Raw genomic sequence first — 1,153,433 nt, forward strand, 5'->3', positions numbered from 1 at the left:
CGGACATGGACGTGTGTGGTGTCCTTATGTTAGTTCGGTTTAAGTAGTTCTTAGTTCTAGGGGACTGATGACCTCAGATGTTAAGTCCCATAGTGCTCAGAGCCATTTGAACCAATAGCCAAGCAAAACTTCGTAGAGTTGTTTCAAATTATCGGGCAGTTACAGAAAAAAATATACGATCACCAGGAACTTCAAAAAATAAAAAATAAAATAAAACAAAAAATTTTAAAGTAAAACAAAATAAAAATAACGAAGTCTGAAAATTTTACGTCGTCCCCTTTACGAGATGTGTGGCAGCACTTGCACAAAATAACCCTCCGTAGGCACTCTGCATTGTGTTCGTGAGTCTCCTACAGTTAACACAAGCGAGTACAAGCTCCTAATTCATGTATGGTTTGTTTTGTAATATCCTGAGGAGAGGAAGGACGTACACCTTTCTTAGCCAAAACGCGCAAGAGAAGGAGTATCTTTCCAGAATGGATGTTCACTCTGCAGTGAAGTGAGCGCTCGTCTGAAACATTCAGCCAGATTAAAACTGTGTGCCCCTGCCGGAACCTATGTGCTTCTCGTGGTTGGAATGAGTAGAAAGGCAAAGGTTCCGGGTTCGGATTCTGGGGGCCACACTGTTTTGGAAGAGGCTGTGCTTCGCCAGACAACCACCTTACCAGGACTGGGGGCCTGCTGCGATCAGAGGAGCTCCCGCGGTGCCGCATCGGAGTCGCCAACGTGGCTGCCCGTGGAGGTTAACATCACTCACTCCAAACGCACTGCACTCATCTCGCGAACCGATACGCCCGACTGCGCATTCACTGAGGCACCGCTTCTCATGTCCAGCACCGATACGGGGCCAAACTGTCCGTCCGCGCGTACCGTCCGGCCACTGGCTTTCGTGCTGAGGGGCTGACTGGCGGCAGCGGCGGCGGCAGTCGAGAGGAGAAGCGAGGGAGAAAGTGGACGCGGAGGTGAAGGTGGGAAGGGAACGACGCGACGCTCAAAAACACGGCGCTCGGCGCCGCGCCGCGCCTTTCTCCGCTCGCCCGGACGGTCCTGTCGGGGCACTTTTCATTTCCAATCTGCATCATCCGGCCGTCCCTTCGTTCCGTCCAGACCGCCCCTGGATTGACGCCGGTTATTCGTTTTTGCCCAGAACCATTGCGCGTGCAATGCGACTGCGCTTTCTCCCCACCTGTGACACCTGTTCCCTCCATCCCCGTGTCGCAGCCTCTCGATGGCGTGTCATTAGTGTCCGCCGTACTTTTTAGCTCTTCCCGCGACAGCCACAAATGAGCTGCGGTTTGTGACGCCGCTGGCAGAGATTGAGCGGTCACTGGAGGACAGTGTCCCACTTCTGAAAAGAGCGATGAAATATCTAACACCATCTGCAGATCTGCTGTTCGTGTTGCGACTGAAGAACACGTATTGCTTAGGAGGTAAAATCTTCTATGTTGTAGGCCATTTCATGAATATTTTGTCTGTAAAAAACGACAATATGGAGGCTGCGACTGTTGTTAATACAAATAAAACGATTTTCAGCATCAGTCATTCATTCATTTTGCCACTATGCGTTTCGATGATTCGCATGTCATCTTCAGTTGGAGAATGAAATGAAATGATCGTATGGCATTGTTGACCGGGAGGCCCCATGCGGGGAAGTTCGGCCGCCGTATTGCAAGTCCTTTTTATTGACGCCACTTCGGCGACTTGCGAGTCAATGACGACGACGTTTCATAGTTACATAGCTAGCGTTAGTGAACATAGACTGTTTCTTCACAACAGCAAACCAAAGGCAATGTAGGTTATGGAGCGTCTTGTGCTGGTGACAAAAATTGGTTTTTGGAAAAGGCACTTGTAAAAACATGAATATATGAGAGTATATTTGTGCTTGGAGGAGCAGTGGAGCCGTAAAAATTCTGCTAACTGCTACTTGTTTTGTGTCCTCTCTACTGTACAAACTTCAAAGATGATGTGCTTGCTTACATTGAATATAAAAGTAACGAGAGATGCAATAACTGTGGCTCGGTGATTCGTTACTCTACATCACAACTCAACTATTATATTAAATGTTTATGTATGTAAGAATGTTTTCCTTTTATCTTATAAGTGTGAAGGTTCTGCAACAGAATATGGACAAGTATATAAGTCAGTTATTACATTAAATGTCTATTTATAAAAGGTTACGATTGTCGAGATGTACACCATGCTCGACGAGTGATAACTGGCGTTAAAAAAATAATTTTTTCAACTGTCTGATGATGAGTATTCATCCACGAAACTATATTGTCTCAAAGTACGTACTCAGAACTAACTGTGAATTCAACGTATTAGCACTAAAAGGGTAAGTTTAACACAGGGCTTTAAAGGACAAACCGTCTTCTAAAATTCCCCAAGATGGCGGACAGGCTTAAACTGATATCTGTACCGGCATACATAACGCCATACGTCTGCGTTTTGTCTTCGGCCTCTGACGGACAGAAAAAATGAACTGATAATGTTAAATTACTCAATAAATCTATGGGTAAAAATGGCGGAGGTTTAATCTGAAATAGGTTTTTATTCTTTATTTAAATGAAAGTGATGTATCTGCTCTCTCTGGTTATTGATGAGGTTGTAAACACGCATTAATCTACGTGGTACAAGGAAAGTACAATTTAATTAATTGTTTTTGTGTCTGGAAATGTTGATGTGTCGTCTATTACCCAGGCAGGGGAAGTCCGATGCAGTCTCTAAGTATTAATCACGAAATATTTACAACGAGTTTAAGAATTTTTCTCATGTCAATTTACGGAATACAGTTTTGACTGTGAGGAATATTTCAAACGTTCGAGCATACTGCACGTCGCAGTTGTGCGTACATAGGAAAGTTTCAGTAACATAACACCACTGTTGTAAATATCTACTGTATTAAGATTATAGTTCTTTTACTGACTTCTGATGGATTTTGAGTGCTGGAACCGTAATATTCAGCTTACATATTACAGTAGCGCCAACTGAGTCACAGCAACCAGTCATTTTACAGACTGTGTCTTAGAAGAAGTTAGTTTTCATCTCGATCGACAGTGCATCCAAAATACACGCATCATACCCGCTAACAGGGACTGTACCTCTTTGGTTTATGTTTCTAGCGACAAGTATCACGATGTTCTACCAACACCGTTTATTTGACGATGATGGTTGGGCGTGCTGTGTAACATAACGACTTTTCCGCAGAGACATCACAGCGAGACATTAAAGGCAATTTTTTTTTCTTTTTAACATGGATGCGTACAGTACAACGAAAACAAACCAAAGTTGCAAATTACACTTTTCTTAAATTCACTCGTGACTAGTTTAGGGCCGGGACCCATTTTCAAATCTTCGTAACATAATCATGCATTTCCGAAAATGTACGAAAACATGTCAAAGATGTACAAACGAACAGTTACAGCACATTCAGATAATTGTAACTTTAGGTGGTTTCCCGTTGCACTGATTAACGGAAGTTGATCAGCTGCAATTATTTCAGCATGCTGGAAGTTCGTATGGATGCATCCTGCTTTTGTTCACGTCAACTGAAATACGAAGCCAACACTCCATCCATAGCATTTTCAGTGACGGCAGGGCATTGATCTCAGAACAGCACAAGACCACCCGACTAATCTGTAACAAGATTGTCGTCTGTGGTTTCTTTCTGAAATACGGGCTGGTAAACCGCAGATACCGAGTGCGAAAGTGAAACAGGTATGCAGGAAAGCTTATTAACACCTGAGAGCAGTGAAACTCACTTGAACGAGCTTGTGGGACGTGAGAGGAAGTCACTACACTGTAAACTCTCATATAGCTAGTGAAACTAAAATCGCAAAAAAGTCGTTCACTTTGGAAGATTTTGTAGCGCAGATTTGAGGGGGGGGGGGGAGGGGGAAGACGAAGGGTGGTATAGGGACGGGGGAACTAGTATGGTGACACGACGCATCTATACCAGCTGCCCATCCGGAAGCCGTTTTATTCAAACCATAATGTCATATTTCTCCTTCATAAACCACATGCGAGATTATCATAGCCTCTCGCTCGCTGTATGCAATTTATTAGAGCTACAGAAAAAAATGAACAGGACTTTTTTGCAGGAAATTCTATGTATTTAAATTATGTACTGGGAATGTTTTAGCTTGAGGCCGAAATTTTCGAGTGATTTGAGAAAAACATACGAAAGTGACCTTCAAGATCACCTCCACTACCACACTCAGCCCCCAACTGTTTAATTTTCTTCTAGTATGTTGTTCATGGCACATCCAACTACCTCTTTGTGAAAATTTACGACTGCACGAATTATGTGGCAAATTCGACCTTTCTTCGGCTTTTGACTGGCCTTATAACGCCACCAGCTTAGTGAAGCACTCACGAATTGTAAAACTGACGTTTGTATGAATTTTACCAAACAAAAAAATGGTTCAAATGGCTCTGAGCACTATAGGACTCAACTGCTGAGGTCATTAGTCCCCTAGAACTTGAACTAGTTAAACCTAACTAACCTACGGACATCACAAACATCCATGCCCGAGGCAGGATTCGAACCTGCGACCGTAGCGGGCTTTTTACCAAACAATTTTGTGAATTTCAACAACATGAAATCAACAATTATATCGTTGTATTCGTCAGGCATTCTGACTACGAAACTACAGTGTTTATAAAGGGTTTGCAAAAGTCGTTTTCCTTTTATTATCTTCACGGACACGTTTAAATAAATAATGTTAACGAAATAGCCGAATATGCTGGTGACGTAACAGCTCAGTAAATAGAGACCAAAAATGGTCGAATATGTGGTACAGTTCATGTAGTGGAAAAATTTTTGTACAGTGTTAGGAGGGAGTGTCGCGAACAACATACTAGAAATCCTGACTGCTGAAGGTGAGTGTGGGGGCAGAGGAGCGCTTGAAATCCACTTTCATACGGCTTTCTGGAATAATTAGAAAGCGAAAGCTTATCATAGTATAATATTCAACTAAATTAAATTTCCTACAAAAAGATCCTGCTTATTTTTTCCGTAGGACTAATAGTTGGTGGGTAGCGATCGGGGGAATATGAATATCTCGCTCGCCATTTATGAACATTTCGGGCTGCTTAAAACGACACCGGTAAGAGTAGCTGAATCACTCTGTGTAAGGTCTATTCAGCTCCTGTATCGGAAACAAAATTTGGTTCCGTGGCCCCAGTCGGTGAACTGCATTAACACAGTGGCCACCCGAGGCTACTCAGTTTTCAAAATCTAGGATTTAAAGAAATGTTGTTTGTGATAAAATCGTGTAATGACACGTGTAAGAAGGAGAAACGTCTACCGGCACGTGTTAGAAACTAACAGCACCATGATTGTGACGTATCGAGACTGTTGTTTATCGTTCCGTGATGTTTCTGCTCATGTTGATCGGAATTCAATGAATGCCATACGAATATGGAATCGATGGGTTGAGGAGGGCCACAAAAACGCCGTCCAACATATCAGCTGAGACGACAAACATAGTGTTCGCTCGGGTGTACAATATGGCACAGCCACATCACATAATTTACCTTTAGTCAGGAAATGATCTTGATTGTAGCGTTGTCAGAAATTACTGAATGGATGATTCAGACGGAAACAGAAGAGGGTAGAATATTTGTTCGCCCGTAGGTTGAGGTACCGTCGAAGCGTGTTAATTGGCGATTGTTTAAGAGGACAATTATTGTGAGAGAATTTGTTTGTTACGTTATTTGACCTCTGACAGACCTGGATCAAAATCTCGTCTAAAATTAACGATCGATAACCTGGTAAACCAGCCAGATGTCAAGCTGCCCACCGTAAGAGAAGTATCCACACGGGCAGTCCAACAATGTCTGGAGCATCACGCTCTGTGAACACGACGTGCCTTTGATGAAGCTTCTCTTGACTTGACAACAGAGAGAAGCGTGGCGAATGTTGTACGCTCACTGACAACACTCTACAAAGGAACTGTGTCGTGTCGTCTTTTGAGGTGAGTCCGGTTTGTGCAGGCTATAATCGTGTGTGGAGGCTATGGGGAGAACGAACTTTGCTAGATCGCCTTCATCATCACGTTCAGCACCTGACGTGATGTTATGAGTTGCCGTTTGCTACACAACACAATCATTTCTGCTTCGAATAGACAGTAATTTGACAGCAAGTCTTACATTTCTGACGTGCCAGTCTCGGTGGCTGTGCCCTGTCTTTGATGTTCCAACAAGATAAAGCTAGATCACACTTTGCCTCTGCTGTTCTGACCTACCTCGATACAGAGAATGTTCGACTGTCGCCCTGTCCAGCACATTATCCACTTGTCTCACCAACTAAGAACATATGGTCATGGGTTCACGAGAGACTGATTTACCATCAATCGCCAGTCACTGCGATTGGTAAACTCTGACATACCAGTTCAAGCAGCGTGGACTGTGCTGTGGGTAGGCCTTGCGCCTACGCAACCAGACATTACATCCGAGGGAAGCAGTTATATAACTCATGGAGGCCACCCTTCTTACAAACACAACTGGGGCCACTATCCGCCCGGCCACCAGGTGGCATTCCAGGCGCCAATATAGGTCGCTGGCCCCCCGGACCTATCTCCTCCGTGGGCCACATGACTGATAGTAGTGTCTGCGGAATCCTAGCGCTTGGGCTGTATTTAAACCCACTCTGAGTGGGCCAGGCACCGAACGCAGTCGCGTTCCATCAATCAGGAACTCACTTTGTAGCCACCATAACTACGATGCCATGTTTCGTGTTAGTGATCAGCTAGTGGACTTTCAAGATTTCTTGTCTTTGTTTCTGTCACAATGGAACTCTGAAGCTGAACTATCCTTCTAGGGCTTTAACTCGTACTGTGTCTAAGTGTACAAAACTTTAATTTTGGATTTCTCGTTGGGGCTTGAACTCTGGCTAGTGTAGTGCTTTGTGAATGTAATAGTTTGTGATATTTTCTAGCAGTGTGTTTTCTTCGTAAAGGCTTTCGACCTTGAGACAACGTTGTTGCTTATTCATTCTTCCAAGAAGGTACTGTTTCCGTTAAGGCTTTTGGCCCCCTAAAGATATTACTACTGTTTTACTAATTGAGAAGAGACTTTCTTTTCAATACTGTTTGTTCCTCATTCACGAAGTAACTGTTTTTGTCAAGTGATTAATTTTTACGTTTTACTTAAACACACGTCGGAGACGACGTATTTTTTTCTCGTTAAATAAACTTCGTTTTATCAAATTTATCTGAACATTTCCTGACGCTCAAACCAGGCAGACAGAACAGAATGATATGCCCTTATGTGTCTTCCATGTTCAGTTCGATGCGATACCCAGCTGGGTGAGCTCCAGTCATTGCTGCCAGAGTTGGCAGCTTTCAATACTGAACTACGCACCCAGTATATACTGTCAAATCAACTACAAATTCAATCTCATATTCTTTTTAGTATATTGCATACAACAAGTAAAATGTCGTTACTTGCTCTCTGCTGGCACTGCAATTTTAATGCCCAACAGGTAATAAATCAAGGCTGCAGCTGGCTGCTGCGAGCCACACGAGATTCTGTAGGATCCTAGAAGAATATGTGCTTATCTTACGCGACCGTTTTTCCAGAAACAGTCAACTAATGCATGAAAATTCATATTGAAAGAGCCATTTGATTGGAATATTTAATCGACATTGAAGAATATGGTAAACCACAGTGTTAGTGATTGTCAGAAATCGGCAGATGGAACATTGCTCTTCATTTACTCTTGACCCAGATTTGCATTCCTTATATAAATGAAAGGACGTTGAAAGCATTCTGGACAGTGGAGGAGCACATGGTCTGTCAAGGAAGTAAAAATAGGCCATCTCGCTCTGAACCCTTTCGTTGATGGGCACCGGAGGGAGACGTACGGTTCAATACCCCACTTTCTGAACAGCTCTTTGTACTTGCCGCACAGGGGTGCACAAGCATCGTGGACGAACATAGAGAAGATCTCCAGTGGTGTACGAGCCCTATGCAGCAAAACATTTTAGAAACCCAAAGAGTGAGAGGAGGAGAAATGTTTTAAATGGAGGCACTACGGTGCACAAAAGTAGAAAGCTAAGTTTTAACCCGTAAAGCACAGACGTCACTGACAGACATTTCGAAAATGGGATGAGGACCCACAGTTTTGGGCCTCTGAAAGAGTGAGATGCTGCTGGACATGTTGTCTTGACAAAAACTAAATGTTTACGCGATAGAAGAATCGCAGGAAATGGCTCACATAAAAAAACGAGAGGTCAGACAAGGAAGTTCGGCTGTGCTGACAATGACCACCCCGTTGGTTGAGACAGAAAGAGAATGAAGCGACATTTTCTGCATAAAATTTTATAACGCAATTTACTGTTTAACTGGAAGGAGGATACAAATATGGATGCGCTAAGCGACGTGAAATGCGGCCACGCGAGGTACCTCGTAGAAAACATTCGATATCACATCCCATCTTCTTCTTCTTCTACATCTACTTCACCGGCTGCTTCATCTGTCGAGAGAAGCCGCCTGGCTGTCACCAACAAAGCTGATGTAGCGGCTTAGAGATAATTCGGGCTGATTTACACTTTTCCAATGGCGAGGCTCGTTGGTGTCGCCAATGATTGGTGTGCAAGTGCTAGAACCTTTCCTCCAACCCTTCTGTCAGTTATACAAAGGTGTTTTAGGCTCATATTGTCATTGTTTGTCAACTGTTTATACATAAATTTATCAGAATAAATTAAAGTAATAGCAATTCTTTAGTAGTTGTAGGATTGCTAGTCCATTATTTTGGAGGGTGATCAATTAACGGATGTCAGAGGCAGGGCCCGCTGTCATACACTAATGGCCATTAAAATTGCTACACCAAGAAGAAATGTAGATGATAAACGGGTATTCATTGGACAAATATGTTATACTAGAACTGACATGTGACTACATTTTCACGCAATTTGGGTGCATAGATCCTGAGAAATCAGTACCCAGAACAACCACCTCTGGCCGTAATAACGGCCTTGATACGCCTGGGCATTGAGTCAGACAGGTGCGTGTGCAGGTACAGCTGCCCATGTAGCTTCAACACGATACCACAGTTCATCAAGAGTAGTGACTGGCGTATTGTGACGAGCCAGTTGCTCGGCCACCATTGACCAGACGTTTTCAATTGGTGAGAGATCTGGAGAATGTGCTGGCCAAGGCAGCAGTCGAATACTTTCTGTATCCAGGAAGGCCCTGCAACATGCGGTCGTGCATTATCCTGCTGAAATGTATGGTTTCGCAGGGATCGAATGAAAGGCAGAGCCACGGGTCGTAACACATATGAAATTTAGCGTCCACTGTTCAAAGTGCCGTCAGTGCGAACAAAAGGTGACCGAGACGTGTAACCAATGGAACCCCATACCATCACGCCGGGTGATACGCCAGTATGGCGATGACGAATACACGCTTCCAATGTGCGTTCACCGTGATGTCGCCAAACACGGATGCGTCCATCATGATTCGTGCACCCAGATTCGTCGTTGAGTACACCATCGCAGGCGCTCCTGTCTGTGATGCAGCGTCAAGGGTAACTGCAGCAATGGTCTCCCAGCTGATAGCCCATGCTGCTGCAAACGTCGTCGAACTGTTCGTGCAGCTGGTTGTCGTCTTGCAAACATCCCCATCTGTTGACTCAGGGATCGAGACGTGGCTGCACGATCCGTTACAGCTATGAGGATAAGATGCCTGTCATCTCGACTGTTAGTAATGCGAGGCCGTTGGGATCCAGCACGGCGTTCCGTATTACCCTCCTGAACCCACCGATTCCATATTCTGCTAGCAGTCATTGGATTTCGACCGGCGCGAGCAGCAATGCCGCGATACGATAAACCGCAATCGCGATAGGCTACAATCCGACCTTTATCAAAGTCGGAAACGTGATGGTACGCATTTCTCCTCCTTACACGAGGCATCAGAACAACGTTTCAGCAGGCAACGCCGGTCAACTGCTGTTTGTGTGTGAGAAATCTGTTGGAAACTTTCCTCGTGTCAGCACGTTGTAGGCTCGCCACCGGCGCCAATCTTGTGTGAATGCTCCGAAAAGCTAGTCATTTGGATATGACAGCATCTTCTTCCTGTCGGTTAAATTTCGCGTCTGTAGCACAAGGTGTAGCAATTTTAATGGCCAGTAGTGTATTGACATATAAAATTAACAACCACTACCGACTGATCTGCTGCACTTACCCAGTGAGAGGTGCTGCGTGTCGCGGAAGACGTTGGCCTCGCTGACGCCCCTGGCGAGCTGCAGGCGCAGCTGCGCCCTGGCGGCTGACGCGGCGGTCTGCGGTGGCGGCGGCGGGGGCGGTGGGGCGGGCGCGTCGCCGGTGCTGACGCTGGAGCTGGGCGCGCTGAGCGTGGCGCTGTCGTTGTCGCCGTCGCCGTCGCCGCCGGCCGTGCTGCCGCTGTTGCTGGCGCTCTGGTCGCCCGCGCTCGCGCTGCTGCTGCTCACGGCCGCGCTCTCCTCGCCCTCGTCGCCGCTCGTCGACGGCGACGTCACCGGCTGGTCCTCGTCCTCGTCGTCCTCGGCCGCAGTGCGCTCCGTCTCGTCCTCGTCGGCGTCCTCGTCCTTGACCACCACGGACACCACCTCGGGCACCGTGTGGTCCTCCTCGGGTGTCACGCACACGAACTGCACCTGCTTCTTCTTGCGGTGCTGCTGGTGGTGCTGATGGTACTGCTGGTTCTGCTGCTGCTGTTGCTGCTGCTGCTTGAACTCCAGGAAGGTGGGCAGGTAGAAGTCGCCGCCGACCACCTGGCTCTGCGAGTGCTGCAGCTGGTGCTGGCCGTGGTGCCTGTGCTGGTGCCTCGAGTGCGGCACGGGGGACCGGGAGCCCGAGGTGGACGCGGAGCGGCTCATCGTCGCCCGGTCCAGCGAGGCGGGCTTCTTCAGGATGGACTTGATGGCCGACGGCGACGGCAGCGATCCCGGGCCGGCGTTCACGCCCGCCGCCACCGCCGCCGCCGCCAGCAGCTCGCTGTCCGTCACGTCACTGTCCGATGTCACCGCTGCGGACTCCTGTCGGCAGAACACAGTCTTCGTAACACTTATACTGTTTGTCACTGCCTGAGTGGGCATGTAGGAGGCAGCGTCCGTACCTAATATGTTTCAAAAAACCGTGCATAAAAACGGGATATTACGGTGCTCGTACCCCGCGTTCTATTGGTGCTAAAACAGTAAGGCCAACTGTTTTGGATAGCCTTTCGACCAGGATGGCAGTTATAAGAGACGAGGGGCATGAAAGGGAAGCAGTGGCTGGGAAGGGAGTGAGACAGGGTTGTAGCCTCTCCCCGATGTTATTCAATCTGTATATTGAGCGAGCAGTAAAGCAAACAAAAGAAAAATTCGGAGTAGGTATTAAAATCCATGGAGAAGAAATAAAAACTTTGAGGTTCGCCTATGACATTGTAATTCTATCAGAGACAGCAAAGGACTTGGGAGAGCAGTTGAACGGAATGGACAGTGTCTTGAAAGGAGGATATAAGATGAACATCAACAAAAGCAAAACGAAGGTAATGGAATGTAGTCGAATTAAGTCGGGTGATGCTGAGGGAATTAGATTAGGAAATGAGACACTTAGAGTAATAAAGGAGTTTTGCTATTTGGGGAGCAAAAGATCTGATGATGGTCGAAGTAGAGAGGATATAAAATGTAGACTGGCTATGGCAAGGAAAGCGTTTCTGAAGAAGAGAAATTTGTTAACATCGAGTATAGATTTAAGTGTCAGGAAGTCGTTTCTGAAAATATTTATATGGAGTGTAGCCATGTATGGAAGTGAAACATGAACGATGAATAGCTTAGATAAGAAGAGAATAGAAGCTTTCGAAATATGGTGCTACAGAAGAATGCTAAAGATTAGATGGGTAGATCACGTAACTAATGAGGAGGTATTGAATAGAATTGGGGAGAAGAGGAGTTTGTGGCGCAACTTGACAAGAAGAAGGGATCGGTTGGTAGGACACGTTCTGAGGCATCAAGGGATCACAAATTTAGCATTGGAGGGCACCGTGGACGGTAAAAATCGTAGAGGGAGACCAATAGATGGATACACTAAGCAGAGTCAGAAGGAAGTAGGTTGCAGTAAGTACTGGGAGATGAAGAAGCTTCCACAGGATGGAGTAGCATGGAGAGCTGCATCAAACCAGTCTCAGGACTGAAGACCACAACAACAAACAACTTCGACTAGGAACCATTTCTATACCCAACAATCGTCTTAGTATTACTATCCCACAGTACAGGGTCAAAGTATCAATATTACACGCTTCTTGTTGCTCAGACCGCTTTTTGTTTCTTGCAAGAGGACGTGAGGTAGGTTGGTTGAAATGGGGTAGGGGACCATACAGCGATGTCATCGGCCCCATCGGATTAACAAGGATGTGGAAGGAAATCGCCCGTGCCCTTTCAAAGAAACCATGCCAGCATTTGCCTGGAGCGATTTAGGGAAACCTGTGTCAGGATGGCTGGACGCGGGTTTGACATGCTTAGGCAAATGGAGAAAATTGGTTGATTATTTTTGCTCTCGATGGAGCCTACTGAGGACTTGATGAGACTTGTGAAGGCACCATTAGTACATGCGCGGATACTCCGAAAACACCAGAAATAGGAGTTTTTTTCTATATATTCGCCGTCAGCAGCAGACCAAAAGCCAGCTGAGGATTCCAAGACGGCTAGGCACAGCAAATGGCTGAAATTTGTATGATGTACTTCTAAGCCCGCCCCTGATCGCGATTAACCTTGAAAATTTTCTTGATATCTTCGTCCATTTCGAAGACACAACGATTCAAAAAAAATGTTCAAATGTGTGTGAAATCTTATGGGACTTAACTGCTAAGGTCATCAGTCCCTAAGCTTACACACTACTTAACCTAAATTATCCTAAGGACAAACACACACACCCATGCCCGAGGGAGGACTCGAACCTCCGCCGGGACCAGCTGCACAGTCCATGACTGCAGCGCCCTAGACCGCGCGGCTAATCCCGCGCGGCTACAACGATTCAAAGTTAGCCTATTTCTACAGGTAAAATACCTGTGTTGTTTGTGTCAGATTCCTTATAATTCAGAAGAAACTTCTTTTGTGTGCATTTATGTCCAGTGCAGCGTTTATATTCGCACGTAGCATGTTGCTGCCACTTACGACAATCACAAACATTTGTCAGCAAATGCCTGGGAATGGGATTTTACGTTCAGAGAAGCATAACAAACTGTTCCAAAGAATTTGGGTAGCACGTATATCAACATCCGGTATGTTAAATCTCTTTTTATACAAACGATACATGTGGTCTTATTGCATGGCTTGAGATCTTCGCTTTCAATGTAGACAACAATTAAAATCATTTACCACCTATTGGCTGTGTTGTGCATAACACTGTCCGGTGACTCCAAAACGAAGGAAGTAAGCATCTGTCTCCCAGAGTTTTCTAGTGAGATAGACAGATGGCAGTTGTCATTTGTGGACGTTGTATTCAACCAAGCACATACAATGCGACATCTTAATGCAATTCTAGTTGCAAGGGCGGTCTGTTTGATCCAAGAAGGATGGACTTCCGATCGTGTTGTTGTAGATACCAAGGCCTCTCCATGTATCATCCGTAGGTTGTGGACACGCAGCTAGGAGACAGATCAGTACCCTAGGCGAGTTGGACAAGGTCGCCTACGTATTACGACCCCTTGTGAAGACCGCTGTCTGGCCGTCTCTGCGTTGCTGCATCGTACAGATACCGCCAGAGCGCTGCAAGACGTTCTCAGATGGGCCACTGGAGGCGCTGTGTCTGTTAACAGGTTGCGAGAAATGTTGAGAGAGGTTTCAGTGTTGACAGCCATACAGATCTTGTCGTCGTCCATGGTTACCTTACCTCCATGCAGGACATAGAACCGATCCTGTTGGACCATGTGGTGGCCGCTGCATGCGTGGATGGGGCTGAATTCCTTCTAATGCCAGGGGCTGTATGGCGGGTGTCAGCAGGGATGTCTTGCGATGCCTGGACATCGAAGCAATGAAACGGCCTGTTGTGAGTCCCGACCGAAACCACATTGTGCATATGTGGGACATACTTGGCAGACATGTTCGTGGTCGTCCTGTTACTCCGAAGACTCTACAAGAACACTCGCGGGCTCTTACTGAGGAATGGGAACGGATACCGCAGGATAACATATGTAGACTTACACGGAGCAAGTGACGCAGGTGTCAGGCTAAATTTGCAAATTTCCTCATAGAAGTCCTTTTGAGTAATAAGCAGTCATATTGGCATTATGCTAAAGGTGAGTTCTCGCTTGAAAACACTGTTCGCTCAGCTCTTCTCATACCAATTGTCTACTCTATTGTCGGGGCAAAAACATTAGACATTTTCATCTCTTCTCCAACCGTATACACCTGAGATCTTTGCACCACAGTACGATTCTAAACGTGTTACAACGCTTACCTTATCGAATCACTGACGCCACTGTTTGTGAGTGATAAAGCTTAATCAGTGCTAATTGAAATACTTTTCAATTTTGTTTCTTTGTATGTGTTCATTATTTTTGTTCCTCACTTTTGTGCGCAGGTTGATTCACGAAATACACTCGTTATTGCTTGTGAGATAAAAGGAGTAAAGGTGTAAACAAAAATTATTTTAGTGCAAAACATTTGACTTAACATCAAACCATGCAGTTCTTCTCAGAAGGGCACTGCAAAAGCTCTGCAATCATTATGCAAAAAATGGTTTTCATTCTTAGCTTTTTCCAAATCACATAACGTTTTCTTCTCCACTAAATTTCCAGACACATATTTCGGCACCCCCCCCCCCCCATTCCCCCTCCGCCTCCTCCCCCAAATATAACTTGCTGACACCTCCTAATTTTAACTTGCCACAGATGCCTACGATATTCACAATAATAATAATTATAAAATACGTAAAATGATTTAATTTAATTACAGTTATTATTTGCGTATATCAGTGGTTAGTACGTCACTGTAGCATAACTTCCAAGAAAATGCAGTTCAGAGGAATACAGAGCTTGAAGAGCACACGTCGGAATATTGGAGAAGCGCGTGTATCACGTAACTGACCTAACAATTGCAATACAAAAAATTCACAATTTTGACGCCAAAATTTACGCATTATCAAATCTAAACGTGTATTCGCCATTATCAGCACTACACCTGGCGTTGCTGTTGTGAACACAGACCTGCAAACTGTGCCTATACGCGGTTGTAAATGCATGGAATACACTTTCTTCCAGTTGTTTCCATCCACATCCAAGAAAGTCAGTATTTCTGTAATTGTTCCTTAACGGAGGGTATTTCTCTTCCTTTTGTTTGCTGGTCCGGTATCTATAGACTCACGAACTGTGTCGGGTTAGTTGTTGTTAGTTGGTTCAGTCAGCCTGCGAATGTGCGTCCTTACCCGTCCGGAATATTCTTAGCAGTTGGTCAGCCTAAATGGACAGGAAACTCATGGGCATCCTGGGTTAAACGTAACTTTACCACTGTAAACACTCACGGAGAGCATACACGTTACTGAAGCTGTCAAAGTCCAACGGAAAGAACCCAGGATGACGGGATGAATTATTGATGCCACTTTGTTTTCTACACTTGTGGGACATATCAGTTCTTTTTATGTAAATGATCGAGGGTGTAATGTTGTTTTGTTGGGTACTTAATTTGTGAAAGATAAAGATCTACTTTGGTAACATACCCAGTCCTCAATTATTGCTGATGGAGCATGGCAGACGCCCAAAGTCATGTTACTCTTATTCTTTTGAGCAGTGTATTTAAAGGCAGCACTAAAACTAAAACTGAAGAGAAATAAACTTAATAATTGTCAGTAATAAATCGGTAGCAGCAGCTCTTGCTAACGAATTGAGTAAACATACTTTGTTGATACAGTATTCAGAATAAATGTTGACAAAGAATGCAATAATGTCTGAGCCAGTCACAGGCACGTAATGTGCATACGATGACTTATGTGTGTCAGTTACCTTACAAGGTGTGGAAAGCGTTCTCTAGTAGGCCGAAAATTGTCTGCTCATAATGACCTACCGCAGGCCCACATTTCCCACGCGACTTTCATCAGAGCTCCGATAGAAAGCTGATTGCCATCAAATCGGTCAATGCGTGAGAAATTTATGCCTCACCAATTCAGGCCGACTAACATCGGCGATACGATAAGTGTGTAATTTTTATTAACGAACGTCCGACCAAGTCGAGAGCGTTCGCTAGTTTCTCTCGGGCTGCTCTTCCTGGTCATTGGTATCTGATTAGGAAGATACGTTATCCGGGATGAAATCCAGATTTCTTCTGTTTTATCGCTAAGTGCAGTAGAATAATGTAAACAATAAGGTCCCTTATTAGAATAATTCAGCGATAACAATCAAGCTTTGTGGGCCACAGAGCCACCACAGAGATCCAACTTCTCGTCCTTATCTCATATTCCAGAGACAGCGTGTAAGGGAGTATTCCGTCATTAATGTTTCACCATTCCGCTTAGAATGTCTGTTATATGTCCCAGAATTAGTACCCTTTGCATATCCTTCCCTTTCATTGCTTCTGCCCTAAGTAGTACACAGCTAACCGAAGGGTGCAAATTTCCTCATAGAAGTCTTTTTGAGTAATAAGCAGTCATATTGGCATTATGCTAAAGGTGAGTTCTCACTCGAAAACACTGTTCGCTCAGCTCTTCTCATACCAATTGTCTACTCTACTGTCGGGGCAAAAACATTAGACACTTTCATCTCTTCTCCAACCGTATACACCTGAGATCTTTGCACCACAGTACGATTCTAAACGTGTTACAACGCTTACCTTATCGAATCACTGACGCCATTGTTTGTGAGTGACAAAGCTTAATCAGTGCTAATTGAAATGCTTTTCAATTTTGTTTCTTTGTATGTGCTCATTATTTTTGTTCCTTACTTTTGTGCGCAGGTGGATTCACGAAATACACTCGTTATTGCTTGTGAGATAAAAGGAGTAAAGGTGTAAACAAAAACCATTTTAGTGCAAAACATTTGACTTAACATCAAACCATGCAGTTCTTCTCAGAAGGGCACTGCAAAAGTTCTGCAATCATTATGCAAAAAATGGTTTTCATTCTTAGCTTTTTGCAAATCACATAACATTTTCTTCTCCTCTAAGATTCCAGACACATATTTCGGCGTCCCCCCCCCCCCCCCATTCCCCCTCCGCCTCCTCCCCCAAATATCACTTGCTGACACCTCCTAATTTTAACCTGCCACAGATGCCTACGATATTCACAATAATAACAATCGTAAAATACGTAAAATGATTTAATTTAATTACAGTTATTATTTGTGTATATCAGTGCTTAGTACGTCACTGTAGCATAACTTCCAAGAAAATGCAGTTCAGAGGAATACAGCGCTTGAAGAGCACACGTCGGAAAATTAGAGAAGCGCGTGTATCACGTAACTGATTTAACAATTATAATACAATAAATTCACCATTTTGACGCCAAAATTTACGCATTATGAAATCTAAGCGTGTATTCGCCATTATCAGCACTACACCTGGCGTTGCTGTTGTAAACACAGACGCGGTTGTAAATGCATGGAATACACTTTCTTCCAGTTCTTTCCATCCACATTCGAGAAAGTCAGTATTTCTGTAATTGCTCCTTAATGGAGGGTATTTCCCTTCCTTTTGTTTGCTGGTCCGGTACCTATAGACTCACGAACTGTGTCGGGTTAGTTGTTTTTAGTTGGTGCAGTCAGCCTGCGAATGTGCGTCCTTACCTCGCCGGAATATCAGTTGGTCAGCCTAAATGGGCAGGAAACTGATGAGCATCCTGTGTTAAATGTAGCTTGTAATTTCTACGATTCCTTCCTTTTCCGAGACTGTTTCTTTTCATGCTACTTTACTCTCCATATCTCAGGCCAGAATTTAGAAACTAATATATCGAAAATACAATTTTTTCCGGTTGCAAAACAAACTGCGATTTTTTCTTCTAATTTTCATTTAAATATTTGTTTATATCGAACCGATTTTCGGATTATTGAGCCATCATCAATAAACAACTGACTAGGGCCCACATGATATAGTAATGTGTAGGAAACCAAGCATTAGGAACAAAGACGCTACAACATAAGCAGTATCTTTGGTCATAACACTAGTTGAAAAACGTCAGTCGAGCGTTTATCACTCATGTTATGCAACTAACATGTTAAACTGCAATTTACAAAATGGACAGTATCAAACTCAGAGCATAACGAAAACATATAATATTAAAATATACAAATGGTGTGACTATAATACTAAACAAAAAAATGGTTCAAATGGCTCTGAGCACTGTGGGACTTAACTTCTTAGGTCATCAGTCCCCTAGAACTTAGAACTACTTAAACCTAACTAACCTAAGGCCAACACACACATTCATGCCCGAGGCAGGATTCGAACCTGCAACCGTAGCGATCGTGCGGTTGCAGACTGTGGCGCCTAGAATCGCTCGGCCACCCCGGCCGGCATATAATATTAAACGTTGTTGGACCATTATACTGTTTGCTACAGTTAACAGGCAAGAGTGTAACAGCTACATTTGCGGAACTTTAACTTAGCTGGAGGTTACACAAGTCTGACTGCACTTTTACTGAATATATGGCGAAGAAAAGTCGACACAGACGTTCTACATAAGCCAATAGAGGAAAAATTTATAGCCTATCAGAAGTACTTGAGGTAAACAAGCATTTAGCACAAAAACCCCACCTGGTTCCAAATGATGTCACAGCTGAGCACATCCCCACTCCTAAGCTCGACGTGATTCAATCAACCACCACGCACTTTCTGTCTTCAATCCCAAACATTCACTTGCACAGACTTGTACCACAACATAACTGTCATTATTCGTTACATTCCACAATGAGGTTTTCACTCTGCAGCGGAGTGTGCGCTGATATGAAACTTCCTGGCAGATTAAAACTGTGTGCCGGACCAAGACTCGAACTTCTTTTTCGCAAAAGGCAACCGTCCCGAGTTCGAGTCTCGGTCCGGCACACAGTTTTAATATGCCAGGAAATTACATGCCTTACATTGTTTTTCAAAATGGTTCAAATGACTCTGAGCACTATGGGGCTTAACATCTGAGGTCATCAGTCCCCTAGAACTTAGAACTACTTAAACCTAACTAACCTAAGGACAACACACACATCCATGCCCGAGGCAGGATTCGAACCTGCAACTTCAGCGGTCGCGCGATTCCAGACTGAAGCGCCTAGAACCGCTCAGCTACAGCGGCCGGCCATTGTTTTTCCTTAAGACCTTTAGTATTGTATATGTTAACAATATTTTTTTGTTGTATACTGTGTTTGATATATCCGCCACGTATACTGTAATTTAACGTGTTAGTTGCATAACACTCGTGACGAACTCTCGATTTGCACCTAATGTCACCACCAAAGATGCTTTGTTGATAATACATTTGTTACTTATGTTTGGTTTCCTACACACTAGTAAGTTTAGTCCTAAATGTGACATCAAAAGTCAAAAACCGATTCGAAATAAGCAGAAATCAGTAAAATTGAAACGCAGGTTGACACCGAAGTTTTCGCGATGGCATGCTTGCATAAAATCTCCTTGGTGATCAGACTGGTCACATCGGGGTTAAAACTCGATCTTTCGGAACGTGATGCCATCTTTTTCATGAGGAGATGAACTTTGCTTCCTTTACGGTGGCTTTATAGCATGTGACTGGTTGGATAATATCGCTAAGAATTGTAAAGCGTACACGCGCCATGGTCGACTGCACTGAACGATTACAACGCCTCCCTGTTGCTGAGATTTGTGTATCTGAAGTTCATTGAGGTTATGTTCTATGAAATTCCACTTGGTTCTACACAGAAAAAAGAGAGTTTTCCTTGGCTGGTTTAGAGGTAAAAAGGACAAAAAAAGCCTAGAGAAAGCTGTGGGCAAAGAAGTGGCTAATGCAAGGAAAGTAATTGACGCACATTGTTTTACTTAAGGAGCTGGAAGCCCATGATTTTCGTAATTATCTAAGAATCGATGAATCATGTATTTCGGAGCAGCTGAATATCATCAAACAATTCTTAATGAAAAAGAACATAGTCGTGAGAGAAGCTGTAAGCTGCAAGGAGAGGCTGTTGGCACGGGTAGAACTTAAGAGGAGCTCAAATTCAGTGCTGTTGTATCCCCACAATTATTAACTAAAACGATTCCTGAAACCTGCAACGAGATTTATAGTTGGCTGAGGAAATAGATCACGGTAAAGCAAAATAAATAAAATAAAAGACGTTCATTTAAACGTCATTAATTAATTTATTTATGAAGCATAAAAGATCCTGTGTAAGTTTAAGAAACTCGTATCAAATTCGGGTAAGAAAGACTAGACCTGGTGGCGGCGAGCATCACCTAATAAATACAACAGATACGTGAGAAGTAAAGTAACGGTCAGAATTGTAAAAATCCCACACCCTGCTCTTCATAGCTAAGGTCTCGGATATAGGCTAGACTTTTTAACACTTGTAACAATGAAGGCAGTAGGTTTTACGATTTAACTTCCATTGAATATCGATATTTCTGTTTTTAGATTTGATTTCCGATAAGTCAACGGACTCTTATTTCTCTATGTGCCACAAGAAAGCGTAATGGGTTCTTTAAAAAATGAAGAGAAGTGCTTCATTGCTTGCGTCTGTATTGCTGTGCTGTTCGCACGACGTGTCGCACAAACGGCAACAGTCTTTAACTTTCTCCAGACACACTGTCCTTACAGTTTCCTCCGTGACTCATCCTGTCGTATCTACTATACCAGCATTGAATCCTGGACACAGTGACAGAAGAGGAACTTCCGTCGGGTGGTTGGCACAGTTTATTGCGTGGAATACTGGCGGAGGGGTGGGGGGAGGGGGGGTAGGGCTTAGGGGGTAGGGGAGAGGTCGGCTGTCGGGTGGTACTACACACGCGACATCCCGACAGAGAAAGTTCGTCGGTCGGTCGATCGGATGGTGCGTGTGTAGGTTCATTGACGCCTTCCAGATGACGTCACGCCAATAGAAACTCCACCGATCAACCACAAGCTTGAACACCACTATGAAGTAAACATACTTTGCTCCTGGCAGAATCAGACCTTCGTCCTCAAATGGTTCGCATGGCTCTGAGCACTATGGGACTTAACATCTGAGGTCATCAGTCCCCTAGAACTTACAACTACCTAAACCTAACTAACCTAAGGACATCACACACATCCATGCTCGAGGCAGGATTCGAACCTGCGACTGTAGCGGTCGCGCGGATCCAGACTGAAGCCCCTAGAACCGCTCGGCCGGCATTCCTCAGTCCCCATCACTACCACTCTTCCATCTCCCTCCATACCCACTCTTCTTTTCATCTAAAATCCACTGTCCACACGACAGATCTTTTCCAGTTTTAGTGAAAGTGCACAGTGCTCGTTTTAATCGTCAGTGTATCTTCCGTCACGTTTAGTGTCTTATCAAGGTCTTTTTCCACGTTTTTAGTGCTCTTCAAGTGTTTCTCAGTTGTTCTTAATTGTGCTGTCTGTCCACATTTTTCGCTGTTCCTAAACAGTTCATCAATACACTACAATATTTATATTCTCCCACTCACGTCACCTTTTCGAATCATTTTAAATTCATTGCATATATGTCTCCTTGTTGTTGCTGTTGTGGTTTTCAGTCCTCAGACTGGTTTGATGCAGCTCTCCATGTTACCCTATATTGTGCAAGCTTCTTCATTCCCCAGTACCTACTGCAACCTACATCCTTCTGAATCTGCTTAGTGTATTCATCTCTTGGTCTCCCTCTACGATTTTTACCCTCCACGCTGGCCTCCAACGCTAAATTTGTGATCCCTTGATGCCTCAGAACATATCCTACCAACCGGTCCCTTCTTCTAGTCTAGTTGTGCCACAAACTCCTCTTCTCCCCAATTCTACTCAATACCTCCTCATTAGTTACGTGATCTACCCATCTAATCTTCAGCATTCTTCTGTAGCACCACATTTCGAAAGCTCCTATTGTCTTCTTGTCCAAACTATTTATCGTCCATGTTTCACTTCCATACATGGCTACACTCCATACAAATACTTTCAGAAACGACTTGCTGACGGTTAAATCAATAATCCTTGTTGTTTTGTTTTAGCATTTAACTGGGCGTTGAGCTCTATGGTTTAAGAGCGGGTCATTTGTAGCGGCCGGCCGGTGTGGCCGAGTGGTTCTAGGCGCTTCAGTGTGGAAACGCGCGACCGCTACGGTCGCAGGTTCGAATCCTGCCTCGGGCATGGATGTGTGTGATGTCCTTAGGTTAGTTAGGTTTAAGTAGTTCTAAGTCTGGGGGAGTGATGACCTCAGATGGTAAGTCCCATAGTGCTCAGAGCCATTTGAACCATTTTATTTGTAGCGCTACCACCCCAATTCCCCCTCCCTCACCCCGCCCGCAGGATGCGAGGGGCGGATGAAATAACAATAAAGGAAAAAAAAGAAACGGCCGGCAGACAGTCATCTCCTGAAGAAGGGGATGTTAATGTTCGAAAATTCGAGTTTTAACTGCAATCTGACGCGATCTGAACACCGAGAAAATTTTAAACAAAAACGTAATTTGTTTGTGTTTCAAACTTAAATACGAAGAGGTGAAGGGGAAAAGTAGTAACTATGAGAAGTGACCCTTTGATTCGCTGTTTACTCTTGTGAATGTTAATCTCGAGTGCTGCAGAATTATAAAGTGACTAGAAGCAGTAGAGCGTAAGAATAAGTGGGTTGGAAGACGGAATGGAACCGGTAGGAAGAGCGAGGGCTCGTTGTGACTGACCTGCCGGGGAGGCTGCTGCGGCTCCGGCGCGGACTTCTGTCGGCGCGGCGGCCGCCTGGGCCTGGGAATGAGCGACGCCTGCTCTGTGCTCCTGGCAGTCTGTAGGCTGCCCCGCGGCGGCTGCAGCAGCTGCTGCTGGTGATGGTGGCCGTGCTGGAACAGGTGGTACTGCGTCGCCGCCGGCTGCGGCGGAGGGGAGCTGCGGCCGAAGTTGAGGTTGGTGAACCGGAAGTCGCCCCTGTTGGCCTCGTCCTCTTCGGCGTCCTCGTCGCTGACGAACTCCCCGTCGTGGCGCTCCTGCGACGAGCGCGGTGAGTACGCCGGAGAGGAGCCGTTGAAGAGTCGGATGCGCTGGCCCGCTATGGTCACCCCTCCCGCCACGGCCGCCGGCGACCGGCCCGACCTCGCCGGCCTGTCGACGCGGCCCACGTTGCTGTTGATGTCAGTCTTGTTGCGGTTGTGGTTAGTGTTGCGGTTGTTGTTGAAGCGCGCGCCCGACGCCGCCGGCGAGTCTTCGTTGAGCGCGTTGTCGCTGAGTCGGTCGCTCAGGTCGTCGTCGTCGACAAGCAGGTCCTCGACGGACCCCGCCGCCGACAGCGACGGCGCCAGCCGCCGCCTGTCGGGCCCGCCCTTCAGGTACTTGGCGATCAGCTCGTACGCCGTCACGTCGCACTCCAGGATCGACTTGCGCTTGTCGTTCGAGGACTGCGTCAGTCTGCGAGGAGAGTAGACAGCCATTCTCAGCGGTGGGGCACGTCTCGTGGAGCTATTACTAGTTCTCTAATTCTATGTATTATTAAGTATCGCTGCTACGTGTATAACCTCTGTTTCTTTCCAATCGTATGAAGACTAACAAATTCGCTCACTGTTGAGAGTTTTGTTTTGGTATCTATTTCAGTATATTTTGTTATTATTGCTAGATATTTTTCTTCTTTTACTTAAATGTACGAGGGCGAGTCAGTTGAAAACCTTAAATATTTTTTAAAATATTATTTATTGTGCAGAAGTGGTACAAAGCTGTATCACTTTTCAACATAATCTCCCCCTCGCTCAATGCAAGTCCTCCAGCGCTTACGAAGTGCATAAATTCCTCTAGAAAAAAATTCTTTTGGTAGTCCGCGAAACCACTCATGCACCGCGTGACGTACCTCTTCATCAGAACGGAACTTCTTTCCTCCCATTTTGTCTTTGAGTGGTCCAAACATATGGAGATCACTTGGGGCAAGGTCTGGTGAGTATGGTGGATGAGGAAGACACTCTAAATGCAGGTCTGTGATAGTTGCAACTGTTGTAAGGGCAGTGTGGGACCTTGCATTGTCATGTTTCAAAAGGACACCTGCTGACAGCAATCCATCTACATCTACATACATACTCCGCAATTCACCATACGTTGTGTGGTGCAGGGTACCTCGTACCACAACTAGCATCTTCTCTCCCTGTTCCACTCCCAAACAGAACGAGGGAAAAATGACTGCCTATATGCCTCTGTACGAGCCCTAATCTCTCTTATCTTTGTGGTCTTTTCACGAAATGTTGGTTGGCGGCAGTAAAATTGTACTGCAGTCAGCCTCAAATGCTGGATCTCTAAATTTCCTCAGTAGCGATTCACGAAAAGAACGCCTCCTTTCCTCTAGAGACTCCCACCAGAGTTCCTGAAGCATTTCCGTAACATTCGCGTGATGATCAAAACCTACCAGTAACAAATCTAGCAACCCGCCTCTAAATTGCTTCTATGTCCTCCCTCAATCCGACCTGATAAGGATCCCAAACGCTGCATTAATTTACATTTATCTATATTTAGAGTTAGCTGCCACTCCTTACATCAATCGCAAATCCTGTCCAAGTCATCTTGTATCCTCTTACAGTCATTCAACGACGACACCTTCCCGTACACCACAGCATCATCAGCAAACAGCCGCACATTGCTATCTACCCTATCCGAAAGATCATTTATGTAGATAGAAAACAACAGCGGACCTACCACACTTCCCTGGGGCACTCCAGATGATACCCTCACCTCCGATGAACACTCACCATCGAGGACAACGTACTGGGTTCTATTACTTAAGAAGTCTTCGAGCCACTCACATATTTGGGAACCAATCCCATACGCTCGTACCTTCGTTAGGAGTCTGCAGTGGGGCACCGAGTCAAACGCTTTCCGTAAGTCAAGGAATGTGGCATCCGTGTGATACCATTCATCCATGGTTCGCAAGATATCATGTGAAAAAAGGGCGGGTTGCGTTTCGCAGGAGCGATGCTTTCTAAAGCCATGCTGATGCATGGACAGCAACGTCGCTTTGATTTGATTGCAGGCCGCAGATGATTTTTTAGGAGATATGTGTATGGTGCACTGGTGACAGTGATCCCTCTGGGCATGTAATGCTCCAAAATGACGCCTTTTTCGTCACAAAAGAGAGTCAGCATAACCTTCCCTGCTGATTGTTCTGTTCGAAACTTCTTTGGTTTTGGTGAAGAGGAATGGCGCCATTCCTTGGTCGCTCTCCTCGTTTCCGGTTTGTGGAAGTCAACCCAGGTTTCGTCCCCAGTAACGATTCTTGCAAGGTATCCATCACCTTCTCGTTCAAAGCGCCGAAGAAGTTCTTCACAAGCATCAACACGTCCTTCTCTCATTTCAGGAGTCAGCTGCCGTGGCACCCATCTTGCAGACACTTCGTGAAACTGGAGCACATCATGCACAATGTGGTGTGCTGACCCATGACTAATCTGTAAACATGCTGCAATGTCGTTCAGTGTCACTCGGCGGTTTTCCTTCACCATTGCTTCAACTGCTGCAATGTTCTGTGGAGTCAAAACTCGTTGTACCTGACCTGGACGAGGAGCATCTTCCACTGAAGTCACACCATTTGCGAACTTTCTACTCCATTCCTAGACTTGCTGCTGTGACAAACATGCATCGCCGTACTGAGCCTTCACTTGTCGATGAATTTCAGTAGGTTTCACACCTTCATTAAGAAAAAACCGAAAACAGAACGCTGTTCTTCCCTGGTGCAAGTCGCAAGTGGGGTGGCCATCTTTATACTGATACTGCGACGGTATGTGTGCACCTGCACTATGCTGCCACCTACAGGCCAATTTGCACGCTGTTTGTAGCACGCTTACTAACTTACAGGATAACGGCGCGAAATTTCGATTTGTTATTACAAATTTAAGATTTTCAATTTACTCACCCTCGTATTTCCGTACTTCTAACGTTCCTTTCGTCCGTACTCGGAACTTCAGTGACATCTTGAGAACTACCATTCACGGCCACGGCAAGAACCAACGAGCTCTTGCGACGAGCGCCGCGCAAGATAAATTTCGCGTGCAGATTTGATCGGAAACGTTTATTACCCTGCTCGCTTTCTCCTGTTCAGCCTAAGTCCAAAGTTTCCTTGTTTACAGTGGCACAAAGTATTCTAAGTTAGTGTCACATAAGCTTCAGTTATTTCTATACTCACTGGTTTTTCGCATTCCCCATAAAAGTAACAGTGCAGTCGCTCTAAATAAGGGTCTCCGTTCTAAGACTGATCCGTGAGGCTGAGTGACGTTTCTCATTATTTCTAAAGCCAACAATCAAAGCCCTGTAGCAACCCATCCGTCCAACCGTTTTGCCGTAGTGGGGACACCGGTTCCCGTCAGATCACCGAAGTTACGCACTGTCGGGCTCGGCTAGCTCTTGGATGGGTGACAGTCTGGGTCTGGCGAGTGCGTGATGAACTCGGCCTCTGTCAGGCATTTGCCAGAAGAGCTACTTGACTAGGAACCAACAGTTCCGCTCACGAAAACTGACAATGGCCGGAGAGCGCTGTGCTGACCACATGCTCCTTCGTATCCATAGCCAGCAACGCCTATTGGTTGAGGATGAGACGGCGGTCGCTCGGTATCGTTGGGCTGTTCCGCCTTTACGAAAGGAGTTTAGTTTAGTTTTAGCAATCCAGTTGCTGTCAGAAACATTCCGAGATCCGACCACTGGATATGAATAGGTACACTGCTGAAGGTTCAAACACTATCTTCAGCTGGCTGATAACAACTACCGTCAGTAATGATGCAAGACTCCAACCACGTCGCACAACTTAATGCACGATACCACTGCGTTATGACTAATTATAAACAGTGCCACTCATCTGTATCGAATGAATCCTCCCGATATGCAGATCGCCCGCCCCCTCCCAACTATTCACATATCAAGTGATAAACTGGGCACAACGGAAACGATTTAAGGATTAATTGCTCTAACAAATTAGTCGAGGGTGTGATCTGTGAGAAAATCAATCGGAATAAACCGAGTTGTGGGGTTCATCTATCTACTGAAAACAAAGATGGGTCTACTTTGACTATAACTTCTTCTTAAAAAATGCAAAACCGGAAACAAAAACATGGTGAAGGAATAATACTATAAATTTTCCAAACCAACGGAGATAAGGAGACATTAGAACACAAAATTCTTGCAATAAGTTCGAAGGAGTAGTGAAAAGAATCTATTACTTAATCCGCGCTCCACAAAATTAAATCAAAGATACGGTTCAAAAATGGTTCAAATGGCTCTGAGCACTGTGGGACTTTACATCTGAGGTCATCAGTCCCCTAGACTTAGAACTGCTTAAACCTAAGTAACCTAAGGACATCACACAAACCCATGCCCGAGGCAGGATTCGAACCTACGACCGCAGCAGTTGCTCGGTTCCGGACTGAAGCGCCTAGAACCGCTCGCACACAACGGCCGGCTCAAATATACGGCTCTGTATTATGGTGGCATCGATCTATTGTACGGTAAATGGAAATCCCATGCAGGAACCGCAACAGCCTTAATCATAAGTGATCTATCAAACATCAAGCTAAATTCCATCAAGGTCCCCTCATCTTTCGAAAAAACATGTCTGGCCACTCACATCTCACATTCCCCTTGGCAGCGTGCACTTAAAACTGATACTTCGTCACGAGAAGGGAGACTCTGTCCACTCGCCGTAGGATCGAACGCCAAAGTCGAAATCTCAGAACTAAGATAGCCTGCCGTGTACACTTCTCTAATATGAAAGTGAAATGCTCGTATAGAAGACGGAGTCCCAAGTAGGAGAGGGTCTCTTTCTTCAGTGAGACTCAAAACCTCGGCCAGAAGTCCCCAAGAAGGAGGTGGTAAGAATACGTAAGTGTCTCTGATATGACGCTCCTCGTAGCTCTGTAGAAAAGCCTCCAAAAATACTTATTTGCCAATCATAAAGTTTGTTAGGTGCGCTACCAGTGGGGTGGTATGTAACAAACCTTGCCCTCTCTCCTCCAAAAACTTTATCTACCCGCTAGCCAACCTCTCATTTTTCCAGGTTAAACTAATTTTCACTATTTGATAACAAAATCCTGCTCTTGTGAATGCTGCTGTTCAGCCGAAGGCAGCAACCCCACAATTCCTTTTCGTGGGAAACGGTTACGAAGTCCGTCTTCTTTTTTAGACCCGTTCTCGGCTTCAGAAACCGGGTCAACAACCTCCGTGCCCCGGTGAAAGTTTCACCGGCTTTTTTCAAAGCAGGCTCAGCATTCCGCACGTTTTACACTCCCACGGTACTGACAAGCTGTTATCTGCCCTTCCGACCGCCCGCACTGTTCTTTTATAACTAATGTCTGGCCTGCAGCCAGTAAACAAAAAATGGCTCTGAGCACTATGGGACTTAACATCTGAGGTCATCAGTCCCCTAGAACTTAGAACTACTTAAACCTAACTAACCTAAGGACATTACACACATCTATGCCCGCGGCAGGATTCGAACCTGGGACCGTAGCGGTTGCGCGGTTCCAGACTGAAGCGCCTAGAACCGCTCGGTCACAGCGGCCGGCGCCAGTAAACACTGCGCCGTCGCAACGCCGGTCTCCTTCAGTCCCAGTTGCTTCTTTATTCCACTTTGCTGCAAGATATACTGCGCAGTCCATCCGCTGGGCGCTTGCCCAATTTCAGCGTAAAAGTCAACCTGCTCCACCAACACAGCGGCGCCTACGGTACGATGGTTGGCAGAACGTCAGCTGACCACTGGGACTGGGCGCGCCGGGGGTCGGGGAGGTGCCCTGTGGCCGCGGCACGGCTCTTAGAAGTCGAGTTAGGCAGTCCGTATGGTGTCTCCGCCTACCAGTTAACAGGACCTCCGTTGCTGCGATAGCTCGCCGAGACTCGGCTGATTTACCAGCTTAGTGCAACATGCGGACCAAATACTCATTAAAAGGATACACAAGGTGGTCCATTGATAGTGACCGGGCCAAATATCTCACGAAATAAGCATCAAACGAAAATATTACAAAGAACGAAACTCGTCTAGCTTGAAGGGGAAACCAGATGGCGCTATGGTTGGCCCGCTAGATGGCGCTGCCATAGGTAAACGGGTATCAACTGCATTAAAAAAAAAAAAAAAAAACAGGAGCCCCCATTTTTTATTACATATTCATGTAGTACGTAAGGAAATATGAATGTTTTAGTTAGACCACTTTTTTCACTTTGTGATAGATGCCGCTGTAATAGTCACAAACGTATAAGTACGTGATATCACGTAACATTCCACCAGTGCAGACGGTATTTGCTTCGTGATACATTACCCGTGTTAAAATGGACCGTTTACCAATTGCGGAAAAGGTCGATATCGTGTTGATGTATCGCTACTGTGGTCAAAATGCCCAACGGCCGTGTGCTATGTATGTTGCTCGTTATCCTGGACATCATCCAAGTGTCCGGACCGTTCGCCAGATAGTTACGTTATTTAAGGAAACAGGAAGCGTTCAGCCACATGTGAAACGTCAACCACGACCTGCAACAAATGATGATGGTGTTGCTGAGACCTACCTGCCTCTTGCATGTGCCAGTTCGTTGCCCCGAATTACCACTTGCAATTGTAGTCAGCAAAATACGACCACCTGCCGCAGGCAGTTTAAGCTAAACTGTGTTCACTGGGCGCTCGGTGAGTTAGAAACGACGAAACAATTCACTGCTTTGAATATGTCTTGTCTCATTCAACGCTATGGAGACGTTATGTGACTCCGCATCTTAGGCAACAAACAGAGTTTGAGAACAAGGCTGAGCGACTCCTTACGAAAATCAGAATACAACGTCTAATCCTGGTAGGGTATAAAAGAGGCGTGAAAAGAAAGCGTCACATGCTGAATGATCGCTGTGGAGGACACGGAGATTTCGCGTACGTGTATGAGACAGCGTTATCAGCACTTGATAAGGTATGAAAAGGTCGTCAGGGTGTGTTTCCATTTGGCCGGTTGGTCGGACTGTGTAATATCCAGATATGTGAGACATTAGATTATGAGAGTGGCTCGATTTTGGACTGGACTGGAACCTGAGGGCTGCCTTGCTCGTCGTCGAAGTTCTGGTCGACTATGTCTGACCACTACATCGCCTCATTGTGCACCAAGCACATTGTAGCCCCTTCACATATGTGCTTGCCGTCTGAAAGCAAGTAATCCAATCCCTACAACAATTTGTGTCGTCTCGCTCCTTTGGTCGGAGACTAGCAGCACCTGAACTAGCAAATTACCGTCCCATTCGTAGGCATGAACTGCTGAAGAATAGCGTAACGAGTGTCGCGGTGACCTGGGAAGAGGTCCCTTTCTTTCAATGTTTTGGAGAGGCACAGCGGTTTTACATCTGGTGTCGCGGCCTGGGGCGCCATCGGATGACTTCAGGTTATTGCTGGTAGTGATCGAGAAAACTCCCACGGCAGAAGGGTATGTCACAGACATCCTGCGTCTTCAGGTATTACCTCTCATGTGACATTATGATGGTACCATTTTTCAACAGGGTAATGCTCGTCCCTATCATGTGTCTCCATAAAATGTCTGCGTAAACCTGAGGTTTTCCACTTGATCAACAAGATCACCGATAGAACAGGTGTGAGCCCAATTTGGATGTGATGTGAACTCCATTTCACTGAGCCAGTACCTAGGATATCAATGACCAGTTACAAAAGTTGTGGGCCAACTTGCCCCAGGAGAGGTCACAACGTCTTTATCCAATCCTTCCCCACCGAACCACTCCAGAGGGGGCGCAACGTCATACTAATAGGTCGGCTCATATTGCCAAGACCTTTAAAAATTTGACTCGATATCGTAAGTACTGAAATAACGTTACATATACTCTCAGCACGTGAAATTTCGTTTCACTTCCTCCTCACTTTACGGGTGTTTTATTTTATTTTTTTTTTTTGTCAGCAGCGTGGACTCTGTGTATAATGGCTGTAAAACACCACGTGTAATTTTTTATTTTGCTTTTCCTCGGAGCGTCGGCAAAACAGTGCACACCTTTATATCTGTTGTGTTTCGTAAATAACAGAAAAAGCTGGGGGAAGCGCCTGGTCGAATGTTAACCGCAGAACGTTCCGTCGGGCAACAAACGTCAAACTCACGCAGGCAAAACTCTCCATCAGATTACGTCAGAGTGTTGCATCTCTTGGCTCTGACACAGGCGCCGCACTAATGATTTTCTGTCAGAACGTAAGAGGCCTATAGGGAAAGCTTGCTGGCTACCGACAGCGGGAGGGAAGAGACCCACAGGACCGACTGCAAGGTGGTAATGGTCGCCTTAGGTGTTGCTTCGACCACCGTGAAGTCTGCCAACCATCCTCTTTCATTCCTTTTTAACTCAGGGTGTCTACATTACCTTAGCCTGGTGTCACAGCTGTTTGACAACTCTTTCAAAACCGACGAGAATAAGCTGCGCAGATTCTCGGTGTTATGTATTTAAGCACTGGACTCTGTCGTCCCTTGAAGAAGGCTAAAATCTCCTTTTAGCAGTCAGATACAGCTCAAGTTTCGGCATGGTCGACTTTGGTCGCGCCGTCGAAACACGAATCAGGTTGGTACCCTCCCCCTGGCAGGATCGGACCTGCGATGCTGCATCTTGTATGCTCCGGTAAGACTGGGTGCGCTTGTTTCAGCATCGCTGGTATCTGCTGCTAACGTGCGAGCAGAGAGGCTGTAGCAGAAATGACATCAGCGTATCCTAAGCTTAGGAATAATGACAACAGCTGGCAAAGTGATGTGGTTATCTGCACCACATCCAAGTAACGGCATTAGCAGAGGGTGACACGGCGATCTGAAGGCATCGCGTAATCCTTAGGATTTGAACTGGGGATTTTCTTCTTCATTCTAATCGAAGAACAATAGTTCAATATAGAAACTAATTTTGTTCCGCTCTACCCCATTTTCAATATTAACAATTTTAAAAATGGGTAAGATCTGATACTTGTTTCGATATTACGTTTCTGTTGTAATATTGTTTAATGATTACATTGTTTTACGCATGACAGTATGTTCCTTGAAAATTAAGACATCTTTCATATACGTTACGGAACTCTAACATTTCACATTATTACATTTCTTGTGCAGGATTTTCAGGTACAATTAAGCTTAGGTTTAAGGTGTAACATTTATTGTTTTTCATGAAGCATATTGAACATGTCAGTGGTGGGAAGGTAACTTCTAAGATGATATCGAATCAACATAACGTGAAAAAAAGTCCAAACAAAGAAACTCTAGTTTTGAGAGCTCCGGTTAAGGACAGGTATGCTGAGCCATTTTTCCGCACGAAGTTAGAAGATGAGTTGTTTTCCTTCAGTTTCGAGCTTATTCAGACGATATTTTGTGTAAAATAGGAACTGCATGAAAAAGTCTCACAAAAAAGAAAAGGCCAGGTGCAGTAAGACTTGCACCAGGCGATCAGGTCTACCTGCCGGGAGTCCCTCACCACACGACATTTCATTTCATTTCATGTCTGGGATACGTAAAAACATTGAAAGAAAGGGACCTCTTGCCAGGTCACCACGATACTCGTTACACTTGAAGACGCAGGATGTCTGTGACATACTCGTACCGTTCTGCCGTGGGAGTTTTCTCAATCACTACCGGCAATAACCTGAAGTCATTCGATGGCGCCCCGCGCCGCGACACGAGATGTAAAACCGCTGTGCCTCTCCAAAACATTGAAAGAAAGGGACCTCTTCCCAGGTCACCGCGATACTCGTTACGCTATTCATCAGCTGTCCATGCTTCTTCAAGATGGGAAAAAATTATTGTTTCTTCCTTTTTATTTCTATATCCAGGCAATTATACAGAGTGTAACAGCTATAAGTGGATATCTTTTTGTATGTGGTACCTTAATTCGTACACACATCAATGTATTGGTTGCTTTTTCCCCACACTGAACAGTATTTTCACAAAACGTCACCAACTTTACGACCTGATCTTTTCTACACAGTCGCACTGCTCCCTAAGTGGACTACGTCTGGCAGTATAGACAACCCATTTTGCACCTACGCATCCACACTTCAACACCTGTCTTACTGGCCAGGGGAAAATAGACATTAATGGCTTGATCTTGCCACATGTACTTGGAGCTACTATACAACATAAGAATATACGACTTGTAATAGATATAATTGTTATTCTATAAATGACTTAAATACTGACGCAATATTGTTCAGTACACCGTCCTCAGCCACCAGTAGAAATATGTGCACTTATACCCGTGATGTCCTGTATGTGTAAGTTTTCAATGCAACCTAATTGCAGTCGATTTCTAAGCTGAAGGTTCTATCTCCGGGCACAGAAATCAGATATCGGTATCGATCCTCGAACTTTGCGGGACGTCACAAGAAGTCCTATGGGGCGGCGGTCAGAATTCTTGCGCTCTTAGCATTTCACGTAACATACTGGTCCGCTGATTTGTTTGAAAACGTTTACTGGCTGATATGGATTAACTGCTCTGCTACAGCTATACTAACAGTGTTAATAAGGGTCCTCAATCTTTCTCAGTCACTTGAGACGGGATTAAAGTTCTCACTATTCCAAAGGCAGTAATTAAGATACTGGATATTTTTTAAATTTTCCCTTTATCTTGTATTTTTTAATTCTTTTGTTAATTGTTTATATTCAAGAGTAATTTTGCATATTCATCTTTTCTAGATTTTTAGCCTTGACGATGATTCAGTAGAGTAAAAAACGGTTAGCTGTAATTTATCTACGAAATGCTATTACGAGATTTGTAAACAAAAGGCGTACACTACGGTCACAGTATGAGCTGCAGGCATTGCCAGCTAAAAATGAGGCATCTCATCCACAAAACACGTATATGAATACACTTTGAGAGTAGATGTAGGAAGGAATAATTCTATTTCTTTACCATCATCAAATTACCAGGACGTGCTGAAAGGTAATGTTTCCGAATTTCATTCTGTTCTCAATATCGGCTGAGGTGTTACATGTCATGCAGTCCCGCTTCGTTGACGCAAGTTTCAACCCTCTGCCGCTTGAGGGCTCCGAATTCTAGTTTGTAATAGAGAGCCTGTATACAGAGAGAGTGGCCATAGGTGAAGTTGGCCGTGATTGGTTGATTAGCTTTGGCGCCATTTTTCTGCCAAACGTCTCTCGCGCTTCCTATGTTCGCCGTGCTTTTGAGTTGAATTGAAGTTCTGAGGACTTTTGGAAACGCTTAAAAGGTATTTGAATTATTGAGAGACTTGTTACGCGTTGTGCAGGCATGTTTTTAGTACGTAATTAGAATTTGCGATCTTAAATGAGGGTTAAAATAATGAAGCGTTTTGTGATGAAGTCGGTAGGCCTACATGTTTGAAATAAACACGTTAGTAATTGTACAGTATTGTTTTTGACATCTTTAATTCGTTCTGCAGTCGTTCATAAACGATGCCAATAGAGGCGAAGGTGGATTTCGCGTGTTAGCATTTCCACGCAATGAAGAAAGATGAAAGCAGTGGGCAGTCGCAGTCAACAGGGCTGACATAAATCAAACAGGAGCCTTGTGGAAAGTAAGTCGTTTTTGCTTTCTACTACATATCAAACAACTTGCAATATACATAGTTAAATTGGAAAACAGGCCTGTAAATTGGCTGTGTGAAAATTATTACAACACATTATTCTTATAAACATAGAATTAAAATGGGATTGCTGGGAACGGAAAGTTCCTGCAATTGTTGTGCCATGCTCATTCGACTTAATAGCGTCAAACTTTATTTCGTTCCGAATCAGAACACTAGACATTCTTTTGGTTTCAGTATTATTGCCTGACTGTTGACGCAGGCAAGTTGTAAGCACGTTTTCCGCAGTTGTCGTGGTTGCTGAAACATTATTCGTGGTAAATAATTGTAGGTACTTTTGAAGACAGTTTTTAATAGGCCTACTTACTGTGAGGTAGAAGGGATACGGTAGTTTTCTTGTTATATTTGGTCGTTATTACAGTAGCCTACATTTAACATGACCTGATTTTTGTAATCTTTTTCGTTTGTTATCTACGAGAGGCATTCAGTATACAGGATGTTACAAAAACGTACGGCCAAACTTTCAGGAAACAGTCCTCACACACAAATAAAGAAAATATGTTATGTGGACGTGTGTCCGGAAACGCTTAATTTCCATGTTAGAGCTCATTTTAGTTTCGTTAGTATGACTTCATTCCAACGTGATCAAATTGTAAATTTTCACAATCAACATTTGTGGGCTAACGAGAATCCGCACGATATTGTGCAATCACGTCATCTACACAGATTTTCTGTGAACGTTTGGGCAGGCATTGTTGGTGATGTCTTGATTGGGCCCCATGTTCTTCCACCTACGCTCAATGGAGCACGTTATCATGTTTTCATACGGGATATTCTACCTGTGCCGCTAGAACATGTGCCTTTACAAGTACGACACAACATGTGGTACATGCACGATGGAGCTCCTGCACATTTCAGTCGAAGTGTTCGTACGTTCTCAACAACAGATTCGGTGACCGGTGGATTGGTAGAGGCGGACCAATTCCATGGTCTCCACGCTCTCCTGACCTCAACCCTCTTGACTTTCATTTATGGGGGCATTTGAAAGCTCTTGTCTACGCAACCCCGGTACCAAATGTAGAGACTCTTCGTGCTCGTATTGTGGACCGCCGTGATACAATACGCCATTTTCCAGGGCTGCATAAGCGCATCAGGGATTACATGCGACGGAGGGTGGATGGATGTATCCTCGCTAACGGAGGACATTTTTAACTTTTCCTGTAACAAAGTGTTTGAAGTCACGCTGGTACGTTCTGTTGCTGTGTGTTTCCATTCCATGATTAATGTGGTTTGAAGAGAAGTAATAAAATGAGCTCTAACATGGAAAGTAAGCGTTTCCGGACACATGTCCACATAACATATTTTCTTTCTTTAGGTGTGAGGAATGTTTCCTGAAAGTTTGGCCTTACCTTTTTGTAACACCCTATATATATATATATATATATATATATATATATATATATATATATATATATATGAAAGAAAATTGTAAGCAGTTGTTTACTTGTGACATGCTAAAAGTTTGAAGACGTGACAAGAAGTACTAATACGTCTCACACTTTTTGCATGTCACAAGTAAACAACTGCTTACGACTTTCATTCATCTGACGTGATACAGGTACGTTAAATTTTTAGCGTTATGCAATTCCGATACAAAACAAATGCTATACAATATATCTTTTTATTTACGTTACTTTCATTGCAATATGTCTAGTAAACGAACTTTAAAGGAGATAAATGCAAGTAACGAATAATTTTTACAGCCACTGTATCAATTTTTCCTGTGCTGTACGTAGTAGGTTACTATGAGTATATTGTAGCTATAAAGAAAGGCATTTAACGAATGATTTCGCCATATTGTCTTGTGCTCTTGATTCGGTGAGTGTGTACTCCACTACTGGACATTCAAAAGTACCGCCCGCAGTTTGGCAGAAAAATGGCCGCCGTATTGTCCGGTTGGCCAGCCTCTCCCTATACAGGCTCTCTAGTTTGTAAATTCGGAGTAGGCATTAAAATCAATGGAGAAGAAATAAAAACTTTGAGGTTCGCCGATGACATTATAATTCTATTAAGGACTTGGAAGAGCAGTTGAACGGAATGGATAGTGTCTTGAAAGGAGGATATAAGATGAACATCAACAAAAGCAAAACGAGGATAATGGAATGTCGTCGAATTAAGTCGGGTGACGCTGAAGGAATTAGATTAGGAAATGAGACACTTGAAGTAGTAAAGGAGTTTTGTTATTTGGGGATCAGAATAACTGATGATGGTCGAAGTAGAGAGGATATAAAGTGTAGACTGGCAATGGCAAGGAAAGCGTTTCTGTAGAAGAGAAATTTGTTAACATCGAGTATAGATTTAAGTGTCAGGAAGTCGTTTCTGAAAGTATTTGTATGGAGTGTAGCCATGTATGGAAGTGAAACATGGACGATAAATAGTATGGACAAGAAGAGAACAGAAGCTTTCGAAATGTGGTGCTACAGAAGAATGCTGAAGATTAGATGGGTAGACCACATAACTAATGATGAAGTATTGAATAGAATTGGGGAGAAGAGAAGTTTGTGGCACAACTTGACTAGAAGAAGGGATCGGTTGGTAGGACATGTCCTGAGGTATCAAGGGATCACAAATTTAGCATTGGAGGGCAGCGTGGAGGGTAAAATCGTAGAGGGAGACCAAGAGATGAATACACTAAGCAGATTCAGAAGGATGTAGGTTGCAGTAAATACTGGGAGATGAAGAAGCTTGCACAGGATAGGGTAGCATGGAGAGCTGCATCAAACCAGTCTCAGGACTGAAGACCACAACAACAACAGTTTGTAACACAGCAGTGTGTAACGTAAATGTTAGCGTAATTTTCCACGCGCGGCGCTCATCGCTAACAGTGCGAGCCACGGCCGCGAGTGCGGTTTCGCGCGAGCAGTTTTACAAAGCAGCTGGAGAGGCATCCTGGAGAGTGTAGTACGCACCTGAGGTTGATGTTGGGCGACGGGCTGCGGCTGGTGCGCGCCCGCCGCGACGGCGAGGAGCTCTTGGCCCGCGCTCGGTGCCTCCTGGTGGCGCCGGGCGACGCCGCCGACGCCGGGGACAGCTTGTGCGGCGCCTGCGGCGAGCCCAGCAGCGCGTCGCCCAGCCGGTTGCGGCGCACCAGATCGTACGGGTCGGGGGTCACCACCAGCTGCGGCCGCACTCGCGGGCCCCGCACGGCCGTCGTGCCTGCCGGCGCAAAGCGAGCGTCACCAAACACTCGTCGTATCAGGGACCGATGACCGTGCAGTTTGGTCCCTTTTAAACTTCAAACCCACCCACCCCCTACCCACTTGTCGTATCTTCACCTCCGGCTTCCGAGTGGTACCTCTTCGAGACTAGAAGTGGAACGATAATACAAAGGTAACAAAGCGTTCTAACTTCTCACGTTCTTCTGGTGCTGACGACGACGATTTGAGTCTTGTTCAGCCTGATGATCGTTTCTGACTAGAATTATAGCCCAGAGGTGGATAACCGATGGTAACTTTGAGCAAACAGCCTCTGACTCATCCTCTCAATCTGTCTCTTTCGGTACGTAGATGACACATTTCTGATATGGAACCACGGAATGAAGAAGCCAAATGAGTTCTTTCATCTGAACTGACGCCATATTCACCATAAAACTGGACAAAGGTGGACAGAAGTTGTTGTTTGATGTCACAGTGAGACGGCAGGCAGATACACTACTGGCCATTAAAATGGCTACACCAAGAAGAAATGCAGATGATAAACGGGTATTCATTGGACAAATATATTATACTAGAACTGACATGTGATTAAATTTTTACGGAATTTGGCTGCATAGATCCTGATAAATCAGTAACCAGAACAACCACTTCTGGCCGTAATAACGGTCTTGATAAGCCTGGGCATTGAGGCAAACAGAGCTTGGATGGCGTGTACAGGTACAGCTGCCCAACCAGCTTCAACACTATACCACAGTTGATCAAGAGTAGTGACTGGCGTATTGTGACGAACCAGTTGCCCGGCCAGCATAGACCAGACTTTTCAATTGGTGAGAGATCTGGAGAATGTGCTGGCCAGGGTAGGAGTCGAACGTTTTCTGTATCTAGAAAGGCCCACTCAGGATCTGCAACATGCGGTCGTCCATTATCCCGCTGAAATGAAGGGTTTCGCAGGGATCGAATGAAGGGTAGAAAATGGCTCTGAGCACTTAACATCTGAGGTCATCTGTCCCCTAGACTTAGAACTACTTAAACCTAACTAACCTAAGGACATCACACACATCCATGCCCGAGGCAGGATTCGAACCTGCGACCTTAGCTGTCGCGCGGTTCCAGACTGAAGTGCCTAGAACCGCTCGGTCACAGAAGCCGGCACAGGTCTACTGCAACCCGACCGACACTGACCAATACCTCCAGGCTGACAGCTGCCACCATCCAGAACACTGGTGTCTTCAAGACTTGATCAATAGGGCCCACATCCTATCAGAGGAACGGAACTTCAACATCTACGAGACGTCCCGAGCAAAAGACGCTAATCTGAAAACCAAATTAAGAGTCCACTACGCCTGTCAGCTTCAGAGCAAAAAGAAGAAATAGAAGAGGACAAACCAAAGACATTAGCTTATATGGATATGGTGTCTGTTCTTTCGGACATGTCCTGCAGCCGTCTAGAACGAAATTAGAATTATATTAATACCTTCAGCTGCTAACGAGCGTTGATATATATCAACGGGGACAGGTGAAAATATGTTCCCCGACCGGGACTCGAACCCGGGATCTCCTGCTTACATGGCAGACGCTCTATCCATCTTTTTTTAAATATTTTTTTTATCGTTGTGTTTGGTCGTTGCGGACGTCACATGACGTCCATTAAACTTCGTTTGTTGATCCTTCCACTCAGTTTTTTTATTACAGAGGACAACCAGCTCTCCGACCGAACACGCTGAGCTACCGTGCCGGCACCTATCTGAGCCACCGAGGGCACAGAGGATAGCGCGACTGCAGGGACTATGTCGCGCACACCACCCGCCAGACCGACATTCTCACCCTGTATGTCCACACACTACATTCGTAATATCCCACCCCAACACACTCATTACTCGTGGAAGACATTCTTACCAAGTCCCGTAAGAGTTCGGGGAATATGTCTGCATCCGCACAGAAGAAGGTGGTCATGGCCGGTGTTGCCAGAACTATACACTTATATGGATACGGTGTCTGTTTTTTTTTCGGACATGTCCGACATGTCTCGCGGGTGGCGTGCGCGAGATATTCCCTGCAGTCCCGCTATCTTCTGTGCCCTCGGTGGCTCAGATGGATAGAGCGTCTGCCATGTAAGCAGGCGATCCCGGGTTCGAGTTCCGGTCGGGGCACATATTTTCACCTGTCCCCGTTGATATATGTCAACGCCCGTTAGCAGCTGAAAGTATTAATATAATTCAAAAGACATTAGCGGTGTACACCCTACGAAGGTACTATCGCTGCGAATATCAGCAGAGTTATGAAGAAATATGGCATCGAATGTGTGGAATATTCAGTAACTAAGACAAGTGGCCTACTTGTAATGCAACATCCCTTCTGAGTGTAGTTAGTCATACATTGGTCAAACAATCAGAACATTGGATCGAACACCGACCACCGACGCCACACTAGGCTCGGACAAATCTGCGGTAGTGGAACACTGACTGGAATGCAAGCTCTAATAAATATTTTATTTACAGGTTGCTAACGTTGGCAAGTTGAGATGTGAAGTTGCACTTCGTGCATGGTTCTCCAGAAGGCAGCACTTGCCAATACCATCGATGTGTGTTGCAAAACGGAGGACAAAGTCCTACTGACGCCAGAACAGAGAGAGAAGACTGTGTTGTTTGACACGAAAACAAAGAGTGCAGCAGAGACTCGGCGAAGTCTTCGTGTTCATCTTCGTACGAGGTGGACTCCCTGCAGACAGACAATGTATAGACTAGCCACAAGACGAAAATCATGGCGCAGATTCACAGGCTCTGAGACAGAATCAGTAAGGAAGCGACTGAAATGAAGGTCAGGGAAAACATGATCAATAGGGTCGCTGGACACGAACTCTATATCTACATCTACATTTATACTCCGCAAGCCACCCAACGGTGTGTGACGGAGGGCACTTTACGTGCCACGGTCATTACCTCCCTTTTCTGTTCCAGTCGCGTATGGTTCGCGGGAAGAACGACTGTCTGAAAGCCTCCGTACGCGCTCGAATCTCTCTAATTTTACATTCGTGATCTCCTCGGGAGGTATAAGTAAGGGGAAGCAATATATTCGATACCTCATCCAGAAACGCACCCTCTCGAAACCTGGCGGGCAAGCTACACCGCGATGCAGAGCGCCTCTCTTGCAAAGTCTGCCACTTGAGTTTGCTAAACATCTCCGAAACGCTATCACGGTTACCAAATAACCCTGTGACGAAACGCGCCGCTCTTCTTTGGATCTTCTCTATCTCCTCCGTCAACCCGATCTGGTACGGATCCCACACTGATGAGCAATACTCAAGTATAGGTCGAACGAGTGTTTTGTAAGCCACCTCCTTTGATGATGGACTACATTTTCTAAGGACTCTCCCAATGAATCTCAACCTGGCACTCGCCTTACCAACAATTAATTTTATATGATCATTCCACTTCAAATCGTTCCGCACGCATACTCCCAGATATTTTACAGAAGTAACTGCTAGCAGTGTTTGTTCCGCTATCATATAATCATACATAAAGGATCCTTCTTTCTATGCACTCACAATACATTACATTTGTCTATGTTAAGAGTCAGTTGCCACTCCCTGCACCAAGTGCCTATCCGCTGCAGATCTTCCTGCATTTCGCTACAATTTTCTAATGCTGCAACTTCTCTGTATACTACAGCATCATCCGCGAAAAGCCGCATGGAACTTCCGACACTATCTACTAATACCTTCAGCTGCTAACGAGCGTTGATATATATCAACGGGGACATTTTTGTCTCTTCAAATCCTCCTCACCCAGACTTCTTTCACTTCCTCAATCCCCTCAGCAAGGAATGGAACGACATGAACCAATCACTGAGGAGCGACGTCATCTACACAGAGTGAAAAGAGAGTCTGTTCCAGCTGCTTGAATCCTGATCGATTTTCAATCATCCATAGAGCTGTGTACATGCCAACAATGTGCACTAGTGTTCAGGCAGACTTGAATTACTAGCCAGTCTTCATAGCGACAATAAGCCGACTGAAGTGAAAACGAAAACCAGTCACAAATTACTGCAAACGTTTATTCGAATACTCGGCTTTGCTCCACAGCTTCACACATGTGTATGTTCGACATATATAAGGAACACATCTTCTCCGCCCCCTCTCTATGTCCACCTCCTCCTATGTCCACCTCATTTTTCCACTCTATGTTTCTATCTCCTCCTCCCCACTATTTTTATCTCTTCAAATCCTCCTCACCCAGACTTCTTTCACTTCCTCAATCCCCTCGGTTTGACCATACCTTCATGCCCCTCTCTCTGACCATAACCTCCTCCCCTCTCTCTTTACAGCTCTGTCTCCCCCTCATCCTCTTACACCTGCTTACTACCCCTCTACACCTTCCACCTCCCACATGCATCTCTCTCTCCTCCCCTCTCTCCCTGTCTCTGTCCATTTCCTCCTCCCACTCACTCTGTCCATCCTCTTCTCTATCTATCTCAACCTGTCCTAAACCATCCTCATCAGTATATGTAGCCCCTACAATTCAGTTCAATAAAGGAGGCTAATACTATTCCCACAACATGCCTGTCTTGCATGCTGGCCTCTGGAAAATCGTTTCCGCCTCTGACATATAGGATGCACTGCAAAGCATGTCGATTTAGGAGGCTGGTACCGTTCCCACACAACATGCCATTCTTGCAGGACAGCCTCTACAACAGGCGCTGAAAAAAAAAAAACACGATTTTTCCGGTATCTCCAACCCTATTGTGGCTTAGGGTTTATAAACCTCACAGTGCTAATACCTAAGAGCCCTGCTGTTACTGTCCTAGATTTAGTTGAAATCGATCCATGGGTTTTGGAGGAGATTCTGGACATACACACATACAGTCTGCTCTATGTAACATAAGATATGGAAGCTAGCCTTGCATGAGGTGTGTTAAATCGAAATTTGATAAGGCAAAGAGGGATGTTGCATATTTTACGCTTTTAACAAAATAAAAAGCACTTGATGGTTTTACAGACACACATGTCATCATTAAAACGATAAATTATCCAAAAGTAGATATGGGATAAAGATCAGTGTTTAAGAGAGAGGTGTTATTAAGAATTCGAAATCAGGTAATCATCCTGGTCTTAAGTTAGGTAATTCAATAATCCTGGTGTATTATTATTTGCAGATGATAAAGTAATAATACAGGAAAGTGAAGATGACTGCTGCATTATGCAATGTAAAGGCTGCATTATGTAGGGATGGCAGCTGGCACACTATGTGAGAAACCACCCAGGCCTTAGTCAAACTTGTTGAGCGACTTTTGGGACATTTAAATGCCAGCCATCAACAACTGTAGAAGAAGATGGGCTGTGATGCAATGGCACTACGCCAGTAGGTGCAAAGAGAAAATAGCATTTCTAAAACATCTTGTTCACACTGCAAACTTACATGGCAAGAAACTTAGAGGCTAGCACCCACCTCTGTAGCTGAGGTCACTAATGCACACCCTTGCAGTAGTGCTCGATTCGAAACTTGGTGGTGAAAAACCTCATTGTCTCAATTTGGTCAACGAAGAAATGAGAAGTGGTGCCGTAAGGTTCCTGATTCCTAGTCTTTGTGGCAATGTCCTGGTTAATTTCTAAACCTATCTGCAGTGTTGCGTGAAGTGAGGGCATGTGACACTGTTGACAGATATCTGTCCATAGAATGGGACGTTAAGCTTGGTTCACATTTGGTGCTGTTCAAGAGTAGTAGACTATGGATAGGCTATGCGCCAGCACTGCGCTTTACCATCCCCGTTTCCTTCATCGACAACAACACAAACCCAACACTCTTCACAGTCACCCACAGTCATACACCACTGGCCATTAAAATTGCTACACCAAGAAGAAATGCAGATGATAAACGGGTATTCACTGCACAAATATATTGTACTAGAACTGACATGTGATTACATTTTCACGCATTTGGGTGCATAGATTCTGAGAAGTCAGTACATAGAACAACCACCTCTGGCCATAATAACGGCCTTGATACGCCTGGGCATTGAGTCAAACAGAGCTTGGATGGAGTGTACAGGTACAGCTTCCCATGAAGCTTCAACAAAATACCACAGTTCATCAAGAGTAGTGACTGGCGTATTGTGATGAGCCAGTTGCTCGGCCACCGGTGACCAGACGTTTTCAATTGGTGGGAGATCTGGAGACTGTGCTGGACAGTGCAGCAGTCGGACATTTTCTGTATCCAGAAAGGCCCGTACAGGACCTTCAACATGCGGTCGTCCATTATGCTGCTGAAATGTAGGGTTTCGCAGGGATCGAATGAAGGGTATAGCCACGGGTCGTAACACATCTGAAATTTAACGTCCACTGTTCAAAGTGCCGTCAATGCGAACAAGAGGTGACCGAGACGTGTAACCAGTGGTACCCATACCATCACGTCGGGTGATACGCCAGTATGGCGATGACGAATACAAGCGTCCAGTGTGTGTTCACTGCGATGTCGCCAAACACGAATGCTACCATCATGATGCTGTAAACAGAAACTGGATGCATCCGAAAAAATGGCGTTTTTCCATTCGTGCACCCAGGTTCGTCGTTGAGTACACCATCGCAGGCGCTCCTGCCTGTGACGCAAGCGTCAAGGGTAACCGCAGTCATTGTCTCCGAGCTGATAGTCCATGCTGCTGCAAATGTCGTCGAACTGTTCGTGCAGATGGTTGTTGTCTTGCAAACGTCCCCATCTGTTGACTCAGGGATCGAGACGTGGCTGCACGATCCGTTACAGCCATGCGGATAAGATGCCTGTCATCTCGACTGCTAGTGATACGAGGCCGTGGGGATCCAGCACGGTATTCCGTATTACCCTCCTGAGCCCACCGATTCCATATTCTGCTAACAGTCATTGGATCTCGACCAAGGCGAACAGCACTGTCGCTATACGATACACCGCAATCGCGATAGGCTACAATCCGACCTTCATCAAAGTCGGAAACGTGATGGTACGCACTTCTCCTCCTTACACGAGGCATCACAACAACGTTTCATCAGGCAACGCCGGTCAACTGCTGTTTGTGTACGAGAAATCTGTTGGAAACTATCCTCATGTCAGCACGTTGTAGGTGTCGCCACCGGCGCCAACCTTGTGTGAATGCTGTGAAAAGCTAATCATTTGCATATCACAGCATCTTCTTCCTGTCGGTTTAATTTCGCGTCTGTAGCAGCTTTAATGGCCAGTAGTGTATCTTGCAGTGACGGTTAGTGAAGGCGCCACAACCTGGCAGCGGTACGCACCTGCGTGTGGCGGGAAGAGCGGGCGCGCGCCGCCGCACTTCTTGCAGACAGCGGGCAACCCCCTGCGCGACGCGTGGCCGGTGCCGGCGTCCGGACAGCAGCAGGTGCCGTGGCGGCCCTGCGGGGGCGGTGGCGCGGCGCGCACCGACCCGCCGCCCCCGCCGGCGTACACCCAGGGGTCCGCGTAGCGCATCGAGCGCGACAGAGCGCTGCCGCCCCCTGCGGAGAGCGTGCCGTACTTGTGGCGGTACTCGTTGAGCAGGTAGCCGCCGCCGCTGGGGTCGGCGCCGGGGTCGCTCAGCTGGCGCGTGGGCGGCGGCTGCGAATGGTGGTGCGGCGGACCGGGCCCCGCCAGCGACGGGCTGCGGCCCCCGGCGCCCCACCACCGGCCGCTGCGGCCGCTCTTCTCTCCGGACACCACCTACAATACGCCAACAGCAAACCACATCTTTATCCTGACGCAGTCGTCCCAAAAGATACAGGGTGGCGCACCAAATGTCATACGTTGATATTTTCGAATAACTACTTTATTTACAGGATGACAATGCTGGAATGTTGAGACGTGTAGCCGTAGTTCGTGCATGTTGCACCAGAAAGCAGCACTTGCCACTACCACGCATTCGTGTTGCCACCCCTTCAGTTTCGTAAAATGACGGACAGAGTCCGGTTGACGCTAGAACAGAAAGTGAAGACCTTGTTGTTTGGCGCGGAAAGGAAGGGTGTAGCAGAGACTCAACGAAGTTTTCGTGTTCATTATCGTTCGAGGTGGGCCTCGTCAGACAGACTGTATATAGACCAGCTACGAAATTTGAAACTGACATTTGGAGCAAAAGCGTCCTCGTGCCAACACAGAGAATATCGAGACTTCGCGAGTGAGTTTAACACAAAGTCCTAAGATATCCACGAGGCAAGCTTCAGCCGAACTGGGCACCTCACGTAGTTCTCTTCAGAGAATAATTCATGCCAACGTGAAATTACTCCTGTAGAAAATGACAGTGTTGAACAAACTGACGGAGAAGTACAGGATACGTCGATTACAGTCAGTGACTTCGGCTCTTGGAAATGATGAACTTTTGATTCACAGCATATGGTTCTCTGACACGGTGTACGTTCAAATGAACGGCAGCGTCAATCGGCAGACTATCAGATTTTGGGCACGAAAAGCTCCTGTGCTGTACACGAAACTGAAAGTTATGGAAGAAATCTGAGTGTATGGAGAGCCATTTCCAGCCATGGAATCATTGTTCTCGTCTTTTTCAACGGAACAGTTAACATTGCACGCTACATGGACATATTGTAGACAAATTTTCTTCCACAACTTTATGCCACAGGATTATCAATGGTTAACGAAAGACAGCGCTCGTCCTTATGCAGCAAAAGTTATTCTGGATTTCCTGCACGAACGTTTAGAGCATCCTGTGATGTCTCCTCGATATCCAGAACGTTTTAAGGGTATTTCAGTATTGCCACCAACAGCCAGGAATTAATCCCTGTGGTTATTTTTGATGGGGACATCTGAAGGAGGCAGTCTACCGTACGAAACCACGTTATCTCATGCAACTGCGCGCGGCTATCACTACTGCCTTCTAGGGAATCAAGAACACTTGTGTCGTAGAGTGTCGGATACATCGAAGAGGTAGGACGTCAACAAAGTGGACATAATGAATATGTACTGCACGCCCACTGAGCATACACATTCTCATGGTTAATTTAAAAAAGAAAAAAAATGACATGATTTACTCGTTAAACGTTAAAGAAACAATTTTCAGTGTATGACATTTCTCGTGCCACCCTGTAGAATAAAACAGAGCGTGTCTCTTTAAAACCTCCCACATTTGAAACGCCTACAACACTGCAGTACATATATTAATGAAATTGCTCCATACGCTAGAGCATTTTAAAGAATTTACATTCCCTCATCAGACGTGGAAACTGCTGTCGCCAGTGTGCAGCATGATCGCATGAAGTGAAAACCGTGATGTCATAGAAGCGCGCACAAGCATTAGTGTGATTTTAAAAACAAAATCACCTGTTACTCTCCAAAGAAATTATCATAGGTTATATGGATGTGATTCTACTGATGTGAGAACAATTAAGGCATGGTATCTTACATTTCTCGCAGCTGGAAGTGTTCTGAAACATTCTGGCCGTACACGTCGCAGTGTTTCGTAAGAGTTGGTGGATGACATCTGACAAGCGTTTCTGGCAAACTCACGTATGTGAACTGGGCAGGCATCTAGGCGACTTAATGTACCCCGAGTAAAACAGCATCGTATAGTACGCCAGAGGCTTCGCTTGTATAGTTACAAAGTGCAAATGCTGCAACATCTGCTGCCGAACAACAAATCATGCTGACAATAATTTGCTACGGACATACTGCGGCCTGTTGACATAAATGCTAGCTTCTCAGATGAAGCAACTTTTCATGTATTTGGAACGTTTAACCGGTATAGTGTTCGGATTTGGGGCTCGCAATACACGTACGCTATCACTGAAAATTTTCGTGATTAGCCCTAAACTGAATGTCCGGTGTGGAATAATGCCCCATACAGTTGTTGGACCAGTCATATTTGCAGAAAACACAGCGAATGGATGAGTGTATCTGGACATGTTGGAGCACATACAAGGCTTGCAATACAACATCGTCTATCAACAAGGTGGAGCTCAGCTGCATTTGTCAATGGCTGTTCGCAAGTTCCTGAATACGAAATTTCCCAGTTGCTGGAGAGTACTTGGAGGTGCCATTGTCTGGCCACTAACGTGACTGAGACGTCAGCCCGCTGAATTTCTACTTGTGGAGATTCGTGAAGGACCACGTGTATGCGACCATAATGGACGATGTACCTGTGTTAAGACGTCGAATCACTGACGCCAAATGGCTACTGAAGCTGACATGTAGATTCTATGAGTACGGAGACATACTACCACCCACACAGTCCCGAAAATGGCGAGAGCAAGTAAGTGCGGGAACTATCGCACATTCAGCTTAACAGCTCATGCATCCAAGTTCCTGACAAGAATAATATAGAGAAGAACAGAACAGAAACTTGAACGTCTGATAGATGACGATCAGTTTGGGTTTATGAAAGGTATATTAACCTGAAAGCCAATTCGGACGTTACACCTCATAGTTGAAAGAAGACTTAAGAAAAATCAAAAGACGCTCATAGAATTTTTCGATCGTCAAATGCGTTCGACAGTGTTAAATGGTGCAAGGTGATCAAATTTCTCAGAAAAATTGGAGTAAGCTATAAGGAAAGACGTATAATGTATAGTACGTACAAGAACCAAAAGAGAGCAATAAGTCTGGAAGGGCTATAACGGATGGCATGGTTTAAAGAGTGTGTAACACAGGACTGCAGCCTTTCGCGCCTACTGTTTAATCTGTACATCGAAGAGGCGATTGCGAAAATAAAAGAGTAGTTTAGCGGTGGGATTAAAATTCAGGGTGAAAGGACATCAATGATAAAATTCACTGATGACATTGCTATCCTCAGAGAAAGTGAAGAAGAATTACAGGATGTGCTGAATGAAATGAAGAGTCTAATGAGTACAAAACACGTACTGAAAGTAATCCGAAGAAAGACGAAACTAATGAGCAGCAGAGAAATGATATTAGCGATAAACTTACCATAAAAATTGCTAACCACGAAGAGAGGAAGGAATTCTGCTAATATGGAGGCAAAATAACCCATGACGGAAGAAGCAAGCAGGGCATAAAAAAGACATAGCCCAGTCAGAAGGCGCATTCCTGGCCAAGACAAGTCTACTACTATCACTTTAATTTGAGGAAGAAATTTCTGAGAATGTAGGTTTGGAACACAGAATTGTATGGTAATGAAACATGGACCGTAGGAAAACCAGAGAAGATGAGAGTCGAAGATTTAGCGACGGGTGTTACAGAAATGTATTGAAATTTGGGTGGACTGCTATGATAATGAGAACATTCTTCTCAGAATCGGCTAAGAAATCAACATACGGAAAAGAAGAAGGGTCATGATGATACGTTTTAACAAAAAAAAAAATGGTTCAAATGGCTCTGAGCACTATGGGACTTAACTTCTGAGGTCATCAGTCCTCTAGAACTTAGAACTACTTAAACCTAACTAACCTAAGGACATCACACACATCCATGCCCGAGGCAGGATTCGAACCTGCGACCGTAGCGGTCGCGCGGTTCCAGACTGTAGCGCCTAGAACCGCTCGGCCACTCAGGCCGGCTACGTTTTAACACATCGGGGGGGGGGGGGGGTAACTTCCATCTCACTAGAGGGAGCCAGCCGTAGAGGGTGAAAACTATTGGGTGCAAGTGCTTTCAGAGATGAGGAGGTTGACACGGGGGAGAACTGCGTGACGGGCAGCATGAAACCATCAAAAGAGCGACGTCTCAAAAACGAATGTAGTCTTCAGGCTACGCTTTGAAATGCAAGTTAAGTGTACGTTCCGGAAGGTTTTGGGAGGCTGCTCTTACGGATCAGAGCTCTTATGTGGAAGTAGAAGGCGAAAGGTACTGATCCTGAAAGAATCGTACCAACTTCTATACGAGTTTCACATTCCGTTGCTTACTTCGACGTGAGAATCGTACCAACTTCTATACGAGTTTCACATTCCGTTGCTTACTTCGACGTGGAAACAAAAGATTGGATTAACCGTCACTCTGGAATCCCTGCCTCAGTAGCTCTCTGTGTTGTTTTGATGCGTGAGTAATCGACATTTAATATTAGTGTTTAGATTCTGTTACACATACATTGTTTTGTTTCTTGCACTAGAAATTCTATCCACTTTAATTAAGGCATGATAAGTTCGGAAATATCTCGTCAGGGTGTACTAAAAACGATAACATAAGTGTCACAGAGTTCCTCGAATGATTATACCGATGGGACAAAAGTCATGGGACAGCGATATGTACGCATGCAGATGGCGGTAGTATTGCGTACACAAGGTATAAAAGGACAGAGCACTGGCGGAGCTGTCATTTTCACTCAGGTGCTGTACATGAAACGCTTTTCCGACTGTATATAGCCGCACGATGGAAATTAGCAAACTCAGAAGGCGGAATGGTAGTTGGAGCTAGACACGTGGGACATTCTATTTCGGCTGCCGTTAGGGAATTCAGTATTTCGAGATCGACAGAGTCGAGAGCGTACCGAGGATGCCACATTCAGGCATTACCTCTCACCACGGACAGCGCAGTAGCCGCAGGTCTTGACTTAACGACCGAGAGCAGCGGCAGTTGTGAAGAGTTGTCAGTGCTAACAGACAAGCAACTCTGTGTGAAATAACCGCGGAAATCAATGTGGGGCGTACGACGAACGTCTCCTTCAGGAAAATGCGCCAAATTTGGGATTAATGGGCTATGACAGCAGATGACCTGAGTGAGTGCCTTTGCTAACATGACACATCGCCTGCGGCGCCTCTCCTGCGCTCTTGACCATATCGGTTGGATCCTAGGCGACTGAAAAACCGTTGCCTGGTCAGACGAGTCCTCATTTCAGTTGGTAAGAGCTGATGAGACGGTTCGAGTGTGACGCAGACCACACGAAGCCATGGACCCAAGTTGTGAACAAGCCACTGTGCAATCTCGTGGTGTCTTCATAATGGTGCGGGCTGCTTTCAACAGGTCCAACTGAATCGATCATTGACTGGAAATGGTTATGTTCGGCTACTTGGAGACCATTTACTGCCATTTATGGACCTCATGTTCCCATGACAATGCGATGTGTCATCTGACTACTATTGTTAGTTAATGGTTTGAAGAACATTCTGGACAGTTCGAGCGAATGATTTGGCAATCCAGACCGCGCTAAATTAATCCTATCGAACATTTATGGAACATAATCACGAGGTCAGTTCTTGCACAAAACCTTGCACAGACAGCACTTTCCGGTTGGGGGCGGCTATAGAGGCAGCAAGGCTCAACAGTTCTACAGTGGTCTTGCAACGACTTGTTGAGTCCATGCCACGTCGAGTCGCTGGACTATGCCAGGCTAAAGGAGGTCAGACACTGTATTAGGAGGTACCCCTTGATTCTTGTCACCTCAGTATACATGGAATAAGAGAATGTCGTTACCTTAATTTGGTAACAACTTCCAGGCGTTTTAGGGGCATTTCCTTAGTAAAGTGCATTATCTGTAAGTTCGTTTTTTTCCTTGAGATCCAGTTAATCGGTTTTCGCAACACGTTTTTTACGTTACACAGGACTGAAGAAACACCTATTCTGAGATATAACTGGACGGGAGGGGAGATCGGTAGTTTTCTCCGACACTCGGAAATCTGACGACATTGATAACAGTTTCAGCATCAGAAAAGCGAATTTCTACCATTTACTTCGTTTTTGCCTAGCAATGAGAAACTGTTCGGTTTTTTTATTTCAATGCTGATCGTTGTTGTTCAGACTAATCTAATTTGTCGGCATACACGGTCCAACAGGTCGGACTTATCGTAATTCGAGCAGAGCCTGTTTTAGAGAAACTTCTCAGTGCATGCTAAATGCTTTTGCAGGGTTTTGTAAGGCTGGCCTAGTTTTCCATAAGGTCTGCCGTAACATCTCGAGATATTTTATTGAAATGGGTGTGGTAAACGATAGTAGACACATTCTGCCCTGAGGCAAATCCAAACAGAGGAATGATATTAGCAAAAGAATGTGCACAAGTAGTTGCAATACCCGTGAATGAAGAAAAAGCCGAAATGGTTAAGCTATTCTTTGTGGTAGCTCTGAAACTGGAAAATCATGGAGTCGGTCGTGAACTCACTTTTAGTTTAGAGGAGCACTTAAGACACAGAACGCGGTTATCATACCGCGCGTCACTTAATTAAGGCAGAAGATGTGATTAGCAAAGTTATGTTTGATGTGCGCAGAGCTATTCTCAAAATGCAGTCAAATGTTATTTCGCGGACGCGAAGTAATATCGTTACTTCCGCTGTTCGTGTGCGAGAGTGCTGTGATATAGCATACGCTCACGCCACTACCCTGCAACGACGATCTGCTAGACAGTGGAACTAGTAGCCAGCTCAGGAGATGTTGGTCGAGAAAAGTGCCTTAGTAACGTTTGTCAAAAAGAAAATAATTTTTTAGTTACCGTGGAAACTCAAAAATTAGGTTCTATGTGTCTCATTCTTACGACATTCCTGGTGGTTCGCAAAGGTGGGTGTTACACGTGTGCGTAAAATCGGATTAATTGTGACGAAACGGCAAATAAAAAGAATATTGTTGTTTAGAAACAATGATGGATAATTTAAACATTGTCTACAGTCAGAAGGTAAGTGCGCGACCGCGCCATCTCTTATGAACTGGCTGTATGCGCCGGCCCCATACAGGAGGGGCTATCGCAGACTTTCGTGTTCTGTTTGTGAGGGTTGCAGGTGAACGGAGGTGTTGTAGACTAGAGATATTTGTCACCGGATTTAGAAGAATGAGATCTTGCTGCTGACCATTACAGTCAAGTGACATAAGTCATTGCACAGCGATATGCACAAATACAGATGGCGACAGTATTGCCTACACAATGTATAGAAGAGCAGTGCATTGACAGAGTTGTCATTTGTACTAAAGTGATTCATGTGAAAAGGTTTCCGGTATGATTATTGCCCCACGGTGGGAATTAACAGACTTGTAACGCCTAATGGTAGTTGGAGCTAGACACATAGGGCATTCCATTACGGAAATCGTAAGGGGATTCACAGTGTAAAGAGTGTGCCAAGAAGCCGGCCGCTGTGACCGAGCGGTTCTAGGAGCTTCAGTCTGGAACCGCGCTGCTGCTACGGTGGCAGGTTCGAATCCTGCCTCTGGCATGGATGTGTGTGATGTCCTTGCGTTAGTTAGGTTTAAGTAGTTCTAAGTCTATGGGACTGATGACCTCAGATGTTAAGTCCCATAGCGCTCCTTGTGCCAAGAATACCACATTTCGGGGCAGTATCTCTCACCCCAGACAAATCAGTGGCCGAGGCAACCAACTGCAGCGGCTTTAGCGTAGAGCTGTCAGTGCTTACACAAAACACTGTGCGAAATAATCGCAGAAATCAGTGTGTTAATTACGATCGTATCCGTTGGAACAGTGCGGTGAAACTTGGCGTTAATGGACTATGTCAGCAGATGATCGACGCGAGTGCCTTTGCTAACAGCACATCATCACCTGCAGTGCATCTCCTGGGCGCGTGAGCCTATCGGTTGGACCCTAGACGACTGAAAAACCGTGCTCTGGTCAGATGAGTCCCGATTTCAGTTGCTAAGAGCAGTTGGTAGGATTCGAGTGTGGCACAGACCCCACGAAGTCATGGACCCAAGTTGTCGACAAGGCACTGTGCAAGCTGGTGGTGGCTCCGTAATGGCGTGGGCTGTGTCTACATGGAATGGACTGCGTCCTCTGGTCCAAATGAACCGATCACTGATTGAAAATGGTTATGTTCGGCTACATGGAGAAAATTTACAGCCATTCATGGACTCCATGTTCCTGAAGAACGATGGTATTGTCACAGGGGCGCAATTATTCACGATTAGTTTGAAGAATATGGTGAACAATTCGACCGAACGATTTGGCCACCGACATGAATCCCATCGAACATTTATGGGACAGTTCGTGCACAAAATCTTGCACCGGCAACGCTTTCGCAGTTATGGATAGCTATATAGTTACTGTGGCTCAATATTTCTGCTTGGAACTACCAATGATTTGCTCGAACAGTCCACGGGTATACTGCCGGTTCATAGTGTCCAACGGGCACAATACTTTGGCGATCAGATATATCGCCATCGTCAGGTGCGCTGACGAACTGAGCTCAGTTCGTCAGCGCACCTGACGATGGCGACATGTCTGATCGCCAAAGTATTGTGCCCGTTGGACACTATGAACCGGCAGTATACCCGTGGACTGTTCGAGCAACAAATACGCCGGGAGAAACTGAAGAATCATACCAATGATTTGTTCAGTCCAGGCCACGACGAGATGCTGAACCACGCTGTCAAAAGGAGACCCGATGCAATATTAGGAGGTACCCCATGATTTTTGTCACCTCAGTGTGTTTAACTTGGTTTTGAGGACAGAAAGTGAACCATTGTTAGTACCGGAGTTGATGAGAGTGGTCGGAATGTGTGGAAAACAGGAGCGTTTGGTTAGGTAATATTGGCTGGATGACTTGGAGCAGGAACCAGACATTGTGGAGGGCGTATCTGTTGTGGCTGGTGTGTTGCGGAATGTGGGGCATGTCGTGTGTTTGGTAGCTACCAGTTGCAACGTACAGAACTATGGTGGCACTCCCTTTGACTGAAACAGGTGTGCCGGCCGGGGTGGCCGAGCGGTTCTAGGCGCTACAGTCTGGAACCACGCGCCCGCTACGGTCGCAGGTTCGAATCCTGCCTCGGGCATGGATGTGTGTGATGTCCTTAGGTTAGTTAGGTTTAAGTAGTTCTAAGTTCTAGGGGACTGATGACCTCCGAAGTTAAGTCCCATAGTGCTCAGAGCCATCTGAAACAGGTGTCTTGAACACTATTGTGAATAATGGATGTTTGTGGCTGCCCTTAGAAGTTTGATGTATCCATACTACCAGTAGCGACACTATCGGTGAGAGATTTGATGTTCGTTGCTGCTGACTATTCGGAGCTTATGGTTTCCTTCCCTGACATATCTTAAGACACAAGAGTGATTTCTGCATGGTATTAATTTGTATAACACCCTCTCTATTTACTTTACCACGTTGTCAAGTGTTTTTAACGGCGTGTGAGCGCAGTGCTTATCATAGCTGTGTGCTATCGTGTTAAGGGGGTTTAACTTGTTCTTAGTGGCCCAAATGTTACTGCATGGTATTAATACCAGTTCATTTTCAGACTGCCGTCTAACTGTTAAACTGCTTAACCTTTGTGATGGATGGATAATAAAACCGAATGCTCTTGAAAGAAGTATAACATATGTGCTGCGACCAAAATTTCTTTATATTTATTTATGTGGAGACTACAGTGAAGATAGAGCATGTACGGAATTTTTGGAATGGTTTCATAGCCCACAATTGTTTAAAAATTTGAATGATTGTATTTAACAAGATATTTTAATTTTTTTTTGTGTTAAAGGTCCAAACAATTAAATGTTAGCTGATGTTATGTTTAAATGAGCTAGTGTCTGATAACTGTCTGCCAGTTGATTTTAATTGTGGCTAACAGAGCAGAAGAAGAAATTGTCAGTAAAACGTGTATTCAGACTGATGTAATTTGTGCATTTGAGGACAGATGTATAATGAAAGGCGCAGCCTGTGTGTAATTTAGTCCGGCCTACCACGCCATTCCTCTGTAGTGAGTTCGTGATTTATACTGGTTTTGTGTTTCGTTGTGCACCGCAAAGGGGATCGACACAGACATCGAAGCATTTGTTGGTATGATGTGGAGCTCTGTGATACTGTGTCACAACACGCTCGGGTCAAGAGGAATCTGCGATACTAACTATAAGCTTTGACCACTGACGTAGTGGAACGTCACTTCTTGGTGTGCGTTCTGAATTACATTTCCACACAGCGCTAGTTTTGTCACATTTTCGTTATACTCGAGATATATTATCTTTTTAATCTCTGCTGTGAATGACAAACGAAATACTGTCTCTTCTCTTTCGGAGTGAATTACAATATTCAGTCAATATATCAGTCCTTTCTTCTTTATAATAAATAAAAAAATTCGTATGATTTTTGGCGTTCGCTACTACAGCTATAGTGGTTTATTAACGAAACTCGATTCGTTTCATTTCCAAGAAATTTTTGTCTTGTTCCATGAAATTTCTGGAAATGGTCTTTAAGCTGGGGAAGTTTAAAAATCCCTGTCAACATTGTATTGTTTATGTTTCAAAATACCGCCAGTGATACGACGTTGTAGTCACCATGTTCTTTACGTCGCTTGAGCAGCATACTCACGCCTTATAAAATTCACATCAGTCTTTCCATTGTGTACCAGCCAGTCCGCTGTAACTAGCGCTGACGTCATAAATGTTGCGCAACACTTTAAAAATCAAGTAAATAACCTGAAACGTTTCTAGCATGTCAAGAGTAATACTAAATCAATATGTGTTGAATATCAGTTCAATAACTTTAACCATTTTCGAAATTTGGACGTTTTTCTGTAAAAATCATTGGCGCAACAGAAAAGAGCTAGAAACTTAAAAATTTATATTTAGATTCCTTTTGCATAATAATTTAGTAGAAACAGTATTTTGGATCTCACAAATTAAAATTTTAGTTGAAATTCATGATTTTCTGGTTTTTGTCTTAGAAATTAAGGAAGCAAGATAGATTAAGTATGCGAATAAATAAAGCTAGGATGTTTAAATTTAATTAGAAGGGAGATCCGCTATAATCATAAAGATGTGAGAAGTTTCAATAGAATAATTATAAAACTATAGCGATAGCGTATCTCCAAAGGGCAAGTTCAGAGCTCGTGTACTGCGTGTTGTGTAATTAAATTAATTATCTCGCCCAAAATATTTGACTTGGCCACGTCAGACTTTTATTATGATTACTTACCTGTGTGCTGATTGCACATTTAAATTGAGAGCTTCATCGGCCATCAGCAAAGGAAGCAATGATTTATTCGAAAACTTAAAGTGGTGCATTACTAGCCCAGCGGCTAGTCGGGAGAGCAGATTTGATCAGGCATTCCCTTAGCCGTCTGCACCGCTGCTTTATATGTAAGAATGCTGCGCGAGAAAAGAAAAGGCCCCAGTTCTCTCCAGATGCTGATTAGCGCACCACCTGTGCCGGGAGTCGCGTCGCGGCGGTATCGTTGATATAAACAGCATCGGATGGAGTAATAAGTTACTCGTTACTCGGGATACGCGTAACCACGAAATCGTTTTCGAGTGAAGTGTTAATTTTGGGATGACATTAATGATCCCTCTTTAGTTTGCGTTATGTCGTATTTTCACGTGCTGCTGCAGGACAGACATTCTACCATTATTAGCGTGGCGTTTGATGAACATTATCATCCAATTATGGCGAGCATTCACTTTAAACATTTAATTTGAACAGTTATAGTTGCATCAGCGCATTAGACTCTGAACTGCTCTGGTAGTTGGATTGTGTGGATTCTTTTTGGTCTGTGACTTTCAGAATATAGTGAACATTTTAGAGAGAATGGTTATTGATTATGAATCCCAGGCAATCTCCTAATTCCTCAGAGCAATAAGCTGTAGCTATAAATGTATTTCTCAGACGAAGTGGCCACTAGGAATTCTAATTACAGGCTTCACGTTTTGCTAATCACTTTCTGTTTGCCGATATTGTAGTTAGAGAGCCAGTGTTGAGAACGGCAAACAACAGCATTAAATAAATAATAGGAACATTAACAATTATTCCACCCGTCGCCCCACAACAGGTAAATGCCGGCGGCTACGTCGGTTTCTTTTAGATCTCTGTAAGATTGTGTCACAGCACATTGGAATCCGTAAGACCGCGAACCCTACGGCCTAAGAAAATAACTGTCATCGCTGGTTTCCGCATCACATATTCATGTAACTTTCTCCTGCGTATCGCGCGCCGTGTTTCATTTCTACCGTAGCGCCGGCCCTTCTCTGCGCCCGTGACCCCTGCGAGGTCGAGCTGGTGTCTGCGGGTAGCGGCGCACCTCCAGTGAAAGCGGCCACTCTGCCTTCGACGAGGAGGAGCGGCAGGTTGCATCGGGAAGCGCAGGTGCCTCATGAAGCGGATGCTGTCGGTTCGTGGGGCTCCTCGGGCGTAGGTAGGAAATTTAAGCGTGCCGTTAGTGTGTGTGTGTGTGTGTGTGTGTGTGTGTGTGTGTGTGTGTGAAAGCTAGTTTTTTCCTCAAAACGGAGCGCAAACTACCCAGATTACTCTCATCTACTTCTGCATCTACATCTACATGGATACTCTGCAAATCACATGTAAGTGCATGGCAGAGGGTTCATCGAACCACCTTAACAATTCCCTGATATTCCAATCTCGTATAGCGCGCGGGAAGAATGAACACCTATATCTTTCCGTACGAGCTCTGATTTCCCTTATTTTATCGTGGTGATCGTTCCTCCCTATGTAGGTCGGTGTCAGCAAACTATTTTCGCATTCGGATGAGAAAGTTGGTGATTGGAATTTCGTGAGAAGATTCCGTCGCAACGAAAAACGCCTTTCTTTCAATGACGTCCAGCCCAAATCCTGTATCATTTCTGTGACACTCTCTCCCATATTTCGCGATGATACAAAACGTGCAGCCTTTCTTTGAACTTTTTCGATGTACTCCGTCAGTCCTATCTGGTATGGATCGCACGCCGCGCAGCAGTATTCTAAAAGAGGACGGACAAGCGTAGTGAAGGCAGTCTCCTTAGTAGGTCTGTTACATTTTCTAAGTGTCCTGCCAATAAAACGCAGTCTTTGGTTAGCCTTCCCCACAAAATTTCTGTGTGTTCCTTCCAATTTAAGTTGTTCGTAATTGTAATACCTAGGTATTTAGTTGAATTTACGGCTTTTAGATTAGACCGAAGTTTAACGAGTTACTTTTAGCAGTCATGTGGATGACCTTACACTTTTCGTTATTTTGGGCCAACTACCCCTTTCCGCACCATTCAGATATCTTTTCTAAATCGTTTTGCAATTTGTTTTGATCTTCTGATGACTTCATTAGTCGATAAACGACAGCGTCCTCTGCATAAAACCGAAGACGGCTGCTCAGATTGTCTCCCAAAACGTTTATATATATAAGGAACAGCAAAGGGCCTCTAACACTATCTTGGGGAACGCCAGAAATCACTTCTGTTTTATTCGTTGACTTTCCGTCAATTACTACGAACTGTGACCTCTCTGACAGGAAATCACAAATCCAGTCACATAACTGAGGCGATATTCCATAAGCACGCAGTTTCTCTACGAGCCGCTTGTGTGGTACAGTGTCAAAAGCCTTCCGAAAATCTAGAAATACGGAATGGATCTGAAAACCTTTGTCAACAGCACTCAACACTTCATGTGGATAAAGAGCTAGTTGTGTTTCACAGGAACGATGTTTTCGAAACCCATGTTGACTGTGTCGCAATAGACCGTTTTCTTCGAGGTAATTCATAATGTTCGAACACAATATATGTTCCAAAATCCTGCTGCATTTCAACGTTAACGATATGGGCCTGTAATTTAGTGATTTACTCCTACTACCTTTCTCTGACTTAGTGTTTGATAATGAGAGCACTTAGCGACACGTAACAAGCTTTAAACATAATTTCAAAGTCTTTCTAAACTTGTTCTCATTTACGTGCTTAACATCAAATAGTTTTACACATTAACTCATATGTAAAGTAATCAGTCCTTTGAACCAGTTTTATACGTGACTGGACAAAAACATCGGAATACCAAAAACACAACACATTACGGTATAGGGAAACCGTTGGCATTCAAAAGAGCTTCCACTCGTCTCGGAATGGATAAATGCAAGTCGTGTTTTTAAGGTAATATTATACCATTTTTCCTGCAAATTGTGGGAATTTCAGTTAACAATGATTGAGGTGGATAGCGTTCGGGCACCCTTCTCCCCAAAGTATAGACGGCAAAGGGTCATACTATTGAGATCTGATGACTGTGGCGGGCAGGGGAGATGGGACGATTCTTCCTCGTGCCTACAAAACCTGTCGAAGACGATGCTGCCTGTGTGAACAGCGGCCGTGTCGTTCTGGAACACAGCATCGCCATTGGGGAACAAACTTTGTACTGTGTAACGCATCTGGCAGCTAGCTCTAAACGTAGAGAAATGCAAGTTACTGCAGATGAGTAGAAAAAACAGACCCGTAATGTTGGAGTACAGCATTAGCAGTGTGCTGTTTGACACGGTTACGTTGTTTAAATATCTGGACGTAACACTGCAGGGCGATATGAAATGGAACATATGACGATTGTGATTGGGAAGTCGAATGGTCGACTTCGGTTTATTGCGACAGTTGAAGGGAAGTGTGGTTTAATCGGTAAAGGAGACCGCGTATAGGACACTAGTATGACCCATTCTTGATTACTGATCGAATGTTTGGGATCCGTGCCAGCTCGGAGAACAGGAAGACATCGAAGCAATTCAGAAGCGGGCTGTCAGATTTCTCACTGGTAGGTTCGAACAAGAAGCAAGTATTACAGAGATGCTTCGCAAACTCAAATGGGAATCCCTGGAAGGAAGGCGACGTTCTTTTCAAGGAACGCTACCGAGAAAATTTAGAGAATCGGCATTTGAAGCTCCCTGCGGAACGATTCTACTGCCACCAACGTATATTTTGCGTAAGTACCACAAAGATACGAGAACGTAGGGCTCATACGGAAACATATAGACAGTCGTCTTTCCCTCGCTCTACTTGTGAGAGGAACAGGAAATGAGATGACTAGTAGCGGTACAGGGTACCCTCCGCCACTCACCGTACTGTGACTTGCGGAGTATCTTTGTAGATCTAGATGTAAATGTAATCAGCGAAATGGTCACATAATCCTTGGCAGTAATGCGATCTTTCAGACTAACCCTGGGGCCCATGGAATGTCAGGCTACAGCTGTCCAAATCATTATCGAAGCCCCGCTATGTTTCTCTCTTGCGACGTAAATTTCGCCAGAAGTTCGAAAGGATGTCAAACGAGATTCATCCGACCAAGTGATTTACCTTCACTGTTCTATAGTCCAGGTCTTATGGCTCCGGTACCACGTTTTCCTGTTACGGGCATTTGCATCACTGATGAGTGGTGCCGACCGCTGTGACAGAGCGGTTCTAGGCGCTTCAGTCCGGAACCGCGCTGCTGCTACGGTCGCAGGATCGAATCTTGTCTCGGGCATGGATGTGTGTAATGTCCTTAGGTTAGTTACGTTTCAGTAGTTCTAAGTCTAGGGGACTGATGATCTCAGATTTTTAGTCCCACAGTGCTCAGAGCCATTGAACCATTTTAATGACAACAAGCATAGAGGCTATTTTCAGCAATGTCATATAAAACTGAGACCATTTTAAAAAGATGTAATAAGACCACGTAGTATCGTTGCAGCAATAACGGAAGTTTAATTATGTCTTTAACGATTGTAAGTATTGTCAAAGTCCATCATGCCAGAAGTTTAATAAGAATTAACGACATGTACGTAAGACTGCGATCACATGACTCTAGTTCCCTCTGGCGATAACTTTGTCTGTGTAGAATGACGGGTCTTAGCATGCTCTTTGGTTGATGCATGTTGGCCGTGATTTGTAACAGTTATGTGTCAGTGCCGAAAAGTACATGGGATGCTGCTTAACGAATCTGCAAGGGTTAGGAAGCTACCTGTTAGTAAGGTTTTTGCCTACATGACGCATTGCGAAAATTATTCTTGTAAGCTTATTGGTGTGTGCAAGACCATAACATTTGACTTGTGTATCTGTGGGAAAGCGTCTGTCCCCACATAATACGAAACAAACATTTTTAAGTGTGGCACACACATCACCAATATCATGTAAGTAATTTAAACAACTATTGTAAAACGCAAGCGTGATATTATCCGCTAATATGCCTTAGCTATTTACAGTACTTTTGGTTTTATTTTACAGACTTGTGATAATTTTGCAAACATGCCGAAACTGACCAGTAATGTAATTCATAAGATAATGTATAAAATAAATAAAACTGACAACCTAACTGGTTAAAATGGTTCCATCATTGTTTATTCCGTTGCGCATAGCTTTTTCATGAATAATAAGAGTATGAAGAGTAGCAGACCAGTTCCTAGCCCATCAACGTGAAACAGAATGTATTACTTGCATTTGGCGTCCCTTGTCCCACGATTTCCGAAGTCTGAAATCTTCTGATGTCCCCCTCCCTATTCCGCTTTACTGTCCTAGTACAGCGAGCGATTCTGTGGCTTAAAGAGGACGACGTCATTCAGCAGTCGATATCGAATGGCAGATAAAGTATAGCGTACGATTCGACCCGTCAGATGTGACCTGCGACATTATACTGGATCCGAAGATGCAACACACCCAAGATTTCAAAATGACGACAGTACTCTTAAACGTTTCCATGGCGGTGAAGTGCGATGGCGAATTATAGAAACGAGAAAATAACTAAAAATAAATGTACAAACTAACGGGACAACCACGGGAAAATACGGAGCTCGGTGGGGAGAAGCTAACATGTAACGTAACAACCGCAGAATCACAGTAACAGTGAAATGTAGGAAACGCAACAGAGCCTGTATCATTTATAGAGCACTGATTATAGTCTAAACTGTAAATACATCAGATTTAATTCGTAAGTAGACTGTTCAGGCGATATTTTCTTGTAAAAATATGGATTTTAGTTGCGCTGGTGGTTTCAGTTTTATAATTTGTCTTTAGATTTACTGTCAGCGTAGGTCGAAGAGCTCTCTGATTGAACGCTGAGGGAAGGAAATATTGCAAACCGTCCAGACTTACTAAATATGTTCTCAGCATTTCTGGGAAGAGGACACAGACAGAACATTAGTTTCGTGACTCCGTATCAAGAAAAATTCTGAATTACGAAAGCAGCCTTTTCACATCCCACACCTCGCATCTTGGTTATTCGAAACACGTAACAAAAAGAAGATTACATTAACGATGCCACATACGTTGTATTACTGGATAAAATGTGCCTTTAAGATAACGTGTCGATTCGTCCCGCGTTTCCGGGATAATTCTGCTTTTCTCTTTTTTCCCAAATGTCTCCCTGTCCCGAAAGTCTTTTGAGGACGCTGAAACGTCCCGATTTTCTGTGATTCCGCTTGGCTAAAGTATTTTGTACTTCTGGATGTTTGATTTGCAATTTACTGCTCATTGTGCAAGCATGTACGCTAGAACGCTCCACTTGTACAACTTGCTGTACAATCTCTGTTTATTTACTCTTAGTGTTTTGCTCTGTCGATAGTATCGATTCACGTTTACTGTTTCATGATGAAAAGACGAAAGTGTAATTTTAACAGCAAATAAAAAATGAATCTACTTTTACCAATGGCAGTGGAGAAACTGCAGAATGCATGTTGTGCGAATCAGACTTTGCTATTGGACACAGTGGAAGTGTTTTAAAACAAAAATGCACTGCTTGGCAAAATACCCAAAAGTGTAAAGTACGGTGACAGTGCAGCAGAAAGATTGTAAACGGTCATTTTTGATCATCTGAATGCATGAAACAAAGGTTAACTTCTGTGTCCATTAAATATGGTCAGTATAATTTGTGTCCCGTTTCTTTCATTAACTGTCACAAGAATTTTTAAAATTTTTAAAATGCGCCGTTTTTTAATAAAACTGAAATGGGCACCGTACTTTAAGAGCAGAAAAACGTATGAAAATACATTCCTGACACTGTGTTATTCACGAAGACACTGTAACATTTTCTGTTTAGGACAAATGTTGAATGCACAAGACAGAAATTAAGAACAAGGAAGATCTGTAAACAGTTGTCTGCTAATGTTTAGGGACTTCTGATACGGCGGCGGCGGCTTCCAAGCAATGTACAGCGTAAGTCTGTTGTGCCACCTCCCCTTGTTACACCTCCTTGATGAAGGTATATGACCTCTGTGTTCCAATGGCTCAAATGGCTCTCAGCACTACAGGACTTAACATCTGAGGTCATCCGTCCCCTAGCACTTAGAACTAGTTAAACCTAACTAACCTAAGGACATCACACATATCCATGCCCGAGGCAGGATTCAAACCTGCGACCGTACCGGTCGCGCGGTTCCAGACTGAAGCGCCTAGAGCCGCTCGTCCACAGCGGCCGGCGACCTCCATGTCTAGACCGCATACATCCTTCACATTGTAAACTCGTGACGTCATGCACGGGGCGGTGAATCGAAGCCGACAACAGGAATCGCACACTAGAATTGATCCCAAATGGCTGATGGTGACAGAGTTAAACGATACTGTACCAGTCGGACATTGACTCATACTAGCACTGCAGAAATCAGCAGCAGACGGGGCGGGTAGTTCTTTCAGATGTGGGAGCTGGTTTTTTGTCCGCGGCGATGTCGCGGCATCTCCATTACTGTGGCAGGCCATTCGCGGTTGCTCAGTCGGCTCCCCGAGTCTCAGGCTAGCAGGCTGTGCCGGCCTCTAAATCTTAATTAGGCGACTGTTATGCAAATTTAAGCCCAATGTGCCGCCAGCTACCGCGGAACCACGGCTACACGGACGTACTTTAATTGCATTTCACCGTGCGCCCGTAAATCTGTTTACCCAGAGGCGAGAAAGAAAAAGGTTGCTTCTGACACTTTGCAGAACTGGCGACGATAATTATTGCCGAGAACAAAACTTTCCATACCCGGCTTATGAAAAAATTTTGAAAAAAAAGAAATCAAAATAAATTTTGAGTTTTATTCATGCTCCTAAAGCCACTAGAGGACGGGATCAACATTAAGAATTGCGCGAGAGACGGAATGTGTGGCTGCGCAATACGAGTTGTATTTCACGTTGTGGCGCATTCCTCTGCGAATTCCGGCACGAGTTTCAACTGCGGAACGAAATTTGCGCATGCCGTAATATCTACCCGTTCTGTCGGAATGCCGTGCTAGCGATCAGATAATCCGCATCCATCTCATACACGACGACATTGCCACGTAATACATACTCTTCCAAGCGCACGCTTGTGTGAATGATGCCCACAGCTAGCACGAGGTTCGCACACCCGTTCTCATTCCAAATCGACTAATTTCTATGCGTGAACTACACCCTTGCTGTATAGGTACCTTTAGCAGTTGCTGCACAACCAACGCCCTGCTCTGTCCTAGTGTTTTCATTATTCGAGTTGGAATTTTCATGACACATGCCGGCAGCTGCAGTTTGCATTTAAAAGATCTCGAGTATTTCTAGCCAGTTAAAATAAAAACTACTTACGTGTTTGGGGTAGACCTTTTTTATTTTTCGACATAGTCTCCTTTTAGACTTACGCACTTCGTCCAACGCTGTTCTAATTTGTTGATACCTTGCGAATAATTGGAATTGTCCAAGTCTGCAAAATAGCTATTAGTTGCTGCAGTCACCTCCTGGTTTGAATGAAATCTTTGTCCTGCCAGCCATTTCTTCGAATTGGGGAACAAATAGCAGTCCGAGGGAGCCAAGTCTGGAGAACAGGGGGGATGTGAAACGAGTTGGAATCCTATTTCCATTAATTTTGCGACCATAACTGCTGGTATGTGTGCTGGTGCATTGTCGTGTTGGAAAAGGACATTTTTGCGGTCCAATCGCCGGCTTTTTTCTTGCAGCTCGGTTTTCAAACGGTGCAATAACGATGAATAATATGTGCCTGTAATATTTTTACCCTTTTCCAGATAGTCGATGAGGTTTATCCCTTGCGAATCCCAAAAGACAGTCGCCATAACCTTTCCGGCCGAAGGAATGGTCTTCGCCTTTTTTGGTGCAGATTCTCCCTTGGTAACCCATTGTTTAGATTGTTGTTTGGTCTCAGGAGTATAGTAATGTATCTATGTTTCATCCACAGTGACGAAACGACGCTTAAAGTCCTGCGGATTCTTCCTGAACAGTTGTAAACCATCCTTGCAACACTTCACACTATTCAGTTTTGGTCCAGTGTGAGCAATCGCGGAACCCATCTTGCGGATAGTTTTCTCATGTCCGAATGTTTATGCAAAATATTATGTACCCATTCATTCGAGATGCCCACGGCACTAGCAATCTCACGCACCTTAACTCTTCTGTCATCCATCAGCGTATCATGGATTTTATCAATGATTTCTGGAGTCGTAACCTCCACAGGGCGTCCAGAACGTTCAGCATCACTTGTGCCAATATGGCCACTCCGAAAATAATGAAACCACTCATAAACAGTTCTAATCGAAGGTACAGAGTTACCGTAATGTTTATCAAGCTTCTCTTTAGTCTCCTGAGGCGTTTTGCCTTTCATAAAGAATGTTTAATCACCACACGAAATTCTTTTGCGTCCATTTTTTGACAATCACTCGACTTCCTTGGTTCACACGAATGCCAAACACAAAGAAATAGACCAATATGGCTGAAACTTGGTGTGCGTTCTTTCAAAAGATGCTACTAACTAAACATTACCTCGATACGCGCTGGTAGTGCCATCTCTTGGAGTTTACACGGACTTTTCAAACGCCCCTAGTATAAAGCGTATTGGGGATGGGGCTGGGCGGGGGCGTGGCGGGAAGGGGGAGGGGGCACGCGGGAAACAGTCCAGTCGTTGTCGTAACGCGGAAACGGATCGATTTATCTGACGTCCAGATGAGCATGATAATTGATTTTCGGGCCAAGAGCGGAAGCATTCCCAAGTCTGTAAACCGTTCGCACATCGGCATGGTTAAGGTTTACCGTGTGTGGCAAATGAGGCTATCCAAAACCGGCGCCGAGGCACTCGTGGTGCACTACGAGCCATAGACGGCAGGCATGGACGACAGATGTGGAGATGTATGCGGGCGGACAAACGTGCAACTGTTGAGCAACAAACCGCCCAGATGAACCAATGGGGTGTGTCCCCTCAACGACCGATCGGAGAAAATTGCGGCGTATGGGCCTACGTATCAAGCACCTTGTTTATATAGCCATGTTGACAGCTGTTCATCGGGGACGAAGTCTGGTATTTGCACGCTAATACCGCAACAAGACTTCCACTGACTGGCGACATGTCGCCTTTTCAGATGAATCACGTTTTACGCTCCACCGGACAGATGGCCTTTGGTATGTGCGGCGTGACATGTCTGAGAGCAAACACCTTGCAACAATCGTCGGTAGATTTCAGGCCGCAGGAGGGAGCGTTGTAGTCTGGGAAATGTTTTCGTGGCGTTCCGTGAGTGAACTCGTTATTCTGGGAGTCATAATGGGTCAACACAAATATGCATTTATTCTTGGAGACAATATCCACCCTACACGCAGTTCGTTTTCCTCGGCACGATAGCGTCTATCAGCGGGACTATGCAGCGTATCACACAAGTCTCAGTGTACGTGCGTGCTTCGAAGAGCACCACGATGAGTTTACCTTACTCCGCTGGCCACCAGACTCCCAGTCGAGAATGCGTGGCATCACCATCCGGATCTTCGCGCCGTGGATCCTTTATCGAGCAACCTAGTGCAGGTGGCTACGATATTGTAGTCGCCATGGCTCCACATCCCTGTCGGTATCTTCCAGAATCTCACTGACTTTCTTCCTGCACCTCTCGCAGCGGCCCGAGCTGCAAACGGTGGGTATTCAGGCTTTTGCCAGGTGGTCACATTAATGTGACTGTACAGTGTACTATGAAAGCATTATCGTCTATTCAATACTAACTACAGAGCGACTTCAGACTTCTCCATGGTCATGAACTTCACGCATCCACTTTGCTCGTGATCCACTGTCATATATTCATCTTCATCAAGGTCTCCCTTTTCCCTTTGAACACAGCAAAATCAACTTCCGAAGCCCAACTACCAGTCATTGGTCTGGCTACGTCTCCTGCTATGTTATTTTCGTTTTCATTACAGCCACGACTCCGACTCACAGGCCAGTCTCTTTCCTGATCGATTTCTTAGTTCTCTGTCTCTCGTCGAGATTCCCTACTTTCATCTGTCTATTGTATCCATCAATTCTGTGCGGTAAGTCCAAACTGGTAACAAACACTGATGGAAAGCTTTCTGTTCCAGACACAAGGGAGGTTTAGTTTAAATAACTGTACTTAGTTTAATACAACCGTTCCTCATCATTTTCATTCTTCTGTTAATTTCCTTAGCTGTCCATCTAGTCGCTGTCTCCAGCTGCTCTAAATACAAAAACCCATCAACGGATTCTGTTCCTTAATTGCTAATTTGTATAACTTGCTTTTGAACGTGTTGATTATGTATTATTTAAGCATTATCACAACTGATTTTCAGAAGTTTACTCTTTTAAGCCCCTGTATTAGTTGTTGTTTGTTTGTACTGGAAACAAAAAGTGCAAAGTAGTGAACAAAACGAAAGTGTTTCAGATATGATCTGTTAACACGCATTCCTCCTCCTAGTTTTCCATTTCACTGATCTGGAGACTTCCTTTAGGACTCGGTTTTTGTAAAACTTTTGTAAAAGGATAATCTGTTGTTTTTTAGGAATTGAGAGAATATTTTTACACGTGAACCAGACTTATTGTTTATATCTCTATTGACGAAGATACTACTGCGGTGACTACATTGTCCTGTTCAGTATTAGAGTACTTATAGTAATAAGAAATATCTGAAGTACTTCCTGAAGTGTCAGAAACTTAATTACCCTTACTAAATACCTTGTAATGCAATCAACGGTAAAGATACGTCCCTCTGTCGAGAGGAGCTATGTGGCAATGTAGCTCAGTAGTTGTTCTAAATTCTCGAAAGACATTCGAATTTCTGTTTTAGATACTGATAACTTTGTAGAGTAAGATCAGCTCCTTTGTCACAATTACCACAGATCAGAAAGCAGAGATCGACTAACATTCAGCTCTTTCTCTTTCTTACACCATATCCAGTCTGCTGCGGCGGGTGCCTTGTTTCTCGGATTCCTGAAGGCTTTTGTTCCATTTTAGGAACAATGGTTATTCAAGGAGACACTCGCGTACAGAATATATGGACACGCGTTGCTATTATGAGATTTATCAGCGTTTGTATTTTCTGAAAAAATGATTAGCATTTCAGTCACTTCGGTTCAGCATGTGTCCTGTTGCCTAATAAGCACAGGGTCCTTGGAGGGCCCTGTTTCATGTGTGATGGTGTCGACACGTATAAGGTGTGGTATAGCCATCGATGCTGCATGATGTACCTAATTCCAAAGTTCATCTGTGGTAGTTGGCACTGGGTCATAGCACTACACCCGTCATTTCACCAGATCCCACACATTTTCGTTTGGCGGCAAGTCTGGTGACCTGGTGGGCCAAGGCAAAAAGCTGACATTCTGTGACACTATGAAGGTAGTGTTCGTGCAGCAACATGTGGTCAGCCATTGTCTGGCTGAAACATGGCGTCTGGGGTGTTGTGCACAAAGGATATGTTTAAGGGTCGCGGGATGTCATTCACATATATCACACTGGTCACAGTGCTCTGGACACGCACCAACTGTGATTTGTACCCAATAGCACCCACACCATAAGGCCTTGAGTTGGCGCTATATGCCTTGTGCAATGCAGACATTGCGATGCCGCTCCCCTGTCTGTTGCAAATCAAAATGCGGCCATCATTTTCGAACAGACAGAACCTGAATTCGTCCGAAAACACTATCTGATGCCACTCCTGCCTCTGTGACGTCTTTCCGTACAACATTTCCATCTAGCATGTTTCTGCACATTCGTCAAATGTAGACAGAGAAGTGAACGACGCGCAAATAAGCCATGCCGTAATAAACGGCGGCGGCCTGATAGCGTTACACTGTTGCGCTAGAGCCAAGGAGGACGCAGATCTGTCCTTCAGTGTCATTCGGATGAGGTGACGATCTTCTTGGAGTGGTGGTGTGGGTGGTGCGACCTGACCATCTCGTCGTGTTCTATGTCCTTCCATGAACCATCGGCACACACCCGCTGCACTGCCGAAACACTTCGTCTCACACGATTGTTCATCGGAGGTGAGGGTATCATCTGGAGTGCCCCGAAAAAAAAAATGGCTCTGAGCGCTATGGAACTTAACTTCTAAGGTCATCAGTCCCCTAGAACTTAGAACTACTTAAACCTAACTAACGTAAGGACACCGCACACATCCATGCCCGAGGCAGGATTCGAACCTGCCACCATAGTGGTCGCGCGGTTCCAGACTGAAGCGCCTAGAACCGCTCTGCCATCCCGGCCGGCTGGAGGCCCCAGGGAAGTGTGGTAGGTCCTCTGTTGTTTTCTACCTACATAAATGATCTTTTAGATAGGGTGGATAGCAATATGCGGCTGTTTGCTGATGATGCTGTGGTGTACGGGAAGGTGTCGTCGTTGAGTGACTGTAGGAGGATACAAGAGGACTTGGACAGGATTTGTGATTGGTGTAAGGAATGGCAGCTAACTCTAAATACAGATAAATGTAAATTAATGCAGATGAATAGCAAAAAGAATCCCGTAATGTTTGAATACTCCATTAGTAGTGTAGCGCTTGACACTGTCACGTCGATTAAATATTTGGGCGTAACACTGCAGAGCGATATGAAGTGGCAGAAGCATGTAATGGCAGTTGTGGGGAAGGCGGATAGTCGTCTTTGGTTCATTGGGAGAATTTTGGGAAGATGTGGTTCATCTGTAAAGGAGACAGCTTATAAAACACTAGTAGGACCTGTTCTTGAGCACTGCTCGAGCGTTTGGGATCCCTATCAGGTCGGATTGAGGGAGTACATAGAAGCAATTCAGAGGCGGGCTGCTAGATTTGTTACTGGTAGGTTTGATATTCACGCGAGTGTTACGGAAATGCTTCAGGAACTCGGGTGGGAGTCTCTGGAGGAAAGGAGGCGTTCTTTTCGTGAATCGCTACTGAGGAAATTTAGAGAACCAGCATTTGAGGCTGACTGCAGTACAATTTTACTGCCGCCAACCTACATTTCGTGAAAAGACCACAAAGATAAGAGAGACTAGGGCTCGTACAGAGGCATATAGGCAGTCATTTTTCCCTCGTTCTGTTTGGGAGTGGAACAGGGAGAGAATATGCTAGTTGTGGTACGAGGTACCCTCCATCACGCACCGTATGGAAGATTGCAGAGTATGTATGTAGATGTAGCAATTTCCAGGATGGCTGCATTACATTCCCCTATGCCAATAATGCGCCGTCTTTCAAACTCACTGATTTGACGGTACGGTTCGCGCATACGTCTGCGAGGCATCCTGCGCGTCTGTTCAGTGGACACTGATCCATTACCTTTGGTGTGTAATGAGAACGAGAGCCGCAGGCATATTTTACCGGTAGGTGGTATTGCGTCTCAATGAACCTGACGGCCAACATGGTTCAAATGGTAATCATTTCTGCAGTGCATACTAATGTACATGTTCTGTGAATATGAACCTCCTACCACTAGTCGTTCAAGGAGTTCTGTTTCTTTTTCTGAACATGAGTATATCATGGGGAAGCACGCCATAGTCTAGTAATCTATCTGTGATGCCATCTCTGTCGCTATAATGCAGCATTTCATGATGCGGAGTAATACGACAAACTGTTCATACTGTACAGCAGTAGCGAACCATAATGTTTACCTCAATGGAAAAGCAGTGTTACCGGGTTCGAACATACGTTCATCGTTGTCTTTCAGCAACTATTCATATTGTTATTATGACGGTTGTTCTTTATGCACTCACAGTGGCCGTTATTATTCATATTCTTTGGGCAGTAGGACAAATCGTCCAGACGCCCCATCTGTTCTGACTGCCTTATCCATAATATTACAAAAGTTGATATATGTACGTATGTGTGTTCCAAATCTTCTCCTAATCCACTTCTCCGATTTCATCCCAACTTGGTACACGTATCACTTTTTATCTGGTAAGAGCCACTGTGCGGGTAAGAACGACATCGCTGTCAGACGAGTCGAAGTGTGGGTGGAAAAGAGGCTTAGCTCACCACGTGCAAATAGCCAGATTATATTCATCCGGTATTGGAGAATTAGAGCACTTAGTGACTTGCTACCGACATTACACATAATTTCAAACCTTTACGAGGCTTTTTCTCGATGGCACCCATCGCAAAATGATGAAAGGAAAAAACTTTATCGCTTACTACATTTATATTGTTCATGGAGTAAAACTGCCATATCAGGGGTGACGTTTTGGTTTATTACTTCTTTTCTAATAACTCAATTCTCAACATATTTTGCGGGCGGTATTTATATTTACCACTCAATTTACCTGCAAAAATATATCATCCTACGAGAAATAGTTAGTGAGATGACGTCATAAACATTGCGATGTGTGAAAATGAAACATCAGAGCGTAATTCGTTATGCAGATTAGAGGTGTGTACAAACATAAATAAATTTGTCTGACATACGTCAAATATGTATGACAAGTGCGTATGAGGGCAAAGCTGCGGGTAAAATGCTCTTCCTAAACCTCTAGATCGCTTTCTATCACACTTGGTAGACATGCTACTTATTGTGTGGAAAGACGCGCCGCTTAGGTAAGAACCAGCACCCTCCTATCGGGGTGGAGGTGATAATGTGGAGAGAGACGGGGGGAGGAGGATGTGGCCTGTCAGAGGGGGGGGGGGGCGGTTGGAGGAGATGGGCACAGATAGGCGTGAGGGGGAGATGGACAGAGAGAGAGAGGCGGGAGGGAGGAAGAGGTGGATTGAGGGGGGAGAAGGAGACGGATTAATAGAAGATTGGAATAAATATATACCCGGGAAACACCGGATTCTTGGCAACTATTAAACAGAAAAAACAAATACATAGATGCCATGGTGTAGAGATATAGTGTAAACATATGCCATTTCAAGAAATGGAAGCGAGTTATTGCTGCATTATACTGAAGCAGTTGAAAAAAAAAAAGAATTCACGATAAGATTACGGAGATTAAAGCCATTGTGTTTTTTATTTATAATTTGAAGAAACAATAAAGAAGCTGAAAACAATGTTGATAACAACAAAACGCAAGGGGAGCAGGTAGGACATCAATGCGTAAGTTCGACTAGTAAACCGTTAGGTGGGTAACTTAGCGTACAATTTGAGTTCAGAATAAAATAAGCCCAAACGAAATTGATGGGGCAGAAAGGAGAAAGGACACAGAGGTTCAAAAGTGGCTCACTAAGGAAACAGGATTATTCAAGACGTCGAAAGCAGTGAGGACAGTAGAAAGGAAACCGCCATGTTTGGTTAAGAACTCTCTGTTGGGGTCCATGTCGAAGACCAGAGCTGCCGGTATCCTTCCGTTCTCAGAAGGCAGTGCCTTGACAGTGACCTCGATTCGGAACGCGATGAGAATCGATTGCATCGTAAGGCAGGAAGGAAGGAAGCGAGTGAGTCTTGCCGGCGGAAGGAAAAGCCCGTCTCTTGTGACGTGAAAGTGTCCCCAATATCGTGGCACACATCGGATGACTGGCGCGGAGGCGAGGCCTGTGCGGCGTCTCTGCTGCAGCAGTAGTCAGGAGAAACCGGCAGTGTCCGCGGCGCGGCGACGCAACAGGTGTACGCCCCGCGCTGTTAGCAGCCTCCAGCCTGGAGGGCGTAATCCACTTCTTGCTATGACGTAGAAGCGCATCCGCCTAGTCTCAAGAGCAACTGAGCTACAACAGTTTGCGATGAGACTTGTCTACACCATTCGCTGATTTGACAAAAAGTCATCGGACAGCGAGATCCACGTATACAGATGGCTGTAGTATTGCGCACACAAGGTATATGAGGGCAGTGAGTTGGTGGACCTGTCATTTGTACTCAAGTGATTCATGTGAAAAGGTTTCCGACGTGATGGTGGCCGCATGATAGGAATTAACAGACTTTGAAGTGAAATGGTAATTGGAGCTAGGCGCATGGGACATTCTATTTCGGAGATCGTTAGGCAATTCAGTATTCCGAGATCCACCGTGTCAAGAGTGTGCCAAGAATAGCAAATTTTAGGTGTTATCTCTCACCGCAGACAACACAGCGGTCGAGGGCCTTTACTTAACGACTGAGAGCAGCGGCGTTGGCGTTGAATTGCCAGTGCTAACAGACAAGCAACTCTGTGTGAAATAACCAGAGAAATCAATGCAGGACGTACGACGAAAGTATCCGTTAGGACCGTGCTGATAAATCTGGCGTTAACGGGCTATGGCAGCGCACGAGAGTGCCTATGCTAACCATAGAGGAAATATCTCTTGAGTAAGCATTGCCTTCTGCGCATGTTGTCAACATTAAACCAGGATTGTCACGTGTTTTCGGGACTTCGCTGTGCGTGTGTGCTTTCTGCAGCGTTTGAAGTTTATAATATCAAGAGTTTTTGTTGTGTTTCACCGTTTGCTGATAGTGTAATAGCGAGGGTAAATTACTGTTGTTGCTACGGATGCAAAGAAAAATATGTGAAAGGAGGGATAGTAACTTTTCATAGGTACATACCATGTAGCTCTAATTATAGTTATCATATTAGTAAGACACACTGTATATGTTTAAAAATTTCGAGACGCCTTATAATAAGGGCTTGATTCTGTAGACCTATTTTTCTACGATTTTATGACTATAAAACAGATATTACGGCTCGTACAAAAGCTTACAAACAATCGCTTCCTCTCATAAATTTGCTAGTGGAACAGGAAAGGGAAAGGTTAGTTGTTTCAGTAAATATTATCCTCCATGCATTTATTAGTGACTTGTCAATAATTTATATAGATTACTCAGTCTACTATTTATTTAATAAACTGGGAGAAAATACTTAAAATGCGTTAAATAAATACCTCAAAGTGCCACCAGTAAGGAAAATTGTGTTTTAGATCGCAAAAACGAGAAAATAAATACGCAGAAATACAAGAAAAAAGGACGAATTAGCAGGGATATAATCGCTAATGTGTGGCAAATTCGGTGTTTTTCGGACACTTGCAAAAGTACTAACGTACTGTCAAGTCGTTTTGCAGGACTATCACTGCAAAAATGTACGTCAGGCTCTGTAATACTATAAAATGCCGTATCATACCGAAAACTACCAAAAATCGAGTGCATCTGAACTATGACACCTATCGCAACGAAGCAGAATGTAATATCACTTGCCCTTAAAAGTTACGTAGCTGGTTTATTACCGGTATCAAATGGATACTGTTCAAATGTCTGCGCAACGTATATAAATAATCCACGACACGTACGAAAAGAATCCGTCTGTACTTGGGATGTAGTGACATTCTAAATATACAGGGCGCTATACAGACAAACACACGACGTCCCGAGATCACGTGACCAGGCCGGCAATGTATGTTGACAACACAAAATCTGTTCTGCGCATGTGAATGCTCACTCCAGAGATATTTACTCTATGATGCTAACAGAACATCATCTGCAGCGCCTCTCTTGAGCTCCTAAACATATCAGCTGGACCCTAGACGACTGGAAAACCGTGGCCTGGTCGGATGAGTCCTGATTTCAGTTGGTAAGAGCTGATGCTAGTTGTCGTGTGTGGCGCAGACCTCACGAAGTCATGGACCCAAGTTGTCGACAAGGCACTGTGCAAGCTGGTGGTGGCTCTATAATAGTGTTGGCTGTGCTTAAATGGAATGGACTGGGTCCTCTCGTCAAACTGAACCGATCATCGACTGAAAACGGTTATGTTCGGCTACTTCGAGGCAATTTTCAGCCGTTCATGGACTTCATGTTCCGAAACAACGATGTAATGTCACATGACCACGATTTTTCGGGGCTGGTTTGACGAACATCCTGGACAATTCACGCGAATCATTTGGCTACCCAAATCGACCTACGTGAACCCCATTGCACATTTATGGGATGTAATCGTGAGATCAGTTCCTGCAAAACACCCTGTACCGGCAACACTTCCGCAGTTATGGACGGCTATGGAAGCAGCATGGCAGGGGATTTCCACCACCTTGTTGAGTACCTGCCACGTCGCGTTGCTGCACTATGCCGTGCAAATGGAGGTCCGAGACGATATTAGGAGGTATCCCATGACTTTTGTCACCTCAGTGTATACTCCCAATGAGAGGGACATAAGATGGGCACAAAACTAAAATCCCTCGCAATCGTTGATTGGTAGATCACACAACACAGATTGTGTTGGGCGTGTGGATTTGCATCAGTTACGCAACAGGTCCTCTGTTCACTTGTAGCTATACATTTGCATTAAAGGATAACTTTTTCCAACTGTCTCCCACTGCGACGCTAGGTTTACAATACGGCTCAAAGGTGCCTACAACTTTTCGTGTAATGGTGCAGAAGTGTTGTGCCCTGCGGCGTCATGCTCGGGCTTTACGACGTATCAGACAGCAAGGCGTCGACACACGCGAAAGAAAGGCCAAAGCTCAGCAGCTCATGTGAGGTGCAAGGTGGGTTAATAATGTCACATTGGTAGCAAATTTCACCAAAATCCTACCCAACACCACCGTTCGTGTGCCACTCACATTTCACCCCTTCGTTTGACGCCTGTGCGATGGAGGTCAGAAAGGCGGCGCCCTGCGTTGAAATCACGCTGTTTTCATATGGGTGGCCGAAGAAAGCATTCTAGTCACACTGCCGTTCAGAATAGAGTCGAAATGGCCTTATGGGATGGCCCTTCCCCTGGGGCGTTCATTGCCACATATTTCGTTGTCGAAAACGACAGCCAGCAGTGCTACGTCCTAGACACATTTGACCCTGCTGACGCCCCCAGAGGATTCAACTCTTCCCTAAGAACGTCGCAAGCCAGCAACCTCCTCGAACATGATGACACCCATTTGGAATGTAGTGCGATGCTCTGGTACGCAGGGTGGAACCGCTAAGGACCGTTTAAAACCATCACTCGAAATCAGAAGGCAATCCGAAGCAGCAAGGTTGCTATTTTTTTTTTCAGCCCTCCCGTTTCGCTCCCTCTTGCGGCGTGGTCACAGAGGGGTTCGACACTTACTCAACAGCAAAGTGTCCCTCTAACACCATCCAGTTCGGTAACATCCTTGGTACCACCGGCGCACCTTTGTCGATAGCCTTAAAAATGTGCCTGCACTGACAGAACCCGTTCCGAACGGCGCCTGCAGGCAGGTACGCTGCTGCTCTGGACCCTGCCAGCAGACCATAAGGAATTGGAGGGGTGTTTAAGGTAACAACCTGTAATGAACGTCTTTCCATGGGAGTCCTGAATGAAATGTTTCCAGGCAGAGTTATTTATCGCTTTGGGGGCATCAAATGGCCTTCTCTTTCTCCCGCCCTTTCAGCAACCTATCACTTTTTGTGAGGTTATCTTCAACAGAAAGTTTATGAGCAACGCTCAACCAGTATCCGCGAGCTAAGAGACAAAATTTGAGAGTGCGTTCGGGAAATCCAAACGCAGTTGCTGCAAGTTATGTTGTCTCTTCCCGAAAGAGTACATGAATGTGTTATTGAGCATGATGGACACCTGTGAAATGTTATTTTCAAGAAACAGCGATACACACTAATTCTACACAAAACTGAGAATGTATCCTTAACACAAAAATAAGTGCGTACACTTTCACCTGATTTGCTTTACTTTCAAAACCGTCAGGTGTTTCTGGGGCAGCCTGTATTAATACTCGCAGATGGCAGGGTACGTACAGTCGCTACTAGAAGCATTGTACCCCTCAGCAGGCCTTTAGATATAGTGTTACTTGGGAAAGTTATATAGGGATGAAACTGGGATTCAACTACGTCTGACATCTTCTATCTGCAATAGATTGTCTTTAAACTGTGACGGTTCAACTCCGTTACGGCCGCGAGCAGATTTGATCCCTTGACTAACCGCGGCGTATCAAGGAAGTGTTTCCGTTGGTTACACCCGTCGAGAGAGCGTTCCTCGGCCGCTTCGACGCTGCTGCCATTTCGTGTGGTGTCAGATGCTGTGTGACGGCCAGCAGTGAACACGGCAGAAACAACATGGTCTGGATGGGCATGTCTTGTTGGATGTCCCAACCTGACGGGAGCTGGGAATCGTCAACGGATCCCCCACGCGGGATATGACGGCGTGACATTAGCCTGCTCTGTTTCTCTTGTCTAGACGCAAGATTTTGCTTGCTGGGCCGGCCGAGGTGGCCGAGCGGTTCTAGGCGCTACAGTCTGGAACCGCATGACCTCTACGGTCGCAGGTTCGAATCCTGCCTCGGGCATGGATGAGTGTGATGTCCTTAGGTTAGTTAGGTTTAAGTAGTTCTATGTTATAGCGGACTGATGACCTCAGAAGTTAAGTCCCATAGTGCTCAGAGCCATTTGAACCATTTTGCTTGCTGGGAAGTGCATAGTGGCAAGCCAAGTCGCACTGGGGGGACTCATTTATCATTAGTTAACATTAAGAGACTCGTTTTATACTGTGCTGCCTGTTGCTTGGCCGTTAATGGACGTTAGGTCAAAAACATTCAGCAGCTTCAGTTGCTTTTGACATTTATTTTGATCGTTTTATTTTTTGGTGGGCCCTCTTGTGAAAATGAGGTTCTATCACACTTTACGTTGTGGTAGTTTTTCAGTGATTAGTGTGATCATTAATGATCGTTAACTTGATATTTATACTGTATGAGAGTGTTGTGTATTGTTTTTGTTTTAATGGAGGATGGGCGTCGGGTTATTTCTTTAATTTTGTTCTTGCCTTAAATATTTGAAAAGTTTGCAGAAGTTCCTGAGTAACAGTATTTTGTATCATTTACATTATTGTAGATTTTGGGGTCACTATAAAATTACTAAGGGATGCTAATTATATTGTTTTTATTGACTGTACATTTTGAGGGTCTTTCATAATGCTTGTTGTAAAACTATGATCCTGTGACTCACCTCTTGTTTAGGTATTAACTTTAATGCATGGGTTTTTGTGCAATTTGCCGGCTGAAGTGGCCGTGCGGTTCTAGGCGCTGCAGTCTGGAACCGCGAGACCGCTACGGTCGCAGGTTCGAATCCTGCCTCGGGCATGGATGTGTGTGATGTCCTTAGGTTAGTTAGGTTTAACTAGTTCTAAGTTCTAGGGGACTAATGACCTTAGAAGTTGAGTCCCATAGTACTCAGAGCCATTTGAACCATTTTTTTGGTGCAATTTGAGCCTTTCATAGTTAAAATATTTTTTCATGTATTTGTAAAGTAAAAGGTGAAAAATTATTTTCTTTTGCGATAAATAATACATTTTCACTACCCAATAATTTATTGAGTTGACCGATTTTGAAAATCGGTGTAGTGAGAGGCAAGTTTCCCACGGACCTAACTGGATGCATGTTTTCGTGTGAGTATAAGATTTTTAATTGAGAATGATTTTATCAGGATGGCTGTTATGGAAAGAGCTGTAACAAATTAATACCGTACCAAAATACGTCTATTCTGCTGGCAATGAAAAACAGGAAATATTGCACACACATTTTCAACATAACATTTGATAACGGCTTTGACATACCACACCGATGTTTTCTGTATTCTACGAAGTTTTCTGGAATATATACGTCCCACGGCATATAAATTACGTACAGATCAGCAGAATTACTGAGGTGCGTAGTGATGTTTCAAAACAATTTTTGTGATGTGTAAGAAAACACAGTTACGTCAGATTTTCTTGGAATGGAGAATATGGTGATTCGATCTGACTTTCGTCAAAGAAACACACTGTGCTGCCTATACACCTACAACGCTTCATTTCACCGCTCCACCCAATGGTCCGTAGTTATTTTTTCTAAGTTGTAAAGGGCATCTCGCTAGATGATAGCGGTAGACAGATAAGAGAATAGACGTCCAAACGGTCAAAACTGCAGGTCGGTTTAGTGGGACATATGTATCCGTTCAATCACGAAAGGTTTTATAAAAGCTGTTTCATTGTGGAATTCATCATATAATCGCTCAAGAACTGACCCAGTGTGTTTTTGTGAGCTCCAGCCGGGCATGATGACAGTAAAGACAGTAGTGAGCAGAATCCAGAGGTGTACAAATTCTCCTTACAGCCGGCCGGAGTGGCGGTGCGGTTCTAGGCGCTACAGTCTGGAACCGAGCGACCGCTACGGCCGCAGGTTCGAATCCTGCCTAGGGCATGGATGTGTGTGATGTCCTTAGGTTAGTTAGGTTTAATTAGTTCTAAGTTCTAGGCGACTGCTGACCTCAGAACTTAAGTCGCATAGTGCTCAGAGCCATTTTCTCCTTACAGCCTGCTTGCCCCTGTCTCCGCCTCAACCAGCTAAGCCTACCGCAACGGAGGCAGAGGAGTACATGTGTACCCAAGCACAGCGGTTAAATCAGGTCAGCTTCAGTTTCTGATAGCCTGACAAGCTTCACGGGACTCGAGCAGCCTGCTCTACTTGACAACAGGTTGCGCCATCAATGACTAGCTAGGTATGTGACCGTGTAGGAATTTTCACTGCAGCTCTTCTATCATAAGGACGGGAGCAGCAAAATGAACAATCTTACAGAAGACGGAGGATAAATTAAGATTTAGGGAATATATACCAGTCACTAAACAGAACCAAGTCCAGCCGGGGAAAAGTTGTGGGTTTTGGACGTACCTCCAAATAGATCGATAAGCGTCTCGCATTGCAAATCTTCCAGTGGCTCTAAGTACTGTGGGACTTTACAGCTGAGGCCATCAGTCCCCTAGACTTCGAACTACTTAAAGCATACTAACCCAAGGACATCACACACATCCATGCCCGAGGCAGGCTTCGAACTTGCGACCGTAGCAGCAGTGCGGTTCCGGACTGAAGCGCCTAGAACCGCTCGGTCACAGCGGCCGGTCTCGCAATGCAAATTGTGTAAACAGTTACTAAACACTGTTTCGGGAACCTCGAGAATGTGGCATGTTTGTAAATGTGACCGGGAGTTTCCTCATCCCATAAATATATTGAAAGACGACTTTCGTAATTTAGGGTAGTGGATGTTAAAAACCATGTTCTGGTGGTACGCAGTGTAGTGCGAAAATACCTTAGTATGAAAGAAAAGCTTCTTCTCTCAGACGTGTACTTTTTAGATTAACATAATAAGAAAAACGAAGTTGGTGTTTGCTAAAATTCGTTTGGGGAATTTAGAATAAACTATTTTGGCCACTTAGAATGAATTCAGCAAACGCACAATCCTGTAAAAAGTAATTAAAATTGGTATATCTGGGATCATATTTGGCTGGAACACATTAACGTTACTGCAAAAATGGTTCAAATGGCTCTGAGCACTATGGGACTTAACTGCTGAGGTCATCAGTCCCCTAGAACGTAGAACTACTTAAATCTAACTGACCTAAGGACATCGCACACATCCATGCCATGCCCGAGGCAGGATTCGAACCTGCGACTGTAGCGGTTTCGCGGTTCCAGACTCTAGCGCCTAGAACCGCTCGGCCATCCCGGCCGGCAAGGCTACTGCAACTAGACTTCCAAGACCTTAATTTAGCTAGCGTTATAACACTTTCGGGTTTTTAGGTACGAAGGATCTCTAGTTTCAGAGGTGGTTGTCACTACTACAGAAAACATGGGTTAGAGGTGACCTGATAATGGTTCGAACTGAGAATAGCCAGTACTAGAAGAAAGGAGATTAAGTTTCAGAGAGAACCGTTCGCATAGAAATAAATAAATAAGCCCGATATACGTTGAAAAGGAAAAGAAGGACAAACAAAATACACCATATTGGTGCCTACAACGACCCAAAATGAATATACATTTCACTGAGCCTCGATAATTTTCATCAACTTCCGAACCCTGCTAATAACACAACAATGAAAGCGTACAGATAGATAGCACAGCAGGAAGACGTGCGGCCAGGTGAGACTCCTTTGACCTGCTTGGGTTGGGCACAGGTCCGCTTGAATGGGAGTAAAGCATACTGTCCCTTCTGCTGACAAAGTGCGGTAACTCGCCTGCCTCGCTAACAACCAAACACGGGCGGGTTAAAAGCGGAGTGTATACACCTCTGGGGCAATCACAGCCTGCCGAAATGCAGGGCGGCTGCTCACAGTTCTTTGTAGTGTGCGAGGCGTTGACCGTGAAAGCGCTGCGCCTTGTTCGGCAACAGGTTGTGGCGGGAGGGGGGAGGGAGGGCACCGGGAGCGGCGGTCCGGCCGTCGAGCCCCTCCTCGTAACTTTCGTTTTCGCCGCTGCGCGGCCGTGCCTGGCGCACCTGCCGCCAGTTCCAGTTCCAGTTCGGCGGCTCCAGAAACTGGGCCACGCCGGTGCAGTCGCCCGCCACGCCCATCCGCGGCTTTCCTCTCGCTGACACCACGACTGTGTCGCTCTGAGGTGTAATTTCGCTTCGGCGATAAATTCATTTCTCCTGTCTTTTTGCTGTATTACACACTCCTCGAGTCTCACTTTCTTTAATAAAGTACGTGATCGAGCGATTTATTATCAGAAGTGGGTAGTTCCAGGGTGTTGTGCTAGTGTTGGCTTTGTAAAAACTCGTATGTAATTACTAAATATATCCATAACGTAACAGACGATTTGAAATAAAAAATTAACAAAATGGTAAAACCACTTTTATTATTTACAGGTTGAAGGTCCGCTCTTAAAATATTTTTCTACATAATCACCATTCAAATTGAGGCACTTATCACACCGTGGCGCAAGTTTTTCAAGACCATCTCTGTAGAAATCTGTCGCCTGCGATTACAACCACTGGTTTATACCGGCATGCAGTTCGGCGTTAGTATCAAAGGGTTGCGTAGCGAGCCATGTCTTTATTGCTGCGAAGAGGTGATAGTCGATAGCCACCGAATACGGGCTATATGATCAAATACCTCCCATTCGAAACCTCGTAGGAGCTCTCGCGATACGATTGGCCGTATGTGGAGATGCGATGCCGTGAGAAAGAAAACTTCTGACTTAAATTTTCCCTGACATTTGTTTTGCATCGCCCACGTGGTCACAGTTTGACAATGCCTCTCTTAGTTAACTGTTGTGCCACGTCCAAGGAAAATAAGGAGAATCACTCCCTTAGAGTATAAAGACACAATAACCATGATCTTTCTTACTGACAGCGTCTGCAAACACTTTCCTGATTTCCTCCATTGCATCGACTGCATTTTGTTTCACTGCTGACATTCTTCACCCAAGACTCGTCGCCACTTGTGATACGATCGATAACTTCACCATTTTCCTCATAATATTTACGGCAGGTCAGTCTCTGTTTTTTGTGGTATTTCGCTATGACTTTGGGAGCCACCTATCTGAAAATTTGTCGTAACCAAGCATCTCAGCCACAGTTTCATGCGCGAAACTCCTTCAAATTTGGGAAAAATGTTGCGAAAGTTCCGTAATCGTGAAACAACCATTTTCAAGAATTTTGTCGTTGAATTTCATTACCAGTTTGTCAGTCACAAGGCCTCACCGTGAACAGTGGTACGGCCATTTTTGAAATCAGTGCACCATTGCCTCACTCGGTTTTCATTCATTATTCCTTTTCCGTACACACCAGAAAGGTCACTACAAATTTCAGGTGGTTTGCAGGTTTTTGCCAACAAAAACCTAAGCGCAGAACCCACCTCAAAAGTGGCTGGATTTGATATTTCAGCGCACATTTTAACAAGTTGCAGAAAGCAAAGTAGCAGAGACCCAGACCTCACGCTATCACCGCTGGATGTATACTGAGCCGGCCGTTGTGGCCGAGCGGTTCTAGGCACTTCAGTCCGGAACCGCGCTGCTGCTACGGTCGCAGGCTCGAATCCTGCCTCGGGCATGGATGTGTGTGATGTCCTTAGGTTAGTTAGGTTTAAGTAGTTCTAAGTCTAGGGGGCTGATGACTTCAGATGTTTAGTCCCATAGAGCTTAGAGCCATTTGGACCATTTTGATTTGATGTATACTGAGTGTAGGAATGTTATGGCAGTCCCACCGACCGCCGCGACAGACAAAAATGTCTGTGGCTTTTTTTATATATCTCATTAAAATAGGCGTTTAAAAAAAGTGTCACGTATTTCTACAGGAGGTATTATTGGTCAAAACTACAAGGAAAGTTCCTATATAAGTATGTGTCCGGGAAACTATTGCCTGTTGAAATATGGGCCGTTGGTGTTGCTTTATTTATTAGCTCTTCCGTCAGCAAACCTCCATGCCCGATTACAGTTCTGTAGATTGCTCCTACGACAGATTGTTGAAGATCCGCAGATCGCAGCCTGCATTATATTTACAGGCGAGACAGAATTCAAAAGAGATGGTGTACTAAATGATCAAAATTCGCATGTGTGGGGTGTGAAATCTTATGGGACTTAACTGCTAAGGTCATCAGTCCCTAAGCTTACACACTACTTAACCTAAATTATCCTAAGGACAAACACACACACCCATGCTCGAGGGAGGACTCGAATCTCCGCCAGGACCAGCCGCACAGTCCAGGACTGCAGCGCCCTAGACCGCTCGGCTAATCCTGCGCGGCTCGCATGTGTGGACTGATGCAAATCTTCGAACAACCTTGGAAATGAGGCACCGTGACGGTTTCAGTATCAGAGTATAGGCAGGAATTGTAGGTGAATCATAGGGCCATACACTTTTATCAAACAGGGTATCGGGTGCTACGGACCATCGATTTTTGCGCGATGGCTTACCAACACTATTGGAGAGAGACAAGACTAAGGTTTATGCCTCAAGCTCTGAGAGCTGTGTCAGCACTGCTTATAGTCAAAAACTGATATTGGTCTTGACCACTGTATTTCTTAATTTTATACTGCCTTATGCGTTTCGGTCTGAAAGTCTCAGAATATCTATAACACATTCTTAGGTAAAATGAAACAGAATTTGTCAGACATGGATACAGAGTATCTGGTCTACATTACTTGATGACATCTGCGTGTGCAGGCTTTCAAAGAGGTGAGATAACAGCACAGGAGAGAAACAAATAACAGATTCCATTGATGTGCATTTTCAACTTCTCACCGCGAATTGAGTAATCCATTAAATTTCGTACATGCAGCCGCGATAATAATACTTCTTCAACTGATATTTCGGTCGCGCATCGTCCGGTCATCCTCATAGTGAGTCGCAAGACTGGCGAAGAGGTGCCCAGCGCGGCCTTACATGGTCCACGGGAGCGATACTTGTTAGGGTGATCTTCCGGCGTGCTGCGAAGATTGCAGCCTTACTCGGTCCTGTGAAGGATGATTTACTACTGCTTATGGCGGTTGTGTATCGGATTTCTTATCGAAATTATGATAGACAACACGCACCGTTGATGAGAGCTGCGTGGAACACTGAAAATTCAGAGAATACAGATGATCGTAATAATCAGACAAGTCAGTTGTGGTAGAACCTTGTATCGATAAACGTCATTCTATTAACTATAATGAAGTGAAGACAGTAACATCCACGGCTTCATTTGCGATTCTGTTTTGAAGGAAGCCGTAGGAATTAGGTTAACTGATAACTTAATAAATAGAAATAATGGTTTTAGTTTGTATATGGCATGGATTCCGGATCTTGATGTAATCAAATTGCAGAGAAGTCGTCAAGGTATAAGCAGTATATACATCGATAAGCGAATCGAATGTCTGAACGCTTTCACCACAGGTGGCGCCAGTGTAATTGTACATCTTTGCCGCCGGCCAGCATCTGTGACCTGCGCGCGCAGTACCGCCGCGGTGGAATCTTCGACCATAAATATAATAGACTGGCCCTGACGTCATTTTCGTGGCTCCAACATCTCTGCGGTAAAGTCACGTGAATGTTGGCAAAACATGGTTGTTTCGTGTTGCGCTTATGGCTGTACTCAGCGTTTTCTCAGGGGAAATGGCATCACATTTCACGTGTGTTTCTATGATAGTGCAGATGCGTTTGTTGAAATCTGCTGAAGTAACTTTTATATGTTTTTTTTTTACACCTGAAATAGAGTATCACGTAAATTAAATTGTTGAAAGTGATGCCTGTAAAGTCAGACTCATATTACATTTTGGAAAGTATCTGTGATAATTCGGTTACAGAAGTAAGTATAGCTGTTTCTCGTTCCTACTCATAGGTTCCCTAAGGATGAAAACCGAAGGCAGCTTTGGATACAGGTCCTGAAACGGAAAAACTTTAAGCCATCTGCAAATACGCACCTTTTTGTATATACAAGTGAGATTATAATAAGGTAAGAGCACCTATAATCGACACATGAAGAGAATTTTTTTCTACCTTCTAATACTATTAAATAAATGTAGGCTCCAAAATTATTTTCTGAAACTTCAAAATCTCACCTTTCATCTATCATATCATTTTTTAAACTGATAGTTTCAACTTTTGTAAAAATAGTAGGAACTGAACCTTTGATGTGCACCTAAAATTGATACTCTAAAATGGACCAGCTCCTGAAGTCGACAGTTTTGGCACGTATAGTTGACATAATTCCCATATCCCATTTTCTTTTATAAGTGACTAGAGCTCAAAACGCGGCGAATCCAATGTTTAAAGTTTTGACACGAGCCCACTCTTACTGTTTAAAAGAATTTTAACGACATTTTACTTTAATTGATATTCTATAGTAATTTCGTCCCGCTGCCCAGCAGAGGGGCGTTCGATATATTTGTTAGATTTTATAAATAGTACTGTGAACAAATCCAGGTCAAATGTAGTTCTGACATAATTTTTCGCAAATAAAAAAGTAATTTTTGTTGGAAGCGTTTGGCAGTCAATTGAGAAATGTGGGTAAAATACGATACAAACAAAGGATGGCAGACCGCTGATTTGAAATCCCGCCACGTTTTGCCAACAGTCACGTGGTTTATGATGGGGCCACACTAGCCCTATAGCTTCTGCACAGCAAGGTCAGTCCACTAGTATCTATGGTCGGAGGGTGGAATATATAAGGCCGCGCTGGCACCTCGTTCCAGTGTTGTCACTCGCTCTGAGAATGGCCGGAGAATACGTGGCCGAAATATGAGTTGAAGAAGTAGTATCTGGAGTGTGCATGACCGAATTTTAATGGATGATTCCATTAAGTTTGCTGATGGGCTCTTTGCGAACAAAGCAGCAATCACGTGACCATGGCGTAGCGCTGCCGCACTCGTACTCACCATGTGCTGCTGCGCCGGGTAGTACAGCTGGGGTGCGGGTGGCGGTGCGGGGGCGGTGGCCGAGTCGTGGCGCCTCATGGCGGCGGCTGCCCGCCCTCGCTCATGCCGCGCTATCCCCTGCAACACCACCACATCGTTTACTGCACTCATACCGCCCACTCAATCCGACCAACAAAGACAACTAAAAAAAAATTATAATAATAATTTCAAATGTATGTACATTCCTATGGGACCAAACGGCTGAGGACATCGGTCCCTAGACTCACACACTACTTAAACTAACTTATGCTAAGAACAACACACACACCCATGCCCGAGGGAGGACTCGAACCTCCGGTGGGAGGGGCCGAGCAATCAGTTACATGGCGCTCCGCGCGGCACACGCGGCACAAAGACAACACAAGCGAGCAAAGAGTCGGTCAGTGCAATATCCTGATTCGGTGCGGGAATTACGCAGTCCTATTCGTGGCCTTCTGCTAAGATCATCTTCTACTTTCAAACGTATCCGCCGAGCCTGACGTCTCCGTTACACCGACGGATAACAACAGCCAAAATCAGTTTGTCCCACTACACGTAAGCTTCTTGCTGTATTTCAATTGTAATTAGTAGTTGCAAATTTAATTATAGGTAATCGCAGAGTGTTTAACTGGGAATGAACAACACATAATTATGTGATGTAGAGATAGTCAAGAGCTGTGGTCGAGTGCCTGTGCCAATTCCTCTTTCGATTATAATGCAAACTTCTTCAAGAAGAATGTAGTACTTCCAACTCCAAAGAAACAAGGTGCAGACAGGTGTGAAAATTAACGAACTATCAGTTTGATAAATGATGGTTGCAAAATACAAACACAAATTCTTTACAGAACAATGGAAAAACTGGTACAAGCTCACCTTGGGCTAGAGCACTTTGGATTCCAGAGAAATGTAGGAACACGCGAGGCAGTACAGACCCTACGATTTCTCTCGGAAGATGGGTTAAGGAGAGACAAACATACGTACGTTTATAGCGTTTTTAGACTTAAAGAGTGCCTTTGAAATTCTGAAGATAAGCAGGGCTAAAATACAGGGAGCTAAAGGCTACTTACGCCTTATACAAAAACCAGATGGCAGTTATAAAAGTCAAGGAGCATGAAAGGGAAACAGCGGTTGATAAGGGAGTGACACAGAGTTGCAGCGTATCACAGACTTTATTCAGTCTGTACACAGGACAAGGAGTAAAGGAAACCAACGAAAAATCTGGAGAAGTAGAGGGATAACAAATAAAAACTTTGAGGTTTGCCGATAACATTGTAATTCTGTCACAGGCATGGAAGGATTTTGTAGAGCTGCTGAACGGAATGGACAGTGTTTTGAAAGAAAGATGTAAGATGAATATCAACAAAATCAAAACAAGGATAATGGAATCTAGTCGAAATAAATAAGGTGATGCTGAAATAATTAGATTAGGAAAGTGGAAATTTGGGGTAGGTTGCTAAGGGACCAAACTGCTTACACACTACTTAATCTAACTTAAACTAACGTACGCTAAGGACAACACACACACCCATGCCCGAGGAAGGACTCAAACCTCCGACGGGAGGAGCAGCGCGATCCATGGCATACCGCCCTTAGACCGCGCGGCTACCCACCGCGGCTTTAGATTAGAAAACGATACACTTAAAGTAGTAGATGATTATTACTATTTCGACAGAAAAGTAGCTGATGATGGCCGAAGTGGAGAGTACATAAAACGTAGACTGGCAATGGCAAGAAAAGCGTTTCTGAAGAAGATAAGTTTAGTAACATCGACTACAGATTTACGTGTTAGTAAGTGTTTTCTGAAGGTATATGTATGGAGAGTAGCCATCTATGGAAATGAAACATGGACGATAAGTAGTTTAGAGAAGAAGAGAAAAGAAGATTTTGAAATGTTGTGCTACAGAAGAATGCTGAAGATTAAATCGGTATCTCATGTAACTAATGAGGAGGTATTCAATAGAATTGGAGAGTAAAAATATAGTGACAAGACGGATCCAGTTTGCGCCGTTGATATTTATGAGGGTGCCTCTTTTTTTACTGCATGATCGAAACCTGCTACGATTTTAGGAAGCGAATATTTGGGTCTTGTAGAAATGGTTCAAATGGCTCTGAGCACTATCAGACTTAACATCTGAGGTCATCAGTCCTCTAGAACATAGAACTACTTAAACCTAACTAACCTAAGGACATCACATACATCCATGCTTGAGGCAGGATTCGAACTGCGACCGTAGCAGTCGCGCGGTTCCAGACTGAACCGCCAAGAACCGCTCGGGCACCGCGGCCGGCCCTTGTAGAAGTTTTCCACGTTTTAGTATACCCTATTTTTAGATTTCGAATCGCATGAAAGTAATTAAAGCGAGACTACTTTAAGAGAACAAGAGGGGAAAATACGTAACATTGAAAGTTTATACAAAATTTTAGAGGCTACACTGTAAAAGGCATTACGTAAAAGTAGAATGTGAATGACACATGCCACAAATTATTAACTATTAGATTAGAACTTATCATCAAGATAGCATGAAATGTATAACAAGTTGGATTAGACGGTGCGGAAGACCTCCTTCATATTGGAATTTCAGGTGTGAGTTGTGCAATCGAATCTACTCTCTTAGTTATGCAACCAATATTTCATATTCCATCGAGCGATAATATGAATCTGTCACGAACAGTAATTTTATTCTTTTGTGACTAATACTGTTTAGACTGTCGCAGCGCCAGTGTAATTCAAGTTTAGGATTTGAGCACGAGTGCGTTTTGTAGTGGTCAAGTACAAGCCAAGTGGGTCAGTGAGTCGCGTAGGGAGTGAGAGTAGACAAAATCTTGAGCGAAACAGTTATATTGGCTATAAGTGAATACTAAAGGTGAAATGGTTCAAATGGCTCTGAGCACTATGGGACTTAACTTCTGAGGTCATCAGTCCCTTAGAACTTAGAACTACTTAAACCTGACTAACCTAATGACATCACACATATCCATGCCCGAGGCAGGATTAGAACCTGCTGACAAAGCCTGAGGCAACAGACATCGACTGGCAAGCGGAGCAAATAAAAGAACTCGCTGTTGACGTGGTAACAAACAAAACGCTCAGTGAGTAGAGTAACTAGAACCGATTTTTGAGACAAAGAAAAGTCCTGTCGCTAGTACTAATACAAATCCAAGGCTTAAATGAGACTTAATGTCATTTAACTGTCATTACAGTATCAACATGAGAGCAAAATTAAAAATAGAAACTATAGAACAATTTTAAAAAAGTGTGTGTTCCGGTTGGCACATTCTGATAAAAATTCAGCACTATTGTTTCTCCCATGATACACGATGGAATAAATAAAATAAGTGCACAGAATTCAACATAGTTTATGAAGATCGTTGACCGTCTTTATTTCAGTTTTCCGGGTTTTTGTTTTTCATACATATTTCAGCGTGAAAACTTTCGTCAGGGTTTCCAATATTTACTCGAGGTTTTTCAATATGACCTCGCGAAGAAGACGAATCCGAAGGAAGTTTTGTTGTTAACACAATTCGGAAAACACATTAAAGCTAGCAAAAAAGGAAGCTACGATGCTATAAAGTACATGCGTAAAGTGATTGCGTATTGAGAGAACCTGTTTCACTTGTAGTCTATGCTGAAATTTTTCGGAGATTGTTTGTTTTCGTTTCAGAAATATATCGTTAACAAACAGAAGTATGAAAACACTGAAGATAAACACCCCATGTGACCAAAGGTAATCGCTTACAATAGTTCCATTTTGAAGATATAATGATGTCTCAGAGATTATTGTAGGCTATTACATTTACCATGCAAATATACGTATTAGAATGAGTTTTTATTCCACTTACAGACGACAGTGATTTTATCGGAAAGGATTTCGAGGTGATTTTGCGATCCAATTAAAGTTTAAGACTCTCCTTTTCCGTAAGGAACTGCGTGGTAGGGTTTAGAAAGCGAGATTCTCAGGTGCAACGATTGCACCGAACAATGGGGCAGCTCCGGATGTGGCACAAGAGTTTCTTCATTGTGGACGGTAAGGAGAGGAAGAAGTGGCTGGAGGCCAGGAATGGCGAGAAACCATTCCGGCATTGGGAAACTGGGGAAGCCAGTAGCACCAACACTGCCTCCGCACCACTGCTCCGTCGGCTCTGTCATTTCTTATGATCCTCAGCTATGCTCTGAGCTTAAAGCGATTTGATGCTTTTAGATAAGAGTGTTATCGCGGTCCATCCAAGTCGTGACATTAAATGTCTGCAAGGTGTTTTGGAATTCAGTTCACATATTGTTATGTACGAACTCCCGTATTAGGGGTGCCGTGGGAATTTCTTCTCGTTCAGGAGGGCTAAATGGCTGAGCACTATGGGACTTAACTTCTGAGGTCATCAGTCCCCTAGAACTTAGAACTACTTAAACCTAACTAACCTAAGGACATCACACATATCCAAGCCCGAGGCAGGATTCGAACCTGCTACCGTAGCGGTAGCGCGGTTCCGGACTGTAGCGCCTAGAACCGTTCGGCCACTGCGGCCAGCGTTCAGGAGGGACTTCTTGCTATTAACGTAAGACGTACTTAAGTAGACAAGGATAAGAAAGCGACAGTGGTGACGAAGAAAGCAGAATTATACAGTTTGACTGATAGTGCCCAAATAACCGATGGAAGCGCACGACGCCGAAGGGAGTGTGACTGGAGCGTTATAACCGAAGAGGAAGAAGCGATGTAGCAAGAATAAGTATTTTATTGACAGTCTGCATAAACGTGCTATACTAGTGAGAGTAGAACGTGATATAAGTAACACGAAGTCTTTTCACACTATATTCCACGGAACTATGTATCATTGTTAGTAATGAAACAATCACAAAAATTGTTCCCTCTAGGAAAGGTGCATGTTTATACGAAAAGGAAGAAGATTACGATTTAACGTACCGTCGACAAAGACGCCATTGGAGACGGAACAAGCTTGGGTTGGAGAAGGAATTCAGCCTTGCCCTTTCAACGGAATCATGCCGCCGTTCGCCTTAAAAGATTTAGGAAAACAAAGGAAACCGTAAATCTGGATGGCCGGACGGCTTATTGAGCCGCTGAGTGTAGTGTCTTCTCACAACGCCACCCCGCTCGATTGTTTAAACGAAAGTACCGTGTGGACAACAAAACGTATCTGCGAAGAGCGCGGACTATATTTACATTCCATTTGTGTGACAAAACGGAGCATCGGAGTTCAAACCGTCTGTGCTTTACCACACAAGACTCGGACTGAAGCAAGTTACAGTGTGAAGAAATGCTGAGAAAATACAATAACCAAAAGTGTCGATCAACATTTAAGTGTTAGCAGACGTTTTAGTGGGGGACGTACATAAAATTGACCGAAAATATAAATTTTCAATTTATTATTTATTTCTTAGTATTACTCGTGGGCAATACGTTCCCAAAGTTTTAATGAAAGGGCCTAAAAATAATTAAATATGTGACCGCGCCGTCCTGTCACGCACACTTCTAGAAGCAACACTTCAATACTAGCTCGGTGAACAACGATTCCGTGGATTACTTCCAAGCAAACTTGCAAAGAATAATCTAAGAGGCTCTGATACATACTCTTTGGTTTTACAGATCTTCTGTGACGGTTCCATATCTTAGAAACAATTACAAATCAACTACATGGAAACGGTGCTCTGAAACCAGATTTTCAACTGCTACAGTTGTCAGAATTGCCAATTTATGATGCAATTCTTGTATTTAATGTTGGGAATGTAGGAAGAATGAAGGAATTAGAGAGAACGGGCTTTAAAATAGTAAATGTCACGCAAAACGTCTTGAGAAAAATAGATCTGCAGCACCTCTCTGCAACTGAAAACTCAGTTGAAGACCTGGTAAAGGAAAGTAGGCAGAAAACAAGAAGGGAAAGGGGACCCTGAGTACAAATCTGGGACCTTCCAAGTCATGAAATAAGAATTAACGTTATACTGAACTTTAAATTGCATTTCGTGAAAATTACGTTTTTAAAGTCTATGTACCATTTTTCAAGAATTTATGACGGCTAGAATCACGAAATGTTGTACACTATATATATATATATATATATATATATATATATATATATATATATATAGTCTCAAGAGTAATTGTTGAAATTATGAATGTAAGCTGAGATATGGAGCAAAGTGTTTCGAATTTTGCATGGATTTTATGTTATACTTACGTGCCATTAAAAAGTTATTAAATTTCTCTTATTCGCTATGTTACAAAACGCTAATGAGGGATGCTCTCATATGCAAAGAGATTAAATTGAGAAAATTTTTGACTAATCTCTCTAACAGTTTCTGCGTAAGAAGTACATATATTACATTCCGAAAACAAAATTTTTAAATTCCACAAAAAAGTTGACTGTATAATCCAAGGAATTTAACAATAAATGTGTTCATTTCGTGTAAAGCATGGTATAAAATTTCATTGACGTATCTTAAGAATTGTGGACTTAGTGCATCCTTTAAATAGTATGTATTTTTCATTAACGTCTCAGCGTAAGTTCGTGAAAGCGCCTTCTTACAACAGCAGACGCTCTTGCTGTCACTGTATCCCTCTTTCTCGCGGGTGCTGCGATTTCGATTCTTCAGTTTCCTTGTCGTAAGATACACAAAAAATAATGATGAATAACACCATTGTACTGATGGTGCTCCTTCGTAATGACATCTCAGAAATGAGACGAAGGAAAAGGTCGGCCAGAAACTCAAGGACGAGGAGGGGGAGGTGACGGGATATGTTAAGTTTTCTTTTACAGAGCTGTGATAAGGTCCTGTAAGAGCTTCTCTGACAGGACTGTCAGATTTAATTGCTTGCATTATAAGCCTTATACTACCATTTCCTCTACGTACGGACAACCGTAAATAGTGCTCATAATATGTAGACGAGTAAAATAAAAGTTCAAATGGCTCTGAGCAATATGGGACTTAACATCTATGGTCATCAGTCCCCTTGAACTTAGAACTACTTAAACCTAACTAACCTAAGGGCATCACACAACACCCAGTCATCAGGAGGCAGAGAAAATCCCTGACCCCGCCGGGAATCGAACCCGGGAACCCGGGCGCGGGAAAAATAAAAGTGACGCTGTCATCAACACAATGTTCGTTTGGAAAGCACAGTGCTTTGCTAGAGGTGATCCTATTGGAGACGGTGTGCTGTTGTCTTCTTCCGACCTTTGAACGCACTTATCCAACCAGCCGTAGGGGATCTACAGCTAACACTGACTGCGAGTCACAGTGCACGTTAACAACTCGGCCGGGAAAGAAGTGGTAAGTGACACATGAAAATCCTAAAACTTATTCGGGGATCGAACGCGAGAACTTTGAAGTCGCCTAATCTGGCATTTTATGACGGAGCCACAGAGTTGTTATGCAGAATAGCATGGACATGTAACTCAGGGTCCTTGGAATAGTAATGAGGTCATCTGTGTTTTCTATTTTTCAGCCCTAAATGGCTTTTATTTCACTTCGCAAATCCATAATAAAAGTTTGCGAAACTCAGTGAGCGCTATTTGTTTTTTAAAGACTCAACTCCGCGAAAACTGATGCATTATTTGCCCAGTCCCTTCCGTAGTCCCAAATGGCAAAATACTTGCACAACACGACACCCAGCTCGTGCTAACCACTGTCACGCACAGTACACAAACTTGGACATAGAAGTCACACTTTGCAATGAAGAGATTAAGTTGGCGAGTTAAGAGCGCTTTTTTGATTAAGACAGCGAATATAAATCTCAGTGTATCACCATACAACAAAGGCATAGGAAATTAACTTGCATTATTGAAAAAAGTATCAAACAAATGTAATTTTATTTAATTTTATTACGCCGTAATAATTAATGTTTTGATATAATCCCCAAATTATTTTTCACCAAGAGTTATGTAGTAGTTAAAGTATTTTTTTCTGTCACTGATTACAGCAAATGATTGAAAATGCGGTTAAACTCCTGAGTTGGATCGCGTTTAGAATTAACGCTCGGCGGACGCAAATGTTATTTTCAGAGAGAAAAAAGCAGCCTCCTCGTTGGAGGTGGAAATTTAAATTAAATTTCGCACCACCTGTGCAGCAGTACTGTTACGGCTTATTCTTCTGCCCAGTATCCATTACAGCAGAAGAGCGAGCCTCGGCCAAAATGAACGCTTTTGTAATGTTACTGTGCTCTGTGTTCAGTGCAAAAATAAACGAAGCTAAGTGCATATGAGTGGGAAATATGAAATGAAATATATTGGTATACTGGACTGACCTTAGGACAACTGTCGTGAATGACTTTCCAGACATAGCTTTTTTTTTCCTTGTGGCGTCTGTATACTCACACATTACTTCTGTTTGATATTGGCACTAAGTGTTGATAAAAATCGCGTTTGTTATAAACGAGAGTGAATGTATTTGGCAAACGACAGTTGCTGAAGCTCTGACCACTCGACGGTAAACATAAACTACATACTACGGTCCTTCAAAATTATGCCAGTGTAATGAATCTCAGAGAGGGCTGCGTAACTGTGGCGATCGCTTAAAAAGTCAAGTATTACAATTTTCAGAGAAAAATAATAAAATTGCATTACGACATCTGACAATGTGCTTCGTTTTTAAAACGTTTAATTGAAATATGAAAGAGTTTCATTTGGCCTTAAATGTTTTTTTCCGACGGCTGGGAACAGCCTCCTGAATTTAAGCGTGTTCGAGCATCTTCCGTTGACCAGGAAGTGAAACAGTCCGAACGACCGACGAGTTTGTGGCAGAACTTCAGGATACCATATTTACCAAACAAGCACGCTCGATAGTGTATTATCTCGACTCTGACTGCCACATTTTTATCACAAGTTTTGGTGATAGCTATTCGGTCCATGACCGCCATGTCTATATATCCATTGCACAAAGTCGCATTTTCACGAGTCTTCAGACTTGTACAGATAGAGTTCCATTAAGTTTCTCTGACGTCGCTTTAACAGACGCTGAATTGTGGAATAATCATTTTAAGAACTGTAGAAAAATTCTGTGACAAAAGAGAAAAGTGTACCGAAAGATAATAAACGAAAAGTCGAGACTACAGTTTTCTAGAAACGTAGCAAACCACATTCAAATTTGGCAGACTCGTTGGTAAAGAATAATTCAGCTCACCTGTGGACAGACGAAAACATCCGAAGAGGGCTAAACGTGTACATATTGCACCGAGAGAGATGGCGCTCTCTGGGAGGCGGTGGTTCCAATTCCAATCCTATCGTCTAGATTTAAGTTTTGGATTGTTTTCCTAAACTGGTTTACCCAAAGGCCGGGATGTTTCCTAAGAAATCGACAAGGCCAGGTTCCTTAATCGCTTTTACCCGAATACGATCTTAACTTCTTCTCTATTGCCCTCAGCGTCTACGGGACGCTAACTCTTTACCTCCCTTTGCTTTTCACATATTACGTAGAAGAAAGTACTGTTCCTTCATAATAACGAACATATACATAGACTACGTATCGGATCTTCGTGTGTTTTGTTTCCATATCTATACAAACGACCTGGTTATTGAAGACGTTTAAGCTGAGATAGATCTTGATTTTACACTGTCTAACAAATATTACATTACTGTGGGAATTAAAGAAGTGAAATATAATTGTATTGATGTCCAAATGGAAAACCAGAATTCTATTAAATTTTGTATTTGCTTCATTAGCCCTTTAACTTTTGGACGCCGCCCCCCCCCCCCCCCCCCCCTTGTACACTGTAATTCAGAAATAACTTCCAGTTTCTTGGTTGATAACATTTACACCTACATATATATTCCGAAAACCACTGCACATTTCATGGTAGTGGGATGTATACGTCAGTGTTGGGGATTTGCTTTGCTGCACCAGTCATCTGTTGAGGCTCTGGCTCTGTCGCGCCCTTATCTCCCTCATCTCATTCTCATTGTCGCTGTGTACATACTAAGTATTCTTAACGAACTGTTTTTCGATCTAAAAAACAAATCAAAATGTAAATAAACTTAATTACAGACCACTGATGATGCTTTACCTCAATAAAGCGAAATGTGTCTGGTGAAAAAAATCACACATTTTTGTAGTTGCAACGACAGATCAAAAATACCCTCATGAAAGTTATGCTACACTGCAAGGGTTTGACACAGGTCCAGATGCAAAGCATGCTGATAAAGCAGACTGGAAAACCTTTTATTGCCCCAGAAATGTAGGCTGCACTGCAAAGCAGGTTGATTTCGCAGAATGATACTGGTCTCACACAATGTGCCCATTGTGCAGGGCAGCCTATACGCTTGGTGCTGCAGAAAACATGTTTTTGCCCATGTGTCCACTCATACTAGAATTAGGAGTTTATAAATCCCACAGTGGTGATATTTGTGAGGCCTGTTGTTTTTGTGCCAAATTTGATTGAAATCGATACAGTGGTTTGGGAGGAGATCCAGAAGCATTGATCCAATAATTTTAGAAGTACATGTGTCATATAATTGATTTGAGAACTATGATATCAACAAGCTCTCAAACCTTTGACAGCTTAATAATTTAGACAACATAAAATCATAATTCAGACTTATTGTTATTAGTATTTCACTTAACACTACGACTGTGTACACGGATCTGGAGTTTACGGCTATGAGGGAAATACTGTGTCTTTGAATCGTTTGCCGCCTACATTAAGCAAAGTCAGTATTTCTGTGATTTTTTTTTTCACCTAGGAGAGGGTGTTTTCCTCCCTGTCATCCTTTGCTAAATTTCCTGTTGTTTACAGATTCTACCTGCGCGCACACGAACCATGCCGAATTTGATGTTGATGGCAGGCATGGCCAGTATGTGGGTGTGTACGTCTCCTGCTTGCATGCACTTACGCCAAATACCCTCTCTCGTTGGCAGTACACCCCGCAAGCTACTCGAAAAAACGCCGGCCGCGGTGGTCTCGCGGTTCTAGGCGCGCAGTCCGGAACCGCGCGACTGCTACGGTCGCAGATTCGAATCCTGCCTCGGGCATGAATGTGTGTGATGTCCTTAGGTTAGTCAGGTTTAAGTAGTTCTAAGTTCTAGGGGACTGATGACCACAGCTGTTAAGTCCCATAGTGCTCAGAGCCATTTGAACCATTTTTTTCTACTCGCAAATATCCTGTGTTAAACGAAGCTTGTAATTTATAAAAAATTTGGACATTTTAGCTAATCGAAGTTTCCACTCTAATTTTTTCTCCAAAAATTAGCTAAGAAACTTGGAAATATTATGTTACAAAAAAGGTAAACGGTTTTGGATTTTTTTTTTTTGGGGGGGTTGGGTCACGATTCTCACACCCTGTTTCATGGATAGGCGCTTGTCTACTTGGCAAGGACTATAAATTCTGCAATAATAATCTAGAACTGATCGCACTAGCGTCGTAAAAATAATCTGCATCTCTACTCCACAACCTACCTTAAAACGTGTGGTGGACTTCCCCCATTTTCTGTTCCAGTTATGTACGGTTCACTGAAAGAATAGTTGCTGACAAGCCGCCCTGTGGGCTGAAATCTCTGAGGTACTATCCTTACGGTCATTTCGTGAGATATACGTAAGAAAAGCAATATATTTGTTGACTATTCTAGGAAAGTACGTTGTGGGAACTTTAACAGTAATCCAAATCGTAATGCAGAACGGCTCTCTTGCAGCGCCTGTCACTGAAGTTCGTTGATCACCTCTGTGATGCTTTCGTGCTTACTAAATGAACCTGTAACGAAACATACTGCATTTATTTGGGTCTTATCTATTCCCTCTATCAGTTCTCTCTGTACAGATACCATACTGACGAGCGATGTTCATCTACTGGTCGAACGAATGTTTTGTAAGCTGCATTCTTTGTTGATGGACTAAATTGCCAGAGGATTCTTCCAATGAATCTCAGTCTGCGATCTGCCTTACTCTCTATTAACTTTATGTGCTCGTTCCACTTAAGATCGCTCCATACGCATATTTCTAGATATTTCACGGGATTAACTGCTTCCAGTGATCCTCCTGAAATTTTTTAATCATACAATGAAGAGTCTTTCTAAGTATACATAATGCGTTACTTTTTTTTGTTGAGGGTTAATGGCCACTCCGCGTACCAAGCATCGGTCTTTTACAAAATTCAAAAGGCTCAAATGGCTCTGAACACTATGGGACGTAACAGCTGGGGTGATCAGTCTCCTAGAACTTAGAAGTACTTAAACCTAACTAACCTAATGACATCACACACATCCATGCCCGAGGTAGGATTCGAACCTGCGACCGTAGCGGTCGCGCGGTTCCAGACTATAGCGCCTAGAAACGCTTGGCCACCTCGGCCGGCGGTCTTTTGCAGTTCTTCCTGAATTTCGCTATAATTTTCTAGCCTTGCGACTGATCTGTATACAAGAGCATCATAAGCGTCAAGCCTCATGAAACTTCCGACATTATCTACTAGTTTGTTTATATATACTGTGAAAAGTTATGGTCCCTTAGCACTCAACTGGGACATGCCTGAAATTACTTTTATCTCTGAAGGCTTGTCTCCGTTCAGAGCGGCATGCTGTATTCTGTTTGCTAGATACTCTTCAGTTCACTCATCCAGTTTGTCCCATATTCCGTACGTTTTTATTTCGTTCATTAGCCTGCAGTACGGAACTGTATCGAATGCCTTTCAGAAGTCAAGGAACATGGTATCCACCCGGGCGCCTGTATCTACTGCTTAGTGTGTCTCGTATACAGAGCGAGCTGGGTTTCACACGATGGTTGTTTACGGAACCCATATTGTATGCTATTTCCCTTGCAGATACCCTGTATCTTCCCAGAACCGCAGATACGCTGTATCTTCTCAGAACCCTTTCAGCAAATCTGAGGCTGGGTTTACACTAGCAAGTCGCTTGCAGAAGTTATTGCTGCAAGTTAGTGCTAGCCGCTTGCATCTATGTTTACACAGCAGCGCAAGAATGAAGCAAGATTCTTCTGCAAGCTCTTTGGCAAGAAACTTGCGTCAACAACTTGCTGATACTGTTTACATATGCTTTCAGTACCACTACGAGTGTCAGCCGAAGTGTAAAATGACAAGTAGGCGGGTGAGATACGCTGCATCTCTTCTAATTGTAATGCAAAACGTGAAAAAGAAAAAGAGAGGTATTTGGGTTACAGAGTAGATAATGACAAGATCGCAAAATGGTGCCTATGATAACCTTTTGCAAGAACTTAGTATGGAGAGCATGGGTACTTTCGAAAACTTTTGGAGAATGTCCTCAAATGATCTGGAGTATTTTTTGATGTTAATAGTGCCCATCAAATCAAAACGAGACACAAATTTCCGTACTGCTATTTCAGCAAAAAAAAAAAAAAAAAAAAAAAAAAAAAAAAAAAAAAAAAAAAAAAAAATGGTTCAAATGGCTCTGAGCACTATGGGACTTAACATCTGTGGTCATTAGTCCCCTAGAACTTAGAACTAATTAAACCTAACTAACCTAAGGACATCACACACATCCATGCCCGTGGCAGGATTCGAACCTGCGACCGTAGCAGTCGCGCGGTTCCGGACTGAGCGCCTAGAACCACTAGACCACGGTGGCCGGCTATTTCAGCAAAGGAACATTTGCTAGTCACTCTACAATTCATAGCTACCGGTGAACTACGAATAAAATAGGCATTTCATTTAATTATGTGAAACATACAACCAAAAAAAGTTTGAATTTTGAAATCTTTTCTTTGTAGGAGACTCATACAAGTCCCTAATGTACTTGTTTCAAATTCCCGTCAGCACGGTTTCTCTGACCGTACCCGATGTATGTAGAGCCATTTTTAACGTCTTGAAAAGGGAATATTATTTGAAGGTATGTGAAAACACAACAATGAAATTAAATTTTTATTGAAATAAACTGAATTTTACAGAATGATATGCTTATAAAAATGTTTTTTTTCTAATCCTCAAGCTAATTAAATAGAACATGTAATAGTTACACATCGTCTTTTTCTAGAAAAAATGGTTCAAATGGCTCTGAGCACTATGGGACTCAACTGCTGAGGTTATTAGTCCCCTAGAACTTAGAACTAGTTAAACCTAACTAACCTAAGGACATCACAAACATCCAAGCCCGAGGCAGGATTCGAACCTGCGACCGTAGCGGTCTTGCGGTTCCAGACTGCAGCGCCTTTAACCGCACGGCCACTTCGGCCGGCATCGTCTTTTTCTAGACTCCTAAAACAACAAACGAGTGGATGCAGATGGCAAAGGGCTTGTGTCTTCAAGTTACGCGACTTTCTCTGTACTTCTTTCACAGATGTGTCGAATATCGACTAAATTTCATTTAATGCGCTCATCTTCTTCACTCTGTCCTTAAAGTCTCGGTTATGCACGTTCCATATTTCGGGGTAGCTCTCCACGGTTTCAATAAAATGTTCTGTATCCTGCTTCATCCATTCCCGTTTCTCCTCCATTTCTGAAATTTGTTTGCATATAATGCGTAAGATGGTTGCATAAAATTAAGCCACCACTTTAAGTAAAATGTTAAATATGAGTGTTGTGCAGACGACATACTTACTGTAACTTGCGCTTCCTACTTGCAGGAAATAGAAATAAATCCTAAAAGCTACAAGTTACTTGCAGATACTTCTTGCGTGGTGTTCACACTGGAAGCGGAAAACGTGCAGCAAGTCACTTCCGCAATAAATTGCTACGGTAGCAAGTCGACTTGGCGATATGTTTACACTCGCAAATCGCGCGGCAAGTTCCTCCGCTCAAGTAAATTGCTGCAATAACTTGCTAGTGTAAACCGAGCATGTCTTGCACTCGCCTACTCGTATCACGCGTCCGTCCCATTTCGTATCACTTCTTAGTATTACCTCTACATACTTGTACGCTATGACGTGACAAACATGTTCTCAACTAATGTAATGCGATAATAACGGATTCTTCCTCTTTTTACAGACATAACAAGCTGCGTTCTTCATTGAAAAGAATCGAACGGCTGTTAGACAATATTGCACAAGATTTCGCTCTCTCTCTCTCTCTCTTTCTCTCTCTCTCTCTCTCTCTCGCTCTGTGTGTGTGTGTGTGTGTGTGTGTGTTTGTGTGTGTGTGTGTGTGTGTTAGAGGAGATACACAGTAGACACTCCGCGTCCGAAGAACAACGCTGTTAGCGGAGTGGCTAGGGAGCAGGTGAGGAACGCAGCGCCGGCAAATTCCCGCTGATTAGCCGGCTGTATGCAGCAGACGTCGGGTAGGCCCGTTAACAAGGGACGGCGGCTGGCGGAATACCTCATTAGACTCTGGCCATAGACAGGGACTCGCCGGTTCCCCGCCATCTCCATTACACGTCGCATTCCTCCGGGGCAGGCGTTGAAAACGTCCGGTCACCTGGCAGCCGCGTGGCTTATTCAGTACTGGCGTCAAGCTTGTCGCATACCCTCGCTACACTCAACCATTGTATGTGAATACAAAGAAAAATATCGCAACTCAATCACGTTCCGCAGCGCTCACAAAGTGCCTAAGCGGCCTGTAAGAGAAAATGAGGGAAATACCGGGTGGTAATAACTACGGTAAAATTTCCGGCATTAGAAGCAACGCGCTGGAGATCCCTGATTTGATCGGATTGGAGTAAATTCAGATGCAACACGACCTACAGTTCAAGTTAAAGAGAAGAACTCTGATGCTTCATGGGTTTAGTGAAATATCAGTGCCGCAATACCGAGCTCTCACCAAGTTTACCACGACAAAAAATAACTTACATCGCCAAGCTATTGAACACCTTTTCCTCTCATTTCGCTATCTTTACTGTCATTTTTGTTGTGCCTAACTGTTCTCAGCTACGTGGGCTTTCCGACCGTGCTGCTTCCGACTATTCTTCAGTTGTCGCAGGTACCGTGGGACTTCCAACCAAGTAATCTTCGTACATTCATAGTTGAAATGGAGGACAGTGGGGCGTCAGCTGGTATAAATTTATATTAAAAATGAAGAAATTCCTCCAGCTGTATTTAAGGTGTCGATTTTATTTTGGCAACTAGTTTCAACGCTGTAACAACGCCATCTTCAGGCCCATACTCTTGTTGATACTAGATGCAGCTGATACTAGAAGTCAGTGGTGAGATATGAACGTGCTCCCACGTGGGGAGCACGTCCATATCTCACCACTGACTTCTAGTATCAGCCGCACGCAGTTGACGTCAACAAGTGTATGGGCCTGAAGATGACGTTGTTACAACGTTGAAACTAGTTGCCAAAATAAAATCGACACTTTAAATACAGCTGGAGGAATTTCTTCATTTTTAATATAAATCCAACCAAGTAGGTTTGCACCGTGGGTTTTCCGACCGACCAGGGCCTCCCCACTGCTTAACTTACGCTAGTTGTTCACCAGAAGCTGATGTGTTGTCACCGCCAGCCATCGCAGACAGCCTTCGTTTCCGTGTAGTTTCGTATGCTACACTGTGATTAATGGAAATAATGTCCTCCTCTGGTAGCTGAGTGGTCAGCGCGACGGAATGACATACCTAACGGCCCGGGTTCGATTCCCGGCTGGGTCGGAGCTTTTCTCCGCTCAGGGACTGGGTGTTGTGTTGTCCTAATCATCATAATTTCATCCCCATCGACATGCAAGTCGCCGAAGTGGCGTCAACTCGAAAGACTTGCACCAGGCGACGGTCTACCCCACGGGAGGCGCTAGCCACACGGCACTTCCATTTCCAGTCTAAATAATTAGAACGACGAAAGGGAAGTTGTGTCTTCTCAAGACTGGCCGTCGCTATCGGGTGTATAAAAACTGTGGCGAGTGTACGAACTGGCTATGCGTGAAATTCCGGACGTAGTAAGTGCGGAGGCCGAATAAAAATTTCAAATGGCAGAATTACGGCTGAACGACGACATTATTACTCATCTCACGAAGCAGGTGAGGAGATCAAGAATCAAACGCATAACTGCAGGAAAAGAGACTGCGAAGAAAATACAGTGACTGTTTTTCCAAAATTTTAAAGAGGAATCTCAAGATTTCAATGATAAAGGTTTAGATTTCGTCGGAAACGTGTCAGATTATGCGAACTCCAAGACTGCATTGTGTAAAGCACGAAGGGAAGCTATTGGGAAGACTCAAAACTCTGGCATTAGCTCCGAGATTCAGCTGAGCGAAAACAGTTTGAATTTAACAGAAAATAATAGTTTTTTGAAAATTGTCAATCGGTCCGTTGCTGACAAAAGAATCCTGGTTGTGAAGAAGCGGGGAAAATAATGTGTGAAAATGGAACTGTTGTTATGGATAGGACATTTGACAACTGTTCCAAACAGCTGAAACCACTGTACTCCATTCACGCTGACATCGGAAGCACAGCTTAGCTCGCAGACGAAATATTTTTTTTTTTTTTTTTTTTTTTTTGACTGGAAAGAAGACGCCTGTGAAGTCACGAAAAAGTGCAGATTTAGACTTTGAAATGGTGCAATTAAAGCTACGAAAAAAGTGTTCCTCGAAACATACTTTTCCGGTTGCAAGTTTTACTTCAGGAAACGTCTGTGGAAAAAACCAAAAGAACTGGGATTAAGAGAGGAATATAGGGACGAGAAGAAGTCCTATTGTTTTGCCGCATGTTTGCTACTGTGGCACGTCTTCCACCAACCGGTTTTGAGAAGCGTGGATAGTAATAGTAGACTTCATCCTGTACTGACGGGCAGGAACCGTCGAGTTTGCAGTGGGCGACTGTAAAAAACCCGCAGCGGAAGGAAACATTCGTGCTACCAGCAGTCTGACCAGAACAATGATTGTGGTTCAAATGGCTCTGAGCACTATGGGACTGAACTTCTGAGGTCATCAGTCCCCTAGAACTTATATATACTTCAACCTAACTAACCTAAGGACACCACACACATCCATGCCCAAGGCAGGATTCGAACCTGCGACACCAGCCGGCAATGACTGTGCGTAGGGAGTTACAAAGAACGAAGATACAAAGGTCGAGCAGCTTCTTATAAGCCATATATAGTCAATACTAAGCAAAGTACGAGATCGTGTAAAGAGCGACGACACTCTACAGTGAATGACTGGAAACGAGTGATTGGAGTGGTGAATGACGCTGTACCCTTTGGAAATGAGATGGGAGGATTTCACATTGGTGAATTCCTTGAGAACGTTACTTGCTATCACGTGTAGCGCTAACAGTAAAGTGCCGAAGAGGTGATGGTATAGCGTATGGGGCTTTTTGATGGTCAGGGTGTTGCGCTTAGGAAAACGCTAGATACAGGAGGAAATGAACACATGTTACAGGACTGTGTACTATCCGCATTAGAGGAACAGTTCGGTGACTGTGACTGTAGAAACATGAGAATTCTCTCTGTCATAAAACAGCGTCTATGAGGCAACGGTCTGTGGGCAGTAACATCCCTGAAATAGGTTGACCTGTCCACAGTCCCGACCTGAACCAAAGGGAAGAACTTTGGGATTAGTCAGAACGTTGGTTTCTCTCCAGACCCCCAGCGTCCAACGTAATTACCGGCTCTGCTTTAGGCTCTTGAGGAGGGGTGGAGTGCCATTCCTCTACAGACATTCAGAGATCTCACTGGAAGTTCAAGCCGTCATAAAAGCGGGGTGTGGACACACCCCTTATTAATGTCCGCTAATACATGTCTGGATACTTTTGATGAGACAATGTGCACACAAAACACTTAAAAAACAAGCTTCACCCAGCAGGACGCACTACTTGCTTCTACCCCGCGAGGGCTGCAGATTGATTCCCAATTTCGTGGACCCTCAGCCATTCCAAGAAAATATGTGCAAGTTGTGACCTTTCAGCGAAGCAACTTCAGAGGCAGGTTGCAGGCACTTTCACTGGCCATTTCTTCTTCCCGCTAAAACTGCTTTCCTGCAAAGTGGCGGTTTCTATTCGGATTTTCGAGAAGCATATTTTCAACACCCACTTACCAGGGGAAGCTCATAGCCCTAAGGACAGCGCAGTAGACTTTCAATACACAGGGTGTCTCCTGGACGTTTTTGCTATAATATGATACATCTTTCCCATTAATTCAGCCTGGGAACAGTTGAAAACCGACGAAGAACCCTCAAGAAATGTCTACAACATACTGCTCTCACCATTTTACATGATTTTATTTACTACTACAATTTCGGCTTTGTAGCCATTAACAAGTAGTCCGCTCCGAAGCTAAGTGGTCGACGTAGATGGCTGCCATGCGGAGGACCCGGGTTCGCTTCCCAGTTCTGACAACAATTTTTTCCTGGGGTACACACGGCCTGGTGAGGCCAATTGAGGACTATATGACCGAGTGATAGTGGCTCCACGGTCTGGAAAGCTTGCAAAACGGCAGGGAGAGGGGTGTGCTGACCAAATGTCCCTCCATACGCCATCCGGATGATGCCACAAGGCAGAGTATCACACGGCGGCGTTAGACAGCCCTTGGGCGTTTGGGCGTTTACGGTACGGTGAGGAGTCGCCTCAAGCCATTATCGAGTAATTTATCATACCCCTTTCGAAATCAGCTACATTGCATACTGTAGCACACGTCAAGAACATAGTCATGTCACCATAAAGGGAAATGTCAAATCCACTTATGTACTACTAGCGACCCATACTGGCTTCGCGCGCATCACTCACTATCTATGACTAAGTATCTGTCGCCGGACGACACATCTGGCGTAGAGCTGATCCATACTAGTATTGTAGATGGGGAAGTATGTTTCTCTGTTATCTTTTCATTACCAAATCAAATCGCTGACCCGATTTTGATGAACTTTGGTTCGGAGATAGCTTAAACGCCGAGGATGAACATGGCTACTTTCTTTCAAAATGAAGAAATCGAGTTGCTGAATTAACATTTTATTGTATACAAGACCAGTACCAGAACACTTAAAGTTCCGTGCCAAGAGAGTAAAACGGGGGCACAGATTCCACAAACACCTGTCGGGCAGCACGGTAGGGGGGGGGGGGGGGGGGGGGCGACACGACTGTTTTTAAGTAATTTATGTCCCCTCTTTCATGCTTTTGAAATGGAAGTTTTGTTCCATAGACCTCAGATGGAACATTAAGTGTTACTAAAACGGTAGTGTATACAGAAAAAGATTGTTAATTTAGCAACTGTTGTGTGCTTTCTTTATTTTAAAAAATGGACTTATACAGTTGCGGCTGCACCATGAGAAGAATTCTATAGGCTACTTTAGAAAGTAAAAGAAAATTCTACGCCTAAGAGGATGAAATCGGAACATCTTTTTTTAAATACACTATGATAAAAGAATTATTATATTTGCTACATAATGCACACGTTGTGTAACGTATAGCTACTTTAATAGCAAGATGAATAGATGTGCGCTTCTGTCCACGCCCCTGCTACCGCACTACTCTGCAGCATCGCTGCGCTTGCCGCTTCATCGTGAGGCGGGGAATTTGGATTTGGTTGGGGATGGGGATAAGGGTGGGGTTCGGCGTGGTGTGGGACTAGGTGGAGGTGGGGGTGAGGTAGGGAGTAGCTATGTTTACCCGAGCAATGATTACCCGAATAGGCGAACACGCAAGGGCAGCCGACGTTACTGTATGTACAACAGGTTACTTTCTCGGCATCACTCATCAGGACAAAACTACCGATATGTGAGCGCAGACACAGGTAACAGCTAATAAATTATGTACAATAACCTTCCTCGTGTATGAGTCTATAAGCGAAAACCGTATCAGAATCCCGACAGGAAAGACTAGCCTTCACATACAAACAGAAAGAAGTTTAATTTACAACATGTGTGGAAGAAGAAGATATGTTTAGATGAATAGATCCTGGTAATAATAGTTTTATGTGGCCCAGTGCCCTTGTGCAAGTTTCTCAATTGCACGTCACTTCGGCGACTTGGGTGTCTCTAACTTACACCAGTTATCCACTGGAAGCAGGGGATCTACCGTTTAAAACGTGGGCTATGAATCATGTGTCGTTTGCGGCGAATCTTCACTTTACATGTAAGTGAACGGTAGGTTAAAACGTACAGTGAAAAAGGTAACCTAGCCGAGATTCGACGCCAAAACCTTCCAAAATCCAGCCACACGCTCTACTGCTAGACCACCACACCAGATGCGAATTTCATCCGACTCACTGCTTTCTGGAGGCATTGCTGCTCTCTCGGGTTATGGCGGCTGTTCTCTAGGTGGCAATGGCACTGTTTGCACAACTTACCTTTAATTCATCATAATTACTACAATTTGTATGAAATATTTATAAATTACATATAAAAACCTTCCTCGTGAATCACTGTATCTGTTAGATGCGGATCAAATCCGTAAAGCATTTCCTGAAATTAGGCTGCATATACAGACGGATACGAGAAAGCGGCTACACTTTATATACAGGGTCATCAGAAACAGTCTGAAAAGGTTGTAAGGGTGCTGCAGGGTAGACTGTGTTGAGAAATAATTCTTAAGAAATAAATGCCATACGTTGCGCATTTTCCAAGTTGATTAGCATTGAAATTAGCCAATAGTGCCATTACGTATGCAGATTCAAATACAATTAGTTTCAGCACAGGAGACAGCATACGAGACTGCTCAGCTGTTGACTCGGGTTCGATTCTTGCTACCGTTTTTTGTCCAATTTTTGAATTGCTCTGTTATTCGGTTTTAGGAATCCAAACGAAGGTCAAATTTGGCAACACCGTCTCAAGTAGTCTGTTTGAATTTACGCGCGCGCCTGATTGGCTAACTTCAATGCTAATTAAATCGGAAACGGCGCAATGTGTCAAATTTTGTTCTTATCGTTTATTTCTCAGCACAACTATACATACACACACACACACACACACACACACACACACACACACACACACAAAGAGAGGAGATAAGAGATATGTACAAACGGCAAACCTTGAAACTGACCGGCAATACAAGTGGCAAACTTGGCACAGTTACATGCATGTCTGACTGCTGTCGCCGGCCGCTGTGGCCGAGCAATTCTAGGCGCTGCTGTCCGGAGCCGGGCTGCTGCTACGGTCGCAGGTTCTAATCCTGCCTCGGGCATGGATGTGTGTAATATGTTAGGTTTAAGTAGTTCTAAGTCTAGGAGACTGATGACCTCAGATGTTAAGTCCCATAGTGCTAAGAGCCATTCGAACCATTTTTTGACTGCTGTCGCAGTACACAGTGAAGGTATCCTGTACGTTGCAAAAATGTTTGTTGAGCCAAAATTGTTAAAATGTCGAAGACGAAATAGAAATAACAGTCAAATGGTGCGAACATTATAATTTATGCAATTGTACATCAATGTGACTCATAATAATAGGAAATGTCATCTCAAGGAGTGGAAAAACGAAGACTTCGTAAGGGACCTCCTCGATAATTTCGTCGCTGCTAAAGTCGTTGAGATTATTGTAGATGATGTTTCCCGAACACTGAGCCTTCTCCCGTCAGGAATTTAATAAAAATCCAACAGCTTTCCTGTAGAGAACCATTGTCACGCTCGGCCGATAGAGTGAAGTAATATAAATTTGTTTAATTTCGGCGTCGGAGGGCGAGGCTCTTTGGACTTGTGATTCGGGGAAACAATTTCGCCAAGTGGCGCTAAAGGGCCTCAGACGCGAGCGGAAGAATGCAATAAAGGCGTCGGTCTGAGGGCCCGGTGATGCGCGCCACTGTCCCGCCGTATTGTAGCTGCGGTCGGCAGGCAGGCGCAAGCCGCTGTGTGGTGGGGTGGCAAATAAACCGGCCGCAGTGGCCGCGCAGGGCAGGGCAGGGCAGGGCACGGCGGATGAATATTTATAGGGCCGGCAGAGGGCGAGCGGCGCGTGAAAAGGTTGCGGGTAAATCCGGCCCGGGGCCCTTTGAGCAGCCGCCGGGTCGGGTCGTGTCGGGTCGCGGTGGGCTGTGTTGGGTTGGGTTTGGGGGGCGGAGCCGGTCGGGGATTTGCGCACCTGCTAATGCTCTCGCGCCGCGGTTCATTAGCTGCGTTTTCGTTTCCCTGCCGCTGCGATGGAATTAATTGCATGAAAGCGATCCCTCCCCGGCGCCGAGAGCAGAAAATCGCCTCTCCTGAACAACGCATATTCGTCGTTTACGGAAACCTTTACTGTTTCATGCGAAAGATTACAGACTTCCTCGTGATGCAATTTATTGATGATAAACTACACGGTAGGTTTAGGAATATGCATTTTGTAAATCTATGGATCTGTACGCAATAAAAGCAATCTCCACAAAATACGGAATATTAGGCGTGTAAGTGCAAATATTTCAGTTGATGACTGCGGACAGTGTACTGATCAACAATAAATTAGAATTTACTTTATTTGCGGTCTAATAATTGTAACTATTACGAGTATTATGTTTTTAGGTTTTTCGTGCCTGAAAGTACGCATTGCACAGCAGGGCCATTAATGTTTATTTTCCTATGGGCAGCAGGCCAGGTATTTAAGTGTGGACATAGGACGTTGAACAGATGCTTTATACTGACAGGCATAGTCCATTGCACAGCGCAGTTACGACCATGCAAAAAAACGTCGGGTTGTAGATTACGTGATGCATTTTTGGGAAGGCAATTACACACAGAGAAAAAAATATCTAACATACTGACGTAGGTACATATTAAGGCACCAATTATCACAATATCTGTACCTATGTCTCTACACCCTGTATGATATTCCTCATATTTACCTTAACGTTATAACGCCACAACCTAATACGAGGTTGATAAGAGACAATACTTTGCTATCAGGTACTCTATACATATAAAAACTATAATAACACTTACGATACAACATCGATTTAGAAGAAGTTGAATCTATAACGTTTCAAAACATTAATTAAAAAAACTAACTGGATGATCAGAAAAACAGGAAATTCTATTTTCTTATAATTTTAATCCTAGAGAATAACTGGTCAAGAGCAAGAAAAAATTTCTGAAATAAAAAGGAAATATATTAAGATCTTATATAAATTTGTTAGGAAGTCTTTTTCCTTTAGTATTTGTCTAGAGTGTAACTTTATACTGCTCAGCAGTGTGGGATCCGTATCAGATAGGGTTGATAGAAGAGATAGAGAAGATCCAACGGAGAGCAGGGCGCTTCGTTACAGGATCATTTAGTAATCGCGAAAGCGTTACGGAGATGATAGATAAACGTTTCAAAACAGTAATTCAAAAAACTAAGTGGATAATCAGAAAAACGTGAAATTTTATTTTTTTATAATTGTAATCCTAGAGTATAACAGATCAATAGCAAGAAAAAATTTCTGAAATAAAAAGGAAATACATTAAGATCTAATATAAATTTATTAGGAAGCTCTTTTTCCGTTAGTATTTGTCTAGAGTATAACTTTACACGGTAGTGAGACGTAGATGATAAAAAGTACAGACAAGAAGTGTGGTGCTACACAAGAATGCTGAATACTGGGTAGATCGGGTAGCTAATGAGAGTTACTGAATAGAATCAGAGAGAAAGTCGTTTTTGGGAAAACCTGATTAAAAGAAGTGATCATTTGATAGGATACATGCTGAGGCGTCAAGGAACAGTTAATTTAGTAATTTTCTTTAATTTATTGAATTTCGGTAGGTGCCTATACAGCCATCTCGACAGTGGGATGTCTTTATGAAGATACGAACGTGAGGATAACACAACACCCAGTCCCCGAGCGGAGAAACCTCCGACACGCCGGGAAAAGGACACGGGTCCCTTTGCTTATCAACCCGCCACGCTGAACGCGCAGCTACAGACGTGGACCAGAATGTGATTTTCACTCTGCAGCGGAGTGTGCGCTGATATGAAACTTCCTGACACATTAAAATTGTGTGCCGGACCGAGACTCGAACTGGGTACCTTTGCCTTTCGTGGGCAAGTGCTCTACCAACTGAGCTACCCAAGCACGACCCACGCCCCGTCCTCACAGCTTTACTTCCGCCAGTACCTCGTCTCCTACCTTCCAAACTTGACAGAAGTTCTCCTGCGAGCCATGCAGGACTGTCACTCTTGAAAGAAAGGATATTGCGGAGACATGGGTTAGCCACAGCCTAGGGGATGTTTCCAGAATGAGATTTTCACTCTACAGCGGAGTGTGCGCTGATATGAAAGCTTCGTTAATGCAGTAATGGAGAGAAGAGTGGACAGTAAAAATCGTTGAGGAGATCAAGTATTGCCTACAGCAAGCACGGTCAAGCGAGAAAATTGGAAGAGTTACGTACAGATGAAGTGCTTTTCAGAGGATAGCTAGCCTGGAGAGGTCCATTAAACTAGTTTTCAGACTGAAGACCGTAGTAACGACGACAACATGAAATTAGCTGTTATCACAAGTTCTTGTATATGGTTCAAATGGCTCTGAGCACTATGGGACTTAACAGCTGTGGTCATCAGTCCCCTAGAACTTAGAACTACTTAAACCTAACTAACCTAAGGACATCACACACATCCATGCCCGAGGCAGGATTCGAACCTGCGTTCGTAGCGGCCGCGCGGTTCCAGACTGTAGCGCCTAGAACCGCTAGGCCACAACGGCCGGCAGTTCTTGTATAACCGTACCTCATACATAACTGTTCTTTTAGGAATATCTAAATCTCAGAGTTGATGCTGACTTCGTCTCTAAGAATTCTGTTTTGTGGACTCAAGCCTCCATAAATACCACTGCCGCGTCATCTTTTTCAGCGTGTGAAGAGCAGTAGCATGATCAACGCTCGGTTTCTGCAAAGCGTCGGTTTTGCTGTCAGGCCTTTACAACCCTTCATTTTCTTCAGTTGGTGTAGTCTGGCAACGAAAGATGGCTCTGTGTTGATCGTGTGCGGTTGCGGAAGAAGCTGATAGTCCGTAAACTGCTAGCAACTGTATTGGGCACATTGGCTCCTTTTGGCGGCTGAATTTGCGAAGACCGCTATCATCGTTCAACAAGTGGAAGTACAGCTCGCGGTCTGTAGTTTTGTAACCAGAGCAGACAACAGTAACTCTGGTCAGAACCCAGCGCTTTGCCTCCGATAACTTTATGACGACGTCAGGGCTGATGTTTTACTTTGCGCTGTTTAGTCGGGAGTTGTAGGACGCCTGAGTAGGTCAGACGTGCGCTGCTCTGAGGAAGTAGCCATTCGGTTAACAAAGCAAATGTCGCATGCTTGCGAGGATCTGTAGCGCGGATGTTAAGCGTGCAGAGGAGAAAGGGGTTACCTGCTTTTATTACAGAGCGGAACACACGTCCTTGTAAGGCAGAAAAAATGCAAAACCTAATTCGAGCGATTCAGAGTAAGTTATTATGATTACTATTTGAGCCGTGTATAGACTCGTCCTACACTTTGTGTTTAGATTGCATTGGTTTTCCTTTTCTTCCCCTGACATGTTTGTTTGATATGTTGTCTGTCATTAAGTGGCTGCTTGGTTGTCTTTTCCCTCTGCTATCGATATCTGCGTTTTTGGTTCCGGGAAACTGCTATGGAGGAAGTGAGATCTTTGAGCGGTTGTAACTTCGTGTGGTGGCGCGGGAGTAGGGGCGTTGCGCGCAGAGAGAGTGTGGTGGACACGGTAAGGCAGTGTGGCTCTCCAACGCGAAGCAGGCGTGGTCGGTTGTACCGAGTCGCCACGTGGTGTATGTCGGTTGTGTGTAACGAGCGGGTCGAGTTGACGGAAGAGCTCCCCGCGTGTTGGTTGTACACAGAATCGCCCCACGAGTAGTTGCTGTTCATTTCGCCTTGGTGGGACGTTAACAAGCTTCGTTAAATCCTCCGTTTCAACACTGGAGTTTAAAAGGAGACACCTAACATTAAGGAGCGGTCACTACCCGTCAACGTTGCAGAGAAGACGTGAACTCTGGTGACAGAGCGTGTTGTCGCGTGACCGTGGCGTGTTGGGTACGCTGGCGACGCGTGCGCGGTCGGATGTGTGGATCCTTGCCATCGGAGGTCGTGTACTGCCAGTTCGAGCATAATTGCAAGTTAAGTTCGTGAAAGGTTTAATCATTAAGTAATAATTTTGTGGAACCAGCGTCTCTTCTGCCTTGTGGCCTCCGGCGACCGGGTTTCCTGTCCCTGGCACCTGTGTATTTGAAGACAGTGATCTTTCCTCCTCCTCTCGTTACTGTCCGATGGGAGGTGTAGTTTTGGCAGTTTAATTGTTTCGCTATTCTGTCGTGGGTTATGAGTAAATTCATGCTTCTTGTTGGTTGATCATGTGGTCGCTCATTCAGGACTGTGTGGTGTAATGTTTCCTTGCACGAGGTTATCTCTAATTCTGTCAGCAAGTTAAGCCATCTTATAACAAGTTTTAGCTGGCTAAAAGTCGGTGCAGTGACCAGCCTGAGAGTGGCAATTGTGTTTAGTGGCGTATTTAAATTGGTCAGTATTCTGTCTAGCCTGAGCTTTCCTGAGTGGGTGATTTGTGGCCGCCTTACACGGGTCCGTCATATCTGTTATGTTCTAATGATATTCCAGGACACTTTTGTTTAAAATTTTTTTTAAATTCCTCCAAGTTTGTAAATTCCTTTTACTGCCATTAATCGTGTGTTTGCTGAGACCTGTTTAATTTTTTTAATGGCGGTGTTGGTAGCTTCACTACCTCACCGTATTTTATTAACAAAGTTCTGTATTTACTTCAGTAGCCTGTTTACTAATGTTCTTTAAATTTTTTTAAAATTGTTGTATTGCTATAAATTACTTGATTGCCGTTAGCGGCGTGTTTAAAAGGCTGTTTATTGCCGTACTGCTAGTTTCTGTAAGATATGAATAAAACATTTGTGAAAATCTCAACTCGACAGTAAACTACTAGAAATTTGGCCCCGTTTCCCAACTTGTGGTGTGGCTTGTAGTATCCGTAACCACTGTGTGTGTCAGTATTATTAGTGGAGGTAATGTGATGTATTTGGAACAGAAAGCTGGCTGAAAGCAAAAATAAACATCAGTGAAATTTTACATTCCGATCGGTATACCAAAGGTATTGGCTGCACACCAATACTGGTCGCAAAGAAATCAGCAAGGTCAGATAAGATTATTACAGAATCAGAATGGATAAAGATAAGCTCCAGCGGTGAGAAAAGAAGTAGTTGTTATCGACCAGCGACAAGAGGTAAATTTGAAAAACTTTCTGCAGTACACTAGAACACAGCATCTACAGAAGTTGGACAGAAATATGGAAACCCCTATAACAACACATTATCATACTTTGCAGGAAATCCGCTGGCATTCAAAAGAGCTTTCAGTCGCCTCGGAATGGATAAATACACCCCCTCTATGTTGTTCAAGGAAATATTATACCATTCTTCGTGCAAAATAGTGGCAAGTTCAGGTAACGGTGAAGGAACTGTATAGAGATCGTGTATTCTTTTGTTCAAAGTAGACCACAAAGGCTGAGTAATATTGGACTGTGGTGGAAGTGGTGACCAGGGGAGAGGTAGAAATTCATTCTCGTGCTCACAGAACCAGACATGGACGATGCGAGCTGTGTGAATAGAGGCCGCGTGGTCTATGAATACAGCATCACCATTGGGGAACGGACATTGTAGCATTTGAAAGACCCGATCAGCTAAAATAGTCACACAATGCTTGACAGTAATAATTCCTTGCAGAGTAACTATGGGACGATATGGCTACCCAAATCATCACCGAATCCCCGTCATGTTCACTCTTGGAACGTAAACTCGAACAGAAGTTGAAAACAGTGTGAAACGAGACTCATCTGACCAATTGATGTTCTGCCATGGATTCATAATGCAGGTTTTATAGCTTCTGCGCCACGTTTTCCTGTTACGAGCATTTTCATTGCTAATGTGTGGTTTCGGAATTCGGTTTCGTCCTACAATTGCCTGCTTATGGAGCTTCCTCCGTGTTGTTTTGATGCTGACAGGGTTCGCGAGTGCAACATTGAGTTCTGCAGTGACTTTGGCAGCTGTCACCGCCTTACCTTTTCGTCGCAATCCTCTTCAATGAGAGTCTGTCCAGATCACTCAGCACACATTTTCGTCCGCCTTGTGACTTATCGGATGATGACTTTCGGCTTTCCCTGTATGCGGTGTAAATCTTCGACGCAATGCCTCTTGAAACACCGAACACTTCGGCTTCCCATCACGAGAGGAACAGCAATTTTCTGGAGTTCGAATTCATTTACGTCCGACGTAAGGCACCAACAATTACACAGAATGCCTTCCTGACCAAGACTGACCCTTGCAACGTATTGAGAACACTGCAGACGTGTCTGTCGTTCGTGGTCAGATAAAAGAGAGCCACATGCAGACTTGGCTAGCCTCTGCATTTATGTTCAGACATGCATTTCTCGGTAATTTCCATTTTTTTGTCCAATCCCTGTACATCTACAATTAAGGCCGCTGTACCGAGCGTGGGAAAGTGTATCTTGTGTACCACAGCCGTTCGCCAAGTTTCCTGTTACAGCCACAAATGAAACACGGGAAGAAAGGCTGTTCGTACGCCTTCCTATATGCACGAATCCATCTAATTGCATCCACGTGGTTTTTAGTGAAATATATGTGGGAGGCAGCAGTATGTTGGTTGAAACTTCCTAGCAGATGAAAACTGTGCGCCAGACCAAGACTCGAACTCGGTAGGGCATTTGCCCTTGAAAGGAAACGGTCGTGAGTTCGAGTCTCCGACCGGCATACAATTTTAATCTGTTAGGATGTTTCATAGGAGCGCACAGATCGCTGCAAAGTGAAAATCTTATTCTGATATATCTTGGTTGAGTGTTCTAAAAACGAAAGCATTCGAAATTTTAAGTTTTAGCAACTTTGTAATAGACATGCATATTCATAGTATATTTTTAAAGGTAGTTTTCAGTGTAATGGTGTGTTGAAATAAAACTAAGCGAAGGTACGAAACGCTGTGGGCCGGACGAAACCTCGTACATACTGATACAATGTGACGTGCAAGACTGACTTTACAGGCAACCCGCGCAGCGCAATGGCTGCGTGGGTAGCGGCACAAGGTTTTGTAGGCGTTCACGATCGAGTTTAACACTGTAGCCTATGATCGTGTACTACAGATTACTATAATAGAGGAAGTTCGGAAATTCCCGATACAAACTTCTAGGTCTTGTAGAGGGAGTGAGTAGATCGGACGTAAGTTCCCGTTCAAAATAGTATGTATTAACGCTGCTCTACAAGTCCTAGAAGTGTGTAACGGGAATTTGCGAACATCTTGTATAGGTGTCCTGCAGATGCTTTTTCACTGTATCGTAATTTTGGACTTAAGAAAAGTATGGAACTACAGTTCAACACAATGCGTCTTTCATGTAGTTTAATGGCACGAAATAATACTTTATTTGTGAATTGTACTTTGAAGTCAGAGCTTCAAACGTCCGACATTTAGAAATAAATGTCTACATGCTGTTAAAAAAGGATAATACTTGTGAAACAGGAGGAAGAGACGTATTTGGAGATATGTGGCTGTAATTTTTTTTAAAAATAAGTGAGAAAAAACAAAAAAAGGGACTAAGTGTATAATAAACCCCAAAGAGAGGCAGGTCTCTCTCTTTCTCTCATATATGCACTCACGAGAGATTGCCTCTGTTTGGCAACCACGGTACGATTTCAATTAATATAAAGTGAGAGCGCAAAAAGAGTACCGTGTATGAAAATAAAACCGTATAATTGAAAACCTGCAATCAGACTCAGAGATTGGCACAGTTTTCTACGTTTTATTTCCCTCATTACCCTAGTTGATATGATGGGAACCTCTGCGAACATGTCTGCCAATAATAGGCAAAATTAACTTTGCGTTGGTTGCATCAGGAACACATGTTCACAATATCGTCTAGATTATTAAAGCAACGAGATTTAGAAATGATTGCAGTCTTTTTCCTATCCACCTTTACAACGTTTGTGTACATCTTACTGAGAATAAATGTTTGGCGTATTAATGTTCCAACATTAGTATGTCCGGAGATTGTAAAATGACATACATGTATTACTTTTGCTTACGAAAATCCTCTAAGTATATAAAACAAACTTTTCACTGTAAAGCTTTGTATTTTGAGAACTATTCCATCTCAATAATCAGGACTATTAACGTTTAACTAACGGTCGTTAAATGATGCTGACGTGCGTAACGAACCAATCTTGTCAGTAAAAGCTCTGACGGAAGTCTTTGTAGTCCCGCTTACCGATACAAGACGTATATTTCCTGAAAAACGAAAGTGAATTTGTGGGATGAAAGAGCGACTTAAGCACCGTAGCTTTGGAGATATCTACAGTTATTGCGTGTAATTCAAAAGAGACACATATATCACCTTCACTGACTCGGAAGCTACGTCTTGCCGCTTCGGTGTACATTTATATGGATTAGATTAGATTTACTTTCATTCCAATTGATCCGTAGTGAGGAGGTCCTCCAGGATGTAGATAACATACAAAGCACCAAGATCACTGGCTCATTACGGATTAACTCTGTGAATGGGAATACAGAGTGTCATCTCACAACCATCTAAGTAAATAGATAATGAGACAAAAATGAATATTGTTATCAAAATAAAGTCATTTTTTTAAAACTTATCAATTGATACATTGTCTTGTAATTTCATATTTGTGTAGATATGTTGGATAAAATCCTATGTTATTCTTGTGTAGAGGTGATTATCAGTGCTCATATGAAGCAGAAAATAGTTTGTAGTAAGATATTTACAGTATTTGCCTCGACAAGGAACAAAGAATTCAGCTTACAAGGCAAAGGCAGTCAACAGCTGAAGATTGTGATTCCAGAGTTTATTATTTGAAAGTGCTTCGAAGAACTGTTTTCCCTAAACAAGTCGTTCTCGTCGGAATGTTTTGTGCTTCATCCTCCATTCACTAGCTTCATTTTGGCGCGAGAAAACGAGGTTGAGTTAATTGTATTTCCGGTGTAAGCAGTTTAAAATAGATTTTTACTTCTATAAAAAATATCTTTCATACAATTTTAACTCGATGGAAAGCAAAAGTGCCAGAACTAAAGATTTAAGTATATCTCGAGTATTTTAGAGTGATTATTCATTGAAATTGTTTGAAAAAGCTCATGAAGAGCATTAGATTTGTTTATAGCGATTATTTATGAGAAAAACAGTGGTGGAAATACAACACATTCTGTGTTTGGATAGCAATAATAACGTTACGTAGAAAGCGGGCTTTTAGCAGGCTATAATGAATTCTGGAACAAAAAAATACACTTAACGTTTGCCTTGAAAAACTGTCGAATATCAGCACTAAAGGACAAGCTAATCTCATAAGAAACAAGAAATCTGAGTGAGTTGGAAATTTATTCTTTTCTCTGCCGGATGAATAATGTCCCCCTTAACGCAGGAAGACACAAGATCTATTACACGGAGCGACTGTCAGTGTGAATTTCAGAGAATTGTCTCAATACCCCTTATTAAGAGACATACGAGTATCTTTTGTACAGTGCGCGATACTCGAATGGAATATACCTTTTGAAAATGGTTAGTATTCTCGTAAACAATAAACTGAAGGTTTATTGAAAGTAAGCAACAATTATCAGATCATATAAAACAGTTTTCACAACGTTATACCTTTGTGAATTTCTTGAGTTTTGGTCTATTTTTTTGCGAATTGTCTTCTGTTTGCTACGAATGCGTGATGAAAATGCTACAAGACAATTTGAAGTTGTCCCTATCACGGCATCATTTATTTGTTCCTGAAAAATGACTGCCTTGATGTAAAGCGGGGAGACAGAGCTAGGGAGCGTAGCGAATGTGGCATTGTGTGACACAACGAAGCAGATTCGTCTGGCCAGATTATGGATCTGAATCAGTGGACCACCTTGCAGGGAAGTTAGAGCCTCGACTTCTGTCCAGACCAACGTCAGACATCACTACCTTCTCTGGTTTCGGTTTCTGAAGAAGCATGGGGTGCCGCTACTCCACAGAATTTCAGATAACTCACTTAAAATGTTTTCGGCATTCAAGCTGTCATAAACGCGAAGAGTGGGCACATCCCATATCGATGTCCACTAAAATGTGTCTGTATACTTTTAATCAGACAGTGCACCTACACAAGGAGTTAATAGTATTTGCTCCATAACCACGCCAGTCATTATCAGAAAATGCACCATCGCAAAGTACTGTTATGGGAGACTCTTAACTAAATAAGCCACCAGAGATAATTATACACTCCTGGAAATTAAAATAAGAACACCGTGAATTCATTGTCCCAGGAAGGGGAAACTTTATTGACACATTCCTGGGGTCAGATACATCACACGATCACACTGACAGAACCACAGGCACATAGACACAGGCAACAGAGCATGCACAATGTCGGCACTAGTACAGTGTATATCCACCTTTCGCGGCAATGCAGGCTGCTATTCTCCCATGGAGACGATCGTAGAGATGCTGGATGTAGTCCTGTGGAACGGCTTGCCATGCCATTTCCACCTGGCGCCTCAGTTGGACCAGCGTTCGTGCTGGACGTGCAGACCGCGTGAGACGACGCTTCATCCAGTCCCAAACATGCTCAATGGGGGACAGATCCGGAGATCTTGCTGGCCAGGGTAGTTGACTTACACCTTCTAGAGCACGTTGGGTGGCACGGGATACATGCGGACGTGCATTGTCCTGTTGGAACAGCAAGTTCCCTTGCCGGTCTAGGAATGATAGAACGATGGGTTCGATGACGGTTTGGATGTACCGTGCACTATTCAGTGTCCCCTCGACGATCACCAGTGGTGTACGGCCAGTGTAGGAGATCGCTCCCCACACCATGATGCCGGGTGTTGGCCCTGTGTGCCTCGGTCGTATGCAGTCCTGATTGTGGCGCTCACCTGCGCGGCGCCAAACACGCATACGACCATCATTGGCACCAAGGCAGAAGCGACTCTCATCGCTGAAGACGACACGTCTCCATTCGTCCCTCCATTCACGCCTGTCGCGACACCACTGGGGGCGGGCTGCACGATGTTGGGGCGTGAGCGGAAGACGGCCTAACGGTGTGCGGGACCGTAGCCCAGCTTCATGGAGACGGTTGCGAATGGTCCTCGCCGATACCCCAGGAGCAACAGTGTCCCTAATTTGCTGGGAAGTGGCGGTGCGATCCCCTACGGCACTGCGTAGGATCCTACGGTCTTGGCGTGCATCCGTGCGTCGCTGCGGTCCGGTCCCAGGTCGACGGGCACGTGCACCTTCCGCCGACCACTGGCGACAACATCGATGTACTGTGGAGACCTCACGCTCCACGTGTTGAGCAATTCGGCGGTACGTCCACCCGACCTCCCGCATGCCCACTATACGCCCTCGCTCAAAGTCCGTCAACTGCACATACGGTTCACGTCCACGCTGTCGCGGCATGCTATCAGTGTTAAAGACTGCGATGGAGCTTCGTATGCCACGGCAAACTGGCTGACACTGACGGCGGCGGTGCACAAATGCTGCGCAGCTAGCGCCATTCGACGGCCAACACCGCGGTTCCTGGTGTGTCCGCTGTGCCGTGCGTGTGATCATTGCTTGTACAGCCCTCTCGCAGTGTCCGGAGCAAGTATGGTGGGTCTGACACACCGGTGTCAATGTGTTCTTTTTTCCATTTCCAGGAGTGTATATTCCTCGCGGTGAGAGGGGGGGGGGGGGGGTGATGGGGTGATGAGTGCAATCGGTAAATAAACAAGGAATCCATAGATATTCTAAAAGCTATATATGTCCCAAATTTCCTCCCAAACCACCGCATCGATTTCATCTATACTTGGTGGTAATCACTTACTGTCTGTGAAGAGCTACCTACCTCTCATAGGGGTGGGGCTGGAGGTGAAAAACAGGCGTAGATCACAACGCGCAAATAGCGAGATTATATTTATCCAGTAGTAGAGAATAAGAGCACTTAGTGAGTTGCAACTTGACACTTAATTTCAAATCTTTACGATTTTTTCCACTCACGCCCCTACAAAATGATGAAAGGAGAAAAAGGTTATCGCTTACTACATTTTTGCTGTTCGTGCAGTAAGGCTGCCGCATCAAGCGTGACGTTTTAACTCATTACCTCTTTACTACAAACGGTATTCGCAACACATTTTCTAGACAGTATTCACACGTACCATTAACGTATCTGTGAACATATATCATTGCACGATACATAGTTTAGGAGGTGTGACATCATAAACACTGAAGTGCTTGTAAAATTGCTGCATTAGGCATGACATTCGCATTTATTACTTCTTTACTACTGACTCTATTCGCAACACATTTCGCAGACAGAATGTGAATAGACCACTGGATGTACCTGTAAAATCTTGTTATTATATGACAGATACGTCACGAGATATAATGTCATAAACATTGAACTATATGAAAACGAAAGTGCGGGACGAAATTCGCTAGAGGCATAGGTAAAATATGTGCAACAATATGTGCGAAATTTGTTAAATATGTGTGAAATATAAGTGACATGCGCATGTGCGGGTGGAAAGCTCCTCCTCAAACTCTGGAACGATTTCAGCCAGACTTGTTACATATACTACTTACTATTTGGGAATAAATGCTATGGAGGTAAGAACCAGCAATCTCCTATTAGGGTGGAGGCGATATCGTGGAAAGGAGGAAGAGATGGACAGACAGAGAGTGGGAAGGACGAAAAACACACAGACAGGGCGGAGGAGGAGATGGACAGAGAGAGGGGTAGGCGAAAATCGACAGAGAGAGGGAAGAGGAGGGGATGAACACATAAAATGGTTCAAATGGCTCTGAGCACTATGGGACTTAACATCTGTGGTCATCAGTCCCCTAGAACTTAGAACTACTTAAACCTAACTAACCTAAGGACATCAGACACATCCATGCCGGAGGCAGGATTCGAACCTGCGGCCGTAGCAGTCGCGCGGTTCCGGACTGAGCGCCTAGAACCGCTGGACCACCGCAGCCGGCATGAACACATAAAAGAAAAGGGTGGTGGTGAATAGACAGAGGGAGGGAGAAGGAGGAGGAGGTGGACGGAGAAACAGAGGGGGGGGGGGGGAGGAGATTGGCAGAGAGGGTGGAGGAGCAGATGAGTTAATAGAAAAGCTGGAATGAATGCATATCTTAGCAACGCTGGGTACTCACAAAGTATAACAAGAATCTAGCATGTAGGGTGCTCTCCCTCCATGGCAGGCTGCAGGAATTTCTAAACTAGCGGACTTGCTGGAAGCTAGAGGGGCCGTGACAGAGCTGGCAGTCCTTGACCAGGAAGTCGCTGCTGCCTGCTGCTGGCTTATTTGCATACCAGGTGTCGGCACTGGGGTTCAAGGATAGCACGAGACGGAGCCGCTATTTCTAAAGTACAGCCACTTGTTGCCAATCGCTACCGCACGTGCATAAAGTAAGACTCGCCTTTTCAGGGAGTTTCCGATGACGTAGCTTCTGACATCTTCGAGGTTTCTTGCAGCAGGACTTGCGTCCTTTCTCTTACATGACTGGCCAGATGCTTGTGAGAAATCTCAGTAAATGTTTAGGACTTTCGGAATGTTGTTACAACAAACCGATGGCTTCGAATCGCCTCTCTCCATTCCATACCCCAGGAGTACAGATCTCTTTTTACTTGCTCACTCCATCTCTTCATAGATATTGCAACTAGACGAGATCTTGTAAAGCCAATAGATTCCCTTTGTTTTCTTGGAAACTGGAAGTGTGGTAATTTTGAATGTCATTTGACAAACATATTTTAACTGTATTGTTGTTTTGTTATTGTGGACATTATCGGTAGAAACTGACAGGGGGCTGTTGGAGACGGTGTATTAAACTTTTAGCGACAAACATATTCTGGTTCTGCGGTCGTATCTCGGCATTTTTTTGAAAGATAACTACCAAAATTTTTAAGATAATTCCCACTTATTGTTCCGTCTCAGTTGCACGTTTTCAATTAGATTACATGTTTTGATCGCTCAGATCATCTTCAGATCTAAGAAGTTGCGTCAGCAACCTGTCTTGTCTACTCGGAACCACATATCGCACTACTGTACTTTTTTTTTATTTTTTGATCGCCAGCCGGCCAGGGTGGGCAAGTGGTTCTAGGCACTACAGTCTGGAACCGTGCGGCCGCTACGGTCGCAGGTTCGAATCCTGCCTCGGGTATGGATGTGTGTGATGTCCTTAGGTTAGTTAGGGTTAAGTAGTTCTAAGTTCTAGGGGACTGACCTCAGAAGTCAAGTCCCATAGGGCTCAGAGCCATTTGCACCATTTTTGATCGGCCTTCATAATATCAGTTCAAATGGCTGTGAGCACTGTGGGACTTAACTTCTGAGGTCAGTCCCCTAGAACTTAGAACTACTTAAACCTAACTAACCTAAGGACATCACACACATCCATGCCCGAGGCACGATTCGAACCTGCGACTGTAGCGGCCGCGCGGTTCCAGACTGTAGCGCCTAGAACCGCTCGGCCACCCCGGCCATCTAATATCAGTTACATCGTCAGTAGTATAGTATAAAAGATTTTGTATTATTTGACGCGACTGGTTTTACATCGTATTGCATGCTGTTGTAAATTTTTATGATATCTGATGAGGATCTGTGGACAGAAATCGGTTGTAACTTACAATGAAGAACTTTGATAGTTCTTGGCGGGGAAAAGTGATGTTTTTCAAATCTTGACAAGCTGTGGGTCACCACCTGCTGAAAAAAATTTGCTGGTCGATGAAATGGGAGAGGTGGACCTTAATTTTTTGTGTGGGGTCATCTAAGACAACAGTCACAACAATATCCTATAATAAGGGAGGAAATAAAAACCGTTATCGCGGATTTTACTGGTCGCTTGCACCTACAGACATACTTCGAAGTAGAAATAGACGAAAGGGGGAGGGGGCGGGGAGCTCGAAAATACGCTCACACCCTTACCTGACATTCGAGGTAACTCCGGAATCAAGGTAGACTGGGTGATGCGTTCGCATATTTTTTTCCCACCTGCTGCTCGCTACGAGACGCAACGCCTAACTTATCTTGGTGGGTGGTTTTTTGCCTCTTAGCCGCTGCGTCTGTCCGCAGAGCTTGAAGGAACCAAAGTAGGTCATCACCAATGCCTGAGTCCACACGCACCGTTGTCCTTGTCCACCATGTAGGGGGGGGGGGGGTCCTTTCGTTTATTTTTTATCTTTTTTGAAGCAGATTTTTGCTGATTTAAAATAAAATTACAGTTTCGTGAAACAGAAATATAATTAAACTGTTTGATGATTTAGACGGCAATAATAACAGAAGACAGGATAGATAACAGATGTTAGAACGGCCCAGCTTAATGTTTCCGGCTCAATACTGCAGTATCCGTTATGGCGCCATTGACACCCAGACACCACACCTTGACAGTGTCTTAGTAGTAGGGCAGTTTGATTAAGCTAGATCTAACTTGTTGGATATGATATACGTAGAACTGAGATTATGCGCAGGTTTATTGAGCCTTAGGTGACAGTATAATATACGTAGAACTGAGATAATGTACAGGTTTATAGAGCCTTAGGTGACAGTATATCGGCACTGTTAAAAATACTACTTTATACATACCTTTTGGTAACAACGACCGATATCTCTTTAGCCTAATGAATCGATACGAATTATATCTGTTGTCAGAGTGTCTGCAGTTTATAGTCAGTCGATATTTAAGTGTCTTCTTCTCCTTCTTCTTCCTCTGTTTCCATACTATGGATTCTCTCGTTTTGCTACATACTGTCTTGCCCTCTGTGTGGCCTAGTATGTAGGTATTCTTGATAAGTTTTTTTCGAAATTTCTGCTAATTTATTTTGATGCTTCCATTTATCAATGTCTGTAACGACTTCCTATATTCCTGGTGTTGCAATTGAAGATCACAAAATGAAAGCCGAAGTTTTAAATTTCACGGAAAAAATTTGTGGTAAGTACCTAAGAGACCAAACTGCCACAGTCATCGGTCCCTAGGCTTACACACTACTTACTCTAACTTAAACTAACCTACGCTAAGGACAACACATACACCCATGCCCCAGGGAGGACTCTAACCTCCGACGGGGGGGGCAAGACGCCTTAGACCGCACGGCTTTAAATTTCACGCTTAAGAATCTTTCACGCAGGAGAATCGTACAAATATACCGTCGTTTGACCATCGGACATACTCCCGTATGGACGATAAAGTAGTAAGCGTCTCTGGCGAGATGGAATTCCAATTCGGTTTTTCAAGGCGTACTCTACAGCATTGGCGCCTTACCTAGCTTGTATTTATCGCAAATCTCTTGCCCACAGCAAAGTCCCAAACGTCTGGAAAAAAGCGCATGTGACCCCCGTGTATAAGAAGGGCAAACAAAAAAAAAAAAAAACAGATCCGCAAAATTACAGACCAATATCCCTAACATCCAATTGCTGCAGAATCCTTGAATACGTTATTAGTTCGAATGTAATAAATTTCTTGAGACTTAGAATCTTTTGTCCACGAATCAGCACGGTTTTAAAAACCATCGCTATTGCGAAACTCAGCTTGCCCTTTTCTCACATGATACATTGCGAACTGTAGATGAAGGGCAACAGGCAGATTCTGTATTTCTAGATTTCCGAAAAGCGTTTCACGCGGTGCCCCATTGCAAGCTGTTAAAGAAGTTACGAGCATATGGAATAGGTTCACATGCATATCAGTGGCTCGAAGGTTTCTTAAATTGTAGAACCCAATATGTTGTTCTCGATGGTGTGTGTTCACCAGAGACAAGATTATCTTCAAGAGTGCTCCAGAGAAGTGTGGTAGCACCACTATTCTTTAAATGGTTTAAATGGCTCTGAGTACTATGGGACTTAACTTCTGAGGTCATCAGTCCCATAGAACTTAGAACTACTTAACCCTAACTAACCTAAGGACATCACACACATCCATGCCGGAGGCAGGATTGGAACCTGCGACCGTAGCGGTCTCGCGATTACAGACTGCAGCGCCTAGAACCGCACGGCCACTTCGGCCGGCAACAGGAAAGGCAATGAGTGGTAGTGGTGCAGGGTACCCTCCACCACGCACCATACGGTGGATTGCGAAGTATCTATGTAGATGTAGTCCGTAGCTCGTGGTCTAGCGGCTAGCGTTGCTGGTTCTTGTTCACGTAATTCCGGGTTCGACTCCCAGTCGGGTCGGCGATTTTCTCCGCCCGAGACCTGGGTGTTTGTGTTGTCCTTGTGGTGTCACCGCCAGCACCGCACTTGCTAGGTGGTAGCCTTTAAATCGGCCGCGGTCCGTTACTATACGTCGGACCCGCGTGTCGCCACTATCAGTGATTGCAGACCGAGCGCTGCCACACGGCAGCTCTAGTCTAGAGAGACTCCCTAGCAATCGCCCCAGTTGTACAGCCGACTTTGCTAGCGATGGTTCACTGTATACAGACGCTCTCATTTGCAGAGACGACAGTTTAGCGTATCTTTCAGCTACGTCATTTGCTACGACCTAGCAAGGCGCCATATTCAGTTACTATGTCTTCTGAACAGATAATATTGTGACTCATGTACCGTCAAGAGCGACGTTCATCATTAATGGATTAAAGTTAAGTATCCAACTAATTACGTCCGCTTTCTGAATACTAATTCCTTGTCATGTTCCAGACCTCACGTCAGTATAGTCCTTCCCTCCTCACGCTAGCCTCCGTGAGCTAAAACGCGTGCAATTCGGCCTCCTCTAGTAACACGGTGTTGGCTCTTCTGCAAACACAGCAGTCCTCATCATCATTCGCGAAGTGCCGAGACTGGAAATAGAAATATCTGGAACTCGTACGGGCGCTGATGACCCCGATGCTGAGCGTCCCACAAACCAACATCATCATGATCTATGTAGAGGTAGATATTTGGCGTTCATTGGCTATGTTGTGTATCTGTATTGGGTCTGATCTTGTAATTCCCCCAGGCCAAGGACTGTGTGTTTTGGTGTTCCTAATTCTTCCTACGTCCAAAAAAATGGTTCAAATGGCTCTGAGCACTATGGGACTCAACTGCTGAGGTCATTAGTCCCCTAGAACTTAGAACTAGTTAAACCTAACTAACCTAAGGACATCACAAACATTCATGCCCGAGGCAGGATTCGAACCTACGACTGTAGCGGTCTTGCGGTTCCAGACTGCAGCGCCTTTAACCGCACGGCCACTTCGGCCGGCTCCTACGTCCAGTTTTATGTTTTATTTATTGTAGATCCATGCGGTTTAACTACATGGGACAAGGCCCGTGCCCAATTAAGAAGTGCACCATGTTGCGGCTAGGATCGACATGTTTGATTCTCAACTGTTTCTAGGTGCCTGGGAGAAACGCATAGACCCTTCGTTCCTCCGATTCACGTTTCCAGGTGTCCGTTCGGCAGAGTTGATAAGTTCGCACAGCTCGGTCTAATTTTTCGAGGGCCTCTTGCAGTAGAGCTGTGGGTGAAAGACAGCCGGCGAGCCGAGAGGCGGAAGACGGGTGGCCGTAGCGAGACGCCGGCACGCGGTTTTCTCCCACGGAGGGCGCGGGCCGTTTGCCAACGGCACCTCGCCGAACCGGCAGCCCATTGTGTGTGGTCCGCAGGCACTCGTTCTCATGGTCGGTCTGATTGTTCTGCGGTTCGGCGGACTACGGCAGCGCGTATTGTCTTTGGCTTCCGCTGCCGGCGCGGCGCGGGGACGGAACTGTCGCGGCGGGCGGCGTTAGGCCCCTGACGCTGACGTAGCGCTTGCCGGCGAAGCTGTGAATGGGGTTGTCCACGGGAGGAAACGTAGATTTCAGCCAGCTCTGAAAGGAGTGTCGTGCATTGTCCACCGTGTTCCAGAACGTGCTGGACAAAGCGCTGTCTCCTCGTTCGCGCAGATCTTTCTATAATTGGAATCTACATCTGCATCTACATGGATACTCTGCAAATCACATTCAAGTGCCTGGTAGAGGGTTCGTCGAACCACCTTCACAATTCTCTATTATCCCAATCTCGTATAGCGCGCGGAAAGAATGAACACCTATATCTTTCCGTTCGAGCTCTGGTTTCCCTTATTTTATCGTGCTGATCGTTCCTCCCTATGTAGGTCGGTGTCAGCAAACTATTTTAGCATTCGGAGGAGAAAGTTGGTGATTGGAATTTCGTGAGAAGATTCCGTCGCAACGAAAAACGCCTTTCTTTTAATGATGTCCATCCCAAATCCTGTATCATTTGTGTGACACTCTCTCCCATATTTCGCGATAATACAAAACGTGTTGCCTTACTTTGAACTTTTTCGATGTACTCCATCAGTCCCATCTGGTAAGGATCCCACATCGCGCACCAGTATTCTAAAAGAGGACGGACAAGCGTAGTGTAGGCAGTCTCCTTAGTAGGTCCGTTACATTTTCTTAGTGTCCTGCCAATAAAACGCAGTCTTTGGTTACCCTTCCCCACAACATTTTTTATGTGCTCCTTCCAATTTAAGTTCTTCGTAATTGTAATATCCAGGTATTTGGTTGAATTTACGGCTTTTAGATTAGACTGATTTATCGTGTAACCGAAGTTTAATGAGTCCTTTTAGCACTCATGTGGATGACCTCACACTTTTCGTTATTTAAGGTCAACTGCCACTTTTCGCACCATTCCGATATTTCTTCTAAATCGTTTTGCAGCTTGTTTTGGTCTTCTGATCACTTTATTTGTCAATAAACGACAGCGTCATCTGCAAACAACCGAAGACGGCTGCTCAGATTGTTTCAAATCGTTTATATAAATAAGGAACAGCAAAGGGCCTATAACACTACCTTGGGGAACGCCAGAAATCACTTGTTTTACTCGATGACTTTCCGTCAATTACCACGAACTGTGACCTCTCTGACAGGAAATCACAGATCCAGTCACATAACTGAGACGATATTCCATAAACACGCAATTTCACTACGAGCCGCTTGCATGGTGCAGTATCAAAAGCCTTCCGGCAGTGTGAACGAAGGTAAATTTCTGGATAAACATGCTTTTATTAAGAAGGTTTACGCATAATAAGAGTTTTCTTCTGCATCTAAATCTGTATTCTGCAAGTCGTCTTACAGTGCGTGATGGTGTGAGCCTCGTGTACCATCGTAACTTCCCTCCTTTCCTTTCCTAGCCGTAAACGATGCGCAGAAAGAAAGAGCGTCAGTAGTCTTCTGTACGAGCTCAAATCTCTCCAGTTTACCTTCACGGTCTTTTCGCGAGATGCACAGTGTGATTCCGTGATGATGTTACAAAATTTCAAGGATCATGCAGAAGGGTAAATGTATCATTTTGAACATTTTGAAGCAAGTGATCTTCGTGAGGGAACGACAGAGCTGAAAGTTATAATCGAAAATCGTTTCATACCTCTGGCAGTGGAATACATGTACCGGTACTGCTGTTGCTGAGATTGTATGGTAGGAAACTTTTAGAGATGGTAATACGGACCAAAACAAGAAACTATATCTAGTAAACACGGGCTCTAAAACGCGTATCATAAAAACTACGAGTACTTATTTAACTTAGCTAGTGTGAAACACATCTCTTCTACTGAACAAGTGCTCGAAGCTGTGGTATGAATTTTAGAGTCCATGTTTGCTATGCTTTTTTCCTTGTTTTGGTCCATACTGCCTGCTATAGGGTTATGATTAGTGACTTTATTAGTATCAAAAAATGGTTCAAATGGCTCTGAGCACTATGGGACTTAACATCTGAGGTCATCAGTCCCCTAAAACTTAGAACTACTTAAATCTAACTAACTTAAGGACATCACACACATCCATGCCCGAGGCAGGATTCGAACCTGCGACAGTAGCAGTCGCGCGGTTCCGGACTGAAGCGCCTAGAAGCGCTCGGCCACAGCGGCCGGCCGAATATCAAAATATGTGACATAAATGGCCAAATGTTTTGAATACATTGGCTCAGAAGCTTAAATTTTTTACACCGCCAAAGGACAGTAGGGAATATGTGACAAAAATGTGAGTTTTATACGTTTTCGCGTTCCTGAGAAAAAGAATTCATAACAGACCGACAGACAGACGGAAAACAAAGTGATCCTGTAAGTGTTCCGTTTTTACCGATGAGGTACGGAACCCTAGATTTCCAACAGTTATTTTGTGATGGATAAAGTAAAAAATCTGTAACTACTACTGTGAACTGTCAGTGAGTTGGAATTCCTTCGCAGCAGCCTATACGCTTCGGAAGCAAAGACGCCACAGCTTCTGCGAGCTGCGGGTCAACGAAGCGGCGCATGTCTAGCTGCAATTAAAATCCCGTTACTGCATGCAAAGCGATGCAGGTGTGTGCAGCGCCGCCAATCCAGTCTGTCGATAGCTTCCCGGCACCGGCGGCAGACATCCAAATCGGATTTCAGATAGCGTATCCGGCAACGTGGGCGAGGTCTTCCCGTGACAAGCAGAGTTTTGTCCAGCATCAGGTAAACCGCAGAAAGTAAAAGCCTAGGGTGGTTCATCTTGCTTTCGCAAGTCCACATAGATTACGGGATACTGAGCGGCATGACGGAAGTCCATAGGTGTAGTCTTGTAGCAGCATCTATACAAATACTCCGCAAGCCAGCTTGGGGTGGAAGAAACCTCTAGTGACACAGCCATTTCCCCTTCCTTTGTTCCATTGCGAATGGTGTCCGGGAAGAAAGACTGTCTAGAAATCCCGTTTCAGCTCTAATTTACACTACTGGCCATTAAAATTGCTACACCAAGAAGAAATGCAGATGATAAATGGGTATTCATTGGACAAATATATTATACTAGAACTGACATGTGATTACATTTTTACGCAATTTGGGTGCATAGAGCCTGAGAAATCAGTACCAGGAACAACTACCTCTGGTCGTAATAATGGCCTTGATACGCCTGAGCATTGACTCAAACAGAGCTTGGATGGCGTGTACAGATACAGCTGCCCATGCAGCTTCAACACGATACCACAGTTCATCAAGAGTAGTGTTGATGAGAGATCTGGAGAATCTGCTGGCCAGGGCAGCAGTCGAACATTTTCTGTATCCATAAAGGCCCGTATAGGATCTGCAACATGCGGTCGTGCATTATCCTGCTGAAATGTAGGGTTTCCCAGGGATCGAATGAAGGGTAGAGCCACGGGTCGTAACACATCTGAAATGTAACGTCCACTGTTCAAAGTGCCGTCAATGCGAACAAGAGGTGACCGAGATGTGTAACCAATGGCACCCCATACCATCACGCCGGGTGATACACCAGTATGGCGATGACGAATACACGGTTCCAATGTGCGTTCACCGCGATGTCAACAAGCACGGATGCGACCATCATGATGCTGTAAACAGAACCTGGATTCATCCGAAAAAATGACGTTTTTCCATTCGTGCACCCAGGTTCGTCGTTGAGTACACCATCGCAGGCGCTCCTGTCTGTGATGCAGCGTCAAGGGTAACCGCAGCCATGGTCTCCGAGCTGATAGTGCACGCTGGTGCAAACGTCGTCGAACTGTTCATGCCTGTCATCTCGACTGCTAGTGATACGAGGCCGTTGGGATCCAGCACGGCGTTCCGTATTACCCTCCTGAACCCACCAATTCCATATTCTGGTAACAGTCATTGTATCTCGACGAACGCGAGCAGCACTGTCGCGATACGATAAACCGCAATCGCGATAGGTTACAATCCGACCTTTATCAAAATCGGAAACGTGATGGTACGCATTTCTCCTCCTTACACGAGGCATCAGAACAACGTTTCACCAGGCAACGCCGTTCAACTGCTGTTTGTGTGTGAGAAATCGGTTGGAAACCTTCCTCATGTCAGCACGTTGTAGATGTCGCCATGGTCGCCAACCTTGTGTGAATCCTCTGAAAAGCTAATCATTTGCATATCACAGCATCTTTTTCCTCTCGGTTAAATTTCGCGTCTGTAGCACGTCATCTTCGTGGTGTAGCAATTTTAATGGCCAGTAATGTATTAGATTTTATGGGTCGTGGTCTTTTCGTGAGACACACGTGGTGGGAAGTAATTTGTTGCTAGACTTCACTTAGAACGTATGCTCTCGGAATTGGAATAGTAACCCTGTCTGTGATACACTGACTTCTCTTGTAGCGTCTGCTACAGAAGCTGTCGAACATCTCCATAACGCTCTAGCGCCGACGGGACGACCCGTTGATGAAACGTGCTAGTCCCGTTAATCGTACTTGGAAAGCATCTGAGAATCACGAACAGTTGTCAAGAATCGGTCCAGTGTTTCGTCAGCCACTTCTTTCAAGCTTGCATATGGCTTTGACGATCAGCAGCTGTAAGAAATATTATTCTAAATTATTCACTGAACGCGAATTTCGTGACACTAGCTGCAATGAGCTTATATGTATCACCCAACTGTGATATATTATGAAAATTTGTGCTGGGCCTGGACTCTTACCTTGTCTTCCGCTTATCGCGAGCGGTCGCCTTAACAATTTCAGCTATCCACGCATTCTTCCCGACCCGATCCCAACCTCCACATCTCACTGTTCACATTCTTATATCGTATTTTAGAATAATATTTCATACAGCTTCTGATCGTCGAATCATGTGTACTATATGCCGAGACGGGGCATACGACGATAAATACTCTCGATTCTTTGGGGCAGTGTCATTCTCCCTGAGAGGGATCCATCTAAATTTGCGAAGTTAAAGGCAGACACATAAAGACTACGATATAAGGAAGTGTACCTAGCCGATACGCTTAAGGTGACTGCTCGCTATAAGCGGAATGTCTGGGTTGGAGTCCTGGTCTGGCACCAATTCTCATACGTCACATTTGAGTCATACCGATTACAGCTGACCTTATGAAATTTTTCTTTCAGCAAATAATTTAGAACTTCTTTCGTGGATGACTTACTTTTCCTTTTCTCCCAAGGTATACCACTCTGACGTCTGCTTTTCCTATAATTCCAGTTTAGGTCGCTTCAGGCTGTTACTCCTAGACAGTTTAAGGCTGTTACTGTTCCATAGAGCTTTAACCAATGACGTAATTGAACAATAATGGATCTCTTCGCCAATTTGTGCGCAACACGCTACATTTATTGATGTCCCCAGGGCCAGCAGACAACCCCTGCACCAATCGTCGATCCCCCGCAAGCCTTCCGACAGTTATCTGCTGCCACCTTCCTGCAGACAACAGCATCGTCTTCGAAAAGTTTCGTGGAGCTGCCGATGGTACCCACTAGATAAATTATACACAGGCTGTAAAGCGTATAAGTACAGATATTTCTGTATATGCTACCTTAAGATGTACGCCAATCAGTGTGTCGGTTGTTTTTTCTCTGCGTCGAACAGTGTTCCCACAAACACATCACCAACATTACGATCTGATATTTCCTGCACTAAAGCGAATTCTTTACAGACGAATGGAAAAACTGGTAGAAGCCGACCTTGGGGAAGATCAGTTTGGATTCCGTAGAAATATTGGAACACGTGAGGAAATACTGACCCTACGACTTATCTTAGAAGCTAGATTAAGAAAACGCAAACCTACGTTTCTCGCATTTGTAGACTTTGAGAAAGCTTTTGACAATGTTGATTGGAATACTCTCTTTCAAGTTCTGAAGGTGGCAGGGGTAAAATACAGGGAGCAACAGGCTATTTATAATTTGTACAGAAACCAGATGGCAGTTATAAGAGTCGAGGGACATGAAAGGGAAGCAGTGGTTGGGAAGGGAGTGAGACAGGGTTGTAGCCTCTCCCAGGTGTTATTCAATCTGTATATTGAGCAAGCAATAAAGGAAACAAAAGAAAAATTAGGAGTAGGTATTAAAATCCATGGAGAAGAAATGAAAACTTTAAGGTTCGCCAATGACATTGTAATTCTGTCAGAGACAGCAAAGGACTTGGAAGAGCAGTTGAACGGAATGGACAGTGTCTTGAAAGGAGGATATAAGATGAACATCAACAAAATCAAAACGAAGATAATGGAATGTAGTCAAGTTAACTCGCGTGATGCTGAGGGAATTAGATTAGGGAATGAAACACAAATTAGTAAAGGAGTTTTGCTATTTGGGGAGCAAAGTAACTGATGATGGTCGAAGTAGAGAGGATATAAAATATAGACTGGCAATGGCAAGGAAAGCGTTTCCGAAGAAGAGAAATTTGTTAACATCGAGTATAGATTTAAGTGTCAGGAAGTCGTTTCTGAGAGTATTTGTATGGAGTGTAGCCATGTATGGAAGTGAAACATGGACGATAAATAGTTCGGACAAGAACAGAATAGAAGCTTTCGAAATGTGGTGCTACAGAAGAATGCTGAAGATTAGATGGGTAGATCACATAACTAATGAGGAGGTATTGAGTAGAATTGGGGAGAAGAGGAGCTTGTGGCACAACTTGACCAGAAGAAGGGATCTGTTGGTAGGACATGTTCTGAGGCATCAAGGGATCACCAATTTAGTATTGGAGGGCAGTGTGGAGGGTAAAAATCGTAGAGGGAGACCAAGAGATGAATACACTAAGCACCTTCAGAAGGGTGTAGGCTGCAGTACGTACTGGGAGATGAAGCAGCTTGCACAGGATAGAGTATCATGGAGAGCTGCATCAAACCAATCTCAGGACTGAAGACCACAACAACAACATTTTCTGCACAGTCGTAACTGCATCATTAAATGAACCACGCGTATCAGTACAGACCATCTGTTTTGCGTCCTCGTGTCCACACTTCAGTAACTGACCTACTGGCCAGGGGAAAATAAGCATAACTGGCTTGCTCTTGCCACATGCACTTGGAGGTACTACCCAACCTAAAAACATACTACTCCCAAGAGCTATGGTTATTAGTCTGTACATGACAAATACTCACGTAATGTTGTTCAGAACACCGTCCTCAGTCACCAATAGAAATATCTGCACTTATAACCCTGTTAACGTAAACAGTAACGATCTGCAACACTTTCTTCGCGTCCTCCAGAAACTGGCTCTGCATCTGTCGATTTCGTCCCACTGAGCTTCTGTCTCACTAGAAAACCCTGAATCCAGCCACAAATCTGGTTCGATACTCGGTAAGCTAGTATTCAGTTCACTAAACGACAGTGCGGAGCTGCATCCAGTGCGTTGCGGAAGGCAAGGAACACGGCATCAACGTGGGTGCCTTTGTCTACGGCGCTCTGGTTTTCATGGACGAACAGAGCGAGTTTACGGGATTCATGCTGGCTCTCATTCAAGAGATTTTCGCCCTCCAGAATCATCATGATGTGTCAGCATAGAACACGTTCCATAATTCTGATTGACGTCAGCGATATCCACGCATATTATAAATATGTAAGTGTATATGCACGGTTCACATATCCTCCTACACCACTGGACCGATTTCGACCTCCTCCGGCCTGGACACTTCCGACTATTGCTGCAGTGTGTCTGCTTTTAGGCGTTTCACGTCGTAAACACCAAGAGCCATCTGGCCGATGGAGCACAAAACGTGATTCATCTGAAAAGGTCACCTGTCGCCATTCAAGGGACGTCCTGTTGCGGTATTAGCGTGCGATTTCCGGCCTTTGTCACCCATTAACAGCAGTCAACATGGGTGCATGAACCAGGCGTCAGCTGCGGAAACTCATAAGTGGTCGTCGAGTAGACATTATTGGTAGCCTCTCGGTTCATCTGGGCTGTCAGTTTCTTAACAGTTGCACGGCTATTCGCCAACACACATTTCCGCAGCCGTTGTTCACCCCTGTCATCTGTGGCTGCTGGTGCACCAGAGTTGCCTCGGCGCCGGTTTTGGATAGCATCTTACCACGCACGGTATGATTTAACCACGGCGGCACACGGACAGTTTACAGACTTAGCCGTTTCATTTTTGAAAGTAGTGTCTTCTAGTGTTTGGTACGTAGATGATGTCAGTCATTACTCGTTGATGATATTAGACCGCGCAGTCATAATAAGGGGCAGAGTTGGGCAATTGATTAATAATATTAGTTAGGAAATATAGGCAATTGTACTTGAAGGGTTGATTTTAATCTATAATAAACGTATATTGAACAACAACGTTTATCATTTAGTAGTATTAGTTGCCCTCATCATTCATTTATGTTTAGATTGTAATTTATATGTAAAAAAGAGCATTAAGAGAGCCTAAGATCTGCTTCAGGGGGTAGTCAGACAGGGCCAAATCATCATTTTAGCGTTTATTATTTTCCGTTGCGCACATTCATTTTTACACTCGCCTGGAGAAGCATCTTGGAACTGCAATATCTATCCGTAATGCTCCATGCAAATTAGTAAACCGGTATTAAAAGAAATGAACAAAGTAAATATCAGGATCAAAGGAAAGCTTGACCAATGGTTTGTTATTTCGAACGCGCTCGTGCCTGTATCTCGTTGTGGCACGCATACCTTGAAGGCTCAAGCAGCAGATCTGTACGTACACGATAATGGAAGCAGCCGGCCGTGACATTTCTTGAGCGACCGTCCTGGAATGATTCACTGTGTACGCCTTTCGTACTCAGTAATTTAGGTTCTCCGCCATACCTCTGCTTCTGCCCTTTAAGGGACCAACCCCACATTCTTTCCCCGAAACTTGCGAGCTGAGATCGTACAATGCCTTTAGTGGCGTTAGCTTACAAACGCCCTGCGTTCCTTCTGTATGTAAACAACCTTAGAATCTCATAACTATGCGTTAAGAGCAAGTAAAGTGAAAGAGCTTCGTATCCAGAATAAAAGAGAAGTGGATAGGGACTGAGAGACAACTTGTGTATGAAAGGTGGGAATGTGTGGCACCGATATAACGGAACGTTTCTTGTGATAAGTTCACTACCATCTCTATAGCTGAGTGTCAGACCACAAATGAATAGGTCTTAGGATGCTTTACTGCAACATACAGCTTACTTCATCTCTACCAATGGTTTACATGTGAACAAATAACAAGTGGCTCGGTCGTCGATAGTCCACGTTAAACTGTGGTAGGTCTCCCTACAGCTGCGTGGATAAGCTGGTTCTCAGATCGTAGGAAGGGACGGCTTCCCACCTCCAATAGGAATATCGCCGACAAAACACGGAGGTGGTTAAATCTACTTCACAATTGTGGACAGCGTTAATTTCATTCATCCTACACTTTTCAAGTGTTGCAGGCAGAACAGAGTGAGGTGTGTAGGTAGGAATACTATCTGCTGTAGAAGTTAACATACAACTGCTGTTCACAAAAAATCAGTATGATAGTTATTGTAAATGATGCCTGCCGTCGCTTATGTTTTCAGCATCCTAGTGACGCCCGCATACATTTCGTGATACCTTGGCGATCCTTGGATGTCATTTAGCCACGGGACTTATGTTAAGTGAACGAGCTGGTCGACTTGTGACATATATAATAATATTCTAAAATCTAAATTTCTCGTCTGAAACTTCTTTCCATATTTTTAAATTTTATCTTAGTTATGCGACAATCAACACGGGTGTGCTCAACGTATCGGACACGATTGAAAGAGAAACAGCCCTTGGTCACTATTATTCACGAATTTACCGGGTTTCAACACTACTAGGAGTGTCTTCCTCAGAATTTAAATCAAAGAATGGTCTATATTCTATAACATGGTCACAGAATAAAGACTAAAAACGTATGATTGAGTGTAAGTACGGAATCATTGTGAGAGACTGGCAGTACTTATATGTCATTTATAAAATAATAAATATGCCAAAAGGGCATTAGTCACAAAGATATTTAATATAAAGAAAACTGTGATGGCGAGCTACTAAGGGCTGCTCGTTACTTGCGTGGTGCAGGTTGCAAAGCGGAATTATACTCTATCATACGTTTTTAGTCATAATTCTGTGACCATGTTATAGAATATAGACCATTCTTTGATTCAAATTCTGAGGAAGACACTCCTAGCAGTGTTGAAACCCAGTAAATTCGTTAAAAATAGTGAGAGAGAGCTGTTTTTCTTTCAATTGTAACTATTCACGGTCTCTGAACGTGCAGCCATGCACAAAATTTTTTGATATCGGACACGTATTTTATAATCAATTTATTTTTGTGCTTCTGTGGCCCACCTGTTATTTGTATACCATCATAGGTGGAACAAACCTTTACCGAATTCCGAATGTTATTTCTCTATATTCTCAGCCAAACAGTGGTATTTACGCAACAAGGGCGAGATGAAAAAGACTGAAGCTACCTTGTTTTTAGGTAATAAATGCACTTTAGTGTAGTCATTCTTTCCTTTTGTCTCTGTGAACAACTCAGGTTCAGGAAGATCCGCAATTAATCAGTGGTTGACGTATCCTCTTCACTGGAGTCGAAAAGTTTTCCAGCCGCAATTTTTTTAGACGTTGATGTAGGAGGAAGTCAATGAATGCCAAATATGACGACAAGGATTCGACATTTAGTACTCCAAATCTTTCTCTTTCCCCGTAGCCAAAGTACAATTCGGGTAGCTACATTGTTCTGACGAAATGTGCTTTTATTTCTTTTGAAACTATGCTTATTCTCACATATACTTTTCCTCAACGAGTAGGCCGAGTAGTTTACTTTAACACTTGTCAGTTGTCATTAAACACTTTCAAAGGTACTCAGTAACGGAAGATTCCTGTTGCAGCCTGTAAAACACTACCCATAATCTTAGCGGCATATGAAGCCGATTTCAGCCGTTGTTCTGAGTGCTGTTCAATGTCATGAGTCCTCATCTAGTTCACAGCTACAAATCAGCGCTAGAATCGCTTGTATTCTTTTTAAAACGGTCCAAACATTACTGAAACATTTGTTTTGGTTTTGTGCAATATTTAACTAACCCGATAGCCACCTTGCGCAAAGCTTTCACGTAGTTATTTCTTAATGTCAGATGTACCGTTTTGTTCCTTATTACACATAAGGTGCCCTCTATTTTACACACATTTAATCGCCTTTCACCAATATCATAGTCTGGTCTTTCGTCAAGTTTTATTTATATTTGCAACTTCGAGGCATTCTGCATGAGAACCTCAGTCAAAAGAGATACACGCAAGTTTGAATTCAGTTGCTTATAACTCAACTGTTGAAAATGAAGGAGCAGATTACTCATAAATATTTAACATGTTGCCAATCATTTCCTTCTGTTACAAAATGTACAAAAGTGTCACGACGGCTTGGTACACAGCTTGTCCATTTAAAAACACGCACGCGTATTTGACTTCATTAAGAAGACGTGCAAACTAAAATGCCCCGCAATACGTAGCCCCCACAAGGGAAACAAAATTTAATTGATATCTTCTTCCTGTACTTACTAAAGCGAGAACCTTCAAGTTTATCATTGTACATTATTTTCTTCGTTACCTCCCTTTTCTTCGTATTTCAGTAACTCTTATCTCCCTAGAAAGTGTCCGCATGAGTCTCCATCTTTCTCTAACGTGACTAAATTATGAAACACAAGAGGTGTTCGGTGTTGACTGCTATAAACTGTATGATTAATGCTCAGAAGCTTACGTGCGGAGGTACCGGGTGGTTATAATTTAAGTGCAGTCACTCGCAGAGGACCAGTGTGGGCTGCAGTTATCGCATGGCAACGGAACTTCGTAGATATTCTAATGCGGCAATGCGGAACCGATTTACGCTGAAAAAAAAATTTCCCAACTTTGGGCACTGGGAGCAAATCTAGCGCTGTGAAGACAAGAAAAAAGTGTAGAAATGTTTCCATGTGTAATGAATTAGGAATGGGACGTGGGTAGCAAGTGTCAAACAAGTGAGAAAGGTATAATGTTGCTGTTATTATTAGCAGCCATTCGCACAATTTGTTCAGTATGAGCACTGGAGACGTCGAGGAAGTGCTGTATAGCGGTAGATTTGTACCTGGTGGCCAAAATTAACTAATTTTTTTACAGCGTAAATCGGCTCCCCATTAACGCATTAGAGTGACTACCAAGTTCTGCCCACACTGGACCTGCAATTTAATTACACTACTAGCCATTAAAATTGCTACACCGCGAAGATGACGTGTTACAGACGCGAAATTTAACCGACAGGAAAAAGATGCTGTGATATGCAAATGATTAGCTTTTCAGAGCATTCACACAAGGTTGGCGCCGGTGGCGACACCTACAAGCTGCTGACATCAGGAAAGTTTCCAATCGATTTCTCGTACACAAACAGCAGTTGACCGGCGTTGCCTGGTGAAACGTTGTTGTGATGCCTCGTGTAAGGAGGAGAAATGCGTACCATCACGTTTCCGACAATGATAAAGGTCGGATTGTAATCTATCGCGATTGCGGTTGATCGTATCGCGACATTGCTGCCCGCGTTGTTCGAGATCCAATGACTGTTAGCAGAATATAGAATCGGTGGGTTCAGGAGGGTAATACGAAAGGCCGTGCTGGATCCCAACGGCTTTGTATCACTAGCAGTCTAGATGACAGCATCTTATCCGCACGGCTGCAACGGATCGTGCAGCCACGTCTCGATCCCTGAGTCAACAGATGGGGACGTTTGCAAGACAACAACCATCTGCACGAACAGTTAGACGTTTGCAGCAGCACGGATTATCAGCTCGGAGACCATGGCTGCGGTTACCCTTGACGCTGCATCACAGACAAGAGCGCCTGCGATGGTGTGCTCGACGACGAACCTGGGTGCGCGAGTGGCAAAACGTCATTTTTTCGGATGAATCCGGGTTCTGTTTACAGCATCACGATGGTCGCATCCGTGTTTGGCGACATCGCGGTGAACGCACATTGGAAGCGTGTATTCGTCATCGCCATACTGGCGTATCACCCGGCGTGATGATATGGGGTGTCATTGGTTACAAGTCTCGGTCACCTCTTGTTCGCATTGACGGCACTTTGAACAGTGGACGCTATATTTCATATGTGTTACGACCCGTGGCTCTACCCTTGATTCGATCCCTGCGAAACCCTACATTTCAGCAGGATAATGCACGACTGCATGTTGCAGGTCCTGTACGGGTCTTTCTGGATACAGAAAATGTTCGACTGCTACCCTGGCCAGCACATTCTCCAGATCCCTCACCAATTGAAAACGTCTGATCAATGGTGGCCGAGCAACTGGCTCGTCACAATACCCCAGTCACTATTCTTGATGAACTGTGGTATCGTGTTGAAGCTGCATGGGCAGCTGTACCTGTACACGCCAACCAAGCTCTGTTTGACTCAATGCCCAGGCGTATAAAGGCCGGTATTACGGCCAGAGGTGGTTGTTCCGGGTACTGATTTCTCAGGATCTATGCACCCAAATAGCGTGAAAATGTGATCACATGTCAGTTCTAGTATAATATATTTGTCTAATGAGTACTCGTTTATCATCTGCATTTATTCTTGGTGTAGCAATTTTAACGGCCAGTAGTGTATAACCACGCAGTATGTTGTCGTCTGAGCCAACTGCGCGCTGCCATGTGGAGTATCTGGCAGTCGGCTCGTGCGCTGGACCGCAGCGACAGAGCGGTACGAGGCCGCAGGGCAAGAAGTGGAGCGGATTGGCGGCTGCCGGGCACTCCCTGACGAAAGGAAACTTGGAGCGCCGTACTTGGCGAGCGTCGGCCATTTACAGATTCCGGTTCCGTGACTCAGAGATGCGGCCGCTACCGGCCGCTACCCGCCGGCCTTGACTGAGCCGATCTACAGGGAACTACCGATCCTGCCAGCAGAAGGACCCAACCGTGCTGCTGGCTAACGAGGGCAAACTCCAACCCGTCATATCGAAATCTAGCTTCAGTCTTTTACTGACTGGCAGTCACATCGCTCAGAATTTTAGCTTCAGTTTATCCATGTTATACGGAAACAGTGGTTGAGAAGCGAGTGAGACTGTGTCGTAGACTGAGCGAGCAGTAAAGGAAGGCAAAGAAAAATTTGGAATATGAATTAAAGTTCGGCGAGAAGAAAGTAAAACTTTGTAGTTTGTTGATGGCATCGTAATTCTCTCTGAGACAGCAAAGGACTTGGAAGAGCAACTGAATGAATGGACAGCACCTTGAAAGTTGAATATAAGAAGAACATCAATAAGAGAAAAAATTGTATTGTTGTCGAATTAAATGTGGTGACGCCGCGCGGGGTAGCCACGCGGTCCGAGGCGTCTTGTAACGGTTCGCGTGACTCCTCCCGACGGAGGTTCGAGTCCTCCTTCGGGCATGGGTGTGTGTGTTGTCCTTAGCGTAAGTTAGTTTAAGTTAGACTAAGTAATGTGTAAGCCTAGAGACCGATGACCTTGGCAGTTTAGCCCGTACGATCTTACCACAAATTTCCACATTTCCAAAACCTGGTGAGGCTTAGGGAATTCGATAAATAATCGAGACACTAAAAGTAGTAGATGAGCTTTGCAGAGATGAAATTTGCTATTTGGGCATTAAATTAATATGATAGCCGACGTAGAGAGGATATGAAACGTAGACTGGCAATGGCGAGAAAACGTTTCTGAAGACGAGAAGTGTGCTAACGTTGAATACAGATTTAAGTGTTTCTGTAGCTCGTCCCCTTCGTGGTGTAGCAATTTTAATTGCCAGTAGTGTATAATATCCTACTGCCAGGCGACAATCGCTGACCGGGTAAGAACCACCTACCTAACAAGTCAGTGGGATTTGGGGTGACACTGAAGCATTGTCCACGAAGTGTGAATTCCCAGACTTTATTAATGCCCCCCTTCCATCAGCCACCGTCCCGCCATTCTCTTGATTTGGGGAAACTTGTATTGAGATGGACGGACTGGGAAGCTGACATTATAGTAACGGCATTGTGCGAAATTGGCGCTCCACGAGGCGCCGCGTCAAACGGCATCACAGGCTTTTAATTCTGCTTGTGACGGGCGACGGGTTTGACACGTCACTGGAAGTGTACTGAACCCACTCGCTGCCTAAATACGGCCGCGGGGGGGCAGCTGATGCAGGAACCGTGCAGTTAATTAGCAGCCCATTACAGAGGCAGCGGATTATTACTGCGACGCGCAGGCGGTTTTCTCTCTGAGAGTCGCATAATTAATCCCATCGGTGGCCATCGCTTTCCTGAGTAGGGCGGAGGTCGCGCGCTGGTTTCCACACCTCTCTCCCCCCCCCCCCCCCCCATCACCCACCGAAACCCGCTCTATCTATCTATGTCTGGCGTCCCTCAATATTCACGTGGCTGGCTGACTGTCGAGCAAAAGCCTTCTATATCACTTCACACGAAACCGAATACTGCTCTGTGCGTGGAAAAAGGATCAGCTGGCCATTCCCACTAGGTCCTCAAAAAGAACAAAATTATTTTAAAGGGAAAAGACAGTTGTTGTTCTCCGAGTTCGAGGGAACAGCTGGAGCCGGCTGTGCGCCGTCGCTCCAGCTTATGGATTCGTAGTCGTCGTTTGTTGGCGGGGCCGTTTCTACCACTAGGAGAGACTTGACGGCCATCTAGGGCGACAAAATATTTGGGGTGAAAAATGGCGAAAAAAAATTAATTTCAAACCAAAAAGAGAAAAACATTGAGCAAATGAAGAGAAAAGATGGCAAATAGGAAAAATTAAAATACCGAATTATATTCGAAAGCATACGGAACAGTTACTCAATAAATCTTTGCTTGCTTTGACGAAAGTAAACACACTGTCTCTACCAACTTCAAAACTAAAGCAGCTGCTACCGAGTATGAAATGGAAACAACGTAAAGGGCTAGTGACTTTAGACAACCACAAAATCCATCAATCACCGGAATTCGAACCTGGACCATGTCGAACGAGTCATCAGAAGGCAATCGCTTAGACCACTGCGGCTAGTAAAAGTTGTAGAACATAAGATTTATTCCTCGTTCTAAAAATGTTTCAATAAAAACAGGAACGAAATAACACCACGATTATTCAGACGATCTACCCTGATGCTTCTCAGTGTCTCCCATCAGCATAGGAAAGATTCAATGGTACCAGAATATAGTTCCTCACCTTCACTTGTCTATTTCCTTGCAATTAAATGCGTAATTAGTGTCAAATTTGAATTCACTGGTATGTGCAGTTCAACTCTAGTTTTAAATATTAACTACATTTTTCCTATTGCAATTATTTTGGGAAATTTCAAAAATTGAGGAAAAAATAAGAAACTGAGGACATTTTTGTAGCAGTTGAGGACATAGAATGAAAATGAAGACTGTCCCGAGACAATGAGGAGGACTGGCCACTTTAGTTTAATAATTAAAAGTGTGGTATTGCATTGTTGTGCCGTTGGTTGTTGAAGGTGATGGAGGGGGGATCAGGGAGACCGATGCTAGTAAAAAAGAGGGAGCGTCATTTTCCAATTCTCTCATAAGGCGGTAAAACACCTAGCAACAGCCCTGTTTGTTGATCGACACAGAGCACCTTGGAGGGGACCGGCGACGGTAACCGTAGTGTACGGTTGCCGAATACGGTCCGCTAGCACAGGTGTTATCTGTGTGCGATCGGGCGGAACAGACATAGCTGCTAGGCACTGCCTATACTAGTTGCTGATTGTAGATGCTTCTCAGCACATCACTGATGGATCTGTATGGCGGAGAACAAGCAATGCATGAAAAGGTAAGCGTTATGTTTGCATGCAAACAGTTTTGGCTTGCGTTGGGACAAGTGGCTCATTTACTTGCATGAATCTGCGGTTCGTGACTGTGTCTTGAAGTTTTGTATATTCAGTGGGAACAAGGCGCCCGCACGCTTAAGAATTTTGTTTATGTTTTAAGAAGGGCAAAAAATGGCTTCGTGTTTCATTATGTGGTTTGTTTAGTGTAATGTTTTGCTAGCTCACTTATTCTGGTGGCGGCAATTTTTCTTTAATTGCCACTCGTTGCCATGAGTAATACATTATTTCTTCATGGTTGTGTTTTGAAGTAAGTAAAGATTTAAATAGATTTTGAATTTGTTTAACCTTGGTATTCGAAGATCTGTTTTAAAGAAAGTTTCTTTAGGATTTTCCTGTTCAGAGAATTTTAATTTTCTTTTAAGTCATGGCACTTTTATCGCAGTTCTTTTAGTATAGATAATATGATTCACTTACTGATTGCAAAGTTTTATTAATCATAGTTTTTTCTATTGCGGCAAGATTCGCAGAGTAAGTTTTGATCCTTTTAAAATGACTTTCTGGTTTTTGAATTGCGGCGTTACTACCTAATTCATCTGTTATTGCTACGTTCTGCAGACGTTTTACATACGAGTTTGAGATTTCTTCTGAGCCTTGAATTTGTAAATGTATTTCTAAGGGCAGCTGTCAGGAAGGCTCTGGGCGGCGTTTGATTGTGAAGGCTACGTCATCCGTTGCACCTGCAGCGTCAGTATCATTTGAATTTGTTGTAAAATGTGCAAGCTATGATATGGTATAGTTGTTTGTTTAACTTACATATTTTTTTGTAATTTACTATTAAATAAATGTATGCCTTTTACTTGTCTTTCTTCTGGATCTGTGTACACGAACCTTCTAAGTCCGAATTGAGCATAACTGACAATTTTGTCAATGGTATTTTAGCGACAGCTAAATGTTTGTTTTGAATTTCAAGTTGTGAAGCTGAGCTTGAGTTTACGTAACTGAATTTTTCAGCTGTGCAAGCTAGGATATGGTATAGTTGTTTGTTTCACTTACATATTTATTTCTATTTTACTATTAAATAAATGTTCAAAAAATGTTCAAATGTGTGTGAAATCTTATGGGACTTAACTGCTAAGGTCATCAGTCCCTAAGCATACACACTACTTAACCTAAATTATCCTAAGGACAAACACACACACCCATGCCCGAGGGAGGACTCGAACCTCTCCCGCGACGAGCCGCACAGTCCATGACTGCAGCGCCCTAGACCGCTCGGCTAATCCCGCGCGGCTAAATAAATGTATGCCATTTATTTGTGTTTCTTCTGGGTCTGTGTACACGAACCTTCCAAGTCCGAACTGAGCATAACTGACAATTTTGTTCAATGGTATTTTAGCGACAGCTAAATTTTTGTTTTGAATTTCAAGTTGTGAAGCTGAGCTTGAGTTTACGTAACTGAATTTTTCAGCTGTGACTGCGGCTTCGTTAGCCAATTCTTCTGCATTGTTGTAGCAGGAACCTATTTACAAATCCTTATTATGTCGACATGGTATTTGTATACGGGGCCGGCCAGAGTGGCCGTGCGGTTCTAGGCGTTACGGTCTGGAACCGAGCGACCGCTACGATCGCAGGTTCGAATCCTGCCTCGGGCATGGATGTGTGTGATGTCCTTAGGTTAGTTAGGTTTAATTAGTTATAAGTTCTAGGGGACTGATGACCTCAGAAGTTAAGTCCCATAGTGCTCAGAGCCATTTGAACCATTTTGTATACGGGTTTTTGTAATGAAACGCTGCTGCTTCTTACATAGAGTACAGTAGGCCATTTCGTAAGTGAAGATCACCAGATCCAAAATTGTTTGCTTTGGTTTGACTGGTGTAATGTTCAGCAGTCATGTTTCAACTGAACGTGCAAATGAACAGTGTGTGTATGCATTGGAGGACATCGTTCAGTTGGTTTAATGTAGTCCGTGAACAACCACACGCAAAATCTTTACATTTATCGGTGTTCTACGTATAAGAATACGGCGGACATTATGTATGCACGACCTTTATCCTCGTCATTTAACACCTTTTTATTGGTTAATTTCAGATCACAGTGTAATTCTGGTAATGGTGTTAACTGACACAGTGTCTTTGCACTCGTGACGGTATCAATAAGACCCGTGACTCACATCGATGGTTCAACGAAAACCCACGTGCCCAATTTGGAGACATCATCAAGAAAACGTCTCTATAAATGATTGGTGTGGTATGATAGGTGCTCAATTGATTGGGGCTCTTGTGATCTTACAGGGTCACGTTATCTAGACTTCCTTGAAAACGACCTTCCACCATTATAGGAAAAGGTTCCTTTGGTTACAAGGTTGCCTGTGTTCTTCCAGCATGACGGGAACGTGCATATTTCACTCGGCACATGACACATAATTTATTGTTTAAAACCAAGATTCCCCGGAGGGATCGGTAAATATGGTCACTTTCTTGGCAACCAAGGTCCACGGATATTGGCTCTTTAAATTTTTGCCTGTGGGGCCGGTTGAAAGGCGCCATCTACAAAGAAAAATTAAACACAAAAAACGAATTGATCGCTCGGGTAATGGCTAATACTGCCCTCTAAAAAGAACACCAAGACGACCTCAGAAGAGCATCATGTGGTATCGTCAAGAGAATTCGAAAGTGCGTTGAAGTCGGAGGTGGAATTCACGAAAATCAATTCTGAATTTAATAATTTGTCTTTGTTAACACGTTTGAGTGTTTGCTTGGGTTACGTCATAACAACTGAATCTCTGCAATGAATAAAAACTGAACAAACGTTATATGGAATGATTTATTATTTTATTCATGTTTGTGATTTTCACCAACTGTAGTGTATATTTCAAAATAAAATTCAGTCGTCAGTTGTAAATATATTATTTCGCTTTACTGGTTTCGACAGATCGATTTGTCATCTTCAGAAGCCTACAGAATTACGGATATTGTAAATTTTCAGGCCTTGACTATATATTTGTGTGTGGTATAAGAAGTATATTACAGAAATTTGCTTGGTATTGGTTTAGCATATGTCAGTATTTTCTTAATAGAAAAATGGTTCAAATGGCTCTGAGCAGTATGGAACTTAACTTCTGAGGTCATCAGTCCCCTTGTACTTAGAACTACTTTAACCTAACTAACCTAAGGACATCACACACACCCATGCCCGAGGCAGGATTCGAACCTGCGACCGTAGCGGTCGCGCGGTTCCAGACTGCAGCGCCTAGAACCGCTCGACCACACTGGCCGGCTCTTAATAGAATCATAATGGCATCATATGTCCAAACGTGTGCATATTCTGGGTGATTGTTGTAGATGAATAGCCATTGTCTATAGATATAGATCTAGGCATCTGAAGATGACAAATTAAATTGTTGAAACCGATTAAGCGAAATAAAAACATATTTGCAACTGACGACGGAATTTTATTCTCAATTATTTGTACGATTTTAATCGTATTACTCTATACTATCACCATCTAAAATGTTTAGCATTCCTCCTGCAAGATTTCCTACCTGTATATGTAGTCAGAGGAGAACCAAAGAGCAGTCGGGAAGAATAGGAGCGTAACCGAGCTAAAGTGGGGTATAACAGCAATGCGAGAAATCTGTTTTCACTGCGCATGTTTCCCTCTGTTGGCTAACATTTGGACCTCTTTGGGACCGATGGTGCGAGGTCGGCTTTGGACGAGAGCGGGGCGCGACAACGCAACGGCGCGCTTTGCCCCATCGGCATTCCGCGAGCGCGCGTCGCCGAATGTCACGTTTCGGTTTGAGAGCAGCCAGCCATCCAGCCAACCAGCCACTATCAGCCGCGCGGGTAATTGCAGACCACTTGGTGCTGCAGTGACAGCCGCTCTCGCTAGTCGGCTCGCCGCTCGCCGAGTGGCTGCCACCTGCGAGCCTCGCAACACTCTGATACTTTTTCTAGACCGTCAAAAAAGCTAGAAGCTGCAACAGCCTAGGCTTCGGTGCTGGTACCATCTAACGCCATACATAAAAATGATATATGCTTCTTCATCCTATTTACGTTCGCAGAACATTCATCCGGTTATGATGAAACTTTGATGAATTGGTTTCCTCACACCTACGAAGGTTCTGTGATGTGAAAGAAGCTTCATACAGGAACATCTGGAGAAATTACACTCAGATTTTATGTGTACATGACTAGATATTTGTATAAGCATATACTTAAATAAAGATGTGTGTGTGTGTGTGTGTGTGTGTGTGGTAGACGTACTACTTAATATCTGGGAAGAAGTACTGGGGCGGAAGGGGGATGGGAATAAGGACCCCATAAGGTTCAGGGTGGGGATGAAAAGGTTTGGTGACGCCTGACATCTAGGCTGCAATGCATGACAGACATTATGTGGATAATTTATTCCGAGGCATTATTTTTCAGCACACTCTCGTACTTGTGGTATTAAACCATGTGGCATGATATTTGGCCCCGAAACAAGGTGTGGTTGATGCGTTGAACAACACAGATGAAAACACAGATCGCGCTTCATACATTCAAAGTATTACAGATCAACTAATTACAGGGAAAAAATACAAATAGGTCATTTTCGGATGTTTCTGCATGTCATACTTCTCATCATCATCATCTCCACTCCAAGCAGTACCATGGGTATCTTACTCTTGCAGTATTTTTTTATGCAAACAATGAGTCATGTATATACCAAACTTGGTTGAAATTGCTCCAAGCGCCCCCGAGTTACATTTTTACATCACGATGTTTTCTCCAAAACCTTCAGCCATAGGGGTGTTAAGGGTGCTTTACTGTAACAGTAAATTTATCCAGGTTGCAAGTGATATATCTGCAACTTTGGTAGAAATTCATTCAGACATTACAGAGATATTCTAACATGTTACATTCTTTGCGCCCTCGCTGCCCTATTCCCCAAAGTCTTGGGGTGAAAGATTTCATCGTGACTGTCACCAAGGAGTCTAGCGACCCTGAACAACATGGATTTGATACTAATACTTGTCACATCTTTACACTCCAACCCATTCCCAGGGCTGGTTAGGATATATTACCCCACGATATTTTTTAGAAGGAACTAGTCATTTACTCGTGGCTTCAGTCATCGACACAAACAGCACATGTATTGCAAACATCTCCTCCACCTCTCTCTGTCCATCTCCTCCTCCCCTTTCTCTGTCCGCATCCTCCTGGTCACCCCCTGTCCATCTCTTCCTCCTTCTTGTCCACCCTCTCATCCCCTCTGTGTGTGTGTGTGTGTGTGTGTGTGTGTGTGTGTGTGTGTGTGTGCATCTCTTCTTCCCCATTCTCTGCCAACTTCCTCCTCTACTCTATCTGTCCATCTCAACCTCCCTCCTCTCACTCTCCATCTCTTTCTCCCTCAATTCTCTATCTATCTCATCCTCCCCACCTCACTGTCCATCTACTCCTTCCCCTCTGTTCATCTGTACACATTCGTTCTTATACCTCCTGGAAGGCATATCGATACAGTTTATGTTTGTACCACTTACTATTGTTACAAATGGCTGCGGCTCCACCTACTTTAATTTATACTAAAAGTAACTGTTTTATTACAGGGTGTTTCAAAAATGACCGGTATATTTGAAACGGTAATAAAAACTAAACGAGCAGCGATAGAAATACACCGTTTGTTGCAATATGCTTGGGACAACAGTACATTTTCAGGCAGACAAACTTTCGAAATTACAGTAGTTACAGTTGTCAACAACAGATGGCGCTGCGGTCTGGGAACCTCTATAGTACGATATTTTCCACATATCCACCATGCGTAGCAATAATATGGCGTAGTCTCTGAATGAAATTACCCGAAACCTTTGACAACGTGTCTGGCGGAATGGCTTCACATGCAGATGAGATGTACTGCTTCAGCTGTTCAATTGTTTCTGGATTCTGGCGGTACACCTGGTCTTTCAAGTGTCCCCACAGAAAGAAGTCACAGGGGTTCATGTCTGGCGAATAGGGAGGCGAATCCACGCCGCCTCCTGTATGTTTCGGATAGCCCAAAGCAATCACACGATCATCGAAATATTCATTCAGGAAATTAAAGACGTCGGCCGTGCGATGTGGCCGGGCACCATCTTGCATAAACCACGAGGTGTTTGCAGTGTCGTCTAAGGCAGTTTGTACCGCCACAAATTCACGAAGAATGTCCAGACAGCGTGATGCAGTAATCGTTTCGCATCTGAAAAATGGGCCAATGATTCCTTTGGAAGAAATGGCGGCCCAGACCAGTACTTTTTGAGGATGCAGGGACGATGGGACAGCAACATGGGGCTTTTCGGTTCCCCATATGCGCCAGTTCTGTTTATGGACGAAGCCGTCCAGGTAAAAATAAGATTCGTCAGTAAACCAAATGCTGCCCACATGCATATCGCCGTCATCAATCCTGTGCACTATATCGTTAGCGAATGTGTTTCGTGCAGCTATGGGCGCATGAGACGATACGTGGACGTTGGCGTCATTTGGACCGCAGCTGCAACATGGCGAACGGAAACCCGAGGCCGCTGTTGGATCACCTGCTGCAGTAGCTGCGCGTTGCCCTCTGTGGTTGCCGTACGCGGTCGCCCTACCTTTCCAGCACGTTCATCCGTCACGTTCCCAGTCCGTTGAAATTTTTCAAACAGATCCTTTATTGTATCGCTTTTCGGTCCTTTGGTTACATTAAACCTTCGTTGAAAACTTCGTCTTGTTGCAACAACACTGTGTTCTAGGCGGTGGAATTCCAACACCAGAAAAATCCTCTGTTCTAAGGAATAAACCATGTTGTCCACAGCACACTTGCCTGTTGTGAACAGCACACGCTTACAGCAGAAAGACGACGTACAGAATGGCGCACCCACAGACTGCGTTGTCTTCTATATCTTTCACATCACTTGCAGCGCCCTCTGTTGTTGAAAATTGTAACTACTGTAATTTCGAAAGTTTGTCCGCCTGAAAATGTACAGGGAAGAGTGAGGGAGGATTAACGTCACTCGCCGTACTGCCATTTGATAAACTAATACAGGAGAAGACTCTTTGGCTGTAGTTAGATCACTACGGCGAATGTTGCAGATTGGGCTGGAACCGAACAACCTGAAACGGATTTGCTCCAATAGCCATGCCGATACGCCTGGCGCAAAGCTGATTAGAGGGAAGAGTTTCGATACGAAAGTTTGAGTAGAAACTGCCAAGTCAGCGTATCTGATGACTGGCTCTCTCGCCACGAGATGGGAGACAGTCTTGCGCGCTCATGAATAATTAATGTGAGCGTGGCTGCTGCGACGGGAGACGGCACAACGTCGGTCGCGGAAGAGATCCGCCTCGCCTGCAACTTCCTGCTGGCATCTGCGAGCTACACTTGAGCTGCGCAGGAGCACTAGGCTCAGGTGCCGAAGGAAACGCGCTGACTGCGTTTACGGCCATCTTTTCACTACTGTTCACTATGCACTTTCACTGCGATTACGGTTTTCTTGACCTACTTAGCAAGGACAATCGTCTGACGACTTAACTACCCTTTCAAGTTCGCCACTTTTGTCGACGCAGGAGATACGCTGGTTGTTTAGCTGAACAATGGTCCAGTGCTTTGTCATTTCTCTTGCCTTCTGCTGGAGACTAGTTGTCACGATCGGAACGCGCCTCATGTGCCACTAGTGAGGTAACTTCTTACTCTCGTTTTTCAAGCCGTCTGTTTTTCACCTCATTTTCTGTTCTTCGTCTCATCGTATCTTAGCTTAAACTCTTTTGTGTCTAGATATCGTAACACTTATGCACAATATCGACTGTATTTGTTTCGCGCAATTCTATGCTTTCTTATGCTAATTTACACAGAAACGGCAAAGAAGTTGGTATTCAAATACAGAGATATGTAAACAGAAGAATACGGCGTTATGGTCGGCAACGCCTGTATAAGAGAAGAGTCTGGTGTAGTTGTTAGATCTGTTACTGCTGCTACAATGGCAGGTTATCAAGATTTAAATGAGCTTGAACGTGGTATTAGAGTCGCCACATGAGCGATGGGACACAGCATCTCCAAGGTAGCGATGAAGTGGGGATTTTCCCTTATGACTAATTCACGACTGTACCGTGAATATATCAGGAATCCGGTAAAACATCAAATCTCCGACATCGCTATGGCCGGAAAAAGCTCCTGCAGGAACGGAACGAATGACGACTGAAGAGAATCGTTCAAGGTGGCAGAAGTGCAACCTTTCTGCAAGTTGTTACAGGTTTCAATACTGGGCCATCGACAAGTGTCAACGTGCGAACCATTCAACGAAACATAATCGATATGGGTTTTCGGAGCTGAAGGCCTATTCGTGTACCCTTGATGACTCCACGACACAAGGCTGTACGCCGCACCTGGTCCCATCAACACTGACATTGGATTGTTGATGACTGGAAACATGTTGCCTGGTCGAACAATCCTCGTTTCAATCTGTATCGAGCGGACGGACGTGTACGGGTATGGAGAGAAACTCATGAATCCATGGACTTTGCATGTCAGCAGGGGACTGTTTAAGCTGGTGGAGGCTCTGTAAGGTGTGGAGCTTGTGCAGTTGGAGTAATATGGGAGCCCTGATACGTCTGACTCTGACAGGTGGCACGTACGTAAGCATCCTATCTGATCACTTGCATCCATTCATGCCCATTGTACATTCCGACGGACTTGAGCAATTCCAGTAGGACAGTGCGACACCCCACACGTCCAGAATTGCTACAGAGTGGCTCCAGGAACACTGTTCTGGGTTTAATCACTTCCGCTGGTCACCAAACTCGCCAGACATGAGTCGGCCGGGGTGGCACTTCAATTTGTAACTGCGCGACCGCTATGGTCGCAGGTTCGAATCTTGCCTCGGGCATGGGTGTGTATGATGTCCTTAGGTTAGTTAGGTTTAAGTAGTTCTAAGTTCTAGGGGACTGATGACCTCAGAAGTTAAGTCCCATAGTGCTCAGAGCCATTTGAACCCCAGACATGAACATTATTCAGCATATCTTGGATGCCTTGAAACGTGCTGCTCAGAAGAGATCTCTACCCCCTGTACTCTTACGGATTTATGGACAGCCCTGCAGAATTCATAGTATCGATTCCCTCCAGCACTACTTCAGACATTAGTCGAGTCCATGCCACGTCGTGTTGCGGCACTTCTGCGTGGTCGCGGGGGTCCTACAAGATATTAGGGAGGTGTATCAGTTCGTTTGGCTCTTCAGTGCAGTATTTGTGTTTCAATGTTCTTTGACTATCACATTTAGAAATAACTGCTTTTATTTTCTCTAAAGTTATTTAACAAGAACTGATTTGTGAATTTATCTTTTGAAACTATGTTCTTTTATAACATTTACATCTTTAAGTAGTGTGTGCAAAATCTGTTCTTGGAGAAGGTACTAGGACCGTACCGAATGTAAAACCTGGGGGGAAGTCACTCCGCAGGGGAAAAAAGTAGGCGGGAATAAATGGTTAAAGCCACCTCATGTCCAAATCAACTGTATTTCTCGCTTATTAAGTGGTACTGTGCAATGAACGTTATCTTTTTTGCTTTGGTACAGACAGTGCACGTTAGTGGGAGACATTTTGTTGCCAAAAAATTTTAAACTTTCGTCTGTGCTGCTTACCAATACTTGCTAATCCCATTTATAAAATGGTAAAGTCACATACAGCAGTTAGTTTTCTTGATTACAGTATATTTGCTTGGAATCACTTGCCTAATTAGGCTGGCGATCATTTTTCATTTACATGATTACAATTTTACTTTACAACTTTAATAACATTGGTTCAATCAACGCTACTACAGCTGCTCCTCCCTGTCAATAAGTAATGTATCTGGTTACGAAACGAAGTCCTATTCCTTAACTCCTTTCGAGGGAGAAACATTGTCGGGGACTTTGTTTCGCGGTAGTAACCCTTAGTGTTATAATACCTACAGCACACAACATACTTGATACTTTGCTTAAGCTACCATCAACCTGAACGTTACTTTGAACATTCCTTTACTAGGCACGGCTCTGTTGTGTGTGGTTAGTCCTCGAGATCCACATTCTGGGGTTTTCCGTCCACTGGTTCCTCCAGCACTAAGTCGAATATTCTGGGATGCTGTAGCAGATGAGCAACTGACCTCTTATCGCCAGAGGTAAGGGTCTCCATGGGGATCGCTCCTCGACGATTATTTCCAACGCAATTCACCGTGGCACTTAAATCCTTCATGTCTCTAAAAAAAAAAAAGTCTATTGAACACAGGCAGGATTTACCCCTTTGCTTAGTACATTTGTAGAATCACGAAGGATCAACAACAAATGTCGTAGCTGAATATAGAAAAATGTAATTGGGGAATTCGTTTAGACGTCATAACCATAACTTTACGCTCTTCTACGGTTCCTAGTTTCGTACAAGTCTATCGACCTGACCCCAGGTTCACCGTAAATTTTAACAGTCATTTAGAACTGTGTAAATGGTAATCCATTCGCTATTTAACTGTCACTTTATTTGCTTCTGGATTAACTATCACAATTTCGGCTTGTAGCCATTAACATAAACATTTCAGCATTATTGTATTATTACAATATTACAGCTTTTATTTGTTCTCCTTGAACTTTATCGCCTTTCCACATAACTCTACTGTTTGCTGAATGTACAGGTTAAATAACATCGGGGGGGGGGAAGGCGACGACACTGTTTCCCTCCCTTCTCAACTACCGTTTCCCCTTCATGTCCTTCGACTACTGCAATCACAATCTAAAACTGAACTCCGACCGAACAGGCCATGGAGGCCCAACGGTACCGATCGGCCGCCGTGTCATCCTCAGCTCACAGGCGTCACTGGATGCGGATATGGAGGGGCGTGTGGTCAGTACACCGCTCTCCCGGCCGTTTTGTCATTTTACGGGACCAGAGCCGCTACTTCTCAATCAAGTAGCTCCTCAGTTTGCCTCGCAAGGGCTGAGTGTACCCCGCATGCCAACAGCGCTCAGCAGACCGGATGGTCAGCCATCCAAGTTCTAGCCCAGCCCGACAGTGCTTAACTTCGTAGATCTGACGGGAACCGGTGTTACCACTGCGGCAAGGACGTTGGCACAATCACACTCTGGGCCTGTAAAAATTGTACGTAATTTTTATAGCGGGGAGGAGATTAGGCTTTAACATCCCGTCGACAATGAGAGGGGGTGCACAAGCTCTGATTAGGGAAGAATGGAGAAGGAAATCGGCCGTCGCCGTTCCAAGGAATCATCCCGGCATTTGCCTTAGACGATTTAGGGAAATCACGGAAAACCTTCATCCGGGTGGCCGGACGCTGGTCTGAACTGTCGTACGCTCGAATGCGAGTCTAGTGCGGTAACCACTGCGCCACCTCACTCGGTGTAATAATAATAATTATTATAATGGGATGTTTTTCAAGGCTGTAAGAGGCTCATTTTCTGCACTGTTAAAAAGGTTAAGTCGTTTGCAGCAGGGCACAGCTTTATTCCATTGTTTGCAGTGGACGTGGAAAGTTAGCCTGCCGTCAAAGGTGACGAAAAAACAAGCGTTAAATGTAAACGCACCGAAGCCTGGCAGGGACGTTCCGTTCTCCGTTTAACTTTCCGGTGTAAATAACTTTCTCGCGCCAGGCGTAAGGCTCCAGGGCGACGGCGGCGACGGCCGTGGCTGTCTGTGGCAGGCCCGAAACCCTAATGGACAGCGCGCGGCTGGCTGAAGTTATACTGCGGGCACGGTCAACTTTCGATGAGCGGCCTGCAGGGGCGCTGCAGCAGAAGCCACCGTTCCCGGCTCCCCGTCAGGGTTCAGCAGATAACGCGACGTACGCTCGGCCACGACATTCATCACATCACGAACCTGTTCTGCCGACATTTCCTTCTGACCCTTTGTGCCCCCTTTTTTTATCGTCTGACGCCACTGTCTCCTTCTGATATACACTACTGGCCATTAAAATTCCTACACCAAGAAGAAATGCAGATGATAAACGGGTATTTTATTGGACAAAAATATTATACTAGAACTGACATGTGATTACGTTTTCAAGCAATGTGGGTACATAGATCCTGAGAAATCAGTACCCAGAACAACCACCTCTGGCCGTAATAACGGCCTTCATACGCATGGGCATTGACTAAAACAGAGCTTGGATGGTGTGTACAGGTACAGCTGCCCATACAGCTTCAAAACGCTACCACACTTCATCAAGAGTAGTGACTGGCGTATTGTGACGAGCCAGTTGCTTGGCCACCATTGACCACACGTTTTCAATTGGTGAGAGATCTGGAGAATGTGCTGGCCAGGGGACCAGTCGAACATTTTCTGTATCCAGAAAGGCCCGTACAGGACGTGCACCATGCTGTCGTGCATTATCCTGCTGAAATGTAGGGTTTCGCAGGGATCGAATGAAGGGTAGAGCCACGGGTTGTCCACTGTTCAAAGTGCCATCAGTGCGAACAAGAGGTGACCGAGACGTGTAACCAATGGCACCCCATACCATCGCGCCGGGTGATACGCCAGTATGGCCATGACGAATATACGCTTCCAATGTGCGTTCACCGCGATGTCGCCAAACACGGATGCGACCATCATGATGCTGTAAACAGAACTTGGATTCATCCTAAAAAATGACGTTTTGCCACTCATGCACCCAAGTTCGTCGTTGAGTACACCATCGCAGGCGCTCCTGTCTGTGATGCAACGTCAAAGGTAACCGCAGCCATGGTCTCCGAGCTGATAGTCCATGCTGCTGCAAACGTCTAACTGTTCGTGCAGATGGTTGTTGTCAGGCAAACGACCCCATCTGTTGACTCAGAGATCGAGACGTTGCTGCACGATCAGTTACAGCAATGCAGATAAGATGCCTGTCATCTCGACTGCTAGTCACACGTGGCCGTTGGGATCCAGCACAGCGTTCCGTATTACCCTCCTGAACCCACCGATTCCATATTCTGCTAACAGTCATTGGATTTCGACCGACACGAGCAGCAATGTCACGATACGATAAACCGCAATCGCGATAGGCTACAATCCGACCTTTATCAAAGCCGGAAACGTGATGGCACGCATTTCTTCTCGTTAGATGAGGCATCACGACAACGTTTCACCAGGCAACGCCGGTCAACTGCTGTTTGCGTATGAGAAATCGATTGGAAACTTTCCTCATGTCAGCACCTTGTAGGTGTCGCCACCGGCGCCAACCTTGTGTGAATACTCTGAAAAGCTAATCATTTGCATATCACAGCATCTTTTTCCTGTTGGTTAAATTTCGCGTCTGTAGCACGTCATCGTCGTGGTGTAACATTTTTAATGGCCAGTAGTGTATAATAAATTGGTGAGGTAGTCTCATAGACCGGTATAACTGTACATTTATGAAAGACATATCCTATTGCTCCATGCTGCGGGACATATACACTGAAGCGCCAAAAAAACTGGTGTAGACATGTGTATTCAATTATGTAAACAGACAGAATACTGCGCTGCTGTCCGCAACGCCTATTTAGCACAAGTGTCTGGCACAGTTGTTAGATCGGTCACCGCTGCCACAATGGCAGGTAATCAGGATTTAAATGAGTTTGAAGGTGGTGTTATAGTCGGCGCACCAGCAATGGGACACAGCAAAAAAAAAAAAAATGGCTCTGAGCACTATGGGACTTACCTTCTGAGGTTATCAGTCCCCTAAAACTTAGAACTACTTAAACCTAATTAACCTAAGGACATCACATACATCCATGCCCGAGGCTGGATTCGAACCTGCGACCGTAGCGGTCGCGCAGTTCCAGACTGCAGCGCCAAGAACCGCTCGGCCACCTCGGCCGGTGGGACACAGCTTCTCCGAGGTAGATATGAAGTGGACACTTTCACGTACCACCATTCCACGAGTGTAAGGTGAATATCAGTAATCCGGTAAAACATCAAATCTCCCACATCGCTGCGCCGGGAAAAAGATCCTACAAGAACGCGACCAACGACGATTGAAGAGAATCGTTTAACCTGACAGAACAGCATACCTTCCGCAAATTGCTGCAGATTTCAATGCTGGGCCATCAAAACGTGTCAGCGTGCGAATCATTCAACGAAACATAATCGATATGGGCTTTCGGAGCCGAAGACCCACTCGTGTACCCTTGATGACTGCACGACACAAAGCTTTACGCCTCGACTGGGCCTGTCAACACCGACATTGGACTGTTGATGACTGGAAACATGTGGCCTGGTCGGACGACTTTCGTTTCAAATTGTATCGAGCGGATGGACGTGTACGGGTATGGAGACAACCTCATGAATCAATGGACCCTGCATGTCAGCAGGGGACTGTTCAAGGTGGTGGAGGCTCAGTAACTGTGTGGGGCGTGATATGGGACCCCTGATATGTCTAGATACGACGCTGACACGTAATACATACGTAAGCATTCTGTCTGGTCACCTGCATCCATTCATGTCCACTGCGTATCTCGACAGACTTGGGCAATTCCAACAGGACAATACAACGCCCCACATGTACAGAATTGCTACAGAGTGGCTCCAGGAACACTCTTCGAAGTTCAGACACTTCTGTTGGACACCAGACTCCCCAGAAATGAAGATTATTGAGCATAACTGGGATGCCTTGCAACATGCTGTTCAAAAGAAACTCCACCTCCTGGTACGCTTACGGATTTATGGACAGCCCTGTGGGATTCGATGTGTCAATTCCCTCCAGCACTACTTCTGACATTAGTCAAGTGCATGCCGTATACTGTGCACTTCTGCGTGATCGCGGGGGCCCTAAACGATATTAGTTAGGTGCACCACTTTCTTTGGCTCTTCAGCGTAAAACGGAAACCATTCAATTGTATGAACAGCTTTGAATTAAAACAGTCCTGCTCCTGAACTACGAGAGACTCACGGAGAGGAAACTTAGAGAACTTTGTTCACTAATATGAAATGTAGCGGAATCCCGGGCAGGGTACTGCAAGCAACTAGTCCGATATTAACTTAAATAGTACGCGGTTTGTTTCGTACTGAACAATTAACAGCATAACTACAACGCTACTGAATGTGAACCCAGCCGGCCGGAGTGGCCGTGCGGTTAAAGGCGCTACAGTCCGGAACCGCGTGACCCCTACGGTCGCAGGTTCGAATCCTGCCTCGGGCATGGATGTGTGTGATGTCCTTAGGTTAGTTAGGTTTAAGTAGTTCTAAGTTCTAGGGGACTGATGACCACAGCAGTTAAGTCCCTTAGTGCTCAGAGCCATTTGAACCATTTTTGAATGTGAACCCAGGGATGAATTTGACTGTCTGAAACCTCGCGAACGGAACAATCCACGGAGGCAAACGGTGCAGAAAGCATGCTCACCGACGCTAAGATGGCGGCTGGTACCGAACTCACGTTCGTCGTAGCTGCTCGCCTCCGTTGAACTCTTATCAACTCCTAACAACTGCGCGATCATGTCCTCTCTCGTTACTTTTGTGGTCAAGTAGCCGTAGACTCTTCCGCCGACAGGAAGAGGGCCTTGCAGTCCACCTAACCAGCACTGCGGTGGCAATGAGCTCTCGTGTGCAGCGGCCAGAAGTGACGGCCCTGGTGTCGGGACTGCTGAAGAGGCGGCGACTTGCGCGAGAACGGCGGACACTCACTTGTCCTTCCTCAGCAAGTAGCTGTGGCCTGAATTTGAAGCTAACGGCTGGATAGCCTCTGCCAATATTCGTAATCTTACAGTCTTGTAGGATTAATCAAATTAGGACCCGGAAAATTAATCCGCCCCTACAAGCCTATGGTCCGCTGGTTAGGCAAACCGACCGTGATGTCAAATCTTCGGGAAAAATCAGTTTTCTTAGCGAGTAATTGAAGATTAATTATGACGAATTTTAAAATAACAATTTAATCATTTCTAAATGCTTAGCAAACGAAAGATAATTATCTGCATAACCAAAATCCGATGTCAAAGATATTGATTTACTTTACTTAGTGCACTCTCCCCTTGTCACTGAGCTCGACCATGCAGCAGGAGAGACTGGTGGTAGACCTTGTGGCCAGTCCCCAAAAAGTGTGCACTCTACTTACTTTGAAGGAGGTGATTAAAAAGGCACTGGACTTTTGTTGGGAAAATAAGCGTTCAAATCCCGAGTAGTAGTCCTGGTGCAGGTTTTCTCTGGTTTCTCTAAATCACACCTGGTTATTACGACTGTTAAGAAGAATCAGCACTGCAGTTATTTTAAGCGTATTTTTTAAGCGACGAGTGGCTTCATTCTATAAGCATATCCTGAGGTTCTACATTCCTGCCATTGCGTTTCCTGAGTTGTTTCGTATAGAACGAAACTGCCGTAGCTTAACAAATGCATAGCTATGGTGGCTTTCTTAACATTCATATTAATCAGGTTGGAAGCACACCCTGATGCAGATGATTACTTTGTGTAGTACTTAGGAAGGCACCACAAAAAATTTTTATCCGTATAACGTCCCTGTTATGCTCGCGCCCCGTCTCCAGTGAGCTTACTGTTGACATCAAACATTAATATTTTTTCCTCTGGAGGCAATTATCAGTTCAACAGTTTCATACTGACAAGTGAGTCGTAACGCATTAAGTACCACTACATTGTAAATCGCTCGATTATAGGAGGTATTCAAAATCGCCACGTCTGTGACCTCAACAAAACTTACACATGTTTCATTCGACAACGGTTTCGATGGAAAGCGTCGCTTTGGTTCCAGATGCAAAGCCCCGCAAGTGTAGAGTTGTGGTAACTTGAATCAGAAAATTACTTATGAGACAGACACACCATTAAGACCCAAGGTAAACTAGTATACATGAACAGATTAATTAAGACAATGAAATATTAAGGTCCCAGTAGTGGATCTTTAAGGGGGGACTGCCTGACACAAAAAATTAAAGTATTTAAGGTGCTAACAAAAACCAGATTTGAATGAGGACATTACTTTATTCAAACAAAGCAAAAACACAGAAATGCGCCTACTATCTGACAATAAAAAAAGTTAAAAAAATGAACAATGAGCTTCAAATAAAGTGAATCTCACGGTTGTCAAAGTTACTTCAAAAGTTCAAAATGGACTCCCAAACTGCGACTGATGTTATGAAATAGCTCATGGTTTTCGTACTGACCGATTACAGTGACTGCTCACCTGAATCTTAAACCGGGAAAAACGCGTACATGTACCAGTGCACTGATGGACGCCGAATAGTTGACTGCCAGTACTCATTATGGTATATTGATAATTTTTACTTATGGACTGTCTGACAGCAACTGAATAAAACATAATTTTAGTGCTATATGCGTTTCGCCTTTATTTTCTGCAAGGCATCATCAGTGGCCTGGAATATGTACATATGTTTGCTATTTAATTTACATTTTTGTCACTCTACCTATAGTTTATAAACAGTTTTGGTGGTTGGTATTTCCTATTAAGTAGTAATGTTTGAACTGTACTTACAGGTTGCGTGGACAATTTCTTATATACTCGTATTATGATCCTGTTGCATTTTTGGTGTTGTTCTTCTTCTTATGAATGCCAATTTGCGGCTTTTTTTTACCACATTCCACAGCACTGTGAACTGAACGCTTGTTTCAATGCAATGTTTTGGTTTCTGTTGCCGACTGTCAAATGTTTTTGCCAAAGATCGAATGTTATTGCCAAACTTTCGAGTGTAATTATTGTAGTATCTGTGATCTGTTCGTGTATGCATTTGTGTGTTGTGTATGTGTGCGTGCGTGTGTGTGTGTGTGTGTGCGTGTGTGTGTGTGTGTGTGTGTGTTTTTAGGTGTGATATAATTTTTTTGTTCTGTGCATGTATGTTTTGGTGTGGTACACGCAACCTGTAAGTACAGTTCAAACATTACTACTTAATAGCAAATACCAAGCACCAGAACTGTTTATAACCTATAGGTAGAGTGATAAAAATGTAAATTAAATAGCAAACATATGTACATATTCCAGGTCACTGATAATGCCCTGCAGAAAATAAAGGCGAAACGCGTATGGCACTAAAATTGTGTTTTATTCAGTTGTTGTCAGACGGTCCATAAGTAAAAATTATCAATGTACCGCAATATTACACGCAACTGAGGAAGACAGGACTACAAAAGTAGAAGATGCCAGTACTCACATTAAATTATGATCAGGGATTGTCCTAACGTGCCAGTGCTGCTGCTACTGCTCACCATGAATCCCAGCACAGGACGAACATTGTGTTGCCTCATTCTCTCGCGCTCTGAAGTATGAGTGTAGGATCGCACATCTCCAGACTAGAACGTAGGAACCGCAGCCAGCCCCTCATGTAGTGACGGCAGCCTGAGGAGATGTGCTCTGCACCACAACCCATGTCAACGTTCCGTCTTCTCTATTTGATTCGAACAGCCAGCTCTTTCCTTCCTGCCAAGAGAGCATGACAACCATTGATTTTACAACTACTCTCTGTGCACCAATGGCATAGCTGCTTCTTCAGCAAAATATCCCACTAAGAAAGCATGTCACGTTGAAAAACTCCAGTGACTTCTCTATCCTTCTGCCGTCTCTAAATACTTCCCTCTACGTGACTGGACCTCATGACGTCACAAGTGTTTTACCAATCGACGCTTTTTCATCCCGGTGCTGGCCTCACTTCTCAGATCCTGAGAAAGTTAAGGAACTGTACCCAAGGCTAGCTGCTAATTCTGTGGCATCTTCATGTTTTATGGAAAGCTGGAGTGCTGAAGGCACTGTTCATGGCACGGGCAGTGTACTGGCCTCCTGCTGACGAAAGTTCTTCGTCCCATCCCAAAGCTCTGTGCTTGGTTGGCCAGAGTGGAAACGTGTCGCAAAACCAAACAATAGCTGCAGTTCACCAGGGAGTCACCCTGACAACACTTCTCTCTATACCTGCTGCATTGCCCGGCTCTGTTTCAGTGATTACCTGTGTCCCAGCTGCACACCGACGATTGATTTTTTTCTGCCTTGATGAGTAGCTCATTTCTTCTTTTAAACTTTGATAGTTTTCATGTTAATAGAGCTTGGTAAGTGTCCCCGACCAACGAACATTACAAAATGTTCAAATGTGTGTATGGCCGGCCGGAGTGGCCGTGCGGTTCTGGGCGCTACAGTCTGGAGTTGCGTGACCGCAACGGTCGCAGGTTCGAATCCTGCCTGGGGCATGGATGTGTGTGATGTTCTTAGGTTAGTTACGTTTTAGTAGTTCTAAGTTCTAGGGGACTGATGACCACAGCAGTTAAGTCCCGTAGTGCTCAGAGCCATTTGAACCATCAAATATGTGTGAAATCTTATGGGACTTAACTACTAAGGTCCATCAGTCCCTAAGCTTACATACTACTTAAGCTAAATTATCCTGAGGACAAACACACAAACCCATGCCCGAGCGAGGACTCGAACCTCCGCCGGGACCAGCCGCACAGTCCATGACTGCAGCGCCTCAGATCGCTCGGCTAATCCCGCGCGGCTACGAACACTACATCGGAGAATCTGAACGCCCCATTATTGTAAATTGGTAGCAGTAGATACGCAGAGATGAAAAGATTCGCTTTGTCGTGATATTACTCGGACGAAAATGCGAATACTCAATAACTAGATTGTGTTGAGAAATGGAGAGGAAGATGGAAGGATTGGCAACGAACTGGTAGCAGCGCCAGGCCACACACTACACTCTTACGGAAGAAAAGACGCATTACGAAGGTTTTAACCTAATGTATCGGATATCAGTAGGTGTGTTGTACAAACAAATGATCACAATTTTCGTTTGTGAAGATATTTCTATTTAATAAATTACTCATTTTTTCAGAAATTGAATTATTTGTCTGTCTGTACATGTGCACCGCATTTATCAATTTCCTTCCCATTCTGATAATTCCTTCGTGGTGCGTCTTTTTTTTTGCCTTAGTATACATCAAAATAGCTTTCTCTTGGTTTACCGTCTATGCCCTATTTCTGTTAACAACGCAATTTGTTGCCACGTTTGAGTTTTGCCCATCAACGTTGAACAAGAATAATAGGTACCTTTCATGTGCAGCCATTCGACTGCCTGAAAGACGTACGCATACGAGAGAAGTCTTCTGGCGACGTGTCAGTTCCTCGTTCCGTCCGCGTTACATCACGCATCCCGCTGCGCTCTCTTGTTTCGGACTCTGGCAGGCGTTACGTTCCGCGAGTAATTTGAAAATTGCGTCCGAGTCCATTACGACAGAGAGAACGCGCTTTGATCTGCGATGCTCCGGGCGCGGACAGAAAGAGCGAACGAGCGGAATAAAGGGTCCGCAATACTGCGCAGATTCGGACACCGTGACGTCATGCCGACCCGAGGGAGCTTTTACGTCACTAGGAGAGGCTAGCGGGGTCGAAATGCAAAGAATTGCGCCAAACAGCGAATGCAGAACAAAGTGCCTCGGCATCCCCTCATTCGCGCGAGCGGCATTGTTCCTCGGCTCGAATTCACCACGTGCGAACAGTACTGTGACTTGTCTCCGGCGCTGGCATTAGCTTTAGTCTCGGCACCATCCCAGGCTACACAAAACGCACTCATCAAATTATTCGGCAGATTATCTGGGGCGAGTCTGTTACATTTGAGTACTGCTAATCAAGAGCAGTTATACCGTTATGTAACTGTGTGGGTAGCCCCTTAGCAGTTTCGCATCGTTTTGTTTTACTTTAAGTCTCGTTTTTTGAGAGGGACGTCTTGTAGAAATTTTAACTTGCTACACTAACGAGCCGACTAGGCAGATGTGTATAACAGCCCGAGGTTCTTAACGGGGAAAGTGTACATAGCTACGAATACGTGATGGGCTGCGATCACAAAGGCCCCGATATCGATGGATTCCGACGACGACTGACGTCAGCCGAAGACGGCTAATCTTTTCAAATCTGTATGCCACTATTTTCGCGGTCATACTGTAGCGGATCTCATCGCCCAAACCTACATACTTCAGACGAAATTCAGTGAAACTGACCGACGTTCTCACACACGAAAGGTGGAAAGTGAGGAAATGAGAGGTTTAGTTGAAGAAAGTGTGACACACTGAGGATGAAAAAAAAAAAAAATCGTAAGCGGGATATACGTCAGAATCTATGTACTCAAATAGCAGGTTTACTGGAAACCACAAGTATGGAAAATCTTTATCGAAAATTTTAGACGTAAATTATAACCTCAAAAAAAATTTGTTCCAGTGAGAAGGGTGGCGTATCTTGTGCTTAAAGTCACTTGGTGGATCTTTTTGGATTGTGATAGGTGAGCATTAGCTGTCTGCAAATTATTAATACTTTTTACTGGCGTTTTTATGCCAGTAGGATGGTGACTCTGTTCTCTGAAGCGCTTTACAAATGTTGTGTATATTTCCATAATAAAAATTTCACTCTGTAATGGAGTGTGCGCTGATATGAAACCTCTAGGCAGATTAAAACTGTGTGCCGGACCGAGATTCGAACTCGGGAATTCTGCATTTTAATCTGTCAGGAAGTTTCATATTAACGCACACTCCGCTGCAGAGTGAAACTTTGATTCTGGAAATATCCGCCAGGCTTTGCCTAAGCCATGTCTCTACAATATCCTTTCTTTCTAGGAGTGCTAGTCTTTCAAGTTTGGCAGGAGAGTCTCTGTGAAGCTTGGAAAGTAGGAGACGAGGTACTGCCGGATGAGGTGAGGACGGGTCGTGAGTCGTACTTAGGTAGGTCAGTCGGCAAAGCGCTTGCCTGAAAAAGACAGAGGTCCCGAGCTCGAGTCTCGGTCCACCACACAGTTTTTGTTTGCCAGGAAGTTTCTTGGTGTGTTTCCATTTTCGACTGTTTTAGGTGTTCAGAGTATTTTATTCCAAAATTTATGATTCTCTTTCACACGTATGCTAGATGACAGTAACTGAAGGTTTACAGACGTATGTCTGCAAAACTACAAATAAATACAGCAGAACAGTGTGTTTGTACTCTAGCTTTTTGAGGTCACCTTGAATCATCTCCAGTATGTAAGACAATGTTTCTCACTTCGTCTCACATTTTCGTAAAACCTGTATCCTTATTCCATTGACTGAGGACAGAGTGCATAGTACTCGCCACATCCTTTTCGAGGCAGATGCTCATTTACGTGTACTTGACGTCTTTTTAAGAGCAAAAGCCGCATTGTCAATTACAGCTGTTGCAGGGGCAGGAAACTGTTTAAAAAGGTTACTGAACAACGGAACAAATCGTGTGTGGTCCATGTCTTCATGGTAATCACTTGCGTTTTTCGACCGGGAACCACTGCCGTTGTGGCCGGGCGGTTCTAGGCGCTTCAGCCCGGAACCGCGCTGCTGCTACGCGCTGCTGCTACGTTCGCAGGTTCGAATCTTGCCTCGGGCGTGGATGTGTGTGATGTCCTTAGGTTAGTTAGGTTTAAGTAGTTCCAAGTCTAGGGGACTGATGACCACAGATGTTAAGTCCCACAGTGCTTAGAGCCATTTGAATCATTTTTTTGAACAAAACCACTCGAGGAACCTGCATGGACCACAAGTGATCTTGCTCCTCTTCCCGTAGGCTCACGACCACTGCTGCTTAGAGTGTCGTCCGTCTAGCATTTACTGACAGCTTCTCCGGCATTAATCCACGTTTCCTGTAGCCATATTATGGAAGGAATGTCCTTGCGCACAATTTTGTTCAAGAATATGCTTCGAACCGTTACAGTATGTGCCTTTTCTGACAGGACTTTCCATCCACTTAAAGCTTTGTAGCGGAAGCCCATACTTTCTAGAACAATTTTCGGTGAAATTTTCCCAGCTCTCAAAATTCGTTATCTTTTAATGACACTAGCAATTTATCTACGGTAGGGTACTCTCTTTCCTGCTGTGGTAAGCTTAAATAAGCCTGGGAATAGCATCAGTCTGGAAAGAATCAAGTCAGTGACTGGATGAGGATGATTTTTTCCTTTCCAGCAGTCGCTAAAAATACATTATCTGATCCAGACGTCTGGGAATCATTACGACTCACTTCTACATCTCTCAACTCTTGCAGCAAGCCCTGGTCTAGGGTGGGGGGGGGGGGGGGGGGGGCTTGCGGCAAAGTGGGTTATCTGCACCGGGTAGCAATTTTGGGGGGAGGGGTGCCAATTCACATTCTTGAAGAGAAAAACCTTGTTTCCCAAAGCACCTAGCACCCAGCGCACGTTGGTCCATCGATATTCATACGATTTTTATATTGAACATTTCTGAACACATTCTAAGTTGATTTCTGAACGAATCATAAGTAGATTTTTGAATGTGTGCACAGTGTACGTGATGCCTCTGCCAGGGGAATCTCAGTCGCATCTAGGAATAAGAAACTTTCCCGCAGACAAAAGGGAGCTGGGCTATACGAACCGAACCGAATAAACTCGAACGTGTGAATGCCAATTGGTGTGTGTTTATGAGGCTGATTGGGTGTGCGAATGATCAGCGCTGTTGTAAGTATTAGCGAAATCCATCGATTCAGACTTCCAGAGTGGAAATAAACGACTAACATGAATAACAGGTAAGAAATATTACATATTAATCTTCTCGGTGTATCCAAGAAAATGTAATTTTGATAGAAAATTTTTGCCATATCGCTACACTACTATGAGCCAGCTGTACAGTCCCCTGTTGGCAGTCGCTTAGCTTCTATTTTCGCACTTGCGCGGAAAACACGTTGTATGAACACATAATAACGTCTAACCGGATAATAAACGCGGGATAACTAATCTGGTTATTCTGGGAGGCTGAGGTGAAATTAACTGGAGAATAAGTTTTGACAATGGCAGGAATAGTTACAGAATTAATGATGACAATATTGATTGTTAGAACAAGGAAAGAGAAGAAATGGGGACATCACAGAAATTATATGGAAGAATATGACGATTCCAAATTTATACAAAAAATTCGTACTCTAGTTTTCGATCTCATGCTTGAGAGACTGGAGCATAAGAATGAAATGTGAAACTATTTCCTAACAAAAAAACGTTTTGCTTGTAGTAGGCCTAATAGGCATTTGCTATTGGTATTTCATGAATTATACTCTGTCGCGTTATTTATGTAAGTAAGGCAGATAAAAATGGGCATTTGTGCTAAAACAGTATCGCTTATTTGGCCTGTGTTACACCTGCTGCAATATTAGAAAGGCTTATTTCGTTTCATCTAACAGACAGTGACAAAATAGACGTAATCAAATCGAGAAACCACACCAGTCTTGGTACTACTCGTATTAACAGCTTTTTCAGTATCAGGCAATGGCATTTTGTTTTTTCATATAGCAAAATGTTTAACGAACTTTGATGAGGTAATAGATTATTTTGCAGAAAGGAAAGCACGCGGTGTAAAGCTATAGGAGAAAATGCTGAGACCCAAGGACTGAAGAAATTACTGTATTAATTGTCTCTTGTCTTTACCGGTTTTATGTTTCCCATATTTAATTTTGTCATGCAAAAGAGAAAGTTATTAGTTAATAGACAATGAAGAGTGCAAATTATATAAAGAGTTCGTACTCTCCCTGTCACAAATAATCCCACTCAGTACTTTTTTCTTTTTTTTCCAAAGGAGGGTAGGAGGTTAAACTGACCGGCTGGGAGCAGGAGAGGCGCCACAGGACATTTGAATTTCCACTGTTCTGGATACAGGTTTGACGGTTTCCACTGCTGCATTACAAAATATAAGCATTTGAATTCCACAGAGCGAACTACAGTGACATGCAAGTGAAGAATGCTGTATGAAGAGGAGTGGCACTGCGCTTTGGAACACTTAAGACCAAGTAACATGTCTTACATTTCCTCGAATATATATCATCTTTCAGAGAGAAGTTTGCTACAGAATGAACATATTGCTGAAAAATCATTTAAAAAAAAAATGTTTGACGTCCTATCTCAAACGCTCGAAGGAAGTGGGGGGGGGGGGGGGGAGGTCACTATAAAGTTTTTGCCCCCGTTCGGAAAGATCGTAGATTCGGGGCTCTTTAGCAGTAATGTACCACTCCCTTACTTACTATTCCCTTGCACTAAGTCCATGAGTTTTTGCTGTGCGTTAAACTACTTTATCGGGAGGAATCGACCGACGCCTGTCCATGAATACACGTATTCTTTCTCCTGCTCGTAAAACTCACGAGTTCTTCTTAAGGATTCCAGTGCCTGGCTGTTTAGTGGCACACCTCGACGTAACAGATAGGCACTAGGCGAACGAACCCTTTTCTGTGGCATTTATCATGTATCAAGATTTTCTAAAGCACAGACCAACACAATCACACGATAGAAACCAACTGCAACGCACATTGTTCATGGACACACAAAACACAACCGGCAACGCGGAGCTTTGAGGTCACGACCGGAAGCGATTACTGTGCTAGGTTGGTTCGTGCCGCACCTGTCGCCTCACGCTTCTCATTCTACACTTGTCAAACTGTTCTGCTGCCAATCTGAAACGCATAAGTCGAGTGGAAAGTTTCACCGGCCTCGGTATAATTGGAAATGTTTTCTTTCTTCGCGCACGTTGGATCCATTTGTTCTGTCTTAATGGACCGTTGTGTGTGTGTGTGTGTGTGTGTGTGTGTGAGAGAGAGAGAGAGAGAGAGAGAGAGAGAGAGAGAGTGTGAGAGGGAGTGAGAGAGTAGTAGTGCACGTTTACGTATAGATTCCACAAGACACCATACCTTTGTACGTACCATTGCTAGTTATTCCCTTTCAGTTCCACTCACTCTCAAAGAGAACGAGGGAAAGGAAAGACCGACTCTCTATATGCTTCCTCATTTCACTTACTTTGTCTTCGCAGTTCTTACACGAGATGCATGCTGGTGACAGTAGGAACGTTCTGCAGTCTGTCGCAAATGCTGGTTCTCTAAAATTTCTCAACAGTATCGCTTCGCCGGCCGGAGTGGCCGAGCGGTTCTAGGCGCTACAGTCCGGAACCGCGCGACCGCTACGGTCGCAGGTTCGAATCCTGCCTCGGGCATGGATGTGTGTGATGTCTTTAGGTTAGTTAGGTTTAAGTAGTTCTAAGTTCTTGGGGACTGATGACCACAGCAGTTAAGTCCCATAGTGCTCAGAGCCATTTGAACCATTTTTTTGTTACCTACTTCCTTTGTTTTCGGATTGCATTTCCTTAGGATTCATCCACTGAATCTCAGTCTAGCATCTGCTTTACCGACTATTAATTTAAATGGTCATTCAGTTTTAAATCACTCCTAATGCCTACTCTCAGATAATTTATGGAATTAACTGCTTCCAGTTGCTGACCTGCTATATTGTAGCTAAATTCCAAAGGATCTTTCTTTCTCTATATTCGCTGCACATTACACTTGTCTACATTGAGATTCAACTGCCAATCCCTGCACCATGCGTCAATTCGTTGCAGATTCTCCTAAATTTCGGTACAATTTTCCATTGTTACAACCTCTCGATATACCACAGCATCATCCGCAAAAAGCCTCAGCCAACTTCCGATGTTATCCACAAGGTAATTTATCTATATTGTGAACAGCAACGGTCCTACGACACTCCCCTTCGGCACACCTCAAATCACTCTTACTTCGGAATACTTCTCTCCATTGAGAATGACATGCTGCGTTCTGTTATCTAGGAACTCTTCAATCCAATCACACAATTGGTCTGATAGTCCACATGCTCTTACTTTGTTCATTAAACGACTGTGGGGAACTGTATCAAACGCCTTGTGGAAGTCAAGAAACACTGCATCTACCTGGGAACCCGTGTTTATGGCCCTCTGAGTCTCGTGGACGAATAGCGCGAGCTGGGTTTCACACGATCGTCGTTTTCGAAACCCATGCTGATTCCTACAGAAAAGATGTCTGAGGTCATCAGTCCCCTAGAACTAACTAACCTAAGGATATCACACACATCCATGCCCGAGGCAGGATTCGAACCTGCGACCGTAGCGGTCGCGCGGTTTCAGACTGAAGCGCCCAGAACCGCTCGGCCACACCGGCCGGCGCGAATTGATCGAATCTATCGGTAACAAACCTAGCACCGTGCATCCAGACAATGACTGCCCCAAAATTCACCGCGCCACGGAGACAGATCAGGAGAGTACCACCTGCGTTCCTTGATCCTTGCCGTTTACTCCAGTGACGATGTCATCTTTCAAAGGGTAACTGTCCTTGGGACAAGGTCACAATTGCGCTAGAGTAGTTTGAAGAGGATGAAAGTGATCTCACGTTGTCGTCTTGGCGACCAAATTCGCATGTCTCGAACACGATGGAACATATCTGGGGTGCCACAGGGCACCCACTCCGCGCTCACAAACCACGGCACGGGAACTGCGTGGCCTGAAGTACTTCCAGAAACCTACCAAGGACTTGTCCTAGGCATAAACACTTAATACTCGATGGACACAATTTTCGAGCTGGAAAATCGTTTGAAAAACATGCAACAGACAACACCATGGGGAAGGAAGAGAACAGTCGCGATAAGAAAAGAGCGCTAAAACAACTCCTTTGAAAACTTCAGCTCTGCTTTACATACAAAAGCGGCAAATTGAAAGTCTTACAGTCTCATTAGAAGTAAAAGCATGCATTAAAATTTTAATATCGCATCGACTTTCTCCGCTGTGAAGAAAGGTAAAAGTCTAAAAGAGAGGAATTCTTTCGCACGCTTTTCTGGAGTCAAAGTAAAACCTTTGAAGTTACGAGGTGCTGAATCTATTTCAGAAACGCTGTAAACAGCAGTTATATGACAATGGGAAGCTTAAATGGCTTCAAAGTATAGGAAAATAATACAAAGCCAGCTGCAGATACAGTAAACTGTGACTACCTTCTTGAAAAATCAAGGACTAATATTAAAATTGTTGAAGTGACTGCGTAGCTCAGTAATCTAATAGCCTTTGTATGGTGGATGAAACGTACACTTTTAAAATTTGTTCCATTTACAAAGTATTTGCCATCTCTTGAATGAAGCTTACATTTTGACGTTGTCGAATATACCCGTATTCTACGATTCATTAAAAAATTTCTAGTTCCATTTACATACTGATCAATCCCAACTCTGACTGACATGGATAGCTTAACATTGCAGTTGCAGTTTTCTTCTGTACTGCGGTAAACAATAATATAATTCCTCGACAGGTATCATTCTCCACTACATAAAATCATTATCAAGAATTGAACCGTCTGTGGTTTTTGTGTACTGAAGTTTTTTTGTTCTGGCCATCTTATTTCTTGCTCTGACTTTCGTTCAGGCAGGGACTTTGTTGTTCTGCTTTGTCTTACTCTTTGCATTCGCTTTTCATTTGTTCCTGTGTTTCACCATTTTTTCGTTCAGGTTAAATGTGTTTAATTCTTTTATGATTTTCTAATTTCTCTAGTAAAGCTCGTCTTTACCGTCCTATGCTGTTGAACTGTCTTTTAATGAGTGTCCGACATATATACCCGCACAAAAAATTTGATACGACCATTACTTTTTATACTCCTAAGTAAGTAGTTTCTCACTTCCAATAATTTTAAAATACTAGTAAGTCGATATGTGTTCCTGCCCTCTCCAGAAAATTTTTAAATTTTCATTAGGTTGAAAGAGGAAACATGTTAGATCAGAGTGTAATCTACCGTCGACATCGATGCCATGACGGGACCAGATCATCTGGACATGAGGGCAATGAAATAGACTCGGTCTGTTCAAAACAACTATTTCCTCCATTCGCCTAAGGCGGCTTAGGAGATCATAGAACTTCAAGAACAGCTGTTCCTACAACTTATAACGTGAAGTTAAAGAAGTGCAGCATCGACTGCGTCACTAAAATTTTGGGTTGTTCCGTGAAGTGTGGTCGGATAGTTTATCTGGTACCGTCTGTCCGCGAGAGGCAGAGAACCAGATTTTGGACTCCGTCGTCCTACGGATTTGTCACATGTAATGGCTGCAAATGCGCTTTGTTAGTACCGAATTAGTGCATCGCTTTAAGCAACCACAACCTATAAAGTATTAGTTAACATTAAACTGAAATTTAGGAACTACTGAGCAGTCACATGATGTAAACGTGGTGTAAACATGATACGTAAATGAGCTCCCTGTCCAGGCCTTGAAGATCTAGGAGATGTCGACCGACCGCCGTGTCATCCTCTGCCTTCTGGTGTCATGCGGATGCTGTATGGAGGGACGTGTGGTCAGCACACGCCTCTCCCGGCCGTTTTGCCGACTTTCCAGACCGTAGAGCTACTACTGTCCAGTCAAGCGGTTCCTCATTTGGCATTACGAGGCTAAGTGCACCTCGTACCAGTCCTCCCACTAAGGAAAACTCCGTGGCAGTACTGGGAATCCTAAATGGGTCCTCCGCATGGCAGCTACACCGACCACTCAGCTACGGAGAGGGACAAAGACGGTTCATAGTTCCCAATAGTTTAATTTAGTGGTTATGCAGAGATACAAACGACACAGTGCTGCAGAAATGAAATGGAAAATAACGGAAAAGTTTGCACCGTAGAAAGAGAAACGAAGTTAGTCAATGTTTAAAGCCGGTGAAATGTAACTGGAATTGTATAAAACGAAGTAAAAAGGTATTTTGTTTCCGAAAATTAACTTTAAAAATGAAGAAATAAATGAGTAGACATGAGCAGCTTTCATTCCTCTCCAGAATAAAGAGCTTTCTCCCGTCTTGATTTGGAAATTTAAATTGTATGAGACGTGAAATTTCTGTCACGTTCATCAGGAAAGTTATTAGTAGTTCCTTTCTCATGTTTACAGTAGTTTCGAGAAATCTTCTCCATTGCCAGTTTGCTTTTCACTGCCATCTGGTAGTACTAGACTCGTTTGTGCTGCATCCAATTAACTGACTATTCTTTGTGACCGCCGACGCCGTAATGAGTGCGTTCATTAACGACTCTTTACCCAAAGCCTTAGAGTGTGCTTAGAGGCGAAGAAGACTTCTCTCGCTGAAGCTCAGACCTTCGCTTTGTCCCCTAGCATATATTCCCTTATCGTTTGGGACATTTAGAAGATGGAGACCTGATTCTTCGATTTTGTCTGAGGTATTACTAACCAGTAAGCTAATTGACAAATTGGACTTGTGGGTAATTAGTTGCCTCTGATTATTACAGTTAGAGAGCTGTTGAAATAAGTACAAAAATTAATCTTAAAAAAATAAATAAATAGAAAGATTACTCGTAGCATAAGATGTCGCGTCGACAAGTAGCTCATCCGACCTGAGTCGGAGGATGTGGTGCTACATTTATTTTCTTAGATAATTAAGTTATACACTGAAGTAAGGAAAACTTTTGCCTCCAGATTTACTGTGTCCTTAGGCGAGTGAAAGACAGAAATTACATACCTTTTACTCTGTACAGGAGTAACTTTGGGCTAGTTAATATTAATGCAACTCCTTTCAAATTACAATTATTGATGATCACCAAGACGATTGTGAACGTTAGAGAGGGCCTTTGGTTTGAAGAAAAAACGCCAGGAGCACAGGGATATCTTTGTCATAGGTTGCTGACATTTCGGCAACGTAGCAAATCCTCTCAGAATTCGTTTTTGAGAAGGACATATTTTGTTTGAGCAACAGCCGTTTAGGGTAGCAACACAAAAGTATGCCTATCCTGCTGGTTTGCTGATTTTTTTCTGCATATGTCAGAAAGGACTCGTGATGGGTACCATGTTGGCGGAAGCAGGAGTCACGCACTTAAAGGAGCCCCTTTAAAAAAGTACAGGGCTATTACAAATGATTGAAGCGATTTCATAAATTCACTGTAGCTCCATTCATTGACATATGGTCACGACATACTACAGATACGTAGAAAAACTCAAAGTTTTGTTCGGCTGAAGCCGCACTTCAGGTTTCTGCCGCCAGAGCGCTCGAGAGCGCAGTGAGATAAAATGGCGACAGGAGTCGAGATAACGTATGTCGTGCTTGAAATGCACTCACATCAGTCAGTCATAACAGTGCAACGACACTTCAGGACGAAGTTCAACAAAGATCCACCAACTGCTAACTCCATTCAGCGATGGTATGCGCAGTTTAAAGCTTCTGGATGCCTCTGTAAGGGGAAATCAACGGGTCGGCCTGCAGTGAGCGAAGAAACGGTTGAACGCGTAGCCCGCGGAAGTCGACGAATAAAGCAAGCAGGGAGCTAAACGTACCACAGCCGACGGTTTGGAAAATCTTACGGAAAAGGCTAAAGCAGAAGCCTTACCGTTTACAATTGCTACAAGCCCTGACACCCGATGACAAAGTCAAACGCTTTGAATTTTCGGCGCGGTTGCAACAGCTCATGGAAGAGGATGCGTTCAGCGCGAAACTTGTTTTCAGTGATGAAGCAACATTTTTTCTTAATGGTGAAGTGAACAGACACAATGTGCGAATCTGGACGGTAGAGAATCCTCACGCATTCGTGCAGCAAATTCGCAATTCACCAAAAGTTAACGTGTTTTGTGCAATCTCACGGTTTAAAGTTTACGGCCCCTTTTTCTTCTGCGAAAAAAACGTTACAGGGCACGTGTATCTGGACATGCTGGAAAATTGGCTCATGCCACAACTGGAGACCGACAGCGCCGACTTCATCTTTCAACAGGATGGTGCTGCACCGCACTTCCATCATGATGTTCGGCATTTCTTAAACAGAAGATTGGAAAACCGATGGATCGGTCGTGGTGGAGATCATGATCAGCAATTCATGTCATGGCCTCCACGCTCTCCCGACTTAACCCCATGCGATTTCTTTCTGTGGGGTTATGTGAAAGATTCAGTGTTTAAACCTCCTCTACCAAGAAACGTGCCAGAACTGCGAGCTCGCATCAACGATGCTCTCGAACTCATTGATGGGGACATGCTGCGCCGAGTGTGGGAGGAACTTTATTTTCGGCTTGATGTCTGCCGAATCACTAAAGGGGCACATATTGAACATTTGTGAATGCCTAAAAAAACTTTTTGAGTTTTTGTATGTGTGTGCAAAGCATTGTGAAAATATCTCAAATAATAAAGTTATTGTAGAGCTGTGAAATCGCTTCAATCATTTGTAATAACCCTGTATGAAGTCTTACTACTCGCACGACGATAATGATCTATGTGATTTACTCGATCGTAAAACGACTGACTGCCACCGTATGCATAAATCAGCGAAATGCTGCGGCCTATAGGGTGGCTGGCACTCCATCAAGCTCCACTGTTATTTTTCGCTACCACTATTTATCTCTCTTTTTCGTCTCTACCCTGTAGTGACTTTCTTGATGTCTTCTGTAACTTTTCTTTTAACTGATGCTTGATCAGATGTGAAAACTGGTATTGAATACTAGCACATCCCTTTCTCCAGATTTAAGTGCTTAATATTCGTTTACTTGCTTGTAAATCGCTTCTTCTTCTTCTTCTTCTTCTTCTTCTTCTTCTTCTTTGGCGTTTCTCCCTTCCAGTTGGCCGCCTCAGACCTCCACAGACCTCTTTCGTTCCACTCATCGGTCTTAGATTTCTGTCTTCCATTGCTTCCATTATGTATTGTCCCAATTTTAGCGCTGGCCTTTCTCTCCTTCTTCTTCTGGGTGACTTCCAGTTTAAAATCTTCCTTGGCCATCTGTCGTACCCGTATCTCTCGAATATTGTAGTCTCTGAAGTTTTTGTTATGGAGCACGTTATCTTCATTCGTCTCCATATCTGCTCATTTCGAATCCTATCTTGCCTCGTTAAAAGCAGACAGCTTCTCATATAGTCCATTGCCACTGTTCTAATCTTCTCCCGAACTTTCTTGTTTCAGTTCACATCTCAGCTCCATATAAAACTTTTGTAAATGTACAAAAGCGAAATACATTGTCATGAGTCGAATTTGGGCTCCTCTCATTGTTATTATTGGGTTATGGGCCTTCCTGTTCACCTACTTTCCCATGATGAGCTTTGTTTAATCCGCCGGATTGGCTACTTGATTCACGCTTGTAAGCAGGATCGTTAGATGCTGTAGTGCCACATGCTACGGCATCACCATCTTTGGATTCTACTTGTTAGAGAATGTGCCTGGGGGGGGGGGGGGGGGGACTAGGTGAGGTCCCTAACACCAAAAGCATACGCTCGGCTTAAACGAAAATGGAGAAGGAAATAGGCCGTTTCCTTTTCAACGAATGTGCACAGCTTGTGGTCTACTTTTTGCAGGCAATGTGGCTCACTGTGTTCCGTGAGGGGACAGGCCATCCTCCGTAATAAAGAAAAAGACAATAAAAATGAAAACTAAAAAAAACTGAAGTTTTTATCGGTGGAATCTGAGAGGTGTTATGCGACAGCCGCACATAACCACTGGCGATTAACTACGAAGAAACAGATCGAAAGAATGACGATAAAAGAACGGTGATTAGCATCGCCGCTTCTGGATCGTGGGATCCTTGGTTCGGTTCCCAGATGGGTCAGAGATATTTTTCGCTCGGGAGCTGGGTGTTTCTGTTGTTCTGATCTTTTCATCTGATCTTCATGACAAAGACTCACAAGTCGCCGAAGTGAAAGAAGATTAATTTCTCCGTCAAGGTGCATACATGTACGTATTTATATGAGTGGTACCTGTTTTTACGGACGTGTCCGAATGTGCGGATACACTCGCTCGACCGAACCCTTGCGGGATTCAGCTGAATAGCTGCGAGCAAATAAGGGATAATGGACGGAGCACACTACATTTATAGTGTGCGGCGTGCGGTAATTTGGACTGGATGGGAGGAATGCTCGGCTGGCAGAGGCAGTTCAGGCAACCGCTGTGGAGAAGTGGAGAGTCGGGGTTTGAGTCCTGGTCCAGCGCAAATGTTTACACGTCATCATTGCATTTAATGCAATTCTGAGCTCTTAAAATTTCTCTTTCATGCTTGAAAACTGTAATACCACTCTCTAAAGGTGACGAGGCAGATCTTGTTACACAACACCCAGACACGAGCCGCAGACTGACTTCGCATAAAATGCAGGGCTATTCTTGCAGTCAACGCCACAAAAGCGACTTAACCGCAGCGTCTGAGCTGCCACAGAATTTCACTGGCGTAACCAACACATTTGTCACCCAAGACAGATACGGGAAGCCTGTCTCATGAATCCTCTCTAAAGCGTCAGTTTTCAAAACTGACGATGGCGCAACAGCTTAGCAGAGGATGCGAGGTACTGAGGTCGTGCTCCATGCTGGACGCACAAACGCGCGGCATAGAGCGGCGTAGACCAGAGCTGAACTGCCCACAATGGAGCACAGCATTAGTCGTTCAGGCAGAGCGCGCACGAACGAACCATTTCCTCTGATGTAGCGACACATCGCGAAACTTGTTCGTCGCTGCTGAGCGCAATTTGACATCCATACGTGACCCGAAACGCTGCGCCTAACCTCTTTCCTCGGTTTCGTGCAGCGCGGCGCAGTCCGTGTGGGCGCAGTTTTAGGTGGGCTATCGCCTTCCCCTTGTCATCGACTCTTCGTCGACATCTACATCATAAGACAAGAAGAGAGAAAGAGGTTTTATTGGGAAGTTGGAATGAGAGTTGGTGCATCAGGAAATAAAACCATGATCATCATCAAGTTTCATATTTGATTATTTTAAATATAAACCTGGACCCAGATCAAGTCTCCGAGGTGCTATAGTGATACGGATCCTTTCTCATACTCCTCACTCAAGAAATAAATACATACGTATGTTGGTAATTGCACTGTAAGGTTTGTATGTGAGAACGAACTTCAAAGCTTCGAGTCTAGCAGAAGAAGCAACAAATTTCCTAACAGCCAAAGAAGACATCGGCCCTTTTGCAAGATGCATTTAAGAGGAAAGACGATAGAGGGTGACCACTAACGATGACTTGATCTTCAAAGAAATTGAAACGAATAATTAAGTTATCTTCTAAATTGAAACATAAAGATACCCAAAACAAAGTGAATATATTACTGCATAAAAATACTGTATAACCAGATGGTGGTTTCTGAAATCTGACCTTTGTTTGGATTCCTGAATGAAATGAAATGATCACATGACACTGATCGCTTGGAGTTCCCACCTGGAGACATTCGGTCCCGCCGAGTTGCAAGTCTTTTCATTCGACGCCACGCTGGGTGACATGAGTGTTGATAATGATAGAAGGATGACGAGGACAATGCAATATCCAGTCCCTCATGGGAAAGAACCGTCGATCTGTCTGCGAACCGAACCCGGGCCTGCTGCATGGCACTCAGAACCGCTGACCACTCAGCGAAGGAAACAGACTGGATTCTTCAATGAATTACTATCTAAGACAGGGACAGTTAAAAAAGCTGCGTAGAGCTGCAGAAAGAAATATTTCGTGAAATATTTGTACAGTAAAAAATTACTTACTTCATACCAAGTATTAGCTAGTACGATGGCTTTCAAACACGAAGAAACTGTTCCGTCACAGTTATTCGACCAACTCACTGATAAGAATTAGATATGATGACCATCCATGCACGTAATTGGCAACATCAATAATTTTTGTACGTTTGTTATTTATGAACATCTCCGATGAAAGAATCTCTTAATGCCGAAAATGATGAAGTGTTGTTTTCTTTGACACACAGACATTTAAACAGTTTAACTGTCCATTCGGTAATACTGCGATTCGTTGTTATAAACTGCATACTTTCTTCTTTAATAAAAATTTTACCAAGGCTTATTTTTCAAATAATAAATTAGCCTTCATAAGATGTATTTTGATCAGATTTAAAACATTGTTACAAGAAAATTTTAGTGAAGGCCCGTGATTAAGTCCGTTCACGAAACGCACTGCCACACTAGCAGTTATAAAGGTTCGGGAACAAGGGTGTGCAGCGTAGGGGGGAGAGCGGACAACTGGATAATTTAGCGGCATTTGTAAGTTAAAACTACGACAGAGTAAGATTTTTTTTACTAAGTACTTTATACAGCACAAAAGTTCTTTTCTTCTCGTTCTGTTGCAAGTACTACTATTGACTTCTTCAGTTGCAGATTTTTTAAATGATACCTTAGTTGTGTGTGTGTGTGTGTGTGTGTGTGTGTGTGTGTGTGTGTTTTCGTGATGGCTTGGTGTTGTGTGCTGTCCTTAGGTTAGTTAGGTTTAAGTAGTTCTAAATTCTAGGGGACTGATGACCATAGATGTTAAGTCCCATAGTGCTCAGAGCCGTTTGAACCATTTTTGTGTGTGTTTGCCAAATCTCCTCCTCAACCACAGGAATACACATATCGCTTATTGTCTGCAAAAACTCGTTGTCGGGTTAAGAACCATCTTCCAGTCATATTTCAGGAGATATGGATAATTTACCGGCATTTGTAAGTGAAAACTACGACAGTGTAAGATTTTTTTACCACGTAATTCATACAGGACAAAAGTCATAAACAATGAGACGAGTGAAAAACTGCCGCATCATGTATGGCGTTTAAATTTATTAAAGCTTTGCTACTAATTCTATTCGTAATAAATTTCGCAGACAGTGTCAACGTATATACCTAAATACACCTACAAAATTATACCATGGTACCACACCTGGTTCACTCGACTGACGTCGTAAGCCCTGAGACGCGTGAAAAACTTGCGCAGTGGGCATGACGTTTAAATTTATCACTTCTTTGCCACTAAATGTAATCGCAACACGTTTTGAAGACAGTATCCACATATGACGCTGAATCTAACTACACAAATATATCATTTTACAACACATAATTCTAGAGATGTGATATCACAAACGTTGATATGGATGAAAAAATGCCGCATCATGCATGAAGTTTTAACACATTTATTCTTTACTACTGAAGTCAGACAATCCTACAGTCGAGTCATATTAAGGAAATTCCTGAAACCTGGTAGCGAGCACTTTTGACAGCTTTCAACTACGAAGCGCAAACGGCTGTAAGCGAAAACAATCGCCTCTATTGAGCTATGAAGAGACGTTGCGATAGAGATATAGACACGCGAAGCAGCTACAACCAGAGTATTGATGCTGTCCGCGGTATTACACTAAACACAGTCTTTTTTTGTTTTCGTAGCTAACAGAAAATTAGCAAAACGAATATCCGGGCATTGCTTGGTTGTTATCTAGCAGAAAGTAAAAGAGAGGAGGAAATGAAAACTAGGCCTGCAATAAGATTCGTTGTACGAGGTGCGTTCAAGTTCTAAGGCCTCTGATTTTTTTTTCTCCGGACTGGAAAGAGATAGAAACATGCGCATTGTTTTAAAATGAGGCCGCGTTCATTGTCAATACGTCCCAGAGATGGCAGCACCGTACGGCAGATGGAATTTTACCGCCAGCGGCGAGAATGAGAACTGTTTTAAATACTTAAAATGGCGACGTTTTCCTTACTTGAACAGCGTGCAATCATTCGTTTTCGGAATTTGCGTGGTGTGAAACAAATTGAAATTCATCGACAGTTGAAGGAGACATGTGGTGATGGAGTTATGGATGTGTCAAAAGTGCGTTCGTGGGTGCGACAGTTTAATGAAGGCAGAACATTGTGTGACAACAAACCGAAACAACCTCGGGCTCACACAAGCTGGTCTGACGACATGATCGAGAAAGTGGAGAGAATTATTTTGGGGGATAGCCGAATGACTGTTGAACAGATTGCCTCCAGAGTTGGCATTTCTGTGGGTTCTGTGCACACAATCCTGCATGACGACCTGAAAATGCGAAAAGTGTCATCCAGGTGGGTGCCACGAATGCTGACGGACGACCACATGGCTGCCCGTGTGGCATGTTGCCAAGCAACAGCATGAATGGGACTTTCTTTTCGTCGGTTGTGACAATGGATGAGACGTGGATGCCATTTTTCAATCCAGAAACAAAGCGCCAGTCAGCTCAATGGAAGCACACAGATTCACCGCCACCAAAAAAATTTCGGGTAACTGCCAGTAATGAAAAAATGATGGTGTCCATGTACTGGGACAGCGAGGGCGTAATCCTTACCCATTGCGTTCCAAAGGGCACTACGGTAACAGGTGCATCCTACGAAAATGTTTTGAAGAACAAATTCCTTCCTGCACTGCAACAGAAACGTCCGGGAAGGGCTGTGCGTGTACTGTTTCACCAAGACAACGCACCCTCACATCGAGCTAACGTTACGCAACAGTTTCTTCGTGATAACAACTTTGAAGTGATTCCTCATGCTCCCTACTCACCTGACCTGGCTCCTAGTGACTTTTGGCTTTTTCAAACAATGAAAGATACTCTCCGTGGCCGCACATTCACCAGGCGTGCTGCTATTGCCTCAGCGATTTTCCAGTGGTCAAAACAGACTCCTAAAGAAGCCTTCGCCGCTGCCATGGAATCATGAAGTCAGCGTTGTGAAAAATGTGTACGTCTGCAGGGCGATTACGTTGAGAAGTAACGCCAGTTTCATCGATTTCGGGTGAGTAGTTAATTAGAAAAAAAATCGGAGGCCTTAGAACTTGAATGCACCTCGTATTACTGCGCCTCATTCATCTGTTTCAAATACGTCGTTGGGGGTCATTCATTTGTTTCAAATAACAACCAACGGCGGCAACGCTAGCAGCTCCAGCTGAGATTTTTTGGATGTTTTCCTTGGTCGTACGGCGGAAGTCGCAGCTGTCCCCTTTAATCCTCTTCAAATACGTTCCTAATTAGGAGATATAAAACAAAATCTCCCCTCCTTCCTCCCCCATTCCACAACAAATAAATAAACAGTGCCAAAACACAATAAAGCAGTTAGAAGTTTAGGCCCCTATAAAGTGTCTCTCTCTGTGACCTACCCACCTCTCTTACCGTTGGGAATGAAAATGTTAAAAAGAAGAAAAAAAAAACTGTTTCAAAGGTCCACAACGAGCATCATTATTAAAATGTCAGACATGGAAAGGAATTCAGGACCGGCAATCGAGGTCTATTAGCGAAAGTTCTTGCCTCCGCCCGCATCTACTGACTGCCTCTGACAGTACCAATTATCGTAATGGCCATTGCCCCGCGGAAACCACATATTAGATAGGAGTCAACCGTAATTAGAATTCTCAATTATTCTCTTGCACGTCTCTTTGAATTACATCACACTCGTTACTGCACTACCAACAACATAACATTTGAGGAAAAACCTCTTCTATCGCCATATTTCTCTACTCAGTAGTGTATTCTGGGAAACTGTGGGGAAGCATCCCTATCTTCTACCATGCTGCACTCTTATTACGTAACAGAACTACTCTGCACTCACATCATTTCATAAACAGCATGACCCTGGCTGTTGCTTTTCTTTAGCATATAGCTTTTTTAAAAGTGTTTGGCTATATAAACAAAGGCATCACCTATCAAGTGTCTCTTCTTACTTATCTCGAACAAGAAAGCTTCATCTCATAGAACGAAGGGCCAAATCCGCATCTGACGCAGCAACATTTTATTCTTCGCATTAATGCTCATGTTGCAGTAAAATGCGTTATAAGCTGAGGAAGAGCAATTACAAAACTATGAAATTTACGGTATGTCTACATATTTGTTGGTAGAAGGTGGAAAGCTATAGAAAGACCTACATTTCGGACCTGTCCTCTTCGGAAAATGTCGGTAACTTAATGCGCACTGCTGAACGGGAAGAGAGAACTGTTTCTAACTCAAGTATTTCTGGAATAGAAATGCTGCCAGTATTCTAGAAATTACTTTCTGAGCGCTGCGAACAGGTGTCGTGCGACAAAATTACGCACAGGAAGAGCACGAACTTTCACCGTCAGCGTCTCACCTTTGTAGATAAATGGCGAAACTCGGTAACAGTCACGAAACAATTCTGTCATTGAAATCCTGCGCCAAGCGTATCCGGAAAGTATCTGGCGCTACTTTCCATTTCTCGTGCAAACAACACTTCGGGCGGGGAGAACCGTGAAAGAAGTTTCATCAATAGATATCCGCCAACCTGAAGAGTAGGTTAGCTTATAATAACAAGCTATACGTTACTTATGCTAATAAAAAAATTAAACGTTTTAGACAATTATTCCCTTGCCATAAAGTACTATAAACTTGTATAACATTGACCATAGAAATATATGATAACCTGTAGAAGTGCAAATAATTCTTATACAGAAGGTCGCATAAACATGGGTCTTATATCATAAGCCTACCTCAAATCAACTATTGAAATGAAATGTCCCACTCAAGCGAAGTCCCAAGCGGTTATTTTACTTACTACGTGTTTCAGAATTGGTAGCCCGTTTCTGCGAAATGCCGTTGTACACAACTTTTCTTCCTTCTTGGCCCAATCGATAACTGTCAAAGGAATACAAGAAGTACTGTAACTAGAAAGCAATCATTTCAATACCCCTAAATTTCAAGTGCATTCTGAAAAACACAGAAGTCAACGACGTGAGATAGTTTTTTTATCTACATCTGCATTTATCTCTGCAAGCCACCTGGCAGTGTGTGGCGGAGGGTGCCTTGAGTACCTCTATCGGTTCTCCCTTCTATTCCAGTCTCGTATTGTTCGTGGAAAGGAAGATTGTCGGTATGCCTCTGTGTGGGCTTTAATCTCTCTGATTTTATCCTTATGGTCTCAGCGTGAGATGTACATAGGAGGGAGCAATATACTGCTTGACTCCTCGGTGAAGGTATTTTCTCGAAACTTCAACAAAAGCCCGTACCGAGCTACTGAGCGTCTCTCTTGCAGTCTTCCACTGGAGTCTATCTATCATCTCCGTAACGCTTTCACGATTATTAAATGATCCTGTAACGAAGCGCGCTGCTCTCCGTTGCATCTTCTCTGTCTCTTCTATCAACCCAGTCTGATACGGATCCCACACCGGTGAGCAGTATTCAAGCAGTGGGCGAACAAGTGTACTGTAACCCACTTCCTTTGTTTGCGGACTGCATTTCCTTAGGATTCTTCCAATGAATCTCATTTTGGCATCTGCTTTACCGACGATTAATTTTATACGGTCATTCCATTTTAGATCGCTCCTAATGCCTACTCCCAGATAATTTACGGAATTAACTGCTTCCAGTTGCTGACCTGCTATATTGTAGCTAAACGACAAAGGATTTTTCTTGCTATGTATTCGCAGCACATTACACTTGTCTACATTGCACCATGCGTCAATTCGTTGCAGATCCTCCTGCATTTCAGTTCAATTTTTCATTGTTACAACCTCTCGATACACTACAGCACTTTGAAACTCTGTGCAGACTGAAGTTAATCTGCTACTGTGATCACGTGTGCAATGAAAGCGAAAGAATGTTTTAAAGGCAGAGAGTAGAATGCGTGAAGAGTGCGACTTCTATCTCGTCCGATAGGTAATTACACTACGTATGTCGCTTACCATGGCGACTACATTCCTCAAAATTTTCTAAAATGACAACCGATGATCCTGCAATGTTCTTAATTTATTACGCGGTAACAGAGACATTTTCACATTGTCTTTGTACATCAGTCATTACTTCTGTTTCCGTCGATAACTCTTCCCGAGCTCTATGTATTCCTGTCTAATCGTGTACCTAAGCAGATAACTAAAAAAAAGTGTGTTTCTTTAACAGGATTCAAAGAGTTATTGTTTAGCATATCTTAAGTAAACTCGAGCACGAAGGGTTAATTTGTTTACCTTAACGCGTTGGTTTCACGATCGAGTGTATGAGGGGCACAAGATGCACTTTCGGCTTTCTTGCTGATTACCATGTAGAACAGAGCTTTATTGAGGACAGTATTGTAGTTATGAGCAACCAGTTCGGTAAGTTATCCCTGTTTGCACACTGCTCGGGAAAGAAGAATAGTCGGAACAGTCACAAATTCGACGACTGTGAACGTGAAATATGAACAGCTTATAGAAGGAATGTCACGGGTAAAAGTGCTGTCAGGCAATGAAGCCGTATGTTTAGGAACTATCTAAGTATTGTGCACGACGACGCAAGAAATGGACGACTGTTTGCAGTCAGTGATAAGCTTGAAAAAAGAAAAAAAAGGGGGAAGACTATGTTTCTTAGTTGTGGATCTACTAAACAGTTTTTTCCCTGGTTTTCACGAAAAATTTGCACGACGTATTAACTGACAGATTACGATGTCAAAAGTTTTGACGTCGTTGGACGCTCAAATTTATTTTTGTCAACAATAAGGCTCACTGAATGGGAGCAGTTCGCATGTATTTACTGCCGTAGACAGACGAAGCCCGTTTCCTGGATAACAGTGAATTTCGAGGTGAAACTGGAGTCGATGGAATGGTCTCAAACGAATACACCACAGAAACCTGTGAAATCCTGCAAGACTTTCTGTTTGAAGACGGTTATGGTTACCGTATTTCGAAACAGGAAAAGCTTTCTTGTGTTTTAGTTTATGGAACAAGACAAACAGTCAGTTTATAAAAAAAAATGGCTCTGAGCACTATGGGACTTAACATCTGAGATCATCAGTCCCCTAGAACTTAGAACTACTTAAACCTAACTAACCTAAGGGCATTACACACATCCATGCCCGAGGCAGGATTCGAACCTGCGACCGTAGCGGTCTCGCGGTTTCAGACTGTAGCGCCGAGAATCGATAAAAAAGTTACGATGAGCAGTTCAGAAAAAAATGATCGAGTTTGGGCGTGGTTGTGCTGACGCACGTTCTCACACACTGCTACGAAAATATGAAAACTTTTCACAAGCTTGAAAAAGGAGTCGTCTGACTAATCTACGTCCAACCACCGTTTGAAAGTCACTCATAATTACCGCATCCCAGACATGAGGAAATGAGTACAGTCTTAGCGTTTCGTAAACGACGAACTGACGACAAACCCCTTTTAATCACAATTCAGGTTTTCTAAGGCAAAGTTCTACGATGTAAGTATACGATAGTTCGTTCACCACTGGGATTGTTGCCTTAATGCCGAAGGAGATTGACTTGAGAAATAACTTACCGTTGCAGATGAAATATATAGACAGAAAAAATTCGTAACAATTGTTAATGTTTAATGTTCTCTTTTTGCAGCCAGAAGTAAAGATACTACCCTCGTAGAAAAAGCGATGGTGAGATGTAGATAGTTACATATTCCATGTATCATTTAACGATTCATACTGATGTGGAACGAGTCATTGTATATTCATTTGTAAATATGGATACATATTGAACGTTTATAATGGTTTATCATTTATTATGGTTCCTTACCTCAATCGGTGAAAACGGGACCTTTATAGGCAGACTTTGTTGTCCGCCTGTCTGTCCGACTGTTAAAAACCCTTTGTCTCAAGAATGGGTAGATGTATCAATCTGAAATTTATGTCACATACTGACGTCTAAGGTTTCTTGGCGGTGTAAAAAATTGAAGATTCTAAGTCAAGGCACTCAAAAGATACGGTCATTTGTGTCACGTGTTTTCATACTCGCATACTCATTCACCAGAACCTATAGGGCGCCTTCCGTTGATCTAGAATAATGAAATAAGGTAAGAAGAAAGGTGTTTCGCAGTATACGTAAAGAAAAAAAATCGAAAACTTAATTTGTAACTGTATCACACGAAAAAATATTTCTTTTGTCTTTTATTATCCGACGTCAAATTTGAAATTAAAACAAGCAGTAGGTCTGCATTCAGACTGACTGAGTCGCAATGGTAAAAGTCAAACATGAGGCAAGAAATGACTTTGTTGCTCACATGACGGGTTTAGGAATTAACCCATCATCAGATATCCAGGAGCGATTACTGCACGTAGATAAGGTATTTAAAGTCCTGTGTGTAACAAACATTCGCAGACTAGTCTGCAATTGCTCCTGGATATCTCATGATGGATAAATTCTGAAACGCGTCTTGTGAGCAACAAAGTTATTTCTTGCCTGATGTTTGACTTTTACCACTGCGACTCAGTGAGACTGAATGCTGAACTGCTGATTATTGTAGTATTGGTCGCCTGCCTCCTTGCAGGACTTCGTCATATTTTTATTATTGAATACAAACATTTTCGAAAATTTTAGAATCCCTGGCACCGACAAGTTGCCGGTATCAGTGTCGATAACAAGCAAACACGATTGGGTTCCCCATTCCAAGAATGGATGAACTGTCTATATAAATAATTAAGTTTGTGCTTAAACCTTAGTGCGCGAATAGTGGTCGCACCTGCCCCGTTTTTTTCCTTGGATTCTGTACACTGTATCATTTACAAGATTATAGGTGTGTAGCATCATTGGAACATAGGGAGGTTTTAGTTTTAAATTAAATAAAAAAACTCCATTTATTCAAATAAAAACTGCGTCTGTTCTAAATGAAATAGAAGGATGCGCTCTGGGTTGTCGGATGCGGCTCCTTGGATGGAAACTTAGTAATTCTTTTCCACAATCTCGTACATATTACATACTCATTCTTCTAGAGAACAAAAGGAGTTGTGAAGGAGAAAATTTTTTAGTTTGTCTACAGATTTCACTTTTCTTTCTGTAAAAATTTCATATAATTCGATAGGGGTTGAATATTTTATTGGCAGCATCATCCACCCATTTTTGATCTGATGTCAAACTTAATGTGGAACAGCGAATGTAACTTTTCGTAATGGTGTTGTAATTGTGTACATCGTTGTTCCATTTGAACTGTAGTGGGTAATTTGCATCAAGCTTCATGTGTTGTTGTGGTTTTCACTCCGAAGAGTAGTGTGATGTAGCTCTCCATACTATTCTATCCTGTGCTAGCTGCTTCTTGTCTGAGTAACTACTGCAACCCACATCCTTCTCAATCTTCTTACTATATTCACCCCTTAGACTTCCTCCACAATTTTTACCTCCCACGCTTCCTTCCAGTACTACATTGGTGATGCCTTGATGTCTCACAATGTGTCCTACCAACCGATCTCTTCTTCTAGTCAGGCTGTGCCATAAATTACTTTTCTCCTCAATTCTATTCAGTAGCTTCTTATAAGGTAAGTGCTCCACCCAACTGTTCTTCTGGAACATCACATTTCAAATACCTCTATTCTCTTCTTGTCTAAACTGTTTATCGTCCATGTTTCACTTCCATACATGGCTACACTCCATATAAATACTTTCAGGACATTTAAATCTGTATTCGTTGTTAATAAATTTCACTTCTTCAGGAACGCTTTTCTTGTCATTGCCAGACCACATTTTATACACTCTACTTCTGCCATAATCAGTTACTTTGCTGCCCAAATAGCAAACCTGATCTACTACTTTAAGTGTCTCATTTCCTAGTCTAATTCCCTCAGCATCACCTGATTTAATTCGACTACATTCTATTACCCTCGTTTTGCTTTTGTTGATGTTCATCTTATATTCTCCTTTCAAACACTGTCCATTGTTCAGCTGCCCTTCCAAGTCCTTTGCTGTCTCTGACAGAATTACAATGTCATCGGCAAACCTCAAAGTTTTATTTCTTCTTCCTGAACTTTAATTCCTATTCCAATTTTTTTTGTTTCCGTCATTGCTTATTCAATATACACACTGAATGACATGGGAATATGCTACAACCCTGTCTCACGATCTTATCAACGACTGCTTGCCTTTCATGCCCCTAGACTCTTATAACTGTCATCTGGTTTCTGTACAAGTTGCAAATCGCTTTTTGCTCCATCTATTTCACCCCTGACACCTTTATAATTTGAAAGAAAATACTCCTTTAAATATTGTCAAAAGCTTTCTCTAGGTCTGCAAATCCTATAAACGTAAGTTTGCCGTTCCTTAACCTGTCTTTCATGAGAAGTCGTAGGGTCAGTATTGCCTCGCGTGCTCCTACATTTCCACGGAATTCAAACTAATCTTCCCCGAGGTCGGCGTCCACCAGTTTTTTCATTCTTCTGAAAAGAATTCGTGTTTGTATTTTGCAACCGTGAATTGTAAAACTGATAGTTCGGTAATTTTCACACTTGTCAGCACTTACTTTCCTTGGAATAAGAATTATTAAATTCTTATTGAAGTTTGAGGGTATTTTGCCTCTCTCATACATCTCGCTCACCAGATGGGTTTTGTCACGTCTGGCTCCCCCATGCTATCATAGTTCTAACGGAATATTGTCTACTCCCGGGGCCTTATTTCGACTTAGGCCTTTCAGTTCTCTGCCAAATTCTTCACGCAGCATTATGTCTTCCATCTCATCTCCACCTACGTACTCTTCTATTTCCATAAAATTTTCTCAAGTACATCTCCCTTGATAGACCCTCTATTTTCATCTGAGCTCTTGATATCCCTACACGTGGTTCTCTTTTCTCCAAAGGTCTCTTTCATTTTCCTGTAGGAAGTATCTGTCTTTTCTCTAGTGATATATGCCTCTAAATCCATACATGTGTTCACTAGCGATTCCCGCTTAGCCACTTTGCATTTCCAGCCAGTCCCATTTTTATGTTTGTATTCCCTTTCGCCTGCTTCATTTAATGCATTTTTATATTTTCTCCTTTCATCGATTAAACTCAATATCTCTTTTGTTACCCAAGGATTTCTACTAGCCCTCGTCTTTTTACCTACTTGATCCTCTGCTGCCTTCACTATTCCATCTCTCAAAGCTACCCCATTCTTCTTATGCTGTATTCCTTTCCCCTGTTCTTGTCAATCGTTCCGTCCTAACTCCTTAAATTCCTACCTTTCGCTGTTTCTCCAGCTTTAATCTACAGTTGATAACAAATAAATTGTGGTCAGAGTAAACATCTGCCCCTGAAAATGTCTTACAATTTGAAACCTGGTTCCGAAATCTCCATTTTCATGAGCGAATGCATATACATGCTGTAAAGCTGTGGTCGAAAAGCGTAACTCCTTATACAGATGTCTACAAGATGACCGTAGGTGAGCACCACATATTATTTCAACACGTTCTTGAGCAATAAAACCTTTCTTTCTCGAAGATGAATTACACTGCGACATTATCCCATACTTGGGTGCCGTCTATTATCAGAGCAGGACATGTCAGGGACAGACGGTTATTTTCGAATATGCAGTGAACTATAGGATTCTGTGACATGCGTAATTACTTTGATCCTACATGGCCACCACCTACTGTCTGCAATCCATGTGCTGAATAAGCAGGTGTAGGGAGAACTTGATGGCTGCAGCTGGGCGTAGACCTTCGGGTAAAATCTTCTCTCCTGCACCGCTTTCTGAAGGAGAAGACAAAAATTTTGCCTTTTTTTTCGTCGTTAGGGGGTAAGATTTATCACCGCCGCAGGCATGCATAGAGCTCCGTCAGGGAAGGAATGAAATATGGAAAATTACTCCCGGCTCGGCGTATCTCTGACGTGAGGCCGGCGTATATGCGCGCTGAGGCAGCCTACTCTTTTCCGCTGAGAAACTCGGCACTCCAATGTGATACAACGGCGCTTTTTAGCGCGAGGTATTCTACGGACCTGAATTTACAGGTGCACGATCTTTCGATTTCCGAAGGACTTTGTTCATGATTTGCTACTCTTTCCATGCTAGACGCTTTAATAAGATATTTGGAGAGTGTACAGTGGCAGTGGCATGTGATAAAATAGATGCTTTCCTTGTTACTGTTGTGGTCTTCAGTCCGAAGACTGGTTTGATACAGCTTTCCGCTCTAGTACATTCTGTATAAGCCTATTCATCTCTGCATCTTACATCCATTGAAACGTGCTAGCTATAAGCACGTCTTGGTCTCCATATACAGTTTTTAGCATCTACGTTTCCCTCCATTAAAAAAAAATTGATGATTCATTGACGCCTGTTAACCGATCCCTTCTTTTAGTGAAATTGTGCCATAAATTATTCTTTCTGCGGAAAGTACCTCCTCGTTAGTTATTCAATCAACTCATGCAATCTTAAAAGTTCTTCTCTAGCACGACATTTCGAAGGCTTCCTTTCTATTCTTGTCTGAATTGTTTATCGTCCTCATTTCATTTCCGTACAAGGCAACATTTCAGACGAAAGATACTACTTAACACTCAGATTTGTGTTCCGTGTTAATCTTTTTTTAATTTCAGAAATGCTCTTCTTGCTATTGCCAGTCTACATATTATAACCTCTCTACTTAGGGCATCATGTTATTTTGCTGCCTAAATTTCAAAACACATCCACTTGGTGTGTCATTTCCTTACTTGATTCTCTCAGTGACTCGTGCTTTAATTCGACCATTACAAAATATTTGATCAAATGGACGTCCGCAATTGCGGAATATATTTGTAGAAGAAAAGTCCGCTTCAATTGCCAGTAATTTCTTAATTTATTCCAAGAACGGTTTCGAAGCATAAAGCTTCATATGCAGGTGCTATCAGCTGCGAACGAGAGAAGAGGCAACTAGGGTACACGTACTAAAGGGTTCACATACCAAAATTAAGCTACAATTGTGAGAAGTGATGAACTCGCATAATTACGGGGACTTTTCACAACTGCAGCTTTCATTTTGGTATGTCTACCCCATAATCGTAGAGGGAGACCAAGAGATGAATACACTAAATAGATTCAGAAGGATGTAGGTTGCAGTAGATACTGGGAGATGAAGAAGCTTGCACAGGATAGAGTAGCATGGAGAGCTGCATCAAACCAGTCTCTGCACTGAAGACAACAACAACAACAACAACCACCACATAATAATGGCTCTGAGCACTACGGGACTTAACTTCTGAGGTCATCAGTCCCCTAGAACTTAGAACTACTTAAACCTACCTAACCTAAGGACATCACACACATCCATGCTCGAGGCAGGATTCGAACCTGCGACCGTAACGGTCGCGCAGTTCCAGACTGTAGCGCCTAGAACCGCTCGGCCACTACGGCCCGCCAACCCCATAATATATGTACGCTAGTAGACCACCTCATGTTCGCAGTTGTTGGCACCTGAAGATGAAGCTTTATGCTTCAAAACCGGTAGTGGAATAAATTAAGAAATTAGTTGCAACTGAAGTGGCTCTTTAATCTACAATTATATTCCATTAGCCTAGTTTAACTTTCGTTGATGCTCATATTTAAAAACCGCTAAGCTGCTACTTATAAAATAATACTCTTTTTTACAGTTTCGATCATATAATCATCTTCAGGTATCATTAAATTATTTACAACAACCAATATAGTTACATTCTTATTATAGCGTAAAATAAAATAAAACCCATCCTGTGCCAGTCCGGGCAAATATGACATAACCAGTAGTTCAGTATACTGTTACATTTAATGAAGCCTCGTATGCTGTCATAATTATGAATGAACTCGCAAATTTCGAGTATGGTTCAGCTGCAGCAGTAGAATATTTCAGAACAAATGAAAATCTGTGCCGGACCGAAACTCGAACCCGGATTTCCTGCTTGTCGCGAAAGGTAGCCTTAACGACTTCAGCTATCCGGGCACACAGCCAGGAGCGGACCAAATCTCTTTTTGTCCCGGTGTTACTCTTCTGCAGTGTGTCTTAATTAGGTTCCACTTTTTCGTATGTAATGCGTTCCACATACTCTCAGGATACATCTTTTCAGAGAGAGAAAACTACAATTGCAGTGACCGCCCAATATGTATCGCAGATACCCACCGAGGTTGAGACTCGTCAGTTTTCACTGGAGATAAGATGTTACTTAAATAAGCGCAGCTCAAAGTCTGTTGCGTCGATTCAGTCCCTATCAGCTGAGTAGACGGTCACACTAAACAATTCAGTCTTCGTGGTGGCCAGACTGGAATTCGCCCTGGGCTCTTTACATAAGCTCCGCAGGGAGCTGAACTTGCTTCCAAGGGGCTGCCGAGACCCTGTTACTCGTAATGAAGTGGGAGGCGAAGAGCTCTCCCGTAACTTTCCATTAGGGACAGCTCCCACACGCCGCGGAGTTAACACAACACAGCTTGCAAATGAAAAGTATCTCGCCTCTCGGAGGCTTAAAGGAAATGCTGCTGGTAATTATTCTAAAGCGCCCAATAAAAAGAAGGTGGCAGCGACGTTTAACTAGATGAGAGATACGAAGAGTTTTTACTTATTGCATCTACAGTTGAACTCGATAAATTTGCTCTCCGCTGCATTTTAAAAGTTTGTTCTGATTTTGTATTTTGAAGTCGGTCGCTGTACAACCAGAATTCATTGTAGCAACGCTACGTTTCAATTAACTTTTTACTGAAGGCACAAAATTCTCTAACTTACGAATGACTTCAGGAAATATTGAGACATCATTTCTTTTTACTCGGTGGTTATAATTTAAGTGTAGCTACTCACAGAGGTCCAGTATGGGCTGTAATTATCGTATGGCAACGAAACCTGGAAGAACCTGTAATGCGTTAATGCGGAACCGATTGACGCTGGAAAGAATTGATTCCAATTTAGGCCACCAGGTGCGAATCTGGCACTGTGAATGTAAGAAAGGCGTTTAGAAATGTTCCCATATATAATCGATTAGGAATGGGACATGAGCAGAAAAGGTCAAACAAGTGAGAAAGACATACGTTGATTTTATTGTTAACCGCCGCTTACACAATTTGTTCACTATGAACACAGGAGACGTGGAAGAGATGCTGTAGAGCGTCAGATTTGCACCTGGTGTTCAAAATTTGAACTAAGTTCTTTTCCAGCGTAAATCGGTTTCGCATTAAGCGCATTAGTATATCTAATAAGTTTCGCCGCCAAGCCCGAATTACAGCCCACACTTGACCTCGGTGAGTAGCGACACTTTAATTATAACGACCCAGTATTGTGTTACTTTGTTTTTGATCTGGAAGCTATTTAATTGGAATTTTTCCATTTACAGTTGCCTTTAAACTGTTCTGGACGGAACTTATTTCAATGAAGTAATTTAGCGAACAACATGTAAAAACATGCCGTCTTCTTATTGAAGTCTACTTCTGTAGAACTGTTTACGAATCATATTGTTCTGACTTTTTCTCGCAGGCTACATTATATAAAATTCAGTTACATCCTAATCTGTTAAAGTAAAGTAAAAGACAAGATACTTTTCAATGAAGTAAAATATTTATATGTGTGTACTACAGAGTTTAGTTGCTATGAAGTAGTTTACTACGTTATGTGTCTTTTTTCCGCTTGCTAGCTCTTATTTATCTTGTCACATGGATGACTCAAGTTGAGATATCTTTTTCGTGTAATACTACACTGCACGAAGCTAGTATACCAAGTATGTGGAGTGCCTTAAGCTGCAAGTAGCTGCACAACAAAGACCGAACTGAAAGGAAAAAGCCCGAGTGAAAAGAATGTTATACTTAAGAAACATACAGACTTAACAGGCCAGAGGAAACAAAGACAGTGATGAAATAGTGAACCCGCTTGACCACGCAAATTAGATAGAGACGTTTGGAATCGTATGACTTTTTGTATCGTATACTTGACAAGCAATAATGTACTGGATTCATGAATTAACGTGCTTTGAAAGGACAGGGCTACATGTTGTTTTGCTACACAAACTTTGACAGACAAAAACGATGAGTACGATTGACCTATCCGCTTCTCGTTGAGCCTATCTGTAGTACATACTTTATACCACGTACTATCAGTGCGTCACTTGTTTTCGTGGTATTGGTAGTATCTGCTGAAAGAAATCTTTTTATAGCAGTGTCAGCATGTCTTCGAGAAGTAAAGGTAATTTTGTACTAGAATATGTTTACAATACGTATTTAAGTTATTTTAAATTACAAATATTTTTCACTTTTAATATATAAAATTTTGCTGAATCAAACCGTCTTGTCCCAGCACCTTGCATTAACCACCGATATGTATTCTTACTCAATATCTAATGTGAGGATTGAGGAGGCTACAGCTACAGTTAGGTTGATGAATGAATGAAAGACCTATTAATAGCAGCTAGAAATTCTTTTAAACGTTCCACACGCGGGTGAGGGCAGCACGTTGTCTGAAACGAACCATCTACCAAGAACTCTGCAGAAGAATAAAAATCTGCTTCTTTGTGTCGACAAATATTTATAGTGCCCACGACCAGTTGCTAATTGGAAATGCTGTGTGGCTAGGGCATCCCGTCGGGTAGACCGTTCGCCTGGTACAAGTCTTTTGAGTTGACGCCACTTCGGCGACTTGCGTGTCGATGGGGATGAAATGATGATGATAAGGACAACACAACACCCAGTCCCTGAGGGGGTAAAATCTCCAACCCAGCCGGGAATCGAACACGTGGCGTTAGGTATGACATTCCGTCGCGCTACCAGGGGCGGAAAGTTGCTAATTACACTTCAAATGGTGAACGATCACGAATGTCGACTAGGAGGGACAATTTTGCGTCGACGGAAGATGAAGAAAGCGACGTATAAAAGATGACAGATAAAACCGTACACCACTCCATAAGCTCGCAGTAATATTTAGCACCACGTTAATGATATGTACGACAAGTATCTTCATTCAGTATTGCATAGCTGTTCTGTCCAGTTAGGGCAGAGTATCAGTTTTGTGTTAGAATACTCCCGAGTTCCATTCCGTGTCGAGGTGTATTTGCTTTTTTTCAGTTTCCTGATTTTAGATTAGATAGAATGGTATCTGACTTATTAATCGTTATGTCGCAATTACAGTAGATCTTAAAAATGGTTCAAATGGCTCTGAGCACTATGGACTTAACTTCTGAGGTCATCAGTTCCCTAGAACTTAAAGCTGCCTAAACCTAACTAACCTAAGGACATCACACACATCCATGCTACAGAGCGCTACGTGGCGTTACCAATAAGAAAACCTAAACAGATTACTTACAGCAGGATTCGAACCTGCGACCGTAGCGCTCGCGCGGTTCCAGACTGTAGCGCCCAGAACCGCTCGGCCACACCGGCCGGCAGCAGGTCTTAAACAAAACACGTCCAGTAATTTAGTAAAAGCACCGTCCACAAGCCCTGTCGCGCCCATTGACACCGACCGACCGCCGTTTTTTTGTTTTGTTTTGTTTTGGTTTTAGGGCGCAAAACTGCTATGGTCATTAGCGCCCGGTCCGTGACTTAGGAAACAGAAAAACCGAAAATGGAAACCAGCAGTAGTGGGAACGAAACTCAAAAAATTGGAGAAACTAAAAGCAGAAGCAAGGCTTAAAATCCACTACAGGAAGGGGTTGGTTGTCCCCCCCCAAAAAAGCTTCAAATGACTGACGTCATTTCACTGGCACTAATAAACTCGAGAACGCGATCGGCCGAGCGCGTGTCATCTGCTAAAACTGACGATATATCAGGCGACAGCTGTAGACGGGCGCGTAACGGAGTAAAATGGGGGCACTCAATTAAAAGGTGTCTTACCGTCCAAAGCTGAGAGCAGTGGGGACAGAGTGGGGGAGCATCGCCGCTTAAAAGATCTCGATGGATAAAAAGACAGTGCCCTATCCGGAGTCTAGTTAAAATTACCTCCTCCCGACGACGCGTTCGGGAGGAAGAGGTCTAAACACAAGGAAGAGCTATCACGTCCCGCAATTTTTTATGGGGAAGTGTCGACCAATGTGCGTGCCATAAAAGAACAACACGACGACATAAAACGCTCCGTAGATCGGCGACGGGAATCGATTGAATAGCTGGCCGAAGAAGAGAGACTGCAGCCTTGGCCGCAATATCGGCCGCCTCATTTCCACAGATACCAACGTGTCCCGGGAGCCAGAGGAACGCCACCGAGACGCCGCCAAGGTGGAGCAAGCGCAGACAGTCCTCAATCCGGTGGACCAGAGGGTGCACAGGCTAAAGAGCTTGGAGACTGAGGAGAGAGCTGAGAGAATCTGAGCAGATAACATACTGTGTCCGCTGATGGCGGCGGATGTAGTGGACAGCCTGGAGAACAGCGTAAAGCTCCGCAGTATAAACCGAACACTGGTCGGGAAGCCGAAATTGATTTAGGGTGTCGCCAACAATATAGGCACTCCCTACACCTAACGATGTTTTCGAGCCATCAGTGTAAATAAATGTGGCTTCCTTCATTTGTGCACATAGAGCAGCAAATGCCCGACGATAAACAAGTGAAGGGGTACCATCCTTGGGAAATTGACAAAGGTCGCGGAGCAGGCAGATCCGGGGACGGAGCCAAGGCGGTGCTGTACCCCAAGTTGTCAAGAAGGTTTTAGGAAAGCGGAAGGAAAGAGAATGGAGCAGTTGACGGAAGCGGACTCCCGGTGGTAGTATGGAGGAGGGGCGGCCTGCATACCCTACAAGGAGGCGTCGAAAAAAATGTCATGGGCTGGATTAGCAGGCATGGAAGACAGATGGCTAGCATAACGACTCAGAAGGACTGCTCGCCGATTGGACAGCGGAGGTTCAGCAGTCTCAGGACACATGGAAAGTGATCACTCGAGTGTGTATCATCAAGGGCGAACCATTCGAAGCGCTGAGCTAGCGGAACAGTACCGACCGAAAGGTCCAAATGAGAGAAATTTGTCGTGGAGGCAGACAAAAATGTAGGGACTCCAGTGTTGAGGCAAACTAGATCCGCTTGGTGGAAGACGTCTAGCAATAGTGAGCCACGTGGACAAGGATGTGGAGATCCCCAAAGCGGGTGGTGGGCATTGAAGTCCCCAACCAGCAAATAGGGGGGTGGAAGCTGACTGAGAAGATGAAGGAGATCAGCTCGTGCCATTGATTTGGACGATGGAATGTATACAGTACAAAGAGAAAAGGTATATCCAGAAAGGGAAAGACGGACAGCGACAACTTGGAAGGAAGTGTTTAAGTGGATTGGGTGATAATGGAGAGCATCACGGAGAAGAATCATGAGTCCTCCATGGGCTGGAGTGCCTTCAACAGAGGGGAGATCAAATCAGATGGACTGAAAATGGGGGAGACCAAAGCGGTCATGGGGATGCAGCTTTGTTTCCTGAAGACAGAAGATGATCGTCGAGTAGGATTGTAAGAGGATCGACAATTCATCCCGATTGGCTCGAATGCCGCGGATATTCCAGTGGATAATGGACATAGGGTGAACAGAAAATGGAGGAATGTGACCAAGGTTGCCATAAACTCAACGACTGCTCAGAGCTTGCGACCGACAGCATGGAATGGCATTCAGCCGAAGGCAGAAGATCCTGATCCATAGGTTGTTCAGGAGCAGCTCCTGCCACCAGCGATCAGCCGGTTGATCGGCCGCCAGCAGTGCACCTCGGCGACACAGAAGATGGCCGAGGGCGATTTCTGCCAGGTGGTGCTGTAGATGAGACATTCATTGGCAGAGAAGGAGATGAACTGGGTTTCTTATTAGCCTTCTTGGAAATATGATGTTTAGATGGAGGAGGAACTGATGGTTGTGAAGTTGGGGTACGTAAAAAATCTTCATGAGTATGCTCTTTTTTCGAAGTCTTGGTGTCCGACTTTTGGGCTCGAGATTTAGCAGAACCCAACGAAGGGTGAGCCAGAGAGTGGGCAGGCGAAAGTGGTGAGGTTGAACGGGCGATCTTTGCGCTGGACGATCTGACGACCGAGGCACTAAAGGTGAGGTCGCAAGTCTGCGTGGCCGCCTCCTTTGTTGGCCAAGGAGAAGCAAGGACAGTGTTGTATTTTCCTGTCTGAGGCAAGGTGGGCTGTCGACTGGCGAATAATTTTCGAGCAGCAAAGGTCGACACCTTTTCCTTCAGTCTGATTTCCTGGATGAGCTTTTCGTCTTTAAAAATGGGGCAATCTCGAGAGGAAGCAGCGTGGTCACCCATACAGTTGATGCAGCGAGGGGATGGAGGTGGACAAGCACCCTCATGGGCATCCTTTCCACAGGTAACACATTTGGCCGTATTGGAACAGGACTGGCTGGTGTGATTGAACCGCTGACATCGATAGCAACGCATAGGGTTTGGGACGTAAGGGCGAATGGAAATTATCTCATAGCCTGCTTTGATTTTGGATGGGAGTTGAACTTTGTCATATGTCAAGAAGACAGTGCGAGTTGGAATGATGTTCGTATCAACCCTTTTCATAACTCTATGAACAGCCGTTATGCCCTGGTCAAACAGGTAGTGCTGAATTTCGTCGTCAGACAATCCATCGAGGGAGCGTGTATAAACGACTCCATGTGAGGAATTTAAAGTACGGTGCGGTTCCACACGGACAGGGAAGGTGTGGAGAAGTGAAGTACGCAGCAATTTTTGTGCCTGGAGGGCACTGACTGTTTCTAACAACAAGGTGCCATTCCGTAATCTGGAAAAAGATTTTACAGGACCTGCAATTGCGTCGACACCTTTCTGAATAATGAAAGGGTTGACCGTGGAGAAGTCGTGACCTTCATCAGACCGAGAAACAGCAAGGAACTGTGGCAACGATGGAAGAACTGTCTGTGGCTGAGACTCAGTGAACTTACGCTTGTGAGCAGACATAGTGGAAGGTGAGGAAACCATTGCGGAAGAATCCCCCATGATTACCGGCGTCTCCGATGGCGCGCTCCTCCCTTGTGGGGGCCCTCTCTGAGGGCACACCCGCCTTAGGTGATTGTTCACACCTCAGGTCACACCTCCTGACAAACGGACGGAGGGACCAATCGGCACTTTCGGGAGGTATCAGCTCGGGTTATCACCCCTCCCTGGCCTGGCCGTTACCAGGGGGTACGTACGTGTCCTACCTGTCTACCCGGGGCGGGGAATTACGCGTTACCCCGTCATCGGCTACGCACGAAAATGCCTGGGTCGGCCTTCAGACACGCACAGGGAGAAAGAAAGAGAAAGGGAAAAACAAAGAAAGGCAAAGGAAAGAAGAGAGGTCTCAAACGTCGCAGCGGAGAAAAGGGTAAAGAGAAGAGGTAAGGAAAAGAGAAGGACAAAGGAAGGATGAAGACATACAAGCAGAGAAGGCAAAGAATGCGTACATTTACGAGCGTCCGTCTCCGGACGTAGGCACAAACCATACTCCCAGAGGGGGAGAAAGGGAAGGAAAGAGCCAGAGGTGAGGGGAGGGGGCACGAAGATGGGGGATAGGGAAGGATGCGGAAAAGGAAGATATGCAGCCCGGAAAGGAAGGAGGGCCACATTAGCTCAGGGTCCCGTGCTCGCTACGCACGTATCCACAAAAGAGTTGTGGACCCCCTGGGGGCACCGACCGCCGTGTCATTCTGTGCCACGTAGCGTCATTGGACACGATATGGAGGGGCGAAGGAGTGAGCACACTGCCCTCCTGGTCGCTGTCAGTTTCCGTGACCTGGAGCCATATCTTCTGATCCACAGCCTACGGCTGCATACTGCGAGACCCGTCCTCTACAGTAGAAATCATCAGTTTTGTAAATGAAGTGAGGTGTTGAAACTTGATGTTTCAGTAAAATCAGAAGCCATAATCCATCCGAGTTCTGCAGTCTTATCAGCCTGAGGAACTAACTGGCACAGGTGTTCTCGTAATGGTATCTCTCGTTCTTAGGCTCCACTGTAAGTTGCGCGTCACTCGATAAGCTCACACAGTTTAGCGGCCCGGTCACTTCCCAGAGGCAGCAGTCTGGCGTAATACCGGAGATCAACTGCTGACACTCTTGCAGATGGACGTCATCCGACTTGTCACGTACGACTCGAGTGATTCGCGATCGATATGCCTGATAACCCACTCAAGGGAATGGCTGGGCAGGGCTTAGACAGCCTGGCTACGCGACGGGATCTGAATGATTCAACGCTTCGCACGCGCTGCGCCGAGGTCGAGAAATCGATACTAGGCGACACATCCGCTCCATCGGCCGCTATTATTGCCTGGGGAGGGAAGGCAACGCAGGCGAGGGCTGCCAGATGGACTTAATAACGCCGGGGGAGCCACTGATATGAACAGCAGGGCGGCGCCCGCTTCCTCTTCTCGCCTTTCCTCACACCACGGGCCAGCACGCCGTACACTGCCCCAGACAGCGGCCGCGAGGCACATTACGATACCGGCACACGTAAAGGCGATTCGTCCACAGAAAGCGTTGTTTCATTTTATGTCCTTCCTTTCGTTTCGCCGTACTTGTTAGTGCACGATTCCTGGGTTGGACGAACTGTCTGTGTACATAATTAAGATTTTAAGGCACTTGTCCTACTCGTACATGGCCAATTGATTTACCTCCTCTCCGACTTTGATGTTTGTCATAGGACCGGCCGCGGTCGCCGAGCGGTTCGAGGCGCTTCAGTCCGGAACCGTGCTGCTGTTACGGTCGCAGGTTCGAATCCTGCCTCGGGCATGGATGTGTGGGATGTCCTTCGGTTAGTTAGGTTTATGTAGTTCTAAGTCTAGGGGAGTGATGACCTCAGATGTTAAGTCCCATAGTGTTTAAAGCCATTTCTTTGTCATAGCGTTGTTCCAACTCTACAATATCCTCGCATACAAAGCAGCCGGCTGCCCTTTCCGCTAATTCTTTACACTTGTCTTCAGCTCGTTGTCTGTGGCAAAGTGCTATCCTCAGAGCCAGCGGTTCATATGAACAAAGAGAGAAATCAGAGGGAGCCAAGTTCGGGCTGTATGGTGGGTAATCAGACACTTCTCCATCGAAAACTCTGTAGGAGCGTCTTTGTTGCAGCGGCAGTGTGCAGGAGTACTATCCCTGACGACAACATTCCTCTTCGCTCGTTGTGAACTGCCCTTCGTAGACTATTTCCTCGAGTCGCCTGATCCACTCGCTGAACAATGTCATCGGTTGAGGCTCGCTTCCTACCGCGACTGCCTGCATCAAGAACGTCTGTACGTCTTGTTTCAAATTTCCTGCACCATTGTCGCACTTTGCTGTCACGCGTGACTGTTACGTTACGTGGGCTGCATGAAATCAAGCGGAACCCCTCAGCATGAAGATATCGAATGACAGCTACACTTGGCGGGAGACACTAGTGTTCTAGGCACCTTTACGTTCTCACTGTCTGCTCAGGACTTAAAATTGCGATTTGGCGCGATCGGCGGCATACTAGAGGCACTGCGCAACACCTATGTGCAAAGCTTCATAAGATTTTCACTGTGGTATTAATTTCGTGGCCGATGGGACTTTGACAAAAAATGTTGCCCTCTCAACTCAGTGCGCTTCGTTTAATGTTTTTTTCCATAGAACAAATTCTGTGGGTCCATGTTAGGTCACGTGGCACAAAAATTAAAATCAGAAACATTCCGAAATAAGTCTTTGGCATAGAGGTAGGTAGAGCAGAGATATGTATGCTGGCCACCAAGTCTTGATGCTGAATTCTCTCTCTCTCTCTCTCTCTCTCTCTCTCTCTCTCTCTCTCTCTAATATGGATGTCACGACAAAAGATTGGAGCGGTGAACTCCGAAGTTCGATAGTTTAAAAGTAGTGTGGTATCTGTATGTATCCACAAAGGTGGTAACATCTACGTAATAACAAATAAGGTGAAATAACTGGCCGTGTGTTAATTAACAGTTTCGCGCTCTCGTGGTCCCATACAAACCTAATTGTGTATGAGTATACAGACAGTTCATGCAACACGTGAACAGAGAATCTCTAACACTTATGCCTCTTACCGACTTTGATATTGGCAAGATGTCGGTCCCGGGAATTAAAAGACTTCTGAGAATGTCTTAAGTTTGAAGTAGGGCTACAAACGACGAAAGAAACATCTTTTCTTGTGATATAATTACAAGTTAACGAATTTCTGATTTTTTCCTTTAGTTGTACTGTGAAACCTTGCTTCTTACCAAATTTCATGATTGTAGGCCAAAGGGAAGTACCTTATAGAATTTGATGAGTGGGTGTTCAAATGGCTCTGAGCACTATGGGACTCAGCAGCTGTGTTCATCAGTCCCCTAGAACTTAGAACTACTTAAACCTAACTAACCTAAGGACATCACACACATCCATGCTCGAGGCAGGATTCGAACCTGCGACCGTAGTAGTCGCGCGGTTCCGGACTGAAGCGCCTAGAACCGCTCGGCCACCACGGCCGGCGATGAGTGGGTGTGCGAGTATCTAAATTCAACAGACTCGCAGCAGTTCACGTCACCATACGTCCTTATAAGTGTACAGGCAGAAATGTCCTTCTGCCGATACATCTATAAGAACAAATAGCGACGTGAGATGCTGCGAGTCTATTGAACTGCAACGAAAATGTACTGAAGAACGCTATCTATAGCCGAAATCTAGATTTGCTATCATAACAAAAACTAAAGGGATTGCGGCTGATTGCTGTGTGCCTGTCCTTCCTTATCAATTAACTTAACTTTGTAATCGAATGTAAAACATTGATTTAAATAAATCTTTAGTATAAACATCAGAAGAAAATCGTGTAATATATTTGTGTTCCTAAAAGACCAAAAAATAAAATAGAATAAATGAAGTATTTCATCCACTGTCCAGGAAACTTTCACGGTGCTCTCCATTTAGTGTTTTATTTGTCAACGGCAGCCAATAAGGATAAGCCCTTTCGAATCTCAAAAGGAAGTGGCCATGTACCGTTTACGGTAGCCGAAATCGGCTTCACCTCTTTCAGTGCTGGGCTACTAGCATGCGTCCATTGTGTAAAATAGTGGACGCACATAGTAACAACAACAATACACTGGCGCATAAAATCGGTTGGACTGCTTCTAAATCAGTCAAAAGATACAGAAAAATACCTTCTCGCGTTTGGACAAAATACACCTTCATGAAAAAAGTGAAGGTCTTGTATCTTGAAACATCAGAACTTAATTTATCCTAAGTGGTTCTTGCAGGAGCTCTGACTGGTTTACATTTGTAAATTTATAAAACAAAGAACACAAGCCTTCGGCAGGAAACGTGATTCTAATTTAGATCACAATCCACTCGCGCCCAGAATGACCATCGTTAGATACTTAGCATCTTATTCTGACATTCTTACTTACTAGTTCCCAATGGTCCTATTAAATGAATAAATTTGAGTCTGATGAAAGATACTGCACTTGAACTTACAGTAACTACAGCTATTCTTTGACACGTTAATGCTTTCATGACGTACACAGTACTGAAAATGTTAACTTTTGAAGAATAATGAAATGCAGTGCGTAAATCCCTGTACACTACCTGATTTTAAGTATCAGGACATGTATTAGCGGACGTTAATAAGGGATGTCTCTTCTCTTTGCCTTTATTACAGCTTGAACTCTGCTGAGGCATTTTCAATGAGGTGTCAACGTGGAGGAATGGCAAACCATTCTTTGTAGAGCCGAAACCAAAGATGTTGGTGACGTTGGACAGTTGATTCTGGAGCGAGGTGGACGTTCTAACTCGTTCCAAATGCGTTTCATTGGGTTCAAGTTGGGACTCTGTGTAGGCCAGTCCACTTCAAACCATTGCCTCGCAGATGCTCCGATATGACAGGGAGCATAATCATGCTGAAACATTCACGATGATGATGATGATGAGATGATGGGCGCTCAACATCGTGGTCATCAGCACCCTGAGGAAAAGTCAACATGTCAATCTCATGGGTTGGGACGAAGGCTGTCTCTACATGCGGAGGGAGCAATTTATAATGCATTAACGTCTGCTTCCCTTCCGCACCAATTTAGGGATTAGGCCTGATAGTTCACAAAATTTCACCATCCTCGTAACACTGGAATCAGTATCGGCGAGGATGGTGGGCAGACCTCCATCAAGACTGAGGGCTGCCCTGATATCAGTATATAAGACACATGCTGCCAAAATATGCTGAACTGAAAGTGCACACCACAAGGCCACAGAGTGGTGGATCCTCCAGCCAATGTTAAAAGGTTGTGTCCGATGCGCAGCCTGGTAAACAGAACCTCCTACCAGCGGCTGACATGATGTCCACCATGCCTGTGTGGTCGATTTGAGCGACAGCAGTTTGATTTCTGTCGCCTTCGACATTCAGTCTCTCATCGACTGATGATACGTCTGTCAGAAAATGAGACGACGGTGTGCATCGAGATGGGACATTGACGGAAACCGTCATCCCGATATGCTTCCTTTTGCTGCTTTGTCGCCCATGTCTTTTCCCTGTATCCCAATGTGGCCAGGTACCCAGCAAACGGTCACCTCCTTGGCACGGTTCTGAAGCAGCTGTAAGGAGTCACGGATGAGCTGAATCAATTGGTCTACTGGATACCTCTGGAGAAGTGCTTGTAGTGCACTTAGCGATACATTCACTGTCCCCGAACTATTCCTTTATTGCACGCAGTTTACCATTTTAGTAAATGCAGTTTAGTTGCCCCCATGCCGTAACATCACCTCCTTCGTACTTCAGTGTTGGCACTACGCATGATGGCAGGTAACGATCTCTTCCACAGAATTGGTGCAGGGCATGATGTGACTCATCAGTCCAAATCTCTCGTTTCCAGTCATTCACTGTTCATTGGTATCGCTCTTTCCTGACCTATCCATTCCGGTGTTACTGCTTCTCTACTGATTTTCTACCGACTTCTTTTATACTGGTGGTCTCGCCTCTCCTGACATGTAGTCACCAATTCCGCATTACATACGGGTGTCCGCGTACTTATGATAAGATATTGTACATTACCTTCACCGCAAGTCGGTACCTTTTCTGTCGGAGGAAGTAGGTTATTTTTAACAACTGTTTTATGTTAGCCAAACTTTTTGGTCGTCAGACTAAAACGTATTTAGTTGATAGTACCAATGGGAACTGTTAGGTAACAATAATAACAGGAGAGTATGTTAAGCACGTGAAGATAAGCTATAGGACCAGAAATGATAAGGGCTTTAAATAAAAACCACATTTGCGATTGAAGGCTTATGTTCTTTCCTTTATAAAGAGGTTGTTGTAGTACAAGGAGTAAGAAAAAACTGCAGATTCTAGATGTGTTCTAAACACAGGCGTAGCCCAGCGTGTGTCTGAATTGTTGACTGTCTTCTAAAATTTTTTCTGCTTCTGTGAAATTCTAAGCTTTGACTTGTGCTGTTAAGTAATTAAAAGATGATGCAGTCCAAAATTACTTTATGCTTGTCTTTTTGCTTGCTGCCAAATCACACTGTATGAATTAAATGCAAGAGCGTCGGTGATTTTACGTATAAATATTCGCTTCTACGATCTGCGGTACTCCCTTTATTTGCACAGACAAACTCTCTGATTCGTGGGATAACTCTTATCCGCACTTCTTCATTTACTAGATAAATATTTACACAAAATATGTCGAGATTAACGCCGTTAAATTGAGATTAAATCTGTAGACATATACTTCAGAGTTAGTGATGAGAAGGTCTCAAGCTTCTAATGGAGATCAAAAGCAACGCGTAGACGTAATCTAAAGTTTAATTACATTTTTAAGGCCCTATTAAGCCGAAAGCAACTGGAGGAAGCGACAAGGGGATTGAGCACTTATATTATTCGCAAATTACTTCCGACGGAAAACTAATTAAAGTCCTTTTCGGCGGTCATTATCTCGGGTGACATCCCTTCTGGGTTGAATGCATCAAGCGGAAAAAGAACTAACATGATGAAGCTACTCTGGGACGACAGAATCCTTCTCTTTCAGCTCGTCGTACAAATGGAATGTACTGCCTAGAATCAAACGGACAGTGACATAGCATCATTCAGTTAACTTGTAATGTTGTAAAATCGGAGTCTATGGACAAAACATCATATGTATTGGTTGCGCGGTATGCGTATATTCGAACACTTGCGAATACTGTGTTAACAGAAACCGATTTGTGCTTATACTGTGTGGTACAATTGCTTGTCTTACGTAAGAAAAGTTCAAGAAATTGAATTGCCTACCATTTCAAAAAAAAAAAAAAAATGAAACGGATGCACAAGCAGTTCATTTTTACCACGCTTAATATTTGAATAGAACTGAGAGTAATCTTTTTCGCTTACAAAAAGAACTCTTCGCACTGGCCCTTACTTATCTTTCATTTATCACGAATCTCCCGTGCAAAGCCCCAAGCAACTGGACAAGAGAGCAGGTGTCTTGTTCATGCAGACAGGTGAAATTACAGACAATATCTCTAACATCGCTTTGCTGCAAATTCTAGAAATATTCAGAATTCCATTATAACAAATTTCCTAGTGAGCGAGAAGCTTCTGTCCACGAACCAGCACAGTTTTGGAAAGCATCGCTCGTGTGAAACTCAGCTTGCTCTTTTCTCACATGATATACTGCGAACTATGTATGAAGAGAAACAGAAGGATTCCATATTCCTAGATTTCCGAAAAGCATTTGACACGATACCCTACTGCAGGCTGTTAATGAAGGTATGGGTATACGGAGTTGGTTCCCAGATATCTGACTTCTTCAGTAATAGAACCCAATATGTTGTCCTCGACGCCAGTGTTCATCAGACACAAGTGAACCGTCAGAAATGCCCCATGGAAGTGTGATAGGACCGCTATTATTTTCTACATACGTAAATGACCTGGCGGACACAGTGGCCTGTTTGACACAGTCACGTCTTTTAAATATCTGGGCGTAACGTTGTAAAGGAGTATGGAATGGAACGAGCATGTAAGGAGTGTGGTATGGAAGCCTTAGGTTTATTGGGAAAATTTTAGGGAAGTGAGGTCAATCTGTAAAGGATACCGCATATAAGTCGCTAGCGCGACCTATTCTTGAGTACGACTCGAGTGGTTGGGATCCGCGTCAGGTCGGATTAAAGGGAGACATCGAAGCAATTCAGAACCGTGTGTCCAGATTTGTTACCGGTAGGTTCGAATAACACGCAAATATTACGGAGTTGCTATTATGATTGTGGTTCGATGAATCCTCTGCCAAGCACTTAAATGTGAATTGCAGAGTAATCATGTAGATGTAGATGCTTCACTACTGAGAAAATTTAGAGAACCGGCATTTGAAACTGACTGCTGAGCGATCGTACTGCTGCCAACATGCACTTCATGTAATGACCACGAAGATATGATACGAGACATTAGGGCTCATAAGGAGGCATATAGACAGTCATTTTTCCCTCGCTCTCTCTGCGAGTGGTTCTCTGCCTCGTGATGACTGGGTGTTGTGTGCTGTCCTTAGGTTAGTTAGGTGTAAGTAGTTCTAAGTTCTAGGGGACTGATGACCATAAATGTTAAGTCCCATAGTGCTCAGAGCCATTTGAACCATTTGAATCTCTGCGAGTGGAACGGAAAGGAAACGACTAGTAGTGATAATATTGTTTAGATTTTCAGGAGTATGTTTCAGTGTAAAAGTGGATGTGCGTATTTCAGAACTTTCCGACATCTCTAGGAGATTTAATTTAGTTTTATCAAATAGTTCAAATGGCTCTAAGCACTATGGGACTTAACATCTGAGGTCATCAGTCCCCTAGACTTAGAACTACTTAACCCTAACTAACCTAAGGACATCACACACATCCATGCCCGATGCAGGATTCGAACCTTCGACCGTAGCAGTAGCGCGGTTCCAGACTGAAGCGCCTAGAACCGCTCGGTCACAGCAGCCGGCTTAGTTTTATCCACAGCTCGTTAGAAGTAAGACTGCTCTTAACTGTAATAGAAATGTTAGTCGTAGTGTGTTCTTGGGTGATCCTCATGCAGCTACTTCTGTTAGGGGTTTTGTCTTACACTAAACCTCACTGTAAATTTTAGCTGGCTCATTTGCACTAGCGCTTATGTGAAATAATAGAGGTGAAGCGAAACGCATTATTTGCAAACAGTTCCGGTGGGTATGTACATAGACGTGAATTATTGTCGTTTAGTTGGAAGCTGAGTCGTATCTTAGGAGTCCCTGGTTTGTCAATTGGAGGTGGGGCTCCGTCACCTCCAAAGGTCCGAGGCATTTTACTCTGATTGTTCCCAGCATAATATTTAAAGTACCGGGGAAGCAGGTACTAGTAGATGGCAACAATGGCAAGAGGGTGTCCACAATGAGGAAATGAAAGAAAAACTGGGATTGAACTCTATAGATGTAGCAGTCAGGGCGAACAGGCTTAGATGGTGGGGTCATGTTACACGCATGAGAGAAACAAGGATACCCAAGAGACTCATGGGTTCAGCAGTAGAGGGTAGGAGAAGTCGGAGTAGACCAAGGAGAACATACCTGGATTCGGTTAAGAATGATTTTGAAGTAATAGGCTTAACATCAGAAGAGGCATCAATGTTAGCACTGAATAGGGGATCATGGAGGAATTTTATAAGGGGGACTATGCTCCAGACTGAACGCTGAAAGGCATAATCAGTCTTAAATGATGATGATGATGATGATTTGGACGCTACAGCTCTTTTTGAATCGCATCAGTATGAAAATACTAATCTGTTACTGGGTGTAAGGATGTCGTGAAATCGTTCCCCTAAAACAGCAGCATAAACAAGTGCTCTTCAAAACTGGTATGCACAACGTTCTTCACGAACTGTTCTTCGACGGAAGACAATAAGTAAGTGGCAGAATATCCACGAAACCTGAACTATTCAGCACATTCTCCACATGTTACATAATGTACCGTGATGGAAACCCATTCAAGCACTTGTATGGCCCACATGTGTGATTCATGTTAGGCGACATTCGGTATTTGTGAGTATGCTACGTATACGTATGACAAATGATCATAATAATAGGGACGCATACATTCTGAAGCGTACATACCTTTGGTGAAAGGGGTAGTGTAGGGTTCTGACATTTTAGACAACATTTCCAAAGTTGCATTATCTGTCGTGATACTGCGTAGACTGTTAACCCGTTTCTGGGCCACGGACCCTCAACCTCTTTTCTAATTCATTATGCAAGTAAGGAAGGCACACTAGGGTATAAAGGCCCATTTACCACTAGTTCCTCTCCGTAGCTTCCAAACTTCAGTCACATTTATCAATCGCTGTATACTGCGAGTCCTATTCTATCTTGGCCACCTCAAATAATTTGTTGTCCAGAAGCAAAGTAAAAAAAAAAATATCAAAAAAATATTGTTTAGCTGCTAGGGGACACTAACCAACATTATTGCTTTTGTTGTAACAGTGTTCGTTACGAAGGTATGAACAGCAGTGCGTCTTTTTTTTTAAAAAGCGCCCCATATTTTTTATTCGGTAAATTATCCTCCTCAGGACCTGTTAGAGAATGTATTACAGTGTAGCATTCACGTAAACATTATATTAAAAAGTGACTCAAAACTGGCTAGTAACAGCACACAAAGCAGGTATCTGGGGCAACTTAACTCTTTCGCTTGCTAAAACTGACAGTAAATTTATGGAAACATAAAAAAACTCAGGCCTGTCACAGTCAATCTTCTTTAGTTAAAGGTGTGTGTGTGTGTGTGTGTGTGTGTGTGTGTGTGTGTGTGTGTGTGTGTGTGTGTGTGTTGAGGGTAGAAACGCTACACACATCTGGAGAACGTAAGTCAGCAGAACAGTAATTGTAAATAACGTTTTCTTTTATTTGTAATACAGGTACGCGCAGTACAGCACTGTAGTAGTTTTTAAATATATACAACAAATACAGTCCCTGATTGAAAATTGGATCACGATCACTTTTCTTTTATTGTGGTCGGAGGTAGGGGGCAGTGGCACTCAGGGAGAGAAACCCTGCAGGGAGGGTAATCTTGAAAAGAACCGACAGGTGTTCTCTCTCTTATTGTTGCGGTTCAGGATATGGAATCTTTCGACCCAGCGCACCGCTCTCCTCCTAGAATTCGCACGTGTGATGTCGTGGTAATTTTTACCCAAGTGCTGCTTTGGCGGTGATCGAGATAAATGGGAAACACTATACGTACCACCGAAGAGCAAAAATTTACCCATTCTCTTTTAGTACTTTCTGTAAAATTACTGCCATTTTATACGGAACATATGCTCATTACAATATTGTTTCGTATATATAAGGGGCGATTAAAAAGTTTCAGTTCTAAGGCCATACAATCTACAATCGCTATGCCAACCAGGCAAAATGACGGTGTGGCCGAGCGGTTCTAGGCGCTACCGTATGGAACCGCGCGGTCGCTACGGTCGCAGGTTCGAATCCTGCCTCGGGCATGGATGTGTGTGATGTCCTTAGGTTAATAGGTTTAAATAGTTCTAAGTTATAGGGGACTGACGACCTCAGCAGTTGAGTCCCATAGCGCTCAGAGCCATTTTGAACCAGGCAAAATCACCGTGAGCACTGACGCAATCATCCCACCTACGCATCTGGTTGAAGATTCCAGTTTGCTGCGTGAAGAGGTCCATAACTGCCTGCTGCACATCCTCGTTCGACATGTATCGTCGGCCCTTCAAGCCTTTTGAAGGGACTGAAGGCGTGGTAATAGCATGGCGAGAGATTAGGGGGGTGGAAAGGACTAAAGGCGGGTGATCGAGTGTCTCCCAGTTGAGTTGGCGTAACTTCTGTGTTATGACATTTGTGATATGGGGACGTGAGTTATTATAATTCAGCAGCACCCCTTGTTGCAGTTTTCCCCTGACAGTTCACCCTAATTGCTTGCCATAGTTTCTCCAGCGATGGATGTCTACGAGTGTTTGCCCTTCGGCAGTGATGAAAAGAATAGCAGAACATCGGTTCTGTTTGGAAGCAACTGATAAAAACGTCACCATAGTTCACGTTTCTGCATTTACCGCGTGCACTTCGGGAAGACACGAATACGTCACAAATCCCTTGCCTGTATGTCAGTGTTTATATACCTGGATCGGAGTCGCGGTACGCTGCATATACGCTACAGCAGCAACGCCTTCAATCGAAACCTTTTTGATCGATCCCTTATAATTCACCTTCCGTCTTTTTAGTTTTTCTGTTTTAGTTGGTTAACTTGTACCTTTTGAGTCAGTCGTCATAAAAGCAAACACGAACTTCCTTGCCGACGTCGTCTCTCTGCAGAACATGTGAGAAACTTCTGAACGGAGCAGACTAATTTCGAATACACCAACGGGACCGTGAGAACGCTTAATTAGCAAAGCTGCGACAAAGCTCCCGGTGTAGTGGTCGGAAAATCCGACAGATAGTTACAGTCCCTGGAGTTCTTACTCCTCAAACTACCGTAGTTTAAATACAAAAGGTATCGCGAGCACACAGTTCCAAGTGAGGCACGGGGGAATCGTGCAGCACCAGTACCTGGAGTTGACACTAGACATTCATTTCGTTGTTGACAACTGCCGTCCCTTGGGTTGGTTCTAGTAGCGTTTGTCGTGCAATTCGGAATGTACTCCGGGTATATTTGGCATGCCTGGGAATTCTGATGGAAGATTTTGGTATTAGACGTAAGGGATAGAACTTTATATTTGACTACGTATCTGTGTGACCACACGATGAATTACACGCTTAGCAGCTATCTATTTTGTCTACATACGGCTAACATCACAACATGTAGATACGAAACGAACTGGAGGCATACACGCATGCACGGAAAACAGTTGCACACTATATTTGCATTTAAATTTTTCCTCCGAAAACGACGTGATCTCCTGCTTCTCCTTACGTAGGGTCTGTGCCCATGCTGCCGAGAATTATGTCTAAATTCATAGAGAAGACGGAACATACGTTCTGTTTTATTTACTCTTAACAGATGATTCAAGAGACAAACAGAAAACATTTCATACAATGAAGAATAACGAACTGTGATGAAGAAGATTTGCGCATAATGCAAGAAGCGTTACGAACACGCGTTTAGTCTGTGAAGATGGCAACATCGACAAACTTTTACACCAACGCGTTAAAAATTAGAAACAGGATCTACAAGTGTGCAACCTTTAACCAGTAGTTTAAATTTAATGGTATATCACGTCTGGTCAATTATGACCTATCAGGCCATTTTAAAGTCAAAGCACAGTATAGTCGTTTCATTCCGATCTTCGAAGAAAAGAAGCGAACAGAAAAACGCAACATGTACATCAAGGAGAAGATTTATCAATATCCATGAAATAATCCATCACTTCTTTACAAAATTATTGTAATACGGTTCTGCCTTGAACAAACACAAATTCTTCTTGTTCTACATCTAAAAAAAAATTATGGTGAAGTTTCACAATCAGTGGGCTCATTTATTTTGTGTCACATAACTTGTATCGCTGAAATCAGCGTAATGCAACATAAGTGAAAGCTTTCTTTCCAAGCTACGTCAAGGAATGGAACGGGTAGAAACCTTAACGTAGTGAAAAATTTAGTGTTCCTTCTCCCAAACTGTTCATGGTGATTGTCGTAACACTGATGTGTATTCAGATGTAGATGTTATTAAGGAAAGCGTCTGACACTGTCAGACAAATGGGTATAAGATGTAGGGAAAAACGTTAATACATATGTCCAAAAACCAGGAGAGAACAATAAGATGGACTCTAAAAGAGAAGTGTTCTGATTAAAAAGGACAGAAGACTTGGAAGCAGTTCAACAATGACGCGAATAAGAGAAAGATTTAGAGGTGGAATTAAAATTCCGGGTGAACGGATAGTAATCATAAGATACGCTGATGCCACTGATATCCTCAATTAAAGCGAGGAAGGGATGCAGGACCTGGTGAATGGCAAGAACAGTACAATGAGCACAGAATACGGACTGAGAGTAGACCAGACGGAGAACAACATTATGAGAACTAGCAGAAATGAGATTAGCGAATAACTTAACATCAAAATTCGTAACCACGTGGTGAAGGAATTACGATTACTTAAAATGAAAATTACGCATGACGGTCGGATGAAGCAGAATATAGAAAGCAGAGAAGTACATGCATAGAGGGCAGTCCTCCCTAAAGGAGGTCTATCAGTATCGAACACAGAGCTTCGTCTGAGGAAGCACTGTGTGAAAACGAATAATCGACTGTGGGAAACCCGGAAAGGAAGGGAACTGAAGAGCCTGGGTTGGTGAAATTTGGTAAACTAAGAAGAAACGAGTCGTATCTCTGCAGAGTAGTCGAGGAAAGGAATGTATGAGATACACCAGCGAGACGAAGGTTCATGATGATGGAGCTGTGTTAAGACATCCGGAAATAAATTCGATGATAGTACACTGAAGTGCCAAAGGAGCTGGTATAGGCATGCGCATTTAGATACGGAGATATGTAAACAGGCAGAATACGGTGATGTGGTTGGCAACGCCTATATAAGACAACAAGTGTCTGGCGCAGTTGTTAGATCGGTTACTGCTGCTATAATGGCAGGTCATCAAGATTTAAGTGACTTTAAACGTGGTGTTATAGTCGGCGCACGAGCGATTGGACACACCACCTCTGAGGTAGCGATGAAGTGGAGATTTTCCCACACGACCATTTCACGAGTATACCGTGAATATCAGGAACCTGGTAAAACATCAAATCTCCGAAATCACTGCGGACGGATAAAGAACTTGCGAGAACGAAACCAACGACAATTGAAGAGTTTCGTGCAACCCTTCCGCAAATTGCTGCAGATTTCAATGCTGGGCCATCAGCAAGTGTCAGCGTGTGAACTATTCAACGAAACATAATCGATATCGGCTTTCGGAGCCGAAGGCCCACTCGCATAGCTTTGATGATTGCACGACACAAAGCTTTACGCCTCACCTGGGCTCGTCAAAACGGACATTGGACTGTTGATGACCGGAACATGTTGCCTGGTCGGACGAGTCTCGTTTCAAATTCTATCAAGCACATGAACGTTTACGAATATGGAGACAATCTCATGAAGCCATAGACCCTGAGTGTCAGCAGGGGTCTGTTCAAGCTGGTGGAGGCTCTGTAATGGCGTGGGGCGTGTGAAGTTGGAGTGATATGGGACCCCTCGTACGTCTAGATACGACTCTGACAGGTGACATGTACGTAAGCATCATGTCTGATCACCTGAATCCATTCATGTTCATTGTGCTTTCCGACTTGGGCAAATCCAGCAGGACAGTGTGACACCCCATACGTCCAGTGCAACGTGCTGTCCGGAAGCGATCTCCACCCCTCGTACTCTTACGGGTTTATGGACAGCCCTGCGGGACTCATGGTGTCAATTGCCTCCAGCACTACTTCAGACAATAGTCGAGTCCACGCCACGTCGTGATGCGACACTTCCGCGTGCTTGCGTGAGGCCTACACGATATTAGGCAGGTGTAACAGTTTCTTTGTCCCTTCAGTGTATAACAATATGAAGGGCGCAAAAACCATTGGGGTAGTCGGAAACTAGAATAGGTCCAAATATAGAGCAAATAATCGAGGACGTCACTTGAAGTGCTTTTCTGAGACGAAGAAGTCGTGGCGGGCTTCATCAGGCTTAAACGTACAGCTATCAAAGCACCTCCGTCAGCTTCAACGGGACGGAATTTTGGCGGCACCGCCTTCCGTGTGCGATTCTCTCGGAGGAAAACGTTTCCGCTCAATGTTGGTGCAGGCGCCTCGGGCAATATGAAGTTGGCTGGCGCCGTGGAGGACGAGACGGTAGCTCCGGATCTCTGAGAGGGCGCCCTGCAGTATGAATTAGTGATGACGCTCCGTCGCGATCGCCTCATTCCGACAACCGAACCCTGTGGATTTCTTTCTAGTGCGCCGCCACTCTATCCGCCTTTGAAGGGACCTACCAGGACTGAGTACAGATGGCTATGGCGTGCTCTACATTAAAACTGCCTGTTTGTCAAGTTTATTTTCTCTTCTCTTTTTCTCTTCATCATAGGACACGTTCACATTTCTATCCGGATATAGAAAAGTGAAAAAAAAAAAGAAACGCGCTGAACACACCCAGTTTGTGTTGGACAAGTGCTGAGTAGCAAGAAGAACAGAATATTTTGTCACGATACGAACGACAAACGCAGCGATGTGTGTACAACTGTATCTGTAATTCTGCGATGGAATGTTGCTTCTCCACACCATTAATGGTAGCTGGGGAAACATCCGTAGATCTGTACTTAAGCTGGCTAGGTTGCACAAAAAGTCATACAGCAGTTGAAGAATGACTTCACTGATCACAAAGTATGCAAGGCGCATTTCGGAATTATTTCCATGTTTAGAATCGAAGTGCAAAGGTCACGCCTTTATTAATAGCTGAGAACCTGGTAACGTCTTCACATTCTGCTACCGTTTCGAATATGAAACAGTTCGCGCATTTTGATTGCTTTGAATCTTTTCACATGCCAAATATTCTGGTGATTCGGTAATCAGAATTCTGATGCCTGTAGTGTAAGAAAAATCTAGACCAGGGGTTAAAAAAAATGGTTCAAATGGCTCTGAGCACTATGGGACTTAACATCTGAGGTAATCAGTCCCCTAGACTTAGAACTACTTAAACCTAACTAACCTAAGGACATCACACACATCCATGCCCGAGGCATGATTCGAACCTGCGACCTTAGCGGTTGCCCGGTTCCAGACTGAAGCGCCTAGAACCGCTCGGCCACATCGGCCGGCCACCAGGGGTTCCCAACAAAATTTTCTCGAGGACCCGCTCATCGAGCATGATTCGTACCTTGTCATACCACAGTATCAAGTACCTAAAAACCCAAATTAAAAGTCTTTTTATACGTTTTCTGCTTTTGGCACTTAGAAAAAACATTGACATATTCGTTATTGAAAAAATATTGAGCTTAAAACTTTTTCAACTTAGCCATCATTGTTATTGTTAAATTTTTTATTATTGCTCAAAATCTTTGTCTTCAAATCTGGGTGTTTAGTATAACAAACTCCTTAAAAAAATAAAAATTGAGTATAAACTGAAATGACAGGAAAAAATTAAAACTGAGTGTATTGGTCTTTCAAGTGTACTACACTTGAGATTGCATTGAGTAGACATGTGAGAAAAATAAGAAAACACTAATTTCGTACAAGGTATTATTTATTTGAAAAAATACAGTTACAACAGAGTACTCCATCAGTATACAGTTAGCTTCAATTTTCAGTTCTTAATGAAATGAGTTCAATCTGACCTTTGAGTCCATTACTTCTGTAGGCCTTTCTAGTTTTAACGAACCACTTTTTAACCAACGGTCCATTTTTATCTACGCGAACTGTAGCTTCCGCGAAAAACAACGCTGTACAAACACTATTGTTTTAATACAGAATATTGAATATGTAAACAACACGGTCTGTGAAAGCACTGGCAATGAATTAACAATGGCCGATTGTCGTCTGAAACTGGAGTTTCTGTGTAAAGTGACTGTCAGTTGTCAGCTGCAAAGAGGCAGCGCGCGCAGTCTAATTCTAGTTTTGCGTTAGAGTGGGCTAGTGTCAGTTGGCTCTAGGAAGACGCTAGGCGCAGAAGTTAGCGTTCGCTAAAGCTCTGCTCATGCAGGAAGCGGCCAAAACAAAAAAATCTGTTATCATACTAAATATATTTTATATATATTTTTTATTTTAATACCATCTTGCGGACCCTCTTTCATAGCTCGCGGACCCCTGGGGTTCCGCGGACCACCTGTTGGGAACCACTGGTCTAAACTGTTGGTGATGTATCTTGACAGCAGCAACATAAGGAAACATCATCGTAACAATTTCATTTAGGACCCCTTCTGCGGATTTTTGCAACTTACACTCAGATTTATACTGAGTAAGTTTAATGTTATGTGTGATTTGTTACATTTTCCGAAACCTAAAAGTATTGTAAGTTCACGTCGACCCAGAAATGTCGTGATAAGCTACGAGAGGTTCTAGAGAGTGTCTTGAGGAAAAAATCGAGAATACGAACCCATGTCCGGAAACGTCATCTGTCGACGCTTCAGAGTGTCGAAGTTACAGGTGCTAGGGCCCACCTCTAGGCCATCCCTTCAGCAGGAAACGTGACTTTATACACTGATAGACCAGAGGCGGAACGTCTCGCAATGTTCTTTGTTATTTAGTGACCGCGACTGGTAGCCACGATCTCTACTGAGAAGATGGAGCTAGCTAATGCGTAGAAATTTCTTATTTGCTATGAATGTGACGCTCTATTGCCTCCTTGGATGACTGTTTTAGACATAGGTTTCCATCTGCAGTTTATTTTCCTCCTCTGCGCCCAAAAAATTGAAGATTTTAGCGGGTTCAAGGAGAAAAATAAACTGTGGATGGTCACTTGTGTCTGAAACTGCCATCCAACGAGGCAATAGAGAATCACACTGACACGAGAAAAAGTCTTTCTACGCAGCAGCTAACGCAGAAGTTTTTTCCGTTGTACTCACTGACTGGATCTCACAGATCCTTAACAACGAATCACATGGAAATTACACTTCCTTCGAATTCCCCCAACGGATTTGTGTCTACCACCTGCCTTCTTAAAGACTAGCTTTACGTCTTTCTTCCTTCTTTCTTCACCCCAGACCGATATAATGGTTGTTATTGATCCCAGTAGTCATATTATCAACGATATCGTCAGATGTTTACGTCTTTTTACGCACATAACATCACATTTACTGATGTTTAGCAGATGCTCAACGTTTCAGAAGTCGTTAGGTACCTGCATGTCTCCCCACATTTCACAATATTTTTTCTACCGATATCACCGTCCCGTCCACAACTGCAACAACTGTGAACAGAAGCCAGGCCGTGTACATTGAACGTAGACACCTGTGGTGCTATTCACAACCTCGAGGTATGCCAGACACGACCTCCTATTCCGACGCCACCTCCCCAGCAGCACGCCAGTTCTATTCGCCAGCTTTTGAATACGAGATTGCCAGAATAGTTCACAATCTCTGTGTGGCCTAAGAATACTTGAAGTTCTGTTTCATATATTACTGATACATTGTGTGCGAGTGCAATGTTAGTCTGAATTGTATTTTTTATCTTGGAACTCTTCCATTTGATGTGTGAGTACACGAAAACTAAGTAACGAGTAGCTAAGTAACAGCTCACTACACACCAAATAACTGGATTCCACAACACTACCGCAACCCCAAGTATATATTCCTGACATACTACGTTCACCTTTTAGTATTTTGTTTCCTAACAGCCGCTCACACAGTTGCAGATGACATCATCTTCGCTGAGCAAAAACGGCAACGGAAAAAAAAGCGCACCGAAAATATGTCGCAAACAGCGACAATAATACTCAGAAACACACTGTAACTTACAATAAATAAGGTAGTATGAAAGTATCCATAGAAAACTATATTTCAAAAAACGAACAGTAAAAATTTAATAATGTGCCACTGTGTTTGTATAACCATGCTAATTTCTGCATGTTTTATATTAACAAAACCCACTGATGATGGTGATATTTGTCGCCGAAACTACTTTGGGAGAATAAAGAAATAAACTAATAACATGGTGTTTTGCATCAAGGCGGACTCAATTTCTGATATTGTTGTTTTTCTAAATTGTATTGCGTGTAAGAGACAGGGTGTTAGGGTATCAGTGCAAATATTGTGTTCATTGGTACCTTGATATGAATCCACTTCACTGTGTTAGTTGTTTCTTCTCTGTATCTAACAGTTTACTCGCAAACACGCTACACAATTTACTACCTGATGTTTTCTGCAGGTCGTATCTGCACCACTAAGTGAACTACGCCTATCGCTATAGACTTACCTTTTTCCTCCCACACGTCAACACGTCAACGCCTAACCTGCTGCCCAGGGGAAAATACGCGTTAATGGGTTGCGCTTGGTACATGTGTTTGGAGGCACTAAACAACCTAAAATCATACCACTCCGAAGAGCTGTAATTATCAGTCTGCAGATGATGTAAATACTGATGTAATGTTGTTCAGTATACTGTCCTCAGTAGCCTAACAATATATGCTTTTGTATTCTTGTACGCACTGAGTTTTGTCCCCAGATTCCTATGAACACTCTGTTTGTATTATTTATTAACCTATTTGTCACGAAATTTAGAGAAGATTACTTCTGTCGTCCGCAATAGGAAAAATGAACTTGAAATATTGCATCTGATGACAGGCTATTCTCTTTTTGCGGGAAATGAAGTGAGCGATTCATTCAATGTTGAAACGTTTCCAATTTTTGCAGATCTTCATTATCTTATAAACGGAGCACATGATACAAGCCTTGTGCGCACCCTCTTAATGGGCAAAACCCTCGCTCCGTCACTTCCTATCTCCAACTCTACGGCATCCCTTATCATTATTCTGCACACGCTGAGCATCGCATCTTTCCCTGGGCGTCTGTGAATTTATGGCCCACCTCATATGTATTTGATGCCTCGCTCCGCATCGAAGACGCCAGGAATGTCACACTGGAAGCAGATACTCTGCGTCGACAAAGAAAAAATGAAAACCTTCGGAAAAAGTAGAATAATATGGGCCTCGAGGAGGAAAAACGTATTCTGTTTCGAGATCTGTATGTAAACTCAAGCTTTCGACGACTTCCTCTGTCACTGTAATCATCAGTTATCTGCAGGCCGTCTGGTACTTTAATTAACTAGCGGAATTATGTCACGGAGAGGTCACGAAGTCACGGAACTTCAATATTCTACCAGAGACTACGTCGATGTCTATTATGACGGAATATTATTAGTGATACTGATTTCGTTAGAGGGTGGATAGATCAGTCATTCAGCCATCAAGCGTCAGTATACATGCGCCACTAATGGTATAGCCATTATCCCGGATAAGTTAATCTTGCACACTATGATCCCAACAGCTGCTCTGATAATAGAATCTCAGTAGCTATACATTACACAACACTTTTTTTTTTTTGAGTCATCAGTCCTCTGACTGGTTTGATGCGGCCTGTCACGAATTCCACTCCTGTGCCAACCTCTTCATCTCAGAGCAGCACTTGCAAGCTACGTCCTCAATTATTTGCTGGATGTATTCCAGTCTCTGTCTTCCTCTACAGTTTTTGCCCTCTACGACTCCCTCTGGAACCATGGAAGTCATTCATTCATGTCTTGACGGATGTCCTATCATCCTGTCCCTTCTCCTTGTCAGTGTTTTCCACGTATTCCTTTCCTCTCCGATTCTAGACAGAACCTCCTCATTCCTTACTCTATCAGTCAACCTAATTTTCAACATTCGTCTGTAGCACCACATCTCAAATGCTTCGATTCTCTTCTGTTCCGGTTTTCCCACAGTCCATGTTTCACTACCATAAAACGCTGTGCTCCAAACGTACATTCTCAGAAATTTCTCCCTCAAATTAAGGCCTATGTTTGATACTAGTAGATTTCTCTTGGCCAGGAATGCCTGTTTTTCCAGTGCTAGTCTGCTTTTGATGTCCTCCTTGCTCCGTCCGTCATTGGTTATTTTGCTGCCCAGGTAACACAGTTCCTTAACTTCAGCTACTTCGTGACCATCAATCCTGACGCTAAGTTTCTAGCTGTTCTCATTTCTGCTACTTCTCATTACTTTCGTCTTTCATTGCTTAACTCTCAAACCATATTCTATACTCATTAGACTGTTCATTCCATTCAGCAGATCATCTAATTCCTTTTCGCTTTCACTCAGGATAGCGATGTCATCACCAATCGTTTCGCTGATATGCTTTCACCTTGAATTTTAATCCGACTGCTGAACCTGTCTTATTTCCATAATTGCTTCTTCGATGTACAGATTGAACGATATGGTCAAAGACTACATCCCTGTCTTACTTTTCAATCCGAGCACTTCTTTCTTGACCGTCCACTCTTCTTATTCCCTCTTGGCCCTTCTACATATTGTATATTACCTGTCTCTCCATATAGCTTACACCTATTTTTGTCTTAATTTCGAATATCTAGCACCAGCAGACGTGTCGAAATCGCGATCTACATCTACATACATACTCCGCAATCCACCATACGGTGCGTGGCGGAGGGTGATATTCAATGTAGCGTCGGTGCACTGTGTAACGATCCGAAATCTTTCCAATTTGCTGACCAATATAATCGCTAACGCACTCACAAGTAATGTTATAAATTCCAATAACATGGAGACAAAGGCTATCTTTAACTGAGCTATACCCATAGTGGTGGATGGAAACGGGAGCTTGTTGCTGAAAAGCTATCCTCCGTTTAACGGCAACAGTATCGCTGCTAATGTTCATCCACAATAAACACCGACATAATATTTAGTCAACATATGAAATTTCGCGGCTTCGTGACGTTTCCAGCTATATAAAATGCCACAAAGTCTATAGGCAACTCCTGAAGTTGTCGAAAGCCTTAGTTTACATACAAATATAACTCTGCAAAACGTCCATGAAACATTTATCCATGGATTCTGTCGTCTGAACTTGACGGGAAAGGCACAGAAGGTAATTGAAATACGAGTAAATGTATGTTGAGTCTGTACGACTCAGGCATGTAGGAAAACAGTGTTCGAGAAAAACGTCTACGATGTGACATATACAAATTTAATTTTTTATACTGTCTTAGCAGTGTGTGAGAAAAACGTCTACGATATGACATATACAAATTTAATTTTTTTATACTGTCTTAGCGCGGCCACTTCTTCGCTCGCTTAGACTGTATAGTTTGCAGGAGGGACTTTTCTGCTTTTTGTTAATAGAATTTGTCCGTTGTTATTCCCATTGCTCAGGAGTAAATCTATACACTTTGTAAGTAGGCTGTTTGCTATGTAAGTAGGCTGTTTAGGTTTTTATGATGGTAACGCGACGTAGCGCTCTGTAAGAAAATCACTGACTGTGCTGTGTGCAGTCTGTGGCTGATTTGCATTGTTGGAATATTGCTATTGTAGTGTAGGGTAGTGTAGGGCAGTTGGATGTGAACAGCGCGTAGCGTTGCGTAGATAGAGGTGAGGCGCCAGCAGTGGTGGATGTGGGGACAGAGAGAGCAGAATTTTGAGAGCGGACGATCTGGACGTGTGTCCATCAGATAGAGTAAATTTGTAATATCGTATATCATATGGCTTTTGAACACTATTAAGGTAAATACATTGTTTGTTCTCTATCAACTCGTTGCTAACTATGCCTAAATACATTGTTTGTTCTCTATCAACTCGTTGCTAACTATGCCTATCAGTAGTTAGTGCCTTCAGTATGAAATGATAATTAAATAGACACCCTATCTGCAAACAGGCGTTGATGTACTTCATTGGGGACATGTTGAAAATGTGTGCCCCGACCGGGACTCGAACCCGGGATCTCCTGCTTACATGGCAGACGCTCTATCCATTTGAGCCACCGTGTGCACAGAGGATAGTGCATCTGCAGGGATTTATCCCTTGCACGCTCCCCGTGAGATCCACATTCCCAAAATGTTCACACCACTACATTCGTAGTACGCCTAATAGATGTTTGCCCATCATACTCATTACTCGTGGCAGATTAATCTACCAAGTCCCGTATGAGTTCGGGCATAGCGTGTGCGTTCGCACAAGAAGGTCAATGGCCGGGAAGCCATATTTTAACTATATATGACGGTAGTATCTGTTCCCGAAAGAACAGTTACCGTGGATGACCATACAGCTTTGCTAGAAATGAAATGATAATTAAATAGACACCCTAGCTGCAAACAGGCGTGCCCCGACCGGGACTCGAACCCGGGATCGAGTCCCGGTCGGTGTACACATTTTCAACATGTCCCCAATGAAGTACATCAACGCCTGTTTGCCTGTTTGCAGCTAGGGTGTCTATTTAATGATCATTTCATTTCTAGCAAAGCTGCATGATCATCCACGGTAACTGTTCTTTCGGGAACAAATACTACCGTCATATATAGTGCCTTCAGTAGTTAGAATATTTTTTTAGCTGGCAGTATTGGCGCTCACTGTGTTGCAGTAGTTCGCGTAACGAAGATTTTTGTGAGGTAAGTGATTCATTAAAGCTATAGGTTATTGTTAGTCAGGGCCGATCTTTTGTAGGGATTATTGAAAGTCAGGTTGCGTGCGGCTAAAAAATATTGTGTGTCAGTTTAGTGTTGATCAGAATAAGTAAAGAGAGAAATGTCTGAGTACGTTCAGTTCTGCTCAGCTATTTGAAAATCAAATGACGTAAGAGGTTTATCAACACTAATTCATTAATTTTTCAAAGGGGATGTTTCAACTGTGCAAACAGTCTAGTCTACGCAAAGTAAGCTGTAGACAGCGTATCAGAATTTAATAAAGCAATTCTTCGCGTAAGATTTGCACAGTTAAAAAAAAATTAATTGAATTTATATATTCATGTGCAAACTGATCATTTAAAAATTAGCAATCAGACAGTGTCATCTCAAACGGAATTGCTGTGCTTGGAATCGTATTTAAACGTGTTAGCTATTTTGTCATCAGCAACGATTAATTTGTGTAGTAATTACAACAAAAAGAATTTCACAAACATTATTAGGCCTAATGAAAAATTAATGTATGAAAGATCCATTTCTTTTTCTATGTAATTTTTAAAAAATCATTTTGTCGTGGCGACCATTAAATAATTTTCTCTGATTTAATTCACAAATTGCAACACCTTCTAAACTTTTCACGCTAATTGAGGTCATAGAAGCGTAGTCTTTTCCAAATTTACTTCTGACCAAAAAGCGATTATGGTAGCTGGAATCGCAGATTTTTGTTAATCCTGTCTTTTGAGTTCTTGCAGTGGTATTTCCATAGCAGCTTCCATCCCCTAACATACGTGTTTTTTTTTCTAACTGCGAAGTCATATATCAGTTTCCACAGATTTAGCTTTAAAAATGTTTTAAAATAACGAAATATTTTCATAAAAGTTTACAACCCCTATTTCATCCCCTTAGAGTTGAATTTCCGAAAACAGCTAAACATGTATTTTCTCTGCAACAGTTATCTGCCACTGCACTGAAAACTGTGACGAGGAAACAGCTGTCGAAATTTGACACTAAACATTAAACGCCCTCGAACTACATTCTTCGGGAGACAGCATTAAGAGATTCCAATGGATGAGCGCCAACAGTTAATTTAGCTGCACATTTGTTACATAAAAAGTTCTAAAAACGGAAGAAGCACACTGTTAAAGTGCTCTGAATAAAGCTTTTCACTAAACAGACAAAAGAATTGGATCGTCACTCATTAAAAAGAGTTTTCAGCAAAGTTAAGTGCGATTCGCATCGCGAAAGTCGTCTAACTGAGGTGAAAAACAGTTGCTTCTACCTCGAGAGACTGTATGCTAATTTTCCAGCCTCAACGTTCACAAAAACGCGCAGCTTTTCACTACTGTCGATGTCGCTTTTATGATGAAAAAGTAATGAGAGCGGACACAGAGATTGGCGTGGTTTTGCCACCTGTATTTCATGAAGTACGAGTAGTCTGAAAAGGACTCTCTTTGATTCCTGCTTCCTGTAACAGGCTACAAAGAGAACTACTTTCGGCAAGCTGTTTCTTTTTTTTCATCGAGTGGGCGCCTCTCTCTCTCTCTCTCTCTCTCTCTCTCTCTCTCTGTGTGTGTGTGTGTGTGTGTGTGTGTGTGTGTGTGTGTGTGTGTGTGTGTGTGTCTACTAATTTTTAATCGCTGTCTTGGCCTCAGGCTAGTTACAAGTGAGTTTGTCAAACGCGCAGTAATCCAACCTATGGAACACAGTGAATATCGCCCACTGATAGGAGTCTGATGTGTTACGACGTGTTTATGGACGATGTGCTTCAAGCGTAACTTGCCAATTGGCGCATAATTTGCTCGAATGAGTGCGCAAAACCATCCACCGCCTTAACCAAATTAATCAACCGAGTAGCAGCTAGCTGTTCGCCTGAGGGTTATAGATTCGAACAGCGTAGTTAAAACCTACAGCTGTGCCTGGGGTGTTAGGCGATTGAATTATTTGTGACGAGAATGCGTTCGTGTGTCCGTGTCTCTCGTGGCAGAGTGCAAACCAAGCGCGCGAATGATCAACTAATGAAGTGTCCCGTCACGTGAAGATCCGTTATACAACGCGGCTTTCGGGTCAGCGGTCTTCCACTGCATGTCATTAAGTAATTTAGCTCTGTTCCGCGGTATATAACACAGTCTGCAGGTAGGAACGCGGCGACAAACATTAGCTTGTTTGCGATATGGCAGCAGCAAGAGGGAATATCGTCGAACAGTGGACAATTTCATTTTTAAAAAGATATAGTATACACGTCGTATCCACTTGTTCTTTCCGGGACTGGAACTCAAAATGGCGACAGACGCTCCGAGGAGAGATTATTTTGGTGGAGATGATAAATTTACTTATTCAATGGTCATTCAATTCGCATGTCGCTTACACGACCCATCATAGTAAGCGTATGTGTCCAGCGTAACTGCTAATATGTGTGTCTTGTATCACAAGATGATCGGAGACATCAATCCAAACTGAAAAATGCATTGCCTTAATTTCGCTTCGTTTCTAATCATCCTGGAGTTCTGTAGTAGTTGTTAGCTTCACAAATATCGTAGTTATGATCGCATTCTTCTTTAGGATTTCTGTGTACACCTGTATGCAGAAAAAGTTCGTTATTTTAGTCACTGTAGTTTCAAGGTATATTTTCTTTCGGTGTTGAAAAGACGTTATTTTTGGATGTTTTTCGTGTCGAAGGGTTGGCAGAATATTGTCATTGCCTAGTAAACACTACTGATTAGACATTTCTTTGCAGCCTTCGTAGAGACCCTTTTGCTTCAACAAACACTGCGAGAGTACATGAAGGAAGGTTGTAGCACTGAACAACTTCCTCTTCAAAGCAGCCAGCTTTAAGTAGGGATCGCAAGCCATCTCCCTGTGGACAAGCGCTTTCACGCTTTGCTTTTCAGTAGAATAAATGTTACCAAGCGTGAAATTCTATCGATGAAATATGTTGACACCATAATATCTTAAACGTCTCTAATCATCACCGGGTGGCCAAATACGAGTACAACACCGTGGACGACATGCGTATACAGGATGACCCAAAAGTCCGTTAACATTTGAAAATGTAGTAATCCTCGGAATAATGTAGGAAGAGACGTAAAAATTGACACAAATGCCCGAAATGACATGGCGTTTTATTGAAACCTAACAGGAGTACAACAAGTGGCCAACAGATAGCGCTGGACAGCAACAAGTCAGCGACACCGCGTGAGAATAGTGTATAAAATGAGCTATATTGAGAGAGGGAGTCAGATCATTCATAGCCCGGCTGATAAATACCTGCTGGAAATTGCGAGTCTGTGCAGGATGGGGCTCCATCCCATATTGCTACACGTGTGAAACGTCTCTTGTACACATCGTTTGGTGAGATCGCGTTCTGAGCCGGGACGGGCGTCACGCTTGGCCGCTATGTCCCCACACTTCAGTCTGTGTGATTATTGGATGAGGGCGTGCATGAAGTCGCATGTCTACCGCAATCACACGACCTCATTATGGATGCTAAAAGACGTCAGACGGCAATTTCTTAGCATACCCACTGGTACACTGTGCAGCGCTGTTCACAACATTTTTCCGCGACTGCAGTTTTTTTTATGAATAAAGGCCGACATGTTGAGCATTTGTTATAAAGGACATCGCCTTTGCTTAAAATCAGTTGTTACGCTGATGATTGCTTTCGTATCATATGAAGCGCCATCTCATTTCAAGCATGTGTTTCAACTTTTACCTCTCTACCTAGATTATTCCGTGAAGTGCAGAATTTTCAAATGTTAACGGACTTTCGGGTCAGTCTGTGCGTTATCTCGAACAGTGACGTTGCAGCTGGATTTCAACAGACTGAACCGGGATATTCGCTGTCCAATGCAAGGATACCATCCGTCAAAGCTGAGTCAAATACGAGGTTGGGGTCTCTTGGTAGGTCCTCCTCTAAAGACCTCCATTGTAGAGCCGTTCACGTAGCCCCATCAACTGCCCAGTTGACGAAATGATGGATGTCGGCGCCTCTGGATAAAGATGAAGAATTCCGAGGAGTTACCTATCTGCTCAGAACTAGAGTGAAATACATCTACATCTACATCTACATTGATACTCCGCAAGCCACCCAACGGTGTGTGGCGGAGGGCACTTTACGTGCCACTGTCATTACCTCCCTCTCCTGTTCCAGTCGCGTATGGTTCGCGGGAAGAACGACTGTCTGAAAGCCTCCGTGCGCGCTCTAATCTCTCTAATTTTACATTCGTGATCTCCTCGGGAGGTATAAGTAGGGGGAAGCAATATATTCGATACCTCATCCAAAAACACACCCTCTCGAAATCTGGCGAGCAAGCTACACCGCGATGCAGAGCGCCTCTCTTGCAGAGTCTGCCACTTGAGTTTATTAAACATCTCCGTAACGCTATCACGGTTAGCAAATAACCCTGTGACGAAACGCGCCGCTCTTCTTTGGATCTTCTCTATCTCCTCCGTCAGACCGATCTGGTACGGATCCCACACTGATGAGCAATACTCAAGTATAGGTCGAACGAGTGTTTTGTAAGCCACCTCCTTTGTTGATGGACTACATTTTCTAAGCACTCTCCCAATGAATCTCAACCTGGTACCCGCCTTACCAACAATTAATTTTATATGATCATTCCACTTCAAATCGTTCCGCACGCATACTCCCAGATATTTTACAGAAGTAACTGCTACCAGTGTTTGTTCCGCTATCATATAATCATACAATAAAGGATCCTTCTTTCTATGTATTCGCAATACATTACATTTGTCTATGTTAAGGGTCAGTTGCCACTCCCTGCACCAAGTGCCTATCCGCTGCAGATCTTCCTGCATTTCGCTACAATTTTCTAATGCTGCAACTTCTCTGTATACTACAGCATCATCCGCGAAAAGCCGCATGGAACTTCCGACACTATCTACTAAGTCATTTATATATATTGTGAAAAGAAATGGTCCCATAACACTCCCCTGTGGCACGCTAGAGGTTACTTTAACGTCTGTAGACGTCTCTCCATTTAGAACAACATGCTGTGTTCTGTTTGCTAAAAACTCTTCAATCCAGCCACACAGCTGGTCTGATATTCCATAGGCTCTTACTTTGTTTATCAGGCGACAGTGCGGAACTGTATCGAACGCCTTCCGGAAGTCAAGAAATATAGCATCTACCTGGGAGCCTGTATCTAATATATTCTGGGTCTCATGAACAAATAAGGCGAGTTGGGTCTCACACGATTCCTACATAGTAGATTCTGGGTTTCCAGAAATGACATGATACGCGAGCAAAAAACATGTTCTAAAATTCTACAAGAGATCGACGTAAGAGATATAGGTCTATAGTTTTGCGCATCTGCTCGAAGGCCCTTCTTGAAGACTGGGACTATCTGTGCTCTTTTCCAATCATTTGGAACCCTCCGTTCCTCTAGAGACTTGCGGTACACGGCTGTTAGAAGGGGGGCAAGTTCTTTCGCGTACTCTGTGTAGAATCGAATTGGTATCCCGTCAGGTTCAGTGGACTTTCCTCTATTGAGTGATTCCAGTTGCTTTTCTATTCCTTGGACACTTATTTCGATGTCAGCCATTTTTTCGTTTGTGCGAGGATTTAGAGAAGGAACTGCAGTGCGGTCTTCCTCTGTGAAACAGCTTTGGAAAAAGGTGTTTAGTATTTCAGCTTTACGCGTGTCATCCTCTGTTTCAATGCCATCATCATCCCGTAGTGTCTGGATATGCTGTTTCGAGCCACTTACTGATTTAACGTAAGACCAGAACTTCCTAGGATTTTCTGTCAAGTCGGTACATAGAATTTCACTTTCGAATTCAATGAACGCTTCACGCATAGCCCTCCTCACGCTAACTTTGACATCATTTAGCTTCTGTTTGTCTGAGAGGTTTTGGCTGCGTTTAAACTTGGAGTGGAGCTCTCTTTGCTTTCGCAGTAGTTTCCTAACTTTGTTGTTGTACCACGGTGGGTTTTTCCCGTCCCTCACAGTTTTACCCGGCACGTACCTGTCTAAAACGCATTTTACGATTGCCTTGAACTTTTTCCACAAACACTCAACATTGTCAGTGTCGGAACAGAAATTTTCGTTTTGATCTGTTAGGTAGTCTGAAATCTGCCTTTTATTACTCTTGCTAAACAGATAAACCTTCCTCCCTTTTTTTATATTCCTATTAACTTCCATATTCATGGATGCTGCAAGGGCCTTATGATCACTGATTCCCTGTTCTGTACATACAGAGTCGAAAAGTTCGGGTCTGTTTGTTATCAGTAGGGCCAAGATGTTATCTCCACGAGTTGGTTCTCTGTTTAATTGCTCGAGGTAATTTTCGGATAGTGCACTCAGTATAATGTCACTCGATGCTCTGTCCCTACCACCCGTCCTAAACATCTGAGTGTCCCAGTCTATATCTGGTAAATTGAAATCTCCACCTAAGACTATAACATGCTGAGAAAATTTATGTGAAATGTATTCCAAATTTTCTCTCAGTTGTTCTGCCACTAATGCTGCTGAGTCGGGAGGTCGGTAAAAGGAGCCAATTATTAACCTAGTTCGGTTGTTTAGTGTAACCTCCACCCATAATAATTCACAGGAACTATCCACTTCTACTTCACTACAGGATAAACTGCTACTAACGGCGACGAACACTCCACCACCGGTTGCATGCAATCTATCCTTTCTAAACACCGTCTGTACCTTTGTAAAAATTTCGGCAGAATTTATCTCTGGCTTAAGCCAGCTTTCTGTACCTATAACGATTTCAGCTTCGGTGCTTTCTATCAGCGCTTGAAGTTCCGGTACTTTACCAATGCAGCTTCGACAGTTTACAATTACAATACCGACTGCTGCTTGGTCCCCGCATGTCCTGACTTTGCCCCGCACCCGTTGAGGCTGTTGCCCTTTCTGTACTTGCCCAAGGCCATCTAACCTAAAAAACCGCCCAGCCCACGCCACACAACCCCTGCTACCCGTGTAGCCGCATGTTGCGTGTAGTGGACTCCTGACCTATCCAGCGGAACCCGAAACCCCACCACCCTATGGCGCAAGTCGAGGAATCTGCAGCCCACACGGTCGCAGAACCGTCTCAGCCTCTGATTCAGACCCTCCACTCGGCTCTGTACCAAAGGTCCGCAGTCAGTCCTGTCGACGATGCTGCAGATGGTGAGCTCTGCTTTCATCCCGCTAGCGAGACTGGCAGTCTTCACCAAATCAGATAGCCGCCGGAAGCCAGAGAGGATTTCCTCCGATCCATAGCGACACACATCATTGATGCCGACATGAGCGACCACCTGCAGATGGGTGCACCCTGTACCCTTCATGGTATCCGGAAGGACCCTTTCCACATCTGGAATGACTCCCCCCGGTATGCACACGGAGTGCACATTGGTTTTCTTCCCCTCTCTTGCTGCCATTTCCCTAAGGGGCCCCATTACGCGCCTGACGTTGGAGCTCCCAACTACCAGTAAGCCCACCCTCTGCAACTGCCCGGATCTTGCAGACTGAGGGGCAACCTCTGGAACAGGACAAGCAGCCATGTCAGGCCGAAGATCAGTATCAGCCTGAGACAGAGCCTGAAACCGGTTCGTCAGACAAACTGGAGAGGCTTTCCGTTCAGCCCTCCGGAATGTCTTTCGCCCCCTGCCACACCTTGAAACGACCTCCCACTCTACCACAGGTGAGGGATCAGCCTCAATGCGGGCAGCAGTATCCCGGGCAACCACAGTCGTAGTCCGATCAGGGGATGCGTGGGACGAGCTGGCCGTCCCCGACAAACCCCCATCCGGACCCCCACAGTGATGCCCATTGGCAACAGCCTCAAGCTGTGTGACCGAAGCCAACACTGCCTGAAGCTTGGAGCGAAGGGATGCCAACTCAGCCTGCATCCGAACACAGCAGTTGCAGTCCCTATCCATGCTAAAAACTGTTTTGCAAAGAACGTCTGAACTAATCTACAGAGAGCGCAAACAAATCGACAAAATTTAAACGGTTATTAAAATACAAGATTGCCTAGTAAATGCAGTAATGCTGCTACTTGCGCACTGCTGACACTGCCCGGCGGCGGAAGGAGACTAAGCGAAATTACACTATTCAGGTACTAAAACGCGATGCTACACTCTCAAATACTATAATACGCCCGAGATTTATGAATTAAACAATGCAAGTACCAAAAACACGCAAAGAAATTAAGAATTAAACTATGTAACAAATGAGTGAGCTAGGAGTATACGACTTGCTGCTGCAGCTGCTTATCCAACGGCGGCAGGGAGCACACTGACTGTGACCAACCGACACTGGCCGTTCAAAACAAAAACAGTAGACAAACGACTACGCGAATTTACACTATTCAGGTACTAAAACGCGATGCTACAACTCTCAAATACTATAATACGCCCGAGATTTATGAATTAAACAATGCAAGTACCAAAAACACGCAAAGAAATTAAGAATTAAACTATGTTACAAATGAGTGAGCTAGGAGTATACGACTTGCTGCTGCAGCTGCTTATCCAACGGCGGCAGGGAACACACTGACTGTGACCAACCGACACTGGCCGTTCAAAACAAAAACAGTATACAAACGACTACGCGAATTTACACTATTCAGGTACTAAAACGCGATGCTACAACTCTCAAATACTATAATACGCCCGAAATTTATGAATTAAACAACGCAAGTACCAAAAACACGCAAAGAAATTAAGAATTAAACTATGTAACAAACGAGTGAGCTAGGAGTATACGACTTGCTGCTCAGCTGCTTATCCAACGGCGGCAGGGAGCACACTCTCTGAACCGCCTTCATAGGTAGCAAGGACTAGAGGCTGACTGTTACGGTGGAACGTCTGCTAGGACACATCGTGTTTGTGTGTGGAAGTACAGACCGTTGCCCAAAAACGAACTGCAGGACGAAGGGCGATGTAATTTTCACAAAACCATCCTACAGAGATATGAGTATATTTCTCATCTTGTATCATGAAAGGGATATAAGATACATTTAATTACACAGCATGCTACATAATTTAAATCCCCTTATTTGGTGACACTTTTGCAACTCTCTGACAGGCGAAAAATGTAGCTACGAAGTATTGGCCACATGCGGCCTGGCGTCGCAGCTGCCTATCAGATTTGGACTTGTAGGAATGTTAGTAAATGCGCAATGTTTAACTGATGCATACTACAACGGACGAAAGTGATATTAGGAATCCGTCATATTTAATGAGCCATCTTGTTGGGGTCAGAGTTGAGCAAGGGACGCACTGTACATTATCCACTGTTTACATCCTTTCTTTACATTTGATCTGTCTCTGTGTTTGTACATAATACAGAAAATAGACGAAAGACACTAGTAAGTGAAGTTTTGTCGTAATACGTTTAACAGGCACCACTAGTGAAAAAATCTCTATGGGACATCTTTTGTCAATATTATGACTGAATACTCCGTGCACAAAGTAATATTTATAGCTTTCAAATGTTTTTCCTATCTCACTAGCGTCTTTGTGATTGTTAGTCAGGTCTTACCTATCTAACGTCTAATAAACTGAATACCTGTTTGTTAAAAACTATTTTAACCCTGAACTTTGAAATTATTCGATGACAAAAGAACGGAGAAGTTCACTAATGTAAAACTATTAGACTAAATTGAGTGTTGCGAGTACAACTAACCAAACAACCAATTATGCATCATCCGTCAGTACAGTAGAAAACATGGAACGTGGGAATCAGCAATTTAACTTCATTTTGATAATCACTGAAGGTCCTTTGTTTAACATGCCAGTGGAAGAAATAACTCATGAAGCCATTTTATGAGGAAAAGTTGTCAACAACTACGTCACTGGAATAACTCAGAATTTTTCCTTGACTTTTGCTGTGCAGTGGTATCATTATTCTCCGCATGATAAGACGTGTGGTCTAAGTTTTAAAACAGTGTGGTTTATTTACAATGCTCTTTTCTGACATTTGTGCTGAGTACACAGATTTTAAAAATCGCTTGGAAGAGTGAGTTTTCTGACACACTGACATTATGGACATCGTGAAAAGCAATACAATCACGGAGAGGAGAACAAATGTGTCGCTACACTGTAAATGAATTTGAACTAAGTGCTTCTGACGAGAACGGGGTAGGGCTGGTTTAATTATGATGTCGTTCAAAGGCTCACAAAAAGTCATTTAGCTCGAAAAAGTTAATGAAACAGTGTGCAGTAATTAATTTTAAATCGATATTTCCAGACACTATATTCTGAAGAGAGATGCAGTATGAGTACCTCAGGAAGAATAATATGAACGTAATGTCTCACGTCGATTAACAGATTAACTAAATTCTTTAACAGTTGTCGCATATTACTTCTTCAAAGATGCAGAGTTGTGAAGTGCACGTTAAATGTTTTGAGCTTATAATCTGATCTGTTAAAATTGACACTGGAATTTCAAGAGCACGCCCTAGATTCTTAATTATAGGTCGTAATTTAAGAGATTGAGGAGTAGATCCTAGACTTCACAGTAAAAGAGGTCGAAGTACTCTTTAGTTTACCTCCCCGAATTGTGAGCACAATCCCAAAAGATAAAGATGCAGAAATACCTTTCGTTATTAATGTTATCTGGCTAGTGCAGTAACACAACCCCTATGTTACTAAAATCAGTTATATAACAGAAACTGAGAGATTTATTGAGTGTTTTAAAAAAAATTGATCCTATTTTGCAAGACTACAAGTTTATATGTTTACTTTGGCACCTGTTGTAAGTTTCCGGGTGAGTGATTTCTCTAGTGCAGGTAACTTGCTCGTTCGTTACCAAGTACACGTCTAGTCAAAATGGAACGAGGGATCTTTGTCATGCATTCGGTGAAAGTCACATAGAACATTTGTGAAATGTATATGGAAACTTAAATCCTAAAAGCAATTCTCAAACTTACTCCGTGGATACATATTCACTCGTGACACGCGTGTAAAACGTAAACCATTTCAAAATTTGGTGGTTCTTTTAAAAATAAAATTATTCTAGTCGCAAGCGTAAGATAAAATTTACTCAAGTTTCTATCTTAATTTGCATAGAAGAGAGAGACTTCTGAAACCAGATTTATATTTTCGAAACATTTGAAGAATTGTATTATACTATTATACACGGCTTAAAACAAGGACTAATTTTAGGTAGCGTAAAGGCACCAGAGAGGCAGTTGTGATGTAGCAGTTGTAAATGGAAGCAAGACTGAAGAAAAATCAAGGCACGCGCATAAGATTTGTAGACCTAGAAAATGCTTTTCTCAATGTCAGATTGTACAAAATGTACCAAATGATGAAAAAATAAGAGTAAGCTTCAGGGAATGGCGGGTGATATAGAATACGTACAGGAACCAAAAGGGAACAATAAGATTGGAAGACCAAGAAAGAAGTGCTCGCATTAAAAAGGGAATAAGAAAAGGATGTAGTCTTTCGCCCCTACTGTTCAAACTATTCATCAAAAATAAAGACAAAAAAAGGTTAATGGGCAGTATTAAGATTAAGTGTGAGAGGATGTCAGTGATAAGATTCACTGATGAGACTGCTATCCTCAGTGAAAGTGAATAGGAATTACAGGATCTTGTGAATGGAATGAACAGTATAATGAGTACAGAATACGGACTGAGAGTAAATCGAAAGAAGATAACAGTAATGAGAAATAGCTGAAATGCGAGCAGCGAGGTGCTTAACATTATAATTGGTGATCATCACGGAGTATACTAAATCAAAGAATCTACTACATAGGCAGCAAAATAGTCCATGATAGATGATGCAAGGAGAACATAAAAGACAGACTAGCATAGGCAAAGGGGGCATTCCTGCCCAAAAGAAATCAAAAATAGGCATTAATTTGAGGAAGAAATTTCTGTGAACGTATGTTTGGAGCAAAGTATTGTATGGTAGTGAATCATGGGCTGTGGAAAGCCAACAGGAGAGAATCGAAGCATTCGAATGTGATGATACAGAAGAACGTTGTAAAGTGGGTGGACAGATAAAGTAGGGTAGAGGATGTTCACCTGAGAATCGGTGAAGAAAGGAACATATGGAAAATACTGACTTCAATGCGAGATGCCTTTAATAGGTTCCACAACGAAACATTGTCTCGAAATTTGGTAGAAAATCCGAAGAAATTCTGGTCGTATGTAAAGTACACAAGACGCTGTCAATATCTTCGCTGCGCAGTGCCGATGGTACTGTTACCGACGATTGTCCGCTAAAGCGGAGTTATTGAACGCAGTTTTCCGAAATTCCTTCACCAGGGAAGATGAATGGAATATTTCAGAATTTGAAACACGAACAGCTGCTAGCATGAGTTTCTTAGAAGTAGATACCCTAGGGGTTGTGAAGCAACTCAAGTCGCTTGATACGGGCAAGTCTTCAGGTCCAGATTGTATACCGATTAGGTTCCTGTCAGATTACGCTGATACAATAGCTCCCTACTTAGCAATCATATACAACCGCTCGCTCACCGATAGATCTGTACCTACAGATTGGAAAATTGCGCAGGTCGCACCAGTGTTTAAGAAGGGTAGTAGGAGTAATCCATCGAACTACAGACCTATATCATTGACGTCGGTTTGCAGTAGGGTTTTGGAGCATATATTGTATTCAAACATTGGAATCACTTCGAAGGGAACGATCTATTGATACCTAATCAGCATGGTTTCAGAAAACATCGTTCTTGTCCAACGCAGCTAGCTCTTTATTCGCACGAAGTAATGGCCGCTATCGACAGGGGATCTCAAGTTGATTCCGTATTTCTAGATTTCCGGAAAGCTTTTGACACCGTTCCTCACAAGCAACTTCTAATCAAGCTGCTGGCCTATGGCGTATCGTCTCAGTTGTGCGACTGGATTCGTGATTTCCTGTCCGGAAGGTCGCAGTTCGTAGTAATAGACGGCAAATCATCGAGTAAAACTGATGTATCAGGTGTTCCCCAGGGAAGCGTCGTGGGACCTCTGCTGTTCCTGATCTATATAAATGACTGGGTGACAATATGAGCAGTTATCTTAGGTTGTTCGCAGATGATGCTGTAATTTACCGTCTAGTAAGGTCGTCCGAAGACCAGTATCAGTTGCAAAGCGATTTAGAAAAGGTTGCTGTATGGTGTGGCAGGTGGCAGTTGACGCTAAATAACGAAAAGTGTGAGGTGATCAACATGAGTTCCAAAAGAAACCCATTGGAATTCGATTACTCGATAAATAGTGCAATTCTCAAGGCTGTCAACTAAGTACCTGGGTGTTAAAATTACGAACAGCTTCAGTTGGAAAGACCACATAGATAATATTGTGGGAAGGCGAGCCAAAGGTTGCGTTTCATTAGCAAGACACTTAGAAGATGCAACAAGTGCACTAAAGAGACAGCTTGCGCTACATTCGTTCGTCCTCTGTTAGAATATTGGTGCGCGGTGTGGGATCCTTACCAGGTGGGATTGACGGAGGACATCGAAAGGGTGCAAAAAAGGGCAGCTCGTTCTGTATTAACACGTAATAGGGGAGAGAGTGTGGCAGATATGATACGCAAGGTGGGATGGAAGTCATCAAAGCAAAGACATTTTTCGTCGCGGCGAGATCTATTTACGAAATTTCAGTCACCAACTTTCTCTTCCGAATGCGAAAATATTTTGTTGAGCCCAACCTACATAGGTAGGAATGATCATCAAAATAAAATAAGAGAAATCAGAGCTCGAACAGAAAGGTTTAGGTGTTCGTTTTTCCCGCGCGCAGTCCGGGAGTGGAATGGTAGAGAGATAGTATGATTGTGGTTCGATGAACCCTCTGCCAAGCACTTAAATGTGACTTGCAGAGTATTCATGTAGATGTAGATATGCGTTAAATCTTCAGCGAATAACATCCATGCTACTAGAGGGCGTGTAATGGGTAAGAGGTATGCTTGAAGGCAGAGACTGGAATACATCCAGCAAATAATGGAAAAAAAGTAAAGGATTCTGTTCAGCGAGCCCGATACAAAACGATACATTTGTCATTTGATCGCATTTCCGCTCTGCCGTTTAAGATGTTTGAAACTGGATGTGTTAAGTACCGCCAGAAACGAGACAACTCTCGCCCTACCCGGTCCTACACGTGCTCGCGAGGCCTATGCGCCCCGCCCTTGGGGCCGCCTGCCGCCAACCGCCCTCCGTCGTTGCCATGACGACGGCACTTTACTAATTCAGGGCGGGGACGCCTGCTGGTTTATCGGCCCGCCGTCTTCGGAACTCACCAATTGTGGAGAATTTACTAGCCTGTGGGTGGGCCGGAACAGCCAGTCGTACAATGAGCTCGCGAGGAAGCGAATATGGATGCAGTCTGTTTTGTAGCAGGTGCAACGCCACTGTGCATTATGGGCAGAGCGGGTAAAGTTGGCTGCGGCGTTGCCAGATTTCTGCGAGCTCCTCGCTGCTGCTCGCTCAATGAATTCTGCACTAGCTGCAAGAGCTACCCAGTAGCTGGTTTCGGGACGGGAGAAGGGGGCGGGAGGTGCATATTAATTACGCGACGAAATACTTTTGATTTTGCATGACAGGTGGCTCTGGGTACTTTTTCCACTACTTATTAACCATAACACGCACTGGATTTCTTCAGACTTCAAGCACGCTATTTTAGAAATCGGCAGTGTTGCTGATGATACCTTTGCTGAGCTTTTCGTTGAAAAAGACAATTTATACTGAGAATGCGCCCATAACAGAATCACTTTAGAAAATTTATCCATTATTTTTCAGTGTTTCGTCCGCGACTGTTTTACTTTCGTAAAATGAAGAATAAACCGCCTTCAGTCACAAGTTGCGTTTATTTACTTTAGAAAATGTCCTCTTCCAATATTAGTGTTGACAGTCCTGTTAACGAAAGACTACAGGATATGCAAGGAACTTTTTCCCTTCCTGTGTGCAGAAATATTAAATATGTAATATAGTTATACGGAACCAGATGAATTACTGTTAAAGTGAGACAGAAGAAACTTGTATATTTTAATTTTGCTGTTAATATATCCGATTTAATGTATTTAACTATAACTGACTCTTCTAGGACCAATGCAGCATATATATTAGTAGTACTTCTATCAGACATGTAAATGTATTAATTATCTAGCTATACAGTTACAGCTCCCTCTGTTTTACTGTTTTTCAACTAACCTAATGCAATTCAACATACCATCTAATTCTAAACATTTTTTTTAACCACAAAACCGTGGTGAGCAGTAATGCCTCCCAATTTCATATATAAAAACTCTTGAAGATTTTTAAATAAAACGAACGTTATTAACATTCTGCATCTTCATTCTTCAAGTCCACAAATTTGCAACCCTCTGCTGCTAGAGGACACCGAATTGTAACGTGTAATGTGTAGCTTGGCGCTGTGTAACGTATGAAACAGCGTGTTCTGATCGAGTTTAGAATTCGAAGAATTCGTCCACACATGGAGCACCCTCTCACTTACCTGTTTTTTTTTTCTAGTTCCTTGACGATATTTTTTAGCCCATTTATTGACACATATCTTCTTTGCAGCTCTTGATGTCGGCGATTTTCTCAAAATGCAACGCTACCATTCACATTCTGACAGCTTCAGCGCCTTACTTTCACATAGCGGCAGAAAGTGGAACTATTTTTTTTCTTTTCAATGTACTCCGCAATCGCACGGATTAATGAACATACCTACGATGTTTCGCGTCCTGCGATGTGTACAGCCTACATTGCAGCATTCTGAACAGCGTCAATTTAATTCTAACCACCGAGTAGGATCCCCCATTGGTCTCTGTTGCGTTTATACTCTTTTTTAACCTCGTCCTTTATCTTTGGCACCACCATGCGGCATTTCAGTCTTGCAATGAAGAGGGTCATAATGATTCGCTCATTATTGCGTACTTCGCGGAAAGAAGGCAAAATAAGAGGGACTCGACTGGACGCGAAGGCCTGTTTTCAAGTGTTCTTCCCGCTCATCAGTCGCGACTGGAACCGGACGGAGCAAAGTAGCATTAGTGTCTAAATTACCCTTCGTCACAGACCGTAACTGCTTGCGCAGTATAAATGTAGAGAGGGACGAGAGCGATTTTCTTTTCCACCCTTCATCCAACCGAGCCATGTCCCTAACGACCTCGTCAACTGGACAGTAACGTTAATCTTACTTTTTCCCTTAGAGTTTTCAGAGCAGGACAGGACTAACGGAAAACGGTCGCCGATTGTCAGTCCTCGTCTGACAGCTCAGGTGTTTGGCAGCAACGCTGCGAGATGAAAGGGAGTTGGTTGGAGACCCCGTGTAGCTCACAGTTCCAGTAAGTTTAGCAAAGGAGGGTGAGACGTAAGTTTTTGCACAGGGGAAAAAAAAGGTATTGCTACATATCTGTTGAGTTTACTGCAGCGAGGAGCGTGGGGATGCATAAAAGTGTCGTTGTGCGGCACCGAACTGCGGGCGGCAGCCGTGGACTGCTGCTCATTTGAATGAAGTGCGACGCTGCAGGCAGGGCAGGGCGCACGGCGCTCGCATGCCGATGTAAATGGCTCGCGCTAACCTATCACGCCGGCAAAGCGCGCGCCAGGAATGTGGGTTAACGTCGGCGTTACGGCAGGTGCCGCGGGCGTGGCGCGGCGCGCAAGGGGCCCACGCGCCGACACACAGCAGCGCCGGCAACCTGCCGTCACGTGGCGGCGTCAGCCTTCCCTTTCCCACTGACAACGAAAACGTACATACAGTGGCTCACCGATTTTGCTTTCGTACGATTGTAGTACACAAGTACGCTACTGGCCATTAAAATTGCTACACCACGAAGGTGACGTGCTACAGACGCGAAATTTAACGGACAGGAAGAAGATGCTGCGATATGCAAATGATTAGCTTTTCAGAGCATTCACACAAGGTTGCCGCCGGTGGCGACACCTACAACGTGCTGACATGAGGAAAGCTTCCAACCGATTGCTCATACACACACAGCAGTTGACCGGCGTTGCCTGGTGCAACGTTGTTGTGATGCCTCGTGTAAGGAGGAGAAATGCGTACCATCACGTTTCCGACTTTGACAAAGGTCGGATTGTAGCCTATCGCGATTGCGGTTCATCGTATCGCGACATTACTGCTTGCGTTGTTCGAGATCCAATGACTGTTAGCAGAATATGGAATCGGTGGGTTCAGGAGGGTAATACGGAATGCCGGCCTCATATCACTAGCAGTCGAGATGACAGGCATCTTATCCGCATGGCTGTAACGGATCGTGCAGCCACGTCTCGATCCCTGAGTCAACAGATGGGGACGTTTGCAAGACAACAACCATCTGCACGAACAGTTAGACGTTTGCAGCAGCTGCGGTTACCTTTGGCGCTGCATCACAGACAGGAACGCCTGCGATGGTGTACCTAACGACAAACCTGGGTGCACGAATGGCAAAATGTCATTTTTTTTATGAATTCAGGTACTGTTTACAGCATCATGATGGTCGCATCCGTGTTTAGCGACATCGCAGTGAACGCACAATGGAAGCGTGTATTCGTCATGGCCATACTGGCGTATCACCCGGCGTGATGGTATGGGGTGCTTTGGTTACACGTCTCGGTCACCTCTTGTTCACATTGACGGCACTTTGAATAGTGGACGTTACATTTCAGATGTGTTCCGACCCGTGGCTCTGCCCGTCTACAGTAGCTTGCATTTTTCTACAGTAGCTTGCATTTTTCTACATTTAGAGCAAGCTGCCACTTACTAAACCAACTAGAAGTTTTGTCTAAGTGATCTTCTATCGTTCTACTGTGACTCAACGAGGACACCTTCCCGTACACCACAGCATCATCAGCAAACAGCCACAGATTGATGCTAAACCTGTCCGCCGTATGATTTATTTATATCGAAAACAATAGCGGGCCTATCACACTAGGGCACTTGCGGTGAGCATTCTATATATGGTCCAAGCTTCATCAAGCTACATTTCTTGTGAGTGATACATCATGCGAAAGTCACTTTGGACCTTAAGTTTTGCACACCAGTGTATAAGTGCATTTATGACAGGTGGTTCGTCGTAGCGATACAAGTGTTTGGTGTAAAATCAGGAAAAATTGACGTCCTTCGAACACAGGCCTGACGGAACTAGTCTTAGCTGAGTGTGCTACGGCCACAGCTCGACGCTTGATGCTCTCGTACTCCTGTGGGACTGTATTCAACTTGGTCGTAAAACTGTGAACGTCGATTTATCGGGAAAGCTTCAGAAGCGTATAGTACGAGTGCAGCCTTTGTTACATCTACAATGACGATGTAAGACACTACAACGACTGCCTACTACGACATTAAATAAGGCCTGGCTGCGATCCGGGCACTTGACAAGGTAAGGAAAGTACATAAGCGCAGCAAAGACGAACTATAATAGCGATAATGCGGGCTCAAAATGGGAAAATGACGACATAAAAGATTTCCACAAATGGCGCCTGGGAACGAGCAACTTGGATACGGCGAAGTTGGTCTGCTCTAAGCGTACTGTTGTCGTGAGAACCTATGGAGAGCGGTTGAAGGACGGTGAAAACAAGAGTAGGCGACTAGGTGCTGAATGTCATCATAGAACTTGGAGGTCAGAGATTTGCCTGCTCCGTGAAGAATGATAGTGTCGATCTGTGGTAGATCTGACAGCCTGTTGCAGTGCTGGAGCAGCCACCTAGTGTTTCGGGGCAGATCATACCGAGCACTTTGCTGAACGTGAGACTCTGAAGCAGACGACTTCTGCGGATTTCCATGTTGATCAAACGGCATCGCCAGTTCCGACTGCAAAGGTCGCTGGGTCATCGAGAGTGAACCGTGGGCAAATGGAAGAGTTCGCCTAGTCGGAAGAATTATGTTCCTTCTTACACCAAGTCTGGTGCAGTATATATTTGGGTTGTGTGAACAGGACACACAGACATGTAAACAAGAAGAAACTCATCTCTGTAGCCGAGGTCGCTAACGCACGCTTGTGCAATGGCTCTCGACCCCGAGGTAAATCGGTTCGAACCCTGGTAGTGCATGAAATGATCACCACGCCAATGTTCTATATGAAACGATCACCAGACTTCACGCCAATGTCCTGGGTTAAATTCCAAACCTCTCTGCTGTGTCTCGTGAAGTTAAGACACACACACACACACACACACACACACACACACACACACACTCTGTTAGTCATCTGCACTTAACAGTTACGCACTTACTTGCCGAAGGAAAGGTGAACGAAGGACAGGGACAATCTATCCATTTAGGCGGTAAACCTGCCATTCGAGGTCTCTCGGCCACTAATGCCATGCGACTTTAACTTTTTTTTAACAAGGAGTGCAAGTATACTGAGAGCTGGAAATAGATTTATACGATTTGCCGCCGGATAATGTTATGGAAGTCCCGCAACATTTCGTCGAAACAACTGTTCCTCATCTTCAAGTGGTGGCAGTTGCTGTTGTTACTGCTGCAAGGTGCGACTGGCGATCCTTCAAAGTCACGAACAGCTGTTTCGACGAAATATTGTTGGAGTTGTCCAATGCTATCCGGCAGCAAGCTCGGGAAGTGTATTTCCAACAGATTCGTCGGGGAAGCCTGAATAGTCATGTACAAAAAGCTATTTGCTCTCAGCATTCACTCTTTCATGCAATTTATGTACAATAAAAAAAGTATCCCGGCAGAAGAATGAAGTCCCTTATTGGGAAGTATCTCTCAGTCAAACTGCCTTTGCTCCGAAGAGGATTTTGGAGAAAATCAGCAGCGTTATCACTTAGTTCACCACACATGAACTCAAACGCATATTAATAAACATGTTGCATAAATAACTTCATCTCAGCTTCAGTCAAAATTTTTCACGCATCACGTTATTGTACATCGGCTTTCTTTATTTTAAAAAATAAATGATTGTGCTCGAGAGTGTCTAGCGTTCAGGTATCATCATCTATCCAGAATTAAAACCACATGTGAAGTCGCTGATTCATACTGAAATTCTGTTTTGATGGTTCACTTTATTTCAGCGATCTTACTTTACCAGTTTGGGAAAAGGTGTAACAAACAACATGTCACAGGGTCGTGCACTAAATTTTTTAATTAATAACTGACAGGAAGCTGTGATCCCATAATTAATGAACAGCACAATATAAATCTTTGACCCACGTGGCAGCCCGACAGATAATGGGATCGTTAGCGAACCTGGCTTTAATTATACGGGCGCTGACGGGGTGCGGTACGGTCAAACGAGTAACGTGTTCTTTTGTTGCTATAACCCGCGAGAGTCTGGCGTATCGCGTTACTCGTTCCCATGCACCCGCCAGGTAGATTACGTATAGCGCTTGTTAGCCGAGCTCTGCAGAAGTGATATGTGATTATGTGTGCCGGCCGCGGTGGCCGAGCGGTTCTAGGCGCTTCAGTCCGGAACCGCGCGACTGCTACGGTCGCAGGTTCAAATCCTGCCTCGGGCATGGATGTGCGTGATGTCCTTAGAACTACTTAAACCTAAATAACCTAAGTTCTACTGAATGTGTCTGTTTGCAGTAGGTAGTATTGCATTTGTTATGTGTGTGGATGTATTATTATTGCTGCTGTTTTGTGTGTGCGTGCGTGTGTGTGTGTGTGTGTGTGTGTGTGTGTGTGTGTGTGTGTGTGTGTGTGTGTTCACGAGAGAGAGGGAGAGAGGGAGAGGGAGAGAGAGAGAGAGAGACTTGGTTATCAATTACTTTCTTGTTCACTTCAAGGGCTCTTTTTATATGAGTTTTCCAGTAATGTCAGCAGTTGTATTGCTGTGATTGTTCACTTTAATGATTTTCATGTTCCATTCCATGTTAGATGGTTCATGTTTTATCAGCTATTCGTGAAAGACAGAATGGGCATTTTCATACTTCCAGCTTCTTACGTGTTCTGTATACCTGGTTTTAAAATTCCTGCCTAAGATTCCCAGGTACACTGTCTTGCGTTCATTTCATTCTAACTGGTACACACCACCTCCATGGTATTTATGTGGCTTGTCTAATGCCGTTTGTAAACGTCACTGGAATACATTTCTTAGTCTGTGTGTCGTCCCAGCGACATTTGTGCCGTAAAGACATTTAAGATAAAAAAAACTTGGAACGAGAGGTGTATCTCACGACGGAATCTTGTACATGAATCTTATGTGTCGACCGCATAGGCGGCGTAAAATATCCATGTTTTTTAGGAAATATTAAATATTAATCTTAGTATAAAAGTGTAAATTATTTATGTAATAACCTTTATGATGAAACTTCCTGGCAGATTAAGACTGAATGTCGGACCGGGACTCGAACTCGGGACCTTTGCAAAGGTCCCGAGTTCGTGTCTCTGTCCGGCACAGTTTTAATCTGCCAGGAAGTTTCATATGAGCGCACAATCCGCTGCAGAGTGAAAATCTCATTCTGGAAACATCCCGTAGGCTGTGGCTAAGCCATGTCTCCGCAATATCCTTTCTTTCAGGAGTGCTAGTTCTGCAAGGTTCGCAGGAGAACTTCTGTAAAGTTTGGAAGGTAGGAGACGAGGTACTGGCAGAAGTAAAGCTGTGAGGACGGGGCGTGAGTCGTGCTTGGGTAGCTCACTTGGTAGAGCACTTGCCCGCGAAAAGCAAAGGTCCCGAGTTCGAGTCTCGGTCCGGCACACAGTTTTAATCTGCCAGGAAGTTTCATATGAGCGCACACTCCGCTGCAGAGTGAAAATCTCATTCTGGAAACCTCTATGATGTTAATAAGGGAGGAGAACGCTACTAGATTTTTCTTCTCTTCCTCTTTCTTCGCTTGTTTCTGGGGTTAAGAAGGTGACATCTTGTAGCACAAAAGTAATGTAAGCATTTATGCTGTTAACCTTGTTAATATAGTAGGTTAAAGTTTATGTGTGAGTTATTTCGATGTACATTGAGCCCTCTGTCGTGTCCGTTGCATTGAATTAATTTTTCGTAAGACATTTGCAGCTCCACAATAATAGCGGCCGGTGCTTCAACGGACGCCATTACGCGTAGACCTAAAAAGCGAAATAATGGTGAAAGCAGGGAGACCGCCTGCTTTAACATTTAACAAACATTTTTTCACAGCAATGAGCCGCAGCGTAGAGCAACATTAGTTTTAAGATTTTACTTTTCAGCTTACGCAGAAAGCCAGGATTCGACTACCACAGCCCGAATATGATGGTAAGAGGAGTATTCTTCTAGTGTTGTGTGGGTCCACAATAACTTCAATCTTTGAGTCCATGCTCTTTAAAGTACGAATACGTGGAGGCTAATTTTCATACTGATGTACTTTCATTCTCACGTAATATTCGTGGAAGTAAAAATCAGTTAACAATTTTTTCATATTGGACCACACAATTACATTTACACGTGTTTTTACAGACGCCGAATAAATAAATAAATAAATAAATAAATATACTCCCCTCTCGAAGAACAGCCACTTCATCTGTAAGCAATATGAAATCCTTTTTCTTTAGTACAGTTGCTATTCCGGGTGTTGATTTGGGTTTGTATGCTAAAGTATACCACCTTTTCTGTTAGTTATGTATGATTGTTACTGCTTTGTTTTTCTGAGTGTATTGTAATGTCTGTATTGTTCTGCGGTTTTGTAAGGTTTGTGTTTTCGGTTTGCTTTCATTTTTCTTTAGTTATGTTTTTATTTTTGTAGCTGAGTCTGTTATATGGATGTTATTACCATTGCTTTATGCTAAGAGTTATACTGTTCTTAATTTAGCAAGTAATTTACTAGTACACTAGATGTATAGATAACAAGCTTTATCGCTTCAGTCCGAAACCGCGCTGCTGCTACGGTCGCAGTTTCGAGTCCTGGCTCGGGCATGGATGTGTGTGATGTCCTTAGGTTAGTTAGGTTTAAGTAGTTCTAAGTTTTAGGGGACTGATCACCTCAGATGTTAAGTCCCATAGTGCTTAGAACCATTTGACCCATCTGAAAAAGCTTTATCAGGTTCACTGTATGTATGGCGCTGTTAATGGAACATTTAAAAAACAGAGAAAAAAACAAAATAAACTCATAAAATTACTGCTGTGACGTCTGCTGTACTGGAGTGAAACTTGGGATGCCACAAAGAGAGAGAAGAACAGAATACAGACAGCTCAAATGAGACTTCTAAGAATAGAGAAAGGTTGCATCACCAAGACCGGATTAGAAATGAACAAGTCGTTAAGAACTCAACGTAGAGCGGATAAACATTGCAACATAAAATAACAGAAACGTATGGAAAGAGTATGTGAGCAGAGTGCAGAAAAGAGACAGACGAAACAGTTCTTGAGATACAGTCCAAGAGAACGAAATCCTGGTAAGTCCAAAATCAGATGAGCTCAACAATAACCTTCCAGAACGTAACACGTACATTGCCTCAGTGAAGATATGATGATATGACTATTAACCATCTTCAGATCTGCCATGAAAAGAAAAACCAAATACAACTAATGGACGATCTACCGATCACAAACAATGAATTAAGAAATAATGAAAAGGTACTAATTTTATATAGGAATGCCTGCTGAAAGTAATCACATCCGATCTTTTATGTGAAAACTCATAAAGCTTTTTAAATTAAACAAATGTTATTAAGGTACTACATCTTTATTCTTCTTATCTACATATTTATTTCTCAACATATTCACCCTGGCGATGAACAAATTTCTCCGAACGAGAGACTAGTTAATTGATACCACCATGTAGAATTTTTCACTCTGTCGATGGAGCCACAACCTCACATTTTCTAACACCGCTTCATCACTATCGAATTGAAATTGTCGAAGTTGTTCTTTACGTTTTAGAAACAGATGAAAATCATTGGCGAACAAGTCGGGACGGTGTGGTGGACGATCGATGACAGTAAACACAAGGCATCGGATTGTTACAGATGTCGCAACGCTAGTGTGTGGACGAACTCTTCGAATTCGTTTTTATTTATTTTTTGTGGTAGTCTCTCACACACCGACATAGTTACTTTACACACTGCCATGTTAAACCTACAAATCGGAGCCCTGTAGCGGCAGAGGGCTGAAAATAAGCAGAAACTAAGAATAAAGATGTAGGGTGTTAATAAATCTGTCTCATTTAAAAACCGTTAAGAGTATTCAGATAAAAAAATCGGATTTATTACTTTTCAGCACGCGTCCGTGTGTATAGAAAACACGAGTTTAAAAATGTGATAAAACAGACCGGTTTAAAACACACGAAGACTTGTACTACACTAATATAGTACAGCCAGAGCGGTATCATTATGAAAAATAACCAAAATTAGCCATTCGTCGACAAGCAGATTTAATAATATAGTGGAAACTGGGCGACAATGTCGGCAGTGTCAGAACGTCAGAGGTGCCCTTGTTGACAGCAAACGGTGGTGCAGTTGCGACACATCGAACATATCTGTGACGTAAACTCGTCAGTACAGGCTACTGTACACACATGTGACATATGCACGGACAATTAAGAAAAAACGTACAATTAGTTAGTATTCTGGAACTAAAATGTGTTAAAATTTGTTAAAGTAATAAAACGAAATGAATTAAAAAAAGAAAATGAAATAAATTTTTTCAAATTATTGAAAAATGTAACGGCTAAGTGACAATACATTATCACGAAAAACTATGGCGGAATTTTTATGTAACTTTGATATTATACCCGTGCGTCAAGTTTAAAGAGCTAAGAAATTACATGATTATAAAAACAAGCAAAGCGAAAAAAACTTAAGACAAGCGTAATTAATCAGCGACCTCCGTTGGCGAAGCCGTTGGAATGCGGCGAAAGCAAGTACTGCCCGGCGTTTACCTGCTGACAAGATTGTCTAATCCTTTTGGCTACTCTGGTTTTATTAAAGTCTGAAACCGTATGTTATGATAGCGATGTCGACGGGTCGATAAAGCCTATTTCGACTGATTGACGTTGGAAACATGTTCGACTATAGCAAATTTTTCTGTGTGAATCATCTTACAAACCTAAGGAGCCCTTCGATGTGAGAGCTTGTTTGCGTAATTTTGTAAGGATGACCATGTCTGTGTCCTGTGTAGCTATGTCTAGTGTAATGACTCCTCAGGGCAATTTTTCTAATGCAACTGTAACCATTTATTTTATGCTCTTTTTGGTTCGGCTCCAAAAAGTGCAGCTATATTCAGTGAATTACCTTTTTCGTGCTGCCGTTTTGTGTGTTGACTTTTGAGTGCTAAATATTAAGCTGTAGATTAAAGCTTTCTGGACCGCATCACATGAAGTTCTGTGTGCTGTCTTCGGAATCTATCCAATAGACTGCACCATCATGTATTGGGCTGCAGCGTATTGGCTGGAGGTGGAAAGACGTGACAGTATAACTATCACAGCACGGGTAGAAATAACAAACGAAAGGCACTTAAAGGGGTGACGGTCGGATACTGGCTACGGGAATGGGACAACAGTGATAAAGGTCGAAGAGTTTATACTTTATTACACAACATCAGGAAACGCTTAGAATGAGACATACCGACGCAAGGGGACTGTCGTGACAGGACATGGCCTTTATACAATGCATTTACGCCGCAAGCATTGCAAAGAAAAGGAAAAATATACATATAGGGAGAGAGGTTCCCCAGAGCACGTAGTAATATAGTTTCTCACATAGCCCAGACGACCAGAGCACACATACGAGGAGTTACAGAGTGCGATTAGAGACGAAACACCATTGAAGTAAGACAATAGCACGGCAGACTCGATCACAAAGGCTCAGCGCCCTCAGTACATAAAAATGATGACAGAATATATCTGACATGAGACCCAGGACACAACGAACAATCAACATAGCAGATACCTCAGAGGAGCATGGCCAAACTTACCAAATAATAGGGCAGATGACAACTTCTTTTACAAAATCCAAGCCTTTACAGGTAATTGTACCTGTAGAGTAGATATTGAGTTACTGCACATAGCTCAGTAACAACAAGAATCTGTGGTGGGCACTGGGCTCGATGTCTTTCTGAAGTATCCCTGGCCCGACTGGACTTTGGTGCCAAGTATCTAAAACCTATCCCCAAGCTTTCCTACCATCTTTAAACTACTTCTGATTTCAAAAAATTACTAACAATGTTATTCAACATCCACCGTTTCCCTTAATTAATTTTTCTTTGTAACTCAGTATTTTTATTTCGATTTTTATTGCCGAGTAAAATATTCCGTGACACTTAGACGATAGTCAGGGAAGTAACGGCGAAAATAAAGCTGTGTGTTTGGGGGTGGGGGGAGGGGCTCGTAATATCATTGTCTCCGAAATGCGAGGCTTCCGGGGTGAGTCCCTATCCGGCACACAGCTTTAATCTGGACGGAACTGGAAAGTACAGGTAAATGAAAACCATGGCTGGTGAAAAGCAGAACTTGGCATCTATGTTGCTGCACTCAGTCAAAGGCACTGAAGGCTATGTAAGGATGTACGCACTTTCGCGATAACGCTGACAACAAGAACAACGGTGTGGCTGACTTCACGATACCGCCGGCTGGTGATCGCTCAGCCTGCTGTGAAAGAGAGCGGCCGACACGCGTGCTCATCCGCTTAGCAGGTTGCCGACCCACGGAGCTCAAAGGGGCGAGGCAACCTTTGTAGAACCAGTTTTAAAAATATGGGCGTGCCATTTTTCATTGACGGTCAAGCGAAAACAAAAACTGCGCTGTGAGTGAGTTACCTTCTACCATGTAACACGCTGGACAGCCGTATTTGGCCCAGTTACTTTTAGTCGTTTGTAATAGAAGATGAAAATCTTTAATGTATTTGAATAACTGTGTTAGATGTTTGAGTATACCGAATAAACGTGAGGCACAATGGATATATGTCTCGCTTGTAAACATCAAAAGTGAGGTAAGATATTTTTCTACAATTCTGGATTACGTCTTTGCACGTACCCATGTGATACTACAAAAGCTGCGTACATTCAGTGAGGGATCTAGGAATATACCGTGTGGTTATAATTAAACTGCGGCTACTTATGGAGGTCCGGTGTGGGCTGTAACTATCGAATGGCTACTAAACTTGGCAGATATACAAAGGCGCTAATGCAGAACCGATTTATGCTGGAAAAAGTTAGTTCCAATTTTAGCGACCAGGTGCAAGTTTTGTGCTGTAAGACATCTCGTCGACGTCCCTCGTGCTCATATTGAACAAATTGTGAAAGCATCGGTTAATAATAAAATCAACACTGTGCTTTTCTCTCTTGTTTGAATTTTTCTTCCCGCTTCCCGTTCCTAATTCCTTTATATGGAAACATTTCTGTACGTCTTTCTTGCAGACACAGTGCCAGATTTGCACCTGGTGGCCAAAATTGGATGTAATTTGTATTCCAGCGTAAATCCGTTCTGCATTAAAACATTAGGATATCGACCAGGTTTCGCCGCCATTCTTTAATTACAGCCTGCCTTGGACCTCAGTGAGTAGGTGCACTTTCATTACAAACATCCAGTACTAAACTACACCATGCATCGCTACCTCTGGGTCTGCGAAGACGGGATTAGACTAATTGCAATGTGTGCAGAGGATTTAAGCAAGGATTCTTCTTATGCTCAATGCGAGAATAGAGCAGTGAGAATACATAACACGTAGTACAATGGGAAGTAGCCCCTGCCATAACTTCACAGTTGTTGGCAAAGAATCAATGTAAATAGACTGATGTAGAAAGACTGTTAACAGCTACTGCATACTGGTAAATATATTCAGTTGTTTCTGACTAGGTGTATATAAAAGGAGGGGTGGGTCTGCAGGTATGACCCCCAGGAGAGTATAACTGGAGTACTAACCACGGATGTAAAAGGATATTATGATTACCGGGTATTTTAAAATTTTTATATATTTTATTATTGTTAAATTCTAGGCTTCTGTGGCATCGTAATTGTGGTAGTGATAGCAAATTACGTTTGGGAGGGAGGAGAGACAGTGTAAAATTGTGACACCTCCTCCACCCCTCCATTTCCAAGACCTGAAACCTTGAGTCATGCCTCTGCGCCTCCAATAATAGACATAAAAATGCTATGATGTTTCTACGCGATATGTGCGTTCCAGAGCGATACCATGTTCCTTTGCCTTTGGATTACAACATTCGGCGTTTATACAAGTTATAAATAGATTTCATACTGAACATCTTCCAAGCGTACTTACAGTTGGTCCAGTAGTGAGCTACGCTTCAGGGGATCTTTCCTTCTGAAAACAAGAGAGAGAAAACTTTGTTACTTTGAGTTTAATACAGTTACGTTAGCTGCAACCAAGTATCAATGAAAGGAACAACATGCATTGCGATAACATTATGTGTTAATGAAGCGCACAGCGTGAAAAACCTCACGATTCTATACATTGCTATTAATGAGCAGACATCAGACTCAAAGAACACAAAGAGAATATTTTAATCGAAAGCATTTATCAATATATTGTTTCTGTGCTGTCCTCGTCACAGTTCGTAATCAAATTAAAGCTGTGAAACAAAAGAATACAAAATCCGCCAGTGCTCAAAAGAATATCTCTCTCTCTCTCTCTCTCTCTCTCTCTCTCTCTCGTTCGCAGCTCGTGGTCGTGCGGTAGAGTTCTCGCTTCCCACGCGCGGGTCCCCGGGTTCGATTCCCGGCGGGGTCAGGGATTTTCTCTTCCTCGTGATGGCTGGGTGTTGTGTGCTGTCCTTAGGTTAGTTAGGTTTAAGTAGTTCTAAGTTCTAGGGGACTGATGACCATAGCAGTTAAGTCCCATAGTGCTCAGAGCCATTTAGCCATCTCTCTCTCTCTCTCTCTCTCTCTCTCTCTCTCTCGTATCTTTTCGCAGGTCTCCAAAAGAAATTATTCGAACGACAGTTGGACAAATTGAGAAATACTCAAGTATTAGGGAGTCATTAAAATTCGATTGATCTTGCATTGTCACGTCTCGTAAAAATGTTTGCACGATCGGAATTCTTTCAGTAATTTTACACGATGGCACACAAATGTTCTATACAGGATGCCTCAGATCCCACAGACAAGATCTCAGAGGTTATTGACGGATGCTTCCATAGTATTTTGCTATACGGGAGGCGTGGTCTCCGGTGGCTCGTTACAGGCAAATAATTAAGTTTGATTAATTCGTTTGGTTACTACGATTACTTATGTTTCTGCGAAAATACCTTCGTAACAGCGGAAAAAGCAAGTAATATGTAATAACCAAAACTTAGAACACAAGAAAAGATATGCGATGGCGCTGGGACTGTTTGCTGTTGCCGTAGTAACAGTTTCACATATCGTCGACGTGCCGCTTTTCCGTTACGTTGAGTGAACTCGTTACGCGCGATACATATCAAAGCTAATTTTTCATCAGTACACTCATCTACATTGCTATTTATCACTGTTAACGAACAACTGATAGTGTCAGGAAAACAAACACGATACAGAGCCGAGCAGTTCTGAATGCAAACTTGATGGCAGAGAGTGGAGTGGACAGAAAGAAGGCACTTTGTCGCGGGAGAAATTTTGTTACCAAAAGTCTAGATGAGTTTTATGTAACTGTTATTATCGCTGTAGGCCATCTTCAGATTTAAAACGAGAGTAAAAAGGAAAAGAAACATTGATTACTCCCTTTCGTCTAACTATAACCTATTTATAATAATATACAGGGTGAGTCACCTAACGTTACCGCTGGATATATTTCGTAAACCACATCAAATACTGACGAATCGATTCCACAGACCGAACGTGAGGAGAGGGGCTAGTGTAATTGGTTAATACAAACCATAAAAAATGCACGGAAGTATGTTTTTTAACATAAACCTACGTTTTTTTAAATGGAACCCCATTAGTTTTGATAGCACATCTGAACATATAAACAAATACGTAATCAGTGCCGTTTGTTGCATTGTAAAATATTAATTACACCCGGAGATACTGTAACCTAAATTTGACGCTTGAGTACCACTCCTCCGCTGTTCGATCGTGTGTATCGGAGAGCGCCGAATTACGTAGGGATCCAAAGGGAACGGTGATGGACCTTAGGTACAGGAGAGACAGGAACAGCACATTACGTCCACATGCTAACACCTTTTTATTCAGAATGAGATTTTCACTCTGCAGCGGAGTGTGTGCTGATATGAAACTTCCTGGCAGATTAAAACTGTGTGCCCGACCGAGACTCGAACTCGGGACCTTTGCCTTTCGCGGGCAAGTGCTCTACCAACTGAGCTACCGAAGCACGACTCACGCCCGGTACTCACAGCTTTACTTCTGCCCGCGAAAGGCAAAGGTGCCGAGTTCGAGTCTCGGTCGGGCACACAGTTTTAATCTGCCAGAATGTTTCACCTTTTTATTCGTCTTTTTCACTGGCGCACATGTACATTACCATGAGGGGTGAGGTAAACGTACACACGTGGTTTCCGTTTTCAATTACGAAGTGGAATAGAGTGTGTCCCACTGGAAACGCGTCGACGTATGTGGTATCAGCATGATGGTGCACCTGCACATTCCGCAATTAACACTAGGCTGACCCTTGACAGGATGTTCAACGGGCGTTTCATAGGACGTGGAGGACGCATAAATTGGCCAGCCCGTTCTCGTAATCTTACACCTCTGGACTTCTTTCTGTGGGGTACGTTAAAGGAGAATGTGTACCGTGATGTGCCTACAACCCCAGAGGATATGAAACAACGTATTGTGGCAGCCTGCGGCAACATTACACCTGATGTACTGCGGCGTGTACGACATTCATTACGCCAGAGATTGCAATTGTGTGCAGCAAATGATGGCCACCACATTGAATATCTATTGGCCTGACATGTCGGGACACACTCTATTCCACTTCGTAATTGAAAACGGAAACCACGTGTGTACGTGTACCTCACCCCTCATGGTAATGTACATGTGCGTCAGTGAAAAGGACCAATAAAAAGGTGTTAGCATGTGGACGTAATGTGCTGTTCCAGTCTCTTCTGTACCTAAGGTCCATCACCGTTCCCTTTGGATCCCTACGTAATGCGGTGCTTTCCGATACACACGATCGAACAGCGGAGGAGTGGTACTCAAGCGTCAACTTTAGGTTACAATATCTCCGGATGTAATTAACATTTTACAATGCAACAAACGGCACTGATTACGTATTTGTTTATATGTTCAGATGTGCCAACAAAACTAACGGGGTTCCATTTAAAAAAACGTAGGTTTGTGTTAAAAAACATTTTTCCGTGCATTTTTTTATGGTTTGTATTTACCAGTTACACTAGCCCCTCTCCTCACGTTCGGTCTGTGGAATCGATTCGTCAGTATTTGATATGGTTTACAAAATAAATGCAGCGGTAATGTTAGGTGACTCACCCCGTATAAGAGAGATAAGTTAGTGGTATACCATGTTATCTAATATACACTGTCTCATCAGAAGTAACCGGGCACCCATATTTAATGCAGAACTGACCACAAAATGTCACGAGAAGCGGACGCATCAGTGTAAAACGAGGAGGAAAGTACCGTGTTGTTAGTAGCGGAGCAGTAAAAGCGGAATGGCCTCGTCAGGAAGGCTCGGTGATTCCGAAAGCACACTAGTCACTGGAGGTGACCTGAGTAACAAATCCAATCAGGGACATTTCAACACTTCTAAAACGGGCCAAGTCGATTGCTCCGATTCTGAAGTGGACACACAAAGGAACAACCGCAACTAAACACAATCCTGGCAGACTATATGAACCGACAGACACGGATCGTCGAGCACTTAGGAGGGCGGTTCAAAAAGTCACGTGAAACCAGTGGAAGGAATCAGTTGTTCCAAATGGCTACCAGCTAGCACTGCAGCTAACACATTGTCTGTGCGTAGGGGGTTAAAAACAATCGGATACAATTGTCGAGCAGTTGCTCGTAAGCCATTCGTTTCAGGAATAAAAACTAAGCGAAGCTTGAGATTTTGTGAAGAGCAACGTCACTGAACAGTGGATGACTGGAAAAGAGTGGAGTCGCTAAAGACGATGCACCCTGCGACAGTTCGACAGAAGGGTTTGGGTTTGGTGGTCTTTCGGCATGGATGTGGTTTTTGTAGTTAGATCACCTACTGCGCTTAGAAAAACGCAGCTTTTCTCCGCGTGATTATTTAATGGTGTGAACAGCGTCGGTAGAACACCCGGAAGCATACCATTAATACTGTTCATAATGTCCGTACTAGATCATACTGTAGCTTGCCTAAACCATCGCAACATACGCATTCACCATATTGTTGGCTGCTGTTACTTTTTTTTTTAGAACTAGAATTCATTGAGGTCGATAAGAGATGAAGGTGTGGTCTACCACCAGCCGGAGTAGCCGAGCGGTTCTAGGCGCTACAGTCTGGAACCGCGCGACCGCTACGGTCGCAGGTTCGAATCCTGCCTCGGGCATGGATGTGTGTGATGTCCTTAGGTTAGTTAGGTTTAAATAGTTCTGATTTCTAGGGGACTGATGACCTCAGAAGTTAAGTCCCATAGTGCTCAGAGCCATTTGAACCATTTGTGGTCTACCACCTGTCGTAAAGAACACGTTATGATGGTAATGGTTAGTTAAGCAACGTCCGATGCCAAAGACAATGTGTCGCTACAGCTGAGGAAGTCGCCGGACCCAAGGCAGGCAGGTGAAAGAAAAGAGCGGACATCGCGCTGTGTAGCTGTTTTCCAAGTGCGGCTCACAGAGCTCTAAATTAAAGACAAACAGCTTCGTGCAATGTTCAGAGACGCCATTAAAATTTCTCGTTCTCTTGAAATGCGCCCTGTGCTTTTCTCTCACAGCAAAAACCACTCTGTGGGCGTACGTTCTCTGTTCATAGTGTGCGTCAGCGGTATACCTTTTCGCAATTTCGGAAGAAGAAGCGAGGTATTTTTGTTTCACGTTTGCGTTTAATTAATGACAGTGCTATTCCTATGTCATTTACAGCTGTGCGGACAGTCACCCCAGATGCTGAATAACGTTTGCCTGTTTCGTTAATTGAAACCACAATGAAATACGATGAGCTCCGCTACGATGACTGTCCTTTAGTGGAATTTGAAAGAAACAGAAGAACAGATCATCTCAGTAATCTGACGGAAGAGTATCCAAAGACTAAACTGTTACTGGTCTCATACTCCACCATTCCACCGACACGGAAACGTAATTGGAGAATGGCAACTATATTATTCGTACGGCATAATGTTCCAGGCTACGTAGGCCTTACTCCACAGGCTCGCGGCAAACGCGTCACATGCAATGGTAGCGGGTCCGTTCAGAAAATACTCTTCCCGGCGAGTGGATCGGGAGTTCGTACACAGAGGCACCAAAACTTTATGGCCATAGCCCACCGCGAGATAGAATGCCACCTAGAGGTGTTGTGGGCACATGGCACTGTGTGGGATGCATAAAAGCGGAACAGAGACGAATGGGCAATCGTTCTAGTGACAACACGGACTACGAATAGGGAAATCAACTGATATGAATTACTTTGACGAAGTAAAGACTGCTATACACTCTAAGGAAAAAACAGGAAGAAAAAAAAGTTGAACCACGAAGGAATTACCAAATATGCAGCAACCAGTCGAAAAATCATGTTTTATTTATTCACTTTTGCAAATCGATTTCAACTGATTAACAGGCATCATCGGTGCTACAAATACAAGAATATAAATAATTAATAACAGTGACCAAACGAATAAATGTACATAAAGCAACGTAAACCAATTAAATGTATATGGACGCATTAAACCATTTAAAATGAACATACAAATTTACATTTCAACCAACATGTGCCGTGAGTATTAATACTGTCTTAAACAGAGGTCAAACATAAAGTGATACATCGAGAATTGACTATGACAACGAGAAACCATAAGGGGGCGCTGCAAAGCAAGCCCGCCATCTATGCGAAAAGATACAGCTAAAATAAAAATGAGAAGAAGAAAAAAGAGATATGACATACAAAGTGAGGTAAAATAAATATTTACATGAAATGGATATATTGACAAAGATTTTGTCAGCACATAGTACAGTTATATACGCCAAAAAGCGATTGTACAAATTAGTAAAAGGAACACCTTTCAACTGAAACTTAAAAAACATAACTGCCCACGTCCAGCAAACAAATATGTGATGCTATCCATCAGTCCACCTAAAGATGAGTGAGTAGGCCCTCGAACCGAGTCTTGCGAGAAAAGGAAATTGACTGATACGGGTAATTTTTTATTTTATGTTATGTATAATTGTCCTCCTCTGAATTACGTTAGCACACGGGGCTTGCGTTTAACAAGAAATCGATCTAAAAAAGCAAATCAAGTGGCCATCCAGATACTGATAACCAGTGATTTCGCTAAATCGCTTAAGGCAAGTGTCAGCATTGTTTTTTTAAACGGACAATGCCGATTTTCTTCCCTTCCCATCCGCAAACGCAAATCATTCTCTGTTTCTAGTACTTCATCATTGAAGGGATGTTTAAACATCTTTTTTTCTTCCTGTCTTTCTACATTACGTCCTCTCTGTCATGTGAGAGAGAAAGCCGGCCGGAGTGGCCGTGCGGTTCTAGGCGCTACAGTCTGGAACCGAGCGACCGCTACGGTCGCAGGTTCGAATCCTGCCTCGGGCGTGGATGTGTGTGATGTCCTTAGGTTAGTTAGGTTTAATTAGTTCCAAGTTCTAGGTGACTGATGACCTCAGAAGTTAAGTCGCATAGTGCTCAGAGCCATTTGAACAATTTTTTTTGAGAGAAATTATTTTCGAAGTAAATGCAATGGATTCGTTGCATCGGCCACCAGCTGCTTTGGGTGAGGTAAATGTCACTAGCACGGTTGTACTTTTTGGTGACTGCCCAAGCTCTTGAATTTGAAATAGAGTTATTGTCAGTGGATCAATTAGCATACCGTCAGCTGATCAGCTGGTGATTTCTCGCATTCTTTCATTCCTTAAAGAAAACTTCCTTCCTTCTTTGCCTCCTGTTCTTTGGAGTTTTGCAGTTAGGCGTCTCAAGATCTGTCTTCACTTGTCATCGGGGCTCATTTCGAAGAGGGACTCATAACTGAAGACAATGCTACTCCAGTCAACTGCCGGAGACGCATCTGCAGACGCCACGGACCTCAATAGGGTACCAACCTAACCGTCGCCCATCATACGGCCTAACAATCAGGAGCGAAGGTCCGGAGTGCCATTGCTTTTCATAAGATGACCCATTTGGTTCTCTTCCGTGGCACCCTTAGAGCCCAGCGAAACGTCGACGATATTCTACGCCCAGATTTTTGTCTGCGAGCTTGCCAAACTCAAGCTTGGCCAGCAAGGTCGACGGATCTCTCCCCAACTGAGAACCTCTGGAGCATTATGGGCAGGTCCCTCCAACCATCTCGGGATTTTGACGATCCTACCCGCCAATTGGACAGATCTTGGCGCGATTTTCCACAGGAGGACATCCAGCAAGTCAGTCAATGCCAAGCCGAACAACTGGTTGCATAAGGGCCAGAAGTGGACCAACACGTTATTGACTTGTCACTCTATGAAGCGCTTTCTCTTGAACAAATCATGCATTTTTTTAAAAATTGTAATGACCTGTTTGTCTATACATGTAAATCACGTCTACGATATCCGTCCCATTAAGATAATTCCTTCGTGATGACTTTTTTTCTTAGATTGTATGTTGCTGTCAGGATTTGTTTTTAAAGGAAGGGCAGCATTCACCGCTTGGAGTGTTGGTAAATGTATTTATTCACAGCGATCGCTATTTCCGCCTGTTTTGCCATTTTCCAGTGATAGTTGATGAAGTGCGTCAATGCATATTTTAAGACACTTTCCTCGAGTCATTGCCTCGCGGGATTAGCCGAGCGGTCTTAGGCGCTGCAGTCATGGACTGTGCGGCTGGTCCCGGCGGAGGTTCGCGTCCTCCCACGACCATGGATGTGTGTGTTTCTCCTTAAGATAATTTAGGTTAAGTAGTGTGTAAGCTTAGGGACTGATGACCTTGGCAGTTAAGTCCCATAAGAATTCACACACACACACACACACACACACACACAAAGCTGTGAGTACCGGGCGTGAGTCGTGCTTCGGTAGCTCAGATGGTAGAGCACTTGCCCGCGAAAGGCAAAGGTCCCGAGTTCGAGTCTCGGTCGGGCACACAGTTTTAATCTGCCAGGAAGTTTCATATCAGCGCACACTCCGCTGCAGAGTGAAAATCTCATTCTGGAAACATCCCCCAGGCTGTGGCTAAGCCATGTCTCCGCTATATCCTTTCTTTCAGGAGTGCTAGTTCTACAAGGTTCGCAGGAGAGCTTCTGTAAAGTTTGGAAGGTAGGAGACGAGATACTGGCAGAAGTAAAGCTGTGAGTACCGGGCGTGAGTCGTGCTTCGGTAGCTCAGATGGTAGAGCACTTGCCCGCGAAAGGCAAAGGTCCCGAGTTCGAGTCTCGGTCGGGCACACAGTTTTAATCTGCCAGGAAGTTTCATATCAGCGCACACTCCGCTGCAGAGTGAAAATCTCATTCTGGAAACACCCCCCAGGCTGTGGCTAAGCCATGTCTCCGCTATATCCTTTCTTTCAGGAGTGCTAGTTCTGCAAGGTTCGCAGGAGAGTTTCTGTAAAGTTTGGGAGGTAGGAGACGAGATACTGGCAGAAGTAAAGCTGTGAGTACCGGGCGTGAGTCGTGCTTCGGTAGCTCAGATGGTAGAGCACTTGCCCGCGAAAGGCAAAGGTCCCGAGTTCGAGTCTCGGTCGGGCACACAGTTTTAATCTGCCAGGAAGTTTCATATCAGCGCACACTCCGCTGCAGAGTGAAAATCTCATTCAGGAAATATTTCTGTTTGCAAGCGCCGCATAGAGTTAGGTCGCTGACGTGCTGGAACTGTGCTGGACTCTACCTGTGAGTCTGTGTGCACAGCGTCTGATTTTATTTCGGTCTGAACGGACGTTTGAAGACTTATGGAGTAGAATTTATGAAGCAGAGCAGTGACCAGGATAGAAAAGTTCAGGTTAGAAATCGGAACTACTCGAGTTTTATCGTTGTGGTCGACGTGGCTGTTACCAGGCGACTAATGTAAAACGACTGAAGAGGACGCGTTGCGAAAGCGACTGTCAGGGCAGAGAACAGTGGCGTCGCTACATGGCGACGGTGACCTGCAAGTGGGGCGTGACCCTAACGGCGGTAGGGCGCGCCGTGGTTGCCCTGCACCTCCTTCCACAGGGTGCGCACAATTAACGAGGCTGCTCTATATTAGCCTCCACGGTTCCGTCGCACAGTGCTCTACGGCTGTGAGACATAACCGCAAGTAACGAAATAGGAAGTACGCAGGCACATCAGAAAGTAATTACACATGTCGTCCCTCGCTAAGACTACTGCGGCACAAGAGTAGCGCACTATCAGAAGATACATATTCCGGATTACTTGCAGACACAGTTCTGCTACTGCGACAACAGGTGCACCAGTGAGCGACTGCCATAAATATTATTCAAATCACAATTAACAGTATAAAAGATCAGTGTTTAACAAAGAATTTATGTAACATTGAGAGTAATAGTACAGCTACGTAGGAGAGTCTATCGTCTCTCTCTCTCTCTCTCTCTCTCGCTCTCTCTCTCTCTCTCTCTCTCTGCAAAAATATTTATTTATCGGGCATTAACTCCTACAGTTTTAAACAAACCACGCGTATTTTTGAGCTACCTGTGTGTGTTGGCAACATAAGTAAATTGTTACAACCCAACCTAGTATCTTTACTCAGAATTATGTGCCTTCCTTACAACATTGATGACTGTTAGTGTATACTCGCATTTTAGCCGCTACTACGAGTGTCCGATCTATACGCGACGTCATGACTTACACATATTTTCATTCACTATTCCAAACGCAAAACACAGATACCTTTTATAAAAAAGTAAAGAGAGAGAGAGAGAGAGAGAGAGAGACAGAGAGACGGACAAAGACAGAGAGACGGACAAAGACAGAGATGGACAAAGACATAGACGGACAAAGACGGAGGCGGAGCGACAAAGACGGAGACGGAGAAAGACGGAGACGGAGAAAGGCGGAGACGGAGAAAGGCGGAGACGGAGAAAGGCGGAGACGGAGAAAGGCGGAGACGTAGAAAGGCGGAGACGTAGAAAGGCGGAGACGTAGAAAGGCGGAGACGTAGAAAGGCGGAGACGTAGAAAGGCGGAGACGTAGAAAGACGGAGACGTAGAAAGACGGAGACGTAGAAAGACGGAGACGTAGAAAGACGGAGACGGAGAAAGACGGAGACGGAGAAAGACGGAGACGGAGAAAGACGGAGACGGAGAAAGACGGAGACGGAGAAAGACGGAGACGGAGAAAGACGGAGACGGAGAAAGACGGAGACGGAGAAAGACGGAGACGGAGAAAGACGGAGACGGAGAAAGACGGAGACGGAGAAAGACGGAGACGGAGAAAGACGGAGACGGAGAAAGACGGAGACGGAGAAAGACGGAGACGGAGAAAGACGGAGACGGAGAAAGACGGAGACGGGGAAAGACGGAGACGGGGAAAGACGGAGACGGAGAAAGACGGAGACGGGGAAAGACGGAGACGGAGAAAGACGGAGACGGAGAAAGACGGAGACGGAGAAAGACGCAGACGGAGATCGAGAGAACGATATATTATTTGTAAAAAATCTCGTGAAATCAGCGGAAGAAATCATTCGTAAGTTCCGAAGTGCTACCAGCGGTCCAGCTAGCAAAGTGACTGCGGCAAGGGAGTTAAAAAGAAACGTGTACAATGGTCGAGCAGCTTGTCTTAAGCAACACGTTTCTGTTTGTCAGTGTTAAGCGACGCCTTGTGTGATGTAAAGAGCTACATCACGGAAAAATGGATGATAAGAAACGCGCGATTTGGAAGTTATGAATCACGCTATACCCTGTAGCAATCTGATGGAATGGTTTGTGTTTGCGAATGCCTGGAGGTCGTTAACGGCCATCATGTGCAGTGCCATCAGTGAAGTGCAGAGGAATGTTCAAATGTGTGTGAAATCCTAAGGAACCAGCTGGTGTGGCCGAGCGGTTCTAGGCGTCTCAGTCTGAAACCGCGCGACCGCTACCGTCGCAGGTTCGAATCCTGCCTCGGCCATGGATGTGTGTGATGTCCTTAGTTTAGTTAGGTTTAAGTAGTTCTAAGTTCTAGGGGACTGATGACCTCAGATGTTAAGTCCCATAGTACTCAGAGTTTGTTTTTGTTTTTGTTTGAATTCCTAAGGGACCAAACTACTGAGGTCATCGGCCCCTAGACATACACTCTACTTAAACTAACTTATGCTAAGAAAAACACACACACACACACACACCCATGCCGAGGCAGGACTCGAACCTCCGGCGGGCTGGGCCACGCAATCAGTGACATCGCGCCTCAAACTGTGCAGCGAAGCACAGAGGAGGCGGCGTAACCGATAGGGACATTTCCAGCGATTAGGATATGTTCTCCTTCTTGCGCTGAAAACAAAAATAAACGCGGAAGGATATAAACACATTTTACAGCACTGAGTTCTGCCTACAGTAGAGAAACAGTTCTGAGATGCCGCGCGGGATTAGCCGAGCGGTCTAGGCGCTGCAGTCATGGACTGTGCGGCTGGTCCCGGCGGAGGTTCGAGTCCTCCCTCGGGCATGTGTGTGTGTGTGTGTGTGTGTGTGTGTGTGTGTGTGTGTGTGTTTGTCCTTAGAATAATTTAGGTTAAGTAGTGTGTAAGCTTAGGGATGATGACCTTAGCAGTTAAGTCCCATAAGATTTCACACACAAACGGCAAGAAGGTTTTTCGAAATATATTTGATCCAGACAGCAGTCTTCCAGAGGCAAATAGAAGTAAGCCAGTATTATTTATAATAATCCGCCATATAATATTACGCCTGTCAAAATCAGGTCTATTATTGAAATACATGAATGATGATTATAAATCTTTTCGCTACCGGTTGTATAACGTCCAGCAGGTCAGTTAACAGAACAAGTAGCGACATCTGTTGTAAATTCGCGCAGGTACTTGCATCTAAAAAATAAGGGATTAGATCCATATGGATCAGTCTTCGTGGGGTTTTCTGAACCAGAATATAAAGTGTGTTATTTCTTCTGTATTAAAGTATTTAAGTAGCCTAATTACACACAATAATCCCTCAGCATCCATTACAAAATTTGTTTTTGATAAAATTTTCGACGTCTGGTGGAGATGTTGAGCTAATTTAGGAAGTGTTGTGATCTGAATGCACGAGAATTTTCCCATTCAGTCCCAATAAAATATTATCAGACAAGTTACTTCTTACATCCACATTCCTGAATGATGAGCCCTGCTCCGTCACCACAGAATTAGAAGCGAGCCCAGGCTGTGCGACTCCATCCAAGCAGCCAAGAAATTCGGAAACTCGGAGCTCGGCAACATCATAATTTTCTTCTGTTTTCGCGATCCCAGCGAAAAACACCGTAACCACTCGAGCGAGGACAGAGGAAAAAGAAGTCAGCTTACTGTCTCACTAGATCAGTGTTTCTCCATCACACAAGACAGAAAACTGCGTTATAAATACTCCCAAAGAAACAAACTCACGGGTTGCAAAAATACGCTGGACATTCACGAGCAACCTTCAAATCCAGGAGAAGAATCATCTTCATCATCACCTGAAGCTCAGTCGGAGGAATAAAATATACCTAGTGGTTTCTGTAGCATAAAATATTACGATCCTAGATATGTGAAAAGAGGGGAACGGATGAGGTTGTTGTTGTTGTTGTTGTTTTTGTTGTGTTCAGTCCTGAGACTGGTTTGAAGCAGCTCTCCATGCTACTCTACCCTGAGCAAGCTGCTTCATCTCCCAGTACCTACTGCAACAAACATCCTTCTGAATCTGTTTAGTGTATTCATCTCTACGGTTTTTACGCTCCACGCTGCCCTCCAATACTAAATTGGTGATCCCTTGATGCCTCAGAACATGTCCTATCAACCGATCCCTTCTTCTAGTCAAGTTGTGCCACAAGCTCCTCTTATTCCCAATTCTATTCAATACCTCCTCATTATTTATGTTATCTACCCATCTGATCTTCTCTATTCTTCTGTAGCACCACATTTCGAAAACTTCTATTCTCTTCTTGTCAAAACTATTTATCGTCCACGTTTCACTTCCATACAACGCTACGCTCCATACAAATACTTCCAGAAACGACTTCCTGACACTTAAATCTATACTCTATATTAACAAATTTCTCTTCTTCAGAAACGCTTTCCTTGCCATTGCCAGTCTACATTTTATATCCTCTCTATTTCGACAATAATTAGTTATTTTGCTCCCCAAATAGCAAAACTCCTTCACTATTTTAAATGTCTCATTTCCTAATCTAATTTCCCCAGCATCACCCGACTTAATTCGACTACATTCCATTATCCTCGTACTGCTTTTGTTGATGTTCATCTTATGCCCTCCTCTCAAGACACTGTCCATTCCGTTCAACTGCTTTTCCAAGTCCTTTGCAGTCTCTGACAGAATTACAATGTCATCGGCGAACCTCAAAGTTTTTTTTTCTTCTCCATGGATTTTAATACCTACTCCGAATTTTTCTTTTGTTTCCTTTACTACTTGCTCAATATACAGATTGAATAGCATCGGGGAGAGGCTACAAACCTGTCTCACTCCCTTCCCAACTACTGCTTGCCTTTCATGTCCCTCGACTCTTTTAACTGCCATCTGGTTTCTGTACAAATTGTAAATAGCCTTTCGCTCCCTGTATTTTACCCCTGCCACCTTCAGAGTTTGAAAGAGAGTATTCCAGTCAACATTGTCAAAAGCTTTCTCTAAGTCTACAAATGCTAGAAATGTACGTTTGTCCTTCCTTAATCTATCTTCTAAGATAAATCGTAGGGCCAGTATTGCCTCACGTGTTGCAATATTTCTACGGAATCCAAACTGATCTTCCCCGAGGTCGGCTTCTACCAGTTTTTCCATTCGTTTGTAAAGAATTCGCGTTAGTATTTTGCCGCCGTGACTTATTAAACTGATAGCTCGGTAATTTTCACATCTGTCAACACCTGCTTTCAAAAAATGGTTCAAATGGCTCTGAGCACTATGGGACTTAACTGCTGAGGTCATCAGTCCCCTAGAACTTAGAACTACTTAAACCTAACTAACATAAGGACATCACACACTTCCATGCCCGAGGCAGGATTCGAACTTGCTACCGTAGCAGTCGCGCAGTTCCTGACTGTAGCGCCTAGAACCGTTCGGCCACCACGGCCGGCTCAACACCTGCTTTCTTTGGGACTGGAATGAGGTATGATTAGTAAAACGTATGGTTTCTGGAACTTGTGGGGGGCTGTTGGTCGTAAGCAATTCCGCTGTGAGAAATGCACGTATTAAGCTGTGTAACAGTTAAAAATTGCAATCTTCCATATTGTGTGTAATTGTATGACAGTTCGCAATTATTCACGTAGACTCATCGAAAAATCAGATATCCCCAAAAAATTTTAATTTCTTCGTTGTTTCTTCATTTTAAATTTTGTTATTTGGGGTGAAGAAGAGCAGATCTTCAATCAATGCACCTTTATCGTAAAAATAGTAAATCAGCATCTTATTTGCCATCACCACACATCCTAGTTCCTCGTAGGGCTCACATTGGGGAGAGTTATGTGGCTAATGGGACCCACCTGCAGTAGAGGGCGGCGAACTTCTCTCGGGTGGGTACCGCCCGCGTCCTGGAGCGTCTGTTCGGAGTGGCCCGACCGTCTATTAAGAGAGAGGCGCTCAGCCGTTTGCCGCCGGTAAAGAGGAAGGGTTTCGAGGCGGCTGCGTGCTGAAGGTGAACGTGAACGTGCTACGTGCCACGCCGTTAACCGACGTGAATAGGACTCTGCGGCCATGAAAGCCAGCCGGCTGCCTCCGCGTGCCCGAGACACCACTCGAGCCACTCAGCTAATTAGGCGGCGAGTCGCTGCCTGGGAAGCGCGTGCTTTCCGCCGTAACACTGCCACCCATATCGCTATTCACCACCGCTGCTGTCTGAACAGCCTGGTATTGTCACTAGACGAGTCAGCCACAAGCGTCTCTGTAATGTCGAGTCAAACAGAGAACGTTTAATTAGTGAGCGAGCTGAAACGAGCAACGACGGGCGTAGGACGTTCCAGAACACAAAAGGTAGTGAATGTTGTCGACCTCAGTTCTTAACTTAGGTGTGACGAAAAAAGAAATGCCACTTGAAGCTCTACTGTGGTCCAAAGCCACATATTTTACTGTGGAGAAAAGAGACTATTTATTCTCTTACTATTTTATTTCCAATCTATTCTTCCACTGTTTGTCAACGATTTCGAAGCTCTAAGGCTGAAGCTGGAAGAGCCTGGAGATCAAGCCTTCGCAGCTTCGAAATCAATAGCAAATAATGTGAAAAAATAAACACAGCTCATGGTAACTGTACACACTGAGGTCACAAAAGTCATGGGATAGCGATATAAACAGGCAGTGAATTGGCGGAGCCGCCATTTGTACTTGGGTGGTCCGTAAGAAAAGGTGTCCGGCGTGATGGTTGAAATGGCTCTAAGCACTTTGTGACTTAACATCTGAGGTCATCAGTCCCCTAAATTTAGAACTACTTAAACATACACTACTGGCCATTGAAATTGCTAAACCAAGAAGAAATGCAGATGATAAACGGGTATTCGTTAGACAAATATATTATACTAGATATGATTACATTTTCACGCAATAGATTCTGAGAAATTAGTACCTAGAACAATCTCCTCAAGCTGTAATAACGGCCTTGACGCCTGGGCATTGAATCAAACAGAGCTTGGATGGCGTGTACCGGTACAACTGCCCATGCAGCTTCAACACGATACCACAGTTCATCAAGAGTAGTGACTGGCGTATTGCGACGAGCCAGTTGCTCGGCCACCATTGACGAGACGTTTTCAGTTGGTGAGAGATTTGGAGAATATGCTGGCCAGGGCAGCAGTCGAACATTTTCTGTATCCGGAAAGGCCCGTACAGAACCAGAAACATGCGGTCGTGCATTATCCTGCTGAAATGTAGGGTTTTGCAGGGATCGAATGAAGGGTAGAGCCACGGGTCGTAACACGTCTGAAATGTAACGTCACTGTTCAAAGTGCCGTCAATGCGAACAAGAGGTGACCGAGACGTGTAATCAATGGCACCCCATACCGTCACGCCGGGTCATACGCCAGTATGGCGATGACGAATACACGCTTCCAACGTGCGTTCATCACGATGTCGCCAAACATGGATGCGACCATCATGATGCTGTAAACAGAACCTACATTCTCCGAAAAAATGACGTTTTGCCATTCGTGCACCCAGGTTCGTCGTTGAATACACCATCGCAGGCGCTCCTGTCTGCGATGCAGCGTCATGGGTAACCGCAGCCATGGTCTCCGAGCTGATAGTCCATGCTGCTGCAAACGTCGTCGAACTGTTGGTGCAGATGATTATTGTCTTGCAAATGTCCCCATCTGTTGACTCAGGGATCGAGACGTGGCTGCACGATCCGTTACAGCCATGAGGATAAGATGCCTGTCATCTCGACTGCTAGTGATACGAGGCCGTTGGGATACAGCACGGCGTTCCGTATTACCCTCCTGAACCCACCGATTCCATATTCTGCTAACAGTAAGTGGATCTCGACCAACACGAGCAGCAATGTCGCGATACGATAAACCGCAATCGCGATATGCTACAATCCGACCATTATCAAAGTTGGAAACGTGATGGTACGCATTTCCCCTCCTTACACGAGGCATCACAACAACGTTTCACTAGGCAACGCCAGTCTACTACTGTTTGTGTATGAGAAATCGGTTGGAAAATTTCCTCATGTCAGCAAGTTGTAGGTCTCGCCATCGGCGACAACCTTGTGTGAACGCTCTGAAATGCTAATCATTTGCATATCACAGCATCTTCTTCCTGTCGGTTAAATGTCGTGTCTGTAGCACGTCATCTACGTGGTATAGCAATTTTAATGGCCAGTAGTGTAACTAACCTAAGGACAGCATACACAGCCTTGCCCGAAGCAGGATCCGAACGTGCGGCCGTAGCAGCAGCGCGGTTCGGGACTAAAGCGCCTAGAACCGCTCTTCCACAGCGGCCGGCTGCCCTGCGTGATTATGGCCGCACAACGGCAATTAGTAAACTCTGATCACTGAATGATAGTTGGAGCTAGACTCATAGAATATTCCATTTCGGAAATCGTTAGGGAATTCAGTATTCCGAGATCCACAGTGACAAGTGTGCCGAAAAAAAAAGCACATTTCAAGCATTATCTCCGACACAGATAAGGCATGGGCCCACAATCGGGAGCAGCAGCTTTTAAGCCGAGTTGCTGGGAGATAAGCAACGCTGCGTGACATAATCGCACAAATCCAAGTGGGACGTTCGGAAAACGTATCCATTTGGACAGTGCGGCGTGATGGGCTACGGTAGCAGACGACCGATGCGAATGCCTTTCCTAACAGCACGACATCGTCTGCAGCCTCTCTCCTGGGATCGCGAACAGATTAGTTGGAACCTAGACGAGTGGAAAACATGGCCTGCTGAGATGAGCACCGATTTCAGTTGGTACGAGCCCATGAAAGTGTTCGAGTGTGGCACAGACTGGATGTGGTTATGTCTGGCTACTTGGAGACCGTATGCAGCCACTCGTTTCTAGACGACGACGGAACGTTAACGGACGACAATACGGCACATCACTGAGCCACACAAGTGTTGGTGATTGGTTTAAACAGCATACTGGGTAATTCGAACGAATGATTTGGCGACCAACATCCTTCATCATGAATCCCATCGAACGTTTATGGGACATAATCGAAAGGTCAGTTCGTGCACAAAATCTTACAATGGCAACACTTTCGCAATTATGGACTGCTATAGAGGCAACATGGGTCAGTACTTCTGCAGGTGCCTTCCAACGACTTTTTGAGTTCACTCCACGTCGAGTTGCTGCACTACACATCATATTAGGAGGTACCCGTGACATGATATTAGGAGGTATCCCATGACTTGTCACCTCGTTTTACAAGAGACTAAGAAAGTGCAACTACTTCTCCCCCGCTAATATCATCGCTCCTCTCAAACGAAAACAGTGCAATATCTGAAAAATAATGGCTGGTTCAAATGGCTCTGAGCACTATGGGACTTAACATCTGAGGTCATCAGTCCCCTAGAACTTAGAACTACTTAAACCTAACTAACCTACGGACAGCACATACATCCATGTCCGAGGCAGGATTCGAACCTGCGACCGTAGCAGTCGCGCCGTTCCAGACTGAAGCGCCTAGATGACTAAGGGATACTAACTACTGCTCCAAATATATGTGTTCCTTAATCAAATTTATCCTTGATGTATACATATATTTCTTATTCAGACCAACAGCTCAATTCACGCAATAAATACTAGAAATAAGAATAATAATGACACTTGCTTCGGCCCAGAAAGATGTCCATTACTCGTGACACACGTTTTCAATAACTTGCCAGAAGCAATATAAAATCTTGCTACTAATAAAGTCCAGTGTAGGAGGAGCCTAAAGGACTTACTTGTAGCCAACTCCCTCTACTCAACTAGGGAATTTCTTAAGAGAAACGTAGGATGTGTATATTTTAGTAATAATATCAAATAGTGCATTACATATCACGTGACTTCATTACAAATTCAGTGTGGCAATGCAATTCATTGTAAATAATTGTTGTAAAAATCATTTTTCTTTAATAGACCAAGAATTACACTGAAGAGCCAAAGAAACTGGTACACGTGCGTAATATCGTGTAGGGCTCCGCGAGCACGCAGAAGTACCGCAACATGACGTGGCATGGACTCGACTAATGTCTGAAATAGTGGTCGGGGGAACTGATCCTACGAATGCTGCAGGGCTGTCAATAAATCCGTAAGAGTACGAGGGGGTAGAGATCTCTTCTGAACAGCACGTTTAAAGGCATCTCAGATATGCTCAATAATGTTCATGTCTGGGGAGTTTGATGACCAGGGGAAGTCATTAAACCCAGAACAGTGTTCCAGGGGCCACTCTGTAGCAATTCTGGAAATGTGGTGTGTCGCAATGTCCTGCCGGCATTGCCCAAGTCCGTCGGAATGCACAATGGACATGGATGGATGCAGGTGATCAAACAGGATGCTTACGTACGTGTCACCTGTCAGAGTCGTATCTAGACGTCTAAGTGGTCCCACATCACTCAACTGCACACGGCCCACACCATTACAGAGCCTCCACCATCTTGATACGTCCCCAGCTGCCATGCAGGGTCCGCTCGATACAATTTGAAACGAGACTCGTTCGACCAGGCAACATGTTTCCAGTCATCAACAGTCCCTATTTGGTGTTGGCGGGCCCAGGCGAGGCGTAAAATTTTGTGTCGTGCAGACATCAAGGGTACACGTGTGGGTCTTAAGCTCCGAAACCACATATCGATGGTGTTTCGTTAAATGATTCGCACGCTGACACTTGCCGATGACCCAGCACTGAAACCTGCAACAATTTGCCGAAGGATTGCACTTCTGTCACGCTGAGCGATTATCTTAAGTCGTAGTTGGTTCCGTTCCTGCAGGATCTTTTTCCGGCCGCAGCGATGTCGGAGATCTGATGTCTTACCGGACTCCTCATATTCACCGTACAATCGTGAAATGGTCGTACAGGAAAAGCCCCACTTCGTCGCTACCTCGGGGATGCTGTGTCCCATTGCTCGTGCGCCGACTATCACGTTGAAACTCACTTAAATCTTGATAACCTCCACTGTAGCAGCAATAACCGATATAACAGCTGCGCCATATACTTGTTGTTTTATATAAGCATTGGCACCGCAGCGCCGCATTCTGTCTCTTTACAGATTTCTGTATTCGAATACGCATGTCTATATCAGTGTCTTTAGCGCTTCAGTGTATATCATGCACGTTAGTGTATTGAACATTTAGATGTTTGTTACGAGTTCGTTATTTCCTTTTAAATGGAACTTTTACTTGGGATCTGTGGAAGATACATTGGTACATCCATTTTTCTTTGCAAATATTCTTGTTTTCTTACGTGTTTTGCATCCTGGAGGACCCCACACTACGGATGTATTGAGACGAAAAGTTAGGCGACCATACTCACGACTCCAGCGTGTACCGCACCACTGTCGACAAGGCGTGCGCAGTTGCTGCATGGGTTGGCAGTATGAGCTATACCGAGGTTCGCCAGGGGCCCCAGCTGTCAACCCATGGGCACCACGTGTATGGACAGCGATTGGCCTCATTAAATACAGGAGCACTGAGCTACGGTGGACAATTCTGTCCAGTGCGCCGAGTCGTGTACAGTATCTGGTCACTGCCGAGTCTAAGAGCTGCATCCCGAGTCTACAAGCTGCAGTGGTCTTTCGTCGTCTCCGAGACTCAGGCTCCGTAGGCATCGCAGGCCAGCTCTGGACTCTACGTAGGCATCAATTAGAGGAATCATGACAGGATTTCAATATTTCAGAGTAATACTTTGTAATAATTTCAAACGTCTAATTGTGCTGAACATTTCACAAGAAGAAGCATCATTTAAGTTGAGCATTTCTTTATATTTAAGAAATATCATTTTATTACTAATTGTTGGGGATTTTTCTGGTTGAAGATAACCTACGCCGTCCTCCTGCAGTCCCAAAACAGGTACGTCTAATCTGATATAAGCTAACAGTTCTTGGTCACGTCAGTGGCAACTTAGAGCAGAACGGCGCTTGGAAACAGAAACATTAACAATTTTCTCGTTTCTCTCCTATTGTGATACTGTTTGCAAACGTTTTAAAAAATAAGGCAACAAAGCTTAAACTTGCGGTGTTGTCTGCAAAACGCTGCGCAGCTCTGCGCATTAACACCTTATTGTTTCCTGGCCCGGTGCTCTACTGTGTGGCCACGGGCGCAAAATAAACAAAAGCAGCCGTGCGCAGCGTAATCTGTAACTCAGCGCTCGACGAGCGGGTTAGCAAAAAGATTCCAGGTTGAGAAGTAACTCTGTCTTTGTGCATACACAAAGGATATAGAGATAAAGAGACCTGTGGTGCAGACAAATGGGGAAATTAGCACCAGAAGCAGCACTTACTGGACTCCGGCATCCGCCGTCGTTACAGAAATTTACCAGGTATAACTTGTCGACACGATTTAGAATATTTTTGCGGAAACCGTTTGAAAGCACGTTCATTTATATGTACAACCTCATCCACTTTTATTCTACGGAACCTGCTGGTTTGTTTACGATTCGTTTTATCGAGGTATCTCAACGCCATGAACAAATTTTCAGTGTGCGGCAGTTTACGACTGTTTGCACAAATCGGACGAAAATCCACTTATCAATTACTAGTCTCTCTTATATCTAAAACTCAAAAAATGACGGTTTGAAGAAATGCAATCCGTCTGGCGAAACATTAACAGCGTGTTTACGAACGCTCGGCCAGTGAGTATGTAACGTAAGAACACTGTAATACACGTAGATAATACAGTTATATTTAGGGAGACAAGTGTTACGTAACTGAATGTGAAATAGATATTCTTTGAATATACAGGATAATATAAAACTAGCTGCCCTTCTTTGGACTTTTAGATGTCCACCATCAATCCTACTGGTAAGGATCCCAAACCGAACAGAAGTACTCCAGCAGAGGACGAACATGTGTAGTGCAGGCCGTCTTTTGCAGGCAATCTGTTGCATCTTTTAAGCCATCTGCCAATAAAATGCAGTCTTGGTTTGCCTTATCCACGGCATTATCTATGTGATCGTTTCAATTTCAGCTGTTCGTAATAGTAATTCCCAGGCATTTAGTTGAATTGGCAGACTTTAAATTTGTGTGATTTATCGTGAAACCGAAATTTAACTCATTTCTTTTCCTACTCAACTGGACGACCTCACACTTTTCCTTATCTGAGAGAATTTCCACGTTTCGCATCATACAGACATCCTGTCTAAGTCATTTTGCAGCTGGTTTTGATCTATCACTATTACCACTCCGTCTACAGGCCGCAAGCGGCCCATCGGGACCACTAGACCGCCGTGTCGTCCTCCGAGGAGGATGCGGATAGGAGGGGCATGGGGTCAGCACACCGCTCTGCCGGTCGTTATGATGGTATTCTTGACCGAAGCCGCTACTATTCGGTCGAGTAGCTCCTCAATTGGCATCACGAGGCTGAGTGAACCCAAAAAAAATGGCAACAGCGCATGGCGGCCTGGGTGGTCACCCATCCAAGTGCCGGCCACACCCAACAGCGCTTAACTTCGGTGATCGCACGGGAACCGGTGTACCCACTGCAGCAAGGCCGTTGCCGATCTGTCACTACACTAGGCGATAAATGACAGCATCATCTGCAAACGATCTAAGAGGACTGCTCAAATTGTCTCCTAAATCGTTTATACAGATTAGGAACATGTCTTTGAGGAACGCTGGATATTAATTCTGTTGTAACCGATGATTCTGCATCGATTACTACGTACTGTGGTTGTCCTGACAGGAAATCACGAATCCAGTCGCCCAACCGAAGCGATACTGCGTAGGCTCAGTATTATTTTAAGTCTCTTGTGAGGAATGGTGTTAAAAGCCTTCTGGAAGTATAGAAATACAGATCCCGTGTCGATGGCACCCATTACTTCGAGGCACATATAAAAAGCTAGTTGTATCGCGACAGACTGCTAACTGAAGGGTCCCAGGTTCGATTCCCGGCAAGATCGGAGATTTTTTCGGCTCGGGGACGAGGTATCGTTTGTATCTTCCTTACATTCGTATCGTCATTATTAACACGAAAGTCGTCTCATTCATATTGTCGCATCCTCTTTTCTCTGTTGAGATGGCAGCATGGACAATAACCAAAAGCCTATAAGCTGGAATAAAAAAAGGAGGTAGTTGTGTTTCGCAAGAATATGTTTTCTAATTCCGTTTATTTTCCTATTTTGGGACGTTAAGGTGAACCGATAATGCTGTATCTATATTATCAGAAATTCTTCTCGTTATATTTTAGAAACAACGTAGTTGCTCCCTTTCAATGAGGACAATAAAATCGTGGGCGCTCACAGTCAACGGGTGGTAAACTGAACGTTACGAACTGCGAAAGTTCTTGTGAGAGAAAAAGTGAAAGTGGGAAGCGGAATGTGGCTCTGTGGCACAGAGTGTGACGCGAGGCACGACAACGCTAGCGTAGGCGGTGCGTTTCTGCAGAGCGAAGCACTGCGTCTGTGCCACAAACGCAACTGCTTTGTGAGTGTCTCGCCGTCGCTGGGTGGGAGGTAAGAAGCCTCTGCGCAGGTGTGCTGCGTCCTAAAAACCGCCAGCCGAGCGCACAGCGGCCGACGGACCACCAGCTGCGTCAGAAGCAGCTTAGGGCGCGGCGGGCGTCTGTGTAGCGTGTAGTCGGACGTGTCCACGGCAACGCAAGGCAAGAGTGGCGCTACCAGCAAAAAAGACCTGCAAGGGAGTTACTCGCTGCTCCTGTCACACGCGTAGTTCTGTTACTCGTGGTCTCTTCTAGAGGGAGAGACGGCGAGTGGGCGGCATTTAAGCAGTTCCGTCTCGGGACCTGGAAACGCATATCGACGAGATGCTGGTGACGTCACAGCGTGGAATTCCACGTTCAGCTACACCTCAGAGCGTGAAATAATGAGCCGGGCATGTCAGATGTTTTGCCTCGTGCAGAGGAACGTGGCTACCGAGATGCGACATCGTTTTCAATTCACAGGGACGACTCTGGAGCAGCAATATTATACAGCGTGCAATAAAAATGTTCGGCACAAATTGCAGACGCGTTTCTGAGACGTAATTATGCTATGCGAACATGGGGCTGGAAACGCTTTCTTTCCAGGTTATAACACATTTTCTGGAACTTACGGTAATTTACAAGAATGATTGTCTATCGAAGTAGCTGGATCCAAACGGTACATATCGAACGTGCGGTTCTAAATCGTTCATGCGACTCTGGTGGCGGGCGTTATGATCAATTATTTGTGACCGTCATTTTTATCTTTTTTCCGTCCTTCCCTTGGTTGATCTAAGTTACATACCTCCGCGAATTAATGGTAAAAAGGGAATTTTTCCTGTAGCGTGCACATCACATGACGATAACACCGACGAGGACTAAGGTAAGTCATTTCATGTGTAATTACAAGTATTTTTGTAACGGTCATCTTTTGTCATTACTGTAGTGACCACCGTAAACATACTCATAACGCCCGCCACCAGAGCCGTCGCATGCGTCCACTTTTCCCTGCAAACGCAAGTTGTGTAAGTGTAGGTACTGAAACAAGTACAGTTCGTCTCTTTGTTCTGGACGCCCTTCTATTTTTATGGTAGACTTGACAGACTTCCATAGCTGCTCAATATTCTGGGTGTGGACACTGGCGTCATCCGAAGAGACGAACTCCAGAGAATGGTTCACGAATTCGTGGTCGAACCCTTCAGCTTTTAGAGTCTTGTACGACTGAAACCCGTCTGTGATGACTTTTGTTCCAGGCAGTATGAAGTGTTTTACGAGACCCCCTAAAGTCACCTTGTCTCGGGACAATACCCTCACAACGAAACACTCGCGGGACTCTCTTTCTATCCCACCGAATACCCAGATATGATCTATTTCAGTTTTAGAAGGTCGTCCTCTCTGATTCTTTTGTCTAGCAATATGAGATTCGTCTACTTTTACAATTTTATTCGCTCCACAAATTGGCACACTATCATTTGCCACTAACACGTAACAGACTTCTCGGCAAAACCCGAAATGCCGAGCGGTTCTAGGCGCTCAGTCTGGAAGCGCGCGACTGCTACGGTCGCGGGTTCGAATCCTGCCTCGGGCATGGATCTGTGTGATGTACTTAGGTTAGTTAGGTTTAAGTAGTTCTAAGTTATAGGGGACTGATGACCACAGATGTTAAGTCCCATAGTGCTCAGAGCCATTTGAGCCAAAACCCGAAATAGTCACACACAGTATTTGCGGGTAACTCATTCTGATGCTGTGGCTTGCAACGTGTAAGCTCGAGTCCAGCACGACAAAAGAATTACGCTCGTCTGAATGGATAATTTGGAGGGCTCGAACCATGTATTTTTCCTGATGCTGGTTCGCTTTCCGCAAAGTCCGAAATGAAATTGCAACGGTATCTCAGTGTCGACACTCCTCTTACGAAGTTTTACAGACTTCGCAGCACCACAGTCAACACAGTTCCTCCTTTCTTTGTCCGGCAGAAGCCCATATTTGCGGCAAAAAGTCAAACATTTGTCTATGCTGGATATGCATGGAGTTTTCCATGTCAATCCGCAAAAGATACGTGAGAAACAGCAGACATTACACTCGCTATCGACAGAAACCGTGTTGGTTTCCCGATCCAATCACAAATAATTACGGCGGGAATGTAATGTACACGAGCTGAAGGAACAACGGAAAACTGATAAAAATGACGATCACAAATAATTGATCATAACGCCCGCCACGAGACTTCCATAATCGATTTACTACCGCACGTTCGATATGTATCGTTTGGACCCCTCCGACTTCGATAGGCAATCATTCTTGGAAATTACCACGCTTTCTTTCCATGTTATAACTCATTTTCTGCAACTCATTAATAAAGATAAATAGACACTAAATGACCTTACCAGCATACCACATGCAACTCTTTCTCACAGCAGATGTTCAATATGCCCTCCGCGGTCATTGATACATGCATCAAGCGCCGTCGTACTCACTCGCTGATGTATCCCTGGAGTAATGCTTACGGTTGAGCGCGAGCGCCATTGCCGTCAGCTAATCCATACATCAAATTGACATCTGCCATCTATACATTTGTGCACACTGCCATTGCACGAGCAAAGTCTGTGATGGACTCTACGAAGTAACCCGTGTGCTTGCAACGGTCGTACTGGAACTGTTGATGTTATTTGTAAACGAGCAATGACGTACGTCGCGTGGCAACAGGGACATGCAAAACAAAACACTGGCAGTGTCCAACGTAACCAGACGTCACTGAGAGTGCATGTTCTCCATGATTCTAACGTTGTGTTCTTGTATGTTTCCCACGATTAATGAGTTTGAGAAAATGAGCTGTAACGTGGGAACAAAGCGTTTCCAGATCGATGTTCATGTAACATAATTTCTTCGTCTACGTGTGAAGAATGTGTCCTGCAAATTTGTGTCGTACATTTTTGTTACACCCGGTATGGCGTTATGTGTCGTATTTGGTGCGTTTTGTTTAAGATCAGGCCGGCCGTTGTGGCCGAGCGGTTCTAGGCGCTTCAGTCCGGAACCGCGCTGCTGCTACGGTCGCAGGTTAGAATCCTGCCTCGGGCATGGATCTGTGTGATGTCCTTAGGTTAGTTAGGTTTAGGTAGTTCTAAGTCTAGGGGACTGATGACCTCAGATGTTAAGTCCTATAGTGCTCAGAGCCATTTGAACCATTTTTTATCATCTATATGTGACGTGAACTTTGTATCTCGTAAATAGCTCTGTAGCTAAAATGATCCGTACTTATTCTCCAGGTGTACAATAGCGCAAGCTACTTGAATATCTTTGATTGCCGATCGATCGTCTAACACTGCATTGTCCGTTTTCTCAATACTTTAAACTGTTTCAGAGAATGTATTTTCTCGCGCGAGGTTGTCTTTTGGTTGGTTCACTCATTTCTCAACCATTGCTTTCCTTTCATGTCCCTCGACGCTTGTAACTGCCGTCTGGTTTCTGTACAAGTTGTAAACAGCCTTTCGCTCCCTGTATTTCACGCCTGCTACCTTCAGAATATCAAATAGGCTGTTTCATTCAATACTGTCTAAAACTTTCTCTAAGTTTACAAATTCTATAAGTGTAGGTTTGCCTTTCCTTGACCTATCTTCTAAGGTAAGCCGCAGTGTCAATCCAAAGTAATCTTCCCCGAGTCGCCTTCTACCGGTTTTCCAAATCTTCTGTAAATAATACGTGTTAGTATTCTGCAGCCATGACTTATTAAAGTGATAGTTCAGTGATTTTCACACTTCTCAGCAATTGCTTTCTTTAGAATTGGAATTTTACATTCTTCTTGAAGTCTGAGGCTATTTCGAAGGAAGGAAGATTACGGTTTAATGTCCAGACGTCATCGAGGTTATTAGAGTGGAGCAGAAGTTCGGATAGGTCCAAAGATGGGGGAGAAAATCGGAAATGTGTTTGAACCGTGCCGGCCGAGGTGAGCGAGCGGTTCTAGGCCCTACAGTCTGGAACAGCGCGACCGCTACGGTCGCGGGTTCGAATCCTGCCTCGGGCATGGATGTGTGTAATGTCCTTAGGTTAGTTAGGGTTAAGTAGTTCTATGTTCTAGGGGACTGATGACCACAGAAGTTAAGTCCCATAGTGCTCAGAGCCATTTGAACCATTTTTTTGTATGAACCGTCGTCCCGAATGCACTGGGCAAGAGTATTTTGCCTGTCTCATATATCCAGATGCAAGAGTTTTGTCATGGGCTGGTTCTCCAAAGGCTATCAGTAGTTCTGATGGCATGTCGTCTAATCCCAGATAAGGCGACTGCCTAATTCCACCCTACTGCCATGTCAAAACCTTACGACGACTGAACACCGCGACACTGAATACCTCCTGATGTCGTTACGGACATGTTATGTGTTGAGAAAAGCATGTAAGAGGAGAAAAGACGAACGGGGAATCATCCTAACAACAATTATGGCCTCATGTGGAGAAACACGGTGACATAAACGACTTTCAGAAAAGGTTTATTGTTATGTCCCACCACCTGGGAAGGAGTATTTCGGAAACACCGAAGACGGTCAGCTATTCGTGGGCTACTGTCGTGAGCAACTGCAGAAACTGGTTGGCGGATCCCGAAACCACGAGTGGCGACAAGGTGTTGGACGCTCACGCCTCATCGTAGCTCAGGGGCTTTCCCGCTCTACAAAGCAGTATGTGTGACAGAACTAACGACAGAGCACAATGCTGGTGCAGGAACAATGTGACGAGTACGACACTGACTGGGTGCTGTTAAACGTGGGACTCCACAGAAGACGACCTCTGCGTGTTTCCATGTTGACCCAACGACGTCGTCAGTTACGATTACAGTGTGTACAGGATCATCGAAACTGGACCGTGAACCAATGGAAAGGCGCCGCCAAGTCGATGGTCGTCTCAGCATACGCAGTCGTCCGGGCGAAGGGCTGGCTGCTCGAAACAGGCAACGGGTCACGGAGCAGGCCCCTGGGGGCAGATTTACGCTGGGAAAAAACTAGATCCTATCTGACCACCAGGTGCAAATTCGGCAAGAAGAAAAGATGTATAGAAATGTTTCCATATGTAATGGATTAGAAACGAGGCATGGGCAGAAACGATCAAACAAGTGAGAACAGAATAATGTTGATTTTTTTCATTAATTACCGCTTACACAGTTTGTTCACTATGAGCACTGGAGACGGCGAGATGCTGTACGGAGCCAAATTTGCACCGGTGGCCAAAATTGGAACGATTTTTCCAGCGTAAATTGGTTTCACATTAACGGATTAGCATATCTACCAAGTTTCACTGCCTTACGATTATTACAGCCAACACTGGACCTCCGTGAGTAGTTGATCTTTAATTATAACCACACAGTGTTATAGCATACAAAAGTTCATATTGTGGACGTGGAACCTCACCTCTGCGATTGGAAAATTTTACGGCTTTCCACTGGAATGTGGCTCTACATAACATGTTGATCTCCCCACACTGCTGCGTGGATCTTAAAATGTCGACAAGTGGAAGCTGTTTTCTACGCTTGATAAGGCCCAAGAGGTTGAAATAAGATGACGTAATCGCAAATGAAATAATGTATGAGAGGCAATCAAGTGATAACCGAGCACCCGCCATAACGGGACCATGAAATAGTTCTATTCAAAAGAAATCACCACAAACATTAAGCTATTTATCCCACTGGGAGACGAAATGAGCAATTCCTACTTTAGAATGCGTTCCGCAGCTGACGGGGCCAAAACGGCATCCACTCTTTCACTTCCCCGTGCGACCAAAACCAGCGTCCACGCACGTCTTCCTTCATGTCACCAAAGATGTTAAAATCAGACGATGAAATATCCGGGCTGTACAGAGGATTTCGCAGTGTTTCCCAATCAAATCGCTGCATTGTAGCCTTCATCCGATTGGCAGTGCCAGAGCGGGTATTATCGTGCAACAGGATGATTCTGTCTGACAGCATTCAGACATCCCAAGGCCAAACGGCAAACACAACTGTGGAAATATTCCACATCTCAACCGCCAAAGAAATCCAAAGCTGTTTACATAAGTTACGGTAAGATCATGATGACCTTTTCCGACAGAATGGACCCTACAGTCATCGAATTGCTCGAGGGTCGAACCACAATAGTCGGACGAGGAAGTGCAAGGGTGGATGCGGTTGTGCATCCGTCTGCTTCCGACCGCGTTCTACGAAACAGGAACTGGTTGTCTCGTCTCCCAGTGGGATAATGTCTTAACAAATGTGGTGTTTACTTTTGAATGGAACCATTCCATGGTCCCTTTGGGGTGGCTGTTTGGTTTTCATTTGACTGTCTCTTATTTTTCAAATCAGAAACAGCCTCACGGGGTCAAATGACTATTTTCGAAATATTCAAAGCGACTGTGGTTTCTAGCATAACTGTGTTTTCACCTATGGCCAGAGGTTTACGGAGTCCTACATGCTGATGGCACGTTTGAATCCAGTTGCTCTTTACTTTACTGCAGGAGAAGGCTACTTATAAACCCCGACCAACGGCGGGCGTGGTTTCGTTGGTGAGAGCAAGTAGAAAACACAGGGTTTACAGGAGTTATCCATCTGAAAGCAAGGCACACTTTATAAAAAGCAGTGTATTTTGGCACTTTTCGGATGGAGTGGTGGGAGTACAAGCACGCGTTCACCAACTTGGGCAAGGTCTGCTGCGGGAGGAGAAATGGGTGGAGGGGAACAACCGCCTCCTGCTCGAAAACTGGAATCAACATTTCATTCAGCAAGTCTACGACAATGCTGCATTGCTACGACGTGCTTTACTGTTTCGTAGCTAATGTTGGCAGCAGACAGAAACAGTCTGCACCGGCCCGGAGTCACCCGACTTACATTGATTCTACTGCTCCAAATGTTCAAATGTGTGTGAAATCTTATGGGACTTAACCGAGAAGGTCATCACTACCTAAGCTTACACACCACCTAACTTAAATTATCCGAAGGACAATCACACACACACCCATACCCGAGGGAGGACTCGAACCTCCGCCGGGACCAGCCGCACAGTCCATGACTGCAGCGCCCTAGACCGCTCGGCTAATCCCGCGCGGCTACTGCTCCAAACAGTGCCAATTTATACTGTGTGTATAGTACGTTACTGTACCTAATGTACCACTACAGTACGGACAAAATTGCGTTGATATCAGTATCATCTCTGTGTCTCGTCGAGGAACTTTATCTTTGCTCTGAAATTATCGTTCATATCACGGAATTCGATGTTTGTATAGATGGAACACATTCAGTGAAGTATAACAATCGTAAGCGACCAAGTGAAGCCAATTGCAGCTCATACCTGACAGTGACCAAACTGTACAGTGGAAAGTGTTTCTTTTGAAGTAAATTTGGCTGTGAACATTGTAATGGCTCCACATGGGCATTTGCTCAGTTACAAGTATTTACTTAGTTCGCCTCGTGCGATTGGCCAATTTCGGCATTGCAGGCCATTCTCAAGTCCTATAGCGGTCAACAACACTTAACAGCGGTAGTCGAATGTAGTGCATTTGTTGACACCTATAGCACTTCAGAATGGTCTGCAAGACTAAAATTGGCCAATCCTGCGAAACGAAATAAAGTAGATAAGTGCTGATTAAGCAAAAGACGAGGTGGGACTATTACAATGTCTTTCAACCGATTTGCGGGTGTGGTACTCCCACATAAAGGAAGTGATTGTTGCACGTGGAGAGCTGGCGACCTGGGACCTGCGTATGATACCACGAGCCCGGCTTGCTGCTCCCCTCGTGGCCGCCGACCCTCCCCCCCCCCCCCCTCCATAATGCCTGACGTTGAGTAATCGCCCCGGGCTCAGCAGCATGGTGCAGGCAACCCCCTCGCAGGGCGTGGTCACCAGCGAGGCCTACCCCGGTGCACGCGCCTCCGCTATCGACTGCCTCCCCGTTAGAGCCCCAGCCCTTTTATAGCTCTAGAACGCAATCTTTTACGACCGGAAGAAATTGGCTTTTAATCTCATCACAGAGTCGCAGGGACTCAAAGCAGTTCCGCAGTCAGAAATAGTGCTTCACTGTTTCGCACTCAAATTTCTGTGATACAACAATATTACGAGAGGATGCAATTTATCTATCATTCCACAGAGATTTCTTATCAATGAATTTCTTTTTATTTGATAGTCATACTTTTTTAAATTCATAATCACACTTCGCAACTTCTAGTTAACCTGGCGCTGGAGCGAATAGAGGAGAAAAACTACAAGATGCAGCCAAAACCTAGAATTTGCGAAACAGATTGTAGAGGTGATGAGTGTATTAGTTATGTAGAGGTAAACAGATCAGCAAAGGAGAGGAAAAGGTGGAGATCAACATCAATCCTACTGCGAGACTGGTGATATGAAAGAAACCGAAAAGAACTAAATGGATTGCCTACATCAATTATGGCGAATGTCAGGGCGTTGCCTTCGAAACGGGTAAGTACAACTTAATAAACAATGTCCAAAAAGTTTACAGTGCTATCCTGTCCGTGTCCCTGTCCAATTGGAGCCAGTGCTCCATCCAGCCAATTAGCGGGGTGGCCTCTCTAAAGAAACAAAATATATTAATAGTAAAGGAAATTAATATCCTGAACGAGTCTCCGATCGTTTTGGATACTTTGTGAATAAAACTGCCACTACCACTATCCTCGCATAAACGACAGCATCAGAGCAATCTATTCTTTAAGAAAACGACGTTCCGTCTGCGGAGACGGTGATTGACTTATAATAAGGTACAGTATTGTGAGCGGCCACAGCAGTGATTGCTCAGAGGAAAGCCTCAGAACTAGGACATGGACAAGGTCTAAGAATCTTCTTTGATAAGACCAAGATAATGACAAACACAAAAAAACCATAAAACATATTAAAGTGGGAGTGCAAAAAATAGAGATCGTCAAAGAATTGAAATATTTTGGAAATGGATCAGCTGGAATGATTTCGAAAGTTGAACTGGCGTTCCAATTTACCAAAAAACACAAGTAACAAAAAATCCCTCTTATGGAATGCAAAAATCAGACACTATAAAATAGTAATGAAACCGAAAGCTCTATATGCAGCCGAAACCTCGTCCACTACCAATCATGGCCCAGTTGGAAGGCTGGAGATCAGAGAAACGACGATGTAAAGAAAAATCTTTGGTTCTAGATTTCACAACAAACTAATTCTCATAAAAAACGAAATCTTATCAAACTACCCAAAGACTCTCAGACACAGTGAGTAAAAGAAGAATTGATTTTTATGGACACATCCTCAGAATGAACCCAAATAGACTTTAAATTTTTTTTACTATTTCCGCAAAAAAAAAAAAACCAACCAAATCGGTTTAACGAAACGGAGACCGACTGAATAATAAATAAAGCTGATGTAAACGATTTTATTCACAAAAAACGCCAAACCCCAAAAAATAGCGGAACTGATTTTAGCACCTCGTCTTACTGTCTGAAATGGCCATCTATTCTGGCAAGGAGATGACGTAATTTCTTTCTTTAATCACAGCCAGTCATCATAAACAAACTGTCATGCGGCTGTGGATTTCGGTCTTCAATGACTATCTGCAGAATTGATTGACGCAGAAGTAATATATTCTTCTGTTTTAATCAGATCTGAGGGCGTTATTACAGATCGAAATCGGTAGTATGACGACGTTTGTTTGCGACCATTGGCTGAAATTAAAGAAAGAAATTCTGTACTTCCTGGATCACTTTATTCGCGACTATATCGCAGCTTGTAGGAAATGACCTCACCTTTCCTGACTTCCCATTGGCGCATTGTGACTTCCGTAATTTGTCTACCTACCTTGCTAACGCCCGCCGTTGTGGCCGAGCAGTTCTAGGCGCTTCAGTCTGGAACCGCGCGACCGCTACGGTCGCAGGTTCGAATCCTGCCTCGGGCATGAATGTGTGTGATGTCCTTAGGTTAGTTAGGTGTAAGTAGTTTTAAGTTCTAGGGGGCTGATGACTTCAGAAGTTAAGTCCCATAGTGCTCAGAGCCATTTCAACCTTTTTTGAACCTTGCTACCATGCTGAATGATGCTTCCTAAAGCAGAGTCCTGGTTGGTTTCAATTTGTCTTCCTGCTACGAACGTCTATTAAATAGCATGAAGTGCACTCGGAAGGACAGAATAGATGTTCAGATTTACACCTCGAAAAAAAAAAAATGGTTCAAATGGTTCTGAGCACTATGCGACTTAACTTCTGAGGTCATCAGTCGCCTAGAACTTAGAACTAATTAAACCTAACTAACCTAAGGACATCACACACATCCATGCCCGAGGCAGGATTCGAACCTGCGACCGTAGCGGTCACGCGGTTCCAGACTGAAGCGTCTAATCCGCACGGCCACACCGGCCGGCCCACACCTCGATAACGTGTCATCGTAATGCCGTTATTGCTGTAGGTGAGAAAAACTGGAATGAAGCTACTGCAGTATACAACTGATTACTTACTGTTTGACAATAAGAACTAATCGTTGAAAGGAGAAATAATTATCGTTTATGAAATACAGATTTCTTGGTACTGACGGACAAAAAGCAGCAGTAGTGGGTGTTGTTCTGTACCATAACAGAACGGATGCAAATGTAAGGTCGTCTCTGTGAAGAAACTGAGGTAAGAACTAAGATGGCTCCTTTGTCGGAGTCTAGTTGGTAAAAGTCTGTCAGATGTATACTGAAACGTATTGGTTAAAAACAGTCTTGTTTGCAATGTTTTTTTATTTTTCAACTACACGTTTCGCCTTATTTAAGCATCTTCAGGTTGATCTTAATTTTGTATTTCTTAGAACGATCCTTCAGACAGTGTAGCCAAAGGGCATCGTCGAATACATCAGGCTAACATCGCCTTCGTTAAACTCAGTAAAAACTTTTCTAGATGGAAGCGAGTGACTCCAAGACCTGCATAACGCGTTCTCGTTCACAGGAGCGAGTAACATAATAAGATGGGGCTTATTCTGTTACTAGCTCCTGTGAATGGGATTGCGTTATGCAGGTCTTGGGGTTACTCACGTCCATCCAGAAAAGTTTTTACTGAGTTTAACGAAGGCGATTTTGGCCTGATGTATTCGACGATGCCCTTTGGCTACACTGTCTGAAGGATCGTTCTAAGAAATACTTAATTAATATCAACCTGAAGATGCCTAAATAAGGCGAAACGCGTAGTTGAAAAATAAAAAAAAACTAAAATTGCAACCAAGACTGTTTTTAACCAATACTGTTAAGCACTGGTTTGCTGTATGCCACATATGGATTGGAAGAATTTCTATACTTAGACGCCTCCCTCCCTTCGCCGGCAATGGATAATAATCAGGTGAAGGAACTGCAAGTGGTTTCGGTCGCCGGGAACCCTGGAGACGTGTCGCTACTGTGGGGCGAGAGCGGACCGGTGACCGGCAGGGCACCGGGGAAATCTAGCGCGCCAACCCTTTAATACAGAATCATCTTAGCTGTGAGCAAGATCCGCACGTCTCCTCACACAGAGAAACCGAGGTCAGAAACAAAGAACAAAACCGAATAGTACAGGCAGCTCAGTGTCCCAATTTATTTATTTATCGTATAGCAATACACATACGAAACTTAGAAAAACTACTACGTGTCAACATATGTACAAAGCTCTCCAGCACAAAGTAACACAAACAGCAGCAACTATATGCGGATATCAATACGTTTTATGTATGTTCTCCCACCACTCGTCGCTATCAGGAAAGCTTTGAAAGGAGCATTGTACGCACGTACGGGACATGTTGGTACGACATGAGCAACTGTCTGTCGTTCCGCAGCACGGTCACACGATGGTGATAACGATTTGTCCCACTTGTGGAGAGTGTCTGCACAGCTTCCAGGCCCATTCGAATGCGGTTCAGCATAGTCCAAACTACCCGAGGCCGGTAAAATCCAGGGGGTTTCTTCTGAATACAGTGAAGTTTTAGGCACCGTGGAGGGTAGTTTTGTTGCCAGCAGCGTTTCCGTTGATCACCGATACGGAATTCAGTTCCCGTGAGAGTTCTGGCTGTGATAAGAGTGGGATGTATTGATCCTAATACCTCTTTCGCTACCCAGGAAATACGTCGTTCAGCACTGAAAGGTCGGGGTTATCTGCAGTCTTCTGACATTCTCGAAGCAGCGCGCTCTTCCGTTTGATATGACGAAGTGGAATGTGGATCAGGGTAGGTAAGCAGTATGTGAGAGTAGATCGTATTGACTCACTAACGTTGTGCATGGATTCATTAAGTTGTACGTCTACCTTTTATACTTATCGATTATTAAGCCAGACAGGCGCACAGAAATCTGCTGTTGAGAATATACTTCTTTCCGGATGCCGATACTCGTGGAGTGTGTGCTGACGTTCCAGAACTAGTGCTTCAGAGTTACTGGAGAGCGTCCCGTTACCCTATTGAGTTCGCCAATGTTAAGAAGTAGCGCAGCACTGTATTGTAAGGATTTTAATTTTTTTCGCAGCCCGCATTTTGAGAACGACCAAGGTTCGCCGCTCACTGGTTACCGCCACAACTCAGAACCATTCAAAAGGTTGACGCTGCGCTGGAAATGTAGCAGGTGTGTCGGGCTAATTCAAATGACTTCTTTAGCCGCCTAATCATCACGGAAAGCTCGTTGAATGACCCTGAAACAAAGAAGGAAACCAAGCTGTGTCCGTAGGGAGCAAACCGTCGTGGAGCACTCTACCGAAATCTCCTGACGAGGCTGAAGGAAGGTAGCAATACGAAGCATTGCGGTAACTGTTCAAGGTGGTGTCTTTTCTCTACGACAACGCTCCAGCTTATTCTTCACAGGACACAGTCAAACACGCTGCTTCTTTGGGGCTATTAAATGTTACTTCCCCTTAACCCACCTCCGCTCCCCGTATTCTCCTGACATGACACGTGTCAGTCAGTTACTTCTCCCTCTTTCTTCGGATGAAGAAACCGTTGCATGGTAGGCATTTACAAAACGAGAAAGAGGTCATTTTCGAGAGAGAATGTTTCCTACGTAGATAAAATGCAGACTACTACAAGTAAGGCATCCCTCAGGCATTTAAGACGGTCGCCCGCCCTCAGGAGCTCACTTCGTCAGCGCACCTGACGATGGCGACATGTCTGATCGCCGAAATATTGCACCCGTTGGACACTATGGACCGGCCGTACACCCGTGTACTGTTCGAGCGATAATCCCTCATATAGTCCGTCGCTCGAAAAAATATGTCGCATAAAAAAGCACGAATGCATAGAGAAGCATCATGTAACGTTACTGCTTTCATTGATCACGATGGTATCCTACAAATCATGCACACTGCTGGAGAAGGTCCGAGCATACGGTTTAGGTTCTCAGATACGTGACTGCTCCAAGTCCTTTTAAATAATACCAGAACGTTGTCCTCGACGACGAGTGTTCATCAGAGACAAGCGTATCGTCAAGAGTGTCCCAGGGAAGTGCGACAGCAGCGCCCTTATTCTCTCTGTACAGAAATGATCTGACGGACGCTGATAACGCGGTGGTGTACGGGAATGTGCCGTCGTCGTGTGGCTGTAGGACTATATGAGGCAGACAGAATATCTAGTGTGTGTAATGAATGGCAGCTTGCTCTAAATGAAGAAAATGTAAGTTAATGCGGGTGAGTAGGGAAAACAATCCTATTACGTTCGAATACAACATTAGTAGTGTGCTGCAAGAGGCGACAAGTGCGAAAATTATCGAACAATCAGCTTAACAGCACATGCATCAAAATTTATAACGAGAATGGCATACAGAAGAATGGAAAAGGAAATGAGGATGTGTTAGATGACGATCAGTTTGGCTTTAGGAAAGGTAAAGAGAGCTGAGAGACAGTTCTGACGTTGCGGTTGATAATGGAAGGAAGACTGAAGAAAAAGAGTGGAATTAAAATTCGAAGTGAGAGGATATCACTGGCAAGATTCGCTAATAACAATGTTTCTTCGGTGAAAGTAAATTACAGGATCTGTTGAATGATATTAACAGTCTGCCGGCCGGTGTGGCCGTGCGATTCAAGGCGCTTCAGTCTGGAACCGCGTGACCGCTACGGTCGCGGGTTCGAACCCTGCCTCGGGCATGGATGTGTGTGATGTCCTTAGGTTAGTTAGGTTTAAGTAGTTCTAAGTTCTAGAGGACTGATGACCACAGATGTTAAGTCCTATAGTGCTCAGGGCTATTTGAACCATTTGAATTAACAGTCTAATGAGAGCAAAATAGGCATTGAGAGTAAATCGAAGAAAGACTAAAGGGACGATAAGTATCGGAAATGAGAACAGTGAGAAACTGAACATCATGCTTGGTGATCACGAATTAGATGAAGTTAAGGATTTCTTCTACATAGGCAGCAAAATAACGCATGGCGGGTGGAGCACGGAGGACAGAAAAAAACGCACTAACACTAGCAAAAACGGCTCAAACATAGGGCTTAAGTTGGGCAAATGCTACTCTGAGATGAAGAGGTTGGCACAGGAGAGAAATTCGTGGCGAACCGCTTCAAACTAGTCAGAGACCTGATAGAAAGTGAGCCTCTTTGACACAGTCACATCGATTCGACTTCGTTTTTTTGGGAGAATTTTAAGGAATTGTGGCTCATCCATGAAGGACACGGCGGGTAGAACACTAGTGCTACCCATTCTTGAGTGCTGTTCGAATGTTTGGGATCCCCAAGGTGTTGGGTTAAAGAAACACATCCAAGCAATTTATAGGCGTGCTGGTAGATCTCCTACCGGTAGATTTGAACGGCACGCAAGTATTAGGGGCATGCCTCGGGAACTTAAATGGGAATTCCCGGAGGGAAGACAACGGTCTTTTCGAGGAACACTACTGAGAAAAATTAGAGAACCGGCATTTGCAACTGACTGCGGAACGATTCTATTGTTGCCAACGTGCATTTCGTGTAAGGACCACGAAGAAAAGATGCGAGAAATTGCGGCACGTATGGATGCTTTCAGACAGTCCTTTTTCGCTTGCTCTGTTTGCGAGTGGAACAGGAAAGGAAATGATTAGTATGCTACGTGGCACCCTCCGCCAAGCAACATACGGTAGATTGAGGAGTACGTAAATACGAACACAAAGTTTAAATGTACAACAGTTTAGTCGAGACAGTTTTATTTAAAAGTGTTGAAGATGCAATTTTGGAGCACAGCAGTGTATGGCAGTGAATCATGAACAGTGAGAAAATTGGAAGAGAATCGAAGCGTTTGAGACGTGGTGCGACAGTAGAACGATAAAACTGGTTGGACGGATAAGATAAACAATTTGGAGGTTCTCCACAAAATCGACGAAGAATGGAACATAAGGTAAACACTGACGAGAATAAGGGACACGATGATAGAATTTTTGTTAAGGTATCAAGGATCAGCTTCCATGGTACTAGATTGAGCAACAGAGGGCCAAAATTATAGGGGAAGACAGGGATTGGAGTATATCCAGCAAATACGTCGACGGAAAAAAGCAGCACGAAGAAGGAGTTTTGAGACGTAAAGCAAAGTTAGTAGAAGTGTTTTGACATCTGACAGATTTTGGACCAGTCACATAAGAGTGATGCTATTTTAGCGCCACAATGAGGATAAAAATCAGGTATGCTTTAAATACACGAGGTAACGGCCGTGAGCGTTAGTTACCCTTGAGATTGGGAGCGGTTAGTTGATGTTAATCAAGAATGCTTTTAGGATGACACAAACGCCGTTATCAACACCTTACTGAGTTTGAACGCGGTCGTGTTATAGAGTTACGAGAAACTGGCTGTTTCTTTTGCGGTATTGAAGGAAGACATGGCAGGAATGTAACCACTGTACGTGACTGCTGGCAGCGGATGCAATCGCAAGATGACCAGACTCGGGGCGGTCACGTGACACTACCGAGAGCGAAGACCATAGTGTTCGGCGAATGGCTCTGGTGCATCGTACTGCATCTGCAGCAGTGATTTGAGCAGCATTTGGAACCACAGTGAGACAATGAACTGTTACAAATTGGTAACGTCAAGGACAGCTCCGTGCCAGACGCCCATTATCGTGCGTTCCACTGACCTCAACCACCGCCATTTGCGATTTCAGTGGTGTCAAGCGAGAGGTCATTGGAGGGCAGCGTGGAGATCTGTTGTGTTTTCTGATGAAATTTGGTTCTGCCTCGGTGCCAGTGATGGCCGTGTGTTGGTTAGAAAGAGGCCAGTTGAGGGCCTGCAACCAACCTGTCGACGTGCTAGACACTCTGGACCTACACCTGGAGTTATGGTCTGGGGGTGCGATTTCGTATCACAGCAGGAGCCTTCTCATGGTTGTCCCACGCACCCTCGCTGCAAATTTGTACGTCAATCTGTTGATTCAACCCGCCGTGCTGCCCATCATGAACGAAGGTCCAGGGGGCGTTTTCCAACAGGATAACGCTCGCCTAAATACCGCTATTGTAACCCAACATGCTCTACAGAGTGTCGATATGTTGTCTTGGCCTGCTCCACCTTCATCAGGTCTGTCTCTCATAGAGAACATGTGGGGGCATCATCAGACGACCGATCAAGTGCACTGGGTTAAAATGGTTCAAATGGCTCTGAGCACTACGGGACTTAACATCTACGGTCATCAGTCCCCTGGAATCCTAGTCTAGCACACAGTTTTCACTTGTTACATACAGTTGAAGTCACTGGATATCCTAAATTATCACTCCGTCTTCAGGCCACGAGTGGCCTACCGGGACCATCAGACCGCCGTGTCATCCTCAGTGGAGGATGCGGATAGGAGGGGCATGGGGTCAGCACACCGCTCTCCCGGTCGTTATGATGGTATTCTTGACCGAAGCCGCTACTGTTCGGTCGAGTAGCTCCTCAATTGGCATCATGAGGCTGAGTGCACCCCGAAAAATGGCAACAGTGCGTGGCGGCCTGGATGGTCACCCATCCAAGTGCTGACCACGCCCGACAGCGCTAAACTTCGGTGATCTCACGGGAACCGGTGTATCGACTGGGGCAAGGCCGTTGCCATCTTAAATTATACCTCTAGGAAATAACCACACTGGATTTACATTGAACAGAACTCATATCCAATCAACTCCCTCTACGACAGCACATTGTCATCATCTGTAATGTCTTTGACTCCACATATCGCTGATTGTGCTGGAAAATCTTAATACGATAATAACACATGCCAAACGTGATTGTCGTTGCTACTTGCACTAATTCACATATTTTCAAATGGTTTCGTATATAGTAACATCCCTTTAGTTGTGTGTGTACATTTCACATTGGATGATGCTCCACTCTATACGCCTTGTTTCATATAGGTGGTATATTTCGTATGGATGTAGTTAAATGATATTCTACCTATGCACTACAGAACTAAAACAATGGTCTACTACTTGTATTTCTTTGTTACACTACGTAAGCTGACTTCCTGTCGCCTTGGACCGTTTGTGCGACTTTACATAAGCGCCCTTGCATGAAAACTATGAAGGAACCGCCTTGAACAGCTTTCGACGAGAATAACTTTGCGACATACATGTAATGCGGTCTCTGTAGCTTTTGAACCTGAATCTCCACTGCACTGTATACTTCCACCTGCCGTAGCCCGTTATCGTGGAAACGAATATTTCAAGAAATGAGTGCTTGAAAATGACATTCCACTGACATCACGATAAGTCAGCTGTAGAAAACATAATTTTCATCTTATGTTCTTTCTCTTCGTCGTAAGAAGAAGAAGAAGTTATTGTACACGTTTTTTATGGTTACCATTGGCTAATGGCTCTTAGCACTATGGGACTCAACTGCTGAGGTCATTAGTCCCCTAGAACTTAGAACTAGTTAAACCTAACTAACCTAAGGACATCACACACATCCATGCCCGAGGCAGGATTCGATATGGTTACCATTAAGGAATTATGTAAGCGAAAGTAAATAGTAAGAAAGGGATTTGTGCCAGTAAACTTTATCTACTAGATAAATTGCAAAGAACCACAGGTGACATAAATACTTTCCAAGGTATATATCTACACAGATTAAAAACAATGTTTGATAGTGATCCAATCAAAAATTATTGCCGTTCGTTTGAAACATATCATCTATATTGGCAATTAAAGTTATGTGAATAAATATATTCCAGGATCAAACATTTCGTAGTAAGAAGCCACTGCGAACAAGCAGGTTAAACGTATTCTACGATGACTGCGCAGGAGGCGAAAGGGAACAGAAAAGTGTGCATTCAGAGCAATAAGTGTGCTTTCACTTCTCTAAGGAACCGAGAAATCCAACAAAAACTGCAAACGACAAAAACAGTAGGCAGCTTACAAGAATATTCGCAGACCAGTATAAGTGTATTGCTTATAAAGTAATATTCAGGCCAAGGATGTAAAGCAACGAAAGCAACGATCATAAAAGTTGTATACGAAAGAAAACGACAGCAAAAAAGTTTTACCAGCCGCAAAATATGTCTCACAGCTGTACTGAGAGGGTCTCTCTAAAAGAAATGCACCATGATTTTTTTTTTAAGTCTAGTTTGTTTTCCATAGCTCTGTTATTTTTGCAATATGTTGATACCTTCCTCAGAGGCAAAATGTCATCTTTCCATATCGTCTGTGGCCTTTTCAACTGCCTTTCGTCATCGTGGAACCGAGGCCTGTGTACCTGCACGACAGAATCAGCACCAGCACGTTTGAGCCACTGTTTAGCAACCTTCACGACTGAGTCAACTTCAAATCTCATTCCGCAAACGAATTCCGTCAGAATACCGAGGAGCTTGTAGTCACAGGGTGTCAGACTAGGACTGTAGGGTGGGTGTACTGTTACGTGTGTGTAAGCCAAAATCAGATTGTGAGCATGCTGCAAATTGCCGGGAGTCTGTGCAATGCTTGGTCTGCCGCTGTCCGACTGGTTCCCAGTATTGCTACGAGCAATTTCAGTTTACCCGACTATCCGAAACTGCGATTAACAGCTTCGTGTCCAATACATCTCCTTCTATCTCTTGTGAATGTTTTGTCATTTTCTCGTTCTCATAACACAGCAAGTCCCGTGAAAGTATTGTCAATGCTTGAAATCTTCAGTAACGTGAACCTCGTTTCTTCCCGAGTGAGATTCACATGAAGAAATGTCGCTGTGCAAAGCTGCCTTCGCGCGATGCTCATGCTGTTCGGCATTTCTACCTTTAGAATGTTTCTACGACAGGTATCGTTCAAAGTTCAAATGGTTCAAATGGCTCTGAGCACTATGGGACTTAACATCTGAGGTCATCAGTCCCCTAGAACTTAGAACTACTTAAACCTAACTAACCTAAGGACATCACACAACACCCATTCATCACGAGGCAGAGAAAATCCCTGACCCCGCCGGGAATCGAACCCGGGAACCCGGGCGCGGGAAGTGAGAACGCTACCGCACGACCACGAGCTGTGGACAAAGTGCACTGGGCATGTAACTCCATTCCACAAAGTGACATCCGGCGCTTGTACAACACAAATCATGCACGTCTGCATGCTTGTATTCAACATTCTGGCGGTTACACCTGTTACTAATGTACGAGCATTTACATTTGCAATGACTTACTTCGCGATTGCGTTAGCCTTTGATCTTGCAAGGTTAATCGCTTAAATATGTTACCTAGACAAACATATTCCCGAAAATTCGTTACTCTACGCTAATTATTTTTGGTGTGGCGATTTTTTTCCGTCAGTGTAACTGAGGACGTAGGGAGCAAGTGAAGTGCTTCGAATTCGTGGCGGGCCGCATCAAACCATGATTATCATAAAAATAAAATAAAAAACCCTTTTCTTAAGAAACTAAATCATGTTGCAGCCGTGAGACACCCTGGGCGACTATGAAGGCTTTTTGTAGCATGCCCACGGTGGTAAACAGGTATCAGCGCTGACGCTAGGAGCGAATGCTTGCAGACTGGTTCTCTGGCTGTCGTTACTGACCTAGCGTGGCGACGGGCACGCCGCCAGCAACCGCGCGCGTGGCGTGGGCCGGGCTGGGCTGTGCTGGTCTGGCACCGTTAGGCGCCTGGCTGACGCAACTCGCACCTCCAGCCGCCTCCAAGGCGCGCTACAAGTAGCACTTCACGACTGGCAGTTGCCCGCCACTCGTGTGAAACCCCTACCGCTTCCTGGCCTGGCATCTTATGATGTGAAACGCCCACGGTGACGAAAGAACTACAGCGGACGAATGAACTTCCAACGCCCCTAACTGCTTTTTACACGTGATAATTAAAGCCCAAAATGAATTTTCACTTTGGAATGGGGTGTGCACTGCTTTTAAGCTTACTGGCAGATGAAAACTGTGTGCCTGATCGAGACTCGAACCTGGAAGCTGGAACCTTTTCCTTTCGCTAGGAGATAACTAGCCAGGATTCGAAACTGGGAATTTCGCAGGAAAGTGCTCTACCGACTGAACTGTTCAAGCATGGCTCACGACCCTGTCGCTACAACCTGACTTTCGTTGCTGTTTCTAAGCAGTTTCTCCGAAATATCCTTTCTCCCAGGAGAACTTCTGTGAAGTGTGAAAGGCAGGAGAAGAGTTACTGGTGGAAGCTGAGCTATAAGGGCGGATCGTGTGTCGTCCTTGGATAGTTCAGTCGGTAGAACCCTTGTCCGCGAAAGGCAGAGATCCCATGTTCGAGTCCCAATCCGGTATAGAGTTTTAGTCTGTTCGGAGGTTTCAATAATTTAGGTATTTATTTTAGTCGTAAAAGAGCGTGTTCCCTTTGGATTAAAGGACTTCATGGGGCTCTGTTGGTGCCATTATAATCAGATGTATGGCTATTATCCGCAAGAATTCGATGTTTTCAAGCGATGCGTTAATAGCGTAAATTTTGTTCCATTACGAAGACAGCATAGTGGCCTGAAACACGATAAACTATCGACACAGCCCTTAGAAAGTTTCCTGTTAGTCATTACAGTACTACGCTTTAAAACTACTGAGACTTCTGCATCAATTCCTGTCTTACTGTCAAATTACTTGGATAATGAACTAAACTTAAGCATATGAAGTTAAGACAGATTCTCTTGGGTTAAGGTGGCTCACAATAACACCTCACTGCATACTTGAATTGTCAGACATAGCAACCCTTTTACAATGATGTTACAACAGCTTACTAAGGGAAAGCGCAAACTTGTCCACACACCAGTCTGCAATATGAAATTTGTATGTTGGTGAAAGAGTATGAAGTTTGCAAATTGTATTAATTAGATGTGTTAAAAACACTCATTTAAAATGTATAACCTGTGCTACGATAAGTCCATTCGAAATTCAACATTCAGTATTCTCTGCTCTGAATCGCGCTGTATCATGTATCAACGCTCAAGGTAAGCATTTTGAGAGTTTGATCTGCCGTAATAACAGACACACGAACCATACCTGAGTTAAGTGTTTGGTACACTTGGGTAGACGTTTTTGCGACTTCCGCTTCACACCACGGGATAATGGTATGCGATATTGTTATCTTATTACTATTTGATCAATCTCCACATGTTACGTCGTTGAAGTCCTCTTCGAAGGCTGTTTCCAAGACACAGAAGAAACTATACATGGTGTTAACTAATATGTGGAAACCTCTGGGGAATGGCTATAGGACTTAAAAAGGAGCAAAGAAGTTCATATATACATGTGGTTAATGATTACAGACAATTTTTTCTTGTCACATATTCGCTTCGTTTCTGCGTTTTTGATTTCAATTTTCCAGCTTGGCTCTACAGGTAGTTTCTGTTACCAAATTTTGGTTGCTTTCGGGTGTTAAGTAAAAACTTTACATTCATCTTAGTTGACATGGTACTAATAAATAAATAAATAAATAAATAATTTTATTTCTGAGAAACTACACAAAAAATTCAAACGCAAAACTTAAAATTAAAATAATCTAGAAAAATTATTGGTATTCCCTGCACTGCTATCGTGCAAGAATCGATATCGATGAGAGGTAAAACTTGTCGAGGTTCTCGACATTTATTTACATAATTAAGTTTGTTCGAAACTCTCAGAGCGCAGATCGTACTCGCACTTGGCGACTTTTTTTTTATAGGGGGTCTTGCGTTTCATTAAATACAATATTGCAGGTTCAGAAATTATTTTTCATCATTTTCTTCTTCTTCTTCTTCTTCGTCCCCTGGCGTTGTCCTATGGATTCGCACACATGGAGGCACAATTGGTAGAAATGCATTCAGTGTAAAGTAGCCGACATTGTACCTATTCAACCTGGACGTACAGATTAGGGACCTGCTGGTGAAATTTATGTATTAATAGGCAGTCGCAGAATCTTAATATTCTTTCATCCGTTCGTTCGTTAGGGCCAGTGATTTAAGCTCACGATTAAAGAGTGATCATTACACTCAGCTTCATGTTTCGCGTATAGTTCAGCCATCATCATCATCATTACCATCATCCGCTATGTCTGACATTACATGATGTTGCCTCTCCAAGTACTGGATTCAAACACGTCTGCAACTTCTTCCATAAGAAATGGTCGTGGACAATATTCATCTTCTGCGGGTCTTCGTCTCATCGGTCTGGCGGTCTGCCTCTTGCTTTGTCTGTCTCTGTCTCCTGGAGCCCATTCCAGCATCACCTCTGTCCATCTTCTGGAGGCGAGGCTGGCCCATTGGCATTTCATATTAGCTGTTCTTTACAGGATGTCTATAACGTCGGTAACTGACTTGAAGTGCCTAGAATGAAATTTTCACTCTGCAGCGAAGTGTGTGCTGTTATGAAACTTCCTGGCAGATTAAAACTGTATGCCGGACCGAGACTAGAGCTCGGGACCTTTGCCATTCCCGAGCAAGTGCTCTGCCGACTGAACTACCCAAGTAAAACTCACAGCTTTACGAGTTACTGACGGAAATAAAGCTATGAGGGCGGTTCGTGAGTCGTGCTGGGCTAGCGGAGGCGGTAGAACACTTGCCCGCGAAAAGCAAAGGTCGCGAATTTGAGTCTCGATCCGGCACACAGTTTTAATCTGCCAGGCAATCTGATCTGAAGTTTTCTGTCCTTTTTTCATTTTTCCTTGGAATCCGGAAGGTAGACTTTCACATGCCTCGCTGTGTGGCCCTAACTTCCCGTCTTGTTCTCTTCTTGTATATACAGGAAGTGTCCAGATCTCTCATCCGTAAGTCAACATGGGGAGGACATATTAATGATAAATAATTTCTTTCTTCCGTTTTGTTGCCGTGTTTGACATGAAGACAGTTCGGTGTCTTCCAAATGGCTGCAAGCCTAGGGTCGAAAAGATTTCCGAACTTACATCCATAATCATATTTACAAGCTGGTCGAGATAGGTGTATCCTGTGAGAGTGCCCAGTAATGTACTTTCGAGCTGTACGTTTCCTACCGGGTTCCATTTATTAGGCACAACTTTTATCTTGGAAAGTTTTATGATCATTCCCAATGCCTGACATTACGAGGCGAGATACGCTACTACATCTCTCGCCAGGAGTACTGGCTGATGCCGGACATGTGGCTAGTCTCGTGTAGCGCGCTCTCTCTTAACATTACAAAATGGCAACGCTGAGCGTACGTAGTTGCCTAGTTCGAGCGCCAGTACAGCATCAATAGCAGTTCTCGTTTCCCAGTCCTTAATGAGATACTGGTATCGGCAATTTGAGTAAGCAAAAAAGTGTATTTGGTGGTATTATTTGTGCAATTTATTTACTGAGTGGAAAATGGAAGAACAGGAAGAAAGAGAGATGACCCCTGTGATATGTTTGACGGACTTCCAAACAACTTTAACAAGACGCACTTTCTCAGCAGAAAGAATGCTACTGAAAAAGGCAACTGGGTTCCGGCGGTAAAGCAAACCCATAATCCACAACATCTGTAATATTTAAAACATCTTGTAGACAATGGTGGTGAAGTGTTAGCACCTACATACACGCTCGTTAGGAAAGATTTGTAGAAAGTAGACGTAATCCAAGGCGATGGATCAAGAAATGAAATGATATGTTACCGAAAAAAATAAACGACCATTGTAAAGAAAAGCCCTTGCTAATGTACAGGCTATTTGTGCTGCAGCTTGCGGCGTTTGTTTAGAGACTATACAGCGCTTGTGTCGTGAGGGAAAGTCCACAACGTTAGCTTCTCCCAAAAAAAAAAAAAAAAAAAAAAATTACTAAGCAACACAGTTCTTTAACGAAACTAAACGATTTTGATACAGACGTTGTCAGGAAGAGAGTCTACGAATTTCACGTCGATGGTGACTATCCAACATCAGAAAAATTGAGAAAAAAGTTTATTCAAAAAATACATTTTACGGGATCTGCTAGATCAATGAGACGCAAATTAACGAGTACAGCATTTAAATACAAGTGTTAGAATGTTGGAGGACAATTTTTATCTGAACGCAACGATATAATGGACTGCATAATTAAATTTTTGCGGACAATGAATTCGCTGGGTACTTCGAGTGACATACCACCTGTATTAAATTTGGATGAAACTTGGGTTACTCAAAACCGTTCACTAAAGTACATCTGGCAGAACTGTAGTCAAAATGGGGTCCTTAAGGTACCTGTTGGGAAAGGGCCCAGACTGATCGTCGTGCTCGGGATGTCAGCGTGCACTGAATTTCTTAAAGAAAGTAAATTACACTCCTGGAAATGGAAAAAAGAACACATTGACACCGGTGTGTCAGACCCACCATACTTGCTCCGGACACTGCGAGAGGGCTGTACAAGCAGCGATCACACGCACGGCACAGCGGACACACCAGGAACCACGGTGTTGGCCGTCGAATGGCGCTAGCTGCGCGGCATTTGTGCACCGCCGCCGTCAGTGTGAGCCAGTTTGCCGTGGCATACGGAGCTCCATCGCAGTCTTTAACACTGGTAGCATGCCGCGACAGCGTGGACGTGAACCGTATGTGCAGTTGACGGACTTTGAGCGAGGGCATATAGTGGGCATGCGGGAGGCCGGGTGGACGTACCGCCGAATTGCTCAACACGTGGGGCGTGAGGTCTCCACAGTACATCGATGTTGTCGCCAGTGGTCGGCGGAAGGTGCACGTGCCCGTCGACCTGGGACCGGACCGCAGCGACGCACGGATGGACGCCAAGACCGTAGGATCCTACGCAGTGCCGTAGGGGACCGCACCGCCACTTCCCAGCAAATTAGGGACACTGTTGCTCCTGGGGTATCGGCGAGGACCATTCGCCACCGTCTCCATGAAGCTGGGCTACGGTCCCGCACACCATTAGGCCGTCTTCCGCTCACGCCCCAACATCGTGCAGCCCGCCTCCAGTGGTGTCGCGACAGGCGTGAATGGAGGGACGAATGGAGACGTGTCGTCTTCAGCGATGAGAGTCGCTTCTGCCTTGGTGCCAATGATGGTCGTATGCGTGTTTGGCGCCGTGCAGGTGAGCGCCACAATCAGGACTGCATACGACCGAGGCACACAGGGCCAACACCCGGCATCATGGTGTGGGGAGCGATCTCCTACACTGGCCGTACACCACTGGTGATCGTCGAGGGGACACTGAATAGTGCACGGTACATCCAAACCGTCATCGAACCCATCGTTCTACCATTCCTAGACCGGCAAGGGAACTTGCTGTTCCAACAGGACAATGCACGTCCGCATGTATCCCGTGCCACCCAACGTGCTCTAGAAGGTGTAAGTCAACTACCCTGGCCAGCAAGATCTCCGGACTGTCCCCCATTGAGCATGTTTGGGACTGGATGAAGCGTCATCTTACGCGGTCTGCACGTCCAGCACGAACGCTGGTCCAACTGAGGCGCCAGGTGGAAATGGCATGGCAAGCCGTTCCACAGGACTACATCCAGCATCTCTACGATCGTCTCCATGGGAGAATAGCAGCCTGCATTGCTGCGAAAGGTGGATATACACTGTACTAGTGCCGACATTGTGCATGCTCTGTTGCCTGTGTCTATGTGCCTGTGGTTCTGTCAGTGTGATCATGTGATGTATCTGACCCCAGGAATGTTTCAATAAAGTTTCCCTTTCCTGGGACAATGAATTCACGGTGTTCTTATTTCAATTTCGAGGAGTGTAGTTTAAAAAAAGATGTAGCAAAGCAGACAAATCAGCAGAGTATCATTCTGAAATGAACAGAACTAAGTTAAAAAATTGGTTTGAGAATAGTTTTTTGAATTTATTGGAGGAAGGTTGCGTTATCGTCAAGGACAATGCCAAGTATCATTCGATAGTCATGAACCGAGCTCCTACAACGAAAATACAGAACGCTGACATAGCAGCTAAGTTGACAGCGAAAAATATTGCCGTCTTACCTAGAGACATAAGAGCTTTGATATTGGATAAGGTTCGCTTAAACAAAGAAGAACTTATTTATGGGCCAGATGTACTAGAAAATGAAAGGGGGCGCCATGCAGTACGCTCACAGCCCTATCATTTAACCCGACTAAGCGCACATGTGCCCAAGTCGAGAGATAAGTAGCCCCAAAAAACAACACGTTTAAAATCTCAGGCGTTGAAAGCCTACTTCACGAGGCCTTTAAAAACGGCACATCGTACAGTGGTGGAAATGTGTTCAGCGCGCGGAAAATTTACAGAAAGAAGATTTTGAGAGAAAAAAGGCTTTTGAGACACCGTAAGAGAGCCTAAAGTCGTCAACTCCAATAGAAATCAACAACCACAGATGATGAGAGCAGGGAAGAAGAAGACAAATAAGAAAAATTGGATGACGAAGATGAACCAAGTGACGACAATTGAGATGGGACATCTGAGATGTTTTCCACATTTACCTCAATTTACTGTGCTGTTGTAACATAAACATTTCCTAAGTAGCAATGTAATAAAACAGCGTATTGTAAACGAGTTACATTGTCAGTGTTTCGGATTAATTCATGTCCAAAACCAACGTATATCAGACTGTATTCCATAGACAAATGGTGCGCTCTCAGCTACTGTACTTGGATTTGGGAAACAAGGTAGTACTTTGCAGCAGTTAGCGACGTAATAATCTGGTTTTATTGCAGATATCGATGTCAGCTATTTTACAGCTAACATCAATGTGTTTAGAATACGTCATACAGATAAATTACGCATTTTCGTTACCATGCTTATTTGCTTGGTATTCCAGTAGTTATATTTTTATCCCGATACGCGTTTTCGTCACAGATTTACGTACATTTCACCTTCATATAAATAATAATTAATGTTCCTATAGTAATTTTACACATAATATACAGTGAATAACGAATTTAATGACAAGGCTTTTAAAATGTTTTTAAGTTCAAATAGTATACATTTCCTTTGCTTACATAACGATATGACTGACATACCCTAAATCTATATTTCACCGAAAAAAAGGAATTGTATTGAATTTTACCAATGCAAAAACTATTGCAACGAGTAATAGAGATGCACGTTATTATGAAGTGCTTGTGACTCACAGTCTGGTAACAGCGCTCTAATAGCCACCCGCCATTACCGGAGTTGCAGCGTACAATAGTTCTTCAGAATCATTTTCCAATAGCTCAGAGTCATCTGCAAATCCCAGATTGTGAAGTCTCTTTCAGTTGATTCTAACTCATTTTCCTTCCCAGTTCAATTTTGACACTGCCGTTTCCTGGACGACGGAGAACAGCTAGGGAATGATGAGATTACTCTGCATCACCCCTCTGTGAATTGTAAACTCTTAACGTTGTTCTCTGAGAATAACAAAAACTGTACAAGTTTCACATATGTATGGGGTAGGATGTTAATATGGACATAGAACACAGATATGTGCTATCACTCATGTATTTACAAAACGATTTTCTAGACTGCTCAAGCGAATGTGACGTGCACAGTCTTGTGGTGCAGTAAACTGGACTCCAGATAAAGACGTGGCATTAAAAAATTATCTTCACCAATTATTGTTTGTATGTCGCTTATTCGTATATCAAGGTTGAAAAGGCCATCACGAACAAGCGCCTTGCAAAGGAAAGACTCCCGGCCGTGTGCTGTTGCTGTGCTGTTCTGGCTGGGGTGGGCAGTGCGCACCTTGTATTGAGCGCCAACAGGGCTTTTAGCTACCGCCCTTGCATTTCCCCCAAACAGTCGGTCGGTTCCTGCATGCGTGACGCAGGACCGCGTCCGTGCACGCACCCGATGCCCTCTAACCAGAGTCGTCGGCGAGGTTTAGAAAGGTCTCCGTCCAAAGTGGACTAATCTTTAACTTCTTTTCGTTGCTGCATAATTCTTTCTCACAACAACGGGAGGAAGAAAGGTTACAGTGTGGACAATGAATAAAACCTCAGACTGGACAAAGATAAGGACGCATCATAAGCAACCATCCTGGTACACGCATCAAGTGATTTAGGTAAACAACGGAGCAACGGAAAATGTGTATGAGGACAGGTAGAGAGCGAAGCTGTTCCTTCCGCTCATACAGCAGTGACTAAAGCACAGAAACTGCTCGCTCAGTGTCCATTTGATGTTTCACTTAGCGTTATCTGTCATTAAGATCATGTTTTTCACACACAAGTGTATGCCTTATGTAGTGTCCAGCCGAGTCCCTGGTGTCAACACTAAATATCAAATGGTTCAAATGGCTCTGACCTCTATGGGACTTAACATCTGACGTCATCAGCCCCTAGAACTTAGAACTACTTAAACCTAACTAACCTAAGGACATCACACACATCCATCCCCGAGGCAGGATTCGAACCTGCGACCGTAGCAGCAGCGCGGTTCCGGAGTGAAGCGCCTAGAACCGCTCGGCCACAGTGGCCGGCCACTAAATATCTGAAAAAATTAATGTCGATACACGAGTTCAAAAAACGTTGTTTTTATTATGAAAGCTGTTAGAATTTTATACAGAAGTTTCGAAATAATTCGAAAAGCTTCTACGAGATGGTGCTGTAGTCGTAATACGGACTGCCTACAAACAGTGCACCATAGTTCAGAGCGATAAGTTGCACGGTTGAAACGTAAAACGAAGTTAACCTACCGAAGGAAGAGGTGGAATGCCACAGGATAGAACAGAGTCTTACGGCAACAAGCAGCAGTTTTTGAACACGATTTAATGTTCCAAAATGACCCAATACAAAAACAGTTCTCAAACTCTTCGTCAAATTGCAAAGGACAAGCTGATGATCAAGCGGAGAATGTTGGCTCCAGACAAACTGCAGTTACTCCTGAAAAAGACGCCACGGTTTCTGGAATTTTTCAGAAAATTCCAACGAAATCCGTTCGAAAATTGCAGCAGAGACTGGTTTGAAGCGTTCCAGCACGCACAAAATAGTGAGACAGGGCCTACTCGTGTTTCCATTCAAAATACGAAGCCACCAAGCCGTACGTGTAGGAGCTATGCGACAAGGGCTGAATTTGCGAACCAGATTCTTACAATAATGGATAATGACGGATTTGATGTTGACTGCATCTGGTTCACAGATGAAGCACACTTCCACCGGAATGCAATCATGAATAAGCAAGCTTGCGGTTTTGGGGTTCCGAAAATTCCCATTAGTCCGAAGTGAAACCACTGTATTCTCCAGAATTACAGTTTGGGCTGCGGTATGCAGCAGAGGCGTTATTGGCCCTTTTTTCATGCGAGAAACGATCGCTACTGAATGTTACGTTGCAATTCTGGATGAATTTGTCGCCGTACAGCAAGCGTTACAGGATCGACCAGGTACCGAGTAGTTCATGCAAGAAGGAGCCGGACCACATCGCACCGACCAGATATTTCCCTTTTTTCACGAATACTTCGAGAACAGAGTCACTGCATTGCTTAATTGCACTTTTACCGGCACAGGGATGGACTGGCCTCCATATTCGTCTGATCTGATACCTTGTGACTGCTTTTGTGGGGCACATTGGAAGAAACTGGAATAACAAACCGAATAAGTAGTGATTACTTTACTGCATTTCTGAATTGTAATATTTGGCACAACATGACAACAATATTAAACACGAATTATTTTCCTAATAAAATTAAAACAATTTCAGTATGCCGTCGAGAAAATGAACTCCTTTTTACCTAGGTTTCGATCACTTCTAAGAGTGCCTTAGTTAGAAATAAAGCACTTAAAACTGGCATGTCACGTATAATATAAGTATGAAGCGATATCGCTTTAGTCACAAAATATTAAAACAGAAAACATAGAGGCAGCCACTAAGGGATGCACCACATGTCGAGCTGCGGTAGCATCAGGCTGGAAAATATTATGTATATCGTCACGAACCGGCTTTGGCTTGTTAGGTCATACTCAGATGACAACTGAATGTCGCAAACGCAGATAAAATGACGTGCGACTTACATATATATTACTTATGCACAAGAGACAGAAAAATTCAACAAAAGATGACATACAGAGACTTCACAAAGGAAGTGTTACATACACTATGTGATCAAAAGTATCCGGACACCCCCAGAAACATACGTTTCTCATATTAGATACATTGTGCTGCCACCTACCGCCAGGTACGCCACATCAGCGAACTCAGTAGTCATTAGACATCATGAGAGGTAGAATGGTGCTCTAGCGGAACTCACAGACTTCGAACATGGTCACTTGTCATATGTCTGTGCGCGAGCGTTCCACAATCCTAAGCAACCCTAGGGCCACTGTTTCCGATGTGATAATTAAGTGGAAACGTGAAGGGTACTACACAAAAGCGTACAGGCCGACCTCGTCTGTTGACTTATACAGACCGCCGACAGTTGAAGAGCGTCGCAACGTGGAATAGGCAGACATCTATCCAGACCATCACACAGGAAATCCAAACTGCAGCCGGATCCACTGCAAGTAGTATGACAGTTAGGCGGGAGGTGAGAAGAATTTGGATTTCATGGTAGAGTGGCTGCTCATAAGCCACACATCACACCGGTAAATGCCAAACGACGGCTCGTTTGGTGTAAGGAGCGTAAACTCTGGACGACTGAAAAGTGGGAAAACATTGTGTGGAGTGACGAATCACGGTACACTGTGTGGCGATCCGATGGCAGGGTGTGGGTATGGCGTCATCTGCCAGCGTGTGTAGTGCCCACAGTAAAATTCGGAGGTGATAGTGTTACGGTGTGGTCGTGTTTTTCGTGGACGGGGCTGCAACCCTTGTTGCTTTGCGTGGCACTATCACAGCACAGGCCTACATTGATGTTTTAAGTACCTTCTTGCTTCCCACTGTTGAAGAGCGATTCGGGGATGGCGATTGAATCTTTCAACACGATCGATCACCTGTTCATAATGCACGGCCTGTGGCGGAGTCGTTACACGACAGTAACATCCCTAAATGCACTGGCCTGCACAGAGTTCTGACCTGAATCCTATAGAACACCTTTGGGATATTTCGGAACGCCGACTTCGTGCTAGGCTTCACCGATCGACATCGACACCTCTCCTGAGTGCAGCACTCCGTAAAGAATGGGCTGCCATTCCACAAGAAAACTTCCAGCATCTGATTGAACGTATGCCTGGGAGAGTGGTAGCTGTCGTCAAGGCTAAGGGCGGGCCCTCACCGTATTGAAGTCCAGCACTACCGATGGAGGGCGCCACGAAGTTTTAAGTCATTTTCAGCCAGGTGTCCGTACACTTTTGATCACATGGTGTATTTACATTATGCAGAAATATTACATGTAACTGCGCAGTCTAAACACTCTAAATGTTTTCTTTTTCGCATCTTCTTCATAAATGATACTTACGTAAGGTGCAGGTAATTTATCCATGTTTGCGACATTCAGCTGTCATCTGTCGATGGTCAAAGAATTCGAAAGCAGGTTCGTCATCAAATAAAAAATATTTTGCAGAACATCAGGAAACTGTTTCATATTCGATGTTAAATTTACACTCTGTAACGGGCCAGCGAAGACCACAATCCCTTATATCTGAATATTCACGAAATGTCGTTGAAAAGTCTGGTTTAGGCTGTATAGCGACGCGGAAAGTTTTTTCTTTTCGAATGAAGCGCAGGTATGTCGATTAAATGTGAATTAGTCTTTCTGCAATCCTTCCACTCCGACTATGTGTCTGTCTCCCACGTATTTACGAAGGAGCTGATTTTCGTATTGGCAATAACTTTGTTGGACAGTGGGTCACGAAGACTGTCACACGCAGCTGGAGGCCGCAGACATACAATTGCTGCACACTCGAAGTCCGACGATCGCCGGTGCATTGAAGTACAGCACGCGATGGTTAATTCCATGTGTTTGAGGTTGCGGCGTTCTCATATCGATTGTGTGGCGCCTGAGGAGCTCACGCAGGGACGCTCGCAGCTAATTAATGGGCTGGACGTCGCACACCCACGCACGCCGCACGCACACGCTCACACACACACACACACACACACACACACACACACACACACACACACATCCTCTGCTGCTACAGGCGTTGACATCTCCAGCCGCAGCAGCCACGTCGCTTCGCAGTTATATGCTATTGTGCCTGAATTTGCAACATAATGAAGTCTTAGCATCATTGTACTCTTCCTTATTCGATTCTTCCCTGTACTGAAATTGTGGTAAAGTCCTCTATCCCCCTTTGCGTTCCCGACGCCTATTCGCATCGTCAAACTTCCACCCTGCCTCCAAACACGTATTCATTGCGAGGGGTACCCATCAAAGCTAAGAGCCGCTAATTGTCTGGTGCCGTTCTATGGCTCCTTTCTGTAAAATTATAGTAATTGTGCCTCAACAACTTTCTCGATCATCCGAATACAATCCCCAAGGCCCTTTCCCTTCCACTCTGTATGCCGTAACAAGGCATCCACAAAAAGATGATTAAAGAGGAGAATTTACACTGTGATTACATGCTGTTCCAAGGGCAGACAGTCTGTAATTTATTAAGAAGCTTTTGTGGTACTATACGTGGAGCACTTGGAGAAAAAAAATGAGGAAATTTAATTGACCTTTTAGCCGCGCATGTTAAATATTTGGTTGGGGAGTAAGTTTGAAACGTTCTTCCGTAAGTTTAATAAACACAGCAGATGACTTGAGTCATCAATAATACAGTCTCCTTCAGTATTTACAACAGTCTGCCAGCGCTGAAGTAATGTTTCGATTCCACGATTGTAAAAATCTCATGATTTCGTGGCGAAGATCTCGTCGAGCCATCTTCGGAGCGCATCTTTGTCCGGAAAGCAAGTTCATTGAAGGTTGTTCGATAGTGAGCGGAAAAGATGAAAATCTGATGGCGCAGGATCAGGTGAAAAAGGTGAGTGCAGAATGACTTCCCAACCCAATTCCTGTATTGTCAGTCTTGCAGTATGTGAGCGGGCGTTATCATGGAATAGCATCACTTCACGCAGTCACCCTGGTCGTTTTTCTTGGATTCCGTCCGCAAGACGTCTCAGTTGTTGACTAAAAATGTGAATGGTGATGGTTACACCTCGGGAAAGTGATTCGTAGATGCATAACATTGTCTTATGTTGATGCGCCAGGTCTTTGTGCGGGAAGTTTGGTGCTTTGTTTGGGCTCAACCACTCGTTTCTTTCCCTTATGTCAGTATAAAGACACCATTTCTCATCACCAGTGACGATACAGGATAGCCATTTGATAACGAGCATACACAGATTGAAACACGTATGTAACGCAGCAGCGATGGCGAGGCATTGTAGCATCTGTGACCAGAGAGTATGCGCTTGACCGCGCGGGTGTTGCGAGCGGTTCTCAGTCAGCAGTAGTCGTTGCTCAGTCTGTCAGTAGTAGTCAGTCAGTCTGTCGTTGCGAGTCTGTCAGTTCAGTCGTTGCGAGTCTGTAGCTCTGTCTAGTTGAGAGCAGTACTCAGTCTGTAGTCGTCATGCAGAGCGGTCGGTCAGTAGTAGCAGCCCAGTGCGGTTGTGTGATGTAGGCGGTCGGCAACACTGGTCAAGATGAGGAATAAGGTATACTGTTAATTAATATAATCATTAGATAATGAAAAATTTTATTTATTGTAATTATTCTCCAACAAGTCTCCCAATAATAATTTTTTTATTTCAAAAGCATTTTCTCAAAAATTTAATTTTTTATTGAACTCAAGATTTCGTTGCACTTCCCATTTCATTCCACTTCTTTTGAAGAAAAATTCCACTAAAATCACAAAAAAAGAGAATATTATTATTTGCAATGCAGTTCCTCCAAGCGGTGCGCAACAACAAGAGCAGATATGTGACATCCATTTATTCTGAGGTAAGACTTTAATTCTGATTGTTTTACACAGGGCGAAAGACCGATATTTCGGTTTAATTGAATTTTCTTGTCACTGAATGGACTTTAATTTTTTGAAGGATTTATATTTGAGTCAGATTGCGAATTTCACATTTTGTTGCCATTTTCAATACCTCTCATTGTGGGCGAGGTTACAATTAGCGCAATGTCCATTAGCATTCATAATTAAATATTGTCGTGTTTCTTTCTTTCAAATTTTTGTGGGGAGGTTACACTCGGCTCCCATTTCTATTAAGTATTGTCTTTCATTTTTCCTTTTAAAATTACGGTGGGGAGGTTACACTTGGCGACACCCAGTCCAGGATCGTATTTCGTTGAGAGTCTTTTGAGCAACAGTCAGATATCTGCTCTTATTTGCTTAAGTATAATTAGGATTTGGCGCTACGCTTTTATTAATCTTGTGACTTTCTCTCTACAGGTCAACGGAAATTTGTTGCTTTGTTGTATTTGTGTGTTGCTTTTGCATTGTGCTCATTTGTTTTATGAAAAATTTTGACTATTGTAAAAATGCCGCGAAAGACTGTGAATAGTGTATCGCGAAGTATTGTGAATGAAATTACCGACTTAAACAACGTGACCGATAGTAATTGTGATACGCAACGTAATGATGACAATCCTGCGTTCACTAACAATCAGTGCATTCCAACCACTAAAGATGACTTTCACCTTAATGATGAACAAACGAACTCAATTGTCTCGTCTGTTAACTTGACGACAATTGATGACGCAGAATGCTCTATGGTAATGAGCGCTGCCGAGCTTAACACACCCGATTTAGAAAATCCAAGTAATGTACAGACAAATTTGTCTAATGAAAATGAACAGGATACTGAAAGTACGACGGATTTATTTAATTCCGAAATAATGTCTGACAGTGTACATCCGACTGCTCAGAATAACCAAATGGTTACAGTAAGCGAGAAAGTTCCAGATCCACCACTAAACAGCACAGAGAATATAGTAGGTGATGTTACTAAGGATGAAATTAGAGTATTGGCACAACAAATGGGTAATGTTACTGAGGCTCAAGCTATCGCATTTTTACTACGAGTCAGTGAAATTCTCGACAACCATTACAAACAACTTAGCGAAATAATTGATAAAAGTTTCAAATTCACAAACGAAAAACAAGACGATCATAAAGAACAGAACAAACAAGTTAGTGAGCAGATTACAGCTGTTACCGTACAATGTCAGGACAGTAAAGAACAATTACGTGAGGATACTAAGACTTGTGCTAATAACAGTAATGAAGAAGTTGGCACTGTTGCACAAGAATTAAGTAGCACACGTGTAGGCACAACAGAGTCACATAAAGACAAGATTGATGCAATCACTGAACAATGTTTGGCGAACGAAACACAGATACACGAAATTAATGCAGTCACCGAACAATGCCCTAAAAACGCAGTACAGATTCGCGATGATTTGGAGTCAGTGGAAGTTTCACACACTCCGAATACGGAGGCTGACGAGAAAAGTGAACGACACAACAACCAGATTGACGAAAGTATTAAAGTAACAGAATTAACAATTATTTCAGTCACCAATACGTCACAGAACCCGCCACGTTGCAAACATTTGTCAGACTTACGCAGCGTGTATAATGTGAGCAATTTACAGCAACTACGCGACTTAAAATCCGAAAAGCCACGCGACTTAAAATCTGAAAAGCTACGTAACTTGAAGTACGAAATGACACAGACAAACAAATTCACACACAAACCTGAACGTGTTATCAAATTCAATGACGAGAACGTAGATTACGAGCAATTTTTATCCGCAAGAAAATGTAAAGAATTTAATAATGGCAGAACACAGATACACGATTTGCACTGTATACGACAATTTATTTTTGTACTTTCACCGCTATTCCCTGTAATGGAGAAACTAGCTTTGAACCTGAAGCGACAAATTGTTATTGTATTTTCGTCAGCATTGCCTGTAATGAGGAAACTTGAATTAACATGGTTACAACAATTTGGTTTTGGAATTTTACCGCCATTGCCTATAACACAAAAGCTAAAAATTATTTGCAGTGCGTAATTGACCTCAGGGGATTCATTACGCTTTAATGAATATGTGCCGTAGCGAGCATAGGGCCCCGAGCTGTAGTAGTGCTGTTTCATCTTTAGTTTTCTGCACTGCTGCCTTTTCTTCTACTATCCTTTATATCTATCAAAATTGCTCTTTAACTATTGCTCTATCTAGAATTAAGAAATATTGTACTGAAAACCGGATACGACAAATCTTTTACCGAATGTGACAATTTTCAGTAGGCACTCCAGAATCACGAGAACTTAAATAACAGATAAAAATCGTAATCATCAGTATGTGTAAAATTAACAGCAAACGCATTTTTTTTGGTAACAATAGATGTTTTTCACCACAACAGCATGAAAGTAGGCCGCTTAGCATACCTAACCAACAATGCAGTCTACAAGGTCAACTAAACTTTAATGTTTCGCCGCGTGCACGTATAGTCCCAGCTCCAACAAATAGGAACGCATGGCAGCAAAGAAATAACCACGTACAGACAACACTCTATTTCAATTCGTATCGCAATGCGCCGTATAGAAATTACTATCATGACAGACGTAAAAAAATGATGAGCACAATTTTCAGCGTACATTTAATAACAGTCGATCTTATGAGCAGCAACAACATCAGCAACAACGAATAATCATGAATGAAACAGACAATAGGTGTCATCCATAGCGTAACACGTCCATAAGAAATAACAGAGCAGTTCAAATAGTCGAAATACCACAGCATCCTCCCGTTAATAATAGCACGTACGACAGAATTTAACCAGATACAGCACAGATTGCATATTACAGTAACGCAAACATTACTTTTGACACGCAGAATTTTGCTCACGAGAATGCTATTTGAAAAATGCTCTGTTGAATGCACCACTTTTATCGCACCCAGACCTTACTAAAAATTTTTCCATTGCTACCGACAGTTCCAACACCGCTTTAGGCGTACACATTTTCCAGGAAATTGAAGAAGATGGCTCTACAGTAATTAAAAACATCGCATTTGCAAGTCGCATTCTGTCACCCGCTGAACGAAATTATTCCGTTACAGAATTAGAAACATTATGTGTTGTTTGGGCTTTTACGAGATTTAGGCATTTTCTTTATGGCAGACATACCACCGTTTACACAGACCATAGAGCGATACAATTTTTACTTTCGGCTAAATTTACTCACGACAGGTTAAGTAGATGGAAACTATATTTACAAGAATTTAATTTTACGATTGTTCATATTCCCGGCACACAAAATGTTATAGCAGACGCACTATCGCGTTCTCTCGGCAACAATCAGCAAGACGTAGCAACCAACTTCTGCAAAACAAATTTCAGTGTCATGTACATTCAGCATGTTGCATTTGAAAACTTTATTTCATCGTCATTACAGGACATAGCACAAGAACAAAATAAGGACAATGTGTGGAAAGAAATTAAACACCTATGGCAAGATAGGAAAAATGTTACGATTAGGAACCATTACACTGTGCGCAATGACATTCTGTTTCGCCGCTCTCATCCTGACAGCAACAATTGGTTATTATGCATTCCTGACGAACTGGTTAACAAACTAATTTGGTACACTCATTTAAGTTACGCACATTACGGAGCACGAAAATGTTTTCTTATACTGAGACAGAACTGTTATTTTACTAACATGGAAAAACGTATACGACGAGTTTTAGCGTCTTGTAAAATTTGCCAGAAAGCTAAATCAGACACCACTTCACATATTCCTCCTTTATATCCCATTATACCTGTGAAATTAAGACACATGGCCGCAGTAGACATTTTTGGTCCGATTCCGAGAACTAACAGAGGTTTTTGCTACATCTTTGTCGCTGTTGAGCTCACTTCAAAATTTGTTACTTTCACTCCATTACGCAAAGCTACTGCTAAAACTGTTTCGAAAGCATTTGTAAAACATTTTCTATCTCAGGTAGGGCATGTAATGAAAGTAATTTCTGACAATGGATCTCAATTTCGTAGTAGCGTATGGACACGCATGTTACGAGCTAGAAACATTTCTCCGATCTATATATCCAAGTACTACGCTTCTTCGAACCCCTGTGAAAGATTAATGAAGGAAATTGGTAAACTGTGTAGAATATACTGCCACAAAAGACATATTGATTGGGATACACACATACTCTCATTCCAAGATGTAATTAATTCCATTCCAAATGAATCCACTATGCTATCTCCGTCTGTTATACTGAAAAACGTTGAACCACCGAACAAAATTAAAGAATTAATAGAATTTCCCAAAAGTCGTCGCCTACGACACCACGAAATAATTGACATTGCGCTGAACAACATCAAACGTGCCGCAGAGCGCCGGAGAAGACAGCAAAAACAGGTTTGTACACGCCGCGTCTTTCACGTTGGACAGAAGATACTAGTACGTACACACTATTTATCCAGCAAATTAAAAGGTAAGTGCAGTAAATTTGAACTTCTATACGCAGGTCCATATCGGATTCGCAGCATCCCTCACCCCAATGTTGTACACGTCGAAACTTTGAGAACCAGAAAATCGAAAGGCAATCACCATATATCAAACATTAAACCGTTTATTGAGTGAAACCACTGTATGATTCAACACACTATGATGCCATTTACTAATGCAATTATTTCACGTGACTAATTACTGATGATTATCGTATTTTTTCTTGGCAAGTGCCCGGCAAGGTAAGGTTAGCAGGTCGCTCTTCTTGTCGTTACACATCAGACCGTGCATATTTTTCCAGATGAATTTACACATTTATGACTATTTTTGCAATTATATTTATGTGACTACTTATTGATGATTATCGTGTTTTTTCTTGGCAAGTGCCCGGCAAGGTAAGGTTAGCAGGTCGCTTTTCTTGTCGTTACACATCAGACCGTGCACATTTTCCATTTTTTGGTGTATGTGACTGTACTCCAGTTTTGTTTGTATGGACTATGAAATAGTTAAGATATAACACACACCAGTCGACTTTGACATTTTTTTTGCCTTATGACATCTCAACATCGTGACTGTTTCACATTTTTTTTGCTACTGCATTGTATTATTCTGTGTACATTTTTGCATCTGAACACTGTCAACGTCCTTAACATATTACGTTTTCTGTCATGTTATGCTGTAGGGTTAATTATGTTACCATAAACCAGTCATTATCTAGTGGGTATATGATTTAAATGCAGGACATTAATCTTTGTTCATCAATTTCAGAAAGGAATGATGATTCTAAGAAATAAATTTAACATAAATGGAATTTCACCTACGGAATAAACGAAAGGAGATGCAATAACTTTATGAGGAAGAGTAAATGGATCAGGATTAACAAACATTAACAAGAATATACTATACTCATCACAGAATAGCAGTCTTAACTAATTTTTTCTTTCAGAATACAAGGTGATTGATGCAGGCTGTCAGACTGAACTACACATCTTAGTTTTAGTGATGAAATATGCTAGAGATAAGGAATAGTTATGTAATGAGTAATGAAGTGATTTTTTGCAGATGATAATGAATACTGATGAATAATGATGAAGGATATGGTATTATGAATAATGAAGTTTTTCTTTACAGGTGATGATAATGGTGAAGTTATGATGATATGGATAATGAAGTTTTTTTTTCTTTACAGATGAGGATAATGTTGAAGTAATGTATTTATGCTACGTAGTTATTTAAGTATTTGTTGCAGTTTGCTTTGACAGCAGGTGTTACATTGCATAGTAGGATGACTGAAAGTTTTGGAAAGGACAGCTATGGAACACATTTTTATACACATTTCACTACTTGTTAGTTCGAAGTTCACTACTTTTCAGCATAGTGTGCGTTTCTTCTTTCAGGTCAATAATCCGTTTTTGTATTTTTTTCCAGGAGAAGTTTTTCATGACACTTACTAAACCTGTTACTTATTATACCTGTTCTAGTACTTGCATTTTTATATTTTTTACCCATTTGTGTTTATCATTTATAAATGTGATCACATGTACTGCCTTGTTACATAATCTTGCTACAGCTGACTCATGACGAATGACGTTACCTATCCTCATTTGCAGCAATAGGTCAAAAGCAAAAAGTATTATGCCTCAGCAATTAATTATCGATCCCAACGCAATGCATTGCTAACAAAAAAAATGTATTACCAGTCCCACATAATGTCATTCTGAATAATACTGATCAACTCTGAATAGCATGGCACTTGATTAATGACCTCTTAATGAGACTATATTCAAAATAATGCTTTGTCACTAGCTAATAACTGCCACTGTCTATTATAATGATACTACGTATAATGCCTGTGATTATTAATGATTTGCCTATAATTAACTGATTTTAATAATGACTTTGTAATGGTCTGAATACTACTGAAGGAGGAACACTGTTTATTGTAATGTTACCACTTATAATGCTTGTGATTACTAATGATTTGACTGTAATTAACTGATTTTAATAATGCCTTTGTAATGATCTGAATACTACTGAATGAGGAACACTGTTTATTGTAATGAGTACTTGTAATGCCCATGATTATTAATGCTATGACTGTAATTAACTGATTTTTAATAATGACTTCGTAATAATCTGAATAATACTGAATGATGATTTTATTCAATACTTGCTGGCCACTGAGTGCCAATAATTAATGTCACTCCACGAATTGTTATTAATTATGCCATTGATTAGCTCTTGTTTCCAATGTTGATACTTTGTTGTTGGAAATGAATGTGACTGTTTCATAATGCTTTGTAATTAGGAAAAGACTAATGATTCTTAATAGATTGTAATGACACGTAATTAATTAATTAACTATGGTACTGTTTAATAATGCTTTGTAATTAATTAAGGCTAATAATTCTTACTATATTGAAATGACAAATGATCAATTAATTAACTGTAATTAGACAAATGATTAATTAACGACAAATGATTAATTAACGGTAATTAGACAAATGATTAATTAACTGTAATTAGGCAAAGGCTAATGATTATTGGAATGACAAATGATTAATTAACTGTAATTAGGAGAAGGTTAATGATTCTTAATTATACTCTGTAACTGAAAAGAATGCGATTATTTCATAATGCTTTGTAACCAGGAAAAGAAGGCTACTGATTCTATGTACAACAATTAATGAACATTTTTCTGTAATACTACATACTTGGTACAGAAATGTTCAATAACTGGGCTATGAATGCCACAAACTACTAATTAAGTCTGTAATTGTCAATATTATGTGACATAATGTGCTTATCCTCATAAGCTAACTACCCTGAATTACTGCAATGTCCATTTGTCCTGTTTATCCTAGTGATCATGGAGCACTATCTTTGGTTTTGCACTAATTCTACGTTGGTGTGCCTCGTAAGAGTGTGGTGTTGACACGACATGCTGTCCACCACCGTGAGCAATGAAGACATTATTATGGTCCCACTGTTTGGTGTACCTAATGTACTGCCAAAATGAAAACATGGAACATTACTACGACAGTTCAGTGTCTTTGCTACACTGATAAATTCTGATGGGAAAAGAACTTCAAGTTGTGTCACTTGGTGTTGTACTTCTGTGGAAAGATATGGACTTTCAGAGCAGTTGTGTGCAATCTAAAGTGCTACAACCATGATGCAATCCTTCCCTTTCCTATCCTGATTCTTGTCACATAAAGAAAAAATTTTTTTGGTAACATCATTTATGTTCATAGGTTATACATTTTTCGATTCGCTAAACTCCAGTGTGAGTACCCTTATGTCACTGGTCGACATGATGTTTGCATTATGTTTATTTGTTGTGAAAATACTAAAGACATTTTTCAGTGCATATGCACTTTGGACATGATTTTTTTTTTGCAATTATGTTTATTTGTTGTGAAAATACTAAAGACATTTTTCAGTGCATGTGCACTTTGGACATGATTTTTTTTGCCATTATGTTTATTTATTGTGAAAATGCTAAAGACATTTTTCAGTGCATGTACACTTGTCAACATAATATTTTTTGCCAGTCTGTTTATTTGTTCTGAATATGCTAAAGAATTTTTTCAGTGCCTGTGCACTTTGTTATCTGTCAAAAATTTTGTATATACACTTTTCTGATTTGTTACTATGTTTTGTACTCACATTTTGTCTTTGTCTGATATATCTTGTACTTAGTGCGTGTGCACAACATTTACTTTATGTACTACATCTAATTATTCTGTAAATTGTAGAAGTTTATTAGTTAATTAAAAATTTTGCCGCGATTGGCAAGTCCAAATGACTCACCATCGCTGCCAAATTTTTGCCCCCCCAGTGGAGGGTTATGAAACACGTATGTAACGCAGCAGCGATGGCGAGGCATTGTAGCATCTGTGACCAGAGAGTATGCGCTTGACCGCGCGGGTGTTGCGAGCGGTTCTCAGTCAGCAGTAGTCGTTGCTCAGTCTGTCAGTAGTAGTCAGTCAGTCTGTCGTTGCGAGTCTGTCAGTTCAGTCGTTGCGAGTCTGTAGCTCTGTCTAGTTGAGAGCAGTACTCAGTCTGTAGTCGTCATGCAGAGCGGTCGGTCAGTAGTAGCAGCCCAGTGCGGTTGTGTGATGTAGGCGGTCGGCAACACTGGTCAAGATGAGGAATAAGGTATACTGTTAATTAATATAATCATTAGATAATGAAAAATTTTATTTATTGTAATTATTCTCCAACAAGTCTCCCAATAATAATTTTTTTATTTCAAAAGCATTTTCTCAAAAATTTAATTTTTTATTGAACTCAAGATTTCGTTGCACTTCCCATTTCATTCCACTTCTTTTGAAGAAAAATTCCACTAAAATCACAAAAAAAAGAGAATATTATTATTTGCAATGCAGTTCCTCCAAGCGGTGCGCAACAACAAGAGCAGATATGTGACATCCATTTATTCTGAGGTAAGACTTTAATTCTGATTGTTTTACACAGGGCGAAAGACCGATATTTCGGTTTAATTGAATTTTCTTGTCACTGAATGGACTTTAATTTTTTGAAGGATTTATATTTGAGTCAGATTGCGAATTTCACATTTTGTTGCCATTTTCAATACCTCTCATTGTGGGCGAGGTTACAATTAGCGCAATGTCCATTAGCATTCATAATTAAATATTGTCGTGTTTCTTTCTTTCAAATTTTTGTGGGGAGGTTACACTCGGCTCCCATTTCTATTAAGTATTGTCTTTCATTTTTCCTTTTAAAATTACGGTGGGGAGGTTACAAGATGCAAATATAGACACTAGCTGATTTTTGTAATCTTGCCTTAGAGCATGTGGTACACGTACATCCGATTTTTTAACCTTCCCCACTGCTTGCAAATGTTGCACGATGTTCGAATGATTACAGTTGATCACATTTGGCAGTTCTCGAGCTCACTGGTGCGGATCATTGTGGATTAATGTTTTTAAACGCTCTTCATCAAACCCAATCGAACGTGTAGAGTCACTAATGCCGAAACGATCTCCCTTAAAACTAGAAAACCATCTTTTTGCAGTGCCCTGTCCAGTGGGATTACTCCCATACACGGCACAAATGTTTCCGGCTGCCTCTGCTACTGTCACCCTCTACTGAACTCAAACAGAAGAATAGGTCGGAAATGTTAAGATTTCTTCTCTTAGCACACCATTTTCTAGCGACCACAACTCCACTCAGTATGACAAAATGACAATATGTAAAGTCAAATAGCAACAGTGAAGCACAAATAAAACATGACAATCGATAAATAAACCCGTAGCAAACGGAATACCAACATACAAAACAAATACGCTACGAACTTCTGCATCAGCATAATATATCAGCCAAAGAAAGTTTCATTGAGTATGTTTTGTTAACAGAAAATAGTTCAAAAGTGTAATTTAATTCTTAGCATTGGTTGCCCAGTAACACTGCTGCCTCAATATTTATCACTCAAATCTCGAGCTGTTTAATAGTAAGCAATACATGGTTCAAAAACTTCTGAATGACATATATATCATGCTGTTTCTTCGTGAAACTTTATCATGTTTCGTAATTGTATACATATGGATGGTTAGCTTGTTACAGACGGTGAACTATATCTTCTGGTAGCCGACGCTTACAATTCTCGAATCTGATAACTACTCTAGTATATAGTAGTATAGACTCTGTCTGCAGGCCACAAGTGGTCCATCGGGACCATCCGACCGCCATGTCATTCTCAGCTGAGGATGCGGATAGGAGGGGCGTGTGATCAGCACACCGCTCTCCCAGTCGTTATGATGGTTTTCTTTGACCGGAGTCGTTACTATTCGGTCGAGTAGGTCCTCAATTGGCACCACGAGGCTGAGTGCACCCCGAAAAATCGCAACAGCGCATGGCGGCCCGGATGGTCACCCATCCAAGTGCCGGTCACACCCGACAGCGATCTGACGGGAACTGGTGTATCCACTGCGGCAAGGCTGTTGCCTTATAACTACTCTGGTAACCAATAATAAGTTCTTTGTAGTGTTAAACAAGAACAGTGTCACTGATCTGGACTTGCACGTTTGGTTCAAGAGAAATAGCAGGATGTGTGTGTGTGTGTGTGTGTGTGTGAGTGTGAAAAAGAGAGGGAGGAGAGTAACTGTCTGTTAAGGCACTGGACGGACGAGTCTTCGAAAATTCCCGTTTCTTCACCTCTGTGTTGTTATCCTGCCCTAATATTTCAGCATTTCTCTAAATCACTTGAGCGAGTGATGGAACGGTTCCTTCGAAAAGACTGCCGGCGATTTCCTTTCCCAGGCTTGTAAGAATTGCGCATGAGTTCCGTGTCTATTTACTTCACTATCGGCTGGGTGTTGAAATATAAAGTGCTTGTTTTGTAGGAGTGACATACACATTACTGTTTTGTTCACCGTTCGGGAGATATACTGTGTGCAGTATTTTGCAATAAGTTCAGCGGAGTCTTATATAACTTTAAAGATCGAGCATTTTAAGATTCGGAAAAAGTATTAAGAATCCTGGAAATTGGATTATTCTGTGAATAAAGTGGCTTTTAAATACCAGTAGGTGACGACAGAAATGTAATAGGGAGAGAATATGCGCGAATGTACTTTCAGAGCAGTGCAGCTCCTAAATACGCAGAGGTTGGATTATTATATTGTGGTTTCTTGTTTAGATAACTTAGCCTTGATCCAGATGGACTGTAGCAAGGCATTTCAGTTTCTCTGGAAATGTTTGACTAACGGAATATAAAGTGCTGAGTCCATAATATCTGACGATATTCTACATTTGGTGTCAGATTCCTATTTTTTTTCTTTGGATCTATGTCAATTTCTTGTTGCAGTCGCTTTGGCCCGTGTCATTACACCAATAAAAGAAACATTAGGTTATTATTTTTGTGTCTTACTAGCATCTGGACTTTCATTAACGTATTAATCATTTACGTTTTTCTATGAGAACACAGCACATTTGTTTGGTTCAATTGTTCTGGCATCCTGACGGCTCATTGTCACTCTGCTTAGGCCTTAACTGGTCTGTCTTGCAGTTTCGAAGTATAATTCTTTGACATCACACGCGGAAGTGTGATACGTGAGCCTACTGTATAGGGTACAGTGGTTGCTGTATATATCGATAAAGATAGTAAAAGCACATATATGTTCACATATTCAAATAAAGCCTGTTTCGATAATATACTTCTGGGGTGTGCAGCCGGATCATAACACCATCTTGACACAATATTTTAGCGGTCCATCTGGCCGCCATGTTCAGGTGAGAGTGTTGGTATCTCGCACGATTGTGTATCAGCACTCTCACCTGAAGATGGCGGCCAGATGGATGGCTGGAATATTGTGTCAAGATGATGTTATGATCCGGCTGCACACCCCAGAAGAATATTATCAATTATGACGCCGAGGAAGCCTTCGTAGTCACAAAGCCTGTTTCCTTGTGGTCACTTTTGAGCTACAGTTAGGTGACTCTTAGTCACTATAGATGGTGATACGCCTGAGGACTTTATAATCCTGGCACCATCGTAGACACCATTACACTGAAAGCCATCTTAACATGAGAAAACTTTGGAGTAGATTTTATTCTTTTGCAGACAACGCCAAGAGTACACTAACGAAGAGTGGAATTATTTATTGATTTTTTAGAAAATCTGTAGTTCTGTTGTAACTGAAATACAGTACTATTACGGAAGTCTTCATACTGCATCCTGCAGGAAGCTGTGTAATTGATGATGTATTATAGTGGATATCTATAACAGAATCTGCGAAGGAAAGTTCCTGACAGTTGCAGGTTACTTGGCCCGGCTATTTCGTGCCTCTAGCTCAGTTAATCACGGAACGCGATTATTTATACACTGACCAGCCAGTACATTATGACCACCTAACTAATAGCCGTTATGTCCACCTTTGGCACGGATAACAGCGGCGACGCATCGTGGCATGGAAGCAATGAGGGAGTTGGCACCATATCTGCACACACACGTCACCTAATTCCCGTAAATGCTGGGGAGGAGGACGATGAGCTCTCACGCCAATTTCACTCACATGCCAGATGTGTTCGATCGTTTTCCTATCTGGTAAGTTGGGGGCCAGCACGTCAACTAAAACTCGCCGCTGTGTTCCTAGAACCAGTTCACCACACTCCTGGCTTTGTGACACGGCGCATTGTTTTGTTCAAAAATACCACTGCCTTCAGGAAACATGATCGTCATGAAGGGGTGTACATGGTCTGCAACTGGTGTGCGGTACTTCTTGGTCGTCATGGAGCCTTGCACGAGCTCCACTGGAGCCGTGGATGCCCACGTGAATGTTCCTCGGAGCGTAATGGTGCCGCCGCCAGCTTCTCTCCGTCCATCAGACCATTGCGCCAACGTTCAGTGCCGATGGTCACGCGCCCATTTTAGCGGCAGTTGCCGATGTCCTGATGTTAACATTGGCAAATTAATGAGTTTGGGGAGGCCTCTGTGTGTTCGGACACACTTGTGCTCTAGCCAGCATTAATGTCTGGTGTTAGTTCCGTCACAGTTTGCCGCCTGTCCTGCTTGACCAGTGTGCCCAGCCTACGATGCCAGAGATCTGTAACGACGAGTGGCCGCCTCATCCTACGACATCTGGACGTGGTTTCACCTGGGTTTCGGCACATTTTGATGTCACTCACCACAGCACTCCTCGAACACCCGACAAGTCGTGCAGTTTCCGAAATGCTCGTGCCGAGCCTCCGGGCTATCACAATCTGCCCTCGGTCAGATAGATTGCGCGCCTTCCTCGGCACGCTCGCTTACGCTACACGCACCGTGCGTGTGTCTGACTATCTGTCATTCCTCGCCAGGTGACACTGCTATCACTTGGACGGGTTTATATCTATGGTAGGTCGGTGGTCGTAATGTTCTGGCTGATCAGTGTACGTCTATATGGCAACGTCTCAGTGTTATCGCAGCTCCATACATGACTGTCCACACGCATCTTCAAATTTTGTTTCAGGCGTAAGTCAGGAAAAGGAAAGTGCTGGATATAGATGCAAATCTTTTTCTCACATGTTATTGCTACCTATTGAGAAATGAAGTTATATAGCAGAAGATCTGGCACTGTGGGAGGTTTGGACCGAAATTAATTTATTCATCTGCCACCAATTGCAATGAGTTGTGCTGTAGAGACAGCAGAGCATAGGGTTCGTTCAGCGATTTAAAACACATTTTGTTGGCCTTCTAAACAGTTTTAATTTTTTATTTCAAATGAGCGGTTTCGTTTTACCTGAACCGTCGTCAGATTTGATGGTATCGGTTACAGGTGTAATCAGTCCAACTTATCAGCAAAAATTTACATGGGACTTCAATGGTTGTTCTCCGAGAACAGGTCGTCAGTTGTTTTTCTAACTATTTTTCTGCTAAGGATCGAAAGGTCGTAACAGCGAATATTGAGAATGTGGTAAACAGGGAAAAGGTTCGCTGGAAGCACGATGTGGCTCCAGTTAAAATTAAAAATATATTTTCGGCCTGGTAAACATTTCACTGTTTGAGCGCCAGTCACCGACTTTTCCAGTCCGTGGGAGGCGTGTATTTTCGTATGAGACCGGAAAGAAAACAAATCCTCTTCTCTAATTATTTACATACGTGCCCTCTGTGAGGCACCAAATGTATGTTTGCCAGCGTGACCATATCTACCGGCATGATGAGTGGGTCTGCAGATAAATCAAAGTTTAACATGCGTTGTCCGGCTGCAGAAACCGATCAGTGTGTACGTTAATTCTGTAAACTAAAAATAATTATATTTCATGTTCATTTCAAGTGGAGCGCTTGTCATAACTGTGCGGGAGAAAAAGGTAAATCAGCTGTACTTCACATTTAATTCATTATAAACTCTGCTCTGGCAACCTATACATTTTTTCCCGATATTCCCTCCCTCCACCTCTCCGTTTTGCTCTGCCCCCATCCCCCTCCCCCCCACCCGTCTCTCTCTCTCTCTCTCTCTCTCTCTCTCTCTCTCTCTGTGTGTGTGTGTGTGTGTGTGTGTGTGTGTGTGTGTGTGTGTGTGTGTGTGCGCGAAGGGATATTGATGTGAAACACTACGGGAAATTTATGTGAAACAGTAACACTTATCAACAGAGCATCTGCCGAACTTCAGTCAAAAGCAGTCATAACTATTATATTCGGCACTAGCGTGGGTTTTGTTTATTACCAACAACAAATTTCGCGTCAGGTTCATCAAACACTTTCTCTAAGAAACATTCCCGGCACTTGGTGTTCACTTGCTGTGTATTTCAGAAAAATCCAGTGACCTCTGCAGAGGTAAGGACACTTCCGAAATTTGCTTGTTGCATGTGTTGAGAGCTTCCATGTTCCTCTAGTGTAACTCTACAAAAGCTATTATCAAATACTGCGGTGTTAACTAAATGTAATCAAAAGATTTAGAGAAGAAGAGAGAAAATTCTGTCACACGAAAGTATCCTGCCAATAGATTACTAGGACAAGCAGACAAAAGAAGTAGAGGAATGGGATATAAAAATATTGGGATATTTCTGCTTCAATCAGATTACCAGTTCAGTGTTGTATGTACTCAGAATAAAGTGACAAGCGCCACGATTTTCGGCAGACAGTACGTCCACAACTAACTAAAGTTGAACAAATTAGATGTTAGGGACATATCCACAGGAGTACGTCAAAGGAATCCCTACTCGGAATGGTTTATCGAAAACTAAACGGAATCTCAACTCCTGAATTACAACACGAATGACTTGTGCCTACACACTCAAGACTTGAAATAGAGGTGTCGTGGCTGTTAAATTGCCTTCTTCCCGTACAGCAGTAAGGTTGCATCGCAAATAGTCTTGGTGCACAATGTGTTTGTTTCTGCTGCTACTTCCAAATGATGACGGTTTTGATATGCATTGTGAGGCCATAGCTGGTGCGTGTAGCCACTTACACAGTTGTCCGAAGAAGGTCAAATTGTCTTTACGACTGGTTCTTGTGCTGTGCGTATTTCGTATGAAGTTGAGTGCCGAGAGTAGACGTTGCCTTGACTGTTTACTGGTATATCTTTAGAGAGCGAAAGTACATGAAAATTTTATTTATCATTCTTCATGTTAATAATCGAAGGAGACGAAATGAATTAAAATTTGTGCTGTGGCCCGGACTCGAACAAGGGTCTTCTTGCTTACTGGGCAGAAATGCTAACCATTACACTACCACAGCACGATGATCAACATTGCTGCACGAACTACCTGAGTGCACTCCCCAACACAAACTTCCATTCATTTTTCCCTTATATATTGTCACTACTGCCAGGGCTCTCCGATATTGGCAGGAAGACCCGGGTTCGAGTCCCGGCCGCAGCCGAAATTTTAATTAATTTCGTCTGCTTCGATTATTATCGTAGATAATAAAAAGAGACTTAAATGTCCCAAGGAAATATTTAGTTACAAGCTCTATTCTTCGTTTGTGATATACTGCAGCGAACAAACTATTTTCGTTTGATAAGTATTGTATGTCATTTATATACCGGGAGTCCCACCTTAGGGGCGTCAGGCGAATTTTGTTCGATGTTTCGGCAGGTATTTGGAATTTCGCTTTTGCAACGTGCAGCTGAAGACACCCCGAACAAAAACTGCTCACCACGTCTTCGGTGAAACGTCCAGCATCGACGGAAAGCGTCGGTTAGTTGTCCGTTACACACAATGTGAATTTCGAAGCGGTGACCCGTTCGACAGGGAAGTTCCAGATTAGTTCTGTGCGATATTCGTTTTATCGATATGAATTAACATGATCGGTAAAACATAAGGAATAACCAGGACTGCAGTATCGACTGAGCTGCGCTGTTGCACTGCGCTGGCAATCAGAGCGGGTCCGCGCGGTACTGTAGCTGCTTGAGTACTGGTTATTCTTCATGTTTTATTGTCCCTGTTAAATCATATCGATAACATTAATATCGCAGTGGACTAATTTCCAATCGCTCTATCGAATGAAGACGTAAAATTCCTCTTTAAAAATAACGGGAAAGAAACCGATCCTTTCCATCGCTACAGGGTGTCACATCACGAATCCGATGAGCAGTTTCTGCTTGGGGTGACACCGGCTAGACACTGCAAGAAACCAATTGCAAAGACCTGCCGAAACACCAAAGGAAATGCACCTTACGACTCTAAGGTGGGGCACCCTGTATGACTATAAGCTGTTATCATCATGAAGGTTGGTCGACCACGACCATGTCGTATTGGGCATGGTCCTATTGGAGATGGTGTGCCCCTGCCTTCCTCTGACCTTTGAAATGACTTAACCAATTACAGGGGGAGCTATAGCATGCTGTGGACTTAGAACCACAATAGGCTACAACTCGGCAGTTATCACATTAACATCGTCTGATGGGAGATCTAACTCCAGATCTTTGGATTTATAACCTGACACTTAACCACTCAGCCACATTTATGTACCCAAAAAAGTCCATTTTGACCTATCAGTAGTGGTTTGTCTCCGGCTGGTAATCTCATGTAACTAGTACCCAGCGTTCCCCAAGTACACATTTATTCCAATCTATTAGTCCACCTGCCCCTTGTCCCTGTTCAACTCCTCCTCTTTCTTCTCTCTATCCATCTCCTTTTTTCCCCTCCCCCTGCCCATCTCCTTTTCTCCCCTCTCCCTGCCTGTCTCCTTCTCTCCCCTCTTTCTGCCCTCTCCTCCTCGCACATATGTGTGTCCATATCCTTCTTCTCCTTCGCTGTCTGTCCACTCCTCTCCTTTTCTCTCTCCAGGTTATCACGCTCACCCCAATAGGACGCTGATGTTCGTTATCCCCACAGGATTTCTTTCCAGATCCTATATGATATGTGTATCAAATTTAATTGTTATCGTTCCAAGGCTTTAGTATGAGCTTTTTACCCTGGGTTTGCCCGCGTACGCACATGACAGATGTATTTAATACATTTCACACTTATTTGTAGACATATTTCAACTGCATCTCTAACGAATTTCCTCCTGCTGTTTCATTTGCACGCGACTTCATGTTTCTGAAGTTATATCTCCTGAGATTTGTGCTGTACAATGATAACTTTGCAAGTATATCCAATGGTATATGTGGCTACTGTCTACAAAATGTGATCTGAATAGATTTTGTAGTAAAGAAGTAATCAGTTAAAAAGTCTTGCATGATGAGGCAGTTATTCACGCTTCTCAATGTATATGTCGTTATACACTCGAACTATGTGCTTTACAACGATATATTTTTGCAGGTAGATTCAGTGGGGTTTATATGTGAATACAGTCTGCAAAATGTGACAAGAATGCAGTTAGTAGTAAAGAAGTATTAAATGAAAACGTCATATTTCATGTGGGTAGTTTTACTGTCTGAATAGCTAAAATGTAAGAGGTAATTTTTTTCCGTTCGCCATTTCGTGAGCTCTATCAGAGAGAAGAAGTTTCATAAAGATTTGAAATCATGTGTAATGTTTGTTGCAAGTTACCAAGGCTCTCGTTATGAAATATTAGATGCTAAAATGTAAGTATTTGCGCGTCGTGGGCTACTGCCTTTTCATAGCCATCGCCAGCCCTTTGATAGGTAGGTGGTTCTTATCCCCACAGTCATTCTTTCCAGATAGTGAATGATATATGCACCAAGTTTGGATGAACTCGGTCCAGTGGTTTAGGAGGTGATGTGAAAATGTTCATACATACACAGGGTGTTTCAGAAGTGATGCTCAATAATTCACATATGGAAAATACAGGCCAAAAGTAGCTAAAAAGCTCCGATAAACATGGGCCCACAAATCAACAGCTGTCGAGATACATTTTCTGTTGCGGTTCATCAGTGTCTAGGAACAAATGATATTTCTAAACTTTAAAGTAGGTGTTCGAAATGTTGTCCATGCTTCTGAATGCAACATTGAACTCGTCTCTGAAATGAGTTGCGAATCCTCTCAGGCAGTCCTGAGGAATTCTGTAAATGGTGGAACGCTGCTTCAATCCGCAAGCGTAATTCCTCAAGTGTGTTGACTTTGGTTACGTAGACCAGGCTTTTGACATGACCGTACACACAGAAACCCATGGGATTTAAATTCGGGGACCTTGGAGGCCATGGCACAGGCCTTACTCTACCTCGCTAATGTTGACCATAAATCCGAGTTAGAAGCCGCCGCACTAGTAAATGAAAATGTGCTGGAGTACAGTCATACATGAACAACATCTTCAAGCATTGATTCAGTGGGGCATCATATACATCTGGAAGTACAGTCCGCAGAAACCGCGTGTACTGCTACCCTGTTAGTCTCTGTGATAGGAAGTGTGGTTCAGTTATGCAGTCTCCGAGCAGTCCTGCCCAGATTTTCAACGATTGACGCTGCTGATATCATGATACGAGTGTTACGTTAGGCTTCACATCGGTCAAATGTGACAGTTTGCCGGTACAGCACAGTGCACGAATGGGGAAATGGAAGCGGTTGCGCAGGCGTAGAGATAGTCGATCCCAAACCTTGAGATACCAATGTAAATACCGCGCAATCCAGGGGCGTTTACAATTGGTTCCCAACTCCAATTAATGCGATACCTCGGCAACGGTTGATTTGCGGACCCATGTTTATTGGAGCTTTTTAGCTACTTTGGGCCTGTACTTACCATGTATGGATTATTGGCCATCACTTCTGGAACACACTGTATAGACACATACAAACATACATAACATGTAAATCCTTTTTTCTAGTAGGTATGGATTACGCTTTTTAACTTATGACACGGAAGAGTGTTACCAGAATACGAGATCTTTCCAGGACACTTACAAATCGAATCTATAGGTTGAAAGAAGTCTACACCCGCACTGTTTTTTTTTTCATAAGTGTCTCAGTCTTCTGTTTTCTTCGAAAGTATAGCAGCCGGCCGTTGTGGCCGAGCGGTTCTAGGCGCTGCAGTCCAGAACTGCGCTGCTGCTACGGTCGCAGGTTCGAATCCTGCCTCGAGCATGGATGTGTGTGGCGTCCTTAGGTTAGTTAGGTTTAAGTAGTTTTAAGTATAGGTGACTGATGACCTCAGATGTTAAGTCCCATAGAGCTTAGAGCCATTTTTGAAAATATAGCACGCGCCACCGCTGACTGTGCGCCATATTTATCTCTGTGTAGCAGCGCTTGATATATGCAGCACAGATCGAGGTCTTTGCCTCGCAAGAGACAATCAGAAGGTTCAGGGCGAACTGGAGTCAGAATGTGCTTGATATCCAGGAGGGACATCATTCTGATTTTTAAGTTTTGGTACCGACTAGACACTGGTCTGATGTTTCGTCTTGTTTCTACATTTATTTGGATAAGATCATTATATGCTCCTGCCATAAATACAGTTTTCCACGTGTGTTTAACTTACGTTGCGTGCAAGATGTAGTACTTTTGAATCATATTTCTTGCACCGCGAGTTTATTTCAATTAGACGGGTCAAGGTTACATTCTGACGACGGCTGCAGTTTTCGCCAGCAGTCACCCTTCAGATCAGTCTTCTACGTAATTTCCTCGATAATTGTTGGGGTTTGAAAATTCTTATCCTCGTATACTTAGATTCAGATTGTATAATTTGAAAAGGTATTAGCATTGCACAAGTCTCTGTCTCTAAGGTGAGAACCATTACACAAAGCATTCGCTTAACCATGCAGGATTAGTGAATCAGTATGCTGCAGAAAGACATCTATAAAACCTACGTTGCAATTGTCGTTAATATCCTCCACACCAGATCATCTTTACACAGGATTAAGCCTGAAAACTGGCCATGAATCAATTTAAAGTTCTTTCACAGTAAAGTTAGAAGACAACGGGTAGCTTTCAAGGATCCGCTGTCGATTCTTCGACCTAGGAACAGGGGGAAAAGGACAGGTGACGAGGCTCCCACGCACTTTGAAAGGGCGCTACGACTGGCTGCGCGAGAAACAGCGAGTTTTCTTGCGCTGCCGCCCTTCCCTGGAAACGCCGATCAGCGCCTGCTTTGTTGGTCCCAGCGGGGGCTTGTCAACTGGAAGGGAAAGCGAGGCAGTTAGGTCGGGACAGGTGAAATGTCCTGCCGTCTGAAAATGTTGGCCCACGTGCAGGAATTCACGGTGACTTGCAGACCGTTTGGTACTTGTTTTTGATAGCGTCGCACTCTTACGGCTTTACAATTGGCTGTAACACCCAGATTAGCACGAGCGAAGGGAGTAATTCTCGATAAGAGAAAGTCTGCTAGTATCAAACATAGGCCTTGATGTGACAGAATACTTTCTAATTACATAGCTCTGGGGACAGCATTGTATGGAAGTGAATCAGGAACTGTGTGGAATTCAGAAAAGAAGAGAGTGGAGAGTGTTTGAGATTTGTTGGAGATCGACGATGAAAGTTAAATGGACTAATAATGCAAAAATGACAACGTTCTTCATGGTATCGGTGAGGCAAAGGGTATTTGGAAAATGCTGACTAAACAAGGTGATGAGTTCATCAAGGGATATCTTTCGTGGTACTAGAGGAACCAATATGTGACAAAAGCACTGCTATAAATCAACAAACTGTTAAGAACATTTTGTTAGAGCATAGTCCCGATATCAAATTAGTAAGCATACATCCTTTTTACTTCTTATGAGAATAAAAATGCGATATGATACGATAATAACTGATGTATATATTTATCTTTAGTTTAATTAAGCACCATGCAGCGGTGTACAGTTGGACCCTTTATTTACACTGGTGATATAATCTATCTCCCGTGTCCCTGCAGCAAAAATGTTAAATATTTAAAGAAGCCTAACGATCGCGAAATTTATTTTTTGTCATATTTTATGCTACTGTAAGCTAAGACCAACTTTACCACCAATTAAGCGATATAACTTAAATGTCGTCTCTGTTATTTTTCAACAGTCAACACACATTTTTCTTTCAAAAATGGTTCAAATGGCTCTGAGCACTATGGGACTCAACATCTGAAGTCGTTAGTCCCCTAGAACTTAGAACTACTTAAACCTAACTAACTAAAGGACGTCACACACATCAGTGCCCGAGGCAGGATTCGAGCCTGCGACCATAGCAGTCGCGCGGTTCCGGAATGAGGCACCTAGAACCGCTCGGCCACCACGGCCTGCCTTTGATAGCTATGAAGCGGTACAAGAAGAGGTGAAGCTGTGACTCCGTCAACAGAGTCCAATAAAATTTGCAGTGACGGTATCAACAAGGAGATGTCTTGCTGGGGAAATGCGATCGTCGCCAGGCTATGTTAAGAAGTAAATAGACACGAAGAATATAGATGTACATTGTTAATAACGTTTGTTTTTATCTAAGAACCTCTAAGAGGTATTACTTTTCATCACGACCTCGCAAATAATATTTTCAGACACCAGAAAGTGCCTCCTTTTTTTACATTACAGTCATTTTCTGTCAAACACGACGAAAAATTGAGTTCATGTTCATTGGAGAGGTAGAAGACGGCATGAAATTCCACATTACGGACGCAAGTACGCCAGATACACATCCGAGAACGTGACGAGTACAGTCGATACGGTGTCGATCATCAGCTAGACCGACTCGTAAAATTTCTCGGTTTTCTGAAGTGTATTCGATTTCTTTTGGTTCTGGATAGCAGTTATCGTTTCCTTGAAATTTTTGATTCTGTTCGTCAGTAATCTCCCGACAGGGCGACCTGTGTGCACGGCTGGCACACCTGTTGTGTACCCAGAAGCCGGCAGAGGCTGCATCGTCCCTCACGGCCCGTGACTGCGGTCTGGTCGCGTCTGCGCTGACCCGGCAGTGCTCGGCCAAACGGAACGCTGTCCACACTCCACTTGCGCCGTCTCAGCTTGGGAACGCAGTCGCCGGCGTGACGTCACAGTCGGCCAGCTCAGACACCGCCGTCTTGAGTTCTCACGGGCCACAAGCGTTCAGGCTATCCTACCGGCGCGCGGTGGGCCAACCTGCTTCAAAACGTGAGCAGAACAGAAACGGAAGTATGTTCCGACATCAGCGCCGCGAAATCTCGTTTGGACTGGAATGTATCATATTTATCCAGTACTGCATGGCATACCAGCCTCAAGTCGATATGATATGTGCCTTAACAGCTGACGACAAACAGTCAATTGGACACCGCAACATTTTTCAGCCAATGTTTGTGTGACCTGTTTAATATCTTACAGCGATTTTGTCCAGTTGTCAGGATAATATAAGATGGGTAACACTTCAGAACATGTTTTTAACAGGTGTAATGACGTATACCGACTTGAAACTAAACTGCTACCGATATTATCCAAAATCGCTGGCCACAAAATTTCCTCTGTTTGGCTCCACTTCTGTAAATGGCTCTCCTACTACCACAGTAGTACGGTTAACGAAGTCAGATATATCTGAGTGTACATATTTACGCATTTTTAGTGGACGATCATCTTTCTACCGTACGGCAGTGCCACTAGGTAAAAATGGGTTCCTCATTATTGCAGTAGTCTCGAAAACTATTAATTGCACAAGAAAAGTCATCAGGGTTTTCCGTAGAATTCTTGCGGAGCTGCTCAGAATCACCAAATGGCTGGTGATGTCCAAATGGAATGCATTTTGATGCTGTCTTCTGGAGTTGTGATTTCTTTTTCTCTAGATAAGAGCAATTTTGTAGCTTTTTCGATAAAATTCTTTGTCTGACGATAAAAGTAGATAAAGCATGGTTGAACTGCCCGAATGCGTACGGTGGCAACACTTTAGTACCACACTGTGGTAGTCCATCTTCCCTCTGTCCAAAAGAGTCAGTACTCTCTTTTAGGTGTACGTAGATCGTTGGCAGTAAGTTTCCTGAAAGGGTTGCAACATACTGCGCTATGTACGAGTGAGTTACTTCGATCATATTTTGGGTTATTTGCTTTGTAAGTAAAGTAAAATTGAAAACGAAAAATAGTTTACCACTCTGTATCCTTTCCGCAGTGCCAATCGCTGCCTGCAAACTTCGCTAACATACGTAAATGGCTCCCCCGATCCTCGCTGAAAATCCGATATTCTCCAAACGCTCGGTCATTTGGAGCTTCCACTTCTGTGACGGAGGCCTAGCCGGCGGGCCGCTGTGGCCGAGCAGTACTAGGCACTTCAGTCCGGAATCACGCGGCTGCTACGGTCGCAGGTTCCAATCCTGCCTCCGGCATGGGTGTGTGTGATGTCCTTAGGTTAGTTAGGTTAAAGTAGTTCTAAGTCTAGGGGACTGATGACCTCAGATGTTTAGTCCCATAGTGCTTAGAGCCATTGGAACCATTTGAGCCCGCCTGCACACGGCGAAAGTTTCTAACGCTTGTCTTCGCACTTGCCAGACCTGTCCTTGACCAGCAAGGTCGCCCGATCTCTCCCCAAATGAAAATGTTTGGAGCATTTTGCGCAGGGGCCTCCAACCATTTGGAGATTTTGACGCTCCAACGCGCCATTTGGATAGAATTTGGCACTATACTCATCAGGAGGACTTCCAACAACACTATCAATGCCAAGCGAAATAACTGCGTAAGGGCCGGAGGTGGATCAAGGCATTATTGACTTGCTCAATTTATGAAGTTCTTTCTCTCGAATAGCTCATTCAATTATTCTGAAATTATAGTCATTTGTTTGTCTGAACATGTACATCACATCTACCGATTTATGTCCCATTCCGATAATACCTTCGTGGTACATCTTTTTTTGCCTTAAAGTGTATATCTCGGTATTTACGAGTATAAATGATCAGAAATTCGGCGTCAAATTCGGTGGTGCTGCAAGGTGCAGAAGATTTGTCAGTGTTGCAATGTGCTGTTAAAATTATTCGAATTTTTTATTTTTTTATCTAAGAAAAGAGTTGTTCGCAGCAAAATTATGATGAAAATACTCATGATATCAGCCGCATTTCAGTGAAGTTCTGTATGTAAGTCACAATTCATCGTAAAGAATTCCTAATGCTATACTATCTATCCGTTAGCAAAAAAACATTTTATTCTAGTTGAACTTACAATGGAAAAATGAAAGCGGTTGCTCAAAAATTTTTCTTGACTTTTATCCAAAAGCTTTTTTTTCGTGAACGGCGAAGGATGCAGCCTGGGGATGTTGCAGCACAGAAAGAAAACCCAGGAGAGCTCTATTTCCTTGCTTTATACTAGCTAGGTTTTTTAGACTTTGTTCGTGAACTGTTATTATCTTCAGCTCACCGAGCAAGATTCATATTCTCTATGAATGGGGTAAAATAGTTGTTCGTCGATCCAGGTTTAGTCTTTCTGTAGTTCCCCTAAATCACGTAATAAGACTGCTTTGATGGTTCCTTCAAGAAGGTCACATCTGATATTCTTCTTCATCGTTGCCAATTTAATTAGTGGTCCGTCGTCGATAGAACATCAGATCCCAGTCTTTCTTCGTTTCCTATGTGGACTTCGTTTCTACTTTCTAAATATTCTGTGCTGTGAACAGTCCCTTACATTGTGATCGCACGTGATCCCATCAGAGACTAGTCACTTGTAATTTCTCTTTTGAATGAATGTTCGTTAAAAATTATGTACTCTCGTCTTAAAACACTTTAATATACGAGAAATAAATGTCTCTCTGATAGCAGCATAATCTTCTAGATCGTTAAATTGTGTTGTTTTGCAATGAAATTAATTTTAATTCAAACCGTGCATTTCCACTAAACATTTCTTGCCGCCTCAATACAATACCACATTAAGAAAATTGAAACTGCAGTATGCGCAGCGTAATTGTTGAACGTGTGAGAAAAAATGACTGATAATATAGTTCTGAGGATAGATATTTACCATTTTTGTGTTATTTAATTAACAAAACATAACTGATGAATGTCGATCTTAAAATATCAGTTATGTCTCAAAAGACAACAAATGACAACACATGTCCCTCATTTATCTTCAAAGTCAAGTAAATTCCACACAAGTCAAATTTTATTGATAAAATGTTCCTCTATTGCAGGTCTGTTTCATAAAAATAAAAAACAATGAAAACAAAAGTTCTCAGGCCGCAGTGGAAAACTAAAGTATCTTTCCTATAAGTTTAAGTTAAATATAGAGAAGGTAAAACTGTTTTCAGACCTACGGAAAAGCAATTGTCAAGACGATCACAAAACTAGTGTACTGAGTGCATCAAGTAGCTTGTTGGAACCGGTACACGAATATTCAGACGAAAAAACAGTCGTGTGTATACAAGTAACTCATGGAAACATTACAGTTTTGTCAGATATCCTACATATCACACTATACAGTTAGGACATGAAAGTCTTTTTCGTTTTCAGATATATTTCAGTATTTATTTTAATAGAAATAAATTTCCTTACAGCTAGAATTTTATTCATTTTTTAGTGTTTGTCTCATGTGTGCACTATCGACTTCGAGACGATATCGTCTCATCTTCTTTTACCTGTTAAGCAAGCTTCACGAATCGGTTGTCGCAAGTAGTGTAAGGCCTTCATTCGTGGTACGGTATTCGAATCATGAAGCATGCAAACAGATGCACGAAGATGAGACAATATTACTTCGAAATTCATTGCACGTACTTGAGATAAGCATCAAAATAAATAACAGCTGAAAGTCCTTTGGATATTAGGTACGCAGCCGAATCCCCAATAAATTTTCGGTATGATAATCACTGGTTCTTTTACATAGAAAGGGGCAATGTTTTAACTAGACTCCAATTGCGTATAGTCCTGTGTTTGGTTATAATATTATTTTTGTAATAAAATTGCTAAGGGTTTTTATATGAATTCATTATCGCTTTGTTATTAATTCGTCCGCTATTTGTTTCATTCAGAAGGTGTTTTCACAATAGTATAAAAAAACGCTCGGTAATGTTAATAAAATGGACACATTTTCAGCGCCTGCAAATATTCTAACTACACACGGCTGAAAAGAGCGGATATTCAACTTCTGATCTACGAAAGGTAACAAAAGATCGAGCCTTTTAACGGTAAAAATCACTCAGATAACAACACCCTTCAGGTATCATTATCCGTTACACAACAGCCATAAGATATAAAAACTGTTACCGAGAACTAATGGATACTGAAGGATCTTTGGTGTATTTCAAATGGTATTAAATGTTCATTTTGTATTGCCAGTAAATTCAAGGCGATGTGACTGTCTTTCATTTAAATGATACGTAATGCTGAACGGCAACTGGAATAAAACTGTTAAAAAACACAACATAACAAAACACAGCATAACAGTGCTGCTTCTTGAGCTACAGTGTTCTATTTCCTATCCGAGCACATTTTACGAATATAACCAGCTTCTGTTGTGCAACTACATTCGCTCCACGCACCCAATAGAAACCAATTACTTTGTCGCAAAGAGAAAGATTGAAATTTTGCCAGGTGTGACATCCCATTTCCGCACATCGCAAATATTTCGCCGTTAAAAAGTCGGACGGCGGAAGTACACAGATTGCTCTTCTGAGTTCGACTGAAGATAAAAAGAATAACTCTTTCGGCATTGCTCGTCCGTTTATAACGTTTCTACCGATTTCAATAGCTATGGTCGATATATACTCGACATGAACGACGTGTATTTGTGCCGGAAACGCGTAACGTATTAAGTAATTCTAATAGTCATTCCAAAAGTTGTGATTTTCGTTACAACGTAGTGTAAACCCCGTAGAATGCAGAACAGTATTTTCTAATCATTCTTTTGTTAATATGTAATGATCAACTGTTAATAGATAAAGAAATATGTTCATTTCTAAAGATCACAACAACATCAAATTTTGTACGTGACATCCTAATTTCTTTCAAACTGCGGGAAACTTTCAGCAGAATTTACTTGTGAAAGCTGTTATTTGCCGGATTATTAAAGTTATTAATAATTCATGTTTTTTCAGCTAGTAAATGTTATGTTTATAATGTCTGTGCAAAAGTTGCCTCGTAATTGTCAAATGCTTATACAGGGTGAGTCACCTAACATTACCGCTGGGTATATTTCGTAAACCACATCAAATACGGACGAATCGATTCCACAGACCGAACGTGAAGAGAGGGGCTAGTGTAATTGGTTAATACAAACCATAAAAAAATGCACGGAAGTATGTTTTTTAACACAAACCTACGTTTTTTTAAATGGAACCCCGTTAGTTTCGTTAGCACATCTGAACATATAAACAAATACGTGATCAGTGCCGTTTGTTGCATTGTAAAATGTTAATTACATCCGGAAATATTGTAACCTAAATTTGACGCTTGAGTACCACTCCTCCGCTGTTCGATCGTGTGTATCGGAGAGCACCGAATTACGCAGGGATCCAAAGGGAACGGTGATGGACCTTAGGTACAGAAGAGACTGGAACAGCACATTACGTCCACATGCTAACACCTTTTTATTGGTCTTTTTCACTGACGCACATTTACATTACCGTGAGGGGTGAGGTACACGTACACACGTGGTTTCCGTTTTCAATTACGAAGTGGAATAGAGTGTGTCCCGACATGTCAGGCCAATAGATATTCAATGTGGTGGCCATCATTTGCTGCACACAATTGCAATCTCTGGCGTAATGAATGTCGTACACGCCGCAGTACATCTGGTGTAATGTCGCCGCAGGCTGCCACAATACGTTGTTTCATATCCTCTGGGGTTGTAGGCACATCACGGTACACATTCTCCTTTAACGTACCCCACAGGAAGTAGTCCAGAGGTGTAAGATCAGGAGAACGGGCTGGCCAATTTATGCGTCCTCCACGTCCTATGAAACGCCCGTCGAACATCCTGTCAAGTGTCAGCCTAGTGTTAATTGCGGAATGTGCAGGTGCACCATCATGCTGATACCACATACGTCGACGCGTTTCCAGTGGGACATTTTCGAGCAACGATGGCAGATCATTCTGTAGAAACGCTATGTATGTTGCAGCTAGTGGCCGAGCGGTTAAAGGCGCTACAGTCTGGAACCGCACGACCGCTACGGTCGCAGGTTCGAATCCTGCCTCGGGCATGGATGTGTGTGATGTCCTTAGGTTAGTTAGGTTTAAGTAGTTCTAAGTTCTAGGGGACTTATGACCACAGCAGTTGAGTCCCATAGTGCTCAGAGCCATTTGAACCATTTTGTGGCAGCTGTTTGGGCCCCTGCAATGAAGTGAGGACCAATGAGGTGGTCGTCAATGATTCCGCACCATACATTTACAGTCCACGGTCGCCGTCGCTCTACCTGTCTGAGCCAGCGAGGATTGTCCACGGACCAGTAATGCATGTTCTGTAGATTGATTGCCCCGCGGTTTGTGAAACTCGCTTCATCGGTAAACAGGTAGAACTGCAACGCATTCTCTGTTAATGCCCATTGACAGAATTGCACTCGATGATTAAAGTCATCACCATGTAATTGCTGATGAAGTGAAACATGAAACGGGTGAAAGCGGTGACGATGCAGTATGCGCTTTACACTACTTTGACTCAGTCCACCGGCTCTCGCAATGTCCCGTGTACTCATGTGTGGGTTCATGGCAACAGCAGGTAACACACCAACTGCACCCGCTTCTGCTGTGACGGGCCTGTATGGACCCGTTTGCGTGCTACGACCATACCTGTTGCATACAGTTGTCGGTAGATGTTTTGCAATGTCCGGCACGTTGGATGCTCTCTGTCCGGGTACCGTTCTGCATACACCCTGCAGGCTTCAGCTGCATTTCGTCGACACTCGCCATAGATGAGTATCATCTCCGCCTTTTCAGAGTTCGAATACACCATGGTCACATTCCTACATCACTACACTATCACAGACGTCTGGTAACACGGTGTACTACAGTTGGCCTGCGTGCGGAGACGAAAATGCAGAATAACAATAGCAGCAAGCGCTACATGCGGACACTGCGACAGCTAGACCAAACCACAACAGTGCACTACAGCCACACTCGTAAACACGGTCGTCATCGTAAACATGTCCCTGCAGATGCTGCTCGCCGACCGTGGCCCGTGTTTGTTACAACACGCAACTGAACGTCGGAGGTTTCAAGCGTCAACTTTAGGTTACAATATCTCCGGATGTAATTAGCATTTTACAATGCAACAAATGGCACTGATTCCGTATTTGTTTATATGTTTAGATGTGCTAGCAAAACTACAGTGGTTCCATTTAAAAAAACGTAGGTTTGTGTTAAAAAACATACTTCTGTGCATTTTTGTATGGTTTGTATTAAACAATTACACTAGACCCTCTCCTCACGTTCGGTCTGTGGAATCGATTCGTCAGTATTTGATGTGGTTTACGAAGTATATCCAACGGTAACGTTAGGTGATTCACCCTGTATATATGTTACACAGTAAACTCGCTTTTGGAATGACTATATTACACGTCATAAATACCTTCCTAATTTTATATTCAGAGATTTGTTTCACCGTTTCTCAAATTATGATGCGCTTCTGAAATAAGACTGTGTTCTTTCCTGTTGAACAGAAATGACCTTTGCATACATTTGGCTGACACGTAACTGACAGCCTGCAATCTCTGGAACTGTAGTTCAGTTCATTACATAGAAGCTCTTATTGTTCAAAGTCATTGCGTAATTTCCTCTTGAGATAAAAAAAATGTATCCTTTGAGAGCAAATAATCTACCGCCCCGCCCCTTTTCCCCTTCGACCCGCACCGGCACTACATCCCCAACAATCTGGCGCAGCTGTTATTTGGAGAAGGAAACGTTCATACTTCCAAAACACAAAGGAAAATCGAAGATGGAATAAAGACAATATTATGAAATGCATAGATTACTACTCACCCATACAAAGGAGACGTGGAGCTGCAGGCAGCCACAACAAAAAGCCTGCTATACATTTGGACATTTGACCAGAAAGACTTCTTTTAAAGTAGAAGATACATACATTCAAGATCTTATTACAAAAACTACGCACTGCTTTGTATACTATAAGAGTACTCGTATTATATACTAATACTCGTATTATATACTAATATTGAATCGGATAAAACTTGTTCACTTTGATTATTTCAGTTATGTTCTGTAGCATTAAATTTTTGCTCAACCTTGCGCAAGAAAGAGCTACGTTCTTGGCCCATAAAAAAATATCCACAACGATTTGCGTACCATCTCAGTGTTCTAGTTGTGCCATTCCTGTACGTACTCTTTCTCATGGCATTTTAGGTAGGGACGTGGACATTGAAAATAAATTACGCTTTATGCCCAGTGAACAGTTGACAGAAAAAGATTTACACCTAGATAACGCTTACTTACCCATTGCGCAGAAAGATAGCCACTATTCCACTGGTTCGTTCTTCAATAAGTTTCAGTTAGAAAAGAAAAACGCGAGAGACAAGCTTCGGACATTGAAATGTATGTGACAGGCTCTCTCTCGGATAATAACTAGGTTTTCTCTCAGCTTTTTAGAACTGTATTGCGTAATTGTATTTATATAACGTTGCAAATCTCTTTCCGTTTCATATATGAAGTAAGTATTTTGAGAATTAAATGTGCTGTGAATTATTCCGTGGCTGTGAGAGGAAACAAAAAAAAGTGTGTCAGGATATAGTCTTTTACCTGTTATGGAAAGAGTGCCCCAGGGGCGCAACAAACAGTGCTGCGTACCATCACGTTGTCTGACCACATAAGCTGCACACACATTCAATTACCCTTGCGTTGCGGTAATGTGAGCGCAAATTAGGTTGGAAAATTAAATTTACAGTTTGTTTTATTTTTCCCTGTAGCGAGTGAGCTCACGATTGCCGTACGAAAGTTCACACACAAGTATTTTTATAGAGAACTGGACCGAAGCGCCCTATTGGTTTTCGCAGTGTAACGAGCATTCGAAATACGAGGGTAAGTCAATTATTATCCGCAATTTAGTTATATTTTTGTTTATTTTGGTAGTACTGTCGTTTTACATTGATGACGCATGCTTTGTGTGTTTGTTGTTATATCTTTGCAATTTTCAAGCTGCTAGGTTAGTTTCATTATCGTTGCCGTGCTGTTAATTACGGCTGCTCCGATGTCTATTTGCACCAAAGAAGAGCAACGTTCAGTAATCCGTTTTTTGTGGTCGGAAGGCGTATCAGGAGCCGAAATTCATCGAAGACTTTCGGTATAGCACGGGAACAGTGTTATGCCACGACGGAGTGTCTACGAATGGATTGAAAAATTCCGAAATGGTCGCACAAGTGTTACGCACAATGAAGGAACCGGACGACCGTTGACCGCCAAAAATGAAGAAACCATTGAGCGTTCACGTGAAATGATTCTCTTGGACAGACGATGAACTATTGACAAAGTGGCACATCGTCTGGAAATTAGTCACGGTTCTGCCTACGAAATCATCCACAACAGACTTCGGTTTCATACAGTTTGTGCAAGATGGGTCCCAAAACAAGTCACACAGTTGTATAAACAAACGCTCTTGGACATCCGCAAAAAACATTTGGATCGCTATGGTAACGAAGGGGACAACTTCTTAGACAGGACCATTACTGGTGATGAAACATAGATCCATCATTACGAGCCGGAGAGTAAACGGCAGAGTATGAAATGGAAACATCCAAATTCGCTGTGAAAGAAAAAGTTCAAGATCCAACCGCCCGCAGGAAAACTGATGCTTGCGGTTTTTTGGGACGCACAATGTCCAGTTCTGGAACATTATGGGGAAAGGGGCACAACAATAAACAGTGTACGTTACAGCGAGATGCTTACTGCCAGGCTGAAGCCTGCAATTCGAAGTAAACGCCGAAGATTGCTGTCAAAAGTTGTTCAAATGCGAAAATTTTAGGTTGGGCTTTGCCGTGACTGTTTTCGACGTTAAATGAAACAACAAGTTTACTGTTACCAGTCAAAGGAACTGTGAGCACTGGAGGTACTCTATTTTACTTATTTTATGTTTATCCTTAGATATACGTTTAATTTTTTGTCAAAAGAAACGAAAAACTATGTTCTAAAATAGAGTTTTGTTTTCTCCACTAGACAGTGCCACACGTTCCTCCAAAAAATCGTAATACAACACACACAAATGTCATACTAACAAATGTAAATCCACCTCATGATGGAGGCTTCAACCTCCGAAACGCGCCGTGAAGATAGTTAAACTGTGACTGGTAACAGTAAACTTGTTGATTCATATAATAAAAGGTGTTGTGTTGTTGCACGACAACGCCAGTCCGCATACTGCTGCCCACACTGCTGAAACGCTCCAGAAAATCAAATTTGAAATACTGGATCATCCTCCATATAGTCCCGATCTTGCCCGTTCTGACTTTCACTTGTTTGGTCCGCTCAAACAGTCATTAAGGGGCCGTCGATTTGCCTCAGACGAAGCAGCAAAAGAAGCGGTGCATTCCTGGCTCGCAGCTCAACCGAGAACCTTCTTTTATGAGGGCATCAGGAAGCTTCTACAACGATGGACTAAGTGCGTTGAAACGCAAGGAGGCTATGTCGAAAAATGATGTTCTTGTAAGTTTCCTGTTTGATTTCAATAAAATTTTATTACTACTTCGCGGATAATAATTGACTTATTCTCGTACAAGTAGACATTGTGTAAACGGTAGTTTGGATCGAGGTATCTCACCGTAAAGAAACCATTTATTGTCCGATTTCACTGTAACAGTCCGTAAAGTGATGCAACAGGATAACACAGCCTGTAACTATATGGAGGATACAGGATTTAAAATGCTGTTGATGTAGTGCGTCGACATGTAACGTAGGTTTTTACTGATTGCTTCAGATAAAACGTGGAAATGTTTATTTATCTTGTCTATATTATGTCTGAACACTGTGATTACATAAATTTGTGGATGATTCAGACAGAAATAATCTTTACTTAGCTCGAGAAATAACGTTCCTTCTCTGCCAGACTGGAAACTTAAGTTATGAGAGATAAAATATTTTAAGACAAAAAATGGCAATTGTTTTAAGTTTCTGCCGGAATCTAATTTACTGCTTAAGTAAATATGATCTGAATCGTGTCTCGAAAACCTAAAATACACCTGTTATCTATAGGAAATAACGTAGTTAACATTGCATATAGAACAGTAAGACTCGCTGAGGGATATTTTGAAGTAACATTTCTCAGCGCGGACAACAACAGTAGGTGAACAGTGCCGTGGTGTGGGAACAACGGCCCGCCATTGGATATGATGAGCAAACAGTGGCCAAACTGACACGTGGAAGGATCACAACACGCTAAACTCGGTACGAGATGTCTTCCGACGGCACCAAGAAACGTCTCTTGCCGTTTTCGTTTTCCAAAGAGAGCAAAAAAACTAGCGAAGGAGTATTTGTTACAGCAAAGCATACATTTGTATCCGTATTTTTGACATCACAAGGCAATTGTAAGCGGTCTCCATTTCTACCCAGCCGCATCATTCCAGCCTTACCCCCCCCCTTCCCCCCCCCTCAATAGTCCAATTTCTTACTTCGTTGGTTATATAAAGGGTGAATCCGAATGGAGATATTTTCCAAGAATTTTGGTATCAGGGATCCGTGGTCTGCGATGCCTCTTAACGCAGTAACAAAGGAACTATTCAGATCATAAGATCCTGGACTGAAGCACCCGCACGGATAGGCGCGCGCGTTAGCATTCTGCTTCCGGGATTTGTGGAGGCGCGCCGATCCCGGATTGGATTCGCTCCGAGGATTAACGACGTAGTTCTGTGTGCGGCCAGGCTGGATGTGATTTTTAAGAGGATCCCCATATCCAGCTAGGTGTATACAGGCTGGCACCGCACGTTCCGTCCCAGGTACACGATTCGCAAACATTTTGAAGACGTTATCATGCTTTCGTATGGGATAACACTAAACGCACACAGATGGAGTACACAAATTGCGTCCCAGGGCAGAAGACGTGGCGACAGGAAGCATATTTGGCGACCCTCTATCACTAACATTACCAAATCCAGATTAATAAGCCGACCCCGGTAAGATAAGGATAAGTCCGCGAAAAAAAAAAAGATGTAGTGCTGGACTGAATCAGAAGATGCTGAGGGAAATACATTAGCAAATAAGACACGAAAAGTACGCTAATAGATGAGTTCCGATATTTGGGGAGCAAAATAATTGATGATGGCCGAAGTAGAGAGGATATACAATGCATACTGGTGGCAGCAATGACAGCATTGCTGAGAAAGAAGTATTCGTTAACGTCGTATGCAAATTTAAGTGTTATAGAATCTTTTCGGAATGTTTTTGTCTGGAGTGTAGCATTATACGGAATTGAAGAGTTTAGACGATAAGGGGAGAGAAGTCTTCTAAACGAGCAGCTGTAGAACTGTAGAAGAATGCTGAATTTTAGATGGGTAGATCGTGAAACTAATGAGGAAGTTACAAAAAACTTTATGTTACAAGCAGCCACAGCTGTGGAAGTACACCTTGAGAAATGAAGAACCGGAACAGCTAATAAATCTGTTGCTTCAATATAGGATCCTTTAACAGTTATTGCGGTTGTTCACTTATGAGGATAACGAGGAGGTGCTAAATCTCATTGGGGAGGAAAGAAATTTTTGGCGCTGCTTGTCTAAAAGAAGATATTGGTTGAGAGAACACATCTGAAGCATCAAGAAATTCTCAGCTTGTTGTTTGAGGGAAGGTTGGGAGGAGAGGAGGAGGGGGAGGAGATAAAAAATGTAGACAAAGGGCTGAGTACAGCAAGCAAGTTCAAAACCACGTAGGTTTGCTGCAGTTATTCGTAGATGAAGAAGTTTCCACAGCAACATTATGGAGAGCTGCATCTTCTGACTGGACTTCACAACAACAAAACCGTAACTACGATGTATTCGGTTTGCTACCCCAATTACCTTGGTTTCTGTGAAACTGACTTGACAGCAGCGAAATAAAGTCTCAAAATCATGTAGAAATTTTATAAATTACAGACGGTCACCATTTGTAAAATCATTTATTTCTACGACCCAAGACTGCAGTTTTGGTCATGTGGCCATTATGAAATGGAAATAATTGCGTCTTAGCACATGTCAAAATCATATAACCTACATGCGTGTCATTGTCACTCCGTAAGTTGGATATTTAACCTTATGAACGCTAAATTTTTACAGTTACAGACTCAGCTTCGGATGTGACGATGACAAGCATTTACGAGGTGCGACAATAAAGTAATGAAACTGATTTTCTTTGCAAGATGTGGGAACCCTGCAGGCTTGCATAGGCACAATATCTTTACCTTGGTCTATAAGCTGCTTCTAGTCCAAGCAGCACATCGATGCAATTGCTCAGTCGTGAGTTGTGCTGTAATAAGTTAACAAGTGTTTTTGTCACTCGTCACGGAAATGGAACCGCATAATATTGCGCAAAGGTATGCCATTTCTTTTTGCGTTAAATTGGGTGAAAACGCGACAGCAACTTACGGTAAACTTCAGAAGGCTTTTGAAGAGGAGGTTATGTCAAGTTTTACGTTGGCATAAAATGTTTAGTGAAGACAGAACGAATGTTGAAGATGAAGATCGCAGTGGACGACCATCAACCTCCACTTGGCCAGGGTGCGTGAACTCGTGCGATCTGATCGAAGATTATCCGTGAAAATGATTGCAGAAGAACTGAACATCAATCGAGAAACGGTTCGTCTAATAATAACTGAAGATCTTGGTATGAGAAAGATTTGTGCAAAAATGGTCCCCCAAAATCTCACACCACAACAGCGAGAAACACGGAAAAATGTGGCAGCCAATCGGTAAGAGCAAACGGAAATCAACCCAGAATTGTTGAGCCATGTTATCACTAGTGATGAAAGTTGGTTTTTTTCGGTACGATCCAGAGGCAAAACGCCTAAGTTTACAATAGTGCTCAAAGGGATCACCCAGACCAAAAAGAGCTGGCATGTCAAAGTCAAAAGTGATATGCATGCTTGTGTGCTTCTTTGATTCCAGGGGAATAGTTCATAAACAGTGGGTGCCTCCTGGACAAACAGTTAACCAATATTACTACAAAGAAATTTAGAAAGACTTCGTAAAAGAGTTCTTTGTGTCCGTGCCAACATTGCTGTTAATTAGATTCTGCAGCACGATAATGCGCCATCCCATACTTCTGTCAGTACAGCAATTTTTAACCTCAAAACAAATTTCAGTACTACCACAGCCACCGTATTCACCAGATATCGCTCCGGGCGACTTTTTTTATATTTCCAAGAGTCAAAACGGCGGTCAAGGGAGACCTTTTTCAAACAACACATAATTTGTCCAAAAAGCTGTGACGAGGATCTTGGAGGATATTACAGAAGATCAGCTCAAGAAATGTTACCATCAATGCTAGAAGTGCTGGAAAAAGTGTGTGCCATCAGAAGGGAACTACTTTGAAGGAGAGAACACAAAACTTCACTAAAACGGCAAGCAACATTTTTTTCACATCAGTCTCATTACTTTATTGCCGCGTTTTAACATGCGCTAAGGCACAATTCTTTCCACTCGATAACAGCCACATGGCCGAAACTGCAAAAGTGGGATATACAAATAAATGATTTTACGGCCAAAAGGCGACCATGGTGCTTTTTAAAGAAGAAACACACAGAAATCAAAAAAATGCACAACATGAAACTCAGAGCAACGTACAGATGAACAGATTCTGTCTAGTGACTGCCGTCGCTGTGAGAATAGGTCTGCTACCACGGCACCGTTGTGCCGACTTTCCACTGCCTTCAGCGAACCAATACACGACGTGCGTATCGGCGAACTTGTTCGTCAGTAAACCTGCCTAGGCTGCTATGTATCACTGTTACACGTAGAACAAATATTACCGGAAAACCAAACTCCGAGACAAAACCGAGTAGTACTGCACGCAAGCTGGAAGACGCAGGGTAAAGTGGCTATTACTTTTGTCAGCACCAAATATCGTGAGTGAATAAAGTAAGTTTGTTCCCAAACAAGGCTCACAGAGCGTCCCGTAGACATCTGCACTGCTGTGCAGATTTTTAGTGGAATACAGATACAAATGATGATGATGATGATGATGGTGATGGTGATGAGATACAAAGGGTAAACAGAGGTAAGAAGTTGAACGAAATGCAATTCCTCTGTAACGTTTGACCGGAGACCACGGAATCGTTATACAAAAATAGTCAAACATGTGTAAATAACTCCTGAAATTTAGTGGATGCAGTTTGGATGCATCTTGTATATCTTTTACTGTCAGTTTCAATTGAATCTCTCCTGTCGGTTAATATTCAAAGTGCAATTAAAGATCAGCTGACATCATTACTTATTCCACAAAAAACATGATCGCCGTTCGTGAAAGACACCCATCACTAAGAATTCCAACCACAAATCATTGTTGGTTCATAAATTCGAGAAAAATCTGTTCTAAAACTAGGGGATGATCCTTTTTTTTCAATATTACACAAGTTTTCTTTGTTTTGCAAAACCATCGCCAAGCATATTCTATTATAACACGTTCCAAATTAGTTTGATGATTATCAGGCCTGACAACAGTTCATGCGAAGATTACTAGCTTTTTTTTGGATTCTGTTTCAGTGGTGGTTTCAAATCTGTAGTTTTCCTTTTTTTCTAATTCGCCCGAAAGCACTACGAGACGTATGACAATTTCTGTACTTGTTGGTCAGTAAAGAGGTTTTTTACAGGAAAAGATAAAACATCAAAGCTAATAAACTTCTCTTGGAAAATAGCACCAAATACGGGAATATCAGAGCCTAACAATAAAAAATGATTTATGTATAGAACTGTAAAAAAAAAGTCCGTACCTATGATTTATTTCCAGTATAATGACAATCATCAGAAGCAGATTTTTTGCACCTGAAAGGATCAACTGCGGGAAATGGATATACTCGTACGTACAATAATATGTTAGTATAACAGAGCAGATGCTAAGAAATTTTTCTTGCGAGTAACCGCGAAATGCAGATATGTATGTACGAAAATATTGTTACTTTACTTAAGACAACACTTGCTAAGTAAGTGCATAACCATTACTCGTGCAACTACGGGACTGGAGACTTCGTCATCAATCAGTAGCACGTCCAGATGCATAATGTAAACTTTCTAATCCAAAGTCTTCACAGTTTCAATTGCACCTCATATTTTGTGCATGAAGTTTTCCGAGTTTTCCGGTGTAATTATTGGGCGAAACGTAATGGACAACGGTATCTCCACGTCGAACGTCCGAAGCACTCGTGTTGCTCAATAAGTTAACAAATTTTCATGGTTCTGTTTTGCATTCGAGCACAGTACGCAAGGGAATGGATTATTTGTAACAAGGAAAAATAGCCAATACCTCTACAAGAGCTCGAGTGTTCTCTATACCAACGAAGAAAAATTATCGTGTATCTGGCTGAAGTCAAGCTGTTTGAACCCACTCAGAGAACTGCAGCTCAACAGTACTGTTTCCTTCCAGATATTTCCACTGGGAATTTGAGATCGATTCCAAAGCATGTTTAGGCAGCCGGCTGTGAATTGTGATGTCCCTTAAACACGAAAGATCTTTAACAATATTAATAGATGGAAAATTCAGTATCGAATTGTAACGCGGTCATCGGTATTTACTATAAAATGTGTCAGTTTATTGAAAACATGACTGAGATAACATTGGGCTATCCGATAGCCAGTTATAATAAAATTTCTGTACGCACGGTAAAATTATTCCAGTTTCATGATCACTTACTCAGAACTGGTAATTAGAATGAAACGAAAGAGCTGTCACAGATGGAAGGCTGACGTGGAGTAGTTAACGATGCGTTACGTTGAACCACTGGATCACATAATAATAACTGCATTAATCCTTGACACTGTTACGCACTCGCGTTAAATGCTATTCATGGACTAATCAAAGTAACTATTCATGCAGTATGATTTACTGCAATTACTGCAACAGCATGCACCTAATAAAACTTTTTGCTTGAGTGCCGACATAATTTATAATGAAGGGTTGTGAAAATAGTAAAAGAAATCAGTTGATTACACTATATTTTATCCCTTTAGTCTCAGAATGTGAACGTAAAGCGTCAGTGGGAATGTGCACTTTACGAGTTATAATAACTTGCTGGATTTTTGCTGTGACGTCGCTGTTTAGTAGCAGATGAATAATTTCCATATCCTCCCTCGTTCCTTTTAGTCTGTGTTATAATAATTATTACATAGTGGTTCATCTCTCCTTGTAGTATCTCCATATATAGTCACTTCATAAACATTCCTCCATACGTATTTCATCGATCATCATAGAATGCTAACAGTCCCACACAGGGCATACGTCATTGTCACAAGAAACCTACTGCACAGATATTACTTCAACAGTTGTTACTATAAAATAGAAGACTTAGCCTAACTAGTGCAGCTCTCACACAAATACAATAAATATTTTACATAGTTTTTAAGCACACGTTCTACGTTTCAGTATAGTTTAACTTTCCAATTGATTATACAAATAATATTATCCACAAATACTAAAGTGCTCAGACAGTAATTACATAAACAGTTTCTTACGCTCCCAACAGATGGCGTTACTGGTTACAGTCCCACGAAAGTGGCGCATATTTTGAAATATTCCAAATCCTATTATGGTTTGAGGTTAACAAACTAGCGATTAAACTTTAGGCTGTGCTTCAATGCTTCGCAAGTGAGTGACTTTAAATGTATGTTACTGTCTTGATATAACTGTGTCGTTACACAGTGAGTTAGAAAATAGATACATCGATGTTGTGAATAAATACATGCACACTAATGTGTCTGCTTGCACTGTAGCCATCCTCCGTACAAGCTTCCAGGGAAGACGGCATGGAGATCATTAGGCTGGAAAAAGAACTCAGATGGAGAACTGTCTCCACCAGCCTCGCTATAGCAAGGAAGGTAAACCCTAACACTCATTTATTTCTTCAGTTAGAGTGGGTGAATCGTTTTAAGAATCAACTCCACGGTTTGCCTTAAATGATTTAGAGACAAATAGAAAACTCAAATCACAAGAGGCGCTTTGAATCCCAATCTTTCCGAAAACTTCCCACTTTATTGCTTTCACAGTGACACGTCTTTCCGTGCTTGGAGTATGGCTTTTTCATGAGTGTTTAAGGGTAAAGCAGATGCCACTAGAGAGCAGCACGAAAGATCTTTAGCAATATCTGCTCATTTACGTCGCGTGTAACCTGCTCTGGCTAGTGGATGAGAGTTGCCCATTGCTTGCCGCCATTCTGTTAATAACGGTGAAACGCAGAGTTGGTGTGTGACTTGCTCTCTGCTCCACACTGCCCTCATCTAATCGTCTGCTGTACCGTTTACGCCGTGTATGAGTACATCACGGCCGTATCCGGATGTTCCCAGGAAACACACACACACACACACACACACACACACACACACACACAAACACACACATACACACACACACACACACACACACACACACACACACACACATTGCACTTCAAGAGCAAACAGCTCGTTGCCTGATTTTACGTTGTATACTGAACGATGGTCCATAACTTCTAGAGTATACTTTAGCTTTAGCCTAGAAGTCTTGAGGATCGCCGAGAAAAACTTCACGAGCTCCGAAATAGAATGATACTACTTATCAGTACGATATGTTTCAACATAGCGAGAGATGGTTCATTTAAGCACAAAGAGGCTATGCTCATTATTATGACCATTAATTTCACAGAAGTAGCAAGTGTCTGAATATTCTGTCTGATCTACGATTATTATTAAGTGCAGTGCAGTAATTATCATTTTCCTTCAAAATTTACGTTGAAATTATTTCCTTTTAAAAGGGCTCTGAGCACTATGCGACTTAACTTCTGAGGTCATCAGTCGCCTAGAACTCAGAACTACTTAAACCTAACTAACCTAAGGATATAACACACATCCATGCCCGAGGCAGGATTCGAACCTGTGACCGTAGCGGTGGCGCGGTTCCAGACTGAAGCGCCTAGAACCGCTAGGTCACAACGGCCGGCTGTCCATTATAGAATTCAGCACTTTACGTCTTTTATGCTTCGTGTGTGCCCATTGGGCTCTTGTTTAATCCTTTGAGTTCCAACAATATAAGAAAAAATCGATTTGAAAATTTTTCACGGTATTAACCTTTATCATCATAGTAAGCAAGGAATACAAGAAGAAATGGCCACGAAGTGAACAATCGATTGTTTTGCAGTTATGGATTCAGTTTGGAACCACTGTGATATAAACTTTTCAGCCACCCATCATTTCATGAGATATATTTGAAAACAATCTCGCATTTTTCCTAGACATAATCCCACATCTCGAAACTTCCTTGAGATCACAATGCCTGAAACAAATTACAGTGCTAAACAACAAGCAAAAATGGGCCTAAAGTTTAATAAATTTACATCAAACGCGGGTCTTACTCCAATGGTTTCATTTCGAAATCACTCATAACAGCAGCAGTACAAACTCAAATTCACGTTACAGTATCACGTTACAGAATTACTTTCACTGTTAATGATCTTCTTAGTGAGACAAAAATGTGACTATCTCCTGCAACGTCGTAGTACAATCTCCTACAAGCGCGTAGCATAATCTCCGCTCCGACTATTGCTTTGAACGCAGTGAGTGACGGCTGCAATGCACCTACATTCATAGAAGTACCGCAGAGTACGTGGGTGTTTGGCGAAATCGTGGTCTTATTGTATAAAGTATAACGTTCCTCTCGAGCGTCTCATCCTACGAGTTGTTCTCAAGTATGTGCGTGAGTATATGACTGTGCAATACATAGAGTGGCACAACGGTTTATAATATTATATGATTAAAATTCAGAAAATACTCTTCTGCTGATGATTTCAGGTAACCGTATTGATGTAGATGTTGACTTGGAAATAAAATCATCCCACACAAGGGATACGTTTATTACGCTGCTCATGTCTTACGAAGAATGCACAAGCCTTTCCTTGTTTATCCCGACCGGCCCGTCACGTGCAGCCGTCCTCCGCGCACACATCTGCCTGCAGAACGTCAGCCAGCACGCGACGGACCGCGCTGATGCTCTGGCTTCCTCCTCGCCGCCACTTACTGGCAGCCGCTGCTCCGCCAACACCACGCTACTCGTTAGCCGCTCCTCAGACCGCAGCCACGCTCTCTACAGCCCCTCACGCAAAAAACCGACATCGCTCTAACGGTCCTCAAGTGCGAACTTACGGCGTCACTTTACCACGGAATGTTCACTTTTTTCTGTTCACCTAGAGCCGTTACATCTACAACGGTCCTAAATGCTACTCACTGCAATAGCCCATGCTTTTTGTCCTGAATACACACTGATGAGCCAGAACTTTATGACCACCGACCTACTATCGATATGAAACCGTCCAGGCGATAGCAGCGTCACCTGGCGAGGAAGGATTGCTAATCAAACACACGGGCGGCGCATGTAGAATCAGTGAGCGTGCTGTCCGTGTGTGGAACGGAGAAGACGCGCGATATACCGCATGTGAGTTTGGCCGAGGGCATATTGTGATGGCCCGGAGGCTCGGCAAAAGCATTTCGGAAACTGCACGACTTGTCGGGTGTTCGAGGTTGCTGTAGTCTTTGTCTTGAACACATGGCGAAACAAATGTGAAACCACGTCCAGACGTCGTGGGGTTGGGCGGACACCCCTCATTACAGATGTCGGACGTCATAGGCTGAGTAAAACAGGACAGGTGGCGAACTGTGGCGAAACTAGTATCAGACTTCAATGCTGGGCAGAGTGCAAGTGTGTCTGGACACACAGTGACCGAACACTCCGAACGATGCGCATCCGCAGCCGACGCCCCTTGCATGTACCAATGTTAACACCACGACATCGGCAACTAAGACTGAAATGGGTCGTGACCACCGGCATTGGACGTTGGTGCAGTGGCGGAGCATTGCATGGTCTCATGAATCCCGATATCTTTTTCACCAGCCGGCCGCGGTGGCCGTGCGGTTCTGGCGCTGCAATCTGGAACCGCGGGACTGCTACGGTCGCAGGTTCGAATCCTGCCTCGGGCATGGGTGCGTGTGATGTCCTTAGGTTAGTAAGGTTTAAGTAGTTCTAAGTTCTAGGGGACTGATAACCTCAGAAGTTATGTCCCATAGTGCTCAGAGACATTTGAACCATTTGAGCCTTTTTCATCATGTCGATGGGACGGCGCGAATTCGTCATCCTTCAGATAAACAGTCCTTGACGCCTGTACTGCGGGACGGAGGCAAGCTGGCGGCTACTCCATTACGCTATGGGGAGCATTAACGTGGGCATCCATCTGTCCCGAGGAACTCGTGCAAGGCATCATGACGGCCAAGTAGTATCGTACATTGGTTGTAGACCACGTAGAGCCCTTCATGACGATCATCTTTCCCGATGGCAGTGGCATTTTTCAACAATATAATGCGCTACGTCACTAGGCCTGGAGCGTGATGGAGTGGTTGGCCTCCCAACGTGCCAGAACTGAATCCGATCGAGCACATCTAGGATGTGGTTAAACGTAGCGTCAGAGATCGTCGTCCCACTCCCAGCATCTACGGGAATTAGGTTACGTATGTGTGTATACGGGGTGCCAGCTCCCTCCAGCGACCTACCAAGGCCTCATTGCTTCCATGCCACGACGAGTCGCCGCAGTTATCCGTGCTAAACGTGGACATACCGGCTATAACGTAGGTGGTTATAATGTTCTGGCTGATCAGTGTAGAAAGTCGGTCGACGGAACATATCGTGGTGCCGTTTTCGACATGGTGGCCGCGCGGGATGGCCACGCGGTCTTGGCGCCTTGTCACGGTTCGCACGACTTGCCCCCGTCGGAGATTCGAGTCCTCCCTCGGGCATGGGTGTATGTCTGTGTTGTCGTTAGTTTAAGTTGGATTAAGTAGTGTGTAAGCCTAGGACCGATGATCTCTGGAGCTTCGTGCCATAGGAACTTAACACAAATTTCCAATTTTTTCGACATTGTGCGAAAGCGGGGACGCGGGCGCCGATCGAAACATGGTGTTCAGAGTGGTTTCCAAAGGCTTCCTATCAGATGTAGGAACATGTGAGAGCTCTATGGCGTTCCCACTTGAAATATATGGTTTGAGACTAGCATTACAAGCTTCTGTGAGGACTGCGTGATGTATAGTAGCATTTTGGAGCAGAGTGTGCGGCGTTTAAAATGTCGTGGCACATCAAAACAGTGTACTGGACTAGGACTCGAGTATGGGATCTTGCTTGTCATGTAAAATTCTCTTAAAAATCTCAGATACTCAGGCGCGACTCACGACAAGCCATCACAGCTTTACATCTGTCAGTAATTCGCTCTTACTTTTCTTTAGACTTACTTGCGGGACTAGCACTGCATAAGAAAAGGTATCGTGGAAAAAATTATTTAGCTACAGCACAGGGCAATGCTTGTCCAGCATCGTTAAGTATGGAAGGTAGGAGGGAGTTAAAGGAAAGCTTTGAGGACGGGTTGTGGCTTGTGGCTGAAGTAAGAATGTTTCCTGTGAAGGGCAAGGTTCCGAGTTCGATTCCCGATCGGGTACATAGCTTTAACTGGCCAGGAAATTTCATAGCTGCGTTGTCATGAACATAGTTCATGACCTCATGAACAGAGTTCATGACCTGCCAGCATCGCTTCAAATGGAGATTGAAAGGCAAATTCACTTTTACGTAGATCTCCTTATGAGCCATATGTGTCTAAGAAAAGTAAAATACAAGAAATATATTTGGTGAATACATCTTCCGTCTCTTCATGCAGAACCATAAGGTCTTCGAAATAAGTCTGATCTCGACATAGCAATTTCAGTAACAAGAAGTGGAAAACAAGCAGCAATGTAAACTACAAAAAAAGTTTGGCTATAAATAGTAACACTTTATTTGTTTTCAGTAATTCTTAGAGAAAAAAATTCTGTACTGCCAAAAGACATTTCGGTAACGTAGTGTAGCACTCTTAACGAATTTCAACAATGCAGTAATTAATTTCATAGTAACAGAACTTCACCCATTTCTGTTTTAATAATGAAGGTGCCAGACGTTTCAAAGGAATTATCAGTTTTAGCACACAAACTGGAAGTGTCTACTGTGAAAATAAAGGAACAAAGACAATAAATATATTTATTTTATTTATTTTCACGAGGACATACTAAAAAGTAATATCTCCGAATTTTTTATATGAAAACTTTTAAAGCTTTCTAAATAAAACAAACGCTGTTAACATTCTACATCTTCATTTTCATGTCTGCATTTTTTCAGCCATCTGCCACTAGAGAGCTCTGTATTGTACCGTGTAACATGGCGGTGTATGCCTTAACTATGTCGGTGCGTGAAAACAACGTGCAGTAATCGAGTTTCCTTCTTCAACCCGACGCCTTGGGTTTACTGTCATCGATCATCCTCCATACAGGCCCGACTTGACCACATCCGATTGTCGTCTGTTTCCAAAACGTAAACAACATATTCGAGGACTTCACTATCTTGGCGGTGTAGCGGTGCAAGTAGCAAGTGAGGTTAAAGCCCCGCTCAACAGAGTAAAAAGTACTACAGTAACAGGTACCCACAAACTGTTCTCTTGTTGGGAGAAATGTTCCTCGCCAGGGTCACTATGTTGGGAAATAAATATGTAGACATGAAGAATGAAGATGTAGAATGTCAATAAGGTTTGTTTTATTTAAAAAGTTTTAAGAGGTTTCACATAAAAAATTCGTAGTATTACTTTTCAGTACGCCCTCATATGTGGGGTCTCTCTAGGAAATCATTTTACAGACTTGGGGGCTCACTGGCAAACAGTTTCGAAATTGGGCGATTCCTCGCCTCTTGCTGGTTCACACATCGTGAGCTGATCAAGTGGAGACGCAGCTCCTTTATCTGGAGTGGGAGTGGGGGGGGGGGGGAGCAGAGAGACAGAGGGGCAGAGAGAGGTGGGGGGCAGAGAGAGATAGAGAAAGAGAGAGAGAGAGAACCAGAGCCAGGAAGCGATGCATGCAGCCCCCACTCCCACTCACGCGGCCCACACGGCCACCGCTAAGGTGCGCGCCTTTCTGGAGAGGGCCCCTCGTTCCAGTTTTCTCCCTCTCTCTCCAGAGACAAGCAGTGACTCATTTCCGCGTTAGTTACCGGTACCCACACAATTCAAACACGCCCAACATCTTCCTACATGCGAGGCACCAGCATTTATGCCCACAATTCCGCTATGCTCTCTCGATGTCTTGCATGCCCCTCCTCCCATCTACTTCCCCACTCCATTAAACTTCTTGTTTGGCTTAACCTTCCGTGTAAGATTTCAAAGTAATTCTGTCTGCCAACTGCAATATCATGCATGTTTGATTCTGAAAATATGAATCTAGCTCACTGAACTACTATTGTCCGCGCTAATTGCTTCGTCCGCACTATACCCCAATGACCAGCGTGCAGTAAACGCAGGATTTCCGACTGCAACGAACGAGGTACAACCACACGAGATTGACCATTGTCAGTTCGTAACTTAGTGGTTAGTGAGTCTGACTGCCATGCAGCGGACCCGGTTTCGATTCCCGTCCAGGCCGGAGATTTCCTCCGCTCGGGGACCGGTGATGTGTTGTCGTCATCATCATTTCATCGCCATCGACGCATAAGTCGCTCAATGTGGCGTCAACTGAAAAGACATGCAACCCAGCGGCCGAACTTCCTCAGATACGGTTCTCGGCCATCAGTGCCATACGATAATTTCATTTCAGGTACTGTGGGCTGAAATCACCTCCCTGTGCTCAGAAAATGCATATGTATCACAAAGATTTATACTATTTCATAAGACTATATTTTTTTCTCAGTCACTGCTTAAATTATGAATAAAAATTATCAATCATCACGGTCGAAGACTCACAGTATAAAGAGCCTGCCTCGATCTGCCAACAGCCTTGGCAAAGGAGCGGACAGAGGTTCAGGGCACTCTCGTGTTTTGGGATGGGAAACCGACTCCAAGCGGTGGAAGGATCAGTAACGATCAACGACACGAAGAAGGCAACAGAAATCATTGCATTCAAAGCATAAGCTTTATGATGATCTATCCGTTGGCAAAAATATTCCTGATTAGTCCCTCATTTGGACCTCGGGGAGAGCACTGCCAAATGGAGGTATCCGTGAGAAAAATAAGCATCCAACGAGAAAGTAACATTCGACGAGCAGTGTGTGTAATGCGGTAAGTTCGAACTTCGCAGGGAAGCTAGAAAATCTGAAGCGGGAAATACAAAGGCTCAATCTAGATATATTACGGGTTAGTGAAGCTAAATAGGAAGTAGATAAAGGTTTCTGGTCTGGCGACAATAGGGTAATATCAGAGAGCGGTAAGATTCGTTGTGAGTAGAAAGGTAGGGCAGAGACTGAGATACTGTGAACAGTTCAGTGATGCGGTTGTTCTCATAACAGGAGTCCATACCGACGTCACATACCGAAGTCACAAGATGAAGAGAAAGTATGTACGGATGTTGAACGGGTCAATCGGTATGTAAAGGTAGATGATAATCTAATAAGCATAGGGGTTGGAAAGTGGTTTTAGGTGAAGGAATATAAAGAATATAAGGGATAATTGGGGCAGGTAGTTGGAAAGAGAGAAGGAAGAAAGAAAGAAAGAAAGAAGTAGGTAATGAGGACTTGAACAAATGAAATTTTGGAAATTTGTGGTAAGGTCTTATGTGACCAAACTACTGAGGTCATCGGTCCCTAAGCTTGCACACTATTTAATCTAACTTACGCTAAGGACCACAGGCACACACACACATATGCCCGAAGGAAGACTCGAACCTCTGAGGAGGAGGGGGGGGGGGGAGGGGAGGGAGCCGCGCTGACAACCAACACGGCCAGCAGAAATGAAATTAGTGATAAATTTAAAACTGGTGGCCAGAAAGTAGACGAAATGAAGGAATGATGTAGCCTTGGAAGTAAAATAACAGATGACGAACGAAGTTCAAAATGGTTCAAATGGCTCTGAGCACTATGGGACTTAACTTCCGAGGTAATCAGTCCCCTAGAACCTTGAACTACTTAAACCTAACTAACCTAATGACATCACACACATCCATGCCCGAGGCAGGATTCGAACCTGCGGCCGTAGCGGCCGCGCGGTTCCACACTGTAGCGCCTGGAACCGCTCGGCCACTCCGGCCGGCTGACGAACGAAGTAAAGAGGACATAAAAACCAGACTAGTACAGGCAAGCGGGCATTCCTGGCTGAAAGTAGTCATATGGTATCAAACGTAGGCCTTCACCTGAGGAAAACGTTTCTGAGAATGTACGTTTAGAGCACAGTATTGTATGGAAATGAACCGTGGGCTGTGGAAAAGGTATAAAAGAAGATATCCAACAGTTTGAGACGTGGAGTTATAGAAGGTAGTTTAACATTAAATGGACTGATAAAGTAAGAAGTGAGAACTTATGAATCTAAATTGAAAGTTTTGCTTAGCACCAGTTGTACGTCGGTGGTTTGTGTGGTTGCCATTACGGTTCTTCCTGACGCAGTTAGCTCAAGCGTTCATCTGGCTTTTTCCACAATTGCGAGAGGCTGCTAAAAATTTCATTTCTATGCGGGACGGAGCACCACCGCCATGTCACCCCTCGTGTAAAACCGTTTATTACCAATAAGATGCCTGCATTGGCCATAATGGACGCGCAGATTTCTCAATACTCACCATTAGCTTCCTAGATCGTTTGATCTGACGGTATATGAGGGTTCGTGAGAAACTCCCTCTACGTGCCTCCCATTCTAACAATTTTTCCAGCAAGAGCAGGGCATACGTTAACTCTCTACACGCTCACAAAAATAACGGACGAGCCTGACTATCGCCAAGATGTGTGAAATGCGTCCGTTGTAAGACACATTAAACATTTATAAAAGGTAAACGAAAGCTTTGATCCTAAAGTTAATTGTAAGAAATACTCCATGGTGCTAAGTGCATTTTTGTAAAGTTACATCGCTAGAAATTCGGATGATTCTTTTTAAAATAAAAATAAAAGTAGTTCTCCTTTGCGTAAGTTAAAGCTGACCCAAATTTTCTTCGTGCGGACTTTTTTGGGAAATCGGATGAATCTTTCTAAAACACCCAGATTACTCTTCTGGCAGCTACAGCAATGCCTAACAGAGCAAGCACCCCAGTTCGAATGGCTAAAACCGAATAACAATGATTTTAGAATACTTAGAGGTGTTGCCTTATCAACCAACAAAGTCATTTACCTATAAAACGCAGCGTATGTTAACTAACAATCACAGTTAACGAATCTACAGAAGCAGAAACAGTTGAAGTAGTAATAGCGTGTAACAGACTTTCATTTCAAGCGGATTCACAGGAGTCATAAACGAGGTGTTATTTTTATAATGGATGATACTCTTATCCGAGAGGTTTTTAAAGGTATTTATTACTAAATTCTGCAGTGCAAATATTAAGGGTTGATTACTAGCTTCGATGATAAACAACTATTATCGTCAGATCTACAAATAAAATAAAAACATTAATAAATAACCATTTCTTTATATGATAGCCGGCCCGGGTGGTCGAGCGGTTCTAGGCGCTACAGTCTGGAAACGCGCGACCACTACGGTCGCAGGTTCGAATCCTGCCGCGGGCGTGGATATGTGTGATGTCCTTATGTTCGTTAGGTTTAAGTAGTTCTAAGTTCTAGGGGACTGACGACCTCAGAAGTTAAGTCCCATAGTGCTGAGAGCCATTTGGACCATTTAAATGATAAAGATAGAAAAATATTAAAAACAAAAACACTTGAATTTGTACCTGAATACTGAAATTACATAGCTCGATATTATTGAAACTATAAAATAATACCTGATTAAACGCAGGTAAAGTTATACAATGGAGGTAACAGCACAAATGTACACTTTTAAGAAAATTTCGTGGCATCTAGCATTACACTGAACTCAGTGTGCAAGATGCAGATACACGTGTCATGAGTGATGAGTAGGGGAGGAGGAAGGTAGGACGGAAGAGAAAAAATACTGATACTGCGCATTGTTAAAATATAACAAGAACTGCCTAAAAGACATATTGAAATTAATTTGACATTAAGAAGCAAATTAGACTCTGCACTTAACATTACTACAAATTCGTCTTGTTAAAATTTATAATTGCATCAGATGCGAGAAAATGCTAAGCAGTCATCTTCAGTCCAATACTTAAATGTGCTGAACTTCCACAAAGCAACAAGCAATACTAATTATTTCTTATTAATGTTAGGATAAACCGCTACAGGTTGAGTATTATTCATTTTATTGCCAATTTCGCTCTTTAGGTGACAACATCTTCAGGTAGTCATTTCCCTGGTGGCAACACGTTAAAGATTAAAAGCTCTTCTCACGACCCACCGTCGGCAAAAAGGCGATTCCAGCGTTTGCTAATTATTTCTGAGTTACCCATTCGAGACCCGCAAATGACGATTTAAACTAGGGAGTTCTCCTGTCAAAAAAGGTGTCGTTTCAGGTAGCCGTGTTGCATATATTCTGGTCTCTGTATCCAGGACACGTGATCCAGAACTTTCCCTCTCCGCCAGGCAAAAAGCCAAGAATGCGAGTAGTCGGGCGGCGGACGTGCTTGGCTGCAAACAGGCCAGCCTACTGCAGTCGAAATTTTTGTGACAAGTGAGAAGAGAGAGAGAGAGAGAGAGAGAGAGAGAGAGAGAGAGAATCTGCGACAAGTCGGCTGGCAGTGGAGACCGCTCCCGCGGCAAAAATCACAAGCGGAGCGAAACCACTGTCTGTAGACCCTTATCTGAAAGTGGAGCATAGTGGACCTCTGGCGGTCGCTAAGTACGCTACACCAGCACGGTCTGCTGCCTCGTAGAGTACTTGGACAGAAGCCGGACGCTCCTTATATACTGCTGCATTTTGGTGGTTTCACAACATATCTGTACACCGCGGAGCTATTTATACGACCACGAAGATGAGATTTAATCACGGCAGTTTTCCTTTTCCTTTATTTCGTCTACAACTTAGGAATTCTGACCCATGTGACTGCAACAACTCAGATTTGGGGACATTAATCAGTTGATCTTCGCCTTGCCGAAGTGCGAACAACACCGAGATCAATTCCTCCCAGAATTTATCAGTCTTAGGATTACATTCCCAACAAGCATTGTTAGTCTTCTAATATAGAATAAATTGAAGGAAGACGAAAGTAATGAGTAGTAGCAGAAATGAGAACGGCGAGAAACTTAACATCAGTATGGTCACAAAGTAGACGAAATTAAGGAGTTCTCCTACCTAGGCAGCAAAATAACCAATGGCGGGCCGCGCGGGTTAGCCGCGCGGTCTAGAGCGTCATGCACGGTTCGCGCGCCGCCCCCCCCCCCCCCCCCCCCCTGTCGGAGGTTCGAATCCTCCCTGCATGAATGTTGTCCTTAGTGTAATTAGCTTAAGTTAGATTAAGTAGTCTGTAAGACTAGGGAGCAATGTTCTCAGCAGTTTGGTCACATAGGAATCTACCACAAATTTCCAAAAAGCTAATGGCGTACGGAGCAAGGATATCAAAAGCAGACTGGCACTGACAACAAGGGCATTCCTGGCCAAGAGAAGTCTACTAGTATCAAACATACAGCTTAATTTGGGGAAGAAATTTCTGATAATGTATGTCTGGAGCACAGCATTGTATGGTAGCGAAATACGGACTGTGGGAAAACCGGAAAACAAGAGAATCGAAGCATTTGTGATGTGGTGCTACAGCCGAAAGTTGAGAATTAGGTGGACTTATAAGGTAAGGAATTAGGAAGTTCTGGGCAGAATCGGAGATGAAAGGAATATGTGGAAAATACTGACAAGAAGAAGGGATAGGATGATAGGACATCAGTTAAGACACCATGGAATGACTTCTATGGTACTAGAGGGAACTGTAGAGGGCAAAAACTGTAGAGGAAGACAGAGATTGGAATACATCCAGCAAATAATTGAGGAAGTTGGTTGCAAGTGCTACTCTGAGATGAAGGGATTGGCACACAAGAGAAATTCAGTCAGAGGACTGATGACTCAAAAAAACCTGAATGATAGCGCAGTGCTTCGATGCCTAGCAAGATTTATTTTCGTGAGGAATTCCAAACTCTGACCACACAACTGTAGACAAAATGCAATCACTATTTTTACTTAAAAATCATTTACATCGTAAAGAGTAGTGACTTTTCTAACTTGATTTTTATTACTGCAGTGCTTAGACATTAAGCTTGCCTTTGTTTAGCCGGTAGCGAAGGAATAACGTTTAGTCAGGGTACATATATGTTCATGTCTAAGTTAAAGAAACTGAAATTTTAACTGTTAATGGCTAAATAGTGTACTCACTCTGAAAGCCAAATAAATTTAAAAAATAATCAATGGGGATAGCCTCGTCCCGCGTGCTACTCGAATCCAGTTTAGTCATAACATTATTTCTTCCTTTCTTTTTCTGAGGAAATATCGATAATATTAAATGCAAAGCTGTATCCGACTTCAACTTCTAAATGGCAGGAGAATGAGTTGCAGCTTGGTGAAGGATTGATCTAAGCAAGACCACGAATGCGGTCAGAAGACAGGTGAGGCCAAATGCGAATCTAGTACTTCAGATCAAGACAAGCCCGCTCGGCATTTACAAAGTGAATTTGCGGGTGATGAAGATACAGCGATCTGTATTATCAGTTAATTCTTTTATTAGCCTTGATTGCAATAAAACATCATATTATAATTTTCTGATAACCGGTTCGGTTGATTGACAACCATCTTCAGAACATGCTTACCAAGGAGTCTGTACCTGAGTACAATGTTACCCATATCATCGTTATTAAATTTAATAAGTCCATAATGAAAAGTTAGCCAAGCCCAGTTTTAACGTTTAAAACCTGCAGAAGACTTCAACTTCCAGGATTTCACGCGAAAACTGTTTTACCTTTGAATTTAACACTGCTCTAGTTGTTGCTTCAAGGAGTGCTCATTCGATGAATCAGTAACTGTAATACGGTCAGTCTTCAAGAAGACCAGTGATAACATTTACATCTGTCCGCCTTGGTAGCTGTGCTACTAGCACAGCAGTCTGCTAACCAAAGGGGCGGGGATTTGATTCCCGGCCTGGTGGAAGGCTTTCTCCTCTCGGGGCCTGGATGTTGTGTTGTCCTTACATTCGAATCGTCAAAACTGACATTCCACTTTTGAGATGGCTACATGGGCACTTCCTGGAAGCCAATAAATTAAAGAAAAAAAAACAGCTCTTGCATCAATGACATCAAGCGGACACACGCCAGCCGATCATTCTGTGAAATCTTTCTTTACGCAAACATTTCCTTTTCTCGTGAGTGGCTCTGTATTTTGAAACAACGTAAAATTAATAGTTTAAGCAAATGTATAAAGGATGCGATGCCTTCTTTTTGCTTTAAAATGGTATGCCGGCCACTCCCGCTTTGATTTATGGCGTTATCAGAAAGCGCCATTCCATGACGACAGAGTACGAGGAATAAACATATTGTTAACTGTGCATCTCTAGTCCGCTGAACTTGGTTCAACAGATATTAGTACTTTCATCTCGGTATTCAGAAAACTAGATGGCTGGAGCACTCTTGACATTCGAACAACGAAAATGTATTGTGAAGTGGTTTTTCAAGTTTGATAATTCCGCTGAAGTGAAACGTCAGTGGAGGCGGGAGTTTGAAACAGAACCGCCAACCCACCTAACAATTAAAAGAATCGTTGACAAGTCTGAACTGCTTGGGAGGATTTGTGATATTCATAAAGGAAGATAAGGGAGACAGCGTACAGATATATGTCCTGCTTCGTCGGCTCTCATGTTGGGAAAGTTTGTTAATTCTCCTCAATGTGCACGTGAAGTGGGGATTAGCAGTACAAGTGTACGAAGAATTCTGAAAGCTGCAAAGTGGAAAGCTGACATTCCACGATTACTGCACGGGATTAATGACGACGATCCTGATCGCCGAATGCAATTTTGCGAATGGTGTCGGCAAACTGATTTGACGAACAATTTGTGACGAGGGTAGTGTGGAATGACGAGGCACAACTTAAACTTAATGGAACCGTGAATCGACATAACAGTGTGTACTGGGCACCGGAAAATCCGCATGTTTATGTGGATAAAGCGATCAATCTACCAGGGGTTCATATGGGTGTGGACTATCATCTAAGGGCTTAGCAGGACCCTTTTTCATTGATGCCACTGTCACTGGAGAAATGTACCTGGAAATGTTATTCACGTCAATTTTGCTAGATGTACGTGCGCTTTATGGAGCTGATGAAGAGGTCTTCTACCAATAGGACGGGGAGCCACCACACGGCCAACCAACATTACGAGCTTTGCTGAATGGCAATTTTCCGGGGCATTGGTTCAAATGGCTCTGAGCACTATGGGACTTAACATCTGAGGTCATCAGTCCCCTAGAAGTTAGAACTGCTTAAACCTAGCTAGCCTATGGACACCACACACATCCATGCCCGAGGCAGGATTCGAACCTGCAACCGTAGCGGTCGCGCGGTTCCAGACTGAAGCGCCTAGAACCGACGGCCACACCGGCCGGCCCGGAGCATTGTACAGGACGAAGAGGGCACACTGAGTTCCCTCCACGGCCGCCAGATCTGACACGTATGTATTTTTACTCGTGAGCAACTGTGAAAGGTGTAAGGAACTTCGCCAGTAGATTACAGCGACATGTGCAGCGATATCCAGTGTAACATTGACTGACGTAGTTGCGACGACCGCTCGTCGTTCTGTTATGTGTGTAGCCGCCAATGGTGAACATTTTAAACATTTAAAGTAACCATGTGCTAAACTGAAGGCTGTACAACATGTGTGCTCAATTATTAAATGCAAAATAAACACGTAAGTAATACTTTTCGTTCCTTAAAGTGTGTATACATTTTTATGGTGGACTCTGTGTTGTGATTTTATGGCTCAATGAAAGTGTTCCTCTGATAATAGGACCTTCTTGTGTTCGGACCGTGCTCCCGGTCCCGTACAGAACCGATTAGCGAAGTTCTACTGCAGGAAACCTCTCCGTGATGCACAACACCTCTCTTGTAACGTCTTCCACTGTACTTAGTTGAGCGTCTCCGTAACACGCCTCTCTTCATTGGATCTCCTTCTTCTTCTTCTTCTTCTTCCTATCTCTCTCTCTCTCTCTCTCTCTCTCTCTCTCTCTCTCTCCCTCTCTCCTATCAGTTCTAACTAGTAAGGATCCCAGATTGATGAACAATACTCAAGAATCGGTCGATAAAAGGCCTTGTAATCGACTTCCTTCGTGGATGAGTTACATCTGCTCAAGATGAATCTTGGTCTGTCGTCTGCTTTTCCTACTATTCTTTTTATGTAGCCATTCCTCAAGCAGGATGTCGCGGAGTGGTGTCCAGAGTGCGTCGTGATAGAGGCTCGGTGAAAGTGAGGCGAGGCCACAGTGACCAGCCACGGGCCCAGCCAGCATCCGGCTCTGGGCAGCTCGGCGCTTCACAGCTGGCGCGGCCGCGCGCTACGTTCCCTCACTTCCTACTGGCTTCCGGGTCACTCGTCATGGCAAGAGTGGAAGACGATACCTGTAAAGCAATCCACCACGCGTATATTTCAGTGAGTCTGGTTTTCGAGTGGTTTTACACTTTTCGGGTAACGTTGTACTGGTTCTGATTCAAATGTTAGCATCCAGACACAGATTTCTCAGCTGTTTTCTTAGCGGAATAGTTTCATCATACAAAGTGATCGTCAATTCCTTCTCCTTCTCCTCCTCCTCCGCCTGGCATACCTCTAGCCAAAAAAAATGAGAGAGGCTTATGGAATTTTCCTAGGTAAATTATTTGTTGATGCCGCCCTCAATCCATACATCTATACATATTACAAAATCAGATGTACATACGTACGTACGGATGTATGCATGTATGTTTCGTATTTCCTCCTAAACAACTGGATCGATTCAACCAAACTTCTACATCTACATCCATACTCCGAAAGCCATCTGACTGTGTGTGGCGGAGGGTACCTTGAGTACCTCTATCGGTTCTCCCTTTTATTCCAGTCCCGTATCGTTCGTTGAAAGAAAGATTGTCGGTATGCCTCTGTGTGGGCTCTAACCTCTCTGATTTTATCCTCATGGTCTCTTCGCAAGATGTACGTAGGAGGGAGCAATATACTGCTTGACTCTTCGGTCAAGAAATGTTCTCGAAACTTCAACAAAAGCCCGTACCGAGTTACTGAGCGTCTCTCCTGCAGAGTCTCCCACTGGAGTTTGTCATGTCCGTAACGCTTTCGCGATTACTTAATGATCCTGTAACGAAGCGCGCTGCTCTCCATTGGATCTTCTCTATCTCTTCTATCAACCCTATCTGGAACGGATCCCACACCAGTGAGCAGTATTTATGCAGTGGGCGAACAAGCGTACTGTAACCTGCTTCCTTTCTTTTCGGACTGCATTTCCTTAGGATTAATCCAATGATTCTCAGTCTGGTATTTGCTTTACCGACGAATAATTGTATATGGTCATTCCATTTTAAATCACTCCTAATGCCTACTCGCAGATAATTTATGGAATTAAATGCTTCCAGTTGCTGACCTGCTACATTGTAACTAAATGATAAAGGACCTTTCTTTCTACGTATTCGCAGCACATTACACTTGTCTACATTGAGATTCAATTGCCATTCCCTGCACCATGCGCCGATTCGTTGCAGATCCTCCTGCATTTCAGAACAATTTTCCACTGTTACAACGTCTCGATATACTACAGCATCATCCACAAAAATCCTCAGTGAACTTCCGATGTTATCCACAAGCTCATTTATATATATTGTGAATAGCAACTCCCCTGCGGCACATCTGAAATCACTCTGACTTCGGAAGACTTCTCTCCATTGAGAATGACATGCTGCGTTCTGTTATCTAGGAACTCTTCAATCCAATCACACAAATGGTCTGATAGTCCCTATGCTATTACTTTGTTCATTAAACGACTGTGGGGAACTGTGTCAAACGCCTTGCGGAAGTTAAGAAACACGGCATCTACCTGGGAACCCGTGTCTAAGGCCCTCCGAGTCTCGTGGGCACTTGGCACTTGGTACACATATCACTTGCTGTCTGGAAATCATCGCTGTAGGGATAAGAACAACCTGCCTATGGTGGCATAGGGGTGGAGGTGAAAATGCAATGTAGCCCACGACGCGCGAACGCCCACACTTTAGTCATCCCCTGTTTGAATTAGGGCATATCACTTTGGGCCAATGCACCCTGCAGGATGTGGATGAGGGGAGGTTATTGATGTAGCAAGACGTTGGTTCCGACGTCGACCAGTAGAGTGGTACCTTGCGGGCGTATAGGTCCTCCCACTAAGGTGGCGTAAGGCCGTCTCATTGATCGGAGGTATGTTGAAAAATAGAGTTTTGCAGCTAAAAGAGTGGGAAATAATGTGGTGTATTGCAATCATGAATAAAGCCAGTCTGCTTTCAGAAGAGATATTGTGTTGCTTTTCTTATTTAACGCAACTCGTACTCCTTGAAATTCTGAAGCTAGCAGGGATAAAACAAAGGGAAGGAAAGGTTATCTACAACTTGAGGAACCAGACTGCAGTTTTAAGAGATGAATGACTTGAAAAATACGTTAACTGAGGAGGAAGTGAGATAGGGAAGAAGAGAAAGACTAAGGTTCGACAGCACTAAGAAGGTTGAAGTTGATGTCGGTTGCAGTAATTGTGCAGGGAAAAGAAGGGAAGGAAGGAGGGTGTAAGGTCTCATCGACGACAAGGTCATTAGATATGGAGCACAAGCTTGGACTGGAAAAGGATGAGAATGAAATTGGGCGTGCTCCTTCAAGTGAACCATCCCGGCGTTTAGGAACTTAGGGGATTCACAGCAAATCTAAATTTGCATGGTTGCTTTGGCGTACTCTTTAATAAGAGCCCAGGTTTCAAATTCGCTCAAGATTTATTGTTGCAACAGTGCATATGGGGTACATGAAATGATTACATGTACAGATTAATAGCACAAGTGGTTCTGAGGTACCAGGTATCGAGCCATGCCGAAACACCCATATTAGTATGTTCTGTAGTCTCCAAGGCGACAACGTAGGCGCTGCCTCTGGCATATAGTTGATCATACAGATGGCGCATATTATCCTGGGATACGTTATGCCACGCCTGCTCGACCTGTAAGAGTTGTTGGCTGACGAGTCGTACGAGTCAATTCTCGTCCCAACATACCCCACAGTGTCGATTGGAGACAAGTCCGGGGATGGTGCTGGCCGTGGAAGATGTTGCACGTCTTTCAGAGCACGGTTAGTTTTGCTGGCAGTGTGTGGGCGAAGGTGATCCTGTTGGAACACCATATCACCTTCCTGCTGCAAGACCGGCAAAAGAACGGGTCTAACAACATGCTGCACGTACCGAGCGCTGGTTAGCCCCTCCTCCAGAAACACCATAGGCTTATAGCATCCCGGACCATAAGGCCTGGGGTGGGCCAAGTGTATTTTGGAGAAATGCACTCTAAGAGAAAGCTCTCACTAGGTCTACGTTCTTTCTTGCAAACAACCATCACATGCGTGTAGGCGGAATCTGGTTTCATCGCTGAAGACTACCGTGCGCCATTCCATCTTCCAAGTGATCCTCTGACGGCACCAGTCGATGCTGTGGAAGACAGGCTAGAGGTGTGTGTGCCTGCAGTCCCACTGCTAATAACCGGTTCACGGTAGTCCGTTTTGACAGGTCTGAGCACACAAGCCTTCTTGTATGTGCTGCAGTAGCTGTGCGATCTGCCACTGCTGCCCTTACAATACGACAATCCTGGCGGGCGCCTGTGCTGCGCGGACGTCCAGAACCTCGTCTACGGGTGTGAGAATGTTCACGTGACCACTGATATAAGTATCGCTGCACAGCTAAAGCAGCATGTCCAATTCATATGGCAATTCTCCGAAAGGACCATCCCACCACTCGGCTTCTCCGGGGTGATGTTGCCTGCTTGCTTCACACGTTTGCACCACGCTGACACTTCTGGCTGTAACCATTCCCTATTAAAGGGTAGACACAGATGGCTCTCTGACAGCTATGTCACTACTATCCCCCAGGAGGCACATGACGTCATCAGAAGAAATCGACGGCGCACTAATTTTTTCCGCCAGTGTATACAATAACGGCTCGTTAAACTGATGCCTGTGATTGTGTACCTGCATGCGTACAGAGAGGGAGCAAAACCTGGCTTATTCACTGAGAATTGTGTGTGTGTGTGTGTGTGTGTGTGTGTGTGTGTGTGTGTGTGTGTGTGAGAGAGAGAGAGAGAGAGAGAGAGACGGCGGGGAAGGAGAGGGAGAGGAATGGAGAGAGGGTGAGAGACTGTGGTACAGGATGTGCATAAAAGCCGACGAACCTCTGGACTGAATTTAATTGCAGTATTGATTTCCGGTTTTCCTGTTAGGGAACTGCTATCGGACAAAACGGTCGATGGCATTTGCGGGCGTTGTGGTACTTCTAGCGAAGCAATTCTCCAAAGTTTTTATTTTTTTGTGGAACTGCGTGCGCTCCCCTTTAATCGGAATTCATTTCCCAGAGGGTCTTCCGAGAGTAATGTAACGGCTGCCATATAGAACCACCCCTACACTGCGAGGTGGAGTTCTTCCACAGCTTGCAGTAGTGAGGGAACGCGACGAAGGATACAAAACAACTGGGCTATGCTGGGACACTGATATAGCAGCTCATCGTGGAATTATGGTACGGCTTTATGTTGCTTATTGTATTTCATTAACGTTCCAGGGTATTCAGTTAAATTGTCAGGTTATATTGTAGTATCTTACCATTTCTCTCTCTCGGGTAACGATTCATCGTTAGAAATATGATTATTGGTGCTGGGTAAAACGATTTAATAGCATATACTGATTATCTTTAATTTTGAAGTGCTATATTAATGTGGGTTGTAATGTTGCCAGGCCACGGTAGCTGTAAGAAAAATTTAAAAAAGAAGTTATGTTATCGCCTTGAGCTGCTGAAAAAATAATTTACTTGTACAACCAGTTTCAGTCGTTTGAGCATCTTCAGGTTGTTAAAAGTACTCACAGGATCATGCTAGGCGAAATATGAAATGGATCTCTTCAGATGATAGAACTATGAATAACACTTTGTCATCATATCGTAATATCGCAATCACGCAGTCGATCTATAAAAACTGTACTATGGAGTGTACTTATTCACGTTAAAAATGTGATCGACGTTAACTTTGAACAGATTCATACCACTCAGAGGCGACAAACCGCCCTACTTTGTAACTTCATTTTAGAGTTTGCATGTAAGACTTCCGCCGGCCGCGGTGGCGGTGCGGTTCTGGCGCTGCAGTCCGGAACCGCGGGACTGCTACGGTCGCAGGTTCGAATCCTGCCTCGGGCATGGGTGTGTGTGATGTCCTTAGGTTAGTTAGGTTTAAGTAGTTCTAAGTTCTAGGGGACGTATGACCTAAGATGTTGAGTCCCATAATGCTCAGAGCCATTTGAACCATTTTTTTGTAAGACTTCCCATTGGCAAAACAGCCGAAAGCTGCGTTATTTCAGTGTCACTTCGTTTGTTGTTAAACATGGGTTTTACGCTTCCGCAAAACGAAAAAAAGGCCATGAAATGTGAATACAATTCCTCGAAATTTACTGCAGGTTTTTGTTCGAAACAGTTCCTTTCGACACTAGTAAACTTCGAATGCTACTGAATAATTTTAACAGTACAGTGCTAAGTAATACAAGCGGGATATAATTACACCCTCGAGGCACTTCAAGAGTATGAAGTGGGGACGGTATAATTTCAATTTTGAACAGGAGCTCAAGCCGGGAATTTTATTTTTGCGTGCTAGAAGAACATTGAGTGAAATAAAGAAGTTCGCTTTACTGCATTTCATGTCTCTGGTAGTTATTATACGTGTAACCTACTAACTAAATCAGTAACAATGGTCAGTGCTCAAGCAATGTTTACTATGGGACTGTCATTTGTATATTACAGGTCTTTCCTCGTAGTGATGATCTGCTTCCAGTTCCACTTCCACTTCCGTTTCCACTCTGACGCTGATCACAACATTGTACTTGACTAATTAAAATTCTGATAAAACATAAAAGCTTTAATTTTTGGTTTTCGTTCAGGCATTATGATGCCGAAAAAGAAATCTCTGAGATGGACTTAATCGTTTCAGATATCAAGTTTTCTCTTGTCAAGAGGATACATTCTAGGTCCAGCCACATTAATGTGACCACTGCCTATGTTCGTCGTCAACGTGCAACAGACACAGACGACAGGTGGCAGCAGTAACAATAGGGGGTATATAAAGCGTGACGGGGGCATGTGGAAAACAGTGCAGTCGTTGTCTTAATGCTGAAACAATTTATTTTACGTCCAATAGGGCATGATAACTGGCTTTCTGGCCAAGGGTTTAAGCATTTCGAAACTGTTAAGCTTGCAAAGAGTTCTCTTGCTGTTGTGGTTAAAGTGTATTGTGCAAGACAATATGGAGCTATTGAAAACCGGCACCAACGCACCTGTTGTGCTCCACGGGCCATACATGACGGAGGTGAATGGCGACTGCGGACATGCGTACGAGAGGAAAACTTGGAACTCTTGAGTGACTGACCTTCCAGATAAACCAAGGGGGCTACCAACAGTGTCTCTCCAACACCCGTTCAGCGAACGTTGCTGCATGTGAGCCTCCGTAGCAGGCGCCTGATTCATGCACTCATGCTCACAGGTGTTCATCAGTGACGAAAGAAGGAATTTGCACTCCACTGCGGCTACTGGACGTCCACTAAGTGGCGACAGATGGCCTTTTCATAAAAAAAACACGTTTTATGCTCCATCTGACAGATGGCCGTTGGGGTGTACGGCCCTGTTATCATCGGAAGGCCGGAGGAGGGACCGTTATGGTGTGGGGAATGTTTTAGTCGCTTTCCGTGGGTGATCTTGTCAGTCTAGAAGGCCTAACGGATCAACACAAATAAACATCTATATTAGCGGACCATGTTAGCCCCCGGCTGCAGTTCGTTTTCTCCTTGGCACTGTGGCAGCAGGACAATGAAACGCGTCAGACAGTTCGCAGTGTACGTACGTGGTTCGAAGAGCGCTAGTATGAGTTTACTGTACTCTCCTGGCCATCAAACTGCCCGGATTTAAAGACAGTCAAGAATATGTGGGCCCACATCAAAAATTCAAATGGCTCTAAGCTCTATGGGACTTAACGTCTGAGGTCATCAGTCCCCTATACTTAGAACTACTTAAACCTAACTACCCTAAGGACCTCACACACATCCATGTCCGAGGCAGAGTTCGAATCTGCGAACGTAGCAGGCGCGCGGTCCCGGCGCCTAGAACCGCTCGGCCACTGCGACCGGCTGGGTCCACATCGTTCGGAATCATCGCGCCATGAATCCTCAAGCGAAAAACCTAGCGAAGCTGGTCACGGCACTGGAGTCGTATGGCTTCACATCCTTGTCGGTACATTCCAGACCCTCATTGAAATTCTTCCTGCACGTCCGGCTGCAAAAGGTCATTGTTCAGACTTTTGACAGATGGTCACATTAATGTGACTGGACTGTCTCAAAGCCATGTATCTTTTGCAGAGATGGTGATTTGTATTTTGTTTGTTGGATTTTTTAAATTTGTGGCAATATTTACAGAGCAAATACAAATTGTGATTTATAATTTGTACAAAACAGGCCTTCCAAGCATGCCTCTCACTAGCAGATTTGTAGCATGCTGTATTCCACACCCAACGTATGTAAAAATAAAATTTTGTCGCAACAGTACTCTAATTTATACAGGAGTTCTGCACGTAGTACATGTCACATTGAAAGTGTACTAGCCTTGTAACTGACGGATACTGATAATATCTCATAAAATCACAGATTTTGTCCGATTATTTCTATACATAATGAAGGCAAATGGAATACAGAAACAAGGTTATCTGGGAATGAAACATTCCAACGTAAGATGAATTTCCAGTGACTATCTGAGCTACTATTCAGTAATGTATAATTTCGCGCTTTACCGCGAGCACGGCAGTTACAACGAATAGGCCCTTTGTGGACAGTATTTCATTTTGACTCACAGTACAGTTAACCTAACCCTCTACACCACATACGCGAGTTATAACCAAGGTGACTTGATCGACTGTTGAAATTGTTGCATACCTGAAACTGTAGCTTCTCTAACAACAAAAAAAGTCACAAAAGACTCACTTATTATGTCAAGGCCCTTGTGATTTAGTTGTAGCGTTACTGCTACACTTGTAGCTCAACTTTAACTTACGTTAATAGCATAATGAGGTACGCAGATCATTATCATAGAAAGATGTGAATGTTTGAAGCCCGGACGCGTGTAGTCCAAAGTCCAGATACGTTTCACCTAGTGAATGCTAGATGACCATTAGAAACCATTGTGCACAGTATGTCATATTTCCGTCATAAGCGTGAATATATGGGTAAAAGTCGTAAGAAATCGTGCAGTGAGTGTAACAAAAGTGAACCTAGCTACTGGAAATTTGAGTAGATGACAACCGAATATATTATGTGTTCCAGTTTTCTTTAGGAAAACAGAACACTTGGGAAATTAGTGTACTGGGTTTTGTTTCGCTGAATATCGTTTGATGATATCAAAACATGAACGCTGAAAATGGAAGAACTCAGATAAATTCTGTTGGAATGCACAGTAGTGACAAGCTACCACAACAAAACTGCAAAAACTATTTGAGGCTAAAACAAGACCTATAATGACATTTACAGTGACAATGTACAACATTAGTCGTATACGAGTAAATTTAGACTGTATCGCGCGAGATGTTACTTTTCCGAAACGGCTTTGACCAGCAGGAATGGCAGAGAGACCAACTGCTGCACACGTATCCTCCCTTTGTTATGGAGAACAAAGTCTATTCTTTAACTACTTTTCCGCTGTGGTGTGTTTATCGTTTAGTTTACTTGCAGTCAGTTTCGAGTCAAATTACGGTATCGTCAGGTACGTAACACCGATAGGTGTGACATACCACAGCAAGTATATCCCGGTAATGTACCTCATCAACCTCTAACGTGATAACTATAAGAATATAAACACTTTTCTTTAGGACAATTAACTACCTACGTCAATCTTAAACATAGCATACGGACAACACAATGTCGGCAATCCAATGTATCACAGCAAATCTGACTGGCACATCATACAGCCTACGAACTAGCAACAGCAGGGAAACCGAACACATGTAAAACGCAAACCAATCCCACTCGACTTTGTAGACCGAGTGGCCAGTGTTATGACCAAATTAACTCCGATATGACGTCTTTGTCATGTTACAGGTACACTGACGTTGAAGCTGGCCCAGGAGGCATTGTTGATGCACAACTGCGACCTACCCTCTACCAGCATTTCGTGACACTCGAGATACTCTTCAATCGCTTTCTGTCTACTATCCCCTGGGTGATCGCAAGCAGTCCTGCTGACATCATCTCACTCCTACAGCCTACGATTCCTCGCAGATGTGACAGTAGAACTTTTTTTGTTGGTCGCCACGTTAGTGTAAGCGTTCGGGTGCTCCACTTGTTTAAAAGTATGACTAAGAGTTGCAAATTAGGGACAGAATAACCTTTCTTCTCCTTAACAAAATATTTCACAGCTGACGTCCCCAACTTCTTACGCCTTAGAAACAACAAGAATACCCTTCCTTAGAGCTGCCTTTGGTGTGTTTTCTTTTGTTTAGTTTTGAGTAGCATTAACAGCGAAGACTATACATTATTTAAATAATACGGAACATTAATGAGAGAGCTATTGCTACTTTGCTGCGCAAGTGATCGACTGTTTGTTTAAAAATCTCTCTCTCTCTCTCTCTCTCTCTCTCTCTCTCTCTCTCTCTCTCTCTCGTTTTATCCCCGATTCTCTCGTGGGCGCCGCTGCGGCCCGTGAGCTCAGCTGCCGTCCATTGTGTTAAATGCTTAATGCAGCGCTACCTGGAACTTCGCGTCTCTGCGGGTTTGCACGGTATTTGCCAAGTGAAGCAATATTTAGCTGGCCTCAAATTTCGGTGCGAGTACCCCTGTGGGAATAGAGCGTTTCGCACTGTGACCTTACCGCATTCATTTGGTGATGTTAGCCTTTTGTAGAATCAGGAAAAAGAACTCATTTATGAAGTTCCAACATATTGATGGAGAAATAGGACTAGCAACTTGGGGTGTTAAAATATTTATTTTTCCTCAATATCCTCACAGTTGCGAAATAGTCATTTCTTTGTGGTTACAAGTTTCGGCCAATCACATCCATTTTCAAACCATGACTTACAAAAAATTTTGTGGTGTTAACAAAGGCAGAATTACAATGTACTCACATGACTGCACATACAAGTTGAACGTTACATAAGCATTACAAAAATTTTACATCTGTTTAGTGTTTTTTTACCTACTGTAGACGTAAGTGTAATCGTACAGTTGCCACGAATGTACATGTGAGTAACCAAATAAATATTACTCTTCACCATTAAACGTAAAAAACTTCGTGCGGGCATACTATGTGAATTCTGTCCAATCAAACGCAACTACCCTAGTCGCCTCGTAACCTCGGTAGAGCTTTGGTATGCGACAGCCTCACACACAGGTGAAACATCATCTGCACTTTTAGTCAGTGGTAACAAACGACAGCACAAACCCTCATTACAAATGTTCCAGTTAATTACAGTCATTTACATTTCTCTTACATACTCAACTGCGACACGTCACGTGTTATAATAGAACTAAAGCATCCCCACAATAGCGTATTGTGGGGGCTGCTTTAGTTTTATTATTGACTCCAATCGAGCACGTATGAGATATCATCGGACAACTCCACCGTCATCCACAACCAGTATTAACTAGCTTGTACTGACCAACCAAGTGCAACAGACATGGAATACCATCCCACAAACTGACATCTGGCACCTGTACGACACAATGCAGATAAGTTTGCATACTTCAATTCAACACGCTGGCAGTTACACCGGTTATTAATGTTCCAGCATTTCAAATTTACAATGGCTTATCTCGCCTGTGATCTTGCAAAGTTGGTTGGTTGGGTGGTTTGGGGAAGGAGACCAGACAGCGAGGTCATCGGTGTCATCGGATTAGGGAAGGACGGGGAAGGAAGTCGGCCGTGCCCTTTGAAAGGAACCATTCCGGCATTTGCCTGGAGCGATTTAGGGAAATCACGGAAAACCTAAATCCGGATGGCCGTACGCGGGATTGAACCGTCGTCCTCCCGAATGCGAGTCCAGTGTTTAACCACTGCGCCACCTCGCTCGGTTCTTGCAAAGTTAATCACTTAAATGCTACCTGGGTAAATGTATTCCCGAAAGATCATTACCGTACATTATTTCTTGGAGGTGGGATTTTTTTCACTCAGTGTAATACCATGCAACTGCCACATCAACGTTGCAAGTGATGATAAAAAGAAAGAAAGCTAATGGCGTACGGGGCAAATAGTACAGGATAGCAGATCGTAATAAAAGGAAAATGACCATTTCAAAAACGCGCACAGGTTGAAAACTGAGCGAGAGATGATGCAAACAGGATGCTGTTCACAGCAGTTGTGATCGACCAATTAATGAGAAGCAAAGTAGCTGTTGGCATTGTTACATAGGAAGTTCCGTATCTGTAAAATGGGGTAAGCAATCCCTTCCAATACTGTGAGAGCAAGTGAGAAGAGAGTGTTCATTATAATAGATCCATTAAAGGTGGATAATGATTTGCAATGATTATTTGGTGTGTAGGTTGAAGGTCGTAGTATAGTTTTCCCTTGTGCGACATGTTTCAAAAGGTGATGCTGGAGCATAAAAATCATTTAACAAACATGTTTCCCAAAGGCCGTCGGACAACATATGAAACAACTGCGAGAGGTATCAAGCAGTCATCAGCAGAGGCACTGCATATATGTATAAAAGTTCATTTGGACCGATCATTTGATACGGCAAGACAAGGCGTTATCTAGAATCACTCGTACTAATTCGTTATGAAACTAGAAGCGGGCAGTGTCATACGTACTAAAGTAGGGATATGAGAGCTCTACACTGTGCTGCACAAGTTTATGAGGAGATGTGTTGATACTGTATTGTCTATCAAGAAGAACTCTTTGCAGCCGTGTCCTAAATCAGAAACATATCTCCAAGGCAGTATAAAATGGTCACAGGGTGAGAAGCAGTAAAATACTTTGACCAGTATCTGCATCTCTACATTCGTTTTGAAATTGTGCTCGCCCTGGCCTAAAAGTGGAACATCGGATGATGCAGCCCTCACCTCATTCGTGGATCGGTTACTTGGGATCCCCACAGCATTGCCCAGATCTTCTGAGGATCACTTTCTAATACTATTTGTCGAACACAGTAGAAACTCAATAACTGTTCTAGAATGTCTCTGTAATTCGTCTTGGGAGGAACTAGTCTTACTGAATGTTACAAGTTCTCAGCGAGACCTGTGTGTGTTTGTGTTTGTTTGTGTGTGTGTGTGTGTGTGTGTGTGTGTGTGTGTGCGAGTGCACAACACAATGGATTTGTATTCAGAAAAGTCCACTATGGATGAACAGTTTCTGCTATTTCACTGTATGAACGAACTAATGAAAGAAGAGCTTCTAACGGACGTCTTAGCTGACACATGCTCCAGCGCCACAATAAATCAAAAGCTTCGCCAATGATAACTACCTCGACACTGCGTAGCATTGGTTCTCAAAATGAAATTCTTTAATCTGTTACTATATATCTCAGTTGTTCGTCAGTTGCAGCCGCGCGGAGTGGCCGTGCAATTTGAAGCGTCATGTCGCGGATTGCCCGGCACCCTCCCGCCGGAGGTTCGAGTCCTCCCTCGGGCATGGGTGTGTGTGTTGTTCTTAGCATTGGTTAGCTTAAGTTAGTTTACGTAGTATGGAGGTCTAGGGACCGATGACCTAAGCAGTTTGGTCCCTTAGGTATTCACACACATTTGAACATCATTTGTTGGTTGCACTATGGAGAGGGCCCAGGTGAGGTTCAAACGGCTTTGAGCACTATGGGACTCAACTGCTGAGGTCATTAGTCCCCTAGAACTTAGAACTAGTTAAACCTAACTAACCTAAGGACATCACAAACATCCATGCCCGAGGCAGGATTCGAACCTGCGACCGTAGCGGTCTTGCGGTTCCAGACTGCAGCGCCTTTAACCGCACGGCCACTTCGGCCGGCTCCCAGGTGAGGTGTTTGAAACTCAAACGCATGTCTGTCAGTTGCAGAAACGGAGTACGGAGATAGGGATTTCTTACCCACCTTTATGGACCTTCCAAAAAAAAAAACACCACGCTTTACAGAAGGAATCTGTGCAGCCTCAGTAACAGACGAGTGCCAAAGCAGGAACGAGGTACAGGTTTGCCGCTCACATTTACAGATAAACGTTAGCAGCACTGGAAAGCTTCAGTTTCCACTGGTACGATCTCCTGCGCTCACATTTAGACTCGTGCTGCTAAGCTAACGCAAAATTTCACACTGGAATCCAGTTAAATGTTCACTTCAGTACTGTTTTCACAACCGAAGAAGTCGCGACTATATCCAAATGGTTCAAATGGCTCTGAGCACTATGGGACTTAACATCTATGGTCATCAGTCCCCTAGAACTTACAATTACTTAAACCTAACTAACCTAAGTACAGCACACAACACCCAGCCATCACGAGGCAGAGAAAATCCCTGACCCCGCCGGGAATCGAACCCGGGAACCCGGGCGTGGGAAGTGAGAACGCTACCGCACGACCACGAGATGCGGGCAACTATATCCAAATGAAGAGAAGAATTGTAGCACGAATCCAGATATCCATTACTGACCACACTGTTTATATTGTTGTCAAAGTTAAATAATTTGCACCTTAAAAGAATATATGTCCACTGTCAGTCAGCATCAATTACGGTATTAACTAATATGGGAACAAAGTGCGTGATAAAAAGAGGAATAGTTAATGTTACAGTAAGAGGCTACAATGTTTCACACTACTGTCAACAAGTTTGCAAAGACGTACTGAAGAGGCTTAACTTACCTGAAACGCAGCTCATCGGAAGAAACTCCTATAGACGAGGCAATCTGAAAGAAAAAGAGGTAGGGTGTTAATGACGGTACTCGCAAAAAAAGTAATTGTATGTTTAGAAAAAAAGTCCCATTTTTTACAGAAAACGTAAATAACGATTGCATATTTTATCTTGAAATTTATTTAGTGAAGCTGTTAAGTCACCGTTGTGTACTAATTGTATGCGAAAATTTTTGTAAGACGCTTATTGCACTCTTTAAGCACATCGTGACCAGTATAAATAGCGTGTCTTGGGGCAATTTTTGCATGCTTGCATAGAAAGTTTTAGCACAGTTGTCGAATAACACTACTGCTTTTTTAGCAGCACAATACTGTTGTCTTTCCTATCGTAACGGAACAGTAATTTTTATAGCAGTCCCTGTCACGAAAGATAAAGTTACAGGCAACACCGTTTCGTTTAGTACGAATGTCTTCAGGTGAACAAATTTCAATGTTGCGTCTTATTAAATCTTCCATCTGGAAGTGCTCGTATGGAAAGAAAACCGGTTATGGCTTAATAAATGCGCCTAAAGTAACAGCCTCAATCGGTTGTAGAATCACAACATGATCAAGATTCTCTACAGATGAAAGTTTCAGTGTATTTTGTCATGGAATAATGACAGAATACCAACAACTGTTGATATGTTAATTTACTGCCGTTACCCCTCCCATTACCGAAAGTTTCAAATAAACGCAACAGACAAAATATTAGTGAACCTGTAGCGACATTTTCTCCACTGTTAATTAACAAAATGTATTTTAATGAAACATGTATCAAACGGAACTTTCTTTTGTTATATACATTTGTGTGTGTATCGAAGCAATTGTATAGAAAATGTTACATAAATGCAAGGTATAATTAAATTCCCTTTAGAGACTTAGAGGACTTATAGCGGGGACCAAGACATTTAAGTGTAGCATAGGATCTCATGTCCATAGACGTACCGCTTTCCCGGTAGACGCAAAATTATCGCTCATTGCTCTCCGATTCCTGCGGATTGTCCTCTGGGTCCGATTACAAGTCGTGTTTGATGTGACGACCGCCAACGTCTACACAGATGTGGCATCTCTCTACCATGTTCTGGTACACGATCACAATTCCTGGTCCCCCAGTATCCGCCTCAGCCATAAACCGCGCCAATACGTCTTCCGCGGATGCCACAGGGGTCTCGTAAATCATGCATGACATGTGACCTCACAAGTAGCAGACTTGTGGGTTAAAGTCAGGAGAAATTGCTGCTGCCCACATCGTTGGTCCAGATGATCTCGGTCCGCAGGTGAAAAAAAGTGGTGCGCCGTTGTACTAAAACCACTTGTTTTGACTAGCATGGGCTGTCACATCTTCCAATAGCCCATGCGGTACGCCACAGAGAAATCACAAGTAAACGGCACAGGTGAAGCGTGGTGGAAGAACGTATGCCCCGCTCACACGTCTAGATATTCAGACCGTATCGCTTGTCGCTCCTGAAACCCGTGGCTGGGCACGGCACGCACGCACAATGCGGGTTTGCATCAGCCCACATATGACTGATGTGAGAACTAAGAACACCTTGGTGCGGCGAACTGTCACTCCAAATGCCAATTAAATAATGTAACGGATAATAATACATTTATTACATACTCATAATTACTATAAATAACAAATTATGTGCAGAAATCTTCCTCAATAATCAGTCAATCTACTGGTGAAACAAAAGAAAAATTCGGAGTAGGTATTAAAATCCATGGAGAAGAAATAAAAACTTTGGGGTTCGCCGATGACATTGTAATTCTGTCAGAGACAGCAGAGGACTTGGAAGAGCAGTTGAACGGAATGGACAGTGTCTTGAAAGGAGGATATAATATGAACATCAACAAAAGCAAAACGAGGATAATGGAACGTAGTCGAATTAAGTCGGGTGATGCTGAGGGAATTAGATTATGAAATGAACACTTAAAGTAGTAAAGGAGTTTTGCTATTTGGGGAGCAAAATAACTGATGATGGTCGAAGTAGAGAGGATATAAAATGTAGACTGGCAATGGCAAGGAAAGCGTTTCTGAAGAAGAGAAATTTGTTAACATCGAGTATAGATATAAATGTCAGGAAGTCGTTTCTGAAAGTATTTGTATGGAGTGTAGCCATGTATGGAAGTGAAACATGAGCGATAAATAGCTTAGATAAGAAGAGAATAGAAGCTTTTGAAATGTGGTACTACAGAAGAATGCTGAAGATTAGATGGGTAGATCACATAACTAATGAGGAGGTATTGAATAGAATTGGGGAGAAGAGGAGTTTGTGGCACAACTTGACAAGAAGAAGGGACCGGTTGGTAGGACATGTTCTGAGGCACCAAGGGATCACAAATTTAGCATTGGAGGGCAACGTGGAGGATAAAAATCGTAGAGGGAGACCAAGAGATGAATACACTAAGCAGATTCAGAAGGATGTAGGCTGCAGTAAGTATTGGGAGATATAAGCTTGCACAGGATAGAGTACGATGGAAAGCTGCAACAAACCTGTCTCAGGACTGAAGACCACAACAATATTGGTGAAAATGTTATCGAAAGTCCTACAATAGTTCCTGAGAAACAGGAAGAAACACGCACAGGAGGACTTAAATTTATTATTTAGATCAACAGTCTTCGAAAGGGACCATGTGCTTATTTAAAGGGGGTGACTAAAGTTTTTTGCGGTAAGATTAAATATACCCTGGAATCCATAGAGAATACGTCATGTAATGCTTCCATTCACGTCTGTTCATACTGCAACATCTTGAAGTCATGTTTCTCGTGTAAACCAAACATATCGTTCATAAGCAGCACTGTGAGTCACGTGGCAAACACAAAAACCGTGTCACATTTTAAGTTCGGAGCGGCACGTGCGCGGATTCCAGCACTACGCCTAAAAACAGCTGTGGCGCAGGCTTGTCAGCTGCTGGAGCGATATGAGCCATGAGGGGTGAGAGCCCAACACAAAGCCCGTTGTGACGCGTGAGCTGCGGCGCGTGTCTAACGCAGGTGCGCGAACACACGCGTGCGCACACACACACACACACACACACACACACACACACACACACACACACAAGCAAGCACGCGCGTGCGCGCCCCCAGTACTTGCCGGGAGGTTGGACTCACCTCTGGCCTTTGTAGTCGGCTTCTTACTGTCGCGGTCAAGTACAGCTGCGCGCTTAGCTAAGCAGCTTTCCCAACCGAGTGTTTAGGGACCGGCTGCGGGCTGGCTTAAGCCACTAGTGTGGCGAGATCTATACTCGGTGGCTAGAGCCCGTGCTTTCTGCAGACGCCATGGCGAGGCTGCGTACAGCGAGCATCCATTTGGCCCAAACTTACTGCCGCTGTTGCTGCTTTGGTACGTTCTATACGTTCAGAACACGGAGAGTTAAATATTGGCATCGATGTGGAAAACTGTGAACCAGCATTGTGGTCTGTACACGTCAGAGGTCTGAACTACTGGTATTTCGTGAATTCTCTTTTTGTTTTTTCCTTTAATTCTGCTTGGCAAGAAATTTATCATGAGACTTCTCAAAATGCACATTCCCTCTCCAGATTACGAACGAGTCGTTAAATGCTAAAGTTATCGGACTATTAGAATCAAATACGATTTTAAATTAGTCCCTCCAGCAAGCCCCGTTAAAAACACACATTTCATGACGCCACTCTGACACATGATAACATAGGTAACAAGACGCCACGACCCGCAGAGAGCTGCACTGACATCACGACAGTGACTCTCATATACTGCAACAACGGCCTAAGCATTTGAGCGTCTTACCGCGTGAGACAGTCATAAATCCAAGATAGTTTACTCAGCCTGAACCCTTTCGCGGAAGCCTACAACAACCATCGCTGATAATACTGAAGTCACCTGAGTGGGAACGGGAGGCCACACAAACAAAACGAAATCGTGCACAGTAATCTAGAAAGGGTTAACTTTGGTAGGTACATTAGCCGTAACTCTGCACCACCTCTTTGCGGTTACTCACCGAAGAATTGCGCTCATTCTAAAGATGTTTACTGTCTACCTGTTTAGAAGACAGTTTTCCTATCATGTGATACTTCTTATAAAACACTGTTATTTTGGACACTCTTGAGTTTTGTACTTAATCGCTTTTTTTGAAGAGACTGTTTTATCGATTATTCAGTAACTGTTTAAACTGTTTTATCGAATTGGATGATTTTGTCTCAATACGTCAACTTAATTAGCAAACAAACATAGGAATCATACAGCCAACTGATTGCAAATATCTGTTTGGTACACTGACCTAGGTTTCGAAAACTCTAAGGATGTCTTCATTAGAATGAAATTTTGAGAAACATTAAAATTACAGTACTGGCCATTAAAATTGCTACACCAAGAAGAAATGCAGATGATAAAAGGATATTCATTGCACAAATATATTATACTAGAACTGCCATGTGATAACATTTTCACCTCTGGCCTCAATAACGGCCTTTGTACGCCTGGGCATTGAGTCAAACAGAGCTTGGATGGCGTGTACAGGTACAGCTGCCCATCCAGCTTCAACACGATACCACAGTTCATCAAGAGTAGTGACTGGCGTATTGTGACGAGCCACTTGTTCGGTCACCATTGACCAGACGTTTTCAGTTGGTGAGAGATCTGGAGAATGTGCTGGCCAGGGCAGGAGTCAAACATTTTCTGTATCCAGAAAGGCCCGTACAGGACCTGCAACATGCGGCCGTGCATTACCCTGCTGAAGTGTAGGGTTTCGCAGGGATCGAATGAGGGGTAGAGCCACGGGTCGTAACACGTCTGAAATGTGACGTCCACTGTTCAAAGTGCCGTCAATGGGAACAAGAGGTGACCGAGACGTGTAACCAATGGCACCCCATACCATCACGCCGGGTGATACGCCGGTATGGCGATGCGTTCGCTGCGATGTCGCCAAGCACGGATGCGACCATCATGATGCTGTAAACAGAACCTGGATTCATCCAAGAAAATGACGTTTTGCCATTCGTGCAGCCACGTTCGTCGTTGAGTACACCATCGCGGACCCTCCTGTCTGTGATGCAGCGTCAAGGATGACCGCAGCCATGGTCTCCGAGCTGATAGTCCATGCTGCTGCAAACGTTGTCGTACTGTTCGTGCAGATGATTGTTGTCTTGCAAACGTCCCCTCTGTTGACTCAGGGATCGAGATGTGGCTGCACGATCCGTTACAGCCATGAGGATAAGATGCCTGTCATCTCGACTGCTAGTGATACGAGGCCGTTGGGATCCAGCACGGCATTCCGTATTAAGCTACTGAACCCACCGATTCCATATTCTGCTAACAGTCATTGGACCTCGACCAACGCGAGCAGCAATGTCACGATACGATAAACCTCAATCTCGATAGGCTACAATCCGACCTTTATCAAAGTGAAAAACGTAATGGTACGCATTTCGCCTTCTTACACGTGGCATCACAACAACGTTTCACCAGGCAACGCCGATCAACTGCTGTTTGTGTGTGAGAAATCGGTTAGAAACTTTCCTCATGTCAGCACGTTGTAGGTGTCGCCACCGGCGCCAACCTTGTGTGAATGCTCTGAAAGGCTAATCATTTGCATATCACAGCATCTTCTTCCTGTCGGTTAGATTTCGAGTCTGTAGCGCGTCATCTTCGTGGTGTAGCAATTTTAATGGCCAGTAGTGTACATTGCGAGAAGGCAATGGTCAGAGTCTGGAACAGATATGCTCAAGTTAAATTAAGATAAAACACGTTCAGCATTTCGCACGTATGCTCATATTGTTCCTAGCTAGTGTCGAAGCATGAACATTCCAAACTCTGACCATCGCCTTCTCACAATGTAATTTTTCGGTTTCTCAAAATTTCATTGTGTTGAAGACATCCTCTGAGGCATCGAAACCTAGGTCAATGTGCCAGACAAATGGTTCAAATGGATCTGAGCACTATGCGATTTAACTTCTGAGGTCATCAGTCGCCTAGAACTTAGAACTAATTAAACCTAACTAACATAAGGACATCACACACATCCATGCCCGAGGCAGGATTCGAACCTACGACCGTAGCGGTCACGCGGTTCCAGACTGAAGCGCCTAGAACCGCACGGCCACACCGGCTGGCCCGTGCCAGACAGTTATTTGCAACCGCTGGCTATATGATTCCTATGTTTGAAACTTTTATACGGCTGCTGAGAAACAGTCATGTTTAAAATTGTTAATTGGTGAAGTTACTTTTCCTGAGTCTCGTATATTGCACATTGCTAGTGCTATCGCCGAACCCCTGTGAGTGGTTGTTGCACGTTAACGTCGAGCATAGCGGTGGTCACATTACTGTGACTGGGCCGTATAACTATTAATCATAGTTTACTGTCTACGGATTTATTTTACGCCCCTTCAGCTGACGCTTTAACCCAGTTCGTGTTTTAGAACTTTTACACATCCACATTTGGGAAGATGGAGAAAATGAACTGAATTAATAACACAGATTACATCGCTCACTTCCCGAAAAGGAGACTGTCACATTGAAACGTCCCCTTAGAAAAATTACACATGACTGTGCTTAAACTGACACACAATATTTTTTAGCGCAACGCAGTCTGACTTTCAATAATCCCTACAAGAGAATGGCCCTGGCTAAATTAACCTATACGTTTCACAAATCACTTACCTTACAAAAATCTTCGTTACTCAAACTGCTGCAATACAGCGAGCGCCAATACTGCTAGCTAAATAAAAGATTCAAACTACTGAAGGCACTAACTACTGATAGGCATAGTTAGCAAATGAAATATTTTGATAGAGAACAAACAATGTATTTACCTTAATAGTGTTCAAAAGTCATAATATATATAACAGTTCATGGCATCCAGTCTCACAAATTTACTGTCTCTGATGGACACACGTCCAGATCATCCGCTCTCAACACTCCGCCATTTCTCTCCCCATATCCACCACTGTTGGCGGCTCACCTCCAACTGCGCAACGCCATGCGCTGTTCACATCCAGCTGCCCAACACTACAATGGCAGACAACAATGCAAACTAGCCACAGACTGCACACAGCACAGCCAGTGATTTTCATACAGAGCACTACGTGGCCTTACCAATAAGAAAACCTAAACAGCCTACTTACAACATGTCTTTCTTACTTTCCTTGTTAATATTGACTTTCTAAGATACATTCAACATTCTTGTTTCTGTTGTAGTCTATATTGACTCCCAAAATTAAAAATCTTTCACCTGTTAAATTGTATAGTACCTAAATATAATCTCTGTCCCTTTCTCTCTCTCTCTGTCTCTCTATAAATTTGTAGGACGCCTGCTGCTATCACGATTTGGCAAACTTATTTTAACTTCTTGGACGGATTCTCTTTCTGTCATCTGTCCTCAGTTAACCGAAGGGAGGGACGTTTTGTGCATTATTTATCTGTAAATCGTTTAAACTGAGTTATGTATATGTGTTATCGTATTTTAAATGTTTGTGTATGGCCTCCCTTAGTAGAATCATAGCCGACAATAAGATGGATCAGTGGTTTCCAACAGGTGGTCCGCGGACCCCCAGGGGTCCGCGAGCTATGCCAGAGGGGTCCGCAAGGTGCTATTAGGAAAAAAAAAAAATATATTAAATATATTTCGTATGATAACAGATTTTTTTGTATTGGCCGCTTCCAGCATGAACAATTTTAAGCTCAATTTTTTTCAATAATGAATATGTCAATGTTTTTTCTAAGTACCAAAAACAGAAAACGTATAAAAAGACTCTTAATTTCCCTTTTTTTAGTACTTGATACTGTGATATTACAAGGTACTCGATGAGGGGGTCCTTGAGAAAATTTTGTTAGGAACCCCTGAGTTAGATGGTACCAAAGTTTTTTTGGGATGAGTTGTGTGACTGGCATACGGAGGACCAGGAATCGATAAGCGGTATTGTGAAGAAGAGAAAAAAATTACTCAGTTTAACGGCAACATATACACAACATTGATCCTCGTGAGGGTAGTCGAGGACCCTTTTGCAATAAGGCATTAACGAACGGGATACAAATGTGCTGATTGTACAGCACTGCGACTCCGCCGTCCAGTGATGGCTAATCCGTAGGATACGCCATTCCAATGATGCGGAGTGACAATTAACGTGCGAAGGGGTACTTGACAGCCTGCCACTGGGATTATTCAACGTACGCTCCAACAGGGAGAGAAACATTATTTGTCCTACCGGTAGGGTTGCGAATGAGGACGTTACGCGCAATTTATCCCGGTCGTTATCTCGCACCGCCCCTGCTGGGCGACGCGTTGCGGGTAGCTCTCCCCGACAGGGGGTGTCGTAATGGAAACGGTACACCGCCGCCGCCGCCCCTATCACTACTAATGCAATACTGGCCGACGTGTTTGCGTAGCTGGTCACGTGGCCACCGTGGGCGAAGAAGCAGCTCCACAAAAACCGGCCTTTCACACGTACAGTGTGGCAGGGCTCGAACTTGACGTGTTTAAAATCTACGCCGAAGAGGTAACGGCACACACTGCTGCTGTCGAGGGTGTGGTGAGCTCCGCTCGGACAGATACTGTGGTACCATTTGCACGTCGTTGATTTTTATCTTTTTCTCGGCGACGCGAAGGGACTAATGACCATGGTTTCCATTAACAGTATTTGAAATTACGCTATTCAACCAAGTGCAGGGAGGGCATTTCGCAACAAAATGCGGACTCGCCTCTCCACTGCTCAAAAGTAGTGAACAAATGGGAAAACCTATAGCTTCTATTGTGTCATTCTAAGAAGCAGAGAACTGCACATGAAAATACACTTCAGTTACAATTCAAGTAATCGCCAAGTGAACGTTCAGATGAATGTTTGGAGCATTGTGAACTCTGAAGTATAACGAACGCCTATGAAAGAGGACAACTACTGTGAAGTCTACTTGCGCAAGAGGCTACACAGTTTGAGAGTCTCTAAGGTTGTAGATACTACAGTAATGAATACCACTGGAGGCAGTTCAGGTGAAGAGGAATGGACGTCTCTGAATAGGACTATCCCGCAAGTTAGAAAGACAAATAAAGGTACATGGAAGGTAATTGTGAAAAGAACTTGGGTAATAATAGGAAGACTTTAGATGAGTGACGACAGAAGAGAATAAAAAAATGTAGGAACATAAACGAACACAGTAATATAAGCTTCTCAGGAATGGAATCAGTAGGAAGGACAGAGCAGCGAAAGAGAAATGGCTGCGGGAAAAGCATGAATAAATGGAAAATGTCGTAGAAAACTGTTTCAGCATGTACAAAAGACAATAAAACTTTCAGTGACAGTAAAACTAAAGCCGTCAAAATTAAGAGCGAAAAAGGAATTCTACTCTTGAACACACGGAACGGATAGGTGAAAAGAGCATACTGAGGACCTCTACGAGTGGGAGAAACTGTCTGATTACGTGATACAAGACGAAATGGTATTCAGTTGGATGATTTCCAGGATCCAGTATTAGAGTCAGAGTTAAAAAGAACTTAGGAAAATTTGTAATTAAACAAAACAAAAGGCATAGATAGTTTGTATTACAATCGTTTCCTCACAGTCACCTCCCCACTGACAGCTCTCTCCCGGATATAAAGATAAAGGGTTATCTGGAATCTTTTGCCACTGGAGGACGCATCTTGACTCTTTTTCAGTAACATGCCACATTTCCTGTGGGCACGTATTATGTACCTTTAATGCTGTGAATTCCTCAGTCTGTTGCGTCCTCATACCGTGGACAAATGGTGGTGCTATGGATTTCTCAGGCAGCCATTACTAATGAAAATTTATGCATTGGCCGGAACAGAACCGATGCCGTGTATGATTAGTAATGAAAGACGTTACCTGCAGACCACGGTGAACTTCGGATAATTTATGGTAATTGAAAGCGAATGATAGCCGTTGTATGAAGCGAAGGATAATCGTTATATGAACATAGCTCCATTAATACTTCGTTTTCTAGTCACTGCAATGTGACGCACAAAATTTCATTTAAAGCTGATATTCGTTCGACTTATCATTTGCTGCAGTTCGCAAATGGTCATCAGCTTTCCTGAACACTTAGCTTCCGTACCACTACGTTGCTGGATGTACGCGATGTACAAAGGGGACCCGGAGCATTTCACCGTCCTTAGAGGCCACACATTGCTGCACGCTCTGAAGGTAAGTGGGTGGGTAAGAGGTTGGTCACCCTTTCCAAATAACTCACTGCACCTCTCGTTACAGCCGGGTCACATTTACCGTTTACGTATCAACTGTCAGTCTTTATACAGAGTGCTACACGACTAATAGCGAATATTTTACGAGGTGGTTGTATGGACCAGTTCGAATAAAACATTCCCGGTAATGTGTCTTCGCAAAGAGATCAGATTAAGTTCAAAGCCAATTTTCATGCATTTGCTCTTCGCGCGGAATGTACTGTGGAATTTTTTTGAAAACCACGTGTAGTTTCTCAGGGGTTGCCTTCGAGTTACTTTATTAATAATCGGTACGTTTAACTGGCCTCTTGTTTTCACTTTTTCTTAATAGACTTCACTTTTCAACTCTCCCCACAGGCTAAAATAAAGGGGTAACGTCTGGGGAACATGGTGGCCAAGAAACATATCATTTCTGCCGACCCATATTTCGAGAATGTTAAGTTTAAATGATGACCTCTAGAATGTGCCTCGTCATGCTGACAGAACATACCCAACCAATAACGCTGAAAGCTCGTTTTCAAGAAAGTCTAGATAACGGGACTGTGTAAGACGATGCGGCAACACAAGCCCAGTCAACTAACTGATTGAATATCATATCACAGCACAAATTTACAGATAAGTGTTCGCCTCTACCCACGAAGGCATGTGAATTTTCGTCGAACCACCGAAGTGGTAGTGATACCGTCATATGAGTGAAAGTGCATCAGTATATTACTGGGAGTACTCGGCGATTTGCATTTTCATCTCCTCCTCAGAGATGATGAATCTGCTGTAGATGAGAGAGGATGCGCATACATAATGTCCGTCATATTCGTTTTGTTGAAAAAAACGTACTAGTAGAAGTTCTGTCAGTGTTTGTACAAGTACTGCGTTTTACTAGCTGAACAACGTCTTCTATTTCTTCCACACACCGTTCATTCGCTCGTTCAGATACGTCTGCTGGGCACCGCACCGGACACTCACAGTTTGGCGAAAATACGAATAAACACTCCTGAATCTGATCCTTTGCGCTTTGGAAATCGTCTACCGTAACCTCTACGAGCAGTACGATAGTTTCCATTACAGAATCCGTACACAAATACGTAGATATTTCAGAAAGTAAGTTACAGATGTCGTCTCACGGTAAGACCATTGCTCAACAAAAATGGCGTAGTGTCATAAAAGAGTAAATGGTCCGGGTTTCCTGCAGAGACAGCTTCACTGCGGCACGGATAACAGCTGCATCACAGCACCACAGTATGAGACTGAAATGGCGCGGCAACTAGAAACCTCCTGCAAAGTATGCGGTACAGTATGATTCTACATCTACATCTACATGGTTACACTGCAATTCCCGCTTAACTGCCTGACAGAGGGTTCATCGAACCATTTTCATGTTACTTCTCTACCATTCCACTCTCGAATGCCGCGTGGGAAAAAGGAACACCTAAATCTTTCCGTTCGAGCTCAGATTTCTCTTATTTTGTTATGATGATCATTTCTCCCTAAGTATGTGGGTGTCAACAAAATATTTTCGCATTCGGAAGAGAAAGTTGGTGATTGAAATTTCGTAAATATGTTTCGCCGCAAAGAAAACCGCCTTTGTTTCAGTGACTGCCATCCCAACTCGTGTATCATCTCAGTGACACTCTCACCCCTATTGCGCGATAACACGAAATGGGCTGCCCTTCTTTGCACTTTTTCGATGTCCTCCATCAATTCTATCTGGTAAGGATCCAACACCGCGCAGCAACATTCCAGCAGAGGAGGGACAAGTGTAATGTAGGCGGTCTCTTTAGTGGGTTTGTCGCATCTTCCAAGTGTTCTGCCAACAAAGCCCAGTCTTTGTTTCGCCTTCCCCACAATATTATCTATGTGGTCTTTCCAATTTAAATTGCTCATAATTGTAATTACTAGGTATTTAGTCGAATTGGCAACCCTTAGATTTGTGCGATTTATCGTATATTCTTGTGGGTGAAGCGTCTAAACCGTATACAGTTTCACCGTGACATTCTGGCGGTGTATGGACCAAATGCAACGCCACGTACAGCCGTAAGGAAATGGTGTCAACAATTTGATCGTGGCCGTGCAGACTTGGATGATGCCGATCGGAGAGCCCAGATCTTGGACCATGAAATTTGCATCTTTTCGGCAGCTGAAACAATATCTGTGGGGAAGGGATTTCCCAACAATGAGGACGTTCACCCAGAGGCTCTCGGATGGCTTCGTGACCAAGAAGCGGATTCCTGCGGTCCAGGAATTGATCGACTGGCAAAACGTTCCGGCTGTTGCTTACAGTGATTTCGTGACTATGTCGAAAATTAGTGTCATGTGTGAGTGTCATTGCAGTATTCAGTGAACGTTACTCGGCCTGCCATAATAATGTGTAACTTACTTTTCTAAATCCTCTCGTACCAAAAGCATTTGCAAATAACGCTGCTTAAACGATACAACTGAATTGGCCAGCACATGGTAACCACATTTGGCAAATTCAAAGATATAAACTCGAGCACAAATTCACAAATTAAACTTTAAAATGAAAATGCCAGTCTACCAACAAGGCCGTGGAAACTAGAAAAACAACACGCGGGATGAAAAGATGAAATATTGTGCGTGTGCAAAACGCGTCTGACTGCACAGCTACCGAGCGAGGTGGCGCAGTGGTTCGACACTGGACTCGCATTCGGGAGGACGACGGTTCAATCCCGCGTCCGGCCATCCTGATTTAGGTTTTCCGTGATTTCCCTAAATCACTCCAGGCAAATGCCAGGATGGTTCCTCTGAAAGGGCACGGCCGACTTCCTTCCCTAATCCGATGGGACCGATGACCACGCTGTCTGGTCTCCTTCCCCAAAAACCAAACAACCAACCAACTGCACAGCCGAGCGTCATCGAATATTTAGTAAGCCGGGAAAAATTAAACAACGTGACCAGCGCCACAACGTTAACACTAAAATTGTGACCGGGTACTACCGGTATTGTCCTCCGCGTTTGATAAGTCCTCCCATTCATCACACCGAGTATGAATTTAATGCATTTCCTTACACTCTACTGACGGCGAAACGTTCTTGCAGACAGTGATGGAGCGCCCCGGCTCGCGCAAGTTGTAGAGGCGCGGGCGACGGTTCACTTGGCCAGCTGTACAGCCAAAGCCGGCACTCGAAACTTCAGCCTAGTTGTCTGGTGTTCCGCACCGGCGTTTCTCTTCAGGGCAGTAGCTGCGGTGAAATGTGATTGCACCTGCGGAGCTGGTGGCTAGCCCGGGATTGCGGCCTGCGCCGAGCGCACTCAGTTACGCCGGCGAACCGGAACAAGACGGAGCGCTGCCGGCCGCGACTCTCTCCGCCAGAATGCCAAGGCTGTGTGCACGCGCGGTGCCGTGCCGTGCCGAGCCAGCCGCCGCCGTCCCACCAGCTGCTGCCCGTGCGGCTCACCCACCTCTCTGGTTCTCGCCGCAAAATCTGATGCTTGCAAAGAAGAGGGGGGAGGGGGGGGGATGCCAGCACTTGAATGTATGTTCTTCACATTCTGTTTGCTTGTTAACATGGCAATCTACAACAAACAGTTGTCGAGATATTCGAACTAAAGGTTACAGGCTATAATGGAATTAGTCAGTGATATAATTTTATCTTTAGTATACAAATCAAAACATTCAATAAAGTCACCACACAATCCAGTAACATTTTTCCCAGAACATTTTGATTTTCGTTTACGTTCAAACAGACGGTTAAGCACAATTTGGTCGTATTCAAATGCACAATCATTTAATGGAGAGCTGATTCAGGCGGAAGATTGTAATACTAAAAAAAAAAAAAAATATCGATAATGGTTTTTATTATTATAATTCTTACAATTCTGTATGACTACACACAACATTTACACTGAAGCGCCAAAGAAACAGGTATAGGCAATCATATTCATACACAGAGATATGTAAACAGGCAGAATAAGGCGATGCGGTCGGTAACAAGTGTCTGGTGCAGTTGTTAGATCTGTTACTGCTGCTACGATGGCAGGTTATCAAGATTTAAATGAGTTTGAACGTGGGGTTACAATCGGCGCATGAGCGATGGGACATAGCATCTCCGAGCTACCGATGAACTGGGGATTTTCCCATACGACCATTTCAGAGTGTACCGTGAATGTCAGGAACCCGGCAAAACATCAAATCTCCGACATCGCTGCGGCCGGAAAAAGATCCTTCAAGAACAGAACCAACGACGACTCAAGAGAATCGTTCAACGTGACGGAAGTGCAACCCTTCCGCAAACTGCTGCAGATTTCACTGCTGGGGCATCAATCGATATTGGCTTTCGCAACAGACGTTGGACTGTTGACGACTGGAAACATTTTGCCTGTTCGGACGAGTCTTGTTTCAAATTGGAAGATGGACGTGTACGGGTGTGGAATGGCTCTGAGCACTATGGGACTTAACATCTGTGGTCATCAGTCCCCTAGAACTTAGAACTACTTAAACCTAACTAACCTAAGGACACCACACACATCCATGCCCGAGGCAGGATTCGAACCTGCGACCGTAGCAGTCGCGCGATTCCGGACTGAGCGCCTAGAACCGCGAGACAGCCGCGGTCGGCACGGGTGTGGAAACAACCTCATGAATCCATGGGTCCTGCATGTCAGCAGGGGACTTTGAAGCTGGTGGAGGCTCTGTAACATGTGGGGCGTGTGCAGTTGGAGTGATATGGGAGCCCGGATACGTCTAGATACGACTCTGATAGGTGACATATACGTAAGCATCTCGTCCGATCACCTGCATCCATTCACGTCCATTGTGCATTCCGACGAGCTTGGACAGTTCCAGCTGGGCAATGGGACACCCCTTACGTCCACAATTGCCACAGAGTGGCTCCAGAAACACTCTGCTGACTTTAAACATTTCCGATGGCCACCAAGCTCTCCAGACATGAACGTTATTGATATCTGGGATGCCTTGCTACGTGCTGTCGAGAAGAAATCTCCAACCCCTTGTACTCTTAACGGATTTATAGACAGCCCTGCGAGATTCATGGTGTCAATTCCCTTCAGCACTACTTCAGACATTAGTCGAGTCCGTGCCACACCGTATTGCGGCACTTCTGCGTGCTCACGGGGCCCTACACGATATTAGGTAGGTGTACCAGTTTCTTTGGCTCTTCAGTGTATAACGTCAGCCATCAGTGGTATTAATTACACACAAAAATGTCTTTGCTTGAATGGATCGAGTTTAAAGAGTTTTGTATAGCAAAGTATATCGGTGATCTCTTTGTCTTTTAATGCGCTTTACGCAGTTGTTATTGAGAAGGGTGTGCTGATTGCCAATTTGGTACTAAGTAGACATTTACATTTTTGATCGAATTTTCTCATACAGAAGGACTAGAAGGCGCGATATGTTTTATTTGGTAAGAACTTTCTAAAGCCAAGACGGCGCAAATGTTTCTTTGCTTAGAAACAACTCGTTTCGACAGTCTAGACTCTCATCTTCAGGTGTTCAAAAATTTATGTTATGAAATCTGTTTATTTTGAGTTGGACCTCATTTCAATTTGTCAGGTAGATAAAATGTAGCACATAATACAAACTTTTGTCCTAATAAGACATTTAAAATCAAGAAGCTCATTTGCATGTGGCCGTGTTCATGTACATAGCGGTCACAGATGATAGTTACGTCACAAAAACACAGTATGCAATAAATTACACTGTAGCATATTTGTTAACTTTAGCTAGACGTGATCTAATTATCGAAGATCCACCCTAGACTGTGTATAAGGTACAACTCAATGAATAAATATTTAGAAAGTTTTTACAGTCATTTTTATAGAAAAGTTGTTTTGTAACTCAATAATTTGTGTGGTATGGTGTGTTCTTCAATGTAGAGTATTAAATGATGGAAATAGTCAAGAGAAAAAGCTTTGCAACAACTCATTTGAATTTGATGCTTAACCACATTTACGCTCGTGGATCTCTTCTTTTCAACCAGGAAATATACTTCTAGATATACGCCAACGATAACTCACCAATCTTTTTTACTGAGAACTATTTACTCAACCACATCAGTCTTCGCCATTGAGGTTTACTGAAGAGCTTCAGTTATTACTTCTATTCCAGTGCAAAAAAAAAAAAAAAAAAAAAAAAGTAGGTTAAAAGGGAGACGTCATTTCTGTTGTTCTGTGGGCGGAAGCTTCCGAAAATGTTTCCCTGAGGTAAGTGAATGGAATTGACAGAAGGAGAAAACATAAAAATACAGCAAGTTAATCAGACAAAAGAAGATAAAGACTTCTAAAAATGAGACTGACAGGAGGTGCAAAATGACACAGGACTCTTGTCCAGAGGAGAAAGGCAGAGCTATAGAAGCATACATGACTAGAATAGACAGATGCTGCCCATAAGAAAATTGAAGTGACCTTCGGAGAACAGAGAGGGAGCCGCACGAATGCCAAGAGCTCGATTTTAACCAGTGTTAATCAAAGAAGGCTGAGAAGTGAAAGAAATATACACTAAGTTTACAGAAAGGAAGACTATTATGAAAAAGATAAGGCCCTGCGACAGGAATTCCGCAGAACACAGAAAGACCAGATTCAGCACAAGGCAGCCAGGGTAGACGACGTTCCATCAAAATTATTGATATCCTTGGTAGAAACAACTACGAGAAACTTATTCCTCGTGGTACGAAAGGTATGGAAGACAGGTAATACCATCTTAAAATTCAAGAAGGTGTCAATATTACCGATCCATTACTTTAGTAAGACACGGTTGCAAATTAATCATGCTAACTGTTTTTGTAAGAATTGAGAGACTGCTCGAATCTGAATTAGATGAAGATATTTGCGTTCCAGAAAAATGAACATGGAATCGATACTGATTTTACGACGTATTTTAGACACAGATTGAAGAAGGGCAAACCTGCGTTTGTAACATTTGTGGATTTGGAGAAAGAGTTTGAAACGGTTTTCTGGAATACACTCTTTAAACCTCTGACGTTAGCAAGGACAACGTTAAGCAGAGAGTGTGACATCTGTGGGACCTCTCTACAATGTTATTCAGTCTGCACATAAAACAATAAAAAATCATGGAGGGATTTGTAGAGGAAATTAAAGTTCAGGTATAGAAAATAAAAAAATGCAGTTTGTTGACGACATTGTAATTCCGCCAATGGCAACAAATGCCTTGGGAGGTCAGCTGAACGTGTCTTGTTAAGATGTTACAAGGCGAACATCAACAAATGTTTGAGTATGGGACATGACCTCTCTAGGTCTTTCACTGCGAAGAAGGATGTATGGAAGGGGAAAAGGGTGTTGCGAGACGGGGCAGGGACGAAGAGGGCTGTGGTAGTACTTGAATAAATGTCCCTCATTTCTCTTTGCCTCTTTGCTTGTCAACAGGGCAAGTAGAGTACACACTACTGCTTCCAAATACGTGGTAGTCGATTCATTCTAGCTACAGGTTGACGTCGGTTCTGCTGTCCTGTCAATGGATGCCTTCGAAAATATTTTTTTCCTGTAGGTGCAAGCAGGTATAGGAATTTCCTCCACACAGAGGATGTCCGTTCAACAGAGTATACGATCTGCAGTGTTGCTTCGCAGTGACCGTGATGACCCTTCGTGCGCAGTCACGTTGCAAAATGGCTACAGCGATTGACAACCAACCTCAACTGTAGACAGTTTTAGGGAATTCCGCTTGCACAAAATTCACCATTTATTACCTCATTAGTTATGACGAGCTACATCTTACAGTCAGTGTTTGCAATGAGATTGCGACCGTGTTTGGCTCGTAAGTGAAGTCGCCAGCTTTGTAACTGCGCTACGCCTGGTGTCTATGTACGTCATATGAAGAACTAGGTTTCATATCGATCCGTTAATGTTTAATGTACAGCAATTTTACTCTCTTCATCATTTCACTATTTGACTTTGCAGTCTGATTCACACCTTTGTAAAAACTTTCATGTGAGCTGTTTTATGAGCTTGGTATTGACGATAAGCGTCATGTTGTATTTTGTCACTTTAAACAACGCCGTCTATTGGTTTGTCATGTAACTAGTTACAAATTTTCTCCATAAGGAAAGCCCTTATCGCTTTCTGTTGTAACTCCACTTTATTCTTTTACATTACAATTCCTTGTTGGACATATCGTAAAAGACAATTTATTAGTCTTAAGTTTACTTCGTTATCTTCTACTATAGATTTACATTTTTTGAAATTTATGGACGCAAGTCTATAGGTAATATATCGTTGTGCTGGTGCCCTCTTGTGGATAACTTGAATAAAGACCATCTAGCATTACCATCAATTTTCACTTCGCTGGGGCATACAGCGTAAGACAAGGCACAAGGGACCCATGTGCCAGCGTTGTCAACAGTATTTTAGCATGAAGATTATTTATATTTTTAAAATTTATTAAGATTGCTCCATAAAATTAAGCAATGTGATTGTAACATTTATGTAAACATTACCCAATTATGATCCCTTGTAGCCTTCGAAAATGATGTAATATCGAAACGCGCAAGGCAATTTCTATCCGATAAAAAGTGTGGTTGAGACAAGAGTAGTTTCAAGTTATAATAGACTGTTGAAATCTCTCTAGAGACGACGGGGCACTTACATTAACCTCATGTCGATGTTCGCATCGACTGAGTTCATAAGCGACCAGTGCAGTGAAACGTTTCTTAGCGCCTGCCGGCTGCTGTGGCCGAGGGGTTCTAGGCGCTTCAGTCCAGAACTGCGCTGCTGCTACGGTCGCAGGTTCGAATCCTGCCTCGGGCACGGATGTGTGTGGTGTCTTTAGGTTACTTAGGTTTAAGTAGTTATAAGTATAGAGGACTGATGACCTCAGACGTTAAGTCCCATAGTGCTTTGAGCCATTTGAACCATTTCTTTCTTAGCGCCTGATATAAGTGTCCAATCTGTGTTCAAAATGGTTCAAGTTCTGTGGTTGATCCTCCCACTCAGTTTTTCATTACAGAGGCCAACCGGCTCTCTGACCGAACACGCTGAGCTACCGTGCCGGCTATCAACTGAGCGACGCAAGCATTACTCACGCCCCGTCCTCACAGCTTTATTTCTGCCAGTACCTCGTCTCCTACTTTCCAAACTTTACAGAAGCTCTCCTGCGAACCTTGCAGAACTAGCACTCCTGAAAGAAAGGATATTGCGGAGATATGGCTTAGCCACAGCCTGGGGGATGTTTCCAGAATGAACATCCCCCAGAAGTAAAGCTGTGAGGACTGGGTGAGAGTCGTGCTTGGGTAGCTCAGATGGTAGAGCACTTGCCCGCGAAAGGCAAAGGTCCCGAGTTCGAATCTTGGTCCGGCACACAGTTTTAATCTGCCAGGAAGTTTCATTACCGAAAGTACAATTTCCAACGATCCACATCAAAAGATATGTGCTGTGGTCCGACTGGGGACAACGGTTTCATGCTTGGTAATGGGTGTTTACGGTATTTTGTTTCGTGCCTCGTTGTACGTAGCCTGAACCAGTCCATAACTTCCTACACTTCTCCATACAGACGTTCTGACGCAGTTGCTGAATCCACAGAGGATCTACCGTTCTGTGATTCCACATATTTACACGTTGTACACAAATCCGAATGAACGCTCTGCTAGGGGCGCTATAGTTCTGACAGGCAGCAGTGTTGGACGTGGACTGAGGTGACTCGGAACGCCGCGGAACCGTTGCGTTACGTTGCGTTCCGTTACAGGCCGCTGACGCCCGATCACCTTGGCTCCGCTTTGACGTCAGCGCAGCCGCGCCGCTGGGCACGGCTCAGCCCGCTGCGAAAAATCGCAACAGCGGCGTCACGCTTTCCGCAGTGGGCAGGCCTGACATAGCTGCGCTATTCATATCCGCAAAAAATAGCGCTGACAGTCGCCGACGGTGCTGCAATGACGCAGAGTGAAGTACTTTTATTTTAAGTCCCTTCAGGTAACTCTTCATAGCTAGAGTTTTTTGTTTTTGTTCGCCATCAATTTACATGCAAGATAATTACAAGTAAATGCATTTTCGGCGAATTACAGTTTTTTGCTATTATTTTCAATCTTCCTCTGTCTTGTCTAAACCGCGTTCTAACTTTTCCTCATTGCAGTACTGTTTTCATTTTTCATACACTCTCATTCCACGACTTTTGTCACCTACTAGAATTGCCATTTTGATTCTTCTTCCGTCAACTGATTGATGCATAATGCCTGTTAGAGCGCCATTACTCTTGGATTTATCGATGTTCTTTGTCCACTATTTGTGTCAAATGCATACACTCCTATGATTCATGAGTCCACTTACTGTCCGCAGTGAATCACTTCTTAGTAGATTTCTCGTAGCTCACACTTAATCTGTTGTGCTTATTAAGTTTCGATAGTAGTGGAGAATTTGTTACTACAAAGTCGTTTATCCCAACGTGTTGCTGAAGAGGCACACATTTAGAATTCAAAAAAGGACAGCGAATGCAGTTAAATTGCGCGTTAACATTTATTTCTCAAAAGAAAAAGTTAAATAAGTTTTCAGATGGCTCTGAGCACTATGGGACTTAACATCTGAGGTCATCAGTCCCCTAGAACTTAGAACTACTTAAACCTAACTAACCTAAGGACATCACACACATCCATGCCCGAGGCAGGATTCGAACCTGCGACCGTAGCGGTCGCGCGGTTCCAGACTGTAGCGCCTAGAAACGCTCGGCCATTCTGGCCGGCTAAATAAGTTTTCATTGGATATGTTTTCTTCACCACTGAAACACATCTTCGAAGTAGTTGTTTACAAAACACTGCTGATAAACACAGGTTGATATGCTCGAACCAAACGTATATGTGCGGGAGATCTCATAGAGTAATTATAAAAGACCTTTTCTGTTTCTCAAAGCTATTTAATAATCCAAGCGATTCTTTCTTTCTCTTTCTTACTTTCTCAGGGCCTGTGTCCCGCTTAAAAAAAAAAAAAAAAAAAAAAAAAAATGGTTCAAATGGCTCTGACCACTATGGGACTTAACATCTGAGGTCATCAGTCCCTTAGAACTTAGAACTACTTAAACCTAACTAACCTAAGGACATCACACACATCCATGCCCGAGGCAGGATTCGAACCTGCGACCGTAGCAGTCGCGCGGTTCCGGACTGCGCGCCTAGAACCGCTAGACCACCGCGGCCGGCCCCGCTTCAAGGCGGGGTCGACCTTGTTACTATTGATTTGGCAGTGTTAGTTGCAGAAGGTGGCCGGATGTCCTTCCTGCCGCCACCCCGAACCCCTTGGGACGGAATAAGTGTACCCCAGCTGTTTCCTTCTAGTTTAAAAAAATGGTTAAAATGGCTCTGAGCACTATGGGACTTAACTTCTGAGGTCATCAGTCCCCTAGAACATAGAACTACTTAAACCTAACTAACCTAAGGACATCACACACATCCATGCCCGAGGCAGGATTCGAACCTGCGGTCGCGCGGTTCCAGACAGTAGCGCCTAGAAACGCTTGGCCACTCCGGCCAGCTTCTAGTCTAAGCCATGAAGAGTGCGAACGTTTTCAAATGTATGCGAGTCGTGTAACTGAAGCAGAACGTGGGGACCAGCCCGGTATTCACCTAGCGGGATGTGGAAAACCGCCTTGAAACCACATCCAGGCTGGCCGGCATACCGACCCACATCGTTAATCAGCCGGGCGGATTCGATCCGGTGTCAGCGCGCCTACCCGAGTCCAGAAAGCAGCACATTAGCGCTCTCGGCTACCAGGACTGATGACCCAAGCGGTAATAGATCGTTAAATGTTTCCTGCCGGGATCCCAATCAACGCGTTAAGATACTTCTGAATCGTTTTATATTGAACGCCATTGAAGACTTTTCGTATTGCCTATCACTTTCTTGGACTTCAGATATTCATTAATTCACTTTTTCGTGAGTAACATTCAATACCGGTGCTATAGCCTGTGAATGATGCAAACTGTAACATAATACTACTGTTGCGTTATAAATTTACGCAATAAGTTTAGCTAGTGACATTGCTTCCTTCTGTGAAAATAAAGATGAATTATTGGACTTTACGAATGGAATTATGGGTGTACTGAGCACAAAATACGGCCCTAGAGAAAATAAAAGATATACGAAAGAGGAATAGGAGAAATGAAATCAGCGACAACATTGACATCAAAACGTGAAGACGAACTGAGAGAATTCTGTTAGGTTGGAACAGAAATAGTGCTTGACAGGTGATGCTAGTAGGACGTAAGAAACGGGCTAGCACCAGCAAAGACAGACCTCGCTAAAAGAAATCTACTAATATCAATATAGGCATTAAGCTGAGGAAGAAGTTTCTGCGAATCTACGTCTGGTTCTGCAGCAGTGAATCATGGGCAGTGGAAAAGCCAGAAATAAAAGCGAATGAGATCTAGTGTTACACAAAGGTAATCAGTTACACAACGTCATTTTATAGAGGTAGAAAATCCACCGAGCGCTACAATTTTTCTGCGAACTTTATTCGCAGACCGGTTTGTGAAACTTATATTTCCGTTATGAGTGCTGCACGATGAAAGAAAAAGTTGTTTTATCAATAGTGAAAGATAGAAAGTAAACACTGGCCATTGCTCTCCACGAGATTGCAGGTATATATCTGAATGTGAAATTGTTAAGTTGTGACATGATTTTTGTTGGGCTGTGTGTGCCACCCAACCAAATTTTCAGCAAAATTGGTTATTTTTCGGTATATAACCTCAGTGGCACACCCAGAAAATGAACCTCATCACAATTCAGATTAATGTAATGCACCCGTAACTGTAATGCACCCGATGATGGGAGCATGCCGCCGAAACGGATCATACTAATTAAATATTAGTATAAAGTAATTATTAATGTACGGCAACTTGCATACATAAATACACTGCATTTCATTTTATAAGGAAAATAAGTGCGAAATGTGGCGTAGTAAAAGGACATACCGATACTATTACGTGTGCATTTTCATTGCAGAATATGTTTTACTTTATTAGTTGTCGTCCGTTCACGTGAGTACATGAGGTGGGATTGATACAGTCAGGTTCTGAGTTTGTATGCAAGGTCTATTGAGAATCTTTACAAAGGTCGTCTTGGGAGACGCAACCCATCGGATGTGGACTTAGCAGAGTGTACCGTTTGGTTTAGTACAAGAGGTCAGGTGGAGCTCTTCTGCAACGTATACGTTCTCGTCTGTGCAGGGTAGAGCGCGCACTGTGCTGTCGGGTTCACCGTCCGCTGTGGGGCGCTTCCCGCGGTGAAGTGAAGACGCGGCGTATTGAGTGTCGCCTCTTTTGTGCTGTCTGGCGTGGTGTGAGAGTCAGCGCCCTAGCACCTCGGTCTGGGGCTCCACTGTAGTCGCTTTTGTGAAACCCCCCCGCTGCCAACGCGAAGCTGGCAACGCCCCTCCGTATGAGACTATCGAACTCTGCGTAGCGTATAAAGGATGGTAATAGTTATAGATTCAAAACGCTCTAAGAAAGAAACCACTGTCCAGAACGACGTCAAATGAACGGAATATTATCAAAATGGTTCAAATGGCTCTGAGTACTATGGGACTTAACTGCTGAGGTCATCAGTCCCCTAGACTTAGAACTACTTAAACCTAACCTAAGTACATCACATACATCCATGCCCGAGGCAGGATTCGAACCTGCGACCGTAGCGGTCACGCGGTTCCAGACTGAAGCGCCTAGAACCGCTCGGCCACTCCGGCCGGCACGGAATATTATCGACGAAGGGGAAAACGTTATCGGGCGCCCGGCATGACTGTCTCAAAGCAGGATCTCGCGCTGCTCGTAAAGCTCTTTTACAAGAACGATGACTGTGCACCAGCAGCTCTGCGGAAGTCTCGGGCACTCAAGGGTATGAAGAAAGGTGTGGGTCGATGTCTGCCAAGGGTCTGGAAAAAATGATTGCGAAGGACAGGTTCTTTTGATATGTAATGTGGCAGGGGGAGGAAAATAACTGGTCCGACGTTAGTGGACGATGTGGCCACAGCATTGCAGGAGAGATAGAGCGGTGGTATGCAAACATTAGTTCATAGGCAACTGCCCGTTTGGACATGCCTGCGAGCATCGTGAATAAAATCGTACCGTTCCCTAACCTAGAGAGAGTGGTCAAACTCGCCCCAGGCTGCTTGCAATTACAAACAACCCCGTGCTACAACGGGGACCAATGCACAGAGTGCAACCAAGCTTTTACAACAAACAGGGAAGTGAAATTAGCTAACTGAAATATACACTTCCGTAAGTGCACCTATTATCAGCTGCAAAGTGCACAGTGAGCGATATATCTACGCTACCAAAACAACTTCTTTCTGAATTTCAAAACTTAGAAATGTCCCCTTGACCACATTTGAACCTCCCGAAAGTGAAAGTAACACTATTAATTAGAATCTTGGAATGTTCAGAAGGACAGAAATTAAAAATTCAACGGCTGCAATGAAGGCACTGCATAACGTTCAAATGAGCAGCAATCCCAGGACAGTCGCCCGCAGTTCAATGTTCCAACTCACGGTATTCGTCAAAATCTGCTACAGAACGCTCCGCACCTGACAAGGACGTCTGCACTTTCCATCTCACGAAAACAAGGCGTCTAGTCTCGCGTACAGTGCTCGTTTAGGGGCCGTATGTCCCGCTTACTCTGCACTGCCACAGAGCCACTGCCGGCACTACAGTCTCCCGTGCAACCTCGAGCTTCGTTCGGCAACCTCCGCTCTCGATAGCGCGCTGGTTAAGCAACACCTCCTTCACGTGGGATGTATTCGCAAGTCATCTACCAGCGATTTCGATGGAATCGTTTGTGGCGAAGCAAAATCGATTGGGACACATCAGTTCTAGAGACCTTTTCAAGTCTCAAACATCTACGATGTAAACATGTAGACTGAACGACGAATGATAATTTTATACCAAAGGCATTATTCGACCCAGAGTCTCCTGTTCACTAGACAGATGCGCTAAACAATACACCATCCTGTCACTGTGGCTTTTCATATCTCCACCGACTGCTCTAACACACCTCCAAACTACCCTTCACACTTCAGCCCACTTTGGTATTCCCCCTAAACTCGAACAACATTAATCACATGAAACTGTGTGGTTTCAGAGACCTTTCCAAGTAGCAAACATCTTTGATGTATATGCGCCACTCTGGCACAGTGGCTTGGCAGAACTGCTTCGACTACCCTAGCATGCTTCTCGCTTCAACGCAAATTGACATCCAAATCTCACCCGGAGCAGCATTGCAGAGCCTCGCCGACTGTATTGGAATAGCACCTCAGCATCGAACAAAGTGTGGGACTCTTCCTGAAACCCATGCGTAGGTGCTCTTCGTGTGTAACCGTACAGTTTTCAGAGACATTTCAAGCCAGAAACATATGTGATGATGTGATGTATACATGCAGGCTGAAGCGATAGCCTGGGTTTCAGGCAGGGTCCCCTATTTTGTTGGATGTCGAGGAGCTATTCCAGTACAGCTGGAGAGCCTCTGCAACGCTGCTAACAGTTTAGAGGGAATAGCAAGTGGATTCAGGTACGAATGGACTGAGAGAGGTGGGGGCGGGGGGGGGGGGGGGGGGGAGCGTGCTAGGATAGTCTGTACTGCTGTGCAAAGCCACTGTGCCAGGGTGGCGTTTTGGTTAGCGCATCTGCCTAGTGAGCAGTAGACTCAGGTTCGAATCCCGCCTTGGTACAAATCATTTTCATTCGTCGCGTCAGTCTGCATGTATACGTCAAATTAAATATAAATACAAAACGGCAGTCGGAGACTGTTGGACGGCAGCGTCGAGCAGAGGGGAGGAGGGAAGGGAAGTCTGTGCAGCCCTGAGGCAGAGCAAGCAGACCGCGACGGCCTGGCCGCGCTTGGCCAGCTGTGGCGACTTCCGTGAGGACCGGCTGCGGCCGCACTCCACTCACATCCGCGGTCGTCACCCCGGACTGACATCTTCCACACGTATTCAGCGAGTAACCGCGCAGTCAACTACGTGAGGGTAACTGCCGAGTACTCTTGGTCTAAGAGTACAGTCTCTGACTCGCAATACCGGTTAAATACCAGCTACTGCTTCAGGTCTGAATAAAAATCGTCAGCAGTGACAGCCGAGGGCGCCCGGTATAAGGAAGGACACATCCTCGTTCTGCTAAAACTTTATCGGAGAGAGCAGAGACAGTTTCAGATCAAACAGTGGGAAACTGCAGTTAATAGGTGTGAGAATCAACAATGATCAGCGGCATGACAATGAAAGCCACTGCTTTCAAAGACACTTTTTGTGTGTTCACAAGACATGTGCCTGTAATTGAAATAGTCTCACGATCTCTCCATTGGAAAAGATTCCGGATTAGCGCCAGATTCGAAACTCCAGGAGTAGGCTGCCAAGAGGGTGGTGACCATGAGGAAAAGATGGAATACGAGTCGGGGCGTGGAATGTCACGAGTGTGAACGCAATAGGAAAGCTAGAAAATGCGAAAAAGGAAATTCAAAGTCTCATTCAGATGTAGTGGGCGTCAGTAAGACGAAATGGAAAGGAGATAACGATTTCTGGTCAGACGGATGTAGGGTAGTATCGACAGCTGCAGAAAATGGAGTAGTTACGAATAGAGAAATAGGGCGGCAACGATATTTCAGGTATACACTCCCATGTCGCAAGTAACAGGTGAAGAGATACCTGAAAGTATATGAGGATACTGAAAGAGTAATTCTGCATTTAAAGGGAGCTGAAACACAAATGGAAATGGAACGCTGTTGAAGGAGAAGAAATCGAAGTAGGGGTTACGGGAGAGTATGGGTTTGGCATAGCGATGAGAGAGAACTTGTGCAATAAATTTTACATAGTAATAACGAATACTCTGTTCAAGAATCACGAGAGGAGGAGGCACGACTGGAAAAGACCCGGAGGCGCGGGAAGATTCCAGCTGGGTTACATCGTGGTCAGACAGAAATTCCAAAATGAGATATTGGATTGTAAGGCGCACTCAGGAGCAAATGCTCATGTCACAATTTAGTAATGACGTAGAATAGACTAACGCTTAAGAGAATTGTCTTGAAGAATAAGTGCGGAAGCAAGTGGGACACCGCAGGGTTGAGTAATGACAGGCGACTGAAGCGATAAGGAATATCACAGTAGGCATTTCAGTTGAAGAATAAAGGGCATCTCTAAAAGGGCAATCACAGATGCCGGACAGACAAACAGAGGTACAAGGAAAGTACCTGCGAAGAAACAGTGGATAATAAAAAAACTTCAATTGATCGACAAAAGAAGTAAGTAAGTACAAAAATGTTGAGGGAAAGGCAGGAATACAGCAATATAAATCTCTCAGTAGCGAAGTAAATACGAAGCACAGGGCAGCCGAGACGAAACGTGAAGAAAAACGTGAAGAAATAAAGAAGAAAAAGCCATCGGAAGTACTGATTCAATACATACAAAGCCGAAATTAAAAGCAAGAGCTTCAACATTAAAGTTGCAGTGAGGATTCAACTGTTAGGTGAACAGGACAGAACGGATAACCTGAAAGAGTACAGTGGAAGCCTTTGAGATTATCGGTCCCATATACAGTTTTAATCTGCCAGGAAATTTCAAATCAGTGCACACTCCGCTGGTGGATGAAGATTCATTCTGGAAACAATACGTAATTTGAGTAAGTACTTATCCATTAGTAGCCCAAGAAGGAAACCACTGCGTCGTCGTACCCTGTGCGACAGAGATGTGGAATGGCCCTTGCAGACAAACGCTGTGTCATTTACACACTGGCGCAGCATGTTTAGGAACTGATGAAGGAATGTGCTCGATCAAGACAGGAGTGATTGTCAGACTGTAGATATGAATGAACTTGTGCGAAAATTGGACGAAACGCGGAAGAAACTACCATTGACACGTATACAATAAATACAAATTTTCTTGATGCTTCATGAATAGATTTGCATGACGTTCTATAGCAAATGGAACGCACGTTTTGTAATTGCTGGGTTGCCAAATTTCCTTTCGCCAATATCCCGTCAACGAGGCCATCGAGTAGTCCCCCTGAGGAAGGATTCGATTATCTCTTTTACAATGGAACCAAACCGTCATTCGACTTCACGGATTTAGGGAAACCCGGGAATGCATAAATTCAGACGAATTGACGGTAATTTTAACTCATCTTCTCTGCAATACGAGTCCGGTGCAACCTCCGTTGACTTCACTATAGGTAATAAACGGTGGCATCATCTGTAAACGTTCTGAGGGGATTGCTGAACGTACACTGGATACTGGCGACATAGAAAGTAAATAAAAAACTAGAAAACTTTGGCAAGTAGAAAGTATGGTTCGTCATGTCACTAGGAAACTTTCAGAACTGGACTGTACCTGATGTGTATGCTCCCAGTACCGTTCATATGCGATTTATAGCATGCTGTCGAAATGTGACCCGACAGTGTTGAGTGTGATTCTAATTACAGTTCCAGTTTCAAAACGCTGTAACTAAAGAACTCCGCTCAGAGAGACGTCAAATTTGAAAGGAATATTATCGAAGAAGGGCGAAACGTTATGAAAACAAAAAGATAATTAAGGATAATGTTCATACTAAAAGGTGCTGTAAGCGTCACAACACAAAAGGGTCGTCTACAAATGACAGATGAAATGCAATACGCCGGCAATGGTGTGAGTTGCACATTAAACCAAGCGTATTGTGCATGTGCATGACCGCACAAGTATCGCCTTCAGCGCCAGCCTGAAGCCAAAAACCGCAAAAATGCACCAGTGACATCAATTTTTAAATATCCTGAAGACAAAAATAGCATAAAAAGCTACAATGAAATTGATTTTTAACTGTCCCGAGGTCAGAACCCGCAATGAAATCGGTTTCTAACTGTCGTGAGATTGCCACTAGATATGTTCAATATGCTGTCCACCGTTTTCTGCCACAGGCTGAAATCGTGAAACACCAAGTTCCACTACAGATCGGAGAGTCTCAGGGCTCACAGTCAGCTTGCGTTGCGCATTACGTGTGTTCACTTACGCTCCTTTGTAATCAGACCACTGAACACAGATCTTTCAGATAACACCACAGCCATTAGTCGCATGGAAAAGATCGGGTGATCTGGACGGCCGGGCTGTAGGGAAATGACGGCTGAATATTCTAGCATTTCGAAAATACCTCTGCAACAGCTGCTTCAGTGGCTGGATAACACTGGTCCTACCCACACATCCACGCCGATGAGAGGCCGGAATGTCTGAGCGCAAAAGACTCTCATAGAGATTACCAATGACTGTACACATAACATGGCACAATTCCTCGAAAAAATATGGCCTACGACTATCGATGCCGTCAACCCACACCACACATTTGCCTTTCCATAATAAAGTGTGTAAGTGGGCTGTTTAAGTTTTTATATTGGTAACGCCACGTAGCGCTCTGTATGTGCTGTGTGCAGTCTGTGGCTGGTTTGCATGGTTGTTGGAATATCTGCCATTGTAGTGTTGGGCAGCTGGATGTTAACAGCGCGTAGCGTTGCGCAGTTGGAGGTGAGCCGCCAGCAGTGGTGGATGTGGGGAGAGAGATGACAGAGTTTTGAAATTTGTAAGACTGGATGTCATGAACTGCTATATATATTATGACTATTAAGGTAAATACATTGTTTGTTCTCTATTAAAATATTTCATTTGCTAACTATGCCTATCAGTAGTTAGTGCCTTCCGTAGTTTGAATCTTTTATTTAGCTGGCAGTAGTGGCGCTCGCTGTATTGCAGTAGTTCGAGTAACGAAGATTTTTGTGAGGTAAGTGATTTGTGAAAGCTATAGGTTAATGTTAGTCAGGGCCATTCTTTTGTAGGGACTTTTGAAAGTCAGATTGCATTGCGCTAAAAATACTGTGTGTCAGTTTAAGCACAGTCTTGTATAATTTTTCTAAGGGGACGTTTCATATGGCGACCCTGCCAGGATACCTCACTGGAATCTTCGAATTTTTTTCTTGTAGTTTGTGTAATTAGTGTAGCCCTTGTTTATTGCTAGTGCGTAATCATAGAGAGAATTTCCTTTGCAATTGTAGTTTTTCATTGTTGTACAGTAAAACAGTTGTGACATGCATGTAGATTTGCATCAAGTATTTCGCAGCTGCGCTTGCAATTACGTAGACATTATTTCCATTGCTATGTTATCTTATTTTGCTCTTCAAATTGTGATTTTCTGTGTTATCGTGTGAAATATTGTGACAATTATGGCGTGTGAAAAACGTAATACTAGGCTCCAAAGTAAACTGAGAAATGACAGTGAAGACGAAAGCAGTGTGTTAGCGCCACCGTGTAATGAATTAACAAATGTTCAACATAGTAACTGTTGTTGTAATATCTGCCATTGTAGTGTTGGGCAGCTGGATGTTAACAGCGCGTAGGCCGCCAGCAGTGGTGGATGTGGGGAGAGAGATGGCGGAGTTTTGAAATTTGTAAGACTGGATGTCATGAACTGCTATATATATTATGACTATTAAGGTAAATACATTGTTTGTTCTCTATTAAAATCTTTCATATGCTAACTATGCCTATCAGTAGTTAGTGCCTTCCGTAGTTTGAATCTTTTATTTAGCTGGCAGTAGTGGCGCTCGCTGTATTGCAGTAGTTCGAGTAACGAAGATTTTTGTGAGGTAAGTGATTTGTGAAAGGTACAGGTTAATGTTAGTCAGGGCCATTCTTTGTAGGGATTTTTGAAAGTCAGATTGCGTTGCGCTAAAAATACTGTGTGTCAGTTTAAGCACAGTCTTGTATAATTTTTCTAAGGGGACGTTTCAAGTGGCTCCGGTTGATGTGCAAGCTGATTTTCAGCTGCACATATCCTGTAAATATGTGTACTGACGTGTCCTTGGAGATGGAAATTGGCTTCATGTGTCCACAGAATGTTCCTTTGCCATTCATTGTCCACTTTTATGCGAGCAAGAAATGCTACAGAAAACGTTTGGCTTAATGACAGGTCAACATAAAGTAACTCCTAAACGTAGGTCATTTTGTACAGAGGAAAAGGTTGCCATAGGCTAATAGTTTGTCCGGTTCGCGCAGCTACCCCCGTCGGAGTTTCTAGTCCTCTCTCGGGCATGGGTATGTGTGTTGTCCTTAGCGTAAGTTAGTTTAAGTTAGATTAAGTAGTGCGTAAGCCTAGGGACCGTTGACCTCAGCAGTTTGGTCCCATAGTCCTTACCACAATTTTCCAAATTTCCGTGCTGTAGTGCAAAGTCACTGTGCCAGGGTGCCACAGTGGTCAGAACATCTGCCAAGGGAACGTGAGACCTAGGTTCGAATTCTGGCATTGGCACAAACTATCATTTCTTGCTTCAGTCTGCATGTGTGTATCAGGGATGCTTGAGATTTGAAAAGGTTTCTGGAACTATAGTACTACGTAAATATTAGCAAAGATTTGCTAAACCTTGTAACTCAACATTCAATGCTGTCAAGCGATAAGGTGGTGTTACACACACAGCGCTACACGTAAAAACTGGACTCCCCCCCTCCCCCTCCCCTCTTTGTTCTATGTGAGGGGCCGACAGTTTTTAACGAGTAATGCTACACAATACTGTACTGCTGGTATCTAACTGTACTACTAGTATCTAACTCCCCTGCACACCCCCCCCCCCCCCCACACACACACACACACACACACACACACACAAACTTCTCTAAAAAGTGAAACCCAAAGAACAGCAGGGTTCTGCCGGACTGCACATGTACTTTCTTCTTTTAATGAAAACCCAGACTCTCCGTCGCACCTACTCTGCTCCACAGAATCATCAGATTTTAATGTTTGGGTCTATATGAAACAATGGATGAAATCTAGCAATCACCATCCTCACAATCTCATAGCCTTATGGTATCTAATCAGTAATGAGAAATTATTTGTTCGGTTTGTTTATCAACCGGTGGCAGTCGACTGTAATGTGCTAAGGTGCTACAGCTAAAAGTGTGCCATATCTCTTCGAATACGAGCAGGACATCACACTAAAATTACGCCATGTAGCTTCGAATGCATGCTGGTATGCAAATAAAGTGGACTAAAATACGTTTTTTACCGCTGTCTGCACGATAACTAGGAATCATTGTCTACTGCAGAAATGATGGTCAGCTGTACTACGATGAATTCAGAGAAGTGACGCAGCTGTCTGCTTTCGACTGCGTAACACTCTGAAGGGACGTCATCCATTCTGGCACTAGGGGTGCTACGTTAGTCATAGTTCCAAGTCAGTATTTTTCTTCGAGATTGGGTGTGCAACGGTGTAGTGCAAACCTACGTAGTGCAATGGTGTTGCGCTCGAATATTCTAATGCTTTGACGGGCAGTTTACCAAAATTTGTTTTTTATTTTATTCCTCGCAATATTATAATTTTAAATACATTTAAACAATATAATTTATATATGCAAAATTAATATATTTAATTTAGTTACGTTTATTACCCAAGTCAAAAGGCTATAGGCCATCACATTGCAGCACACTGGTAAAATTTTGCATGAGCCGCTAGTGTTATCTTCTAAGATAAGTCGTATGGTCAGTATTGCTTCACGTGTAGCTGCAACAAAGGGAACACATAAGAAAGGAGAGCGAGGTGAGAGGAAGAGGCGCAGTCCGTAGGAACGAGGAAGTACAGATCGTTGGAGGTGCACCAGAGGTCGCTCGCTTTTCACACGAGACGTGAAAGTGTGCGGCCGCTGCTGCCAAAAGTAGCCAACCACAGGGCGAGATGCGGTGAGGTGAGGGAGATGGCGGTAACAATAACAAAAGCGGGCAGCACGGCCGCCAGGCTAGTGGCGTAACAAAAGCTTCTGTTTCCCTTCCGTCCCTCCCCGCGAAGGCGGGGATCCCCCTGATAAAGAAGCGCCAGGAGGGGATGCCCCGCCTCGCCCCCACGACTTCCCGCTGATTAGGCGCGCTCCCTCCGGCCAAAGGAAGAGTGCTTGCTCGGTGGTCCCTCCGCCAGGAGCCCCTTTCACTTCGCTGTTCTTGGAGTACTAGACGAGAGGAAAAGAAAAAACCATTCAAGACACACCCTCTCTCCCCGTCTGCTTTCCCTTTTCATGCGAAATGCTATCCACCCTAGGCTCGCGCCTCCCATTCTGTCGGCTCCGGGCAGAGGGGAGCAGCACAATAACTGAAAAACGTTCCGCCCACTACTGCTTACGGGATGTACACACACTCCCACGCACGCACACACACACACACACACACACACACACACGCGCGCGCGCGGTCTGAGGGGGAGAAAGAGAGAGAGAGAGAGAGAGAGAGAGAGAGAGAGCAGACTACATGTAGGGTGACAGTGCAAATGTATTGGGTTGAATACAGGGTGTTACAAAAAGGTACGGCCAAACTTTCAGGAAACATTCCTCACACACAAATAAAGAAAAGATGTTATGTGGACATGTGAGCGGAAACGCTTAATTTCCATGTTAGAGCTCATTTTAGTTTCGTCAGTCTGTACTGTACTTCCTCGATTCACCGCCAGTTGGCCCAATTGAAGGAAGGTAATGTTGACTTCGGTGCTTGTGTTGACATGCGACTCATTGCTCTACAGTACTAGCATCAAGCACATCAGTACGTAGCATCAACAGGTTAGTATTCATCACGAACGTGGTTTTGCAGTCAGTGCAATGTTTACAAATGCGGAGTTGGCAGATGCCCATTTGATGTATGGATTAGCACGGGGCAATAGCCGTGGCGCGGTACGTTTGTATCGAGGCAGATTTCCAGAACGAAGGTGTCCCAACAGGAAGATGTTCGAAGCAATTGATCGGCGTCTTAGGGAGCACGGAACATTCCAGCCTATGACTCACGACGAGGAAACCTGCAATGGACGAGGCAATTCTTCGTGCAGTTGACGATAACCCTAATGTCAGCGTCAGAGAAGTTGCTGCTGTACAAGGTAACGTTGACCACGTCACTGTATGGAGAGTGCTACGGGAGAACCAGTTGTTTCCGTACCATGTACAGAGTGTGCAGGCACTATCAGCAGCTGATTGGCCTCCACGGGTACGCTTCTGCGAATGGTTCATCCAACAATGTGTCAATCCTCACTTCAGTGCAAATGTTCTCTTTGCGGATGAGGCTTCATTCCAAAGTGATCAAATTGTAAATTTTCGCAATCAACATGTGTGGGCTGACGAGAATCCACACGCAATTGTGCAATCACGCCATCACCACAGATTTTCTGTTAACGTTTGGGCAGGCATTGTTGGTGATGTCTGGATTGGGCCCTGTGTTCTTCCACTTACGCTCAATGGAGCACGTTATCATGATTTCATACGGGATACTCTACCTGTGCTGCTAGAACATGTGGTTCATGCACGATGGAGCTGCTGCACATTTCAGTCGAAGTGTTCGTACGCTTCTCAACAACAGATTCGGTGACCGATGAATTCGTAGAGGCGGACAAATTCCATGGCCTCCACGCTCTCCTCACCTCAACCCTCTTGACTTTCATTTATGGGGGCATTTGAAAGCTCTTGTCTACTCAACCCCAGTGCCAAATGTAGAGACTCTTCGTGCTCGTATTGTGGACGGCTGTGATACAATACGCCATTCTGCAGGGCTGCATCAGCGCATCAGGGATTCCACGCGACGGAGGGTGGATGCATGTATCCTCGCTAACAGAGGACATTTTGAACATTTCCTGTAACAAAGTGTTTGAAGTCGCGCTGGTACGTTCTGTTGCTGTGTGTTTCCATTTCATGATTAATGTGATTTGAAGAGAAGTAATAAAATGCGCTCTAACATGGAAAGTAAGCGTTTCCGGACACATGTCCACATAACATATTTTCTTTCTTTGTGTGTGAGGAATTTCTCCTGAAAGTTTGGCCGTACCTTTTTGGAACACCCTGTATAGGTTCTTAGCGTTTTTCCGTAAGTGTAATAAACACAGCAGATAGACATTACAGAGACTTCAATCATCAAAAATATGTTGCCTTTCACGATTTACGTCTGTCAACGCTGGAACAACTTCTCGATTCCGCGACTGTAGTCGTCGAGCCATGTTCGGAGCGCATTTTCTCCCGGAAAGAAAATTCCATGATGGCTCTTGTATAGAGAGCCGAACAGCCGAAAATCTGAGGGCGCAAGATCACGTGAATAAGATGGGTACTGAAATACTTTTCAACCCAACTCCTGTATAGCGTGTTATGTCAGTCCAGCAGAATGCGGGCGGTCTTTATCGAGGAGTAGCATCACTTTACTTTACTTTGCTCTTCGATTTCGTCTGCAGGAATTCTCAGCTGTTGACACCAAATGTCATCAGTTATGATTAAACCTTGGGAAAGCAATTCGTAGTGCAACACACCGTCGCTGTTCCACCTGATGTGGAATACAATCTTTTGGGGATGAACAGAGGTCTTTGTACAGAGAATTGTTTCTTTGTTTGGGCTCAACCTCTCCTTTCTTTTCCCTATGCTAGCGTAAAGACACTATTTTTCGTCACCAGTAACGCTAGAGCATAGGAATGGTCGGGGCTGTTCACGAGCCAGTTGATGAAGAACAAGCAGAGATGCAGTTACGGCAACCCGGTGATTTTTGTGATTTTGGACAAGAGCATAGGTACCTATACCTCACATATTTGAACCTTCCCGATTTCATGCAGTGGTGGAGTGATAAGACTTAATCACTTTTGGCTTTTTTCTTGTATACTAACGTTTTTGCATTTTTCGCGTATACTAACGTGGGTCATTATGGATTAATGTTTCTAAGCGATCTTGATTAAACCCTGAAAATCTTCCAGGAAGTGGAGAGTCACTAATGTCAAAACGTTTCTCTTTAAAATGAGAAAACCATTTTCTTATCGTGCTCTGTCCAATGGCATCATCCAAATACACGGCGCAAATGTTTCTGACTGCCTCCGCTGCTGACATCCTCTACTGAACTCAACCAAAAGAATACGTCGGAAACGTTCTGATTTCTCCACTTGGCAATCCATTTTCTAACGTCCAATGCTCCATTCACTAGCTCCAAATGGCAGTAAGTAAACTCAAAGAGCAACAGTGAACTACAAATAAAAAAGTTACAATCGATAAATAAACCCACAGCAACTGGAATACCAACATGCAAAACAAAAACGCTACGAAATTATGTACCAATATAACAGAAATAGCAAACTAGCTAGCAGTTGGTATAACATGTGACCATCTGTCATATTAATATCGACAATGGTCTACTGACTGGCGACCACATAGAGTACTGTGCGCACAGCGACCATATGATAAATAAAATTAGAAAGATGGTCAGCATTGGCAGTAATGTTGCTGATTTATTAACAGCAAAATCGATTTTCGGTCACATAATGATCATCTTTAGTGCTTTAGCGTACAAATTAAAGCTTGTAGGCACTGGTGTCTAGTTATTAGTAGTAGCAGAAGCTATGATCGTTTCATAGCTTCTGTCACTGCTAACATTATTGGCCTTGAAGAATAAATTTCTGAGAATGTACATCTGGAGCACAGCGTTGTACTGAATAGGAATCATGGACGATGGGAAACTTGGAAAAGAAGAAAATGAAACAGTTTGTGATGTATCGTTACAGAAGTGTGCAAAAAATTAGAACTGAAAAGAACTGGTAGCACCTTTTACAATAAGCGACGAAAGGAAGCTTACGAGTGTAAATATGGAAATGAATATGGTTAAAAAGGGTAAACTTCTATGAAGTGGGAAGGTCGAATATTTAAACAAGCTTCTAAAGTGGAACGTAGTTTACACAAAATTCCGTATGCATGATAATGGACTCATACTAATTTTTTCACTGTCGATATTATTCATTCGCATTAAATGACTACAAGGATCTTAACATCATGTTCAAATACATGGTACACCAAGACACCGCATAAACTCATAAAAAAGATAACCACTCTAATTAATTTTCTTTCAAAAGGCCAATCCTTGCTTCTAAAGCCACAGCTTCCTCTCTTCAGCAGTTCTCTTCATCTGCGTTACATCTCACTTTCCATATTTTTTTAAATAGGATGTTTTCGGTCCTCCTGTCGTTTCCTTCCCCACGATCTTGTCTTCGAAGACGTTTTTAAAAGAATATCATCTAATTAAGTGTCCAGTGAGTTTTCATTTGCAGTGGCCTATAACTTCCATTAGCTCTTTCTGCTCTCTCGTTTATCGTAGAACCATCTCATTCGTCTTTCTGCCAGTCAAGACAGTTATTGTAATTCTCGTCCAGTACCATATTTCCGCAGCTTTGAGACGAATTTTCTCCTGCTTTGCTAACGTCTATATTCCACATCCGTATGTCAGGACTCTCCATTCAAAGGTCTTTGGAAACTTTTTTTTCCCTTAGTCTGGACGCTTACGGCTCTTGGCTTGCGCTAGCCTTGTCTCAGTTATCTTCAGACATCTATTATTTTCCTGTACAATGCTACCGAGATAGTGAAAGTCGGTTATTTTCTCGAGTTCCTCACTGCCTGTTCTTACGTCAGTCTTATCCTCACTTCTTTTCTTGTCTATAATCATAATTTTTATCTTATTGTTGCTTATTTTTTAATTTTATTATCTCATGTTTAATACCTTAAGCATTTTATTTAGTTCCGTTTCCGAGACTGCCACTATTGCAATATCATCGGAAAATCTTATGCAGTGATCGTGCATACCATTGATTTTTGACTCCACTCGTCTTTTCGTCGTTGTTATTGTATCCTCAATTAACATACTAAATACGAAAAGTGAGAGAGATCATCCCAGTCTTATTTCCCTATTCATATTTGCTTCTTTCTTGCTACCATTAATAACCAGTTCAGTACCGTGACTTTTGTATACTGTATACTCAAAATTAGTCTGCTCTCCTTCCACTTATGCTGTAGTTTGCGCATTGCTTTAAATAATAACTTTCAGTCAACCGTATCAAATACCTTTTCTAGGTCAGTAAATGCTATATATGCTTTTCTGTTTACTTCTAGTCTTCTTTCCAAAATTTGACTTAGTGCCAATATTGCTTCCCACGTTCTTTTCCCTGACCTGAAGCGAAATTGTTCCGCTCTGTAACTATAGACAGTAATAGTTCCGATGCGAGTGACGGAGGGGCTACTGTTCTCTAATTTGCAGTCCTTTGCATTTGTTCTCTGGGAAAAAGCAATAGTTCAACTTCTTGTGAAGTTTGGTGGTATGATACCTACTTCATAGCATTTCGATGTCACAGTAAATAATCTGCTTTTGATCTTACTAGTGTTATGTAGGAGCTTTGAAGAGATGTCATCTAAATCCATTGCTTTATTTGATTTTAACCTGTTTAGTGCAAGAAAGACATGTTCTTTCGCTGTCGGTGGTCTTATATTGTTTCAATCAATTAGGTTTTCGTCTTGCATATACTCATATAAATTTTCAATTTCAGCACCACTTTACAGGTCTTGTGTATACTCTTTCCGCCTGTCATATCTTTTATCTCAAACTGCAGCTTCCCATTTTCTTCTCTCACAATGTTACTCTTGGTTCTCTGACTGTGCTGCAACAATTTAATCTTGGAGTAACCTTCATCCTGTTTCCCATATTTAAAGTCATCTTCTATATATTTGCTAATTTTTCCAAGCCATTTTTCTTTCTCTGAACGCCAGATTGCTCCTATCTTGTTTTTGTCTGATTTTTATTCATAATAAAGTATAAAATACAAGCACCTTCATATGTAACTATGAACGAAATCTAAAACTCATCTCAGTATTAATATATGGTTTATTCACTTAGTGGTCACTAAACGCACTCATTAGGTAAAACGATAAAAAACTTACGTAAATTTTTATATTATTCTGGTATAACTTAACATCTTCTTTTTACAACGAAATTTCTTCCGAAGATACATGTAAAAATGCCAGCTGACCACAGTGTTTGTAAAAATAGTATTTATAGTGGTCTGTGGTGGCAGCGAAATTACAGGCGACAACGGGGTAACTGTTGAAACGTACCCTTTGAACAATTTCTACAAGACTGTCCTTAAACTGACACACAATATTTTTAGCGCAACGCAATCTGACTTTCAAAACTCCCTACTAAAGAATGGCCCTGACAAACATTAAACTATACCTTTCACAAATCACTTACCTCACAAAAATCTTCGCTGCTCAAGCTACTGCAATACAGCGAGCGCCACTACTGCCAGCTAAATAAAAGATTCAAACTACTGAAGGCACTAACTACTGATAGGGGTAGTTAGCAAATGAAAGATATTAATAGAGAGCAAACAATGTATTTACCTTAATATCATCACAAGTCATAATATATATATATCAGTTCATGACAAACTGCAAACCTCCGCCATCTCTCTCCCCACATCCACCACTGCTGGCGGCTCACCTCCAACTGCGCAACGCTACGCGCTGTTCACAGCCAGCTGCCGCTGCCCAACACTACAATGGCAGACAACAATGCAAACTAGCCACAGACTGCACACAGCACAGCCAGTGATTTTCATATTGAGCGCTACATAACGTTGCCAATAAGAAAACATAAACAGCCTACTTACATAGAGAAAACATAAACAGCTTACTTACATAGCCCCCATGCTCCCCACAAAAAATTTTTACAAATGGTGTTGGGCACTGGCCAATACAGATTTGACAAAAATTTTTCACAATTACAGTAACAAAGATATAAAATGCACACACTTATTGATACAATGTTGGTCAAAAGCTAAAATTTTCTCACAGTCTATAAAGACAGTCTTGATCATTCATCACAGTGAAACTGCCGTTTCTTTTCTCAAAGTCTGAGCAGTAAAAGACAATGCACACAGAAGTAGTGGATTTCCATGCAGTCTTGAAGAAGTAGTGTTGTCCTTCCAACGGAAAGACAGTGCTGACTCTTGACATGCTGACAGGTAATGGGCCACAACAGAGCAAACCCACAGCAGAGTTCATTCGACGTTTTGAAGAATATTGTTAGGTAGGTCATCACAGAGCAGACCCACTGGAGTCCTGGTAGAGATTGTGGTATTGGTGGGCCACCAGAGGTGCAGACCCACTGCAGTCCTTGTAGAAATAATGGCGTTGGTAGGTCATCATAGATGCAGACCCACTGTAGTCCTTGTAGAGATAATGGTATTGGTGGGCCACCAGAGGTGCAGACCCACTGTAGTCCTGGTAGAGACGGCCAGCAGCCATCCGTTGCGACTGTGCAGGTGCACAATCACCATCGAAGATTCTTGCAGAGAATATAGCAAGTCCATAAACCACCACTTGTGCACTCAGAAAGTTTTTCTTTTAATTGTCCTTAGAACCAGCAATGCTGTTATCCAGTCCCTTGCTGAATTACCAACACATGTGCAAACACTATCAGTCCCTACTTCTCACATATTGTCCATATACTATGACCAACAGAAACGTGTGCAGTGAAATGTAACTAACAAGTTAATAATGTCATGAACTGGTGACAATTACAATTTTATAACATAAGAATACAATTACAAAGGTACAAAATACATCATTAAAAACATAACAATACAGATAACATTTGTAGTAAAACAGGCGTTACAAAAGAATAGAAATAAACATATACATCAGTGTTACAAAAATAGTGACATAAGTACATACATAAAATAATGAGAATAGTTTTCGAAACATTAATTTCACACATGAACATTGAAACAGAACAGAATTGTAAACAACTTTACAAAGAAAATAACATATTATTAATGCAACTTATATTTGAGGATAACAGTATTCCTCCTCATAGTGAATATAGCTTAGTATTAGAAGAGAAAAAAATTCTATGAAACAGTACACAGAGACAGGAAGAAAACAAATACTCAAGGGTACACAAACACATAGTGGGATAACACCAATAGGAAAGGACAGGGTTCGTTTTCAGTGTAACATTTGGTACTGCAGTCCAACCCAAAACTTCATATATCTTTCCTCTTATTTCATCCTTTGTTTCCACCAAAAAAAATTCTATCTAAGCATGCTTTCTGTATTTATATGTTCACACATTTCTTACCTCAACATTTATTTCCAAGAAAATCCTACCTAAACCTGTTTTCTCAATGCATTTCTTCCAATTCATCGCAACTCATTCTCTTAGAGGCTACCCCCTCTTAAGCTAACTTAAATCTACTGAGCTCAGGTGCTAAACTAAGGGACGAGGCAATGCAGCATCACATAACAAATCAACACAAACAGCAATGCAAAAAATGCAAATTGGCAAAGCTAGCAGCATAAATGAGCAAAAGTCAAATTCAATAACACTATGCCTGGCAAACACCAGCAACTTATACCTAAACATGACATAGCGCAAGCAGAAAAAATATTACACTAAACAACAATGCAGATAAGGGAAATGTATATTCACATCTTAATGTCTATGTAATTAAAGTGGTGCACCACAAGAAGTTATTCTACCAAAAAGTTACCAATTACTTGAAAAGAAAATTATGAATGCAGTTACTAGTTCCTTCTTATTGTTCTTTCCTGTCCAAGTGCTCCTTTTTTAAAGAATGTGGATCATAAAATAATTATTTAATAGATCTGTTGACAGAAAGTGTTCACATTAGCAAATTCATTTCATTTTATAAAAGCAATGCTGCAACACAGCTGGAAACCAGATATCAAATGAAATAAGCAATTACGCAAACCAAAGCATAAAAACATCATTCAATAGCTATGTGGCATTTCGTAAGTCAGTAGCTCTCAATTCTCGTAGAAAGACACTTGTCATTATCAGGTTTGCAGATGTAAGAATATTTCCAAGGATAATGGCCTCCCCTTTTTTTTTTTGCTACCGGTGCCGCTGAAAAGGGCTCGCAATAATGGCTTTTTCTCCAGGCGTCTGACACAGCTGGGTGCCCGCGACGCATAACGTGCAGGTGGTCACTTAACTTTCGTACGGAAATATTTACGACAGCAGTTTCTGCTACCGTTGCAGTGTCATTTAAAAATATTTCACAGGTCAAGAATTAGCGTTGCAAATCTGTAGAAACAAAATCCTATAAATATAAGTGTCCAAAAAAAATATTCGTCAGCATTGTGATACAGTCACACATTTCATAACTCTTAAAGTACGTTTCTTGGTTTCCAACATCCTTTTCATAAATCAGAGTCCCTAAACACTACTCATTATTCCTTACCTCATTATACATATACATATTCGTCGACACTTCTTCAATATTTCATCGTGAGAAATACGTAGCATAATAAACATTCCTCAATAACATAATACACATCGTCGTCGTAATAATAACATCATAACACTTCAGTCAAATCTCAAAATCGTCGTAACTTCCTCCAATAATTTCTAAGCCTAAAATAATTCTCTGCTCATGTCAAAAGTGTCAGCTGCCTCAAACGTACTTTAAAAATCATGATCTCATACCAAATACATCATTCAAAGCTCTCATAGTATCGCAATGATTCCGAAAAAATATGAACAGTTTACAAAGTACAGACAAAATACAGTTTCATAAGTGTGAAGTTATCCAACTGTGTAATTGCGTAAACATGTGTCACTGATATAGTAAAATAAATGTTTGTCTCTCTCAGTTAAATAATTAGATAGCTGTGTAATTTGTGTGTTAGAGAAATAAGGTACCGATGTGTAAAGTTGTATAAGCAAATACCATATTAGCTAGGGTTCCTTGTGGTTGCCACACACATGGTACACAAAGTAAGCGTGTACCCCCCTGAGGATTAATGTAATTATACCCTCAGGTGTTACAGATTACACCAATGGAATGAAATATATCACGGAAAACTTTCTTTGTAATTCAAAAATCTTTAAAAATAAATGTTTTAAGTATAAAATTGATCACTGAAATGCGTGTCCTGTAGCGCTAAATGTGCATCTTATTGTAAGATAATCTCTGTGGAAGTGTCGTAGTTATTATGCTTATTGGCGTGATGAAGAAGGTACTGTACAGTAACGTAATGTTGTGCCACGAAAAAGCTGTCTCATTGTTGCTATACCACAAAAGTTACTACTAAAACATGTTTTACTTTCCGGAATAATACAGAAAAACTGTGCAGATATAAAACAGAAACACCGCAAAATCAACATTGTAAATTGTCACTCATTAGTAGCGTCGTGATAAAAATCGTGTAGCTATCACATAAACTAACCACTGTGTCGTCTGGTATCTCACAGAAAGTACTTTAAACCCAGAATGTATTTTCAAGTAAACCAAAATGTTGCATTAAAATCTCATTAGCAGTACCAATATAGTATGTGTCCTAAGTATGTAAGCCTGATAGTCGTTACGTAATCGTGCAACTAACAAGCAAGAATGTACAAATACAACACTGTGTCGTCTGTTCACTATAACAATGCATTCGTAATTTCTGTTTTAAAAAGTTCTCTTGGTTCTTCACTGGATATTTAACTTCAAACATTGTTGCACGTTAACAGATTCTAAGTCTGACAAGCATACTAGTAATGTAAAGTGAAAAGTTTTATGGCAATGACAAAGTTAAAAAGCAGATTATCTTTCAATAAACGGTTTTACATTTGAAATGTGGTACAATCTTTTACTCTTCCTAGTACGCAGAGTTTCAACTTCAACGCAATTATCGTGTGGTATACGTCGTTAAACAATACTGGAATTTTTCTTAAGGTTAGCGTCTATGTCATTTTTCTCTGAGCCAGCCGGCGCAGGTGGCTGCCTGCGGTGCGGGTCATTGTCTGTTCCTTTGTTGGCGCGCGTCGTTACTGGGATTAGGAGGCCTAACTTCCACAAATTCGCCTTGCCGAGAGGGCCCAGCTCTGTTAGAATCCCGCCAGTTCTGATGAAATTCACGTCTGTCGTTTTGTCGGTAGTTTACATAGTTTCTTGTTTGTCGGTCATGTGGTGGAGAATTTCTCCCTGAATCGTAACTCTGCGCCGAACTGTTGCGTCTGAAGTTATTCTGCCTCCCTTGATAATAATTATTTTGGTTCCCATATTGTCTGTTTCTCTGATTGTCTCTGTGATAGTCGCTACCGCGGAGAGGTGATCTTTCCCTGTAACTATTATTACTCTGCCAACGGTTGTCATATGGGTGGTGTCTGTTTTGGTCACGATTTGCGTTGTAAGAATAGCCTTGTCGCGTCCAGTTATTATTTCTTTCATCGCGGAATTGCGACTGATGTAATCTGTAATTGCTGTGTTCCTGGTTTCGCGTTCCGCGATTGTCAGTGTCAATTTCTAATTCTTGTAACAGTCCCTGAAATGCTTCAATGTCGTCTTTGCAACGCCCTGCCAAAATAATGTGTCGTAAATGTTCAGGTAATTTGATTAAGCAAATGCGGATGAGTTCTGAGGGGCTGTATGGGTTTGACAGGTACTGATTCTTGTGCAACATGTCTTCAAAATATTTCACAAGACTGGAAAATTCAGATTGTTCGAAATGTTTCATCATTATGATGCTATGTTTTACGCGGTCTTGTGTGGCTTGAGACCAATATGCTGAGAGGAAGGCATGGTAAAACTCTCCTTCACTGTGGCAATCGTGAATTACCGATCGCATTCTTACAGCTGGTTCATTCTCTAAGTAGCCACACATAAATTCTAATCTGTGTTCCAACGACCAGTTGGGAGGAAAACAATGAGAGAATTGATGGAGCCATGCTTGTGGATGAATGTCGTTGGCAGAATTCTTAAACGTTTTGAATTTACGTGTAGTAATGAACAGCTTATAGTCAAAATCATCATGTCGGCGAGTCGCATATCGGTCATTGTTAGGTCGTGTCGGCCGTTCCATCTCAAAATTCGGTGCACATTGCCAATTTCTTTCATAACTTCCGAAATGCCCTGTGTTATTATTTTGCGGCTTTTCCGTGTTTCTAAGTCCCTCTTCCCAAGTTGGGGCACGAGTATCCTCTGAAAGGCGTAATTCTTGTATTAACTGTGTCAGCTGATCTTGTACTTCCCGGATTTCTCTTTGGTGTTGCGTATTAATCTGATTCTGATTTTGTTTGAATTTCCTAATTTGTTCGCACTCTTCAGTGTCAGTGAAGGCTACAGGTCTTGTGTCATTCAGATCATCATCTACCTTTGTAGATAAGTTAGTGACCTGATCCGAAAGTTCGGCTACTTTCTCCGATAGTGAACACATTTCCTCAGTGTGTTTTTCTGAACCAAGTTTCAGAGTATCTACTGTGTCCTTTAAGTTTTCCTGAGTTTTTGCAAGTTGCGTAACCGAATCGGTAGATGCAACTGAGTCAATTTTAGCCCACAAGGTCTCATGATTTTCATGAACAATGGCTTGCAGTTCTTTTATGGCTGCTTCGTGATTCTGTAATGCATTTTCATGCCGCGAAAAAATAGGTTGAAAATGCTCACAAATTTGTGTTTTTACGTCATTACAGACTTTTTGACATTTCGATTCAATGTTATGTAACTCAGTAGTTAAATCTTCACGTGTTCGTTCAAGTGTGGTGTCTAACTTTTGAAGATTTTGTTCCATTGTGTCTAACTTTTTAAGATTTTGTTCGACTGTATCTAACTTTTGAAGATTTTGTTCCATTGTGTCTAACTGTTGCTGTGTTTGTCTCTGATGTTGTTCCATTGTGTCTAACTTTTCAAGCTTTTGTCCCATTTGTTGCATTAATTGTAATAAAAATGCACTGGTGTCTGAAACATGTTCCTCAGTGCTTTTCGGCAGTGAATTTGCACCGGAAACATTCACATTTTGACAAGCAGAAAATGTGTCTTGACTTATTTGAGAAAACGGTGAGGATCCAAAACCTGAATCTACAGTATTTGCGAGATCGTGTCGTGTCATTTCGGCTTCCTGAGGCGAGCTATTGCCGACCGATCGATCGATAATGCTTCCCTCTTCACTAATTGTTTCACTGTCCACGCCATTGTTTGACGCCCGCTCCATTTCCCTGTGCACAGTTACCAAATTACTACTTTGAACATTAGTAAATTCATTACTCGGCGGCGCTGATAAGCTACGCTCGTCATCACTATTATTTCTCAGTTTAGTTTGGAGCCTAGTGTTACGTTTTTCACACGCCATAATTGTCACAATATTTCACACGATAACACAGAAAAGCACAATTTGAAGTGCAAAAATAGGAGAACACATTAACATAGCACTGAAAATAATATCTTGTTAATTACAGCTGCGAAATACTTGGTGCAAATCTATATGCATGCCACAACTGTTTTACTGTACAACAATGAAAGGCTACAACTACAAAGGAGATTCTCTCTACAAGTACGCGCTAGCAATAAACAAAAGCTACACTAAATACACAAACTACAAGAAAAAATCAGAAGATTCCAGTGAGGTATCCTAGGCTAAGGGTCGACATATGAAACGTACCCTTTGAACAATTTCTACAAGACTGTCCTTAAACTGACACACAATATTTTTAGCGCAACGCAATCTGACTTTCAAAACTCCCTACTAAAGAATGGCCCTGACAAACATTAAACTATACCTTTCACAAATCACTTACCTCACAAAAATCTTCGCTGCTCAAGCTACTGCAATACAGCGAGCGCCACTACTGCCAGCTAAATAAAAGATTCAAACTACTGAAGGCACTAACTACTGATAGGGGTAGTTAGCAAATGAAAGATATTAATAGAGAGCAAACAATGTATTTACCTTAATATCATCACAAGTCATAATATATATATATCAGTTCATGACAAACTGCAAACCTCCGCCATCTCTCTCCCCACATCCACCACTGCTGGCGGCTCACCTCCAACTGCGCAACGCTACGCGCTGTTCACAGCCAGCTGCCGCTGCCCAACACTACAATGGCAGACAACAATGCAAACTAGCCACAGACTGCACACAGCACAGCCAGTGATTTTCATATTGAGCGCTACATAACGTTGCCAATAAGAAAACATAAACAGCCTACTTACATAGAGAAAACATAAACAGCTTACTTACACTGTGTTAGCGCCGTAAGTTCGCTGTGAATAATGGCTTGAATTTAATTCCTTAATTTTGATAGCACTGCCGTAATAAACCGCAACCTGAAACTTGAATTGGAATGGCGATTTAGTTAGCACTTCCGTGTGTACCATAATCTCTTCTAATCGATATGGTTCTCGCGTGTTACTGAGAGAAAGTTCTTACACAATCATATAAGATGAAAAAACACGTGAATATAAAATACTGATATAAGCTCACAAAAATAAATCTTAATCGCCATTAGAACTGTAAATTCGTGCATAGCTGAGTGTGTTTTTAAAAAAAGTTGTCGAGCTCTTCAGAGACTGAAACGCCATCAGTAAATAAATAATAGCTTTCTGGAGAAAATCTAAAGGTTTTACTCCATCTGAAGCAAGAACTTGGTAAAGAAGGGTAAGATAATTTCATTTCTCCAGAAAAGGCGTTTCATTTCGTTACAGGAACAAAAGACGCTGTCTGTCTGTTCTGTGGACTCTCACTTCCCGCAATTTCCCGTTGCAAACGACTACAGTAGCGAGTCGTCTTAACAGAAACGGCGCAAGTGAAAAGACAAAAGCATGCGAAGTGAGAAAAATGCTTTTAGAATGGCAAGAAGCTGCGCTACGGTGAAACAGGGAACAGCGGAAGTTATGAGACCGGAATCAGAGATATTTTAAATTGTAGCAAGAAATTTGTATACAGTGCATAAAACATTCCTCTCTGTAAATCTGTTCTACAAGAGCGTCAATTGCGAAAGACTGAAAGAATATATTCGTTTACCGCAGATATCAGTAAATCATATTATGAATCTTACTGCCATTCTCATGTAAGTGAGATGCTTCGTAGAAAGAAATATCTGCGATACAAGCTATACTTAGTCGTCATTTTCAACCTGAATTACAGGTTTTGGAAAAGTATCAACGTCGGCTACAAGCGGCATGGGATGGCGAGAACCAGCTGAAATAAAATCTCAGGACGTCTTCAGGTGCAATGATTTTATTTTACTTTACTAAAGAGAATGACGTCATTGTCCGCAGCTCGCGGTCTCGCGGTAGCGTTCTCGCCTCCCGAACACGGGGTGCCGGGTTTGATTCCCGGCGGGGTCACGGATTTTCACCTGCCCCGAGATGACTGGGTGGTGTTGTGTCGTCTTCATCGACATCATTCATCCCCATTACGGTCGGAGGAAAGCAACGGCAAACCACCTCTATTAGGACCTTGCCTAGTACGTCGGTGCGGGTCTTTCGCACCGTTCCCCTACGCTCTGTCAAGAAGCATGGAACCTCATTTCCTATACATATTATATTATATTATAGTATAGTTATCATTCTCTTTTCGGGTTTGGAGACGGATCTTCCAATTCACACAATATTTGGGGAGTCTAACTGGCTTTCATCTTCAGGAAAAAAGCTCAAGTCCAAACTTAAGGCATTATTGGCTGGGAGACCCCTAGGGGTAGCTTCAATCGCCTACTTCGAAAGGTTTATGTGTTCGCTCACAATGCCACCTTTCCTTCGCCAAGTGTGAGCTGTGTGTGCAAGTGTATCTGGTAGGTGACTGTAATCGATGTATGCAGCGTGGTGTGATGATGATGACGATACGGGAGAGGGTGAAAACCTGTGCCGGCGCGTAGTCTATTCATCTCGAACAGCACCAAGGGTACCTCTGGAACGTCTCCGTCATAGAACGCATCAATATAAACAATGTCACATATCCTCACCTCATGTGACACAGCGGATATTGTCTGACTTTAATGCTGGGCACTGTGCAAAGAGTGCATCATCACCTCTCCTCACCTTTGTCGTAAAGGCTAACGGAAAACAACCTATAGCATGTGTCGTACCCACGCGGCTAGCCACCATAGTATTGGTGACGCCCGACGTTGCGAAACTCCGGTTTATCTGACAAGAACAGGTCTATTCAACGAGGCAAGGCTGTTGTGTATCTTCAGCTGAGACGCAGCGCTTGGTCCTGGCCCACAGAGGGTGTTTCAAAACATCTGTTAGTGGCTTCTAGGCGTGGTAGAAAAGAATGAGTAGCTAAACGTGTGATAAGGAGTTCATGAACGGAAGTGTATCGTCTGGATGTAAAATAAATTTGGAAATCCGATCACTTTCAAATTACCCGCTTCACGGAACAATAAGTGATGACATAGCTACATAATGCACGTATCAAAAATGTTTCGCGGATCGTCCAGTTCACCACATTTTATTTTCGTCCTACTACTACAATGTGTGTGAGTAACTAGCACTTTCTCAACTAGGAAGGCTGACTGTGGCTCTCCACGGACGCACAGCAGGGTTTGTGGATCGCGTGTGTGAAAGCATGTGTCGCAGATACACCTAGTGCAACGAACAACGTGTTCGCCGCCTGGAGCAGTTCCTGTAGAATACCGAAATCTAAGATAATTCACTCCGCTATGTGCGTGCCGTGAAGCCAGAGAATTGAAAGTCATCTGACCTTCGACATTCTTCAACATCCAACCTGTACATTACTGGACATGGGTTCCCAACCAAAATCTTGTCTACATCCTCTGTACAAACCTTAGAAGTCTGTAAAGCGGTACAGATGAGACAGCATGCTTTATCAGTGTTTTCCAAAACGCCGCGTATAAAGAAAGAGATTTTTCCAGGGCTCATACCTTGAGTTCTATTGGTGATAGAAAGGTATGGCAGGTGTTTTGCATAGCCCTTGGGATAGGGACCATTTGTATACCCACCAAAAGGATCGTATTACTGTTCAAATGGCTCTGAGCACTATGGGACTTAACATCTGAGGTCATCAGTCCCCTAGAACTTAGAACTACTTAAACCTAACTAACCTAAGGACATCACACACATCCATGCTCGAGACAGGATTCGAACCTGCGACCGTAGTGGTTGCCCGGTTCCAGACTGAAGCGCCTAGAACCGCTCGGCCACACCCGCCGGCCGTGTTACTGTAACTACCCTACAGTATACGGTCGATTTTTTAATATTACATGCTTCCTCTAGCGTAAGCAAACGGAGCCATTCTGTTGATTCTTTTTGAATTGGATATGGTCTACGGTGGGCCTTAACTGGCTTATGTAGTTCATGAACGGTTCCTGTGGAAACCCGATAAAACCGTTTTCACCATTTTCTCGACGTCGTCAGAGGATATCTAAAATAACTGCAGCAATTTGCTCAAATTTTAATGGTATATTCTCTATGCATTTACCTAGAATTCCATCTTCCCGTTTTCAAAATATATTTACGCGTTATCGAAAAACACCGCAAAAACTTGGTTGTTTGGTACCACAGCTAACCTGCGGATTCCAAGACGAATTTTCCTAATATTCCGAACTGGAAAGTTCTTCAAAATTTTCTTGATATCTTCATCCGTTTCCGAGATGCAGAGGTTCAAATTATCGTATTTGCACATGTAAAGTACTCACATAAAATCCTGTGTGAGGCGAAGACGAAGTTTATAAAGTGACATACACTATGTGATCAAAAGTATCCGGGTACCCGTCTGAAAATGACTTACAAGTTCGTGGCGCCCTCCATCAGTAATGTTGGAATTCAATATGGTGTTGGCCCACCCTTATCCTTGATGACAGTTTCCACTCTCGCAGGCATTCGTTCAGTCAGGTGCTCGGAGGTTTCTTGGCGAATGGCAGCCCATTCTTCACGGACTGCTGCACTGAGGAGAGGTATCGATGTCAGTCGGTGAGGCCTGGCACGAAGTCGGCGTTCCAAAACATCGTAAAGGTGTTCTGTTGGATTCAGGCTAGGACTCTGTGCAGGCCAGTCCATTACAGGGATGTTACCGTTGTGTAACCACTCCTCCACAGGCCATACATTGTGAACATTGTGAAAGATGCAATCGCCATCCCCGAATTGCTCTTAAACAGTGGGAAGCAAGAAGGTGCTTAAAACATCAAATACGCCTGTGTTGTGATAGTGGCACGCAAAGCCCCCTCCATGAAAAACATGAAAAACACGACCACACTATAACACCACCGCCTACGAATTTTACTGTTGGCACTAGACACGCTGGCAGATGAAGTTCACCGGGCGTTCGCCATACACACCCCCTGCCATCGGATCGCTACATTGTGTAAAGTGATCGTCACACCACACAACGTTTTTCCACTGTTCAGTCCTTCAATGTTTACGCTCTTTACACAAAGCGAGGCGTCGTTTGGCATTTACCGGCATGATGTGTGGATTATGAGCAGCCACTCTACTATGAAATCCAAGTTGTTCTCACCTCCCACCTAACTGTCATAGTACTTGCAGTGGACCCTAATGCAGTTTGGATTTCCTGTGTGATGGTCTGGACAGATGTTTGCCTATTACACATTACGACCTTCTTCAACTTTCGGCGGTCTCTGTCAGTCAACAGACGAGGTCGGCCTGTACGCTTTTGTGCTGTACGTGTCCATTCACTTTTCCACTTTACTATCATGTCGGAAACAATGGCCTAGGGATGTTTAGGAGTGTGGAAATCTTGCGTACAGACGTATGACGCAAGCGACACCCAATCACCTGACCACTTTCGAAGTCTGTGAGTTCCGCGGAGCGCCCGATTCTGCTCTCTCACTATGTCTAGTGATTATTGAGGTCGCTCATACGGAATACCTGGAAGCAGATGGCATCACAGTGCACCTTATATGAGAAACGTATGTTTCTGGGGGTGTCCGGATACTTTTGATCACACAGTATAGTTCGGAGAAAAATGGTGTGAAGTGTCTCCGTTATCATCAGAAGGATTCTGAAAATCCCTTGTTGTAGTTGACGGTGATAATAAGAGAGAGATTGTATGACGATGACAAGGAGGAAGAGACAGACAGAGGTAGTGAGAAGAGCAATAGGCGTGGGAGGAATGAGTGAGATAATAGCGCTAAGGGAGAACAAGAGGGAGACAGTGACAGTGAGAGGAGAGAGTAGCAGTAGACAGAACGAAGGAGGCTGTGGCTATGGGACAGGAGAGACAAAAAGGTAATGACAATATGTTAGGCTGAATGAGTGAGTGAGAATGGACTAGCGGCAGTGGGTGGTATGAGCGACTTACAGAGATGGGCTAGAGGGTGTGAGCGAGCTACGATTAGGGTAGCTTGTGGGAGTGACTGTGAGTTGCTTGTTAAAAAGAGCGCGAATATGTTCGCATAACCTTGTAATGTTATTCCTGAATTAAATTTCACCCAAATTTCTATCTTCAGTCAGGCAGAAGATTGGTCTTTTTGAAACTCGCTGTATTACTAAAAATTTATCGCAACATTATATTGTATCGTAAAGAGAAAATTATGCAAACAAAACTTTTATTGTGGTCGCTTCAACAGTGTGGCAGACGGGGTGATCGCATTCTAAATAACTCGACCATCACTTACAGGTTAAAAAAAAAAAAACAGCACAATAACAGCTGCGCATTGCGGATAATGCGATACGAAAGTCCGGAATATTTTGTTTAAAACACAAAAGGATGTGGAAATCCTAAGCTCTGCGCTGTGCGAAAGAAGCGAGGGGCGGGTGGGGATGGGGGTGGGGAGGGGCGTTGGATGGGGAGCGCTGCGGGAAAACGGCATGTGGGCGCTTTTCCAGCCCGCTGAATGCGGAACGCGTGCCGAGTCAGCACAATGCAGCCTCGTTTTGTTTCGGCGTATTTCGCGAGTGCATTACGTGCTCGCAGCTCGACACCGCTGTGGGCCAGCGGTCCCCGCCTGTTGCACGCGGCGCGCGCCAGCTGCCTGATGGGAATTACCGCCCAGGTCCGCGCCCTTTCAAGTGGGACCTGCAGCACATGCGCGGTTTTCGACTACGGGGAAGCGCAGCTACTTAACGCGTAGGTCTGTGCTAATTGCAGGATTTGCTGCAAGCTTATTTGTTACTCCTCTCCGTCTGAGATCCCCCAATGGACTATTGTCTACTCACTAAATTCATTTTATAACAACAGTTTTGAATACTCAGGTGGAAATACAGAATAAAATAAGTTTCGTGTAACGAACGGATCTCATTAAAAAAAAAAAAATACCACCTCATAATCACAGCAAAATGAGGCATGTCGTGCTGAACTCAACACCTTAGAAATTAAGGAACCTGACCGGTTTCGTTTTCCTTACTCTCCTACATCATCACTGTACGTACATTAAATGAAAAAACGCAATGGTAAAAGTCAAACATCATGCAAGGAATTAATGTATTGCTAATATGATGCGCTTCCGAATTTATCCATCATCAGATATCTACAAAAAATCAGAGACAAAAAAAATAGTAAAATCTAATAATGGATTGGTAATGCTTTCCGCTTTGGAAACAGCTAGCACAAAACTACACTACTGGCCATTAAAATTGCTACACCACGAAGATGACGTGCTACAGACGCGAAATTTAACCGACAGGAAGGAGAAGCTGTGATATGCAAATGATTAGCTTTTCAGAGCATTCACACAAGGTTCGCGCCGGTGGCGACACCTACAATGTGCTGACATGAGGAAAGTTTCCAACCGATTACTCATGCACAAACAGCAGTTGACCGGCGTTGCCTGGTGAAACGTTGTTGTGATGCCTCGTGTAACGAGGAGAAATGCGTACCATCACGTTTCCGACTTTGATAAAGGTCGGATTGTAGCCTATCGCGATTGCGGTTTATCGTATCATTACATTGCTGCCCGCGTTGGTCGAGATCCAATGACTGTTAGCAGAATATGGAATCGGTGGGTTCAAAAGGGTAATACGGAACGCCGTGCTGGATCCCAACGGCCTTGTATCACTAGCAGTCGAAATGACAGGCATCATATCCGCATGTCTGTAACGGATCGTGCAGCCACATCTCGATCCCTGAGTCAACAGACGGGGACATTTGCAAGACAACAACCATCTGCACGAACAGTTCGACGACGTTTGCACCAGCGTGCACTATCAGCTCGGAGACCATGGCTGCGGTTACCCTTGAAGGTGCATCACAGACATGAGCGCCTGCGATGGTGTACTCAACAACGAACCTGGGTGCACGAATGTCAAAACGTCATTTTTCCGGATGAATCCAGGTTCTGTTTACTGTATCATGATGGTCGCGTCCGTGTTTGGCGACATCGCGGTGAACGCACATTGGAAGCGTGTACTCGTCATCGCCATACTGGCGTGTCACCCGCCGTGATGGTATGGGGTGCCATTGGTTACACGTCTCGGTCACCTCTTGTTCGAATTGACGGCACTTTGAACAGTGAACGTTACATTTCAGATGTTTTACGACCCGTGGCTCTACCCCTCATTGCCGGCCACGGTGGCCGAGCGGTTCTGGACGCTTCAGTCTGGAACAGTGCGACTGCTACGGTCACAGGTCGAATCCTGCCTCGGGCATGGATGTGTGTGATGTCCTTAGGTTAGTTAAGTTTAAGTAGTTCTAAGTTCTAGGGGACTGATGACCTCAGCTGTTAAGTCCCATAGTGCTCAGAGCCATTTGAACCATTTTTTTCTACCCCTCATTCGATCCCTGCGAAACCCTACATTTTAGCAGGATAATGCACGACCGCATGTTGCAGGTCCTATACGGGCCTTTCTGGATACAAAAAATGTTCGACTGCTGCCCTGGACAGTACATTCTCCAGGTCTCTCACCAACTGAAAACGTCTGGTCAATGGTGGCCGAGCAACTTGCTCGTCACAATACGCCACTCTTGATGAACTGTGGCATCGTGTTGAAGCTGCATGGGCAGCTGTCCCTATACACGCAATCCAAGCTCTGTTTGACTCAATGCCAAGGCGTATCAGGGCCGTTATTACGGCCAGATGTGGTTGTTCTGGGTACTGATTTCTCAGGATGTATGCACCCAAATTGCGTGAAAATGTAATCACATGTCAGTTGTAGTATAATATATTTGTCCAATGAATACCCGTTTATTATGTGCATTTATTTTTGGTGTAGCAATTTTAGTGGCCAGTAGTGTACACACGAGCGATTGCTGCACGTACATTAGCGTTTCCAGTTGTATGTGAAACAAAATATTTGCAGACTAGTGACATAATTCTGCAGAGTCGGGACCAAGAAGACATTTCTGTCGTCAGGTGGCATTACAAAAGGTATAGTGGCGCCAAGGACCATCAAGTACTGTACATTTACTATACCGTGTGTCTGATGGCTCTGTAACAACTTATTGCAACAAAAAGAGTTTCTTTATGCATAAGGTAATGACTTTACAGTGATAAAAGTTACGCAATATATTTGTTAAATTCTGGAGTATTGCGTGGCGTCACACATCGAAAAAAGCTACAGACACAGCTACTGTGCGATAAGCTTTTATCATTGCGTCTCAGTCAGCCCGAATGCTGAGTTGCTGATTATTAGAATAATAGTCGCCTGTCTCCTGCATGACTCTGTCACATTCATATTGACATTAGATGTGTCTCCACATTTACTTACTTGACAGGCAAGCATGATCAAACGTTCAGTGCAAGCACCTACAAATACCTTTCCAACCAAGATTGTATAACTATCAGAATGCGCTTCAAATTTGTGGAGCTCAGAGTACAACGATTTTCTCGTTTTCGCCAGCTCTGCCGTTGTGATGCAAAAAAATAAGAGGAAACGTGATACGACCTGGAAAGACTAGTTCATAACAGGAAAAACGCATTTCATTAAGTTTTCATTAAGCTTACTTTGCCGAGGATGGAACATATGTCCACAAGATTGGTCGAACTATTACAAAATCTAGCGACTAAAAAGGAAGAAACAATCACGAGGCAAGTTTTAACCCCACAGTGGCAACAATATTGCGAAATCTCACTTGTTGATGGTGATATGAAGACTTCTGTATTTTCCTTCCTGTAGTTAATTTTAGAAGAAAGTGTTTGGAAATTTGTGGTAAGTTCCTGTGGGACCAAACTGCTGACGTCGTCGATCCCTTGGCTTACACGCTATTTAATCTAACTTAAACTAACTTACGCTAAGGAGAACACACACACCCATGCCCCCCCCCCCCCGAAGGAGGCCTCGAACCTCCGACGGGGGAAACCGTGGCAAGGCGTCCTAGACCGCGCGGCTAGCCGTGCGGCGATTCTGGAAGATTTTATCTTTTTAGCAGCGATACATTTGTTTATGACCAAGTTGACTGCTTTGTATTTTGTGAATAGTGTAACGCACCTATAAACTGCGTCGTGACAGACTTACGGTTTAATGCTCATAAACAAGGCTAACTTTCATATACTCGAATAAACGTTTCCAGCAATAAGCGACACATTTGCATCAGATCGCTCAGCAAATTGCTGGTTAAGAAGCTTGTCTCTCAACTCACGTATGCTTGTACAGGTCTGCACATTCCACCAACCCGTATCTACATTCATAGTGCGCAAGCCACCATACCGTGCATAGCGGAGGGTACCCTGTACCATTACTAGTCAGTTACTATCGTGTTCCACTGGCCGACAGAGGGAGGGAAATATTGCTGTCTGTATGCCTCCGTATCTTATCTTCGTGGTCCTTACGCGAAATGTCTGCTGGCGGCAGTAGGAGCGATCTGCAGTCAGCTTCAAATGACACTTCTCTAAATTTTATCAATAGCGTTCCTCGAGCAGAACGACGCTTTCCCTCATTTGAGTTCCCGTAACACTTACGCGTTGTTCGAACGTAGCGGTAAGAAATCTAGCAGCGCACCTCTTAATTGCTTCGATGTCTTCCTTTGATCCGAGCGGGTGCGGATCCCAAACAATCAAGTAGCACTCAAGAATAGATTGCACTATCGTCCTGTATGCGGTCTCGTTTACAGATTAATCACACTTTTCTAAAATTCTGCAAATAAACCTATCACAATCCTTACATGATGGTTCCTTTTCATATCACTTTGCAACGTTACGACCAGATATTTAAACGATGCTACAGTGTCAAGCAGCACACCACTAATGCTGTTTCAGAAATATTTCAGGTTTGTTTTTCCAACTCATCCGCAGTAACTACATTTTTCCACATTTAGTATCAGCTGCCATTCATCATCCCTACTAGAAAGTTTGTCTACGTCATCTTGTATCATCCTAAAGTCGCTCATCTTGGCCACCTTCCCATAAACCACAGCTTTATCAGAAAACAATCGCAGACTGCTGCTCACCCTCTCCGCCAGATCATTTACGTATAAAGAGAATAATAGCGGTCTTATCACGCTTCTCTAGGCACTCCTGACGATGCCCTTGTCTCTGATGAACACTCGCCGTCGGTGACAACATACTGGGTTCTGTTACTTAAGAAGTCTTCGAGTTACTTACATTCCTCGGAACCTGTTCCATACGCTCGTACTTCCGTTAACGATCTGTAGTATTGTACTGTGTCAAATGCACGTTGTCGCTACACATGCTTCAGTATGTGCACTTCGGTATGCTTGAATGATTAAAAATCGACGAAGCCTCACGCAGTTTGAAAAATCCAAGTGCTTGAGCAGAATTAGGCCCACCCTATAGACGGTCAAACATGCTTGCATAAAGTGACCAATGATGCATGCTTGAGAAGCTTCAAGTTGTATGGCTCTCTTTATGCAAACGACATTCGTCTCCTTTACGTTTTCGTCATCATCCTTCTTTTCTCCTCCACTTAGGTCGCTAGCACACATTATGCAGGAGCACTGTCTCGCTTGAATTTGGGACTGCTTAGGGCTATAGATTTGTTGATGTCTGAACAGAAAATTTCTTCTCAGTTTGTTATTGACAGAGAGCATGTGACACCGTTGGTAACCAATCCGTCGGATGGGGAGCCACAGAGTTACACTTTCATCTGATGTTCTACACGAGACTACTTTCCGGAGGAAATAGTTATTCGAGCCGCCCTTCCCTCCGTGAAAGTCACTAATCGCCTATGGCCTGACAGCTTGGTGCTGCTCCGGGTGTGGACGTACTTTAATGGTAACATGTTTTTAATCCGTGCCATATAAGACCTTGTCCGGACATGACAAAAATACTAGTTGGAAATGATTTTATATCGTGGTCCAGGATTCCGAGGTGGAATAGGCCAATAAGTCTGAACCACGATGGTAGTGATGATTTAAAAACTACTTGTTAGGAATGATGGATGTGTTTCTTCATCAGCGCCTCTGGATGGTTCTCAAGACCCTAGAGAAATAGTTCAGTAACTCCGTTTCTAACAACCTTGGAGTCATCACTTGAGAAAGTGAGAAGTAATACAGAACACAAAAATTGTTTGAGAATGGCATTTCTTTTGCTTGTTTTTGCATTCCGTTGCGGTAGTATCTCTCCTTTTTTTATGCACGCCATCTGAGTAGGCCGGCCTTCAGGTCTCAACTTACAGAGACAAGCTGGGAAAGGCGCACCACCATCTTGTTCTACAAGCGGCTAACGGCAGCGGGCTACGTCGACAACACGCTGAGCCTTGAGACAATGTTCGTACAAAGGGTGATCAGTTTTTTTCTTTTTTACACCTTTGATTCTCAATCTTAAGTGGGAATTGGATATCTGCATTATCATACGCATTGTACATGTATATGAGTGTTGTTTATGTTCTGTTGTTGCACGAGTGCTAAAGCGAGAGAGAGTAATTTCAGTTTAAAATTAGAGAAATGGGCAGTTGAAGAAGAATGGAAAGGAAAGAAACAGGGTTTGACGTGAGATTATCTGGACAATGAAAGTATGAAAATGAGGATTTCAACGGTTAGGCCCGACTGTTAGTGAAAAAGGTGTGTATAGGTGGATAAAGGAGTAGAGAAAGTGTGATTTCAAACGATTACATTTGTTTAGATTTTGCAAGCGATATATGCTCATAGAGGAACTAATGTGACACATGTAACTGACGGATGAATCTGGATTTCTTATGATACGTATAAGACTTGACATGGTCAAGTATGTGTATGTGGCAAATAGATCTCAATTTTCAAGGCCAAACTTTTTAACTGTCTAGATCGCAGATTTATACAGTGATATGACATGTTTCTATTGTGCTATCAACCATCTCAGTATCATTAAAAATTGTTATCGCGTGTCACTAGACACGTTCTGAACAACCAAGTACTGATTCATTACAACTCATACTTGTTCGTACATCTGACAAGTTATTGAGAATAATGATATTTTTATGATCTAAAGACGATTGCTGGCACATTTAAATCAGGGATGTCATTGTAACAATTTGCGGTGAAGACAAAGAAAATAATTTTTATAGTTTTCCTGAATTACGGTGAGGAATGATGGATCACTAAATATTATTTTTGCGGATGAATTTCACACCTAATTGCTTTGTGTATCTTTTCTGTTTAATAAAGGATTGTGCTCCTACAATTATATGTCGGTCATAGCGATTGCGACTAAATTAGAAATATTAGGTTCACCTGAATATTCCTTAATGTGCTGGTCCAGGTTCACTTGTACTATTTAATAAGAAGTGTTTGATTAATCCAGTTTGTTATGCGAGAGAGACAATAATCATTTTAGTATATATTTTTGGAAAATCAAGAAAGGAATCACGTCATCTCGGCAGAATTGGCGAAGGTAGAGATTGCAACATCACTAGCCCTCTTCATGCTCCACGAAGAGGGAGAAACTTCTTCGAAACGCACTGATAGCAAAAGTGAACAAAATGAACTGTGTCACGCAAGAAGCAATATACAGTACAAATAAACACTTGCTTCTGTTATGTAGAAAAACTTAGATGCAAACTCGCAGGCAAAATTAGCTGAAAACCTGAAAATTGACAGACTTCGCACACTAAACTCTCAGATGTAATTAAAAATTACAACTCATATTCATTAGCGACATATTTAAAGATAAAATTCTTTGCAACCAATAATAAACTGTGTGCCGGACCGAGACTCGAACTCGGGACCTTTGCCTTTAGCGGGAAAGTGCTCTACCAACTGAGCTACCCAAGCACGACTCACGCCCCGTCCTCACAGCTTTACTTCAGCCAGTACCTCGTCTTCTACCTTCCAAACTTTACAGAAGCTCTCCTGCGTACCATTACGTTTCTGACTTTGATAAAGGTCGGATTGTAGCCTATCGCGATTGCGATTTATCGTATCGCGACATTGCTCCTCGCGTTGGTCGAGATCCAATGACTGTTAGCAGAATATGAAATCGGTGGGTTCAGGAGGGTAATACGGAATGGCGTGCTGGATCCCATCGGCCTCGTATCACTAGCAGTCGAGATGACGGGCATCTTACCCGCATGTCTGTAACGGATCGTGCAGCCACGTCTCGATCCCTGAGTCAACATATGGGGACGTTTGCAAGACAACAACCATCTGCACGAACAGTTCTACGACGTTTGCAGCAGCATGGACTATCAGCTCGGAGGCCGTGGCTGCTGTTACCCTTGAAGCCGCCATCACAGACAGGAGCGCCTGCGATGGTGTACCCAACGACGAAACTGGGTGCACGAATGGCAAAACGTCATTTTTTCGGATGAATCCAATTTATGTTTACAGCACCATGATGGTCGCATCCGTGTTTGGCGACATCGCGGTGAACGCACATTGGAAGTGTGTATGGGTCAATGCCATACTGGCGTACCACACGGCCTGACGGTATGGGGTGCCATCGGCTACACTTCTCGGTCACCTCTTGTTCACATTGACGGCACTTTGAACAGTGGACGTTACATTTCAGATGTGTTACGACCCGTGGCTCTATCCTTCATTCGATCCCTGCGAAACCCTACATTTCAGCACGATAATGCACGACCGCATGTTGCAGATCCTCTATGTGCCTTTCTGGATACAGAAAATGTTCGACTGCTGCCCTGGCCAGCACATTCTCCAGATCTCTCACCAACTGAAAATGTCTGGTCAATGGTGGCCGAGCAACTGGCTCGTCACAATACGCCAGTCACTACTCTTGATGAACTGTGGTATCGTGTTGAAGCTGCATGGGCAGCTGTCCCTGTATACACCATCCAAGCTCTGTTTGACTCAATGCCCAGGCGTAGCAAGGCCGTTATTGCGGCCAGAGGTGGTTGTTCTGGGTACTGATTTCTCAGGATCTATGCACCCAAGTTGCGTGAAAATGTAATCATATGTCAGTTCTAGTATACTATATTTGTTCAATGAGTACCCGTTTATCATCTGCATTTCTTCGTGGTGTAGCAATTTTAATGGCCAGTAGTGTATATAAGCGGAGCAGAGAAGAATGGGTAATCGTTCAAGCGTAAATGGGGGAATTCACTGACATCAGCAACTTTAAGAGTGGGGAGATTTGTTATGGCCGGCATCTAGTAACGATCATCTTGGAAACGGCTAACGTTGTTGGCTTGCCCCGTACTCCAACCATGACCACGTCTGAAACATGTTTGGCAGAATGTGAAACTACGAGTAGGCCACACGGTATTGGACTTCCACATTTCGTGGCAGAACCTGGAAGTCAGAGGCTAGCCCATTCTGTAAGGCAGGACAGGCGGCGATCTGTTGCAGATCTAATGACAGAGTACTAGGCTGATGCAGGCAAGATTTTCGGATCACGCAGTTCAGGGCACATTCTTTAATTTGGGGCTCTGGAGCTGCCAAACCCAGCGTCTTCCTACACTAACCCAGTGATATCCTCAATCACGATTGCAGAGGCAGCAAGATATCGAGATTTGATTGTGGATCAACGGCACTTGGTCGAAAGAATAGCGGCTTTTGTTTTCTTGCTGCAGCAAGTCGATTTATCGTGTCTGGATATCCCATCATCCAGGCGAATGGATGCTCGGAACATGCACCGCGTCGTGGAAAAATGTTCAAATGTGTGTGAAATCTTGTGGGATTTAAATGCTAAGGTCATCAGTCCCTAAGCTTACACACTACTTAACCTACATTATCTTAAGGACAAACACACACACACACACACACACACACACACACACACACACACATGCCTGATGGAGGACTCCAACCTCCACCGGGACCAGCCGCACAGTCCATGACTCATGGCTGCAGCGCCTTAGACCGCTCGGCTAATCCTGAGTGGCACCGTGCCGTGGACGCAGGCCGTTTAAGGCATTATTATGGTGCGGGCGAGATTCGCCTGATCTTCCATGGGACCTGTGGTAGTAAGGCACTATGACATCTGTGCACTACAAACCGCTTGCCACCCTCCACCCTTGGTCTTTCAGCAGCATAACTGTCCTTGTCACAAAGTCAAAGTCGTGCTATTGTGGTTTGAGTAGCATGAATGAATACATGTTCACGACTTCGCCACCAAATTCGCCCGTTTTGAATTCGATGGATCTCATCATCAGGCGCCATGTTCGCGTTCACAAATTAGAGCTCCAGTGTTTTAGGAGAGTTACGTAGCTGTTCAAATGGCTCTGAGCACTATGGGACTTAACATCTGAGGTCATCAGTCCTCTAGAACTTAGAACTACTTAAACCTAACTAACCTAAGGACATCACACACATCCATGCCCGGGGCAGGATTCGAACCTGCGACCGTAGCGGTCGCGCGGTTCCAGACTGGAGCGCCTAGAACCGCTCAGCCACACCGACCGGCTACGTAGCTGTGTGTAGACATGCCACATACCTACGAATATCTACTCGGGCCTTGTCGAAGCCTTTCTACGCACAATCGCAGCTGTAACGCGTTCCAAAATGTGGTCCAACTCACTATAAAGCTGGTGGTTAAAATGTCTTAGTTCGTCAGTTAAATATTGGATGCGAAAGTAACGAGTCGTGAATACTGAGCTCAGCCGAATCGTCACTCGGCCGATTGTCACCGGCACAATCTGTCGGTATCTTAGAGGCGTTCTGGTGTGGCTCGAGTAATAAAAGACCTCTCTAGGGTACTAACGGCCATTTCCTGTCCGTAGATACGAGAATAAAAAATTAAATCACAGATACAGTTACTCATACATGGACTGGCAATGCCATACGACCTGAAGAGAATAAGATAAGAAACCGGTGGAGGTGCATTGTCGTTCGGCAGCGTGACTTACCTTACTTTTATAAAACTAACCCTAACATACAACTGTGACTCCTCATAGACTCGTACCGAAATAGTAAAAATTAATAATTCATACTAACATTAATCACAAAATATTTGTTGTTTATTACTTTAGAAAAAGCATGAGATGGGGGCGTTAGTCTGACTAAAGTAAATAAATCGGAAAATTCAAATAAACTTCAAATGTGCAGATGTGTGTGAATTCCTAAGGGACCAAACTGCTGAGACTTACACACTACTTAAATTAACTTAAGCTAACTTACGCAAGGCACAACACAGACCCCCATGTCCGAACGAGGACTCGAACCTCCGACGGTAGGGGCCGTGCTATCCGTGACGTAGGGCCTCAAACCGCGCGGCTATTCCGCGGCAATTAAAGTTCTGGTATATTAGAATTAGAATAATTACTACAACAAACTCTCGCATATATTAATATCACATGTAGCATCTGTTGCACTTAATACAGCTACATATGGCTCTAGTCCTGGATCGGAAATATTTAGAAAATAAAGAAATATTTGCCCCTGTTAGGTGAATGAAAAAGATAATTTACTAACTCCTGATCGCGGGTTAAATATTGAACGTCCTCTTGTCCTAGCATGTCGCCATCGTTAAATGTCATCTCCGAGAAACAATACTCCACCTCTTAAAAGAATTTTTCTCCTCGTCTAATCTTACACATCAGTGTGGTTAACTGGAACTACATTTCGATTCGAGAATTCCGCTCGGTGGAATTTTTTCTGGGCTGGAATATTGTCAATTTTGCCACTGGGTTAAACTGATCGGCACGTGTATTTGAATGCGGCGGCTTATGACATTTCCACACGCGTCCGGCCCAAGGTTAGCCACTCACTCAGCGCTCAAATGTCAGCCAGGCAGCTGGCGGAGGGTTTCGAAACGACTGACCGTAGCAGCGGGGCGGAAGCGGCGCCGAGGCCGCAGCCGCAGCCGCCTCGGAAGTCACTCCTCTGGCTTCCGTCCCGCTGGCCCTGCCACCTAGCGACCGCGCGCGGAAGCTGCGGTGGTACCGCCGCCGGCGCGCGGATGTGGCAAAACCAACGCTGGAATGCAGTATTACCTGCTTGCGTCGGTTCGGTAAGGGACGCCCTTTGCCTGCGACATGAAATCGCTCCACTAGTCAGCTTTACGGAACTACAACACTCTCGACTTCAATGTCTGCGTTCGTTTTGAGAGTTCCATAACTCTACTACTACTACTGAGTGATCAGGCCCAGTGGACCGCACGCATCTACAAGTTTCCTCCTCCACTGTATTCTGTCCATTGCTGCTATCCGCCATCCGTTCACATCTATTGACACTTGGTTTAAATCTTCATGGAGTCCATCCCTCCAACGCTTCTTGGGTCTCCCTGGCGGTCTCTTTCCTGTAGGTGTGAAATCCAGGAGCTTCCGAGGCCATCTATGATCCTCCATCCGGGCCACATGGCCGGCTCACTGCATTCGTTTGGCTTTGACAGTTCCTGCTATGTTGGGCTGCTGGTATAGTTCCTCAAGCTCTTGGTTCTATCTGATCCTCCATTCCCCTGTATCTGCATCCAGAACCGGACCGAAGATCTTCCGAAGCAGTTTTCTCACGAAAACAAGGAGCTTATGGAAGTCCTGCTTCCGGATACTCCATGTCTCACAGCCATATAGAACAACAGGCTGGATCAGGGTTTTGTACAGTCGAATCTTGAACTGTGTAGAGAGATATTTCCGCAACTCAATCGATAAAAACGGAACCCGTATGGGATCTCTTCTCCTCCCTTCAGCCGGTGGTAGGTCCCCTTCAGTGCAGTGATTTTGAACGTTTTCGTTGTGGTGTCAGTGTTACTCCAGTTCCGTGTGCAGTGCTACGTTCCGCCAGCACCACCAGCGTCGCCAGCATCATTCATTTGTATTCCCACTGTGGTGTTTCTTTGTTTTCGTGTCGACTCACAGTGTTCATTCTCAGCATGTGTGTGTGGCTCTCGTCTATGTTGTTTTTAAATCTAACGCTTATACTCATCTATTTTTGTTCTTGTTTATTCATCACTTTATACCATTCAATGTTATGTGTTCTTTTCTCATTTGACTATGTTTTTTTCTGTAACTCTCTTGGCTGAAGAACGGCGTACTGTGCAGCTCCCACCCCGCCCCATTTTGGGGAATGAAATAACAGTAAAGAAACACACAAAAAAAGGGATCTCTCTGTTGTCCATCCGTCTTCCTGTCTGTCAATCGGACTGTCCAAAACTCTCTCTCAGGAACAGTAAACGTATCAATTTGAAATGTATGAAATTTATATCACATATTTAGGTCTACAGTCCGTTGGCAATGTAAGAAATTGAAGCATTTAAGTCGATGCGATCAAAAGATAGGCCATTTATGTCACATATTTTAATACTTGAAAACTCACTCATCAAAAACTACCGGTTACTTCCCATCACCTAGAACCATGTAATTTGCCAATAAGCTAGGTTTCACACTATAACAGAAGGAAAAAAATCCAAAAATCGTTAATTGTCATTTGTTACCCGACTTGTCTGTGTGTCTGTCTGTTAAGATCAATTTTTCTCAGGATCGGGTAGTCGTATGAAGTTGAAATTTGTATCACATACTAAGGCTTGTGGTCCCTTGATGGTGCAAAATATGTGTGATTCTAAGTCAATGCCATCAAGAAATACGACCTTTTATGTCGCTTATTTCGATACTCGCAAAGTCACCCATCAAAACCTATAGGGTACTCCCGTTGGTCTAGAATCATGAAATTTGGCAAGAAGAAATGTTTCACAGTGCAAGTAAAGGAAATAAATCTGAAAATTGTTAATTTATGATTGTATAAAATGCAAAGAATATTACTTTTGTGGATTGTTATGGGACTTCAAACGTGAAATTAAAACCTTCTCGAAAGTCTTGGAATCTGTGAGATCGATGTCTTGCCAGTATCAGTGTCGATAACAAGCAAAAATCATCGAGATACTCGATTCCTTGAATTGACGAAATTTCTATGTCATTATCAAAACTTTGTGTGAAACCCTCAGTGCGCGAGTGTTTCTCGCGCGTGGCCATTTTTCCCGTTAACTGTGCAGTTTACCAACAGAATGATCTGAAACATAAGCGAAATACCCTAATATTACTTTAACGAAGTTACTAAGGTCTGTAACTTCATTAACATCTCGAATGTATTATACTCTGACAGTAACAGGCAAACTGTTGTTTCATGTTTAATGCGCTTAACATATCTTAGCAAAAACAACCCTGTGATGTGGCAGTAGTGTATTGTTAGCGCACAAGGGGCATCGATTTTCTCAATGAGGTGCTTGTTGCCATTAATATAATCGCGACCTTAAGTTGCGGATCTATTGCTTGATTATAATTTTTGATGGATTTCATAATTTTACGGAAAAGGTTTGTCCTCGTATCACTGTTTACGCTGTGGTTTGACCTCTGTCAGCTGCAGTGCTCCAGTACGAGTCATTGCTAATATTTATCTGTCTTTTTTGGTCTCTCGAATTACATATTTGTTTTTATGGTTTAAGAAGATGGTGAAGAGGAAATCTCGTTCCGTCTATTCGATCTTCCGTTTTAGCAGAATACGAGCGTTGGTTAAAAATAAGAGGAAGACTGGTTCAAATGGCTCTGAGCATTATGAGACTTAATATCTGAGGTCATCAGTCCCCTAGAACTTAGAACTACTTAAACCTAACTAACCTAAGGACATCACACACATCCATGCCCGAGTCAGGATTCGAACCTGCGACCGTAGCGGTCGCGCGGTTCCAGACTGAAGCGCCTAGAACCGCTCGTCCACTCCAGCCGGCTAAGAGGAAGAAGAAATCCCTTTCTGGCTATTTGATCATTCCGTTTCAGCAGAATAGGAGTGGTGATGCCAATAAGGGCAAATGAATCATTTGTTGATACACTACTTTATCTCCACTTTCTTTTGTCTCCAGTCTTCTGACTGGTTTGATGCGGATCGCCACGAATTCGACTCCTGTCCCAACCGCTTCATTCAGGGTAGTAACAGCACCGTAAGACCTCAGTTATTTGTTGGATATGTTCCAGTCTCTATCTTCCGCTACAGTAAGTTGCCCCGTAGTACCACGATAGTTATTCCCTGATGTCTTAACGCTGATTCTGTCATCCTGTCCCTTCTTATTGTCAGTGTTTTGCATATGTTCCTTTCTTCGCCGATACTGTTGAAAACGGTCCCCATTCCTTGTCTTACGAGTCCGTATAACTTTCGGCATCCCCTTATAGCATCACATTTCGATTGTTACGGTTCTCTGTTGCTCAATATGATAGTTTAATAGTTATTCATGCGATACAGTCTTGTTTTCATTTGTGCTCGGCTGACTGTAAGAACAGACTGGTGGATTCTTAATAAAACACCTACAATCCATTATTATTTATTATAATTAATATATTTTTAATCAATAGACTATTTAACCATCACTGCAGTTTCCATTTTATGCAGGAATTTACAGGCATTTTCACACATATGCGATATCATTATCTATTTTCGACAAAGCCGTAGTATGGGAGAGAATGTCGTCATTAAAAGAATGTGTTCAATTCACCATTATTTCCGAATTTCTCGCCCCGTTACAATGATTTATTATGTCAACATAATTCGTCAGCGATGACTCTTCTTACCGATTTCTCTCTTTCTGAATCTCAGCGAATTCAATACCAAAGCGTAGAGATTACAAAACGCGTTCTTGCATACAAAACCGTGTCGGTGTTTGACGGGTGCGCCATACTGTCTAGGAGCATTCGGGGGTTTTAGTGCTGTTTGTGATTACGACTTTCGAGCGATCTTTTTCACTGAACTACAAACTAAACCTATACAGCGCCAAGTAGGATCAGTAAACAGTAATTTTATTTCTCCTGTTCGGTAGAACGATTTGCCAGTTACCCCTAACCTGTCATGGCGGCTATGTGGTAGTGCGTCACGGCTTGGCTTCTTGGAATATTCTCTCGAGTTTTGTATTCAGCTGACCGCTGGTTCTATGCTGGGACCGTTCCAGCAGTTTGTGATATCTGCTACCAAAAAGTAGTATTTTTTCAAAGCAAAATGGGTTCTACACTAAATATAGAACCTGTAATGCATCAGATGAAGGATGGAAGTTGAAAGCTTTATTTAGTATACGGAAGGATAAAAATTCGTGTCAGTGGATGGGGGAAAAACTGAAATTCCATCTAGGATACAGTTAACGTTAATCAGGTATCGCTACAATTTTTATTGTGCAATATGGCCCCTACCGCGCTAATAATGTTCGTGTGAACATTTAAGATACTGAAAGAGGGAATTAATAGATGTACTAATTTCGTGGATCGTCACCAGGCCCTCGGGTCGGGTTAAGCTCTTTATGATATTTTGCGTGGAAAGACAGCAAAGATAACATAAAAGGTTTTTGGATATGGTTCCACGCTGTACTATGAGATAACTGTCAACGAATAAAAACCGACGTTTCGGTTACGGTTGAGTGATCTTCTCCTGTGCTTCGGTACACCAAGAGTAAGCCCGCTGCAACGTCGGTTTTTATTCACTGATAGTTATTCCACAGAATGACGTGACACTACATTTATTTATCTTATTTATTTACGTTACAGAGAGGCCACAGAACTGGAAACTAAGGTGGGTTGTTTGCTACTAAAAAAAAAAATGCTTTTTTTGCAGCTTCTCGCAGAGCTATTATTTTCTTGTCTTTTATATAACAAAAACTGCGTGTTTATGTGCTGTTTAGTGTTCCTGATATACCATCGGTGATACGGCTAAGCATGCTTCATCTATGTGACTCTCTTAAAATTCCCCTGTGTCTTCGATTTATGTCGAACGTGTGCGAGTGTGCCGCATTGTAGCGTTACGTGTTCGGGGGACCCATGTTCATCACATTCACATGTATCACTTCGGCTGAAGCCAAAGTGGTGCAGGTGCGTAGCGCTAGGATCATGGTCCGCAGTAAGTGTATCATACCGCGACTGGGATCAGCGTGCCGGAATCTTGACGCTCCCAGATGTTCGGAAAGGAGAAGACCCGAAGGTTCTTGTCAGATGTTTCCTATTCCGTCTCAACACTCCAAAGATTTAATTGGCGGTTTTCTGTAATATGATCCCCCGGTATGTCATGTACTTTGACCTGTCTGCCCCTTTAGCACCAGTATACTGCTTCTCTGTGTCTAATGGCTATGTCAATGGGGCATGTTCCAAGTACCGCGCACAGGGCTTCCAGGGACGTGGTGCTAGTACACCTCTTTGCCCACGCCTCATAATGGTTTTTTGGAACTTCATTGTAGATGACCATCAGCTGTTTATTATTATTTTATGTTTTATGCATAAAAATAAACAACTGGTGGTCATTTACAATGAAGTTTCACAATTATTCGACAGCTGTAATGCCCCACCTCGTCACAAATCTAAGTAGTTTTGTGCGTTGTGAGAGGCTGTCGATGTGCCCCGGCGCTTGCTGTGAAGCACGTAATAGACTCAAAGAGGGCCCTACGACACGTTCGTATCATGGCACGACACCCAGCAAAAATTTGTGTGAACGCAGTATGACTTACATCGAAGAGTTTCACAGTGCAGTTCAACCTGTCAAACGTGAAAGATGCCGCAGTCTAACCGGAGTAGTTACCGCAAATGGACACGGCTACTGGGGCACACTTCGATTGCCGAGAGCGCGATTAGCTCTGCTGCAGATTGCCTTCTTCCGGTATTTAGGGACCTATCCAGCGATTGGTGAATCGTGCCGACGGCATCTTCTCATTAAACAACGAGCGGACAGCTTGGGGCGGGGGTAATCATCCTTCTCGCTCGCCTTTAAACTCTCCCGTCTCTCTTCCTCAGCTCCGGCGCCTTCCCATCAAGTCTTCCTGGTTGCTGATTCCGATAGCGAGGTTACGACAGCACACGGAGGATGGAGAGCTTGATTTTAATCAGACCCGGCGTCTCACTTACTGGTTCGGTGCTTCGATGGTAGACGGGGCCCTTAATTACAGAGGGGAAAATATGGCAACCACGGGAGACGTTGCAAGAGAACCTCTTCGCAAAGTTCACGTATTTCTTGTCGCAGCTTTGTCGTATTCGTTCGCGGAATGAAATTATGGTCCCCAGATGAGTCAAGCGTGCGCTTCAGACGCAGTTCTGTACTAAACATTTCTGCGGCTTGTGTACGGTGTGAGGGTGCAATGATAAATGAATAGCTTGCCAGACTAAAAAGCAGATACAGAAGTGAAACGTTGTAACGACAATTACACGCGTTTTCTTTATTCACACCTAAAGTATTAATCTAAAATTTTTAAACGAAGATAATGAAAATCGGTTCGTTGAGTAGTGAGAATAGGGCACAGAGTGGGAAAAATTCTATTTCTTAATATGTTTATAAAAATTGTTGTATGCCTACTACAAAGAACGCCCGATCCACCACCCAGTTTTGCGTTTCTGCGATTGGAGTACTTGGATGACTGACTGACTGCAATGATTTAAGAACAAGAGGTACGACGCGTCTACAATCAGACGTTGTCCTCCCAAGAATCAAGACAAATGTGACGTTTTAATACAGCGAGTCCTCGGATTATATTCGTTCTGGACTGGCGCATTTATAGCAGCGCCATGCCACTATTGTAGTCATCGGCTTGCTGAAACCGACCTGTAAGTGTAGATTTGTTAGTTTGCAGTTTTTAAATCGTTCGCAGGGTTACAATCATTTACTCCGTGGGTTATAGTTTCCTGTTACGTTGTTTTGTCAGCCTGTGGCGGCGAAATATTTTATTGCAGTCATATGCTCAATCTAGGGCCTCAGTTATGACTGTTATACTGATAACTTAATTTTCCCAGGGGATTTTTTTAGGCTCCTTATGGCGGTGCTTCGCCTGAGCCAAATTATGAGACCAGCACACTTCTAGGCTCAACATTAACGCTGAGGCTCGAGGCTACGAAATAACTCTTAACGTGATTGTGTCTGCGAATTCTTTGGTCGATGTATCGTCTATATCTCCATTCATCTTTCTAAACCCCACTCAGACGATACATGGGCAGCTTAGTTAAGACGAGCGAGAACAACGTCTCAACATACACTCAGCTGCCAGTGTTGTTACGCGTTTGACGATTTTCAGCGATATGACAATTTACTTTAGTATAGTTGAATCGTACTGGGCTGTATTTTCGTTTCTGCTGCTTCTTTTAAACTGTTTCCCAGCTGTAACATATGAGTGTTTGCCATACGTTTTCTGTCCGCCCACCATATTCTAGTGGCTGGACTACTTCAAAATTGGTTCAAATGGCTCTGAGCACTATGGGTCTTAACATCTGAGGTCATCAGTCCCCTAGAACTTATAACTACTTAAACCTAACTATCCTAAGGACATCACACACATCCATGCCCGGCAGGTTTCGAACCTGCGACCGTAGCAGCAGCGCGGTTTCGGACTGAAGCCTCTAGAACCGCTCGGTCAAACCGGCCGGCCTGGACTGCTTCGTAGCCTCTCGTCCTGCATGTAAGTCAGCGCTTGACAACGGAATATGATCGAAACAAGCCAGTAGTGAAAAATAAACAATCATTACAGTCGACGGCAGAAATGTAATGTCAGAGATGTTCGTTACATGACAGACCAACTACGTGAGTTTAACTCTAGTCATTGTTTGTGTTCAGCAATTGGATTTCGTATCACGTCGTCATTATTGTTGTAGTAGTACTGTTATTTCATTATTTCAGAGTCATAGATTACAGTATGGCACACAAGGACTATACAATACGCTCTATTCTATATGACGCTGCGGCTACTGTACTTGTCTGAAGACGGTTCACTTACTGACACCGGAAGATGGAAAGTAGCTCAGCGTGTCACGGCTTCCAGACGGCTAATTGATTCAGGTAAGCGGTGTCGGTACACGGCGTGCCGCATAAAACACGGCCGTATTGTTTCCTCCAGTAGCAGGGACTGCGGAAGGAGAAGTAGATCAGAAGAGCGGCCTGCTGGCATTGTGCGGCCGGCACGCGACCCGCGTGACGCCCGCTGTCAGCCACGGATCGAGGCGTGGCGCTCCAGAAGAACGCTGGGCGGCTGAGCGAAACAGAGCGCTGGAACTCCAGCCCAGCTCCTCCGAGCCCCTTGGTTTCCAGCGCTGCGTCTCTATCTTCTGATCTACTTTATTCTGCAGATTCAACTATCGAAGGATATAGCAGGGTGTAAACAATTTCCAGCCAAGTGCACCCAGAAATTACTCCTTGTGCTAATTAAAGCTCTGTGCACGACTGGGTTTCTAATCTATGCCCGAACGTGTGGTTGCAATGGTTTAGCCAGTACATCTTACTACGAGGGTCTGACTTCGTATCCGTGAATTCAGATTTAGTTTTTATGCGCATGGAGCCGTTACAGAATGGGAGAAAACAACTGCATGCAACCGCCATTTGGAATCGAGTTCCTCGTAAAAGGTCATTGCTCGAGTTGTTGTTGTTGTTGTTGTTGTGGTCTTCAAGTCAAAGACTGGTTTGATACAGCTCTTCGTGCTACTCTATCCTGTACAAGCCTTTTCACCTCTGAATAACTACTGCAACCTACATCCCTCTAAATCTCCTTAAAGTATTTATCTCTTGGCCTCGCTCTATAATTTGTCCTCCACCCCACACACATCCCTCCAGTACTAAACTGGTGATCCCTTGATGTCTCAGAATGCGTCCCATAAACAAATCCCTTCTTTTGATCAAATTGTGCCACATACTTCTTGTCTCCCAAATCCTACTTAGTACTTCCTCATTAGTTCATGATCTACCCACCAAATCTTAGGCATTCTTCTGCAGCATCATATTTCAAAAGCTTCTATTCTCTTCTTGTCTAAACTGTTTATTCTCGTCGATGTTTCACTTCCATACATGGCTACACTCCAGGCGAATACCTTCAGAGAAGACTTAATAAGATTGAAATCTGTATTCGATGTTAACAAATTTCTCTTCTTCAGAAACGCTTTTCTTGTCATTGCCGGTCTACATTTTGCACCCCCTCCACTTCGGCCATTATCAGTTATTTTGCTGCCCTAATAGCAAAGTATATCTACTACTTTGTTTCGTTTCCTAATCTAATTCCGTAAGCGACAGCTGATTTAATTCGGCTACACTCCGTTATCCTCGTTTTCCTTTGTTGATGTTCATCTTATATCCTCCTTTCAATGCCCTGTCCCTTCTGCTAAACTGCTCTTCCAAGTCTTTTTCAGTCTGACAGAATTACAGTGCAATCGGCAAACCTAAAGGTTTTTCTTTTTTCTCGCTGAACTTAAATTCATTTACTGCTTGTTCAATGTACAAATTGAATGACGTCGGGGTAGTCTACACCCCCGTCTCACTCCCTTCTCAACCGTTGCTTCTCTTTCATGCCCATCGACTCTTATAACTGTTGTCTGGTTTCTGTACAAGTTGTAAAGAGCCTTTCGCTCCCTGTGTTTTATCCCTCCTACATCAGAATTTGAAAGAGAGATTCCTGTCAACATTGTCAAAGGGTTTTCTCGAAATCTATAAATGCTGTAGAAGTAGGTTTGTCTTACCTTAACCTATCTTCTAAGGAAAGTCGTAGGGTCAGTATTGCCTCACGTGTGCCTGCATTTCTCTGAAATCCAAACTGATCTTCCTGGAAGTCGGCTTCTATCTGTTTTTCCATTCTTCTGCAAGGAATTCGTGTTATAGTTCGCAAACATGACGCATTAAATTGACAGTTCGGTAATTTTTCATTCATGTCAGCAACAGCTTTCTTTGACACTAGAATTATTATATTCTTCTTGAAGTCGGAGGTTATTTCTCCTGTATCATGAATCTTGTACTCCAGATGGAAGAGTTTTGTCATGCCTGGCTCTCCCAAGACTGGCAGTAATTCTGACGGAATGTCGTCTACTCCAGGGACCTTGTTCCGAATTAGGTCTTTCAGCGTTCAGTCAAATTCTTCTCGCAGTATCGCTCCCATCTCATGTTCATCCACGCCCTCTTCGATTTATGTAACATTGCCTTCATCTCCCTTGTATACACCTTCTATATACTGCTTTCACCTTTCAGCTTCAGCTTTCCCTTCTTTGCTTACTATTGATTTTCCATCTGAGCTCTTGATAGTCATCCAGCTGCGTCTCTTTCATCCAAAAGTTCTTTAATTTTCCTAGTGAAACATGCTTCCCGTGAAACATGCTGCCCCTCTTCAGGAATCGCGCCTTTTTCTGTCCTCTCAAGTGATACCCCTCCGTTGCTCACAGCAGTACGTAAAGCTGCAGAGCTTCAGGGAACCATGTCCATCTTTACATGCAGTTTCTCCTCTGCACGATGGCATCTGGCAGCAGGACGATGCAATGTGTCACACAGCACACAGTTTACGCGCGTCGGTCTAACAGAACAGGACGAGTTTACCGTACTTCACTGGCCACCAGGCTCTCCGAAATTAAATCCAATCGAGGATCTGTGGGACCATCTCGATCGGGCTGTTCGCGAAATGGATCCTCAACGGAGAAACCTGACGTAGCTGGTCGTGGCACAGGAGTCGACATGGCTCCAAATCCCTGTCAGTACATTCGACAACCTCATTCACTCTCTTCCGCCACATCTCGCCGCAGTCAGGGCTGCAAGAGGTTGTTTTTCAGGCTTCTGACGGGTTCACATTAATGTTATAGGACATTGTACATTTCCCTAATTCACGTAATATTCTGCAAATCAATAGGCATCTTGTACTACACAGTTTCTAGAGTAGCCTATGTTCTTCCTCAGTTTTCAGGCTATCTCCATAACAAATTTTATCGAAATCGGTTCAGCAGGTTAGTCACGAAAACTAACAGACGGAGTTACATTCGCTTTTATAATATTAGTATGAATGAAACTTTCAGTTAGGATATTTTTTACGTGATCCGATTTTGATAAAAATAAAGCTATGCTAGTGTTACCTATGGACTCTCTATGAAAATTCGTCTAGCAGTTTTGGAGATGCGTGTTCAAACACACTGACAAGACAGTTTTACAGATTTGTTATTAGCACAGATTTAGTCTACAGTATTACATGCAGAGGTATAGAAGTAATAGACAGAAACTGCACATAAGTTAAAAGAATTACTAATTTTACAAACGATATAGACGTAACATAAGTTATATGTCAACGTCAATGTTCAGTCCTTTCCAGCGCCGATGCAGAACCCACCAGGAAGTCCGTCCAGTTTCCCTTATAAGAGCGGAAAGGATATATGCTGCGAAAATACTCATGGATTTCTCGGTGAACCTAAGTCACAGTCCAGAGATATTATTTTTCCCCATTTATGTAGTGAATGTGTGCACTTGCCACGTTCATTGCGCATCTTATTCTGTGCCGAGCACAGCAATAAAATTATGTGCGATTAGTACATCATAGAGAAAGTTTTAGGAATTAATAATGAAGTACTCGATGAGTCGTCGTATTTAGGTAAATTGAAGATGACCACTGGATGAAGAGTAGAAGAAGTAAACGTACGAATTAAAAACCGTCAGATATGTTTATTCTAAAATTCAAGAACGTTTTTAACTGACGACCCGTGCAGTCCTCTCTCCCCCCCACCCCCCCTCCGCCAACGCCGACGGTGTGTCACAGGCCTACACAGCCTGTTACTACACAAACAGCGAGCAAGAACGATCTTTTACTATTTGTTTTCGTGTATGTGGCAGAAGTAGCGGTCCTACCAGCTGCGAAGTTCGTTGCGTAATACGGTTTCTGAATGCAAAAACGTTCGCTCTATGGAAATCTGCAAATAACCGCAGTGTATGGAAATGTGAAGAATGAAGTTCCAGTTCGAAAATGTTGCGTGATGTTTAAGTGCGGTCGAATGAACATGCAGATGAAAAACGATCAAGGCGACCTTCAGTTGTGGCTGATGAACTCAAATCGAGGATTTAGGGGAAAATTCAACAGAACAGGCGTTTCAATATCTGGATCGAGCTCTTGCTTTCCAGAAATTTCAAGATAATCTATTTCTCAAATTCTTAGAATGTGCTAGGTCGGTTTCTAGACTTTAGACAGATGAACACAAAAACAACGAATAGGTAGCTGCACTGACTTTTCTCACTTGATACAACAAGATTCTGAACCACTTTGTTTCTGGAGAAGAGGCAACGATTTTGCATTACAGTTCACAAACGAAGCACCAGCAAATGGAATGCCATGATCCACTATCCCCAACAAAACAAGAAAAAAAATTGAGCACCAAAGAGATTGTGGCCATAGCCTTTTGGTGTCGAAAGATCGTCATACTCATCGACTGTACGCCTAGATGGGTGGTCATAAATGCGGCGACCTACGCTCAGACAATTCACGGCCTTAGCGGCACAGTTCAGATCAGGGTTTTTGTAACTTAACCCTACTCAAAAACCCATCTAGCTAAAAAAATAAAAATATTTAAATGAACCCGCAAAATACCAATAAAACTCTACTACTTTTAAGTACACAAATGTAATTAACATACATGATGTTACATACTTAGCCTTACACAAATTAAGAACAGACATCATTTGTAGAAGGCAACTATGTACTGTCACAAAATTTTATTAACATTCTGTTTTAACTTTTTTGTAATATAAAAAACACAGCTAAATAACATTTATATTTCCAGAGAAAATGTTCACATGATGTGCAATCGTTGTGATTTTAAAGTAGAATTTACTGCTTTTTAAAATCACATAGAAATTTATACATCTTAACAAATTTCTTGGGTCTTTTCTCTCCTAAAAAGGCTGAAGGTGAAGGAGATTCTCTGAGTGGATGCAGTGCTGACAGGGCACGAAAAGATGAATTAATGAAGTAGTTGTACGAACGGGTTACTATTTTGAATAAATCAATCAAACGAATTTAAATTGAACTACTTTATCTTCAATACAAAAAATCCAAAAATCTAACAAACCCAAATCTAAACACATAAAAACACCATTTTATCAACTTGGTAAGTCTTTTTTTTTTTTTTTTTAAAAAAAAAGACAGGCTTTTCTCAATCCTGAAACAAATGGTGTGGGCTTTTGCCCAGTGGCACTATACCTCTTCACGATAACTCTCGTCCTCTGTGTTGCGCTAGCGAACGATTTTCTTCTTCACTTTACCTGAGATATTTTGTAATTTTCTCGGTCTTGGTCCCAAGTGATTACAATCTTTTTCTCACAAACTGAAGAATTTAATGGTCGGGAAGCACTATGAAAATGAAAACAAAAGTAACACAGGAATCAGTGATTGTTTCAACAACTTGGTGGCAACTGAGTACGCAGAAAGCATAGGAACGTTTGTGGAGCGCTACGACAGATATTTGAATCCGAGCGCCGGCTACATAAAAAACAGATCAAAATATGTTGCAAATAACTTTTCTTTCATTATATTGAATACAAATCTCTGGAGATACTAATGTTCTTCGCATTCAGAATAACCTTCGTAGGTTATTAAAAACCAGTCTTCGTTGTGCCTAAAAAAGTACACAATTATCGGAGTTGCCTAGTGACAATGGCATATGGGCTTTCCACGCTCAGCAGGCGACGGACAAATGTACAGTGCCCAGGAAAATAAACTGATCACTGAACAGTGTGGAGTGAAAGAAGTATTTATAATTGTAATGAAAATGAGGTGGAATTAGGCGAGACGCGCACGTAGGTGAATGGATGGTAAATAGACCAAGAAAAGTTTTCGCTGGCTGCTGAAGGAAGGGAACACACCGAAGCGAGGTGTTAGTGGAAGATAGACAGATGACTTTACAGAACATGCGGTAGCGACTTAGTTGTATGTAAAATAGTTGAAGACCACAGATCAGAGGTGACTAGAAGGGTCATGTATCGAGTTGTATCATACAGTTTACGGTGCTTACGATTGTTGGAGAACAGTCTTTATAGTGAAATTTGTAAAATTTATCGCTGTTTCATACGTATTTGCAATGCAAAGTGATTGCTACTGAACAAACTTATGATACGACATGGAGGAATATGTAGCATCAGTGGCCCAGCGACGAGAGAGACTGGTGTAGCGTTTGACCGTCGAAAAAGATTATGCTGCGAGTGTAAAAAGTATTTCACATTTCTATATAAATGACCTGGGTGACAATCTGAGCAGTTCTTTTAGGTTGTTCGCAGATGATGCTGTAATTTACCGTCTAGTAAGGTCATCCGAAGACCAGTATCAGTTGCAAAGCGATTTAGGAAAGATTGCTGTATGGTGTGGCAGGTGGCAGTTGACGCTAAATAACGAAAAGTGGGAGGTGATCCACATGAGTTCCAAAAGAAATCCGTTGGAATTCGATTACTCGATAAATAGTACAATTCTCAAGGCTGTCAATTCAACTAAGTACCTGGGTGTTAAAATTACGAACAAATTAAGTTGGAAAGACCACATAGATAATATTGTGGGGAAGGCGAGCCAAAGGTTGCGTTTCATTGGCAGGACACTTAGAAGATGTAACAAGTCCACTAAAGAGACAGCTTACACTACACTCGTTCGTCCTCTGTTAGAATATTGCTGCGCGGTGTGGGATCCTTACCAGGTGAGATTGACGGACATCGAAAGGGCGCCAAAAAGGGCAGCTCGTTTTGTATTATCACGTAATAGAGAAGAGAGTGTGGCAGATATGATACGTGAGTTGGGATGGAAGTCATTCAAGCAAAGACGTTTCTCGTCGCGGCGAGATCTATTTACGAAATATCAGTCACCAACTTTCTCTTCCGAATGCGAAAATAGTTTGTTGAGCCCAACCTACATAGGTGGGAATGATCATCAAAATAATATAAGAGAAATCAGAGCTCGAACAGAAAGGTTTAGGTGTTCGTTTTTCCCGCGCGCTGTTCGGGAGTGGAATGGTAGGGAGATAGTATGATTGTGGTACGATGAACCCTCTGCCAAGCACTTAAATGTGAATTGCGGAGTAATCATGTAGATGTAGATGTAAAGAAATAAATGTACCGAGAATCATCCGGAAGACCAGCACAGCTATCGTGAAGTGTTTCTGCAACCAACTTGTGTTACGCAGCGCTGCTAAATGAAAACTGCGGCGAAAAACTGGAATTTGCCGCAAAACGTTACCTAGGCTAAAGCTGAATTACATATCGGAATTTGTGGCTTCATTTTAAAATGTGTCTGATTCACTGAAAATAAAGAAGGAAGATAATTAATTGTACTGGAGCCACGAATTTCAAATATCGGCTCGGCTATTTCATTTGATTTATTTCTGCGTTGTGTGCTCTACAGATGTCATTGTTTCCGAAGTAAAATGGATGTTTGCTAACGAAACAGCAGCTCTAAAGCGGAAACTGGAGCAAGCACGACGCTAAAGGCCGTATTTCGCCATGATAAGGAAACACCAAGAATAAAAGCAACGTGAGAATTGGAAACAACAGCAAGAGACCAGGTAAAGGTCATCTGAAGGCTGTAGGATACTGGTTAATAGTCATGCATGATCACTCGAAAATACATGACTGTAGTGTTCGAAACGTTATCTGCTTACAGGCAGTACCTGAAGTAACGTATATACATTCTACAGTATTAAGACAATAATACGAAAATTCATTTTAGTAAAGTAATGTGACGAAGGATAAACATTTTTTGAACTGAGTGGCCTATGTTGTAGTAGTACCGCCGCTGTGTGCATTTTTCTCATTATGTACACGTACAGCGTGCAAATGAAATATGGGAATTGCTGGCACTCAGTATTCACTATCATATATTTCTTCACACAGTTGGCGTATTTGCAAATTAACGTGTTACTCTTTTCGGGATAATCAGTGTGAAGAATTCCTTTTGCATAAAATAAAATATAAGCGACGTAAGTGAGACTTTCCTGTAGATGAATTCAATTTTGCAGGTTTCGGTTTTCACCCTTCGCTTTGATTGTTGCTTTGTTTCCGGAGTGAAGGGGCAGAAACACAAGCATTTCTGAGAGAGACGTTTTTACATTTTCTTCTGAGTGGCAATGAACAAGTGCGGAACGTAAGTTGCATTATGGTTTCTCATAATTAATGTACATAAGATATACCGAACTCGTTTTTCCTGCCATGCATTTGATATCATTTTTTTCGCCGATGCCATATTGTACATATTCTCAACTCTCTAATCCTTGGATGCAGCTTCGGGGCATTCTACACGTGGTCCACCTTGAAGGGAAGCAAACTGTGTTCAAATTTATCTGGTCACTTCTGAACTACTTAAAACGAATCAGACTTGTTATAAAATTTCACCAAGTTGGAGCAAACATCCGTAGGCGTTAAAAGGTTCACAACAAAGAATTATAATACGGTATTCTAGTTTAACCATTAGTACAAAACAGATGCAACAAGACTACTTGAGTCATTTTAACAAAACCATTTAGCTGAAAAAAACTTCATACACTACTTCCGCCATCAAGTAACATAACAAAAGAGAATTTCTTTGATATCATGGTCATCTACGTCTACAGTATGTGCAAAATAAACCGGCATGGGAAATGTCTGATGCTCCTTATGATAGGCAGCCCAGCAAATCTACACATAGGGCTGGTGCCGTAATTCGGGTGATCTATCTAAAAGTGCACGACGTATTTTCCAGGACAATTTCACTTTGCCCGCTATGTACAGATGTACTCTGCAAGCCATTCAACGTATATTATCGATTTTATTTCCTATTTCATTGGGGTATAGAGCGAGGGGAAAATGACTGTCTGCCTGTACGCACCCTAAACTCTTATCGTTTTCTCATCATCCCTATACAAGGTGGCAGCATAGTGGTCACACGATTTTCTTGAGATGCAGAGGTTTCGCTAGAACTACGTAGCTTTTCTTGCAAGGATGCCTATTTACGTTCTGTGAAGAGTTTATCACATTCTGAGCCGTCACTGCGAAACACGCCAGACATGGTGACCATCGTGGTTGCTGCACAATTTCAAACGACCTGCTACATCTCACGGAATGTGCTCCTCATCGTGATTTGTGACCTTAGCGCTCTCCATCGATAGTTCTAAGATGCATTTGGCGCAAAAATCACACAGTTTCTTTATGAAAACAGACATTGGTAAATAGCTGTGCAAACTCTATTGGTGAATGTTGAAGAACGGCGGAGAGAATCGCAAAGAAGACTCAGGACTTGTCGATGGCTTGAACACCGAACTGCTGGTAGATGAGCAGTACCTAATGTTGTGTAACGATCTGAGATACATGCTAGAAGAAGCTATTCGTTAGCTCAGTCGGCCTTCATCCCACATTCCGCTCCAAACTGCATATAGTAAGTACAGTGCCTAATGTCAGTTTGCGCATGCATGGTATCCGTATTCTCGATGTTGCACTGACTACTACCACTCTGAAGTAACGTATTTCGTCACACAGATTTCAAGATCGGAATTCGTTTCGTAAATTGATTTGAATGGAAGAAGAGATTTTTTTGAAGGTGTTCACCATCACTGGGAAAGGTATTTCCCGGCAAGATACAAGCACAAACAACCTATAGAACCAAGATATAAGCGTATATATTTAAACAGAAAGTTTCACCACGGCAAAAACTTCCGTTGCGTAACTTGTGTTTACTTTCTAACACGCACTGGCAGTTACGTTAAGCTTTTCTGGCGAAACATTCCAGTTTTTGTCCTTTGGAACAAGAATTTCAGCAAATACCTTGTTTACAATAAATAACATCGACTTTTGAAATAATACTTCTATTAAATTAACAATGAAGACCCAGAATCACTTAGAAAGCAAAAGATGGAAAAGTATGTTTCGTAGGAGATGGACACGAACTTGATACCTTTGTTTTGGCAGCTCACAGCTCTTGAAGCTATCAACTGTACTATAGTTTCGACATGGTAGCTAGCCCTCCGCATTGGTACACACTGATTAAAGATTGCACACTGGTCAGCCAAAACATTATGACCACTTTCTTAATAGCTTGTTTGTTTGTTTTTAGAAAGAAACGTATCACTGATTCTGCGTATCAGGGATCTGAAGTTTGTTAGTAGATTTGCGGAGGTATGTGGCATTAGATGTCTACGCACAGGTCATGCAATTCGCGTAAATAAAGGGCCGCTAATTTGCGTACGTGGTGATGGCGTCCGATAGTGACCCGTAAGGGTCCCATAGGATTTTCATCAGGCGAATTTCGTCGCTGAAACATCAACGTGAGTTCGCTATAATGCTCCTCAAACTGCTGTAGCACGGTTCTGCCTCCCAGACAAGGACAATTATTCTGCTGAAAGATGACATCGCCGTCGGGGAAGAGACCAAGCATGAAGGGGTGCAGGTGGTTTGCAGCTGTCAGCGCGTCTTCGATTACTAACACACGTCCGAATCAAGCTCAGGAGAATATCTCCCATAGCATAATGCTGCTCCAAACAGGCTGCGTCCGTGGCGCTCTGCACGTTTCGAGCAGCCATTCACCTCCATTACGGTGTATGCAGAGACGACCATCGACATACTGTAGCGAAAGCGTTATTCACCCGAAGAGCCGACAAGTTACCATTGATCGACGGTCGAATCCCGATGGTCCCATTCCCACTGCAGTCGTAATTGACGATGTCGTTCTGTCAACATGTGAACGCGTAGGGGTGGTCTGCTGCGGAGGTCCATGTCATGTTGAAGAACGTACGCTGAACGATGTGGTCCTAAACACTTGTTCGTACACCAGCACTGTGATCTTTCGGCAGAGATGCCACAGATTGCCATCTATCCTACTTTACACAGCAAGCAAACTAACGAACCCCACCTCCTGTGAAGAGTCATGGATGTCCAAACATTAAGCACATATTGGTAGTTTCACTCTCCTTCTACCTCTTTCAGTAGATGGTCGCGACAGCAGTATTTATACATTCGATCAGCTTCACCTTTTCGAGGTACTCGTTCACTGGTTCTGCGTAATAACAATCTGCCCTTTGTCAAAGTCGCTACTTTCAATGGATTTCCCATTTGAAGCCTACATCTTCGCAAGGGTGATTCCCCTTCCGTGTCTGGTCCGCTTACATACTTTCGTTACATTGTCAAGTTCCCGCAACGCCGCGAGGTGGCATCCAACGTCGCGGTGGGCAATGGTCATAATGTTTTAACCTACCAGTGCATCTACGCTGAAGAGCCAAAGAAACTAGTACATCTGCTCAATATCGTGAAGGGCCCCCGCGAGCATGCAGAAGTGCCGCAACACGACGCGACGTGGGCTCCAGTACTTCCTGAAGTAGTGCTGGAGGGAACTAGCCCATGAATCCTGCAGGGCTGTCCATAAATCCGTAAGAGTACGAAGGTGTGGAGATCTCTTCCGAACAGCCCGTTGAAAGGCACCCAGATATGCTCAATAATGTTCATGTGTGATGAGTTTGACGGCCAGCGGAAGTGTTTAAACTCAGCAGAGCGTTTCTGGAGTCATTCTGTAGAAATGGAAGTGTGGGGGTATGGTATTGTCCTGCTGGTATTGCCCAAGTCCGTCGAAATGCACAATGGACCTCAATGGATGCAGGAGATCTGACGGGACGCTTACGTACGTGTCACCTTATGAGAGTCGTATCTAGCCCTATCAGGGGTCCCATGTCACTCCAACTGCACACGCTCCACACCATTATAGAGCCTCCACTAGCTTGAACAGTCCCCTGCTGACACGATGGGTCCAAGGATTCATGGGGTTCTCTCCGTACCTGTACACATTCATCCGCTAGATACAATTTGAAACGAGACTCGTCCGACCAGGCAATATGATTCCAGTCATCAATAGTCCAATGTCTGTGTTGACGAGCACAGGAGAGGTGTAAAGCTTTGTATCGTGCAGTCATCAAGGGTACACGAGTGGGCCTTCGGCTTCGAAAGCCCATATCGATGATGTTTCGTTGAATAGTTCTCTATTTTTTTTAAATTGTTTATTAACACAAAGGCGCTCCCGTCTTTTATCTGTTGCCATAGCCCATCTGTCCTAACAGATTCGTTCGTCGTACGCCCACATTGATTTCTGCGGTTATTTCACTCTGTGTTGCTTGTCTGTTAACACTGACAACTCCTCACAAATGCCACTGCTCTCGGTCGTTCAATGAAGACCATCAGCCACTGCGTTGTTCGTGGTGAGACGTATTGCCAACATTTGATATACTCGGCACACCCTTGACATTGTGGACCTCGTAATATTGAATTCCCTAACGATTTCCGAAATGGAATGTCCCACGTGTCTTGCTCCAGTCATAATTCCACGTTCAGTGTCTTAATTCACGTCACAGGGCATAATCGTATCGGAAACATTTTCACGTGAATCACCGGAGTACAAATGATGGCTCGGACAATGCAGTGCCCATTTATACCTCGTGTAAGCGATCCTACCGCCATCTGCTACGGTCGCAGGTTCGAATCCTGCCTCGGGCATGGATGTGTGTGGTGTCCTTAGGTTAGTTAGGTTTAAGTAGTTGTAAGTTCTAGGGGACTGATGACCATAGATGTCAAGTCCCATAGTGCTCAGAGCCATTTGAGCCATGCCGCGCCCCGCCCCTCGCCGCCGCCCGCTGCGGGCAGAGGTCGCGCAAGTCGACGACCTGCGCCCACCCTAGCCTGCGGCGCCGCGTGCAGTGACGGTGCCGGCGCAGTCGCGGACAAGCTGGTCATTATTTCAGGTGGCACTCGTTACGTCCGGCAACCACCGCGCCGCTGTTTACGTACCTCAACCCGCGCCTGCTGGCTTCTCTTTTTTACGCCTGTTCCGTAGTGCCGGTCGCGAGCAACACGCCAACCGCTGACAGGTCGTAACTCGACACATTCCGTGCGCCGCTGCAGAAACGCGACGCTGGTGTCTCTGCAGCCGAGTCTTACTTCGCTTATAACGAACACTCATTGCTGCTTCCGGCACTCTGCACTGCGCAGCTTGGAGGGGCAGAAAGTACTAAAGCAATGCACTGTCATTACCTGCATTCCAGTCCCTGCTACACCTTCAAACCTTATATTCGGTTACATTATTGGTACTTTACGTCTTTTTCATTGTTCTCGTTCCACAATCAGTTGAAAGGAAGTTATGAGATATAGTCTCTCTCTCTCTGTCTCCCTCCCTCAAACACACACACACACACACACACACACACACACACACACATACACATACACATCAGCTTTTTACTCACAAAATTACCCATGTATGCACATGTCAGAAATATTGCACACATCTGCTCCTTCCCCTCTCTCTTTCCCTCTCCTCATTCCCTACCTCTCATAAGCCTTGCCTATCCACTTGTATACCGCCTGGAATGCATTCTGATGCTACACTCACAAAATGCTGGTCCTGAAAACAGCTGAGATGTCAAGCATTACCAAACGTTTTCACCCTTACCCCAGCCACCACCGAACAGCCCGACAAGAAAGCGAGTTGATCTTGCATTGCCATCCAGTTCTAATCTGTAGCTCACTGGGAAGTTAATTCAAAATCTATTGCAAAAGGTATTGCTGAAAGTAAAATCCGTGTTCTTCATTGCCTCTGAACTGATACTGCTTTGTTATAAAATAGATTCTAGGTTATCTCCTGTAAGGATAAGCTGTGCTATATATCACGCTGGTAATCAGTAAATGAAATGACCACACTCATATAGCTCGATGTTCTGCATGTTATACTGTGAGACTTGGAGGTGAGCCAGACCTGGTTTAATGGACGTTTCTCTGGTAGAACGGCTAGGCCGAGTTTGATATGCAGTTTTTTACCCTCGTTTGGCCAAATGCTGTGCTGGCTCCGCCTCAGGAAATACCACACACAACCACTTACAATACGATAACACCACGGAACAAAGCTAATGCACAACACAAACAGATGGCACACACTTCTCTTCCTTAGATTATCTGACGGCTGAGGCTACAGGAAGGGCGTCTGGGCAGCAAAAATTTAAATTGAAATGAAATTAGCCAAAGCTGAAAACGTCGTGGGCCAGTACAAAGGGTAAACTCTAGGGAAGAGAGGTTGTCATTATTATTTGAAGTATAGTGAACGTAAAAACATAATGAGACACTTTATGAACAATGCGTAGCTATAGCGAAGATCAAAGAAGTTATTACTCTTAGGGCAGAAAAGAGATTTGAAATTCAAAACTTGCACTTTATTTGAACCGTCTGTTCGCTTAGAAACTGCTTTTGGCGTCGCCGAGAGTGCTTTCACAAGCAGACGTCCTCCTGGGACCAACCATCAGTCATGAAGTAGGTGCAGCAGGTGGCACTGGCCACGTTTATGGCTCTGAGAAGAACGGTGGGACAGCCGCTCCATGACCCGTTTGGTGTCATGCTTTTGATTGTGATATGCAGAAAGGAGATTAGGTGACTCGGCCAGGTTTTCTTTTTCCCTGACAAACTGACGGCGCGCTGTTTTTCTACTTGCCGGTAAATTCTGTGAAAGCGCCATCCACCTTTCCGTTTACCACATCCTGACAAGAAGATGGATATCTACAATACTTCTGATTGTGAGCTACTGGTTTCATCTAGATGATTCGGCTGTCTCAGACGACTGAAACCACGCCGGGTGCGGATGCAAAGAGGGGTAGGGACGACGGGTAGATTTCTCGTAGCAATACCACGCAGCTTTATTCACGGCTCTATAGTATTTCACAGTGTTCATTTTTTATGCCACCAAAAGTTAACGTTGTGCACCAAACTCTTAACCTATACCGAAAATGTAACAACGTTTCTGTTCAAATGAATGGAACAGACGCGTTGTTCCAAGGTAAACAATTTATTATTACTATTAGTCTGAAGTCTGAGAGTGTAAAAAGAAAAATAGTGTTACATTAGGAAATGTATTCACATTCTGCGACTATACATTGACGTCAGCTGTTTGCGACAAATGAAAATTTGTGCCGGACCATGACTCGAACCCGTGTATCCCGCTTGTAGTAAGCTGTCGCCTTAACCACTTCGGCTATCCGAGCACACATCCAGAACCGATCCAAGCTTCGTCACAACACTTATGCTCGATTACTTCTTGGTTCCCGCACAGAGAGACAAATATTATTTCGTCATTTCAGCCCCTTGAAACATGAATACATCATTGGTAGTTACAGTGTCTGCTTTATACGATGTTTCTTCACAATAAAATGTCCTTCAGACATGGATGTATGACACTGTAACCATCAACGATGTGCCTCGATGGGCTAAAATGAGGATGTAATAATATTTGTCTCCCTGCGAAAAAAAAAAAAAAAACATTTGAGTGAAGTATTCCACGATGCTCTTAAAAGAATGTCATGTGACGTCAGCTCGGACCAAATGCCGAGAACAATGATGAAGGAAAGAGAAAGTGTCTGAGGTGACCGATCGCGAAAAATCTAGGTTCGAATCCCGGTGCGACACAAGTTTTCATGTGTCGCAAACAGCTGACAGCAATCATAATCACAAAATGCTAATCTATTTCTTAATGTTTACCGAGTTCCAATAGTCAGTGACGGTGTCTGTTCCTTCAGACATGCATGCATTTCTGAAGGTCGTTTTATTGTGAAGAAAAAGACACTGTGGAAACATAGACATTGATAGCCGTTAGTCATATGACATCGTTCTCTGGGATGTTCAGGAGGACAGATTCAGCCACCTAATGTGAAACGATTTTTTGTGTCTTTTGCACACAGTGTCACCTACATTTCGCGAAGAGTGAGAATAAGTGTGCGAGTGCATGTGATAAGTGAAAGTGATTGTAACGGGTGTGTGTAGTATGGTGTCATGTGCGTGTTGGATGATGATGATGATGATAATGATGATGATGATGGTGCGAGAAGCGACAGGGTGAAACATGGTGCTGGCACATAGCCTACTCCTCCCGGATAGCACCAAGCGGGGCTGTCGAGCGTAACGTCCCCGTCCGACAGACGGATCACCGCCAACTGTGTCAAAGGCCCTCTCTTCATGCACAGAGGTTTGGAGTTTACACAGATGTGACAAAAGTCGTTGGATACCTTCCAATATGGTATCGGACCTCCGTTTCCCTGGCGTAGTGAAGTAACTGTATGTAGCATGGACTCAATAAGTCGTTGGAAGTCCCCTGCACAAATACTGATCCATATTGCTTCTGAAGCCGTCCATAACTGCGAAAGTGTTGCCGGCGCAGGATTTTGTGCACGAAGTGACCTCCGAATTATCTGCAATAAATATTGGACGGGATTCATGTCGAGCGATCTGGGTAGCCAAATCATTCGCTTGAATTGTCCAGAATGTTCTTCAAACCAATCACGAACAATTGCTGGCTGGTGACATGGCGTATTGTCATCCATTAAAACTTCATTGTTGTTTGGGAACCTGAAGTTCATGATTGGCTGCAAGTGGTTTCCAAGAAGCCGAACGTAACCATTTCCAGCGATGATCGGTTCAGCTGGACCAGAAGACCCAGTCCATTCCGTGCAGACACAGCCACAGCCTTATGGAGTCACCAGCAGCTTGAATAGTGACTTGTGTCCAAGGCCTCGTGCGGTCTGCGCCACACTCGAAGCCTAAATCAGCTCTTACCAACCGAGACGAGACTTATGCGACCAGGTCACTGTTTTGCAGTCGTATAAGGTCCAACTGATATGGTCACAAGCCAATGAGTGGCTCGGCTGTTAGCAAAGTACTGCCCACACCCCGTGTTGGTTCATTGACGGAACCGTTAACTTAACGAAGCAAGCCCACTGACAAAAGTGAGGGTGACACAAACTATATTAGAGGGCGAGCGAAGCGATAGTAAGAAATTGTGACTCTTAGACTCCCCTCCACGCCCCCCACCACCTAAAGCAGCTTTTTTTGAAGTACTGGACGGTAGCGGCGCGGCGGTGCCTAGTAGCAGCTGCGGAGGACTGGTGCCGTAACGGCGCGCTAACGGTCCCCCAGGGCCAGCCGCGCCGTGCGCACGCCGCAGCGGCTGCTGCTGCGGCACAGCTGCGACTAGCGCGCAGCTGTGAACGGCGCGGCTGCGCGCGAAAGTGACAACTGGCCGACGCGACGCAGCTGCCGGGTTCGTGAGCGCCACGCTCGCTACAGTGCCCTGCTGTTCCGCAGATTGCCACTCACTGCATGCCCTGCAAATATGCAGTATGGAGACAAGGAAAAAAAAAAAAGGACATCAGAATTTTGCGGTTTGCAGCCGAAGGTTGATTTCATTCAGCACTCGATGCTACTAGATCCTGTGTAAGCCCCTTCACGCTCGTGCTGGCTAGGGCTGTGTCTGAGCTCAACTCTTAACTGTTCGAACAGTTTTCGTTACTGTTCAGAGATCTCGGGCTCTGTTCCATCTCTCGCTTAGTCAGCGATCTAGCGACTGTTGTTTGGTATTACTCGCATGTCCTCGACCGGTCCTAGCCTCTTTAATGCACTGTGGATTTTAATAATAAAAAGAACTGAGAAATACTGACTACAAAATCTTCCAGGGTGCAGATCACATGCAACTACGGGAACTAATACATAAATAAGTAATAGATAGCAATCGATTCTGTCAAATTTTCCAACTTTCTCTCATGACGCGATCTAGTGACAACTGGTGGTATTATTTTCAAGACTAGTCTTGGGTTGTAATTTACTATCGCGCTGGCAATTACAGTCATTTTACCACGATATACTTCATTTGTTACTCATTCACTTATTGATTAATTTTCATCCTTGTTTCAATAGGATATGTAGTCCTGAAACATGTTGTGATAAATAAATCACAAATTGTCGACAACTACTGCGGAATTACTGATTCGCGATGCACTTGTATAACGGCTTTACAACAGACGACTTTATCTCCATGTGTTAGGATGTCCTCATTCTAGGTAAACTATCAACTGTTCCGCCATAAAGATGGTAACCCGTAGTTTATCGCCTCCGTGCTGCTTATAGTTGAAGCAACATTCCGAAGATACGGTCGCAGGCGTTTTCACAACTATGGGAAGGCGAGTGCCTATGTCGTATCATCCCAGGTAAACATGGGCAGCAGTTACGCCTTAATGTATGAGGAAAACGTTGATGGCTATCTTGTATCAGCAGTCTTACAGGTAATGATAAAGAGACTTCCTATTCAGTTTCTGAAAGCTCCTCTTCACATATCAAGCTTATGCACGTTAGTTCTCCGGGTTATTTCAGCTAATATGTTCAATGACAGACATTTACCATCAAAGATAACTAAGGCCTTGGATAGTCGACATATGAAATCATCAGATTTCTATATAGAGAGATATTTAAAGTCCTTAGTGTACGAAACAGCGAACAGTGGCAATTCACGACTGCTTCATCGATATAATTCACAATCAGCCCCTTTTACACGAAACGCTTTCTTCTGACAATCGACTACTCGTGCGAAGTGCGCCTAACGCAGCGTCACTGGTCGTTTGGTAAATTCTCCCCACTGCGTAGAAGCGGCAGAATAGGTTAGGTGTCGTCCAAACATTTCAAGACATTAACATTTTTGGCTCCAGAAAGTATGTACATACAAACAAACTGTATTTAGAAGATAGTACATACTGCCTTTTTATTTTACCTATTATTTTTTCTTTCTTTTCGAGGTGCCAAATAACTTCCAAAAATATTTTTCTCCTTCACTACCAGTATACCATTTTTCACCTGTTTACGTTCTTATTTTGACATAATGTACGTGTTTCCTTGTGAAGGTATTGTAAAATCTAAATAACCTTCTGTTATTTGGTCTCCCTTGAGGATGAATAAGAATACTTGCAGGAAAAATATAAATTCCACGTGCAACCTCTGCAATGACTCGCTATAAGAAAAGAAACAATAAAATATTGTTTAGAAAGACATAAAGGGTTGGGTTGTTTTGAGGGAAGAGACCAAACTGCGAGATGATCAGTCTCATCGAATGAGGGAAAGATAGGTAAGGAAGTCGGCCGTAACCTTTTCAAAGGAACCATCCCGGCATTTGCCTGAGGAGATTTAGGGAAATCACAGAAAACCTAAATCAGGATGGCCGAGACGATGCCCCCGATCCTTAGTTCTGAGAATAAACAGTCTCCCTCTGAGTTTTAGAACTCGGAACAATCAAATGATAACTGATCTTTGCAACTTGATTTGTGGCTGATTTGCGTGCTGGCATTTGTCGTACACCGATCGCAACAGATTTTTACCATAAAGAAGATTGTGTAAAATGAGCTTACAGTTGCAATAAAGTAGACTAGGAACTCTTTGAACATCTGTTGTGATTCATTACAGAGCTGGCCACACCAGTTGGCCTCTGGTTAGTGTTTTAGAAGTACGAATAAACCCGTAACTTAAAATCTATAGCAATGTTGTTGTAGCACGTTAATACACAAAGCTGGTAAGTCAGGCATTTCCAGAGCTGAGTTAATGCAACATTAGCTTTACCTTTAATTGACTCGCTGTAATAAGTTTGTATATAAATTGCAGACTCACTCTGTATATACAGTGGCAGTGATCATCGTATGCATTGCTCTTTGAAACTGTGACTACACTACGTGCATTTATGAATAAATTGTGTATGAATAACAGCGCGGCCTAATTACTCAATGAATTTGATGGATGTCTGGTACCGTCGAAAAGAACGTACACGCATTTTGAAACGTCAGAGGCAAGCAGGATTTGAAATGGGAATTTTATAGCCTCTGTAGTCACAGGAAATTGTTATTGAAAAGCGTATGAATGAGATGGGTATGTTACCAATAAAATATACAGGAAGACACAGCCCTCGTGGTGAGCGCGGATCCGGTGCGACCCGTAGTGACCCGCTGCCCGAGGGCGCATGCGCACTCCAAGAAATCCCAGCGGGCGAACATAATTAGCCGTTACTGCGGCGCCGAGGGAAAGCAGGTATCCGGGCGACGGTTAATTCCCTCGTAAACAGCTAACACACGCTACCAGAGGCGCTCCTTTGTCGAACTTAAGGATATGTAGTTCTTGTGCGTCGTCTGACTGGGGGGCCTTTTTTTCAGTGGCAGGACGCTGAAAACCATGCTAAAGATGTAACTAGCACCTCATACGCAGCGTTCACAAAACGAGGTGCACCATATCGCCATCACTTTCAAATCCACCTCTATATACTTAGCAAACACGTGAAAAGTGCATGGTGGAGAGTATTTTGTACTAGTATCAGCCGTATTCTGTGTCATTCACGTACTAAATGAGAAAAAAAGTAACAACTGAATGCCTCCTTAAGCGCCCTAATCTGCAAACGTACTCTGGAGGACATTTTATACAGGGTGTTACAAAAAGGTACGGCCAAACTTTCAGGAAACATTCCTCACACACAAAGAAAGAAAATGTGTTATGTGGACATGTGTCCGTAAACGCTTACTTTCCATGTTAGAGCTCATTTTATTACTTCTCTTCAAATCACATTAATCATGGAATGGAAACACAGCAACAAAACGTACCAGCGTGACTTCAAATACTTTGTTACAGGAGATGTTCAAAATTTCCTCCGTTAGCGAGGATACATGCATCCAGCCTCCGTCCCATGGAATCCCTGATGCGATGATGCAGCCCTGGAGAATGGCGTATTGTATCACAGCCGTCCACAATACGAGCACGAAGAGTCTCTACATTTGGTACTGGGGTTGAGTAGACAAGAGCTTTCAAATGGCCCCATAAATGAAAGTCAAGAGGGTTGAGGTCAGGAGAGCGTGGAGGCCATGGAATTGGTCCGCCTCTACCAATCCGTCGGTCACCGAATCTGTTGTTGAGAAGCGTACGAACACTTCGACTGAAATGTGCAGGAGCTCCATCGTGCATGAACCACATGTTGTGTCGTACTTGTAAAGGTACACGTTCTAGCAGCACAGGTAGAGTATCCCGTATGAAATCATGATAACGTGCTCCATTGAGTGTAGGTGGAAGAACAAACTAAAATGAGCTCTAACATGGAAATTAAGCATTTCCGGACACAGGTCCACATAACATCTTTTCTTTATTTGTGTGTGAGGAACGTTTCCTGAAAGTTTGGCCGTACCTTTTTTTAACACCCTGTAGAGTGTGGTGAAAGGTACTTCTGGTACCACTATTATTTACGCCCTTCCCTGTTCCATGTGAGACTGATGCGTCGGAAAACCAACTGTCGGTAAACTTCAGTATGACGTCTGATTTCTGTTAGGGTCTCACGTTGGTCAATTAACGTCTGTGCAAGGGTCTTCTGTGGATAGTACTCCCTCTGGGTTTCAACAGTGAACCTCTCCGTAAGGTCTGTCACTGGAGTTTGTCCGGAATTACTGTAACGCTATCGCAACTTGCTAAACGATTCCGTGACGAAACGTGCCACTCTTTCGTTGTATTTTGTCAACTTGTGATGGTTCTCTCATCATCATCATCAGCAGCAGCAGCAGCAGCAGCATCAGCATCATTTAAGACTGATTATGCCTTTCAGCGTTCAGTCTGGAGCATAGCCCCCCCCTCATACAGTTCCTCCATGATCCCCTCTTCAGTGCTAACATTGGTGCCTCTTCTGATGTTAAACGTATTACTTCAAAATCATTCTTAACCGAATACAGGTACCTTCTCCTCGGTCTGCCCCGACTCCTCTTACCCTCTACTGCTGATGGTTCTCTGATGACGAATAATACTAAGGAATCGCTCGAATGAATATTTTATAAAGATTATTGCAATGAGTTTCAGCGTGACGTGTGCTTTTACTTCAGTTTTAACTGGTCATTCCACATTAGGTCACTCCTGACGGTCACTCCTTGGTGTATTACGGTTGTCGTTATTTCCAGTGGCTTAACGCCAACAGTGTAATTGAACACTAATGGATTTTTCGCTTAATTCTGTGCAGTACGCTATATTTATTTCCGTTCTGGGCCAATTTTCAGTGCCTGCAGCCGTCATTGTTCTTATGCATGTATTCTCGCATTTCGCTACATTCAACTGGCTTTAATATTTCTATAGAGAACAGCGTCGTTTGTGAAAAGTCTCATGGAGCTTCCGACATCATCTACTAGATCATTTATATGCCCTATGTTCCAAAAACCCTTGCATCAGACATATAGGTGTGATAGATCACGTCTCGATGAAAAACTTTCGTTGGAGACAAGACGTTCGATGACATTTCCAGGCGAAACTAAGCTTCTTTTTACTGAATTCACTAGCCCTGGAACGACGAGATTTCACCTAACTACTAACCAGATGTGCTGCATCTGCATACTATAAGGGGCGATCAAAAAGTTTCCGTTCTAAAGTCACACCAACTTTCTGGTTACATGTCTGTGCTTGTAATCCCACATCGGAGTCGTGCTGGCTTGCATATACGCTGCAACAACGTGTGCAAACGTAAACTTTCTGATCTCCCCTTATACTTACCCCAGTAAATTGCTGGACTGATTTTCAGAAAGAAACCATGATAAAGAGTGTCTTTTTAGAAGCGAATTTTCTTCGGCCTGCGATCTTTCACTCGGAGAGGAGTAGATGACTGTATCATATGCAACACGCAATGGCTGAGTGCCCACTCTGTGCCGCCTCTCAGGAGCACAACCAATGATGAAAGATGACTAGCCTCGCCGCGATAGCGAACATTTTATCTCAAACAAGAGGTGTTCCCCATGACGTGATACATAACCCTTGGACGTTTGAAGCGAATACTTTGAGACACCCCGCATAGAACGGGTCTATAACGCCGGTTTGGTCCGTCTCTGCTGATGCGACAGGATATTAAACCCTAATCTTCCTTCCTTTCCCTTTTCGTACTATCGAAATTACCTTTACATTTGTCGAGTTTTTCCCGTTAAGAACAACGTGCTGATTTCTGTCCGCTAGGAAATCCTGAAACCGTTAATAAATCTGGTCCAGTACTAGATAAGCTTGTATCTTTGCACTAAACGGTATTTCAGAACTATCGAATGTATTCCGGAAGTTGAGGAACACGCCATCCACTTATGTGCCTTTGTGTACGACAGTCTGGATTTCATGGCCGAACAGAGCGAACTGGGTTCCGAGAAATCCCTGTTTACGGAATTATCGCGTATTTTTTTTTCAAAAGAGAATGAAATAAATTATTCTGATAGTTGGAAATGAAAATGTTCTGTTAAAAATTCTCTTTTATGTTGGTTAAAAGCCACAGCTTTGTTTCTCAGGGCGCTATCGCCAGGAACATCATACGTATTCCGACTATAGCTAGGGTACATGATTAACCACTACCGCAAATGTAATGATTAAAATGCTAAATGCGTAATCATTAATTAAAATTATTTCACACGGCAAAACGAGAGTCTTACAATAAAACATGTACTAACCTACTATATGTGGAATTAGACCCATACCTAAAATCTACATTAAAAGTGCGATTACTGAAAATGTGAAGCTCCTAGACTGGCAAAATAACACGTACAATCGTATAAAACCCAATATAAATATTTTAAGAATAAAACCACATCTATAAAACGCAATCTTCCAGCATGACAAAACGCTAACCGTAACCGTAAGTGTAAGGTTCCATAACTCTAATGCAGCATGACTGTCTTTGAAAACGGGATTGACCTGTTTTGTTTTTTTTTCTTCTTTTTTTCCCAACCGTTTGGTGGCTTTCGTTGTCTCCAACGACCTATGATAAACTGCTGCTAGAATGGGCGTTAGTTCTTTCGCATGATCTCTGTATCTGTAGATCTCACAGAAATTTCGTCCGGTCCCGATACCGTTCGACAGTCGAGCGACTGTAGTTTAGTATCCCACGACTCCAACATGCTTCTCACCTGGTTGTTGCAAGATGTACGATAGAGGCAGGATATTTGTTGCACAATCTAGCTTCAATGCCGGTTCTCTAAAGTAATCAGATTATGAACTTAAACAGGAATCTGTTGGAGGGAGGAGTAGTTTGTTTTGCGAAACTCTGAGATTCACTGCTACTCCTCAGTTTGCGTCGTCACGATTGTGCAAGCAATTCACATTTCAAGAAATCTTGAATTCAGTACACGGGAAACAGTGTCCAGGTCATCTACCCTGCCGTCATCCTGTGACGGTAATTTCCTGCAACAATCAGATTTTAACAGTGATAAATATAAAAGTGCTGCCACGACAGAAGCTAAATCGTTACTGCATATTGAGAACATGAACATCTCTATTCCACTTCAGATCCATTTTGACTGATAACCGAAGAGCAATTATGTCTTATTTAGGAGGCAGTTCAAACAAAATAGCCAAGATGTTTAAAACGAGGATCACTTTAGCCACCAGCAACAACTTTAGGAAGGAAATAGTACATGACATTTCAAAACCAGCTGAGAAACTGAGCATATCAGGGATTTGCAAAGTAGCAGACAGCCATTGCAACAAATGCTACGTTGGCTCAACCGGCAGATATTTTCAATGCCCATTTTAAAGAAAACATAGACTTTTTCAGACTTAACAAAATCAACCAAGTCAGCTATAGCGAACAGTATGAACGAAGCAGGACACAGCGTTGCAAGAAAGAACGATAACAAATTACTACATATTCAGAGAAGAGCTGGAAAATAAACGGAAATACTCATCCTCGACCACAAGTGGAAAATCGAGATCATAAACGAAATGACAGAGTTCAAGAACTCACATTTCTTCACCAACTTGTATTCAATACTGTTAAAATAGGAAACAAGTAAAAATTAAGGATATATATGAACTGTGTTCAAGCATTACCTTCGCAGTTATTTAACATAATTTTTACACTCTCATTGTTAACAACAAATTATCATAGTCTCTCTTATTGTAATATGTTTCGTCAACCAACATCAGAGATGCTACAGCAAAACGTGCAGAAAACATTACAAGTGACTGACAACACCAAGATCAACAAATTTGTTTTGATAGCCGTCTCGTTTCTAGGGCCCAGTAGAGTTAACTGTGATGTCCTGTGTTAAGTATCGTTGGCAAGCTAAAGAACAGTTACTAAGAAATCATATCAATGAAGATAACTGAGCACACCACAATAAGACAGCCACTTCATGTAAAAATAATAAGTCTTTTTTTAAATATGCGAACAGCAGAGTAACATAACGAAGTGAATATTTTCTCATATCTTGTTCCTCATTCACAAGATGACCACGGCACATAGCGAGACTGTGCAGAACAACTTTAGTATTTACGTGTACTTTTGCTAAATGTTTTCGTAATGACAAATGAAAATGAGTTTTATACCTCAAAATATGTTGCTCCACTAAATAATTTAAGTAGTCAACAGAACTTTGTAACTAGTAGCAGTCTCTGAAAAATCTAATCAGGTTCTACTCCATTTTCTAGCAAAAATATCCAATGCGACATTCAGTGACCAGAATGAAGTATTGTGTTTTATGAGTCAAAACGTCTTTCAACCACTAGACTTGTTTCCATAAAATTCTGGTTTTAAGCCATTACTAACTATACTGATTTATGGAATGAGATTTTCACTCTGCAGCGGAGTGTGCGCTGATATGAAACTTCCTGGCAGATTAAAACTGTGTGCCCGACCGAGACTCGAACTCGGGACCTTTGCCTTTCGCGGGCAAGTGCTCTACTAACTGAGCTACCGAAGCACGACTCACGCCCGGTAATCTTGTATATGGAAGGTAGGAGACGAGGTACTGGCAGAAGTAAAGCTGTGGGTACCGGGCGTGAGTCGTGCTTCGGTAGCTCAGTTGGTAGAGCACTTGCCCGCGAAAGGCATAGGTCCCGAGTTCGAGTCTCGGTCGGGCACACAGTTTTAATCTGCCAGGAAGTTTCTTATACTGATTTATGTTTCGGGTAGTTTCACAAAATACCTCATGGTAGCGGCATTGATCCTTCTGAAAAGAAATAAAGAGTGCCCACAGGAAAGAGTTAAAATTAATCTTGTATATGGATCTATCAGTTACTTCTTGGTAGAGCAACTGCATATTTAAGGTTGAATAGTAAGTACACTGTTTTTGTTGCACCGATTTTTATTTCTAGTTTTCGGCTTAAGGGCAATCTTCAGGTAACAATTGATTGGCGTCTGCAAGGTAACCAATCATTACAAGCAAAGATACATCAACTTGCACAGCCAAACTTTTTTAACGTTAAAATTACTCTCTACGCAACGGGCAACATTAAGCGCAATAAATTGTTAAACTACACAGAGTTACATGTTATAAAACTATAATGCTAAAGCTGGTGAGTTATTGACACTGCTTGAAAAATGGTTCAAATGGCTCTGAGCACTATGGGACTTAACTTCTGAGGTCATCAGTCCCCTAGAACTTAGAACTACTTAAACCTAACAAACCTAAGGACAACACACACATCCATCCCCGAGGCAGGATTCGAACCTGCGACCGTAGCGGTCGCGCGGTTCCAGACTGTAGCGCCTAGAACCGCTCGGCAACTCCGGCCGGTTGACATTGCTTGGAGTCCGCAGCTCGTGGTCGTGCGGTAGCGTTCTCGCTTCCCACGCCCGCGTTCCCGGGTTCGATTCCCGGCGGGGTCAGGGATTTTCTCTGCCTCGTGATGACCGGGTGTTGTGTGATGTCCTTAGGTTAGTTAGGTTTAAGTAGTTCTAAGTTCTAGGGGACTGATGACCATAGATGTTAAGTCCCATAGTGCTCAGAGCCATTTGAACCATTTTGAACATTGCTTGAGAAATTTAAAATTAAGCTAGAAGTTCTCGCAGTGAATTCAGAACTCAGCATTTACATATAGCAGAAAGAAGCGAACGTAGCATAACCCATTAGGAATTTGTTTCATCTTGTGGGCTCAGATCCAGTCTCCACTACGTAGCTTCATCACAACACTGTAACAGATCGCTGCTCGAGCCAGAGGCATCAGAGGTATAGAAGATATTTTGATTTACAGAATTGCACCGGCGAGCTAGGAAGACTTGGCTGCGTTTATTGAGAGATGACATAAGATAGTGTTGATGCAGATTCGACCTCCGTTTCCTATGCGGCGCACTCAGCTACAAAATTTACAAACACGCTAAAAACCTTCACCGTCGAGAGAGAGTTGCACGCTTGATAAATATCTACACAGCCAAAGGACGGCAGTGTCCAACTAATTCCACCAACGCAGTACGATATTCTCACATACTGAGGTTACCAAAGTCATGGGATACCTTCTACTATCGTGTCAGACCCCCTTTTACCCGGCGTAGGTACTCGACGCCGCACGGGCTCAACAAGTCGTTGGAAGTTGCCTCTATAGCCATCTATCATTGAAGAAGTGTTGCCCGTGCAGGATTTCGTGCACGAAATGACTTCTCGATTATGTCCCATAAATGTTCAATGGGCTCCGTGTCGGGCGATCCGGGAGGCCAAACCATTCTCTCCAATTGGGGCGATCTGGCTGGCCAAACCGTTCGATCAATTTGTCCAGAATGTTCCTCAAACCTATCGCGAACAATGGTGGCCCACAGACGTGTGCACTGTCATCCATAAAATATCCATCGAAAATGGCTGCAAATGGTCTCCAAGTAGGAGAACGTACCCATTTCCAGTCAATGATTGATTCAGTTGAACCAGTGGACCCAGTCCACCATGTAAACATAGCCCAAGCACTATCGACCCACACCAGGTTGCACGATGCCTTGTTGACGACTTGGGTTCGGGGCTTCATGGGGTCTGCGCCACATTCGATCCCTGCCATCAGTTCTTACGAAATAGGGGCTCGTCCGACCAGGCCACTGTTTTCCAGTCGTCTACGAATGCAGGAGGGGCTCTGTAGGCGTTGTCGCTGTGTTTTCAAAACGCTCGCGTCGGTCATCTGCTGCCATAGACCATTAACGCCAGATTTCACCACAATTTCCTAACGGATTCGTTCGTCGTGTGTCCCACATTGACGTTTGTCGTTATTGCACGCAGTTTCACTTGTATGTTAGCGCTGACTATGCAAACGCCGCTCCTGTCGGTCGTTAACTGCAAGCACCGGCCGCTGCGTTGTCCATGGTGAGAAGTAATGCCTGACATGTGGTATTCTCGGCGCACGCTTGACACTTTGGATCTCAGAATACTGAATTCCCTGACGATTTCCGAAATAGAATGTCCCCTGCGTCTAGCTCCAACTACTATTCCACGTCCAATGTCTGTCAATTGCCGTCGTGCGGCCATAATTACGCCGGAAACCTTTTCACATAAACCACAGCTCCATGAATGCACTGCCCTTTTACTGTTTGTGTACGCGATACTACTGCCATCTGCATACCGCTATCCCATGAATTTTGTCACCTAAGTGTTAAGTAAGACATCCCCATGTTACCCCCAAGGAATACTGAGTCGGGGGATGAGTATTTGTGGGCGAACACAGATCTCACGGCCGCACTAGAGACAGCGGAGAGAAGCTGGACAACACAGCTCGGCTGGATTCTGGAGAGGCGGGAATGTAGCGCTGCAGGGAAGTGTTTACAGCGACTACTGAAAGCGGGCCGTGACAGCGACAGCCCGTGTCTGACGCGGCACTTAGCCACGGCAGTTTGCGTTACAGATGGAGGCTAATAGGCAGATCTGCCTCGGCATTGGTCCCCTGCAAGCCGTGGGGCTCAGAAACCGCTCGCTGGCAAGAAACGTGTCAGGGTTACGCGCGCGGACCTCACGATTCACAGTTGTGGGCACTGAGGCGTTCTGCGTGATGCGGCGCAGTGGGACTGGAATACGGGTCTAGGTGAGTTGTAATAGGGTAACTTCTCTTTTATTACAGAGAAATCGGCCGAAATCGTTTGACTGAAGGAAACAATACTATGCATTTCCAGAATGAGATTTTCACTATGCAGCGGAGTGTGCGCTGACATGAAACTTCCTGGCAGATTAAAACTGTGTGCCGGGCCGAGACTCGAACTCGGGACCTTTGCCTTTCACGGACAAGTGCTCTACCAACTGAGCTACCTAATCACGAATCACACCCCGTCCTCACAGCTTTGCTTGCGCCAGTACCTAGTCTCCGACCTTCCAAACTTTACAGAAGCAAGCAAGGCATAGGTCCCGAGTTCGAGTCTCGATCCGGCACACAGTTTTAATCTGCCAGGAAGTTTCATATCAGCGCACACTCCGCAGCAGAGTGAAAATCTCATTCTGGAAACATCCCCCAGGCTGTGGCTAAGCCATGTCTCCGCAACATCCTTTCTTTGAGGAGTGCTAGTTCTACAAGGTTCGCAGGAGAGCTTCTGTAAAGTTTGGAAGGTAGGAGACGAAGTACTGGCGGAAGTAAAGCTGTGAGGACGGGGCGTGAGTCCTGCTTGGGTAGCTCAGTTGGTAGAGCACTTGCCCGCGAAAGGCAAAGGTCTCGAGTTCAAGTCTCGGTCCGGAACACAGTTTTAATCTGTCAGGAAGTTTCAATACTATGCATTGTTCTACGGCGTAATGTAATTTTGACTCGGAGCTCAACCATGTGGTGGACCAAGGTCGCGTTTCTCGGCGTCCCCATGAAGTGAATAACAGAAACTATCGGTATGCCATCTCTCTCGGTGCTCCTGCTTTTACATAGTTAAAGAACACATTTCTGTAGGCTGTTAACAACGAAAATAAATTCTTGCTTTGAGTTCAGATGGTTCAAATAGCTCTGAGCACTATGGGCCTTAACTTCTGGGGTCATCAGTCCCCTAGAACTCAGAACTACTTAAACCTCACTAACCTAAGGACATCACACACATCCATGCCAAAGGCAGGATTCGAAACTACGACCGTAGTGGTCGCGCGGTCGCCGACTGTAGCGCCTAGAACCGCTCGGCCACCCTGGCCGGCGCTTTGAGTTCGCTGTCATTGTGAACTTCCGCTAATAATACTTTCTAGATCACTTAACGTTTTTCAGCTATGTGAGACTAGGTTCAGTGGCAGTTACAACGAAACTTACGCTGAAGAAGGATGTAAATTACGATCGTGGTATGAATATTACGTACACAATTTGGGGCAATTTTTTACGCTTATGATATCAATACAAATGTGTGACAATAGCCTTTTTGCATTTTACGACAGATATACTAAGATCAGGTTTAATTTTCGTAGATGTATCAATTTTCTTTCTAAGGAAGAATGCGAGCATGGTTAGTGTGTTGCGAGTCGTACTGGTTTTTTACGAATTGTGTAATCTGATGCTTCTTGCCTATCAGTATGACGCTGAGCAATAGAAGTAGAAGTTAGTATGCTAAACACCTGACACAGAATTAGTTACGCTAACAAACATTGACACATTTACCCTCTGACACGCAAGAAAAGAAACGTCCGTAAACGAGTTAACACTTTCATGATTCTACATAACCGTGGATTTTCTATTTACTATAAGAAAATTAATATGTATAAGCCGGAACTTTATTTCTAATCTCAATATTTTTATTGCTAAACAAATAACATTTTTTTAACTTTACTACAGCCGCTACTGGATATCTACAATCTCATGATTTTGTAGTGAACTGCTTAGCGTTGCTCTAATTACTTAACTCTTTCTATAAAATTCCCATTTCACTCAACTTCATTCGGACAGCAACTGACGCCGCATACAAAGGAACGCAAACTATCCAATGTGTGTTTGGGGTGGGGATGGGGGCTTCTGTGTATCTTCGGTACGACTGTCTTATCAGTATAAATGAGAAGGTTACAAACTGAATCTCCCCATCTGCAGCAGAATGTCCGCCGTCCCACTTCTATGAAGCTTCTACAGAGGCGATTTACCACAACTGAAGCTGTGAAAGCGGGTGGTGTGTTGTGCCTGGATAGCAGTCAGTAAGAACTTTGCGAGCAGTAGGCTAGGACCTGGATCCAAATCGCGTTCTGGAACACAGTTTCACTCTGCTGCGGAATACCACCTTATCCAACAAGTGGAGTGATTCCGTTCAACGGTGTGAGTTGTTGGCGCACTGTGTGTTACAGGTTGCCTGCGAACGTTAATCGTGCAGAGGTCAGTTCTTGTTGCTTTCGGCTGGCGCGGTGAAATCCGGCGCAGTCTAGCTAGGCGTCGCCCTCAGCTGGTGCTGGTATGTGCAGAATGCTGTCGTTACGTCACAACGGGCTGGAGTGATGGAAACCGGAGCCTTGGCGGCGTCTCACGACTGCGGACCACAGAATAGTAAGCCGAGACACTTTGCGGTTGCTGACATCACCTCAGGCTCGCCGTGCGACGTGAACATGAACGCGCCCACAGTACGCAGTTTCGGCTCGCTTTCTGCCCTAGCACCACTGACGTGGAAATTTTCGTCACAGTACCCGAGTATAATTCCCTTTTCTTTCGCAGAAGGTTCATTTGTAGGTTAGTCTGGCTAGCGCATTCCACGATGACAAACAGCAAGGCAAACTATGCAGACACCCTCGGCAAAATGTCACGATCAATAGGTAGGCCGAAAACATCTGGAGGCTTAAGCTGTGATGTCGATGAAGATAATGATTTGCTCCTATGCTCCACGAATTCCTTGCTCAGCAAAAAGTGTCGTGTGTCCTGTTGATAAAAAAAAGATCGGATATACAGAGGTACAGACCAATAACGCTGACGTCTGTCTTTTGTAGGTTGGTAGAGCAAATTCTAAGCTCAAACAGTGTTGCGTTCATGTGGAAAAACCAGCTTCTCTCAGAGAATCAGCACCATTTTAAAAATCACACTTGTGATACGCAGCTTGTTTTATTCAGTCACGACAATTTGCAAACAATAGATGCACGTGAACATGAATTCCGTTCCCGATGTTTCGTCAGGCGTTCCACAACGTGCTCCGTCGCCGACATCTGACCAACATACGACAGGTCTTCGCAAATATGTCATTGGTTCGATGAATATTTTATTAATATAATCCTGTACGTTATAATGGGCGACTAAGTACAAGAGAAGTGTGGTATGCAGAACTGCACGCGCACTACCCTGATGTGAAGAACATCCTACGCCCCTGCATGGCCCTCTAAGCCACCCGTTACAAACCTGTGGGACTGTTTGGAACAGTGAGTGAAGCGTAGTGATGACCATCCCCGCAGTTCGGAAACTCTACGGGGTCTAGTCAACTGGACGCTCTTCCTCGCCGAACTGGTACCATTATGAAGGCTAAAGGCGGTGTTAGGCGGTGTTACAGCGCGCCAGCGTGACTTCTCCTGGGGTTAATTAATTTTTTGTCCCAAGTGATCACAAACCAGAACTAACAAAGCACGTCCCCTCACAGGTGGAGAAATTGCGTGACCTGAGCGTGGATATATGCTTCTGGACACGCACCAAGGACTACCTATGCAGTCACGCCACGCCTAACTGCTGCTGTTTAGCATGTCAAAGACAGATCAACACGCCATTAGGCAGATGGTCCCACCGTGCTGACTACCCGGCGTACTATTGGAAATGCTGTGCTGCGCTCGGTTGTAAACATCAGAGACACGTTGCTGAAACCAGTAGGCTAGTGCTCGACGCAATGAGATAGTCGTCTTGGCAGCCGCTGCTTCTGGTCAACAGTTATATTAAAAAAAAATCCCTTTCTACAGTTCGAATGTTCAGTTGCTTTCTCTGAACACTAAACATGAATAACAGAATTACTTCGATTGAAAGAACCATTGCTCAACGTAATGCGTTGATTAAAGATGACATAGGGTGCCTTAGTGCAATATCCGCCGAGAAGATCTGGAGCATATTGCTCAGTGAAGAGATGAACAGGCAATCAAAACTTGTGACGACGATCCAAAACGTGGAGGAATCAGAGTCATTTGTATTTCTCTCTCTCTCTCTCTCTCTCTCTCTCTCTCTCTCTCTCACTCACACACACACACACACACACACACACACACGCACGCACGAGTCCACAAAATGATATGGAATGCCAATGCAGCCTGTGACAGTTCCGCCTTTCTTCTCTAGAAATAATATGTAATCAAGAAGATCCCTTGGTAACAAAGGTTTAAGGGATTCTGAAGTGGACGATAATTAAGGTGCGCTGGCGTTTTTATTAAAATCAGTTGCAGTCATAAATAATTGTCAGTAATCAAAAGACGACTAACTTGCGACTGAATTGAAAGACTCGCTTGCTATTGCTCAGCACTGTTTGACGAGAAATTGTAACAAAGAAAAAAAAAAAGGTCAGAGTTAACATCCCGTCGATGAAGTTATTGGATCCTGAGGGTAAGGCTGGGAAGGAATTCGGTCGCGTTCAAGGGAATCAACCTGAAATTTTCCACAAGACTTTCACGGAAAACCTAAGTATGGATGACCGGAAGGGAAACTGAAGTCCATGTCTGCCGGATGCGAGTACCGTGCCTTAACCGCTCTCACGATTTCGTTTTCATCTAAAAACAAGGAAGCAGTTAAATAGTTATTGAAATGTTTGGCACACTTGAACTAGTGACAAAACTTCGGGAGGACGACTGTTCAATCCCGCGTCCGGCCATCCTGATTTCGGTTTTCCGTGATTTCCCTAAATCGCTCCAGGAAAATGCCGGGATGGTACCTCTGAAAGGGCACGGCCGGCTTCCTTCCGTGTCTTTCCATAATCCGATGAGACCGATGACCTCGCTGTCTGGTCCCCTCCCCCAAACGACCAAACCAAACCAACAAAACTTCGAGAGTTGAAGATTAATTCTGGGACGAAGGGTAAATTAATCAAGTAATAAAAATATAGTTTTGACTAATTTTCGTTAGGTAACAGCTTAATGAACGACATGCTGTGCCCTGAATCTATATTTCATCTCAATTTCTATCTCGCACCTACAATTTTGTCAGCATTTCTGAGTTCATTCTAACATAGAAAAATATCAAACAACATGTACGAGTACTTTGAATGAAAGTAAATTAATTTGTCAATATTAGCAAGGGTTTTACTGAAGTATAAACATGATAACACTTGTTTATTCTATATCAGTTGTTTGTTAGTCTGCTATTGTTTCCTTTCTTTCTTCTTCTTATAGCTTTTTCTCTGATGACTTAAATATCGTACATCTTGGTGAAGTGACAAATAGCAGTGTCCCAACATATTTTATTCCAGCAGTTCAATTACAATCTTTCCATTGGATTGATATCGTAAGGAAAGCACTCATGATTTTCCTGATTTACATGACACAAATTTTAAGGGGAAATGACCGTTCAGAAACTGAATCTTAAAGCTCACTAAACAACTCAACTTATTGAAAGTTTCCAGAATGTTGAGCACAACAGAAATATAATGCAAGTCCTTTTTGCTACGTGGGAGTTATCTTTCGGTCACAGTTAATGTTGATTCAGATTTGACACTGAATATCATTTTGATGCTCATAACCAAATGTGAGAAATATACATCTTTTACCAAATGGGCAATGTTCCCCTGACGTTTCTTAATCACAAACACCACGAACGTAAAAAAAACTGCCAGTTGGTTTTATAACCGCCAACAGCCTTCCATGACGAAAGCGTTTACATTACTAAACGTCGATGGCATTTTCATTATAGCTGAACCTTTCTTTTTCAGCGGTATGTTTAGGTGGACGCCTAAAAATCTTAGTGGTTACATGTGGCACAGGAAAATGTAAATGAGGTGAGGGGGAAAAGCATTCGTCTGAAAGAGATGGTGGTCACGTAACGGTTTGAAAGAAATCTGGTCACCGCAAGTAGATGGGAGGGAAGTAGAGGACATCGTGGCGCGTTGCACAACATGTAGCTACTCATGTTGCGTAACACACTGGATGGGACGGCCCAGTAAAATGTGTGGAGAGCGGCTGCCGCTGTCTGGCGCAGGGTTCGCTGCTCAGCTGTGCTTACAGACCGCAGTCGTCATGCCGACAGGCAGTGGGGCGCATCCACAGCAGAGGAAAGCAACGGGAGTGTATGATAGAGCTGGATTCTGCACGGGGCCAACCGTCATTTAAGTAAACGATTAATGTGCTAATCTCATTAGACGTTGACAGTTACGCCCCACGGGACTGATTAAATGAGTCAAGCGGAGCTCCTTGATATTTTTTCTTTTCTCTAGGAGAGCAGTACGTTATTGAAAATGAGTGCCTGTTGCTGTTAGGAATCTTCTGGCCACAATGCTAGACGTAACTTACTTGTCACCCGCTGCTGTACAACGTGTCGTTCTTCAGGGAAGGACTAGCGCTGTTTAACCTGAAACAAGCGGAAACAATAATGTAAGGGAACATTCAAGAAAGAGATGCTAGTAGTATGATTATAATACTAGCATTTTTCTAAAATATATATTCCATAAATCTCTTTCGTACGACATAGGTATCGAACTACTGGCCATTTTATTACACAATATTTTCAACAAATGATGCGCTTGTGCTCTTGTAATATCGAAGTTCGTAATTAGACTCGGAGTTGAGCAGAAACGCCAAGTTAATCCTTACGCCTATACTGCAACTGGTTATTTTGCAGTCTGTGGATGAAGGAGAGGCTCATATTTTAATGATTTTTAGTGTACGGCGAAATATGGTTGTATTCATCGCCGCACAACAACTCGTAGAACAATCGACTTCTGAAAATTCTCATCAGTTACATCAACAGACTCTGCACGATGTGAAAATAGGAGTGCGATGTGCTTTTAGTGAAGCAGAAATTACTAAAGCGAACTTTTTTCTCCAATCCATAGCTTCTGATTGGTATGTCAACAATATATTGCAACCTTTGTCCAGAGAACTAACTAGTAATGGAAAGACCTACACTGTTATTTCACACAAGGCAAAGCAAAAACAAAAACAGACAATGTCTATGAAGCTGTCACGTGGTGTTCCTCACTATTATCCTTGTTTTTTTGTTAGTTCTCTAAAAAATAGGGTGTAGTGTATTTTCCACAAAACAATCATAAGTTATCGATTGGTGAACAAAGATAGGTCTAATAATTCTTGTTGCACACTGAACACCACGCTCATGTTTTCACATCTATCACACAATTTTTTCTCTCTCTCTCCTTTCTCAGTTCATTATACAATTTACTTTGAAATGTCTCAGTATAGGCGGCAATCTGTTAGTTGTGCTTGGAAATATCTCTGTTTTATTTTTTATTATTTTTCAATTGTTCTGTTTAACATCAAAAAATGTGCATATAGTAGAACATATAGTATGAAAGACAATATTTATACGTAAACGCTGTATGAGATAGGGAAAATACATTATTTTTTGTTGACTGAGTGGACGTAGTCAATGGTCGCCAACGTCTGTGGACAATAATGGTAAGTAATGGCTATGTGTTGCGGTAAGAGTAATTACTGGTACAACTTTGGTGCTTAAAAAAAATATTCTAGTCACTTCATGGAAGCACTATGTGACAAATAAGACGATCCTGAATATTGCGAAGCTACCGAGCATCAGCGCCACTCATAGGGAACGGCCGACTGAGGTGGCTAGGATACTTGCATCGTATGGAATACACTTGTCTTTCTCGATGTACGCTACTTAGTGGGACAGCATTTACCAGGAGACTGCCTCGATGTCTTGCACTGCATTCTGAAGATCACACCAAGTGCGACGAATGGGAAGAGCTAGCCCAAGACCACAGCAGATGATGGGAACTCAAGGATAGCAGCAACTTCCCCAAAGGCACCTGCCTCAACAATATGGCCGTGAAACGAGCGCGAAAACACGTGATTCCTACGAACCCATCTTTCAGGATGATACACACTTGCCCTAGCTGTGGTTATCAAGTGGGCTTTCGCATTAGACTCCTGAATAGGCAACGAAAGCTCCTGAGCAATGCTACTTGAATCTACCACGACGAAGTATACGTCACTGATAGCTGCCCAGTATTTTCGATAGCGTATGATTTTCAAAAATTACAATACTGTTCTCGTTCTTCGGGAATATATACAAATAGGAGGATCGAACAAGGCATCCAGCAAACAAAGAACAGAAAAACTTCAGAAAGCATACAAACCACAATAAAAGAAATGTTTCAGGGCAGACTAAACTCAGGCACTACAGTACAGTTGTACTACCAGATGCACTCTACACGTAAGAAAGGATCACAATCGGAGCAGCAGACATCAGAAAGATAGAAAAAAATAGAACGTAAAATCCTGAGAAAAATATTTGGAGCAGTACACAGATTTGGTATATGGACGAAGAGACAGAGACTTTTTTAAACATACAGACAGACTCACAGACATGATCGCTGACTAACATTATATGGACTCTTATATAGAATCAACAACAACAGACTCACAAAGAGGATTTTGATATAGTAAACAGTTCAATAAAAAAATCAATAGAAGAAACCAACTGGTTTCAATTAACAGAAGAAGACCTAAAGCAAGCAATGATCAGTATTGAAATGATAAATGAAAGATACAAATTCAGAAACAAAATTATGAACTCGAAAATTTAAGTAGAAGAATGGAAGAAAACTGGCAAAATATGTACAGAGTAAAAGGGAACAGCAACACAGGTTTTAGGAAGAGAAAATGAAGAAAGAATCAAGAAAAATGAATAATCATGTAACATTCAAGTTTATCTTTGTCCTGGAGGCAAAATTGTGTAATAATAATAAAATTTGTGCTTGCTTCATGATAACGTAGTGTGCTTGAGTATGTGTGTGAATGCTATTCTGCGGCTCTGTTAAGTAATTTAATGCTTAAGTGCAGGGGTGATAGTTCTTATTATACAGTAAATCACTGACCACAACTTCGTTTAATTTGGTTATACACACATAAAAAAAGTTTTGCATCACCTCGGTTCTGAGAGTTCCGGAACTTGTACAGAGCCGGCCGTGGTGGCCGTGCGGTCATAGGCGCTACAGTCCGGAACCGCGGGTCTTCTACGGTTGCAGGTTCGAATCCTGCCTCGGGCATGGATGTGTGTGATGTCTTTAGGTTAGTTAGGTTTAAGTAGTTCTAAGTTATAGGGGACTGATGACCTAAGAGGTTAAGTCCCATAGTGCTCAGAGCCATTTGAACCATTTTTTTTTTAACCTGTACAGAAAATTTGAATAGAGATCAACATAAACATCATTTCCGCCCTTTTTTATTGCTCATGAAAACCACACATTGTATCTTGTACCACCATACAGCCAGACCTTCAGAGGTGGCGGTCCAGATTTGCTGTACACACCGCTACCTCTAATACCCAATAACAAGTCCTCTTGCATTGATGAATGCCTGAATTCGTCGAGGCATTCTATCCATAAGTTCATCAAGGTATTGTTGGTCCACATTATCCCGCTCGTCAACGGCGATTCGGCGTAGATCACTCAGAGTGGTTGGTGGATCACATCTTCGATAAACAGACCTTTTCAATCTATCTCACGCATATTCGATAGGGTTCATGTCTGAAGAACATGCTGGCCACTCTAGTCGAGCGATGTCGTTAAGATGAAGGAAGTCATTCACAAATGTGCACGATGGGGGCGCGAATTGTCGTCCATGAAGACGAATGCCTCGCCAATATGCTGCCGATATGGTTGCACTATCGGTCGGAGGATGGCATTCAGTATCGTACAGCCGTAGGAGCGCCTTCCATGACCACCACCGGCGTACGTCGGTCCCACATAATGCTATCCCAAAATATCAGGGAGCCTCCACCTTGGTGCACTCGCTGGACAATATGTCTAAGGTGTTCAGCCTGACCGTGTTGCCTCCCACCGTCTCCGACGATTGTCTGGTTGAAGGCATATGCGACACTCATCGGCGAAGAGACCGTGATACCAATCGTGAGCCGTCGATTTGGCATGTTGCTGGGCCCATCTGTAACGCGCTGCATGGTGTCGTGGTTACAAAGACGGACCTCGCCATGGACGTCGGGAGTGAAGTTGCCCATCATGCAGTCTATTGCGCACAGTTTGAGTTGTAACATAACGTCCTGTGGCTATACATGAAGCATTAATCAACATGGTGGTGTTACTGTCAGGGTTCCTCGGAGGCATAATTCATAGGTAGTCGTCATCCACTGCAGTAGTAGACCTTGGACGGCCTGAGCGACGCATGTCATCGACAGTTCCTGTCTCTCTGTATCTCCTCCATGTCCAAACAACATCGCTTTGGTTTACTACGAGACGCCTGAACACTTCCCTTGTTGAGAGCGTCTCTTGGCACAAAGTAACAAAGCGGACGCGGTCGAACGGCGGTATTGACCGTCTAGGCATGGTTTAACTACGGACAACACGAGGCGTGTACCTCCTTCCTGGTAGAATGATTGGAGCCGGCCGAAGTGGCCGTGCGGTTCTAGGCGCTGCAGTCTGGAACCGCGCGACCACTACGGCCGCAGGTTCGAATCCTGCCACGGGCATGGATGAGTGTGATGTCCTTCGGTTAGTTAGGTTTAACTAGTTCTAAGTTCTAGGGGACTGCTGACCTCAGAAGTTGAGTCCCATTTTGCTCAGAACAATTTGAATCATTTTTTGGAATGATTGGAACTGATCAGCTGTCGGACTCCCTCCGTCTAATAGGCGCTGCTCATGCATGGTTGTTTACTTCTTTGGGCGGGATTAGTGACATCACTGAACAGTCAAAGGGACTGTGTCTGTGATATAATATCCACAGTCAACGTCTGTCTTCAGGAGTTCTGGGAACCGGAGTCACGCAAAACTTTTTTTGATGTGTTTGTTATATCCTTTCATCGAATTTTTTCATTTCACAAATACACAGATAAGGGCACGGTATACCTACTCGTGCTACATTTCCCCACTTCAGTTGTTGATGTTGTAACACGATGTTTGGTGTCTCAGTAGCGCACGGTCAGTATTCCTACTACGAAAGCTGTGTATAAAACCCACCGTGGCATCACAATGTATGAGAGTTTATGGTGCTGTATCACCTTTCTCAAATGCTAAGTGGAGTTAATGATTTTTTTTTCTAACTGCCTTAAGGTTATCTAGTTGTGTTATAATCCATATGCTCCCTACTAGAGTTCTTCTAAGGGACAGTAGCGAAACTGTCGAGCGGAGCTTCCCTTTGTAGTATCGGTTTCCGTGCAACGCAGGACACAGTTCTGCCATCAAACGTGAAACACTCTCTGCTCGATGTAAATAACCCGCTGACTTCCAGCGGCGTTATTACCTCGTGAAATACAGCGATTCTTGTCAGGTCACCGCAGTTAAGCAACGTCGGGCGTTGCCAGTATATGGATGGGTAACGAGCTGTTGGCTGCTTTCCCTTGCCTTTGCGGCAAAAGGGTCGGAAGGATAATGGTATAAAGCCCGTGATAATCAGTCTTTGTCCTGGATTAAATTCCAGACCTCTTCGCAGCGCATCATGAAGTGAGGGCAAGTGTCACTGTTTATAGCGCTCCGTCCGTCGGATGGGAACGTTAAACTTAGAGGCCCCTTTGGTGATACTGGAGAGAAGCTGGCAATTTGATGGCACTGTGTTTCAACCTTCAACCTCTCGCTTTTCTCATCACACATACACACACACACATTAGTCACTAGATACACTCAGTTACAAAACTCTCACGCTTCGCGATGGAAAGATGCCACCCCGCGTGAAGGTGTCAGCACTTAGGCGCTGAACCTACATTTTGGTGTGTCCCAGCCAACCATGCAATACTACTTCACATTTTATGCGCTGATTGCCCATTACATTCGCCAGCAGCTGTATGCTTGCTCCGTTCTCAGTCAGCCACAGAAAGCCGGAGATTCTCCAGACAATTAAGGCGTCCACAGCGATGAGCAGCAGTCAAGACGAACGTGCCGAAAGCGGTGTCTGGAAGGTGAGGAACGCGCTTGGCTCGGGAACCTCCCTGTGGGAATAATTGGCGCAGCGGGCCGCCTACGGCAGCAGAGCCAACGCTGCGCTGCCAGCGACGCGGAAAGTGAAAGTGCGGAGCGCAGTGGCGTGATGCTGGGCGGAAACAGCTGGCTGGCGCCACGGCCCACACTCAGCTTTAACGTCTCATTCTACGCTCTGAGGAAAGTCATTACAACACAGCTGAAACCACGGCCAGTTTAGTATTTTAGCATTTTAAGTATTTTTTGACATTATACGCAGAAGGATTGTAATGAGGTCGCGAAAGCCCACGTATTACTACATCTACCGGCCGCTGTGGTCGAGCGGTTCTAGGCACTTCAGTCCGGAACCACGCGGTTGCTAGCGTCGCTGGTTCGAATCCTGCCTCGGGTTGGATGTGTGTTCATGTCCTTAGGTTAGTTAGGTTTAAGTAGTTCAAAGTTCCAGGTGACTGATGACCTCAGAAGTTGTCCCATACTGCTCTGAGCCATTTGCACCATTTTTGAGGGTACATTTGGTACCACTGTCCCTCCCCCCCCCTCCCCCCCCCCCACCTCCTTCCTTGTTTCAATCACAACTGGTGCATGGGATAAGAAGTTGGTAAACCTCCGTCTTAGCTCTAATTTCTCAGATTTTCTCGTTGTGGTCATTTCACGAGATCTTTGCAGGAGGAAGTAATATGGGGCATTCAATACACAAGGGAATCGAGACACGACAAGAGAGTTTTGAGAAAAACACACAACATTTTTGTAGAATAATTAATGGCAGGAAAAAGGTTACACCATTTTAGAATTTTCTGAATTATAGGAGATATTTTGTATAACGTTTACTCATGTCGAACAAGGGAAGTACCATTACATGCTTATTTGAATAAAAAAGTAAAATTTTGGACGTGATTCTTTTGTGCATCGAATGTATTGTACTTATACCTTCCTCCTCATTCTAGTGTATAGGTTTTATCAGTGAAACACTTATTAAAATACATTTCTTGAACATGTAATTATAATTTTATTCCCTCCGTCTGCTTATAACTAACATTTACAAGTAGGTAATTTATGAAACTAAGATTCAAAGAAAAATGTATGTACTTTAGAATACTGTAATTTTCTTTCTAGAGAAGTTTATTTGCTCATTGTTCTGTTCTATGCAGTTCACGGTCCTTTAGTCAGGGACATACGAGTATTAGGGAACAACTCTAATGTAACTTTTTACTTTATAAAGCGATGGCTCTCATGTTGACAGTGTCAGTTATGGCTTGGTTCAAATGGCTCTGAGCACTATGGGACTTAACTGCTGTGGTCATCAGTCCCCTAGAACTTAAAACTACTTAAACCTAACTAACCTAAGGACATCACACACATCCATGCCCGAGGCAGGATTCGAACATGCGATCGTAGCCGTCGCGTGGTCCCAGACTGTAGCGCCTAGGACCGCTCGGCCACTCAGGCCGGGTCTCCATTTCCTTTTCCTTCCCTTTTGTTACTGCTCGCTGAGGGGCATACCATGAGGTATGTCCTGGGATGCTTGGGCTTATTCCTTAAGTGAACTTTGTCAAATTGTACATACGGGTTCTGAATCTGCTTGAATATCAGTACAACCTGAGCTTCTAATGCATACTGTAACCATCTCATAGTCATGCAGTTTTTGCTACAACCATCAACCGTTTATTTCTGTTCGTTACTGAATTCTTCAAGTTTCCGGAGGATTGGAAGTCATAGAATTTCATGCCAGTGACTTTAAATCTTGGAGACTTTTCTATGCTTCTCTAACGATATCCGTCCAATCATTGGATGTGTAAATGTGTGAAATTTTCCTACTGGCGTTTTCCACTAAACCAAAATCACTATAGTTAGTTATAACTACGCAACAATAAAAAGTATAGTCTGTGTGGAGCACCTGAATCTTTATTTGATTGGGGGGGGGGGGGGGGGGCGCTTGCAAAAGGACTGTAATTATATTACATCTGTTACTGAAAGTTCGTTTTATCATAGATCACCGACGGTATGGCTAATGCGATAATCACGATATTAGCATTTACTTGTCGTTGATTGCTGTGGTGGCGTATATACACTAGCATTTGTTAAACACGAATTAGAATGGGGACATTAAATGCTCAGTTACATTGAGGCGAAAAAAGCCATGGGACAGCGATGTGCAAATGTACAAATGGCGGTGGTATCGCGTTGCAACCTAGACAACTGGAAAACCGTGGTCTTGTCAGGTGAGTCGCGACTTCAGTTGATTCGAGCGTGGCGCGGGCACCACGAAACCTTGGAACCAAGTTATCAACAAGGCACTGTGCAAGTTGGTGGTGGCTCCATAATGGTGTGGGTTGTGTTTACATGGAATGGACTGGTTCTTCTAGACGAGGTGAACTGATTATTGACTGTAAATGGTTATGTTCGCCTACCTGGAAACTATTTGCAGTAAACAACCGTGATATTTTTTTATGGATGACATTGCGCCCTATTACTGGGCCACAGCTATTCGCGATTTTTTGAAGCACAAATCGAGCGAATGGTGTAGCCACACAGACAATCCGACATGCTATGGAGGCAGCAGGGCACACTATTTCTGCAGGGGACTTCCGACGACTTATTGAATCCATTCCTTGTCTAGCTGCTGCACTACATAGGGACAGAGGGAGGTCCGTCACAATATTAGACGGTATTGTATGAATTTTGTCACCTCGGTGCACACCCATAAAATAATTTCCGGGACAGCATGCCGATATGCTTATAGTTTATGAAAACACCTATAAACACGTATGTAAAAAGCAATATGGTATTGTGTTCATAGTTCACGAGAGTATTCTGCAAGACGGAACGTGCTGAATATAAGAATAGCAGGACTGATTTATTTTCAACAGTCCAAAAGGAAGCCGGCCGGAGTGGCCGTGCGGTTCTAGGCGCTGCAGTCTGGAGCCGAGCGACCGCTACGGTCGCACGTTCGAATCCTGCCTCGGGAATGGATGTGTGTGATGTCCTTAGGTTAGTTAGGTTTAATTAGTTCTAAGTTCTAGGCGACTGATGACCTCAGAAGTTAAGTCGCATAGTGCTCAGAGCCATTTGAACCATCCAAAAGAAAGGGACAGGTTGTCTATTTCAAGTTTAGAATAATGGCTTTCGTTTGGAAATTACGGAAATAAAATACGCTCTGACACGTGGCGTTCTGCTGCACGAAGGCACGACGTAATATTAATCACCTCATGCGAGGAACAAATAGACAACAACAAACATTTGCAATCTATCTCCTTTAAGACTTACTAATTTAACCAGTAATCTCCATGTGGTTCGTCGATAAGTAGCTGTACGTCTGTACTTCTCCGTCCTACATGGTCGGGTGATGGAAACGAAAATCGCCACTAGTCAGGAAGTAAAAACTAAGTTGAAAATGGAATAATAGCGGAAAAGGCAATGGAAGCGTTCGTGATGAGCTGTTACAGAAAGATAGTGACATGAAGTAAACTTATAAAATAAGGAATGAAGAGATTCTATGCAGGATTATATAGCTAAGAATAACTATAAGAAGGTACAGTTGATGTGACATCCGTTTTAACGCCAGAGAATAACTTGCATGGTACTAGAGTGAGACGCAGAGGTCAAAGCTGTAAAAGAAGGCTGGGATTTGAATAAGAACTACAAATGGAGGTCGTCGAGTGTTAAGTGCTACGCTGAGATGAAAAGTTGGCATAGGATAAGAAATTACAATGGGCTGCAACAAACTAGTCAGAAGACCGTTGACGCAAAATAAAAACAAAAAAAAAAACGAAAAAAAAACTACGTGTTGCAGCTGTTTACTGTCCACAGTCGATTCTCTTCCCGATACAAACAAATGCTCGGTGAGAACATACTGATGAATATCAGACTTTTCTTTTGGACAGTGCACGGATCTGATAGCGCTGTAGACGTTTATGCTATATGTAATAATGTATGAAGAAAGTTGCTTAGAAATTTGATCCGATGTACTCGCGATATTGATCACTCGTCAAATAAAATCATCTAAAGGGAAGGTAAGATTGGAATCGACATGTGTCTTTATAGGAAAAGACTATGGAATGAGCAACAAATGGTAGGAGTGCACCGACTAAATCATTCTCACAATGTGATGTACGAAGCTACTTTGGCAAGACGCCAAGGATGGTTAGATGAAGATTTGAGGCACACACCCCCAAAATATGAGTCCCGTATTGTTACCACTGAGAGAGAGAGAGAGAGAGAGAGAGAGAGAGAGAGAGAGAGAAGTCTCACTTCTAGCTGCAGCTCGCTGGAACGTGCTCTCTAACGGACGTGAGGACCGTGGGACAGTTCACACCATTGTGTACCCCCTCACTTCGCACCTTCGCTACAGTTTCTCCTCTGACAGCGATAACAACTTCTGTTCGGGCATGAGAACTTACTGTACTGTAAAACTACGGTACTTCAGACAATGCTTTCGCGTACGTCCAGCACGCACACTCTAATGTCAACATGTGGGTCATCATCTACAATTTCATGCCATTGCACAAAGTGGTATTAATACACTGTATTTCACAACACTGCAACAACTGGACGTTACACGAGTGAATCGTTATTAGAATTCGCAGGTGTTCTGGAAATACAATCGGATGAGGCTTTTTATTCAAGAAACCTTTGCATTTCGAACTTAGATGAAATTACATTTGTCTTGGCTGTATCCGGTAAATATAACTGAAGAGTTCCCTCGTGGGTCACTCCTTCTATTCCTTGAATAATTAAGCTGATTCTTATGTTATATTGTTCATTGCTTTTCGTAAACTTATGGCTTGATTTTTTTTGGGTTCATAAACATTTTATTTTATCTGTTATTACTTTTATGTTGTAATTTCACGTAGTGACCGTTCCATGACCTTGGAGATTTGATCCTCAGTTGGGTCCTACAGAAATAGACGTGTAAATAAGAAAAATAAATGCAAGGTGACAAGGCTGTGACAAATGGTTCAAATGGCTCTGAGCACTATGGGACTTAACTTCTGAGGTCATCAGTCCCCTAGAACTTAGAACTACTTAAACCTAACTAACCTAAGGACACCACACACACCCATGCCCGAGGCAGGATTCGAACCTGCGACCGTAGCGGTCGCGCGGTTCCAGACTGTAGCGCCTAGAACCGCTTGGCCACCCCTTCCGGCCGGCTGTGACATGGCACATGATATGCCTCGTAGTGTTCATTAATTCTCAGAGTACAATGTGGTCATTTTTTCTGACCTATGCAAGCAATTTCCAACATTATTAGCAGCCGAATTATGACACAAACTTTTTTTTTCTTTCGTATTCAGATGTAGAGGAACATTTTGGTTGCTGTATGTCTTTTTGACTTTGGACGGCTAATCGATGAACTACATAGTAAATTTAGTATTATTTTGAAAATAAACTTGATTAAATTTACATATTTTTAGAGATAATTTGCAACTTTCAACTAATGATTTATTTATGTTTAAATCATTATCGTTGAATTTTTGCCACGGAAGAAAGACAGGCAGATTGAAATTCCTACGGTACTGGTAAATGAACTGATATGAAGCAATGGCTTGTTTTCTGTCTGATGATTCTACGAATCAAATGACTTCGCACTATCTTTTCATACTAGATCATCGTATCTGTGTCAGTGACATTTTAAAGTTTTTTAGCGGCCGAGGTGTGATTTCTTCACTTGAGGGCACATCGTAAGAATTAGGAGAGATTGACTTCACAAAATAGCAATGGTTGTTTTACCAATGACAGCGCTACTGAAGTTACTAAAGTTATTAAATACGGTTTTCCGAAATTCCTTCACCGAAGAAGATGCAGTAAATATTCCAGAATTAGAATGAGGAACAGTTGCCAACAAGCTTAGTTTCGAATACGATGATACCCTCGGTGCAGCGAAGCAACTTAATTCAATAAAGACAAGGCTTCTGGTCCTGACTGTTTACCAGTTAGGTGATAAATCCTGTCCATAGAGGATTTCCAGCTCCATATTTCTAAACCTCAAGAATATTTTTGATACTGTTCCTCACAAGCAAATTGCGTGTCGTCTCAGTTGAGCGACTGGATTCAGGATTTACTTTCAGAAAGGACACAGTTTGCAGTAATTGACGGTAAGTCATCGAGTGAAACAGAAGTGATATCTGACGCTCCCTTAGAAAGTATTATAGGTCCTTTGCTGTTTCTAACAAACGATATGGGAGACAATGTGAGCACCACTCTGAGATTGTTGGTAGATGATGCTTTCGTTTACAGTTTAGTAACGTCATCAGAAGATCAAAACGAATTGCAAAATGTTTTTGGCAATATATCTGCATGGTTCGAAAAGGTTTCAATTAACCCCGAACAATAAAAAAGTCAAGTCCTTCACATGAGAACTAAAAAGAATCCGTGAAACTTCGGTTATATGGTAAATAATACAAATTATAATTTTATGGACTCATCTAAAAACCTAAAGAGACTGTCTACACTGAGCTTGTCCGTCCTCTACTAGAGTATTACTGCGCAGTATGGCACCATTAAATAGGACTGACGGTGGACATAAAAGAAGTTCAAAGAAGAGCAGCCCGTTTAGTACTATGGCGAAATATGGGAGAGAGTGTCACGGACGTGATGCAGAAGTTGGGATGGCAGTCATTAAAGCAAAGACGTTTTTCGTTGCGGCAAGGTTTTTCAAAAAAATTGTAACACCAACTTTTTCCTCCGAATGCTAAAGCGTCTTGTTGACTCTCATCTACTTAGTGAGTAAAGACCGTTGTCTTAAAATAAGAGGAAAAAAATGGCACGGAACTTTATTTTTACCACGTACTGTTCGGGTAAGGAACAGTAGAGAGATAGTCTGAAAGCGATTCTGTGAACCTTCTTCCAAGCAATTGGATGTGAACTGCGGAGTACTTATGTAAAAGCAGTCGGCAAGTGTGGATGTAGAAATTATTGTTACATTGCTATAAATCTGAAATATTACTTAAGGCAACAGTTCTTTGTATAGTAATTGCTGCTTTAAGCTTTTGACAGAAAACGTTATTAATAATCATCATTACACATGACGCCCTGTAATCAAAATCATTATGAATTACAACGAAAGTAGAATTTAGCACCGTAAGTAATTTTATTTATTTCTTTACCACGGAGTCCATGCCTGGAGATGCTTGACGGGACATGTGTTGTGACATCAGGAAATAACTTCTGTGTTACCAGAGGGAGCCGTAAAGGGGACGACAGAAATTGAAGCATATACAATAAGTAATTGAGGACTTTTGGTGTAAGTAAGTCGGAGAGATTGACGCAAGAGGAAAATGTTTCGTGCTGCATCTAGCCAATCAGTAGACTGATACATAATTAAAGATAATAATAAAACTATGACAGATGTTCACTCCTACAACGATTCTGTTCGAACACCACAAAGTGCTCCTCGTTACAGATTTCCATCTGTTCCTTTGTTACTTATTACACAGTCACTATAGAAATAATCGTGAAATATCTTACAAAGACAATCTTACTTCTTTAGCTTACAAGTATTGAAAATTAACTGAATGGGCGACGTTACTCGGTTAGTTGTTTACCTGAAATTTCTATTAGACAGGAAAAGCAATCAAATTTATCTATTGTAAAAAGTTAAATTAATTTCGTTTACATGTTTTAAGAGTATAAATACATTGTACAAGGTATATACAAGGTCCATGCGCAAAATTTATTTCACAAACTTATGCAAACATAAAACACGAGCCGCGCGGTCTCAGGCGTCTTGTCACGGTGCGAGAGCTCCCCCCGGCGACTACTTTACCAAAATCATCTACAAGTTTTCTCACACTATCGCGACTAGTAGTAGTAATGATGACAATAGAAACAATAAAGTGAATCACAGCCGGAAGTTTGTGTAGCGACGTAGCACAGTGGCAGGTACTGTAATCGCGGTTCCGGAAAGGCGGTCGGCCTGCTGCTGTTGTGAGCCAGTTCCCTCCTTCGCTCAACCACAACCTAGCACAGATGGCTGGCGTTTAGTTGTTCTCGAGGTCGCATCCTTGAAGGGTCGGAGAAGCCGTAATTGCGTGGGCGGGGAAAACTGGCGCGTTCCATTATTAAGCCGCCGAACGACCTCTAGCATTTGAGAGCAGTGATTGCAATCCGGCATTACTGGGACCCACAGCCGCAGTTCAGGGTTAAGTTCGCCAACCGCAAGTCCAGATGTCACCTGAATTACTTAATGTTTTATTTTCTTTTATTTTATTTTGTATCTATGTGAGCATTTGGCGTTCCAATCTGCTATTAGTTCATCTCCTCTTTCCTCCTCTCTCTGCTCATCTCATACTTTAACCCCTCTCTGTACATCTCCTCCGCCCCCTCTCTGTCCAACTCCTCCTCTTCCCATTCTCTGTCCATTTCCTCCTCCACCCGTGTTCATTTCTACCTCTTTCACTGTCTATCTCTTCCTCTTTCCTTTCTCTCTCAGTCTCCTCCTCCTGCCTCTTTTTGCATATTCCCACATTCCCCTTCCCCATTACTCTGTCCATCTCTTTCTCCCCCCCCCCTTTCCTTCTTTCTCCATGTTATCATACTCACCCCGTTCGAACGCTGTTTGTTCTTAATCCCGCAATATTCTTTCCAGATCGTAACTAAAATGTGTACCAAACTTGGTTGGAATCGTTCCAGGGTTTTAGGATGCACTTTTTACCCGTGGGTTTACCCGCTGACGGACATGTCATATATATTTCACATATATTTAACATATTTCACACGCAATTTTACACATATTTCACCTATATTTCTAGCGAATTTCGCCCTGTAGTTTCGTTTTCGTGCCACTAATTTTACTGGTACATTCAGTGGTGAATGTAAATACTGTCTGAAAAATGTGTTGCGAACAATGTTAGTAGTAAGAAAGTGATAAATTAAAACCATATGCTACATGCAGCAGTTATACTGCATGAACAGCGAAAACGTAGTAACAGATAAACCTTCTTTCTTGCCTCATTTTGTGGGGGTTTTCAGCGAGAAAATTTTCGCGAAGTTCTTTTTTTTCAAGGCACTAAGATTTCTGATTCTCAGGTACTGAATGACAAAGTGTAGTGATTCGCGTGCCGTGGGCTACACTGTTTTCTCACTCCCAACATCTTTGATGGGTTGCTGGTTCTTACTCCCACAACGATGGTTTCCAGACAGCGATGCGTGTACCGAGTTTGGTTGAAATTGGTCTAGTGGTTTAGGAGAAGATGTGGAACATACGGGTATATGTACATCTACTTTTATGGCACGTATGAGTTTTGTCTCTGTTTTCTGCGGGCGAAGATCCTTTGGGGCCTACTCTCAGAAGACATTCATGCCGTAGATATTTTTTCAGATAGTCATCATCCCTGTAGAATTGAAGTGTCTATATTTTTCTGTAGTTTTAGAAGTGTTTCGTCACTGATGTGAATATTTTTCGTGAGTGTTCTGATAAGCCACGCTTATATTACCGAAGGGCTATGTGGTGTGTATACGTCATAGTTTTTCCGGCTCTTCAGGCTTCTCAATCTAGGAGGCGCGAATAGCAGTAAATAAATGGTAATGAGAGGTTGCTGATCCACTTTTGTGTTCGATCTTGAAGTAATTAGACTGAATCCTTGTGATGGTAATGATACAAATTACTGGAACGAGACCGTTAAGAATGCGAGAAACTCTGGCAAACAGCTTTTGGTCAGCAGGTCGGATTGAAAATGTTGGTCAGACCGTCGGCTGCTTAGTCTGGCAGTTGGCTTGACATGACTAATCTGTCTTTCAGCAGATTAGTCGTATTCGGGAGTTGGCTGTGTTCTGGCACTGTGTGGTGTAATCTTAACTCAAGTGCATTGATGCATCTCATAGCGAGGTGCTGAAATTCCTTGTTCCAGGCTCTGTGAACTTCTTCTATTACTGTTGTTGTTGTTGTTGGTTGTGGTGGTGGTGGTGGTTGCTCCTTTTTCCTATTACTATCGAAATATCCCATGTAGCACTGGAGCATTACCAATGGCATTTCACGACTTCACGCCATTTTGGAATTAGACCCTGAACATGGTGCACTATCTGGGCACCAGAAAGCATACAACGTATTCTCCCTATTTCTTGTCGACTACACTGTGGTGACAACAATTCCATAATGACCACGTAATTTGTGGCGTATATTTGTATTACACTTCATCAAAAGCACCACCTCTGAGTACTACACGATACTTTCATCTCTTCTGGTAAATTTATTAGCTAGGTATGGACTTTACGTAGACTTATTTCTTCGCCTGTTCGAGCACCTATATTTCGAACATTATTTGTCCCCATATCTTTTTACGTGGACAGCAAATGCCTGCAATGCATTGGTGACGAGGCGCTTCTCGACGTGACACGATGCAGAGTTCTATAACCAACGTCTCCGGCAAGTCATCCATCGTTGGGAAAAATGTGTCGCAGTGAAGGGAGAGCTTATAGACAAGGAATGGCATTATCAGCGAGTTTCTTGCTTGAAGCTTTATTTTTTCTACTTAATAATTAAAACCTTACGTCTGACCTGGCTGCTGCAGACAACACGAGCAGTGTTACGAGTGTGTCATCTACTGAAAGCTAAGCTCCCGGCAAGAAGTCTCGCAATATGAGCGCTGCGCGTTGTTTGTGGCTTACAGGCAGCCGTGCAGGCACACAGGACAGAGCAGACTGCACTGTTTGCCCGTACAGTGTAGTGTAGTGTACTGTGCTACTCCCAGCCATAGCCTCGGGTGGCCGCAGAATGTCATGGGGTACCGCACCAGACCTCCATGAGGGTCAAAGTCGAGCCCTGCGCTCGCCACAGTTTTTACGACAGTTCAGACCTAACTCACGCTTTAATCGCCACAGTTTTTCACTAAAACGTTAAAAATATACGCACTGTCAAAAAACGTCCTAATCGAGACTCGATTCACTTATGTGCAAACAATTAGTACCTCCTGATGGTCTTGCACATTTCAAATGTCGACTGCAAATGGATCCTGATTCACAAGTGAAGGAAAAGGAAAAATTAGCAATTCTATCATACAGAACGTTTTTATCCACTCAGCTGTACAGGCTGAATAACTTTTTTATTTGTTATTTTCTACTTTCTTTTGTTTCAGATTCTGACTTGGGAAGGATGGGAGATTGATCACGGAAAAATTCAGCAACGTGCAACCAACCAAAATTATGGAGCTTTACTTGCAAAACAGTGATAACCCCTCCCTGGGGTGCTCGGTTCCTATTTGAGCTCGGAACATGGGGAGGACATTTCTTTGGTTTAGCCCGAACCAGCAGCCATTTGTATAGCCATTCCAATATCTGTCTTACTGTAGCTATGGTACAGTGTATTAAGCAAGGTTTGAACAACGAATCGGAGCTGGCGCTCAGGAAAATTGTTCGAATCTATTAATTCCTTTATCAAAAGATATTAATTGGGCTGAAATTAATGCTCAGCTAATGGAACCATTTACATGTAACACTTTACGTATCAAAAATCATCTTCGGATTTTACGTGCAAAAATAATCACCCTTAAATAACGCCGGACTGGAGCGAGACTGGTCAACCGGTGTATCGGTCCTTAGTCTAAGATAATTTTCAACCGTTTGAAACAATATTTCATAGTTTGAATTTTACGTACAAAAAACTCGTTTTTCTGGAAGGGTTTTGAAGCGTGGCACGTCTATGTTTAAAACTTGTGCGAATCGGTACAAATTTTTTTCGAAGGTAGACAATACGTTAATTAATGGTCGTCCTGTTGTTTTGTGAAATCTTTATCTGTTGCCCGATACAAGGAGCATGTTTCCAAAGACAACAAATGAAAAAAGACTATACCGGATCAGTTGTCGCCCGAGTCAACAAAAATCTACATCGCTTGCCAAACTATGGCAGTCTATTGCTAAAATTATGGTTGATTAGAAGTTGGTAACCAGAATGACAAATGCTCGTATCGTAACACAATGCGAGTATGTGCTGGGCAGAGTTAGGGCTGCAAAGAAAGGGAACTAGATTTTAGTGTTATCTGACAGCTTCATACACATTTAAATCAAAACATATTAACATATTTGGGCTTTTTTACTAGTTAACCCTATCTCCTAAGAGCAGAGAGCTGTCTCAGACACACTCCATGTTGTGTGTATAGTGAGGGGTGTAAGAACAAGTGGACACAAATTTATGTGTTTCTAGAGAGTGGGATATATCTACAGTACGAAGTATCCCAGAGAGAAAGCATGCGTCTTAAAGTTTGATGACGTTATGTCATACTGCATGACATGAAAAATGCCAAATAAAATGACATGACGGCATGTGTCGTGCTATATACGACATGAAATTACGTATCATGTTACTTTACTTGACACGATGCATTACATTACCTGACGTGGGAACTAATCCTAACAAGTAAAAAAGTACAAATGCTTCAAGATGCTTTGATTTAAATGTCTTCGAAGCTACCAGATAAGTCGTTAAGCTGGTTCCATTCTTTTACATCCCACTCTATGCCCTGGACATATTTGCCTTTTTTGTACTACGACAAAGTGCATTTTTCATTCTGGCACAGAAATTTGACTAAATCATTTTGTAATTCGCATTGGTCTTTGATGACTTTACTTGACGGTGAACGACAGAATTACCTGCAAACAATGTAATAGAGCTGCTCATAGACGAAGAACGCCACAGGGCCCTAAGGCTTCCTTGAGGAACCCAATACATAAATTCCCGTCACTTACTATGAACTCTGAAGTTCCTGACAGGGAACTGCGAATCCAGGCGCACAGCTGAGACGATACTCAGACACACCAGTCGATTAGAAGCCATTGTGAGGAAGGAAGGCAGAAATCTAAAAGTATAGAATCAACTTATCCGCCCATCACTTCGTGCGAATAGGGCGCCAGTTCTGTTTGGAAAGAACGAGATTTTATCATTTCGTGCTGGTTATGTGACATTAATCGTTTTCTCCGAGTTGTTCCATAATGCTGGATCACTGCGTATGTTCCCAAATCCTACTACAGTTTGATGTCAGTGATGTGTCTCAAGAACTTTAGCAAATGATCGTAAAAAACTAATCTTGACAAAGTCCATGCTTCTGTTTTATTCAATTTCTATTTACCGATTTCGCTTATGCAATCTTTGGCCCAGCTGTAGATGGATGTAAATGAAAATAGAAAATAAACAATAGTTGAAAAATTAAGTAATTGTTGTACAACAACGGGAAAGTGTTTTCAAAATGGTTCAAATGGCTCTAAGCACTATGGGACATAACATCTGAGGTCATCAGTCCCCTAGATTTAGAACTACTTAAACCTAACTAACCTAAGGACATCACACACATCCATGCCCGAGGCAGGAGTCGAACCTGCGACCGTAGCAGTAGCGCGGTTACAGACTGAAGCACCAAGAACCGCTCGGCCACAGCGTCCGGCTGGAAAGTGTTTTCGGTATTATAGTCATGTTTTTCTAGACACCGACGGAGAATTCAGTTAAAGTTATAACCTACTGCAACATGTAAGCATTACACTTACAGAGACACCTGCCTAAAGGAAGGCGTCGCGACGCCACCACCTGAGCTTACTTCTGAGACTTGTTATCACTGCTGCGACAGCACTGAATCCCACGTGATAATTTCCGCCCACTCCTACTACGCCGTCACGTCGGTTCCTGGTACGAGACGTGCAAATCCCCAGCGTAGACAACATCTCCAGTGTTCCGGTCACCATCGCTAGCGGTTAAAGCATATGGCCAAAACTTCAATGTAACCTAAGACACTATAGAAAATGGAGAACGGACTCTGTCGAATGTTTGCTTCCATTCAGCGAAAAAAAAAATTGCTCCTGCGGAAGTGTCTGCAGGCAAAATTAAAATAACACGCAAAAATCCAGTTTCGAGTTACGCGAAAACGTAAGAGAGCAAAAAGGAAACTATTCATCGTAGGTAAACAAAGTCTGCGCTTCGTTTATTTACACAATGAAGTGTGCTACCTGGACTAGTAAGGCGGGATGAAATATTATAACGACTGCGCCTCTAGCACTTTTTTTTTTATTTGTTATATTCGGTAGAATGCGTGAGAGTGCCTCCCTTTTTATTGCACAAATAAAAACTACATTTTGTTTTCTGTATATAGCGCAGATAACGTTCGTACGTACACCGCCAGCATGTTACCACAGAATTTAATTATTTTGGAGGGATTTAAATACGCAAGAGGACTTCAAGAAGAAACTATCGTAATTTTATATGTTTCAAGCTCAGTACTGCTGTTAAAATGATTTGGCATCAATAACATCAAAAATTACCTAGAATATCACATTATAGCAGCAGTTCAGCTGTTCAGGGTAAATATGACGATCGTTACGTCATGTGTGAAGGCGCACAGCGAAATACAGGAAAATGAGGAGATAGACCCTCTGGCCAAGGAAGCTGTGTACAACGATGAAGTGCCACATGAGAATGTCCTTCATTCCACAAGGACTAGAATTAGGACCCGATGGGACGAAAACTTGCAGCGGTCTTAGAAAATTAAAGGCAGACGCTACGACTATTTGCACCTAATCTCTCATCACGTCCTTGCTAACAACATTGCAGATACAGCAGAAACCAGGGTAGTGACATTAGCACGCCTTCCATTTAATGATGGAAGATTCCGCCGGCCGGAGTGGACGAGCGGTTCTAGGCGCTACAGTCTGGAACTGCACGACCGCTGCGGTCGCAGATTCGAATCCTGCCTCGGGCATGGGTGTGTGTGATGTCCTTAGGTTAGTTAGGTTTAAGTAGTTCTAAGTTCTAGGGGACGGATGACCTTAGAAGTTAAGTCCCATAGTGCTCAGAGCCATTTGAACCATGGAAGATTCCGGCAGTATCTCTAGTATCGCAACATGATACCATTTTTCTCATGTGTATGCAGTAGGCAGGAAGATGTTAACCACATTTTCTTCGTTTATGAAGAAACCACGACACTCTCACAGAGTGTGATGTTCTTCGGTAACGCGAACATTGAAAGCCCATAAGACCAAAACGTGTATAGTCTCCCATCCGATTTTATAGCAGGAAGATAAATAAAAATATAAGAAACGATTTACCTTTACAACACAGTAAAAGAAGAAATATGCTTTATGCTATCAACCCTTCTTTTATATTAATGAAATTATTTTATTTTTTAGATAACGGTATTAATTTCAGATAAAAAAAATTGTTAGTTGTTGCTGTAATGGTACTTTTCACGTGCGTTATTTTAAAGGTTTCAACGTGCTACACAATTAAATGCTAAAATCGTTCTTTGTGGGTGATATCCAAAAGTCATTAAGAAAAATAAAAAAATAAAGACTTTAGACCTGGTCAGGTACATTTTAGGCTACGATATTCAGAAGCAGTCAGAAATGGGCTGAAATGTCCATGAACCGTGTTCTGCAGGATTATCTAAGGCGTTATTGCTACGTGGCAAATCCCTGTCACCAGACTGGTCTTCAGTGAAGATTATGGGAAGTAGTGGACTAGTGAACTCTGCATTTTTGAGACGTGGAGCATCCACCTCTTGATACAGAGACTGTTCGTGCATACTGTCTTATAGAGATAAGGGCAACGCTAGAAGAAATATAGCCAAATACAATAAGCATTACAGAGAAACGCTACTTTTTTGTGAAGAGACTGGCAGTTGACGCTCAACATAAACAAATGTACTGCACAAAAGAAGTGGAAAGAGCCGTTATTATAGGTTATGAGCACATGATTTACGACCAGTGACTGGATGCAGTCAGATTCATTATATAGTGTGTCCCAGAAATGTTGTGACATACTTCGACGGGTTGTAGAGGGCGTCCCGTGAAACAAATCGAGGATAAGAACCCGTGTCCGAAAACTCATTCAACAACGCTACAGAGCTTTGGAGTTACAGGGGCTGGCACCTATTATTGGGCCCCCCCTTCGGCGGCAAGCGTGACTTTGTGCGCTGACGGACCGTAGGCGGAAGTTCTCGCAATGATGGCCGTTATTCGGTGCTCACGACTGATTGCCACGATCGCCAGTGGAGAGGATGAAGCTAACTGCTGCGCAGAATTGCCTTGTCTCCTACGAATGAGATGCTCTGTTGTCTTGATGGACGACGGCTTTGGACACGGGTTCCTAACTTCAGTTTTCCTCCTAGAACTCTCTAAAGTCTCCAATGTTTTTCTCGAGAAAAATAAGGCCTGGTCCATCGTCTCCACTGGTGATCGTGGTAATGAGTCGCGCTCACTGAATAACAGACAACATTGCGAGACGTTCCGTGTGCGGTCTGTCAGCGTACAACGTCACGTTTGCTGCAGAAGGGGTGGCCTAATGGCAGGCGCCGGTGCCTATAATTTCGACAATCTGTAGCATCGTCAGATGACGCGGTCACATAAAAAAAAAGCACTCCGTCTTCAGACCACGAGTGGCCTACCGGGACCATCCGACCGCCGTGTCATTCTCGGTGGAGGATGTGGATAGGAGGGGCGTGGGGTCAGCACACCGCTGTCCCGCTCGTAAGATGGTATTCTTGACTGAAGGCGCTACTATTCGGTCGAGTAGCTCCTCAATTGGCATCAAGAGGCTGAGTGTACCCCGAAAAATGGCAACAGCGCATGGAGGCCCGGATGGTCACCCATCCAAGTGCCGACCACGCCCGCCAGCTCTTAAGTTCTGTGATCTCACGGGAACCGATGTATCCACTGAGGCAAGGTCGTTGCCGACACGGTCACATAGTGGTTCCTATTCTCGATTTGTTTTTCGAGACACCCTCTACAACCCCGAAATTTGTCGCAACATTTCTGGGACATCCTGTACATGTGGGACTACACATACACAGCGACTTAAAGTGGAGCGACCACGTAACTATTATGAGGAAAGGCAGATACTGTACAGATTTTTCGGAAGGGTCCTCATAAAATGCTTACAATACACTCGTTCGACCGAAACTTGAGTATTACTTATCAGTTTGGGGCCATAGGACTGGTAGAGCGAATAGAGAAGATCCGAAGACTAGCAGCGCGTTTCGTCACAGGTTAGTTCATTTCGTCACAGGTTAGTTCATTAAGCACGAAAGCATCACCGAGACGATCGACCAACTGTAGTGACAGGCGGTAAAAGAGACATGGAGTGTTTTATTGCTAAATTACAAATACATTTCTTCTTGGCGGAATCAGCTGACACATTGCCCCTCCTACGCTTATCTCACGGAAAGACCACGAACTGCAATGAGCCTCGATTCCACTCGGACGCTCACCAACAATCGTTCTTCCTGCGCTCCATTTCGAGACTGGAACAGGAAAAGGGGTGACGTGACGAAATGGAGGAAATGGCTCTGAGCACTATGGGACTTAACATCTGAGGTCATCAGTCCCCTAGAACTTAGAACTACTTAAACCTAACTAGTCAAAGGACATCACAGACATCCATACCCGAGGCAGGAATCGAACCTGCGACCGTAGCGGCCCCACGGTTCCGGACTGTAGCGCCTATAACCGCTCGGCCACTCTGGCCGGCGGGGTGACATGACAGTGGTACATAAAGCACCCTCTGCCACTGGGTGATCAGTGTAGATGTACCGGGTGATCAAAAAGTCAGCATAAATTTGAAAACTGAATAAATCACGGAATAATGTAGATAGAGAGATACAAATTGACACACATGCTTGGAATGACATGAGGTTTTATTACAACCAAAAAAATACAAAAGTTCAAAAAAATGTCCGACAGATGGCGCTTCATCTGATCAGAATAGCAATAATTAGCATAACAAAGTAAGACAAAGCAAAGATGATGTTCTTTACAGGAAATGCTCAATATGTCCACCATCATTCCTCAACAATAACTGTAGTCGAGGAATAATGTTCTGAACGGCACTGTGAAGCATGTCCAGAGTTATGGCGAGGCATTGGCGTCGGATGTTGTCTTTCAACATCCCTGGAGGTGTAGGTCGATCACGATACACTTGCGACTTCAGGTAACCCCAAAGCCAGTAATCGCACGCTCTGAAGTCGGGGGACCTGGGAGTCCAAGCACGACGAAAGTGGCGGCTGAGCACACGATCATCACCAAACGACGCACGCAAGAAATCTTTCACACGTCTAGCATTACTTTTTTTTTGTTCTAATAAAACCTCATGTCATTCCAAGCATGTGTGTTAATTTTTACCTCTCTATCTACATTATTCCGTGGTTTGTTAAGTTTTCAAATTTACACTGACTTTTTGATCACCCCCTAGTTTTCCATATAAACTGTCACCAGCAGTACGGCCTCAAGGTATGTTGTGGTTCGCTATTTTAGGCATTTGATTCTTGACTCGCAATGCTTTTACGTGGGATTCATACCCGGATCCAGCTGAAATGAAAGGGGGTGAGTGAGTGCAGCAGCAGCGGCTGTGGACACTTCCTATGGGAACGCCGAGCGCGGGCGCCGCATTCTCTCGGTGGCGCTCGGTGACCGTGTCGGTGCTGAAATGTGAGTCCAGCTGCAATGGCGGCAGCAGTGTGTGTGTGTGTGTGTGTGTGTGTGTGTGTGTGTGTGTGTCGCGGACACCCGACACACGGAGAGGCGGCGTCACGCCCCGCGCGCCGGCCACCGGCGGAACCCGATCCGCGGCGACTGGGGTGTCTGGTTGCATCTGGTGTGCCTCTTACCGGAAAGGCAGCCGCCACGTGGCCCTGCTGCAGGTGGCACACAACACACCGCCCAGGAGCCCAGTACTCTGCCTTCATGTGTCTCGGTTCGTGCCGTCCACACAGAGGGCAATGACCTCAGCTGGGCAGCTTGAGAAGGTTTTAGAACGCCTACTTCGTAAAAATAAAGTTACGTAATTAACTATGTGTGTCAGTTATTGCTTTTGTCCTCTCTTAAAATGGCTCTGAGCACTATGGGACTTAACTTCTGAGGGCACCAGTCCCCTAGAACTTAGAACTACTTAAACCTAACTAACCTAAGGACATCACACACATCCATGGCACTGCGCATTGATCTTGGCCTGCCATGTACTCTGGATGACATTTTAGCGGATGACCCAGGAGCAGCTGCTCGTGTTCTTCGTTTTATCCACTTGACAAACCTGTCTGAGGACATTTGATTATGCTTTTTTCTTTTAATCCCTTGCCTGTTAATGTGCCTTTTATGGTGTTGTCCTTTCTAGTTGATGTTTTAACCTTTTGCCTCGCAGTGCATTCATAACTAAGTCTGGACGCTAATGACCACGGTAGTTGTGCACCCTAAAACCACAAAAAAAAAAAAATGCTCGAGGCATGATTCGAACCTGCGACCGTATCAGCAGAGCGGTTCCGGACTGAAACGCCTAGAAGCGCTCGGCTACAGCGGCCAGCCGTAATGCGGAAATGTAACGATCTATCTGACATCCAGATGGTCATGATCATTGGCTTTCGGGCCAAGGGCGAAACATTTCTGAAATGGCTGCGTTTGCCAACTGTTCACGTGCGCCCGCTGGTGTGGCCGAGCGGTTCTAGGCGCTTCAGTCTGGAACCGCGCGACCGCTACGGTCGCAGGTTCGAATCCTGCCTCGGGCATTGATGTCTGTGATGTCCTTAGGGTAGTTAGGTTTAAGTAGATCTAAGTTCTAGGGGACTGATGACCTCAGATGTTACGCCCCATAGTGCTCAGAGCCATTTGAACTGAAACGTCCCCTTAGAAAAATTATACAGGACTGTGCTTAAACTGACACACAATATTTTTAGCGCAACGCAATCTGACTTAATCCCTACAAAAGAATGGCCCTGACTAACATTAACCTATACCTTTCACAAATCACTTGCTGCTGCTGTGGTCATCCGTCCTGAGACTGGTTTGATGCAGCTCTCCATGCTACTCTATCCTGTGCAAGCTTCTTCATCTCCCAATACCTACTGCAACCTACATCCTTCTGAATCTGCTTAGTGTTTTCATCTCTTGGTCTCCATCTACGATTTTTACCCTCCACGCTGCCCTCCAATACTAAACTGGTGATCCCTTGATGCCTCAGAACATGTCCTACCAACCGATCCCTTCTTCTAGACAAGTTGTGCCACAAACTTCTCTTCTCCCCAATCCTATTCAATACTTCCTCATTAGTTATGTGATCTACCCATCGAACCTTCAGCATTCTTCTGTAGCACCACATTTCGGAAGCTTTTATTCTCTTCTTGTCCAAACTATTTATCGTCAATGTTTCACTTCCATACATGGCTACACTCCATACAAATACTTTCAGAAATGACTTCCTGACACTTAAATCTATACTCGATGTTAACAAATTTCTCTTCTTCAGAAACGCTTTCCTTGCCATTGCCATCTCCATCTCAAATCCTCTCTACTTCGACTATCATGAGTTATTTTGCTCCCCAAATAGCAAAACTCCTTTACTACTTTAAGTGTCTCATTTCCTAATTTAATTCCCTAAGCATCACCTGACTTAATTCGACTACATTCCATTATCCTCGTTTTGCTTTTGTTGATGTTCATCTTATATCCTCCTTTCAAGACACTTTCCATTCCGTTCAACTGCTCTTCCAAGTCCTTTGCTGTCTCTGACAGAATTACAATGTCATCGGCAAACCTCAAAGTTTTTATTTCTTCTCCATTGATTTTAATACCTACTCCGAATTTTTCTTTTGTTTCCTTTACTGCTTGCTCAATATACAGATTGAATAACATCGGGGAGAGACTACAACCCTATCTCACTCCCTTCCCAACCACTGCTTCCCTTTCATGTCCCTTGACTCTTATAACTGCCATCTGGTTTCTGTACAAATTGTAAATAGCCTTTCTCTCCCTGTGTTTTACCCCTGCCACCTTCAGAATTTGAAAGAGAGTATCCCACTCAACATTGTTAAAAGCTTTCTCTAAGTCTACAAATGCTAGAAACGTAGGTTTGCCCTTCCTTAATCTAGCTTCTAAGGTAAGTCGTAGGGTCAGTATTGCCTCACGTGTTCCAACATTTCTACGGAATCCAAACTGATCTTCCCCGATGTCGGCTTTTACTAGTTTTTCCATTCGTCTGTAAAGAATTCGCGTTAGTATTTTGCAGCTGTGACTTATTAAACTGATAGTTCGGTAGTTTTCACATCTGTCAACACCTGCTTTCTTTGGGATTGGAATTATTATATTCTTCTTGAAGTCTGAGCGTATTTCACATGTTTCATACATCTTGCTCACCTTACTCCACAAAAATCTTCGTTACTCGAACTACTGCAATACAGCGAGCACCACTACTTCCAGCTAAATAAAAGATTCAAACTACGAAAGGCATTAACTACTGATAGGCATAGTTAGCAAATGAAAGATTTTAATAGAGAACAAACAATGTATTTACCTTAATAGTGTTGAAAAATCATAATATATATAGCAGTTCATGACATCCAGTCTTACAAATTTCAAAACTCCGCCATTTCTCTCCCCACATCCACCACAGCTGGCGGCTCACCTCCAACTGCGCAACGCTACGCGCTGTTAATATCCAGCTGCCCGACACTAGAATGGCAGACGACAATGCAAACTAGCCACAGACTGCACACAGCACAGTCAGTGATTTTCATACAGAGCGCTACGTGACGTTCCAATAAGAAAACATAAACAGCCTATTTACAGAACCATTTGTTTACGTGCAGTAGTGGTTAAAGTATACTGTCCATAGCAAAATTACGCTATCCAAAACTGGCAACGAGGTAACAGTGGTCCAACACTGGCAGTAGATGACAGGGCTGAACGAAGACCGCTGGGTGTTTGCGGGCGAATAAAAGGAGCCGGCACCTGTTTTGTGCACCCGGCCCGATTGCCGTTCATCGATGAAGGCTGGAATTTGAACGACAACAGAGTAACTGGACGTCCACTGAGTGGCAACAAGTGGCCTTTTCAGATGAACCACGTTTTATGCACCATCAAACAGATGGCTGTTGGCGTCACTGTCGTGAAACGTATGAAAGCAGACATCCTGTACGAGGTATGTTTTCGTGGCATTCCCTATTTGAACTCGTCATTCTGTGAAGTACGATGGATCAACAGAAGTATGCATCCGTCCTTGTGGGCCATGTCCACATCTACATGCAGTCTGTTTTTCTTTGGCACGATGGCATCTACCAGCAGGACAATGCAACGTGTCAGATAGCTAGCTGTACAAGCGTGGTACGAAGAGCACCAGGACGAGTTTACCGTAGTATCCTGATCACCAAACTCCCCCGTTTTAAACCGAGTCGAGAATCTCTTTGATCACCTCAATAGATCTGTTCGCGCCATGGATCCTCAATCCATGAACATAGCGTAGCTGGCCGCTGAACTGGAGTCCACATTGCTCCAGACCCCTGTCGGTACCTCCTACACACTGACACTCTTTGAACACACCTCGCAGCGGTACGCGTTGCAAAAAGTGGTTATTCAGACTCTTTACAGACGGTCACTTTGATGTGACTGGACAGTGTATTTACAAAGAATCTCCTGAGGACATTCCGTAAAGATGTTATACTTAATGTTTGTGTATTTTGCGTCTCCTTCGTAAAAGTGGCGTATAGTTTACTTAACGCGTTTATTTCTCTCATTTACATGACCTGAAATCCACCGTTTTTTCCCTCGTTGTTATCAGAGGTTGAAGTAGAAAAAAAACTCTGGTTCACTTTCACATTTTCTGATTTTTTCAGCTTTAACAAACACCCTTTTTCTTCTGAAAGTAATGAAAAAGCGGGTCTCATATTACGAAAAATCGTGAAAGGTAGGTGTGGAAAGTTCTTCTTGACTTCACCCTCCGATAACGCTTGCTTGGGCACACGCGACGTTATTTGCGTTTCTGTAGAACATTTGCCGTCCAGTACAACGTACTAGATTCTGCTAACCAACTATTACTTGCGAAGATAGGCTGTACGGTGGTGCCTTATCTGTAGTCGGCGATTTGGTACATGTTTGAGCGCCTTTTGGAAACCTACAAAGACTGAATTTTCCTGCTCACCAGCATCTGTTGTGCTAACATCCTTCTCCGTATATGTTTGATAGGTATATTTTATTGAAGTCAAAATACGTAGAGACGTGCAGTATCTCAGTACTTCTTTTATTTTTGTTGACAAAAACAAATTTTTCGCCGGAGTTAATGCACATCAGATGCGTTTCTTTTTGGATGGATACGCCTTGAGCAAACAATTTTTTCTCGTCCTAGCCACACATGTTTCGCTGAAGTTGCAGTATCATCACTGGGATTTTCTTTTATTTCCAGTCTATTAAACAACATGAAAAAATGCCGTTTACTATCTGTAATGTGTTTTGAGGTAAAAATAAAATAAACGTATCAGTGATGTTGCTGTATCTTCAGCGAAACATTTCTGAGTAAATGAAGGAAAAATTGTCCAGACTAAACTTTTCACTATGCATCGGAGTGTGCGCTTGCCCGCGAACGGCAAAGATCCCGAGTTCGAGTTTCTGTGCGGCATACAGTTTCAATCTGCCAGGACGTTTCAGAGAAAGTTGTGTTTACTGAAGGCAAATACCATCCAGAAACAAATTTATCTGTAAGAAAACATGCACAGAAGAACTTAAACCTCAAGAAGAATCATTTTAGACAGTTTCCCGTACATCGGCCATCTTGTGCGAACTTATGATAAAATCTTCGTGGGTGATCAACCGAGGGCCTTGTCGCAAAGTTTCAGTGATGGCAGCTGAAGAAAACTCCACTGGCCAAGACCGTTTAAAAAGCATGTGATTGTTTTAATGGTTTCGACAGAGCTTTAAAATACAGTGAAGCGGCAAAGAAACTGGTATAGGCATGCGTATTCAAATACAGACATACGTGAACAGTCAGAATACGGCGCTGCGGTCGGCAACGCCTATATATGACAACAGTTGTCTGGCGCAGTCGTTAGATCGGTTACTGCTGCTAAAATGGCAGGTCATCAAGATTTAAGTGAGTTTGAACGTGGTGTTATAGTCGGCACATGAGCGATGGGACGCAGCACGTCCGAGGTACAATGAAGTGGGGATTTTCCCTTACGACCATTTCACGAGTGTACCGTTAATATCAGGAATCCGGTAAAACATCAAATCTGCGACATCGCTGCTGCAGGAAAAGATCCCGCAAGAACGGGACAACGACGACTGAAGAGAATCGCTCAGTGTGACAGAAGTGCAACCATTTCGCAAATTGCTGCAGGTTTCAATGGTGAGCCATCAACTAGTGTCAGCGTGAGAACCATTCAAAAAAACATCATCGATATGGGCTTTCGAAGCCGAGGGCCCTCTCGTTTACCCTTGATGACTGCACGACATAAAGCTTTACGCCTCGCCTGGGCCCGTCAGCACTGACATTGGACAATTGATGTCAGGAAACATATTACCTGGTCGGACGAGTCTCGTTTCAAATTGTATCGAGCGGATGGACGTGTACGGATATGGAGACAACCTGATGAACAATGGACCCTGCATGTCAGCAGGGCACTGTTCAAGCTGATGTAGGTTCTGTAATGGTGTCGGCCGTGAGCAGTTGGAGTGATATTGGACCCCAGATACGCCTAGATACGACCCTAACAAGTTGATGCGTACGTCAGCATCCTGTCTGATCACCGCATCCATTCATGTCCATTCTGCATACCGACGGACTTGGGCAAGTCCAGCAGGACAATGCGACACCCCACACGTCCAGAATTGCTACAGAGTGGCTCCACGAACGCTGTTCTGGGTTTAAACACTTCCGCTGGCCACAGTATTCCCCAGACATGAACATTATTGAGCATATCTGAGATGCCTTGCAACGTGCTGTCCAGAAGAGACCTCCAACACCTCGTACTCTTACGGATTTATGGACAGCCCTGCAGGATTCATGCTGTCAGTTCCTTCCAGCAATACTGAAGACATTAGTCGAGCCCATACCACTTCGTGTTGCGGCATTTCTGAGTGTTCTCGGGGGTCCTACACGATATTATGCAAGTGTACCAGTTTCTTTGACTCTTCACTGTATTATTATATTGGAAAGTGAATATGCAATGTGAAACGTTTTGCAGCACCGATGAACAATATGTTTTAATATTTTAAAGCTTAAGATCCGATGATGGCAGCGCAGCTCTGTTGAATCCGGTCACATAATAAAGTGCTTTTTTAGCTATCTTAGTTTGTGAAGTTTTCTTGATTTATCATCATTGAAACGTCGCAAGAAGACGACGCCACTACTCGGCTGATCACTCGAGACGACTTTATCATTGGAATACCTCGAGAAAGTCTGCAATCACATTGTGTGAACTTATTTCCTACACAAAATTCTCTCATTTTCAAAGTACCTGCAGGCTTCACGTAACATTTTCACTCCGATATCCCCTGTCCACGAGTGTTGTAAGAGGCTATTTATGGCGACAGGTGCCACTTCCGCAGGTCCCGGCGGTCTGCTGGAACTGACATAGTGTCGGCCGGAAAGCAGCTCCAGGGATCGGTAGCCGCGGTAATTGGAGTCAGCCATAAGCACCAGGCGGGCCCAAACGACTCCCGGATGCCATTAACGCTCCTTTGATGGCGCGTAAATATCTGCCACCTGGGTGCCGACAGAGCAGCCGCACAGCCGCTGGACCACTCCAGTCGCTGCTAAGACGGGAACGGCGAGTGGAGGGGGAACGTAGGTTGGCCCTCTGCAAAGCCATTTCGAGTTTCCAGTCCATAGGTCTGTACATTCTCTCTTAGCATTGTTCCAGCTCTATCCAAAAGCGAGAGTCCTAAAAGGACAAAGTGATAGCCGGTATTGTTTAAGGTAAGAGCAAGCATTTCACGGATTAAATGAGCCAATGGAGACAATGTTTCACTAAACAATAACGAATGATTTACATTCTGTTATTCAAAGTAGAGTAAATGTTTTTTTATTGGTGTACACGAACTTAAGAGTGAAAGCAAGGGGTCCCAGATTTAACTGTATATCTCAGTTATGATCTGATGAAGTGGTTGCACTGTGCTGGTAATGTATCATTCCTGACCAAATCGCCAGTGTTGTCCTCTTGACTAATGTGATGCCAAGGTTGGTCTGGAATCAGGGGATGGTACTTTTTCAGCGCGGAGGTAGCTGATTGGTCTTTCCATAAGCTTAAATAGGAGGGCGAGTAACTTCCACGTGGTGGTGGGTGTTTTCCAGCTCCTGTTGGAAACAGACTTTTGGAAGACCCCAGCAGGAAGCATTATTTTATTAAGGAATGATATTAAGTGGATCAAAAATGGAAGTGTAAATGCTTGCAGTTTGCTCCTGAGGTGGATTGACAGAAAGGAGTGGATGCCAAAAACAATCTCGTGCAGTGGTTTTGAAAATAGATAGCAGGCCGATGGACCGGGCGGTGGGTCCTTTGTAGCGAATGTGATGCGTTTGGAACGTAGAGAATTTCAAGGGGGGGGGGGGGGGGGGCTGCTCATCCTTCGTGGTCAACAAAGTTAATTTTTGAATACAAAAAGGACAACAATAATCGGGAGTATGCTTCCGCGTGGGTGAGTGGAATTCTGTTCTTTTTCTGTTGTTGTTCTAGGTGGATGTCCCACTGTAGTGAACGAGCAAGTGCTGAGTACGAAGAGGCGGTATAGGAGAGCGTGGGGTTAAAAATTAAATTAAAAATTGTTGGCTGGAAAATGCCATGGGGTATTAGATGAAGTTGTTCTTCCTCTGCGCAGGAAGGGGCTCCTTCCTGGCGGACATGGGAGAGTTGTATCTCAGTCATAGAGTGACTATGCAAGCTGCATGTATCGTGTAGTGATGGGTTTGTGTTGTGTGATGATGATGTTCAAATGTGTGTGAAATCTTATGGGACTTAACTGCTAAGGTCATGAGTCCCTAAGCTTACACACTACGTAACCTAAATTATCCTAAGGACAAACACACACACCCATGCCCGAGGGAGGACTCGAACCTCCGCCGGGACCAGCTGCACAGTTCATGACTGCAGCGCCTGAGACCGCTCGGCTAATCCCGCGCGGCGATGGTGGTGGTGATGATGATGATGATGATGATGATGATACGGAATAGGGTGAAAAGCCGGTGGCAGCACATAGTCTTCTCCTCTCGAAATGCACCAAGTGTGTTTTCGAACTTAAAGTACCAATCAGACGGACGGGTATCGCCATCAGCAATGTCACAAGCCCTCACTTGGTCAGACACTGCAGAGAGGTCTGGAATTTAATCCAGAACGTTGACACTCAGACTGGCGATTGGCCACAATCTCTTCTTTCTTTCCCCGCCAAATAATGGCAGTGAAAAAACAGGAACATATCAAAGCTTTCTGCATATTAAAAATGTGTACCACAAGGAAACTCAGACCTTTGCTTTTCGCGGGCAAGTGCTCTACAAACTGACTTATCCAAACACGATTCACGACCCACCCTCACAGCCTCACTTCCACCAGTACCTCAACTCCTAGCTGCCAAATTTCATTCTCTTGGATGCCATGGGGGACTATCACTCCTGGGAGAAGGATAAGACGGAGAAATGGTATAGCCGCAGCCTATGAGATTTTCCAGATAACTTTTCATTCTGTAATGGAGTGTGCACTGATTTCAAACTTCCTGGGAGATTGAAACTGTGCGCCGAACAATAGGGGAGAGGCACTGGCGGAAGTGAGGTTGTGCGGGCTGCTCGTGACTCGTACTTGGACAACTGAGAAGGTACAGCACTGGCCACAGAGACGTAGGTCCGGGATCGGATCGCGGCCCAGCACACTGTTTTAATCGGAGAGGAAGTTTCAGAATCGTGCACACTCCCCTTCAGAGTGAAAATTCATTCTCGGAACATATCAAGACTCTCTTTGATTTCGTGTGAAGGCATTTAAAGGCTCAGCTAGTAGCAGACACAGACGTCTCAGTCGTAAGCAGTTTTCGCAATCAGAGATCATTTACAGTTCTGTAAACTCATAATTTGTATATTAGTTACATTCTTAATCTTTGCTGTAAAGTATATTTCAGTTACGTGTGTCATCCCTGCTTCAGCTAAACTTTATGATTACATTGTGAGTGCTGCAATTTGGAGGTGGCATGCAACAAACGTAAGGGTATCCAGGCTAAGGTAATCCTATTTTTTAAGTTGAGTAGCAATAAACGGCCATGCGCAGAAATGATTGATTGTAATATGTGACTATTGAAGTATAATATCGTATAGTTTAATTACCTTAGGATTAACTTATTTTAAACAATTCAATTTTCACGAAGTGGAAAAATGGCTACTTCGTCCGAAATGAAAGTGGCCACTTAGTTATAACCTAAAAAATAAGGGATAAAATTATTTTAACAAAGAACTAGAGGGAGCAAAAATGGCACTAAATCCACAGCTCTTCTGGACTGTAATTTGGAGATTTTTCTTCGCAGTACATGCATTCTCTCTCTTCATTGTTGCTGTCAAAAAAACTCTTGCAGGTATGTGTTTCCTACACTTCGCATTCTTCTTTTTACTGACCTTCTTTTTCCGGCTACTTTCGTTTTCCCTTTTTTTATTTTTATTTTCTTCTCTTTCGTTACTTAACGCTTCTACGTCACTGTTATAGAGACTTGCTGTAAGTATCACCGCGGAGTCCTTTTTACGGCCGTCGCTTCTACGTTTTCCCTCTCCACAAAGTGCCCAGAAACCGTCGACGAGATGGTCTCTTAGCCTGCATTGAAGCCATTTCACAAAAGCTGTGTAGTCCCTAATCGCACAACTGATATTACAGTAACTCAACGAGGTTATAGGAAGAATCAGTTAAAGCATTTCCCGGGCGATCACCACCTCCCTCCCCCCTACTACATTATTTAGATGTAGGAATAATTACAATGAACGCAGCACCCCTGCACAAACTATCAGGTACCAACGCTATCTACAGTTTGGTTAAAAGGGAATATTATGCAGCGTATGGAGGCTCCGAAAAGAACAATCGTTGCCAGATTGCATTCATCGTCATACAGACGCAGCGTCTGATGCGAGGATGTGTGGTGCCATTGTGTAAACTACACTATCACTTCTGGTTCGGGTAGATGGTACTTTAGACAGTAGCCATTTCATTTCTGACGTATTAAGATCATTGGGGAAAGTGGCGACAAAACGACTCTTCACGTTGGTGTGTGGAATGTATGAATCTGGCGACATACCATCTAACTTTCGGAAAAATATTATCTACACAACTCCGAAGACTGCAAGAGCTGACGAGTGCGAGAATTATAATACAATCAACTCATACGTCCAAGTTACTAACAAGAGAAATATATAGAAGAATGGAAAAGAAAACTGAGGCTGTGTTAGATGACGATCAGTTTGGCTTTATGAAATATAAAGGCACCAGACAGGCAGTTCTGACTTTGCGGTTGATAATGGAGGAAAGACTAAAGAAAAATCGAGAAACATTCATAGGATTTGTCGGCCTGAAAAAAGCGTTCGACAATGTGAATCGGTGCAAGTGTTCGAAATTCTGAGAAAAACAGGGGTAAGCTATAGGAAGAGACGGGTAATATGCGATATGTACTGGAGCCAAGAGGCAATAGCAAGAGTGGAAGACCAAGAAAGAAGGGTTCGGATAAAAGAAGGGTGCAGGAGTGGGATTAAAATTCAAGGTGAAAGGGAATCAGTGAAACGATTCGCTGATGACATTGCTATCCTGAGTGAAAGTAAATAATTACATGATCTGCTGAATGGAATTAACAGTCTAATGAGTACAGAATATGGACTGAGAGTAAATCAATGAAAGACGAAATTAAAGGGAAGTATCAGAAATGAGAACAACGAGAAATTTTACATCAGGATTGTTTCATCTATGAAGTTGAGGAATTCTGCTAGCTAGGCAGCAAGATAATCAATGACGGACGGAGCAAGGAGAACTTCGACAGCAGATTACCACTGGAAAAAAGGGCAGTCCTGGCCAAGAGAAGTCTACTAGCATCAAACATAAACCTCAATCTGAAGAAAAAAAAATTCTGAGAATGAACTTTTGGAGCACAGCGATGTATGGTAGTGAAATATGGACTGTCGGAAAACCGGAACAAAAGAAAATGGAAGCATTTGAGATGTCGTGCTACAGACGAATGTTGTAAATTAGATGTACTGGTGAGGTAAGGAATGAGGAGGTTCCGCGCAGAATCGGAGAGGAAAGGAATATGTAGAAAGCACTGTCAAGGAGAAGGGACAGGATGATAGCGCGTCTCTTAAGACATCAGGGAATGACTTTCATGGTGCTAGAGTGAATTGCAGAGGGCAAAAACTGTGGAGAAAGACAGAGATTGGAGTACATGCAGCAAATAACTGAGGACTTAGGTTGCGAGTGCTACTCTGAGATGAAGAGGTTGGCACAGGACAGGAATCCGAGGTGGAGCGAATCAAACCAGTCAGAAGACTGATGACTGAAAAGAAAGGTTGACAGATGTGGCCTGTCTTCGAGTCTCTGTGACGTCATATTTCAACAAGATAATGCAAGACCATATATCGCCGGTGGTGTCCTGACCTACCCCGATGCAGAGGATGGTCGACTGTTGCCTTGATAAGTACGTTCTACAGGTGTCTCACCCTTTGGAAACATCTGCTAGTGCGTTGACGAGAAACTGACACGCAATCTCTTGCCAGTTTACTGCGATTGATTATCTCTAGCAGAGAGCTGAAGCAGAAAAGCGTGACGAGTCCATAGCTGTCATCCAAGCTCAGTTCAACTCTACGGCTAAACGGGTTAGAAGAATATTTTCTTCTCAGACAGCAGTCCTGTATACGACACAAATAAAAAAAAGCTTTGCATCACCCTGGTTCCCAGAACTCCTGAATATAGACGTTGACTGTGGATATTGTATCAAAGACACAGTCCCTTCGACCTGCCCAAGGATGTAAACAACCACGCATGAGCTGTGCCTTTTAGACTGAGGGAGTCCGACAGCCCATCAGTTGCAGTAATTCCACCAGGAAGGAAGTACACGGCTCGTGTTGTCTGTAGTTCAACCATGCCAAGACGGTCAATACCGCGGTTCGATCGCGTCCGCATTATTACTTTGTGCCAGGAAGGGCTCTCAACAAGGTAAGTGTCCGGCGTCTCGGAGTCAAACAAAGCGATGTTGTTCGGACTTGAAGGATATACAGAGAGACAGGAACTGTCGATGACATGCCTCGCTCAGGCTGCCCAAGGGCGGCTACTGCAGTGGATGACAGCTACCTACGGATTGTGGCTCGAAGGTACCCTGACATCAACGCTTTTTCGCGGAGCCATAGGACGTTGTGTTAAGGCTCAAAATGTGCGCAATAGGCTGCATGATGAGCAACTTCACTCCCGACGGCCATGACGAAGTCCATCTTTGCAACCACGACACAATGTAGAGCGGTACAGATGGGACCAACAACAATGCCGAATGGACCGCTCACTATTGGCATCACATTCTCTTCACCGATGAATGTCGCATATGCCTTCAGCCACACAATCGTCGGAGATGTGTTTGGAGGCAACCTGGTGAGGCTGAACGCCTTAGACACACTGTCCAGCGAGTAAAGCAACGTGGAGGTTCCCTGATGTTTTGGGGTGGCATTTTGTAGGGCCGACGTACGCCGCTGGTGGTTATGGAAGGCGCCGTGGCGGCTGTACGATACGTGAATGCCATTCTCCGACCAATACTGCCACCATATCGGCAGCATATTGGCGAGGCATTCGTCTTCATGGACGCCAATTCGCGCCCCCATTGCGCACATCTTGTGAATGATTTCCTTTAGGATAACGACATCGCTCGACTACAGGGGCCAGCATGTTCTCCAGACATGAGCCCTATCGATCATGCCTGGGATAGATTGAAAAGGGCTGTTTATGGACGACGTGACCCACTAACCACTCTGACGGATCTACGCCGAATGGCCTTGAGGAGTGGGACAGTCTGGACCAACAGTGTCTTGATGAACTTGTGGATAGTATGCCTCGACGAAAACAGGCGTACATCAATGCAAGAGGACGTGTTACTGGGTATTTGAGGTACCGGTGTGTACAGCAATCTGGATAGTATGCCTCGACGAATACAGGCGTACATCAATGCAAGAGGACGTGTTACTGGGTATTTGAGGTACCGGTGTGTACAGCAAAATGGACCACTACCTCTGGAGGTCTCGCTGTATGGTGGCACAACATGCAATGTGTGTTTTCATGAGCAATAAAAAGGGCGGAAATGATTTTTATGTTGATGTCTGTTCCAGTTTTCTGTACAGGTTCCGGAACTCTCGGAACCGAGGTGATGCAAAACTTTTTTCGATGTGTGTGTATTTCACAATCCACATACCGCCAAGTCAGAGATTTAATTACGTAGCCTATTCTTCCCACGCTTGGTAAGCAAAATTTCACATTTGGCAATCCCTTTTATAATTTTAATTACTAGCTGTGCGTGAAGGCCATTCTCTAACGTCGGTTCTTGAAAAGGCACTCGGCCTCTACAGTTGCTTCAAGTTTTCCTGTCTACATGGATCAAGCAGAGAAGCCAGTATGCTTGTTGTGAAAACTGTGAGGAGGCTGTCAGCTATTTTGCACCGGGGCGAGGAATTTGTCAGCCGCTGGCCGCCTTGCCTTGCCGCGCCGTCCGCTAACAGATGAAAGCTGTCTCGCCGTCCAGGAGCGTGCACCTTCCACCGCAACTGCGTGAATAATCCACTCAGCCACTACTGAAATTGACCTACATGACTCTAGGTGAAAGCTAGGATAATTCCTAGAACAAAGACGCCGCTACTACCTTCCTGTAAATCGGACTGAGCTAGTGCAACGTAGCCGGCCGAGGTGCCCGAGCGGTTCTAGGCGCGACCGTCGCAGGTTCGAATCCTGCCTCTTGCATGGATGTGTGTGATGTTCTTAGGTTAGTTAGGTTTAAGTAGTTCTAAGCTCTAGGGGACTGATGACCTTAGAAGTTAAGTCCCATAGTGCTCAGAACCATTTTTTTTAGTGCAACGTATCTAATGATCGTGATTGGATGGTAACCGGAGGAAATATCGTTGGCAAAGCAGATATAGTTCACCGTATAGAAATTTCATTAAGATTATAATGTCAGAAATTCCATCTGTTACCTATCCTGCCTACAGGCTTAACTCAAGAGTGCCAGTATCGGCTTTATGTGACGTTTCAGTTGGTTACGAACAAATTGTCGATTGAAATATCTCTTGCTACTCTTTATCGTTATGCGGAACACAATCTGCTGATTTCACCTCAGTTTTTTTAAATTTGTTAATGCGGTCTTTTATTTCCTTCTGCATTCCAAGTATGCAATGTCAGTTTCTCATTCCATATTTTGCACCGATTTCTTAATAACATTGAAATACCAACTTTAATCAGATTTGTAGACAGCCCTTGTTGCTTCATTTTGGATGATTTCATGACAGTAGGTTCATTTTTTCTTTGTAACTTTATGAAGTATCGGAGTATTGTGTGCCAAGTTTCGGATGGTGCACAGCACTTACTCTTTTCCGTTTTCCACACGATATTAATAAATGCATTGTGGCCGACAACTCTTTGGTCCAGTTGTAACGTACTTCGTTGACCATAACCTACGAAGTAACATTCGGGAAGCACTAATTGGTTCTTTTAGCTTCCAATGACGCCACTGAGCCCTTACGAGCAGGTGGTAGGTAGTGCACAAGAAAAGTAGGTTTCAAGTTCTACGTCTCTCAGATTTCACCGAGTGAGGACCATAAGGATAAAAGAGCTGTGGTGCAATACTAATCTGACAACGTTAGATAAATTTTCCTCGATTTCACTAAATCGTTTCCATGACTGATTTCTTTGAGAAATCGTTAGTGATTTGTCCTTCCTTTCCGCATCTACAGTAATGCAACTGACAACGAGAAAATATGAAAAATGAATGCGACCATAAAAAAGAAAAACTCAAGAAGACAGTAGCACATAGCCCGAAGAAGTTACGTTCTGCAAATATAGTGTGCTTTTAAAACGTAGAAAAAGAGGCTAGAAACGTGTGAATTAATGTTCTATGTTGAGTGCTAGCGGCTTCTTTACTGGTTCTTTCGAGCGAGATCTGATTCTCACGCTTCATGTTCATTCTACGTTTAAACCAAAAGTGTCTTGCGTCAGTTAGTAAAGTCATGCAGACATCGACAGGTGGAAGTAACACTTTCTACGTACTCATACTCACGTATTCACTACTGATGACGCAGGAATTAATTTATGCTCATAATTCTCAGACCAATTTATATACAATCCAACGGATACCCATAGATTACGTCTGTATACTTCAATAGCTTCTTTGTTCATACTGAGTAGTCAGAAGTATTTTATAGGAAATAGTCATTTACCCACACCGCTAAGGTTTTATTCTCTGCCGTAAGACGAAAACATTCTCTAGTTCCTCGTCGAATGTTCCCTCTTCAAATATTTTGTCGTAGGAGTAAATATAATTCTTTCATCAAATTTACTTATTATTTGTTTATTTATTTATTTTTGTAAAGGAGAATGATCTTGAGGAAGACTTATTTGATAACTGAAATGACGTACCAGGTTTATGCATACGGATGGGAACGATGTGTCTTAGACATTTTATCATGTTACAGAGAAACTAAAGAGACATAAAATAATAAAAGCCTCAGTCTGAAGCTAACGTAAGTCATCAGTATTGTGCAAAAAAAGAGTCAAATTATTAACAACAGTTCACAATGAGAAACAGTTCTCTAAATCCGTTTTGAAAGTTAAAAATGTGATCTACGGCGGTACACATTTTTTCGACCCTGTGTTGAAGATAGTCACACGATGTCCAACAACAATTACGTAGTGGATACAGTGAAATTCACTCCCAAGTTAATAACAGACACTTCCGAAGGATCCTGGAAGCTGGGGTACAGGATTGCAGACGTCTGCAGTACACCTGTCTATTGTTAGAGCGCACACAGCGCTGCGGAGGTCTTACAAATGATTCCGGCATTCTACACCACTCGAAAGCTGAGGCTAATTACTTCCCGAGGTCATGAGCGGTGTTGGCAACTCTCACTTTTCAAGTCACAGAGAAGTCGTGCTTGAACACCGCGTAATTAATGAATTCTCACGCACGTAACCATTAGCCTCCCTGATACCTGGTAGACAGCGTAACTAATCTTTTCTCTTCGTGAGGAAAGTGCAGCATCTGTAGTGAAAGAGTCTAATGCTTCAGATGAAGTTCGTGTCCTGCACTGTATAGGTCAGTGTCAGGAACGATGCCTTCTCAAAGAAGCACACTAGGCCTTTTGAGAAAGAGATGTGTTATTGGACTATTATTACTGACGAGGACGAGAGAAAACGAGTTTTGTCACACGAGTTGCATATGTACGAGTATAATGCCAGCCAGAGAGCTGCACGAGTAAGAAAATGGTGTCCTCGTGTGCTCTGCATTCACGACTCACTTGTTCACATTCATATCGCAAGTCTCTTATCCGTCTTCGCCAGTATTAAAACTTTGTAAAACACTGTTGTCCGTTCAGTGTGATAGTGCTCCGGAGGTAAACGGGTCCCTTTTCTCTGCTCAGCTGTACCCATCCTCTTTCATATGGTACATCCACAAACACACTGGTCCTGCAGGGCAGACGTGATGTCAGGCGTTACCAACCTTTTCCACTCCCACTCGCACCTCCATCCATGCAGCACAGACCGACAAGAAAGCGAGTTAATACTGCATTGTCATCCAGTTCTGAGTTACTTGTCAAATTTCAAGTCTCTGGGTGATCGAGGAGTTACTTGGAAATCAGTTACAAACCTTGTATCAAACAGAAAGACAGACAACAAAATGACATAATAGAAATGTTCTAAAACAGATGAAAATCATACTATTGATACTGTCTTAACCACTGAATCAATATTATTGCAGATGTTCACATATACAACTATCAATAACAGCACCGGTTCAGGCTTTTATTCACAAAATGTGTGTTAGTACGGATGCTCGGAAATTTTGGCATCTGCGCACATTCCTGCCTACAGATGAATGCAAACATCTGATCGTTCAGGACGGTCGATGAGGATACGGTAAAAAAAAGGCGTTAACTGGAGCTTTCCGACGGATTTCACCATCTATCACAGTATGCCACCAGACAGATTAAAATCAACAACGAAGTGGGAAATCTTTCATTTTTAATTCGAGGGGAAGCTTCCAATTGTTTCATGGGACGCAGCGCGGTATAAAAACGCAGTACTGGTTCTGACCGGGAGTTTTATGGTAATGAAGATGTGCAAGAACAGAGGGATTAGATAACAGATCTTTTAGAAACTAAGTCATATTCCCACTTCTTGCTAGACGCAACGTAATCAGACACAAGGGCAATTAGATCTGTTCCGCGGAAAGTATAATTCTGAAGTAAGCGACTGCTATAGCAGAAGATATCGGAGAAGAAACTTCGTATTTGCAATACGGTCGTAGCGTGTTGTCAGAGATATATATCTTGTCTCAAAGCCTGACGTTCTCCAATCAATTAAGGTGGAGAAATTAATTTATTGTTGTAGGCGCCAAATTACAGTAAATGACTTGAATACATTTCACCACGACTGTTAAAAATTTTATTTTACACAGTTCGTCTATATCGCCATTATCAGGCCATTACCAAGTGGCAACTGCAATTCCGCTTCCTCATTTTCAATACTGCATATACACTGACCAGGCGATATATTCCAACCACCTGCTTAATAGTACGCTGGTCGTTCTCTGAAGGGCTATAAGCAGCGATTCGGCGTGACACGGTTTCGACAAGTCCGTAGTAGGTTATCGGAGATAGGAGGCAGCAGACGAGACGCAATTTCCGTAAATTACGCACCAGTGGTTTGTGGTCGTGGAGCTGGCACTCGGAAACGTCCAAGGACGTGTTTCATTGGTGTCAGACCAAGCGAATTTGGTGCTCAACACATCGGGAGTTCACAATTACGCTCCTCAGAATACCGCTGCACGATTTTGGTTTAGTGACACAGACAGTGCCTTTGTGGCACACCGTTTTTGGACAGTTATCATGCCGCAGTACGTCATCCCCATAGGGGAAGGCATCAGAGGTGGAGAGATGGAAGGAACAGAGCCGGCCTGCATCCGTGGCACTGTGTGTTTCTAGTAGCCGTTCGCGTAGGTGACGGCGTATCCCAGCACGACCCTTGATCCGGTGTAACAAGAAACGCGGTTCAACCGACCAGGCGACACGTCTCCAAACCCAATCGTGATGACCTCGTAACTCACTGCAAATGTAATTGACGGTATCACTCGGTCAACAAGGGACACGCACGGATCGTCTGCTGCAAATTGCGTAGTCAGCAATGTGTTTTGAAGAAATTTTTTATTGCTAATTGTGCTATGCGTTTCGTGTGTGAGAAGGTTCCGAGATATGCTTCATTCGTCATGTAAACGTAAACATTGGCATAAAAGTGCACTTTTACAACACTGTAAATTTTTAAGAACTGACAAAATCAAAGGAGTGTTGCTACGTAGACATGCCAAGTTCCACATGGCGAATTTTAGCCGTGTAATTTTTTAATTGTGACAAACCTGTTTGCAATTATATTTTTGACAAACTTAAGTGGAATGTGTAATATATTCTTCACTAACATTTTAACTTGGCATGAGGAATGAACGCACAATGGAACATGGCGTACAACAAAAAAGTTTTACATGTCGAAACCGGCCAGTAAAAAAACAGTTTTGAACGCGATCTTGACTATACAATATTTCTTTAAGCTACATAATGACCACTCCTCCTAATTCCTCTTTACGAGAAATTTCAGTCAAATGTGCTCCGAAAAGAATGCTCTGTCACATTCTCAGACGTCCACGTTCTGTGAATAGGCGTGGGTAAACAATACCTTGTCGCCTACTCGTGGTTCCATCGTCCCTCAACAGCTTTCCACGGATGCTTACGCAAACATCCGACTAGCTTCGCCATTTCCGAGGTGCTCATTCTGAAGAGCAGTCTGCCCTTTCAGAAAGTCTTTTAGATGAATGATTTCCCATATTTTTAGCTCTTATTTTCGCTAGACTGATTGCCAATTACTCTCAGGTTACATACTTTCCTTGCGGCGTCACATGACCGCAAGTCACCTGGCAACATTCAGTATCGCGGTCCACAGTGGTCGCAATGGTTTGATCATAAGTGTAGATGTGTGTTCAAATGTGTGAATTCTTAAGGGACCAAACTGCTGAGGTCATCGGTCCCTAGACTTGCACACTACTTAAACTAGCTTATACTAAGAACAACACACACGCCCATGGCCGAGGGAGGACTCGACCCTCCGGCGGGAGGGGCCACGCAGTCTGTGACGTGGCGCCTCAAACCGCACGGCCACTCCACGCGGCTCGTAAGTGTAGCTTATGAAGGTGTGTAATGGACAGCCTGGAGGAGCTTGCCCCTGTGATCTGCTGCACAGGGGTACCCAAGATTCCTGAAAAGACTTTGGGAGGTAATTTATTTATCTGACGCGCACGAAATTTCAGACATTACTTTTAAATCATGCTGTACTAATGTAATATTACGCTTTAGCGGTTTCCATTCATTGTCTATTGTACTTTGGCTTATGTATTGTTCACAGTAGACTATGCATCGCACACAAGAAATGAAACATATGGCTTATCGGTTTGTCTCTGTGCTTAGATCACGCGCAGTCGCAATGGAGATGAGTTTTGCCAATGCCCTCCTTCTCTCTATGAATGGTCAGTTGTCGGTTAGCTGTTCACAAGACGTCAGTATCTTAGTGTTTGGCGGCATTTTTCCTGTGCAGTCTGTGCCTGATGTTAGTCCTCTGTTTTACATAACCACTCACAGACGGCACGTAACAACACTAGCAGTGGAGGGTATTTCGGAAGGACGCGGTAAACAGTGCAGTTGTTGTCTCAATGCTGAAAAGTAGCGATTTACCTGACGTCCACAAGGACATGATCATTAGCTTCCGGGCCAGGGGTGGGAGCATTTCCGAAACGGCTACGTTAGTAAGCTGTTCGTATGCTGCCATGATTAAAGTATAATGTGCATGGCAAAAATGCCGCTATCTACACTCACGCTCATAAATTAAGGATAATGTTGATACATGGCGAAACAACGCTCTGGTGGGCGGTTTGCGGGTTTAAATCACCTCGGGGTATGACCATGCGATGCATCTGACCTGCGGTCGTCGCACGGTGGCGCTGTCAGCAGTCCATATACGCAGAGGTGTGTTGGTGCATGTCAGAGTACGGTGCAACGACTAAGTGTGCAGACGTTTTCAGACGTGCTAATGGTGACTGTGATGACGTTATGAGGGGTAGAATACTAGGGCGACTGGAGGCTGGTCAAACACAGCAGGTCGTAGCACGGGCCCTCCGTGTGCCACAAGGTGTGATATCAAGATTATGACAACGATTCCAGCAGACAGGAAACATGTCCAGGCGCTACAGTACGGGACGCCCGCAGTGTACAACACCACAAGAAGACCGATATCTCACGATAAGTGCCCGCAGACGGCCACGGAGTACTGCAGGTAGCCTTGCTCGGGACCTTTCCGCAGCCACTGGAACAGTTGTCTCCAGACACACAGCCTACACACGACTGAACAGACACGGTTTATTCGTCCGGAGACCTACCTGCAAGGTGCATTCCAGTGACCCCTGGTCACAGGAGAGCCCGTAAAGCCTGGTGTCAAGAACACGGTATATGGTCATTGGAACAGTGGTCCCAGGTTATGTTCACGGACGAGTCCAGTTATAGTCTGAAGATTGATTCTGGCCTGGTTTTCATCTGGCGTGAACCAGGAACCAGATATCAACCACTTAATGTCCTTGAAAGGGACCTCTATGGAGGTCGTGGTTTGATGGTGTGGGGAGGGATTGCGATTGGTGCACGTCCACCCCTGCCTGTCTTTGACACAGGAACTGTAACACTTCAGGTGTATCGGCACATCATTGTGCACAAATATGTCCGCCTTTTCATGGGTGCAGTGGGTCCCATCTTCCTCCTGATGGATGATAACGCACAGCCCCACCGAGCTGTCATCGTGGAGGAGTACCTTGAAACAGAAGATATCAGGCGAATGGAGTGGCCTGCCTGTTCTCCAGACCTAAACCCCATCGAGCACGTCTGGGATGCTCTCGGTCGACGTATCGCTGCACGTCTTCAGACCCCTACGACACTTCAGGACCTCCGACAGGCACTGGTGCAAGAAGGGGAAGCTACATCCCAGCAGCTGCTCGATCACCTGATCCAGAGTATGCCAACCCGTAGTGCGGCCTGTGTACGTGTGCATGGTGATCATATCCCATACTGATGTCGGGGCACATGCGCAGGAAACAGTGGCGTTCTGTAGCACTGTGTTTCGGGACGGTTTTATCAACTTATCACCAATACCGAGGACTTACAAATCTGTGTCGTGTGTGTTCCCTATGTGCCTATGCTATTAGCTCCAGTTTTGTGTAGTGCCACGTTGTGTGGCACCACATTCTGAAATTATCCTTAATTTATGAGCATGAGTGTAAAACCGGAGCCGAGGCGACAACGGTGCACCACAGGTCATAGATGACAGATGTGAACAACGACTGCGCAACTATTGACCAACTGACTGCCTAGATGAACCAAGGGGCACCAGCAATGTCTCCACAATGACCGTTGAGCGAACACTGCTGTTCCTGGGCGACGTAGGCTGCAATTTGCACACTAGTACCGCAACTGGGCATCCAGTGAGTGTCGACAAGTGGCATTTTCAGGTTAATCACTTTGTATGCTCTGTAGCACAGACAGCCACTGGCGTGAATGGAGTGCCAGTATGCTTGGGGAATGTTTTTGTGGCATTCCCTGGGTGATCTTGTCATTCTGGAAGGCACAAGGGATCAATACAAGTATGTATCTACCCTTGGGGACCAAGGGTGGATGCAGTTTATCTTTCCTCGGCATCACCATTAGCCGGCCGGGGTGGCCGAGCGGCTCTACAGTCAGGATCCGCGCGACCGCTACGATCGCAGGTTCGAATCCTGCCTCGGGCATGGATGTGTGTGATGTCCTTAGGTTAGTTAGGTTTAAGTAGTTCTAAGTTCTAGGGGACTGATGACCTCAGTAGTTAAGTCCCATAGTGCTCAGAGCCATTTGAACCAGCCATCACCATTACACAGCTGGCGCTATACGTGCGTGGTTCAAAGAGCACCAGGACGACGTTAGTGTACTTCCTTGGCCACCGACCTACCCAGATTGAAACCCCCTTGAGAATCTGGGGGATCACCTCGATCGGGCCGTAGATCCATATCCAAGAAACCAAGAGGAGACGGCCACGCCACTTGAGTCGGCATGGTTCCACATCCCTATCGATCCTATCGATACCTTCTAGAACCTCACTGACTCCTTCTGCACGTTTCGCCGTGACTCAGGCTGCTAAAGGTGGTTATTCAGACTTTTACTGGTGATCACCTTACTGTGATTGGACAGTGTAGTTGTTCCCATAATCCAATCCAGTCAGTTGTGATTCTCATACTTACATCGAATTTTCTGGCTGGTTATACGGTTCTGTATGTGAAATACGAGCATAGGCATGCGAGTTTTAGATGCATTTTTTTCCTGTGACGAATAGAGTATTTTCTCTCTGTGTTTTCCCACTTCTATATAAATTTGTTCCTTAAAGTTCGCCACATTTACGCAATTCTCTGTCTCTGTTTACAATGATACTTGATATGTCCACCGAACTTGCCAATTGTGGAAAATGAACAGAAAAAAAATATAATCCTTCAAAAAGATAGAGAACTTGAATTACACTCATTAAAGCATTAATTTCATTTACATGATAACTGACATGAAGAATGGGATGAGAGTATGTATTACTTTTATTTTTGGAACAACGTTACCCACAGAAGAAAATGGCTCTGAGCACTATGGGACTTAACTTCTAAGGTCATCAGTCCCCTAGAACTCAGAACTACTTAAACCTAACTAACCTAAGGACAGCACACACATCCATGCCCGAGGCAGGATTCGAACCTGAGACCGTAGCGCCTAGAACCGCTCGGCCACTCCGGCCGGCCCCACAGAAGAATTGTAATATTCCGTTAGAGGAGCTGATTTGACCTTCAATTGTCTGAGCCTCGGTGGAGGCATCTGTGAAGTAAACACAAGCTGGCTGTCAGAGCGGGGCAACGAGGCCGGCAGCGGATATTTGGGGCGGTAACGGGCACCATTACCATAACACGTTTTGTCTCGCGCCACCTTTCACTGCTCCCATTCGCTGTGCGTCCGCCGAAAGGGGTCGGGAGAAAAACTTTGTTATTCAGATCTCAGGACAGGGACTTACCTCATCTTCCGCAAAACAACTGGGAAGCAGGAACAGCCGTGTGCAGAAAAACACTGAGCTGTGTGTATGGACAGTGGAAATACTTTTAGAGAAGACACGAGATATTCACTTGAGTACGTCGAAATTAGTTCCTCACTTTTTTGAATATGCGTCCTTTGTTACGACCCACTGCGAGCAAAACAGGTTGACATACGCAAAATTAAAAACTGAAAAAAAATCTCTAGCACGTACTGTTAAGGAAATCGTTATAAGCAAAGGAACAAGCGAAGATAATTTTCCTCACAGACTTCTAGGCTCATCTGAAGTTCGTTCCGATTGTGTGAAAGAAAAATTAACGCACAAAAAATTTCTAGAGTAGAGAAGGTGCGGAACACAGCATAGAAAGAGGGGGCGTGGCAGGTGCATACACCCGAACAAACTTTTTTATAGTATACTTCTAGCCAGAATTCGATTATGAAACTTGGCGATGTTACTCTTAAAGAATCAGTCTAATAAATTACGCAATTAAAAAAATAGATTTTTTTCGCAATTTTGCCCTGCATGTATCGTGAGAAAATTATGAAAACAAGATAATTGTAGGTACATTGAAGAAAAGCCGCCTTACGGTTCTCGAGAGAGAATAAGGTTAGTTATGAGTATTAATGTTGATTCACTAATAGAACAATCGCAGTTGTGGCTTCGGTTGATTTTTGTTTTGTTTTCCTTCAACAATGTTACTGTTCTTAGTCTATGAGGGGGGATCAAAATGTTTCCGTTGAGACCGCACAGTCCAGAATTTGTATGCCAATCAGGCAAAATCAACGTGAGCTAAGGCAGTCATACCACCGACGAACTAGATTGAAGATACCCGTTCGATAATACACTGTGCCCTGCTACATGAAGAAATTATCCATAATTGCCTGCTGCACATACTCGTCCGACAGGTATCGTCGTCCCTTGAAGGTATTTTTTCAGGGCTCAAAAGCGTAGTAATCGCATGGGTAGATCAGGACTATAGGACGGGTGGTCTAGTGTCTCCCATTTGAGCTATCGTTACTTCTGCGTTAAGACTGTTGCGATACAGGGACGTCTGTTATCACGAAGCAGCAGCATCCCTTATTGTTGTTTTCAGGGCGTTGCGCCTTAACTGCGAGCCGTAATTTCTCCAGAGACGAGGTTTCTGAAATCAATAAGCAGTGGGCCCTTGTAACCAAAGAAGCACGTCACCTTTCCAGCAGATGATTGGTGCTTGACGCACCACTCCACACAGATGGTTTTCGACAGACATACTGCCCCACACACATTCCTTCATTCTCCGATGGATGGCTACCCATATTTGTCCTTCGGCAGACAAGAAAAGAATATTAGCATGTTGGTGTGTTTGAACGCATTTGGTAATCACATCGCTGTAGTTTATGTTTCTACACTTACCGCACGCACGTCGGAAAGACACGAATACCACGCTAATCCTTAGGATATATATCGCTGCTTGTATACACCAGCATCGGGGTTGCATATACATTGCAATAACAGCTTGAAAAGGAAACTTTTTGATCGCCCCCGTATACTTCCGTTCCCAAAGATTCTGTACAGTCCACATCGAAGCAGGAATTTGGTGTCTCTGCGCCGCTGCTCTGTTCTAGGAATTTGCTGCAGAAGGAAAGACAATTATTGGTGATGCGACCAGTTGTGTGCACGCAAAGAAGTCGAGGAGCACTTGGGAAGATCGGGACGGCTCGGAAGCCGGACAAAGGCAGGCACCGTGCCTGACAAAAGATTGGTTGGCGCACGTGTCTTGCAGTGCCGTAGTGGGGCGGGGGTGAGGCAAAGCGAGGCTTGGCTTGTGCAGAAGAAGGCAGGGCTTGAGTTTCAGCGGCGTCTTTGTGCGGCCTCCTTTCATGTCAGCCGCTGTGGCGCCACGGAGCGCCGCTGTAGATTTTCCGACACGAAGATGGCGGCTCTGTGCGCTGCTGCTTACACACACACACACACACACACACACACACACACACACACAATGCTGAGGGAGACCACCACGTACGATCGTACAGTCTCTCTCTCTCTCTCTCTCTCTCTCTCTCTCTCTCTCTCTCTCTCACACACACACACACACACACACACACACACACACACACACACACACTGTGATATCCCTCACATCCTTTGGGGACTTAGTTCAGTGATGAAGTAAAGATCGATTCACTCTTGACGGAACGGACCGGGGCGTCAACATCAAGGTTTAAGAGAACAAAGTTTTAACGTTGACTTTGGTGGGCGAAGGGATGAATTTGCTTCGTGTGCTAACAACAAAACCTATTCTCGCCGCGTTCATCTCGTGTTACAGTACTTCGTTTCATGCTTTTGTGTCTTCATAGTCTTTATTTTTACTAACTTTTGTGTTTTCGTGACGCTTTGAAATAGTTCTGTCATGACTTGGATATTTTTTTTGAAGAGCTTTCTTTAACGGAAGAAGCCAATATCTAAAAGCGACAATTATTTAGCTTTTACAAATCCCGGACAAAGAAAAAGCCTAGCCTGCGCATAAGTAATTTTCATTGAATTGTAATAAAGTCATGTCTATCGAAGGTGAAAAGAAACAGTTGTTGGTGCTTAAAAAAATTGGACAGATGCTGGTAGAACTCACGATCTGAGGGTCCCGTATGAACATAATTATATACATAGACAGTCCATCAATTGCAGGAGCCGCGAATATCGACGATTTTTGCCGTTATCAGTATTGATACCGGCAAAGTATCAGTCTCGGCAATTCTAAAACTTTCGAGAATCTTTTAAGGTTGAAGTATTAAAACTAATGGTAAAAGAAATATTACTTTCGTGTGATATAATTAAAATTTATCAATTTCTCGGTTTCTTCCTTTAGTTGCATTGTTAATCCTTGCTTCTTGCCAAATTTCATGATTTTGGGTCAACGTGAAGTACCGTATAGGTATATATCAAAATATATGGATAAATGGCCGTATACGTACACCACCAAGGGATCATATGCCACAGAATGTGGTATAAGATTCAACTCGACAAGTCTACCCGTTCCCGAGAAAATGGCATGTTAACAGGCGAACGGACAGTGGGATAAAAAATGACAAAAATATTTCTTCGTGTGATATAGTTACACATTAAGACTTTTCTTATGTTCTACTTTCTTGTACATTTGAAACCTTGCTTCCTGCCAAATTTCGTGATTGTAGGTGAATAAATATTCTGATGAGTAAGTTTGCGCGCGTCAAAATGTGTGACGTAAATGGCCATATCTTTTGATTGTACTGACGTAGAAGCTTAATTCTTTTACACCCCTCAGGGATCATAGACTATAGTATACGACATAAGTTTCAACCTGGTACGTCAACCCACTCCTTAGAAAAATGGTTCTTAATAGTCTAATCGACAGACAGACCGGGAATGGGGGGGGGGGGGGGGGGGGGCAACAACAATGTGATCCTACCAGAATTCCGCTTTTGCCGAATGGGGTACAGAACCCTAAAAACCAACAACACAATAAATTAGGTGGAATGGCTCAAAATATTGCCTTCTAAATACTTTTTTGGTAAACTTTTACGCGCATATTTTATCTAACAATTGAATGTCGATATTTTGAAATTGTTTCGGTTTGTTTCGGTTCTCAGTAGTTTGTCATGCAGACTTTGTCAAGATATGCCTGCTAAGATGTTAGTTTTGGCCATTCATAAACTTTATCGTTGCTAGTTCCATAATTCTGATAGTGTATCTCATAATCTGTGCTAAGTGACTTTGTACTGACGTTCCGTCCATTGTGAACACACCAACATTTTAATGGGTCGTTGCCTTCCATACCATGCCGTTGACTTCCAGCTCGAATCGGCCTTGTGGCGATAAAATAGTTAGCGAGACTTTGTCTAGTTCTATTTTGCTGCGATCAGCCAGAACAATCGCTGGGTATCACGCATCACACACCCATGCCAGAGACTAGAAATTTAATGTCGACTACCATTATGTCTAAAGGACGAAAGAGCTGTTTTCGTCGCAATGTATAGGCATTTGAGTCACACAAGCTCCAAGTCAAATTGATTAGTCGATATAGTACACCATCATGCACAGGATAGTTATAGTTAAATTTTCGCTACTTGAGCCAATCTAGCCGGGAAACTATTTAACATGTGGGTACCCAACTGTGTAGGAATGATTTTCAGACTGGAAGCTACAGGATTTGCGTTGTCAGTGGTGTTGGTGTCGAGATGTGCTGTTAGGCTGGAACGTCCTTTTTTAAATGTTGAACATTGTACTTTAAGAGATCAGTCTGTTAAGAAGCGCATCAAGTGACGCATTAATAGTCAATGACAGTTGTAAATTGTCAAGCATTCCTGCTGGAAAGGATTGTATCAAGTTAAGTAAATCTTTTTATTCATTCATGTAATAAAGTGAACTAATATTTCGTGGGTTTCAGTTTACATAAGCCAGATCGCAGAACAATCAAAGAACCCACAGTCATGGCCGGAAGATTGTAGTTTCGTCTATCATTTATATCGGAGTTCAGTGTTACCTAATCCCGCCCGTAGAACTCATTTATGATTACAGACACTGTGCCTATGCGAAGTGTTTATTACGTTTCCAGTAGACAAACACGCAACGCATGCAGTAAACATATTTCTGATAACACCAGACGAAAGGCATTTTATAGAGATTCGCTCGAAGGAAAACAAAGCAACTAATTGGCTCAAAATGGTTCAAATGGCTCTGAGCACTATGGGACTCAACTGCTGTGGTTATCAGTCCCCTAGAACATAGAACAACTTAAACCTAACTAACCTAAGGACATCACACACATCCAGGCCCGAGGCAGGATTCGAACCTGCGACCGTAGCAGTCGCACGGTTCCGGACTGCGCGCCTAGAACCGCGAGACCACCGCGGCCGGCAAAAAGCAACTAATTGAAACCGGTATTATCCCAAGGATTTAGATAAGAGCCATGGACTTTTTCCCTGAAGGCGGCATACAGAATGGTGTCGAATTCCGTACCTCGCTCCGGAATTCGTCAGAGCTAGCCAGCCGGCGGTGAGAATACAGATCACCTTGTGAAGTCACACGCTCAAGTCCGCGAGCGAAGACCCATGCGTCTAGGAAGCAGGCCAGCGATAGCCAGTCACGTAGCGCCCCTTGCTGGCGCCCGCTTTTTGCGCTCACCCCGCAAGCGAGTGCGACCGAGTGTCGTTTCCGCAGCCGAAAGCTGGTGGCTATGATCTGATGCTTAGGAAGCGGCTATGAATCCGAAACAGCAACGATTAGCCCATCCTGATAAACGTGCCTGCAGTTACTGTCTGTTCATCCCCAACCCTCTCCCCTTCCCAACAGAGAGAAATCGCTGTCGGCGTTTCCTTGTCATACATAATATCCCATTCAAGCGACTGCTGATAGGAAAAAAATTTCGTTAAAACAAAGAATGAATGTAGTATTAGCTATACCAACTTTGCCGTAGTTGAGTAATGTTTAAATGACGATTGGCTTGCTCCTCTTCTATGTTTCACCCATTAGGCAACTTACTGCCCGTTAAGTCTGTTAGGCTACCTGGGTCACCTTTCTCTTTGTTTCGTGCCTCGACTGGCAGCCTTTTTCAATCTATTCTTAAAAGACGTTCGCTCCGAATTATTCTGTTTTGTTTTCTTTTTTTTCAGTTTCTCCTGTAGACTAGCTACATTTAATTCTTTTTTAATGTCAACATGTTCATTCTGTCCTTTCTGTTAGGTGGTTTGGCAACTCTTAAAATTTTCACAGCTGCACGTTGACTATGGTCCACGACCAGAATTAGTTGTCACTTCTTGGCGGAGATTTTAAACCGCCAAACAGCCATACGGCTGTGTTTCATTTGGTCTGATTTTGCTATCATATACTACTACAGTGTTATGACGGTGTTATGTATTTTTCCGGCAGCGTGTGTCATGTTAATTACTCATAGTCTTCTACGGTAAACTGTATTAAAATAAGCATTGACAGAAAATTCTGCTTATAATTAGCAAACAAGAGACTAAATTATAAAATTACTTCAGTACTTCATTTTATCCTTTTATGCTGATTTATAAAGTATCGAAATCATTCTGCTATATTCGTGTGTAATTTGTTTGCTGTCCGTGTAAACGTTGCTACTCTCAATCCTTCCTTACATCTGTGCTACGAAGCAGATATTAGAGCAACTTTCTAAGAAAATTCCAAATAATTCTTATTGAACGAATTGTTGGTGAAATTTCATAGAACGCTTGACTATTTTGTCTATTTTCCTAGCAATCGGCTGGGAACCGGAATAGAAGTAAATACAATTCGAGATCTCATTTTTCTTTCTTCGTTTAGCTTCCATGCTTGCTGTGGCATTCATGCTTCCGTGTTGCCGCTCGTTGATTCAATATAAGTGATGCCTGGATGTAAAAAATGTTTTATTTACTTCAAACGTTGGTTATGCAGATGGCATTAATGTACTAAGTGAATACGTCGTAAGATTCTATTATGAGAGCTAGTCTATTGTGACAGGCAAAAATTTATTTTGCCCTCCTTAGTTGTGGTTCTCATCATTATCGTGATGGTGACATTTTAACCGCACCTGCAGTTATGATATGCTAATTCCCAGTGAGTGAATTAGCTATTTCTAGACTCTCGCTTGAGGTAACTAAGAATAACCGAGGTACCGATGTAATTGGCACCTTCGCTTCGAAGGATACGCTAGCATTAACCATCCTAATGACTTCAAGCACTACTTTACACGCCAATGCGCTCGACTTTCTTTTATCTTTTTACTGACATTTACGTACGCCGCAGGGGTTGTGCAGAGTGTGCGGCTTGTGAAAAGGAAATTGTTGGGAGACTTGGTTTTGATTTATGGCAGCGTTTATGGTAATCGGAGACGCATTAGCCTGCGCTCCCGCGATCGGCAGGGACCATCGACAAAATGCTGACCAATTTCTGAAGACCTAACTCCCGCTAGTGATACAGTCATTAGTAAGATATCTGCACGGCAGAAAGGAAAAATCACAGTTGTCCTTCGTAGTATTCGATAACGAGATTTATCATCTTAGACGTGTTTCAAACACAACGTGCGCATTAAATATTAAAACATGATGTAAATCACACCAGATTCGTAATTAACTTTCCAAGCCAGCATCTCGTGGTTGTGCGGTAGCGTTCTCGCTTCCCACGCCCGGGTTCCCGGGTTCGATTCCCGGCGGGGTCAGGGATTTTCTCTGCCTCGTGATGGCTGGGTGTTGTGTGCTGTCCTTAGGTTAGTTAGGTTTAAGTAGTTCTAAGTTCTAGGGGACTGATGACCATAGATGTTAAGTCCCATAGTGCTCAGAGCCATTTGAGCCATTTTTAACTTTCCAAAATTTCTATGTCAGTATTTGATTATAACGCTGTATCAAAAATACACTATGTTAGTCTATCATACGGCGTAATGCACCAGCAGAACGTCTAAATTTTCTCTACGGAACATTATGTGGAACTTGGGTCTCTTAATTAAGTTTACCATTTCGCTTAAATATTCCCTGATTTGTTCCCATTCTCTTGTGTTTCTGATCTCGTGTACAACGATTTAATTTTGTTGAGGCTCAGCCCACACCTGACAACTGTCAATTTTCTATTCTATACTTGACGGTCAACAACGTCTTTGCTTTATGCAACACCTATGAAAATGTCCTCACAAACATATGAGAGGTCACTGAATAGCCCTAAGAGCCTTCTCACTACTTATTCCACATGAAAAGGTGGTAAAAGGGTCGACTCCTATAATTCAAATGATCTCTCATGCATCTCTTGTTTTGCTTTCATTACTTTAGAACCAAGGAAAATAAGAAAAACAAAATAACTTGGTTGGTGCTTACTCTTCCTCCTCTTCATCGCGTAATGCGTTCTCTCTCTCCGTACTTACCCCACATCAGATATGCTTAATAGTCTGTGATTCACATTTCAGTTCTTGTCTGCCCCGCAGTTATTTTCCTCCTTTCCTCCAATTCGGACAGTCGCGTGCCCAGTAAGACCTATGATGTTCATTTAATTTTCAGCACACGAACTGTTATCCCATTACAGTGTTTTCCAGGTCTGTGTCAGCTGGGCAGTCAGTTGCTAACAGTTGCACGTCTATTCCCGTACCTATCTCTGCAGGCTAAAGAAAAATCAAGACACGTTCATAGGATTTGTCGACCTGGAAAAAGCGTTCGACAATATAAAATGGTGCAAGCTGTTCGAGATTCTGAAAAAAGTAGGGGTAAGCTATAGGGAGAGACGGGTCATATACAATATGTACAACAACCAAGACGGGATAATAAGAGTGGACTATCAAGAACGAAGTGCTCGTATTAAGAAGGGTGTAAGACAAGGCTGTAGCCTTTTGCCCCTACTCTTCAATCTGTACATCGAGAAAACAATGATGGAAATAAAAGAAAGGTTCAGGAGTGGAATTAAAATACAAGGTGAAAGGATATCAATGATACGATTCGCTGATGACATTGCTATCCTGAGTGAAAGTGAAGAAGAATTAAATGATCTGCAGAACGGAATGAACAGTCTAATGAGTACACAGTATGGTTTGAGAGTAAATCAGAGAAAGACGAAGGTAATGAGAAGTAGTAGAAATGAGAACAGCGAGAAACTTAACATCAGGATTGATGGTCACGAAGACAATGAAGTTAAGGAATTCTGCTACCTAGGCAGTAAAATATCCAATGACGGACGGAGCAAGGAGGACATCAAAAGCAGACTCGCTATGGCAAAAAAGGCATTTCTGGCCAAGAGAAGTCTACTAATATCAAATACCGGCCTTAATTTGAGGAAGAAATTTCTGAGGATGTACGTCTGGAGTACAGCATTGTATGGTAGTGAAACACGGACTGTGGGAAAACCGGAACAGAAGAGAATCGAAGCATTTGAGATGTGGTGTTATAGACGAATGTTGAAAATTAGGTGGACTGATAAGGTAAGGAATGAGGAAGTTCTACGCAGAATCGGAGAGGAAAGGAATATGTGGAAAACACTGATAAGGAGAAGGGACAGGATGATAGGACATCTGCTAAGACATGAGGGAATGACTTCCATGGTATTAGAGGGAGCTGTAGAGGGCAAAAACTGTAGAGGAAGACAGAGATTGGAATACGTCAAGCAAATAATTGAGGACGTAGATTGCAAGTGCTACTCTGAGATGAAGAGGTTAGCACAGGAAAGGAATTCGTGGCGGGCCGCATTAAACCAGTCAGTAGACCGATGAAAAAAAACTCTGCAGCCGTCGTTCACCCCTGTCATCTATGGCCGCAACAGTAATATCGGAAATTGAGTTCGCCTTGATGCAAAACACCTTGTTATTCGTTATTTCTTTATTATCCTAAACTAGTTTCGGCGACAAATATCACCATCATCAGTCGTTTTTTTTTTTAAATCTAAAACATGCAGAAAATAGCGTGGTTATACAAACACAGTAAAACGTTATTACGTTTTTACTATTCTTTTGAAATATAGTTTTATATGTATACTTTCATACTACCTTATTTATTGTATGTTACAGCATGTTTTATGTAATTATTGGCGCTGTTTGCGACATATTTTCTGTGCTCTTTTTTTCTGTTGCCGTTTTTTACGTAGCGAACATCATGTCATCTGCAACCATGTGAGCGGCTGTTAGTACACAAAATACTAAAAGGTGAACTTCATATGTTAGCAATATGTACGTGGGGTTGTGGTAGTGTTGTGAAAACCAGTTATTTGCTGTGTACTGAGCTGTTACTTAGCTATTCGTGTACTCATGTTGATTGGATGGTATGTGGCTGCTTTTATACACAGAAAAACAAAACTTTCGCACTTTGTTTCTGATCCAGAATATTAAGTCATCTTGCTGTTCGCGTGTGTCGCGAGAGGAGTATCGCATGTGGCGAGAAAGGCTATGAAAAACTGTAGCGCGAATTACGACGACTTCTGTTCATTATTTATGTCTCTGTGTGTGATGGGGAAGTGGTTTTTTGCGTGTGTGTGCTTTCTATTCTGTGTCTTTGGTCAGTTCTCTCAGAGCGGTAAAGAGTGTGTTGTTGCAAAGTGTTGTGTTTTCATTTATTACATTTTTCCCTTCGACTATAGCCTTTTGTGTGTGGTAATTTTCTTTTATTGTTAGTTGTCGGTATAGACTGTTGCTGTTTCTCAGAATGTGTAGATCGTTTTCGATATTAGTGGGGTTATGGTTTTTGTTCATTAGATGTTCTGCAATAATTGAGTGTGTGATGTCACTTTTTAGAGCTCTCATGTGTTCTGTGTACCTCGTTCGGAAATTTCTGCTTGTTTGTCCTATGTATTGGGCCTGACAGGAGTTGCAAGTGAGTTGATATATAGATTAAAAAACCCCACTGATGGAGGTGATATTTGTCGCCGAAACTAGTTTAGAATAACAAAGAAATAAACGTATAACAAGGTGTTTTGCATCAAGGCGGACTGAGTTTGCGATATTGCTGTTTTTCTATGCAAACACGGACCAAATGGAAGAGTTCCAAGATAAAACCATTATCTACGGCTGTGTTGCACTAAAGTTGCCTCTGCCCGGGTTTTACCAAATCATTATACTTTAACCAAGGCGGCACACAAACAGTTTACAAACTTTGCCCTTTCGGAAATGCTTACACCTTTGGTCCGAAAACCAGTGATCACTCCTGTTAAATTGCTTCGTTTCCGCATTACGACAACGATTACATTGTCACCTGCCGTCAGTGAGTGGTTATTGCACGTTCACGTCCAACACAGGCGGTGGTGACCTTAGTGTGACTGGACCTTGTACCTGCATAAATTGCCCAAAACGGGCGGGGTGGTCATGGAAATATCGTGCAAAGAAATGGGAATAAAAAAGACGGCAGAGCAGATTAAAGCACAGCGTCTCCCTTGCTGGCTTCCGCGGCGGCCTGACGTCGGTAGCCAACAGCTGCCGGCGAGCCGCCTGCGACGCGGACCGACTCTGCCGAGCTGCGCGACGTAATTACTGCGGATCCGCAGCGACTGGCCGACTGAGGCTGTGCTGGCCTAATTGCCGCGCACTGCGTGGGCCCCGCCACGCCTCGGCGCAGGGCAGCCTCCGTCTGCCGGCACACAGGCGAGGTCATCCCGCTCTGTAATTGCCTCTGTCTCTCATTCGGCGCCCTCTGGCCGCGCTGGTACACAGCACTGCCGCTCTCGTGATCCTCGGACTCACTCTCAACGCTGCAGACAATTATTTGTCTTCTGCGGCTACCGTGTAACCGGCAGTTTGCAAAATGATGGAGATACAGATTGTACAAAAAATGTCGCAGTTCAGTCCATGCTTGCGTGTCGTCTGGTCACGCCACACAAGGAACCGCAACTGAACATTCGAATAATTCTTACACGTAAAATAATAAATCACGAATCTGAAGATGGCTCAAATACTGGCATTTATCGTTCGGTGTACAGTGTACGTTTCCACGCACATATTAACTGTTACATACTGTACTTACAGCCGTTATTGTCGCTAATACTGATATCCAGCGCCCCGCATCAGTGACATAACTTGGTTAACTGGTGCCCAGGGCAAACATCGCACTCTTCCCACTCCGTCCCCACTATCACCAGTTGTCCTCTCCCCACTTTCTTTATGTTTAATCCCTTCTCCACCCCTTCTACCACCCGACTTTGCTAGTTCGCTATTGTTGTTGTTGTTGTTGTTGTGGTCTTCAGTCCTGAGACTGGTTTGATGCAGCTCTCTATGCTACTCTATCCTGTGCAAGCTTCTTCATCTCCCAGTACCTACTGCAACCTACATCTTTCTGAATCTGCTTAGTGTATTCATCTCTTGGTCTCCCTCTACGATTTTTACCCTCCACGCTGCCCTCCAATACTAAATTGGTGATCCCTTGATGGCTCAGAACATGTCCTACCAACCAAGTCCTTCTTCTGGTCAAGTTGTGCCACAAACTTCTCTTCTCCCCAATCCTATTCAATACTTTCTCATTAGTAATGTGATCTACCCATCTAATCTTCAGCATTCTTCTGTAGCACCACATTTCGAAAGCTTCTATTCTCTTCTTGTCCAAACTACTTATCGTCCATGTTTCACTTCCATACATGGCTACACTCCATACAAATATTTTCAGAAATGACTTCCTGACACTTAAATCTATACTCGATGTTAACAAATTTCTCTTCTTGAGAAACGCTTTCCTTGCCATTGCCAATCTACATTTTATATCCTCTCTACTTCCACCATCATCAGTTATTTTGCTCCCCAAATAGCAAAACTCCTTTACTACTTTAAGTGTCTCATTTCCTAATCTAATTCCCTCAGCATCCCTCGACTTAATTCGACTACATTCCATTTTGCTTTTGTTCATGTTTATCTTATATCCTCCTTTCAAGACACTGTCCATTCCGTTCAACTGCTCTTCCAAGTCCTTTGCTGTCTCGACAGAATTACAATGTCATCGGCAAACCTCAAAGTTTTTATTTCTTCTCCATGGATTTTAATACCTACTCCGAAATTTTCTTTTGTTTCCTTCACTGCTTGCTCAATATACAGATTGAATAACATCGGGGAGAGACTACAACCCTATCTCACTCCCTTTCCAACCGCTGCTTCCCTTTCATGTCCCTCGACTCTTATAACTGCCATCTGGTTTCTGTACAAATTGTAAATAGCCTTTCGCTCCCTGTGTTTTACCCCTGCCACCTTCAGAATTTGAAAGAGAGTATTCCAGTCAACATTGTTAAAAGCTTTCTCTAAGTCTACAAATGCTAGAAACGTAGGTTTGCCCTTCCTTAATCTAGCTGCTAAGGTAAGTCGTAGGGTCAGTATTGCCTCACGTGTTCCAACATTTCTACGGAATCCAAACTGATCTTCCCCGAGGTCGGCTTCTACTAGTTTTTCCATTCGCCTGTAAAGAATTCGCGTTAGTATTTTGCAGCTGTGACTTATTAAACTGATAGTTCGGTAGTTTTCACATCTGTCAACACCTGCTTTCTTTGGGATTGGAATTATTATATTCTTCTTGAAGCCTGAGGGTATTTCGCCTGTTTCGTACATCTTACTCACCAGATGGTAGAGTTTTGTCAGGACTGGCTCTCCCAAGGCCGTCAGTAGTTCCAATGGAATGTTGTCTACTTCGGGGGCCTTGTTTCGACTCAGGTCTTTCAGTGCTCTGTCAAACTCTTCACGCAGTATCGTATCTCCCATTTCATCTTCATCTACATCCTCTTCCATTTTCATAATATTGTCCTCAAGTACATCGCCCTTGTATAGACCCACTATATACTCCTTCCACCTTTCTGCTTTCCCTTCTTTGCTTAGAACTGGGTTTCCATCTGCGCTCTTGATATTCATACAAGTGGCTTTCTTTTCTTCAAAGGTCTCTTTAATTTTCCTGTAGGCAGTATCTATCTTACCCCTAGTGAGATAAGCCTCTACATCCTTACATTTGTCCTCTAGCCATCCCTGCTTAGCCATTTTGCACTTCCTGTCGATCTCGCTATAATAATAATAATAATAATAATAATAATAATAATAATAATTATTATTATTATTATTATTTTGAGTCATCAGTCTCCTGACTGGTCTCATGCGCCCCGCCACGAATTACTCTCCTGTGCCAATTTTTTCATCACAGAATAACACTTGAACCTAAGGCCTCAATTATTTGCTGGATGTATTCCGGTCTCCGTCTGCCTCTACAGTTTTTGCCTTCCACAACACCCTCTAGTACCGCTGAGGTTATTCCCTAATGTCTTAACATATGTCCTCTCACCCTATCCCGTCGTCTTGCTAGTTTCCCATATGTTCCTTTCTTCATCGATTCTGCAGAGAAATTCCTCACTCCTCATCTTATTAGCCCGCCTTATTTTCGGCATTCTTCTGTAGCACCACGTTCCAAACGCTTCGAGATTATTTTCTGTTTCGGCTTTACCACTGTCGGTGATTCAATACCATACAGTGCAGAGCTCCAAACCTACATTCTCAGGAATTTCTTCCTCAAATTAAAGTCTGCCTTTGATACCAGTAGACCGATTTTGGCCAGGAATGCCCTCTTTGCTTGTACTCTGTTTTTTACATTCTACTTGCTACGTCAATCATAGCTTACTTTCCTTCCAAGGTCTACTTCGTGACCTCCAGTTGTAAGGTTATATTTTGTTGCTGTGTTCATTTCTGCTACTTCTAAATACTTTTATCTCTCTTCGATGTACTCTCAATCCATATTCTGCACTCATTATTCATTCAATGCAGCAGACCTTGTGATTTTTCTTCATTTTCACTGAGGACAGCTATGTCATCAGCGAATCTTATTGACGTCCTTTGACCCTCTATTTTAATCCCACCCTTGCACCTTTATTTATTTCTGTCATACCTTCTTCGATGTACGGACTGAACAGCAGAACCGAAAGACTGAATCCCTGTCTCACGACCCTCTTTAACCGAGCACTTCGTTCTTTGTCGTCCAGTCTTTTTCATCAAATGGTTCAAATGGCTCTGAGCACTATGGGACTTAACATCTATGGTCATCAGTCCCCTAGAACTTAGAACTACTTAAACCTAACTAACCTAAGGACAGCACACAACACCCAGCCATCACGAGACAGAGAAAATCCCTGACCCCGCCGGGAATCGAACCCGGGAACCCGGGCGTGGGAAGCGAGAACGCTACCGCACGACCACGAGATGCGGGCTCTTTTTCATCTTTCTTAGTTGTTGTTCATACCGTATATCATCTCTTTTCCTGTAGCTTACTCCTATTTTTTCATTATTTCCAACGGCTTGCACCATTTGATATTGTCGAACGCTTTTCGTAGGTCGCCAAATGCTATGAGCGTGACTTGATTTCTGCTCCGTCTTGCTTCTGTTATCAAACGCAACGCCAGGATCGCCCTCTCGTGTCTTTACCTTTCCTAAAGCTATTTTAGTGGGTCAGTAAAGCAAATCACCATGTGCAGTGGAACCTCATTTATCCGACCGACTGAGATAGCGCAGTGCGCAGCGCGTTGCCGTCGCATTTGTGTGGCGACCGTTCAAATCCCCGTCTAGTCATCCAAATTTAAATTTTGCTTGAGTTCTCTAAGTCGCTTAAGGAAAATGACGGGATGGTTCCTTTGAAAGGGTACGGCCGATTTCCTTCCCCAACCTTGCTAATTCCAGCTTGTGCTCCGTCTCTAATGACGTCGTTATCGACGAGACGTTAAACACTAATCTCCTCCTCCTCCGTTGCAGCGAGACCTTTTCACGACATTCCGATCACCAAATTTCTCCGCCGAATGCGAAAATATTTTGTTGGGGCCCACTTACATAGAGAGAAATGATCATCGCAATAAAATGGGAGAAATCAAACTCTTACGGAAAGACATGGGAGCCTGTTTTTCCCGCGCGCTGTTCGAGAGTGGAGCGGTAGAGAAATGTGAGTCTGGAGGTGGATCGATGAACCCAATGCCAGGCACTTAAGTGTGATTGCAGAGTAGAGTAGTCACGTAGATGTTGTAGATGCCAGCGAGATAATATGTGTCAGTATACTGAACCTCGTAGTTTTCGTATCGAGGAAATTTTTCTTTTTTCTGGTGTTCCTCATAGCAAGAAAACGAGATTTTCGGAAAGCACAGCGAGAGATAGAGTTCCTCGCAACGCGTTTGCCTCACAATGATGAAAGCAACCGCCCGGCTGTCAGAGATACAACTGAAGTCGGACTTGACATAATGACGGAGAGACTTGCAAAGTGACTCAAGCAGATGTGCGTAACCTCCCGGAACCGCGGCAATTTGCATAACTTTCGTCGGCGCGAGACCTCGACCTCCGTTCGTTTTCTTCCCCGACGTGACGTCACGCCTAATACGGGGACGCGGGCTGCGTGCAGCGTTGGCTGCAGGGGCCAGGGGCTCCGCGAGGACAGCGGCGGCCTGTCAACACGACTGCTAGAAAGCAGCGGCCGGCTCGCCGCTTCGGGAGGGAAATCGCTGTTTGCCTGTCCGGCACTGCGCTACTTCCGCGCAGCGCCGTCTCAAAAGTAGGCATTCGCCCTCAGTTCCGACGCGGAGTCACCAAAGTGTCTCATCCGGCTAGGGGGGGTCCCTCAGCTGAAGACACGTGTGACATCAGTAAAAAATAGTTTTATGCGTGTTCCGCACTGTGCTTTCATCTCTGTCAATACTGTAACGTACACCGAAGCTCCAAAGAAACTGGTATAGGCATGCGTATTCAAATACAGAGATATGTAAACAGGGAAAATATGGCGATGCGGTCGGCAACCCCTATACAAGACAACAAGTGTTTGGCGCAGTTGCTAGATCGGTTACTGCTGCTATAATGTGCGGCGGCACGGTTCTTTCCGTCCCTTTACGACCAACCTGCACCTACCTGTCAAGATTGTCTCAGCAGATCATTAGTAGGGAAGCCGAGCGAAACCTACTGTACTTCGACGTGAACCCGGCTGCAATTAAAGTCACTAATCTAAGTTTCGGGAAAAAGTTTTCACATGAAATGAAACGTTGGAAATTTTGTCCTTAATTAATATATTCTGAAACGTAGGTGAACAAGTATCACTGCCAAGCCCGTGCTAGTCATAACACAGTGACTCACAATACCTTTAACTCACGTTAGCAAGTTTATGGTGTTGCATTTCAAGAAAACGTAACAGCTACAAAAATAGGGACTGTTTTTGATTGAGAATGCTCGACAAATATTAAGCCTGTCGGTACCTAATGCAGTCACAGTTTTTAGCCACCGACCTGCTCAATACGCCACGCGATGTTTATGTCTTTTCTCTTCACAAAATTCACTAAAAAATTCTGAAATTTCTACACACCCATCGGAATAATTATGCCGTTACTTTACAGCACTTTTGATGTATGGAACACTGCTAGATCGGGCAACTTATCATTTCCATCGGAACTACTACTACTACACACGTCCGAATCGTTTCATGGCTGGGCTTTGACTCCTCTCTAGAATACTCTAAGTCTTCTCTAACAGCAGCGAAAGGCGCGCGAAAAATATTGCTTTACCATTGGTCAGTTTACTCAACAGCCAATAGCAAAACAACATTCTCCCGCGTCAGTCCGCGCTTTTCATCAATAACCAATCGCAAAATAGTAAACCTAACGACTGCACTTTTTACCGACGTAATTATCTAATATGCTGAAGTTTTGTTTATGCATAAAGTTATTTACTATTGTTATTTATACCTGAGTTAACTTTCCCTTTACCATAAACTTACTTTACAAATCTATTCTACAAAAATCCCCTTTGTCTACATCCATACTCCTTCGAAATGTTCCCACACTAAATCCCACTACATAACTCGTTAAACAATTATCTTGGTATTAGCCTTAAACCACACTCACGCATCATTCATACTGCTAAAACACATTTATAACATCTTACATACACAAAAAGACATAATAACACTTGCCGGCGGATGTGGCCGTGCGGTTCTAGGCGCTTCAGTCCGGAACAGCGCTGCTGCTACGGTCGCAGGTTCGAATCCTGCCTCGGGCATGGGTGTGTGTGATGTCCTTAGGTTAGTTAGGTTTAAGTAGTTCTAAGTCTAGGGGACTGATGACCTCAGATGTTAAGTCCCATAGTGCTCAGAGCCATTTGAACCATAACAACACTTTATGAAAATACTAGAACAGTTTATGAAAAACATAGTATTACTTTAGTGCACTCTAGTGGGCACAATCGAAACTAAATCACAGTCCCCTATCCAATACTGTCCTCTATCGGCTCATACATAAACTAAGTGCGCGTCCAGTCTCGCGTCACCATCTGTCACTATCCAGCTCTGAGACACATCTCCCACTTAACCACCTCCAAGGCAGGATCGGTATATGGCGCTACGCCTCAAATGGCAGGTTATCAAGACTGAAGTGAGAGTTTGAACGTGGTGTTACAATAACGATGGGACACAGCATCTCTGAGGTAGCGATGAAGTGGGGACTTTCACGTACGACCATTTCACGAATGTACCGTGAATATCGGGAATCCGGTAAAACATCAAATCTCCGACATCGGTGCGGCCGGAAAAAGATACTGAAAGAACGGAACCAACGGGGAGTGAAGGAATCGTTCACCGTGACAGAAGTGCAACTCTCCCGCAAATTGCTGCAGATTTCAATGCTGAGCAATCAACAAGTGTCAGCGTGCGAACCATTCAGCGAAACATCGCTATGGGCTTTCGGAGCAGAAGGCCCCTCCTTGTACCCTTGATGACTGCACGACACAAAGCTTTACCCAGACATTGGATTATTGATGACTGGAAACATATGGCCTGGTCGGACGAGTTTCGTTTCAAATTTTATCGAGCGTCTAGGGCTTCCTCTCAGCGACCACACCGACACCGAAACAGAAGATAACAGAGAGCAGGCCGGAATACTGAATTCGGTCTTCCGAAGTTGTTTCACCGCGGAAGATCGTAGCCCTGTCCATCTTTTCAATCGTGCGAATGTCGAAATGGTAGATATCGAGATAACCGATCGCGGAATTGAAAAGCAGCTGCAATCGCTTAGTAGTGGAAAGGCTTCAGGACCAGATAAGATTCTATAAAGATTGTGCGAAAGAACTTGCTCCGTTTCTAGCAGTAATTTATCGTAGACCACTTGAGCAACGGAAGGTACCTAACGACTAGAAAAAAGCGCAGGTCATTCCCGTTTTTAAGAAAGGCCGTAAGACAGATCCACGCAATTATAGATCTATATCGTTGACGTCAATCTCTTGCAGTATTATGGAACATGTTTTATGCTCAAGAATTGACGTTCTTGGAAAATGAACAGCTCCTCTGTAAACATCAACATGGATACCGCAAACAGAGATCCTACGAAACTCAGCTCGCTCTGTTCCTCCATGAGCTCCACAGCGCAGTGGACAATGGCGCTCAGGCTGATGCTGTGTTCCTTGATTTCAGTAGGGCATTTGACATCGTCCCGCATCGCTGTTTAATGAAACAAATACGAGCTTACGGAGCAGACCTGCGATTGGATTCAAGACTTTCTTGCAGACAGAACGCCGGCCGAAGTGGCCGTGCGGTTAAAGGCACTGCAGTCTGGAACCGCAAGACCGCTACGGTCGCAGGTTCGAATCCTGCCTCGGGCATGGATGTGTGTGATGTCCTTAGGTTAGTTAGGTTTAATTAGTTCTAAGTTCTAGGGGACTAATGACCTCAGCAGTTGAGTCCCATAGTGCTCAGAGCCATTTCAACCATTTTTTTGCAGACAGAACTCGACACGTCGCTCTTAACGAAACTAAATCGACAGATGTTAAGGTAATATCCGGAGTACCACAGGGAAGTGTGATACGACCGTTGATATTCATAATATATACAAATGATCTAGTAGAAAGCGTCGGATGCCCTTTAAGGCTATTCGCAGATGATGCAGTAGTTTACACCAAAGTAGCAACGCCAGAAGATGGTAAGAATTTGCAGACCGACCTTTAGGGAATTGATCAATAGTGCTGATTCTGGCAGTTGACCCTGAAAGTAAATAACTGTAATATATTGCGCAAACATAGGACAAGAAATTCACTACGGTACAGCTACACTATTGATGACGAACAGCTGGAGACAGCGTCTGCCGTAAAATATCTACCCGTAACTATCCAGAGCGACCTTAAGTGGAATCACCATATAAAATAGATAGTGTGAAAAGCAGACACAAGGCTCAGATTCATCGGATGAATCTTAAGGAAATGTAACTCATACACGAAGGAAGTAGCTTATAAAGCGCTTGTTCGCGCGATTCTTGAGTGTTGTTCATCTATCTGGGATCCCAATCAGGTAGGACTGATAGAGGAGATAGAGAAGATCCAACGAAGAGCGGCGCGTTTCGTCATGGGATCATTTAGCTGGCGAGCGAGAAGCTAAACAAACTCTACTGGCAGACGTTACAAGAGAGACTTTGTGCATCACGGAGAGGTTTACTGCTGAAATTTCAGCACAGCACTTTTCAGGAGGAGTCAGACAACATTTTACTTCCCCCCCACATACATCTCACTTATTGACCACGAGGAGAATATTCGAGAAATTAGAGACAATACAGAGGTTTACCGACAATCATTCTTCCCACGCACTATTCGCGACTGGAACGGGGTTGGAGGGATCAGATAGTGGTACCGAAAGTACCCTCCGCCACACACCAATAGGTGGCTTGCGGAATATGATGTAGATGTAGATGGCCGACTGCTTTGGTACACGTGAAAGTTTGTTTCCTAAGATGAAGGAACCACTTCGTGGCATTCACTTCAGAACTGTTCCACAGATTCGACAGGCAGTAGACCGCTCAATTCGCACCACCAACAGAACAGGCTCTGCCAACGGTATACTTCGCCTCCCACATCGCTGGCAACGGGTTACACACTACGCTGGTGACTAGTTTGAAGGACAGTAACAGGTGCAAACATGTAACTCTTTTTTTTATCGGCTGTGAATAAATAGTTGCCACTATTTAAGTTCCAACCTACACATTATTATTATTAATACTAAAATTAAATACACATCCTAAAAAATAGGACCATCAGGGATCAAGGTAGAGACAAATCCTTTCAATTTATTCTGCGCAACACTGTTACCAGTGCAACTCTTCACACCAGTGTTTTCAGTAGTCTTGGAAACCGGCAATGCTTCTCGACAACTGTAACGTGTTATCCCGTAGCGAGGCATCTCAGTTGTTTCGTTCAATACAATTACACGAGCAACACCCCGAATCAGACTGGCAGGGGGACCAGAAATCATAGAACTTACACAGCGCTGTTAAGTCTTCCACGGGGCCGTAAGGAAGGCAGCAGTAATAAGGTCGAAACGTTGATTAAACAGTTAAATGTAAATGTCGTGTGACTAGGGCCATCCATCGGGTAGACCGTTCGCGGGGTGCAAGTCTTTCGATTTGACGCCACTTCGGCGACTTGAGCGTCGATGGGGAGGAAATGATGATGATGAGGACAACACAACACTCAGTCCCTGAGTGGAGCAAAATCTCCGACCCAGCCGGGAATCGAACACGAGCCCTTAGAATTGACATTCTGTCACGCTACCAGAGGCGGAATTAATCAATTTATAATTAAAGTATTTTATACAGTGATGTGGTACCACACGAAGAAGGATTTTAATTACCAAATTATGTCAACCATTGGTGTGGTTCTTTTTTTCCGCCTGTAAGATGTTTTACGTCGCTTGTCATTTGCATGATGGCGGCGACGTGGTTCGGACAGAACAGCACGCAACCTCACTGTCGGCGTAGACAGCGTTTGCAGTGGAGGAGGACTCTCAGTGTACATTCGTGAATACTGGACGCAGATTTCACAGGTTTTTGTACGAGCGGAAAACTGCCAGGGCGCACAGTTTTCATACGCCCCTGTCTCCTGCAAACACGTGCGTCACTTCTTTTTTAAGCGTACTGTGTAGAAACGAAGAACTCTGCTATCGAAATGAGGTTTATAAATCCCGAAGCGCAGGGCGCCACCTTTCGGCGGGGAGCGGAGGCGCGGCCGCGGAGGCGGTGCCCGGCGGCCCGGTCCCGTCCCGGCCGCCCCTGGCGCGGGTAATTACAGGGGAGCGTTTCACGGCGGAGTGGCGCGCTGCAATTTTCTCCGCGCCGCGAGTTACGGCGTGGGCTTCGCCGCGGCTCGCACCTGCGAGATGGCGGCGCTGCCTCTGTGGCGCTCCCACGGGGCGCTACCGTGCGGCCCCATCACAGCCAGCCGGCCGCACTGTTACGCACCTCATAAGCATAAACAAGTCGCCGCCCGCGCTGCGGTGGTGCCCCGTGTCGCCGTAATCCGTTTGTTCTGGTGCGACGCCTCTCGCTGACGACCAGCCGTGTCGTCTGCCTCATAAGAGACTGCAGCCGGCACTTATTTACTGTCACACCCATTACGAGCGGAAATGGGCCCATAATTCTTGCGATGGCGACTCCACTCGTAGCGATAGCGTGAAATTAGCACCTGAAAGGTTTCTTTCGTCCATCTTCGGAGATTCCGTACCATCGCACGAAATCTTACAGGCGCCAGAGCCTTAATCCAGACGTCAAGACATCCTCATGCGGGACGTGTTAATGTACGTCCACGAGGAGCTGGTGACGTCACAGCGTGGAATTCGGGGTCGGCGTGAAATACGGGCCCCGCAACGAACTTCTCACGCTAGTTGCGAATTCTCGGCTACGCTCTCGACCAAGTTGAGAATGAGAATATCAATAAAAAGGTGGTGGAGGAGGAGGAGATTAGCGTTTAACGTCCCGTCGACAAAGATGTCATTAGAGACGGAGCACAAACTCGGATAAGGGAAGGAAGGGGAAGGAAATCGGCCGTGCCCTTTCAAAGGAACCATCCCGCATTTCCGTGAAGCTATTTAGGGAAATCACGGGAAAGCAAAATCGGGACGGCAGGACGCGGTTTTGAACTGTCGTCTTTCCGAATGAATAGGTACCCAATAAAGTCCTGAACTTTGTCATACACTCAGGTGAGAAAGGTTATGGAATACCGATACGCACATTTACAGATGGTCGTACTATTGCGTACTCTTCGGTATAAAAGGGCAGTGCATCAGCGGAACTGTCATTTGTAATCAGGTGATCCAGGCGAAAAGGTGTCGGACATGATTATGGCCGCACGACGGGGATTAAAAAACTTTGAATGCGGAATGGTAGTTGCAATTAGACGCATGAGACACTTCATTTCGAAAATCGTTAGGGAATTCAGTATTCCGAGCTCCACAGTATCATAAGTGTGCCGAGAAAAGCACATTTCAGGGCATTATATCTCACTACGGACAACGCAGTGGCCGACGGTTTTCTCTTAACGGCCGAGAGCAGAGGTTTGCCTAGAGTTGTCAGTGCTAACAGACAATCATCCCTGCATGAAGTGGCTGACGAAATCAATCAGGGACGTAAGACGAACCTGTTCGTTAGGATAGTGATGAGAAATTGGGCGTTAATGGGCTATGGCAGCAGGAGACCGACACAACTACCTTTGCTGAAACCACGACATCGCTTGCAGCGCCTCTCCAACTCAAATTGATGGTTGATGGTTGGAGAGACATCACTGTTACAGGTAGTTAGAGAAAGCCAGTTAGAGATGTTGGCCACTGATGCGTCGTGTATACGGATCGTGTTAATTCCCTCCCCCCCCCCCTCCCCCCTGCCCCTCCACTGCAGCACAGAAACTGGTAGCCATACAATAAATGACATGATGAGGTTGGCTGTAGGTGTTTCATTTCCTTACATTGGCCGTCATTGATTAACTTAATGTTTCCAAAAAACAATGGAATTTTCATGGATAACAATGCGCCATGTCACCAGGCCACAATTGTTCGCGACTGGTTTGACGAACACTCTCGACAATTCAAGCGAACGATTTGACCACGCAAATCGCCCGACGTGGGACATAATCGACAGGGCAGTTCGTGCACAAAATCCTGCACCGGCTACACTTTCACTGTTATGGACAGCTGTAGAGGCAGCATGGTTTAATATTTCTGCACGAGACTTCCAAGGAGTTGTGGAGCCCAGGCCACTTCGCGTTCCTGCACTACCCTGAGCAAAAGTAGGTCCGACACGATATTCGGAGGTTTCCCACGACTTCACCTCAGCGTATGTTAGCGAGAGCGTGTGTCTGTTTAAACGCCCAGTTACGAAGTGTTAACGTGATCTCTAATGGTAGCTCGCTAACTGCTGGAGACGGCCGCTGCAACTCTTAAAACCTGTACTGTGATGTGGTGTGGCGTGTGGCACAGCACTCCTACATCTCGTTGGCCCCGGTGGAATTTCACGTTCCATCACACTGCAAAGCGTGAACTGAAGTATGTGCAATGTCAGATTTTTGCCTTGTGGAGAGGAACGTAGCCAGTCAGATGCGTCCTGCTTTTACATCACAAGCAGAACTTAGGAGACGCCATACTGTATGGAGTTTAACGCCGTATTTGGCCTTTCTCGGTACGTTTTCTTATAATAAAATGAAAGTAAATGCTCCCATATTTGATGCTTTTAGTGTTGTAGGTATTAAAATCCATGGAGAAGAAATAAAAACTTTGAGGTTCGCCGATGACATTGTAATTCTGTCAGAGACAGCAAAGGACTTGGAAGAGCAGTTGAACGGAATGGATGGTGTCTTGAAGGGAGGATATATCAACAAAAGCAAAACGAGGATAATGGAATGTAGTCGAATTAAGTCGGGTGATGTTGAGGGTATTAGATTAGGAAATGAGACACTTAAAGTAGTAAAGGAGTTTTGCTATTTTGGGAGCAAAATAACTGATGATGGTCGAAGTAGAGAGGATATAAAATGTAGACTGGCAATGGCAAGGAAAGCGTTTCTGAAGAAGAGAAATTTGTTAACATCGAGTATTGATTTAAGTGTCAGGAAGTCATTTCTGAAAGTATTTGTATGGAGTGTAGCCATGTATGGAAGTGAAACATGGACGGTAAATAGTTTGGACAAGAAGAGAATAGAAGCTTTCGAAATGTGGTGCTACAGAAGAATGCTGAAGATTAGATGGGTAGATCACATAACTAATGAGGAAGTACTGAATACGATTGGGGAGGAGTTTGTGGCACAACTTGACCAGAAGAAGGGATCGGTTGGTAGGACATGTTCTGAGGCATCAAGGGATCACCAATTTAGTATTGGAGGGCAGCGTGGAGGGTAAAAATCGTAGGGGGAGACCAAGAGATGAATACACTAAGCAGATTCAGATGGATGTGGGTTGCAGTGGGTACTGGGAGATGAAGAGGCTTGCACGGGATAGAGTAGCATGGAGGGCTGCATCAAACCAGTCTCAGGACTGAAGACCACAACAACAACAACAACAACAACAGTGTTGTAACTTGTGTGCTACGAAAGTTTACCATTTCAGAGCTACTGCACGATGATTATCAATCAAAAACAAATCGTCTCTGGTACCATTTGTCATAAAGTACATCTTAATGAAAGTTGTAGATACAGCCGTTAGAAGTGTTAACCGTATAATTCGAATCTAGCTACTTCAAGACTTTCTCACCTTTTGTTTTCTAAAAGATTCTGGTTCTTTAATTTAACGTAAGTATTATCTGCAATAGTCGATGTTATTTATTACAAATAGTGTATTTGCTGTAATTCTTCTTACGCAGGGCAACGACAATTTTTTTTTCCCGTGGCCAGAAATATTAAGGTGACTGCCAGTCTATGGTACAAATACACTGAAAGCTTTTCATATTTTGAAACTTTGTAAAATATATATATATATATATGCTTTCTTGGTTTTCTGGACTGCCTAATGTATGTATCTAGCAGGTAAAGTGTTTCAGTGATGTTGAACAGCTTCGAAGAATGTCCTCTTTCTTTCGAATTAAAGTACGAAACGAATCTCGATCTTGTGACCTATCTGATGAACTATGTTTCTTCAGAGTGGTGGTAGTCAACACAACGTAAAGAATATGGACATTATGCGTGCGCAAACTAGAGTATTGATATTGTGCTTAAGCAAACTGACTATACTTTCCATATATTCAATTTCAAACCGAAAATGAGATGGAAATATAATTGCGTAAATTTCTGCTGGTATATATCGGCTTTCGAAATGTGGTGCTACAGAAGAATGCTGAAGATTAGATGGGTAGATCACATAACTAATGAGGAGGAATTGAATAGAATTGGAGAGAAGAGAAACTTGTGGCGCAACTTGACTAGAAGCAGGGATGGATTGGTAGGGCATATTCTGAGGCATCGTGGGATCGCCAATTTGGTATTGGAGGGCAGCGTGAAGGGTAAAAATCGTAGAGGGAGACCAAGAGGTGAATACACTAAACAGATTCAGAAGGATGTAGGTTGCAGTAGGTACTGGGAGATGAAGAAGTTTGCACCGGAGTAGCATGGAGAGCTGCATCAAACCAGTCTCTGGACTGAAGACCACAACAACAAGATATATATATCTCCGATTTTTGTACAGTATCATGTAGTATTGGTCTGCCAGCAATTCGTTGTTCAAGCCAGCAACGAGTCCAGAATCTTCTTCGCAATTTTTTGCGCTGCTCTTCGACAATTGCTGACAGAGTTAAGGGAGCTGTTTAATTCGCATCCGTTTTCGTAAAGAAATTGTTTGCTTTGTCCGTCAGATGCAGCCGGTCGCGAACCACGATGCGGACCACGTTCCGTGAGATGTAGAAGGTCATTTCCGAGCGTGCAGCAACCACGACTGACACCACGTCTGGCCGGCTTCGCTATGAGAATCACGTCCCGTGTGAGGATGTGCGGCAGGGCGACACACTGCTCCGCAGGTTTACTAGTAAACGTATAGTGCGGACCCGTATTAATCTTGAACCCCAAACTTCTCACTGCTCCAAAGTAAAGGCTCCAGAGAGGCGTTTCGGAAGTTGCGCTTTAGACACGTTCACAGGGTCTGTCGGCCTCTAAGAAACTTTCGACAATGCGGAATGGTGTAAGATGTTCGAAACTCTCATGCAAATAGATGTAAGCTGTAGGGAAAGCCGGCTCATACGCAATACGTAGAAGAACCGCAAGGGAACAATAAGAATGGAAGATCAATAACGAAGTGCTCGGATTAAAAAGGGTGTAAGACAGGGATGCAGTTTTCTGCTACTACTGTTCGAACTATAAGACTAAGAAGCAATGATGGAAATAAAAGAAATAGCGGGATTAAAATTCATGTTGAAAGGACATCTGTGATAAGTTTCGATGATGTCGTTGCCATCCTCAGAGAAAGCGAAGACGAATTTCAGGATCGGTTGAATTGAATAAACAATGATTTGACAGTCAACCAAAGAAAGACAAAAGCAAAGAAGATTACAGAAATGAGACCAGCGTTGATGACCTCGAGGCAGACGAAGTTAAGGAGTACTGTTTCTTTTCAAGTAAACTTGTTCATACTGATTACTAAGGGGCGATCTATAAATATTCAACTTGAAGAAAGACAACTTCTCAGCCAAAATCGCATTCATTAAACCTTTATTTACGAGGACCGGTTTCGGTAAACAGAGTTACCGTTACCTTATCTGTGGTATACAGGGCTCCCATAACTATGTTTTGGCACGTAGTAATTCCATGTAAACGTCTCGATCGCCAAAAACGTTATTTATGACGCGTTTCGTGTCGTCATCATCAGATAAGTGAGGCAAAAATTATACAAAGGACAAATTAGAGAAGCTAATATGTAATAACTACAAGGCCAATGTAGCATCACCAATCGAAGTACATAGTAAGTAGAAGTACTTAAGGTATGCTTAGGAAAGCTCATACTAGTGAGTAATACAAGAGAAACGTACAATTTAATGTGCAATTGTCGTTAGGCGTATTAGCAAAAGATACTACGTGGTTCCTCGGTTCTCCTCCCAGCGCCAACCTCTGCCTATTTTCCTACACACCTTCCCCTCTCCCTACCCTCTCCACCGTCTGCCCCCTACCCTGCCCTCGGTGCCTCCCCCATAGCCACTCCCCTTATTCCTGTCCATTACCGTTTTGTGACATGGTTTGTTTTTGACATCACCCATCTATGGTATCAATAGGTTGACGCTTTCTTGCTTTCTTTGGAAAACTATAATTAAAAAATTGCAATGTCTTCCTTTATAATGGTGGCCTTTGCTTTGCTTTCTCTTTCGATGGGATATTTGGACATTGTGCCAAGTTGCAAAATATGCTGTACGATCTTTGTGTATGTCCCATGACAGGTTTTGACTCATAACGTATCCTGTTTTATTTGCTCATTGAGTATACGACGCTTACAGAAAAAAGATGTAATGCTGTAGGAATAATTACGTTATTTTGTGTATTATGAAAGTTTCGTTGGTTTCTCAATCTTTGAAATCAACGCTATCTCATGCCAAACTGACATAATACGGAATACGGTCTTCGAGTCTGCTGTCTTCAGTATGGCATGCGAAATCTCCTAATAACATGTTTTGCAAATACGCCTAACGTCAGCTGCACAGGGATTGTACGTTTCTCTTGCATTGCTCACTTGTACAAGCTTTCCTAAGCACATTTTAAGTTCTTGTACTTTGTATGTACATGCGTTCAAATGGGTCAAATGGCTCTGAGCACTATGGGACTCAATTGCTGAGGTCATTAGTCCCCTAGAACTTAGAACTAGTTAAACCTTACTAACCTAAGGACATCACAAACATCCATGCCCGAGGCAGGATTCGAACCTGCGACCGTAGCGGTCTTGCGGTTCCAGACTGCAGCGCCTTTAACCGCACGGCCAGTACATGCGTTCCTAATGTTACATATGCCTTGTAATTGTTATGAACTAGCTTTTCTAATTTGTCTTTTGTGTAAATTTTGCCACACTTATCTGATGATGATGACTCGAAACGCGTCAAAAATAAAGTTTTTAGCGGTCAAGACGTTTCCATGGAATTTCTACATTCCAAGTGAGGGTGGTGGCATACCTTGCAAATGATAGTCAAATGGAAGGCAACTCTGTTTACCGAAACGGTTCATGGTAAATAACGGTTTATTTGAATTAAAATGGAGGACGAAGCGAGGAGGACATACAAGCAGCCTACCGCGGGCAAATATGGCATTCCTGGCCAAAATTTGTCCACTTCAGGAAGATATTTCGTAGAATGTACATTTGTGCCCCAGTATTGTGTGACAGAGAATCATGGACAGTGGGAAAACCGAAACAGAAGAGAATCGAAGCGTTTGAGATGTAGTGCTGTAAGAGGATGTTGAAAATTTGGTGAACTGATAAGGAATGAGTAGGCTCTCCACAAATCGGCGTAGCATGGGCCATACCGAAAATCCAAACAACAAGCAGAGACAGTATGAGGTACATCTCATCAGACGTAAAGGAAGGATTATGTTCAACAAATATTGCTGAAGACGTTACGTGCAAGAACTACTCAGAGATGAAGAGGTTGGCGCAGCAGAAGAATTCGTGGCGGTCCACATCAAAACATTCATAAACTGATGACACAATTATATCTGCGAAGTTAATATTGAATGGCCATGCAGCTATCTAATGTCGGAAATATTCAAAGGTCTGACCACTGGGCTGCAAGAAGTACACGGCTCACAGCTGATGGACCGCCTCACCTGCAGGTAATGTCTACAAACTATTACACAAAGACACCACACTCAAATTTCTATGCAAACAAATACAATCTGTAGGCTGCAACTAAAACCTTTCAATGCCCGTGTAGTTCACTAAACACCACCGTGCATCTCGTTAGTTACCTGGCTCCTCAATCTAATTTGAGTTCTCTGTCTATTGAGCGTCTGTGCACTAGCGAAACAGCAACATTGTCTTAGATAACCGGACGTGACGCAAAACAGGAAACTACGCCCGTACACGGTAACATGCCTTAGGATTCTCTGTTTGCATCGCTGCTGAAAGAAATAAATTTGTTCATCACCTTCTCCCCACTTCACAAACACCACTTCCCACCTAGAGGAAATACGAATTCTACAGACCACGAATGCAGTCCCTCAAAATTATTGAACAATTATCCCCTTTTGACAACAAGCCTTAGGGACAGAATTCGGAAATTTTCTGTTATTCTTCACTGCTCCTGCCATGCACAAGGGCCTTCTTCCTGCCATGAGTTTCAGAAATTTCTTTCGAAAGGCTGATAGAGTACCTACCGTCACGAAAAGTCGCAAGCCCAGGCTACCTAGTGAGATCAGACCACAAACCATTTAGGGTTGCTATTCCACTGATAGACAATTCATCCAGGGAGTTTCAATACTGGCCCTCCATGTAACCGATAGCTCTGCAACTACTAGTAATACAATCGCGGTTACGGGTACAGTCCGATTACCTCACGCGCACGGTTAATCGATCCTTATTGTATGTTATAGGATCACACTATATTACGTTACAAGCTGGGAAAGGAATGGGGTGGGGAAGGGACTCATATCTGAATTACGTCTATATTCATATCAATACACAGATGCTCCATATGTAACTGTCTTATCATGCATGGAAGCTGGTAACAATGTGGCTGAACCACGTAAGATTTGAACGTGCTGTTTGAACGTCTTCAATGATTTAGTAATGATCTTTTGTTCTGTGCAACACAGTGCTAATTTAAGTTTCTACACCAAGAGAATTCTACCTTTTAAGAAAATAGTCTGAAAATTACGAAGTCCTTTTTTTCCGTTAAAAATTTAAGAACATATGGCCGTGCTATACCTTAAAATATTTAATACATCTTTGAATAATGTGGTTCACTGTGTAGGCAAGCACTAAGTTGTTATTCATGCAAAATTTTGATTTTGTAACTTTAAAGTTGGATGAGATGCCTAAGTACACAAAACGTTGATTATGGGAAATTGAAGCTAAATATTTGCGTATCATTTTCTTCGCAATGATAACACGTTAAAACATTCCAGCTCCATAATCTGTTGGGTCTGAGTGGCCCTTTCATCCTCTTAAGTTTTCTTTTATTTTTCTTTGTTATTCTGGCCTCCTTTGTCATGTTTTCAGCAACTTTTTCAGCTTCAGCAACACTTTGACTGTCCACTCGTGGCAGCCCACTTTTCGTATTGTCCCCAGTTTTGATGCTCAGTCTACTCATGGTTTTTAATGTGCTTGTTACTCCATAGTTAAAACATGTTATGACGTCCATCACATCAATCTGAAAAGCTGACATGAAAAAAAAAAAAAAAAAAAACAAAAAAAAAAAAAAAAACAGATTTTTCCAAGTGTTCGCAAATGCAGCTGTTGGGTCTATACATAGCAACAGGCAAAACAAATTCTGAAAGCTTGCACTTACTAATTAAAATGTAACCACTATTTTCACTGTTCCAAAGCAACATCTCGTTCATTTTTGGTAAGATGCTCCAACTTGCGTTTTGAAGCACTGCTACATGAAATTTTTGGCCTATCATCACTTCGCTAAGGTGTAAAAATTTCTTCATTTTTACGATTTCACGTTTGTTTTAATTAGCGTAAAAGTTGCGACTTGCAAATAAACTTCGTCTTTGGAATTTTACGTTGTAAAATATTTGGGTACAACAAATTTACAACACGAACGTACACGAGGAACATAAGTAAACTCGAGCAGTATACTTGGACCGAGAGAAAGGCTGACTGCAGTAAATCCCTCCTCATAGTACAGTCGATATTTTCTTCAAGGACATTACGCAAACGAGCTGCCGTGGAAATAGCGGCGCCAAAATTAATTAACGCGTAGTGTGATAAATAAGCATTCACATGCTGCATCTGCTTTAGAAAGGCCTTTAAATACAAAAATGATGAGGTGCTACACTAAGTATATATTTTTAGAGTCATAAAGAATCAAAGAATTTTATTGAATAAAAAAATCAAGTTTTGGGCCTCCATGACGTCCATGTCTCCTTAACAAGCGTTAAAAACTGTGCATTTATCTTTGTCAATTAGCGAGAGGGGGGGGGGGGGCGTTGCAAATTATGAATTCAGACTATCTACAACAAAGTCAGATGAAAGATTTTATATTCGAAACGATTATATATTTTTCTCACTAAATGAACATCCCTGTTGGTTGAGCACTCAGAAGTTACGTGAAACATCGTTTAGCACAGTGAAGAAATCAATCTTCAGTCATTGGCCACTCACATTTAATTAAGAGTGTTTCCTATGCGTTTCACAAGTGACTTCTTTGCCGTTAAGAAGAGGTACGTCAATACCGAAAGGCACTATTTTGTCTACCCTGTCCTACATATAAGAAGAGTAAACAAAGTGTATCTCCTCTGTACACCATGGCTGTGAAGTCTCTTAGTGGGACACCTTGCAATTTCATTTACGGAAATAGCTGAAACCCATTACAGGCTACAGCTGCGGCCAATAGCTGCCACCTATGTGGGGACTGCGTCACAGTGCTGATGGCACTCGGTCCGTACCTCGGCGAGAAAATGAGAACTATAAAAAGGAATAGCTTCTGCCTGTGGGAGACATTGTAGAAAAATCGATGCTACCTTTGCTCGCTCTCGTTAGCAGACAACCTGCCCACTGCTGAAAAGGAAGGAAGAAAGAAAGAAAGAAAGAAAGAAAGAAAGAAAGGGTGCAGGTCTTGAAAAGGCAACGGGTGTGCGGACGCCTCGCTGTCAGTAATCTCATCAGTACATCACGGGGGCAGAGCACTAGCCACCTGATGCCCGCGTAGGGCGAACGTACTTAAAACTCAACGAGTTTTAGTCATTTAGTTAAATAGGACGCTTTATATTGGTCAATGCAACCAGCTGATCAAAAGTATCTGTACACTTACAAGTGGATGTTAATATCGGATGTGACCACCCTTGGCCTTTACGACGGCTTCAACTCTACTTGCGATACTTTCAGTAAAGTGTCTGTGGAGGAATGCCAGAACATTGTTCCTCCAGAGACGCAACTAGAGAAGATACTGATGTCGTACACTGGTGTCTGGAAAGTTTGACATTCTAACTCATCACCAAGGTATTCCGCTGAGTTTAGGTCGGGTCTGTAGACAGGTCTGTCCATTTTACAAATTTTCTTGTCCACAAACCATTAACTCACAGATGCTGCTTTATGAAAAGTGCGGTGTCCGAGTTGGTCCTCTATTGTACGCCGAACACAACGCTGGTTTGGTTCAAATGGCTCTGAGCACTATGGGACTTAACTTCTGAGGTCATCAGTCCCCTAGAACTTAGAATTACTTAAACCTAACTAACCTAAGGACATCACACACATCCATGCCCGAGGCAGGATTCGAACCTGCGGCCGTAGCGGTCGCGCGGTTCCAGACTGTAGCGCCTAGAACCGCTCGGCCACTCCGTCCGGCTAACACAACGCTGAAAAACATTTTAATACGCTTCCGGATGTAATCTCTTCTTAAACACAAGCGCAGTAAGGGGACCACACTTTTCTTTTTTTTCTTTTTTTGAGTCATCATCTTTTACTGGTTTGACGCGCCACGCCACAAATTTCTCTGCTGCGCCAAACTTTTATCTCTCAGTAGTAATTGCATCCTATGTCCCCAGTCATTTGCTGGAATGAATGTGTAAGGTATTCCCTGAAGCCTTCTTACTGCCAGTGTTTTTCACAAGTTCCTCTCCTCGCCGATTCTGTGAAGAACCTCTCCATTTCGTGCGTTACAAGTCCACCTAATTTTCAACATTCTTCTGTAGCACCACATCTCTCCTGTTCTGATTTTCCCATAGTCCATGTCTCAATATCATTCACGTTGTGATCCAAACGTACATTCTCTGAAATTTCTTTCTCAAGTTAAGGCCTATGTTTGATACTAGCAGACTTCTCCCGGCCAGCAATGCCTTTTTCGCCAGTGCTGGTCTGCGTTTGATGTCCTCCTTGCTCCGTCCGTCATAGATTATTTTACTGCCTGTTTAGCGGTATCCCTTAACTTAGTCTACTTCGTGATCCCCAGCTGAAATGTTAAGTTTCTCGCTGTTCTCATTTCTGTTACTTCTCATTACTTTCGTCTTCCTTCGATGTACTCTCAACCCATATTCGGCATTAATTTGACTGTTCATTCCATGCAACACATCCTGCAGTTCTTCCTATCTTTCATTGAGGGCAGCAATGTCATCAGCGAATCTTGTCATTGATATCTTTTCACCTTGAATTTTAATTCCACTTTTGAACCCTTCTTTTATTTTCGTCATTGCTTCTTCGTTGTATTGATTGAACAGTAGGGGCGGAGGACTACATCCCTGTCTTACACTATTTTCTAAACCGAGTCCTTCGTTCTTTGTCTTCCACTCTTATTGTTCTCCCTCTTGATTTTTGTACATATTGCATACTGGCCCCCTTTCCCGTAAAGTATCTCTATTTTTCTTAGAATTTCAAACATCTTGCCACTTTGCACACGCTTTTTCCGGGTAGATAAATACTATAAACGTGTCTCGATTTATCTTCGGTCTTATCTTCATTATCAACCGCAACGTCAGAATGACCTCTCTGGTGCCTTTACTTTTCCTGAAGCCAAACTCGTCGTCACCTGGCACCTCCTGAAGTTTCTTCCCATCCTTCTGTATGATATTCTTGTCAGAAACTTGGCCTCATAAGCTATTAAGCTGATTGTGTGATAATTCTCGCATTTGTCGGCTCAAGAACTACAATATGTGATCAAAAGTATCCGGACACCCCCAAAGATATACGTTTCTCATATTAGGTGCACTGTGCTGCCACCTACTGCCAGGTACTCCACATCAGCGACTTCAGTAGTCATTAGACATCGTGAGACAGCAGAATGGGGCGCTCCACGGAACTCACGGACTTCGAACGAGGTCAGGTGATTGGATGTCACTTGTGTCATAAGTATGTACGCGAGATTTCCACACTCCTAAACATCCCTAGGTCCACTGTCTCCGATGTGATATTGAAGTGGAAACGTGAAGGGATACGCACAACGCAAAAGCGTACAGGCCGACCTCAGCTGTTGACTGACATAGATCGCCGGCAGTTGAAGAGGGTCGAAATGTGTTATAGGCACCAGACCATCAGACAGGAATTCCAAACTGCATCAAGATCCACTGCAAGTACTATGACAGTTAGGCGGGAGGTGAGAAAACTTGGATTTCGTGGTCGATCGGCTGCTTATAAACCACACATCGAGCCGGTAAATGCAAACGACGCCTCGCTTGGTGTAAGGAGCGTAAACAATGGACAATTGAACACTGGAAAAACCTTGTATGGAGTGACGAATCACGGTACACAATGTGGCGATCCGATGGCAGGGTGTGGATATGGCGAATACCCAGTGAACTTCATCCGCCAGCGTGTGTCGTACCAACAGTAGAATTCGGAGGTGGTGGTATTTTTCATGGAGGAGGCTTGCAGCCCTTGTTGTTTTGCGTAGCACTATCACAGCACAGGCCTACACTGATGTTTTAAGTATCTTCTTGCTTCAAACTGTTGAAGAGTAATCGGGGATGGCGATTGCATCTTTCAACACGATCGAACACCTGTTCATAATGCACGGCCTGTGGCGCAGTGGTTACGTGACAATAACATCTATGTAATGGTCTGGCCTGCACAGAGTCCTAACCTGAATCCTGTAGAATACCTTTGGGATGTTGTGGAACGCCGACTTCGTGCCAGGCCTCACCGACCGATATCGATACTTCTCCTCAGTGCAGCACTCCGTGAATAATGGGCTGCCATTCCCCAAGAAACCTTCCAGCACCTAATTGAACGTATGCCTGCGAGAGTGAAAGCTGTCATCAAGCCTAAGGGTGGGCCACCATCATATTTAATTCCAGCATTAAGATGGAGGGTGTCACGAACTTTTAAGTCATTTTCAGCCAGGTGTCCGGATACTTTTGATAACATAGTGTATCTTCGGAATTGTGTGGACAATGCTTTTGTTCCGAAAGGCCGCTGGTTTATCGCCAGTCATACATTCTGCACACCAACATGAATAGTCGTTTTGTTGCCACTTCCTCCAGTCATTTTAGAAATTCCGACGATATGTTACATGCTTTCTAACATTTGATATTAAGTCTTCCAAAGCTCTTTTATATTCTGATTCTAATACTGGCTCTCCTACGTCTCCTAAATCATCTTCTGTTTCTTCTTCTATCATGTCACCAGCACAAGTATTCCCCTCTGTAGAGGCCTTCGGTGTATTCTTTCCGCCTATCCGCTCTGTCAAAACAGCGAGAATTCCCATTGAACTCTCAATGTTAGCAAACTAGCTTTTAATTTCACCGAAGGTTGTTTTTACGTTCCTCTATATTAAATCCGTCTTTCCGACAATCTTTGCTTTCTCGATTTTTTTCAAATTTTTCATGCAGCCATTTCGTCTTAGCTTTCCTGCACTTCGTATTATTTCATCCCTCAGCGACTTGTATTTCTGTATTCCTGGACTTCCCTGAACATTTTTGTTACCTATGGTTTCTTCGCAGTTTTCTTCCTTGTACCTACTGTTTTCTTTCCAACTTCTATGAGTGCCGTCTTTATAGATGTCCATTCTTCTTTAGCTGTACTGCCGACTGAGTCATTCGTTATCTCGGTGTCTATAGCCTAAGAGAATTTCAGACGTATCTCTTTATTTCTTAGTACTTCCATATCCAACTTCTTTGCGCACTAATTCTTCCTGACTAGTCTCTTAAACTTCAGCCTACTCTTCATCATTACTAGGTTGGGATTTTAGCCTATGTCTTCTCCTGGGTGCACCTTACAATCCAGTATCTGATTTGGGAATCTCTGCTTGACCCAGATGTAATCTAATGGAAGTCTTCCCATATCTACCGCCCTTTCCCAAGTATGTCTCCACCTCTTGGGATCCTCTAACAGAGAATTCACTATTACTAACTGATATTTAATTTAGAACTCAATTAGTCTTTTTCCTCTCCCATTCCTACTAACAAGCGCACATCCTCTCGCAGTCCTTTCTTCTACTCTGTTTCCTACAACTGCATTCCAATCCCCCATGACCACCTCTTAACCACAAATAACATCCCCAAACCGTAATATTACCTCCTCTGTAGCTCACTGCTGGTCGCACATTCGCCAAAATAAATCCCTGCCGTTGGGTAGCCACATGGTTCAGCGTGATTCGTCACTTCGTATCACTCGTTTCCATTCGTACACTGTACAGTGGCGTCACTCTTTATAAAATCTGAAGCGTCGAAAACCACTGCTGGCTATGTGAAGCCGTTCGACCGTTGTACACTATTCTTTTTAACTCCCCCCGCTCAGTCAGTGTGCTAGCAGGACTGCTGGCAGCACTGTGAAACCGGCGAGCGATTTCTTCACCTGATTTCATGCAGTTTTTTACAATCCTACTCTGCAATGCTCCAGGGCCTCTGTCCACCATTACATGGGGTCTGACTGATATTGTTTTAGCTGTGGTCAGTCCTTCGTGTCTTCGTGTATCCATTTCATAATCGCACCACAAACAGTCGATTAGGGTAACTTTGAAAGGGTTGAAATGTACCTGACGGCTTCCTTACTTAGGTGACACCCATTACTGGAAAGGAAGATTTAACGTCCCATCAACAGCAAGGCCATTACAGATGGCCCATTGACTAGTTCGTGTTCTACTGTTTCCGATTCTCTGCCGACAAGCAGTACTTTCCGTGCCTCTCATGTCAACTCTATGTTACATAGGGACGTTTTGATACCTTTGATAACATTTCTACAATACGAGCTTGCGTGGCTGGTAAATAAATGTTCATTTCATCGCAGTTCCTTATTATACCTCACTACGATCGTACCGCATTGATAACCACCCGGAGAGACATGACTGGTTGTAGCGGCAGAAGATCAGAAAAAGAAAGAAAAAAAGAAAATGACTGGACTCGAACGCATTGCGAGGAGACTTCTAATATGTCGCTTTAGCGCTTACGATGAGAACACCGCAAGTGCCATGGAAGAGGAGCCAAAATAAGCCAACATTTATCTCCGCTTATCCGTATACACTCGACCGTTTCTTAGAAAACAACCGTCAATTTCGTCGTAATTCAGTTGACTTTTAGCGCGCGCTAAGTTCAGATCTACTGGTAGCACAGTGGCTAGCCTCGCAACCTTTAATTTTTGCTTCCCTTGTTCGAAACCGGATTATTTATTTATTTATTTGGTTTTTCATTTATATACCCGTGTCCGCAGAAGGTTACTTCACGAATGTTTCTTATAAAGTTAGGGCATACAAGGTCGTTGTACCAATTTATTTATAATTAATTTCGCAACAAGTGTCACACGTTTATAATATAATACTTTTAAATACTAGTTTTCTTATATTTCATTCTTGATTCTCATATTTTCTTCTTACGTCTATTCTCCAGGAAGATTTGGTGAATTCCCTTGAACGATACCTGTCGTAGAAACATTCTAAACGTAGAAATTCCTAACAGCATGAGCATCGCGCGAAAGCAGGTTTGCCACAGCGACACTTCTTCATATGAATCTCACTCCGGAAGAAACGCCGTTCACGTTACTGAAGATTTCATGCATTGACAATACTTTCACGAGACTTGCTGTGTTATGAGAACGAGAAAAATGACGAAACATCACAAGAGATAGAAGGAGATGTATTGGACACGAAGCTGTTGATCACAGTTTCAGTTAGTCGTTGGGTAAACTGAAATTGCTCGTAGCAATACTGGGAATCTGTCGCACAGCCGCAGACCAAGCATTGCACAGACTCCCGACAATTTGCAGCATGCTCACAATCTGACTTTGGCTTACACACGTAACAGTACACCCAACCTACAGTCCTACTCTGACACCCCGTGACGACAAGCTCTTCAGTATTCTGAAGGAATCCGTTCGCGGAACGACATTTGAGGATGACTTAGTCGTGAAGGCTGCTAAACAGTGGCTCAAACGTGCTGGTGCTGATTCTACCGTGCAGGTATACAGGCCTTGGTTCCAAGGTGGCCTAAGGCAGGTGAAAGGGGCACAGACGATGTGGAAAAATGACATTTTGCCTCTGAGGAAGGTATCAACATATTGTAAAAATAAATTGGACTTTTTTAAAAAAAATGGTGCATTTCTTTTAGAGTGACCCTCATAGTACTGCTGTGAGACATATTTTGCGGCTGGTAAAACTTTTCTGTTGTCGTTTTCTTTCGTATACAACTTTTATGATGGTTTCTTTCGTTGCATTACAACTTTGGTCCGAATATTACCTTTTAGTAATACACTTATACTGGCCTACGAATATTCATCCATGCTGCCTATTGCTTTTGTCGTTTGCAGTTTTTGTTGGATTTCTCTCTTCCTTAGAGTAGAGCTGGTACACCTATTGCGTTATTAACCATGTTCTGAATGCACACTTTTCTGTTCCCTTTCGGCTCCTGCGCAGTTATCGTAGAATACGTTTAGCCTGCGTGTGTCGTAGTGACGTCTTACTACGATATGTTTTATTCTGGAACATATTTATTCACACAGCTTTAATTGCCAATATAGATGACATGTTTCAAACTAACGGCAATTATTTTTGACTGGATCACTATCAAACATGGTTTTTAATCTGCATAGATATATTCCTTGGAAAGTATTTATGTCACCTGTATTTCTTTGCAATTTATAAACTGAAATTGTGCCCTCTAGTAGATAAACTTTACTTGCACAAATCCCTTTTGTACTATTTAATTTCTATTACATAATTCTTTAATGGTATCCATAAAATGTGCTGTCGTAGAGGGAGTTGTTTGGATATGAGTTCTGTTCAATGTAAATCCAGAGTGGTTATATCCAGATTTCGCCGCTTGGGCTCTCCTCACGCACGTGTTCGCCGTCGGCACCTCTCTCTAAACTAACAAAATGCATTCTCACAGCTAATATCGCCATCTGCCATAGTTTTCTATAGCTCAATTGGTCCAATGACCTTATTCATCTTGAAAATGAACTTGTATGTGCGTTATGTGGCTGACTAAAGTTGAAAAACTGGTAGAAAATTACTCCAAATCCGTTATGCCATCACCAGGCCGTATATTTATGACTAACTTATTTCCAAAATTCGACTCTGATCTTCAAATGTCACAAAAGCTTTATGTTATTGTATAAATTGTCTAATAGTGGTCGCTTGGAGTAAATTCATTGCTAGTTCTTAGTTGGTTAAACTCTAGCACGAAAAGCATCCACAGCCGACGCCACTTTACGCCCTCTAGTCTATGGATAGCCTGTTGCAACAAACTCTTGGAATAAGATGACTATACTATTTTGTAACGCCGCTGTGAAGACTCAGTACGCACGCCGTTATGATGAAACGCGATTTTAAACTTTCATAAGAATTCTGCTCGCCCTGACGAACACTTAAAGAGTAGGAGCGCATGGCCTTGACTGGGAAATCAGGTCGCGGTGTGCGGAAACGGCTCGGAAATTTAGCTCCCGTGGCACAAAACAAACAGTTAAGCAACGGTACGAGAGACTTATTACGACAGTCGAAACCGTAGGTACACAAAAGAGATGAGATCTCAAGGCAGCTGGGTCCCATCGTCGTACGCTACGATCATCATACAGAATCTTAAACGATATGTGTGGAGATAACGGCACCTCTCTACCAAATAAATGCTAGAACAAAGATAGAAATTGAGAACAGCGGTCGTTATGGATAAACCGCAAAACACTAGTGTTGTAATAAGTTATTTCTATCAATTTTAGCCCGTTACTTACTATGTTCGAGATAATTGCAATTTGACCACGAACTGCACCCGTGCAATGTCCTCAATACGTTGCGTCAGTCGTGTTCACAAGTGTTCTCCGCAATTGTGATTGCATTATGTCAGAGATAAGTGAATTCGGGTGTGAGGAAACTGTTGGTGCTCATATGATGGACGTTTCCGTAACCAATGTAGCGGAAAGTGTTTGGTGTCTCAAGCGGCGCCGTATCGAAGATTTATACAGCGTACAGGGAAAGCGTAGAACATCATTTGCCAAGTCGAGTTGATTGATCGTGACAGACGATCATAGCAGGAGATTGAGACGACAGCTGCAAATGCAAATGTCAGCAGCAAAACAATATGAACGGAGCTCATGGAGCGAGTATTGCAGGCCGAGTTCCAAACCCACACATCACTGACGCAAATGCCCACAACAGGAAAAAGTGGAGCCGAACCCATAATATCCTAAACTATGAGGCAATGGAGGAAAGTTATTTGGTTGGATGAGTTTTGTTTCAAACTTTTTTCTAACTTCTACCCGAGTTTACGTCCCAAGCGTAAAGCATGACCTCCACGATTTGGGCAGCCACATCGTGGTATTACTTCGGGCCCCATAGTTACTCCGTAAGATGGCATTACTGCCAAGGATCATGTAAGCATTTTGGCTGATCGGATCCATACATGTTGCAATGTTTGTTCACCAGTAGCGTTGCTGTGTTCCAAGAAGACAGGGTTCCTCTTCGCACAGGTCGTGTCCTCCAGGACTGGCTTTGTGAGCACGAGGACGAATTGTCGGATCTCTCCTGGCCATCACAGTAACCATTGTTATTAAACTTTAGTGATTTATGTGTAAAGATGGCTGCGTAATGATCTCTATCCACCACCAACATCGTTACATCAACTTGCCGTTATTTGGCAGGAAGAATGGTATAAGATTCTCTTGAAAACTATTCAGGACCTATCCGTTCTGAGACCACCGGAAGCTGATTTGAGGGCCTACGGGTTTTCTGTACCGCATTAGGCATGGTAATGTGTTTGAGGTGTTACCATAGTTTTTTGTCCAACCAGTTTACAAGGTATGCTACGCTGCAACACAGGCTCTAACGATGGCCGTAGATTGCAGCTGAAGCAGTAGAAAGTAAAAACAGTGACTTTCGTGCGCTTAAATAAAAGAAGAAAAAAGAACTATTACGGCAATACGGTATTCTCCAAAACAACAGTAATGTATTTCAAACAATATGCCTGGGTCGTTCGACGGTAGAATTCCATAAATGCCGTCAGCACAATGATACAGCAAATGATTGACGAACAAAATGTACGAATTATGGGAAAAATGCAATTTTTTAGTCATTGTGGGAGTTGAAAGTGGGATGAACATTAGTGACCTTCTAGCATTGCGTGCTGGACCGGGAACGGATATCGTAACCATATTTTCGCTAGCGGGTGCTCTCCCAATATGAACATGCCTAGGGAACTGTCTACTTGACAACGCATTGGAAAGGAAACCCTACGGACTACATAATGAAAGAAAATTGTTGACATTATTCACTGTGTGCAGTTACAATCTTCATTCCCAGAATTATTTTAAGCAACTTTCCAGGCGAGTGTATTATTTGGAGGTCTATTCACGTCTGCATTACATACTTCAGCCCTGCATACTATAACATGCTGTGGTCGCATCCCCCCCCCCCCCCCCCCCCCGGCCCACATACTTACGCGCGCGCACAAACACACACACACACACACACACACACACACACACACACACACACATATATACACACACTCTTCTCTCTCCATTACAAAATACGTTTTATCAACTGATCGCTTTTGTTTAGTCAGTTTTTATCATCACAGTAGGAGTCAGCTCATTGTAAAATATGACAAGTTGGAGAAGAAAGGAATAGGAAACTGACAATCTGTTAATCGACGATCAGTTTCGCTTCAGAAAAAGTAAATGTACCAGCGCTTCACAATGGAAGCAAGACTTAAGAAAAATCAAGGCAACTTCATAGGGCTTGACAAACTAGAAGAAGTGTTCGACAAGATACAGGATGCTAAAAATTTGAAATGCTGAAAAGACAGGAATAAGCTATATATACAAGCAGGTAACATACAATACGTAGAAGAACCAAGAGGGAAGAATAAAGATGGAAGACGAAGAAGGAAGGTGTTCAGTCCTACGCCACTGCTGTTAATCTACAAATCAAAGAAGGAATGACGGAAATAAAAGAAAGCTTCGTGAGTGGGTTTAAAAGGAGAAGGCAAGGCAAAGGGTGCCAACGATAAGATTTGCTGATGGCATTGTAGTCCTCAGTGAAAGTGAAGAAGACTTAAAGGACGTGTTGAATGCAGTGGTCTAATCATTGTAAATGGACAGAATAAACGAAAGAAAAATGATATTAATGAGGAGTGACAGAAATGAGACTAGCGATAAACTTAAAATCAAAACTGGAGACCATGAAGTAGAAGACGTAAGGGATTTTGATAGCTTGGAAACAGAATGGCGTATGACGGATCGGATTAACCAAGGAGGACATAAGAAGCAGACTAGATCAGGCAAAGATGCTATTCCTGGCCGAAAGATGTCTGCTTGGTTCAAATGGTTCGAATGGCTCTGAGCACTATGCGACTTAACTTCTGAGGTCATCAGTCGCCTAGAACTTAGAACTAATTAAACCTAACTAACCTAAGGACATCACACACACCCATGCCCGAGGCAGGATTCGAACCTGCGACCGTAGCGGTCGCTCGGTTCCAGACTGTAGCGCCTAGAACCGCACGGCCACTCCGGCCGGCTGAAAGATGTCTGCTACTATAAAGTATATTCAAAAAGAGTATTCCAGGCAACACTGTCAAAAGCTTAGCTACAAATGAAATATATCTAGGTTTCTTCTGAGATAAGTGGTAGGGACAGTGTTTAGAATATTTCGTACGCCAGCTTCTGTCGAACACTTAGTTACTACTATGATATACTCGAAGGGTCGGTATTGCCTCACCTGTTCCAGCATTTTTCCAAAATTCAAATCAATCTTCCCCAAGGTCGGTTTGCACTAGCATTTGCATTTTTCTTTAGATAATAACATTTTGCTATCGTGAGTTATATTGTTCGGTAATAGTCAAAATGGTTCAAATGGCTCTGAGCACTATGGGACTTAACATCTGTGGTCATCAGTCCCCTAGAACTTAGAACTACTTAAACCTAAATAACCTAAGGACATCACACACATCCATGCCCGAGGCAGAATTCGAACCTGCGACCGTAGCAGTCTCGCGGTTTCGGACTGAGCGCCTAGAACCGCTACACCACCGCTGCCGGCTCGGTAATAGTCACTTTTGTCTAAAAATGATTTCTATGCTTTTGGGATTGTCACATTCTTTTTGAATTTCTTACTAATTGGGTGGATTAGTTTTTTTCATGGTTGATTCTCCGAAAGATGTTAGTAATTCTTAGGCGAAGTCATCGACACAAGGTTCTTTGTTTTGACGGGTCTTTCACTGTTCTGTCAAATCCTTCTCGGATTACTACACCTAAAAATGACTTTTTCACCTACTTTATCCACCCGTTTCGTAATATTCCCCGTGGGGACTGAGGAATTTCACCTCCGACCAGTGGGGTCAAGGTGCGTCTCTTTAGGGGATGACTTTTTTTGTCCAGTTTCTGAAGTGTTGTGAATTGACGTCTTTGCTCACTACTGTCTTTTCATCTGAGATTTTTTTCTGCGGTAGAGTTGTCACATGTCATGACCAAAGCAGCATCGTCTCGCGGGGCAGGTCCACTGCAGTATTCGCGTACAGCTGGCCAAGCTGGGCCGCACGAAGTGTGTTGGTTGCTTGCGCGCGCGGTGACGTGTGGCGGGTCGGGCCGTCACGTTTCCAGGGATATGCCGGGCTGGGCAGGCTGGTCGCGCCCCGGCGCAGGTGTTGTTGAACCTTCGGACGCCATAGCTGTTGCCACCGTCCGAAAAATTCAATGCGCAAAACTGGAAACTGTTTGTGGCTTCCACCATTCCTGTTACTTCAAAAAACAGGTGATAATGTCATCCGTCGATGTTATTGGAAAACCTACAGCTGTGTAATGATTTAAATTATAAAGTTAATGTAGCAGTTACAAATTTTGTGCGTAAGGCAAAGCGTTTAGAGAATTATAGCAATTGTTTTATATATATGTCCTCACTGACTGCTCATTATCGCCCGGCCCAAGTCGCAAGTGATAGAAACTTGAAATTAGGAGAGGGTGTTGACCCTGTACTGTAGGGGCTACTTAAGAAGAGATTTTCCAAAATTCCACCCCAAGAGGGTGAAATACGTGATGAAATATTTTTTGAAAATATATCGCTTTTAAGGAAATTTTGAAGCTAGATCCACTAAATTTCGTATTTGTTTTCTCAGTCAGAAATAAAGAAACATATGTTTTAGCATTTTTGGAAGTTCAACTACTGGGAGAGGGGGGGGGAGGGGATAGTGGGCGAAAGTTATTTTTTTAAATAAATCATTATTACCGAACTACTACAGTATTTTTATACGTATATCTATTAAAATTGCTATTTGACTTGTCGGTTACAAATAAAAAATACGTGCTTCAGTGTTTCTGAAAATTCAAGACAAAGGGGGTGAAATAAAGAATGAAACATTTTCAGAGGTCTATGAAAATTTGTATTTGGATTCTCTGTTAGAAATAAAAATATAAGTGTTTTATTGATTTTGGAAATTCAACCCATAATGGGCTGAAATAAGGGATGAAGATTTTTAAGAAAATTCTTCATTCTGTTTTAAAGCTTAATTGGTATTTCACTTCTCAGAAATAGAGAAATGTATTAAGGGACGAAAGTTTTTGTGGAAATATCACGAAAAGAGAAAAGAACGAAAACCCCAAGAACCACCAAAAATCTTTGACTCCAGCTACCAGAGTCCCATTTTTGTAAGAAGTACATATAGGCAAGGCCATGTTTCTACGTCCTTAACTACAGTGAAATGTTTGGGAGGTGTTGCAGTTTGTAAACAACATAAAAATTCGATTAAAGAAAAACAAATCTGTAATACAACTCGTTGTTTAATGATGTTGCCAAAAATCTTGAAAGCTTCTTCAATTATATACTTTAGATTTCTACACGATACGCTAATAAAGATTCAGATGGACATAGGCTTGCATGTATCTTTAAACAACAGTGTACAGGTTTCCTGCTAAAACTGCGGGAAGCAGAGAGCTACCAAGCAGAAGGGCTGTATTTGGAAACATTTGCACTAGACATTATTGCCGTCATTTCGTGCACACTATCGCCTCTCAAAATATGGAATGTATTGCTTAACACCCGGTACAAAATGTTTCAATATAATCGTAATTTTTAATTTGTACTTCATACGATACTTATGCTTTGGGGCGTTATCTACATCCGCATCATACTCCTCAAGCCACCTAATGGTGTGTGGCCGAGGGTACCTCTAGTATCACTAACTATACCCCCCTTTCCCGTTTCACTCGCGAATGGCGTGTGGGTAGATTGATCGGTAAGTCTCTGTATTTGTTCTAATTTCACGAATCTCCTAGTGATCATTTCGTATTTATGTGTGAGCGAGGAAGTAATATGTTGTCCAACTCTTCCCGGAAGGTGATCATTCGAAATTTCAATAGTAAAAAAAAAAAAAAAAAAAAAAAAAATGGTGCAGATGGCTCTGAGCACTATGGGACTTAACATCTGTGGTCATCAGTCCCCTAGAACTTAGAACTTCTTAAACCTAACTAACCTAAGGACATCACAAACATCCATGCCCGAGGCAGGATTCGAACCTGTTACCGTAGCAGGCGCGCGGTTGCGGACTGAGCGCCTAGAACCGCGAGACCACCGCGGCCGGCTTCAATAGTAAACCTCTGCATCATGCACAGCGTCTCTCTTGTAACGTGTGCCATTGGAGTCAGTCCAGTATCTCTGTATCGGTCTCTCGCCGACAAAACAATCCCGTGGCGAAATGCTCCGTTCTGCGGTAGATCTTCTGCATTTATTTTGTCAGTCATAACTGGTAAGCGTCCCAGACGTGAACATTAGTGAAGAATGGGTCTTGTATGCCGCGTCCTTTGTGGATGAGCTAAATTTCCTCAAGATTGTTCCCGTGAATCTTGTCTGGTATTTGTTTTTCCTGCTACTTGTTTCAAGTGGTCGCTTTGGACAGTTACTCCTAGATATTTTACGGTAAATATTGTTTCCAGCAATTTGTCTCAGTAGTGTAATTGTGCAGTAGTGAATTTCATTTCTTGTGTATGCACAATATGTTTCATTTATCTACGTTCATGGTCAACAGCCAACGCATGCACCATTATCATTCCTCTGAAGATCATTCTGAAAATCGATACTGTCTTCTGGCGTTGATACTTTCTTATACACGACAGTATGATCTACGAACAGTTTTAAAGAGCTTCCGACGCTTTCTGCTAGATATACATTGTAAACCGTAACGATCCTGTCACACTTCCTTGGGGTACTCCGGAAGTTACCTTTGCCACGCGGGGTAGCCGAGCAGTCTCGGGCGCCTTGTCACGGTCCGCGCGGCTCCCCCGTCGGAGGCTCGAGTCCTCCCTCGGGAATAGGTGTGCGTGTTGTCCTTAGCGTGAGTTAGTTTACGTTAGGTAAGTAGTGTGTAAACTTAGGGACCGATGACTACAACAGTTTGGTCCCATACGACCTTACCACAAATTTCTAAATTGCCTTTTACATCTTGGTCCTTAGGGTTTTCGGTCAGCAATGGTCATCTTCAGATCTACTTAATAACACTTCCTAATATAATGAAGCCATAGTGGCGTCGGACGATAATGCCACTACGGCTTTATTATATTAGGACACGTTATTAAACAGATCTGAAGATGGTTATTGCTGACCGAAAACGGTAGTTCCAGGGCCAAAAGTTTTGTGATTACTGGCGCAAATAATAGAAATTATTCTTTACTTCCTGGACCACTGTTTTAATCCGCGACCATGTAGATCTGTCGATTCGATCTGTTAGGACCGACGTGTTGACTTCTATCTGCAAAGAAGTCCTGAATCCAGTCCCAAATGTGGTCCGATAGTCGGTAAGCTTTTTTTTCTTTTTTTTTTCGCTTAGCGGCACCGCGGGACGCTGTCAGCTGCTTTCCTGAAGTCGCGGAACACGGCATCAACCTCTCAGCGCCTTTGTCTACAGCGCTATGAATCTCATGCAGGATCAGAGCGAGCTGAGTTTCGTTAGATCACTGTTTGGGGAATCTGTGTTGATTTTCGTTCTCCAAAAACGCCGTAATTCTTGAGGAAAGAAACATGTCCTATAATTCTATAACAATTGACGCCAACGATGAAGGACTATAGTTATGACACTTATGACCCGTTCCACCGCTCCCGACCTTAACCGTCTATAACGATACAGTTATGGAAGGCAATAACATACAATTAGGTCACTCACTTGCGGAGCATAGAAGCACAGGATAATTTTTATTTGTGAGTTTGTTAATTCATATTCATAACTCGATCTGGGACAGTTCAAATTAAGGCCTCCTGTTCCGTAAACGTAATCAGTAACGACATCCATTAGGAGCGTAAGAAAGTGTTTGCAGCCGACCGTTGTGGCCGAGCGGTTCTAGGCGCTTCAGTCTGGAAGCGCGCTGCTGCTACGGTCTCTGCCGGCCGGGGTGGCCGAGGCGGTTCTAGGCGCTTCAGTCCGCAACCGCGCGACTGCTACGGTCGCAGGTTCGAATCCTGCCTCGGGCATGGATGTTTGTGATGTCCTTAGGTTAGTTAGGTTTAAGTAGTTCTGAGTTCTATGGGACTGATGACCTCAGATGTTAAGTCCCATAGCGCTCAGAGCCATTTTTTGAACTGTTTACATAAATATTGTCATTTCTGTCTGAGCACTTTAGTATTTGAGGATAATATTGTCTACGTAATCAATTTTTTCAGCAGTTAAACTATACTGAAAAGTAGAATATGTTTTAAAAGTAAGTAAAACATTTATTGTACTAGTGATAAAGCTGCACTAGTCAGGCAAAGAATATCTTTATTGAAACCTCCTGGCAGATTAAAACTGTGCGCCGGACCGAGACTCGAACTCGGGACCTTTGCCTTTCGCGGGCAAGTGCTCTACCAACTGAGCTATCCAAGCTTGGGTAGCTCAGTTGGTAGAGTACTTGCCCACGAAAGGCAAAGGTCCCGAGTTCGAGTCTCGGTCCGGCGCACAGTTTTAATCTGCCAGGAAGTTTCATATCAGTGCACACTCCGCTGCAGAGTGAAAATCTCATTCTGGAAATATTTTTATTGTAACAGCTCTGAGTGTGTGGCAGTCAGTTCATTGTCGCAATGTCGTGTGCTCCGCATCACACTGTGAGTATTCTGTGATGACAGATGAAATACGAATGGAAAGATATTTATAACCTGGCTTTATATAGAGACACAACAAGAAGAGATGTGCCAGTGTGCAATAATTAACGTAACACGGATGTAGAATAAACAAGGGAGGATGTGGAAATTAGTGATCTGCCACTAAACAGCGACGTCACTGCAACGATCCAGCTATGTGATATTTACTTGTAAAGTGCAGTTTCTCACTAACGTTTTGCGTCCACATTCTCAAAATAAAGAAATAATCATATTGTAAATAACTGATTTCTTTATCAACTATTTTTACAGCCCTTCATTACAATTTACTTTTGAACTCTAGTATTGGGTCGGAGCGCGTTTTTCCGTAAGTTACACAGCGGATACGCATAACAGATACTTTTGTCATCAATAATATAATTTCCTTCACAGCTTACAACAGTCTACCAACGCTACGATAACTTTTCGATTCCGCGACTCTACAAATCAACTGTTTTTGAGGCGAACAACTCGTCCACCCAAATTCTGAGCGTATTTTCATCTGGAAAGGAGGACCATTGAAGGTTGTTCGAAAGAGAGCAGAAAAGGCGAAATTATGAGGGCGCAAAATCAAATGAAAAGGTGGGTGAAGAACGACTTCCCAATGGAACTCCAATATAGTGTTTCTTGTCAATCTAACAGAATGCGGGCGGGCATTATCGGGGAGTAGCATCGCTTCATGCAGTCTTCTTAATCGTTGTCCTTGGAACGCGTCTGCAAGATATCTCAGTTGTTGACAATATACACTCCTGGAAATTGAAATAAGAACACCGTGAATTCATTGTCCCAGGAAGGGGAAACTTTATTGACACATTCCTGGGGTCAGATACATCACATGATCACACTGACAGAACCACAGGCACATAGACACAGGCAACAGAACATGCATAATGTCGGCACTAGTACAGTGTATATCCACCTTTCGCAGCAATGCAGGCTGCTATTCTCCCATGGAGCCAATCGTAGAGATGCTGGATGTAGTCCTGTGGAACGGCTTGCCATGCCATTTCCACCTGGCGCCTCAGTTGGACCAGCGTTCGTGCTGGACGTGCAGACCGCGTGAGATGACGCTTCATCCAGTCCCAAACATGCTCAATGGGGGACAGATCCGGAGATCTTGCTGGCCAGGGTAGTTGACTTACACCTTCTAGAGCACGTTGGGTGGCACGGGATACATGCGGACGTGCATTGTCCTGTTGGAACAGCAAGTTCCCTTGCCGATCTAGGAATGGTAGAACGACGGGTTCGATGACGGTTTGGATGTACCCTCGATGATCACCAGTGGTGTACGGCCAGTGTAGGAGATCGCTCTCCACACCGTGATGCCGGGTGTTGGCCCTGTGTGCCTCGGTCGTATGCAGTCCTGATTGTGGCTCTCACCTGCACGACGCCAAACACGCATACGACCATCATTGGCACCAAGGCAGAAGCGACTCTCATCGCTGAAGACGACACGTCTCCATTCGTCCCTCCATTCACGCCTGTCGTGACACCACTGGAGGCGGGCTGCACGATGTTGGGGCGTGAGCGGAAGACGGCCTAACGGTGTGCGGGACCGTAGCCCAGCTTCATGGAGACGGTTGCGAATGGTCCTCGCCGATACCCCAGGAGCAACAGTGTCCCTAATTTGCTGGGAAGTGGCGGTGCGGTCCCCTAAGGCACTGCGTAGGATCCTACGGTCTTGGCGTGCATCCGTGCGTCGCTGCGGTCCGGTCCCAGGTCGACGGGCACGTGCACCTTCCGCCGACCACTGGCGACAACATCGATGTACTGTGGAGACCTCACGCCCCACGTGTTGAGCAATTCGGCGGTACGTCCACCCGGCCTCCCGCATGCCCACTATACGCCCTCGCTCAAAGTCCGTCAACTGCACATACGGTTCACGTCCACGCTGTCGCGGCATGCTACCAGTCTTAAAGACTGCGATGGAGCTCCGTATGCCACGGCAAACAGGCTGACACTGACGGCGGCGGTGCACAAATGCTGCGCAGCTAGCGCCATTCGACGGCCAACACCGCGGTTCCTGGTGTGTGCGCTGTGCCGTGCGTGTGATCATTGCTTGTACAGCCCTCTCGCAGTGTCCGGAGCAAGTATGGTGGGTCTGACACACCGGTGTCAATGTGTTCTTTTTTCCATTTCCAGGAGTGTAGCTCGGGGAAGCAATTCGTAATACACCACACCGTCGCTTTTCCACCAGATGCACAACATTATCTTTTATGAATGCGCACACGTCTTTGTGCAGGAAATTGTTGCTTTGTTTGGGGTCAACCATTCCTTTCTTTTTCTTACGTTAGAATAAAGACGCCATTTCTCGTCACCAGTAAGGATACGGGACAGGAATGGTCGATTTTGTTCACGAGCCAACTAGAGACGAGCAAGTAGAGTTGCACATATGGCCACCCGCTGATTTTCTTGTGGTTCTGGTTTAGAGCATGCGGTACTCAAGGTCAACGGCCTCACCACAGCGGTGACACCGTTTCTCGTCAGATCATCGAAGTTAAGAGCTGTCAGGTTTGGCTAGCATTTGGATGGGGGACCGTCTAGGTCTGCAAAGTGCTATTGGCATGTGGTATGAACTCCGCCCTCGTGAGGCCAATTGAGGAGCTAACTGACTGCCAAGTATCAGCTCCGGACACAAAAACTGACAACGGGCGGAAGAGAGATGTACTGCACTTTCGTGTCCGCATCAATGGGACGCCTATCGGCTGAGGATGACACAGCGGTCGGTCGGTACGTTTGGGCATCCGAGGGCTGTTCTGGGACAAAGTTTCTGCGGTACCCACTGTTGTGACCATAGAAAATTTTAATTTTTATTCTTGCTTTTGTGACCATAATAAGAGTCTACGCTCCATAGGCAAACAAAAAAATGGCTCTGAGCACTATGGAACTTAACATCTATGGTCATCAGTCCCCTAGAACTTAGAACTACTTAAACCTAACTAACCTAAGGACAGCACACAACACCCAGCCATCACGAGGCCGAGAAAATCCCTGACCCCGCCGGGAATCGAACCCGGGAACCCGGGCGTGGGAAGTGAGAACGCTACCGCACGACCACGAGATGCGGGCATAAGCAAACAGCCAGCCGACATTAACAAATAGTCCACCAGGACGTAGGGACAAGATAAGCGGCAGAGGCTGCCAAGTATGGCTTGTTGATCAAATAACTTAGTGTTTGACTTCCTACCAGAGGAAGCAGCATGAATCAAATTTGCGCAATGGAAGACACAAAGACCAGGGCGATAATACAACAAGAGAGAGTGTCAGTCACGTGCGGAAAAGACTCGTGTGGAACCAAATTAAGTTGTGTGCAGCTAGAAACGAAAGTGTCGTGTGGAACCGAAGGCATTCTTGTGCAATCCGACCAATTAGAAACGAGAGTGTTGTGTGGAACCATAGGCATCCTTGTGGAATCCGATCACTTAGAAATGAAAGGGTCATGTGAAACAAATTAACTCGTGCGCACCCAAGTACATGAGAAACGAAATAAAAGGCCAGGCAGCGGAAAAGCTAGAAGCAGCGATTCAGATGCAGATTCAGAGCCAGAGCCGGCAGTTTGGAGATTCCGCAGGGAGACGCCAGCGGGGCCGAGTAAGCCCATAGCAGCCGATACAGCTGATAAAGACCTCAACTATGAAAAGACGGTGATAAATTCTGGTGGACACTCAGGAACTACAGGTCAAGTAGGATTTTTAGAGTTTCATTGGAATAGTGTTGAACAGAGGCCGTCAGTCTTTGTCTCAATTCAGTGCTAACCAAGAACAAGTGATTGATTTGTACTTGTTTCTTATATGTACCAGCAATTAGCTTTGAAGTAGCAAGTCCAAATAAATAGACTGAATCTTACTAAAGGGTTTATGGTCCAACACCTGACATAAGTATATGTGAGAATAAACTTGATAGAAAGTAACCAACCTTTTTTGCCTATTGCAATTCTGTAACCTATTTTCAGGAAACTTATTTGCTTCAAACCAAGGAGATTCTCTCCCTCATATCTCCGATATAAACCCATTGTCATTAACGTCCCGATTGCGCTACGCAGTTCGCACTTACTTCATTTTGGTATAGTAAGGCTGTTCTGGGACGCGACACCACACACTCCCTGTTTTTGCCTTCCCCACTGCATGCAAGTGTCGCACGATGGTGCAATGATCACAGTTCATCACGTTTTGCAGTTCTCGAGCACAGTGACGTAGATTAATAAGTTTAAACTATCTTCATCAAACAGAGAAATTTCTGAACTTGGAGAGTCATTAATGTCAAAACGATCCTTCTTATGTGACAATATCTCTGAAGTTGGCGCAAATGTTTCTGGCTGCCTCCACTGCTGTTACTCCCCTCTATTGAACCTAAACACAAGAATATCTCCGAAATCTCGATTTGGTACTGAATTTCCTAGCGTCCAGAGCTCCATTTACCATCTCCAAATGAGAAAATGACAACATGCAATGTCAATAGTGTGAATGATTATTGCAGCTCCTTACTAGATTATTACATAGTTCAGTGACGTACTGTAACACATCGTTAGCTACTCCAAGTCAACCTTCCTTTGTTTCATTCTGATTACATGTATACAAAAATAGGGTAATATTATGGCGCGTACAGAAATTTAGATGTTCGCCTTTGTGTTGTGCAGTCAGATGCCTTCACGCTCATATTTTCAATGATTTAACATTTTTAGTAGAAAAATCCCGACGGCGGCGATACCCACCCACTCCCCCTCCGCGCACCTGGTAGTGCAGCCGTGACGCTGGTCTGTGGGCCTACAGTGCGGGCAGACCGACAGCCACAGCGCCTGAGTCAGCGTCGGCGCATCTCGCCCGGAATGCTGCCTCGCTTCCCGCGCCGCGCCGGACAAAGGTGACGCACCACAGCCAAGATACGTCACTGGCTAGCCCGTAGTCGTACTGGCTCTGCCGCCTCCATCTGAGTGTGTGCGCTGTGCTGTGCTGTCTCACCTCGTGCCAAGTCGTTAAACCACAACTCCGTGCGGTTTATGGAAATGGTGTATGTCAGACACATGCTCTACAAGCTCTTTATCTAGCCGCATCTTTATTCTGCATACATCCGCTAAGCTGGGATGAAATCTGATTCAAGACACACAGACCTGCACTTCGAGAGTAGCTGCAATGTGCATAGCCGTACGTAGAGTTCACGTAAACTCGGTTCCTATTGCTAGAGCGTTTTCGCCGGACAATAATCCTACAGAACATCGTGACGTGTTTTTCGTGAACGTACGATTAACTATTTTCGAAGATCGATAACAAGTACCTGATCAACTATTTCTAAGGTAAATTTACATGGAACTGAAGTCGGATCTGATGGAAGATCAAATACACTTCCGACAACAGGACACGAATCCTTCAGATTTTCACTCATTTTGAATTCGAACATTTATATGGTAACGAAAAGTTACCGAAACACACTGAACAAGCCGGCCGGAGTGGCCGAGCGGTTCTAGGTGCTACAGTCTGGAACCGCCCGGCATCTACGGTCGCAGGTTCGAATCCTCCCTCTGGCATGGATGTATGTGATGTCCCTAGGTAAGTTAGGTTTAAGTAGTTCTAAGGGGACTGATGACCTCAGAAGTTAAGTACCATAGTGCTCAGAGCCATTTGAACCATATTTGAACACATTGAACAGCGAAAGAAACTGGCACAACTACATAGTAACCTGTAGGGCCTCAGCGAGCACTCAGAAGTGCCCCAACACGCCGTGGCATGGACTCGACTAGTGTCTGAAGTAGTGCTGGAGAGAATTGACACAATGAATCCTGCAGGGCTGTTCATAAATCCGTAAGAGTACGAGGGGGTGGAGATCTCTTCTGAACAGCACGTTTCAACGCATCTCAGATATGCTCAATAATGTTCATGTCTGGGGAGTTTGGTAGCCAGCGGAAGTGTTTAAACTCAGAAGAGCGTTCCTGGAATCCCTCTGTAGTAATTCTGGATGTGTGGGTGTCACTTTGTCCTGCTGGAACTGCCCAAGTCCGTCGGAATGCAGAATGGATATGAATGGATGCAAGTGATCAGATAGGATGCTTACGTACGTGTCACCTGTCAGAGAAGTATCTAGACATATCAAGGGTACCGTATCACTCCAACAGCCTCCACCGGCTTGAACAGTCCCCTGCTGACACGCAGGGTCCATGGATTCATGAGGCTGTATCCATACCCGCACACATCCATCCGCTCGATAAAATTTGAAACGAGATTCGTCCGACCAGGCAAGAGGTTTCCACTCATCAACAGTCCAATGTCGGTGTTGACAGACCCAGGCTAGGCGTAATGCTTTGTGTTGTGCAGTCATCAAGGGTAGACGAGTGGGCCTTCTGCTCCCAAAGCCCAGATAGTTGATGTTTCGTTGAATGGCTCGCACGTTGATACTTGTTGATGGTCCAGCACTGAAATCTGCAGCAATTTGCGGAAGGGTTGCACTCCCGTTTCGCTGGGCGATTCTGTTCAGTCGTCATTGGTCCCGTCCTTGCAGGATCTTTTTCCGGCTGCAGCGATGTCGGAGATTTGATCTTTTACAGGATTCCTGATATTCACGGTACACTCGTGAAATGGTCGTACGTGAGAATCGCCACTTCATCGCTACCTCGGAGATGCTGTGTCCAATTCGCTACTGTAACGCCACATTCAAACTCACTTAATTCTTGATGACCTGTCATTGTAGCAGCAGTAACCGACCTAGCAACCGTGATAGACACTTGTCTGTCTTATATAGCCGTTGCCGACCGCAACGCCGTATTTTGCATGTTCATATATCTCTGTATTTGAATACGCATGTCTATACCAGTTTCTTTAGCGCTTCAGAGTCTATAAATTAGTATTTTTATGTCTTACCTAGACTTCTTTAAAATTATATTCATTAACCTTCAGTTTACACCACACAGTAAGTTCATATTTTAAAAAAATGTAGATATCGACAGAAAATTAGAGTTAAAATATTTGTTTGTTTAGATGGACATGCGAGTTGTAGACAGACAGTATAAGGGGCGACCAAAAAGTTTTGCTTTCGAAGGTGTTACATTCCGGAATCGGTATTCCAATCAGGTAGAACTGCCTTGAGCATTGAGCTTATCACCCCGCCAACCCACTAGGTTGAAGACAGCCGTTTGGTAAAACACCGTTTGCTGTGGTGTGAAGAAGTCCTAACTGCCGGCTGCACATGTTCGTCAGACAAGAATCATCGACCCGTCATGGCCTTTTTAAGGGAGCGAAGGGGTATGCGTGGGAAGAGATAAGGACTATAGCGCGGGTGCCCCAATGTCTTCCACCTGAGATTTCGTAACTTCTGCGTTGCGACGGTGGTGATATGGGGAAGTGTGCATTATCATGAAGCAGCACCACTCCACAACGCTGTATACTGCACTAGGCGAACATGCCGGAACTTTGGCACGCTCCGTCAACTTATTTATAGCCTACGGTCTCGAGAAATTATGGGGGAGAAATTTATCTTTCTAAACATTTCGCGCATCAGCTGTTTCATATGATTTAATGAAGTAGAAATCAAAGGAGCTGTCCACTTATCAAAAGTTAAAACATTTTCTCTTCCACAGACCACGTAGCGTTCAATACGTTCTGATGAATCGAAAGCCTTCCAACGTAGCCCTCAGTAAATATTCCTGCATCGCTCCTAGCAGTACGAACGAGACAGCTTTCACGACCAAGCTTTTACTCATCAATTACACACCATGCTACTGAATGCTAGGAGCTTCCTCGCGTGGTTTGACGCCAACATAATTGGTGAGAATTCGGCTCCTCTCAATGAGAAGGTGGTTGGATGATCGAAACGTATCATATGGAACTAATGAACGTAACATGAAGCGATTAGGCGTATTCTACTCTAGTTCGAGGATAATGTGCGAGTGTCTTTGTATCTGAAGATACGCTGATCAGCCAGAACATTATGACCACCAACCTAATAGCCGAGATGTCCACCTTTGATACGAATAACAGCGGAAAGACGTCGAGGCGTGGAAGCAATGAGGCCTTGATAGGTCGTTGGAGGGAGTTAGCACCACACCTGTATACGCAAGTCACCTAATTCCCACAAATTCCGGAAAGTGGGGCGATGAGCTCTGACGCCACTTTCAGTCACACCCCAGATGTGTTCGATCGGTTGCAGATCTGGCGAGTTAGGGAGCCAGCACATCAACTGCAACTCGCCACTGTGTTCCTCGAACCACTGCTTCACACTCCTGGCCTTGTGACATGGCGTATTTTCTTGTTGAAAAATGACACTGCCGTCGGAAACATGATCGTCATGAAAGGGCGTACGTGGTTTGCAACGAGTGTACAATATTCCTTCGCCGTCATGGTGCCTTGCACGAGCTTCACTGGAGCCACGGAAGCCCACGTGAATGTTCCCCAGAGCGTAATGGAGCCGCCACTCGACACCGTCCCGGTCCCGCGGTACAAGTGTCAAGGAGCTGTTCCTGTGGAAGACAACAGATTTCCGTCCTCGCAAGGGCATAATGAAGGAATTACCGGGATTCATCAGACCATGCAACGCTCTGCCACTGCGCCAACGTAAAGTGCCGATGGTCACGTGCCCAGTTCAGTCGTACAGTAGTTGCCGATGTCGTGACGTTAACATTGGCACATGCAATGCATGGGTCCGCCTGCGGAGGCCCATCCTTAGAAGTATTCGGTGCACTGTGTGTTCAGGCACACTTGTACTCTGTCCAGCTTTAACCTCTGACGCTATTCCGCCACAGTTTGCTGCCTGTGTTTTTTTACCAGTCTGCCCAGCCTACGACGGCCGAAATCTGTAATGAGGTTTGGCCGTCCAACCACACAATGTCTGGACGTGGAAATTTGTGGTAAGATCCTATGGGACCACACTGGCTTACACACTACTTAATCCAAGTTAAACCTACTTACGCTGAGGACAACACACACCCATACTCGAAGGACGACTCGGACCTCCGATGGGGGGACCCGCGCGAACCGTGGCAAGGCCCCTGAGACCATGCGGCTGGACGTGATTTCACCTTGGTTTCGACACGTGCTGAAGCCACTCACCACAGTACTCGTGGAATACTAGACAAATCATTGTTTCCGAAACGCTCGTGCCGCCTCTCCGGGCCATCACAATCAGCCCTCGGTCAAACTGAGGTAGCCGCTCGCCTTTCCCGTTCTATACACGGACGGCACTCTCACTGATACTACATGCACCGTGCGTGAGTCTGACTAGCAGTCATTCCTCGCCAGGTGGCGCTGCTATCGCCTGGACAGTTTTATATCGATAGTAGGTCGTTGATCATAATGTTCTGCATGATCAGTGTATACTCGCAGATGGATCACCTTTCCAGAAGTAGTAAATCTCAGTGGGGCGGAAGTGAGTGCTCCACATGTTTCTTAATGTACAGGTAAAACACCTCCTGCGAGCATACAGAGCCGGAACTCGAGACAACAGTGTCTGAAGCCTAGACCTAAAAAATCCCGCTGATTTCTGGCGAAAATTTAAGCAAATCACACATCAAAAGCAGGAACAGGAGTCACCACTTGTTATAGACGGAATGATAACCACGTGCGAACAAACAAAAGCAAACGCATTCATGAGCACTCTAAAAGGAACCTACACACACCCCGAAGACGACAAATTCAATAAGGAAAAGGAACAGGAAATAGAAACAGAGACAAAGAAAACACTAGAGGAAACACGACTCACGACCTACGACGAGGACCAAACATCACTCATCAACGAAATTTCGAATATCGAGGTACAGACTGTCATATCAAACGGAAAAAATCACGGCTCCAGGAGCAGATGGGATTACACGACAACATCTCAGACTAATACCCCCACAAATCATCACTCCACCCCTTCAAAAACTCTTCTACGCCGCCCTTAAACTCCAAAAAACACCAAAACAGTGGAAAGATGCTCAAATAGTAATGATACCAAAACCGAACAAACCCAAACAGGACCCAAATTCTTACCGCCCCATAACCCTACTACCAGTAATAGGAAAGACACTGGAAGCCATCATCACCAAAATGATCCAAAAATTCATACACAAATGGAACATCCTACCCGATGAGCAAGCGGGTTTCTGAAAAACAGGAGTACAATCGACCCCATATTCAGACTGACTAGCAACTGTACAGAAGCGATAAATAACGGAAATGTAGCAGCGGCGTTACTGCTCGATATAGAAAGAACATTTGATAAGGTCTGGCACTCGGGGCTACTAAACAAGCTAATATAATACCAATTTCCAATAGAGGTAGCGAAACTAATAAAAAAACATGGTAACAGATACATAAAAGTAAGAGTTGGAGACAAAACGTCGGAGAAATTCAGACCGCAAGCAGGTGTACCGCAAGGAGCGATCATATTACCACTGCTCTACAACATCTACACCTCCGACATCCCTAAACCAACCGGCCTGAACGAGGAATTGGCACTATATGCCGATGATACGGAGTTCTGGTGCCACGCCCCAACGACAGAACTGCTTTCAAGTAAAACTAGTAGACACATCAAGGCCCTGGAAGAATGGATGACAACGTGGAGGATACGCCCGAACCCGACCAAATCGCAAACACTTATAGTACAGCATAGTAACCTTGTACAAAACAAACCCTGACAATGTACAAATATCACTCTGGGGAGAAAACGTAATACCAAAGAAAAATGCTAAATACCTGGGACTCGAGTTGGACTATTTGCTAAACTGGGAGAAGAACACCACACAAAAAATAGGCGTAGCAAGTGCAAAACTCGCAAAAATAAAAATTCTCCAACACAGAAACGGGGGAGCCCCTACTCCGATAGTCCTACACATCTACAAAATGTTTTTAAGGCCAATTCTGGAATATGGAGCTACAGCATGGAGTGTAATAGAATAAAATCGACAGATAGAAGAATGCTTAGAACAATAGCCAAGATACCATACGAACGGACATCGACACTACACACAACACTCGAAACCGACTCCATGGAAGAAAGGATAATAAAACAGCTGGCTTCATACGGCGACAACAGATTAAGAACAAATGAAAACATCAAAAACTGATCTTGACAATACCATTCCAGCTGAACGTACCAAAATACAAATACCCTTATCCACCGGAAATAACAGCAATAGCAACAGAAAAAATCTACTCCAAAAACCACATTGAACTAAAACAAATCACAAGAGGTAAACGGCTGCCTCTACACCTAAATTAAAAATATAAAGAAGTAAAGTTAAACAGGAACAACACCCGACGCTGAGGTTTTAGGGGGTTTCCCTCAGCTGTAAGGCGAATGCCAGGGACGTGTATTTCCCCCCACCCAAAAAATTTTATATATATATATATAAAGCAGAAAAGTAGGCCTAAATAATAAGATATTTCATACCCAACCAATCAAATAAAGAGAGTCAAAACAGCATAACGTAAGATTAAGCTAAGGCTCCAAAGGACATTAAGTCCTCCATGAGTCCGCCTACACCCATCTGGAATAGGAATCAAAGTTTAAAAAAAAAAGTTTCGTGTGGCTCAGTGCAACAAACACGTGATTGGTTTCTTTTACAGCTTATCGCCTACCATCGGAAAGATGAAATGTGGGAGAAGTATAAATAACAGAGTGTAAAATTGGAATGTACTTTTACTACGTTTGGTATATATGGGGATTGTATAGGTGAAATTAAAAACAACCAACTGAAGCAAAACACGAGTAGATAAATGAGACGAGTTTATGCTGACGTGGTTTAGGAGGAAGCGTATTAGTCTTACGCTACGCGTAGACGAAACTGTCAGTTAAAGCTCGTATCAGTAAATAAAAAGAGAGATAAAACCTATTAATATAACAGTGGAACAAAAAATGATAAGGCTGAAATTTTTAGCGCTTCGCATCCTCAATGAGCAACCTTTTCAGGTGGATGGGATAAACGGAAATAGAAAGAAAAGTGACGAGACGCACAGAATGTAACGGTGTACGACGTGTGGCAGTCAGAGCAGCAAGAGAAAAATGTTACCGACAACGTGAATCCGTTAAAATTTGTTGCGCTGTCTCTCTATGCAGCAAGGAAGAAAAAACAAAACCTTATTTACACGAATATAAAGTGCATAGAGTGCCGTTGACGGCAGACTAATGGACGTAAGCCGCATTTATTTTGCGTCACACTTTTTTTTCCCTGCATATCTGATTCCCGCTTACTGGCGCATCTTATAATACAGCAAAGAACGTGATCTGCTATCTGCTAGTTGTCTTGCTGTTGATTCTGTTTCTGTACATAACACCACGTAATACCTTACGTGTACGTCTACAAATCTGTTCCACGTTAGGCTCTTGACCGCACGATATATTGAACTTAAAGGCTAACTCACAATAATTTTAATCGCTGGCTCACTTTCACAGTTCTTTTCGGCGGAATTTGTCTATATTTTGGCTGTTGTCGTTTAATATCGGTACGTGATCGTTTGACATGTCTTCTCTCCTTACCAACTTTGTTTCTTCTACTCTTCGGTTTGCAAATAATAATACGTCATACGTTTCAGTACTCTTACTGAATCCTATCGCGTATTTAATATCACTAAGGAGTATTTAGTCTTCAGCATGGTGGTCGCATACTAACGTTTTATGCATCAATGACGACACACATGATTTGTAACTAAGATTCCATCACTCCTGCGATACGGAGGCGTTTACAGAGTGTTGCTTGTTATATTATTTGTACAGCCAATAGTTTCGCTTTCTGTAGATGATAGGCTAGCAGTTGTGGCAAACTGATCACATGGAGAGGGCCGCTACTACTCTACCGGAAATAAATACACAGTACGGAGGTGGATCGAGCAGTTCTCAGTTCGTTCTGGAAGCGGTACTGTTGTTGTATACTGCTTTATCAGAAATTAATCTGTAATACATTTCACGTCTCATATCAACATGAAAGCGTTAATAACTTCATACTTAATTACTTTGGAAAAATAATAAAAACAAGACATTGGTTACCGAAAAGTTATAATTACAGTTTCTCGACCCAGTACAATTTTCAGATGCACAGAATAACTGTGACAAGTAAATGTAATAATGAAACAAAGGTTGCAGAAAGTTGGAAAATGTAATTTCTGGAGTCGCCGTATAATTTGGCTTCCTTCGGTGCTTTTACATCCAAGTCTGAGCATGTCAACAGATGGTCTGGATCCATAACTACGGTTTCGGAAATAGCACATTCGTTTTTAGGAGGTAATCCTTCACTGCTTAGACGTTTGAATAGGCAGTCATGTCCCTTTGTCAGTGGAAAGTAGGCTACTGCTTGTTTCCTCGGTATACTCCTGAACAGTTCCCACTACTTTTTTGAGTAATCAGTCTTCTGACTGGTTTGATGTGGACCCCGCCAAGAATTCCTCTTCAGCGCCACACTCTTTATTTCAGAGCAGCACTTGCAACCTACGTCCTCAATTGTTTGTTGGATGTATTCCAGTACCTGTCTTCCTCTACAATTTTACCCACTACAGATCCTTTTGGTACTGTGAAGCTATCCCCTCACGTCTTAACAGCTGATATCACCTGCCCCCTTCTTCTTGTCAGTATTTTCTCATGTCCCTTCCTTCACCAATTCTGAGCAGGACCTCCTTATTCTCTGACTTCTTGTATGTTTTCTCATATTGTACCTGTAAGTTATTTGTTATATGTAATGTTATATGGGATCCGAATTTGTCAGGAGAATAAGTTTATTGAGTGTGTCAAGTGGAATCGTTTCTTTTTTCTAAGCTTGTGTGCGTATTCCTTTTTTGGGCAAAAAGAACAGCAGGGTCCGTCGATTCCTACATGTGAAGGTATCCACTGAAAAGTTATTTCTTTATTTCTGTACACGATATACATTATGGCTTGTCTTACTTCAGTTTCGATTGTTGTTTCTGTGGAGTGTTTTGCTGAGATAGCTAGAATGGTCTAGAATCAAACAGTACTACAGCTTTTGTAAATAAACTGACTCTGTCTTTAATGTTTTAAACTGCTAGTTGGATTACATGGAGGTACCTTCGGATAAAAGTTCGTGACGTGTTTCACGACACAGGAGTACTGAGTGAATAATTTACAGTGCATACCGCGTCCAGTTGCGTCATTAATCTCTGATTCGTGTGCATATACTCTAAACCATATTGTTTCTGGGTATTTTTTATTTACCAACTTTACTGCAGTAGTTTTCTACTAATCTTCCGGCTGTTTAACTTAGTGTCGATGTCCGCTTACACGCACTAGGTGGTCCTCAATACTGAGCAGCTCCAATTAGTATTACGCTATTAGACTCAAGTAATCGCAGCAACTTCAGTTAAAACTTCCTGGGTGAGAGAGAGCGGGAGACATCTTTGGAGAAAAATCGCAATTGCCTCTCAGCCCTGAAGTTTTAACTGAGGAAAACAGAGGCTGTGGAACCTATATTACTAACGATTTACCTTCCCTTTACCGGATATAGTACACGTACATGTACTGCGCAATTTCACCCAGAGCGTCAAGAATAATGAGATGTCTAAGCGAAACGGCTATCTGCCACATTCACGTTGAGGTATTGGACGGTAAGTACGGGAGATGAGAAAGCAAGTTGCGAGTGACGTGCAATCCCAGAAACTTGTCACTAATCGAAAGACTGTGACGACTCTCCTCCTGTTGCGCACGGATTACGTCACAGGAACGCATTTGTGGCTCTCGCCTGCGACACAGCCTGCAGCTCGCGCCTCCGCCGGCCACAAAGGAAGTCACTTGCGAGGGACCGCAGCACGGGCCCAACTGTTCAATTGGCAAGTCCTTCCTGGGATTCTGAGATGGATTCAATCAGTTTCGGAGGAGAGGAACTGGCTTCTCACGAGTATGATTCCAGCAGTGGTCGTGCGCAGCCATTCGCAACGCCCTCTGTCTGCGGTCAAGGGCCTCGTCAAGGGACATTGCTTCTGCTAGGGTGGCCGTCACACCACACACTGTAAGAGCGCTACAGCAAGGCAAGACAAGGCAAGGCAAGGCAAGGCAACTCTGATACCTGTAACAGGATTCTTGAGGACCTATAACAGGATTGCTCACGCATTAAGACGGTGAACGATTATGTTTTATCAGAAAAATAAGAAAACTTCCGTCTTTTGGAACTGAAATTTTTGAGTACCATGCATGTTTCGCGTATTCATGTTACGCATCTTCAGTAGTCTATGATGTATATAAAATTAGTTACTTGTTAAATGAATGTTAAGTAAAATCACAACCATATAACTGTAAATATAAATAGACAGATAATGAGCACAGTGTCAAAGAATCCCTTCAAATCTCGTATCAAAATACGTGTAATTAAATAATTTTACGTGTATTAACCATTGAAGACGTCTAACGTGAATAGGCGAAACATGTCTGGCATTCAAGAATAAATTTCAGTTGCAAAAGACGGAAGGTTGCTTATCCTTATGATAAAACACAATGGTAGATTTAGTATGAAACCTCAAGTTCCTAGAACGTCTGTCATATAATTTTTGGGTCTTGTAGTGTGAAAGTATGTAACCGAACAGCACTAGTAATATCAGCAGTACAATAAACTTTCGATCTCTTATTCCTTTTGCTATTTCGTACCAAATAAGAGGTGAAAAAAGAATACTTCATTCTATCCGGAACTTCTTCCGCAGTAGTACTCAACCGTTATATTTAAACGTTTTGCGATGCATGCTAAACGTTCACTGCGTCTCCTTCCGTAAGACGCCTCGCAGTCACTTTGAATCTGACAGCAATATTCTACACTCAAAACGCCTTTTTCGTTCAGCAAACCCATGAAAGAAGTCATGTTGTCCACTATTCCACATTAGCTGAAGACCTACCCGTACAAATGTTGAGTAATCCAGTGTATGGTAGGAGACGAGAAAAAGCTACCTGTACCAATGCGTTGCTAGTACGGGCTGGCTGGAACGTAACCGACATACTATCTGATGACACACAAAAATTATTGGTACACTACTTGAGTCACTTTTATTTTTAACGTCACTGTGCGTTTCGATGGACATACCATCAACATTAAGTGGATTAAGATCCTTTTACATAGTTAAATTTGCTTATGGCATACGCACGTGTTTTTTATTTGTCATAAATGGCTGTGGCAGGGAGTTTAAGTGCAGTGTTGCAGTGGTGGACAAATATTGACGTTGTTTACAGTACTGAAAAGATTTATACTCTTTTCTATATATATGCGAAAGTTCTACTTACTGCATATCTGGGAGAATATGTGCTGTATGCTGCCATAGCGAACCCCACGTGTTTGTCCACTACGCACTTTTGAGTATTACAATATTTTGCATAATTTTCAGTTCGGAGATGTTCAGTCCAAAGATGTTAGCTGTTACAAAGATACTAAACATTTGACAAAAACTGCTTCACAGATATGGATGTATATTGATGTTATGAGTAATAGTACAGTGATGCGAAAACCATTGTAATTTAAAGAATGAAATTGTGACGGAGATTTGTAGAATTAATAATTCATAACATTAATTATGCTAGCCATAACGCAATGACGAAGAACACCTAGCTTAAACGAGGAAAGGAAAACTAAGAGCAACTGTTATAATTCTTATAAGCTTGTCGTCGTCCTTAGATGGCCGATGAATTAAATACAATAATTAAGATAATAATAATAATAGTAATTAACTACAGAAAGTTAAGTGTGCAGATTCGTCCAACTGGAAGGGATTAATATCTCCATTATTCTCACAGAAAACTTCCACATCATTCAGCTTTAGCTGAAACAGAATGTATGGAACTATGTATAAAAGTGTAGCGAAGATGCTCAGAAAATTTAAACTGCATCTAGTAGTAAACGACACATGCTCCTCACAAAATTCTATTAAATTTACTAGGGAACCAATATTGCAGAATACGGTAAAACTATTCTCTTTCCTCAACAGCAATGAGAAAAAAGTAAGACATTAGGATGTGTACGGAGCCATAATTGTTTTATTCTCGATTCATACGTTAATATGGAAAGGAGGGACTGATGAACTATGTACACTAGGAAGAACACAGAAGCTCCCACAGTATAAAAAATATCTCGATTCAGATAAGATGGTCTCGTTGTGTTCTTTCCTTCTCTTTTCTCACTCCTCTAGCGCTCGTTTTCCTATTTCTTTCTTTTATGTAAACTACAGATTCATTACTCTACTGTAGCACAACTAACATACAGTTCTCCGTTATTAAGACGCTTTAAAAACGGAAATAAAACAGCTACACGATATCAGTGTTGCTGTATACATGTACCGACAAAGCACGTAACGTATGTGCTTATGCATCAGTGCTACAGACAAATAAGAGAAAACTGCAGTGTGCAAAATTTAATGCATATAATATGAGACCTCCTGCGCAGTGTTCGCAAAAAATAGCACTCGAATAACGCGAAATAAATGCTCGGTAGCTGCTGATACGAGTACAGACGATCAAAGAAGAAAAGAGACTTACGTTCTTATATTTAAAACTGTTTTCAGAAGCTCCCCTCGCTGTCATGGAAAGAAGTTTAAGCGCAGTGGATTTTTGGCTTCTTACACAATACGGTCTTTTTGCTTTCCAGAAATCTCCTTCTTCCAGTTATTTGGAACAAGGAAGTAAAGAATACTTGGGTTTAACGTCCAACTTACGAACGGGTCATAACAGACCGAACACAATCTCACGCTGTAGAAGACTGAGGAAGGGAAACAACCGAATGCTTTTCTAAGGAAGCATTCTGTGACATAGCTTAACGGAGTTAGCGAAACCGGTGAAAGCCTAAATCTGGTTGCTCAAAGAGATTTCGAATTCCCCACCACCTGACTGTAAATCTAGTGCTTTACCAAATACCGTGATATGAGACAGTTATGGCTGTATCAGTCTTTCCTCATCATATTTTTCCAGGCTGCGTAGTACCGGTACTATTTATTTTATCTTATGTCTTGACTCGAGCCGCTTTTACCTTGATTTGCCGCCAAATCTTTCTTGCAGTACCACATTTAAAAATCTCATTTTCAACTACACGTTGCCTTCAAGTTCCTCTTCTTTCGATGGTCTTCCAGTTTTCAGGCTTCCCTTCTTTGTTCAGCACTGGCTTGCCATCTGACCTCTTCTCTGCCGTAAAGTTGATAGTAATCAATAATTTGCCCCCTTCCCCCTTTCAATAAACCTGCCGGTAGATATTAGATTGTCTTTATTTTTGAAAGCAGTTCTTCTTCGTATTGTCCGTCTCTTGATTTTAAGGACAAACACTGAACTATTAACATCGATGACGTTCATGAGTCGAACGGATATTTCCCCAAACAAATACCATGTCGTGGCTTCCAAAATCTACAATGAGAATGTCTCCTGATTCTTAGTTTCTGTCTGAGAGATTAATTCTTTGTACTCGGCCAGACATCAGACCTGTTGTCTTGCCGTGGAGAGAGAAAAGTTACTGAGACTCAGATCTTCACAAAGACTGATTCTCTCAGAAAGTTTCGTAATACTGGACAATCGGCTGCAGAGCGAGAAATTCAGTCTGAAAGGCTCACTTTGCTTACAACATTATTTATTGCTGAGTGACACAAACAGCCACATACACTTATTAAACGTTTTATTTTAGTGTCATAATCGGTTTCGGTCTACCATACCAATCTTCAGATGGGTAATATTTTTCGTTACACAGATGTTTTCATAATACTGCCTAACAATATTTGAATATTTAGTGTCATTTTATCCGTTGTTTCATCAGTAAAAATATGCAATTTTTTGGTATATGATGGAAAATAGTTGTGTTCATTTACAAACGTATGTAAGTGAAAACAAATATTTTGCACCAGATATAAAAAATGCAAGCATTCTAACCGAGCGAGGTGGCGCCGTGGTTAGCACACTGGACTCGCATTCGGGAGGACGACAGTCCAAACCCGCGTCCGCCCGTCCTGATTTAGGTTATCCGTGATTTCCCTAAACCGCTTGTGGCAAATGCTGGGATGGTTCCTTTAAGAGGGCACCGCTTACTTCGTTCCCTAATCCGATGGGGCCTATGACCTCGTTGTTTGGTACCCTCCCCACAAATCAGCCAACCACCAGGCAAGCACTTTAGCATATTTTTTATTAATGAAACATCTGATAAAGTGGCACTAATTACTCACATATTCTTGTGCAATGTGGAACAGAAAACGTGCTGTTGATCAAAACATCCGTGTAACGAAAAATATTAGCCATCTGAAGATGGGCACGGTAGCTGGTTAAGGCACTAAAATAAATCATTTAAAAGGTATATGTGGCTACTTGCGTCACTCACCAACTACAATTAACAGCCGTTCAGTTTACAAGATCCAACATGGTTAAGATAACAATATTTGTGTCATTTATCCTACGTGATGCTCCAAGTTTCGACACGGAAGCTGAACTGAGTTATGGCTGTAGATTCTACTACACACTGCACATTCATTCATTCGGTATGAGAGACGAAATTAGAAAAAAAAAGGGGATGTGTCGTATTTGAAGTTATGATGGTGACTGTGTACCAGCTCCTTCTGACATAGTAATCAATTACTTTCGCGATGCTGAAAAAGGACGAGCCGGCCGGTGTGGCCGTGCGGTTCTAGGCGCTTCAGTCTGGAACCGCGTGACTGCTACGGTCGCAGGTTCGAATCCTGCCTCGGGCATGGATGTGTGTGATGTCCTTAGGTTAGTTAGTTTTAAGTAGTTCTAAGTTCTAGGGGGGGGGGGGGGGGGGCGGCCGGCCGAAGTGGCCGCGCGGTTCTGGCGCTGCAGTCTGGAACCGCGAGACCACTACGGTCGCAGGTTCGAATCCTGCCTCGGGCATGGATGTTTGTGATGTCCTTAGGTTAGTTAGGTTTAACTAGTTCTAAGTTCTAGGGGACTAATGACCTCAGCAGTTGAGTCCCATAGTGCTCAGAGCCATTTGAACCATTTTTTTTTAAGTTCTAGGGGACTGATGACAACAGATGTTAAGTCCCGTAGTGCTCAGAGCCATTTTTTTTGGAAAAAGGACGATTTCACGACAAAATATCAGTTGCTTCCTCCTGTAGACAAGGGACGAAATTTTCGAAAGCTTCAAATTTAACGCGATACGTACACCGTTATAAGATGGTACTGTGGCATTTCTAGAGCCTCAGTAACATTCTGCAGCTAACAGTGCCATAGTAAGAGCAGCCTTCTTGCTCCTTGTATTAGAGCTGCGTTAGCGCCGATTCACACCGACGTCGAAGGAACGGAACCGAAGGCAATGTCACCGTCATACGGAAATGCTTACGCTGTAGATGCAACGTCTACACGGCGTCGCTTTGTTTTTCACAAGACCGAAAGGTGAAAGCGAGGTCGTGAACAGTAATCCGTGGTACAAAAGATCGAAATGGAGTACCCGAATTAATAAAGTGGCAATGTTAGATTTTATTAACTGCCAAGTTCTTGACAAAAGTTATATGGTATATTTTCCTCGCTTCTGGGTAGTTAAGGAATAGGAAAAGTGACGTACAAACATTTTAAAACATCGTCACTTATTTGGCCAAGAAAGTAGGTACATACGAATATGTTTTAGAAGGAATACGACAGAGCCTTTTTCTAACGTCAAAAATATTCTTCTCCTCGAATAGACACGACTTTATCACTGTAAAAAAGTTTTTAATGGAAGTTTTATTTATTTATTAGCTCTTATGTCCCTGTCCACACAGCCATCTACATGTTGTTGTGATCAACAGTCTGAAGATTGGTATGTTGGTTGATATGGGGGGAGGGGACCAAACAGCGAGGTCATCGGTCTCATCGGATTACGGAAGGAAGGGGAAGGAAGTCGGCCATCCCGGCATTTGCCTGAAGCCATCTGATGCTCCCTTGATGTTACAAAATGTGTGCTTTTAGTCAAGTTGTGCCACAAGTTTATTTTCTCCCCAATTCAATTCAGTACCTCTTTCATTACTTACGCAATCTATCCATCTAATCTTCAGTATTCTTCTGTAGCCCCACATTTCAAAAGCTTCTCTTTTTGTCTAAACTGTTTATCGTCTACGTTTCACTTGCACACAAGAGTGCACTCCAGAGAAATGCCTTCAGCCTATATTTTGACGTTAACAAATTTCTTTTCTTCAGGAACGCTTTTCTTGCCCTTGTCAGTCTACATTTTATATCCTCTCTAGTTCGATCATCGTCAGTTATTTTACAGCCCACGCATCTACTACTTTTGGTGTCTCATTTCCTACTCCAATTCCCTCTACAACACCTGATTTTATCCGGCTGCATTCCATAACCGTTTTCTTGCTTTTGTTGATATTCGTCCTTTATCCTCCTTTCAGGACGGTGCCCATTCCGTTCAACTGCTCTTTCAAGACCTTTGCTGTATCTGACAGAACTACAATTTCATCGGAAAGTCAGAAAGTTTTTATTTCTTCACTGCGAAATTTACGAAATTCTCCTTTGGTTTCCCTTACTGCTTGCTCAATGTACAGATTAAATAACACCGGGAATAACCTGTAACTCCATCTCACTTCCTTCTCAACCACTGCTTCCCTCGCCTTTCAATGTCCTTCCAGTCCTATAACTACAGTTTCGTTTCTGCACAAAGTTGTAAATGGCCTTTAGTTCCGTGTATTTCACCCAAGCAACGTTCAGAATTTCAAAGACTGTTTTCCAGCCAACATTGTCAAAAGCTTTCTTTAAGTGTACAAATGATATAAATGTTGGTTTGCCTTTCCTTAACCTATCTTCTAAGAGAAGTCGAAGGGTCGGAATTCTCTTGCGCGCTGCTACGTTTCTCCGCAATCCAGACTGATCTTCCCTCGGGGTTGGCTTGTACAAGATTCCCATTCTTCTGTAAACAATTCGTTAGAGTATTATATAACCACGACTTATTAAACTGACAGTTCGGTAGTACGCACCCCTGTCAGCACTTGCTTTCTTTAGAATTTGAGTTGTTACATTCTTTTTTAAGTCTACGTCTACATCACCTTTAGTAGTCATTTCTTACAATTTATTTGGAAATTTTTAGCTGATTTAGGTAAATCAGATTAATGAAAGTTGCTGTATCGAATTAAGTTATGCACAGTGTAGCCTTTTCCTGTGTCCAGGTAACGTAAAAGCTAAACCATATTTGGATTTCATTTCGGAATAAAAACAATCTTGTTTGCGAAATTATCTAAGTCAATGACGCGTTTCACCCTTTTGAGGCATCATCGGATTGTGTAAAACTAGTTGGATTTTAAACGTATCCGTCATAACACAATATAAAATGGAAAATGAGCGTAACAGTAAGTGATATATTTTTTATGTGGCTTTGTGACGTATGGGTTTCATATCAAGTTACTTAAACACAATCTGATATTAGATAAACTTTTTTTTTAATAATTCGAAATTGGTTGCTGTAGCACCCTGCCACAACCACTCCGTCTACAGGCCACAAGTTGCCCATCGGAACCATCCGACCGCCGTGTCACCCTCAAAGGAGGATGCGGATAGGAGGGGCGTGTGGTCAGCACACCTCTCTCCCGGTCGTTATGATAGTATTCTTGACCGAAGCCGCTACTAGTCGGTCGAGTAGCTCCTCAATTGGCATCACGAGGCTTGAGTGCACCCCGAAAAATGGCAACAGCGCATGGCGGCCCGGATGGTCACCCATCCAAGTGCCGACCACGCCCGACAGCGCTTAACTTCGGTGATCTCACGGGAACCGGTGTATCCACTGCGGCACGGCCGTTGCACCCTGCCCCAAGGGAGTAGAAAAAGTTTCGATTTGGCCTCGCGGGCACAGACGTCAACGCGAAACTTTCTTCCCGAGAATCCTTGATGACCTACCGTTGGTGGCCTGCACGAATGTTGGCATAGGAAACGGACTGTGGAATGTTTTGACGTTCCGTGACGTCCAGACAGTATCGACCGTTACGCTAGACGTTCCGCGGAATTTGCAACGCCGAGCCGTTCGGGCGGCGGCACGTTAAGCACCCAGCACCTCGGCCGTGCGGCGCGAGTTTTTCGTCTGACAGGCGCAGCGCGAGGCTTTGTAGGACAGCGGGGGCCGGAGGTGGTCCCGTTACCGGCGCGGCGCAGCACGGCTCAGTAGCCGACGCCCTGCGCCCCGCGCCGCGACCACTCCAGCCCAGCGCGGCGTCTCGCTGCCGCCTCAGCAGCGCTGAGTACGACGCGGCTTCTGCGAACGCAGCCTCCGGGAGGTGACCGCTTGCGCAACAGGTGGGAGGGGGCCGCCACTGAACACAGCCCAGCTCAGCTGTCTGAGCTTCGAGGCTGCGAACACCTTTATGGGTCCTACAGATCGCACCAATGTACTGTTACGCTCGTGAGATCGTCATGGGACGAAGTACGCGTGGTAATAGTCCCCTCGCAGTGATAGTATGTTGCTGGTAAGACACGGTTCAGGATATCCAAGTGAACTTCGAACTGTACTATTGTTCAGTCATCAGTCTCATGACTGGTTTGATGCGGTCCACCACAATCTCTCTCCTGTGCCAATCCCTTCATCTCAATGTAGCACTTACAACATACGTCCTCATTGTTTGCTGGATGTACACTACTGGCCATTAAAATTCCTACACCAAGAAGAAGTACAGATGATAAACTAGCATTCATTGGACAAATATATTATACTAGAACTGACATGTGATTACATTTTCACGCAAATTGGGTGCATAGATCCTGAGAAATCAGTATCCAACCACCTCTGCCCGTAATAACGGCCTTGAACGCCTGGGCATTGAATCAAACAGAGCTTGGATGGCGTGTACAGGTACAGCTGCCCATGAAGCTTCAACACGATACCACAGTTCATCAAGAGTAGTGACTGGCGTATTGGGACGAGCCAGTTGCCCGGCCACCATTGACCAGACGTTTTCGATTGGTGAGAGCTATGGGGAATCTGCTGCCCAGGGCAACAGTCGAACATTTACTGTATCAAGAAAGGCCCGTACAGGAACTGCAACATTCGGTCGTGCATTATCCTACTGAAATGTAGGGTTTCGCAGGGATCGAATGAACGGTAGAGCCACGGGTCGTAACACATCTGAAATGTAACGTCCACTGTTCAAAGTGTCGTCAATTCGAACAAGAGGTGACAGAGACGTGTAACCAATGGCACCCCATACCATCACGCTGGGTGATACGCCAGTATGGCGATGACGAATACACGCTTCCAATGTGCGTTAACCGCGATGCCGCCAAATACGGATGCGACCCTTATTGATGTTGTAAACAGAACCTGGATTCATCCGAAAAAATGACGTTTTGCCATTCGTGCACCCAGGTTCGTCGCTGAGTACACCATCGCAGGCGCTCCTGTCTGTTCAAAAATGGTTCAAATGGCTCTGAGCACTATGGGACTCAACTTCTGAGGTCATTAGTCCCCTAGAACTTAGAACTAGTTAAACCTAACTAACCTAATGACATCACACACATCCATGCCCGAGGCAGGATTCGAACCTGCGACCGTAGCGGTCTCGCGGTTCCAGACTACAGCGCCTAGAACCGCACGGCCACTTCGGCAGGCGCTCCTGTCTGTGATGCAGCGTAAAGGGTAAACGCAGCCCAGGTCTCCGAGCTGATAGTCCATGCTGCTGCGAACGTCGTCGAACTGTTCGTGCAGATGGTGGTTGTCTTGCAAGCAAACGTCCCCACCTGTTGACTCAGGGATCGAGACGTGGTTGCACGATCCGTTACAGCCATGCGGATAAGATGCCTGTCATCTCAACTGCTAGTGATACGAGGCCGTTGGGATCCAGCACGGCGTTCCGTATTACCCTCCTGAACCCACCGATTCCATATTCTGCTAACAGTCATTGGATCTCGAACAACGCCAGCAGCAATGTCGCGATACGATGAACCGCAATCGCGATAGGCTACAATCCGACCTTTGTCAAAGTCGGAGACGTGATGGTACGCATTTCTCCTCCTTACACGAGGCATCACAAGAACGTTGCACCAGGCAACGCCGGTCAACTGCTGTTTGTGTATGAGAAATCGGCTGGAAACTTTCCTCGTGTCAGCACGTTGTAGGTGTCGCCACCGGCGCAAACCTTGTCTGAATGCTCTGAAAAGCTAATCATTTGCATATCACAGCATCTTCTTCCTGTCGGTTAAATTTCGCGTCTGTAGCACGTCATCTTCGTGGTGTAGCAATTTTAATGGCTAGTAGTGTATTCCAATCTCCAATCTCTGTCTTCCTCTACAGTTTTTACTCTCTACAGCCCCCTCTAGTACCATGGAAGTTATTTCGTGATGTCTTAACAGATGTCCTACCAACCTGTCCCTTCTTCTTGTCAGCGTTTTCTTCCCCAAAGAAGAAGAAGTAAATATTTCTGAATTCCAATCAAGAACACCTACACATTGTATACCAGACAGGTTCCTTTCTGAGTATCTTGATACAATAGCTCTATACTTAGCAGTTATATACAACTGCTTGCTCACAGGATGATCCGTACATAAAGACTTGGAAAATTGCTTAAGTCTCACCAATAGTGTGAAAAGAAACTGCACTGTGTAAAAATTAGGACTTTGTACGGGCGCTGATGACAGCACAGTTTAGCGCCCCATAAACCAAACATCATCATCACACCAATGCTTAAAAAGGGAAATGGGAGTAATCCACTGAATTACAGACCATATTATAACGTCGCTTTGCAGTAAGGTTTAGGGAACAGATACTGTGTTCGAACATTATGAATTACCTCGAAGAAAACGATCTATTCACACATAGTCGGGACGGATTCAGAAAATATCGTTCTTGTGAAACACAACTGGCTCTTTATACTCATGGAGTAATGATTGCTATCGACAGGGGATGTCAAATTGATTCCATATTTTTAGATATCCAGAAGGCTTTCGACACCGTTCCGCACAAGCGTCTTCTAACCAAACTGCGAGCCTATGGAATATCGCCTCAGTTGTGCGACTGGATTCGTGATTTCTTGTCAGAAAGGTCATAATCCGTAGTAACAGACAGAAAGTCATCGGATAAAACAGAAGTAATATCCGGCGTTCCAAAAGGAAGTGTTGTGGGCCCTCTGTTGTTCCTGATCTATATTAGTGACATAGGAGAGAATCTGAGTAACCCTCTTACATTGTTTGCAGATCATGCTGTCTTATACCGTCTTGTAAAGTCATCAAATGACCAAAACGAATTGCAAAATGATTTAGATATGTGTATGATATGAAAAGTGGCAATTGACCTTGAATAAAGGAAAGTGATAATTTATTCACAAGAGTAGGGCCTACTAAAAGAAATTACGCGATAAGTCACACAAATATGAAGGCTGTAAATTCAACTAAATACTTAGGGATTACAATTACAACTAACCTAAATTGGAACGATCACACAGATAATGTTGTGGGTAGAGCAAACCAAAGACTGCGATTCATTGGCAGAATAGTTAGAAGGTGCAACAGGTCTACTAAAAAGACTGCTCGCACCACGCTTGTCCGCCCTGTTCTGGAGTATTGCTGTGCGGTGTGGGATCCGCATCAGTTGGGACTGACAGATGATATCAAAAAAGTTCAAAGAAGGGCAGCTCGTTTCGTATTATCGCGAAATAGGGGAGATATTGCCACAGACATGATACGTGAATTGGAATGGCAATCATTAAAACAAAGACTTTTTTGTTGCGACGGGATCTTCTCATAAAATTTCAATAACCATTTTTCTCCTCTGTTAGTACCCATCTGCATAGGGAGAAATGGTCAACAGGATAAAATAAGAGAAATCAGGGCTCGCACAGAAAAATTTTAATGCTCGTTTTTTCCCGCGCGCCGTTCGAGAGTGGAACGGTAGAGAGACAGCTTGAAGGTGGTTCATTGAACCCTCTGCCAGGTACTTTATTGTTAATAGCAGAGTAATCACGTAGACGTAGATATTTGTTTCCTCTCAGATTATGCGCAGAACCTCCTTATTCCTTGCCTTATCAGTCCACATAATTTTCAACATCCGTCTGTAGAACCATATCTGAAAAGCTTCGATTCTCTTCTGTGCCGGTTATCTAACAGTCCACGTTTCACTACCATACAATTTTGTGCTCAAACCTACACTCTCAGAACCTTCTCCCACAAATTAAGGTCTTTGTTTGATTCTAGTAGACTTCTCTTGGCCAGGAATGCCCTTTCTGCCAGCGCTAGTCTGCTTTCGATTGGTTATTTTGCTGCCTAGGTATCTACTTCGAGACCATCCATCCTGATGTGAAGTTTCTAACTATTCTCATTTCTGCTACTTCTCATTACTTTTCACTTTCTTAGACTTACTCTCAATCCACTTTCTGCACTCATTAGAATGTTCATTCCATTCAGTAGATCATATAATCCTAGTTCGCTTTCACCGTGGATAGCATTGTCATCAGCGAATCGTATCATTGATATCCTTTCACTCTGGATTTTAATTCCACTCCTGAACTTTCTCACAGACAGAAAAAAATTCAGTCAGCTGGTGCACTGATAAAGAGCAATCGGGGAGGTGTGCGAGTTGCTGTTATTGACTAGTAATCATTTCTTTTCTTGTGACAACGAAAACGAAACCATTTCAAAAGGCAATTGCCAGTTTCGACGAGCCATGGTTATCATCAGGCTGTCTAAAAAAAAAAGAAAACATCCTGCAGGCTGTGCCGGTGCGTTGTCAACATAAATTTATATGAAATAATCGTTTGTGTACAGGCTGTAAAGGATAACAGCTTACAACGTACTACCATGGTGCCACGCGGGATTAGCCGAGCGGTCTAGGCGCTGCAGTCGTGGACTGTGCGGCTGGTCCAGGCGGAGGTTCGAGTCCTCCCTCGGGCATGGGTGTGTGTGTTTGTCCGTAGGATAATTTAGGTTAAGTAGTGTGTAAGCTTAGGAACTGATGAATTTAGCATTTAAGACCCATAAGATTTAAAAAAAAAAAACTACCATGGTGTAGGGGAAGTCGAGACAAACAACTCAAGTCTTTGAAGCCGCGAAATAGCCTCAAATTTGCCTCAAAAAGCTACATAAGCTGCAACGTATGTACGTCGTGCTTGGTGTTGAATCCTTTCGCCTCCTTAAGCCACCCGCTTAGAAGGTCTTAAGCTCATTCCTTTCTTTTTTGCGATAAAATCGTCCTCGAACATTAAACAAACCTTGGCCTTGCACTTAAAAAATTGTAAATTCGGTGTTTGTGTGAAATTTACCTCACAATGTTTCTGAATTTTAATAGCGCGAAGTTAGAAACTAACTCTTTGTTAGCGACATTACACTATGAGATTACTTGTCTTGACGGGGTTTAAGTTTCGGTCGGATTGTAAATGTAATTAATTTTTGGACAACATTTGCAAAGGTCTTTTTTCTTTCATTGTCCTCACGGGTAAGTTTATATTGCTACTGTTAACGACAACGAAGGTTTCAAAAGTTTCACCGACTAAGCCGATGGCATAAGAGGGCGACAGAATATTCAGAATCTTGCGCGGTGATCATGCGATGTGGCTAAGACGGCTAATGTTGGCCAATTTGAGGTTACATTCCGGCTTGATAGACCACAAGTGTCCTACATCAAATTGTTCGTCTCGACGTCCCCTGCACCACTGTAGTACGCCGTAAACATTGCTTACATCATGTATATTTATGTGATGTGTTCATAACGCAACGGAAACCTCACTACACGTGCTCTTTTAGATCCTGAAGATGAGCGAAAGCATAACTGCACCTAGAAATGCTTTTGTCATTGTCGCTGCAAGAGAAGAGGATGAATTAATTATGAAAAATCCGCCTCGATTACACAAACTACCTGGTGTTTACCTAGGTTTCCCACCTACTGTGTTGAGGGTTTGCTTAGCCAAGAAGAACACCATTTGTATTTTCTTATTGCTGCGCGCTTTTAGGAGGTATTTTATGTATCTTCGTTGGCTTCTATGTAATCATAAGATCATGGAGCCAAGGTATGTTATAAATCCTTAACGTCTTCTGATTACGGCCCGGTCGGCCGTTTAGTATTATGGTGATGGAGCGATAGTGGTTACTGCTGCAGATATTATTAGTGCGGTTTTATCCGTTAACAATAACGTCCTTAGCACAGCTATCTTTTTAGATTAGTTGTAATTTCTACCTAATTCTAGGGCCTCTATATTAGCTTGTGGCTGATTTACCATCTGTGCACAAAGTTTGTCGTGCGTTGCTATTAAATATGTCTTAATTCCCGCATCATTGCTTCTATCATTTGCTCAATTTGCTATTTGTGCGACAACGTTTGGCAATTCAGTTAGGTACCGATGTTAACTTTGTAATCCCGCTCCCGTGCATAAGAAGAGCGTTTCCTGGCCGTGCGCATGCGCAGTGATTTCGATAGCCGCGCATGTGAGCAGCCTGTGGTGCCTTTTTTCATAATTATTTCGATACTCACGATTGCTGACGCGCTGCAGTGCTGAAAGTAATTAAAAGAGGAAGAGCCTTACCACAAGTACATCTGGAAGAACTGAAATTTAAATCGGTAACTTATTTACTATTTTCCAAGAACTTATCTGTCCATAATATGTAGGTCCTCTTCTATCTGAAAGGCAAGTTTCGGAATTCGTAGCCCCTTCTTCGACCTTTCCTGCCGCTCGAGACACTGCTTACTTCCACGGCACTGTGGGTGGCGACATGCATTACCGTTACGTCACTCCCTCAGCCCGTCGAGAGGCCGCTTCCACGAGACTGAGAGCTCCACAGAGGCAGCGACCTCGTTACCCAGCCAGGGTACTGCAAGACAAGTAGCGGAAGCTGTTGCTGCTGCGCGTGCAAAGTGACGGAACCCTGAGCCCCCAGGCGCCGAGGCAGAATGGGGTAGGTGAGACTGCCTCAAGGGGGCCTGGTCCTCGCGTTACGTCTGCGGCGGCGCAGCGGCCGCAAGGTCAACGCCACTTTCGCCGCCGGGTCCGGCCTGCTCTTACGAAACGCAGCCTCCTCACCCATGCACGCCTACTTGCCGCATTAGACGGCAGATTTAGCTACTCCGCCTTTGGGCGAAAGCAGATTTGTCACCACCGTTGACAACAGAGTGCGTTGCAATACGTTTTGCGCAATAGGCTCAGAGAAGGAGCTTTCATGTTGCTGTGGGATGATAGGCATTTCCGCAGTTGGAATCTTACGCAACAACAACCAGCGGAAAAATACTCCCATCCGAGCTCCTGTTTTAAAACTGAGAAGTGGGGTACCAGTTGCCCCATTCTACCTCCCTCAGCAACGTTAAATACACTATTGGCCATTAAAATTGCTACACCACGAAGATGACGTGCTACAGACGCGAAATTTAACCGACAGGAAGAATATGCTGTGATATGCAAATGATTAGCTTTTCAGAGCATTCACACAAGGTTGGCGCCGCTGGCGACACCTACAACGTGCTGACATGAGGAAAGTTTCTAACAGATTTCTCATACACAAACAGCAGTTGACCGGCGTTGCCTGGTGAAACGTTGTTGTGATGCCTCGTGTAAGGAGGAGAAATGTGTACCATCACGTTTCAGACTTTGATAAAGGTCAGATTGTCGCCAATCGCGATTGCTGTTTATAGTTTCACGACATTGCTGCTCACGTTGGTCGAGATCCGATGACTGTTAGCAGAATATGGAATCGGTGGGTTCAGGAGGGTAATACGTAACGCCGTACTGGATCCCGACGGCCTCGTATCACTAGCAGTCGAGATGACAGGCATCTTATCCGCATGGCTGTAACGGATCGTGCAGCCACGTCTCGATCCCTGAGTCAACAGATAGGGACGTTTGTAGGACCATCTGCACCATCTGCACGAACAGTTTGCAGCAGCATGGACTATCAGCTCGGAGACCATGGCTGCGGTTACTCTTGAAGCTGCATCACAGACAGGAGCGCTTGCGATGGTGTACTCAACGACGAACCTGGGTGCACGAATGGCAAAACGTCATTTTTTCGGATGAATCCAGGTTCTGTTTACAGCATCATGATGGTCGCATCCGTGTTTGGCGAAATCGCGGTGAACGCACATTGGAAGCGTGTATTCGTCATCGACATACTGGCTTATCAACCGGCGTGATGGTATGGGGTGCCATTGGTTCCACGTCTCTGTCACCTCTTGTTCGCATGACAGCACTTTGAACAGTGGACGTTAATTTCAGATGTGTTACGACCCGTAACTCTACCCTTCATTCGATCCCTGCGAAACCCTGCATTTCGGCAAGTTAATGCACGACCGCATGTTGGAGGTCCTGTACGGGCCTTTCTGGATACAGAAAATGTTCGACTGCTGCCCTGGCCAGCACATTCTCCAGATCTCTCACCAACTGAAAACGTCTGGTCAATGGTGTCCCAGCAACTGGCTCGTCACAATATGTCAGTCACTACTGTTGGTGAAGTGTGGTATCGTGTTGAAGCTGCATGGGCACTGTACCTGTACACGCCATCCGAGCTCTGTTTGACTCAATGCCCAGGTGTATCAAGGCCGTTATTACGGCCAGAGGTGGTTGTTGTCCCAAATTAAGTGAAAATGTAATCACATGTCAGTTCTATTATAATATATTTGTCCAACGAATACTAGTTTATCATCTGCATTTCCTCTTGGTGTAGCAATTTTATTGGCCAGTAGTGTATATTCCCAAAAATTTTGGTATGCGAATACACTGGCGCTCTGTTTAAAATGAAATTCACCTTTCACTCCCTCTAGCTCCCTTAAATTGTAACTCGCCCACACCCACTAGTCCATCGCTGTTAAGTCGCTAATACGAGCCCACTACTTCTTGCCCTTTCTGACTTGCTCATTCGGCTCAGCTCCCTATTATCTGTTTGGGTCTCTCTATCATTGTCTCCTGTCTCACAGCCACAGTGTCCTTCGTTCTGTACTACTGCTATTGTCACTTCTCTCTGTCACTGTCTTCTTCTTGCTCTCTGTTACTGTTACTGTCTCATTCATTCCTTTCCACTGTTGGTGTGTCTACCCACTGTCATCATATTTCTCTTCATCGTTGTAATTGTCTTAGACTCTGCCTGACATTATCTGTGGCTCTCACACACTTCCACTGTTTCCTTCTCGTTATTGCCTTCCACTGGCACTGTGTCGTTCACTCTGCCACTCTGAACTATGTTCCACTACCACAAACCTCTGTTTCTCTCATACTACCATAGTCTTCTTGTCCTTTTTACTCAACGCCCACTATCTAGTATCTAGTATTACTTTTTTGTCTCTTTCCCACTGTCATCGTCTCCTATCAGCATAAAAAAGCTTGAATACGTTTGCATGTCAAATTGTTTGGGAAAATTTTTGAAGTTCATTTGAAAAAGGAGCATATTAGCCTTTCTTGTGCTCCGACAAGATCATTTTTCCTCTACTTCCCTTCTTTTCCCAGCTACAGCAGGGAAAGTCACTCATTTAACGGGAGCAGTAAAATTTCGGAAGATTATTTACGTGGAACAGAAATAAATCAAAACTAATTTTACATCTCAGACCAAATTATACTTGCACATAAATTTTGCATGTGCTTCAGTAGTAAAACATTGGGTTCCCGGAAAGGAAACACTTTACAGCGACGTCATCTTATAAACTACGATTTTGCGTCACACCGGATATTATGTACGTATTTTACGTGTACAAGTAGGGTAGCTTTGAATCTCTCTACCTCGGAAATGGATAAAGATATCAAGAAAATTTTTGAGGTTGTTCGAGATCAGGATCTTAGGAATCATTGTATAAGTTTCAGCCATTAGTTGTGCATAGCCGTCTTGGAATTTGCGGCTTGGTGTTAGTACCCAAGAACTATGTTTTTCTAATTTCCTCAGGAACCGTGCATGAACCGAATGTTGCCCGGTGCCTCCATATCCTCCTTAACGCGCACCATATGCCATATACTTATACATGGAAAAAGAACCAACCGATTTGCTCCATTTGCCTCAGCTCTAGGAAGTGTGTAATAATCTTTGACCCTCTGCATCGGGGTAGTTACAGTAAGACGACACAAATGGTCCCTAGCTCAAGGGCTCTCCAAAACATTTGGCCTTTCCTTTCTATCAACAATAAGACCCGACGCAAAAGTCCCGTAAGAATCCCGTTTTTATGCGCTTCCTTTTGGAACACATCAGGTAGCGCATGCTGTTGTATGCGTACCGATCGCATTATTAGCGTCCGAACGTGAGATGTGTCTCGAAGTAAAAGCTTGATCACAGTTTGAAGCTCTGATGCGCTCTCGCACATAATGTACTTCGTTTTAATGGAATTACGTGATGAAGCTCTGTTTAAGGCATTGCACAAAAGTCGATCCACAAAGGAAGTCAACGTAACGAGAAAGAACGTCAGCGTCACATGGAGGTACTTTCATCATAGTCGAGCTGTTAACACAATGTCATGTTGCTCAGTCCGTTACCGAGCGTTGCAAGTGAGATTACGAGGTACCATCCACGATACATAAAATAAGAATATATGTGGTGTATCAGAAGTCATAGTAAATATTTTAGGAGGTGGTAGTAGAGGCTAATTCAAATAAAGGTTTCCAGACAACAGTTGTCCAATGGTAGTACAAATTGGTACAATTGCGTGGTGACTATGTTGAACGGCAGTGTTGCACAGACTACAGTTCATGATATTATCAGCACTAATTCCGCTGTTATATGTCCATTATAAAATTTTTGCTGACGCAGGAGGCAATACCTTTTTAATCCATCCTCGTCTGTTGAAAGAATACAAAACACCTCTCATACATATTTGTAGTTTATAAAATGTTGGTGTTGTGGCCACTTTTGTTAGGAATAATTCCTCACTTGTTGTTGGAAGCAGAACTACACAGAATCAGGTGCTAACTCGCACTGTACCGCTAACAAATGTTGACTGCAATTTACAAGCGACACGGCGACTGCTCTCTCACTGCCCAAACGAAATAATCGCCGCCGCAGGAATGATGTCAACCGCTGACTAGCAGGTACTGCGAAATTGCATTCAATCGACTCGCTTGTTACACGCATTAGTGCAAACGTTAATTAGTTTAGGTAAATCTTGTACACACTGGAAACAAACTGTGTGAAACACACACACACACACACGCACACAAGGAAGGAAGAGGCAGAAAGGGAAGCATAGCTTGTATTTGTGAGCAAAAATACTGTACTTTCATAACCGATATTAATTTTGTCTCATTTCCATGAAGATGTACTTCTCTCGATGCCATATTGAGTCACTTCTCTTGTGGCTACGCACCTTAACAACAAACTTTCTCTATCTGCTGTATTTCTTCTTTTTATTATTATTATTATCCAACAAGCATGCTGTTAAAATTATTGCGATACCAGATACTGCTTGGTAAATAACGATATTTTACATGGTTTTGTGTCTAGGTACGTCCTTTGTTGATTCTCTACGTCTTATCTTTATTTCTCACAATGTTCATCGGCTGGATGTGTTACTTTCAGCCTTACTGCCACAAACGCATCTCTCATTTTCCGCAGTTTTTGACGGCATTCAAATTATTTTGTTTGTTGCATTTCTTCCAGCCTATACTGCCACCCGACTCTTGTAAAAAATAAATAAATAAGTAAATAAAAATAAAAATAAAAATAAAAAGGTCTTGATTAGAAATGTTCTATTTTCAGCTCGATAATTTTTTTATAAAAGGAAAATCCTTGAGTGGACGAAGTCCTTATGCTATATATGGTCTAACACTGCAGGAAATTCGTGTGACAGCTCCGTAGGGACATGAACTGCACATCGTTAGTCAGATTTTTTGAATAACTCCGTAACTGACTTCAAACGACATCATGTTTAATGTTCGAAGCGGTCGTGGATCAGGTCGACCATGAGCGCTTCCCTTTTGACCATACTGTGCGTCAAGATGTTATCAAATGTCTACTGGAAATTGTATCGGCGTCGGGAAAACATGGATGAATGGAGTATTATCTTAAAATGACAGTTTTCATGTGGACATACAAGAAACTAGTTTTGTGTTAAATAACTAACAAATAGGAAACTAGTTTGGTGTTAAATAACGTAACAAATTGTAATTACCATATATTAAAATCCAAGAAACAACGAGCAGAAACACATAATAAAAGCTAATAGTTAGGGGGGTAGGTTTGCTTTTTACACATTGATTTCATTCCAGTACATTGCTCTGATCAAGTTATGAAAATTACAGCTCTCGAGAATTCTCAGCAAATTGTAGATTGCGAAAAATACCGTCAATAGAAGCACTATTTTTCAAATTACAGTGAGATAACTTTGTTAATGGAGGTGAGGGGGTTAAAGAATCGGCTTTAGCCTCGATGAATGATCACCGCCTTTAGTTGGGTGTACGGAAGCGGTAAGATCACAATAAAGAACGAGCTCTCGCTTTTAGCAGACATAATATTATCAATATTACAAACAAATCTTAAGGTTTTACAAAATCTTTTCATAAGTTGCCCAGTGTTGTACAGAACCATAAATTGGATGCAGGTCAGACATCCACGACTCCTACTAGTACATTAATAGTTCCATAAATCAACTCAACACCAACCAATATTTCTCGTGAAACGTTAAAAGTTTATGTTTAAAAGCAGGAAAGGCATCCAGTATCACATGGTGATAGAGAAGACGATGTCTGAATATCTGAGCACGATATGGACCCAACAGCCCCTAGGAGTAACGGTGTAGCGGCAGCTCTATCGGTGCGCGCCGTCGATATACGTTTATTGGGAAACTTGCTGAAAGTTCGTGATGCCCGTGTGAAGCGGGGTAATGAGGAATCCTGGTTCAGAGAAACCACAGGAATTCGTGCTGCCGGGTCCTTGCCCTCAGAGAAGTTCAGACTATGCGGCCATGGACGAAGAGCATTATACCTCTACAGAACATCACTTCTGGGCATTAAATTACAAAGTCTGTCGGTCTGCACCATGGCGATAAATTACGATACCGAGGAGAATAAATATAATGTTTTACTATCTTCTTTCCATTCTTTCACGATTTGCCGTGAGTTCTGAATTAATTTTAAAATTTTATACTTCCTACTACCAAATCATGAGAATGGAAGATATGTGAATATTAATCTTAAACCATCACTATCGAATAAAATAAAAATAAAGACAATGCTTCATTTTAAGTTTCAACTGAAGAATACACACATAAAAAACTTTATCAACGGAAACACGAATGTAATTGCGCCTTGTCTTTTGGGCTGATACATGATAAATGCAGTGAGAAGTTGGAGTACTTTGAGAGCAGGAAGACTTTGGTGTTGTTTGATTTCGACTGAATCTGCATACATCTAGATTGTGAGAAAAGATACAAAAGATAATTTGTTTTGGTAGTACGTGTACCGCGTCCTGTTGTTTACTGCTATGAGGTTCGAATCCTGCCTCGGGCATGGATGTGTGTGATGTCCTTAGGTTAGTTAGGTTTAAGCAGTTCTAAGTTCTAGGGAACTGATGTCCTCAGAAGTGAAGTCCCATAGTGCTCAGAGCCGTTTGAACCATTTGAACAAAATGACTTTAAACTACACACCTTAGCGCACTTAACGTTTCTCTTCATTCCACTCACATGTCTGAGTGGACAATGTTTAATCTGATCTCATGTTCATCATCCCGACGGGAGATAGCTGGCTGTCTCTAACATTACTACATTTGCAGCCCAAGTGTCTTACATTAAATTACTTGTCTCAGCATCACCTATGTCGCTTCGGGGTTTTTAAACGTTAGTAGGTATCACTCTGCAGATAGCGAAAATTAATGGTCCTATAACACTCCCTTGTGGTACGCACGTGGTTAACTTCCCCTCTGAAAATTTCTTTCCGTTGCCGATGACATGCTGTGTTGTTTTGCTTCTTCGATCCTTGGATCTAAAAGTGGACTAAACGGAAAAGTGCATTTTCAGCCAAACCGTAGTCTCTCCTTATCGTGCACAGAACTTTCAGCATACACTAAAGTGCCCTTCACTTTCTCTTTAACATCTCTAATTTATAATCTTCCTTATAAATACCGTGAGGATCTGTCACCACCTGCAACGTTTGGGGATTGTGCGCGAAACTGACGAGGTAATCAACACAAATTTGTTGGTTATACCTGATGACAGGTAGGAGGAATGCGCTGGAATCCGGAGGGGCTAGTGTTGAATTTCTCCTGTGCGGGCGGCGCAGGCCGTGACTGGAATATTGGCGCCGCCTCTCTGGAGAGCTGCTGGAGCGGCGCGGCGCGGCGGCGAGGAAAGTAGGCTGTCCGCCGGCTGCCAGCACAGCACAACACGGCACGGCACGGCGGGTCTGACGGTCCGCCTGCGCGGCCTTGGAACGGCCGGTCCGCGCCGTCAGCTTTCCCATCGACAATGCTGCTCTCCGTTACATCTCTGTTTGCTTACATCATTCGAGACACATACAAGATACAACTGGCCGCGACAGCATTTCAGCACATTAAACTCTTTTTGGATGGAAGTTTTATGTCGCTCCCAATCTCTTAGTGCTCTGCAGGCTGCTTAGCAAACGTTCCGACCAAAGAGCATAGTTCAGATGATCCAGGACATTGTCCACCTCCTGCACAGATAAAAGAAAGAGGAAGCCTTCTCCCGAGTTCCTGGACACATTAGAACCGACGGGATTGAGGAAGCTGACGGAGTAGCGAAGGCGGTGGCAGGAAGCGGCTAACAAGAAGCTGCGGTCGGTCCAGTCAACAGCGGTGGCGCATTTCCTTTCCAAATGCACGAGGGGACGAAGTGGTCACCACTCACCTTCGTATCCGACACTGGTCAGTTGCGTATCTCCTGCGGCAAAAGGACCCGCCGTAATGCAGTGTTTGCGGCTTCACATTCACGGTGCACCATTTTCTACATCCTGTGCGGGTAGGTGGGAAGCCTTTGGTCTACCGAGGACTTAACCTCAACTTTAAGAGACAACGAAAAAATAGTAACAAAATTTTGACTTTTTTTGTAACGTCAGGATTTATGCTAGACTTAACTGGACGAAGGTTTTACTGTGCTGTAGCACCTGGGTCATCCTATTAGTTCCACGACCGCCCATCCTCTTTACGATTTCCAACGTTTTATTAATTCTTTTATCACGTGACGACGATACGACTGTGGCTAATGCAAATTTTCTGACATTTTCTGTTACTGTACCCATCGGTACATGACTTTTGCTTTCTGTTTTAACAAGAGCACTACTGAAACTTCCTGGCAGATTAAAACTGCGTGCGGACCGAGACTCGAACTCGGGACCTTTGCCAACCGCGGGCAAGTGCTCTACCAGCTGAGCTACCCAAGCACGACTCACGCCCCGCCCTCACAGCTTTACTTCTGCCAGTACCTCGTCTCCTACAAAGTCCCCGAGTTCGAGCCTAGGTCCGCACACAGTTTTAATCTGCCAGGAAGTTTCATATCAGCGCACACTCTGCTGTAGAGTGAAAATTTCATTCAAGAGCACTACTAGTTCAAGAGTAACACGCTCGTGTAAAAGTGCGCTGGTGACCTCGCTGTATAGCGTTCACCAATTTCAATTCTATCCATACATCTATACATTCATGCCCCTTAAGACAGGCAACCCAACTTGCATTACCTGCATTAGAGGGAGATGGTCTAAGGCGCCTGCAGTCATGGACTGTGCGGCTGATCCCGGCGGAGGCTCGAATCCTCCCTCGGGCAGGGATGTGTGTGTTTGTCTTTAGGATAATTTAGGTTAAGTAGTGTGTAAGCTTAGGGACTGATGACATTAGCAGTTAAGTCCCATAAGATTTCACACACAGAGGCAGATGAAAGTTGTGTTGCCTACCTTAAGGTACCGCAGTGGTTAGCAAACTGGACTCGCTTTCGGGATGACACCGGTTCAAATTTGGGTCCGACCATCCAGGTTCAGGTTTTCCACAATTTCCATAAATCGCTCCAGGGTGGTTGCTTTCAAAGGGCACAGTCGATACCGTTCCCCATCCTTCAAAAAGCCCGCGCTTGTTCTTAGACTCTGACCTCGTTTTCGACAGGACTGTAAACTTTTATCTTCCTTCCTTACTTCCTATCCTAACGTTCATGAAATATTTTCCGATCCTGTTTTATGTTCATCGCTCTGTATATTCATATTGAATAAGGTCACGCGGAAGTAGTTAGATTAGGAAAGCAGATTCTAAAAGTGGTAGACGATTTTCATTGTTTGGACACAAAAAAACTGACGATGGATGGAGTAGAGAGGATATAAAGTACAGACTCGCAATAGTTAGAAAAGCATTGCTGAAAAAGGAAAATGTACTTATACCCATTATAGCTTTAAAGCGTTAGGAAATTCTTTAAAAGTATAGCCTTGAACGGATGCGAAATGTGGGCGATAAACAGATCAGACGTGAAGAGGTGTTCGATAGTTTGGGCGGTGCTGGAGTGCCGGACACAACAGTTAAGTTTAAGCGATTGGAGCAGTCGAAGTGGACATCTGATTTATTTGATTACACTTTTTGCTACTTCCATTGTTTTCTAGAAGATGGTTAACTTTGAACTGACTCAAGCGGACGAAGCACCTTCCTACAGACGCAGTTACTCTAATGGCACACAATAGTAATCCTCCAGCACGTTCATAGCAGCTATTCGACAGCTTCTTGTAGCCGCAGCGCACGAGTGTGCACCAAAGTTCCGCTGATAAGTGCCGTAAAACGCCGACCGCTGAGGCGGACGGCTTACCAGTACAGTCAACCAATGTTACCCTGCAGATTCATTACTACAACACACTGATGAACGTGAAAATCTTATCAATATCTGGTAATAATTTTCGACGAAGGTAACTTACAACTTTCTCCAACGAAACTTATTCTCACCATGTTTTCCCTACGTTAGTAAATAACTTCAGTAATTTCCTAAAACAGTAACACGTGCTATACATTAAAGTGGTCTTGTACACCATTAGCTACTTTTCTCACATTTGAAACAGTGATATTAAACGGGATACAACAACTGAACGGCACGGAGTGTGTTTTATCGCAGCAGAGTGGTTCCCAATCTTTCTTAGATAGTTGTCCCTGAGTGCAATCAGATATTAGCTAGTACGCCCACCCTCTCGCTCCTTCCGTGCCATCTATTGTTCCCATCCTCCCCCACATTATTACCATCTTTAGCACCTAACTAAACTGTAGAACGAAAGACTTTTCATTTTTAAAATGATGAAATAGGAATGATATTTAATGTGTGTGCGTGCACGCGCGTGTGAGTGTGTGTTAGAATGAATGACGAAGGAATTCGTGGTGCATTGCAAGTGCTACCCACAACTCCTCAGAAAAGAAAGCTAACTGTCCACAGTGAGGGCAGATACTTGTCACAAAATATGCTTCCTCTGCATTATTCCTCTCAAAAAAATGGCTCGGAGCACTATGGGACTTCACATCTGAGGTCATCAGTCCCCTAGAACTTAGAACTACTTAAACCTAACCAACCTAAAGACATCACACAGATCCATGCCCGAGGCAGGGATCGAACCTGCGACCGTAGCAGTCGCGCGGCTCCGGACTGAAGCGCCTAGAACCGCTCGGCCAACGTGGCCGGCTATACCTCTCAATTGAGGCACTTGCTTGACCTGCACACTGCAACCCCATTTAAAATTAAACAATTTCAGATGTGTATACTATACTTAGATGTTCGTAAATCACTTCCTTGCTGCACTCCTTACTTCTGAACTGGCAGAGATTGGGCGACTTCAGGCTCTTAGTGCTTTGTATCTTACCGTAATAATAATAAAACTGTGCACAGCTATATAGTAGCCCTTATGTAGTTACTGCTGTGTCTTGTCGTCAATTAATTCATTTATCTGTAACGAAGCAATTTCTCGACTGCTGCATGTACTATCTACAACTTGGAGAAGATATTTGCGTAAGACATTTAGCATTTGTTACACACATTTCTCACTTTTGTCATCGGCGATGTACGGGACAAATCACAACATGCGTGTAGTGGGTGGGCTATGTGAGGAACCTGTAACCTCCACGACATTAGTGCTACTAATTGGGAAAAATCAATTATTGATAACTTATTTAATAAATATTAGAGTCTTACAAAAATGAGATAATAGTAATGATCTTTTGAAAATACTTTAGTTTCGTGACTAGAATAGAATCGAATAGTTCAGTTTTTACCCCCAGAAAATTTCATTTTACCCCTCAGGTGTAGTTACCCCCAGGCTGGGAATCGCTGTTGCATACTGATTAACTTAGAAAATTAGCCTCGAAACTCAGTGAAATATACAGGAAAGCTTGCTCAGAGGTGCGTCTGACACATCAATGTTTATGTGATGATTCAATACGTACAGGGATGTCCACTAGTTAGGGAAACTAGCTACAGTTCTCTTTTCTTTGTAGAAACGCGTGAAAGTACGGACGAAAGCACGGCTAGGTGTAAAAAGGAATCTAGACGGGGAGAAAGCACGAGGAAGGAGCGCGCTCAATCAGGAGGAACGGCAGAACTCGCTTGCTGCGATCTCGCGGCGCTGGTCGCAGCTCTCTTGAGGCGATCACGTGCGCTCTCAGTGCAGTAGCACGAGGGAGGTCCAAGCCATCGGTGTGGAGTTTTCAAGTAATCACAAGACGCTAGTCGTGACTTCGTGTTCACTGCCTGCCGTTCCTCTAACTTTTCCAAATACCCGCAGGTGTCGTGACCCCAACGGCCTCGTATCACTAGCAGTCCAGATGACAGGCGTAACTTCCGTCTTTCTTCGGTGTATTTTGAATCCATATTCTGTACTCAGTAAACTGTTCATTCCATTCAGCACACCCTGTAATTCTTTTTCGCATTCACTGAGAATACCAATCCCAACAGCAAATCTTATTAGTGATGCCTTTCCACCCTCACTTTTAACACCACCGTTGTACCTTTTTCTTATTTTCGTCATCGTTTCCTCGATGTACAAACTGAACAGTAGGGTTAAAGGCTGCATCCTTAGTATCACAGAAAGTGGTCTATTCGTTCTTGTACATGGAAATAATGGGGAAAACGATTCCGCATTCGTGTCAGAGGAGTCGAAACAGCGATTATATCAGATTCATTGTGGTCCGCTGGGTGCCAGTGAGGGAGCAGTAAGCCATTGAAAGCGCCGCATGCATCGATAGGCGGGCCATTGATATTCCGGGCGCCGTGCCCGTCGCAATTGAGATGCAGGCGCGGCGCGCGTGCCGCTGACTGGCTGGTCTGGTCGGGGGAAGCCAAGCGGAGCGAAGTTCCGTACTTCCCGAAACAGCCGGCCGCCAGAGAGATGCGTCTCTCAGGGGGAGGACGGGGGGGGGGGGGGCGGGGGCTGCGTCGCATACTAGCATGGCCGCCTGCCTGCCTCCTGCCTCTTCCATTTGGCTGATTGAAAGGCCGTACCGCCATGAAAACCAATCACGCACCGGAGCTGACGAGATGCCGGAAATCGAATCAGTGCCAGCTTAGGGTTTCCAGCGCGACGCCGTTCAGCTTATAAGGGTTCTGCCCTGGGCGTGTCGCAGCCGCTGGCGTCTTTTCTCGTGAACATCATTCTGTATTACGTACATAAATGCTCACCCCCTTCCACGTCGACCATCATGCTTCACAACCTAGGAAGTAATTCAGCCTCGACGAGATGTTAGTACTGTGTAATTAATCGTTCCCGTTTCTCTTCCTGTTCCTTCATTGTCTTCAGCGCTGAAGCATTTTTAGGAGTGTTGCTTACAAGGTGGCACTCGAAATCATCTAACCGTTGTTTCTGTAAAAAAGATATGTAATTCCGCCGAAATACATAAATGCAAAATCCAACGTGTTAAGATTATGTTCTGCTTATGACACATTCAATACCACCATAATCACATTGTAAGTAGGCTGTTTAGGTTTTATTATTGGTAACGCCACCTAGTGCTCTGTATGAAAATCACTGGCTGTGCTGTGTGCAGTCTGTGGCTAGTTTGCATTGTTGTCTGCCATTGTAGTGTTGGGCAGCTGGATGTGAACAGCGCGTAGCGTTGCGCAGTTAGAGGTGAGCCGCCAGCAGTGGTGGATGTAGGGAGTGAGATGGCGGAGTTTTGATAGCGTATGATCTGGACAGAGCCAGTAAATTTGTAAGACTGGATATCATGAACTGATATATATATATTATGACTTTTGAACACTATTAAGGTTAATACATTGTTTGTTCTCTATCAAAATCTTTCATTTGCCAACTATGCCTATCAGTAGTTAGTGCCTTCAGTAGTTTGAATCTTTTATTCAGCTGGCAGTAGTGGCGCTCGCTGTATTGCAGTAGCTTGAGTAACGAAGATTTTTGTGAGGTAAGTGATCTGTGAAAGGTATAGGTCAATGTTAGTCAGGGCCATTCTTTTGTAGGGATTAAGTCAGATTGCGTTGTGATAAAAATATTGTGTGTCAATTTAAGCACAGTCCTGTATAATTGTTCAAAGGGGACGTTTCATATGTCGACCCTTAGCCGAGGATACCTCACTGGAATCTTCTGATTTTTTCTTGTAGTTTGTGTAATTAGTGTAGCTATTGTTCACTGCTAGTACGTAATTATAGAGAGAATTTCCTTTGTGGTTGTAGTTTTTCATTGTTGTACAGTAAAACTGTTGTGGCATGCATGTAGATTTGCACCAAGTATTTCGCAGCTGCGCTTGCAATTAACTAGATATTATTTTCAATGCTATGTTAATGTGTTTTCTTATTTTGCTCTTCAGGTTGTGCTTTTCTGTGTTGTGAAATATTGTGACAATAATGGCGTGTGAAAAACGTAATACTAGGCTCCAAAGTAAACTGAGAAATGACAGTGAAGACGAAAGCAGTGGGTTAGCGCCACCATGTAATGAATTAACTAATGTTCAAACTAGTAATTTGCTAATTGTGCATAGGGAAATGGAGCGGGCTGCAAATAACAGACAGTGAAACAGACAGTGAAACAATTAGTGAACAGGGAAGCATTATCGATCCATCTGTCGGCAATAGTTGGCCTCAGGAATCCGAAATGACAGGACACAATCTTGCAAATGCTGTAGATTCAGGTTTTGCATCTTCACCGTTTTCTCAAATAAGTCAAGACACATTTTCTGCTTGTCAAAATGTGAATGTTGCCAGTGCAACTTCACTGCCGAAAAGCACTGAGGAACATGTTTCAGACGCCAGTGCATTGTTATTACAGTTAATGCAACAAATGGGACAAAGGCTACAAAAGTTAGACACAACGCTTGAACAAAATCAGAAACAAATGGGACAAAATCTTCAAAAGTTAGGCATAATGGAACAACACCAGAGACAAACACAGCAACAGTTAGACGCAATGGAACAAAATCTTCACACCACGCTTGAACAAACACGTGAAGATTTAACTACTGAGTTACATAAAATCGAATCGAAATGTCAAAAAGTCTGTAATGACGTAAAAACACAAATTTGTGAGCATTTCCAACCTATTTTTTCGCGTCATGAAAATGCATTACAGAATCACGAAGCAGCCATAAAAGAACTGCAAACTATTGTTCATGAAAATCATGAGACCTTGCAAGCTAAAATTGACTCAGTTGCATCTACCGATTCGGTTACGCAACTTGCAAAAACTCGGGAAAACTTAAAGGACACAGTAGATACGATTTCAACACAAATGGACACTCTGAAACTTGGTTCAGAAAAACACACTGAGGAAATATGTTCACTATCGGAGAAAGTAGCCGAACTTTCGGATCAGTTCACTAACTTATCTACAAAGGTGGATGATGATCTGAGTGACACAAGACCTGTAACCTTCACTGACACAGGAGAGTATGAACAAATTAAGACATTCAAACAAAATCAGAATCAAATTAACACGCAATGCAAAAGAGAAATCAGGGAAGTACAAGATCAGTTAGCACAAGTAAGAATTACAAATTTCTGAGGACACTCGCGCTCCAACACGGGAAGAGGGACTTAGAAATACGGAAAAGCCACAAAATAATAACACAGCGCATTTCGGAAATTATGAAAGAAATTGGCAAGGTGCACCGAATTTTGAAATCGAACCGCCGAAACGACGTAACAATGACCGACATGCGACTCGCCGACACGATGATTTTGACTATAAACTGTTCATTACTACACATAAATTCGAAACATTTAAGAATTCTGGCAACGACATTCATCCACAAGCGTGGCTTCATCAATTCTCTCATTTTTTTCCTCCCAACTGGTCATTAGAGCACAGGTTAAAATTTATGTGTGGTTATTTAGAGAATTAACCAGCTGTAAGAATGCGTTCGGTCATTCACAATTGCCACAGTGAAGGAGAATTTTATCATGCCTTCCTCTCAGCATATTGGTCTCAAGCTACACAAGACCGAGTAAAACATAGCATCATAATGATGAAACATTTCGAACAATCTGAATTTCCCAGTCTTGTGAAATATTTTGAAGACATGTTGCACAAGAATCAGTACCTGTCAAAAACATACAGCCCCTCAGAACTCATCCACATTTGCTTAATCAAATTGCCTGAACATTTACGACACATTATTTTGGCAGGACGTTGCAAAGACGACATTGAAGCTTTTCAGGGACTGTTACAAGAATTGGAAATTGACACTGACAATCGCGGAACGCGAAAACAGAAGCACAACAATTACAGGTCACATCCGTCACAATTCCGTGATGACAGAAATAATAAATGGACACGACAAGGCTATTCTTACAACGTAAATCGTGACCAAAACAAACACCACCCGTATGACAACCGTTGGTAGAGTAGTAATAATTACAGGGAAAGATCACCTCTCCGTGGTAATGACTATCACAGAGACAATCAGAGAAACAGATAATATGGGAACCAAATTAATTATTATCAAGGGAGACAGAATAACTAGACGCAACGGTCCAGCGCACAGTTACGATTCAGGGAGAAGTTCTCCACCACGTGATCGACAAGAAAGAAACTATGGAATCTACCGACATGACGACAGACGACATGATCGTAGCGACAGACCTGAATTGCATCAGAACTGGCGGGATTCAAACAGGGCAGGGCCCTCTAGACAAGGTGAATTTGTAGAAGTTAGGTCTCCTAATCCCAATAACGACGCGCGTCAACAAAGAGACAGACAATGACTCGCACCGCAGGCAGCCACTTGCGCCGGCTGGCTCAGAGAAAAATAACATAGACGCTAACCTTGAGAAAAATTCCAGTATTCTTTACCGACGTATACCGCATGATAATTGTGTTCAAGTTGTAACTCTGCGTACTAGGAAGAGTAAAGGTTTACACCACATTTCACATGTAAAACCGTTTATTGAAAGATAATCTGCTTTTTAACTTTGTCTTTGCCATAAAACTTTTCACTTCATGCTACTAGTACAATTTGTCACACTGAGAAACTGTTAACATGCAACAATGTCTTGAGGTTAACTATCCAGTCTAGAACCTAGGGAACATATTTAGACAGTAATTACGAATGCATTGTTATAGTGAACAGATGACAAAGTGTTAATGTGTGTGTACATTCTTGCTTATTAGTTGCACGATTACATAACGACTATAAGGCTTACATACTTTGAACATATACCAGTATTGTTAATGAGATTTTACTGCAACATTTTGGTTTACTTGAATATACATTGTGGATTTAAAGTGCTATCTGAGAGATACCAGATGACACAGTGGTTAGTTTATTTGACAGCTACATGACTTTATCACAACGCTACTAATGTGTGACACAATTTAGATTGTTGCTTTTGATCTGTATCTGCTCTATATATGCACAGTTTTTCTGAATTCTTCTGGAAAGGAATACATGTTTTAGTAGCAACTTTTGTGGTATAGCTACAATGAGACAGCCTTTTCTGTAGCACAACAATACGTTACAGTACAGTACTTACTTGATCACGGCACTGTACGTAATAACTACGATATCTATATGCATAGTATTTCACTTTTGTTTATTACGAGGTAAGTACATTGACTTCTACAGAACTTTGCTTACAGACGAAGATAATTACGACACTTGGCACATTTTTTACCCTAAGTAATGACAGAGATTATGTTGAAACAAGACGCACAATTTAGCGCCGCAGTACACGTATTTGAGTGGTTAATTTTGTACTTAAAACATTTACTTTTAAAGATTTTTGAATTAAAAAGAAAGTTTTCAGTGATACATTTCATTCCATTGCTGTAATCTGTAACACCTGATGGTATAATTACATTAATCCTCAGGGGGGGTACTCGCTTACTTTGTGTACCATGTGTTTGGCAAGCACAAGAAGCCCTAGCTAATATGGTATTTGCTTATACAACTTTACACATCGGTACCATATTTCTCTAACACATAAATTACACAGCTATCTGATCATGTAACTGAGAGAGACATTTATTTATTTTACTACATCAGTGACAGATGTTTACGTAATTGCACCGTTGGATAACTTCACACTTACGAAATTGTATTTTGTCTGTACTTTGTGAACTGTTCATATTTTTTCAGAACCATTGTGATACTATGAGAGCTTTGAATGATGTATTTGGTAAGAGATCATGATTTTTAAAGTACATTTGAGGTAAATGACGCTATTGAAATGAGCAGAGAATTGTCTTTAGGTTTTGAAATTGTTGGAGGAAGCTACGACGATTTCGAGATTTGACTGAGGTGTTTTGATGTTATTATTACGATGACGATGTGTATTATGCTGTTGAGGTGTGTGTATGATAAATAAGCTGATGCTATATGAGGAACTTGATTATGCTATGTATTTATTATGATGAAATATTGAAGAAGTGTCGACGAATATTTATATGTGTAATAAGGTAAGGAATAATCAGTAGTTGTTAGGGACTCTGACTTATGAAAAAGGATGTTGGAAACCGAGAATCGTACTTTAAGAGTTATGAAATGTGTGTATATGCGTCAATGTGTCACAATGCCGGCGAAAATTTTTTGGACTCTGTTATAATAACAGGATTTTGTTTCTACACATTTGTAACGCAAATTCTCGACCTGTGAAATTTTATATGAGACTGTCGCTGTAGCGGAAACTGCTGTCGTAAATATTTCGTTAAGAAAGGTAAGTGACCTTGACGAAGTGCATTTTGGTCCCCCAGCTGAGAGATAGTCGTCTGAAAAAAGAAAGTCATTAGGTAAAAAAAAAGCGATTATCCTCGCTATTGACATTTCTTTGTAGAAAGCATCACAAATACGACACGCGCAAACTTGAAAACGTATGATTACACTGTGGAGCTCTTAATTTATGATATTTACTAAAATGCCTAATGAAATGATGAGAAACATTTTACATCTATTGTCTTTCTAGTTGAGAGATTGCTCATTTTTGTTTACAGATCCAGTAAATAATAACTTTATGATGTACTTAAAAAAAAAAACGAAGGAGCACAAAAAGACATTTCCCTTCACAGGAATTGCATACAAAATTTTCTTTTCAAGTACTTGGTAATTTCTGTTGTAGAATAAGTTGTGGTGCACCACTTTAATTACATAGACACTAAGATGTGAATATACATTTCCCTTATCTGCATTGTTGTCTTTAGTGTACTATTTTTTCTGCTTGTGAGTTTGTCATGTTTAGATATAAGTTATTGCATTTGCTAATGCTGTTTGCCAGGCGTAGTGCTACTGAATTTCACTTTGTATTACTTTGTTAAGCCAGTTTTACTATTGATTTATTTTTCTTGTTGCTGCATATTGCCTTATATTAGTTGTAATATTGCAATTGCTTTGCTAATTTATATTTACTGCTGCTTGCTTTGCCAATTTCCATTTTTTTGTCATTGCTGTTTGTGTTAATTTGTTATGTGCTGTTGCATTGCCTCGTCCCTTGGTATATATATCTGAGCTCAGTAGATTTAAGTTATCTTAAGAGGGGGTAGACTATACAAGAAACTAACTACGATGAATTGGAAGAAACGCATTGAGAAGCTATAAGAAAATGGTTTGGCCAAAAAAGTAGTGTACAGCGGAGAAAAACTATTTTTGAAAGAGGATGTGAACCGAAGACAGAAAGCATGCTTGGATAGGATTTTTTTTGGTGGAAACAAATGTTAAAATAAGAGGAAAGATCTACAGAATGAAGTTTTGGGTTGGACTGCAGTGCCAAATGTCACACTGAAAACAAACCCTGCCCTTTCCTCTTGTGTTATTCTGCTATGTGTTTGTGTACTCTTGTATATTTGTGTTTTTCCTGTCTTTATGTGTTTAGCTGATATGAGTTATGTTGTGGAATTTTTCTAATAATATGTTATTTTCTTTGTAAAGATGTTTAGACATTATTTATTCTGTTCTGTTTTAATGCTCATGTGTGAAGTTGATGTTTCAAAAGTTATTCTGATTTCTTATGTATGTACTTATGTCATAATTCTTGTAACACTGATGTACATGTTTATTTCTATTCTTTTGTAAAGCCTGTAGTACTACAAACGTTATCTGTATTGTTATGTACTTTAATGATGTATTTTGTACCTTTGTTATAGTATTCTCATGTTATAATATTGTAATTGACACCAGTTCATCAAATTATGTATTTTGTAAGCATTCATTTCACTGCACATATTTCTGCTGGTCATGATATATGCACAATATGTGAAAAAAAGAGGGCTGTTCGTGTTTGGACGTGTGTTAATAATTCAGCAAGGGACTGGTTAACAGCACTGCTGGTTCTAAGGACAATTCCAAAAACTTTGTGAGTGCACAAGTGGTGGTTTATGGACTTGCTATATTGTCCGCAAGACACTTCAATGGTGTTTGTGCACCTACACAGTCGCAACAGATGGCTGCTGGCCGTCTCTACCAGAACTGCAGTGGGTCTGCATCTTTGATGGCACACCAACCATTATTTCTACAAGGACTGAAGTGGGTCTGCACCTTTGATGGCCCACCAATACCATAATTTCTACAAGGACTGCAGTGGGTCTGCACCTCCGGTGGCCCACCACTACCATAATCTCTACCAGGACTACAGTGGGTCTGCTCTGTGATGACCTACCTACCAATATTCTTCAAAACTTCGACTGACTCAGCTGTGGGTTTGCTCTGTTGTGGCTCATTACCTGTCTGCATGTCAAGAGTCAGCACTGTCTTTCCGTTGGAAGGACAACACTACTTCTTCAAGACTGCATGGAAATCCACTACGTCGATGTGCATTCTCTTTTACTGCTCAGACTTTGAGAAAAACACTGCTACTTTACTGTGATGAACGATCAGGACTGTCTTTATCCACTGTGAGAAAATTTTAGCTTTTGACCAACATTGTATCAATATGTGTGTGCATTTGATTTCTTTGTTATTGTAATTGTGAAAAATTTTTAACAAATATGTATTGGCCAGTGCCCAAAACAATTTGTAAAATTTTTTGTGGGGAGTATGGGGGCTATGTAAGTAGGCTGTTTAGGTTTTCTTATTCGTAACGCCACCTAGTGCTCTGTATGAAAATCATTGGCTGTGCTGTGTGCAGTCTGTGGCTAGTTTGCATTGTTGTCTGCCATTGTAGTGTTGGGCAGCTGGATGTGAACAGCGCGTAGCGTTGTGCAGTTAGAGGTGAGCCACCAGCAGTGGTGGATGTGAGGAGTGAGATGGCGGAGTTTTGATGGCGGATGATCTGGACAGAGACAGTAAATTTGTAAGACTGGATATCATGAACTGATATATATATTATGACTTTTGAACACTATTAAGGTAAATACATTGTTTGTTCTCTATCAAAATCTTTCATTTGCCAACTATGCCTATCAGTAGTAAGTGCCTTCAGTAGTTTGAATCTTTTATTTAGCTGGCAGTAGTGGCGCTCGCTGTATTGCAGTAGCTTGAGTAACGAAGATTTTTGTGAGGTAAGTGATCTGTGAAAGGTATAGGTCAATGTTAGTCAGGGCCATTCTTTTGTAGGGATTATTGAAAGTCAGATTGCGTTCCGCTAAAAAAGGATTATGTGTCGGTTTAGGTACAGTCATGTAAAATTTTTCTAAGGGGATGTTTCAGCATCAACCAGTTTCTTCTATGTTATCAATTACTCGGCGACAAACATACTCTGTTGCCTCGTCGCATGCCTCTGCTGTCGGCAGTTCCTTTACTCTACGAGGATATTCAGGGAAATGTTTACTTTCGAAATCCCCAAAGAAAAACTAAATCACGCGGGTTCAAATCAGGACATTACGTGGGGCCAGTTTTATCCATATACGAAACTATTAGGAAATGTGTCTGAAATGAGATTTGCCGTAAGATTTCCATGCAGGAAGCCTATGACATTATTAGCTGGGTGCGGTTTGGTTCCATCCTGGATGGCCGGCCCGAGTGGCTGAGCGGTTCTATGCGCTACAGTCTGGAACCGCGTGACTGCTGTGGTCGCAGGTTCGAATCCTGCCTCAGGCATAGATGTGTGTGATGTCCTTAGGTTAGTTAGGTTTGAGTAGTTCTAAGTTCTAGGGGACTGATGACCTCAGATGTTACATCCAATAGTGCTCAGAGCCATTTGAGCCATCCTGGATGAAGAACTGGTTTTGTAATTCAGACCCTTTTGCAACAAGCTGAAGAACAAAATCATTATGCAGCAAGTTTAGATAAAGTTTACTGTTCGTAGTGAGTTCAAAAAAGAATTGCTATATTATCCCACGATTTGCGATGGTGGCCCATACAGTGATGCATCTTTTCAAGACTCACCTTTGGGTGTTTGGAAGCCGAGAAGCACACAATTTGTCTATTAACAACGGCATCAACGTGAAAATGTGCCTCATCTGAAAATCATACATTGTTCAACAATAAACCTTGATTCACGTCCCATACAGCGAATGTCGTTCTTCGATGAGCGTTGACTGTCGTTAATTTAGGCAACACTTTTACTCTGTGCGGATACAAATGCAAATCCGTTTTTAAAATTCGCTGACCGAATCGTCTAGAAACCGCAAGCGGCGCATCTGTTTTCCTTGTTGATTTGCTTTTACGGTTTCATCATTCTGTGGGGAACGAACACTGGTAGGCCGTTCGCGCTTAAGTACTAATCCATCACTATTAAATGTTTCGGAAAATCTACATATTGTTTAAAATGAGGGCGACCATAGAGTTCTAAAATCCGTACGAAATCGTTTCTGTGAAAGAATAGCACTTTTCGTTCCGTGTGGTAAAAAAGTTTTAACTCGCTGTTCAACAGTCTTCCTTTGTCAATTATTTTGGAAAAAATATGCAAACACTGCACTCGGAAATAAAAGAAACTAATCTCCATGAGTTACTCTTACCATCCTGTGCCAACGTAACACATAATAACGACTGATAACCTGAGACATTAATGCCAAAACAAATGTTGGCTTATTTTAGGCGCCACCCTGTGCTTTAATTTTATTTGCCGTGCGTGACAAATTGCCTTTCGAGCAGATTATAATTCCGTTTAGAGTCACACGGCTGTTATTCAATGCCAGCTGCTAAAATTTGTAAACGTTTTTTCACAGGCCGCTGCCAGTCAGAGTGCTTCGTTAATTCCCTTAAATTATTTAAACACTGCATCATGTTTAGAGGTAGGACCTTTCTATTTGGCAGAAAATCCTTAACGCATGGATTTGTTTTTACAATGTCTGTCATTGTATGGCTCATCTTCAGGGCAAACGTCACCTTTGTGTCCGCGTTTACTTTCAAATAAATATGTTTTGGGAAGCCAGTCCCCCTTGAGGAACGCAATTGGTCTTTTTTTTTTTTTTTTTTTTTACATCCGTACATGTTTCAGAGCAGATTCACCATCATAAGTAATGCGCCGTTTTGTTTTCTTAACAGCAGATTTTGTTGTTTATGTAAGGTCTGCTGTCTGCTATCTGCAGTACGAAAATATCAGATGACTCAACTTTAGTATTCCGTCGTTTGCCAGTGTAAATCTTTAGAGATTCTGCAAAATGTGATGCTTTTATTTATACATTAAATACTACTGTCATCTTAGCACATCATCTCTTAAACAGATGACTCACGTACATATGTATCACTCCTCAAACAACAGTAGTGTGTGTTTTGTTTTAGTCAGTCACATTGTAAATAAAGTAGACAGAAGAACACAAAAATTAATACACTACTGGCCATTAAAATTGTTGCACCACGAAGATGACGTGCTACAGACGCGAAATTTAACCGACAGGAAGAAGATGCTGTTATATGCAAATGATTAGCTTTTCAGAGCATTCAGACAAGGTTTGCGCCGGTGGCGACACCTACAACCTGCTGACATGAGGAACGTTTCCAACCGATTTCTCATTCACAAACAGCAGTTGACAGGCGTTGCCTGGTGAAACGTTGTTGCGATGCTTCGTGTCAGGAGTAGAAATGCCTACCATCACGTTTGTGACTTTGATAAAGGTCGGATTGTAGCCTATCGCGATTGTGGTTTATCGTATCGCGACATTGCTGCTCGCGTTGGTCGAGATCCAATGACTGTTAGCAGAATATGGAATCGGTGGATTCAGGAGGGTAATACGGAACGCCGTGCTGGATCCCAACGGCCTCGTATCGCTAGCAGTCGCGATGACGGGCGTATCAAGGCCGTTATTACGGCCAGAGGTGGTTTTTCTGGGTACTGATTTCTCAGAATCTATGCACCCAAATTGCGTGAGAATGTAATCACATCTCAGTTCTAGTATAATATATTTGTCCAATGAAAACCCGTTTATCATCTGCATTTCTTCTTGGTGCAGCAATTTTAATGGCCAGTAGTGTATTTCCTGAAACCATGCACTTTCAGATTATCGTAACGAAAGACTCTGCCATCTGTTTTCTATACGTCAGACGTATACGAGGTGACAGAAAAGTAATGAAAGTGTTCGCACTGAAAAGGAAATTTTTATCATGTGTTTCGAGCTGGAACTGTGTCCATGCGCTGGGAGAAGTCTCAACAGAACCGATTTGCTCAGCGGCAATGGAAAAGTAGTTTACTGCAGACATGTCTTGACCGGAAGACGAAAACGACTAGTGTGCTGCATGGAAAACGACATGCAAAAATGTTTAGATTAACAGATTGAACGAATAGAGTTGTTTGTGAACTTAAACGGGTCGTAGTTCGAAGGCGCTCACACGAACGATGTTTTTCTGCCGGGTGCAAGAAAGGTCTTTGGTAAATTGACCATCCACTATCACTATGCTGATTGATTTTGAAGGAAAATGCCGCAGTTAAAATTTAAAAAAACATCTGCGTTAGCAATATGAACAGTAGTTTATCGTCAGAATTCGTACCACCATCTTGTTTCAAAAATTATGTACCAACAACTATGAAAAGCAAAGGTACACTGCATAAAAAAAAATACGTATTTGTTACAACAAAAACACCAAGAACGTATTCAAAAGCCGAAAGATTCAACTGGACCTTAAAAAATTCACGTCGGATATGTAAAATGAGGTCAGTGGTCGAAAAATAACACAACGTTTTTGTGATTTATAATTCGCCACCAGACTTTACTTGATTGACATTGATTTTCTTTAATCAGCAGTTAGTAGTCCTGCTTCTCTATTGTTATTACAATTGTTGCTTCGTAGTCACCCCGAACTCTAGTAACATAGTGTACGATATCTAAATTACGTGATCATTTCCCGCTGACGTGATAGGGTTTTCATTCCCTTGTCACGTAATACATTCTTTCGATTATTTTGTTGTGATATTGTCTTTCTTGAAGCAAATTAACACACTCTCGCTTCAGCCATTTAGGATGAGCTAAGAGCGTCGTTACAACCTTTCGGCGAACAGATTCTGCGATGCTGCTTTCCGCTATTTCATTCACTCGTCTTATACCCGTGCCTGTTTATAAGTGGACGGTATTGAGATACTCCCCAGGAAAAGAATTTTACAATACTTGATGCAGCTTCTAATCTTAACGGATGTCGGTTTTCACACGAATTAAAGTTCTAAGACGCTGACATCATATCTTCACGTTTGATAGCACTCAGATTTCAGAAACATTCTCAAACGGCCACTAGCGTCTCACGTTCTTCTCTGTTTGCTAACGTATCGTTTCACTTCTATGCGCCATTAACAGTGCCAAAAAAATTAAGGATTAAAGACGGGACAGTCAGTTAGAAACATTTTTTTCATTTAATTCGTTCATTCTGTATCGCAGCGGTTCTACTTGATATAGAAGTAGACCGACTGTTCCGACGTGAATTTTTTATTTATGTTAGAATATATGCCATTTTGTCTTTAGTAAACAGTTCTTATAAAAAGACAAATACAGAGCTATTCGTGATGCTATATTTGGCGACTGTCGTACATCGTCGTACATCTCTAAACGTCAGACACAACCTCATTCGAGTGACCATTTTCATAATTACGAGGGTGAAAAGTAATGCCTCCGAATTTTTATGTCGAAACTTGTGTGGCTCTGTAGATAAAGCAAACGTTATTAACATTTTACACTTTTATTCTTTATGCCTATATAACTGCAGCCCTCCGAAGTGTAGCGTGTAACATGACAGCGTGAGAAACAGAGTGCTGTAATCGAGTTTCGAATTCGATGAGTTCTTCTACACGTGGAGCACCCTCTCGTTCAGTGTTACAATGCCAGACCACACACGAGCACAACGACATTCGCAACAATCTGGCGGCTTGGGTTCACTGTCATCGGTTGTCATCGGTCATCCTCCGTACATTCCCGATTGGGCCCCATCCGACTTTCAGCTGTTTCCAAAACTTCAAGAACACCTTCGACGACTTCTCTCTGATAGGGATGAAAGATGAGGTTGCAGCTCCATAAACAAAGTCAAACATTGTACAGTTTTTGTATCAACGAAATGGTCACTGGCTTCAGAAATGTGTTCTTCGCCAGGGTAACTATGTTGAGCAATAAATATGTAGACATGAAAAATATTATTAACGTTTGTTTTATTTTAAAATTTTTAAGAGTTTTCGCACAAAAAATTCCGAGGCATTACGTTTCAGCACGCCCTTATAGCTGTGGCTCGGTGTTGCAGTGACCAAGCGTCAGACCACAAGTCCTAAGGATCGGGCTTCAAGCTTTTGTCGATCCGAGAACGGCACGTGTTACTTATCGCTTCAGTTCTGGCAGTGATATATGTATGTGAAAAATGCTGTGTTGAACACTGGTTGACAGTCCGCCGTAAACTGTGCGTCCGCTCGAAAGCAGATAGGTAATTCAGTTCAAAAATCGGACATACTTTCTATAACGTATTAGTGTGGCACTGCAGTGTTGTGATCAACCTTCGAGTTGAGGACAGTTCTACCGCTTATACTGCATATTACAACGCGCCAAATTCCAGATGACAACGAACATACTCGAGCTGGAAAATGAAGTACACGGTATCTAGTGTCAGTTGCTGTATTGTTGGGTTGCCTGAACCCAACGTGTTGCGGCAGGAACGGTAGCTGTCCACCGCCCAGCTAGTACAGCAGGTGCTTCCACCACCTGCCGTCTGGTACTCCGCCGCGTCTGTTGTCATCGAGAACCGTTACGTGTGTAACTTCCCTGGCTATTTTTTCAGTTGCCATTTCTACTGCCGGTCTCTTTCGGATGTAGGGAGCTGGAATAAACCCTCCTTTAGGTTTTAATGGGTTCCATAAACAGCTTTGCCCTGAACTCCCAATTTTTTGGAGTGAATGTGAGATCATTCAAATTATTTTCATTTCAGAAGCAACAATATGCGTAGTAGGCCGTCTGGTTTCCCAACTGGGGGAGGGCTGGAACATAAAATGATCTTCATAAGCACGTTCAAGGATTCAAAAGACGACTGTACAATTACTACAAATCATACAGAAAACACACACACGCACACACGCACACACAAACACACACAAACACACACACACACACGCAAGAGGATACCGTTCAAATGGCTCTGAGCACTATGGGACTTAACTTCTGAGGTCATCAGTCCCCTATACTTAGAACTACTTAAACCTAACTAACCTAAGGACATCACACACATCCATGCCCGAGGCAGGATTCGAATCTGCGACCGTAGCGGTAGCTCGGTTACAGACTGAAGCGCCTAGAACCGCTCGGCCACACTGGCAGGCCAGTTCATGCAGTAAGACGTTTCACAAAGGTCGGTGTGACACGGCAACATGTCTGCAAGGCATTGTTTGAGTGCTTATGATCGTGGACGAGCAGTTGGCTGGCTGGAAGCAGGTCAAAGTGTCACTGCTGCGGCCACAGTAATGGATGTATCCAGTAGTGTCATCTCGCAATTAAAAAAGGCCACTGAAGGTGGAATGCTATGTGAAAGATTGCCGTTGGTCGTAATGGACCGCCACATCACAAGAGGATCGATACGTAGCCCTAGTGAAGAGAAGCAACAGCCATCTCACTCCTAGGCAGATCTTTGAGGCCTTGCAACGGCTATCGACAGAGGTGTTTCTGTCAGAACCATTTCGCGGCGAATGTAACAGGCTGGTTCATATGATCGGAAGCCAGTAAAATACATCGAACTTCAACCATGTCATCTGCGAGAATGAGTTCGTACCAACGAGCTTGTTGGTCGGGATCAGTAACAGTGGTCCAGAGTGATGTTATCCGAGGAATCCCGCTTTACTGCAACAAGTAATTCTGGCCACCAGTTAGTGTGGAGAGAAATGGGATCGCGTTACACACCGCAGAATGTTCGTGAACTTTATCAGTCTGACCTGGGCGTTGTGGTGCGGGCAGGCATTATGTACAATGATCGGACACCGCTGCATATCTCTGCGCGAGGTACCGCTACAACACAACAGTATTTCATTGGGATTATTGTGGATCTAGTTTGTCTAGGGGTGCCGTAGGTCCTGAGTATCTATTTGTAGATGACAGTGATAGCTCGCACAGGACCGCTGAATTGTCGGACGCGTTAGAAAGCGAAGATATTGAACGTATGGAATGTCCTGCGTACTCTCCGGAGCTAAACCCTATATAACAAGCCTGAGATGCTTTTGGCAGGTGTTTTCTCAACGAAGACCCTCCTCCCCGAATCGCGCAATAACTAAAAAGGAGTGGGACAAATATTCCTCAAGGACTCCTCAGCAGTCCGCAGCTCGTGGCCGTGCGGTAGCGCTCTCGCTTCCCACGCCCGGGTTCCCGGGTTCGATTCCCGGCGGGGTCAGGGATTTTCTCTGCCTCGTGATGACTGGGTGTTGTGTGCTGTCCTTAGGTTAGCTAGGTTTAAGTAGTTCTAAGTTTTAGGGGACTGATGACCATAGATGTTAAGTCCCATAGTGCTCAGAGCCTTTTGACACCTCAGCAGTTTGGTTAATATGTGTAAAGGCTCTGATAACCTCGGAGTTGAGCGCCCGTAACCTACACACACACCAGAACGTTCATTAGTGCTTGACGAGGGCATATTCCTTATTAAGAGTGTGGTATCGACCTTGACGTTAAAAGTCGGAGCTATCCGTCAGGAGACCAGGAGATGGCGTAATATATTGCCGAAACGTGTAGCCCAATAAAATAACAGTTTGGAAATTTGAAAAATGTTTGATTTGACATTCTGAAATGAACAGCCGACGTCCTGCAATCATTTCTGAAAAGATGGACATGCAGGACTATCTTCGTATATCTTCTTTTCCATGTTTGACGAAACAAAGGAAAAAACTTTTGAATTTAAGTTTCTGCTTACCTAAATCTATATTGAAAATAATTTTATTGACCTAAAGCTATTCTGAGAATATTTTTTAGAAACGACTTCAGAAATAATAGTCGTGCGTACTGAATAAAATGTGCTTAATACGCAGAGGAAAGCTGGAAATCCATCAATATTTAAAAATAGTGAAATTCATGTCTATAAACTGTATTTTATCTTGATGCTATGATAGAACAAGGAAATGGAATTCGTTCAGTATAGAGGTTTTTAAGAAATAGTACCTCAGTGCTATACTCCCCTTTCTGCTTCTTGTTTCAAGCGGGACACAGAGCTGCTACCTAGTTAACAGCCGTGTAGTTATTCTTTAAGAATTTTTGTAACGCGTTTGTGACTACGTTGCAGCTTATAGAATTTTGTGGAGGCAATACATTCATACCGAGTGAGATTACCCATCAATATCTTGAGAGTGTAGCTGGTCGTGGCAGACTGTAGCAGTACGATATCCTTAGTATAGCTCACTGTTTGATAACCATTAATGGTTGGTTAAAGGCTTATATAAACAAGCAAAGTGTTGCCACGTTAGTAATGGAGATTTTGGGGAGAGGGAGTCTTACGCCTGTAATTTGTGAGGGAGCGTTAGCAGCAAAGGTAACTGTCCTGAGATCGCTTACGTCATACAGGAAGTTGAAAGGTTCCGGTCCAACAGGAACCGTTGGACACATCACTTCTAGTTTCCTTACGGCAGACTTGTGAAAACACTGTAGCGCCCGAACGAAAGCGTTGCTTGTTACATAAGTTCATAAAACAATCAGAAGTACAGTCAACAATAAAGCTGCGTAATTGGAAGAGGGAAGCGTGTTGTTTCTGTAAATTGGGCAGCGCCTCTAGTCTAGAACAAGAGAGCCGGTGCTTCGTAGCGGTTACGTTATCAGTACGCGCGCCGTCTTGCGAGTCGGGCGCCAGCCTGCAGGCGATGACGACGCTACTGAAGACGCTGTAAACCTGCTGCCGGTAATAAAGCGGCGCTCGTTTCCTATTTACGAGGCTGGCCGATTGCGTAAGGCGGTGAGACACTGCCCGGGGCGAGTGCAGCGCCCAGCACTGCGCTCTCTTCAATACGAACTCGCCGAGAGGTCCGTTCTAGCTTCGTACGAGATTGAGTCTAGAAAGCAATACCTATCGCCAAGATTAACAAATTTTTTACATATCAGGTGTCTAGACTTCAGTTTTATACAGGGTGTTACAAAAAGGTACGGCCAAACTTTCAGGAAACATTCCTCACACACAAATAAAGAAAAGATGTTATGTGGACATGTGTCCGGAAACGCTTAATTTCCATGTTAGAGCTCATTTTAGTTTCGTCAGTATGTACTGTACTTCCTCGATTCACCGCCAGTTGGCCCAATTGAAGGAAGGTAATGTTGACTTCGGTGCTTGTGTTGACATGCGACTCATTGCTCTACAGTACTAGCATCAAGCACATCAGTACGTAGCATCAATAGCATCAACAGCTTAGTGTTCATCACGAACCTGGTTTTGCAGTCAGTGCAATGTTTACAAATGCGGAGTTGGCAGATGCCCATTTGATGTATGGATTAGCACGGGGCAATAGCCGTGGCGCGGTACGTTTGTATCGAGGCAGATTTCCAGAACTAAGGTGTCCCGACAGGAAGACGTTCGAAGCAATTGATCGGCGTCTTAGGGAGCACGGAACATTCCAGCCTATGACTCGCGACTGGGGAAGACCTAGAACGACGAGGAAACCTGCAATGGACGAGGCAATTCTTCGTGCAGTTGACGATAACCCTAATGTCAGCGTCAGAGAAGTTGCTGCTGTACAAGGTAACGTTGACCACGTCACTGTATGGAGAGTGCTACGGGAGAACCAGTTGTTTCCGTACCATGTACAGCGTGTGCAGGCACTATCAGCAGCTGATTGGCCTCCACGGGTACACTTCTGCGAATGGTTCCTCCAACAATGTGTCAATCCTCATTTCAGTGCGAATGTTCTCTTTACGGATGAGGCTTCATTCCAACGTGATCAAATTGTAAATTTTCACAATCAACATGTCTGGGTTGACGAGAATCCGCACGCAATTGTGCAATAACGTCATCAACACAGATTTTCTCTGAACGTTTGGGCAGGCATTGTCGGTGATGTCTTTGATTGGGCCCCATGTTCTTTCACCTACGCTCAATGGAGCACGTTATCATGATTTCATACGGGATAATCTACCTGTGCTGCTAGAACATGTGCCTTTACCAGTACGACACAACATGTGGTTCATGCACGATGGAGCTGCTGCACATTTCAGTCGAAGTGTTCGTACTCTTCTCAACAACAGATTCGGTGACCGATGGACTGGTAGAGGCGGACCAATTCCATGGGCTCCACGCTCTCCTGTCCTCAACCCCCTTGACTTTCATTTATGGGGGCATTTGAAAGCTCTTGTCTACGCAACCACGGTACCAAATGTAGAGACTCAACGTGCTTGTATTGTGGACGGCTGTGATACAATACGCCATTCTCCAGAGCTGCATCAGCGCATCAGGGATTCCATGCGACGGAGGGTGGATGCATGTATCCTCGCTAACGGAGGACAGTTTGAACATTTCTTGTAACAAAGTATTTCAAGTCACGCTGGTAAGTTCTGTTGCTGTGTGTTTCCATTCCATGATTAATGTGATTTGAAGAGAAGTAATAAAATGAGCTCTAACATGAAAAGTAAGCTTTTCCGGACACATGTCCACATAACAAATTTTCTTTCTTTGTGTGTGAGGAATGTTTCCTGAAAGTTTGGCCGTACCTTTTTGTAACACCCTGTAGACTGGCCTACTCTATAAATAACGTAAGCCTGAACTATTATTATGCGAGGTAAAAGACGTATATCATGATGATGTTAAGCCGGTCAGAGAGGCCGAGCGGTTCTAGGCGCTACAGTTTGGAACGCGCGACCGCTACTGTCGCAGGTTCGAATCCTGCCTCGGGCATGGATGTGTGTGTTGTCCTTAGGTTAGTTAGGTTTAAGTAGTTCTAAGTTCTAGGGGACTGATTACCTCAGCATTTAAGTCCCATAGTGCTCACAGCCATTTGAACCATTTGATAATGTTGAACTCCTCGACTAAAGACATAATTAGACACCGAGTACGCGGCACATATCAGTAGGTTCGATCAGCTGGGCTTCCGTGCTCGTTGCGTTATAGCGGCAAAGAAACTGGTATAGGTATGCGTATTCAGATACAGATATATGTAAACAGGCAGATTACGACGCTGCGGCCGGTAACGCCTATGTAACACAGCAAGTGTCTGGCGCAGTGGTTAGATCGGTTACTGCTGCTACAATGGTAGGTTATCAAGATTTAATTGAGTTTGAACATGGTCTTACAGTCGGTGCACGTGCGACGGGACACAGCAACTCCGAGGTTGAGATGAAATCGGGATTTTCCAGTACGCCCATTTCACGAGTGCACCGTGAATATCAGGAATCCGGTAAAACACCAAACCTCCGACATCGCTGCGGTCGGAAAAGGATCCTGCAAGAACGGGACCAACGACGACTGAAGTGAATCGTTCAACGTGACAGAAGATATCAGTGCTGGGCCATCAAAAAGTGTCAGTGTGCGATGCATTCAACGAAAAATCATAGATATGGACTTTCGGAGTCCAAGGCCATTCGTGTACTCTTGGTAACTACATGACACAAAGCTTTACGCCTCACTCGGGCCCGTCAACACCGACATTGGACTGTTGATGATTGGAAACATGTTGCCGCGTCGGACGAGTCTCGTTTCACTAGATGGACGTGTACAGGTATGCAGACAACCTCATGACTCCACGGACCATGCATGTCAGCAGGGGACTGTTCAAGCTGGTGGAGGCTCTGAATGGTGTGGGTCGTGTGCAGTTGCACCCGTGATCCATCTAAATACGACTCTGACAGTTGACACGTAGGTAAGTATCCTATCTGATCACTATCTCAAAACCACAAAATGACAATATGTGTGCTCACATTTCAACAGTGAGGTACAAATGAAAAATGAAAATCGATAAATATACCCATAGCAACCGAAATACCATCGTACAAAACAAAAAAACGCCACGTACTTACGCACCGGCCTAATATAAACATAATTAAATTTGCACTGCAGTGGAGTCATTTAAATCGTTGAACGTTGTTTTCGCTCGAGTTTACTACGAGTTCAGGTGTATGTTTACAAGACAGCCGTCACTGTATTCACCCACATAGGGAGACTACGTAATTTTTGAGAACTTGAGTAAGCAAGTGAAAATGGCCAAGTTGATAAAAAAAAATTGTTCAAATGGCTCTGAGCACTATGGGACTTAACATCAGGTCATCAGTTCCCTAGATTTAGAACTACTTAAACCAAACTAACCTAAGGACATCACACACATCCATGCCCGAGGCAGGATTCGACTCTGCAACCGTAGCAGCAGCGCGGTTCCGGACTGAAGCGCCTAGAACCGCTCGGCCACATCGACCGGCTGTGTGGTTTAAGGCTGCTCAAGCACAGGGATATCAGTGCGGCCCTTTGGTGTCCTAGTCATTGCGGAAAACATGTTTCGAAGGAAGTAGGATATTTCTTATATTCGTACCTGATCTCTCGTTACGTTGTAGGTGCTCTCTGCGATGAAACAGACCGTTCTTGTAGTCTATCAATTTAACTTGAGGATCTTTTGTGTGTCTCAGTGACACGGAGGAGAGTCCGTGAGAAAGCACGCAATTCGTCTTTGAATCTTGCCTGTCTTTTCCATTTATTCAGTTTAGTAACGGCTTTTGATTGTGTGAATCATGAAATTCTTCTAGATAAGCTTAAGTATTGTGATATGAGTGGGACAGTGCACAAATGGTTAAATTCATACTTAACTGGAAGAATGCAGAAGGTTGAAATTAACATTACAGATAGTCTGCAAAAACCAGCAGAGTCCTCTAACTAGGGATGTATCAAGAATGGTGTCCCACATGGTTCAGTCTTGGGTCCCTCATTGTTCTTAATATATATATTAACGACTTGCCACTCTATATTCATGAACATGAAAAGCTAGTTCTTTTTGCTGATGATACAAGTATAGTAATCACACCCAAGAATCAGCTGAGGAAATCGCAAATAAAGTCTTTCAGGGAATTATTAAGTGGTTCTCTGTAAATGGACTCACTTAATTTTGAGAAAACACAGTTTATACAATTCTGTACAATAAATGGCATAACACCATTGATAAATATAGACTATGAACGGAAGTCTGTTGCTAATGCAGAATACTCAAAATTTCTGGGTGTGTGCATTGATGAGAAATTGAATGGGAGGAAACACATCGCTTATTTGCTGAAACGGTTAGATTCAGCTACTTATACTATTAGGGTTGTTGCAAATTTTGATGATAAACATATTAGTAAATTAGCCTACTATGCCTATTTTCATTCACTGCTTTCATATGGTTTCATATTTTTGGGCAATTAGTCATTAAGAGAGAAAGTATTCATTGCACAAAAGCGTGTAATCAGAATAACAGCTGGAGCCCTCCCAAGATCACCTTGAAGACATTTATCTAAGGAACTCGGGATATTCACAGTACCTTCGCATTACATAAATTCGCTTCTGAAATTTGTCGTTAATAACCATCCCAGTTCAAAAATAACAGCGAAGTGCACAGCTAGAACACTAGAAGAAAGGGTGATTTTCACTATTCTGGACTAAATCTCACTTTGGCACAGAAAGGGGTGAATTATGCTGCCACAAAAATCTCTGGTCATTTGCCAAATAGTATTAAAAGTCTGACAGATAGCCAACCAACATTTAAAAGCAAATTAAAAGAATTTCTGAATGACAACTCCTTCTAGCAACAGTAAAAAAAAAAAATTAATTAGTTAATTATTTTGTGTAAAGACATTAGGAAATGTCGTATTCATGATCTATGGAACAAGGATTAATGTATGTATGTATGTACGGTGCCAAATAGTCGGAAAATACTGAACAACTTCATGAAGTTTCGGGACGGCAGCTGGATGACGTTGACGTCTTGCTATTCGTACATCCACGGCGAGCACGCGCATGCGTAAAAGAGTTCCTATACGCAAACCCTCTGTAGGAATGCGGGAGTCGTGGAGTTAAAATTCAGAAGTAAATTAATAAAATTTCCTATCACTAGACGTTTAATTAGACATAAAACGTTTTCTTTCTGAAGATATTGAAGCGCAAACACTCTGTAGGAATGCGGGAGTCGTGGAGTTAAAATTCAGAAGTAAATTAATAAAATTTCCTATCACTAGACGTTTAATTAGACATGAAACGTTTTCTTTCTGAAGATATTGAAGAAAGCATGTTTGGGTCACAGACAAAACGAGCCGTATGTCTCCTTCCTGGTGGAATGACGAACTGATCAGCTGTCGGACCCTTTCCGTCCAATAGGCGCTGCTCGTGCATGGTTGTCTACATCTTTGGGCGGGTTTAGTGACATCTCTGAACAGCCAAAGGGGCTGTATCTGTGATACAATATCCACAGCCAACGTCTATTTTCAGGAGTTCTGAGAACCGGGGTGATGCAAAACTTCTTTTGATGTGTGTAGAAAAGCCTGATAATGTTCGCTTCCTTTGTGTAGGAACGTGCCGTAAAACTCAATCCACAATGAAACTGTCGAAGTCCCCACAGAATCCCGCCGACCGAAACCCTCTTTTAGAGTTGACTTCTTTCTGCAATAGATTTTACGATTTTGTCAGTGGCAGCTCAGAGGCTCAGAGCAAACAATCCTGTAAAAGCAAAATACGCTTCAGCAGACCTCGAAAGGAGAATGACACAAAGTACTCCGCTGTCACGACTACAGCGAACTGGCGCAAAGAACCACGCACGAAGCGAGGGTCGAACAATGATCACGAGGGAGAGCGCGACATGAGGTGCAGATAGCTCGCTTTGTCAGTCACGGCTATTCCCTTGCTTCACCGTCACAATTCAGGATTTCAAAAGTTTCACAAAATGATCTCAAGGGAAAAGCAGAATTGTCTCGATGTAAAGCACCCAATATTATAAGACCAGTGCTCTTTCATCTTTTTCGGTAATATGAAAGGGCACAAAAATTGTGGAAATAAATTTGATCACCTTATAAAGTTCTTCCGCAGATTTGAAGCGACTATCATTTAATAGATGACTACGATCTATTCTCTAGCCCGCGATATCTGATTCTTTAGCGTGTGTATGAAAATATTTTACGAGACGAACGTGATTAACAGAAATCCGTGAAAGTTTCAACATGAACCACTATCTCACTATCTGTCTCTCTCTCTCTCTCTCTCTCTCTCTCTGACACACACACACACACACACACACACACACACACACACACACACACACTGGAAACAACACAGTCATCAGCATTAAAAGTACTAATTAAAAACGAGAAATCACAACGATACTAGACTAAGACTAAAAAGGATTATCCAGCCACTCTGCAACACACTAGAACTATCAACCTAAGAGATTAGGCTGGATTCTGGGAACTTAACGCAAAAACGTGCACCCCATTCGTTGTCTGTTAGAACAGAGGGCATGCCCCCACTTAAATCTATTGCTGCCCACTAGTCAGAAAGAAAACTCAGGTAAAACATGATTTGCTGAAATGTCTGAGTCATAGATGCTGCATACCGGCTGCACAAAAAGCTATGTGTGAGGAGGTTGCGTCCTATAAGGAGATGGACTGGAATGTGGAACGCCACGATCATTTCTTTCCAGTGGCAGAATCAGTCATTAATTGACACGCAGGAAATGGCACGTCTACGGTATTTTACCTTCCGACCTGTACTTTTCCTTTAACGGCTAATTTGGGCTTGGCCGGTTTCCTTTTTCACACTTATCAACTTCGGCTTGAGCCCCAAGAACATATTCGTTTTTCTTAAAAAATGTTCAAAACGTGTGTGAAATCTTATGAGACTTAACTGCTAAGGTCATCAGTCCCTAAGCTCACACACTACTTAACCTAAATTATCCTGAGGACAAACACACATACACACACCCATGCCCGAGAGACGACTCGAACCTCCGCCGGGACCAGCCGTTCAGTCCATGCCTGCAGCGCCCCAGACCGCTCGGCTAATCCTGCGCGGCCCTTTTTCTTATTACGAAGGGAACTGGCCTGTAGGAAATAAAAGAAATGGCAACGTTTTGTGACTGATTGACTCGTTAAAAAGCAATTAATGATCAAAAAATTCTAGCACCCAACCCAGAGCCCTCAAACCCGAACCTTCAATTTGTGCGAGAAGTCAACGTAGCTGGAGTGGTAAACGTAAGCGGTAGTTCCAACTTTTCCTACCACTCCTGAGATGCCATCCAGCCCTTGGGAGACGAGCACGGCGCTAGGGCTCGCAAAGCAGAGTTTGGGAACATCCTCGGTGGCCAGACGCCACTTCCTGCGCCGCGTCGCGTGTCTGGGAAGTAGCTGCGTGTGTGCGTGCTCGGATGCGTCTGCGTGTGCGTGCACAGCATCCTCAGCACGGATCGCAGCGTCCCCACCCCAAGGCGAGGCAGAAAAAGTTTTTAAAAAACAAAATAAAGTGGAAAAGAACCTGCGGAACATACAGATACCTTAGCCTTTTCTTCTGCTTTGTCTGTTCCTAATGAATTTAGAAATACCAAAACGACATGTGTTTATTTCCGTGCATACTCACTTTGCATGTGAACTAGATCCAGTGCTAATTGCTCTAACCTCGATTAAACAACAAGATAACCGGCGGTCCCGTGATCGCTGTTAAAGCTTAATCTCGATCAAGTCCTTTGTGCGCTACACAAACGTTCAACTCATTCAGATAAATGGAAATGTGACCGCGGTTATCTGCGTGCGTTAGAAAGGAAAGGACCAATTATAAATGTAGATACAATGATAATCGCTGTCTGTCTGTAGCAAGGAGGTTAAAATATTGTGCTGTCGTGCACAGAGCCGGACCACCGAGTCAGAGTATCCCGTATTATTAAATTGTGGTCACTGATGGCTTGGTAGTCAAATGAGAAATACGATTTACTGAAGCGTAAAAGTTCCGCGTTATGCCCTCCAGGAGACTGAATTCGTATGTTAGTACTCCAGGAAATCCAACGGAGTGTAATTCTTCTCAAGAAGGAAATGTGTTGAGAAGATATTGCTGCTGTGACCTCGATACCTTACTGACAATTCTTTGTGCTGTTGTTCTGTGTACATTACCACTGTCACCAATTACTATATTAAATGCGCCAGTTGCATATGCTTTTAATGTCGTTAGAACTCTGTTCATTGGCCATACAGGGTTATTACGATAAGCAGGAAACTCCAACCTATCGCCGGCCAGAGTGGCCCAGCGGTTCTAGGCACTACAGTCTGGAACCGCGCGACCGCTACGGTCGCAGGTTCGAATCCTGCCTCGGGCATGGATGTGTGTGATGTCCTTAGGTTAGTTAGGTTTAAGTAGTTCTAAGTTCTAGGGGACTGATGACCATAGATGTTAAGTCCCATAGTGCTCAGAGCCATTTGAACCATCCAATCTATCCCAGATTTGACATGGACGATGAACTGAAAGTCATAGTGGTCGACTGGCTACTGTCACAGCCACAGGGATTCTGGGAACAGGGGAACCTTCAGCTCGTGAAACACTGACACAGTTGTGCTGAGGCCTTTAGTGATTATTTTCGAATAAAGACTTCAGTTCTTTTGAACGCCTCTCGTAATAACCGACAGGGACTGGAGACGAGTGTGTCGTTGTCACATCTCGTCAGTGACGGTTAGTTATAAACAGGACCTGGTGCTGTCAGTGATTAAAGGTCCACCTCAAATACACAGATCGAAAAAAGTTTTGCATCACCTCGGTTCCGAGAGTTCCGGAACCTGTCAGAAAACTGGAATAGAGATCAACATAAACATCATTACCGCCCTTCTTATTTCTCACGAAAGCCGCAAATTGCATTTTGCACCACCATACAGCGAGACCTTCGGAGGTGGTGGTCCAGATTGCTGCACACATCGGTACCTCTAATACGCAGTAGCATGTCGTCTTGCACTGATGCATGCCTGTATTCGGCGTGGCATACTATCCACAAATTCATCAAGGCACTGTTGGTCCAGATTGTCCCACTCCTCAATGGCGATTCGGCGTAGATCCCTCATAGTGGTTGATGGGTCACGTCGTCCATAAACAGCCCTTTTCAAACTATCCCAGGCATGTTCGATAGGGTACATTTCTGGAAAACATGCTGGCCACTCTAGTCGAGCGATGTCGTTATTCTGGAGTAAATCGTTCACAAAATGTGCACGATGGAGGCGCGAATTGTCGTCCATGAAGACGAATGCCTCGCCAATATGCTGCCGATATGATTGCACTGTCAGTCGGAGGATGGCATTCACGTATCGTACAGCAGTTACAGCGCCTTCCATGACCACCAGCGGCGTACGTCGACCTCACATAATGTCACCGCAGTCCGCAGCTCGTGGTCTTGCGGTAGCGTTCTCGCTTCCTGCGCACGGGGTCCCGGGTTCGATTCCCGGCGGGGTCAGGGATTTTCTCTGCCTCGTGATGACTGGGTGTTGTGTGTTCATCATCATTTCATCATCATTGACTTGCAAGTCGCCGAAGTGGCGTCAACTAAAAAGGACTTGCAACACGGCGGCCGAACTTCCCCGCATGGGGCCTCCCGGCCAACAATGCCATACGATCATTTCATTTTTTTCAATGTCACCGCAAAACAGCAGGGAACCTCCATCATGCTGCACTCGCTGGACAGTGGGTCTAAGACGTTTAGCCTAACCGGGTTGCCTCCAAACACGTCTCTGACGATTGTCTGGTTGAAGACATATGCGACACTCATCGGTGAAGAGAACGTGAAGCCAATCGTGAGCGGTCCATTCGGCACGTTGTTGGTCCCATCTGTAACGCGCTGCATGGTGTCGTGGTTGCAAAGACGGACCTCGCCATTAACGTCTGAAGTTGTGCATCACGCAGCCTATTACGCACAGTTTGAGCCATAACACGTCGTCCTGTGGCTGCACGAGAAGCATTATTCAACATGGTGGCATTGTTGTCAGGGTTCCTCCAGCCAAAATCCGTAGGTTGCGGTCATACATTGCAGTAATAACCCTTGTGCGGTCTGAGCGAGGCATGTCATCGACAGTTCCTGTCTCTCTCTGTATCTCCTCCATGTCCGAACAACATCGCTTTGGTTCACTCCGAGACGCCTGGCCACTTCGCTTGTTGAGAGCCGTTCCTGGCACAAAGTAACAATGCGGAAGCGATCGAACCGCGGTATTGACGTCTATGCATCGTTGAACTACAGACAACACGAGTCTTGTACCTCCTTCCTAGTGGAATTACTGGAACTGATGGGCTGTTGGACCCCCTTATGCATGGTTGTTTACATCTTAGGGCGGGTTTAGTGACATATCTCTGAATAGTCAAAGGGACTGAGTCTGTGATACAATATCCACAATCAACGTCTATCTTCAGGAGTCTGAGAACCGGGACGATGCAAAACTTTTTTTTCCTTGTTTTTTTGATGTGTAGTTTCCAAGTGAAAGTATCTAAGAATTGGCGTGCAAAGGAAACGGTGTGCGAACGACAGTTGAAAAATCATTGCTTCCCTCTGGTTTCGTGGTCGCGTGTTTGTGTCTTTGGGATCGGGACATATCTCGTTTATGCTGCCCTGATTATGGATACCATGGTGTCGGTATTTACAAACCATGAAGTCTCTGAAGTGCTGTTGTCATTTGTAAAATCTCTTCTTCCTCGAACATCGTTTTGTGTTCTTGGACGGCTGGGGTGGCCGTGCGGTTCTAGGCGCTACAGTCTGAAACCGGGCGACCGCTGCGGTCACAGTTTCGAATCCTACCTCGGGCATGGATGTGTGTGATGTCCTTAGGTTAGTTAGGTTTAACTAGTTCTAAGTTCTAGGCGACTGATGACCTCAGAAGTTAAGTCGCATAGTGCTCAGAGCCATTTGAACCACTTTTTTGTGTTCTTAGATAAAATGATTCTTAGCTTTTATTAGTGACCGTTATACGCTCACATTCAGAAAGGAAACAGATTATCTTGAACGACTAGAGAGAGGATGATTATATTCGCAGGACATTACTATGTTTTGCAGAATTATTAGCATTTAAACCATGTTGGCCCGCGTGTTCAGGGTCAACATCGATGTTGTGGCGCAACACTACCTAGTGGTAAAATGCGTCTGCGAAGGTAATGGATCAAATGGTTCAAATGGCTCTGAGCACTATGGGACTCAACATCTGTGGTCATCAGTCCCCTAGAACTTAGAACTACTTAAACCTAACTAACCTAAGGACATCACACACATCCATGCCCGAGGGAGGATTCGAACCTGCGACCGTAGCGGTCAGGCGGTTCCAGACTGACGCGCCTAGAACCGCACGGCCACACCGGCCGGCGGTAATGGATCAGTATGACTTGAGCAGACGTGCAGGATGTCTCGGAAACGTATCCGTGAACCATACCATCAAATCAGTAAGTCTGTAAGAGCGCGCATTATCGTCGTGAGGGACTGTGATAGTATATAAGATCAGTACCCAGCCACAGATCTACGGCTCGGAATGTGTAAACAATAGTTGAACGAAATACAGACATTATTCCTGCAAATATTTTATATTTTTGCATTTCTAGATAATGATTAAATTAACTCAAATATTTTTAATGTATGTTGTACAATTTAAAACACTTAAGAATTTTAAATGGTATGGAAAGTAGCTTTGGAGAATAGCTTGACCCATTTTCTCATTCCATGAAAGTCATGAATGTTTTACCTTTACCTTTCACCAGCTGAAACAAACATCTTATTAATGAGTACTTACCGCAGTGAAATATTGGACCCCTCCGGAATTTCGTTGAGCTTAACTATCAGTCAGTGATACCTTGTGACAGGCTAGCGAGGGCTCGTATGTCAATAACGTACCTGAAAAGAAAAAAATTTAAATCTTAGCAAGCATGAAAGTTAATGATTTAATCGAAAAGCGGTATAACAAAGCTGACGATCGGGTGAGTTTCGATGTCGATTAAATGTTCCACAATTTAGCGACGTCAGCTGCTCCTTGACTGCTGGCATGTATCAAGAAGCGTGATAGTAAACAGATTCGTTTTCGAGTGTCTCCACTAACTGTAAAAATATGATATAGCCAAAATTTCCGTGTAAATAAACTCCCGATACAGCGCGAAAGAAAGGGCGTAATCAAACACGAAATCATGCACCAATTGTTGGCTCCTAGCACACGTGGCCTTTGAAAAATGTCTTTCGCTTAAGTGCTTAAATGGAAATATGTGACAAGAAAGGAGGGAGAGGTAGATCCAATAATACGCAAAATCATAAGAGCTCGAAGTTCCAATTCAAATTTTTGCTAACGGAACAACTGTATCACTTTAAAATCACACACCGACACACACACACACACACACACACACACACACACACACACACACACACACACACACACACACAAAAAAAAAAAGAGGGGCTGATGTTCTGTCACTCACTATAGAACTATTGTTGCAGTCACCGATGTGCCTGCTTGAGATACAGCGGGAAGAGAAAATTACTTAGAGGGAGGTAATGAAGTCTTAGAAAAAGGTATACTGCAGAAAAATTAAAGGCATATAAATGAAATACTTCAAACTTTTTGTATAACGTGATGGAAGTCGTTTATGATGCTGGTATCACTCTCCCCTCTTATCCTTGACTTCAGCTTACGCAGTTATCTTAAGTCTTTTGCGATGATACCTTCACGAAACCAAGCTACTGTGATGGTAGAATAGCTGAATTAGACAAACAAAGTATGATCCGAGAAGAATTACACGAATAACTCGTTATAAAAAGTGACTGCTAACCTCATTTTAAAAAAATTAAAACGCATCACTATAATATGCTGGTCTGATGACGAGGCGGTGAATTACATCTGGTGTCATAGTGCATTAAATAACTGGCACACTACTTATAGAAGTGCAGACGTGCTCATTTCGCAGCACTCGGGTTGCAACAGTAGAAGTCCTAAATGAACGAAGAGGCAATAGGCAAAAGAGCAAAGAGAGCTACATGTTTACAAAGATATTGAAGGATAATCGTGCCGAATATTCCATCAGGTGATAGCAGCGTGCATCGTATGTGTGCGAGACGTAGTCTCTGCACTTAACTATTGCTTTTAAACATCGCAATACTCCTACAGTCAGAAGTCCTCGGCCAAGCAGAATGCTTTCTCTGAATTATCTTGAGCGTTATGGAGTAAAGGAAGAGTATGTACTAGTACCTCACGACGCAGTAACCCGTTTTCTATTTTATCCCTTAAAACAAATGTTAGCAATCACTTCGTAGCCGGCCGCGGTGGCCGTGCGGTTCTAGGCACTTCAGTCCGGAACCGCGTGACTGCTACGGTCGCAGTTTCGAATCCTGCCTCGGGCATGGATGTGTGTGCTGTCTTTGGGTTAGTTAGGTTTAAGTAGTTCTAAGTCTAGGGGACTGATGACCTCAGATGTTAAGTCTCATAGTGCTCAGAGCCATTTGAACCAATTACTTTGTAATGGTTCAAAATGGTTCAAATGGCTCTGAGCACTATGGGACTCAACTGCTGAGGTCATTAGTCCCCTAGAACTTAGAACTAGTTAAACCTAAGTAACCTAAGGACATCACAAACATCCATGCCCGAGGCAGGATTCGAACCTGCGACCGTAGCGGTCTTGCGGTTCCAGACTGCAGCGCCTTTAACCGCACGGCCACTTCGGCCGGCACTTTGTAATGACCGGAGAAGGAATAATGAAAGTTGGGGGAAGCTCCCCTCTCGCCAGAGGTTCGAGTCCTCCCTAGGGCACGGGTGTTAGTGTTGTTCTTAGTATAAATTGGCTTAAGTTAATTTAAGTAGTGTGTAAGTTTAGGTACCGATGACCGCAGCAGTCCGGTTCCTTAGGGATTTACACACATTTGAACATTTTTTGAGGGACGCTTAAGTAGTCGAGAAAACTTTAATTGTTGGCCTTTCAGGCAGCACAAAAGCGGAAAGCAGAGAAAACAGCTCAGCGTGCTCCATAATTATTGCAATTTGCTTTCTTGCCGTTGTCTTTCGCTGCGGCGCGAGACAGCTGCATCCCGGTGCATAATTTCCGATGAGAGCTCTGTAACTGCGCAGCGCAGGCGCTAGTTAGGGGACTTGCGGCGACATCTGCGCCGGAGATTCGGAGTGACGGGCGGAGGAAAGACAACTGGTTGGCGCAACCGTTCAGGTTCCTGGCGACGACCTGCAGTGGCGCGCGCTCACTGCCACTGCCACTGGACCGTCGCACCCAGCGACCACTGCACTGGCATCCGACAGCCGCAACCGCAGGCCAACAAAGACACGACGGCCAGGCAGATCTGCATTTACAAGGTGTCCTTTTAAGCTCAAAACAACACTGACGGAAACGGAAAGTTTCACGCCATTTTACAGAACGCTATCGTGTGTTTTAAATTATACAATTAATTAATTATACAATTAATAAAGTTTTTCGTTTTAATTGCAAGTATGTTTCAATTACGAAAAGCATAGTGTTTCTTATCATTGTACAAATCGATACTATAATGTACTCACAACGTTCTATTTGTCTTTGAATTACTGACCTAGTAGATAGTGTCGGAAGTTCCATGCGGCTTTTCGCGGATGATGCTGTAGTATATAGAGAAGCTGCAGCATTAGAAAATTGCAGCGAAATGCAGGAAATGCAGGACGATCTACAGCGGATATGCACTTGGTGCAGGGAGTGGCAACTGACACTTAACATAGACAAATGTAATGTATTGCGAATACATAGAAAGAAGGATCCTTTATTATATGATTATATGATAGCGGAACAAACACTGGTAGCAGCTACTTCCGTAAAAAATCTGCGAGTATGCGTACGGAACGATTTGAAGTGGAATGATCATATAAAATTAATTGTTGGTAAGGCGGTTACCAGGTTGAGATTCATTGGGAGAGTCCTTAGAAAATGTAGTCCATCAACAAAGGAGGTGACTTACAAAACACTCGCTGGACCTAAACTTGAGTATTGCTCATCAGTGTGGGATCCGTACCAGGTCGGGTTGACAGAGGAGATAGGGAAGATCCAAAGAAGAGCGGCGCGTTTCGTCACAGGGTTATTTGGTAAGCGTGATAGTGTTACGGAGATGTTTAGCAAACTGACGTGGCAGAGTCTGCAAGAGAGGCGCTCTGCATCGCAGTGTAGCTTGCTGTCCAGGTTTCGAGAGGGTGCGTTTCTGGATCAGGTATCGAATATATTGCTTCCCCCTACTTATATCTCGCGAGGAGATCACGAATGTAAAATTAGAGAGATTAGAGCGCGCACGGAGGCTTTCCGGCAGTCGTTCTTCCCGCGAACCATACGCGACTGGAACAGAAAAGGGAGGTAATGACAGTGGCACGTAAAGTGCTCTCCACCACACACCGTTGGGTGGCTTGCGGAGTATGAATGTAGATGTAGATGTAGATAGTAGTTTATTAAAACTGTTTATTGATTCTATAACACTTTCAAGACTATGCTAGCTCTTTTTCAGAATTGAGTGTAACGTGTGGAGTTTGCTATTTAATAATCTGTCACTGCTGATGATGTGCCGTCTGCATTTCCTTCTCTTTTTTTTTTGTTTTATATGCTGTAGGGATCATAGTTGGGCGTGGAATGGAGAGGTAGCACGAGCGCTAACACCTAATTGGAAATCTGTATAGCAACTGACTGACTATATGAGCACCCTCCCAATTAAACAGTTCAGTCGAGATGAAATTGCAAGGCTCATCCATTTCGATTCGACAGTTCAGTCGATGTTACAATCGCGCTGTTGCTCTCAGGCTAGTAATCGGTACATTACAGGGGTTTGTTACTATTGAACCACGATATTATTGCACTTGGCCGTTATTGGAAACACATGGTAACGCTACAGTAAACAAGTAAAGCGGTGACTAAGGAACACGCATCGCACTGTCATTGTTTTGAGGTCAGTTGTGCATATTCTACCAACCACGATTACGTGCTGACTCACCATAGGTATTGTGGTCGACAAATACCAGTTTGTCACTTCGAGCTGTATCAGAACGTGCTGTCATTGTTTGAGCGGCGACCAGCGGTAGCACGTTAACGGGCCTAGACACCTCCAGTTTAACTGCGCAGTAACTGGCCTTCCATTGCAGTACTCATGATGATAGGGTGACTGTGGGCGACAAAGAAAAAGAGAGCCACGTCTGTGTTGCTTATTTAATTCTTTCCCAACAGAAGTTTGTTTATTGTCTTCAATGTACTATTACAGTTTGTGTCAATGGCTAGAAATTTCACTTTTTTCTGTTAAAAGATCCTATGCGACCGCTTTTCTTCATACACGAGCGGAGTATGAAGCATATTCTATATCTTAAAGTTCAGGAAGATTGCGGAGTACTTCAATACAAGCAGATGAGCATTTTTTCCCCATGGAGGTCAAGACTGCAACAGGTTCAGATTTAGGTGACAGGCGACGATAAAACTGTGCAAACTGTACGATATAGAAAGAAGCGCGCAGCTTATCGGCGTAGAAGATTTTTTCGCTAAGGCGAATGGCCCACCTCGACTGCGCAGTTGCCTCTGGTAATCGTACAAGTATTCTCTCAGACGTGACGTCACACGTGATAACCTAGCAGTTGAACTGAATGTGTTTAGGCGCTCTTACAATAAATTTCAATGCAGTGCCAACATCGTCATCAGCCTGAACAGACAGTCGTAAATGGGTCTACCGCTACTGCAGCAGTGTTGCAATTAGCAGCACCAGCAGTCAGCGACAGGTAGGCGAGACACTATCTCGCCTATCCAGGTCGCGCACAGCGCACGACAACAGGTGGCTCGCTATCGCATTGCGCTCTGACGCGCTGACTCCTGCAGAATGCGACGACGCAAGTGACCACATTATCAGCCTTGCTGTCGATGACAGTGCGATTACAGATAAAGTGGAGCAGTACAGACTGAGTGACATGAATATAAATACCGAACCGTGCGCTCGTAGACTGTCGAGTACGTTTCGACTCAGTATTACACTGACGTCTATTATACAAAGCACGGAAGTGTGGATATCTAACAAGACTGACAAGTAGCTTGGAAAGTCAACTGATAGAAAGCACAAAATGCTCGAAGGACGGATAGCAGGTGTGTTCCAGAGAAGAGAGACAGTAATACGGTAGCATACAGGGTGATTGTGCTGCCCTTTCAGATGTCGTTTTATGCAACCCAAAATATTATATCTGGTCTTCAAAAACCACGCACGAGGTTTTCATATTCTCTCGCTCGCTATGCGCGAACTATTAGTCCTACAGAAAAAAGAATAGGACCTTTTTGTAGGAAGTTTGATGTAGTTAAATTTTGTACTGGCGTACGTTTTCACTAGAGGCCGTAGTTTTCGAGTTATCCAAGAAAAGCGTACAAAAATAAACTTCAAACGCACCCCCTCTCCAACACTCAGCCCCAGCCGGTCAGCATTTCTAGTATGTTGTTCATGAAGCTCCGTCCTACATTTTTGCAAAACTTTGCTACTATACAAATTATTCCTGATATTAGATCATTTTTGGTCTCTATTGATTGGGCTGTTATGCCACCAGCATAGTCGGCTGTTTCGTATCATTACAAATTTAAACGTGCCCATGAAGCTTATGTCCGGCTGCTGTGGCCGAGCGGTTTTAGGCGCTTCAGTCTGGAACCATGCTGCTGGTACTGCCACAGGTTCGAATCCTGCCTAGGGTATGGATCTGTGTGATGTCCTTAGGTTAGTTAGGTTTAAGTAGTTCTAAGTCTACGGGACTGATGACCTCAGATGTTAAGTCCCATAGTGCTTAGAGCCATTTGAATCATGAAGCTTATGAAAGAAAAATTGTTTGTGTAAATGTTACGCTAATGGTAATTACGTTAACGTTTCGATCCAAAATTAACCCTTAAAAGCGCAGTAGTTTCGTAGTCAGAAGGCCTGAGGAATAAAACGATTTTATATTCTCAAAATTCACAAAATTGTTAGGTAAAATTATACAAACGTCAGTCTTGCAATTTGCAGGCGCTCGACGAAGCCGGTTGCGTAATAAGTCCAGACAGCGAAGTCAAAAAACGGTCGAATGTGGGAAATAACTGGTGCAGTCACAAATTTTCGTACAGAAGTAAGAGGAAGCGTCATTAACAACATATTAGAAATATTGACCGGTGGGAGCTGAATGTGGCAGCGGGGGTGCGTTATTCAATATCTCGAAAACTACGGCCACAAGTAAAAACGTATCCCAGCAGCAAATTTAACTGCATTAAATTTCGCCGGCCGGAGTGGCCGAGCGGTTCTAGGCGCTACAGTCTGGAACCGCGCGACCACTACGGTCGCAGGTTCGAATCCTGCCTCGGGCATGGATGTGTGTGATGTCCTTAGGTTAGTTAGGTTTAAGTAGTTCTAAGTTCTAGGGGACTGATGACCTCAGAAGTTAAGTCCCATAGCGCTCAGAGCCACTTGAACCATTTTTTTTTTGCATTACATTTCCTACACACAGTTTGCGCGTAGCGAACGAGAGAATATGAAAATTTGGCGCTTGGTTTTTGAAGGCCAGAATTACGTTTCGGCTTGCGTAAAACGATATCGATAGGGGCAGGTGAATTACTTTCCATAGTTTGCGGACCGTGTCTATTTTCTCGTTTTGTGCTGTTATTTTTTTCTTTTTCGTTTTTGGTCTTCAGACTTTGACTGGGCTGATGCGGATCGGTACTAATTTCTATCAGATTAGCACTTGCACTTATCTGTGGGATGTACAATAGTCCTCGCCTTTCCCTACAGCTGTTAGCCCCTAAAGCTTCGTCAAGTACCATGGAAATTATTCCTTAGTGTTTTAACACATGTTGTTTTAGCCTGTCCCTTCTTCTTGTTAATTTTTCCCACGCATTCTTTCTTTCCACCCATTCTCGTCACTATTCATCTTATCAGACCATCTGATTTTCAGCATTCTCCCTTAGCATCACATCTGAAATGCTTCGATCTTCTTTACCGATTTTGCTTCAGTCCATGATTGACTTTCCATACAATGCTTTGCTGCAAATGCGTATTTTCGGAAATTTCTTTCTCAGGTTAAGGTCGATGTTTGGTACATCTCTTCGCCAGGAATGCCATCTTTACCTGTGGTAGTCTGTTTATTATGTCATTAGTGCCTCGTCTCTCATGTGTCATTTTACTTCCAATGTAGCAGAAGTCTAGTGCTTAGTGGGTGTATAAAAAAGATGTCACAGCGAGGTTCATACACTAAAATCGGTGAGCCAGTTTTGAGGAGGGGACATCCGAGGGACACGCGTTATTAACCAGTAGGCCTCTTAGCTCCAGGGGGCGCGCTGCACGCTGCGGCGCCACGCCTTGTGCGCTTATGACTTTCGCCAGAGCCGGAGAAAGTGCAGCGGCAGCGCATCCCGGCACTCCGCCCGCCACTGTTCGCTTTCCACCTGCTGCCAACACCAGCAGCCGAGCCCTTCAAGGTGTACGCTCGCCCACGTACTGCGACCTCAAGCGACACTTGTTTACACAAGTCCGTCGCACCGCTCTCTCTCTCTCTGCCCCCCCCCCCCCCCCCAGTATTTATCATGTTTTGGGGTCCTGCAAGATGATGATGCCAGGTTTTAAAACGTTGGCGAATAATTAAAAGGAACTTCGAAAAATTCTGGGACAGTATTAACTGGAACACTTAATTCAACATCACTGGGTGAACATGAATGAAACCGACAAACTGCAGGGACAGATACCTGCCTGAAAATGGTGGAAAGAGGTCCTGTGAACTGGAAATGTACGGTGTGCGCTCAGTGACAACAGATCGTCCCGGAACATAGTATAGAGCTGCAGTGCATCCACGTCACATCACGGGACTGCAAGTAATAGTAGCGGTTGTCAGTGGCCGCGTGGTTTAAGGCGCTATGTCACGGATTGCGCGGCCCCTCCCACCGGAGGATCGAGTCCTCCACTGGGCATGTGTGTGTGTGTGTGTGTGTGTGTGTGTGTGTGTGTGTGTGTGTGTGTGTGTTGAACATTTGGTTGTCAGGCAGGATAGATATAATCTTACTTTGGCGTACACCATGATGGCGGGTTATGTGCCTGTAGCTTGTACAAGGGTTCGTCTCAACATCCTGTAAAACCCTGTCCTCCAAATCTGGTGTACGAACAGTCCGCCGCCTCCCTGCACATTCCTTTGTCTGAAAGGTCCCTTGATCTCACAGATTGCGCAAAAAGGGTTTTAGGTATTGTGTGATTTGTCTGACGTCTGTGAGGGTACTTGTTTTGGAATAGCCGTGCTGCTTCTCTACCGCTTCCACCTGCTCAGCCGTAAACAAACACCATCTCGGCTTGTTCCCGACATCAATACCGGACCTCGTGGCCACTTACAGTACGCTGCGTCAATCACACGGGCTGCAACACACAATGAACATACGTCACGTGGACAGAGTGTCATCAACCCCATCTACCGTGGCAACGATGAATTTCCGGACTCACGTTGTAGGCTCTTTCTTCCTCCACTTCCAGTTAGGAATCCGTCTCTGCAATCGTCGGTTTTATTAACGTTCACCATGAATATGCTCACTGGTGAAAATATTATTCGCCCCCCTTAAAAGAGGCCGGTTTGGGTGGCCGACCGGTTCTAGGCGCTACAGTCTGGAACCGCGCGACCGCTACGGTCGCAGGTTCGAATCCTGCCTCGGGCATGGATGTGTGTGATGTACTTAGGTTAGTTAGCTTTAAGTAGTTCTAAGTTCTAGGGGACTGATGACCTCAGAAGTTAAGTCCCATAGTCCTCAGAGCCATTTGAACCATTTGAACCTTAAAAGAGCGCACTAGTCGTTTGGGAGCGCCGCAGAGTTGTGTAAAAATGGCTACCAGGCGCCGACGTAAATAATAGGCAGGGAAGAGGTGTTTTTGCAATGTTTTGGCTAAGTGACAACGAACCGTCGGTACGTAATTGAAACAAAGATGCCTTTTATCCATCAGCTGTTTATTCTAAAAACCTATATGTCCACCGGTATCGATCACATACCATCGTTGCAGGACGTCTGTCAACATCGAAATTGAAGACATATAATGTATACAAAAATAGTATAAACAGACAAGAACATACGTGAAACATAATACATGTAGCCTACTTACTTGGTAAAACAAGACCAGCTAAAAGCATATTTGACATTCCTTGTAGGCTATACAACCTGAAGGCTGTCATACTGAGAATCCACAAATATGCTTACATTGATTACTTTGGTCTGAGTACTCTGAAATGACGATAACTTGTTACACAGGACAGTGGGCTAGCGGGTGGGTAGCTTACTGTCACAATCTGCTGAATATTTGAAAGTAGCCGAAGGTAATTTGAGTATTGGCGCCTTCAGGAAGAATATACAGGGTGGTCCATTGATAGTGACCAGACCAAATATCTCACGAAATAAGGATCAAACGAAAAAACTACAAAAAACTAAACTCGTCTAGCTTGAAGGGGGAAACCAGATGGCGCTATGGTTGGCCCGCTAGATGGCGCTGCCATAGGTCAAACGGATATCAACTGCGTTTTTTTAAAAATAGGAACCCCCATTTTTATTACATATTCGTGTAGTACGTAAAGAAATATGAATGTTTTAGTTGGACCACTTTCTTCTGTTTGTGACAGATGGCGCTGTAATAGTCACAAACGTATAAGTACGTGGTATCACGTAACATTCCGCCGGTGCGGATGGTATTTACTTCGTGATACATTTCCCGTGTTAAAATGGACCGTTTAACAATTGCGGAAAAGGTCGATATCGTGATGATGTATGGCTATTGTGATCATACTGCCCAACGGGCGTGTGCTATGTACGCTGCTCGGTATCCTGGACGACATCATCCAAGTGTCCGGACCGTTCGCCGGATAGTTACATTATTTAAGGAAACAGGAAGTGTTCAGCCACATTGAAACGTCAACCACGACCTGCAACGAATGATGATGCCCAAGTAGGTGTTTTAGCTTCTGTCACGGCTAATCCGCACATCAGTAGCAGACAAATTGCGCGAGAATCGGGAATCTCAAAAAACGTCGGTGTTGAGAATGCTACATCAACATCGATTGCACCCGTACCATATTTCTATGCATCAAGAATTGCTTGGCGATGACTTTGAACGTAGTGTACAGTTCTGCCACTGGGCACAAGAGAAATTACGGGACGATTACAGATTTTTTGCACGCGTTCCATTTAGCGACGAAGTCTCATTCACCAACAGCGGTAATGTAAACCGGCATAATATGCACTATTGGGCAAAGGAAAATCCACGATGGCTGCGACAAGTGGAACATCAGCGACCTTGGCGGGTTAATGTATAGTGCGGCATTATGCGAGGAAGGATAATTGGCCCCCATTTTATCAATGGCAATCTAAATGGTGCAATGTTTGCTGATTTCCTACGTAATGTTCTACCGATGGTACTACAAGATGTTTCACTGCATGACAGAATGGCGATGTACTTCCAACATGATGGATGTCCGGCACATAGCTCGCGTGCGGTTGAAGCGCCATTGAATAGCATATTTCATGACAGGTGGATTGGTCGTCGAAGCACCGGATCTGACGTCCCCGGATTTCTTTCTGTGGGGTAAGTTGAAGGATGTTTGCAATCGTGATCCACCGACAACGCCTGACAACATGCGTCAGCGCATTGTCAATGCATGTGCGAACATTACGGAGGGCGAAATACTCGCTTTTGAGAGGAATGTCGTTACACGTATTGCCAAATGCATTGAGGTTGACTGACATCATTTTGAGGATTTATTGCATTAATGTGGTATTTACAGTTAATCACGCTGAAACAGCATGCGTTCTCAGAAACGATAAGTTCACAAAGGCACATGTATCACATTGGAACAACCGAAATAAAATGTTCAAACATACCTACGTTCTGTATTTTAATTTAAAAAACCCAACTGTTCGTCTAAAATTGTGAGCCATATGTTTGTGACTATTACAGCGCCATCTATCACAAAGCGAAAAATGTGGTCCAACCGAAACATTCATATTTCTTCACGTACTACACGAATATGTAATAAAAATGGGGGTTCCTATTTAAAAAAACGCAGTTGATATCCGTTTGACCTATGGCAGCGCCATCTAGCGGGCCAACCATAGCGCCATCTGGTTTCCCCCTTCAAGCTAGGCAAGTTTCGTTCTTTGTAGTTTTTTCGTTTGACGCTTATTTCGTGAGATATTTGGCCCGGTCACGATCTATGGACCACCCAGTAAATAGGGTGCCACAGAAACGTTGCGAAGACTTCCAAGTGTTGTAGATTATTTCTACGCATCAGATAGATCAGTCTTTTTCACTGGCGATCGTGTCAGTCAGTTGCTATCACTGGATAGAAAACAACATTGTGAGAAGTTCCGCCTGTGGTCCGTGAGCGTACAAAGTCACGTTTGCTGCCAAAGGGGTGGCCTAGTAGCATGCTCTGTAGAGTCATTGGAAGACGTTTACAGAGACGGGTTCCTATCCTCGATTTGTTACTCAAGACACCTTCTACAACCCCTCGGAGTTTGTCGCAAAATTTCTCAGATACCCTGTACACAATGTGTGTTTCAAGGTCTTTGCTTCTTATGCCCTTAGAGGTAGTCAGGTGTAGGCGCTCTGCAGCGTGTGTTTGCAGTGTGTATTGCGTATAATCCAGTAGTCTTCTGCACATGAATTGAACTGGCCTGAGCAACGTTTAAGTTTCTGATTCGCTTCTAAAATATCTTTCTCCGCGTAAAGGCACTTACATTTTTAAGGTTTTCTTGTAGAAAGTCATTCTACCGGTTTACTGGGGTAGGTAGTATTCACCACATCCGGTTAGCAGACACTACTAGTTCGGTGAAATATCGTCGTTCTAGGGCCGGCGTATACTAACGGACGCCTTTCATCTTCGGGAAGCGATAGCGAATATTTTGTCTGCAGCAAAATTGTCCCCGATGACGTGATCTATCACTTTTAGACGATTGATGTTGAGACTGATAAACGCTATATAGTAAGTGCGCACGTACACGCGGTCAGGGCTGTGTGTGCGGTGCGGTTGAGGTTCAGCGAACTCTGGCGAAACGACCGGCGGCAGAGCGCGCACGTGCCCGCCGGAAGGGCCGGAAACTGCGAGCTCGCAGCACGACCACACGACCGCGTTATTGACTGCCCGCGGCGGCGATCGTGACCATCACGGCCGCGCCGTGTCGTTTGTCACGGGTCGCGGCGCATCGGCTTCGTAGCCGGGCGTGCGTGGGCAGAGAGAGAAAAGCAAGGCGAGCAGCTAGCTGGGCGCTCTGGCGAGAGCACTACCAAGTGGCGCAACGCTGGGAGACCGTCACAGATTAACGAAATTACTCCTCACGTCGAATACAGCGGTGCGTTTTTCCTTTTCTGAAAGATCACACCTCGTCAGTGAAAATAAAGTGCACAGGAGACTTAAATTCTGTAGTAACAATAACAAGAAAAGCCGCGTGCTTTTATAAAAACTGTGAAGACTCCTGTCATGTTATGCATATGTAATATGTAAATAGGAATGACCTGAGGATAGCGTCCGTGTAAAAGGGACTTTTACGCATTGATGCACTTCGCAGTGAGCTAGGACTTGAGAATGGCGCAGTAGGTCGAAATCGCGATTGTGAATAAATGTGAATGCTCACGCGCCTCGTTGTGCGACCAAAATCGTTGGAATCGCGCAGCATGGTACAACATGCGGTTCAGAAGCTGATGACAAAATTTCTCTGCAGAGCCGCAGAAGGCCTTTTTTAAAAATAACAATACCTACATTTTCTGATCATTGCACCGTGCCCGACGTTTCTCCAGCGAGTACTTACGATATCCGAAATATGGTTCTGCAAGGTACAATGTCGTAAGATCGGGTTTCCAACAAAAAATTACTTCAGAAATGGCACTCAAGAAATGCTAGAACTGGTGAACTCATTACATCCGGTGGCAAACCAGATGTCATTACGCTTATGAAAAAGACCTTGTTTTCTTCGTCTGTCAGTGAGGACTTTTTTAGTAATGGGTCTTCACACTAGTTTGATGCGGCACGCCAAGAATTCCTCTCCTGCGCTAATCTCTTCATCTCAGAATGCTACATGCACACTACACTTCCAATTTTCTGGATGTATTCCAATCTCCATATTCCCCTCCAGTTCTTATCCTCTACAACTCCCTCTAGTACCACGGAGGTTATTCTCTGATGATTTAACGATTTAACACATGACCTATCATTCTGTCCCTTCTTCCTGCCAGTGTTTTCCCTATGTCCCTTCCTTCACCGATTCTGCGGACAACCTTCCCATTCCTTATTTCGATTCCCTCGATCCCTTATTTCAATTTCCTCATTGGATTTTTCTTTCCTGCAGCTATTTCGCCCTAGATGCCGTACACTTCCTTTTTATATGAATCCTTTTGAATCTACATTGCTGTATTCCTGAATTTCCCTGAAAATTTTTGTTTCCTTCTTTCTCGTCGATAAAGTGAAGTACCGGGTGATCAAAAAGTCAGTGTAAATTTGAAAACTGAATAAATCACGGAATAATGTAGATAGGTACAAATTGACACACATGCTTGGAATGACATGGGGTTTTATTAGAACCAAAAAAATACAAAAATTCAAAAAATGCCCGACAGATGGCACTTCATCTGATCAGAATAGCAATAATTAGCATAACAAAGTAAGACGAAGCAAAGATGATGTTCTTTACAGGAAATGCTCAATATTTCCACCATAATTTCTCAACAATAGCTGTAGTCGAGGAATAATGTTGTGAACAGCACTGTAAAGCATGTCCAGAGTTATGGTGAGGCATTGGCGTCGGATGTTGTCTTTCAGCATCCCTAGTGATGTCGGTCGATCACAATACACTTGCGACTTCAGGTAACCCCAAAGCCAATAATCGCTCGGACTGAGGTCTGGGGACCTGGGAGGCCAAGCATGACGAAAGTGGCGGCTGAGCACACGATCACCACCAAACGACGCGCGCAAGAGATCTTTCACGCGTCTAGCAAAATTTTGTTTTTTCTTTGGTTCTAATAAAACCCTATGTCTTTTCAAGCATGTGTGTCAATTTTTACCACTCTATCTACATTATTCCGTGGTTTATTAAGTTTTCAAATTTATACTGACTTTTTGATCACCCGGTATTTCACTTGTTACCCAAAGTGCTTCACAGTTACCATCCTTGTACCTATGTTTCTCTATCCAAAATCTGTGAATGCCCTTTTTAGAGATTTACACTCCCATTGAGCTGCCGACGCTTGTGTTCCTTATCGCAGTTTCCACATCATTACCGAACTTCAAATGCGTCTCATCATTCATCAGTACTTCAGTATCCCATTTCCTTCGACAATGATTCTTCCTGACTAGTCTCTTAAGCTTCGGCGTGCTTTTCGTCACTACTATATTGCGATTTCAGTCTGAATCTGCACCTGCGTACTCCTTATAATCCAGTACCTGACTTCCAAATCTTTCGAGCGGTTCTAGGCGCTTCAGTCTGGAACCGCGCGACTGCTACGGTCGCAGGTTCGAATCCTGCCTCGGGCACGGATGTGTGTGATGTCCTTAGGTTAGTTAGGTTTAAGTAGCTCTAAGTTCTAGGGGACTGATGACCTCAGAAGTTAAGTCCCATAGTGCTCAGAGCCATTTTTTGAACTTCGAAATCTTTGTCTGACACGATGAAATCAGATAGTAACTTCCCGTGTCTCCCGATCTTTTCAAAGTGTATATTGTCCTCTTGTGTTTTTTGGACAGATCACACGCTGTTTTTACCTAAAATGTACTGCAGAATCCAATTAATCTTACTCCTCTCTCGCTCTCACTGCCAAGCCCATATACTTTCTTCTGTTCCTTCCCCTACAATCGCGTCCCAATCCACCATGGCGATTAGACTTTCATCTTCCTTTACTTTCCAAATTACTCGTTCAAAAACCTGGTATACTGTCTCCACCTCTAAATCTTCTGCTTGCGACGTTGGCAGGTACACCTCAACTATCGTCGTCGGCGTTAAGTTACTGTCGAATTTGATGAGAACAACCCTATTGTTACTACAATAGCAACAGCTGACGGTAGAAATCTTGTTTTTTCGTCATAAAATAAAACAAAATACGCATGTACAAAATAATTTAATGCAAACGAAATGATCATTTTACTCGTCCAATAGAACTATAATGATAACGACTGCACCAGAAATCATGACAAGCTATATAAAGTGCGATATATACAGGGTGAGTCACCTAACATTACCGATGGATATATTTCGTAAACCACATCAAATACTGACGAATCGATTCCACAGACCGAACATGAGGAGAGGGGCTAGTGTAACTGGTTAATACAAACCATAAAAAAATGCACGGAAGTATGTTATTTAACACAAACCTACGGTTTTTAAATGGAACCCCGTTAGTTTTGTTAGCACATCTGAACATATAAACAAATACGTAATCAGTGCCGTTTGTTGCATTGGAAAATGTTAATTACATCCGGAGATATTGTAACCTGAAGTTGACGCTTGAGTACCACTCCTCCGCTGTTCGATCGTGTGTATCGGAGAGCGCCGAATTACGTAGGGATCCAAAGGGAACGGTGATGGACCTTAGGTACAGTAGAGACTGCAACAGCACATTACGTCCACATGCTAACACCTTTTTATTGGTCTTTTTCACTGACGCACATGTACATTACCATGAGGGGTGAGGTACACGTACACACGTGGTTTCCGTTTTCAATTACGGAGTGGAATACAGTGTGTCCCGACATGTCAGGCCAATAGATGTTCAATGTGGTGGCCGTCATTTGCTGCACACAATTGCAATCTCTGGCGTAATGAATGTCGTATACGCCGCAGTACATCTGGTGTAATGTCGCCGCAGGCTGCCACAATACGTTGTTTCATATCCTCTGGGGTTGTAGGCACATCACGGTACACATTCTCCTTTAACGTACCCCACAGAAAGAAGTCCAGAGGTGTAAGATCAGGAGAACGGGCTGGCCAATTTATGCGTCCTCCACGTCCTATGAAACGCCTGTCGAACATCCTGTCAAGGGTCAGCTTAGTGTTAATTGCGGAATGTGCAGGTGCACCATCATGCTGATACCACAGACGTTGACGCGTTCCCAGTGGGACATTTTCGAGCAACGTTGGCAGATCATTCTGTAGAAACGCGATGTATATTGCAGCTGTTTGGGCCCCTGCAATGAAATGAGGACCAATGAGGTGGTCGCCAATGATTCCGCACCATGCATTTACAGTCCACGGTCGTCGCTCTACCTGTCTGAGCCAGCGAGGATTGTCCGCCGGCCGGAGTGGCCATGCGGTTCTTGGCGCTGCAGTCTGGAACCGAGCGACCGCTACGGTCGCAGGTTCGAATCCTGCCTCGGGCATGTATGTGTGTGATGTCCTTAGGTTAGTTAGGTTTAAGTAGTTCTAAGTTCTAGGCGACTGATGACCTCAGAAGTTAAGTCGCATAGTGCTCAGAGACATTTTTGAGGATTGTCCACGGACCAGTAATGCATGTTCTGTAGATTCACTGCCCCGTGGTTTGTGAAACCCGCTTCATCGGTAAACAGGTAGAACTGCAACGCATTCTCTGTTAATGCACATTGACAGAATTGCACTCGATGATTTAAGTCATCACCATGTAATTGCTGATGTAGCGACACATGAAACGGGTGAAAGCGGTGACGATGCAGTATGCGCATGACACTACTTGGACTCAGTCCACCGGCTCTCGCAATGTCCCGTGTACTCATGTGTGGGTTCATGGCAACAGCAGGTAACACACCAACTGCACCCGCTTCTCCTGTGACGGGCCTGTTATGGACCCGTTTGCGTGCTACGACCATACCTGTTGCATACAGTTGGCGGTAGATGTTTTGCAATGTGCGGCACGTAGGGTGCTCTCTGCCCGGGTACCGCTCTGCATACGCCCTGCAGGCTTCAGCTGCATTTCGTCGACACTCGCCATAGATGAGTATCATCTCCGCATTTTCAGAGTTCGAATACACCATGGTCACAGTTCCTACAACACTACACTATCACAGACGTCTGGTAACACGGTGTACTACAGTTGGTCTGCGTGCGGAGACGAAAATGCAGAATAACAATAGCAGCAAGCGCTACATGCGGACACTGCGACAGCTAGACCAAACCACAACAGTGCACTACAGCCACACTCGTAAACACGGTCGTCATCGTAAACACGTCCCTGCAGATGCTGCTCGCCGACCGTGGCCCGTGTTTGTTACAACACGCAACTGAACGTCGGAGGTTTCAAGCGTCAACTTTAGGTTACAATATCTCCGGATGTAATTAACATTTTACAGTGCAACAAACGGCATTGATTACGTATTTGTTTATATGGTCAGATGTGCTAACAAAACTAACGTGGTTCCATTTTAAAAAACGTAGGTTTGTGTTAAAAAACATACTTCCGTGCATTTTTGTATGGTTTGTGTTAGACAATTACACTAGACCCTCTCCTCACGTTCGGTCTGTGGAACCGATTCGTCAGTATTTGATGTGATTTACGAAATATATCCAGCGGTAACGTTAGGTGACTCACCCTGTATAAGACTCTTAGCAGAAAACAACTAACAACCTAACGTCAGTCTTGTTCTATCTGATGTGAGCAGAGACAAAAAATTTTAAGCCTATTTCGTGGAAGCATGCCATGAACCGTGCATGCCATGCATTCTGTCGTAAGAGTCGGTCAACTGCAATCCACGGGAAGTTACAGAGACTGAACTCTTAGGCCCAAAGTTGCTTTTGTTGAAATCGTATTTGTGGGACCACTTTTTTTTTTTTTTCTTTAACGAAAAGTGCTCATATTCGAGTAGCTCCAGAGTTAGAGCAGCAAATGGATACGTGATTTACTAAGCGGAGCAGTGCAGGGGCTTATCGCGGGCGTCTGGTGGTTTTACGGCGGACGCGCGAGTGCGTGCCAGATGGTATCACTGCTCACCGGGAAAGTGCGGCGCAGCGCCCGTATCTGGCCCGTTAGCGCTGGCAAGAGGGCGCAGTGAAAGGGATTACTGCTGCCAAGCGGGCAGTTCAGCGGCTCCTTCAACCCTGTCTCCATAACAGTCAACTGGGACGTATACACTGCCGAGATCTCTCCAGGCTGCACGACGCAGAAGGCGGTTTCTTTCCGGTGTGGCGGTGGGGGTGAGGAGTGGTGGGGTGGGAAGAGAGGGCTTACTCCTCGGTCGGAGTCGACCGGGATCCTAAATATTTGAGCAGCATTCGACAGTAAGTTTACCAGAAAGCCCTCAACAAATCCAAGTCGTCCCTTCCACTGATATTTAATAAATTTTGCCCTTAAGTAATTATTGACACCTACTGTCTTTTTAAATTTATCCTTCTTTCAAGGCGAATGGCTGTACATTACGAGAAGAAAATATTTTAAGAATGAGATTTTTACTCTACAGTGGAATGCGCGCTGATGTGAAACTTCCTGGCAGATTAAAACTGTGTGCCGGACCGAGACTCGAACTCGGGACCTTTGCCCTTCATGGGCAAGGTGTAACACCTCCGTTTATTATCCCGACCTGATCTGATCGAATAGCAGCCCAATATTTATTATTAACATGACCGTGAACCTAATGGGGCTGGTAATCGGAATTGACTGCTACGGAAGTTGTTACTTTCCAGTTGGTTCTGTTCAATACTATAATTCTGAATGTCTGGTAATAAGGAACACCAACACAGTGTTACTAATTACGACTTATATTCTTGTCAAAACACAAAAAAGGGAGACAGCCACTGCCTTCGTCATACATGTCTAATTACGGCTAATCTCAGCACAGGCTTTCTTCATTTTCCATTATCGTCACACGCTAATCCATCACTGCATCTAACACTGCAATCCAAGGTTAGGCCGGCGCGGTAGACGCGAAACCAAATATCGGCACTAGTGACGTCACTGATCACTTTCATAATGATACTTCATCACTTTCCCGGCATTAATCTATTATTTAGGGGTCTAACCACGGCGATGGTGACACCCTTCTCGGTTAAAGACCCTGTATTTCAACAATGGCCTCCACACACACACCATTCCCGCCAACCACACTGGCGCAACTCGACGCTCGCTCTCTCAACACATCACAATTGATTGTTCGCCCTATCGATCTGTGCCGAGAGCAAAGTTATAGTAAGGGCCTACGGACCCCTTAAAAAGTGCTCTACCAACTTTTTTTTCTTTTTTTCATTTTGTTCGTTATTGATCGTTGTGTTTGGTCGTTGCGGACGTCGCAAGACATCCTGTTCATGTTCAGTGGTTGATCCTTCCACTCAGTTTTTCATTACAGAGGCCAACCGGCTCTCTGACCGAACACGCTGAGCTACCGTGCCGGGGAGCAACTGAGCTACCCAAGCAGGACTGACGACCCGTCCCCACAGCTTGAATTCCGCCTGAACCTCGTCTCCTACCTTCCAAACTTCACAGAAGCTCTTCTGCCAAACTTGCAGTACTTGCACTCCTGGAAAAAAGGATATTGCGGAGACATAGCTTAGCCATAGCGAGGGGGATGTTTCCAGAATGAGATTTTCACTATGCAGCGGAGTATGCACACGGTTTTAATCTTCCAGGAACATTCAGAAAAGATTTTGTCTGTCATGTGGGTTTCTGTTCAGTAATCTATCAAGCTTTCTTTGATGAGCAGCTAACGCCGTTCAGATTCTTGAAAATCTTTTGTGTATGAACTAGTCATTGGTCGACAATAGTGAGTGGCGTTGAACGCATTTGTAAAACCTGGGATTTCGGGAACTACCTGTTCACCGCCGTCCAATATATGCAAGGTTTGTGAAAAGAGAGCCACTGTGCTTTACTGCAAATGTTTCTTGCAAAAAATCAAGAAGGACAACAGGAAAAAAAATCAAGAAGGGCAACAGGAAAAAAAATCCCAGGCAGGCTGGAACATCCGCTTAGCTTACTGCAGCCTTTTGGAGGAAAAATACTTGTCAGAGATGTTATTACTTGTGCCATATCGTTTTACTTGCTGACGATGGTGCAAATTACGCAAAACAAGTAAAAGGAGGAATTCAACTGCCACATCATACCAGGCGACGGCCATCGTCTTCATAGATTTGTTAGCAGTAGCTGCTAACTTCTGTGCTCGTTCCATCGAAGGTGATGTTAGGGTGTTCTGCACATGAAATAATTGCAAAATTTCTACAGCCACTACTACATATACGTTTGCGCTTGCTGGAAGTAGTACAACAGTCGGTACGAGACACTCAGCAGGATATGACAATAATGTCTGAGGAAAAAATCAGTGATAGTGTCCCTATCAAACACCAGTACTATCAAGGATGAGACTTCTGCCGCTAAATTATGTTTCACTTGTTTGCATACTTGTACATAAGCGACACTAATCGCTGATAGTCATTATCAAATACTTCTATAATATTTTGTCAAGATTTATAGTATCATGATTACGACAGCGCTGAATGAAACTGGTAAGTTCAGTATTGATATATATTTCACGTGGAATCAAAATTATCTTCGCCACAGCAGGTGTCTCTTCAAGAGCTTGGATTTTTACTGGGAAATCTCGGAGAGGATCAATCTAAATAGTTACATGATCTGCTGCTAGTGCTATTAAAATGTTTTTCTCTGCAGCAGTTTGCTAGAAAGTGTCTTATAATTTTACTAAGATTTAATTATCCTCCTTTCTCCTATAACCTATGGGTATTCACGTTACTTCAGAGAGCACAGTTTTAAACGGCGCCATACCACAGTGCCTTACTTATCACTGTTATTAAAATTAACACAATTAATCGAGTTCCAGCGGATCTTTTGATTTCGACTTAAAGAATCGTCAGATCAAGAAAAGCAGTGGTTTACGCTACGCCCACTTATAATTCGTGTTATGATTCCCAAGCAATCAAACAGTCATTTTCAGCTACGGCAATCTTCCTTGTGTGTGTACAACGCTGATCCTCACTTTTCTTTCATTTCATGAAACAACAACAATAGTTTAACCGTACAGCAATGACAACAGGACCACAACGTAACCATAAGGCTTTCTAGCGATTGTGGCATCGAGTGTATGACTAGCGATGGTGTATGTCGTACGGATCGTGCAACGATCCCTGGGGGCGTTGCAAATAATTAGCATTCATTTAAATCCATTAATTTAATGCAAGAGTAGTACAATGATTTCCTGCGTTTTCACATCATTCCTGAGTATATTGTAAATAATGCAACGAGCTAATCGAGGAATTCGTGTGAAGCAAGTACATTAGTTTAATGTGAAAATTGATGTTTATCTGTGTCCGCTGTTCTGTCGAGAGTGATACCCTGTGCACCATGTAATATCATCATAAGATTTCTCCAATTCTCTTTGTTGCAGCAAGGTGGAACGTTTTGAACTACTGTCATGAAAAGGACGCTTATTGAATAGACAGATGAGGTCGTTTATCAACTGGAAATCTGTGTTCGCTGTTCTTATGGAGTGCACTTCGCGTAATTAGCAGAGCGCGGGCGAATTACGCAACGGATGTAGCACACGCGCGCTGGCATTGTGACAAATTTCCCACATTAACAGCGAACTCGGCGCTGAATGCTCGGGAAGAGTGATTCGAGGCGGTCTGTTTGTCGGGAAGAATGCACGTACTCGAACCGAGTAGTGCCGTTAGACGCGTTTGCATCACCATTACGGAGAGTTGTGAGAATTGTTTGGAAGCAGTAGTGTTACTGTAATTTCAAGCATGTACAGAATATTACGAACGTTCGAAATTTCTCCCTCCCTCCCTCTCTCTCTCTCTCTCTCTCTCTCTCTCTCTCTCTCTCTCTGTGTGTGTGTGTGTGTGTGTGTGTGTGTGTGTGTGTGTGTCTTATATACACTGCCGAAAAAAATCGCGAAACAAGAAAAGAACATTAATCAACTTTCGGGAATTCATTTGTCTAGGTAAAATATTTAAATGATTAACATTGCTAGATCACAGGTTAACGTCAACGTGGGATAAACCATCGTAGTAGTGAAATGCTGATGTACTAATAACCGCTATGACCGCCAGAATCTTGAGCGCAAATATCCAGACATGTACGTGTTGTGTTGTCTGGATGCCAGTTGTCAGTTTGTGAGATGAAATTTCATGCCTGTTTCACTTGGTTGGTCAATTAGGGGACGGTTATACTGTTTCTGGACGACTCTGCAGTTGTCATCCGATGATGTCCCATGTGTGCTCGACTGGAAACAGATCTGGGGATCGTGCAGACCACGTCAACATGTCGACGCTCTGGAGAACTTGTTGGGTTACAACGGTGACATGTGGATGAGCGTTATCCTGTTGGAGAACATCCCCTGATATGCTATTCATGAAAGGAGGCACAGCAGGTCGAATCACAAGACTGACGTACAGACTTGCTGTCAAGGTGCATGGGATAACCACGAGAGCCCAGACCACAACTCCAGGTGAGGTCTAGTGTATCTAGCACGCTTACACGCAGGTTGCAGGCTCTCAACTGACTTCCTTGTAACGAGCACAGGCCCATCAGTGGTACCAAGACAGAATCAGCTTTCATCAGAAAACACAACAGACCTCCACCCTGACCTCCAATCAGCTCCCGCTATTCAGCACTGAAGCTGAAAATGGCGGTGGTTTGGGATCATTAGAATTCAACCTACATGACTTCTCCCTCGGAGCTGTCCTTGAGCTGTCCTGTGGTACCAACTGCTGCTCAAATTGCTGCCAAAGATGCAGTACGACGCGCCAGAGCTATACTCTGAACACGACGGTCTTCCCTCTCGGTAACGCCACGTGGCCGTTCGTTGCTAGCAGTCATATCCAGTGGCTACATTCCTGCCATGTATTTCTGCAATTTCGCAGAAGCAACATCCAGCCTCTCCTAGCCCTATTACACGACCTCGTTCAAACTCAGAGAGGTGGTCATAATGGCGTATTTGTCCTTAAAGGCATTCTTAACTAACATCAGCTCACCACGTCTAATCTCAAATGTAAATAACTCTCATGACCGTTGCTGCGTGTGTTTAAAGCTAAAATGATTTGCATCCTCACAGTGGCAGTAATAGCGTCATTACTATGCGGGTGGCGCGAAATTTGAATGGATATCATCTGTCAAATGTAGAAAGACGCCTACGAACTGCCGTTTGTGTCGCACAACTTCTTGGTGCTGCAGTTTTTTCCGACAGTATATATATACGAGGGTAGTTCAATAAGTAATGCCCCCCCCATTTTTTTAAAAAATCCATTAATATATATAGACAAACGTCCTTGTCGGTGCTTTGCATTTGATGTTTGTTCTGTGCGTCGGTGAAGTTTCGCACTGTTGTGGCAGATGGCAGAGCCGTAGTATAGCGTCAAAATGGCGTCTAGATACGACTCACGTTACAAGCAGCGTGCTGTTATTGAATTCTTGCGTGCCGAAAACAAACCGTGGTGAACATCCATAAACGACTGCGTGCAGTGTATGTCGATGCTGCAGTTGATAAGAGTACAGATGGGCGACGGGTAAAGAACGTTACAGCCTCAGGAAACGCAGAAACAGGGCTCCAGCCACGCTCGGGATGCTCGGTCACAGCCACTGCTCCAGACATGCTGAATCGTGCGGATGCCATTATTCATGCCATCCGGCGCATCACAACTCGACAATTGGCTCTACAGTTGTCGGTAAGCATTAGAAATGCGTCTGCTGATCGAGACTCTCGCATATTTAAAGAGATGCTCACGATAGGTTTCACGAATGCTCACAGCGGACCACAAGATTCAAAGAAAGGCCATTTCATCTGAATTGTTGGAGCGTTTTGAGACCGACAGAGTGACCTCGGTGAACACATTTTGAAGACGTTGAGAGTGTCAGTCATGCAGTGAAAACATGGCTACGCCTACAGGATAAGAGCTTTTACCAGCAGGGAATACATGCTTTTCCACAAAGTTTTCACTATATATATATATATATATATATATATATATATACATATATATATATACGAGGGCGAGTCAAATGAAAACCTTAAATATTTTTGTAAACATTATTTATTGTGCAGAAATGGTACAAAGCTGTATTACTTTTCAACATAATCTCCCCCACGCTCAATGCAAGTCCTCCAGCACTTACAAAGTGCATAAATTCCCTTAGAAAAACATTCTTTTGGTAGTCCGTGCAACCACTCATGCACCGCGTAGCGTACCTCTTCATCTGAACGGAATTTATTTCCTCCCATTGCGTCTTTCAGTGGTCCAAACACAAGGAAATCACTTGGGGCAAGGTCTGGTGAGTATGGTAGATGAGGAAGACACTCAAAATGCAGGTCTGTGATTGTTGCAACTGTTGTACGGGCAGTGTGGGGACAGTAATCCACGTCGCTTTGATCTGATTGCAGGGCGCAGATTATTTTTTAGGAGATCTGTGTATGTTGCACTGGTGACAGTGGTCCCTTTAGGCATCTAATGTTCCAAAATGACGCCTTTTTCGTCCCAAAAGAGAGTCAGAATAAACTTCCCTGCTGATGGTTCTGTTCGAAACTTCTTTGGTTTTGGTGATGAGGAATGGCGCCATTCCTTGCTCGCTCTCTTCGTTTCCGATTGGTGGAAGTGAACCCAGGTTTCGTCCCCAGTAACGATTCTTGCCAGGAAGCCATCACCTTCTCGTTCAAAGAGCCGAAGAAGTTCTTCACAAGCATCAACACGTCGTTCTCTCATTTCAGGAGCCAGCTGCAGTGGCACCCATCTTGCAGACACTTTGTGAAACTGGAGCACATCATGCACAATGTGGTGTCTTGACCCATGACTAATCTGTAAAAATGCTGCAGTGTCATTCAGTGTCACTCGGCGGTTTTGCTTCACTATGGCTTCAACTGCTGCAATGTTCTTTGGAATCACAACTCGTTGTGATTGACCTGGACGAGGAGCATCTTCCACTGAAGTCCCACCATTTGCGAACTTCCTACTCCATTCGTAGACTTGCTGCTGCGACAAACATGCATCACCGTACTGAACCTTCATTCGTCGATGAATTTCAATAGGTTTCACACCTTCGCTACGCAAAAACCGAATAACAGAACACTGTTCTTCCCTGGTGCAAGTCGCTAGTGGGGCAGCCATCGTTATGCTGATACTGCGACGGTATGTGTGCATCACACTATGCTGCCTCTTACAGGCCATTATGCACGCTGTTTGTAGCACGCTTACCAACTTACAGAATAACGGCGCGAAATTTCGATTTGTTATTACAAATTTAAGGTTTTCATTTCCTCGTACATATGAGAGAGAGAGAGAGAGAGAGAGAGAGAGAGAGAGAGAGAGAGAGAGAGAGATGGGTAGTAGACTGAATGACGTACACACAGCTACTTCTCTTGCTGTGTTGTGATGATTCGGCCCACGGGGGAAAATAAGATGCGCTTTCGCTCTCGTGGCGGGCACCGTGTCTTTTTAATGAGCTCACTTACGCCTTTCGCTTTAGGCTCCTTATCTACGGTGGTAATGAACGGCGGGCGGAGGTGGAGGCGGCGGCGTGGCGGTGGCGCCAGATAGACCGATCCTTCGGCAGCTGCCGCGTATGCACCCCTGGCACGTTTCCAATACCCCACGGCACCGACACCAGCCCCTCATCAGCAGGACGGCTCGTGCCTGCTAATTGGACACGATCCATCTTGAGCGTCGTCCCTCACGAAATTCAAGTGTCGGAGGCGTTGGGCTCCTGTAACACTTCAGCCTAACTGCAGTGCTGCCGGTCAGTCAGCCAGCACTTAAATGAAATATTGTTGGATGGTCTTTTTAAAGTAAAATATCAGGAGGAATACCTGGTACAGTTCACTGTAATTGCTTATCGTGCTGACAGAAATAAATCCCGCGATGTACATAAGGAAATACGATTTTTTTGAAGAAACTGGAAAAAATTTACTGTCAATTGAAACTAGATATTTACTGTTTCCTCTGAGTGCCTAAGCAAAATTCTCGATTTTCAAGCCCTCACATATCGAATAAAATACTCAATATTCAAAGGCCAACTCCGCCATCGTCAGGAGATCAGCGATTTTCGGGGCTGGCACCATTTTTCGCTTATACAGAGGGGTCCAAAAAAATGTATCCACTGTTTAAAAGTCCATAACTTGCAAACTAATTGACGGAGTTGTCTCATCTTTGGTAGTGTAATAGTTTGTAGTTCCAGCAATCACCACACAAACGTTGTATTGCGTTGTTTTGTCAGATGACAGTCGCCAGATAGTGTTTTGTTCTTACTTGCACCGAGTTACTCGAGTAAACACGGCTGGCGCAAGGCTTAGATTCGACGAAAGGAAGCCAGTTTTGAAGTGGTATTTTAAGTACGAAAACATTAATGAGGTTCCACGGCAATGGCGATATGAGTTTCATACAGAGCCAACGACACGTTTAACGATTCGTCGCATTCGAGACAATTTTGAAGCCGAAGGCTTTGTTAAAGAGGCACAGAAACAACGATCTGGACGACCTGTAACAGTAACAAGTCCAGCTAACTCCCGTCGTGTGTATCAGCAATTCACTCGCTCACCACAGAAGTCTGTGAGACAGTGTGCCCGTGAAACTCGAGTGAGTCGCTCAAGTGTGCGGCGAATTTTGAAGACAGCAAAGTGGATGCTCTACATCCCATGATTTCTATACAAAATGAACGGGGACGACCCAGATCGTAGAATGGAGTACTGCGAGTGGTTTACTAACATGGTGCGCAACGATGAACACTTTGCAGAGATGATTGTGTGGTCTGATGAGGCACAGTTCAAACTCAATGGTAGGCCTACAGTACATCGCCACAATTGCATCTACTGGCCCGCCGAAAATCCGAACGTCCATGAAGACAAAGCCGTGAATTTGCCAGGAGTAAATGTGTAGTGTGGGTTCGCTTACCGGGGCTTGATTGGGCCATTCTTCTTTGACGGCACAGTTACCGGTGAGGTGTACCCTCAGAAGCTTCAGACATCCATTTTACCTGCCATCCGAGACTTGTAGGGAGACGGAAGAGTTTACTTTCAACAACATGGTGCCCCAGCCCACTACCAAAATCGTGTTAGGGCGTATCTCGACGAAAATCTAATAGGAAGATGGATAGGCCGCAGAGGTGTTGTGGAGTATCCACCACGTTCCCCAGACCTAACTCCTCTGGACATTTACCTGTGGGAAACACTGAAGGACGTCGTTTAACGACAAAAGCCACGCACATTGGATGAACTTCGAGAATTCATCGTACATTCATGTGCAAATATCCAACTGAACGCGTTGCAGTCAGTACTTCGTGCTGCAGTTCGGCGGCATCGTTTGTGTGTGGAAGTCAATGTTGACCATTTCGAACACCCACAGTGATATCTTTAAGTTGGACTTTAAGCTACACTTTCACCAAAAATGAGACAACTCCGTCACTTAGTTTGCAAGTTATGGACTTTTAAACAGTGGATACTTTTTTTGGACCCCTCTGTATAGCCACGACTGTAATATCTGGCACCAATCAGAGAGGGCGCGGGGCCATCGGAATGCAGGGTATTGTTTGTGTAAACAAATCCTTATAACAAAAGAAATCGACATTTCATCTAGTTGGGTAAATATGCAGTGGATAAAGGCAGTCTACAGGATGATGAAATGGACTTGACGAAACCGCAAAATCTATTAAGTGACGATGTAATCACGAATGGTTTCACTGCGTTAAAGCAGTATCTTCAGGTGGTTAGTACTGTCACATAGATTGGCACACGGAGACGCCGGCAACAATGAATGTTATTCAAGTTCAATTTACCATGAATTTCAACGACTGTGGGTGCCTCCCCCCTCCCCCTTCTTTTTGAGTCGTCAGTCCTCTGACTGGTTTGTTGCGACGCACCACGAATTCCTATCCTGTGCCAGCCTTGGAGTAGCACTCGCAACCTAAGTCCTCAATTATTCTGTGCCTTCGTCTACGATTTTTACCCTCTACAGCTCCCTTCAGTACCATGGAAGTTATTCAGTGATATCTTAACTGCTGTCCTACCATCCTGTTCCTTCTTCTTGTGTTTTCCCTGTATTCCTTTCCTAGCCGATTCTGCGGAGAGCCTTTACGTACCTTACCTTTTCAGTTCACCTAACTGTCAACATTCTTCTGAAGGAACACATCTCAAATTCTTCGACTGTCTTCTTTTCCGGTTTATCCACAGTCCATGTTTCACTATTATATAATACTATATTCCAAAGGTACATTTTTTCCTCAAATTAAAGCCTATATTTGATATTAGCAGACTTCTCTTGGCCAGGAATTCCGCTATGCCAGTGCTAGTCTGCTTTTTATATCGTCCTCACTCTGTCCGTCGTGGTTTATTTTGCTGCGTTATAGTAGAATTCCTTAACTTCATCTAATTCGTTTTATTCAATTCTGATGTTTAGTTTCTCGCTATTCTCATTTCTGCTACTTTCCTTACGTTCGTCTTTCTTCGATTTACTCTTAATCCTTATTTTGAACTAATTAGACTCTTCATTATATTCAGAAAATCCTGTAATTCTTCTTCACTTTCGCTGAGGATAGTAACGTCATCATCGAATCTTATCATTGATTTTCATCCTAAATTTTAATTCTACTCTTGTGATTTTCTTGTAATACACTACTTGCTTCTTCGATGTAAGGATTGAACAAAAGGGTCGAAAGACCATATCCCTGTCTTAAGCCCTTTGTAATTCGAGCACTTCGTTCTGACCATATTATAAAGCTGTATGTGGCCCTCCAAGATGTGATCCTCACGATTCCATGAACAGCGCGCCAGTGGCAGGGCACCCGTATCTCCACACGCTGACGAACTATGCAGCTGCACAGGTGCCTCCCGACGTCATTTTCCAGCAGGATGGTGCCCCATCCCACTATCACGGGGATCTTACCACATTTGTTAACACATGGAGTAAGTTTCAAATAATATAAACACATAGATATAGTCTTAAGTAGAGAGAGTGTGCAGACTGCGGGTGTACAGGTGGATCTGTTGAGTTGTGAATCAGGCCAGTTAATGACTTATTTAGAGATTATCATGCAAACATACAATAATTAACTAACTAATTCTAGAGAAATATGGAGAGGACACGGAATTTGTGTTGTGTGTGTGTGTGTGTGTGTGTGTGTGTGTGTGTGCGCGCGTGAGAGAGAGAGAGAGAGAGAGAGAGAGAGAGAGAATGTTAATGTAGACTCCTGTTAAAAACAGAGATGAACTACCGACGATGTTGCCATTTAGGTTAGACTCAGACTGTTTTCTTTGGCGTTCGTATTTTTAGAGTGATTCAGGGATGTCTGGCCTTTTTGTGTTTAGGTTAGCTAGGCCTACTACTGCTGTGTCGTATTTTTTGTTTATTAGTGCTACAATACTTTCCTTTAATCTGATCCAAAATTATGTGTCGATGACTAATAGATCCCTAGCCGTTTGTGCTCGCAACCTCTTTACATGGGACACAGCAGGTTTCTCAACAGGTGAGTCTCACTGGCCCAGTTTCGGTTTTAATGGAAGACGGCACCTCTGAGTTGTTGGTTAGGGGATGGGTCTAAGATACTGAGTTATCCCTGATCCATGTCTGCCCTGTACGGGATGCCTACGCCTAGCATTACAATCGCTGCATTCCATCCAATTACAATCACAGTCAATCGATTTTTTTCATTCGGTTGCTCCCGTAGACTAGTTTTACTCAACAGAATGAGTGACTAATTCAACCAGTCAACCAGTACATAAATTTACGGTGCAGCTAGAGGACTGTTTTCTGAAAACCGACTGAACTGATTGTTTTCATACAGTTGTTCCAATCACTAGGCTCAAGACCTACAAAACAGCTTTATTTTTGCCAGTACTGGTTTTCTACTTTGTCGTTTGCGGATTAGTCCTATGCTGTGTAGATGACATAATTACAGGGTGACAATTATTGATCTATATGAAAAAAACGTAAATTATTTACAAACTATGTTTTGCACACACTTTATTCAACATATAAACGTCACTACAGATATTCGGATTTACTTCATGACATGTACGCTATGCCTGCCATCATTGACGATGATGTTACGCAGACGATTAGTGAAATTCTACAGCCGGCCGGAGTGGTCGAGCGGTTCTAAGCGCTACAGTCTGGAAGCGCGCGACCGCTACGGTCGCAGGTTCGAATCCTGCCTCGGGCATGGATTTGTGTGATGTCCTTAGGTTAGTTAGATTTAAGTAGTTCTAAGTTCTAGGGGACTGATGACCTCAGATGTTAAGTCCCATAGTGCTCAGAGCCATTTGAACCATTTGAACCGTTGGGTAGTCACTGTGCCATCAAAGAATATCGCACCAGTTATTCCATGTCTAGACATTGCACACCACAGAGTCACCCGTTGAGGGTGAAGAGACTCTCGATCGCGAAATGCGGGATTCTCAGTCCCCTAAATGCGCCAATTTTGCTTATTGACGAACGAATTTGGGCTTCGTCGCTAAACCAAACCATACAATTCCCATTATGCCCACCGGAAAACCACGCGGTTTGAACGTTCTAACGGTGAGAAGTTATGACGATTTTATTTCATATAGTCCAATAACTGTCAGCTTGTGTAAATAATATAAATGTAACAGTCACGCACGAGGTAGACGTTCATTATTATAATAATCAGTATTTCTGGTTTCAGGCTGGCTGAGTTGCAATTGTGGAAGTCAAACATCAACCAAGGACTGACGCTATTGCCCATATGAAGCGTTTCGGTATTTATGTATCATCTGATATCCAGGAGCGACTGCACCACGTAGATACGTCGTATCAAGTTGTATGTGAATCAGTCTGCCCGTGCATTTCTCCACAAAGAGTTACGTAACAGACCGTGGAAGCCTCGTTACGTCCAAATGTTGATCCAGATGATGATGACAGGCGTGTCGAATTTTGTGAAATATTCTATTTTGTGAAATAATCCATAACATCTGTTGAAACTGCTTTTCATGCAGAGGAGGAGAAGGGGGGAGAGGATTCGTTAATCTTTATAATATTTAGTCGAAGATGATCCCAAAGAGACCGCTTAAAAAAAGCAGGGCAAGCCGAAAGTGACAGTGTAGTGCGGGTTAACTTCTTACCGCGTTGTTGAACGCTGTCTGTTGGGAGACACCGTGGACGACGCTGAAAGATACTTGGAATGTTCGAAAATTTTACACGACCTACAATTTCTGAATGGGAAGAATCACATTAACTGTTATTTGTGTAAGCTGGAGCTCTCTCATAGTAACCTGTCCATAAGACGATGGCTTGATGAACGTTTCGCAGGACGCTGGATAGGTTGGAGAGTTCCCACAGAATGACCAGCGCGATGCCCATACCTCAGTTCATGCAATTTCCTTTTATGCTCTGAACTAAGGAAGACGTTTATCGCGCGAAACCATGACGCTTGGCGAACTTTATTATAAGATCCGCGTGATCAAAAGTGATGTATACCTGCTGAGCTGTTCGGGAAGGTCGTACCAAACGTACCTGTTCGTTTAAGACAATATCTAGAAAATAGTGGTGCACAGATTGAGCTGCAACTTTTGGAAAGGCAATGGTATATAACAAAGTATTTATGTCAAAAAGTTAGCTTTATACCAATAACATTTTAGGTGGCGTGTTCCGAAATTATTCGTTCAAATTAATACGCGAGATAAAGAACACCAAAATAAATATATTTCGTTGGGGAATATATGGTCTCTGAAGTCAACTTGTAATGTCCTGTTAGCGATGCTCAAAAAAGGTGGTGTGTCGGTGTCGTTAACTGGGAATTTGTACTGGCATTCAAATATCCACAGTTCTCATGTTTGACCACGAAGTACTCGTCCTCTTGTTCATCAACAGCGATTAGGTGATAGGTTGACTGGGTCATAGATTCTTCTGTTTTGCCTCACCGGACGGAGAGATCACATCTTCGTGGAACATGTGATGCCAGAACTACTGAAGGATGTACTTCTGAATGTTAGACAGTGGATGTACTTCCAGTACGATGAGGCGCCATTGCGTTTCGGGATTGCTATGAGGGACCATCTGAGAGCCACCTTCGGGAATGGATGGATGGGCCGAGGTGACCCTGTGGCCTGGCCATCCAAGTAATTTGACCTCATGAGTCTGGGTTTCTTCCGCTGGGGGCACATGAAGCAACTGGTGTATGAAACCGTTGTGGAGACAGAAGAAGACTTCGAATTGCCATCGCTCCTGGCACCATTGCGGACATTCCAGGTATCTCCGAACGGACGCGGCACTCAATGATCCGTCGACGTACTGCGTGCATACAGCACAGTGGTCGCAATTTCGAGCAGTTCCTGTGAATGCCACTGCTTTAATTAGCATTCTACTTCTATATTTCTGTATAAATCGTCCCTAGCGTCAGAAACTGTCGTCGGGGAACGTATCTACACTGAAGCGCCAAAGAAAATGGTATGGACATACGTATTCAAATACAGACGTATGTATAGAGACAGAATACGGCGTTCCGATCAGCAACACCTATATGAGACAACAAGTGTCAGACGCAGTTGTAAGGTCGGCTACTGCTGCTAAAATGGCAGATTATCAAGATTTAAGGGAGTCTAAACATGATGTTGTAGTCGGCGCACGAGCGATGGGACATAGCATCTCCGAGGTAGCGATGGAGTGGGGATTTTCTGGTACGACCATTTCGCAAGTGTACCGTGAAGATCAGGAACCTGGTAAAACATCGAATCTCCGGCATCGCTGCGGCCGGGAAAAGATCCTGCGAGAACGACATCAACGACGACTGAAGAGAATCGTTCACCTTGACAGAATTGCAACTCTTCTGCAAACTGCTGCAGATTTCAGTGCTGGGCTTTAACAAGTGTAAGCGTGCGAACCATTCAACGGAATGTCATCGATATGGGATTTCGGAGCAGAAGGTCCATTCGTGTACCCTTGATGACTGCACGACACAAATCTTTACGCCTCGCCTGGGCCCTTCGACACGTTCATTGGACTGTTGATTACTGGAAACGCGTTGCCTGGTCAGCCGAGTCTCGTTTCAAATTGTATCGAGCGGGTGGACGCGTACGGGTATGGAGACAACCTCATGAATCGATGGTCCTTGCATATCAGCAGGGGATTGTTCAAGCTGGTGGAGGCTCTGTAGTGGTATGTGGTGTGTGCAGCTGGAGTGATATTGGATCCCTGATACGTCTAGATACGACACTGACAGGTGAAACTTACGTAAGGATCCTATCTGATCACCAGCATCTATTCAAGTCCATTCCTATTGACTTGGACAATTCCAGCAGGACAATGAGACACCCCACACGTCCAGAATTCCTACATAGTGGCTCTAGGAATACTCTTCTGAGTTTAAACACTTCCGCTGATCACCAAACTGCCCACACATGAAAATTATCGAGGATGTCTGTAATGCCTTGCAACGTGCTGTTCAGAAGAGCTCTTCACCACATCGTTATCTTACGAATTTATGGACAGCCCTGCAGAATTTATGGTGTCAGTTCCCTCCAGCACTACTACAGAAATCAGTGGAGTCCATGCCACATTGTGTGTTGCAGTTCTGCGTGCTCGCGGTGACCCTACACAGTATTAGGCAGGTGTACCAATTTCTTTTGCTCTTCAGTGTACCATGTCTAAATATATTTGTTTTAATGTTCTCTAACTTGTGTAATAATTTCAACGAATAGTTTCGGAACTCCATATGTATTTTACATGTGACTGTAGCAGAGAGGTAATGAGGAATTGTCAGCGCTCTGAGGTGACTAGAAACGACGCTTGCTACCATCAATAAGTGGGTAGGCAGGTAGAAGCGCGTGTCGTGAATGCAAACTGTGTTTCTTTGAGAATGTAAATGCCCTGTCCTCGAAAACATGTGACTGCCTCCAAAGAAATGGCCTCCATCTGAACAGCCGCAGCACACTGGTGTTAGTGTTGTCCGCTGACAGAGGAGCGCCCGCACGCAGTCAGCTCCGGCGGGAGGTCGACAACCCAACGGGCGCGCGCCGAGCTAATGTGATGAGGCGCGCGCCGAGTAGCCCTCTACCCGGCTCCAACACCGGCAGCAACGGCTACGTGATGCAGGAGGAAACAATGGCCGGAGAGAATGCTGCTCGTGCCCAGCGACGCGTCGGTAGCAGATTACATACATGGTTAGTATGATACCTTTACACAGAGGTTTACATCAACGAGTTTAGTCTGCAATTAATACTTGGAAGTCTGAAGGGACAGATCTACGAGTATGTTTTAGTCCTGGCCGTCGTAGCTTACTGTCTCCCTACCCCCTTCCAAAAAATACAGGACGATTCCGTGATGATGTCACAACATTTCATGGATGGCTTTTTGTCTTCAGTGTTCTGACTGATTTTATGCGGCCCGCCACGAATTCCTCTCCTGTGATAACTTCATCTCAGAGCAGCATTTGCAACGTATGTCTTGGTTCAAGTGGCTCTGAGCACCATGGGACTCTGAGGTCATCAGTCCCCTAGAACTTAGAACTACTTAAACCTAACTAACCTAAGGACATCACACAACACCCAGTCATCACGAGGCAGAGAACCGCATGTTCCTTTCCTCTCCGATTCTGTGCAGAACCTCCTCATTCCTTACTTTATCAATCCACCTAATTTTCAACATTCGTCTGTAGCACCACACTCAAATGCTTCGATTCTCTTCTGTTCCGGTTTCCCTATAACCCATGTTTCACTACCATAAAATGCTGTACTCCAGACGTAGATTCTCAGAAATTTCTTCCTCAAATTAAGGCCGATATTTGATATTATTAGACTTCTCTTGACCAGGAATGCCCTTTTTTTCGTTGCTAGTCTGCTTTTGATATCCTCCTTGCTCCGTCCGTCATTGGTTATTTTACTGCCTAGGTAGCAGAATTCCTTAACTTCATCTACTTCCTGACAATCAATCCTGATGTTAAGTTTCTCGCTATTCTCATTTCTACTACTTCTCATTACCTTCATCTTTCTTTGATTTACTCTGAATCCATACTCTGTACTCATTGTACTGTTCATTCCGTTCATCAGATCACGTAATTCTTCTCCACTTTCACTGAGGATAGCAAAGTATCATTAATATCCTTTCACCTTGAATTTTAATTTCACTCCTGAACCTTTCTTTTATTTGCATGATTGCTTCCTCGGTGTACAGATTGAACAGTGGGAGGCGAAAGGCTACATCCTTGTCTTACACCCTTTTTAATTCGAGCACTTCGTTCTTGGTCGTCGACTCTTATTATTCCCTCTTGGTTGTTGTACATTTTGTGTATGACCCGTCTCTCCCTATAGCTTACCCCTGCTTTTTTCAGAATTTTGAACATCTTGCACCATTTTACATTGTGGAACGCTTTTTCCAGGTCGACAAATACTATGAGCGTGTCTTGATTTTTCTTTAGTCTTGCTTCCATTATTAACTGCAACGTCAGACTTGCCTCTCTGGTGCCTTTACATTTCCTACAGCCAAACTGATCGTCATCTAGCGCAGCCTCAATTTTCTTTCCCATTCTTCTGTATATCATTCTTGTATTATTCTTGTAAGCAACTTGGAGACTTGAGCTGCTAAGCAGATTGTGCGATATTTCTCTCTCTTGTCAGTTCTTGCCATCTTCGGAATTGTGCGGATGGAAGACAAGGGTAAATGTATCACTTTGATATAAGGGATCCCGGTCCGGAATCAACCGATTCGAAACTTGTAAGCGAAAATCGTTCTGTTGCCGCCAATAGTGCAATACATGCACCAGTATCATTTTTGGTAAGACTGTAGAGTAGCCAACTCTAAGAGATGGTAGGATGAACCTTTTTTGCAAGACATGTGGTTCAACACAACCCCAAATTGGGCATTTGTGTGTATTCACTGCATCCTGTACCGTAGAATGTGCCTCGTCAGTCCGCATGTCATGAACTTCGATCCGCGACAGAAACCGAATATTAAATTCAGAGCGGTGCTGTTCATCATGATGTTTCTTTGTTCCATAGTCCGGATCTTTTACGGGTACAAGTGTAAAATAGACAGTAAAACTTTTCGTACTGTCGACCATGGGAAGGACAATTCTCGTGACACTGCACAAGCATTAGAACTACCCAGGGTCCATGCCGCGTGGTCAGTTACAGCAACAGCAACCTCGTGAATAAATTCCACGGGGGAAGGAAGCCTTCCTCTTGTAGTTGCCTCTCCAAGCTCACCCGCGTTTTCGAATTTCATTATCATTTTCTTTGGATCACTTAATGGCCTCAGACCTCTCTCAGACCCCTCAGTCGGTGCTACTCCCTCAGTGGAGCAATCTTCATATAAAATAGTTTCATTGTCGACTCGGGGTTTCTCTTCTCGATGGCACTCACTACGTTATCGCTTGACAAATGACAGCGCGAATGTCATACCGTCATACAGACAGGGTACAGCGCCAGATTTGCACCTGTTGGCCAGATTTGGAACTAAATTTTTTCCATTTGAAATCGGCTCTACATTAACGCATTAGCATATCTACCAAGTTTCGCTTCCATACGTCAATTACAGTCCACACTGAACCTCCTTGAGCAGCTGCACCTTAATTATAACCTCCTGGTACTTTCCTTGCCGTATTACGTGCCGGCAACGCCACCAACGGCACTCGATCTCACGGTAGGCAGTGGTCACAATGTTTTGTCTCATCACAGTATTTATTACCTGAGGCGGTCCTGTGTAAGACGTGTATATTTCTATTGTCTATTGTCAAACCACAATTAATGAAAGATGTTTATGTTTTACTAATAGAATTAAGTAAGAATAATTAATATTTGCCATGTTGGAAATAATTGTGGTAGCAGGGAATGTCTGCACCAAAGTATTGTTGACAAGAGAGACCACAAATTGATGTAATTTTAAAAAGAGCGGGAGAGACCGCGTATGGATACATTTTAAGAAAAGAGCGGGAAAGACGGCGTATTGATACATTTTGTAATGGTAGCAGGGATTGTCTGCACCAGAAAGCATTGTTGGCAGGAGAGACCGCAGTTTAGGGTTCGTAGGAAGTCAGTAGTAAGCGAGAAGTGAAGCGAGTTGGTAGCAGGTCTGAAGCGAGAGGTTGAGAGGAGTAGTGTGCCTGGCAGCCACCAGCTATGATTTACAAGAGATTATAAACGGATGTACAGAGACATCAACTAACTATTATCATAAGAGGAACTAATATTATTGAATTATTTTCTTTGCGAAACTCAAGACTACTGAAGGTATGTTTGCGCAATGCTATTTGTAAGATTATTGTAAAAAGTAAGTCCCATTTGAACGTTTGTAAAATCATTTCATTACCAGCAGTAAATATTTGAAGAAACGTTTCCAGAATATAATTAATTGTAGCCAGCAATGTTGCATTACTGATTATAATCCATCCATGTTGCATTACTGATTATAATCCATCCCAAAAACCATCAACGTAAAACCTTGCAAAAATTTTATTGTTGTCAAGAAAAAGTGTAACTATGAATTACGTAACTTCAGTCAAATTAATTAAAGAATAACGTCAGCTTTGCTATTAATGAATAATGTCAGCTTTGGTAATAAATACAGCCACTTATTATGACAGCCCACCAGCAGTTAGTAGAGTATAGTAAATCAGAGTACGTATATTCATGTCGCAGTCAGATGGCGATCCAGTAACAGTAGAAAAGGTAAGAAACAGTTTTGGGTTATTGCAGATAACGACTGAGGGCCACGACGACGACACATTCTATGTTTCGTCCAAATAATCAGAAAATCACTTTTAATAAGCAGCAATTAAATTTGTATGCGAAGATTGAGAAAGAGAATAAATTTCAAAGGGAAGATTTCATTTGTTATTATTAAGCAAGAGAAAGAAATCCTAAGGAAAGGTTTCATAGTTTATTGTAAAAGGGAAGGTTATCATTAACAAAAGAGGTATAGGGGAGACGGGAAGTTTTCAGCTGTTATGATCTATCGCTGGGGGCTAGTAAGTCCAAAGATGTAAGCTGAAAGTAGCGTCGATATCTAAGTACAATTATCATGGCATTTCTTACAGCTATTGACTGACGCAACATCAACCTTGTAATTATGCAAGACGTGCCAGATGTCAGCTAAGCGGTCGAGTACACAATATCTTGAATTGATAAACGCAATGAAGCGCGTGGATAACCAAGAGATTATTTCTGGTTTCCTTTCCTGAATAAAGGCTGCGGCGCAGCCCATGCGGAAAGAGGTGCAACACTTGAGGAAGATCGGCAGAGAGAAAGAAGCAAAGAAAAATACAGAGCACTCGGCAGAAAGCTGTCTGTTCTCTTCTCGCCTACTTGACGGCACCTGACAGCCCGTGGCCCGTGGGTCGCCTCAGTCCACATTCGCTGGCAAATATTGACTCTCATCTGCCAGTCAGGTGCAAGGAGTCAGGCGAAAATGCTTCTAGGAGCGCTCTCCGGAGCATCCAGAGAAGCTACACACTGGCAGTTTCGACGTAAATTCGATAAAAGTACGTTTCCCGTTGCGTTTGGAAGTTACAGTAGCGCTGTCATGAGTAACTCTTCCTTGATATTCAAAAAGACTTCGAAACGGACCCTTACAGTCAGCTAATAAACGAACTATGTGTTTACGGAATATTGTAACAATTGTGCAAACCGAACACAGAACTTCGTTCTTGACTAAAACGTATCGCCTGCAGCGAATATAGCGTTTAGCGTGTCAAGTCAGAGGGGATAACCATAAAACTATAATTTGCATCACCTCGAAAAAACTTAAGTTACGAAAATAAAAAAAATGGTTCAAATGGCTCTGAGCACTATGAGACTTAACATCTGAGGTTATCAGTCCCCTAGACTTAGAACTACTTAAACCAAACTAACCTAAGGACATCACACACGTCCACGCCCGAGGCAGGATTCGAACCTGCGACCGTAGCAATAGCGCGATTCCGGACTGAAGTGCCAAGAACCGCTCGGCCACCGCGGCCGTCTTTGGTCGTTAGTAACTTCACTATCGTCCACGTAGTGCTTCGCGCAGTGTGCATGCTTCATTGGACCAAACAGATGGAAATAGCGAGATCCGGCTGTAGGGTGGACGAGGAAGAACAGCCCACTGAAGTTTTGTGAGCTCCTCGCGGATACGCACACTTATTTGAGGCCTTGCGTTGTCGTGGAGAAGTTCGTTGACATTTTTGTGAGGACGAACACGCTGACATCGTTTCTTCAGGTACCTGAGGACAGCCAATACGCTTCAGAGTAGATCGTTGCACCATGAGGGAGGACATTAAACAGAATAACCTCCTTCAGAGTCCCAGAAGACAATCGCCGTGACTTTACGGCTGAGGGTGCGTCTTTGAACTCGCTAATATTTGTTGCATAATCTAATCTTACGACATTGCACGCCCGTGTTGTTCAGAAATACGATGCAAAGTTCCTTCGGACATACATTTATGTTTGAAGGAACAGGCACTACGGCGACTTCAGTGTTTGTGAAATACAAGAAATGTATTCGCTTTATTTGTTCATGAGACCAAGAAAATATTAGATACAGGCTCCCAGGTAGATGCCATTTTCCTTGACTTCCGGAAGGCGTTCGATACAGTTCCGCACTGTCGCCTGATAAACAAAGTAAGAGCCTACGGAATATCAGACCAGCTGTGTGGCTGGATTGAAGAGTTTTTAGCAAACAGAACACAGCATGTTGTTCTCAATGGAGAGACGTCTACAGACGTTAAAGTAACCTCTGGCGTGCCACAGGGGAGTGTTATGGGACCATTGCTTTTCACAATATGTATAAATGACCTGGTAGATAGTGTCGGAAGTTCCATGCAGCTTTTCGCGGTTGATGCTGTATTATACAGAGAAGTTGCAGTACTAGAAAATTGCAGCGAAATGCAGGAAGATCCGCAGCGGATAGACACTTGGTGCAGGGAGTTGCAACTGACCCTTAACATAGACAAATGTAATGTACTGCGAATACATAGAAAGAAGGACCCGTTATTGTATGATTATATAATAGTGGAACAAACACTGGTAGCAGTTACTACTTTAAAATATCTGGGAGTATGCGTACGGAACGATTTGAAGTGGAATGATCATATGAAATTAATTGTTGGTAAGGTGGGTGCCAGGTTGAGATTCATTGGGAGAGTCCTTAGAAAATGTAGTCCATCAACAATGCAGGTGGCTTAAAAAGCACTCGTTCGGCCTATATTGCTCATCAGTGTGGGATCCGTACCAGGTCGGGTTGACGGAGGAGTTAGAGAAGATCCAAAGAAGAGCGGCGCGTTTCGTCACAGGGTTATTTGGTAAGCGTGATATCGTTATAGAGATGTTTAGCGAACTCAAGTGGCAGACTGCGAGAGAGGCGCTCTGCATCGCGGTGTAGCTTGCTGTCCAGGTTTCGAGAGGGTGCGTTTCGGGATGAGGTATCGAATATATTGGTTGCCCCTACTTATACCTTGCGAGGAGATCACGAATGTAAAATTAGGGAGATTCGAGCGCGCACGGAGGCTTTCCGGCAGTTGTTCGTCCCGCGAACCATACGCGACTATAATACGAAAGGGAGGTAATGACAGTGGCCCGTAAAGTGCCTTCCACCACACACAGTGTGGCTTGCGGAGTATAAATGTAGATGTAGTTGCGAATGACGACAGTCAAAATTTGTGCCGGACCGGGACTCGAACCCAGATTTCCTGCTTATCGCGAGTGATTGCCTTACCTTTAGGCTATCCGAGCACGGTTCTCCTTATGTCATCAACCATGTGCCTCTTACAGGAGGCATGTACATCCGAAGGAACTTCGTATCGTATTTCTGAATAACACAGGCACTGCAATATCTTATTCATCCGTCACATCGGGCAACCAATTAAAATGTCTCCCCTGTATGAGAATATACATAATGAATATACGAGCTCAGGCTGTTGACACATAACTGACGACATGTGGAAATTTGGGTCTGGCCGTGAGTCGTACTCGGATAGCCTAATGGTAAGGCGACCACTTGCGATAAGCGGGTAATTCGGGTTCGAGTCCCGGTCCAACACAAATTTTCATTGTCGTTGATCCAGACACAACTGATGGTTTTCCATATTCGCAACTCCGGATCTGCGAAAATATTTAATGCAAATCTCATCTCACTCTGAAACTCCAGATTTCTGCTGGTCTTCGCTTTTCTATTGCCACACTAGCGTTTGCTGGCTGCATCAAGCGATCTAACAACTTGTCCATTCCACTGATGAACATTTTGAGTTAACTGACTCTCTCTTTTCTTTCTTTCTTTTTTTTTTAAAAAGAAAATTCTAACACTTTATCAGAATCGTTATCTTTTCAGACGTTCCTTGCACTCTTTCTTTTGAATATTGGTACTTTTGAAGAACTTCGTATCTCCCAAGACAGGAATTAAATTTCATTGAATGGATTATATATTAACCTTATTAAATAAGCTTCTGCTCTACAGTATAGTTCTTCTGGTTTACAATATAGTGCGTTAGAATGACAAACCAAATTATGTAGGCTGCAGTTTACCAGTTGAGTCATGTACTAATAACATATTTCAGATTGCGGGAATACTTTTACCTCTCATCCTAACTCACGTATTGGAAGTCAACGTGCGCAAGGATCAGTGCTCGTTGCACAGAAGAACAGAAGAAAGCTCACACAATAGTTAACACTGCAGAACATCAGAAAGTTTTTGTTCTTGATGGAAGTGTTTCGATGATTCGTTAAGCAAGAGCATGAAACTTCCATTCTTCTTATCGAAAATAAGCCCTCTGTCAATGGATCATGATCTATAAAAATGTAGCTCAAAAAGACTGCTTTCCAGTACTTCTCCGCGAACGACACTTGTTTCCCAGCGATGTAGATATTTTCGTTGAATGATTGAAATTTAAATCTGATATACGGTGTCTGAGAAGAAAATACCCGGTTTCTACATGTGAATTGCAAAATGGAGTACAGAGGTCAGGTAGCTGACTCCATCACAAACTACCTTTCACGGATATTGTACCGGAAACATTCCACCGCTTTAATAAACCAGCGTTAACGGGAGCAGGGAAGAAGAATGTGTGTTGTAACATCGATTCCACCCTCGCATTCTGTTAAAAATTACAGGAATTTTTTAAATGCCGTTAAAGAGAATTCGCAGATTAACAGAAGTCGCACATATGCACAGCTCCAAATTCCAACCAGATATATATATATATATATATAATTTCTGGAACCAGGCAGATAGAGACATAAAGATAAATAATCGCAGTTTTCTTTGGACTTTACTTTCAAGTGTTTGATTCAATAAGTTCTGAAGACTGATATGCTGATATCACACACTTTGTAATAAAAGGCGCATGTGCCATGGACTGTGCGGCTGGTCCCGACGGAGGTTCGAGTCCTCCCTCAGGCATGGGTGTGTGTGTTTGTCCATAGGATAATTTAGGTTAAGTAGTGTGTAAGCTTAGGGACTGATGACCTCAGCAGTTAAGTCTCATAAGATTTCACAGACATTTGAACCCCCATTTTTGAAAAGGTGCATGTAAGCACAATACGTGATTTCTGCACCCCATCAAAACCAAATTACGATTTTCCTTGGCCGTTCCTTTTTTGCGCCTGAAGGTTATGACCGTGATTTCTAAAATCGTTTCTAAACCCATGTATAATATGTCGTGTAACACATTTCAGAGTAATCGGGAAGATTACCTCTTTCGGACAAATAAGAAAATTTAGGGCATCACTTACGGTGTATTCTGCACTTTCAGTTTTCTGTAACTAATGACTACACAACATTAAAATATCACTGGAAATCAACGTAAATTTATAAACTTTTTTCCGGGATGTTCCGTCTCGACAGCCGTCGGTGACCTCGTCAGAAGATTTCGGCATTATACTCCTACGACAGCCGGCCGCGGTGGACTCGCGGTTCTAGGCGATCAGACCGGAACCGCGCGACTGCTACGGTCGCAGGTTCGAATCCTGCCTCGGGCACGGATGTGTGTGATGTCCTTAGGTTAGTTAGGTTTAAGTAGTTCTAAGTTATAGGGGACTGATGACCTTCGAAGGTAAGTCCCATAGTGCTCAGAGCCATTTTTGAACTCCTACGACAGTTTGCCCCTCACGAGCTTAAGCCGTTTGTCCCATACCGTGGGGCAACCAATCCCCCCCCCCCCCCAAAAAAAAAAGTCATCACTGTCCCCGATGGTGGTTTATTCTTCGCCTTTCCGGTGTAGAGAAGCATGTTTCCACCGCTTACTTTGTCCCTTGTCCACTGGTTCACAATGGTGTATCCTGAAATCGTTCATGGTTATTTGCTGACTAAAAGTCATCTGAAAGAAATCGTTCGAACATGAGAACAAACATACCGTCGTTTGACTATCGCACAGACTAACGTATGGAGGACATAACAGTAATAGACATCCCTGTCGTAGATGAACAACTGAAAGACGGAAAACAAATAAGTTCTAACGTCCGGTTGTAAAAGCGTACTGCACGGCATTGGCCCCTTACCTAACATTTATCGCACAGGGGGAAGTGCCAAGTGGCTGCAAAAAAGCGTAGTCAATTCCTGTATATAAGAAGGGTAAAACAACGGACCAGCAGAATCACAGACATTCTTAACGTCGAGTTGCTGCTGAATTCTTGAACATTTCTCAGTTCAAATCCAATAAATTTATTTGAGAGGTAATGCGACTATCTACGAATCAGTACAGGTTTTAGAAAGCAGTGCGAAATTCAGCTTAACCTTTCCTCACATGATATTCTGCGAACTATGAATGAAGGATAACAAGCAGATTCAATATTCCTAGTTTCCGAAAAGTATTTGACACGGTGTCCCACTGCAGACTGTTAAAGAAGGTACGAGCATACGGAATACGTTTCCAGATATGTGAGTTGATCGGAAACATCTCAAATAATGGTACCCAGTATGTTGTCCTCGACGGCAACTGTTCATCAGAGACAAGGATATCGTCAGGAGTGCCCGGGGGAAGTGTGATAAAACTGCTGTTATTTGCTATACACATAAATAATCCTGGGAACAGGGTAAGCAACCGTCTGATGCTGTTTGCTGATGATGCTGTGATGTATGGGAAGGGCTGTCATTGAGTGGCTGGAGCGCCTAGAACCACTCGGCTACAACGGCCGGCTACTTACTGAACTCCCCTCGTACTTCAGAACTGGTTTGCCGACAAAGCAAATAGAACTCATTGCAGTATGCTGTTGTCAATCGATAGACATCGTCAGAATCGAAAGCAGCATTTGAAGGATACGTAATACAACCATTGTTCACTGCATACGTAGGGACTTCAGAACCTAAGTTGCTTATGTCGTACGCTAAGGCCATTGCGCAACAAATGGAACACTATATACGTAGGCTTCCGCCTTGTCACATTCAATAAAAATTTTCTGGGTTTGTGACCGCATTGTCAGTATGTAAATGAAACATATTCTGAGTACCCTGTAGCCATAGTTCTGCTGCGATGTGGATAACGGGTACATAACAGTGTGCGGCTGAAATGTGCGGCAGCTTGGAACGGTCTCCAAAACTGAAATAGACGGGAAAGTTTGATTATTGTGGTAAAATTGTCTAAATTGCACGCACATTCACCGTGAAATTTTGGCACTATGTAGACCAAACACAATGTCGCGTCTAGCCGAAGTGAAATGGTGTTTACAGTTTGACCAATACCGCATGGACGTGCGTGTTGGTGATTGGAAAGGAAGGCCATCTACTCCGTCCACAGACATAAGTCTCCAGGCAAACGCGGAACTGACTCGCAGCAATCGCAGAGTGACTGTCATGGGCATTGCTCAGTAGATGTGCATCTCAATAGCCAATACTCATGCCATCATCCGACGGTGTGTGCCGTAACTGAAATTGTGCTCACGCCTGCTTCCGCGATGACTATCGACTGCACACAAAGGCGCGTTTATGACGTCTCTGGACTCGAGCGTTACTCCGTGGAAGGTAATGATCTCCTAAGCCACATCATTACTCGACTGGTGTTCATCGCTTTAGACCTGCAACAAAGAGAGCGTCCACGTCTCTATGGATTTGAGGCACACCTCCTCGTGGAAGAAACGCGAAGTTGCACCATCGATAGGGAAGGTCATCGCCGTCGTTTTCTTCGAATGTGAAGGAGTTGTGCTCTCAATGGCAACGGGCACAGCTATTAACGGTGTTTCGTACAGTGCGACACTATAAAGAACAAGAGGCGTGAAAAATTAAACACAGGCAACAATATGGGAATTGTGAGTCCGCCTTGGTGCAAAAGAATTAGTTATTTTTTTTTTACTTTTTTATTCCTCTAACTAGTTTCGGTGACAAATATTGCCATCATCAGTGGGTTCTTTAAATCTAAAACATGCAGAAAATAGCATAGTTATACAAACACAGTAACACATAATGACATTTTTACTGTTCGTTTTTTAAAATATCGTTTTCTGTGGATATTTTCATACTATCTTATTTATTGTATGTTATGGCATGTTTTTAAGAATTTGTGTCGCTGTTTGTGGCATATTTTCTGTGCTTTTTCTGTTGCCGTTTTTTCTCTGAGTAAATCGTGTCATCTGCAATTATGTGAGCGGCTGTTAGTAAACAAATACTAAAAGGTGAACTTAGTATGCCAGCGTTATACACTTGGTGTTGCGGTAGTGTTGTGGAATCCAGTAAAAATGGAAACGAGCGTTTGGCGGCATTGGCCGGGAGGCCCCTTACGGGGCAGGTCCGGCCGCCTTGTGCAGGTCTTATTACATTCGACGCCACATTGGGCGATCTGCGCGCCGGATGGGGATGAAATGATTAAGACAACACAACACCCAGTCCCCGAGCGGAGAAAACCCCCGACCTAGCCGGCAATCGAACCCGGGCCCGTAGGACGGCAATCCGTCACGCTGAACACTCAACTATCGGGGCGGACGTGAAATCCAGTTATTTGGTGTATACTAGACTGTTACTTAGTTATTCGTGTACTCACGTTCGTTGGACGGCATGTAGCTCATTCTACTCACAGAAAAACAAAACTTTCGCACTTCGTTTATGACCCATAACGTTACGCCATCCTGATGTTCGCGCGTGTCGCGAGAGATTTATTGCATGTTGCGAGAAGGTAAAGAGTGTATTGTTGCAAAGTGTTGTGCTTTCCTTTATTACATTTTTCCCTTCTACCACAGCCTTTTGTATGTAGTAATTTTCTTCTATTGTCAGTTGTCGATATAGACTGTTGCTGTGTTTCAGAATGTGTGCATCGCTTTGATATTAGTGGGCTATGGTTTTTGTTCATTACGTGTTCTGCGAAAGTTGAATACGTGCTGTCACTCTATAGAGGTCTCATGTGCTCTGTGTACCTCGTTCGGAAATTTCTGCTTGTTTGTCCTACGTATTGGGCGTGGCAGGAGTTAAATGTGAGCTGATACATTCCAGCGTTTCTGAGTTTGTCTGAGATCTTTTTGTTTGGTCTTAGTCTTTTTTGAACTGTGTTACTTGTTCTGAATATTATTGGGATCCCTTGCTTTTTCAAGAATTCATAGAATTGGAAACATCCTCTGGTGAGATACCGTTTAATCTGGATCATTTTGGCTCCTGGTCGCCTAGGAGAGCCCTGAAGAAATCACAGAACATGAGAAAAGTTGTCTTGTTCAGTCTAGCCTCATGTGCTCCTGTTTTAACAGTTTTGACTAGGGAAACTATGGAAAAGCCAGTGTTCTCCTGCTTAGAACCGCCGGTAAAGGCATTTCAACAATTAAACACAGACTGGTACCTGAACGGCAAATACACTGTAACCAGCACTGTGCCGTGTTTGATTCGTTAAGCAGCGGGGTATCCCTATGTGCCTGACACTTCTAACTATACTTACAACCTGCGCTATTTGCTGCCGTAGTCTTGTCGCAGAGAACAGCTTCCGACCAGCCACTGAAATTGCATTGACACCTAATCACCATGGATGAACGCTGATAATTAAGAAGCCTAAACAAAGGAACAAAATAAGAGGTTGAATCACGTGGATCCATCAGCGGCGAAAGAACGCAAGATCAAATTGTCATCGGTGAAAGTGATATTGAGCTTTTTATATGACTGTCACGGTTGGTAGTTAACTGAATATGCTTATAGGAGGAAAAACTCCTGAAGAGTTCGCAGGAGCCTGTGAATGGCTCTGAGCACCATGGGACTTAACTTCTGAGGTCATCAGTTCCCTAGAACTTAGAACTACTTAAACCTAAGGACATCACACACATCCATGCCCGAAGCAGGATTCGAACCTGCGACCGTAGCGGTCGCGCGGTTCCAGACTGTAGCGCCTAGAACCGCTCGGCCACCCCGGCCGGCGAGGCTGTGAAGACGAAGCGTTACGGTAAGTGGTCGAACGGGATATTTTTGGTCCACGACAAAGCCCCAACTCATTTTCCACAGGGTATAGTCACACACGGTATCAAATTTTTCCTTACTAGAATATCACATACAAGTATTCTCCAGATACGGCACCTAGCGAATTCTTCTTTCTCGGATGAAGAAAACATTGCGTAGCATCCATTTTCAGAACTAAGACGAGCTAATTTTCGAAGTGCAACGTTTTCAGAACAGAAAAAATGTAGACTTCTACAACCAAGGTCTCCGCCAAGTAAACGACTCATAGGGAAAATGTGTCGCACGGAAACACTGTCAGAAAGTTCCATAGGCACCGTTTGATTTTCTTGAGGTGATAAACTTTGGCTGCTCCTTATATTATCGCCATGGACATCCACATCAACAGTGCCACAGAGATTCGCAATGCGAGCAAATTTAGGAATCTGTCTAGAAAATTGACTTAAAGTATGGCGATAAATAACACTGTGGTACTTGGCCGATTAACGACAATAATGTTTCTGTGGTATTGTCCAGAGGTCGCGGTGCCACACCAAAGTCGGCAAAGCGAATCGATACCACATACATTAGCGAGGGCTTGCTGCAACCAGTAACAACTAGTGGGAGGCACTCCTGAAGAACACGCGCCCCTCTCAGGATAGCAAACCCCCTTATACTGAGGTCAACATAGAATTGAGCATGCAAGAGCTCCGCCCCAGTTCGTGACCTCAGCTACAGCAGTCAGCATCATCGTGTAGGGCAGTAACAATTTTTTAAGCCTAAGACGAAATGTCGCATTATGTACTGCAAGTGAACAGTTTATTAATAAGTGCATCAAGCGAAGCTTTGCTAATCAATGACAGCTTAAATTATCCTGTGGCAAAGAAGTGTGTCAAAGTTAATCTTTTATTCATTCACATAATAAAGTGAGCGAATATTTCATGTGTTCTACCTTGCTGAGTCTACTTCCATCGCAATCGAAGAACCCAAAGCTATGGCCTGACTGGTCACAACTGTTTCCTCCTTTATAATTCCAGCGAGCTTCCTCAGGGTTGTTCGTCGTCGCAGATACGTGGGTTGGCGACCTCGCCTGCTTAAATGTGGCTAATCTTGGTCAAAAGTACAAGACAGTGACAGTCAGCGAACGAGACGGCCTACAGGAATGTGCCGGAGAGCGCAGCGGGCGTGGGGGAACGGCAGGAAGAGGCGGCGGCTGATAGTAAGAGTCGTCCGGCTCGGCGCGGCGGGCTGCCGGTACAGTTAGCCAGCCGACTCGCGGACACTCAAGGTTGAACGGCCGAGCGGCTGTTGACCGCCGCGGTGCCGCCATCTTGACACGTCAGCGACGCCTGGCACGCGACGCGCGTCTATATGGGTCAGAGGCCGGCCCGGACCCCAACTGGGTTACGCTGCCGGGCAGCCCTGCTAGCAAGAGGACGCTCGTGCGTCACTACCAACAGTCCACAGGTAAACGGTTCCAATTCTGCCGGTTGAGGACTGTTGACGATTGGACTTAAAAGATGCCATCGATACAGTTCCTGATTAACAGCGCGTACACTCGTGTCTAAGCGTTTTCTTTCAGAACATTCCTCTTTCTCCAGCGGAATGAGACGTTGTGCCACTGTTGATCATATATATGTAAAGGGTACGGGCTTTTTACTGACTTTGCTTCGTGGTGCTCCTCGACACACTAGAGAGTCCCATGTATATGTTTATTTGGGTGCTGTAACAAATGCATAATTAAATTATCATTAAAAATGTAATGCTACTCTTATGAACAAAATAGTGTGTAACAGAAGAACTATTCGATATGTAATTCAATTTGACCCGTAAATGAAAAATATGTATTTTCTCTGGATTCTGGCGCTGCCTAACTTTCGCTCTCGTAAATATTCTGCATGGTAGTACCCTAGAACGCTACAAGCTTTATACGTTGAGCAAAATCGGCTACATTTGTCTCGGGATCTAGCCACGTCTCCTGATTTATACAAAATAAACGCCGGCCGTGGTGGCCGAGCGGTTCTAGGCGCTACAGTCTGGACCCGCGCGACCGCTACGGTCGCAGGTTCGAATCCTGCCTCGGGAATGGATGTGTGTGATGTCCTTAGGTTAGTTAGGTTTAAGTAGTTCTGAGTTCTAGGGGACTGATGATCTTAGAAGTTAAGTCCCATAGTGCTCAGAGCCTTTTGAACCATTTTTTGAACAAAATGGACTTAAATCCGTCTGTTGATCGCGGTTTTTTATTTGAATATTACCTGTTTCGGGAAATGTGGCCCATCTTCAGATATTATGCCATAGTTACAGAGTAACCAGTACTAATGGATGTATCAATATATGATAATGAACCGATAGTTCATACAGTATACAGTATGTATTACTCTATAACTACAACATATGATGTGAAGAACAGCGGCATTGCTCGGAACTCGTAATTTTGCAACAAAAACAATGATCCACAGGCAGAAAGTAAGTCTATTTTATACATTATACTTTACACCGATATATCAAAGATATGTCCACGGAGAGGAATGGCTAGTCCTCTTCCTCTCCTTTCCACAGGGCCGTACTGAGAACGGGCACTGAGCGATTCCAAATAGTCTTTAGTCGCCTAAAAAGCTTTTACATCTTTATCATACTGCCCTCATCGATGCAGTCAGCACACGTTTTGTGGCTAGTATGCAGTGTTCAAGGCACACCAAAGTTTACTTCTGTCTTGGGATCATCTGCATCTGCAATTTACGTATTTATTTTTCGCTTGTTAGCGACTTCACAGTGCACAGTAGCTAAAAGAAAGAGACATTTCCTTTCCTCCTGTACAGTTCACAGTTGGACGTCGAAGACAATATTGTCCTACATATGCCTATGGTCTCTGGGTTTCATGCGTGACTAGAAAGAAATAAAAAAGAGGGAACGGAATACAGGAGGTCTTCCATCGATATATGGGTGTCATCAAAGACGCAACCACGCTAGTCAGTCTCTCTCTCTCTCTCTCTCTCTCAGCCTTAAAGATAAGACCAACATTTCCTGGCCACACCTGTTTGCTTTTCCTGTTCGCTATTGTGGACGCTAGAATCAGTTTCCTGTATCTGGGAGCGAGGGGAATTGTTCGGTCTCGGGATGATGGGTTGCTCTTCCTGAAATCATCCTATATGTATCGTGCTCAATGTCTAAGTAGCTAACAAAATGGCTTGTGATTTTCCCACGAAGGTACCAATTTTCCAGCATCTATTAGAAACAAACTTCAGAAAGACTTGGCTAGAGGCCGTAGTCTAAAGAAGAGCGCAATTGGGGAGCAGGGAGAGTAGCAAATGGTAAGTAAAAATGCCTGCATTCTGCTCCAACTATGACTGGCTGAAAGCGTTAAACGTCAAATACACTGCCTGAATGAAGCATCCAGATGATATGGTCGGATTTTAATGTAACTTCAAACACGTACACACCAACGGCACGAATGTAAATGATGAGAGTTGCAATTCACTGTGATAGGCAGATGTGTGTGATGTCCTTAGGTTAGTTAGGTTTAATTAGTTCTAAGTTCTAGGCGACTTATGACCTCAGAAGTTAAGTTGCATAGTGCTCAGAGCCATTTGAACCATTTTGATAGGTAGAACGGCCATCAGAGTGCGTCAATGTTGTTACCAGTCGTGGAACGGTATGAACAGCTTAAGATGCTGAGTGATCACTGAAGGACACAGAGATGCGGCATAGGCGTGTGAGATAGCGCTATAAGCATCTGAGAGAGTGAAAGGGAACTCATTGTGCGCTTCCATTTGGCTGGCTAGTCGAATCGTGCAATATCCATATTGACGAGGGAGTGACAGTAGCAAGATGTTAGACTGATGGGAACGTGAAGGCTGACTAATTTCCGGATGACCAGGCCTGACCACCACAAACAGAAATTGCCATATTGTGTGACAACCACAAACAGATATTGCCATATTGTGTACCAAGAACACTGTAGGTCCTTCACATCTGCGGTAGCCATCCAAGAGCAGGTAGTGCCTTCACTGCGATTTGTGTGTCAAAAATGGTTCAAATGGCTCTGAGTACTATGGAACTTAACATCTGAGGTCATCAGTCCCCTAGAACTTAGAAATACTTAAACCTAACTAACCTAAGGACATCACACACATCCATGCCCGAGGCAGGGTTAGAATCTGCGACCATAGCGGTCGCGCGGTTCCGGACTGAAGCGCCTAGAACCGCTCGACCACAGCGGACGACTATATGTGTGTCATCCCGAACCATTGGTCAGGGGTTAGTTGCAGCCGAACTAGGGTATTACCTTCCCATGCGTAGGCAGCTGTCAATACAAATGGCTGCGTTTGGAGTGGTGACGCAACCGGGAAGCATGGTCTACTGACCAATGACGCCGCATTGTGTTCAATGAAAAACCGCTGTGCTCCACTATCACGAATGACCATTGCAGGCATCGAGTGAGGTGACGCAGTGGTTAGCACACTGGACTCGCATTCGGGAGAACGACGGTTCAAACCCGCGTCCACCCACTCTGATTTAGGTTTTCCGTGATTTCCCTAAATCGCTTCAGGCAAATGCCGGGATGGTTCCTTTGAAAGGGCACGGCCGGCTTCCTTCCCCAACCTTCCCTAATCCGATTGGAAAGATGACCTCGCCACAGACTTCCTGATTCCTTCATGTTTTATTTCTCATGTGATATTACTGTGGTGTCATTTTTCAACAGGAGATGCTAGTGCACGCATTGCATGTATGTCTATGAACTCTCTGCGTGATCTTGTTGTTCTCCCTGCGAGCTAACATGCCAAAGATGTCCGGGCTCAGATGCGGTTCCTCTTCGTAGAAATGTCTTGGCTCAAACTCTTCTAGGGATTGCACCGCACGTGTCACATTACACACCCTAAATTAGACACTTGTTAAACTTTGGTTAAATTGTCTGACTAATGGCAAGTTTGCGAAATGCGAAGTTAACATAACATAATAATAGCAATTATAATATCGGGAACTAAATTAACGGCCCATAAATGATGTAGGCTGCACATTCGCAATTTGGTTAGAATAATGTTTATTTCGAAAGCAAACTAACAGCGAAAGTGGTCGTATTTAGAGTTATGGACACAGTTCGATCATTCATAATCCATCGCGAATTACCTGTACAATACTCCACCTCGTTTACTGTGCGAAATGTTAGAATTCACTCCAGGCGCGCGGCTGGCCACCGCTCAGAGACAAAGTCCCGCGGTAGCACACAATGCGAAAGTCGTTTCACTTCCTAGCTGCCTAAAGACCGACTGTCCGCTTTCGCGTCTCAATCCGAACTGTACCCTTTGGTGTCTCCAGCCGAATTGTCTGTTTCGCGTCTCCCTCTGAACTGTCCCCTTTGGTGACTTGACCAGAAATGTCCGCTTTCGCATCTGTACCAGAACTCCCTCTGCCCATCCCTGGCCGCGTTTCCCGCGCGCCGAATATCCTCGCTCAACTGACTAGGGCAGTTCCCTTTCCTGAACCCGTCCATCTGATTGGCTACAGCTTATTCTACATTATTTTACATTTTAACATACTTATATAATCAGAGCTTGACCACTTTCACGTTCTAAATAAAGTAACAATAATACCTATTACATAATAAACGTTACAGTCTTTTACATAAAACCAGTACAAAACCTTGTTAGCTTTGAATGCCACGACCAGTAGCCTTGAACCAATGTGCTTTCTGATAAATAAATAAAGAACAAAATTAACTATTATTCATTAAACTTTACAACAATTCTATTACCTAATAATTCAATAAGGCGTAATGCTGTCATCATTCAATGAGTTTTGTGTGGAGGAAATGACGATCAGATGCTAAACCGAAAATACTGATAATTTAAATTTACTATATCTTTTAAACCAATAAAGTTACAGAGTTGATATTTACACCACTTGTCATTTTAGTGATGCGCTTGTGTATGAAATGTCGATCGTTAAGATCAACCAAAGCGTTCAGAATTTAGCATTCTGGTCTTTGTTACAAAACTTGTTAATTTCACTGTAACAATAAATCCTAAACTGTTATAGATATGATCAATATTCAAGTTTTATTGGCATCACCATGAAATTTTGTGGAGAATGGCAGATTAAAATTACTGTAGCTTAATTCCCTGCATTATTACAGAATTAAGTAGTTTTCATAAATGTTTCCCCCTATGGCCGACCTTAGGTCCTCCATATTTAACACTGCTACGTTTCCTTGGTCACAAAAGGCTTCTACTGGATTTCCCTATGACGTAGGTTCTCACCTGTCTCACTCGCACTCACAGCGCTTAGGCCTCAACAGACAATAGAGGTCTGTGAGTTTCCCCATCTCGTGGTGAATTTGCGCTCTTTGTGGCGAGCGGTCCTGGACGACAGGGTTCATTTCACAGTTCCTGCAAGCTGACTCTTTCGGCCACATATTTAAATGAGAGTGAAATGCTCGTTAATCACATCCCGTGGCTAGCAAGTTCTCCAGATGTGTTTCCGACAGACCATGTGTGTGACCAGCTCGGACGTCGACTCCATCTCAGTGCCATCGTCCAGGATATGAAGGACGAGTTACGGCAACTGTGGACTAGTTTGTTCCAGTAGAGGCAACAAAAGTTTTACGATACATTTCCCAGTCGAATCAGAGTATGCGTCCAGGCTAGAGCGGGCAAAGTCGTACTGGTAAGTAGGCTCATACTGCAAAGTTCTTTGTAATCACTGAAATAACATCACACACTCTGAACCCCCGCAGTTGCTGTTCATTTCCTCCTTCCCTTCTGTGTGCTTACACTTTTCGGTCATGCAGTGAAATTCCGTGGAACTGCTTGGACTACCAAGATCGAAGAGATGGCTGGCGGCCCTGGCAGTGCTTGGAGGAGATGTCAAATGCCCTCTGGAGCAGAAATCGTATTTTACAGCGTTTAGCTTTCTGAAGTTGCAGTCAGTAATCCTTCGTCCTCAACAAAGTTACTTTTCAAATACGGATAGATTGTAAGAATCGACAGCGCGCTCCCCTGTTGAGTCTTGACTACAGTTTATCCCTTTTCTCGTTCTTCTAGGTGAATGATTCACTGTAGTGAGGGTGCACATAAAAAGAAGGCACAGGTTTTCTATCACATAGTGGGTTCAGTATCTAGCAGCGATCGAAGTGAAGATTTTAATTCAAACCAATAGCTTCCATTTGTGTCTGTAGAAATTTGAGTGCGGTGTTATAGTATGAATTTTATCTTTGACTTTGGCCTGTTATCCTATCTAGACTATTGTAGAGATCATCGGTGAAAGTTGGTAGAAGCCAGCTGGACGCAGTGTATGAAGTGATTTCTGCGGAGATCCTTCTCATTCCTTACATTTTCCTTTTCTCTTCTGTGCCACACTCCATGCCACGCATTCATGCAATGCTGTGCTCCAAAACATACGTTCTCAGAAATTTCTTCTCAAATTAAGGCCAATGTTTCATACTAGTAGACTTCCCTTGGTGAGGAATGCTCTTTCTCCAGTGGTAGTCTGCTTTTTACGTCCGCCCTGCTCCGTCCATCATGGGTTATTTTGCTGTCTAGGTAGCGCAATTCCATAAGTGTGTTACTTCGTTATCACCAGTCCGGATGTTAAGTTCCTCGCTGTTCTCATTTCTGCTACTTCTGATTACTTTCCTCTTTCTTTGATTTACTCTGAATCCGTATTTTGTGCATACTAGACTGTTGATTTCATTCAAGAGATCTTGTAATTATTCTTCGCTTTCGCTGAGCATAGCAATATTATCAGAAGATTCTACCATTGATATCCCTATACCTTGAATTTCAATCCCACTCTTGAACCTTCCTTTCATTTTCGTCTTTACTTCTTCGACGTATAGGCTGGGCAGTAGAACCGATAGACTACATTAATGTCTTACACCCTTTTTAATCCGAGCACTTCGTTGTTAGTTTTCCACTCCTATTATCCTCTCTCGCTTGTTGTAAATATTGTGTATTAGCCGTCTTTCTCAGTATCAAACATATTGCACTATTTAACACAACTGGCCATTAAAATTGCTACACCACGAAGATGACATGCTACAGACGCGAAATTTAACCGACAGAAAGAAGACGCTGTGATAGGCGAATGATTAGGTTTTCAGAGCATTCACACAAGGTTGGCGCCGGTGGCGACACCTACAAGGTGCTGACATGAGGAAAGTTTCCAACCGATTTCTCATACACAAACAGCAGTCGACCGGCGTTGCCTGGTGAAACGTTGTTGTGATGCCTCGTGTAAGGAGGAGAAATGCGTACCACCACGTTTCCGACTTTGATAAAGGTCGGATTGTAGCCTATCGCGATTGCGGTTTATCGTATCGCGACATTGCTGCTAGCGTTGGTCGAGTTCCAATGACTGTTAGCAGAATATGGAATCGGTGGATTCAGGAGGGTAATACGGAACGCCGTGCTGGTTCCCAACGGCCTCGTATCTCTAGCAGTCTAAAGGATAGGCATCTTATCCGAATGGCTGTAACGGATCGTGCAGCCACGTCTCGACCCCTGAGTCAACAGATGGGGACGTTTGTAAGACAACAACCATCTGCAAGAACAGTTCGACGACGTTTGCAGCAACATGGACTATCAGCTCGGAGGCCATGGCTGCGGCTACTCTTGACGCTGCATCACAGACAGGAGCGCCTGCGATGGTGTACTCAACTACGAACCTCGGTGCACGAATGGCAAAACGTCATTTTTTCGGGGGAAGCGTGTATTCGTCATCGCCATACTGACGTATCACCGGGCGTGATGGTATGGGGTGCCATTGGTTACACGTCTCGGTCACCTCTTGTTCGTATTGACGGCACTTTGAACAGTGGACGTTACATTTCAGATGTGTTACGACCCGTGGCTCTACCCTTCATTCGATCCCTACGAAGCCCCACATTTCAGCAGGATAATGCACGAGCACATGTTGCAGGTCCTGTACGGGCCTTCCTGGATACAGAAAATGTTCGACTCCTGCCCTGGCCAGCACATTCTCCAGATCTGCATTTCTTCTTGGTGTAGCAATTTTAATGGCCAATAGTGTACATTGTTAAACGCTTTTTCGAAGTCTATAAATCCTATGAACGTGTCTTGATTTTTCAGTCTTGCTTCCATTATCAACCGCAGCATATAACTGCCACTCCGCAGCCTTTATCTTTCCTAAAGCCAAACTGACTGTCATCTATGAGGTACTCACTTTTGTTTCCCAGTCTTCTGTACATTATTCTTGTCAGCAGCTTTAATGTATGAGCTGATTGTGCGATAATTCTCTCACTGTCGGCTATTGCACTCTCAGGAATTGTGTGGATGACGTTTCTACAAAAGTCTGCTGCTACATCGCCAGTCTCAACGTTCAGCACATCAGAGTTAGTGATTTCCCTGAAGTTCGTTTTGGGGATGTGTCGGGAGTGATGCCATTACGAGGTGTGAGAACTACGACGTGCTTGTAGCGGCCGCTGAGACTGTGTGGAGGGTTTATCTGGAGAGAGATGCCAGCGGCCACCTGCCGGCCTAGATGGCGCGGCCCGGAAGTGGCGGTGTCGGTGCTGGCTGCAGCTTCCGCTTCGATACGTGGCGCGGCTGCCAAGTGGAGCCGGCGCCCAGCTCCATTATTCTGCCTTCCCAGGCCTGCTCTGGAAACCCGGCGGAAACACGCGCCCTCACGCTGCTACGCGTGCATGATTAATTGACGCATTGTTCGCTCCTCCAATACGAGGAGGTGCTTTGCTCCAGTTGGTTCATTCGTACTGTCCGCTACAGGTCGTGGCCTCAATCTGACCTTGCTCTACAACCATCCACTCTGGCCAGTTACGCTCCAAGCAACGGGAACACACGTGAGAAGAAAAGAGACGAACCACTGAGGAAGTTGTTTCCCTGATGTCCGGAAATGTTCAGTTCCCTTTCTGGATACGTAGGAGATATTGAAGATGATTCTCATGTATTGTTCCGTTTCAGTTGAACATGTTTAATTATATTACATATGTCGATCCCTCTGGATCATGTTCAGTTCTAAGTAGTTGCGTTAATATTCCGTCTGGTCTACTCAGGCCCACATATCAGAGTAGGTATTCGTACCAAAATAAAACTTCTGTACATCGGATTTGCTGTAACCACATTAAACTTTCAAATATTGTGGAAGTTAATATTAACCCTTGCTACTTATTTATTTTATTTACACGTCTACTTCCTTAGGACCAAATTGAGGAGAAAATCTCCAAGGTCATGGAACGTGTCAGTACATGAAAATACAACATAAAAGTAGTAACAGATAAAATAAAATGTTTATGAACCTAAGAAAAGGCAAGCCATAAGTTAAAGTAAACGCAATCAACAATATAACGTAACAATCAGCATATTTTTCAAGGAACTCGTCAACAGAATAGAAGGAGTGACCCAAGAGGAAACTCTTCAGTTTCGATTTGAAAGCGCGTGGATTACTGCTACGATTTTTGAATTCTGGTGGTAGTGTATTGAAAATAGATGCAGCTGCATATTGCACACCTTTCTACGCAAGAGTCAAGGAAGTGCGATCCAAAAAGACATTGGATTTCTGCCGAGTATTAACTGAGTGAAAGCTACTATTTCTTGGGAATAAGTTGATATTGTTAACAAGAAACGACAGTAAAGAATATATATATATATATATATATATATATATATATATATATATATATATATATATAAGAGAGACCAATGTCAAAATACCCAGACTCGTGAACAGGGGTCGACAAGAGATTCGCTAACTTACACCATTCATTGCCCGAACTGCCCGTCTCTGAGCCCAAAAATACGTCTAGTTCAGCCATGCCAAGACGGTCAATACCGCAGTTCTAGCGCGTCCGCATTGTTACTTTGTGCCAGGCTCTCAACAAGTGAAGTGTCCAGGTGTCTCGGAGTGAACCAAAGCGGTGTTTTCGACCGTGGAGGAGATACAGAGAGACAGGAACTGTCGATGACATGTCTCGCTCAGGCCGTACAAGGGCTACTGCTGCAGTGGATGACCGCTACCTACGGTTTATGGCTCGGAGGAATGCTGACAGCAACGCCACCATGTTGAATAACGCTTTACGTGCAGCCACAGGACGTCGTGTTACGACTCAAACTGCGCTATAGACTGCATGATGGGCAACTTCACTCCCAACGCCCATGGCGAGGTCCATCTTTGCAGCCACGACACCATGCACCGCTGTACAGATGGGCCCAACAACATGCCGAAAGGACCGCTCAAGATTGGCATCACGTTCTCTTCACCGACGAGTGTCGCATATGCCTTCAAGCAGACAATCGTCGGACACGTGTATGGAGACAACCCGGTTAGGCTGAACGCCTTAGACACACTGTCCAGCGTGTGCAGCAACGTGGAGGTTCCCTGATGTTTTGGGGTGGCCTTATGTAGGGCCGACGTACGCCGCTGGTGGTTATGGAAGGCGCCGTGGCGGCTGTACGATACGTGAATGCCATTCTCCGACCAATACTGCCACCATATCGGCAGCATATTGGCGAGGCATTCGTCTTCATGGACGCCAATTCGCGCCCCCATCGTGCACACCTTGTGAATGATTTCCTTCAGGATAATGACAACGCTCGACTACAGGGGCCAGCATGTTCTCCAGACATGAGTCCAATCGATCATGCCTGGGATAGATTGAAAAGTGCTGTTTATGGACGACGTGATCCACCAACCTTTTTGAGATATCTACGCCAAATCGCCGTTGAGCAATGGGACAATCTGGACCAACAGTGCCTTGATTAACTTGTGGATAGTACGCCACGACGAATACAGGCATGCATCAATGCACGAGGAGTTGCTACTGGGTATTAGAGGTACCGGTGTGTATAGCAATCTTCGTCAACGCCTCTGAAGGTCTCGATGTATGGTGGTACAACATGCAATATGTGGTTTTCTTGAGCAACAAAAAGGCCCAAAATGATGTTTACTTTGATCTCTATTCTAATTTTCTGTACAAGTTCGGAACCGAGGTGATGTAAAACTTTTTTGGTGTGTGTAGTATCTATGATACCAGTAATAGAAAAAGTAATGACACTTAGTGGAACATGACTGTTTCGAAAATCTTCTATCGACATCCGTAAATCGAAGAATAGTTTTCACGCATGATCTCAGGTAATTATAACAGTAAAACCGATTGTGAAAGTAACGCTCAGAGGCCAACTTATGTACAGCGTTCACTATTGTCCTTGCAGCTATTTCTTAGGTATTAGCTTTTTTGTCCGTTTCTTGTCCTAAACATATGTAATATTGTGTAGTTCTTCGTTTACTGCAAGCCTAAGCAAGAAGCTTGCTGGCGAAACTAATTTGCTTTTACTGAAGTAATTCGAATCTTTTTATTTAAAATCCCAGCTAAGCATAAGATGGTGTTTTCATCCATGTGTGACCTCAGAGCTGGATAAGAGCGTGTTGCCCCTGATAAAACTCATTCACGGAAACTTTGGATTTTAGATTCATCTCATTGTAGACATTACAATTCGTAAAGCTTGTGGTACGTTCGAATATAGATTGTGTATTTGTAATTGATGCTCTTGGCCCTGTAAGTCACCAACAGCTACTTAATGGGGACATTTTCGGTCTGAGAAGAATGTTTCCACAGTCAGTGAAGACTTTCACTCCACAGGAGCTCTGAAATCCATGAGGAAGGCAGACACGGACATTTTCTGGGCGTTGATGTTTACAGAAGTGGACCCTTTATAATTCGGAGCAAAAGTGGGCGCACGGGCCTACATATTCAGAGTCGCTGAGTGCTCACTGGAAGAGCAAAATCTAGACTTCGGCAGCTTAGTTATACATGGACATAGCGGAGAAAACTTTTCTTCGTCCACAGGAGAATTTTTTCACTTTCATCTGGATACCACAGATGATATACACGTAATATAGGGTGTCCCTCGTAAAGCAGATATTTCTATTATTTGATAAAGTTTTCAAACTATCAAAGTACAATTTCAACGGAAAGGGTAAGTAAATTGATGTATTGTTATTATTTGAAGTTGTTATCTGTCTGCTTGTGAACACGATTGTATTGAGGAAAACGTGTAATGGTTTTGCTTTTCTAATGGCATACGAAATATTTTGCAAAAATGGCTGTCGTTACTGTGTGTATCCTGAAGACATATTAGATTGTAACTCATTGCGTTGGGTTATTGGTTCAAATGGTTCTGAGCACTATGGGACTTAACTTCTAAGGTCATCAGCTCCCTAGAACTTAGAACTACTTAAACCTAACTAACCTAAGGACATCACACACATTCATGCCCGAGGCAGGATTCGAACCTGCGACCGTAGCGGTCAGGCGGTTCCAGACCGTAGCGCCTAGAACGGCTCGCCCACCCCGGCCGGCACGTTGGGTTATTCATATGTTACGGAATAAAAAGGAAATTCACAATGAGGACAGGTATCAGAGTACCATTGTATTACACATGTGGCCATTTTATTAAATTCCATACCAAAAATAAATTTCGGTTCATCTCTGTCCGTCATGCTGTTTGCAGTAAATATTCTCTTTTCAAGATCTCTGTAACACAGTTCAGAAAATAATGTTTCATTTACAAATAAATGAATAAATAATGGTTGCTTTACCAGCTCGATTTATAAGAAGCGGAAGCTATTAACCGGGTAAAGAGATACTCGCCCCTTTATGTAACATTACTTGCTGTAAGATGTGATTCGCTAATTTAAATTGTGTGTAAAATATGAGATCCGTTCATCTGTACCTAGTTGTACAGGATGGAGAAAAATTGTGTCACGAAATTTTGACCCTGGATAGCTGATGCCAGTAGGAACCAAAATTACTAATGCTGTGTAGGTCGAGAACACACCACTTTGAAACTGTGGGAAGTTGGCACTACGCACTCCGATTGGCTGCGGGATTGTCCTGTTGCCGGATGCTCTGGACAACGCATGACCGCGGCCAAAAGGAGCGCATGCGCCAAGTTTCAGTAGTTTAAAAATGGTGCGTTGTTGACCTACACAACATCAGTAATTTTGGTTCCCATGGACATCCGCTTTTCAGGGTTAAAATTTCGCGACACAATTTTTCTCCACCCTGTATAATCTGTAAGCCACCTTTCGATGGGTCGCGGAGCGTACTTTTTGTATCGCTCTTACTTCCCCTCTTCCTGTTCTAGTATAGAATGGTTCGCGAGAGGAAAGATACCTGATAAGCCTCTGTATGGGGTTGAATCTTTCTCATTTTATCTTCATGGACTTTTCGTTAGACATCCGTAGGAGGAAGTATCATACATGTTGACTTTTCTGGAAACGGCCGCTCTTGGAACTTTAACGGAAAACCACACAGTAGTGCTCCTGCAGTTGACCCTGAATGTAAATAAATGTAACGTATTGTACGTACATTGGAAAAGAAATCCACTATTGTACAACTACGCTATTGACGGCAGATTGCTGGAAACAGTATTTATCGTAAAATACCTAATTATCCAGAGCGTCCTTCAGTCGAATGGCCACGTAAAACAAATAGTACGAAACACAAATGCCAGACTGCGACTCATATGAAGAACCTGAAGGAAATGTAACTCATCGACGAGGGAACTGGCTTACAAGGCGATTTTTCGACCGATTCTTGAGTATTGTTCGTCAATCTGGAATTCTTACCAGATAGGACTGATACAAGAGATAGAGGAGTTCCATATAAGAGTGGCGCGTTTTGTCTCTGGATGCAACAGTCGGCGCTTTACCGGAGATGCTCAACAAACTCTAGTGGCAGTCGTTACGTTGTGCATCTCGGAGAGATTTACTGCTGAAATTTCGAACGATCACTTTCCGGAAAGAGTCAGACAGCATATACTTCCTCCCACACACATCTCGTGAAATGACCATGACGAGAAAATCCGAGAAATAGGAGCTAATACAGAGGCTCACAGTCATTCTTCCAGCGCGCCATTCGCGACGCGAGGAGGGAAGGGGGGAAGGGGGGCGAGTTAGAAATACCAGAAGTACCCTCCACCATTCAGAGTTAGATGGCTTGTGGAGTCTGATGTAGGTGTGTGTGTGTGTGTGTGTGTGTGTGTGTGTGTGTGTGTGTGTGTGTGTTTTAGATAATTAGCAAGGGTTAATATTGACTTCCATAATATTTGAGAGTTTAATGCGGTTACAGCAATTCCGATTTACGATCGGCTAATCGGTATTTGGAACCCGGCCTTGGTAGTTCGTCGCTTCTCTTCTCACGTGTGTTTCCGTTACTCGCAACATAATCTGGGAGAGTGGACAGCTGTAGAGCAAAGTCTCAGCATTCATTGCGGCCGCGAGCTGTAGCGAACACTGTGAACCAAATGCAGCAAAGCATCTCCCCGTATTGGAGGAGCGAACAATACTGCAATTTATCAGGCACAGCTAGCAGCGTGAGGGCTCGTGTTTCCACCAGCATTTCCAGAGCAGGCCTGAGCAGATCGCACTTACTAAATGAATCTGCAACATAACGCGCAGCTCTTATTTGGATCTTCTCTATTTTATCTACCAATCCTATCTGGTGCAGATACCAGACTGCCGAGCAGTATTCAATTATTAGTGGAAGGAGGGTTTTGTTAGCTATCTCCTCCATTGATGGAGTACGTTCCCTGAGGGTTCTTACAATGATTCTCAGTCTGGCGTCTGCCTCTCAAGCGATTAATGTTATGTGGTCGTTCAACTTCAAATCGCTCCGTTCGCATACTCCTCCGTTCGCATGTTTAATGAAGTAATTGTTTCCAGCAACTGTTCTGTAATCGTGTATTCATATGTTTAAACGCAGTATGTTACATTTGTTTAGGTTGAGGGTCGACTGCCACTTCCTGCAGCAAGCGTAGATCCTCTGCAGGTCTTTGTACATTTCGCTACAATTTTCAAGCGTTTTGAATCCTATGTTTACAAAAGCATCACCCGTGAGAAGCTTCATGGATACTTCGAGATTATATACTTTTATTTTATAGTGAAAAATAATGGTACTAAATACTCCTCTGGGGCACGCTCGAAGTTTCTTTTACATCTGAAGACCCATGCCCTTACATAATGACGTTCTGTTTTCTGTTAAATGCTCACAATAGAGGCCAAAGAAAATGCCAGTATTAGGAGCATCTGCAGTGTATTTTTTTTTAAATATACGACTTCTAGTGTTAAGGCCTGATTGTGTAGACTGTATTTATTCGTCGCTACATTCACATGCAAGTCATCTCCTAACGGCGATATTTTTACACTCTTATCAGCTGTAAATGCTGCAGCGTAATACGAAAAAGCAGATCTTTATACTATATATTTATCGAATATATTTCTGAACACTATTAAGGGGGGTAGGACGTCAAACGGGCCGACTTCGAGAAGGAGAGGCACCACAGGACATTTTAATTTTCACTGTCTATACTTTTACAAATAAATTCATAAAACTTTGTCAGTATGACCAGGAAGCATTCAGGATTCACACTCGTAGCAGTGGAAGTTCAAAAACACGAAAAAATAATATTTCTTAAATGTGAAATTTCATGATTTTTTTTCACTTACTGTTTGCTGCATTTGTTGCTATAGGTACACTTTTCTTCATAAGTAAGAGAGATTCTTCGATGAATTTTGCACAGCTTACAAACCATACTTACAGGTGTATGAAACTCTAGAATTTATTTAATCTATGGAAAAATGAATGGGCTGTTAGGTTTTAAACATCGTGTTTAGAGAAAACTCGAATTTTATAGTTAATTATCTTAATTTTACCACAGTTTTTAACAGATTTGGGAAATTATAAAGTTCCGTACACCTGTAAGTATGGTTTGTATGCTGTGCAAAATTCATCGAAGAATCTCTCTTACTTATGAAGAAAAGTGTACCTACAGCAACAAATGCAGCTAATGCCAAGTGAAAAAAAATGATGAAATTTCACATGTAAAAAAATTTGTTTTGTTATGTTTTTGAAATTCCTCTGCTATGAGTGTGAATCCTGAATCCTTCCTGGTCATGCTGAAAAAGTTTGATGAATTTATTTGTAAAAGTATAGACAGTGAAAATTAAAATGTCCTGTGGTGCCTCTCCTGCTCCAAGTCGGCCCGTTTCACGTCCTAACCCCCCTTAAGCTATTTTAAGTTTTAGAGTATTATTTGTTTCGAATAAACGAGCGCTTTATAAAAATTGGTATGAAGAGCACCGAAACAGTATGATCTTTCGGTAGCATGACACTTTAGACGGTGCACTGTCAATGTCATAAGTCTTTCTAGCGATCGTGTAGGTACTTATACTGTTAACAGTTCTAACTGGGAAGATAAACTGCGGAGGTAACAAAACGAATTAATATAGACTTATAAGGGATGGTCAAATGAAAACCGAACACCCACCACAACGGGACCTTGGAATGGTTGCACTCAAAAGTAAGAAATTTAAAAAGTTTATCACACTGGGAGACGAGATGATGAATTTCGATTTCGTAGAAAGCCGCTGACGGACTCACAACCGCACACACTCTTGCACTTCCTCGTCCGATTCAGACCGACGTCCATGCAAGTCTTTCTTCAGGTCACCAAAGATGTGAAAACCATACGGTGAAATATCCGTGCTGTACTGAGGATGTCGCGCAGTAGGTGCCAACCAAATAGCTGAAGTTTAACCTTTGTACGATTGACAGTCTCTGCGGACGTTGTCCTGCAACAGGATGATTCCACACAACAACATTCCAGGACATAGTTCTCGAGAAACCCTGCTCGGTAATTTTAGAAAACCCGTATCCGAAGAAGACTGAGACAATCTGCCAATGTCGTACATTTCGCGCAGGGATTATGAGAATAAGAAGAGATTAGGGAACGTAGAGAGGCATTCGTCCAGTGTTTTGGTATCTTATCAAGAAGACATGTCAAAAGATTTCGGAAGACTTTCACCTGCTCAATACATTAATGTAATAGGAAAGAAAATCAATAACATTGGTACAATGAATTCTCTTCCATTCACTATACGGTGGCTTGTGGAGTATTTACGTAGCGCATGAAACAGAAAATAACTCCGCCTATCCTGAAAAGAAAATTAGTAGGCGCTGTTGCATGTTCCCGGTGGTGCGGTGGCTCCCCGACCACGAGAACGCCGCGCCAGCAGCAGAGTTGCTGTCCTGCCCCAGCGTCGCACTCTCCGTATCCGCTGCCGTCCTTGCGCAGCTCGCCTGTGGTAATCTCTAGTGGCGCTCATTGCACAATTCTCCGAAAGGTCGCGCGAACCTCGCCTTCACGAGGTACCGCTAACCCGGCGGGGGCCGCGCCGAGTCTTTACCTTGGAGAACTTGCCGCAGCCAGTTCTGTGACACGTGATTAAAACTAGCCTCGCTTCCCGCACGTTATCATGCTGGTAATGTGCTAGTCTTCTACCATGGACACACGTGACCCGCGGCTGTTTCATCCTGTTTCCTCGTTAACATGCCTGTGCGCTTAAGGAGCCACAGGAAACAAGCATGCTATTTTGTACCTTACTCCCGTCATAAAACCTCAGAAGTCTCTTTTTCCTCTTCATTCGTCCTTCAATATCCGTCAGAAGCAAAATTAAAATCGTCACCACGTCAGCTTGACTTACGTTTTCCGTTGCTTTCCTAAATTAACAGTTTCCCCGTCTCTATATTTCTATTTATGCTGCGCAAGCCATCCAAATGGAGGGAACATGTTTTACCAATATCATTCCTCACCTCACTCATTTTCCGTGATACGCCGGAAGAAAAATGGTTGGTATCCCTTTGTGTGAGCCTCATTTTTTCTAAATTTATCGTCACGGAAATTGTGTGAGTTGTACATCGAAGAAAGTAAGAGGGATATTCAGCAAGTAACGCAACACAGTTTTTTTCTGAGAGCAGGTTGGTTTTATTCATGGTTCCATTACACCTTATTATTCACCACTCTTCGCTGTACAAAACCCCAGTTTTCAATATAATCTTCGTTCAGTGCGTCCGCACTTAGTTGTCTAGTGGCTAGAGTAGCTGCCTCTGTATCACGGAGTCCCGGGTTCGGGATTTTCTCTGCCCGGAGACTGGATGTTTGTGTTGTCCTCATCATTTCATCATGACCATCATCATTCGCGACAGTGGCTACATTGGACTGTGTAAAAATTGGACTGTGTAAAAATTGGGACTTTGTACGGGCGCTGATCACCGTGCAGTCTACTTCTTCACCTTACTGGGAGGGCCTGTATACCCGCATGGTACTACCCTACTGGCCGACGGTGCCAACGTCTTGATGCATTAATAACCTCCTCATCACCTATATACAGCTTCCCACGGCGTGCAACCTTCATAGGACCAAACGGATGGAAGTCGGAAGGTGCGAGATTAGAGCTGTAAGGTGGACAAGGAAGAACAATCCAATGAAGATGTTTGAGCTCTTATTGTGGTAGATACTGGGTTGTCATGGACAAGTTCATTTATGTTTTTGTAGCGACGAACACGCTAAAGTCGTTTCTTCATGTGAGGTTAGCACAGCTGTCTGCGGTCGGCCGGCACGCGGAGATCGGATAGGTTTACGTGAAACCGTTGTGATGATGACAGGCACCTCGCCCAACGACTGACAGAGCTTTTGTTCACTGTCAGGTCTCCGTAGGCATTCTGCAAACGCTTATGAATATCTGTGATGCTCTGGTTTCCGCAAAAAGAAACTCAGTGACCGTACCTCCGTTGCAGACGCCATTTTGATCGCTATGTATAGCGCCGCCACCTGTCGGAACTTCAAGAAACTAGAGGGGCTTACGCGGCAATATTCCATGATGTACCACAACAAATTCCGAATATTTCAGTTGAAATTGGGCGGGAAAAAAGTGTTGCTTTACTTACTGAACGTCCCTCATAGTAAGTTTCTCTGTTCCTTACCAAACATGGGCTCTTGGACTGATTCCTAGTTTTAGCTTGTCAATGGCTGGTTACCTTGCTCGCCAAAGTATACGGCTCACCTCGCGTGTCTTGAGACCCAGGATCTCTGAGAGAAATGTTGCGTTCCGGATTCGATATTCTGTACGGAACACAGTCCCAAGTTGCCACGCATAAGCTTTGCACATAGTAAAAGAATTCATCCTCTCATAATATACTTTTAGATATGTGGGCGTACAACGAATTAGTGAGGAGAGTGCTGCACGTTGATTCTTGTTTTGCACATTCTGAGAGAAACAGCAACCTACTGATCTGCATTGCTCCGACAGTTTGATTTTGCTTTTGTGAATGCTTCTTAGGTGAGCTTGGTGTCAAAGGGTGAAGAATCTTAGCTGAACAGACAAATACGGCTCATCGTTCTTGCAATTTTAACTCATCGTTTAACGCAACTCGTATTAGTCATTTCAGTGACTAATAAAAACTTTGAAAGTGCCTTGGAGCTTGTTGACTATGGGATACATCAGGTCAGAAGTAGACTGATACGAGGGAACTTGAATAAGCAAGTTACACGTATTAAGGTAGCACAGGTAGCTTTTACTGAGAGCTGTACTGCTGACACAAATACACGACACTATGATCCAACAATCACCAAGTCTCTGTAAACAACGGTCGGAAGGTTCCACCAATCGTTCAGTTCCTCGACGATAGAAATCCACTCCGTGTTCAGGGAGCCATCCCAGAACGAATGCGTGAACGTCCTCATAGTTCAAAAATCTCTCTCCCCCATATTTGTTCTTGCCGAAAAGATGGCTGTCGCATGGTGTACGGTCTTGACTTCCCGGTCAGCATTACCCACTTCTTTTCGGCCTTAGTCCAATAGTTGGCACCATTTCTACATCTACATCATACTCCGCCAGCCACAGTAAACTGCATGGCGGAGGGTACCCTGTATCAGAACTAGTCGTTTGCTTTCACATTCCACTAGTAGATAGAGCTATGGGGAAATGGCTAGTTTCCATATCTTATCTTCGTGGTCCCTAAGCGAAATGATGTTGGCTGCAGTAGGGTCGTTCTGCAATCCAGCTTCAAATAGTGGATTTCTGAACTTTTTCAGATGTGTTCGTCTTCCCTCCAGGGATTCCCAATTGAGCTCTCGAAGCATATCCATACCACTTGCTTGAACATTGAACCTACCAGTAACAAGTCTACCGACTTCGCTACGACTTGGCATGACGCTGCATTTGGTCCTGAATTTCACAGTGACTCTTGTGAAACTCACACGTTTTTCACACGCGATACACGTATGGCAATAAACAAACTGCCTTCAATTAATTGCGTAGACGGTAGATACCTCCACGAATTTAGAACAACTAAGGGGAAGACAGAAAACACATAAAAATTACAACTGTACCTTTTTGCATTATTTACAAGCTTGTTGAATTCGATCAGACTAATTGTTGTGTTGACTATTATGGCAGCATGGAACACTGTTCTTTCAACACACAGCTGAGCAACAAGCTGCAGTTCTACATTAGTTACAGCAAGCATTATGTAAGAAGACAGATTACAGCAGATGTAAGAAGTTCATGTCATGTTTGACACGTTACGTAGTGCGGGATCTTGTTCCACTAACGAGTCCCTAGTTTCCACGGAAGCTCGAAAACGTCAGCAATTTCGTAATGTGAAGTGGCCGCGTGGAACATTCGCTTTCTTCCCACGAGAGTACAGCTTCGTCGCGCAACAGGTCCTTCTGGAGCGCTGCGACAGTAGTTAGCTTTCAAACCACTCCGCTGCAGTTCTTTCCTTGGCAGCTAAACAAGTCCCTCCCACGTGATTTTAACAAGAATCCTGTTGCTCAACTCACTCGAAAAATTTACATTTATTATTTTCGCCAGTCTCATAAGCTTAATGTCTGATCTGTATCGGCGTCATTAGAAATGGGCTGACCGAATAGCAAGCAGATACGGTCACTATACTTTAATGTAACGTCACGGTGGACTGGTAATAGAAGACCGAACGACATTTGATTCTCAGATAACTTTCAATCTCTTCGGTACTCTCATTCGAGACGGGGCTGTGATGGCTCTCATAAAATATGAGAGATTCTATCATGTTCTCAACTGCTTTGGTAGTAGTTTCTCAGTAGGTGACAGTTTACACAAGTTTAGTTCTTTATCGACAATATTTACAGTTTTCTTCTTTGTGTACCCAGGGCGTAAGGTAATTACTGTTTTGTCTGTTTTGGGTCTTCCGACTTGTTTGATGCGGTTCGCCAGGAATTTCTCTCCTGTGCCAGACAGCTTCCTCATCTCAGAATAGCACTTTTCACAATGTTCTCAGTTATTACTGGATATACCCAATTTCTGTCTTCCCTTACAGAGTTTATCCTTTACAGATCACGTAGCTACCATGGAAGTTATTCCTTGACATCTTAACGCATGTCCCATCATCCGGTCTCTTCTTTTTGTCAACGTTTTCCACACGTCCTGCTGATTCTCCTGAGAACCTGCTCATATCAGTCCACCTAATTTTAAACATCCTTCTGTCTCTGAGGTACAGGCAGGGATCTTTTCGTGGATGATGCATTTACAGTAAAGTGTAAGCCATCATTCGATTTATGGACGGTTATTTTGGACAAGAATGGAAGTAATGAGAAAATAAAGCTCAGAATAGGAGAGCGAAAAGTGACAATCAAGCAGCTGCACTCCATTATTTGTTATAAAAATACATAAAAAATTTGAAAAGGAGGATATGCAAAACTATACTTGAGAGTATTCCTCTGTATGGTGCTAAACTGGGGGAAGTCTACAGAGCGAATGAGAAAAAATTAAAAGCAATGAAGTTAGTTTTGTAGACGAAGTTGTGAAGTAATGAGAAGACAAAAATAAGAAGCGAAGCATACGAGTAAAGATAGAATCTACCAAAGATACAGTAGGCGCAACAGAAAACAAACACCTAATGTTTTATTGACGTCTTAAAGAATTCCAGAGTAAAGGCGGCCCTCTAAAATATGGCACTGGAGACCTCCACGGCACAGAAAAAGGAAGAGTGGCCAACTACACTGGAACGATTGACTGAGGCGTGCGATACAGAATAAAGCCATGCAAGAAGAGGCCTGGAAAGATAGGAGGAGATAAAACTTGGCTGCGGGAGATGCCATACGGTGCAGAAAACTCGCAGAGAGAAGAACAGTTTTCTCTACAGATTTCTGTCACCCATGGCTGTCTGTAAGGGTTGAGTACCCTTATATAGCTGTACCCTGAAATAGTATCGATCATACGCTCCATGTGGCGATCTTACAAAGACTACGGTGGAGTCAACAATGTGCGAGTGGGTGAGCGGGAGTCGAGTGTTGGAGACCGTGAGTGGAAGTCGAGTGTGCGAGAGGATAGAGACGGTTTCTCGCTAGCGAGGCCGGAGATTAGTGGCAGGGTACAGGTGTAATGGCTCACACTATTTGAATTCTGTTGCTTGTTTATAAATTTATAAATGTTGGTTTACAAAAGAGTGTTGTAATTAATAAAATCCAGTATTTGAGAAAGGACATGTTATCATTCAGTAGTTTTCCTCAGATTTCACTGTAACAGAAGAGCACGAGAATGAGTTTGATGCAAAATTAATTAAATATAACTTCATCTTCAGCGTATGCGAATATTAAAGTTCGGTGCGAAAAGGGGGGGGGGGGAGGTTGGAATACGATATGTAACATATTCCCAAGATTATTTTCATTATTTATCTAACACTTTTTTGTATACCAGTACATTTAATCTTCAAGAAACATGAATTAATACCTAAACATTTCGTGCTATGAAAAATTATAGGGTACCTGTCCAAGGACTAAAAAGATTCGGTTTCTCTATATATTTTAGAACATATAAGCGTCTTTAGCTATGCTGCAGCAGACAGAATAGGCACCGAATATACAGATTATTATTTGAAACAGTGCAAAAAGATTTCTCTTACAGCTTGACTCAGTCACGTGAAACAGGAACTAATCTTCATACTGAGAAATTATTGGAACTAGTTATTTAATAAACGATCAAACGCACTAACAGGGCGGCGTAACATCAAAACCAGTTCGTAGACTGTAATGCATTCGGATGTTTTCAGAATGAACACTCACTTGTGATACGTAAGGAAATCCATTTTTTTTGTTGAAAGTAAGATCATTACAGCCTAATCTGTTGACTGTAAGCTACAGGAAGATATTATTCGATATATAGTCAAGAAAAATGTTAATGAGAACCAGCGGCTTAGATTTAGAAAGAAGTGAAAAGCAGTGTATTTCGCTTGACAACAAAAGCAAACTTACGCTCCAAGAGTTTCCTCTGCGCAGCGGAGATAGCAAGCAGTGGAAGCTTCGTACATGCCTATGTTTGTCCCATGTATAAGCTGTACCTTCTCCGGTAGACCTCTTCGGGTAATTACACTACCGTTGGCTTTTCAGAGCAAGTATAAACTTCTCTGACCGTGAATCACAAGTCAGTAGTAGAAAGCAAAGTCGGAGTCTTCTGTTTCACGGTGAGACTCATTTTACGCCACCGAAGCGAACAGGCATTCAGATTATAAAACCCGTAGCAAAGGCGTTCCACTAGTCTGATGTGATCATCCTCGGTGTACATTAGCGACTGATTACTTCGAGCGCGAATTCTAAACTTTCATCAAGAAGATAGTTTCAATGGTGTTGACATAAATTTACAGGTGAACTCCAAAATCAAATGCGTACGTAAAGAATCCATAATTTGTTGTGGCTGGGCCAGATGACGCGATAAAAGCCTACTTCCTTTTATATCACAATTAGGCCTAGTTTCTTAAAGGAAGAAAGATCATGTTAATTTCTACAGGAGTTTTGTTTGATATAAAAAGAATGCAACGTCAAATATACTACTTTAACCAAGTAAGTTTTGAAATATTTTTACAACTCCTTTGTGCGATCAGCATCTTTAGATACCTCTTTGCGTTCTTTCTAATAAAATTTTCCCTAATTTTTGCAGTACAATCAACAGCTCTCAATTCGCAATATCAGGCACACGTAAAGATCTTTACAAAAAAAAAAAAAATTAAAGGATTTGATGAGGTACTTCGACGTTTTCCGATTCTAACTATTAGAAATGGCTTCGTGTATAACATCAAAACCAATTCCTGCTACCAATGTAATTATGAAAAATAAAAATTTAATTTTTTCACTACATATTTCTGGAATTAATTCCAGCTTAAAATTCTTTTACTGTAACACATGTCTTAGAGATATACAGGGTGAAGCAAAATGATGATAACATTAAATCGGTTTTTAATAAAGTGAAATTAAAAGGGATTTGGTTACAGTGTATCAGTTCGTCACCCTTACTGCTGGATGCACTTATGGTGTCGGTCCATCATTGATTTTAAGGTCCACTGGGCCACAATTTGCATGAAACTGCAATGAGACAACGAGGCCATTTTGATGCACTTTAATAACTTCTCTAATGTCTTCACCATACTTTTTATTACTTCTAAAATCACCTCATGCATCTCGACATTCCGTCATTTTCAAAGGCAGTGTGATGTCAACCATAAAATTGTTAAATTGTTCATTAGATACATTGTATCCTGTCAATATTCTCGAACACGAGACAAGTGCGGGGATAGAAGTGATGACTTCAGTGATGCGGTGCTTCTGTTCGTCCAAGTTGCTGGTTTTGATGGCAAAGACACGATCCTTGATTATGCCCCATAGCATGGCATCGGGTCTAGTGAACGTGCTAACCATGCGAGAGGACCACATCTGCCAATACTACGTTTACTAAAAGTGTCGTTAAGTTGATGGCGAACCATCTGACTGTAATGGGGAGGGGCACCGACTTGCTGAAAGTACCGTCGCTGGAGAATGGCAAATGGCACGTTTTTCTCCATGAACGTGCTGAGCATGGCTAAGTAATTGTCTCCCTCTGCCGGCCTGCTCTTCAAAACAGAAGGGTCCCGTCACCCCTAATTTGCTTACTGAATACCAAATGTACACCTTGGGAGAAACCTCCGCGGGGCGCTCGGTCGCTCAGATGTCACAGTTGTTCTAGCTGACGTGGAACGCCGCCTCGTCAGAAAACATGATGTCAGGTTCCACGTGCGCCATTTACAACATAATTTGTGCAGCACCCACACAGGCTGTCTTGTCCGCGTTTGTGAGCTGCTGCACAATCTGCGAGTGGTATGGTTTCATTCCTAAATCATGGTGCAAAATTCTAACCACTGGCCTTTGAGAAACGTTAGTCTCTTGATAATGTCTGCACGAGAATTTGGTTGAGATGGCCACCGTTGCTCCCTGGACGAGGAAGACATTATCTTCAGTTCGGACAGTTGTTCCCTTGCAGTCTTCTTGAACGTTTCACGTCCTTACGACTTCTCGTAGACCCTACCAATTGTCAGGCGCGATGGTGCATCCCGTTCGGGGCCCAGGCGTTGATTTTCGTGTACGATGCATAGGGACTGAAAGATCTCCATCAAGACAGCTGTCTTCCTTCGTTCGTCATTTGATATCCATTTATGTTAACATCTTTTTGCCTCGCCCTGTGTTAGCAACAAATGCTTTTGATGATCCAAATCATTACTTTTTCACAATTGCTTCTTTTTCAAAAACGTTTTGTTAAAATGGATGAAATAGAAGCTGAAACAAAAAGTTCAATTCACGGCTCAACTTTTAAACGGCCGAGTGTGTTAAAATCGTGTGCATTGCCACGGATATGAAGAGACATTTATGAAAAGCGTCGTGTACCGTCTACCACTCGAAGCTGGAGCGGATTTATCTGCTGCGACCAGTAGAACGTATTTAGTGCGTAGGCTCGTGTTAGAAAGCACTGATGGAAGGAATAAATACGTTTTGCTACAAATTATTCAAAATAGCGATTTTAGTATAAGCACAATGCCCGTATAGCGTAAAGGCAGTTCGCTAGCTTGCGAGACTTGGAGGTAAGCTAGACCAGGATCGATCAGCGTGACGGAATAACGAACGTGGGCTGGTAGAATGGCGAGGCTGAACATGGTTTTTAGGCCGTTTCCCACACTAATTTAGGCGAATAATGCACTGGCTTCCATACTGCACCTCGAGGAATTCGATTACAAAAGTTAAAATATAATAACACACAGAACAAAGTTTATACGATACACACAGAGATGACGCACACGTCTTCCTTCTCTCAGGTTACTATGGCGTCATGGAGAGCATCTGGCCAAAGTTAAATAATAAAATGGAGTTCACCAAATCCTGAAACATCCGATGCTGTATTAAATTCCCTAAGGAGAAGGACGAAGAAAGAGAGCGATGTTAGTGAAAGGGTACAGAGCAGAAGCCGTGACCAGAAATGTATTTACGGGCACTGGTTCCAGAGCGAAAAGGAAACTGTTAATGTTACGCCTCGTTCGGATCCACCGTGAGGTGACAAGCAGAAACACACAAGCAATACCACTAGATATTTTTGTACTGCTAGTATGAAAGGAATCGCCCTGTGGCGTCCGAGTGAGCCAGGTTTGTTTCACCCTGTATATAAAACTTAAATTTATGCAATGTGGTGAAGTGAACGAGTCGGTGGAGGTGTTTGTAGTACAAATGCAGTATCAGGAAACTATATCCTTACAAACATACAGATACTTTGAAAGCTGGAGGCGTCCTCGGATGGCCTAAAGCCGTCGGCATACAGACCCTGCTTTCGAACGTCAACGTTGAGCCGCCGAGTTCAACTTGCTGCTGAACGCTCGGAAACGATGCTACCTCTGCGTACGGTAGGTATAACTCAGCGTTATAGCACGGCGCTCCAGAGGCAGTTTTTGGCTGTATCTGGCTCGCAAATGGCACAGTTTACGAAGTGGACTGGTGTAAAATACCTACGTTAGCTCTACTAAAATGCACATTTCCTCCCCTGTTCATATGCTAGTATGTTGTTCTGTCTGTAGTATCCATAAGCAAAAGCTTCAATATACATTAAAAGTTGTAAGACAAAAAGGGAAGTACCATGTCCAGCCAAAGAGGATATCGTCTCATAAAAGTTACATTAGAAATAGTGCGATAAAAATGTTCAAATGTGTGTGAAATCTTATGGGACTTAACTGCTAAGGTCATCAGTCCCTAAGCTTGCACACTACTTAACCTAAATTATCCTAAGGACAAACACACACACCCATGCCCGAGGGAGGGCTCGAACCTCCACCGGGACCAGCCGCACAGAATACTGCGATACAAATGTACAATTGTTCTCCACGTAAGATACAAAATATTTATCACTATCGCTTTTTAGTAAAGCGCTTAGGTCATTCTTACTTGACCACTATGCCTAGTCAGTAGCAGAATCTTTAAAACATGTAAAATACAAGACTTGGAACAAGAAAGAGCAAAATATTTTACTGCAAATAGTGAAAGCTGTTGTGTATATAAGCCAATAGTAAAAACAAACTTCAGAAAGAGCACACCTACTTTTTCACAACATCAAATATTTAGAATATACTTCTACTAAATTAATAAGCCATCAGAACTTATCAGAAAACGTGAAGGTTATTAAAAGACACATCTGGAATCCAGTGAGACGTGAACCAGCAACACATCACCCGTTACATTACTGATCTGCATCTCAAGTCATTACGTAACACCTACCACACACGATATACTAGCAAACTTTGCGTCTTACAATCTCCGTAAAGCTTAAATTGCAGGTATGTTATTAAATGATATTTAATTACAACAAATTGTACCAATAAAAATACGTTTTTGATGAATCCTCAACGTACCGTCGCCTTAGAAGGCCATACTTTCATAATACGCAAATTATAATAATTCTTTAACCTCCAATATAACGTTTCCCATCATTTTATTACAACAAATAGTACAGTTAATGAGGGTTTCGAGAGATTCTCAATTTGATGGTGCTTAGATAGGCGTATACAGGGTGGTTAGAAACAGTCTGTATGGGCGTTGCGGGGTAGATTGTGGTCAGAAATAATTGTTAAGCAAAATAATCGGTAAGTTGCGCTGTTTCCGAATTAATTAGCATTGCCAATTAGGCCGTTACGTGCACAAATTCAAGCGGCTCGCCAGATACAATCAAGGTTTAGATGATCCATCATAGAAGTGGACGTGGAATGCAGTTACTGTCAGTTGTTCTCATAGAATAGATGATAGCGCACGACTCTGCTTATTTATTTATTTTATTTATTTATTTATTGTTCCGTGGGACCAAATTAAGGAGAAGTCTCCATGGTCATGGAACGAGTCAATACATGAAATTATAACACGATATTAGAAACAGATAAAATGAAATATAAATAAACATATTCAGGTGACAAGTCGCAAGTTTAAATGAAGAAAATCAACAATGTAACACTGGAATTTGCTTAATTTTTTAGCTCTTCCAGGAGCTCCTCGACAGAATAGAAGGAGTGAGCCATGAGGAAACTCTTCAGTTTAGACTTAAAAGAGTTTGGGCTACTGCTAAGATTTTTGAGTTCTTGTGGTAGCTTATTGAAAATGGATGCAGCAGAATACTGCACTCCTTTCTGCACAAGAGTCAAGATCCTGGACATGGGCTTTCCACAACAGCTTACTATCTATCCGAACGCCTAGGAACTTGAACTGTTCTGTCTCGCTTATAATATGCCTATTCTGTCTGATCAAAATATCGGTTCTTGTTGAATTGTGAGTTAGAAACTGTAAAAACTGAGTCTTACTGTGATTCAGCATCAAATTATTTTCCAAAAGCCACGAACTTATTTCATGAACTACATTATTTGTTACTGTTTCAATATTACACACAAGATCCTTCACTATCAAGCTGGTGTCATCAGCAAACAGAAATATTTTTGAATCACCTGTAATACTAGAAGGCATATCATTTATATAAATAAGAAATAGCAGTGGCCCCAGCACCGACCCTTGGGGAACGCCCCACTTAACAGTGCCCCATTGGGACTGAACATCACTACCACTCTCAATATTGCGGAGAATTACCCTCTGCTTTCTGTTCTTAAAGTAAGGGGCGAACCAATTGTAAGCTACTCCTCTTACTCCATAATGGACCAACTTCTGCAGTAATATTTTGTGGTCAACACAGTCAAAAGCCTTCGTTAAATCAAAGAAAACACCTAGCGTTCGCAACCCTTTATTTAATCCGTCCAAAACCTCACAGAGAAAAGAGAATATAGCATTTTCAGTTGTTAAACCATTTCTAAAACCAAACTGAACATTTGACAGCAAATTATGTGAATTTAAATGCTCCAGTAACCTTGTATATACAACCTTCTCCATAACTTTAGCAAACACCGATGGCATAGAAATAGGTCTAAAATTGTCAACATTATCAATGTCTCCCTTTTTATAAAGTGGCTTCACTACCGAGTACTTTAATCGGTCAGGAAAGCGACCACTACTAAAGGAAAAGTTACAGATGTGGCTGAGAACTGGGCTAACATATGTAGATCAATACTTCAGTATTCTGCTAGATACCCCGTCATATCCATGAGAGTTCTTGGTCTTTAGTGATTTAATTATTAGCTCAATCTCCCTCTTGTCAGTATCATAAAGGAGCATTTCAGGTAACAGTCTCGGAACACTTTTTTCTAAGAGCGCTATATGATTCCCTATTGGGATTAGGTTTCTATTTAGTTCACCTGCTATATTCAGAAAGTGATTATTAAATACTGTACATATATGTGACTTATCAGTAACACGGACATTCCCACTACGCACTGATTCTATATCCTCGACCTGACTCTGCAGACCAGCAACTTCCTTTACGACTGACCATATGGTTTTAATTTTATCCTGAGACTTAGCTATTCTATCTGCATACCACATACTTTTTGCCTTCCTAATAACATTTTTAAGCACATTACAATACTGTTTGTAATGGGCTGCTGGATTTAGATTTTGACTGTTTCTAACGTTTTGATATAACTGCCACTTTGTTCTACAAGATATTCTTATCCCTCTAGTCAGCCACCCAGGCTGCCTGTTTGTGCTAGTACCCTGTTTTAAACGTTCTAACGGAAAGCAACTTTCAAACAGCATGAGAAATGTCTTGAGAAAAGCATTATATTTATCGTCTATTGCATCAGCGCTATAAACATCTTGCCACTCTTGTTCCTTGATAAGGTTTACAAAGGTCTCTACAGCAACTGGATCAGCTTTCCTGAACAGATGATGACTATATTTAACACGTGTTGCAGCACAAAAATCTTTTAAAGTTAAAATTTGTGCATCATGATCTGAAAGGCCATTCATCTTTTTGCTAACAGAATGCCCTTCTAGTAATGAGGAATGAACAAAAATGTTGTCTATGGTTGTTCTACTGTTACCTTGCACTCTCGTTGGAAAGAATACGGTTTGCATAAGATTATATGAATTAAAGAGGTCTACCAGCATCCTCTTCCCTGCACAATCACTTATACAATTAATATTGAAGTCACCACATATAACTAACTTTTTGTATTTCCTATAAAGTGAGCCAAGAACCTCCTCTAGCTTTAGCAAAATGTTGTGAAATCGGAGTCCGGGGATCTATAAATAACAACAGTTAGAAGTTTAGCTCCGTTAAATTTAACCACACCTGCACAACATTCAAACACCTTTTCAGTGCAGTACTTTGAAACATCAATTGACTCAAATGGAATGCCGTTTTTCACATACATGGCTACTCCCCCACACCGCAAAGAGCTCCTCGAAAAGCTGCCAGCCAACCTGTATCCTGGTAAAGGAAGCCTCTGAATTATCTCCTTATTTAAGAAGTGTTCAGATATACCAATAATTTCAGAGTCAACATCTATAAGCAGTTCACTAACTTTATCTCCAATACCTTGTATATTTTGATGAAATATACTAATTCCCTCATTACTCGGATACTAAGCTTTGTCAAAAGTGATTCCCTTGTTAGAGAGACTTCCCTTAAGCAGGAATACCTATCAATCTAAAAAAGGTGCAGCTCTAACACCCACTACTGCAGGAATTTTCCCATGAGTGATCCCAACAACCCCACCTATGCTGTCACCTATAAGCTTTGCCAACCTCCCCTTTCCATACCTGTTGAGGTGCAGGCCATGTCTAGTGAAACCCGTGCTGCTGATAGACTCCACCGACACCACTGAAATGTGACCCATGCTTTCTGCCATCAGCGCACCCCCAAGTCTCATGTTATTACGCCTGACGGCTGTATTAAGATGAGGCCGATCGTGACGCTGAAACAGTTCCACGAAATGCACATTCGTGTTGCCAGTCTGAGTGGCTATCTTTTCCAGGTCACCATCTATGTTATACTCCCCATCCCTATCAATACTATTACCAGCCCCACTCACAATCACTACCTGATCCTCTTTACTAAAATCCCTACATAACCCCCCTATGTTAACAGTCACCTGAGCCAACCCTGCATTAGGCTTCACAATGCTGGTGACCTGGTACTCACTCCCCAGCACTTCCTGCAACTGCTGGTCTACACCTCTGCCATGAGAACTACCTAACAGCAGAACCTTCTTCTTCCTCTTCGACTTTGCAACTGTTCTAGGCACAGTAACTACTGAGGTCTGCTGCATACTTCCTATATCTACAACTACTAGAGATTCCTCTCCACTGGACTCTGACAGTTGGTCATATCTATTGTAAACACCAATAGTAAAACTATCTGAAAATCTTCTTCTCCTAGCAGATCTCTTGCCAACAGCCAGCTCCCATTCCCCAACCCCCTCCTCCCTCCTCATCCTATCTAGCTCCTCCTGTGCGTTTTTCAACTGCACCTGAAGGGCACAGATCTTACGCTCCTGCTCCTCAATCAACTTACTCTTGCTACATAACCCGCAGTTCCAGGAGAGGATCTCACCAGAATGCCCACTGGCTTCCCCACTGCATTCCACCCAGTGAAAATACAAGTCTCACACCGTAATCCACTACTCACGAACCTACGGCAAAGGCCACACTTCTACACTACTACAATAAGAATATGTTAAAAACCTGACTACAATAATCACAAACTTACTCTACAAGGGAAGTAACTACTATTATTAACAGTATTAATAAACAACAAATGTGTATATAACAAAAGACTAATACAGAAAGAGAATCAAACGTCGAATGACACAGTAACGAAGCTGGAAACAGTTCCCAAAAGGTTCTTCTGAAATTATTTCACCAGAAAACACCAAGAACACCGGTTTAAGACTACTAAAGTTCCTAAATAAACCACTATACACAAACAATTAATTAGTACTTAGCTTACGATGCGCCGCTACAGCTGCAACTGGTCAGCGCGGAATGTAAACACAGGCAAGAGGTTAAGTTGCTCGATACAAAACACTCACAAATATCGGGTCACAACACAAGAAAGGCAGAGGTGAATGAAGAAACCACTAATACGTCACTTATATAGTAAATATTATCACAAAACCCCTTTAAAATATGTATCTGAAGCCTAAAAATAAATGAAAAACTTAGAGAGCGATCTCACACGCAGTCACTCACTTATGACGTCACATCAAAGACTTCACACTGCTCGACTTTTGGTTCGGATTCGATCTTTACTACCGTCCGCTGTCCAATTTTTGCATCGCTCCCTTATTCGGTTTTAGAAAACCAATCTTGGATCTGCGCGTACAACGGTACAACGGCCTGATTGGGATAACTTTTCAAACATAATTAACTCGGAAACGGCGCCACGCATAGAATTTTTTCTTAATGGTTGTTTCTCAGCAAAACCTATTCTGCAACATTCTAACAAGCTCCTCATGCAGTTTCTGATCAACCTGTGTACATATGGGCTTCAAGTGAAAGCCAATATGGCGCCTCGCGACTCTATATTGAAGTGGCGTCGTGTGACGTAGGTGGCATTCTTCCATCTGACTGGTATACGTTCAAATGCAGGTTCAGACTAACAAGTTAGACATTGCTCTAACGATTAAGGGGACTTGCCGCGCTAAGCAGTAAATCCGGTTCGACTGCCGGCTTGGCACAAATTTACAGCTTCAGCAGGATTTATTCCCTATAGAACAGTCCATTTCATTCCAGCATATTTAATTCATTTGTTGCGTAGCTATTACATTTTCTGAACTGCACATGCCGCAGTCGGAAACCATGGAAACGCTTCTTAGAGAGCGATTCTTGTAATACAGCGTCTTCGGAGCAGTACGCGGCAGAGGCTAAAAGCCGTCGGCGCACGGACCGTGCTGTCGAACGTTAACGTTGAGCGTGCCAAGTTCAACGTGCTGTTAAAAGCTCAGGAACGATGCCACTTGTGCATACCCCAACGTGGTATACGCGATCGCAACCCATCCAGCGGCAGTTGAGGGATGTTCCTAGTTCGTAAATCACACTGTTTACCCAATGGGCGCGCGTAAAACTCCCACGTTAGCTCTATTAAAACGCGGTACAAATTTGGTATACTTCTCCGCATAAGATAAACATTATTTCATCTTTTCCACATTTTAGTAAAACCCCAAGGTCAGTCTTACTTGATCACTGTTCCTACCCAGTAGCAGAATCTTTGCAACATGTGAATTACGAAGCTTAAAAGAAAAAGGAGCAGAATATCTTTATACAAGTAGCGCAAGTTGTCCTGTAAATTAAGCCAATCGAACAAAGTCACCCCTCAAAAAAGGTGAACTTATATTTACATAACATCAAATATTACAGCATATACTTATACTAAACTAATAATAAAGTATCAGAACCTAATAAAAACGCGAAAGCTTAGGAAAAAAATTTGAGTGTGTTTGGACGCGAATCACCACCTCTATGATGAATGCGACAGCAATCAGTGACGCTTCTCATTACACTATACCAACAACACACGCTTGCTATCTACGCTTATTGTATTAAGCCGTGCTAAAAGCGTTAATCGTAGATAGTTATGTTATTAATTGAAATTTAATTACAACAAATTGTACCAAGAACAATGCGTTTTGAGTGGATCTTCAATGTGTCGCTGCCTTCGAATAGCCTACTCTCGTAATACGCAAGTTACAATAACTTTTTGCCACGAATATGATGTTTCTCATTATTTTATTTAAACGAATCACACAGTTAACAACGAGCTTTCCAGTGATTCTCAATTTACTGGTGCCCAGAAACGGCACATATACCTGTAGGCTGGAAATGAATGCCAATATGGCGCCTCACAGCTCTGTACTGAAGGGAGACGGCGTGCGTGTGACGTAGGTGGCGTTGTGCCACCTCATTGGTCAACGCTCAGACGCACGACTAGAATATCTTACACGCCAGATATTGCTCTGCAAGTTCGGAAAGACTCCCGAACGTGCTATTCCACGCTATGACGTCAGAAAGTTGGTACGCTCAACGCTCAGCGTTCGGATGCACGGTCCGTGTGCCGACGGCTTAAGGCTGGGAACGGTGGATCTGTCGCCTGGTCGTGTGTCGGCGAGCCGCGACGGGGAAAAACTGGCCGTCGGGACGGCGGCAGCGTCAGCATGTGGCTCAGGGGAAAGCCGGACACGCCGCGAGGTGCGGTTCGCCCTCCAGTGCGGTACCGGCTGCCGGTCGCTGCGGGAACACTGGAGCGCTGGAGCACGCTGGAGGGCCCGCTCTCCTGCAGTCAGGTGCGCTCCTCAGGGAGGTCTCACACCGCAACGACGTTTCGTCTCATGGGAGAAGGTCTCAAAGGATACATCACCACCACCGGCAGGATTTCAACGTTCAATACAGTGCATTCGTAGCCTTTTCTTCTTTGGGCTATCAATGTTTGTATGATTTAAATATTAAAACCTGCAGTAGGTATGGTTGCCAAGAATGTATTCCCGTTTTCAAAAGTTGCACAGGCTTTCGACCAGCCCTTCTCCTTGATGATTGCTTATCCGCACAGGGCCGTCTCCCTACTGTAACAGGAACGTGCTTCGACTAATCACGTGACACTTTCCCACTGATCCACGGCCCAGTCTCTAAGAACTAGTGCACGCTGCGCTGACTTCATTGGATCAACACGGGGACACGTAGATGTTGTCTGCTGCGGAGCCACTTGTTACTCAGTGTGCGCCTGAACGGTATACCTTGAAACACTTGTGCCTCTACCAGTATTGTGCTCAGATGTGTCACAAACAGCCAAATCCCGTGTGTAACGTTAATATTCGGACATTATGAAATTTTTACTTTGCAGCATCTTCGGTTTATTCATAACAAAACAAACAAAAAACATAACCAAGTATTGTATAAACTGATATATCTTGCAAATAATAGAATAACGTTTATTAACATAACTTAAAGACGGTCAATACCGCGTTTCGATCGCATCCGTATTGTAACTTTGTGCCAGGGAGTCCTCTCCACAAAGGAAGCGTCCAGGCTTCTTGGAGTGAACCAAAGCGATGTTATTCGGACATGGAGGAGACACACAGAGACAGGAACTGTCGATGACATGCCTCGCTCAGGCCACCCCAATGGCTACTACCGCAGTGGATGACCGTTACCTACGGATTATGACACGGAGGATCCCTGACAGCAACGCGACCATATTGAATAATGCTTTTCGTGTAGCCACAGGACTTCGTGTTACGACTCAAACTGTGCGCGATTGGCTGCATGATGCACAACTTCACTCCCGACGTCTATGGCGAGGTCCGTCTTTGCAAACCACGACACCAAGCAGCGCGGCACAGATGGGCCCAACAACACGCCGAATGTACCGCTCAAGACTGGCATCACGTTCTCTTCACCGACGATTGTCGCATATGCCTCCAACCGGACAATCCTCGGAGGCGTGTTTGGAAGCAACCAGGTCAGGCTGAACGCCTTAGACACACTGTCCAGCGAGTGCAGCAAGGTGGAGCTTCCATTCCGTTCGGGGGTCGCATTATGTGGAGCCGACGTATGCTGCTGGTGGTCATGGAAGGCACCGTAACGGCTGTACGATACGTGCATGCCATCCTCAGACGAACAGTGCAACCATATCGGCAGCATATTGGCGAGGCATTCGTCTTCATGGACGACAATTCGCGCCCCCATAGTGCACACCTTCCTTCAGGATAACTACATCCCTCGACTAGAGTGGTCAGCATGTTCTCCAAACCAACAATGCTTTGGTGAACTTGTGGATAGTATGCTACCACGAATGTGAAAATCGAACAATGTTTTCATTTAATCGTATTTAACAACTGTTGTAAGTTGCGTTAAAAAGTTCTTACTATTATTTATTGGACATTACGTTAACATAATGTTTTATTATGTTTGATTTTTGTTTTGTTAAATGTAAAGTTATGTTGATCTCTATTCCAATTTTCTGTACAGTTTCCGGAACTGTCGGAACCGAGATGATGCAAAACCATTTTTGATATGTGTATTAGGGTATTTTACAGAACTAATTACTTGAAGACCAATTTCCGTGGAAGGCGTATATTTTAACATCTTGTTGGGTGTCCATTCTGTTGTATCACTTCTTTCAAACGCTGCAGCTTACTGCTAATGATCTTTGTTAAACAGTCTGTACATACACCATCCCGTTACTCTCTTAACTGACACTTCAAAATTCCTTTGGAAGACATTGGTGTTTTCCTAATACGTCGCTCTAGTTCTCCTCACACATTCTCATTAGGGCTGAGATCTGGTTATTGAGGTGATGGTTATAAGACTCTCGCTCAGTTGTACAAGCAATATTCCCGCACAGTACGAAGCTTATGTTTCGGGTCATTTTCCTGCAGAAACTTGAACAAATTTGCTTGCCGCAAACGATGAAAAGTGCTTCACTACCAACTGTTCGAATATTTCAGTAATGTGAAAATCGAACAATGTTTTCATTTAATCGTATTTAACAACTGTTGTAAGTTGCGTTAAAACGTTCATACTATTATTTATTGGACATTACGTTAACATAATGTTTTATTATGTTTGATTTTTGTTTTGTTAAATGTAAAGTTATGATGATACAAAGTGAAAATCTCAGTGCTCAAATATTAACGTTACTCACTGTATCCTGCGTTAGAGAGCAGGCAAGCTTCCGATCCCCATATTCTGTGACGAGAAGTGGGTATCCAACACCTTGTTTTCTACTCATGGATTCACCATCCTTCAATCACTTTCCACTGATGCTTACAGCAGTAGCACGCCAACAGCGGACCAGCTCCGCCATTTCCCAAATGCTCAATCCCGGGTCGAAATAACCTGACCTTTGTTAAAGTTGCTTATGTTGGAATGATTCCCCATTCGTCTCTGCTCTACTTACACACTTTCCTTACTGCGTCACGTGCCTGCAACGTCACCAGGTGGTATCCAGCCTCGTGGTGTGCAGTGATGTTAATGTAATGGTTAGAGTTGTAAAACTACCATAGGCTACAGAAGACAAGTAAGCGTAGACTACGGTAGCTTTGCTAGCGGCTTTGGTCAGTTAAGATCGTAACCTCGTTACCTGTATGTTAGGTGTATTGCCTACCCATCGGGCTTTACGCCATTCCTATCGCTTTGTCTGCGTATGCCATCAATGTTTTACTAGATTCCCCCAGAAACTGGAAGCGGTCAACCGTCTAGAAACTGAGTGAGGATATACGAGTTCGCCAAGAAAAAAGGGACTCCGTGTTATACTGAACGTGATATTTATGAGCTATTTGAAAGTTGTTATTTTTTAACGTTATGGCGACACTCGAGCGGGGTGACGTGATGTCAAGCGGCGCTTTAGTGATCAGTGCTGCGTTGTCAGTAGTCAGTTTGAAGCTTGTTGTGAATACAGTTCTGGAGAATACCTTTTTCAATCAAACGAACAGTGTTTATTGTTAAAACTTTTTTTATATAAATCGTTTGAAACGTTAAATGAAATCACGATAAATATCCAGAGATAACTAATTCTGCAAAAAGTGTTGTGTAGAAATTGATCACTAAATTTAGAGCAACAGGTTCAGTCGCTAACGCAAAAGGTAACCGTGTAAAGAATGTTTATTCGCCAGAAAATACTGAACGTGTTCACGAGAGTATGCTAACAAGTCCACGGGAATCAATTAGACATATATCCTCTCATCTCAACATCAAACAAACGTCATGCCGAAATAAGTGAAGCTGTTACATATTCGAGCATACAAAGTAAGAGTGATGCAAGCATTAAAACCTACTACTGCGAGTGGTTACTCACCCATGTCACTGATGGTTATCTGCATCCAGATCATTACTTGCCCCCAAGTCCTTACTTCAGCTCATACAAGCACGGTTCCTCCTTAGCGGGTCCGTGAACTCTCAAATCACACGCTATTGATCAACAGACAGTCCCAGTGAACTCTCTAAGGTGCCTCTGCATGATTTCAAAGGAGACGTTTGACGTGTAGTTTCAGGTCAACGGATTGTAGGCCCCATTTTCTTGAACACCACCGTGAACCCTCAAGTGATGTAACGGAATTGTTGCAACCATTCATAGCGCAGCTAACGCGGGAACAACGTGAGTACGAGCCTTTCCAGCAAGGTGGTGCTACGGAGCATACTTCACGGTTTTCAATGTCAGACGTCCACGAAACTATCGGCGAAGAACGTACGGTTTCCAGAGATTTATGGCCTCCCAGATCGCCCGAAACATCTACCTCGATTTTTACTTGTAGGGTAATTTAAAGGGTAAAGCAGTAAGAACCCGCGTGCTATGGAACGGCTGAAAACAAACACTCGCATTGCGATTGCGGAAATCACATAAAGCGAATTGGCAAAAGTTCGTATAAACATGTTGAGACGTGCTGAGTTGTGTATCGAAGTTTATGGTGAACATTTTCAGCACCTCCTGTGAACTACTGACCTACTAAATGTTAATTACTTGTTTTTCATAATGATAACTTACTACTCTGTATACCATATTTACAATAAAAGAGTAAATTTTATGTATGTTGTTTATAAAACATGGGACCTCGTTTTTTGGTCACACTGTATGAAGGGACACGTAAGGTACAGAACATTGTTATTCTACATAGTTATTCTCCTGTCCGCTACTTAAAAAGAAACAGTATTTATAACAAAATTGAAATTGTCAATATACAAATCAGGTTTTATTCGAAAACTATTTATTTGTAACATGAAACAAAGGGTCGTTGTAGCAAAAATAAAAACTACGCAGATTTATCATACAGTGTTACAACACGCAACTTCCTAGAAAGAAGGTAAAATTTAAAAAAAGAAACAAACAAACGCAAAGCTAAACCGTATCAAACATCGCTTCAGTACACCGTCGATATTATATAAAACATACGCCTGTTATTCACAAACAACTGTCGCACTTACCAACAATAACAGGGAACTCTTGCCTCTCATCATGATGAAAGAACGTTCTCTTGAGTACAAAAAACCACAATAACAATACAGGTCTTTTATGTCTGTGCATATAAACTTTACTTGCATTAAAGTTAATTGGCCGGCCGCGGTGGCCGAGCGGTTCTAGGCGCTTCAGTCCGGAACCGCGCTGCTGCTGCGGTCGCAGGTTCGAATCCTGTCTCGGGCATGGATGTGTGTGATGTTCTTAGGTTAGTTAGGTTTAATTAGTTCTAAGTCTAGGGGACTGATGACCTCAGATGTTAAGTCCCATAGTGCTTAGAGCCATTAGAACCATTTGAAAGTTAATTGCTTTGTTTACATAAAAACGCAGCAGTTATGCGTTCAACTAATTTCATCTGCTAATAAAATGTAATTTATGTTTTGTAAGAATATATAATGCACAATGGACTCACAGTGAGCGATGTGCTGTTCTAATTATGCGCAAAAGAAACGAACAAAGAAGTCGTCAGCAGCCAGTCTCTCTCTCTCTCTCTCTCTCTCTCTCGCCGGCCGGAGTGGCCGTGCGGTTCTAAGCGCTACAGTCTGGAACCGCGAGACCGCTACGGTCGCAGGTTCGAATCCTGCCTCGGGCATGGATGTGTGTGATGTCGTTAGGTTAGTTAGGTTTAAGTAGTTCTAAGTTCTAGGGGACTGATGACCTCAGAAGTTGAGTCCCATAGTGCTCAGAGTCATTTGAACCATTTGAACCATCTCTCTCTCACTCACAAACACACAAACACACACACACACACACACACACACACACACACACACACACACACACACATCCATTTATGTCTCTTTCTTACCGTAGCTTAATACTATCGGTAATCCTACCATTTACCACGTCATTTATGCGTTGTACCAAAAACGAACGAACCGTAGTTTTGGTAAAGAACAACTCTAGCTATGGCAGCTCACCGTATACCTAATTTAGACGTGCTTGGTAGTGCGATCAAAATTCAAGCATTTACTATGGACAGTATCGGTAATCCTCATTTTATGCTAACAGTGAAAACGGTCACCCTGCGCAGGAGGCTGTGTTACTGAAGCAAAGCTACTGTAATTTAATATAAAACGCTGACATGTACTCTGAATTAAAAAAAAAAAAAAAAACTTTGTGGAGTTTGTGTAAATGAACACCTGCGCATGTGCGCATGTACGGTTGAAGCTGCAAATGGCAACAATAAACACGTTTGGGGAACCGCGATTTTAATCTTCAACAAACTCAGTTCATTACTTATTTATGCCACAACACGATAAACCAAACGCACGCGGTTGTTCCGGGTTCTGCAACGCCGCAGACCTAACGCGTATTAGCGGAGTAAGTCTGCGAGCGGATCCTCAGTACTGTGCAGACATTGCACGTTTACCACGAACATTCAGCTAGCCCACACGAGCTGCGTCAGTGCTTTGCAGCAGCGCAGTGAACGTTAAACACGTCATTTGGTTGTACCGGAGCAGGAGCCGCTCTTGTCGATAACCAACAGAGACAGAGACCCTGTTCCTGTCTGCCGGACGTTCGATACACGCGGCTTCCTTTCTCTACTCAACCGGTGTCACTCACAGGCGAACACTGGAGGCCTGTTCTGTTAGTCACATTGCCACGGGAATATCCGCTGCAAACGTGTAAGCTGTTCGTAAGGTCTTTGTGTGGCATCAACGTCGTTGCCAATGCATCCGATTTTCTACTCAGGTTTGTGTCAGGTAGCGAAATGACGCAATAGTCGAATGAAATTTTTGGATATCTCTACAAAAACCCATAACATCTGTTTCTAGACACCAAGATGCTGCCTAGTTCCGACTAATGCTTCATTCATCACTCAACTATCAAAACTAAGCGGCTAGTAAGTTTCTTCAATTTTATATTAGTATCACTAATAACCTAGAAAACACGAATTTCGACAATGCAAGACAATTTTGCTTCAGATCCGTTCGGCGTCCAAATTGCCTTATCATTCTTCTTTTCTAGGAAACACTTACGGGAAAGAAATTTAAGAACAAAATAAAAGGAAAAGGTAACAGTCCTGTGCGTGAGTAAGTGAGGTGCATGTTTACATTATAGTCGGCTCTTACAGTTTTATAAAAAAATGTTAAAATACTGATAGAAAATCCAACACGTTCTGAGATTCCACCATTTCATTCAACGCTGCAACACAGTGTACAAGTCGTTCCTCCTCGAAAATGAAGTCGATCTTCATCAGTAGTTGTTTGTTACTGGTTGGTTTCTGGGGGGAAGGGGGGGGGGTTGAAGGGACCAGACTACAAAGGCCATCGGTCCCGTAGTGAAAGGCTAAGTAAAAGGCTGTAGCTACCTGGTGGAACAATGTTAATAATCTGCAGTTATTACTGAAAGATCCACACACAACTCAAATATATCGTTGAAGGTAAAAGGACAATCGCAACTGAACCGAGATGTCTAATCAGTACACGTGGTTGTTTTTCCCAATAGGGCAAAAAAGAATCTGAGTTTTCGGTCGGGATTACTGCAGTGGACGAGATGTCGAGGATTTTTCTGGAGGTCAGCTGTTCAAGAGAAACAGTCTCATTTCGAAAGTGACGTTTTAACGTTACACGGCCTCCAGAAAATGCGAAATAATAACTTTGTCATGAACTACAATCGTTGATCGAATCCATGACAACATTTCTCAACGTTTACACTGTCCCCCCTCACTCCAACCATCTCCACCGTCGCTTTTAATACTTATTGTCTAAATATACTGAGTGAGCTTCGCCTAAGGAAACACGACTATTTCAAGAAATCAATTGTTTACTGTTATTTAGTCAGTCAGTAACAGGAAAAAACAAGAAACAGCCTGGCCCGAAAGGCAATCCAGCTGTCCCTTAGGCAAAGTGCATAATTTTACTGATGGTGCACTTCATTATATAAACGTCTCTCGGTTGAAAGGTAAATGGAAAGCGGGCTCATTTCAGTTCTGACAGAAAGTATCTCCGGAATGTCAACCAAGTTGAAATGAAACTCTGTCCTAAATGGAAGTGGCCTGAAACCGGAACGCAGGTGGCCTCATACCGAAAATGGATGACGAAAATGGAAGCCTCTTTTATGTTAACGGTAAACGGTAAAACGGCTTGCTCAGAAAAACACTGAACGTCCTCTGAAATCACATAAAAAAAGTTGCCTACTGCCGTAAAACCATTAAAGAGCTTCATGGAATGGAGATTTCGAGTGAAAACTGGTGGTTGAGTAAGAGCATGAGAGAATTTGTATCATTAACGGATCGCAGTGCAGTAGTCGTGTGCGTTATTTCATTCTGTCCGGCGCCATTTACTTTGATCGCCGGTCCACCTAGCGAAGAGAAATGGTCGCTAAGTTAGAGAGAGAAAAGGGAGGTACTGGCAGGCGACAGCGATTTCGGGCCATGTATAACAAAAATAAAAAAGTAAAAAAAGAACAAAAAAGCTCTCCAATCGTGAGGATGGCCTGAAAGCGGAGCGAAGGCGATTCGTCTGCTGCCATGCGCCTGGCCGTACAACGCGGCGCTGCAGCAGTCTATTATTTCCTGCAGTACGCGACGTTCATCAAAATTAAATGTGCCGTCGTCAACTGAACATAGTGTTCTGCAGACAGATGTTGTCAGAAGTGAGGCGTTTTGTCCATGAACAAGTCGCATCACCGGCAACTGCCACTACGACGAATAATTCGAACGTCGATAACTCTAATTTCTTGATAAGTCTAACTAGTATTCCTGTCTTTTGAGACAACCTCGTTAAGTCTAAGGAATCTTGTGTGTTTAGGTACAATCGATAAATCGAAGCGTTTATTATGACATATCGCACACAACCCTGTGTAATTCGAAGCCAGCGGCTTTCTAACATCGGTGAATTGAATGTTTCGTTAGTTGTTTTGTGACACTTCCGTTTTCTCAGAAATGAATAGCACACTACAGTGCATAAAAGATGAGCATCCAGGAACGTTACGGGCGCTGGGCGTGGAAGTCGGACATCAAAATAATGTGAGCAATCAAAAGCACACCGTCATCAGTGACAGCATGACAAGAAACGAGTATCGTTTACGGAAAGAATCTGTTGAGGAGGAAACTTGTTTGGGGGGCGTAAATTAACTTTACTACTAACGAGTGCACGACACTGTTGTTTTTCACACTGACATGGTGTTTGCCGTGAGAGAGGAGAAAAATTTAAGGAACCTATCGCAAAAACTTAAAGCTGTTCCTAAACTTAATATGTATAAGTTTATGAGTAAAAAGTCGGTGATCACATCGAAAGAGTTTTCTGTGTGTGCTTGTTACTGAACATGCATATAGGCTTGCTGTCAAAACGAATCAGAAGTATAGGATACTCTCAACATTGCTTCACGCGTAAAGTTTGGTCGCGCGTAATTGCTTGTGTGCAAATTAGGTACTCTATATGTTACTACAGATCTTTTTCTGGTTGAAGTATGTGTGGAGTTGTCACAATGTTTGAAGGCAGTTACATCACTTAGAGATATCTTCGGTTCTTCTCCCTACCAAGAGTGATATTAATGTATTTTATGTAACTAATCGACAGTTTCCATGACCATAAAAATCCTTAAACAAACCTAATGATATTCCAGAATAAATATGCATCGTACATAACATTTTTCAAATTACATTTAGTAATGCGCCTTCATCCGCGATGGCACAATACTTCCACAAAACCGCGACATTTTGCAGAGGATCATAAATATGGCGAAAATTACATTATCATTCAAAATACACTCCTGGAAATTGAAATAAGAACACCGTGAATTCATTGTCCCAGGAAGGGGAAACTTTATTGACACATTCCTGGAGTCAGATACATCACATGATCACTCTGACAGATCCACAGGCACATAGAAACAGGCAACTGAGCATGCACAATGTCGGCACTAGTACAGTGTATATCCACCTTTCGCATCAATGCAGGCTGCTATTCTCCCATGGAGACGATCGTAGAGATGCTGGATGTAGTCCTGTGGAACGGCTTGCCATGCCATTTCCACCTGGCGCCTCAGTTGGACCAGCGTTCGTGCTGGACGTGCAGACCGCGTGAGACGACGCTTCATCCAGTCCCAAACATGCTCAATGGGGGACAGATCCGGAGATCTTGCTGGCCAGGGTAGTTGACTTACACCTTCTAGAGCACGTTGGGTGGCACGGGATACATGCGGACGTGCATTGTCCTGTTGGAACAGCAAGTTCCCTTGCCGGTCTAGGAATGGTAGAACGATGGGTTCGATGACGGTTTGGATGTACCGTGCACTATTCAGTGTCCCCTCAACGATCACCAGTGGTGTACGGCCAGTGTGGGAGATCGCTCCCCACACCATGATGCCGGGTGTTGGCCCTGTGTGCCTCGGTCGTATGCAGTCCTGATTGTGGCGCTCACCTGCACGGCGCCAAACACGCATACGACCATCATTGGCACCAAGGTAGAAGCGACTCTCATCGCTGAAGACGACACGTCTCCATTCGTCCCTCCATTCACGCCTGTCGCGACACCACTGGAGGCGGGCTGCACGATGTTGGGGCGTGAGTGGAAGACGGCCTAACGGTGTGCGGGACCGTAGCCCAGCTTCATGGAGACGGTTGCGAATGGTCCTCGCCGATACCCCAGGAGCAACAGTGTCGCTAATTTGCTGGGAAGTGGCGGTGCGGCCCCCTACGGCACTGCGTAGGATCCTACGGTCTTGGCGTGCATCCGTGCGTCGCTGCGGTCCGGTCCCAGGTCGACGGGCATGTGCACCTTCCGCCGACCACTGGCGACAACATCGATGTACTGTGGAGACCTCACGCCCCACGTGTTGAGCAATTCGGCGGTACATCCACCCGGCCTCCCGCATGCCCACTATACGCCCTCGCTCAAAGTCCGTCAACTGCACATACGGTTCACGTCCACGCTGTCGCGGCATGCTACCAGTGTTAAAGACTGCGATGGAGCTCCGTATGCCACGGCAAACTGGCTGACACTGACGGCGGCGGTGCACCAATGCTGCGCAGCTAGCGCCATTCGACGGCCAACACCGCGGTTCCTGGTGTGTCCGCTGTGCCGTGCGTGTGATCATTGCTTGTACAGCCCTCTCGCAGTGTCCGGAGCAAGTATGGTGGGTCTGACACACCGGTGTCAATGTGTTCTTTTTTCCATTTCCAGGAGTGTAAATAGCAGACAAATTGTGTGTTTTAAATTTTGATTTTCTCGCCTCATGATTGCGCGGTTTTCACGTGGCCCGAACGTCGGTGATTGGGGTACTTGAATTTTCAAAACTCTGACACAGTGTAGCAGTCCGATAAGACATCGTTTATATAGGATATAACAGGTGCCAAAAATATCAAGATAGTTGCTAAGTTTGTAACTGTTTACGGGCCAGTTCCGCGTAACCGACTGATTTATTCCCAGTGGAAACCGAGATCAAGTGAACAATACCTACCAGTTTCTTCATGCACAGAATCTTGTTCAAATATTTTAATGATCTTTGCTCTGTTGAAGATAAGGCTGTTGAGTAAATCACTGTACGGTACGTTTAATACTGTGTTATTTGCGGTTGCGAGGACGTAATAGTTGAAGATTTCCAGTTAAAAAACGGGGTTATATGCAATAAGTAACAGAACTGGAGAGTCGAAACCGGATGGCTGTTGGTGAAAGCACTTATCTATCGTCAGTGAAAACTGTGGAAACACTGTCTTTATTCCAATTCTGGAAATAAGCTAGTTTCTGCCACGTACGCTTCAGTTGCTTCCAGCAAGCAGGTGTATTCTGTGGGACTAAAAAGTTGACCACATAACCTCATCCTGTTGGTATAGTATATAGTTTCACATTTCATACGCCTGCAAGAAATTCACAAAATACATTCAGGTATATTTATCACAATACTTCCTGGTGTGGAATAAGATTTTTTTCTTTTTTTGCTGTGTGTCACGCATTGCAGAAATGATAAGAAAATAGTAAATGCCGTCTGATTAAGAGGGATAAGATAGATGTATGGAACACGCTGTAGAGGTCAACAAAATTCTGACTAACATTTGACAGAGGGCCTTGAACTGCAAGAAAAACTTATTTTCTTCGCCTTTCCGGACACATAGTTATCAGTAATGCTCATGGGAACTTACATCATGGCAGAAGGTGATAATAAAACACCCATAACAACGTTTCGCCACAAATGTGGGTAAGGTCTGGTGGCAGGAGTCAGTTGAAAGCCGTTGCTTTTGGGGTGATGCGAACGTCCAAACACAAACATAAATGGAGGCATTTCACGTGTTATGTTCCTTCTGTGTGGAATAAAAGACCCGAGGACAAAATCAGATGACATTCATCGTCAAGAAAGAAAAGAATCGTTTCCTATACGAAGTTGTTCGTACTTAACACTATTTGCAAAGGACAATAAATCCAATCATTTTCACCGTTATCGTTACTAACTCAATAGAAGTAAATGTAATATGATGGCACCCATCATTACTCTTCCTGGAGTGTCAGCACTACAAAATAAGTAAGTAAATTGTTTGCACCGATTTCTTCGCCCTAACGCAGCAGTTGCCAGTAACGCTTCCTCGTGTTGCGGTGGACTTGTCGTACCAGTTCATAACCTGCACTATGATCCCGTACTTTTGTTTCTGAAGTACGTTTTCTTGCTATTTTAAAGAGCATATTAATTTACGCATATGGCTTCAGAAGTGTGCATGTACAAATAATGTGTTTCAACTGCAAGTTAATGGCCGGCGTCTGCGCCCCTGAATGATACGCTAGCCCGCTATACGTTGTGAAACAACTTGACCCGTGGCCTTTACAGTGAAATCGCAGCTCTCCGCTGTCGTGAAGTGCTACATGCTTAAGAGCGCCGCAGTTTCGCGCCCGTAAGCCTTGTGGAACATGAGTCACCCTTTCCACTCCCTCAAGTTACATATAGCTCCGCAGGTGACTAGAAGGGCCCATTCCAGGGTCAGGACTCACACGAAACTACGCCAAGTGACGAAACTAACAACCAGAGCGTGCCAAACATTGTCGTTTAAATGATTGTAAGGATTTGTACATTTTGTGACATTGGTTTTACAGCCCCTAGGCACTGATTCAGTTTATGATTCTGTGCCTACTTTTCCGTCCCTTACTGCGAGGTACATCCTCAGGCACTACAATATAGTAATTGCGAAACGGTCGATTTCTGATATCATCCGACCGCTGCGAAACACCAAGGAGACGCGCCGACGAATGCTGTGGAACTTCTACAGTAGATAATTCGATGACGACCACTTTGGCCTAAGGAAAGAGACGCAGTCCTGACTATGCAACTGATAAAAGAAATAAGGTTTAAGAAAAATCAATATACGTTCCCAAACTGTTACAAGCGATCGAAAATATAAAATGATGCAAGATGTTCGAAAGTCTTACGAAGAAACGTGTAAACTGTAGGGAAGGACTGGTAGTGAGTATGTACAAGAACCGAGAGGGAACAATAAGAATGGAAGAAAGAAGAACAGAAGTGCTCGGATTAAAAAGGGTGTAAGACAGGGGTGTAGTCTCTCGCCCCAGCTGTTCAATGCATATATCGAATAAGCAATGACGGAAATACAACAACAGTTAAGCACTTCGAGTAAAGTTCAGGTTGAAAGAACATCGATGGTAAGATTCACTGATTACAGTGAAAGTGGAGAAGGATCGCAGGGGCTGTTAAATGGAATGCACAGTCAAGCGGACACAGACGATGCATTCAGAGTAAACGGATGAAAGGTGAAACTGAAGAGAAGATGCAGAAATGAAATGAGTGATAATTTTGATATCAAAATTGGTGAACATGAAGTAGATAAAGCGAGCTATATTGGAAGCAAAATGATACACCACAGAGAGTATAGGAAAGACATAAAATGCAGATTGTCACAGGTGTAGAGAGCATTCCCGATCAAAGAAGTCGACTAGTGTCATACATCGAAATTAATGTGAGGAAGAAATTTCTGGGAATGTACGTTTGGAGCACAACATTGTATGGAAGTGGATGATGGCCTTCGGGAGAATTGGAAAATAAGAGAATGGAAGCATTTGAGATGAGGTGCTGTAAAAGTATAGTGAAAACTAAATGAACTGATAAAAAATGAGGGGGTTCTCCACAGAGCCTATGACGAGATAAACATGTGGAAAACATTGAAAAGACGAAGGACAGGATGATAGGACACTTGTTAAGATATCAGAAAATAACTCCACGGTACTTTAGGGAGCTGTAGATTGTAAAACTTACCTCAACGCGGAGATCGGAACGCGCCCAACAAAACATTGCGGACGTTAGCTGCAAAAATTCAGAATGCAGAATGGAAAAAAAAAGACATAAGAGTTGGCAATGTGTGTTTTATTTAGCACTAAGGCTCACAAATTGTCGAATTTCATTGCTCCTCCTCTTCTGTCAAAGCTTGTTTTTTGTTTTCGTTTTATATGGTACCTCTGTATACACTAGCACAGAAAAATTCAACTTTGATAGACATTTAGCATCAGAGGAGCGATGAAAATTCCGGCCCAACCATGCCTTGTGCTCACTGTCTTGAGCATCCTCTGTAGTCCAGTCCCGCCTTTACCCCATCCGATTTTCATCTATTTCCAAACCTTAAAGAACACTTCATAGGGATTCACCTTGATAGCGATGAAGTGGTGCAAGTCAGACATTCTATAGCGAGGGTATCAACAAACTAGTTTCTCGTCGGGAGAAATGTGGGTGTGGCTAAGATGACGTAGTTGAGAAATAAATATGTAGACGTCAATACTAAAGATGTAGAATGTTAATAAAGTTCGTTTTATTTAGAAAGATTTCCAACTTTTCACATTAAAAAATTCGGATTCATTACTTTTCAACATGCCCTTGTATTTGTCAGAAGATCTGAGCGTGGAGCTTCGAACTGGCGTTCACTTATATTAGGCGTGGAGGCACACGATTAATGAAAGATCTTGCACTAGGACCGATGCGCACTTGTATACAAAACGTGACACAACAGGGTAGGTTCCTCATGGCGTTAGAGTCTCTTACATTGTTTTCCAGAAGGCAGTTTAATTTTGAACTGTTTCGGGCTCCCACCTGTAAATGCCGATGAGATTTAGTCTCTCTCTTGCCCCCTGTCTTGAGTTATTCTGGACAACTGGACTCCTACACTGCGTCAGAAGAATGGGCGACACAGTTTCCTCCATTGATGGCTTTCCTGTCACCATGCTTAAGCAGACCCTTTCCCCTCCCTGCTATCCTCCCTCCTCTGAGCATGCACACAAGAGCTACAACAGTACGACCACCTGCTTAATAGCGTGTTGCCAAAGGCCATCGGGCTTGGCTAGCACGGTCGAGCTTGGCTAGCACTTGGAAGTGACCGTCCGGATCTGCTGCGCGCCATTGGCAAGCGGGAGGCACTCAGCCCTTGTGAGGACAATCAAGGAGCTACTTGATTGAGAAGTAGCATCTCTGGTCACGAAAACTGACGACGGCCGGGAGAGCGGAATGCTGACCACGTGCCCCACCATATTCACCCACATCCAGCGACGCGTATCGGCTGAGAATTACGCAGTGGTCGGTCGGTACCGTTGGGCCTTCCGAGGCCTGTTCAGACAGAGAGGAGTTCATAGCTCGCTGTTCTACCTTTCGAACGCAGTACGATCCTGCGTAGCTTGGATTCGACAATACACGAGTAGGTTTCCGGAGGTATGCAGCACCAGAGGTCTACGCACAGCTCACGCTGTTCTGTTACCCTATTTATGGGCCGGTGGTTTGCGGGTGCGCCGAACTGGCGCCCAGTAAGTCCCAAACGAGTTACCTCGGGTTCAAATCAGTTGACTTTTGTGGCCCATACTTCTTGCTTTCCAATTCACTGTAGCAACATTACGGTAACATCCTGGTGGCTGAGCCACTGCCGAAGGGAAAGATATCAAGCATGAAAGGATGCATCTATTCCACAGTAAAGTTGAAGTACTGCAGGTACCATGCAAGCCCAGATAAATGGCTCCCATAGCATAATACTGCCCCACTGACTTGTCTTCGTGGTGCAGTGGATGCTTCGTGCTACCATTCGCCGGTATGACAGCGTATCCGGCCTCGACCATCGATCTGGTGTAACGAGAAATGTGATTCATTCGATCAGGTCATACCATTCTACTGACACATGGCCCAACCATACGATCAGGTGACATGTTTCCATTGATCCACAGACCGATGATCGAATGAGGTGACGTGTTTTCATTGACCCACTGTCCAATGATCTGATCAGGAAACACATTTATATGGGTCCATGGTTTCTATCTCGATGATCCGGTGCCCACTACCTTCGTAACTGACGTTGTCGTTGAGTCGACATGGCAATACGTAGCGGTCGTCTGCTGTGGAAACCATATCCAACAAACTGCTCCGAAGTGTGTGGAATGAAACACTTGTGCATGCACCAGCACTACAGTTTTCGTCAGATCTGTCACACATCGCCACCTGTCTTGCATTAGAGGGTGGGCAAGCCTCTGAACCCGTGTTCTGTGATAATCCAAATGGTTCAAATGGCTCTGAGTTCTACGGGACTTAACATCTGAGGTCATTAGCCCCTAGAACTTAGAACTACTTAAACCTAACTAACCTAAGGACATCACACACACCTACGCCCGAAGCAAGATTGGAACCTACGACCGTAGCGGCCGCGTGGTTCCAGACTGAAGTGCCTAAAACCGCTCGACCACAGCGGCTGGCTGTGATAATCCATGGACGTCCAAAATTTCGACCCCAATTAGTTGTTTCACCGTCATTCAGTCACCTTCCATAGGTGCTCACGACAGCTGTACGTTATTTATCTCCACCGTGTCGCGTACCCGCAAAGCTACCACGCGACATTCACTCTCTCTGTGGACAGTGGTCATCATGTTTATACATTTTATTTTGGATATGGATCATGACATCGAAATTAATTGCACACACAGTTCCGTTCTGTTTGTTAACTTACAAAATGAAGTACTCAGCAGGGTGGTCAAGAGACCACTTTCGGTAAAAAGTAATGAAGTTTCATCAAAGGGATTCATACACAAGAATAGTTTCTTAATACGGATTAGCGCTTTGCGAACTATAAGTTGCACCACATGGGCTGACTACAATGACTGTCACAGAAATGATCAATTAGCTGTGAAGACGTACACTGCTAATCGGTCTTGAAGCTTATACGTTCCAGGGGTGAAGCACGCAGTGGTTATCGGCTACCCTAGAGCAGATACCTATTTAGTTCATAGAGTTTACGAACTTGGGCATATTCGCTTCATACTGCTATGATGAAGTTGCAGGGACTGAAGACGAATACCACCAACTGTCCTCTAATAATTGCAGTCGCAGTTACCTTCACATTCTCATCGTAAATAGCCCGTACGTGATTTTATCACTTTCCGACACGCGGACAAGATTATCAGAATTGAATTAGAATCTTCATTAAATCAAGGACATCAGAAACTGTTATATAATTTGAATAGGAAGCAATTTTCAGCGACGGACTGGTTAAGGCGGTGGTAACTTTTGCGCATTGTTTAATCTTTCTTTCCTGTGTTAGCGACGCCTGTGGGTCCACTTCTGAGCGCGGAGAGACGGAACACTATTGAGCGGAAATGACAAAATACGAGATGGCGTTCTCAGGTTACGCTAATGGGTAAACAAATCTGGTGAGGGGGCTCCCAGCAGCACACGAGGGGGTAATTAAGCAGACGAAGCAGTCTGCCCATTTCACTGAAAGTCTATCTCTACGTAGCATTTTCTGTGCAGGATGCTAATGGACTTTCCACAGCTAATGAAAGAAAAATAGGAGTGGTTTTTAGTGAAACAGCATTGTCATTTTAAAAGTTTATGACACCTTTAATTCAAATATCAGGCATTAAACTATTTCCGTAAATAGCTTTCTTTGCCACAAGCAGCAGCATCTGCCACTATCACTTTTCTTTCAAGGATAATCTTTTTTGTACGTATTCCCAAAACCTGTATGCAAATGGTTGCACTGTGAAGGAGTTTAAAATTACAATGTATTTTTAGAACATGTTGTGCAAAACGCCTAAGCTGCAAAACGAGAGAAATGAGAAAACAACTAAAATCGTCGTAGTTTCCTTCTGTCACTCACCGGCCAACGCCGAAAAATATGTGTATAGTTTTACTGGAAGTGAACCAAATAGTTCTTTACACACCCGCTTGCACACTGTTGCGATACATGGCTGGTTCTAGCATTTGGATAAGGAATCCCCTGTAGTACCTACGTAATTGTAATTTTATATCTGATAAATCACCGTGCACTTCTGTTGTTGTCGTCCGTTCGGTGACGTGCCGTTTGGACCCGCCACTTTCTCTGCTGCCTTGAACAGCCGCTAGTGGCTTCTGCAGGCCCGGACATGCAGCGGGCTGTTGCTGCAACGCCTGCAGTGTAACCTGTGTTAAACGAGGCTCTTTAACATCACACTCCGTAAACTCACTGAAGAACGCGGTGTTAACTATGAAGCCTTTCGTGACGGAGTGCCTGGATAAAACGTTGCCTATAAAGCAGTCACATCAAATTCGAATGAAATCCCAAGCTTTCCATGTCCACCCCGGGATCTATCCCCGACAGGACTTTTTTTCGAATTTGACGCGGCAAGTTTACCGAGTACTTTCTGTCCATTACTTCACGTCGTATTCGACAGCATCATCAGAGTTCATTAGCTTAGGTACCATGTACTGGCTCGTTTGTGAAGAAGAAAGCAAGACTGGGTGAGGATCCGTCGAGCATAGATAGTAACATCGTTACATTCCCCCTGTCTTTTATAGTAAAAAAACGTATAATTATATTAAGATCACAATTTTGGCGATTTGAAAGAAGACATATGCCAATCGAATTACCGTAAAAGAAAGTACACCGCTATTGCGTAATCAGGCCAACAAGTAGAACAAATCTTACAAGAAATATTACAACACCATCGGTAAATTACTATCTGCAAAGAGTGTGTTTTCTTCTTCTCTTCTGGCATCGTAGCCAAAGTGTACGCTATGCGCCCTTGACCAACTGCAGGAAGAAGAGGCCTTGAGAAACAGAATGAACTCTGCTTAACTCCACGAGCACATCCCCAGTGTTTGAACTGAAAGTAGCTCGTAATTTAATCGCAATACCCGCAGACCTCCACACGTTTTGCAATGTGATCCAATTCATATCTTTTAATTCAGCATCTTACACCATATTTCGTCAATTATCTCGAGTCTTTCTAAGAAGATAGTACTTTGGGAGTTAATTTGACAAGATTATGGCGCCTTACGCAAATATTCAGCCAATATGATCTCCATTTATGGGAATTTAGATCTGTCTATTTCGTGGAAGAAACTAATATTTTGACTGTCCAAACGTGTTTGTACAATCATCACTGCTCATTTTTGTTCAGTTCTTATTCTCTGGAAATATTAGGTTTTCTTTACCTTCATAGTATTAAAAAGCTTGTCATAGTTTTTTTTCTGGTTCTGGTCTTCATTTGCATGCCCATTTGTGGCAGAAATACGAAAAGGAACGAGGTTGATGTTTTTAACGAACATCATTCGGAAATTAAAACGTCGATCTCCAAAAAACATTTTATGCTGCAAGAGTACTTAAACCAAACGATCATTATTTTCAGTACCACTACTCGATTCAGAATAGTGGTCGGATTCGCCTTGGATTTCCTTACTGAAGTGCAATCTATAGATATATAGAACAATAGAATGTTAATTAATAGGCTGCCAGTATGGTGGTACACATGGAATGATCACTGCTGGTTTCTTTTTTTTTCTTTTTAGTAAATTGACTTCACATTCTCAAAAACAGACTTTAAATATTTGATTTTCTGTGCTTGTCGAAATGAACAAGCGATGTCCGAAAGTGAACAAATTATAGATGTTACCACATCAGGAGTGTAGATGAGACGGAAGTAGATGCTGAGTCGTTGAGGACGAAAAACACGAGAAGTGACAACAGTAAAAAAACGCCTGCGGTCAGTTTAATTCAGGCCTTTGCATGAAAGCTACAAATTCCACATTGCATTACATGTAAGCATTGCCTTACTTAAGAGTAATATTGCTATGCGCCTACATACTATGCTGGGTAATTGATTTCTCATTCGCGAGGATACTAGATACTTTCAGACGTTGATACATTCCCAGTTCCTCAACAAGTTAACATTGTAGTCTAGGAATGACTATCACAAGATTATTAATACAACTTGAAATACTGTGTATATTCACAGAGCCAATCTCTTATTTTTACGTAATAATATAAGCGTACGCACTTAAGGAAAACGAAACACTTCGTACACGAAAGCAGAGAAATTTTACGCCAGTCAGTGGCAACTAGTTTACATTTAATGAAAAAGCATCATAAATGCCTTAGTACGTAAATAACAGCTCCCGTCTTCCACATTTCACCGTAGTCCACAGAAACAACGGATCCTCGTGAATACTTAATTTGTATTGAAGTAGTTACATTACTGCGATGTTGTATGGTTTTCGACGGCACTACTGGAGTGGCCTATGGCAGAGGTAATAAGCAGAATACTTCCTGAATTCACACGAATCTCAGGTTGTTTTAATTTGGATCTCTAATAAATTGTGTAATCAGGAGAAAAATGAAAATCCCAATGAATATATTGACATACTGTCGAAATATAAAATCATAGATTCTTATCAGCTTTATTTCTGAATGTAGTAATTACTAATTCTGCTCCACAACCCATAACCATCGACACGACCAACAATTATACACAAATAACAAAATCAGTAAAGCTACTCTACAAGTCGAATTCCAGGCGAGACAACTACTCACTTTCAGCTAGCAGTCATTCTGCTGCCTATACTGCAGCAGTATTGACACTCGGATTTTATTTCGTGCTAAACTGAATTACTAACATGTGTATCTTGGATATCAACTGACGTAAGTATATAGCGACGAGAGCCTTGTGGAGATGGGATAATTGAAATAAAAACTGCAAGGAAATAAAGCGATTCGGTGGAAATGGCAAACAGTAACTTGAATTCAATAAGGAAAATCATGTACATTTCACGTTGGTGGGCACCGAACACTTGTTACTACTGATCTCTTCAGTGGAAAGATTGATAGAGATAACAAATAATCTTTATGACACCGGCGCTCAGAGAGCGCGAGCTACAGGATCTAGCGAGATAGTGTCGGTTTCAAAAATGGTTCAAATGGCTCTGAGCACTATGGAACTTAACATCTATGGTCATCAGTCCCCTAGAACTTAGAACTACTTAAACCTAACTAACCTAAGGACATCACACAACACCCAGTCATCACGTGGCAGAGAAAATCCCTGAGCCCGCCGGGAGTCGAACCCGGGAACCCGGGCGCTAGTGTCGGTTTCCCCAACCGTTGTGTCCTACTTCAAAATCAAACAGTGTTGTGCTTAATGTAGGTGGTTATGCGTCAGTCTCATACTATGGTTATGTCTTGCAGGTTCGGAAATGAATATTCGGTTGCGTTACCCTATGCAGGCGCATCCTTATTACACGAGCTTCATCAATAAAGCAGAGCCTAAGCTAACCATGAGCTCCAGCACCTACCGGTCATATCCAGGTTAGCACACAGCATGCTGGGATCGTTTTCCCCTTCTGTTCTCAGACGAAGCTACCGTTCGATTGTGCTTTGTACCCACACTCTCGATATAACAGTTGTACGTTCTCACTTAACCTGTGACGAAGTCACTGGTATTGCGTATCACATCCTATACGAAATCTAATTCCCCTTTTGTTTATATAGAACAACAGAACTTTTATTTCTGGGCTCATACGTAAATGTTGCGATAAAGCGCCTGAAGCTCCTCTTGACCATAATTCCTGCCACACTCTTGATTAAATCTGAGAAAGACGAGGGGATTTAAAAGCAAAATTGGAAGTTCATGGTCGACTTTCAAGTATTTTAAGCTGACATCTAATTATTATGAAGCCGTTCAGAGGAAACATTCTTTCCCCTGGAAAGGGCGGAGAAAGGAACTCTGAAGGCACAGAGACGTTAGGAATGCGGACTGGGCGCTCCGTGTCCTAGGCTTTGCGGTTCTCCATCCCCGCTGCCAACTTACGTAACGTCATACCGGTTTCGCTTGGTTATTCCGAGCGAGTTGTCTCGAGCACGCATATCCAGGAACCCGTTAGCTTTCTCGCATTTACAAAAGAACTCGAATTTCAAAGCCAAATTATCGTTGGCTGCTAGTGACGGAGTCGTAAATGAGTATGCTATGTGTAGCATTTTATTTTTGCAATTCATTTTCAGCAAATGTGAGCTACTTTGGAAGAACAACACAATAAGATGATAGCGTGTAACTACAAAAGGGATGATAGCTACAAACAGTACTTGGTACATTCCTTAAATGCCTTGCCACGATTTGCGCGGCTCCCCCCGTCGGAGGTTCGACTCCTTACTCGGGCGTGAGTGTGTGTGTGTTTTGTCTTTAGCGTAAGTTAAAGTTAGAGTAAGTGGTGTGTATGCCTAGGGACCGATGACCTCAGCAGTTTGGTCCCATAGTAACTTATCACAAATTTCCAATTTCTACATTCCTTAAACATCACGGACAACCAATAAGCACTATAACGTCGCCCATTTTCAGTTTAAAAATATCCTTTGGATGAACACTTTTGGCAAAACACCAAATCAACATTACTTTGGGAGACGGTTATAAATCCTTTGTTATGCGCTCCAGCCTGAAGGTAGTGGTGCTCTCACTTCGGAATAACAATAAATGGCCGATGGGAACAAACTGTCCTCTTCATTTGTTCTGGTAGGAGATCAATGAAAATTGCGCCTGTTGTAACAGAAGATATAAGGCGTTTTTATGACTACTTCATGGCAAAATTAAAGGCTTTTTTTCTCCTGCAGAATGAACAGCCTGTGGACTATTATTGTCTGAGACTATTGGAACGTCAAGAACGATAGATAGCTACTGTTACTTTATAATTCATCGTGTACTTCTCTGCACGACGAAAATGAAAAAAATTCCACATCTGCGCTGGACTCATTTCAAGGGAAAGAAGTGATCAAAAGTGGAGAGTCAACATACGTGAAAAGCTGAGCTATGGAAAATGAGGAATTCACATGCGATAGTTCTGTGACAAAAACGATATTTCTTACAAACGACTATGTAGAAAACACACTTAGTTTCGAGTAATGACACGTGATAAGATTTACCTCGAATAACTGCTTAAGGAGTACTAGTCGACGAGTTCGGGATACTCCAGTGACGTCCACGACGGGGAAAGAAACACTTGTCTGACGGTGAAGCTTTTTGGCTGAAATGAATCCACCACAATCTCGTCCACTTGAAGTTTTCAAAAACGGAAATTTCACACAACAATGCTCTTCGCTTTGAGCAGAATCCACAAATTATGACGCCAGTCAGCTGGTAACACAACTGGCGCCGTTCACTGGCACACTAGTGACGCAGGAGATGCGGCGGTCAGTGGCAGGCGGCCGCGTGCTCGGCTGGCGACAGTCCAGAGCGCGCGGCGGTGGCGTGCTGCTCCGGTCGACTGCCACCGCTCCCTGCGGGGTCACCAGGCGGACTAGCGGTCGCTCTACCAGGCGCGGCGCGGCGCCTCGGCAGCGCGCCGCCGCGGGCGCCACCTGCGAACGGCCGGCCAATGACAGCGTGCGCCCCGGTCACGTGGCCCAGCCCCGGCAAATGTCATAACAGCGGGCGTGGGACAGGCGAGCTCGCCGCTCTGCGCCTGACCGGCCGCTCAGGCTCTGGTGCTGACCTTTCGGCCCCTGCGTGCCGTTGATCTGCACCTCATCTCGGCTCTGTTGCTTGAGGAACAAGAATGTGGGATGCTGCTGGATACTATTTACAACCGGCGAAGGGCTTCAACATTTCCTTTTTCGATCTTGTTTATCCTGTTGGCAGCTACGAGTGACAATAACATCTTTACCCGTTTACTGACGAAGCTAGTTATTTGTCGGTCCACATCTGGCCCCTACGCAAGCACTTATTCGACTTGGCATTGACTGATAAGAGTTGCTGGATATCCTCCTGAGCGATATCGCGCCAAAACGAAGTAAGAGTCTACGGAATATCAGACCAGCTGTGTGGCTGGATTGAAGAGTTTTTAGCAAACAGAACACAGCATGTTGTTCTCAATGGAGAGACGTCTACAGACGTTAAAGTAACCTCTGGCGTGCCACAGGGGAGTGTTATGAGACCATGCCTTACCCAATATATATAAATGACCTATTAGATAGTGTCGGAAGTTCCAAACTAGCAATTACTTCTGTAAAATATCTGGGAGTATGCGTACGGAACGATTTGAAGTGGAATGATAATATAAAATTAATTGTTGGTAAGGCGGTTACCAGGTTGGGAGAGTCCTTAGAAAATGTAGTCCATCAACAAAGGAGGTGGCTTACAAAACATTCGTTCGACCTATACTTGAGTATTGCTCATCAGTGTGGGATCCGTACCAGGTCGGGCTGACAGAGGAGATAGGGAACATCCAAAGAAGAGCGGCGCGTTTCGTCACAGGGTTATTTGGTAAGCGTGATAGCGTTACAGAGATGTTTAGCAAACTCAAGTGGCAGACTCTGCAAGAGAGGCGCTCTGCATCGCGGTGTAGCTTGCTGTCCAGGTTTCGAGAGGGTGCGTTTCTGGATCAGGTATCTCCCGAGGAGATCACGAACGTAAAATTAGAGAGATTCGAGCGCGCACAGAGGCTTTCCGACAGTCGTTCTTCCCGCGAACCATACGCGACTGGAACAGGAAAGGGAGGTAATGACAGTGGAACGTAAAGTGTCCTCCGCCACACACCGTTGGGTGGGTTGCGGAGTATAAATGTAGATGTAGATGTAAGTATTTCTACTGGACTCTGTGACTTATTACGTTTTAAGATTCATTATTATGATCACTGGGGGAAGTGGCAACAAAACGACTATTCACGTTGGTGTGTAGAATATATGAGTCTGGCGATCGACCTGGAAAAAGCGTTCGACAGTATAAAATTGTGCAAGCTGTTCGAGATTCTGAAAAAAGTAGGGGTAAGCTATAGGGAGAGACGGGTCATATACAATATGTACAACAACCAAGAGGGAATAATAAGAGTGGACGATCAAGAACGAAGTGCTCGTATTAAGAAGAGTGTAAGACAAGGATGTAGCCTTTCGCCCCTACTCTTCAATCTGTACACAGAGCAAGCAATGATGGAAATAAAAGAAAGGTTCAGTAGTGGAATTAAAATACAAGGTGAAAGGATATCAATGATAGGATTCGCTGATGACATTGCTATCCTGAGTGAAAGTGAGGAAAAATTAAATGATCTGCTGAACGGAATGAACAGTCTAATGAGTACACAGTATGGTTTGAGAGTAAATCGGAGAAAGACGAAGGTATTGAGAAGTAGTAGAAATGAGAACAGCGAGAAACTTAACATCAGGATTGATGGTCACGAAGTCAATGAAGTTAAGGAATTCTGCTACCTAGGCAGTAAAATAACCAATGACGGACGGAGCAAGGAGGACATCAAAAGCAGACTCGCTATGGCAAAAAAGGCATTTCTGGCCAAGAGAAGTCTACTAATATCAAATACCGGCCTTAATTGGAGGAAGAAATTTCTGAGGATGTACGTCTGGAGTACAGCTTTGTATGGTAGTGAAACATGGACTGTGGGAAAACCGGTACAGAAGAGAATCGAAGCATTTGAGATATGGAGCTATAGACGAATGTTGAAAATTAGGTGGGCTGATAACGTAAGGAATGAGGAGGTTCTACGCAGAATCGGAGAGGAAAGGAATATGTGAAAAACACTGATAAGGAGAAGGGACAGGATGATAGGACATCTGCTAAGACATGAGGGAATGACTTCCATGGTACTAGACGGAGCTGTAGAGGGCAAAAACTGTAGAGGAAGACAGAGATTGGAACACGTCAAGCAAATAATTGAGGACGTAGGTTGCAAGTGCTCCTCTGAGATGAAGAGGTTAGCACAGGAAAGGAATTCGTGGCGGGCCGCATCAAACCAGTCAGTAGACTGATGACCAAAAAATTATGATTGTAACTAATCACTTTGTTTCTAATACTTGTTTATTTAAACACTGAAAGTAATTTCCTTGACTAAATAAAGATAATGATGACAAAAAAAGACGCACCACAAAGGAATTATCGGAATTGGACGGAAATCACCAAATGTGATGTAAATGTAGAGACAAACATATGCTTTGCAAAAAAAAAAAATTGGATGATTTATTAGACAGAGAGCTTCACATACTGACGAAGCGAGTTACTTGTCGGTCCACATCTGGCCCCTACGCAAGCAGTTATTCGACTTGGCAGTGATTGATACAGTTGCTGGATATCCTCCTGAGCGATATCGTACCAAATTCTGTCCAATTAGCACGTTACTTCGTCAAAATTCCGAGCTTGTTGGTGGGCCCTACCCATAATGCTCCAAAAGTTCCCAATTGGGGACAGATCCAGCAACCCTGCTGACCAAGGAAGCCTTTGGCAAAACCGAAGACAAGCGATAGGAACTCTCGCCGCCTATGAGCGGACATTAGCTTGCTGAAACGTAAGCCCAGGATGGTTTGCGACGGAAGACAACAAAACAGGCCGTACTGCTGTTCTTTAAGGGTGTTGCGGATGACAATCAAAGAGGTCCTGCTATGAAAAGAAACAGCACCCGAGACCATTACTTTTGGTGCGTTAATGTATTCGCATTTGCGAATATGGGCAACCATCAGCTGTATAATGGAATAACGACAATGAAAATTGGTGCCGGGCCTGGTCTCGAACCTGGATTTTCCCCTTATCACAAGCGGTCACCTTACCATTAGATTATTCGAGAAAGACTCAAGGCCACATCCAAACTTCCATTATGTAGACAACCATGTGTCTGGCCGGATTGCCTAATGTTACCCAGCTCGCCCTATTCGTCCACGAGACTCAGATTGCCATAGACACGGGTTGCCAGGTAGATGCCGTATTTCTTGACTTCCGCAAGGCGTTCGATACAGTTCCTCACAGTCGTTTAATGAACAAAGTAAGAGCATATAGACTATCAGACCAATTGCATGATTCGATTGGAGAGTTCCTAGATAACAGAAAGTAGCATGTCATTCTCAATGGAGAGAAGTCTTCCGAAGTAAGAGTGATTTGAGGTGTGCCGCAGGGGAGTGCCCAAGGACCGTTGCTATTCACAATATACATAAATGACCTTGTGGATAACATCTAAAGTCCACTGAGGCTTTTTGCGGATGATGCTGTGGTATATCGAGAGGTTGTAACAATGGAAAATTGTACTAAAATGCAGGAGGATCTGCAGCGAATTGACGCATGGTGCAGGGAATGGCAATTGAATCTCAATGTAGACAAGTGTAATGTGCTGCGAATACATAGAAAGTAAGATCCCCTATCATTTAGCTACAATATAGCAGGTCAGCAACTGGAAGCAGTTAATTCCATAAATTATCTGGGAGCAGGCATTAGGAGTGATTTAAAATGGAATGATCATTTTAAGTTGGTCGTCGGTAAAGCAGATACCAGAGTGAGATTCTTTGGAAGAATCCTAAGGAAATGCAATCCGGAAACAAAGGAAGTAGGTTACAGTACACTTGTTCGCGCACTGCTTGAATACTGCTCACCAGTGGGGGATCCGTACCAGATAGGGTTGATAGAAGAGATAGAGAAGATCCAACGGAGATCAGCGCGCTTCGTTGCAGGATTATTTAGTAATCGTGAAAGCGTTACGAAGATGATAGATAAACTCCAGTGGAAGACTGTGCAAGAGAGACGCTCAGTAGCTTGGTACGGGCTTTTGTTGAAGTTTCGAGAACATACCTTCACCGAGGTGTCAAGTAGTATATTGCTCCCTCCTACGTATATTTCGCGAAGAGACCATGATGATAAAATCAGAGAGATTAGAGCCCACACAGAGGCATACCGACAATCCTTCTTTCCACGAACAATACGAGACTGGAATAGAAGGGAGAACCGATAGAGGTACCCAAGGTACCCTCCACCACACACCGTCAGGTGGCTTGCAGAGTATGGATGTAGATGTAGATGTAGAAGGAGACGGTCCGCGATAAGCGGGAAATACGGATTCGTGTTCCTGTCCGATACAAATTTTCACTGTCGTCATTCCTTTATAAAGTTGATGCTTATCCATATTCGCAAATGCGAATACATTTCACTTATTTCATGACGGCTGTAGTCTTCCCAGTACCTTGTCCTTCGTACAGGCACGCATGTCTTTGCTGGTCATTGGGGCTCACTTCGAAGCAGGACTCATCACTGAAGACAATTCTACTCCAGTCAATGAGATTCCAGGCCGAAGAAGTAAATGGATACGCCCTGGAGAGCACTGCGATACTAACCTGACTGTCGCCCTCCATACGACTCGACAACTGGGAGTGATGGTCTGGGGTGCCATTTCTTTTCATAGCAGAACTCCTTTGGTTGTCATCCGAGGCACCTTTGAAACACTGAGCTACGCCGATGATGTTGTATGCCACGTTTTGTTCCCCAGACTTATATTTCAGAAAGATAATGCCTGCCCACACACGGTGAGAGTTTCTACTGCTTGTCTTCTTGCTTGCTACTTGCCAAACCCTACCTTTGTCAGCAAGGTCACCGATTCTCTCCCCAAATGAGAACCTTCGGGGCATTATGGACAGTGCCCACCAATCATCACGGGATTCTGGCGATCTAATGCGCCGATTGGACAGAATCTGGCATGACATCCCTCAGGAAGACATCCAACAACACTATCAATCAACGCCAAACCTAATAAGTGCTCCCATAAGTGTCAGAGGTGGACCAACGGAATATTGAATTGCTCAGTTTGTAAAGCTCTTCCTCCTGAAGAAATCACCTACCGATTTGCATCCGTTTCGTATAATTCCTTTCGCGGTGTTCTTTTTTTTTTTTTTTTTTTTTTTTCCTTAAAGAGTAGTCACTTGCTGTTATTGGTAGCCCTCTACTGTTGCTTACGTCATGACAGGGGTGTGTATCTGCCAGTCGGTTGTATGGAATCAGCGCAATTAGATTGATCGACGTACACTATGTAATGAAAAGTATCCGGACACCTGCCTGAAAATGATTGGACAGCAGTTGACTGAAATCGTATAGTGTTCCCCGACGTCTCGTGATACTACCCATTTTCGGACGAAGCAAGGCGTAAATTTTTGTTTTTTATTTTTTTTAAAAGCAAACAAGCTTAAGTATGAATACGCGAACGGTGATTTAAACAGCGTATTCCTTAAACGCAATTGAATGCCTTAACCATCTCTATCGACAGTTGTAGCTCTGTGCGCCTTATTCATGGTTAAAGTTCAAAGCAGCTTTGGGTCTGAAACCAGAACGTATTTGAAGGATCAACTGCAATTTATATTTACAGAATCAACGAACAGAATCGTTGCAACTAGACGTATATTCTCATTACAGAAGAAGTAAAACTTGGATATAAAATAATGATGATATACCGTGCATTAGGAAAAGACTAAAATCGTCGATACCGAGTAACGTCTTAGTACGCACCGGAAGCGCCGGGATGCCGCCTATCTGCTTTTGACTGCACTGCTTCCCGTGCCGAAATGTGCACTTCCTTGACGTTGTCATGTCTATCGCCGGGTACTTACTCTGATTCGTCTTCCGTCCACTTTCTTCAAAAATTACAACAGACTATCTAGCAATAACAGCAAGCCAAACGCACACAGGGGATGATAGCAGTATAAGTGCAGATACTGTGATCATTGGTATCTTAAGATGTATCGAATTGTGTTAGTTGTTTTTCCTGTTCGTCTGAGAGTCTTCCCACAAGTACGTCACCCAATTTACCACCTGATGTTTTCTGCACCGTCATAACTGCACTATGCGTGTCAGTATAGATTAAACGATTTGTGTCAAAGCCTACACAGTTCAACACCTGACCTGCCACCCTGGCGAAAGTAAGCATTAATGGTTTGCTCTTGCAACATGTACTTGGATCTACTAATCAACCGAAAAATATACTACTCCTAATAGCTATAATTATTAATTTGGAAATGAAGTAAATACCGCTGTAATTGACATCTTGGATATTCGGGAATCCATCCGGATATTCCCGTCGTTCCCGCACGATATTTCAATAGCGTGCCTCGCTGTCTTCTTCGGGTGCTACCTGAGACTGGTCCTTGGGTCGATCGAGTCCAGTATTTATACCTGGAAGGAGCTGGGCTTTCCGACGGAGACGGAAGACGGAACGCCCAGCTCCTTCCAGGTTTAAATACTGGACTCGATCGACCCAAGGACCAGTCTCAGGTAGCACCTGAAGAAGGCAGCGAGGCACGCTGTTGAAATATCGTGCGAGAACGACGCGAATATCCGGATGGATTCCCGAATATCCAAGATGTCAACAGATCGCCGGGAAAGCATGAAGAATTACTGTTGTAATTGTTTTTCAGGCATCAATTAAAATGTCTGCACTTTTACCCCCCACCCCCAAGTCAGCAGCAACCATATTCATCTCTACTCCCCCACATCACAAGGTGTCAAAAGAATGGCCACAAGTGCCTTCCAAACCTTACATATGTAAGCAAAGACAAAGTGACGTACTTTGCTGTAAGGGCCCCATGGCTACCAGTGACTCTTTATAGAGTAATTGTATTTCGTCTGGTTTCTTATCTTCTTGTCTTTGTCTCCGTATTCCACTAATAATATCTGCACAACAGTGAAAATGTCTACGCTGTGCGCTGTTTGTGTTGTTGGAAAGAAACCTGCTCCAAGCGTTGTCGTGTGAATGAGGTGATCTGCACTTTAGCACGATGCATTATCGCCTCATGGGCGGGAGAAAATGACATTGAAGTGCTGTCACATAGGATCGCATAATAAAATTTCATTGTGCTCGCATCCAAATCTTGACGTCTTTGCCACATCCAATCATTCCCATGCAAAGATCCAATTTTGGGCAAGGTAGCCAACAGGATAGGTGGATTTATAGGCGGGGCGACATCGACGACAGAGAGCCCACACATCCTCAGTGATTCTTCTGCAGTCAAGGACAGTGGGATGGGAAACGTTTGATTTCCACAGAGCACAACTATGCCACACCTGTTGGCGGGAGAGGGCTATATTGCAGATGTAGGCCTGATGGTCGGAGAAAGCCACAGGCCAAACTTCAGTACGTCGAATGACGTCGCCAAGGGAACGTGTGAGAAATACACGGTCGAGGCGTCTGGGCAAGTGCTCCATATAGTATGTGAAACTGTGCAGTTGCTATGAACCTTCGTCCAAGATGAGGTCGGTCGATGATGGCAGAGAGTGCTGCACAAGGGAATGTCGTGGAAGTTGATAAGTAGGTCCTTGTGTGGGATTGAAGTCGCCACCAAGGGCTATTTTATCCAGAGGACTCTCAAAAACTGTCAACAAAGGTTTCGTGTCGGCCGGCCGTGGTGGTCTAGCGTTTCTAGGCGCTCAGTCCGGAGCCGCGCGACTGCTACGGTCGCAGGTTCGAATCCTGCCTCGGGCATGGATGTGTGTGATGTCCTTAGGTTAGTTAGGTTTAAGTAGTTCTAAGTTCTAGGGGACTGATGACCATAGATGTTAAGTCCCATAGTGCTCAGAGCCATTTTGTGTCGTTAGCGACGTCGACTGGTGCCAAACGGTACATAGACATTTAGGATGCGGGCGCCAGACAGAGTGAGAGCCATACCAAGAGTACTGGGAAGGTACACTATATCTTCAGTGGGGAGCTGTACTTGGAAGAGGATGGACACTCCGTTACTGTTGTCAGAGATATTTGAGAAATCAGCGACGATCAATTCTCGGAGGAGGGCAATGGCGACGTCAGTAGCATAAATGGTGTCTCGGAAATTGCCAGTATATGTGGAGCCTGAATGGTGGTCAGATTCATTGTCGCTGTGTGGTAGTACTGTGCTCCCACTGTTGGCAGGAAGGGTCCTGTAGAGATGTCTGGCTGGCGTTAAATATCTGGCGCAGCCACAGCGGCCGCAGTCACTGGGTGGAAGCTGAGCGGGAGCCACTGTGGGGCACTCCCCAACTGATCGACCAGTATCCCAATCTGCTCCGTCTCTGACATCGTCAGTCCAGGAGATCGGAACCTGTGGAAAGCGACTGTTGCGCCCATCAAGGACTAGGGGTTTTGGCGCTTCCACAGCCAGATTCAGGGAACCTCCCTCCATGGGGTCAGTCGTTGTTGGGTGGAATCGTAGGCGGCTTGAAGGACGCTCCCTGGATGGGACATCAGGAGCGGCCACTCCTATCGCCGGGACACTCGAAGGGAGATCATTTTCTGGTATCCGGTCCACTGTCTGTGATGCCACATGAAAAGTGTGTCGTCGGAGGTCGTTCGTCTATGCTTATTTCGTTTTCGGGGCGACTGCTGCTTTCGTAGGTGCTGTTCCATGTCAGAGTGTGGACGCTCGTTGTCCGCGGTCGTGCCCATCTGAAGGAAAGCGGAGGCAGGCACCGCACTCGGTTCGATGTTCATCGCAGTGGGCGCACCGTTCATCGAGCTCTAGAGAGATGATGCCAGTGAGGTCTCGGCCGCTCCGTCGTTCCCGTGGATGAGTGCCGGCGGGTGAACAGGCGCTTCCTCAACTGTCAGATCTGAATTGCGCGCGGGCCTCTTGTCCACATCCTGCACACGTCCGTGGCTGGCCGTAACACATGACGACGTCTCACACACCATCAGCAGATAAGATGGTACGTGTTTTGACGGTTCGATCTTGATCTGTCGGACACCATTCAAAAAGATATGTATCGTGAACATCTGCCATTTTTCCGCAATGTGGTCCACAACATTGTCGTAGGGTCGATAGGCTTGGGCGACCACGTCTTGTGGCATTTCGAAAGGGAGCTTAGACACCCGAATTGTTCCAAGGCTGAAACCAGCGTGGTCTACCGAAACTTCCCCAATACGCCTGTCAGAATGTTTGAACTTTAGTCCGTGTGCGTGTCATCGAACTACGCCAGCACAAGCTTCCTCTGTCGTCATTTTAATGTGGACTATACTGCCGGTGATAGAGAAGTGAATACCTATCACTTCTCGTGTGATCATGTGTAGTTCTTCGCGAATGAATTGTTCGATTTCATAACCGCGCGGTCGTCCATGTTCGGCCTGGGATGTTACTTTAAACGTCTCTCGGCAGTAAGAGTGCGCCGCAATATTGATGGACGCTAGACAACACAAATACCCCGATGCGGAAGTAAACAACTCCGTTAGCGGAGCGTTGCTCAGAGCGGGGAGCCGGTTCGCAAGCGACCACGACCGAAAGCCGACTGACGACCATCCATGCACGCTTCCGGGACTGATCCAAACCTCCATACACCACAGTTTCTACGCCCCAATACTAACATTTAACACGTTTGTCTCATTAATCCAGTAGTGGGAATCCGTGTAAGCCACGAGAAGTTCGGACGTAGACACCGTGCCACATGGAGGTTTTGTATCGTATTGGCTTCGTGCAGCACAAACAAGTTCTCCACGTACGCGTACACCACCATTACTCTACCACGCAAACATAGGGGTTACACTCGTCTTCTGTGAGACGTTCCATGGGGGGGGGGGGGGGGGGGGTCCACTGGGGCCCGAACCCCACAATAACCCTGGGTTCGGCTTGGGGTGATGGAGGCGTGGATTGCAGCAGTCGTCGTGGGGTTGTGGACCACTGCGGCTGCGGCGGGGACGATGCCTCTCCGTCGTTACTAGGTCCCCGACTAACATACAACATACATGCAATATAGCTTCAGATGGTCATCAATGTCTGTTGATTCAGACACACTTTATTTTACAGGTCCGTCTTGATCACAAATTTTTACATTTCGCTATGACTGGTTTCGGCTACTGCCATCTTCCGATCATAAAATATTCTGATGTAGTATCAGCGTCAAACTAAACATGTAGGTACATAGTAAGTGCACTTACCGGTTTCGGTTACTGCCATCTTCCGATCTTAAAATATTTTGATGTAGTATCAGCGTCAAACTAAACAAGTAGGTACATAGTAAGTGCACTTACATGTTTAGTTTGACGTTGATACTACATCAGAATATTTTATGATCTGAAGATGGCAGTAGTCGAAATCAGTCATAGTGAAATGTAAAAATTTATGTGATCAAGACGGACCTGCAAAATAAAGGGCCAAAAATATGATCACGGACTCATTTTCAGACTTTATGTCTTCAATTGATTCAGACACACATGCATATCTAAAGGAACAGATATTATTAAAACAGGTATTACAGCCTAGACGGACAAAACGACGATAATACTAACATTGAACACTTCTGTCTCATTATCCCTTTAGTGGAAATCCATGTAAGATGCCATCTGTGGCATATGCAGGCTGGCATCTGTTGTGGAAGCGTTAACGAATGGCCTAGATGGTTTTTGCAGTTTGCCTTTGGCAGGGGAACAGAGCGAACGCGTCCGTGTTTTCCGTGTGCGTATTGCGAGCTCAGCTTGTTTACATTCAGACGGCCATTGCTTAAGTGGCGGCTTACCATCTACGATACATGGCGAACCGTTACCGTAAATCTACACTCCGATTTACTTTCTGCAACGATTATGCCCGACCCAAAGCACTCGAGGCGGAGCGTTTTCTGCGAGAGGAAGTGAAGATCCCGGCGACCGATATTATCGGAATATATTTGTCGATTGTGAGCAGCACGATCGATGTTAAAATCATAAACGAAGCGGCAGGTGAATGCATCCTACGTGGAATCAAACAGTGGTTCCGCTTCTGTCATGCTGATGGCAATGTGAGGGCGGTAGCCGTCGACCATGCAAGCTTAGGTAAGCGTACGATACGCATTTTCGAACTGCAACTCGAACTTCCTGCAGAGGAAGTCGTCGCGGCACTCCGACCATACGGCAGAGTCCACGGCCATACTGCGGAGAAGTGGACACAGTCTCTGACATATCCTGTCCTAAACGGAGTCCTCCAGGCCACAATTGATCTCCGACGCCACGTCTCAAAAAAATGGCTCTGAGCACTATGGGACTTAACAGCTTAGGTCATCAGTCCCCTAGAACTTAGAACTACTTAAACCTAACTAACCTAAGGACAGCACACAACACCCAGCCATCACGAGGCAGAGAAAATCCCTGACCCCGCCGGGAATCGAACCCGGGAACCTGGGCGTGGGAAGCGAGAACGCTACCGCACGACTACGAGATGCGGGCGCCACGTCTCATCCTACTTACATATCGGCGGATGCCGTGAAATAATTATACATGACGACCAGCCTCGGACCTGTTCCGGGTGCGGCAAAGAAAGCCACCTTAGATTCAAATGCCTACAACGACGTATTACGCAACTTAGAGCTGCCGAACGACCACCCACGTCGCAACATATACTGACAAAAGTCTACCATCTGGTGAACAAGATGTATGAGACAGGCGAAATACCCTCAGACTTCAAGAAGAATATAATAATTCCAATCCCAAAGAAAGCAGGAGTTGACAGTTGTGAAAATTACCGAACTATCAGTTTAATAAGTCACGGCTGCAAAATACTAACGCAAATTCCTTACAGACGAATGGAAAAACTGTTAAAAGCCGACCTCGGGGAAGATCAGTTTAGATTCCGTAGAAATATTGGAACACTGACCCTACAACGTATCTTAGAAGATAAATTAAGGAAAGGCAAACCTACGTTTCTAGCATTCGTAGACTTAGAAAAAGCTTTTGATAAGGTTGACTGGAGTACTCTCTTTCAAATTCTGAAGGTGGCAGGGGTAAAATACAGCGAGGGAAAGGTTATTTTCAATTTGTACAGAAACCAGATGCCAGTTATTAGAGTCGAGTGTCATGAAAGGAAAGCGATGGTTGGGAAGGGAGTGTAACAGTGTTGTAGCCTATCCCCGATGTTGTTCAATCTGTACATTGAGGAAGCACTAAAGGAAACAAAAGAAAAATCGGAGTAGGAATTAAGATCCATGGAGAAGAAATAAAAAATACTTTGATGTTCGCCGATGACAATGTAATACTGTCAGAGACAGCAAAGGACCTTGAAGAGCAGTTGAAAGGGATGGTCAGTATCATGAAAGGAGGATATAAGATGAACATCAACAAAAGCATAACGAGGATAATGGAAGGTAGTTGAATTAAGTCGGGCGATGCTGAGGGAATTAGATTAGGAAATGAGACACTTGAAGTAGCAGATGAGTTTTGCTATTTGGGGAGCAAAATAAGTGATGATGGTCGAAGTAAAGAGGATATGACATGTAGACTGACAATGGCAGGAAAGCGTTTCTAAAGAAGAGAAATTTGTTAACATCGAGTATAGATGTACGTGTCAGGAAGTCGTTTCTGGAAGTATTTGTTAGGAGTGTAGCCATGTATGGAAGTGAAACATGGACGATAAATAGTTTGGACAAGAAGAGAATAGTAGCTTTCGAAATGTGGTACTACAGAAGAATGCTGAAGATTCGATGGGTAGATCACATAACTAATGAGGAGGTATTGGACAGGATTGGGGAGAAGAGAAATTTGTTGCACAACTTGACTAGAAGAAGGGATCGGTTGGAAGGACATGTTCTGAGGCATCAAGGGATCGCCAATTTAGTATTGGAGGGCAGCGTGGAGGGTAAAAATCGTAGCGGGACACCAAGAGATGAATACACTAAGCGGATTCAGAAGGATGTACGTTGCAGTAAGTACTGGGAGATGAAGAAGCTTGCACAGGACAGAGTAGCACCGATCGAAGTGGCGCAGTGGTTAGACACTGGACTCGCATTCGGGAAGACGACGGTTCAATCCCGAGTCCGGCCATTCTGATTTAGGTTTTCCGTGATTTCCCTAAATCGCTCCAGGCAAATGCCGGGATGGTTCCTTTCAAAGGGCACGGTCGACTTCCTTCCCCGTCCTTCCCTAATCCGATGAGACCTATGACCTCGCTGTCTGGTCTCCGTCCCCAAAACAACCAACCAACCAACAGAGTAGCATGGAGAGCTGCATCAAACCAGTCTCTGGACTGAAGATCACAACAAGAACCACATGCATAGTGGAAGTCTAAATTGCTTCAGAAGCAAATTAGCTGATTGCAACAATAGCAGAACACAGACTGACGGGCTTGAACTGTACAGGTAAACACAAGTATCAAACTTAAGCTAAATGTGGCATAATATGGCAGAAGTTTGTGGAACCTCTTCTCCTGACGGCGGGCCAGTGTTTTTTGCGGCGTTGTTATCTTGATGCAATTTGGTTAAGTCACATACATGTTGTGTCGTTGAAGTTCTCTTAGCATTTTCTTTAAAATGACACAGAAAAAAATTCCATTAGAAAACAACCGAGCCCGTGTCTTAATTTGGCGAATATACACGATAAAAGTTAATTGCTAACGTTGGAAGTTCGCCATATTATGCGCTATAGCTTGGCGAAAACCGTACCTCTATATATTAGTTCATTTTAGATGTATTTGGGGCGGGCTGTCTTAGCTTTCTCTCCATGAACCGAATAAATCTGAAAAAATAATTTTTGTTGCGTCGTATTTTAGTATGAGAATTTCAGCTGAAGTATTTAGCTTCTTTAGTTTCCTAAATATGCAGATGTTATACTGTTTAAATTTTGTTAATCCACAAAACAGAAACATCTTTAAAACCATGTTCAAGATTGTTAATGTTTGAAAAGATTACGTTTTGAATCATTCACTACGACACTTTATATTGTTTTCCGGACACTTTTATTTCATAACTCTACATCTCTTATGCAAAAACTGATTTTCATGAACGAATTCAGGTCTTTATAGATCAGAAATTATTGAACTAATAGAAATACGTGTGCATGTTTCAGTTTGATAACAAAAGTGAACTTCGTCTTCTCCTTGTTATTAATTACTGCTGATGGTGTTAAATATAGGAGGCTGAAAACTAACGCCTCAGAATTTTGTATGTGAAAACTCCTGCAGCATTATTGGCAGTCTACATCTTCATTTTTTTATGTCTAGATATTCGCAGTCCTCTCCAGATAGAGGGCTCCTAATGGTAGCATGGAACATGGCGTTGTGTAACGTAACTGCATTGCGGTGACTAGTCATGGGATAGTGATAGAGAAGGTGTAAAAGGGCAGTGCAATGGTGGAGCTGTCATTTGAACTCAGGAGATTCATGTGAAAAGGTTTCTGACGTGATTAAGGCCGCGCGACGTGAATTAACAGACTTTGAACGCGGAGTTGAAGTTGGAGCTAGCGCATGGGACAATCCATTTCTGGTGTCGCCTGCGAACTCAGTATTATGAGATTTACAGTGTCAAGAGTGTGTCGCATTCGGGAGGACGACCGTTCAATCCCGCGTCCGGCCATCATGATTCAGGTTTTCCGTGATTTCCCTAAATCGCTCCAGGGAAATGCCGGGATGGTTCCTTTCAAAGGGCACGGCCGACTTCCTTCCCAGTCCTTCCCTAATCCGATGAGACCGATGACCTCGCTGTCTCGTCTCCTTTCCCAGAACAACCCAACCCAAGAGTGTGCCGAGTATGTCAAATTTCAGGCATTACATTTCATTTCCCTACGGATGGCGTTGACATAATGACCAAGAGCAGCGGCGTCTGTGTAGAGTTGGCAGTGCTAAGAGACAAACAGAAATGCATAAATCAACGTGTGACGTACGACGAACGTATTCGTTAGGTCAGCACTGCGAAATTTGGTGTTATTGGGCTATGGCAGCAGATGACCGATGCGAGTGCCTTTGCTGACAGCACGACGTCGCCTGCAGCGCTCTCGTGTGCTCGTTAGTATATGGTTGGACCAAAAGGACTGGAAAACCGTGGCCTGGTCGGATGAGTCCCGATGTCAGTTGATAAGAGCTGATGGTAGGGTTCCAGAGTGGCGCAGGCCCCAATTAGCCATGGACCAAGTTGTAGTCAAGACACTGTGCAAGCTGGTGGTGGCTCTATAATGCTGGTGAATGGATTGGGACCTTTGGTCTAACTGAACCGATCGCTGACTGGAAATGGTAGTGGTCGGTTACTTATAGGTCATTTGCAGCCATTCATGGACTTCATGTTCCCAAACAAAGGAGGAATTTTTATGGATGACAATACGCCACGTCACCGGGCTACAGTTATTCGCGTTTGGTTTGAAGAACATTTTGGACCATGAGAGCGAATTATTTGCCCACCTAGGTCGCCCAACATGAATCCCATCGAATATTTATGGGACACAATCGAGAGATAGGCCAGTTTGTATACAAAATCCTGCACCGGCAACACTTCCGCTTTTATGGACGGCTATAGAGGCAGCATTGCTCAATATTTCTGCAGGAGACTCCCAGATACTTGTTGAGTCCATGCCACGTCGAGTTTCTGCACTACGCCGGGCAAAAGAAGGTTCAACACGATATTAGCAGGTATCCCTTAATTTTTGTCACCTCAGTGTACGTCGGTTCGTGAGAAACAGCGTAATGTAATGGAGTATCGAATACGATAAGGTCATCTGCAAATGAGACAACCTCTCCCTCAGCGTGACAATGCTACACCACACACTAGTGTTTCGACATCTGCAACAATCCGACAACTCGGTTGCACTGTCAGCCATCATCCTCCACTCAGCCCCGGATTGCGCGCGACCGGTTCTCATGTGTTTGCAAAACTTCGGGGAGTTCCGTTTGATGGTTACGGAGCGGTGCAAGGAGAGATCAGATGGTGGCTCCGTCAACGAAGTCAAACATTCTACAGTGACGGTGTCATCAAAGTCGTCTCTCATTTGGAGTGACTAAGTTTGGAAATAAAGAATAAAGATGTAGAATATTAATAAAGTTTCTTTTATTTAGAAAAACCTTAAGGGTTTTCGCACAAAAAATTGTGACGCTTTACTGTTCAGCACGCCGTGCGAAATGTGTGTGAGGGGAGTGATATCGAAAATATTGTTAAACATTTTAAAAATTAGAGTATATTCTGTACTTCACTAAAAGCGTGTTTCGTCTAGTCCTATGTGAATTTGCTTCGGGGATTTCATTAACCAGCTGTCTCGCTAACCCAATTGCTTTCCAGAATCTCATTACTTGATGGAGAAATACATCCATGGTAAATTGATAACGCCTCTACTGTTGTTACAGTCTAATACAATACCATTAAGTTTCTTAAAAATTTTAAAGATCCTTTTAATGGTAACATTAGCTTCCTTTTCTTTCAGGTTGTTGCCATTAATCTAGGTTTACCTAAATGATTCTTCTGTAAGTCATTTATAATAGGTTCAGCTATTGTATTATGACTACATTTGGTGATACGTAATGTTTTGGTTGGTGATGGTTGTAAACTTATTCTTTCACAGCTTATACTGTATTGTATTCGAGATCTGTATCGGTTTTATTATTACATTGTAATGCATCAGTTAATGGTTGCATCAATGGTTGCAAACATGTCTTTCGTTTTGATTACTGACTAACGAATATCTGTGTTACGTCGTCCACGAAGTTATCTAATGTCGCACATTTCTGGCTGTGTAAATTTTACCCTATATCAGTAAGAGTCGGTACTCCATAAGAGTAGCATAAATGTATATTTGTCACGTTGTTCATGATGTTATGACATGTAATTCATCGCAGCGTATAGTTTCTGTGTGATGTCTGAATTCATTTCTGTGCTCAATATTAACGCCACGTATCGACCTTCGATTACTTCTTAGGTAGCTTGATCGCCAAAGTCAGTTTGGCACTGGTACTATTCAAATAGACAACGGCGCTGCCAAATATACCTATGTGAGATCTGTATAATATGCAGTCTACGTGCTCACTTTCGTGAGCTTTTCTTTTACTAAAGTTTAATTTATATGTAAATACGATATTCAATGAAAATTCTGTATTTGCATCACTAATATGAATGACCTAGAAAACTTATTAAAGGTGAACGTGAAATCATCAGAAAGATACTAGGGCCAAAGGAAACAGAAGATGGCTATAGACTACAACTCGTGAAGCAACTGAGAAATTGTCCAATCTTGCAGGAGAGACTAGAAAAAGGCGATTAAAATGTTACGGGCACGTCTCTCGGCTTCCCAAAACAAGACTTACGCACAGATGTCTTAAATACATAGAATTAATTAAAACTATAGCCTGGATACAAGCGGTTCAAAAAGGACCTACAAAAAGCTCAGATAAATTATTCAGATATTTTGGACAAAAAGGTATTTAAGCAGAATGTTGACAGATGGGAAGTTAAGTCAGAGAATGAAGCTCCGAAGAAAGCAGAAACAAAATGGACAGAGGAAAGGAAAAGAGCCCATGCAGAAAAAATGACAGCAGTGTTGAAAAAAAGGAAAAAGAATCAAGTAGCTTTGTGTGATCCAGCAGGATCTAATCGCACATAATAATAATAAAAATAATATTATACGTCGTATTTGTATCGTTGATTTCTTTGTACACTTTATTCCGCAGCTTCAGCCGGTGATGAAATTTTGAAACGCGTAAAGCTTAATAAAGAATTTTACGATAAGTCTTGCCACATCTCAAAAATCACTTTACGGCCTGGTATCAGATCTCGATCTCGTAAAAGCGGTCAGTCTGCTCTTTTAAGGATTGGATGACAAATATTGTGTCCCGTGTGCGTACCAACATAAAAAAAATATTGAATTGCATCAACATCGTCTCTGTGACATGCCGAGAGCTTTCCCATTCCTATAAAAACCTTGTAAAATGTCTCAGTGGAGTATAGTGAGTATCTCTTCGATTTTGGGGCACCCAGTAGATGTTAGTAAACGGCTAGCCTATTTGCAAGAGAACTGGGATTCCAGTTGGCGACGTTTGTTGTCGCCGCTGTGCCACTGAGTTGCGTGTCGCGAAGCAAGGCAGACGGGACCGGCGACGCGCTGGAATGTGGCCGGGAATGCGCCTGCCGGCCGCTGCAGCAGACAGCGGGCAGCGGTACCCGCCACTCCCGCCGTGGCGGCCGCGGAGTCGCGCCTCAGGCGGAGGTCACTCCAGGGGAATCCGCGGTCTGCTGCAGCCAGCGAGGACCCAAGGAACTAATAACGTTCCTAGCGTTGTTCCGCGGCACTGAGAGTCTACCGCTGGACACCAGTAATAGCAACGATGCCAGAAAATCCTTGTGTTTTTGCCACATACACCGAGTCGTCGTCAGCCTGGAGCTTCCCCGGCGTCTCCAGGCGTCTCTCTGGCGGAAGTGGCTGGAATCTACGCAGTTCAGGCACGCGGGGTAAACTACGCGTCTTACTGCTCCGTACATTTAATCGGAACAGTTTACAAGCTGTAGACATGGAATTTTAATTATTGCTTCTACCGTTGTCAAGATTCGTTGATGACAATTATTAATGAAACAAAGGAAGAATTACAGGACCTGTTGCATGGAATGAAGGGTCTAATGAGCACATACCAAACCGAAGGAAGCCGGAAGTAGTGAGACGTGATGGTGGTAAGTTCCCATGGGACCTAACTGTTCAGGTCATCGGTCCCTAGGCTTACATATTACTTAATCTAACTTAAACTAACTTACGCTAAGGACGACCCACTCACCCATGCCCGAGGGAGGAATCGAACCTCCGACAGGCGGAGCCGCGCAAACCGTACCAAGACGCCTCAGACAACGCGGCTACCCAGCGCGGCGTAATGAGGAGTAGCAGAAATGAAATTAACGACAAAAGTTGAAGACCATGAAATAGACGAAGAAATTCTGCTACCCTGGAAGTAAAATATCCTGTGACGGACGAACCAGTAGGACATGAAAAGTAGACTATCACAATTAAAGAGATTATTCTGGGCAAAAAGAAGTCTACTAATATAAAAAATCAGAGTTAATTTGAGGAATAAATTTCTGAGAATGTCGGTTTGGAGCACAGTGCTGGGTGGAAATGAGTCATGCACTGTGGGAAAAACAGAAGAAGAAAATGGAAGCGTTTGAGATGTGGCTTTACAGATGTTGGCGAATACATGGACTGTTAAGAAGTGAATAGGTTAGCCGCATGTTCGGCGATGAGAGAAACGTGGGGAAAAGATGGACCAGAATGATAGAATAAGCGTTAAGAGGGCAACGAATAGCTTCAACTGCATTTGACAGAGACGTGCAACTTTAAAACTGTAGGGAAAGACAGAGATTGGAATATATCCAACGAACCATGGGTGACGTTGACTGCAAATGCTACTCTTAGATCAAGAGGCTGGCACAGGAAGGAATTCGTGGATGACCGCATCAAACCAGTCAGCAGACTGATGACAAAATACAAGGAAAAGGGAAAGATAGGGAGAGAAACGTCGGGGACAACGATTCCGCAAAACCAAGAAGCAGACTGGAATTTCAGGCCAGGGGTCGCAAACAGTGAGAAACAAATCATTCCATGTAGGCTTTCACGGCCGGCGTCTTCATCAGTAAACACTTCCGGGCTAAGTTGCCGTGGTCGATCTGTAGAAATTCTTCTCCCTGACGTTTCGTTCTCAACTACGGAGAACATCTTCCGAGGTGAGTCAACGACTGGCTGCTAGGAGCCGGGGCCGCCGCTTATATGGATATCGTAGGGGGCGCCACCGCACGTCACGTGGCGTCGATGTGCAGCTATCTCTGGCTATCGTCTGTTCTCTCGATTGCAGGCAATCGATTGTCATGTGATTGATGCAACGTCGACCGCCATATCTTATCCAATTTTAATCCTTCTTCTTTACGATTAAAATTGTATTGATGTTAGTGTATTTCATTTGCCTCTCTATACATACGTGTATAATAATGCGACATCCTCGCTAGCACGCTTGTTTCACCAAATTTTATTTCGTGATCTCCATCCTTAAAAACATGTTCCGCTACTGCCGATTTATCGATATGTCCCAAGCGACAGTTTCTTTTGTGCTCCGTCAACCGTGTATTGATGCTTCTTTTAGTTGTTCCTATGTAAACCCTGCCACAACTACACGGAATTTTATATACCCCTGGGGTGGTTAGGGGGTGACGAGCATCTTTTGTTGATCTTAGACATTCACTAATTTTCTTAGTAGGTCTAAAAATGGTCTCTACCTGAAACTTGGCTAGTACCTTCCCAATGCGATCCGTGATATTATGGATGAACGGAAGAAATACTTTTCCAGCTGATGGTTGTTGCTCTCTCCTATTTTTAGCCATTTTTCTATTTGGGTGAAGTGCTCGGTTAATCTAGTTTTTCGTATAACCATTTTTCGCAAAGGCCATTCGTAAATGATTTAGTTCTTCTTGTAAGTAGCCTGGTTCACAAATATTATTGGCCCTATCCACTAGTGTTTTAATGAATACTGAGGATTATCACAAGAAGATCAGTGATCTCCTGGAACCCAGCACATACGAGAAGTTGAAAAAGGATCCCACAACGATTGTGCTGAATGCCACCAATCGTCTGATAAAACAGTCTTCAATTCCTACAGAAGTTAAAAAGTATCTTTGTAAAACGGAGGTTTATCCTCCGAGATTATATGGATTACCAAAGATACATAAGCCTGATGTTCCTTTGAGACCAATAGTCAGCGCAATTGGAGCGCCTACCCAAGAACTAGCCAGACACCTTGCCTCTTTGTTACAACCTTACATAGGCAAAACTGAGAGTCATATTAAAAACTCTCTACACTTCATTGAGAAATTGAGGGAAATCACTGTCGGTCCTAATGACATCCTTGTCAGTTTTGATATAGTGTCTTTGTTCACGATGGTTCCAGTTGATGAAGCTCTCTCCCATATAGCCGATATGTTCCCTACTGATATAGTAGCCTTGTTCCAACACTGTCTATCCTCGACCTATTTTCAGTACAATGGTGAATTTTATGAACAGATCGATGGGATAGCCATGGGAAGCCCCCTAAGTCCCGCAATTGCGAATTTATTCATGGAATATTTTGAACATCAAGCACTGCAGTCGGCCAGAAAAAGCCCCTCGAAGTGGTATCGGTATGTGGATGATACCTTTGTAATATGGAATCATGAGGAAGAAGACTTGAATGATTTCCTGGTACACTTAAATAGCATCAACCCAAAGATTAAATTTACTATGGAGAAGGAGAAGAATGGACAACTTAACTTCTTGGATGTATCAGTTATCAAACGGGCGGATGGGACCTTATGCCATAAGGTCTACAGGAAAGGTACACATACTGATCGCTACCTCCATAAGAACTCAAACCACCACCCTAGGCAAAAGAGGGGGGTCATAAAAACACTAGTGGATAGGGCCAATAATATTTGTGAACCAGGCTACTTACAAGAAGAACTAAATTATTTACGAATGGCCTTTGCGAAAAATGGTTATACGAAAAACGACAATAACCGAGCACTTCACTCAAATAGAAAAATGGCTAAAAATAGGAGAGAGCAACAACTATCAGCTGGAAAAGTATTTCTTCTGTTCATCCATAATATCACGGATCGCATTGGGAAAGTACTAGCCAAGTTTCAGGTAGAGACCATTTTTAGACCTACTAAGAAAATTAGTGAATGCCTAAGATCAACAAAAGATGCTCGTCACCCCCTAGCCACCCCAGGGATATATAAAATGCCGTGTAGTTGTGGCAGGGTTTACATAGGAACTACAAAAAGAAGCATCAATACACGGTTGACGGAGCACAAAAGAAACTGTCGCTTGGGACATATCGATAAATCGGCAGTAGCGGAACATGTTTTTAAGAATGGAGATCACGAAATAAAATTTGGTGAAACAAGCGTGCTAGCGAGGACGTCGCATTATTACACACGTATGTATAGAGAGGCAATTGAAATCCACTAACATCAATACAATTTTAATCGTAAAGAAGAAGGATTAAAATTGGATAAGATATGGCGGTCGACGTTGCATCAATCACATGACAATCGATTGCCTGCAATCGAGAGAACAGACGATAGCCAGAGATAGCTGCACATCGACGCCACGTGACGTGCGGTGGCGCCCCCTACGATATCCATATAAGCGGCGGCCCCAGCTCCTAGCAGCCAGTCGTTGACTCACCTCGGAAGATGTTCTCCGTAGTTGAGAACGAAACGTCAGGGAGAAGAATTTCTACAGATCGACCACGGCAACTTAGCCCGGAAGTGTTTACTGATGGAGTGAGAAACAAAGACTCATTCGACCAAATGACTTTCTTCCATTGCTCCATAGTCCAGGTTTTTTACTGGCTTTCGCACCACGGTTTGCTGTTACAGGCATCTGCATCAGTGATGAGTGGTTTTGGAATTCCATTTCGCCCTGCAATTTCCTGCTTATGGAGCTCCCTTCGTGTTGTTTTAGTGCTGACAGTGTACCCGAGTGCGACTTTTGCAGCTGTCATACTTTTATTTTCTGTCACAATCCTCTGCGGTGACCGTCTGTCAAGATCGCTCAACACACTTTCGTCCTTGTTGTGACTTAGTGGATATGCATATAGATCTTCAATACGGTGCCTCCTCAAACACGAAACACTCTGGCTCCTTTGGTTACGGACACTAACATTTTGCTCATGTTAGAATTCATATAGTTTCGAGAAATTACTCTCACAGCTACACAGAACACTGTTCTCATCTCGACTGACAATTGCAAAGTGTTGAGAACATCGCACAGAGGCCGTTCGTGGTCAAATATAACAGCCCAACCTGCAGATTTGGTCAGTATCTGAATTTATATTCAAGCATGCATTTCTTACATAGATTTCGAATTTTTGTTCATCGCCTTTAAGTGTACATCTAGTAGAGAGTGCTCAAAAGTAGTGCCTCCGAAGCTTTTATGTGTACGTGAAAACTCTAAAATCTGTTTAATTAAAACAAACGTTACCAGCGGAAAAATGCTCCTGTCGGATCACGGAAAGGGCGTATATACCATTGTTTAAAAGGCGATGACTGAAAAGTTGAGTACCAGCTGCCTCATTCTACCTTCCTCAGCACCTTTTAAAATTTTCCTAAAAAGTTTTGGTATGCGAACATATTCGAGCTTTTTTTTAACGTACAATTCACCTCCCTCTCCCACAAGCTCCCCTAACTCTAATTTGTACACACCCATTAATGTATCGCAGTAAACAGCTCTACGTATTCACTCGCACTTAAACATTCTCACTCACTCTGAACCCAACTCAGTCATTATCTTTTTTTGTCTACCTAGCTGTCGCTATGCCCTGTCTCACAGCCACAGTCTCCGTCGTTATGTCCTAGTACAGTTGTCATCCTCTTGCTCTCTCTCTTACTACTACTATCTCATTCCTTCCTTCCCACTGCTCCTTTCTCTTCTTACTGTCACCATCTCTTCTCTCCATCGTTATCATTGTCATAGACTCTCTAAATCATGATCACTGGTTCTCATCAAAATCCACTTTCTTCTTCTCTTTATTCCTCTCGCACTGGAACTGTCTCCTTCACTCTTTTCCTAGCACTGTTCTTTCACTGCCAACTATATTCCATTGCCACTGTCTCCGTCTCTTTCTCTCACGTTGCCAATGTTTCTACAGGACAACCACTGTCTGCTAACAATATTTATAACTTTTCCGTCTCCTTCCTACGGCCACTGCCTCCTTCTCTCAGTACAAAAAACCGCGAGTATGTACGTATGCCAAAATTTTTGGGAACTTTTCTAAAGGTGCTGAGGAAGGTAGAATGAGGGAGCTGTTGCCCTATTTTTCAATCAAATCTTACTGATTTAAACAGGAGCAAATTTGTCTTTTGTGTAGGAGAACTTTTCTACTGGTTCCCTTCTTTTCCCTGCTAAAACACTCATGTGAAAAGAACTTTATGGGTCAGTAAAAGTTGGTAATTTACTTAAGAGAAATTAAAATAACGCAAAGGTAATTTTACAGCTCAGACCAGAATTTATGTGCAGCAAAAATTTTGCATGTACTTCGGTATTACAACATGGGATTCTCAGAATAGTTCTGATGATAATAGAGATACTCTGCAGCATATTTCTCAGTGCTACGCCGCTTTATAAAATACGTTTCCGCACCGAATTTTATTTGCGTATTTGCAAATGGGTAACTTTGAATATCTGTATCTCGGAAACGGATAAAGATGTCAAGGAAATTTTCAAGAATGTTTGAAATCAAGATCTTAGAAATGTATCGTAAAAATTTCAGCCATTTGTTGTCTACAGCCGTCTTGGAATCCGCGGCTCGGTTTTGGTTCCCAAAACCATTTTTTTGGGTTTTCTCAGGAACCGCCCATGAACTGAATGATGCCTCCATAAACTCATTAAGGTGCATAATGGACAGCATCTAATGCAAAAAAAGAACCAACCGAGTTGATACATTTGCCTAAGCTGAAGAAAGAGAGTAATATTCAGACTTTAACCGTGAACTCTGGGATAGTGACACTAAGACGAGACTTCTGTTTGGTACAAATGGTCCCTAGCCCAAGGGCCATCCAAAACACCTGACTCTACTTTGCATCACCAATGGAAACCGAGGTATGAGTCACGTAAGAATGCTGTTTTTATGCGCAGCGTTTTGGAACACACACGGCGTCGCATGCGTGCCGATTAACATTCTACATCATTATTCTTTATATCTACCTGTTTGCCGCACTCTGCAGTTATAGGGCTCCGAATTGTAGCGTGTGAAATGACGGTGTCTCACTTTGTTCTTCACATCTAGAAGTTTTCAGAGCTCTGCAGGTAGATGGCACCGAAATGTAGAGTGTAAAATGGCGGTGTCTCACTTATCTACTTCGGAGCATGAGAAACAGCCTGCTGTAATCGATAATGACCTCGAGGTCGACAGGACGTTAAACTTTAATCTCCCTGTATTTCCTTTACTTTCGTATTGCTCCCACGAATGATGATAGAAGGACGACTATTGATTATCTGTTGCCGAAGCTCGAATTTCTCTGTGCAGTCAGAGTATTGATATGAGTGCTTGAGCGAAGGAAGGTTGACGCGGCTGGACGCTCGATGGTCTGACAGGTGACGAGACGCGCAACGGCGACGAGGTGGCGCGTGGAGCTGTCTGATCAACGTCTGTCAGTGCTGAACTACGAGTGCCACGGGTAAAGCCGGTTGTTGTGAGAGCAGCCCCTAGTCTGAAGAGTTACGGCGAGTGGGTTTCCCCGGGCCAGTGGTCATTGCTGGCCAGCGCTGAGGTTAGGATGCAACCATTGTGTAAACTAAGAGACCGCAAATTATTTCGCTTCCTTCGAATAAGTCAAACCCATATTAGCAAAGAATAGGCAATGGCATCACTTGAAAGAAACAAACGAGGCGATGAAGCCGGTCGTAAGTACCATTCTGTAGATATGAACAACAGTATATTGACGAGGAAAGGTATGAGTATCTCAGAGGTGATCAAAAAGTTTCCGTTCTAAGGCCGTACAGTCCAGAATCGGTATTACAATCAGGCAAACTTACCGTGAGCATTGAGGGTATCATCCAACCGATACATCACACTGAAGATACCCGGTTGGTAAAATACCATGTGGTGCTGCACAAAGAAGTTCGTAACTGCCTGCTGCACATCCACATCCGACAAGAATCGTCGACTTTCATGGCCTTTTTCTAAGGGGCTGAAGAGATATCAGGACTTACGGCGGATGCTCGAGTTTCTCCCAGTTGATTTGTCCGTAATGGATGAGGCTGGCCTCCCAGATCGATTGGCGTCTTGTGTTGAATTTGACCAGCGCGAACATGGTACACCATTCCACTACAGCGTTTTTCGGCTGACACGCTGTCCCATACACATTCTTCACCACGATAAGAATAACAACACGTTGGTCCATTTTGGACACATTTGGTTATAACGTCGCCATAGTGCACGTTTCCGTATTTGCCGCATGTCCGTCAGAAAGGCAGGAAGGCCACATTAGTTCCTTGCCTACATGTCGGAGCTTATATATCCGCAACGGAGACGCGGTACGTTTCATACATCCAACAGCAATGTCCTCAAACGTAAACTTTTTAATTGTCCCTTATACCTGTTAGCTTAAATAGTTAATAACTTCTAAACGTGTTGGCGATCTTAGAGAAGTGTGAACTGAACAGCACAACTGGAAAACAGCATCAGCATTTCTATTATAGCAGTGCAGTTTTAGTTATAAACCGGAATGCTGATTCGGAGGTTTATAAAACACGTTTTAGTGAAAAAGAAACTGTATAGAAATAAACGTGGCTGCAGACTATCTGCAGACGTCTATCATTAGTTTATTTCTTTACACAGATAATCATCTCACTGAGCAGAAAGTAAAAAGGAAGTAAATAACTCCCAAAAAAGGGACCCCGGTAGAAAACTTCAAAAAATATTCAAATGTGTGTGAATTATTAAGGGGCCAAACTGCTGCGGTTATCGGTCCTTAGACTTACACACTACCTAAACTATCTTAAACTAACTTATGCTGAGAAAAATGCACACATCCATCTTCGAGAGAGGACTCGAACCTCCGGCGGGAGGGGCTGCGCAATCCGTGACATGACGCGCCGTAATCAAAAACAGTCTCTCTGGCACTACTGGTGCAATGCTGGTCATAACTCCGGTATAGTACTTAGGAACTGATATTTTTTAACAGCTAAAAATCAGCATGCTTATGCGAGTCATATAAAAGAATTTGTATGCGTAGTTTGTAACGCGGGTGGTACAGATCGCTTCACGACACTGTATCTATTCAGTTACATTTATTTCATGTATTAAGCGGGCGTTAAACAGTTGGGTCGTGGTTGAAACGTTCTCACGCAAGGAAACGGATTGCGAAATTATCCAAAATAATTCATTTGGATGGGAGTTGTGCCAGACAGGCTTTGTCAATACAAAAGTTTAGGTGGATTAATCAGATTACAGTGATTGTATGGGCTGGCTTTATTTTCTCTTGTTTAACATTCTTTAATTCAATCTGGCGTTGGCTAAGTCCACTGAAATCAGAAATTTAACCTTTTCCGTTTTGTTTTAATAAGTCGGTAAATGTAAATATTTAGAAGCGAGGTAGTGCATGTAACGATTGCTGGCGCAATTATCTAACACATGTACCTTGTTTTCAGCTTCGTTTCTATATTTTCGTGGATTATGTTCCATGACTGACTGGTCATCAGCCTCATCATGACGCACTGATAATTTTGGAAGAGTTAATATGACAACAGCCTATGTTCAGCATCAAAAATGGTTCAAATGGCTCTGAGCACTATGGGACTTAACTGCTGCGGTCATTAGTCCCTAGAACTTAGAACTACTTTAACTTAACTAACCTAAGGACATCACACACATCCATACCCGAGGCAGGATTCGAACCTGCGACCGTAGCGGTCGCGCGGTTCCAGACTGTAGCGCCTAGAACCGCTCGTCCACTCTGGCCGGCAGATCTTAAGTCCCATAGTGCTTAGAGCCATTTGAGGACAATGGATCAACAGAAGCACGCACCCATATATGCAGATTGTTTTTCCTCGGCACGATGGCATCTCCTAGCAGGACAGTGCAATGTGTCACACAGCTCGCAGTGTGCTTGCGTCGTTCGAAGGACAGCAGGATGAGCTTACCGCATCCCCCTGGCTACTAAACTGTCCGGGTCTGAACCCAGTCGACAATCTGTGGGACCATCTCGATCAGGTTGTTCGCACCAAGCATCCTCAGCAGAGAAACATAGCGCAACTGACTTCACATCTCTGTCGAGACCTTCCAGAACCTCACTGACTCTCTTGCTGCACGTCTGCGCTGCAAAAGTTGGTTACTAAAGACGTCATATGGCCGCATTAATGTGAGCGTACTACAGAAATGGGATTTGTTGAGTGGTGTGATACAAGGTCACTCCAAAAGAAATGCACACTATTTTTGTAAAAATACAGTTTTCATTCTGCATGTGTGAAAGTTTTACAGTGTGTAAATACATCCTTCCCACTTGTTTTCAAACATAGTTCAGCCTGTTCCCGTGAGCGGCGCCGTCACAGCATGTCTTCAAGATGGCTGCTACACTTGACGTTCGTCAGAAGCAACGAGCTGTCATAGAATTCCTGTGCTGTGAAAACGAGATAGTGGGAAACATCCACAAGAGGTTGAAAAATATGTATGGAGATGCTGCTGTCGATCGCAGTACAGTTGGTCGGGGGCAAGCAGGTTACGTGATGAAAGCGGGCATGGCAATATTGAGGATTGACCTCGCAGCGGCAGGCCTCGTACTGCACACACTCCAGACAATGTGCAGAGAGTTAACGAATTGATGGCTGCTGACAGACGCATCACAGTGAGCGAATTGTCACGCTACGTTGGGATAGGGGAAGGAAGTGTTTGCAGAATACCGAAAGTGCTGGCGTTAAAAAAGATTTGTGCCGGGTGGGTTCCCAGGATGTTGACAGTGGCTCACAAAGAAACAAGAAAAACGGTATGCAGCGAAATTTTGGAACAGTACGAGAATGGTGGAGATGAATTTCTTGGAAGAATTGTGATAGGTGATGAAACGTGGCTCCATCATTTTTAACCAGAGACGAAGAGGCAATCAATGGAGTGGCATCATACAAATTCACCCAAGGAAAAAAAAATTCAAAACCACACCTTCTCCTGGAAAAGTTATGACTACGGTGTTTTTCGATTCCGAAAGACTCTTGCTTGTGGACATCATGCCAAATAGAACCACCATAAATTCTGATGCATATGTGACGACACTGAGAAAACTTCAAGCTCGACTGAGTCTTGTTCGACCACATCGGCAAAAGCATAATGTTTTGCTGTTGTACGACAATGCACGGCCACATGTCAGTTAAAAAACCATGGAAGCGATCACAAAACTCGGATGGACAACACTGAAACACCCGCCTTACAGTCCTGACCTGGTTCCATGTGACTATCATCTCTTTGGGAAACTGAAAGACTCTCTTCGTGGAATAACGTTTGAAGATGATGACTCCCTTGCGCATGCTGCCAAACAGTGGCTCCTACAGGCTGGTCCAGAATTTTACCGTGCGGGTATACAGGCACTGTTTCGAAGATGGCGTAAGGCAGTTAAGAGGGATGGAAATTATGTGGAGAAATGAAAATATTGTTCCTAAAGGATGTATCTACACACTGTAAAAGTTTCAAACATGTAGAATAAAAGATGGATTTAAAAAAAAAATAGTGAGCATTTCTTTTGGAGTGACCCTCGTATGTGCAATATTAACGATGATATTCTTTTTTGTTGTGTTATCCACTGTGTTCGCTGTCTACTTTGAATGCGCACGAAAAGTAAGATGGTAGAAGAACAGCAGTCAAGAAGGAGTCTACAGCTATCTTGGAGCAAAGTGAAGACAAGGTTGATAGTGGCTGAGGAGAGCAACAGTTGGTGTTTCCCACGCAACAGTCAAGTTCGAACGTTAGCGATAATGAAGTTATTGCCACAGGCAGTGTAAAAGTGGTAGTAACATCGAGAAAGGAGACGTAGTCGGTTCATGATGCGTCTAATCCATTGTAAAAATTAGAAATTACTAGGTAAAAGATAGCGACAGGTCAGACACACCAAAGAGGTAAGATGCTCAAACGAATCGCGTGCCTCTACACCAAATAGATGGACTTCAACTGGATAGAAGATTCTGAAATACCAGAAACGGATGCATAAGCATAGAAGAGGGAAGATGAAATACTGAAGACACTAAAGAAAATAGGAAAGGAAGTAAAGGCGAGGATAGTAACAGAGAAGGACATAGTATAGGCTACAGTGTTACGAAGAACGCTTGCGCTGTGTATGTTCTAATACAGGAGGCTGGAACGGACCTTGACTTTGCTGTCATCCCAGCCCAGCAGACAGGTGAGGATATGGTAGATGATACATCTCCAGCCTGTATCTGTGAGTAGGTGGGTGTTAGCAATGTTCGAGGGAGACCGTAACAGAATCTGCAGGGTAAACCTCACATATAGAAACACAGTTGGAAGTCGGATCAATATGAGATTACTAAAAGTAAACATTGGAGACGACTTGTGTGCAAATGTCATTATGGTGGAATGAAAAGCTAGACATAAGAATCCGCATATGCTCAAATCTGGGTCTATGAACCTGACAGAAGTAACATAGAAGGATGTAATGTAAATGTAGTGAAAGTATTGACAGGTGGAGATTATGAAATTCCAGATGCCCCAGTAATTGATACCAGTGATTTGATGGTCCGAAGAGGCTTAGTCAGACCCAAATTCCGAGTGTGTTTGGTGCCATGCGGTCGTGAAATGAATTCTCTGAGCAGGGTAGACTTTTCGATGAAGCAAAGAGAGGAGTGAAACACAGATGGCAGCGTAAATAGTGCAAAGAAGAAGAAAGGAATGAATGCACTGTACACTTAGACACAGGCCAAGTTTTTGCAAAATGTCGCAATATCGAACACCTGATGTATGGGGAACAAGCGTTGTTCGTTCGACACTTGGCCGAGAATGAGCTAGCGCCTCCGCTGCGAAAAGATATGATTTGGCTGCACCAGACTTAGTTAGGTTTCAAAGAACTGTCAGCCCATGGACAGAATGAGAGAAGTTGCAGATTCCTCATCACAGAATTGGTCGACAAGGCGTTGCACAGAATGCAGAACACAGGCCCCTGGAGGAAAGAATATGAGAATGAGAAGGCTAGGGTGCGAGAGTATCGTATGGATCAGAAAGTTCTAATAAAACCCTTCCCACTTTTGAACAAACAAAAAAGATTATGTCACACATCTTTTTCTGTGCATAATGGACCGTTGAGGATAAGAAGAACTGTTCATGCAAACGGATTCGAGCTGTATATGATTAAATGAAAGAAATCTGTTGATGTGGACCACATTAGCCACTTCAAACCCCTCTTGACGTACAATACGTGGCAAGGATGCAGACCAAGCAGCTAATGCAAATCAAGATTTTTTGTTCACATGAAGATACGTGTACGACTTAATTTGGAGAGTTACAGGTCATAGCATTGATCTATGGTGTACGATTTCAATAGATTCTCTGAGAGAGAGAAATGAGAAGGAGTGTAATGTCTAGAATTACACTTAAATCAGACATTGTCCTGCCAATCAGCTCCTCATGAGCTACACATTTTTTTAGTCACTGTTAAGAGGCACTTGAGGGGGATGATGCCATTGGACAACAGATGACTGGAAAAGAGTGATTTGGAGTGATGAAGTACCCTGTACTCTGTGACAATCAGATGGATGTGTTTGTGTTTGGCGAATGCCTGTAGAACGTTACCAGCCACCGTGTGTTGTGCCATCAGTGATGTACAGGGGAGGTGGTGTTACGGTATCGCAATGTGTTTCTTCTTTATGGTGTGGTCACCTTAATTCAGCTCAGCAAACGCTAAATGGAGAAGGGTATGAATACATTCTACAGCACTGTTAACTGCATGCAATAGAGTAACATTTGGAGAATGTTCCTCTATTTGTTTCATTATGAAAAGATGAATGAGCTGTTACATTTTAAACTTGCTGTTTAGAAGAAACTGAAATTTTATAGTTAATTTCTCAACTTTTACCACAGTTTGTAACAGATTTTGAACATTCTAGAGTTTCACACACCTGCAAGTATGGTTTAAATGCTGTGCAAATTTCATTGAAGAATATCTCTTATTATGGAGGAAAGTGTACCTACAGCAACCAATGCAGCCAATAGTAAGTGAGAAAATGATGAAATGTCACATGTAAAAAAGAATTATTTTGTTATGTTTTTGAACTTCCACTACTATGAGTGTGAAGCCTGAATCTTTCCTGGTTATGCTGACAAAGTTTTATGAATTTATTTGTAAAAGTATAGACAGTGGAAATTAAAATGTGGTGTGGTGTCTCTCCTGCTCCAAGTCGGCCCGTTTGACGTCCAACCCTCTCTTAAGTAAGACGTGCTCCTACATACTGGAAAGTCCGGAGCTCGTTATGTAGCTGGTTTCTTATTTGTCAAGCTCACATTTTGTCACTGAAAGGCCGCGCGGACCTCTATCCAATGTCTTGCGGTATTCATGGACCATGACATCAGCCTCATCGTTATTCATTATTCTCTGGCTCTCACTGATAAGCAGTGCGAACTGAAGTTTGCGCGATCTCTGTTTGCAGAGCCAGTCTTTATTCCTACAGACCATCTGTATTGCTGTAGAAGGATACTGGAAATTAGGAGGACTGATAAAAAGAGGAGCTTCTCTGCAGAACAGGGAACGAGAGGGACACGAGCAAAACATCGACTAGAAGAAGAGACAGGAAGATAAGACATGTGCTAGGACAAAGGAATGACTTCCCTGTTACCAGAGGGAGTTGTAAAGGGTAAAAACTGCACCGGAAAACAGAGATTGCAATATGCTCAACAAAGAAACTGAGGAATTGAGTGCTAGATCTACTATGTGATGAATTTTTAGCGTAGGACGCATTCAACATGTGAGATGACAGTTCTGTCCTCTTATTTTTACACTAAGCGGCTCCTCTCACCTGCAAGTCCTGTAGTCCTCTTCTTGCATGGTTCTGTCCTGCATCTGACGCCTGACTCCATCGTTCCACTGTAGCTGGGCTCTTTCTCTATTTCTGTGTCGTGAAGGTCTCCAGATCCATGTTTTAGAAGGCCATATTTCGTCTGGCATTCTTCTAAGAAGTCCACACCATGTCAGCACGTTTCCTTTCAGTTGTGTCTACAATATCCCTGATAACTCCTTTCTGTTCACTTCTTATTTTGTATCGTATTGTTACTTCAAAATTTAGTCTCCAAAACTCCATTTCCATTGAGTTTAATTTCTCCTCATTCATCCTGGAGACTTCCCACAGTTCAGTACCATACAGAGCAATGGTCTCAACTACAGCTTTTCATATCCTCCTTTTCAAACATTTTGACGTATTTTTATTCAAAATACCGGAGTGTAATTGCTTAATTGTCAAGCTTCCCATTCGTGTTCTTGCTTTATTTCCTCCTTGCTTCCATCTTTGTTCGAAATGATTGTCACTAAATATTTATATGGTGGAATACACATTAATTTATGCCTGGCCCATAACAAGATCCAGCCCCAAATCTCCGACAACCAAATATTCAGTCTTTGTAAGGTTTATTTCCATACCCCACTGTTCATATCCCTTTTGAAGCTTTCTTAGTACATAATTCACATCCTCTTCTTCATCAGAAAAAAATGACCTGATTGCCGGCGAAGTTTAGGGAGAACGCGATGTCATCAACTACTCTAATTCCCAAGTTTCTGCACTTCCTTTCCCAATTCTTCAGTGCTTCTTTCAAAAATATTTCAAAGAAGGTAGGCGCTAAGCTGCACCCTTGTATCAGTCCTTTACTAACATGAAGTTTCTGTGAGAGTGTCTTCTCAGCTTTAACACTGAGTGTTATCTGAATACAGATTTGTAACGATTTGCACATAAAATTTACGTACATTCTGATTAGTCATTGCTTCACATGTCCTGGGCCTTATGGAAGCCCACAAAACTCACGTGTGTCTCCAAGTTATGAGCCATTCTTCTGTCAGTCACCTGTCTAATGCTGCGAATGTTACAACGTAAGACGTCCCCCATCCTGCCCGGAAGCCACTCTGTTCTTTTACTTCCTCAATTTCTCCCTCAGTTCTTGTTTTAAATATCATACCATATAGTCTCAAGGTACAACTGAGAGGTGTGATGCTTTGATAATTTGCGCAGTCATTCTTGCTTGCCCTTTTTATGTAAGTTTGTAATGAACCCTTCTTTAAACTCTACACAGACTTCCTCTCCACTAAGACAGAGATTAAATATCTTCGCGAGATGTTCAAATAACATGTTTGGCCCAGACTTTAAAACTCCGTATACACGGCCCCAGGCCCTGGTGTTTTGCCATTTTTGAAATGTTTGCGTCTTCTCTACTCTTGCTGTTGCAATCTCCTGCATTTCTGTGTCACTTTCATGCCTGCAAAGGAGCATATATCTTTAAATTCGATCGACCTTTAAAAGGTTCTTCATAGTATGTCTTTCATCTATCTAGGCTTATCAGCTCTAAGTCAGACAACTGATGACCCATTAAAAGAAAGATAATTTTCGTCCTCAAGTCTTCGTTTTACAAAAACGTAATAGGAAAAAGTTTCCACGAAAACGATAAGTAGTCTTGAACCTGACGCCGCAGATGTGGGATTGGACGCGTCAGTAACTTACCGGCAGGATTATAATATTGAGACTCTTGCTATGCCGAAAGCTCCACTATCGATGTCACTCCAAACCTATGCAGCATTGAATTAAGTGCCCAAACGTGCGAAATTTCGTGAAAATTGGAGTAAACCGTGGCACGGTAACATTTCTGGGTTTTGGAGCCATAAGATTTTTTTCCGAGACTTCAAATCTCATTAAGTGAAGACTCATGACTTTATAAAGTGGAGTGAGGTATGAACGACAGTGGTACAGCGAGTACACATATTGTGATGAATTGTAATCTGATAGGCTGCTGCAATACCATGGAACCCAGCGCGCCACAGCTCACACTTTCATGCAATAATTAGCAACAAAGTATAAATCGGATTTTGTTTCCTATGAACTTTCGAGAGATTACTACGCCGGTAACATATAGTCAGACTTCATTTTGGTATAAATTTTCGAACAATAATTGAGTAACAAAATAGTGTAGAATCACTTCATGAGCCTGCGGCATCGCGCCAATGATGGTCCAGCGAAGTGGTTCGTGGTATCCACTACGGTCGTTAAGGGTGGGCCGAATAGTAATTTCGGTAAGATTTCAGTGCGCGTCCAAGATCGCGACTATGCGACTATGACAGAGAGTAACTGAGTTCAGGAAGCGTAATTTGATTTTTGAAATACTAAAAGTACTTTCTGACACGTTCATTAGGGTACAATGAACGTATTTATGAGTAATAAGAATGTTTATGATTTAACGCGTGAGTCTTGCTGGAGGAACGCAATTTTTGTGATCATATTTCGGCTTTATCTTACGAAATATAGAAAATAAAAGTCGATGGCATTCCAACAAACTTTTGGATTTGAATTCCACTAGCAGTGAGGCGTAGCCAGTTTATGGGTAGTTCCATTTACAGCCTCACAGCAACAGCAGCGGTCTTACCATCTACGTGATACCTCTGTGCGCTGACGAGGACGTCACTTGAAACCACGAGGTTGGCGAACATTCTCAGAAGGACACAACTAGCCCCTTACACGTCCTGCGACTGCAGTACAAATGGAGCAAGTTACGTGCCGTCTATGAGAATGTGGAGAAGGGACCGCAAACGCACTCGCCGTTGAGTGTCAGACGTCATAGCATCGACAACAGAAAATATACTGATTACACACGCGTTTTGTAGTGAAGAATCACCGTAAGTGTGTGAGAAAAAAAAAATACAATTTTTTTTGCTTTTGACTCTGTATTCCGTTGCTTTTGAGAAAACAATCTAAAATTTCTGAATCACCTGCACCTTAACGAATATAAGACACCGGGTAGTTGTTATAGTGGAAGAGATGTGAGCGCGAGCCATACTCCAGACACGCCGACAGTATTTAATGTTAGCCTTTACAGCTAGAGGAAACTGTTTTCACTGCGGAAACCATGTTTTTCCCCGTGAAACAATCAGAATGGCTCTGAGCACTATGGGACTCAACTGCTGAGGTCATTAGTCCCCTAGAACTTAGAACTAGTTAAACCTAACTAACCTAAGGACATCACACACATCCATGCCCGAGGCAGGATTCGAACCTGCGACCGTAGCGGCCTCGCGGTTCCAGACTGCAGCGCCAGAACCGCGCGGCCACTTCGGCCGGCTCAATCAGAATTTCAATAAGCTAAGCAGTTCAATTCATTTGATACGGATGAGTTTCCAATGTGGGCAGCGTTCTTTCTTTGCTACATTTGCTGTACTCTTTCAAGCTCCACCCGTACGCTTGAGGAATGAAGCCAGTGTGGGCTAAATTGATTTAATGTGATATGATAAATCAGCTTAGGTTTGTTATTTTGTGGTAAAAGTATACCGTAGTAAGAAGAAAGTTTCTCCAAAATTTGGAAATGAGCTGGAATTATAATACGCGAAAAAGGATGTGGCGCGTTCATGTTTCGCCCATCGATCCGGAGCGAACTTATTGTCACTAGTACTAATCCGCTACCCAAAACTTTTTGCATTGCTTCTATTTCCAAACTTAAATGTTGTTGGGGTAAAACCTGAAAAACTACCGATTTTTTGATTAAATGACGAACAACTTCGCGAAATAAAGACATCCACGCCTGCTGTATCTCTATGTGAGTTCAACGTGTGACTGTTTTACAACTTGACAGCTGTGCTCGTCTTACCTGATATGTTGTGGGTGTCTTGAATTACGTAAATGTCAACCTGCTGGTTAAATACTCAAAATTATTGGTTTTGTTGTAACAACTAGCACATACAATTTATAAATTTACTAAAAAACGGCGGAAACCACTCATGCTTTTGAAATGAATTTGTTGAAATAAATTTGGTTTTTGCTAAAGTCAGAGAATCTCCAAGGAATAAGTAGAAAACGTAGCAATCTTTGCTTTTTGTCATATGTGTGTTGTTGCTGTGGTCTTCAGTCCAAAGGCAGGTTTGATGCAGCTCTTCGTGCGACAGCTCCGCGCAGCTCTTCTGTGCTAACCTCTTCGTCTCCGAATAACTACTGCAACCTACATCCTTCTGAAACTGCTTACTGTACTCATCTCTTGGTCTCCTTCTACGATTTTTACTCCCAAACTTCCCTCCAGTACTAAATTGGTGATCGCTTGACGTGTCAGACTGTGTCCTCTCAACCATCCCTTCTTTTCGTCAAGTGTGCCACAAATTCCTTCTCTCCGATTCCATTCAGTACCTCCTCATTTTTTACGTGATCAAACCATCTAACCGTCGACATTCGTCTATAGTACCGAATATCGAAAGCTTCTATTCTCTTGTGTAAAATGTTCATGTTTCACGTCCGCGCATAGCAACACTCCTCACAAATACCTTCCGAAAAGACTTAACAAAAATTGTCTATATTCACTGTCACCAAATTTCTCTTCTTCAGAAATGCATTTCTTGCCATTGCCAGTCTATATTTTATATCCTCTCGACTTCGACTGCCATCAGTTATTTTTCTGCCCAAAAAGCAAACCTCATCTACTGCTTTAAGTGTCTCATATCCTAATTGACTCCCTTAGGATCGCCTGATTTATTGCGACTACATTCCATTATCCTTGCTTTTCTTTTGTTGATGTTCATGTGACATTTTCCTGTCAAGACACTGTCTATTCTGTTCAACTGCTCTTCCAAGTCCTTTGCTGTCTCTGTCAGAATTACAATGACATCGTCAAACCTCAAAGATTTATATCTTTTCCCTGACCTTTAATTCCTTCTCCCAATTTTACTTTGGTTTCCTTTACTGCTTGTTCAACGTACAGATTCAAAATCATCGGGGATAGGCTACAACCCCATTTCACTTTCATCTCAAACACTGCTTCCCTTTCATGCCCCTCGACTCTTTTAACTGCTTTCTGGTTTCTGTAAAAGTCTATAATAGCTCTTCGCTCCCTGTATTTTAACCCTGCTATCTTCAGAACTTCAAAGAGAGTATTTCAGTAAACGGGGCTTAATGAGAGAACCTTAGGACATAAAAAAAATTTGGAATGAAGTAAGATACGGATTATATTACTCTTCAAGAAAAGAGTCTTTCAGTTAATTAGTTAAGAAACTAACATAATACGATGGTACTATTTACAAATTAGGCTACAACACTGTTATCATCAGTGATTAGAAGTTAAAGTTTTCCAGCGTCTGTAGTACGAACTTCATGAACACTTCGAATTTAGAAGAAGAAATGTTTCAAACTACATCAAAAAACAAGCGATCCTCAGAGTTCCGGATAACAGCAAGAATTACATTGGAAGACAACAACGTCAAAAAAAGGAGCAGAATGTTAAAAATTCGAATGGAAACAGTATAGGGAGTACTACAAAGTTGCATCGTATTTATTTACGGCCCCCGTCCTGTATGTTAACGATCTGTGCAGCTCCAGTATGTAAGTGTGAGTGTCTAGAATGTTTCAAACTACGCCTGCTGCTCGATTATCATTTACGTATTCTATACCATGTAAGTGTGTTTATTCCCTTTATAGGTAATGTTACATGTTTACTAATTACACATCTCATAGTTGCTTAAGCAATCTTATGCTAATTTGTGTTTGTCGATCTAGTTTCCAGTCGAATTTTTGACATTGTGATACTTTTTCGACGACATTGAATTCTAGTTTTTTTTTTTGTCAATCAATGCTAAAAATACCATAAGTATTTCTGTTGGAGTTTGAAACATACTTTTTCACTACCATTCTCTGTACTCATGGCGCTTGTACAAACTGGAGCTGGAAAATTCTTTTTGAGTGAAACCAGTCCTTATTAAAGAATGTTTTTAACACCAGCTTAAGGTCGTATATTATGTTGGTTACAAAGTTTTTCGGAACTGTCGTTAATGTGGATATTTTATAGTGTATTTGTTCAACTCTTGTCGCCCTCTAATTGCCTAGGTTTGTGATTTTGTTCGTTAAAACACTCGACAGTTAACGTGTTCCGGGTATCGGGTGATTTTAAAACTTCTTTATTTATCGGCTCCTTTTCTTGTAGTCAGTTTGTACTGCTACTTTAATCGCAGTCCCCACCTTGAATACGCTAACGGTTAAAGTAAGGAAAAAGCGATTTCTCAGTGGCTGCGGTTTCTCTCTGAACTTCCGTGTATACCGAAAGCTTCGACCTTCGCTGCGAAAAGCAGTAAGAACCATGACTCGTTTGGCTTAAACGTTTTCAGAAAAGAGCGTCGTGAATTAAGTTGATGTTTCCATATCAAAAGAGGCAAATCGTTTACGTCACGCGTATATTTGATACAAGTCTCTAATTATTATATGCAACAGAGAACGCTTCATTTTCGTACATCACATCTATCACTTTCAGAAAGCTGTACAGTGGTACGTTTAGTAACCTGTCTCAAGCTGTATATTGACGTGCTGGAAACCACAAATATCAAACACAGTTTGCATCACCCCGATTCCCAGAACTACTGAGGATAGACGTTGACTGTGGATTTTGTGTCATAGACACAGTCCTTTGACTGTTCAGAGTTGTCACTAAATCCGTCCAAAGATGTAAACAACCATCCACGAACAGCGAATACTACACTACTGGCCATTAAAATTGCTACACCACGAAGCTGACGTGTTACAGAACGAAATTTAACCGACTGGAAGAAGATGCTGTGATATGCAAATGATAAGCTTTTCAGAGCATTCACACAAGGTTGGTGGCGACACCTACAACGTGCTAACATGAAGAAAATTTGCAACCGATTTCTCATACACAAACAGCAGCTGACCGGCGTTGCCTGGTGAAACGTTGTTGTGATGCCTCGAGTAAGGAGGAAAAATGCGTACCATTACGTTTCCAACTTTGATAAAGGTCGGATTGTAGCCTATCTCGATTGCGGTTTATCGTATCGCGACATTGCTGTTCGCGTTGGTCGAGATCAAATGACTGTTAACAGAATATGGAATCTGTTGGTTCAGGAGGGTAATACGGAACGCCGTGCTGGATCCCAACGGCCTCGTATCACTAGCAGTCGAGATGACAGGCATATTATCCGCATGGCTGTAACGGATCGTGCAGCGACATCTCGATCCCTGATTCAACAGATGGGGACGTTTGCAAGACAACAACCATCTGCACGAACAATTCGACGGCGTTTGCAGTAGTATGGGCTGTCAGCTCGGAGGACGTGGCTGCGGTTACCCTTGACGCTGCATCGCAGACAGGAGCGCCTGCGATGGTGTACTCAACGACGAACCTGGGTGCACGAATGGCAAAACGTCAATTTTTCAGATGAATCCAATTTCTGTTTACAGCATCATGATGGTCGCATCCGTGTTTGGCGACATCGCGGTGAACGCACATTAGAAGCGTGTATTCGTCATCGCCATTCTGGCGTATCATCCGGCATGATGGAATGGGGTGCCACTGGTTACACGTCTCGGTCACCTCTTGTTCGCATTGACGGCACTTTGAACAGTGGACATTCCATTTCAGATGTGTTAAGACCCGCGGCTGTACCCTTCATTCGATCCCTGCGAAACCCTACATTTCAGCAGGATAAATCACGACCGCATGTTGCAGGTCCTGTACGGGCCTTTCTCGATACAGAAAATGTTCGACTGCTGCCCTGGCCAGCACATTCTCCAGATATCTCACAAATTGAAAACGTCTGGTCAATGGTGGCAGAGCAACTGGCTCGTCACAATACGCCAGTCACTACTCATGATGAACTGTGGTATCGTGTTGAAGCTGCATGGGCAGCTGTACCTGTACACGCCATCCAAGCTCTGTTTGACTCAATGCCCAGGCGTATGAAGGCCGTTATTACGGCCAGAGGTGGTTGTTGTGAGTACTGATTTCTCAGCATCTATGCACCCAAATCGCGTGAAAATGTAATCACATGTCAGTTCTAGTATAACATATTTGTCCAATGAATACCCGTTTATCATCTGCATTTCTTCGTGGTGTAGCAATTTTAATGGCCAGTAGTGTAGATAGAGAGGGTCAGACAGCCGATCAGTTCCAGTGGAATAATGCTTTTCGTGCAACCACAGTGAGCGGACGATTTGGATGGGATTCGCTTAATGAAAAGGGGACATAGAATTCATGGTTTATTTCCCCAAAACTATTATTTAATTGTAATAAATTACACTGTGGCTTACAAATTACAGTGACACAAACATATCAAGCTGCTTACAATATGACGTAATAAAAATGTTATATGCCACAGATGAACAGAGAAACTCACTGTGTCGTTTGAATCACTGCCAAACAAACTGTTTACAATTTGATACATTAACAAATAATCATTGTGCCTTAAATTACATAATTTCATCTAATACAGTTAAATTTTATAATGTGAAGCAAAAATGTATTATTTACAATTAAACTTTCAGTCGAAGTTACTCCTTCCTATACCACGTTTAAAAGAGTGATAAAATTTCCGAAGGTATCTCAATTAAAAGTGGCCTAAAACCCTTAACACAACAACACGTACATGACTAGCTCAAATAATAAATATATGTAGGGCAAAGCCCAAATTTGCTTCCTTACAGGAAGTTTGCTGATTTCAACAGCGCAGACCACATTCAAACTCTAGCCAACATGAGCCGCTTGTCGGTCAAAACATGTTACGACTGCGGCAGCGGGCAAACTTACATAGGTAATAAAAAAAATGGCCACCTTAAATCTTACCAAAATCAGTTTACACGAAGAAGGAAGAGGGGGGGGGGGGGGCATAATAAATACCATACGCAAGTGCACTTGCCAAACCTACTACTAAAAATACAGTATAAAAGGATCTCAATTGATGACAAAATCCGGAATAGGCCCGGCAATATTGCACCTGAGCGCTAGTAGCCAAAATAAGGTTGACAGATAGCAAGGTCTGACATCATCTTAGGGCTAACTGGCACAACAAATAAATAAGAGTAAAAGAACAAGCAAATGGCAATGCCCAAGTATTTAAACAGGATTAAGAACACACGAGGCTAAAATCAATTGCTAGCACCTAGGACATCGTCTTAGGCTTATTTGACATAACAAATAAATAAAGGTAAAAGAACAGGCACATGACAATGCCCAGCAATTTAAATAAAAAATAAGTAAGCACAAGGCTAAAACCAACTGCTAGCAACTTAACAAGCACACATAAAAATATCAGACTGCTGCCACATCACAAAACGGAACAGGCGCGCTCGCAGTCCCCAGCAAGCCAGAAAACCGGTAACACACACTCCAGTAACCGAGCCACAGTAATTTCAACTCAGAATCAGGGCGCGTGAGCACACCGGGTCCACACAAATCACACACTGCCAAATAATTCCCACCAACAGATACGGCTGCCCCCCTGGCGGGAAAACGGGGGCGACGACCGGGTACACACCAGCAGAAAACTCGATACCTAGACTCCGGCCAAAACGGAATCACGCAGAAGAAACAAACAACAGCTGAAGTAAGGTGAAACGAACCCCGCCACGCAGACCGGACAGATCAAACACACAGAAAGCCTGCCCTGCAGTCCTTACAACTCCTGGGTGCGGAAACCCAAACGATATCGTGGCACCCTTTTCAGAGGCGGAGAACCTCGAGCGATCGCGTGCGGGGTTCCATCAGTTGTCCACTACAGCATGTCACCAGCACGCCACACCGCCCAACGGCTAAATCAACGAGGCCCGCCAACAACGAGACCACCTCTCCGTGGCGGGCGGAAGGCAAAATACCAGCAGCTCGGTGCGAATCCAATTGCCGAGCCGAGCGCGCGCGGCCCCCGGCGAAAAACGCTCCAGAGGGCAGCAGCCGCCTCAGCGCCTGCGCAGGCCGAACCAAATGGAAACAGAAACACAAGTCGCTATCGATAGTGCCGGATACGCAACGCGCCAGAGAAATGGCACACACAGGATGTATTGTTACGACTCAAACTGAACGGAATAGGCTGAATGATGTGCAACTTCACTCCCGACGTCCTTGGCGAGGTCCATCTTCGCAACCACGACACCATGCAGCGCGGTACAGATGGACCCAACAACATTCCGAATGGACCGCTCAGGACTGGCATCACGTTCTATTCACCGATGAGTGTCGCATTCGCCTTCAACCAGACAATCGTCGGAGATGTGTTTGGCGATAACTCGGTCAGGCTGAACGCCTTAAACATACCGTCCAGCGAGTGCAGAAGGGAGGTTACCTACTGTTTTGGGGTGGCACTGCGTGGGGCCGACGTATTTCGCTCGTGGTCATGGACGGCGCCGTAACGGCTGTACGATACGTGAATGCCATCTTCCGACCGATAATGCAACCATATCGTCAGCATATTGGCGATGCGTTCGTCTTCATGTACAACAATTCGCACCCCCATCGTGCACTTCTTGTGTGTGACTTCCTTCAGGATAACGACATCGCACGACTAGAGTGCCAGCCCGTTCTGCAGACATGAACCCAATCGAACATCCTTGGCTAGACTGAGAAGGACTGTTTGTGGACGACGTGACCCACCAACCATTCTGAGAGATCCACGGCGAATCGCCGTTGAGAAGTGGGACAATCTGAACCAACAGTGCCTTGATGAACTTGTGGCTAGGATGCCACGACGAATACCGGCATGCATCAGTGCAAGAGGGCGTGCTACTGGGTATTAGAGGTACCGGTGTGTATGGCAATCTGGACCACCACGTCTGGAGGTTTCGCTGTATGGTGATACAACATGCAGTGTGTGGTTTTCATGAGCAATAAAAAGGGGCGGAAATGATATTTATGTTGATGTCGATTCCAATTTTCTGTGCAGGTCTGGAACTCTGGGAACCGAGGTGTTGCAAAACTTTTGATGTGTTTGTAGATTTTTTTATGAATAAATAGACCTAGCACCAAAATGTCTTAAGCAAACAGGGTTTACCAGCTGCTGGAATAAAAAACATTAAACAAGGTTTATCCATGAGAAATTATCTTCAGCTTTGGAATTGGATGTCTGTAACTGAATGAAAGAATGTGAGCGATATTTTGATAAGTAGGCCGTTTCACTTCGTATTTCTGTACATGGTGCGGCTCTGAAGCATATTGCTCAATACACGGACGTCGATCGGTCATTTTGACAAAAATTGTAAAATGCTTGAGACACAAATCAGAACTTTCGTACTTATAATTTAGACGCTGTAGCACGTAATGAAGTTAGAATTGTAAAATTACGGTAGGCTACCGTATACTATCGTAAGTGTAGGGAACTGTATGAAACGCCCGTTAACGCGCTGGGTAGAACAGGTAATTAGGATTGTGGAAAGGGCCAAACAAGGTTGGGGTCAGTATCACCTTCTAATTGTAATTTATTGTAATTTAATAACACATTTGCAACCAAAGCGGCACGTAGCCGAACCTTTACCAAATGTAACTCTTTCACGGCCGAAGGCCTTCAAACAAATCTTAAAAATCAACAAGATAAAAATTCAATTAAAACAGCAATAAAGTAATTAAAAATCATCTATCGCAGCTAGGTGGAAAACGTCAAGGCAAAGTAGATAGAACAAACATATGCAAGATGCAATACCAATGGCTGAAGGCCACAATTAAGTTTCAAAATTTTAAAATATATTACCATAATCTTTTAATGGTAGAAAGCCGCAATGTTTAAGCTTGAAAGATAATTTTAAGAATAAGGTTCCAAGACTAAATAGCCACAATGAACTTTGCAAAATTTTTAAGAAAAAAAGAATAAATAACCATAAGCCTTAAATTTTAAGTAGTTGAAAACAGATAATTAAACACCGGTGGGAAGGACAATAGCAACAACGGCGCTCAGAAGCCTCCAGGGAGGTCAGTCTGCCCTCGTTCACTTAGGCGAGACAGATGGTGAGCCCAACTACGCTTGATCCATTGGAACCCAACCAGGGGACAGCCACGGACCGACCGACACAACGACTTGCTTCCCATCAATCGGTACATGAGAACTCAAACACAAAAGGTTACAAACGTGATAATCCACAATTGAGTATATATCAGCTGTCAAAATTACCCACCATGTTGGACAGCGGCAACAGGTGAGGAAAGGGCGCTGCTTGAAATTACGTTAGTGGCTAGGGCAGGTAACCGGAACACTAACGGCCACAAGGAAGATAATTCCACTAGTGCACTCGAATTGTAGTAAACCAAAATAGTTAATTGCACCGCATGGTGGTTAAATTTCAGCAGTAGAAACACTCGTGTTGCTCACAGGAAAACCTCCCCAACAGCAAACCACCGAAACGAACCACCACAACATGAATGGACGTGGCTTGGGTAGTTGAAACTAATACTCAACTTTGACGTCCTGGGTCGGCGAACCACGAAGCTCGTAGCGATCGGACAGCTGCACACACGCTCCGACATTGCGCAGGGACCTCCAGCGGACCCAGCCGACTGCACCGCGCGGAGATAACTTCACTCGTCCGCAGCAACCGACCAACTGCTCTCAGAATGCCGACAACATCTAAAATAGTCGTCAGTAGAAATAACGCCAACCACACACACAACCTGACAAACACAGCACGAAAACCTGAACGATACCCAACAGTAACTAAGCACACACGAAGACAAATCGGTAGTCGATGCAACCACACACACACAGCCGACTCATGAACGATCGGCGAGTGAAAACGCGTCGTTCGGTAGGACGACTGACCGACGATCCACCAAGACCTTGGCCCGGCTCAAGTGATGCGTGGCGGCAATGGTTGGGCGAACCATGTCGATGCAGACCGCACAGCTCCAACCCGACTGCACTAGTGCCGCACTGCAACTCCCCGACTGGCAGGTCCGGACTGCGCTCTAGATGCGTTCCAAATGACTGGCAGACCCGAACTCGCAACCCAAACTCCTTTACGACAGACAACGACAGGGAAGTAATAGCAGTCGAGCAAAGATACTACGTGAGGAGATATATGGATACGCGCTGCTAGCGCCGGTCACGGTCAGGCAAAGCAGCAACTCAGTGACAGTAGTACATTAAATTAAAGTAGTGAGGTGGAAGTACGTTAAAAACAGGGTGTAAAGTACATGATGGCGGGAACACGAGCCACGCACGGCTCACTGTAGTTTTGCTATTACCTTTGCTCAGTTAAGGTCGTGCCTACACTACCTGTACGTTAGGTGTGTTGCACACCTGTCTTGCCTAACTCATAACAATCTTTTTCTTTGCGTATGTAGACAGTGTCTGATGCGGCGAACTGTCTAGAAACTGAGTGAGGACATATAAGGGGCCGTGTAACCTACGGAACATGTTTGTTCTACATGGGTATCTTCCTGTCTGTTACTCAAAAATAAATAGTATTTAGAGCAAAATTGAAATTGTCAACTTTTAATTCAGGTTTTATTAAAAATTGTTAATCTCTAGAGTAAAAAAGAATGATGTTGTAGTAAAAGTAAAGAGAAAAATACAGATTTATCATACAGACCTGGAAACCCCAGTTTCCTCAACGAAAGTTAAAATAAAAAATGGTCCGCAGCTCGTGGTCGTGCGGTAGCGTTTTCGCTTCCCACGCCCGGGTTCCCGGGTTCGATTCCCGGCGGGGTCAGCGATTTTCTCTGCCTCGTGATGACTGGGTGTTGTGTGATGTCCTTAGGTTAGTTAGGTTTAAATAGTTCTAAGTTCTAGGGGACTGATGACCATAGATGTTAAGTCCCATAGTGCTCAGAGCCATTTGAACCATTTGAAAATAAAAAATGTCCACAAAACAATATTTCCTTGAACTTACACAAAACATATTTCTGTTACTCATAAACAACTTTTACGTTTAGCAATAAGAACAGAAAACTCTTGACTTTGATCAGATGAAAAACGTTCTATTAAGTACAAAATAACAACTACAATTATATACATTTTTTATGTTTGTGCTTGTAAACTGTACTTGCATAAAAAGTGATTGCTTTGGTCACATCAAAACTCAGAAATTACGCTATCAACTAATTTTTGTCGTTATAAAATACACAACTGACTAACACTGACTGATGTGTGGTTCTAATTATTTGAACAACAAGCAACAAAACGAATAAAAGAACAAAGAGCAGTCCTCGGCTCCCAGCTCCTCTGTTACACATTCATTTATGTTTTTCTCTACTAATGCAACCAAGAACTCAGGTAATCCTATAATCTACTACGTCATCTATGTAATGTACCAGTACTACCGATCCGTGGTTTTGGTAGAGCGCAACTCCAAGTGAAGTACAATACATAACTGTCCGAAAACGCTTCCTTGCACCGAGCTAAACTAGAGTTTTTTACAGTTTTTTGTGGTATCTAATAATGCATCAATAGTATATCTGCGGTCAAATCATATCAAACTTCAATAAGTAAGAAGCTATCCTGCCATTCACTGAAGAGTGTCCCTGATATTACACTCAATGTCATTTAGATCACTGCCATCTTCCCTACTGAGCGAAGTGGCAGAGTTTCTGAAACCCTGAACTCCCACTTGGTAGAAGCGGCATTAAAATACTCATATGACCATCCTTGATTTTCTTCAATCAGGTAAATCGAATGTCACCATGGTCCTTTAGGCAAAGTTGTAGATGACCTTATCGTGCAGTTACTCGTCACTAACGATTTCGATAACGAGAGGAGAAACTCCAAGCTTTTAATTACCACTAGGTCGATATGTAATTCCCGATTGCCAAGTATAAGGAGCCAGTCTCTTGTATCACTCACTTTCTTAACTTATTTTCGGACTACATACATGGTAGCGTCGTTCAGATATATTACTTATTGATACCTAACAGTGTAGTAAAGGTACCACATATTGAATAAAAATTTTTCAAGATCGTGATAAACAAAGAAATGATGCTTCATGAAGTGGGTGTTCCGAAAACTGTAGCAGTACTTCTACCAGCACGTAAACTGTGTAGCTAAAGAGAGGATGCACTTGTGCTGAAGACATGGCTTCCAGTCAGGTGGTAAGTCGTTACTGGCTTGAAGAATGCTGAATCTGTGGGTGTCAGTCCAAAGACACTGGGTCCAAGGTTCGATTCCAGACGCTGATTAGATTTCAATTTAGAATGATCAGGCTCCTCGTATAAGCAGTCACCATTTTTCTGCAAACGACCTTGTCGGAAGAAGGTGGTGTGGAGAGTGGTTCAGGGAGTCCTCTTGTCCTTCGGATGAGAAGTTGATACTAAAGGCGGAAGAATCAGCAATGATCAATGTCATGAGGGTGCAGAAGGCACTGGAAAGCACGGCATGAAAGATGTATAAAGTCTATCCAGAGGACATGCAGCCTTCCAAAAGCAATTTTATGATTGCTAGTTCCTTCACGTGGTATTGCGGAAGTAAACTAGTTGCACCGTCTTTATCTTAAAATAGTCCTAAACCACCTTCCACTATCCTGAACTAGTTAAGATGTTTCTAACAAATTTTAATAAGCTCGAAGACATTTTCCATATGTCAGAAAACGAGTCGCAGAAACTAATACGTCAAGTAACCACAGATTTGTCCCCTCACTGTCTATAACAAACTACGTAAGTTTAACGTCCTGTTATACAGGGTGAAAAGTATTTAAACCGACAAACTCTGGGAGGCTGTAGGGGACATCAAAACAAATATTTTTCCCTAATGTCATTTTTTCCTATGAGTAGTATTTAAACCGGCAGAGGAAGATTTCTCTGGCGGCGAATTACTTAAACCAACAAAAACTTTTCCATTTTTTATGGCCAAGAGACAACTCATTAACACAACCCAATTTCAATTACAGTAGATTTCAAAAATGCCTCCATTGACACGTAAACAAAGGTTACAACGTCGGATCATGTTCTGTTTGACACGGGCAAAAACCCCAGGAGTATCCTGAATTGTTCCTGCTGCTACTACTATCCGAGCAACCAGGTCCTCTTCTGATGCAACAGGAGTTGCGTAAACAAGGTTGCGCTTCTCTCCCTACACAAAAAAGTCCAGAGGGGATATATCTGGGGATCGCGCAGGCCATGGTACAGGACCACCTCTGCCAATCCAAGTTTCTGGGAACCGTCGGTCCAAGAATCGACGCACACGACGACTGAAATGTGCCGGCGCCCCGTCATATTGGAACCACATGCGTTGTCTTGTAGGGAGCGGGATGTCTTCCAGCAATTCTGGCAATGCTCTGGCGAGAAAATTGTAATAGTGCTTGCCATTTAATGGCCTAGGTAGCAGATACTACCCAATTAAACAGTCCCCAACAACACCGACCCACACATTAACGAAGAACCGCACCTGATCAGCGCTAGTAACTGTGGCATGTGGGTTATCCTCACTCCAAACATGCGAATTGTGCACGTTGAAAACTCCATCACGCCCGAACGTTGCTTCATTAGAAAGCAACACAGAGTACGGAAATGTAGGATGCATTTCACACTGTTCCAGGTACCACTGCGAAATCTGTGCTCTGGGTGGATAATCAACTTCTACCAGGTTGTGGACACGCTGTAAGTGAAATGGACGTAACAATTGCTCTCGAAGGGCTGTTCTTACATTCGTCTGATTAGTCCCCATGTTACGTGCAATTGCACGAGTGCTGATTGAAGGATCCCGCTCCACATGCTGCATGACAGCTTCCTCAAATTGCAGCGTTCTTACCGCGCGACAGCGTCCCTGTCCAGGTAATTTGCTAAATGACCTGGTCTCACGCAGACGTTGTTACGCAGTAGCAAAGGTCGTATGTTGCGGGATACGACCATTAGGATATTGTTGTTGATAAACCGGCTGTGCAGCTCGTCCGTTGTGGTGCGCTACGTAGTACGCAGCAGCCGCATCAGTGTACTCACTCCAGGCGTATCGCTCCATTAGTAAACAGAGACAATGCACTACTACACTGGTGAACAGCAGTTGCCTACAACTGAAGAGCGTAATACGCCCTCTAACAGCAAAAGATCGTAATACAGTTCTAACAACTGAAGAACGTAATACGGCTTCTACCGATTTAAATAATCCTCATAGGAAAAAATGACATTAGGGAAAAATATTTGTTTTTATGTCCTCTACAGCCTCCCAGAGTTTGTCGGTTTAAATACTTATCACCCTGTATACAGTTCGCACGCCATTACCATTCAATACAACCGAACACTCCGAACTGTGTCTTGAGGCTTGAAAATAAGCAGTTTCAAAATGATGCAGGTTGCAGTAATTATCCTGAGACCTACAGCTACGTACATACTTCGTAAGCCATCATATGGTGCATGGCGGAGGATACCTTGTACCACTACTGTCGTCCGTCTGCCTGTTCCAGTCGTAAACGGAGCGGGAGAATAATGGCTATTTTTATGCCTAAATACGAACCCTAAGTTTTCCTACATCTTCGGGGTCCTTACGCGAAATTTATGTTGACAGCAATAGAAAAATTTCTTCGATAGTTTTACGCGAGGACACCACCGTCTTCCCTAGAAGATTTCCCATTTGAGTTCACGAAGTATCTGAATAATACTTGCGGATCGATCTGACCTAGCTCTAACAAATCTAGCAGCAAGCCTCTGAATTTCTTCAGTGTCTTTTATACGACCTCGAATGGATCCCAAGCATTCTCGCAGTATTCAAAGAGTTCGTCGCATTAGTGCTCTATATATGCCCCTTCCTCTTTTCTTTTTTTTCTGTTTTTGAGTCATCAGTCTTCTGACTGGTTTGATGCGGCCCACCACGAATTCCTCTCCTGTACCAACCTCTTCATCTCAGAGTAGCACCTGCAACTTACGTCCTCAATTATTTGCTGATCTATTCCAGTCCCTGTCTTCCTCTACAGTTTTTACCCTCTACAGTTATCTCTAGTACTGTGGAAGTTATACCCTGATGTCTTAACAGATGTCCTAGCGTCCTGTCCCTTTATCTTGCCAGTGTTTCCCACATATTCCTTTTCGATTCTGGGCTGAACCTCCTCATTCCGTACCTTATGAGTCCACAAAGGTTTCGACATTCGTCTGGAGAGCCACATCTCAAATGCTTCCATTCTCTTCTGTTCCGGTTTCCCCACAGTCATTGTTTTACTACCGTACAAACGTGCTGTGTTCTAAACGTAAATCTCAGAAATTTTTTCCTCAAATTAAGGCCTATGTTTGAAACTAGTAGACTTCTCTTAGCCAGTTCTAGACTGACTTTGATGTTCTCCTTGCTCCGTCCGTCACTGGTTATTTTGCTGCTTACGTAATACATTTCCTTTAGTTCATCTACTTCGTGTCATCAATTCTGATGTTAAGGTTTTCGCTTATCTCATTTCCGCTACTTCTCATTACTTTCGTCTTTCTACGATTTATTCTCAATCCATATTCTGTACTCATTAGACTGTTCATTCCATTCAGCAGATCACGTAATTCTTCTTCACATTCATTCAGGCAAACAATATCATCAGAGAATCGTATCATTGGTATCCTTTCACCTTGAATTTTAATTCCACTCCTGAACCTTTCTTTTATTTCCATCACTGCTTCTTCGATGTACGGTTTGAACAGTATTGGCCAATACTACATGCCTGTGTCACTCTTTTTAATCCAAGCACTTTGTTCTTGGTCGTCCACTCTTATTATTCCCTCTTGGCTCTTGTACATTTTGTATATTACCAGCCTCTCCCTGTAGCTTAATCCTATTTTACTTGGAATTTGGAACATCGTGCATATTTTTACATTGTCGAACGCTTTTTTCTGTTCGACAATTTATACGAACCTTTCTTTTGTCTTGCTTCCAAAGTCAACTTCAGGATCAGAACTGTCTCACTGGTGCCTTTACCTTACCTAATGGCAAGATGATCTTCACCTAACATCAATTTTCTTTTCCATTCTTCTGTATATTATTCTTGTCAACATCTTGTTCGTATGAGCTGTAAACTTATTGCGCTATAATTCTTGCATTTGTCAGCTCTTGCAGTGTTCATCATTGTATGAATGATATTTTTCCGAAAGTAAGATGGTGTATCGCCAGACTCAAACGTTCTACGGATCAACGGCAATAGTTTTATTACTACTTCTCACAATGATTTTAGAAATTCTGAAGGGTTGTTATCTATCCCTATTGCCGTATATGATCTTAAGTCTTCCGAAGTTCTTTTAGATTCTGATTCCAGTACTTGAGCCAAGATATCTTCTAAATCGACTTCCCTTTCTTCTTCCATCACACCAGACACATGTTTCCCCTCACACAGGCCTTCAATGCATTCTTTCCATCTACCCGCTCTCTCCTTTGCATTGAAAAGTGAAATTCTCGTTGCACTCTAATGTTACCACCACTACTTTTTATTTCACGCCGCGCGGGATTAGCCGAGCGGTCTCAGGTGCTGCAGTCATGGACTGTGCGGCTGGTCCCAGCGGAGGTTCGAATCCTCCCTCGGGCATGGGTGTGTGTGTTTGTCCTTAGGACAATTTAGGTTAAGTAGTGTGTAAGCTTAGGGACTGGTGACCTTAGCAGTTAAGTCCCATAAGATTTCACACACATTTGAACATTTTTATTTCACCGCAGGTTGTTTTGACTTATCCATATGATGAATCTGTTTTTCTGAGAATCATTTCTTTTTCGATTTCTTCACATTCTTCATGTAGCCATTTAGTATTCGCACCCATATACTTCCTATTTATTTCATTATTTAGCGACTTGTATTTCGGTACTCCTGAATATCGCTCAACATTTTTAGTCCTGAATTTCCCTGATTATTTTTGTACTTCCTTCTTGCGTCGATCAACTGAAGTATATTTCTCCTGTTACCCGTGGTTTCTTCGCAGTTACCTTCTTTATACCTATGGTTTTCTTTGCAGCTTCTATGATTGCTCTTTCTAGAGGTGTCCATTCCTCTTTAACTGAACAGCCTTCTGAGCTATTTCTTATTGTAATATTCATAACTTTAGAGACCTTCAAGCGTATCTCTTCCTTCATTATAACTTGGTTTTGCGTCTTCGTGACTGATCTCTTAAACTTCAGCCTAGTCTTCCATCACTACTACATTGTGATCTGAGTCTATATCTGCTCCTCGGTACGTCTTGCAATCCAGTATCTGATTTCGGAATCTCTGTCTGACCATGATGTAATCTAACTGAAATCCTCCCGTGTCTCCCGGCCTTTTCCAAGTATACCTTCTCCTCTTGTGATTGTTGAACAGAGTATTCGTTATTACTAGCTGAAATTTGTTACAGAACTCAATTAGTATTTCTCCTCCGTCATTCCTAGTATCAAGCCCGTATTCTCCTGTATCCTTTTCTTGTACTCCTTCCCCTACTACTACATTTCAGTTCCTCCTCTTCTTTTACGTATTGTATCACGCATTCAGTATCCTCATACACATTCTCTATCTCTTCAGCTTCAGCTTGCGACGTTGACATGTATACCTGAACTGTCGCTATCGGTGTTGATTTGCTGTCGATTCTGATGAGAGCCATATCACTGAACTGTTCATAGTAACTCACTCTCTGACTTACCTTCTTGTTTATAACGTATCCAACTACCATTTACAGTTGGTTTTGATATTACGCTATACTCATCTCACCAGAAGTCCTTGTCTTCTTTCCATTTCACTTTACTGACCCGCACCATATCCAGTCTGAGCCTTTGAATTTCCCTTTCCAGATTTTCTGGATTCCCTATCAAGTTCAAGTTTCTCACATTCCACACCCTGTCTCGTAGAACGTTCCTTTTCTTTGGTTATTCGGTCTTCTACTCATGGTGAGCTCCCCATTTGCAGTCCCCTTCCGGACATCCGAATGGCGGACTATTCCGGAATCTTTTGCCAATGGAGAGTCATCATGACACTGTTTTCAGTTACAGGCTGTGGATACTAATTATGTGTCTTTAATGCAGTGGTTTCCATCGATTTTTGCATCCTCATGCCATTGATCATTGCTGATTCTTCCACCTTTAGAGGAATTTTCCACACCAAGAACGGGGAGAGAGTGCCCTGAGGGCGAGAGAGTGCCCTGAACCCCTGTCCACTCCTCTGCTCTTTCCGACAGTTGTGTAAATCTAGATTAATCTCTTCAGTTGTATATAAATTTTTATTATTGTTCACTGTAGTTTCAATCACTACCTTACCGCTTGTTTCTTAATGTAAGAGAAGAATTAAAAGCAAATCATTATTTTTAAGTTTCTTCTGTCCTTTATATCCCAAGTTTATATTCTCCAAAAATTGAAGCTCCGAATTACTAATTATTTTTGAATATACATTAACTAAATTAATTTTAAATTCAGAATGAGGCAGAAGGAGGAAGTCTTCGGCCGCTATTGCTGATGATTTTCATTCAAAATGTAAGCAGTGGCAAGGTTCGAACCAAAGTCCGACGACCTTTTGATTACTGATCAAAGAGACTACAATTTCCTTTTTTTTAATCTTCCCCTGGGAATAGAAAAGTGATTCAAAGAAATGACGGAAAATTGGCACTGCCAGTTCTACTCTAAATTAAAAAAAAGAAGACACCACTGCAGTCTTTGGCCCCTATATAATCCTACTTCCAGTACGACTAACCTAGAGCTATGAGGGCGAGAGAGAGGTAGCATGAAAGGGAAGGATAAAAGGGAAGGAAACCGCAGGGAAGCCATGCAAATTTAGTATAATTAGCTTTTTTTGAGAGCCTTGATTAGCAGGTCTTGCGTCGACCTGTATGTCCAAACGTGTCTTCTCGTTGAGTGGGCGTTAATTCCGTTATGGGTTCTGTTGAGTCCGGGTAGGTTATATCAGTTCTCATGGTTTGGACATTCCAGCAGCGAGGGAATCATAGAAGGTGCTCCCTAAGAACTTGGAGAATGTTTCTTATAGAGGGAGTTGCTTGTCAGGACGCAGTGTCGTTCGTTGAGATAATTCCAACATCATGGCACGGAATTACTGCCAGAATTAAAAAGATAACGGATCGTTTGGCCACAGATCCAATTCACGGAGTGAGTTTTGGGGTGGGTAAAAAGTACCCTCCAGGAATAAGTAGTTGTGGATTGCTGTCTGAAGGAGGAAATTGGCGCGTAGAAAACACAAAAATACGCCGTGCAAGCGTCCAGACATCGGACGCTGGACCATAGTGGAACCGGTGGTTATCTGTGTCGTCCACTCCACACAGGGGTGAATCGGTTAGATGGATGTCTTGCAGTCGATGTGGGTTAACATGTTTGCCATTCACTGTGATATACCACGCTGATAGGACGTCTGATTCGAGAAAACATCCGTGGACCGCTTTCCGTACGTGCCGCCACATGTATGGGGTTGGGCGGGCGGCACTGTTATATTACCTTGTAAACTGTTTTCCTCTGCCACAAAGTTGTAAGCCGTAAAGACCAGTAGACATCACTGAAATCCAGGAAAAATCGTCGGATATATGAGAACGGGGCTGGAATGGTCGAGGCCAAAACTGCGGCAGACGAAGTGATCGGCGCAAAGTCTTGGAATAGGAGTCTAGTTGTGAGGCTCTGCGGGCAACGATGCCAGAGTTTGAATTGGGAGCTGATGTACAGGGCTGTGACTCTGATCGGCATATGTTTTAGTCCCACCCCGCAACGGTCCCATGGGAGTGCAAGGGAGTCATATTGCACTTTCAATAACATCCCTAAGATGACGAAAGTGCCCAATGACAACAGACGTCGGATCAGGAGAGTTGGTGGTGGTAGTACCTGAGCCGTTTGTGGTACCCGGGAGGCATGATAAATGTTCACATATTACGCTCATTGGATCATTGGATAATGTTGTGGCTCGTAGCATTTGACTTGCAAGGCTTGCTCCACCTGTTGCGGACGCCTACCGTTGATAGCCGATGAGCGACGGAGATGGGCTGTAAATTCAATGCCAAGACATTGAACGACGGTGGCGATACTAAGGGGGCCGAAGCTTCTCTCCGGTAGGCCCTCACAATGAAAAAAACCTTGGATTTGAATACAGTGAGAGAGCTGCCCAAAGCTTCGCCGTAAATCGCCACCCATGTGAGGAATGCTCGAACTTCATCCTCACTGCGCAGATCAAGGACAAGATCCTCTGCTTAGGCCATGCAACAGAAATGATGCCTGTGCAACATCATACCTTCCAGACATTGGCGCAGTCCCTGGAGCGGGGGTTCAAAAGCGAAAGCATATAAACTCGTGGAAAGGAGGCAGCCTTGCTGGACAGATCGTGCTATGATCTGGGAAGGCGTGGGGCGACCGTTGTACATGATTCTGGAGGTCTCACCCCTCAAAAGGTGCAAAACCACTGAGACAGTACCGCTAGAGGGACCCATATGCTAAAGAACTATCCACAGAAAAAGAGTGGTCCACACGGTCAAAGGCCTGGCTAAAGTCCAGTGAAGCCAAAGCACCAGGGAGACGTTGGTAACTAGCAAATGCTATCATGTCTCTGTAATGGAAAAGGGAAATCTGGTCGCAGGATGTGATACAACACGCGAACTTCTTGAGTCGCAACGCCAGAAGCCGTGTAAATATTTTCATACCGCTGTTGAGCAACGTGACTGGTCGTTAATCATGGACTCTCGATCGTCCGTGCAATTTGTGAATGGTGTGATGATGCCATTGAGAAAGCTGTTAGGGACCACTGTCATCGGAGGCATCAGCTCCTGTGCGATGGTCGTCCATATGGAAGCCCCTTGGCCACTGGTGCAAGCCTCGGTCTCCTTTAAAGATGAGCAATATTTTCCTAAAATTCTCTCAATAACCCGAAGCCGCACACTCGCCTTCCCTGCTACTGGCTTTACGTCTCATCCAATATCGTATCATTTTACAACATTAGATATTTAATTGACGCGACTGTGTCAAGCAGCACAGCACTAATACAGTATTGAAAAGAATTCCTCTGGATGGTCTAGCGTGGACCACAACAAACACAGCTGCCAATATAACTAACCAATGTTCGCCAACAGCCTGCCATCTATTAAATGGTTCTTGTGCGGCGAGAAAATTTGCGAGATTACCAGAAATAAAACATAAATTGGTACGCATGCGACAGCATGCATTAAAAATATGATCAAAGACGCCACGCATAAAGGCGGAATTTTTCGGGGCTTGTACCTCGGTTTCTGTTGGTGATCAAAAGATACAGTAGGTCAAGTGTTTTTGATTGCCCTGGGGCTAGGAACCTTTTATATACTCAACAGAAGGATCATCTTACTGTAACTATACTACAGTACGGCGTCAATTTTGAATATTAGACTCTTCTTCTAGCTTAAGCAGATGGAGCCAGTCGCTTAATTCTTTTTGCATTGGATGTAGTCTATGGTGGGCCGTAACGGGATTATGGAGGCACCACTAAGTTAATGGGCAGTTTCTGACAAAACCTGAAAACAGCGTTTTTACCACTTTCTCGCCATCAGCAACGGGTATCTAAATAACTTGTAAGTAGGCTGTTTAGGTTTTCTTATTGGAAACGCCACTTAGCGCTCTGTATGAAAATCACTGGCTGTGCTGTGTGCAGTCTGTGGTTAGTTTTCATTGTTGTCTGCCATTGTAATGTTGGGCAGCTGTATGTTAACAGCGCGTAGCGTTGCACAGTTGGAGGTGAACCGCCAGCAGTGGTGGATGTGAGGAGAGAGATGGCGGAGTTCTGATAGCGGATGATCTGGACAGAGACAGTAAATTTGTAAGACTGGATGTCATGAACTGCTATATACAGGGTGATTCAAAAAGAATACCACAACTTTAAAAATGTGTATTTAATGAAAGAAACATAATATAACCTTCTGTTATACATAATTACAAAGAGTATTTAAAAAGGGTTTTTTTCACTCAAAAAAAGTTCAGAGATGTTCAATATGGCCCCCTCCAGACACACGAGCAATATCAACCCGATACTCCAACTCGTTCCACACTCTCTGTAGCATATCAGGCGTAACAGTTTGGATAGCTGCTGTTATTTCTCGTTTCAAATCATCAATGGTGGCTGGGAGAGGTGGCCGAAACACCATATCCTTAACATACCCCCATAAGAAAAAATCGCAGGGGGTAAGATCAGGGCTTCTTGGAGGCCAGTGATGAAGTGCTCTGTCACGGGCTGCCTGGCGGCCGATCCATCGCCTCGGGTAGTTGACGTTCAGGTAGTTACGGACGTTTAATACACCACCTATCAGGAGGTTCAACACCATACTTCGTTCGAAATGCACGTTGAACAACTGTCGTCGATTCACTTCTGCCGTACTCAAAAACACAAAAAGCTTTCTGTTGAGCGGTCGCCATCTTAGCATCAACTGACGCTGACGCCTAGTCGTCGGCGCCTCAAGCGAACAAATGTACAACTAAATGAAACTTTATAGCTCCCTTAATTCGCCGACAGATAGTGCTTAGCTCTGCCTTTTGTCGTTGCAGAGTTTTAAATTCCTAAAGTTGTGGTATTCTTTTTGAATCACCCTGTATATTATGACTTTTGAACACTTTTAAGGTAAATACATTGTTTGTTCTCTATCAAAATCTTTCATTTGCTAACTATGCCTATCAGTAGTTAGTGACTTCAGTAGTTCGAGTCTTTTATTTAGCTGGCAGTAGTGGCGCTCGCTGTATTGCAGTAGCCTGAGTAACGAAGATTTTTGTGAGGTAAGTGATTTGTGAAAGTTATAGGTTAATGTTAGTCAGAGCCACTCTTTTCTAGAGATTATTGAAAGTCAGATTGCGTTGCGCTAAAAAATATTGTGTGTCAGTTTCAGCACAGTCATACACAATTTTTTTAAGGGGACGTTTCATATGTCGACCCTTAGCTGAGGATACTTCCCTGGAATCTTCTGATTTTTTCTTGTAGTCTGTTTAATTAGTGTAGCTTTTGTTTATTTCTAGCGCGTAATTATAGAGAGAATTTCCTTTGTAGTAGCAGTTTTTCATTGTTGTACAGTAAAACAGTTGTGGCATGCATGTAGATTTGCACCAATTAGTGAACAGGGAAGCATTATCGATCGATCGGTCGGCAACAGCTCGCCTCAGGAATCCGAAATGACAGAACACAATATTGCAAATACTGTAGACTCAGGTTTTGGGTCCTCACCGTTTTCTCAAATGAGTCAAGACACATTTTCTGCTTGTCAAAATGTGAATGTTGCCGGTGAAAATGGACTGCCAAAAAGCATAGAGAAACAGATTCTAGACACTAATACATTATTATTGCAATTAATGCAACAAAATCAGAGACAAACACAGCAAAAGCTTCAAAAGTTAGACACAATGGAACAAAATCAGAGACAAACACAGCAACAGTTAGACACAATGGAACAGAATCAGAGACAAACGCAGCAAAAGCTTCAAAAGTTAGACATAATGGAACAAAATCTTTAAAAGTTAGACACCACACTTGAACAAATACGTGAAGATTTAACCACTGAGTTACATAACATTGAATCGAAATGTCAAAAAGTCTGTAATGACGTAAAAATACAAATTTGTGAGCATTTTCAACCTATTTTTTCGCGGCATGAAAATGCATTGCAGAATCACGAAGCAGTCATAAAATTGTTCATGAAAATCATGAGACCTTGCAAGCTAAAATTGACTTAGTTGCATCTACCGATTCGCTTACGCAACTTGCAAAAACTCAGGAAAACTTGAAGGACACAGTAGATACTCTGAAAATTGGTTCAGAAAGACACATGGAGGAAATTAGTTCATTATCAGAGAAAGTAGCTGAACTTTCGGATCAGCTAAATAATTTATCTACGAAGGTAGATGATAATCTGAATGACACAAAACCGGTAGTATTTAATGACACAGAAGAGTGCGAACAAATTAGGGAATTCAAACAAAATCAGAATCAAATTAATACGCGACACCAAAGAGAAATCCGGGAAGTACAAGATCAGCTGACACAGGTAATACAAGAATTACGTATTTCAGAGGACACTCGCGCTCCAATACGGGAAGAGGGACATAGAAATACGGAACAGCCACAAAATAATAACACAGGGCACTTCGGAAATTATGAAAGAAATTGGCAAGGTACATCGAATTTTGAGATGGAACCGCCGAACGACGTAACAATGACTGACATGCGACACGCCGACATGATGATTCTGACTATAAGCTGTTCATTACTACACGTAAATTCAAAACATTTAAGAATACTGGCAACGACATTCATCCACAAGCATGGCTCCATCAATTCTCTCATTGTTTTCCTCCCAACTGATCATTAGAGCACAGATTAGAATTTATGTGTGGCTACTTAAAGAATGAACCAGCTGTAAGAATGCGATCAGTCATTCACGATTGCCACAGTGAAGGAGAATTTTACCATGCCTTCCTCTCAGCATATTGGTCTCAAGCCACACAAGACCGAGTAAAACATAGCATCATAATGATGAAACATTTCGAACAATCTGAATTTTCCAGTCTTGTGAAATATTTTGAAGACATGTTGCACAAGACTCAGGACCTGTCAAACCCATACAGCCCCTCAGAACTCATCCCCATTTGCTTAATCAAATTACCTGAACATTTACAGCATATTATTTTGGCAGGACGTTGAAAAGACGACATTGAAGCTTTTCAGGGACTCTTACAAGAATTAGAAACTGACACTGACAAGAACGCGAAAACAGGAACAAACCAATTACACGTCACATCCGTCGCAATCCCGCGATGAAAGAAATAATAACTGGACACAACAAGGCTATTCTCACAACATAAATCGTGACCAAAACAGACACCACCCGTATGACAACAGTTGGTAGAGTAGTAATAATTAAGGGAAAGATCAGCTCTCCGTGGTAATGACTATCACAGAGACAATCAGAGAAGCAGACAATATGGCAACCAAAATAAATATTATCAAGGGAGACAGAATAACTTTAGACGCAACGGACCAGCGCGCAGTTACGATTCAGGGAGAAATTCTCCACCACGTGACCGACAAGAAAGAAACTATGGAATCTACCGACATGCCGACAGACGATATGATCGTAACGACAGACCTGAATTGCATCAGAACTGGCGGGATTCAAACAGGACAGGGCCCTCTCGACAAGATGAATTTGTAGAAGTTAGGTCTCCTAATCCCAATAACGACGCGCGCCAACAAAGAGACAATAGGCAATGACTCATACCGCTGGGAGGCACAAAACGTACGTATGAAACTGACGACGCAGCTGCCGTAGCTAGTAATTACGTAAAAATGGAAGACATTAGGGACATCTTACTCCAGGAACACGACGTAAAACATAACAACATTGCATATCCTGTGATTCACATTACAGTAAATGACGCAAAATTTACGGCAGTACTTGACTCTGGCAGTCCCATTTCAGTAATTAGTGAAACAGCCTTTAGCAAATGCAACAAATCGAACGATTGTCCCACACTTCCGTTACGTAAGATTAAATTACAAGGTGCAATCTTTGGAAAAAGTGTAGACGTACGCCAACAAACCAACTTAGAATTCTTTTGTCAAAGCCACAGCTTCTCTATAAACTTTCTTATTGTTCCATTATTGTCGACGGAAATTATATTGGGAGTAAACTTTTTGAATGAATACAAAGCAATCTTAAACTTCCACGATGCTGAAATAAGTTTAGAGAAAGGAGGTAATCAATAGTTTTGAAATTTGAGGATTGGCTCTCAAACCATCACGATGAAATTAATCGGCTTTACCTTCTGTTAGACAACAGTTCGGAATTTTCTACGGAACTATACACTAACAATCACTCTGCAAGTACTGACAGGGATGATATCGACGGCATATTTGATACTAATGAGTTAATTCAGAATAATATTCAAAGAATTGAGAATTGTAAGGACACTGATAGGCAGGACCTTTTTGAGATTTTACAAGCACATTCCACAGTTTCTACTCACAAAACAGGAACAATCAAGGGATTTCAATACCAATTTCGTGTTCGTGAGCATACTAAATTTTGTGTTAGATCATACGTAATTTCAGCACATTATAGGGACCGTGTTAGAACAGAAATACAATCTATGCTTGACGAGGGCATTATTGAACCTGCAGTAAGCTCATACAACAATCCATTACATGTTGTTGAGAAGAAAAATGGATCGAACAGGCTTGTCTTAGATTCGAGACAAATCAATACTATCATCATTCCTGAAACAGACAGGCCGCAAACGATGGAAGAACTTCTTCAAAATTTTAATGATGTAAAAGTGTTGTCTTCTATTGATCTCAGATCCAGCTTTTATCAGATCGAACTTCATCCAGAATGTAGAAAATACACAGTTTTTCTTTGTTTCGGCGTTTGTTATCAATTTCGGAAACTTCCTTTTGGTTTGAACATTTCTTCGGCAGCGTTCATTCGTGGGCTAGATTCCATATTACCTGATTTCTTAAAACGTCACATCACCTTATATGTGGATCATATTCTAATAGCAGAAGCCTCATGGGAACAACATAATCGCATCCTTAACAGTTTGTTACGTATTTTTGCAGAATCTGGAATTACAGTTAACTTGGAAAAGTCTGAATTCGGTAGGACAAAGGTGAAGTTTTTGGGACGTATTATTTCTTTTGAAGGCATTCAGCTGGATCCTGAAAAGTTAGAAGCAATCAGAGCCATTCCAGTTCCATCCACAAAAAGACAAGTCCGCAGTTTTCTAGGTCTCGTAAATTTTTACCGTCGTTTTCTGAATATGCAAATTCTAGTTACACCAAAACTTTGTTCTCTCACTGGAAAAAATACTATTTGCAACTGGGACGAACAAGCACAGTTGGAATTCAATTCTTTGAAAGAATCGCTACTTAACGCTCCAATACTAGCTCATCCAGATCTGTCACAAGATTTTTCCCTTAGCACAGATTCTTCTAAAGTCGGTCTTGGTGACCATTTATTTCAAGAAGCCATAGAAAATGACACTGCTGTTCAGAAAACCATTGATTTTGCTAGCCGAGTGCTAACAAAATGTGAAAAAAATTATTCCGTTACTGAATTAGAAGCTTTAGCTATCGTTTGGGCATTTAACAATTTCCGTTTCTTTCTTTCTGGTAAGCACGTAAAAGTATACAGTGATCAGCGTGCATTACAATTTCTTACGTCTTCAAAATTAAATCATGAGAGGTTAAAACGTTGGGCATTGTTTCTGCAAGAATTCCACTTCACAGTAGTCTACATTCCCGGCAAGAACATTGTTGCGGACGCACTGTCATGCGCACCGGCTGGGCTTGAGAAAAGTAACACAGAAGGCAACCTCGAGAAAAATTTCAGTATTCTTTACATTCAGAAAATCGCCTTTGAAAACTTCATCACCACACCTTTAAAGGACATTGCTCATAAACAAGATAAAGATCCGATTTGGAAAGACATCAAAAGTAAATGGCATGAAAAGCCGCACACTCATATTCGGCATTATTATCTGGTTAGAAACAACATACTCTTCAAACGCTGCACTGTTGATGACAAGCTATGGGTACTTTGCATTCCAGATGACTTTGTTAATAAGCTCATTTGGTACATTCATTTCAGTTGAGCACATTTTGGTCCACAAAAATGTTATCATATTCTTCGAACGACTTGTTATTTTAACAATGTGGAAAAGAGAATTCGAAGAGTCTTGTCTATATGTAAACTTTGTCAAAAGGCGAAACCATCTACTATCTCACATCGTGCTCCGTTGTTTCCTATCATTCCTTCTAAATTAAAAGAATTTGCTGCTGTTGATCTCTTGGGACCCCTTGTCAGAAAATCTAATGGATTTTCGTACGTTCTAGTCGCTGTTGAACTTACTTCAAAATTTGTTTCTTTCACTCTGTTACGTAAAGCCACTGGACGGTTGTATCCAACGCCTTTGTTAAAAATTTCTTACGTGAAGTTGGACACGTTAGTAAAGTCATTTCAGATAACGGACCGCAATTCAGATCTGGTGTTTGGTCACGCATGCTTCGGAACCATAAAATCAAACCTGTTTTTATTTCATTGTACTCACCACATTGTAACCCGTCTGAACGGATTATGAAAGAAATCAATAAGCTTTGCAGACTTTATTGTCACAGAAAGCATCAGCATTGGGACAGATATTTACACTTATTTCAAAACGTGCTGAATGAAATGCCTCATGACTCCACTGCTTTACCACCTATTCTTGTACTGAAGAATGAAGAACCACCGAACAGAATCAGAGAGCTTGTACCTTTTCCGAATAGACGTAAACTTCGACACAAAGAATAACTGATTTGGTTATTAAAAATATAAATTCTGCAGCAGGCAAAAGGAGAAAACTACACGGTAAATCAAATGCAAAGAAATTATATATTGGTCAGAAAGTTCTCATTAAAGCTCATTCATTATCACATAAGAAAAAACAAATTCTTTCTGATTTACAATGGACCTTACAGAATCCGACGTATACCATCTGATAATTGCGTTAAAGTTGAAACTCTGCGTACTAGGAAGAGTAAAGGCTTACACCACATTTCACATGTAAAACCGTTTATTGAAAGATAATCTGCTTTTTAACTTTGTCTTTGCCATAAAACTTTTCACTTCACGTTACTAGTATGCGTTGTCACACTTTGAAACTGTTATCTTGCAACAATGTTTTGAAGTTAACTATCCAGTCTAGAACCTAGGGAACATATTTAGAAAGTAATTACCACTGCATTGTGATAGTGAACAGAGGACACAGTGTTACTGTGTGTGTACATTCTTGCTTGTTAGTTGCACGATTACGTAACGACTATAAGGCTTACATACTTAGAATATATACTGCTAATGAGATTTTAATGCAACATTTTGGTGTACTTGAAAAGACATTCCTTATTTGAAGTAGTTTTTGTGAGATTAAAGATGACTTAGTATTTGGTTTCTTTGACAGCTACACGATTATATCACGACGCTACTAATGTGTGACACAATTTACATTGTTGCTTTTGTACTGTATCTGCTCAGTTTTTCTGAATTCTTCTGGAAAGTAAAACATGTTTTAGTAGTAACATTTGTGGTATAGCTACAATGAGACAGCTTTTTTTGTAGCACAACAATACGTTACAGTGTAGTACTTTCTTGATCACGGTAATGTACGTAATTAATACGATATCTATACATATAGCATTTCACTTTTGTTTATGATGAGGTAAGTACATTGACTTCTGCAGAACTTCGATTTTGGAGGACGATAACTACGACACTTCCACAGAGATTATCTTACAACAAGACGCACAGTTTAGCGCTACAGTACACGTATTTGAGTGATTAATTTTGTATTTAAAACATTTATTTTTAAAGATTTTTGAATTACAATGATACAAAGGTTTTGCCTGATACATTTCATTCCATTGCTGTAATCTGTAACACCTGAGGGTATAATTACATTAATCCTTAGGGGGGTACACGCTTACTTTGTGTACCATGTGTGTGGCAAACACAAGGAGCCCTAGCTAATATGGTATTTGCTTATACAACTTTACACATCGTTACCGTATTCCTCTAAAACAGAATTACACAGCTATCTGATTATTTGACAGATAAACAAACATCTTTTTACTACATCAGTGACACATGTTTACACAATTACACAGTTGGATACCTTCACACTTATGAAACTCTATTTTGTCTGTACTTTGTGAACTGTTCATATTTTTTCGGAACCATTGTGATACTATGAGAGCTTTGAATGATGTATTTGGTATGGGATCATGATTTTTAAAGTACGTTTGAGGTAGATGACTTTATTGAAGATCTTGAAATTATTGAAAGTAGCTGAGACGATTTTGAGATGTGATTGATCTTTTATAATGTTATTATTACGATGACGATGTGTATTATGCAGCTGAGGTATGTTTATGATCAAGAAGCTGATGCTATATGAGGAATTTGATTATGCTATGTATTTATTATGATGAAATATTGAAGAAGTGTCGACGAATATGTATATATGTAATAAGGTAAGGCAATATTTCGACCTGTGAAATTTTATTTGTATCAAAGCGGAAACTGATGTCGTAAATATTTCGGTAAGGAAGGTAGGTCACTATAAGCACCCAGCTGCGCCACAGTCACCTGGAAAAAAGCCATTAGTGTGTGCCTTCCAGAGGCACAGGTGGAAAAAAGGAGTGGCCATTAACCTCGCTATTGACATTACTTTCTAGAAAGCATCGCAAAGACGACACGCTCATTACTTGGAAAGATACTTACATCTGCACGCCTGCTTATGACAAGTGTCTTTCTACGAGAGTTGAGAGAATTTCTACTAACTTATGAAATGCCACATGACTATTGAATGATATTTTTATGCTTTACTTTGTACATAGTTACTTATTTCATTTGATATCTGGTTTCCAGCTGTGTTGCAACATTGGTTTTATAAAATAAAATAAAATGCATTTGCTAATGTGAACACTTTCTGTCAACAGATCTATTAAATAATAATTTCATGATCCACATTCTTCAAAAAAGGAGCACTTGGAAAGGAAAGAACAATAAGAAGGGATTAATAACACTTACTGCATACATAATTTTCTTTTCAAGTACTTGGTAATTTTTTTGGTAGAATAACTTCTTTTGATGCACCACTTTAATTACATAGACATTAAGATGGTTCAAATGGCTCTGAGCACTATGGGACTTAACAGCTGTGGTCATCAGTCCCCTAGAACTTAGAACCACTTAAACCTAACTAACCTAAGGACATCACACACATCCATGTCCGAGGCAGGATTCGAACCTGCGACCATAGCAGTTGCGCGGTTCCGGACTGCATGCCTAGAACCGCGAGACCACCGTGGCCGGCTAGACATTAAGATGTGAACATACATTTCCCTTATCTGCGTTGTTGTCTTTAGTGTACTATTTTTTCTGCTTGTGGGTTTGTCATGTTTAGATATAAGTTATTACATTTGCTGCTGCTAGCTTTGCCAATTTGCATTTTTTTCATTGCTGTTTGTATTAATTGTTTTGTGCTGCTGCATTGCCTCATCCCTTAGCTTAGCATCTGAACTCAGTAGATTTAAGTTAGCTTAAGAGGGGGTAGACGACATAAGAGAATGAGTTATGATGAATTGGAAGAAATGCATTGAGAAGCTATAAGAAAATGGTTTGGCCAAAAAAGTAGTGTACAGTGGAGAAAAACTATTTTTGAAAGAGGATGTGAACAGAATACAGAAAGCATGCTTGGATAGGATTTTTTTTAGTGGAAACAAATGTTGAAATAAGAGGAAAAATCTACAGAATGAAGTTTTGGGTTGGACTGCAGTACCAAATGTCACACTATCCTGTATTTTTGTGTTATTACACTGTGTGAATTTGTGTTTTTCCTGTCTTTATGTGCTTATCTAATAAGAGTCATGTTGTAAAAATTTTCAAATACTATGTTATTTACTTTGTAAAGATGTTTAGACATTATTAATTGTGTTTTGTTTCAATGCTCATGTGTGAAATTAATGTTTCGAAAACTATTCTCATTATTTTATATATTTACTTATTTCATAATTCCTGTAACACTGATGTATATGTTTATTTCTATTCTTTTGTAAAGTCTGTGTTACTACAAATGTTATCTGTACTGTTATGTTCTTTAATGATGTATTTTGTACCTTTGTTATTGTATTCTCATGTCATAAAATTGTAATTGACACCAGTTCATCAAATTAAGTAAGTTTTAAGTTGTAAGCATTCATTTCAATGCACATATTTCTGATGGTCATAGTATATGCACAATATGTGAGAAGTTGGGACTGTTAGTGTTTGCACGTGTGTTAATAATTCAGCAAGGGACTGGTTAACAGCATTGCTGGTTCTAAGGACAATTCCAAAAACTTTGTGAGTGGTTTGTGAGTGGTTTATGGACTTGCTATATTCTCCGCAAGACTCTGCAATGGTGATTGTGCACCTGCACAGTCGCAACAGATGGCTGCTGGCCGTCTCTACAAGGACTGCAGTGGGTCTGCATCTTTGATGGCCCACCAATACCATTATTTCTACAAGGACTGCTGTGGGTCTGCACCTCTGGTGGCCCACCAATACCATACACTCTACCAGGACCACAGTGGTTCTGCTCTGTGATGACCTACCTACCAATATTCTTCTACTTCGACTGACTCTTCTGTGGGTTTGCTCTGTTGTGGCCCATTAGCTGCCTGCATGTCAAGAGTCAGTACTGTCTTTCTGTTGAAAGGACAACACTACTTCTTCAAGACTGCATGGAAATCCACTACTTCTGTGTGCATTCTCTTTTACTGCTCAGACTTTGAGAAAAAAAAAACACTGCAATTTTACTGTGATGAACGATCAGGACTGTCTTTATGGACTGTGAGAAAATTTCAGCTTTTGACCAACATTGTATCAATAAGTGTGTGCATTTGGTTTCTTTGTTATTGTAATCGTGAAAATTTTTTAACAAATATGTATTGGCCAGTGCCCAAAACAATTTGAAAAAAATTTTTATGGGGAGCATGGGGGCTATGTATGTAGGCTGTTTAGGTTTTCTTATTGGAAACGCCACTTAGCGCTCTGTATGAAAATCACTGGCTGTGCTGTGTGCAGTCTGTGGCTAGTTTTCATTGTTGTCTGCCATTGTAGTGTTGGGCAGCTGGATGTTAACAGCGCGTAGCGTTGCACAGTTGGAGGTGAGCCGCCAGCAGTGGTGGATGTGGGGAAGTGAGATGGCGGGTTTTTGAGAGCAGATGATCTGCACGTGTGTCCATCAGAAACAGTACATTTGTAAGACTGGATGTCATGAACTGCTATATATATTATGACTTTTGAACACTTTTAAGGTAAATACATTGTTTGTTCTTTATCAAAATCTTTCATTTGCTAACTACGCCTATCAGTAGTTAGTGCCTTCAGTAGTTTGAGTCTTTTATTTAGCTGGCAGTCGTGGCGCTCGCTGTATTGCAGTAGCTTGAGTAACGAAGATTTTTACGGGATAAGTGATTTGTGAAAGGTATAGGTTAATGTTAGTCAGAGCCATTCTTTTGTAGGGATTATTGAAAGTCAGATTGCGTTGCGCTAAAAAATATTGTGTGTCAGTGTAGTGTTGATCAGAATAGGTAAAGAGCAAAATGTCTGAGTACGTTCAGTTTTGCTCAGATGTTTGAAAATCAAATAATGTAAGAGATTTATCAGCACAGTAATTCAATAATTTTTTTAAGGGGACGTATCAAACTAATCACAGCAAATTGCTTGGATTTTAAATACATTTTGTAGAAATTGTCTAGAAGTGCTACCTTTCCATTTTCAAGAATCTGCATCCGTTATCGAGAGAAATCCCAAAAACATGCTTTTTGGGTACCAAAACCGAGCAGCGGATTCCAAGACGGCTATGCGCAGCAAGTGGGTGCAACTTATGATGTATTTCCAAGACAAAAATCTCAAGAAACTTTGAACATTTTCTTGATATCTTTATCCGTTTCCGGAATACAGATGTTCAAATTTACCCTACTTGTACACGTAAAACAGACACGTAAAGTACATTGTGAAGCGAAAATGTATTTTAAAAAGTGACGTAGCACTGAGAAATGCTGTAAAGTGTCTCCATTATCATCAGAAAAGTTCTGTGAACCCCATATTATGGTACTGAAGCATATGCAAAATTTTTATGCTCTTAGAATCCGGTCTGAGGTGTGAAATTAGCTTCGCCTTATTTCCGTTTCGTGTATCTGAACTATGAAAATTATACTGACCCGTTAAGTTCTTTTCATATGAGTGACATACCTCGCTGTGCCAGAGAAAAGAATGGAACCAGCGAAAAAATGCTCCTATCGGAACACATAAAAAGCTAATATACTCCTGATTTAAAAGACTCTGACTGAAAAGTAGGGTACCAGCTGCCTCATTCTGCGTTCCTCATACCTTTAAAATTTTTTCCAGAAATTTTGGTATGCGAATATATTCGCACTTCGTTATGCTGAGAGAGACGGAAAAATAATACATATTGGAAGATAGTAGTTGTGCAGAAAGAGCAAAAGAGACAATGACAGTATGAGAGAAAGAGAGGGACGCTGTAGTAGTGGAGCATAGTTGACAGGGACAGAACAGTGCTAGCAAAAGAGTGAAGTAGACAGCGCCAGTGGGAAAGGAATAAAGAAAAGGTGAAAGTAGAAGTGGGTGAGAGCCATTCATAATGGGATAAGAGACAGAGACTATGGCAATGACAACGAGTAAGAGAGAATAGTGACAGTGAGAAGATACAGCATCAGTGGGTGGGAATCAACGTGATAGTAGTAGTAAGAGAGAGCAAGAGAGTGACAGTGACACTGAGACGAGACAGTAGTAGAACAGGACAGAACCAAGAAGCCGGCCGGTGTGGCCGTGCGGTTACAGGCGCTTCAGTCTGGAACCGCGTGACCGCTGCGGTCGCAGGTTCGAATCCTGCCTCGAGCATGGATGTGTGTGATGTCCTTAGGTTAGTTAGGTTTAATTAGTTCTAAGTTCTAGGCGACTGATGACCTCAGAAGTTAAGTCGCATAGTGCTCAGAGCCATTTGAACCATTTGGACCAGAACCAAGAAGACTATGGCCGTGAGACAGGAGTCAGCAACAGACGCAAATAGATTACGACTGCTGCATGAGTGAATGAGAATGGGCAAGTGGGAGTGGATAGGTATGAGCGCCATACAGCGATGGCCTATTAGGTGTGTGAGTTACAGTAGGGGAAACTTCCTAGAAGATTAAAACTGCGTGCCAGACAGAGACTCGAACTGGGGACCTTTGCCTTCCGCCGGCAAGTGCTCGACCGACTGAGCTACCCGAGCACGACTCATGACCCCTCTTCACAGCCTCACTTCGACCAATACCTCGTCTCCTACCTTCCAAACTTCACAGAAGCTCTTCTGCGAAAGTTGCAGAACTAGCACTCCTGGAAGGAAGTATATTACAGGGACATGGCGTTGCCACAGCCTGGGGATGTTTCCAGCATGAAAGGAAAACGTCCCTATTCGAGTATTGGTCCGGCACACAGTTTTAATCTGCCAGGACGTTTTATATGAGCGTACCTCCGCTGCAGAGTAAAGACTTCATTCTGGATACAGTCAGGTGAGCTTGTGGAAATGAGAGGTGAGCTGCATGTCAAAAAGTGCACGAATATGTTCACAAGCCAAAATTTTTGGTAAAATTTTTAAATCTTAATAAACATTTTTGGAACAGTGGTCAAAAATTTTTAAAAATTTTTCTTTCAAAAATTCAGTCTTGATCACACCACGTATGCTTCAAGAACATAGGTGACCGGTTTCGGTCATATCACATGACCATCATCAAACCCATGGCAACCTTCGAAGATGGTAGGTGGAGCACGCTTCTCAGCTGCTGTGATATCAGCTGGTGCAGCTGAGAACCGTGCTCCACCTACCATCTTCGAAGGTTGCCATGGGTTTGATGATGGTCATGTGATATGACCGAAACCGGTCACCTATGTTCTTGAAGCATACGTGGTGTGATCAAGACTGAATTTTTGAAAGAGAAATTTTTAAAAAATTTTAAAGATGGTGAGGGAGGCGGAGTGAGGTAGTTGGTACCCCACTTTTCAGTCTTTTAGACAGGAGCATATTCGCCTTTTTTGTGCTCCGACAGGAGCATTTTTCCGTTGGTGTACAAATGCATCAACCGACAGCAGCACCTAAGAGCTAGAGAGAGAGAGAGAGAGAGAGAGAGAGAGAGAGAGAGGGAAACCAATGAAACTGGCCGTACAGTTGGATTCGTCGTTCATCACCACAGCGGACCGACGCTGAATGGAACAGGTTCCTCGGAAGGCGGTCGGGGCAGATTCGGGACGACCTTGCGCGTGGCCATAAAGTGAATTCCGGCCGTGAGAGGCGCGCGCAGTAAGAGCCTATTGCTCTCTTCCGAAAGTGATGCGTTTTCACTGGGCCGTGCGCCCGGTTCACATTCCTTTCACGGCGCGTCTGCAAGACAATGGAAAGGGAAACGCCGCTTGTGGGAGCCGCCCTACGCGGTGACAGCCCGGGGAACCAGGTCTGCGCAGCCACTGTTGCTAGCTGGTACACATCTGTCCTCAACTACCAGCCGTTATTACATCGCTACCCTTTCACGAAATATGCATGTTTCCACGAAACAAACACTGAAATTAACACGAAGGTTGAATTTGTTGACACCAGAGTAGTGCGACTGAAAACTACAGTGATTTGGTCGTTGCTAAACAGAGAACTGAACATATATACTTCTCTGCAAAATTTAAGGAATATATATAAAGTATCGAAATATTTTAACTACTCTGTGGAACTGAAGGACAGTGTGGAAACATGATGCCAGTGGACTCCTAATCGTGCACAGGAATTTGGACGTCACATGGCGTGAGGGTCAGCGTGACTATAGCTTCAAATATGGCTACTAATATCAAATACCGGCCTTAATTTGAAGAAGAAATTTCTGAGAATGTACGTCTGGAGTCAGCTTTGTATGGTAGTGAGACATGGACTGTGGGAAAACCGAAGCACTTGAAATGTGGTGCTACAGAACAATGTTGAAAATTAGATGGACTGATAAAGTAAGGAATGGGGAGATTCTACGCAGAATCGGTGAGGAAAGGAATATGTGGAAGTCACTGACAAGGAGAAGGGACAGGATAATAGAACATCTGTTAAGACATGAGGGAATGATTTCAATGGTTCTAGAGGGAGCTGTTGAGGGCAGAACCTGTAGTGGAAGACAGAGATTGGAATACATCCAGCAAATAATTGAGAACGTAGGTTGCAAGTGCTACTCAGAGATTAAGAGGTAACACAGGAGAGGAATTCGTGGCCGGCCGCATCAAACCAGTTAGAAGACTAATGGCTTGCCCCGTGACACGAGGCAGTTGAAGGAACGTATGAGACGGTGTGTGTCAGTCAGCGAGGACTTATGATCGGCTGTGGTGGTGTTCTTCACTACAACATGGCCTAGACGCAAAATTTGGGTGAGTTCACAAGGTGGAGAACCACTGGGAAACTGGAAGAAGGACAGAGTGCGACGAGTGAATCCCAGGAGTAGTTGGGGAGGGCTCTGAACCACAGGAGCTGCTGCCCGAAGAGCACGAACTGGCCGACCATGGCCAACTACAGCAAGAGATGACTGATACAATGTACAAGAGCCAAGAAGGTGCAATTGCAACCACAGTTAACATGATTGCAATGAACGCAATCTGGCATTCCACACTGAGACGACGACTGTATGCTGGTGTTCTCTCTGCCCGATGACAAATGTGTTGTGTTCCTTTGATACCCCTATACCAGGGGCACCATTTGCAATGGTCCCAAGAGCACATGGCCCAAACCAAAGAAAAGTGGGGTCTCATACTCTTCTTGTATGAGTGCAGATTCAGTCTGAGTCGTGTTCTCAACATGCTTTCTTATGGCGAGAAGAGGGAACATATAATGCAACCCGGAAGATAGTCGAAATTTATAGGTTTGGTGGTTCAGATGTTATCATGTGGGAGAACATAATACCTTCCATGTCAGGTACAATCACTGGTTAACGCTATTCGAAAGTGTACTCCTTCACCGTTCGCGTCTTTTTCAGGGGTACTTGAGCCTGACTTCATTCTCATGGATGTTGGTGCGTGACCACGTCGAACAGTGCTCTTGGAGGAGCTCTTGTTTGGAACGAGAGAATAGCCGGCGAATGGACTGGCCCACCCGTTCCCCTGACTTAAATTCCACGTAGCATGTATGGAATCCCTTGGGGAGATATATGGAGCATCTCCACATGCACCAACGACCACCCAGAATTTGTCAAGCGCTGTGGGGGGCAGGAATGGGACGTCTTAGCAAAAAATGGTTCAAATGACTCTAAGCGCTATGGGACTTAACATCTGAGGTCATCAGTCCCCTAGAACTTAGAACTACTTAAACCTAACTAACCTAAAGACATCACATACATCCATGCCCGAGGGAGGATTCGAACCTGCGACTGTAGCATCCGCGTGGTTCCGGATTGAAGCGCCTAGAACCGCTCGGCCACAGCGGCCGGCGGACGTCTTAACACAACATCTCTTTACCAACCTTGTGGCCAGCTTGAGAGTATGTTGGAAAAAATGCATTGCTTCCCTTGGTGGTCACACATCCTGTTAATAACCATTTCCCGCCATTTTTAATGTTTAAGAAATAATAACAAACCGCGGTGACAGTGCGGTTACTGCTTTGAAGTGTGAGTTCTGTTCGTCTCACTGCGTATTTGTTCCAGTTATCTTCAGTGCTATACTCTAGCAGATCTTTTTACTTCGCAGCAGCACATCTCGTGTAACTTACTTTCGTCTTTAAGTTTAGTACATCAGTGTACGTTGTGGAACAGGAGTTACTGGGCGTGGCTCGGGGTTGGCTTGGCGTAACATCGTGGGAAAATGCAATCATAAACAATTAAGATCGGATACACCATAAGCAACGACGAAATAACTCGGCGCTCAGGAAAACATGTGTTACTTACGAACTAATGCTGTTAAAAATCTTTTGATTAATTAACTCTTATATAATCAAACAACGCTACAACGAAGGAGCAGAAATGAATGGTTGGTTGGTTGATTTGAGGGGAGGGGACCAAACAAGAGGTTATCGGTCCTATCGGATTAAGGAAGGGGAAGTCGCCCGTGCCCTTTCTTAGGAATCATCCCGACATTTGCCTGACCGACTTGTCACGGTCCGTGTGGCACCCCCCGTCGGAGGTTCGAGTCCTACCTCGGGAGTGGGTGTGTGTGTTGTCCATAGAGTAAGTTAGATTAAATAATGTGTAGGCCTAGGGACCGACGACCTCAGCAGTTCGGTCCCATAAAACCTTACCACAAATTTCAGTTTCCTAACAGACATAGTATCAGTAATCAGACGCTCTGAGCTTGTCAGATTACAACACAAGAGCATGAATAAAAATACACAAATAACATCGCGCACAGTGAAAGAAAACGAGACATTCAATACCAGATCTTACCACAAAAAGAAAAGACAAAAGTACCAACATAACTTAATACTAAACAGACGAAACAAGAGAGACAACATTTACGATTGAGCCAATGATGTATAAATTCCGCGGCCTACAGAATATCAGAAAGATAAAGCAATGAAATCCAACAGCAACAGCAATATAATTCTGACTAGGCACGTTTTCTTCAGTTGGTATACGAGGCCCAACAGCGGCCTCCTTGTGTTCCACATTATAATCCATAGATTACTCAAATAGGCCAGCTCCGTCTGCCTACTTCGCTTTGCAGGCAGCACTTACCACAGCTACACACACTGATGTAACTGCCGTGCATACAAAAATAATAAAATGCCACTGTAGCCAGCTCTTCACTTCCGGCTACGCCGTATTCCTTGTCATTGTTTTTGTGGTCTTCAGTCCTGAAACTGGTTTGATGCAGCTCTCCATGCTACTCTATCCTGTACGAGCTTCTTCATCTCCCAGTATTTACTGCAACCTACATCCTTCTGAATCTGCTTAGTGTATTCATCTCTTGGTCCCCTCTACGACTTTTACCTTTAATGCTGCCCTCCAATACTAAATTGGTGATCCCTTGATGCCTCAGAAGATGTCCTACCTACTTCTAGTCAAGTTGTGCCACAACTCCTCCCCGATTCTATTCAATACGTCTTCATTAGTTACGTGATCGACCCATCTAATCTTCAGCATTCTTCTGTAGCACCACATTTCGAAAGCTTCTGTTCTCTTCTTGTCTAAACTATTTATCGCCCATACTTCACTTCCATACATGGCTACACTGCATACAAAAACTTTCAGAAACGACTTCCTGACATTTAAATCTATACTCGATGTTAACAAATTTTTCTTCTTCAGAAACGCTTTCTTTGCCATTGCCAGTCTACATTTTATATCCTCTCTACTTCGACCATTAGATTCGCTAAACTCAGTAACGTTCGCTGCTGCAGCCGAACGATAAAATGAAATGAGCGTATGGCACTGTTGGCCGGGAGGCCCCATGCGGCAGCCGAGTGCAAGTCTTATTTCAGTCGACGCCACGTCGGTCAACTTGCGTGCCGGTGATATGGATGAAATTATGATGAGAACAACACAACACCCAGTCCACAATCGAAGAAAATCCGCATTCCTGCAGGGAATCGAAGGCCGGCCAGTTGCATGGGAGGCAAGCACGTAACCACCCAGCTAAGAAGGCGGACAACAGAACGATGCCCGGTGTTGACAGCAAGCGCCTTCCAGCCTCGGCCGACCGTCCTCCAGGCTGACTCGCAGCCCGGGCACCCGCTTCCTGCTTCGCCTCTTCCGGAGGCGCCCTCGCCCTCCAAACTTCTGGTTGATTCTCATCTGCTTCCGCTCCACCGTGGCTTCCTGTCGATGAACGGTGGCGGCGCCTCGAGCACTTTTAGTGCTCTCCTCCCAGCCTCTCGTGTATTTCACCACCAATCAATCTGGCGGTGGCCAATACTGGGGGAAACGAACGTACAATTCTCGAGAACATTTCTCGTAGAAAATATCAGTGGCCCTGATGAAATGTTTTAAAATTGATTGGCAATAATAATCGATTTCAGTCAAAATGTGACCATCTTCAAGCCATACACACTGAAATGTAAGTATAGAATGGAGCAGATATCATGAATGCATGAACGTCAGCTGCTGAAGAGGGATTACTTTTTTGTGGTTCTCTTCAGCCAAGTATCGGACAAGCTATTAGAGGCGCAAATCGGGAATCCCAATTGAGAACAAAGAGGAAGGGTATACCAGTTGTGGCACACACCTTAAAACCAAGGGAAACATCCTGAAAACCTTGGTCGGAACCGAGGGATTGGAACTACGCTACATTACTTCTGAGACAACGTCCTTTGATGAAACGTTGTTATAGCCAAAGATTAAAGAACATTTATTGGGAAAAAGAGGCACTAAGGTACATAATTCCAATTTTGCTGACCATATGTTAATTTCCGGTCACAAACCGAAAAGTGTTGAAGAAATTTCGTTTTCACATGGAGAAAAGAAATGTCATATACTGGACGTACTCGAAGAGCTGGAGATTATCAAGCATACTTCTAAGGACGATGCCCTCATCTTCAATAAATAGTTACAATTAAGTAATAAAATTTTTTTCAATGCTTTTAATCCACTACTCGCAGAATTTTTATTCCTCTATTTTTCTGTATTTTTCTGCCTCTATCTCCGAAACATTTTCTTAGACTGTCACTGATGTGTACAACTACGGTCACCTTCATGCAGATATTTTTTGGACTGTACAGCTGTTTGTATATATTTTCTATATTGTTCTGTCCTTTATGTAATAGTAATTTCTGTAAAGCCTAATAGATGGCTCCTATGCTTCATCTGCTCGACTGCTCCGTAATTGCAAAAATACATTAAGCTCTCTTCCCTTGTAATTGTTTTTATAATTAACTGTCGTTTTTTCAATTATTTCTGTTACAATGTTTCAATTGGAGACGTGTCACCGTCAGCGCCCTATATGCGGCGCTATTTGTATTGTTTTCGTGGTAGCAACACAGGCTACAGGGCCGATCTGTCAGATGTTATTCCGAGCTAGGTATACGTGGAACGTGTTTTATTTTTGAATTGAGCATAGCTGCTCTTTATTCTGACCATTGCTTTCCTCTATATTCTGACCATTGCTTTCTCACAGTGTAATTTTACGTAAGTAACCTTTGTACGTCATGACATCTCTCGTCTTTGTTAACGTGTTTTTTGTCATACTTTCTTTTCTTTGTATTATTTTATAAAGTTCCTCAAAATTTCATTCAGATAAAGAAACCCTTCGTAGGTGTGGAAATCTCGGTCAATTGTGCCAAACAGTTATTTGCAACCGGTTGTCTGTATACTTCCTATGCTTGAAAACATTAATGATAACCGGCGGTGAGAATGTAAACTGCCATTTGGGGTTATTTACAGAAAGCTCGTAGATCGTATGCAAACAAAGACAGAGCTTGAGTGACGTGGCTGGTACCCATGGAGATGGCATGGAAGTATCGATATGCACCATCCAGCGGAAGACGCTTACAGAGCTCCGACAGTGACTGGCGTTAAAATGTACTGGCATGAATACAGGGAGTAGAGGTTATTGGAAACTGCTCGTGTATCGTGGTGTTGCCAATAAATACAGTCTTGTAGTCAACACTGTTTTTAGTTCAATTTTAAAAGACGAATGTACAACAGTTCACGGCACGATGTAGAAACCCATCAGCCCACGAGAACATTCAAGAGAGAGACCAATGAAAAATGAAGCTGACGATATGCTGATGACTCATTCGTAGTTGAGCTGCGCGGTGAAGATAACTTCGTGGAGTCTGTTGAACATCTTAACTCCATTCATAAGAATATGAGGTTCATCATAGGGCAGGAGATGAATGTTTGTCTACCGTTATCGGATGTATTCGTTCGACGTTGAGAGCATTTCGTGTACCATCAGCCCATCCGTACTGATTCATACTTGCAGGTGTCCAACTGTCCTTGTAGTGTTCGACACTGGCAACCTGCAGGACGATCAAGCACACTTGGGACAGGTATTTAGTAAAAATGGATATACGAAACATCACAGTAAAGAAGAGCTTAAAGCGAAAACGCCAGACGAAGCGAAGGAAGAGCAAGAGGAGCGAGAAGTAGCCAACTTCCTTTCTACCGTATGTGGGAAACGTAACTTCAAAAATTGCCGAACAACGAAGAAGCATAAAGTGAATGTCATCTTCCACCCACTGGTCAAATTAGCAGCTCTTCTGAGATCTGTGAAAAATAATCTGCTTTGAAGAACTGTTGGTATTTATGAAATTCCCAGACAGAGTGATAAATGTTACATAGGACAAACAAGTCGCACTGTGCAGAACGTTGCATCGAACATCAGAGACAAGCCCACCTTCTGCACCTCAATAACTCTGCAGTGGCTGAACATTGTATTTCCATCAGTCATCCCACGGATTACGGGCAAGTTGAGATACTGGCCACAAACTCAGCGTATAGCGAATCAATGGTCAAGGAAACTCTGGACAAGGAGCTCAACCGAGATGACAGTTTCCAGTTCGACGAATCAGGGAGTACTTCCCGTCTAGGCTGTTGTAGTAATTATTGTTCTGAGTCTTCGCTGTCTGGCATTCCAATACACGCCACACATTTTAATAATCAACCACACAAGTCGTAAGCACTACAGATTTACTGGTTGGCACAAGTAAGTGTTTGCTGACAGTAATTACGATAGTTATATGATGATATGTTTGATGAAGAGTCTTCTAGGGTTGAGAGCGCATGCTTGCTGCTTGCTTAGTTTTGGCTGTCCATAATGGCGTAACACATTTAAGAAATTGATAATGCGATCTTGTCTTCCCGGAATATTTTGCTGTTTTCAAATTAAATAAAGCACATATTTGAACAAATGGTGCGTCGTAATCTCCGTATTAATATCATGATAGAGGTATGTATGCTTTCACAGCCGATCTGAATCCCAAAAGATCTGCTTACCAATCAGCCGGTTTGTGACGTGTTCTGAGGGTATGCTGCTGTTCGCTGTCATTGTCCACAGATCTTCGCCGTCTGAGAAGAGGTTACCAAGAAGCATCGCATTCTTGTCGCATGGAGCTCAGAGTAAATCTTCTGAAAAAAAAAATCACAAATTCCTGCCGGTACATCACTGCTGCTCGGGTTAATCCCATAACTTGCTAACGGTTCCTGGGGTATACCAAACAGCACTATTAATTTTCTAAACATCAAACGTGTTCTAAATTCGAGTAGAAAATGTACTTTTGTCACGTGTTCTGCACTTACAGTAATTTTATTTAGCGTTTTATAATTTTTGTGCTTTGGTACTGGAACTAGTGCATTTTTGCGATAATTTCATCTATACGTATCTATAATTTCTTTGCCAGTTTGTACTTCTTATTCGAAGTACATGGATTTCTTTCATCGACAGCAGGAAGACAAGATAGAGTGTAGGAGGAGATAAAAATTTCTGTCCATTCAGTATCTATCGTCAGAGGTAACTAATGTGATAATAATGTATCCACTGTGGACTGCACAGATCATTATGTATTTTTGTTGATAATTTAATGCTCAAATGCTAAATTTTCTACTGTACAAAAACTGCTGTACTTGGTAAACTGTGTCATTCTCTTCAAATTCGTAAATGCAGAGTGAATTCGGGAGAAAGGTACATGTTTTGGAGGATGGTACATGCTTTTGGGGATGATAGTATTAGTAAATCCCAACATGAACATGCCCTACTCCGAAAGGTTCTTGAGATAGAACACATTTGATGTACATTGTTATTTATTTTCCTTATTATTCAAACATTTTCATCGTTTACAATGTATCACAGTGGTGTAGAGGAAGTTGAGAAAAATAATTTGACACGCGACACTTGTAGTCCATCAAGTCGGGAAACTACCTCAAACTGGCCTATAAAAACTGCCTAAACTACAGCGACGCACGTTCCGCGACATGTTCTATAGTTTCGCGATCTCTTAGCGTAAGCGATTAGTCCTAGAGGAAAAATGAATACGAACTTTTTTGTAGGAAATTTAACATGGTTTTATACTGGAACACATTCTCGCTGTGTGTGTGTGTGTGTGTGTGTGTGTGTGTGTGTGTAGGGGGGGGGGGAGGGGCGGTGTGATATCCGAGTTTTTCAAGAAAAACGTACGAAATTTATATTAAATATATTCTATCTTGGAAATAATTCGGAATAGGGCCTATGTACGTATGAAGTTCTTTTGTTCAGACACGCTAACACTACCACTCTTCAAAGCACGTACCTTTCCTGCTGACTCGCCCTGAATATTTGCATTAACGGCAGAATTTACTTTTTAAATTTGCTACGTACATAGAAATCCACTACATCACTAGCTTTATTCCCGTTTCTGACAGTGAATTTCGTATTAGGCACTATAATACACTACTGGCCATTAAAATTGCTACACCACAAAGATGACGTGCTACAGACGCGAAATTTAACGGACAGGAAGAAGATGCTGTGATATGCAAATGATTAGCTTTTCAGAGCATTCACACAAGGTTGGCGCAGGTGGCGATACCTACAACGTGCTGACATGAAGAAAGTTTCCAAACGATTTCTCATACACAAACAGCAGTTGACTGGCGTTGCCTGGTGAAACGTTGTTGTGATGCCTCGTGTAAGGAGGAGAAATGCGTACGATCACGTTTCCGACTTTGATAAAGGTCGGATTGTAGCCTATTGCGATTGCGGTTTATCGTATCGCGACACTGCTGCTCGTGTTGGTCGAGATCCAGTGACTGTTAGCAGAATATGGAATCGGTGGGTTCAGGAGGGTAATACAGAACGCCGTGCTGGATCCCAACGGCCTCGAATTAATAGCAGTCGAGATGACAGGCATCTTATCCGCATGGCTGTAACTGATCGTGCAGCCACGTCTCGATCCCTGAATCAACAGATGGTGACGTTTGCAAGACAACAACCATCTGCACGAACAGTTCGACGACGTTTGCAGCAGCATGGACTATCAGCTCGGAGACCATGGCTGCGGATACCCTTGACGCTGCATCAGAGACAGGAGCGCCTGCGATGCTGTACTCAACGACGAACCTGGGTGCACGAATGGCAAAACGTAATTTTTCGGATGAATCCAGGTTCTGTTTACAGCATCATGATGGTCGCATCCGTGTTTGGCGACATCGCTGTGAACGCACATTGAAAGCGTGTATTCGTCATCGCCATACTGGCCTATCACCCGGCGTGATGGTATCGGGTGCCATTGGTTACACGTCTCGGTCACCTCTTGGTCGCACTGACGGCACTTTGAACAGTGGACGTTACATTTCAGACGTGTTACGACCCGTGGCTCTACCCTTCATTCGATCCCTGCGAAATCCTATATTTCAGCAGGAAAATGCACGACAGCATGTTGCAGGCCCTGTACGGGCCTTTCTGGATACAGAAAATGTTCGACTGCTGCCCTGGCCAGCACATTCTCCAGATCTCTCACCAATTGAAAACGTCTGGTCAATGTTGGCCGAGCAACAGGCTCGTCACAATATGCCAGTCACCACTCTTGATGAACTGTGATATCGTGTTGAAGCTGCATGGGCAGCTGTACCTGTACACGCCATCCAAGCTCTGTTTGGCTCAATGCCCAGGCGTGTGAAGGCCGTTATTACGGCCAGAGGTGGTTGTTGTGGGTGCTGATCTCTCAGGATCTATGCACCCAAATTGCTTGAAAATGTAATCACATGTCAGTTATAGTATAATATATTTGTTCAATGAATACCCGTATATCATCTGCATTTCTTCTTGGTGTAGCAATTTTAATGGCCAGTAGTGTAATAAGGCAGTTATAATTGACAGACTTACACGTACAAAAAATCTTAACAACTGCGAGATTAATATTACTGAAACACTTTTTAGAACACCAATCGATAAAGAGACTATAATAATTAAATTTTGTTGACTATCCTATAACAATTTGGAAAGCGATCTGTAACGAACCGTAACATTACTGAACACTCACAAAAATTTACATACATTTTTGACACAAATGTGACTGGAAATAGTATGTTATTTGAAGGGGATAAAAACGCGTGACAGAATTTGAAGGGTCACTGTCACAGCTATTGTTATACCCGAGGTAGTGAGCATAGCAGAAATTCAATCCTGTTCGATAGGTACGAGCAACTGCAGAATATCGAAGAAAGTTAACAACATCGAATGCACTGCTCGTAAATATTCAGTTCAGCGAGCTGAGATGTGATGAAACAGTAGGGGAGGGGAGGGGGAAGTAGAGTTTGTAGGATGTTACGCCACACAGGAATAAGGAACTTCGCAATGCGGAAAAGGGAACCACAGGTCAGCATCGCCTGTAGGTGGGAGCACGAGTTAAGTTAAACGAGAAATAATATTTTGTTTAAAGATGAGAACTAGCTCTGATATAAAAATAGAATGTACTTTTCGATACTAAAACAGATGCTCTGTAATTATTTTCTTTCTTATGACCAGACAGTACAGTTTTGCAGCAATATATAATAGTTAAGGATCAAACGAAGAAGCTACAATCGCCGATTGATAACACAACCGGTAATGCAAATGATCAAAACGCTCACCTCTGTGTGGATGTCGAGATGTTTATAAGGAGTTACTCAGAGACACTTTGTAAATGCATACTCCAGCTACGAGGCATTGCTGAAAAGTAATGCCCCCGATTTTTTTGTGAAAACTCGTAAAGATTTTATACAAAACAATCATTATTAACAGTCTACATAATTATTCTTCATATCTACATGTTTCTAGCCCTCCGCCACTAGAGGCTCCGAATTGTAGCGTGTAACATGTCGGTGTGTAACGCAACTATGCGTATGTTGCTGCGTGAGAAACAGAGTGCTGTAATCGAGTTTCGAGTCCTAAGGGCTCGCCCACACATGGAACACACCTTCCCTCAACATGACAATGCCAGACCACACACGGGCGCTGCGACATATGTAAGAAACCAACGCCTTGGCTTCACTGTCTTGGATCATCCTCCATACAGTCCCGACTTGGGCCCGTCCGACTGTCATTTGTTTCCAAAACTTAAAGAACACCTTCGAGAAATTCTCTTTGACAGATATTAAGCCGGCCGGAGTGGCCGTGCGGTTCTAGGCGCTGCAGTCCGGAATCGCGGGACTTCTACGGTCGCAGGTTCGAATCCTGCCTCGGGCATGGATGTGTGTGATGTCCTTAGGTTAGTTAGGTTTAAGTAGTTCTAAGTTCTAGGGGACTGATGACCTAAGATGTTAAGTCCCATAGTGCTCAGAGCCATTTGAACCATTTGAACAGTTATTAAGCGGTGCAAGCAGAGGTGAGATTGTGACACGGTCAACAAAGCCAAACATTTTATAGTGACGGTATCACCAAACTGGTCTCTCGTTGGGAGAAACGTGTTCGTCGCCAACATGACTACATTGATAAATAAATATGCAGACATGAAGAATGAAGTTGTAGAATATTAATAACATTTTTAAAGCTTTAAGAGTTTTCACGTATAAAATTCGGAGGCATTACTTTTCCGCATGCTTTCGAAGTACCAGCGAAAGTTGAAGCCTTTAATGCATTAATAAGATTAAAGTCCGAGACTGCAATGGCCACGACATTAAAGTAATATCCTCACTTCGTGGAAGGATAGAGAAATGTTTTTCGCAAACCTGAGAAAAATTTTAAAGTCGGAAATACAGTAATTTATAGGCGTAGTATCATGTTTGATCAAGGCATTTTGTTCAGTGTTTTTCCGTTGAGTGGATGCCACACTTGAAAGTCCACAAAATACGCAGCTACGAATGCCACGACTTCTTCATCGAACTCAGAACGAAGAATATAAACATTTCTTACTCTAAGTTCAGCATGTCTTACTTGCAATATATGTTTTTAGCAATACGGACGGTGATTACTTTCTTGGTTAACGTATTTTGTCACATACTTTTCATTCTGTTGGCTTAGAGGACATCTTTAGTATCTGCTAGCTAATTTTTCATCCTGCGAAACGTAATGAATAACATCTATCACTCCTCGCCATTATCATAAGACGACAATATAAAAGATATGAACGACACAAGTAAAGGACTGACATACAAAGTAAAATGAAACAAATTCCGAATAAGAATTGAAAATGTGACGTCATTATCTTGCAAGGTAACATATTATCGGGAGTTATGTAAAGATTGTTTCGCAGATGTGACTGGAATGCAAATACGCAGATAGCGTGGAAGTAGCAAGACCTGCAACAGATGTGGAGCAAGTGATCTACTTGACTCAAAAGGAATTCCTTGATTGCGAGGCCGCAATTTCACTTTTTAGTACGGTTAATTTGAAAGTGTTGTGCTAATAATCATGACAGGGAAAGCACAAGTTGCCAACGACTCTTGCCGAGATCAAACTTCTATAGGATGTATGTGTTACATTTCACAAAATGGACATCGTCGACATTCAAGAAATGTTGAAAATTAACCAGTAACTTGCACCATGAACACCGAATGAAAAATAGCGCGCCTCAGGGATCACAAAGGTTCGCACTATCAAGATCGAAGACAAACTCCTTGGACGTTACACACCGTGAAGGAGGTTCAGTTAGGTATACATTCTTAAAGAATGCATAAAAAATCATGTTGGTGTTCCAGCGTGATTATAACTGATGTAACGGTATACAACCGAATGCAAGACAGTCTGTCATGGAGCTGATCGTGAAACTGGCTATAAGGTGTAATTGTAGGTAGTTTTATAGATACGGAAAAAACAAACATGCAGAGGCTGAATTTGTCCAGTGGTTCCTGATGGTATGAATTGCAATGTCACACTCTTTACAGGAGGGATAGTTTGCTTCAAAGGAGTATGATACTTATATGCATAACAGGAATCAAACAAAAGTTATTTTGTCCAGCTATCGTCCAAAAGCAGTGCTCACACGAGATAGAATCGTACGAGGCAGAGCGCCTCCAACTTATCGTAACACAACAAATAACTTTCCAACCAATTTACCATCCACATTAACAGTCGGTATAATTGTATACGAATTCATTAATGCATTGATGTTAGCTGATCTCCTTACAACTCTCTTGGTACCTTTAATTTCCAGGGCTTCTCTCATATGCACTTCCTCTTCAAATCCCGATTGGTTGGAGCTGAAAACAAATTCCTTATGGAGCGGTGGGATAAGTTTGTTTACCTCATCTATAATATTTCGGGACGATTCCGCAGTTTGTCTTTCTTATGCACTGCATGGTCATATTGCTGCGGATTTGCGCGAATATATATATATATATATATATATATATATATATATATATATATATATATATATATATATATATATATATATATATATACAGGACGTAAACGGTATAAGGCGCCAAAATTATACAGATGACACATCTCGCAATGCTTGACAAAAAAGGCTAGTAACATGTTTGCGTATTTCCTACGGTTGTCCCAGAAAAAAACAGTTCGTCTCAGGATAATGGGTTTGGAAAAGTAGATACTTGGCCGCGCACGTACGTAAGCAATCGGTTCCTGTTATTGCCCGCTGCGCGTATTGACATCGCGAGCGTAAATCGTAAACACATAGGCAACTGCGGCCTGAGTGGCTGCGTCATTGTAATACACCGAGCGACGACAGTAGGCGAGTAACCTGTGCAGATGTTACTGCAACTCTGTTAACTGTTAGGATGGAAAGGAGATTTACTATAGCTGAACTATGCGATATGTATTTAATTTATGGCGAGGCAAAAGGTGTTGCGAGAGCAGCTGTACGAATTTATTGAGAACGCTTCCCACAACGACGACTTCCTGCACGAAAGACATTTGCTGCTGTGCACCAAAGGTTTGTGTCATTGTAATTCTCTACTTGTATGCGATTGTTATGCATTTACGTCTTAATAAAGTACAGTAGTTATCTGCACCTTTGTAAATTTTCGGCCGTATGCGAAACGTATCTTCTGTTCTGATATGCTTTCCGTTTTTGTTACATCATGTCAGAATACAACTGACGAGTACGTATTTAATTTCCTTAATTGAGAGATACTGGCTCTTTACTGCCCCACGCAGAAGGCAGAGGCCCACAACGCGCCGATGGTACATTGGAAGCTAAGGAAAGAATTCTGGACCGCATCCAGGAGGATCCTTCTCAGAGTACTAGAAGCATCACCCGCCACGTGGGTACATCGCACACTGTCGTTCATCGCACTTTGCAAGAGGAGCATCTTCGGCCTTACCACATTCAACGCGTACAAGCATTGGAAGAACTAGATTTCCCTCCACGACGTGAATTCTCAGAGTGGTTTTTGTTGCACAGTGCGCAGCATGATTTTGTCAACAAAATAATCGTCGCAGATGAAGCGTGTTTCACTCGCGACGGAATAACTAATTTCCATAACATGCACACGTGGAGTGTTCACAATCCTCGCCACGTAGTGGCAACACATTTTCAGCGACGATTTTCCGTAAATGTGTGGGCGGGTATGCTCGATAATTACATTATTGGGCCCTATGTTTTAGCTGCACGTTTGACTGGTAACTATTACCGAACGTTTCTAGAGGAAACATTGTTACCAATGTTGTTAGAAGACATTCCGTTAGGCATAAGTCATAACATGTGGTACCTCCACGATAGTGCTCCACCCCACATTGGTCACACAGTACGTAGATTTTTGGTTAGTCGCTTTCCAAGACGATGGATCGGGCGTTCGGGTCCACGTCGATGGCCAGCAAGCAGCCCTGATTTAAATCCACTGGATTTTTACTTTTGGGGCCATATGAAGGAACTTGTTTATGCTGAGCCAGTAAATATTGTGGACGAATTGACGCAGGAGATTTTAGATGCTGCCAATACCACAAAGGCCAATGTGCATGTGTGTGAACGAGTGCGACGAAACTGGGTTCGCCGTAATGAAGCATGTGTAGAAGCGAATGGTGGTCATTTCGAACATTTATTGTAGTATTGGTGTAAGAGGAAACGAAGTAATGGGTTTTCTTTTCGTTACGATGTTGTTGTACAGAAGGAAAATAATGTGAATTTATTATTCGTTATGGCATTGCCGTAAATAGGTGAAACAGTTGATTGTAATTAATGCACAACTATCTACTTGGTGAATGACTGAATTTGTACTAATGGAAATACATTGTCATTACTACTACGACCTTCGTTATTGACTTGTTGAGAAATAGACCGTTTGTATTCAATTCACGTAAAGCAAATTCCACATTCTTGACAACCCAAAAACCGTTTACATTCCTTTTTTCGGTACCACCTGATTATCACACCACGCCGTTGTACACGTCTAATGATTTCAATCCTCTGGTCGGCTCGTTGCCTTTCTCTGGCCGCCCCGTCATTGTAGGCAATAAGCTCGGTACGCCGTATACCGTCGGTTGACTACGTAAACAGTAATGCGTATCCTATCTATCCTACGAACATTAAGTTTTAATAAAACAAAAATAAAGTACATGATACAAGAAAATGTCATTAGACTTTTTTGTCAAGCACACCGAGATGTACCATCTGTATAATTTTGGCGCCTTGTACCGTTTACACCCTGTATATATGTACGATAGAATGGTCAATGGAAGTTAAGTACGCAAACGTGCGTGATTTGTGTTACAGGTGGCGAATGTCAGTACGTGGGATGGAGTTTTATGTCTATTGCACTTGGTCAATATAGCGACAGTTAATGCTGTTTGTAAATGATGCTGCAGTTGTCGTCCGATTGCGACCCATATGTGTTCAATTGGAGACAGGTCTGGCGATCGAGCAGCCCAAGGCAACACGTCAACACGTAGGGTTACAACAGCAGTACGTGGGCGAGCTTTATCCTGTTGGAAAACACCCCTGGAATGCTGTCCACGAATGGCAGCACGATGGCGTCTAATTTACACTCAGGTTCGTGGGATAACCACGGCAGTGTTCCTGCCGTCATACGAAATCGCATCTCAGACAATAACTACGGATACAGGTCGTGTGCTTATAGCACCCAGACAGATATGTACCAGGTCCTCAACTAGCCTCCTTCTAACCAGCGCACAGCCATCACTGGCACCGAGGCAGAACCAGCTTTCATCAGAAAACACAATAGACCCCCACCTTTCGCTCCAATGAGCTCTCGCTGGACACCACTGAAGTCGCAAGTGACGGTGGTGTGGCGTCAGTGGAATGCACGTTACTGGGCGTCTGGCTCGGAGCTGTCCTTGTAGCAGTTCGTTGTGTCACTGTGCTGTCATCAGCTGCTCAGATTGCTGCTGCAGATGCGGCACGAGTGGCCAGAGACTTCCGCCGAACACGACGGTCTTCCGTCTCGGCAGTGCCACGTGGCTGTCTGGAGCCCGGTCTTCTTGCGACCGTACCTTTCCCTGTACCGCTGCTAGCAACCACGCACAGTGGCTACATTTCTTCCAAGTCTCTCCGCAATTTCGCGAAAAAGGAACATCCACCTTCTTGTACCCAAATTAAACGATCTCGTTCAAACTCAGTGAGTTTTTGTTAATTGCGTCTTTGTCGCCTTGAAAGCGTTCTTCTCTAAGAACTCACAACGTCCTATCTCAAAGGTAATTAACCATCACGACTGTTACAGCGTTTATTTAAAGCAAACCTGACTTATAACGTCATAGTGGCTCTACTAGCGCCACTCTTACGCACCGGCGCGAGTCTCAACAGACGTCATCTTTCAGATGTAGAAGCACACCTACCAACTTTCGTTTATGTCGCACAAATCCTTGGTGTAGCGATTTTTTCCCGATAGTATATATATAGGGTGTTTCCTAGAAATGTTGCCACAAACTAGTCCGGTGTGTGTGGGGGGGGGGGGGGGGTCGTGTAGAGGGTGTCTTAAGGAACAAATTGAGAGTAGGGAGGATAGGAACCCATGTCCGGAAGCGTCATCGAACGAAGCTACACAGCGTCGAAGTCTTAGGTGCCGGCGCCTGCCACTAGGCCAATCCTTCGTCAGCAAACGCGACTTTGTACGCTGAGGGATCGTAGGCTGAACGTCTCGTAGTGTTGCTTCCTATTTAATGATTGTGGCTGATTGCCGCGATCGTCAGTGAAGAAGGTGGAGATACCTGCTGTATAGAAAGGTCTTTTCTCCTATGAATGAGATGCTCTGTCGCCCAGTGGATGACGCTTTCGGAAACGGGTTTCCACCCCCAGTTTATTTTTCTCCTAGAACCCTACAAAAATCTCCAATATTTTTCCGTGAACAGGTGAAAAATAAACAGGACATGGAAACAGACGTCTGAAATCGTCATCCTCAAGGCAACAGAGCATCGCATTCATAGGAGACTTTTCCATGCAGCAGCTAGCTCCACTCCACCTTCTCCACCGCCGATCGAGGCAATCAGATGCTGTCACTGCATAACAAATACCATGTCAGACTTTCCTCGTACGGACCGACAGCGTACAAAGTCACGTTTGCTGCCAATGGGTGACCTAGTGGTAGCCGCCAGCGCCGCCGCCTATAACTGCGGTGGTCTGAGCGTCGTTGGATGACATTTTTTGGGACACCCTATATATGTACATTGATATTATCTCTCCTGTGGGTTGTCAGGCACATTTTCTTTGGTGTTTCAGCATCGGCAGAGATTTGTAATTTCAGTTTTGCTGGAGTCAGCCCAAGCACATGCTGTCCATCACTAAACTCTTAGTCATCTAGAGTCAACGGATAACGTCGGTTTGTTTCCCGTTACAAACAAAATAATTTTAAAATGGAACTTAACGAGCCCATTCGATAGAGATGCCCGAAATTAGTCTAGTGTGATATTCGATTTATTTATGTATATTAAGAGTGAAACTTCCCCTTTGAACATTTCTACATGACTGTGCTTAACCTGACACACAATATTTTGTTAGCGCAACGCAATCTGACTTTCAATAATTCGTACAAAAGAATGGGCCCTGACTAACATTAACCTATACCTTTCACAAATCACTTACCTCACAAAAATCTTCGCTGCTCAAGCTACTGAAATACAGCGAGCGCCACTACTGCCAGCTAAATAAAAGATTCAAACTACTGAAGGCACTAACTACTGATAGGGATAGTTAGCAAATGAAAGATATTAATAGAGAACAAACAATGTATTTACCTTAATATCATCACAAGTCATAATATATATATCAGTTCATGACAAATTACAAATCTCCGCCATCTCTCTCCCCACATCCACCACTGCTGGCGGCTCACCTCCAACTGCGCAACGCTACGCGCTGTTCACAGCCAGCTGCCTAACACTACAATGGCGAGTATTACAACAATGCAAAGCAGCCACAGACTGCACACAGCACAGCCAGTGATTTTCATACAGAGGTGGCGTTACCAATAAAAAAACCTAAACAGCCTACTTACATAAAGAAAACATAAACAGCCTACTTACATAGCCCCCATGTTCCCCACAAAAAATTTTACAAAATATTTTTGGGCAGTGGCCAATAATGATTTGATAAAATTTTTCATAATTACAATAACAAACATATCAAATGCACACACTTATTGATACAATGTTGGTCAAAAGCTAAAATTTTCTCACAGTCCATAAAGACAGTCCTGATCATTCATCACGGTAAAATAGTAGTGTTTTTCTCGAAGTCTGAGCAGTAGAAGAAAATGCACACGGAAGTAGTGGATTTCCATGCAGTCTTGAAGAAGTAGCGTTGTCCTTCCAACGGAAAGACAGTGCTGACTCTCGACATGCAGACAAGTATTGGGTCACAACAGAGCAAACCCTCAGCAGAGTCATTCGAAGTTTGGAAGAATATTGGTAGGTAGGTCATCACAGAGCAGACCCACTGTAGTCCTGGTAGAGATTGTGGTATTGGTGGGCCACCAGAGGTGCAGACCCACTGTAGTCCTTGTAGAGATGGCCAGCAGCCATCTGTTGTGATTGTGCAGGTGCACATTCACCATCGAAGAGTCTTGCGGAGAATATAGCAAGTCCATAAACCACAACTTGTGCACTCACAAAGCTTTGAACATTTCTACAGGACTGTGCTTAACCTGACACACAATATTTTGTTAGCGCAACGCAATCTGACTTTCAATAATTCGTACAAAAGAATGGGCCCTGACTAACATTAACCTATACCTTTCACAAATCACTTACCTCACAAAAATCTTCGCTGCTCAAGCTACTGCAATACAGCGAGCGCCACTACTGCCAGCTAAATAAAAGATTCAAACTACTAAAGGCACTAACTACTGATAGGGATAGTTAGCAAATGAAAGATATTAATAGAGAACAAACAATGTATTTACCTTAATATCATCACAAGTCATAATATATATATCAGTTCATGACAAATTACAAATCTCCGCCATCTCTCTCCCCACATCCACCACTGCTGGCGTCTCACCTCCAACTGCGCAACGCTACGCGCTGTTCACAGCCAGCTGCCTAACACTACAATGGCGAGTATTACAACAATGCAAAGCAGCCATAGACTGCACACAGCACAGCCAGTGATTTTCATACAGAGGTGGCGTTACCAATAAAAAAACCTAAACAGCCTACTTACATAAAGAAAACATAAACAGCCTACTTACAAGAGGGTCAGCAAAACACGAAAGATAACCAATATTCCAGCAGCAGCAGAACAGCGCTGCTGCATGGCAGTAGCAGTAATCGTGATGTGTGGTACGCCAGATGGGGCAAGTTGGACTTACCAATGTTTCGGTGCCTGTAGCCACAATAGCAATACAGTACAACACCATGTCATTTGCTCGACGATTTCACAGAACTGTGCTGGCTTTCTAATATAAAATGTGATGAGTGGTGGCCATGAACTACATACCCTCAGACTCAGAGTTGAAATATTAAAAGTTTTGGCTGGTTTCGTTGTCTAGGGGCTGGGATACGTAGTTGCTGCCTTACAAGCCAAATATTGCTGAGTCTACGGTAGACAATATGAATATACAGATGAATCGAGTGGTCAAAGGCTCCTATCACTCGCAATTGCGAATTTTGAATGTTACATAGTCCCGGCGGAGGTTCGAGTCCTCCCTCGGGCTTGGGTGTGTGTGTTTGCCCTTAGGGTAATTTAGGTTGAGTATCTGTAAGCTTAGGGACTGATGACCGAACATTTGAATGTTGCATAGAAATTTATAAATGAAAGATTGCAATTAAATAAAATCCGAAGGTACTATTTTTAACGACTTTAAATGATGAGTACAATAGCAGAAATAACTTTAAGAATGCTGCTTATTACTGCAAAACACTTGCTGGTGTTGATGGTCCAGCAAATAAATACAAGTTGAATAACAGGGAAACAATAGATTCCTACTTCACACAATTAGTTATGAACAACAACATAGCTCGCGAAATATTCACTTCTAAACACGTACTACGTCTTCACTGCAGAAGCCACAGAAATCTCACAAGTACACGACCACGCGCAAACTCCATTCTACAAGTATTTTCTGCGAATGGCCGTCCAATACTCCCTCTCATGTCCTCTGTGCGACCCGATCGTCGCGCCGTCCAGTTCCGTACTCCATTCACGAGGGCTGTGATTGGCTAGAGCGCTCCCGCAATGTCTCCAAGACAACGCACACTCACAAACATATTGAAACACATACGAAATACTGGAGTTACGTTTAAATAACTTGAAATTAAATAATTATTCCTACGGCTGGACCATAAACACGCTCTAACACACATTATTAAATACATAAACAAATCAAATAAACATATATCAAAGGAATAGATACAAAAGAAGGCCAGAAGCCTAATGTCTCCGTGCTTTCTAAAACACACTAAATATTTGACCAATTTCTTCATGAGTAGTACATATCGGATATAAACAAAGAAAAGAGGAATAAATATCTTTATAAGCATGCTGCTACCGTTTTTTCGTGTAACTGTGTAGTACTTATGGCCTGATGCGATCAGTAGTAATCGGCCACTTTGACCTCCAATAACTCATGTAATATTAAAGTTACATGCCTGTAATTGATATCATTTTAGGTTTACACTAATATCTTTCTAAAGACACACCGATCGACAAAATCGGATGAACCGCTTAGATTTTGAAATTCGTTGCTGGGTGTTACTTGTATAATTTACTGTCGGTCACTAAATATTAAACTAATAAAGATATTGAAAATCCGATTACACCATCAGAATCATCGTGCAAATAATGGTAATGTACATGTTTCTTTTGGGGTATCAGGATTCCTCTCGCAGACTTAAACATTCTACACGCCAACGGAAATACCCGTTTTATTGCTACTTCCCCCAATGATTTTAGAAATTCTGATACACTGATATCTATCCCTTCTGCATTAAGTCTTCCAAAGTTCTTTTAAATTCTAACACTGGATCCCCTATCTCTTCTAAATCAACCTCTCTTTTTTCTTCTATTACATCAGACAAATGTTCCTCCTCACACAGGTCTTCAGTGTACTCTTTCCACATATCCGCTCTCTCCTCTGCATTCAATAGTCGATTTCCCGTTGCATTCTTGATGTGGCCACCCTTGCTTTTAATTTCACCGACTTTTCTATATGATAAGTCAGTCCTTCCCACAATCACTTCTTTTTCGATTTCTTCACAATTTTCATCCAGCCATTTTGTCTTAGCTTCCCTGCACTTCCTATTTATCTCATTCCTCAGCGACTTGTATTTCTGTATTCCTGAATTTCCTGAACAATTGTGTACTTTCGTTTTTCATCGATCAAATGAAGTAGTTCTTTTGTTGACCATAACATCGTCACAGTTACCTTCCTCGTGCCTATATTGTTCTTTCCAACTTGTGTGATTGTCCTTTTTAGATCAGTCCATTCTTTTCCAACTGTACTGCCTACTGAGCTATTCCTTATTGATCTATCTATAGGCTTAGAGAACTTCAAGTGTATGTCGTCATTCCTTAGTCCTTCGGTATTCCATTTCTTTGGGTTTTGATTTCTCCTAACTAGTCTCTTGAACTTCAGCCTACTCATCGCTATTAATACATTGTGATCTGAGTCTATATCTGCTCCTGGGTACGCCTTAGAATCCAGTATCTGATTTCGGAACCTCTGTCCGACCATGATGTAATGGAAGTGAAATATTCCCGTATATCCAGGCCTTTTCCAAGAATACCTCCTCCTATTGTGATTCTTGACCAGAGTGTTCGCTATTACTAGCTGAAATTTACAACAGAACGCAATTAATCTTTCTCATCTCTCATTCGTTGCCCATTTGCTTCTGTAACCTTTTGTTCCAATCCTTCCCCTACAGTTGCGTTGCAATCCTCCATGACTGTTACAGTTTCATCTCCCTTTACGTACTGTGTTAACTTCTTAATATCGTCATATACTTTAGCTATCTCTTCTTCTTCAACTTACAACGTCGGCATGTACACCAGAACTATCTTTTTCGGTGTTAGTTTGATGTCGATTCTGATAAGAACAACGCTATCACTGAACTGTTCATAGTAACACACTCTTTGCCCTACCTACGAAATCTCTTCCCGTTATACCATTTCCTGCTACTGTTGATATTACATTATACAAATCTAGCCAGAAATCCTTGTCGTCTATCCATTTCACTTTACTTACTCTCACTTTCTGCAGACTGAGCCTTAGTATTTCCCGTTACAGATTTTCTTGCTTCCTTACCACGTTTAGACACCTGACATTCCACGCCGCGACTCGTAGAAAATTATCCTTTCATTGGTTATTCAATTTAAACACGTATGTGTTCATTACCAGCGATGGCGAGGCATGACAGAATCTCTGACCAGAGAGTTATTTATCGTTGCTAGTCTGCGCTTGACCGCGCGAGACGACGGTAGTAGTGTGTCGCGAGTCGGCAGAGGGAGTTGTCAGTTGCGAGTTGCACTCTGTCGGCAGTAGTAGTCCGGTTCAGTTGCGAGTTGCACTCTGTCTGCAGTAGTAGTCAGTCGGAAGTAGTGTGTAGCGAGTGGACGGTTGTACTGAGCGGCCGTCGGCATGCGACGTCGGCGTGCTCTCCTGGCATCTCTGGTCACGGTTCGGGACGAGGTATATTGTTATAGAAGGTAATGAAGCAGCATTGCGCTCAGCTAATAACATATGTTAGTTGTAATTAATTTGTTCAAGAATTGCCCCAATAATAATTTTCTTATAAAGTAACAGTTTTAAAGAAAAAGATTCATTTCAACTTAAATATTACTTCCTATGCATTCCCTCCAAGAATCAAAATTAATTATGGGCCAGCATTGCACGGAGCTGTGCCGAAAAATAAGAGCAGATATAGATGCAGTTTTGCTGAGGTAAGAATTTATCAGGTTTAATTATCTCACATTCCTGGGGATGTGGAACAAGGGATGCAATGGTTTTATTGTTTTGAATGTTCTTTTTGTTTGTTATTTCAGTTATTTTAATTTGTTTACTTGTTTTTACTTAATTAATTAATTTGTTTTTAAGCAGTAAGTAACTGTAACTAGCAGGTACACTCGTAGCGTCGAATTGGTGACGCACATAACTATAAACATACTTACAGTTACAGCAAAGGGCAAAAAGAATGAGAACAAAGTGTGAGGCTAAGGAAGCCATTAAATAAAAGCTGAGAGTGGAATTCGTACCACTATTTACCGTTACTACATCTTGCAACGGATGGGAAACAAAAACTGCGAAGAACCTTTCGCACTGGAGACAAAATGAGGAAAAGGGGCAAATACTGCTACACAGTGCGAGGGGTGCCGACGAAACTCTCCATCTGCTGCATCATCCAGGCATGACTTGTCGCAATGACCAAGATAGATCCCACGTTGCACCGTGTTGTGTTCTATCATCGTCTTATAATTTCATCCTCTTTTACCCTACCCCCATGAACCATGGACCTTGCCGTTGGTGGGGAGGCTTGTGTGCCTCAGCGATTCAGATGGCCATACCGTAGGTGCAACCACAACTGACGGGTATCTGTTGAGAGGCCAGACAAACGTGTGGTTCCTGAAGAGGGGCAGCAGCCTTTTCAGTAGTTGCAGGGGCAACTGTCTGGATGATTGACTGATCTGGCCTTGTAACACTAACCAAAACGGCCTTGCTGTGTTGGTACTGCGAACGGCTGAAAGCAAGGGGAAACTACAGCCGTAATTTTTCTCTAGGGCATGCAGCTTTACTGTATGGTTAAATGATGATGGCGTCCTCTTGGGCAAAATATTCCGGAGGTAAAATAATCCCCCATTCGGATCTCCGGCCTGGGACTACTCAAGAGGACGTCGTTATCAGGAGAAAGAAATCGGGCGTTCTACGGATCGGAGCGTGGAATGTCAGGTCCCTTAATCGGGCAGGTAGGTTAGAAAATTTAAAAAGGGAAATGGATAGGTTGAAGTTAGATATAGTGGGAATTAGTGAAGTTCGGTGGCAGGAGGAACAAGACTTTTGGTCAGGTGAATACAGGGTTATAAATACAAAATCAAATAGGGGTAATGCAGGAGTAGGTTTAATAATGAATAAAAAAATAGGAGTGCGAGTAAGCTACTACCAACAGCATAGTGAACGCATTATTATGGCCAAGATAGATAAGAAGCCCATGCCTACTACAGTAGTACAGTAGTACTAGCTCTGCAGATGATGAAGAAATAGATGAAATGTATGATGAGATAAAATAAATTATTCAGGTAGTGAAGGGAGACGAAAATTTAATAGTCATGGGTGACTGGAATTCTAGAGTAGGAAAAGGGAGAGAAGGAAACATAGTGGGTAATTATGGATTGGGGGAGAGAAATGAAAGAGGAAGACGTCTGGTAGAATTTTGCGCAGAGCATAACTTAATCATAGCTAACACTTGGGTCAAGAATCACAAAAGAAGGTTGTATACATGGATGAATCCTTGCGATACTAGAAGGTATCAGATAGACTATATAATGGTAAGACAGAGATTTAGGAACCAGGTTTCAAATTGTAAGACATTTCCAGGGGCAGATGTGGACTCTGACCGCAATCTATTGGTTATGAACTGTAGATTAAAACTGAAGAAACTGCAAAAAGGTGGGAATTTAAGGAGATGGGACCTGGATAAATTGAAAGAACCAGAGGTTGTACAGAGTTTCAGGGAGAGCATAAGGGAACAATTGACAGGAATGGGGGAAAGAAATACAGTAGAAGAAGAATGGGTAGCATTGAGGGATGAAATAGTGAAGGCAGCAGAGGATCAAATAGGTAAAAAGGCGAGGGCTAGTAGACATCCATGGGTAACAGAAGAAATATTGAATTTAATTGATGAAAGGAGAAAATGCAAAATGAAGCAGGCAGAAAGAAATACAAACGTCTCAAAAATGAGAGCGACAGGAAGTGCAAAATGGCTAAGCAGGGATGGGTAGAGGACAAATGTATGGATGTAGAGGCTTATCTCACGAGGGATAAGATAGATACTGCCTACAGAAAAATTAAAGAGACCTTTGGAGAAAAGAGAACCACATGCATGAATATCAAGAGTTCAGATGGAAACCCAGTTCTAAGCAAAGAAGGGAAAGCAGAAAGGTGGAAGGAGTATATAGAGGGTCTACACATGGGCGATGTTCTTGAGGACATTATTATGGAAATGGAAGAGGATGTGGATGAAGATGAAATGGGAGATATGATACTGCGTGAAGAGTTTGACAAAGCACTGAAAGACCTGAGTCGAAACAAGGCCCCGGGAGTAGACAACATTCCATTGGAACTACTGACGGCCTTGGGAGAGCCAGTCCCGACAAAACTCTACCATCTGGTGAGCAAGATGTATGAGACAGGTGAAATACCCTCAGACTTCAAGAAGAATATAATAATTCCAATCCCAAAGAAAGCAGGTGTTGACAGATGTGAAAATTACCGAATTATCAGTTTAATAAGTCACAGCTGCAAAATACTAACGCGAATTCTTTACAGACGAATGGAAAAACTGGTAGAAGCCGACCTCGGGGAAGATCAGTTTGGATTCCACAGAAATGTTGGAACACGTGAGGCAATACTGACCCTACGACGTATCTTAGAAAATAGATTAAGGAAAGGCAAACCTACGTTTCTAGCATTTGTAGACTTAGAGAAAGCTTTAGACAATGTTGACTGGAATACTCTCTTTCAAATTCTAAAAGTGGCAAGGGTAAAATACAGGGAGCGAAAGGCTATTTACAATTTGTACAGAAACCAGATGGCAGTTATAAGAGTCGAGGGGCCTGAAAGGGAAGCAGCGGTTGGGAAGGAAGTGAGACAGGGTTGTAGCCTGTCCCCGATGTTATTCAATCTGTATATTGAGCAAGCAGTAAAGGAAACAAAAAAATTCGGAGTAGGTATCAAAATCCATGGAGAAGAAACAAAAACTTTAAGGTTCGCCGATGACATTGTAATTCTCTCGGAGACAGCAAAGGACTAGGAAGAGCAGTTGAACGGAATGGACACCGTCTTGAAAGGAGGATATAAGATGAACATCAACAGAAGCAAAACGAGGATAATGGAATGTAGTCGAATTAAGTCGGGTGATGCTGAGGGAATTAGATTAGGAAATGAGACATTTAAGATAGTAAAGGAGTTTTGCTACTTAGGGAGCAAAATAACTGATGTTGGTCGAAGTAGAGAGGATATAAATTGTAGACTGGCAATGGCAAGGAAAGCGTTTCTGAAGAAGAGAAATTTGTTTCTGATAGTATTTGTATGGAGTGTAGCCATGTATGGAAATGAAACATGAACGATAAATAGTTTGGGCAGTAAGAGAATAGAAGCTTTCGAGATGTGGTGCTACAGAAGAATGCTGAAGATTAGATGAGTAGATCACATAACTAATGAGGATGTATTGAATAGAATTGGGGAGAAGAGGAGTTTGTGGCACAACTTGATAAGAAGAAGGGACCGATTGGTAGGACATATTCTGAGGCATCAAGGGATCACAAATTTAGCTTTGGAGGGCAGCGTGGAGGGCAAAAGTCGTAGAGGGAGACCAAGAGATGAGTACACTAAGCAGATTCAGAAGGATGTACGCTGCAGTAGGTACTGGGAGATGAAGAAGCTTGCACAGTATAGAGTAGCATGGAGAGTTGCATCAAACCAGTCTCAGGACTGAAGACAACAACAACAACATTACCCGTGATGCTCCAGCTGCGTAGAGTTCTGGAACAGATTGCAGATATTAATAGCTAATACTCGGTTCAAGAATCACAAGGAGATGAGACATATTTGAAAAAGGCCGTGGGATACGGGATGTTTCTAGTTTTTTTACATCATTGTCAGCAGAGATCCCGAAATGATACATTGGACCGCAAGGCGTAAGCAGTGGTACATATAGACTCAGATCACAATTTATTAATGATAAAGATAAGGCTGAAGTTTAAGAGACTAGTTAGGAAGAATAAATGCGCGAAAAGGCGGGATACGGCTGTTATAAGGAATGAAGAGTTACACTTGGAGTTTTCTGTGGCTATAGATACTGCGATAATGAGTAGCTCAATAGGCATTTCAACTCAAGAGGAATGGGCATCTCTGAAAAGTGCAATCACAGAAGTTGGAAAGAAAACCGTAGGTACATTAAAGGCAATTGCTAAGAATCCATGAGTAACAGGACGAATACTTCAGTTTATCGACGAAAGAAGCAAGTACGAAAATATTCACGGAAATTCAGGAATACAGAAATACATATCACTTAGGAATGAAACAAATAGGAAGTGTCTGGGAACTAAGGCGAAATAGCTGTACGAACAATGTGAAGAAATAGAGAAAGAAATGTTTGTCGGAAGGACTTAGTCAGCGTATAGACAAGGCAAAACAACCTTCGGTGAAATTAAAAGCAACAGTATTAATATTAAGAGCACAATAGGAATCTCACTATTCAATGTAGACGTGGCAGCGAACAGGTGGAAAGAGTACAATGAAAGCCTACATGAAGTGGAGGAATTGTCTGATGATGTGTTTCAAGACGAAACAGAAGACGGTATAGAAGAGATAAGGGATCCAGCATTAGAATCAGAATTTAAAAGAGCTTTGTAAGATAGCATGAGCGGACAAGTGCGAGAATTATCACACAGTCCGCGGAACAGCTCATGCATCCGAGTAGCTGATAAGATTAAAATACAAAATAATGGAAAAGAAAACTGAAGATCTGTTAGACGACAATCACTTTGGCTTTCAGAAAGGTGAAGGTACCAGAGAGGCAGTTCTGACATTGCGGATGATAATGGAAGCAAGACTGAAGAAAAATCAAGACACGTTCATAGGATATCTCTCCCTAGGAAAAAAAAACGGTCGACAGTGTCAAATAGTACAACATGTTCGAAAACCTCGGAAAAGTAAGGGTAAGTTACAGGGAAAGACGGCTAGTATACAATACACTCAAGAACCAAGATGGAAAATTAAGAGTGGAAGGCCGAGAATGAAATTCTCAGACCAAAAAGTGTGAAGAAGACAAAAGTAATTAGAAGTATCATAAATGAGAGCTTAACATCTGAATTGGTTTTCACTAAGTAGACAAAATTATGGAATTCTACTACGTAGGCAGCAAATTAACCCATGAAGGACGAAGCAAAGACGACATTATCAGTAGATAAGCACTGGCAAAAAGGGCGTTCTACTGGAATCAAAAATAGGCCGTAATTTGAGAAAGAAATTGCTGAGAATGTATGTCTGGAGCACAGTATTGTATGTTAGCGAAAAATGGGCGTTAGAAAACCGCAACCGAAGAGAACCAAAGCATTTGAGATGTGGTGCCACAGAAGAGTAATAAAAATGGAATGACAAGGTAGAGAATGAAAAGGTTTCCTGCAGAATCGGCGAGGAAAGGGATGGCTCTGAACACTGTGCGACTTAACTTCTGAGGTCATCAGTCGCCTAGAACTTAGAACTAATTAAACCTTACTAACCTAAGGACATCACACACGTCCATGCCCGAGGCAGGATTCGAACCTGCGACCGTAGCGGTCGCTCGGTTCCAGACTGTAGCGCCTAGAACCGCACGGCCACTCCGACCGGCGAGGAAAGGGATATATGGTAAACAATGACAAGAAGAAGGGACAGGTTGATAGGGCACTTGCAAAGAAGACGGAGATTGGAATGCATCCAGCAAATAATTGGGGAAATCGTGGTGGGCCGCATCAAATCCGTCAGAAGACTGATAAAAAAGAAGAAACAAACGGTCATGACTGCACTTGTGAATATCTCGTTTAGGGTAAACCATTAGAGTCGGGACCTGTGTTTGTTGTGATTATTTGCTTGTTTCTCTTTTCTCTACTAGCCCATTTCGTTTGTGCTTTTAATACTCAAAATTTTCAAATGTATGTGAAATCTTATGGGACTTAACTGCTAAGGTCATCAGTCCCTAAGCTTACACACTACTTAAACTAAATTATCCTAAGGACAAACACACACACCCATGCCCGAGGGAGGACTCGAACCTCCGCGCGGGATCAGCCGCACAGTCCATGACTGCAGCGCCCTAGACCGCTCGGCTAATAATACTCAAACACCCAATATTCGAGCCTATGCTACACCTCTAATGATCTCGTCGTTGACGAACCCTAGACGTCACTTCTTCTCTTCCCACTTCATGTGGAAACGTCGCCTGTTTTTTGTATCTGATCTGTTATCGTATGATTTCATTTTCTTGTTTTCTAATCGCAGCATGACCTTGTAAAGCTAAAAACTGAATGCTGCAGTTTAATGTCTCGCTGATAAGAAATCAACGACAATGTACGGTCTCAGACTGGACTCTGTCACCAGGCAGGAAGAAACGGCGCGGTCAAGGTGAGCCGCCAGGGTCGTATAACTTGTATGTGTGACGTCACGCGTTGCACAGTCGCGTCTATTTACGTCAAGGTAATAGCTAACGAAGTTGCAGGATTTCTTCTTCAAGCATTTTACCGCGCTTTCGTGATTCGCCACATTGTCATACTACCTGTAAAAAAACGATTTTTTACGCGGGAGAAGAGACATTACGTTCTTTAGTTTTAACAAACGAAAGAACCGCTACTGGGATAGACTGATCGACAAATTGTCTGCAACACATCAGGCAATCAGCGGACAGAGCAAAGCTCGACAAACTCATTGCCTTTTTTTACGAATATATAATAATAATGAACATAAGTTACTTAGTGAACCCTACACTGCCTCCCGCTGTTTTCGCATATAATTAATGGTTGCAGATACAAAGCGTATTATGCAGGTAAGAGTCTAATCTTATTCTAGTCTGCAGTTAGAAATAAAGAAATAGTTTTACTAGGAGCAATAGGGATTTATCTAAGCAAATAGGGATTTAGCCTAGCCCCATTGCAGGCTGTTAACGAAGGTACGACCATATGGAATAAGTTCAGTGATATGTGAGTGGTTCGAAGTGTACTTGAATAATAGAATCCAGCGTGCTGTCCGCGACGGCGAGTTTTCATCAAAGGTAAGGGTATCATCGGGAATGCCCCAGGGAAGTGTGATATGACGGCTGTTGTTCTCTATATACGTAAATGATTTGGCGGACGGGGTGGGTAGATATTTGCTGTTTTTTCTGATAATGCCGTGTTGTACGGTAAGGTGTCGATGTTTAGTGACTGTAGGAAGATACAAGAGCCAGCCGGAGTGGCCGAGCGGTTCTAGGCGCTTCAGTTTGGAACCGCGCGACCGCTACGGTCGCAGGTTCGAATCTTGCCTCGGGCATGGATGTGTGTGATGTCCTTAGGTTAGTTAGGTTTACGTAGCTCTAAGTTCTAGGGAACTGATGACCTCCGCTCCTAAGTCCCATAGTGCTCAGAGCCATTTCAACCATCTGAAGATACAAGACGACTTAGAGAAAATTACCAGTTTGTGTGATGAATGGCAGATAACTCTAGATGTGGGAAACATATAAGTAAATGCTGACGAGTTTAGGAAGATCAAACCTGTAAAGATCGCATACAGAATTACTGGTGTCCTGCTTGACACAAAAGACTCGTTAAAATATCTGGGTGTGACTTTGCAAAGCGATATGACATGGAACGAGCATCTGAAGGCGAATGGTCGATTTCGGTTCATTGGAATAATTTTAGGAAAGAGTGATTCACCTGTAAAAGAGACGGGATATAGGGCGCTGGTGCAACCTATTCTTGAGTACTGCTCGAGTATTTGGGATCGGTAAGAGGCCTGACTGAAGGAAGACATCGAAGCAATTCAGAGGCCGGCTGCTGGATTTTTTACCGGTCGCTCGAACAACACCTAAGTATTACGGAGATGCTTCGGGAACTCAAATGCGAATACCAGGAGGGAAGGCGACGTTTTTTTCGAGAAACACTGTTGAGAGAATTTAGAGAACCGGCATTTGAAGGTGGCTGCAGAACTATTCCACTGCCGCAACATACACTGCGCGTAAGGACCACAAAGATAAGATAGGAGAAATTAGGCCTCATACGGAGGCATATAGACAGTAGTTTTTCCCTCACTCTATTTGTGAGTTGAACAGGAAAGGAAATGACTAGTAGTGGTACAGGGTACCCTCTGCCACCCACCGTACGATGGCTTGCGGGATATCTATGGATATGTAGATGTAGAAATTTCAATAAACGACGTTCATCAGCTTCCATCATTTCCTACAACTTCGCCGATATATTGCCCAAATTTTCAAACTGTCTGCGCTCTTTGAGGTTGAAAGGACAAATAAATGAATTGCGAAATGGAGTACTGCATCCTTTACTGTGCTGTGTGTGTTTGGATTGTGAATCAGGCGTTGCACCACTAAGTCCGTGTGTACGGCAGAGGTGACGTTTGCAGCTAGTTTCTATCTGACAGTTATTTTCTCAGAGATGAACATACCAACTTAGAATCGAGTAGATTTTCAGCTGTTAACACGGAGGAAAAACTACACCCGTGTTAAAAATTTATCTGTCTTTCGACTACGTAAGGTAATGCAACAGTGCTCTCAGTGGGCAAAGTTGAGTCCAGTGTACTTTACCTTACTCGCGTCTGTCTTGAAAGTATACCTGTATTCAACCCGGCTACTAAACTCTTGCTGCGCGTAGTGTACTATGTACGCTTGTGCACATTTTCCTTATTTTGAGATGTTTATCATTTAAGAAAGAACACTGCAGCCGAGAAAATATCATAATGGGCTCACCATAACATCATGAACTTATTAGCAAATAAATCAGTTTTCTATATCTTTATCCGAACACATACTATTTGCACAGTAGCCTCGATACAACATTTCTTTCCTCATTCGCTTACATGAGTTTAGTGTATCGTTAAGAAGGTAATAAAAGCGAGAAAGATACGCAAATGTAGTTAGAAAGGTATAGCATATTATTCTAATCCTTTTTGCCTCATTGTTGCTTTTATGCTACAGACTAAGCAAATATGCGACAAAATATTCGGTACAATATGAACAGCAGAAAATGTCGTATGTTTTTTACAGAAAGTTAAGAGCATATATGATGTTATACTCGCATGTGACTCACTCATGTGTCAGTTGCATTGTGGTCGAGACATGCACATTTGGGCAGCTGTCGATCAAAGTAGTATATTATGATCGCCTCATGCTCGAGCGATACACCCATACAGAGGAAATTGTTCATTGCATGCTCATAATTGCTATCGGATTAGTGTTTTTTACAATACCTTGCTTCAGTAAAAATTGCTTGACAAAAATAAAACAACATTACTAACACACGTAATTTATAACATACTGTGAGTTTGTATCGATAATAAACAGAAGCTAACGAAAACACTCCTATAAGAAACCTTGTAGGAGGAAAACTTTGATCTGATCTCTTAAAGAAGCCATGATGCTCTAAGAGCACGTTTTCTATGGTATTAACAGATTTTAGCTAGTTTCTTTTAAATTTCATTGATGAAAGCTGCTACAAAATTTTTAGTCCTACAACTTCGAATTTTCTCCGTGAAAGCAGTGATTTCCGTCCTAGTATTGCTCATCTTTCTTTACTGATGATTTGAGAGGAGCCAGTTAAAGACAGGTACGACAATACTAGGCAGTTGAGCACTTTCCGTGACAGGAACTGTGTATTCTACCACACTCTTTATTAATAAATGACTAAATGACAGATCGAAACTAGGGTTTACTTAAAGTTTTTGTTGCTGAGGGTTTGAGGCTTTCATTTCGTTGTTAGTGCTCTTCTTCTGTAATAACTGAGTTAGTTGAGCTCACTTCTTTAATACAAGGTGCTACATATACTCTAGCGACCAATTTATGAGCAGTGACACGATAGGATCCAAACTGGAAGCAGCAGGAAACCCACCCAGACTTTCCCTGTACAGAACTTTATTCATTAAACGTACAAAACGCCTCTGGTGGACAAAGTAGAGATTTATAGGGCGACAAATTTGTGAGAAAATCTAATGGAGGAAATGTAAATTTATAACACTCGCCGTTTGAAAATTACCGTGAAATTAATGATTTCTTTCGAATTCGAACTGCTCTTTGGCTTGGACCTGACCAAATAGCTTAAATTGTTACAACCAGAGCTTTAGCAATGAAAACTCATGAAATAAATGTATCATTGTCTTTTGAAGAACACTCTATATTGACCCTACATTTTTGACGTTTTGAAAATAATACTATGTAATTGGTTCCAGCGTTTACAATTTTGACTACTATGGCCTTTAGCAACGACTGTTCGTTATTCACACATTTTCAGTTCTGAAACAGAAAAGTGAAATTAGAATGCCGAAGCATGTTCTGTATATTCAAAATTTGTCATTATGAATATACAAGGGGGGCGAGTGGGAGGTGGGAGTGGTTTGCAACTCATACTATCCTCGAACTGCATTACGCGGTCGATGAAATTCAGTGGTGCTGTATAGGAAGCCTGCTGTCGTTAGAGCAACAGGTGCTGCGCACTAGCGGAGACAGATGTCCCTAACGAAGTGCGGACGTGGGCGGTGGCAGTTCGCTGGCCGAACTCTAGGGCTGTTACACAGAGCTGTGTCTACGCAGTTTTACTGAACAAGATGCTAAAGCACTGATCTCTTGCTTAGGGAAATACTGCCTGCTCATTCATCATTTCTTAGAAGTGCGTCAGCTCTTCGCTTCTCATTAACATCCATCAAATAAAGGAAGAGCATAATCAACATAATTTTGATTGTCTTTATGACTTCTGTTCCGAACACTATGAGACGAGAAATAAGACGAGAGGTGAAGTTCCTGCCTTTGTGCCAATATCTTGAGTTAAATAATAAATTTTGCAGTCTCTCGCAAACTGAGAACATGTGATTGATACATGGTGATCCCTCCGTCGGAAGACGATAAGCCACTGTAATTTCTCTTGTCCCTCTTTGTCGTTCTCTTCATTCGACCTGTATGCTTTTATGTGGTGTATTTAAGGGTCTCTGGCATGAATCGCGCACAAAGGATACTACAACAACAAATTCAAACATTACATACTGAAATAACGAACACAGAATTCACTGTCATTTAAAAATACACTCACCGGATTATTTAACGTCTGTTGATGCAACGCAAATGCAGTTTGCTAAAGTATCTTGTGGAAGAAAAACGGAAATGTATCTGTTCGCAAAGACAAGTAGTGGTCTTACAGTAATTGCGCAATACAAAAACCAATTAAAAGCAGAAAGAAAAATTATTAAAATACCAAGGAAAATGAACTTAATATCACACATCAGTAATTCCGACAGCAGAATGAAGACTGTATGGAATGAAGTGAAACGAAAGACAGGACAACCGCCCAAAGAACAGGATAACATCACTTGTAAACTGAATGTAAGTGCTGTAAATAATGAGTAACAGGTAGCAAGTATATTAACGATCATTTCTTAGGTAACTAATTTTTAAGCAAGAAAGTTTTCGTAGTCCAGAAACGTGCCGTGGTGCTGCCCAACGATCATCTCGTATACCTCTGTCTAAGGAGTCGGGCATTCTGACTGCTGCTTCACAGTATATTTATTCCCTCATGGAGTTCGTTATAAATAATCCGCGGCAGTTTTAAAAGGATCAACGACGTAGATACTTAGAGTACCAGAAGAAAGGAAGACATTCAGTACTCCACATTAAACTTGTTTGTAAGCACAAAAAAGGGTGTACAATTCTCCAACTAAAATTTCTCATCACTTAACCCAGTGATATTAAATATCTAACAGACATCAAAGTAAAATTTGAAAACAAACTGAAAAAAATTCTCCTTACAATCCCTTATATTCCGTAAAAGAATTTCTATTTTTGCAATGTGTAAAAAGTGCTGGGTAAGAATTACTAATTCACATGTGCATTAAAAAATTAAAAAAATAAACTTGTAAATATTCAGCATATAACCGTATTCACAAATTAATTTGCAATGCGAATGTAAAATGACTCGTTCCACATCATCGCTATTTATCGTGCAAATGATTCATGGAATATAAAACTAACTAACTAACTAGGGCTACGTTACAAAAATCTGCAAATACTCAAATGTTCGTTCCTAGCAGTTGAGCTAAGAGAAGTGACTTTCAGTGTCACTTTCCTTTCATGTCTATAAGGTGGTAAGTAATGGAAACCAGCCTGCAGCATCATACATTCCCAAAGAGTTCGTAAAAATATAACAACGTAGTGATGTAATTATTCGGGAACCTCGACGGAAAGACTACCGCCACCGCAGGGGTTGGGGGCTGTGGACCTTAAATCATCTTGATGCTGCGCTAGTGATACTCTATGTGCTGGAACTACATGCTACCCTTTCCTTCATTTCACGAAACTCTCGTAATGCAATCACACATTATTTTTACATTACTCATACTCTTGGTGCTTCTGAGAGTAGAGAATCAAAATTAAATTAAAAAAAATTAAGTTGTTGGTAGGGAGACTCCGAGGTACATGAGTATATTTTTCGAGTTAAAATTATTCTAATGCGTGTGTGTGCGTGTGTGTGTGTGTGTGTGTGTGTGTGTGTGTGTGTGTGTGTGTGTGTGTGTGTGTGTATAAACACAGAGTAATTCACTAACTATTGCCACCTAGAATAACTCAGAAAGTATGATAGGAGCTGAAAAGTTTGTGGGACAAATGTTCCATGGGACAGCAGGGGCCATAATATGACGTTCGGATTCCGTTGCTAGGTGAGGTCGCGTCAGAGATATGGTCAACTTGTTTTTTTGAATGGAATGCTATAGTTTGGTGCTTATTTTCTGATAGCTGCTATCGAAACAAATCCAGTGATGTGTAACAGTAAGGTCTTTGAAGGTCAACGAAGGTCAAAAAGATGGCATGAAAGTCCATTTACAGGTGTTCGAAATGAGGACCATTGGTATCAATGCAGTGCTGCAATATTCTAATCTGGATTGAGTGCTATCCCTTATCACTTCGGCATTTATCGAAGTACATGCTCGGACAATTGTCTTTCGTATATCGTGCGAATAGTAAATATTCGCCGAATCTAACGTACCATTAGGAACGGTAAGACTAGATCATCGAATCAAGCGAATGTGAAGATGTAATCCTTCGAAGAAGTCGATATGCTTCTCATTTTCGGAGAATGCCAACGAAATTCAGTGAGAGCTACAGACCTGTACGCTGATAGATATCCTCAACGTACTCACCCTACACCTCGTGCATTCAAATATATGATGATAAATTAACCCTATGCAACGACGGACCACCATCTGCATTGACACATGTGCTCAGTAAATGAAACGTCGCCCAGAAGCTTGGAATTCAGTCAATATTATTAACGCAAAAACTGTTGATCAAAAACTTTACGCCACCACCTCTTCTCTTGGCCTATCTACTTCACGAAGTGTCTGCACTACCCCATCAGAAGTATCAGGTTGGTTGATTTGGAGGTGGGGACCAAACAGCGAGGTAATCGGTAGTTTTCACTTTACTGTATAATGAGTCAGTCCTTCTGACAGTCATTTCTTTTTCGATATCTTCATATTTTTCATGCAGCCATTTCGTCTTACCCTCCCTGAACTTCCTATTTATTTCGTTCCTCAGCGACTTCTATTTCTGTATTTCTGAATTTCCCCGAACATTTTTGTACTTTCGTCTTTCATTGATCAACTGAAGTGTTTCTTCTGTTAACTATGGATTCTTCGCAGTTACCTTCTTTGTGCCCTATATTTTTCTTTCCAAATTCTGTGATTTCCCTTTTTAGAGATATCCATTCCTCTTCAACTGCACTGCCCACTGAGCTATTCCTTATTGCTGTATCTATAGCCTTAGAGAAGTTCAACCGTATGCCCGACATTCCTTAGGATTTTAGTACTTCTCTGAGCAATGGTTCTTCGTGAGTAATCTCTTAAACTTCAGTCTACTCTTCGTCACTACTACATTATGATCTGAGTCTATATCTGCTCCCGGGTACGCCTTACAATACGGTATCCAATTTCGGAATCTCTGTCTATCCATGATGTAATCTAGCTGAAATCTTCCCGTTTCACCCAGCCTTTTCCAAGTACACCTCTTCCACTTGTGATTCTTGAACAGAGTATTCGCTATTACTTGCTGAAATTTATTATAGAACGCAATTAGTTTTCCTCCTCTCTCCTTTCTTGTCCCAAGCCTATATTCTCTTGTTACCTTTTCTTCTATTCGTTCCCCTACAACTGTATTGCAGTCCTCCATGACTATTAGGTTTTCATCTCCCTTGATGTACTGTATTACCCTTTCAATATTTTCGTATACTTTCTGTAGCTCTTCATCTTCAGCTTGCGACATCGGCATGTATAACTGAACTATCGTTGTCGGTGTTGGTTTGTCGTCAGTTCTAATAAGAATAACCGCATCACTGAACTGTTTACATTAACACACTCCCTGCCCTACCTTGCTATTCAGAACGAATCCTACTCCGGTTATACCATTTTCTATTACTGTTGATATTACCCTGTACTCATCTGATCAGAAATACCTGTCTTCTTTTCGTTTCACTTCACTGTGCCCTACTATATACAGGGTGAGTCACCTAACATTACCGCTGGATATATTTCGTAAACCACATCAAATACTAACGAATCGATTCCACAGACCGAACGTGAGGAGAGGGGCTACTGTAATTGGTTAATACAAACCATAGAAAAATGCACGGAAGTATGTTTTTAACACAAACCTACGTTTTTTTAAATGGAACACCGTTAGTTTTGTTAGCACATCTGAACATATAAAAAATACGTAATCAGTGCCGTTTGTTGCATTGGAAAATGTTAATTATATCCGGAGATATTGTAACCCAAAGTTGTCGCTTGAGTACCACTCCTCCGCTGTTCGATCGTGTGAATCGGAGAGCACCGAATTACGTAGGGATCCAAAGGGAACGGTGATGGACCTTAGGTACAGAAGAGACTGGAACAGTACATTACGCCCACATGCTAATACCTTTTTATTGGTCTTTTTCACTGACGCACATGTACATTACCATGAGGGGTGAGGTACACGTACACACGTGGTTTCCGTTTTCAATTACGGAGTGGAATAGAGTGTGTCCTGACATGTCAGGCCAATAGATGTTCAGTGTGGTGGCCATCATTTGCTGCACACAATTGCAATCTCTGGCGAAATGAATGTCGTACATGCCACAGTACATCTGGTGTAATGTCGCCGCAGGCTGCCACAATACGTTGTTTGATATCCTCTGGGGTTGTAGGCACATCACGGTACACATTCTCCTTTATCGTACCCCGCAGAAAGAAGTCCAGAGGTGTAAGATCAGGAGAACGGGCTGGCCAATTTATGCGTCCTCCACGTCCTATGAAACGCCCGTCGGACATCCTGTCAAGTGTCAGCCTAGTGTTAATTGAGGAATGTGCAGGTGCACCATCGTGCTGATACCACATACGTCGACGCATTTCCAGTGGGACACACTCTATTCCACTTCGTAATTGAAAACGGAAACCACATGTGTACGTTTACTTCGCCCCTCATGGTAATGTACATGTGCGTCAGTGAAAAAGACCAATAAAAAGGTGTTACCATGTGGACGTAATGTGCTGTTCCAGTCTCTTCTGTACCTAAGGTCTATCACTGTTCCCTTTGGATCCCTACGTAATTCGGTGCTCTCCGATACACACGATCGAACAGCGGAGGAGTGGTACTCAAGCGTCAACTTTAGGTTACAATATCTCCGGATGTAATTAACATTTTCCAATGCAACAAACGGCACTGATTACGTATTTGTTTATATGTTCAGATGTGCTAACAAAACTAACGGGGTTCCATTTAAAAAAACGTAGGTTTGTGTTAAAAAACATACTTCCGTGCATTTTTTTATGGTTTGTATTAACCAATTACACTAGCCCCTCTCCTACCGTTCGGTCTGTGGAATCGATTCGTCAGTATTTGATATGGTTTACGAAATATATCCAGCGGTAACGTTAGGTGACTCACCCTGTATACACTCATGCTCAGTGCCAGCCGAAGTGGCCGCGCGGTTCTGGCGCTGCAGTCTGGAACCGCGAGACCGCTACGGTCGCAGGTTCGAGTCCTGCCTCGGGCATGGATGTGTGTGATGTCCTTAGGTTAGTTAGGTTTAACTAGTTCTAAGTTCTAGGGGACTAATGACCTCAGCAGTTGAGTCCCATAGTGCTCAGAGCCATTTGAACCATTTGAACCACACTCATGCTCATAAATTAAGGATAATGCTGATACATAGTGGAACAACGCTCTGGTGGGCGGTTTGCGGTTTTAAATCACCTGAGGGTATGACCATGCGATGCATCTGATGTGCGGTTTTCGCACGGCGGCGCTGGCAGCAGTCCATATACGCAGAGGTGTGTTGGTGCATGTCAGAGTATGGTGCAGCGACTAGGTGTGCAGACGTTTTCAGACGTTCTAATGGTGATTGTGTGTTGAAAATGGCTCAAAGAATACATATTGATGACGTTATGAGGGGTAGAATACTAGGGCGACTTGAGGCTGGTCAAACACAGCAGGTCGCAGCACGTGCCCTCCGTGTGCCACAAAGTGTGATCTCAAGATAATGGCAACGATACCAGCAGATGTGTCCAGGCGCTACAGTACGGGACGTCCACAGTGTACAATACCACAAGAAGACCGATAACTCACCATTAGTGCCCGCAGACGACCACGGCGTACGGCAGGTAGCCTTGCTCGGGACCTAACACCGCAGCCACTAGAACAGTTGTCCCCTGAACAGACATGGTTTATTCGCTCGGAGACCGGCAAGGTGCATTCCACTGACCCCTGGTCACAAGAGAGCCCGCAAAGACTGGTGTCAAGAACACAGTACGTGGTCATTGGAGCGGTGGTCCCAGGTTATGTACACAGACGAGTCCAGGTATAGTCTGAACAGTGATTCTCGCCGGGTTTTCATCTGGCGTGAACCAGGAACCAGATACCAACCCCTTAATGTCCTTGAATGGGACCTGTATGGGGGTCGTGGTTTGAAGGTGTGGGGTGGGATTATGATTGGTGCACATACATCCCTGCATGTCTTTGACAGAGGAACTGTAATGGATCAGGTGTATCGGGAGGTCATTTTGCATCAGTATGTCCGCCTTTTCAGGGTTCCAGTCGGTCTCACCTTCCTCCTGATGGACGATAACGCACGGCCCCACCGAGCTGCCATCGTGAAGGAGTATCTTTAAAAAGAAGGTATCAGGCGAATGGAGTGCCCTGCAGACCTAAATCCCATCGAGTACGTCTGGGATGCTCTCAATCGACGTATCGCTGCACGTCTTCAAACCCCTACGACACTTCAGGAGCTCCGATAGGCACTGGTGCAAGAATGGGAGGCTATACCCTAGAAGGTGCTCGACCACCTGATCCAGAGTACGCCAACCCGTAGTGCAGCCTGTGTACGTGTGCATGGTGATAATATCCCATACTGATGTCGGGGTACATACATAGGAAACAGTGGCGTTTTGTAGCACATGTGTTTCGGGACGGTTTTCTCAACTTATCACCAACACCGTGGACTTACAGATCTGTGTCGTGTGTGTTCCCTATATGCCTATGCTATTAGCACCAGTTTTGTGAGTGCCGCGTTGTCTGGCACCACATTCTGCAATTATCCTTAATTTATGAGAGTGGGTGTAGATTGAGCCTTAGCATTTCCGTCTTCAGATTTTCTAGCTTTCCTACCACGTTCAGGCCTCCAAAGTTCCACGTCCCGACTTGTAGAACGTTGTCATTTCGTTGGTTATTCAGTCTTTTCTCGTGGTCACCTCCTCATTGGCAGTCCGTCTACTGTACGCAGTACACAGTGCTGAATAGTGTGTTCATATTCTTCCACAGTGCAATAACAGGACCAGAACCTAACAACGTAAAACTCCTACAAACGTAACACCATCTCCTCTGTTCTGTTGGCACTACACATGATGGCGGGTAACGTTCTCCATTCAATCGCTAACCCCAAACTCTTCCATCAGATTGCCACAGGGTATAGCGTGAACCATCACTCCACATCACTCGTTTACAGTCATACATTCTCACTGGCGTAGCTCTCTACAACACCTTAAGCGCCGTTTTAGCATTGGCTGCAAGAACGTGTGGTTTATGAGGACTGCTGCACCATCGTATCACATTATTTTTAACTCTCTACGCACAGTAACTGTGCTACCTGGGCTGGTAGCACTCTGAATCTCACGAGTAGTTCTATCTGCTTATCACAAGCTACTTTTTACAGCCACCTTCTACAATGCTCGACGGTCCCTGCCTTTCAGTACACGAGCTCTGCCTGGTATTGGTCTAGGTGTGGCTGTTCCCACGCGTTTCCACTTCGCAGTCAGATAACCAACAGTCGACGTGGGGAGGTTTACAAGGGTTGAAGTGTCGGTGGTGGGTTTGCTTATCAGCTGACGTCTACTGAGTAGTCCAAGTTCGAAGTCGCTGAGCTCTCCTGACCGACTCATTCTACTATTAATGAGTGTCTACTGACAATTCAATACTCTCCGCTTACTTTTTTACAGGTGGGTCCGCCTCTCCGGCCCAGATGCTTTTGAGCTGATAGCGTATCTATATAGATCAAACTACGCCATTGTGAGAAATCCTTGTAAGAGAAGTATTAGGACAGACAAAAATGATTCTAGACTCGATTACTATTTTCTCTTCTAACGTACCTCTACCTCTTCTACTACTGGCTATTGGTGGTGGAGACCAAAGGATATTTTAACGTGACTGGAGTCGTCCTGACACTTATACGTTCCACAGTAGGAGTGCGTTATCATTAGTTAAGTCAATTGTCTTGTGATAGGCTAACTGATTCCAAATCGTATTCTGTGGATGTGACAGAATGTCAGGATAAGCCGACAAAATCCGGTTCTCTTTTAACGAATAAGTTAAAACATGTATAAAATGTACACAAGTGACAAGATTAATTAGCACAGGAAAATACTATCTACTAAAGGATAAATGCCGTGATTTTAACATATTTATTCATCATAAACACAATTCAAAGACACTAAGCAATAATTATAACTCTCAGGTTGTCCCTGAATTAATATTGGCCCTTAAACTGTCTGGCTTTGCCCTATACTGCACTCGTGATCTGTGATTAGACGCGGTGTAACTCACGTCCCGCGTTGAACTAAATAGCAAGAAGAACTACTATCTCAATGAACAGTGTGAAATCTCAGTGCAGAACGGAGTAGAACACTTGACTCAGCAATGTAAATTTACTTTCCTACACGCCAATGCATAAGCAAGATCACCGTAGTGATCAGACGCTACAGCCGCAGAACTTCTCGCCTCAGAGAGATAATAGTAAAATTTTACTTGAACAAAATTACAGCCGAAGACGTCCGTCGACTGCCGTGGACCCAAGACGGCCCTCTAGCTCCACGACCCGGCAACGACTCTGCAGCTCCACGCCCAAGGAACGACTTCTCAGCTCCACGCCCCAGGAACGACAGACCTCTCGCTTTCCTCCACTCACTTTTTCCCCACTCAAAGTCTTTTCTACCCCCTTAAATTTGGGTGGCGAATTATGTTTCCGGGAGTCACTCGTTTCTGAACGCCGACCAGTCTCAGTTTAGAATGCAGACCGAAGTTTCTGGGCCGGCCGAAGTGGCCGCGCGGTTCTGGCGCTGCAGTCTGGAACCGCGAGACCGCTACGGTCGCAGGTTCGAATCCTGCCTCGGGCATGGATGTGTGTGATGTCTTTGGTTAGTTAGGTTTAACTAGTTCTAAGTTCTAGGGGACTAATGACCTCAGCAGTTGAGTCCCATAGTGCTCAGAGCCATTTGAACCATTTGAAGTTTCTGGAAGTTCTTTCTACGTCCGCAGGAAAGTCCGCGAATACTTGTTGCCACATGTTTTTGGCGGACCCGCTGCCTTCTCACGCCTGCCCGCCGGACACGTGTTCCCGTTTTGCAGGTGGTCCGGCTCCCGTGTATCTCATCCCGAGCTTAGCACCGGAAGCGGCTGCTCCGTCCAAAATGGTTCAAATGTCTCTACGTACTACGGGGCTTAACATCTGAGATCATCAGTCCCCTGGACTTAGAACTACTTAAACCTAACTAATGTAAGGACATCACACACATCCATGCCCGAGGTGAGATTCGAACCTGCGACCGTAGCAGTAGCGCGGTTCCGGACTGAAGCGCCTAGAGCCGCTCGGCTACAGCGGCCGGCTGCTCCGTCCTATTGTCCGATGGAATAAGTGATCTCCCTGTGTCCTTTCGTTCTACCACGTGTTTCACAGCTCTGCTTGTTCCCTAGTCACCCAACTTGCAGACATACTACAATAAATACAGTGTACTAGGCGATGTCAGTCACATACATGTTTTTAATGAACCAGTACAAACCTGTCTTTTCTATCATCGAGGGGGTTTACTTCTGTGGTACTGGATGTAAAATCTAAAATAACGCCACCTTACACCCTCATAAAAGGTAATATGGTTAAGAATTGTTGAGGATACCTCCATATATGGGGACACTGCCTGTAATACTAACACATAACGTTGTGTTGCAAATTTTAAATTTTTTAATATCTGATGGTGGCAATAGCCGAAATGGAGTAATACGTAAGAGAACTTATTAAGCGGTCTAGGCAGTATTAAATTCAAATATTTACGATCACTGCGGACTCATACAGGAAATTTATTTCCTTTATTAATATTTTGAGTCAGTGTCAATTTTGATTCCACAAAGGTTTAGCCACTGACCATGATCTTTCTCCTTTATAGTATTGAGTATTGTGACTGGTTTGGGGCGGCCCGCCGCGAATTCCTTACCTATGCCAATTTTTTCATATCAGAGTAGCACTTGCAATCTATGTCCTCGATTATTCGTGATGTTTCCTGATGTCTTGAAACAAATCCTATCATCCTGTCCGTTCTTCATGTCAGTGCTTTACATACATCTATTTTTTGTGGTACACCTAAAGGTATGGTTCGTAAAATGCAAGAGATGGGTGCGATGATCGCAGAGTGTCTGAGGTTTACGGAGGACGCGTTAACAAGTGATTCACACTAAGCGGATGTGGCTGATAAGTGCATAACGGGCGGCCAAGAAGCATCCGTTTGATAGCGTTGCACCAGCATATACGCAATGTAGCGTCACTCTGACGCGGGTCACCGAAATGTAGGCAATGGATTAGTGTGGCATTTGTGTCTTTCCCACGTCCGTGCGGTAAATGCTTTGACGTGAACTGTGGCGACGTTGTTACTAAATGCATCCAAACAGCATACACTTGCTGATATTTTCTTGGCTGCCGAAGGACAAACATCCGTCGACATCCATCGAAGAACGAGGATTCTGTTTAGGGTAGTACGCCTGTCGAAAACCGTCGTTGTGGAATGGTGCGCAAAGTTCCTTGCTGTTTCCGATCGGACACAAGCCGCCGGTCGATCTGGGAAGCCAACCTCACCCGTTAGGCATAAGTGGAAGGAACGCCATATATTCCTGATCTTTCGCCGTGGGATTATCACGCTTTCCGTACCATAAAGAATTAATTCAAGGGCCGATATTTCCCGTTGGACGAGAATGTGCAGCAGGCAGTTACGGACTTCTTCACGCAGCAGGATACGGTGTTTTACCCAACGGTGAACTTCACCTGTTGCGCCAGTGGGTTGACTGTGTCAGTGCTCAAGGCTGTTATAGTTGATATTCATATCGATTCTGCACAAGACAGCCTTCGAATGGACACTGTTTGATCCCCACTTATGCACCCCCTTATGTATAAAAGAATGTTCCAATTTTCTTGCCGTGAAAGCATCTCTGGATGACTGAAGAAAATCTACATAAATTTCTGGATTTAGTTTATCAGTTGCAGTTCGTAAACGAAAACGAAGTGTATCCTTGATCACGATCTTTTGTTTGTTTTGACCAAACGAATCGATAAAAGAATGGTCGAATCTTCCGCAAATATTAGTGGAATGTCAGCTTTGTAACTAAATAAATAGTGGTAGCGATGGTAGACTGGTAGAACTCGATGTGGCAACATTGAGTTTTCGGGAGCGCACACTGAAACGAGGCGTCATCTTTAAGCTAATACTCACACCTGAAGGACACAGCATATTTAAAATCCTTGTTGTTGTTGTGGTCTTCAGTCCAGAGACTGGTTTGATGCAGCTCTCCATGCTACTCTATCCTGTGCAAGCTTCTTCATCCCCCAGTGCTTACTGCAACCTACATCCTTCTGAATCTGCTTAGTGTATTCATCTCTTGGTCTCCCTCTACGATTTTTACCCTCTACGCTGCCCTCCGATACAAGTTGTGCCACAGATTTCTCTTCTCCCCAATTCTATTCAATACCTCCTCATTAGTTATGTGATCTACCCACATAATCTTCAGCATTGTTCTGTAGCACCACATTTCGAAAGCTTCTATTCTCTTACTGTCCAAACTATTTATCGTCCATGTTTCACTTCCATGCATTGCTATACTCCATACAAATACTTTCAGGATCGACTTCCTGACACTTAAATCTATACTCGATGTTAACAAATTTCTCTTCTTCAGAAACGCTTTCCTTGAAATTGTCAGTCTACATTTTATGTCCTCTCCACTTCGACCATCATCAGTTATTTTGCTCCCCAAATAGCAAAACTCCTTTACTACTTTAAGTGTCTCATTTCCTAATCTAATTCTCTCAGCATCACCGGAATTAACTCGATTACATTCCATTATCCTCGTTTTGCTTTTGTTGATGTTCATCTTATACCCTCCTTTCAAGACATTGTCCACTCCGTTGAACTTCTCTTCCAGGTCCTTTAATGTCTCTGATAGAATTACGATGTCATCTGCGAAACCAAAGTTTTTATTTCTTCTCCATGGATTTTAATTCCTACTCCGACTTTTTCTGTTGTTTCCTTTATTACTTGCTCAATATACAGATTGAACTACATCGGGGATAATCTAAAACCGTGTCTCACTCACTTTACATCCATTGCTCACCTTTCATTCCACTCGGCTCTTATACCTGTCATCTGGTTTCTGTAAAATTTGTAAATAGCCTTTCGCTCCCTATATTTTACTCCTGCAACCTTCAGAATTTGAAAGAGAGTATTCCAGTCAATATTATCAAAAGCTTTCTCTAAGTCTACAAATTCTAGAAACGGCAGTTTACCTTTCCTTAATCTATCTTCTAAGATAAGTCGCAGAGTCAGTATTGCCTCGTGTGTTCCAACATTTCTACGGAAATCAAACTGATCTACCCCGATGTCGGCTTCTACCTGTTTTTCCATTCGTCTGTAAAGAATTCGCTTTAGTATTTTGCAGCCGTGACTCATTAAACTGTTAGTTCGGTAATTTTCACATGTGTCAACACCTGCTTTCTTTGGGATTGGAATTATTATATTCTTCGTGAAGTCTGAGGGTATTTCGCCAGTCTCATTCATCTTGCTCACCAGATGGTACAGTTTTGTTAGGCCTGGCTCTCCCAAGGATATAACTACTATAATTCCTAGATAAACGACCACAGTCTGGATCACAACTATTTATATACCGACAAGCGTTTTCAGTTTGTTCTGCAGATCATCTCGAGGTCTAGGTTGGAATAAAAACGCAATAACGATAATGATTTTACGAGCGTGTAATATCACTAACACTTGTTCCATGGATAGTAGAAATAAGAAGAAAATATAGCGAACTCACACATACCTCTTCATAATATTTTCTTGTTTAGTCCTTATTTCTATTATCATGGGGCAAGTGTTGGTAATACCGCACTTCTGTAAAAACATTGCTGTTAATTACCTTTTTATTCCAACCTAGACCTGAAGAAGATCTGTAGCGCTGAATGAAACTGATTCTCTGTAAATAAAACGGTGTGGTGCAGACGGTGTTTGTTTATTTAAGATAACAAAACAGTCACGGTTCCTAAGACATGGCGTTAATTATGACGTTCTATAATTCCATTGGTCATTTGCATTACTATTTATACTGAAAATAGCCTTATAATACTTGTCAGTGTTAAAAAATGTTCATGTAGCACTTAAGAAGTGTTTGCAGAGACCTTTAGTTGTACCTGCGACGGCTCACTACGCGGTTTATGTGCGAGCGGCGGGTGGTGTGTGTGCGCCCCTCACCCCTGTGGCGTGGTGCGGCCCGCTGGCGGGCGTGTCCACGTGGCGCGCCGGCCGGTCGATGTGTGCGGCGCTGCGCCTCGCCTCGCCTCGCCTCACACCTTCTGAACTTTGATCTACGACGTGGCGAGCGGGTCAGCCTGCCGCCCCTGCCGAACGCCACTGCCACCCAACACACGCCCTACAGGACTGCTTGTGGTAAAAGTCGTTCCTTTCGCGGCCACGAGCTTAGGCTGAGTTAAAAGTTGTAACGAATCACTTTCGAGCCGGTAGAGACGGGCTTTCACTGCAGCAAATTATTCAATTGACGGAAACTGTGCAAAAGTTACACACACATGGCAATAGAAACGGCAACAGCATGAAGGACAAAACTAATGAAATTTACGTGCTGTGCATGTACTGCGTAGTAGAAGGAATACATGATTATACGGTATCCAGTCGCATTAACCTTCTTTTGTTAACGTTGTATTATTTTACACAAATGGTCACGTGGAGTCCAATGGTTCCCTTATATGTTAATGTTGTTACATACACTATGTGATCAAAAGTATCCGGACTCCCGCAAGAACCTCTTGTAGTACTGTTAGCCATTCACTGTGCTGATACATTAAATTTTGGGTGTGCAGCAGCACAAATTCCGCTTCTCCTTCCAATATTTCACCTGTGTAGGCCCTATCGTTCAGCCATCTTCAGAGTGAGCCAAAAGACGCCCGAAATTTAAAGGACCAGTCAAAGTTCCGCGAAAACATAAAGACGCACATTCCATCTGCTGTTCCGCTCGCAAATCTAACGAGGGAAACACGATTGTTCATGTGGTTCCGCGTGAGCTTTGATTTCTCTTTTCTTCGCGCTCCTTCCACGAAATGTTCGTTAGTAGAATCGTTCTGCACACACGAATGCCGGGTCTCTAAAGTATCTCAACAAATTTTCACGAAAAGAACATCTTCTTCCCTCCATGGATTATCATCTAAGTTCACAGAACATACCCAAAGCATTCGCTTAATCTTTATACGACCACTGCTCTGGCGCAGTGTTACGTGGCTGTTAGTGCGCACCATTCCTTTGTGACGTGTGGGTCAGTCTTCAGTGATGCGCCAAGGACGACTTCATTCACGGTTCGGTCATGAGAACGTCAAAAGACGATTTTGTCAAGGCTGTACACCATGTGATAAAAAATATCCGGACACACCCAAAGACATACGTTTTTCATATTAGGTGCATTGTGCTGCCACCTACTGCCAGGTACACCGTATCAGCGACCTCGTAGCCATCAGACATCGTGAGGGAGCAGAATGGAGTGCTCCGCGGAACTCACGGACTTCCAATGTGGTCAGGTGATTGGGTGTCACTTGTGTCACATCTGTAAGCGAGATTTCCACACTACTAACCATATCTAGGTCCACTGTTTCCGATGTGATAGCGAAGTGGAAACGTGAAGGGACACTTACAGCACGAAAGCGTACAGGCCGACCTCATCTGTTCATTGACAGAGCCCGCCGAAAGTTGAAGGGGGTCGTAGTGTGTAATAGGCAGACATCTATCCAGACCAACATAGAGGAATTCCAAACTGCATCAGGATCCACTGCAGGTACTATGAAGTTAGACGGGAGGTGAGAAAACTTGGATTTCATGGTCGAGTGGTTGCTCATGAGCCACATATCTCGCCGGTAAATGCCAAACGACACCTGGCTTGGTGTAACGAGCGTAAACACTGGACCATTGAACAGTCGAGGACCATTGTGTGGAGTGACGAATCACGCTACACAATGTGGCGATCCGATGGCAGGATGTTGTTATGGAGAATGCCAGCTTGTGTTGTGCTAACAGTAAAATTCCGAGGCGGTGGTGTTATGGTGTGGTCGTGTTTTTTCAAAATGGCTCTGAGCACTATGGGACTTAACATCTGAGGTCATCAGTCCCCTAGACTTAGAACTGCTTAAACCTAACTAACCTAAGGACATTACACACATCCATACCCGAGACAGGATTCGAACCTGCGACCGTAGCAGCAGCGCGGTTCCAGACTGAAGCGCCTAGAACCGCTCGGCTGGTCGTGTTTTTCATGGAGGGGGTTTGCACCCCTTATTGTTTTGCGTGGGACTACCACACCACAGACCTACATTGAGGTTTTAAGCTCCTTCTTGCTTCCCATTGTTGAAGAGCAATTTGGGGATGGCGATTGCATCTTTCAGCACCATCGAGCACCTGTTCATATAGCATGGTATGTCGCGGAGTGGTTACACGACGATAACATCCCTGTAATGGACTGGCCTGCACAAAGTTCTGACCTGAATCCTATACAACACCTTTGGGGTGTTTTGGAACGCCGACTTCGTGCCAGGCCTCTCCGACCGACATCGATACCTCTCCTTAGAGCAGCACTCGGTGAAGAACGAGCTGCCATTCCACAAGAAGCCTTCCAACACCTTATTGAACGTGTGTCTATGAGATTCGAAGCTGTCATCAAGGCTAAGGATGGGCCACCACCATATTGAATTCCAGCTTTACCGATGGAGGCTGCCACGAACTTGCAAGTAATTTTCAGCCAGATGTCCGAATACTTTTCATCACACAGTGTACTTATAATGTTAATAACGTGGTTATTTAATGCAAGTTAATGTAGAGGCAGACATATTAACTACGAAATTGAATAAATTAACCCTTATTTGAGGAAATTATGCAGTTTACTACATTAGATGAAAGATAAAACCTACAGTTATGTTTAAAAAATATAAACTGAATATTCAGTGATCCAACAGTCTTCTTCTGATGACTCATTGCAATTAGCATTTAGACATTGATCACAGACTGTAAGGAAATGATTCATTAATGACTTTTCCACACTGAAGGAAAGTTATTTGAGTTTTTACATTATTATTTCTAGGCCAGGTGATTCAAGTCCTTTTCGCAGCTGGCACTACTTCTTGTGCTGCTCTGTCATTAACAGCAGATGTTGATCCACTCAGCCGGCCGCTGTGGCCGAGCGGTTCTAGGCGCCTCAGTCTGGAACCGCGCAACCGCTACGGTCGCATGTTCGAATCCTGCCTTGGGCATGGATGTGTGTGTGATGTCCTTAGGTTAGTCAGGTTTAAGTAGTTCTAAGTTCTAGGGGACTGATGACCTCAGATGTTAAGTCCCATAGTGCTCAGAGCCATTTGAACCCTTTTTGATCCACTCACGTTTGCTGCCCTTGGGCGAACTTCTCTGCGTAAGCACTCCAATATTGCCCTCTTCTTTAGCTGGTTTTGTTCCAGAAGAAAATCCTTCCTCGCTATTTTAAGCATAAGTACGCGAATTTACACCTACTTTTTCGGCTCTAGCTTGTATCGAAAGTGTTAACGTGCGGGTCTAGTAACTCCCCAATTACTAAATAACTGTCAAATGATAATAACAATGAGCAGCACAGGAAAAAATTGGTAACCACAAATAAACAGATGTGGGAGAGGACTGCTACATAGCAGGCAGTGTTGCCAACTTTGTTCATATAAGTTTAGATAAGCTAAATGTGCTTCGCATCTGTCGGACCTCACGTTAACAATTAAAAGTTAATGACACCACCGTCGATGTTCGACATAAATGAGCAACAACTACTCTCAGACGGCAGGTGGCAGCATTAACAGTGGAGGGCATATAAAGCGAAAGAGGTAGGGAGGGTGTGGGGCGGGGGTTGGAATCAGCAAACGGGGCAATTGTTGTCCTAATGCAGAAACGAAGCGATCTGTCTGACTTCCGAAAGGGCATGATCACTGGCTTTCGAACGAAGGCTGGAAGGAATTTCCGAAACGGCTAAGTCTGCAAACTCTTCGCGTGGCGCTGTGGTTAAAGTATACCGTCGATGGCACAAGGACGCTAGCCAAAAATGGCGCTGAGGCAACTATGTGGCACCACGGGTCGTACATGACAGGAATGAAAGATGGTTGTAGAGATGTGTACGGGCGAAAAGACGTGCAACTGTTGAGAAACTGACCACCCACATGAATCGAAGGTTTACCGACAGTGTCTCCTCAACAACCGTCCGGCAAACTTTGCTGCTTATGGGCCTCCAAAGCAGGCGCATGGTTCATACAGCAATGCTGACTGCTGTCCATTGGCGACGAAGGCTGGACTTTGTACGCCAATAAGGCAATTTGACGCCCACTGAATGGCGGCATGTGGCTTTTTCAGATGAATTAACTTTTATACTCCATCGGACAGATGGTCACTGGCGCGTAGTTAATTAATCCTAGTTGTTCCTGCCATCGTAAGTCAATTTTAATAACTGATACTTTAATCAATTTTAATTTTTGATTAGTGGGATTTAGACAAAATCTAACAAAAGGACGCAGACAACACAGGTTTATTCCGTTGCGTTAAAAGCGCTGGTAAAGGTACCAACGACAAGTAAACCCATCGTTATTGTGTTATTTATTTTCAATGCTCAGTTTCATTTGAAAAACGACAGCCAACCTTTGAAAAGTGAAATTATTACGGTCTTATACAGCTCTCAAGACATCTGCTAGCATTCGTGCGGTATATACGGCCATCTGCCAGTGCCAGTTTCCATTACGATTTACTAGTGTCAGCGTTTGCATACGATGTTATCATCTCTTCATCCCATCTGAGATAGCTGTTTTTCTACCAGGAGCTCAGCACATATAAGCTGTTACAGTACTATATAAAAGGGATTATAACGCCACACTTTCGTGTTCTGTCGCTTGTCCCCACTGGTTTTCCGGTCCAAATTAGAATGCCCCTCGTTGACGATAATTATCTAAGATTATTGAATAATCTTTCAACATCCATTGCATTTGACGATGCCATGGTGTGTGCCTTGTAGAACGTTGGGAGATCGTATTGAATTAATGACTTAATGAAATCTAGTCAAGCGAATATTTTTTCTGTCTCCTTAATAGTAGCCACTATTAGTTTTTTTCATTTAACGGCTTCTAATGCGTTTGTATGTTATTTTAGATGTAACCTGAAGATGCGATTCATTATCGCGAAACCGCTTGCACCCTGACTCCATAACAAACGACCATCTACAAGTGGAAGACAGCAAACTAACGACAACAACGATAGTTCAGGTATACATGCCGGCGTCGGTCGCAAGCCGAAATGAAGAGATAGAGAGTATATGAGGATAGTGAAAGAGTAATACAGAACGTAAGCTTGATAAAAACGTGATAGTCATGGGGGACTGGAATGCAGTTGTACGGTAAGAATTAGAAAAAGAGGTTGCAGGAAAATATGGGCTTGGAACAAGGGATGAGAGACAGGAGAAAGACTAATTGAGTTATGTAACAAACTTCAGCTAGTAATAGCGTAAACTCAGATCAAGAATCACAAGACGAGGAGGTATACTTGGAAAAGGCTGTGTGATACGGGAGATTTGAGTTAGATTTCATCATGGTCCGACACGGATTACGAAATCAGATACAGGGTTAGATTTAGACTCACATGTAACGAAGAGTAGGCTGAAGTCTAAGAGATTAGTCAGAAGGAGTCAACAAGCAAAGAAGTGGGATACAGAAACACTAAGGAATCACGAGATGTGCTTGAAGTTCTCTACGGCTGTAGATACAGCAATAAGGATTAGCGGTGTATGCAGTACTGTTGCAGTGGAATGGACATCTCTAAAAAGGGAAATCATGGAAGATCGAAAGAAAAATATAGTTACAAAGAACGTAACTGCGAAGAAACCATAGGTAGCAGAAGATACACTTCAGTTGATCGATGAAAGGAGGAAGTCCAAAAATGTTGAGTAAAATTCAGGAATACAGAAATTCAAGTCGCTGAGAAATTAAATAAATAGAAAGTGCAAGGAAGCTAAGACTAAATGGCTGCATGAAAAATATGAAGTTATCGAAAAAGAAAAGATTGTCGGAAGGGCTAACTCAGCATACAGAATGTTAAAATAACATGCGGTGAAATTAAAAGCAAGGGTAATAACATTAAGAGTGCAACGGGAATTACACTGTTAAATGCAGAAGAGAGAGCGGATAAGTGGAAAGAGTACATTGAAGGAATCTATGAGGGGTAAGATTTGTCTCATGTGTTAGAAGAAGAAACAGGAGTCGATTTAGAAGAGATTGTGGATCCAGTATTAAAATCAGAATTTAAGAGAGCTTTAGAGGACTTAAGATCAAATAAGGAAGAAGGGATAGATAACAATCCATCAGAATTTCTAAAACCATTGGAAAAATTGCCAACAAAACGACTATTAATGTTGGTCTGTAGAATATAGGGGTCTGGCGCCGTACCATCTGACTTTCGAAAAAAAAAAATATCATTGACACAATTCCGAAGATAGCAAGAGCTGACGAGAGCGAGAATTATCGCACAATCAGCTTAACAGCTCATGCATCCAAATTGCTGACAAGAATAATATGCAGAACAAAGGAAAAGGAAACTGAGGATTTGTTGGATAACGATCAGTTTTGCTTTAGTAAAGGTAATGTCACCAGAGGGAATTCTGACACTGCTGTTGATAACGGAAGCAAGGCTAAAGAAAAATAAAAATACGTTCATCGGATTTGTCGACCCGGAAAAAGCGTTCGACAGCGTAAAGTGGTGCAAGATATTCGAAATTCTTAGAAAAAATATGGGTGAGCTCTAACGAGAGATGCGTAATACTCAACATGTACAAGAGCCAAGAGGGAATAATAAGAGCGGACGATAAAGAACGAACTGCTCGGATTAAAAAGGGTGTAAAAGAAGGATGTAGTATTTCACCCCTACTGTTCAATCTGTACATTGAAGAAGCAATGAAACTAAAAGAGAGGTTCAGTAGTGGAAGGATTCAAGGTGAAAAGATATCAATGATACGATTCGCTGTTGACATTGCTATACTCAGTGAAAATAAAAAAGGGTTACGTGACCTGCTGAATGGAATGAACAGTGTAACCAGTACAGAATATGGATTGGGAGTAAATCGAAGAAAATCGAAAGTAATGAGTAGTAGCAGAAATTAGAAGAGCGAGAGACTTAACATCAGGATTGATTGTCACGAAGTAGATGAAGCTAAGGAATTCTACTGCCTAGGCAGCAAAATAACCAATAACGGACGGAGCAAGGAGGCCATCAAAATCAGACTAGCACAAAGGGCATTCATGGCCAACAGAAGTCTACTATTATCAAACATAGGCCTTAATTTGAGGAAGAAATTTCTGAGAATGTATGTTTGGAGCACAGCATTGTATGGTACTGAAACATATACTGTGAGAAAACCGGCACACAAGAGTGTCTAAGCATTTGAGATGTGGTGCTACAGACGAATGTTGAAAATTTGGTGCACTGATAAGGTAAGGAACGAGGAGATTTTGCTCAGAATCGGAGAGGAAAGGGATATGTGGAAAACACTGACAAGGTGAAGGGACAGGATGATAGATCATCTGTTAAGACATGAGGGAATGACTTCCGTGGTTCTAGAGGGAGCTGTAGACGGCAGATATGGTAGAGGAAGACAGAGATTGGTGTACATCCAGCAAAGAAGTGAGGACGTAGGCTGCAAGTGACTATCATTCCTGGTGATGGACCCCTGATGATGATGAATGCATTCTGGCGACTTTCGATATTTTCGGGGCTTCCTTACATGGATACGTTTGCGGAACTGGGACTCTTGGTGCCACGTCTAAGCCAAGTGTTGCAGTTGAAGCATCACTGCCATTCTGCCCCTCTCTGCTGTCGCATCAAGGGGTCCGCCGTGTTGACAGTCCGTGATGCTTCAGGCGTTACTCGCATTCCCGTGTAGACATGAGTGTTGCATTAATTAAGCCCATTTTCTAACTCAAAGTATGTGGCATGACTGTATGAACCTGTCCGTCCGAGCGAAGAATACATCTATCCTCCCGAGTGCCAGTTGTGTGGAGCCTTTGTGATGCTCATTCCGTTGAGTATGCCCCCTGAATCCATAGGTTCCACACTCGCATGACAGTCGGGAGATCACAACCACAGCCAGCAGAAATGTCACAAACTCGATAGCCCACTATTTAGCAACCACGAATATCGATACGTTCTGTTAGACGTTTCTCGTTACTTTCTTTCTTTGCTATCAGTCTTCTGACTGGTTTGAGGCAAACCGCCACCAATTATTCTTCTCTGCCTCATCTCTGCCAAACTCTTCATCTCACAGTAGCCAGTGCAGTCCCAGACCCTCAGTTATTTGCTAGATGTGTCCCAACTTCTGCCTTCCTCTGCGTGTTTTACCCCCATAGAGCTCCCTCTAGTAACATGGAAGTTATTCTCTGACGTCATAACAGATGCCCTATCATCCTGTCCCTTCTTATTGTCAGTGTTTTCCATATTTTTCTTTCCTCAGCAATTCTCCGGAGAATCTCCTCATTCCTTACGTCATCGGTCCACCTAATTTTCAACATTATTCTCAATTAACACATCTCGAATTCTTCTGTTCCCTTCTGCTTCGGTTTTGCCACAGTCCATGTCTCAATGCTGTGTTCTAAACATACGTTCTCAGAAACTATTCCTCAATCGAAGGCTTTCGTTTGATATTAGATTTCTTTTGGCAGAAATGCCCTTCTCGCCAGCGTTTTTCTGTTTTTTTTTTAATTTTTTTAAATGTCCTATTGCTTCGTCCGTGATAGACTATTTTGCTGCCTAAGTAGCAGATATCCTTAACTTCGCATACTTCGTGATCACCAATTCTGATGTTAAGTCTCCCCCTGCTCCCACTTCTGCTACTTCTCATTACTTTCGTCTGTCTTCCATTTACTCTCAATTCATATTCTGTATTCAGTAGACTGTTCTCTACATTCAACAGATCCTATAATTCTCCGTCATTTTTACTGATGATAGCAATGTAATCAGCGAATCTTATCATTGATATCTTTTCACCTTGAATTCAAATTCCACTCGTGAATCTTTTATTTTCTTCATTGCTTCTTCCATGTATATATTGGGTAACAGGGCCAAGAGACTACGTGTCTTGCACCCTTTTCAATCCTAACACTTCGTTCTTGGTCTTCCACTCTTCTTGTTTCCTCTTGGCTATTGTACATGTTTTATATTACGCGTCTTTCTCTATAGCTTACCGTATTTTTCTCAGTATTTTATATTGTCGAAAACACTTTTTCTAGGTCGTCAAATTCTATGAACGTGTCTTGATTTTTCTTCAGTTTTGCTTTCATTCCCAACCTCAACGTCAGAACTGCCTCTCTGTTGCCTTTATTTCTCCTAAAGCCAAACTGATCGACATCTAACAATTCCTCATTTATCTTGTCCGTTCTGCTGTATAATATTTCTGTCAGCAGCTTGGAGGCATTACAATTAGTATGTCGCACTTGACTCTTGCAATCTTCGGAACTGTGTGGTTGATGCTTCCTGAAAGTCTCATGGCATATCAGCAGTCTCGAACATTCTACACACCAACTTGAATAATCGTTTTGTTGCACCTCCCTCATACGATTTTGGATATTTTGACGGAATGTTATCTATCACTTCTGCATTATTTGATCTTAAGCCTTCTAAAGCTCTTTTAAATTATGATTACTATACTGGATTCTCTATCTCTTTCGTATCGACTCCTGTTCCTTCGTCAATCAGTGTGGAATTCCCATTTCACACTTCATGTTAACACCCTTGCTTGTAATTTCATCGAAGGTTGCATGCCGTGTCAGTCCTTCCGACAGTCACTTCTTTTTCCAGTTCTTCACCTTCCCCATGTGGCCATTTTGCCTTAGCTTCTTTACTGCCTTTCCTATTTATTTCATTGCTAAGTGATGTTTATTATTGTTTATTATTATATTTCTAGATCTCCCTAAGCATTTATTACTTCTTTCTTTCATCGATCAACTGTAGCACTTCTCCTGTTACCCATGGTTTCTTCGTGGTTACATTCTTTGTACCTATATTTTTCTTTCCAACTTCTGTGACGATCCCATTTAGAGATGTCCATTGCTCTTCGACTGAAATGCCCACTGAGGTATTACTTATCGCAGCATTTATAGCCTCAGAGAACTTCATACGTATCTCTTCATACCTTCATAGTACTTGCGCATCACACTTCTTTGCACATTGTTTCTTTCTGACTGGTGTCTGAAACTTCAGCCTGCTCTTCAACACCGCTAACTAGTGATCTGTCTTTATATATGCTCCTGGGTACGTCCTTGGGTATGTCTTACAATCCAGTATCTGATTTCGGAATCTCTGCCCGACCATGATGTAATCTAACTGAAATTTACCCGTACCTGTACCTTCCGGCCTTTTCCAAGTATAACTCCTCCTCTTGTGATTCTTGAATGAGTGTTCGCTATTACTAGCTCAAATTTATTGCAGAACTCTATTAGCACTTATCTTCTCTCATTCCTAGTACCAAGCCCATATTCTGCCGTAACTCTTTCTTCTATTCCTTCCTCTATAACCGCATTCTAGTCCTGCATCACAATAATATTTTCATCTCCCTTTACGTACTGAATCACCCATTCAATGATCCCATATAATCTCTCTGTTTATTCATCTTCAGCTTGCGACGTTGGCATGTATACCAGAAACTATCGTTGTCGGTGCTAGTTTGCTATCGATTCTGATGAGGACAACCTTATCACTGAGCTACTCACAGTAACTCATTATCTGTCCTACCTTCATAATGAATCCAATTCTGCTGCTATTGATATTACCTGATACTCATCTGACGAGATCTCATTCACTGGTGCCCTCTATATCTATATTGAGCCTTAGCGTTTCTCTTGTCACATTTTTTAGCTCCCCTGTCACGATCAAACTTCTGACACTCCTCTCCCCGAGTCGTAGACAGTTCTCTTTCTTTGGTTATTCGATCTTTCTTTCTTCCGTCACCCCACACTGGGCAACCCCCTCCCAGAGATACGAAGGGGAGATTAGTTCGGAATCTATTGTCAATTGAGAGATTATCTTGACACTATTTCAATTATAGATCACATGGCCCGTGTATACACGGTATGTGTCGTTGATGCAGAGGTTTCCATTGCCTTCTGCATTCTCATGCCGTTGATTATTGCTGATTGTTCCACCTTGTAAGGGCTTTTTCCCACACCAAGAGTGAGAGAATGCCCTGAAGCTCTGTCCGCTCCTCCGCCCTCTTTGACAAGGCCGTTGGCAGAATGAGGGTGACTTCTTGTGCGAGAAGTCTTGGGCAGCCGTTGGTGACAATTTTTATTCGAAATTTCGGCGGTGGCGAGCTTCGAACCTGGGACCGAGGAGGTTGTGAATGCTAATCAAGGACGCCACCCCTATACCAAGGATACGAAAGGAATGAAGGTTTCCTATAGTTCCATAGATATTATGAAGGTTGAGTTTTCTTTATGTCTACTTTTATTTTTTTTTTTTAATTTCTAAGCACAAAGGTTGTGTTTTCAACACGCCTAGCAGTATTACATAACTTGGAACTGGAGAAGAAAAGAAACTAAATGTATTCGTCGCAGAATTGAAAAAAATGAAATGCGTAACTTAGAAAAGCAGCCGAAGTAGAAATTGGTGTACTACAGAAAAGTCTTAAAAATAAAATGGACACGAGAATTACGAAATGAAGTGGTGGTGGAAAGGAACGGTATAGAAAGCAGTCTACCAACGAAGGCACACATTGGTTAGAGAACTTTTAGCACAGTCTAGTCACTAGATGGAACAGTAGAAAGAAAAAAAATATAAAACTTGCAAAGGGATGAACAGGTGCTACAATTTTCTGAACAGGAACCGACAACAGGAGGTAATTTACGGAGGAAGAATGACAGCTTGGTGACTTTTAAAAGAAAGTCTTGATGTACTGGCACTAATAACTACTTTTTTCGTATACTCCTATGTCATCCGTCGTACAACTCTTGACACTAGTATAGTTGACAGGTGGTTAGGTAATACGTAACCTGTTCTGACTTCACCGCTCATTCTCCAGAGTCTTGAACCTGACAGCTTATGTCGACCTGCGGCGAACTACAGCATGGCTCGGATAATAACGCCATTAGCCAACCCTGTTTCTGAGCAGTTTACGTCAGTAGCCGTGTGATATCGAGCAGCTAGCGAAACTTGAGATTGGTGTGGATTTTGAGTGACGGCGGCGGATTTAACAGGTCAGAGGACTTCGTAAGCTGGTAGAGGAGCAGGGGGGCTAATTATAGGCCTTATTCGAAGATTATCGAATGAACTCAAGTAGATTTTGAATATCAAGCAAGAGCGACGTAACTGTCATTGCCTAGACTCTCCTACAGCTGAATTTATACCATAGCCAAAATGAGCCGTGAGCAGTAATCCTTATCTGAAGACTGATATGGCGATTCATTGTTTAGTTGTTACGGGAATTCAATCATGCTGTGTCTACTATTCTTGCTCTATGTTCGTGATGTACAATTTAATCAGCAGGCAGAAGTAGAGTTTCTTCCAGACGAAGTAAGTATCGTTATCATGCCACCTAAGTAAGTATAAATTGAGCAAAAACGAGCGGAAAAACAGCTACCCAGTTCGGATTTGTCAAAATTGCACTTCCTCCTATTAATACAGAGTGCAACAAGAAATAAGAATCTGGTTAAAGATTTTTAAGTGAACGTCACAGAAAGAAGACAAAAACACAGCTGTAAACATCTCTGACAATCTAAGCATTTAAATAAACTATCTAACTGAGGGCAAAAGTGTTTTCAAATGTAGATTAAAGATTATTCATACCATTAAGGAAATCTTGTACAAAAGTTACAAATCTGTTCAATCAGCATATTAACAAAAATAAATTGCTCCTTCTTTGCAGCAATTGCAAATTATCGATCGTGTATGGGGTTTAGATTCAAGGGAAGCAGGTAACGAAATCATAAGCCTCTGAAACGAAAGAAAAACATAAATGTGAAATAAAAAAAAACAGCAATGAAATTAAAACAGTCTGTTAGACAGTCCCCATTTTCGCACAGCTGTAATATAAAAATCCACCAATGGATAACATTCAAAATCGTATTGATCCACTGCGCTGTCGACTAGGTAGTTGAGAACGCCAAGGTCAAGCGAGCATACTGAGGTCATACAGTGTGTGAGGTGATTTCCTGCTCTGACACAACGTAAGTTTCCACTTGAACTAAGCATGCACAGTCCGAGTTATTGTAGCAGATACTGCAGGGCAATCCATCTGTTTGAGAGCCGCGAACCGTAGGGCGGTTTTCATGTGCTCATGCATTGTGTTGAAACACGAACCCAGCGCCGAAATGTTGACTATAGGGACGGACAGTATGTTTGTTATAGCCCGTACCGATACTGCACAGACATCAAATTACCCTCGATAGTGATATAATCGAATTTTGAACCCTGACACAGACCCAAAACATGACTGACCAGTCTCCCTGCTGAACCCGCGTGTCTGAGACGAGCTGCTATGCTCTTCAGAATAAAAAATCTTGCTGTCGTCGATTACGACAGCCCGACGTCACTGATCCAGATTCGATTCCAGATCTTCCAGTGTTCACGGACATATGGCAGTGATAAAAATGTAGTGGTATTTGTTGAGTAAGTTCATCACTCAATTAAAAGCGTTCGGAATGACTATCGTTTGTAGCACGTGAAGTGGCACGTGTGAAGTAGTAATTGAATGGTTCAGTTCGAATCTTTTTGTTCATGTAGGGGTGTCGTAAATAGACTGTGCCGGAAGAATGACATTAATGTTATGTTTAACTCCAATATTTTTGATTAGAGAAGGAAAATCCAGTCAAACCATGACTGCAGGCTAGTTAGAAAGTTTCCTTTGGCATTCCAGCTGGTGGAGCTGGACTAAGAGGAAAACGACTGGTGTCACACTTGTCTGAGAGTATATGAAATAATTAATCAATTCCCCCACTCCCCATTAACTAATGTGCTCTGTTGCAAACCTAATGAGGTTTCTTATAGTCTATCAGTGTGACTCCAATCACATTTCGTCTATTTATTTAGATAAGTAGGTCCCCTCTCGATAAAACAACACGAAATAGACCCCAGTAGAACAGAATTTAGCAACGAAGTACCTGAGCTCGGTAAGAGATTAGAGAGGTGCAGTAATTAGCATCAGGATAGTGGTGTCGGCACATTCACAGAACACCTAGTATAATATAATTCATACTATCATGTTTGAGGAAGTGTGTTTGTCTGTTTCCTTTTCACGACTAAAAGGCCGAACCTATTCTGATGAAATTTGATACTTAACGCTGACGAAGAACATGCGTTACGTTAGAAAATATATAGTGCAAGAGACTTATTGATTTTAAGCATTAGGGAAACATATTCACTCTTTGAAAAAGCTATTTACATTTTGACTTTTGAATTCCGTCATATTTGTGAAAATACTTTTACTTGTACATACGTACTATGTCCTACGATTCAACGACGTGGATACAATGCTTCTACAATCCACAAAGTGTTTCATCCACACTTAATTTCCGACCCTAAAGAGGGTGAAATAGGGGATGGAATGTCATTTTTACGTCAGTGAACATAAACCACGTTAAAAAATTAGTAAATTTATTGCATAATGTAGACGTGACCGCCCGGATGGCTGCCCCGCGGATTAGGGCCGAGGTCCGGCGTGCCGGCCAGCCTGTTGATGGTTTTTAAGGCGGTTTTCCATCTGCCTCGCCGGTCGGAATTGCCGTGCGGTTCTAGGCGCTACAGTCTGGAACCGAGGGACCGCTACGGTCGCAGGTTCGAATCCTGAATCGGGCATGGATGTGTGTGATGTCCTTAGGTTAGTTAGTTTTAAGTAGTTCTAAGTTCTAGAGGACTGATGACCTCAGAAGTTAAGTCGCATAGTGCTCAGAGCCATTTGAACCATTTGAACCATCTGCCTCGGCGAATGCGGGCTGGTTCCCTTTATTCCGCCTCAGTTACACTATGTCGGCGATTGCTACGCAAACATTGTCTCCACGTACGCGTACACCATAATTACTCCACGATGAAATTTGGGGTTCCACTCGCCGTTCCCAGGGGGGGGGGGGGGGGGGGGGGAAGGGGGTCCACTGGGGTGCCGAACCGCTCAATAACCCTTGGGTTCGGTGTGGGGCGGCGGTATGGTGGATGGGCTACTGTATCCACTCAGGGCTACGGCGGGATGAAGCCTCTCCGACGTTTCTAAGTCCCTGATTCAAAACACAATAGACAATGCAATGTAGTTGTCGTCTTATGTTTAGCTACTTCAGTAGCAGTAGCACAAATTTGTGTTCCTGCCCACGTCCCTACGCATGCACCACACAGCAGCCTGACGCTGTGTCCTGCACTGGGGCAGTTGGCGGGCGCACGTCACGAGCATTGCTTACGCGAACAGTTAGACAAGTGAGAGCAACTGCCGATGTTGCACATAAAACAGCTTGTATGTACTGTATGTTAACCGGAGACCTAGAAGCGACGGAGAGGCTCCGTACCCGACGCAGCCGCAGTGGTTCGGAACCCCACGACGACTACCGCAGAACCCAAGGTTATTGTGCTGTTCGGCCCCCCGGTAACGTCTCACACCAGACGAGTGTAACCCCTATGTTTGCGTTGTAGAGTAATGGTGGTGTACGCGTACGTAGAGAACTTATTTGGGCAGCAATCGCCGACATAGTGTAGCTGAGGCGGAATAAGGGGAACCAGCCCGCATCCGCCGAGTCAGATGGAAAACCTCCTAAAAACCATCCACAGACTGGCCGGTTCACCGTTACTCGACACAAATCCGCCGGGTGTATTCGTGCCGGGGACCAGGCGCTCCTTCCCGCCTGGAAAGCAGTGCGTTAGACCGCACGGCCAACCGGGCTGGCTAAAACAGCTTACTTACTCACCATCACTCATAACTCATCATAACAAGACTACTGATATGCGAGCACAGCTGTTGGTAACAGCTAGTACATAATAAAATACAAAATATCTGTTATAGAACAAGGCTTGTCGACGATGTGAAATATTAATATGGAAATGCACCTGTTGTCCGATTGTGGGATTTATTCGATAGAACACGTTTCAGGAACATATGATCCCATTAAGAAGTTCTAAAATTAGTATACCATTAGGCAGCGTCAAAAAACAAGCCGTCGTGCATAATACTTTTAAGAAACTGATAATGGGATCATTTCTTCCCGAAACATGTGTTAAATTTATCACACATTTTGGCAGTTGTGGCAATTTAATCTCCTTACTGATACAGTAATACAGTAAGTTGTACTACGATTTCATAACAGACAATGTGAAACGTCGTTAGCAAAATTCGTTTAAAACGGGTAAGAAAACGTCACAGATAGCAAGTTATAGGAAACGTACTGAAAACTAGTGATTTGTGCGGTCTCCTGGGGTTTACTAACGGTTACGCAGTAACAGGTTAATTACTGCAATATTTAAAGGTGTTAATAAACAAAATCTGAAGGGGAGAATAAAGGGACAAAAATATAGAAGTTACTATTAAAATTTTTAACTGGCTGTATTTAAATCGGAAGTTGTTTGGATGTCAAGAGTTGATAATCTGAAACTCTTCTGACATCATCTGGAGCTACAATGTGACACAAAAACATTTCATGATAGTGTGCTTGATCGAGATTTTCAGCTCAAAATGATCCCCGTTTCAGCTTTATAGGACGTGTAGTGTCCTTTAGATCGTTGCTTAAAGGAAAATGATAACACACGGCCATCTTGTAGCTAGCCGAACTTTCAGCTGCAGTCGTTACGTTTACAGGACTATATTTCGCAAGAACTGGGTCCAGCCCTTAGTGTGGCTTTCATCTGCTACTGGAGTACAGCTAACAACAGCGTTTACTTCATTCATTATTCCGATAACCTGTCTCATACTATTTTAAAATAATTTGTATATACAACGGATTGTTTTAATTTCTGAGTCCAATATACGGTATACACTATGAAAACCATTTAAAATCGATAGCTTTCTCGACTGTAAAGTTAATACCTAGAAGTTAGTCATAGACTTCTGGTATTTGTCTTGCCCCCTACCTTTCGTTACTATCGAGACTGCTATTAAAATAAATGCACGTGTTCTATCACAAGCTCGAAGAAGACGTTAAAAACTCAAAAATCTTCTTTCGTTACAAGAGGAATTTGGGGCAGGACAGCAAGAAACAAAACAGTAAGACGAGTGATACGAAACAATTCTGCCGGCGGGAGTGGCCGAGAGGTTCTAGGCGCTTTAGCCCGGAACCACGCGGCTGCTACGGTCGCAGGTTCGAATCCTGCCTCAGGCATGGATGTGTGTGATGTCCTTAGGTTAGTTAGGTTTAAGTAGTTCTAGGTTCTAGGGGACTGATGATCTCAGATGTTACTGAGTACTATACTCAGAGCCATTTGAACCTCTTTTTTTAAACAATTTTGAACATTTGACAAAAATGCAGGGAAGCATAAAAATGTGTCATGTCCCCAGACAACTGTGGTGCACAGTGGGAATGCCGCTCTCATATGGCAGAACCAGTTGGCTGCCGGCAGCCCAGAGTGCGTTCACCAGGAGCCTTGCCGCTGCACTGCAGATCTGTCTCGCAGTCTGTACCGATACCGTACTTTGCCACGTATGCTCACACCGAAGGGCTTTCACTTTCCTTCTCAATAAAGTTCCCTTTGAACGTTAAGTTTTCTTTACACAAAATAATAAAGTACAGAAGAATGAAAAAGAAAATTGTTATCTGTTAGATGAGGATAAATCTGGCTTTAGGAAAGGTAAAGCCATATGAAAGCCAGTTCAGACGCTGAGGTTGACAGTGGAAGCAAAACTAATGAAAACTCAAGACATGTTCACTGGGGTTGTTGACCTCGAAAAAGAATAATTATGTAGACAATATTACTTTAAGATTATAAATAAGTTACTTAGTTACATGTCCCACAGGTCATTTGAACGATTTTTTTAAAAAATAGAAATGATGTGGAACGAGACACTTTAAAGATATGTACACGTGTATTAACACTAATGAACACAGAATTATTTTTAGTCCTAATCATGCAACCATACAATGTTTATAGCATTTGTAGAGAGAGAAAGCTTGCCCGCTGTTGACTGGAGTACTCTGTTTGGAATTCTGAAAGTACCAGGGATAACATACAGGGAGCGAAACCAGACTGCGCTATTAAGAGTCGAGGGGCATGAAAGGGAATTAGTTATTGAGAAGGAAATGAGACAGGGTTCTGGCCTACCCCGATGTGATTCATTAAGCACACTGAACAAACAGTAAAGGAAATCACAGAGAAATTTGGAGTAGCAGTTAAAGTTCACGGAGAACAGATAGAACTTTGATGTAGAATTACTAAGACCGCGTGATTCGGGACGGCACAGTAGGCGGCTGTTAACATCAGAGGGACATCTCGTTAATATTTGTGAGAAATGAAGCTGACTTCACAAGCTATAGTAGGGGCCCGTATTCTCACACCATATCCTACAACTGACGTTAATATACGAAGGTATGCTAAAAGTAATGCCGCCGAATTATTTTATGTGAAAACTCTAAAACAATTTACAATAAAACAAACTTTATTAACATTATACATCTTTATTCTTCCTGTCTACGTGTTTATTTCTCAAGACAGTCACCCTGGCGACGAACAATTTTTTCCCAACGAGCGATCAGTTTTTTGATACCAACACTGTACATTGTCTGACCTCTCAGACAGAGCTTCAAACCCACCTCTGCTTGCAAGGCTTCATCACAATAAGTTTTGGAAACAGATGAAAATCTGATGGGGCCAAGTCAGGACTCTACGGGGAATATCGTTGACGGTGAACCCAAGGCGTCAGGTTGTTGCAGATGTCGCAGCGCTCATGTGTGCCCTGGGACTGTCACGCTAAAGGCTGCTCCATTTGTGCACGTTCGTATTCGTGCTTTCAGTTTTCTGAGGGGTACTCACACGCTGACATACGTACCTTGTCCGCCGCCGCGTTGCACGCTGCAATTGGGAACACTCTAGCGGTATAAGCTTGTAACTTACATCAGGGAAGATGGGAAGTCGACCAAGTAATATGTAATAATCTCCTCCTCCTTCTCGCTCCATTTCTTTCTCTCCCTCTCTCTCTCCAACTCTTTCTCTCTCCTCTCCCTGTGCTGGCCGGAGTGGCCGAGCGCTTCTAGGCGCTACAGTCTGGAGCCGCGCGACCGCTACGGTCGCAGGTTCGAATCCTACCTCTGGAATTTATGCGTGCGATGTCCTTAGGTTAGTTAGGTTTAAGTAGTTCTAAGTTCTAAGGGACTGATGACCTCAGAAGTTAAGTTCCATAGTGCTCAGAGCCATTTTGAACCATTGTATTAGCAGCCAAAATGGAGTAAGGGATAAACGTTACTCTTTTCATCATTTTGTGTGGATTCTGAGAGAGAAAAAAGATTCGTAAAGGGTTGAAATTACGTGTAATGTTTGTTTCGAGCAACTAAGTGCTCTCATTCTCCAATACTGGTCGAATATGTGTGTTCGCACGTTGTGGGCTACACAGCTTTTTCAGCCCCGCCCCTTTGAAAGGGCTCCACAGCGGTTCTGTCCAGACAGTAAGTGACCTGTGTGGCAAATTAGATTGAAATCGAATGAGTGGTTTAGGAAATGTGGAACATACAGACACATGTACATCCATTTTTATAATATAGATTTCTTACTAGATTCGGATTAAGCACGACGTATGTAGTTTTGCGAGGTGCTAGTTATAGTTTGACACTTAGTTACCATCCTTCATGAAGTGTAGAATCACACTTGTTTCGAATAGTGAAAACGACGCACACCAGGTCATATGCACATGCTACCAGTCCTCTTACGTTATCGTTGTCACGTAATTTCTGTAGTATGAGTTCCACTACGGATCCTTGTTTGAGATAGACATAGGACACAACCATAGACTTTACAATTAGGTGGCTTAATTCATTCATCAGGATTCACAACCAACAACACCACGCGGCTCATCTTTCAACACAGATCTATGCAAAGCAGGGATCAGGGTAAAAGAACACGCACTGTTCAGTTTTTCCGGAAAAAGGAGGGTTCGATCACTTTTACACCAAATGAGTTTATGGCAATATGCAATGTTCAACATTTCTCCAGTGAGCAGCATCTAAGGTTATATACTCTCCGCCGGCCTGTGTAGCCGTGCGGTTCTAGGCGCTTCAGTCTGGAACCGCGTGACCGCTACGATCGCAGGTTCGAATCCTGCCTCGGGCATGGATGTGTGTGATGTCCTTAGGTTAGTTAGGTTTAAGTAGTTCTAAGTTCTAGGGGACTGATGACCACAGATGTTCAGTCCCATACTGCTCAGAGCCTTTTGAACCATTTATATACTCTCCACTGAACCCAAAACATTTAGAAACCAAAAATTTCTTCAGACTTCAGATCTGTAAGTCAGTGGCCGCCACATGTGGTGAATAGAGTGGATATTCTTACAATTAGTATTCCAAATCTCGATTTCCCCATTGCCAAAGAACCTTTAGTGGGCAACAGGGCGAAAACATCTTTGTCCAGAAGAAAGGTAAAACTTCTAATACACTTATGGCGTCTTGTATGAGAAGAGGCTATCCAGTAAGTTCTGAAGAACTGTACAATACCTTTTTTTTTCTTTTTTGTGTTCCGCACCTCATCCTGTGAAAGCGGAATGCTTATAGAATCACTGTATCCATCTGTCTGTCGAACTGTTTGTCCGTTAAGAACTCTTATCCTCAGGAACGGGTACACGTATGAAGTTCAAATTTATGTCACATACTACGGTCTATAGTCCGCCGGCGGTGTAAAACATTTAAGCTTGTATGTCAATGAAATAAAACGATACGGCAACTTACGTCACGCCCAGGGTTCTTCGCTTTGAACTAGAATCATGAGTTTGGCAAGAATCATAGTTTTACAGTACAGGTCAAAGAAAAATCCGAAAAACTGTTGAATTGAAACTAAAGTCTTGGAATTCACGAGGCCAATATCTTGTCAATATCGAAAACAGGAAAAAGTCGTCGAGGTACTATACACATAATTAACTATGTACGGTACCCTCAGAGCGCGAGACCTATTCGCACTTGGCAAAGTTTTCTGGTACTTACGGTGTGTGGCAGAAAAACGAAGAAAGAAAATTAGAGTTCCGTAGACGCTGGAGTTATTAGAGGAGGAACACTAGCTCAGGAAGGCGCTGGATGACGAATGAAATCAATCGTGTCAATTCCGGAGCAACCATCCCACTGATCTAGGAAAAATGTTTGCGGTCAGGAGCACGATATCGGATGTACCTGAATGAGGACGAATTTCATGAGCAACCTACGTCCTCAATTATTTGCTGGATGTATTTTAATTTCTGACTTCCGCTACAGTTTTTACACTCTACAGCTCCCTATAGTACTATGGAACATATTTTGTGATGTCTCAAGAGATGTCCTATCATCCTGTCCCTTCTTCTTGTCACCGTTTGCCATTATTCCTTTGCTCGAAGATTCTGTGGAGAACCTCCTCATTCCTTACCTTATCTGTCCACCTAATTTTCAGCATACTTCTGCACCATCACCTCTCAAAGGCTTCTGTTCTGTTCCGCCCACGGACTATGTTTCACTGCCATACAATACTGTTCTCCAAGCACACATTCTCGGAAATTTCTTCCTCAGAGACTCACGTTTGATACTAACAGTCTTCGCTTGGCCAGGAATGCCTTTTTTGTCAGTATAAGTCTGATTTTTATGTCCTCCTTGTTCCATTAGTCATTTGTTATTTTCCTGCCTAGGTAACCGAATACCTTCATTTACTACGTGACCCCCAATTCTAATGTTAAGCTTCTCGCTGTTGTCATTTCTGTTATTTGTCATTAACTTTGTCTTTCTTGTATTTAATCTCAGTCTATATTGTCTAGTCATTAGATTGTTCATTCAGTTCAACAAAAACTGTAATACTTCTTCACTTTCACTGTGGATAGCAATCTCATCAGCGAATCTTACCCTTGATATCCTTCCACCCTAAACATCAATCACAATCTTGAACCGTTTTTTTTTTTTTCAGTTTTCGGTAGGCACAAATCTCTTCAGTGCGGCAGAATCGTGGTGTCAGCGCTGTTAAAACTTTTCTATTAATTAGTGGTATGAAGGACGTTAAGAGGTCCAGTGAGTATTTGTGCAAAAAGAGGCAGTCTGCCGATTTATCATCACAAGCCTTTAAAATCAAATGTGAATGACAGAAGAGAGGGATGAGAGTTCTCAGTACATATTCTGCAGACGCACATGGGACGAGTACTGGAGATTTTGCTGTGAAACGATATTAAAACATTATGCTGAAAGAATTTAAAGAGCTGACATTGAAAGACCAAAACATTGCAACGGTCGACAGATCGGATTCATTGTTTAGTACATAAAAAAGCATTTTTTGTTAAATTTGTAAACATGCAGCACGTGAAGAAATAAGTGGTGTGATCAGTAAAATTTCTGAAGTCGTTCAGTTATCAATGGAATTGAACGAAGAGTCTGGATGCTTTATTTATTACTGGAAAGTACGTTGGGTAAGCCAGGGGGCATACCTGAACGATTTTTCGATTTCAGACTTGAAATAGTAGAATTTATGAAGGAAAGAGGAGTGCAGGAACGAAAATTAGAACTCCGGGTTGGACTGCAGACCTCGCATTTTAAGTCGATTTGACAGCGCGCTACCCGTAGTAAGATACTGCAAGGTGATAAACAACTTATTTCTGATTTCATGGGGACGCATTTAAAAACAAAATCGCATTTTAGAAAGGACATATTCTGAGAAGCACAATCCAATTTCCTAACCACACTGCCGTTAAGGAAACCCCGAGGTCTGAAGAATTCATTGTGCCCACGAAAGAATTAGAAGGATGGTTTCCTAAACATTATGAGGACACTTTCAATCTTACGTATGTTTTCGTACCGGTTTGGAGACAGTTTGCCGTTTCAGTTCCAAGCGCCATTGTTCAAGTGCAGATGCAGCCGATTGTCGTGCAAGGTAATTTCTTTTTAATGACAAACCCTTTTACGTTAAAACTGTCGAGAACGTCTACATTGTTTTCCTTAGGTAGTTTCCGGGTCTCGATAACGAGGTTGTAAAAGTGGTGCAATATTTCTATCGACATATTTTGGGAAAGGTCTATTTCGATTATGAAACTAAATAAATCACGAATACACGACAGCTTCAGAGCAAAAATCTGTGATATTGCCTGCGTCTGTCCACATGCCGACAGTTTGTACGAGATAAAAATTAAATTATGTCTTCAGCACTCCAAAAATAAATAAAAGTGAAACTTTCTTTTGTTAATGGTCTATGTTGTAGAGAAATTTGAAATATAAAACCAAGTCATATGCAGTAGACAGCACTGCCATTTAAATGTGACGCGTTCGCATTTTACCCCTCTTCTCCGTACACATGCTCAGAGAGCCTGGCGTGGTGGTAGTGGAGATATGAAGCGAGGCTGAGTGCTAAGGCACTCACGCCTGGGCAAGGCCAGCGAACTAAAATCGTGGCCGCCCCTGTTGTACATATTGTGTATTACCCGTCTTTCCCTATAGAGTACCCCTATTTTTCTTAGAATGCGGTGAACGTGTCTTGGTTTTCCTTCAGTCTGGCTTCCATTATCAAAACCAACATGAGAACTTTCTTTCTGGTGCCTTTACCTTTCCTAAAGCCAAACTGATCGTCATCTAACAGATCCTCAATTTTCTTTTCCGTTCTTTTGTATATTATTCTTGTCAGCAACTTGGGTGCATTACCGATTAAGCTGATGGTGTGATAATTCTCGCAGCTTTCAACTATTGGTATCTTCGGAATTGTTTGGACGATGTTTTTCTGAAAGTCTGGTGGTTATCGCCAGACTCATACATTCTACACACCAACACGAATAGTCGTTTTGTTGCCACTTTCCCTAGTGATGGAATGTCGTCTATCGCTTCTCCCTTATTCGATCTTAAGTCTTTCAGAGATGTTTTAAGTTCTAATTCTAATACTGGATCTCTACCCTGTTGACTCCTGTTGATCTTCTATCACGTCGTCAAAACAGTCTTCTCCTCGTATCGTAGAGGCCTTCAGTTTACTCTTTCCACCCATCCGCTCTCTTCTCTGCGTTTAACAATGGAATTCCCATTACACTCTTAATGTAGCAGCCCTTGCTTTCAATTCCACCGACAGTTCAAAAATAGTTCAAATGGCTCTGAGCACTATGGGAATTAACATCTGAGGTCATCTGTCCCTTAGAATTTAGAACTACTTAAACCTAACCTATGTACACCACACACATCCATGCCCGAGGCAGGATTCTAACCTGCGACCGTAGCAGTCACGCGGTTCCGCACTGAAGCGCCCAGAACCGCTTGGCCACAGAAGCCGGCCCACCGACAGTTCTTTTGCCTTTTCTATACACTGAGTCCGAAAATCATTTCTTTTCCATTTCTTCACATTTTTCATGTAGCCATTTCGCCTTAGCTTCCTGGCACTGCCGGCGCGGCGGCCGAGCCGTTCTAGGCGCTTCAGTCCGGTACCGTGCGACTGAAGGCTCGAATCCTGCCTCGGGCATGGATGTGTGTGATGTCCTTAGGTTAGTTAGGTTTAAGTAGTTCTAAGTTCTAGGGGACTGATGACTTCAGATGTTGAGTCCCATAGTGCTTAGAGCCATTTGAACCATCGTCCTTGCGCTTCCTATGTGTTTAGCTCCTAAGTGACTTGTATTTTTGCATTCTTGAGTTTTCTTGAACGTTTTTGCATTGACTTCTTTCGTACATCAATTCAAGAATTTCTTCAGTTACCCACGATTACTTTGGAGTTTCCTTCTTTGTACTTACAGATTTCTTTCAGTTTTCTGTGGTTGCCCTTTGCAGAGGTGCCCATTTTTCTTCAAATGAACTGTCTACTGAGGTGGTCATTATCATTGTATCTATAGCCTCAGAGAACTTCAAGAATGTCTCTTCATTAATTAGTATTTCCACATCCCACGTTTTTGCGCATTGGTTCCTCCTGAATCATCTCTTCAGCCTACTCTTCATCATTACTTGATTGTGATCTGAGTCTATATCTACTCCTGGGCCCCCTTACCATATAATATCTGATTTCGGAATCTCTGACTGATCATGATGTAATCTAACTGCAATCATCCCGTACCTCCCAGCCTTTTCCAAGTGCACCTCCTCCCCTTGGGTTTCTTGAACAGAGTATTTGCTATCACTAAGTGATATTTACTGCATAACTCAAGTAGATTTTCTCCTCTCTCATTCCTATTACCAAGCCCACATTCTTCCATAATCCTTTCTTTTATTTCATCCCCTACAGCCGCATTACAATCCTCCACCTGTACAGTTGTTGTCACTGAACTGTTCACAGTAACTTACTCTCTGCCCCACCTTCCTGTTCATAACGAATCCTACTCCCTTTATACCATTTTCTGCTGCTGTTGTTGTTACTCTTTACTCGTCTGCCCAGAAATCGTTGTCTTCTTTGCATTCCACTTCAATGACCCCCACTATATCTAGACCGAGACACTGCATTTCCCTTTTCACAGTTTCTAGTTTCGCTACCATGTTCAAACTTTTGACACTCCAAGCTCCAACTTGTAGAACGTTACTCTTTAGTTGCTTATCCAATCTTTTTCTCATGGTCGCCTCCTCCTTGTCAGTCCCCTTCCAGAAATCCGAATGGTGGACTGGTTCGGAATCTTTTGCCAATGGAGAGCTCATCATGACACTTTTCTCGATTACAGACCACAACTCTTGTGGATGTACATTGCCTACTGCAGCCTCGAGTCGTTAATCACTGCTAATTATTTCGCCTCTAAGGGGCAATGCTCCACTACAAGGAGAAGAGAGTACCTCTCATACAGCGTCTATTAGTATTTTTTTTTTTTTTTTTTTTTTTTTAGCAGCTCCGTAACGCTCTCTCGCCTGCTAACGAATCCGTGACGAAATGAGCTGCTCTTCTTTGGATATTCTTTGTTCCCCTATTTATTTTTCCTTGCAATGGTCTCACACTGACCAGCGATACTAAAGAACATGTATCTTGTTTCTAAGGTGTGTTAGATATCTTTAGCTTTCTTGCAATGAAACTTAATCTGGCATCTACTTTGCAACAACTTGTTTTATGTGATCCTTCTTTTGCAATTGTGTACTCGAATAATAATGTGTTTCCACTTGTTTATAATTAAAACTTAATGTTGAGAATTAACTGTCAGTTCTTACATCAAACGCTGAATCTTTCACAGTTCTTCCTGCATTTTGCTACAGTTTTACGGAATTGCAGCCTCTACATACAACAGAAATATCCTCTAAACGGCTTTAGAATGTTGATCAGCGTTCAAGAAATGCAGCATCCATCCTGCACAAATCTCATTCATAGTCAATTCTTCATGTGTAATGTACCGTACTTTTCTTTGTGCCTTTTGTTTATCATGTAATTGCCAATTCTGGACTGCTTAGAACCTAGGACTATTGTACAGTCGTTTTTACTAGCGATATGTTTTTGGCGTCAGATACTCCACACTTTTTTTTATCATCATCGTGAAATATCATATTTAATTTTTCTGTGGTTTAGTCTACGAATTGCACTTTTGGGTGTCCTTCACGGGAATCATTTTCAAAACAAGTACTGAAACGCCTGTATTCAACTTCCCGTTTCTTAAGAAAGTGTATGAATAAACTCCTTTCAGGCTTCAAAGACTTACATATAATTTCCGTTGATTATGGCACAGTGTTTCGGTCTATTCATTTGTTCTAAACAGAGAAACACCACTTCTTTAGAAAGCCGTACAAAAAAATATTTTTTACAAATCACATTGTTACTCGATTCACATATGTATATAAAATTCACCAACGTAAATGAAACAAAATTTCAATTATATCATCTCCGTTGTTGGCATAATTACCCGGAAAGTTTTCTTGTCGTCGTTTACCTTTTGGTTACGTCAGGATTCTTCATCAAATCACCCTCATAATTAGAAGGCTTTCTTTGTCTTCCGCACACTGTGGTATCTTTCTTTCGTGAAGGGTGAGACTTGCATATTAAACCTAACTGTCTCAAATAGGAACCAGTATCCTTCTACCCAACAGACAAGTAGTCTGAGCAGACCAGTTTCGTTATCACAGACCAGTGGCTACGTAACAGGCACACGTGTGTTTATCTCGACTCCTTCCGCAGACCTTTTGCGCATTGGCGTAGGCTTTGTGGAATTAAGGAAAAGATTCTTGGAAGTGTAATTTGGAAGACAGTATTGTACGTTTGTGAAACATGGACCATGAAAAATAAATAGAAATAATGAAAGACTTACGTTATAGTAATCCATTACCAAAAGAACGGTCAAGCTACTGGGATATCCGGAAATAGTTAACGTGGTGCTAAATTGACCACTAGACGGAAAGCACTAAAGAAGGAGGCGACGACTAGTCAAAAGAGATTACAGACGTTGTTGGGTATAGCATTTGAAACGAAATACATAAGCTATTAATTTAATCCAAAACTGCTAACGTAGATAAACGAGTAACAATATTATATACTAATTTGCAGTTTAAAAATTCCTCGTAATTCACGTTTAGGAAGATTCTAGGATTGGGTCACTACTGCTAAAAAAAAGTATTAATGAGTGTAGTTATTAGAAGTGATGCGATAGATCGTATTGTATATTCTACTGTACATACGAGGTGATATTTTAAGACGCAGTTTTTTTCAGAAGTTAATAAACTCCGAAAATCACAAACAAAAGAATGAAAAACATCAACGCCAATATAGTTATTGTTTAAAAAAACCTGGAACTATGGTTCTCCTTACACCAATGATGTATCAGTGTCAGTAGGCAGAGCAAAGGAATGAAATCTCCTTAAATGTGCGTTTCAAAGGCGTACTTCAACAAAAACAGATCACAGGCCTACGAAGATGCACAGATGTGGATCGCATGGCAGCGAATCCTTGCCGTCCGCCAGTAACAACATGGAACGAGATAGCATCTCAGAGGATATCATAATTCCACGGGTCTGCGGACGAATTGTGTGGTAGCCGCAGTATGAATAACAACGAGAACATGTGAGGCTTTGCGACGGAGAGCGTAGACCTTCACCTCCTAGTGGATACTAGATACTAAGCTATATTTGATACAGGTTTGTGAAATACGTTTTCTAAATCTCAGTGTATAGTGAACGATGATTAGACACCGCATTATTTTACCAATGTCGGAATATTTGTACGTTCTTTCGTTAGCGGTATAAACTTTGTTGTTTATTCCGAAAGTTGAGTAGCTGAGGGCTAAAAGTTTAAGTTACGTACGCCTATTTGTATTTGAAAGAAGTTAAGACAATTGCCTACAGATCCAAGAAAGAGTCCTCTATAAGATAAATTCGTTATTCACACTGTTCGTAAGTCTCTTCTTTCTGTCCTTCGCAGTTCTCGTACAACAAAAAGTAATTCAGCTTGGAATGCCGTAGAGACAAACTTATCTATTAACACAACTGTGAAAAAGAAACAATTTAGAGAATCAAGATAATAAGTTAAAAATTATGTACTCTTATAATAAGGGAGAGATTTTGTATTTACGGTGAGGCAAACATGGAAGAAATCCTACAGCCAAAGGAAGTTCTTGAAGTTCAGGTTGTGAATAATAAGTAAATTATGAGCGGAAAGAATGGTTAAGACAGCAATGAATGTACGCTGTTTTCCGTCTCTTCGCCTTATCTATGATAAAAAGAAAGACGATTAGCCATGAAATTCAGTTTAATTTGGATGTTGTAAGCAGACACTAGCAAATTTACTGACAGATTGTTTTCACAGTCTAGTTGAAAAAGTTAAGTGAAAAGTAAAAACCAAGGCTAGGTGTCAGAAATTATTCACTAATTAATCTGTGAGTCTCCCATTCTAAATTTCAGCAGTAAGTCAGAAGAAATTGATGTAAAGATAACGCATTGCTGCAAGCTTCATTTGAGTTTTTCCAGTGACGCTAAGTCAATATAAGTTTTCTGCAACGAAAAATATTTTTAGAACATGTTTAAATTTTGATTTTATTGTTGAAATGTGTATCGGTAACCGTTCACAAGTTGGTATGATAAAAGTAGATTCTCTGCACATGCTTGAAGTTAAAATAAGATAAAAGGGGAAACACACGTAAGTAATATTCATTGTAAAAAAAAAAAAAAACAAAAAAACTGAAACTACAGACATTAACCTTACTGATTTCTATCAACGTGTGCGCTAAAAGCTCCAGTGATACTGCTCTTGGTGTAACGTTCTACGCACCATTCTGTTAACAACTCTTTATAGGTTGCCCGATGCTCTTTGACTTATAACAAAAATATTGTTTCTGGACAACATTTTAATTCACGTCTTTTGGCAACATTCTCATTCATCACCATCTACCGGATAAACTTCGTTGAATCTTTTAACAACAGCAAAGGGCTCTGTTAAGTGAGAATAACTCATTATTCCATGCGAATATATTATCTACAGGGGAAGAATATTACGAGATAAGCACTTTTTAATTCGGTGGTATGTGAGCTGAGTGCCACGTATCGAGGAGAAATAAGTTAGAGAGTTTCTTCATTTTTTGGAGCAGGAGCGGATATAATGTTGCATTTAACCAGAACCTGCACATGAATCTGAACCAACTCGTACAAGGCGAATTAAAATTTTGCAGTTAATAATGTTGTACATAAACCAGCTCTCCGTCAGAGGTAGAAAGAAGCGATAAAAACGTTCTAGAAATGTAAATGTTGAAACAATCCCATTTCTTTGTACCAATCATTCAGGTGAAATGAATGGCTTCAGCTAACATGCACTTTTTGTTCTCGTCTCAAACAGAAATCTCTGAAAAAAAGTAGCTTCATGACTTCGTTAATGAGGCGAAAAAATTCTGCGAGACCATTATTTCCAAAATATACACCACAGGTTCAATGCAGTTATGTAAGTTGTATTGATGAAACTAACTCAGAAGAAATTTGAAATACGTTTAACGCTTAATGCTCTTTATGTTCATGAGAAAATGTTTTCAAGATAAACGTTACTTTTTATTCGTGTGGTTTTGTTCGTCATTGTACATTTTAAGGGTATGACACCATCATCAGGTATTTTTACATTAAATTAAGATTAAACTGTTAGTGTTTCCGTGGTCTCTTTCGTTCTTAAGACAAAACTATTCAGATAAATCAAATAAATAAACTGAGAAGCGTTCCACTTATATCTGTGTGCCACAGGTCAGGAAAAAGAACTAGGCTTGTACACAGATTACAATTCAGAAACGAGAACGGCGCCTGTGTGGTATATAGGTACGAGAAAAATACATATAACTATTGTAAAAGAATATAAACACACAAATAAACAGTAGCACAGATAAGAGCATGTACAGAGACCACAGATTATGCACACAAGTTATGAATCATTGCTCTAGCTCGGTAACAATGTCTTACACGAGAATGGTTTCTTCCTTAGAGGCTATTAATTTTGTAACATTACACTCGATAAACTTGGAGAAGAAGTAATCAACAACATTTCTTTTGGCATTTGTGGATCTACTGGCTAATAACAGTCTAGAACTGACAAATGAACTATCGATACACTTTCTTTCCAAAATCAATAGCGTTAAATCTTTTCACAAGTTGGCCTTTCCCAGAATCTTAGTATCCGCACTCTGCTCTGTGTCCAGCGGATGGTATTGACTTAATATTGAATCTAAAGTAATAACTGCAACAATTCATATGCTTCTTATGAATGAATTCATTAATATGTATAACGAAAGAAGTATAAGATCCAACTCAAAGTAAATATACAATACGTCATAACGTAAGGAAGCATGTGGGAAGGGGTTTTGCCCTCTTCTCCAGCAGTGGGACAAGAGTCCAGAATATGACGTAAGAGGCTCATACCTGAAGATGGGAAAGGCATGCTGTCAACGCATGACCTCACAGTGGCCAAGTGGAAGGTCTATTCAGATTTCGAGAACGTTCTAGAACATTCCGGATAAATGAGCTTCAGGTTCACAGGAGTTGTAAGATACAATGGACGAACAAATATACGTGTCAGCTAAGAGGATGGACTCGGCTGGGGGTGGAATAGAACTTATAGAATTATTGGCTAATAACAGTTCAGAACTGACAAATGAACTATCAGTACACTTTTTTCCACTGTTAACCTTAGTTGAGAGAGATCTCTGCCTGACGTGATAATGCGGACTGATAGGAGACGTAACGGTGGATGTTCCGAGGTGCGAGGGGAGCGTCACGAATCACTCAGGAGCGCACGTGGGCAGACATCATGGTGGATCGCCAGCGAAGATTAAGCGGCACTTATTTTAGAGTGCGCGTCGTGTGATTATCAAAGTGAAAACGACGAACAACAGTTAGCATTCACATTCATTTCAGGAGTTAAGTTTTGTTTAAAGACTGAATAACGTGGCTGGAAATGGAACTGTGCACAGAAGACTTCGTTTCTATCCTGATCAACTGAGTAAGCACATCTACGCTTTGGCTTAGCTTACGTCGTTTCGTTTTTCAGTCTCATTGTTTTTACCGCTGCTTACCGAATGGAGGTCACGTTATAGTGCACGCTGAGGATGTTTAATATTATCTCCACGCGGTAAAGTTGTGTGGTGAACCTTTTCGTTGTGGATACACTTGTCTAACATTTCAAGACACGCGCGACATCGCATTCGGGAGGACGACGGTTCAATCACGCGTCCGGCCATCCTGATTTAGGTTTTCCGTGATTTCCCTAAATCATTCCAGGCAAATGCCAGGATGGTTCCTCTGAAAGGGCACGGCCGACTTCCTTCCCTAATCCGATGAGATCGATGACCACGCTGTCTGATCTCCTTCCCCAAAACAACCAACCACGCGCGACAGAAATCTGTACAGAGTGTTAGCGGTACGATCTAGTTTATGCTCTCATTGCTTGCAAAGTCAAATTCTACATGTGTTCCATAGTTTCAAGTAAATTTCTTACGGAAAGCGTGTTCTGATTGTAAGGTTTTACGCGTTGCTATATGGTGCCTGAACAAATCACGTCGACGTGGTGATGTCAATTGTATTGTCATGCCACAGCTTTAGAGGCCGGCGAGCCTTACACCATATTTGGTTCTGTTATCGTTCCCAAGCCTAACTTCTCTTAAGCACTTCGACGTGATGCAATTACGCTGAGCAAAGAGCGACCTATCTTGGGGTGTTCCTGTATTGAACCGTCGGCCGTTGTGGCCGAGCGGTTCTAGGCGCTTCAGTCTGGAACCGCGCGACCGCTACGGTCGCAGGTTCGAATCCTGCCTCGGGTATGGATGTGTGTGATGTCCCTAGGTTGGTTAGGTTTAAGTAGTTCTAAGTTCTAGGGGACTGATGACCTCAGATGTTAAGTCCCATAGTGCTCAGAGCCATTTGAACCATTTGTAATGAAGCAAAGAGGTGGGATTGCAGTGTAAGGCGCACTGCAGAATGGCACACGGAAACTATGATATTAAGATGAGTCGCCGCACATTCTGAGTTTGTTTCTCAACCCGACCTCAGGCAGAAACAGTACGGACAGGCTAGCAAAGACAGCATTCAGTGTTTACTCTCATATTAAGCAGCCGGATAAGTTCCATAGATATGCGTGAACGACATGTATAGCGACTTAGATACACGATGAAAACAATATAATGAATACCGTCAAATAATTTTCTTCTTTGCGTTAATCCAGCCTGCTATGGGGTCCATTATGCTGTAGATTTGCAAATATCACTTTATTTAGGGTTCCGTGCGTCAATCTTTAAAAACGGAATACTTATAGGATCACTTTGTCGCCCATCTGTCCTTCTTTTTTTCGCAGGAACGGGTATACGTACCAAGTTGAAATTGTCATATACTAAGGTCTATTCTCCCTAGAAGGTGTAAAACGTTAAAGCCTCTAGACCAATGCAATCCAGAGGTATGGCCATCTATGTCACATATTTTGATACTTGCAAACCCACTCGTCAAAACCTATAGGGTACAACGAACAGCGCACTTCTCGTTCCCTATAATCCTGAAATTTGCCCAGGAAGCAAGGTTCCACAGTAGAAGTAAAGAAAAAAAATCAGAAAATTTTTCATTTTTGATTACATCACGCCGGAAAATATGCTGACGGAAAAAAGATCGCAACACCAAGAAAGAGTTGTGCGACTTAAATAAAAGTCGGTAGGCGCCCCGTCCCCACAGCTTTACTTCTGCCAGTACCTCGTCTTTTGAAGGTAGGAGTCGAGGTACTGGCAGAAGTAAAGCTGTGAGGACGGGGTATGAGTCGTGATTGGGTGGCTCAGTTGGTAGAGCACTTGCCCGCGAAAGGCAAAGGTCCCGAGTTCGAGTCTCGGTCAGGCACACAGCTTTAATCTACCAGGAAGTTTCTGTAGAAAGATGTACTTGGCAATTCTACCACTGTCGTCCGAGGACATTTTTCTGGCTGGGGAGAAAACGCTTATGGCATTCCCCAAGGCTCAGTCTATTGCGGTTCTCGGGATTGGTAGTTTTGCTAAATTCTATATATGCAGTGATCAATCAAAAAACTAAATACTGAATACTGCAAATAGTTTTCTTAAATTCTATATATGCAGTGATTAATCAAAAAATAAATACTGAATACTGCAATATTATTTACTCTGTTAAATATTGTGGGCTAGCATGAAACTCTGAAATAATCCAATACCACAATAACATAAGCACGGACATCGGATATTCCGAACTACGCACGAAATAATATTCTATACACAGCGCTCGACTCACAGATAGTTAGCGTGAGCGCTGATATTATGGAGAGAAAATATGTTTGCTTTTACGCAAACTGTAATGATTAAATTGGTTCTCAGGGGCTACTGGTCATTTATGTACCAACTTTCACAAAGAAACTGAGATTTTTTTATGCTTATTAAAAGGAATGTTTTTCTGTATTTACTGTTCGTTATATGCAAGGCAAAAACTGTGGAGAATCTCATCTGCCGTTAAGCGGCCAATCTTAAACATACTGAACTCATTTAGTACGAAAACATTAAAGAATGGAATTTGTCATTACTTTACTAGCTTTCAAACTATTAAAAGATCAAGATAGAGAAGTCTCGCGCATTTACATTTAATATTACAGACTGAATTTCTAACTAAAAAGCTAACGTCAGCGTAATGGCCGACCGAATGCTGCTACGCAAAGAGAGCTCCTCGCAACACGAAGTTTTTAAACATCAGACTTGGTACAATGGCGGCCTTTCACTAGACGAAAAATAAGCTAGAGCAAAAACAAAAGTCTAACTCCAAAAAACCATTCTCTGTTCTTCTTCATCTACTTTACACAGATACTATATACAAAAAGGCTATTTGTTAAGCGCATCGCTGTTTGCGAGCTTTAGAGATAATGAATTATACTTTTTTAGTATTTGATATTCATCACGCATACGGACGTAGTCTTTCATATTTCTTATACAAAAAACCCTTTTAATTTTTCTCAAAATGTCAATTTATGTGGTGTTCCGTCACAAGTCTCAGATCCATTACTGTTCCTCATACATGTAAATGATCTTCCATCTAATATACAACAAGCAGAATTAGTTCGTTTTGCAGATGACATTCGTATTGTAATCAATCCAAGCATACATGCCGAAACAGAAGAAATGGTAAACAAAGTTCTTAAAAGTATCATTAATCAAGGGGTACTACACCAGTGATAAGTGTAACACATGCTGAGGAAATAATAAATAGAGTGAAAGCTTCAAAATTCTTAGGTGTCGATATTGATGAGAATGTAAACTGGAAAAAGCACGTTTTGAAACTCCTAAAACAATTCAGCCACATTTGCCCCTAGAATCATTGCACATTTTTGGGAGAGACAGATCAGTAAGTTGAGACATTTTGCAGATTTTCACTCAGTAGTGTGGTATGGTATAATGTGCTGGGTAGCCCATCTTTAATAAGGAAAGTCTATAGCGCTCAAAAACGTACTGTAAGAATAATATATGGTGCTCACCCTAGATCACCTTGTAGGCCTAGATATCTATTTAAGAAGTTGGGCATTTTGATTACTGCTTCACACACATTTATGCCCTCACGAATTTTGTTACACATTACCCACTGCAGTTCAAAAGGAACAATGATGTGCATAATTACAATACCAGGAGGAAAAATGACATTCATTACCCCACAAAGGTTGTCTTCAGCACAAATAGGGGTATACAATCCTACAACGAAGATTTTTGATGACTTAACCAGTAATATAAAATGTCTGACAAACGTAAAAGTAAAATTTGAAAACAAACTGAAAAAGTTTACCCTTGAAAACTGCTTTTATTCCTTAGAAGAATTTATGTTATTGTAAAATGTAAAAGTTGGTGGGTACAATTGACTAATTGAAATCTCTATATTTAAAAAAATCTTACAAATTTTCCTCATGTAGCCATATTTACATATTAAATTACTATGTGAATGTCAAATGAACTGTTATGTATGATTACGATTTATCGTCCAAAATGATCCATGGAACGTGAAACTAACTAACTAACTAAGTATTGACCTGAACAGTTTATATCTTATAGCGCAAACTCACCCCAAGTGCTCAACGTGCCAGTCACTAGTCTTAATGCAAACATAAAATTTTGTCACTCTGTCTCAAGTATACTGCTGCCCATAGGACACAGAGACAAGTATCAATCACTTTATCCAGTAATTTCTGCAGGAATTTTTTAGGGTAACGCCTTTGTATAACCCAAGAGCAAAATATATACGATAGATACATCATGGATAATTGTGTTTTATTCCACATACTAACGCCACAAATATCAACACAAACCTACTTAGTCAATCAAGACCTCGCTCACCCAGAATGCTCATTTCCTATCACCGGTTCTGATCTCGAGTTATTCATTTTAAGATACTCTACGCCCATGTAATTTTGATTGTAAACTTATGGGACGCTGTATACATGTAAACCAAATCACCGGCATAAACGCGAATGCATCATAACGTCCTTGTTGATGTTTTAACTTATAATATCAAATTATGAACTGATACAGCTACTACAGGTAATGTAAAGGAATCTTCGAGATGTGAAACGACGTGTCAGCTATTTTTCTGCATTCACCCCTCTCGGAAGGCTTTTTTAAGTATCACAGAAGGTTAACTGGTAAGCGTAAATTGGTCAATCATATGAAGTCTGCACGAAAACGAATATTCGCTAACATGAAAGGTTCCTCAAATGGTGAAAAAATTAAAGCAATGGCAGTAATATATTAAAATTGTGATCTGACGATTTTAAGGATACGAAGGAGCAATTAAACTACAGGATTTGTTGCTACACGACATGTTCCTGCGGCAGTCAATTTCACCACAGAGACCATTAAATATTGAAACACAAGCTTATTGTACATGTCAAGCACTAATTTAGTATCTGCACAAAGCATTGCAGTTGTGTTGAGCAAAACATGTTTAATGAAGATATCGGCGAGTGAGGTACTTGTAAGCCTCACTGCAGACTATTGACGGAAGTGCGAGCGTACTGAATGGGTGCCCAGATATGTGAGTGGCTCGAGGACTTAGCATCCAGTACGTTGCCCTATGCGGTGAGTGTGCATCAGAGACAAGGGTATCGTCCGCAATACCACAGGCATGTGGGATAGGACAGCTCCCATTCTCTCTCTCTCTCTCTCTCTCTCTCTCTCTCTCTTTCTCTTTCCGCACACGAGCTCGCGCGAGCGCGCTCGTGTGTGTGTGTGTGTGTGTGTGTGTGTGTGTGTGTGTGTGTGTGTGTGTGTACATAATCTGACGGGCAGGGGTAGCAGCAGTCCGCGGCTGTTTGCTGATGATACCGTGGTGCAAGGGGAGACTGTAGGAGGGGTGACTGTTGGAGGACACAGCTTGCTCTAAATATAGATAAATGGAAATTAATACAGGTAAGTGGGGAAAACAGCCCCATAATATTTGAATACAGTATTAGCAGTGTGCTGCTTGGCACAGTCACGTCCATCAAATAGCTAGACGTATCATTGCGAAGAAATTTGAAATGCAATGAACAAGTAGGGATGACAGTACGAAAAGCGAATGGTCAGTTTCGGTTTAACGGGAAAATTTTAGGGAAACGTGATTCATCTGTAGACTGCGCACATACAACACTATTTGGTACCTTAGGAATTCGCATACTCTCATAGAACACTAGTGCGACCCGTTCTTCAGTACTGCTTGAGTATTTGGGATCCCCACCAGGGTGGATTAAAGGAAGAATCGAAGCCATTCAGAAGGGTACTGCCAGATTTATAACCAGTAGCTTCAATTGACAAGCAAGAACTATGGAGATGCTTCGACACCCCAGATGGGAATCACTAGAGGGGAGGCTACATTCTTTTCGAGAAGCAGTATCTAGAAAATTTAGAGAACCGGCATTTGAAGCTGGATACAGAACGATCCTACTGTCACTAGCGCACATTTCGGGTAAGAAGCATAAATATAACATAAAAGAAATTATGGTTCATGGGGAGGTATACAGCCAGTCGTTTCCCCCTGGCACTATTTGCGAGTGGAACAGGAAAGGAAATCACTAGCAGTGGTACAAGGTACCATCCGTCATTCATCATACGGTGGCTTGCGAAGTATGAATGTAGATGTAGACGTAGATGTAAGCTTAGACTTGAAATCGTTATTTACTGACGTCACAGAAGGAGATACTATGGAGTCAAGGCGGATAGAGTTGCTGCAGATGTGTGTGACCTGATCGAATTATGTCTACGATCGAGCTATTTTAAATATGAAGGAATGTTTTATGAACACTCTGACGGTGTTGTTATCGGGTTACCCTTGTCGTCAGCAGAAGCTGACATTTTTATGGAAGATTTTGAACTAAAAGCATTAGTAATTCGCTACTAATGCTGTCTTGTTGCTCCGCTATGTAGATAACACGTTAGTAATTTGGCCACGCAGTAAAGAAAAGCCTCACGGATTGCATAATGGCTTAAATGACGTTCACATAAAATCACTTTCATTTTGGAGGTGGGGAGTGAAACCGGCTTCCTGTTCCTGGATGTTTAGGTATACAGAAGATCAGACAATCCCCTAGGGCAAAGGCTACAAACACAAATAGGTACTTAGATGTCACTACACACAGTCACACAGCCCAGAAGCAAGCAGTGCTCAACAATGTCTTCACATGTTTTCCATAGCAGTGACAATGACTGCTTGGAATCGATGTTAGGTTTCCTAAGGAAATTAAATATCTTCAACATTTCGCGACCCTGTCAGCAGCTGTATAAATATTAATTTTAATAATGAGCAGCCTCAGTTGCACCGTTTACCTAGAATTTACCTAGGTTTCAGACGGGATAACCCAACCTTCTTCAGAATAACAATATCTACGTTTGCCCACAGTGGACATCGTCAAGCTAAAACTACAAATCCAGTTTTACAGTCTGACGATAATTTATGGATTTGTAGTTTTAGCTTGACGATGTCCACTATGGGCAAACGATAGATATTGTTATTCTGAAGAAGGTTGGGTTATACCGACTGAAACCTAGGTAAATTATGGGTAAACGGTGCAACTGAGGCTGCTCATTATTAAAATTAAAATTAATTTCTTAAGGAAGGCAATAAAGGCCAACGATTACGAAATAGTAACTAAGGTAATAAGGACGACGAGGAACCGCTTTCTCACTGTCAGCTTACCATTCGTTTGTAGATTTACGGACCACATCAGTAAAATTCTACCGAAAAATGGTATGAAGACCACATTTTTCTGAACAAAATACAATTTTTCCAACGAAAATCGGCCGCACCTGATTAATTCCGCACTGCAGGAGTTCACGAAGTACGTGTGGCTATGGCAAAGTGTTTATAGGCGAAACGGGAAGGACAGTAAAGGAACGTATTAAATAGCACGAACGTCACACACCGTTAAAATAAAATGTGGAATCTGCGGTAGCGTAACATCGGGAGTGCTGCGGCCAAGACCTCATTTCAACAAGGTGCTTATGCTGCGACGAAATCAACGTTTATAGAAGGGAAGTCGGAGAAGCGATTGAGGTTCCCAAGAACGAAAGTAGGTTGAATAGAGAATGACTCTATACACTTCCCGCTTCTTGGCTTCCCCCTATCAAAGTACACTCCTGGAAATTAAAAAAAGAACACATTGACACCGGTGTGTCAGACCCACCATACTTGCTCCGGACACTGCGAGAGGGCTGTACAAGCAATGATCACACGCACGGCACAGCGGACACACCAGGAACCGCGGTGTTGGCCGTCGAATGGCGCTAGCTGCGCAGCATTTGTGCACCGCCGCCGTCAGTGTCAGCCAGTTTGCCGTGGCATACGGAGCTCCATCGCAGTCTTTAACACTGGTAGCATGCCGCGACAGCGTGGACGTGAACCGTATGTGCAGTTGACGGACTTTGGGCGAGGGCGTATAGTGGGCATGCGGGAGGCCGGGTGGACGTACCGCCGAATTGCTCAACACGTGGGGCGTGAGGTCTCCACAGTACATCGATGTTGTCGCCAGTGGTCGGCGGAAGGTGCACGTGCCCGTCGACCTGGGACCGGACCGCAGCGACGCACGGATGCACGCCAAGACCGTAGGATCCTACGCAGTGCCGTAGGGGACCGCACCGCCACTTCCCAGCAAATTAGGGACACTGTTGCTCCTGGGGTATCGGCAAGGACCATTCGCAACCGTCTCCATGAAGCTGGGCTACGGTCCCGCACACCGTTAGGCCGTCTTCCGCTCACGCCCCAACATCGTGCAGCCCGCCTCCAGTGGTGTCGCGACAGGCGTGAATGGAGGGACGAATGGAGACGTGTCGTCTTCAGCGATGAGAGTCGCTTCTGCCTTGGTGCCAATGATGGTCGTATGCGTGTTTGGCGCCGTGCAGGTGAGCGCCACAATCAGGACTGCATACGACCGAGGCACACAGGGCCAACACCCGGCATCATGGTGTGGGGAGCGATCTCCTACACTGGCCGTACACCACTGGTGATCGTCGAGGGGACACTGAATAGTGTACGGTACATCCAAACCGTCATCGAACCCATCGTTCTACCATTCCTAGACCGGCAAGGGAACTTGCTGTTCCAACAGGACAATGCACGTCCGCATGTATCCCGTGCCACCCAACGTGCTCTAGAAGGTGTAAGTCAACTACCCTGGCCAGCAAGATCTCCGGATCTGTCCCCCATTGAGCATGTTTGGGACTGGATGAAGCGTCGTCTCACGCGGTCTGCACGTCCAGTACGAACGCTGGTCCAACTGAGGCGCCAGGTGGAAATGGCATGGCAAGCCGTTCCACAGGACTACATCCAGCATCTTTACGATCGTCTCCATGGGAGAATAGCAGCCTGCATTGCTGCGAAAGGTGGATATACACTGTACTAGTGCCGACATTGTGCATGCTCTGTTGCCTGTGTCTATGTGCCTGTGGTTCTGTCAGTGTGATCATGTGATGTATCTGACCCCAGGAATGTGTCAATAAAGTTTCCCCTTCCTGGGACAATGAATTCACGGTGTTCTTATTTCAATTTCCAGGAGTGTATTAAACACGCAACTGGGTTGCACAGGAATGCAAAGGAAGCTACCTCTGCCGTACTACAATAATATTTTGATAAATATTACTCTTCTTTCGATCTGCCTGTTCCGTTTGTGTCCAATGACGGTGGCCCATCAATAGGAACAGGAAGTTTACCAGAGGACCCCACTTCTTCCGCATAGGCTCGGGGAAAATCCCTTTTATAAGTGAACGTGAACCTGGTATTTCGCTGTGTTCAGGTAACCGTGAACATCAGAAGCTCCCGAAGAAGACCACAGAATATGGGTCGGAACGTCGACTGTGTTCAAATATGATGCGGCCTAACATCCTACAAGATTCTATCTTCAGTGACGATGGCCACGAAAGCTGGTAGACTCGCGGAATCTACTTTTACCCCACCATACTTACATCTGATGTACAAATGCTAACGTGACAATATGTGATTAAAGTCGTTCACTATCCAACTGAGTGTGGGCTGAACGTATCGTCCTCCACTTTGATATCACCAGAAGTTACATACCCTTTCGAGAACTACGAATCTTGTAGCACTGGTTTCCCGTTGATGGGCGATCCAGTGTATTGGCTGTATTGCCTATAGATAATTTGGACCTTTTTGGTCTTGTCAGAATTGGCACCTCCGAGTCACCCTATACGCGGTGTTTCCCTAATGGGTCCACTGCGATCCCTTGTACTTAGTCTACAAGGTAATATGTAACTGCAGCATGTTTTGCATGTCTGTCGCTCCGACTAGCTGAAAATGAAATCGCTTATTGTCGCAAATCTCTTGTACTTTGTCTTTCGTGTGCGGCGCGGCCTTGAGTGCCATTAGAACTTTATTCTACGTCTGTATGAGATAATCTCGTGCTGATTCAGGTTACAGAAACACTTTCTTCCCCTTGGGAATCCAGATTCCTTTTTCTCTTCGCCACCTATATCCCGTTATGCGCCTTTAAATTGTCGTTCTCTGAACTGAATTTTCATATGCTTCTACACGTTCCTACACTCTGTTTTTATCCTGACGTACTATGACCTCTGATTTTCCTTTCTTTATCTTGATCATAGTTTCTCCCTATACAGTTCGGCCTCAACAAAAATTTTCTCATTCGAAGCAGAAAGATGGTGACTGAAATTTCGTAAGAAGATTCCGCCGCATCAAGAAACACCTTTGTTTTAATTATGTCCACCCCAAATGCCGTATCATCTCCGTGCTACTTTCTCCTCTATTTCTCGATAATATAAAATGTGTTGTTGTTCTTTGAACTCTCTCGGTGTACTCCGTTAATCCTGTCTGGTAAGGATTCAACACTTCGCAGCAGTAGTCCAAAAGAGAACGGACAAGTGTATTGTAGGCAATCTGTTTAATAGATCTGCTGCATCTTCTGAGTGCTCTGGCAATAAATCGCCGCCGCGCGGGATTAGCCGAGCGGTCAGAGGCGCTGCAGTCGTGGACTGTGCGGCTGGTCCCGGCGGAGGGTCGAGTCCTCTCTCGGGCATGGGTTTGTGTGTTTGTCGTTAGGATAATTTAGGTTAAGTAGTGTGTAAGCTTAGGGACTGATGACCTTACCAGTTATGTCCCATAGGATTTCACACACATTTAAACATTTTGAAATAGCCCTCCCAACAACATTTTCTATGTGTTATTTCCAAAGTTAAGTTGTTTGTAATTGTAATTACTTGGTATTTAGTTGAATTTATGGTCTTTAGATTTGACTGATTTAACCTGTAGCCGATGTTTGACGGATTTCGGTTAACACTCAGGTGGATAATCTCACATTTTTCATTATTTGGGATCAAATGCCAATTTTCGCACCATATAGATACCTTTTCTAAATCATTTTGCAATTTGTTTTGAGCTTCTGATGACTTTACTAGCCGATAAACGAGAGCATAATGTGCAAACAACTTTAACGGCTGCTCAGGTAGTCTCCTAAATCGTTTATATAAATAAGGAACAGCAGGTGCCCTATAACACTAACTTTTGAAAAACACATCCTTGGGGAAACACTATCTTTACCAAAACTCAGCCTTTTCCAGCTCGTCCATCAGGTCCAGAGCGTGCTAGACATCAGCGATCAGGCTACCGCCGTGTTGTTTGACTTCAGGAAGGCGTTTCATACAGTTTCGCAGTTTTGTTTAGTGAACAAAATACGAAATTCTCAAGTTTCGGACCAGATTTGTGCAGGCGGAACTCAAAATTATCTATTGGATAACATGGGAGGCTTCATAAGGCTGTTCAATAATGATGCGGTTGTCTATATGACAGTACCAGCATCGGGAGTCTCTAACGAATTGCACGGAAACCAACAGAGGACTGAAGATTCTTGCAGGGACTGGCAGTTGACGATGTACCCAAATAAATATAAGTTAGTGCGCACAAGTAAGCGAAGAAATCCAGAACCACACGATAACAATACTGACGACAGCAGCCTCGACGGCTAAAATGACGATATAATATTTGTCTCGCTGTGCGGGACTCACAAATTGTACGAGCATAGGGGTTATGGCTACTTGACATATGGAAATTTGGAGTGGTCCTGGAGGTGAGCTGCGATAGTGGCTACTGTGACCGATCGTGATATTAGGAAATCCGGGACCGAGTCCCTGTCTGGCACAGATCTTAAAGTGTCACAAGCAGCTGACGTCAATGTATAATCGCAGAATGATAACGTATTTTGAAATGGTTATCGAGAATCATTCTTCCCGACCGCCAATCACGAGTAGAACTGGGTAAGTGAGAAAAGTATAATGGTACCACAAATACTCTCCGCCACACATCTAAAAGTGGCTTGTAGGCTATAGATGTAGATGACGTGTCCTCTTTCATGGACTACTTGAGAACGCGCTTATGCTCGAACTCGATATTACTAGCTGACGCTTTCTTTTTACCAAGAGTCCCACGGGAACGATGTCATTAAGAGTTTATATCTGAGTTAATGGGAAGTTAATTCAGAGAAGGACCATACTTCTCGACAGGGGTCTGTTTATTCGGACAGGATGCTCATCATCATTGTCGGCAATTCTTCCGTCATCCGTCAGAATAATCACCAGCTAGACTTCCGTGCAAGGCAGTACCATAAGATGCGTTTATGTGGGCATAAAAGTGGCATACATCCCGAGAACGTTGTCCTGCAACATTGCGGCTAAACGAATCGCAACCACACGTACTGTAACAGTACAGGCCACTATTGCCCTGCCGGCAGGAGTGGCCGAGCGGTTAAAGGCGCTACAGTCTGGAACCGCACGACCGCTACGTTCGCAGGTTCGAATCCTGCCTCGGGCTTGGATGTGTGTGATGTCCTTAGGTTAGTTAGGTTTAAGTAGTTCTAAGTTCTAGGGGACTTATGACCACAGCAGTTGAGTCCCATAGTGCTCAGAGCCACTATTGCCCTCCAGAGTTAGCGGCGATATACACTCCTGGAAATTGAAATAAGAACACCGTGAATTCATTGTCCCAGGAAGGGGAAACTTTATTGACACATTCCTGGGGTCAGATACATCACATGATCACACTGACAGAACCACAGGCACATAGACACAGGCAACAGAGCATGCACAATGTCGGCACTAGTACAGTGTATATCCACCTTTCGCAGCAATGCAGGCTGCTATTCTCCCATGGAGACGATCGTAGAGATGCTGGATGTAGTCCTGTGGAACGGCTTGCCATGCCATTTCCACCTGGCGCCTCAGTTGGACCAGCGTTCGTGCTGGACGTGCAGACCGCGTGAGACGACGCTTCATCCAGTCCCAAACATGCTCAATGGGGGACAGTTCCGGAGATCTTGCTGGCCAGGGTAGTTGACTTACACCTTCTAGAGCACGTTGGGTGGCACGGGATACATGCGGACGTGCATTGTCCTGTTGGAACAGCAAGTTCCCTTGCCGGTCTAGGAATGGTAGAACGATGGGTTCGACGACGGTTTGGATGTAGCGTGCACTATTCAGTGTCCCGTCGACGATCACCAGTGGTGTACGGCCAGTGTAGGAGATCGCTCCCCACACCATGATGCCGGCTGTTGGCCCTGTGTGCCTCGATCATATGCAGTCCTCATTGTGGCGCTCACCTGCACGACGCCAAACACGCATACGACCATCATTGGCACCAAGGCAGAAGCGACTCTCATCGCTGAAGACGACACGTCTCCATTCGTCCCTCCATTCACGCCTGTCGCGACACCACTGGAGGCGGGCTGCACGATGTTGGGGCGTGAGCGGAAGACGGCCTAACGGCGTGCGGGACCGTAGCCCAGCTTCATGGAGACGGTTGCGAACGGTTCTCGCCGATACCCCAGGAGCAACAGTGTCCCTTATTTGCTGGGAAGTGGAGCTGCGGTCCCCTACGGCACTGCGTAGGCTCCTACGGTCTTGGCGTGCATCCGTGCGTCGCTGCGGTCCGGTCCCAGGTCGACGGGCACGTGCACCTTCCGCCGACCACTGGCGACAACATCGATGTACTGTGGAGACCTCACGCCCCACGTGTTGAGCAATTCGGCGGTACGTCCACCCGGCCTCCCGCATGCCCACTATACGCCCTCGCTCAAAGTCCGTCAACTGCACATACGGTTCACGTCCACGCTGTCGCGGCATGCTACCAGTGTTAAAGACTGCGATGGAGCTCCGTACGCCACGGCAAACTGGCTGACACTGACGGCGGCGGTGCACAAATGCTGCGCAGCTAGCGCCATTCGACGGCCAACACCGCGGTTCCTGGTGTGTCCGCTGTGCCGTGCGTGTGATCATTGCTTGTACAGCCCTCTCGCAGTGTCCGGAGCAAGTATGGTGGGTCTGACACACCGGTGTCAATGTGTTCTTTTTTCCATTTCCAGGAGTGTATTTTTGGGCTGGAAGAAATCACAAAAGAAGATACAATTGACACAAAATGGAAAACGCGAGCCAGTGGAAGTGAGTGCAGTCGTACTGCTTGTTACATCATGCAAGGAATCAAGTTAGAAAGAACAAGGGAAAATCGGGCTTTATGTATGCGTTATTTTTTTAAGTAATCTAAACGCTTAAAAGAAATTACTAGTGAACTGTTGATGGATGCACACCTGTTTCAGAACTTTACCAGAATGTCGCAACACGATTTCGAATATCTGGTACAAGCAAATTCCGAGAAATGGTAAAACCGTTACAAATACAACCAGACTGGCAATCATTCTTTGGTTTTCAAGTACTGGTGATCCGTACGGAAGTTTAATGCATCTCTTTACATTAGAAGTACGCAATGCCTTGGCACACGGACCGAAAGATTTCATTCACCCTAGGAAAACCACGTTATTTTAGATTACATGGACAGGACAAAAGTTGGCTGTGTTTCAATAGGCTATAGATATTGTAATACGTGTTTCTTTAAATGATTGTGTTTTGGTTGTGAGGTCAGTTTAAAAATGCTCAGCGACATTATAACAAAAAACGCAGTGGTTGGAACATACAGGGTGTCCAAAAATGCGTAAGTTAACATCCAAGCAACAGCGGTCAAAGCTTGGACAGTGAAAGCTTTTATAAAGTCCTTTCTTGAATAGACTGGCGGCCCAAATCTTCTGTTCACTCTTTGATCTAATAACTGAATAATACATTTTTGTCCTTGACGAAAAGTTTCAAAAAATCATAAACAAAACTTATCCCACAGATTACGGTATACTCAAAGCTTTCAAGAAACACTCTTCAATTGGAGAGAATTCTGTCATTTACAGATGACATTTACCCCCTGTGCACAAAAAGGTTGATTCTGAATGACTCTTACACAGATGGCGTCAAACCGCACAGCCAGATAAGTTTGTGTGTATGAATAAACAAATGGAGATCGAATGTGTACGTAAAGATGATAAATAAGTAACCATAAATTTACTTGAAGAAACAGCAGTTTTCTGAACACATCGCTGCAGTTACTGTATTCCAAGGTTGCTAAACGTAATTTACACGCAGTTTGAATTATGGTCACAGCTAGTACCAAAACAGGGCAAATTTTGCCCTTGAGCATAAAAACTGTATTTTTCGTTTCGAATTTTTTATGTTCTAAACACATAAATATACAGTATAGTACTTTATTAACTGAAAAATAAATAGAAAAAAGCCTATAAACATAGGATTTTTCTTGCGATTTTTTTAATAAAAGAAAAAGGCACTGGCAATTTTTGCCCTTGATTGGTGGTTATAGGATTAGAGGAGGTGTGAAACAAGGATAAAATTTTCATTTTTGTTCACCAGCACATACCACAGTTTACACTACCAATTCCTGCTTGAAGTAAGTCTCAAGGTAATATTAAACTCATGGCATAAAAAGCAAACCATGCGGACAAAGAGCCGCCTGTTCTCCCACTGTTTCTATGAAACTTCTTTGTCTCGCCTTTCGCATAGATTTGGACTTCGGAGTTTTTTTGTACTCTTCATCAATCTGGTTCCAAGCTCATCGGCAACAGTTTGCTAACTTTTTTTAGTGTGCTATCTTTGTATAATTTCGAAGTCGAACAGATCTCGTTGTAGATGAATCGCATTTATAAAATTCATAGATCTCTCATTTGACCACATCGCGATATATTTTATTTATTTATCTGGTTCTAGGTGCTATCCACCAACTGACCACCTCCATTTTTTTAAAGGTGACTTTCAAGACTTACAAGTTAGTCGTAAATACACTGATATAAGGGGCAATCAAAAAGTTTCCGTTTGAAGGGCCTACAGTCAGAATCGGTATACCAAACAGGCAAAATCGCCGTGATCAGTCAGGCGAAAAATGTTTCAATTGGCTCTGAGCACTATGAGACTTAACATCTGAGGTCATCAGTCCCCTAGAACTTAGAACTAATTAAACCTAACTAACCTAAGGACATCATACACATCCATGCCCGAGGCAGGATTAGAACCTGTGACCGTAGCAGCAGCGTGGTTCCGGACTGAAGCGCCTAGAGCCGCTCGGCCACAGAAGTCAGGCAACCATCCCACTGACGCACCAGTTTAAAGATAACAGTTTGGTAAAACATCGTGTCCTGCTGTGCGAAGAAATCCGTAAGTGCCTGCTGCACATCCTCTTCCGACAGGAATCGTATATTGAAGGCGTGATATCGATACTATAGCACGGGTGGTTGAGTGTCTGCCAGTTGAGTTGACGTAACTTCTGCGTTATGGGGACGTGCGTTTTCATCAATGAGCAGGACCCCTTGTCGCACCATTCCGCAACGCTGGTTTTCCACAGACGTGCTGCCCCAGAGAAATTCTTAATCTTGCGATGGAAGTTTACCAGCATTTATCCTTCGGCAGCCAAGAAAATAATAACAGCACACCGGTCCTGTTTGGTTGCATTCGGTAATAACGTCGCCGTAGTTCACGTTTCCACACTTTTCACGAGCACGTCGGAAAGACACGAATGCCACACAATTTCTTTGGCTGCATGTTGCAGCTTAAATATCTGCATCGGATTCGCGTTACGTTGCTTATACTCTGCAGTGACTACCTCAAACAGAAACTTTTGATCTCCCCTTATATAATCATCTAGATGAAAACTAAAATTAAATATTAAGATGAAAAACATTGTGAGCCACAAGCTGTGTGTGTACTGATTCTGTACCACAGTCTGGCTGGTTGGAAAATTAAGTCAGTTTTGGAGGGCGATCTTAGTCCGAAGGTGACTGTGAGCCTACGGCGCATGCCCTATCTATTCCCCCACAATGTCCTATACTTCATTTCCTTCCAAAATATTCTGATAATAATGAAGAGGTTACCATAATATGTGAGCACTTCTGTACGACAAAGCTACATTATTCCACTTTAAAATTAAGTATCACGGCCCTAGTTTGTTCTGATCGAAAAATGTTCAAATGTGAGTAAATTCATAAGGGACCAAACTGCAGAGGTCATCGGTCCCTAGACTTACAGACCACTTAAACTAGCTTATGCTAAGAACCAGGCACATACCCGTGCCCGAGGGAGGACTCGAACCTCCGGCGGGAGGGGCCTCGCAATCTGTGACATGGCGCCTCTAATCGCGCGGCTTCTGATCGAAATCACACTACAATTATGGTCACTCACCTACCAAGTGCTTACGCGAGTTACTATTGCCGAACGCTGTTAAATTGCATAACAGTTCTACCGATAAAAAAAATTAATCCTGAGCTTAAAGTTCTCACTTTGCTCACATATGCGACGTAATCGCGTGATGGCTCTGACCCGCCTCTAATAGTTCCACAAAATATGTCACTTTTATGTGCGATCGCGGTAAGTGTGAACACCAGGGATATCCCTGGAGGCTTGCTCAGGCTCGGCTGACTCACTCTTAACCCGCCAACCAAATTCCAGGCGCCAATATCTCACTTCTAGAACTGCGAGGCATCCCCAGCATCGACGCCGCTACGCTGCAGCAAAGAAGCGTAAGGGCAGGTTCGATCTGCACATAATATGAAATTATAGCCGTTCGTGACAAAATGTTTCTATAAAACGCGTGCAAGCTTTCGAACAAAATCTAACAGTTGTGGTCTCCGTTCAGACAAGTGAGTGTATGTCGATGAAACAAGTAGGAAACAGCGCTGAGAGCGAGAAAGAAGCATTTACAGAGAATGACAGGACAGATATTATCCTGCATTACGAAATAACGGCAACCCCTCGGCAGCTACCTGCAACAGCCTGCAACATTAGCAGTATTGCTCAGCCGGCAACTATTTGCAACAGCCTGCAGCATTAGCAGTATTGCCCAGCCATACAGTATATTGCCGTTTATTGCAGTGATATTTCAGCAATGTTGTCGACAATGCTATTGCACCCAAATACTGTCGCAAACTATGGCTCATTTAAACGCACCTGTACCAACCCTTCGAAGATATCACCTTCCCCAGGATCGACCAATGAATCTGCTGACCCGGCTTCTTGCACTGCAGGACGTAGAGTTCAAAGTGGAATGTGGAAAAGAGCAAGCTGGCCTGATAAGAGTCTCCAGGGCTGGAACAGAGCGGTCGCTTTTTACCTTGGTTGCAGGAAACGGCCGTCCACGCAGGTTTCGGATTCCGGTGCAGCGCAGTCCGGGTAGCGGCGGCGCGCGCGCCGCTAGCAGACGCCGACGCTGACGCTGACGGAGACGGTGTCGCCGGCGCAGTCAGACAGAGTGGCGTCGCAGGCCGCCGGAAGCTGCGGTCCCGCGCCGGATGCTGCGCAACAAAGTGGCGGAAGGAACGGCCGCACCGGGACCAGCCGCTGATAAGATGAGTCGCCACCAAGTCTGCCGTCGCCACTGCACAAATCACAAACAACCACGTGTGTTTGTTTGTTTGTGTGTGTGTGTGTGTGTGTGTGTGTGTGTGTGTGTGTGTATGTGTGTGTGTGTGTGTGTGTGTGTGTGTGTGTGCGTGCGTGTGTGCTCGGACACGCATATTCACCTGCGAGGAGATCATTACCCTATTAACTGCCGTAATCCCCGTTTAGGGATATGTCTTCGTAATGGAAATTTTGTGTTTGTATTAGAGGGGATGAGAGTACAAGCGGTGCAAGTGACATTTCACGAGAAAACGATCTAAATGCACTTTTGGTAAGCTAAGGTGTAGATCTCTTCTGCGTAAAAGAAGTACAAGTTACTCCTTGCTTAATGCCTCACAATGTGATGATGAAGTTAAAACCCTAAGCCAGGGCAGGGACTGCATTTGAAATCCAACCAGTACAAGTGAAATGACAGACAGAAGGAGGGATCCATTCTCCGCAGTCAGCCTATAAAAATGGGGACTTTTACGATTTTTTGCCTGCCGGAGTGGCCAAGCGGTTCTAGGCGCTACAGTCTGGAACCACGCGGTCGCAGGTTCGAATTCTGTCTCGGGCATGGATGTGTGTGATGTCCTTAGGTTAGCTAGGCTTAAGTAGTTCTAAGCTCTAGGGGACTGATGACGTCACCAGTTAAGTCCCACAGTGCTCAGAGCCATTTGAACCATTTTTTACGATTTTTTTGGTAAACTAAGTAATCAAGGTAAATCGTTTTGCACACGGTTTATTCATTCTTGCACAACATTTTCTTTCTTAAGGAATTCAGTCGTTACTAACCACTCCATCCGAGGGGTGGTCAGTCAGTCCAAAATGAGGTGTGTTATTGACAAGTATTGCAGTTAATCTACAGGATATTTCGCACGAAGAAATAGCACAGTTTTGAAAACTTACAAAATAATAGAATAGCGGACGCTTGAAACAAAGATGCACTTTTGTGTGTTTTGGTTACGTGTTTATGATAACTAATAAATAAATGAAGATAAAAAATTATTCTATTACTCCTAGCGGACGATCCCGATCAAAAAAAAAAAATAAATAAATAAAATAAAATAAAATAAAAATAGAAAATAAAAATCGTAAAAGTCGCTTATTTTATGGGGTGACTGAGGAGGATGAACTCTTAAAGGAGGTTCAGGTGTATATATGAAAGCAATAGCCTGATGTAGCGTAAAGTGTACGCTTTTAATGATACTGTACTTTTAGTAATATCTACTGCATGCTTAAATAAGCCACATTTCCAAATACCGTTTGGACATCTTGAGCCAAAATAAGCATACTGACACAACAGATCATAACGTCCTTTAACATGGCCATACGTACTGTATATGGAATATGACAAAGATTTTTATCTATCTGAAATCGCAAAGGAACACTTCAAACGGGTGTTTGGTCCACATGACAATGTGAAATCAGGGATGCAGGTCAGCAGAAAGTTTTCTGTAGTCGAAAGAAAAACAAATAATTTTCAGTCAAGGCCATGAATGCCATAGCAAATTATATAGTTTCTAAGACACAGAAGGAAACAAAATACAACGAGGAATACCAGGTGGATGTGAAACATCAAATAAACCACGTTAAAAATGAGGTTCAAGCATTCACTAAATCGTAATCATGAGTTTATAGAAGTAGACGTTACGAGAGACAATATTGGTCCCCATGAAGACCTCTTCTGCTGCCTTTTTATCGAAAGAAGTTTGAAGTAAAATTTGAGAAATGGAAAAATCTTCAGGAGATGAGTAACTAAATCCCTCCACTTTATCGTGAGTTCTACAACAGTACAGGCCATTCGCAGGCAGCAGTTACCATGGGTGTAAGAAGAGAGAGTGAAGAAAGAAGAGAACGTCGTCAAAGACAAAGGGGACGAGGAAGCCTGAAAAATGCACAAAACTATGGTGAAGCACCACAAGTGTTTCCCAGGAAGGACATTCTTCAAGAGATACACCAGAAGGAAATTATTATGATTCTGTAGACACTATGAGAGGTTTGTAGAAACTGACTATGAATAATTTCTGGTAAATAATCACTCGTATGCATTGAAACATGTTTTCGATTTGGTATTTTAATTTTCTTTGATATTTATCTACTGCTTTGCAGTTTGTTATATTAATATCGGTTTAATCCTTACCTTACAGTGAACATGTATTGTTCTATGTATGTCATGTTGCGTTGTACCAAATGATCTTCAAATCATAAAACAATATATAAAATTTTTTCGCTCTTCCATCCGTTTTACTCCAAAAAGTTTTAAGATGCTAGGAATAGAAGTAGGGAAAACATTTCTGGTGGTTCGCTAATAACTCACATAATTTATAAACAGCCATTCAACTTTGCCAGTCATTTACACTGTTTGATTCAGCAGGCACTTGTACCATTTGTACTCTCAACCCCTCAATTATTTGGCACCAGTTGTTACTACTGTGCACTGTTGTCTAAACGTTTGTCGGTCTTGTTATTGTTAAACGAGTGAACTGCACAGGATTTCTTGTGTGTGTGATGAGGTACAGGTTTTCAAAGTTGCCACAGTGAGCACTTTCAAAGCAGTGTAAGTTATATTATTTATTTCCAAGTCTTATTTTATTATCCCATGAGGGTTCTCTAAATTTCGCCCCATTTGGGACCCATGACAGATTACTTTCAAAACAACATTTTGCTTTTTGTTTTTTCTCCCAGGCACAATGAATCGCTATAAAGCACTTTCTATAAGACAAACCAAAGAAATAGTGAACGATGCAATTTCATGGCTTCTTCTGACGATGGTGAAGTGAATGAGACCGTAGATATTGTCGAGCTCCCTCCAGATCCCGTAGATGAGGCGTCTAACTCTGATAATATCCAGGAAAAGGTTCTGGAAGATACTCTTCCACCTGATGTATCAGGTACCTTCGATGTTCTTACTAATGGAAAAAGGGAAAACGAGAAAAATGCTGGCCATCGCAAGTAAAAGATGAAAGCTAATATCGCTTCTATTTAGACAACAGATGATGTAACTTACAGTGAAATCTACCCCGATCTAACGTAAACTGAACAGCGCAAATACAACTGGCAGCAGCACTGAAAGAAAAGTCTGCAGGTGAGTGCTTTTCAGAATTTTTTGATGAATAAAAACTGAAGTTGAGGGTGTCTGATATGCTACACACAAGAATAATCGCAGTTTTGGGATAACAGGTGAAAGCATAAGGAAGTTATTAGGTATACTGCTCTTAACTATTCTGCCACAGGAAAAGTTCTATCGGAATAAAGACGAGGTGCGTATGAAAGTTTACGACCCGCAACAGATATCTAGAAATCGAGCACCACCTTCACTTCAGTGATAACACACATCTGAACAGAATCTCTGATGACGAAAGGGACAAAATTTTTCAAATTCTTCCCTTAACGGAGTTTTGGACTTGTTGAATAGTAATTTCATGAAATTTCAAGGTTTTGGCTGATTGCCTGAGCACTGACGAGAAAATGATTCGATATTACGGACACCATTACCGAAAACAGTTCATTCACGGGAAACCATAGAGATTGGGCTTCAAATAGCGGACCTTGTGCTGTTCCTAAAGCTTTAACGTTTGTCAAATCGTGTTTATGAAAGAAAATCGAACGGTTCAAATGTTTTGGTTTTGATACTTGGCGGATCAGTTTTACTGAAAACGATTTCTATTCTGCACTCACCTGAACTTGGCAAACTTATTTTGACAACTTTTTTACCAGTTTCCGTTTCACAGAAATGAAGGGATGACTGTAATCGCCCCAATGCACCTAATGAATAAGTGTACCTTACTGAGAACAGCATGGAAAACAAAGAGGAACTGTAACTATAGATTTGACAAAGAACCGAGATAATGGCATTAACGTGGGAACAAACAGTTGTGTAAAATTATGTTAAACTCCGAGACAGTGCATTCAATAAACGAAGGAAAGAGACGGAGCAAAGCTGAGAATCAGGCAGTACAAGTTCCACAGTCAGGAATTATAGCAGACTGCAACAAGTATATGGGAGGTGTGGACAAATTGGACTGGAATGTATAGAAATACCGTGTGAGATTTCGAGATAAGAAATGATACTTTCCATTGTTCACCATCGCATTAGACGCAGGACGTCCATCGTACTCGAAGACTTCCACTTCACATCCAGTTGAACCAAGCCTTTTGGAACCGGACGCGTTACTGAACGCACGACGTCGGAGAAGCAAAGAAAATGTAGAATTTCAAGAAAAATGCAAGGAAGCAGTGCCCTATGTACAATGTGGAACTCCATATTGAATGATCTGTCATCTTGAACAACAAAAATATTAGGAAATGTAAAAAGAGAGTGGCATATGCCATGATCCTCATCCGGTGATCGTTTAAGATATATCGTATATATCAAGGTTATTTCGTTGGTTTTTTTTAATTTATTTCACATTACTTTTCTATGTCTCTCTATCAGGCAATTAAAAAATAAGTGTACTGAAGAAACAAATTGGCAGTTAATGGGTTAAGACAGCATCAATTTAGCCTTTGATGTTGGATCTTGGCCTTGTTTTTTACGATGACGCATCTACGTGCTTCCACAGCTTACTTTCCTCCTTTGTCCTGAGGTCATAGTGATAAATCTAGCTCTAATCCATGTTGATTAGATGATACTGGATTGGAGACACAGAGATGCAACATTTTCGCTGCTGCCTTCCTTGAATGGACATGGGAAGCCTCAGAAGCCTGCCAGCAGCATGTTCAAAATGTCGTTCAATACGTTGATAACTGATCCGTGCTTATTTTTCACTTTTTCCACTCTCGCAGCTGATATACAGCGATTTTCTAGAATCAGGGCGTCCTCTTACGTTTCTTGGTTCTTCACGCAGGAATGTTCTGACTCTTAGTTCTTTGTCATTCAGGTATATCTGTCCACATTGCAAGCATTTGCGTCATCTAACCACTGTGTCATATGGTGGTGCGTTGTCGCCGTTGACGTACACCTAATTACCAAGGTTTGTTGCACCCTTGTTTGCTTTCAAGGAGATCAGGGTAGAAATTTTTTAGCCTAATTTTTATTGGCTGCCGCTCGGGATTAGCCGAGTGGTCTTAGGCGCTGCAGTCATGGACTGTGCGGCTGGTCCCGACAGAGGTTCGAGTCCTCCCTCGGGCATGGGTGTGTGTGTTTGTCCTTACGTTAATTTAGGTTAAGTAGTGTGTAAGCTTAGGGACTGATGACCTTAGCAGTTAAATCCCATAAGATTTCACACACATTGGAACATTTTATTGGCTTAAAATGTTCCTTAGAGAGTCTATTTTTAAGATTCATTCATATAAAGTGTGCTATAAATGTTAATGTATGTTTAAACAGCGATCCATTGCGGGGGGGTCTGGCTATCTGAGCGCTGGAATGCAACCGGTATATAGTCTGAAAGCATGTGCTTGTCTCGCGTCTACTTACTTGTCACTCCGATTGCTTTTTATATGAAGTAAAACATGAGACCCTGAAAATGACAAACAAACGTGATTATGCGGATAGAAAAGCTCGAAAAGTAATACCGATCGTGGAAAAAACGCTGCGATTGGTAAACGGAAACCAGTTAATCGATGTAATTTCGTCAAAATGGGTTTCGACATCGGCGAAAGAAAGGCCAACTGTATTGTGCTGGCATTGCCGATTGAAGTTTTGTTCAGCGTCAGTGTTAAAAACCACAGGTTGTATCTTTAACCAATTGTTTCTTCCAAATAAAAACATTCAAGTTGGAGGGAGCTATAGCTCATAAAATATACGTGCAATTACATTACAATTTTTTTGTAAGTTATAACTCAGCGTTTTATCTGATGTAGTAGATTTTTACGATATATTTTTATTTCGATTTTTGTTGCACATCTTTAGAAGGACTTTTTTGTCCAAAAAATTGGATTTTATTTCAAAGTACCACCATTTTGTTAAAAAAAGCATTTTTAAAATACCCTACATACTACGTCAGACAATACGAGTATCACTAGTTTCTAAGCAGTTTTTGAAATTTTGTCCCAGGTTGAAAATTGTGGCGTTTAGAGTCGCCCTCGCACTCCGCGGAGGCCCTTTGTCAGATGGTGTAGAGTTTTTTATTTAAAAGAATACGTAATACTGTCGTAAGTGTATACAATGAAGGCGTAAAGTCATTTTTGTTATGTGTTAGTTATCATGAATATGGGTTCCAAAATCGAACGTCACCCTAGTCTACCCCCCAAAATGCACCATTTATTTGGCTCCCCTACCTTTGTGACATGGTACCGCGGCGGGACATTTCACAGTGTAGCAAGTTGGCCGACATGTGCTTAAAGCAAACAAAAAATTCATTATGTAAGTTTATTCCTTTAGGTAATAATAAAACTATAATGCCACCCTAATTAGTTTATACACTCTATAGCAGGAAACAATGAAAAGCAGAATACAGTAAATGAATAAAAGGACAAAGAGCAAACGTTCTGCATCAAGTAATGTATAGATTGCATCATGCCGCTAAGAGAAAATTTCGGCTTCGAAAGTTACGGCAAGCGGACAGCGTTTCATTTTCAGCGTAAAGCACGTCGGCAATTAATCACGAGCAAAGAGCGCTGGTTCCATGTATCGATCAACGTGCATGAATGGGGAAGGGCAATCTGTTTGTTTCAGAGTAAACTTTTCAAGACAAAAACTGTACATTACCTTCCGCAGAAGTATGAAAGACACGACGACCCAAAGGGCATTTCAAAGGATAGTCAAAGCAGGGACACTGCTGCGCACAATTAATTATCATAGCGGGATGCTTGAAAGACTGGACCCCTTATAAGGAGGAGAGGTATTCACGTTACCACCTGGCGATCCTTATTCAGCTTCTTCACGGCTTTTTTTAAATGTTTTCTTAAATCGCCTAAGATGAATACTAGGAAAATTTCTGAAGAACTGGTTTCCTACCCGTTTCTCCAGCTCCTGATAAGTCTTTAATGATCTTGAAGTGGACAGGACGCATAATCTTCCGTTCTTACTGCTTAGTTATCGTTTACTATCGGTTTGTATCCACATAAAACGAAAAAAAGATACGTGAGTTAATTTGAAATTATATACAACATACTCTCGTTGTATACTGCTGTTTCCTATCAGCAACAAACAAAAGGAAATACGAAAGTCTTGCTCATTTCTAGTCCGTGCTTGGAGGTTCACTACGCAAATGGCTGATCTATCTATAATAGATGAGATAAAGGACTTTTTGATAATACAGACTGAACTATTACGGAGTGAATTAAGCGAAAATGGGATAAATGGTGCAATGTCACAGCATTAGCAAAACGTTGTCTACTCTGGTTTTTCACATCTAATAGGAAGTGCACCTGGCTCATACCGCTAAGCGTTTATGCGGTAAGAAAATGTGGTTGATTTACCTCGTACTGGTAACGGGCCGCTGACTATAGGTAGTGCTGTGCATTTGCTGACAAGAATTTAGCTTGTATTTTGTAATTCTTCTTGCTGGTTTCTGCACGACGTTTCAATGGCTAAGAGTTCCTCTGCCTCGCCTGTCTGTCTTGAGTTGAGGCTGCTAGCGCATGTTTTCTGGACTGAATTTAGCTGTTAGCGACTGTGAAAATACATGCCATGCCCGAAGTAAACATTACTCTACTTGAAAGAAAGCAACAGCATAGAAACGTGCCTGAAATTCTTCTTTCTTTATCGTTTAACAAACTATTGTGTCACTGTTTGTGTATTCACTTCGATGTAAGTGTTCCGTCGTTATTTGAATATTACTCGCTACTTAAGGAAATTTGCTATGAAGGCAATGCTAGTTTTGTGGCATTAATTCCATTGAACTGTCTAATTCCAGCATTTACCGTAATTTTAAAGTTCTGTGCAGTGTTTTTTTTTTTTCTTTTTTTGGGGTCATCAGTCTTCTGACTGGTTTGATGTGGTCCGCCACGAATTTATTTCCTACGTCAACCTCTTCATTTCAGAGTAGCTCTTACAACCTACGTCCTCAATTATTTGCTGAATGTATTCCAATATCTGTGTTACATCGGCGAAAGAAAGTGATACCACTCTCTAACACGGTACTTGTCAAAGTTAAAGTTTTTTTTTAATTTTGCATTTTTTATTTAGCCTTCAGTGCAGCCATGTCTCATACAATACTTTATTAAATTGACATCGCTTAATGATTATCATCTTCAGACGAGCTTAATCCACTAATACGAATAGATTAGTGGTGATATGTAACAGCTATACACTCTGAACGTTGTGAAATCGTGTTAAGTATGTCAGTGAATTGCACTCCATGGCGTCGTATGTGTGTTGTTGTGGTTTGATGCAGCTCTACATGCTATTCTATCCTGCACAAGCCTCTTCATCTCCAAATAACTATGTATTACAAGATATATCCTCCTGAATCTGCTTACCGTATTCATCTCTAGGTCTCCTTCTACAAATTTTACCCCCACCACACTTCCCTCCAAAGCTAAATTGGTCATCCATTGATGTCTCAAAATGTGTGCCTTTCAATCGAGCCCTTCTTCCAGTCAGGTTGTGCCACTTATTTCTTTTCTCCCAAATTGTATTCAGTGCCTCCTCATTACTTACGTAATCTACTCACATAATTTTCAGCATTCTTGTGTAGGACTACATTTCGAAACCTTCCGTGCTCTGGTTGTCTAAACGGTTTATCGTCCAAGTTTCACTTCCTTATATGGCTACTCTCCAGACAAATACTTCCAGACAATGCTTCCATCAGTTAAATCTATATCTGATTTTAAGAAATTTGTATGCTTCAGAAAAGCTTTTCTTGCCATTGCCAGTCTCCATTTTATATCCTCTCTTCTTTGGCCATTACCAGTTATTTTGCTGTCCAACCAAGAAAACTCATCAGTACTTTAAGCGTCTCGGTTCTCAATCTATTTCCACCAGTTTCACCTGATTTAATTCGACTACATTCCATTATCCTAGTTTTGCGTTTATTGATGGTCTCTAATATCCTCCTTTCAAGACGGTGTCCATTCCGTTCAACTGCTCCCCCTAGTCTCTTGTTGTCTCTGACGCAATTGCAGTATCATCGGCAACCTCAAAGTTTTCATTTCTTCCCTCTGAACTGTAATACCTACTGCAAATTTTTCTTTTGTTACCCTTGCTCAATGCATAACATCGGGTTCAAATGGCTCTGAGCACTATGGGACTTGACTTCTGAGGTCATCAGTACCCTAGAACTTAGAACTATGTAAACCTAATTAACCTAAGGACATCACACACATCCATGCCCGAGGCAGGATTCGAACCTGCGATCGTAGCGGTCGCGCGGTTCCAGACTGTAGCGCCTAGAACCGCTCGGCCACTCCGGCCGGCCATAACATCTGGGCTAGGCTACAGCCCTGTCTCAGTCCCTTCCGAATCAGTGCTTCCCTTTATTGCCCCTTGACTCTTATAACTGCTATCTGGTTTCTGTACAAGCTGTAAATAGTCTTTCGTTCCCTACAACCTTCAGAATTTCAAAGAAACTACTCAAGTTCTCTAAGACTACAAATGCTATAGATGTAGGTTTACCGTTCCTTACCCTATGTTCTAAGATAAGTCGTAGGGTCAGTATTGCCTCGGGTGTTCCTACATTTCTCCGGAATCCAAACTGATCTTGCCGTTCTTCTGTAAAGAATTCGCGTTAGTATTTTGCAGCCATTGCTTACTAAACTGATAGCCCAGTAATATTCATAGCTGTCAACACATGCTTTCTTTTGGAATTTAAATTATTGCATTATTTTTGAAATCTGAGGGTGTTTCGCCTGTGTCATACATCTTGCACACGAGATGGAAGAGTTTTGGTCATGGCTGGGCTCTCAGATGTTCAGATTGTATAGCGTTTTTTGTCAGTTTAGCAGAATGCGAACGGATGGTTAACGTGAAGTAGCATCACTTCACGTAGTCTTCCTGGTCTTTGTTCTTGCATTGCGCCTGCAAGACGATTGAGCTGTTGACAATAAATGTCAGTAGTTATAGTTACATCTCGGGGAAACAATTCGTAGTACAACACGCCATCGCTATTCCAGCAGATGCAATATTCAAATTAAACAACACATTGACGCCGACACTGATGACTTGTCCTAACCGTCAAAGAAGTTCCGAGATTCATTTTATTCGCGGATTATAAGCAATGTCAGTGCAGTAGTACGGCGGCGGCTTGAACTAGCAACTGTAAACAACAGATGTCGACCAATCAGTTGTGAGCAGACAGTGTTTCGCGTTGGACGTGCGGCACTTGCTTGTCAAAATGTCGTGTCAAAAATCGCAAAGGAGCAACGTCTCAAAATGAAGAAATCCGCCAAGACGTTTTGCAGAAGAGAAAAGTGTGTCGATGGTATCATCACCACATATCCGACACCTTTGAAAGCCGCGCGCAGCCTTCCTGCGCCGGTACTGCAGTGTGGCGCGACCAGCTGTCGCCCTCTGCCGACTGCCACGGGGGACGGCCGGGGAACGATTGCGATCAGGGAGAAAGACGGAAGAGCGGAGCCGCGGACTGCGTCAACCTGCTACACGACGTTTTCCGGACAGAAGATGCCTTTGGTCGGTATCGATGACACCATAGATGGAACCGATCATTAACCTTTTTGAGTACTAGTGAGCTGTGGTGATTGGAATGGTCGTCGCCCAGGGGTCTGATATACCGGGCGTGTTCTATGTGGCTCCGCTGTGCCGTATAACTAAGAGAACTCTGCGGGAGGGGGAGTCCGAAAACATGTCATGCTACTTATATGTACCGTATTCAGATGGTTATTTTCGTGTCCCAGAGACAAATTCTGAGAGTTGTGTTTTCTTTGGTAACTGTTTGCATTGAGCAAACATAGACGAATGAGGAACTTCAGTAATTTTGATAGGATGAGCGCGTGTGTCATATTCACTTCTGGTTGTAAAGTTTTTCTGGACCAAGGTACTACATTAAATTAAATTAAACGTTTCATTGTAAAGTTTTTTTTTTTTGACATATTGTTTTAAATGAATTATTCCGTGTTGTTTTTAAAAGTATGGTTTTAAGAGTATCAGTGGATTTTACTGGATGGTTATTTGCAATAAAATTATGCTTAGAACTGTTGTATTACGCCTACCTCCTCACCCCCAGCCCTTCCACTTAAAGCTGTGTTACAAAAAGTGTGTGCATAGTTTGTTCCGCTCATCTTGACTTCCGAATAAAAATAACCATATATGAATGACAGCAGCGACTTGATTGAAAAGCAAGGCACAGACAGTTCTTTCCTGAAAAAAAAATCATCACGTGTGATGAGACTTGGTGTTATAAATACAAACTTACCGCAAAACTACGAAGTGCAGAAATTCACATGAAGCGTCAACGCATTGACTAAACAACCGACATTCAAACCACTGTGACGCGTGAGTTGACAAGCATCCAAAATAAGAGCTTCTCTGTTAGTTTTACATGGTTTTGTTAATATTTTGAACGTTGTATTCAAGTGAGGGAGACTATGTGGAACACCTGCAGCATCAAATCTTCTTAAAATTTATTTTATATGAATCCAGGTTCAAAGCAGTTTTAGACTGGATATATGTGTTAAATGATTCAGATTGTATAAGGGGTCGACAGTAGCCAGATTATAAGAAGTTAAGAAAAATGTCCGCACTGAAGGCAAATAACAAAAAATGTGTAGTTACAGACTCAACAACGCAGCGTGAATCAAAATTTTTGAGCCGCTTTCTGAAACAAATATCATTCAACAATCTCAGATGCAAAATACAATGAATATTAACAAAAGGCTGTATTCTAGAAGAATTTGTGGTACTAACCTTTGCCTTTGACAAGTGACAGTGTAAATGACAATGATGAATTGCTTTCATATTTTCATTGGTTTAGAGACAAATTAAAGTTTTGATATCGGCTGTCTATGAGAAACAAAATACTGAATTATAATATTTAGTCGAGTTATCATTCTTTTCTTTCTTACGATTGTACTGGATTGGTGCATAAGTTCCTAGCGTTTTTTCATAAGTTTAATAAACCTAACAAATACACATAACAGAGAGTTTAGTCATCAATAATACATTCTCCTTCGCTATTTACAAAAGCGTGCCAACGTTGGGGTAATTTTCGATTCGTCGACTGTACAAATCACGTGATTTTGAGGCGAAGAACTGTCGAGCCGAGTTCGGAGCGCATATTCATCCGAAAAGGAAGATTCTCGAAAGCTGTTCGGTAGAGAGGAGACAAGGTAAAAATCCGAGAGCGAAAGATCAAGTGAATAAGATGGGTGCGGAATAACTTCCCAACGCAGCTCCTGCATAGCGTTTTTTGTCAGCAGAATGCGATCGGTCGTTATCGTGGAGAAGCATCACTTCATGCAGTCTTTCAGGTCGTTGTTCTTCGCATTGCATCTGCAAGATGACTCAGTTGTTGACCATAAATGTCAGTAGTGATAGTTCCATCTTGAATAAGCAATTCGTAGTACACCACACCATCGCTGTTCCGGAAGATGCACAACATTATATACAGGGTGTTTAAAAAATGACCGGCATATTTGAAACGGCAATAAAAACTAAACGAGCAGCGATAGAAATACATCGTTTGTTGCAATATGCTTGGGACAACAGTACATTTTCATGCGGACAAACTTTCGAAATTACAGTAGTAACAATTTTCAACAACAGATGGCGCTGCAAGTGATGTGAAAGATATAGAAGACAACACAGTCTGTGGGTGCGCCATTCTGTACGTCGTCTTTCTGCTGTAAGCGTGTGCTGTTCTTAACGTGCAAGTATGCTGTAGACAACATGGTTTATTCCTTAGAACAGAGGATTTTTCTGGTGTTGTTGCAACAAGACGAAGTTTTCAACGGAGGTTTAATGTAACCAAAGGACCGAAAAGCGATACAATAAAGGATCTGTTTGAAAAATTTCAACGGACTGCGAACGTGATGGATGAACGTGCTGGAAAGGTAGGGCGACCGCGTACGGCAACCACAGAGGGCAACGCGCAGCTAGTGCAGCAGGTGATCCAACAGCGGCCTCGGGTTTCCGTTCGCCGTGTTGCAGCTGCGGTCCAAATGACGCCAACCTCCACGTATCGTCTGATGCGCCAGAGTTTACACCTCTATCCATACAACATTCAAACGCGGCAACCCCTCAGCGCCGCTACCATTGCTGCACGAGAGACATTTGCTAACGATATAGTGCACAGGATTGATGACTGCGATATGCATGTGGGCGGCATTTGGTTTACTGACGAAGCTTATTTTTACCTGGACGGCTTCGTCAGCAAACAGAACTGGCGCATATGGGGAACCGAAAAGCCCCATGTTGCAGTCCCATCGTCCCTGCATCCTCAAAAAGTACTGGTCTGGGCCGCCATTTCTTCCAAAGGAATCATTGGCCCATTTTTCAGATCCGAAACGATTACTGCATCACGCTATCTGGACATTCTTCGTGAATTTGTGGCGGTACAAACTGCCTTAGACGACACTGCGAACACCTCGTGGTTTATGCAAGATGGTGCCCGGCCACATCGCACGGCCGACGTCTTTAATTTCCTGAATGAATATTTCGATGATCGTGTGATTCCTTTGGGCTATCCGAAACATACAGGAGGCGGCGTGGATTGGCCTCCCTATCCGCCACACATGAACCCTTGTGACTTCTTTCTGTGGGGACACTTGAAAGACCAGGTGTACCGCCAGAATCCAGAAACAACTGAACAGCTGAAGCAGTACATCTCATCTGCATGTGAAGCCATTCCGCCAGACACGTTGTCAAAGGTTTCGGGTAATTTCATTCAGAGACTACACCATATTATTGCTACGCATGGTGGATATGTGGAAAATATCGTACTATAGAGTTTCCCAGACCGCAGCGCCATCTGTTGTTGAAAATTGTAACTACTGTAATTTCGAAAGTTTGTCTGCCTGAAAATGTACTGTTGTCCCAAGCATATTGCAACAAACGGTGTATTTCTATCGCTGCTCGTTTAGTTTTTATTGCCGTTTCAAATATACCTGTCATTTTTGAAACACCCTGTATTATGGATGCACGCAAATCTTTGTACGGGGAGTTATTTCTTTGTTTTTGCTCACCCTCCTTTCTTTTCCTTTTGTTAGCATAGAGACACCATTTATCGCCACCAGTAATGATACAGGATATGAATGGTCGGAGTTCTTCGCCGCTGGGAGTAGCCGCGTGGTTTGAGGCGCCATGTCACGGATTGCGCCGCCCTTCCCGCCAGAGGTTCGAGTCCTCCCTCGGGAATGGGTGTGTGTGTGTTACTAGCACAAGTTAGTGTAAGTTAGTTTAAGTAGTGTGTAAGTCTAGGGACCGATGACCTCAGCAGTTTGGCCCCTTAGGTCCTCACATGTATTTGAACATTTTTTCGGAGTTCTTGACGAGCCAATTGATGACGAGCAAGCAGACATGCACTGATGGTCACCTGCTGATTCGTGTGATTTTGGGTTGGATCATAGGTATCCATAAACCCGATTTTTGAACCTTCCCCATTACAAGTAGTGGTGGATTGATCACTTTTCTCAGTTCTACTCTCGTATACTGACGTGTCGTGAATGATTGTGGATTAATGCGTTTAAGCGATCTTCATTAAATCTTGAAGATCTCGCTGAACGTGGAGTGCAACTAATGTTGAAACGATTCTCCTTAAAACGAGAAAATGGTTCAAAAATGGCTCTGAGCACTATGGGACTTAACTTCTGAGGTCATCAGTCCCCTAGAACTTAGAACTACTTAAACCTAACTAACCTAAGGACATCACACACATCCATGCCCGAGGCAGGATTCGAACCTGCGACCGTAGCGGTCGCATGGTCCCAGACTGTAGCGCCTAGAACGGAGAAAATGGTTTTTCTTGCCGTACTCTGTCCAGTGGCATTATTCTTATACACGGCGCAAATGTTTCTGGTTGCCTCCGCAACTGTCAACCCTCTATTGAAGCCAGACAGAAGAATACGTAGGAAATGTTCCGATTTCTCCACTTGGCAGTCCATTTTCCAGTGTCCACAGCTGCACTGACTATTTGCAGATTACAAAATGACAATATGTAAACTCAGATGGCAAAAGTGAACTACAAATAAAACAAAGTCAATAAGTCAATCAATAAATAAACCCATAGCAATCGAACACCAACATGCAAAACAAAACAAAAAACACTATGAACTTCTCTACCAAATTAGTATACTGTATATTGTGGTGGCGGTTGGCACTGTTGCAGACGACCGCGACCGTTTCAAAGACATTGCAGGGTCAGGCGATCCTGCGACATTACGTGAAGAGTGGGGAATAACGAGCAGACAGTGAACTTTGGTCGACGTTTCGATTTTAGCTACAGTATTGTGTTTAGGAGTCGCTTAGATGGAAATGGTGCCGAGTGTAGGCTGTTATCTCTCGGGGAATGACGCATGGTTTCTGCACCGTCGAACACTACCGTGTTTAGCTGCACGGACTCCTGGTTAATATTCGCTCGCCGGTGTTGTTGTACTACACGAATGCTTCCCGAGTGGAAGCAAGCCTTTTCAGACACGCATTATGGCGTACAGCGGAGCGCGCCTGTGCGTGTGTGTTCACAAGGAAGTAACAGCCACACTCGAGAAGCCGTGCTACGCTGGGACAGCGGCGAATGGTCGCCCACGTTTGGTTCTTGTCGGGTCACCTTTGAATTGCATGACGTTGCGATGATGGTACTTTGGTTTGGACGCTGTTTCACGATACCTTGTGGTCACGCATCACTGACATTTACTGTGTAGGATTGCGTTAGCTCGTCTAGTCAAAGGGTTGATGCAGCCTTTACAAATGTAATCGGAATAGTAAGTATTTCTGCTTGATTTAAGATATACAAGGATTACAGTGGTTCCTCTGACTTGATTTCGAGAATATTGTGGTGCTTGTCTTGATCAATATTACTGATTATTAATCTGTCTTGTGTACGAAGTAAAATTTTGTTCTATGATTTCTACTGTTGCGACCAGTGTAAAGCTTGTCAAGTAAACGTAAGGCTTGTGTTATAGCAGAGGTTTCGCTTCGTATTTTTTAGGTGGGGTTAGAAGTGGTTTCCATGTCTCACTGGCCCTTATGATGATTTATTGGAACTATTGAGATGAGCATTGAAAAACTGATGTCATTTTTCTGGACGAGATTTAAAAGGGTCATCGTCGAGCAGCAAGCATTGCTGTCAGCGTCTTGCTTGTGTGTGATCTACCGTTATCCTGATTAAACTATGATTGTTTCAGGAAACAGACTGCATTATATTCAGAGGTATACCCTGAAACTGGTTTATGTTGTAATGAAAACGGTCTTTAAGAAATGTCCGGCATATGTCGAATATACGACGAGAAGATTGCGGTAATTTCGACAGATGAAGCTACCTTCCACTCTGCCTGCCATTTTTTGTAAACTTTATAGACCGAGGAGGAAGAAACTGCAACACCAAAAAAGAACTAAGGTGGAATAATGAATTTTCGTGAATACCTTTGTGTAGGTACCATACTTAGGTGATTAAGATTCAAGATTACACTTTAATGTAAGTGCAAGATAAGCTATTAAAAATGTAAAATGCTGGTACATTAATACGGAGACAGATCTGGTGACCGAGCAGGCTATAGCGATATGTCGGCTCTCTGTAGAGCATGTTGGGCTTCAACAACAGCGGTATGTGGGGCGAGCGTTATCCTGTTGGAACCCCCCCTCCCCCCCGCAAAGCTGTTCATAAATGGCAGCACAACAGGTCGAATCACCAGACTGCCTTACAGATTTTCAGTCAGGGTAAACGGGGGTTAACCACGAGAGTGGTCCTGCTGTCATACAAAGTAGCACCCCAGATATTACTCCAGGTGTGGGTCCAGTACGTCTAGCACATAGACAAGTTGGTTGCAGGGCGCCAACTGGCCTCATTCTAACCAACAGACGGCCATCATTGGTACCGAGACTGAACCAGCTTTCATCAGAGAACACAACAGACCTCCACCCTTGTCCTTCAACGAGCTCTTTCTTGACACCTCTGAAGTCGTAAATGGTGGTTGTTTGGGATCCCCGAGCGGTTCTAGGCGCTACAGTCTGGAGCCGCGCGACCCCTACGGTCGCAGGTTCTAATCCTGCCTCGGGCATGGATGTGTGTGATGTCCTTAGGTTAGTTAGGTTTACAAAGTTCTACGTTCTAGGGGACTGATGACCACAGCAGTTAAGTCCCATAGTGCTCAGAGTCATTTGTTTGGGATCAGTGGAATGCACGCTACAGGGAGTCTGGCTCGTAACTGTCATTAAAGTAGCCGATTTATGGTAGTTTGTTGTGTCACTACGGTGCCAATTGCCGCTCAGACTTCCGCTGGAGATGCTGTACATTTGCATGACCATACGCCAAAAAAGGTGGTCCTCCTGCTCGGTAGTGCCACGTGGCCGTCGGAAGCCCTGTCTTCTTGCGACCATACATTCTCGTGACCACTGCTGTCAGCAGTAATGTACAGTGGATACATTCCTGAACATCCAGCTTCTCGTAACCCTATTATACAACCTCATTCAAACTCACTGAGGTGTTTATAATGGAGTCTTTGTCGCTTTTAAGGCACTCTTGACTGACATCAGCTCACCACATCCTTTTTCAAAGGTAACAAAAGCTCACAGCCATTATAGCTCGTATTTAGAGCAAACCTGGTTGGCATCCGCATACCGGCGGTAATAGTGCCAGTATCAAGCGACTGGCGCCTACCAACTTTTGTTTATGTCGCACAACTCCTTAGTGTTGCGACTTTTTTTACCCATCAGTGTAATTCGTCTATAGAATGGTGCTGTATTTTATTTCACAAGCTTTGTCTAATGTTTAACAGTTTTACATAATGTCTTTTGACTGTCGTTTTATGACTTATTTTGGGATTTTACTTTAATTAACAGTTGAGGGAAATTGTTTTAAGGTTGTTAGGACGTTGTGGGAAGATTTCCCGAATTTGGGTAAGATACGTGTTATCAGAAATATTGGACCATATCTGTGAATCGTAAGTTACACTCATGTTAAGACCTTCTTGGTTTGGTATTTTCTGATTAACGACTTCTTATTCTGAAGAATAAATGTGTGTTAATTTTGGAGGGATAATTGTGTTTTTGAATGGATAAACTGTTTTATATGCATATTTAATAAAATGGACGCTGTGGGTGAACCTTGGGTTATACTCTCGTCCTACCGTCTCTATCAATAACGGGAATTTGGGTTGACTACTTACATTAACTAACGGTACAATATAATCTCTAAGAGAGAGGTCAGGCCCATTTCCTCTGGTGTTTTAGCGAAGTTTGCAATTTGCTTCTTGCAACGTGTAACTGGAGTAAGCCCAAACAAATATCGCCCATCACCACTTTCCTGCGACGTCTAGTGTCAACGGAAAATAGAGGTTTTCCTCCCGTCAAAAACAGAATGCGCCTCAAAGTAAAATTTAAGGTTTCCAGTCCATAGTGCGCTTCCAAATTAGCCTAGTTTGATATTGAATTTATCAAATGCTCAAATGCATGTGAAATCGTATGGGACTTAACTGCTAAGGTCATCAGTCCCTAAGCTTACACACTAATTAACCTAAATTGTCCTAAGCGCAAACTCACACACCCATGCCCGAGGGAGGACTCGAACCTCCGCCGGGACCAGCATCACAGTCCATGACTGCAACGCCTTAAACCACTCGGTTAATACCACGCGGCTTGGATTTATCAATGTGTATTAAAAGGGTCAGTAAAACACGAAGGCCGGCCACTGTGGCCGAGCGGTTCTAGACGCTTCAGTCCGGAACAGCGCTGCTGCGACGGTCGCCGGTACGAATCTGCCTCCGGCATCGATGTGTATGATGTCCTTAGGTTAGTTAGGTTTAAGTAGTTCTAAGTCTAGGGATACTCATGACCTCAGATGTTAAGTCCCATAGTGTTTAGATCCATTTGAACCATTTTTGAAAACACGAAGAGCTGCGGTCGCAGGTTCGAATCCTGTCTCGGGCATGGATGTGTGTGATGTCCTTAGGTTAGTTAGGTTTAAGTAGTTCTAAGTTCTAGGGGACTGATGACCTCAGATGTTAAGTCCCATAGTGCTCAGAGCCATTTGAACCATTTGAAAACACGAGGAGTAACCAGCGCTACAGCAGCGGCGGAGTGGCGCTGCTGCATGGCGGTAGCAGACAGTGTGCGGCATGGGGGCACACGAGATGTGGCAAGTCGGACAAAGAAGACGTGGCGAACAAGTGTTTACAATTATTACAAGGGCAACAAGACTCCAGAGCTGGTAGCGAACGCATCTCAGTTCACTACCCACCACGTCGCTCTGCAGAATACGTGTACACATCTTCAGAAATACGAGCTACGATTTTGGTAATGGGTAAGTGCTGCTAAGATTTTCATTTGTAAGCATTCTGTTTAATCATTGTTACTGTAGTGGATCTTCTGATAAGATTCTGTACTACGAATTTTATTTCTTTAGGCGTGGGTAATGAGTTTGTTAGGGAGGCAACTCGGGCGTGCGCTGAAAGATATTCGCAACGAGAAGGGAAACATCCTTGCTCAGAGACGTTTCGGGCTATAGTACAACGAGCTTGAGACACTCGGGATTTCCTCCCGGGGAAACGCCAGCGAAGCAGGCCTGTGTAAAATCGATACGATGGCATGCGTTGGATGTGATACACCAAGTCTACACATCCTGCAAGGACGCTCGCTAAGGAGTTACAAATCTCACGCCGCACAGTGCTTCGCATTTTGAAAGAATCAAATATTCACCAGTAGCGCCGGCATGCACACCAAAGCCTTTCAATGGATGACAAGGCCAATAAGTTAATTTTTTGTGAGGTACATTGAGTTTTTCTAAAGAGACTCTATTCACAGACGAGCCAACGTCAAAAAAAAAAAAAATGGTTCAAATGGCTCTGAGCACTATGGGACTTAACATCTGTGGTCATAGAGCTACTGTTGATACCCTGTTTTGTGTATTTTATGAAGTCACTATCTTCAATACCACATCACCTTCATATCTGCCTCAGAAGGGCTTAATATTCCGTTTGACTAAGCAGTTGCGGTTTTCTTTATAGCTTCCTTTATTTTTGAGCAGAAGAGGTATATTGAATGGAGCTATGTTGTCTGTTCTCCTTTTTTCTTGCTCATATTCTCCTCATTTAGATCAGTCAGAAGGTTTCTTTCTTCTTCTATAGTGGTCAATCCAAGGATTGGTTTGCAACAGCTACAATAGCAGCTTGTCTCCATTCTGTGCGTCTTTCAGCTTTTCTCTTCATTTCTTTATAGGTGTTACATCCCACATCTTTCACGATTTGATCCATGTACCTCAGTCGTGGTCTTCCTCTTGGTCTTTTTCCCTCGCCATATCATTCTATGATTGTGTTCAGGAGTCCTTTATGTCTTATCAGATGGCCTGTAAATTGCACTTTTCTTTTAACAATGAAACTCCAGAAGCTTCTCTTCTCAACTGCTCTTTCCAGAATCACTTCGTTTGTGACCTTGTCGATCCATTTTATTTTGAGCATGCGTCTATAGCACCACATTTCAAAAGAATTTAGCTTCTGATCTTCCTCTGTCCCGAGAGTCCATGTTTCACACCCATAGCATGCCACACTCCACACATATGACTTCAAAAATCTTTTCCTGATTTCAAGACTGATGCTCTTAGATGTTAATATGTTTTTCTTCTTGTTAAAAGCAGTCTTTGCTTGAGCTATTCTACTTCTCACTTCTGCCTTGCTCCTTCCATCCCTGGTAATATTACTGCCCAGATAAGTAAATTTATCAACTTGTTCAAGCAGTTCATTGCCTACATGAACTTGGACTTTCACTTGATCTTCTTTGTCGCATGCCATTACTTTTGTTTTTGCTTTATTAATTCTCATATTATATTCTTCACTCATAACTTTATCCATTCTATTCAGTAGGACTACAAGATCTTCTTCACTTTCAGCCAGGACAGCTATATCATCGGCATATCTTATCATATCTATTCGTTGGTCATGAATTACTACACCTGTCTGTGAATTTTCCCTTACTTTTTTCAGCGCCTCTACAATGTATACGTTAAAGATAACAGGGGATAGTGCGCAGAAGGTTACAGTAACCCATAAAAACTGCTGTATAGACAAAGGCTCATTCTGCAAACGAGTTTGGCAGTCTGTGGGACGTATTTTTATGTTATCCCTTATATCATGTATAGTCCACAGATTCAGCAAGCAAACTAGTTCTCATACGCTCAAGTTCGTGCAGCAGCAGCTGCTCCTTTCTTTTGAAGATTTTTTTTTGTTGTAAATATATCTCCTTAACATATCTATTCATGACAGGGCCTCAGGATTTCGTACTATGTGTTCAATATTTTTATTTAGTTGCAAAAAAACCGGACAGTGAAAGGATAAGACAGTGAATTTGTATCAAAAGAGGAAAAATGGATCAAATGGCTCTGAGCATTATGGGACTCAACTTCTAAGGTCATCAGTCCCTAGAACTTAGAACTACTTAAACCTAACTAACCTAAGGACATCACACACCTCCATGCCCGAGGTAGGATTCGAACCTACGACCGTAGCGGTCGCGCGATTCCAGACTGTAGCGCCTCCAACCGCTCGGCCACTCCGGCCTGCTCAAAAGAGGAGCAATGCAAATTTCGGTTTAGTTCCCCTGATTAAAGTTCTCTTTTATTTCGATGGCTCACTTAGGCTGAATGGCCTAAAATCTAACACACTATTTATGATTCTGTATGGGCCCTCTCTAAATGAAAAAGTTTCTGTGTTTCCTGATTTACCAATATGTTTTTGTCTCCTTGGAAAATATTCTGCCAGCCACGGTGGCTGAGTGGTTCTAGGCACTTCAGTCCAGCACTGCGCTCCTGATATGGTCGCAGGATTGAATCATGTCTCGGGCATGGATGTGTGTGATGTCCTTAGGTTAGTTAGGTTTAAGTAGTTCTAAGTCTAGTGGACTGATAACTTCAAATTTTAAGTCCCACAGTGCTTAAAGCCATTCTTGAAAATACCCTTTTCAATTCTTTTGCAATTTGTCGTGTTTTATACCACCTCTATTTTTTTCTCATCTTGTAGTGTAAGGTGGCAGCTTTAATTAATAACAATTTCGCACCTAACATGAGGGATTACACGTTGTAACCAGAAGATGAATATGTCACCTGACATAGTTCAGCGATAATGAGCAGATTTGCCTATCAAAATGTATAGTATGTAATGCAAAGGGATGACACTCAACTCGATGGTAGTAACACATCGAACCCAAATCCTGCACGTCAGTGAGCAAAAGGTGAAAAAAGCTGCTGGAGGAAAAGTTTTCGTTTGGGGGCATACACGAGTTGAGCTGTCATGGCCCAAGTACAATGGCACGCTTCTAAAATGGGATTGGTGACTCGCGGTGACAGGGACAACGAACACGCCAGGCGATACATCGAGGGGAGCAGGTAGCGGCGCAGTTCTGCTTGCTATGGAGAAATTCTTTAGAATACTGCAATGGAGAATTTCCAGATGGATACAAACAGACCTGCAATGCAGTTGAACACGTGAAATGCCCATGGTACACTCATGATGTACGTGTGTAACTTTTAGGTGTCAGGAGCGGGCACAAAATGTCCTATTGGCTGAAATAAACTCGGAAGGAGTATAAAGGACAATATTTCGATGCAGTTTAAATGTAGGCCCTTTGTGATTGGCAGAGGTAGTTTCTACAAGATGAAAGGAATGACGTGAAGCACGAAAGGACGCAGCTGTGGGACAGTTTGCTACAAAAGACACAAGACAGAAATCTTCAAGGACTCTCCTCTGAACCAGCGTCAAGTGTAGAACAGGATGCATCACGCTCTATACTACGCCAAAAGAGGAATTTTTGTGTGAACACTGCGTTCCCTTTGGCTGACATTCAGCTAGAAATATCCGAATGTCGTTGAGCTCCTATAGCGGAGAAACGAAACAGCCACATATTTAATTGTTCTCGCAAGAACTGAGAGGGCATTGAAGTATACACGCTGCCCCTTCTACGCACGTGTATGTTGCCATATTTTCCAGATTAGACATGACTGCATGTTTTCTCGCCTAACGAAAAACATAGAACAGTTTCAGCTGACAAAATCAGTAAGGATTTTGATTAGCTTTTTGTAGGATTTTCAGAGGGCGAGAGCAGCCATGCAGCCGACAACACATCGCAGCTAAAAGGTAATTTCCGCTGGCAGAGGTGTAAACTTGTTGGTTCACCAGCTTGCGTCCACTGTGAACTCGAGCAACCTTGAGTAACCTTTTGCTCATCTTGTCACAAAAACTAACCGTCCTCTGTAGACTTGATTGTGATCCTAAATAGTACCGAACTTAGAGCCAGAATCGGTTGATTTGTCGTAATATTAGCTAACTTCACGGCGTAGTAATAAGAACATCTTGTAGAGAACCGTATATTTCAATGTGATATTGTTGTGTTCAGGGTTATTTCTGCTTATCAGGACGTAATGCGTTATCTTGACAACTGTCCTGTAGGTGTCATGTCACAATCTATGTACACTAGTGTGCTTCTTTAACAACAAAATAGGAATAAACCAGTATTACACCTTAACACCAGTATGCTCCGTCCTAGAATAAGGGTCCACTCCTAATCCCAGTCACTGATTCTAGCAACGTTAATGCACTCACAGGGTGTTTTTGCTGATGTCTGTCAAACGTGAAAAGGAGTGGAGCAGTAATCGTTCGGATCCACATAACTACTATGTCCAACACTCTTTAGAATCTGTGCCCTCTCTGTCCTGCAACATCTCTCGCCTGTACTTCAGCTTCTAGCTTCATTGTAGATACAGCGGAATGCCGTAGCAGACGTTATTGTAGTCCTGCATTTCGTATTTTAACTGTCCACTTACTTTCAACATCCTCTTATTGCAACACACATCAGATGTTTTCAGTTACTTCTTCATTTATATACAGTATAGCACTCCAGACGTTCACATCCAGAGTTTCGTATGTCTGTACCAATATCTGATAGCAGTTGAAGGCATTCTCCGTTCCCACGACAGGATTGCGTGTATGTTGTGCCTCTAGTGGGATGGAAATGAATTCATATGGGGGTGATTCTATTTGCGTACGATATGGTTTCGTACATTGACGGAGGGAATGTGTGCGTTTCAGCTCACAACAGCGGGCGCTGCAAACTCAAAGCACAGCGCTGCGTCAAGGAAAGGTTAACCCGAGAACGTGCCATTAGCTATTAGACGGCAGAAGGATGGGCATGCCGCTTTCTAAGACCTGATGTGCTAGGACTTTACCTTACACTAGGAGATAGGAAACGCCCATTCCTGGAAAACTATTGCGGCATGGCAGAATAACTGCCGGTTTACCACAGACATAACTAGGAAATGTGAACCTGGCCATCATAGGGTCTGTCAGGTAAATGACGACGAGAATCTTTCAGCAGCTGCTACATATTTCTTTTCTTTCAGTCAATGATTCGTATGTAAGGTTGTAAAACTCTGCCTGTGTGAATGTGAAAAATGGTTCAAATGGCTCTGAGCACTATGGGACTTAACTTCTGAGATCATCAGTCCCCTAGAACGTAGAACTACTTAAACCTAACTAACCTAAGGACATCCATGCCCGAGGCGGGATTCGAACTTGCGACCGTAGCGGTCGCGCTGTTCCAGACCGTAGCGCCTAGAACCGCTCGGCCACTCCGACCAGCTGTGTGAAAGTGAAATTTAAATGTATCTGAATTAACCATGAAGCAGGCACACCCTTCCGATTCAGTGCTAAATTTAACGTATGCAACTGATTTACCAACGCTATCATTTATTTCGACCCTAGCAGTGAATTTGAAGACGAGCAAACTGACATACTCTTTATCATTGAAACGGAATGACTGTGACAAAGTCAAGATTTAAGTTTACTCTATGGTTTATTACAAAAGAGAGTTGGAGTTGTAAAGCATTAAAAATAATTACAGGAATTTAAATTTTGCAAAGATATACTTTCCTATGAAAATTGCTAACTAAAGCTCTGAGGTGGCATGATTAATGAATGAGGTGGAGTTGCTGGTGGAGTTGCTTAATAATAACGCGTCTGACACTATGAACGGATCTGCACTATGGTCATTTCAGTCACTGTTTGTCTCCAACAAGAATCCAGAACACCAAAGGCTGGAGGAAGCACTGCCTAATATCTGACAGTGAAACCCACCTTGAATTTGAACTGCAGTACTTTCGATTTTCTTAATATGCCATAGCTGTGAGCGACACTTACCGTAATCTTCAATTTAACGCGAACAGACTGGAGACAGCTTTGCTCCCTAGTCTGAAGTTCAGCTCTACGGTCAGGCAACTGAGAGCTTGAATATTGGACCCCAGAAGACGCCGCCATCAGAGATTTTATCTGACTTGTAATGACCAGCCTGGCTGCGAGCTAGGGGAATTAGTTGAACCAACCAAGGATAAACAAATCCTGGAAATACTGCTTGTTCTATAATTTGTACTTTATTTAATTAGAGTATTCTTGTCAAGCATAACAGTTTCATATTCAACGGAGGGCGAGTTATTACACAGTAGAGAATTTTCATTACAGCAGCTAAGCTTCGCCTGTGCAAATCTATTTCTGACGTATTCCTTACTTCTATCATCATTCATATTCGTATTTCCTGAGCAAAAATGTTCTTATTTACATTGTCTATGTCTTTCAAATAACTTCCAGGAATTCAGCCAGGTAACACTTGCAGCGACCTTGAAAATGGCTGTGTGTTCTCCCGCCGAAATATCGGCGGTCGCTGAAAGTGTTACCTGGCTGAATTCCCGGAAGTTATTTGTGCCTTGAAAATGGCGGGGTGATCTCCCGCCGAAATATCGGCGGTCGCTGAAAGTGTTACCTGGCTGAATTCCCGGAAGTTATTTGAAAGTATTATACGCCAGGAGAAACTCAGGTCTCACATTGTCTATGTCTGTTCTCGAAAACTGAAAACTGTATTGTTGCAAAGGAATGACCAAAATACTATAAACATTCCTGCCGGATTAGCTGTAAAATGTCCTCTTTTAATAGAAGTCTGTATATTTTAAATTTTTTATGCTATGACTACGGCGCATTATTGTGCGCCATTATCTGTATACTCATGACTGTGGCGCGTTATTCCACGTCGCCATATGTGTCCTCACTTAACTAAAAATTGGATGTCACTCGCGAACAGGGAAAACTTTTCCTTGTTTTTTACGATCTATACATAAATTCTATGTCGTCGGCTTCCAGTTACTTTTACCACTGTTCTGTACTGAGCCTGTTCAGTATGTTCCTTCACTATTCATAAAGTACTCTTAAGGCTTTTCATGGAACTTACTTGTATTTTTCCTCCTTTTGAATGTAAATAACTCATTAAAATCGTGAATGGCCATACTAGTTGGCCCTGTGTTGTTCTTCCCGTCATTAGATGGCGGTACTTTTTCCACAATGATTTACCAGTTTGCTTTCCACTTCATGTACGCTACTCCGTGTTCTGCACTCGCTGGTGATACACTGCATCCTGTAATGGTCCACCGCGGGGCTCCGGGTCACAGCACAAAGTGAAGTGTCCTGGTGTTCATTGCACATTTATTTAGCCAGGCGACTATCCGTAGTAATGTCTGGTGTCACTTGGCCATTGATTGATGTTTTACCGTGCCTAGCCCGACCGCTGTTTTCTAAACTGTTATATGGAACTTCTTTTTTGCACTGAACTTCTGCGTGTAAAAACTATCATTAGCTCCGGTCTTTTGTTTAGTTTCAGTATAACATCTGATAATGAGGATGTAAGAGCCAGAAACGGCAGTGTTTTAGGTATTCAAGAATAAAAAGGACCTTACAACTGAAGCGATATTTTCAACTTCTGCTAAAATACTATAAATTATCTCATGATGAGCAGATTCCCAATGACTCTTTATTTTCTGGTCGCGTCAATGATGTACCGGTAGTTGTTATGCTGTGCCGAAGTGGTTCTCCAGGGGTGGACGTTTCCTGTGTCCTAGTGGACGGCCTAGACTTTGTGCAACGAAAGCGGCATTTTTTTTTTTTCAAGCCATCTGGCGACTAACAGCTAACGGGCCTTTTCAGGGTTACCTTTTCTTGATGTGGCGGTACGTTTTTTGTTTTTCAGAACTTGTTATTATCAGATGAATTGCTCACATTTTCTCCGCCAGTGTATGGAATCATATCACACAAAAAAAGAATCACCCTCATATGAATTTATTTTTACCCTACATCTACCAAAACCAGAAATGCTCTTGCGTGAACAGAGAATTCTTGGAACCGCTGTCAGACACGTGCACACGTGAATACTAAAGTTCTGACAGTGTACTTGTGGAACGCAACATTATATATAAATGAAGAAGAAACTGAACGTATTTGCTATATGTTACTATCGGAGGATGTTAAAATTTATTGGATAGGTATAATACGAAATGCAAGAGCACTAAAACGTCTGCTACTGCATTTGGAGAAAGTTAACTTGAAACTTAACGGTGTAGAACAGGGGAAAAATACACTCCTGGAAATTGAAATAAGAACACCGTGAATTCATTTTCCCAGGAAGGGGAAACTTTATTGACACATTCCTGGGGTCAGATACATCACATGATCACACTGACAGAACCACAGGCACATAGACACAGGCAACAGAGCATGCACAATGTCGGCACTAGTACAGTGTATATCCACCTTTCGCAGCAATGCAGGCTGCTATTCTCCCATGGAGACGATCGTAGAGATGCTGGATGTAGTCCTGTGCAACGGCTTGCCATGCCATTTCCACCTGGCGCCTAAGTTGGACCAGCGTTCGTGCTGGACGTGCAGACCGCGTGAGACGACGCTTCATCCAGTCCCAAACATGCTCAATGGGGGACAGATCCGGAGATCTTGCTGGCCAGGGTAGTTGACTTACACCTTCTAGAGCACGTTGGGTGGCACGGGATACATGCGGACGTGCATTGTCCTGTTGGAACAGCAAGTTCCCTTGCCGGTCTAGGAATGGTAGAACGATGGGTTCGATGACGGTTTGGATGTACCGTGCACTATTCAGTGTCCCCTCGACGATCACCAGTGGTGTACGGCCAGTGTAGGAGATCGCTCCCCACACCATGGTGCCGGGTGTTGGCCCTGTGTGCCTCGGTCGTATGCAGTCCTGATTGTGGCGCTCACCTGCACGGCGCCAAACACGCATACGACCATCATTGACACCAAGGCAGAAGCGACTCTCATCGCTGAAGACGACACGTCTCCATTCGTCCCTCCATTCACGCCTGTCGCGACACCACTGGAGGCGGGCTGCACGATGTTGGGGCGTGAGCGGAAGACGGCCTAACGGTGTGCGGGACCGTAGCCCAGCTTCATGGAGACGGTTGCGAATGGTCCTCGCCGATATCCCAGGAGCAACAGTGTCCCTAATTTGCTGGGAAGTGGCGGTGTGGTCCCCTACGGCACTGCGTAGGATCCTACGGTCTTGGCGTGCATCCGTGCGTCGCTGCGGTCCGGTCCCAGGTCGACGGGCACGTGCACCTTTCGCCGACCACTGGCGACAACATCGATGTACTGTGGAGGCCTCACGCCCCACGTGTTGAGCAATTCAGCGGTACGTCCACCCGGCCTCCCGCATGCCCACTATACGTCCTCGCTCAAAGTCCGTCAACTGCACATACGGTTCACGTCCACGCTGTCGCGGCATGCTACCAGTGTTAAAGACTGCGATGGAGCTCCGTATGCCACGGCAAACTGGCTGACACTGACGGCGGCGGTGCACCAATTCTGCGCACCTAGCGCCATTCGACGGCCAACACCGCGGTTCCTGGTGTGTCCGCTGGGCCGTGCGTGTGATCATTGCTTGTACAGCCCTCTCGCAGTGTCCGGAGCAAGTATGATGGCTCTGACACACCGGTGTCAATGTGTTCTTTTTTCCATTTCCAGGAGTGTATTATGGGAGTCAAACACTAGAATAAACGGCATATTTTCAGAAGGATATTGAGCATAGTACCTAAACAGATATCAAAAGATTACTACACGAATGAAAAAGATTGAGACAGTATCAACGAAAAGCAGAAAAATGAAAAAGAATATTTTTCCGGGTAGGCAAAAACATATTATTAAATCAGGAAACACAGCGATATAAGAACCAATTCACTTGACATCAGAATATCAGTGCAGGATAACAAACAGTGTGTGAGACTACACGATTCACCGGTAAGTGAGACGTATAAAGGAAGGAAAAGTCCAAACTGGATTACTAGAAGGAGATCTGAATTACTCTTCTCTCGATACAAATTCAGTGTCGTACCCATTCACAGTCCGGTTTTTTGCTGCCACACGAAAGTATTAAATAGTGCAAAATGCTGAGTCCCTACACTAAATAGATAAGGTGAGGGAATATGCCTATCCTCTCACTGTACAACGTCGAGAATGCTTTACTTAAACTTCCACACAGCTTTAAAATAGCAAAATATAGGCAACAACTAGGTGTCAAGTACAAAAGGGTGAGTGAATGGCTTTCTTTAGTGCTAAAGACGCATAAAGAACCAATATGACAGTGAGCATGCCTTAGTAAAAGTTTAGCCGTGTAAGCTTTAAATGTGACTCTATGATAAAATACATATCAGTAAATGTAAGTCACAACATTAAAACGTTTACATATAGTGACAGCTCCAAATGGAATGCTCACTGACGTCGCTATTTATAGTTAGAACATAACTGGATTCATCGCACCAATCTACAGCGCCCTATTTACGTGTATGGTGCGTTAATAACATGTTTTAATTTTATTTCTCAATTCAATTTTTTTAAATTTTATTTATTAATTTATACTTTTTAAAAACTTACGTACATAAAACAAATTAGGCGATTGTAACTAAAAACACTGACTAATGTCTTACAGTTAAACATAGTTGAAATTGTGTGAACTAACCAGTGACATTCCTTATTTCTGCACACTTTGTAACCGAACATAGTTTTAAAGAATACAAAATTGGAACAGTCAAGAGTGTTACCGTATGAGCAGTGGTATATGAAAAGAGCGAAAAATCTTTCTGCTTTAAAACGCCCTCTCATGAGTTGAAAAAGTATAAAATGATGAAACATGCGAATTACAAAATAAATTTAATAAATATTATCAGTGCATTATATATTTAAGATTGATATAACGTCCACTAAAGCCACCTGTGTTTTAATTGTAAATAGCGACCTCAGAGAGAACTGAACCTTCGATATGAATAGTCCATTTTTATATGTAGTGTTTTAATGTTTTAACCAACGTTTACGGACATGTTTTTATGATTGGTTCTCATTTACAACTTACACAACGGTACATTTGAATAAGGCATGCATGTTACCTTACTGTAACAGGTTCTTTGTATGTTCTTTAGCAATGAAAAGGGCCACACACTGACCGAAATCTGGAAATGCAATGAACATTATTTGTGACTGACTTCTGCAACCTTTTACTACTTGAAGTAACTACTGTCGCTGGACACAACTGCTTTCCATGATATCAAACCTTATTAACTGTGTTTTCGGAAGATACAGCTCATTGGGTCGAAAATAAATAAAAGTATGAATTGTTCAGTCAAATGGAAGTTTCAAGTACCAACTTTAAATGATGACTCGAGGTATATAGTAGCCCCCCCCCCCCCCCAAAAAAAAAAAAAAGAAAATATTGCTACCGTAGAGATCGTGATGACAAGATTAGAGTAATTACTGAATGCACAGAGGCATTTAAACAGTCATTCTGCTCGCGTTCCATACATGAAGGGAACGGGAAAAAGTCCAAATGTACCATGGGACCTACCCTCTGCGATGCACTTCACAGTTCAAAATGGTTCAAATGGCTCTGAGCACAATGCGACTTAACATCCGAGGTCACCAGTCCCCTAGAACTTAGAACTACTTAAACCTAACTAACCTAAGGACATCACACACATCCATGCCCGAGGCAGGATTCGAACCTGCGACCGTAGCGTCGCGCGGTTCCAGACTGAAGCGCCTAGAACCGCTCGGCTACCAGCGGCCGGCGCACTTCACAGTGTTTCGCAGAGTATGACCTTAGACGTAGATATAACTGTGTCACTGACGGTCAATGAAATGAATATGCTTGACAATACACAAGTTTGTTTACGTGTTTAGACAGTTCAAAGTACAATTTGCTTCGAATCATGTCCACTTACGTCATGGAGGATGTGTAAGAGATACAGATATGTGATATAAAACGTTTCTGAGGCACTACAAAACTTTTTTTGATGTCAACATACGGGTAAACTGCCTCTGTTTGCACGTGAAAAGCCAGCACTTCGAGTCACTTTGTTCTCGTTCGGCCAGCGGCGTGTTTACGCTCTGTCGGGCTGGACGTGTGGCTGGCGGGGCCGGGCCGACATTTTGCGGTGAACGTCCTGCAGCGCCGATACTGGCGCTTCCTGCGACGCAGCGATAAGCGGGACTGCGCTTGTCACCCCGTGGGAGGGGCTGCGCTGCAGGCTGCCGTCCGCTGTGTAGCGGGTAGCCGCTATCGCAGCGGCGCCGCTGGCCGACACACCGTCAGTTCCGGGTCTCGGCACCCTGACGTAGAGATTGTAGGTGGTATCCATCTACTGAATTACGAAGCCGAAGATCACCGCGGATTGCATAAGCGTCTACGCCATTCTTTTGTTTCAATCTCAGTCGTAAGGTTGAATTATTGTACACTATCTGATTAGATGGCACCTATAATGTAGGTAGCTGGCACAGTAGCTCAGCGTGTTTCGTCAGAGAGCTGGCTGCTCTGTGTAACAAAAAATACTGGATAATGTGTTCAACGATGAGTTTGAAGAGGTGTCCCGTGACATCAGCCCAGTACAAATTACGAGAGCAATGACGAACAAAATAATAATAAAAAAAAAAGAAAAACATGTCACGTCCCGGCACAACCTCACTATACCAGAATGAAGTAAGTGCGAACTGCGTAGCGCAATCGGGACGTTAACGACAATGGGTTGGTTATAAATTGCTGTCAACCTTTATATCGGAGATGAGAAGGAGAGAATCCGCTTGGTTTGAAGCAAATAAGTTTACTGAAAATAGGTTACAGGATTACAATAGGCAGAAAAGATTGGTTAGTTTTTATCGAGTTTATTCTCAGATATACTTATGTGAGGTGTTGGATCATAAACCCCTCAGTAAGATTCAGTCTATTTATTTGGACTTGCTACTTCAAAGCAAATTGCCAGTACATATAAGAAACAAGTACACTTGGGGGCCTCCGCCGCTTATCTTGTCACTACGTCCTGGTGGACTATTTCTTAATGTCGACTGGCTGTTTGCCTATGGAGCCTGCACTCTTATTATGGTCACAAAAGTAAGAATAAAAATTAAAACTTTCTACGGTCATTACAAACAGAGGGAAAGAAGGTGGGGTTGGTGGGAGGGGGGCATCTTTAACTTGTAGTCAAAATGTCCTGGCTCTCATGTCAGAATGCAGCTCCTGCTAAAATTTTGAATAAACATCATCAACAAATGTGGCCGAAGACTTCCGGCATAAGAAAGCACCCTGGTTCTACCAACAGCCTTGTCAAAGATGGTTGAGCCGCATGGGGTAGCCTCGCGGTCTGAAGTGGCTTGTCACGGTTCATGTGGCTCCCCCCTGTCGGAGGTTCGAGTCCTCCCACGGGCATGGATGTGTGTGTCGTCCTTAGTGTAAGTAAGTTAGATTAAGTAGAGTGTAAGCTTAGGGACCGATGACCTCTGCAGTTTGGTCCCATTAGACCTTACCCCAAATTTCCAAATATAGCAGAGGATTGGACAGTTTCACGGCACTTTCTTGCCCCTGAGTAGGAAAACGGCCATAAACGACAGAAAAATCAGCAATAATCAACATCGTGAGGATACAGAAGGCAGTGTAAAACGCTGCATTAAAGACACGTAATGTGTATCGGCAGGAAATGTGATCTGTAACTCATAAAGTTTGATGATGATCTCTCCATTCTAAAAAGATTCCAGATTGGTCCCTCGTTCGGATGTCCGAGGGACGACTGGCAAGGAGGACGTGTCTATGAGAAAACGACTGAACAGTCAACGGCGGGATAACGTTCTACAAGCTGTAGCATGCAAAGTCAGAAGTCTAAACGTGGTAAAGGTAGACAACACAAAGATTCAGTTTTGATATTGTAGCGGTCAGTGAAATGAAATGGAAAAAGAGAAGGACTCTTGGTCAGACGAGTATAGCGTAATATCAACAGTAGTTGAAAATGGTGTAATGGGAATAGGATTCATTATGAATAGGACGGTAGGGCAGAAAGAGAGGATTACAGTAAACAGTTTAGTGATGGATTTGTTTTCATCAGAATCGCCAGGAAACCAACACCAACAACAATAGTTCAGGTATGCGTTCCGACGTTACAAGCAGAAGATGAAGAGGGAGAGAAAGTATATGAAGATATTGAAGGGGTAATTCAGTACGTAAAGGAAGACAGTAACCTAGTAGTCGTAGGGGACTAGAATGCGGTTGTAGGGGAAGGGGTAGAAGAAAGGGTTACAGGGGATTATAGGCTTTGTGTTAGGAATGGGAGAAGAGAGACTAATTGAGTTCTGCAATAAATTTCAGTTAGTAATAGCGAATACTCTATTCAAGAGTCACAAGAAGAGAAAGTATTCTTAGAAAAGGCCAGGATATACGGGAAGATTTCCCAAATCAGATACTGGATAGTAATGCTTACCCAGAAGTAGATATAGACTCAGATCACAGTTTAGTAATGATGAAGAGCAGGCCGAAGTTTAACAGATTAGTCAGGAAAAATCAATGCGCAAAGAAGTGGGATACGGAAATATTATGAAATAAAGAGATTCACTTGAGGCTGTCTAATGGTATAGATACTGCGATAGTGAATAGTTACAGTTACAGTTACAGTTGAAGAAGAATGGATGTCTCTAAAAAGTGCAGTCACAGAAGTTGGAAAGAAAACATTGGGTGCAAGGAAGGTGACCGCGAGGAAACTATGGATGAGAGAAGAAATACTTCAGGTGATCGGCGAAAGAAAGGAAATACAAAAAATGATATTCAAGAATGCGGAAATAAGTCACTTAGGAACGAAGCAAATAGGGATTGCAGGGAAGCTAAGATGGAATGGCTGCATGAATAATGTGAATAAGTCGAAAAAAGAAATGATTGACGGATGGAGTGATTCACCATACAGTAACGTCAAAACAACCTTCGGTGACATTAAAAGCAAAGGCGGTAACATAATGAGTGTAGTGGGAATTCCACTGTTCAATGCAGTGGAGAGAGCGGATAGATAGAAAGAGTACAGTGAAAGCCACTGTGAGGGAAGGACATGTCTGACGACGTGACAGAGGAAGAAACAGGAGTCATTGCAGAAGAGATACGGGATCCAGTATTAGAAATTGAGGCTTTCGGAAGACTTAAAAATCAAATACGGCAGAAGGGACAGATAACAATGTTTCGGAATTTCTAAAATCATCACGAGAAGTAGCAACAAAAGGACTGTTCAAGTTGTTGTGTAGAATGTATGAGACTAAATTTCGAAGATAGCATGAGCTGACAAGTGCGAGAATTATTGCACAATCAGTTTAACAGCTCTTACATCCAAGTTTCTAGGAAGAATAATATACAGAAATTTGAGGATGCGTTAGATGCGAGCAGTTTGACTTTAGGAAAGATAAAGGCACCAGAGGGGCAATTTTGACATTGTGGTTGATAATGGAAACAAAACTAAAGAAAACTCAAGACACCTTCAAACGATTTATAGACCCGGAAAAAGCATTCGACATTGTCAAATGGTGCAATATCTTCGGAATTCTGAGAAAAAACAGGGGTACGCTACAGGGAAAGGTGGGTAGTACACAATACCTACAAGAACCAAGAGGAAACAATAAGAATGGAAAAGCAACAAGGAAGTGTACGGATTAAAAAGTGTGTAAGACATGGATGTAGTCTGTCGCCACCGTTGTTCAATTTATACGTGGAAGAAGCAATGACGGTAATAAAAGAAGGGTCGAGTGTGGGATTAAAATTCAAGGTGAGGAGATTTCATTGTTAAGATTCGCTGATGGCATTGCAATCCTCAGTGAAATTGAAGAAGAATTACAGAATTTTTTGAATGGAATGAACAGTCTAACGCCGGCCGTGGTGGCCGAGCGGTTCTAGGCGCTCAGTTCGGAACCGCGCGACTGCTACGGTCGCAGGTTCGAATCCTGCCTCGAGCATGGATGTGTGTGATGTCCTTAGGTTAGTTAGGTTTAAGTAGTTCTCAGTTCTATGGGACTGATGACCACAGCTGTTAAGTCCCATAGTGCTCAGAGGCATTTGAACCAATTGAACAGTCTAATGAGTACACAATTTGGACAGAGAGTGAATCGGGGGAAGACGCAAGTAGTGAGAAGTACGAGAAACTTCACATCGTAGTTGGTGACCACGAAAACGATCTGGCGAGTTGGGAGGACATAGCAACTTCTCCGACGCTGCCACAAATGCCGATCCGTGCGTCTTGGCGACTGCCGACGCGCGTCCGCGGGCGCGAACTGCGGAGGGAACGGCCCGTGAGGGGAGGGGATATAAGGTAATCGTCTGCCTTCAGAAGCTCAGTTCGTCAGCGCACCTGACGATGGCGACATGTGTGATAGCCGAAATATTATGCCTATAGGACACTATGAACTGGCAGTACACCCTTGCACTCTTCGATCAGAACGACAGTACATTTATTTAGACATCAGGGAATAAATTCTATGATACTGCACGGACCTATTGAGGTCAAAAATCTATAGAGAAAGACAGAGATTGGGATACAGCCAGTAAATAAGTGAGAATATACACTGCTGGCCATTAAAATTGCTGACGTGCTACAGATTTAACTTATAGGAAGAATACGCTGCGATATGCAAATGATTAGTTTCTCAGGGCATTCACACAAGGTTGGAGCCGGTGGCGACACCTAAACGCGTTGACACGAGGAATGTTTCCAACCGATTTCTCATGCACAAACAGCAGTTGACCGGCGTTGACTGGTGAAACGTTGTTGTGATGCCTCGTGCAAGGAGGAGAAATGCGTACCATCACGTTTCCGACTTTGATAAAGGTCGAATTATAGCCTATCGCGATTGCGGTTTATCGTATCCCGACATTGCTGCTCGCGTTGGTCGAGATCCAATGACTGTTAGCAGAATATGGAATCGGTGGGTCCAGGAGGGTAATACGGAACGTCGTGCTGGATCCCAACGGCCTCGTATCACTAGCAGTCGAGATGACAGGTATCTTATCCGCTTGTTTGTAACGGATCGTGCAGCCACGTCTCGATCCCTGAGTCAACAGATGGGGACGTTTGCAAGACAACAACCATCTGCACGAACAGTTCGACGACGTTTGGAGCAGCATGGACTATCAGCTCGGAGATCATGGCTGCTGTTACCCTTGACGCAGCATCACAGACAGGAGCGCCTGCGATGGTGTACTCAACGACGAACCTGGGTGCACGAATGGCAGAACATTTTTCCGGATGAATCCAGGTTCTGTTTACATCGTCATGATGGTCGCATCCGTGTATGGTGACATCGCGGAGAACGCACACTGGAAGCGTGTATCCGTCATCGCCATACTGGCGTATCACCCGGCGTGATGGTATGGGGTGCCATTGGTTACACGTCTTAGTCATCTCTTGTTCGCACTGACGGCAGTTTGAACAGTGGACGTTATATTTCAGATGTCTTACGACCCGTGGCTCTACCCTTCATTCGGTCTCTGTGAAACCCTACATTTCAGCAGGATAATGCACGACCGCATGTTGCAGGTCTTGTACGGCCCTTTGTGGATACAGAAAATGTTCGACTGCTGCCCTAGCCAGCACATTCTCCAGATCTCTCACCAACTGAAAACGTCTGGTCAATGGTGGCCGAGCAACTGGCTCGTCACAATACGCCAGTCACTACTCTTGATGAACTGTGCTATCTTGTTGAAGCTGCATGGGCAGCTGTACCTGTAGACGCCATCCAAGCTCTGTTTGACTCTATGCCCAGGCGTACCAATTCCGTTATTACGACCAGAGGTGGTTGTTCTGGGTACTGATTTCTCAGGATCTATGCACCCAAACTGCGTGAAAATGTAATCACATGTCAGTTCTAGTATAATATATTTGTCCAGTGTATACCCGTTTATCATCTGCATTTCTTCTTGGTGTAGCAACTTTAATGGCCAGTAGTGTACAAATACCAAGTGTTCCATCAAGTTCTCTAAGTATGTGCATTCTATTATTCAACGTAGAGTGCAACGCCCCCTTCTTCATAGCATTTTGGATTGAGATACAAATGACCGTGGTCGCGCATGACTAAAGACATTTTACAGTGAGTAAGGCTGTCGTTAGCGAAGGAAAATAATGCCGGTTAGTAGGAGAAAAAGTACAGCAGATTCACCTGAAGGAAGAATCTGTTCCAACTAATGATAATTATTTTGAAATGGATGAAATTTAGTGCAGTCGCTCACGAACCACACGGAAGGGGGGGGGGGAGGGTGCGGAGAAGGTACCACGTAGTATTTAATACGAAAAATACTGATTGCCAAAAGAAAAGGATAATTAAACGGTCGCCAGCCCACTAGGACAATGATTATCCAAAATCATAGGAAAGATAATGCTAAAGAAATTTAAGCAAATAATCACTGGTGTGCAACAGAAGTTTGTCACGCTTTTCTATACCACAGCAGTTAACGAGAAAGTAAATGAATCAGAAATCCCTGAGTTTGCAGTTCTGAAATACTAAATTTTGAAAGCAAAGTGAAATTAAGTAGCTGGTTAGAAAAAGGACTGACTGTAACTAAAAGTTTGTTACGTAAAAAATGACTTTCAGTAACCTCAGCGTACCGTAAAACAAAATTTGGAAAAGGGCAAGCAATTTACTTTTAATTATTGAAAGACTGAATTGAGCTAAATACAGAATAAATGAAATTGTTCTTAATTTGTGCTGTATCTTTAGTTATTAGTTTTGCTAGCGAACTTTTAAATTTCTTTAAGTGAGTGAAGTTAATACTGAAAATTGCAAATTAGTTAACCCTCTGTTATGGAATACAAGAATGAACAGTTACTGAGACAGCAAAATTTAGACGGAAACTGGCCATAGCAAACAAATAAAACTGGTAGTAAATAGTTAGTAATTTTTTATATTTTTACAACACTATGTGATTTCATGGAAAGGAAAGAGACCCCATTTGGTAATAATGTCTGAGAACAATGACAACACAGGTACCCTACAAGTTGTAACTATTGCAGGTTATTATTCAAGAAAGTTAGTTATTAAAGTTTGTGAAAGAAATGCCACTGAGTAATGCCCGTACAGTCTTAGCTGTACTTTGTCAGTTAAGAGCCTTACGATGTTGTAGCTGTGCGGACAATGGAGGGTGTAGCCGAAGACAGTGATGAGCTGCTGTTGGCTGCGAACGACGAGTCAGATCCAGAGCCACGGATAATTGTGAGACAGGGAATAGTTAGAACTGCAGCTTCTTCCGCCTGTCCACTCCGACCGTACTCTCAATACTCGCGTGTTAACGAAGTAGGTGGGCCTGCACTGGCTAGACCATAGCTGGACACCGCGTCTGCCGGAGCGCCCAACAAACACTTCCGCACTCTTTCAGGACTCAAGGTGCTCTGCCTCCTCTCCACTCACAGCACGACACAGACTCTCCATACGCAAAGATAAACAATGGCACAGCTACTGCCACTTAGCCGTTCCTATCGATATATTTAAATAAAATTCCCTTGGCGATTACCCAGCAATTTAAAATATTTACATTATATTTACAATCACGGCACTTATATATATACAGGGTGATTCAAAAAGAATACCACAACTTTAAAAATGTGTATTTAATGAAAGAAACATAATATAACCTTCTGTTATACATAATTACAAAGAGCATTTAAAAAGGTTTTTTTTCACTCAAAAACAAGTTCAGAGATGTTCAATATGGCCCCCTCCAGACACTCGAGCAATATCAACCCGATACTCCAACTCGTTCCACACTCTCTGTAGCATATCAGGCGTAACAGTTTGGATAGCTGCTGCTATTTCTCGTTTCAAATCATCAATGGTGGCTGGGAGAGGTGGCCGAAACACCATATCCTTAACATACCCCCATAAGAAAAAATCGCAGGGGGTAAGATCAGGGCTTCTTGGAGGCCAGTGATGAAGTGCTCTGTCACGGGCTGCCTGGCGGCCGATCCATCGCCTCGGGTAGTTGACGTTCAGGTAGTTACGGACAGATAAGTGCCAATGTGGTGGCGCTCCATCCTGCTGAAATATGAATTGTTGTGCTTCTTGTTCGAGCTGAGGGAACAGCCAATTCTCTAACATCTCCAGATACTGTAGTCCAGTTACAGTAGCACCTTCGAAGAAAAAGGGACCAAAAACTTTATTGGCTGAAATGGCACAGAAAACGTTCACCTTAGGCGAGTCACGTTCATACTGAGTTGTTTCCCGCGGATTCTCAGTGCCCCATTTGCAGACATTGTGACGGTTGACTTTCCCGTTGAGCGGTCGCCATCTTAGCATCAACTGACGCTGACGCCTAGTCAACAGTGCCTCAAGCGAACAAATGTACAACTAAATGAAACTTTATAGCTCCCTTAATTCGCCGACAGATAGTGCTTAGCTCTGCCTTTTGTCGTTGCAGAGTTTTAAATTCCTAAAGTTGTGGTATTCTTTTTGAATCACCTTGTATATATATTCTAATACATCCATTACATATTAAATAACCACATACATAAATTAAGGATAATGCTGATACATGGTGAAACAACGCTGTGGTGGGCAGTTTGCGGGTTTAAATCACCTCGGGGTATGACCTTGCTGTGCATTTGACCTGTGGTCGTCGCACGGTGGTGCTGGCAGCAGTCCACATATGCAGAGGTGTGCTGGTGCGTGTCAGATTACGGTGCGGCAAGTACGTGTGCAGACGATTTCAGACGTGCTAATGGTGAATGTGTGTTGAAAATGGCTCAAATAACACATAGTGATGACGTTATGAGGTGTAGAATACTAGAGCGACTGTAAGCTGGTCGAACACAGCAGGCCGTAGCACGGCCCTCCGTGTGCCACAAAGTGTGATTTCAGGATTATGGCAACGATTCCAGCAGACGCGAAACGTGTCCGGGCGCTACAGTGCGGGACGTCCACAGTGTACAACACCACATGAAGACCGATATCTCAGCATCAGTGCCCACAGACGGCCACGGACTACTGCAGGTAGCCTTGCTCGGGACCTTATCGCAGTCACTGGAACAGTTGTTTCCAGACACACAGTCTACAGACAACTGAACAGACATAGTTTATTCACCCGGAGACCTGCAAGGTGCATTCCACTGACACCTGGTCAGAGGAGAGTCCGTAAAGCCTGGTGTCAAGAACACAGTATATGGTCATTGGAACAGTGGTCCCAGGTTATGGTCACGGACGAGTCAAGCTATAGTGTAAACATTGATTCTCGCCGGGTTTTCATCTGGCGTGAACCAGGAACCGAATACCAACCCCTTAATGTCCTTGAAAAGGACCTGTATGGAGGTCTTGGTTTAATGGTGTGGGATTATGATTGGTGCCAGAACACCACCTCAGATCTTTGACAGAGGAACTGTAACAGGTCAGGTGTATCGGGGCGTTATTTTGCAAAAGTATTTCCGCCTTTTCAGGGGTGCAGTGGGACCCACCCTCCTTCTGAAGGATGATGACATGGCAGTCTTTTTGAGACCCTTGCCCGGTGAAGACACAAAGAAAGTACAGGAATTATTCACGACAATTGTCAATCCTATTAAAGAAAAAGTAAAAGTCGACGCATCGCTGCAAGTCTTCAAACCACTACGACACTTCAGGAGCTCCGACAGGCACTGCTGCAAGAATGGGAGGCTATATCCCAGCAGTTGTTCAACCACCTGATCCAGAGTATGCCAACCCGTTGTGCGGCCTGTGTAGGTGTGCATGGTGATCATATCCCATATTGATGTCGGGGTACATGTTCAGGTAACAGTGGCGTTTTGTAGCTCATGTGTTTCGGATCGGTTTTCTCAACTTATCACCAATACCGTGGACTTACAGACCTGTGTCGTGTGTGTTCCCTATGTGTCTATGCTATTAGCGCCAGTTTTGTGTAGTGCCACGTTGTGTGGCACCACATTCTCCAATTACCCTTAATTTATGAGCATGAGTTTAGTTCCTGTAATAAAGGCTACATACTCAGAATCAGCAGTAAATTAGAATTCATCGCCAGATATTAAACGACGAAAAATTTTAGATGGTGCAGAAGGTATTTTATCTGCATTTTCTATGTTACAAGAGCTAAAATCATTCATCCAGTCTTCATGCGTCCTCTAAAACCACACTGGTCTTCCCCTATTATACCGGTTGCGGCGTAAGTTATTTAACCGCTGTGGATTTCAATCATGGTCAGCTTTTAGCTAGTTAATTAACTGATATACCCCACATTGAAAAATCGCGAAACCTGCGCGCAGGGCAATTTGTTTAAATAGTGATGGCAGAACTGGTGATTGGTCTGTGACAAGTGATAGTCCGAGTCTTTGTGCCATCTGTGCATTCACTGTAAGCGTGAGACGTGCACATTGCGAACATAAAATCATCTACAGAACAGCGCCTGTTTGCTTTACAGACGTGGTGGAAATTAGATCGAAACTATGAAGAGGTAAGACAATCTTTCACTGCAAAGAACACCCATATACAGCCACCGTGTAGCTTGCTTTCTGCAAATTAAATCGAAGGCTCGCGGTGAAAACTTTTGTAGTTGACTTATCACGCAGTTTTCCCCTCCTCCCCCACAATTATTATCTACTGAAGAAGATTTGTGGCTGTTTGCACACACATTCGCGCAATTAACTAAGAAAGCTACAAGAAAAGTTTGTATGGCGCTATAATATCCTGGCAGAAATTCAACCCTGTGGTGCAGGTGTCCACTGCAGTGGGCAGCTGTTCCTGTCGCTTCTTCGGTGTCCTTAATCAGTCCTGAGACTGCAAATGAACGCAGTCCACTCCTGTGGATACTCCCTACTGGTGCTGTGCCCTGTGTGCATTATCAGCCCCAGGATCAATTAAACACACCAAAGAAGCGACACTAACAGCTGTCACTGCAATGGACAACGGCACCAAATAGCTAAGGAGATTGTTAAAGACATTACATCTAAAGCCTTATACGCCCACACTACTACAGACCCTAAACGAGGATAATCATGGTCGAAGACGTGAGTAATGTCAGTGGTATATGATCAGTCCTGTAGTCTGATGAAGCAAGTTTTAATTTAAGGATTATGACACCCAGCTGCGTGTTCTGGTGTCCTGAAAACCTACAGTTTGTCCTTCAGGAGGAGTTAAAATGTTCGTAGAGTTTTGGTATATGCAGCAAATGAGTGATGGGTCCTTATAAAGTACTTTCCAAGGAGCCGTGATGCGGAAAGGTATCTTGTTATAAATTATTATTGTGTTAGACAGTACCCCCGTACTTGAAGCGACGAAACAACCTCGTATGGCAGCAAGACGGTGCTCCATCGCACTACGGACTACACGTTTCTGCATTTTTGGATGACAATTTTCAGGAGTGGAGAGAAAGGCAGGGGTGAAGTCCATTAGTTTGTTAAATCAACGGACCTCACAACGTGTGATTTTTCAATGTGGGGAATATTGAAAGACAATATTTTTGCAACAATCCCAATAAGCGTACAGGGCAAGAATTTGAAAACATTGCTAGCGATATTGGGCAGTTGCGAGACAACATATGTAATACAGTGTTTAAACGAAGTGTTAAATGTGTAGATAGCCCTGGAGGACACGAAGAACTATTTCAGTAAGACTTATTACTTTGCATAAAACAATGAAGTTACTGTACTGCATTTCCGGATAAATGACTTTTGTCGCACCCTATAGTTTCAGTTTTTCCTTTGATTTTTAACGCTTGTGGTACTAGATTAACTGCGCGGCGGTTTTCACGTGTGTCTGACCTTGCTCTTCCGGAAGTTGCATAGGTACGTTATTGGTCAATGTCTGACGGAGTTTCACTGGTTACTGAAATTTCATTCATGAACTTGTATAAGTCTTTCTCCTTCCTTTGACGTGATGTAGCAGTTCCGTTACTATTTCGTCAATACCTAGGAATCTGTTCTTTGCGTTATGCAAAACGTTCTGAGTTTCAAATAGTAGCTTTCAGTCTTCCTTATCGTTTACTTCACGGTATACTCATTGACCTAATTTGTTCCTCGTAGTCATAATGTTTGTTTTAGGACTGTTCTGCCTTTTTGCCTTGTTTTCCATTTACTGTATCCAATCACCTTTTTCATCTGTTATTATTCTGCGCCTTGTTCAGAGCTCCCAAATCTGGGACTGGTCTAAATCTAGCATCTAAATTATCGTATTTCAGTTTCGCAACTATCTCATGATACTACTTTTTCTGCAGCATTTATTGCTCTTCTACAACACTCTTCCATCCACCAATAACTCTTAGAAGTGCCAGTTTTCCTTTGTTGAATGTTCCTACAACACATTTGGTTCTTAGCATTTTAGCTGACTTCTCTCTAACCATACCAGCATCTGCATAATTATTTTAGTCAATTCTTCCTTAATCTTCCTAAGTAGGTTGTGGGTGGAGATTGTTTAGCTGGCTTCCCAGCTGGTGAATTTCCCATTTAAAGTTAGGAAGGCATGGTCCTTCATCATCCACAACGTCATTTTTTCCCATTGTGGAATTCTTGTAAGTGTACTTTTGTATATTGATATAGAATCCTAATTAATCAATTTTTTTTTGTTACCTAGGCAAGAGCTGCAGACGCATAGCATCAGATCGCAAGACAAGCAGCTAGTAGGAGGAGATGCACGCGTCTATACGATTACTCCGCGATTCAGACTTTGGGTTCTTGCAAGGGAAGGTTCTAATCCGATATGTCAAACCTTGTCCTGAAATTTTTTGTATGGGAAGGATACACCGAACGAAAGACCCTGTCAGAATTTAAGCTACTAACACGCACAGCAAGAATTTGAAAAAATGTTTAAAATTGCCAAATTCGTAGCTCGACAAACAGCTGGGGAAATAAATACCGGAGCTGTGGCGGACTGCGTATGCGCACCATGGCAGGCACATATCCCAGGTTGACAGCGTGTCAATAAACAGCTAACACGACTCTGAACGATAGTAATTTGTAAAACGAATTTTAGTTTTCGTTGATATTTTCTCTGAAACAGTTGCCAGCAGTTACTGTTCACTCAAATTTGCAACTCATTTAACATCAATAGTATTTACCAGTTGCTTTTGCAGTTGCATGTTAATAATGGAGATAAAAATAAATTAATATTCATTGGGTTTAACGCTTAATGTTATGCAATTTGCAAACCAGGCTTTGCTTCATAAAATCTGACTTTGAACTGTGTAAACAGAAGAAACCGAGCGAGGTGGTGCAGTGGTTAGGACACTGGACTCGCATTCGGGAGGATGACGGTTCAAACCCGCATCCAGCCATCCTGGTTTAGGTTTACCATGATTTTCTCGCGTCCGTCGGCCGTCGTAATTTAATATATTATTATTGTTATTATTATTTTTTGATTGTTGCCGACGTACGTGGCGGGCCTTCATAAAAATGATATTTAAGTTGAACAATGTAATAAACTTTTCATATAAATTTCCTCGGCTAGTCAGTTGACGTTAAAGCAAAAGATCTTTAGTTATTAATTACAATTGCGGCCCACACACGCGCGAGAGTATTTTTCTTACCTCCGTTGACCATTGTATTGTAGTCAGAGTCCTGGCTCTGGGTCTCGGCTATGCTACTGAAAATAAGAATCTTAAAGCTAAGTATTTCTGCAACTTCGTGCGGCTGTGGAGAAAAATTAATATTATGCTAATAGCGGGCGAGTTTTCCGCTTCCGCTAATTTTTCATAAATTAATATCGCCATGTAATGGCGTCGTTGGCTGCATCGGCCGCTGCGATTGTTGAGCTGTAAATTACTTGAATGCAGGTTAATTCAAGGAAGGCGGACATGAAATCGGGATCACCTCTTACAAATTAAAAGTGCACAATAATATTGAATAGTTATATTATATGTTTAACTCATACAAATATGCTTACATTTGTCAGCACACACAAGATGTCCCTCTAGACACATTCAAGACAAGCGAAGAAGTAAAGGTCGACTAAAAAATTAACAAAAGAGTGTAACTGGGCGTCTCTTTAGATCATTCTGTCATAAATTATTTCTTTGCAATCTAAACCTACACAGAGAAATTATTATTTTAAGGCTACATGAGAAAAAAAAATCTCTTACAAATTATGAATGTCTTCTTTATAAATATTGTCTTTTCGTAATATGGCACTGGGGACGCTATATTGCCCCCCGAAATGTTTATGTCATAAAAAATGTTCGTGTTTTTTGACATAAATATTTCCACTTTCATGTCCACAGTGTCCACACGCAGAGTTTTCTTTCATAGTCTATATATGTCACATCGTATGTTGTAATTACTGAGGTGTGTTGCACACAAAGTGTAATACAGATGACGTTATCTACATAACAATATAATATACAATTGGTTACGTATGCAGTCATGTACAAAAGGACATAGAATACAACTAGTTTTATTTTGGTTGCTTCTTCTTAGGGTTGCAACTTTTGCAGTGTTCAAAGGTATACAATCACGAGTTAGTCCATAAACTTGAAGTCCCAGGGGTGCCAACTGTTCGCTCCCCATTTGGCGCGGCCGTAGGGAAACCTGGGGAAAACCTCGGCGGAGCGACAGACTAACTGCTTTGGTCACTTTCACTTAATTGTTCCTGGAATGTCATTGGAGTACAGAATGTGCATACAAATATTTTTGTTGCACTATGCAAAAAATGAAGTCATTAAAACAATTGATTGCGGTGTCGTTGATGATCTACGCCGCGACGTTTGGCTCGCGACGGCGTCGGTTGGTGTGTTCGGTGCTCGGCGTTCGCGGCGGCTGCGGAGAGGTCAACGCCCGCTCGACGCCAGCGTGTGTCTCGCCGTCGCGGAACGTCAGAATCAGCTGATCGGCTGCACCGTTGGCGATGCGCTTCTGTCTCGGCCGGGTGTGGCGGAGTGGGATGATATCCGCCCCCCGCTCTTGTTGGCAGGAGTCAGCTCTGCTACGCATCTCCGACGTAGTACATGAAACACACACACAACCAACGTAATATTTGTTTCCCGCTGCAGATGGTTACGCTAGTGGGAAAGGAGCATTTATTAGTGCGGCAGTTGTTGTTAAGTTTTCGCCAGTTTCCGAGTGTCAAGCTAGCACTGTCTTGCAGAATACATGACATGGACCTTCTCCCGTGAATGCAGTTTTGATGCAATACTGTTTCCATTACACGTCAGTTTTTGTCTTGATAAAATTATTTATGTTTTCGCCGCACTCGCAGGCACTGGTGAGTGTCCCAATACGAGCTTAGCACAAACATTCGCCGTTTCTGCGGTCGCTGTTTTGCAACAGTCCACGCATCGCATTCCAATCTCGCATTATTGTGCTCACTGAAACTACAGTCTGTCCCAAAAATATTGACTGTGGGTTCACTTCACGTTAACAGTTCACATTTATAGTAAATTCACAGTTTTTCGTGCGTAATATTGGCGTTTGGCGTCTTAACCGCTGTTGAACGTTCAATACTAGCACTTCACTGTCCATATCACAGTTTCACCTTCACAGTTTTTCACACTGCTTAAAGTAACTGTTTCGATTAGTTCACAAACACTAATGTATTTCATTCAGTCTGAACTGGATTTTGGCTAGTGCTGGATTTTACCAGTCTCTCGCACTAATTATCTCTTTTTATTTTCCACTTAGAGTCGTACTTGCCTTCAGATTTTTTGACTATACAATTGTATTTCCGTCTCATCTGAGGTAAGTCCCCATGTCATGTCTGCCCACTCATTGCGTACTTGCTCTCCAGAGCCAGGCTCGACTTTACAAAACTTTGCCTCTCGCATTATTGTAGACATTTTATAATCTAGGCCTAGCGTGCAAGTTCCTAGATTAATGTTAGATTTGTGACTTTTGTTTGCACTACAAATTCGTGCAAATCTCTGCCTTAGCAGATGGCAATATATTTTAACACTGCTAAGCGGTAGTCGCGTTTACTGATTTGCTTTGTACCTTGTACACAACACATGAGGTACCTTGGGTGATGTACACCCTGCACTCACATTATTAAGTAAATTATGCTTGAGCATATTTCAAGATCGGTATAGACATAAATACATGAAACGACTTATACACTATAATATTGAATTTCATAAGTTGCATTACTACTACAGTTCAAAAATATTCATGACACACTAATGAAAAATTCTTTCATCATTACATGTTGTTGATTTTTTTTAAATATTTTTAAAGCATTTTTCAACATGAAATTTTTAACATATTCTTAAACCTACGTTCATTTTTTTTTCTTCAAAATGCAATTGCTTAAAAATACTATTATTCCTTAACATCTACAAAATTGAATCGCACTAATCTTGTGCGCCTCATTGTCTTTAAATACACTCCTGGAAATTGAAATAAGAACACCGTGAATTCATTGTCCCAGGAAGGGGAAACTTTATTGGCACATTCCTGGGGTCAGATACATCACATGATCACACTGACAGAACCACAGGCACATAGACACAGGCAACAGAGCATGCACAATGTCGGCACTAGTACAGTGTATATCCACCTTTCGCAGCAATACAGGCTGCTATTCTCCCATGGAGACGATCGTAGAGATGCTGGATATAGTCCTGTGGAACGGCTTGCCATGCCATTTCCACCTGGCGCCTCAGTTGGACCAGCGTTCGTGCTGGACGTGCAGACCGCGTGAGACGACGCTTCATCCAGTCCCAAACATGCTCAATGGGGGACAGATCCGGAGATCTTGCTGGCCAGGGTAGTTGGCTTACACCTTCTAGAGCACGTTGGGTGGCACGGGATACATGCGGACGTGCATTGTCCTGTTGGAACAGCAAGTTCCCTTGCCGGTCTAGGAATGGTAGAACGATGGGTTCGAGACGGTTTGGATGTACCGTGCACTATTCAGTGTCCCCTCGACGATCGCCAGTGGTGTACGGCCAGTGTAGGAGATCGCTCCCCACACCATGATGCCGGGTGTTGGCCCTGTGTGCCTCGGTCGTATGCAGTCCTGATTGTGGCGCTCACCTGCACGGCGCCAAACACGCATACGACCATCATTGGCACCAAGGCAGAAGCGACTCTCATCGCTGAAGACGACACGTCTCCATTCGTCCCTCCATTCACGCCTGTCGCGACACCACTGGAGGCGGGCTGCACGATGTTGGGGCGTGAGCGGAAGACGGCCTAACAGTGTGCGGGACCGTAGCCCAGCTTCATGGAGACGGTTGCGAATGGTCCTAGCCGATACCCCAGGAGCAACAGTGTCCCTAATTTGCTGGGAAGTGGCGGTGCGGTCCCCTACGGCACTGCATAGGATCCTACGGTCTTGGCGTGCATCCGTGCGTCGCTGCGGTCCGGTCCCAGGTCGACGGGCACGTGCACCTTCCGCCGACCACTGGCGACAACATCGATGTACTGTGGAGACCTCACGCCCCACGTGTTGAGCAATTCGGCGGTACGTCCACCCGGCCTCCCGCATGCCCACTATATGCCCTCGCTCAAAGTCCGTCAACTGCACATACGGTTCACGTCCACGCTGTCGCGGCATGCTACCAGTGTTAAAGACTGCGATGGAGCTCCGTATGCCACGGCAAACTGGCTGACACTGACGGCGGCGGTGCACAAATGCTGCGCGGCTAGCGCCATTCGACGGCCAACACCGCGGTTCCTAGTGTGTCCGCTGTGCCGTGCGTGTGATCATTGCTTGTACAGCCCTCTCGCAGTGTCCGGAGCAAGTATGGTGGGTCTGACACACCGGTGTCAATGTGTTCTTTTTTCCATTTCCAGGAGTGTATTACACTAAAATCGGAACATTTACACACAGAAAAAAATACACTATAAACTTAACCTACTACTCATATATGTAAACGTTGCTCTACTGAGCAAACTTCTTTAAGTCTTTGTAAGTATTTTTCTTGTTTCCTTCGTAATTGCCTCCTCCTTTGACCACGGGATGGTGTAGTTTGTGTGACAGAAAGTATCGTGAGGTACCACTTCGATGTTATAGGTGTAGCCCTCGATAACATCAGGTTTTTCCGAAAACACATTCTCATAATCTGTAAGTAGCTGAGTCAATTCGTTTTGTTGTGCTTCAGTCAAATGTTCTGACTCCCTAACTTTCATGGCTATCAGTTTCCTTTTTTCCTCTTTGTCTTCAGTAATAAAATCTTTAAAATATACTTGTCTTGTACTTAAGTCAGAATATAAATTCATTACCTGTATTCCTTCGAATCTCGTTTGAAAGCTCCGGCAATATTTACCGTGCACTTCCCGTGTCCTCAACAACGGCAAAATTACACGTCTATCCTCATTTATAAGGCTTACTTCCCCGCACAAGAGGTCGATTTTTGCGTCCCTCTGGCGTAAAAATTCCATCCCCAGGATGCAAGCAACACCTAATCCCTTAACTACTAGGAACGAGCTTTTCATTGCTTCATTTCCTACCGTAAACTCGACTTGCACCTGGTGCTTTATGATATGAGATTGTGCACCTATTGCACCTGTTACACGACAATTCTTCACTGGCAATACTGGTATTCTATTATTTTGACTCAAGTACTTGTAAAAATTTGCACTCATGACATTGGTTGACGCACCGGTATCGACTATTATGTGTATTGGTGCTCCATACATATCTGCTTGCAATATAGCCTGCACAACACTTTTGTCAGTTCGGTTACATGTCTGCGGTATGTCTACAAGTTCCTTTTCTATTTTTGTTCCTTCATTGTATCTCAGCATACAAAGTTTATGGCTGTCATCCGTGAATGTGCCCTCACTACACCATCCTGCAGCCAACAACGGAGAGCGTATTGTGGCTGTCTTTAGTTTAACGGATGAGCATTAGTGGGTTGACAGTTGTCTGTCACTTCCACTAACCTCACATTGTGGTTCTGGTTGTTGTTGTTGCTACTGTTGGGTTGGCCGCCCTGCCTCCCCGATGGTGTATTTTGATATTGTGTATGGCTCTGGTTTTGCGGTGGTCGGTTGTAACTTCCTGACGTGTTCTGTGATGGACCTGGGTTGGCGTTCCATTGTGGCGCTGTGTTTTGTTGCCACTGTGGTGTCGGTTCGTTACGACCACGCCACTGGTTTCGGTTGTTCCGCCATTGCGGATTGCCGTTACCATTATATCCATTACTCATGCGTCCATCATGATGTCTCTTTCGATTTTCACGATTATAACCGTTGCCGTTATAACCATTGCCATTGTTTGTGCCTTGATTCTGTTGCCGGTGCTCTTGCCTATTCCCGTTACCATTTGGTACTAAGTTACTACCATTACTGTGGCTGCTATTGTAATCGGCTTTGTGTTGATTATAGCCTGCATGGTTCCACTTGTTTTCGGTTTTCATATCTTCGATCAATAGGTCAACAGAATCCACTATTTCCATGAATTGTTCTATATCGTATTCCGGCACATTGATGAAATATCTTTTAATTTCACTGGGCAACTTCATTTTTATTAATCTGATTATGTCACGATCGGACATTGGCTCGTCCCAGTACCTGGTTTTGTTTATATACTTTTCGAAATATTTGCGTAACGTTCCCATCTTAGGATTGTACATTTCTGGACTGTACAACTCCTTTCGTAGTCTTTCTTGGACGCTATCGGACCAGAATTTTTGCAAGAATGCACCTTCAAACTGTTGCATCGTTAGACATTTTTCGGACACGTCGGTGGCCCACAGTGCCGCGTCACCTTGAATGAAGGAGACCACGAACTGTATTCTTTGTCTTTCCGTCCATGTCCTGGGAAACACATTCCTGAAGCTCTTAATAAATACAACAGGGTGGACATTTCGTTTTTCGCTATTGAAGGGTTGGAATGTCCTGTGTTTTATTACATTGTCCTCTTTTTTGTATATCTGATTGCTACATTCTGGGACATTCATCACTTCGTGATGTGCGCTGCACGGTATCGCATGTTGTTCGTGCTCATAATTCGCATTAGGTTGCGGTTGCGCACTCGCACCCTGGCTACCGTCAGCGTTATTATAGTAATCAGTACGCGGAGTCTGATTCATGATCTGTCCGCCACTGTTTACATTGCTTTCCAACGCAGACAGTCTCCGCGCGACCTCCTGTTGCCAATTTGGCAACTCCGCAGTCACACGGGACTTAATCTGTGTTAATTCGGCATGTAGTGCGGCAGCGCTGGCGTCAATATTTACACTCGCGGCCGCAGTCGCTTGTTCTACAGCTGTTTTTACGTCGCTTTCAATCTATGCAGATATCTCGCGATCCTTTACTTCTAGCCATTCATTTAATTCTTTTTCTACTTTTTGAGCTTGCACTTCCAAATATGCGTCAATACTTTTCCGTGCATCTATCTCCACATTATCCACGCGGTTGGTTAAAGTCTGGACATTGTCTTCAAGCCTAGCCTGCGATATCTGTAATTTTTGCATCTCTCCGGCTAAGCTTTGCACAAGATCGGGGATCTCTTTGCACGCATCCCGCATCTCGGCTAGTTCGCTTTGGATCCTATCTAGTTTCGCTTCATTGCGCTGCTCTTGCTCACGTAGCATCTGAGCCAGTTTTTCGTCTCTTTGTTTTTCCCTCTGTTCTGACATTCTTTCCTTTTCCCTTTCTTTCAGTTCTCTTTGTTGCTCTTGCTCATGGAGCATCTGAGCCAGTTTCTGATCTCTTTCCCTATCTCTTTCTTCTAACCTGCGCAGAAATTCTGCAAATGGGTCTGCAATCGGTGAGCATACTGGTGCCCCGCTTAATCTAGCACTCGATTGGCCCCCCTGCCCAGGCAGTGGAGTTGTTACTCTATTCCCATTCTGCTGTGGAGCGTCATTCACCGACCACAGATCTTCGCCCCCCACTCCGGAAATTATGTTATCCGAGGTGGTGGCTTGGGATTCGTTTACGTATTGCAAATGATCCTCACTTTCCATATTAACAGAATTTTGTTCTTCTGGTACGGATGCTTTAGGTTGTCCTATCTTACCCATACTAAATTCACTTTAAGCCACTGACGAATCTTTAACACTGATACACACACGATTAATTATCCCCTCCAAAAATAAACACATAAATACACAAAACGAATAATTATCCCCTCCAAAAATAAACACATAAATACACAAAACACCGAAGGTATCTCATGTGCACATGGGTTCGATATTCCGCACAGAGCTACACAGGATGCTTGCACAATAGGCCTTACCTTACTTATTTTTTTTTCTCGCAATCCTTTTTCTTTTCTACACTTTTTCCTCTCCAGATCTCCTCAGGGTGTGGTTTTGTTGTTGTACATGTAAAAGAATTCATACAAGCATTAATATTTTACAACAATTAGACACATACATAATTACATTCATTACAATAGAATCATATTAATCGGGCCCCAAAGTTGCGGCGCCAATCTCGCGTCCGTCGGCCGTCGTAATTTAATATATTATTATTGTTATTATTATTTTTTGATTGTTGCCGACTTACGTGGCGGGCCTTCATAAAAATGATATTTAAGTTGAACAATGTAATAAACTTTTCATATAAATTTCCTCGGCTAGTCAGTTGACGTTAAAGCAAAAGATCTTTAGTTATTAATTACAATTGCGGCCCACACACGCGCGAGAGTATTTTTCTTACCTCCGTTGACCATTGTATTGTAGTCAGAGTCCTGGCTCTGGGTCTCGGCTATGCTACTGAAAATAAGAATCTTAAAACTAAGTATTTCTGCAACTTCGTGCGGCTGTGGAGAAAAATTAATATTATGCTAATAGCGGGCGAGTTTTCCGCTTCCGCTAATTTTTCATAAGTTAATATCGCCATGTAATGGCGTCGTTGGCTGCATCGGCCGCTGCGATTGTTGAGCTGTAAATTACTTGAATGCAGGTTAATTCAAGGAAGGCGGACATGAAATCGGGATCACCTCTTACAAATTAAAAGTGCACAATAATATTGAATAGTTATATTATATGTTTAACTCATACAAATATGCTTACATTTGTCAGCACACACAAGATGTCCCTCTAGACACATTCAAGACAAGCGAAGAAGTAAAGGTCGACTAAAAAATTAACAAAAGAGTGTAACTGGGCGTCTCTTTAGATCATTCTGTCATAAATTATTTCTTTGCAATCTAAACCTACACAGAGAAATTATTATTTTAAGGCTACATGAGAAAAAAAAAATCTCTTCCAAATTATGAATGTCTTCTTTATAAATATTGTCTTTTCGTAATATGGCACTGGGGACGCTATAATTTCCCTAAGTCGCTTCAGGCCAATTCCTGAATGATTTCCTTGAAAGGTTCCCTAACCCGATGAGACCGATGACCTTGCTGTTTGGTCCCCTTCCCGAATCAACCAAGCAACTTAACACGAAGTGATAAATATGTGACAAAATGAAACTCACAGAACTATGAAAGAGAAACTGTCTGAAAGTTTAACTCAACAGAGTGGCCACAAAGCCCAGTTACCTTCCATTAATAACCAGCATAGACCCTTAAACTTGAATAAATAAAGTAAACAACGCCGGAAGCTGGTGGCCGAGCGGTTCTAGGCGCTTTAGTCTTGAACCGCGCGACCGCTACGGTCGGAGGTTCGAATCCTGCCCCGGGCCTGGATGTGTGTGATGTCCTTAGGTTAGTTAGGTTTAAGTAGTTCTAAGTTCTAGGGGACAGATGACCTGAGATGTTAAGTCCCATAGTGCTAAGAGCCATTTTTCTGAACGTAAAAAACAGTTCTTTAGAGAAGTAAACCATGTAGAACTGCTCGAGAGACACAATAGAGATCTACAAGGGTATGCCCTCCAAATCGCAGTTGAGATAAATACTGATGATTTCAAGTCTTCTTGGACGACTTAAGCAGATTCAAGAAATCATACAGTGTAGAAAGTTGCAAAACAACGAAGTTTACTTCAAGTAAAGGTGTAAAGGAGATGCTATTAGTTCGCAGGTGATGCGAAGATAAAGCTTACTGTTATTCCCGCATCTGCTGTATCTAACGCCAGTCAGTCAGATTTCGTGAAAGAACTGCGAACAAATCGTACTTTATCATTTCTGGGTGAAAAAGAGACTCTGCTTTGTAATAGATTAATGATATGACACTTTCATATACAACAATGATAGTGATAAGCATAAGTGGATTACTGTTTCCAGAATTTCAGAGATCTCAAGGCAGGTTAGAAGAAAAATAATAAAAGGGCTTTTTAATGGCAAAAATCTTATAATCGACCTATCAAGATCTGGAAAAACAGTAGAGAATAATTTTTGACATTTCATTCGACGAGGTTTCTAAACAGTTGCAGAAATTAATTCATTATTTTTGTTGGACTCATGGCTTCGACATAATGATACCTCTGACTTTCAGGAGGACGATGAAAAGATTTTACATAATTCACATTCAACACAGAACAACGAGTGTGACTCTCGATAGACTGTGCAATGTATTTTAAGACATTGTCGGACAATATAATTTCCGGTGTTTTCGTGTCATCTGAGATTTATGACGGAAACAATATCCCTATAATTCAGTAATTTGCGCTTTATCTTGTCTACAAATATAGCACCATTCTTATTCGTCATCTATCAGAGATTCTTGGAACGGCGGAAAGTTCCACGGGACTGGAAGAAGGCCCAGCTCATAGCAATTTATAAAAAGGGTAGAAAATAGGATGCACATAATTACCGGCCAATTTCATAGACATCGATTTGTTGTAGAATCACGGAACATATTTTGTGTTCAGACGTAATGACCTTTCTAGACTCTGAGAAGCTCATCTGCAGAAGCCAGCACGGTTTTAGGAAACTGCGGTCATGCGAGACACAGCTGGCTCTCTTTGTGCATGATATACAACAGGCTCTAGGTACCGGCTTCCAGGTTGATGTCAAATTTCTCGACTTTCGAAAGGCGTTCGACTCAGTTCCGCACTGTCGCTTGCTACAAAAAGTACGCGCTTACGGTCTATCCAATGACATATGGGGTTGGATAGAAAGTTGTCTAACAGACAGGGAGCAGTATGTCGTCCTGAACGGGTGACTTCAACAGAAACAAGAGTAGCTTCAGGTGTTCCCCAGGGCAGCGTAATAGGTCCTCTGCGTTTCACTATTTACGTAAGCGATCTGGTTGATGGTATTGACAGCGACCTTAGACTGTTTTCCGATGATGCTGAAGTCTACAGGGAAGCAGTATCACACGAAAGTTGTGAACAAATCAATGAGAATTTGCAGAAAATAAATGCGTGATGTAATGACAGGCAGTTATTTCTCAGTATTAGTAAGTGTAACCTACTGCGTATAAAAGGCGAAAATCCCCATTAATGTTTGAGTACAAAATAAATGATCAGTCTTTGGAAGCGGTAAGATCAGTCAAGTATCTGGGTGTGACTATTCGAAATGATCTCAAATAGAATGATCAGATTACACAAGTAACGGGTAAGACGAACTCTAGATTTCGGTTTATTGGTGGAATCCTGAAGCGATGCAGTCCTTCAACAAAGGAAATAGCTTACAATACGTTAGTTCGTCCAGTCTTAGAGTATTGTTCGTCTGTATGGGACCCTTACCAGTTGGGTCAGATTCAAGACATTGAGAAGGTCCAAAGAAGAGCGGCAAGATTCGTGACTGGTACATTTAGCCATAGCGAGAGCGTTACAGATCTCATAGAAAGTTTGAAGTGGGACACACTTGCAGATAGACGAGGCGCTAAACAGAAGCGGCTGCTCACTAAATTCCGAAATCCAATCTTCACCGAGGATGTAGAGCATGTATTATTACCACCAACTTTCAAATTGCTTAATGATCATCATTCAAAGATAAGGGAAATAAGAGCTGGTACTGAGGCGTTCAGTCGTTTTTCCCTCGCGCGATCCGCGAGTGGAACAGAGGGGGGAGGGGGGGGGGCTAATATGACTTTGGGGCGAATTGTGTCTTCCGCCACACACCGCTTGGTGGCTAGCGGAGTATATATGTAGATGTAGATCTTTCTGCATGGACACATTTTTCCAGTTGCTTAATGTATTTATTCTAGGTATGCAGCACAATAAGCAGAGAAATGGCCTGAACCATTTCTCTCACTACATTGCAGTTACGACCATACAAAACTAGTAACTACTATGACGTGCGTGAATGCATAAATTTTTTTTCCTCATGTGTGCTTGGCGTAAGGAAAATGTTTGTTTTCGTCATTCAATTGACACTTCGCTTTATTGCGACGACTGTGGGAATAAACAAAGAACTGTTTCATTGTTACTAAGATATATATTATTAAAAAATTATCATAAGAACTGTACTATAGGAATTATAATAAAATTATATATGTTTAAGAAATGTTTCATTTGAACTAATTAAAGACACGATGATGAAAGTCGTCTGTAATGTAACGACATTCACTGCCTTGATTTATAGTTCTCCTCTCCTAGTCACCTTTGTAAGAATTACATATCCAACAATGTAGCTGTCAATACTAACTGCCTCCCATTCAAAACATTAATGATACATGACATTTTTTGTGCGGTTTAGGTGCTTCAAATTCGCTAGTGTCACAGTAGATATTAACACTATAAGGCGCTACGCTCTCTTGTCACGACCTATCGCGTACTAGGTAGGAAGGGTTGTACAAATCACTGCCATAAGCAGTTTTTTGCGCGACAAAAACTAGTAAATTCACCAATTAATACTTGCAGTCCGTCTTAGCAGTTAATTTTACTCTTCTTATAAATGTGTAACTGAACCGGCTTTTGTGCACCCCAGACTGGGTGAATTGTGAGGACCTAGTTTGTCCATTTATAAAAATCTTAGTTGTGTTTAATTGTTGAGCTGCACATCTGTCGTTTCCATGATTTGAATGCGTAAAAAAAAGGGCGTTCAAAAAGTTTTGCACAGTCGTCTCTAATCTTTTTTTTTTTTTTTTTTTTTTTTTTTTTAAAAAAAAAAAGGGGGAATAGCCTCCATCAGCTGTACCGCATCTCGCCCAACGTTCTTTCCATGATGTAAATGCACTTTGGTAAAATTCTGGGGATTGACTTTCACACCACCGCTTGACACAGGAAATAAGGTCTTTCTCACTATCAAATGTTTTACCGCGCAGGTGGGCCTTAAGGCGACCAAAGAGGTAAAAATCAGACGGAGCCAAATCCGGACTGCAGGGAAGATGAGGAACAATTTTCCAACCAGTTTTCCTGATTTTCTCCTGCGTCATAAAGGCTGTATGGGTGTGGCATTGTCATGGTGTAGTCTGATGAGCTGACCCTGAAGCCGCAACTGCTACTGTCGCAGGTTCGAATCCTACCTCGGGCATGTATGTGAGTGAGGACCATAGGTTAGTTAGGTTGAAGTAGTAAAAATCGTAGAGGGAGACCAAGAGAAGAATTCTCTAAGCAGATTCAGAAGGATGTAGGTTGCAGTAAGTACTGGGAGATGAAGAAGCTTGCACAGGATAGGGTAGCACGGAGAGCTGCATCAAACCAGTCTCAGGACTGAAGACCACAACAACAACAACAATGACGCCGCCAAAACACTGTTTCCACTCTTCAGTAAAGGTGTTCGTGAGACCCTCCCACACATTCTTCCTCATCGTTTTCATTTGTCTTGTCAATAACCTAGGCACCCAACGTGCACAGATTTTTCTGTACCCTAGTTCAAATGGTTCAAATGGCTCTGAGCACTATGGGACTTAACTTCTAAGGTCATCAGTCCCCTAGAACTTAGAACTACTTAAACCTAACTAACCTAAGGACATCACACACACCCATGCCGGAGACATAGGACTTAATTTCTAAGGTCATCAGTCCCCTAGAACTTAGAACTACTTAAACCCAACTAACCTAAGGACATCACACACACCCATGCCGGAGGCAGGATTCGAACCTGCGACCGTAGCGCTCGCGCGGTTCCAGACTGTAGCGCCTAGAACCGCTCGGCCACCCCGGCCGACTGTGCCCTAGTGACTGTACCAGTAATACCACACTACCTAATAACAAACGAGTCATTTCAGCAAGCTGTCGTGTCGTCACACATCTGTCATTTTGGATGATTTGATCAATGGTCTCCTTATTCACATCACCCACTGCCGTTGATGTTATACCACATCGTGGATTGTCCAGTAGAGAGAAATCACCTTCTTTAAGCCTCTGCAACCACCGCTGGATTCTGCTGCGATCAACTGTGTCCTCCCCATAAACAGGGAGCAGCTTCCTGTGAATCGATGTGGCAGAGTCATCGCCTGTCTTGAAGAGGCACTCCTTCACCGACCGTCGTCGCAACCTGACGTCTAATTCACGGTCCATTACGGCTCACCTGTAAATAAAATACTTTTATATACCAACATATAGCTAAATGTCCCAAGTATGTTCACAAAAAATTTCATTCCCCTCCTGCAAAAATAAAAAAATTAACGACGACTGTGCAAAACTTTCTGAACGCCCCTTGTACTATGGTAGTGCATTTGTTTTGTAACATAGAATTATAATGTAATAAAACTTCCTTTGTTACAATTTTTTTGCTGCAGCTCAGGAGTAAATTCAGTGGGACATTAGCGCTTACTGTCGTTATGTTGGATACTGTGCATATGTCTGAGAACCGGTTTGTAGGATCAGTTTTGGTGGATAGATTGTGCGGGCGCGATGCGCGCGCTCGGAGGAAGAGGATTTCACTTTAACGACGCTGAGTAATTTGTAACGCAGCTAGTATTTTTTATAAAGCCTCTTCCATTATGATAGCTTATTTTATAACACGTAAGTAAAGTAAACTGCATTTTGAGATTTATTTTCGACAGTCTGTAGAAAATATTTTGGACAATTACTTAAAAAGTATGTGAACTGATGTGTAGCAGCGACATCTTGCGAGCCATCATCGAAGAACGTCACTCGTCAGTGCACGACACTATACCTCTTGTCTGTTAAGTGTTAGCCAGCCTGAGTGGCCGAGTGGTTCTAGGCGCTACAGTCTGGAACCGCGCGACCGCTACGGTCGCAGGTTCGAATCCTGCCTCGGGCATGGATGTGTGTAATGTCCTTAGGTTAGTTAGGTTTAAGTAGTTCTAAGTTCTAGGGGACTGATGACTTCAGAAGTTAAGTCTCGTAGTGCTCACAGCCATTTGAACCATTTGTTAAGTGTAAACATGTGTGATGCATTTGCGTCCATGGTACTCAGAAAAATTGTTACATTTTGTGACGAAGGTTGTGTGGCTCATCAGTGTGACTGTACCGTCTATATACGCAATGACACGTTGTGAAATGTTCTGGATGCACTCAACTGGGGAAATATTGTCATGTCATTATTATTATTCACGTATGGGCCCAAAAGGATCATGCGAGGTACAATTCATCAATGTCACTGCTGATGGTTGTGTACAAATTTATTCATCCTTTCAGAATGAAGTATCTTTCTCTCATCAGACCACGATGATCCAGTAAGTTTTCTAATTTCTCTCTGACCAACTCTCTAATCAAAATCTTTTGTCTGAATGTTTTTCTATCTGTAAAGTCTGCCGCAGTTATACTGGATGCTTTAAGATCCTCCTTAATGGCAGCGATCCATTTAATTGGCTCACTTTTGGCCTTACTGTTGTTTTCGTAGAATTCTACTATTTGTTTTGTCATCCTATTGAGGAGCCATTCTTTTAATGTGCCCATAAAATTTAAGTCATAGTTTTCTCATGTTGCCTTGTATGTTCGTGTATTCTTCTATTTCCTTATTGCTTCTCAGTCTGTAAGTTTCTCCATCAGTAATTTTGGGGAGTAATATTTCCTAATAATCTTTCTTTCTTTCGTTTGAATTTCTTCAGTATCCATCTTTCTATGTAAAATTAAAGTTTATGCTCCATAAAGACATTCAGGTTTCACTACAGTGCTCTGATGTCTAAGCTTACTGGTTTTAGAAAGTGATTTCGTATTACAAACATTTTATGTTAATCTGAATGTAGTTGCCATTTTTTGACAGCCGTCTTCGTTAGCAACTTTTTCCAGAAGGTTTTCTTGTATGATTTCCCCTAAGTATTTAAACTGAGCAACCCTTTTTATTTTTCCACGTTTTGCTTTCAAAAGCTTTGGTGCTTATTTGTTACATGTCATATATTCCGTTTTTTCGAATGATACTTGTAGTCTTTTTCCCCAACTTCTTTAAGAATTTCAATTAGCATTTGAGCTGTGGTAATATCACCAATGAAAATTTCCAGATCATCAACAACGGTGAGGCAATCTAATGTATTATTACCTCTACCTACCGTGATTGATTGATCTATATTTTGACTCGACATTTGCTCTCGGTTTCTGTAATCACCTTTGCCAAAACGCAGTTAAACAGTAATGGGGAGAGTCCATCTCCCTGTCTAACACCAGTCTTTATATTAAATGGACCAGAAATTTCTCCCGTGAATTTAACTTTAGAGTTAGTGTCAGTTAACGTTTCGTTCGCGTTTACTAATAAAGTTGATTTCTGATTCTGTATTTTGGAGACATTGTAAATCAAGCTACATTTATATGTTATTTTTTATGTATGAAGATGATCATAGCTGACAGAAATTAATTACCTGGTTAATAAAACTTTTGTGATCCGTGACTGAACTTAGAACAAAAGAAATGTTTCGTGGATCGCTGTGAAAAGTTATTCCGAATATGTCGCATCTCGTGAATAAAGATAGGAGAGTCTATGGCATATATTGCTGAGCGGCAGGACGAAATAACAGGTACAGGATTCATCTTGTGCAAGATTGTTACAAAACTGTAACAGGAAGGACATTTGACGCGTAATGCAGTATCTGGAAGTGCTGGGGGAGATATACGACCAGACCACGACTGCGCAGGCGGCGACGGCGTAGTATATCGTTTTATATTCTGTGAAGGAAGCGCACGCTTTGCGCCGGAGATAACAAATTACCTGCGCTGCCTGCAACCACACGATGTACTTAGAGTTCCGAGATATTCTCGGAAAGAAAGGAAAAGAAAGACCTCTTGGTTGATAGCCATCTTGTGGTATAGACAAGAAGGAAATTTGCTCTTCTGTAATATTACGCAAAAGTAACTGCAATTATTCTAAGCTGCCCGGATTCGATTGTGGGCGATAATTATATCACTCACAACATCGTTAGGTAAGGCAACAGATTTGTTGTGTTTTCTCCAAAATAAACTTCAAAATGACATCGTTATTTCAATGACTTCCTATTACAATTATCTTGTTATCTTGATCAATTGTCATAAGTAAATGCGTATTGTGGGCCGGAGGGGTCATTGGAAAGTGGATCAGTGCCTAGAACCTGCACGTGTGATCAAGCCAAGCCATGTGTGGCGAAATCACCCCCGCCCCCCCCCCCTCCCTCCCGCCAAGCTCACACACACACACACACACACACACACACACACACACAAACATATGCGTGCGCGCGCGCGCGCACGCGCGTGATTCTGAAGAGCTGTATCCTTTATAAATGATTGAAATTCTAACATTTTATACAAATCGCTTGGAACTGGAATATAACTAACATTTTAAGCAACGCACTACATAAGCTAACAAAGGTTCTAACGTTAGTAAGAAATATCAACAGATTTTCCAAATGAAAAATATTAATATCATAATTAATAATAATAATAAAACGTGATTCTTTCAAAATGTATAAACTAAATTCTAATGGAGCCCATAAATATATGTAAGAATGAGAACAGCATGCGACAAGACACTGCTTCTGCTATAAAGGTGTGAGAAGCCCAAACTACCGATAGTGAGTGAAGAAACTTAGTTACGTTTCCCTGTTTATCTTTGGCTTTAACGTTTTTAACAGGTATCTATTTACCCGTGGCAGTTTACATATAATCAAAAAATAAATAGTTATTTCACGATATTCTGGGGTTTTTCTGTATCTGTAGACTACATGATGATGAATACTTATAAAAGCAAAATACAATTAAACTCTGTATAGTCAGTCTTGCGTTTGTAGAATTGATTGAGTGACGTAATACTATTATGTTGCTCCAGGCCAAGCTATTATTGCGTCTAATGTTGAACTAGAATTGAACTGAAATATTTAAAGAATAGACAGGGAACTCCGAGAGGCAGTGCTTGTATTTTCCTCTTCAAAAATATATGGGACTTGCCTTACAACATTTATCCTCTTTATGATTCCTATTTGTTGGTTGTGTGAAAGTAAGTGACTGTGATATTTCTTGGAAGTCTCCTCGGGTTTGCTGCCAGATCCTGAAATCAACTTTATTCAATATTCGGCGATCCAGAAGACGCTGCTGCTGCTACTGCTGAGTCCCGCTGAAACAGTTTCCAGCGGGACTCAGTGATATTTGTTTGAAGAATAGTTTCATGTACAATATTTTACATGAAGGATAGTATTACGAGGAATGAGAGGAATATTGACCCTTCGAAATTAATAAAATCTCTGTGAGAGCTTGAACTTCAGAATTCGTGTAGGGAAGAACTCTAACTACAACGCAGTATTAACATTCTTATACAGGGTGGTCCATTGATAGTGACCGGGCCAAATAACTCACCAGATAAGCATCAAACGAAAAAACTACAAACAACGAAACTCGTCTAGCTTGAAGGGGGAAACTAGATGGCGCTATGGTTGGCCCACTAGATGGCGCTGCCAAAGGTCAAACGGATATCAACTGCATTTTTTAAAATAGGAACGCCCATTTTTTATTACATACTCGTGTAGTACGTAAAGAAATATGAATATTTTAGTTGGACCACTTTTTTCGCTTTGTGATAGATTGCACTGTAATAGTCACAAACGTATAAGTACGTGATATCACGTAACATTCCGTCAGTGCGGACGGTATTTGCTTCGTGATACATTACCCGTGTTAAATGGACCGTTTACCAACTGCGGAAAAGGTCGATATCGTGTTGATGTATGGATACTGTGATCAAAGTGCCCATCGGGCGTGTGCTATGTATGCTGCTCGGTATCCTAGACAACATCATCGAAGTGTCCGGACCGTTCGCCGGATAGTTATTTAAGGAAACAGGAAGTGTTCAGCCACATGTGAAACGTCAACCACGGCCTGCAACAAATGATGATGCCCAAGTAGTCCGCACATCAGTAGCAGACGAACTGAGCGAGAATCGGGAATCTCAAAAACGTCGGTGTTGAGAATGCTACATCAACATCGATTGCACCCGTACCATATTTCTATGCACCAGGAATTGCATGGCGACGACTTTGAACGTCGTGAACAGTTCTGCCACTGGGCACAAGACAAATTACGGGACGATGACAGATTTTGTTGCACGCGTTCTATTTAGCGACGAAGTGTCATTCACCAACAGTGGTAACGTAAACCGGCATAATATGCACTATTGGGCAACGGAAAATCCACGATGGCTGCGACAAGTGGAACATCAGCGACCTTGGCGGGTAATGTATGGTGCGGCATTATGGGAGAAGGATAATTGGCCCTCATTTTATCGATGGCAATCTAAATGGTGCAATGTATGCTGATTTCCTACGTAATGTTCTACCGATGTTACTACAAGATGTTTCACTGCATGACAGAATTGCGATGTACTTCCAACATGATGGATGTCCGGTACATAGCTCGCGTGCGGTTGAAGCGGTATTGAATAGCATATTTCATGACAGGTGAATTGGTCGTCGAAGCACCATACCATGGCTCGCACGTTCACCGGATGTGACGTCCCCGGATTTCCTTCTGTGGGGAAAGTTGAAGGATATTTGCCATCGTGATCCACCGACAATGCCTGACAACATGCGTCAGCGTATTGTCAATGCATGTGAGAACATTACGGAAGGCGAACTATTCGCTGTTGAGAGGAATGTCGTTACACGTATTGCCAAATGCATTGAGGTTGACGGAGATCATTTAGAGCATTTATTGCATTAATGTGGTATTTACAGGTAATCACGCTGTAACAGCATGTGTTCTCAGAAAGGTACATGTATTACATTAGAACAACCGAAATAAAATGTTCAAACGTACCAACGTTCTGTATTTAATTTGAAAAACCTACCTGTTACCAACTGTTCGTCTGTCAAAAAGCGAAAAAAGTGGTCCAAGTAAAACATTCATATTTCTTTACGTACTACACGAATATGTAATAAAAAAGGGGGTTCCTATTTTAAAAAACGCAGTTGATATCCGCTTGACCTACGGCAGCGCCATCTAGCGGGCCAGCCATAGCGCCATTTGGTTTCCTCTTCAACCTAGACAAGTTTCCTGCTTTGTAGTTTTTTCGTTTGAGGCTTATTTCGTGAGATATTTGGCCCAGTCACAATCAGTGGACCACCCTGTATATTAAACCGTTGTGCAAGTACTGGGATTTAATATTAGGCGGATGTTGTGGCTGATCTCATTTGAATGAGAATTTAGTATTCTTTGAGCGTTCAAGACCGGTAGTTTCATCAAATAGACTTTAAAAACAAGTTCTTCATCATCTCCTGTCTCCCTCTCCTCAAGCTCCTTTCTGGCCGTACGTGGGGTCTGGACCCCTCCATCATACTCCACACCTATAAATCCCTCATCCACCCTATCCTTTGTTACGCTCATCCGGCCTGGATTTCCGCCCCCCCCCCCTACCTTTTATAAATCCCTTCAAATCCTTGAACGCCATGCTCTTCGCCTTGCCTATCACATCCATCTCCTCTCCCCCACACGGCTCCTGTATGATCTCATTCCGTTCCCCCACCTCCTCCTTTTCCTTGAAAGGATACGGATCCTGTACCCCTCCCGTAAACTCGATCCTCCTCACCCGCTTGTCTCGCCCATCCGCTCCCACCCCCACCCACTGCCGTGCCTATATTCCAACGTCCCACCCGGTCTCCATCTCTCCACCCTCCTTACCCTCTCCCAATGTGGCTTACGCCAGCTCCCCCTCCCTGATGATGTCCTCCTCCCCTCCATCTACCCCTCCTACCAACTTTGATCCTCCCCACCCACATCCTATGCCTTTTCCTCCCTTCTCTCTCCTTTTCTCCCCATACCCCCTTCCTCCACCCCTCTTCCCCCGGGCTTTCCCTCCCCCTTCCTCCCTCTCCCCTATCTCCCCTGCCCATGGCATCTCTGATCTCCCCGCTCCCTCTCCCACCCCCCATCCTCCTCTCTTGGCAGGTCCCCGGACTCGTACACACTTAGTGAACATTTGCGCACCAGAGACCAATGCCTCGTGTTTCTGTGTGTGCCATCGTTTGTGCTTAAGTGGTTCAGTGTTATTCGTTTTGTGCACCTACGTTCGCGTGTGACAATTTTCGTCTATGTATGTGTCCAAGTGTCTGAACAAATTTTATCTTCGACTCTACGCCCGTGAATGGCTCCATGTATTTTAAAAAGTGTTTGTCTCCGTTTATATGCCCACCATGTTTTTCTCTAATTGTCTTCATTTGTCTCTTTTGTGTTTCTCTATGGCCAAAGAGCGGCGTAGTATGCTGCTGCTGGCCTGCCTGTAAGCAGGTTTAAAATAACAATAAAGAAAAAAAAACATCTCCCGACGTCTAGAGGGTTGGATCCCCTCCTTCGAAAGCGTCAGATTGCAAAGCCTGGGCTACTCTCAGGGTGGAATCTCCGACTTTGTGTCTGTCTGTCTGCCCGCCCGCCGCTTGCTTGTGTAGCTGTTCGTCCGTCCGCCTGCCTGCTCGCCGTCCATCGTCGTCGTCGTCGCCGCCGTCGCCTCCGCTGCCTGCTGTCCGTCCGTCTATTCGTCGCCGTCCATAGCCGCCGCTGCCTGTTGCCCGTCCGTCCGTCCATCGCCGTTCGTCTGCCATGAGTCCTCCCACCTCCACTGTCATCTACACCTCCCTCTCCCTCTCTCCCACAGTCACTTCCTGGAGTGCCGCCCCTGGCCTTCCTCCTTACACCTCTCCTCCCCTTCCCCCACTTACCCATCCCCCTATCTCCTCCCCTGCCGTATACCCACACCTCTACACCCTTTCTCCAGCCTCCACACCCTCAACAGCTCCCACTACTACCCCCGCCCTCACATACACCTCTGTTGCCACCTCTGCTGCCACCCCTCAGGTGGTCGGCGTCCCCTCTCTCACCCACCCCATTGCTTTGTCACCTGCGTCTCCCGCATGCATCACGTCGTGCCGAGCCACCAGGCGCCACCACTGAAATGGCTGCTTCTCCTGGCACCTCCACTACGCCACAGGGATCTGCCACCTGCCACCTCCCTCTCCTCCCCATCCCTCTTCCCTCCTCCCAGCCTCCACTCTCTAAAAAACCCCAAAAGCGCGTCATTACCGACTCTGCTCCCACCACTCCCCACAAAAAGTCAACACCACCTCCTCCTCATCCTGTCGTCTCCATGGACACCACCCCTCCTCCAGCCACCCATACCCCGGCCCCCACCCACCAAACCTTTGTCCTGTCAACTCCCAATCCTAAGTTCCTCGATGCTCGTACCCTCACCGTGGAGATACGAAAGTACTTCCCTGGTGCTCCCATCGCCCAACTCATTCCCCGCAGGGACTCAGTCCTTATCGAGTCTCCGTCCCCATCCTTTCACACAGACCTCCTCCATAAATTCCCACAAATTATGTTTGGCCCCCACACATCTCTGACACCCTACCTTTCCACTTGCACTCTGCATCAGCCCCAGCCTCCCCGTCGCCCCCCCCCCCCCCCCCCCCGTCACCTAAACGCTGTGATCACTGAGCTCAGCCCGGTGATCATGGAGGATGAAGTGTTGGCAGAACTGAACTCCTACCTGGACCTGGAAATCCACTCTGTCCACCATATCCACAATGCCTCTGGTCCCACCTATCTCATGTAGGTCTTCTCTGAATCCGCCCCCTTCATTGACCATCTCCTCACCCAGGGTGGCCTGATACACCACCGTCACCACCCTGTTGAATCCTCCAAATCCCCCTCCCAATCCTACTGTTGCCAGCAGTGCCTGATGTACAATGACCACCTGACTCCCAACTCCAAAAACCCCTCCACCTGTCCCCATTGCCAGGCCTCCCACTTTCTTAAGAACTGCCCCAACCTCGCTACTCCTCCTTCCTGTAACACCTGGAATGGCCCACATCCCACATACTCCCACAAGTGTAAAGCTAAACCCCCTCCAGCCACCCCTGAGCTTACAGTCCCTGTTCATCCCATTGATCCCCCTATCCATCCCAACAATTCCCTCCGTCCACCCCCCCCCCCCCCCTGGCTGAGCTGAGGACATCATCCGGTCCCTTACCGCTGTACTCCAAAACATTCACCCTTTTCAGTGCCCTCACACCTCCCAATTAATCTCCCTTGCCACTCACTCCGTTTTCCACCTGAACACCTTCGCCACTTACTCCCACAACCAAGCCCACTCCACCTTGACCCGCCTCGACACCCTAGTTTAAGCCTCTTCCATTCCCTCTCTCCCCCCCACCTTCCCGCCATGGCGCAGCACGAGTATCACATCCTCTTCCAGAACATTCGCTCCTTCCGCTCCAACAAATACCTCCTCATGCACACCCTCTCCCACCATCAGGTCAATACCTTCCTCTTGAATGAAACCTTTCTCGAGCCACACCATTCTATCTGCACCTCTCCCTATATCCTCCACCGCACTGATGCTCCTGGTCCTCGTGCGCAGTGTGGAGTCACTTTTGGCCACCTTAGGCATATCCCCATCTGGCCACAACCTCTCCTCAATGACCCCACTGAACACCTTATCCTCAGCGTCTTCTTCCCCTCCCTCACCATTACCTGTGCCACCATCTATGCCCGCTCCACTGCTACTCTTCCTTATGACTTCATCTTGCACATTGACCACACCTTCTACACCTATGTGATTGCCAACGACCTCAACAGCCATAGCTGCACTACTGCCACCCTTTGTCGGTGGCATCAGTTCCTCTCCACGATTCAGGGTGACCTTGTTCCCCTTGCCCAGCACACCCGACCCAAAAGTGACACCACCCCCAACGTTGTCATTGCCTCAGCCAACCTCTTTGGGCGCATCGCCGTCGCCGTCGCCGTCCTTGACACCACAGGTAGCGATCACCTCTCTGTCCTTCTCACCATAACGCTGCTCACCACCCCCCTCCGCCTCTGCTCCGTGCACCCCCTCCCAAGGTCGTCCATGACTACCTCCGTGCCAACTGGGATGCCTACTGGGACTCCATCTCCACCCAGGTCGAAAGCCATCCTCTTACCTATCGCCATCCTGACGACATCATCCATGCCTCGTCCTTCCTTCAGAAGGTAATTACTGACACCGTGGAGGCCCATGTTCCTACTAAAACCATCCACCCACACCGTCCCAATCTCCCTTTGTGGGCTGTCCTCCTCCTCCGTGAATCCCGCCGCCTCTATCGCTCCTTCCTGCACACTCGTGACGGGGATACACTCCAACGCACCGGCGAATACAGCAACACGTACAGAACCTTATTACAGCAACGAAACGCCGAGACTGGCGCCAGACCTGCACATGACTCAACGCCACCCTCCCTATCAACTCCTCCAAGTACTGGTCCACCTTCCATCGCCTTACTGGTTCCCCTTCCGCTCCCCACTCCCCCCTTCTTCGTAACGATCGCCCACTTCCTGATAACCTCAGTAAGACCAACCACTTCGCTTCCCACCTTTCCGAGATCTTCTCCATCCCAGATGATCACCTTTGATTATTCTCTTTTCCCCACCATCATGGAACATGCCAATACCTCGGTAGCTCCACTTGCTCCTAGTCTCCAATACTTGGGGCAGTTGCCCCCCTCGACATCAACACTCCCATTACTGCACAAGACATTAAACTTATCCTCCGGTCCAAACGCAACACGGCCCCTGGTCACGACTGTGTCACCTACCGCCACCTTCGTGAAAGCCCCTATTCCTTCCTGACTGACATCGCTTATCTCTGTAACATCATCCTCTCTGACCTGTGGAAGGCCTCCCGCGTCCTCTTATTCCTCAAACCCAACAAACCCCCTTCTGCCACCTCTCCCTATCATCCCATCTGCCTCACCTCCGACTTCAGTAAGGTCTTCGAATCCATCCTCTCCCACCGTATCCATCAGCACCTTACTCAACACCACCTCCTCCCCCTTACCCAGTGTGGCTTCCGACCCTCCTTCTCTGCTGAAGACCAACTCCCAAACCTCGTTCACCTTCTGTCCCCCCCAGCTTAACTCCCGTCGCTCCGCCATTTTTGTTTCCCTTAACCTCCAAAATGCTTATGACTGTGTATGGCATCCCGGTCTACTCTTTAAACTCCAAACCTACGCCATGCCTATCAATTTTGTTCGTCTGGGCACTTCCTTCCTCTCGCACTGTCCTTCCTATGTCACCCTCCACAACACTAACTCCCATATCTTTTGACCCACGGCTGGTGTCCCCCAGGGCTCTGTCCTCTACCCTCTCCTTTATCTCTTGTATACGGCTGATATGCCCAAACCACCCCCACCAATCCACCTTCTCCAGTATGCTGATGATACCACCTTTCTGGCTCTCTATCCTACCATTCAACGGTCCCAACGTATCCTCCAAACCCACCTTAACCAGTTCACCACTTGGTGAAACCAGTGGTTCCTCCATCTCAACCGCTCCAAAACCCAGGCAATCATCATAGGCCACACCACTCGCTCCTTTCGTCTCCATGATTTCTACCTCACCCTTTATGGTCGTCCCATCCAGCTCACCCCCACCCTGAGATACCTTGACCTCACCTGGACCCCTCATCCTGCAGAAAGCCTTATGAAACTCCTGTCTGGCCAGACATGGGGATTGCATCCTTCTACAATCCTCCACACCCACAAATCCCTCATCCATCCTATCCTCTGTTATGCCAACATTGCCTGGATCTCCGCCCCCACCCACTTTTACAAGGCCCTCCAAATTCTTGAACACCATGCGTTCCACCTTGCCTTCCGTATCCGCCTTCCTTCCCCCACACGGCTCCTGTATGAACTGATCCCTTTCCCCCACCTCCTCCTGTTCCTCCAACATCTCCACATCCTTTACATTGTCCGCAGGCTTGATCCCCCCCCCCACCCTCTGGTTTCCTCCCTCCTCTCCACCCCCCGCTCGTTGCCGCGCCCCTATCGCTGTATCCATCCCTCTCTCCACCTCCACACCCTCCATCTCCTTCATCAGGGCAGTTTCCAGCGCGTCGCCCTCCCGGATGACGAACTTCGCCATGACATCTACCCTTCCTTCCAACTATGACCTGGCCTTGTTCCCCCCCCTCCCCAGGGCCCTCTTTTTCCTCTCCCCTCCTTCTCCCAGAGCGGGTTTTCCTCCCCCCCCCCCCCCCCCCCGCTGACCTGGCACAACATACTTGCGTCTTTCCTTCCCACATCCATCCATACCTGGCCCTCTTCAGCGCGCCCCCACCCATCTCCCCTTTCGCTTCCCCTCCCTCCCTTCTTCCAGTCTCCCTCATCTCCTTGCGCCTGGCAGATCCTCCATTTTGATCATTGTCAGTGTGCCATGTCAGTGTTGTGTTTAGTGCTGTTTCTCGTGTGTGTCAAGAGGTGTGATTTTAATTGTGTACTGCCTTGAGGTTCGCTGTCAGTGTTTGTTATGTGATACACCATCCGTCGATGCTTTTTATGCTCTGGTCATACTGTGCCTTGTGTTCTTTTAATTGTCGTAGTGTGTGGCTTTTTGTGTGCGCTACTTTTTTAGTTTTTTGTGTGCATTTTACAGCCGCCCCCCTTTTTTATGTCTATTGCCTTCCATGATGTTCCCCCTTTTTTGTATCTATGTTCACTATATTCTCTCCTTTGTATATTTTTCACTGTCTTCTAGTGTTTGTTCTATATCTTTTGGCTGAAGAGCAGCGCACATGCTGCTGCCAGCCCGCCCTGATGGGGAATTGAAATACAATAAAGAAAAAAATAAATCTCCGAACAGAAGTAACGCCACATTGTTCGAGGATGAACATCACATCCAGATCCAGTTAGCTTACGAAGCAGACAGTTACATTCCGACATTCCTTGGGCAAAGATGTATAAATGCTGGGATATCCTCTCAAGGATCCCATATCACACAGTAATACTCCAGAAAGGGGTGGACAAGCATGGTGTAGGCAGTCACTTTAGTACATTTATTGCTCTTAAGTATTCTCCCGATAAAATACAATGGTTCCAAATTAAGTTGGTTGTAGCTGTAATCGCTAATTATTTAGGTAATATCTGGGAATGTTTATGAAAGTAGTTAAATTACTACAAGTAACGTATCAGTGGTATAGGAGTACTAGTAATTTTATACTTTCATTTAATGAATAACAATCGTCCGCTCGTCGGAAAATCTCCACCTAAAGACTGGAAAGTTGCACGAGTCCCACTTACACCCAAGAAAGGAAATAGGAATAAAACCCTTGTAACGCCGGAAATGCATATCCTCCTATTTCCATCTATTGTACTATAAATTTTTTTCCTTATTTTGTTACCTGAGGATATGACATTTCCGTGTCTTTATGTATTGTAATTGTTTTACCATTTATATATATGTATTTATGCATTTATGTTGATGTATAATTGATTCGTTTTGTAAATATTATTTGTATTTTACGCTGGGTCTGGCCTAGGGAAAACTATGCTATCGAACGATTACATCGATAGGTCGTGTGGAGAACCAAAGTGTTTAGGATCTTTGGTAGTGTTAACTTTGCCGCATGGAGCGCGGGCCGAGGAGAGTCTGGCTGGAGTATGGCGGTGGGGCAGGTGTGTTGTGTGACGCTCCTGCGAGTTGCCGCGCTTTCGGGGTTTGGTAGCATGTAATTGCGCTCGACTTGCTATAATAGTTTCTGACACGGTGTCGCGGACGGAAAGCGTTAGCTGGTACACATCAAGAGCCCGTTTCGGCTGGAGACCGTGTCGAGAAGAAGGCGCGCCAACATCCAGCTGCTGCAACAGCGACGGCCGACAATGAGTGACTGTGGCCTCCTCCTCGATCGACGACTTCAAACCTTCAATCAACCAACAAGGAAGACTGGTAGCACGTAAAGTTTTAGAACTGAATGGCAGACCTCAGCTTTTCAAACTGTTAAATTTTTCTCACTAAATTACAGCAACGTAGCATGAACCTTTGTTGCTCATTGTCCCAATTGCATTACCAAGCAGGGTCCCTTCCTTTTCCGGAATGAACCCGAGTGTCGTTGAAATTCAGACGCCAGCATTAAAGTAATATCATTCGATTTCACTGCTTTAATTTCAAAGTTAAGGTATTCATAGCTGGCTACAATATTTAGATTACACAAGCACAAATTAAGAGTGCGAGTTTTGTTACCGTATTTTAGCTTACCTGTGATTGCAGCTCAGCTTGGTACGTAGTAAATTTTACTATTGTTAATTGTTCAGAAGCCGGCCGGTGTGGCCGAGCGGTTCTGGGCGCTACAGTCTGGAACCGCGCGATCGCTACGGTAGCAGGTTCGAATCCTGCCTCGGGCATGGATGTGTGTGATGTCCTTAGGTTAGTTAGGTTTAAGTAGTTCTAAGTTCTAGGGGACTGATGACCTCAGCAGTTAAGTCCCATAGTGCTGAGAGCCATTTTTTTGAATTGTTAGAATCATTTAATTCAAGTTCAAAGTTAAATCTCTTATTTCTAAATTGCGTAGATTCAAGTAGCTTTTGAAATGATTGTTGAGGTAGCCCAAGACTAACCGTATTTTACCGAATTTCGATGAGCTTCAGAAACAAAGCTCACTATTAATTTCAGTCACTAAATTAACTTTCAATTTTCCGGTTTCATTAATTCTTTTGCTAAATTAAGTCAGAGTGTAGCGAAATTTATTACTTCTGACAAACTTTCAGTTTTCACACTACACGTGTCAACCTTCAGTTGCCACGCTTCTAGTGCTAATTATGTGTGTAATAACCTTTCTTTTTCAGTTACTATAGTAATTGTCCATAGGACAGGCGACCGTAATTTCCCCCAAATCTCAAATATCTAATCACCGCTAGTTAATTGTTAACGTAACGGCCGCACGTTTACTTTCTACATTAACTTTACCCCTTTTCAAAATTAATTTCCACCAGTTTCATTTGCATTTTTCCTTTTATTTAGATGTAACCCTTTCCTCCCTCTTTACCGACAGATTAACTTCGGTGACGATTGCTTTTTCCCTAATTTCCATTAGGTACACGCGGTTTAATTTTTCACTGTCATTGAGGTCGATAAGTGAGGGGGGGTTACACACTGAATTACAGACTCGTATCGATAAGTAGTAGAATCTTGGAACGTCTACTCTGTTCGAATATTATGGGTTACCTCGAAAAAAAAAACGATTTATTGACGAAGAGCCAATCCGGATTTCGGAAATATCATTCTTGTGAAACACAACTAGTCCTTTGTTCTCACAAAAAATGAGTGACAGCGACATGGGAGGTCAATTATTTTCATATTTTTAGATTGACAGAAGGCTTTTGACACCTTTCCTCACCAACGTCTTCTGATCGGTTACCTATGGAGTATTGTCTTAGTTGTGCAACTGGATTTGAGTGTTCCTGACAAGAAAGGTCACAGTCTACAGTAACTGACGGAAAGTCATCAAGCGAAACAGAAGTAATATCTGGCGTTCCCCGAGAACGTGTTACAGGCGCTCTGCTTTCCATATCAACATAAACGATTTAGGAGATAATTTAAGCAGCCCTCTTAAATTGTTTGCAGATGTTTGTATCGTTTACCGTCTTATAAAGTCATCAGATGACAAAAAAAGGACAACGATTTAGATAAGGTATGTATGGTGCGAACTGATAAATTTCGATTACACGATGAATCACACAAATCCAAAAGTTGTATATTTAAGGATTGCAATTACGAATAACTTAAACTGGAACGATCACGTAGACAGTATTGTAGGGAAAGCAAACCAAACACTTAGATTTATTGGCAGAACACTTACAAAATGCAAGAGGTCTACTAAAAGACTACTTACACCATGCTTGTCCACCCTATTTGGAGTATTGCTTTGTGGTGCGGGATCCGCGTCATATGGGATTGACGGAGGACATGGAAAAAGTTGAAAGAAGGGCAACTTTTTCTTTTACTATCGCGAAATAGAGGAGAGATTGCCATGGATGTGATACGCGAATTGAGATAGTAATTATTAAAGCACAAGCGATTTTCGGAAATTTGCGTCACCAGCTTTGTCCTCAGAGTGTGAAAACATTTTGTTGGCGCCCACTTACATGGGGAGAAATGATCATCATAATAAAATAAGAGAAATCAGAGCTCACACGAAAAGATTTAAGTGTTCATTTTTCCCGCGACATTGGAAAGGAAGAGAAATAGCTTGGTGGTTCGAAAAACTCTCTGCTAGCCACTTAATCGCAAATTGTAATCATGTAACTGTAGATATAAATTCAATAAACGCTTCAGTTGCTAAATAGTTCTTTATTTTATTCTACGAAAGATTTCAAGTGCAACCTGAATACTGTGCAAAATCATCGTTTGACGTTGCTTCACGACTGCACATTTTTCAGGTTTCACTGGTCTCGTTACAAACGCAGAACCAGTCTTGGAGTAAAATAAACAATATTTTAGTAACTAGAGCGGTTATCCATTAATTCGGCACAAGTTACGGAGCAGCAGCGTTCTCCAAACACGGAGAAACCAACATTTTTTTGCGCTTGTCTATCAGGTTAAAATGAGGCTTTTGTTACAGGTGTCCAGTGTAGAGAACTGATCCAGGTTCGTCAGTAAACGTCTCCGAATATGCCTGTCGAACAGTACGTTGCGAAATTTGTGTTACGCGTCGTACGTCGCTAGTACCCCGCCCTACGTGAACTATCTGATGCCAACACGGCTTCCGAGCTCCATTCATTCAGTGCCAAGCGGTGCGATTCATTCCGTCTGTCCTACGTCTGCAGCGCAGCTATATTTTACACTGATTGTCGGCAAAAGCGGTAGAGTAGACGCGATGGGCGCTATGCAACACTTATCATTCGATTTTAAGCTCCAGCGAGCGTTCTGGCGTATAAAGTACACCAAATGCGAATTAAGTTTAATCTTAGCGAATTTACATAGTTTGTTGCGTCTGGACAGACAGCATTTCCTCCATTATTGTCTCGTCTACCGCGCTCACAGGTTTTGGCCATGGTCGAAAACATGTAGAGCGTCTGTGGGAATTTTAGAAGTGGATGTGTCACATTTGGGGTGCAAAACATACTGCGCGCCTGGTGTTGCAAGTAAAATTGTTCTTGTTCACTTTTCCTGCTTACACTACTACAGCCACTGTTCTGTTTCTGATTTTGTATGCAAGTGGTTTGTAAAGTATAAAAGACCTTATTCTCGTTCAGGCTGCGTAAAAAGTCACAACTGACAGATTTTACGAGCTATCCAATGTGAATTCCAATGCTGAAATAGAACTTTCAGATGGAGGGGATATGGGGTTACAAACGGGATGTTTTTCAAAGGAAGAGACAAACAGAGTAAATGAAAGAAAATCGGAAATGACAGTAAAAGCAAAACTGAACAAAAAACAGCGTGAATACATTTTTGGTTGTTGTTATAAAGTTAGAAATTGCGATACTTAACAAAAAGAAACCATTTCATTAAAATAATAAGACATAAATACTATATCTCATAAAAGTGGCAGACGTTTTTGGACCCTTTGTACTAGAAGAATGGCATCTGTAGCAAAGATATCCAACTACACAAGTTGAACTAATAGTAAAATACTGATAAGTGAAGAAATTCTTAAATGCAACTCCACTAAAGTGATGGATGTGAGGTAGATTAGTACAGAGTACGAAGTATGCCGTGTGCTCAATAACGTTAAGAAGAATACACGCACCCACTGGAGGGTTAAGAAAACTAGATGCTGAAAAAATTCGGTTTTTCTCAATTTACAGCGTGGTGGCCTACTCTCTTTGCACGCTAAAGGACCGAATATCCTTTCGTTATTCATCACAGTTACTGTACTGCGTGAAATCCAGTAAATCGGTCCACGAGACATTAAGGTTTTGGAGAGATAAAAATGCATTACATGGACGTTATCAACAGTTCATTTTAGGTAATACATTGCTGCAAATGAAATGTAGCTAAAATATCGAAATTATATTTAAAGTTGAGAGCAGATTGATATCGACCTCTTTTCTTGAGGCAACAGTTTGCATGTTTACGGAAGGGTCACAAGCAATGCATGTGCAACATGAGTCATGTGTGAGCCGGATCCCTGATCGCCGTCTGCGATCGGCTAGTTTATCTTTCCTATTTACGGCTAGTGATCTTTGTCAGAGAGGTTAGTGAGGGCAGGGGGAGAGTAGAGCCTTAGCTGTCAATGCGAACGGTGAAAATTTTTGAAAACATTATCAGCGATCTTTAAAATTAAAATTTAAATGTTAAAAACAGTTTTGATTATTTTTATTGGAGTGACCGGTTTAGATTCTATTTAAGAACCATCTTCTGACTCCATAACGGTGGACGGACTCCGTGGAGCAAGTTGCACCGACCCTCGACGCTGGAGTTTTAATGCGAACGGTCTTGCGTTGAGTTTTGCATCTGCTTGGCTCGTGATAGCGTGCAGGTTGCACGGTGTATGCTTTTAGCGGAACGTAGTGTCCTGTATGAGGAAGTAAACACGCCAAGCCTTGCTGGAGGGAGACGAGCACGCCGTGCGCCGCTGATAGTGGAAGTTTCAGGGCGGCTGTTGGCACGGTGCAACGTGCTAGTTGTAACCCGTAATGAATTATGGAATGACGGCCTCGGTGTTTGTGTGAGTCGCGCAGGCGAGGTTTGTTTGAGGCTATCCGTTCCGGTTTTGCTATATCTGCGTTGAAATCAGCAGCCTGATGCTACGGTGACCATATTCTCTGCCTCGTGATGACTGGGTGTTGTGTGATGTCCTTAGGTTAGTTAGGTTTACGTAGTTCTAAGTTCTATGGGACTGATGACCATAGATGTTAAGTCCCATAGTGCTCAGAGCCATTTTTTTTACGGTGAGCATAATTATTATTTGCTCCTGCAGACCACTCCGAAAGTGTGTGCCACCTCCTCAAGATTCTTCAGCTGTCGACAGCCGTCTAGTTAGTAGTTACGGAATTTGAATTGCCTGACTACTTATTGATCTGATCTGTGTCGGCTCAATCTGCCACTCCCTATATTAAGATATTTTATGCTCTGTTTCTTTAACAACTTCACGGAGAGACTGTTTGTTGCGTACGATTTGTCTGGCGTGTTGGTGTCTACGTATGTTTGTTTAATTGGTAGCTGGGGCCGCGAACTTGTATTTCAGTAACAAAATGTTTCCTTGCGGCGGCAACATATTAACATGGGACCATCATATTTCAGTTTAGGTTCTCATTTCTGTTGTTATTGTATCTCTCAGTAACGGCGGCCGTGCGGTTAAAGGCGCTGCTGTCTGGAACCGCAAGACCGCTACGGTCGCAGGTTCGAATCCTGCCTCGAGCATAGATGTGTATGATGTCCTTAGGTTAGTTAGGTTTAGTTAGTTCTAAGTTCTAGGCGACTGATGACCTCAGAAGTCGCATAGTGCTCAGAGCCATTTGAACCAATTTTTACTATTTCTTAAAATCAGCCCATCAGACGTTAATGGTTGCAGTATGCTATTTTTTGATGGAATCAGCCCTTCAGGCATTATTTAACGGTCAATAAGCATTCAACATATCACAAACATTATAACAATTAGAGTCAAGAATGATGATGTATTTGCAAACGCTGCACAGCTGTAAGAAAGTGCTTTATTCGCAACTACCTGTTTCACGTCAGTACAGACGCGTCTTTAGGTTTATAGCAGTTACCTTTCCATACTATAGATGGATACTTACGGAGTATCAGCTTTCATGGAAAACTTCCTGAAAGCTGGAGTTCCGTAATTGTCCATCTACATTATGGAAATATAGCCGCTATAAGCCTGAAGATGCGTCTATACTGACGTGAAACCGATGGTTCAATGAAGCATCGTCTTACAGCTGTGCAGCTTTTGAAAAATGTTACAGTTTTTATGATAATTTGAATAGTTATTGACTGTTCATTGTCCCCGTTGTTACACTTTAACTGAAATCGGTCACAAGATGGAACCGCTAAGTATCTGTCCGCAGCTCGTGGTCGTGCGGTAGCGTTCTCGCTTCCCGGGTTCCCGGGTTCGATTCCCGGCGGGGTCAAGGATTTTCTCTGCCTCGTGATGACTGGGTGTTGTGTGATGTCCTTAGGTTAGTTAGGTTTAAGTAGTTCTAAGTTCTAGGGGACTGATGATCATAAATGTTAAGTCCCATAGTGCTCAGTCACACGTAATTACGAGTATTATTAGCTTGTCAAATGGTCTCTCCAGCAGCGCTACTGAAATATACTTGTATTACGTGTCTGGCACTCTTCTTCAATTTTCTTTATATTGTGACGTACTAGGTATAATTACCTGGCACCATGTTCAGAATTCAATACAGTGGAACAATACAGTGTGCTATGTGTGTTCCCTCCGACTGAATGAGGATGAGTAGTTAATTAGGAAAACAAGTAGCTTTAACAGATCGACTTTAACTATAATGTTACAGCGCTAGATTCGCAACTTGACTGGAAAATAAAGAATATCCATTTGATTGACCTGTATAGCCAGGACAGACGAGTGAATATTGTTTCATAGTGCCATTATAATCGGCCTGCGTATGAATGTATGATATAGCCAGGACAGACGAGTGAATATTGTTTCATAGTGCCATTATAATCGGCCTGCGTATGAATGTGTGATATAGCCAAGACAGACGAGTGAATATTGTTTCATAGTGCCATTATAATCGGCCTGCGTATGAATGTGTGATATAGCCAGGACAGACGAGTGAATATTGTTTCATAGTGCCATTATAATCGCCCTGCGTATGAATGTGTGATACGTGGAGTCGGCAGAAAATGCTACCCTTCACAAATTACGAGGCGGGGATCGGAAAAAAGGTCTAATAACTTGTACACTGGGACATACCCTCTGCCATGCACTTCACAGTGGTTTACAGGGCGTAGGTGTAGATGTACACAACTACTTGAACAGCACTGATTAAAATTTGAGATATTTCAGCTTGAGACATCAACCGCAAATCGCGTCTTCTTCGCTTGAAAACATCAAACCAACTGATAGCGTTCGCTTCGTTGCAGTGAACGTCACATGATGCCTGTGCGCTCGCGCAGGGCAGTTCAGCCGCTCGCGACTGTCTGATATTTTCGCGTAGTCGCCATATCACGCCGCATTCGCAACATTCCGCTCACGCAGGACGACGCCTTTGGCCTCGGCTACGATGTGGGCGTTAGAGCGCAGAGTAGCAGGCGGTGGAGCGGCAGAGGAGTAGAGCAGTGTGGGAGGGCGCCGGCTACTGTAAGAGCGGGAGAGGGGCATTTTACATCGGTTCCTCACATGAAGTCATCGCGTGAAATTAGTGAACGAGAGTGGGAATTATGGACTTCTTCCCATTAATAGAAGTAGAAAAGTCTATGGAGAGTACCACCATCTGTTTCGTGATTGAAGAAATGACGAAACTATGTTTTGTGCTTATACAAAAATACCTGTACTAAAATGTAGACTTTCACGGCCGGAAATATCATGTCCATTATAATTATCCGGGCTGTTATGCCGTGGTCGGTTGATGAATTTTGTCTCAATTACCAACGTTTCGTCTCCGACTGCGGGAGACATCTTCAAGGGGGTCCGTAGGTCGATGAAAGGTCCAACACACCCACTGGCTCGCTAGCGTTGGGTATTGAGACAAAATTCATCAACCGACCACGGCATAACAACCCGGATAATTATAATGGACATAAGAATACCTATCCGAACATTAGATTAGATGCTCTAGAATCTAATTCCTCGCTTGAAGAAAACAGACCTTCGACTGCAAATGACATCAGAAGAGAAACTCGTAGTTCTGCGGTATGTAAAAAATTCATTTACTAAATTACACTTTGCTTAAAAATTGTGTAAAAAGTAATAATCAAAAAATAAGCAATTTCTTTCCAATGTACATTGTATAATAATTGCTTTCAAGTTGACAAATAGTTGACCTTATTTTACAAATAGCATATAGATTTCCAAACTAAACACAGAAAATGTTGAATTTATTTTATTGGATACTTAAACATATGAAATTTTCATTTCGTTGATGAGATGGTTTCGTTCCTGAAGGTGTCTTCTAATTCAGTGAAACTACTGGCAGTTGATGACAAAGTGTGGAAGAGCTGTTTTGCTTTCTTCGTTTTAAGTTCTTACAGCTCCCAATAAGAAATTTTGAATTTCAGAGCGGAGTTCGAGCTTTTCCAGGTAGTTCAAATGACTCAGATGTGGAAGTACACTTAAAGGTTTCCTACCATCGTTTCCTACCATTGGGCTCAGAAGAACAACGTCTCGGATGAACTCCACGAGTGTTGCAAATTTCACTTTTTGTGTCGAAGACTGGAGGCAGAAACAGATTTAGATTCTGAAGTTTGCGTATCATCATTTATGTTCATGCGATTTCTTTCTACCTTCGTTCCTTAGAACAAAGAGAATTTATCTTTGTTAAAACACAAATAATTATTGGTGATAACTGTACTTAAATGTACAAACAAAATAATACATTTCAGGTATATTTTAATTGTTTTAAACGAAAAGACATAAACATTGTTAGTAAGTGCCAGACCTGTTTAATTCAGTATTTCCATTATAAGTGAAATATTAACTATATCTGTAAGTATACAATTGTTAATTAGTTTTGACTAATTAAATTACTTGGTACCAAAATATTCTATCGTCTTTTGTTTACGGGTTTTGGTGACAGGGGCCCCTTTTAGACATCGAGCATTCGAATGTGTACTGTTAGCTTGATAGTTTTGACACATGTTCAGTTATTGTGCTACAGTTAGGACCTGAAGTAACGCAGCGACCCTCTGAAGAAAACCTCAGAAACGTAGCAGAAAGATATTTCCAGTTATGGAAATTTCGCAACTGTATAGGAGTAATAGATGGGAAACAAATTGAACTTAAATGTCCATCGAATTATTTCAACTAAATGAAGTGCTTTCCTGTACTTCTAATGAGTGTTGCTGATGCCAATAAAAAGCTTTTGGTTACCAATGTAAATGCTAGAGGAAAACAGTGTGATGGCGGAGTTTTTGCCGCCAGCAAATTGTTTCGAGGGCTGGAAAACAACGAATTCAACGTACCTTTGCTAAAAAGCTTACAAATAAGATTTCAGCGCCACACGTTTGCATTTCATGTGAAGCCATCGCGTTGAAACCATACCTTCTGCGTCCATTTCCACCAAAAGATATGACGGAAAATCAAGAAAATTTCAACACTAAATCTATCAAAAGCTAGAAAATCATTGAATTTACTTTTGGGATTTTACGTATAGTATTATCAGAGACAAATATGGCATCAACGGTGCAGACTACATGTCATTTCTTCGTGAAGAGACCGCGACTAAATTGAGAAGTTAATCGAATCCTGTTCCAAATCAGTATCGAAGGCGAACCGCAGAAGGAATAGAAATAAGGAATAAATTAATGGCCTATTTTAATGCACATGCTTCATTCTTTGGTAATTATTGGAAACATATTTTAAGGGTGCAATAATATTTTTACTAGTTATTAGTTGAACTATATTTTGTCCAGATCTGGTTGGCAATCATGAAAAAAATTTTCGTTCAGGGATGAAAGTGCTTTTATGAGATTTCTTATCGTAATGAGTAAATCTTATCTTACCAATTTATTGTATTTCCTATTTCCTCCCACAGTTTCTTTGTCACAACAGCATTATTGAAATTAAAAGTCTGTCATTGCACATACATGTCCTGAACTGAATGTTGTTGTTGTTGTGGTCTTCAGTCCTGAGACTGGTTTGATGCAGCTCTCCATGCTACTCTATCCTGTGCAAGCTGCTTCATCTCTGAACTGAATATCCAAGGTAGAAGTCTCACACTCGAGGTCTGTCAGTTTTCTCCTTTGTCATCTTACTGCACGAGAACTTCTAAACAACTGGAAAATACTATGAGCGGTAAGCGAAAATTAACCCTCCGTTAGAAATATGGGCTCTAGTGCAATGCATTGGTCTCACTTTCGTATACAACACCTACATGGAGCCACTGGTACTGCTGAGGTTCTGAATAGCTATCAATGGAGTTACCAGGTGCCTCATTCGTGCGCTAGAGCTTCACTGGTAAACATCTGTACCATCTCCGTTGGGATTTACTCTACCCCACCTTTTCGTGCTTGTTCTTGTAATGGGCTTAACCACAACCCACCTTTCTAAGCGTGTGGTTTTTCACCCGTCGTAAGTGGGGCTTGGTTTTTACACTCGCGTCCGGCCATCCTAAATTAGGTTTTCCGTGATTTCCTTAAACTGCTTCACGAAAATTCCGGAACGGTTCCTTTGAAAGGGCACGGCTGAGTTTCTTCCCCATCCTTCCCTACTCCGATGGGACCAATGACTTCGTTTTTTTGTCCCTGCGCACAAATCAACCAACCGCAATATGTTGTTGCAGTATTAAAATAATCTCAGATATAAATAAGATTTGTTGCTTATATCTGGGCTGCTAGTTTTTGTGTATTCTATTATAATTATTGTGTTATAGTGTATTACAATTAATGTATTGTATTATATTACAGATGTTGTAATACAAATAGGAAACAGCGGAGCTGATGGAGCTACAGCAAAGAGTGGAGGAAGAGGACGAGGCTACCGAGGATGGCCAAGAGGAAGAACCAGCCCCTGACGATGATGGTTGAGGGCCAGGCCAAATTCAGAGAGCGAATGCGACGCTGAGTCAAGTGAGGTTGCCAGCAATGATGAAACCGATGGCCAAATCAGGTGCAGAGACTTCTACCACGAAAAGGTTGGGTCACCAAGTGGATGAGAAAACATCCAGGCCCGCAGAAGGTCCAGACTGAATGGTGGATCATCGTCAAAGAGGCTCCTGAATGCGAGGATTCCGGAGGATACTCCCAGTCTTTTCATTACCCCGAGATTGTCTACATCACTGTAAATCCTTTTAAGAAGAGAAACGTGCTGAAAACTACAAGATCAAGACGAAAAGCATGTATTGAAAGGCGAACAAGTCTGAAGTAAAGTCCCCACCAGTTGAATCGAAGGAGTTTCTGCAGGATGAACTAAGGTACTTTTTTTTGTAACTTGGGTTATTATAGAGGCAGTAACTTGTTCCTTGTAAAGTGTTATAAAGGTAAATAAAGCGTAAGATAGAAACAAAGGAATATTGTAGTACGAGTAGAAGTCTTAACTGAAAATAAGTAAGCAGGAGAATTGTTATTGGGGTGCTCTCCATACCACTTTCTAACGTAGGGATCTAGGGTGAGTTGTGGAGACGAACCAGCAAAATGTTTTTCCCGGAGACTCGTACTTATCCCGGCCGGCTGCTCCCATATTTCCGTTCAGTTCAGAAACGTAAACGTGAGCGGCGCCGCTCGGCCGCTCCACCGCTCGTAGCCGAGAGTACAAAACACGGACTGGGGCCGCGGCTGCGCGTGGGACTTAAAACGCAGCGCCGCAGAAGATCCGAGGACGACTGGAAAGAAACGCTTTGATGTTGTACCTCCATGCTACGAAGGGAAATATTGGCTTACAACACGTAACACATGAGGCGTGTTCTTAACCTCTTCAGTCCAGGTGAGAAAATAAGTGAAGAAAAGTGTTATTGGTACGTGGTTCCCTTTTCGTACCACACTTCCCCACAATGTCTTAGATACTATAAAAGAGGAAGCGGGACGGAATCATGGTTGGTAGCCACAATTTATATTTAAGACAGTTTATTGACATTACGCCTTTTAAGAAATTACAAATTGTGGACGAGCCACTAGATAAAGCTTTGCAAATACAGTTAGAAACCCAGTGTATTCAGTACTCAAATAAACAGTCCCTTAAGAGAAATTTAGAAAATAGTTAATGTGCCAGGCATTTACAGAAACCTTAAGCATAGCAATTATCAATTACTTCACGTAGCAACTTCATCAAACTCCTTAAACCAGTTATTACAGTAAGATGGCTACACTTAACATGCTTCACTAAAACACCCTTATCTACTTATTATTTCAATCCGTTAAAGAAGCACTTGTTAAAAGGTGGATTACAAACTTAACGTGGCCGGACATTAATACCCCTCGCTTTGTTTCCCCTTATTAAGAAAACAGAATTACCGACAAACTTCCGAGATTCAAACTCCCATATAGGATTTCCCTCAAAGTACATATAATGAAAACAGTTACCAATAAAGGGTGACTTAATGAAACTTCAACACTAGTGCCAAGCTAAGATCCAATCACGTAACATGATAGAACCACTTACATAAAAAACTACAGAAGAAACACTGATCTTTAAAAATGAAAGTTCACGTGCTCAGACGTGCTAGAAAGTGCTGCGCAAGGAACTCAGCAGAAGCTATGCAATTTAAAGTTTAGCCAGTTGAAAGTCGCTAATATTTAAGGAAACAGGTTCATATAGGAACAGGTTACATACAATATATATTTATATATCTGCCAGCTTAACCCGCCTTGGCGGAAGGAAGATATACTAAACTTTGGAAGGTTGTATGTGAACAACTTCCGGTAGTGGCCAGGTTCTTAAACACTGCCAGGCCTAGACCTCTGATGGCATTTCACTCCCCGCCAAGACGCTGGCGCAATCAAAGGTTTTTGCGCGTATCACAAAGACATTCCAATAACTGTGAAACATAGAAACACTCGGCAGAACCTTTGACTGGATATTAGGGTAAGCGTGTAGAGGAAGACGTTACACTACAGACAAATTCGCAATTTTGACCTTAAGCATTTTACACATGGACAACTGTATTAATAGAGTGCAGGCTTTGGAAACACCAACATAAAATCATTTCATTACAAGAAAGACAGAGCACTAGTAAAACTTCTGAGAAAACTTTCAAATAACGGCCACCATTTAACTAGGCCAATTGAACTCTTCCACACCATCTTAAAGTTCGACTATGAAATTCTCACCATAATAATAAAATTTAAATGCCTCTGAGTGCGTGGCTCAACAAAACACAATTACGACCACTTACTTCATATCACATACACATTACGAAGGAGCGGGTTGCACAGCTTCACCGCTTCACTTCAAATTTTCTTCCCAGCGAAGTCACAGAACTCGTATCTCCAAGCTACCCATGTCGCCAAAACGCCCGCCCAATTTCACACCACAACATGTAACGAAATGTTGAGGGTTACCCGTCGAAGGCTAACAACCAAGTCACTTCGCCCGCCAACCCGGAAGACAAGACACGCGAAAAGCAAAGATAGCTTAGCTCAACCACAATCGATCTCAACGATACATGAACAAAATAACACTGGTACCAGATCGCCACGGCTCAGTTGTTTTATTATTTTTACACATAGTTACACTATAAATTACTCTGTTTTAATTTTTACCTCTTATATTTTCTAAAACAGTTAAGATACACGTATCGCACTCTTGCTACAAAATTGACAGACCTTAAACTGCCAGGTTTTCCATAAATCAGGATTTAACGTTTCTGGCAATAACGAAACATTATTAAGACAAGCAAATTTATCAGCACTAACGAGAATGGACATAATATCGGCATCGAATGTTAACATATTAGTTATGTAACTTTTAGCGTCTTTATCAGAGGTATAGTTATTGATTATTTAGAGTTCGGGCATTTCGCTAGAATGAAACATAATCAGATGTCACTTTTGATGTTTTGTTTGTGCTTATTAGAAATGTTTTATTTTTAATTAAGTCGCAAATTTATAGGATAGATTTTGAGTAATAGGCTTTTGGTGTCCGGTCCTGTAAACACATGACATTTATGGGAATGACATGTGTTCAACAAAAGCTTTCAGAAACTCAGAAATATAACTCAAATGACAGTAGTATTTAGCAGTGTACAAGTCTGTTATCGGCACTAAAATGGTGTAATGATAATGAACAGTTCAAATAGTCAACTAATACTGAAAATGTCTTTGTAATATGAATTACAACAATTATTTGGAATTATATTTTTGTAGAGCTGTTGAATATGCTTCTTCTTGTTAAGAGACAGAGAAACTGGTAAGAGTACGATGTAAACAATCTGCTTTCTAACCTACAAGCTACGGTATAAATGTCATTTCAGTCCCCATCAGAACTGGTAGTAACAATAATTGGTCCTATTTCATTAAAGAATTCCATTACGGATTATACATTTCTATGAAAATATATTCCACGAAGTATTTTATTACGTTCTTACATTTTGGATTTGTTTCACGGGCTTCTTTACAGATTAGTTGATTGTCTAGCCTCCATATTATCCCGCAATATGACAGGTGAACGCTCTGATGACATCATCATAATGCTACATTAAAAAGGAACACAAAAAGTTGAGTATATTCTCGAAAAATGAGGAAGCTGAAAATATCCTAATCCACTTCCTCAAAACCGACACAACTGACACCATTAAAAATAATTCTTCTATAGAGAAGTAATTCAAAATGATCAAAATAACAACACATAATCGCAATTAATAGGGTTGAGTTGGGTTTTTTAGGAGAGGAGACCAGACAGCGAGGTCACCGGTCTCATGGGATTATGGAAGGACGGGGATTGAAGTCGGCCGTGTCCTTTCAAAGGAACCATCCCGGCATTTGCCTGGAGCGATTTGGGGAAATCACGGAAAACCTAAATCAGGATGGCCGGACGCGGGATTGAATCGTCGCCCTCCCGAGTGCGAGTCCAGTGTGCTAGTCACTGCGCCACCTCGCCCGGTGCGTAGTTAATACAGTTTACACAATAAACAAGGGATATCCCGTTTGCTTTGAAAGGCTGAAAATGGTTAAATTAGGAAATAACGAACTTCGTTTGACAAAAGCACAGAAAGCAAACATTTCAGTCTGTTCATTAAAACTGACGTAATACAAAATTCCCTAAAATGATTCTTCAGAACTGTCGTAATCCATATTATGTAAGAGTTCTACCCCTACTTTGGTTGGTGAAAGTGACACAAATAGAAATATGACGCTCTTGTTGTGACCTTAATCCAAAGAACGACACAACTCAAAGCTACACAGTTTTCTTCTTTTCAACAACAATCTATTCGATACGGATTTCATTGCTAGACTAACAATCCAACGCGTTTATTTTCAGGAACACGTTCCTACTCCATACAATTCAAGCGACGTAACTGCTCCCTAACGACCAAATTATGACATTACGGAAACACACTTTTGATGATTGTTAAAGTACCATTTCTCAACTCTGTCATTGTAACAACTCCAAAACGAAGATTTTTGATTCGTGTCATTTTTGTACTGTCACATTTGTGTACTTAGGGTCTCAACCAGTACAGGAAAATATTTTTATAGCGTATATTAAGACTTTTGTTAGTGGAATTTTCAAAAGCAGCTGTGTTTAGGTAAACACAAATATTATACTTCTTGCATACTGTTCAGTGCCCTTCATAGCTACACTTAGACACATTCTTCGTCTCTATGTACTGGGGAAGGTGGTGATCTTAGTCATATCGATTTAGATTTCTTAGCTGGGTGTCTACGTTTCTTCTCCTTGGTGTATCAGAATGAGAGCCAGGAGTGTCAGAGCTCTCCCATTCATTCTCAGATATTTCTCTGGAAAGCTGTACGGAACTTTTCTCATGAAGAGACTTCATCGGCTCATTAAGAAAACTGTCTGAAGTTCATTAGGATACACCTGTTAGATTTTGGTACTTCTATTCTCTTGTTTAAGATCTTTCGTAAATAATCCAACGATTAACAATAGTTAAGTCAGTAAAATTGTTAAACAGTGTAACAGGCAATTTTTTGTTCTAATATTTGACCTATATTTTTTAGAGCACTTGGCCATCACTTTCACGTAACTAGTGACACACTTGCAACACAGTAGGACAGCTCAATAACAGACTGAAATCACTCTCCTCCAGAAAGTGAAGTACCTCTTCAGCGCTGATAAATGAAAAGAGTGACATACATTAAGTGTTGGCATTGTAATACCGTGTTTCCCAACAGTCAAGTTATGTACAGTGTGTTCGGAAGTTCCTTTTACAGACTTCTAGGACTTTAAGAGAGGAATGAGTACATAATATTTTGAAAAGGAATCCTTGTCCAGAAATGTCATCCAGCGATGCCACAGAGCCTCGAAGTTACAGACACCGGCGCCTATAAATGGACACTGATCAGCAAAAACATTATGACTACCGACCTGCTACCGATGTGAACCCGTCCAGGTGATAGCAGTTCACCTGAAGAGGAATGACTGCTAATCTGACACACACACACGATGCATATATCAGAGAGTGTGCTGTCCATATGCAGAAAGCGGAAGGCGCACAACTTGTCTCAGTTTGACCGAGGGCAGATTGTGATGGCCCATAGGCTGGGCCCAAGCATCTCGGAAACTACACGACTTGTCGGGTGTTCGAGGAGTGCTGTGGTATCTTCCGCATGTGGTGAAACCAAGGAGAAACCACCTCCAGACGCCGTGGAGTTGGACAGCCACACCTCATTACAAATGTTGTCCGTTGTAGGCTGGGCAGACAGTTAAAACAGAATAGGCGGCGAACTGTGGCGGAAGTAACATCAGACTTTAATGCTAAGCAGAGTATAAGTATAACGATTCGCCTCCGCAGCCGACGACCCATGCACGTGTTAATGTAAAAACATCACGACATCTGCAACTACGGCACATTTGGGCACGTGACAATCGGCCCTAAACGTTGGCGCAGTGGCAGAGCGTTGCATGGTCTGATGAATCTCGATACCTTCTTCATCTTGCAGATGGGAGGGTGCGAATCTGTTGTCTTCCAGGGGAAGAGCTCATTGACATCTGTACGGTGGGGCGGAGGCGGTGGCGGTGGCTCAAATGGTTCAAATGGCTCTGAGCACTGTGGGACTCAACTGCTGAGGACATCAGTCCCCTAGAACTTAGAACTACTTAAACCTAACTAACCTAAGGACATCACAAACATCCATGCCCGAGGCAGGATTCGAGCCTGCGACCGTAGCGGTCTTGCGGTTCCAGACTGCAGCGCCTTTAACCGCACGGCCACTTCAGCCGTGTGGCGGTGGCTTCATTATACTCTGGGGAACATTCACGTGGGCTTCCGAGGCCAATGGAACTCGTGCAAGGCACTATGACGTTTTCACATCACGTACATCCCTTCATGACCTAGTTGTTTCCCACACTTTTCAGCATGATAATGCGCTACGTCACAAGGCCAGGAGTGTGACGGAGTGGTTCGAGGAACACAGTGGCGAGTTGCAATTGATGTGTTCCCCCCCCCCCCCCCCCCCCCCTCTCTCTCTCTCTCTCTCCCCATACATTCGCCAGATTGAACCCGATAACCCGATCGCACATATCTGGGATGAAAGTTGTACTAATATCCGAACTGTATGATGTTGTTGTCATTGTTCGTGTAGCACAAGAAATAATTTAGATGACTTAGTATCAATGGTAAATGCAGTTGTAAATGCAGAATACTCAATTATACTAACATGTAATGTTGTTCTCTGATATGAAAGCTTGCAAATTAGAAAGTGCAACACCATTAAAGCCACTTTAATGGAGCTTTGCTACTTTCAAAGAAAAGAAATGTACTTCTCCTGGGCGCCTTGGCCTCACACACTTTAGTTTTCTGAGGGCCTGTCGTTATTAGAATATTATGTTTCACGTACCTTACGTCGTTTGCAGACGCGCAGTGCCGCTGTGCAACATGAAGCTGAAATGCTGTGCTAAAGTGCACCAAAATTTTGATGGTATGTTGAAGGCTTTGATTGTTGCGCGAGTAAGGTTAATTTCTTAACTGCGAGTTTAAGCGATCTAGCATGTTTGTGTTTAACGTATTAGACAGGAAATGTAGCAAAGCTAAATGTCGCGCACATTAAAATCCGACCAGCTTCATTGTTCTGTTCATGAGAAGAGACTCTGGGATTTCTGTGAGGTTCGCATTGAAATCTTGTTATAGAACTGATTAAAAATGTTTGAAAGCTATTTTCTATTTACATTTGAATTACAATTATTTTTTATGTAGTGAATCGTGTAAGACCTGATCCGCGCTGACTGGTCCAGGCTAACACAAAAACTGTTTCTGCAATGAAATAGTAATTCAGTTTCAAGTGAAACACTTAAGCAGATATTTATCAGCGAGTGAGTTCCTATTTTTAAGCCATGTGGCGCAATAAAAAACTTAAAATTATGTTCTCGCTCGTAATGGCGTCTTTGAAACAAAATCAGCTCAGTATATGAAAACTGCAAATTATTCACTAATAGCCGGCCGCGGTGGCCACGCGATTCTAGGCGCTTCAGTCCGGAACCGCGCGACCGCTACGGTCGCAGGTTCGAATCCTGCTTCGGGCATGGATGTGTGTGATGTCCTTAGGTTAGTTAGGTTTAAGTAGTTGTAAGTTCTCGGGGACTGATGACCTCAGATGTTAAGTCCCATAGTGGTCAGAGCCATTTGAACCATTCATTAATAATTATGGGATGCCTTCCCCTACACTATTGAAAGGAAAACACAAGTTTAGACATTTGTAGGATTAATTATTTTCATAATAATGCTTTTTCTTACAGTATTAGTAACAAACGCATACCATTCTCATCACGAATCGTCAATGGCGTCTTGCTACAATCAAGAGGAAAACGAAGAGTAGTTAGTTTTTTCTCTTTCTTCCTCGTTAGAGGACTGTCTATTCATTTTTAACTTTGTTCACAGATTATCCTCGAAATACATAGTTTTCGTATTAATAGTAATTTTCATTGTTCTTTTTCTATATTATTTTACAATATTGCACTGCAATAATCACAACACATCGTCTTTATGGCTTTTGTCAATATTTTCGTTATTACGATTGTTCTTATATCGTCGCACTAGTTCCGTAAATTTTCACAATAACGTCATGGGGATCTCACAAAGTGGAGTCAGAGCTCATCGCCCTCTTACCCGGAATTTACGGGAATCAGGTGACTTGTGTGTGTAGATGTTGTGCCAACTCCTTCCAGAGACCTACCGAGGCCTCATTGCTTCCCTGCCACGACCGGTCTCCGCTATTGGCCGTGCAAAAGGTGGACATACCGTCTATGAGGTTGATTCTCATAATGTACTGGCTGATCAGTGTATCTATATGATTCCGTGATGATGTTACAAACTTTCTAGGATGATGGAGAGGGATAAATGTATCAGTCTGACATCTCTGACAGTGGAATGCGTGTATAACTCCCGTTGTTGCTAACAATGTAGGGTATGCAGCTTTCAGAGGTGATATTATGGAGCAAAACAAGAAAGAATCTCTAGTAAACATGGGCTCTAAAAAGATGCATACCTTAAGAGCTATGAGCACATGTCCATCCTCAGTATTGTGAAACACCTCTGCTGAACAAGTGTCCATAGCTCAGGTAAGCATTTTATAGTTTGAAGCTGAGAAATCTTTTTCTAAACAATACTGAACGCTGTTCATCCTTCTTTGAAAATAAACTCCAAGAGCAGATGAATACGCATATGATCACTGAAGCACAATAAATAAATGAATACACTGTTAAGCTCCTTTAATTTACGTCTATGGTCACAATCTTTTTTATTTAACAGATTACCGGTGTCGGTCTTTAATGATCATCATCAGATCTGTTTCATAAAAACAAAGGCCACTATGGCTGCAGTACATTAGGACTTTGTTTTTATGAAACAGATCTGATGATGGCCATTAAAGACCGAAACCGGTAATCTGTTAAATAAAAAAGATTGTGACCATAGACGTAAATTAAAGAAACTTATTACATATACGGGTCACTGTGTTTTTCGCGTAGATGTCGCAGCTTGTGACACTTTTAAGCAATTGTAAGAAATTCAGTCGATTACGATGAAGGTACACCTGCTAACCGCATGAGTTGAGGGCTGCAGACTACCTCTTCGGGTCGATTCGTGCCTTTCCTTCAGAACCCCACTCACGTCTGAGATGGTCCTATTACTAGCGACGTTTCCTGTTTCCCTTCTCTCCCTTAGTCACGGAGTTCAGAGGAGCAACTGAACACCGGAAGTGCCAGGGCAACGCTTTGGCCTGTATGCATGCCGTCTGAGCGACTTAAGTTTTTCGTGTGATGAAAATACTTTAAAAATTCAAATGAAATGCTGTAATACAAGAAAGAAAGCTAGAATTATGTTTAAATATATACGTTTATAATTTGCACAATCAGCATTTTTCCAGGGGTTCACTGAACAATTGAAGGCAGGACAAGCCGCCTCTCCCAGGCGGCAGTTTTCTACGGCGGCGGATTTCAAAAGCTGGAGTACCATACAATAATAGCTTTGATATACATAGGTGGAAACATAGAAGAAGATGAAGAAGAAGCCCGCGGGAGCGCTGGCAGAACGTAGGGTGCGGCAGCAGGCGATATGAGCGCGGGCACGCCCACCGCGGCCGCTATGCAGCAGAAAGTGTGGCCCGCCCTTGACCCAGAGAGACGGCCGGTTCCCGGCTCCCAGGTTCGCTCTCTCTGCGCCAGCCGAGACCAGCAGCCCAGGGAAGAGCACAGCCCGGCGCACCCAGGAAGGCGAGCGCGCCTGCCCCGCCGGCTCTGCTGTCAGCTAACGAGCCGGCGGCGCCGTGACACATGGGGCGACCGCGCAGGGCCGGCTTTCTCCCGCGTTGGGCTGGAGTGGCGCGGAAATGACATCGGAACGCCACTCAACCACTCAGGAGGAACATACGTGTCACACTGCACCACTGATTCAGCGTACTTCCAAGGGACAAATCAGGCCGCCAGCGTCTGAAGCAATCATGTAAGTTACCCCACGTACAGCCTCATAGGAGCTAAAACGTTGTCGTACGTGGATAAATTGATGTTGTATGTAGGCAAACAGGGATATATTAATATGAGTCATTTGCTGTCACGAGACATCTACAAATGGTTCAAATGGTTCTGAGCACTATGGGACTTAGCAAAAATGGTTCGAATGGCTCTGAGCACTATGGGACTCAACTGCTGAGGTCATTAGTCCCCTAGAACTTAGAACTAGTTAAACCTAACTAACCTAAGGACATCACATACATCCATGCCCGAGGCAGGATTCGAACCTGCGACCGTAGAGGTCGCGCGGTTCCAAACTGAAGCGCCTAGAACCGCACGGCCACACCGGCCGGCGAGACCTCTGCATCTACATCTACATCTACATCCACACTCCGCAAGCCGCCTGACGGTGTGTGGCGGAGGGTTCCTTGAGTACCTCTATCGGTTCTTCCTTCTATTCCAGTCTCGTTCGTGGAAAGAAAGATTGTCGGTATGCCTCTGTTTGGGTTCTAATCTCTCCGGTTTTATAGTCATTATCTCTTCGCGAGATATACGTAGGAGGGAGCAATATACTGTTTGACTCCTCGGTGAATGTATGTTCTCGAAACTTCAGCAAAAGCCCGTACCGAGTTACTGAGCGTCTCTCTTGCAGAGTCTTCCACTGGAGCTTATCTATCATCTCCGTAACGCTTTCGCGATTACTAAATGATCCTGTAACGAAGCGTGCTGCTCTCCGTTGGATCTTCTCTATCTCTTCTATCAACCCTATCTGGTACGGATGCCACACCGGTGAGCAGTATTCAAGCAGTGGACGAACAAGTGTACTAACCTACTTCCTTTGTTTTCGGACTGCATTTCCTTAGGATTCTTCCAATGAATCTCAGTCTGGCATCTGCTTTACCGACCATGTCGCAGTTGGTGAGATTAATTTTATATGGTCATTCCATTTTAAATCACTCCTAATGCCTACTCCTAGATAATTTATGGAATTAACTGCTTCCAGTGGCTGACCTGCTGTATTGTAGCTAAATGATGAAGGATCTTTCTTTCTACGTATTCGCAGCTCATTACATTTGTCTACACTGAGATTCAATTGCCATTTCCTGCACCATGCGTCAATTCGTTGCAGATCCTCCTGCATTTCAGTACAATTTTCCTTTGTTACAACCTTTCGATATACTACAGCATCATCCGCAAAAAGCCTCAGTGAACTTCCGATGTTATCCACAAGGTCATTTACATATATTGTGAATAGCAACGGTCCTACGACACACCCCTGTGGTACACCTGACATCACTCTTACTCCGGAAGACTTCTCTCCATTGAGAATAACATGCTGCGTTCTGTTATCTAGGAACTCTTCAATCCAATGACACAATTGGTCTGATGGTCCATATGCTCTTACTTCGTTCACTAAACGACTGTGGGGAACTGTATCAATCGCCTTGCGAAAGTCAAGAAACACGGCATCTACCTGGGAATCCGTGTCTATGGCCCTCTGAGTCTCGTGGACGAATGGCGCGAGCTAGGTTTCACACGATCGTCCTTTTCCAAACCCATGCTGATTCCTACAGAGTAGATTTCTAGTCTCCAGAAAAGTCATTATAATCGAACGTGTTCCAAAATTGTACAAATGATCGACGTTAGAGATATAGGTCTACAGTTCTGCACATCTGTTTGACGTCCCTTCTTGAAAACGGGGATAACCTGTGCCCTTTTCCAGTCTTTTGGGACGCTACGCTCTTCTAGACACCTACGGTATACCGCTGCAAGAAGGGGCAATTTAAATACCGCCCAAAGGCGACGCGCACACTGCGACAGTGGAGTACGCCGAACAGTATGACAGTACGGCGGTGCAGACGGAGCTCCGAAAAACTGAGCTTTTCTGTGCACGAGGAACGTAAACTAAGCCAGTGAGAGGACATTGGTTCTATGGGCACAGCCTGTAGTGGACTGATCTCTTGGACCTGAGATTACTGTACTCTCTGGATATCGGTCCGTGCGCGTACCAATATGTTCCAAAAATATGCGAGCGAAAACCCAAATTTTCAGGGGGTCATGTCACAGAGATAGCCCTTGGCTCAGAGACTATTTGTATACCTATCGGAAGACGGGGAATATTGTAACTATATAACAATACAGGGTCCAAATTTAAACATTACGCAACTCCTACAGCCCAGGAGAAATGAGCAAATCGGTTAGTCCTTTTGCATCAGGTGTAGTCCAGGGTGGAACTCAGATGGCTTATAAAAGCAACATTTTTCATTGGCAGTTCCTGAGAGACTTCCGGAAAGCGTTCGATACAGTTCCGCACTGTCATCTGATAAACAAAGTAAGAGCCTATGGAATATCAGACCAGCTGTGTGGCTGGAGTGAAGAGTTTTTAGCAAACAGAACACAGCATGTTGGCCTCAATGAAGAGACGTCTACAGACGTCACAGTAACCTCTGACGTGGCACAGGGGAGTGTTCTGGGACCATTGCTTTTCACAATATGTATAAATGACCTCGTAGATAGTGTCGGAAGTTCCATGCGGCTTTTTGCGGATGATGCTGTAGTATACAGAGAAGTTGCAGCATTAGAAAATAGCTGCGAAATGCAGGAAGATCTGCAACGGATACGCACTTGGTGCAGGGAGTGGCAACCTGGAAGGTGTCAGGCAAATCCAACACCTTCCATGAAAACCCTGACATGATAAGCAAATCCAGTAGTATGTCACATAGCTCCGAATAAATCGTGACATTAAATTAACCAACTTAATACGAGTAACGAATGAGCAAATGGAATACCACAGACTAACACAAGAATGCCTAAATGCATGTCATACCTTCCCACCGTGCGACAGACGCAGTTCCGAGGGGAGAAACGAGAACAGAAGCCGAGAGCAGAACCGTGTTAAGGGAGAAGGCCCTACGATAAGGGACGGACACCCACGTCGCCAGCTAACAGCTAGGACTACACCACCCGCAAGTTTTCAGCGTGAGACTTTTTCGCGTCTCTGTTACGTTAGGACCACCCCCCAGCCCATGTTGAAAGATAGAGCCCTCCAGAAGAACAGTATAGATCTTACGATAACGCTAAAAGGACCACACCAGCTGCAAGTTTTAGCGTGAGACTTTTTCGCGTCTTTGTTACGTTGCAAACGTTAAAAACATTGCCCCACCACGAAAAGTATAAAGTTTCTCACTGGATAGACAGAATTTTTGTAGGCGGAGCTTAAGGTTAACATTGAGACCCTGATTGGTCAGTTGAAAACACAGCCAGATAGCTTTTCTAAAACCAACTTCGGTAAATTGTAGTAAGGAGAAGTTAGGACAGAGTTGCTTCCGAGACGGCGAGGTGAGAGGAGCTGTGCTGCCCGCAGCCCCATGACGAACACCGACAATGTAATGAACGCACGTGATGCCGCATAACAGCGCATAAAGCTTCACTCATAACTGCAGAAGTCTCATCTGTTACACCCCCTTTTTGCGTAATACTAGTGTTGATCGTCAATTAAAGCTCATGGCGTTCACATTTTCCACCTGAAGTAAAAATCTGAAACGCGATGATTTTTCTGTTATATAGTTATTGAGAAGCCACATCAGCCACTGTAATTTACGACAAGTTAGATAAGTAATTGAAGATAATTTAGGGTCACTGTAGACCATTTTGATAGTATTGTCTCTTGTGAAACTTAATTTAAACCTAGATTATAGATGTGATATGGCATAGGTCATCCTTCGATCCATTGTAGAACTTGGAAACCCATTCAGGGAATATTCGTTCACATTTTTATTGAACGCAGTTGGTTTTTACCATCCTGTATTAAAACATTTCCTTTTATCAATAGTGCAATTTATAAACGATGTTTTGTGAGTAGAATAAAATTTCCAATGGTAAACTTAACTGCTTTTTCGACGTTATTTTACCAGCTAACTAAAAATAGGAAAGCCTTGAACCCCTTCCACTAAATTTAGTTAGTATTAAGATTCTTTTACAGGGAGTGCAGTGGAGCTGACGCTGAAATCATTAAGTATTTGGTTATATCATCGCTAGTCTCACTGAACTCTTCTGAATTCTACATGTCATGTGTGGTGTGGCGTCTCCTTACTAGCAACAGGTCCCAGGTTCAAACTAGTTCATTCCCTAAAAAACACGCTCAGAGCGTCGTTGCGCGAAAGTGGTAGGGAGACAAGATATAGAACAAACAGACACCACACAGAATGTTTAGAAACTGACCCTTAACATAGATAAATGCAATGTATTGCGAATACATAGAAAGAAGGATCCTTTATTCTATGATTATATGATAGCGGAACAAACACTGGTAGCAGTTACTTCTGTAAAACATCTGGGAGTATGCGTACGAAACTATTTGAAGTGGAATGATCATATAAAATTAATTGTTGGTAAGGCAGGTGCCAAGTTGAGATTCATTGGGAGAGTTCTTAGAAAATGTAGTCCATCAACAAAGGAAGTGACTTACAAAACATTCGTTCGACTTATACTTGGGTATTGCTCATCAGTGTGGGATCCGTACCAGATCGGGTTGACAGAGGAGATAGAGAAGATCCTAAGCAGAGCGGCGCGTTTCGTCACCGGGTTATTTGGTAAGCCTGATAGCGTTACGGAGATGTTTAGCAAACTCAAGTGGCAGACTCTGCAAGAGAGGCGCTCTGCATCGCGGTGTAGCTTGCTGTCCAGGGTTCGAGAGGGTGCGTTTCTGGATGAGGTATCGAATATATTGCTTCCCCCTACTTATACCTCCCGAGGAGATCACGAATGTAAAATTAGAGAGATTCGAGCGCGCACCCGGCTTGGGTGGCTTGCGGAGTATAAATGTAGATTTAGATGTAGATCTTTCGGTAGGCAAGGTACTAATTATCGAGACAGCCACTTCTATGATTTCTATTCGTGGGAAATTATCCATATTTTTACCATGCCTTCTTAAGACGATTTATTGGGGGACACTGAAACTTTTCGATACTCATCCGCTACGGTGGTCCAGTGGTTCAAAGTTACCGTATGTTGTGACGCAAAATTCGCAAGTAATTTCCGTTCTGGGGCTTAAATGTAATTTTGACTGACGTAACGAACATATGACAAGGTTTCTAGGGTCATTGCAAGGGTTCTCAATGAACAACCTGCTTTTAGTCAGCTTTTTTTTTACCAAGAAAACTTTAAGATGCATTCTCCCTGTGTAATGGACACTTGACGTCTGTAAAATATGCCCGAAGTGGTACTGTGATAGAAATGGGCTAAAAAGGTTTTTAAATTCCTGAAAATAACTTAAAATGACTACCAAAAATTACATAAAATTGGAAAGAGTGCCAATTTAATAAACTATTTCTAATAAGATTTCTGCTCTTTATAGATGCAAATCATAAGCCAGCTGTTTTCAATGAATTACGATCAATGAGCCAAGTATTCAGAAGAAAATGTAAAGCAAACGATTTTGTGTGAACCTTACGTTGTGTGTGCTTAATTAAGGTTTATATGAGTCAAAACTTTACAGACTCATAGAATTTCCCCCCTGCAAGCCCGGGGGTTAGAACAGGTCCCGAGGCCTGTCCCAGGAGACGTCTAAAAGGAGTCTCTTCAAAATTTTCCCTAAGAGCGAGCCAATTGGGGAAGGGCGCCTTACATGGTGCATCGTGTCCAATGTGCATTGAGATATTTAGCCCACTTTCTCGTCGTGGCACTGCAGTCCCCCTCATCCTCCATCTCTTGGGCGAGGACATCTTCCTTTGTGCGTTTTCCTCCACCCGCTATGCAGTGTCGTTTCATATGCCGACGATGACCATGAAATTCTTCGCACCTCACATGAGCACGTTAGTCAGTCCGTTGTTGTGGGGCCATCATGTACCCGTTCGCTGTGAACTCCTGACTACACAGGGATCACTCTGCTGATGCCTGCGCTATTAACTCCCCACATGTGCCAAGGAGTAAATGCCCGTCATCCTGAGCCAAGTGGCCATTGCTGCGCCTGGGTGGGCCAGTGGGGAGGGCCCCTGTTTGGAGTGGGTGGCATCAGCGCAGAGGGGTGGAGGGCTTGTCCAAAACGCGGTCAGGGTCAGTCTTGGTAAAAACGACATCCTCTGCCTCATAAGAGCTAAAATGTGGTCCAGGGTATTATATTCCACAGGGATCTTCTTTTGCGGTCTGACGACAAGCTGCATGCCAACTTAGAGCGACGAGGAGTTCATTTTGTCTGGCGTGTCCATCAGGGTCTGAGGGATAATCACGTTGCCACCAATGCCTTCATGTTGGCCTTCGATGGTGACACATTGCCCGAGAAGATCAAGGTGATTGTCTACTTCTGTGACGTAAGGCCATATATCCCTCCCCTAATGCAGTGCTTGAAGTGCTGGAAGTTCAGCCATATGTCTATCCACTGTACTTCCAGCATCACATGTCGAGATTGCGGATGTCCATCCCATCCCAATACTCAATATGCCCCACTTCCCATCTGTGTCGCTTGCGGAGAGCATCGCTGGCTGGGGCGGCCGAGCGGTTCTAGGTGCTACAGTCTGGAACCGCGCGACCGCTACGGTCGCAGGTTCGAACCCTGCCTCGGGCATGGATGTGTGTGATGTCCTTGGGTTAGTTAGGTTTTAGTAGTTCTAAGTTCTAGGGGACTGATGACCTTATAAGTTAAGTCCCATAGTGCTCAGAGCCATATATGACCTTCTCTTATGCCACCACTACGAGAACAGGTGTAGTCCCCTCAGTACCGCGAGTTCCAGTCGGCTCTCAGAGCCAGAAGACTACATCTGCCCCCTTGATGTAAGGGGCACTTCCCTTCCTGTTGCTCTGGCACCACCTACCTCGGGAGCACTGTCCCCCCAACCATCGAGGACACCAGTCCCCACTTCTCAGCTGGAAAAGCTTAAATCTTCTTCGGCTCCTCTCGCTACAAAGGGGTCCCTTGGGTCACTCCCTTCCCAGGTTTCTGCTAGTGGGAAATATGGTACCTGCCAGTGGCTGAAGTGCCCAAAAGCAGCTGGTTGTAGGGCTTCACGATCGTCTTCAGTCCCAGATACTTAATCAGTGAAGCTCTCACAGCCAGAGAAACCCAAGGATCAGCTAGGGAAATCCAGAAAGAAGACCCCCAAGACCATGCAAACTGTGGTGTCACCCACACGACCACTGCCTACAAGCTCTGTGTCTGAGGATGAGGTGAAGGTTCTGGCATCTGCTGAGGACCTAGCTCTTGCCAGACCCTCAGACACAAAGGATATAGCCGGTTCAGGAAATAAGTCAGTGGCATCTGGTGACAGGTGTAGACTGCCTCATTGACTTTTTTATGCCTTCCCAGTCTCACGATCACGTCAGCCTCCATTGGAATTGCTGTGTAAGATGTTAAGCTGACTGTGGAATAGTTTTCGTATTGATCTGCCCATGCTGTCTTCATAATTTCCGAAAGCGTGGTGGTACGTCACCAATCTCATAGATTTCACACACCAACTCGAATAGTTGTTTAGCTGCCATTTCTCCCACTGATTTTGCATATTTGATGGAATGTTATCCATCTCTTCCGTATTATTTGATATTAAGTTTTCTAGAGTTCTTTTAAATTTTGAGTCTATTATTGGATCCTCTATGTCATCTCTGTGGCCTTCTACGTGTCATCATACGTTCTCCTCCTCATGAGACATTCAGTGTATTCTTTCCATCTACCTGCTCTTCTCTCTGCGTTTAACAATGGAATTTCCATTTCACCCTTGCGTTTAATTTCACCAAAGGGTGTTTTGACTTTTCTGAATGCAATATCAGTTTTACCGACACCCATTCGACACCCATTGTTTTTTTAGATCTTTCCTCCGACCATTTCACCTTGGCTGCTCTGCATCTGGTGTTTATTTCATTCCTATGGGATTTACATTGCTGTATTCAAAAAATGGTTCAAATGATTCTGAGCACTATGGGACTTAACATCTGTGGTCATCAGTCCCCTAGAACTTAGAACTACTTAAACCTAACTAACCTAAGGACATCACACACATCCATGCCCGAGGCAGGATTCGAACCTGCGACCGTAGCAGTCCCGCGGTTCCGGACTGAGCGCCTGAACCGCTAGACCACCGCGGCCGGCATGCTGTATTCCTGTCTTTCCCTGAGCATTTCCTATCCAACACCTGTGGTTGCCCTTTCTAGAGATGTTCACCCTTCTTCGACTGAGCTGCGAACGTACGTGTTCCTTATCACAGTATCCACATACTTATCGAGTTTCAAAAGCTTCTCATCATTCCTCAGTATTTCATTATTCCACTTCCTTCCACACTGATTTTTTCTGATCGTTCTCTTAAACTTCAGTCATTCTTCATCATTATTCAATTGGGATCTGAGTCTATTTCCTCCTGGGTACGCCTTACAATCCAATATCTGATTTCGAAATCTCTGCCTGAGCATGGAGGTAATCCATCTGGAATCTTCCCGGGTCTCCAGGACTTTTCCAGGTATACTTCCTTCTTCTCTTGTGATTCTTGTGTTACAATATAAAATTTATTGCAGAACTCAGTTAGTCTTTCTCACTTCTTCTGCCAAACCAATATTCTCCCGTAACCCTTTCTTCTAGTCCTTTCCCTACTACCACTTTCCAACCTCCCTTGATGATTATATTTTAATTTACGTTTCCATATTCAATTATTCGTTCAACATTTTCATATACTTTCTGTGTTTCATCTTCTGCTTGCGACGTCAGCTTATATACGTGAACTATCGTTGTCGGCGTTCGTTTGCTACCGAGTCTGATGAGAACAGCCCTAACACTGAACTGTTCGTAGTAGCTCACTCTCTGCCCTACTTTTCAGTGCATAACGAATCCTACTCCCGTTATACGATTATCTACTGCTGTTGGTACTACCCTACATTCGTCGAACCAGAAGTTCTTTTCTTCTTCCCATTTCGCCTCATTGACCCCCACTGCATCTAGTATTCCGAAATTCAGATTTTCTAGTTTTCCTACCACGTTCAAACTTCTGACATTCCACACCCTGAACAGTAGAACGTTATCATTTCGTTGGTTATTCAACTTTTTTCTTACGTCACTTACTCCTTTGAAATCTCCTCCCGGAGTTCCGATTGGGGGACTAGTCCCGAATCTTTTGCCCTGGAGGGATCATCACGATACTTTTTCCATTTCAGGCCACATGTCTTGTGCATACAAGTTATGTGTCTTTAATGCAGTGGTTTGATTGCCTCCTGCATCCTCATGCCATTGATCATTGCAGATTTCTCCGCCTTTTAGGGCAGGTTCCCACAGCAAGTGCCAGAGACTGCTGTGAACCTCTGTTCGCTTCTCCGCTCTCTTTGCCAAGGCCATTGGTAGAACGAGCGTGACTTTTTACGCCAGTAGTCTCTGGCTGCCATTGCTGGTGGCTTAATTCGAAATTTAAGCAGTGGCTGGTTTCGAACACGCGACCCAGGACGTTTTGAATATTAGTAAAAAAACGCTAACCCTAGAAATGTAGATGTGACTGTTATGTTACTAGTCACAGCTCCTCAGGAATTCACTTGTGATATTGAAGGAGGTGCTTGGGGAAGTCGTTTCTATCTGTATTTCAAAACATTACTACTGTCTGCCAGAAATTGCCATGTAACGGGAAAAATCGAAACGTTATGAAAGGCATTTGAAAATCCGTTTTTGTAACTAATTTTAGATACTTTTAATGTAAAAATTTACAGATACTATGGCCACAAAAAGAAGAAATTTTCGAAGGGCCATAACTGTGTACTTCATTCCTGTCTATGGTCAAGACTGATCAGACGTTAGGTATTTACTCGATATGCTATTAATTAACACCGTAATCTGATAGTCTTAAACGTGTTACCTTGAATACAGTGTAAGAAGAGTACACCATAAAAGTTAAATCATCCTCTTTTACAATGTACAGCTAATAGCGTTTAAAGGCTGAAAATACTAAGGAATTACAAAAACAAAATAAAAAATTCCCTAACTAGGCAACACAAACTAAACTACTCTATGGAAGAAAACGAAAGTCACATCCATGACGTATTTACAAGCACATGTACACAACAATAAATAATACCAAAGACAGATGCTACACTGAGATTCACTGTAAGAATTCTCAGGAACCTAGTCCGCCCACGAAGTACACAGCTTCGTCACGTTTAGTATCTGCGTAAGTGTTATAGAGACGTTCAGCCAACTCCCGCGGCAAGCGCTACAAGAGAGGCGTTGTACATCAAGGCACGATTTGCTGTTTAAATCCCGTGAACGGTAATTCCTAGTAGTTGTATTTCTGCCTTCTACGTATGTGAAAACTAAATTTTAGAGATTCGAGCTCACAGACAGGTTTACTCGCGGTCGTTCTTCCTGCACATAATCCGCGACTGGAACAAAAAATACGGGGGTGGGGGCTGGGGGTGGAGGAGGCGATGATATTGGTACACAATGTATCCTCCGCACACACCGCAGGATGGATTGCAGAGTGTAAATTTAAGTGTAGATATAGATGCAGAAAAAAAGCTAGTTACAATGTGAGACCTTAACTTTTCCCGGCGAATTGAATGTTCAAATAACTTTTGGGTTTGCTGCCGGGTGTAGTCGTCGACCACCGCCAATATTTCGACAGGAGCACACCCTGCCATTCTAAAGGCACAACTGCAAGGAGGAAGCAATGTGCAAGGAAATTTAAGACCTCGGTTCACACGGAAAAAACAAGGAAGATATCACACACAGAACACGTAACCGCAGACTCAACACACAAAGAAAACCAACATCAGAAAAATCGATAGTGACAACTAATCAACAGGTGAGGTAGCACTAATTCTGTCCATCTGTTTTTGATGAGAGACAGAGCCGGATTCCAAGCAGCATTTAAACAAAATCCACCATCTCTGTATATAACGTTGCTTGATAGTTTGATTTCAACAGCTTCCTTAATAACACTATCCCAATAGCTGGCCGTGCAAGCCAGAATCTCCGTGTTGTATTCCATAGGAGGGTTCAAATGGCTCTGAGCACAATGGGACTTAACATCTGAGGTCATCAGTCCCCTAGAACGTAGAACTACTTAAACCTAACCAACCTAAGGACATCACACACATCCATGCCCGAGGCAGGATTCGAACCCGTGACCGTAGCGGTCGCGCGGTTCCAGACTGAAGCGCCTAGAACCGCTCTCCATAGGATGAGCGGTGTCAAGGCAATGTTCTGCAATAGCGGATTTGCTCCGCTGTTGTAAGCGTATGTGACGCTTGTGTTCAATACACCGGTCTTCCACAGTCCTGATTGACCAATATATGACATGCCACAACTGCAAGGAATACGATAGACACGAGCCTTACGCAAACCAAGATCATCTTTTACGGATGCCAACAGGGCCTGAATCTTAGAAGGTGGTCGAAAAACACATTTCACATTATGTTTACGCAAAATACGGCCAATCTTGTTGGAAATGCTTCCTGCGTAAGGCAAAAAGGCCGTAGACTTAGGTGCCACTTCGTTGCTAACATCACTCACCCGTTGCACAGAAGGCTAATAGCGTAACGCACGTTTGATCTGCCTCTCACTATAACCATTCTGACGAAAGATGACTTCGAGATGTGATAGCTCAGCTGCCAAACTTTCAGGGTCTGAGATAAAGTGGGCCCTGTGAACCAAGGTACGAAGTACTCCTTCACACTGAGCTGGATGGTGACAACTATCAGTTCGCAGATACAAGTCAGTGTGAGTAGGCTTCCCATAAACAGAATGTCCCAACGTACCATGTCCTCCTTCTGACCAACACATCAAAGAAGGGAAGGCATCCATTCTTTTCCACCTCCATAGTGAACTGAATATTCGGGTGGATTGAATTCAAATGTTCCAAAACCGGTTTAAATTCTCACTACCGTGAGGCCAAACAACAAAAGTATCGTCTACATATCTGAAAAAACACGCAGGTTTCAAGGTCGCTGACTCCAGTGCAAGTTCCTCAAAGTCCTCCATAAACAAATTGGCCACAGTAGGTGACAACGGGCTTCCGATTGCAACTCCATCAGTCTGTTCGTAGTACTGACCATTGAATAAAAGTGTTGAGAGAAAGACTAATAAACCCCTGAAGAAAAGTTCTTTGTCACATGAGACTATCAAGAGTCTTAATTCTTACTGTGCTGTACCACCTAGATTATATGGCCTCCCTAAGGTCCATAAAGAGGCTGTCCCGTTGAGGCCTATTGTTTCTAATATTGGTGCTCCGACATATCATGTAGCTAAACATCTTGCTAGTTTGTTGAGCCCACTAGTAGGTAGGTGTGAACACCACATTAAGAACTCTGCAGATTTCTTACGTCGATTGCGAGGATTACTTTTGAATGACTGATGTTTTAGTCAGTTTTGCTGTGGTTTCTCTTTTCACTCGCGTTTCTCTCTCTGATTCGTTGCAGCTAATTGAGGTTAAGTTTGGTGTCGACTTAACAAATTTGTTTCGACATGTGTTGACTTCCACTTACTTTTTATTCAATGATCAGTACTACGAACAGACTGATGGAGTTGCAATGGGAAGCTCTTTGTCACCTATTGTGGCCAATTTGTTTATGGAGGACTTTGAGGAACGGGCATTGGAGTCAGCGACCTTGAAACCTGCGTGTTTTTTAAGATATGTAGACGATACTTTTGTTGTTTGGCCTCACGGTAGTGAGAATTTAAACCGTTTTTCGGAACACCTGAATCCAATCCACCCGAATATTCAGTTCATTATGGAGGTGGAAAAGAATGGATGCCTTCCCTTCCTTGATCTGTTGTTCAGAAGCAGAGTGAGGATCGGCCGTGAGGCGTGCCGAAATCTTCCGTGCAGTTGTGATTACGCTGCGTCCGGGATGGCGCAGTGGTTACAGCACCCGTCTAGTAAGCAGGTTTCGAATCTCGGTCTGGTACACATTTTCGTTCGTCGCCACTGGTTCCGCTTCATTTCCCGCTGCAGCTAACAGCAGTGATCCGCCTTCAGTTTACAAATAATGCGTGAGAAATGTTCGAACTTCAGTGGGTACTTGTTCCCAGTGTTAGCAGCAGCGACTACATCTACATCTGCGTTCCTCCAAAGAGATGGAATTCCCCAATGGTTCCTACTTAAGAAGCGCATAATCCACACTGGTATTTTCTAAGTAAACAGAGCCATTACATGCATAAAAATACAGTCCACTGCCTACCATTTGTGTGTCATCAGTTACGCTGCCTGTGGCTGTTGACACCTCAGCGGACGAAAGTTGCTCCAGGGAATGTTAATGCCGATGTGGCTGACGCAGCAATATGCGACAGTCTACCGCGACGATGTCAATGCTGGTCTTTTTTCTTTTAGTATTACACACAAAAATAGGTGAAATATATTTTTATTTTGAAAAGCAAAATGTAAAGAGTAGACGATTACGAACATAGTCATAAAGGCACATGGAAACAGTCATAAATGTCAAAAAATCTTGTAGCATATTGAAAGAGGACTGTTTAATTTCCTAAGCTTTGGTGTCCAGATGAATGGTAGCAGTAATTCATTGTTATGTTCACGCTACTTGCGAGAAACTATCTTACTTTCCGTGCTTTTTTTTTTTGATCATCGGTCTTCTGAATGGTCTGATGCGGCCCTCCACGAATTCCTCTCCTGTGCTAACCTCTTCATCTCAGAGTAGCATTTGCAACACACGTCAGCAATTATTTGCTGGATGTATTCCAATCCTTGTCTTCCTCTACACTTTGTGCCGTCTACAGCTCCCTCTAGGACCATGGAAATCATTCCCTCATGTCTTAACAGATGTCCTATCATCCTGTCGCTTCTCCTTACCAGTGTTTTCCACATTTTCCTTTCCTCTCAGATTCTGCGTAGAACCTCCTCCTTCCTTTCACAAGCTGCGACATTGTCGCTAATAAAACAGTGACGCGTATATGGAACAGATTTCCTTTAATTTATGACTATAATTACAAACCTTTTGTTCACAGATTACCGGTTTCGGTCTATAATGACCATGTTCAGATCTGCAGCAAAAAAATGGGAACAACATAAATACGCTAGCAGAATGTCTACAGCTTAAAAACAATAAATAAAACATAATGGAAAGTAACACTGACATATATATGCATTTGTGTGCTTTACCTGTGTTTTATAAAAACACTGTTCTTCATATGTACGCGCTCGGAATTTCAAACATCTCCGTGACGCATAACGCTTCTTTCGTAGCTTCTTTGCTGAGCGTTTCCGTAACGTTCTCGGGCATACTAAACCATCCTATGACGAAATGTACCACTCATTGCTGGATCTTATCTCTCTTATATTAATCTATCCTGATAAATGTCTCAAACTAACGATGAGCAATACTGAAGAATTTCTTACAAGCGTTTCGTAAGCTACATCTTTCGTGGATGAATTAAATTTCCTTAAGGTTCCTCCAATATCTCCAGCCTGGCATGTGTTTTTCCTACGGTTGTCTTCACATGGTGATTCTACATTGCGCAACACAAAGGACCCCTTTTCTGAATCGCCCTAATTGTCTCCCTTTGCGACATATGAGTTTGAAATTTGGCTCAAAAGGCGCCCACAGCCTTCCTGCGTAACGGTGCCAAAGCTAGACCACGTCAGCCTCGGCGACGTTTCAAATAGCAATGTGTCGATATTTGCCTAGAAAAGGTCACACCTCAGAAGTTCATGTGAAGTGTAAGGTGGGTTCATGATGTCACTTTGGCACCAAATGTCACCAAAATTATATCCAACGACACCGCTGACGTCCCATGCGATGGGAGGGTCGTCACAGCGCCCTTCCTTTCGACGCCTCTGTAATGGCATCGTTGAAATCGGGCGGTTTTCTTATGGGTCGCCGAGGAAAGCATTTCATACACACTCACGCTCAGAATCGACACGAAACGGCCTCAGGGGGTGACGCAATGAGCGTCAAGGAATCCGCTTCCTCCGTTGGAGCCTAGATTCCCACATATTTCGAGGCAGAAAACGACGTCCGCAGTATAATGAGCAACAGCACAACGTTCGTTACAACCTTTGACACTACTGACACCCCTAGGACGACTCAGTCCTTCTCGAAGGACATCGTGGTTCAGTAAGCACAATGATCGTGATCGCTTCCTCTGGAATGTAGCGCGACCGTAATTTTTGCTCTGGTGTACAGGGTGGAACAACTAGCGACCACTCAAAACCATTCGACTAATTCTGAACGCGATCCGAAGCAGCAAAGGGTGTTGGCGCTTTTTCAGCCCTCCTGTTTCTCGCAATCCTGAGGCGTGATTACGGGGGGATGTGGCACTGACATGTGTGTGAATAAAATGGCAAAGAGTCCCTCTAAAAACCACCAGTTCGACAGTAACCTAGGTGGTACCCGCCCAACTTTGTTTATGCAAATGCGTAATATCATCATCTACTTTCCGTCTTTATTTAGTCAGCAGTTTTTATTGGTAAACGTCGTATATTTTTTCAGATATTAACAAACTGTGAGACACATCTTCCCGAAATTAAAGCGATTAAGGCGTTTCGTTTACAGTGCACCATTCATGACAGAACAGAGTAAGATAGACAATTGTTCGATTGGAGTGAAAAAATACGTTGTAGTTGTGAGGAAAGCAAGGGACTGCCTGTGACAAACCACTCGTGGTGCTCGTTTATTTATTTATTTTTTTCTGGTTTACATATAGGTCTGAAATTAAAGCATACTGTAGCTTTTTAGGGTATTTCTATTACACTACAACTTCATTTGGTAGGTATTTTAATGAAATAATTTTCAGTTCAAGCTTTACTTACTAAGATAACAGTACTTATTAACTAAATTTAGTAACATACTGACTACTTATTCATTGATAATTAAGATCTCGGATCTTCCGCATTTGCACTTACTTCAAAAAGATATACCACTACGATTATAGCCTCAGGCATCAACATAGTGTTTTTGGAATCTCGGAGAGGTTTACCACTTTTTGCCGCTATCATTACCACACAAATCCTCCTAAGTGAAGTTGTCTCAGTGACTCCACTAAGGACATGTTCTGCGACAAAACGCAAATCTACAGTCTTCTGATTTTCTCTCGTCGCTGTACAACATTACATTGACGATTGTCCTGGCCACATGCAGGTCAACACAAGTCTTTGTCATGATCTTCACTTACAATTATTTCTTTAAGATTAACTACTTTTAACCGGCCGGGGTGGTCGAGCGGTTCTAGGCGCTACGGTCTGGAACCGCGCGACCGCTACGGTCGCAGATTGGAATCCTGCCTCGGGCATGGATGTGTCTGATGTCCTTAGGTTAATTAGGTTTAAGTAGTTCTATGTTCTAGAGGTCTGATTACTTCAGAAGTTAAGTCCCTTAGTGCTCAGAGCCATTTGAACCATTTTTGAACTACTTTTAATCTCCTGCTGTCTTTGAAAATAAGTCTCCAGGTGTTTCCTCGATAGCTTCTCGGTTATTTTTTCTTTTACGTTTGTCACTTTAAGTCGTTCCGTACGATGTTGTGTACTGTTTCATACTCTAGTTTAGCTCTTGTCACTTTAAGTCGTTCCGTACGATGTTGTGTACTGTTTCATACTCTAGTTTAGCTCTTTCGTATTAGGCGGTCTGTATGAAAGAACAGAGTGCCGAACAATATGAGCCGTTGCCCAAATCTCTTCTCAGTCACCGTTCAGTCGATGTACTTCTGTTGAAATACGTACGGCAAGATACATGTCCTTTAAGAAAACGGATCATGCCTCTCATGTGTAGCACGCACTTCCTTTGAAGTCTTTCTCGCACAATGTGAAAAAACTGAGACGCATCGTCCTGTTGTTCCTGCATCCCAATCCTCCAGCAATTCTCGCATTAAACACAGTGATTTCTTACATTTACATGGATACTATGCAAATCACATTTAAGTGCCTGACAGATGGTTCATCGAACCACCTTCACAATCCTCTATTATTCCACTCTCGTTTAGCGCGCGCAAAAAACGAACACCTATATCTTTCTGTGCGCACTTTGATTTTCCTCATTTTATTATGATGATCGTTTCTCCCTATGTAGGCTGGCGTCAACAAAATATTTTCGCATTCGTAGGAGAAAGTTGGTGATTGACATTTCGTGAGAACGTTCCGCCCAACGATAAACGGCTTTGTCTGAATGACGTCCACGCCAAATAATGTATCATTTCAGTGATACTCTGCCCCGATTTCATGATAATACAAAACGTACTCCCCTTCTTTGAACTTTCTGGATGCACTCAGTCAATCCTATATGGTAAGGATCTCACTCTGCGCAGCAGTATTCTAAAAGAGGACGCACAACCGTAGTGTAGGCAGTCTCTTTCGTAGATATGTTACAATTTCTAAGTGTCCTGCCAATAAAATGCAGTCTTTGGTTAGCTGTTCGTAATTGGTTAGTTGTTCGTAATTGTAATTCCTAGATATTTAGTTGAATTTACGGCCTTTAGATTTGACAGATTTTTCGCGTAACCGAAGTTTAACGGATTCCTTTTAGCACTTATGTGGATGACCTCACACTTTTCGTTTTTAGGGTCAACTGCCAATTTTCGCCCTATACATGTATCTTTTCTAATATGTTTTGCAATTTGTTTTGATCTTCTGATGACTCAACTAATCGATAAACGACAGCGTCATCTGCAAACAACCGAAGACGGCTTCTCAGATTGTCTCCCAAATCGTTTATATAGATAAGGAAGAGCAAAAGGCCTATAACACTACCTTGCGGAACGCCAGAAATCACTTCTGTTTTACTCTATGACTTTCCGTCAATTACTAGGAACTGTGACCTCTCTGAGAGGAAATCACAAATCCAGTCACATAACTGAGACGATATTCCATAAGTAAACAATTTCCCTACAAGCCGTACAATGTCAAAAGCCTTCCGGAAATCCAAGAATACGGAATCAATCTCGTGTCAATAGCACCCAACACTTCGTGCGTTTAAAGAGTATTTGTTCTTTGCTCTAATATTTCTGACACTTTTTCAGCGTTACATCTTCTTAACTACTACCTTGCTCCCATATTTTTTGGTACTAGGTCTAAGGGGCTTATTCCTAATATTATCAAAAGAACTTCGGTAAAGTTGGTCCCGTATGCACCTGTACGTGCCAGTAATATAATCTTTTGCACTATGCGTACAGCCCGCGCCCTTCGTTACTGAAGGTGAGGTACTGACGTAACAGCGCCAGTATTTTTAAAGCAGCGCCGACGCTCTCTTCGACCCACTGCGTCCGCCGTGCTGCCGTATTTGCACAAGTAGGCTGATCGGCGCGGCTGCAGACTGCAGCAGCAGGTAGCAGCGGCCGGTACTTTCTCCGCCACACTCGCCACTAGGCCGCTGGTCTGGAGCCGGACTGTTGATTGCCCCACAGCACGCGCCGGCTCCTAAGAACCTCCCGTACAAAAGGCTTACGATTTTCTCCGGCGCTGGCGGATTCTCCGGATCGCCTCCTTTCTAATCGAGGTCCATTACAATAACAAAGCGTCGGAGGGATAGCTGGACCGCGCAGCCGGAGAAATCGCGCAGTGAGCGTATCGTCGTTCCACGGCTCGGCCTTCAGGTGTTTAGGGTCAGTTATCAAGGCCTGATTTCGTGTGGCGGCGTGGTGACTGGCGACTGGCGCGAAGTGGAGCTGATCACGATGCCGTTGCAACGTGGAGAAGCAGAGCGGGTGAACAAGTACGACGTTCTGCCTGCAGGAACCATTCAGATCCAACGCAGAAGCAACCGGTATAATACGTAACAAAGCAACGTTCAAAGGGATGACCAAAAAGTTTCTATTTAAGAGTGTTGTTGCAGAGTAAATGCCACTTAGCGCGACTCCGAGGCTGTGATACAAAGGACGCCATGTAGGCAAGGGATTACGGTGGCATTCGGGTCTTTTAGACGTACGTGCGGTAAACGCGGGAACGTGAGCTATGACGACGTTATGTGACCAAATAGGACCAACGGGCTGTTATGTTATTCTTGGCAGCCGAAGAACTAATACCGGTTGAGTGATAACACACGTCCCCAACCATAAATGTCGTAACTGCTCGAGCGTTTGGGATCCCTGATGGCCGGATTGAGGGAGGACATAGAAGCAATTCAGAGGCGGGCTGCTAGGTTTGTTGCTGGTAGGTTTTATCATCACGCGAGTGTTACGGAAATGCTTCAGGAACTCGGGTGGGAGTCTCTGGAGGAAAGGGGGCGTTCTTTTCGTGAATCGCTACTCAGGAAATTTAGAGAACCAGCATTTGTGGCTTTCGCGGAAAGACAACAAAGATAAGATAAGAGAGATTAGGGCTCGTACAGAGGCATATAGGCAGTCATATTTCCCTCATTCTGTTTGGGAGTGGAACAGAGACAGAAGATGCTAGTTGTGGTACGACGTCCCCTCGGCCACGCACCGTACGGTGGATTGCGGAGTATGTATGTAGATGCAGATGTAGATGTAGATGTAAACATAAAAGTTACGCCAACTCAAGTGGGATACACACCTGTCATGTAGTCCTAATCAGCCTTCATGCTACTATCGGGTCTTCGGATGCTTAAAAAAGTCCTTGACGGGTCGAAGATTCCTGTCGGACGAGGATGTGCAACTAACAGCAGAACATGGTGTTTTATCAAATGACTGTCTTCAACCTGGTGGGACGATAGCCCGAATGCTCCGACGAGTTTGCTGATTGCCATGCCGATTCTGGACTGTGCGGCCTTCGAACGGAAACTTTGGATCGCCCCTCACACATCCAAACCTACCTATACAGGTTATTTGTTTTAACTTGAGGCAACTAAGGCTATCGAAAACAACGCTTCGTAAACAAAAAAAAAGTTTCTACGGGAACGCTAATATTAGAAAACGGGACATCTATCTGTACTAAATATGGTCACCTCCTAACCACTCCTGCATAGGCTGGGTCAGATTTGTATTTTCAAATTCTAAACCCAATTTTATTGCTTATTCGTATTCTACGCCAAAAGAAAACATATTGCTTACACGAATCATTGTTTTCTATCCGCGGTAGACGGCGCTGCAACCCCAGATATCAGGACTGACTTTTGTGCTATTAAGAGGCGACGCATTTGATTCTACATATTTTTATTTACGACGTAAATGTAAAGGTCAACTGCTTTGCCGCGCTGGTAACACCGGTTACCTTCAGAACGCAAGAAGTTAAGCGCTGTCGGGCTGCGCTAGCGCTTGGATGGGTGACCATCCGGTCTGCCCAGCGCTGTTGGCAAGGAGGCCGCACTCAGCCCTTGTGAGGTAAACTGAGGAGCTACTTGATTGAGAAGTAGCGGTTCCAGTCTCGGAAACTGACATTCGGCCGGGAGAGCCGTGTGCTGACCGCACGCCCCTCCATATCTGCATCCAGTGACGCCTGTAGGCAGAGGGTGACACGGCGGCCTGTCGGTAATGTTGGGCCTTCATGGACTGTTCGTGCAGCGTTTTTATGTAGTTGTAAACATTTTTGTTCTGACAGTTGATATTTATGTTCGAAATTTACTTTATTGTTGAAAATTTGATTTTACATCATGGTTAGCTGTTTCATTGTCTGGTTGAAAACTACATTTAGCGTGATCCAGGAACAACGACATTGGTGTAATAGTGTTCTGTTCCCATAGTGATGCTTGATGTTGGTGAGTCCCTTTGCCTCTCGCAGTTGTGCTCCATTTCGGTGAATATCCATGGCACGTGCGTCTATCAGTTTCACGATATGGTTGTGATTTATATACTGCCGGTAGTCGCGTAGCGATCAGCGTGAGAGTTACGGCAGTTGGATGGAGACACACACACATAGTTCATCCCCCTGTTTTGAGATTTGAGGGCATCTACCAAACTACGTTACGAGTAGCTTATTTGGCAGAAATGTCAATGTCTAGTAAAATTATTTGTAGTGTACAAACACATTTGCAACATTCACGTAACGTCTGAACCTCACTATCAACCATTAGAACACAAAGGCTTACATTTTCCACCTTAAATGAAATGTAGAATAAAATGCGTCGGTCCTCAGTGGCAAAACCAGGCACTCTTTATGTTTGTCGATTACAGCGCCATCTAGCACGAATTACAAACATTGGTGTGAATGAACTGTACGCACTGTTTTGGCGTAGAGTCCAAATATGCAATAAAAATGGGGGGAGGGGCTTTTGAAACTGCAAAATTCACCCCGACCACGTGGAAGAGGTGGTTAGTGGTGGCCTCTTGTAGCACAGACAGAATAAGTCCCCTGTATCAATATTAACTTTTCACCTAGAACATTCTTTTGTTCGATACGTCGTTTTCAAGATTTTAGTTGCCTCAAGTTAAAACAAACACACTGTATATGCACCGCAAACCGTATTATGAGTTATGACGGAGAGTACTTTGTATACGACTGTGAATTACCCCATTTCCTGTACCACTCACGAATGGTTCACTAGAAGTACTACTGTTGGTCAGCCACTGTGTGAAGTCGGAACTCTCTAGTTTTACTATCGTGCCTTTTCATGAGATCTGTGTGGGAGGAAGCAGTACAGAATAGGGACGTATTTTCTCGGTATTTCAACAATAAATCACATTCTGAAGCACAACGTTTCTCTTGTAGCGTCTGTCAATGGAGTTGGCTGAGCACCTTTGTGACACTTTAGCGATTGCTGAAAGAACCTGTAACAGAACGCCCTGGTATTCTTTGGATCTTGTCTATTCCCTTTATCGATCCTTTCTGGAACGCATCCCAGACACACGTTAATACTAATGGGTTAGCTCGACGAGGGTTTTGCAGGCTACCTCCTTTGTGGGTGGGCAATGGCAAACCACCTCCGCTAGGACCTTGCCGTGCGGGTCTCCCGCCTCGTACCCTACGCTCCTCGGAGCATGGGACCTCATCATCAACTCCTTTGTGGGTGGACTGCGCTTACTGGGGATTCTTCCAGTCAAGCTGAGTTTGGCGTCTGCGTTACCAGCGATTAATTTCGTGGGGTCGTTGCGCTTTACATCTCTCCGTACGCGAGCTCGTAGATGGTTAATATATGTGATTACTTCATGTCATTATTTTACGAAAGTGTAATCGTAGATTGGCGGCTCTCTCTGTGAATTTATGTGCAAAATGTTAAATTTATTTGTTGGCTCCGTGCCGACGAAATGCCGTAAAACAGTTTAGGCAGCATACATTTATTTGGTAGAACACTTGCCCGCCAAAGGCAAAGGTCCCGAGTTCGAGTCTCGGACCGGCATTGCTTTTTTAATCTGCCAGGAAAGTTTCATATCAGCGAACACTCCTCTGCAGAGTGAAACTCTCATTCTGATATTTTAGAAACAGTCACGTAACATCGTAACAGTCATAACCAGTACAGACAATATATTAAATCTACAGAGTCTACACGATCTCCACAGACAACATTTCATTGTTTGATTAGGGATTTTTATGGCTAGTTACAAATTAATTGCAATTAGTTTGATTTTCCCTCCCTCTCCCCCCTCCATATTTAGCTGCCTTTATCGGTATTGGATTGAAAATATTTGCACGACAGTGCAAATGTCAATAATATGCCATCTGTATCTTGTTTGTAAACACACTTGTTCCATTAATTCGCAGTAACTGCTGTTGACAAGAGCGATGTTTTATAAAATAAATAAAATAAATAAAAAATGTTATTTTAAATATGTTAATTATTCTATCTGTATGATGGTGATTGTGATTGCAATTGTATTTGCTTATCTGGAACGTGGACGTTTAATTATTCGGTATCAGACGCTTGACAATGGCTTTTTCGTAAAGGCAATGTTACTCGTAGTTGACCGTGAAATAAAACTGAATAATCGGACTTCGTAATTAAATCGTTTCCAAAGGCTGCTGCGGTAGGTGCGGACTCATAATCTAAATCTCAATATTACAATAATTTGCCAGCCATGCCAATACGTCGTACAGAGGTGATTGTCTACTAAACATAAAAAAGTTACACAGTTAGTTAAATCAGATATATTCAATGAATAAGCCTACAGTTCATAATCCTACTTACTTTTATAAATATAAATTCTTTACAGAATCGAGTGCCTAGTGTGGTTGCAACTCGCAGTATTCTTCTATAACATGAAATATGGCGGTGTGCCAGACAATAAAATAAAATACGTGCTTCTCGCCCCACTTCAACCAGAGCTCTCCTTTTTTAATCAAACATAAGAGTAACGTAATTGTGCTTTTTGTTTTATCAGCGACACAGCGCTGCAGTTGTGTGCCATAGGCTTTATTTATTTGTCACTGATCATTTATTTAATTAGTATTTCGCGTTTCCGCGGAAACTCACGCTCGGCATGCAAATGTGCCTTTATATTGCCCCCTGAATTGCGAGGCGAAAGGACACACCTGCAGGCGAGCAATTCACCTAAAGGCACAAGAAAATCTAAGTTATCTACAACTATTTACATGACTTACATTACACATTATACACATTATATACAAAATTTGAATGACGCGGGTGCGCCGTAAAAGTTCTTATGTTGGCAGATAGAGTGCGCGCATGCGCAGAAGCGTCTGTGTAACTGCGGCACTGCCGTTATATCGTACAGTTAGATCACGCGGCACAGTATTGCAGATCATATTGTTCGTGTGCGCGCGTTTTTCAGTCGTTGCACAAAGAAAATATTCAACCAAGATTACATATGAAGACTACATTCTATGACAGGTAACTTAGTTTTAAATTTACAATATTTGTTGTAACACAATACAACTTAGATTGTTGAATGTTCTTAGTTACATAGTATTGTTTTGAAATACTTCAAAGAAAAATGTCCGTATTTTTCAGGTGCGTTGACCTATACACATCGTGTCGTTATTACAGTTCATATTCATCCGCTGCACAATAATTTTTTACAGGTTAGTATCGTCGTGGTAAAGTTTTTTGATCACAGTGACATCGTTGTATAACAACGTGATTAATACATAAGCGTGTCCATTTCTCATTTCCATTATAGTCGTAGTGATGCAGTTCGTTGTGACTAAAAGCATTGCTTATTACAGATCAGACGTGACCCGTCGAGTAATTGGTCCACGTGCAGTTCGTTTTTTTTACATTCCGTGGAAGCTTGGTTGCAGAAACTCGGACGGCACATAGCTGGCGTCGATCCTTGGACTGTCCAGGTAAGAGTGTCCGTCACATTTCGAGAACATTTCATTCCCTGAAGTTCCAACCAAAATTCTTCCACCCGTCGTGTTGTTTTCTGGACAGGCACTTTGTGTCCATTTAATCCAGTTAACATCTTGAAGATGGGTACTGTAGTAATATCACTAGACGATGCACGAATTATGCACTTCACATTTTCAGTTTTTTGCTGAATATAGCTCACCTAAATGTTCGTAGTTATTAATCAAGGAAATCGTTCATCGCGTTCACATAGATACGCTGCATAATGAATGGCATTAACAGTTTCTTTCACATAGGTTTCCGCGTAGTTGCAGAGTTAGTAATGTTCGTTAATGTCCGTGAACAGTGGTTCACTATGCAATGTCTTTTTGGCACTCGTTTTGTTCAAATTTTTACATAGTAACAGTTACACTATACATCAGTTAAGAAAATAAGTAATTATACATACACACGTCACATATTTTCTTAGCATAAACATAATATAGTTGCACATAAACATGTTTACATCATCATTACATCGCTATAGGTTATTACATTGTGTCACATTTGATTACATGAATTGCAGATATTTACATCCTCTTTAGCGGTTTTGCTGGGATATTATCGATGTTTTTTGTGATGTCATCTGAAATTAAGATAGGTTAGACACAACATTCATTACATCAGTAGGCAAGACCAGGCGTTTTCACTACTCAATAAATATTCAAAATAGTAAGAGAGAGAAAATGTTCGATTCCCCGCGTTTTGTGCGTGTGTGTAGAGTGTCTGTGTGGCCTTGACTACTGATAGATGCTTTTCGTGTTGAGAGATGTGCGTCTAATCTATTTCTCAAAGTAAAAGATCGCTTCACAGATGACGTCTGTCAGTTCGTCAGGTGTCACACCAAGTCAGTGGTACCTTCAGTAACAAATGTTCCGTGAAAAATTAATATGTCATCCACTGCTACGTAATCATAAATTTTACTTTAATATTCCGTCTTTCAGGTGGAGGCGCGCGCTGAAAGAAGAGTTCTTCTGTCTTCAACTGCGTCACTGGAACCGCTGAAATGAAAATTTCTATACTACTTATTATCTGTGTTGTAACAACAGAGTTTTTCGAGTTGCTTAGCAATATTTTGATGGGTATGACTTTGACATTATTCAGCATGAAATGCTCTAAGATCTCGGTGTGCGTATAGCCCAATAATTTTGTTAGTTCTAGGATGTTGTAACAGATACGCACCAGGATGCGGTATGTTAACAATTATATAAGGTCCTTCATATAGCAGACGCCACTTAGCGTTGCGTCGTTTGAGTGCTACAGATTTATGATGAGTACGAAGTAGTACAAGCATTCCTACCTCGAATTTTTGTTTTCTTTTTATTATGTTTGTGTGATGTTTGTTTCGTATTTGTGCGTGATGTGTCAATGTAGTCAATACTTCTTTTATTTTCTGTTCAGGTGTGATTTCCTTGTCTGACAACTTAGGTAATGGTTCTATCCACTGATCGTTCTGTTTGCGATTGAACATGATCTCGTTAGGTGTGTAATTCGTATCGTAAATATTTAAGTTATTGTGTACGTCTTCGAAAAGACTTAGGTAGGACACCCAATTAGTATGTTTTGATGAAATATAGGTCCTCATGAAACGGTTTAATTCTCGGAAAAGTCTCTCAGTCACGTTACATTGTGGACTAAACCTCGAAATAAATATACTTTTAATGTTATTGTCCTTCAAGAAATTTCTCCATTTGTACCCAGAGTAGTATGCTGCATTATCTGATAGAATTGCTTTAGGTTTTCCCACGTGCGTCAGGTAATCACTTGAGAATCTTCGTATTATAGCATTTGCAGTGGCGGATTTTAAAGCATAAAGTTTTACATGTTTAGATAATATATCGTAAAAAGCTAAGATATATTTGACGCCTCCAGAGCTTGCTGGATGCGGTCCACTGATGTCAGTACACAGAATTTCCAGGGGTTTACTAGGTAAAATAGAATGTAAATCTGTTTTTGTGGATAAATTCTGAGGTTTTGATTTTTGACATATGACACATGTTTTTAGTTCCCTGTAAATTTTTCTTCTCATATTGCTAAAATAACAGTATGTACTGAGCTTTGCCAAACACTTTTTCGTCCCATAATGACCCCAAACTAAGTGTGTGTGCCAAATTAGATTACGTTCAGACTCTCTGGGAATGCATACACACCAGTTAGTAGCATTTGGATGTCGGCGGTAAAATAACACATCATTGTGTAACTTGTATTACTTAGTCAAAGGATGATTGTGTTTTTCTACCAGTAATGTTATTATCTTATACCAGTGAGGATCAGATTTTTGTAATTCAGCCATGTTTCTGCACATATCAATATAATATTGGTGATACTGCTTGTCTTGCATTAAGAGAATCCTGTAGTCATTTATATTTTCTAAGTCACTGTTGGTATCATTCATACCTTGTGGAAGTCTAGACAAAGTGTCTGCAATGGTGTTGTCCTTACCTCTTATGTACTTAATTTCAAAAGAGTAGTTCTGAAGTGTAACTGCCCATCGTGATAGTCTAGGATGTACAAGTTTACAAGTTAACAAAAATGTCAGGGCCTGGTGATCGGTGTAAATTACCGTATGTTTTCCAAATAAATAATAATTGAATTTCTTGAATGCCCATACTATGGAAAGTGTTTCTAACTCAGTAGTGGAGTATGTACGCTCACATTCAGTTAGAGTGCGACTCGCAAACCCAATAATTCTTATCTGTTCCTCCTCTTTATTCTTTACAACTTGAAATAAGCAACAGCCTAAGCCAGTACGTGAAGCGTCACAAGTCATACAAAAATCTAAATTGAAATCTGGATGGCTCAATATGTTAGCATTCACTAAAGCATGTTTAATTGTATTAAAGTCATTCTGGCACTGTTCCGACCAGATCCAAACTTGATTCTTTCTGAGTAGATTTAGCAGATGTTTACTGTTCAAAAGTGGTTGTGGCAAAAAACGTCTGAAAAATGAACATAGCCCAAGGAATGATTTTAACTGCTTTTTAGTTCGAGGGCTAGGAAAGTTTCTGATAGCATCTAATTTACTGGGATCCGGACGTATGCCCTGTGAATTAATGATATGTCCTAAATACTCTATCTCGCTGCAACCAAATTTTGATTTTCTTAGGTTGGCTGTGACTCCAGCTTGTGCAAATTTTTCTAAAATTCTTTGAAGAGTGTCAACGTGTTCATTCCAAGATTGTGTAGCTATCAGTATATCATCTACATAGTGTGTGACTGTCTCAACTAAATCGTCGCCAAGCACGGTATCCAGGGCTGTAATGAATACCCCAGAGCTGACATTCAGTCCGAAGGGTAGAACACAAAACTGATAGGTTCGCGCCCCGAACATAAATGCAGTGTATTTCCGAGAATCAGGAGTGATACCCACCTGCCAAAACGAATTAGCGAGATCTATTGTGGAAAAATATTTTGCATCTAGAAATTTCTGTAATTGCTCTTCTAAATTTTCAGGTTTTGTGTGAACCGGTAAAATTATTTCATTAATAGCTCGTGCGTCTAACACTAACCTAATGCTTTCATTTGATTTTTTGACAACAAGTAGAGGACTACAATAAGGTGAGGTGGATGGTTCAATGACCTTCCAGTCTAACATTTGTTTTAATTCTTGCCACACAGCAGGTCGTTGAGATAACGGTACGTTATATGTCTTATGGTAGAAGATCTTGTGAGGCTTAACTTCAATCTTGTACACATACGTGTTGATAACACATAATCGTTTGGTAAAAACTTGTAAATATTTGGATAACACTTCCTGTAGTTTCATACGTTCATGTACACTGAGAGCTGTAGCTTCACTTATCTTATGATCAAGCAATGTTTTCAAGTCCATTAGCTCTGTGTCAGATGAGTGTGTTTGCATGTCTTGAATGTCATTGTCAAGTACTAACTGAACCTTGTACCCTGTACAGTGTTTGTCATGCTTTAGAGTTCTCCTGTCCAAATCAATAATAATTACACTGCCTTTATCATTTAAAATACATTTACCTTTGGAGAAGTCTATAATGCAGTCCTTCTCGCTCATAATATCTATTCCTAATATGCAATTTGTCACAAGGTTTTGTACAACCAGGAATGGCCATTGTACGGTTCCATTACCTATTTTAACGTTTACAAAAACTTGCTTCGTAACCTTACATGACTTATTACCTAGTGCAGTAGTTATTTTACAGTTTTGGGCAGGAAACTCAGGCACAGGTTCCAATTCACACATCTTTTTATAGAAATTAAAAGACAAAACGCTCACAGCTGCACCTGTATCTAGGATAATAGTAGTTGGAATCCCACCTACTACACCAGTAGTAGATGCTAAAACAATTTCATTTGTGTTTAAACGACATTGTGTACTGTCTTGTAAAAGTTCATCTGATATATTGTTATTGTGGTTGTATCTTATAAATAAAACAGGTAGTTTTTGTTTAGAATTACTCGGCATATCATTATTCTGTTGTTCAAGTGTGGTGTCAAATAACTGATTAACATTGAAGTCGCCCCCCAAGAATTCTTCAGCCACGACCTGGGGCAAAGTAGTGACTGTTTCTAGTTTGTTGGATTATCATTTGTACTAGGTACTGACACAGATTGAGGTTGTGCATCAGGTGTCATTTCTATTATATTCACATTCGGATATTGCCTATTATGATCTCCAAACTTTTGCGGTTGTTGTTGCTGTTGCGCATTATAACTTACCTGTCGGTCGTAAGGTATGCTCCAATGTTGTCCTGGTGGCTGCTGTGGTAAAGCAGAGTTTGAATGAAAGTACTGATCGTTACGAGTCCAACCTTGATGCTGTCTTGGCTCGTAGTTATTATTATTTCTATTTCTGTTTGTGTTTTTGTTATTACCTTTGTATCCGTTGTTACCGTTGTAGTTATTACCGCGGTGCCTTTTGTATGGATTGCCGCATGAAATGTTATTACTGTTGTAACTATTGTTTGTATTGGAATACGCGTGTTGATTTTGATTTCCGTACTGAGACGGCATGTGAGTTTGCTGTTTTTGTTGTACCGCGTATCCAACTGTGGGCGCGCCAGAATTGTGTTGGCAAGCCTGCATGTTTTTCATACCACTAGTGTAAACATTGTGGCTGCTGTTTTGCCGCGCGAAGCGCTGATCTTCAAGTAACATCTCAACCGAATCTAAAGCTGTTAAAAAATAATCTGAATCGTCATCCGGGATATGTAGAAGTTTTTCCTTAATGTTGAAAGGCAATTTGGCCTTCAACGCTCGGAGTATATCACGCGTTGCGACTGGTTCGTCTAAAAAATGTCCCATGTTCAAGTATTTTTCAAAATATCTGCGTAAGTTACCATTTTTACTGTTAAAAGTTTCAGGTTCTAAAATTTGTCTTCTGAGTCGCTCCTGGACGGATTGCGACCAGAATTTGTTCAGAAAAGCACGCTCAAACTCACTGTACGTGGTACATACGTCAGCTTGACTGTATGCCCAGACAGCTGCATCGCCTTGGATGTAACCGACAATATATGAAATCTTTTTCCGGTCACTCCAAGTGCGTGGAAATGCGTTACTAAAAGATTTAAGAAAAATCACCGGATGAATGGTTCGTTTTTCTGGGATAAAAATCTGAAATTGCCTGTGTTTCATTAAGCTTTCATCTTCCTTCGCATTGTGATATGGATTTATTCCACTGTAATTACTGGTATGTTCAGCTGGCGAGTAATTACGATAATGTTGCTGTGGTTTACCATGATAATAGCTTGTGTTTGTGTTTCCACATCGTGGTATGTGTTGTAGTCGTGGGGTGTTTTGTTCTTGTGTATTTGTCGTGTGCGGAATGTGTGTATCATACTCGAATGTATATTGGTTTCTGAACTGTACATTTTGACTGATATTTTCGTTACATTCAGACTGTAGTTGATCGGTGAATTGTCTCATGGGTGCAGTGACGGATTGTACTGCGTCACTGATCAGCTGTTTGTTATTAGTAATGTATTGCGCTACGGAGTCGTGCACAATTGTTGGTAAATTTTCACGTAAGCATCTAACAAAATGTTTGTCTTTGTTCTCAACCCAATCATGAAATTCTTTATTAATATTTTGAAAATGAGCTGTGGCATCTGATTGTAAGATGTCAGTCAGGTGTTGTTCAACATTGTCAAATTTATTCTGTACGTCAGTAATTCGTTTTTCAAGATTGTCATGTACTGAAGGATATGTTTGAATTTGTTCAGTAAGAACTTCACACGTGACATTAAGGTTTTTTACTTGTGTCTGTAAAAGTGCTACGTCAGTTGTAGTCTTTTCTTGTCTCGTATTGAGCTGGGAAAATTTAGTACTGAGTTCGGTCATCTGTTTGGTCAGTGTGGCGTCTATAAGTTCCACACGCTTACATAAAGTGTCATTACCTATCTTGATTGCTATGAGATCAGATTTGATTTCGTCATTTTGTGTTTTTAACTGTTCATTTTGTGTCTCTAATTGTGCCTTTAAGGTTGCCATGTTTTCGGCATTTTGTTTCATTAGCATTTGTAACATGTCGGCAATGTTTACCGTTTGCAAGGTCTCTGCCCCCGCCGCGTCATTAGACGTGACGTCATGCATTAACATGGGCTCTGATTGAGATTTTGAAATTTTTGTAGTGGACGGCCTATCGTCAAAATTTTCGTCAACACTTGCGTCAATGTTTGATGAATCGTCACTACCGGTTGCTGTCGTAAAGTCATTTTCTAACACTTGTCTCACGTCCGAGTCGGATTGCGTCTGAATAGTACGTCCTTGCTGTTCCATTTTTGCGTATTGTTTTCTAGTTATTACCATGCCACACGTGATATATGTTTCAAGAAAATTTTTGACACTGATTTTAAAATAAAATGTAGTTGAGCATGAATCGCTCGTAGCAACAATGGCTGTCTGTTAATTTAAAAATATAAACTGAATTTGAGATTATTGGTAATGGCTGCTGGCCATGTTACATGATATCGTACAGAAGTCGGCCATATTGTACACTCGTGTATTGGTATTGTTGCATACGTTATTGTTTAGGGAAAAGTACTGAGAATGAAATTTATCACTGAAACTGTTATGCAGAAAAGAAACACTACAGAATTTAGTGAAAAGCTAATGCACTGAATTATACGTCTGGTCAAGCCTACCAATGCAAAGATGCTGCGTCTTACCTTAGTTTGCTGGAAGTTTCATTGCGTCTTCCCGCAAAATTTCAGAATTGGAAAATATCTTCAGATTTTGTTATCTCTCATACATTGACGTCCAGGTCCAGAAAGTTGATTTTTTACATGAAACAAAGAGAACAATGTAACAAATGACAAATTGAACAACGTCCTGTCACGGTCGCCAATATAAAATAAATAAAATAAATAAAAAATGTTATTTTAAATATGTTAATTATTCTATCTGTATGATGGTGATTGTGATTGCAATTGTATTTGCTTATCTGGAACGTGGACGTTTAATTATTCGGTATCAGACGCTTGACAATGGCTTTTTCATAAAGGCAATGTTACTCGTAGTTGACCGTGAAATAAAACTGAATAATCGGACTTCGTAATTAAATCGTTTCCAAAGACTGCTGCGGTAGGTGCGGACTCATAATCTAAATCTCAATATTACAATAATTTGCCAGCCATGCCAATACGTCGTACAGAGGTGATTGTCTACTAAACATAAAAAAGTTACACAGTTAGTTAAATCAGATATATTCAATGAATAAGCCTACAGTTCATAATCCTACTTACTTTTATAAATATAAATTCTTTACAGAATCGAGTGCCTAGTGTGGTTGCAACTCGCAGTATTCTTCTATAACATGAAATATGGCGGTGTGCCAGACAATAAAATAAAATACGTGCTTCTCGCCCCACTTCAACCAGAGCTCTCCTTTTTTAATCAAACATAAGAGTAACGTAATTGTGCTTTTTGTTTTATCAGCGACACAGCGCTGCAGTTGTGTGCCATAGGCTTTATTTATTTGTCACTGATCATTTATTTAATTAGTATTTCGCGTTTCCGCGGAAACTCACGCTCGGCATGCAAATGTGCCTTTATAGTTTGCTTACTCTTCGCTCTCAAGCTTGCATCCAGCAACGTTGGATTGTGCCTCTGGTTTGTTTCTTCGGCAGTGTTGAACGTGTATTACACTGTGGATGCGGGTTACAAATAAAGAGTTGGGTTCACTGTCTGCCGAATTGTTCACACAGCGACAGCAATCACACCCCAGTGCAGTGTTCCGTCTGAGCCTTGTTGCATTACTCTGTATTTCTGTTACACGTTTTGCTGATGGCACATTACAGACTCTTTCTCTACTGTGAAAGTATTTTCACAGAAGCGAAGGAAATGGCGGTACGTAAATGAATTTATAAAAATTACATTTTTACTCTGTATCGAGCCCATTATACCAAAATAAATAGCAAATATGGGTAAACAGGCTCGAAATTTTCTCGTAGACACTGGAGTTTGGGCTTCTTAACGATGACTTGCATATATCGAAAGATTATTATCAGATCAACCGAAACTTACAAATCAATTGTTCACGAGTTATCTGGTCGAATTCTGAAACTGAGTCAGTTTTGAGACACCCCTTTAGTATTAACGTGAGTTCGACCTATTTTTAATTTTCTTTCCCTTCCTCCTTGAAGAGAGGTGAGAACCTGACTGGGATTACTTACTCAAATTTGAGAGGAGAAAGTCCGTATTATTTTCTGAGCATTCTGCTGAACGGCCTTCAGTGGTTCCTCGACGAGACTTGATTCAAATATCTGATTTCTCTCCTTGTCGTTGCGCTGTAGCGCTCATTCAGAGGAAGATATGTTCTATCATTGGAAATAACCTACGTGCTCCTTATTTTATAAAGTATATTACAGCTTGATGTAAATTAAAACGAAAGGAAATTTTTCGTCCGGGACCGTTTCTGATGGCGATAAAAATATTGCAAATCTCAAACGACATCCGAAATCACTATAATTCCCAGGATATCATACACAAACTAGACTATTTGGAACATGAAACCACCAAATTGTAAGGCAGAAAAAGCCGATGGCTCAAAGCTGTAGTTTTGACGTGGAAACAAACAAATTAAATTTCTCCAAGATTCCTGAACTTTCGGTCACTGCTGATGGTGGCTGCTCCGCGTGCATAAGGACTCACTTCAGTAGTCAGGCACGCTGGCTATGAGCTGTGTCGTAAACCGCAGTGGGCCCAAGCTGTTGCTGCAACAGGGCACCGCGTTCGTCTTCAAGGAAAAACCGAACTCAAGGCCGCGTCATCGTCACATGCAGAGCCGCCCGGCGTCTTCCACTGAGAGTTGTCACATCAGGTAAGGTTTCTGTAGGTTCTACTGTCGTGTGTGGTGGTCAGTGTAGTGTAACGAAAACTGGTTCGACAGGATAAGGAAGGGAGGGGGGGGGTAAAGAGCGAGCTGTTGTGAACAATTTTGCAACAGAACTATTCTCGTAACGAACGAAAGCAAACCAGAGCCAATGACAAAACTTGAGGAATACATGCCCACGTAACAAGCAGAGATTAAAGTGGTAGAAAATGTATGAGGATACGGAACATACAATTCAGTAAGTAAAACCGGATAATTTATTATAGTCATTATATCATTGCGGTAAAATAGGTGCTCACTAGTAGGGTAGTAGGAATGAGAGAGGAAAGACGAGTTCTGCTGCGGTAGATTTCTACTAGTACTAGCGAGTACACTTTCCAAAAGTCCTGGAGGATGCTGTATACTTGGAAAGGACCCCGAGACCGGAAGATTCTAGCTGCAATACATGTATCACGGAGATTCCGAAACTAAATATTGGATTGTAAGGCACCCCCAAGAGCAAGATATAGACTCCCATCAGAATTTAGTAATGACGAAGCGCAGGCTGAAGTTTAAGAGACACATCCGAAAGACATAATTTGCAAAAAAAAAAAAGTGGGATAGTGAGGTACAAAGGAATGGTAAGATGCATCTGAAGCTCTCTGAGGCTATATATGCTGCGGTAATATTTGCCACAGTAGGTAGTTCAATTAGAATTCATGAAAATTTCTAAAAAGGGCAGCCAGAGAAGTAGAACAGACAAATGAAGATACAAGACACGTAATGGGAAAGAAACAATGAGTACTATTTACTTAAATTCATTGTCGAAAGAAGGAAGCATAAGAAAGTAGGATTACTGCAAGATAAGTCACTTACGAATGAAACAAATGGGAAGTACATTATCTGTAGCAACTTGCCAAGCATGGCTAGAAGGGCATTTTACGAGTTTTTAAATTTTTGTGAGATGATAAAGTAAACAGTTATGAATATTTGATTCAACAGTTCATGTTTAGTGGAGCATATTTTTCCAAATTATTCTGTGAACAGACTGAATAGCCGTTCTCATATGTCACAAGGTTCACCCAAGCGCATAATGGATTTTTGTTTACGTGTAGATATCTGCCAGTTTTATACGAGAAAATACAGAACTAATAAGGCGCTGTTTATGACGCAGTTGAAGTTAGCCGGCCGTTGTGGCCGAGCGGTTCTAGGCCCTTCAGTCCAGAACCGCGCTGCTGCTACGGTCGCAGGTTCGAATCCTTCCTCGGGCATGGATGTGTGTGATGTCCTTAGGTTAGTTATGTTTAAGTAGTTCTAAGTCGAGGAGACTGATGACCTCCGATGTTAAGTCCCACAGTGCTCAGAGCCATTTGAACCATTTGAACTTGAAGTTAGCAAATATGATCAGCATGAAGAACTTTGATGCAGTACGTGAGCATGTGAGTCAGTGTGCCAATAGATTAAGGGATAGGGTGTCTTCGGTTCGTCAGAAGAAACTAGAGAAATTACGTTATAGAAGTAGAGAACCTCATTCTCCTAGTACTCCTCAAAGTGCGTTTAAATGTGCCCCCGTGTTTGCATCCTAACTGAGATTAGGTTCAATGCCAGTGAAACACTGCTACTTGAGAAAGGCTTATCACACAACACTACTACGCCGTTATCCCGACACCAGATTGATTATTCCTTCTCAGCCGCCGTGGATGGCGTTGTTGTTTCAACTGCCCAGAGAAACGAAACGGCACTTAAAACTGATGAAGTAACACGGGGACACGTTCAGCATCAAGGGATCGGTCTACATGGGTATTAAATCTCGGAAAACGCAGCTCTTAGCACCATTAATGAAAAAGCTATATGATCACAGCGACCATAATGAGGGCACATAAGGATAAAACTAGTATTATTATCAAGGACGATGAGTACGTAGCCAGAGTTCAGGATTTCTTCCAAGAACACAAATTCCTCGCTGTAGTTTGATATTACAGCAAAGTTTTTGGCCCAATTTAAGAAACACATAAAATCCATCTTTGTCCACCGCTTTTCAAAAGAGATCTCTCATACCTATGAATCTTAAATAAAACAGTTCTTCCGGCATGACCAATCGTCAACTCTAGAAATGGTGTTGGCTACCAGGCAGAAAAGTTATTAGCCAACTATAATAACAAGCATTTATACCCATCTAGTTTTTCGTTATGCAACCGTGCACGTCTAATTTCCATTCTAAACAACTTTAAAACTTTTAGGCATAAAAAATAAGCATACCAACGTACCTATAGACCAAGTACATAATATTATTGCTGAAAATCTGCGTATTTATACATGTCGTCCAATGTTGAAGTTAACAATTGTTCTTAATTATAAATACTTCTAGTTTGGTGACTGTTTTTTCATTCGAAAACGGGGACTAGCAATGGATTCTCGTTAGTGTTGCTGCCTGTCTAACATATTTCTGCCTTAAGTTTGTACACGAATTTGTGCAAAAACACCCATCTTTTGGTGTAGATAAACTTGGTTGGTTTCGTTGCGTTAATGACGTTCTCTTGCTGTATAAAGGTCGCAATGAGTTTTGCGGTTCCCTCGTGGATCAATTCGCAGCAGCCTGGTATTCAATTTATAATAGAACACACTGTTGCTGGGACAATTCCTTACCTTGACCACTTAATCACATTAGTAAAGAGCACTTTCATTTTTTATATTTACCGGAAATCGTCAACCGATGACACCGTGCGCATCGTTCTACTAATGATCTCTTGAAACACAAAAAGGCTATCATACGTTCACTTCTTTACCGCCTCCAGCGAGTCTTTATAACACCCCCCCCCGCCCCCCGCCACCCCCCCGCCCTCCCCCCCCCCCCACCCCCCGCCACCAGCAGCTTTCGACCGGAAGTACCAGGTTACACAAAGTATTTCACTAGCGATATAAATTTTGTTCACTTTATTAATAAGGAAGTATTGAACAAGACATGTTCTGCCAATAACCACTCCACATTTTCTATCTCTTTATGGCATGGTAGGCAGGACAACAAGAACAACCATTGGCCCCTTTTCAAAAAGAATAATTAAACATTTAAAAAGGAATAACAAAAATTCAGTGTTTTTCATTCCTCAGAATGTAGGTTCCAAGTATAGACACAGGGAGCAACCAGCAACCTGCATAAGAACACAGGGGATTATTCAATTTCCTGTAATGACTGTTCTCATAAGCATATTGAGAAAACGGGTAGAGGTTTCGATAGCCGCTTTAAAGAACTACTCAACGAGAGCAGTTAGAAATCCGTGATAATCAACATTCTATTTTATACAACTTGGAGATACTGCATAAAAAGAGAAATAACATTGTTTTAAACGTCCTTCAGGAGAGATATATAATAAAATCCACAAGACTTTCCACAAACAAACGAAGTTAAGGCACCGAGCTCTATTAGCCAATTTTAACTATGTAAATATTTGAAGTTAGGCGTCTCAACATGTAATCAGTTCGTTCGCTTATTACAGCTTTTTTATGTTAACATTCATGTTTACCCCCACTGTTGATCCACTTGGAGTTAATCTGCTCTGTTAATGCCTACACTGTTTTAACGATTCAGAAATAACTAGTTCATCTTAACAACATTGTCATATTTGACATTATGCAGGTTCACTTTTATGTAACACAGTTAGCTGAGTGTAATACACTGAAGAACGAAACAAACTGGCACATCTGCCTAATATATTGTAGGGCCCCCGCAAGGATGCAAAAGTGCTACGTCATGACGTGGCATGGACTCGACAAATATACACTAGTGGCCATTAAATTGCTACACCAAGAAGAACTGCAGATATTAAACAGGTATTCATTGGACAAATATATTATACTAGAACTGACATGTGATTACATTTTCACGCAATTGGGGTGCATAGATCCTGAGAAATCCGTACCCAGAACAACCACCTCTGGTCGTAATAACGCCCTTGATACGCCTGGGCATTGAGTCAAACACAGCTTGGATGGGTCTACAGGTACAGCTACCCATGCGGCTTCATCACGATACCACAATTCATCAAGAGTAGTGACTGACGTATTGTGACGAGCCAGTTGCTCGGCCACCATTGACCAGACGTTTCCAGTTGGTGAGAAATCTGGAGAATGTGCTGGCCAGGGCAGCAGTCGAACATTTTCTGTATCCAGAAAGGCCCGTACAGGACCTGCAACACGTGGTCATGCATTATCCTGCTGAAATGCAGGGTTTCGCAGGGATCGAATAAAAGGTAGAGCCACGGGTCGTAACACATCTGAATTGTAACGTCCACTGTTCAAAGTGCCGTCAATGCGAACAAGAGGTGACCGAGAAATGTAACAAATGGCATCCCATACCGTCACGCCGGGTGATATGCCAGTATGGCGATGACGAATACACGCTTCCAATGTAGATTCCCCGTGATGTCGCCAAACACGGTTGTGACCATCATGATGCTGTAAACAGAACCTGCAATCATCCTAAAAACCGGCCACCAACCAACATCCTCTCCTTGCTTCCAATGGTACAGCTCTACAGACACAGCGAGACGACATAAAAGCGGCTAAGGAGAATACAACAGTTTCCTTGAATGGTTCGCACGCCGACACTTGTTGATTGAAATCTGCAGCAATTTTAGAAGGGTTGCACTTCTGTCACGTTGAACGACTCTCTTCAGTCGTCTTTGGTCCCGTTCCTGCAGGATCTTTTTCCGCATTCCTGATATTCACGGTACTCTCGTGAAATGGTCGTACAGGAAAATCCCCACTTCATCGCTACCCCGGAGATGCTGTGTCACACCGCTTGTGCGCCGACTATAACACTACGTTCAAATTTACTTAAATCTTGATAACCTGCCATTGCAGCAGCAGTAACTAATCTACTACCGCTCGAGACACATGTTGTCTTATACAGGCGTTACCGACCCGAACGCCGTATTCTGCCTGTTTACATATCTCTCTATTTGAATACCCACACCTATACCAGTTTCTTTGCCGCTTCAGTGTTGTTTGAGTAGTGACCGTAAGTTCTCTGTGGAAAACTAAAGTCGCGCATATTTTCCGTGTTGCCTGTGTTAGTTCAGTTTCTGTCGCCGCCTCAGTGCACGGACGGCAGCCACAGGACACGCTTCCACAACACACGGGGCGCTCGTAGCTTATGTTGTCAGGTGCTACGTTGGTGATAAAGATATGTGAGCGTGTCGGTTTTTCCTTACGGTCACTGATGCCACGATGCCACCCCCGTCCCCCTCCCCCATAAAACAGTTAACAATAATTTTCAATAGATTTCAGTGCATTAAATGTACTAGTTTTCATCATTAAGTACATTAAGTTTAGTTTATACTTCATTCAGTACAGGCAAGTACTTCCCTGAATAACAAAACGGAGTGGCCGTGCGGTTCCAGGCGCTACAGTCTGCAGCCGAGCGACCGCTACGGTTGGAGGTTCGAATCCTGCCTCGGGCATGGATGTGTGTGGTGTCCTTAGGTTAGTTAGGTTTAATTAGTTTTAAGTTCTAGGCGACTTATGACCACAGAAGTTAGGTCGCATAGTGCTCAGAGCCAATAACAAAAAATGGTTCAAATTGCTCTGAGCACTATGGGACTTAAGCTCTAAGGTCGTCAGTTCCCTAGAATTTTGAACTACTTAAACCTAACTAACCTAAGGAGATCACACACATCCGTGCCCGAGGCAGGATTCTAACCTGCGACCGTAGTGGTCACGCGGATCCAGTCTGTAGCGCCTTGAACCGTCGGCGCCGGTCGTAGTGGCCGTGCGGTTCTAGGCGCTACAGTCTGGAACCGCGTGACCGCTACGGTCGCAGGTTCGAATCCTGCCTCGGGCATGGATGTGTGTGATGTCCTTAGGTTAGTTAGGTTTAAGTAGTTCTAAGTTCTAGGGGACTGATGACCACAGCAGTTAAGTCCCATAGTTCTCAGAGCCATTTGAAGCCATTTAGAGCCGTCGGCCACCCTGGCCGGCCCCTGAATAACATCTACGAGGGACATTCTGTTGTTTGACGTAGACTGAAAAGAGCATATTTTAATCGGAAAGTGTACATTTCGCGACTTACCATAGGTCAGTTCCTTTGTTGGCAGTTGATCGACGTCACATGGGGATGGTCCCCATCTACTTTTCACTACTGTTTTACTCTTATTTAGTTAATTGTCCGTTCTGATTCCTAATTGTATTCTCTCGTTTTTATACTCGTACATGACATTCATCACTGACGATCGTTATTTATCAATTGATGGTTTTTTATCAGTTGAGGAGGGCTGCGATCTTTACCTAGCCACACCAACTGTTACTCTGTGGCATTCTGTAACCTATCACATAATATTTCTAAATAACTTTCTTTTGGTACAAACTCACAAATCCTATATATTAAATATATATGAGGCCGTTCTTCCGGGGCGTATGTGGTCCACATCAGTTCATTAGCTAGATGCGTAATATTTTCTCCCGTGTTTAGGCCTAGTCATTCAGTATCTTAAGATATCTCAGACAACTGCAGTTCCTCATTGTCGAAGCATTAATTTAAAAAAACTATTTAGTTCAGAAATTTGCACCAGAAGATGCAATTTAAAAGTTGTGAAACCGATTGTGTAGGTTTATAATCGACCTGAGCGAATACAGCCACAGCGGACCACTGGACATTTTTTTCAAGCTCATTTTAATACTTTTAACACCTGTATTTGAAAAAAAAGGTACACTATGAATTGTTAAGCAATCGTATAAATCTAAGAAGATATGTTGGTCTCAATGGACACTGAAATCAACCTTCGCTGAAATTTAAATTCAATGGAATTAAATGCATATCCGTTTCTGTAACAGCGAGACGCGCTAATATCGTCCGAGCTCATACGGGAGTCAATTATTGGCGAATAGTGGATTAATGGATGTTGTATTGCAGCGTGCCATAAGTTGGAAATTTGAGTGGGTTAGGGATCGTGCCCGGATGGTCAAAACGGTTAAGGCAACCGTTCATGAGAAGCGGCAGATATGCGTTCGAGTCCCAGTCCGGCACAAATTTTGAGCTTTCGCCATTGCATTTCGACAGTGCCCCTGTGCGGCAAGAACTCGCAAATTCCCACACATCCCTTCGCTTTGTTTCCCCATATTTTATTTCACTCAGTTAAACGCACAGGTGTCAAGTTAAAAGTTCGAGAGTAATTCCACTCTTAACAACAGAGAAGAGAGGGAAAAGGCTCCACGGAAGTGCTCCACGAAAGGGAGGACTGTCTTATGATGTCACAGAAAAAGAGTCAATATGGAGACGTAAGTGATACGGTATTAGAATCAGAATGTAACAGAGCTTTGGATGATTTGCGATCATTTAAGGTGAAAAGCATACATAACATTCCTTCCGTCTTTATGAAGTATTTGTGTGTCGTGACAGTCAGACGACTGTTGGAGGTGGGGTGCACAGCCTATGAGGCAGCCAATGTCTGTAATACCTTTATGTCCGTGGCAGTCAATAGCTCGAAGAAACTATTCCGAGGTATCGACTGCCAGTCACAACTGGTGACAGCAATAACAAATCTCTCCTCTATCCTACCCTCTTTTTACATTATTCTTAAAAGAACTGAATTTTATTTATATTTCAACCTAACATTATAATTATCATTATTGTTATTATTGTTTTATTATTAGTTTGTAACTCTTAAATCAGAGTGTGTCCTCATTTATAATGGTGTGTCTAGCGTGGCATAGTGTGGGCAGTGACTCTGTACTGGTGGTGGACGTCGGTGTAGCAGGAGAAGGCGGCTCGTGGATCAAGAAGTCCTTTGTTGCTCTTCGTTTACAGTGATTGAGTCTCCGATTCTACTGGTGTTGATCCCTTGCAAGTTTGGCAAATACATCGACAAGGTGCCTCCCAGTCTTTTGCCTTGTCAGCAATAGTGTAGGCTGTGTGCTGCACCTGCTGTTGCTGCCGTCGGTGCTGCTGTGTCAAGGGATGTCTCCCTCTACCAGCCCACAGCTGGCCAGTGAGGCATTGACTACTGTCACCGAGAATATGGCAGACTGCATCTCGCCCCTGAGGCACAATTCGAAGGAATCCCCAATTTGAACCGTGACAGATTATGAGATGGGTGGGTCTGTGGTTGTAGACCTGTGAACATGGGTGAGTGCTTAGCTGCCGAAGCAGCCTGCTGGTCAGGCGGTGATTGAAGGCTCGGTTCCGGCGATTGTGGCGGCGCCTGCGTCATTGGTATGACATTGTCTGGATATCATAGGGCATCCCAGCCGTCCGATAATGACAGACTAGCCCCAGGGGATTTAAATGCAGCTGTCGGGGGTTGAAGAAGTCAAGGTTCTGTGTCACGTGGAAGTGTCTCGAACAGGAGCCAATACCCTAAGCCCGGGTGCTGCTACCTGGCAGTGGGGGCAACTGTGGTAGCGGATCACTCCTACTGGTTGCTGCCTTGACAGGTCAATGACAGTGGCTGATGGCAACTAAAGTCCTAGATATCTTTGGTATGGCCGTGACCTTGGCCATTACCTTCCCTTCCCCCTAAGAAAATATGGCCCTCGGATTCCTGTTGTGACGTGGCTGCAACATCAGCACTGACACATTTACAATTACACGTACTTTGTGGTCTACTTCCCCACGGTGTAACTTGTTCTTTTACACTAATTTCACTTCATTTTCTGTTGTCCTTGTCTCTGGCACAGACACTTAGTTTTTGATTCGTGACAGTCTCTGTCTTTTGTCAATCTGATTCTCGCTGGTTCCGAAATTACTGGTATGAACCCTTATGTTGAAAGTTGAACAGAACGGAATTTGGGAACCTCTTTGCTTCAGCTGGTTGATATAGATTTTCCTGAAGGAGGTGAAATAGTCCAAAAGGAGATGGAAGTAAGCCTGAAATTTAGATTCTGCTGAATAAGGGAGGAGGGCAGTCATAGTTGTTTAAGTCTCTGTTAACGTAATAGCTCAATATTTTTCCTGTTGTGTGGTGAACCCTCTCACAAGAATCCACTTTAGTGAGAGGTCGGGAAAGGCCAATAATGTTTATGGCATTCGAAGCCTTACATATTGTCTACAATGCAACCACAATATTGGTTGCTAATGTCAACAGGGTGCGGGACTGTAGGTATCCAAAGGTGAGCACAGCGCGACGCTACAGAGCATAGTCAACGAGCAACTCACAACAGTACTACACTGCTAGTGGTGTTGATACAAAACAGGGCATTGGCAACGATAAACATAATAAAAATTTCGTCATATCTGCAATAATAGTTGCTGAAGTTGACATTTTGTCAGAAAGGAATACCAGGAATTCATAATTACGTACATGGAAGATTGTCTGCAGTATAGCAAAAAACTATTATGAACAGATTTAGAACTAATCCGTAGCAATGTGACAGTGTAACGAATAAGAAAACTGTGGATATTCAAGGGAGGGAAAGGTGCGCTTGTTACAAAAATTCGTGTTTTTTTGTTTGAAGGACGCTCCATACAATATACAGGATGTGCATCATAGGGACCTAATGTGTTACGCACATCAAATTGCACTCGAGGTAAATTACAGTGATTTCAGTGGTTGCTTGTCTTCAAACAGAGCTACAGAATTGGAAGACGTAAGATAACGAATTTAAAAACAAAGCGTCAACTTGACGATGCACAGCAAACTTCAGAATCGGCCCGGAAAACTGTTGATGAGATAAACAACCTTATTCCATCGTTCAGTAAGGAATTGTTTTCAAATTCCTTTGAAAAGGAAATGCATATGAAAGGAACCCTGGAAATAAGAGCTAGCAAGAGAGTTGTATCAAGATCAGCTAACATCAGTGCTTTAACGTATTCGTGAACTCTTAGGTCGACTGTTAACCTGGATGGTAAATTGGCAGGAAGTTATTTATTGTGCTGCGAGAAGTTGGAGTTGCCCTGCCCCCTTAGAGACTTTCTCGTGTGGGTGATCTTTCAAGGGCTCTGAGGGAATATTTACGTCACAGCAAAAAAGAGTAGGAAACTGGGCATACCAGAACTGCAACTGTGGTATGAGCATTGTTTTTGGACAATAGCTAATCAAAATAGCTTGCTTTTGCTTCATTTCTGGTCCTCGTACAAAAAATCGTATTTACTGCAAACTATCCCTCCTGAAAAGTGTGTGACAGTGTAGTTCATACAACCTGCAACCACTGGATAAATTCAGCCCCTGGAGGTTTATCGTTTCCGTGTCTATAAACCATATTATCGCACTATCCGCAGCTACGCCTTACAAGATAGCCAGTTTCACGATAAGCTCCACGACAGGCTGTTTTGAATGTGGCCGGCCGGAGGGGCCGTGAGATTCTAGGCGCTACAGTCTGGAACCGAGCGACCGCTACGGTCGCAGGTTCGAATGCTGCCTCGGGCATGGATGTGTGTGATGTCGTTAGGTTAGTTAGGTTTAATTAGTTCTAAGTTCTAGGCGACTGATGACCTCAGAAGTTAAGTCGCATAGTGCTCAGAGCCATTTGTTTTGAATGTGGTTACATGCAACCATATTCCATCTGCTCTCCTCAATCCGTTGCACAGATATGATTCTTATATATGCATACTTTAAAAGCGAATACCTAGCTGAACGTCCTGTACCGTTTGTAGCTCCTAGGGAGTTCACCTTCAGTCTTCGTAGTGTGAACCTTTGTGATCACTGTGGCGCTCCAGTTTTCATTCTGTGTTCATGGTGCAAGTTAATGTTTCTTTTTTCTTTTTTTTTTAACCGTTTCTTGAATGGCGACAATGTCCATTTTGTGAAGTGTAGTACATACTTCCCATAGAATGTTGATCTTTACACCTCCTGGGTTCGATTCCCGGCGGGGTCAGGGATTTTCTCTGCCTCGTGATGACTGGGTGTCGTGTGATGTCCTTAGGTTAGTTAGGTTTAAGTAGTTCTAAGTTCTAGGGGACTGATGACCATAGATGTTAAGTCCCATAGTGCTCAGAGCCATTTTTACACCACCCAGATGCTCACTTTCTGTCGCCCTCCTGACGGACAACGTGAGTCATTAGCAACTGATATTTTTCTTGCCATAACTGTTATAACAGCAGTTTCAAATAAGCCTTACTAAAGACTGAACTTGCGGCCTCGCACGCAAGGGGTTCCTTGTCACTTTGTCCTATTGCCTGTGGATGTAATGCACTAGTTTTTTTTCCCTTTATTGTGATTTCATTCCCCTGCCCTATATGGGCAGGGGAGGGCTGTCACCAGCACAATCCGCCGCTCTTCAGCCGAGTGACACAACAACCAAAATAAGAATAAAATGATACATATATATACGGCGATAAAAGAAGAGGAACATAAAACAGAGTAAGGGGAGAAAATTGAGATATAAGTACACTGACATGGAGACGTTCATGGGGAACAGTTAAAAAAGTCACCAGAAAGTTAAAAAACGCAGTTGGCGATTCTTAAAACACAGAGAAGACGAGAAGACATTGAATGCGCATGCACAGGTTAAAAGTCGGCCACAGTATTAAAATACTCCGGAACAACACACTTAAAACCCACTTGGAGCACACACAACGAAAAATAAAACTGCCAGGTGGGACCCGCCGAGGGAAAAGTCAGAGAGGATGGAAAAGGAGGGCAGCGCAAGGGGCAGCAGGGGAAGTGGCAGTATGAAGAGAGTAGGGGCGTTGGCGGGTACACTAAGAAGCAGGATTTACGTGGGGAGGGAGATGGAAGAGGGAAGACAAGGCAGGAGGGAGTGCAGAGGCACTGAAAGGGGGCACAAGAGAGGGAGGGGGAGTAGGAGGGGGAAGCCGCTCCAGAGGAGGGAGGGGGAGGAGCCCTGAGGAGGAGGCAGTAAGATGGGGTTAGAGTTGGTAGGAAGGGTAGATGTCAGGGCGAAGCTCATCATCCAGGAGGGTTAGATGGCGGAAGTTGTGTTGGGAAAGGAGATGGAGGGTGTGGAGATGGAGAGAGGATGGGACACAACGGTAAAGGGGCGGCAACTGCTTGTGGGTGGAGAGGAAGGGAGACACCAGGGGGTGAGGGGGATCAAGGCGGCGGACAATATATAGTGTGTGGATGTGTTCAAGGAAAAGGAGAAGGTGGGGGAAGGGGATGAGGTCGTAGAGGATGCGCATGGGGGACAGAAGGCAGATGCAGAAGGGGAGGTGGAGAGCAAGGCGTTGCAGGGTTAGGAGGGCTTCATAGAACCGGGGAGGGGCGGAAATCCAAGCTACGCTGGCATAACAGAGGAAGGGGCGGATCAAGGATTTGTAGGTGTGAAGGATGGTGGAAGGATGCAGACCCCGCGTCCGGCCGGACAGGAGTTTCAGGAGGAGGAGGCGGTTGTGAGCTTTGTGTTGGATGGTAAGGAGATGGGGAGTCCAGGTGAGGTGGCGGTCGAGTGTGAGGCCAAGGTATTTGAGGGTAGGAGTGAGGTGGATAGGACGGCCATAAATGGTGAGGTAGAAATCAAGAAGGCGGAAGGAGCGGGTGGTGCAGCCTATGGTGATCGCCTGGGTCTTGGAGGGATTGATACAGAGGAACATGCGCTAGTTCTGAATTTCTTAAAGCATAATAATCGAAGCAAATGCTGTATTAAATCTGACATTAAATTTAGATAATTTTGTCTTGATTGCAAACTCTTTTTAAACAAGACTACCTGTTTCTGCTATGCAGTAGCCATCTTCAGGATAGACAGGGTGGTCCATTGATCGTGACTGGGCCAAATATCTCACGAAATAAGCGTCAAACGAAAAAACTACAAAGAACGAAACTTGTCTAGCTTGAAGGGGAAACCAGATGGCGCTATGGTTAGCCCGCTAGATGGCGTTGCAATAGGTCAAACGGATATCAACTGCGTTTTTTTTAAATAGGAACCCTCATTTTTTTACATATTCGTGTAGTACGTAAAGAAATATGAATGTTTTAGTTGGACCACTTTTTTCGCTTTGTGATAGATGACGCTATAATAGTCACAAACATATAGCTCACAATTTTAGACGAGCAGTTGGTAACAGGTAGGTTTTTTAAATTAAAATACAGAACGTAGGTACGTTTGAACATTTTAGTTTGGTTGTTCCAAAGTGTTATCATTTCTGAGAACGCATGCTGTTACAGCGTGATTACCTGTAAATACCACATTAATGCGACAAATGCTCAAAATGATGTCCGTCAACCTCAATGCATTTGGCAATATGTGTGACGACATTCGTCTCATCAGCGAATAGTTCGCCTTCCGTAATGTTCTCACATGCATTGACAATGCGCTGACGCAATTTGTCAGGCATTGTCGGTGGATCATGATGGCAAATATCCTTCAACTTTCCCCACAGAAAGAAATCCGGGGACGTCAGATCCGGTGTACGTGCGGGTCATGGTATAGTGCTTCGATGACCAATCCACCTTTCATGAAATATGCTATTCAGTACCACTTCAACCGCATGCGAGCTGTGTGTCGGACATCCATCATGTTGGAAGTACATCGCAATTCTGTCATCCAGTGAAACATCTTGTAGTAACATAGATAGAACATTACGTAGGAAATCAGCATACATTGAACCATTTAGAATGCTATCGATAAAATGGGGGCCAATTATTCATCCTCCCATAATGCCGCACCAAAAATTATCTTGCCAAGGTCGCTGATGGTCGACTTGTCGCAGCTATCGTGGATTTTCCGTTGCCCAATAGTGCATATTATGCCGGTTTACGTTACCGCTGTTGGTGAATGACGCTTCGTAGCCAAGTAGAAGGCGTGCTAAAAATCTGTCATCGTACCGTAATTTCTCTTGTGCCCAGTGACAGAACTGTACACGACGTTCAGAGTCATCGCCATGCAATTCCTGCTGCATAGAAATATGGTACGGGTGCAATCGATGATGTTGTAGCATTCTCAACACCGACTTTTTGAGATTCCCGACTCTAGTGCAATTTGTCTGCTACTGATGTGCGGATTAGCCGTGACAGCAGCTAAAGCACCTACTTGGGCATCATCATTGGTTGCAGGTTTGGTTGACGTTTCACATGTGGCTTCCTGTTTCCCTAAATAACGTAACTATCCGGTGAACGGTCCGGACATTTGGATGATGTCGTCCAGGATACCGAGCAGCATACATATAACACGCCCGTTGGGTATTTTGGTCACATCAACACGATATCGACCTTTTCCGTAATTGGTAAACGGTCCATTTTAACACGAGTAATGTATCACGAAGCGAATACCGTCCGCACTGACGGAATGTTACGTGATACCACGTACTTATACGTTTGTGACTATTACAGCGCCATCTGTCACAAAGCGAAAAAAGTGGTCCAACTAAAACATTCATATTTCTTTACGCACTGCACGAATATGTAATAAAAGTGGGGGTTCCTATTTTAAAAAACGCGGTTGATATCCGTTTGATATGGCAGCGCCATCTAGCGGGCCAATCATAGCGCTATCTGGTTTCCCCTTAAAGCTAGACTAGTGTCGTTCTTTGTAGTTTCTTCGTTTTATGCTTATTTCGTGAGATATTTGGCCAGGTCACTATTAATGGACCACCCTGTATAGAAGAAGCAATGCAACGTAGAAGTCGGCTTCCAAACGACAATTGTGACTTCGCCATAAAATTTCCCAAAAGTCTAGAATATTTTCTAACTCAAGGGTTTTATAAAAGTACAAGTAATGACTGTTATTGCTTTTATATTGGGCAGAGGAATGTTCGTTCGAAAGCAGATTTAGAAAGCACACATGCCTGCAATAAAACAGCATTTGGTGATTATGTAAGAAGTGAAAAACGCAGAATGACAGACATAATCTTAAAAATGTGCACTCCGCTCCTAAAAGCAGATAGTATTTTGAAGGAACTTGAAATTTCTGACAGTGAGGTACAGCATCATGGTCATGTCCTGGAAGAAAAGTGGTTTCAACCGAAACGTATAATTCGAAATCTTCGAGTAACTTATTTTTTACACATCTGAGTTTCTAGTGTGGATTTCCATCCTGTGCTGTTGAATGCTTGTAGAGATTGACAGTGCCACTGTCACCTACGGCTCAGCACTGATCAGCCAGATCATTATGACCACCCACGTAATCGCTGGTATGTCCACCTTTGGCACGGATAACAGCAGCGACACATAGTGAAATGGAAGCAATGAGGCCTTGGTAGATCGCTGGCAGGAGTTGGCACCACATCTTCACACACAAGTCATCTAATTCTTGTAAATTCGGGGGAGGGCGATGATCTCTGATGCCAATCACATCCCAGATACGTTATTTGGTTTCAGCAGCATAATGGAGCCGCCGCCACCTTATCTCCTTCCCACAGTAGAGGTGTCAACAGGTGTCAAGGAGCTGTTCCCCTGGAAGACCACGGATTCGCGGCCTCCCATCGGCATGATGAAGAAGGTATCGGTAATTATCAGACCATGCAACGCTCTGCCACTGTGCCAGCGTCCAATACCAATGGTCACGTGCCCATCTCAATTGTAGTTGTGGATGTTCTGGTGTTAATGCTGGCACGTGCATGAGTCATCAGCTGCAGAGGTCCATAGTTAGGAGTGTTCGGTGCATTGTGTGTTGAGACACACTTGTATTCTTCCCAGCATTAAAGTCTGACGTTAGTTCAGCCACAGGTGGCCGCCTGTCCTGTTTTACCACTCTGCTCAGCCTACGACGTCGGACATCTGTAATGTGGGGTGACCGCCCAACACCACGACGTCTGGACATGCTTTCACCTGGGATTCGCAACGTGTTGAGACACTCTCCACAGCACTCCTCGAACACCAGACATGCCGTTCAGTTTCCGAAATTCTCGCTCCGAATCTCTGGGCCATCACAATTTGTTCCCGGACAAACGCAGATAGATGGCGTGGCTTCCCATTCTACACACGGGCAGCACTGTCACTGATATTACATGCACCGTTCATGTGTCTATGAGTCATACCTCACGAGGTAACGCTGCTATTGCGTGACTGGTTTATATCTATAGTCGACCGGTGATCATAATATGCTGGCTGATCAGTGTATGTGGACACACGGTGCACAGAGCAGTGCGTCGTTCCGTTCCCTGCATGAACGTCTGCAGCATTCAATAGCACATGGAGGTCCGAAGCCAAGATAAACTAACATGGAACTACAAGTATCCTGCGCCATCTAGCGATGACCGCTACACTTGACTATGTTCCCATTATAAATTACACCCCCTCTCATTTATTTCTTGAAATGTTGCTGTAATTTACTCTTTTCTGTTACTTCACACCCTATTTGCTTTTCATATTCATTTTTATTACTTTTTTATTTTTTTATACGTCCAGTTCCCTAGGACGAAACAGAGGAGCGAATCTCCAAGGTAATGGAACGTGTCAGTACATGAAATTACAACATAAAATTAATAACAGATACGGCTGTGTCCTTCAGATGATTGCCACAGAAGGGTGCTATAGCGGAACTGTAATGTACATAAGAGAAACTTAATAACTTTGAAGCCTTATTGGAATACTACTTCTGGTCTGCGCGGCCTTCGAACGGAAACATTTTGATGGCCCCTTATCCAGTATAGCAGCCAGGAGCTCACCATCCCGCAGCAGCACCTTCGTGAGGAAATATAACCTTGCCTTGAATGTTCCATACCAGTGACGGAGAGGCCACGAAGGAAATAAAAACTCAGGCTGTGAATACCCATCACGTACCCAACCCTAAAGATAAAAGCTTGTTCCCCTTCTACATCAACACTCTCGACAGTCCAGGACAACCTTCGTGTGTTCTGGCTGCTAGGGAAAGGACTGCAAGCGTCCTGCCAAGCCCCAGACTTGACTGTGGCCGAACGGTTCTAGGTGCTTCAGTTCGGAACCGCGCTGCTGCTACGGTCGCAGGTTCGAATCCTGCCCCGGGCATGGATGTGTGTGAGGTCCTTAGGTTAGTTAGGTTTAAGTAGTTCTACGTCTAGGGGACTGATGACCTCAGATGTTTAGTGCTTAGAGCCATTTGAACCATTTGAACCCAGACCACTTTCGTGCTTGAGCGGCTTCTCCACATTACCCATCCAGAAGGAAATTGTTCTAGCGGCTTGGCAAGACAAAGGGCCGCCGATGGCTTACTTAATATTATATCGATACGAACGGGATAGATCCCATGTATCTCAATATGTGGATGTTGTGGTCATTGCCACAACTGACAGCTAACTCCTTGACTTTCGTCTTTCAACAGGATGGGGCTGCACCTCAGTGGAGCACGGTATTGTCTGCGGCTTTTTCAACAAGGAACAACAATATCGCTGGTCTGGGTGACGTTCCCCTCTTGTCATGGACCCTTAGGTCATCAGATCTCATGTCACGTGATTTCTTCCTGCGACTTTTGGTTAACGACACATTTCTGAGTCACCAGTCTTGTGAATGGCTTTCCATATATGCCTTTCTTCAACGATTCTGTGGAGAAGCTCCTCTTCCTTATCACCTGATTTTTAACATACTCCTGTAACATCTCAAGCGCTTCGATTCTCTTCTGTTCCGGTTTTCCCACTGCACACGATACATTACCGTAAAACGCTGTGCTCCAAATGTTCATTATCAGTAATTTATTCGTCAAATGAAGGGCTGTGTTTGATACTAAAAGACTTCTCTTGGTCAGGAATGCCATTTTCGTCTGTGCTAGTCTGCTTTTATGTCCTCCTTGCTCCTCCATCTTCGATTATTTTGCTTCCGTAACTTCATTTACTTCGTGGGCCATAATTATGACTTTAAATTTCCGGTTCATCTTATTTCTGCTACTTCTCATTACCTTTACCTTTTTTTCTGCTTGCTCTCAATCCATATTCTTTACTCATTAGACTGTTCATTCCATTCAACAGAAACTGTAATTCTTCAATATTACTGTGGATAGCTACTTCATCAGTGAATAGTAACACTAACACCCTTTCACACTGAATTTTAATAACCCTGTTGATCCTTTCTTTTATTTCCGGCATTGCTTTCAATGTATAGATTGAACAGCAGTGGTGCGTGAAATGGAGTCCATTGACAACTACGTAACGTTGGGTTGTTGTCGCTTATTGATATACGGGTTTTGGTTTTGTAAAGAAGTTGCTCAACTTTTTCTGTCGGGACACGAGCAGTCAGGCTAAAGCGTGGTTCTTGCCATATACCGAGGCAGCACAGCGTGTCCCTGGCCAGCACACGGGCTCCACGGTACAATAGCTTGCTGTTTGTTCCTGCAGTCTCAGTACTAATATGTCGCTGCTGGAGCTAATAAGGTACGATGGGAGCTTGTTCCTGAATTTTGATAAGTTCGTAAACACGTGGGACCTGTTTTTGTGGGTACATTCCGTAAGATTCGTATTCGTTTTGATTGTGTCGTAGGTTCCAGCTAGTTTTCGGTAATGTTGACGCCACCCTTCACCCTGTTTACAATTTGACAGTACATTCACTTGGCCTATTACTATTATCCAGGCAGTTAATGTTTGTTCTTCTATCCATCACCACATTTGTGTCTCATATTATGTGAATTGTGTGAGCATTGCTGTTATTTGACATTGGTATAATATTTCCCTTTTGATTCAGATACTCACATGGCTTTACGCAATAAAATCGATGGTGGCTCCAAAGGATCTTACATACAGCTGTTTACGGGTATTCGTTACGTAATTGGAGTGCTGACCGTTCCAGTTCTAAATCATTAAGTACACCTCGTCAACCTGGGTTCTGTTATATGGTTTCACTGAATTATTTCATTTCAAAACCACAAACGTGAAGGAACAGAACTCGTACTATGTGTGCATGAAATATTTGATGCAATATCACGGATGTCTGATTAGTGTACGGTGAATAGTTGTATATATAATAGATAAGGCCAATACTGTGTACGATAAGCGACACCAAAAGACGCAGCCAAGACACATAAAATGTATAGCTGTTCGGTGTGGTGTTCATCATTTAAATGACTCGTCTCTATCTTTGCGTGTGCCACCTAACACACTGCTTGCCGCAACACACCACTGCAGTCTGAAGTAACAAAGAGGCACTCACCATCTCGTCGGGCTTCTCCACAGGATATTTCTACAGAGCTGGCCACTACAAAGAGCGAGCCAACAAATCCTGCCGGCAATGCGAATTTCTGTCGGAAGAACAGGAGATATATAAGGAGACACACCAGGCCGGTTTAGGCATGTCGGATCTGAGGTTTAAGATGAGCCGCCAACAGTGTGCAACGCCAATAGGAGACGAGCATCAGAAGATGTGCAGATGATTTGCACGAGCAGCTCCGCACCCAGCTGAACCACTGGAGTAAACTTTTAGTGTACAGAGGGTCGAACGTAGATACATCTGCTTCAAGTCTGGACAGCTGTTGGGAATCTGTGAAGCGTTTTCGATGCTAGTAAAACATTGTTAGAGTTCAGAAATTTATTCTCCATGTTTACAGTCGTCGTTCTTGCGCGTCAGACTGCCTGTAGCTCATTCAGCCTCGTGTTGAATTCTTGTTGACGCCTGTCGAGTCATATGAAGATCTGTACATAGAGAAGAAGATGTGAGCGGCTCTGGCGCTGGGCAGTTTGTCGGCTGGAAGGGCAGCCATTGCCCAGCATGAAGTGATTCTCGCAGTGGCTGCTGTAGTGTACTTAGTCCCACCCTGAATTCTACGATAGAAGTAGGGTAATGGGGCTTCTGGTGCAACTCTTATATGAAATAGATACACAAATTAATTAAATTGATCAATTAATTACCCCACTCCCACCCCACTCATACTCCCACTTGCAGATGATGGCATATGTTTTCCACAGCTGGCACATGAGTCCTCACCCTCTACTCCTCCCCACCCCTCACTGTCCCCACCCCTACCCACCGCCACCTCCAACTATACAATTTGCAGGACTTTATAATTGTGGCTGGAATTTTGAATTATGGCGGGAACTTCAAATTTTGGAGGGAATTTCTTTCTCCCGGGGCTGTGCTGACGTCCCAACTCACTCATCATCCTGGAATCAGACGGGAATTTAAAATAGTGGTGCTCTTTCTGGGACTCAAATGCTGCTCCTTCTATACAGAAAGCGCAAGTGCACACCCCAACACATAGGATACTGTCCAGATGGAGAAGAGGAAGGCTAGGTTATTGTATTTATTTTGGTTTGGAAAGCTAAGTAAATATCGGTCCTAATTACATAATTAACCATAAAGATCGATCCTAATTACACAACTATATGCATAGCACTACACAAGGAGCGCATAAATTGCAATACAGCTCAAAAATTGACACTGTCATACAACTGGTGTTATCCTGCCAGGAAAGAATTTCACAATACCACTCAACACTAATAGCAGATGCATTCCAATTCTACCATTCATCTACAAACTGGTGGGAAGAAGACTGGAGTGGAAGGTACTATCTTTACTTTTTGTCAGGAATTGTGTTCAGCTGACGAGATGCTGGTGTGGTGAGGAGTTTAAGGAATGTATTACCTGTAAGCATACAGTTGAGGACTGTATCTATCGCTGCTTGTTGTCAGAGTTCTCTATAGACACCTTTTGCTGCATTGGTTGACAATCACCCTGCAGCTCAGGAAATCGAAATTCAGGAAAGCTGTCACAACTGATGGAAAATACTTCACTGTTCTAATTACACATCGAAATTATGGTGAAGAAAACCAGCACTCATAATCAATGAGTCACAATGCAGCACATGCATGGGGGACTAGGGAAAATCGTCGTCCCAAGAGATTGCACCAGGAGAGAGGGCAACATTTGAACATATATTCGCCTCAATATATAGTCATGAAATGCCGAAATTAGAGGTAGTCTTCCCTTCCCTCATCCCTACATCTCCCTCCCTCCCTCCACCTACTGTGGGGCTACAGGATTATTCAAATGGCCAGCTGCTACCTGTTCCGTGTGTTGCACCCTGCTTTCCAGCATACCAGCCTCCTGCTTGATGTCCTCACCTGGGCAGCTGCCACAGTGGCAGAGTCTTCAACTACTGGAGCATGAGAGCAGGTGGTCAAGGCGGTGGCTCTGCACTAACACAAGAAGCCACAATACCCCCTGACCAAAGCGAGAAAAATGACGGTCACCCCGAGTACAGCTTGGTTGTTTGTCTAAAATGTAACTGCACCCTGGGCGGAACACAGCTGCCTTGGACAACCACACATACATTGGAAACCCCCACCCTCAACCGCATGATGTTCTGCAATGGAGAACACATGTATTTAATGTCAATGCACCTCTTATGTGTGAGGATCTATTTAAAAAAAGAAAAGTCATGAAAATTAATATCTTCTTTCTTCGAAAGTAGGCACAGTCCATTTTGATTTAATTTTATGAGCAGAACCGGTATAGTTTTAATGTTCGACTACAGGATAAAATTCGCATCTCTCCTCCTATCCTCCCTCCCCCGCTCCCCGCCTCCCATTATTCTGGACATCTAGAGAAATGAAAAAAAAAGGCATTTCCGCCAATTACAAGAGACCAAACTGTAGAGTTCAGAGCGATTTTTTCCAGTTTGATGGACAAAATTACATGGTTTGTGAGCATCCATCACGTTCAGGTCAGTGTCTGTAAATAAACTGTCCTGCACTTGTATATTGCAAACTGCACTTGTGTATTCAGATATGTGAAACAACCTCACAGAACAGTCTTTCATGCCATTTGCTCACATGTGGAAAAACACAGTTATTTTACATTCGACAACAACAAGCTCTAATTCAAGAGAACATTGTTGTTTTGTGCACTGACAGGTCCTGTTTTACCAATGCAATGCTATACTGCACTGGCGTATACGAAACAAATCGTGAGGGCATGTGTTGTTACAGAACCTCCTAATGTCACCTGGTAGAGGACCCTATAATATTCTTCCGATGCATAATAAATAAATAAATAAATAAATAAAAATATACCGTATGCATGCTTATATTTTACACTTTTTGCTCCATAGCTCCCCTCTACCAACCGCTGTGTAAAATTTTTGTAATCCAGCAGACAATCATTCACAATTATAGCTGATTCTTGCGTTCTAGTTTCATGAGCAATTTGATCATCACAGAACAGCCTGTTTCACATAATCCACTCACATGTTGGGAAAACACTATCATTTCTAGGTTCCACAAAGAGCTATAATTCAAGGAGTGTTTGTTTTATAGTTAAAGGTTATGAAGTATTAAATAACACAGGACTTGCAATAATACCTATTCTTAAACATACACTCGTGACAATAATAATAAAAACAGCCATGTTACCACAGAAATAGATACAGCCGACTTCTATTAGTTTTATAAGTGAAATCAGTGTAGTTTGAGAGCATTCCATGAGTTCAAATTACAAACTGTCATGCACGAATGCTTACATTCATTTCAGGTGCATGAAATACCGGTACAGATCAGCATCTACACAGTCATTTAGTACTTTTGAGAGCACCCCTCATAGTTATTTTGTAACTTCCATAGCAGATAAAAAGCTAAAAATTATATGCATCAAAATTTTAACCATTCATTCCACTTCTTGCAATAGAACATTGTATCGAAAAAATATGAAAAATGAGGTAACATTGGTACAAATCGAGGAAAATTGGTATAATTACAACAAATTGATAGGAAATACGCAAAATGGAGGGAAACAAGACGAAATACGTAAAATCACGACACAGTTTCAAAATTAAGTAAACTGACTGAGAAAACATAATATTGGAGAAAAAGTAACATGAAATGTCGCGAACTGAGGTGGGCTTGGGGGTACCCACCCGCTCAAGCCTGAGAAAAGCTTAAACATTACGCTCTGTCAGCATTTAGTTATAACCCTGGCCCTCCTGTAAACTAAGTGGGTCTTCATTATCTTTAGGTTCTGAATTACCCATTCCATATTCTCATATACTTTATCTCATTGCCTTCTACTTGCATGCCTGATCTATCGGTACCTATGCGACAGCATTCTTACCAATATGTTCCAAAACGTCGCACATAGAAACGGGATTTTCCGGTGCTTATACCTCGGGTTTTATTGGTGACAAAAGGTAGGGTCAAGTATTTTGGATAACTTGGGCTAGGGGCGATTTTTTTACCGGCAGAAAGATCGTTTTAGTGTCACTACCTTACAGTACAAAGTATGAATATTACACACACTCTCCTACTTAGGCAAATGGAGCAAATCGTTTGGTTCCTTTTGCATTTGATATGGTCTATGGTGGGCTTGATGGGACTTATTTTGGCTCTATTAGCTCATGGGCAGTTTCTTAGGAAACTGCAGAAAAGTGGTTTTTGCTATATTGCTAAAGAAGCAAACAACACCCGAGGATTCCAAGATGGCTATGGACAGCAAACGGCTGAAATTTTTTCGATATATTCCCAAGATCCCGATCTCGAACAGCTTTGAAAATTTTCATGGCATCTTTATGCCTTATCCAGACACAGAATTTCAAAGGTTCTTAGTCATAGGCGTAAAATAGGCAGGTAAAAATTAAATAAAGTGACTGATGGCGAGAGTACCCGAGATAAGCCCATGAGTAAATTAAACTGACGGGTACGCCCAGGTACCGTAGGTCTCTAGAAGAGCGTAGCGTTCCAAAGGATTGGAAAAGGGCACAGGTCATCCCCGTTTTCAAGAAGGGACGTCGAACAGATGTGCAGAACTATAGACCTATATCTCTAACGTCGATCAGTTGCAGAATTTTGGAACACGTATTGTGTTCGAGTATAATGACTTTTCTGGAGACTAGAAATCTACTCTGTAGGAATCAGCATGGGTTTCGAAAAAGACGGTCATGTGAAACCCAGCTCGCGCTATTCGTCCACGAGACTCAGAGGGCCATAGACACGGGTTCACAGGTAGATGCCGTGTTTCTTGACTTCCGCAAGGCGATTGATACAGTTCCCCACAGTCGTTTAGTGAACGAAGTAAGAGCATATGGACTATCAGACCAATTGTGTGATTGGATTGAGGAGTTCCTAGATAACAGGACGCAGCATGTTATTCTCAATGGAGAGAAGTCTTCCGAAGTAAGAGTGATTTCAGGTGTGCCGCAGGGGAGTGTCATAGGACCGTTGCTATTCACAATATACATAAATGACCTGGTGGATGACATCGGAAGTTCACTGAGGCTTTTTGCAGATGATGCTGTGGTGTACCGAGAGGTTGTAACAATGGAAAATTGTATTGAAATGCAGGAGGATCTGCAGCGAATTGACGCATGGTGCAGGGAATGGCAATTGAATCTCAATGTAGACAAGTGTAATGTGCTGCGAATATACAGAAAGATAGATCCTTTATCATTTAGCTACAAAATAGCAGGTCAGCAACTGGAAGCAGTTAATACCATAAATTATCTGGGAGTACGCATTAGGAGTGATTTAAAATGGAATGATCATATAATGTTGATCGTCGGTAAAGCAGATGCCAGACTGAGATTCATTGGAAGAATCCTAAGGAAATGCAATCCGAAAACAAAGGAAGTAGGTTACAGTACGCTTGTTCGCCCACTGCTTGAATACTGCTCAGCAGTGTGGGATCCGTACCAGATAGGGTTGATAGAAGAGATAGAGAAGATCCAACGGAGAGCAGCGCGCTTCGTTACAGGATCATTTAGTAATCGCGAAAGCGTTACGGAGATGATAGATAAACTCCAGTGGAAGACTCTGCAGGAGAGACGCTCAGTAGCTCGGTACGGGCTTTTATTGAAGTTTCGAGAACATACCTTCACCGAAGAGTCAAGCAGTATATCGCTCCCTCCTACGTATATCTCGCGAAGAGACCATGAGGATAAAACCAGAGAGATTAGAGCCCACACAGAGGCATACCGACAGTCCTTCTTTCCACGAACAATACGAGACTGGAATAGAAGGGAGAACCGATAGAGGTACTGAAGGTACCCTCCGCCACACACCGTCAGGTGGCTTGCGGAGTATGGACGTAGATGTAGATGTAGAATGAATGATGCGTTGGAGTAAATTCGTGGGGTGGTCCTGAAGAAACCCCAAAAATCGTTTTTCGCCGTCAGCAGCGGACCAAACCATAGTTGCTGATTCCAAGGTGGTTATACACGGTAAATTACAGTAATTTTTGCGATATATGCCTAACATTCCGGTCTCAAACAACCTTTATAATTTCTACGTACCTTTATCCGTTTCAGAGTTACAGAGGTTCAGGGTTATCTAAATAGTGGAAGTAAAAAATATGCATGTAAAATGCGGTATGAGGTAAAAACGTAGTTTCTAAAATAATATATACTAAGAAATGTGGTTAACGTGTCTCTGTTATCATGGGAAGAGTTCTGGGAACACCACGTTGTATTACTGAAGCAAATGCAGAATTTCCGTGCACGTAAAATCCGGACTGAGGTACAAAATTAGTTTTACGTTATTTCAATTACCCATTAGTAAACTATCTACATTTTACTAACCATCATGTTCTTTTGATATGAGCGACATGCTTTGTTGTGGCAGGAAAAAGAAGGGAACCAACGAATAAATGCTCCATCGGAGTACGAAAAAAGGGGAAGATGCTCCTGTGTATTAAAAGTTTATAATTAAAAAGTGGGGTAAAGCTGTTTCATTCTATCTTCCTCAACACCTTAAAAGCGTTTGCAAAAGAATTGGCTGGCAAACAGACTCGCACTTCGTTATGCCGAGAGAGGAGGAGACAGTGACAATAGGGAAGAGAAGGAAAGTACTATATACTGTATATTCTGGAAGATGGTAGACGGTGGTTGTGGTATAGGAAGAGGGAAGGAGATAACGACAGTGGGAGCAGTGGGAGATAAAGAGGACGCTGTGGCAGTGGGACATAGTTGACAATGACAGAACAGTACTACGAAAAGAGTGAGGAAGGAAGTGATAATGAGAGAGCCATAAAGAGAAAGTAGAAGTGGGTGAGAGCCAGTAGTAATGAGACAGTCTATGACAACGACAAAGATAAAGAGGGAGATAGTGACAGTGAGCACTGGGAAGGAAGGAATAAATGAGATAGTAGCATTAAGAGAAAGCAAGAGAGAGATAGTGACAGTGAAATAATACAGTGATGGTAGGGCAGAGTGAAGGCGATGTGGCTGTGAGGCAGCAGTGACGGAGAGACACAGAGATAATGACAATGAGTTGGGCCGAAAGTGTGAGAGAGACTGGGCTGTTAGGAGTGGATGGGCATGAACTACTTACGGCGATACACCAGTGGGTGTAAGGGAGTTAAAGGTACGGGAGCCTCTGCGAGTGAGAGGTGAGTTGCATGTTGGAAAGACTGCGAATATGTTCGTATGCCAAAATAATATTTGGGAAAATTTTTAAGGAGCTGAGGAGGGTAGAATGACGCAGCTGGTATCCCACTCTTCAGTCAGAGTCGTTTAAACAGGAGCGTATTCATCTGTTTTGTGCTTTAATATGTGCATTTTTCCGCTGGTTTATTCCTGTCGCTCTTTGTAACTTCTGCATTATATTTCCTCCATTTGCAATGGTGAGCTAATAACCAAACTCTCCACGAACAAAAATATTTCAGAATATCTGACGTTCATGACTTCCGACACATAACAGGCAAACGTCACTTCAAGGAATTTCAGTAGTAAAGATACTTAACTGCGTAGTTCGGAGTTGAAAGTTCGTAAGTCAGGTATTTGAAAATTAATAATTTCTTAAATGTCAGCTCATTAATATATATAGACTCTAGTCATCAAGCACCGCGCGACTGCTACGGTCGCAGGTTCGAATCCTGCCTCGGGCATGGATGTGTGTGATGTCCTTAGGTTAGTTAGGTTTAAGTAGTTCTAAGTTCTAGGGGACTGATGACCACAGATGTTAAGTCCCATAGTGCTCAGAGTCATTTGAACCATTAGTCATCAAGCAGTAAAGAAAAGTAATATCGCAACTTCCATGGTTTTTTGCAATTTATTTCATTATTTCGTATAGAAACACCACTTAGCGGACGGCGACAGCAGACACAGTTTTTGTTCACATGCGAAGATAGCATCAACGGACTCTTCTGTTTGACGGTATACGGCTTAAAAACAAGATTAGCAACGTCTTCATTTGTCAGTAGAAAGACATTTAATACATTATTTTCTTCTGAAAACTGGATTCAAATATAAATAAATAGGTTGCAATGTTAACAGGACACTTCGCAGAATGTGAGTCTTTTTGGTATATGTGTCGAAATAGGACCTCTCCTTCGAATCTTAATACAAGTACAAAGCTCCGTGGTCCTGTAATAAAAATGGAGGAACCCCGAAACTTCTCCCCTGACATATGTCGAATATCTCAAGTAGGTAAGTTTGGAGGTAACTTAAATCAAGGATATTTAACATTTCTCAGAAATAATTGAATGTTACATCCACACAGATTGAAATAACTACTAATTCTCACAAATCACCTATTTAAGGCCTAATTTTGTCTTAGAAATCTATAGCATGTTAAGCAGTGAGGTTTGAACAAACGTAAATCATCGCACATATAGCTAAATTAAAACATTCCCCTTACCAAAGTACTGTAATAATGCGAAGCATTGACTATTTGTGATTGGCTGCTCCCTGCTAACATAATGGCGGATACTGCACAACGCGCATAGTTTCTCAACAGACGAAAACATTACAAAATTAATACAAAACCTAGGCAACATGCAAATTAAGAAAGTAACACAGGCAAACAACACAGACAGACATCAAAAGCGAATGAAAATAAAGGCTGAGGACTTAAGTACCGCTAATAATAATAGCAGCTGTTTGGAATAATGAGGGCAGTGTCGAAAAAAAAAGTGCCTGGCACACTGTAAAATCTTTAGTGCGACCTTAGAGAATGAATGAAATTAATTTTATTTTTAAACCGAAAGCTCCTAAAAATGTTGGTTATCTTGAAGCAGATTCAAGTTACGAGAAAGGCGGTGATAACGAGAGGCTAAAACAGAATGAGCCAAATTATATTTTTAATACAAAACGCTTTCCAGTAATAGTTCGCGAGGGTTGAAATTCTTTAACATTTGCAACGAGAATCTCCAATTAGCTGTGCCGTCGGCCCGCCTTCGTCGTCCGTGTTAGACACTAATCGAGGAGCGTGTTGTCCACTAATTATCGTCGCCGTACTAATCCACTTGATCATAGCCGCCTGTTCGTGGATGTACCAGGACCGCACAATGTTTGTAGAATCCTCTCAATTAACGCATTTGGAAAGGGCGACATGAACGAGACATGCTACATTCAATTAATACGTGACGTATCCCGACACCACAACATTTGTTAGCTGCTTAGAGCCACTGTTTTAAAGTAATTGCTGTACAATAATGAAATTTCGCGAATACATTTGTCTAGGTAACACGTCTGATTAACTTCGCAAGATAACAGGTTCATGCAAGCGCGAGACAAGCCATTGCAAGTGCGAAATGCTGGTACACGGCATGGAGACGTGCACATTGTAGTTTAGATTAATGTCCTTAAAATCAGCTCACAATAAGAAACAATATGACATGTACAGTTATTAGTTTCATATCCCACGGCATACACCAGACTGATGAATATTTCCGATCATATTTCATATGTGCTCTATTAGAGTCAGATCTGTTGGGTTACGACAGCGGTATGTGGGTGAGCGTTATCTTGTTGGAAACACCCCCTAGAATGCAGATGATGAATGGCATAACAGATTGAATCACAAGACTGACGTACAAATCACCAGTTTGGGTGTGTGGGATAACGACGAGATTGATCCTGCTGTAATACGAAGTCGCTCTCCACACCTTAGCTCCAGGTGTAGGTCAAGTGTGTCTAGCACGCAGACAGGCTGGCTAGAGGCCCCCAATGGCCTCCTGATAACCATCACACGGCCATTACTGGCACCAAGGCAGAACCAGGTTTCGTCAGAAAACACAACAAACATTCGTCCTGCCCTCCAATGAGCTCTCGCTTGACACCACTGAACTCGCAAATGGTGGTGATTCGGGGTCAGTGGAACGCACGCCACAGGGCATCTGGCTCGGAGCCGTGCTTGAAGTACCGACTTGTAACAGTTCTTCGAGGTGGTACTATTGTGCCAGCTGCTACTCAGATTGCTGCCGCAAGTGCAGTACGAGAGTCATACGCCGAACACCATGATTGTCCCTTTCGGCAGTGCCAGACGGCCGTCCGCGGCTTGGTCTTCTTGCGACCGTACATTCTCTTGACCACCGCCGCCAGCAGTCATGTACAGTGGCTACATTCCTGCTAAGTCCTTACGCGTTATCGAAGAACAAACACCCATCTCCTCGTAGCCCTATTATACGTCCTCGTTCAAGCTGAACGGTGTGTTTGTCGCCTTAAGGGCATTCTTGGGTAACATCAACTCATAGCCTCTGGTCTCTAAGGTAGTTAACAGGCACGACCGTTGAAGCGTGTATTAGAAGCAAACCTGATTCGCATCGTCTTATTTCACTGCCGCGAAAATTGAATAGACATCATCTTTCAGATGTAGAAACTCGGCTACCAATTTTCTTTCATGGCGCACAACTCCTTCTAGGTGTACTGATTTTTTTCCGTCACTGTATTTGCAATTTGATTGAACGCGCCAAACAGTCCTTACTGTTAGCAGTGTTACTTGATAACCCGCCATTGAAGCAGCAGTAGCGTACGGTAAGTACGCTAACAGCAGTCGCGATCAGCACATCGTACATTCCAGATCGATTTTCTTAATCTCAGTTTTCCGGGAGAAATTGCATTAACGTATATCCAATTCTCTTTGACAGTCTACGGTACGCACTACACAACTCGCGTGGTTGACAATAGATCCCGCGAAATTGTAGCATTCACACGGCATGGCGACGTGCACATTGCAGTTAAGATTAATGTCCTGAATATTAGCTCACAATGAGAAACAATACGACATGAACGGTTATTAGTTTCTTTTGCCATGGCATACACCAAAATCAAAACGTGTATCACCGTTAAAACAGTTTTTTAACGTCTCCCAAGACTACAACGGCACGGCAGTCACCTTCGTCTTTCTGTCTGACTGTTTATTGGTGTCCTTCTATCGCAGTGATTCCCAACCGGTGGCCCCCCCAAGAGCCAAAATGTAATTTTCTGAGGGATAAAACCGAAAGTGTTCAGTTGTGCTTCGATTGTGAAAATGATTTGTTTTTAAAACACTATCATAAAAAAAGCACTCGGTCTTCAGGCCACGAGTGGCCTACGGGGACCATCCGACCGCCGTGTCATTCTCAGTGGAGGATGCGGATAGGAGGGGCGTGGGGTCAGCACACCGCTCTCCCGGTCGTTATGATGGTATTCTTGACCGAAGCCGCTACTATTCGGTCAAGTAGCTCCTCAATTGGCATCACGAGGCTGAGTGCACCCCGAAAAATGGCAACAGCGCATGGCGGCCTGGATGGTCACCCATCCAAATGCCAACCACGCCCGACAGCGCTTAACTTCGGTTATCTCACATGAACCGGTGTATCCACTGCGGCAAGGCCGTTGCCCAAATCACTATTATGGTTATCATTACTTCGTAAGATTCGTAATGATTACTTAAGTTAACCAGTAACGACAATTTTTGTTTTCAAAGCCACCATTAACGCGTGACACAATGCGGTGTGGGTTTCAGGGTGCGAAATGAATGTATGAACATCTTCTTCACATAACCCACCCTCAGAATACGTACATTGTAGTTTGTATCACGCAAATGTGACAGTGTCATTGAGACTTACATGCGACATATGCGTAAATATCTCACGGAAAGGCCTTCTCCGAGTTATAGGTAGTTCCCGAAATAGATCAGAAATTGTTTCATTATTCAGTGCGCAACAATAAATGAAGTAAGCACGACATACACTGAAGAGCCAAAGAAACTGGTACACCTGCCTAATATCGTGTAGGGCCCCCGCAAGCACGCAGAAGTGCCCCAACACGACGTCGCATGGACTCGACTAATGTCTGAAGTAATGCTGGAGGCAACTGACGCCATGAATCTTGCAGGGCTGCCCATAAATCCATAAGAGTACGAGGGAGTGGAGGTTTCATCTGAACAGCACGTTGCAAGGCATTCCAGATATGTTCAATAATGTTCATGTCTGGGGAGTTTGGTGGCCAGTGGAGTGTTTAAACTCGGAAGAGTGTCCCTGGAGCCATTCTGTGGCAATTCCGGACGTGTAGGGTGTCGCATTGTTCTGCTGGAATTGCTCAAGTCCATGGGAATGCCCAATGGACATGAATGGATGCAGGTGATGAAACACTATGCTTATGTACGTGTCACACACATCATTACAGAGCTTTCACTAGCTTGCACAGTCCAGTGTTGATATGCAGGGTAGATGGATTCGTCAGGTTCTGTCAATACCCGTACACGTCCATCCGCTAAATAAAATTTGAAACGGGACTCGTCCGACCAGGCAACATGTTTATAGTCATCAACAGTCCAATATCGGTGTTGAGGGGCCCAGGTGAGACGTAAAGCTTTGTGCCGTGCAGTCAGAAAGGGTACCAAAGTGGGCCTTCGGCTTCGAAAGCCCTTATCGATGATGTTTCGTTGAATGGTTCCCACGTGGACACTTGTTGATGACCCAGTATTGAATTCTGCAGAAATTTGGAGAAGGGTTGCACTTCTGCCACGTCGAACGATTCTCTTCAGTCACCGTTGGTCTCGTTCTTGCAGGATCTTTTCCCGGCCGCAGCGATGTCGGAGATTTGATGTTTTACCGGGTTCCTGATACTCACCGTACGCTCGAGAAGTGGTCGTATGGGAAAATACCCACTTCATCGCTACCTCGGATATGTTGTGCCCCATCGCTTGCGCTCCGACTAGAACACAAAGTTCATACACACTTAAATCTTGATAACGTGCGAATGTAGTAACCGACCTAAGGACTGCACGAGAAACGTGTTGTCTTACATAGGTGTTTCCGACGTCATCGCCGTAGTCTGCTGTTTACATATCTCTATACTGGAATACGCATGGCTATATCAATTTCTTTAGCGCTTCAGTGTAGAAGTAACTAAGTAATGGCTACTACACTGCTATAGGATCTACGTTGTTTTATAATAATAATAATTATTATTATTATTTTCATTAGTGGCATGGGCCAGACAAAGCATTGTGTGTATAAAGTCCGTAATTTGTCTCAGTTACGAAGTAGAAGTCCTACAATCAAGTAATTTACAATGAGTAAGAGTATTACACACGTTTTCACTGATTGATTCTGAATGGGGATGAATGGTGAAGGTCAAGCAAGTGTCATTAACGAGAGGATTGGTGCACAGGATGCACTCAGCCCTAGAGAGTCCAACTGAGGAGCTAACTGATGGGGAAGTAGCGGCTCCGGGCACGATAACTGACAACGGAGGTGTGCTGACCACATGTCCCTCCGTATCTGCCTGTGGGCTGAAGCTGACACTGCGGTCGGTCGGTACTGTTGGGCCTAGACCTGTCCGATGGAGTTTAGTTTAATAACGCCTCATTGACTCATTAGTATAGAGTTCAATAAAACATCTACAAAAACTAAGTATCACTTATCGTTCGTCATTTAAAAAATGAAACTGTCGAAAGAAAATTCTTTTCTGGTGTTTAATTAGGAACTGTTGTTGACGGCATTGGAGAGAAGGGGTGAGGGTTGGGGGCGGGGGGGGGGGGAGGTACTAGCTAATATCTGATTGCACTCATGGCTAATGGTGTCAGAAAGGTTGGGAATCACTGTTGTCTCGACTTTAATTTCTACATTTCAGCACATCTCACTTCGCATTACATCGAATACAACGATTTACAATTTCATACAGAAATACAACTTCACATTATAAACGGTAACGCAAAAAAATTTTAAATAGTATAATAATAAAAGTGCAAACTCAACATCAGGAAAAACGAAAACAGCAAATCCAAGCATAATAATTCCATGATGTAAACGCAAATAAAGTTGCAGGAAGGACACCCTAGCAAATTCAATGCTATAATAAATCTTCCAATGTAGCAAAAAAAGAAAAAAAAACAGAATCCAAGGAAAGAAGAAAGCACAAGAAAAACGATATCTCCACAGATACCGTCACGTTTTGTAATTATTTGAGTCAACTCGGCTTGCAAAAACGCAGTATAGGTCACATTTAGAATGACATTAACCACTTCTCTCTTGAAATTTAATTTTGTGGAAATGACTTGGTGATACATGTCATTTACTCGTATTTTTGTGTGAAGTCGTTATTTGCACTAAAGTCTTTAGCTGGTGGAAGTTTGTAAGTTAATTCACATTCTAAAACATAGAACACAGTTTGCAGCAGACTGCCTGTTGAGCTAGTCGCTTGTCCTACGTCGTGTGCGACAGCACAATCACTCTGATACAAGATGTAACCAAAACAATGCACTGTGTTCTGTTCAGATAACATCATATCACTTGTCATGGATCTGGTTTGTTAAGCAGTCCTCTACAAACTCAGTATATTACTAAATATTAGCTTTCAGTCCAGACCTCTATTAAATGTATCACTTGATGTTTACACAAAACTGTTAACTGGATGTGTACTGGATTCAGCTACAGGTATCCACACGACTTAATACAATGAGTGCGTCTGGTATCATATAGATCGTAAAATTACAATCTAAATTACGTTGTTGTCAGAATTACGTTTAGTGCAATCACAGTTTTACTGGAATATTACGAAATTTCTGGTTATGACCCACAGACATTCTAGTCTACAGGAGACAATTACCGAGATTCTGTACGCTGTGGATCAATCATGGATGAAAAATGAGCAGATAATTGGAATCACATCACAAACATCTTTCGATTGTAACTATTATTACCAGCTGACGATCAGTGTCGGATTGTTTAATTAATATGTTTTTTTCAGTCCATGAATTAATTGATTTCGGTTCTTTATTTAAACAAAAGTTTACTTCACCAATTTTTGGGTGAAGTTACGGTCAGACAGGAGACCATCCTCAGCCACAAAGAAAGGCACTTGTGGCAGAACATGCGTCCAAACGTGATCATTTGTATCTACATTGAAGTTATCATTTTTTATTTGCTTCAAACATTGGATGAAGGAAAGGTCACCATTTGAGCGTTAGGCGGTATGTTGCGAGGGCGAGGGACAAGGCCAGACTAGATTTCGCGCTGACAATGTATTGCCTACTGTACAAACGTTGATCTTTCCTTTATTCTAAAAGTTTCAAGCAGATAAGATATGTATAACATCAATCTACATACAAATGATGAAGTTCTGACGTGTGTCCTGTAACAAGTGCCGTTCTTTATGGCTGAGGATGGTCCGTTGTCAGACCGAAACTGCTATTTTTAGTGAAGAAACATACAGCTATCATTACCTGTCAAAAATATGTAAAATCTGTAAATTATCACCACCTGAAAACAACTTAAATGTTTTCGGGTGTCAATCCGATATGATGATTCTCATTTCTGAGCACAAATTTCAGACCACAAAACTAGTCACCTGTATTAAGCACAGCAAGCACTTGTCTAATGTATACTTGCTACTAGGATTTCACCTTTTTAGCGGACCAGATGCTTGGAAATCACAGGGCGACATGTCAGAGCTGTAGGGCGGGTGCTCAAGCTGGTCGCACTTGAACTTGACCATTACACTTCGTGTGACCCCGAAGACGTGTGGACGCGCTTTACTGTGAAGCAGAATCACTCCCTCGTAAGCAGCTCGGGCTGTTTCCTCTTGATGGACTTGTGTAGGCTACGGTTCAAGTGATTCGAATGGCTCTGATCACTATGGGACTTAACATCTGAGGTTATCAGCCCCTAGAACTTAGAACTACTTAAACCTAAGGACGTCACACACATCCATGCATGGATGCACGTCACTGTTGCACGTCACTGTTAATGGTTTTTCCGCACCCGAGGAATTCGAAGAGTAACATACCTCGAACGGAGAAGAAGGCGGTCAGCATCACCTTGCCTGCTGAAGACACAGCTTAGATTTTTTTTTGGGGGGGGGGGCGGGGAGTGATGACGCGTGTTTCCATTGCCTAGATGTCTCACTACTTACTCCGATGCGGCGTACACTACTTTCAGCCGGTCTCACTGTTACTACATTTCGTACATTTTCGTTTGAACACTCCTTATATTGTGCTCAGCAAAGCAGTTGTCATCCAAAGACATACACTGAAGAGCTGAAGAGCCAAAGAAACTGGTACACCTGCCTGACATCGTGTAGGGCCCCCACGAGCACGCAGATGTGCAAACTTCTGAAGTAATGCTGGACGAAATTGATACCATGAATCCAGCAGGACTGTCGATAAATCCGTAAGAGTATGACAGGGTGGAGATGTTGTAGCGTAACGAGTGGTCGAGCCCAGAAAATATTTTAAGTTCGGAGGAAGCGTGGCCGCTCGAGCCGGTCGGCGGGCGCGGGCCGCTAGGATGGCCGAACACGTGGTGCCGAACGTTAGCCGGACAAAAGGGGTAGCCCCAGCGCATGGTCCAGGCCGAGCACGTGGCTGGGAATTGCTTAGTGATGCTGTGTCAATGAAAGAGACTTGTATGGCGAGGGCGCCAAAGATGGCGGACTTTGTGAAACCATCATGGTAGACATTTCACAGTTTGTATAGAAATGAATAGTAGCCAGAAAGTAGAAGTAAAAAGAAACATGTACATTACTATTATTTGCACGACGATTCTGCTGGTGTAATCAGATTTTCGATATCTTTTTTAGTTTAAAGTTTAGTATCTGACGGTAAATTATACAAGGAACACCCAGCAACTAATTTCCAAAATATAAACGTTTCATCCGATTTTGTCGTTCGCCGTGTCTTTAGAAAGCTATTAGTGTAAACCTAAGTTGGTGTGGAATTACGGGCAAGTAACTTGAATAGTACATGAGTTATTGGAGGTGAAAGTGGCCGATTACTATCGATCGCATCAAGCCATAAGTACTCCAAAGTTACACGAAAAAACGGTAGCAGCATGCTTATAAATATATTTATTCATCTGTGTCTTTGTTTATATCCGATATATACTATTCATGAAGAAATTGGTTAAATATTTACTGTGTTTTAGAAAGCACAGAGACATTAGGCTACCGGCCTATCTTTTATTCTATTCCTTTGACATATGTTTATTTAGTTTGTTTATGTATTTAACAATATGTGTTAGAGCGTGTTTATGGTCCAGCCGTGGGAATATTTATTTAATTTCAACTTATTTAAATGTAAATCCAGTATTTGGTATGTGTTTCAATATGTTTCTGGCTTGGAGACTTGAAGGGAGCGCTCTAGGCATTCACAGCGCTCGTTACTAAGAGAGACGTATGGAGGTTGGGCAGGAGCATCGTTTCCGCAGAGGACACGAGGCAGTTCTAGCGGTGCGGCAGTGCCAGGAGATGGCACAGGACGTGGGAAGTCCAGGACGGTACGGCGCGACGGACGCACGGTCGGTGGAAAGATTTGGATAGTAAAGCAGTTTGCGCGTGGTCGCGGAGGATAGAAATATTTCAGAGTGCCGACCTGTGCTCTTGTGTGATTTCCGTGGCTTCTGCAGTGAAGATGTAGTATGCATTCAGAAGTGAATATCTCGCGAGCTATGCTGTTGTCCATAACTAATTATGTGAAGTAGGAATCTATTGTTTCCCTGTTATTCAACTTATATTTTATTTAATTGCTGGACCATCGACAACAATAAGTGTTTTGCAGAAATATACTGCATTCTCAAAAGTACTTCTACTATCGTACTCATCATTTAAAGTCGTTAAGATATTACCTGCAAATTTTATTTAATTGCAATCTTTCATTTATAAAGTTATATGTTATTTCATAATTCGCAATTGCCGGGTGATAGAAACCTTCGACCATTAGATTCGTGTGTGTATTCTTATCGTATACTGTAGACTCAGCAGTATTTGGCCTGTAATGCGGCAACTACGTGTCCCAGCCTCTAGACAATGAAAACAACCGAAACTTTTAATATTGCACATCTGATCCAGAGGGTATGTAGTTGAGGGCCACCTCGTATCATTCATTTTCTATCTGAAAGCCCGCAATCTCTTCTGAATAGCACGTTGCAAGGCATCCTAGATATGCTCAATAATGTTCATGCCTGGGGAAATTCTATGACCAGGGAAAGTGTTTAAACTCAGAAGAGAGCTCCTGGAAACACTCTGTAGAAATTATGGAGATAAGGTGTGTCTCATTGTCCTGCTAGAATTGTCCAACCCCTTCGGAATGCACAATGGACATGAATGGGATGCTTATGTATGTGTCACCTGTCAGTCTTATCTAGACGTATCAGGGACCCATATCACTCAAACTGCACACCATGACAGGACCTCCACTTGCTTGAACAGTCCCGTGCTGACATGTAGAGTCAATTTATTTATAAAGTACACGTCCGTCTGCTCGATATAATGTGAAAAGAGACTCGTCCGAGGAGGCAACATGTTACCAGTCATAAACAGTCCATTTTCGGTGCTGAAGGGCACAGGCCAGGCGTAAAGCATTGTGTTATTCAGTCATCAAGGGTACACGAGTGGGCCTTGGGCTCCGAAAGCCCATATCAATGATATTTCGTTGAATGGTTCGCACGCTGACACTTGTTGATGGCCCAGCATTGATATCTGCAGCAATTTTAGGAAAGGTTGCACTACTGTCACGTTGAACGATTCTCTTCGGTCGTCGTTAGTCCCATTGTTACAGGATCTTTTTTCGGCCGCAGCGATTTCGGAGATTAGATGTTTTACTGATTCCTGATATTTATGGTACACTCGTGAAATGGTACGCTTAAGTCCCCATTTCATCGCTACCTCGGAGGTGCTGTGTCCCATCGCTCGTGTGCCGACTATAACACCACGTTCCGACTCAGTTATCAGCAGTTACCGATCTAACCACTGCACCAGACTCTAGTTGTCTTACATAGGCATTGCCGACCACAGCGCAGTATTCTGCACTTTTAAGTATCTGTGTATTTGAATACGCATGCCTATATCAATTTCTTTGGCTCTTCAGTGTATTAAGCTGAGAGTACTTCAGAAATCACAAATTGTAAATGATGTCGATTGCTTCTGTTGAAACAAAAGCATCGTCCGTACCTGTGAATGACAATATAGTGTAGTGTACGCCAAGTGTTTTAGCCAACGTGGACGACTCAGTGGTGCACGGATAAAGCAGGAATGTAAAGGAGCGAGGCAGCTGCAGGAACGTCGCTGACTGGCAGAGTCGCCGCGTGTTTTAGGCGCTCTGCGTCTGCTCTTCCTAATCCTTTATTTGGAGACGTCAGTGCCAGCGCAGCGAGCGAGGTCGAGGCGACGGCGGCTGACAGCTGGCAGCGGGGACAGAGTGTCCTTACAAATACGGCGCCGAAGAAGCCCTAATGACCCGCAGTTTAAGGCAGCGAATGGGCCGCCGTCCAGGGAATGCCTGCACCACGTGCGACGGCCCTGTAAGCTGTCACTGCCAGCGCACACTGGCTTCCCCTCTCAGGAGACGCGTCCAGCCGCAGAGTGAAATGGGCAGATGGACGAGGTTCTCGGGAGGGAAGGCACTTTCCATAAAAGCAGTCTGCAGAAAGTCAGATGGGTAAGCACGAACTCCACTGACAAAATTTCGGAAGCTGTTCAGGGATATTAGTCAAGCGTTTTGGTGTAGGTGACTCCTGGTTCCCAGTGATTCGTCACAGCCTAAGTGCGCTGCGCTTGCTTTCTTACCCTCATTTAACTTCATGTCTGTTATAAATAATTTTGTGCTGTGAGCAGTTGCAGCAAAAGTAATTCATATTTCACAAATAAACTGCTTCCACCTGTATTTGCTTTACAGGACCACAACCGGTTTCGTGATATCAAATCACATCCTCAGATGTACATACGTCAGCGAAACAACTGGAAGGAGAGGGATTTACCCGTTGTAAAAACTTGAAGTTATCTAATTAAAAATGCCTAATCATGGGAAATTGCGGAAAATATGTAATAAAACAATTTTTTTTAATTTGGAAATTTCTAATGAAAGGATCTTTGAACATTGATAGAATTGAATGAAACTAACCTTGTTGCGGGAAGGCTCACTCACAGTGTCTGTACATTACGTGTCGAGAACGTGTTCACGTCTAATTTATTTCACTGCTCGCAATAAGGAAATCCCGACCCAAATGAATTCTGTTATTATGTCCTGATAATGTCTTTCTTGGAACCGACGCTCGGTTCTTTTCTTCATCGTAGTAGCTACCAAAGACAATAAACAATGCGTACTATAATTTACCATTTGTCAAGAAAGACAACAACTTGTTCAGTCGTCGTTCCATTCATTTTCTAACAATCCTCTTAGTATTCATTATATTCAAAATTTATTTCATTTAAGAAAAGGGGGAGGATGACTATAAATGAAAAATAAAAAGAAATCAGAACTTATATAATTTTCTCAAATAAATTTGTAATAAAATTCCTCATTCTTTTTAATCCTATCATAGACAATAAGCATTACTGAAAAATAAAATTATCGCCAGTTTCACTTTTAATTATTAAATCAAAATATGTCTTTAATTGACAGAAATGGATGGATCCTGATAATACCTCGGGCATATGCCCGATAAATCGTCTTCTTTACCTTACACATGAAATCAATTGACAATGAAAATTACCAAACTACAATAATTGCTAAATGCACGCCAAGCAATGCGACAAATACTTTTCCGTTGTTGCGTAGTTTCTGCGCCAAAATCAAATTCTAATAATGTTTCGCCGGCCGAAGTGGCCGTGCGGTTAAAGGCGCTGCAGTCTGGAACCGCAAGACCGCTACGGTCGCAGGTTCGAATCCTGCCTCGGGCATGGATGTTTGTGATGTCCTTAGGTTAGTTAGGTTTAACTAGTTCTAAGTTCTAGGGGACTAATGACCACGGCAGTTGAGTCCCATAGTGCTCAGAGCCATTTGAACCATTTTCTAATAATGTTTCGTCCAATAGTCCTCAATGCTTAACTGTTCTCCACTGTCCTAACCTTCAAAAGGGAACCACTTTCTCTGATCCAGAGCTCCTCATCCAAGCCAACCAATCACTGTCACATGTCACCCAACACTCGCCTGTGATTGGCTCTTCCTGCTACTGCTGTTCTGCCTACATTCCGCTATTTTATTCAACAATGCTTTTCTTAATATTCAAAAACAGTGTATCCTTCCATGGGATCAAACATTACAGACGTCTCTATGAAAGTTAAAGTCTCTGCAATCGTCTGCAATACAAGTGACTGATAACTGATACCATGAAAAATGGTTCCTCAGTAAATTGATACATTACAAAAACAGTCGTCAAACTATTTTTATGAACAAAACTTCTTCATGATCTAAGTAGGAGACTACTTGTTTCATTAAGATACTTCTGTAATGTACGTCAAATTGGTTTGTAAAATGTTCCCAGATCATGCAAAGTATGTGCCTTTCTCCTTACAAGAACCTTTCAAACTGACATGTTAAAACCAGATAAACATCATAACAAGCGGCGGACAGCATCCCTCCAACCGCTTCGCCATACTGGTCCACTTTTCCATATTATGGCTTTAATATTTTACTGACGTTTGTTCACCTGAGAATGTGATTTGATATTACGAAACCGGTCGTACTCCTCTAAGTAAAATTCAATAACAGCGAGAAGCGATTTAGCTGTGAAATGTGGCTTTGTGTATGTCATCCACTGAAAATGTCTACACAACATTGTAAATGTCTACTGTATGCGACGTGTTTCTTGTCTGGAAACAAACATGTTCCACTCACTTATGTTACTTGCGTTGACGATTGTAACGCCCGTTTTGCTCTTCACCCTCAAGGTTGCATTCATTCCTTCACAACTATGTCTTATGTTTGTTTTTCCAGCAGTATTACTGGCATGTTGACAGTACTACACAGCAATATGTTTAGGCTTACTGATTAAGAGGTACAAAAATAGTAGGTGTTCAAGTACTGTGATGTGATTGCTGTGCCGGCCGCGGTGGTCTAGCGGTTCTAGGCGCTCAGTCCGGAACCGCGCGATCGCTACGGTCGCAGGTTCGAATCCTGCCTCGGGCATGGATGTGTATGATGTCCTTAGGTTAGTTAGGTTTAAGTAGTTCTAAGTTCTATGGGACTGATGACCACAGATGTTAAGTCCCATAGTGCTCAGAGCCATTTGAACCATTTTGTGATTGCTGTCGCTAAGTGAACAGGTCGGCATATGATCATTGTGCCACTGTTCCACTGCATTCAATGAATACATACACGAGGTGCACAGCGGCCAACTCTTAGTCAGTAATCGCATAACCCATCCATAATCATGTGTATCACTTTTAACCCTTAACTTTCTTTACAGGTGAAACAAACCCGAAACAGAATCGAGCAGCAAAGTGGGTACTGCTCTTGGTAACCGCAAGCACCGGTAGTTATAGTAAGAATTTGTCTAAAAAGAAGGAAAAAGGAAAACAGAGGTACTCAGCACATACCATTGGCACTGTTGGATAAATACACTCAGTGCGAAACAGATGTGGGGTTCAGAAATCAAACGAAATACAGTTACCGTGTAACGGGCCACCAGGAACCGAGGGTCGATTATACAAAACTGATAATCAAAATATCGCCGAACAACCTCCGAAATTTTGTCAGCGACGTTCCGGTTCGCCATGTATTCGAGTAAGTTCGGTTCCAAATGTGCCATTGTGACACGTTAAAAACCGTGAATTACGGGGTATGCGTAAAACGTTCACTGTATGATATTACACGTAAAACTGAATCTATACCAATAATAAATCTATAACACTGTCGTATGTGTCGGTTTGAACACGCTTCTCAAAAACTACCAGAAGCATTGTCATAGGGTTCTCACAGGGAACTGAGCGTAGCTTGGAGCGCTGTACAGAGGTTAAATCATTTTGTAGTTTATGGTGGGGTTGGTAATGCAATCAGTATGTATGATATGAAGAAACAAGCAGTCTTGGTTGCAGTGTTAAATTTTTTTTATAATTACCCAGTGACACGTTTCATTTTTATTTAGGCATCTTCGGACTGATTGATATGTGGTAGCAACGGGTACACGAGATACAGAGCATAAAATATTCAAGTAGGTAAACTCCCCTTGTCAAAGCTTTAAATACACTGTGCAGTTTTCTTATTACGGCATGTGGCGAACTCCTACGCAAACCAAACGGGATCGTGGACGTGATGGAGGTGTAGTGTATATTCTGGCATGTTCATGATGTTACTGTAGGCCTGATCCCGTTTGGTTTGCACTGGAGTGCATCACATGCCTTAAAAAGGACAATGCGCAGTGTTTTTAAAGTTCTGACAAGGGGCATTCACCAACTGGGATATTTCATACGCTGCATCCCATGTACCCGTCGCTGCCAAAAATCAGCAAAAAATAGACGTCATGATTTAAAATTCCAGTGGCCCACTCGTAGCATTCCAGATGATGACAAGGCCATCACGTCCACGCGTGTGACATTTTATTACTGAAGCAAAATACCACGATCATCACGGCCACTAGGCACTATCCTAATAGCTGCGGCTAAATCAGATGGATCCATCACATTCTTGTACGACATTTGAGTGAGAATGCCACACAAAAATACGTGGAGAGCCCTATTCTTGGCTCTGAGCCCTATGGGACTTAACATCTATGGTCATCAGTCTCCTAGAACTTAGAACTACTTAAACCTAACTAACCTACGGACATCACACAACACCCAGTCATTAAGAGGCAGAGAAAATCCCTGCCCCGCCGGGAACCCTATTTTTGGCTTCTAGCGTAGCGCTGTATTTACTTCCTCGTTCTATCTTAAGCCGTAGGTCCAAACGTACGGGTTAACACAGAAGCTATTCGGGAACGATTCAATGGACTCGTTATGCTTCTGCATCCACGGGTTTAGTTTCTCCCTGAAGAAGCCAGTGCTGTTCTGCTTGCGATATGGGTGTCGTAACCCGTCAGGGGGCTCTTTGAGTGTTTGCGGATACCGCAAGGTTCAAAATGGTTCTGAGCACTATGGGACTTAACATCTGAGGTCATCAGTCCCCTAGAACTTAGAACCACTTAAACCTAAATAACCTAAGGACATCACACACATCCATGTCCGAGGCAGGATTCGAACCTGCGACCGTAGCGGTCGCGCGGTTCCAGACTGAAGCGCCTGGAACCGCTCGGCCACTCTGGCCGGCGGATACCGCAAGGTCTTAACGGTAAGCAACGTATAACGTAGCCTCTCCAGTCAACTGCAAATTGGCCATACGAAGGAAACTATCGTAAGACCAAATACGCAACCCAGCTGCAGCTGGGACCTCATTGAGAAACACAGCTATGTCCTCTGTTGTCTTGTCAGAAAGACGCAGGATCAAGTTTGCTATCGTAGGATCGATAGAAGAAAGGATAGAATAATATTAATCTTTACTTGCTGGAGATTTCCTAGTACTTGTTGCTTCTCGGTATCTAGTACCTCTGCCTGCTCCTTCTGATGCTGTAATTCCTCTACGCTCTGCTTGTATCCTAACGATCCCCTCCCGCAAAGCGGCAATTGAATTACCCGTAATCGCGGTGCGTGTTTTTACCGGCATCGTGCGTTTTCGGTAGCTACTAAAACAATAAAGAAGTACACAATACAAAAGGAAATGCCACTAGTTTGACACAACAGAGCTCACAATACACATTGAGTAATCCTGGATCTTACAGAGTATCAACGCTTAACTCCATTCACTAAAGTCTCATGCCAAATTACTCCAATGTCGACAAGTGAAACATTTGTCTTCCACGGCCTTCGTGCACAACGACTCGTGCCCAGAATGACTGCAAAATGATCACCTGATAAGTGTTAAATGTGTCTCACAACAGTTACCCTTGAAAGCAGATAAGTCAGAAGGTTCATACGGTTGTACAAGAGTTATTGAAATCCCTGGACTAGCAGGACAAAGTGCGTGAGGTTACATTTGTGGAAAGGGGCCAAAATAAGTTGCTGTCAGTTACACTCAACATATAAATTTTATTAGTTAAAACACACAATAACATAGGCAATAATAAAAAACTCTCAGGGTTTTAACGAAAAAGCTCCTTTGCTTTGGTTTAAATCGGCTGAAAGCCACATACGAAAATCCAGGGCCCAAGGCCTAAGCAAGGAATTGAGGTCCAGGAGTTCTTCTGGAAGTTTCACTTCTTTCAAACTTTTTTTTCAACTTCAATAAAAATAGACTGAAGGTCACACATTAAGCAAGAACAATGTTACGGCTTAAGGCCAAAACAAAGATTTGGCAGTGTAATTCTAAATTGGCTGAAACCTGGCTGAAGACCTCATATCAACCAAACAATTTAACGACTTAAAGCCTAGGAAGAAGGGCTTAATTTTACAGGCTGAGGGCCTTAGCTTAAACATTTAATGCAAGCTCGTCTGAAGGCCTCATACTAAAGAATAACAATATTATGACTTACAGGAGTGTGGAGTTTGCTGGTCTCTCATCGGGCGCCTCCCCAGGTGGCGGATAGGGGAATGCTCACCAGATATGGTGGGTACCGGGGAAATAAAATACCCGGGGTGGACCAAAACTAGCAACTGCTGCCTTGTAGTATGTTATTGGCTTATCAAAGGCTAAAGGAAGAAAACCTTGAGTAAAAATTACCTGGTCCTCCAGGTTGGGGGTTGTGCAGTGGGCCAGCTCCTCACTCACATAAAAACATAAAAATGCTAAAAAACCTAATAATATGCCTCGGAAAAATTGGAACTTTGGACGACGAACTGGCAATGAGAAACGGAAAATTATGTTTGGATGCTGGAATGTGCAAGGTATTTCCACTAAAATACATTTACTCCCCGCAGAACTTGACATGTTCAACATGGATGTTGTCGTACTCTCTGAAACAAAGAAGAAAGGCCAAGGAGAAGAAGAACTGGATAATTATGTACATATCTGGAGTGGGGTATCAAAAGCAGTAAGAGCCAAAGCAGGAGTCTCCATTATGATAAAAAAATCATGGAAAGAAAGAATCACAAATTAGACATTCATCAATCAACGTATAATAACTGTTGAAATGACATTATTTGCTAGGGAAGTTGTGATTATTGGCGTATATGCACCCACGAACGACACAAAAGATAAGGAGAAAGATACATTTTGGGACACCCTCAGGGAGACTATTGAAAAAATCCCAAGAAGAAAGGAACTGATTATCATGGGAGATCTGAATGGAAGGGTAGGAATTAGAGAATCTTGTAGAATAGTAGGAAAACATGGAGAGGACGAATATAATGACAATGGAGAACGATTGATTGCAATTTGTGAACAATTTGATCTAAAAATTACCAACACATTTTTCAAACATAAGGACATTCATAAATATACTTGGCAACAGAACACCAAAGAACTTCGTTCTATAATAGATTATATTATGATTAGGCAAACAAGTAGTTTCAAGGCAGTAGACGTCAGATCTTATAGAGGAGCCCAGTGTGGATCAGACCACTATCTAGTTAAAATGAAGTCTTTCTAGCCATGGAAGAATGCAAGGAGTGATACAAGTAACATAAATAAAACGAACCAGACTGAGAAAGATGAAAATCTACCTTTTAATATTGACAGCCTACAAGACGAAAGTATCAGAACACTCTTTGCGGCCAGGATGGAAAGGAAACTAGTTGAATCATTTGAAGGAAGTACAGAGGAAATATATGACTATATAAAAGCTAATGTGAAAATCATAGCAACAGAGGTGTTGGGTAAAAAAGATAGCAACCACAACCGTGCAGCAGAGTAGTGGTCAGAGGAACTAGAGGTCCTCATTAGAGAAAAACGAAATGCGTTCCTTCAGTGGTTGAATGATAAAACAGAAGAAACAAGGTCAATATACAAGGAAAAGAAGAATGAAGTGACGAAAAAAATAAGGATGGCAAAAAATGAAGCATGGGAAAGAACATGTGCCAAGGTGAATAGCAAATTAGGATTTGGGAGAGCAAAAGAAACATGGTCAGTATTGAAAGGGCTTCGACAGGATACAAAAAGCAAAACTAATCTCCAACTGATAACACAAAAGGAATGGGAAGAGTATTTCCAAAAATTATTAAATGAGGACAGAGAAGAATATCTAGAAGAAGGAACAGGGGAAGATAAAGGACATGAAGATGATGAGATCCATATTTTAGAAAGTGAAGTACTTCAGGCGTTGAGAACAGGAAAGAATGGTAAATCACCGGGACCAGGCAATATCAATCTGGAGTGTCTGAAATATGGTGGTGACAAAATTGTGAAACTGATAACACAGCTCTTCAACAAAATGATACATGGAGATTCAATATCCAACGAAATGAAGCTAGGTTACATTAATACAATATTTAAGAAAGGGGATCGCAAAATTTGTTCAAACTATCGAGGAATTTGTGTTACAAACACATTAATGAGAATTTTTGCGAAAGTAATTAAAAACAAACTGGAAAAAAATTTTAGAACCCAAGAAGAACAATGTGGATTCACGGCTGGGAGATCATGTGTAGACCATATTTTCACATTACGACAGATTTTGGAAAAACATAGGGAAAAATCAAAAAGTATAGGATTAATTTTCATAGATCTAGAAAAAGCGTATGATACTGTTCCAAGAAAATTACTTTGGAGAGCACTACATATGGCAAACATAAACCCTTCCTTGATTAAAATAATACGACAGATGTATAAAGATAACATTTGCCAAGTGAAAGTTGGTAATAAACTTTCACAGAAATTTAGAACAAGCTAAGGCCTTTTACAGGGCTGTCCCATGTCACCATCATTATTTAAAATCTATATAGATATTAGCCTTAGAACATGGTCTCGTAAATGTAATAGTATGGCATTAGAAATAAGAGATGGAGCTTACCTGCATCATTTATTATTTGCTGATGATCAAGTAGTCGTAGCTCAAGATGGGGAGGATGCTAACTATATGTGCAATCAACTAGCAGTAGCATACAAAACTTGGGGTTTGAAGATTAATTACCAAAAAACAGAATACTTGACTAATGATTCAGATGAGCTTTACATTGAAGGAAAGAAAATCAAAAAGATAAACACTTTCTGTTATTTGGGATCCATTTTAGAAATCGAGGGAAAATCAGACTCAGAAATCAATAAAAGAATTAGTAGCGGACGGAGGGTCATTGGGATGCTTAACTCAGTCTTATGGAGCAGGAATGTAATGAGCAGAACTAAAAAATTAATATACAAATCCATATTAGAGAGTGTGGTTCTGTATGGAACGGAGACCTGGACAATTAACATGAAGCACATTAAAAAATTACAAGCTCCAGAGATGGACTTTTGGAGAAGATCGGCAAGAATCTCCAGGAAAGAAAAGATAAGGAACACCGAAGTAATAAGGAGAATGGAAATAAAAGAAAGAATATATGACGTAATGGATAGGAAGAAATTACAGTGGTACGGGCATGTACGACGAATGGAGGAAGCCAGAGTACCAAAATTGATACTGGAGTGGGAACCGGAGGGGAGAAGAAGAAGAGGACGACCTGTGACCACCTGGCTCCAAAATGTACAGCACACAATGAGGAGAATGGGCGCAGAGGAAGAGGACACGCAAGATCGAAACACCTGGAGAAATATTTTGAGAGTATAGTTTAAGAACGTTTATTGTTTGTATTGTCATTTCCAGGTAAATTATTATGTTGGAGATAAGCCTCTGTAATGAGGAAAACCTCAAAATAATAAAATGACTTACGGGAAGACCAAGATTTTAAATTTTTAGTTTAAGAGAGATTAAAACGCGGCTGAAGGCCACATACCACAGAATAACAATCTTATGACTTAAGGGCAAGACAGATTTTGAATTTTCAATTTAAGAGAGATTAAACTCGTGAAGGCCACATACTAAAGAATACCAATCTTATGACCTAAGGGCAAGAACAAAATTTTGAATTTTATTTTAAAAGATATTAAAACTAGGCCGAATGCCACACTCCATGTCAAAACAATTTTACAGCTTAAGGCCTAGGAAGAAGAGCTTTCAATCCGAAAAGGTTGAGGGCCTTAGCTTCAAACATTTCATGCAAACTCGGCTGAAGGCCTCATATCCAAAAAAAAAAAAATAACAACGTTGTGACTTAATGACAAGAGCAAGATTTTAAATTTTCAGTTTAAGAGAGTTTAAAACTCGTCTGAAGGCCACACACCATGGAGAAAACAATTTCATGGCTTAATGCCAAAAGAGAAAAAAACTTACAATTTTAATAAGCTAAAACTCGGCCGAAGGCCACACAGAGTACTTAAGATTAAAAGGAAACCACTGTATAAAACACAAGGAGCGGCACTCAGAAGGTTCCAAGCGTCGGCCTGGGAAGTAACACTAACGCATGTTTAGGTGAGACAGGCAGCCAGACCGACAATCTCTTACTCGGAAGGCATCACAACCGAAGGCCAGCCGACAAACCAACGAATCAAATCAGTTCTGCTCCACCCGACGATCAAAACGACAACAAGACGTCAATAACTCAACGTTCTGGATACTGGTGCCCAATCCAGCCAAGTCACAATAAACTCCCAAAACTACCAACACACCTTAGCAGTCGAACTACACGCCATGCTGGACAGCAAAAACACGACGAGGAAAATACACTGCCAAAAACTACGTCAATTTCCAGGGCAGGTAACCGGAACGTTAACGGCCTCAAGGCAGGAGATACCGCTGGTGAACTTCACTAATAAAGGAGTTAATTAAATTAAGTTAAGCCCCATCCAAGAAAACGGCTGCAATTCTAGCCATCTTCAATGCCCACGCTCTGTTGCTCGCGGGAATCTATCAGAAAGCAACAACCAGGATCAAACGAAGAGAAGTGATAGCGGTTGACGCTTGATAGTAGGCTAAGTGAGCACTGAACTTTAGAGTCCAAGATCAGTGGGCGACGAACTTCGTAACCCCAGCAAGAAGCGCCTCACAACTCCAACCGCGCGTGCAGGTCCCCAGCAGCTCCGGCTCGACTCCACGCAACGGGGACCTCCTTGCTGTTCTTCACCAACCGACAGACAGCCACACACACGGAAACGGTCGAAAGACCAAATACACTTTGGCCGATGAGACGACGGACCGTACGACCAACCAAAGGTCGTTCCCTCTCCAGTCTCCTTCCGTCGGACAGTGCAGCGGTCGGCAAGTACTGTCTGTCAGCACCTCACTGGCGCTCCGTCCCCGACCCTGCACCGTGCCCTACTGCACTCCTGGTCCGTCTCCAACTCACTTCCAGACACACGACGACCCGGAAATACCATCGGTCGCTCCAGAGATGGTACGACTGTGCACTTATCGACAAGCGCTGCTGCTGCCACTCACGGGCAAGTAAGGCAGAAGTTAGCGACGCCAGTAAATGGAATAAGAAAACAAAGCGACAGTACCGTAAAACAAGATGACAAACAATAAATGGTATGAACACTAGCCAGCCGCGCTTGGCAGAGTTATCTTCAGTTTAATATGAACGTCCCTCCGATCCATCATGGCCATGATACAATGAAAAAGGTCAGTTACAAGGCAACCAAAATGCTTCTCACTCACAGTCCAGCATTGTGCGTATCATTGACTGCAAGATGAACGAAGCAGCTGTGGTGGTAGAGGCGACGTCGGAAACAGTCACCAGTTGTAGCTGCGTCAGTTGTATCAGTAGTAGCGTGAGACGCACTTGAGGTCACCAGATGCCGCAGTGGCAAGGCACTTCTGACGCTAGTTTGGTTCGGCGTCAGTGTGAGGCCCAGTTCTGATTACCAGTTGTAGCGGTCACTCCTCGGATGCGGATTATTAGGGGGTTCGAGGCTGTGCAGATGAGGTGGTGGTGTTAACGGTGCAAGAGGCCAAACTCGGGAGTTCGTGTGGAAGGCTGTCATGTGCCCTGTGATTTTACAGAAAGCATTTTTTCTCTGGTTTGGCAGAAGGCATGCTGATTCTCACTCTTGAGTGTGGCAAGGAATGTAAAGGCATCGCATACTCGGATGTGGTCACTGTGCATGTCAGGAACCAGCAATAACGTTGTGTAGATAGCCGGAACAGGAGTCTGCAGGTGCAAGCCTACTGTGGCTCACAGGCAGCTAGTGTGGTCAGCTTCAGTATTCTCGAAGATGACGAGCTCTTAAGGAGGTGCCAGCAGCGTATCGTGGACACTGGGTGTCGTGAAGGCGGATGCCCAGGATGCGAATTAGCAATTCAGTGTAGAGCCAAGGAGGTGGCACCCAGGTAACAGCAGCAGTAGTTTGCGGTCACTTTGGGAAGGACCAGGCTTATACACGTCTTCTTCAGTCATGGCAGTGATCAGAGAGCACTGTCAGCTTGCAGCGGCGAAGTTCTACTAAAACCGGCAGGCTGTGGTCTCGAAGGTGGAATCTTCTCTTGGCAGCACGCGGCACATCAAAATTCTCCAACCCAGTTATCCTGTAACTAACAGGTCTGTTATTCCATCGGAATCAGCGATGCTGTCAGGATGATCAGACACTTAACAGGAAGACTCCTGAAACAGTCATATTTAAGCTGGATGTAACGTCATGGTGCATGGTGTTGCAGACATTTACTCATTATTCTAAGGTGTTGGAGGACATATACCCATCATAGTGTCTCAGTTATTATCAATTCTCCTTGACTTCTCACTTTCTATCAGTGCTAGGACGCTGTGGAGTGGCTGAGCTCGGAGGTCACATGTTACTGTTCCATACTGCAAGGCTCACAACATGATGCATTAGGGGCTGTAATACTACACCTCTGCACTTCTTGGTTATGGCAGGGCTCAGACTGCAAATGTATTACGAGCGGCGCCCTGCCATCTACAACACTGCACTCTTTACATGTCCCAACACTGGTGGTGACAGGTGGCGCTGGTTGGATCTGATTCTCCGCCATCTGACCCAAGAAATAACGTTAAAAGTTTCAATGAGCAGCTTCTGTGCATCGATATTGACATCTGTTGCTTGTCAATTACGGCTTACACTGATAAGCCAAAACATTATGACCACTGCCCGCCGCGGCGTTGGATGCTGTTTGGTGACGTTGCGGGCACGTGACATGGTAACATCAAGTATGTAAGCGGAGCACACACACTGGTCATAACCTTAGCGAAGATATAGACTGCAAATGGAGAAATACATTGAGATAAGCGACTTTGACAAAGAGAGGGTTGTTATTAATCGGAGCTTGTGAACGAGTTGCTTGTAAACGGAGTAGCTGGTCGAACGATCGCGTGCTACTGTGTTGAGAACCTACGGAAAGAGGTAGGACAGTGAAAACACCACTAGGCGTTAAACATTTGGACGTTCACGTCTTCTCAGAACATGGGCTTTGGTGGCTTGTCTGCTCTGTATAGTAGGATAAATGGTATCTGTGACATCCAGCCCGAAAAGCACAATGGTCGTGCACATATAGTGTTTCAAAGGACGCCGTTCATCGCCACACACCGTCAGGTCGCTCGCGGAGTATGGATGTAGATGCATATGGATCACCCCTTTGTGTCCACATGTTGACCCAACGACTTCAGTTTCGATTTCAGTGGGCACAGGACCATTGCGATTCGACCGTCAATTGACGAAAACGTGTCGGCTCCACAGACGCCGTCGTCGAGGAGCCCATATGGCTCACTGTCAGGTATTCATAAAAATAGGGAATGGTAGCTAGAACGGCAGGAGCACGAGGACAAATCATAGGCGAGTCTTGGACAACATGTTAAAGACAGAGATTGGTTGGTTTAGCTGAGGAGCTCGAGAACAGAGCAAGTAGTTCACTTTTCAAGGTGAGGAGGAATTTTGTGAAGTGGAGAGCACCTTTTTTGGGGGTCATCAGTCTTCTTTGATGTGGCCCGCCACGAATTCCTCTCCTGTGCCAATCTCTTCATCTCAGAGTAGCACTTGCAACCTACGTCCTCAATTATTTGCTGGATTTATTCCAATCTCTCTCTACAGTTTTTTGCATTCTATAGCTCCCTCTAGTACCGTGGAAGTCATTCCCTCACGTCTTCACAGATGTTCTATCATCCTGTCCTTTCTCGTTATTAGTGTTTTACGAATATTGCTTTCCTCTCCGATTTCTCGTGGAACTTCCTCATTCCTTACTTTATCAGTCCACCTAATTTCAACATTCGTCTGTAGTGCTACATCTTAAATGCTTCGATTCTCTTCTGTTCCGGTTTTGCCACAATCCTTGTTTCACTTCCATACAATGATGTATACCAAACGTTAATTATCAGAAATTTCTTCATCGAATTAAGGCCTGTGTTTGATACTAGTAGATTTCTCTTGGCAAGAAATGCATTGCTAGTCTGCTTTTGATATCCTACTTGCTCCATCCGCCATTGGTTATTTTACTGCTTAGGTAGCAGAATTCCTTAACTTCATCTACTTCGTGACCATCAATCCTGGTAGGTTTCTCGCTGTTCTCATTTCTGCTACTGCTCATTACTTTCGTCTTTCTTCGATTTACTCTCAGTCCATATACTGTACTCATCAGAGTGTTCATTCCATTCAGCAGATCATGTAATTCTTCTTTATTTTCACTGAGGATAGCAATGCCATCAGCGAATCGTATCAGTGATATTCTTTCTCCTTGAATTTTAATTTCACTCCTGAAACTTTATTTTATTTCCATCATTGTTTCTTCGATGTACAGATTGACCAATAGGGGCGAAAGACCAAATCCCTGACTTATACTATATTTAATCCGAGCACCTTGTTCTTGATGGTCTACTCTTATTATTCCATCATGGTTCTTGTATATATTGAATATGTCCCGTCTCTCCCTATAGGTTACGCCTATTTTTCTCAGAATTTAGAACCTCTAGCACCATTTTACATTGTCGAAGGCTTTTTTTTCAGTTCGACAAATCCCATGAACGTGTCCTGATTTTTGTTTACTCTTGCTTCCATTATCAACCGAAACGTCAGAATTGCCTCTCTCGTGCCTTTACCTTTTGAACCTTTTCTAAAGCCAAACTGACCGTCATATAGCACATCTTCAATTTTCTTTTCCATTCTTCTATATATTATCCTTTCAGTAAGTTGGATGCATGAGCTGTTAAGTTGATTATCCGACAATTCTCGTACTTGCCTGCTCTTGCAGTCTTCGGAGTTGTGTGGATGATATTTTTTCGAAAGTCAGATGGTATGTCGGTGGACCGATTCATTCTACACACCAATGTAAATAGTCGTTTTGCTACCGTTTTCCCAATGATTTTAGAAATTCTGATGGAATGTTTTCCACACCTTCTGCTTTATTTAATCTTAAGTCCTCCAGAGCTCTTTTAAATTCTGATTCAAATGCTGGATCCCATATCTCTTCTAAACAGACTCCTTCTATCACATTAGACAAATCTTCCGCTTCATAGAAGCTTTAAATGTATTCTTTCCACTCTCTCCTCTGGAATTCCCGGTACACTCTTAATGTTACCACCCTTGCTTTTAATGTCTCTCCGACTATCATTTCTGTTTTGAAATTTCCTGGCAGATTAAAACTGTGTGCCGGACCGAGACGCGAATTCTTGACCTTTGCCTTTCGCGGGCAAGTGCTCTAACAACTGAGGTACCCACGCACGACTCACGCCACGTCCTCATAGCTTTAATTCCGCCAGTACCTCGTCTCCTACCTTCCAAACTTCACAGAAGCTCTCCTGCGAGCCTTGCAGAATGGCACTCCTGGAAGAAGGTATATTGCGGAGACATGACTTAGCCACAGCCTGGGGGATGTTTCTCGAATGAAATTTTCACTCTACAGCGGAGTGTGCGCTGATATGAAACTTCCTGGCAGATTAAAACTGTGTGCTGAACCGAGACTCGAACTCGGGACATTTGCCTTTCGCGGGCAATTGCTCTACCAACTGAGTTACCCAATCACGACTCATGCCAGGTCCTCACGGCTTTAATTCCGCCAGTACCTCGTCTCCTACATTCCAAACTTCACAGAAGCTCTGCAAGGATCGCAGGAGAGCTGTCGGTTTGCTGTCGATTCTGATAAGAATAATCCTATCACTGAATGTTCACAGTAACACACTCTCTGCTCTACCTTCCTATTCAGAACGAATCCTCTTTCCGTTATACCATTTCTGCTGCTGTTGATATTACCCTATACTTCTCTGATTAGAAACCCTTGTCTTCTTTCCATTTAACTTCACTGTCCCCTACTGCGTCTAAATTGAGCCTTTGTACTTCCCTTTTCAGATTTTATAGTTTCCGTACCACGTTTTAGCTTCTGACATTCCATGCCCCGACTCGTAGAACGTTATCCTTTAGTTGATTATTTAATCTTTTTCTCATGGTCACCTCCCCCTGCGCAGTGCCCTCCCGGAGATACGAATGGGGGATTATTCTGGAATCTTTTTCCAATGGAGAGCTCATCATAACACTTTAAGTTACAGGTCGCATGTACTGTGGATTTTCGTTATGTGATTTTAATGCACTGGTTGCCATTGCCTTTTGTATCCTTATGCCATTGATCGCTGCTGATTCTTCCGCCTTTACCTGCATTTGCTCACCCCAAGAACAAGAGAGTGGCCTGAACATCTGTCCGCTTCTCCGTATCTGTGACAAGGGCGTTGACAGTATGACGGTGACTTCTTATGCCGAAAGTCTTCGGCCACAAAGCTTATTAATAATCAAAAATTAATCGGTGTTGGATTTAGAACCCCAGACCGAGGGCGTTTAGATTACTGATCAAAGACCCTATGCCTTTTTTATCTCATTTTGTTCGTTGTTGTTCGTTTCAGTGGTTCGGGGCGGATGTCCCATGACACCAATTGGAGTTCATTGTGGATCCAGTCACTGTTTTTTATTGCAGACGGCAGATAAATCTCTGACCGAACACGCTGAGCTACCGTGTCCGCTACCTAGACCACGGGTGAAAGACTAACTAGCGTAGCTAAGACGTGAGTATTATTCGATGAAAGAGTTTTGGAATTTATCACCACGCACGCAAATTAGCTGCCCCTTATTTACGCGAACTGAATGACCTCTGCGTCGACATCTAATGCCACATACCTCCAAAAACCAACCAAGAAATTGTCGGTTCGGCAGAATCAGTGATGTATTTCGTTCCAAAGACCCCGCGCGGTCTGAGGCGATTTGTCACGGAACGTGTGGCTCCCCCCGTCGGAGGTTCGAGTCCTCCCTCAGGCATGGATGTTTGTGTCGTCCCTAGCGTAAGTTAGTTTAAGTTAAACTAAGTAGTGTGTAAGTCTAGGGACCGATGACCTCAGCAGTTTGGTCCCATAGAAGTTTACCACAAAAAAAAAAAAAAACGGACAAGCAACCTATTAAACAAACAGTCATAATGTTTTGGCTCACCAATGTAAATGAATTACGTGGCTCCATGCAACACGAAGGAGATCGATGTTGCACAGTTCCACACATTCGCAAACTGCCGTCGGTAGGCTCCTACATCTTAAAGCTGTCACAACACACGGTTCCGATGATAGGGTTTGGAATAGATTTGTAATGATAAGTGCCATGAAGTATACGTGTAGTATAGCTAAAATATTTTAAAGGTAATAAACATATTAAATAAGATCTCTGACTTACTTTACTACTTAAACCTGCCACATTCATATTCACATAATGTAGCCCAAATGAATAAGAAATCAGTGCACCCCGAAGCTTTAACGAATCTAATTCTCATGTATAAACCAGCAACATATTTCTCATTACTTTACATGTGAGTTAGCGTGTTAAGTATCTGATGTTAATAATGTAAACGAGATAATATCTAAAAGGAGTTCGATTATGTTTAAAATTAGTTGTAACTCGCTGTGTATTCTCATCATCAAACAGGATGAGTACATTCTGGGTACTATGCGCTTCATTTTAAGGAAAGGTAATCTTTCACGGATATCAGTGTTTGAGGTCGTATCTCCTGAACCATGTATCGTTCAAATTTTTTACGTACTTTCTAATGTTCTTCTGAATATTTTCTGAAAAACGTGCTGCGAGTAGAGTTGGTAATAAAGAAGTGGTAAATTAAAACGTTATGCCTGATCCCGCAGTTTTGCTGCACGGACAGCGAAAATGTAGTAAGATAAACGTCTTTCCTTTCATCATTATGTGGGGAGTGTAGGGGTATGTCAGCAGAAAAAGGTGTTCTCAAAAGTTTGTTGCAAGTCACTAATAGTCCTATTCTCAAATCCTGGATGGATATTGGCTGATTATTTGCTCACAGTGATTTGCTATGCCTTAGTCGAAAAACACATTTATAATTAATAAACATCCTATAGTGATGAACCTTTCACATAACATTACATCTCTTATAACAGTATTTAAAGTTTTCCAATTCGGTCGCTGCTACTATGAAATATTGAAAATCAAACTTTCTTTGCCCCTAGAAGCCGTTAGGTAGGCAACCTGCAACTGAAATTTGATTTTGTGCCCCGGGATAGTGTACACAGATGTGCTGTTCTCTGCAGGTACAGTTTGGTGCCTTACGTAGGTGGCTAAACTGAGGATACATCTACCTTACGGGATTCGGCAAATTCTCGTATAGTCGATTAGCGTGAGTGGGTGTCATACATTCTAAAATCGTTTTTAAGGAGTAAGCGAACTATGCAAGACATTTCTATCTGCGAGAAGGAAGAGATTTTGGTACAAGGAAGAATAACTACTAGTAAAATGGGTATACTAGTACAGCGAGTATAAATGGCTTGTTACATCATTGCTTATATACAGGGTGAGGCAAAAGTCTGGATACACCCATATAAAAGTCGAATGGTGTGAGGAATCATAAAGGCGTCTCATATGGGGTGTCTGTAGGTGGGGGCGCAACTTGAAGGAGCTTTGGTGACAGCGTCGGCCATCTTGAAATCCGCCAGCTTGGATCTGGGTTACGTGTTTCAAATGGGAACGGGGTCGTATGGCACATCATTTTGAACTGCCTCTTTCTCAGGAATAAACTAAAAAAAAAAAAAAAAACTCCTTCCGAACAGACCATGAAGGCTCAACGGTACCGCCGCGTGGGATTAGCCGAGCGGTCTGGGGCGCTGCAGTCATGGACTGTGCGGCTGGTCCCGGCGGAGCTTCGAGTCCTCCCTCGGGCATGGGTGTGTGTGTTTGTCCTTAGGATAATTTAGGCTAAGTAGTGTGTAAGCTTAGGGACTGATGACCTTAGCAGTTAAGTCCCGTAAGATTTCACACACACCACCCAACGGTACCGACCGCCTATCGTGTCATTCTCAGCCCACAGGCGTCACTGGATGCGGATATGGAGGGGAATGTGGGCAGCACACCGCTCTCCTGGCCGTATATCATTTTCCGACAACCGGAGCCGCTACTTCTCAATCAAGTAGCTCCTCAGTTTGCCTCACAATGGCTGAGTGCACTCCGCTTGCCAACAGCGTTCGGTAGACCGTATGGTCACCCATCCAAGTGCAAGCCCAGCACGACAGCGCTTAACTTCGACGGGAACCGGTGCTACCACGGCGGCAAGGCCGTTGGACTTTCTCAGGAATACACATCTCAAATCTGTTTAAGGTATATTTTCTGTGCGGGAGCTATGACCTGGACATTTCACAAGATCTGTGGACCAACAGAGGCACACGCCTCCTGAGTACAGCGGCAAAGATGAGCTACTTTGTTGATTTTGACCTCATACACAATTGATTTAAAATGTTCCCACTGATAAAAGTCAAGTGGTGTGAGATCAGGGGACTGTGGTGGCCACTCGCTAGGACCCTTTCTACCTATCCTGTGACCTCCAAACTGTTCATCCAGAAATTGTTTGACTTCAGTAGCGTAGTTGGGACGTGCACCGTCTTGTTGGAAGAAGGTTGGGATGTCACAGCAGATTCAACTGCGTTGGAAAGTCATAATCACAGAGCATGTTAAAATACTTCTCCCCATTAAAGATTCCATCAATGAACACCGGTCCCACGATTCTTGTCTCAAATCACACCCCAAACCATCACATTTTACCACCTGCACTTTACAAGGATCCATCCACGAGGGGTTTGCATCTGACCAGTGACGATGATTCTGTTCGTTTGGTTCTCCTTGCATATAAAAAATAGTTTCGTTACGGAACAGTACCTGTCGTATGAAGTCTGAATTCCTGTTACATTGATCCAGAGCCCATTCTGCAAACTGCAACCGCTGATCAGGATCATACTCCGAGAGATGATATTGCAACCGTAGCTTGTACAGGTGCCACTGATGTGTATGCAACACATGCAGAATTGAACGTTGGGTGACACCGTTGTTGCTGATAACCGGCGCGTACTGCGATATGGACGTTTTACAAACGATGTCAGAATTGTTGTTTCAGTCTCCTCGTCGGTAGCTGTTCGTGAACGTTCATGGCTTGGCTTGTCCACCACAGAATCTGTTGCACGCAATATGTCCAATAAATTGGATGCTGTCATGTGTGAAATGTCATTTTCCTCAGGATGCCAGGTATTGAAGTCAGCAGCGATCACTTTGGTACCTCGGCCACCACTCATTAACAAAATTTCAATGTATTGCTGCTCTGTAACTGCCATTGTGGATCACCTGCAACAAAATCGAGAAAATATCATCTCAGTGCAATTTCAGACTTTAGCAGATCATAGCTTGTACGCAAAGATATCCTAAAACAGATTTCACATGTGTATTACTGCGAAAGAGGCAGTTTAAGATGAAGTGCCACATGACACCGTTCCCATTTGAAACACGTAACCAAAATCAAAGATGGCGGATTTCAAGATTGCGGCCTCTATCGCCATAGCTCTTATAAGCTGCGCCCCCTCCTACAGAAACCCCATATCAGACATCATTATGATTCCTCACACTGTTCGACTTTCATAGGCATATTATGCAGACTTTTGCCCCTGCCCCGCCCCCCTTAATTATCCAAGGTCGTCATGTATCTGCAGTTCTACCTATACCCGAAAAATATGCGAGACAAATAATTCCGTGGCGGCAGGGCACGTCTGGTGATTCAATTTGATCAAACTACCTCACATAGTTACGCCATGTATCGACAACAGATTGCGGCTAAGAAGTCCGTATAAGCATTGCACGACAGTAGTCCTGATATATATGCGCAAGTTATTCAGAGAAGCATCACAGAATAGATCTTCCAAATGTTTCGACCGTCCTATTTAAGGCTGCCGATTTATACTGATCCAGAATGCAAAATTTGCAGTTATCTACTATACAGAAACATGCCACGTAGGAGAGGATACACTCAAGTATTCTTCAGCAAGAGCCAACTAAATATTAATTCAAAGCGCTCCTAGGTACGTTAGGGCCATAAAATATCCGCATAAAATTTGGTCACAATTTTGGAGAAATTTACGGGAAGGATTTTACCCACAAATATTAGAACTACGTATTTTGAAGTCATCGCCGAAATCCACCCAACTGTTTCTAAAAAATATGGAATAAAATGTATCCCCTCGGCCTTACGTGAATCGTGAAGTGTTCAAATGAACATGGAACCCATACATCTATACAAGGAAACGACTGACATTTGGAACTGCTTGAGGAACAAGGTCTCTATTATCACGAGAACTGCCATAAATACACTCCTGGAAATGGAAAAAAGAACACATTGACACCGGTGTGTCAGACCCACCATACTTGCTCCGGACACTGCGAGAGGGCTGTACAAGCAATGATCACACGCACGGCACAGCGGACACACCAGGAACCGCGGTGTTGGCCGTCGAATGGCGCTAGCTGCGCAGCATTTGTGCACCGCCGCCGTCAGTGTCAGCCAGTTTGCCGTGGCATACGGAGCTCCATCGCAGTCTTTAACACTGGTAGCATGCCGCGACAGCGTGGACGTGAACCGTATGTGCAGTTGACGGACTTTGAGCGAGGGCGTATAGTGGGCATGCGGGAGGCCGGGTGGACGTACCGCCGAATTGCTCAACACGTGGGGCGTGAGGTCTCCACAGTACATCGATGTTGTCGCCTGTGGTCGGCGGAAGGTGCACGTGCCCGTCGACCTGGGACCGGACCGCAGCGACGTACGGATGCACGCCAAGACCGTAGGATCCTACGCAGTGCCGTAGGGGACCGCACCACCACTTCCCAGCAAATTAGGGACACTGTTGCTCCTGGGGTATCGGCGAGGACCATTCGCAACCGTCTCCATGAAGCTGGGCTACGGTCCCGCACACCGTTAGGCCGTCTTCCGCTCACGCCCCAACATCATGCAGCCCGCCTCCAGTGGTGTCGCGACAGGCGTGAATGGAGGGACGAATGGAGACGTGTCGTCTTCAGCGATGAGAGTCGCTTCTGCCTTGGTGCCAATGATGGTCGTATGCGTGTTTGGCGCCGTGCAGGTGAGCGCCACAATCAGGACTGCATACGACCGAGGCACACAGGGCCAACACCCGGCATCATGGTGTGGGGAGCGATCTCCTACACTGGCCGTACACCACTGGTGATCGTCGAGGGGACACTGAATAGTGCACGGTACATCCAAACCGTCATCGAACCCATCGTTCTACCATTTCTAGACCGGCAAGGGAACTTGCTGTTCCAACAGGACAATGCACGTCCGCATGTATCCCGTGCCACCCAACGTGCTCTAGAAGGTGTAAGTCAACTACCCTTTCCAGCAAGATCTCCGGATCTGTCCCCTATTGAGCATGTTTGGGACTGGATGAAGCGTCGTCTCACGCGGTCTGCACGTCCAGCACGAACGCTGGTCCAACTGAGGCGCCAGGTGGAAATGGCATGGCAAGCCGTTCCACAGGACTACATCCAGCATCTCTACGATCGTCTCCATGGGAGAATAGCAGCCTGCATTGCTGCGAAAGGTGGATATACACTGTACTAGTGCCGACATTGTGCATGCTCTGTTGCCTGTGTCTATGTGCCTGTGGTTCTGTCAGTGTGATCATGTGATGTTTCTGACCCCAGGAATGTGTCAATAAAGTTTCCCCTTCCTGGGACAATGAATTCACGGTGTTCTTATTTCAATTTCCAGGAGTGTATGATAAACGTCTACCATGCTTTGCTACCAGATTGGGCATTTTTTCCCTCAGTCTAAACACTTGGCCGGCTTGTCGGCCACTTAATACTTTTTTCCACAAGATTCAAGGGCATTGATATACAGTACCTATCGACTAATCCTCATTGCACCGATGGAGTCTTCAATCCCATCTAGGACCCGGTACGGACCGACAGCTCACAATTATCCTCGGGAGATTCTCAATAAATTTTAGAAAAGGAAAATGACGATTAAGAGTAGGCATTAGTGAGTAACCAATCACCTGATGGAACAAGACATGGGAAAATCATCTTCAGTGACAAGCAAAATAGACTTACAACGGAGTCATTGGGAGTTAATTGTAACAGCATCAGCCGTGGTTTTGAATCTCAGGCCACTCTATTACCAAAATTGGACTGTCAGTACTGCCACAACAGGGGATAAAAAGTAGTTGTTCTAAGCGTGTAGCAGACACTTCATCAACGAGGAGTTCTGCGGAAGCCGAGTTTGACTTTTATCTCTTATTATGGAAGCATAGTAAGATGTGTGTAAGTCCAGTTTTTGCCACAAGAATGGCCTGATGGTGCAGTGCGCCATAGAAACCAATCGCGTTTGAATGAGATTTAAATACGCGGCTGAACGTGTTACCATTAATTCTCGTATACCGATCAGCTTCTATCCCACTTCCCACCCGAAATATATTACAGATGTACGAAAGTAAAATGATGAACGCTTTGAGACCACAATGAAAAGAGGCAACTCATTGTTTGTCGTAATTTTGATGTTATTACAAGTGTAACAGAGGGAAATTATATATTTTGTATCTCACGTCTAATTTCGCATGTAATCCGTTACAGTTAACAAAAATTGGTTAGATCAGTTACATCTACAAAATATTTAAATAAATCAGGCATATCATTAACACAAATACCCCTTCTTCACTTTCTTGTAATACACGAAAATTTTTGTTTTATGAAAAAACTTAGACCCTGTGGTGATTCTTGCAATTCTGCTGTTTAATATGTCTGATTTAAATATAAAAGTATTTCAAATAATATATAACATGGCGTAAGGAATATACCTGTGTAATATAAATGATTTGAAGAATATAGTTACAGTGGTGTACCTAAGCACCAAAATTTGTGAAACATCGTAATACCTGTATTTCAGACAAATAATAGATATGCACTAATAACCCGAAACATTATGACCACCAGCCGGCCGTCGTGGCCGAACGGTTCTAGGCGCTTCAGTCTGGAACCGCGCGACCGCTTCGGTCGCAGGTTCGAATTCTGCCTCGGGCATGGATGAGTGTGATGTCCTTAGGTTAGTTAGGTTTAGGTAGTTCTAAGTCTAAGGGACTGATGACCTCAAATGTTAAGTCCCTTAGTGCTCAGAGCCATTCGAACCATTTGATTAAGACCACCTTCTTAATAGTTTGTTTGTCCGTCTTTGGAACGAAATACACCCTGACTCTGCGTATCAGTGACCTGACAGTTTGTTGGAAGATTAGTTGAGGTCATATAAATCGCGTAAATAACGAGCCGCTGACATTCGTACGCGGTGAGGGCACCCGATAGCGACCAAGATGGGTTGCATAGGATTTACATCAGGCGAATTTGGTGGCTGAGACATCAAAATGAGTTCACTATAATTCTCCTCAAACCACTGTAGCACTGTTTTGGCTCCGCGACACTGACAGTTCTACTGCTCAAAAATGACATCAGCCTTGGGAAAGACATCAATCATGAAGGGATGCAAGAGATTCGCAGCTGTCAGCGTGTCTTCGGTTACTACCATAGGTCCCATGCAAGCGCAGGAGAATGTCTCCTGAAGCATAATACTGCTCCCACCAGCCTGCGTCCGTGGCACGCTGCACTCTACGAGCCGCAGTTCACCTCGATGACGGCGTTTGTGGAGACGACCTTCGACCTAGTGTAGCGAAAACGTGATTCACCCGAAGAGCCAACACGATTTCATTGACCGACGGTCGAATCCCTATGGTCCCGTGCCCACTGCAATCGTAATTGACGACGTCGTTGGGGCAACATGTGAACACTTAGTGCTGGTCTGCTGCGGAACTCCATGTTCAGTAATGTACGATGAACGGTGTGGTCGGAAACACTTTCATATGCACCAGTATTGTGCTTCTTCGGCAGAGAAGCCACAGACCACCAGCTATCCTACTTTACAGAGCAGACAAGCCTCCGAGCCACACGTTCTGGCAATCCGCTGTGGCCGAGCGGTTCTAGGCGTTTCAGTCCGGAACCGCGCTGCTGCTACGGTCGCAGGTTCGAATTTGCCTCGGGCATGGATGTGTCTGATGTCGTTATGTTTGTTGTTGTTGTTGTTGTGGTCTTCAGTCCAGAGACTGGTTTGATGCAGCTCTCCATGCTACTCTATCCTGTGCAAGCTTCTTCATCTCCCACCACCTACTGCATCCAACATCCTTCTGAATCTGTTTAGTGTATTCATCTCTTGGTCTCCCTCTACGATTTTTACCCTCCACGCTGCCCTCCAATACTAAGGTTTAAGTAGTTATAAGTCTAGGGGACTGATGACCTCAGATGTTAAGTCCCATAGCGCTTAGAGTCATTTGAAGTAGTGGATGTCCAACAATTTAGCGCCTATTGGCAGTTTCACTGTCCTCCTACATCTTTCCGTAGATACTCACGACAGTAGCATGTAACACTCAACCAGCTTCGCTGGTCAAGAAACTCGTTCACAGGCTCCGAGTAATAATTTTTACTAAGGCCTAAAAGATTGTTCTTTTAATTGTAACTATGAAGGTTGTCAGAGTTGCTTATCTCAATGGATTTCCCCATTTGAAGCCCATATCTTCGACAGGATGACCTCCTGACCGTGTCTGCTACTACGTGACGTGCCCGGAAGGCCACCAGGTGGCATACAACGTAGCGGTGGGCAGTGGTCAGTGTATTTTGGCTAATCAGTGTAGTTAAAAATGAGTTAGGTGTAGCGTTTCTGACCAGTAATCAAAACGCCCTCGCTCCCTGGTTAAATTCTGAGTAAAAAGTACTAACAATGTCAGCCAAAAACTTCAGGTATAAGGAGACACTCTCGGAGTGCCTACCATCAAAGAGGGCTGATGAGCAGAAGGTTACAGGGAAACGTCTTGCCACTGAGATGTGAAACTGCATTAAAAATCCGGAAAAACTGCTAATGATCGATAGCATGTGGTAGGTGACGGAAACAACCGCATTAAAAATGCTTAATATTTGTCTGCAGATCATGTGACCCGTAAATAAAAAGTTTCATAAAGGTCGTTCCACGGGCAAAAGATTACCGATTAGTCCCTCATTCGGATCTGCGGGAGGGGGCTGCCAAGGGGTGTTCACCTCGACAATCAATCAATTCAAGGGTAACATTCTGCATGTCTGAGCGTAGAATGTAAGAAGTTTTAGCGTGGTAGGCAAGCTAGAAAATCTTAAAACGGAAATATAAAGACCCATTCTAGATGTAGTGGGAATCAATGAAGTGAAATAGAAGCTATCTGGCCAGACGAATACAGGGTAATAGCTATATTAACAGAAAATGGCACAACAACTGAAGAAGGATAAATATATAATAAATAGAAAGGTAGAACAGAGTGTGAGTTATCTTGTATAATTCGGTGATAGAATTACTACCACCAGAATCGACACCAGGCCAACGCCAACAACAATAGTTCAGGTATACATTCGGACATCACAAGCAGATGTTGAGGATATTGAGCGTGTAATTCAGAATGTGAAGGATGCAGATAATCTAATAGTAATGGCGGATTGTAACGTGATTTTAACAGAAGGGATAGAAGAAAGAGTTGCAGGAGGATGTGCAATAAATTTCATTTAGTAATATGGTATACTGTTCAAGAATCGCAAGAGGGGGAGGCACATTTAGAAAAATACCGGAGACATGAGAAGATTATATCATGATCAGACAGAGATTCTGAAATCAAATATTGGATTGCGAGGCGTAGTATCCAGGATCATATACTAGGATCATAATGAGTAAATTGAAATTCAAGGGAATCGCCTGAAAAATTCATTAGAAAGAAGTGGGAGTCTGAAGAAGCGAGGAATATTAAGGCGCATTTGATGTTTTCTGATGCAGTACATAGCGCGCTAATGAATACCATAGCAGATAGTAGAGTTGAAGAGGAATGAACTTCTCTAAACGGACAATCACCGAAGTTGGACAGACAAATATACTTATAAGGAACGTAACTGCGAAGTAACCTAGGGTTCACAAAAGAAATTCTTCAGCTGATCAACATCAACTAAAAAACATTCACAGAGAAATTAATGCAGGTATGTAAGTCACCTATCAATGAAACAAACAGGAAATGTATGTAAGGTAAGGTGAAGAGGCTGCAAGCAAAATATTAAAAAGAAATCTAAAATTGGTCGGTAGAACAACAAAGTCGAAACAACCTTAGGCGAAATTAAAATCAAGGGCGCCAACATTGAAAGTGGAGTGGAAATTCCAGTGTTGGAGGAGAAAGCGGATACTAATGCAAAAACAGGATGGGTGATTGAAGGCCTCTACAAGGGGGAAGACATTTCTGAAGAGTGAGTCGATATGCAATGTCAGTATTAGAGTCGGCATTTAACAAAGTATTGGGGACCTTGAGGTCAAATAAGGCAGAGTGGACAGTTAAAATTCCTTTGGAATTTCCAAAACCATTGGAAGAAGTAACAGCCACACGATCATTCAGGTAGGTGCATAGAATCTTTGAGACTGGAGACATACCGTCAGGCTTTCGGAAAAGTATCAGACACACAATTCCGAAGACACTAAGCGCAGGTAAATGCGAGAGTTAGGCAAAATCAGCTCAACGTCTCATGTATCAAAGTTCCTGACAAGAACACTACACAGAAGAATGGAATAGAAAACTGAAACTCTGTTAGAACAAAAATAAAGACAGATTATTGGATTTGTGGAACTAGACACAGCGACCGATAATGCAAACGATGCAAGATAATCGGCATTCCGAGAAAAATAACAGTAAGCTATAGGGAAAACAGAGAAACATACAATGAATACAAGAACCAAGAAGGAACAATAGGAACGGAAGATGAAGAACGATATACTTGGACCACTAAGTGTGCATGGCAGGGATGCAATCCTTAATATTGAATCTACACATCGAAGAAGCAATTGTGCAAATAAAAATAGATGCGGGAGTGGGATCAGAATTCGGGATTAAAAGATAGTAATGATAAGATTCATTGACGATATTGCTATTATCAGTGAAAGTGGGTGATGTTCGCTGGACCTGACGAACGTAGTGCATTCTCTAAGGAGAGTAAATCGACGAAATCAAAAATTAATGAGGAGCAGCAGGAAAGAGAATTGCGAAACAACGTCAGAATTGGTGACCAATAAGGTAAATAATTCTGCTAGCGTCATGACGAATGAGGGACAAAGCAAGGACATAAAATCAGACTGGCACAGAACAAGACGGTGTTTATTACCGAAAGAAGTCTCCTAGTATCAAACATTGGCGTTGATTTGAGAAAGAAATTACTGAGAATGTACGTCTGGCACACAGCATTCTATAATTATGAGTGATGGACTGCGGGAAAGCAAGAAAAAAAGGAAATCGATGCGTATGATATAGGGTACTGCAGAAGGAGGCTGAAAATTAGGTGTACCGCTAAGATGAGAAATCAGGTGGTTCCCAGCAGAGTGAGCAAAGAAAGGGCAGCATGCGGGCAACATTGACAGGAGGAAGAGATTGGACGATGGGACATGTTTTAGCACATCAGGGGATGACTTCCATGCTACTAGAAAGAGAATAAAAACTGTAGGGGAAGACAGAAGTTAGAATATACAAAATAAAGGTGATATATGTTGTAGGTGCTACTCTAAGACGAATACAGTGGCAAATTACAGGAGAGGAATTCGTTGTGGACCGCATCAAATCATTCAGGGGACTGAGGGCTACATCTACTTCTACATGACTACTCTGCAATTCACATTTAAGTGCTTGGCAGAGGGTTCATCGAACCACAATCATACTATCTCTCTACCATTCCACTCCCGAACAGCGCGCGGGAAAAACGAACACCTAAACCTTTCTGTTCGAGCTCTTATTTATCTTATTTTATTTTGATGATCATTCCTACCTATGTAGAATGGGTTCAACAAAATATTTGCGCATTCGAAAGAGAAAGTTGGTGACTGAAATTTCGTAAATAGATCTCGCCGTGACGAAAAACGTCTTTGCTGTAATGACTTCCATCCCAATTCGCGTATCATAGCTGCCACACTCTCTCCCCTATTACGTGATAATACAAAACGAGCTGCCCTTTTTTGCACCCTTTCGATGTCCTCCGTCAATCCCACCTGGTAAGGATCCCACACCGCGCAGCAGTATTCTATCAGAGGACGAACGAGTGTACTGTAAGCTGTCTCTTTAATGGACTTGTTGCATCTTCTAAGTGTCCTGCCAATGAAACGCAACCTTTGGGTCGCCTTCCTCACAATATTATCTATGTGGTCTTTCCAACTGAAGTTGTTCGTAATTTTAACACCCGGGTACTTAGTTGAATTGACAGCCTTGAGAATTGTACTATTCATCGAGTAATCGAATTTCAACGGATTTCTTTTGGAACTCATGTGGATCATCTCACACTCTTCGTTATTTAGCGTCAACTGCCACCTGTCACACCATACAGCAATCTTTTCTAAATCGTTTTGCAACTGATACTGGTCTTCGGATGACCTTAATAGACGGTAAATTACAGCATCATCTGCGAACAACCTAAGAGAACTGCTCAGATTGTCACCCAGGTCATTTATATAGATCAGGAACAGCAGAGGTCCCAGGACGCATCCCTGGGGAACACCCGATATCACTTCAGTTTTACTCGATGATTTGCCGTCTATTACTACGAACTGCGACCTTCCTGACAGGAAATCACTAATCCAGTCGCACAACTGAGACGATACCCCACAGGCCCGCAGCTTGATTAGAAGTCGCTTGTGAGGAACGGTGTCAAAAGCTTTCCGGAAATCTAGAAATACGGAATCAACTTGAGATCCCCTGTCGATAGCGGCCATTACTTCGTGAAAATAAAGAGCTAGCTGCGTTGCACAAGAACGATGTTTTCTGAAACCATGCTGATTACTTATCAATAGATCGTTCACTTCGAGGTGATTCATAATGTTTCAATACAGTATATGCTCCAAAACCCTACTGCAAACCGACGTCAATGATATAGGTCTGTAATTAAATGGATTACTCCTACTACCCTTCTTAAACACTGGTGCGACCTGCGCAATTTTCCAATCTGTAGGTACAGATCTATCGGTGAGCGAGAGGTTGTATATGAGTGCTAAGTAGGGAGCTATTGTATCAGCGTAATCTGAAAGGAACCTAATCGGTGTACAATCTGGAACTGAAGACTTGCCCGTATCAAGCGATTTGAGTTGCTTCGCAACCCCTAAGGTATCTACTTCTAAGAAACTCATGCTAGCAGCTGTTCGTGTTTCAAATTCTGGAATATTCCATTCGTCTTTCCTGGTGAAGGAATTTCGGAAAACTGCGTTCAATAACTCCGCTTTAGCGGCACAATCGTCGGTAACAGTACCATCGGCACTGCGCAGTGAAGGTATTGACTCCGTCTTGCCGCTTGTGTACTTTACATACGACCAGAATTTCTTCGGATTTTCTACCAAATTTCGAGACAATGTTTCGTTGTGGAACCTGTTAAATGCATCTCGCATTGAAGTCCGCGCCAAATTTCGTGCGTCTGTAAATTTTAGCCAATCTTCGGGATTTCGCGTTCTTCTGAACTTCGCATGCTTTTTCCGTTGCCTCTGCAACAGCGTTCGGACCTGTTTTGTGTACCATGGGGGATCAGTTCCATCTCTTACCAATTTATGAGGTATGAATCTCTCAGTTGCTGTTGCTACTATATCTTTGAATTTGAGCCACATCTCGTCTACATTTGCATAGTCAGTTCGGAAGGAAGGTTTCTAGTGACACTTTATCCGCTTTTTTAAATAAAATTATTTTGCGTTTGTTTCTGGTGGATTTGGAAGAAACGGTATTGAGCCTAGCTACAACGACCTTGTGATCACTAATCCCTGTATCAGTCATGATGCTCTCTATCAGCTCTGGATTGTTTGTGGCTAAGAGGTCAACTGTGTTTTCGCAACCATTTACAATTCTGTGTTTTCGCAACCATTTACAATTCGCGTGGGTTCGTGGACTAACTGCTCGAAATAATTTTCGGAGAAAGCATTTAGGACAATCTCGGAAGATGTTTTCTGCCTACCACCGGTTTTGAACAAGTATTTTTGCCAACATATCGAGGGAAGGTTGAAGTCCCCACCAACTATAACCGCATGCGTGAGGTATTTATTTGTTACGAGAGAGACTCAAATTTTCTCTGAACTGATCCGCAACTATATCATCGGAGTCTGGGGGTCGGTAGAAGGAGCCAATTATTAACTTAGTTCGGCTGTTAAGTGTAACCTCCACCCATATCAATTTGCACGGAGTATCTACTTCGACTTCACTACAGGATAAACCACTACTGATAGACACAAACACTCCACCACCAATTCTGCCTAATCTATCTTTCCTGAACACCGTCTGAGACTTCGTAAAAATTTCTGCAGAACTTATTTCAGGCTTTAGCCAGCTTTCTGTACCTATAACGATTTCAGCTTCTGTGCTTTCTATTAGCGCTTGAAGCTCAAGGACTTTCCCAGCACAACTACAACAATTTACAACTACAATTCCGACTGTTCCTTGAACCAAGCACGATCTGTATTTGCCATGCACCCTTTGAGATTGCAGCCCACCCCGTACTTTCCCGAGGCCTTCTAACCTAAAAAACCGCCTAGTCCACGCCACACAGCCTCTGCTACCAGTGTAGCCGCCAGCTGAGTGTAGTGAACTCTTGACCTATTCAGCGGAACCCGAAACCCCACCATCCTATGGCGCAAGTCAAGGAATATGCAGCCAACACGGTCGCAGAACCGTCTGAGCCTCTGATTCAGACCCTCCACCCGGCTCTGCACCAAAGGTCCGCAGTCGGTTCTGTCAACGATGCTGCAGATGGTGAGCTCTGCCTTCATCTCGTAAGCAGAACCGGCAGCCTTCAGCAAATCAGATAGCCGCTGGAATCCAGAGAGAATTTCCTCAGATCCAAAGCGACACACGTCATTAGTGCCGACATGTGCCACCACCTGCAGCTGGCTGCACCCTGTGCTCTTCATAGCATCCGGAAGGACCCTTTCCACATCAGGAATGACTCCACCCGGAATGCACACGGAGTGCACACTGGATTTCTTCCCCTCCTTAGCCACCACATCTCTAGGGGGCCCCATTACGCGCCTAACATTGGAGCTCCCAGCTACCAATAAGCCCACCCTCTGTGATTTCCCGGACCTTGGAGGCTGAGAATCATCCTCTGAAACAGGGCAGCCAGCTGCATCTGGTCAGACGCACCGGGGAGGCTTTCTGATCAGCCTCCGGGGCGGTCTTTCGCTACCTGCCACGCCTTGGAACGACCTCCCAATCAACCACAGGCGAGGGCTCAGCCCCACTGCGGGCAGCAACCGGGGAACCACAGCGGCAGGCCGATCTGATTGACATCCCCGGGCTTTCTGATCAGCCTCCGGGGAGGTCTTTCGCTACCTGCCACGCCTTGGAACGACCTCCCAATCAACCACAGGCGAGGGCTCAGCCCCACTGCGGGCAGCAACCGGGGCAACCACAGCGGCAGGCCGATCTGATTGACATCCCCGTGATACCCAAGTCCGGCTCCCCACAGTGATGCCCATTGGCAACAGCCTCAAGATGCGCGACCGAAGTCAGCGCCGCTTGCAGCTGTGTGCGAAGGGATGCCAACTCAGCCCTCATCCGAACACAGCAATCACAGTCCCTGTCCATTCTAATCGATGTTGAACAACAGTTACTGAAACACGAGTCCGTGCCTAGATAACGCAAGGGAAACACGCAAAGAATGTATTAACTAACCTGTACAAATGCCTAACGACTGCGCTACAATCTTCCTGAATTTACGATTACAGTAACTAAAACTCGAAATTACTCCACCTATACGAAACTCACACGCAATTTAAGTAAGAATCTACGAAGTAAACACTAAAGCGCGATGCTAAAACTCTTAAATACTATAATACGCCCGAAATTTATGAATTAAACAATGCAAGTACCCAAAAACACGCAAAGACATTAAGAATTAAACCATGTAACAAATAAGTAAGCTAGGGGTATACGACTTGCTGCTGCAGCTGCTTATCCAACGGCGGCAGGGAGCACACTCAAACAGCTTAGCTGCAGAATACATGTAAACAACAACAAAGAAGTGTAACAAAGGGACTCATGGTCGCTGGTATCCCGTTACAGAATATCTGCATTTCGTTTGATTTCTCACACCCATTTATCTTTTGTATTTGCATACGTACCACTATTTAGCCCGAACCGCAACCTCATGTCTCCCGCTTACGAAAGTAATAAGGAATTGTGCTATAAGGAAAAGGTATTTCCTGGCTTATATAGTGTAGGTATACTTCAGCGTATGAGTCGCGTCTATTAATAAACCCACGATGTCGTAGCACAGCGCAACCCTGCACGATGCGGCGATACGTGAGATTCACTAATGAAGCGTTGCGAAAATGGCTAATTCAGTAGTGTGATACCAAGCGTTATTGTAATCTAGCTTCCCTGTTCTTACGAGAACAATGTTTAGAGAGCTATAGGATATTTCTTCATTAATCCTACGAACAATAATAAAAATAGTAACTCCGTGATCAAGACTAGATGAAACTTACTGTGTAGTTAATCACAAAATATTACGATCTTCTATTGAGCTGATGCCATTTCAGATGTATCGGTGTTTCTGTAACATATCGCGCCCCAGCAAGAACAGTCACACAACTAAAAAATGCAACACTTGAGTAATATCTACTTAAAGAATTCTATAGAATTAACACTGAAATATTATAAGCTTAGTTTAAATTTCAAGCAAGTATTTTTTGTAAGAATTCCATTACGTTCTATACAACAGTAACATGAACATTTAGTTCTGATGTCGTCGAATGTGAGGTGGTATCAGGTAATTATTTATTAGTTCTTCGAGTTGTATCACTTTTCCTACTCTCCTAAAAACTTTTTTTTATGATCCTTCGTATAACACTTTTCCAACTTTTCCATCTCAATATATATAATATATATACAATATAATACGACATTTGAACCTCCATCAGGCAAAATTAATTATTAACTTAGAATAAAAAATGAAAAGAAAAATTGAAATGGTTCTGTTAGAAAAACACACAATGTGAAATTATAATTTATGAAAATTAATACAATTTTATAAGGGACATCAATTAGGTATAATTATAAGACACAATTTACAAGAAAGTAGTCATATATGGGCTTATTTAAAGTTGGAATTCTTATCGCCGAGGAAAGGGATTCAGTATGAAATTTCTTTGTAGTAGTAATTTCCATTTTTCTCTTGTACGCTGTAACGCATGAAATTTCGTAATCGACAAAAAAGTGTCTGTTCCTTCCGACAGGCATGCATTTGCGAAGGACACTCTAATGTAAGATGCAGACACTCTGGTAATCAGTATTCAACTTACATCATAAAGGAAAAGTGTCCCGCTCTTCTTGAGTGACCCATTTACATGTCAGAAGCAACCCTGAAGGGTACTGTTCTTGCCGTGGCAAATCAAGAAGTAGCCTACAAGAAAAATGACGCAACTACCCTGAAATGGACAAACTACGAAATAGAGAAGTGATGTTTTTCGTTACAATAAAAGTAAATCGGGTGTTTGCTTTACGCACTCCTGAACTTACGTGTTCGCCCCACGTTACAGTCAACGCAGTGTTTCTCCTATTGGCTGGTAAAACATGACTAAGTCAGCCTGCGAGTCCTGAAGCCTCCACTGGAAGATCAGAACTTTTTGTGCCTCTTGAATCCGCCAATTTCTACACCTGCGTTTTAACAGTCAGATGCCAATAAACATACCAGGTTGTGTGCTATTGTTCAGCCATGAAAACGCAATTTCTGGTGTTAATATTTGGAAACATATCGTGACAGGTTGCGGATAAGATCCTTAAGGGGCTCGTAAAATATTAAGAACAATGAAAACGTTAGCTTGGTAGGAGTTAGGAGGTGATATCCGTCAAAAACAACAATCAGATGGGAAGAGAAAGGTCACACTGAACAGAGATTGTGTCAAACGTAAGCAACATAAGTAGAAAGTACGAATAACCTGCCGATTATTAATTGTGCACATTGTGACAGGTTTTGTAGTGGCGCAACGATCAGACGCTTTCAGTTTCTTTGCTGGGAGCACGAAAATAAAAACTCAGGGTGCATTCGACTCACCTGGGGTCTGAAATGCGATAAATCAACGAATGTGTACAGTTTATGCCCACTGATCCGCAAAGCAGCTATATGAATGTTTCTGACGAGCTCGGATAGGTTGTTAAATGAGCAGAGTGAGTGTCTTCGCAGCGTGTACTTGTGTGTATTTGGGCCTGCGGTATCGTCCGAAGAGTCAGGTCCCTTAGTAAAAACGGTTTCTCACGACGGAACCACAAGCTAAAATCATTCGCTGTCAGACGCAGCCATGAATATGGACGTCGACGATGAGACGTTTCAAGATGTTTCGTACGATGCCGCTACCGTTAAGTCTTTGAGTCAGACTACAGCGTAGCTCGCCCCACTCCTTGATACCCGATCCTTATAGCAGTGTCAACTTAATTCAGATGCAGGAGCGAGATATTATCATTAGTCAGAACTTTGTACCACTGTTAATATTTGATGTCATTCAGTACCATTCAGAGTAATAAAAATTATCGTTGTGTTCTGCCACAGCACTAAATATGCATTGTCATTCATGTAAACATGTACTGCATCCACGTTAAGCATCATGTATTAACGAATTTTACCAAACTGAATTAATAATCTTCATATGCGTTGTAGTATCCGCTCGACCTCCTCGAGAAATAAAACAACCGAACTGTCATATAGACTTTCTATGACACATAAAAATTGCGACGATTGTGGCCTTATAAGGGTTCAAGCGTGAATAGAATTCCACCCTCGCCTATCCAAGTGCTGATTTCAAAGCCATGGTAAACTAATAAATTGTTGTAGATTCATTTCCTCTCCCATGGCCAGAGGTGTTAGTGGACAGACCGGAACAGGGTAGATTTTTTTGTAAAGGTCCGTCTTGATCACATACGTTATACAAGTCACAATTATCGGTTTTAGACAGTGTCATCTTCAGATCATAAAAATATTCTGATATAAGTGCTAATGTCAATATCTATACAACAAGGTATATAGCATGTGATTATCATGTACTAGTGCTTACTGCGTACCTAGTTGTGTAGATTTTGAGGTTGATACCTAGATCAGCATATTCTTATGATCTGGAGATGGTGATGGCCAATATCAGTAATTGTGAACTGTACGGCTAATATGAATAAGATAGACTTTTAAAAATAAAATGCCATAACATGATCGAACACCCATTTACAGACTTTATTCTTCAACTGATAACAGAGCAGATTGATTTATGTGAGGCATATTTACATTTACCGCTGCATGAGCAGTTCAGGCAACATTTTGTGACCAATACTCACCTGGGATTGTTCTTTACTGAAAGACTACAATTCACTTTAGCTCCTCCTAGTTTTTAACGTTTCCTGGAGAATTAACAGCGAAAATCCCTTCATTTATGAACTATCTGGATGATCTCGTTGTTGTAGGACTTATAGCTGCTGAACATTTGCCAAATTTAGAGCGTTTATTTCAAGTGCTCGCTGAGGCTGGCTTAAAGTGTAACAAGGAAGGGTGCTCCTCTTTCACGAAGGACCTGAATATTTAGAACGTGTCATACACAGGGTACGCATCATGCTCATTCGCATTTGTCTGCAATTAGAAATTGCTGGCACCCCGCAACAATGAGGAGTTACTGGCCATCTTGGGAAAATTCACGTACTTTGGTAAGTTTATTGATAATGACAAGTTGCTGCTTCGCTGAACCGTCTGCACCGGAAAGATATTACCATTGTTTGGTTCCAAGAATGTCAGGACACATTTCAGCAGTTAAAGGACGCTTTGTTAAGTCGTCATTGTCTGATTTTCATCCAGCTAAGCCTGTTGTGTTAGCTACGGACACAAATTCTTATCGGATTTGAGGTGTGCTCTCCCGTAGAATTAGTTGATCTGACAGGCTTATTGCATTTGCTTTGAAAATTCTCAACCCACAGTGTAGCTGTAGTCAACTCGAAAATGAGGCACTCGCCATTGTCTACAGCGTTACCAATATTCCTTTGGTCGAAAGATCTTTTTGGTTACAGATTATCTGCCTTTAACGGCCCCCCATGAACCATGGACCTTGCCGTTGGTGGGGAGGCTTGCGTGCCTCAGCGATACAGATAGCCGTACCGTAGGTGCAACCACAACGGAGGGGTATCTGTTGAGAGGCCAGACAAACGTGTGGTTCCTGAAGAGGGGCAGCAGCCTTTTCAGTAGTTGCAAGGGCAACAGTCTGGATGATTGACTGATCTGGCCTTGTAACAATAACCAAAACGGCCTTGCTGTGCTGGTACTGCGAATGGCTGAAAGCAAGGGGAAACTACAGCCGTAATTTTTCCCGAGGGCATGCAGCTTTACTGTATGATTACATGATGATGGCGTCCTCTTGGGTAAAATATTCCGGAGGTAAAATAGTCCCCCATTCGGATCTCCGGGCGGGGACTACTCAAGAGGATGTCGTTATCAGGAGAAAGAAAACTGGCGTTCTACGGATCGGAGCGTGGAATGTCAGATCCCTTAATCGGGCAGGTAGGTTAGAAAATTTAAAAAGGGAAATGGATAGGTTGAAGTTAGATGTAGTGGGAATTAGTGAAGTTCGGTGGCAGGAGGAACAAGACTTCTGGTCAGGTGACTACAGGGTTATAAACACAAAATCAAATAGGGGTAATGCAGGAGTAGGTTTAATAATGAATAGGAAAATAGGAATGCGGGTAAGCTACTACAAACAGCATAGTGAACGCATTATTGTGGCCAAGATAAATACGAAGCCCACACCTACTACAGTAGTACAAGTTTATATGCCAACTAGCTCTGCAGATGACGAAGAAATTGAAGAAATGTATGATGAAATAAAAGAAGTTATACAGATTGTGAAGGGAGACGAAAATTTAATAGTCATGGGTGACTGGAATTCGAGTGTATGAAAAGGGAGAGAAGGAAACATAGTAGGTGAATATGGATTGGGGGACAGAAATGAAAGAGGAAACCGCCTTGTAGAATTTTGCACAGAGCACAACATAATCATAACTAACACTTGGCTTAAGAATCATGAAAGAAGGTTGTATACATGGAAGAACCCTGGAGATACTAAAAGGTATCAGATAGATTATACAATGGTAAGACAGAGATTTAGGAACCAGGTTTTAAATTGTAAGACATATCCAGGGGCAGATGTGGACTCTGACCACAATCTATTGGTTATGACCTGTAGATTAAAACTGAAGAAACTGCAAAAAGGTGGGAATTTAAGGAGATGGGACCTGGATAAACTAAAAGAACCAGAGGTTGTACAGAGATTCAGGGAGAGCATAAGGGAGCAATTGACAGGAATGGGGGAAATAAATACAGTGGAAGAAGAATGGGTAGCTTTGAGGGATGAAGTAGTGAAGGCAGCAGAGGATCAAGTAGGTAAAAAGACGAGGGCTAGTAGAAATCCTTGGGTAACAGAAGAAATACTGAATTTAATTGATGAAAGGAGAAAATATAAAAATGCAGTAAGTGAAACAGGCAAAAAGGAATACAAACGTCTCAAAAATGAAATCGACAGGAAGTGCAAAATGGCTAAGCAGGGATGGCTAGAGGACAAATGTAAGGATGTAGAGGCCTATCTCACTAGGGGTAAGATAGATACCGCCTACAGGAGAATTAAAGAGACCTTTGGAGGTAAGAGAACGACTTGTATGAATATCAAGAGCTCAGATGGAAACCCAGTTCTAAGCAAAGAAGGGAAAGCAGAAAGGTGGAAGGAGTATATAGAGGGTCTATACAAGGGCGATGTACTTGAGGACAATATTATGGAAATGGAAGAGGATGTAGATGAAGATGAAATGGGAGATATGATACTGCGTGAAGAGTTTGACAGAGCACTGAAAGACCTGAGTCGAAACAAGGCTCCCGGAGTAGACAACATTCCATTGGAACTACTGACGGCCGTGGGAGAGCCAGTCCTGACAAAACTCTACCATCTGGTGAGCAAGATGTATGAAACAGGTGAAATACCCTCAGACTTCAAGAAGAATATAATAATTCCAATCCCAAAGAAAGCAGGTGTTGACAGATGTGAAAATTACCGAACTATCAGCTTAATAAGTCACAGCTGCAAAATACTAACACGAATTCTTTACAGGCGAATGGAAAAACTAGTAGAAGCCAACCTCGGGGAAGATCAGTTTGGATTCCGTAGAAACAATGGAACACGTGAGGCAATACTGACCTTACGACTTATCTTAGAAGAAAGATGAAGGAAAGGCAAACCTACGTTTCTAGCATTTGTAGACTTAGAGAAATCTTTTGACAATGTTGACTGGAATACTCTCTTTCAAATTCTAAAGGTGGCAGGGGTAAAATACAGGGAGCGAAAGGCTATTTACAATTGGTACAGAAACCAGATGGCAGTTATAAGAGTCGAGGGACATGAAAGGGAAGCAGTGGTTGGGAAGGGAGTAAGACAGGGTTGTAGCCTCTCCCCGATGTTGTTCAATCTGTATATTGAGCAAGCAGTAAAGGAAACAACAGAAAAATTAGGAGTAGGTATTAAAATTCATGGAGAAGAAATAAAAACTTTGAGGTTCGCCGATGACATTGTAATTCTGTCAGAGACAGCAAAGGACTTGGAAGAGCAGTTGAATGGAATGGACAGTGTCTTGAAAGGAGGATATAAGATGAACATCAACAAAAGCAAAACAAGGATAATGGAATATAGTCTAATTAAGTCGGGTGATGCTGAGGGAATTAGATTAGGAAATGAGGCACTTAAAGTAGTAAAGGAGTTTTGCTATTTGGGGAGCAAAATAACTGATGATGGTCGAAGTAGAGAGGATATAAAATGTAGGCTGGCAATGGCAAGGAAAGCGTTTCTGAAAAAGAGAAATTTGTTAACATCCAGTATTGATTTAAGTGTCAGGAAGTCATTTCTGAAAGTATTCGTATGGAGTGTAGCCATGTATGGAAGTGGAACACAGACGATAAATAGTTTGGACAAGAAGAGAATAGAAGCTTTCGAAATGTGGTGCTACAGAAGAATGCTGAAGATTAGATGGGTAGATCACATAACTAATGAGGAAGTATTGAATAGGATTGGGGAGAAGAGAAGTTTGTCGCACAACTTGACCAGAAGAAGGGATCTGTTGGTAGGACATGTTCTGAGGCATCAAGGGATCACCAATTTAGTATTGGAGGGCAGCGTGGAGGGTAAAAATCGTAGAGGGAGACCAAGAGATGAATACACTAAGCAGATTCAGAAGGATGTAGGTTGCAGTAGGTACTGGGAGATGAAAAAGCTTGCACAGGATAGAGTAGCATGGAGAGCTGCATCAAACCAGTCTCAGGACTGAAGACCACAACAACAAACAACAACAACGGCTTTGTTCAATCTTTCCAAGCCTGTCCCATCGTGCATCATTGCTATGATAAGAATTGTTTAATTATCAATACGAGGTGCTTTACAGACGCACAACGTGCGAACGCTGACTTGTTTTCTCGGTTACTGGTCTGTACATAGACAGCGTTTGATTCACTGAGAAACCGTGTTATCAAATTGCACTCAAGATTTTCAAATTCTTCAAAATTTTGCTATTGACTGTCAGTGTTGCAAAACTTCTTGCGACCCAATTCTTCGGGTAGTTTCCTGATATGTGCTCCACGTTGTTTGAAAGAAGTTCTCACCGCGTTGAGCATAGCTAGTTTTCAAAATGGAACGTACTACCAGCATGGTCAGGTGTTCTGCTGCTACATACAGAGAATGACGGTGCATGGGTTGTGGTCCCTCATTGCCTACAACTGGAAGTTTTGTCTTTGTTGCATCAAGGTCACTGGGGCATAGTTCGCACAAAACAATTCTCAAGATATTGTTTTACTTGGCACGGCATGGATGTACAGATTCAGCAAAAAAGACCTCTTGTTGCAATGTCTGTGCAAAACATCAGTCTGCTGTGCCCAGAGCCATTTACTGTGGCCGTATCTGCCCTGACTGTGGCAATGCCTCCACATTGATTTCACAAATCATTTTTGTAACACATGATGGTTGTTGGCGGTAGACGAGTACAGTAAATTTCCTTTTTTAGTCCCCAACATATCTGCTACCACTGCTGGAACTGTATCAGCTTGCTCTTCCATTTTGTGTCTCGACCGTATCCTAAGGTCTTTGTCTTAGACAATGGGCCACAGTTCACGTCAGCCAAATTCCAAAAGTTTTGGCCCATTAGTCTAACGGCAAAGCTGAATAGATTTTTTGAACGTCCAAGTCACATGGAGATCCATGAGTCAGGCAGCCGTAGCCGACCGCGACAGACGCAGCAACAGACAAGTAACCGCATTTGTCATTTACGAGTTCCTAACCAGAAGCGAATTTTATTATATCGTCTATGTGCTTTAATAGTTTAGTTTCTTGAGTTTCTGCGTCTAAATTTAATATATAATATCCACAGTTCTCGCGTTTTCGTTTGCATCAGAAAGTAAACCGATATTGAGACATATTACAAGTTCCAAATCAGGGTCAAATCATTTAGTTTCGGTAGTTAGGTAGGTTTTTGAATATCTGCGTATTACTAGACACAGCTCGTGCGTTTTCGGCAGGTTCTACAGTGGATCTGCGCAGCACGTGCCGATAGTCCGTTTATCTGCATAGTTTAGTTTTCCACGATCTTTAGTATGGACAGGGACTGCGATAGTTGTGCGCGGATGTGAGCCGAGTTGGTGACACTTCGCTCTCAGCTTCAGGCTGTAATGGCTTCGGTTACACAGCTAGAGGCTGCAGTGAATAGGCACCACTGTTGTGGGCCGGCCGTGGGGATCCAACAGACGTCCAGCACGTCAGAGTCCTCCGATCGGTCCTCACCGGTGGCCAACCCAGTTATTGCTCGCACTGAGGTTGACCCCTCACCTGTGGTCGAGTGGGAGGTCGCCCCAGGGCGAACCAGGTGGCGAAAGACTTCCCGGGCTTCCGCACATAAGGCCTCCCCGGTTTATCTGACAAACAGGTTCCAGGTGCTGTCTGCGGCTGACACTGTCGCTGAGCCAGACGCTGTCGCCTGTCCTGTTTCAGAGGAAACCACTCAGCCTGCAAGATCCGGGCAATCACAGTGGGTGGGATTATTGGTAGTTGGAAGCTCCAACGTTAGGCGCGTTATGGGGCCCCTTAGGGACTTGGCTGACAAGAAGGGTAAGAAATCCAGTGTGCACTCCGTGTGCATACCGGTTGAAGTCATTCCAGATGTGGGTAGGGTCCTGTTGCTCACGTCGGTACAAATGATCTGTGTCACTTTGGATCAGAAGAGATTCTCTCTGGTTTCGAGCGGCTAACAGAAGGGGTAAAGGCTGCCAGTCTTGCTTGCAAGATGAAAGCAGAGCTGACCATTTGCAGCATAGTCGACAGTACCGATTGCGGACCTTTGGTACAGAGCCGAGTGGAGGGTCTGAATCAGAGGCTCAGACGGTTCTGCGACCGTGTAGGCTGCAGATTCCTCGACTTGTGCCAAAGGGTGTTTGGGTTTCGGGTTGCGCTGAATAGGTCAGTTGGCTACACGGATAGCAGGGGCTGTGTGGCGTGGACTGGGTGGTTTTTTAGGTGAGAGGGTCTTGGGAAAACACAAGAAGGCCTTCAGTCACAAAGTGTGCAGGCTGAACACAGGAAAAACGTAGATACAGAAACCACTGGTACAACAGTTGTAAATTGTCGTAGCTGTGTCGGCAAAGTACCAGAGCTCCAAACTCTAATAGAACGCACTGAAGCTCAAATCGCTATGGGCTAAAACCGGATTTAAGCTCAGCCGAAATTTTGCGAAGAACCGAACAGTGTTCCGAAAGGATAGGCTAAACACGGTTTGGCGGAGGCGTGTTTGTTGCTGTCAGAAGAAGTTTAACTTGTCGCGAAATTGAAGTAGATACTTTCTGTGAGTTAGTATGGGCAGAGGTCATTGTTGGCAACCGGGACAAAATAATAATTGGATCCTTTTACCGACCTCCCAATTCAGATGGTACAATTGCTGAAAGGTTCAAAGAAGACTTGAGTTTGATTTCAAACACGTACCCGACTCATAAGAGAATAGTTGGTGGTGACTTTAATTTACCCTCGATATGCTGGCGAAAATACATGTTTAATTCCGGAGGTACGCATAAAATATCATCCGAAATTGTGCTAAACGCATACTCTGAAAATTATCTCGAGCTATTAGTTCATGAGCCCACGCGAATAGTGAACGGTTGTGAAAACTCACTTGACCTCTTAGCAACAAATAATCCTGAGTTAGTAACCAGCATCAAAACCGATATAGGGATTATTGAACACAGGACTGTCGTAGCGAGATTGAATACTGAAATCCCCAAATCCTCGAAAAATAACCGAGAAATATACCTGTTCAAAAAAGGAGATAAAAATTCACTTGACGCCTTCCTAAGAGTCAATGTCCACTCTTTCCAAATTAATTATATAAGTGTAGACCAGATGTGTCTTAAATTCAAAGAAATAGTATCGGCAGCGATTGAGAAATTTATACTAAATAAATTAACAAACGACGGAGCTGATCATCCTTGGTACACAAAACGGGTTAGAACACTGTTGCAGAAACAACGAAACTAACGTGCCAAATTTAAACAGATGCAAAATCCCCAAGATTGTCGATCTTTTACAGAAGCTCGAAATTTAGTGCGGACTTCAATGCGAGATGCTTATAACAGTTTCCACAACGAAACTTTGTCTCGAAACCTGGCAGAAAATCCAAAGCGATTCTGGTCGTATGTGAAGTATGTTAGTGGCAAGAAACAATCAATGCCTTCTCTGCACCATAGCAATGGAGATACTATCGAAGAAAGTGCTGCCAAAGCAGAGTTACTAAACACAGCCTTCCGAAATGGCTTCACAAAGGAAGACGAAGTAAATATTCTAGAATTCGAATCGAGAACAGCTGCCAACATGAGTAACGAAGAGGTAAATATCCTCGGAGTAGTGAAGCAACTTAAATCAAAGCAAGTCTTCTGGTCCAGACTGTATACCAATTCAGTTCCTTTCGGAGTATGCTGATGGATTGACTCCATACTTAACAATCATATACAACCGTTCCCTGGACGAAAGATCCGTACCCAAAGTCTGGAAAGTTGCACAGGTCACACCAATATTCAAGAAAGGTAGTTACAGTTCGTTGTAATTGACGGAAAGTCATCGAGTAAAACAGAAGTGATTTCTGGCGTTCCCCAAGGTACTGTTATAGGCCTTTTGCTGTTCCTTATCTATATAAACGATTTGGGAGACAATCTGAGCAGCCGTCTTCGGTTGTTTGCAGATGACGCTGTCATTTATCGACTAATAAAGTCATCAGAAGATCAAAACAAACTGCAAAACGATTTAGAAGAAATATCGTAATGGTGCGAAAAGTGGCAGTTGATCTTAAATAACTTGAGTCCTCGTTAAACTTCAGTTACACGATAAATCAGTCTAATCTAAAAGCCGTAAATTCAACTAAACACCTAGGTATTAGAATTACGAACAATTTAAATTGGAAGGAACATACAGAAAATGTTGGGGGAAGGCTAACCAAAGACTGCGTTTTATTGGCAGGACACTTAGAAAATGTACAGACCTACTAAGGAGATGCCTACACTACGCTTGTCCGTCTTCTTTTAGAATACTGTTGCGCGGTGTGGGATCCTTACGATATAGGACTGATTAAGTACATCGAAAAAGTTCAAAGAAAGGCAGCACGTTTTGTATTATGGCGAAATATGGGAGAGAGTGTCACATAAATGATACAGGTTTTGGTTGGTTGGTTGGTTGTTTCGGGGAAGGAGACCAGACAGCGAGGTCATCGGTCTCATCGGATTAGGGAAGGACGGAGAAGGAAGTCGACCGTGCCCTTTGAAAGGAACCATCCCGGCATTTGCCTGGAGCGATTTAGGGAAATCACGGAAAACCTAAATCAGGATGGCCGGACGCGGGATTGAACCGTCGTCCTACCGAATGCGAGTCCAGTGTCTAACCACTGCGACAGGTTTTGGGCTGAAATCATTAAAAGAAAGGCGTTTTTCGTTGAGACGGAATCTTCTCACGAAATTCCAATCACCAACTTTCTCCTCCGAATGCGAAAATATTTTGTTGACACCGACTTATAGAGGGAGGAAGACAAAATAAGGGAAATCAGAGCTCGTACGGAAAGATATAGGTGTTCATTATTCACGCGCACTATACGAAATTGGAATAATAGATAATTGTGAAGGTGGTTCGATAAACTCTCTGCCAGGCACTTAAATGTGATTATCTGAGTATCCATGTAGATGTAGATCCTACATTCCTCCAACACACACACAGGAGTAAGCCTTAAAGATTTTGCTTTCCTCCTACCAACCCTTACCAAGTGACGGGAAGTCCCTGACAGAATTATTGCACGGTCAACGTCACAGTGTCGGACAAAGTTCTAGCCACAGGATAAAGATTTCTTGAAAGTATTTTTGCAAGAAACAGCTTTGGGAGCACGGGACAGTTGTGTATTGCGTGTTTAGTACAGAAGACAGGACAAACACACTGGAAGCTTGGCTCATACCCAAAGAGCTTGATGTGGTGACTAATAGCAATTACAGTACAGACTTTCTCTCAGTGAGAAACAAAATAGCGAACTTCACAAAAGCAACATAAGTAGATTGATGTTTTCAGCTTCACAGGCTGACATCTAATTGCGAGTTTTATGAGCTCCTATATAAAATTATTAAGATAATTACGTCATAGGTAATTTTACCTTAACATATGATGTAGTGCTCTTAGCGACAAAATATTCCCGGACTTCCTACATCTTTCTTTCCCCTTTCCATCGTATTTTTGCATTACTATGTTTCCCAATAACATCACAGAAAGCCACTCTAAAAATATTAGCTGCTTAGGTCATAAACCAAAGAGCTACTTTTTAACAAGGACGGGCTTGTTTGACAGCGTAAGTTTCTGGTGGGCCGAGTGACTGCGTTGTTGTTTGGACGTTCACTTTGCTTATCAGACTTCCTCCACACTACAACTGGGTGATCCAGGGCAACGTTTAATGTGTGATACCTAACAACAAATATTGTTAACTCTGCCAGACAGAAAAGATGCTAAACCAGAGAGCCTTAATTTTTTTCGTCTGACAGTTACACCTCTGCAGTCTTCTTAACTGTACGTGAATGTTACACGTGATGCATACAGGTCACTCAAAACGTTAGTTGCCAGTCTATATATTCGACTGAAATATGAAACTGCACTGAAATGGTTCCATTAATTTTCGGTGTTCCTCATAAAATCTCTCGATAAATCAACCCCTGCACACTCATTATTGGTCATCATTTGTGTAAGAGTCAAACAGCATACGAATTCCGAATCAGTAAATTTCACTTGTCGATGATGACGCTCGTCCGAGAAACATAGCTTACTATAGCTGCCCGCATCTCGTGGTCGTGCGGTAGCGTTCTCGCTTCCCACGCCCGGGTTCCCGGGTTCGATTCCCGGCGGGGTCAGGGATTTTCTCTGCCTCGTGATGGCTGGGTGTTGTGTGATGTCCTTAGGTTAGTTAGGTTTAAGTAGTTCTAACTTCTAGGGGACTGATGACCATAGATGTTAAGTCCCATAGTGCTCAGAGCCATTTGAACCATTACTATAGCTGCTAATAAACAAAACTAATACTAGTCAGTTGTGCTCCGTTTCCGACACGCGGAATAGCTTCTTAGCAAGCAGAGTAACTTTCTACAAAAACACTACAGTCAAGGTTGTAATCTAAAATATGTCGATTTTTGTCCAGGCCACTCACTCACGAAGTATAGTTACAAAATGTCCGAAAAATACAGCGAACTTTGCTGCACTGAAAGAGACTACTTATGCAACTCAAAGTGAAATCATTGACGAACGAAAAGCCAATCAACTATGTCTCGTTGCCTTTTTACAACATATAATCTCATCACACAAATCTGAAATAATGACTTCTCTCCTGACTGCACAATAGAACCATCTACGTCTGATTCCAGGGAAACATTTGAGCCGTTTGATATCAGCTTTGGTAAAGCTGACTCTCTAAACACTGTGAACATTAAAAATAAATTGCATCTAGTCATACAATCTAAAGTTATCGGAAAATGGTTTGCAAACTCGCCACGCGTGCCTCCATACTTGGAGATTTAACTATTCACGGCATGCCAAGCACTGATCCGTTCTTCCGCTAGTTGTGTCCTGCTCTGGGCTCTTAAACAAGGTTACCAACAAATTCCTGCCTTTTAAGTTGCATATTAAGTCATCATGATGTGCGATGTACGTAGGTATCATTTGTACAGAAGATACAGAAATGAGACAGTATTTAAATAGGAAGACATTGTAGAAAATATTATATATTTGTCACATACAAATAATTAAATAAACGAAAAGGGGAAGAAATAGTTTTTTATGTGGAGATACAGTTTACAATTGATGAGAAATAAGTTGAATTTACAGTTTGAATCCAGTATTCGTAACGAAAACTTAAGTTAACGGAGGGGAAGAAGGGAACTGTGATCATTTAATACTAAGGTGGCATTCTGTGTCAAGAGTCTGTTGATTTCCAGTACTTCAAGCAGGGTAGCCTTTCTGCTTTCCTTAACAGGAATAAAATGGAAATGAGCGTATGGCATCGTTGGCCGGAAGGCCCCTATACGGGGAAGTTCGGCCGCCAAGTGCAAGTCGTATTTCATTCGACGCCACATTGGGCGACTTGAGCGCCGGTGATGAGGATGAAATGATGATGAGGACAACACAACACCCGGTACCCGAGCGGAGAAAATCGAACCCGAGCCCGCTTGCATGGGAGGCGAGCACGTTGCCACGCAACTAAGCAGGCGGACTTTTTTAACCGTAGGTAAAACTCTACATACCACATAATAAGAGCGGCTTTCTGTTAAACGATGGTCAGTAGAGGTGGAATCTTTCTTCCTTAATTTGTAGTTTCCCTCATGTTCAGACAGTGTACCTGCCACAGCTCAGCATGAGTGACCAAAATGCACATCCATACGAAGGGCTTATTTCAGTAGTGGTACAAGTCCATTACCTCCACTTTTCTGTCTATAATGCTTCTGAAATTATTGATCCAAACAAACAGAAAGAAAGGTTCATCTATAGCAAGAAGCCATATGCTTGAATATTCCTGGTATCTCAGCTGCAGATTTTTCAGCGCTCATTTCACTTTAGCACTCTGTATCTCAAAATGAACAAAATTTGACTTGTACCACTATTGAAATAAGCCCTTCATATGATGTAGCATGTGAAGTTTTATAGTCTGCTAAGAAATGCAGAAAGATGACCTGCTGGAAATACTGGAGATAAACACACACTTGACACGGAATTTCATCGCACTATTAAATGACTAAACTCAATTTTATACTTCCTATTTGTTAAAGTAAATTTTCGTTACAAATACTAGTTTCAAACTGTAAATTAATCTTATTCCTCGTCAGTTTTTAAGAGGTATCTCCACATAAAAACATTGTTTCTCCCTTTTTTTAGGTTATGTAATATTTCTATGTGATCAAAAATGTAATGTTTTCTTAAATGTTTTTCTATTTACACACTGTGTGTCGTTTTTCATCTTCTGTGCAAATAAGACCTTTGTGCGCCGCGCATCATGTTTATGTGGGCTCAAAATGGCTCTGAGCACTATGCGACTTAACTTCTGAGGTCATCAGCCGCTTAGAACTTAGAACTAATTAAACCTAACTAACCTAAGGACATCACACACATCCATGCCCGAGGCAGGATTCGAACCTGCGACCGTAGCGGTCGCCCGGCTCCAGACTGTAGCGCCCAGAACCGCACGGCCACTCCCGCCGGCTCATGTTTATGTGTTTGCGACGTTCAGTTGTCACCTGAAGATGGCCTGAGAAGCCGAAAATTTGTTCGTGAACAAATAAATATAATTTTCCAGAACATTAGAAAGCGTTTTTCTTATTAATATCATTATCATGTTTTGCCAAGCACCGATAGAAATTTCAGTTAATTTACTTTGTTATTGTAAATGAAAGGCAAGCGCGCTTAACTGAGGGAGTCGTGAAACAGAAGAAAATAGGATTAGTCACAGGTTCTAGAGGAGTGAGTGAGCCTGCAGGACAGTTTAGCGGTCGTTTCGTTAGCGTCCAGAAACGGCCGTGCCTGCAGGTAGTGGCCACGCGGGCGCCGTTACGTCACGACAAGCGGCTAGCCTCGCCAGCAGCCAGCAACGCCGCCTTTCGCCGACACACTTTCCACCCAGACGGACTCGCGTGGGCGCTGTCTGGACACTGTCTGCCCGCCATGCTCCCTTTTTCAGCCTGACTGCCTTATGCTTTTTATTTCTCGTCGTTTTGTACGACAAAAATAATCAGGGGAACATGTATATGGCTCAAATGGTTCAAATGGGTCTAAGCACTTTGGGTCATCAGTCCCGTAGACTTAGAACTACTTAAACCTAACTGACCTAAGGACATCACACACATCCATGCCCGAGGCAGGATTAGAACCTGCGACCATAGCAGCATCGCGGTTCCAGACTGAAGCGCATAGAACCGCTCGGTCACAGCGGCCGGCGAACATGTCTATGAACATCCAGTATGTTAAATCTACTTGGATGCAGCCGATACCTGCATGGGTACAGATCTTCGCTTTCAGTACTGGCATCAATTGGAATCATTCGCCATAATTTGCGGTGTTACACATCACAGCGTCAGGTGTTCTCTCAGGACGAAATTAGTACCAGTGTCGCAGTGTTTGCTAGTGAGGTACATAGATCGCATTTGTCATCTGTGGACGTTGTATTCAATCAAGCACCTGCAACATGCAGTGCAAGTTCTAAGGGCAGCCTATAAGATCCAGAAAAGAAGGGACTTTCCGTCGTGTTGCTGCAGATGCCAATGCCTCTCCATGTGCCATCCACAGGTTGTGGACACTTTACAGGGAAACAGGTTAGTGCACAAGGAGAGTTGGACAAGGTCACTAATGCCGTACAATCCCATGTAAAGTCTGATATCTGACCATCTCTGCCTAGCGGCCTCGCACACATTCCGCCAGAACACTGCAAGACGATCTCAGAAGGGCCACTACAGGAGCTGTGTCTGATCTCACTGTAATGAACAGGTTTCGAGAAACTACCTTTTGAGACGACAACGTCGCGCAGCTTGCCTTCAGTTCTACCGTCCCCATATCAACTGGCACCTTCGTCACTGACGAAACGTATTATTCACAGACGAGTCCTGATATTCTCTGATGCAAGCTGACGACCGTGTTTGTGTGAGGGGATCTATGGAGAGTGGTACCTGTCAAATATTGTCCAGGAAATAGCCAGATTTCCAAGGTTCTGTGCTGTTAGGGGAGGCTTCAGTGTTGACAACAATATGGATTTTGTCGTTGTCCATGTTCGCCTTACCGCCAGGCAGTACATCGAACAGAGCATGTGGTGGCTGCTGCATACGGTGGTTGTGCCGAATTCCTTCTAATGCCAGGACTCATGTGGCGGGTATCGGCAGGTATGTCTTGCGTAGCCTGTGCACTGAAGTAATGGAATGGCTGGTGGGAAGTCCCAACATAAGCCCCATTGTGCATGTGTGGGACATGCTTCACAGACGTGTTCGTGGTCGTCTTGTTCCGCCACAGCTTCTCCCGGAACTCTCATGGACTCTCTCTAAAGAGTGAGATCGACTGTCACAGAGTGACATCCGTATGCTTACACGGAACATTCCATGCTGCTGTCAGGCTCGCGGAAGGCATACATGTTGTTGAAGCTCGCAGCGTCCAATCAAAAGCACCAAGGATGGCAGGATGTTTGAACGTTTCCATTTTGTTTTCGACACCTGTCAGCCATTTCAGTTCCTTTTATATAAAAAATCGAGGATGTAATGATATTTTGTTGTGTACTTAATTTGCGAAAGATAAAGATATAATTTGGTGACGTACTTTCTTTCTTTCTTTCTCGGGCCTGTGTCCCGCCCCAACCCGGGCTCGGCCTTGTTATTGTTTGGCAATGTTAGTGGCAGAGGGTGGCCGGATGCCCTTCCTGCCGCCACGCCGAACCCCCGGGGACGGAAGTAGTGGCCAGCCGGGGTGGTCGAGCGGTTCTAGGCGCTAGAGTCTGGAACCGCGCAACAGCTACGGTCGCAGGTTCGAATCCTGCCTCGGGCATGGATGTATGTGATGTCCTCAGAGCCATTTGAACCACTTTGAACGGAAGTAGTGTACCCCAGCTGTCTGCGTCGAGTGTAATGGTGCGAACGTTTTTCAGATGTCTCTGAGTCGTGTAACTGAGGCGGAACGTGGGGACCAGCCCGGTATTCACCTAGCGGGATGTGGAAAACCGCCTAAAAACCACATCCATGCTGGCTGGGCGGATTCGATCCGTGACCGGCGCGCCAACCTGAGTCCAGGAAGCAGCGCATTAACGCTCTCAGCTACCCTGGCAGGTAATTTGGTGCTGTACTCAGCGCCCAATTATTGCTCAATGGAGTATTGCAGATGCCCAAGTCATGTTCCCCAAATTCTTTTTAGCGGTGTATTAATTCTCAAATTCTCATGTACCGAAATGACTGAGGAAAACGCAACATATTCACCCAAATATGCATTTGAAAAGCGCACCTGAAGAAGAGTAGTCACCTCAGGAGATCACACCCTAATACCATGTAACACCTCCAGTAGTCTTGATAAAGGCCTTAATCCCGCGAGGAAGAGAATACACAAGTTCCTTCTGTAATTTTATACCCAGCTGAAGCCATTCAATGTTCGTTCCAAATTCCGGGGATGAAGACTGCTACGTTTCTTTGTATGTTGGCAGCGCCATAGACTGTGTTGATATGGCTGACAGCGCTCTGCGCCCTCGGCAAGAGAATTTAGCTTACGATGTAAACACAAAGAGATAGGAAGAAAACAGAGACACAAGGGTACATATAAACATATCCGAATAACACAAAGGAAAGGACAGGATCTGTCTTCAAGTGTAAATGTGTCAAAGTGTAAGTGTAACAACTGACACTGCAGTACTTGAGGTATGCATTTTATACCTCTGTTTCAACCAAAACTACTTCATTTACAGTCAAAACTTTATTTAACTCTTGCAGACCTCCCTGCTTCAACATTTGTTTCGACAAAAATCCTATCTAAGCATGCTATCTGTATTTATACTTTCAACCAGTGATTATGCTTCCATATTTTTCTTACCTCATCATTCGTTTCCAAGAAGACTGTAATGTAATAAAATAAAATTTTTATTTATTTGTTGACTATTAGTGTAACGTAATAAAATAAAATATGAGCCGTGATTTATATAAAAAAGAAACACACATTAATGCAACGGCTCAGCATAAAAGAGAAATAACTAATGTAGGAATATTATCAACAGTGTAATATGTTGCTTAATTCAGCCCGACGTGTATAAGCACTCAGTAACTAGCTCAGTTCTCAGGATAGTTACGTAATCGTCGATAATTAATTGTCCTTTTCTCATTTCCAAACTCTATGGATATTATTCCAGATTCGTGATAAGTCGTGTGCTTATTGCACCAGAGAATATTTGCCGAGTCTGTTCTATGAATACTACTTTAATACGTAACTTATCGTGGTTTCTTCTCGATTCCCCAATATAACAAGAGTAGCATCTGCAAATGAAATCCTATAATGGAACTGGAATCCTGTGACCAGACCTTTACTGCCTGGGATGTTATCTCGTTATATAAAGAAAATCTGTAAATAAAATTGTTAAATTATTAGTAGCTGCCTCCGGTCTCGTGGAATCTGAAATAAAGTTAATTGTCCTAACCGACGGCACGTCTCGTAGTTGAGCAAATGAAAAATGTTAAAGATTTTTCTAAGATGGAGCCTAACAATTTAAATTCTTTTAAGGCCCATATCTAGAGCATATCTACTTAAGGCAGTCTAGGTATCAGACTCACAACAGATTGACCACATACACAAATTCTTTTGACAAAATAACCATTATATTTTTCAGGTTTTAAGTACAATTCACATTATCAGCTGGTACAGCAAGATGAGCTTTACACAAGAACGTCCTCTTAGGTCCGAATTCAAGCAGATAAGATAAGCGAATGACAAAGGAAAGATAGTTCATGCATAGAAGCGCAAGAGTCCATGGAATAACATGTCCATTGTAGTTGTATCTCTTCTTCTTGTCGGTTATTAAAAAAATTTATCGTAATATTTAGTTTACATTTCTTTTTTTTAAGCCAAAGTTCACCCAGGAGAAACAGTACAAGATCCTAGCTAACCTGTTGTCACTATACCTTAGTTATATCTGTTCATTTCCTCTTTCAAAATAATTGTTCCTCATTATACAATACTCTTTGGCCAAACCTTTTCCTTATAGCTTCTCAAGCCATCGCAACTCATTTTCTTATATAGCACACCCAGTCTTAAGCTAACTTAAATCTACTGAGCTCAGATACATAAACTAGAGAACGAGGCTATGCAGCAGCATACTAAATTAACACAAACAACAATGACAAAAACGCAGATTGGCACAGCAAGCAGCAGCATATCTAAATTAGTAAAGCAAATGCAACATTACAACTAATGTAAGGTAATATGTAAGAAACAAGAACAATTAAATCAGTGGTAAAACTGGCTTAGCGCAGTAAAACAAAGCAAAATTCAGTAGGACATTGCCTGACAAATAGCAGCAGCAAATGCAATAACTTATACCTAAACATCACAAAGCACAAGCAGAAGAAAATATTACCGTTAAGACTACAATGCAGATAAGGGAAATATATGTGTAAGCTAACAATAGCATGTGTGCATCTGTGATCATCAAAACTATGCAAAGTGCCAGCACAAGGAACAAGATCTATCCTATCTCATACATGAAATACGATGATTCTGTGTCACACCTTAACACTAAAGTGGTGCACCACAGCAACGTATTCTACCAAAAAAGTTACGAAGTTCTTGAAAAGATAATTATGCACGCATTTCCTGTTATTAGTCCCTTCTCCTTCTTATTGCTCTTTCCTTTCCTAGTGCTCTTTTTGAAGAATGTGGATCATAAAGTTCTTATTTAATGGATCTGTTGACAGAAAGTGCTCACATTAACATACCGGTACGTATTAAATTTTATTTCATAAATCCAATGCTGCAGCTCAGCTAGACACCATATATCAAATAAAATAAGCAAATATGTACAAAGCAAAGCATAAAAACATCATTCAATAGCCATGTTGCATTTCATAAGTCAGTAGAAATTCTCTAATACTACCAATATTCTTCAAGACTTCGATTGATACTACAGTGGGTCTGCTCTGTGGTGACCCACAAATTCTGCCAACATTCTTCAAGACTGACTGATACTGCTTTCGGTCTGCTCTATTGTGGCCCATTACCAGTCTTACGATACCAACTGAGATCTTCATATCAATAGCCAGCAATGTGTTTCCGTGGGTAGGAAAACACTACTTCTTCAAGACTGCATGGTTGTTCACTACTTACTTGTGCATTTTCATATACCGTTCAGCATTTGTGCGTAGAACTTGCGTAGACTTCTCTTCTGAAGATTTATAAGGACTCTCGTTAGTAACTGTGAGGAGAATTTTTTCTTTATTGACCAACAACATATTACTTAATCTTTGTGTGCATCTGCTCTAATTGATATTGTTAATATAAAAAATTTTAACAACTTAGTCTTGTCCATTGCCCAAAACACTCTGTAAAACTTTTTGAGGGGAGCAGAGAGGCTATGTAAGTAGCTTGTTTGTATGTTGGCAGCGCTGTACACTGCGTTAATTTCGCTGACAGCGCTCTGCGCCCTCAGCAAGAGATTCTATGGTTGGACGGACTAGCAGTCGGCGAGTGAGCGAGTGAATAGAGAAGTGTATCGACATGTTTTTTTTTAGTGGAGACTCTGTGTTGGTAGTACACGCAATGTAAAGTGAGATGTAATTGCTTATAAGAAAATATACATAAAAAAGGTATGATAATGGATGTATGGTTGATAGTGTGAGGGTAGTGGAATTATTGACAACTACATAATTTTTGAAACTGGATGTCGCATGAATAAGGTAAAATTTTCTAAATACATTGTTTGCTCTACAACAAAACCTTTCTTTCGCTAACCATTTGCCTCCTAATAGTTAGAGTCTATAACAGTTAGAATTCTTTTATTTAGCTGGCTGTTGTTGCTACTTGCTGTCACGCAAGTGGCGCTCTGGCATCTCTTTGGTCAACGTTCAAATGCACGTTCAGACTATCTGCCATGCTAGATATTGCTCTGCACTTTCGGAAAGACTCCTCGACGTTCATGGAACTTTCTCCCGACAGCGGCCACATCAGAGATTTGAAATTAATCAACGACGCGAGTTGAAAATTTGTGCCGGAGCGGGACTCGAAACCGGATGCTGCGCTTTTCTAGAACGGTTGCTTTAACCGCCTCGGCCATCCAGACACGCTTCTCGCCCAACAAAAATTCCCAACTCGTCATACGACAGTGCGGCGTCCCTGTGCATGTACCGTCTCTTGCAGCTTGACCTGTATCCCCAGGAATCTGGTGCGCATCCACAATGAAGGAATCACGTTTGGCTGTCAAGTATACAGAAATATTGCCCGGTTAACCGTGCGGTGTAACGCACTGTTTTCCGGGCGTGAAGGCGTGCCGGTCGCCGGTATGAATCCGCCCGGCGGATTAGTGTCGAGGTCCGGTGTGCCGGCCGCCTGTGGATGGTTTTTAAGGCTGTTTTCCATCTGCCTCGGCGAATGCGGGCTGGTTCCCCTTATTCCACCTCAGTTACACCATGTCGGTGATTGATGCGCAAACACTGTCTCCACGTATTTGTACACCATAACAATTTGGGGTTACACTCGTTTTGTGTGAGACGTTCCCGGAGGGGGGGGGGGGGGGGGGAGGCTCCTCTGGGGACCAAGGGCCAAACTGCACAATAACCCTGGGCTCGATGTGGGGCGGCGGTGTGGTGAGTGGACTGCTGTAGCCTGTTGTGGAGTTGTGAACCACTGAGGTGTGTGTGTGTGTGTGTGTGTGGGAAGGGGGGGGGGGGAGCATTTCTCTCCGTCGTTTCTAGGTCCCCAGTTCAATATAATTCAATACAGGAATGTTACATGTATACGTACGCGGTGTCTCTATATGTACCTAGCAAACGTGATTTTTCCACGGTATGATATTAGAAACGTTGACATTCGAAGGCACGGTCCGTGTGCCAACGGCCTTAGCGTTCAGATAGCCCATTGCGCTATTGTCGCAGGCAGAATTGGTAGGCTTTTTCCATTGCTCCTGCTACGTAGAGAACTATTCAGTCAACGGCACAAAAACAGCGAGGCACAAAGAGGGGGAGCACTAGCCCAGTTGTTCAAAATGGCTCTGAGCACTATGGGACTTAGCTTCTGAGGTCATCAGTCCCCTAGAACTTAGAACTACTTAAACCTAACTAACCTAACGACATCACACACATCCATGCCCGAGGCAGGATTCGATCCTGCGACCGTAGCGGTCCCGCGGTTCCAGACTGTAGTGCCTAGAATCGCACGGCCACCGCGGCTGGCAGCCCAGTTGTGATGAGTGAGAAAGCGGCCGTGCGCTGTGTCACCATTCACATTAACTGTCTCGGCAAGCCAACGTTAGATCAAGATTAGGGCGAATGAAGATCTCAGCGCCACTCCTGAATGTGTGAAAGTGGCTGAATTCTCATGATATGGAGTCCGGTAGGCATGGATATGATCGCTTTAGACGATACGTCAAGCAATGTTACTGCCTTCGCTGAGATAATCAGCAGTCGGCCATACCTAATTGTCTTGAACAAGATGAGCTGTTAAAATACAAAATGTATGTAATATCATCCATTCTCGTATAATTAAAATGCTCGTACGAAGTCATACAATGTTATGAAGCATCCACTTTTAGAAGGGATTTCTCCTTACAAGGGCTAGAGGGCGCCCTAAATCTCTACCGGCTCTTCTCCCATCGAAGTGGCCCTTGGCACCTGGTAGAGTGAGATTCCTTATCCCGGGAATCATTCGGCTGTGTGCTTGTTAGCCGTTTGTCTCTATGACGGGGAGGTGAGCAAAAGGATTTTCCTCTAAGCAGGCCTAGAAGTAAGATGACATTTCCTAGTCTCTCCATTATTTTAGAGATGAAGGATATTGCAAGCCGAATCCGGCAGGCAAAATTTGCTTTTAACATCTAGCAGCAGAGACAACCTCATCAGGGTCTTAAAGACGAATGCTGGGAGTGTGGTTCCTTACGGAAGTGAAACATGAACTTCGAAGAAGCTAAAGAAAATATAAAATAGCAGTCTTCGAGATGTGGTGCCACCACAGAATGCTTAGATTTTCCTGCGTAGACAAGATATCGGACTAGGAGGTGCTCCACAGAGTGGAGCGGTTTATTAAACATGAGGCACACATGGGTCGGCCATCTGCTGGGCCATGATAGTATCACCAAAAGTACCACTGAAGGGACAGTAGAAGTGAAGAATGTAGGAAGGAGGCAGAGACTAGAATATATCAACCAGAGCATGAAGAGTGGATCCACCACCTATACCACTCTCATGACGAAAGCCGAAGACAGAAATGCATGTCGACCCGCTGCTAACCAAACTGACGGCTGAAGACCAAAGAAGAAAATAATCAAGTTTGCATCTCCCGTGACTGCAGTAATCATAAAAAACTTTCCTAAGGTCTACAAAGACACAAAGAATATTTCTTGGCTTGACGCAGGTGTGACTTTAATATCACTGAAAGTTTGGTGCACATGATCGGACAGTAAGTATTTCTATGGTTCTTTCGTGTGAGACGATGGCGTGTCGTGGGCCGCATGTCTTAGCAAGTAAGCCTTCCTCGTGTCATTGTGTCAGGTTGTAGACGCTGTTATTGACCGGGATAGCCATCTTTCAACTCAGGATGGTGGTTTACGTAACACCAGCAAGTCGGTGGTCATGGAATTAGAAATGCTCCATTAGTCAATAGCTTCTCTATTCAATGACTCCCTCGGACTGTTGGCACGGACTCGATGGCTTGTGTTGGCTCTGTGGTAACAGGGGCAGCGATAGCAAGCCAGTTAGCAGTTCGCTCGGCACGTGGCAAAGAGAGCAAGATGAGGCGGCGATGTACTGTCTTAGCAGGATAGCAACGGCAGTGGCTTTGCTGGTGTAACAGCTACGTCGGATACCTTGCACGCCACTGGTGTGGGTGTAGAACACCGGCCGTTCCCACAGTCAGCCAGAATGCAGTGCACAAGTGCTCAGGACCCAAACCCAGCACCCCTGGTAGACGCCCAGATACTGGATGAAATCATCATGGAGATGAAACCTCGCCCCCCCTCTTCCCTTACGTCGATATGTTCAGCTCGATTTTTAGAAGCCTCAGATCTAGCAGGCACTCGTAGAGCAACAGGTAGTGGGTGAGACAGCTAGACGTAGCCAAAGCTCTGGCTCACATGAGACTGTCAATTGGCTTTGAGTAGATCTTGGCATCAGGAGCAGTCGAAGACATGATAGTACTAGGCTTGGGTGATGAGCACTTATAATTGTTCGGCCACTTTTATGACAGGGATCACTTTTGATCATTTGGACGCGAGAAATGGCGCAGCGCAGGGCCACCCCCAGGATGTGATTCAGGTCACCTCTGCGGTGGACTGGATTGCACAATGGTGCATCAACAACGCTGCGTCAACAGTATTCCAGCCCTGGCTGCAGGATTCGTAAGGTACTAGCTTGCCTGCTGTGACACTGACTTACAGAAAATAACTTTTACCACCCCCTGAATGGCGCTGTGATGACAAATCAAATGTATCTCCTCATCTTAGGTTTTAGGTGTTCATACCCACTGACGCATAACACAACCAATTAGTCCCACTGACGTTTATTTATGCTTCGACTGCTCAGTGGTGTTTTTTTTTTGCGCCCATGTCTGTGATGGCGTTGGGCTCTAGTTCGTAAGCAAGTATATGACTTCTGTGCTCGTATGGAGGAAGCAGTTATGATACAATGGCTGTTCACCAGTTTAGTATCGTCGAGGTTTCTTGTCAACATCTGGTTTGATGTTGCAAGTTTAGTCATTTAATGATTGTATAAGACTCTTTACCAGCTGCTGGATCACTCCAGTCAGCCACGGTGTTGTTGTTCTTTTTGTTGTCTTCAGTCCGAAGACTGGTTCTGCAGTCTGAAGACTGATTTGATGCAGCTCTTCAGCCATCTTGTCCTGTACAACACTGCACCTTCGCAACCTACATTCACCGCAGCAAGCTTACTGTCTCTAGACATTGGTCTCCCTCTATAAATGTTACCACACGCTTTCCGTTAGTAGATTGACGATTCATTGACGCCTCAGGGTCTGTGCTATTAACTAATCCTTTCTTTTAGTCAAGTTGTATCATAAATTACTTTCTTCCCTAATTCGATTAAGTACCTCCTCATTAGTTATTCGATCTACCCACGTAATTTCCGACATTCTTCTGCAGCACCACATTTCACAAACATCTGTTCTGTTCTTGTATGAAGTGCTTATTTTTCACGTTTCACCTCCGTCTATGGTAAAACTCCACACACACCTTCAGCAATCGCTTTCTAAGATTTAAATGTGCACAAATGTTAACAGAACTCTCTTTTACACAAACTATTTTCTAGATACTGCGTGTCTGAATTTTATATCCTCTCTATTTCGGCAATCTTCTTTTATTTTACTGCCCAGTTGGCATTTCATTACCCTTTCTTTCTTTTTGTTGATAGTCATCTTACACCCTCTTTTCAAGACACTAAAACCTTCAACTGCTCTTGTAAGTCCTTTTCCTCCTCTGACAGAACTACAATGTCAACAGGAAATCTCAAAGTTTTCATTTTTTTCTCTCTGAACGTTCTATTTCCTAATTTCTCTTTCATTTACTTTATTTCTAGCTCAGTGCTCCGAATTAAACATCGGGATGAGACTAAAACATTAGTACTGCTTTAGTTTTACTCTTATAGCAACAGTCTGGTTTCTGTTCAAGTTGTAGATAGCTTTCCATTCCCTATATTCTATCCTGCCACCTTCAGAATTTCAAAGAATTTAGTCCCTCCAAGTTGTCAAGAACTTCCACCGAAGCAATTAATTATACGATCATACTTTTGCCCCATTCGCCATTTGGTTCACTTTTTCCAGCCACACTGGAGACGTATCTTCTACGAAGTATATTCTTTCAAACTACTCCCATTGACCAGTTCTTTCTTTTTTGCATATTAGACATCTTGCATCTGGAATTTTCAGGTTACGAACTTTGCTTGCGACTTCTCCAAAATTAGATTTAATTGACTTGTAAGTAGTATAATTGTTTCCTAAACTTAAGGGTGTATAAACTACGTCCATACCTTCAGAAAATGGCATTGTGGAACCAACGAAAGCTGCTGTAAGTTTTTTCACAGATAATCAGTTTATGATATGATTTTGGCCATACAATATGCTGGCCACTGCAATGAACTTTCGAGTTATACAATTGTTGTCTGATAAAAATGTATAAGATAATTAATGTTTATATATCTGACAGATTCTACAACTAAGAATAATTAATTATTTGATACCAAAGAACTGTCCTTTAGCTTGATGTAGTGTTTCATGTTTAACGCATTAATTTTGTTTTTCTCTGTTAATTCCGTTTTGAAGCAGTGGATAGCACAGGAGCACCTTGCTAACCTTTGTGTATTCCTTTCTCTCATCTATGGGTTAGAGACTGAAATAACCAACAGTTCCTGAATTTCTCTTACAATTAAAAGTCTGCTGTTGATAGTCTCTGTGCCATAGATCAGGCTAATGTGGAATATTAATGTTAATTGTCATCTTCCACTATTGTGAAGAGAACCAACAACTGCACACTTCATGAGTTTCTTTAATGCCTATACGTAAAGCAAAGTATATATTTGTATTTGCGTATGTCCAGGATCTCCTCACAAACAACTTGATCGAATTCAACCAAATTTGTCGTGGCAGAGCAGGCCTCGTGAGTATCAGCACTGCAGGGTTTATAATAATCTAGCCACAATAGGACTGGAGGTATGGGAAACATGTTCTTTCAGCCCCTGCCATATAGGCTGCCCTGTATGACAGGCATGTAGCATGGCTAATCTAACTGATTTGCAGTTTGTTGTTGTTGTGGTCTTCAGTCCTGAGACTGGTTTGATGCAGCTCTCCATGCTACTCTATTCTGTGCAAGCTTCTTCATCTCCCAGTACCTACTGCAATCTACATCCTTCTGAATCTGCTTAGTGTATTCATCTCTTGGTCTCCCTCTACGATTTTTATCCTCCACGCTGCCCTCCAATACTAAATTAGTGATCCCTTGATGCCTCAGAACATGTCCTACCAACCGATCCCGTCTTCTGGTCACGATGTGCCACAAACTTCTCTTCTCCCCAATCCTGTTCAATACTTCCTCATTAGTTATGTGATCTACCCATCTAATCTTCAGCATTCTTCTGTAGCATGATTTGCGGTGTAACCTACATCTTGGGAGTAAGGCTGCCTAGCATGATACTTGTGTTGTTTTGCAGGGCAGTGTACACATGTGTATGGGCACAGTTGGGTGAAGTTTGAGGTAGACAGTGGAGATAGGAGAGAGCGGTGGTAAAAGGAGATGAGAGAAGGGGCAGGAGGAGATGGAGGGTGATGTGGAAAGGAGGCGAGTGATGGGGAGGAGAAGACAGACAGGGAGGGAGCGGAGGAGGAGATAGCAAAAGGGAGGATGAGGAGGAGTTTTACAAAGAGAGGAGAAAGATACAGAGGGAGGTGCAAGGAAGATACGATCAGCGAAATGGAATAAAGAAGATGGGCAAAAGAGGGCATGAGGAGATACTTAGGGGTGGAAAGATGAGATTGGGGAAATGAGCACAGGGAGGAGGGAGAACTAGATGTATGTAATGTATGTGTGGAACACATTCACAAGCGAAGTCTCAGGGAAAATGCTGGTTGATGATGCATACAAACAGAAATATAAGGCGCAGCTCACAAGAGGACTCGTGGGATGTGCCATTAATGTGCGTAACATGTTCCTCGGCTACTGAGAAATTCTATACTTGACCAAACGTGCTGTGCATCCACAAGCTTATGATTAGCCGCAACAAGGGTAAATTTACAGCAGAGTGCAAATATGCTTTTTGTTCATGCGAACAAAAAGGGCTCTTGGCTGGTCATAAAATTCTTTCTTTACAGCTCTTCATCACCAACAGAAATTCAAGGTTTATAATGAGCTGGCTTGTTTACTTTCATCAGATAAAGTTATAACTGGTTCAAGTGACACCGTACTTGACTTGAAGACGATCAACATCATAGCCGTTCCAAAAATGCAACAGTAGATGAAAACATGGTGAACGTTTAAAGTATGGCATTGGACGTTTGGCAATGAAATGGGCCTCATCATAGCGATGTCATAAG

General features: G+C 43.3%; 1 long non-coding RNA gene, 2 other non-coding genes and 2 pseudogenes across 3 annotated transcripts; all 5 read right to left on the bottom strand.

Annotated features, from left to right (window-relative positions):
* Nucleotides 1-45,401: 45,401 nt before the first annotated feature.
* LOC124789665 lies at nt 45,402-758,331 on the bottom strand. The gene is made up of 6 exons (XR_007016151.1): nt 757,971-758,331; nt 485,320-485,377; nt 378,835-378,878; nt 252,600-252,641; nt 86,465-86,581; nt 45,402-45,481 (listed from the first exon to the last, which is right to left on the bottom strand). It is a non-coding gene; the product is annotated as an uncharacterized LOC124789665 (long non-coding RNA).
* LOC124790317 lies at nt 274,544-274,661 on the bottom strand (annotated as a pseudogene).
* On the bottom strand, nt 325,212-325,284 carry Trnat-agu. Its single transcript has one exon. It is a non-coding gene; the product is annotated as a tRNA-Thr (tRNA).
* Nucleotides 580,995-581,069, bottom strand: Trnas-cga. The gene has a single exon. It is a non-coding gene; the product is annotated as a tRNA-Ser (tRNA).
* LOC124790677 lies at nt 603,849-603,966 on the bottom strand (annotated as a pseudogene).
* Nucleotides 758,332-1,153,433: the final 395,102 nt, after the last annotated feature.

This window comes from Schistocerca piceifrons, chromosome 3, assembly GCF_021461385.2.
Source record: "Schistocerca piceifrons isolate TAMUIC-IGC-003096 chromosome 3, iqSchPice1.1, whole genome shotgun sequence".
In the NCBI taxonomy this organism is placed as follows: Eukaryota; Metazoa; Arthropoda; class Insecta; order Orthoptera; family Acrididae; genus Schistocerca; species Schistocerca piceifrons.